We start from the raw sequence: 929,281 nt of genomic DNA on the forward strand, positions 1-929,281 counted from the left end.
AATCGAGGAGAAATATTTTCAAGCTTTTATTACATCAATAAAACTGTTGTTTAAATTATTATTACACATCCGACACACACAAACAAACAAAAAAAAATAAATCAACAACTAAAAGGCAATAAGAGCTAATTAAATTCTATCAATTAGTAATTTATTTGTGAAAGGATGTATAACATAAATAAATTCGAACGATATTTAATATTTATGTTATACATCCTTTCACAAATAATTTACTAATTGATAGAATTTAATTAGCTCTTATTGCCTTTTAGTTGTTGATTAATTTATTAAAGAGCTGTTACAGATTATATAAAAAAAAAATAAATAAATCCATTTTAATTTCGCATTCTCAGACATTGAATCGGTCCAGAGACGTGAGGACGCAGACTCTCCTAAGTGAAATGTGTGCGAGGATCCGCGGGTTTCACGTACGACGGGAACTCTCCCACGGCGTACGACTGTCCGACATCGTTCCCGGAACGATTAGGCGCGGAACAATGGGGCCCGCGGAACGCACGTGGGTCGTAACGCGCGACAAAACCGCAAAATGCGACCGTGATTAATCGGCGCTGGCCGCCCTCTCCGGACCGTGCAAGAACACGTCGGGGCACACACATTTTCTCTCTCTCTCTCTCTCTCTTCGGGGCCTCGCTCGTGCAACCCTCTCGCTTAATACGCGAGCACTCGCTCGCTCCACGTCTCTCGTCTCGTGGAGGTCGATGATAAATTTCTACGGCAACGAGAGCGCCTGTTTGTTGTTGCGTGCCTTCCTCGCGTATTTTTATAGTTGCAACTCTGACTGCGTTTTTCACTTAAACGCAACTTATATACTCGTAGATGTAACGTGGAACTCGCGACAAAGTCTACATGATTACGTGTCGGGATGTTATTCGTCACGTTTATATGGAAATAATTATTTTATATTTTAATATTATATTTTTTAATTGTCTGTTTTTTTGACACATTATGTTGCTATGGCGTTATCATGGTTTAACATTTTTTTTCTCGAAAAAGTTTTTAGTCTTCCAGCATGGAATTTAAGGATACAGGATATATATTGAATGAAATAATGACATTTCTCGAATAAGTCTACATGATTACGTATCGGGATATTATTCGTCACGTTTATATAGAAATATTTATGTTATATTTTAATATCATGATATTTTTTAATTGTCTGCTTTTTTGACACATTATGTTGCTATGGCGTTATCATGGTTTAACATTTTTTTTCTCGAAAAAGCTTTTAGTCTTCCAGCATGGAATTTAAGGATATATATTGAATGAAATAATGACATTTCTCGAATAAATAGCATATATTTAGGAATTTTTAATAGATACAAATTCCGAATGTCTCGGAATCCCAAGAAAATCTACTGTCCAGCATAACTGAAAAAACGTGTTCATTTGTGCGCGATCGATTAAACGAACGTGCTCGCGCGTAGCAAACAGGACTCGCCGGAGGATGAAGGTCCGATAAGGATACCACCGAACGTCGCGACACAGCAAATGACCACCAGTTTGAGGACTAATGTATACCCGGGCGCCCGCCGTGAGCCGATATATGCGCGCGAGTCGCGAGTCCGCGAGTGTAATCTACCGAGAGGCAGAAGAGTCCAAGCTGCGCCGGAGGTGGTCGTCTTTCACCGTTTTCGAGCGAGTCCGGGCGCGCTGCCCGCGCGGATGCCAATATTAATTAAACGATCCCATAAGCGCCTAACAAACTGGCCGTACGTTAGGCGGTTTATGGGGTCCCCCGAGCGGGACGTTAAAATGTTCCAATCTTAATTAGGTAGGTGTTTACAGGAGGATAATTCCACGGGTCTTAAGCCGCTGCGCCATTTCTGCCGAACGCGGGCCACCGGGCTCGACTCCTCGCGAGGATGAGGCCTCGCGAGGAAGAGAACGTGGGTCCTGCATTCTGATCAGCTCTCTCTCTCTCTCTCTCACTCTTTCTGCGTCCTTCTCTCGGGATGGGACGATATTACAGTGTTCTTTGCCGTTCCGCTTTTTCGTTTTCGCTCTCTTCTTCGAGGATGATCTTCTGATATCTTCGTTGCATCTCTCCTTTCCTGTGTCCTTTCCTCTTCTTCTCGAGGAGTGCCAGAAGCACACCTCGAAGAACGCGGGACACCGCAGGACTACCTACTACGGCGGTAGGTAGAGAAGAAGGTCATTGAAATCTTTACGGTTTCTCCAGCTTCTCGGAATTTCGACCCTACCGATATGACCGCTGATCTTGCGTAATTATCCGCGTACAGATTTCTTTCTTGTCTCTCTCTCTCTCTCTCTTCTCACTTTCTCTATCTCGGGTGAATCGGTGAAACTGAAAGAGCAACGAAGCGAAAAGAAATGTGAGGTAAGTAGTTTTCGTTTATGGTGTAATATAAGATTGTTTATTTCTTTTAGAAATCTGTAAATGAATTTCATAAATTTTATATTATTAATACTAATATTTATCCCATTATTATAAATTCTATTTTTCAAATGCAAAGAATAATTTTACAGAAATTTTTAAATATATCATATTTATTTATAATTAAACTTATTCGATGCGTTTATGGAGCAATATAAGATTCCTAGAACTGTAAATAAATTTCATAAATTTTTTGATAATGAAAAAAATTGATTAAGGATATTATTAATACTAAGATTTATCTCATTTTTGTAAATTCTATTTTTTTAGGTATGCAAAGAATAATTTAACAGCAATTTTTAATTATATCAAATTTATTTGTAATTAAACTTATTCAATGCGAGGATTTTCCTCAGTCCTTTCTCTGCTGCATACAAGAGCCTTGCATTCTGTATGCAGTCGTGCTACACCGCAGCGCTGCGTAAACAGCAATTTGCGCTCATTAGAGTAACGTTTAGAAGTGCTTAGCGCTTTTTCGGAGCGACCTTCCGCGTTCTCCAGACAAATTAGGCTAATTCTCAGCATCAGGACACTGCACCCGAACCTACAAAAGTGCAAAGAACGAAATGCAAATAATGTGTATCGCATCATCGATTTTAAAATAGTTCGACCATAAGATATCCCATACGAAAGAGCAACGTCATCATGTTTTTATCTGACATATGTATATAATCGCAATTTAAAACATTTATATTTTTAAATTATGTTTCTATATGTTGAATCTATTTATTAAATATATATTTAAATATTAAGGAAATTTTCTATATCGAGAACAAGTAAGTAATTAATGTTAACTAATATCGTTAATTGGTGTCAAAATGATCGTTATTAATTCTAATAAATAAATAGCTAAATATTATTGAAAGAGAAAGAGAGAATCGTTCTTAGTTCCGTAAAAATAATGGAACAAAAATTTATTGGAATGTTTATTCTAAAGCAACCGAGGTATTCAGATTAGTGAAAGTACATATAGGTACATTTACATATTATACATGTCAGGCTTTATTTCAAAGTGAAACTGACAGATAAATTCTTTCCGAGATAATGACATTTTTCAACTTGGTTTTGCGTTCAAGGAGAACCGTACAGTTGCAAGGCACATAATGTTGTATACTTCACTGGAAAAATATTCACGCATTATGGATCTGAAGAATGTTATACTTTCTCGATATGGCATTTACGAAATATCTGTAGGAAGAGAAAAGCAATTTTAAAATTGATATAATTGTATTTGCACATTTTACGTGATAGATGTTGAGAATACGTCAGAGATAAGATTACAATAATTATTGATTACGATAATTTAATTTTTGCATTTGTTTTTATTCTTCTCTGAAACATTTATCATACTTTATTCAACATTCATAAATTACGATGCAATATAAATTGTATTGCAATATTTGCGAATGACATATGTAAATCTTGAAAGTAGATATTCGCAATCGCATGGACTATTTACTTGTCAACTTGCTAAATTATGCATTTTTGGCAAATTGCCTCACACGAATATTTATTAATCATATTTTCTCCGCACATAAATTATAACATTGTATTAAAATCGTGCGCAACTTAAAAACTTCATCTTTATTCATTTCATTTAGACAGAAGGAGGAACGCGAAGATTGTAAGTCACGCTTAATAGCCATGCTCTAACAGCCGAAAGATTGTTGCTAAACACGATTTAATAGCGAATAGAAAATTAATGCGACATAATAGATTCTACGAATGTTAAATATGCCACGCTATATGCTTATTTTATGCGTTACGCTAATTGGGCCCGACATACTGCACTATGACATTTTCTATTTTATTCGACAAACGAGGCGAGGCTCCACTAAGACTGGTCGAGCACATCGCTTCATGCTCCATTCGACGATCGTTAATTAGTTCCCCTCGATATATATCTTCCAAGTATGCGACTACGTAATGTAAAAGTAAGGTCGAGCACGTAAAAGGTATACTCGCTTTTGTGACAAGATTGCCTTTTGCGTATCCTGGGTTCCTTAACGGGGATCCCTTTGTGAAGATAATTAAGCAAATTTTTGGACAGTCATGAATCTGTCGAAAATGACATATATACACGAAACTATTCGTCGATAATGAGGCTGGCGTTCGTTTCTTTAATAAAGTAAAACGTCTTGATCCTTCATATTACGACCGTCTTTAAGACATCGCGCGCATTAAATCCACGTGTTTTCTGAAGAATGAATTATGTTTTGGGAGTCGAATTTTTTGCTTATCCGTTATTAAGTTTTATCCTGTTCGAGTCAATGAAGTCGTCAGCCGTCTTGCAAAAATTGTTGCTTTTGCTCGCACAGCACACTATAATTATTGACGCACACGTCATTTTTTCTCGGCATTAAATAATCCTTCAGAGAAATAAAATTGTCAATATTAAGAATATTATTCGGCTCTCGAAATCAACATATAATTTGATAAATACGTCGTTGTGATGTCTTTCGCGTCGGTTATTGCGAAAATTCATGTTTTCGCTTTTAATTAAGAAGTATTTAGTTTAGATCTCTAATTCCCGTGTCCCCCTTTTATCGCGTTAAACTTCTATGGCCGACATATTTATAAAATAAATAATAAAAACGTAGATATTTGAGAATCGCCAGACAGAATTTAAAAAAGGTAAGAATCTTCTCTCGACCGTACTGGCAAATATTATTTATTCAATCACAACGTTTCGACCCTTCTTTGAGTCCTTATCAAGTGATTTGTAAAAATAAAAATAAAATTATAATTTTAAGAACAAACATAGTGTCGGTTTGACAGACAGTAACTCCAGTAACTCGTCTAAGAGTCTTGACGTGTTGTCAAACCGACACTATGTTCGTTCTTGACATCTTAAAATTATAATTTTATTTTTATTTTTACAAATCACTTGACAAGGACTCAAAGAAGGGTCGAAACGTTGTGATTGAATAAATAATATATGCCAGTACGGTCGAGAGAAGATTCTTACCTTTTATAAAATAAAATTCTCATTTTTTTGCAAATCTAAATCTCCGAAGCTCTCTTAATCGCTCGTAGCTCGACCGACTATTTTCGAGACCCGGTCACCGACTTTGTCCACTCTACAATAGTCTTTGAGACACCGCGAGAGGTGCTCGTAAGGGGTGTCGAGAAAAAGAAGAGGCGACCGGGAGAGCGAGCCGGGTCGACGCGAGACAGGACGATAAATATCTTTATGCGCTGCACGTTGCGAGCGCGCACGACATTGTGGGCAATGGTCGTAAACCGACATGTTCGTGCGCCCCCTACGCGCCATCGCGTCGCGTTTCTCCCTTGACCCCTTTCGTGTACCCGATGTCAGATTATACGTGCCGGACCGCGGCGCACCGACAACTTCATCCGCAGGGCGTCTCTGATTTATCCTTATTAATAAAACTTTAAAGTCCCGCTAACATGTGTGCTCCGAACATGAGAGAGAGGGAGAGAATTCACGACAGCGAAATTATTGCTGCGCTCGAAATTGCGAGTCAAATTTCGTTATTCTCTTCATCGACGTGTGTGCTTATTCTCGCAATTAATCATGTCAAAAAGTTAGGAAATAACATTTGGAAAAAAGAGAGAGATTATATCTTTATCTCTCGCGTATTTACAAGAGATTGTAAATGTGTCGTAGCTGCTCGATGACAGCTGTGGTATTGCGAGGCAATATCGCATTTTTGAAACGTGTCAAGTGGAATATAAAAATGCCCCGAAGATAGGCGTATTTGGACGTCGCGATCGCGCGAGACAATAACGATCGCACGGGCCGAAAGTTTCTCGGCCCGTATTACGACCACACATCTGGGCGCAGCAGGGTGCAGCAAGATGCAACAACGTCGTACGAGGAGAGATATCAGGCATTATTAAAAGTACATAAACACCGCGAGGTAAAACGCGAGTTATGAGCCGGCCTGGCTGTGAATTAAGAAAGGGCGACGACGGAACGATGAGAGCAGAGAGATAAAGAGAGCTATCCGGGGCTTCACCACCTACCTATGTCGAACGCGAGGCCTCCAGTGTTTTACCTTCCTCCTCTTCCTTTTCTCTGTGTCTCTTCTCCTTCACCTTTCTTTCATATACTCCGTTCGCGCGCTCTGGTCCCCGGGGAATTATGTCATTTTCTTCGCTCGCTCGATGACTTTATTTTACCTATATAGAGTAGATTTTTCTGTATTAACTGAAGGATCACAGAAAAAACAGTATCCTTGAAAGAATGCAAATATATTTTATCCTTATAATAGCGCCAAAGATAATTAATTTTGGATAAAGGATAATTTATTCTTAAAACAAAGTGCAAAATATTCTTGATTGAAGCTGAAATTTACTTATAAGTATTGCAAGGGTAAGTGAGCATCGAATATAAGCGGTACTTTCAAATATATATAATATGAAGAATATAATAAGAATTATTATTCTTAGTTCAAATGTGACTAAATTTGTTTTTACAATATGCGATTTTTAAAACAAGAATATATCTTAAGGATAAAATATGTTATACTTAACACAAACTTATTTATTATTAAGGCAAATGAAAATTTGTGATTACAAAGAGCATTCTATGCTTAAATCAATCAAATAGCGTTCGAGAATAAAAATATACTTGAATCAAGGATTCCTTTCTTTCTGTGATGTAATCTTATGTTCCATCGCATATAATTAAGACGTGTGATTAATCTGCATTCACTTTACGATTTTATTGCGCGATGTGTTGAAAAAATAATAGCAGCCGCGCGGAAGGTCGAATCTAAAGTGTTTTTAGTTCTTGAGATTATTACATCTCTTTTAAATTTTATTATATGATAATATATTTATAAGATCGATCAAACTTAATTTCTTGCGAGGTATGAATTCTCTGTACATTGTATATATATATATTCTTTATCAATCGCTTCCACTAGGACCCTCCAGAGCAAGATAAATCGATATAGTTGTCGTGCAAAGTGACATTTATTAACGCGAGTACGATCGGATGGTCAGTAACGAGAATTATATGAAACGTCGTCGCGTGGGGTATCCGAAAGATGCTGGATCCTAATGAAGCCGTTTGGGCCCACCGTGGTTGTTCCATCGGTGGCAGAAGGGGAGAGATCGATCTCTTATCGGCAAGTCTCAATCTGAGATCGGCTCGCCTTTAGGCTCGGTTATCGATCCTCCGTGGACTTCGCCTCGATGGTACTCGGACGTAATTCACAATCTCCCGCTCTCTTATATTTTCTTTATCTCTTTTCTGCTCCTCTCTCTCGTTTTACCACTGATCACTGATTTGGTCGTCTCGTGAATCGAGACGCGCACCCCCGCGAAGACGACGATGAACAGGCCTGATAGCGGCTCTTCGTGATCGTCATTAACCATTTACCAGCTGCGACGCGACGTCTCCACGTCATGACGATGCGAGACGATAGTGGACATTGATACGAGAATAATTACAATGACCACCTCCATATGCGACGAATGCATGGGAATGATGTCGCGATGATCATCTCTTTGAATTTGTACTCTTCTCTCATCGAATGCTTATTATATGGTTCTGTATAATTTCTTTGCGAAAAATACATAGGTGGATTTTTTTGAAGAAAAGGCACAATTACATTTTTTGGGTTTCTTATTATTCTTTCTTAATTTTTTGATTATTTTGTTATTTTAATATTTTTATATTAAATATAAAATTGCAAATAAATTCCAGTGTTTATTCACAAGGAGAGCAGATGCTCAGTTTTTAATTGATTCCAATAAAGGAGGCAAGAGCTGTAATAAAAAATATCCACAATTACTAAAAAAAATATATAAATAATTTTGATATTATAGAGAAGTAACCATATATTGCGCGCATTATCATTCCACATCCGACATATGCTGAGAACAGCGACGACCGGTTCGGAGGTGACAGCTCAATCCCGCAAAATGCGATATTAATTGATTCCAATAAAGGGGACAAGAGCTGTAATAAAAAATATCCACAATTACTAAAAAAAATAAAAAAATTAAAAATAAAAACATGATAAAATATATAAATAATTTTGATATTATAGAGAAGTAACCGTATATTGCGCGCATTATCATTCCACATCCGACATATGCTGAGAACAGCGACGACCGCCGCGGTTCGGAGGTGACAGCTCAATCCCGCGAAATGCGATATTAATTAGCCCCTTTATCCCGTTTCTTAAACGACCGCGGTTCACGGGGGTCGTCGTTCGGGGACTGCACTTGTCCTCGTCGTTCTCTCGCCCATGTCGCGCGTCCACCCACGACGGCCGCGATATGGATGCGAGCATTTAGCCGGCGGGAGACACGGCGCAGGAAGGTCCTGAATCATCGCGCTCCTCCGGAACGGCCGCGTCGCTATTACACGCACGGACAGTAACATAATGTGACCGTACGCATGCACGCGCATAGGTCACCCGCCGCCCACGTGGCGGAACGATCTCTCTCATCGCGACGTGGCCGAAACCCACCGTGGGTGAAAGTCGATTGAGCGATCGTAAGTATAAGCGATGTGATTCCTGGCATTCGTTATACCTAACTCGTTGCTAATGAACGGATACCTTGAGAAAGGTTCATCTCTGCGCCTACTTGCTGAATATGCCCAAATTTCTTATTCCATTCTTTCAATTATTTTTGTCAAAGAGTGATCTTTCAACATTTTGTCCTAATTCTGTTTAGCATTTTTTTTTGGTAACATGATACATGTAATGGAGGTGTTGCTTATTTTTGCGAAATTATTTTGTAATCTACTCGTGCAAATAGTATAAGATTTCTTAATTTCTTCTGTATCTCTTAAGTGTGAAGTCTAGCAATTTTTTATTGAAGTTTAGGATTAGAAGTAAGCACTAATTCTGTTGTTATTTCAATAATAATAATAATCCAAATTGAAATTAAATTCCATAGTTGATCGCATCATACAGGAATAGAACCGCTTGGAAGATTTCAGAGAGATCGGAGGAAATTTATCTAGATATAACTTTAAGCTTAGAGAAAGCGAAAGAGCGGAAGAAGCATGGAAATAGCGAAAGGTTATTTGGATGTGGAATTGGCGCTAATTAACCGCAGACCACAGCAGGCTCGTTGACGTACGATAATACTAGTAATTTATGATATTTCCTTAACTATTCGTCGAGTGGATTATTTTATAGTCGGTCCGATTGGCTCGAGTCTTGGAATCTCGGGATATTTATTACGGTGTCGATGCACGTATGATAAAGTCTGCGCTTAGAGATCAAGATGTTAGTTCGGTAACGAATCGTTGGCATGTTTCATTAATTACGAAGATAGGAAATTATCGTTGAATTTAATCATCGAGATGCTTATCATAGTTGCATCATAGCATGAGAAGTAAAAGTTTCATTAATTTAGCTGCTGCAAATAAACACATACATTCGCCTTCAATTTGCAATATTTTTAGGATTCTGATAAATTCTTTAACAATATATCTGGAAATTTTTTATATAACTGTAAAATAAAAATCGGAGACAGGAAATATCTTATCTCTATTTATTGGACTTTGTAATATTAAGAAATTCATATAATTATATTAATTGAAACACAATGTATATTTTTTTTTAGATACATAGTTGTTAAATTTTTTATAATGCTACACAGAGAAAATTTTCTTTCAGAATTTACTCTGAAAATCATGATAATAGTAGGACAATGTGCTATATTGGATAAATTTTATAAAAGTTTCTCTGATTAATATCTACCACAATAAAAAATATTAATACGCATAGTAAATTTTCCTATGTAGATATTAATGTTTTTTTACTGCGATAAATATTAATCAGGGAAGCTCTTATAAAATTCTTCCAATAGCACATTGTCCCATTATCATGATCTTGAGGGTATAATTTTTGTCAGCCGATCTAGGATTTTCCTTTCTCGCGCAGGTTTATCTTTTCTTTGCACGCATCATCGAGCACAACGATGTATCGCCGATGCGTGTTAAGTGAGCGGTTAGTTAGCCGCGGCAATTAGCATCGGTGTCGCCGGTCGGTCGATGGTTACTGTTGCTCATGTCGTTGTTGCTGTTGCCATCGCTGACGCTCCTCGGTTGAGCGTGCCGGACACGCTCGACTGCCCGGGAAAACGGCTTTAAAGACTGTTAAACTGTGTGTCAATAACCGATCGCAGTTGATCCTGGCGCGACTCGCCCGTGACCGAACCGTCAAAGTTCGACGAAATCGACTCTAGTGAGCAACATTTTCTGGTCAAACATTTCATCATCATCGATCTAAATTTTATATAGCCATTTAATTGAAAAACAAATATATGTATAAATTGAAGGAATAAATATTTCTCGACCAATACTGGCAATTCTTTATTTAATAAATCTCACGTACAAGGTAATTTTACATTTTTTATTTATTCCTTTAATTTTTTGACTATGGCGCGGTAATAAAGAATCTAATCAGTAAATGTATAAATATCTTCTCATAAATATGTATGTGTAAAAAAAATTATAATTATGTGCATGCATTAAAATCAAGTTATATTTGAGAATGTTATTCGATTATCTAAAAATTGAGTTAATTGTACAACTGACGCAACTTTGTGACTTCAGCTCGACTCTATTCGCCTAATCATATTGAATGAACTTGCAGCGGATTCGGTGTCTCGCGTTAGTATGCAAATTACGAATCGTCGTTGTTCGTTCGTTCGTAAATTTTTGCCCTGTCGCGATTGCAATATTGTAAATTCATTTGCGTTCACGCCCTCTTCTCGCTGCCCTTCGTCCGCCGCGAAATAGCTCGAGCTGAGGCTGTAAGGGGAAAAGGACCAATCGCCACGAGGCCGGAACGGAGGCGAGGAAAAAATCTCTTGTGGTCGCAAAACAAAATGTCACGTAATTATCGCGGTAGGTGTTCCATCGTGCCCTTCCCCACTTCTCCCTTCTGTCTTTCCCTTTTGCGGATGACCTTCCGCAAGACCCGGCGTGAAGCAAAAAGTACAGCGAAAAACCATTGGAGGGATCGTAAAATGGGCCCGTTTATGAGCATCAACGCATCCGAGAGAAGAGAGAAAGAGAGAGAGAGAGAGAAGGCGTTTCCACCGGCTGCTATAATAAACATTTTCTATCGGTCGGCTAGAGGCGCAGAGAGAGGAAGCACCTGCGATTTCTCGATGCGGCGATATATTCTTATCGATACGTCGTCCCTTGCATCCATGTGGAATACTACCTGAAATTTCATGGTCAATTTTCAACGACAAGAACAGGACGGATGTTTCTTAATTTTAGTACTTGAGAAGCATCCTTTTATACTAAATATTATGTTATTGAAAATTAGTAACACCAGAGAGTATTAGCATTACTTTTATATGCAAAATTTAATGGCGAGGATGAAGATAATTTTAAAATTATTGACATTTCCGATTTATTTCAACACTGCAAATTATTCTTATTTTACGCGTATACACAAGACGGAATGTTTGTCAGAAAGCATAAAAGAGGCGAGATTATTTGCGGAGTAATTGCCAAAAAAAAAAAAAAAATATTTTAAAATACGTCGCGTGCGCAATGCAAGATCAGACCATAAGAGAAAAAAAAAAAAGAAAAAGAAGAAACGAAAAGGAAAAAACAAGACTAACGAGAGAAGAGGAAGGAGGAGAAGAAAGGTGAATGAGGAAAGAGCGAAAGGGGCCGGATGGCGAGCTCTCTAACTTTGGGACACCGTTAAATTATCGTTATTGATTCGTAATTATCGGGAAATAACTCAATAAAGGGCCCAGTGGATTATGGTGCGGGCCATCAATAAAATATCAATTTCGATAATGGTCCCCGGGACCAGAAGATCACGCGAGGCCGAACGAGAGGCAGGAGAAAGAGAGAGAAAGAGAGAGAGGACTGTAGAGCGATTTTGACGCCTCTCTTTCGCGGCGGCCTTGCCGCGTAATTACGAGTCTCGCGGAACACGGCGGTGGGTCCGACCAGACCCTTAAGCTTCGTCCTGTCTCTCGCTTCTTCTTCTCACCTCTCCTTCTTTCTCCTCCTCTTCTTCTTCTTCTTCTTCTTCAATCATCGTCTTGCTTCTCGGGGCGGTTCATGCGTCTCTCCGTTATCAACGTGCGCGCGGCCTCTTCCTTCGTCTATAGTGTACTTTCAGGAAATTGACAAAAATTAGTTTCATTAAAAATGATTTTATCTCACCCGCTTCAGCTTCTTTCTAATTATCCTTTAGTTGTTAATTAAGAAAGATTTATATATTTTATTAAATATTATATTTGACATATGTGATTTTTGTAATGCATATTATATTTTTCAAGATTTATTTCTATTTATTCTCATGCAATCTATGACACTCTGCACTTTTTACATATATATCTAATATTTTAAAATATGATTTGCATACATTTATGAAATTCTATACAATTTTATAATTTTAAAACTTGGAATGTAAAGTAAAAAGGGAGAGAGTAAATAGATGAATGAGGAGGATTCATAAATCTCGCGGCTATAAAAATCTTTCAACAACCCCGTCGAACATAGTTACAGGTACAAATGTAACCATCAATCTCAGTGTCATTTTCCGTTGTTGAATGCATTCAAGATTCGAAGGATTCTCCTCTGATCTCACGGTGATCCGGAAATTATTACACACACGTAAGTCCCGATTTCTTTCGAGCGAGTTACTCACGTATAGGGAGTGACTGGTCGATCTTGTTCAGGGATAAAAGCGGTCGATTATCCTTTGACATTCTTTCGCGGGCGCAACGGGTTATTCGTTCGCATTGAGAACTTGCTTCCGAAAAAAAACGCATCGTAAATTCTTCGTCCCGATTGTCTGTGTACCTAAGTATGTGTTAATAATATTAAAATCCATACCGAAAAAAAATTTCTATATTATATAATACTAAAATCGTTGAGGAAGAAAAATTAACGATTACCCGGAAACGATCGCCCGGAAGAAACGAAAAGATAAGAGTATAGAAGTAAATCGTGAGTGTAAAATTAATAAGATTTTTTATTTTTTATTTCAACCAAATTGACTATAATTATCAAATGAAAGATCTTATTAATTTTACACTGACGATTTACTTCTATACTATAATAATCAATAATACTGCACCCTGCAAAATGCGTTTATCTGTAATTGCGCGCTGATGGAACGATTACGCGATCCTCCCCGTAGAAATGATGCAAAAATCGCGGCTGCTCATTACGAATAAACATCGCGTCGCGCTTATAAAAGTGATAACAATAATTGCGAATAAATTGCACGCCATTATGCATCCGTTACTTATCTCCGTCTTCTGCTCGTTCGATCCGATAGCATCGAGAAAGAGTATAAAGGGTATAGATTTGAACGAAACAAGTCTAAATCGTTAACCGCGCGCTTCCGGTGAAATCGACGGTAAATTCCTCCTTTTTTTTTCTTCATTCAGCTTTCCGCTCGAATGATACCGGAGTATCTCGGGACGGAGGAATTCCCGGGCACGAAGGGCGTTAGTCCGCGTACATAAATTACGAGCGTAATCTCTCTGGCCTAAAGCATAAAGAGAGAAATCAAGGAGAGGGAGATAGAAGAGAGCAACCGGGACCAGCAACGGCGATATGGGTGTTTCTATACCGATGGCTTCCTGGAGAGAAAGAGAAAGAGAGAGAGAGAGAGTTTTACTACTCATGCCGCGTAATGCAACTGTGCGTCGTAATTTTTGTTTCGTTGCCCGTGACGCTGAATCTCGTCTCTTCTAATCCATGACAGTTGCAGCATGCCACCTGTTGGAAACATTCATCGGCGACGGAATAACCGTTCGATTAAAGATATACCGGTTGAATGTACTATTCGCGACTTGTAATCCGACAAAATGTTTGAGATCTCTGACGGAAGATGTATCGACTGTTATAAGCATACATTTTTATATTGATTTAGCTTACGATGCATATTCTATGGATCGTAATTTTTAGATAATATATAGTGAAAGACTGGATTTGTAGAAGGAAATGTGTGAAGAGAAGATGATGATTATGATTCAGAATCGTATGTAATAACTTTTCTTTATAGACATGTACAGCAGGAGATTAGTGTAGAATAAATCGGTATATAGAGAAGCGAGAATGGAACGGCTACGACTAAAAGCTACTGATCCGAGTGGCGTATGTTAATTTACCAGGAATTGCTGGTCCTCTTCTTCCTCTTCGATAGACATCGACAGAAGAATGAATCGAGTCCTCGAATGGCCAGGTGGTCCGCTGCCGGCAAATGCAACTGAGTGAGTGCACCCGATTCTGTTCCGAAGCCTAGCCTTTCGGAAATCATTAAGTCAAGTAGATTGCGGAATTTTACGCGCCTAGTTTTCTCACGCGTATGCAAAACTATTTTTTTTTTACGCGTGAATTGATTGACAAATGGAATTTTTATATTGTATATATTATATATGTACATAGTATACAGGGTGTCCCGTAAAGACTGACTCAACGCTTAACAGTAGATTTCTGAGAGCATTTGGAGACGATTTTTCCTCAGCGAAAATGTCGAGGGAGCTTTGTAACTAAGCCTTAAATTATTAAAGTAACCTCTATTTGAAATCAATTGAAGAATGCAATTTTGTTAATATTTTATTTTCACGAGGCTTAGTTTGTGAAAAATTCTTAAAAATCGAAATTACTGAGGAAAAATGATCTCCTAGGAATTTACCCTTAAGCGTTGATCCGATCTTAACGAGATACCTCGTATGTATATTAGAGTAGTATACGTATACATTTATTGAAGGATATATACGTCAAAATTTTGACAAGACACATGTCTAAAATTAAAATTGCGATACTAATAATAGCAAATTCTCAATCAAGATGTTAATTAGCGACACGAAGAGAAGATACATAAGTTATACATTTAATGCGTGTATTTTTTCGATTCTGTCATCGATGTGTCACTTTTTATTCGTCGCATTAATCGATTACCGTGTTTGTCAGAAAAGGCATACCGGATAAAGCAAATACGGCGATGCGGAACGAATCGATAATCCCCTCTCGAAGGAAAAAGAGAGGAAAGCCAGGCGAAGTCGAAATCGCGCAGAAAAAGTCGTATATAGACGAATCACGGCGCGGCCCACCATCGGCGACGGTAAACGCGTCTTTGTTTTGACGCCTCGATAAATTCTGCTCTGACCGGACGCGAGACATTTCCAATATCATAAAACCATTAATTATCTTCCTGGTCGTGGTGTCGGAACCTTCCGCCTCCTCCGGCTACTTAGGTGGCCGCCGGCGCCTGCCTGATGTATTTCGGTGTTTTTGTCCGACATTAATAACGACGTCGCTCTCTTATCTCTCTCTCTCTTCTCTTTGGCTTCTCTTAAAAAAAAGACGCACACAGGTATATATCTCCGATCGAGACCCTCAACCTCCGTTGATGCTCCGGATCTGGTGACCGTTATAATTTTCGAAGGAACTAATTTCCGAAAGCGTGGTCGCGCAAAAATCAATCCCGAGTCGCTTATTATATATAATAGTCGTCCAAGGGTTGCTCGCTAATAAAATCATGTCGAACGATTCTGAAAGACATAATTCGTAGGCCAATAAAAGTCCGTAATTACGCTATCAAAGGGACGCAACGGTGAAATTTTAGGGCGGCGATGCGGTTATGTACCAGCAAGTTTCAATGAGAGGGCAGCTATAATTTTACTAAATTTAATTTTCGGTAATACATACACTTGAATTGATATTGGCACCTGTATAATTATCTTTTCTCATGTAATACACAGCATTCAAGAGAACATTCATTGTTTATTATTATAAACACATAATGCACAAGTATATTATCATGATACCAAACATAGATTTAATATATTAAATATTACAACGTAATAAATTGTTTTTCGTGTAAAATTTGGAATTTACAAAAATCCCATTCAGCCTCAGTTTCTGGTTTTCGACGCGAAATCGCAGTCGGAGACGAGTGTCGCGAGAGTCGCGAAAAAGAAGGGTAGAAAAACGGCAGAGACTCGGCCGGAGCTGAGAACAGAGTAGAACGTTGTGTGTGTTTTTCGAATTAAAGGGAGGCCAATTGTTGATTTTCCCAGACGGCATCTCAGTGATTCGCCACGCCACTCACGGCGTCATCTACGCTTCTCGATCTTACGAAAGGGGACACGGACACGTATTACGCGCCCTTCTTCCTCGCCTTCTTTCTCTCTCATCCTCGTCGCGGACTCTCTCTCTCTCTCTCTCCTCTGTCTCTATCTTCAGAGAATTAAGTCATTCATCCCGCGCCGGGCCAGAAAAAAGTAATGAAGCTCTCGTAGGATCCACGAACATGTATCGCCCCCGGGACCCGTGGCGAACGCGATACGTAAATCTACCCGGTGGTACCCGAAGGATTATCCAACAGAATCGCCCAGGGTGGTCCGTTGTGTTCTTCAATGACTTACTTGCTGCGACCGTCATGGATGAAAGAGCGAGAATAGCACTGAGTTTTTTGTGACAGGCAAGATTGTGTCGTCTCTTTAGAATTGCCTCGCAAAATACATTTTTCTTTACATAGACATCCTTGAACTTCCCATAGAGACATTTCTCTCTTTGCTCGTAGGCGTCTTTTTTCGAAATTAAATTCTCATTTAAAATTACAATCGCTTTGCAAATATTTTTTCTTTCCTCTTCGTGACAGGATCTGATCTTGAATCTTTTTATCGTGTTAATTACATTCGTACTTCTTTATACATATTTAATATCATAATTAATGTTTGCTTCAAAAATTTCAAAAGTTAATAAGACAATTTTGTAAACGTCAGAATATCAGAGCGATCATTCGGAATCAACCGAATCTCGCGATCCTCTCTACAAATACTGTCCTCACAATAAATTCACATATTTTCGACATCTAATCCGCTAATAATTCTGAACGTCGCACAAGGCAACCGAAGACGAATCTTGTTATCGTGTTAATTACATTCGTACTTCTTCATTATTTATACATATTTAATATCATAATTAATGTTTGCTTCAAAAATTTCAAAAGTTAATAAGACAATTTTGTAAACGTCAGAATATCAGAGCGATCATTCGGAATCAACCGAATCTCGCGATCCTCTCTACAAATACTGTCCTCACAATAAATTCACATATTTTCGACATTTAATCCGCTAATAATTCTGAACGTCGCACAAGGCAACCGAAGACGACTAGGTACCGGAATAGATCCAGCAACTGAGACGGAGAAAAAGAGAGAAGGAGAGCGGAAGGCTAAGGAATACGAAAGGAATCCGGGTGTCGACCGACACGTTGGTACACGTTGCTTTTCGTTCCCACAGTCGTCGGAGACGCGGATTCCGCCGGAGATTCCCTTTGCCGGGTTTCGCGGAGGTGGACAGCCCGAGGAGGAACGATCGAAAGAGGAAGCGAAAGGAAGCCAGAAGGTAGGGATAGGTAGAAGCGCGCTCTTCGCCGGGAGATGCGCCTTATAACATGCCAAAACGCCGATAATTCGACGGTGTGGTCCCGAAACGTTAGCCGATATATCCTTTCCCACGGATGGGCTACGAGGACGAGCCCCAGGTCCCCGCCAAAGGGGATTCCAGCCATTCCTGCATCCCGGTGGACGACGAGAACGATGGGCCACCTTCGGCTCGATCGCAAAAACGATAAATTTGTTGATTTACGCGCGTGTAATTCCCTTTTTTCTATCGGGAATCATTTCAAGAAGAGCGACAGATATCTCGTGGAACGATGAGGGACACCAAAATCCTCAACTTCGTCGGACCAGTCTCTTTCGATTTCTTCATCGCGTTTTTCCTTGCGATGTATATATCCATATATTCTTCATCGCGTTTTTCCTTGCGATGTATATATCCATATATTTGTTCAGGTTTTTTTAATGACTACAGTGTTTCATTCTTGATTGACGTTTACTAGAAGCATTGCATTTTTGGGATATTTAATTATTCATTTATAGTCTATATTTTCACTTACTAATTTAGCTTTATACGCTTCAAACTTTATAAGCTTCAAATTTATCATTTCTTGGAAAATAGAATCCATATATTTGTTGAGGTTTTTTTAATGACTACAGTTTTATTCTTGATTGACGTTTATTTGAAGCATTGCATTTTTGGGATATTAATTTATTAATTTATAGTCTATATCTTCACTTACTAATTTAGCTTTGTACAAGCTTCAAATTTATCATTTCTTGGAAAATAGAAGAAGCTATATACGATTAGAGGATAATTTGATCTCTTCGGTCGAAGCATTATAGAACGGAGTGATAAAATTCTCATTACAGTTAATCAAAATAAATTACGTTATTTAAAAATAGGACACCGATACAATAATATAGTTAATTGTTTCACATTATCATTGTATTATATCTTGTCACATTCTAAGATCAAAAATTAAGGTTTTTTAAAAAAGTTGTGTTTTAGGTAGGTTTACATATTAATGTGTGTGTGGAAATATTTATTGTTTTATCATAGTTACATTATTACTTTTTAATTTTTTAATTTTCTAATAATTGTCATTATTATATATTATAGCACTTGATAAGAGCCGAAACGTTGTGAATATTGAATAAAGATCACTTATTTGCCAGATCTGGTCGATTAAATTACTACCATTTTTTAATTATCATCTGGTGACTTCACAGTTTTTTAAATCTTTTAAAAATAGGTATACTCAAATGAAAGTTACGTCGACAGTAACATTAGAATCGGATCTGAGAAATGCTAATAAGAGATGAAACGTGGAGTTTTTGAGCAAAGAGTCTTGCAGTAATGAGCGAGGAATCCTCTATATATAGTGGCTGTATCCGATTTGCGCTTCGAGAATACGAAATGCCGCAGCACGAGAACGACAATCGGAGTGGCTCCGCGTGGCTCCTCTTGAAGAGGAGACGGACCATCAGGATGCCACGCGCGTGTGTTCGTGCACGACACGCCGCGTGTCGTTCCGTCCGCCTGGCTACCCCGATTTTATCGTCCCGGGGGCTCTTATAACCTCTAAATGTTTTCGTCGCCTCTATCAGATCGCGGCGTCGGAGACAGAGATCGCTCTTCGCCGGCGAGGGAACCATGCGAAAGATTGAAGCTGCGATAAAGCGGCGAAAGGAGCGCCGATGGGAGGTGTCGATGACGCGATGGCACACTTTATTTCCAATTAGTTGGAATTGCCATTCCAATTTTTGCGATCCACCTATTCAACTTCAACACCTTTATATTGAATTCGGTCGTCTTCCCTTCCTAGGAGAAAATGTTAAATAGAAAGAAAATCAGAAAGATATATATTTTTATCGGCTCTCAATATTAAGAATATAAATATGATGTTTTTCAAATCGGCCAACAGAGCCAAAGCACGAAAATCGCGCCTATTTCTCCATATGTTAAGTTTCGAGATTAATTTATATATGGAACTTAGTGATCTCAAACCAAGAGATACAGTTCCGAATAATTAATTTTTCGTGCTTTGGCTCTGTTGGCCGATTTGAAAAACATCATAGAAAGAAAATGTTAAACAGAAAAATATTTCGGGGAAGAATTGAAGTAGAGGTGAGAATGTCTATTTTTAAGGTAGAAAAGGTGTCATTTTTTTCTCGAATAAATATAGATAAATTTTGTCACGCGGGCGAATCCATCGATGATGGAATCCGTGGATCGCGAGGAGGACACTCGGATTTGGCACGCGCTGCTTCGTCAGGACTCGAGAACCGCGGAAGAATCCTTCAACGGCGCGTCATATTTATCCGTCCACCTACCAGACGTTTGCTTCATTAGGCCGACATCCGTCGGTCAGGTTCGTCGGGATCCAGGATCACATTCCGCGGACTGAGACGAACCGCACGCGTGACGGTATGCGTAATAATAGTAACACTGAATGAATTCCGAGCTCGTGTCTCGCCTCCGGGAGACGCGCTCGTGCTTTTTGAGAATGCGCGGAGGTCAAGAGAGGGTTGGGGTGGCTCGGGGGTAAAAACCCGAACCTTGCGAGGAAGGGAGAGGTTGGAGAGGCTGCTGGTGTCCGCTGCTCGAGGTAGGGGACCGAGAAGGGTGGGTGGGTCAAGTAAGATCAAAGGGACCGCCGTGAGAAGTGGTCCGGCTGCCCGAGATTCTTGTCTGCTCTTGGACGCTCTGGCAGAGAGTCTCTCTCTCTCTCTCTCTCTCTTGTGGCAAGAATTTGTTTTACTATCATGGTACACTTCACCCTCTCGTCCGTATTTTTCTCCACTTCAGTCTTGCATCTCGCTGTAACGAACAATTTAGGATTCGATAACGGAAGTTGTGATTGCGAAATTATATTTCATATCACGAGACTTCGATCTAACGAAAGGATAAAAATAATTAATATGTTAATTGATTCGAAAGATCTTGGAATATATTTCCAGATTTCAGGACAATATCATCTGTGGATGATGGATAAAAGAGAAAGGAACCGATGGATCTACCTGTTGGTAGATATAACACAGAAAGAGGAAGCTGCGGCGGAAGGTGGATCGGGAGGAAGAGCGCGTGGAAAAAAAAGATGAAATGGAAGGGAGAGAGAAAGAGTCGGTAGGTCGGCAATGGAGTGTTGGTACCATTAGCGCGGATGCCTGTTCGTATGCGGTCAGGGTCCTTTTATCCCGCGCGGAGATTCCTGCGGGATTCCTACGTTCGTTATCATCGCGTGCAGCATTCGCCGAACGGCGAAGAGGGCAAGGATGCAGGAAGAAGGAACGCGATGAGAAAGAAGAAGGAGAGCGAGAGAGGAAGATCGAAAGAGAGAGAGAGAGAGAGAGAACCAAACCAGTCCTCGGCGCGGGCCTCCCACGACATTCGCTCGGCATCAGGAGTTATGAAGTCGTCCAGCTGGAGAACCAGTTGACTACATTTCGCGAGGATACGTCGACGGCGGCGCGCATCGTGTAATGGGAAAATATTGTATAGCGCCGCGACAGAACGCGATCGAGAAACGGTGTCTTAGCCTTTCCGCCGTGGGAAATCAATCGCTCCTTCAAATGTCTATTCTAAGGGAAGGCTAATAATTAATTCATTAATTTTTTATCTTATTTTTGCTACAATTTTCTGATACAAAGCAAATGTCGTTTGATAAATTGCCGATGTTGTTGGATTGTTTATTTCGCTGTTCATTATATAAATAAGAAATCGTCGTGATTTAAGAAATTTTTAAATAACTATATATTTTGAAAATAGGGGATGCAGATAGGGTACAAGAGCAACATGATAAAAAAACTCAATTTCGTTTATTTAATTTTTTATATGTTTATTTGCATAAATTATGAGTAATAATTAATACATCTATTATGCACAATAGTTGAATCACCGTTTTCTTATTCGTAGTAGTTTTTCTATTCAGCATTTCTATCGTGTGATAGATATCTTGAAGCCTGCGGAATTCTTGAAATCCCGATTTTCAGTAGAAGAAAAAGAACAAGAAAACAGAGAAGGCGAAGAGACAAAGAGAAAGTGAGAGAGAAAAAATGAAAAAGATATAAAAATAATTTATTACACCCACAATAGAGACATCAATCGGATGTCATCTTCATCATCGCGCGCGTAAAAGTAAGTTTTTATTTACAAGAGTTTCTTACGGAGAAGTACATATATTACGGCCGCCGATCAGCTAATTGCTGCAAAATATATCACTATGATCTATTTATGTACAAATACGCTTCTATGTACTCGAGATTGTTGATTTTTCTCTGAGGGAGCGAATGTTAACCGCAGTAAGAATATATACCTTTAGAATAAATAATGTTTCGCGAAACCACGATGCTCGCGTTGTGAATCGATCACTTCAAACATAAACTTGACACGCAGTAAGATAAAATAATTAAAGGCTTCTCTTAACAACGCTTAAATTATCATAGTTTCGTATACTTCTTTCGACCTCCCACAAAAATAGTAATTTTAATTAAATAGTAATTCAATCTGCAAATCGATGTACCGATGATAAAAGAAAGAGAGACGCGATAAATTGAATTTGAATACCACTATAACAAAAGTAGATGACAGCTTTATGTGCTATAATGGTAGCCTTAAATTATTTTCTCTACCACTGTAACATCTAAGATGTCAGTAGTCTTCTTTTTTTTTTGCGGATACAGTGATGAACCAGACACGCTGGTATTTATTATACCAGCACTCGCACCGGTCTTTACACCCTGCCTCCACACGCATATCCCGCAATCTTCCTGTAAGACAAACCTTAAGAATCTACGATCGCGCGAACGCTTTTCACCATTTCAGTCTTTAATACGCGCCACGCGACGTAATAAATATATGTAGTTTCGAGCGTAATACTGGAGAATGTGATGAGACCCCGCGGATTCGCGCGGGTTTTACGACCTATAGGACCCATTCGAGTTCCGCTAGACCTCGAGTCGTCCGCTAGAAAGGCTACTAGAGAGTCTATCGATCTAGAGAGAAAAAATAGTTTCGTCCGTCTTTGACGTACCTACTGTATTTTCATAGTTTTTGCGAGACGTCAACCCTGTGTACGCAAACGATCGAGATTTCCTCTATATATCAAATCGACCGAGTCCGATGCTTTACAGACAGGTGTGTATCGTCTTTATCGTCTTGCACAACTGGCACTTGACCTCGCAACACCAGTGGAAGATGCAGGCGCACCTCTCGATCACACTCACTTCCTGAGTCTTGTGGCCTCTGCCGCAGCACATCAGATCGCAGCCGTCGACGCCGAGGCTGGTTTCGTTGCACTGTCGCCCTTGGGTGCCTAGGATACCCAGGCTGGGATTCTTGATGCAGAAATCCAGCGAGCTCTCCACGTAGACGAGGTCCTTCGGCCCGGGCGGTTTGTGCTCCGGATTGTACGGCTTCAGCTGAAAGTTGTAGCGCTGCCGACGCGTGAGACCGTCGCGGTGCTGGTGCACGGAGTTGCTCGCCGAGTTAACGTGCGCGTTACTGCGCACGCGATCCGAATTGCTGACCATTACCCGGGAGGCACCGTCGAACCGATCCTTCAAATTATCGCCGACTACGCGGAAGCTCGGCAGCCGCATCCAGCAGGTTTTCACTGTACACGAGCCCGACATACCGTGACACTTGCACTCCTGACGCATTTCCGAGGACACGTGCTGTAACGAGACGGAACCCTGTAACTTATCTTCTCCTCAATGCAAATCGATCTTGTTATATTCGCGATCATTTTTTTTTTGTTTCATGGTTTTGGATTAACAATCGTGGACATCCGCAGAAGGAGGCAAAAAAGGGCATTTACTCCTTTTTTGAAATAGTATAAAAAAATAAGAAATAAAAATTTGTTAACAACGATTCATCAAAATAGAAAAAAATGTAATATATGAAGAAATGTTGAATATTAGGATTGAAGAAATATTTTCATCTCAAGTTACAATAGAATACGGTAAATAAAAAATAAAGAAAATGATTTAAACTCTTTTTAACACTTTTTAAAGAATATTTTGAGATGTATAAAATGATTTTAGAAATTGAGGAAGACATGTCCTAGTTCTCTTACCGTTCTGCCAGCTTCATTGTTATGTAGATTCATTTTCTCCCGGAGGTTTCGACCCCGTTCGCCAGTATCGACGAATTCGCGAGAGAACTTGAAGCCGTATCCGATGTTATCCGAGCAACCACCCCATTCCCAATCCTGAACGGCGGTTGATGTGCGTGATTGGTGAGTGTAGTCGCAGGAACACGACTGAATGCTGCCCTCGCTACATGCTCTCGCGATACTGTGAGTCACAGCCGCACTCGTTATGGCATAGATGAAAGCGGTCTCTCGGCATCCTACAAGAAAATTATGGAAAATTTATATATATGACGCGTGTTATATTGGTAATTAAATTCCCCACATGGTTGGAAAATTGTTGTTTTCGCTAAAATGATGTATTATTTTCCTTTTCAATTTTTAAAAATTTTATCTGTACCAAGTTGTACAATATATCGCATTTTTCTGCGAATTTCTGGTGAGCCAACTCTTGGCAGTTATGATTTTGTCTCCATCAGAAGTGCTATATATTCTTGACGTAGGCACCACGTTTATTCTTCTCTCGACTAAACGATAAGAATATTTTTATACTCGCCGAGAGCGCAGACAAGACGTTCACGATGTTTGGTCGTGTGGGAGGTGAGCGATGACGTCAGACAACATCTCAATCCTCGGCAGGAGACTACCTGCGCGAGAAGTCCTCGCAGGTGGAAGGTAGCGAGGGAGAACGAGAGGATCGAGCGAGGAACGAGGAGAAGAACGACAGAGAAAGAGAGAGAGAGAGAGAGAGAGAGAGAGAGAGAGAGAGAGAGAGAGAGATAGGAGACGGTACGTGACCTTAACCCTGAGTGGGCTGACCTGAAGCACCTCGACCTTATCTGCATAAGGCGCAGGTGTTTGCCGGCTCCTTTTGTGCCGGTGAAGATATCACGAGGGAAGAGCGGACGAAACGATTTCGTAAATTGCGAGCTCGCATCGTTTCAAGGCAATGTCCCATTAATGAAAAGGTACCTATATTGCACTCTAATTTTTTAAATAATAATTTTTTTTATTGTTTTATGTATTTTCAAATATCTTTTAATTTTGTTTTAAATATTATATAATATTGTACTTAGTCAAGAATTATTATACGATTTAAATAATGTGATAAAATTATTCAAAATAATTAATTAAATATTATATGCCGGCTCCTTTTGTGCCGGTGAAGATATCACGAGGGAAGAGCGGACGAAACGATTTCGTAAATTGCGAGCTCGCATCGTTTCAAGGCAATGTCCCATTAATGAAAAGGTACCTATATTGCACTCTAATTTTTTAAATAATAATTTTTTTAATTGTTTTATGTATTTTCAAATATCTTTTAATTTTATTTTAAATATTATATAATATTGTACCTAGTCAAGAATTATTATACGATTTAAATAATGCGATAAAATTATTCAAAATAATTAATTAAATATTATATATTTTACATAACAAATTAATAATGTTGTATTTATGGAGAATGCGATAATCTGGTATCTTGGCTTCTCCAATTAACGTTACTGATATCGAACTGGAAACTTCGGAGTAACTGATTAGAACTCGCAAGAAATATTTCTTGACCGATTGGACGCGCGTGCGTATCGAAATGACAGAATACGAGAATAAGACGTTCAACCTCGGGCAAGGGATGTTTCTCCGGCTAGCAAGAGATAGTGATGACCGGATGATCATCCGTGACGAATCAACCCTGACTACGAGCTCCAAATTCGTCACGTATCTTTTCCGTTACGACAGTGACATCTCGTCGAGCTACCCTTTTCAGTAGTAGAATCTCTATACGGAGAGAAGGAAATCGTGTAGGAGAAAGAAGAGAAGGTAAGAAAGCAGCAACAACGATTATTTTCCCTAATCTTTTAATACAGAGCGACGTTAGCGGAAGCGAGAGAGCAGGAATGGCAAAGAAAAGCGGAGAGATTTACGCCGTCACACCTTATTACACGTCACTTCGTTTCCTCTCACATCCTCAATTCGATCAGTTCCAGATATTATTTATCTCAGTGTCAGGTTACCATGACAGATCGTGGTCGCGTTAACTCCTAGACAAGTTACGCTATTTGTTCTGAAAACTGACACTGAGAGTGAAAAAGTCATAGATTTGTCATAGATTGTTAACTGACAAGAAAGAATGCACGAAGTCGACGGGGGTTTATTATTATCTGAACTTGAATATAATGGAAGAAATATTTGTGTGATAAAAATATATGTCGTTATCGAAATTGTTCAACTTTAGAATTTTTTTATTATCTCTTTGAGATACTTTAAAATCTTATAAAATCTATTTCCCTGTAGGTTTCGACATATTTTCTTTTTTTATTGAAAAGAAAAATCTTTCTTCATATTCTCCATTATATTAATATAAGATTATTTTTGCTGTTAATATTTTATGCGATATATCCATTTCTATACATTTTTTGTTGTAGAAGAGAAAGACAGATGTCTACTAATAATTAATTAATTTCTAATAATAATCTAATAATAATAAATTAATTTTTCTTTTTTTCTCGATTAAATAAACGGAAACGCATACTATATTAAAAGAATATCTGACTATACATAGCTGAATCATGTTTGTCAGAACAAGGCGACGGCGAACGCCCTCGATAAACTCATTGTCATCCTTGTTAAAGAGTTCGCGGAAACCAATCTGTTCAATTTTTCTTCACTTTTACGGATTTTACGATTTTCAAACAATCAGACTGTCGTCCGCAGATAAGCGGGATTGCGTTTTCTCAAGACGCGAAAGAATAACGGCGCGTTATCATGCGTGCGCGTTTATAGGAGAGTGAAACGCAGGAAAAGAAGATAAATAAGGAGCGCGACGAGGAAAGTATCAGACGAAGGGGAAAAAGCGCGTTTCAATGATCCCGGTACCGCGATTGTTTGTCCTTTGTGCGAGGATACGCCGTACGATAAATAGTTCGACACGACGGCTTTATCAACTCGTTCAAATAGTATGAGCAAGTTGGAGGCGCAGCCAGAGTGTGCCCGTAAGGTAAACACGCGCGCAAACATTGATGGGGATTCCTGGATAATGTTCGAGCATTGCTCCGGAATCTGTCCCTGACGATACACGGCAGTATTTGGGACAGCAGACTGATTTCGAATGTTTCGAGCTTGAAACGGTATTTTGAAATCTTTACATAAAATAAAATAAGTTAGATAATCTCTATATAAATACGATCATAAATATTTTTAATTGTAATTATATATTTGGGTTATTAATATTATATTTTTTATTAATATATAATCATATATTTATTATTAATATTATTAATATAATATTATATTAATATATTAATAATAATTATATTATAATTAATATATTAATATAATATAATAATTATTATTAATATATTAATATAATATTATATTTATTGTGAAAATTTCACGCAAATTTTCCTTTAAGATTATTTTATATTTGACAAGAAATAAAATTGACACAACGCGATGAAGCACAGCGTTAATTATTGAATTATTTCTTCTATAAACATTAAATTGAAAAACCTGTTTCAAGTTACATATTATATCAGACACATCTGATTGAATCAAAAAATGAATTTAATTGATTTAGATAGTTTATCGCTCGTGAGATGAACGGTTTGACGTTTCAGTCTCTCAATGGAATATGTAGAGCAAATATCCGTGATCTCTCTTCGACCATGGTTCTCAAGATTGTCCTAAGCGACATCGTCGCGCATCTTTACGAGGGACATTTGCGTCTCGGCTGAAATTCCATGGAGATAAAATCGTTAGGAATTATTGCTACTGTCGCGCGCGGTCCGACTTTCTGTCGAGAAGACACGGAACGAGTTATGGTGCAACCACCTACGCGTGGAATTTAAAACGATGGTACTGGCGATGGTGGTCTTATATGACGTGATATCGGCGACACGATGATTTATGTAGATGTGTCGTAATACAGCCATTAGACATAAGATGATAGCCTGTAATGTCAAATGATAGGCTGTACGTCTGAAAATCGCTTACAATGATTCATTACGAACGTTTATGAAGAATGGAAAGATGAATTTATTACTTGCGCTGGGTGACAGAGATTGTCATTTCAGCGACTCAAGATGTCAACGTGAAGAAAAACGCGACTTTGAAAGAATGGCCATAAAACGGCTATTATTCTTAACGGACATACAGAAAATTAAGTTGTTTGTCCAAGGATGATAAGCATTATGCAACCACAAAGATACATCGCGCTGCTTTAAGCGATGTTAATATAATCATTTATATGTTACTATATTTCATACACACACGTACATACATCTATATATATATATATATACGGAGTTTCTGAGGAGAGAATATGCAGGGGTGCAATTTAATTTAATTAATCTCTAAAAAAAAGAAATTACACGAATATTAAAAAAAAATTCAACATTTAAAATATTCCTCTCGCTTTTATTTTCATTCCTGGATATCGTTGGCGATATTCGACGAAAATAAGAAGAGACAAAGAGAAGCCGAGAACAGGCAGAACAGTCTCGAGGAACTCGAAGACCGCGAAGTAACACGGTGCGCCATATAGACCCGCGGGAACGAGAACGGGGCACCGCTTGTGGAAGCAAACAAGATGTAAAAATCACGGGGGGACCCATTGGGTCGCGGCTCACGTTTTCGCAAGAAACCGTGGCGTGCCGTCGACACATGTAGCCCATCATAGGCCGCGATTTATGGCGGCGTAACGCCATGGCAAAAAGCACCCGGTGTCGCGCCATATAAGACGTGTCCTGCGCCGCGCGCATCGGACAGGTATTGATTGAATTTACCCTGTAAATGGTCGGATTGTTTCCGATATTCGCGGTAACATGGCGAAAATATCCGAATCTCTCTTCTCTTTCTCTCATCCGGGCAAATATGTCTGATAACGATAAAGTTATAGAAAAATGCGAGTCAGAGTTTTGGTGAAAAAAAAAGATCGAGAATAGGATTATATGTATGGGGAGTTATAAATCCACAAAAAGTCTACGATTTTTTAACCGATATATATATATATATATATATATATATATATATATATATGTATGTACATATATGTACTTACTTCAAAAAAGCGGTACACTTAAAATTTGGAAAAAAAAACAGTCAAACTTTAAGTGACGATAATTTTGTAAATAATAAAGATAGAAAGGGTTTCAAAAAATGAAAATAAAGCTTGGAATCTTTACTTTAAGAATGTATTTATTTCAATGTTACGAGATAAATTTATTAAAAATGACGGATGACAAAACGAGAACATACAAAATTGAAAAATAATGGCCCGATTTGCCAATGGCACATGGCATGAGTCAAATGTCGCAACTTAATGGGATAAAAAGCATATGATAGTACAGAGTCTCACCTTTAAAATGAATTTTTATTCATCTCGATACGATGATTTTTCGCCGAGATATTCGCATTTGAATAAAAAGGCAGCTTTTTACTTTAAATGCGAATAACTCTGCGAAAAATCATCGTATCGAGATGAATAAAAAAACATTTTAAAGGGGAAACTCTGTACTATCATATGCTTTTTATCTTATTAAGTTGCGACATTTGACTCAAACCATGCACTTTGGCAAATCGGACCATTATTTTTCAAGTTTGCATGCTCTCGTTTTGTTATCCGCCATTTTTGATAAATTTATCTCGCTACAATGATATAAATTGATTCTTAAAATAGAGATTCCAAGCTTTATTTTCATGTTTTAGAATCTTTTCTATCTTTATTATTTACGAAGTTATCGTCATTTAAAATTTGATGATTTTTTCCAATTTTAAGTGTACCGTTTTTTTTTAGAGTGTGTTGAGTATATTATATGTATTATATATATAATTATCTTTGGAATATAATGTAATCAGAATTGATAAAAAAAGTTTGAAATTTATTACGGATTTGTGCTCTGTATTGTGGAAGTTCTCTTTCTGCCTTTTCTTCGTTTTTTTATACTTTGCAGTTTATCTTTTGCATTGAAACTCGATTTATAATAGAACCATGAAGGCGAAATGCAAATCGCGCAGAGCTGCAATGTCATTTCGTGGGATAGGGTCCGTAACTAATTGCATCTTTTGCTATGATTGATTCTCCTTATTAATATAATGTAGAAAAAAGATGAAGAAAAATGATTTTAAAAATAATATTAATTATTTGTATTATTATTCGTGCTGATCAAGATTGAAATAAATCTTGTATTAGAAATTGTTCCGTCGATGAGAAGAATTCGATGATCTATACTTGTTAATATTAATTTAATATAATTTTCAATTAATTATATCTGCAATACAGACTTTTATAATTCGATCCCTCTGCATTAAACTAACTTATCCATTCAATGATGCAACCTTATTTTTTCTCAGCAAACCGAATAATTTCGGCTGCAATCGTCAGATGTAATCTGGCTGAGGAAGAGACAGCATTGCGCATCCCGATGCAGCGGGGTCTCGCGAGGTTCGCAGTTTACCGAGCAATTAGGTTGTGGGGCTTGCTTTTGCGAGCCCACGGTGTGTGTGCCGAGAAGAAGGAAGATGCGAGGAGGCACGAGAGAGAAGTACAGGCGAGAAAGGAGCAGAGAACGGCGAGAGAAGCGAAGAAACGAGATGGAGAACGGAGGATGGAAGGCGAGGGTACCAATGCGGTAGGTGGCTCTTGGCGGCGAAATGATTACAGGCCGCGAACGCACTCACTACCAGCTATAATATCGAGTACAAACGCAACCAAAAGTAACCGTCGAGTCTCCGAATCGGGAAAGTATCTCCACGAGACACTCGACTCGATATACTAATCCTGTCGACTCTCATTTACATAAGCACAATGATTACGTGCGACATTTAAATTTAAACGTCGTATGTCTGATTCGTGTTAGTTGTGTCGACACAAAAGTTTCGGATCATACATATTAATTAACATCCACGATTTTTATCGAATCGCTAATTATGCATTCCACGCAGATATATATATGAATATATTAAAGATATCTTATATTCTTGGACACACACAAAGTTGTTATTAGACATTCCAGTCTGTAGATTGATAACGTGTCCTATACTTAATATTATGTCCGTGCAGAAACGTGAAGAAATTAATTTAATATATGCAGAATATCTTTTATTCTCCAGACGAGGCAAGTACTTGATACTTTTAAATTAGCGACTCGAAATATGCATATATATATATATATATATATATGAAAAAAAATATTAGTCACCATAGTTAAATTTTAGGTGCTTCTATATATTACAGCTGAAATTTAATCGTCATGCCTAAATATTTTAGCTATGGTAATTAATATGTTTAAGTTATAGTTTAACGGGAAAAAAATTCTTCTTCTTAAATTATAAATAAAAGTATTAATTATTATAACTAAAGTTAAACACATGATAACTAAATTATATAGTGACTAATATTTTTTTTTCCGTATAGACATTTCGTAAATGCGATAAAAATCTTGTGAAACGAGAATCTCTACGTGATTTCCTATTTCTAACACAAACGGATATCTGCGTTAAAACGTCACGACGCAGCCGGTGACGTGAATGCGGAACCAACAGATTGCGAAACCCGTGTTCTTTCTACAGCTCGAAAATTTATGTATCTCTATTCCGCACTTTCACGATTTATATTTCCGGCAGTGACTGCCGACAGTTTGACGTGCTACATTAGAGCACTGTGCTAATCCGGAAACGACCGTTTAAGCCGGTGTTCGACTGCGAGTTCTCTTTCCGGATCTCCCTCTGATCTCTCTCTCTCTTTATTCTTGCGACAAGTACGAGAGCGCATTATTGCTCGTTGATAGTGATCTACGTTTTCCCCTGTGTCGAGAGCTCGGCAAAGATCAAATCTCGAGGATCTATACGAGGACAAAGGAGATATGAGAGCGGCAGCGAGAAGAGCGGAAGAAACTGGTCCGCGCTCACACGAAGCGATGAAGACGAGAGGTGAAAGGTCGAGGGCCCGGTCTCTCGTGGAAGCTACGAGCGATCCTGCAGCTTATTACGGGAAACGAGGAGTGGACAGGGTTTGTGTATAAACTTCAATCTATATCGCGATCATTTATTTCGGAAACAATTGTCGAGTCCTGTTAGTTTTACGTGCCGAAAAAATAATCAATCACTTAGCACACGTTTTAATTGTGGGTCTGCAAAGATATATCGATACAACCGTTGCAAACAAGAATTCCGGAATTTCTGGTTACTCTCATGAATTTTATATATTCATTAAATAGTCTGTAATATGTCACAGTTCATTTAATTTTGACAGGAATGATATTGCAAATCTCCGAACGCGCGATGTGTTCTATCTCACGATTCATTTGTAATCATTTTCTATCGCTATCTTGACAGAACAATGTAGCATAGAATGTAAAAAAAAAAAAACGGATTCTCCCATCCCTATCCACGGCGTTATTATCCGTCAGTGGCTTTCTCGGGGCTTGATTAACACGTCAAGCGTTATGGATACCACATGGCGCTCTCGCTTACAGGTGTCATATAAATGCCGTACGTTACCGTGACAGCCGTTCAATTTACGGAATTTCTAATGGCTATTGCGCCGCGTCTCTGTCTCTCTCGCTGTTCCTTAATGGCCGCAAAGTATAGTAATAACGCACGAGAAGTACGCGTAATTTGGATGCATGATATCTCCGATGCGTATATATAGGTATATGCAAAAATCGGTACATATTGCATTGAATTATGCACGTCGAAACTGAATATATTATACGCGCTTTCGTAGAAACCTCTCAACCGGATAAAGATTTAATGAACGCAAATTGCATAAATATTCATTTCGTAATATTCCACAAAGGCAGTTAGGAAGCTTACAGCAACTGAATTTTTAACAATACAATATTTTTCAAATATTATATTCTCATACGACAAATGCACCGTAGCGATATCGAGTGAATATAACCAGGAGGGTGAATCGGAAATAAGAGACAAACAGACCGAGTGTATTATAATAAGAATACGAATCTCGCAATCTGTAAATAGATACCAGTGTAAATCGCAGACGTACACACATCGTTATACAATAACCGCCAATCGTTAGTTACGATCATCTCGTGTTGCAACATTGCAACGAAACGTATCTCGAAGAGCGCTCGTGAAAAGTAACACGCAAAAATCTCTCGCTCTCTACCCTTTCTCCTACCCCTTCCCATGTACTTCTTTTAGTTTTACTAAGTGGCCATATGGGGACATTCGACATAATGGGGTGGGAGCGGCTCGAGCGAAAAAGCTCGGCTTACAATCGCCTCGACAAGATCTAAAAGAGCCGCAGGGGAGCCAGAACTGGTACGAGAAGGTCCATTATCAGGTTGCAAAACATACATCTGGTCGGTGAGGGCACGTGCCCGGGACCCTCGGACGTAGGGCACGCCCTCGAAGACCCCCTACTCCGTTCGCATCTCATCGTACCGTGTACCTTCGCCCTTCTAACCCCACGACGACTTCGAGCCTTCGCCTTCGCGCCCCATGCACTCGATCTACGCGATCGTTCGCACTCGAACGAGGTGTTAATGCGCCTTGTCGAAAGCACCGCGGGTGTCTGATCGCGATCTTCAGTGATAATAGAATAATATTTATACTTTACGCGCAATTGTCTATTATATTACGGTTAAGAATATTTTATTTATTGCATTCAAAATGTTTAAAAAATTAAAAAAAAACTATATATAATCCCTGATGATTTGAAATGTTGAAAAAATGAAAAAGAAACTATATATGATCTCTGATGATTTGAAATGTTGAAAAAATGAAAAAGAAACTATATATGATCTCTGATGATTTTATTTACCGTGGGTGTCTGATCGCGATCTTCGCAGTGATAATAGAATAATATTTATACTTTACGCGTAATTGTCTATTATATTACGGTTAAGAACATTTTATTTATTGCATTTAAAATGTTTAAAAAATAACAACAAACTATATATAATCTCTGATGATTTGAAATGTTGAAAAAATGAAAAAGAAACTATATATGATCTCTGATGATTTTATTTACCGCGGGTGTCTGATCGCGATCCTCAGTGATAATAGAATAATATTTATACGCGAATGTGCGTAATTGTCTATTATATTACGGTTAAGAATATTTTATTTATTGCATTCAAAATGTTTAAAAAATGAAAAAAAAAACTATATATAATCTCTGATGATTTAAAACGTTTAAAAAATGAAAAAGAAACTATATATGATCTGTGATGATTTTATTTATGCATAGAATAAATTAATGTAATCTTTTACTAAAAAAAATTAGTTAGTTGTTATTCTAGTTATGTGGATTTCAAATATGAGGGTGCTTCTTTCAAAAAATAGTAATCCAAAGGAAATAAAAAAGTTTTTATTACCCACTTAGTAAAACAGATGGTCGAAACGTTGTGGAAATAAAATAAAAATTTCTTGGCTAATTTGGGTCGAATTAAATATATCGTTCCTATATTAAAAAAGTTTTTATTACTAATTTTTCAGTGAAATCTTAGTGCTAATTAGTGAGACATAAAACAGAAGAATAATTTGTGTTTTTTGTGTATTAAAGCTCAATGAAATACTTATTGATCATCTGTAAAATTTTATCACTTCTTTAAACAATACGCATACTGTTGTATCAAGTAAAGAATAGAGCAAACGATATTTCTTTTACTTTATTTAAAAAATATATATTTAACTAAGATCCATATTAAAATTATGTTTTATCCATCTGCATTTTAATTTATATGCTACACATTAAAATCGTATTTCATACAAATTCATAAATTCAATCAATAAATTCGCAAGATATTTTGATCGTATGATTATGTATATAATCGAGATAACCAATACAAAGAATTAGGAGAAATATGATCCATTTGAAGTAATAGACTTTTAGACCAGATAAGAGACCAATCATGTCTTAAATTGGCTCTACATCCGCTGAATCCACAGCTTATCTCAAAGGTATCGTTCACTCGGCGATTATTGCGATGACGCATTGCGATGACGAGATGACGACCTTATTACTTAATCTACCGAGTGTTACGAGACGTATCGAGAGTCTGTGTTGACTTAAGCAAATCGACAGATTTGTCACTCGTGATCTTAAGAGAGTCGGCTCTTTCTCTTTTTCTCTTCTCTCTCATTTCTATCGCGCTGAAACTCGTTTTTAATAAATCTCTATCGAGAGTACCGGTTATATAGCGGACAATTGCGATACAATAAACGATCTTTTGAAATACAAGTATATTTTTTTATTACATATATTTTTACTTTCGATTTTTTAAAGAGTAAAATAAAGATACTTATTTCTTATTATTTCTCAGCGAAATTTATTTCGATGAAGATTTAAATTTAAATATATGTTACTTCTGAGAAAGAGAGACAAAAATGATGAAATTTTTCATTCAATCGTCTTAAGTAATAATTATATCGACAATAATTATCGATGGATATAATATTTTCATAATAATAGTTCTCATTGCCATTCAAAGTTCTTCGCAAAATTACATTTACAAAATATTATTAAGCTCGATTAATTATACTCACCTTTATCGACGATCTTGCCAAAGAGATTTCTCCCTCGAAGAAAATTTTTGGTCGAGCAGTTCCATCGCCGATTGCGAAACTGATGTTGGCATTCGGCGATGGCTTGATTCGCACCCCTGGCCACTGCCATTAGCACTCCTGGATTATCCCTCGCGAGCCTCCTCTGTTTCTTTCTCAGAGTCGTATAGATCGAGTTATCCACGTGTACGGTATGTGACACGGGCAAAAAATTGTTGGGTTCGCCCGCTTTCGCAATGCCCCTGAAAATTTAAATAGACGATATCTCGTATCATTCTTCACATTCTTTACCATTTATTCGAATAAAACTTGTAATAAGGGCCATAAAAATAGTTTCGATTAATGAAGCTAAAAGTAGTATCAAATAGTTTATAAAATTGAATTAAAAATATACAATAACAATGAAACGAGAGTCCTTTAAAATTTACTAAAGCGATTCCAATTTCGGAGTCATTTCGCTCACTTTGAACACAATTCTTCAAAACCTTGTTCACGTTTCAGGAAAGAATCGGTGTTCAATAACTGAAATAGTCTTTCTATAGGCAGATAGAACGGGTTAAGGATGTTTTCAAATGTATTGTGTTAATAAAGAGTTTTCGATACTCGATGTTTTGCCTGTCCTCGCGAGATTCCGATCGTGTGTGTACTTAAAAATATATATATAGGGCCATAAAAACAGTTTCGATTAATGAAGCTAAAAGTAGTGTCAAATAGTTTATAAAATTGAATTAAAAATATACAATAACAATAAAACGAGAGTCCTTTAAAATTCACTAAAGCGATTCCAATTTCGGAGTCATTTCGCTCACTTTGGACACAATTCTTCAAAACCTTGTTCACGTTTCAGGAAAGAATCGGTGTTCAATAACTGAAATAGTCTTTCTATAGGCAGATACAACGGGTTAAGGATGTTTTCAAATGTATTGTGTTAATAAAGAGTTTTCGAATAAAATTAATCCCATGATCAAGCAATACTCGATGTTTCGCCTGTCCTCGCGAGATTCCGATCGTGTGTGTACTTAAAAATATATATACATGCGTGCATCCTCGACACTGGCGTTAAAGCGCACATAGTGCGCGCGCTATCGTGATATTGTCAATTTATATGCAGCCACGTTCGACGGCGGTTAAGCTAACTCCGGCCTCGACTAACGCAAAGAGCTTAATGCAACGCGATCGCTGGTAAATTCGCTTAATGAGATCCTGTGCGTTCGTTTCGGCGAGCAACCACGCGCATCGTTATCGTGCGTGTCGCGTATTACATGGAAGTAATAATGTAACGCACAAGGTATGTATGTATATATCGAGCCATATCGCGCGAATAAATTTTAATTACGCGGCAATACCGCGAACGATAATGCGCATCGTCATCTGCCGCGATTGCATTTGTCCTATCCGGCCTACTATGCGCGGCAGGTGTTCGTGCGATCTAAAAGAACCATTTTCGTTAAATAAGGTTTCAATTTATATTCAATAAATTACATATTATTTGCCTTACTATATTTCTCTCATTTTTATTTCATATTTATTATATTATATTTTCGTTTATGTTTCATGCAAAATGTAACATACTTTTTTATCTCTTTACTTATTATGTTAATCGATAAATCTTTTTAATTAAAAAAAAAAACATTTTCTTTTTGTCTAATTTACAGATTTATATTTCGGAACAAAGCAACATTAGAATTGTTTCTAATAAAAAATCGAATAATATTGAGCAAAACGTAATAATAAATTAGATGATTATATGTTATATTATTATTGCAGAAATGGTTTGCAAAGTATCTGCTTCTACATGTGTCTGGTTCTACCCTTGGCGTACGATTTAAACGGTGGTTGTCAACGCGAAACGCCGATTTCACGTGCAAAAAGGGAACTCGCGCTTTCAGAAGGGAACAGGTAGCGCGAGAGAACGACGAGGAGCAACGAAGGTGGATTAGCACGAAAGACGAAACTGGTTCAGCAGTTTCGATCAACGGTAGCTCGTTGTATACATATATATAGGGTGTATCGGAGTTTGGGAATTTACCAGAGATTTAGAATCTAGAATAAATTTAATGTTAATTTTTTCTATAACAGAGATACATACGAGACATCAGTTTCTCCGAACGACTTTCTATTTTTAATCATAAGTATTTTAATATAACAGATCATTTAAATCGCATCTAATATAATTAATTGTTTATATTTATAAAGCATCGAAATCGAAGTTAATAATTTATATGATTTGTAATCAGAAAATGTTAATAATATCTAATCTTGAAAATATCGATATTCTTTAGTTATTCTTCAGGTCGGCTCTTTTGGTCCCGTATACGTTGCAATTACGGTGAAAGTGTCCGACTTTCGATACACCCTATATATATATATATATATATATATATATATATATATATATAAATCAAGCTGCCGCGCGAGTCCACAGCCTGTGAAAGAATTCGCGTCTCGATCGATCGAGCATCGCGCAGAAAAACGTTTAAATGCGCTCACGGTGTGCCCTTCGTGGGAAGAAGGACGCGCGATCCTCCGAAGAAATGCAGGACCGCGCAAAATGCATACAGATCACACAAGCGTAATAAGAACCCGTGTTGTAACCCGCTCGAACACGGAACAATCGGAGAGCAGTTCGTAGTTGAGGGTGATTTTAATCAGATATACACAGGTGCTACCTCAAATATCCTTCACTGTCTCATATTCTCTTCAGAAGCGAATAATTATTATTAACATACAATATCTGTATCATAATTGATAAACACGATGTAACGAATACTCGTGCTGACTTTCCCTTCAAAAGCACGATTGAAGGTGAAGCAGTCAGTAACTAATGTCTCTTTGCGAGAGAGAAACTTCATGAAGTCTAAACAGGGTCGTAAACGTCCACGGTCGATTTGTCCCGCGTGAAAAAGCGCCAAATGCGTCGGATATTTGTTGTTCTTTAACGAGAGAGACCCCTTATTTAAAATAGCTCGCACGCGCTGGGATCGGATCACTCGTCGGCCGGCATAATAAACAGGTAATCACTGTCGCCGCGGCTCCGTCGACGCTTCGACGTGGTCTGGACGGAAATCGGGGCCCTGACAGTAACCGGGGCTGCGCGTGGCGCCCACCGCGAAACGACTGTCTCGTTGACACTCCGAGAGAAGCGGGCTAAACAAACTCGGTGATAAACACGTGGCCGGATAAAAGGAGAGACGGAAGATTGTTCCCTGATTTTAGGCTGGTTAGAAACAAGTTTTTCCATGTACAAGAGAGCTTTAACGGTACACGGAGAGAATTTTCTCTTAGCATTTATCCGGAAAATCATGCTAATCCGTGGGATAATATGGTGTTGGTAGAATTTTATATAGTAAATTTTACTATGTGCATATTAATATTTTTCATTATGGTAAAAATTAATCGAGTATATTTTATGTCTTATTGTGGTAGATATTAATATTTTTATTGTGGTAAATATTAATCAGAACAACTCTTATAAAATTCTTCCAATACCATGATTTTCTGGGTATAAATTCTAAGAGAAAATTGTCTCTGTGTAATGAAAACACAACGCGACGACACGGAACAATGCTGTTACTTGATGAATTTAGTGAAGGAAATAAACAAGTACTTCCTCATATCATTTTAATAGAAGAGGAATAAGAAAATGTGACTGCATGGTTTTGATCAGCGAGGTAATACAACAGAGAGAGAGAGAGAATGATATTGTACGTTGTACGTTATTATTACATATAATATTACGTGCAAAAATGTCAAGAGGATAATAAAATGAGGAATTCGAGGGCCATCGCATGTCTCGTGTATCGCCAGAATGCGCACACGACCTCTCATCGATTCGTCACGCGCGATCCGCGAGCTCGCGCGGCTGATGCGACGTGTAATGCACTTGGTGTGCATCGACGGCCGGGCGGTGCATTCAATAAACGATCCATAAATAAGCCGCGCCGCGGACCGGTTAGGATATATCTATTGCTTGTAATTTACGTCGGACTGAAAAGCTCAGGGCCGAGATCCCCCGCCTTCGCAGACTTTCTACCGCCAGACGATGACCGAGACGAAAATAATTTATTACGCCTGAGACGGAGACAAGAAAAAGGAAGAGGAAAGCAATAATGATCCTTCAAAACTTCGTAATAACAAAAGAACATGCGAAATTCTCGCCGTTATTACTGTATCGTCGTTAGAGTATCTACCTGTGCTTTAGAGCTCTGTATTCTTTTTTTTTTTTCAGGATCACGTGAAATCTGCAATAAAAGATTCTTTGTCTCTGCTGAAAAGTAAGGATATATAAAGGTGGGAAATTAATTAAACAATTAATGTAAAGCAGCTTTAAAAATGGATACGTGCTTTGATTTATACGGAAAATCTTATATTTTATTGTCGATTATCGAGACTCAAACGCTCAAATTGACAAGACTATTGTTTATTTTGTATCAATTCCGTGATGTAACTTATGGGATCATTGCTTATCTTAGATGAGTTCACACTATGATGATGACGCTATTTCAACATCGAGAGTCTTATCCTTCGCGCGTGTTATTAGCACCTCTTAAATCGAACGACGCAGTTAGAAAATGTATTATTAATCTCGGGATGCAGAGACACTTGGATCCCTTTAAAAAGGGGACACTAAAAAATCGAGTACGATTATAAATCTTTTCGTTCTCTCGATGCAGGCGAATGTAACGTCTAGATCCGTAGTTTTCTTGCCCGAACTAACCGTCCGTCTCGGAATAATCGCGTTCAATGTGTATGTTATTCCTTTCCAGTCGTAGAGAAGCGACGTATCCCGACGTATGTCATTTCTAACCGAGAGTCCCGTCTATATCTAAAACGACGACGTCGGTCAACCGCGAATCAGGTCACGAGATGTCATGAATCAGACGGAGCCTGTCGACGTCTTTTTCATTCGGTCGACCGACTTCTCGTCGTAGGAGAGAAGCACGGAGGCTGTCACTGTGTCTCGCTCCTGATTCTCATCCCCGTGTCAATCGTTTCGTGTTGATAAATCGACCACACTTGAGATTACCGGTTCGCGACGAAAGCGACAGATACAAAATCGCTATAGCGATCGTTAGAATCGCGATCCTCGGAAAGATGTTCATTTGAAATTCGAAACATGATTGATTAATGGCGAAGGCTTCCAGCATCCCGTTTGTGTGCGGGATGACGTTTGCCCGTGTGACATGTTATCTTGTTCAATGATAACGGAGCATCTATGAACAACTTTATCCTTGCCAATGATGGATAATGCATCAGTTGAGGCAAAACCGCACACGTTTCAAATTATATTGATATCGATGATGCAAAAAAAATATTTGAAAGAATTATACATCATTTTATGCGTAGATTTATCATTTATAATTTATATAACGAAAAATTCGTAAACTTTAATTTCAATTGTCCAGGGAAAATTTTTTACTTTGAAAATACCGTATTATGCTCCAATTATTTTTATGACACAAATTCGACGCAGAAATGACTTCGTTTAATGATGGTATTGATGCTGCTTGATAAAAATCAGACTCAATTAACGATGATGTGCAAAAGTAATAATACGTCGCGCTCGCGAGCGTCTTAATAAAATCCGCAAAAATTTTTTTGTGTTGTCACGAGTGATTGTTTGCGTCCGCAATTAATTGTCATTATTAATATCAGATGCGACCACCCATGTAATAATGTATCTTGGACCGATCTCGTCATGGTTGTATCTGTCAATCGATTGACAATGAATGTTTCGATCCGCAATAAATTCATACAGATAGAATCGATACCAATAGAATTGATACACAATAGATACACGATTCTTTCTTCTTTTCTGCGCTTTTCTTTCCAAACAATTAATCCGTTCACTTTCTATTCCGATACCGATTATTTAAATACTCATCTCTATCGTTGTTTATCCATGCCTATTTATTTTTAATATTTTTTTTATTTCAACACACTGACCTTTCAATCAATTATCAGGCTGAAATAAAAATAAATAAGACTATTGATTTATTGAACCAAATACATTATTCTTTACTAATTAAGTAGAAAAAACTTACAAGGAAAAGTTTTGTTTGTCCTTCAATATGTTTTACAAACGTTTTACTTTGACTTTTTCTTTGAATAATTTTCTAATCATGATGCATGAAACAATTTATTTTACTTGACACTTTTCAGATAAAATTAAGTACAGTAATAATGGTGAAGATATAGCTCATTCAAAGCTTTTGTAAAGAAACAACCGTTTACATCATGCTGACTTCTTTTCAAGGAATTTCCATTTTAGCTCAGACAATGCAAGCACAAACCTGCAAGATATTCTACGTGTTTAAAAAAAATCTCTCTCTTTAAATCTCTCAAATCGCTGAAACATTTTACAAATATTTGCCAATTAATCATTACAAATCATTAACAACATTCCGTCTTGTTTATCTTCGATTAAAAAGTAAATGCATAAATTAAGCGATAGATTTCGCGCGAAGTGCATTCACAGCGAAGACAAACGCACACATTTCTTTTCATAATATATATATATATATATATATGTCCGAGGCGGAATTTCACGAGAAATTCACGAGAGATTTAATTAATTTAGCGGCAATAACCGTCGCTGCCGAACCGTCGCGTCGCGCGAGAAACCGGACGCACCCGGCTGATTTATCGCCGACGGTTTATCATTATAGGCGGATATTCGCAGCGCGGCTGTATCTCGCGGGACAATATACGAGCGCGTGAACGCTCGATCGCGCGCGCGAGTTTTATTTACGATCGGACTAATGAAGTCAGTCATTATCTAACACACATCGCGCGTCCGAGCAAGAAACGCGGATCGAAACGAGCGAGGAGTTAGAATTATGATTAATGAATTAATAACGATATCGTACGCGCGCGCTCTCGCGCGCGGACAGCGTCGCTCCCGCGATTAGCCCGACAAATGTCGGGGCAGACAGGTGTTAATGCCTCGCTCGAGAGCGGAGTAATTAACGCGCGTAGGTCGTCGATTCGATTCGAGCGGTGGGTAACATTTTAATTAAAAGAACCGACTACGCCGCGAGACGCCAAGGATGAGAGAAAAATAAAAATGCGATGCGACTTGCTTTCGTGAGACATTTATTTATGATGTGTTTCTGTATATAGCTGCTGGTAAGTGTAATTACTCTGTGACATGTGTTACGTTGAACGCAGAAAAAATAATGAGAATATAAGATGGAAATTAATATATATTCAAGCATCTTGGATGTGTTTTCAGAAAAATTTTTTATGTCGCAATATATGGAAGACACAACATTTTCTGACCATTGACATTTTGAAAGAGTTTTTTCAAGCTGAGTGTCTTATAAATTTTTATTTTCTTAGCTGATGGTAATATTCATTGAGAGTTATATTATTGTTTATTAATGTGGTATTTAAAATTGAAAAAAATCGATCTTTTAAAATTAAAAAAAAAACATTCTCGAGTTTTTCTTGACAAGAGGATAAGCAATTAAGAAATATGCATCGATGAGGAGCAAAAGAAGCGACAGAGTTTTTGATCTTCAGAATAAACTCGTCAAAGATCAAGGGCAGATCCACGTGGAACAAATTCTGCTGGCGCGATTTTTATTTTCGATGATTCAGCGATTGCAATCGTGATCTCAATTAACGCTTCTTAAATTGTTAGTTATGAAGTCATCGTTTAAAACCGGAAAAGATTTTCATAAGATCGGTAATCAGACCAATAAAGCGGTAATAAGAGAAAATTTCCTTTTACGATATATCGAAATATTACAGCTGTCAAGTTTCTTCTCCGCACATGCGTTTCTATCAAGTATTTTGTTTATTCTCACACACATCTCTGAAATAAATTGATCACAACTAGCTAATTGCTATTAAAGCTAAGAAAAAAATGAATGCCATGAAACTTAATTAAGTGAATAAAAATAGAATCTCTCGTCTTGGAAATGTATCTGTCATTTTCCTCAAAAAAATCACATTTTACCATACAAAGAGCATAATATTTTTCTCATTTCGCACGAATAAAATCAAAAAAAGATGAAAAATATAATTTTGAGAGATATTCCCGCGTTTCTCTTCTTCGATTATATTCGAGTCCAACCGATGACTGTGTCAACAAGTCTATTAACCGGCGCAGTGCAACCGTAATTTATTTCGAGAACCTTCGCACGCTTAGTGTGTCCGCGATAAAAAGTTTTACGACGCGACGTGGTTGTTTACAAGCGAGCGTTCGCGGAGGTACAGGTCGACAGGAATTTCGACTGTATATACCGTATTAAAGCGAAAGTCTGATACTCACCACCACATGGATCCTCTGCCACGATGATTCTTGTTTCTAGGGATCTCCGTCAATGACGCGTGCACCGTCATCGAGAGCACGGCCAGCAACATCCAGGTCCTCATCTTCTCGGTCTAATCGCTACGAAGTATCCAACGTGTAAAGAGAGAGAGAAAAAAAAAAGAATCCCCTTATCCGCGCGATTCGGAGCAAGCACCTTGCACCAATTGTATCACTGAACGAACATTATAATTCTCGATCGTCGAACTGGCGAACCGCGTGCACTCGCGGAATCGCGATTTCCAATCCGCTAATCGTCCGATAAGATCGTCCTTAAATCCTTCCGGGGTGTTGGACGATAAAGATCGCCTCGATCCGTCACTCCTTCGTACTCAAGGTTCGGCGAACCGTATCGAGGCTGACCGGGCGTTATCGTCTTTCTCTCTGCAAACACTCGTGTGCACTGACCTGAAGATCTTGTCCGTTCTTGCCTGTATCGTCGGGCCGAGAGCGTGTCTTAAGGAGTCTTGTCAACGTGTCGATTAGTTCCGGCAAACACTAGGACGCTTAAGCTTCTGACCGAATGTCGACTGAACTGCCGCGTGAACCCAGCCCAGGGAAATTTCACCCTCCCCGAAGGGCTCTCTCTCTCTCTCCGAAGGGTGGGTGTCACCCTTCGAAAGCGTGTGCGATCGGGACGATTAACGAGTGGTGGGAGAGAGAAACGGACGTGTGATCACAAAATGGCCCGGGAAATAGTACGTTTTATATACCTGCCAACCCTCCCAGTTCGTGCCGGCTGGATCCGGAAGGTTCAGGTAAGGGAAGAATCGTGGACTCGGAAACGCCACCGTATATAGATCCGTCTACGATTCTCGCTTAATCTCTCTCTCTCTCGGGGGTTACGCGCTCTGCTCCTTCCGTTCCGTTCCGTTCATCCGACGCGTCGGTCGTGCCAACTCTCCGCTTCCTTGACGGGGAGGTCCTCTCCTGCGAGAGTGGTAACGTGCGGTGGCGGTGGCGACGATGTGGTGCGCGCGCGCGCGCGCGTGCATGCGTGAGTGCACGCGTGTCGGAGTACGACAATGTAAGGAGAGAGAAAGAAAGAGAGAGAGAGAGAGAGAGAAATGTCCTTTATTTGCCCTTTTCAGCTCTCTCTTTTGCTCTCTCTCTCTCTCTCTCTGTTTGTCCGTTCGTTTCGCCCTGCTTGGGGGGTATGGTGCAACGAGTTGGAGAACCAATACCCTTCGACGGGCAAGTATAGGCCTCGGCTAGCGACTGCATGCGCTCCTCGACAGAAGAGCCGATCTCTCTTCAGAGAGAGAACGGAACGCTCTCCCTTCTCTCTTGATGCTTGGAGACCGCTGGACCCCCCCAAGACCAAGATTAAATCTCCGCCCCGCCTCTGTCGGTTCGACCTCTCTCTCTCTGCCTCTACCCTTTCTCCGAGTTCTCGAGAGTTTCTTCCCGCCCGTTGTGTCATCCGCTTCCTTCTTTTCCTCGTCAACGTCATCGCTCTCTCATTTCGCTCCAATGTTTCTACTCCTTCTTCGTGGGGTCTGAAAGAAGAACCGTCTCCGAGCTGTTGAATCAACTTTCTTCATCAAGGGACAGTTTTATGGAGTGGAATAAAGATGTGGCTCATGTCCTGAATGATGAGAGAAAATGATCCGGGAGTTTGATGTTATAAATTGTATAGATATGCAAATTATCCTGCGTTTCCATCGCGAACAATTTATATGTTGATGTGAAATTGAAAATTTATACGCAATTTCAGTTGGACGACGATCGGAATCATCAATGACATAAGAGCTGCGCCTGTTTCATCATCGCTCTCTCATTCTCACGTTCTCGCGAAACGAGGCCTGGCAGTCTCTGACATAGAGTTCTTGCGTTGTCTGACAGACGAGCACGTGGTTCTCAAGGGGAAATAGTAGGCGGGTTTTACCAAGACTACGCCCGTTCGAGCCCCCACTAAGAACCCCTGTGTTTCTCGCACAAGGAGTCTGTGTCGTGGTGTTCCCTACTCCTTCGTCGTCCGTTTTGTCTCCCTTCTACCCTCTTTGTCCACCGTGCGGTTCCTCTACCTTTTTTTCCTCTTTTTTTTTCATTCAGCTCTTCCCTCACTCTACGGACCCTGGTAGTTTCTTCCTCTTCTCGCGCGTTGCGCCTGCGACTGGTCGAGTCTCTTTCCTCGGGAATGCGTGAATCGAGAGGTGGAGGTGTACAGCGTGTGTGTGGGAACGCATCGCGGAATGCGGGACAGCGTAGCTATGGAACTACCTGCCTCCCCCGCCTTGAATCCCGAAGGATTCTGCGTGATGTCGTCCGCGTCGCAAATTTCTCTTATTGTTTATCGGAGCTTTGTTATGGAATCATCATGACTCTAATTTCGTAACAATCCGCTGATGCTTCGATTCAACAATTTAGTTCAATTTAGTTCGAAAAACCACACATTTTTTCGGTATTGATAGTTACAGGAATTTTATTCCACTTTTGATAAAAGAATAAGGGAAAAGTGCCAAGTCTGTTAAATCACTATCTTTTTTGCTGATATGCAAGAGTTCGCTCCACTACCAAACTATCAAATTATATAAATATAAAAGTATAATAATATAAAAATATTGTTTTCTTTCATGATAAATAATATCCTTTCAGCAGCGAGTTAAAACACGAGTTGCACGACCGGTCGAATCTTTGGATGAGAGTTGGGGAAACATTTATTTAATCATGGTTTATCATGACTCTAATTTCGTAACAATCCGCTGATGCTTCGATTCAACAATTTAGTTCAATTTAGTTCGAAAAACCACACATTTTTTCGGTATTGATAGTTACAGGAATTTTATTCTCCTAAAAGACATTGGTTTTCTGCTTTCCACTTTTGACAAAAGAATAAAGGAAAAGTGCCAAGTCTATTAAGTCACTATTATCTTTTTTGCTGATATGCAAGAGTTCGCTCCACTACCAAACTATCAAATTATATATATAAATATAAAAGCAATAATATAAAAAGATTGTTTTCTTTCATGATAAATAATATCCTTTCAGCAGCGAGTTAAAACACGAGTTGCACGACCGGTCGAATCTTTGGATGAGAGTCGGGGAAACATTGATTTAATCATTAAAATTGATTAAATCATCGTATATAATATAATATATAAAATATTAGCTTTACGAATTTTTCACGAAAATTATCGTTATCACCGCTGCTACGTAAATGTTGACGGACGCGCAACAAATGTTAAGCATGATTAAACGTTTGCACGTCAATCTGCGTCAACAAATCCATTTATCTCCAGGTGCGATAAGCGAAAGAAAGCGACCGGAGTCGGTCGGTATCGCTTTCGCACCTATTAATTTAAAGAACAAAGCGATGCCGAGTTAAATATACAAGAGACAAATATAGAATAATATTTATATGCCTTTCCTTTCACGAAATAACATATAATTTGGTAATTTGATAGTGGATCCAATTCTTATGAACGTAGGAAGCATAAACGGCTTGCATATCAGCAAAAGAGATAGTGATTTAATAGGCTTCGCATTTTTCCCTTTTTCTTTTGTCAAAAGTGAAAAGCGCACAAAAAGAGCTTTTTATTAAATAATTCTATTTTTCTCACCAGTGAAGATATGATAGGAGCAATCTACGTCTATGAGTGAATTGCGTGATACAGCAAGGCAATAAAGTAACGAGGCGAGATTGATAGAGTTGAAATAAGCATGTGCGTGTCAATTTTAATTGAGTTAATTTTGATTGACACGGAGTTACATATATTTGACAAATTGTTCGTTAACAGAAGGAAAAAGCCTGAATACATTCCCAGTTGTTTTATCATCAATACGCGCTGAGGTTTAAAACGTAATTATGCGAGGAGTATTTTAATGTTCTATAACGTCAGCTTTATTTTTTTATACAAAGATTAAAAAATAAAATTCACATCGATTACATGTATTTCTGCAAGATGTTGAAGAAAATAAAAAAACAATCAGAAGTAAAAAAAAAAAGAAATATTATATAAGAAATATACCTAAGAATAATAAGAAACTAATAAATAAAATTATTTATTAATTATTTATGTTTTATTAAATATATATTTTCTAAAATTTGTTCTAACAAAAGAGAAGCAAAATTCTAACTTTTATTGTATATTATTATAATAAAAGATTATATAATTCGTTTGCTTTTTCGCAATATACTTTCTACCACGCGATACGATGATGTTGGAAATGATTTATTAAAGAGAAAATTTTCACTTCAAAGACACATGTTTCTTTTCAATCTGAAGACAGACACGATGCTAATCCGCTTCTCAATGTTTCAGCGGTAACGAGGAAAGAAGCGTCATTATTTACCGAGGAGAAGGCGAGGCGGTTTATCGTTAGCCAGCAAAATCCGAGGTAATTACGCTCGGAATGTTCAGCTGCATCGGCGAGAAGATGCAATTGCACGTTTCGCCCGAAGCTCGAAAATGCACTATTGCATATCGCCCCTTTATCTTTCGACTAATTATCGACGTGTTTCTCCAATTCTTCTCAAATTTATTTTTAATACACGATTTCCCGTAATTATTTCCGTATATTTCTGCGAGCGATTCTTTCTCTCGCGAAACGCAGGACGAAAAGAAAAGCGCTTTTATCGCGCGTGAAAATATTGAAAAAGAATTAGTCGATATAAATAAAATTTCTACTTTCGCACCTAGAGTCTAATGCAGCCCTAATCGCCGCGAATAACTCGCATGATCATGTTCTTGCCGATATGTCTGTCTGCGTTATTTCTTCACGCCTCCGCGCGCGAGCGTAAGCAGAAATAATCGTTCTCGCCTGTAAGTCACGGACGAGTGAGTCGTTACTATGTATGATCGCCGAGAGCGAGGACGTGGACTCGCGTGATGGACAGCCTGTCCGTACCGTACTTAAGCCGACGCTTATGATAATTACTTAATGCCGCTCTCTAAGTTGCACGCACGTATAAATGCGCGCGAATGCGCCGCGCGGCTTCTACGAATCCACGGCGAGTCTTTACCGACGACTAAACGAAGCGTCCGGATAAACGTGGTGCGCCTGGTCTGGTATTAGCGTTGCATATTCTCGTGCGATATCTATTTTACAGAGGTAATTCTATGCGTTTCTGGTGATGATTGAAAATAGAATTGCCCCGTTACCTCGTATTCACGTGATTACGTGATTAGCGATACTTTTCTTCTTATAGGATTTTTCGCGAGCTCGAAATTTTCCGTCATCAATACAATATACAATCAGGTTTAATCGGTTCTTCTTCAAATAAAAAATTACAGTTTATGGCCAACTCTTAGAGCATAAATTGGATAATATACAATAAAGAAAAAATTTGTGTCTGTGTTTCTTAGAAAAATAATTTCTTTATGCATATATAGGAATATATACAACAAAACGTATTACTAAATATAAAAATCATACCTTGCTATCTCACATGAGCAGGTTCAACACATGGCTTTTAACAGAGATAACCTTGCGAACGATTAAGCGATAAATCTCTGATTTATCACTCCTTCGTATATCTGGACTAAGCTTCGGAATCTCGGTACCAATTTAAAGTCCGTATCTTGAAAGAATATGAGGACGATGCTAGAATGTTTTACACATACGTTTCATTTCATGATTCATTACAATGTTCTAATTACATAATGCATTATAAAATATAAATTGCTAGGACGTTTATAATAATTAATTAGACACAAATCATGTATAGATTTGCATGAAACAGTGTCTTGTAAAACAGACATCTCGTATATACGATTATGGTGTTATAATTCGGTCGTCATGGATCAAGTTGCGCTGACACATCTTTTCTTTTCACAGGTTTGTCTTGGGCAAAAATATGTTGGGGAACTGTGCGGCGATTTAACGGAGAGGTATAAAAAGAAAGATACAGAAGCGCGATAGTTTCTTTTCTCCCCTGGAGCTCCTCGATGATCAAGGTGATGAGTCCACGCGGCAGTTGTGAAATATACTACTGCCGGGCATTTTCCTCCGCGCGCGAGCCTTTCCTTTTCTAATCTTCTCGCCGGTCCCTTTTCAGAGAAGACCGTCGACGGTTACGTACGACGTCCCGGACAGCGTAACGAATTTTATGGGAGACCCGTTATGGGCCACCATGATCACATCTCCGTGGCGTCCGTCGATAATGGCAACCGAAACCTCTCTCGACGAGGCTGCGATTTCTGGGCACAAATTGAGTTTTGTGCTCTCGTCAATTTATATTTCCGATCTCCTCGATTTTCGGTGACGCGAATGAGTCACTAGAATATTATCCGGTCATAATCTGTTGTGGACAAAAAATTCTTAGAGACGTGGCGATATTTTTTTACATTCCAACTTTGTGTGCATACTGGTGCAATAAGTTAGAGTGAGACAAAATATATATACTCATCTTAATATACTGTTGTTAGTGCAAGAACAGAAAAAACAAGCCTTCTATCCCTGACGTTATTTATTTTGCAATAATACAATATAATGATACAATTAAAATATTTATTTCACAGTCATATGAGGCAGCTGCATCTTCCATAATCGGACGAATCAATCGGAAAACAGTTTGCACGCGGCGGCACGATCTGTATCATCGTGCTCTTTTTTCTTTTTGAACCAGGGCGGGAGAAAGAGAGGACCAGCGGGAAGGTGAAGTAAAGACTGCTCATAAATCTAAAGGCCGCGTTGAAGAGGGCCCGGTGAAGCTGAATAGGTGTAAATGAAGTTGCGGCCTGCCGCAAACTCGGTCGGGGACCACCCCGTATATTTTGTCTCCTCCTGTATATGCCGCGGACTCGTCTCCTCCTCTCTCGGTCTCCTTCATCTCGGCAAATAAATAGTCCCACGCACACGGTGGGCTTACCTACATCCCTGATAACAATGTCGACTCCGACTTCTTCCTTTCCGATCTCTCGGGATGTTCGCCGACCACGCCTACCAGGAGGCGTAGGAACCAGATATGTAGACTTAACTGTGAAAGAGACAAGAATGCAAAGTGCGATTCTAATGTTTCCATTTTTAATCCAGGGTTGAAAGAAATCCAGAATTTCATTTAATCGCACAATAGTTTGAACAAAGTATAAAACTTGGCATGTTTGTGAATATCAGTATCAAAGTCGTGCATCATTGTTGTAAGCATGATTGAAGTGAAAAAGAAGAATCTATAGGTGGAATTTTGGTTCGAGAATGATAACGCTAAGCAGTCAGACGAGAGACGAGACAGATTAGATAGGGTAGAGATAATTAGTTATCACTTTGCCGCGGTACTTCCTTTTTCAAATAGAATCTCTTCATCCACTTTCATTCTGGCACAAATATTTGTGCCGGTGTAAATTTGAGTGTTAGGAAGCCGGTATATTTAAATTCTATTATGACGAAAAAAGCAATCTTACAATGAACTGAAAAGCCATAGTATCGCATAAAGAAGGTTGGAAAAACAGCTAAAGACCATTTGAAAACTTCTTTCTTGGCATTGTAGTACCTTATATTCAGTTAAAGTTGCAATTTAAATGACAGATTAAATATATCTAATCCCAGAACTCTGAAGGAATGCACGGAGCTTTTCAGTGCTAAATTGCTTTCGAGTGGCTCCATTTCAAGGGTCACTCGAGACTCATTTATCGAAGATCTTTTTCCGTTCATAATCCGCTATCCGTAATCCGTATTTAACGTTATGCATCTACTTGATTTCCTATTTTCTTCCACTCTCAGGAGACATTTTTCGGATTTTTCCGTATTTTCGCACAGAGTATCTTTAGCAAAGTTATCCTCCGAGGTTTATTTTTTTTCAAAATTAAGTACGTTCATCTCGCAGTTACATTTGCTTAATTATATATATAATTAATGAAATAAAATGGCGTGTATTATAAGCACTACAATAATTCTTCCCGTATAATGTATAATTTGAGCTGCGATATTTCGTGAAATAATATAGTTCTCATTTGATTAGACGGTCGGAGACTTACTTCGTTGTGCGTCATTAGTCCCAAAAGTTGACTACATCCGAACGGTTATTTTAGATTTTTCCATTCACCAGGATGAACGCTCGCGTCAGGTATATCTATCCTCTCTCTCCCGGGATCTCGCGCGTGTGCGTGACTTCCTACGGCCACCCGGGACACCTATATGTATAGGGCCTCTGGGGCGGGGTGCGAACACGTCGGGGGACATCAAAGGACCCGTGAGAGGTAATTATTGTTTCTCGATCCCGGGGCCGAAGTGCGGAACCGTGAGCACGGTGGCGCCTGCACGATAGGCGCTGCCGTTCTCACCCTGTCCTGGCTCTCTACCTCCGAGAAGGCTCATTTCTCGTTGAGGAAGGGGATAGAAGAACGACCACAGGGCACTCCCTCCGGGACACCCTTAATTAAAAGAACGCCATTCGGCCCTATTCCTCGCACAGTCCCGCATTCCGAGATTCTATATACGCGCTGCAAGGTCGCGGCATAATGATTCCACCATCGCGGCTCAAGGACGGTGTCGATGACTAGGCGCGATCTGTCGGCATCATTGCGGGAATCTATTTTTTTCTCTCTTCCTTCTTTTTTATTCGTTCTCGGGCGATAGAAATGTGTAGGCGGGGATTAAGAGAGACAGGCGAGGATGTTGAAGCCTGTTTTTTTTTCGAATACAGAAAGTTAGGGATTTCATTTAACCCAAGTGTAGCTCCTTTGATTTCATATTAATTTGTTATTCTTTTTTATCGAGCTTTTTGCCTCCTCTTAAACAAGGGGTGAACTATAAAATATTATTTTAAGCGTCACACGCCTTTGTCACGTCATAAATGGAGAGATTTATCGTGAGATAGTATTAAGGAACAGTGATAACTTTGGGTATTTCTCACTAGCATCCCTTTCCTCTTTTTTTACTTCTTCTGTTTATTGTCTCCTTTTTCGATTGACAAACAAAATAAATGCCAAGGATAGAATATTTTTATGACACGGTGGACTGAATAATATGAAAGATACATATAACGTTTCCGCTCTTTTTAAGCACCTAACTACATAATTTTGTCGTTGGCAAATACATATATACTATTTTTTTTTAGTTTTACTAGTACGTTGTAAAACATTATGAAATATATTTATCCATTTTAAAGCTTATAAAATTTTAGTTTGTCACGTTTCAGATAAACACACACAGTAATAAATATTTTCCTGTGTTTCTATTTTTGAGAGGAATTTTTCCTTTTATTGGTTTGTATATCAAAAAATATATCATAAAAAGCTATCATATATCATTTTCATCTTTTTATCTTTTTAAGAAATATGTGTTATCTTTTTATGAAAAAAAGGATCTATTATCTCTCTCAATCCAAATTTAGTGTAGATTCAACTCTAGATTTTATTATAGTTTGTTATCTCTTATCAAATTTTAACGATAAGTTTTTCAAACTATAATATATAAAATTGAATGTAGAATTTAGCTTTTACGAAAAAGTCTTTTTTATCTTCTTTCAATGATTAGCTAAAAAACTATTTATATTTAGATATTTTCGTCAAACTTCTTGGTTACAAGTTTATTCAAGTTTCTAAACCCTTAAAAGGAAAAGCATATTTTGCCAGAACGATTCTTTTGAGAAAAAGGCTTATAGTCTCCTCTTTTTCTTCTCTCTCTCTCTCTCTTTCTCTGTCCGTCTTGTATCTTTCATAGTTTAGAGTTTTTACTAGAGATCTAAGCCGTTAATAATGTGTATTGATCAACTGTCATTGTGTTAGTAGTTTGTAAAGCAATAAATACATAAATGTTTGGCCATAACAAAAAGGATAATTCGGCGTGCAACCCGAATGGGGAGACCCAGGTACCATTAGGACATCATCAAGCTCAACCACGGTTCAGAAATGGAAATAACGGTTTGTGGTTCACGTTTTTTACCGTAGAAAAATATCCCACGGTCAATCTGCGAGATTCATTAAATACATAGATAGATAGCAAAATTGTCCAAAATTATCTCTGCTCCTTTAGCATTTATACATTAAGATACAATGGATTATTAAGCAAAATTTTTCAAATATTCACATTGTAATCTAAAAAGAAGTTACTTATTAAAGCTTACTTAAATTTGAGTGTTCAATCATTTATAAATAGGAATTTATCGTTAATGACATATTAATTGCATAAGACAATCCAAACTGATGAGAGAAGCCATCGAATTTCGGAAACACTAAATTATAATTTTGGTTTCATGATCTTCTATAAACATTTCTACATATCGGAAAGAAATCTTTTTATCGGCTCTCAATATTAAGAATATAAATATAATGTTTTTTTTTTTTTTTAAATGGCCAACAGAGCCAAAGCACGAAAAATTAATTATTCGGAATTGTATCTCTTGATTTGAGATCACTAAGTTCCATATATAAATTAATCTCGAAACTTACTACTTATAGAACTTATTTCCACATATAGAACATACGGAACATTATTAACGAAGCGATCAGACGTTCGTCTTATCTATGCATTTGATCTCTCGGTACTGGATCGCGCAGTGAATCCGAGACATAAAGAAGGTCGAATCGGAGCAGAAGGGGGTAAAGGGGTAGAGGAGGGAGCCGGCCAAGAGAAACATAATGTTTTCATTAGGTCGCGATCATTATCTGGCCCAACTGAACAAACGAGCGAATGCCACGGGCCGCATAGCGCACACGTATTAAGACGAATGACCGTGGCGGACCGGTAATTAATTACGGCCTCCCCCAGTGTTACTAATATTAATTAATCCCGCGCGTCCCCCTCCTCCCTCTTCCCCTCTTCTTCCTCTTCTTCTTCTTCTTCTTTTCACCCTCTGGGGTTCAGATCCCGATCAGGGGGCCCACGCAGTGCACGTGACCCCAGCGCAGGTCAGCGCGTAGACGAAATCGCGTTGAGGATTGCGAGCCACCTGTTCGGGGAATCGTTTCCGGCGCTGCTTCTCACACACTCGAGTCATTAATTGCTGTATATACCCGACTGGAGGTTGCTCTGTGACTGCATACGGCACCATGTGTACGTATATGCGCGATCTCGCGTGTTGGCTGAAAGAGGTCAGCTCGATCTCAAACAAATTATCAGTAGCCGGATCAAGCAAATACCAAGTGATCGGCCTCGCGTATACAGCACGTACGATAAATAGATATACAAGTTGAAAATCGGGATGATAATAAATATTGTAGCGATGTCTGAAATAAATATTTAAATATACGTAAAACGTTATTAATATAAACGTGTTTTAATTAATTACGAGGTGGTCAAGTGCTCGAGAAATTATAATTATTCTTCCTAATTCCGAATGATTACGTATACTTTGATTCATAAATATATGACAATTTTGGTATCATCGTCACTTGGTTTTTCAAGAATTTTCAAGAAGGAGCGGTAAGTCTGAAGGTCCAGTAATCGATCGACGATGCAACGATCATAGAACGGGGATTCGGGAGAAGAACGAGAAGAAGGAGAAGAGGACTTGGCCCGAGGAGAAAAAGAAATAAAGACAAGTTGACGCATACCTCGCGTGACAGGACACCCGTTAATACACACCCGATCCGGCGGATCGATCTGCCAAGAAATGACGTATCGTCGTACGCCACGAACCTGTCGATTCGCAGAAGAAAAAACTTTTACGAGGTGATGCCCCGTGGCTGATTCGATATAACGTGCTTCTTGCGCGTGCCCATCGGAGACACTCGAGTATCTCGCCATGTGACCGATGTGACAGACGATTTGTTCCATCGTCCGTGCTTGCTCTCATCGTGTTTAATAATTTAACGATAAAAGCGCCTTCTCATACGCAGCACGCAAATCAGTCACGCGGTCAACATTTATCAGAGCATATTTCTTTGTTCTCTTATTATTTCGAGCTTCAAATTACGATTTTTGCTTTTATATTCTCGCAATAATCTATTTTATTCTTAAAATCCATTATTTAACTAATATAAGAATAACAATAATTAGAATCAACTAGCTGCGTGTTCTTCCGCTTTGCTGTCTTTGCTGTTCGTGGAATGGTACCTTAAGGGAAAAGAGTTCTCGCTCTTATATTTCGTATATATTTCGTCCATCATTTATTTGCAACAATAATACACGTGTTGTTACAGATTAAATTTTGATTCATGCTTATATATATATATATATATATATATATATATATATATATATAAGCATCAGAGAGGAAGTATATCAAGCGCAAAAGGCGATTGCAATTTATCGTTGTGTTTCGCGCGAGCATGGATAAACATCAATTTGCGTTCATTTGTAAGTATATTTAATACAAATTGCTAACATATATTCCGTTCGTAACCATCGATCCGTACTTTCGGACCACCTCGTAGCGTTCTCGACCCGCGTGACTCGAGACCGATATAGAACCGATATCGAAAGCCCTTCCTTCTCCTGGAGGTGGTCTAAATGAAGAAAAAAGTAACGAATGCCGTAGGCTTGCATTAATAAATCGGCGTGGATGCACGGCGCGTAGATCATCGTGTCGCGAACCCACGGTCCATACGGGATTCATGCGATGTTCGAGTTCGCGAAAGAAATAAATAAAAAAAAAAAAAAATAAGGAACGAAGAGAAGATCCGATGGGTGAAGGAAGAGGGAATGGGCGAAAGGGAGGATGGGCGCGAAGGGTTCACCCGAGAAAGATTCTCCTTCTCTTAATTGCTCCGATTAATTAGCCACCACGGTTTCGCTATGGCTAATGGGCGGTCGTACGTTTTCCCGCGGACACGCGGATATATACGTTTTAATAACGTTCCGTTAATCACGCGACACGCGAGGCAAATCGGGGCCTCGGGTCCCTTCCGAGAGGCCCCGATATTTGCGGTTACACGCCAATTTTCGTTTCACGAACGAACTCAAGGAAAAGATCTTAATCGTCTTGAGAAAGATTTGAATGTCCTTAACGTCGGACAACTTCGATCGCTTCACCAAATTTAAATAATTGTTTTATTCGGAAAAAAAGTCCTAAATTCTATTAATTGATTTTAAATTTGTATTTTTCCCTTATATCCTTTTCTATTTATTTTCAAGGCTCTATGAAGATTTAATTTCTGATTTTATTGGAATTTTTACACATGTTTTTTTTATCCGGCCCGTGCGTTACTCATAACACGCTCATAGTATAACGATATTCATTGTTCATCCTTTATTTCCGCGCGTCTGAGCCTTGTATCTATCAAAATTTCTCCCGCAAAGCCTGCCGAAAGGGAAGAGGAAGAAAGGAAACGGCCGGTATGCCCTCTTTCTTTTTTCGCGCGTCCATTCTTTAATTTGTTGAAGTTTCCTCCTGCGGACGGTAACGTGGCCTCCTTAAAAAAAAGATGGGGTTAAAAGAGAAAACACACCGAATGACTACCGCTCGTAATACGACTGGACGATTCGCTTCTATCTCTTAATCGATCATCGAATCGTTTTCTTCTTTCATACGTTCTCTCCCTTTCTTTTTCTCTCTGTGGGATGCACTTACGCGTCGCATTCCGGTTTCTTGCTTGATCGCGGACGGGACCCGCCTTGTATTTTCTTCCCCCGGAGACACAGAAGCTTTCTTCTTCTTCTTCTTCTTCTTCCTTCGCTTTTCTTACTCGAGCCTGTCTCCTACCTCCTGCCGAAGTTTCTTCCGGACAAACGTGAAGTCGCATACGGGAGGGACCACCGCTGCCAGCTGCGTGGAACCGGATCCTGACAGTTAATTAGTAGCTCCGATCATTCGAGGATGAATCGGTCTACGTGAGCCACCATGCTCACGGTTTCCCTATGGGTGGCGGATTACGAAAGAATGCTCAGTGTCGTATACTCCCGAACTTCTTTTTTCTTATATTCAATATTTGCTTCTGATGATCGATTGTATGTGTGTCATCGGTGTTACTTAATTTTTGGTACTACTATTTTTAGAATCGATGGAAAAATCGGATATCAGTAATCAATAATTTTAATGATCGGATTATTTTGTAAGCTCCTTAATATGATCCTTATTGTGACATAGATATAATGATGAAAAGGGAAATAATGATGCAATATTATATAACTCATGCAAACTTTGCGATAATAATATTTTGATGGGGGAAATATTATTTGCATTGAATTTTATTGAAGGTAAAAATACGTAATTGTAAAATAAAATGAAAGGTAAAGACTTTCATGCTACTGGCACTGTTTTGACTGTATAAAATTATCAGAGGGATTTGTGAGATGTTGAAGGCCCGCGGCGGGTATTCCTAATATTGATGATGGCGTAAGATCATATCCTGCCGAGCGTTAATGGATTGATCCTGGGTGGTTCAAATCCACGCGATCACAATGATCGTACAGTTTGAAATAAAAATTTCGTGACTGCGTGGGATGTAATTTTTTTTACCGATACTCTCAATGTGTTATATACACCTGCAAACTTTGATGGTTGTACTCTTACCTTAAATATTACACATTTGTCATTTTATTTTATTTTAATTTATAATATTTCAACTTTAATTTCATTATTCATATTATGCATCAACAGACCTTCGAATCATTATTTTTAATTGTTTTCAATTTTAATTGCAATACTGATAAAAAGAGAGTAAGGGAATTTAATAATATAATCAATGAGTTCTCCAAATTCACTCATTCCAAAAAAAGTGGTACATTGAAAATTTGGAAAACCACCAAATTTTCAAGTGTACTGCTTTTTTGGAATAAGTGTATTAGAAAGAAAACGATGGCCTTTTACCTCGTTCTTAATAAAATATGTATATCGTTTATAAGTTAATAAATCGAAATATGTAGAGCACAACTAAACAGTATTAGAATTAACAAAAAAAAAAAAAGATTCTATATTCAGTCTATGATCGTTAATGAGATAAGAATGAGCCATTTCCGTGCGACAAATTGCGATTTGTTTCTGAGAAACTTTTGACGGGACCGATGAATCATCGTTTCGCGGTTCCTACGCTATTCTCCGGAAATCGTTTAAATGGCCCATCCTCTTTACATAGAAGTTGACTTGTCGAGTCATCGCGATTGTAAAAAAATGTATTAACACAGTTTGCTCATGTATGTACATTCACCAGTCTTATATCGATTCATTATTGGGCTGAACTCAAATTGACACACGTCTCAGGTTGGTTTATCTATTAAAATAAATTATTTAAATAAAAAGTCATATAGGTATATAATGCATTCAGCATGATTCACATCGTGCATAGTATTCAGCAAAATGACAATGTATGAAAAAGGGTTTTTAGAAATTCAATTAAAAAAGAAAAATGATGAAATATGGAAAAACATAAAATACAATGCAAACAAAAGTAAAGTTGTTGAAATCGTAAAATATTAGAAGAGAGACCACCTGCGTGATGCATGAATGCAAATCAGAGAGAAAAATCAAAAATTTACCTACAGAGAAGAACTATACAAAAGTAAGTAAGTGTATCTGTGGTATCATTAATAACTTGGATTTTTTCGACTATAGACCCAGTGAGAGGATTACAGTAAAATGTCGACTATTCAAATTCTCAATTTTTTTAATGATCTTTGGTGTTGTGGTGGATTGTGGTTATACCTATTGATCATTTTCTGGGATCAAACGTTGACAATAATGTTATAAGCTTTATAAATTGTCTGAGAGTTTTAGAGCAAAATATTTTTAAGCAACGTTTTCTAGAAGATTCTTGTTTGACGTGTTTTTTATTAAATATAAATTTCTTAGTAAAAAAATCTTCCATTAAGAAATATAATAATATATATGATAACACAATATTATTATATATAAATTAATAAATTAGAATCAGCGAAGCTGTACAATATTTTATCTTTCATTTTCTGCTGTTGAAAAGTGTATATTACTCGTGACAAATGTATAGTCTTAAAAAATACATTAAAATTGAAAAATTAAAAATACATATCGAAACCGCTGTTAAATTGATACGAAGAAATGTGAACGTACTTCTTTCAAAAGTTTTAATTATTTATTTTCAGTGTTTCTCCATGATCATCTACATCATTAACGGTATGAAACCAGCTTTCGTAATCATTTGTGTCGTGCCTGAGCGCGACGAATTAGCGGGCGTTGTGGTAGGTAAGATACATGGTAATGCCAAAGCCACCCAAGTTAAGACGTTCTTTTTCGAGGGGAATAATTAAGCATCCTGTCGTAATTTTGGGCGCGAAGAAACGTGCAAAACCTTTCTCCACGGGCGGTTTTCCAGAGCCTCGAAAGGCGTGCATAATCGTTAATCATTCCTGAATTCTTTCAAACGTGACATTTCGGAAAAGCTGAAGAAAGAAAAAACGTGATTAGTAAAAATTATATTGAAACAACATAGCATTAGACGCCCTCTAACGTCATTATGCCCCTGAGGAAGTTATTTTGAGAAAACTGCCTCAATTATAACTATTTAGCATGATTCTGTTGCTTCTTAAACTTCTTACTTCTCGTAATTTATCCATATATATAATGTCTTTAATATATTCACAAATGTTTTAATTATAAAATTAAAATAATTATCAATATTCAATTTATTATTAATACGCACGATGCTTTTTAACTAATGACAATTATAAGAGATTTATATTGAGTTTCAACAAATGAGACGTTTGTTTGAGAACAAGAATAGTATTTTAACAAAAAGGAGAGAATAAATTTTAAATTTTAGTTATTATTTAGTATTTCTTATCGATATGTCATATATTCCTCTATACCCTTCATATTTCTTTATATTTTTATATATTTCTTCTATATATTCCTTTACATTTCTTCACATTTCTTTATATTCTTCTTCTTTATATCTTCATGCTTCAGATATAAATTTCCAAGATTTGATATATACACATTTTAGCGTGATATATAAATATTATAGACCATAACATATCTTCCTACATATGTATGTTATGAAAAGATTGTACAGGCATAATGAGCGAGTGATGGAGCGACAGATGTAAGAGATTTCTTCTTTACATTTCTTCATATTTCTTTATATTCTTCTTTATATCTTCATGCTTCAAATATGAATTTCCAAGATTTGATATATACACATTTTAGCGTGATATATAAATATTATAGACCACAACATATCTTCCTACATATGTATGTTATGAAAAGATTGTACAGGCACAATGAGCTAGTGATGGAGCGACAGATGTAAGAGATATCTTCTTTACTGTCTTCATATTTCTTTATATTCTTCTTCTTTATATCTTCATCCTTCAAATATGAATTTCCAAGATTTGATATATACACATTTTAGCGTGATATATAAATATTATAGACCACAACATATCTTCCTACATATGTATGTTATGAAAAGATTGTACAGGCACAATGAGCGAGTGATGGAGCGACAGATGTAAGAGATATCTTCTTTACATATCTTCATATTTCTTTATATTCTTTTTCTTTATATCTTCATCCTTCAAATATGACTTTCCAAGATTTGATATATACACATTTTAGCGTGATATATAAATATTATAGACCACAACATATCTTCCTACATATGTATGTTATGAAAAGATTGTACAGGCACAATGAGCGAGTGATGGAGCGACAGATGTAAGAGATTTCTCGAAGAGATCGTCGTCCCGTGCGAAATCTCTCCAGCCGAAGTTCGAACGGGCAGGATCGGGACTGAAATTCCGAATTAGCTATCCTTAGTGGTTTTCCATTGAGATTACTTCCGTGGCGGTCGCATCGTGCGCATCGCTCCCCGTTCTTGGCGACGTTTTTTCGGATTTGTCATAGCCAGGTGAGAGTGTCGAGACGCGCTCCCTTTCTCGAAGCGCGTTTTCGTCGCTCCGGATGCACGCTAGTTAGAATCCGGTCAAAGGGGAATCTCCCCTTCTTAAACTTAAACCAACGACAGCCACACGGATGTACACGGGATCCGGCGTCGAACCCCCGTGGGGTCTACCTGACTATGAATGAGAGTAGTTGTCATCCTGTCGACACGATCGCCTTCAGAATGTTTATGGCGATCAGGCATTCTTCAAGTACTATAATGATCTCCGACCTCTCAATCGCTTCCTTTCTTCAACATTTCCTAGATATATATACGTATAGAACGTTGCAATTTTTACATTCTCTCGTGCAATATAAAGTGCACTTCGAATAGAGATATTATTGTTGCTTATATAACTATGTTATTTTCATTTTAAAACAATATATGCATATGAAAGTTAGATATATAGGTTAATATATGTCTTTAAACAGACATATAAAATTCTTTGGTTGTTCATGTATAACATTTTCATTATTTTTCTTGCATAAAATAAAATTAAATAATTAATTTACTAATTATTTACAATTTACGGAGATGAGTGTCGTTTTACGAAAAACAGACGTAGCAATATTTATCGCTTCTTTTGTTGCGAGTGACTTTTCGGCATAAATGAATAAATAACTTCGATATAGATGGTGACATCCTTATTTAAATTTTTAATCACCGACCGAAATCTCTACCGCAGTTTCCATTCTGCTGTCGTGCAACCCAGAGACGCTCCTCGGTGTCTGAAATATCAACTAAGAAATTAATAATCCGTTAAACGATTGCTCTGGTGGACATAAATTTATCGCGCGACCGGTATTCCGAGTGTGGTCCGCTCGAGAGGAGAGTCGTTCACTTTCAACGCGACGTGGCGATAAATTAATAGCGGATCGACGTTGATGAGGGACGATAACGATCGACGCTTCGCCACCGCTATGCAAACGACTTGGTGGCAAGCACTTGGCGCAAAAAAAGAAGAAAAACCAAAAAAAAGAAGAAACGTCCAAACGAATAGTAAACGAAAAGAAGTGAGACGGAAATAGACAAGAGAGATGGTTAATCTAGAAGAAAGGATTGAGAAAAAGGAAGAATAGAGCGAGGATGAGTAGAAAGAGAAGACGAAGAGACGACAAAACACACGAAGAAGAGCACGACATTCCAGGTGCGCTGTAACCAATTTGTGAGCCGGACGATAGTGACAAATACACGATATTGCCATAACGTATCGCCGGGGCATGACTATCGTCGGAATTAATAGTCAACGCTGCTGACTAATAGCCTCATTAATTAACGATCCGCGGGACCAGATTAAGCTAATCCGGCTTAATTTAGTGATCGTGCCGTCGTTCTCCTATCCACCTACCTGTCTGCCTCGTTCGAGAGGACACGGCTTTTGCCTCTCTGCGCGCAGGTAAATCTCATCTTCCCACTTGTCTCGCCCTTCGCCACCCTTCGTGTTATTCCTTCACCCTTCGATTCTCCCTCTCAAACGCGATCGCTAGAGAAGGCGCGTGATCGAGCTTCGATATTAATTGAAAAATATTTCTTCTTGATCCCGTATGCAATTTGTCCTTCGTTCGCTTTCTCTTCCGAATTTGCAGACAAGTTATTTTGAAGTAATTGGAGATTTAATATATCGTGCTCCGAGAAATTATTCTACTTTTTAAAGAATGTAATTTATATTAAAAATCTTTGATTCTTTCTTGCTAATATGTATTATATTCGGAAAAATAAAATGAAAAGATGATACGAAAAATGGTAGAGCTAAAAGTTACAAAGAATGTATGCGAAAATATTAAAACAAATAGGTAGTCTTTTTAGCACAAAAATCGAAAATCGAAAATTGCGAATATTTTATATTAAAATAAATTGAAATAAGAAACGTCGAAATTATATATATAGAAAAACCTGAGGTATTTAATGTTAAATAATATTAGATACAAAATATAAAAATATTGAATAAAATATTTGCTTGAAGATATATAGACTTGAGAGTCTGATATGTTAAATTAGGTTAGTCCTTCTTTACACTTAATCCGCTTAAACAATTTAAAAGAATGTAAGAGATCGGAGCGGTGAGTCGGGTTAGATCAGCTTATGATTATATACAACCAATGGCTTAACAGAAGGTAATGATATCTGAGAAAAATATTTTCCCTCGGATTATCCGAGTATCGCTTTGATTGTATAGCGTATAAGAAGCTAGCTATATAATTTTCTCGAAATACAGATTATACGGAAAATTGTGCGGGCGTCGCATTGCGAGTGCCTAACGGCGCGTAAGAGTGGGCTTTATGTATGGTAGCAGGTACACCAACATGGCGGTCGGATCCTCAGGCGGATGCCTGCGGGATCGGCGACAGTCCCGATATATCTGTTTGCCTGCATGAAGTGCGTTCGAGCGCGTTACAACTCAAACCTTTTAGCCGGCTGTTTGCACGGCGCTTTGTATTCTATTTGTACAACCGCTTAAACAACTCGGCCTGGACGTAAGCCGCATTGAAGCCCCCTCGAGCGAGTTGTGCGAACCCTCGAACGGAGTCGAGGGGGCCACTTTCGTGACGAGCCGCGTCGATGCTCACGTCAATGCTTTCCCGATGCGTCTACAAGCTTAGCAGTTCCCGGGCATTTCCTCTTTCGCTCGAATGTGATCCTTCAGGTGTATCCCTATATATCTCTTCTCTATGCGTATCTCTTCGCTTTATTGCTCTCTTCTTATATTTCAATCTTCCCTGAATCCTATATCTTCTTTATACATCTTCCCGACTCCATTCGCTGTTAACGATGTGTTTCTTTGACAAATTTCATGTTCCCTCGAGATAATTAGATTTCAAGAATTTTTCAAGAAGATTCCAGAAAGATTTCAAGAATGTTTGCGAATTAAAGTTTATATGAATGTACGTAAGTGGAATAGGATAATCTCGCGCTCCTTTAGACAGACTTGGTTTTCTCGTGGAATACATTGGAGAACGCATATATTGTAGCTGATGTGTCAACTTGCGAAGGCAACAAGTTCTAGAAGTAAGATCATTGCCACGAGTTTTCCCAGGAACCCACTGATCCTGATGTCCGACTATTCGTAGTTCATCGGCCGTTATCCTTGAAAGAACGCGCAGAGTTATGCCGTGAGAAACCGCCATAGTATCCGCTGCATATCTGTACAAATGGGGGACACACGAACGATGGATCGAAGCATAGGCAGAGGCAGATGGGTATCGAGGGGAGGCGGATTGGTAGCGATTAACTCTTACTTAAGAGGCACCTTCGCTCCTTCGTGCGGCGTCATCCCGAAGAGATGTCGTGCACAACAATGGGGCACTTAAACGCCGCGAAAGCTTAAGTCATCGTAACGGCCAATCAGCAGGGCACTGCCTCTCTCTCTCTCTCTCTCTCTCTCTCTCTCTTCCAATTATCTCTGGGGCAAAACAATTAAACGCGACCTGCGGCTGCCACCCGGGATCGCGCTAATGCCCGTCGTCGCATAAGCGGGATTCGGGACTTGTGGCGTTGTCCGCCAGGAACAAAAGGATGTGCATCTTCATCCAATTAGACGATAATGGAACACGCGTTTTGCCACGGGGCGCGATGGAGATGATTCCCCAATCGTCCGGCGATCTTTACTCCCGCGTGCCGGACGTTTTTTGCGTCCTCCCGCCTTTGTCCTCTAGTTGTCATTGACATTGAATTCTCGATCAGAAATTTCTCTATTATAATCATGAGTATATATGTTTTTATATCCGTGTTAAATATTTGAATGCGTTTTTTCTTTGCGTAGGAATGCTCTCTTCTATAAATTAATGAAGAATATATCTCGCACATTTTAATTTCACTGGAATATAACAAAATGCACTTGTAGACCTTAATTAAAATTTTTATTTAATATTAAACTAAATTATACAATTTATATAAATAATGAAATCCGAAGAATTGAAGAGAAACATTTCTTAACTGACAATGAGATGTAAAATGAAAATAGTCAGTAGTACGACTTTGCTATACGTAAGACACAAAGGAGCGTTCTCGTAGTTGCGAGGATCGAGGTGAGTCAGCGCGTGGATCTCCTTGAAAATTTGAATGACCGATCGATCTGGAATAACCCAACTATCGGGACGAATTAGGCGCACGAAATGTTGTGACAGAATTTCATAATCACTCGCCGTGTGGTTTGGATCCTCCCGACTAACTGCGAGAGCGTGAGATCGATTCGTATATGGCCCGGCGCACGTCGACTCCCAAAAGTTTCACATACCGTATATAATATCACGCGCACCGTCATCGATCATCGGAGTCGAAACGTTACCTTCGACTATCTAATAACCTACTGATTTTATTGAATGGTAATCCGCGGTCGCGAAGTGAGGAACCTGAAACAAATGGATTTTCGCGCGACTTCGACTTTTGGCAGTTTTATTGCAAATCATCTTTTTTCAAATATATTTTTTGCAGCATTGAACATAATTTATAGCCTTTAAGCAATAAAGAAATATAAGATAAAATTAAAAAATTTAAGTAAATAAATTGCACTAATTTATTCAACGTAACAGAATAATGTTTTAAGTAATTGCTATATTATTTATCGACAATAAACAGTAATTAAAAAGCACTCTTGGTTTGGTATTATAAAAATATCTTTAATATTTTCTTGCTGGTAATTAATTATTTTTACGTGTTCTTAGCAATATAAATACATTTGTTATTAATACAATCGTTTTTTGTGATTTTATTAAAACATTTACGTTCCTAGAAATTTCAAAAACATTTCGGGTAATTTTTCGAAAGAACTATAATTTTATATTTGCAAGTAATAAAATATATATAACTTAGAATTATGTAAAGATTTATGTTTTTATATATTTTCTATTTCTATAGGTAGATAAATCTATTTCTAGTTAAGGAATATATATTTTTTTGAAAAATGCTATTATCTTTTTTCTTTTTTTACACAGAAATTGTTTCTTTTTACGGGTAACCTTCGTTATTTGGATGCCAATGTAATAGCTTTTTATTGCAGGCTGACGGTTCCGACAGCCAGAGATATATACGCTCACCCTTCGGCCGCGAATGTCTTCGATTTGCCTAAGCAAACGGAAGGGCCATAAATGTGCGTTAGGCCCTTTCGACCCGACATTAGCATCGCTATCAAGGAACCATCGCATCGGTCTGTATGATTGCTTAATCCTGCGCCGGTCCTGGGAACAAAATCCGATCTCTCGCTTGCCCCGTTATCTTGCAATAAAAAGGAAAACATTTCAACCCATTTTCGGGATGTTAAAAATACAACGCGCAATTTGTGATTTACACTCGATCTTGAATAGTATCATTCTTGTCAGTTTTATAATATGTTTGGCATTTTTATTACAGCAATTTTGAATCTTAGATACACCTCGATAACATTTTTTTATAAAGTGTGACAACCATTAATTTACAATTACAATTACAGTCTTACTTTTTGTTTTTTTTTTCAATAATAATTTGTAATCGATAAAGTGATGGATTTTTATTTAACATTTTTATCGATAATAATATGTAAAACATTATTATTCCAAATATTATTTTGATAATAATTAGTATAAACTTATATAAATATTTATTATTCACAAAAAATGTAATCAATCAAAATTATTTGTCATAATTTTTAGGTACCGTTGAAGGATTATTTAGTTACGAATTTTGTTTGAGATGCTAACAATAAGCTTTAAACTCTAAGGTTATTTAGAACGTCGAGGCGTTTGATTGTGCTCAGTGGAATTTAAAGAGGCTCTTCCACCTTCTAGCAAATGTTTGCTAGCCAGGAAAACTGTGCGATGCCCATCAAAGTCATTTGAGCCAACTTTGAGATCGCACCGTTACAAGTGCATTGCAAATACAAGACCTATCTACACCGATTTTCGAGATTCTGTAAATTTTAATCTTCCCTAGATCTGGAAAAATTGTGCCGCTGGAAAAATTATTTTCAAAATAATTATAATTATTTATATCTTTCAATTATCTCTGTATTTGTTTCATAAATTCGCGACAAATCAACAAAGATAATCGCAACATAAAAATTAAATAATTTAATTTGTAAATATTATAAGATATAATTAAATTACATCAATTGAGCCAATTTTATATTAAAATGCAGAAAGTTCTCAGCATGCAGCATCAAGATAATCGATCGGGAATTTGATGAATGTCGATCAAACTGAATAACTGTGTCTTTAGAAACATCCACAGCAATTGTCTACTTTTAATTCGTAACATAGGTAGATGCTACAAATAAGAGAATAAGAAATCATTATAGAGTTGATTAGAAAGAGAGCAATTAAAACGGGTTTAGAACTTGGCAATCAGGAATTAGCAATCACCCTTCATGAAATGCGATCAAAGTGAATTACAATCCTCACACAGATATGTCAAGATGCCGATAACGGTTTGCAGGTTGCAGGTAGATACTCCGAGCAAACTTACGCGGATAAATACGTACATGTATACGCGCTTACACCCGATAATATTTGATCTTAGAGCGAGAGAAAAGGAGGTGCGCCCGGTTTGTTCCTGTCCGTGCTCAAATAGAGATCCCTCTACAGACCTCGTCAGCTCTTATCTCAATTCTTAGACAAAAGAAATGTCAAGTGGAAGAGACGCACTTTCTTATCCGATCCTCTCTCTGCCTTGTCGACACGTCGAAGTTAGGTATCCGAAATTCTTGCTTCCGTGTTATTCTTTCGACTCATCACCTCTGTCCAGAATTTTTATATTAGCTGCCGTTCAATTTCCTCAAGATTTATTCATGATACGGAGAAACTCGTGCGATTGTTTTCCTAAGATGGTGAGATGATTAAGTGCCGAGACCCTTCCGAAGGAATCCATGCTTTAACAGCTTAACGACTTCAGCCAATTTCCGGGGACATCGATCTCTGAAGACGATGCTTAATCCGTTGTCATGGTTGTCAAGATAAATGCATTAGTAGATAGATACCTTATATCGGATAACAACAATAGAGGTAATTGATATTTTAGTAAAAGGTAGTATATAAAACGCTTAAAAATATTTAGTAAATTAAAAATTTGTAATTTTATATCATTATATTTTTAATCTGTTTCTTTATATTATCTTCGCTCGTTTGTATATATATTTGTATATTATAAAACTTATTGGCCTAATAATTCTTTAATTGCAGACAATTTCTTTAATAATAAATAAAATGTTAAAATGTTTTTCATTTTTTATTTTTCATGTAACAGTATTATTATTATAATTTATATATATATAATAAAATTTAATTTTATTATAATTATTAATTTTCCGGTCTTATACGAGCATGATATCGCCATCTGCTGACTTGCTGCTGATTCAATACATGAAGCTATATCTGAAATATAAGCATGGTAAAAAGAAAAAAATCCAAGCTCGAATTTTATAATAAATAAAGAAAGCTTGTATTTATCAACAAAAAAATTCATATTACATAGCTAAATAACTTTACATATACAAGTATACATCACTGCTCCACAGAAATCTACTATATCTACTGTATTATGAATCTTCCAACAATGAATGAGTTACCGTCCAGCATCTCAGTTATCATGGACCACGCTCTTTGCTGTGCAAGATTCAAAGCAACCGTATCTCTTGATGTTAGAGAGGAAAATTGAGTCAATCAATCATTCTATGATATACCTCGGAAAAAGTAGCATTAGTTGTATTGATTTTTTTGTTATATATATTATTATAAAATATAAATCTAATTTTAATACAACATAAATAGACATTATTTTAATTAAATCAATTCATTTAAGTTCACCATTTGATATAATTTAATCAACCCTTTTTCCCACTTTTTTCTTTCTTTTTTCTCCTTTAACGTATCCTCCTTATTCTATCGAAGGAAGTTTCAATTTTCATCATTCTACATGTCATGTATCACAAGTATAAATATATAATATATTTCCCTTTAGAATGGAATCATTTCATTAGATCTAAGTGTCTCTACTTTTTTCTTAGAATCCTTCTTAGAATGAAAAAATTACCAAGGGAACTATAAAAGAAATGTACAGACTACAGACATGCAAACGTATTTAATCAAGCGCTGCGATAGCGGTGCCAAGTAAAAATATAAAAATTATAAAATAATAAAAAACATAATTTTTTTTTATTTGTCAACAGTTTAATCTATGTATGTACAGGGATCGTGGCGCTACTGCATGTAATTTATTCAAAATTTTATGTCTAATAAATTTTCGACTAAAATACCTCAGGAACTAAAATCGTTAATAAAAAATTCAACTTTTAATTATATAATGCAAATACAAGCTTTCGATTGCGACTAATTCGAATAAGATTGCAGTCAATCCTGAAATATAATCGCCAAACTATTTCCTTATCTAGTCTCACCGTGTGATAACATCCTATATAATCGTTGATAAAACAAATCAATTAATATTCAAATATTTACCTCTTTTTATAAAAAGCATGTTAAGTTAATTTCGAGAGGCCATCATTGAGAGAGTTAGCAGTTTGAAAATAAAATTGAATAAAATAATAATATGTTTTAAATAATATATTATAACACTTTAAACTCGATTAATATTTTTGACAGTTATCAGCTGATTTCTGTCAAAAAGTATTAATCGCGGATAAGATACTATAACATTATTTACAACAGATATTGCTATCTTAAAATTATTATTTTAAAATATAATTCGCAAATTAAAGCTTTATTAATATTTTTTGACAGAATCAGCTGATTGTGAATTAGTCTATCATTAAGTTTCAACCGAACAAGAAATTGAAGCAATTAACTTTCTGTCGGCGATCGTATTCTTTGGGAGCAATGAACGACCTTCAGACATCCTTGCCGTGCCAATGTCCTGTTGAGCCACCCTCCGGACTTGGTCCAAAGGTTTGAAGGTAATCTTTGTTCGGATCATTCGTTGAAAATTTTATAATACAACTAAAAGACTTGTATGTATACGAGAGATTGATTCGAATTTTGACAATGAATTTTTAAAAATGAATCGATCTATCGATCTATGCGTGTAAAAAAATAATCTCACTATAAAATTATAATCTCGATTTCATAAGCTCACAAGTGAACATTTATGACAAAATATTGCTATTACAATCATAATAATTAAAATATATCAAAAAATCTGATTTATATTTATATTTCAAAAAACCTGGGATACAGATTCGAGGATATCACACAAATAATATTCTTTTATCCACTTTTTTGACGCTTTGTAGACCTTATATACCTACGTAATGTCATATTTACATATGTTTCATTTATTTGTATCGCGCGTGTGTGTGTTACGAAAGATCAAAAACTTACATACATATATAAATTTAAAAAAATGCATGGGACCAAAATGTTGATAGGTCATTCACTGATACGAATATGTCAAAACTTCGTCTATCCTTTCTTCCCTTTTCCAAATAGCGCTTGCGAAACCTGTTTCGATCTATCATCTATGATAATCAATCTGTGCCAATCGACCTGTGAAAAAGTCTCGGTCGATCCAGACAGGCAGATAGTGCCCTTCTGAAACAACGAGAGCGCAAACAACCGCGCACGACAACAGAACAGATTGCCGATGAACGCTATATACGAAGAGAGACGGGGCTGGTCGAACAAACGCGCGGAGAGGAGTGTCGTCCACGTGGATCAATACCGAAGAGCGTGGAAGCGCCTCCACCTTTTGCCACGAGCAGTACTCTCGCGCCGCGGACACGCGTCGCACGTTCCTTCCTTCCGCGTCGGTCCTTCGTATAAAGGTCCGAGGGTTGACACGGGGACGCCGTCGTTGCACGCCGACGTTGTCCTTCGTCCTCGCCCTGCGGGAGGATGCGACTCGCCCGTCGATCGGGAAAGAAGGATCCCTAGATCTCGTGCGCGACGTGCCTTACCCGTTTTCTCTCGCTCGATGCACTTTTCTTTCATCTTCATTCCGTGAATACACACGTCCGGGGTGACAACAGAAACGAGAGGCACTCTCTTGGATTTGTTTGCTCGCGTGCGAGAAAATCTGCGTGCGTATATATATATGTATGGATATATATATATGTACATTTTTCATCCTCTGCTGCTTCTTCGATATATTATTTTTATTTCATCTTTTTGAATCTTTGCAATATGTATGTATATTTATTCGTAATTAAAAAACAAGTTTTTGGGTTAATATCAATCGCATACAGATCAGCTACCCTTAAGCGCTAAGTTTAAATTAATGTGCTACGTGCTCGGAAAAGAAAACAATTATGTATATTTCGGATAATTGTATCCAAAAGTTTACTAAAGTTTACTAATGATGAAGTCGTCGGGTATAAGCGAATTATATTAGTCAGTTTCTTGATCATAAATGCAAGAATCGTCTTGCTTTTCCGAGGTACATTTTTTTTTTTTTTAAGGAAGCGCGAGAAAGAGAAATATTCTTACTTTTTCTTCTATGTATCAAAGAAGTTCTTAAGAGATTTTTTCCCCTCATTCATGTGAAAGATATCATTTGTAAAGTATATATCGTGTTGCTTGTTCAGTTATTCATCTGAATGCACATTGGTTCTTTTTATTATTTTAACGATACTTCTTGAAATACATAATTGCTTATGCAAGAGTACTTTAATTTAAATGAAGCTGTTCACAACATGGAACGCGGAAGACATACGATGCAACGAGGTACATTATTTTTTTCGTGCTCGACCGCATGGCAAATCGTGAAATAAGATATCTATTTATTTACGAATCACAACAACGATATGTCTGCAAAAATTTTTCAACAACATCAAACGAGGAAATGGTCAATGCGAAGACGCATCAATAATGTGTATATTCTTTGGGAATATATTCGATAACAATACTTTCTCTCATATACACCTTATACTTTTTTTTTATTATATATATATAAATTTATTTTATTTGTCATTTATTTTATTTTATTTATAAAAGCACTTATAAAATATAAATATAAGATGTAAAAATCTCTGAAGTCACCAGATGATAATTAAAAAATGGTAGTAATTTAATCAACTAACTCTGGCTATTTAATGATCTTTATTTAATATTCACGACATTTCGGCCATGGGTTTCGGCCCTTATCAAGTGCTACAAATTATAATAATGACATTAAGATCATTAAATAGCCAGAGTTGGTTGATTAAATTACTACCATTTTTTAAAATATAAATATATTATTTGTATTTAGTATTTCTTTCGGAACATACAATCAATTAGATTTTGTTGTTTTCAGAGAATCTCGAAAATATCTTTCAAATTTAATGATTCTTCTAATTTAAAGAGCCGTAATGATATTTGGGACATCTTTTGTAAATGTGTGGCAGAATACACAATAAAAAATTCAATCTCAAAAATTACTTTTATTTATATATTACACATATATATAAGATTCATTCTCTTTATTTTTTAATAAAGAGTATTTTTTATATACACGAGAAATGCTCCCCTAATTTATATTTATAATATTATTATTTATTAGTAATATTATATTAAACATAATTAATTCCAAGATATTCAGAGTCAGATTCAAATTATACTACTATTTCAATCTTTACGAAGCAAGCATATGCAATCATTCGACAGGTGTTCATCTGAATAATAATGCGAGACGGAAAAAAGAAATCGTGATTCTGAGATCTAATTGATTGTATGTTCCGAAAGAAATACTGAATACAAATAATATATTTATATTTTATAAGTGCTTTTATAAATAAAATAAAATAAATGACAAATAAAATAAATTTAATAAATTTGATAAAAGGCTGTTAAGAGCAGTAAATATAAAAATTCAAATTATGATATTGAAAGTGAAGTCATATATAAAGATAATATTCTTTAATCTAATGTCTAATAATGAATTACAATAAAAGGTGACAAAAAAGAATTAAACATAAGTCCTCTTTAAATACACATACAAAGCGAACATTTCGGTCAATATTTTGACCATTATCAACGCTGATTAAAAATTCTGAATTTAAAAAATAAACGGTGTCATAACGATAACATATACATCAAGCATAATCAAAAACGTCATAGAGTATGTAACGCATTAAAAATACAATGATAGATATAATGATTAACAAATATTATGGTAAGAAAAAAAGAGAACATGATGTAAAAATGAAAAGCGATATTCCTCCAACATAGTCATAATGTGATGGTTAAAATTCGTAAATTGTGTTTCTACTCCGGTTATTAGACCCGATAGACAACATAATGATTTGAATCATATGACTAGATTGCAACCTAAAATAGTAATGTAAAAGGAACATCGATTCCTGAGATCCGCACACTTACAATGTCAAAAACAAAGTCAATGTTCCTCCTACACTATTGATCATTTCCTCGTTTGATGTTGTTGAAAAATTTTTGCAGACATATCGTTGTTTCGTAAATAAATAGATATCTTGTTTCACGATTTGCCATGCGGTCGAGCACGAAAAAAATAATGTGCCTCGTTGCATCGTATCGTATGTCTTCCGCGTTCCATGTTGTGGACAGCTATTACACGCGATTCTTATTGAGAGTCACTAAATTTTCTCAGTGATAAGCGTTGTTCAATACAGACGAGATTTTTCCTCTTATCATTTAACCGCTATTTGAGGCTTTGCGCGTATGTGTTTAATTTTTATTTTATTCTCTTTCTGTGCCATTTAATATTTTATCCCTTTAATTCTCTTTTTGTTCAAGATTGTGTCGTAATGTCAGTTTTTTATTCTCGATGTCAATTCAATGAAAAGGAAAAAGGACAGATAATATATTTAAGTATTTTATCAATATCGTAAAATAAACTTATTCGTATCTTAAAAAAGCATCAACTTATAATTCAATATTGACAGATGTCTTTCGTTGCCAGTAAATATCATCTAGTTTTATGATATTACACAATACACAATCATAGCTTTATCTGTGGAGATTAAAAAAATCCATAGTATAAATTAGACTTAACATGACGGTAGGATTAAAGATAATTAAATGTGTGTGTAATCAATCGTATGTAGTATATCGATATACTTTATTCCGTCAATCAAATAAGCGTCACTAGTCATATACGATAAAACGATTTTTATAATTAATAATAAAAATAAATAATTAATGTATATATTATATAAAACTATAAAATGAATAATTATATTGCTTATAAAAAATTGTTTACCTTTTTATTCAAAATTTCATTGAGATAGATTGATATCAATATATTGATATCATGCCTCGCTGACATTGAAATTAAAATATTAATAGCAACAATAATTGTGATAAAATATCCAGAGTATGTCGAAAAATACTTAAGAAATAAATAATACATAAATAAAGAAAAAATATTTAGCGGGTCGATTCAAGCAAAATTCATCGAGTTATCAATTATACTCTCTTATCGTAACTATATCAGTGCATTGTAAGCATCTGCAGAAACAGAAGAGAAAGTCCTTGTTAAACGCGAAGGGCGCGAAGGGCTTGCGTTCGATATTCCGTTTGTGGCAATTGTAATTGCGAGCGATAGGGCAGAGATAGTGAAGGTTGCATGAATTTGTAACGTCAGCTTTTTATAGACGGCATTTATTTCCACAATTCGCTGTCGACAGGTCAAGGCGACGCGATATTAAACTCCGATGAATCGATGATGAACATTCGCATATTTAAGTCATCGTCACTTTTCGATTTTATTCCAGATTTTCGGAATAATTTTCTGGGAGAAACTTTATCGATTTGATTGTGAAATTTAACTCTAATAACTTTCTTTATTTTCGCGTATAATTTTTCTTTCTTTTTAAATTGTTTGATATCGAATCGTGTGTGCCTTATATTGTATTTGATTTCTTTAGAGTTGACTAAGGACAAGTTTTTCTGCAGTAAGTTTTGTATTTATATATAAGAGTATCTCGAGCGGAACATTTCATTCCATCTCTGTAAATAATTTTTTACAGATAGTTTAATTTGATCCCCCTTCTCTCTTATATTTAATTTTCTGTTCTTTCATTTTCAAGAAAGTAACAAGTAAATTTGTTGCAAATGAAAAACTTACGTTCTCCAACTTTTTCAATATTTTTCAGCATGCAATCTTTGAGATGTCGCGCACGAGAGGATTTCACAGGAGATCTTAATTAAGAGAACATCGAAACTCTCTCCTCGGTGGTGATCAAAATCCAGTCATCGATTTTATTCGCGCGTACAAAGTGTTACTTCCTGTGGTTATGCGGACACTTTGATATAGAACATCATCAAAGTGAAGGAAAGGAAGTAACAAGGGTGCATTCAAGACTGCCAGTAAATCAGGAGGTAAGCACACACACACACACACACACACACACACATATATATATATATATATATATATATAGCAAATATGTTAAAGACTCTCGCAATAACGTATTTCAAATAAATGCTCATGTCGTGTTAAATGACGTGTCTAATATGAATGATAATATATATTATAAATTGCGATGACAATACACGCATCTGTATACTGTAAATTTCAACAATTCGAGCAGAATTTCAGCATATTTGAAATACGGTATTGCAAAAACTCTTCATTATTGCATGCTATTTGAACATGAATATAGTAAATTATAGTCAATAAGCAATATTGTAATATATTTGATATTTTATTTACTAAAGAGATCAAATATATTGAGTAATAGATTAAATTTATTTGAGAAACAGAACTGTATAATATTAAATTATCGATGATACATCATTGGGACTCGAAGTAAATCCAAACTACTCCAAACTATATAGTTCAGACTAAATTATGATTCTATATGGATTGTATTATCAAACATAATATTCAAGAGATATCAGCTTGTCATTTATGACGTAACCATCGTAATTCATGATTCTACATTGCTTAAAAAATAGAGTAATAAAACAACAAAGATATGCAATATAAACATTTGTCCTTTCAAAATATGCATTTATAAAGTTGGTATAAAAGTTATTTAATAGACATAATCTTTTCTATAATTGCTGCATGGAGAGAAAAAAATATACGTTTTACGTTTATTTGAAATAAAAATAACTCATGAATTAATGACTAATCAGAGCATAAAACTATTTAACACATATTATGAGTCACTCGGCAATTGCTGAAAGATCTGTCAGCTGATCGTCTTATGTGTCTTATTATAACGGGACGAGGATTAGACGTTATCATTTAATCACGTGTTCGCACGAGATATACACGTTAAATTGGGCTCACATGCAATTAACGTACATATGCTGGTTTTGTACTATCTAATTTATCGTCAGACAATAGGTGCCGAGCTAAGAAGTAACGAGGAAAATGACGAGCTGTCAATGCCACGAAACACTATTTACGAGTCTTAAGTGCGTACTGATTGACTTTAAAAAGACTTACAGTGCTTACAAACAGACGTTAATTGAGAGCGGTTTAACGCGAGAGGCACGTGTTAGTTGTAAAAGAATGATAACTTTCTCATGCATATCACAAAAGTCATGGTGAATAGAGTTCATTTTTCCCTAATAAAAATTTCTAAAAGGATTTTCTGATTACATCTCGAATTACATTTATGGAAGAATTTTGCCCAATGACATTTAACATATTATATATTTAAGGGATTTTCCTGAATTAAATACGAATAAAATTGAAAATCGTATTTTAAGTCGGTTTATTTAATAATTATTTTTTTAACTGAGAGGAAAAATATATTTTATAATTTATTAAAAAATTCTGTTTATATTTATATTAATGTATATTTATAATACATTTTATATCTAATTTTAAAAATTAAAGTTTTTAAAACATAAAGGATTAAATTTTTGATCAAATATTCTCTATGAGAAATTCTTTTCAATTTTTCGCTATAAAAATATTCATCAAATTTTTTCATTAAATGATACGAGAGCATTCTGCAATTGTTACCGTTTTTAGTAATAGATAGTTTTCCTTACACGCATACAAATAAATGATTGAATAAAAATATAAACAACATAGTAGATAGTTTTGGATGTTGTTTGCGGATTCCGTTAATTGGATATATATATATATATATATAAATAATATGATACTAGTAACTAGTACCTACTGGTATTTTTTAGATAACAGAATTTAAGAATCTAAAAAAAATATGACATTTTTTATTAGTTAGAGGAAAGGTATATTTAAATTCTGAAATACATTATATGTTGCCCAACAATACTGTGCATACGAAAGTTTGCAACGGCATTATTTAATTCTCTGCTAGACAGCATGTCTCTCGTGTCTCTCATCGAGCATCGCGAAAGTGATAACGAATTGTTCCTTCATGCGACAAACACGTTTCTGCGGCTATCATATAATCTCTGATAATGAAACACATGGCAATAATACGCCATATTCCGATCACGAATATATCATTTTTTTATTTGCTGTGAAAAAGCATCTGCGTTTAATTAGGTTTGTATTATCCTCGAATTGGTATTAACTAGCTATCTCTGGTTTTTAGTGGTTTACTTGTCATCGTAAAAATGCGGGTAAAGACAGAAATTTCAGGATTTACATAAAAGGGAAACGAGTGATTGCATAATAAAAAGATGGTAAAAAAATATAATTGGAAAATGATTCTCAACAAACCGATTCTCCTTCACAATAGATTTACTTTTATTGTATATATTTATTGTTATATCGAAATCTTAAGTGTGTGTTTATAAAATAACATTATACCTATATAAAAATCCTAAGAATTCTTTTCAAAATTTGAAAATTATTATTTGTTATTATATATTAAAAATCAGAGTCATACGCATGCATAGATACACGTGCAGATATGCAATAAAAAAACTTTGGACGTTTGTATTGAGTGCATAAGATGTGTGAAAATAATTTAAATAAATTTAAAAAAATTTTTTTCTACCATAATAATTTTTTTAGTAATTTTGTTAATACATGCTTTGTCTATGTGTACAAACATATCTTATAATAATTTAATTATATAGGTATTAAAAAGTAATTGCGCATAATTGCTGATTAATTGGAGTCGTAAACACATAGAGGCCCATAAAGTGATCCTTAGATATATAATGCATAATTATACGAATTGATAATTACACGAATTGATCGTACTCTCTCGTGGGCTCGCTACAAATACAGCACGCAATGGACGTTTGCACAATTAATGATTTATGACATATTCTGCTATTTCCCTCATCTCTGTATATTACGCGCTACAGTATGCTAATTAAGACCCTTTGCTATCGGAAATAATTGCTTGAATATTATTGCATAATTTTTTTTTTAATTTTACAAATTATGTTTGTTGCAAATGACAATACATTGCATTTAAGGAAACATTTCTATGAATTTTAATAGATTTTGTTGCATATTACATAACGAGTTTGTAGTACTAATTTTACTAATTCTTCTATGAAATTTTAAATATTTATATTTTCAGATGTAAAGTTATTTCAGTCTTTTATTATATCCACTAATAAAAGACACGCAAAAAAATAATATTCACTATTGTTGGTTATGTAAAAGTAAAATAATGAAACATGAAGATATTATCGACAAACACATGTGTTGCCTTTTAAAGAAAATAATTAACATAAATAAGAAGTAAAAAGAGTATGATGCATGTAATGCACGGTATAATATATGCAAATCTCTCCCTTCTTCTAAGCTAATCATTATGCAGAACTTCTGACTGGGCTATGTCCACGTGTATGCTAGTAAATACAAAGCAACGACGTTGCACGTCAAACTAATTATCGTATTATAACAATTTTCAATGCGCCGCGCCGGTCATTTGTAAGTGTGATGTATATAATAAAAAATGTGCATAAATCATTGTGCAATAATTCAGACTGATGTGCAATCGATGATGCATGATTATCAGATACACGATATCAGATGATCAATTAAAATTGTCATTAGCAAAATTAACTTGGAATAACAAGAAAAAGAAGGAAGATAATATTTTTATGTTGTGCAATCTCCATATTTTGTTTTCAATATTGCCAAGATAATTATTTTACAAATTAATTCATACATAATCAGTGTATTATTTCTTATCTCATTTTTTATTATATTATTTTTACGAAGTTAATATACAATTTATAATATTTATATATATTATATAAAGTGTATAATATAAATATTTTGATAAAACATTTAGCAAAAATACGATATTGAAAATTGAAAAACAGAATATACATATATGAAGAATTTTTGTTTAGTTTTCTGGCTTATCTGAAACCATAATGTGCTGCAACCATTGAAACATGCATACAATGTAGTGTTATCTCTTTCACACTGTTTAATTTTAAGAAGTTATTGAAGTTCAGTAATTGAATTTAGAACAATTTGACAATTATATATGAGTCATTTTTTTAAATCACTACTTATATGTATAACAATCGATTTTATTTATTTTATTTACTTCTTTTGCTCTCCTTTGAATCTTGACGTTTATTAGTGATACGCGACATCAAACTGAAGAATCAACTTCTCCATTGAACATGTGCAATTTCTACATTCAACGCTACTTAAAAAAAATCGAGGAATCGTACCTTCAGCAACCGAACAAATCAATTTCTTGTTAACAAATATATTTATATAAAAATCGACGACAAATACCGGTCCTCGGACGAACTGACGACCCCCTTTGTTCTGTCATCATCACGAATTTCGTAATGACAAAATCATTCCCCTCTCCGTGGGGCAATCTGACCGGATTCTGGAGCATATCTGGGCACACTATCTGGGCGGAGTTTCCTTATCAGAATCACCGGATGACTGTCTCCGCGCTGCTGTCAGCCACCAACTGCTTGTGCTCCGACTGGCCGCGATTGCTGGTCGCTTACTGGTACCGAAGTGCCAAGAGGAGAGCGCGATCGGAAGTTATCATCTGGCTGTCACCCGATGGTAAACAGTTCACCGGCGTACACCGCGGTGCGTAGACGTTGCGTAGACGTGTTGCGTGGTGCAACGTGGTGTGTGCACGTGCGTGTTAATGAGTGAATATAGAGAGAAGAGAAGGGAAGGATAGAAATACGGCTCCAATTGAATACACACATTCTCGTCCGCCCACGCGTGTTTATTTATTTACTCGGGAAGCCGCGGCATGAGGACCACCGAGGTCTGACGTTTACAGCCGAAAGTGCATCCTCCCTCATTGTGCTCATCGTCGTGGTGGCGAATTTCTTCGGCCACCGCGAGCAATGCAGTCGTCGATGGAGCTCCGAGAATGCGTGCACAAGTAGCGTTTTTATAAAATATTCACGTGGCATAATTATATGCTTATTGCTTAATCGCTTACTTCAGTTTATTTCATTCGTATTTCAGTTATTCTCTTCTATTTTATTCTCTCGTATATTATTTTTTTTATTTATGTGTGATATCATAATTATAGTAATTAATAATACGCAATATTTCATTATACAAAAATTAATGATGACATTATATTTATTGTACAAAAATTAAATATTACAATATATTATCATATTAATTAATAAATAATGACAGTTCTGCATTGATTAACATGAATATAATGGAAAATTTATAATGTTATATAAATAATACATTAATATTAATAATTTTACACTGTTACGATAATGATTGATGCCACCGAATGGATCGACTCTGCAAGTCGAAGAAACAGTATCGATGAAAAATTTATATTCGCCGTTTTATTGTATTTATATTAGATCGTAGCTTGTTTGCTCGAGATTCTCGAGATGTACTTGAGTCGACTTTCAAAAGATGAAAAGATACCTATAAGATACCTGAAACGTGCTATCGACGTGATAGCAGCTAAAGCGTGTCAATCAAATTCAACATATCGATATCCATCATAGAAATTTCTCAGAAGGATTTTCTGACTTCAAGAAAGAAAACGCATTAATATAAATATATTAATAGTGCTATACAAAAGGCAACCTATTTTTCTTTTCATTAAAATTAATAACGCTACAGTTATAGAATATAAAAAAAATTATATTTCCACTGTAACTATATAAACACTAATTAGTATTATTTTTTTTTAATGTAATAAGAGTTCTGTTAACAATAAAAATGTTTGTACAAGTGAAATGGACTCAAATATGATCCAAATGTTAGAATTACTGAGATGTAAAAACACTAACACATATGATTTCAAAGAATTAAAACTATGTGTAATTAGCTGTGTTAATCAGTGTTTACAATTTGCACATTATGCATTTAATTCCGATGCATATATTACTATTAAATTCATATGAAATGCAAATTTATTTAGTCGATCGTTTAAGTGATGTCTTTTTCAAGCTTGTATTCATAATTGTTCGCGTGTATAATTACTGTCATGTATTGCTCAATACGGAAAAAGTCGTGAGAGAATAATTATTTCGCAATATAGTATAGCTAATCGATCACGTGCTGACCCGCACTTTAACCCAAGTGACGTCATTATGTATAGATTCCCTTATCAACGCTTATATGTGCTTGATTCTTGAATGTTGCGATTATCGTTATCGGGGCAGCGAACCTGGAAAAAATCGGCTAACTCATCGAGACAGAGTTGATAATTGACGCACGGCATTTTATTACAAATTATCTATATCAATAGCATGTAGAAAAAAAAAAACACGTGAAAAGAAACGATATAAAACGTACAACAACTTTTATCAGTACCAACAACAATATATCAACAACATTGCTTTCGTTTATTTTGAGAGTTAATTATAAAAACAAATAAGTATGTCAACAGAGGATTCTGTTTACAAAGAAATGAAAACTATGCTGTTTCTTTGAAATGCAAATGTGAAACATTTGTTTGTTACCGGAAATTTAAATTATTTACGTATTAAACATATTTGCATGTACACATCATATTATTAATATATTATTTTGCATACCATTATCAACTTTTGTAACTTTAATACTAATGACAAACCAAAAATATCAAAAGATATTCAGATAATAGCACTTGTCAAAAACGTGTTAGCGTTTAAACATAATTATTTATTAGGTATATTTATTACTTATCATTTTCAAATAATTAATTTAATTTTTTTCTAATAATCTAATAATTTTTCTCTATCGCTTGTTTTGGAGAAAATTAAGTTTTCGAAGTCGATAAATAACGCTCGGCTAAGCAAAAGGCAATTAGCTCAGATTGAAAATAAATATGATCCAACTTAATTGATGTTGCGATGGTCCAGATAATTCAGATAATTGACAGATTGATAGTAAAAAGTGATCAAAGTCAATTAAGAAAAATGTCGATGTGAAAAAATTTCATAAACGGTTTGAATGAGATAGCTTGGCTGAAAGGTAAAATTTCATGTTAAAATTACAAGAAACAAAAATATACGCTTGTTGTTATTTCAAACTAACAAATTCCAGATATAGAAAAACGCACGATGTATACATTTTTATATATTTCTGTATAAACGAATCGCGGGAACATAAATATTTTTTCATAAAAATACAATTTTATAATACACAAAAAAGTTACGTACAGATACAATCTGCAGTACTTATTTGAGAAAGGGTGGAAAAAAAACACAAGGTTATTAAAAAGTAATAGTCTATTCAAAATAATCGACTTTTGACCTCTTTTATATCTCGAAGGTACAAGAAAATTCAATTAATATTCAGTGACAATCGATTGGGCTTTCGCCTGCAGGATACTTATTTTACGATTCTCTTCTCGATCGTCTCTTCTCGAGATAGGAAAATATTCCTTAATCTATTTATTCGCGTTTTATAAAATTGCTTGTGATATGTTCTCTCTTATATAAACGATTTACGTAATATGAGATAATGTAAAAGATTTAATATATTGTACCAACCCACTTTCGCGATCAGCGAAATCTTATTCTTATACAACTTACCAATATAGGTCTGTCATTGGGACATTATGAAAATGCATGTATTATAAAAATCTTGAAAAATATATGTATAAAAATAATCTGAAATTCAAACTTACAAACAATTATCTGCAAATTTTAAAGGAAATCTCTTCTACTCGTCATACGCATTATTTTACGCAGATAAACTATGACACGCAATGGAACTGAAATCATCTTATAAATCACATTATCGCACGCTATGTTTCCTTAGTTGTATAACGCAAAAAGTTAGAAACAAAGGCTGGTTTAACGCCGATTAGAATCATCTATATATTAGCATTATTTAATGGACCAGTGATTTTCTGCCATTATTTCCTCCACAACGCACAAACATTCATCTTTTCCCCTTGGCACGTCCGATGGTTATTTGAGACTGCTACCGACAATTTTGCTAATTTCAATATACGCTGATGCTACGTCTCGATAGTGTAAAGTAGCTTTAAAGCTTTTCGTCATGTACTAAACGTCATATATTAAACTAGGGGACGACCACACGTGGTGGAGATCCCCTAAATTCCAACTCTTATTAAATCCAGCTTTATACCTTTTTTTCGGTAATTTGTCGGTAAAAAAAGCTATATAAATCAATCTTAAATATACATTATTCTTATTTATCTTTCGTGATTAAAAATCAATATATTAATAAAGATCAATATTTGCTTTTTTATTAATGATATATTATTATTGGTCTAACAAGATTTATTAAACGATACTTAATTTATTACACGTGTGCGCGAAATTACGTTACAATAAGTAAATACAGTTTTAATGTATGGAACGACAATTATATACTAGAATTATCATTTTATCAGTTAATTGGTCGTTAATTTACTGTCGCATGTTTTTTTAATCAATTGTTTTATCAGTTTACCTTTAATTCCACGTCTGCCTTTTCTTGTGATTATCTGTTAGACTGAAAAATAAACATGCCATTGATACAAGTGTTGATACGTTTATGTTACGACATTGATCGGAATTTATTTGTTTTTCATTATAGTTCTTTCATGGAAATATTTCAATCGATTAATTAGGCGTATTGCAAATAATAATATTTGAAGAAAAATTATTTAATAAAATAATTTTGTTACATAAGTGGTATATCTACCATGCAAGGAACAATAGTCATGATGTTACATGTAATGAATTTGTCAATAAAATGACATATGTAGATGTAATTTTGATGACAAATTCTTTGACAAAACAAAAGAGCTGATTTTTTGATGATGTTATTAAAATAGATATATTATATGCACAGATGTGTGGGACATCTTTCTGAAAACATTTCACACAATATCAATTGATTCAAAGTTCAACTTCTTTTACAAACTTTTTTACACCTGCATTGATGAATGTGTTTGAAGACAAGAAATAATTTTCAAATATTTAATAGACATTCTTATTTAACGATAAGTCAAGCATTGCATTTCATTTTTGTATTGACAAAATATTAAAATATTTTGCGCGGAAAACGTTTTGTTCTATTTTAAAATCGATTTGTTTTATTCGCCTTTCACTGACAAGTGAAAAATGTATTTTTGATACGATGTCAATTCCAAGCCAAAAGTATTCATGTGTTAAATATGTTTCACTTGAAAAGTTAGACATTAAAAAATGGAATGACACTGTGAAAATTCGACAGAATGTTAATTTAAAATTTTTTTTAAGAATTTTGTTATATGTGTGTTTCGCGATTTTTTAATATAATTCATATATTAGAAATATTCAAATGTTGTATGTTTTTATATAAAAAATTATTTAAAAAATACGATCTTTCACGGATAATACATACTTTAATGAATCTTTTAATGATATTATTTTTGTTAAAATCACAATATTAAATTTCTCCATTTATAAAGCAATTTTCAACATTTGTTTAATATTAGCAGGGAAACTTACGTTACTCCATTCGTGAGATTAGCAATCATTGCGTTGCAAATTTGGAGAGCATTTGATAAAGACAATTATTGGAGATCACAATATTCGATGTGTGATATAAAGGAGGTATTAATGATCCCTTTAAGTTTGAATCGTCATCTCAATTATATAATTAATACGTTTACAAGCAAATTGCATACATATCTATCGCGCCCACCCTAAATGATTCGCTGTCATTTTCATCTCTATTAAATCATCAATTATCGCCGCATGTCTGCGGAAAAGTGCCGTATCACAAGGACTTTTTCATTTGACGTTGTTGTCCCTCGTTAATGCTCTCATTGGCCCGTCCGCCGCTTGATTATCAGCCCGAGCATTGTCCGCTTCCTCGTCCAAATTCGTTAACTCATTCCGAAACCGGAAGCGCAGCGCAATGCACCGCGTTAGTTCCTTCTGCCATCGTATACTTTCTATTTTTATTATAAAGTAGTCAAATATTTTATATGTCTATGCAGACCTCGTTAAAAACTTTTTATTCTTCTTTAAAGTGGTATTTAAATATGTTATTCTATAATATTTTATTCATTAAAATGTGTAGTTTATGACGTGTCCTAAACATTTCTAACATACTCAAAGATATTTCCTTCTTTGATAATTTGTTAGCAGAATTATAAACTTTGTTATAGCACATTTTTTAATTAGATTAATTAGAGCAACTAGAGTTTATCAAGACTTGTTGGCATTTATTATAAGTGGATCGATATACTTCAATAAACAGATATGAGGCATGACATAATAAAATAAGAAATTATTTTATGAATTATATGTTAATTAAGAAAACATTTGGTATATACATAGATATAATTATACGTTACGCAAATGTTCTTGATTTATTTGTTAATATAATTTGCAGAACATTTTTGATGTAACGAATATAAATGAAATTTAAAAAATTTTTTAAATTAAAACTTAACATTAAAAAATTTTTTTAAATTAAAAATTTTAATTACAATTTTTTTAATACAAAATTTTTATGAAAATATTAAGTGCGCGAATTAATGCGCGGATGTCCAAAACACTTTAGTAAACTACATATACGTTTCAAATTAAATTATGTTTAAAAAGCGTGATAATTTTGAAATACTGGAAAAAATTTTCCGAGAGTTTTTGAGAACAGAGATGTTTGTAGCATTAATTTTAATATTTTCTATTAAATATTGATTGATTAAATAATTCGAATTTCGAATAATTTTCATGTTGTCTGATTTGATATAATAAACATTTCGTATATCTGATAATATTATGCAAAAATTATATTTATATATTTTTTATAATATAAATGACTAAATAATTTTCGTAAGAGAGAGGAAGAAGAAAAAAGCAAAGATCTCTTTTTTTCACTGATGACTACGCTATCAATTCTTCCAACAATCAAACAATGCAATCATATTCTCTCTCCTCAAATCATCTTCCCTCTAGTACAGACGTAACCTAGGCAAATAGGTCGTTCATTATGTAGAGCTTTGTACATAGGTATAACCTGGGTAATCGTATTGCGGTAATTATCCATTTGACGACGGTTGATTCGTCGACAACGACAAAATGAGATCTTGACATTCCGTTGAGTGACCTCACAGATCACGAGGAAAGTGCAACCAATGAATAATTCATTCGAGACAATCTTTGTCAGAGATACTTTTTCTACGAAAAATACTGCAGTTTTAATTTCTAATGATATAAATAAAAATTAATCTACTTCCAAAGTTCTCATTTTTGGAGAAGAAATGTGATACATCATTACAATATAATGAAATATTTAATAAAACAATATTGTATTGACGTTGAGTTTTCAAACAACAATTTGAATCGATTAGCATGACGTTTTAATATTCAGCCAGCTATATCGATTCACAATTTTGCGCTTCATGATTAATTACTGGGAATTACCTAGAATATAAACTAGTCTTTGATCGATTATTTTTATCTCAGTCATCTAACTCGAACGTTTTCAATACTAATATGCACACGCTAATAATAATCAATGCCTCAATAAACTGTATGCACCAAACTTAGTGCATTAATTATACTCGAGAAGTACACATAAAATAGAAGGTCGCCGCGAGAACCTTGAAAGAGCATTTCATTGAGTATGCATAACGCGGGATCGTCGCGTATTCCACTGTCTTTCTCCGCGAAGAGACACACACTACTGATCCGGGGCGACCCTGACAGCACGTGTATACGTCATTCGCGTTTATATCGAGCGCTGCAATTGCGTTCGTCGCAATCCGAGAGAGCTGCACCTGGCAGCGCCCACGAAAAGCAGATTAAGCAGCGACCCTTCCATCTCTCGTCCCATATTCGCGACTGATTCGCGTCGCGAGAAGCTCGTCTTCTTGCGCCAGTTACATCTGCGACGAGGTGCATACCGCGGTGCGCAACGTTTTAATTATTGTTTCCCGCCATGTGCTCCCGGGAACGAGGTATAAGAAATGTCGCTCCCTCGGTGATCGTCTCATTGTCAAACGTCTGCCACGCGTGATCGAGCGTCGTTGAAGTCGGAGATAGTCGGGAAGAATCAGAAAAAGGCAAAGATTAATCACTTCGCAAACAAGGTAACAATCTTGGGCGAGAGAAACTTGCCTTTTCATTGTAATCTCTGCTCTTATCTCGTCTGTCATTTTATTAATTTTATTTGAAATAATTCTTATTGAAAAATTTTATATTATTTTATTATTAATTGAAAATTTATTAAACAAATATTGTGTGAAAAATGTTTACAGTATATATCGTTAATAATTGAATATTATGTGGAATTTCTTAAGCAAATATTATTGAAGAAAACATGGTTGAAATAGCACAATCGAATAAACGGATAAACAAAGAAGCCTTCACAGTTAAAAATAGGAAACTCAAGTATCAAATGAAAAACAAGTATAGCAAGGAGTTTTACACGCGCATAAGTAACAATAAAGAGAGAAAATGATATATTATAATCTTTACTTAATATATATAACTTGGTCTTTGTTAGGACAAGACATAAAACCGTCGCTATAACGCGCATGTCAAAATTAACATCCGCAGTGTAGGCGGATAATCATAGTGAACCATATTTTTTATATGTCGTGACGCATTGTCTGACAAGAGTAAGTATCATGCAGCACATTATGTTTCAGTAAATTTGGCATAATTCTTTCTTAATTATTATCAATTATTTTTTTATGTGTATATATCATGTGATCATTATCATTTTCAATTTATCATTATCAATCTGAAGGTATAAGACTTTAACAAATTTTATTAAAATCTTTTACTATGCGTGACACAATTTGTCATTGTTACGTATATATCATTTCAATATTATCTATTCATAATTGTGTTAACATATTAATGTTTTACGTTCGAGAAGTGATACAAATAATTATAATTTACTTGAGTGTCGTACGTTATATTTTAATTTATGTTTTAAAATCGATAACTTGCTTTATGTTTATTATTTTTACATTTTTCCAACACGTGTAAATGACTATTGTATGACTTGTTGGTAAAGTGTAACAATGGTTACAATTAAAACAATTCAATAATTCAGAAAAAAAGTTTGATGAGAAGGGAAAACAATATATTTCATCAATAATTTTTTTCATATCAATTTACATATAAATTTTCATATATAAATTAAGAGAGAGTGAGAGACTTGTAAATAAAATGTGTTTTAATTAAAATGTAACAAGAAAAAAATTTCGTTATTAAACTTTAAAATATCTCTCTTACGTTTTTTTTTGTATCCACACAACAAATATTCTCATCTTGATAATTTTATTTACAAATAGTCTTTTGTGTCATCAAAAAGCAGTGGGAAAAATTCAATCATTACCATTTACTGCCATTTATTCATCAACTAAATTTTTCATCATTGTCATTACCGCCATTGTCCCGCATAATTGCAGATTCTTGCGCGATTGTAAGAAATTTGTCACGTCAAAAAGAAGCCCGATACGCGCGAAACTCTCTGTTCTGTGCAACAGCTGCTTGTATCCCAGAATTAAATCGCGATTAGCATGATAATCGAATCCCTTCTATGAGCGTGACAGAAACGGAATGCCGATAGAATACCGTGACGACCGTGGCAGTGCTACACGATCGATGTGCGAACGTAAATTTATATACAGACTATGTCTACTATAGCACACGGTTATTTCTGTTACGGAGAAACTTACATCCTCAATAATAATGATATCAAACTTTTGTTTGCGAGATACATTGTTTATTCATGAGAGTCGCCGTCTGTCTAAAGCTTTCGATCGATCGACTTAATCGTGATCTCATGTAACGAGCTTGAAATACAAAAGGAATCTAACATTTTGCATACTGATTGCATATTGATTGCACAAAGAAGATTGAAAAGAGGAGTAAAAGCGCACACATTTTTAATCCGCAATTTAACTTTTTATTTTTTCTTATCAAAATTAATTTTACAACTTGTATACCCACGTTCTAATTTTTTATACATTCCATCGTGACGCCTACTTAACATTAAAGCTGCTCTGACAATCGTTGATAAACGTGAGAACAGCGTGATTAAAGATGTCGACGCAGAAGGAAATTAGTAAATGTCTCAGAGGAAGAAGGTGATTACGAGAGACAAAACCAAGATATAATAGCCGACCATATTATTAAATTCGTTTTTTTCCGAGAAAGAACGACAAAAGTATTCAATCTTAATAAATTTTTGTAATATTCCAGAAGCTTGGAATTTTTGTAATATTCCAGAAGCTTAGAATCAAGTGAATATGATTGTCGATCAAATTAAATAACTTGTAACATTTAAATTGAAACAATCAAGTGTATTACTATTACTGCTATTTAATTATATTTGTGATATATTAATTAATATAATAATTTTTATATCAAAAAGATAACTGTATTTTTTATAACCGATATTTTCATCGTTGCTTAATGAAGGAATTTGCTTCAAGTGAAAAGTTGCATATGAATTAAAAATGTACATATGAATATAACACATACTTATAATTTAAGATTTCAACAATCGAAATGTTTCCGTCTAATATTAGTGAAATTGTTTGATAAGTTTAATACTATTGCGATTTACTTATACATTTAGAAGCTAATTTTATAAGTTATATTAATTATACTTCAAGTGTTTAAAAAATATATATTGCTATTTCTGAAAATTGCAATTCAGTTAATATCATTATTCCTTATCGTAATGTTGGAATTTAAAAAACCAACAGTGTATTAGAATTTCTTAATAATAATGCTTTCTCTCTACATTGAGTTCATCGTGATATAAAACCAATGTACGCATAATTAAATTTCATAAATTTATTACTCCGAGATAATGTGCAATTTAATGATATATAATCGCTAATATGCACTCATGTAACTCTGCGTTACAATAATATGATTACGAGAGAAGAAAATATAATTTAATTAAAAAGCTTGCTTTAGATTGTAGGCCGGTAAACCACACTTTCGTTTTCCCCACTTATTATGACAATGCATATTAGGTAAAGCAGCCAATTCTCGTTGAAATGTTACGTTTAAATTATTCGTGCTCACACATTCATTTTTCCTATGATTGTAATTTTTTCTTATTTGTAATCAACCCACGTTCACTCTCTGAATCTATCTAACTGAATCTATTTCTCATTTTCGCATATAATTGAACTGCAACGATCGATTGCATGTGATTCTATGCAATTTAGTCAGCATTGCGAGTAAGTTGTTGCGTTTCCTATGTAATACGAGAACAGGTATAGAATATATAATACGTAGAACAAAATGATATCTTCTACTACAGAGTTGTATAACTTGTAGTCATATCGATTCAATAAAAAATAATGCCGATTGAATAACTGTGATAATTGATAAGACATGCAACTTTGAATAAACATTAAATATATTTAATCGAAATAAATACTATAATTTTAATATAAAAATGTGAAAATTTAAATAAAAATTTAGACACATTAATTTTTTATACAAATTGCAATTATTATTAGTTAAGTCTATTTATTATATGTACATATATCGTTATCTTAATAATATAAAAGAATAACTCTATTAGCATCGTCAATGATAGATAAAGAGATAATGTCACGTTCTAATTAACTATAAAATTTAAATTAAATATAAGTTTCCATAATAAACAAAATGCTATTATATTTTGTTTTTAAATACCAGACTTATAAAATGCAGCTAATATTAATATACATTTTTGCATTATTACATGCACGGACAAAAAATAAAATATGAATAAAAATCTGGTTAAATATTCAAAATACGTACAATTTCTTTTTAATTTATTCAAAAACATTATTTTTTTCTTCCAAGAAATGTAGTTCGATCGTGAAATCATTTACATAATTGAAAATTGAGTTACTCTTATTGCTGAATACGCTAAATTTATTCTCGTTAGAATCAAGAGAAAGCTCGACGAGAACATCGAAATTTATGTATCTCTCGCGACTACAACAAAATGTGCGTGAAAGCTGTCTCGGAACTACGATACTAATTTATAAACTGGAACAAATATTTGTTGCGAATTTACAATGTGAAAATGTATGTGGTAATGCATTTCGGGAATTTATAGTCACGAAATTAATTTATTACGCAGAATTAAATCATGTTATGCAAAATTAAATCATATTTAATTACACGTACATGAAACTTAGCAAATAAGTCACACCGAAGATTAAAGATGTAAACACAATATAAAAACAAGTGAAAGAAATAGTGTGAAACTTAATAGCATAAAAGAGAAACGTGAGAAGGAAGCGGTTGCGAGCAAAGTGCCCCTGGGGCTGAGGAAGTTTAATTATTATTAACTCGCGTCGCGCAGTAGTTATGAACGGTTGCGGACAGACGCCCACGGAATATTTCGTGGATAGACGTCTACAAACTACTCCGTGATATATTTGATCGACATCTTTCACCAGCATCGAAATAGACAACTTTTCCAATTTGTTCGATCAATCGAGCGGAAAGGTTCTGTGTCAAATTATAATACAAAAGCACAGTCAAATTTCACTATTAAAATTTTTGTATTATACGTGCAGGCAATGTGGCACTTTCGGTGCATGTTTTCTGTGCCGAAAGCGGCCGATTTCCCCCGCCGCCATCTAGCGGCGACACGGTGAGTGAATAAGTCGGTTTCAAAGCCATTATCTACGGCTGAGCCGCGTTAAAAGTCATTGTATACGGCTCAAGCCGTAGGAAATGTATTGAAACCGGCTATTCTCCCACCGTGCCGCGGCAAGATGGCGGCGTGCGATCGGCCGCCTCGCGCACAGAAAACGCGCCGAAACAGCCACTTTGCCTGCACTTGCAATACAAAATAGTATGTGTATCAAGTGCGGATTGACAATTGTTCACTCGAGTGGGGTGGTGACCAACCCGCACTCGTGACTAATTGTCAACTTTCCGCACTTGATACACAATATACTATTTATCCACATTCCATAGAAAATTTCGCGTCAGCGAGCAACGTGCTTCGGCAAAGAGAACAAAGTCACAGGCGAACGAGCTCGATAACAGTCCCGCCTTAATGATTGGAAACTCATTAATGCGTGTTAATGAATAATAGAAGCATGTATTAACGCGGCGGATGCGTACAAAGAGTCGTCATTGGCACAGTAATTGAATTGAAGATTTTTAATTAATTTGCACAGACCGTGGATGCAGCCGGGAGCCGGCAGCGGAGGAGCCCACACGGGCGGGACAGGTGACGATGAGGCCCCAAAGGACCCGGGCGCGCGGATCACCCATCAGTCTTACACGGAAAAGGATTATGAAGGTAAGAAATTCATTCATTTTAGTGGGATTTGTGATCGTGTTCTTGACGGTATTTAAATTATTTTTCGGACCGATATATTTTTCTCGTCTATATTTATTTTAGGAAGTTTGTTAGGAAAGAAGGAGAACTCTTATAAATCTCGATTTGAGAATGTTCCTCATCTTGGCAAATTTGCTAAGCATTATATATTGGCTCTTACAGCAATAGATTCTCTATCCTTGTCCTTTATTTACAATAAGAGCGATCTAACCATATCATTCGTAAATTATTTTTATTTTTACCTATTTATTTATTTATTTATTTCGTTTAAATGCGAATAAATGTTCACTTCTTATGTATTTCTCGTTCCGTTTAAATGAAGTTTTTTAATATCATCTGACAACTTTGTTATGTTTAATATAGCTCTTATAGCCCTTCTTTGTTTACAATTATTAATTTAACAGAGCTAATTACTATTTTTATTTAATTATTTATTTGACTTTGTTATGAGGTTTTAGATTGCGAAAGACACATTAGTATTGTCTCGATTTTCTTAACGCGTAGTGATTAAGATTCTTGCTAACTGTTAACATCTGTTTATTTCTTGCTTACTTCTGTCAGTTCTACATTGTTCATCAAAACAATGGTGAATATTGTCGGTGATATGCAGTGAATTTGATTTACTGTATTAATTTATTATGCATTTACGTTTGGTATGTAGCATATTTTTATATATGAATGTATAATTATTTGTTGCAATAAAATGTATTAAAATTATAATTATTTTTATGTAACTTTTTATAGATTTACTTGAAAAGAGCTGCAATGACAGCCGAAACGTTGTATTTTAACTAATTATTTATAATAAATAATTGCCAGTTTGGTCGACTTTTAACTTTGAGGAGAGATTTTTATTAATTATTACTGGCGAACCTTAAGGATTATTATCTGTTTCATTCATTTTGTCAGAGCTAATGAAACATCGGTCGAAATATTTATTCGCGCTATTTTATTTAGGAATAGAAATATATTTTCAATTTACTAAACAAGGTGTTTTATAACTACATTGGTATTATAATTTTGTTGATATATCGAAGTTATATTGGATCTATCGAATTTACATATTTTTAGATTGAGCTGAATATATACGTGAGGTGTTTGATAAATATATATCTTCCATTGTCGTGAATATTTTTTGGTGAGATCGAGTTAGATTAATTTTGTCATGGTCAAATGTATGCGATTTGTTGTGAAAACGATATGAAAGTAAAATATTTGACTAGCGAAGGAGGGAAAGTTGCGAGCTTTAATAGTTCTTATGATTATTACTCTGCAAAGTAAGCTGATGTAAAAGTCTTTTATGACAATTTTCACGAGGTGTCTTCTGAGACTTCTGCTGAAACATCAAATTGACACACAATAACGTGCTCGTAATAAGTCAGTCTGATGCGAATTTGGCTTCGGTGTTTGCTCATATGACGGTCCTCGCACGTGTAGGAGCTTCGAAAATCGTTACTTCGTTAAACAACATCGCCGGCTATAGATGGACAGGGACATGTGACGAGGTCACCTTATATCGACAATGAAACGTACAGAGAGGCCATATATGTAGTGACGATCTTGCATCGTAAACGCTGAACCCTTTACCGAAACAAATTGATTGCCTCGTTTGTCAGGTGTTCATCTCCTTCAACGTAATTCGAAGCTTCATTGAAAAATGTCGACCCGTCTTTAAAGACGACGTTTCATGGCTAATTCACAGAGCTTCTGGAAATTGCTACCGAGCAAACATTTTCTTTCAATTTTTATTTTTTCTAAGAAACCTAAGCTAAAATAAGAATTACTTTTTTAAAGACTTATACAAATAAATATATGTACTTTATGAGAAAAAGTTTTTATATTATTTTATAAATTTTATATTTCAGAGTTATATCTTTTGTATTTTCACATAAACTGTGCATTTCAAAAATTAAAATATAATTAATAATGCATGTGAGAAATAAGCGTTTATTAAAAGATGTTCGATCGGTAAAAATGTCAGGCTATATATATATATTTAGTATACAAATGTTCTGACCTAATGCTGTACTTTGATACAGTATTCCATGATCTTAACTTTAATGTTTATTTTTATTTATATATATATAATGTCCATTTATAAAACAGATAACGTAAATATCTACGTCCTTTACATTCTTATCGTGACATTATTTTCACGTGATATCATGTAGAAAATTACAATTTGCTAATGAGAGCAGCCACAAGCTAATAGTCAAGATGATAGTCACTGTACACTATTATGCTAAAAGGTTGCACTGTTATTAATAACAGTAAAAGTGTTAATAGTGTGCTATTAATATGTGTTATTTCTCTCACATAAAGTTCAACCATTCGTCTACCTATCACCGCGAAATTGGCACACAGACCTATTGACCTTTTCACCTAAAGCTGAGTCATCTTAATGTGCCAATATAACGCAACCGTGTTATGCGAACACCCGTGTAAGTGTAAAGTCTTCTCGTTTGCTGGAAGATACGAGGAAAACTTTTCATCAGAAATCCCGTGTAAAATCTGCTCTTCTCATATTGTCGTAAGCGAGATTAAACGCGATCAAACGATGTCGACCTATATAAATTCCTACCCCTATATAGGAAAATATTTATAAAATTATATAACAAAATTTTAAATGCTGCAATTATGTATATATATTTGAAATACATGTAAAAATTTAGACCTTTGAGCAAATATATATAAATACTTGCACAATTTATTTTTAAACAGTATTTCCGCAAAACAGTAATGTATGGCGAATTATCTTGGTAAAATATTTGCAGAATTAAATTTGAAAAAATTACCTAATAATTGATAAATATATTGAGTTTTATATTTATTTTTAAAAAATTTTACGAAATATATAAAATGATTAAATATCTCTATCCTAAAAAAAACTGCAAAATTATTCTGAAATAATTTTTCTATCTCATTTAGAATCAAATACGATTTAGAAATTGTATTCTGACAAAATCGCTGCGTTATGGCATTTCACAACCATTGACAAACACTGTGCAAAATTCCTTCCTTCCGTGACGTATAATAATTATACAATATTTGGGACATTTTTCTATCGGGGTATTATTTTCGTGTTCCGCGGAAAAGTCTCATATGAGACAATTATGGTGATTCCGAGCGGGTTGAGAGATCCTGCGTGACGAGGCAACCCTTTCATCTGCATCCAGGTCACAGGGCGCACACGGTGTACGTGGGCGTGCATTTGCCAGGGGAGAGGAGACATCGCCGGCACCATAAGCACCATCATTCACAACGGCAGTCGTACCCCTGCGGTAAAGACGATGTCGACAACGAGAGACCAAGTAAGTTGATTCTCCCTCGTTCCTTCTTGCCTCCTCGCAGATGTTGCGCGCGACTTTTCCTGATAATGATGTAACGTCGCGTAATCGCGTCTCGACTGCTGCCCGAACTTCTCTTCAAGAAAGAAATAACGAAGTGTCGTGCAGAGATGATGGATGCTGCGATCATCCGCGCTCTGGACTGGGGTGATTTCGCGGTGAACTTCTAGCGTTTTTGGTGATCACATATTAACGTCGTCGATCCGCAATATCTCATCCTTTAACGTCGAGAACGACGCGGCCGTGTTTCAAAATGTTCGCTGAAATATGAAATAAGCCGTCCTTCTCCCCGCGATTGTTAATCTATCATTCATCGCTACTTCATCGTAGTAGATTCCTGTCAACAGAATGAAACGTTTCGAGTTGCGCGGTTTATTAATAAAGCATTGTTGGAGAACTCTCGACGGTGTGCGCGCGCACAAGATGTTAATTATATATGATTCCCCAGCTTCTTGAATAAGCTTACGCTTATAAGAATTCTCAGGAGAGACTTAAGTTGTAAAAATATCATTAAACATAAATAGTATTCCATATAAAGAGATACTGTGTATATCGAGCAAGTTTATTTTCCTTCGCGATAAAATTAAGGGTCCTCGGTTAACGTTCTCATATTATGATGTCGAAGCCAGAAAATGCATCTAAATCTTCCATATAAAGTTTATGTCCAGTTTTTTTCCATGAGAAGACTTTAGTTCGATAAAGCAAACTTATGAATTGGATCAGAGGTTTCAAACAAGATAACAAAGATGTCGAAAAGAAATGTCTAACGATATCGTTACTGTAGTTGCTTGGAATATTAAAGCTGTCACATGGTTTATCACTTATTGTCTTATCTATAAGCGTGCTTAAGATTACAATATACATATATCACGAAAACAGATTTAAGATAATAGTATAATCATAAATTGATATGTGTCAATGCTCCTTTGAAATTATTGAGATTTCGTAACATGCATTAAAAATTTTTATACAAAGCACCAAATAATTTCTCGCGTTAATCAGTTGATTAGAGTTAATCGTTTTATTTATTTTATTTAGAAACAATTATATATTAGTATCCTTACCTTTTGTTTATAAATAATATTTGGAAAAATATGTTACTTCTAAATAGAGCAATTATCAAAAATATCACTTTGGTATAGAAATAAATATAATAATGAATGCATAAAACAGTAAAATTATTATTAAGAATTATACATAGCATCGCACTCATTTCACGATACTATTTGCGTTGAAAATTTGGCATCGACACGTGCTTGCGTTCCTTGTACTCTAAGAATGACACACGCTTACATATACTTTCAATATATACATGAGACTACTTTGTTTATTTGTTTCAATATTAATTTTTCAAGATTTTTAATTTTTTTACACAAAATATCAACACTAAAATAATTATTACAAAACTATTTGTTGCTTTATACACACAAGTGATATTTAAAAAAATAATCAATTTAGAATACAAATTCTAAATTGTTTTCTTATATTAGAAATATTTTATAGATTACATAATATGCGGAAGCGAGTTTTGACGAGTATAAATTTCACATAAAGCGATAGAATAATGAATTTGTATATTTTCAACCAACGTGTAATTTATTAAATATTACAATTAATTATTAAACGTTTCTATGTAAACGTAAATATATCAATTGAACAATATTTAATTCATACAATAGCTATTTTCACAGCCATGCAAGGCGTATCTTCTGCCTTCGTGATTCTGTTGTTTCGAAGCACGCGGTCGTAAATATAGCAATAAAAAGCAGATTGCACCATTCTAAAAATGAAACGAGAAATCCCCACCTTATTTCCTAGAGACGCGAATAGCTTTGTATCTCGCGTGTGACAATATTACTTTATATTTCACTCTCGCAAATTTAATCACGTTTCAAAGAGACTCCTCATTGCATAGCATTGTTCTGCAAAATTTGCGCTACTATATTTTGTACTCGAAAGCAATTTTTGGAACGCTACGCTGAAACGTCATACATGACGCAAACGCATCATTTGTGACGAGTTGCGCTTTTACGGTGCTACTAAACCGTGCGTGGCAGCATGCCAACCACTTGTCGAGACTTATCCGGATATTCACCCTACTTCTGAGAAATCCAGTACAAAGGGCCAACCGATATTGAGGTGCTGCGGCAAATTCTACTTTCCTGCATTTTTCATTTTTTTTTTTTTTTTTTGGTAAAAATGACACGAATATGACTATATAAAGAATAAATACATATAGTTTGAATTATTTTAAGATAAACGTAATACATAAATTTTATTATTGTTTCCATCTTTTATTTTAATGAAAATTTGATCGGGCATTATATATCTTTATAAAATTTGGCTCTTATAGATATCAAAGATAATAATTAAAGATTTATTATGTAATATATTAAATTAGCACCTTATAAAATTAAATCTATCAATACCTATTCGAAATTAATTGGAAAAGTATTAATTGTTTTCTGTGTCTTCATCGAAAGTTCTTTAAGTACTATAACTTAGCTGTGATTAAAACGAGAGCTTTTAATCGAAAACTTTTGCGTGCGCTTAGAAATAAAGTACTCTAATGAAATCATTGAGACAAAATGTTGCAAAGTACATTTATAAATATGTAAAAAATGGAAATAATTAATCAAGTTATTCGCTTAAATGTAATGAAACGTGATAAAGATAAGAGAAGCTCTTGTAAAAAACCGTATTTAGGTTTCCAAGGCGATAAAATCGATTCTCCGCGTTTTCTAAAAATAGAGCGAAAACATGTTGCACTTTCTATCGCAATACAAACTTTATTATAACTAAAACTTTAAATATGGTAATATATCTAACTGAAATTTTAATTTGTAGTTCCATTTAATACACGCAACTTTTAATTATATCTATAAAGAGTAATCAGATATTTTCAAAGATCAACCGCAACTTTCGTAAATTAATTGGATATTTGAGAAGTTATAATAGCTGTTCTCTTTATCTCTTTCTTTATGTATTATAGTTATTTTTAACTAAAAAGGATATTAATAGAGGCATTTTTTCGATATTATATACGCGACATATTTGTACAATATTATTTATATGTTTGATATCAGTTTGCTTTGTTGAAAATCCACCTATTAGAAAAACTGTCGCGCAGCATTAAAGAAATTTTAATCAATGTTCTTCGAGAAGTGGTTTTTTTACGAGCTTTCACGAAAAGTATACAGATCAGAAATTGCAATTTCTTAGCTAACTCACTATGGCACTAGCCATTTAATTTCTGACAAAGTTTGCGTCAAAAGAAGTTCAAGTCTCAGCCGTGATACCACTTTACTACTTACGATACACTCTCAATAATAATAAAATATTGAATATTGTCAGTAAGTGTGGAATATTAAAATAAAGAATCAAAATCGCAGAAATAGTAAATAAAAATGGTATTTTATAAAATAACAAATATATAATAGAACAAAAAATTATTTTGATTTCAAAAGAATCTGACATTATGTGACATTAAAAGTAATGTGTTTTGCAATACACGTGAACATATCCGAATAAAACTGTGTGCGTTAAACGTGTTTTATTTATAGATTTATATTTTTATATTTTTTCGTATTCTGTATTAATTTTTACATCTGTAAATTAAATGTCGATTAACATTAACGTTACATAATTTTCAAAATTGAAGTCAATTGAATTTCTTAAGCTTGGATAAATTTACTTTCGGTATTTTTCTATTGACTTGGAGATCTATCAATAATGACGTGAATAAACCTTGAAGGCACACGTAATCAATATGTTTTCAATCCCTTCTTTATAAACGCGGATTTCATCTTTAGTAAACATTGAACATATGTGTCACAAGATAGATAAACCAGATATTTCTCGTCGTAAATGTCTCAACGTCGTAATTAAATTGGAAGACTGTACATATGTATGCAGGGTGTATCTAAATAAGTGCGAAAAGGAGATAATTCTTTGTCGAAAATTAAGGGAGTTTCTTATATATTCTTACATCCTTTCCTAAATTTTAATTTTTTTCCTCAAATTTCGGACAAATTAAAAAAAATTTATATAAGAAACCCCCCTTAATTTTCGACAGAGAATCATCTAAAATTGTTCGCACTTATTTCTACACCCTGAGTTATACATAAAACAACATAATATCGCATACTAAAATATAAAAAAAATAAAAGAAATTTTCTCATAGATAGATGAACAAATCTATAGAATTTTGCATAAAATGTCAAATTATTCCTCACTTTAATTTCTCACACTGCATGTCGATATTGCGAGAAACATATGACTTGTCTCTCGAGAATCACCGTTTGTTTGGTCCGAATGACACGGCAACACACTATTGACGTTGCAGGACAATTGTTGATGGCGCGTAGGGGTCGTCTCGCTAGCATCTGCGACCCCGCCGGCGAGATGATATGTAAGCCACCCTTATGCATAAGTACGAAAATTCCTTTGTGTGATGCAAATTAATTCGGGACAACCGTTCGTGCATCCTACGAAGCGATTCGTGCTCCCGAAGCTCCGCAAGTTCGCGAATCCCCTCACGTTCTCGCTGTTATGTCAGATCTGAGATCGATCGAGGCTTTCGCCCCGAGATCGTATCTCCTCGTGCGAAGATAATATTTTTCTCAATCGATTGCGAACTTAACGCGCTTCGACGAGATGTTAAATGCTCGCGATAATCGCGTCACGCCCGGCGCACGTTTTATCGGATACAAATAGCTCTTTATATCGCCTCGATTCATCGTTTTATATCGTTATATAAAAGTGCGATCGTATCGTATACATAACACACCGTTGACATGAGCGCAGTTACGTTTAAATGTCTCCGTTGCAGCGCACATTCGCGAACTCCGCACATGTCAAATGTAAATTATGCACACCGGGCCTCTATATAATGTCCCTCGGGACCCTTCCACCTCTCGGGTGTATATACAGTGCAGTTATATACGATAAATATTGATGGCATTGTAGGATATACGAACGGTACCCCCGAAATTTATTGACGCACGATACACTACATGTATAATTTTCAGAGGAGGGTAAAAACGCTATTCTCGCGTTTGTAATCTAAACGCGATTGATGAAGGCATTATTTCGCGCGATAATAAACGAGTAAATACATTGCATAATAAATGGGCGTCTTTAGAATGTTATAACATTGTGTGCGAATATTTGTTGATTAAGAGTGAAAGAGTTGCTGCACAATAAGTCGGTGTAATTGAAATTGCATTTTCTTGCTTAAAGCATTATTTCAAGTTGACGTACGATAAATCAACGGAAACGGTGTCACGTAAAGATATTTTCAGAGCAAATTTTAAAAACATAATATATTACACGTGAAAAAAAAATAGTGATTGAATTATATAATATTTAATCGATTAAAGTGCAGTGGATTTTTAGCTTAAACGTTGATTAACTTCTCAAAGCCCTCTCTCGTAACATCAACGATAGTTATAAATAAAAGGGGCAGGTAGGCTAATGGGGTGTGTAGCCTTTTCCCCTCATTAATTTTATATTAAGATAGTGTTTTACCTAACTCTCTCAAGGCAACTTACCATCACACAATAGGTTACGCAATCGTTTCGAATCGGAAGATTCGTGTTACTTTTTTTTTTTTTTTTTTATCTGCTTTCTATGTGTTCTCTCTGAAAGCGAATCTTTCTAATGTGCATGCGTCATCTATCATATGGCGTATACATACTATATATAATCATACATATAGTACGTCCATTTTTTATACCATTTGTTCAGTCGTTCGATCAACGTCGACTTTTTTTTATTCATCCTCACAAATTTGATGCGCTCGCGCTCGCTCAAAAGATATTTCAAAAGTGTTCCAAGTTCCCTTTCCTCCTATACGTTACACGTGTTCCGTTCTGATTTTTATATATCTGAGTTTATATATATCGTTGGATATTTTTGCATCGAAGCGCCGAACTTTGTTTCTTCATCTCGCCGCATCTCTCGCTGCTCTCTCATAACTTTTTCGACATGAAACTTCAGTCTTGTCTCTGACATATCTCACTCTGAACAAGGTCTATATTTTTTTTTCTTTTACATATACGCTGCGGAATGTTTCTTTCTAGATATTACATGCATTCGCTGGGATGCGCGGAAAATGAGATGCATGTTCTCATGGAACCGATAATTTACTTGCTTGCACATATCGCTCTGCACGTGACGAAAAACAGCCATTCGAAATGACTCGCTGTTCATTTTTGGGTTAACGCGCGAGCTCTTGTAAATTGTATCTCTAACTGTGATCAATCTCTATATTTGTGATAGATAGTGTTATGTAAATAGATAGGGAGATTAAATAAGCCACACAGAGAATGTCTGCCGTTATAATATATTAATATATTATTGTATGTATTTTCTGCATTCGTAAAAAGATTTTTAATCGCATTTTTAGACAAATATTTTTCGCAAGTGATGTTTTTTTAAACAAGTTTCTCATCACATCTTTCTTATTGAGATCTCTCGTCATACTTGACATATTTTCTGATAAATGTCTGTCCTTTGTATAAAATATTGTAAATACATATATGTATTTTCACGTGCATATATATATCTACATATACATATTATATATATATATTTTCTCTGCAAACTTCGAAACCCACGACTCATTATGGATGATTATTTTAGTCACTCCACCAGCCCAGAGAGTACAGTTTATCCTCGGCGAGGAAGTCGGCGACGATGCGCACGAATCGCATCCGCTCTTCTCGGAGATGGAGGAGCTAGTCAAGGATGGCGATGAGATGGAATGGAAGGAGACGGCGAGGTAAAGTTCGAATTGCCACTCCACTTCCCATCGATTTAATCCTTTGAAATGTAGAAATGTGTTTACGATGTTATGCACTGAAATGATCATAGATTCTAGTATTTCTCTCTCTCTCTCTCTCTGACGGTATTTCTCTCTTACATCACCAGGAAATAATATTCAATTTTATTTTATGTATCATTTTATTTATATACGCAAAATATTTTCAAGCTTTTAAACGTGAGCGATTCGAAAGAAAAATATTAATAATTTTTTGAATGATTAAAAAAAAAATTTTAATGATTAAAGAAAATTTTTATTTTCGTATATGTTATATGTTATTCACAGATGGATCAAGTTTGAGGAGGATGTCGAGGAAGGTGGAAATAGGTGGAGCAAACCTCACGTTGCCACATTATCGCTGCACTCACTCTTCGAGTTGAGGAGTCTCCTTTTAAATGGAACCGTCATGCTCGATATGGAAGCGGCCAGTTTGGAGCAGATAGCTGATCTGGTTCTCGATAACATGATTAATAAAGGAGTACTGCCGCTTGAGTTGCGAGAAAAGGTAAAAATGTGACAAAGAGCACATAAGAAGAAATGTCATATCTATCATTAAAATAGAAAATCTCCGATATCTCTTTTTAGATAGCTATAAATGAATATACTTGTCGATCCGATTTTTCCACTGATATGACACATGCATATAAGGGTCATTTGTGAAATTTACATGTCTATTGGAAGCTAAATTATTCGTTCCAAATATAGTAACGCGTCATTGGATACTCTGTCATTCTTATGAAAAATTCGAGGAATTTTGTGGCATCTAAAAAATGTAAAGTTCGAGATTCCACATTCGGAACTCGTGTTATTTCCAATTTGAATAGATACTTAAGATGTCGGACACACATGTGTCGCTAACCTGATCGGGCATATAAATATCGTTTCAGGTGAAAGAAGCTCTTCTCGTGAGACATCGGCACCAGCACGAAAGACGTAAAGACAATAACATGTCGAAGTTACCGATCATAAGATCGTTAGCTGAGATAGGACGCAATCATTCCTCTTCAAAAAGTAAGTTTCATACCTTGGTCCGGTGTCAGTAATGTTTTTGTTTTTTTTGACAGATCACCGGATATAAATAACTCTTATACATATAATGTACATAATACTTTTTTAATATATGAAGCACACGTGGACACTCAAGAAACAGAGATTGTCTCTGCGTCTAATTAGCACTTTCAGATTCGGTTTGCTATATTTGTCTACTTAATATTTCACTCACAATGCGTGCGCTTTTTATTTCTTTTAAGTTTATATAATATTTCATTTTTTTGTTATTTTTATAATTACCTGTAAATATTATATTTCGTTTTGCTTTTTTTACTGTTATAGTTAAACATATTAGCTTTTGAATAAAATAATTATGCTTTTTTCCTATATCCTATCATAATTTTTATTATCTAGACCAGCCTATTTAATTTAATTTAATATTTTTGTGTGACAACTCGTAATGACCCTGAAATAATATTTAATAATAAAATTAGAATAATTTCTACATTTGTGAATGAAGTTTCTAATATCATCGTTACAAAAACAATTAAAATTAGTTTAATTTTTCTGCATTTTTCTATCTCTAATTTTTCTTTTACGAATTATTTTAATTTTCTGAATTTTAAACCGGGGTCATTAAGAGAGTCCTGTATAGTCCTCGTTCTAATAAAATTTATTTTAATTTAATTAAATTTTCTTAATTTCTAATTCAGATTTTCTTTTTCTTTTTACCTGCATTTTTTCGTTGAAGACCACCCCGGGTGGCGGTGGCGAGACGAAAGAGTCCGGGTTCTCCGGTCCCAGGGCGTGCTAAAACTTTGCTAAAACACGTACGACACAATCGACATTTTCAGATTGCGACTGTTCATGTGGTATGCATGCCTTGTTGACGTCAGATTTGCAGGATCGTCGCGATCCGAAAGAGGCCTATGTACTCTCCTCCGTTGCCCGTAGCAGCAGCTGCCCGAACTCGAACACAGCGCCGTTGTCGAAAGAGGCGAAAGACCTCAAAGGGCCGTACCTTCTGGTTCCAGGTACAACTTAGGCCAGTTCATCCGCTAAGCAGCCTTGGATGCCAATCGCGGTGCTTTCGTGGCTTTTCTAACCACACCTGACCGGAACAACCCACTAACAACTACAAACATATCCGTGTATCGATCGCCTCGCAAATTATTTTCAATATCGCTTTGTTTATAATTACTCTCGCCGAAAGTCATGCAAGACTCTACAGAATTCCGTAATTTCGGCGAATTTTGATCCCTAATAGCACACATCCTGAGGATGTTCAAATATCCTCTGGATATCCTCTAAATATCTTTTGGGTATGTTGTGCTATTAGGGGAAGTAACTTACAAAAATCGAATAGAAAGAGTATTCTTCTGGCTTTTTAATGAGAACGAGTATATGACTTTCTTGAACGAAATCTTAGAATTTGGGAGGCAAACGATACGTTCTAGCTATAACTTAGTACCATGTGATTGTGTATCATAGTGCGTGGTGAGAGATCAAGCGAGGATCAAGGCAATCTCGATCGTCGTTGGATCCGTCGCGCAACGCGTTGAATTTGACAAAAAACCATCATGGTCATTTCCCAACTGCCTGATGTTTCTTGGTGATTGTCTTGTTTAAATAATTATCAATGTAAAGTACTTGGGCATCGTCGAGCCTACTTCATCGTCCCTCACTTGTGTCATCCTCTTGTGTTCTCCGGAGCTCAAAAGCCGGTCGAAAATTTATAACTTACCAGCGTTTCTTTTCTTTTGTCAGACGAATTTGGCATACCCCACGTGGTGGGATTCACGACGTGGTTCGCGATGTGTCCGCTAAAAGGTTAGCTTGCTAGGTGGTTTATTCTACACGAATCTGCACCAAAAAATATTCTACTCTCTCACTTATATCTTCCATTATTTATTCTAAAGTCTCTCTTCTCTATCGTCTCACTACTACGTAAGTTCGTGATCGACGCGCGGCGAACTTATTCCTATTATATATAATATATTCCTCCTATTATATATAATATATACTATCTAGCTGTCTCGATGGAATTGTGATTGTTCACTCTGTAAAATGCACAAGAATTTCAACTATAAGGATACAACTTGATCTCATAAAAATCATATATACATGTCTGCAAAATAATATATATGTCGTACACGAGAATTCGGTAATTATTATTTTTCGGTAATTATGACACTGATTCGCGAGAGAATGCTGTTTTTTTTTTTTTCTAAACACGTGTCCTTATTGATGAGAGAGCGCAAGATTTAATTATCCGCAGCAGACGGTGTTGCGTCTGACCTATTACGGTCGGAACTACTGCGAACTCCCCTATGTCTCTCTTGTACTCGATATGTCCTGGTATTCCCGGCACTCGCATCGGAAACGAAGTTGATCGTGGTTATCAATCTCGTGCGGTTTGCCAACACCACGAGAGAGAAGTGAATTACGGGTTTGGGCGTATAATCCGTATTCTCACACCGCATTTAACATTAAATGCGGCTGTCTAATTATCGTATCCCTATATTAATACAAATAAGCCGCATTAAATGTGCGATGAGAAGACGGACTTGGACATTTCAACACGTTCGCGATTTATGGATTTCCGAGCGAACGTGACGTTATTAAAGAAACTCATCGCAGTCTCATTATCCATTGATCAACATGCACGTTTCTTCTTCGTTGACCAACGTAGATCAACATTTGTAATTCCGAATCACGAGGCATGGATCTTTCGTTGTAATCGTATTAAATGCACGTAATTCAATGTATAATCTCTCTGTCTACTATATATATTTATTATACTTATTGTGCATTTATGACTCTCAGTGTTATAATCGAGTAATTAATATCTTCTCAATATCCTAACTAACTATCTTAACTCATTATTTTCATAACATGCAGAAATAAATATATATTTGTTTTTTACTGTCATCATTTTAAAGTACATTATATTTTGTAAAACGTTTAATATTGTGAACGATGTAAAATCATCACAAAAATATCTTGGAGAATTTCTTCAGTAATTAACGGAGCGTTCATATACGTATCTCCTAAAAGAGTTGGGAGACTTCCCTTATTTGAATTTTACGATCGTCGCGAAATGTGCTGACAAATATATGGAAATTTAGCGAAGTATTAAAGCATCAAAAACGCGACAGAACGTTGCGGTGAAATCGTTCGAGAAATTTTCTCGACGTCGTTTAATTTATCGTCGTCTTGCTTGTCCTTGACGTTTCGCGCGCAATTTTTTACATAAAAATAGAAACAGTTGCATGTATAATTTCTTCTCTCTTTCCACGATACGAATCAGCACGAAACGTGTATTCCAAAACTAAACTGTTTATTCTCACGCGACAATTCTTTCTCCAAATTCCAAGATTAAAATTGAAAGTGGTGCAATGATAGAGACAGTTGCTTCTAATTTCGATTATGTCCAGCTATTTTCGTCAAAGTAAATTGTATATATATATATATATATATATATATATAAAAAATATATAAATTTATGCCAGATATCCGGGAAAAAATTTTTTACATATAATTATATATAAATAATTGTACAATTTATACATATAATTGTAAAATTATATATAAAATATGTCTACTTTTATACATAATTATATAAATTTATATAGATTTATATGAAGAAATACTTATTTATTATATATATAAAAATTTATATAATTATACATAAACAGCACTTTTATCTACTTATGTATGGACATATTTCATATACAATTTTGCGATGATATGTATAATTTTCTATATTCCTATATAATTTTATATCGTTACATACAAAAAATGATTTTCCCGGGTGATTGCAATAAAAGATCGCGTTTATCATGTCAGAGATATATACATTGCTATATTTGAAGGACTCCTCGATCGCGAATTACAAGGACAGCGGATCATTCTTTCTGCAGCCTATACTCGCACCTTCCTTTGTAAATAAAAGACAATCCTGGTGTTGTGTTTCATGCTCATTTTTAGTGGAGGAATCGAACTCCGCTCCGGCGATCGCCGGCGCAACAAGTCATGGCAGTGGAGCAGCGCTGAATGTTGGTAGCCGCTTCCTTGCGATACCCGGCATTCCCGGTAAACCGCTTTTCTGTGCTCGCTTTTACTACTCACACTACACACATTACTTTGACACACTCACACACGGACACGCACATTCACACACAGATATCTCACACTTTCGCTCGCGAAGCCTACATGATCCGTAGTGAAATTCCACATTTACACACACGTAGATTGAACTTGCAGTAGCAATTATCCGCGCTGTTTGTGTGCACGCGACAAATGAGAAATCATTGTTAAATCGGAACAGCCTGTTAATCGGAACGCGGAAGGCTTAACGAGAAGTTTGTTTCGCATGCGACAAATTATTTCTATCGCGGCGCAGGTCTTTATCGCGAATAATGATGGTCGATTCGCGAAACGCGCGAGACGTTCGTTATCTCTCTTCCTATTTTGGAAAACTAAGCAGATTCGAGGGAAAAATGAAAGACAATTTCCGGTGATTTTATTTTGTAATATTTCTGTTGTTAATTAGGATAAATTATTTATTACAAATAATCGAAGATAATCTGGAATCTGGAAATTAAATACGTACATATATATTGCTTATCACAAATCACCATTTTAGATAAATGTATAAATATACGGCAAATATAAGTATTTATATATTTTTGTACTGATAAGAGTATTGAAAAACGAAAAGAAATCAAATCTCTTGACTTCGTGCGTTAAAAAGCGAGAGGAGCTATCAAGAATGTTTGAACGGGTATTATTAAGATTAATGAAAGGCAGATATTTGAATATTTAAATAGAGTTTGTACTATCTCTTTTCTGTGATGAAACTGTCAGAGAAACGGGAATATAGAATATCCTTGCAAAGGGTTACGAGCAACCGTTCTTGATTCACAAAGGTCGAGTACTAGTTTAAGTACCGTAGACTTCGATCCAAGTTTATTAAAGTTTATTTAATCAAATCGGTCGTTATATCAATTTCACGTACCGGTAAAATACAAAATTCAAACTTGATTACAAATAAATTTATGTGACTGGTTATCTTTCGTGATTACATAATCATAAAATCGCATAATATCGGTGCGATTTAATCTTAAATTTTTTTCTAATTAGAGCTATCTCATTTTCGATTATTCTTGATTTCTATCAAATGATTTAAACAGGTACTTTATTATATATGACAGATTTAATCTTTCATTCGATGAGAATTTAGTTACAATTCGAGATAATTCGTGTTTCGCAAGATAGCGCAAATTTAATTTACAAAACACAAAGGTAATATGAAGTTGTAATATCGGGTTAGTACGAGTAAAATGAAACACTATATATCAGATAATTGATTATTCGCGATTATGCAGGCATAAAACTTAATATTTCGCGATTGAAAATCGATATAACGTTTTCTCATATTCGTTAAAAAACTTCAAATGAATATTTTATCTTGTATCATTTAACAAAATGCAAATTTTATTTCACGATTTGCTGAAAACGAGGGACTTTACATAAACCATGTTGTTTATTTAGAAAGAAACTTTGATCTCTAAAATAATTAAAATGTTGTAATTGACATACATATTTCAGTATTTTTTGTAACTTTAATTATTATCGTTTTAATTTAAAATCAGAGATCCGTCCTCTCTTTAAAACTTACGTTGATTCTGTGGAAATAAAAAAGATCTTGCATTTATAACCGCGCTTATAAATATTTTAAACAATTTTCGCTCTCTGACCTTTTATTATCTCGCAAATGTGCAAACGAATTTCATGAATTCCGCGCGAAATATAAAATTTTACAACGAAATAAAGACATGCCTACATTCGATTTTATAGGAGGGTGTCTTAAAGCGAAGCGTTTTAATTGCGAAACGAAACAGCTAAGAGAAATTTGAACGGCAGGAAATTCTAATTTCGGTTCGCGGGCGCGAAAATTATTGACGCACGAAGGGGTGAAAGCCTTGAATTCATTCTCCATCGCACGCTACTGACAAGAGGGTTGTACCGACTCAATTATTATTCGCGTAATAAAAATGCAGTAGGCAGTAAGCTAGATCTCTTGCAGGCCAAGAACCAGGCAGCAACGGTATGGACCGAAGTCCCAGCAGCGTGTCCATCAGCAGGAATCACAGTTCTTCAGCATTGGAGAACGGAGATGCTAATCACAAGGTTTGTAGATATATTTGGATATTAAATAATTATATATGCAATCTATCGCTGTAAATGCCTGGCAATATAATAAATATCCGTGGGCTTTAATTCAATTATAATTATCAGATCGCTTTGAATTATAATAACTGTGCAATATATATACAATTTAATTTTGTAAATATCAAAATGCGATTATTGGCGACAATTGGCTAATTATTGTATTTATTTCTCCAAAATTTACCTAACGATATATCGTATGAGGGAGAAATGATTTTCCAATTTTGCCAGCAGGTCCGTTCCTCTTTTTTCGAAGAATATTTTATCGGAGGTTCTTCCCTTTAATGCATATTAAAGTCGGCCCTTCGTTAACACGAGCAGAACTGAACTTTATTTTCGAGAAACTTAAACTTTATTTTCTCATTTCTCAGGGTAATACGCACTTTATGAGAAAGATACCACCTGGCGCCGAGACAAGCAACATACTCGTGGGTGAGGTCGATTTCCTCGACAAGACTTTGTCCGCATTCATCCGATTAAGCCAGGCTGGTATAATGGGTGACCTGACAGAGGTTCCTGTCCCGACGAGATTCATCTTCGTTCTTCTAGGACCCCTGGTAAGAACGCTATCGGGATTACAAACCATGCGTGCAAAATCGTAAAAAAATGAAATACGATCGCGATCTACCTCAGCTATACCACATTTCGTTGAGACTCGTGTGCAAGAATTGTTGCGATAAAATGCAAATTTATCGCGCTCGGTAGATATTTCATTTTAATTAAATTTTGCGTCGCGCATATTTGCGAAGACACAAAAGTCGTTTAATTCGCACTCTGCAATATTCCAGCTAAAGCTATGAATTTTCAAGTTTATCCTCTCTGACTGAAAATCTCAATTATTAGTTAATCGTAATTATTAATTAAGCAATAAACATATCAATTATTATAAATTTTCTATCTTTTCATATAAAATTATTATATATTTATTCAAAAATAAAATCAAATTGCGATTTATTATAAACTTTCTATTCTATATGAAGATTGTAAGAAAAAATAGCATTCTATGATGAAGAAAATAAATAAAATAAAATATATAAAATAGTTAAACAAAATAAACAATATATAAATAAAATAGAATAAAATAATTAAAAGTTGTTATTGCTTTTTCCGACAATCACTTTCAAAAAGTTGAACAATTTATTTCGGAATCCTAAATATTTGAAATGCGATCCCTATACGTGGATCATATATTCGGGAGAAATAAAACACAGTTCACGTGCTAAGGATGGAAGTATTTACGAGATATAAAATATCAAAACGTCAATGTAGCGTGTCAACGGGTTTGCGCATCGCAAATAAATCGCTCTACTGTGATTAAATCAAATAAAATTGCCGTACATACAAGTGCGACAGTAGCCATTAATGAATTCCTTGACATGTTTCTGAATCGTCAATTAGCTGCACGAATCAATATATCTACTCGGTTATTATAGTTAATATCAACTGTTCATCACATACAGTCATTTTCTGCAGTCGACCTCGAATGGATGAGGTCTAAAAAAAGAGAAGAACTAGTCCGAACCGCCGCTAATCATCTAACCACTTGTGCAAGGTCTTCTCTCTTCGCGTTTACATATATATTCGCACGTGTCAATTTAAGGCTCGCCGAAAGGATCGCTTCTACTAACTACACCGCGGCAATTAAATCTCCAACAAAGCAACCATGCATGCTGATTGCGTTTGCTGACTATTGTCTCTCGAGACCTATATGCAAAGTAATGTTATTTTCGGCGCAAATGCGATTTAAACGCGATCGCGAGTTTATTACATCTTAACATGCGATGACTTTGTTCTCCATATGTGTGATTCCTCGTGTCAATCACGGACATATGTGCATGTTTGTTCTTGAATTAATTCTTTTTAATTATTTGCTATTGATGTATAAGAAATTAAGTCCATTCATGAAATAACATTCCGTAATTTACATCATTAATGACGTATAAAATATGTACATTCATATGTGGAGAAAATGTACTAAAGCAAAAATCGAAAGTAAATTAAACAATGCGCGCACAAATTAGTATTAATATTGTATTATTTATATATAATAAATTAAATTTTTAATAAAATATATCTAACAACGGATAATAAATGTAATTATAATATTCGCTTATTTCACGTTGCATAAATCGATCTCAGGGAGGGATTTCGGGTTTCCACGAGATCGGTCGGGCTATGGCGACCTTGATGTCCGACGAAGTCTTCCACGACGTGGCTTACAAAGCGAAAAACAGAAATCATCTTTTAGCTGGCATCGACGAGTTCCTGGATGCCGTGACGGTTTTACCACCCGGTGAATGGGATCCGGCAATCCGAATAGAACCGCCAGCAGCTATACCATCACAGGTGAGAAGAAATAATCTCAAATAAAAATAAGAGACGATATATACATTTTTCCAAGCAAGTTTAGTTTTCGATAAATCTTTAAAAAAAGTCGACGACAACAATCGCTGACGAGAGACGCAACAAGTGTCATCAAATATTCTTTTTATTACATTATTCATAGCATCCGTAGAATTCAAGTCATTAAAATTAATACCGAATTTTTATTTAAATTTTTTAAAAATTTTGTGTGTATGCAATTTTAATAATATTTAAAAAAATATTCTTCTCAATCGCGGCTTAATTTCGACGTTCTTAGGAAGTCAGGAAAAGACCGAAGGAGGAAAAGCCTAAGGAAGACTTCGACGAGGAGGCTGACGAGCAGAAGCTGAGGGAGGAGTCCGGTCTTTCGAGAACCGGAAGACTATTCGGTGGATTGATCAACGATGTTAAGAGGAAAGCCCCGTTTTATTTTTCCGATTTCAAAGACGCCCTGGCGCTTCAATGCGTGGCTTCTTTCATCTTCTTGTACTTCGCCTGCTTATCGCCCATAATCACCTTCGGTGGACTCCTCAGCGAGGCTACCGGAAAGAACATGGCCGCGATGGAGTCGCTGGTTTCCGGTTTCGTTTGCGGAATAGGATATGGCTTCTTTTCCGGCCAGCCGTTGACTATACTCGGTTCTACCGGTCCGGTTTTAGTTTTCGAAACAATCGTCTACGAATTCTGCAGGTAAGTCTCAATAAAAAGTGATATATCTTGCCGATAAAAAAAAGCTTATTTTTTGCAGAGATCTTTGATAAATAATTTCTAAAGCATCTTCTATATTATAACTTACGACGAAGATAGATATAGAATATTACATACATTTTTCCCCAGTAATACGTTTTCTTTCTTCGCGGATTCCGAGATAATCTCGTCAGATTGCTTTTTTTCTTGCAGAAAGATCGACTGGAGTTACATGTCCTTTCGCTTCTGGATCGGCACATGGATCGCCTTTATTTTGCTCATTCTCGTGGCTCTTGACGCAAGTGCTTGCGTCTGTTATATTACTCGATTTACTGAAGAGAACTTCGCCACTCTCATCGCTTTCATCTTTATTTACAAGGTGAAAAAAATCGTACAACTCTATCAGTATTGTACTTCGATCAGTATTGTAGACAGAATATTTCATAAATAAATCTTTTGTGTGTGAAATTCTTTTACACATTAAAGTCATGTAAAAAAAGAACATATATTATGCTATTTTCGAATATCTTTTTGCGATAAAAGTATTAGTAGCAAACGGTCAACTTAGATTTAGATTATTATTCAAGTTTTCCACAATACAGTATATTGAATTATTTATTATATAAATTATAGAAAAAACAAAATATTATTTATTATTATATTTAATATACACTAGTAAAAAATTTTTCATACTAGGAAAAATTGTTAATGTTTTTATACTTGAAAATATAAATCACGTTTACAATTGTTATATCTATCTAATATTATTATTAAGTGTGTCGATATCATTTTAGGCTATCGAGAATGTGTTGTCGATCGGCAAGAAATTTCCTCTGAACACCTCTTCGAGCGGAACGTTGGGCTACGATTGCTGGTGCAAACCACCAAACATCAGTCTGCCATCCAGTTATGACAATATGAATTGGACGACGTTGGATAAGACAGCTTGCGAGGTATTGGAAATAACGCATGAGAAATCAATATCTATTTATAGTTCAACATTAACAAGTTTTAAGAGATTGCGACATTGAATACTCTTTAATCAAACTCTGTCAACCGAGTTGATCAAAGTGTAATTTTTATCTTGCTCTGTCACTCGTGTATCTTCGGGCGTCTCGTTATATAAATTGTAGACTTTTAACTCGTTTGACGTCAATTGCGAGTGGGGTAAAAAAACGCGAAAGAAACGTCTCGTTCAATCATATAGTGATCAAACATGCGGTTCTGGTTTCTTCTATATATTTTTACGAAATTACACGTTCCTGCGACCAATTGGATTACTTGTAAGACGTTTCTGAGTTCGCGAGAAAATACACTCTTGGCTGCAATCCAATTCTACACATTTCCTTTGGCATCGTGTTCATTATTGCTTCTTTCAGAATTACAATGGTACGATGGTGGGCGACGCCTGCAACGCACCGCATTATGTACCCAATGTGTTCCTCATGTCAATTATTCTATTCATGGGCACATTCTTATTATCAGTCGAGCTCAAGGATTTCAAGAACGCCTTATTCTTTCCCTCAAAGGTGAACATAATGTTAAATTGAAGAATTTATGAACAATCGACACGCATTGAAATAATAATTTATTTTTTTAATTAAAGAAGATAAATAATTTTAAAATTTATCATTATTATTATATTTAAAATCTTGCATAGTCGCTAATTGTATATTTAGGGGTGCTTATTCGTTTTAGCATCTCAAAATAATTATTTCTTTATTTATATCGAGAATCCAATAATTGGATCTACTATATAATTTTATTTTATCACTTCAGGTAAGACAAGTGGTGAGCGACTTTGCAGTAATAATCGCAATATTCTCTATGAGCACACTGGACCATTTCGTGGGCATTCCAACACCGAAGCTGGAGGTACCAACGGAGTTCAAACCAACCTTAGAGGGACGAGGATGGATAATCTCGCCTTTTCAGCAGAATCCGTTGTGGAGTGCCATCGTCGCATGTCCCCCAGCTTTATTGGGCACTATATTGATCTTCATGGATCAGCAAATCACAGCCGTTATTGTTAATAGAAAAGAGAACAAATTAAAGGTGAGCGAGTGTTACACTTTACCGAAATATTTCTATATTTATTCTCGTAGGAATCATTCGATAATCGCGTCGATATATCTTTTTTTTTAATACAGAAAGGATGCGGATATCACTTGGACCTCTTTATCTTGGCGATTCTAATCGAGATATGCTCGGTGATGGGACTTCCATGGTTCGTCGCAGCGACGGTTCTCTCCATAAATCACGTGAATTCCTTGAAGTTGGAGTCCGAGTGCGCCGCTCCGGGTGAGAAGCCGCAGTTTTTAGGTGTCCGCGAGCAGAGGGTTACTCACGTGTTGATTTTCTTGATGATCGGATGCTCGGTGTTCCTAACACCGATGTTGAGGAACATACCGATGCCGGTGTTGTTCGGTGTCTTCCTGTATATGGGCGTCGCGTCGCTGAAGGGTCTTCAGTTCTTCGATAGAATTTTGATTATGCTGATGCCTGTCAAGTATCAGCCAGACTACATGTTCCTTCGCCAGGTATAAATCAATCCTGTCTCTCCGATCTTTATATATTTTTTCATATTATTTTCTAACTTTAATAATATCCCTAATAGCACAACACATCCGAAAGATATTCAGAGGATATCCTCAGGATGTTCTCTAATCGTCTTCGGGATATGTGTGCTGTTAAGGATAAATATTTTTTAATATTATTTTCTAACTTTGATTTTTTAAAATTATTTTCTCACTTTAATAAAATACTTGTAAAAATTGAATTTGGGATACTTGTGAGTCAAATGTTACTTTCAAGCTATTTTCTTTTCAATATCTTGAAACAAGTATACGTGTCTTCAGGTGCCATTGAAGCGCGTACATATGTTCACTGCGATCCAGCTCACTTGCCTCGCCTGCTTGTGGCTTATAAAATCTTTCAGTACTACTTCCATCCTATTTCCTTTAATGGTGAGTAATTGATTTGAGGATTCATCGATTCGTAATAACAATTAGAAACAGCTATTAGATATAGTAAATTTGCATTTTACGAAAGAAAAAGAAGTCGATTATATATTGTTGTAAAATCTCAAAACTAGATGAGTCAATGAATTTCCTAGAGTCTATACCGATAATGATATATTTGCAATGATTACAAATTAAAAAATTTTCCAGCTCGTGGTAATGATCGGTATACGTAAGTCCTTGGACCTGATGTTTACGCAACGCGAGTTGAAGATCCTCGACGACGTAATGCCGGAAACGAGTAAGAAACACGCGGACGATCTTCGCAAGCTGGAGAACGGCGAGGTTAGCACCGCGACACGAATATTAAACGCCATCACTTGTCGCAAATAGCATACAAACAGTGATCGCGTGACGAATACTCGCCCCGTGGTCACTATAACTCTTTCCGATTTTGGGGAATCCGCCCTTTGCAGAGACAACGACGTGTATACCAAGACGTGCGATCGGAACGTCACCTAAGACGAAGTCAGTTTTTCGTCGCCGCGCGGAGACCAGATTCGAGTAAAGAACATATATAAGCTAGGATATATAGTTTAATTTCACGTGCATAATCATGTATATGCAGAATAATTTAAGAGAGCCAATATTTCGGGCTTTAATAATTTTAACAAAAACGGGTGGACCACAATGTGATATATACATATATATATTTCTACGCAAAATGCATACTTTTTACGATTAATGCAATCGCATCGAAACAACTCTTTACTCCTCTCTGGTTGAAAATTTCGCAAAGGACGCTTCATCGTCTGCATAACATTAAGATGACGAGAATGGTATCACGCAAACATTTCTTGAAAGCGCACACAGGATGGACTGTTTTCAGTCTATTAAAGAAAATTTTGCTTTTTTTTAAGCGTGAAAGTATTTGCCACTTTACTCAAAAATATTCGTTGCCTGTGAAGCATTTTTTACGCGGCGAATTTTTCACCCGATATTCTTTCAACGACCCAACGAAGCTTTTGGTCTCGAAAGCCATCCTTCTCGTCTTCCATCCAGCACATGTGCCAAAAACAATTCTTAAAACCAGGTGGCTTACCGACCGACCAGTATTAAAATAAATGTAATAATGATAATAATCGTTGTTGAATTTTTGAACACGGTAGACTTTTGGGATACCGCAATCTTAAATATTTGTAACTATAGCATTGTTGTTGTAGCGAGATTAGGATAATGTGTTGAGTACTGATCGTTTCTGCGAGCGCTTCTCGAACACGTCGACGGCTGTCCGAAATTTTATTTTGCGCAACACACTTCGCAAATTACTCAATTATTCTTCTATAGTGAACACGTTATTAACGTACGATCAGATATTCAATGAGAATATATAATATAATACTCTTTGCTTGATAGTTATGATTTTAGGCAAATTTAAAATAAAAATATAAAAAATGCAGTCTCTTATGCTTTAATGTAATGTAGTCGCGAGAATATAAATAATATTATATAACAAAATATTATATATATTATATGATAGCCATGTAACACAAGCAGGATATTTCAAACTGTCACAAATTGTGTTTAACAATTAAGTGAAAAATGATTATTGCAAAGTAAGCAATATTTTACTATTTCGTACGTTTAAATGATTTAAATGTAGCTATTCTTCTATTTGATTCTAAATGATATTTAAATAATATAGTACTATAAAAAATAGATAAATTACGATCAGTTCACTATAGAAGAATATATACATATATATATATATACATTTTCTGGGTCGCGATCAGAGGTTTTTTTTTAAATATATCCATAGTTAATCAACTATATGTATTATTAAACATATAGCAGGTTGTCGACCATTTAAATGGTATCAACGAAAATATTTGTCGAGTAGCGATCGACGCATCACGATATCACGACTCGGCGAAATGAAAGTGTCTCCTGCATTTAATACATCGCCAAGTCGCTGATATCTGTCTCTTTTTTTTTGTGGACCATTCGAGATTTTTGTATCGATTCGACGCGCCGTCGTACATACAATCCACTTATCTTATCATAATGTAAAAATACATTACTGTTTCGAAACACACGGAACCTTCTTATAATTCCAACTCCTAAAATACAATTAATGATTCACGTAATTTCAATTGCTTGAGTTACTTCTATATTCAAGCTTATAAAAAAATCAAGATTTTTAATATAATTTAAAAATAATTAATAACAATTAAAAAGTACGTTATAAAATTACATGTACAATACAATAAGTGATGTTAAATTTGCTTATACATATATAAGCATTTTATCAAATTATTCTTTTGCAATATAACTTGATTTCAATTTTTTTATTTGTTTGTGTAAGTAGCACATTTAATTTTATTTTTATAATTTAAATGTAGACAGAAATTTTACGTGTTAAAAAAAACTCTAAATTAAATAAATCTATTCAAAAATTAAACTGTAATAATAATTCGCATATTTGCTACGCTCAATTCCATTATCAAGAGGAGATTTTTTCCAAGATTGATTCTGTTAATTTTTGAAATATTTTTCGATATGTCAATGTCAGAAAAGGATGACACACGTAGTAAAAAAACACAACTTTTTACATATACAACTTAAAATTTTGTTTCACGATATCACAAAGATAACTTGGATTAAAACTTAAATTAAAAGGTTTAAGTAAAAAAGATTAATTAAAAAGTTCTGCACTAAAATCAGCTGTTAATTACAGAATTATTACAAAGATAATTATTCATATAATGCGGTAAAATATAATCAATATAAGGGTATAATTTTTCCCCCTAATGACGTATTTCTTAACGCGAACGACCGATTAAACGTCGCATCGTGTAACAGCTGACAGCTGTGCGTTCGTTAACGATGCAAAAAGGCGGAATAACCGAGTGGAAGCACCATGACTCACGGAGGAGAATGACGATTCAGCGAGAGAAAATTCAGTGAGAGAGCGACTGAAAGAAAACACAAGCCGGACAAACACGGGATATCGGTACGGAAATCGCAAACGAAAAAAAGCGTCAATCGAATCCTCCGCCTGTCATCGGTACGTCACTATAGGTGCACGTCCGTAGTTCCGCCGCATATCGACAATCATATATTATATATGTATATGTAAATATATATATATATTCTTTTATCAACAAGAGCGAACGAATTCGCGGCGAACTTATAATCTCTTGTGTCAGTTACACGTTACGTAACGAAGAGAGAGGCGCTTTTCGCGACGTTGACTATTCTGTGAGCCGATTTACGCATTGCGTTCCGATTGTAATCATATATCGATTACTCGTCACTAAATCGATCGCAATAATATCGAAAGCATGTTACAATTTTTTCGCACACTGAAAAACAAATTTGTTAACTTGATTAAATCTTTCAACTAAATTATTATTTTGTTAATTGAACATATATTAGTATTCGAGTTAAATATATGTTTTGTTAGATTTATTATGTTATATTTAATTTAAATATTTTTATATATGCAATTAACAAAATAATATTTAGTTGAAATGTTTAGTCAAGTTAATAATTATTTATTGTAGCTTATGCTTTTTGGTTGAGGATCAAAACGATGTTTCTTCTTGTGAAATTAAAGCGATATTGATAGATATTAACAGTATGTGCATTTACGCACAGACTTTTTATTTATTTAGCCCGAATAATTTAATATAACTGTATAAATGCTGCACATATTATTTCTCCTTAAAGTATAAGCATCAATGTTATCGCTATTTCTTGATCGATTATACGCGGATAAAATGATAATATTTTATCGATTATATCCCGCGAGACAAGCAGAGAATCATTGTTATAATACACATATACATTCATACATATCTATTTTAGAGAATCATTTTCCCTAAATCATAAAACTGACTCCATTGTCATCATGGACCCGTCGCACTAATTTTTCCAATGCATTTTTTCTACACACAAAGAGTCACACTTTTGCCAATTTATTTTTAGTGTTTCACGACTTTCCCTTTTTACCATTAATTATTATTATTATTACTTCCTGTACACATCTATAATTTATTGTCGCGTATAACTGACTAGTTTGTGAAATATGCTGGCAAGCAATATATCATGCCTGCTCCCCAGCAATTTAAAAGCAACGCAAAGTTCGCTTGATAATTTATGCATGGCCTCTGGTAGAGAGCGATCGCGTGTAAACGTCAAAACTCACACTATCGTTTAATTCGTTTCATAGGAGGAGCATCCGAACGAGACGATGGGATATGGACCACCGGGAAATATTCAAATTTCTCTGGCTAATGGGAACATCATGAAAATTCCTCTGACTAGTATCAATATCAGCGAGGAGGTGAATAAGACCGGTATCTGGCAACAGGTCAACGAAGGCAATGAAAAGTCGAAGCAATCGAAATCACTAATCAAGTAAGCATCGAATTTTCAACAGCTGTATCCTTACAGAGATTTCATAAAGCGAGACATAAAATTAAGTAAAAATTCTTATTTGTATTTTCTTTTTCCCCAATAATTTTCTTACAATATATTACATTTTATATTTGTGTATATTTTATTATTTTTATATTTTTTCTAGATCGCCTGACACTTATTAATACTTGATTAAATATCTTGCTTTACATTTACATATTCATATAAACTCAATGCGAACTTCATATAACTTAAAATTAAAATGCTGTGAAAGAAAGAGAAGGAATAGGCAATTATTAAAATAATTTCTAACTATTTTAGTATTAAGATTTTTTCAATCATCAATAAATATTAAAATTTCAATGTTTTCCGAACAGAAAAAGCAGAAGTAATTAATGCGAAGACTATAACTGTTGAAACTAATTGTATTATCTGGCATATACAGTGTGGGAAAACAGAAGAAACCGAAGAAGGACAACTCCCTGGTGACCGACGAGACAACGAGACTGACGACGATGACCGAAGAGGACGAGGATGACAGTGGGATCTCGATCAAGGTGACAAACGTAAATGACTCTAAATTCTAACTACCATCACCATCATGAAAAATAAAACCGACCATTCATATGGCAAGACACACAGCAAGAGCACCAACACACCGGCATGCAACATACCCCATGCACCGCCGCTGTGAGTAAACTTAGAAACGAGGACGGCCCTCGTCGAGTCGACGTAAAAGCGAATTCAGACGCGGACGACTCGTCATAGAAAAAAAATAGATTTTCATAGACGACGAGATTGCGATGAGAATCACACTTTTATCATATGTATATAGCAACGTCATACATGAAATATTAATTGCGACCGTAATGCACGCAATTCCGCGTGACTTGGAGCTTTCAATTTCCACGAGTTTTTTTTTTACTGCAGACTTATAAAAATTTCAGAGTATAATTATTCATAAAAAAAAGAATTTTTTCCCAATTTATTTTTTTAACGAGTCTATCTGTCACGCACAAGTCTAACTACGTTTCACTCTTTTCGTCATATAATAATCGTCTATGAAATTCAGCTTTGCAATTCGTGCTTGTAGAAATAGGTTTCGCACGTGTTTCGCACTAATTCGTGCAATGAAGTAATTAAACACTGATTGAGAAGACGTTACATGTAGGTCTAGACTCATTTCTCATTTCGATTCCCATTTCATCTTTATATCATTTATCCTGTATATAGTGATTAACTTTTTAATTGTATGCATTTTGACTTGTAAATGGAGAATAACCGTACACCGAAAATAATCGAAGAAAAATACATAATGTGAATTTAAGATGAAATAGACTGATATAACGTTTTCTCTCCTTATAAAATATAGAATAGAAGCATCCATAATCGCATGTTCTTTTTTATCATTGCATTATTAGCTATTTTTAACGTTGCATGCGCATTAGAAAGTTACTTTTTTTATCTCGTTATATATATTATATATATTTATATATATTTTTAAAAAAATTGTCAAGTTATTAGAATTATTCGGAAATTTTAATGATATAATACATATATATATATATATATATCTTTTTATTATATATATTATATTTTACATATGAAATATTTCTCATAAAATGTGAGATTTTTTCTTTCTGCTATATATCTGTAATACTATTTTTATCTATATATGATATTTTTGTATAATTTAAAATTTTTCTTTCATATTGTTATTTGTAATCAAATGAGAAAGGTTAAAAAAATTAAATATTGTAAAAATGATTATAGAGTAACTTACAACTATAAATATATGTATATGTTTATAATTATTCAAATTTTCATAAAAAATTTAGAACAATAACAGAAGGCAACTCTACACATATCTTATTAGGAAAACTACATCAAAGTAAAATTTGAAAGAATTACATTGTTCGAAATTAATGAATACTTTTTCAATTCGCTTATTTCAGGTAGATTTAATTCGATCCAAGGAAAGCATCAGTCCTTTAAAAGCAAATGGTACTACCTCAGCCGAAACTTCCGTTTAATAAGAAGACAACAGAAGTGAACATATGTTAGAGTATAGTATGAAATTCTTTAATTACAATCATTTAATGTCGACACTATTGCTCTCTACATTTTGATCTCATGAATCGCCAATGAACTGACAAAAAATAATAGATTGATCACCTAATTTCATCATCTAATTTATGAAATACGATTATCCTCATCCAAAGGAATATTTATAAAGGAAAATGCATACCTATCATTTTATCTCCTTGTATTATATTTATACTACATTTAGCAGACAATGCGTACGTCGATTTGCGCGATATTCTATACAATTTATACTCAACTGTAAATGAGATTCTCACCACACACATTTTCCCAATGTATATAGAAACAATTCAACAAGATTCGTCAATAGTGTCCAATTGTGATTTTATGAAACCTTTTTCTCTCACTCTCTTGAGTTTGATAATGCAGGTTGTTAAAACCATTGTCGAATTGTGGCTGATTCATGTAAAAATAATTGCAAAAGTATGTGGAAATAGAAGCGATGATGTATATCTATATTCTTTCAGGTAATTATTCAACAAACAATTCTTTTTTTTTTCATTAATTTTACGAGTGAATTGTACGAGCAACTCAAAAAAGCAACTGAAAAAAAACCGATTCTAAAATTCGAAAAAATGCTTTGAAGTAATAAAAACGTAGAATAGAATGTTTCTACGTTAAGTAACGGCAGAAAAAGTAAAAAAAAATCTTATATACCATATATCTTCTTTAAGCGATATACATACGATCTGGACTAGTAAGATTTATATGATTTATATAAGTCAACAGCAATATATTACGCTAGAGAAATTCGTGAAGAAACGCACATTTTTCAAAATTGTGACACTAAACAAACGTATACATGGCATTTATAAAACATAGCAAGGAAAATTACACAGTGAAATTCAAATTTTCACGATCCTTGTGAAATTGGAGAATTATTTAAGTTTTCATCTATTCAAATATTCAAATAATTAATACCGATAATTCTCATTCTTATAGAATGACATGCATTGAAAATATAATAAAAGTAATGATAAATAGTATCATGCAGATATATCATGAGTAATGATTCGGATAAATATATGCATTTCCAATTATTCGAATATTTGAACATTGATGACTGTAGTTTTAAGTTCATCAGTAACAACATGTGAATCATAGAAAAAAAGCATGTATAAGAATATCGTATTGCCGTGCAATAACATATTTCTGCGTGTAGATATTAAGTAGTTAAAATAACTTTATAATCATACTATGCCAAAGAAACCCCGCAATATATACGTAAATCAATATAATATACGTATGCTTCCTTTGAGGGATATCTGGCAAGTTATTGCTGGCAAGTGTTGGGGAATACATTTTCATTAAAAGAAAAAGAAAAAAAAATCTGGCAAATATCAGTTGTTAAGAGAAAGAATTAATTAAATATTATTATCTGACAATTCAACATTGCGAATAAGAATTATTGAAATTATTTTGAGCTGACAAAAAATATTGCGTATACAGATAAATAACATTAATTATGTATTCTCAAATCATATAACAATGCATAATTTCTTTTGCTCTGAAATATTAACATTGTGCTATAAAGAACTCTTTGCGCGTATATTCGCTTATAAACATAACCGAAAAAAATTAGCTTTTATATATAATATATATAGCAATTCGATTTTTCATTAATATTTTAGATAAAAAATTTTTGTTTAAAATTTTTAACAAAAAATAAATAAGGTATATCTCTTTGTTATTTTTTAAAATTCAAAATTAGCTAAAATCTTTCGCGAGAGAGTTGAACTTTAAAATTCTATTTTCATAACTTTTTTCATATTGGACACGCCCAACTAGCCATCAGCGACAATATATACATTTTAATTATAGTAAAATTGGTTTCTTTGTTGCAATGAAAATTTTACGTATTAAAATATAGATGCAATATATAATTTTCTATAAAGTAAGGCAGTAATAAAGTAATCCCTTGAAGGACATCCAATGTCATTCGTAATGAAAGGGAAAGAATATAGTCGATTCGTATAGTCTGTGGCATATAATAATTAATTATGCGACAATTCTTACTTTACTAAATGATAATAGATATATTCTGTCGGATAGTTGTTTAATTATTCGAATTAATTATATAAATAAAAGCAAGTTTTTAATACACTAGATTCTTGAAAAACAATTTTTCAACTTTGTTTAAATTACATAGCACAAAATATTTTATTAAAATACGATTTATATAAAATTTGAATAAAATAATTGAGATACTTAATTTCAGAACTCTTCGTATTAAAGTAACAGAATATTTGCATTATCATGTGTGCAATATGTAAGAATTAGAATATATTAAACAAAAGAATCTTTTTTCAAACGATCTGCAATAGATCTGTCAATGATTAAGGATCTTAAAAAATTAGCTTTGCAATTCGGCTAATTAACAAAATACGATATTATTTAAGGCGATTATTAAATATCGATATGGAACTTTTACAAAATTCAATTTTAAGCCGAAACTTTAATATATTTTTTTATACGAACATTTTGCTATAACGAGTAGTTTGAGAAAAACAGATTTCAATACGGAGCCAATGCGAAACTTACACAATATGTACGTTTTAAAATGCGCAGAAATGCGTTCAAGGGAAGACCTACAGTGTTAAAAACAATATGAAACATTTATATCATGCTGGAAAGTATAATCGCGTGTGCGTACTTTATATTAGTATATTTTTAGAGAAAGAAAATGTGCGCTCGCGCGTAAAGTATTCGAATTCACTTGAAAGTCGTGCGCATTTACATGCGTTTATTAAGCATTAACAACGCTTATCTGTTAGTGCAATAATATCAATGCTATATATGGCGTGACATTTGGAATACGTATCGTAAATCGAATGAATAAAAATGTCTAGAGAGCCATAAATAGGGATGCAGGTATATAAACGTGCGAATATTACAAATTTATGAATACGTCAACATATAAATTTAAATAATAGAAAGCTGTATGTATATATGATATGTGTATGTGTATAGTGCGTTTCACATATCACGCAACAGTGATCTTCGATGCGATTCGAGATAAGAGAAAAAAAACTCCATGACGCATTTGAGGAGCAATTTCGCGCATACATTTTGCAGCGAATTCACGATGACGAATGGGCTATAATTCGCCGACGTAGTATTAATTGGTTGTGATTAGGAAAGACCGTCTCGGAAACTAGTTTCCTAGTCGACAAGGAAAGTAGCTAAAAATGCCTGTCGTATAACTATAAACCACATGCCGTGTTACTCCAAAATTTTATGTGCAATTATTTACTGTACAAGTATTGAAAGACTTGCTATACAATTTTCTGTTATACAAAATGACATTCGTAAATATGAGCCTAGGTTACAAGCGAATAGAGAAATCAACTTCGTGTCGTTACGAATTAATAGTTTTTAATTATCATTGTTAGCAACGATCGTGTTTGACGTTTCTCTGAAAAATTTCCGAGCCGGTAAAAGAAAGTGCAATCTGTAAGAAAATTTATTGCTATAAGACATTTTTGCGAGAAAAGTAAAAAATGTGGCGAAGTTATAATGGACGACGGCATTAAACAAGAAAGTTCACACATTAGAGAAATTTGTACTAGAATTCCATTTTATCATTGTACCCCATAGTAATCGGGTACTGTTCAAGTTGATGATGTATAATAAATAAACTAATTGATAATTATATGTAACTTATGTATTATATAATATATATTTTCTTTATACCTTTATCCTCCAAATCTGTAGATTAGAACAGATTAATATATGTACGTATGAGGAAATTGCATTATTATAGGAAATGCAGTCATCTTTGCAATTCTACGCACGTGTCGATATCCATAATTAAGTTTGTAAGTTTTTCCAATTTCAATTATTATTATTCTGTATTTTAAGAATCTTTAGGTGTACAATTTACATTACATTGTGATCTTGAGCTTCCCATTTGAAATTGCACAAGTATCACCAGATACGTCGCCACCGTACCGACCAGCTGATGATTAAAATTGTTATTATTATTAATTTATATATTAATTAAAGAAAAATTTAATTCTGTCTCTCATATTAGACATGTTTCGAGACAATATTTTCAATAGTCTCACCGAATGAAAGAAACTGTTATCGAGTGCGAAGTATCCATTAGCTGTGAATCGTATCTTACGATGTAGTATTTGAAGTGAAAACTCCTTGAGCTACAACAAATCTATAATAAATGTCGAATTACGATAAATATCGTTTAAAAAAAAATTAACTTATAATTACCTCAGACTTTGCTTCTTTGCCGATCGCGATACTTAAGATGTTATGTACCACATTACCTGTTTTCTCCATCTACAAAAATTCGTAATTGAAATAACAATATGCAAAAAATCTTCTATTATAAAATATTTGATCTCATCTCTCTTTCTTTCATCAGTAAATCAATTAAAGCACTCTATAACTGGAGCGCAAAAAAATAAATTCGAATTTGCATATCCTACCTCGTTCATTAGCTTAGTAATTCTGCTGGTGAGAAGAAAAATAGGATAAATCACATATATTATCCAGAAGACGGTGTTAATAAACACCTTGTATTCTAAAACTTCGTCGGACATTAACAGAGGCGAGAGAAGATAGTAGCCATTATATACGAGCGTTAGAAAAAGAAAAGTGACGCCGTACAGTACTGGCAACGAGTAGAAATCAGACACGTTCCCCGAGATCTCGCAGAGGTGACAGTGCACATCTCGCAGCTTCAGCAGCTGATGAACGGTGGAGTTGGTGACGATGACGCGGCGCGTCTGACAGAAAGTCTGCGATTGAAGATCCGAAGTGCTAACCCTGGACAGGTTCTGCAGCGTCCGATTCACGTCGGCGAAATCCGCCTGGATGATCGTCGCCAGCAGAAAGTATTGTACTAGCATCCAACCCACGTGAAAGCTCGGCAGGATGTCCGACAACCAGGAGACCGGACTCGTGTGGAAGGCCAGAACCTCGGTGGTCGCAAGAGTGATTACAAGACAACCGTTCAAGATGTAGACCACGATCAGGCCCCACAAGACACGCTGTCGTTGCGATGGATCGTGAAGACGATCGAGTTCGTGCTCGATATCCGTCAATCGATTCATCATTCGCACTAAAGACTTCTGCTCGATGCAATAGAAGAGTAAAATCATGCAGATCACGAAAGCGCCGAGTACAGTTTGTATAGTCTCAATAACTTCGTTCAAGTTCGTCTTGTTCTCGTATTCCATCGTGAATCTGTATGGTATCGATATGGATAACGAAGCGAGCATCAAGCTGATTAGCACGGCGTTGTAGACGATGTCGAATTTGGAATGTTGGAATATAAATAACTTCCTCTTCTTCTGCGTGTCAGTACGATAGGTGAACGTAGCGAGACCGATGAGCTTGAAAAATATTATCAGCACCCGAACCATCCAGAGGGAAGCATCCTCACGCGGCTCCGATCTGATTTCCGCCACTTTCTGCTTACTGGTTTTTTCTGCGACGATACTCATCTTATTTAGATTTTCGCAGAAATTGGAAATCTTAACATCCATGTAAATTAATTCGATCGAATCGGAGGTATTCTTGCCATGGTTATCTTCTTCCATAATTTAATTTGAAGTTAATATCTAATTCTTCTCTGTTATATCTTATGAATTTATATTTATTCATGCTCTTCTTCATGACTTGTGAATATTTTCTGTCTTGTTTTCATATTTCAATTAAATATATAGAAATTTTATTTTACAAATATTATGTATTTATTTACTTTTGTTAAGTATCTATACGTAAAACTTTTTTTTAATTCATACATTGCATAATTTCAAGTCTTCCTCGTTAACATATAAGATAATATCATTTCACGCATATATAACGCAGAATTAGCTAATTTAATTAGGTAAGTTTTATCGATATCTATCTTTCCAGTTGCCGCGAGTAGAAATTGTTTGTTGAAACGTCATATAAGATTAATTATCAAACTTAATAAATAAACACTGCTTTAACTTCGCGCTTTATTCATGCAGACGCACTGAACGTGTGTAGCGAGGAAATTTCGCAAATGCCTTTTTCTCGCGGTCGCATCATATATGCAAAACATTATTAATTATTAAGTCTGTGAGGCTCATAAGCATGTAATAAAATATGAAGCTAACTTTTATTCTGTATCACCTGATACCGATCGCGATGAAAATACAGATTACTGGCTAGGAATGTTGTGTTATGTAGTGTTAGTGACGTTCACTAAACCCTCTGGAATATTTATTACTTGCATTTCTATATATATCTATAGCATGATAAACGATGTACATACAGAATATGCAGTTTTATGTTTTTTTTTCAACTCTAATGTTCGATTATAGTAATTAATGCAAACATGACTTGAAAATTTTCTCATAACTGCAACAATCCGTTGTCTCTATTATTAAGAGGTGTTATAGGAATATGTAACAATTTTTTAGTCTCTAATATATAAAATTCTCTTATTTTAATTTAAAAAAAAGGAAAAAAAAAAAAAAAAACTGCATTATATAAAATATTGGTTTTATTGTCAATGAGAATTTTTACGTCATCTAACGATTTATCGGAGAATATAAAATTCAATTTTGACACTTTTTATGTGATTATCTTTGATTTTCTTTCATAACATAATTTAAAATTAATGAGATTTAAAATCTTGTATACCATATATATTTTGTTAATTTATACATATTTATATTTCTCTTTTTTTATATGAGAAAAATCTCTTATATACTTTTAATTTTTTTTTAAATTCTACGCGTACATCTAAAATATCTATATAAATAAAATAATACGTTAAAGTAAGATATAAGCTGCGTTCGTTTTGGACATTTCCAGCGCTATAAGCATCTTCTGTCCTTCGTTTGATATTCGATGTGTAAGACAGAAGATGTGTTTATAGTGCTGAAAGCGTCAAAGCAAACGCAGTCATAAACTCACATCAGATTGTACTGATATTTTATCAATTCCATATCTGTACAAGTCCTATGTGCACATACGCATTACAAATCGAGCATTTGCATCAATTTATCCTATTGTGACCTTGCTTCTGTAAAATTAGCTTCTAAGTGTTCATAACTCGCCTCTGAATTTATTACATCTAAATCAATCATATTACGAAGATCTTACCAAAAATAAAACAATGTTAAGACAAGTCCGCGAACGTAACAGTGGATAAATACAAATAATTATAATCATATCTAGTTAATACAAATAATTCGATGTGATCATATCTCATATTAAATCTTCGTTCTTTCAGATATGCGATTTTATTAACAAGATTACTTTTACAAATTTTCTTTTATCGAGATATGCGATTATAAAATTACAACTATATCCTATATGATTATAACTAAAAATGTACATTTAAACTAACTTCATTAAGTTTAATGTAATAAGACTTCCGTTAAATTGTTATATACGAAAATGGAAATAAATTTACTTCCGGTTTAAAATAAAATGTATAACGCCTACCATGGCGATTTATTCTAATTTTTGACATTTTCAATACAAAAATTCATATATATATATATTTTTTTTTTTTTTACAATACATTATATCATTAATTATAAAATGAGATTTAATACTTACCAAATTCGTCAAATGTTTACGATAATTGCCACGTCGTTTGTAATAAAGATATGATAATGTCCGAGAAACTGTTGAATTATATTTCTAATTTGTACAATTTCGATAATTTTTTACGAGCATTGAATGATTTTTACAAATTCAGTGGGATGCACTAGTGCACATTAAAGGTTATCGTACACAAATTTGCAATATAATAAGTAATGAAAACAGTAAGATAATTATAATAGTACAAATTGTTATATTATTATTGAATAATATTACCTCTTATACCATTAATTATCTTACTTTTTTAATTATTTATGGCATTGTTAATTTGTGTACGATAACCTTGTACAGTAACCGAATTTGCTATTATAATATAATAGTAATTACTTCAATCGAAACAGTAATATTTTGAATATACGGACAATATATTGTATCATGAATGCTCATGGAAGCATATATAAAAAAAATATATTTTTATCTTTAAAATGTAATAAAAATGAGAAATCATTTTCATGTAATAGAAAAAACTTTTAAAATACGAAAAAAACACGAGAAACTTTTGCTTGAAACATAATGCAAATGTCAAAGACTATTTTCCTAACGACCATTGCATTATTTTTATATAATATGTGACACTTATCGCTAACATCAATTGTATTAACTAAACATGTAAATAAGTTTTGTGTGAATAGTGTTTATGTGCTCTTTACAAATTTTCTCCATGGCACTACCCAAATATACAAAGACTAGTATTTCGATACATGACAGCATCATTTTACTGTCAAGTAAAAATACTATTCGTTTCGTTTTTTTTAAGTTGATCCACTATATCAGCCACATTTATTGAATAATCTCTGACAGTGAATATTTGTCTGATCTTATCCAGTTAGTTGTGATCAATAGTGTTTGCAAATATTGCATCAAATGATAATGCAGATGTACTGCGATTACACAATGCAGATGTACTGCAATTATAGATATATACTCACAAACTCATGAAGTAAAGTACAACACAACTTATTCAAGAGATTGACTTCCACATATGCCAAAGCAAGATCGATCGCATTCACAGAATTAAAGTTTGAAGTGATTTTATAATCCTTTTAATACTTTGTATTTTGATGGATTTCTGATTGTAGCAAGAGATCATGTTATTTACATCTCGTCGAAATGTTAAGTTTTAACAAATTTTCTACTAGAATGTTTCTAGTAGATCTTTTAAGTATATTGTAAAAATTAAATTTATAAGTATATGCCGTTAAACAATTTAATGACATGCAATGATAGAAACATAAGATTTAGACAGAGGATTATAAAGCCAACAAAATAAAAATATAACTTTATGAATGCGCCCGATATATATATATATATATATATCCGTTTTTTTCTTTTTTTTTAGACCATAATGGTATACAAGAAAATAAGCAAAGTTTATATTATCGAATAAAAATTTTTATATATGTTACTTGGTCTCCTCATTTTTGGGACTCTCACATCTAGTAGGCACTTCTACTTCTGTTTCAGCGACTGGTTCCGACTCCACTTCTGTTTCTGCTTGCACTATTTGATCAGGTTCAGTTTCTGCTTTTGGTTCCAGCTCAAATTCCGCTTCTGCTTTTTCTGGTTCTGTTACAGATTCTGTTGTCACATCCAGTTGACTGGCAATGTCATCTGCCAAAAGTGAATCTTCTGATCTTCCTGCATCTATATACATATATCAAACATTTATAAATAAATATATATATATATATAACTTGTAAATGTTTATATATATATATATATAACTTGCTTGTATATTGTGTATATATATATATATATACACATACATACAATATACATGCATGTCACAGAATATATTTTTTAATTTAATGTATCATTTCTAATTATTTCATCAGGAGTTGTAAATTTAATCAATTGTTTATTATTCATAAATAATCATGAAACATATAACAAAATTACCTGAACAAGCAGGGTCAGACATCAATGAAAATACCTTCTCTTCAGGCATATTTTTTGTCAATTCCTTGAAGTGACCGACTTGACTCGAAAATGATTGCCAAAATGACTGACCTTCAGGTATGGTGAACATAGCCTGCACATTTTTAAATTTTAGTAAATATATGATAAAAGAAACAAATTTAAATAATTATATTTGAACTTTTTTGCATATGACAATCACCTTATATTTGTTGTATATATGCTCAGCTTTTTGTCTAATCTGTTCTGCTTTTTGTTTAAAAATAGCCTAGAAAGAATGTTATAAATGTATTATATAATAAAACAAAAATAATAGCACATTAAGTATTTTATAAATGTATTATTTGTACATACCCCTTCTTCTTCAGTTAGTTTCCATTCTCCTAAATTGCCAATATATCGTCGTAGCTAAAATATAAAAAACATAACAAATTAAAGAAAATATACAAAACAGAAGAATCAAACTAATGTACAATACTCAAGGTGTAAAGTATTATATATTCCTTAATTAAAGCAAAAAATTCTTTACTAAAATGATTAAAATGAGATATTATTCACCCTTTTCACTGTTTCAACAATATGGGGATGTTTTTTCAACATTAAAGGATCAATTGAAAGAGCCAAGATCTCGTCCATCGCCTGTAAACATTTATCTGTATTTGCACGATCCAATCCCAGATTTGATTTTATTTGAGCATCTAATTGCAGGAGTTGAGCCTCTATACGAAGCCACCTAGAAAATAACATTGTACATATAAGCACTTAGCTGTAACAACTAAATATCAAAATTATAATATATCAAACTCTCGTTAATTTTAGATCTTTAGGAATAAAAAAAATTTTTGCAAAACAAAAATTAATAGATACCCTCTTCATAGTGCAAGCTGTTCAATCATCATGCATTTGCTCTGTGCACACGAAATCGTTTTAACACAATTTGTTCATTATAACATAGGAATCGCGATATTAGTGTTTGTGAAAAATATGTGAAGGAAATTACCAAAATTAATGATATACCATTATAATATATAACACATTTCTTCATACCTCAGTTTATATGTTTTACGGTGAACAGCTCCATCTTTTGTTAGACGGTTCTCATCTTCTGGCACGGATACATTAAAATCTAAAGAGTCCTTCACTGCCTCTGGCAAAATTTCACCACTTTCCAATTGTGCTTTGAGTTTCATAGCATTCCTGGCAACTACCCAGTTCCATCGCGTTCGAGCTTCTTTACTTTCAAAAGATTTCGGCATATCCTTATCCAGTTTAATGCCTACATGTTCTCCAGCAAATGTACGAGCTAAGATAACGCGATTTGATGTATCAGAAGATGTGGTACTGGTTACTGCTCCATCAAGTATCGACGCTTCATTGTTTCGTTCTATAAATTAAATAAATAATCTTTTAAAAATAGATTATTTAACAATTAAACAGAGTAAAATCTATGTATAAATGCCTACTTTCAATAGCAGCTCTTTTCTTATGAATGGGTGTTATTTGATGCTCAGCATCTTCATTTTTCGGTTTACGACCTCGTCCAGAATGTTCTAAATAAAAATTTGTAATTTTAAATATTGAAATAGATAGTTTATGATAGCAATTGATAGCAAATACATTTCATAATTAAAATTTTTAATATTCTAAAACTGAATATGGATTATTCGATAGAATACTTTAGCATTTAATAAATTATCTATCATTTTATATGGAATATTTACTTTATATTAAAAAAATTTGTAACAAGAGTAAAATATTGATAATATATTTTCTGTGAAAGCTTTATGTTTTTTTAATTAAAAACATTATATATACCATTTTTATCCACATTGGTTTCAGTTTCATCAGAACTAGAGAAATCTGCAAAACGTTTTGGCTTAATCTTCCGTCCACTGCGACTAACTACTTCTTTAGGTGATTCCTCGCCTTGTGAATCTAGAGCAGCTTCCTGTTTTGATGTATCATTTACAGGTTTTCTACCACGTTTCTTCTTCACTTCTGGAGTATCCTATTATTATATATTTCATTATATTATTTCTCAATGTTTAATTTTTTCAAGATATGTTATAAATAATATTGTAAGGAACAATCGCACAAACTATTTAATCTTTAAAAATGTTTGTCGGCAATTCCTAAATCTCTTTTGGAGTATATTTATCAATAACTGCGTTTTTACACAGTATTGTAAAGTATGTATTACATACTCCAGAGTTTTTTTTTACTATTTTTATACAAATATTAAAAACACTAATATTGCTTACAGGAGTATTGGAGGTAGTTGTAAGAGGTTTCCTTTTCAAAGATTTCTTCTTATCTCCTTCATCTATCACTAAGGATGATTCCATGTCACTATCTGTAGCACTAGCAGCTGGTAATTCTGTTGTATCAGCACCTTTGGATAAAACTATTATTCATTATTAATAACATTCAAATAATATAAAGAAAAAGCATACAAAATAGTTTTTTCTGAATCTATTTTTAAAATAATTACTTCACATTAGTATCAAAATGTTAATCAGTACCTTTAATGGCAGCGAGATCTGCCATAGGTTTACTCCTGTCATTTTTAAGTTCTTGTTCAAGTTGCTGTATACCCTCATGAAAAAACTTTCGTCGAATTGGTTTGCAAAACTTTACTTTGTTTTCTGTATAGGTATATAATTCTTCAACCTTGCAAACAGCCCTAAGATTTAATATCACATTTGATTAAATATCATAAAAACATTTTTTGACATAGAATTATAATTATAACAAACATTCTTTGACAATATTATAATAAATACTAATATATCATAAAGTAATTCTATATTAAGATATTAAATGAACTAAATTTATAAACAACTTATAAAATTACTTACGTTTCTCCTGTACCATAAAAGTAGACGCTATATTTAGCATTCTTTGAATTTGGATCACTAACTTTTTCAACCTTGAACAAAATAGATAATATATGTTAATTAATTTGCATATAATACACAAGATTAAAAAATAAATTTATTTACTGAATATATATATATATATATATATATATATATATATATGTGTATCAAATATATATAAATATACATATATACATATATATATATACACATAATCTTGAGATACACAATTATAAATAATTATAAAAGAATATAAATTTTTGGTCGAGTCTAATAATAATGTAAATTTAAACAGCAACACACGTCAATTATCATGAAACAACTTAGTAAAATATTATCCATTCAATGTAAATCCCGCGCTTTTCTCAGTCCAACATGAGAAAAGCGATCTTAAAAAAACATGACCGCGTACACAAGACAATCTAATAACGCAGTCTATGAATAAGTCATACTCATCTCTCCTTGCATCATCGTAATCGAATATTCGCGGAGGATGAGATATGATCGAGTATCGTATGTACTATTTAGACATTTTCTGTTTTGTATAGCCAGCGCATCGCGTCTGGGATATACTCACTCTGGCTGGCCATGGCGGGTAACCTCGAACTTTTGCGAACACCTTATCACCGGCGAAGAATTTCTTCACCAGCTTCACCATGATGAACGAGATGATCCGCGACCGCGGCACCGAACCACTTTTTCGTGCACTCGCTCGCTGGCAGAACGCTGTATTAACGGTATGGCGTAGTTAATTCCGAGGAAACATCGACACAAAACACGACAACCGCCATTTGCACGTCACGATACACATCGAAAAACACGCACGATACGACGCTCAATCCGATTCGTCGAGCTGCCCGCGCGAAGTCGAGCGCACGACTGTTCGAGGCAGCGAAATACGCGAGCGCTGATTGGTCACGGTTGACAGCAGCGTCGTGCCAATCAGCTGACGCCCCTGACATTTGTGTCGCACGCGACGATTTGACACTTCGGAAACCTGCGAGAGGATGCGTTTGCGGACGCGCGATTAGGACGCGACTCTCAATAGGGGATACGGATTGTCTGTCAAATACTGTACGGAATATTCGAGCAATCCATTATTTGTCTCGGATGCGCTTGAACACGTTTTGAGGGGACCTCGTGCGATGTTGTTCACGACAATCCCGCTAACACGCCGTTTCGTACTTTCGTGAGGATCGTAATGTAAGTATGATATATTGCGTTGCGTTACGTTACTTTGTAATGCATTACGCGTTCATCCGTGTATTTTCTTTTTCGTCCGAGTCTCGATTTTCCGCGACGTACAAAACGCGTCCTTCGATTCCTTATTAAATGCGCCGATTTTACGTTGATTTTCCACGACCGACTCCCGACCAGTCGACGTTATATCTACTCCTGTCACATAAGGAATTCTGACTAATCAGTCATATCACGGATAAAATTTTGCATTATTTATATTATATTCCGGCTTATATAAATTTACATTACGAATCAAGCTGAAATGTTGAAAATCTACAATTGTGAGAATTAAATTGAAGGAACGACAAAAAAGTTACAAAAAAATTATTTAATGAATATATATATATATATATATATATATATATATATATGTTATATATATATATACTTAACAATTGTTGAGAAACAAGATTATGCATAATGTGATGAATATAAATTATTAAACGTGTGATTAGATTAATATTATTTAAAATATAAAAATATATTTCACCTATAATGACTTTATCAAATGCAAACTCCAAAAATTTTTTTTATAGATTTCCATACTTTCAAAAATTATAAAAATCAGTAAAATTTTATATAACTTTTTTATTGTAAAGAGCAAAAAAAATGAAAGGAAGAAATATTTTATTTAATTTTCTTAATTATTTGTCTATTTTTTTATATTATATATATTAAGCAGATGAGCTCAGAATCTCAATGGCAGTGTTGTGTATTACTGCGATGAAAGATGCCAATTCTTAAAGAGCTGTACTTCTACTGAAGTGGTTCTGGTTCAAGAGGCCTGCTAAAGCACAATGAGAGCCATTGTATCAATCGCACTGATCACACTGCTGTGTGTCATAAGTTTAGCCCCTGTCAATGCCGATTGGAAGTGTGCCAGTAAAAAGAAAAATGTTGATAATCTTTCTTTGAGACAGAGCTCGACAGGTGTACCTGAAGATGCATCCAATGACCATAATGTAGGTCACAATAAATTAATAAAAAATATTTATATTGAATAATTACAATTATCTTAGAATAATAAAATGTATTTGATATATAAGTTTAATGACACATGGACAATATCTTGCATGTAAATATTTGAATAAAATATATAAAATAAAAAATAAATTGCACTTTTAGGGAAATAAAAATGTCAAATTTGACACATGTAATAATTTCTGTCATGCCTTATGGCAAGAGGATAAGACTGCAAATGGTACTGAAATTATAATTTTATCGCAAGGTATATAATAATATTTATTATGCATGAACATATTGATTCATAAATACTATTTGATTTAAGTGGTTGTATTTAACATATGTTGTTTAATATATTTTTATTAGGTTGTTGGAAACAATCTGGTGAGCAAAAATGTGAAAATGCAGAATGTGTTGCACTTGAGAGATCTACAAAAGCTTTGAACAATACAAAATTTTGTTGTTGTCATGGAGATTATTGTAATCTTAATATTACAAGTTCTAATCTTGCTTACTCAGATAACAAAATATTTAATCCTCTTTCCTCACAAAAAAATCAGCCAAGTAAGTTTAACAACATTAATGTCAAAATAAATTATATTATACTTATAAAATAGTTTATATAAACTAAGAAACATTATTTTAATAATTATAATAATTTCCAGCCACAGAATATCTTGAACAGTCAAATTCTGAACGATGGATGCTTATTATAGTAGGCATCGTACTATGTGCATTACTAGTGTTATGTATCATAGGGATGATCATGTACAGAATGTATCATAATAATTTAGCAAGGTTAGGCAATCCATTACCTTATAATGATCAATTCATGGATAGTACAGCATTAAGAACTGGTACTTATACGGTTGATCATTTGAAACTCACAACTATTGTAGGTATGTTCGTTATTAATTGCTATTTTGTAAAATTAATGAATCTCTTTTATTTAATATTTTTAAATTATAAAATAAATTTAATTTTCTCTATGAATTATAATTATAATTGTATTAGGTCAAGGACGATATGGATCAGTTTGGCAAGGTAGCATGGGAGATCAAGATGTTGCAGTTAAAATATATCCCTCACACTATCGCAACTATTTTCAGAATGAGAAAGATACTTATTGTTTACCTTTTATGAAGCATCCATCATTATTAAGCTATTATGGTTTGTATTATATTATATTTTATTGGAATTAACATTAATTAAATTATAATAATAATAACAACACAAATAATAATATAAATAATAATAATATGTGTATGTAAAACTGTTTTATTTTTAATTTTAAAATCCTTTAAGTTTCTTTCTGAGTCTTTAAGCTAAATATGAAATAAATTTGATTAATATTTTAATTACAGGTACGGATGAAAGAATAAGTATGGATGGTAATGTTGAATATCTTTTGGTATTCAGTTTTGCTCCAGGTGGTAGTTTAACAGATTTTTTACGAATACACACTATTGATTGGACTACATTCTGTAAAATGAGTCTTTCAATAGTTAAAGGACTTGCTTATTTGCATACAGATATACGCAAAGTGACTGGTGACTGTGGTGAGTATATAAAATTACTTTTTAAATACATATTAATAATTTATAATTTATTAAAAATTATTTCATTATAAAATTATCTAATTATAAAATTTTTCTATAGTAAAGAATATAAATTTACATAAATATTATTCCTTTTAGAAAAGTTAAAACCATGTATTGCACATAGAGATATAAATTCGAGAAATATATTAATCAAAGCTGATGGTACTTGCTGTATTTGTGATTTGGGTTTGGCAGTTCGAATCTCTGGATCTAAGTATTATTCTAATGGAGAAGAACAGCATGCTGAATTAAAATCAATTAATGATGTAAGTATTTAAGTATTCATAACAGATATTGAAAATTATATTATTATAATATAATTAAATCTGTATTAAAATCTATTATGCTAGGTGGGCACTTTGAGATATATGGCACCAGAAGTATTAGAAGGTGCTGTTAATTTACGAGATTGTGAAAGTTCTTTAAAACAGATAGATGTTTATGCAATAGGATTAGTTCTTTGGGAATTAGTTACAAGATGTTCTGACATTTATATTCCTGGATCAGAAGTACCGCAATATAAACAGCCATATGAAAATGAAATAGGTTTGTATATATTAAATATCTATTAAAATATCTATACTGTTATATTTTATTTATAACAAATATATTTTTTATATTGTATATCTTTTAGGTCTTCATCCAACATTTGAACAAATGCAAAATTTAGTATCACGTAATAAAGCCAGACCACTTTTAGAAAATAATATAGTGGATAGACCAGGGGTGCGTTTGATTAAGGAAACTATGGAAGATTGCTGGGATGCTGATGCGGAAGCTCGTTTAACTGCTTTGTGTATAGAAGAACGACTTTCGGAATTGCAGTCTCATCGTGGTAAGACTTTTATTAATATTTAATGAAAATTATATAACTGTTTACAATTTCTAAACAAAAATTCATCTTATAGTAACAATGCACTTTACTGATGGAAGTCCAATGGTGAATTCTCATTGCACCTTAGTGCCTTCAACAACAAACAGTCTTTATAGCGAGTCTTCGCATCATGACAATGTACATGTTGTTCAACTTGCATTAAACATGGTCCAAGATGGTAATACTAATGACAGCGCAATAGCTGAAAATTTAGTTACATTATCACCATCTGATAATGTTGCTCATGAACACAGTTGTAAGTAATTAATACGAGATTGTAAGTAATTAATATGATATTGTAAGTAATTAATATAAACGTTACATACTCTTTATAATATTATTTTAATAATTCTTAATCTGTATTTCAGTTAAAAATTCAAATGAAGTAGCAACATATAATCATACTCATACGCTTCAGCCGTATCAAGGCAGAAATCCATGTATGGAGAGAAATTTAATGTTACAATCGGATTCGTTAGACGACTTGGGCTGTAATGGTAACGTTCTCGTGGATAAGTCACTGAAGCATGCGTGTTATGATCAATATAAGATCGCCACAGAAGCACAAGGTCTGGTTTCACACGATTACTTAAGTCAACACACTACCCAATTAACGCAACTCAGACCAGCGACGCCTATACCATATGTCCAAAATGTTATTTCCGACGAAGGATCAACTTCGTGTAATAAGCGAAAACAAACGAACATACAAGACTCGTCGCTTCAAGAAAGTCCGCGAAAAAAACTATTTGCCTGGCCCAATTTGAAAAAGTTGCTCATTAACAAAAAGATGTATCCGTATAGCAGATACCAAATAGACAGGGAGGATTCTAAGTCGAATTTATTATCAAAACAAAATATACAAATTAAAACTGTCGAAACAAACGTAACAATCTCGCCTGGAGGAAAGTATGTTAATGGTATTGTTGGTAAAACTTCTACCTCGACGATGCCAGTAGAGAAGAACGACAAAAATACGACGCAAATGGGGAAGCAAAAACAATATGAGACTGATAATGCGACATCTAACGCACGTCCTTCTACTTTACCACTTGTAAATTTAAGAAACAAAAAGAGAGAAAACAATCTAAGCAGACAACAGAGCATTGATAAATTTAACGAAGTCTTTAATGTGGGTTCAAACGTAAACAATGCACTAAAAGACCCACATATGAGAATAAAAACACCTGGTGATTTGCCACCATCTGTTAGAAAAATTCGTGGTCGTGCACAATCAACAGCCAGATTTTCTCTCTACGACGATCGTATGATGTGCAATATCTTGAATGAAGAAGATGATCGAAATGACAAAGCCATTTGGAATTCAGTGCCATTTGGTATGGATCTCGGTGATAATGATGGGAAACATTCACCAACGAAACTTGGTACCAAAAATGTTACGTGCTTTTAATCAGATATGATATTACTGTATTTGTAAAATCTTTATGTTTATAACTTAGTCACAGAAATGTTGTAGGACCTCTAGCTTCAATTTATGTACAGAGAAAGAGAGAAAGTGAGTGAGTGAGAGAGAACTTATGTCTATAAAAGTAAGATTTTATACTCAATGCAAATACATTATTATATAATATAGACACTATGAAAAATACCACAATAAAGTAAAAAGAAATTTGGAAAAGAAAAATATATTTAGAAATTCGTGCTATTCAATTGATTTGTCATGTTACATTGATAGCATATTTTGTGCATTAATGAATGCTTTTGCTGAAATAGATAGTTGACTATGGCAAGAAGTGCACATTACAGATGGAAAATAGAAAATCAAATTGACTTGCAAACTATATGGCGCTGAACTATAAGAAATGAGTTTATTGATTATGACTCCGCTTTTATATATATATTTGTAAATCATCCTCTTTATAATTAATGTTTTTTTTAATTCAATATTTGTAGATTTAATTAATTCAATGTATAATTAATAAACATAGACAATCAATATTGACACATTTACATCACGTCAGAAAATATTGTTAACATCTCAATGTGTAATTGTCTTTTACTTTCTCCATAACATTTAAAAGACATAATCTCTATGTAATGTAAAAGAACAATCTCTTAATGTTAATATTTATATAATATTCTCCATTTGATATTATTAGCTCAAAGGTGTATAAAATTATGAATGAAAGTAATGCAAACTTAATTTTTTTATTATTGATTTTATATATTCCATATGAGAATTTTCGATATTTTTTATGCGTTCACGCGCACATATAAAGTATTATTTAAGTTTCAAATAAATTGTACAACAAATTTGTTCATTAATATGCAACGATATTTATCAGATATATGAATCTACAATTAATACAAAGCCATTAATATTAATATAGGTGATTATAATTATAAAGTAGAAATAGAATGAAAAGATATATATATTTGAGCACAAAGTATAATTATACCGAGTTATATGAAAATTATTTTTCCTGATCCTGTAAAAGTTCAGTGTAAATATCTATAGTATAAAAGAGGGATTATTCAAATATGTTTAATATACTTGTTATGTTATGTCATATTATGTTGAAGATGTCCTAAATTCTTATGTTATATATATTTTTTTGCGCGGTACTTTATTCCACATGTTATTATTAACAAAATTAAGATAAATAATAATGATTATGCAATTTATAATAAAGTATGTCTTTTGTCGAAAATATTTTTGTGATTTTATTTATAATAAAACAAACACTAGACTGCATAAGAGATGGATGTTATATAAAATAAATTTGAGAAAATTTTACGAGAATACTTCAAAAAAGATTTATAAGAATTTAAACATTTTGTATAACGTTTATGTATATTAACTCTTTTTGTATATTTGTAAAATTATAAATGTTCTACACTTCTTTGATATTCATTTTTTAGGTAGATATCTTTCTCTGTATTTCTAAGTCTATGTAACTATATAAAATAATTGTGTGTTCATTCTATTCAATAAAAATTACATTTTTATTGTACCTATTAAATGTTCTCTTTATTTAATTTTTGTAATCAAAGTTTTTTAAATTTATAATACTTCTATGAACTCTTGTAGTTTTTAACTGTATCGTTAAATTTTAATTTTATGCAATTTATTGCACACATTAATTATGTGTATAGTTTATAATCGTTTAAGTTCTTTTTGTATTCAATCAAGTACATGTTTTTAGTGTGTTACATCAGTGACACTTTGATTGTGACAGTGTGTATGTGTGTCTAACATCGTGGGTGCTTCATGCAACATCGTACGAAAAATTCTGACAAAAAAGTTATAGCTTTAAAAAATTAGTCGGCATTAAATAAAATTGATAATTATGACGATCGTGACTCTTTTAAGTCGTAGTATTAATTTAACTCAATTGTCAAAGCTGCATCCGTGCATTTATGGAGTAAGATTCTTAACCTATAACTATAGTTTTTTAACCTATTCATATAGCTTATATATTTAAATTATATATTTATTATATTTAAATTTTTTCTAGCTGGTTTCGTATATTAATAAAAAAACTTTACTACGACTTATGAAATTGCTCTTTTTTTTTTTAGCAAAATGTGCGGTTTTGGGCGTCACATGCTCAGTTTGCTGAACATAAATCACTGGAAAAACTCAGGAATATTGGTATATCAGCTCACATTGATTCTGGAAAAACTACCCTGACCGAACGTATTTTATATTATACCGGTAGAATATCCGAAATGCATGAAGTAAGTTGTAGAATTTAATTACTAATATGGTATTTTTATAGGTACACAGATTGTTATAATTGATATATGCTATTACATTTATATTAAAACGTTTCTATAAAATAAGAAATCAATTTTATTGTATATATTTATATTTATTATATATTTATACTTATTATATATTGTATATTTTATTATATATACTTGTTTCCCTGTTAGGTAAAAGGAAAAGATAATGTGGGCGCTACTATGGACAGCATGGAATTGGAAAGACAGAGAGGAATCACTATTCAATCTGCTGCAACATATACATTATGGAATGATCATAACATCAATATTATCGATACACCTGGACATGTGGACTTTACAGTGGAAGTTGAAAGAGCTCTACGTGTTTTGGATGGTGCTATACTTGTTCTCTGTGCTGTGGGTGGTGTCCAATCCCAGACCTTGACTGTAAATCGACAGATGAAAAGATACAATGTACCCTGTTTAGCATTTATCAATAAGCTAGATCGAATGGGTGCAAATCCAAAGAAAATCTTACAGCAAATGAGAACTAAATTACATCATAATGCTGCGTTTATACAATTACCAATTGGCCTGGAAAGTAATACAAAAGGAATAGTTGATATAATTTCTGAAAAAGCAATTTACTTTGAAGGAGATTTTGGGGAAGTTATTAGAGAGGATGAAATTCCAAAGGATATGAATGCAGGTACATAGAATTTAGATCTTGAAATCATATTGGTATATTTGTTTCTCTTTTTGCTTTACACAGTTACTATATTCATGTTATATTTATTAGAGGTGAAAGAAAAGAGGCAAGAATTAATTGAGCACTTGAGTAATGTGGATGATACACTCGGTGAATTATATCTAAATGATACAAAGTTAACTGAGAAAGATATTATGAGTGCTATACGTAGGAGTTGTTTGAAAAGAAAATTCACACCTGTACTAGTTGGCACTGCATTAAAGAATAAAGGTGTTCAACCATTATTAGATGCAGTAGTTAACTATTTACCAAATCCAGGAGAAGTAGAAAATTATGCTCTTCAAGAGCAATCTGAGTAAGCTTTTTATATGTTAATAATAATTAATATCTATGTGCGTATATACTTGAACATAAATTTTATTTTATTTTAGTGGAGAATATACTAAAATTAAACTGAATTCTAATCGTGATGATAAAAATCCTTTTGTTGGATTGGCGTTTAAATTGGAGGCTGGTAGATTCGGTCAATTAACGTATTTCCGTTGCTATCAAGGAATGTTAAAAAAAACAGATACTGTATATAATACAAGAACAAAAAAGAAGGTAATTATATATTTACACACATACATATACACACAAATATATATATATATTATTTTATAATTTAAAAAATGTCATGATAACTATTCTATTATTTTTATATTTTAGGTGAGAATTCAAAGATTAGTTCGACTTCATTCAAATCAAATGGAGGATGTGAATGAAGTTTATGCAGGAGATATTTTTGCTATATTTGGCATAGATTGTGCATCTGGTGATACTTTTGTCAAAGATTCTAAATTAGAATTGTCAATGGAATCAATTTATGTTCCTGATCCTGTGGTATCTATGTCCATACAAACAAAGAATTCGAAAGATCGAGACAATTTTGCTAAAGGTATTAACCGATTTACAAGGGAAGATCCAACTTTGCGCTTCGCCTATGATATCGATAATAAGGTAAAATTTTTGTCAAATTATTATTTTTGCAAATATATTTAGCAAATATATTGAAACATATATATTTTTTTTTTAGGAAAGTATAATTTCTGGTATGGGTGAATTGCATTTGGAAATTTATGCACAAAGATTAGAACGTGAATATAATTGCCCGATCATTCTTGGAAGACCAAAGGTTTCTTTCCGTGAAACTTTATGTGAACCATGCGAATTTGATTATCTTCATAAGAAACAATCTGGTGGTGCTGGTCAATATGCTCGTGTGATTGGAATAATGGAGGTATGACATATGTGCATCTTTAATGTCTTTATCTTTATCATATTTATTGATATCGGTTTATATATATATATGTACGTATAATTTTCCAATATTTTATTTATAAAGACAAATTTCTGTTTTCAATTCTTAGCCTTTGCCATCCCATAAAAACACGAGTATTGAATTTTCGGACGAAACTATAGGGACCAATGTTCCAAAACAATATATTCCGGGCGTAGAAAAAGGTTTCAAAGCTATGTGTGAAAAAGGTATACTAACTGGTCACAAAATTGTTGGCGTTAAATTCAGGATAAAAGATGGTGCGAACCATTGCGTCGATTCTTCTGAATTCGCCTTCTTTCAAGCTGCTCAAGGTGCTGTCAGAAATGTTTTTGACAGTGGTAGCTGGCGAGTTTTGGAACCGATTATGTTGGTCGAAATAACAGGCCCTGAGGAATTTCAGGTACAATAATATTGCCTAATTATTTCAGATTATATAATTTATATAATTTATATAATTTATTCAATTTTTCGTGAGTTTGTATTACCTAATCAAAGTTTTACTGATGTAATGCATTTTATAGGGTACAGTATTAGGACAAATTAATAAAAGAAGAGGAATTATAAATTCAACGGAAGTGGATGAAGGATGGTTCACAGTCATTGCAGAAGTACCACTTAATGAAATGTTTGGCTACGTTGGTGAGCTAAGATCCACTACACAGGGTAAAGGAGAATTTACTATGGAATATGCAAGATATAGTCCTTGTGTACCAGAAATACAAGAACAACTTATTAGACAATATCAAGAATCGCAGGGAATTACAATAGCTCAGAAATCGAAAAATTAACCATAGAGCATAAAGGTAAATAATTGTTTTTTTAGTGAAAAAATGCGCGATATTATCATGAATATTACAATTATATCATGGCAATATTTACGTTTTATACAACTGTTTAATTTATGTAAATTGTTACATTCTTAAAAAAAATACTAATGATAAATTATATAATAATAGAGCCTGAATGCGAATCGTATGACAAATGTGTACAGTGACAGTACGAATGTATTGAGCGGATTAATCTACGTCAGAAATGTGTGATATAGAAAATAGAAAATAAATACGTAGAAAGTAATTTCTATCTACCGAGAGAAACATATACAACGCAATATTTTCATCTTTTATCTTCCCCGATTTTTATTAAAAATATTGTACATTTATCTCTAACATTAATTTCTCTTTATTTTTGCGTTTCTATTCATGTTAAATATTATATATTTATAAATCTATTCTCTTTCAAATATCATCTTTTTTCCCGCCAATGGTGGACATTTTAAAACTTAAAAAAATATGATGAAAAAAACTAGCGCGCGAAATATTTTCATCTTTTATTATCTTCCCCGATTTTCATTTAAAATATTATATAACATTTGTCTCTAATATTAATTTTATTTACGTTAAATATGTACAATCTATTCTTTCTCAAATCTTTTTCCCGCCAATGCTGATGTCATTTTGCAATTAAAAAATATGATAAAAAAAAACTAGCGCGCGAAATTAATAAACATAAATAAGAGATGGTTGTCATGGCGACGACGACACCTCGCCCGGCTTCTCGGGCGTTAGGTGGCGTTGAGGTTGAGGTAGTCCGCGTCTTGGCGCACAGTGCGACGCGCAGCGCGGCCCCGTCAGTCGCGTATGAACACACAGGGAGGGAGGTTGCGGCGCGCGTCTTCTGCCGTGTACCCTCTGTCGCGTTTCGGAGTAGAAGATCGGAGCGCGTCGCCGCGAGTGCTACGACGCTGCCAGGGGAGACGCATCCTCTCTTCTCCGGTCGTCGCCGCCGAAGCCGAAGCCGGAGCGCGTGCAGTCGCAGCCGTGTGTGCCCGTGTCCGAAAAATGTAATATGGCGATGGTTGCGTCAAACATGAGCGGCCACATACAAAAGCAGCTCACCAGGAGCCTCGAGCGGATCCTGGAGGAGGCGCACCTGAGCGGCGAGCTTAAACTGAGCGGTCGTAAGCTCAAGGACTTCCCAAAGGTCGGGAAAGCCGGCGCGGCCAAGTACAATCTGCAGGACACCGTCATCGCCGGTGGGTTCATTCGATCCTATTTATTCATTTCCGCTCTTTTTTTCCCTCCCGATATTTTCGAAGTCGATTTTACCAGGAATTTTATGGTCGCAAGAAATATTCGCGGGAAAAAAGAGAATGCGTATATATTCTCGAGTTCATTCGATCCTATTCACTTCCAGTTTTTCTTTTTTTTCCCCCTGACATTTTTGAAGTCGATTTTACCAGGAATTTTATGGTCGTAAGAAATATTCGCGGGAAATATAAAAAAAGAGGAATGCGTATATATAAGTACGCGATTGATTCTCGAAATCTGTTATTCTTGATGGAATTTTGTTTATTATTTCTGTGCGCTTCTTTTGTAATATTGCTTCCCGCTTTTTATGTTACGATGGATACGCGTGCACCAATACGCGATGAAGTTTGCCGCGTTCACAAACACGTATTCACGAATGTTTTTTCATGTGTATTGTATTGGTAAATTAACATAATTGCCATTACCACCATTTATAATGTGTGCTAAAATTGTCCGTTTTCAATATTGATTCTTAACATTTAATAACGTTATATCCAATCTGTCTTATCATAAATTCACGCTATTTTTAATGATCAAACATTTAAAAATCAAAGATAAATCATTGACAAAATTTATTCCAATTTTCAAAGGAATTATTCATTTCGCATATAATTTAAAAATTTTTTTTAAATTAAATTGTAAGATGTTTTTTAATTTTTGATATGAATTGTCAATTAAAAACATTTATATAATAATATTCGACTAAAATAGTATTAATTTTTCCATCAGATGTATTTTGTGAAGAAAGATTTTTTTTTTAATTTATTCCTTACAGAAAGCCTGCAATAGAGAATTACCGAAAGATATTACATCTTATGCCAATGAATATACATTGTATGGAACGCTATTAATTTCCTTTAAATTTTTTAACGAGTGGATCCATGTATAATGTACCGTTCGCGACCAGTGCATTGACCACAGAAACTTTTAAGTATTATCTAATACGCGTGCACCTGCTAGGTTCTCGACACCTGGTGTGCATTACTCATCGGTAATTGCAGCTGATTGCAGAATTTTACAGCAAACGTATCGTTGCTAGATTTATTAAACATCCCGCCAAGTATCAACAACAATTTAAAAACGCATTAACGACATTCGCATTTTCATTATCATTTACAATACCTTTTATATTTAACCTGAAGTAGACGACGTACAGGAATATTTATCGTATTTTAATTGTTTCCGCAATACACACTGCAATAATTAAATTTAAATAAGATAATTATTTTAATTGATAAAACAGGCATTTTCATCAATCAAAATAATGGTCTTATTTGATTCTAATTGTTGCAGCATATATTACAAACCGAAATATGACAAACACATCCATGCTATGTACAGAATTCGATAAATAAATTGCATTATAACTTTTATTAATAAGTTGTAAAGTAAAAGGAAAAATAGCATGTTATATTATAGGAACATTAAAAATAAATTAAAATGGATTTTTTATACTCTGCTGAAAAACGTCCAACGCTGTAGGTATATATAGGTAAATATAATTACATCATAATAATTGAGACAAATTAAAACTAGTGTTGGCCGAAACGAATACTCGAGTTAATTCATTTCACTTGAAATAATTACTACATACAATTGAAAGTTCTTTCGATTGCGCTATTTTATATTCTATATTTATATTATTATATTATATTTATATTTCAGTTAAATTCGTATGTCAGATTCGTAAAATTCAAACGTCAAGTCGAAAAAATACAAAAGTTTTCGTAAAAAGTTTAATTATCATACTTTATATAACATAGTTAAAAAAATAGAAAACACAAGATAAAAATAGGAGAAATTATAAACTTTAAATAAAAAATTATAAACTTTAAATAAAAAATTACAGCAAAAGAATAGAAAATCTATAAACCTTGACACATTTCATTATCATATATAGAGAGACAAGATATATTTGTATCGGGTGAACAACAAACATATCAAATGAGCGCGATAAAACAGAGACTAGAGAAATGTAAACTCGTGAGATCTTTATATAGCAAAGTTATATAAACTTAGTTTATAGCATATATTTATTATGGTTATACCACATGTTCTTTTCTTCAATTACAAGACCGTGCGAGACAAATAATATGTATAATCATTACATTATACAATCCATGAGATAATATATTCTTAATGTCTCTATAATATAACATCTTCATTAAATGACTCAGTTAGATATTTTATCTATTTAAAGTCCATTTACACAGAACATAGATTTAAAAAATTTAATTGCCACAAAAATGTCACGAATAAATAATTTTAGCATTTTTGTCTTTTTTTTTTAACATTTCTTTTCCTTCTCTTTCCGCGTAATCGTAAAAAAGAATTAACGTGACATAATATATTCTTGAAATAAGGAGGTGTATAATGAAAAAGAAATGAGAAAGAACCGCACGCACTAAAACAAAATTATAGCACCGAAGTTATGCATCCGTGGAGGGGCTTATTTCTGTCGCGCCGCATAAACGTCGTGTGCACCGGAGAGTGTGCAACTCTTTCGTGCCGCGTTGCACAAAGGAGACTTTCCGCGCGCGTTATAATTTTCCCGCCCGATAGATCGACGTCCTGCTTCTCCTTTTATCACCGGGGGTTCGGCCTGAATGTAAAACGCGGCGTGCCGCAGGAACCGCGTTATCTCACTCTGGGGCGCACCCAGTGTTTCCTGTTGCTGCAATAAATATACGTGCCTAACAGCCGATAATAATCCGTGAGCGACGAGAATTAAGTCCGACAATTAAGAGTGCGTTAAGTTTCGACATTGTCGCGTCAGCGTCGCTCTTGAACAGTTAAATAAAACTTGCCAAGTATCGACAGCCGTTTGCTTCTTATACGCTCCACTTATTTCTGTTAAGAATGCAATTATTATCGTATTTATACTTGCAATATATTATTTGAAGCGTCGCTATTGCATCTGCGATTTTTGCATTTAACAAAAAAATTGCCATGAAAAATTGACAGTAATATTAATTAACATTAACATTATTTATGCATTTGCAAAATATTTTTTAATATGAAATACGATATGAAAATTTCAAAGCTTTTTTATCAGATTTTATATATTATGTGTCACATTTATTAATTAAAATAATTGTGAACAATGAGATTAATTTTTTCTAATGATCTACTACTATAATTATACTAAAAATTTCAAGACGGCTAAAACGCATTTGAAATGTTTATATTATAATAATAGTGTGCAATCCATATACATATACGTGTGTAAGATTTTGTAAGAAGTAATATGCGTGCATATCGGATGCATATCTGGGTCAATACGCTGCAACATTAAAGGCAATAAAATGCGGGCTATTCTCCGATACCGCGAAAGAGTCGATTGTAATTTGCGGCGAAATGCATTCGTTATTATACGTCGGTTAGGCCTTACAATGCTGATTCATAATTCCTATAACCGGAACGCAAGTTTCGCGGTCCGGTTTCGCCTTATTGCGTACTCACGCTTTTTTTCTTACGCACGTTACACGTACTCGGTCACTCAAGTATCAGTGTCTAACGTATCAGGAATGTAAGATAACAATGCGCGTGAAATTTTCCCAGTCGTTATTTGTAAGTTTCAATTATGGCTATATATACCTTCGTAGACTAAGCAGACAGCAATTACAGACAACGACCTTACTTTCAAACCCGAGAATTTTTTTTCCACTAAAGCAACCTGAAAATCCAGTGCCCCATATTTTCGCCGCTTAGCATCAATTAGCGCTAATCATGACTGGACGAATGATAAATAATCAACGGCTCGCATTATTTAGCGCACTGGCATTCAGAGAAAGTGCAGAAAGTGCTTTCTTGCTGATTTCTTTTAGCCATATTTTTTTTTTTAAAGTAATTCTGAAATGATAAATTATACATATACACGAAGATACGTTTTATTTTAATTATACATATCTTGAGTAGAAAATGTGTGTATATCTGTATTCGTGATGGTTTATAGAAATAACTGCAGCATATCCTCCTGTCGCCTTCTTCAGTCTGACTGAACAGTGGGCCTCATCGAATTTCGATGACATTCGTCGAGAAATGGACTTAAATGGAATCGTAAATTGACATCGTCCCTTTAGGTTCGATGGCAGAGGATTTTTTTACGTTCGTTACTATTTTCCCGAGTGTTATCGAACTGTCCTTCGTCCGCCTATCTTACGATGAGTCCCGTGAGAGAGGGGACGTAACTTTATTAACGGACCCCAGGTCAGTTCAGTTTACTCGATGAGAGATCTGACAGCTTATTCTCCTATATATCGGACACTCGCATGAAATATGCACATACCAATTAACGTTACGTCTCTTCTTCCCTTCTCTTTGGAAAGGCTCTTCTCGGAATAGATATATCATTATTTTGACAGAAACTTAATTTTAATTATAAGAGAAAATATTTTGTAAGACGTTCTCGCATATTTTTTTTCATCCCGGTCTACTTTGTAGAATTGAATTGATATATTAATATATATTATTATATTTATATGTAGCAATATAGAATGAGTATACTAATATATTTTATTTATTAATATATAATATATATTATTACATATTTGATATATATTATTTATTAATAAATAATATATTAATAATATTAATAAAAATATTCTAAAAAAATTTAGATACTTTCGTTATTTAACGTTTTAAAATTTTAATTAAAATTATCGAAAAATTTATCGCATCTTGTATATACATATATCTTTCTCCAGAGAGGGATACCGTAAAATATTTTTTCTTCACCTCTCGCATTCTCGCCGCATGTAACGCGCATTCGGTCAGAGCTGTTATCGATTATGTTACGGTGTACCGCGCACATTCTTCTTCAGAATAAGGAAGAAGGGTGCAACATCCCTTTCCGTATCGTCCCTCTTTATGCGCCATTACGGGCGGATAATTCAGTCATCATCGGGGGATGTCCGCACTTCGTTTTGTGGATTTTAAAAATCAGTGTCCGCTCGCGGAAAGACGAAACGCATCCGTGCGCTGACGTTTTCACACGATGACCGGAATGCCTTGGCATTCTGCGCGAACCTCTCTGCCAAATGCAATTTCGTCGACGCGGTACGATCCCGTACATGTATATGTATACGTGGCCACGGTCGTTGCTGCAAGGACTTCGCCGAATAGCATGCGTTTTCGAGCATAAGTTTCAGGTTACATCGAATTTTCACGGACGTTCCCGTATTCGTTCCTAGTAGTCCGGAAACTTAAATAAATGATACGACACCAAATGGACGACCATATGTTTCGCGGTACTCGCCTTATGCCGAAATTTACGATATTCCTTAATATATTCTGCAATGACGTGTACTCGTGCCTTTTCGTTCGCGTCACTAAGAACGAATATATATATGCATTTTTTTCGTGCGACTGTCGGTCGATATAACTGCAAATTTACGCCGTTAAATATAAGAAGCATTCCGTTGAACACGTAACAGTGCTTCGCATATAACTTTCCTATTTAGTATTTCATTACCGTGTTTAGAAAAGCATACTGTTTTCTAACTCTTCTCTCTCTCCTTCGAGTCTTCATAATCTCATTCCATTTACATATTAGATATTCTCGATGAATAACTATATTAGCGTAACTTATTATTCAACGTACAACAATACAGAGTGCATTAACTCACTATCGATAGAAGAAATCAAGGAGCAACAGTGCGTAAAATAAAGTTTGCAACTTCACCGAGCAATCGTCGTATCGAGCATCTTAGCCGTCTAATTTGTCGAGCACGAATGTGCATCGGATTTTTATCATACGTCAAAATAATCATCGTACTGTGAATTAGCAACAGTTAGCGGTCATTAATCTTCACTGCAGTCTACCTAGTATATCATTGCGTCGAAGAATCTGTAATACGTTTTCTTTTATCGTTATGATCTTTTATCATAATTTTTTCTTCTACTTTAAAGAAAATTAAACTCGATATAACGTTCGGCCTACAAAATATGTTTTCAATGTGCATTTCGGGCATAATGTTACGCTTGCACGCGTGAGATAACTGTCGAAAGACACGAAAAAGTTGGAGCGCGAGCGCATCCGAGCATTAGCGATTACACTTCACTTTTCAGCAGATCATTCGTTATTATTTGCTTTCTTTGCTCTCTCCTCTGCTCTCTCTCTCTCTCTCTCTCTTTCTTTTTTTAGCCTGCTGACTCTGTAATAGCTGTCGCGCAACGAAGAATCGGCCAACCGCAACGAAAACGTTTCCTTCTTGAATCACTTTAGGACGGTCTCTTCGCGTTTGTAATATTCAGGTGTATTAAAAAAATTTTGATTGATTACGCCAAGAATGGAGCACAGCTGCTCGCATTTATTGTAATTATTATTTGTAATCAATTTAAACGTGCATGGAACTTTGTAACGCGACGCGTCGAATTTTGGAGATTAATTTGATGGAAATTGATGGATTGGTCATCATTACTAGAAAATTATTCTCTCTAAATTATTGATATATTATACTATAATAACGGATGACAAAAGAAAATATTTCCTTAAATACATCATTGTTACTAATTATGAGATTGTGAAAGAAATATGCATATCATCATTCTGTATGATAATGATGCATTGATAAATCAATAGAATAGAAGAATTAACATTATAGAATTCGTATATATATTTTGTGAATAGCTTTTTCACTTAATAATTCACTTCACTTATATCTGTTAAATGATTCACGAGGAATCTTGTAATCCGAGAAAAATATATGGTTTATGGGGAAAAAAATGCAAATGGCATATTGAGTATATCTCGAGAGAAATATCACCAATATCTTTTCCGAATTCAGCGTTGAATAATCCAAAAGAGGGAAAACCTTTCGATCGATTTTCCGCTCTCTTTCAGTTCACGAAAATCCAAACGGTACACTGGATGTATATATGTATACACAAGAGCGATAACGACCCTCCGAATTATCTCGAAACGCGCCATACGTCCGGCTTGCTCGCGCGAGGGTGATGAGCGCCGCATTTTTACAAGGGTGGAGCGGCTCGCTCGCGCGAACTGGGGATGTAAGAGAGACATCCGTGCAAGCTAAAGATAGAGGCACCGCAGCTGCAGAGACAGGGGTGCCAACAGGTCGATAACTCCATAACGTATTATGGCGCCGCTATACTCTCGCGAGTTTTCGTTTATCAACGTCGAAAGTGTTTTCAGCTTACAGAGCTCTCTCCCCGAGAACAAACTTAAGTACAGACGGTATTATACTTGTTGTAAGCGATGGAGTGAAACACGACAACTTGGGGAATAGAAAGTGGCCGGAGTATCCCGGAATGTGTCAGCTGTATTAATCCTAGAAGGCTAACACGCATTAAATGATCATGGCTTTAGTTGTAATACCAAGGGACCACGTCATGCTGGAGAAAATAAAATACGATGCAGTATTTTAGTTAATTGTTATAAGAGCAGTAATTACTATATATATAAATTTTATTAATAATATTTGATCATAATATACAGGGTTTGTCAAAAGCGTGGAAACCCCTAAATAATTTTTGAAAAATCAAAATACGTGTTTTACTGGTTTTTGATATTTTCAGTTTTACAAAAATTATTTAGGGGTTTCCACACTTTTCACAAACTCTGTATATTGATATTTTGATATTTCAAGTTGATATTTATTGTCAGCGTTTTAAAGTCATTTCAGGAGGAATATAAAGCGTAATAAATATATTTTCATTATTGAAAACAGATTTGACGTTAGAATTAATATGAAAATAATTAATTAATATATAATTAATCGGAAAATTATGGGAAAAAGGTTTAACAAACAATTTTAGAATGAGTTGGTTTTCGTGCCAGATCGTCAACATATTTTATCGTTTATCCGAAGCATTTATCCTTGCCAAAGGAGCACTCTGGCGAGACGAAATCCCCCGTATGTTTGCGAAACATTCAAAGTTCAAAGAACTCTTACAAATACACGTACACACACACTAATTTGATATCGATATTTTCTCGTTTGTGGAAAGAACACATATTATTTATTATTTATACACAAGTTCAAGAATAGGGCAAATGATTTTCCTTTCTACCAAAAGAATGTGAATATTATTCCGTGATACAGTTTTAAGATTGTATGTACATCATACACATATAAATATTTATCGAAATCGATAAATACCAAACAAACCGTTGCCAAATGCAAACTAGTGTATATTGATCGATCGCGATTCCAAACCCTTCGACAGAAAAGCAAATAACGAGACTGAATAGACACTTTCGCGCAAGAGTATACCTTGTTATTGTACTTTCCTTCTCCTTATCTTTTTATTTTTAGAATCGTTTATTTCTCATCTTGTTTATCTTTACGCGCGTACAATAAATAATAAATGCCATGAAAAAAAATTGAATATTCCTTCATTATGTTTTCATTAAAAAAATTATTAATATAAAATACATTTTTATCTCATTTAAATTTTATTACAATAAGAAAAAAAATTATTTATTAATCTGTTATAATTTCTCGCATTAATCATTATATGTATGTACCTAATTATGAAAATATGTGAGGACAGATTTTAGGAATTTATTAAAGGCTAATCGTTAATTATTACTGTACTTCCCTCCTTATCTTTTTATAGTTTTAGAATCGTTTATTTCTCATCTTGTTTATCTTTACTCGCGTGCAATAAATAAATAATAAATGCCGTGAAAAAAAATTCAACGCTTCTTGATTATGTTTTTCATTAAAAAATTATTACTAAAATACATTTTTATCATTTAAATTTTATTACAATAAGAAAACAAATTATTTATTAATTTGTCATATATTCTCGCATTAATCATTATATAATGCAGTTATGAAAATATGTGAGGACAGAGTTTAGGAATTTATTAAAGGCTAATCGCTGTCTCGATAAGACGTCATTCACCATGTGTTCGCGCATCGTCATGATTAATTAATTTTCTTCTCAGACTCCCCAGCTGCGAGATGGCAAACGGGCCCTTATCCCTAATCTGTTCGCGTCCGAATATGAATGAGAAGACCCGGTGATCTCTCGTGCCAAATGCGGCACGAGACTTCGTGCGTTCCCGGTCTCTGTCGCGGTTTGCAACGAAACAGTCCGGACTGTTCTGTCACATCTGAGGTCTGTGCCTCGTGTCGCACGTGCGCCGAGACTAAACACGATGAATGTGCACCCGATACAACGTTATGTCGTCATCTCTCGCGTGCCTCCGGACCGCCACACATACATTTATTGTCCTTTGTTTATGTGCATATAATGCACCGGTGACTGAGAGGAATCACGCATTTCCTCCGGTATTGACAGTATAAATGTATTTTCCATTAAGTTTATTAAAGCCTGAGCTGCATTCATGTGGTTCTGAAGGAATTTAAAATTTTTTAAATAAGTTGGAATATTGAAATATTATTGTATATGATTTCGTGACAAAGAATGATATTTTGAAAAAAATATTTCAACATGATATTCATATTAATATGAAAACGAAAAATATAAAAAATCATCCCGTCAAATAATGAAGATTGAGAATTAAAGACACATCTGCAAAAAATTATTAAATCAATTCTAATTAAAAGTTACAAGAAAAATATACGCTTATTTTGCTACATACAACATACATATTTGCTACATAAAATATAGAATCTGATTTTAATACCCAAATTTAACGATGTCGCGAAAATGAAAGAGAATGAGAAAGGAAGATAGAGATCGAAAGCAGCCTGTACATATTCAAAGGTTATTTGTACGCGATTTCACGATCGTGGCGTAACGATAATAAGTCGCAGCTAATTACTTGGGAATAATGCACTGTGTATTTTACCGTACACGTTAGTAGATAATACAAATCGGTCGTTGTTATTTCGCAGCTTTCATGATTCAGACGCCTCCCGAATGAGAATGTATCGTATTTGCGAATTAGTGCCGCACGCGCGAGCAAGCACGCGAGCATATAGCGGCTTCTTGATGAGGAATATTAATTTAACACCTTCGCGTCTAGCATTATATACAAGGCTCTAATTATCGTGCGATGGATAAAACATAAAGATTGTAGCGGAAAAATAAATGAAGTCACTGGAATGTAGCGTAGTTCCGAAAGTCCCGTAAGATTTATACTCACAAGATTTTTTATAGATCTTATATATTACTTCAAATTATTTCATTTTTAGATAAATTACTTTTACTTTGCGCGCTATAATTTTTAATCTTTTTTTTTATATTAAGAGTGATCTTGTTACGTTCGTTTTTTACGTTCTATTAATCTGCATAAAATAACGTTTTTTTAAAATAAATAATAGTACATTTAATTATATTTTTTATTAATAAATTTATAAAATAGGTAAGCTTTATTTTGAAAAATTTCACGAAACTTTTATTGTTTCTTTAATTACTTAATTTTTTTAATTATTTCAGTTTTACGTCACACAAATCTTTATAAAACTGTAAAAGAAAGAGGCGAAAAAATTAAAAAAGTTTTATAAATATCTCAGTTTGTAACACTGCAATCGGTAACATTGACAGCAGATATTTTAGCGTTTTATTTATTCAAAAACTATTCCGTACTGATCTCAAATATATTTATTCCCCGTCTGTCCTATAAAACGACGCATCGCAATGAAATGGACTTTTTGATGTTCACGCAGAGATTTAAGGTTCTGTCATTTACATATACCGCATGTCACTGTATCATATGCGCCATCATTCCTCTTGTGTATCGCATGTGCAAGGCAACATGGTTTCGTTGCCGCGAGTTATAATTAACTCTATCGCAGGGCCGCACTAATATCATCCCGGCTCGGTATGTAAAGTCGCAATTTTGTGCTAGTGCTTGATATATCTGGCACATAATATGGTAGTTAATGAATATGTCATAATACGCAGGTATTCATGAAAAATAATACGAAACGAAATAGCAATCTCTCTAGAAACTTCAAATTAAAGTTATTTTACTTTAATTAGCTTTATCTCTAACGTTTTGAAGAACAATCTTATGTAAGAAACGTTTTTCTTTTTATGGAAGCATAATTTAATTCCATTTTGATTACTACTTATTCATTTCTATTCATTTTTTCATTCATACGGATATCATTAATAATCCTAATTTACCTTTTATTTCATTAACAAGACGTTTATATTGAAAAACCGCGAAAGCTTTCGAAAGTTACTGTTCCAAAAAGAGTATTCACGGTTTTATAAGTAGCTCCTTTGTGAGGAAATTGCACCAGAGCCCTCGCTCTGATGCATTCGTTGTTCGAAGATGAAGTATATCTTCCGCGGATTATAAATAGAATTTAGAAGAAAGCTATAATAAGTTATGGCCCATCGAATCTTTCATGTTTTTGTAATTTTTATTTTTATCACTACGATATCGTCACCTAACATTCTTGGACACTTAGAATTTCGAGAAAATAGAACGTTCTATTTTAATGTGCTATATTTATATTGGCAAACTAGTTTATGCAACGGAATATTGAGGAATTTAATGTTTACGCATGCAAATAAATTATTCCACTTATATTTATTAAAATGCACAATTACATTGTATGACTTTTTTTGTATTTGACAATTATTTCTTGAAAAATAATACGTAGGTATAATATATATTTTCGATAAATCTGTAAAAAATGATACGAAATATCTATGTTTTAAGAGAGAAATATATGTAATGCAATATTGTATATTTTGCATACATCGCTTTGCAATTTGACTATAGAAGCAGAACGCTCTTTGTTTGCATTATTTACGGCAAATGCTTAAGACTTGAAAATGTCAGGAAAACATACATGGAAGGAACCAGGGCGGTAGAGGCACGTCCTGTTGAGCGCGTTCAACCGTGTTTCAAATGTCAACGTGCACATAACGCAAAAGAGAACACGAACCTTTCCCTTGGGTCATTGTAAATAACAATAATTAGTTTCCAGCGTAAGCTTTTGTTTTAATTGTGTGTACAATCTACGTAAATTGATTCTGCAAATTTAGAATTTTTTCGGTGCAATTGTCTAATCTTATCGTGTAAGGTATGATTACATACATATACATATTAAGTCTTAAAGTAAAGAGTTGCACTTGAGAATGATTTAAATATCAATTTTTTTTTAATTTTAGAACGACTAGATCTAAATATTTTGAGCTGTGTAAATTGAGTTTTAGATCCAATTGATTTTATTTTTTTATTCTGTTCAGAAATAAATAAATTAAGATACGATCAGTTTTAAAAAATTGTAATTTTCTTAAAAGTTACGAATTATTAAAGATGTCAAACACGTTATAAAAAATAATTTAAAGTTTAAAGGAAGAACTTATTCAACAAAGAGAATCGATAAAAATACAACACTTAATGTTGAGAAAAAAGATTTTGCTGTATAATTTTACAAAATTCGCCTTCTCAAATTAATTTAACATATTTTGATTAAAATACTGAAAATAATAATTTCTATAAAAATTAAAAAATTATTTATTACCAGTAAATTTTCTGTATTTTTAGTATCAATGCATATTAACATATATATAAGTAATATGAAAAGTGCTCGTTCAATACATAATAAGTTGTTTATGATGCCTGATATACATACATATGATTCTTCGCGTCTCTATCGTTATTATGGCCATTTATCGATCTATCGACTTCAAAGTCAACTCTCGTTCGTTTTATTTATGGATAAATTTACACTGCAACATCAATGGCCATTGTTACACGCTTATGTGTGTGCAATTATATATATACTTGCACTTGCTGCATACAAAGATGTAAAAGGCATTTAGCGTTACATCGCCGTTTAATTGCCCATCCTTGGTTATTTACGAGCAATATAAAGACCGGTCATTATCGAGCATTTAATCCATGAGTGATTGACCGGTGAGATAGGTTGCGCTCGGATCAAAAATAGCTCTTTTCTACGGATTTCTCGATCAATTTGCTATTTTTACCCGGCCTTTTATCACTTTGAGAAAATTCACGCGAGTGGTGATTATGTTATGAAACACTCCTTTTGAAGCTGATCATCGTTATACACGGTTTCTACGTAATAATGACATAATATACGCGATATTAAGTCTCTGTTAGGTTCTTCTATGCCTTAGGCACGTATAGATATCTATGCATTCATAGACATTTTTAGAAGTAAAACTCTGAAGTAATCTTCCCAAGATTTAATCTTTTCATCTTCTACAACAACTGTAATATCTGGTTTTTATTTCTTTAAAGCGTACTCGGCTTTAATCATTAGATCTATTCTTGTCAATTGTACAAATATACTCGTATAGTCTTCTTTTTCTCTTCCGCACATATATCTTTTAAATGCAGAAAGTGTCAGTATAGATGAAAAAAAAAAAAAAAAAAAAAAACAAATTTTTCTCTGTCTTTAGCTTCTCGACGCATGTACGATGACATCATTTTAACGCTTTATCTCCCAGCCATGTCACGTAGTGCTATTATAACATCACTTTTCTGTTCAAACTTAAGATAGAGTGACCATTTTAATGTTGGAACATGTGATAAATGCGATAATGTTGAATACAATAAAAATGTATTAATTAAAATTGAAAAAGAAAAGATTAATTCTTAATATAATATTTATGCATTTTAATAAAATCAATAAAACGGTTATCTTTCATCTGCGCGAAGAATTCGATTTCACGATTTGGCCTCGCAGATCACTCTATATTCTTCACTCGTACGTTTGTTCGCGTATATTCAGGTCGTGGCCTACAATCGTTTGTGGACATCTATAAACATTTGATAAACTTTAAAATTTCTTTTTATATACGGACATCCTATTAATATAAAATAAAATTTAACGATATGAAATTGAGAAAGTAGCATTTTATTTAATAATAAACGTCTAATTTTATATGATCACGAGAAGATTGAAAAAGCTGCGGATAATATAGGAAATTTCGCACTGTATTATTCTCAATAGGGCCAACGTTCGTACAATTATAGACTCTGTTGTTTGGCCGAGTTACTAAGAATTGTCAAATGTCGGTCGATTGCATTGTCGAAAATGCGGTTACCTCGTGTCATCCATTGTTACACATACACAATATCAGCATCTTCCGATCGCTCATTGTGTGAACTCACCATAGTGCTCCCATTGCGAGCGAGCTTTATCAGATAAAAAGATAAAGGCATAGGGTTATCAACGAGGCCAATCTCTCTCTTTCTATCTCTTCCCTTTGCGATATATTCCTAACCAACGCAATTTGTACGTGCGAATTACAAAAGATTCACGATACAAAAAACTTTGAACATTTTTCTATGTGATTGGATCTGTTATTTTAGAATTCTAGATTCCAATATATATCATGAAACAATTTTTTAATTGTATTTAGAAGAGAAAAAATGTATTTCATATATTCTTTATCTCTTTAAAATAATGTTTCCACATAATTGAACAAAATATTTATTAAATATAAGAGTTTTTAACAAGGCTCTGTAATATAAATATAAATTTAACGTATAAGACGGGCAACAAGAGCCAAATCGCGGATGACAATGCGTTGTTCTAACGAAACTAAATAATTTTTCGTTAGAATTAAATACCGGTGCACAAGGCACCAAATTTTTTACTTGGACACGGCCAAGATTTTAAAAATATGAAATAATCTCATATTTTGAGATTTAATTTCAATACCCCTTTAACCCACCTACGGAAAATAAATAAATGAATGCAAGAGAAACATATAGATCCGAAAATCGCTGAATCGGGTAATTTTAGCTCTGCTGGAAGAGCAGTCGCCCGGCAAGCGAAAGGTCTCGGGTTCGATTCCCGATTCAGCGATTTTCGGATCTATATTTTTCTCTTGCATTCATTTATTTATTTTCCGTAGGGGGGTTAAAGGGGTATTGAAATTAAATCTCAAAATATGAGATTATTTCATATTTAAAATCTTGGCCGTGTCCAAGTAAAAATTTGGTGCCTTGTGCACCGGTATTTAATTCTAACAAAAAATTATTTAGTTTCGTTAGAACAACGCATTGTCATCCGCGATTTGGCTCTTGTTGCCCGTCTTATACGTTAAAAATATTTATTCATTTCTTAATATTATATTTTATGTAACGCATATATTTGCTAAATAGAAGATGGAGCTTCTTTGCCTTAATCAAATTTATTCTTGAAAGGATCTGATTTAATGAAAAACATATTCATTCAGTAACTATCGATGCGCAGTTAGGGCGTTCGCGATGAACCCTTTCATCCTTTGATGATAACAATTTTTCTCCAGCCGCAGGTGACATAACGCGATTCGCCGAATGCCAGGTGGCATAAAGTAACGATCGAAAGATCAAAGTCGCTTTCTGCGGAACGCACTTTTCGCGTGTATACACGCACGAGTTCGTATTTGAATACCCATTGACATGCATTGTCCGTGAAAACGCATGAAAATATAAAAGGGGTGTAAACGTTACTCGTATTTCTCTCGCGTTTTTTTCTCCGCGACTGCTATATTCGCATCCGAATAAAAATGTAGCGTTTCCATTTGCATGCCTTTATAGCACGACGAGTGCATTATCGCGAGCGGAATAATGCATCGTGAGCAACGAATAAAAATCACGATAGCCAAAGGCGTATAGTTTATGAATATGTATAGAAAACATACGAGCCAATATGACTTTTCATCACTCATCTGAAAATTCTCAAAACGATTCAATGTTGATTTTTTTTTATCAGAACCGATAGTTTTTAATTTAAGAATGATAGCGCGAAAAGGCATCGTATGAATAATATCAAAATATACATACGAAACAAATATCATGTTTGTATTAAAAATAAATACACGATATAAATAATAAATTACAGTAATATTGAATTTAAACATATTAATTTTTAATAATTAATTTTTTTTTTTTTAATATGAATATGAGTCTAATTTGCATACATGTTATGAATGTGTTTCTCTCCGCATGTGTTTTGAGAATCATTTTCTTCTCCTCCACGGTATGGCCGATGCGACCGCTCGATTATACGTTGGTATAATTTGTAGGCCGCCTCGTGATTAAGGCTAACTCAATCTGCAAAAGCGTGTGGTTCTTGGCTTCGTAGGTTTAAATTGGGAAGCGCGACCGCGCGTGGATAATACTCGTGGAAATGGAGACCGATGAATTTGCCTCGACGATTAAATCTAAAATCGACACTGCACGCAAATTATGAGGAACAGAGGCGTCTTTTAGTTCTTCGCACTCGGATCTCAAGCTGACAGATCGCGATAAAAACGACAAACATAGTATATAGGAGATGTAAAATTCAGGCATATTTATATGCTGTGAAAAATTGATACATATATTATAATATTCATAGAAAAATTCTATGATGCAAGCTATAGATAAAGTGTTTAGTTTTAATTGCAATATAATAAAATAAATAGTTACTTGCTCTAATTCTTCGTATACATATTAATATTTTGTATGTCAAAAATTTTTATGATGAAAGATATAGATGGATATTAATTATACGATATAACAGTTAATAATTATAGTTATATTTATTGCTCTAATTCTTTTTACATATATATTTGATATATACGTATCGTTTTTGCTTTAACGTTTCTCTCCCACAATTATATCGTTATGTATGTCTGAAAATAAGCACAATCTCCAATAATTATATAAATTTGCAATTACAATAAATTTACTGAAATAACTTTGTATCTATATGGCAACGATATTAATGATATTTTTTTATAATTTTATACATTGATCATCAGTATCTTAATGAAATATTCACATTTTATTGATAAATACTATTATTGAGAAAAATCTTTTTTGGAATTTTTCATCAGGACAATTTCATATTTCTTGACTCGAGCATTTTTTTTTAGGTCAAGCGTTGTATATAACGAAAACACGCTTGATGCTCGTTACTTTGACACCAAGTTAGTCTCTATAAAGAGAAGCAAGAAAGCCGCGAGGGAGATCTTTCAGCATGTAGTAATTATGACGTTGTGCTAAAAAAAAATCGGTTAACGAATATTACAACACTAATTATAATTATTTTTCTATAAATATATAATATCTTATAAATATATTTATTCAATTTTTATTCTTAAATTTTAATGACAATGAATTGCAGGCATTTTTTTAGGCAAATTTTTAGAAAAATAATCTGACAATTTTTTAAATATCTTCGTAGATGAATTAAAATTTTGCCAAAATAAAATTTAAATAAGGAAGGGGAAATATAGGAAAATTCGAGTTAAAAAATATATCACTAAAGTTATAATCGGCGAATCTATCTTGTGCATCGGCGCGAGCGCAAAATTGTAACATTTCTGTCGTCGGAAAAAAGTACCTCCTTTGTTCCTCTGTCGTGCGTTCTTATCCTCATACGCTCTGGCACGTCTGCCAAATGTATTACATGCATCCATAATCACGCACAGTCGAATGTGTGGCCTGAGATTCCGCTGCATGCACAATACGACGCACTGTTCGACACGCATGAGCCGCCTCGTCAACGTATAAACCAGATTGTGGAAACGTGCTAGGAAACTCGTTTCTCGTATACACGATGTCTCGCTACATTTTCTCGAATAATTTGGAATAGATCTTTGCTAATTATATCTTTTTCTTACGAGTTAGCGGTCTATTTTTTTTTTAATTTTATCGATATTTTTCCCTCCCTCTCTTTCTCGCGAAAAACAATTTGTTTCAGGTTTGATTCGTTTAATTTTCAATGTTGCGTACGTTCTCCAATGCGAATTTTCGCGCACGTAAATTCATGGCTGGTCGAATCGTCGCGTACCAGATGGTCGACAACTCGCTGCTGTGGAAATTATCTCTGACAGCTGGCTTAGATGGAATCCAAACACCGTCCATCAGAATGTACATTTGAGAATTCAGGCGTTACAACGTCGATGAATTCCATTTTGTCAGGGGAGAAGCACACATGAATATATTTTATCCGAATATATTAACTTCAAACGTATACAGGGATTCAACAATGAAATAAGATATCACAGAGAGAATCCTATTTCATTTCATATGTAAATAACTGCAGCTATTGTTTATAGATCCAACATTGTGTGCATTATTTAAAAAAAATTATTGTAATAATAATTATACTCCCCTCCCTGTATATATGTATTATTAATTACATATATTTCTGTATACATATCTCGATATAATAGAGGAACACATGTAAAGTGATTAATAATATACATATATCGAATGACACATTAAAAATAACTTTGATACTTAATACACGTTGACGAAAAAGCTCAAGATTTATTAGGCTTAATTATTACTTATGGTCCTGCGTTAAATGTCATTCCATCCGGTCAAACCGGTGTTTCGCCTAGACGATGACCAAGGTGCTCTTGAATTCGTCCGATCGAGTATGCGAGTCTCGTCCGCACTTTGCGCGTCACCGGAAGTTGCGGCGGTCCATCACAAAAGCGACGGTCCTCCGAGTCCTCCCTCACTTTCTTTCTCCTTTCCTCGTGCGTTCTCCAGCTCGTAGTCCTCTTCGTCTTTGACGCGTTCAGCCCGCCAATGACACGGCAATAGCTACGGTTCAAGGACAGCACGCGACGACGACGAAGAGGCCCGTTTCCGACTGGACGGATGCGTCGTGTGAACTTCTTTTCTCCTTATATGCACAATTCTCTTCTTTCTCAGTCAGTCCTTTCTTCTCACCTCACCTGAAGGTGCATTTCATGTGCCGCAGCAGTTTGTTGCTATTGGTGAAGTTCAATTGAACGAACAGCAAAGGCAGCCAAGCAGAAGAACACGCAACTAATTGATTCTAATTATTATTATTATTATTATTATATTAGTTAAATAATGGATTTTAAGAATAAAATAATTATTATGAGAATATAAAAACAAAAATCGTAATTTTAATCTTGAAATAATAAGAGAACGAAGAAATATGCTCTAATAAATTTTGATTACGTGACTGATTTGCTGCTGCAGCATGAAAAGGCACCTTGACGCATCTCAGGTACCATTTCATGTGCAACATGCTGCCGCAGCAGTTTGTTGCTATTGGTGAAGTTCAATTGAACGAACAGTAAAGACAGCAAAACAGAAGAACACGCAACTAGTTGATTTTAATTATTATTATATTAGTTAAATAATGGATTTTAAGAATAAAATAGATTATTATGAAAATATAAAAGCAGAAATCGTAATTTTAATCTTGAAGAGAACAAAGAAATATGCTTTAATAAATTTTGATCGCGTGACTGATTTGCTGCTGCAGCATGAAAAGGCACCTTGACGCATCTCCGCGGTATTATATTTCTTACTGGCCTCCTCGACGTCGTCGCTGCGTGAACAATGACGACAAAAGTCACTTTTATATGTACGTGAAAATCGCGCTTCAGGTATGCGAAGCGTATACCGTAATTGGCTCGCGTTGTGAATCGGGAATTCTCGTTCTCTCGAAGAAAGGGATTTATCAACTTTTCGTTCCTCTTGATCTATGCGATAACTTTGTACGTTATAGTGTGGAACTAATGAAATTTGCGTTACGTAACGATGATGATATTATTAAGGCAATTTAGAGCGACGACTTTCTCGGAATCATGAGAAGCGGAAAAGATGCGATCTAATGTTATCTGAAAATCTTTTGTTATCTCATATCAGGAAAAATGCATAATGCTATGCTTGAAGTCAGAGAAATAGATATCGTGTTGGGAAGATATTTATAGCTTCAGAAAGGTATTTTAAGACAAAAATTCCTGAAAAAAATTACAGAGGATTATATTAGAAAAACGTCATGTATATATATATATATATGAAAGACATGACGTTTTTCTAATATAATCCTCTGTAATTTTTTTCAGGAATTTTTGTCTTAAAATACCTTTCTGAAGCTATCTTCCCAAGACGATATCTATTTCTCTGACTTCAAGCATAGCATTAGGCATTTTTCCTGATATGAGATAACACAAGATTTTCATATATATATATATATATATATATATATATATATATATATAACAATTTAAGCAGCTAAAAATAATTATGCCACGCTTACACAAGCATTGTGAAATTGAGTGATTTTTGTCAAGGAAAACCCCATCTCTAAATTCTTAAAAAAAAATCTATTTCTCTTTCCTCTACTGATTCCTATCTTCTTTTTGGGCGTGTCTTACGCAAACAGTTTTCACTGCAAACACAGCGGGGCTGCATCCTCCTGCATATGATGCAGTTTGCATCGAGCCTGCCGAGTCTTCCGCGGAAGGTAACTCGGTCAAATTTCACGCTGATAAGGCCGTGAATATTTCACTTTGTTTTGGAGCACGATGCACGCCGGAGTGAGCAACGCCAGTACCTTGCTTAGTGCTTGACAGCATGGCAACCCCCATGGGCAATATTTGCCATGGGGGCGTTATCGATCGCGGGGTTCTCTGTTTCGAGACCTTTATAGATGTGTGAGCTCTCACGACCTCGCGTTTTCTCTCCTGCAGGACAACTTAAAGTCTTCTTCTTGAACGCGCGCCAACGATTTCTTCCTAGCCACACCTTTAGCGGTTGCAAGATCAGCGAAAACAGCATGAGACACCATAGATATAAGGGACCATAAATTATATCTGCTCATATTCTTTTCTTTTCTTCGATTTTGAAAAAAATACTAGGAGCTTGTTTCCGTCATATTTTGCGGGATGTATAAGGATGAAAGAAATAAATGCTCTTACGGCGTCGGATGTACTTATCTCAAATACTTATTTGAGATAACGGTTACGAGCGATCGTAACGCTACGAAACTGCGGATCGATGTTACTTTATGCTGCACCATCGTTGTAAACAATATCGTTCGTCATTCGATAGATTACATTCTCTATTTGGCGCCAGAACAAAAATAATCGTATTTATTATATACGTGCTATCGTTGAAGAAAAAAGAGAAAGAAATCTCAAATAGAGTAAACAGAATGATTCTTTTCTGGCCTTCTGAAAATATTCGCGATATCAAAAAATTCTATCACAAATAAAATATAAAAATTTCATTTGTCTTTTCCCGTGTCCCGTATATGGAGAGTGAGGGATATTATTTTATCATTGTACAATAACGTCAAACGATTAATGCTGTTGAATTTCTCTTCGTGTCTTGAAAGTGCATTTTCCTTCCTTCAAAGAAGGGATCTCTGTGCGTGACATGTTCCAATTAACGGAGAATCAACAATCACCTGCAACTCATGGTCAACGACGGCAAGTCACGGAGACGAGAGACTTTTTTGCTTGCACGAACATTCGATGAATCGTGCGAGACACACCCAGAAAATAGAGGAATTCGTCCTTCATTTGTACATCAGGATTTACATCCGGCGCTTAAATAAATGAAGCTTGAGATCTCGTCTCGCTACACATGCGATGACATTGCGCGTGAAATCATATGATATATTCATGACATCATTATGCTATGAGCAAGAATAATGTGCATTTCACACTCAATGTATTTCATTATAAACGTAAAATAGAAAATTAAGTTCTTTACATTTTATTATTTTCCGAATATAAAATGTATACAAAATTAAGAAGATATTTTTAATTAATTTATCTCAAAAACACTAAACATATTTATTAAGTTTTATAAATTATGTTTTTATGGAAAAATATGAATGTTATCTTCACAGTTGATAGATAAAAAAAGATTATGCAAATTTAAAAAATTCTATAAAATAAAATTAACGAGAATTTTATGATAATTGATAATGAATACCTAGAATCACTTTTAGTATTAAATCAGACATTTTTTCCTGTTGCACAGGTATTTATAAGAACCGTTTTATTTTTATCACTTACTAATCGCATTGTGCGTCATCATATCCTCAGGTGTTAGTAAACCGGCTCCGAGGCTAAATTCCTCTATCCATTCAATAGCGCCATTGAATAGCCTATGTCGCCCTAGGGAAATAACGCGTCCTACATCCCGAATCAGTTGGATCGCATTCATATTTGCAATTAAACTTCTACATTTTATATTTAAATTTCACATACAATATAAATAAAAGTTAAGCAATATTATCAATATATAATTAAATTATAAAAAATAACATAAGACATTAATGTTGTTATATAAGATATTATGATACATATACAGCTAGGACGTTTTACAAGTATCTTTTAATTTCATCGCGGTGCAATAAAGACGGCTAGTTAAGATTCGAGGAAATGAATCGGGCTTGGCTACCTTCAAGGCTACCTGTTACCGCCTCTTCTGGTCGCGCACTTAGATGGAAACCTGAACTAGAGAAAGAAACGGTAGGCAGACGCCAGACGAGCGCCGAGGCGACCGTCTCGCCTAGACGGACATTTATTTCTTTCCGGCCGTTGGCCTCGCATGTTTCAGCACGTGGGGATTAACGTGAAAACCGTGAAGTAGACATTTTCCGCTCGACACGTTCGCGCAATTTCGCTTTCCACTTCCACGTGTTTCCCCCTTTTTTGTACCGAGTTAGTACTTTAAAGGATTGAATAAACGGATTTTTCAAATTCAATCTGACGTTCATTTTTTATTTACGTATACTCTTTTAAAAAAATTGTTTTTTTCACATAGTTTAATTATTCTTATCGAATTTTATTTTATAATGACTGAACTTACGGATTTTTTAATGTATATATCCTATTCGAAATTAACATTAACACTTTTACAGAAATAAACATGAAATATACGGTATAATAAAATCTCGGGAGTATTTACTAAAAATTAAATTTTAATTTGAAGAATAAAAAAAAATATTTTTTAACGAGAAGAGGATGTAATCTGAAACAATATTTCATTATCCGTCGTTTAGTAAAGCGTTTATCTCGAATAGGTGAAATCCACGATAGGGCGATAAATGAGTAAGAGGATTATATCGGCGATAAAAGTGCCACGCCCTTTATCAGTAAATAATGTCACTGTGTGCGCGTCACGCAAATCGCGTATCGATCCTAGGCTCGGTAGAACCTCGACCTTGGTCCTTGAAAAGATTCGGGTGCATCGACCCTTCTTGAAACGTCCTGTACACAGTCACCACGAAGGGTACGGCTGCGATATTTATCGAGCAGTCAGTCTGAACCGTTATAGGAACGGAAGTGCAGACATATTTATAATCATTCGCACGCGCGGTTCCGCTGATTTTTATCAACCGGTGAATTCGAAATCAGTGTGACTAACTTCCGTCATGTTGATTAATAACGTGAAAAAATGCATAAAATGTTTCGTAATAAATCGAATATTTTTCTCATAACACACGCATGATGTAACAAATATTTAGCGACAATTAAATCACATCTCTTCATATTGTAATTATTTGTATATTTTAACATTGAATTTTAATTATTATTACATTTATTTCGGTCCTACGTTATTATCAAGTATATGCCTTTAAATTTCGAAATGCATCTATTATTCTTTCTCTTCCTCTTGAAAGCGATAACGGTTTATTTTTATCTTACAATAGAAACACGCACTTTTCCGACGATTTCTAACAATCAAATGAATGTGTATGTACCTACTCAGAGATGAGAGTCACGTTCATTGCTGCAACTCCCATACTTTCACCGATTTTGCGTCTCTGCGAAAGGGACTTATCGTAGGAGGAGTCTACCATCAGTAGACGGCTTTATATCTATGAATTACGGTGCGTGTATCTCATATGTTATCCGCGGAATAAATTTCACAATAGAACGCCGCAATACGTAGTCGACGAATTTTGTCACTTTGCACAAAGAGACGGCGCGCGGACAGGAATTCAATATTGTGTGGGAGTTGTTCATGGGGTTGGCAAGGGGTCCTCGTCAGACGGGCCGACGCCCTTGCACCACAAATACTGGCTAGACCGTATCCCAACTATTCCAGGCCAAATATTTAAACTGCACGGGATGTCGATATTTCGAAACATTACTGCGCATATTAATTCGATTCGATTAATTTTTGGAAAAAATATTTTTCAACGCCGGAATTTCATATATGTATATTACATATACGAGAAGGAAAGATTTCCTCGTGGAATATTAATGAATTAGTTTAATTAATTATTAGATAATGTTGTAACTAAATCAATACATTGTAATTTATTCAATAAATTTTATTCATTATTTAAAAGAAATTTTATTCAACAAAATATGTTAATTCTTAATAAGACCAATGAAGAGCATTAAATATTTTGGATATTAGTTTGTAACTTATTTATTAAATGATCTGTATGATTAAAATGATTAAATTTTATTCAACATTTCGTGCTATATATTCTTTATCGAGATATTGCTTTGCAGTTATTGAGAACAAAGCATCAATGTAACAAATATGTGAGAATATTGTCAGCATCCCTATCCAAGTCTTGGTTTCCCCTATTTTCTATTCGAATTGCTCCCGTTTCAATACGTTTAGGAAGAATGCAAGAAACGAGATCGATTAACGAAGTTACACTCATCAGGACACACCCTCGGGTTATAATCGCGTAAATTGCCATAGTTTTGAAATGAATAAAGATAATTTATAGCTTATGTTACGAAGAATATTACGCGAGCGCATTGTATAACTCTCCGAGTCATTGTAATTTACGATTTCAATAATTATACACCAACGATAGAGAGAACTTGAAATTAAATTAACATAATATCAGAACAGTGACGAATACATACGTATTATTGTTCGAATAATCGTTTTATAATTATGAAGTATTGTTTTATTTAGATGCAGAAAAAATTGTTATTTAATAAATATTTATTAAATAGCTATTTTTTCTGCATCTGAATAAAACATAATACTTCATAATTGTAAAACAATTGTTCAAATAATATTTAATAAATAACAATTTTTTCTGAATCGGAATAAAACATAATATCTCATAATTATAAAACGTGATTATAATTCCTAAATTGTAATAAAATAAATGTTACATAAAGATGATTCTTATAAATTTATTGTTAATTGAAAATTATTCAGTAAACTTTATTCTTGATTCCTTCAAAGGAAATCGCGTATCCTGTTCACGCGACGATTGTCAATTTCCGTTGATCATTTGACAGATTCGGAATCAGATTCTCTCCCCCACAGATTGAGGTATATTTGGAAAATTTCCGTAAATTAATCCATCCCTCTATTTTCCTTTCTTGGTTATTCCAAAAAGATATACATAGAGAATCTTATACTAGATATCTTATTAGATATCTATACAAAATATGACGTTATACCGTTTCAATTATTTTGTTTTATATAATTAATTTATATAATTAAATAAGATTAAAGTTTTTATATTCCAAAACTATCAAATTGTTTATATTTTAAAAACTATTCATTAAAATCCTACATCTTAAGCGATTTAAACATCAAGTCTCACAATCAGTGACTTTTTCTTAATCACATATGTTAAAAGAATCTCTAAAAGTAAGAAAAAAATAAGAATTTTACATTTCTTTCTTTCATCGAATAAAATTTTAATATACATATGCATATGTATAGGTATGTTATATTATATAGAATATTATATTATATTATAAGAATGTGTATAATATATAATTTAGAAGATTCTTCGATTTTTCGAAAATCTTACACATAAAAATATTGCACGTGTATGTAAAATCAATAAAATATATAATATTGTATAAGATTTTCAAGAAATCAAAGAATCTTCTAAATTACATATTACAGATTATTATTTCTCTAATTGTTTCTTCAGTAAATTGTATGTATTTATATGTATGTCAAAATTGTATTCAATAAGAGAAAGAATGTAATATGTAATTTATAAATTCTTATATTTTTCGAAAATCTTACATAATTATATATAATTTTATTGCTTTTACACACGCGTGCAATATTTTTCTATGTATGTACCTGTCGCGTCGAAGGAATAATACTTGCCTCGTGTCGAATCGACGATATTTGCGAATATTTGCAAGACTCGAAGAGAGTCGGTGTTATTGATCAGGAAGAAGGTTCGAAGCCGGGAGCAGCTGAGCTACCCTTGTCCTTTCCCTTGCGTTTCGAGACTGTGCGCGCACGTGGCCGCGTCGCGCCCCATTCATAACAACCCCCAGCTACACCCTAAGACCGCCCTAATCGGAGCACAGCTGTTGCTATGGGAGACAATATCGGTACTTTATTAAGACGGTTCGATAGTATTCCCTTCTTAATGAGTTTTATCGGCCAATTGTAGCGGCCATAAGATCGTCTATTGCTTGTACGATGTTGTCGAGTACAATTTAATTACTTTGGACTGTGCTAATAAAAATGCAAGATTTTGCGACGCAGAGAGACAATTTTTAATTGCAAATTAGCTTTTAAATTAGCGCAAAATCCATTTTGCAGGCCTGTGTTCATAAAATGAGTTCTCTAATTTATTATTAAAATTATGCTACATCTCTGGAAATTACGTTTCTTTTTAATGTTTTATTGTAACAATTTTTAAAGATATTTTATTTTTGTTACAGATCTTTCGAAAAATCGCTTCAGTGAGTTACCGGAGGAAGTCACGGAATTTCCATTCCTCGAGAAGCTGCACCTTTACCATAATGCCATAAGAATAATCCCGGAAACCGTCTCGATGCTCCAATCCCTGAACTACCTCGATCTTAGGTTTGTACACTTATGTATATATGCTTATCTATATTGACATCCGTGTCGATATGATTTATATATATATATATATATCTACATCCTGTATGATAAAACGTACTCATATCGATAACCACATCAGAAGATTACTTATATCTTGTTCTATATTTTATAGCATGAAATATAGTTAAAAATCTAGTAAAATAAAAGTAATATATATATATAATAAAGTTAATAATATTTTTAAAAAATAACATCAACCACTAAAGTCGATTGTATATATTATTCGTTCTTAAGAATAAAATTCTGACGCATAAGAGACATAATTCTGCTAATGTCCTGGCAAAGTTTTTATTTACAAAAAAAAAACAATGTGTCCTGACGTCTCTAGTCGAAACCAATTGACGTCACTACCTCGAGAGATATGCAGGCTACCCCTCCAGACCTTGCTAGTCGCGCACAATAGATTAGCATCTCTGCCAGATGAACTGGGCAGGATGACAGCGTTGGCAGAACTGGACGCAGGTTGCAACGAAATCACGAGCCTTCCACCTCGAATAGGCGACCTTGCGCGGCTCCGGTCTCTAGACTTGAGGAGCAACTTGTTGGTGCACCTGCCTATAGGTAGGCCCGGCTTTTTAATAGGATTGCGACACATATAGCAAATTGCATTTATATTACGATCGGATCAACGATTAAGAAAGTGTATCAATCTGTATGAAAAATAGTCCTTGCAAAAAAACTTGCTTGTAAGTATAATTCTCGATAAATTAGACCTTACAAAATTAATGCATTGAATTGACATATGTCATATAAATTAGTTAAAAAAAAAACAAGATAAGAAAATTAATTCTAAATAAAAAAGGAAATCTAACATGAAATCTAGAATCTAAAATTGTTTTTTAGCTTGAATAATTATCGGAGGATTTGACGAGAAATTTAATTAACGTTCTTAAAACGTATTTTTACGTAGAACTGACGTACCTGAGGCTCGTGAAGCTGGATATTAGCGGCAATCGAATATCTGTGCTTCCGAACGAGATGAGGAAGATGAAGGGATTGGTGGATTTCAGACTGTCCGACAATCCGCTGACCTCGCCGCCTGCCTCGGTGAGCATTCGTAAACGAATTATTTCATCCGTTTTTATTTAATAGAGAGAGTCTATTTTTCTTGACGCTCACAAGCACCTACGCTCTTTCCTCAGACCGACAAATTTTAATAACCCGTAGACGATATTACTCCATCGTTTCCTTTATTCGTAGACTTTTCACACCCTACGGAATTGATTACGAAACCAGTGCCTTACGCCTATACTTTATTCGAGACTTTATTTAAATTCTCATACGCGAGAACATTCAATATCGATGGGAAGAAAAATAAGGGGAACTGAAATATATAGGGAACATCTCTTCTCAGAATACCGATTCTAACCGTTGGTCGTTCTTATTTGCCGATTTCAGCTATGCATTCGCGGGCGAACGCACATTTTCAAGTACTTGGAAAGGCAGGCAGCGAAACACGAGAGAGCCAGAGGTGGTCGAACGCGGCGAGCACCTTTGGACGCGAGGGGTCACGTGACGCTGGACACGAGGTCGCATCGGCGGCACAACGTTGACAGCGGGTACAGCACGAGCGATGGCGTCGACAAGCGTTGGTCCCAGGAAATCCACAGCGCGGTTAGTTTCGCCGTCGTTCTCGTGGCCTTTTCGTTGTCGCTCCATCTCCTACACACGTTCAGCAGCTGTCTCGCTAAGCTATTCGGCGAGTCTGTCGCCGAATCGCCCGCGGATCTTTGATCCGAAATAATGGGTCATATGAATAAACCGGAGCACATTAACGCGCTTCTGCTTTTATTTCGTACAGAAAACAAATTTCGAAATATTGTTGAATCGTATGACTTAAACATTCTTGTTTTTTTTTATCCAAGAAAATGAATGGAAAATACCAAGATGTTATAGCATTTATTTATGTGTGCGTAGTTGAAAGAATTAAATTATTAAAATAATTAATTTTGTAAATAAAAAAGAATACATGTTTTACGATGACAATAAAGTGTGATATACTTTTGCTTTGTATTCTTGCTGTAAAAAAAGTGCTTTTGCTTTACAGACACTTGTTCCGACCACAAGGATAATTATTTATTCATATGACTTATTATTCATTTATTCATATGACTTCTTAGAATTATAATAAAAAAACTTGTTACATACACTTGTAAGTTTTTGTGCAAATCTTGTATGAATTTTGTGTACAAAAAGAACTTTATATCAGTAATCTCGCTTTCGATAGAATGTTTTGTACAAAAGAGAGTGCATGAATAAAATTCTACTGGTACGCAAGATGCACACCATTCACAAATTTGACATGCCTCCTATTTGGCCACCATTTGCGTGCAGGTGCACGACGGTGAAGTACGCGGCTTGTGGCGGCAGGAATGCTCACCGCTTTCGATAACGCTACCGCACGAGGTAGGCGTGAACGGGTCCTGCAGTGGCACGTCGACACCTAGCACGATTTCACCTGGGGAGCACACGTCTCTGGAAGATGAATTGGGCAAGGTAGGCTAACACGTAAAGTTATCGTACAAAAGGCTTCGCAATCAATCTTCCGATTGTCTCAAGATATGAAGTATTTCGTGAGAAATATAATGAGATGACATTTTTCAATTTTCTCTTATCAACGAGTTGTTTATCAAATATGGTGTAACTGCCATTTGAATATAAAATTCTCTTTTCTTTAGTTCGCACATCTAACAAATAAAAATGTCGATCATCCATATATATTTGTTGTTGAATTAAATTAAAAATTATATCTCTTCAGGCAATTAGATTTTCTTAAAAATGATCCATGATCAAGTGGGATTTCTATAAGATAATAGTGATATCAATATAATATTTTGATAATAGATTAATGGAAAATTAGATCATATCTATAGTTATTACAGACATATTATTAAACTGCATTACTAACTAGAGCAAAGAGTGCTAAAGAATATTACAGAATCTGAAAGATGACATGGACGCTATATTTAGCTGTCGAATAGATCTCAAGTCAAGAGCCACGGCAATGATAGTCGTCTCGACAAGCCGTTGTTGGCTGTCGCTCAAATCTCATTACAGAACCTTGACCTGATAAAACACGATGTTTTAAAATTATATATTATTACAGCGTAATGCATCAGTAATAATATATTACATATGTAAATCTGATGTATCCAATTTCTCATTGTTTTCATCAATTTCATAGTATTTTTTTTACATGTAAAAATATTTTTTTTAATATTAATTTGTTTTGAAATCTATATAATCATAGAGTTAATTAAAAAATAAATTCTAGAATAAAAAAAGGTAAAAAATTGATTGAGAATATTTTTTCTCAGAAATTTAAAATTTTAAGAGATTGAAAAAAAAAAATTAAATCCTTTTTTTTAATTCGTTTAATTCTGTATTGTTAAGTTATCTTTTATTGATCTAAAACTTAAAGTCTTAAGTGAAATCTTTTGCAGGCGATGATACTGCACGATCAGCTGGAAAAGAGGAGATTAGAGAGGAGCACATCGGAGAACGGGGCAGACATTAGGAGACCGATGATCTCTGGCCTTCATCACACATCGATTACGCCACCGGGGTAAGTGAAACCTTTCGCTACAATGATTATTCGATCCGCGTGCTTTCCCTCCGTAATAAACGAACGCGTCCCCTCTCTGTCGGTGTTTCCCATTGATATTGTGATACGAATTTGTCACGGACACGGTAGTTTTATATACGTATACTTTTGCATGCATGCATGTGCATTATCGTGGCTGGCGATCCTTTTTTACAGCCATCTGGAATCCACGCATTTGACGACGAGTCAGTCGCAGCAGACACCGTCCGCGCAATCGGTACACCCGCTTCAGACTGCGATGAATCCCGCCAGCCTGGTGAACGGCGACGATAAGAGGCCATTGAATCACATACAAACGTACAGGTAACTCTGCTTTGAACCGTACAAAAGCTCTTGTCCGTCTGAGTTTATCTCATTCACATTATTACGTTTGCGTTACACTCATCTTACTCATCCAACCGTACTTGAATCCTCCAGCAGACGCGTTCTAGTAGTGCCATGACGAGTCATATACGTTAAACAACTACAAGCAACGCTGCCGTATTCATTTTCTCAAGCGTTCAGAGACTGGACATTTGATTATACTCTTTGATTAAAAATGATTTTTTATTTTTATTTTCAATTCTTGCAAGTTAGAAGATTAAAGAGTGTTGTTATCATGCTTTCAATATTTTTTATACATATATAGTTGTCTTGCTTTAACCATTCATATTCGCAAAGATCATCACTTAATATTCATGAAAGTCATTATATCATGTTCTCGAATGCAATAATGACGCATAAAGCTTCGAAATTATAAACTATCTTATCTCTTAGGGAGTACAAGGAAGCTCTGAAGCTGCAGAGAGCTAACGAAGGTCTAAGCGTATATAGACCTCGCGAACAGGTGACACCACCAGGCAATGAGTCGCAAAACAACGACTCGACCGACTCGAGCAATAAGGAAATTATTACTCTAACTGGTAAGCAAATCTTTAACGAGGACAACGCGTTAAAGAGGCCGGTGCAGAAGGTCACCCCGTCGCGAATCAACTACCAAAACACGCCGATCATTAACGGCAGCAACAACGAGTACAACAACAAGACCGGAAAATATTTCGAACAACCTTACAAAAAGCCTAGCTCGCCCATCAAAACTTGCAGTAGTATCCTGTCTGTGAACACGAGTCCAGCACACGCGCCCAGGCTGGTGAAAACCGCTGTTGGTTACGTAGAAGGTGAACCTCTATAGTTATAAGTAAAACTATATAATATACAATTTTATGATCGCTGCTTTTAAGAATCGCTTTTAAAGAAAAATTACATTTATATAATGCATAAGAGCAATTTTACAAAAATGTAAAATTTCTCCTATGCATTCTACGCAGTGAAGAAAGACTTAATTTATACCACATATACATAGTATGTTTATCTTTATTAGGCAATAAGAGTCCAAGCAAAAACGGTGGCAGTCCGAAATCTCCAGGATCCGTTACGTGGAGCAGTAATTTGCCTGAAAAGTATTCTTTTACTATGAGAAGAGAATTTGAACGCGCCAAAGAGGAAGCTGATTTGATTGAACAACTACGACATGTAAGTATAACGAAAAGCAGTTGTAATTATAATATTATATAATCTATAACGGACAAAGAAAATATCATGTTTATTTTATAGCACATAGAGACGAGATTAAAAATGGCACTGCCGGAGGACCTCGCACCAGCATTAACGGACGGCGTTGTTCTTTGCCACCTGGCTAATCATGTCAGACCACGATCGGTTGCCAGTATACATGTTCCTTCTCCCGCTGTAGTAAGTATATTTTTTTAATATAATTTGTGATTTTTACAATATACAATTTTGGTTATCAGTATAATGACATTAATGTTTTTTTGCAGCCTAAGCTGACAATGGCGCGATGCAGGCGTAATGTCGACAACTTCCTCGAGGCGTGTCGAAAGATTGGCGTCGATGAGGTAAGAAATATCGTCAAATCTTATCAGTTAGTTTCGAAAAAGTTTGTGCTTCTCTTTCGCTCAGGATATATATATCATCATGCATGAAACATGCTGTCATCGTTAGCATATGGAAACATATAAATTTCATGGATACTTCTAAATCAATCGAACTATTCCGATATGTCTCTCATCTGTAAATAATGATGCGATACGAGAATCACGATAGGTAGTAATTATATTAAATAACCGATCACCGAAGAGTAAAATACAAAAATGAGACACAAAAGAAGTGTGAAAAAACACTCTTTATAAAACATGATTACGAATTGACGACGATACTTCCATGTTGTCTTACTTAAGCCCGACCTATCGGATCTGCTTGGTGAACAGTTGAACGAAAAAAAAATTTATCACACATATCACTTGTAACCGAACGTCTGTGTACGTCGTAACTAACGCTTCGGCAATATAGCCGTCATTTCTCGATGATATTTCCAACAACTACTAGTCAGTCCCCGATTTGAATCAGATTATGATCGAGTGTAAACCGTTTTTAAAAAAAATGCTAAATGAAAATACGGATGTATAGATATTATATATAAGAATATAAAATCACCAGAAGGGAAAAAATTAGCGAAGAAGCTTTAGTTGCATGTGCCTAGATTCCAATCCGCTTTTGTGTCGCTTCTTCGGGGAACAGTCTGTATCTCAGGCTCTCACCCTTCCTGCCAGTATCCGAATGTCTCATCTCTCAATTAACATTCATTGGGTTTCTAACACTATCCTAACTGTACAAACGATCCAAAATAATTTTCATCATCTTACATAAAATCTAAAATTGCTTATCTGCTTTCCCATTTTACCTCTCGATGTCCTTGAATCGCTTTCTCGTGACAGAACTTTTGATAGAATTAAAGAATGAACGAGCAAATTAATTATCTATCAATTTTGACAAATATTAAAATAAAGATATAAACTCTATCAAAAGTTCTTTCGCACAAACGATTTCCTTATACAATACGGCGATAAGTTACAGACAATTATAATAATCACAAGGATGACTATTCCCCGAGGATGCTTTTTTCTCATCGATACAAAAGTAGGGCCTTTCTCAAAGAGAACAAAAATATCTTAAGGCCACGTGAGAAATGTTCTCGCAGTGCGGCGACGTAGAAACTGGGACTGAGTAGTATCGTTGTTGGTGTTGCAGGAGGCGTTGTTGGACGCGGACGCAATCATGGACGTGGGTTACATGGACGCGTACGGGCTGGAGGCTCTGGCGCGTCTCGTCACCGCTCTTCTCCTTGCTCGCGATGAGGGGGGGAGTGGCACCGAAAAACCGGCCGCAGATTCACTCCGTACGATTCAGGACCGCGTTCTATCCGCGATGCTTCTCGCGACATTCCTATCCACCCTGGTTCTGCTCTACCTCTTCCCGCTCCCCAATTAGTAAGACAGTGACGAGAATGAAGAGCCGCCAGTGCGCGCGACAGAAACGAAGAAGTGACTGATTGTGAGAGTTAAAATAAGGGGAGAAAGAAAGTGTGCCAGAATGAAAACTACGATATCTGGAGATGACGATTCCCAGAAAAAATTTTTTTATTCATCAAAAATCTGAGAATTATCATCTCGTTTAAACAACGATGCACGCGCGACACTTTCAATGTTTCTTTCGTGATTTGACACTCTTAGGGCGGCGTGTTCGATTACTTTTTGTTTGCATTTATATTTATTGAGATTTGAGAAAGTGTCGCGGAGAAGGGAATTGGATTTCGACGTCGAGGATTCGCACAGGTGATATTTAACACAGATCTCTTTAGACGAAAAGAAAAGACTTAGAAATGGTTCGGTGATGAGCATGACATTTTTCTTTTGTGAGAAAAAACTAAACACTTGAATATTTATATGAGAAAGTAATTATCGTCGACGTCGAAACGCTCTGCGAGTTGTTAAAATGTCTTTCAGAGCGTACACATCAAAGAATGATTCGTGATCGCCGCGTCTAGGCGTTTTAAAAAATATCAGAATATATCTTTTCGTAGGACCTCGCTGAGGCAGAGTACTTAGTTCTCAATAATCTCGATTTATCACAGATTAGTAGCTTTAAAACAGGGTTGTTCGCTTTTTTCGACCTCCGTTTGCGTAAGTTTCTTCGCTCGAGCGAGTTCGAATGCGCGAGCGAGAAACCTCATGGTCAACGGAGAATTTTTGGAGATAGTTTTTAAGTATCGATATAGGCAGCTTGGTGAAATGTTTAATCGGATAAGTATTACGTAAGTTTTGTTTCGATAAGAGCCTTCATTTTTCATTGACGATGTATACTATTTGCATGCGAGAGTTCGTGAGATAACAACGTTGCGAAACACGAGAAACACGACTGTCCAAGCAAAATTTTCTTTCACAGTCTCATTAGTTACCTTGACGTAAAATCAAAGAGCGCAATCAAAGGCGAAGGCGCGCTCGCATATCATTTGGTTGTCTGGTTTCTGTAAGCGTATCTTACAGAATGAATTGGTTGTCGGATCGTCGCTTGCGATCGTGCAAGCTGATTTTCATCATCGGCTGAACCGATGAGATGATATTTTGATAAAAAGCAGGATGAAAACGATGGTCAAAATCGGGAAAATGGTGGTGTGCAATACTTGTTCAAGAATTGTATAAATCGTATATATTCATCCTACATATTTAATTGTTCCGTATTCTCGGAAAGTATTCATTGCCTTCTATACGATGAAAGCCTCCGATTTACAATCGTCTTAGCTAGTATTGCGACATCAATCTTTGTATGTTTAATATGCCTGGGATCTGCGATTGTCTCTCAGGAAGAGAAAAAATGAGCGGAAACGAAAGGATAGCTATCGATTGCCTTCGATGGTAGTATTTTTTTAAGATTCGACCAATGAACCGCCATCTATGGCTTTTTCAGGATTGGTGGATCTGTGATAGGTAGCCTGCAAATATATTACAGGATTCACAAAAAGGTGCTAAGGAAATCTCTTTTTAGTTCGAGGATTTTCTATTTTGGTACGTAAGGTCTAACGAGAGATAGAATTTGAAAGATAATAAGGTGATGTTTATATTTGTTTGTTGTAAGTTATTACTAGGGGTATATCGGTTTCTTTGCTCGTAATTTCGTAAGTTTAGATCGATTGTCTTCTTTATATGCAGTTATTTGACACAAAAATAGACATATTTATTTTAGAAAGGAAGGAAACAAAATAGAGCACTCTTTAATACTTTATTCGACCAAATAATTCGATCGTGATACTTACAAGTAGATCGGAGTTATTTTAATTTGTATTTTTGGAAAATCTATCTTAAATCGAATTTTATGATCGCTAAGAACGTAACAATCAAAATTCTACAGGTGGTATTGAAAATTAAATTATCGACTTTAATTTTCAATATATTTACTCTTCCAAGTAAAAAAATAACTATAAAAATACCGATATAATTATCAAAAACACATTACTTGATCAAAGTGACTTGATGACTGCGATCTATGATATACTACGGTAGAGACACGGTGCCTGCTACCTGCCAATTTATTTTCATAAAAAGAAACGATAAGAACGTAGAGGGCATGTATCTATATAATATTTAATAACTTATACTATATTGTTAAGAGCTCCTAATGTAATGTGCTCTTCAGATTTGCAGTTGGGACGGAGATCTTCGTCGGAAAAAGGACATCAAATATCGTAAATTCGACTGATTTATAAATATCAACAATGCGTTTTTTAAATCCGATGTAGTCTGAGAACCAGCTATATAGTTCAGAATCGATTTTTTTGATCGTAATCGTCACAATATTTTATTCAATATCATATTCAAATAGTGCCAAATATCTTATTTAGGACCTATGTCTTCTCCGTTTTTTTCCGACAAGATCTACGTCATTGGACAGATTCTAGCGCGAAACAGCATCTCTATCGTTGCGAATTACTAGAGCCGAATTTCGAGAGCGCACAAGTGGAATTTTTTAGAGGGACGAAATCATTCTTCGCGTAAAAGAGAAGCGTAGAATTCTTTCATACGCATTTTCATAAGTGGGCCTTATAACGGGTGACCACTTCATACTTGGAGACTATCATAATACATATATATGTATAAGCGTATATATTTATACGTATCGTGTCGCGAGTCGATACGCGCGTTTACTATAAGTATGCAGTATGCCAGTATATCATTTAAGAGAATGCAAAAAAAAAAAAAATAACTAGCCGTATTTTTCATGATTTTTTGCGACTCGAACTTGATCCACGATCTTGCCAGGGGATGCATGATTTCGACGGGTATGCATTGCATTTTCTTTTGCAGTTTCGAGTGTGAGTTGCACTTTCTAGTCCACAATAATATCGTTAGTTATATAAGTATCGAACTATATCCGCGTTCTAGTCAGTTTATTTTTTTTTCGCATTTTTGTCCTCTGCAATTTTCCTCACAGTCCGCTTTGAATAAATTTAGCATATCTCACTTGCGTTTTATAAATGATTCTGTAATATATTATTTAATTTAATGTCGATTTAGTTTAGAGAATGTCCTCTTTTTGCTATTAAAACTGAAACGTGTTCGATTCATCTTTTTACAACTGTTACGCTTTAATTTATCTTGTGCGTTATTTTTACCCTGAATATAATTTATTCATGCAGAATATATGTCGCACACATATATTTAATCTATCAAAACAGCTGTCTTTAAAATTCTTCTTTCATTCGAATTTTGTTGCATTTATTGGCTGCTAATAATTATCATTAATTAAAGTTCTTTTATATTCGTCCATACATTAATAATTATATGATTTACATTCTAATAATAGATAAAAATTAATATGCGCAATAAACGATTAATATAAAATAGGATTTTTTTAAGTAATAAAAAATGACGGAAGTCTTAAACTGCAAATGTCAATTGCAGCTTAAATTGCATAGTTACCGGACAAATTACATTTCCGGACGTTCCAAGTGTTAAATGTAATTAGGCGTGCGTTAATAATTTCCGCATCTACATCCAAGTGGATCGTCCATCGCGTCCATGGAATAACAAACAAGCACTTGTCACACAGATGACAAATCATTGGATATTCCATTATACGTTTAATCATCGATCATTACGATGAGTGCCTAATAATCCTTCGCGAGGACGCGGATAGGAATGGTCGCGACACGACCACACATTATTATGTCAGTATTATTCACATTAGAATTGGAAGCGAGAAATATCGGAGTATTCTTAACAATTTAAGACTGGATTCGAATTTAGCATACCGGTGTTTACTTTATTACTTATTGTCAATTGCTTAGCACTAGCGATCTATGACTGATCTACGTGATTATCCAAGAGATACTTAGGCTAAATCTTCATAACAGAAATTAATGCGTTATAATTGAGATCGAAATGTCAATACAATGATTGTTTGTAGAATTATAAAATTTTAATAATTAATTGTATCAGATTTACATTTTCAGTAGTGTTTTATAAATAAAAATTCTACACTGAATTTTTTGATTCGATGCAGTTGCACTAGTCGAGAGTTAATCTCGTAGATCGTCGTATTGAAATTTTACCAATAGCTTTCGCTTTCACAAGAGGCTACATCACTATTAAGCAAATCTAGGAATCGAGAAGTGAGTGGGAAAGAGGAATAGAAGGAAGAGAGAACAAGAGAGAGAGAGAGAGAAATATGAAATCATTCCGTTGCGTGTTTAGCTTATATAATTGTATAATTAATTTTTGTAAACTACGCGAAGAAGCTTATATATATTATGCAGATATATATATAGAGATAGATATATTATATGGAGACAGATATATGGTTCGTTGAAGATAGTTCTTTTTTGCGGCGTTTCTCACCTTTTTTTTTCTTTTTACACTCTCTTTCGTTTTTCAGCAAAGCGTTAAAATATGTAAAGTATTTAAATTATTCGCTAATTCGATTAATCCACACTTGGTGCTTGGTATATATTTTTGTTCGTTGTTGTTTTCTGTAAGCTCCTCTCGTCTATTTATATACGTATCTATATTTATTCCGCGGCGTCTCGCTAAACGCCGCCTCGTACTTGCAGGATCGATCGTGCCTGCTCACCGAGCTCAGACAATAATTCCTTTCTAAATAGAAATATGTAGTCTAAGCGGAGTCAGGATCGGTGAGCCCAGCATGATCGATTCGTCCTCGACTCGGTCCTCGGTTCTCTAATGAAGCGCTCAGCGTCAGCTGATCTTTGAAAAGTGCATGCAAAACACATTTCTATCACTGCAATCGAATCGGGTATAATTTTCATCGCATTTTTCTCACGATTATTCATTAACATTCAATATACGCGCATACAAAAAATAGAGAATAAAATATTATTATTAAAATATTAAAGTAAATCCTTACGAAAATTATTTTCAAATAAATTATTAAATTCTCTTTAAATATGTTTGCTAATTCGCCTAAATTTTTTTAAATTTTGCTTTTTTAAGAAAGAAACTAGGAACGTTTAGCAATTAAAATTTAATATCATATTTTAAGTATAAAACAATAAAGATATATTTCATGAATTATTAATTATTTGGTAATAATTTAAAAAATTTTAATAGGTAAAATATATATCTCTACTTAACGTCCGGTTATATACATATTAATATTCAATTAGTCGACATTTTTTTCGTTAAATCTATCCTATGCTATATATATTACTTAGCGAATAATAAAAGAATATAAATTTTTAATTAATATTCAACGTACGTGTCTTAATGGTACACTGCCCAATTTAAACGAATGAAATTATATAGCCTGATTCGATCGTCATTAGAATCGAGTTACCGTAACGCATTTATATCAAATGATTTGTATGTACAAATCCCCACAATGTTTCTTCGTTTTTGTCGTTTATATTTAATTTATTTATATAAATTAATGTCATATATATATATATATATATACACTCGTCCATCCTTGACCGCTTCGTTATTAGAGAGAACAATTCTAGTGGCGAGACAATTACATTTTTTTTTTTTTTTTGAATTTCGATCGTCAAGAACTAAATCTTTTATTTGCCATAATTGCCTCGCCACTCGGATGACAATGATATCATCGACTTTGTTTTCCTCCTTTGAGGTATGCTCTGTAATGTTGATTGTATGAGTAAAGCATAATGATTGTAAAAAATACTCTATAGCCATTTATAATAAAATATATCCTTTTCTTAAATTGTGTTCTCGCTCGATTTAATGATGGAATTAAGTATATTTCAAGGAATTTCGAACTTCGATTTATTTTTTAATTATATGTTTTCACACGTGACGCTTTTGCGTAGAATCTCTTAAAGATATCAATATAATTTTTTTTTAGAAAATGAATATTTATTTTAGAGAGGTAATTTTTCTATCAAATTTAAATTTGTATACATATCTTTTTAATCACGCGTTTCCAGTCTTTCCTTTGCTTCTATTTCATGAAAGATTCTTTAAATCTTCATGTATACATATATTATTCGAGCTGTTTAAATAAATAATAAATTTCACCATTCAATCTTTAATATCGTTTCGATATCCGATTCGGTTACTTCTACGACTTAAATTGCTGACGCAATTAATTCTAAATATTCTATAGTATCTCAAAGTAAAATAGAAAACTCGCGGATTTACAGTTGCATTTTGAAGTGAAACAAGTATACGCGCGCTGCCCAGTAAAACGGACTTACTTAAGACACGTGCACTCTTCTTGGTAATTTTTCAGAACCTCATGTGCTGCGCCAGCGACGTCCTGGAAGGAGGTCGTGGGGTCGTGCGAGTCGCGGTCACCGTATCCGAGTTGCTAAGATTCCATCAGACACGATCGCCACTGCAAACCTCCTCGAGCATGCCGAACCACGTGCCTGCTTAGCGCCAGACTATCTAATTCGCGAGATGATTTGGCGAGAGATCAGGAGTCGGTTTCCTCCCTCCTCGAGAAGAGAGAGGATGAGCCGTAAGCAAAGATCGCGCTCGAAATATGCTCCGAGAGACGAGCTAGACAAAAAGTGCGCGATGACGCTTTCTTTCGAATCGTCGAGACTGAACTGAAATTTGCTCGATCGCTTCCTTTTCGACGTGGATGAAGGGTTTGCAGATCGACTGACTCGATACGCGAGCTGATTATTAATCATTAACTGGTAAAGTAACATATTTCAGAACTAAAAAAATTAATTGGCAAGCTAATGATTATTGAATTAATTAAACAAGGGTAAATTCGCGTTTTTTAAATTAAATTAAAATGTATTCTAAATAAGAATAAGGTTTAAAAATTTTTTTAATGAAAATTATTTCAATTGTTTCAATCGTTTCAATTTTAATTAATAGAATAATGCAGACTGATATTCAATCATGCAAATTACATTAAACCAGTTGAGGATTAAAATACTCAGAACTAGAATTTAGATTTAATAGCGATACTTAATTAATAATTGTCACGCGAATAGAGTTTTTGCGAATATACTTCTTAGATAACACAAACGTTTGAAAGACGTCCAAAGTCATCTGAAAGATGTCTAAAAAAGATGTCAATTTTTTTAGATATTAAACATTTAAGAGACATGCTTAATCTTTCGCAAATCTTTAGCTCATCTTCGTTGTTTCTGAAATGTTTCTCAGATGTCTAAAAGACGAGTTTTTCAGGTCTCTAAAAAGCATCTTTTTGAATTTTTGTGTTATACGGGTTGTTCCGAAGCTCGAGGATAATCCTTAGGATACAACGAGTCGATAGTCTCGATTGCGAAGTGATTCTTTATCGAACCGACAATAAGTCGCTTTGTCGCTATAACTTTTGCACGGGCGCTTCGTAGAATTGATGAATCGCTTTGAAACCACAAGAAGATAAACGTCGAATAAGCGGTCGCGTATATAAGCTATCTATATGTGAAATAAATTTTTTTGTATCCCTCGTACGATAAGCAACCTGTGTTAATATCGAGCGACGGGTTTTTCTCATTAAAAAAACCGCGCGCGAGCAAAATCGATGAAACTACGACGTAACGATAGACTGCAGTCAACCATGACACTTAATTAGATATAACGAATTTTATATGAAGAAACGAGACCAGGCATACGATGATGCTTATTTTTGCTCGTAGTTACAGCTGAATCCTTAGAAGTCCCGGAAGAAATACGGGACGGGCATTTTATAAAGTAGAGAGACAGACATATGGAATTAAGAGATATTAGATGTAGGACCTATTGAGACTTGGGCTGCGTGTCCACTTAATCTTTAAGTTAAAAAAATCCTAAAATTGAGAATTCTCAATTTCATAAATCAAAAATACTTTTAAAGAATTGAAGAGTTTGCAATTTTACGTTTGACTTATATTATGTATTTGTATATGTATGGATTATGTAAACTTATATATATATATATATATATATATATTTAATTTTTTTTAAAAGAAAAGTAAAGTGGACATTTAACCTTTTAAGACTCGATTTCGCTGGGCTGACAAAAATATCCAAGCTTTTGAATAGTGTAGTCCTGTAAATCCGTGATCTAATATCTCGCATGCATGATGTCGCTAAAGCTGAGTTTATAGACTAGGCTGGTAATCCGTAAATACGAGTATCCCAAAGACATGTTATATGAATCTTCGATTTTTATCGCTTCATTATCGTTACATGCCTTAAATGCAAATAGTGTTAAATGTAAACGAATTTTTATTTCGAAATGTACGACGTTATCTCTCACGTATCAGTATCCTTAAGTACATTCTGTGTGTGCTTACTGGTAACAAATTTTATATTACATCTAAATGCAATTTAAAAAAAATGAAAAATTTAATCCACAAATGTATCCACTTTCAATAAAAATTGAAATTGTTGCTTCAATTCGTGCGAGAAATATAAATTTCGAATTTAAATCATCCTTCGCGATATCAGCCCATAATTGTATTTTATATGGCTTCTATTATTTAGAGTATATTTTTTCTTAATATGTAATCAATGTAAGAACAAAAATCATGATACAATGAAATGTGTACTTAGGGGTACTGATACTCGATACTTATGATTCTCGCGAAAGCGGTCTCATCCCCTTATCTTATTTCCAAAGAATTGTCGCGTGTCAAATACAGATCAAAGAAGAGATCAAAAGTAGATCTCTGCGCGAGCAGACGGTAAGTAGTTAGGAACTTTCGAATATGTACCGGCGACTTCCAACGTCGATGGTAAACCTCGACTGGTTACCAACAAAAGTCAAGTATAGTTAGTGATGGTACGAATAAGGCCTAGGTGTTCAAACTGGTATACGTAAACGTTTTGTGATTTTAAATTCAGGGTGAATTGCACCCCGAAGGAGCTCAAGCAAGCAATTGTTTATTATAGATGTTTCGTCATGTTCCGGACTGTGGGCTGCAATATAAATTAGAGTACGAAATTAATTAAACGTGTTAATAATATTAAAGCAAGAGATCAATTAACTGATTTTGATTTATTTTTGTCTCTTGTTGTCTTTTTGTTCTTTTTTTTAGATATCGTCTAACAAATATCAAATGCAACGCGCTGTCAAATTCCAAATTTTCGACTCTTTGTAGCCAATTGGTAGTGGCAAAATTTTTGTTTAATTTTCCTAGGCCGAGCAGGAAGTATTTGTACTTTATTTCTTGAAATTTACGAGTGTTTCGCGAATAGTTAAGAACCGAAATCGTTAATTTGCGCGCGCGATCAATGTGAATAACCCCATTAGGTGCTAAGTCTAATATATTATTAATTGTAATTGTCCTATATTACGATTCTTTTTAATTTCAATGTTAATGTGATTTCCCATATAAATGTGAGGAAACATGAAAGATCTCATATACCGCGATCGAGGAAGAAAAGAGAATTAAGAATGCCAATACGAGATAACTAAATCGGCGGACACGGATAACATTAATGTTCACATTTATTGTGCCAAAGATACATTTTTGTCACTTTACGTTCGAGGACAAATTTCATTTCATTTCGAATAATTTTAGCATGAATTAACTTAAGTGTGCATTAGGATATATAATTTGCGTGCACTTCTTAATATTTTGAGTTTTTGTCGAAAGTTTTCTTATGCCAAAATATGTACATAAAAGAGACTTTTTATTTTCTGGTTCTAGCTTTTAATTTTCGTTGGTTACCAAAAACAAGATGCGTGGTATTTTTTTTTATATTATAATAAAAAATCCGGATTTAATTAGAATTTATTCCAAATAATCTGTGTTATTCCTTGTACAGAGAATATCGATACTATATATTTTACTTTAAAAAATGAATGAATACACATATAAAGATACTCGAATATTGTTACATACTTAGTCGCAATTTTTAAGAAAACAAAACATGGATTGCTTTTCTATGAACATATTTCATTAAGATTTACATTTATACCAAGAGAAAAGTGGAATTGATTATTTATTTTTTCCTGCGTCGAGTATTTTGTTGTAGGTATTACGACGCAATTGTCAGTGCAACTTTGAATGGTTCAAAGTATACGAAATTACAATTGCGTTATAATGTAATATATGTAATCTCCTTGGATCGTTAGATGTTACACATTTGCGCGTTTGCGATACAGAAAAGACGCGCTTTATCATTTCTAATTCGTTCAAGATTCTGATGATGATCGTAGTCACGTAGAGATTTGCGACGTTCACTGAGGAATTGTATTACTGTCACTTAGGTTAATTATGTTCGTCGGATTTTGTGCAGGGCAATGTCTGCTCATTAAAAATCAGCGATTTGAAACGCCTCGTTCAGAACAAAAACAATATTATTACGAGTTTGTTACTTTGAGATCCCTTTCAGTTTTGCATTTTTATTATTTTTAAATCTTTATAATTTTTAATCTATCATTGCATAAATAATTTTTATTCTGCATAAAACAGCATCTTAAAATTGCAAAATTTTCAGAGAAATGATCTTCCTTGTAAATGTACATAAATATATATAAACTAAATACTATTATTATTATTATTATATCATGCAAATTAATCAAATAATCGGATTCGATTACACTGAAGTAATGGAGCTTGAAAGGATTAAATTTATATGCACTATGTTAAAAAAATTTGATATTATGAAACTATCATTCCGTCGCTTGATCGAGGTGCTTCAAATAATCGCTATGGCGAATTATTAAACGCACTACGTAATGTATTAAAATTAATAAATACTACGTATGAAATAAATCGAAGAGAATCACGTATATGCATTTATATATGCAACGATATTTTCACTATTCCTCCTTTACTAAAATTATCATCCCAACTCCTTTCTTCTTTTTTATCAAATATTTTTGCCAAACACATAAGTTTTAATAATAATAATAATAAAATATAATAATTAAAATATAAAATTAATATAAAATAAATGTAAAACTAAATATAATCACATAATAATTTTTTACATATTTGTAAATGTAAATTTTGAATAGTAGATTTTGTATATTTTTACGTATTAAAAAAATCTGTTCTATCTATAAAAAAAAATTCCACCTAAAACGCTACTATCTAAATTACCTATCAAAATTCCTGCTGCACTATTAAAATTATATTACTGCAACAAAAAATTGTCTTCATCTTCATCTCACAATTCGCAACATCAGGCTGTTCACCAATTATTTTTCCATCCGTTAAAAAACGATGAGAAACGAAATATGCATCCCAGATAACGTACAAGAAGCATCGGAATCTCGCCAGAACAGCCTCCGTTTAAAAGAGGAGAGTCAATCCTTTTCTCGGCGCGGGCGGATCCCTATGGGCGGAGTTTCCATTTGCATTCAACTCCATTTTGTTCCACGAAGGCGGTCTGCAGGTTCTCATCACACCTTCCCCTCTATCCCACCTGGCATCACCTGGGGCAGCGTGGCGAGCGATCGACCTCCTCGAAGTGGAGGGAACGTGGCGGCGCACATTGTCGGCCTGGAGTTCGCGATACGCGTGTGCCGCGCGCGCTTACGGCTTCGCTCTCGCTTCACGAACTGTCAAGTCGATTGTACGCGAGGCCAGGAAATATTAGTGACGGTCATTATACGGGGTAATCGCTCATCGATTAAATCGCCGCACACATTCAAACGCGATGGGACTCGAAAAGTTAATAAACAAGTGCATGTGGATACACGTTGCAGCGTGAATAATCGGTTCAAGGAGAATCAACGTGCTCTGAGATACGTGGATATAAACATCTACATGTGATTCTAGAACTACAGTGAGACTGAATTGCTTGGGTGATAATAGATTCCAAATTTTTTTTTTTTAATATCGCTGCAATGTTGATGCTTGCTTGCGGAGTTAATCAAATGCATAATGATTCATTCATTTCGCTATGCAAGTAATCGAGTTAGAGGAAGAATCAGTATGCTTCACTTGGATATGATAATCGCGCGGACTTTTCATCAAAATCATCAGAGTTTTTACAATCTGAGAAAAGTGATATCGAATTAAATATGCATTACGAGTATGAGGATTATTTTCGACAAAGAATTGAAGCGTACTTAGGCTTATTTGAGATGTTTTCAATCTCATTTAATTTGAATTAAACCTCGCGCGAAGTGTCATCTTGTGAAAATATCTGTTAAAACTGTCAAATTTTAAACAGTTCTGGAGATTCTGATTTTTTGGCTCATCTGTCACAACATCATCAGCTGATCTTTCCACTGCTCCGAAAATGATTGTTTGAAGAGCACAACTGTCTTCACAAAAACTGTCTTAAACAAAACGAGAGGTGACCGTAGAAGAGCATGTAAATCATGAAAGAGTTCATTGATCTTTCCGTGCGAGGAAAACACAAAACGTGCGTGCGTGAGCGAGTGTTTACGAGCCCGACAAGAGTAATTTTCGCGCGACACGTGCGGTTTGTCAGTTTGCGATGATACGCGTTCCTGATAAGGATCGACGCGATAACATGCCCGCCGACGAAATCGATAATGCGCGACTCGATGATCCGATAGCCGCGCGACGAGAAGCATACTTGAAACGACGATGTTTACTCTCGGCCGGAAACGGAAGTGCGACACGACAGTCGGTCATCGAGCGATGCGAGGATCGAGCTTATTAAATCGCAAAAAGTGAATCACAGGGAAAACATTGGAGTGCGACGTAGAAGACGCGATAGCCGGACACTCGAAGATAATCGATCTCGGATCACGGCAAGAGACAAGTGCAATAAGATAACATCTCGACGTATCATGACATACGTAATCATTGTATCTGTTACCTATAAAAAACTATTTTATCAGTTAAAAAGTCAAGTTTTCCCAAGAGAGATTGTGCGATGAACAGATGATAAGTCTATTATCTAAACTAAATACGTATCTGCGATACGAATAAGGAAACGCAAGTAACGCATTTTTTTCGTGCAATGTCAGTATTAACGTGAGTGTGACAAGCTCGAACGAAATAGATACTTTTCACAAAAAAGTGACGACGAAAATCGAGATTGCCATTGACTTTTCGCGAGAAAGTTAAGTGTCATCGGACTCGAGCACCAACAAAATTACGTGGACGGAAGTGCAAAAAATCGATTTTCTTAATATAATAATAAGCAAATAATACTCATTTTTTGGGTGTCGTTAATGAGGCCGCGTGAACGAAAATGCGGACAACAACACCGAGAATGAAAACGGCACGATTTCGATGCTTATGGTGAGGTATCCCGAGTCCTCCTCCCTGTCGAGAATTGTGCGATTATCGACGATGGATCTCAGCACGACGCCCAGAAGAGCCACGGACGGCGTCGGTGACATACAAAAGACCAGAGTGGCAAAAAGTGTCTTCAGCATCCGCAGCCTCGTCGACGTCGAGGAAGCGGAACTACCTGCCCAGGACGTTGAGAGTTCGCCAAGTGAGTCTTTACTTAAATAATCCCACTTAGAATTGATCATAATTCGCCACACACATTGGTGGAAACAAGCATAGTCATGATATATGCTGAACATATAGAAATATGTATTTTTGCTAAATATTCATATATTTAGCCAAAAGATATTTTTATTACGAAAAGTTTCTCTATATTAAACGATTTATATCACGATATCTTTATATCGTGATTTATTTCTTTTATTTTTTATTCTTTAAAAACAATGTTCGCACACACGGTTATTTCGAAGTGAGAAAAAGATTAATAATCGTATATAGTTGTCATTATATAATACAAATGTAAAATCAGATATAAATATAAAAAATACATGAATGTGAAACAATGAGTCATAGAATTTAAACGTGTTATATGCAAAATTATGTGAAAAATAAAATTGCAAATAAGGATTGATAATTATATTTTGGACGAAACAAGGATTTTATTTATACGTTCTACATATGAATAAACGAGTATGCTATGAAACGTGACAGGTATATGATATACCAAAGTAAATCTAAATCTGATAGGCAAGTTAATTATCGAGTTGATTAAGTTGGAAGCGTAATTATTAGCATGATCTATGTAATTTATCGTCGCATAAAAAATCTATTCTACGAGTTGATTACATAGTGGTATCGAATCTTTACTTACAATGACATATCGGAGCAATTTGAATGACACAAGTCTCGTATAATATATGTACATGCATATATGTTTACTCGAGTTGTAATGCTTGTAATCGTGAAAGAAATCCTAATTTAAAAAAAATAAAATGTAATATTAAATAGAGAGAAGTGTAATGGAATATTCATAAATAGATAATAAACTAACTTAATAATATTTATAAAATAAAAGTTATTGTTGATTTTTGTAAAGTTTTTAAATAACTTATAAATAATTGAGAGTTCTTAAAAAATATATTGGATGATAACTAAATTTTCTCGCGTAATATTTTCATTAAGTTCCGTGGAAAGAGAAACATTGAGAAACAAAAGCAAGATCGATCGTGACACCAGGCTTTCAAAGGATGATCAGTTACCTCTCTTCGATCAAAGCCGCACGACATTCCGGGGGCTTGAGAAATCCCGGCTCCGGAGGTTTACTTTTTCCCCACGAGTGCCTTTTGTGCCAGAGATTCAGCAAAAACCAGCCGCTCTTATAAGAGCGGTGGAGTTAATTAAGGCGCATTTAAAATCGGTAAGATCGCGATAAGATGGCGATTAACTCGAAATTAGTCCGCCCCATGGATCTAGCAAAAACTGTATCGCTGTCGTTATTGCTGACACGTATCGATGGTGTAGATAAATACGTGATTGGGACGATGCCCAATTAGAGATCCGGCGAGTAGAGCGAATTGTTACATCACCGTCAGACTTCATTCCATCCTTTTCTCGTGAAAACCGCAAAAAATCTCGACGGGAAAACAACGACCGATATTTCACCCTCCCATGAATAAAACTACTACATTGTGATAACAGATTGTAAGCAATATTTAAAATCTGAAATTTATTTTTAAAAATCTGTACACGGAGAGAATTTTCTCTTAGAATTCACCTTGAAAATTTCTGATTAATATTTACCACAATAAAAAATATTAATATGTACATGGTAAAATTAATCGACCATATTTTATATCTTATTGTGATAGACATTAATATTTTTATTGTAGTAAATATTAATTAGAGAAACTCTTATGAAATTTTCTCAATTCTTCTAAATTGTAAGAGAAAATTCTCTTTGTGTATAAATTAATCTTTTTCGATATTTCGATATTATCGCAATGTCGCAAGAGTCTGTAGCATCTAGATCTAGAAGAAACGAGGAAAGTCCGAGCGCGATGCAATAAGCGACTAACGGAAAAGCTACATATCGGCCTAGTTGGCTGATATGCAAAATATGCGCCGGGCAGCGATAACGAGCATTGCTCGATTCTCTTACGGTGGCGAATAAATAGCGAATTAACATTTAGTCGTCGGCTGATAAAGCGAAACGAGCTCGTGCGATAACGGAATCTCATTCTCCCCGCGACTCTATGAACTATCGGCTTGTTATCAGGTAATTAATAAGATAGCACGTGGATTAACAAATTACACGCGTACGTATAATATAATGTAATCAAAATCAGTAATATTATAATAATTTTCACAAAGATATCGAGCGACAAATATTATTTCGATTAAATAATTAATTCAGAAGTCATTATAGAAGATAAAGACTTCATTAATATAATAATTAAAACTACATATTTATATTTTAATTTATAATTAATTTTTGTTTCGATCGTGTATTGATATAACATTTTAATTATGACATTAGTATTTATTTAAAAAAACCGAAGTGCAGACACGCTACTGCTTATTTTATGTTATTTTTAGACAACGAATCGTTATTTTCAACGCATTTCCGTGTATATACATGGTTGCAAACGACTCGTCATATCGACCTGAAAATTTACGAGATACGTAAAACGAATTATATTAACGAGATACCTAAAACGAACAAGCACGTGGATATAGATAAACATATAAAATAAAAATGTATGTTAATTGTTAAAATAAAAATGTTAATATAATGAAGTCACGGTATTTAACAAATTCTAATTAGAAGATAGGCATATAATTGTTGTACCTTAAAAAATAATCAGTACTATTAAAAAAGAAGTGAAGAAGTTATATCCAAATCTATTGGTGTGCCAAGACATATTTTCATATTAGAAATAAAAATTAAATATATATTATACGTATATATTTTTTGTAACAATAATAAGTCATACGCAAAAAGAAATATATCAAAGCTATTTATAAGCATATTTAACATCGTGTATTTCCTGATATATGTATAGTTATTGTTACTTATTGTTGTTGCGAAAAATCATAATTTTTCGGTTTATTTTTTGTCGCTAATGTTCGAAAAGAGAACAGAACCGTATTATTATCGCCACGTTAATGCCGTGCTGGTATTATTAACGTACTCTCTAGCATATTTTGTAGGTAAATATTTAAAAGTGGATATAAATAATTACCCGTGTGCAGACGCATAGATAAGCGGACTAAACTAGTTGGCTCCACCGCAATATAACAAGTGAAAATGTATTTTAAAGTTATACCTTCTTTACTTAAGTAATTACTGTCGAAGTCGATAAAAAATATTTTTCTTAAGCTAATAATCGAGTTATTCACGAGATAGACGGAGAATATTATTATATTATATTTTTATAAAAATATTCATTTATTATGCTCTTAAAAAAGGTATGTTATTATTTTTAATTTATTTAATTCATAATCTTCTTATAATCAAAACTTCATATGATGTAGAATGTCATATAAAATTAGCAAAACTGTCATACAATTTAAACAAAGCAAATTTTTCTAACTTTTATCAAGATTATTAATATAAAATGTCATTTAAAATTAGCATTTTTATTTTCCTCATTATTTTCTGCATTCTTTTCTTATCGGAAAATTATCGAAATATAAAATATATATAGTCATTTCTTTATTTAATTAATAATCTTATAATCAAAATTTCGTATGATGTGAAATGTCATAATAAAATCAGCAAAACTGTCATACAATTTAAAGAAAGCAATTTTTTTAACTTTTATCAAGATTATTAATTTAAAATGTCATTTAAAATTAGCATTTCTATTTTCCTCATTATTTTCTGTATTTTTTTCTTATTGGAAAATTATTGAAATATAAAATACATATAATCATTTCTTTATTCAATTAATCAAAATTTCGTATGATGTGAAATGTCATATAAAATCAGCAAAACTGTCATACAATTTAAAGAAAGCAAATTTTTCTAACTTTTATCAAGATTATTAATGTAAAATGTCATTTAAAATTAGCATTTTTATTTTCCTCATTATTTTCTGCATTTTTTTCTTATCGGAAAATTCTCGAAATATAGAATATGACTTAAGGGATTTGTGAAATGCTGCATTCGTAGTTAATCTGAAACTGCAAATATTGGCTTTTTCTATTTAACGACAAAAGAAGAGTGAGATGGCATGTGCACGAGCTGGTTTATCGCCGCCATATTACGAGATCCGGACTGGTCGATTAAACGCTATAAATGGCTATGACAGAAGGTGTAATAGAATTGGGGTAACTCCGGGCCAATGGCGTTCTGCGATTAGGGGTGGTTGTTCGTGCTCGATTGGCTTTCATGGAGGGTTGATGTTCCCCGGAGGTAAGCTACGTCTTTATCCTCCCATCGATTCCCGTTATCCCATTACAGAAACGACCCACCCCCGCGTTTAAAATTTCATCGTCCTGGAAACGTTACAATCCCGTGTGCTTACTAATTCTCTATTCAAATTAGTGACTCTATAATTGCATGGAATTACGAAACTTTTATCGTCAATGGATACGCCAATAATTTCCTGTTTAATACCTCAAAAGTTACAATGCATTCGCAAAAAATACAAGCACTTCTCTTTCCATGACAGAGTAACGGTATATCATTACAGTCTTTTATCATTTCGTTAATTTATTTAGCTAAAAAAAATTACAACATTTTCAAAAATAATTAATAAAATGTATGTTCTCTTGACATAATTGATAATTTATGATTTTAAAACAATGTAAGAAAATTATCTATTCGATAAGAATAAATAAAAAATAATGACACTTGTTACTTGGTATAATGTATTGATAAACTTGTTTGCTTAAACTTAAATGTTAAATGTAAAAAAATAATATTCAGTGTTAAATTATTCAGCAAATGCGACTGACGTCATCTAAAGACATAATCATAAATGTGGTTTATAAAAGCAATTTATGCACAGCTTCTGTTTTTACAAGTTGAATAAGAAGATCAATAATTGAGACACGTAATTAATCTGACAGTCATCAAAGTACTTTTTGTAAAATTGAAATAATTTAATGACATAAAAAAAATTGTGAAATATATATAATTTCTTTCATGAATTTTTAATATACAATAAATCAATTGAGTTAAGATTAAAAAATAATCAAGTCTCTCCTTACTGAACATAAAGTTTATTAAAATTTGTAATTTTATATAAAATACGTTATATATTAATGACAAATATTTTAAGTCCTAAATACGTTCATCAGATTCTCTAAAACCAATCAGAGTGACTGTCAAAAGGTTAGACTTTTACGAATTCCAATAATTGCAAAAAACAAGAATTCTGCCAATAATATGTCAGCAAATAATTCCGTGTAGGTTTTAAGCGTGCATATACATTAGTGCCGCGGAATCCGCTGATTGGTGGACTTGGTGAAGTCGCTAATTGTGTTTTATTAGCATTTATTTTTCCTGCTTTCTACCTCTCTCTCTCACTTTTTCTCTCTCTTTTTCTACTCCTTTTCTACCATCGAATAGCTGCGGTCTCTTAACTAACTAACTTCCCGTCCATGTACTAACTACGAAAGACATTATTGTTAAAAGGAGTCCTACAATGTATTTGAAATTCACACGCGTGTATATTCGTGAGTCTGTATGTGCGACGATACAAGAACGTCGCGCCATCAATTTAAGAACTGTCAAGTATTACGAAAGAAAATTTGCATTTTCATTCGTTATCGAAAAAAAGAAGCAGGAAATAATGTGAATGACACAACGTGCACATGTACATTAAATCGCATATTTAAAGAAAAAAGTTATGCAAAATTATTATTTCTTAAAGTTACAATTATTCTAAAAAAATTTCGATTGTAAAAAAAAGATGTATAGATTGAAGGAGAGAGAATTGATTTAAAGAACAATGTTTTCCTTGCATTGAAATTGTTATGCAATAATAAATATCGTAATAAAAATTATTTCAAGATAACGTTTGATAAATAATATAATATTGTATAATCAAGAATCAAAAATGAACCAAATACAAAAGCACACTAATCTCGATGTCAAATTAATCTAGTTGCATCGCGTTTTCCCTTACCGTTCTAATATCAACATAAATATCTTTGACTTACTTATTATAAAAATTATTACAGAATTATTATCAAATAGTCAATCCCAAATTTTCCTCGAGAGGGATCTTTAATTGACGCTTATATACTCTCTTGCTCGAAACCGAATTAATTAATCGTACACCTCCGCATCGCGAGTCGAACAAACGACATTGACGCGCGATCTCAAGGTCGAAAGTCGAAACTGTCTCGAGGATCGACCGCGGATATTTCTCGACTTCCTCGACGGCGAGGGTTGGGCTGTCCCAGGCGACCGGGCAAATAAGGGGAGAGTCTTATTACGACGAGGAAGAGAGCCGAGCATGCTTGCTGGCGCAATCAAATAAATTAGTCGGAATTACGCGGGCCATGGAGAACCGGTGGTGGCGTTCACCACCACCAGCTCGTCCTCGCCACCAATTAGCGGAGCTTTATCCCGCGCTCTTCTTCCACACACACACATATGTACATATTTCACGGGTTCGGTATATCGCTTTCGTGGCTGCGGATCCATGATCCTTTCGAGCATCGCCGCAATCCTTCGCCGAACGCGAGGCTGATTTGCGACTTATCGCGAGAGTTTATTGGACTGGCGGATAAAACGAAAGGCGACGCTACGAATTTAACGTACGATTCCGTGGCGATCGTTTGTTTCGCTTATTTATTAAATGATCGTTCCCCTTCGTAAGACCAATTATCGAGATTCTAGATTGTACGCGAAGACGTGCCGCGCAAACTCACTCAGTCTGCGATGAATTTGAAATCGATATCACCGCGATGCAAATTTGCGTTTTGCAAGAAAAAAAAAAGGAAAAAACTTTTAATCGTCGACATCAAATGATTTGTAGCAAAATTAGATATGCATGTGATTAAGCAAGAAAATTGTCACGTCACGCGGTGGCTTACGTCATCTCGACAAGTGTCATACTATGAAAATTCAAACTTTAAGGAAATAAAAATTAATATAAAAAATATCAAAAAGCAGAACTTTGAAAATAATTATCTCTACATATGTATAGAATTTGTCTGATCCCACGAATGCAGGATTTTTTGGCGAATTATTAATTAATTCGCGCAGACCAACTTGATTCTTAAAACTGCTCGTAATCCGTTAACGAGCTCACGATCCTCGTGGGAATGGCGAGGGTCGGTTAGAGAGAAAGAAAGCGAGAGATAATAACGGCAACACAATATCGCATATGAAGAACGCGAATGGCAACGCGACGTAAAACGGTTACCGCGTATTCTTGCGTGACGCGTTATTAGCCGATTGGCCCATTAATCGCTCCGTCGGTCCGAAACAGCCGAAGCCTCACTCTCCCACCTATCTGTTCGCATAGGAAGTAATTGCTAATCGCTAATTGCGGGCGCAAACACTCCATCCAATTAACCCCTCCCAGGATGAGCGCGGCTCGTTCATGACCGGAGCGGCGCAGCCACCCTTCTCGATTTACTAACTAACTTGCTTCCATAAACAATTTATATCCTACCTGGTCTGGATGAGTTAGAGGCTGCCTTTGTTGCATAACGATCGTCCAATTAGCAATTTCATTGTTCTAGCCTAAGCGCGAAGGATCAAAGATATTATAATGTTATGTATTTAACAGATCGACGATTATAAGCACATTTTTCTTATTATTAGCGACGCTATTCGATTTTTCTAATTATTTGTATAGGAAAAAGTACACAAAAACTTATTAAATTAATAAATATTTATATTAGTTTATATAAATATTATTATTAATAAACAGAACAATTAGCGAGAGATCTGTTTCGCGACTATGACATATAATGACGTTGTGAGGAATAGAATATATACTAAAATATGCTCTTACTTTATAAATGCGTTGATCTCGGACGTTAGCATATAACTTGACTCCGGATATTTTTATTTTTATTATAATGACATTGATGAATAACTTATTGTTAATTTATACTAATATTTTAATTATTATTTGCGCTGAAGAAGGTTGGAAAAGACAACCGAAACGTACGAATTGAACTTACTTCTGTATAATTTTCAATAATTTATGTTATAAATCGTTTCACAAATATATTTCTATACTTATGTAGCTCTTATTGCCTTTTTATATTTGTAGATTTAAAATTTTCTAAAGAGCTTTTATAAATTATATTAATAAATATTTGTTTCAACGCACTGCCTAATAGATAATTTATTTGAAAAGAAAAAAAAATCTGTCTCACATCAAATCAACATTATTAATTTCAAATAAATCATTTCTCTATCTATAAAGAAGAATGTTAGATTAAATTCGCACGAGACGTACAAAAATATACGTTTGATCAAACTTGTTCGCTGAAATTTCAAGCGATATGCTCAAATTTTTTGCTCCGACCACTCTACACAATATTGATATCGTTTATCGCGAGAAACACATGTGCAGTTAATTAATGTAGGAAAATTACTCGGCAAGGAATTGGCCGCGCCTTCCTGGCGGTAAGCAGGTATTTTCCAGCGATCCCCGAGATGAGGTAAAACTGATCGGTCACGGGCAATCTACGCAGGTATCACCTGTTAACTCGCCGGTCCTAATCGTTACGAAGGCGCCGGCGTCATATGTTGCGCGGGTAAAAACGACGGCTCATTTCCTCGCTCTGCATCGTATCTCACCCCATCCGCGCGCGACCCTTCAGTTTTCTCTTTCCTCGTCTCGACCTATAATGAAATTTCGTCTCGGACAAAAATGCAAACCGGCTCGCGCGCGAGGGAGATGAACAGAGAAGGCGCGGAGGAGACCCCTTTCGATCAATTAAGGCTAATAAATGGCGTCGGCGGTGGGGTTGTTGATGGCGACCGGTCATGGAGATATGGGGATTGAGAAGCAAAAGCGTGAGAGGAGCGAGAAGAAGAGCGGAAAGGAAAGCGTTGCCATGAGCGAAACGACTGGGCGCTCTGTGGGTTTATGCTATTAAAAATGTAAATATCTGCCGGCTCGTTATCGGATGTAAATATGGCGGCGGGCGCGTCCGGGACCAGATGGGGCGGGATGGGTCTCTCTCACAGCTCCTTTGTTTCGTTATTTATTGGAATGCAGGGGCGCGCGCCACGCCGAAACCCACGCTTCGCCGAGAGACGTTTCTCTATTCCGTTCTTCTGATCTCGTCTCGTCGGACGAATTTGTCCTCGCATCGCGTTTCGGATGTTTCAATTTCCCCAATTGAAACTCCCCAAAAAATTGAATGCCCGCAACGTTACGAGCCTTCAAATTTTATTTACTGTGTGTCGTGAAAAAACATTGTTTTTTTTATTTTATATTTTAGATTTGCAAATCAATAACTTGCACATAGATGCTATTTTAATTTAACAGAAAGCATAAATTCACTCTTGTTGAAAAACATATTTTTTATCAAATTTTCTAAATTATAAATTAATGAAATTACAAATAATAACATTTTATAATTTTTTACAAAAATATATTTTATAAAAAAAAAAAAAAATATATATATCGCGTTCGAGATGCTTCAATCCCTAATTGCCCAAATCCCAAAAAATTGAATGCCTGCAACGTTACGAGCCTACAAATTTCATTTACTGTGTGTCGTGAAAAAACATTGTTTTTTTATTTTATATTTTATATTTGCAAATCAATAACTTGCACATAGATGCTATTTTAATTTAACAGAAAGCGTAAATTCACTTTTGTTGAAAAACATATTTTTTATCCAATTTTCTAAATTATAAATTAATGAAATTACAAATAATAACATTTTATAATTTTTTACAAAAATATTTATAAAAAAAGAAAAAAAAATATATATATATATATATATATCGCGTTCGAGATGCTTCAATCCCTAATTGCCCAAATCCCAAAAAATTAAATGCGTGCAACGTTACGAGTTGCATCCAAAAGCGAAGCCTTCGAATTTAATTTATTTAATGTCATGAAAAAAATGTTTTATTTTGTATTTTATATCTGCAAATCAATAACTTGCACATAAATGTCGATGCTATTTTAATTTACCAGAAAGCATAAATTCATTCTTGTTGAAAAAAATATTTTTTATCAAATTTTCAAAATTATAAATTAAAATTAATAAAATTAATGGAATTATAAACAATAAAATTTTATAATTTTTTACAAAAATATATTTTTTAACAATAGTAAACTGAACTGTAGTAAGTTAAAATAGCTAATCGACTTCTATATGCAAATTATTGATTCGCAAATGCATAAATGCTAGAAAATTCCATAAAAATCAACATCGGTAAAATATCCCAATCAGAGACCTATAATCAGAAGTTTCAAGCCAATCTCGCAAAAACGCAGCGAAACTCCCCTAATTCTCGAAAGCCGTCGGTTGATTCGCGAATATGCGCTCGCCAGGTCTTTTCTACCCCACTCAGGCCCTTTCAGAAGCCTTGATATATGATTCAATAAAACCAGATCCAAGGCGGGCCCGAAGTAAATATCAAACGTAAAATGTTCACCTCGTTAACCTGTTCCGCAGAGTCGGGACGTTATGAAAGGTAAAGAAAGGGTGAAAATATAGAGACACGCGCGCACATCTCCGAGACGGAGTATACCAATTAGAAATTCCGCTAATTGATATAAGCGAATCGATGGAATGAAGAATCGAAGGAGGAAAGGAGGATAGAGAACGCATGCTCGTTTACTATTTCATTCAATTCTAAATCGCCGGGTGATAAATCGTCAGATGTTACGGAGAGCCATAAAATTTCTACGGGCGGCAAGAGCGATCATTCGCGCAAATTAAACTTTGCCGTAGGCATACTTTTTTTACATGCAGATTTTTACGAATATATAGATACGTAAAGGAATCATCGGACGTTGTGTGCTACAATTAAAAAAAAATTATTAGTCTCATATGTTATTTACATTTTGCGTGAAAACAAGTTGATTCTCCGATTATATTATCGTATTTTAATAACTTATTTTATTATTAAAAACAACTATGCTCCGTTTTATAAATAATGTCTCAAGTATTTCAATAGAGCGATTTAGAGATTAATAATAAGTGTTAATAATTAAATTAATAATCAATAATAAGACTTTGATAATCACATATTAATAATACACTAAAAAACTGAGAAATACATGGTTTTGGGCTGGATTTTCCATTTAAAATATCATTAAAGCGCCACAACGACACGTCATTACGAATAACAGTAATATTATTATCAGATCTAGCTATACCAAGATTATTTAGATTATCGGCAGGTGCGTGTCTTAATGACTGGCCGAAATTACAGCCGAAATTACCTCTCGTCCTGAGAAACACGAAAAAAAAACTGAGTGAAGAAGTCGGCGTAACACAGTGCGATATCACCGAGATAAATTGCAAAGATATCTCATTGTGGTGTCGTTTTCAAATTTCGACATTGTTTACGTGACATGATATGCGTGCAAAACGGATTCTAAACCAAATATAGCAGGCGTGAAGTTGCTATATCAAAAGTACAAATAAATATAATTGCCTCATTTTCGTTCGTGTAAAATATATGTGCACGATTTAACTATAAAAGTGAATTTTTTTTCAAATTAATAATAATAATTAGAGAATTTGTAATGTTAAACGTATATATTGAAATAAATTTTTAGATATCATCATGCATTTGGTTCAACGCAGATACTAACGAGCGGACATTAAAATCAAATGTCTTTATTTATGAATTTGCGACTTGTATCCTGGTATAGTTTTATTGCGGATTTTCTACCGTTTCTTCTTGCATCGCGTCGATCCGCTTCGATGGATCGGATGGATTGTTTCTTTTCTGCCGTCGTTCGACAGATCGTTTCAATTGCACTTGATCGCTTGTTCGCCAAACCCGTTCTTTTTATTTTTCCCCGCAATCATTTCACCCATTCGAGTGTTTGTTTTTACGTTGTATGAGCTTGATTTTATTCCTTCGAGAAGATAAGATTATTTACGATCTCGATTCACACGCACATGCTGCCTAAAATTACCAGACAAAGTTGTGATTCACGAAGAATGATTATACATCCAATTAGGTTCGTAAATTTAGAAAACAATGTAAAAGGAATAAAAAAAAAAGACGCTATTTCTCTTTTAATTATTCGTAATTAAACGTGCGATAATAAATGATGCAATTAATTATGTCGAGCACTTCATCCATCAAGTCATCCACTTAAATATAAATCGATACGAGTTAAAAATGCAGTTTCTTCTTCCGGTGCCAATCGAATTTTCTGACACATTTGTCTTGCAATGTTTTGCACTTCAAGAATGTTCTATATGTTGTTCGAGAGATTTGAATTTTTTCACTTGCTATTTTTATTTCATGTCAGAACTATTCTCAGGAATTTTAATGCACGTAAATGCAACATTTTTTTTTAATATGGGATATGATATGTGATAAGAAAAAAAATGTATGTGTGAAAATTTGAATTGCTACAATATTTTGTACTTTGCGATATTTAATTATATACATAGATACACTATCGATTGAACTTGTTATTATGTTATAGCGAATTCGATTGGATGCATCGGTGTGCACTGAGTGCATATAAAGGTTTATCACACACAAATTCACAATGACACAAGTAATTGAAAAAAGAAAATAATTAATAGTAAAATCTATTATTAATCTTTCGCGATACACAAATTCACAATGACACAAGTAATTGAAAAAAGAAAATAATTAATAGTAAAATCTATTATTATCATTATTCATATTGAACAACAATAATAAGAGAACTGAGTTCTTCTCTTTGCATACGCCGGCCGATTAGCCGCGCGATGACAGTTTTATCTTCTATCACATGTCGTAGAACGAGAGTTTGTAATCTTTCGCGATACACAAGTTCACAATGACACAAGTAATTGAAAAAAGAAAATAATTAATAGTAAAATTTATTATTATCATTATTCATGTTGAACAACAATAATAAGAGAAATGAGTTCTTCTCTTTGCATACGTCGGCCGATTAGCCGCGCGATGACAGTTTTATCTTCTATCACATGTCGTAGAACGAGAGTTTGTAATCTTTCGCGATACACCTCGGTCCGGCCCTCTAATCATCCACAATGGGCGCAGGTGTTACATCGCCGGCAGCGAAGGCAGCACACCGCGACGATTCGTTTTATCGGATCGTCATCGCCCTCGTTCGCGCGGGCTCAACTGTACAGTCATCTGTATCCTTAGAAGCGGCACTGAAATAAGTTCTTTGTCGTCGTTGTCGTCGTCTTTCGTCACCGCGCGGTACCGCCATTAGTTCCGCGTCAGAAACGAAGGACGAAGTGAGGCTACGTTAGTCTCACGATAGAAACGAAGAACGGGTTCGATCGAGATCGATAAACTATGCTCGACTTCTCAATATCCAACAATACCAAGTGGAGTGCAATCTCGATGCAACCTGTAATACTATAGCTATATTCTCTCGTAAACGCTTACAAGTATTTTGACAAAGTTGTTAATAAAGAGATAATTTTGCCGATTAATAAAAATATAAGATTTATATTTTTATTTTCCTTCTTGAAATTAATTTTTTATTCAACATTTTTCCTGCGACAACCAACCGCGTATTGTAATAATAAAGTTATGAAACTCGTTCATGCGATCAGAAGTTTATTCATTGTAGTGAATCAATTATATTTTTATTGTGTGTAACAGATTTTACATCACGTAATAATATTAGAGAGAGAAAGATTATCTCGGAATAAGTCGTTTGAAGTTAATAGCGAATTCGATTGGATGCACCAGTGCGCACTGAGTGCATATAAAGGTTTATCACACAAGTTCACAATGACACAAGTAATTAAAGAAGGAAAATAATTAATAGTAAGAGCTATTATTATTGTTGTTGTTCAATATGAATAATGATAATATAATAGATTTTACTATTAATTATTTTCTTTTTTCAATTACTTGTGTCATTGTGAATTTGTGTGTGATAAACCTTTATATGCACTCAGTGCACACTGATGCATCCAATCGAATTCGCTATAACATAATAACAAATTCAATCGATAGTGTATCTATGTATATAATTAAATATCGCAAAGTACAAAATATTGTAGCAATTCAAATTTTCACACATACATTTTTTTTCTTATCACATATCATATCCCATATTTTAAAAAATGTTGCTTTCACGTGCATTAAAATTCCTGAGAATAGTTCTGACATGAAATAAAAATAGCAAGTAAAAAAATTCAAATCTCTCGAACAACATATAGAACATTCTTATCCTACATCATTTTTGGAGCAAGACGCCAGATAATACATTTTCTCCCGGGTTATATATTATCATTCCTCGTTAACGTTATCACGATCACCGAGCCGTTGCAGAATAACGTCGTGACTCCGAAATAAAGTGCATCAAGGATGATTCAATTTCGTTCGCATTGTGAACCCGAGGACAGGCACGGGTCCCGAATGATTGGACGAGAAGAAAGATGTGCATGACAATTCTGAGAATCCATTAGGAAACACGAGTTTAACACACTTGCGGAGTTAGGAGTCTTACGGTCGCAAGTTTCCGAAAGAGAAAAAGAGAAGGAGAGGAAGAAAGGATGCCAGGAATGCCGATCATTTGTCGGTGGCAGAACAAGGATTCCCGGCGACGGTGGCCTGCGAGTGTTTTCCGTAAATTTCGTTAAGATAGAGAGGCCTACCACGAAGTCGCTCTGCTACTTTCGTCCCTGATAAGTTTCTGATAGTAGATGCGTCACAGATGCTCATGTCTGCGTGTTTTTTGGTATATTTACGCGATGCAGCTCTATTGGTTTAAACAAACAGTGCTATAAATTATACCTTCCTCATTTCGAGAAACAAAAAAAAAAATTCGCGGGAATAAAATAAAAAATATGACGTGTTAACGATAAAATAACATTTTTTCATACTTCAGGAATTTATGCATTGTTTTATTTACAAAATACTGGAGTAGTTAAATTACGCACGTAAAACCAGTATAAATTATGCACAATTTTTGTTTGATAAATATATACATACAGAAATAAAGCAAACGCATCTACATATTCAAGCATCATAATTATCACGAATGAAATTCATCGTTTTAAAATATTGTAAAATATTTTAGTTACGTATGGTTTTCTTTATTTAAAATTATTGAAAGCCACAGCATTGTAGTTGAAAAAAAGTAACCTTTATTTTTGTGTGCGCATAGATTATTATTTAAATCAAATATATATTTGAAAACGGCACAAAAAGAAATGTATAGGAAATAAAAGTTTATCAAAAATAAGTTGTTTTTATATACCATAGACATACATCATGAATAATATATAAGATTACTCATCGAGAAAATTTGAAATTCAATGTTCCAGTACTTTGTAACATTTTCGTGTATTATTTAAATTTAAATAATGTAATAATTAAAAAAATACATTGCGTCTTAATTAAAAATTTTAGAACAGTACGCTGTTTTTCATCCAGTATTTTTAATAAGAAATAAAAATCGAAAATAATTGCATAATGCAAAACGAAAATAATCTGTATAATAATAATACTAATTGTATATTAAATAATTGCACTTGCTTTCTTCATACAATGTATACCTATAATTCACTCTAGACGATGTCTTTAATAGGTACATCTTATTTAAATTCTTTGTAGTTAACTGTTTCACGTCAAAGATAACCAATTCTTATCTCAGTATGTTAAATTACTCATGAAAAATGTAATACTTTGTAAAATGAAAAATTAGATAAAAGCACGCACCATTATTTCTCATGAATATAATTTAAAATAAAAAATAAATAATTAGGTATCTCAAAGTGCGAATTTTGGGAAAAAATACACATATTTTTTATATTTATATATGTACGTATGTGTTACTAATTCTCGCACTTTGATATAATCATTATTCATTTTAAGGTATATTTATAAGAGAAATAACGACACGTATTTTTATCTCATTTTTTTCATTTTACATAGTATTACATTTCATTACAAGAGTGACTTAATTTGGAGATAAAAATCGGCTATCTTCCACGTGGAATATAATTGCCTACATAGATTTAAATGAGATGTAAAATTAAAAGATATCATATTTAAATATACATGTATTTTTAATTTTCATATCGGCGCTATAACAATAGCGTTTAAATTATTTAAAAAAAATTTAGATAGGTTTACTTTGTATGTTATATTCTAACATTATTCTGACTCATTTAAAATAATGTTTTCGAATGTAATCTAATAACTGAAATGTAAATCGTATTAAAATCGGACTTGCTTATCAAATTGACGCACTAACAGTGTTTCACAAATACTATGCGCGCAAATTTCTTCAACTAATTTATCACTTTCAACTATTACGAAGGGATTCTTCTCATTTTCTGACATAATAATGTACATTTATGTATTCTATTGAAATTAACATCGAAATGCGTTAATCAGACGTTTGCATGAAACGACGAATGAATCACGCGACCGGCCGAAGCTATTAGTTCGTGACAGACCTGATTGGTTAAGAGCAGGTATTCTCTGCACATCTTTTCTTCTTTTCTTTTTTTTTTAATCAAGGTGCTCGGCTACTATCTGTCGGACGGGTGCACACACCAGCAATGAAAAGGCACTTATGATTAGACCGTCCACTTACGCGATAGTCCACTAAAAGTTAGCACTACTCGTAAAATCTACAATGCGGTCACTCTTACTCGAGAATTTTTTTCTCGGAGAATCTGAAGACCTCCCTCAGATAGCGCAAGGTAATAAGAGGTACATTATTTATGTTCGAAGAAATGTCTTTCGATTTTCGTGTGCAAGAATTTTCTCGGAAATCGGTGAATTATACAAATATAAATCGCACAAGATGATGTGCGCGAAAGTTAGGGTGTATATGGATAAAAGATTATTGAAAATAATGCCATAAATACAGAGAATTCATCTAAAGAAATGAAAAGTAATCTGAATTGCGGAAAAAGCAATGTTTACATGCGCGCTTAATTAAATAAAATTAATATGAATTTAAAAATAAAAAAATATTACGATATAAATAATGAAAATTCCCGCATTTAAGTTTTTAGTTTATTCATGAGCTTTTAAAATCGTATAAGAAACACAATGTGTGTTACTATATTAATAATTAATTATATGTATATATTCCACACTGAAATAGTTTATCGAAATAAAATAAATAACAAATTTTGAAAATCTTTAGCATAATCTTTATTAAAAAACTATCGTAAAAAATATTTATCTAATTATCTTTTTCTCGTTCTTTCTCTTTTATATATAGAATAAGTGTTTCAATGAAACCAGTAATAAGTAAAAAAAATATAGGTAAACAGTTTTCTCCAACATTTTCAACTTTCTTAAATCATTATCTGCGATTATTATTAATAATTTTCATTAATAATTCAATTTGTTTTGTTAACAACACAATTTAACGCACTGATTGTCAGTAAATTAGACACTTTTTTTAAACACAAATTTTATTCTACTGCAAGCGTAAAATGAAGCAGCGATCAGCTGTTGTGCATTAACATTCACGCAAAAAATTCGACAAACCGCAACATTTCATTTAGGATAATGCGCGAACAAGTGCGATCGCAAATAACAATTAGCGCGAGCGATTAATTATTTCGCGTTAATTGTAGAACCAGCACGCGATGATTTTTGAGTTTTAATCTGACGATTATAAAATCAAGTGCAAGTTGTGCTATATAAAATGATGTTAGAAACGCCGTGATTCAATATTTCTTCTTCGTTTTCAAATTTTCCGAAACTATATTCAATTATTTCCTTTAAATATTAGTAAATAATTTCTACATTTATTCGTAAACAAAAACACAACTGATGCAAAGTACATCTTCTTATATATCTATATAAAAAATTTTAGCTTCCTGAAATTATTTCGATTTTAATTTCTGAATTCTTATACATGTATTGGGTTAATTATTTATCCCAAATGAAGAACATCACAAGATAATCCACGAGTCGTCCGCGCTTCTATTTATCTTTAAAAAGCAATCCATGATTTTAGCCTCATTTTAGAATCGCACCTGACTGAATGCCGCAAAACCTTAAGCTTTAAGACTCTTAATGACGATATCGGCCAATATGGTTATGTCCGGGTCATCGAACTCGGACCTTAATGGATTCTCCGAATTCGGTTCACATGATTAATTTCGCATCGCGACGACGAAACGGAGAAACAACACCACGACGCGATTTGGATTTTCGAAGCACTCATCGGATCGCACTTATCGTAATGTCTCGTCGTCTTCTTAATATTAAATATCCCTTGAATATCTCGCGCGACCTCGATGATCGTTTCTTATGTATTTTGGTGCTCCGGCTGATCGCAACAATGTGCGATTGCATAAATTGATCAAAGATACTCACAAAGTCAATTTTTTCTTTATCACTCAATTTAAAAAAAATTATCTCGAAATTATAGTAGCAGAATTCAAAATTTATAAATACTAATTTTAAATAACTTTTACGATAATTCTGAATTACTTTCAAGAGCATATTATACAATCCAATAATCTAGTAAGCACAGAATAAAATACAGAACTCGGTATATGTAAGCCACCATATATCTAATATTCTTTGACGAGGGAAAGTCAATTTTTCCCTTATTATTCAATTAAAAAAAAATATCTCGAAATTATAGTAGCAGAATTCAAAATTTATGAATACTAATTTTAAATAACTTTTACGATAATTCTGAATTACTTTCAAGAGCATATTATATAATCCAATAATCTAAGCGCAGAATAAAATACAGAACTCAGTATATGTAAGCCACTATATATCTAATATTCTTTGATAAGGGAAAATCATTTTTTCCCTTATTATTCAATAAAAAAAAATTATCTCGAAATTATAGTAGCAGAATTCAAAATTTATGAATACTAATTTTAAATAACTTTTACGATAATTCTGAATTACTTTCAAGAGCATATTATATAATCCAATAATCTAGTAAGCGCAGAATAAAATACAGAACTCGGTATATGTAAGCCACCATATATCTAATATTCTTTGACGAGGGAATCAATTTTCGATCATTCTCTTGGCAAAATGCATGTCATAAATAAGAACAACGGAGGAGTTTATGTTCTCTGTCGAAGCGCAGGCAGCACAGGGTATCCACGAGGTACCCAGATGGAAAAGCGCGAATTAGGCGGAGAGAGTAGATGATGTAAGAGAGGGCGGACGTATATCGCGTGCGGGATAATCAACGCGAGGCAACATTAATTATCGTTATCAGAGCCCTCGGTCTGAAGCGTCGTGTAACGAGAGTGCAACGCGCAGCGTGCGCATAGAACACGTACGTAACGTAAGTTACACGCGCGCATAGAGAAGTTCAAAGGGGCCGAAGAACGCATGCGCGCGCGTGCAATGCGTGCATCCGTGCGCACGCACGCATTCAGTATTGTGTATATATATGCACGTGAGATGCAACGGACGATACGCGCCGTTGCTTACGAGTCTATTTGCGCGTAGATCATGCGGAGTGTCGTGAATGGATATGCGCGAATCTTCATTTTATCGATATATTTTAAATTCGCAAATTCTTGCTTTTGTGTATTTTGATAAGCATTTTTTATTAATAAATATATATGGATGCAATTTAAATGCCGATTCCTAGAGAAAGCATATACAATACTTTGATTTTATTCGTTAAATCTAATAAGTCAGATTTTAAAAGAGTAAGTAAAATTTTGATGAAAAAATGATGGATGCGCGAATCTTGATTTTATCGATATATTTTAAATCGCAAATTCTTGCTTTTGTGTATTTTGATAAGCATTTTTTATTAATAAATATATATGGATGCAATTTAAATGCCGATTCCTAGAGAAAGCATATACAATACTTTGATTTTATTCGTTAAATCTAATAAGTCAGATTTTAAAAGAGTAAGTAAAATTTTGATGAAAAAATGATGGATGCGCGAATCTTGATTTTATCGATATGTTTTAAATCGCAAATTCTTGCTTTTGTGTATTTTAATAGGCACCTTTTGTTAATAAATATACATGGGTGCAATTTAAGTGCCGATTCCTAGAAAAAGTATGTACAATGCTTTGATTTTATTGATTAAAAATAAGTAAAATTTGGATTAAAAAACAAATTCAAGATTTTTAGAGATAATTATCAGTTATTAGAGTAAATATTAATGTTTTTAAGTATATCAAAAATTAATATCAAACCAATTTCTAACATACCAAGCATTGATCTTATTTCCAAAAATGCTTATTTCTAAATAATCTCTTGTTGAAATCTTTTCCAAGGAATAATCAATAGTTTGCAAAGTAATGACATAAAAAGTTCGATTGGTGTCTATGACGTGATCGCTAGTAATTACGTGTCGAGGTTTAGCAATGTAATTAAAAGTCAATCTCTCTCTTTAAATTGTTCTTCATTTGCACCGTCACTGTCTCATGACTATTCAGAATTCATTTCGTTATTTGGTAATTAGTTTTTAGATGTTAGTCATATATAAGAAAGTTTCTTCAAATAGCTATTTGCTATTACAATTGCCTAAAAATATTCAATCATAGCTCAACACACAGTAAAATATACCTCAGAAGATAATGTATTTTAAATATATAAGAAAATATCAAACAGAGAGAGAGAGCAAGTATCTCATTAAAAAATGCAATATGAGCAAAGAAATAATTTTTTTGTTCAACATCCCTAATACTATTAAAATGTAAAGATGTATTAAAAAAAAAACACGCTTTTTTTCTTATTCATTTTTCGCTTGTGTCTCGCAGAGGAGGCTATCGAAGACAACCGGAGTCATTTGTTTCGAACGATAAAGTTACGATCCATCGCAGGAACCAGATCCAGTCCGTCGTGGATCGCGCCGCGACGCGATGACCACTTAAACGCACAAATGGACTCGACTTTATGCACGGAGATAATTTCATAATGATTTACGTCGTCCCCTGAAAAGCTCGCACTCGAATGGGCGCGCTTCCTCCTTTCGTCGCGACACGATAAAAGTGCGGGTTTTGTATCACGATGACGAGTCACTAATTAGTCCGCCGGGAGGACGCTCGACTGCTGGCTGTCGCCTCCATTTTGCATTACGTCGTTAAAAGATGCAACGAGCGAAAATGACATTGTTACTTTTGCCGATACGTAGAGAGACAATTTCATTAGCTCCTGGATAAGTTGGATGGTTGTGGATGAAAAATAACTTTGTTTCGTATTTTTATAAAATATAAGAGAACGTTAAAAAATTCTTACTAGAAATATAAATCTACATCATACGTTGTATAATCATTCTTTCTGTTTATATTAATCGAAAATATTTCTTATTTGTTATATTAACTTAATTTATTGAGCAAAGTATTAAAACATAAATACGAATTCAAACGTGAAATGTTATAGAATATTTTTTAATCTTTAAGTATAGCACGACATAATTTTTTTTAATTATTTTATTTTTGAAAGTTGTATAAAAAAAGTTGTATAGAATCGCTGACATAAATTTCATTCTACGATCAATTAAGTATTGTATTAATTAGACGGATGACCAATCGAATGTTAAAATTATCATTCCAATCGCGGTCAATCGAGAATTCCAATCGATTTTGACATACTGTTCAAATTGATATGGCAATGAAGCTCCTACTTACTCCGATTCTTTTTGTCGATTGATTAGTAAAATAATGAACATTCCATATACATTATCGTATGTGAAACTTTTCTCATATATATAACAAGAGATATAAATATCACTCAGTTATCTACACCTAGTTATCTTTAGTAAAAGGAATGCATCAAAATAGTTCTGATTTTTTACTAAAACTTTTAGTTTTAAAGTGTTCAAGTGTTATATGTACATTATCATCGTTTTAAAATTCCAATTTTGAAGTTCCTAAAAATAAATTAAAAATTTCCTAGATAGAACATTATATTTTAATATTTCTTATAATATATTCTATTTTCATAGTAATCTTTTTTAAATTGAATGTCAATGGTATTAAATTAATATTAACAATTTTGCAATTAAGAACAATCCTGTATTGCAATTTAATATAACACAAATCCTTAATTTTTCTTTTTTTATTTTTAAACAGGTTTCTGCAAAATTTTCATTTATGGTTTAATTACTAAAATATTTAAGATTAAATGTGAAAAAATATATCAATATAAAAATAATAACTTGAAATTATACATAGGAAATTCGCTTCAAATACATCATTAAAATTAAAGTTGAATTAAAGAAATTTTTTATATCTTTAATCACACTGAAATAATTAAATTACATATAAATAAGAGAAAAAATATTATTTTGTCGAGATATGCCATATCACATGTTACTATTGCTGAGTTAATGGAAGGAAAAGAACCAGAGATAAGATAAATATCAAAATAAAGTGTGGTGAATCTATTAACGCTTGCGTGCTCGTGGATGTACTATGCATCTATATGCATTTTGCGTACAAAATTATTTCAAGTAATAATTTAACATAATCGTTTTTTAGTACAAAATTAAACTTCAATGCTCTACGGTTTTATTTATAATATTCTTTAATTTGGCGATATATAATTTGCACTTTCACATTTTAAAATTAAATTCCTTAAAACAAGCAAATGTTAAATCAAGAGAAAAATGCATATTTGCAGCAGATAAATGAAAATACTTTGATAACTTGAAATTAATACACTGAAAAAAAATTTATTGAATTGGAATAAATATTTATTCTAATACTGCCAAATAAATCATTTATTTGAAACTAATAATATTGATTTAATGTGAAAAATATTTATTTGATATAAGATAAAATACTTTTCAAAACAAATAAATATTTATTTGTTTCAAATAAATGATTTAGTGGACAGTATTGAAATAAATATTTATTAATTTAATAATTTTTTTAGTGTGGACATTAGTAAAATTTATTATAAAAACAATTACATCGTATGAAAATCAAGATTATCAAACAAACTTACTGCCTTTCAGAGAAACAAACGAGGCAATTTCGACATGCATTCGTAAGCATCGGACGCAACAAGATATACGTGTCTCGTTGAACGTCATTCATTATTAATTCCTCTTGCAATTAGCATAAGTCTAATGACCACAGCACGAAAAGAATTTATTCGCGATTCGACCGTGACGAATTATACGCAAAATTAAGATAACGCGTGTTTCTTTGCGGTTTGTCAAGCCTATATCTTTCGCAAATAAATTGCGCTATTTGCAAAAAATCCAATTTTTGTTTTCGCAATGTTAACCGTTAATCGACGGCGCGTTATCGCTTCGCCGTCACGTTGCCAAGGTTATGAAACTGTACTGTCTTTATTAAAAGAATGTAAAAAGAAATAACGGCCGCTCTCGTCATCGTGTCTAATTGTCTGCGGTAATGACTAGGTGCAGCGACCGGCGTGGTGCACTAAAACCTATCCGTCCGTTAAATGAAACTGCGTAAAATGGGTAGCAAAACAGGACAGAGAGTTATTTCTGATCGATGACAGCCTAATTCCGCGACGGAATGTCTTTCAATCAAATATATACTTATTGTTAAAACGGAAGACTGGCCACTCACTTTTGTAACGGTAAAACGCGCAACTAATCTTATATAATGGTCTTTCTCGTTGTTTTTATCTTTTTTTTAATTTATCAGAAATAGCAATAAGATAATAGCAAATAGAGCATAATATATTTTTTCGTAAAAAAAAAAAAATTATTTATAATAAAGAAAGAAAGTTTAAACTATAGTCACTAAATTATGTGTATTATTAAAATCAAATATATATGAGTAATGCTTTGAATTGTTTATGCATTTTTTTTCAATAATTCCGCAATAGAACAAATAAATATATATGAATGTTGTTCGCGGGTGACGTAATACTAAATAAATATTTTTGTTTGAAAAGTAATTTGGTAATATTCTGAATAGCAGAGTTTAATATTTATTATATCGATTTTATATCGATATAACATGGTTTAGTGTAATTCTGATTATTGTATGTTTTCCTAACGCGCGACTGGCACGAACGAGCATAGTAATATAAAACTGTCGATGAAATATGCGATAACCGACGGTAATAACTCCGTCGAGTGAATAAATTTAATCGCACCGTCGTTCGTAATTAAGAATATTATTATAAAAGTCGGGGCGCGAGAGAGAAGAGTTGTGCACGCGAGCAAAAACGATGCATTCGTACTAATTAATCACGTCTTCATTCAGGAGCACGTTTTAATTTGACGTTGTGCCGCGCAATTTTGCGCATCCGTGAAAGTTACGCTCGGCGATTTCTTTGACCGTCGATCGGCGAATTACGCTTTTCTCGCGTACCATACATCGTTAATGAAATTTAATTGATCGCATAATAGATATAATAACGCGTAGCAAAGTTGAACCTGTGATTGAATTTATTGCAGACACAATTAAAACTAATTATGTGAATATGACGATTATTATATGATTTAATATCGCTTAATAAATAATTTTTCTCGTTAATTTAAAATATATATAATTTCAGACACTTTCAATTTGAGAGACATTAGAAAGAAAATGGAAAAAGTAACTGTAACAAAACATACATGACATTAATGATTTTTGCACACGTATAATAAACATCATTGCTTAATTATGGAAATATGTATGACGGTGTAAATGCGCGCTTCGACGTTCCCATTCAATCTACACATCTAAATGCTCTCTTCCACGGGATTATTCGGATTAATAATCCTCTTGTACACGGACTGTTTGCACAGACATAGCACGCGCGCCATATCTCCTCTTCCCTTCGTAAAATATCATTTTAGAACTCGCGGCGGTAATTTGTTTCTTTCAACAAACGCTTTCCCCGATTTCGCGTGCTCTAGCACGCAAAGATATACGTCAGCGCAGACACATACATACACACACACGCACACATATAGACGTGCATCCGCGAGCTGTCTCGGAACGGCGGTATAATTCAATTCCAGGTGGAACTACCTGCCTGACTAGGTACGGCCGCGCGGCTCGAACAAGTGGAGGCAAATGAGATCCAGTTAAATTTGAGTTTAGTAAGTTAGCGCAAAGTTGGCGCAACTCCGTGGCCCGTCACGCGGAGCACCGTGCGCCGGCCCGATAGCGTACACGCGGTGTAATTGCAATTAGCATATATCACAGTGGCGTACGAGGCTCTACGAGTTCGCGAGCACGCAAGCCCATTGGCGTAGACCCGATTCCGGCGAGTCTTCTTTAGCAGAAAAGTCAAGCCGCGATATGCATACAAAGTATAATTTTATATTCTAAATGCACAATCTCTTCTTGACCGTACTGGCAAAGAATTTATTCATACTAATCACTACGTTTTGACCATAGTTTTTGGTCCTTTTCAAGTGAATTGCGAACAATAATTATATTCCCGAGATGGCCAAGAGAGAACATAGTGTCGAATTTAACACACGTCTAATACATTGAAAAGATTTAAACTAACCATCGACACTATGTTCTCTCTTATTGAACATCTCAGGAATATAATTATTGTTCGCAATTCACTTGAAAAGGATCAAAAACTATACGGTCGAAACTGTGTATTATTTTTTATTTTTTATTCTTCTGGCGGTCTTGACATATTTGATTATTATTTTATATTTATATTAATAATCAATCGAATTTGTGTGTATTTATGTATATGTATTTCATATAGTCATTTTTTGTCTTTCATTTTTGAAATTATGTTTGTTTTGCCGATATCAGACTACACGGAATTTTCTTTTAGAAATTCTTTTAGACTGGAACTCTGAAAATTATAGTAATCGTATTGGAAGAATTTTATAAGAGTTTCTTTGATTAATATTTACCACGATATATAAAATATTAATATGTACATAGTAAATTTTTAGTTCCCTTCTGAGCATGTCTCATATATACTTACACAAAGAGAATTTTCTCTTAGAATTTATTCTGAAAATTATGGTAATCGTGGGACACTATATGGTATGGATTTTATAAAAGTTTCCCTGATTAATATTTACCATGCACAATAAAAAATATTAATATTTCCCACAATAAGATATAAAATATGCTCGAGTATAATTTTACCATGTATATAGTAAATTTTACATATGAGACATGTGCAGGAAAGAACTAAGATTTGAGAAAAAGCATGGAAAAGTGTTTATCGTAAAATACACGTATAAAAGGGTGGTTCTTTGTTCCAGAAAAATACTAACGTTCTTCCTTAGCTGCATTGTTGTAGAAAAGATGAAGATTTATACATCCACACATAAAATCAAATAAATCTAGTTTATTTCCGAAAAAAAACTACTGTTCGTCCTGCATCTGCATATCTCATACTGCTCCTAATGCATCATTCAGCGATTTAAGAATACTCCATACAAGTGGCAATCTCGCCTTGCAGGGTCGAGCGTCTTAAGCCGACCGTGCAATCTTGTTCCACCGTACAGCATAAACATGAGTATACGTCACCTCGAGAATGCACTGGGAATCCCGCAGATGCAATAAAATCTCGACACCGCCCGTAATTATATCGTAAAAAAAAACTCGCGAGCGTCCAATGGTAACGCGTTCGTTACCATATTCTAACGATTTGAGGGACACCGATACAATTTCGCAAAATCCAGATCGCCCGTCCGGGCGAAGAAAACAAAATGAAAAAAATGAAAAAAAAAAATGGCGCGCTAACGAAGTAATTACGGTGAAAGCCGTAGCGAATTGGTCAGACGCTCTAACGACGGGCAATTTGTTGGCAGGAGGGAAAATGTTTTCGCGGAAGTTTTAATGAAATGTTTTAATCAGACCCGGTCCGATAATATAAACGCAACGTAATCGTAATTAGCACGCATCGTGCCTTATCAGCGAACGCACTGGCGTCAGCGCCAATAATCCGTTCGTGATCTTCGCGCGAAATCCTTCCTTCAGTCGCGATGCTTGTATACGGCTTGGGAGCCGAAAAAACATGCTCATTTCGAAAACGACAGGACGCATTCCTGCGATTAAAATTCTTCGCAACTTATTTTCGACGAGAACGTCGTCTTATCAATTTACGCTGAACGAACCGGCAATATTTCATTGATTCGCGCGCACGAGTAAATTAAATCTCGGATTTGCTACATTGAATGTATAATGATACAATTGACGTTAAATGAATGTTCGACGAATGTTATAGAGATAAACAAAAATTTTGAAATATTAAATTATAATTCTATTTTTATTAATACAATTATCTATATTTCTCTATTTAAATGAAGTAGATTTTGTTTTATAAACTCTGTACATATATATTTCTTTATATTGAAAATATCTATATTTTATTATCAGACATCAGATAGCTCAAAGATCAGACAGCTTGTTCCTTTGTAGAAATAAAAATATAATTATTTTAAAACATTATCATATATATCAATCAAATATAATTACAGTCTTGTCAGTCTATACAATAACAAGCATTTAACGAATATGTTAAACAAGAAAATTACGCGTCACTCGAAATTATTTAAAATAAAATCTTATAATATATAAATTTAAATGATAATTTTTTATTTAAATATTGACGAAGTTGTGTGTGTGTGTGTGGTTTTAATTTAAAAAAATGCTAAGAGTCGACACCGTTGAGATGAATAACAAATGTTATTTCCTCATTTCAACGATGCATAATTGCTAAATTATCAGAAGGTCATCTTATAAAACTGTAATGATTTGCAAGCATACAATAAATTTCCTGAATTTTCCGCGTGTGATTATGCATTTTTAGACTCGGGTGTGCACGTCTCGCTCCGGTACCTTCAACAATCTAATAAGTGTCAAGTTATGATTATACATTGCCGATATGCTTTATGTAGAGAGCTCTTTATACGTTTCTCTCTGCGATGCATTCGAAATAGCTCAGTAATTTACAAATATATCGCGCGCCTAATGATTTATTAACTTATTATTTAATTTTTACTCTGCTTTAATACTTGCTCACGATACAATCATGCATGCATAATTTATATATCTTATCTTTCCAATCGCTAAATGCTTATAATAAAGTTTATGAAACAATAATCATATTTTTACATTCATCACGAAATCGAGTTGTTATCTAATAACAAAATTAAATAAAAATTTCAATAAAAAATATTAATTATTATTATTATTAAAGAATACTTGTTATTTTTACTTTCCGCACATATAAAGAAAATTTAATTTATATTTTGTTTTGATGCTACAAAATGTATTGAATTTTTTCTATGTTTAAACACGACTTGTTTTGAAGTGTTCTTTAATTCAATCATATAAGCGTTCATCCATGACTTCCTTGAGAATAAAGGAGTCTTTGGTATGCCAGGGTTAATGCGATATCGCTGTAGGTTTCACGCTTTCTCGATTTTCTCTGATCCGTAAAAATTACGACTTATTATATGCGCCCATTGACTGACTTGGTCGATCGTTGTTGCAAGCGGGGAGAATTAGTCGCCATGACTAATCTGTAATAACGAGCCGCGAAACTAAAGCCTTGTCGATTCAATCAAATGGTAAGCGCAACGTGAATTCGAGCTTCTTCCGGAATATGTCGAAATCAATGACAGAAAACTGCGGACCATCGAATTATGGTGTAAAAAAAGAAGAGATGACAAATTTTTAACTAATGAAAAATGTTAGTAAAATACAACTCAAATCAAGATATGAGAATAAAAAATTAAAGTTAAAGTTAAAAAGAAAAAAAAATATTTATCGTAAGCATTTTAATATTCGACAGAAATCAGCGTTTGGCTGAAACTTTCGAATGCTAACTATCATTCGATCCCATCGCGATGTCGAACGTAAATTAATTTATAACATGACTCTATTAAGATTATCGTCTTGTGTTTCTCGATACGCGAGATAAAACGGTTGTACTTAACGATCCGATGATAACAGGGGCGGTTGTCTTAAAAAGCCTGATTCGCCGTATAATAAAATTGCAGACCGTGGTTAATTTATAGCGATGCGATTTAATTCGAACAAAAATTTCGCAAAATTTGTACCGGTATGTCGTAAACGTTGACATTTACGAGAAATGTTTGCAGGTGCATTTCAAAATCGCTTTTCCATCTCGTGGAGCCAATATCGAACTAATCTTATTTCAAATTTACGTCAATCGAATAATTAAAAAAAAAACATCATAAAATTCAACATTATAAATTTAAAAAAAGAATCGACGTGCAAAATATTTTCAGAACACGTGGGATTCGAAAATTTCGTTTCGCATTAATAGAATATTAAACTTATTAATTTTTTCTTCTCATATATAAAACTGCATTATATGGACCTTTTTCGAAACACATTTGATCCTCGATCCTTCAAATAAAAGTGCATAAATTAAGAATATACCGCGAACAGTGTTTGCTGTTATCTAAATAAAATGATATAGATGATCATCTAGATGAAACTTTAGCGTCTTAGATAAAAAAATTATCATCTTTGAGAATAATTTTTAGATAATTTTGGTTTAGAATTATAGCACAACAATATTTAAACATAGAATTTAAGCAGTAAGCGATAAAAATTTATAAACAAAAAATATGAACACATGTATTTTTATATCTCTTTTATAATTTACATTTTTTAAATAACTGTGCTTGCATAAACAAATATATTTAAAACAAAACCATCTTTCTCGTCTACTTCTCCATATACGTAAGTTCGAGAAAACTATCTTTATTTTATCTAAGATAAATTTACATATTTTGATCTCATCTTTATCTATCTATAATTTGAAAATTATCTAAGCACAAAACTGAGCACGAATAAATAAAATAAAAGGAAAAAGAGCGCGACCGTTTGCTTTCTATTAGCCGCAAGCGTGAAGGGATCGACTTATCTTGAGCGCTAACACTATGTATGCTAAAGCGGCGCGGCGTCGCCATGTTTGACGAGCGGCGATTACAATTAACAGCAAAACGGGAATGTCGTAAAATACAATTAAACATTATTACCTCTCGTCTAATGGTCGTCGCGACCATGAACGCGCGTTGGTTTGCATACAGGCCCATATGGTGCAGCGCACACATAAATATACGTAACTAATGCGCGGACGCGAACACGTCGCTTACTTTGTTAGCGTATATCCCTTCGACTGTTGCGCAGTCAACAAAATCGTCAACGCGCGATACCGTAATTGCAGCGTCCGCGTACGTCCCGAGTTGTCGTAAATTACGATTTTTAGCCGCGTGATGCGCGATTGAACGTACGTGCTTTTGACATGCAAGCTCCTTAATTGAAGGCAAAAAATTTACGACTGTGCGGCAAACACAGTCTTTTCCCTACAAATGAACGCGGAATAGCGTTATGATTGGCGATAAATATCAATTTAAGCATCGGTATTATTCCTACGCGATTCCTCTCTGTCCGAGTATAATAAATATTTCATTGGATACAGCTTTGAGAATTTGCAGAAATGGATTTTGCTGAAAAAAAAGTACCAATATAGCTAATAGTTGGTAGTTTTTAGCTTATACGTCTCTGTGAGTCTCGTTAGCGATTTGATTTGATCGTACACGTAAACACGCTTTATTCCTTCCTCCCTTTGTTCGGAATTCAGGTGTATGATGTATTTATGTGTGAAATTATGCCGCGTTTTCGCGGTCCAATCTGTGAAAACACGCTGCCGTGTTTTACGACACACTTTGGACAATACGAGAATTCGACGCGGATCGACGGCGATTGTTGAGTCCACGTAGCTTTTCATTCGGTTGCTGAAGCGTTTCGACGAGATGGTTTGAAAAATAGAGATGTTAGCAAAATGAGGCGCGCGTTGGCAGCCCGATGCTGCGTTTTTGCCGGCTCCGTCGAGCGCCACAATGGCGTTCAACGGAGGAACGCTCGGAGGACAATGGTCAGTTGATGGTTTTCGTGACCCAGCCTGCTCCCTTTGACTCTCCCTTGTCCCGTGCACCCCACGAAACGAGATATCGGAGACGCCTATCAAGCTATTACGCGTTGAAGAATTAACGCCATTAGTGACTCGACTTTTCTCGGTGGCCCAATCTTTTTTTCTCTCTCTTTTTTGAGTCGGTTACTCTCTCTCTCTCTCTCTTTCTCCGTCGCTGACTCACACTCATTTCTTCGCTCACGAGAGTGTATTGTGGTCGTAAAGATTGATAAAGTCGTTTATGTGACGATAATTTTTTTCCTAGATTTTTTCTTGCCACGCAAGAAATTAATAATTTTTAGTTTGAGCGCGGCACGAACAGCAAAGAGCGAAGATACAATAAAATGTAATAATATGTACGAGGAAATATAATAAATATGTTTCAAGATACGCGAATCTGAAGATAAGTCTTCCTATACAAACACATTTAAAAATAATAATGAAGCTACTATCTCTATCTTTCCAAGTTTCACAAACTACAACTGTTCCCAATTATTTTCGCATTGCCTATGGAAAGCATCCATAGGGCCAAACAGAATATTTCCTTAATTTACAAATCTCCCCTCGATTGATAGGCGCGATAAAAACTATCGCTGGTTTACAAGCCGCGCAATTCAATCGTTATAACGCACGAAAAAAGGCAATCAACGTTTGCCTCATTATTGAATGATGATTATTATTCGCTCGGACAATCAAGGACAAATCCAGATATGGAAGGTTACTATCGATATTGCGATATCAAGTTGACATCCATGAAATCGAGCTTAGAGCATTCAGCAAATAAATGACACAATTTTTCAGATAATTGTAAACTGTAAGAATTGAAGAAAAAATATTATTGATTATAAAAGAGAAAATAGAGATAAGAAATTTAATTTCTTTCATTCTAAATCCTAAATTCCTAAAATTAGAAATTATTAATATCTTAAATTTATTTTTTCTTTATAAATTATTGTTAGAAAATCCAACTTATCTTTTCCAAACAGTATAATCTTCTATTTCTACACTGAAAAAATATTCATTGAACTCGAATAAATATTTATTTCAATACTGCCTAATAAATCATTTATTGGATAAGAAAATCCTTTTGAAAACAGATAAATATTTATTTGTTTCACATAAATGATTTATTAGGCGGTATTGAAATAAATATTTAATAATTGAATAATTTTGTTTCGGTGTAATTCTTCCTGATATTTTCGCATCTTGCAACTTTTTCAGTTCTCTCTCGAAGAACCGATAATTTCCGGTACCGCTCTCACTCTAATGCCTATACTATGTCCGGTAACGAAACGACGAGAGGGATACGAGTTTCCTTCTTTTTTCTCTTTCCTTTCCCTTTGTGTCCCCTTGTGAGAGAAGTTGCGCGAGGCAACGACGATGCCAAAAGAAGAAGATGCTGAAAGAGCAGAGATGCCGAACGGTGCTCATTGGACGGTTGCATCTTATGCACTGGCTCGGACCCTTCTGTAATTGGTCGCCACTCAATTGCCGTTCATTAGGTAACTGCCTGTTTTTTGCGACGACTTTGCGACTATGGTCAGAGATAAAAAAAGAAAAAAAAGGCCAAGCAATTATCTCCGTTCTACATTATTCTTCTGCGCGCTCAAACGTAATACATAGAACACTCCAAAGTACGATTATAATCTCACCTACAAAGTCTAATTAATTGAAAAAGGACGCACGAGGTATAATATAAATAAAAGAGATGATACTATAGTTATGAATCTTAGGTTCTTTCTGATCTTGATCGTTTGAGGAATTTTAAATCGTCGTATACTTCTCATATAAAAACAAATTCTTCAAGAAAAATTACATAAATTACAATAAGATTATGAATGCTATACATCTTTCGCTAAAAGAGACAATTTTTTATTATCGTAAAGAAAAGAAAATACGTTATTAATTAATCTATAATATAAAATATTTGAAGTGAATATTATATTTTCATAAAAATGATTTCACGTAATAAATGATGTTCATTCATACTTTAATACTAATATAGAGCTCTTTGTAGAGAGAGATTCTGAAACGTAAGATCAGAAACCAGAACCGATTCTTATTTCCTCGCCACTCTTCAATGAATCCGCACTCACACTGAGGAACATTAGATTAACGGCGGATGACAGGTCGGCTGTTCTTTGTCTACATTGGGCAGGCTAACTCCGGCCTTCTTTTTATATCGTGAAATTAGTTGGCCGCGGTTTCCGGTCCCGGTTTCTTCATCGTGCGTCCTCGGCCATCATTAGCCGGCCAGGAGACCAAATTTGCGACCTCGCCAGAACGTCTCCGCGATCTCAGGATTCGCGAACAGTCTCGTAAATCATTCGTTATAAATACGAATTTAACAAAATGTTTGTTTTACACCGCGTTTAATGGTTGCTATCGTTTCATCAAAAACTTTAATGCGAAAATAATTAATGCACATTAAATTGGAGTAATTGAAGTAAAACAAATTTTTTAAAAATTTGTAATTATACACTCTGTAATATAATTTTTTTTCAAGAAAATAAGAATAGAAAAAATTTATCTACTACTCTCTCTTGGAAAATAATTGTCAATTGGAAAGATAACATATGTACTATCCTTTCGTCAGATTATTAATTTATGATTCATTCATAATTTACTGTCTTTAAAATGCGTAGTTTACGATACAATGTTGAAACATAGCGTCATAATTCAAAGTATATAAACAAGCGCATAAACTCGTTCCCTAAAATTTACATAAATGCATATACATACATTTAAACACATTGTAAATATATATATCACTTGTGTGTGTGTGTAATATTTATTTTATATCTTACAAATCATCTTTTTCCGTATTCATGTATATGTATGCAAAAATGTGCATTATCATATTTAAAAGGCTATTTGACGTTTAGTTCAGGTATGCGCAAGTTTGAAACCTGTTTTCGAGAAATTTGTTATTATGTGCGTCCAGATAGGTTCGACTACGTATGTTTCGATATCTCATGTAACTTTACAAATTATTTGTTTGTGCCTTAGCTACTTCCTTAATATATGTATCAAAGTATATAGCAGATGATCAAACACATCTACTTGTCTTACTTAACATACGTATAAAAATTTTTCTCTTTTTTTACTGCATCGTGCATAAGGTACAAGATATGCTTTTACCGATAATCTTATTTATATTATTGTTTCACTCAAGCTGCTTTGATAGCACAAAATGTTATTACCGACTCCTTCCACACATATATATATCACCCGGCCTTGTCTTCAACCAATTCAATATCTCATATTATAAGGAGCGCAGGAGCCTTATTACGGACAAACGCACGCGTTACAGATTACAACGCGCATCTCGCTAATAATTAATTGCACCATTTACGCACCGCTTGTAGCCGATAAATTCCGTGAGATTCGTGAGGTAACGCGATCGCCCGTAATGACGGTGTTCCGTCGACGAAGAATATCGTCGGAGCTCGCTTACAATATGTTGCTTGCGCGCGACGAAAATTTATCATCTTTATTATTATCTGCATATCGAGCTCCTTTTCTTTTCGTCGAGAGATACAATGTCTCTCGCGAGCTAATTGACGGCGAGACTCGTTACCGAACGCGCTTTGCTCGCGGCCGCCAATTGTCCGTTTTCATACATGCACCACACTAACGTAGCAGACCCTAACGCGATCCTGATTGATCGTAAATCATTCACCGGGATAAAATTATGCGCTCGTCGGCTTCCCTAATAACGCAATATTTTTGAGTATTTATTATCGGCCGCGAAACCGGCCGAGATGTGTCGTTATCCGAAGTTTTATTCGGCGTTCTTTTACCAGGGCGTGTTTTCCCTCTAATCGCGTCAATTGTAAATCATCGTGTGCGATTCCATTTTCTGTTTACTATTATTTTCACGTTTTTCTTTTCTCATTTTTTTGCAAAAAATTAAAAATGTGTAGAATTAAAAAATGATTAATAACGAAATTAAGATACATCAAAAAATGTAAAGTTCTCGCTTTCAAACGCACTCTTTGTATAAATTTGTTTCGTTCTGTTTACTATTATTTTCACGTTTTTCTTTTCTCATTTTTTTGCAAAAAATTAAAAATGTGTAGAATTAAAAAATGATTAATAACGAAATTCAGATACATCAAAAAATGTAAAGTTCTCGCTTTCAAACGCACTCTTTGTATAAATTTGTTCGGTATATATTTCCCTAGTCGAGGCGTTGACGATATACAGGTGGATGGCGGATAGCTCATTTCCTGTCACACGATTAGGCACACGTGTACTAGGAAAACACTGCGATGTATAACAGGTGTTACATTGGTCAAAAGCTATTAGTTTAATATCCAACATTAAGTGATCGATCAATTATTTCATATATTTTCATTCAGTATAAATGAGACTTCCTAAATCAACTTAAAAAAAAAAAAATAATTAAATCCCAAAATAATAAGATATATTTTTTTTCGCGTTTCCCACTCTTTAATTTTGTTTTCTTATTACTAATTTGTCCATTCTTTTGTTCTGCAGATCTGTATCTTTACGCAATAATTCTTTCTCTCCGACGCGGTCTTCGTTCGCGATTTCCACGCTTTTTTCTATCGGAAAGATCGGACCCATTGATATCGTTATAAGGCAAGTCAACGTGCTAATTGCGGACGTTATAAATCTGCAGCCAAAGCGGCCGAGTTCTCTAATCGAAAATCGACGAGTCGCGACGTGGTGGCGGACGTTTAAACGCGACGCGAAGGCAATGTCCCGCAAGTGCAACGAAGTAGAACGATAAAAATGCACCAGCAAGGGAAAGAGGAAAGGACAGAGATAGAGCGAGAGGGAAAAGAGAGAGAGAGAAAGATGGGGGAACGAAAGACGTCAGATCCCTGTTAATAACCGTTATGGACGAGATGTATAGCGAGCTACATAATTACAGGTTTGGATACATTGCTTACTGGCCGGTGCACCCGAGCACGCCCTCTGTTCTCCTTCATTAAGACCGCCGTAGACGGTAGCCGCCTGTTACTCCTCCAGCTACATCCTCTTCGTCTTCCTTATCTTGTCCCCGTATTCTCTTAAACGGCAAAGTCTTCCGTCTTTGAGAATCGAAGCTAGCACGAGGATAAGCGGAGAGGTGAGAAAAGTGTTGCGGAAGTCAATCATTTTCTATATTTCTTTTGCATATAATATCTTTTAGCGGTTAGCGCATATTATATAGGGTGCTTGTAAAACTGTCGGAGATTTGAACGGTGTAGAAGTGAAAAAAAGCTAGTTCCTATAAACATGGGTCCAGAAATGCTTTCCCTCCGAGTTATAGTTCCTGTAAACATGGATCCAAAAAGGCTTTTTGGATCCATGTTTACAGGAATTTCTTTTTCTTATTTTGACTCCTAGAATACACTCTTAAAATCTCTGATATAATATTAGAAACACCCTGTATAAACAGATTCATCGATTTATGGGCATATGATTGAAATTTCTCTCTCCGCATTATTATATCTGATATTTTCATGTTTTGTACAACAGAGCCGGAATTGGATCCAAAAAGCATTTTTGGATCCATGTTTACAGGAACTTCTTTTTCTTATTTTGACTCCTAGAATACACTCTTAAAATCTCTGATATAATATTAGAAACACCCTGTATAAACAGATTCATCGATTTATGGGCATACGATTGAAATTTCTCTCCGCATTATTATATCTGATATTTTCATGTTTTGTACAACAGAGCCGGAATTGGATCCAAAAAGCATTTTTGGATCCATGTTTACAGGAACTTCTTTTTCTTATTTTGACTCCTAGAATACACTCTTAAAATCTCTGATATAATATTAGAAACACTCTGTATAAACAGATTCATCGATTTATGGGCATATGATTGAAATTTCTCTCTCCGCATTATTAGATATGATACTTTCATGTTTTGTACAACAGAGCCGGGATTTTTATTCTAAAAAAAAACGGCATTTCTGTAATTGCCAGACATCCGATCGCGAATCTCGACGACGAAGGAAATCTCGGAAACAGGGGAAGAAAGAGGATGAAAGATTCCTCTTAGGGCCCGAGGAGAGAATCAGCCGTCGGTCGTGGTGGTTCCGAAGGCGACGTTTAGACCCAGGGACGTGATGGTACGAAATCGTCGGAGACCCCGAAAGGAAGCGGCTGCTTATTAATAAGAAACCCGCGTATCTCGGCGTCGTTTTCCATGCGGATCAAATCGATTACCGATCTGGCCCGAGGAGGTTCGGTTGCGAACGCGCCGTTCTCCCACCCTCTTCGCGATCTTCCATTCCTACCCCTCTCATTCTCTCTGCTCAGGACTATCATTTGTTAAGCTGGACAACTTAGTCCCGTCATTACGAGCAATCACACTTGATTATTTTTGTCTACAGAGTTATGTACCATCCCATACACTTCTCTAGAGATGATCGGTGCCTGCTTATGGGTCTCGAGACAGAGAACAATGCATATACGTGGGCACGACGAGGGTGAGAAAGAGAGAGAGAGAGAGAGACGGGACTATTGGAGGGAGATATCGCAACAAGAAGAGGAAAGAGAGATCGGGCTCGATCGAGCGCCCATTTCCGCTTGATTGCTGGGATGGATGTGTGCCGGGAGAGAAATAGGGTGATTTTCGTGCGCATGCGCGCGCAAATTCAAATTGGTGAATTAGGCGTCGAAAATGATTCGGCAAAAGTATCATCGATCGACGATCGGAACGTTCGAGCGATGCGTGCTCTAACGATGCTCTCGATCCCCGACCCAAAGAATTGCAGTCGGCCCGGGTGCGACAACCGTCCGATAATAGTTCTACTAATTCGAGGTTGATGCTGCGAACCTTGCATTCACGAATCATTTTTTGTTCATTTTAGTAACGTCAGATAAGTACAAGTTTTTTTTAATAAGTATACACTAATTTATTGAATTTGAATAAATATTTATTTTATTACTGCATGCCTGATAAATCAGTTATTTAGAACTAATAATACTTATTGATTTGATGTGAAAAATATTTGTTTGATATGAGAAAGTTCTTCTCAAAACAGATAAATATTTATTTGTTTCAAATAAACGATCTATTAGGCAGTATTGAAATAAATATTTATTAATTTTATCATTTTTTTCCGTGTAGAAACACGCTCTTATTATGTATTTGCTATAGTATATTTGCTGTAGTATAAAACAAATAACGCTAATGAAACAAGCCTTCATCTTAATCAAATAATCACGTTAACTAATTCACATTAATATAATTTAACAGCGACAGATTTTTTTAAATATGTTATTGACAGCCATTTATTTCGTAGTACTCATTATATTCCATCTAACATTGTAATTTTTCTTATCGCAATTAAATATGCTTCCTGCCTAATGCCGTAAAAATAAAAATACATATTTGCATTTCTTATAAAAAGAATTAGAAATATATGACACATTTCTGGGATAAGACAAGTCGAATGAAATGTCACTTCAATATGCATATTGACAACAATTACAAGTGATAATTACAAAAGTTCACGATAATAGTTAAATAATCAGTTGTAACAAGATAATTACGGCGGCGTTATAAATAAATAAAAAATAAGGAAAACGCATGCAGGCTCGGTTGTGAACAAGGCATTAACTTTTACGAGCGCGATAATCTCTTAACAGCGAACGTTATGCTCTACGATAAGTATTAAAAAAATATCCGAGGTCCCGGTCACGATCGAACGTCCGCGCACTCGCGTAATTATCACATCGTTAAATATAATTAACGTTATCGAGCCGCGAGATACGCATAATGCAGGGCGTTGTATAAACGAGCCTTAAGGCGAATTTGTAAAATGCGCGCAAATTCCAAAGACAACAAACCGCGCAAAATAAAAAATAAAAAAAAAAAAAAAAAACATTCCATCGAAGAGATATGATCGTTTAAAATTGGACGTCGAAATATTAAAATTATGTAATTTTTACTTAAAATTGATTTGGAATTTTTTGTTGAAACGCAAATTGTGTAAATTCGACTTTAGCACGGTGTGTCAATAATATTACAAAAGCATGTAGGAAGAAATTCCACACTTTTCTCTCCCTTTCAGGGAGATGAAGTTATCTCTAATTGTATAAATACAGACAATGCGATGGAATTTTCGTTAAATCGACAAATACGAGTTGAGAATTTAATTCTCAAGGAAGCTCCCATCTAATATAAGAAACGCGTATGTGGAGATACTATAGGAATCAAAGCATTCAGATAATTTAATTAATTAGCGTATGTTACTTCGATTATTGTATATACAACTATTTAATACGATGCGTTTACAGATGTTCGCAAAGAGAAAATGCATGTCATTAATGTATCATTAACGCGTGGTGCAGCAAAAAATAAGCCAAGAAATCGACGAAATAAGGGCTCCGTTTAATTTAGTATCTGAAATATATCTCTTTTCTCTTTCGTATACCGTTAAAGTCAACAAGGGTGATAGAATCTGAGATATTTCGAAAGCTCCAGAAACTAATTAGATCGTTCTTCGACAAACGAGAACACAAATGACTATCTTTTTCATTTTGTGGGTCGAGAGTTGCGTTACTTGCAGAAAAAAAAAAGAAGAACGGACGGTCGGTCGGCTGCGAACACGAAATGAACTTATTAAAAATACAAATAAGCGTAACCGCGCCAGGTCCGCAAGAGAGAGCGAGAAAGGGCGAAAGAACCGACGAGATGCGACACGCATCGTGCGTAATGCGTATTATACGAAGTGGATAAAACATTGTCCTACCGTGGTGGCGGTTAACCCGCCGTGAAATTGGTAGGAGACGAGAGAGAGAACTCGCATCGTCATCATCGGCTCGTCTCTCCGCGAGATATAAACTCCCACTAAGACAGGTATGCACGCGCGCACCTTGAAGGATACGCCGAGAATGCGTCCGAGGACCTGACGTATCGGTCGCCGTGTGTTTGTTCAAGATCGCAGCATCAGCATCTGCCTGCCTACCTTTTTAGAGCGTCGCTTGAAAGTCATACTGCGATGCTTCATCGCAATCAACATTTTTTTGCATTATTCTTTTTATTCCGCCAAGTTCTTTTTCAGAAAAACTTTCGGAAACTTTCTTTGTTCAAATTAGGAATTGTTATATATAATAATATTCAGGCATTTCAAAACATTTGAAAACTACGGATCCCAAGATACAAAATAAATGAGTACAAAGTTCTATTAAATAATTCAATTTTTTGTTTTATGACTTTTCAGGAATTAATTTTAAAGGGTTGTGTATAAATGAATTACCGCTGCTGCAATAGCAGTTTGGAAAAATTCTAAATGTGAAATTTGATATTGCCGACTTGATTATATATGTAACTTGTTTAAAACATTTTTAAATTTTATTATTTGATACATTTAATTTTAATTTATCTTGCATAAACAAGTGAATTAATTTAAAATTTACAATACATATAACAAAAATATAAAATAAATTCGACGTTTTCTTTGAGTAGGCAGGTAAATGCGATTGGCAGATTCGAACTTCCGCTCATTTTCTTGGAGTTTCTTTAGAAACTAGGAAAGAAACAGCCTGAAGGGAACAGTTATTATTTCCGATTATGAGATCTATATTACGACAATCGAGAGTCCGCTCGTAAGCAATTTCGACTATAATTTTCCTCCGCGTTTTTCCCTGAGGTCGCAGGAAGATTTGAAAACCCATATTCATTTTTTGTTATTTTCTACATGCTACATAAATTCTTCAATTTGTAAATATGTATGTGTATGCGAAAAATGGACGAGAGCAAGAGAATCGATGCAAAAATATAATTCTAATGCGAAAATGCAAGTTCTTAAATCCTCGACATCGAGAACTGATACATAAAATAAATTCTTGAATTTTTCAAATTCTACTTTTTATATTAAGATTGTTCTTACAATTTCTATTATTAATAATAAATCTATCTCCCGTATAACTTGATTTCTCTCTATAATTTTAAAACAACATGCTTTATTAAATAAACGTCATATCATTTCATTATTTTTGTATGAATATTAAAACTTTACGAATAAAAATTCATAAGCTAAAACCTTTATAATTATCATTATATATTAGCCATTATAATAAGCTTCCGTGCTAATCGTGCACGATAATGAAGCTGCCTTGGACAGGAAATTCTATCTTATTATCTTCCGCCTAGCTATTATAAATTTGATAAACTCGAATGACAGATCATTTACGCGGGCACTCGTTCAATTTGTCAGGGGCAGAAGAACCGCAAAGCGGATTCGGCGTCGCTTCCTGTCGCCTTTGCCGAGACCGCAACCGCTTCCCAAGACTAATAAGGACCGCGAATCTCGGTTTCTACGGAATTCCCGCTCTGATTTCCGCGCCTATGCGCCAGTCCTGTTATTAAGGGACATCAAGGAAGGTGGAGAACTCGCGTGGGTGGCCTGCGCACGAGAAATCACCGTGTACGACGGAAAAATTGATAAAGATACAGACAAACGAACGACTTTCTTGGAAGAAAAGACGCTTCCGGATCGTTAAACAAATTGCTTTTATCGTTTCCTCGAAGCGGAAAATTATATCATAAAACTTACGAAGAGAGACATTTACTTGATATATTATCTGATATAATATATAATAAACATATACATGTATGCATATTTTAATGGTAACACCTGTTCCAATGATTATAATTAATGATAAATAACCGAGGGAAAAAAGATACACAATTGAGTAAGGACATATTTGGATCATTTTAATATCTTTAGCTCTCTCGCAATTAACCATTTTTTACAGAAATTGCAGTTCAATATGAGTAAATATTAATTCTTAAAAATGGTAGAGAGAGAAAACAGATAATTACAATGTCTTAATTGCATTTTCTCTGCTGTCGTCTTAAAATTGGGCCGCGAAAACTATAAGATTGAGATGTTTAAAGGGTAAAAAAATCAATTTTTGTCTTCTCTCTTTCTTTCTCTCTCTTATAAAAATTTACAATTGATTATTAAATACTTGTACCTCCGATATAATTTGCAGAGTTAAATATTAATCGAGACACATGCATCGCCATTTGTTAATTCGTTACGTAAATATACTGCGGAGAACTATGCTGAAACATGCGGAAATGCCGACTAACCACTCTCGTCCGGCAAAGTCATTGATCGACTACGCGTGCCAGCCAGTCACGTGTTACGAGTTACGTTGATTCGTGGAATTGAACGTTGGAATTAATTCGGTTTGCAAGTCAATAGTCGCACGGTAGAGCGAGAGAGGAAGAAAAAGAGAGAGAGAGAGAAAGGGAGAACTTGGTACAAGCGATCGGATAATCAGAACGGACTGCAAACGAAGAGAATCAAGAGAGAAGATTGTGTTCGAGACCGTAATTCACTCAAGACACGAGGCAAGAAGTCAATAGAAGATGTGATTCAGATGATATCGCGCCATTTATGTCTGTTTGACATTTAATCGAGTCTTAAGTCGAGAGATAACGTCACGTTTTTGCGATTGTGAAAAAATGAAATTTTTAAGAGAATTTATAAAATTGGTAAAAATATTTAAGAGGATATTGAATATTATCGAATGCACGAGATTTCTGTAAGCTGTTAAATTGGACATCCATAAAAAGAAATTTAAATTTAAATTAATTGAATTATATATATTTTTTTTTCAAAAATTTATATAATATCTGCATTTCTTTATGATCCAACTATTATCGATATTGATGCATAGTTTGATTTTTTTAGATTATCTTTTTTGCTTGTATCCTGCATATTCTATATATTTTTGCTGAAAAAAAATTTATCGAATTCGAATAAATATTTATTTCAATGCTGCCTAATAAATCATTTATTTAAAACCAATAATATTGATTTAATGTGAAAAATGTTTATTTGATATAAGTAATTTTTTTCAAAACAGATAAATATTTATTTGTTTCAAATAAATGATTTATTACAGTATTAAAATAAATATTTATTAATATAATTTTTTTTCAGTGTATTAATATGCAAATATTAAGAAATGAATGACTATATAGATATGATCGAGTTGATTAGGAAAACTGTATTCTTTTCTGCATCTTTTTAACCATCATCTCCAAATTATTAATTATTTATTCTCATCATGCCATACACGCATAAATAATAAAATCTCCATGTCAAAAAAAAAAAAATATTCAATATCGCCCAAGGCAAACAAATCAACGTTCTCCAACAACTATTCGCCCGTTCTCCATTTAGCGCATTATCCGCGATATGTATGATGATATCATTTTCAGTTACATCGAGAAGATCCCGGTTGTGAATCTATCATGGACGCTTCGATCCTTATTACCTCCGGCACCAGAGCTACGCCCATTCGTCGACTCGGTAACGTTACCCAGTCAGGGCATCGATGTTGATATCCGATGATCGTCGTCGATCGAGCGGAATCACATCTCTCGCGCCTCTAGAAACGTTTTGACCACAAGCGGACTGTTCTATCGGTTTACTGAACGCCACGTCGTGACTTTTGATCGTCCATACCACGACGTATCATATATATACGTGCGTGCATACCTGCGAGTTTGTGTGGGTGTGTATATCTGTACGCGGCGGCAGGGTCGGGTCAGCTAATATTATTCCATGCATCTCTCTATTTTCGTTTGTCTACATGTATATTTTCAATTTCTTATTCATAAAAGTAAAATGCACACAATAATATTTTTAACATTGCTCTTTGCGAAATTTAAACGAAATTTTTTATGTCAAATTGAGATACGCCACGTTGATTTATTATAAATTTGCTGTATTTGAATGATTATTCGTCGGAGAAATTATTTCTTCTTTTCTCGCTTTGGATAAAACAAAATTACCGTACGATTTACATTTCAATAGTTTATGCTGCTCGAAAAATATACATTGTACATTGACGTAATTTTACATATATATTTTTTCAATTTCTTGTTCACGAAAGTATATAAAATGCACACAATAATATTTTAAACATTGCTCTTTTGCAATGTATAAAATAAAATTATTTTTTTATATACTGATACGCCGTCGATTTATTATGACTATAATTTTCCTGTACCTATTTGAACGATTATTCGTCGGCGAAATTATTTCTTCTTTTCTCGCTTTGGATAAAACAAAATTACCGTATGATTTACATTTCAGTACTTTGTGCTGCTCGAAAAATACATTGTACATTGACGTAATTTTAACTTAAATGGGGGATTGATCGGGACTTGAGTCTGGGGTCTGCAGCCGACCCTGGGGTGCAGCGCGTGCATGCAGGTGTGCATGGGGGATGGGGGCCTGGGCCCCATTGAAAGTATATAATATAAAATATATATATATATATATACATACATATATATATATATATAGGTGTGCGCAAACGCGAGTGTCGGTCGTGTTGCTTGCGGGTCGCGAGTAATAATAATCTGCGCTTGCGGTTTCGCCCGGTTTCGATCCGTATCGCTCTCGCGCGATGCGCGGCCACTCGGCGCATGATCTTGTTGGTTTAGGGATATTATCGATAATTTGACAATCGACCGCCGCGCCGGGCGCAACGCCACTCTCGCCACCATTAACGATCTCTTTCTCATCGTGAACGTATATCGCCATTACCGGGATAGGGCTCGTTCGCGATTGCAGTTTGCAGTCGATTCTCGCACTTCCAGATCGGACTCTCTCGTGAAATTTCAACGCAGATCAGCGAGTTGCATAAAGGAAGCGTTATCCGGCCTCTCGACGGATATCAAGTCTTTCTCTCTCTCTTCCAACCTATCTTTAAGAGTCGTAAACGTGTTCGTGTGTTACGTAAAATTACTCTGGAAAAGCATTGCTAGGATGATACTGCCGAGAGGAGAACGTTGCTATCTGCGCTTTCTATCTTTCTATTGAAAACGTACGGAACAGAGTGATGCAATGTAGCAAGATCTGAGAATACCGAAAGAAAAAATGCGGCGATACAATTTCGAGATAGCAGGACATTTGCAATGCTGCAACTCATTACCGCGATTTCTAAGAAGAGAACAATCTACAAAATATACATCTTAGAGTTTGTGTCTCATCTTTGTCGCGTGCATACTCCTTTTCTCCTCGCGTTTTCGTCGCCTTGCAATTGACCAATTTTGTTGCAAGTACAAATGAAAAAATCGCTAAAAAACGAAAAGATCGACAGGAAGCAGCTGCGCGAATCGTCGGACTTCTTCCTGTTAAAACAAACAGGGAGCGAGCGTGGCAAGTTTCTTTGGGAAACCGCAGACTACTTCCCTCGACTCGTTAACGAGATCCTCCGGTGCTCGATCATGCAAGCACACTCGCGTCAATTCCCTGGCTTCGACTTCTTCGCCGAAACTCGACCGCAGGTTTCGCGCCGCGAGACCGCGAAGAAAAACGAATCTGGCGCAGAGAGCGGTTTCGCAAAAACGAACGGAACAAACGCTTAAGAGCGCGCAACGAGATGCGAAAAATAAATCAAGACACCCGAAGATCACATTTGCTTTGCATTAAGGGAAGAATCATTCCCGCCGTATCGTTTGTCGCGCAAAAAATTAACAACCCGTTTGCGCTCAAGTATAACATGTGGCGACCGCGATATTTAACCCATTATTCGTTATAGATGTTTTTACACCTGCAATTTTTCTCGTCTTTATCGATTTCGTGAGTTCGCGGCTTATTGCTAAAAATCCCGTGTCATTCTGCGAGTGAGAATTTTTGCGATCGGGCAAAAAATTATTTGCATCAAAAATAATGACAGATAATTAACAAAAAAATAGAAAACTATTCTCCTAATTATTATAAGTCATTACATATAGATATTATATTTATTATTTTTATTATTGGATTTCTTAAACGTGAAAATTTGGGATAAATTTATATTTCACGCTACTCAATCTTTCATTTAAAATTTTTCACACATGTATCTATATTACACATATGTCGAAAGCACATGCAATCGGATAAATTCGTATTCGTCATCACGCCCGATGATAAAATTTCATTGCAGTCTTTCATCCTCTCGCTGTAGCGCACGTTTTCTGATGCAATTAGCAGGCACTAAGTATGATGTAGAAGCGTATGGTCAGATCTTTTTTCATGCGAGACCACTACCTATCGACCGGAAGACGTAGGTTAAAACCTTCCTCCTTTCAATCTAGCCGGTGCAATCGACAAGAAAGGAATCCGGGATATGCACTAGATGAGGCGGAAATGTTGCTTGTCTAATTTACGGTAACATTAAATCATCGAACGAAAGAATGTGTCTAATGAGAAATGTGACTTTAAAGTGAGCAGATAAGCGCTTGTAACGCACCTACAACTTGAAAGTTATACCTTTTTAACCGTTAAGTGATAACTAAGATGCAAGTAAACAATGTTCATGTTCCGAGTAGTAATTACACATGATTTATATTAAAAATTCCCTCATTCAATATTCTAATACATTTTTCACATGTTTTATATAAATCGCAAATATTTCTAACATATATAATATTCATTTTCCAAAAAATTTCTTATCTTAATTTGTCGCAATAACATCGCGTTTGGCTCTTAATCGAGATGAATATGGCTTTTTAAAAAAAAATTGGAGAGCTGACTTAAAAATATTCTTATTAATATATAATATTATTAAAATTGAGATTTTAGAAGCCGAAACAACACGTGGCTCTTTACGCAAAATATATTTTTATTATCAAAATAATTATAAAAAGATACTAAATTCATATCCACCTTCCCGAATTTCCAAAGAGCGTGAATCAAATTTGTCAAGCGCCGTCGATCTCGGAAAAAATGAACATTCCGTTTTTTATCGTCGCCTCTTTTTGTCATCTCTACAACTCTTTTCTATACTCTTCCTTGGTAAAGACGCGCCGTGAAAAATGTAGAAGAATCCGGAAATCGTCCCGTTGTCTCATCGACCATCGAGATATTGGCCGCGAGAAGATTAACCAATCAAACGGATGTTGCCACCGCACAATAGCCGGCTTAATGAGTATTAGCCGGGTCGCTTATCGATCGTCCGAGCCGATCGATGATCCCCATTCTTCCGCCACTTTCCACGTCATTCCCGGGGCTCCTTCTTTTGCCCCGTCGTCCCGACTTCTCTTTTTCATCGCCTTCGCGGCACAATGCATCCGTCTGGTAGCGGATACCCGTCCGATATCTATATCTTCCCCGGCCGGTCAAGCCCCTGTGAGAATCACACAGTGGCTTGAAGGGGAAAAAAGGGATCGAGGCTCGGAAGGATCGATGATTGAGAAAAGAGAATAAATGTTTTCGATGACGCGTAACGAGTCCGGGGAATAATTCTCGCGACATAAAAGACGCCCATGAGAGCGAGCCGAGATGTAATGAAGTACAAACATAGAACCGATATACATATAAGAAACGAAAGGTAACACTGTAATATAAGACAATAAGCACAAGAAGGCGGATCGGGAGATTATGTCGAGGCTATATCGATGCTGGTTCTTTAATGCATCGAACATTCTACTGCAGTGAGAGATCAAAAATACTATTGCAATTTTATTTATTATTCATGTTTCGCGTTTTTTTCTCATTAAAAATTATCATTTTTTTTTTTTTTATCAAATAAATAACTGCGTACACATAAAATTATAATTTCCACTATAGATAAAAAATGGCACGCAGCTAGTTTAGCCCTCATTAAGCCCTAAAAGCGATCTTCAGAGTCGATAAAATCCTCCACTGCTTTCCCAATCTTCTATTCCGCTAAATTATGATCTTACCCGGCGGTATTATAATAATAAGTTGAAAGGGGGCGAGGTTCGCATGAGTCAGGAACTGAGAGCGGCGCGCAAAAAGCCTCATTTAATTAAGCACTCATAAAGGTCAGTGGGTGTCTGTCTGCGAGAGCGCATACTATATACCCGCGGCCGGAGGTCCGCGAATTAACTCCGGACGCTCTCTTGTGTCCCGAGAACGTTGCGGATCGCTTCTCAATCGACGACGTTACCGGGAATCAACGCGACCACCCTTTCTCCTCCGACTCGAGTCCGCGATCTTCTTTGATCTCATCCGATGATTCGGCGTAATGAGGGTAGCGCCGTAGGGGGCGTGGTCAGGGCTAATGACATCATCGTGACGCAATCGTTTCCCTTCGCGGATGTTGTGTGTCGAATAAAGGAGAGACGGCGACAAGAACAACACCGTGATAAACGAGATCACAATGAACGAACGACGCGCTCGTGATCGTCCGTTCGCGGGTTGCGATCTTTAATTCCCGGCGATGGATTTTCCTCCCTCTTCCCAATTAACGTCCGTGAGAATCCGGAGATCTCGACTCCCGGTTCAGATTAATGCAGAACTTTAACAGGGTGTCAACAGCGGACTCGGTACAAAAAATTCTATGACTTTTTAGTATTTTTTTTTTTTTTCAAATATAGGTATAATTTGCATATATCTATGTGATAAATCAATTAAATGTTGAATCATGAAACCCTTGAAATATTTTTGTGAACAATGAAAAGGTTCGGAAGTTAAAAGAACCAAAATTTTAATCAATTATACAATCTGCATTATGTACAATAATCGAAATAAACATGTCCCTATAAACTAATTAAATAATCACTTTTTTTATTTATTTTTAGTTTTGTCTCTCTATCAAACACATTGAAATAAAATAACACAAGGGTGAAAATATAGCTGTAGATGAATCAATTTTTAACAACACAGAAAATTAACGTGCTGGGAGTCAAGAAAAGATTTATATATTCATGTAATAAAAAATTTCAAATTATTGAGACAAATGTAGAATAATGTGAAAAAATCCAGATAAATAGTAAAATTTCCTGACTTTTTCCCTGACAATTCCAGATTTATAAAATTTCTTGACAATGCCCGATTTTCTAGATTTCCCCGACTGCTAGACACCCTGTTTAAACGAGCTCTCTCGCAATTGCCACGATTTAATTTATTAAAATAGTTCATGCCTTTCTTTTTAAGATAAAGAACTAAGATGAGGAAGAAGGAATGATTAACGGCATTCCGATGTTACGCGACCAAGTTTTTCTCCGGAGAAACAGCTCGATTCGCAATTATGGTAAGATTCGATGCACTGCGTCTTCATCTGCTGGCAATAACCGCTTTTACGACACGCATTTGTGTGTTATCATGATCGTTTATTATGTGCAATTTAATAAATGCGCAGTACTCTTGGTACAGATATTAGTTATATGGTTATTATATATAGTTGTCATATATTAAAGGATGCTGATATAATTTTCTGTAATGTCATGTTCAGCCTCTATCGCCAGAGATATTCTCGGTGCGAATACTGCGATATAAAAATCATCAAAAAATAATAACGAATTCTGTATCTCATCCATTTTCGAGTATATTTGTCGCACTATAATATAATCATATACAATATACATATATTTAGCTCAAATTTAATTTAAAAAAATTGTCATTAAACATACACTCATATAAAATATACGATTAAACTATACTTCAAATTTTACAACGGAAAATCATAATTAATATAAACTTTTAAGCAATGTGTGTTAGACAAAATGTCAACTCATCTGCACTTTAACAAAATATTCCTTTTCAAAGACAAGGGCTCGATGTCTTGTTTCGTTAATATAATAATTTCCATCAAAACGAAGAATTAAGAAGCAGCCCGCGCGAGATAAAGAAATGGCGTAAAATATAAGATTTCAAGCAATGTGTGTTAGATAAAATATCGACTCATCTACACTTATAATATAATATTCCTTTCCAAAGACAAGGGCTCGATGTCTTGTTTCGTTAATATAATAATTCCCTAAGTATATAATTTCCATCAGAACGAAGAATTAAGAAGCAGCCCGCGCGAGATGAAGAAATTACGTAAATTCAGATCGCTGCGCGCGCAGAGAAAGTGGCGCTTATAATACGCCCGAGTGAAAAGCGATTGGTGAAATTACACAGCTCCGGCATGCGTCATCCGCCGGCGTAATTTACATGTTTACCGGTCCCGCGCGCCGGCACCGATAATTTATTATTTACAATGAGCGATTAAGAGATAACCGAGAGATAGGGTATGGTAGCCTCTCTCGGTTAGAGAATCGCGCGGGAGGGAGATAATTATTTGTAGCCACGGTTTAAGCGTATGTAATTTCGAGAGTCGGTAGCGGCAATCGATCATCGAGATCAGATATAGACGGGGGCCTTTCGGAGGAATAAGCGGCGGGACCGTTCTACGCCCAGGGAGATAGAGAGAGAGAGAGAGAGAGAATGAGCCGAAGATAAGCTCGCGGCATGGGGTAGTCGTAATTATCGAGACACGGCCGGTCGATGATCCTCTCGGAGCTACTTATTTCGCCACATCATCGATATCTCGTGTACGCCTCTAATCGCGCCGATCATCGGTCGTGCGCGTTTAACGTTATACGACGAGCCTGTTAACACTGGAACGCCCGGAGAGAGAAGCGATTTGTACATTCACAATTTCAGCTAACTACAATTATTACCAATTTCATATCACGGCTACCAAGCGCAGAATTTACCAGATTATCCTGCATTCGTGTTTTTCCGAGATGTCAGATATATATATTATATATAATAGATCAATACATATTAAATACTATATTCTTCTGAAGTAATATTCTTGATAGTAAAATTGAGAATTTCTGTGAATCTTAAACCACAATTATTTCCTGCAATTACACACGGAGAGAGAATTTTCTCTCCGTATATAATTACAGGAAATCTCCGTAATAATGTAAAAATATATTATGATGTTTATATAGTAAAATTAATCGAACATATTTTACATCTTATTGTGTTAGATATTAAAATTTTTATTGCGGTAAATATTAATCAGATAAATTGTTATAAGTTCTTCCAATACTATATACATTGTCCCACGATTACCATGGTTTTCAGGATAAATTCTAAGAGAAAATTCTCTCTGTGCAGTTTAAGATTTGTTTACAAGAGATATCCCAAAAAATCAGATTGCACGCAAATAAAATATCAATGAAAAATATTAATATGTACATAGTAAAATTAATCGAACGTATTTTATATCTTATTGTGATAGATGTTAATATTTTTTATTGTGATAAATATTAATTAGAGAAACTCTTATAAAATTCTTCCAATACCACGATTACCATGATTCCCATGATAAATTCTAAGAGAAAATTCTCTCTGCGCAGTTTAAGATTTGTTTACAAGAGATATCCCAAAAAATCAGATTGCACGCAAATAAAATATAAATGAAAAATATTAATATGTACATAGTAAAATTAATCGAACGTATTTTATATCTTATTGTGATAGATGTTAATATTTTTTATTGTGATAAATATTAATTAGAGAAACTCTTATAAAATTCTTCCAATACCACGATTACCATGATTCCCATGATAAATTCTAAGAGAAAATTCTCTCTATGCAGTTTAAGATTTGTTTACAAGAGATATCCCAAAAAATCAGATTGCACGCAGATAAAAAAAATATGCGATAGAATCCCTATACGAGACCATCGGCAAATTAGCCAGCCTCGGTCGAAAATTATTCCGAAATCTCCGAGATCGCGATAAAAAGCGCGAGAGAAATCGCTCCGGCCTGAAGAGGACTGGACACTGAACGGCACGAGAACGAATTCCCGCTAACTGGATTTTCTGCGATAAATCAGCTTAACCGTTCGCCGGTCCAAGGCGTGGCTAATGAAGCATCCGCGAGCGAGCAGGACGTGCTGATGATCGGCAGTTTCGACGACGGCTCGAGAGTTTCTCATCGGCTCCTTCCTTCGGTTCGCCGACGCGTCGGGGATCTGCGCGAACGCAGCGAGCTCATTTATAACTCTTTTCACCCTCTCACCCTCTCGCGGCTTTCTATCAAAATAAATCATGGTACGCGCGCGTCCGTATCGTTTATCAATCGCAACGCCGTGCTCGTTATATCGTCCAAGAATTTCAGTACTTGGGGGCCAACGTTGATAATTTAACACATTTTCAATTTATCTGATTTTAATCTTACCGAGAAGGAGGAATAAACAAGTGCAAGAAAAATGAGTATCTTGAAAAGGAAATTTCTGAGGTTTTTTTGGGAAGAAAGACTCATCGAGAACAATGTTGTTACGAACAGTTCGATGTTATGAATACCTATCTATTTATGGGAAAATATTTAAACGACCTATCCATTTATGTCAAGCTACTTATCATCGCATGTCAGTCTGGAGAAAATATGACATTTACAAATCATTAAAATTGTTTAAGAAAGTGTCTATCACGGAGATGAATAAAATTATCTCGCTTCTCGTTCGAATTGTCCGCAATCGCATACACATATATATGTGCATGTGATCGTGTCTGCGTATGTGATATAGGTGTCTAGACTTCTGGAGTCCTCGGATCGATTTTTATTACGGTTCCACCTTTGCGCACCCATAAGATGCATCATATAAATTTATACGAATGGTTCATTGTTATTCTCTCGGTTCTCTCTCTTTAATATGTAAAATAAGTACATACTTGTATATTATTATTCACAAAATATTTGTATATTAATTCTTTATATGAGAAACTTCATAATAAAGATTTTTAATTTTTTTTTAAAGTGTACATGAAATTTACTCACATAAAAAATTAAATACAAATTCTATAAAGAATTCTACAAAGAGATTCTCTTGATAAATGAAATTTAAATAATTTCTACAGATTGAGGTATAGTTGTATCGCAGTAGGAAAAATTAAATTTGAAGCTTGAAGAATATTATTAGAACAAAAATAAAATATTCGATAAAACAACTAGCGAATTCTCATATGAAGCAATCGCAATGCAGATGCACCTCGTCTCTATAATCCGTTTCCAAAACGAATGATCGCAAGTAAGTAATTATCGATCATCAAGTGTCCGTCATCTCCTTCGTATCATTTTCTACCATCGCGTTTGCCATTCTCATTCCACCTCCACGACCACAAACATTCTTATCGTCATGTCTAACATGGTTACCAGCGTATATACGATCGTTATCGCTCATAAAATCGCAAGAACCACCTTGCTCCGCCAAAGTACCCAGTTGCCATTTTAAACACCCTGTATTCTCCCCTCTCGCGCGTTGATCTCGCGCGTTGATCTCTTTCTGCTGCACCATCTGGACTCCTATCTCCCCTTTCTACACCTCATCCTCCCTCTTTGAGGGAAGAATGAGAATTCGTTCTCTCTCTCTCTCTCTTGCACGTTGTTGTGTACCTCTTCTCCTTCCCCTCGATGAGATGAAGGGGAGAAGTGCGAGAGCGTTCCGGATTGGCAGGTTCTCCGGACACCTTGATTGGCGGACATTCGCGTACGAGGCGGATCGAGCGACGAAGGCGGGCGGTTCAAAAGCCCCGGGAGAAGCCGGACGAGAGTCGTTTCCACCGGGTCGGTGAACAGCCGCGCGCACCATTCGAAAGTTCTCGCGGGCAAGAGGAAGGGGAAGCATTCTCTCTGTCGGGGCTCTTCCGTCCCGGTCGCTGGAAACGGCCCCACACACCGGTTCGCGCAGCCGCGACGAACGCCTCTCTCGCTCGTTCCGGCCTGAAAAGAAGCTGACGCGACGCGACCGATCGCGATTTTTCTTCTTATTTTTCTCATCTCCCTTCCCCTTCCTCTCTCTCTCTCTTTCTCTTTCTCCCTTTCTTCCCTCCCCCGTTTCGGTATACAACCGGGGTATGCGCGAGTTCGCCGCCGATCCCCCACGACGCGGGTGAATCCCCTGCTAAATGGACCCGAGGAGCGGATAAGGTGCGAGAGGTTCCGAAAGATCTCGCGGAAGTTCGAGGAAGAGAACGGAGGGACACCCTCAAAATAGCCCTGTCGACGCATCAAGGTTAGTGTTATGACGTTAAGAATGCGAGATGAAACGAGAATGGTGGAAACACGAATGTCGAATAAAGTGGTTTTTTAGAAAAAAAAAATATATATATATATTTTACGTCATGGAATATGCATCACTGTTTTGCTTCGTTTAGGAATTTTCTGTAATATGTGAAACAATGAGTAATATATATTCTTTGACATTATAATATGATGAGGAATGAATTTTGTACAAGTATTTAAATATTTTTGAAGCGCGAAAATATATCCATATAGTGTAATCGAATCATGAGGCGTGGATGATATAGTCTTTTTAACTCTCATAATCTTGTTTATCTTCATGTAGTTCGTGAGCACGTAATTAAACTTTCGAATAAAAGTAATAACGTCTAGAAAACCGAGAAAGCACATATACAAATGTAAGATTTGATGTGAAAATTCATATATTTGATTTACATATAGGTACCTACATATTTTTAATGATGGATTTTTCTGTCACTCATCAATCCTCTATACATATTTCAAATTTTTCAAATATAAGAGTCATTCTAACATCAACGAAAAGATACGTCAAATGAAAAACCATTACTTAAATTCTGGCATGTTTTCAATTCATGAAAAGGGAGGCGACTTTTCGAAAATACTTAAAACAGTAACGCAAGATTAATCACTAAAGTGGGGAGCACACACTCTTGCATAAGCATATGCATAAGAAATTCGATTGGTTGAATTTCTTACGCATACGTTCATAGACCAATCAAGATTCTTATGTTTACGCTTATGCGCCTATGCTTAAATCCTGACATGTTTTCAGTTGATAAAAAAAAAAGAAACTTCCTCTCATTATTTGACAGATTTTTCGGAAACTGAAGATTTGACGACATTAATCAGCGGTCAGCTTGATCAGAATAGACTTATCGTCGCATAGGCTGCTTATGAATGCTAACAACCTTGAAAGAGTTAAACGGCTTTGATGATGCGTAAGCGATTCGATCGCGTCCATGCGTGCGTGACGCGTCAGCGCGCGTTGATGAACGACCCGATCGCAGATACAACCCCATTACGTCTTTATATAGGTCTATATAGGCAGCACACAGAATAGAAGGAGAGCCGCGACGTGGCGCGTTACGACGCTATATTACACAATTATGCGAAGAAACGAGCGTCACCCAAGTTTTCATCGATAAAAACTCGATTAATCACATCGCGTTCTCCGACGCCCACGAAGTGGAGAAACAAAGGGAGAATGAGAAAGGGAGCACTTTGTTGCTAATCGAAGCAACAGCGAGCGACGCCGCTCCGCATCTGATTATTCACGTCCTCCTGATTTACGATCCGGCCTCGCGATTATTCGGGGATTTCTTGCCCGCAATAAACGTCCGTCACGTCGCGGCGGCGGCAGCGAGTTTAATTTGACTGCGTTTATAACAAGGTATCGCGCGTAATGGAGCACTAGTCCGCCGACAGGCTCCATTACAATCAGGACTTTCCTTCCGGGCCTGAGGGTAGGCTCATCGCCTTAATTGGATTTTATTTGCTTAACCCTGAACTGGCTCTAGACTCGCTCGCAGACGTCCTCCTCGTCGACGCAATGCCGTCCGTCGGATTGAACGACTGCGACTTACCGTCCTAGCCCTCAGGAAATCTCTTCCTCTTCTCTTCCCTCATCTCTTTGCATATAAATAATCATAATGACGCGACCGACACAGTCGGTAGAATGTTGGAGTAATAGCTCGATCGACTCTGAGGCGTATTCGTGATGTTCGTGTATATATATGGTATGTGTGTGAATCGACCCGTGAGCGATTAAATGGAATTAAACTCAATTTTCATGAAGACGTATTTGATTATAGAAATATACGCTTGATTGAAAATTACCGCTTCCTCTTAGAGGTTATATGAAAACGCAGGAATAAATGTGACTGATGATGATAAATGATTAAAGGCCTCGTAGGAAGGCTGTAAAAAAATATCCGCATATTAACACTAAGGCCTTACGTCACTGACTCTGTTTTGATCATTTTGTCGGAAGGGAAAAAAAAAGAGTAATTGTGTTAAGTAGACATCGCGTTATTTTATATCGACCGCATCTGCGATTTGATTTTCTTGGAATCGGACTTTGTTAAGGGAATAATGTTTCCGCAAGATGCATCAGTCCTCGACGCACGACGTTTCATTAATTATTTAGGGAGTAATTAGACGAATTGTGCCGAATGTTCGCCGCCAACTTAATTAATTTCGCGGGAGAAATGAAGAACAATCTGCGATTATGCTACACATGCACGTGATGTTTAATCACGTACGGATAATTAAACAATTATTCGTAACCTCAGATGGTAATCGGCGCAACTTAATTACGCATGAGCAGCAGGTTATATCGCGCTTGCGTATATGTTATACGAGATCATGTCATGCGAATATAAGATTTAATCGAGAGGAAATAATCGCAAAATTACCTTCTGCAACAGTGAATTTAAGACTGGTATTCAATACGGCATAATTGCCTCTATACAAGTAATTCTTTGGATCGCGTTCGCAATATTCGCCTCTTATATAGCTTGCTTTATGATTTATCTACAACATATTATTTGCTGAATAACTACGCGAATATAATACATAGATTAGACAGATTCTCTAATTACATTTTTTCACAACTGCACACGCAAAGTGAGTAATGAGACTATTTAATAATTGTGCTCAACAATACGTATATGTACGTGACAGAAATATTTAATATCCTTTTCATTATTTTTTTTCTCATAATACTTGCTCGCAAACTTTTATAATTTATTGCTCATCATTTCTAATGCAGACCGACTTGAATTTTAGAAATATTGTAACTTGTAAATAATATTCTTTGGAAATTATCAACAATTTATTCGAAGCAATTCGAAGAAGTATATGCATATATTATTTCTTTCCGATGCAGCATTCCATCGAAAAAAAATCCTAACAAACACGCACATACGGATCGCTTAATTACTCACGAAGAATCGCAACAAAGCTGCCGACGGCAGCCAATCTACGAGCTAACTCATCTCTTACCGTCAGCAACAGAGTAGAAAATTGCGTATCCATATAAGCAACGATGTAAATAACGATATAATCATATACAGCTAGAAATATCGTTTCTGCCGCTACTTTCATCGATTCTATAAAAGCCAAGACACACGAGAGTAAACTATACAAGTGCTCAGAAATAAAGAATAATATTAATGAGATTTTTATAGATAAAGAAAACGAGATTTTTTTAAATAAACAAAAAACTGCGCAACGAACAAAACTATAGATTTCGCTAATAAATTTTTTTCCATCAGTTATTCGTTGCTCACGAAAAAAAAAAAAAAAAATTAGCTACCGCATAGCCGAATTCTAGCTGTCCATATATTACACATGAAATTGAATTATTATGCCCTAAATTTGAGCTATGACAGCTAATATTTAACAATCTCCGTTAAACTACGGCTAAAAAATAGCTAAAAAATTTAGCTATGGTAGTTAATTCTTGTTTTCCGTGGCTGATGGGACAACTTTGTCGTTTCTATACGAGTCCCTCGCTTTATCGTTTCGCCAACACGGAAAAGAAAGTTACGTACATATTGGTCGGCGGGATAATTCGCGCGTCCTGGTTAACTGCGTTCGCCTTGATGATTCTCGTCGCGCTGCGAATCACCGGCTAACGACAGTAAGCGCGGTAATTGGGCGGACGTGGCACGTCCACGTACCACGTGTTTTCCCGTACGGCAAATAGAATCGACGGTGACGCGCGGTAGACAATCTTAATTGCAACTCAATAAGCGCTAATGATAAGCGAGCGCCAATTACTCGGGGAAGGAACGGAAGTCCACGCCGGATGATAAAGCGAACACGGGAACGCTCTCTTTCTCGTCGGTAAGAAAAAATTCGCAATCACGGACGACACTACGGTGTGCGACACGCGAGAATCTCCCGCGTGACGGATACCAGCGGGAAGAATGTTTTCTTCATCTGCTGGAATTGTCGGATATTTTTCATTTTTAATACAACCAATTTTCAGACTAATCTTTTGACGAGTAGAAACAGCGGAAAACATTTCAGCGATTAAAATTCGCGATTAATTATTCCATCGAGATAAAGAAAGAACGAGCTAAGATTTTTAATTAAAATCTTCAAGTTTCGGCAAAATTATTTATGCTAATGCATCTTCGGGCGTTTTCTTTTATTTCCGAAGGCTCAGAGAGAAGAAAGGCTTCCCGGCACAAAGCGTGAAATTTCGTCGAGTTGCTTAGAGGGCTTTCGCGCGGGAATTAACATTGCAAATAAGAGGGGCCGATAAAGTCGAAGCGACGGAGAAGTGTGGTCCGAGAAGCGGGAGAGGACCGGGAGGAATAATTGGGCTACGGCTTTTTTCGCGGGATCAGCTCCTCGGCCCTTCGGTGAGATTATGAGTAATGCGTTCTCCACCACGTCCTCTCTCTCGCTTCTCTCTTCGCGCGATCCATCTCGCCTCGTTCTTCCTTCACGCTGATAGAGACCAGCTCTCTCTCTCTCGGCTCTCGATCGTCCCATTAGCGTAATGGCTCTCGCGGTATAGTCTTCGCATTTAATCCATTGAATTCTCGTTCGTCTCTCGCTACGAAGAGAGAGAGAGAGAGAGATTGTTCACCAGAAATTTTCTCGGGCCTATCCTTATTTATAAAAATCACGAGCAGTTTATTTTTTTCCTATACTGAAAACAAATTTAGTTCATTCCTACAAGTATTTATTTTCATACTCCTAAATAAATCATTTATTTGATATGAAAAATTTTTATTTGATATAAGAAAATTCTGTTCAAAACAAATAAATATTTATTTGTTTCGAATAAATGATTCGATTGACAGTATTGAACTAAATATGTATTAATTTAACAAATTCTTTTTTCAGTGTACATTCGTGTATTTTACGTTTCCCTAACATCCTGCTTTATATTTTTCTCTGTTTTTATTATGTGATTAGAGATATTATTCGCACATCCTGTCCAAACATAAAAAAATCTCCAGTTTGCACAAAAAAATATAAGACCGCGATTTTTCTTTGCAAACACGCGAATAGAATTCGAGAATTCCCATCTTTATATTTAGAAAGGAATTTATATGATTAACTGTACGAGAATATCAATTTACATATCTATATACTTGCATATATTTCCATCAGAGACTAGTTTCGCTATTCAAAACACTGATCGAAACATTGCACGCAGCAATTTCGAGCAAATCTCATCTAAATTGATTTTTAATTGACATAATTAATGCGCTGGATACACGTTGTTGACATAACAAGGACATTATATTTGTTATGTAATAGTTGTGTAATACATGACGCAATCCCGTCACATCATGTTTCTAATATTAAGCTTCTTATTCCATCGCGATTTAACCATGCGGAAGTGTTATAATAACAAAAGCTTTTGTTGAATAATATAATAACATAATTAGGAACTAATGTGTATGAGATTGAAATATTACTAATAGATTAATAAAACTGGTAATATCGATAAAAAGTTCTCGTTCTAATTTAATCAATCGATTTTTTAAATCAAAAATCTGATACTAACGCAGAATCGAATCAAATATATAAAGCGTTATAATATTTCTCAGTTTCTTTGTTTACATCCATAAATAAGAAAATTAAATATGTCTACAGCTACGATATTGTACGAAATAAAAAGATATTATATTTAAGAGAAAATTGCATCCTCTTTGATAAAAATATAATTTGTAAGGAATAATGTTTTCCTTCTCACTCGAAACTGAGTAGAAGAAAATTGGCGCCAAAAAAATTTGCGCGACTTCTACGAGTGACTGTACTGCTTGGTATAAGTTCTGATAGGGAAGGCAGGTTTTAATAAGAGAAGGATTGAGAGCTCGCCTGTACCTGCACTACCACGAACCGGTGGTAGACTCTTTCCCTCTCGCGAGACGCCGAGATAGCAACAATAAATAACTTGTCCCTGCGCCGGCTAAAAGCATCCTACTGATCCTCCTGGTGACCGCCGCCACATCGACGATAGTGCACTTTCGATGCACTTTGAACGTTAGTCATGGTCATGGGCGACAAACAGAGAGAGAGAGAGAGATGCACTTGCAATAAACTGTCAAAATGCTAAAAATTTGCTTAATCTTTCCGCGTGATTATTATACTTGTTTATTTTTTCAAGAAAGAAATGTGTAAGACATCATATAGTTTTGAATATTTTAGATCTTACAAAATGTGAAGTAGTTTTCTCTCGTTTGTGCGAGATATGCGCGTAATAAAATAATAAGAACGTATTTTTTATCTAACATAAATTAAATGTGTTAAATAAGCATTAATTTTAATCTTACTAAAATATGAAAAATATTACTATCCGCAGAAATGTCAAAGTATCTGTAGCCGAACTATTGACCTCGACTTTGAGATATTTTTGTCGTCGCGAAAACACTCTTGTAGCCTTGTAATAAGTTACGCTCGCTAATTTTATTAATTCGCGCGGGTTTCATTACAAGCAAAGTAATTCCCTTCATAAAATGCGAAATCTCGACGTCGCTATTACGTTTTGGAGATCGACAGAAAGCTTTTCTTTAACGCGTAGGAACATTCGTGTATAGAAACATTTCCGATTTCTCGTGTAATGTAGAACATAAAATGTTGCCTCGATATCCTTCGAATAAATTAAGTATAATGAAGTAAAATTAATAATCATTATACTAATATTGAAATATTCTTTTTTTCCTCGATGATTACCTCCTCACTGATTTTCTAATGACTATACAAGAAATACATTATATTCTATAATATTTTTCTTTCCTCCGACACACCTTATTTAAATGGACGTTGAGTTTTTACGAGTAGTTCCTCACGTCTACACAGCAGTAATTGTGTATGTAATGGATATTACGCGAATTGTAAAAAGCTACATATATAATGCGCTGTATATGCAGGACGGAGAACATCGCCTCGGTTATCAACTCGCTAACGTTTTCCCGGAGAGCAGAAAAACTCACGTCCTCTTAATGAATTTAATATTCGCGTTCGCTACTTTATATCCGTCTCTGCTATTAAGCGGACGCCCGTGTTAGATTTATTCCGTCGCCGTGGCATTTCCTATCGCGGCCGCCGCATATAATTACACGAGACTGCCGCGGCGCGTATTATCGTCACACGTAATCGCAAGGAATGAGCAGTAATGGCGATTATAAGCGGACCCGAGCTGCTACTGACGAGGCGCGGCATCATCCGCGATGCGCTCTCGCATCGTCCACCAATCCCGCACAATTTCTACGTCTCTCTGCACGGGTTATGTATTACCGTTTCGCGATCTGCGAAACCCGCCAGGTACTAATACGATCGATGTAAGGTGCGCATTATCGGCTGGAATCGGCTGGAAATCGCGCCGCGTCCGTCCTGGCGAATATCGAGGAATACCGAGGAAATCATTATCGATGGTAAAAAAAGCACACCGGGTGGAGAGAAATGGTGAGAGGATTTTTAGTTGGCTCTTTTTTTTTTTTCTTTTCGCGTGATTCTCCGCAAGCGCATGTGAATTGGAACTTGGATACGGTATATTATTGCGTGCAATAAGTAGCTGCAGATCCGGATAAATAGCTCTCTAACTGCTCAAGATCACATCTGTGTTCGTATATTATCATAAAGCAACGAGAGATTCTCGTGCTATTTTTCATCTACGCAGAGTTTTCTTCTTTTTTTTTATCTCAATTTATCAAAAAAAAATTTCTCCCACCAAAATTGTTAAGATATGTTTTTACTTGAAAGGAAATACTATAATTGCATTACTATTTTTGCAAAAAACATATATTTAAGAATTCACAATATTTGTGCCCGATGATGTCATACAAGTGTTTCGAAATCTCGTATGACGATTCGTAGGAAATCGAATTAATCGCGGTAATTAATCGCGCGAGAGAAGTACAGAGAGTACCGCGCCTGTATGCATTTGTAGTGCAATCCGGATGCGTTATCTCGAACGTTTTGCTCTCGCGGTTAATCTACCATTTCCGCGATTTCGAAATCTCGTTCTCTCTCTCGAGCAGCTCAATCATGTCGCGACTCTCTCACGCCATACGCAATTATTTGTGACTCCGCAAAAACGGCCGCTGCAAATCTCTTTAATTACCTGCAGAGCCGCTCTTTCCAAGATTTAATGACGCGAACGATCGGTATTAAGAGAAACAATTTTCTCTCGCTCATACGAAATACTTATACATTAAAAAAAAATTATATATTCATTTGTCAAGACAATGCCGACATTTAACAAATTATTTTACTCGTTATTTTATATTATACTATATTAAACACGGCAAGAATAAACGTGAAAATTATAGACAGATAAACTGAATTGCGATAAAAATTGTTCGCGTGTATTGAATTAAAGTTTCAGTTTTTTTCTGATATTTTTTCAATCACAATGTCATTGAAATAAGTTAATTTCAACTCTTACGAGTAAAGAAAGAAACTGTCGCGATCCGTGAAAAGAAGCGGAACAGTTCGAAACAAAAGAATCTGATGAGGGTTGTAAAATGTTTTTTTTTTAGAAGCCGCCCTGTTATTTGCGGGGGTGATATTTCGACTCGCTAAAAGTCTTTGTTTTTTTCCGTCCAATCTCTTTCTTTCTCCTTTTCGGCAAGAGAAATGCACACGTTAACTGCCGGTTATCGATAGCTGCCACTAACCCAACTGCGTCTCTTCCGGTTACGAACTATTAGTTTACGATTTTAGGAGCCCACCGGTCACGTTTCGAGTTCTTTTCGGGCAATAATGGGCGCGACGGATTGGGAATTGGCCTAACCAACATTGTAACCGCGGGTTTCCTCAAGAATTATTTTTTGGAGAATGAGTCGCTGACAGCAAACGAGATAATTTGTTTTTTATCCTAAATACGATATAGGTATTTTAATTTTAAATATATATATATATATATATATATATATATATTTAAAATTAAAAAAATAGCAAACACACTTTTTTCATTTCTTTAAACTTTAAATATTTAAACGCTATTTAACATTTAAATGCATGTGTTAATAGCATATTATATGCTTTTAAATATACATGTAAATATTAAAACCATCTTAATATTAAATTCATTGTTACATAAAGTTCTCGACGAAAACAGATGTAAAATTATATTGGCATTTAAATAAAATGTATACACACATTTGAATACGTAGTTGTATTTTTAAACATATATATATATATATATATAGTTTTAACGAGACTAATCTGCGTTTATGATTAAAAGTGGGTAATATCTATTTTGTCCCGACTACACTTTAATAATCATGTTAATTTATCGGATGTCTGTTGTTTTGTTCTTTTTTGTCCGTAAAACCGGATTGTAATTAGAAGATTGCCGATAAGATCGCAGTTTCTTACAAATAATCAGGTTGTTTGCTACAGTTGATTTCTTTTACGTAACATGATTAATAGATTAATTTTTCCACAAGTTTTTTCTCTTATTTTATCCTATTAAAATGCACATACGCACTCGGATATGCATATGTTATCAATCAGGAAAATTGGAAAATTGAGATCGCAATAAATCACCACATTCGATTAACAGATCAATTAGTTTGAGTCATGTATATACATCAATCGTTATTTCCCGTGTGATATATTGTGTTCGATTCGCTCTCATAAATAATTTTTATTCTCATTCCAGGGGAATGATTATTTCAATTATTTTGTAATTGAAATTTGCTTTTCTTGCGTTCCCTATTACGCAGATTTATACGGCGTAATTGATATTTGAGATTAGGTTGTTTTCCTCTCACCTGTGTGGCTTGCAACTCTGCTATGTTCTTTTATATATAACGGATGATCAATAATAGTGTAATGACGATGATTCAACATGCCAATAGACAGATGACACAATAAATCGATGATTCATTAGCTCTATGAAATATTAATTGTGTTATCATCAGAAAAGTATATAAATCCTTTCAGCTAATAAGAGTTTTTAATATGTTTGCAGTTTCTATTAAATATTTCAACGACGAAAAGAAATAATGTATAAAACCACAGAAATTATGAGATCATATTAGAAAGCGGAATTGTACAGATTATGAAAACGCATTCTTTTTAAGTAAAAGGTCTTCGAATGATTACACTGTCAATGAATGTATATATAAGCAAAGCAAATAATACGCGTACGCGAGCGAAAGTGCACGTTCAGTCTATTCGATTACCCAATTTCAATCGAGAGATTTTTCTGCATTGTAACAAGGATGATTAATTGCGCAAACGCTCGAGCGGAACATCAAAACCAAATCAAATCGATCGGTGAGCGGACCGATATCGTAAATCGCTTTTAGAGAAACGTTGCAACGCTTTAGTTATAGAACCGCCGCGTGTCAACCGACAATCGATGATGTATGACAGATTGTTGCATTATCATCGATTGCTCCGGCTCACGTCCAGACTTTTTGCTCGACGTGCAAATATATATAACGCGATAATATAACGCCGTTATTCGGGACCTCGCGCGCGCGAGAAAAACAGTGATTGCTCGACCATGGAAAACCGCGTTACATTTGCGCGAATTAGTCTCTCTCTCTCTCTCTCTCCTTCCGCATATGCGGTGTCGCGTAACGCATAAAATCATCGACGACTTTTTCTCTCAGTGCTCGGTGACACCAGCAATTATATAGCGTAAACTTATTCAATTTATATGGCGATTCGCCAAGTTTTGCGCCAATTCTCGGTTGGATGGAAGAGATCATTATTTCGCATTCACGGTTTTAACACAAAATTGAAGAAATGGATTTAAAATTATTGCTCGAATACATATAAAATACATATAAAGGAAATCTACAATTTTCAATTATAATCGAATGTTCAAAATTTGTACTTTGCTCAATTTAATTTACGTCGTAATTAGAACAGTTTTTTCTTGAGAAAAGATTAAGATTATAAATATAGTTATTGAAACATTTTCAGAACATATTTTAATGCGTACAAGAAATTGCACGTTTGACAAAGTTTAATTCCAACTTTTTAATCATCATCAAATATTTTATTAAAGCCTTAAATCAAAAACCATCTGACTTTTTTCGTAAGAGAATTAGTATTTTTTTCATCTCTTTTTTTTGTAAAATTAACATTATAAATCATTTGATATATATTCACGATAATTAAAATGTCAAATTATATACGCGATATAATCATAAATCCGATATTCCTTATTTATACTTCATTCGGTATATCTTAACGATTAATCGTACAATCTTCTTAAATAAATCTCGAGGCAAAGACTTTTACGATTCTTCTTATCGCCCGAAATTCCTTCGCTTCCTCACAACAGTCCTTGACACTAAAGCCCTTGACACTCGTAGCAAATTGACCGTCAATCGTTTACATCTTATATACAACGAATATACGTATACAGGCTGTATGTATATAATCGCGTGCAAATTTATTCTGAATGGTCTGCTCCATTTCGCGATATACTCTCTGTGCGATTATGTGCGCGAATAAAGCTGCGTGCACACGAGCAAGCGATAAATAATGTGTTGCAAACTATAAGTATATATATTCAACAAGTAAATCAGCTCATAAAATAATATCCGAAATTAAACGATAAATTCAACGAGCATACGTGACTAGCAAAAAAAGCATACTTTCAACGAAGCTAGATCTCGACGAATATATTTTTTCTCGAATTTATAATATCAAAAAATCAGGCTTAAAATTCTGTTTATATCAGCTTAAATCTCTGAAGTACATTAGCTAGTTAATATCATTTTCAAGTTTGAATTAAAGTCATTTTAAAATAAAATATATTAATAAAAATAATCGATGAAAATCGATAGCTGCAGCTGCAATAAATAATTGATAAATAAATTAAATCGTTTCGAGTAATATTGAACGATACAGTAAATATAATAATTACTGATAGAACTTCCGACGTTATTTGAATCTTGCTCAACAAGTTTCTATTTTCAAGTTTATCCACAATTTGTAATACATTCCTCATTACTGGCAATATGTACGTGGCTTATAACGCGCTTTCGCGGTATGTTTCGCATTCGTCTCTTTCTTTGTATATCAATTACACGCTACCTTCGTCCTCGAGGCGTTTCACACTTATTGCTAATAGCGCGCAAAACTGGTAATACATAAATTTATTTTCCCTTTAATAACCTAATAATTACCCACGTTTCACTACTGCAGATAAAATATGTATTATACGATAGTCTCGTAAAAACGTAATTTCTCATTTTTTTACTAAATTGACGTCGCTTTAGGGGTCTCAATTGCGGATCACAATTTATAGTCAACATTCTACCATAGGCAGAATTATTATTCAATACAATCGTTATTACAAAATTTGTAATGTAATTATGTATTAATGTTATCAACGTACGTATTTATTGATCGTACGTACTTATTATGCATCAAATCTAATTAACGACATTCGAAAAATGAATATCTAGATTATTCGAATAAATAGTCTTGAAAATTATGCAAGTATACCAATCATGCGTATCATTTGTTGATATAAATGGCTGTTATATCCTATATGAAAATTAATTTAATATACAAATGTGTGTTATGATTATGTGCTTATAATCACGCATGTTATTAACATTTGCATTTACGTAATCGTCACTCGTATTTCATATCAAGTGTAACGTAAAAAATAGTATGTTATTAGAATATGAATATCATATAAGTAATATGCGCTTCAACTAATATTCACTTTGCGCTAATATGTTTCATAAAAAAGCAGATATGGAAAAACATTATCTTAATAAACTTAAATTGCGTCTTCAATGTACTTAATTCGTTCTAACACAGTCTTTGACATATACTAACTCGCAAAAAAATGCCAGATGTTTTTCGATATCGCGGCGCTTAATATAAGCACGTACTTTGATCCACGATCGAACGCGACGATTAACTGTCTTTTAACTGTCAATTGCTCGGATTGCAAGATATGTCACGTGTCTCTCTACAATATATATCCGTATAGGCAGCTATAAAATGCATTTGAAATGCAATTACACGCGATTATAAGCGATCAGGCGTACAATATGTGTACGCTAGATCTCTTCTTAATATAGGGGATGAGGTAAAAGAGCGGAAACCTCGTGGGACTCGATAACCGCCCATTGGCCACCTGCGAAAAAGCGACGGAGGAGACATGCGGGTCCTATCTCTCTCGCACGAAGATAATGCATATACATATACATACATACATACATATACACAGGTCGGAATACTCAATTAGACTGAACGCGCATCCGTACCCTTACTCCGGCGTAATTAATAGCGGACCGTTGCGAGACGCACCTTCAGCTCGCGACGATACGTGCCGGCAGATTGCCGGTTACTTAGCATACGCAGACGCTATCGCCATGCTGCATCTGCAACATCCTGATACGCAAACGTCGCGGTCGCGCGCGAAAAATTTATATTGCGTGCGCATAGCGATGCACGCAAGAAAATTCACGTAAATATGCGTAATAGTTTCGTTAACGCACAAGTTCTCATATTCGAACGTCGAAATAAGATATACACTGAAAAAACATGTATTTCATTCGAATAAGTATTTAATCGATTTTTCAATATATGCTAAATGAATCATTTATTTGAAACTAATAATATTTATTTGCTACGTAAAAGATTTATCTGATATAAGAAAATTCTTCTCGAAACAAATAAATATTTTACGTATGTGTACGTCGAAATAAGATATACACTGCAAAAACATTTATTTCATTCGAATAAGTATTTAATCGATTTTTCAATATACTGCTAAATGAATCATTTATTTGAAACTAATAATATTTATTTGCTACGTAAAAGATTTATCTGATATAAGAAAATTCTTCTCAAAACAAATAAATATTTCTATGTATGTGTATTATAAATAAGTCGATTAAGAAATATCAAATTGATAAGGGATATCAATGATGACATAGAAATGTTTCCCCCCTTGAATTTATATCTCTGAAACATTAGCAGATCGGTGATACGATACACCGCAAAATGTATTGATACATTAATCGGCAAAAGCTTTATTATATGACATTAAATATGATGTAGTTGACGCTAGCAAGTATAATGACATGATTTTGGTCCATCGGAGGCGATTATTTACTTTCATTCATTTAATATCGCGGTCATGGAGAAGAAAGAGTTTCCTGCGAAATTACTTTCATCAGTTTAATACCATACGGAGAGAAGAGTTTTCTCGGATATAAATTACTTGCATCAATTTAATATCGGGCGCGCGCTTATTAAAAAATATTTATCAATCTTAAACAGTGTACTCAGGAAAATTACATAATTTGCATTATGCAAAAATTTCACAAGCATAAATTATATGTATCCATTAGCCGTATCAAATATATTCGCATAATATTTTTACGTTACTCTGAATTACCTACATTAATTGCGATATTTTCAATAATTAAGTCACTTAATAAAAATTACTTTTTTAATTATTCAATCAATGAAATATATAATAGAGCATTTTGTATTTCTCAAATAACTTTATACCGTGCTTGGATTACAAGACGATACAGACAAGCGCGTTACTATCTCAACTATTTTTACAGACAAGTTTATAGCCAAAGTTTATTTTTTATGATATTACGTATTTATTTTCAATGTTCTTATTATGAATTGACCACGTCGTAATATTCGTTCCGCGCAATTTAGCCGCCAGCAGTTTAGATCGTAACGAGCGGCGTAAATTAAGCATAATTAAAGAAATTATTACAAATTATTACTGCAGCCAATTCATAGTATATAGCTATTGCAATAATACTCGATAAATAACCTCATTAAGTTTTATTCGAAAACTTAACAACCTATATATTTAATAAAAAATAAGTCATTATTTTCGATCGGGCTTAATTATTAAGCTGATCAATTTGAAGTTAATTTCCCTTAAAGAATGTCAAAAGTAATAATTATTTAATTGCTAGTTAGCGGCGAATAAAACGTCAGAAAATTCAAAACTACAATAAAATACATAATTTGCACTTTTTATTTAAAATGAAGTAATTTTCAAGTGGAGTCTACGTAAATTTTTAAGCGTATTCAGAATGGAATATTAAATTGACAATTAGTAGAGTATTTTTTGAAAGATGGTACTAATTTCCATTGGGGAAATATCGACTCGAGGTTAGAACTTGTCGATTTATTCCAATCGAGAAACTCGCTTAGAGGTGATATGAAAATGATAATCAAACGAGTATGATTTTAATCGGAACAGGACGTGTAATTACACTCGTCGCCTTACGTGCCGGCTTGCTTCTCGTATAAGCAGCAGCTGTCGCTAGTATCACTCAACGACAATGTTTGGTTATTACATTAAACCCGTTTACCGACCATAATTGCCGCAGTGCATCGTCACGACCGAGCATTTAACGAGAAAAATATGATATGCGGCTATATGATGATCACGTTTCTCTTTCGCGGAAATATGGTACGTCGATGAGATTCTTCAATGCGCTTATTTATAGCGGAGAACGATCGCAAAAACAATATTCTCGCAGAGATAAAAAAACAAAAATAGCTTTAAATAATGATAAAATATTTGCCCGTATATATAAATTATATCGCTATAATCATCGTAAATACTGCGAGATTGTACAAAGACCAATTAACCGAGCATATATCTTTAAAAGTTATTCGCGCAGGTGAATGGGAGCTAATTAATTTCCAAATTAATGCTCTTTTGAAAAAAGCGAGGAGAACTCTTCGCGCCAATAATGAAATATTATATGCACAAGCGGTTATAATTGATGTGAATACTAGATAGAATAAATTCTTGATCAGCTAATTTCTCGAAAGAAGAACTAAAAGTCAAGCGTATGCAACATTGCGAGCGAATTGTTTTATGGCGTTAATGTCAGCCAGTAACATATCGTAAATTGGCGTGTCGTAAAATAACGTTATTTAGGGCTTCAATTAATTTTATCTGGTCGGACAAGTCCTCCGGACTTTCCCGTCGCTTCGAGGACACGCTTCGAGCGGAATGCACATTAAACTAAGTTATATTGTTCGGAAAGAAGTAGAGCGGTCTGTGTAACAGTTCAGACTTTTTAATGCCCCTCTCTTGCTGCCAGCGACTATTTAAAATATATATCGTATCGTACCGAGCAAGAAATTTTCTCGAAGCTGTTTTGTAAAAGGTATATGAGAGACAAAAAATTACTTCATTTTTCTTTTAAATAAAACGATGTGTTTGCGCGAATTTTTTATTTCCGAAACTTAATTCTAGTATAGCGAATTGGATGCACTAGTGTACATAAAGGATATATAGCACACAATTTTACAATGTGACATAAGTAAAATAATTAATAATAAGAGTTATTATTATCATTACTGATATTAAACAACAATAATAATAGCTCTTACTATTAATTATTTTTCTTTTGTAATTACTTGTCTCATTATGAACTTGTGTGTGATAAACCTTTATATGCACTCAGTGCGCATTAGTGCATCCAACCGAATTCGCTATAATTATACGCTGAAAAAAATGACTAAATTAATAAATATTTATTTCAATACTGCCAAATGAAAGGGATTTTCTTACATCAAATAAATATTTTTCATATCAAATCAATATTATTAGTTCCGAACAAGTGATTCACTTGGAAATATTGAAACAATGATTTCTTTGAATTTTTAATAAATTTTCCTCAGTGCATAATTCTAATTAGAATTAATAAAGTTGAAATACTTATTACGTACACTTATCCTCGTATTTGCAATAATAATATGGTATACGCGTGATTATAAATGTTGATAAATAATTGTGTTAAATTGCTTGTTCGAGAAATGTAAATCGACACTCGAGGAGCCACGGTGATTTCCGTACCTGTTGAGCGCACGAAATCTCTCGAAATCGCCGCGGACGAAAAACACAAAACTCGGTCGGAGATGATGCGAGAGCGCGGAGAGACAGCTGATATACATGGGATAGGCAGGGCAGATCCGGGCACCAGGGGTTGTCATTAACTGGGAGCTCACTCGGGAGATAACTACTACCTGCCACCACGGCGGGGCTCATTTTCCTCGCTGATCTCCTCTCTTTCTCTCTCTCTCTCTCTCTCTCTCTCTCTCTCTATCTCTATCTCTCTCTCTCTCTCTCTCTCTCTCGCCCTTTCTGCCCCACTCGGGGGAGTTGCTCCGGCTCATTACAAAAAGCACGTGAGCCCGCTGCTGCTGCTGGCTATTTATTTCCGAATGGTGCATATCACTTTTCGTAATGGGCCTCGCAAAATTAAAAGTATGCCCTCCGGCGCCGAATCGCGCTCGCTCGCGCGCGCGCATATCAGATATACATCGCGATAAACTCTCCTCCACTCCAATCTCGACTTTGTAGAGCCGAGCACTGAAGCATCGACGACCCTGGGCTATTAAGATCCAATCGCGTATTTTTTTTTTTTTTTCCCTCCCGCTTGTTTTCCTGAATACGCGCGCTGCAACATTGATAATGATTCTCGAAAGTTACTTAAACGCCGTCTGCGCACGGCGGCGCGGATATATAAATACCGTAACGTGTGGTGCTGGTCGTTAAAATTCATGCTGTATATGTCGTCACGCTAGGACACAGAACGATTCTTCGGGCGCTTCAGGAAGTATCAGCGGATTATACGATGCGGTAAACGGAAAAATACCGTATTTTATTTTACAACGTAATTTCAAACTGATTAATTATTGTATATATATATACACGTTAATTCGATGAATCTCTGCGAATAAATATGCAAATCGTCATTTCTGTCGAATATTATTACAAATAATAACCAGTGTTTGGTGTCATCTGAACAAAATTATATAGATGAAATTTTGGCGTCATCTTATCTTTATATAGATATAATAAAAAGATGTATTATCTATATTTGCATTTTAGATGAAAAAAGTATTTTATTTGTACTAAATTATCTATAGAATAATTTTCACATAATTTTGGTTTAGAATTATATTTTAGAAACATAAAAGTACTTAATTAGTAAAACTTAAGCAGTAAGCAATAAAAATTTATAAATAAAAATATGAATACATACATTTTTATATCCCTTTTATGATTTACATTTTTTATAACTGCGTTTACATAAGCAGTCTTAAAATTATTATCTAGAGAATTATCTAGATGAATCACCATATAATTTTATCTTTTACCTAGATATATCTTAAAAATATAATCATTTTTTATCTTATCCAAGATAAATTTACATATTTTTATCTCATCTATATCCAACTAATTTTAAAATTATCTAAGCACAACACTGAAAATAACTGATATATTATTAATCTACTTTGTGTTTTTCTGACAATCTACATAATATAAAATCAAATTGAATACTTAAAACGTCGCTAGTGGTATTTAAAATAGGAACGATATATTTAATTCGACCCAAACTAGCCAAGAAAATTGTTATTTTATTTCCACAACGTTTCGACCATCTGTTTTTGGTCCTTTTCAAGTGAAAAATTCCTTGATAAAAAAAATTCTGCGCTTTTATCAAGGAATTTTTCACTTGAGAAGGACCAAAAACAGATGGTCGAAACGTTGTGGAAATAAAATAAAAATTTTCTTGGCTAGTTTGGGTCGAATTAAATATATCGCTCCTATCATACATAATATACTAATGCATTCTGAAATTTTATATCCCGGTGTGATGCGATCCAATAAACACTACTTCGTTGTTATTGAAAAAAGATCAGTTTTACGACTTTCAACTTGATAAGAATTATTCGTACACCGTTATAATCGGTCACGTTTATTACTTCCTTTTAATTACGAGCCAGCATATTGAGAACTTGGGGGCAGGTCATGGTTCATCGGGCAGTCTCTTCCGCGGACAGCTGTGTTTCGGCCCATTAGCAAAACGCCCGCGTACCAGGACGTGTTTGTTGACCGTTTCCTCCTGTTTTTTTCTTTTTAATGCCTCTTACACTCGGGCGCGCTGCGGCGAAGGGAAACGAAATTTCATCGGCTAATTGAGCTTAAGCATGCGAGTGTGCCTTTCCCGAGAGCGGTACAGGTGTTTCCGCGGCTTAATGCAACCTGGAAACGCCCGTAACACAAAAACGGATAGGATGTGAATAATATCCTTGGATCTCTCTCTTAGACACGCCCTTGATGTTTTATGTTTCTTTGTAACCTACGCGTAATTAGCCACAAACTTATCGCGGAAGTGTCTCAATGCGAACCGTCTCGCGAGAGATAAACTCGGTGTGCGTTTCCAATACTTATAGATCAGGAAAGTCTCTTCCTAATCAATTACACAGGCAGTCAAGACCGTTATACCGTTAGATAAGTGCACACAACAAAAACATAATACTTAGAAATTCATATATTTTAATCGTTTTATTTATGCTATGCTCTTCCGTCAAAAAATTGACTTGTAAATTTAATTTTTTAAATATTAAAAAAAATATTTATTTTTTTTTACCTTTGTTCTCCTATTTTATATATATTTCGACGAAAAAAATGTTCCATATAATTGCATTAATTATATCTCTTTCATATGCTTATGTTGTATAAGTATATATCTCGAAACTAATTATTTTCCACGCGATTAAATGTTATTATGCTCACATTACAGCAATGCTTCCGAGAACCAAAAGAGAAAATTATTGCTCGTGGTCACCTTTGCCACAAGAATAATGATTGACGCACTATTTATGCTAATTCTATTAACCTTGCAACAATGTATTCGATAATGTCAATCTAACCGTTTCTACTCGCCGCACCGATATGCCTCTTCGAAACGTAATAAGTGTAATTATAATTTCTAATGTTTCAACACACACGGTAGATAAATTCTAGGTACGCACACGCGCGGATAATCTAATCGTATTCATGAAAACGCGACGACCGACTTAAAACGCGAAACAATTTACACGTGTCGCTAAATATTTCGCCGAGTATTCCTCGTAAATGTATTAATTTATGAACCCGTTTTGTAAGAACGAAAGCTCTGCATAGCCATTAGCATAGCTTATAATCATCCTAGTCTACGGGATGGAGGAATTTTTCGTTTTAAGGGCGCGCAAATCTTGAGAGCCAACATTATTCTGACGTTAAATACGAGCTACGTTCGCAATTTCCTTCCATTTTTCCAAATTGATTTTATAGGCATGCCGTTTAAACGAGATGCTGAAATGTTCGAGCGTCTACTTCGTGTATTTGGCAAGAATTAATAACAGAGTCGGAATATGCACGTATTCCTCCAATTTTATTGCAGTTGTAGCGAAGCAATCAAGCGCAATGTTGCATGAAATTTCGTTTGATCATATCTTGCAATTATATTAACTACTTACTGTACGAATAAAATATGTCAAAAATTGCATATATAAATGGAAATTAATTAATTATTGTGTATACTACTTTTTCGTTCGAAAACTTTAATAATATTGTAGAATATTAATGCTAAAAGTAGATGTCACAGTAGATCCTTTAAGAATTTATGTGTATTTGATTAAAATCGCTCTCTTGAGAAAAAAAGAGAGAGAGTTATCGACTTCTGTATCATTCTCGGCGTGTCTCATTTATCTCCACGATGCACTACATACAAACAAGTGTTGTTTGTACTTGTTTGTCGCGACAGATCGTCCATGAGCGATCGCTCGGTGAAATAAGCTCGACATACGCGATACGCAAAGACGTATGTAAAAACAAGCCTACGCAATGTTTATCTATACGCCTAGACCAGACATCGAGGGATCGTCGAGTAAACACGATTAAAGACAGTTTCCGCGGGTTCATCGACTGCCTGGTGTCCGAATGTCTTTATCAAGCGACTCTCTCGGCCAATCAGAAGGATAACATATATGTTGAGGATGGAAAAAGCGAAGAGACGAAGGACGAAAGTAAATGGAACGAAAAGAGAACACTGATCGACGATCGAACGAATCGAGAGGCTAAAAAGGGATACTTAACGATATTTGCGCGACGAAAAAGGCTATCGGGGAACAATTACCGCATCGGACAATCGAACGAAGAATCGGTGCAAAAAATCGCGTCCGACGTGTCGTCGTCAATGGCGCGCGCCTCCCTCTTTAATTCATGAAGTCGGCCCCGGCAAGCTCGATATATAATCCCTCGGATATCCTTTCTTATAACCGCGCCCCGATCGCGGTTGGGGAGAATCCGCGCGAGCTCTCGATTCTCGTATAAGGGACCACGCGACGAAGAAAAGTCTCGCTCTCTCGGGTTCCGCGAAGGTCGCCGCGTTTAGGTCGAACACCTGTGCGGACTTTTATGGCGCAAGAGGAGAGTCCGCGGAATGTCAAAAAAGAGGATCGTTCATCGACGTGTCGTTGCCGATCGCGTGTTCTACAATTTCTCTCCCGTCGACGATCGCGCTTCTCTTATCGCGGGAATAGCGCAGAGGTGTCTCGGGATCTTTATACAAGATTTGCGAGGATCAGATGAAATAAGAAATATATTTCTACGATCAATGCACTAAAAAAAAATGAAAATAAATTATTAAATATTTATTTCGATACTGCCAAATGAATCATTTATTTGAAACAAATAAATATACATATATCGAGTCAATATTATTAGTTTCAAATAAATGATTCATTTGGCGGTATTAAAATAAATACTTATGCGAATTTAATAAATTTTTTTTAATGTGGATTTTTTATTTAATTATTTACTAAGGTAACGCGCGTGTGTTCTTTTCTCTTGATACATTTCAAATTTTATACTCAACAATTTCACTTTGTGCAAAATTTGACATTGTGCAATACGTTCCGCACATATAAATATATTGTATAAATTAGTTAACTACTGACAGTAGAATATAATGACGCGTTTAACAAATGACTAGATAAAGTAAGGACAAAATGCGATACATGTATAGAATGCAACAATGTTGCTGATGATAATGAGAGTAGATATGTTAATGGAATGGAAATTTTTGTATGTGACGCGCATTATATATATTAGTTGTCCAGCTATCTTTAGTTTAAAATTAGCATTGCAAGCAATTGCACTTAATTGCTTCATGGCCAATAGCCTCACGTAATTCGTGTGCATTTTTTAAATTACCGATTATTATAGTCATTATAAAGTAAAAACACAAAGTTCTTATTTTCTTTAAATATAGATGATAAATTCATAAAGTTTAATGTCTCACAATAAGTTAAAATTTAAATTATCTAATTTAATTATAATTTAAATCAATTTTAGAATTAATAAACAAAAATAAAATATAAAATTTGCTTTGAAAAAATGTTTTAATCTATAGGTATATGTAATCGACTTTTTCGCATCTTATATCTAAAAAAAAAATAAATTTATTGCTTAAAAGTTTATTGTCCCGAATATGTAATGTGATTTCGACATAAAAATGTTGTAACAATTAAACTAGTGCCTATCATACTTTATAATTCTTTCGTTGTGTAAAGATTCTATCCCTTTTTATCTCGACGTGACTCGCGTACCTCCCTCAATGACTTGAAGATTCCAGTTTCGATATGAACACTTCGGACACGTTTGACGGCGTTGACAAACGTATATGTACATGTAGAAAAGCGCGTATGTATATGTGTAGCCAGAAGTTGACATTATAAAACGCAACAGTATTCGCTTCCGTTGGCGAACGATCGGTGTCACGATCTTCATTACTTTCTTGCAACGCATCGTCGGAATTCATCGATTAACTTGCTCTTCGAGGAGGCAATTAGCGCCACCTGAGCTTCAACAGGCAACCTGCTCTCCTCGGAGCGAAGTCCTGTTCCGAGAAGACGACGAACCGTTTCGAGATCCAAAGAGAACAAGAAACGCGGGGAAAGCAATCCATCGAGAGCCCGCATACCGCTGTCTAATCCATTTAACATAAAGTCACCGTCCGCGTCCCCGTATCGCTGACGACCTTCTTTCATCCTCTGTTCTTGCGCGCCGGGAATTCGCGGGCGACGAATCAATTCCGTGTAACCTGTCGGGAACGTTCCGATTCCTTTCGACGTCGGGAAGCGTGCCCGATGGGTGGCCTGCGAATTCCCTAACCATCCTAAACTAAACCCCCGAGGCCGTTTCTTTCCCGACCCAGGTAGGACCCGCCTGGATCGTACGATATTGCGCAGACGATCCTATAGGAACCTAGGAAGAGTCCTTCTGGGATCATTTTTATGTTTGCTGATATATTTTTTAATAGAGAATATTATACTACATATATGTACACGGAGAGAATTTTCTCTTGGAATTTCATGGTAATCGTGGGAAAATAATATGGTATTGGAAGAATCTTATATAAGAGTTTCTCTGATATTAATATTTACCACGATAAAAATGTTAATATGTACATAGTAAAATTAATCGAACACATTTTATATCTTATTGTGATAGATATTAATATTTTTATTGTGGTAAAAATTAATTAGAGAAACTCTTATAAAGTTCTTTCAATATTATATAAAATATTGAAAAAATCTGCTTTATTTAATGGATTTATTATGGATAGCTGATAATAATTAAAAACGATATAGAGAGAGAATTAAGAAGCATTAAATCAATGATACAAAGAAGAAATTGCAAATTCGCATTAGCATGCTCAATTGACACCGCAACTTCGCTGTGGGATACTCGCATATTTCACTCTTCTCGCTTTATTTCTCGACTACCCGCTGTTTATCGCGCGATTAATAAACCGCGACGCAAAGTAGTTCGGCGACTGATTAAGCACACCGGTCCATTAACGTGGCCGGTTAATGAGCGGATCGTATGATGGTCGGTGGTCCTTCGGAAATTACAAAGTGGCACGTGGCCGGCCTCTAATCCGAGATAAAATCTAAAAGGCTCTCTCGATCCTAATTCGAAGTGTCGACACCGCGAGTTCTTATTTGTATTTTCGTACCTGCGACCGCATTCCTGCGGCCGGAGATAACATCCGATTCTCGCGTGATACGACATCGGGAAGAGAGAAACGGAGAGAAACGCACCGCAGGACGCATGGCATGTCCATAAGTGTCCCTTTTTCTCGGGATCCCCTTTGAACAAGTCGGCACAATTTAATTAAAGAAGAGAGGAGAGAGAAAAATGCCTTTTTTGTCTCTCTTCGATTAATTCATTTCTCAAAATGCATTCATTTCTACGAATAACGCGTTTTCCCCGTATATAAAGAAAATTAAGAATCTTTAAAATAAATTTTTATCGTTAGCTTAACGATCGTACTAATAGTAGTTATTTATTTTTAAAAAATAATCATTTTTTTAAAGAAGTGATAAGTATTATACTCAAAACTCGTGTTACATCTGCCTATTTGTGTAATATATATCCATAAATGTCCTTTTTCTCGGGATCTCTTTTGGAGAAGTCGGCACAATTTAATTAAAGGATAAGGAGAGAGAGAGAGAGAGAGATGCTTTTTTTATCTCTCTTCGATTAATTTATTTTTCAAAATGCATTAATTTCTGCGAATAAACGCGTTTTTCTCGCAAAAAAATAAGAATCTTTAAAATAAATTTTTATTGTTAGCTTAATAATCGTACTATAATAGTATAGTTATTTATTTTTAAAAAATGATAATTTTTTTGAAGAAGTACATATACTCAAAACTCCTGTTATATATACATCTACCTATTTATATAGTATATGCAAAGTCCATTACAAAAGTATTCATGAATGTTACATAATAATTTATGACTAATACTGAAATAATTATTATTTATTATCATTGACCTCAATAATTAAATGTTATTAGACGATAATGGTTCAGAATAATCTACAGGTAATTAATTATGTACTAAGTATAAACTAACAGCAAAATATATATATGTATAAGTATTTTCGTAGATAATAAAATAGTTAAAACGGTTAAAAAAAAAAGATATTTTTCTATAAATATCATACTCTAAATATAGCTGAAAATGCTCAAGTTTTCGTGTCGCGCGTTGAAATGATTATAGAAAATGTAGAAAAGTTTCGGCGAGTTCGTTGCAGGAGCGTCTGTCAACGAATTCCAAGGACTCACGCGTATCGTGAGGTCCAGCGGCCCAGAGGACTCGGATTAATCGGAGACAAGGCAAGCACATTACCGCGGTCCGAAAGATAGCGATGGGATAGCGCCACGAAAAGCATCGTGAAACTCCGAGAACCCGACACCCAGGTTCGTTGGAAGTCCGCACGGTGCAGTTGCTTCCCTCGATCGAAAAGGGACCGGTGGGCACGCTATATACGAGAGAAAGGGAGAGCAAATTGCATTCTCTGGATCTCCGGATCTGTGACGGGTTAATCCTCCCGGCTTCCAGGAAGCGCGAGAGAAAAAGCTGAGCGAACGCGCGCGCGAGAGAAAAAAAAACCGCGAAAAACCGCGGTCCGTATCGAAATCGGCGAGTCCTATTCTCAAGAATCGTCGGAATGCTCATGGCACGCAATCCGAAACGAACCGAGCTGTGTTTCTTAACGTGAAACAATGTTTCTTTGTCAAAGGATTAATTGGTAATTGATGATCAATTGTGTGTTATGTGCGAACTATTAATATCTCATTCATCTAAAACTCATCATTTGATCAATATTTCATTAAAAAACACATTTTTCTCTGTTGAAAAATTAAATTTTTTTCCGAAAATTAAACTTGGACGGTGTATTTCTTCTCTATTCAATTATTTACTGTAAATTTATAAAGTTTTTAAATTAAAAAAAAAGTATGCAAAAATTATATTACATGTGTAAATTAATAAATATAAATTTAATTAATTTTTTTCAGTGCATATATGATACACTCCCATATATGTCTCGTCTATCGCCCTCTTATTTTCATCACTTTAATTCATACAAGAGTTTGAGAAATTCAGTTTTATTCGTATAATTCCGCGTTTGTGGAGAAACTATCGGCAGATAGGTAACGGAAAATCACACTAGAACATTTCCTTATGTCAACTAGTAACGATCACAAAACTTGCGTTCCCCAGGACAAAGGACATCCTGCACGATGCATTTAACGCCGACTCACGGCTGCCCCGACTAATTATTCCGCGGCAGTTTATTCCCCAGCACGTGGGGTCACACAGGGCGCCGGTTCGATGCGCTCCGCGGCTTTTCGGAACGCGATTAAAGAACTGAAGGCGACGCATGTCGCCGTAACCGACCATGACCACGGCGACGATGATTATCGGTGGCATATCGAGTGGCATCTCGGCCGAAACCTTCCTGAATCCTGTCCGAACTCACGTTAGAATCGCACACAAGACCGCTATCCTGACACCTAGTAATTTACCATACTATTGTAAATAGGTGTCAAAAAAAGGAAAAGAAGAAAGATTCACGCTCGACGATTTTAATAATTTTATAGCGTTGTCCATGTGTGCGTAGTATTTTAATTAGAAACTTCCGACTTTTGAAACTTTATGTGTGAAAAATTTAGAGCACATTACGCTTCTTCTTCTCTCTCACAAATTCTCGAATTATTTAATTTCCTTTCTAGATATATCAAAGAAATTAAATATATAAATTAAATATTCGACAAATGTGTAACTTACGTAACTTGAATTGCCGACTAAAAAATTGCTCCGTCACCGCGTTTCGTTCGAGGAAAAACCGGAGTGAATAAATTCTCTGGAGAAGGTCGAAAGAGAGCGATCAGTCATAAATCATAAATCTTATGACATTAGAGCAACGACGCGACGTGTCGCCACGATTGGTCGGTGAAAGATGCAATTGCGGGAGAGCACGTCGCGAGAAGAATGTCAAGGGTGTCATGGCACGGCACGAAAATTGCGACTTCTCTCTGGTCTCTCACACTCGTGTCAGTACGCGAACGCGGTGTGCACTAATGGGCTTTAATTGCGACCCCCTGCAATTGCGATTGCTCGTTCCCGAGCTTACCGGCTTACACAGGCGAGCGAAACGCTCGCGCGCGCTCTCCCGCCACGGTTGTGACATCGGGTTATAAGATAAGCGCAGTTACGGAAATTGAATAATAATTGCAGGCCTCAGCCCCGCTCCTTTCCATCGCATCGCCGAGAAAAGTCTAATAACCCTCTAGCGCGCCGCTAGAACGCTCCCGCGCGTCACTATCTGACCGATCTCCTTAATTAGAATTCCGTTGGAGAGGCGAAACAATGGGACCCCGTCGACTAGGTACCGTCGCGACCGGGCCGCGAGAAGGTCCGACGAGCCTCTCACCGTCACCGGACGTTTATGGCGCGCAAAGTGTCGACGACGACGTTCAAGCTATTGTCGCGAAAAACTGCCGGCTAGATCGCGTAATTTCCATCTTAGACGCGAAAATATTCCAAAGTGTTTCTTTTCGGTCTCCGTTGCCTCAACTTGCATATTTCTAGCTCTAGAATTATTTCTTCAAGATGTTGGAGATTTATGTATCTTTAAATAATTTATATTATCAAATTGAATACTTAAAACGTCGCTAGTGGTATTTAAAATAGGAACGATATATTTAATTCGACCCAAACTAGCCAAGAAAATTTTTATTTTATTTCCACAATGTTTGGACCATCTGTTGTTGGTCCTTTTCAAGTGAAAAACTAGAATGGTACAATTATCTTGCGTTTAACATCAAAAATGTTTATTAATTTTAATTAATTGTACCATTCTAGTTTTTCATTTGAAAAGGACCAAAAACAGATGGTCGAAACGTTGTGGAAATAAAATAACAATTTTCTTGGCTAGTTTGGGTCGAATTAAATATATCGTTCCTAATTTATATTATATATTAAAACATTTTCCAAATATTCTGTAAATAGTTTGCGATACTTATTTCTATATATTCTGCACTGAAAAAGAATTATTAAATTTGAATTAATATTTATTTCAATGCTGCCTAATAAATCATTGATTTGAAACAAATAAATATTTTTCACACGTCAAATCAATATTATTAGTTTCAAATAAACGATTTATTAGGCAGTGTTGAAATAAATATTAATTCAAATTTAATAAATTTTTTTTCAGTGTGTGGAGAAGACAGAGAAAAAAATTATTTAGAAAAGGAGAATTAAAAAAAGATATTTTTCAGTCATGCGATGATCGCATTAAATCGCAATCACATCAAGAGACAAGTCTACATTTTCTAAACGGGATTACGCCAAATTAACCTCCCATGATGCAGGTTAAGTGAGATTCGCCGAGAGACTGGCAATCGTTTTATAAACGCCGACATGATTTCGTATGACGTTTTGTCACGGAACCCGCATAAGTAAACTGCATATAAATATATATATATATATATATATATCGAGTAATGCAATGCAGTTTACATATATGTATATGTCTGTCGCGCGATCGCGCACAGTATCAGGGAAAGAGGGACCAGACCGGACTTCTTGCGAGCGGATAATTGATGACTAGATAAAGCAGCGCGAAGGTAGAATAATCGGCCCTTAAGCGTCATACATAAATCAAAAGGGTTCGCGCAAAGAAACGCGGGGGCTGCCAGAGATGCGCGTAAGTGGATTTGGAAAACCGGTAGAAGACCTGATCCAACTCATCCCCCTATCTTCTCGATGTGTTGCGGCGCTCTCCTGCTTTTCCTTAACGCGGTCGTCTCCTCCATCGGCTTAATGAAACACCCTGCGTCGCGACGGATATTACGATGCTTCGACCCGGTCAGACAGTTAATTAGTCTCGCGGAGTTTTTTCCTTATTTTCTTATGCATGCTCGATTTATTTGCTTTTCTAATTTGTATATCGAGTTTGTGTGCAAGGTCGTTCGTTAGTTGATGCATCTTGGATATAGTCGATACGATCGACTGATTACTTGGCAGATTTAAGGGAAGATAGAGTTGTCGAAAGCGTAAATATTATATATTCGATAGCTTCTCAATTACATCGAGTTAATCACTTTTAAGAAGTTGTTGAAGAAAAAATAAGAAAAACCAGAATCTTTCAAAGAGATGATATAGTAAAACTTGCAGATCTGATCTTATACTGAAAAAAATGCGTAACTTTTTCCAGAATTTTAAATGATTAAGTTTCTATTTTTAAATGTTTGAATTAATAAATTAAAAAATATTTTTAAAAAATGTGTATTACGTGGAAATTAAACAGTTTGCATATTTTAATATATGCGGTGCAAATTTCGCATAACTTCTATATTAATTAACCGTTAAAAAAAATTTCGTTAACGTCAGAAGTAAGTATCATATATAAATATCGAGAATTAATGCAAATTACAATGTTGGCTACGTGTTAGCCAATGTGTTAGATTAAACTGGTATACAGGTAATTATTACCAAGTCTCAACTAGCCAAGTCATTCTCATAACTTCTCAATTATTGCATGCTATTAGAAAAAAAATAGTATTATCGTGCTGTTGGCAACGCAAGATGCAAATTAGTCCGGGTATTAAGGTTAATAATAGAATCGACAATTTGAATCTATTAATGTGTTTCTAACGATCTCTTACATTTAATTCTAAGTTTATCTTAATACGTTATAAAACATGAGACAACACAATTATCTCTAATTTCTTAATAATTCTTATAATACCGACGATTCAGAGATCGAGGTAAGCATCGAGGATAAATCGAGGAAAAAAAATATTTATTTCGTCATTAATCTATCTGATCGTCGCGCGATGACGATTTCAAATGCTTATTAACTATCGATGTTATAGACGATTAGTCCCATCCGTTCGCTATAAATGAACGAATATTTAATTAATCGTGCAAGGTCGGCGCATAATAAGACTCATTAAAGTTTTTTGCCGCGGGACGGTCTTACGCACTCGCGAGTTTCCCTTCGAAGGGACTCGAGTTAATGCTTAAGAACAACCTGCGAAGGGGCGGCATCGGGCTCTTACAAGGTGAAATTTGCCCGGCCGCTTCCAAAAAGCTGACTCATTTCTTGATTGCGCCGACGGTATACTCTTCGACAATTATGCAAAATAGCTCTGGCCTTATTCGCGCTCGACGCATCGCCGCTATTATTATTCTTTCGCATAGCAATAAAAGAACGCGAGGACGAAGAGAGGTACTTCGATTCTTCGATACGTGGACGATCATCAACGGGAACACGGTATATTCATGATTATATCTCCCTTCTTCACGTAATTGTAATCGATGACTTTATTACTCGACTATTTACAATCGATATTCGATTGCTCTTTTTATACAGTAGCGAAAAGCTACTGGTACAAAGTTTTATGAATAAATCAAACTGGTATATTCTCTCAAATTGAGATTTTACATTAAGATTGTATATAAGAATGATTATGTGCACAGAGAGAATTTTCTCTTAGAATTTACCCTGAAAATCATGGTAATTGTGAGACAATATATGAAATATTGGAAGAATTTTACAAGAATTTTTCCGAGAGGTTCATATTTTTACCATAATAAAAAATATTAATATCTACCACAATTATATAAAAAATATATTCGATTAATTTTACTATGTATACATATCAATATTTTTTATTGTGCTAAATTAATCAGAAAAACTTATAAAATTCTTCCAATGCCATATATATATATTGTCCCACGATTACGATGATTTCAGGGTAAATTCTAAGAGAAAGAAATTCTCTCCGTAAATTATGTATATAAAATCTGCAAAAAAACGTGTCAAAAGGCTCCACCATAAAAACGCTTTCACACATATTATTGTAATATTAATCATGCTTTCACATCTGCTTTACGTACGGTATTCGCGCGCAGCCGGACGTAGGAACGAGAAGGGTCGACGACGTACTTCCGTCGCCGTCCCGTCATCGTCATCGTCATCGTCCGGTGAACGAGGACGCAATTCTTTCCGCGTTGCGCAATGCCACGTGTATGTCTCTTCATCTCTCTCTCTGGCGGCTAATGCGATTAAAAAGGCATAACGATTACATCCAATTATTAACAATTACAAGGACGGCAAAAACCGTAATTACTTGCCATTAATCAAGAGAGCCGGAGCGCGTTTCTCCGCTACTTCTATTCCAGAATATGGCGACGGAGAGGCCACGATATACCGAGTGTGCTCGATACTAATATAACGCGCGTATGCATACGATCAGATTCACGCGAATCGCCGTGTGCGCTAAATCAAATTCCTGAGTCGGAGTGGACAAAAAAGTAGCCGCGCAATCTTGGCGCACAAGATTGCCTGCGCGCGCGCGCAAGAAAGTAGCGAATAATTGCGTACGGATAAAAACGCGCGCTCATTTTTTGCTCGTCGAAGGTAATCACGAACGTGTCGCATTAATATTTTTAAATTGATGGATTAGATCGTTGTAATGAGATAAAAGGACGACGCCCCGTCTCGCCTTTGATTGCCATAACTCGATATATGATCGAAATAATAATATCGACAATTTAAATTGAATCGAATTTTTGTTACATCATCGAGTTAAATATGATTTACCTTTGTGATTTCTCTTCTCCGACTTTTTTTCAAACTTTTGCAGAATCAGATTCGACGGGAAATATATATATGAAAATTTTAAAAATAAAAAGAAATAGATTATATTATTAATATGCGATTTTAAGAGAACCGTTCTTTGTGAAATAAATTTCTCTTTTCTGGAACCTCTTCGATCACATGCTCTATGCGCGTCACGTGCAACGATTTGGGCCAATTCAAAAAAAGTCCTCTGTCTCGCATAAGTTTGTATAATTAATTGAGTAACACGCGACATTGATGTCATCACTCCTTATTATAATGCATCGCGGAAGGTGATATAAATCGCCGGCGTCGACGCGGAAATTATTCAGTTGGACGCGCAATTTTTACCGCGATAGAAAGCGCATCTCACATACATATATATATATATGTAAGTACGTACCTACCGCAAAGGAACGTGATTTAGTAATTGATAGTGACACCGCTGGTAATTAACTGCCGCGGATAATTGTGACTGTGTGCTCAAGACCTGCCAACTGGCAGCCGCTACACGCTCTTTCGCAGGTAAAATATGAAAAAAAAAAAAAAAAGAAAAGAAAGAAAGAAGCAAACACACGCTGCGAGCGTCGTCGTCGTTCCTCGTCGCTGTGTGTGTTCTCAGAATCGCTGTTGCAAGGACAAGACTAATGCGCGAGACAACGATACGTCGCGTATTTATGCAGCCGGGCCGAGCAATACGCGAGATTTATGCGCCAGGAAGGCGACGACGACATACGCTGTCGTTTGCTGGGAGCGCATTTACAACCGAATTTGTTGATCCGTTGAACGTCTCGAAATTTCGCGATCTTTCCAGCAGGGGGTCTCGCTGCGGAATCTCCACACAATAATTGGGGATATTAACGATCCGAACGTCCGCAGTTTTTAATAAAAAAATTATTCAATTATATATACGTAATTGATAAAATAATTCTTCTCTCTATCTCTCTCTACTTGGTCAGCATTTTCTTTTCTCTCTCTTTTATTTTAAACGCGCATCTTGCACGTGCATGCTGCGTTATAGGCTTCCTATAATATCATGTCAATAATTACGCGATAAAAAATAAATCACCCACTCAGTCGGAAACATCAGATTTGCGTAATTTGTAGCAACTTCATCCATTTCGCGCGAGTAAAAACGCGACCTCTAATTACACGGGATCAAGGCGCGCCCGGCAAAAACGAAAATGAGCGGCGCTATTAGCTTAGGGGGCAAAACCTTCGATGCGCAGCTATATGGATTTAGATTATAGATTGAAAGCGCGGCCAATTACATTTTGCACATTGCTAAACTTTGCAATAGGAGATGCGTGTGATTTATCACACGTGCCGATTGCCTCGCGCCGAGACTCTAATGATCGTTTGCGAATCCCTATCGACGATCGACAGACGGTGCATCTGCCTAGGTGACCATTATTGATTTTCGAACATGCACCGATCGATCGATTAGTCCACGCGCCTCGACGTAAATCGATGCAAATTGATGGAAATAAAAGTCATCCATATATATTTTCGAAATTTTTGTAATATACACACGCGAAAGTAATTTATACGTTGATTTAAAATTGAAAATGTGTAGAATGTCTTCTTACAATTATATAACGCTATACATTAAAGGCGCTAAAATTTTAATTCCTGCATCTTCGTTGTCTGATGAAAATTGTTAATTAAAGATATGTTAATATTTTTTTAGACAGATACTTGAAATTTTTTAATTTTATCAACTAGAGTACACTTTCAATTTAGAAATCAATATATAGGGATCAATCTATATACTTGTTCGACACAGAAATTACGGAATAATCGAAAGTAATCAATAACTTTGTGGTAGTCAATAAATCATTACAAGTATGTTGCAACGTTCCAATCGACATTCCAATCCATATAGCGACTATAACTGCATATCTTCACCCCGATGCACGGAATGCAATGTGCTACGCTACATATTGAGAAAATATAAAATGTACGTATATGTATATTTAGTCTCCACTTATATTTATATATATATCAATATATGTATATATTAGTATATAATTGGATTTGTGCGCGCAATTCTCATTTTAGTAGTTAATGACTGTTAAAGATCCCGCGCGCGTATAGTGGCGATTAAAGGAGACCGAACCACATCTATCTTCGAGAAGTTCTCTCTCTCTCTTTCTGCTTCGCGATAATCGATAATGTACACCGTTGCGGCTACTATATTGACAGACACCGCGTGTGCGCGTTCATCAAAGTATCAAGACACGGTGAAGTGTGTGCAAATACTGCCGGCGGCGAGTAACATGACATTCCCCGGAGATCATGTGTGCAGAAATCATTAACGATCACTATCGAGACGCGGACGCGCGTAGAACGGAACAACATATATGTACCTGCATGCATTGAGAAAAAATGTTGTTAACTTGACTAACATATATTAGTATTTAAGTCAAATATATACGTTTCAATTATCGTATTTATATCATGTACTAATATTATATATAACGGAATGAATTTTCCTTAACAAATATACATATTGATTTAAGTTATTTTAGTCGTAACAATTTTTTCTTCAATTCATTGTGGTAATATCGTAATATATATAATCGAGAGAATTTCTTCCATACGTTACATTGGAATTTTCTTATAGATGTGACAGTGATCGACAAATTATACTCAAATTTTATTGCGTCGGTAGGTATACAGACTTCGGTAATATATATAGGTAATTACATTCGTTACGATTCGACCACGTAAATGATCATTGCTCCGTGTCCGATAACCCTGGCACCGGCGCAATAGACTATCGCTACATCCGATCATAATTACTGGATGTGCGAATCGGTCGGTGGATACATTCTCTCCGGGATATCCAATTAGATGTAAAGGAATCGTCGATCGTGAAAGGGAAGATCGTGATCGTGCACGATCTTCTGGGACGAGCCATAGATGTGCTATACTCGCAGGAATCTTACTGCATATGTAAATCGTCTGATCTTTCTTCGGAACGCATAATGGCCAATTGAGATGTGAGAAATTACATGAGCAGAGGGAACTTTTTTATATCCAATTGGTCACACAATGTTCATAAAAGTGCAGAGAATTCTTTTTCTTGCATAAAATAAAAAATTATCAGCATTCAATTTAATTTTCGATCTGAAATTATTTAATATTACAATTAAAGAGGAGAAATTAAACATGATACAAAATTTCTTTTTTTTTATCCTAATATGGTACACACGAAATGTTTCACACTAAAAGATATAGATATTTCTTTGATGAATCTTTGTATAAAGAAACAAATAATTATCACATATCAAATATTTACTAGAAATCCTAAATTTACTGTTATAATATTTAATCAAATGAATAATTGTCAAAGCATAGAATTTATGTTTTCATAAGGACAGCATTTGTGTGCATAAACCTGAGGAGTGGGAAGTTAAAGGGTCTTGAGAAAAATGTTGTCGGCGCCTATGACGTTGTTTAATCCTCGCCTTTCTCCGACTCCGCCGAGAGATAATGTTTCATCGGCGTTCACTGGTAGTCGCGTGTATGTGTCTGTATATATATATACGTGCACAAAACGTACTAACAAGCACGCGTCCCAGTTTACACGATAATCTTTACAACGTAATAATCGGCGGATACGTGAGCGCACGACGGGGTCGCAGGACGTTTCATAAATACGCAATCGCGATATCGCGGCGCCGATACTTCACGCGGTTCGAGAATCGCGACTCCGAGAATCGAGAGTCGATTGCGCATACAGTGGAACGACAGGATCTATTTTACGGATCATTGCCAGACCGTTCGCGAGACAAATTCGTGCTAAATCACGAAAGACCGAGGCCGTATAAATATATCACAGGTAGGAAAAAAAGATCGCGCGATTATATCTCGTTTTGGCTGAAAGTACAAGTGCGATAAAATTGTAAAATAATTCAATTGATATAGCCGTACCTTGTTCGTTATTAATTTTAACGCGGTATGAAAATTTACAGCGCACTTCAATTTGCGAGATTTAGTTTCGAATTACCGCCGTTTGTTAAACTTTTATTGCCGAGTTAGGATATACTTTCAACGATTTATTGCAAAAAAAGTAACTCTGGGCATAAGACACTATAGTGGAAAATCTATTTATCTGTTTTGCCGCGATGCTGATTATCGACTAAATCGATATTACACACTTACGTAAATCACCGCCTGAGTCAGTCTTTTCGTTTCATAATGAACCACGAGAAATCGAAATCGAATCTATCGATTGAATCGCGCGAAATTACACGAGTCAATAGAGAGCCCGGAGAGCTATAATCGGTTTACCGAGAAATCATTTTACAACGCTCGTATTCTTCATTGCGGTTTAATTACGAAGCTATTACGTAATATCGGGTGAAATACGCACGTTGTTAATAAATTATAAAATAGCAGAATACATAGAATGTATATCTGTGAAATAAGTTTAATTGTATTTCTGACATGTATATAATGACGGATGAACGAACGTGACAAAAAATTCTACCTTTCCCCTTTAATAACGAAAGAGTTGAGATTATTTATGTCAGGGTGTCCAGCAGACTCAATGAAAAAAATTCCCTTGACCTTTTCAGATTTTCCAAGACCAGAAATTAATTTTTTCCCTGACTTTTTAATATTATTTTTTCCAAATATATAATTTGCACATATCTATATGATAAATCAATTAAATATTAAATCATGAAATTCTTGAGATATTTTTGTCAACAATGAAAAGATTCGGAAATTAAAAGAATAAAAATTTTAATTAATTATACAATCTGCATTATGTACGATAATCGAGACAAACATGTCACTGTAAACTATTTAAATAATCACCTTTTTTATTTATATTATACACAATTTTTTAGTTTTATTAATGAAAATATAAATTAACGAACACGCTGTAGATGAATCGATTTTTAACAACACAGAAAATTAGCGTACTGGTGGTCAAGGAAAAGTCTATATTTATTTAATCAAAAATTTCAATTATTGAAACAAATGTAGAATAATGTGAAAAAAATCCAGATAAATAGTAAGATTTCCTGGCTTTTTTCCCTGACAATACCCGGTTTTCCAGATTTTCTTGATCGCTAGACACTCTGTTATGTTTCGACGAGATAAAAAAAATATTCAAAAAATGGGATGAATAATGCAAAATTGTAAAGGATCAAAGGTTGCCCTCGCACGTCCGGAGTGCACTCATAATCAGGTGTTCCGTATATATCTCGCAATCTCACCGCGCTCTCTTCGCATTAAAGGAGCAACAGCGGAGCTACAAGCGCATTCGCGGTACATCGGACACCGTATAGATACATCGCCCGTATCCGGAAGGGTACATGTATCCGGCGCTATCTGCGGCGTTATCGCGGCAGGAGCGAATGTATCAGAGGACTCGCCGATAATTCGTAATTGCCGCTTATTATCGCGCGCGAGGGATCGAATACGGTCGAGTCGACGCCGATCCGTGTCGCAGGATGCGCTGATGCGTCTATTAGCACGAATTTGCAAGTATGATTCGATGTAGAAACATCTCTCCGAGCGCGTCGTCGGTCGAGGTGCCTGAACCGACGCAAAAAGACGATCCGCGAAGACTATATTAAGTGTCGTTCACATGAGAGCCTTCATGCACAGCTGTGTAATACGGTATAACTGCATTTTCCATGCACCGTTTATGTCAAGAATTAGCGGCGTTCCCGCAACATCTTTTTTCAGACATGTAGAATTTTTTACCTATACCCTCAAAGGATTTTATTTAATATTAATATTTATATTTAGCATTATATTAATATTAATATTTAGCATTATTTTAATTAATTGAATTTAGAATATTGTATATACGGAAATAAGAAATAATATCATAATTATAGATAATTATCATGATTTTATTATTGTTATATATATAAGTAAAAAATAGAAATCATCTTCCTGCAACTGCAGTGTTGAAAATTGATGTACTCAAAATTAATTTTTATGTTTGAGTTTCTTGCTCACTTTTGTTTTAAAATGATATATTTCTTGCATTATGCTAAATCCAAATATTACAATACCGCGATGTCAAACTCCGAGTGAACGATACTTTACACGTGCGCGAGTTTAATCGCGGGGATGATCGCAAGGAATATCATCGATTGGTCTCGAGTATCGCAAAACATAGTATAATTTGTAAATGAGGACAGTTTAATCTCACACAAGAGAGGTCTGTGTCACGCGCGTTACTGTCCAACAAGTACAAACAAAATTGTCTGCTTTAAATCAATGTAGTAAAAATCGAAGATAACTTTCTCCTTTTTTCTCGCTTTACTTCAGAAATTCATACATAACGAACAATTTATATTCTATATTAAAAATTCAAAAACTAATTAAGATTATGAAACAAGTGTTTAGATCCACTAGCACAACAAATGATAAAAAAGAGGGAGAGAAAGAAAAAAAGAGAATATGTATATAGTGATATTTTATATAATCCGCGTGAATCACAAGAAATTTCCTAGTGGAAAAGATCGGAGAAAACTTAATTATTATTCGCGGTATGGATTACCGGGTAAATAACAACCGTTATTGTGGTCTATAGTGCATACCGTACATCGCGGTCACACAATGACTTAGCTAATTGATTGATTGCAATGTGCTAATTTACACGGTGATAAATCGGGTATAACCTACGTATGTACATGTATTATCAGACGCTAATATAGATGCGCATAAATGCAATAGATGTAACAGAACTTTTTCGTTTCGCGGATATAGCAGTGATGTATTTGCATCTTATAAAACTTTCCCACATTCGCATCGCACCGTTGACATATTAATTAATGAGTGAAATATTTTTTAGATTTTTATATATATATAATCTTTGAAAAATTGAAAAAAAAAATTCCAATTAAAATCAAAATCGAAGTTAAATAAAATAGAAGATTTCATCGTTACACGTTCTCCTCTGAAATTTTAATTCTGTGCGATGATATTGAAATATTAATACATGCAAGCTTGAGCGTAATAAGGAAATAAATGAAGAAAAAAATGTAACATGCGCATAAATTAATGCTCTGTAGAATTTTATTGGTCGTATTAACAAAGTAATATCTCTTCGGCGTCCCCAAGATTAATCACTGGCTACAGCCCTGCAATTTGCTCTATCGTTTCTAATCGAGCATGACGTATCTAATTGAACATTCATGATATTGTCAAGGCGCGCGTGCAACAACCGATGGAGAGAAATAAATGGGTCCTCGCGAGATCGAACTCGCGGTAAATTAAGTAACGTCGATGCGATGCAGGTTACCAGCCGTTTCGCGATGAAAATCGCATTAAAACACGTTTCCCGGCGATGTTTATTACGACACATACTTGCCACGCATAAACCAGCTATCACTAATCCGCGCCGGGAATAACATCGACGAGATAACGCGAAGCATATAGTTGTGATATAGCCGAGTTTTCTATAATTATGCTAAAAGCAATTTGTCGTTTGACATTTATAAATTCATGCTTAATTAAAAATTTGCGTTTTCCCGATATTTTCATTTGAAACTATATAATCAGTCAATTAAAATTATCATATAATAATATGGTCCATATCACAATGGAGTGAATGAATTATTTCTCAATAATGATTTTTCAACACACGAGGAATTCTTATATAAATACCATAGAATTGATACCAATAATTTTTAAAATGCAAAAAATAAAAGATGTAAAACATTTTCTTCATCGATAAAGTTAAAACGTTTTAGAAGGCTTCATCGAGCGCTAACACAGTTACAAATAACTATATTGAACATCTGTTCCTTGTATTAATTTCGTTATCTATATCGTGTAATGCGAAACTGGCTGCAAAATCGACACAAAATGAGCAGTGCTTAGGATCAAAAATCGATACAGTCTCTACTACTTATAGCGAATAGATGCGTTATCTCAAGGGCGTCTATTTGTTTGGCTCGATTAAGCCAAAGAATTTCATGCGTTATCGCGAAGGAAGAATATGAGAGAGCGAGTGCTTAGAGCGACTCCCGACTCCACGGTATGCGAAATTATAGTGTTTACGCGAATTAGATTTCGGTTTCGGTAATTTTCAGTTAATAACGATGAACTGGCCGGCGAGCGAACGCTTAAGTGCGGCCTCGGGCTCCATTAATGCTATTATAATGTAAAAGGCTACCTACACATTCTGTTCTCTCTCTCTCTCTCTCCTTTTCTCTTTTTTTAACATTATTTCTCTCTTTCTACCTCGCTTCTTGCGCGTCGACGAACTCGTAATTGCACTCGTAGTTGTAATGCGTGTGCGTGAACAAAAAGGAAAATCCAGCGAGATTTGGATCTGTTGTGTATTATCGGCATTATATCAGGGCTACCTGCATTATAAGCTCATTTCCGATAAATTGACTCGATTAAAAACTGCTGCTTAAGAACCGCGTAAAACCTCTTCGAAAGGCCCTTTCTATCTTCCTATATCTCACGCCTATTTAACCCTCCGCTTTTCATCGAATCTCTCGCTCGTAGAAATTTACTCGATCAACCGCCGTTTTCTTTAAGGACTTTGCAGACGAGCAAGAGATCTTACGATATAAAAGTTGCGCGGAACGTGACAGGTATACACTTGTAATGGTTGCGAATTAAGCTGCGTGGAAAATCTAAATTGAGCTAAATTGAATTAACATACATATGTAACGCAAACGTATTGGGAAAGAAAAAAAAAGAATTTCAATTGCCATACAATAGAATTTATGCAAATACCGTGCATAATAATGGAAATTTCAATACTGTTTGAACTTATAAATGAATATTTGTAACTATCAAGGTTATGAATACATCATACATATATTCGCTTCGCATAATCTATGTGCCATATTATTTTTTCTTATGCGTTCTATAATTAGATGTTCTATCATTAGATATGTCATAACAATTTTTAAAAAATTTTATATTTGTTATAATTATCTATACGATTATTTCAAATATTTATTTTGAGTATATTTCAAAAATTGAAGAAATTTAAATTTAAAAATGTATCTTAATATTTATACGTTAGTAGCAGTAATTTTTATTTCGTTTCTCGAAGCCACCCATTTGCGGATCTAGCTCGAATAATTCAGTTACAACTGACAAGTAATAGCGAATGCTGTTACACGATTGCCACGAAACCGGCATCGCGATCATGCCAAGGTGTGAACTCGTAGGAATTATTAATTCCCCTACGAGGCAAAGTTGCAGTGAAAGGAATGATACTTCTGCCGTACACATACATATATGCAAATGTGCGTCAGCTTTTATATTTTAAAGTATTCGTTTATTTTAATCAGCTTCTTTACCTTCAATATGTAGTAATAAATCATATCCAGTAATAAATCATATGTATATTCATATTTTACAGTCTCGTATAGCGTCACATTACATTTTAAAATTAACTTTTCTATTAGAATCTTTTGGATATATCATTTGTATTCAAAAATAGAAAAAAATTAATTCTAGTTAAAATCAGTTAAGTTAAACTAAAATTTACAAAATTGATCTAATGTATTTGATCAAAAAATGTTCAAAATTTTCTCATGTTTGATATACATAAGATTCATTACGTAAAGTAGTTTCATTAAGTATCGCTTTATTCGAGAAAAATTAAAGAAAAATGCATTTAAGTAAGTATACCAAATGCAATGTTTTCATCCTATTTGCCTATACATTACTAATATGATTACGATGAATAACATAGATGCCAAGTAAATTGTTAAATTTTATATTTCTGCGCCACAAATTGCCACGGAAACGCACCGCGTCTTCTCGCGCAAGATATTTTTTTTTAGATTAAATAACGATGCAATGTGCTGAAATTAACCGTGGCAAATTTGCAAAATTCAGCGACAGAATTAAGGGGTCATGTAAGAAAATGAATGGGCGCGAGAGGCGTTTATATGGTTTTGTTCAATTTATATATTGCGCATTGTGTCTGTGAATTTGGCATGATATTCTAAAAATTTTTTAAAATATTAAGATTTATAATAGCACTTTTCATAGCTCGACAGTTCCTAAGAAAAATTTAAAAAAGCTCCATATGAAAAATGAAAACCATTGAAACTCTTAATATTTTTTTGAAATTTTTAGAATGTCATACCAAATTCACAGACACTTGCGCATTAACGTTTATTTTTTTCGATAACATAGCTTGCGTGTATTTGATATGAATTTTTTGCGGACACATGAAAATCGAGACAACACATGTTATAATATACATACCTTATATCAAATTTTAATAATTAAAGATGTACTTACTTCAAAATTTAACACTGTTATTTGTAATAGAATCCTATTTTCCGAAAAACGATATACCCTACTTTTCTACGATATATTTTACTTTACACTAATCTCTATTTTACTGTCAATAAAAAAATGCCAATAAAAAATTTTATTCTATACAAGCTCGCATATTTAAAAAAAATATTAATATTTGTTAATAAAAGATATTTTTTAAATCTCACATTATATAAATTAGTCGATAATTGTGCAAAAACTTTTCTTTATATATATAATCTAATAGTTGTTTTAATAATTAGTTCAATTTTACGGCAATCTTTTCGTAAATCTTTCTACGAAAACGGAAATTTGAGGCGTGTAAATCCTAAATTCTTAAGCAGTTTATGGTCAGCGTCGAATAGACGTTGTTTAAGATTCACAACGGAAACTAACAAGACCACAATGATTTCCCTAATCGTTCGTGGAATCCAATCGTCGCTGATAATACGGTATGGTCAGCGGATCACGTGACAGAGTTAATGAATCGTTTTCACACTCCGTTCGTGTTTCAATTGCGATTGGATTAACAAGACTCTAACAACTAACTTCCCAGAAATTAAAATATGATGTACACAATCGCACATCTTCATCTTCATCTTGCTAATGTTAATATATGATATATTATATGAGAGATATACAAAATCGTATATTTTAGTATGATAATTTTCTGTATTTCTATTATTATTAATAATAAATTTGAAACGTTGTCTACATGTAACTAAACATTTAATACTTTCAATCATACGGAATAAACTGTAAAATTTTTAAATATTGATATTGTAACTTTGTTACTTTTATCTTTATGCGTAATTCTTTAATAAAAATTCGTAGGATTATTTTGTTCAAATGTATGATTATATTCGATGAAACAATTTATTATAAAATCAAATGAATATCATGATACTAATCTAGATGATCGTTCTGAGGTAGATGTAAATTATAATCTATCATAAATTATAATTATAATATATCATATTTAACGTTGCTTGAGACAAAACTACTCGTCATAAAGTTCGACTCACCGAAACGTTGTTTTCAATCTTTGCTTACGTGTATTGCAGCTTTCGAGTGCTGATCATGCTTTGCGTTGAAGAACTCGCCTGCAATCATATAAAAAGAATACTTGCATCAGAATTATATTTTTATCATTATTTATCACATAAGAGATTACAATATTATAATTTATTATATAGATTACAATTATATTTTTATTCTCATTTTACTATCATTTATTTTAATATTTATTATATATATAATTTTAAATCATAAATATAATATATATTATATTTATATAATTTATTATATTTATAATATTTATTATATTTATAATATTTATTATATTTGTCATTTATTATATAAGCCACATAAAATTTTTGTTGCAGATCATTCGTTGCGAGGCAACGAGCAGGCTGTCCCGCAGACGAGTCCTGCGAGCAGCACAAGCAGCTCAAGCCAGGTCACTCAGGTGAGCCAGCAACCTCACCCGCAACCTCATCAGCAATCGGCGCCGGCGTCAACGACGACGACGACGCCCCAGTCCACTCAAATGGGCATCTCCACGGAGGAGGTGAGGCCCGAGGAAGAAGGCGCTCATCCGCGAGCGGCGCCAACCAGCCCCGAGAGCGAAACGGAGGCCGACGACTTCGCGCCCAAGAGAAAACAACGCCGTTACAGAACGACCTTTACCAGCTTTCAGCTGGAAGAGCTCGAAAAGGCCTTCTCCAGAACGCATTACCCGGATGTATTTACGAGGTGAGTCGATTCATTTCATAATGGAACTTTCTTTTCATTCTACGCACCGAAGACTCGGACAGAATTTTATTTGTATAATCACAGATATGTGATATAGAAAGACTGTATTATAAACGCTCTAATATTTGAAAAATATTTTTTAATAAATAAATAATTGCATAAGACGTGTTTAAAAAATGTATAACACGTGAATAGCATAAAGTAGATAATTTCAGTTCGAATAATCGAGCGAAAACTAATTGATAGAGCTCTTAATAAGGACACATACTTTCCCTTCTTAAAATAATCTCAAAGACTAAGAGCTTATAGTATATCTCGGGTGCACGGGATAGGAAGCTTATGTATACCTAAGTCCAGACGATAGGCAAGTGTCTATAGCTGCATTTATCAGGCTTCGAACCTTCAGAATTCGTGCTCGGCGGACTAACGGGATTTAGATATAATGTGAAGACTCGATTATCTGCTGCCACCCAAATATTTGTTTGTCTGGCTCCTGTGCACTCTCCCGGCTTATCATCGAAATCCTTCTCTCTTTCTCTCGCTACTTACTGAATTCTTTTTAAAAATGGTCTCTACCGCAGGACATTTACGATGAGTGCACAGGTAGTCCTTGAGCACGGTTATAAAAGAGATCTGGTTATCCTAAGTGTATCCTACCTGAGACAGTCTCGAAATAGTGATGATCGAATGACGTTTGAAGACACAACATGTATATCAGTACGTCTCTTTTAAAAGATATACGCTTTCTAACTAAAATTCTAAAGTTCTAAATAAAGCGCTAAAAATGAAAAAATTTTCTTCGATAATAATTAATAAAATTAATGCATCGATTTAATTTATATGCAATAAAAATTTAATATCAAAATTTTATGTTTCTAATAGAATTTCATTTTAAGAATAAAACATTTTTAATATATAAATTTTGATTTTAATAAAAAAGAATATTAATTAATACTTCTTTTTTAATATTAATGTTTATATATATTATATCCAATATTCATTAATCTCTCACTTAAATTTTCACATTATTTCATACTTTTACGCAGTATAATGTAAACATATTATATGTAATTTGTCGCAATAATCACATATAAATCATTTAAAATCTCTGACATAAAAGGACTTGTACAATATTTCGCTGCATCAATTGCACATGTTATTAAAAAAAAATTGATGCAAAATCTGAATTGTCTAATCAAATATATAGTCTTGAAAAATGATTGTATCATTTTTTAATCTCGATCCGTGGCAGATTCTAAATGAATCACACACATCTATCCCTGTAAATCTGCAAAGGTATCCGCGAGTGTAAATTCGCGGAACGATACATCGATCATCGAGCCTTCTTGCAGCCGGACTGACGATCCTCATGCAAATTCCCATCCGTAGACGCGGAACGGCGGTTTTGCATTATTAAGTCCCCTGCACACTCTCGGGTCCAGTTACATACGTACAGTATATCGCGCCGCCATTGGGCCGCGGCGCAATCTATCTGGGTAGCTTTTTCTTTCCTCTTGTCCTTTTTTCGGTGCCTTCCACCGTGGAACACCCGGTAGGTAACTAATAGCGGTGTAATCGCTCGTAATAGGTCCGGTCCTGCGGCCACGGTATGGGTTCTCGTAATTAACGAAGATGGTGGGGAGAGTATGCAGAGAGAGAGAGAGATGAAACAGGTAGAGTGTTCGTGGTATACGGCTAGGATTGGGGAGAGATGTATTCGCGAATGCGGTGCGAGACACATCATTTATGTGCGTGTATGAAACGAAGATAGATCCTAACGAGCAAAATACGCTGAGTTTATCTAACGAAATTGAAATCGACTCCTTTAGAATTTTAACAATTTTCTCTTGTAATGAAAAAAAAAAAAAAAAGATTTTTTAAGCGTAAACTCTAATTTATTATATACTATTGTTGAAGAAATGTCAAGTTCTTAATTTTTGATCATAAAAAGTTAAATAAAAAAGCTGGAAAATTTAATATATAAATGGTGGAATTACCATTTCATTATTTACCATATAAAAATAATAAACTCTAAAAGTTTCATTCAAAAATTTCGGAATTTAATATCGCATCTCTCGTGAATATATTTTTTACTTCTAATTACTTATCGATATAACTTGTCTTCATAATCTTCAATCATTATATCAATTTTTATTATGAATATATATGTTCTTATAATGTCGACACCTATTTATTTGTCGCCATAAAAGTTTATTTTTTCCTCCAGAAAACGGTCAATAATTAACTGAATTGACTTCTAATAATATTCATGTCACGTTCATTAATTTATTCCTCGTCCATAGTGGTACACGCTTCCTGCCCGTAGAAAATTGTTCGACGTATTCTACCGTTTCGCAATATAAATTGATCTCCGCTTCTTCCGCCATTTCACCGTGTAGAGGTATTAATTTCACACTAATTGGATTTTATGGTCGCTTAGGTTTATTGACTAGTCCAACGAGAAAGGAAGGAACGAGAAGATAAAGAAAGAGAGTAAACCGCGTCGTGGAGCACGATGCATATTCATTAGGCGCCTGAAGGGCACGCGTGCGATATCGAAATACAATATATCGACGAGCCAAGACGATACTAGGATACGGTTTTAATTTGCTGGATATCCCGAGCGAAAATTCATTTGCCAATAAAAGACACATGTTTTTCCGCGTGGCGGTCTATGTTCGTCCAATTAAATATATTCATAAATATTCATCTCTTATCATGTACATATAAATATTTTTTATCAGTAGAACATACCGGCCTGATGTCAAGTAGACTTGCTTCCAACTTGTCGATCCCCATATAAATATTTTTAAATACATAAATTGTATGCAATTTCTATTTTTTATTTCTTTGTACTTTTACTCGTATCTATGTCTGTCATTTGTCACTTCTTCCTATTTTACTGATAAACAAATTATTTATTATATATGCGAAATGTAAATTAATCTCAATTAGTTTATTGTTATATTTCTCTTTAATTTTTATTATTTTTAAAAAGAATCTTCAAATTCAATTTTGTCTGCGATCGATCCGAAACTAAGAGATGACTTCGGACAACTTCGGCGACGGCACGGAATGCCATTTTCAAGCGCGATAACAGATAAGCAAGGGTCTTTTTGGCATTTGCGAGGGAGCGCGCGGATTACCAGATTCGTTCTGTTTATATGGCACTTAAAGCCAGAGAGCTCGCCACGTAGCCTCGCGAGAGAGCGTGGCCACTTACCTTCACGGACTCTTAAGATCTAATTTAGATTAGAGTATTGCGATTCAGGTTCGCGCTGCTACCGACGACGGCGGTGTCGAGCCCGACCGCACTAATCGTTCGACCGCGAGCGGTTCCGCTAACCAGTCTCGGTGTCCCTGTTGATTTTAATTTTTTTTATTTCGACTAAATTCTAGGAGAGAGAGAGAGAGAGAGAGCGAAAGAGAGATATATAAAAAGAGGAAGAGAGAGAGAAAGGAATGAGAACGGACGAGGTCCCGTCATCGCTTCGAATGTCCGCCTGTAGTCTTTCTGGCGAATGACTTGGCTAATTAATAACCTCGTAAATGTTACGGTGTATTACGAGCAAAACCTTATCGTGCGATGTTTATGCGAGATGATTCACTTATTGTACTATTCGTGTGTAATGATTTTTTCGATATTATTTTTCATTATAAAAGATGTATAGACGTAAGTCGAATTATTGGAGTTTAATTATACAAATCGAGATGCTGAAAAAAAATGAAGTGGTCGTATGAAAAAATTGTGAAATGATTCTCCACTTCTTAATTACTCGATTCAAGCGCCATTTCATCCCGAATTCGCTCCCAAAAGCTGACTCGGCGGAATCGCGAGAGCGGCCACCCTTGTCGCGCGCGTTCTCAATCCATCTACATGGGTGAATCCATAAAATTTATCGTCGGTTTGCGTCGCGTTTCGAGGGATCCACCTGTTCAAAGGGCCGCGCGACGCGCTTCTCAGTAAATCATTCCGAAGGATGCCTTTATATCCGCGGGGTGGGCTAGTGGTGAGTTTAATAAGGATGATTGTTTCCAGTGATCCATGGAACGGAACCAGTTCTACGGAGCGGTCTCTTCTTCTGCTGCTTCATCCCTCCTTCCGCTTCTTGCGTCCTCCCTTTCCCTTCACCCTCTCATCACCGCGATTCTCTAGCCATCTTCTGGCTCTGCCGTGTTCGCTTGTGTCCCGCAACTTCTCCTGTCATTAATCGACCGACGGCGAGTCATGCTCCGATTAGATCGATTAGAAACGCTGCCGACCCGTTATTCGTTTCTCAACAAATAAGATTAGTGCCTTCCGGAGTTAATTAGTGAACGTTGTTGCTATGTAGGGTCCACGGAAGCGGCATTGGATCTCTTGTCCGTCACGTTAATCAACGACGTAAATTCGATACCGCTTTCATTCCGTTTTCGATCGATCATTGCTTTATCACGGGAGAATAATGTTTGGACTAATAACACCTAGCACAAGTTATGCGATAGAATGCCACGCGGCATTTTCCTCTTTTATATACAATAAAAGTTGATGATCATTTTTTTGCTCTGATTATTTTTAATCCAATTTTTTTTACCATTAAAAACATTTTTATTTCTCTCGATATTCTCGAAAACGGCGCAACGACTCTATTGTCGAGGAAAACGAAGGGTTTCCTCATCTCGCGAAGGGACTAATACCACCTAGCACAAGTTATGCGATAGAATACACGCGGCATTTCCTCTTTTATATACAATATACACCTAGCACAAGTTATGCGATAGAATACCACGCGGCATTTCCTCTTTTATATACAATAAAAGTTGATGATCATTTTTTTTGCTCTGATTATTTTTAATCCAATTTTTTAGTATTAAAAAAATTGTGTATTTCCCTCGACATCCTCGAAACGGCACGACGACTCTATTGTCGAGGAAAACGAAGGGTTTCCTCATCTCGCGAAGGGACTAATACCAACCTAGCACAAGTTATGCGATAGCAATGCCACGCGGCATTTCCTCTTTTATATACAATAAAAGTTGATGATCATTTTTTTGCTCTGATTATTTTTAATCCAATTTTTTAGTATTAAAAAAATTGTGTATTTCCCTCGACATCCTCGAAAACGGCGCGACGACTCTATTGTCGAGGAAAACGAAGGGTTTCCTCATCTCGCGAAGGGACTAATACCACCTAGCACAAGTTATGCGATGCAATGCCACGCGGCATTTCCTCTTTTATATACAATAAAAGTTGATGATCATTTTTTTGCTCTGATTATTTTTAATCCAATTTTTTAGTATTAAAAAAAATTGTGTATTTCCCTCGACATCCTCGAAAACGGCGCGACGACTCTATTGTCGAGGAAAACGAAGGGTTTCCTCATCTCGCGAAGGGACTAATACCACCTAGCACAAGTTATGCGATAGAATACCACGCGGCATTTCCTCTTTTATATACAATAAAAGTTGATGATCATTTTTTTGCTTCTGATTATTTTTAATCCAATTTTTTAGTATTAAAAAAAATTGTGTATTTCCCTCGACATCCTCGAAAACGGCGCGACGACTCTATTGTCGAGGAAAACGAAGGGTTTCCTCATCTCGCGAAGGGACTAATACCACCTAGCACAAGTTATGCGATAGCAATACCACGCGGCATTTCCTCTTTTATATACAATAAAAGTTGATGATCATTTTTTTGCTCTGATTATTTTTAATCCAATTTTTTTACCATTAAAAACATTTTTATTTCTCTCGATATCCTCCAAAACCGCGCAACGACTCTATTGTCGAGGAAAACGAAGGGTTTCCTCATCTCGCGAAGGGACTAATACCACCTAGCACAAGTTATGCGATAGAATACCACGCGGCATTTCCTCTTTTATATACAATAAAAGTTGATGATCATTTTTTTGCTCTGATTATTTTTAATCCAATTTTTTAGTATTAAAAAAAATTGTGTATTTCCCTCGACATCCTCGAAAACGGCGCGACGACTCCGTTGTCGAGGAGAACGAAGGGCTTCCTCATCTCGCGAAGTGCAAAGGAGAGCGAAGAGTACAGGTTTGCCCAAGGTCCATCCCTCATCCGATTGGCGGTAGTGTGGCCAATCAGTAATTGGCTCTCCACGCCGTACGCGTATTAAGCGCGCATTACGCACGCATTACGCAGCCAGCTACCGGCATCTCTCTTTCGCCTCGCTCCTCACAAAGGTGGCGGTTGGTAACCACGGCCCCGTGGATCCCGCTCCGGAATAATGCGAGCAGCAAAAGCCGCTTGTCACTCCTCGTCAGGGCGAATTACTCGTCCCCGGTCGGCGTGATTCGTTATTAAACATTATCGATACTGCGCGCCTCCCTTTACGACGTGTGTAAGAAAAGCAAAGAGCTTCGGGCGCTGCTTATTATCGCGGCTCAAATTTCGACGACGCGTCATTTTTTCGGCATGTCATAGGTAATGATTATGTGTGCGTAAATCTGGCTCGTGATATCCTGATTGTGAAATATATATATATATATATATTTTATGGACGAACATCTTGTCATTTTGTATTATTTTAATTTTTTTAAAGACCTTTTTGATACTTCGTATTCGTACACATTTCGTTTTATTCTCGCATATATAGTTCCCCAAAAAAAATCAATGGTCTCAATACTTGGCACCTTTGCTAATTACTGTAGCAAAACTTGACCTCTATTCATGTAGTTATTACTTGTTATATATTTTGTTTTATTATCTATTTAGTATTAATATACAAATGTAAGTTTTTTATCTAATCTATATAAATTGCACATTAGTCATCTCTTTAATTATACTGCAAGAAGTTTTACTTACATAAGTATATTTATCAGTAAGATAATAATCAACATTAATTAAAGACAATTAAAGTGATTTTTGTTTTATCATATGTTGATATCACTATTTTGTAAGTAATTAAAAAGTATTTTGTTATCTCATATTTATCTCGAGATGTATCGGGTTACGCAAATAAAGATATAACTATGGAGATAAATATGGTATGTGATTTGATGCCGAGATAAATTCGAAGTCTTATTTATTCAGTGCGACGGTAACAATGGACATAGATTACAATATGTGTAAAATATACGTAATACATTATGTGTATACATATATATACATATATAGATTTTATAATTAACAGCTATTAATTCCTCTTTAATCACACGTAGCAAATGTCATATGTCATTATTATAATTTTTAAATCCATTTTCGAAAATGTCATGAATAAGTACATATTAAAAAGAATAAAAGATAAAAGGATTCTATAAATTTAATTTAATACAACTCGTGTGGATTATTATTTTAAAAAAGTATTAAAGTCACTGTAATTTTATTTATCAATGAAGTTTCGTTAATGATTGATGTTACCTAATAGAATTTTGTAATAGAATTTTAACTCTCTGTTTATCAAACAGCCAAAACATGAAATTTAAATTACACAAAAATATTTTTCGCCCTAAGGCGACAGATTCCGTGACTCGGACCGTTCCGGATGTGCCGTGACAAGACAATTGCTGTCGTATTAATCACTTATTATGACAAAAGAATAATATCAATGACGTGCCATTATTTCAGAGAAAAGGTAAATGTAAAACTAGAGAATCTTTCTAGTTTGTAAAAAATGCGTGTAAGGCCCGCGAGCCAATCATCGATCACGAGAAACGATTGCATGGCTTAGTCTTGGTAGATAACGAGAATTAATAAGAAAAAAAAAGAATCCTTCTACGACTATGATCTTCTAGGAATCGATTGAGCAACAATATGTGTGTCTATAATTAATGTCTCTAATTAATAATAATTGTGATGTGTCTACAATTGTTTAATTAATAATAATTGTAATTCTACGCGTGAAAAAGATGACTTCACGATATTTGATATTTTTTAACAAAATTATACTGTATATAATAATAATAATTTGTCATTGTTCTTTTTATCTGATTTTTTTTCTTTAAAATACTGTTTTAAAGACAAATATTAAGATAAAATAAAAACCGACAGTTTTTCTTGTCAACGGAAATTTCTGCGAATTTTTGCAAATTCAACGAATTTCGTGCCGCGCGTGTTAAACAATAATAATTGCGATTGCGCCACAAATGGGACAATCACGGCCGCCGTGGCGACTGACGATTGCTCCGACCTCCGGGGTTAATTAGATAATGTAATTGTGCGGTAATTACTTAAATTACCCGCGCGCCAAGCCTCTTGCTCACACCAGCAATATCGCACACACGCTCGCTCGCACATTCCCGATCTCTCCTGTCTCGCTTGTTCATTCTTATATCTTACAATTAACCATCTATCTTTTTCTCTAACTCGACTTGATTCGCATTCAACGATAATCATTTCTGCAGTACGCATATATGCGAAACGTGAGCCATGCATAGCACAATCGTTGCTACATACGGATCAAGAAAGAAAGAATCGATTTTGAATTACATAAAAATAAAATATTAAAATAGAGACACGCATTTATTAAAACAAGATAAAATATGTAAATTTTTTTACATATTTGCTAATATGTCAATTGCATTAATAACATATGACATCTGTAATAGCGATTTTAATGTCTATATAGAAAAGTCTAATATAAAATAAATAATTTAGAGATAACTCATAAGTTGACAGTATAATTTGGTTTGTATATCTACTCCTAGGCCGAAAAAATTTTTTTAAAATATTAAATAATAAGTTAATTAATACGATTGAGTTGAAAGTATAATTTTTCCATAGAAATATAAATTATTTCTTTGCATAATATATAATTATGCGGATTTCGCTTATAAATAAAATAATAGAAAAAAATATATTCTCTCTCGCAAAAGAAAAATATACCTCTATACACATTAAAAATGATTGCAATTTGAGACATCGTGATTAATCACTATCATTTCGTCATCGAATTAAATTTCAAGCGCGTTAAATCCAAATGTTGTTGGAGCAAACGACGCGAATAAATAAGCGCGCAAACACGATTAAACCTAAGTTAAGTAAATTATCTTCTTTCATCCGTGACTTCTGACGAAGCGCGGTTGCAGCGAAGGACTCCGTGCCGAGGCAGGAACAAATAAGAACGGCAGGATACCGTGGCAGGAGTAGCAAAGGAAGAGGCAGGTAGACCGAGAGAGATAGAGAGCTCTAGACGAAGAAGATGACGAAGAAACTCGGCTTTAATCCACTTAGCGGCCTCTTTTGATGCTGGCCGTGGGTTTCGCGTTATACTACTGTGCGGTTGCGAAATGGCAAATCCATTCGCGCCTCGCAATCCGATTGCTATAGCTTTGCAACGTTGCACAGGACAGAGCAGGAAGGACTTCCTTTCAACAGTCGCAATAGATTCCAAGAATGGTTTCTTTTATCGCGAATTATTCGCGCGAAATAATCTATTCGCCAAATCTCTGGTAAAACTTCGCGCAAAATTTAACTCGCATAATAAACCGCGGAACCGGATTCTAAAGAGAGCTGTAATTATCATGTTGATGCAATTAATCGACAATTAGTCATGTTTTATTTTGCAACGCGTGTGAACGTAACGCGCGTGTTAATTGCTGTTGAGTATTCCATAATACGAAATGAGAGAGAATATGTTTTTTAAATTCAAAGATTTTTTTAGTAGCATTGTATGTAATATTGTACATACATTTTCTTTATACAGACATATTAATTTTTTATGTAAATATTTATAATAATTCTTTCTTGCCCTCTTTCATAATAGTACAATATATTATATATTTTAGACTTTGTACATATTTTTGAACTTCGAATTTTAATAAATTGAAAAGTAAAAACGTAACAAAATGTCTCTTACGCTTCATTTAATTTCGAATAAAATTTGCGTTGATAAAATTTCTAGATGAATAATAAAGATATTTCTGATTGAATTCTAAAAGAGTCTCTATACAATTAGAATATTTCAAGCGAATTGATCTTTGAAGCGAAATTGCGCAAAGTTTTCATCGCGGTCTCGTATTTCTCATTAAGTCGCGAATATATACACGACTAATCTTTGCATATATAGAAGCAGCTCGCAATTTTTCCGAAGCCCGTGCATTTCCCATGGCAAGGACACATTGTGGACGAGAGAGTCAGAGGAGAGAGACATATAATAACGATACGCGAATCGAGGGTAACCGAGAGTCTCGGTGAACGGCGGGTGTAATTAGGGACGTCCGTCTAACCGCGAAATTTCGTGATCTTATTAAATCCAGAAGGACGCCGGCGAGAACGCGCCTGGAGAGAGAAAAAGGGAAAGGCTAAATTATTATTACTTGTAGGCCCCCAAGGTGCCTGAGCCTCGTCCGCCTCTTCGATGGTATGCGTTTCGTTCGTGTTTGCGCAACCCATGCGTGTAATGCACATATCTAATAAAGATTATATCGTGCTCGAATGATCAGAAAAGTTACGCAAAGATTACGAGATAAATAAAACACTTGAGTCGCTGAACGGAACAGCGGTACGAGTCATTCCCCATCCTAGGAGCGACACAATAGAGAACTTTGGATATAAAAGCACGTCTATAATATAAAATCTCCGACTGCTTTTTTTGTAGTAGTTTTTTTATATGATTCTTGAGGGAAAACATATACGTTAAAATTTAATGTTATCTTTAAAATAGTCGTAGGCGGAAGAGTTTAGTGTATAACGTCCGAACATTTATTTCGACCGGGGTAGGTAACTACCGACCCGTCCAACGGTATTCATTCGTATATTTCATTCGTGAGTCATATGTAGACGAGACATGGGGCAGGAGAAACCACGTATATACGTAATTTGATCGTATATATACGCGGCGCGCGAGTCTGTTTTTCGTGAGAAGAAGCTGATAGGTGCGCGCTTTCATACTCGGCGTTTCATTGAAAACGAAGCCGAGCCGCCTGGTAGCAGGTACGAATTACCGTCTGCAACTATGTTCGCCAGAGTAGTCATTAGCGCACGACAACGGGTAATCAGAGAGTACCGTGGCTATATACGAACGCGCGTCTTCTAGTTACGTTTCCTCCAATAAGCCCGAGTATGGGCCGTCAAAATGATTTGACGATGTGAATACGCTTTGCAATTACCGGCCGATACACGATGAAAATCATTTTGGACGATTAATCAATGGCTAAACATCGCTCCATTATATTTTCTTAATACTCGGACTCGTCCGGAAATTTTCGATAAATGAAGGACTTTGACGAATCGAATGTCAAATTACAATTTTTATATGTATATACAAAATTAATTTATATATTATATATAAAATATTTATATATAAAAGTATATATAAAATTATTTTATATTATAATTAGGTACTGCATGATATGTACAGTACTCTCCACAAGTTTGGAAACACCTTACTTTTTACAGTTTTAAACAATCACATGGCAGCGATCTGTTCAGATTTTTTGTAAGAATATATCGTAAGATATTTAAATGACATTTTTATATCGCCATCTAAATATCTTACGATATATTAAAACGAAAAATTTGAACAGATCGCTACCAAGCGATTGTTTAATTGTAAAATGTAAGATGTTTCCAAACTTATGGAGGGAGTACTGTATATATATATATATATATATATATATATATATACAAAATATTCATACAGTTCACATATATTATACTATTATTTTTTCGTGATTAATAATTGTGAAATAATACAGCTTTAAAATTGAAGCATACCGGTATAAAATAAATGCCGGTCCGATCGGAAGAATTATTTTAGACGGGATGTGAAACGAAGTCAGGTGAGCGAACGATAATAAAATCGGCGGAAGATGAGCGAGCGAATTTGTGGACTGCGAACTTACGCCGAAATCCCTGTAATTTCGGAAGCTACCGTCTGAAATGCACTCCTAAACACGAGAGATTCGGGCGATCGTACGCGGGAGCTTCTGTGCGCGGCATAATCACCGAGATTTCTTCGCGATTTCGTGGAACATCTGGGCAATTTGCCTGCGAGATGAGAGACGCCCGGCAGGGTGTCTCACTGCCCGATTCGCTCTCTTCCCTTTTTTTCTCTCCGTCTTTCTCTATACTCGCCGCCGGATATACTCGTCGATTGCATGATCGCCGCGCCCGATCCCTTTTTAATGCAACAACAGCGAAAATCCGGAATATTTCCGGAATGAATGAATCCTCGCCGCGCGAAATAAATTATCGAAACCCGCTATACGTATACGATTCGGATTCTGCGTTTCGCCTTGTAATAACTTCTTCGCGCTTCGAGTTTACTTCGTTCTGCAGAGAAAAAAAATTAGAAATGCGTTCGCATAATTTCCGGTGAAATCGCACGAATAGCGACTTGCATGGATAATTATTTTTACTGAAAATATCCTGCGAGCAATCGATTAGTCTAGATAAATCGACCGAAAGAAATTAAGTGATATTAAAGTTCGACGATTATCTATTTTCTTTTTCTTTCTTTTTCTTAAAAATAGTCATAATGCTATCTCTATAATTTTATATTCTTACGAAAATTATGATTATAATATTCTTTTGGTATATACTTCCGTAACGTGCGACACATTTTAATTAGTAATGCATATTTATGTATTCAATAAGTAATTTAATTTGAATGATTATGAGTTCAAATTAGAGGTTTGCGCTTATAAATTAATTCCTCAACACTTGAAAACGCGTTCCTTATCTTTCTTAATCAGTAGTTTCCTAATCCAATATCTGCGTGTACGCTTCAGATTTCTAAATGACGATAAAGAGAGCATTCTAAATGAGGCAAAACATATATTTCTACGGAAAAATGTCTTGTAGTACGTGCAGACATCGTGTAATATGCGCCCGCGAGCGAAGGATGCGAAACTCGATCAAGTGGAAAGAAAACGATCGGCATCGCCTATGACAAGATCAACGTTATGTAAAATATCACGAGCTAATAATTATTTGCCATTACTGCTGCGCGAGTCCGGTCAATTAGTCACGGATAATCGTATTCGTAATACCCGTCTGTTTGAAAGAGGAGGGAAAAAGGGACAACAGTCACCTACATAAAATGAGAATTCTATCTGACGCAGCAACCACGGATTTCTGATCGTCTCTCGTAATAGATATTAATAGCTCTCGTCACGACGGCTCGTGCAGGTAGCAATCGGACGGAAAATCACACATAATACCGCGAGATCCATAATGCAATTAATTCCCATCGTGCGTCGTTATATGCGGTTAATCTGTCTTCGAATGCAAAACTAATTAAGATAATGAACGCGCGCGTGTTTACGAGACAGACCGACTATTTCGCAGAACGGTTTCTGCGATTTTCTCACGGATATGATACGAGGTCAGACGGTAACCGCTATTCCCCAACGCTATTAAAAAGACAAGCAAACTATTTTTTTTTTCATGCTGAATTACATTGCATTTTAAATAATAAATACTCAGTGTATGCATACTCAGGAGAGACAATAATTATATAGTTATTCTATTATTCCTGATCAAAAATTTAGATATACATTTGATTACGTAAAATAAAAGAGAAAAAAGAAAAGAATGTGCTCATTTCAATATTATATTCAGTCTTTTAAGAGCAGATATGTAATATTTAAAATAAATATTCAATAGTAGAAAAAATATATAAAATAGGATTGAATTGAAATAAAATAAAATTAGATACAATTAAACTAAACCAATAAAAAATTGGAAGAATTATATCATAATCACAGTAAACTTACATATAAAATTCTGATTATATAGGAATGATATTATATAGTTTTTAAAAAATTATATTAATAATTATAATCAATAAGACTCAAAATTATAAAGTCGTTAAAAATATAATATATGTATAATTATTTATTGATTATCAGAAAATCATAAAAAATGGCAATTTTATAATTTACTATTATTCAGGAATATGGAATAATAAGAATACTTGAGTTGATTAAAAATTCGATTTTCTTAACTCGCGTTTATCACAATAACAGAATCAAATAGCTCGCACGTACAAATAAGCCCGCGGCTAGAAGCAGCCTTGATATCTTTTTCTTGTGTTAATGATTGCCTTCCTATTTATTTTTAGGGAGGAGCTCGCCATGAAGATCGGCCTGACGGAGGCACGGATACAGGTCAGTAGTATCTTATTTCGTTTTGCGTAAAATAGAATAGTATAAGTAACAGCATAGATAAAACACACTTTACATTTCTGATGCGATTAAACGCCCATCAGTTCTATTATATTAGATCTCTAATATACTTATGAGTACTTTGTGATCTTCAATTATTTTTGCAGTTTATTATTCAAGCATAAGAAAATATTAAGTATAGAGAAAACTATTTCATAGAACCTTATAAATAAAAAACTAAAAATAATTGAATATAAAAGTTAAAATAGATTACTTAAAAGATTGTTCAAAGTTAAAAAAAAATTGAAATCTTCCTTAAGGGATATTTAAAAAAAATGGATAAATAAAAACTGATGTTTCTCTTAAAAGTAGATAATATAAACAAACTAAAATTAATTAGTCATACCTTAGTATAGGTATTGTGTGGCATATTGTGATGTAACTTAAAAATTATTTTAATAATAAGCAACTACGTGCGTCAAACTTTGTCGGTTGGAAAAATGAGGTAATAATTTGTAGTAATAATATGGTTAGAGGCGTTTTCTTTGGCGCGAAGGTGAAAATAATGCGCGATCGCGCATCTCTTGCGTAACGACAATTATCTCGTATCCTCTGACATTTCGTTTAGATAATAGTTTCGAAGCCCCGCGAACGCGCGCGAAGAATTACTCAAGAATTACTTAAGTACTCCGCGCGGTCACGTATCCCCAACTGTGTGTAATTTACCTACCTACCCGTATGGCGAAACGCGATACCCTTCGTGCAATATAAAAGTCGTCGACCATGAGTCTTTTAATTATTCAGTTTTCAATCTTTTTCAAAGTACCCATTTAGCGCTAAAAATTATCGGAGACAATTATTCACATTAGAACGTTCAAATTATTATTACTTATATTGTTGCTGAAAAACCTATCGATACATTAAAGACATTTATCTATCATTATTAGAATATTTACAGAATGATAAAAAAATAATTGTGCATACATAAACGGATAACTATTTATGGCACAAGAATATGATTAAACATAATTGATTTCTGCTGTCGCTGTTATCATTGACGCTATAATTCCAAGTATTGACGTCAGTAATTATCGAACTGTTAAATACACTTATTCATTATTAATATTAATAGTTTACTTGACTTGTAAAAAAGGAGGCTAGCAACAGAGTAGTACATATTTTTATGTGAAAATACATTACAATTGATAATACTATACAGATCTCGTTATCGGTAATGAACACAGGAAATTGTTTTCTTGCACTTAATGCGTTTTCTTGCACTATCGCATTTGAATAGTATCGTAAATCGATCATTAAACATTTTTAATTCATTAATATTACAAATATGTGTGTATCACACATCCACAATTAAATTGTGATAATGTTTACACTCATGACTTCAAACAGCAATTATAAGATTCGAATATATTTAAATATTTGAATAACAATCATTAGATTAATCTTCAGTTCCCACCCATTTTTATTACATTTTATTATTATTATCGTTTAATGATGAAAGCATTTATCGCAGTGTTTCGTCTTTTGTGCGCATACAATCATGACCATACAAGAACTGAAAAGCTATAAAAAAATTACGTAAACAATCCGTAATACATTTTTAAATCCAGCGTGCATGTATTTCTTGTATGTTCTGTTCTATTAATAAAAGAATCATGTAATGCTAGTTATGTAAATAATATTTTTAACCGAATCGTGAAAATCTACTTGGAAGGAAGTACCTATATTATGTGCAAAAAAATTAGGAGCTCATTAATGATAATATCTATTTCGCTCATTTTTACGCGCTCAATTTTTTATTTTCCACGTGTTCGATCTGTGTTATTCTCGTTTATTCGAAGGAACGCGCGAGTACACGTCTTCTGCGTGACGACGATGGCTTCTTACTGGCCGAGAAGAGCGTGTCTGTACGCCATAGTTGCGTGAACAGCTGGCTAATTTGCTCAATTAGTTTAATTTATTCCCGGTACTTACTTACTGACTCTTTTTCTTTTTTCTCAATCGGCCCGCGCACGTATTTTCCTCTCGCTCTTCCTACAAAACTCTTCATCCCTTGTTGACTCGGGGGGCACGCACACTCGCGCGTCTCTACACGATATTCTTATTATTTTCCTCGCGCCGTGAGAGTACGACAGCTTTAACGTTAACCCGATACTTTTCATTATACTTGCAAATCCGTCAACCATTCGCGAACGGCGATTCATCACCGATGGCCGGGAAATTATTAGCGACAACGCGCACGCGATGAGAACCACTGTTACACCCAGAGGAATGACACGCCTGCCGTAATTTCTCGCTATGGCGTTAATAATTTTCAGGAATCCCTGAACCTGTATGGAGAAGAGACCTTGCGTCGTTCTTCTCGCTGCGGTTGCGCGAAGCTATAGGTATACGCGTCCCTTTTCAATCGCGATAGGTGTCAATTGCTTTCAGGGCCATAACGGAGCGAGATTATGCGTGTTGGTTTACGAAAACATTTCAGGGAATTAGGCGCACTTATATTCGCGGTGTCTTTAACTCTTTAGCGTGGAACTGTCACTCAAAGAACACGAAGCTAAATATATATATATATATATATACTATATATTGCACGCGGGAGAAATCTTCAATTTTCAATATTAAATATTTTATTATTTTACTTTAATTTATTAGTGAATTTTTTTACGTTTGTTAAAATTAACTTAGCTTAAAATTCACTAAAAAAGAAAAAATCTGATTATATTTCAATTTCTAATTAATTAAATAATTAAAACTATGATTAGATTCCGTTATAAAAAATAATTAGTGATAAGTTTAATGAAATAAGCTTATATAAGTTTATAAGTGGTATAAAAAGCGACTTAAGTGAACGCCACAAATTACTATTCGCTCATTCTAACGCGCGAAAATTAGATTGTCGGGCTATTCAGTCGCCGCTTGTCCATCAGCTGTCATTAATATGCATGACAAATAAATCGACGTGGATGAGGTGCGATTTTTTTCGACGTTGAGTGTCTTGCCCATGCGCATCAAACGCGCAAAAATTAGGATACATGACCTATCATTGGCGATCATTAATAATTCATGAAATACGCGGCATATCTCGTTTGAGGATAGGATGCCTTCTTTACGCAGAGACGTTGAAGATAGCGGCGCGCATTTAACGCTAAACGATATAACATTGAATAAAATTTTCATATAATAAGTAACAAGTAAAATTAAAAACTAAAATACTGCGCGTAACATCCCACATGCACATTAATTATGTAAAAGACTAAATTAGATTAAGAAAAGCGCCCGACCCCGGATGATCGTGGATCACCGCAGACTTAATCGCATTTATGCGATAAATATACTATAAATAGAAACATTGATTGCTTTGCATATTGCATATTGAGGAAAAGTTCATAGACGAATGTGCGTGCTTCGATATTTTATGTTAATTCGAATCTTAAACAATGCTAATATCGAAAGCGAAAAATACTCGTTATATTTTGATCGCTTTACAAAATTAAAAATTGAAAAATATTTTATTTCGATTAAAAATTAAAACGTTTATATGTGAAAATATATCTGCGTGCGACGCGTCCATTTAAAAAAAACACTAATTCTCGAGCAAACAAATTCCCAGCTCTTGATTTGACTATTAATCGAGTGTACGAGTTTTTTGCACGGCTCGATGAATAATGAACGTTCCGTCTCGCAGACCCGTTTGCCGATGAAACCTGTCGCTCGCATGAATAACAGATTGCTATTAGGCAAAGTGATTATCGGTTGTTGCAGCGTCGGCGATTAATTATTTTTACGATCTCCCCGAGTGTGACGAGATAATCGACAAGTCGCGAACTTCTGCTACGCAAGGAAATTCTTGCGCAAATAAAACTGGAATTACGAATATATATAAAAATATCACCTTTATCTTTGGTTCGACATCTGTCTTTTGAGAAATACACACGCGAGACATTGCGTTTCCTCGAATCGATTTCACAGCAAGTTCGGCAATCGACAAACGAATGGAATAAGTCCGCTTGACGTGTACGTTTTTATCCGCGAGTTTGGAATTTTTTTACCTAAGACCCTTTTCTCTTCGCCAGCACGAGAAAGATTGCCAGACCATTTATTTCGGTTAAAATAAATATATATGTTCGTTTCATATTCATGTTCATTGATTCCCACACAACGTGTTTATTTATCACAATATTTAATATATAATTCAAAATAAAATCAGTTTTTGTCCTAAAATTATTTCGATTAATAAAATTAATCTTGAACAATAATTTTATATAAACATTCAGATTGAAATTATATGTGCGTATATTCATTGGAATTATTCAAAAATAGAATTATTAAAAATGAAGCTTTCAATAATTATGCATTAAATAATTAATAAAAATTGTTTCTGGTTTTCGTTATCATTTCGATTCTTCTATTTTACAAATAAAAATAATAAAGATAAAATATTATAATGTATAAAAATAAAATATTGAACAACGGAATAAACTGACGATAATTTAAAATACGCATAAAATATTAAATATATACAAAAGTGTCTTGAGACTTCTATTTTTAGCATTAAATTTTTTTATATCAAGTTTTCAATTACAGTCACTAAGTTTGAAGAAGTTCGAAGAACGCGATTCGCTCGAGGAAGTGTCTATACATGGCATGTCGAAGGCGCGGGAGAATCTTGTTTGTCGGCCAAAGAGAGAAAGAGGAAAAGATTGAAGCGGAGAAGCAGAAGAAACGAACATACCCGGCGTTCGTGTAATTAATGCGGCACGATTAAGCACGAAACGACTAGGTTCCGGCGGCGACGTGGTTGCGTTTTGTTTTAAAAGCCGAGAGTCGGAGATGTTTAGCGCCCTGCTGGGGGCAATCCTGCTCACCGTGGGGGGTCCTGGCACCCGAGATCCCCCTTCCCCATTTTTATCCTAACGATGCCAGGGGTCTCTAATCTCTTCTGTGTCTAGGTGAGATTCCAAGACGAGGGCGGAACGCGCGTACGTCTGCCTCTCTTCTTCCGAATGACAAAAATCGATATTTAAATATCGAATAAAAGTGTAATCGATTATTGCGCAACCGTAAATCTCGCATTTTGATTCATCGTAGACTTCCTGCTTGCGATGATTGATTTAAATATTATTAACGCGTCGTCTTGTTCAAATCATCAACTATACACGTGTATGATGAATTAAATAACATATATCGTAAAAAGAATTTCTCGGATAAAAATTGAGTTTTAATATAGAGAAATTATATCTTTAATTTTATATATATTTTTTTAAATCGTTAGGCAATATTAAATTTATAAAAAAAATAAGCGAATCTTAGATTTGAGTACGGAATTTGAGATCGAGCAAACCGATCAAAATCATTTCCTCGACACCGAGGGACTACCAGAAGAGAGATCCACGGATCTCTCTCACGAGATGCACTCGTCGGTGAGCCCCGATGATCGAGTCCGATCATCGAATCGCAGAGTCATCGGGACACACGTTTATCCTCGACCGCGCGATGACGAGGCCGCACCGTGACGAACCGTATTGGGAGTGTCTACATATCTCCCGGCGGTACTTTTGATTCCCAAACTCGTGATGCTGCCGAGAACCGGAGTCGACAATATGAAACACGTATATAGCCGTCTAATTCGGCGCGAGAATCCCGCGAATGCCGACAGAAAATGAGGCGAATCTCTCTCCTCGTATACATGGGAAAAACAAGCGAGCCATGTAAGGTCTCCTCTATTACGCGACCTCATGAAGAGAATGAAAAGGAGAGACATCATTTTCTAGCATCGCTCTATCTGCGTTCTGTCTACGTGACGCCTCATTCGATTCTTCTGCTTCGATGCGAAAATCAGAGGATTATATATTTTTCTCTGGTAGCAATATAAAAATAAAAAGATATAAAAAATATATATGTAATTCATGTAAAAACATTATTATCAATCTTGATTTAAAGGGGATATTCTCAAAGACAGATAAAAATATAACTAATCAAAAGGTAAATATGAAAGATAAAAATAAGATAGATATATAAATAAATATATATATAAAAATATATATCAAAAATATAAATAATTGCAGAAGAATAAAATTGATGCAATGAATAATGTGACTTGAAATTCAGTGCATTCTTAATAGTTAAAACTGCATTTAAGGAACAAGAAAACTTTGTAAAAGGTGGAGAACGGTTCGCACGATTCTTCAACGGGAAATATTCTGTAATCTGTATCTCGAGAGTCGCACTCCTAAAACGGTAATATGAAACATCTCTTTACGAAAATAATCACCGGAAATGATAAAAGATCCCGGATATTTTTCAGGAGAGATAGTTAACTTCTTGAAAAGTTCTACTCGAATAACATATGACATAACGAGCCGCGCGTTTATACTTTATGGTCGTATTCTACACAAGGGAAACAAGACGATACAAAAATGTCACTGGAATCGCGGCAGATGTTCGCGCGCGGAGAGATTGGATAAGTTGAATTGTTGTGGTCCTAAATCACTCGTCATTGCAATCTATCACGAGACATTTCTCTCTTTCTTTTTCGCCTCTTCTCTTTCTCTCCCCGGCGCGACTTGATATTAAAATGACATCGGCGATACGTTATTTGCGTTCGGTTAAACCCGCGCACGGCATAAAATCGACCTAACAACCAGAGATAGGATGGTAAACATGGCAGGAAAAAGCGGCGGAAAAAAGAGAAAGAACGAGAAAGATATGAGACTGACGAAGGAACGAAAAGGAGCGAACTTCCGCTGAACTGATTAGATGCTCGGGTCTCTTCGGAGAAGTCTCGCTGGAATGAAATGGAATGGAATGCGCTGGGGATCCGGCGGACGCGCATGATGAAAGATTCGTTCGCGATAGTTGTCAATTTCCCATTTAAACGAGTATCAAAAGTAGATATTGTTAGATTTTACGAGCTACTACAATTTCCGCTTTGTCCGAATAATTTTATGTATACATTTAATTCATATATACATATAGAAGAGATCGATAACATTGTCATATTTTTAACATTATGTAAACGACAAAAGTTTGTCAAAATATTTAACATGGTGTATTTAATATTAATATTTAACATTTGGTTATTTTCTTGTTTTTATGATTTTATTTTAAAAATGCAAAAATGTTTTATCACGTTGAAAAAGTGCGTGATAATTGACATATGTCAAAATTTTAAATTCTCTCTTAAATCTTTATGTCTACGAAGCTATTATATTATTATATTATTTCGTGAAAGATCATAAAATAAAGTGAAATTCTTTAATTTATCGTCAAAATTATTTGTTTAAATTTAAACTATCTTGAAAATTCTAGAACTATTGAAAATAAAGTCTTAGAATTCTTTAGAAATTTCCACGAAATGAGACGCTTCACACACTCCTATTACTGCTATAGAAATATTGTAAAATAAACAATTTTCAATTTTTCACTCACCGATACGTGCGGCAGAGTTGTAGTACGCAGTACATTGATCTGAAAGTATAAAATATTCAAATTATGTACATGCGTAAGTATATATAATACATATATATAGGATTTTGAAAATCTAGAAACGATCAAATATCTAAACAATGCAGTTTAGGAAAAAAAATTTTTTATTCTGCATACCTCACAATTGCCTCGCTGTCGCCCGATGCCTCCCAGACCTCCTCCTCCTCTCTTGGTAGCACTCGCGACACTCGCGAAAATACGAATAATTACGATCTCCCGACACTTGACACGGCACTTCCGACGCGACACGTGAATCGCACGCGTATTTCGCGTTCATTGTGCAATGAGAAAAACCGATAAACGCACGAAACAACAACATTTAGCATTCGAGAATCTTGCAATCGCTCGATGCCTCTTCGGGATTCCTCTCTTTCCTGTCAGTAAAAGCTTACCTATAACAAATAAAAAAAAAAAAAAATATATATATATATAAACTTAAACAGATATAATGTTTCTTGAAAAAAATGAATGTATTATATATTTATTTGGCATACCTTATAGTTGCCCTGCTGTCGCCCGATGCCTCCAGGCCTCCTCCTGCACTCTTGGTCCCTTGTAGCACTCGCGGCACTCGCGAAAATATGAATAATTACGATCGCCCGACACTTTATACGGCACTCCCGACGCGACACGTAATTCGCGTTCATTGCACAATGAGAAAAAAATGATACGAAAATTATAATCGCACGAAACAACGTCCGTTCGACATTCAAGAATCTCGCAGTCAAACAGCTTATCAACACAATGCTACCTGTAACAAAAAAATTCATACATCTTATTATTTCGCATTATAACATACATGATATTGATGATTATGTAAATTAAAATTAATACGATGCATATATCCACGAGTCGCAAACATTCGCGCGCGCGAAAAACAGGTTAGATTAGGTTATGTTGATTGACAAGAGATTTGCATCGAATTTCTCGCGAAATATGCGTTACGAACAATTTTACGAGTACATATAAACATTGAAATTATGATATGCGATTGATAAATATTGCAACACAAAGGTTAAAAACGATTATACATACTAATTAATCACAGCCAGACGTAGTTCGAACTACCTGATATTCACGGCGTTTCGGTAATGGCTGAGCTATTCCACGAATATCGGCAACTTCACTCTAATAGCACGCGCGATACTATACGTGATTTAAATATTACTAACAAATTAAAACTCAAAGGAGACTCGTATAAAAAGATATAGCTTTAGAATAAATAGAAATAGAAAATATATAAATACATAAATATAAATATAAAAATAGAATAAATATATTTATATATAAAATATGTATATTTATATATAAAATATATATATATATATATATATATTTAGAATAAAAATATAATTTTGGAAAATCGACTGGTATCTCATTTCAATATCTATAAATATAGGTATTCGGTTCTTGCTTTAGCTTTAGCTTATTGTTAATTAATATCATTTTGTTTTAAAAGGCAGAACTTTTTTAGAATTCATGTAAAATTATAAGTTTTTTTAATCCTAATAATCACTGATAAGGAAAATGCCGTAAGATAAAGTGATATACTGCGTGAAGTTGAAATATGAATTTGTTCTTAAGCATGTTTTTTTTTGTTTAATGCCAAAATTACTATTTAAATTACTTGTTTAAACAATCAAGAAAACTAAAAAAGAAACATAATGAAAATCTATAAACTATCAAAAATAAAGCCAGAACTCAGTTCAGTCATTTATAATCTTCTATTAAATGATATACTAGTTTTACACATACTTTAAATTTATAATTTATGTCACTATTCGTACAAATTGTTTATCAAAATATTGAATATTGCATATTATCTGCAAATAAATTGTCATTTAAACGATGAAAAGATGAAAAAGCTCTCATTATATAATAACATTAATATCATATTATTAACGTGGCTCTCTCAACGTTATCGCGGTGTTTCATTTACAAAAGTATACGTATCAAAAATTGATCTTTACACGCACCAATTCCGAATATCTCGAATTGCCAGAAACGAAAAGTGGGCCAAGTGATTGCTAACGTAACGGTTTTACGACAACCGATATTTTGGTTATTTTCGAGAAGAAACGTAAAATTCAGGTAGAAAGACAAACGAGGACGAAAGAGGAAGCAGAGAGAAAGGAAGGTATGTAGAAGGAAAGATGCGGACGAACTCTGCCTCGGAGCAATGTTCGGTTTCTTTGGAGGCATCGACGTTTTTTTTAATGATACGCTACTCTTTACCTTCTCGAAAAAGGGAAGAATCAGTCACTGTATATATATAACCGGAATTTAAACTCTCGGAGATCGTCTCAATAAACTTCCAAGGAAGAAAGTATCTACTACTTTTCTAACCCAGAATTGAAATTGGAAGAACGACTTTTTCTCGAGACATCGACAATACCTATATATTTTCTATGTTTTTTGCTACTAATAGTTGAAGATCACATTATATATATAGACTCGTAATAAAGAATTGTCAATATAAGGTATCATTATATGTTAAAAATATTAAAAAAAGCAAAAATGAAGAATTTTATTTTAATTATCGAAAACGATTAAATATTATATCCAAATAATTAAATCTTCTCATTTACATAATTTGACAAATTCCTAAAAAAAGTTTATCTCAAACGTTGCAAATATAATAACTAAAAATAAAATATTAATTACTTCAAATTTATTTAGTCTTTTGTTGTATTCAAAAACTGTATTACAAAAAACCTTTTAACATGGAAAAATATATTATTCAATTATTTTTCACGTCCAGTATTTACTTAGCAAAGAAGAGAGTTGCTTTATGAAAAAGACGAATCGCAAACAATGCGAATCCCTCGTTTCTTCTTACGCGTGGCGTCCGATCAGATGAACAGCTGATCCCTAAATCACACGTTTGCCATTCGAAATATCGATTACGCAACACGCCCGAAGGATTCCTCTCGCGGCCTTCGGAATCCTTCCGGCGTTATCGTCCGCTGAGAGCCTTCCACGAACGACACGGCGCCTAATCAGACCGCTCGTTCATCATGTGTTCCAGGTCTGGTTCCAAAATCGACGGGCCAAGTGGCGCAAACAGGAGAAGGTCGGGCCCCAGGCGCATCCTTACACGCCGTACCCACCACCGTCGGCGGTCGTGGCGCCGACCTTGCCGAACCCCTTCGCCCACCTGGTCACCTTTCCTCACAGGAAGCCCTTCGATGCCTTTCGCTACCCGCTGGCGGGTCACGGCCCGGTCCTCCCCGGTAGTTACGCCGCTCATCCCTATCATCGGGCGCCGCCGCCGTTGCTACCGCCAGGGATGCCGCTGTCGTACACGTCCGCCGCCTCGTTCCAGAGCCTGCTGGCGAACATCTCGGCGGCGCAGCGGCCGAAACGCGGCTCGCCACCTCCGCCACCGCCACCCCCAACCGCGATTGTCCTGCCGCACCCTTCGGTGGTACCGCCACCCCCAGCGCCACCGACCGCCACCTCGCCGCAGAGCTCGCCCACGGGCAGCGTGGGTCTGCCGGATATCGACAGGAGGACTAACAGCATCGCCAGTCTCAGACTGAGGGCCCGCGAGTACGAGCTGCAGCTGGAGATGTCGCGTAAGAACGGCGACCTTATAAGTTGAAATATCGCGGGTTAAATGCGGGAGTCAGCGAGCGCGAATATCCGTCGTAAGACGATTTTTTTCAAGGTCGCGAATTCGGCGGGACCGGACAGATTTTATATGAAGAATAATATAAAATCGATATATATATTGGTGGGATTTTCTTATAGTGACATTTAAATCAGAGTTTGTACAACGTGACGCGCGATTCAGATAACAAATATCAGAGCACATATTTTAGCTGAATGTTATATAAAAATGCAACAAATGCGATGTTTAATTATATATTATCGTTTTAAATCATATATATAGTATATGTATGTCACATTGGCAAGATTCTGACTCAAATGGTCTTTCGGTCGATCTGTTATTGATTATCGCGATGAGCTTAGCATATGCGATCACGGTTTCGTGATAAATAAAGACTATAATCATATTGATAAGCAACGGAATTGTATATAGCGGATGTAAAGCACATTTGTTGATCGGAATTTTTTAATATCGATAAAATGTGGATCAGAAGAACGTAAAAATTTCCATTTTTCCATCAAAGAATCTCTTGTTGAAACTGTAATATGATTTCAATGTATTATTCAATTTTTTACAGCGATAGAAAATTGACAATGAGAATAATTCAAATTAGTATAATCGAAATTTTCAAATCTGCAACATTTTTCGTCTACAATAAAATTAAAAATTAATATCTTTTATATTAACTGGAATCAAACAATCATCATTTGCTAAGTTTTTTTTTTAATCGTAGTAAGTCAGTTTTTTTTTAATTTTATGCAGGTCATGTTAATCGCATTTGCAGAATAATTTAAAATAAAAAGAAAATAGGTAAAAATAATAACTATCTCTTCTTTCAAATTGAGGTTCAAGAATGTCATTGTTTATTTCGAAAAAAATTTATCATGATGCAAATCTATCCATTTTTTTATACATCCTAGAAAAAATTAATCGTGATGCGTAATTCCATCAATTTCTTTTTGTTCATTATTCGCCATTATCCACAACATCATAACTATAACGCGATGGTAATAGGGAACACGTGCAGCATGAATAAAAGGAGTAAAATCACCGTTACTCATGTGTTATACACCGCATTGTATATAGTTTATAATATTCCGTATGCGCGAGGAAACTAATAGAACTGCGCAAATCAAGGGTCTTGCACGCATGTATGTATATCGCTTGAATCTGTTTCACACGCATCGAAAGGTAAGTTTTCTAATTAGCTCGCATAATCGGTAATCATGTCAGCTTCTATTAAGGCTAGTATTATGTATTATACGATAAATTTATATGAAGGACGCGCTAAGAATGTTTAGCGCAGAAAAAAAATGTTCCACGAAGCTTACTGATAATTCGACCAAGTTGCAGGACATGAGAGATATTAACCCAATGTAATGCTGATTGATAAATATATGTGAAACAGATGTTAATCCTAGCAGGATCAAGTTTTTAACTGTGACGGAATAAAAAAAATTATTATCTTGTTGAAAGCTCAATATAATCAATGAATATATATATATATATATATACATGTATATAATTTGCATATATATTCGTATTGAAAAATAATGCAAGATTTTATACAATTATTTTATATTCAAAAAATTTATTTTAAAAATATATAAAATTGCTGAAAATAGAAAGTAAAATATAATTAGATATTTATAAAAAAAATAATTAAAATTTTGTAGCTGCTTCTTGAATCTGCTAGGACTAATTAAGAGAGTTACTGAATTGTGTCATTCTCTTTTCGTTAGAGAAAATGACAGCGGCTCTCGCGATTCTAAAGTGACCTTATCTAAAGATCATCGAAAAGTGTCCGTCCACTTGGAAATTATTCGACATCATGACAGAAAGTTTAGAGTTTAGAGACTAATGAATAGAAGCAAGAATTTTTGTAAAAGAGAAAATATTCAGATAGAAATACGGTCCTTTCCGTCGCGATCGAAATGGTCTCACAAACTTCGCTGCTGATTACGCTAATTACGGAGATCGGATGAAGCGTGTAGTTTTATTTACTTTTACACGACACATTATACATATTAATAGATAACGAGAGAAAAGAAAAAGATACTATTTATATATATAAATCTATATATATACTTTATACATTTACAATTGAGATATTCTACGCTATTGCTATAGATTTTACAGCTGCATAAGCATATTTAGCGCGTAAGTCAGCCTGTAAATAATTGTAAACGATCTGCATGTCATTTTTAACAAGGCCTTACAATTACCTGTCCCGTTTTGCATAATGTACAACGAACGACACGTAAACCCGTAGCCATATCGACAACCTCCCGGCTACTTTTCGACGGCGTTCTCACTTTCAATTTCTTCGTTGAGAGAGAGACTCTCGACACGCCATTGATCTCGTTCAATTTAAGCGACAACCGTAACAATTCTATGACAATGTGTCGAGCGCACAAAAGATATGTCGAGTGTGATATCTGTCTTTCACGCGAGTATTACGATCGAATTTGAAATCGAGATTGAAAGACGTTATCAAACTCCACCTATTTCTTAAACCGAAACAGCCACGTGCATTGTGTACTTAATATTAATATTACCTCCTTATTCCTTCTTTGCAATGAATAAATGACTACGATAAAATAACGCATTTTTTACTAGCGATCCTCTTGTCACTAAAAATTAATTTAATAAGTTTTTCTAATTTTTTTAAAATTTCTCTTCCATTCATAAATTCTGTAATAAATTCAATCGATTTTTTTAGCAAAAATGTTTTAATTTTTATTTCTATTTAAAAGGACGTTCGCGATTATTGAATTATGTGATAATAATTATTTATATTATTTTAGAGAGACAGAGAGAGAGAGCCACATATTTTCAAAGCAAAATATAAATTACAGTATTTAGATATTGAATTAATTTAATATAATACATTTGACTGTTATGTTAAAAGAAAAGTTCACTTTGCGCATAAATTTAACTGTCTCAAAATTAGACGGATTTAATCCTTGTTTTAATGCCGCCATCTCGCCGCGAGATGTATACGACGGATAGCGATATTAATTTACGGGCTCGTCAGCTTTTCGAAAAATACTCCATTAACTCGCACATACATTAAGTGCTCCTTCTTCTTGAAGGGCTCGGGATCGGGGAGTCGTCCCTCGAGACTGACTTACGGCGAGTAATTCGCGACTGGACACGCCCGGCCGACGAGTTATTTAAATATTTTACAGTTTAATGGAGTCTCGGGCCCCATTAACGGGCGTCAGCTAATTAGTAACATATCCCGGCGTGTAAGCATGCTCTCGAGGAGGCCCACTAACGATCGGTCGATAAATCGAACGTTCGCCGACAAATCGACTAGTCGATCGGGTCTGACGTGTAGCAACGAATTTAAAACATTTTAGGTCGTTCAAGATAAAACACATATTTTTCATTTTTTTTATAAATGACATAAAAAAACAATTGCTCACTAAAATTTAAACGGATTATACTTGCGCAAGATTTTACATAATTCATGATTTAAGTACCAAGAGACATGTAAAATCTTGTGCAGCAAGAAAATGATTTCAAATTTATCAAAAAATTTAATTTATAATTAAAATCAGAAAAATGTCGAATTATTTTTCTATTATAAGCGCGTGTATCAATCATGCAAATAGAATTGCAATAAAATGAAAAAATATATATACATAGATCAATATTAAATGATAGCACAGTTAAATTCCATGAAAATTAAATGGATTTCAATTATACGTCACTAGACAATAGAATCGATAGAGATTTCGTGTTTTAAATTCCTATCTGCTTTAAAATTGTTAAAGCACCGAGCAAATTTCCACTTATCGATATTTTGAAGTCTCTCGCGAAATTTTATTAGATGCGATAGTAAATTTGCCGGAAAATCATGATATTATAGCGGCGGTTGATTGAGAAATAGTATTAGGAATCCTACGTTAATGCTCGGAATTACGGAGCCACTTTTATCGCAATATATCAGAGCTATTTTATCGCGTCATATATACCTGAAACATTATTACGTACTTTACGATAATCTTAAATAAGTATCGAACTGCACGCTTAAATTACATATTTCAACTGTATCTATATCGCTTGTATATATCGTAATTGCGACTGCACAAGAAACTTTTCAAGATATGTAATGGAATGAAAGGTTTCCTCTCCGATTATTATGTATGCCTTATACATATAATAGAGCTTTCGTCAAGTATACCAACAAATAAAAGTAACGGTCGTTTTTTTACAGGAGATGCACCGCAACTGTGCTATATAATTTTATTTGAAAAAATGTAAAAAATTTTAATATATTTCCTAACTATTAAGTTTCTTCTATATATATATTTCCTAATTTAATTTATTCAAGATCGAATTAATTGGTTTCATTTGAGATACTATTTTTTGGTTTGAAATATTATTTTGACGTATAAAAAATAAAATATAAAAAATTAGTTTTCACCAACGCAAGATCTCCAAATAACGAAGGAAAAGCCGATTGTCGAGTTGCGCGGCGCATAGTAAGCGATGGTAGCTGCCGATTCATTTCGCGATGCGAATGGTTATTAGGTGGCTAGAGTCGGTGTAAAACGTCGCCGTAATGACCGGTTACTAACTAACTGGCTGAACCCCCGGCCTCTGCTTGCATTCTACATCTCTCGGCGATGTGCACGCGCATATGTACGCGACTCGCCGATCGCCGCAGGCACCGTCGATACTGTTTACACCGTAGTAATTTGCTAATGGCCAGGCCGACACGATGAATTCGGGATCGGGTTAGCTGCGTGTTCTGCATACCGATATCTCGACGCGGCGGGATCGACGACGCGGCCCGAGTGATCGAGGATCGATCACGCAGGAGGAAGAGGAGACACGCCTCCGACGATCGATCTTGCCGTTCCGTTCGCGTATTACCGATCTATTCCGAACCGCAATTTGCGTCGATTATCCTTTCGTTTACCGTGGCCGCTTATCGCTCCGGACGATTTTCGATGATAACCGAAGTGATGAAGGCAATGGGCTCGTATCTATTTACGTCACCGCGTATGTATGTATGTATGTATGTATGTATACACGGAGAACATTTTCTCTTACCCTGAAAATCATGGTAATCGTAGGACAATATGGTATTGAAAGAATTTTATATAAGAGTTTCTCTGATTAATATTTACCACAAAAAATATTAATATATAGTACATTTTTACACTATGTTACATAGTAAAATTAATCAAACATATTTTATATCTTATTATGGTGGATTATTAATATTTTTTATTGATTATAATGATTTTCAGAGTAAATTCTAAGGAAAAATTATATCTTCCGTGCTCGTTTCTCCTTTCGGAATATAGTTACGATAACCATTTTTAGAGAAAAAATAAAGAGCAAACCTGAAAATTTTAGGGCTTTATTTCAATATGCAAAAAAAATAATTCTGCGACTATCAGAAGTCTACATATACATAAAATTTGAAACTGATTCGACTATGTTGAAATAAATCCTTGGTTTCCTAAATATAAGTTCCGGATAAGAAGTTCCGTCTTTTTCGTACAAATTCTCATGTTAGTGCTCCTGGGAAAATTCTAATGTTAAGACTTTACATATTAGACATTGAAACGCTAAATAAAAAATAAAATTGAGTTTTGGAAGATGAATAAATCTGAAGAGCAGCTAGATTGAAATAAAAATCTGTCCCTCGCATTTGTAGTAGTTTTCGTTTTGTTTGTAATCGCGCGGTTTAAAAATTACAATTAAAAAAATTGTCAAAAGTGATTTTTGTCAATTTTAAAGATATTTCAAATCTGCTTTTTCCAACAATATTAATTTCGATTGCGATTGCTACAAATTACTACAAACTAGTCTGAATCACCTGAAGGAGCAGATATAAAAAATCTTTAAGATTAACAAATTTCACTATTGACAATTTTTTAAACATTTGGAAATTCTAAACCGTGCAATTAGAAACAAAACGAAAATCACTCGAAACAACTATACAAACGATTCTAAAAAAGACTGCACATACGGATTTGAAATATCTTAAAGTGGGATCACTTTAAAATTTTTTTCGCTTTGACCGATATATCGATCTATCTCCGCTTAAAGCATACTCGAATTTGTAATGTCGCGCATTCGGTTATGTGATTCTGGTACACGACTTTCAATAAATTAATGTCTTAATACGGAAAATGATAGTATTTCGTTTGTAGTCAATGTAAAAATAAAAAATATTAAAATATTGACCAGCACCCGACTTTAAGATTTTTAAAATTTATTTACGCAATCTTTTTTATAATTATTTGTAAAGACTGTTCTCTAAAATAAAGAACGGATGGTCACCGTAAATATAGTACTTCGAAAATTGCAAAAAGGGAGTAGAACCTATAATTTAAAAGAGATATATATTTATATCAAGATTTTTTATGAATTATTATATTTGCTGAATGCAAATAGATGACAAAAATCGTTTCCTGTCCTATTTGAAATTTAACAGGATTTTTTAGAGTTGAGGTTTCATCTAAATATCTCGTTAAATAAAAACAATTTACGCATCGATTCACGACGAGGTCGAAACGAGATCGATTTCTCGAAGGTACTGCGTTAATCCGCGGAATCGAGTGTTCAACGTTCCAGGAGCAGCTCTTCGTCTAAATGCTGTTTTTTCTCTTTCCCACTCGCTCTCTTTCTTTCCCTTTCATATTCTCGCGCGCAGCACGCGCAAAGCTTTATCCGGTTAACAATCCCTAATTATGGGGTTCCTCGTAACTAACTCGGTTAACGTGGAAGGTCCCCCTTACAACCTCTTCCACCCTGCAAGCCGCTCAGTACTCACCTATCATCGCGATGGATGCAGATTAACCGGTCGTCCAAGATCTCTCTCGGAGCCTTCGCTTTAACTTCCCGGCACCGGCTTCCTTCGTTCAACGGCATTCGATTTCGCGTATCCTGCCACGCCACCTCTCAGAAAAAGGGGGGACCGCCAAGTTTTAATAACTCGTTACACTAAACCGAGGCGAATGCACGTATAAGAAACATCGCCATAGGGCAAAAAAGATTTGATTTTACAAAATTCGTCTTAACACTGAAGAAACAAAGTACGAACTTACAAGCCGACTTTCTTTTTATCGCAATAAACTTTTTTAATATAAAAAAAAAAAGAATCGCGAGTTATTTTAAATTTATTTCACATTTAAAAACATCTTTGTATACACAGCGAGAAAGAGATCGGTTGGAAAAAAAAAAGATGAATTTCCAAGAAGAAATCATTTCAACTTATATTACTATTTGTTGTAAATTGTGTCATTGCAGATTTAAAGTAATAATAAATAACCTAATTGTGGTAGAAAAATTGCGAATCAATTTTTTTCTACACATTAAAATATTAATTATTTTTTAAACGTAATTATTTTATAGTGAAATAAAATATATAATTATTGTGCACGCTTAAATTCTTACAATTATCAAATTAAAAATGTAATGAAAAATTCACTGAATAATATTATAATTTTCGAAAATTCGATTAAGGAAAAAAATTAACTACCAAGTATTCAAATATTTTGTACATATTCAGAAATATAAATTTGTGAAATAAATTAATTCCAGAAAATTTTAGAAAAAAATCAACAAGAATATACAGCTCTTTTAAAGCATGTGCACGTAAAATCAGATTACATATGTGAACCTTTTTATATATCACACAACACAACTGTATATTTTGTCAAGATTGTTTCGCGGAATACCGCGCAAAATATATATATACGAAATTTTAAAAAGGTGATATAATGTGAAATTTTATATTTCCGGAGAATAAAACATATCGTTTATTTATGTAATAATTTTTTTAGATTCTTTAAAAAGAGATGGTAGTCTAAAAAATCGATTCAAAATAGAATTAAAATATACCAACATTATTTGTTAAATCAAATTAATTTAAATATACGGCACATTTATTTTTTTACTAACAATATTTTTACATATTAAAATTTCACGATACGCAGCTCCGTATATAATTATTTATATATCAAAATTCATATAGATAAAAGATTTAATAATATCATACTACAACTGACTATATAATTTGATAAACATATTATTGCTCCCACCGGATGTTTCAATTAAAAAAAAAAGATTAGAGAAACTGTTAATTACACGCATAATCATATTATGCACTCGCACATATATTTTCCTACATAAATCCATGCCTTAAGAATCATCAAATTCTCGACGTATCCACAAATACACATGCATCTCTACCGAAACTCTGGTCGCTTATCTTGTAATAAGACCCAACGCCTTCCCCTGCTTCGGGAGAAGACAAAATTGACGACGGGGTCGGAGGCACAGGGACGGAAGAGGTGAGCCAAGAAAGAAAGAAGAGAGAGAAACCGAAGACTCCGAGATGAGGGATGTACGGCGTGACGGTCTAATTGAGGCCCTCTTGATTGCATTTACACCGCCGCACGGCCTCCCGTATATCCCCGGGTGTATCCACCTTCCTCGACAGTTCCGCGCATAGGAAGAGAGACCACTTCTATCTTTCTTCCTCACCGTGTTGTCTTCTTTCCCGCCCTTCGCCAGTCTTTACCTTCCCCTTCCTCATCAGGGCCTGCATTACCGTACCTTCCATTTGCACTTGATGCAATATTGCTCGCGCCGTCTCTTTCAAGCTTTACCTTCCTTCTCTATCTTTCCTTCTCCAAGAGCTTCGAAGGATCGTATCTCTTCTTTTACCGAGAAGCAAACCGCCGCGCCATTATATGTATAAACGCGCTCGACATCGTCGCTTGGTCCGAAACCTTGAGGAGGGAACGAGAACGGAACGAGAGGACAAGAAAAAAAAAGAGAGAGCGAGAGTGAGAGAAAAGGATACGAACGATAAGAGGCAGAATGACAATTTATCCACCTGCGAGTGTAACAATCTAACCTGATCTGTCAGCTGTTTCATCTTCTTTCTCCTCAGGTCTCATCCACGGACCTCGTTCGTCGTAATCATCCTTTATCCACTCCGAATGAAAAAGAGGTGTTATTGCTATCCTTATTTAATGAAAGATATGGCGATACCTGTTCCTTTCCTCGTTGCTCACTCAGTGTCAATGTTTCGGACACTCGCTTAACGCAACGAACATTTACTGATTCGCGACACATTGCGCGTCGATCGGAAACACGTTGTTAATTACGATCACGCGAAAAACAAGTTAATTGCCGAGATTCGGGTGTCGTTACCACCTTGGCCCGCCTACTCCATCTTTGTCGCCGCACTTGTTCACTCGCGGACTCGAGTTAACGCGACGCGATAATGTCACCTGTCACTTTTGACGTTTCTCGCACTCGTGTATATGTCGCGTGACAAATATATCGAGCGAATAAATCAGCGAATAAGATCACTTTGTCGCATCGCACGACGCCCCCGATGTCCGTTATTCGTGAAACACGATATTTCTTGTGAAAATTTTGAATTACGTCATGCCGCAGATAGCAACGCCGATGACCGATAGACGCATCAAAGCATCATCTCGCGCGATTCGCGACTCGCAACACGAGGGCTGCCAACTTGCGGCCAAATTCACCCGCGATTTTTGTACAGATTGCTGCCATTGTTCTTAAATGTATATTTAAATGTATATATATATGTGTGTATGTATCGCGGTTTGCTTAAAATATTTGAAAAAATATATAAATAAAATTGAAATATATTATTTTTTTATAAATATAATTTATTTATAAAAAATATATATTGCAATATATACATTTTTATATACACCAATAGAATAATTATCGCTTGATACAAACCAAATACATATTGTATATGTATATAATATTCGGCTCTTGCATCTCGCGATTATTCTATATGTATATATTGAAATATATATACATATTTTATGAATATATAAATATATGCAAAAATTTTCATCTTTACTTTTAACAGAAGAAAAAATATTAATTGTAATAATTATCGCTATTTTTTATTGTATTGTCTCTCATACTACATTGATTCTAAATAATCTATGATCGCAATTCGCATCATTAAATATTCTTTATCACGGTTCGACAATAATGACAAGACGATGTTTATTAAATCTCTCGTATATCGATCATTACATTATTTAATTGAATGTAAATACTTATAATTAAAAATGGCGCGACGTGACGTGATTGGAGGGTGCGTTCACTTAATATTCGTTTCGTCGGCCAATCAGAACGAAGACATCTTCCTCTGATTGGTCAATCACTTGTCGCAAATTTGGCGAGCACAGTGATACTCGACGGCGAAGCTCGCGTTAATTCGAGAAAAAAAACATTATTAACCAAGATATCTCTCACACCGATAAGATTTACGAGACGAGAAACGTGTTACGGGTTAACGAGAATTCGTCCTTCTCCCGAGAGCCACCGTCATTTTCGTAAATTACAATTCCGCGGATTCAATCTGGAGCCGAGCGATCTTTCGGTTATCTCGTCGGGCATCGCCGAGTTGCAAATTGCGCGAGAATTCGGGAACGACGGATGTGACGTGCACCTAGCGGCGGACGTGACGAACGTCTAGCGCGGCGGACGAGGTAATTAAAAGAGGAACTCGCGGTATCGCGATGATTTAAGAGACGACGGTGCGTCTTTTCCCGCGTTTTTAACTCTTTTTTCGTCTCTTCGTTCTCGAGACACCTCGTCATTTTCGCGCGAATCACGAACTCGATCTTAGGACGAGCAAGATCTTCCTCGTTTTATTATATATCGACACGTTGTAAATCACACGAAAGTACGAAAAACGCGCGAAACCTAACTTGGCGGCCGCGTTAATTAAAAAGAGTAACACCGGAGTGTGATTTAAGAGATCACAATATTCGTCGGCTTTAACGAGGATTCATCTCCGTCATTTTCGTAAATCATGGATTCGAGCAGGGATTCGGTTCTGGAGTTCGGTGGATTTTTGCGATGCCCCAAGGTAAGCAAAAAGATTGTTATTGGATCATCGTTACCGTCGTATCACTTTTCACCCATCGTTCATCGCTCGCCCCCTTCGAGGCCATCATCGCCACGTCGTAAATTGCACGTAACCTTAACCCCCAACTTTCTTCGTGATTGCACCGACGGAGGGAGAATTTAATATCTTCCATGAATTTGTCTCAAAATGTATGTATCAACAATGTCAATGTGTATCGAGACCCGTATGCGAGAGAAAAACATGAATTATCCCTTCAAACCATAAATATTTTATAGTCATAAAATTTCTAATATATATTAAAAAAAATAATTTTTGCGTTTTTCTGCAATACTTAGAGGCCTAATATATATTTAGATATTGCATTTTTTAAAAACTCGAAAACAGCGATTTATTATTTTGTATATAAAATTTATTTATAATAAAAACTAGACTCTGAAATAAATTAATTTCTATAAATATGTAACAAATGCAATAGAACGAGAATTAAAGCAGATATCTACAACAAAGAAATGTTTTCCAATTTATATAAAAATTATGCTGAAAAATGGGACACATTTCTTCTTTAAATCGAGACAAAAAATATAATACAAGTTAAGTTCTATAAATAAAAGAAACTTTGCTTACATCATCATGGAAAAAATAGCCACCATGGCTAAATTTTAATTGTCCCTGACGTTACACCTAAAATTTAATTATCGCCCAAATTTTAGCTATAATAGCTAATATTTTTTAGTTATATAGAATTCTCTAAATTATAAAAAATATTAAACCATAACCAAAATGTAGGTATGTGATAACTAAATTTCAGGTTGTATAAGGATATAGCTAAAATTGAGCTATAGAGTGGCTAATTTTTTTTCATGTCTGCGAAAATTGCAATAACCATCGATAAATAATTATTCTTTTCTATAATTATCTGATTCCACTCCGATCTGCCGATCGGTATACAACTGCATTAATTCATTTCGGAAGAGGTTCGATTCGATTCGCGCGCGCACGAGACATTAATCGAGAGAGGAATTTTCGAGAGGACCTCGTCCGATTGCTCCCCGGACATGGCATAAAACGCGCAAACGTCGCCATTAGTTACTGGCACGGTCGCGGAACGCCATCCGGTCTGAGCCTTATTAAGCCCATTACGTCTTAATTTATTTCCTCATTTAAAAAAAAGCGCGGGCACGGCCGCGCCGAGCCCCCGGGGAAGTAATGATATAATTCTACCGAGGCGTCTCGCGTCATTTGCATTCGCGGTCGTATCGGTGGGTGCATATATGCATCTTTTACCGTGGGTGCTATATACGTATATACGCGATAAAGTTTACATATACGACCGTAGAGATTCTTAGCTCTCCCTTTCTCTTACCCTCTCGGCAAATAACGAACGCCCACGGTCGTTCCACGTGAATTCCCTTTGATTCGGGAAGAAATGGCGGCTTCGCCTTTATATAAATTCGACTTTCTTTGCAGCTTCGCTGCTTTAGCGTGCATTAAAATTTACCTTTGCGCGCGGGGCAGATGCAACTCTTAGGCTCTCTCGCACTCGGCGTGTTTGTCATCGTAATATTAGTTGGCGCTGCATTATTTCACCAGCAAAATTTATGCGAAGGTTTCGAGCCAAATTGGATTTTCAGAGGCATGAATAATTAATAAGATTTCATAATTTTATGTAAATTCGCAATAAAACATATACACACACACAATAAAGATAAATCGAACGATAAATTGTAGACGCGAGATGTCAAATTGCTACTCGTATATATACATAGCATATTTATTTAATTTTATGCATATATATATATATAATATGACAATTATATAGTATTCCTGAAATGTCTGTATCTGTATGTATATTTCTAAAATAAATTACGCACCTCTGAAATAAATGATGTAGAAAGGGCAGAGAGAAGAGCTAACAGTAACAGGGATTAATATCGAAGAAATTGAATAAGGATAACCTCAGGCTCTCTTGGAAATAACAGAATAGAGTCCACGCGGAATGCAAACACACCGTTTTACGCAATCGCGCAAGGAAAACATCCCCGCCTGCGGTGTCGTTCACACCTGCGGTTTACGCCCTCGGTGGGAAAGAGAGATTGCGCCTTCCGCCGCGAGGTTGTTCCTACCACCGCGTCCTTGTTTGCAATTCGCCGCGTAGCGTTGCCGTTATTAGCCGTAAACCCGCAATCGCGATGGTAATTTGCGCGTTTGCCCGTCAGTGCCGCCGAGTAGAATTGCGGTGTCGCCTTACCTTACGTGATAATGCGCGACGTACCGTAAAAACGTTTCTCACCGACGTCTTTCCATCACACGCGCACATCCGTACCGAGCGCATAAGAATCGCGATAATAACGTGAGAGAATCGGACATACGTATGTCAGCGAGTTGTCATCGCGAAGCGGATCCAAACGACGTAAGTACCGCAACAAAATGTTGCGTTCGCCTGAAATTTCCGTAATTATTCGCGAGTGTGAGTTTTTTCGCCGCCTCCTTGTGATGCGAATTCTTTTTTTCCTTCAGAAAATAAATCCTTTACAAAAAGGCATGTTAATTGAGTGAATGTAATTTTTGTTGAAACTAGAACAACGAAAGCGCGCGCTACGCACGCGCCATTTCTCTATTTTTTATTAACTTTTAATACTTTAGAATTTGCCAAAAATATATTTCTCCTAATACTAGTATTATTTTTCCTAATATTAGTTTTATTTTTCATAATATTACTTTTGTTTTCCCTAATATTAGTTTTATTTTTCCTAATATTAGTAGGTATTATTCTTCCTAAGATTATTTTTATTTTTCATAATATTAGTATTGTTCTTCCTAAGATTACTTTTATTTTTTCTAATATTAGTATTATTTTTTTCCTAATATTATTTTATTTAGTTTTATTTTTCCTTATATTAGTATTATTTTTTCTTAGGTTAGTATTTTTTTTCCAAATATTAGTTTTTAATATTAGTTAATTGAAAAAAGAGAAGTCACTGTAGTAATACCCTCCCAGAAAATAAAAAAAACTTTTAGTGCTTTGCATTTAAGCATTTAATAATAATTACAGATTTTTTTACTTATAATATATATTCAGCTTAATTATATTTATTCGAAAGTGTTAATATTATACAATATTGTATTCTAATCAGATATTTCACAATAGTTTAGTTTGGAATAGTTTACGATTGCAAGACAATCACGATTTCAGAAAATTGAAATAAGATCAAATTCAAAATTTCTTTAATTTGCCTTTTTTCAATTTCTCTTGATAATCTACATCAATAAATTATTTTAAGCTCAATAAAAGATATGAAAGATATATAATTATAGAGAGAGACACAGAACATTTTAATAGCCACATTAAGTACACCGGTAGGATAAATATTGTTAAGTACACGAATCAAATTTAAAACGCTTATTTCGCTCTTTAAATAAATAACTGTATATAAATGTATCGTATAAATTTCACAGAGATGTGAAAAAAGACAAATTAATCAAATTTTAGACATAGGCGAAACTTAATTAAAAGTGATACGTTAATTTGATTGTTCGGAAAATAATGAACAAAATTAATTTGTTGTTAGTTGCTAAAATTATTCTAACTTTTTATCATTTTTCATAAGATAAGCGTTAAATTTATAAATTAATATTATTTATTGATTCATAATCTTTTAAACATTATTGTCAAAATTTATTATTTTATTTTTAATCAAAAATTTCTTTATTTCAAATTAATATTAATTTTATTTTTTCTACATTCAGGTAAAATTACGTTTTTCACTTTATTAATATATTCTTAAATTCATTATGTTAATGTCAAAAAAATATTTTTTTTTTTTAAATTAGAAATATGTATATATATAAAAGCAATGTCATTTTTTATTATAATTCCTAAAAAGTCAATCATTATTTTCCGAACAATGTAACATAACCAAAAAATAAACTCACATTGCGTTGAGTTGATTATATAAACCTCTCTGCTTTAATATATCCGCTTTAATGTTCCACTGCTGCTCTGCTATAATCCCATATGATTTGGCACTGATCACTGCACTGTTTTTTCTAGTATTTTATATTTTCAATAATTATTTATCGCACTTCACTACACACAGATGCACTTTGAAATGAACGGACGATACGATAAAAATAAGATCACTCGCGAATGCATTTGGCACTTTTGATCCCGCTCGATCACGTTCGATATAGCATTCACGAATAAAAAAAACACGAACAAAATATCTGTTGAAAAAATATACTTTTCCGATTCCGGGAAAACGAGCGTCCGAATATTAATCACACTAAACGCATCGAAATAACCTTGAATTAATTCGTGTCATCCATAGAAGTCTATGGTGACATCTCCCGGCGCGCCGCGTGTTTACGTGACTCGCGAAGTGAGCGGAAGGTCATGGCGGAGCAACACGTGCGCGCTACCAACTGCGCACATTCACATTACGCAGATAGTCTCGGTACCACAGTATCTCAAGCAACGGTCGCCATTCTTCCACAATTTGAATTTTGTCGATTTCGATGAATTCCGTCGACGACGGGATACCGTTCGAGACGACGAATTGCCCCCCTGCCCGTCAATTCGCGATCCTCCGTGACTCCTGGGTCCCCGTCGACGCCCAGATGTTCTTCGAAAAGATTATTCGGTCCATCGCGTCAAAACACGACACTCCCGGACTTGCACTCCCGTTTATTCGCGTTACTCGCAACACAAAATCCAGACGAAAATCGCGGGAGATAGCTAACGCACGAATAAAACCGACGCATCACTGCTTTTTTAAGGAATTATCGGACGGTGATGGCGACTTCCCCGCGACACACTGAGGAGTCGTCGATATTTCAAAATTGAGCACGACAATCGCGACGTATACGGAGACCGACAACTCGACGACCGACGACCTGCACTCTGCACGTCTAGAACGAGACTGACTCGCACGCTACGCGTCGCGGGAGATTGATTCCAATAGCCAATCACGAGGCTCCGTACGTAGGAGCCTCGTGATTGGTGCGCCGTAGGGTGCGCCAATCTGTATATAAGAGCTGCGTTGAACGACAGACCGGACAGATGCTTCTTGATGTTCTGATGCGGCGGTCGGCGGACGACGCTACTTGATTAAATTGCATTATGAAGATTTTTTAAAATAAATAAATAATATACACATTTATACATAAAGCTATTGTATTATTTCAAAATGTATTTGAATTTTTTATTCCATTAATTATTTGTATATAATTATATGATTATATACGAATAAATAATGAAATAAGAATAGATAATATACATATAGCTATTATATTATTTCAAAACGTATTTGAGTTTCATATTAATTATTTATTCGTATATAATCATATAATTATATACGAATAAATAACGAAATAAGAAACTCAAAAATTCATGTGTGTATATTTTGAAATAATAAAGTAGCTGTATGTATAATTAAATGTATATTAGCTATATAATTTTAAGAATCTTTATATAATCATAATTATATACGAATAAATAATGAAATAAGAAACTCAAATACATTTTGGAATAATATAATAGCCATATGTATAATTAAATGTATATTAGCTATATAATTTTAAGAATCTTTATATAATCATAATTATATACGAATAAATAATGAAATAAGAAACTCAAATACATTTTGGAATAATATAATAGTCATATGTATAATTAAATGTATATTACCTATATATTTTTAAAAATCTATATAATCATATGATTATATACGAATAAATAATAAAATAAGAAACTCAAATACGTTTTGAAATAATATAATAGCTATATGTATATAATGAAATGTATATTATCTATTCTTATTTATTATTTATCTATATTATCTATTTTTATTTCATTATCTATTCTTATTCCATTAGTTATTCGTACATAATCATATAATTATATATACGAATAAGTAATGAAATAAAAAACTCAAATACATTTTGAAATAATGTAATAGCTATATATATAAATGTATATTATCTATTTATTTTAAAAAATCTTCATAATGCAGTTTAATCAAGTAGCGTCGTCCGCCGACCGCCGCATCAGAACATCAAGAAGCATCTGTCCGGTCTGTCGTTCAACGCAGCTCTTATATACAGATTGGCGCACCCTACGGCGCACCAATCACGAGGCTCCTACGTACGGAGCCTCGTGATTGGCTATTGGAATCAGTCTCCCGCGACGCGTAGCGTGCGAGTCAGTCTCGTTCTAGACGTGCAGAGTGCAGGTCGTCGGTCGTCGAGTTTTCGGTCTCCGTATATGACCTTCCGCTCACTTCGCGATGCACGTAAAGACGCGGCGCGCCGGGAGATGTCACCATAGACTTCTATAGACACGAATTAATTCAAGGTTATTTCGATGCGTTTAGTGTGATTAATATTCGGACGCTCGCTTTCCCGGAATCGGAAAAGTATATTTTTTCAACAGATATTTTGTTCGTGTTTTTATTCGTGAATGCTATATCGAACGTGATCGAGCGGGATCAAAAGTGTCAAATGCATTCGCGAGTGATCTTATTTTTATCGTATCGTCCGTTCATTTCAAAGTGCATCTGTGTGTAGTGAAGTGCGATAAATAATTATTGAAAATATAAAATACTAGAAAAACAGTGCAGTGATCAGTGCCAAATCATATGGGATTATAGTAGAGCAGCAGTGGAACATTAAAGCGGATATATTAAAGCAGAGAGGTTTATATAATCAACTCAACGCAATGTGAGTTTATTTTTTGGTTATGTTACATTGTTCGGAAAATAATGATTGACTTTTTAGGAATATAATAAAAAATGACATTGCTTTTATATATATACATATTTCTAATTTAAAAATATAAAAAAATTTGACATTAACAATAAAATTATAAAATTATATATATTACAATAATATTAATGCTAGAATTAAAATTATTGTGTTAATATTGAATTTAAGAATATATTAATAAAGTAAAAAAAACGTAATTTTAACTAAATGTAGAAAAGATAAAATTAATATTAATTTGAAATAAGAAAATTTAGGATTAACGCATTACATAATATTAATTTACAAATTTAACGCTTACCTTATGAAAAATGATAAAAAGTTAGAATAATTTTAGCAACTAACAACAAATTAATTTTGTTCATTATTTTCCGAACAATCAAATTAACGTATCACTTTTAATTAAGTTTCGCCTATGTCTAAAATTTGATTAATTTGTCTTTTTTCACATCTCTGTGAAATTTATACGATACATTTATATACAGTTATTTATTTAAAGAGCGAAATAAGCGTTTTAAATTTGATTCATGTACTTAACAAAATTATATATCTTTCATATCTTTTATTGAGCTTAAAATAATTTATTGATGTAGATTATCAAGAGAAATTGAAAAAAGGCAAATTAAAGAAATTTTGAATTTGATCTTATTTCAATTTTCTGAAATCGTGATTGTCTTGCAATCGTAAACTATTCCAAACTAAACCATTGTGAAATATCTGATTGGAATACAATATTATATAATATTAACACTTTCGAATAAATATAATTAAGCTGAATATATATTATATAAAAAAATTGTTGTAATTATTTAAATGCTTAAATGCAAAGCACTAACCATTTTTTTTTTAATTTTCCGGGAGGGAATTACTGCAGTGACTTCACTTTTTTCAATTAACTAATATTAATAACTACTAGTAGGAAAATTAAAATTAATCTAAGGAAAAATAATACTAATATTAGAAAAAATAAAACTAATATTAGAAAAAATAAAACTAATATTAGGAAAAACAAATTTATTGTTAATTAATTAAATTGAAAATGAATTACATGTATTTTTTGCACTCTAAAGCGTGCAATTTCAAATGATAATAGTAATTTTTATGTCATATTCGTAGTCCTACGTTAAGTAAAACAACTTGATAATTTCTGTGTAACAAGTCAAATTATAAAAGAAATTTGACCAAAAGGATAACTGATTTATTAATGATTTCAATTGAAAATAGAAATTAAACGTATTTCTCTGTAATCTAAAACGTGCAATGTGAAATGACAATAGTAATTTTTACTCGATAATTCTGGGGTAATATGTCTCTTCAATAAATGACAAACTGTCGTTTTTACACAATTATCTATTAGAATTTATCCTGAAAATCATGGTAATTGTGAGACAATATGGTTCTGGCAAAATTTTATGAGTTTCTCTGGTTAATATCTGGTTAATATTTACCACAATAAAAAATATTCATATCTACTACAATAAGTTATAAAATATGTTAGATTAATTTTACTATGTACATAATAAAATATATTAATATTTTTTATTGTGGTAAATATTAAATCAGAGAAACTTATAAAATTCTTCCAATACTATATTGTCTCACGATTACCATGATTTTCAGGGTAAAGTCCAAGAGAAAATTCCGTGTATAATTTTATTGATTTTACGAAATTGTAATGATATTTAAGATCGGTAGCAAAGACTTCAAATATCATTTATATATCATCGCTAGCAGATTTAGCGACGATTGTTGTCGATATCGTATATAACATGATGTATCGTTTCAAACCGGTCTTGAACGTAAATGATTTCAAACTTTTTGAACGATTCCAAGTCATTCATCACAACGACGGCGAATGATTCGCGGCGCTCTCGAATCGGGAAGCCAGTCTAATTTGAACATTGTCCGCCAGTGGCTTCTTGAAATTAAGCGTCATTGTTTAAGAGTGAATTCATCTTGATTGTCGATGACTAATGTCTCGCGGCAGCCACGTTGAGTGCTTCGAGGATGGATCGAGGGTGTCCAGAAGTCGGGGTCTGAAATGGCGGTCGGGTAGAGAAAGAAAGAGGGTGGAGGGAGGGCTGAAGAAGGGACGAAGGGCACCAAAGACGGCGGAGACGAAGAAGAAGTGCCCGCCGCCACGTGAGAGAACTCTTTAACGAGCATCATCAATAACGCGTACCGACGTTGAGAAGAAAATAAATAAAAAAAAAAAAAAGAAAAAAAAAAGAGGAGCTCGGAAAGTCACGGACAGCGCGTCGCTCGCTATAGATACCGGTAAATGGTGTTAATTAGTAAATTTGATTTAAACCCAAATGGCGCGACCGGATAGGCGGACAAGTGTTGCGCGATGATGTACGATCTCTGCGAAATGTTCAGTCCGGGCTTCTTTGTGATCATCCTCTTTGACAGGGATTGAAAAGTTCGTGAAGGATAACATTATGCCATTATCTGTTCGAAATTCTTCGCGCGCCCTCGTCCCTTCTCACTATAAATCTCTCCTTTTGTCGACAGAAATATTTTAACTGCTTAAATCGAATTAGCTTGATTTTAAGCAAAATGTACAATTTCTTAATTATTGTTTTATTATATTATTATTTATTATATATATGTTATTCGTTTAATATTTCTCTCTTTTTGCGTGGAAGAAACATTTCTGCAACAGCCCAGACAGCACCATGTCCAAAATTGGTGCATAAGATATCTCTAACATGTTTTTAAGATGTCTTTGGAATATCATATCATAAGATTTCTTGAAGATATCTTAAAGATATCTTATTGATGTCTTATGCATCAATTTTGGACATGGTGCTTCCTGGGAGCGGTTCTTTGATACAAAAACTCTCTTGTATGCATCTTTTTATTCTGATTTCGGCAGATAAATACTCATTATCACACTTTGGAATTGCATATACAGAAGATTAATAAATACATTGAGTTAAATTGATTTCTCGAGTACCAGAACGATCAAATACGTGCGCAAAGTTCAAAGTTTCACGGGCTATGTATATTCTCCGCATTAATACACCTGCAGAAAATTGAACTGCCGGTTTTATTCCACCGTGATCTTTCGTGGGACGAGTTTGAATTTCGGGTAATGACCCGTTTGCTACCGTAGGAGAAGGCGGAGGAATACGGATGAAGGAAAGGAGAAAGAGGCGAAGGCAGGAGGAAGAAAGGGTTGAAGGGTAGAATGAAGGGAGATAGGAGAGAAAGAGAGAAGCTCGGGAGGAGATCGGCTTGGCACTCTGACGGGGGCAGAGAGGCGAGGGCCCATTAATCGGAGGGCATTATCTCAATCACGTAAAACGGCAAAATTGCATTTACCTTTTTAAATGAATATTTGGCGGGAGACGAGCCGCGCTTACCGGCGCGCTGCAGCCGCCCGCTAAGTTAATTTACCGAAGAATGCCGGGTAACGCCCTGTTCAACCTACCGGCAGCTGGACAAGTATTGTCCCGCCCTTGTGCAACCACAAGCACGAGATATGTGCGTTGGCGTGTGGGGGAAAAAGAATTTTGCGCGTATTGTGCTTGGCGGCAAGTAAGTTCGAGACTCGCGCGTCGTCTCTTGAAAATTCGCGTATAATTCTCAGGGTGATATACCTATGACGATCATTTCGATTCGAGAGTGTCGATGATCCGAAAACACAAGTTTCGATTTAATTTATGAAAAAGGAGAACGCGACACTATTTTTCTTAAATAAATATTTATAGACTGCGCGCTAACACATTTATATTCAAAATTATTCTCTCTACAGAATCTCTCGAAAATGTTATAATACAAATCTCATTAAAGCTGACGATTTAAACTGAACTATTTATATAAGAATAAAAATTATTATTACATTAAAATTTTAACGGATATATGTTTTCGCGATTCCGTAAATCATGCGAAACGAGAGACGCTATTGTTATTCGTGTATTCTCGATTAAACATCCATAAACACAACGCGTCGTCTCTTGAAAATTCGCGTATAATTCTCAGGGTGATACCTATGACGATCATTTCGATTCGAGAGTGTCGATGATCCGAAAACACAAGTTTCGATTTAATTTATGAAAAAGGAGAACGCGACACTATCTTTCTTAAATAAATATTTATAGACTGCGCTAACACATTTATATTCAAAATTATTCTCTCTACAGAATCTCTCGAAAATGTTATAATACAAATCTCATTAAAGCTGACGATTTAAACTGAACTATTCATATAAGAATAAAAATTATTATTACATTAAAATTTTAACGGATATATGTTTTCTCGATTCCGTAAATCATGCGAAACGAGAGACGCTATTGTTATTCGTGTATTCTCGATTAAACATCCATAAACAACACGTCGTCTCTTAAAAATTCGCGTATAATTTTCAGGGTGATACCTGACGATCATTTCGATTTGAGAGTGTCGATGACTCGAAAACACAAGTTTCGATTTAATTTATGAAAAAGGAGAACGCGACACTATCTTTCTTAAATAAATATTTATAGACTGCGCGCTAACACATTTATATCCAAAATTATTCTCTCTACAGAATCTCTCGAAAATGTTATAATACAAATCTCATTAAAGCTGACGATTTAAACTGAACTATTCATATAAGAAGAAAAATTATTATTACATTAAAATTTTAACGGATACATGTTTTCGCGATTCCGTAAATCATGCGAAACGAGAGACGCTATCGTTAATCGTGTATTCTCGATTAAACATCCATAAACACAACGCGTCGTCTCTTGAAAAATTCGCGTATAATTTTCAGGGTGATATACCTATGACGATCATTTCGATTCGAGAGTGTCGATGATCCGAAAACACAAGTTTCGATTTAATTTATGAAAAAGGAGAACGCGACACTATTTTTCTTAAATAAATATTTATAGACTGCGCGCTAACACATTTATATCCAAAATTATTCTCTCTACAGAATCTCTCGAAAATGTTATAATACAAATCTCATTAAAGCTGACGATTTAAACTGAACTATTCATATAAGAAGAAAAATTATTATTACATTAAAATTTTAACGGATATATGTTTTCGCGATTCCGTAAATCATGCGAAACGAGAAACGCTATCGTTATTCGTGTATTCTCGATTAAACATCCATAAACACAACGCGTCGTCTCTTAAAAATTCGCGTATAATTTTCAGGGTGATACCTATGACGATCATTTCGATTCGAGAGTGTCGATGATCCGAAAACACAAGTTTCGATTTAATTTATGAAAAAGAAGAACGCGACATTATCTTTCTTAAATAAATATTTATAGACTGCGCGCTAACACATTTATATTCAAAATTATTCTCTCTACAGAATCTCTCGAAAATGTTATAATACAAATCTCATTAAAGCTGACGATTTAAACTGAACTATTCATATAAGAATAAAAATTATTATTACATTAAAATTTTAACGGATACCTATATGTTCTCTCGATTCCGTAAATCATGCGAAACGAGAGACGCTATCGTTAATCGTGTATTCTCGATTAAACATCCATAAACACAACGGGTCGGTTCCAGATACGCAGGTTCGTTTAATTTGCCCGGACGAGATATTGCAACATACTCCGTACACCGAGTAATTGACACTTTCTCGTGGTTACCAATCTCTCGAAGCGATTGAGATCGACATATAACCGGCCTGTTCGCCAGATATGACGGGCCCTGCAAGCATAAACCGGACCACGTTGGCGGATCGCCGCCGCTAACAGATTCCCGAAGCCGGCTCGTGATTCCTCCGCCTTCTTTTTTTCTTTTTTTATTGTGCCCATCCGCGCTTCTATCTTTGTATCTGATAATTGGAGCGGTAATTACGCGGTGATTAACAGAGATGGCTCCCGCGCATCGTACCTCCTTCTACGAGAGTCTCTGTCTTCTTTCTCCTCCCTTTTTCTCTCCCCAGTTGTTCATTACATTCACTATTGCGTCCTCCTGCGGAGAGATCCCTCCTTCTCACCCCCCGGATCTCTGGTTAAAGAAGATCAAAGATAACCCCGTGCGCGAGCACGTTGACTTATCTCTTTCTTCCTTTTCACCCCTTCTCATCCCTCTGCTTTCTTTATCTTCAGATCCGATTCTTCTTGCGCTCATCTCTCTTTCTCTTCGCTTTATTATTTATAGCATGTATACATGCGCATTTTTTATGTAATGATGATTGAATTTAGGCCGAATATAATGTGAATATTTTTAAGCATTTGTGAAATGGACCATCCTTTCAATAATATTGTATATGTAAATGCAGAGAGAAAAATATCGTAGAATATTTAAAGAAAAAGTATCTTATAATTTTATTATTTCTTTCTCATCCCTCTGCTTTCTTTATCTTCAGATCCGATTCTTCTTACGCTCATCTCTCTTTCTCTTCGCTTTCTCTTTGTTTGATTATTTATAACATGTATACATGCGCATTTTTTATGTAATGATGATTGAATTTAGGCCGAATATAACGTGAATATTTTTAAGCATTTGTGAAATGGACCATCCTTTCAATAATATTGTATATGTAAATGCAGAGAGAAAAATATCGTAGAATATTTAAAGAAAAAGTATCTTATAATTTTATTATTTCTTTCTCATCCCTCTGCTTTCTTTATCTTCAGATCCGATTTTTCTTGCGCTCATCTCTCTTTCTCTTTGTTTGATTATTTATAGCATGTATACATGCGCATTTTTTATATAATGATGATTGAATTTAGGCCGAATATAACGTAAATATTTTTAAGCATTTGTGAAATGGACCATCCTTTCATAAATATTATATATGTAAATGCAGAGAGAAAAATATCTTAGATATTAAGAGAGAAAATATCTTAGAATATTTAAAGAAAAATTATCTTATAATTTTATTATTTCTTTCTCATCGCGCCATTACATTGTTATCCCGTTCTTCAAGGCAACTTCTTCACTCGTCTAACTCTTTTTGGTAGAAACATTTGAATGAAGAAAGGAGGACATGTTTGATGACCAATCGTCCCTCCTCTCGCTGGCGCGTTCACGAAACAGGGGTGATAGGTGGCCCCACAAAGTATTTAAGCTAGCTGGCCAGCCAGGTAAAAACGGAATTGCTTAACCAAACGGGCGTGGTTGTAACTTGACCAGTCGAGTAACCCCTAAACGTCCAGTTAATTAGAGCTCGACCCCCTCGCATCTTCCTTTATCGTTCTCTTCCCTCCTTCTCTCGCTCTTTATCGCTCCCTCCCACGATCACGGGTTCTCCTAATAACGCGGGCCAGCCGTAATGAGGAGTAAACTAATTATTGGATGCTAGTTGGGCAGGACGATATTTCACATTCTCGCTGACAGCAGGGTAGGAGCAACAAGGATGCGGCGCGCGCGTTCTCGTGTGGAAAGAGAGAAGGAAAGAGAACGAAAGAGATAGAAACTCGAGAGTGAGCGCCGTGCGCTCGTAAACAGGTTAAAATGATGCCTAGGCGTTTTAGCAATTTCGAGAGCGAGAGAGGATTCAGCGGATTCTTGTATCGCGCGGACATGAATGTTAAGCGTTTCGCGCGATGCAACTGAATGAACGTGAACCTGGTATATTCAATATTTAAGCGTATTTCCCGCATCTGTATGAAAATTTCCTTTAGAGCATTAATTTATTATGAATAAAAATTTAGGCTTCGCAAAATTATAGAATATAGGTATCACTATCGTTGATAAATTTAATTAATTTTGCATCCTCCAGAAAAATGACATTATTGGTTAAAAGATAACGTGCGCGAATAATTATGTGAATGAAAATACATATACATATATTTATATGAAAGTAGTTATTCAATCGTTATTGTCAGAAAATAATTTTTTTATGATATGCCGCGAACTAAATACTGAAATATATATTTTCTATATGACATATTTCATATTTTTCACTGACTAATTCATAAATCTTCTTGTAAAACTATGATGAGTGATACACGAACAAAACTATATATAGCTTCCATGATTATTCTAATGATCCATAAATATGTTATAATATAAATGATCCGTAAATTATAAATGGATATACACACATAAAATGTTTTACAAATGTCGCTTAATTGGATTCTTTGATTAATGTCATACAATTTTTTATTCCGCAAAATTTTGTTTAAACGTCATTTTTTAAAATATTTTATTATTATTAAAAAACAATTATACATTATTTAATATTAAAATAAAATAATATAATCTTAAAAACGCAATATTCAAAATTTTTTAATTTTTTAATGGTTTAAGCTCGATAGCTATCGATCAAAATGCATAAGTAAATAAAATTATTTTTTGACTTCATATTTTTTATAATGATATTTCTGAGACATAACTTACCATTGGAAAACTTATAGCTTCTTTGATTTATAGTTGTGAAGCTTTTACTGTCTAATCCTCTCGAGGGAGGATCATCCTCCATAAAAGTCATCGGCAATGACATCGCCCTTATAATCCGTTCTGACGAAAGCGCGCAATTCAATAAATTAATTTTTATTACCGCTCGCACTCTTTCCGAGTTGTCGCGTTCTTTCCTTACGCGTAATCACAATATATCCTGTTCCTCGGATAACCGAAGAGACGTCCGTATAATAACGTCACCGATGCATGGCCGATACGGCTGCTTCGACGAGATCGAAGTAAAAATACCGTCGTACGGTTCGAGTCTGGACCCCGAGATGAAATATCGCGCGGAACGGACCCAATAGGTCGGTCTAATAGGAATAAACAATGTTATGAATTTAAACGGCCCAGCTTGGCGCCACTATAACCCTATATTATCAAATTACGGGGGCCTTGTGTATCAGGCCCCGCGAGGTGTACGCCTCGCGCGACCAGGATGTGCCATAAAGTCGGATGTTAACGGTAGGAACCCACGTCCCGCCATCCTGTCGTTTTTTTAGAACCTATTCGCGATGCGCCACGGGGGGCCCTTTGCTTCGTTTCAGCCTGGAGCACAAAAACGACGATAAAGAGCGCTACGGAATGACGTTTTCTGTAAGTACGTATTGAACGTGCGACGACGGGAATTTCGACGAAATAATCGCCGTGAATTATTCGCGATTGTCACGACAAATTTGCTCGATGCTGTGGCATAATATTCTGTATACGTATTACAACATAAATACGTCACGTTGCAATATCAGAAATTACAATACTTCAATAGCTGAATGGTCATATAATCTTTAAATGTCATTTAAAAGGAATTTAACTATAAATTATTCTAAAATTATTAGATATATATATATATATATATATATATATACATATATATATACATATTTATATGCAAATACCGCACAATCCTTATCATATAAAAATAATGTAGCAAATATATTTGTGCTATTACTTTGTTACAAATTCGATTTTCCATAGCAATTAATAAATAATGAAAAATAAATTAAAATTATAAATAACTCATCTATAATCATCTATTTAATATTTGTCGGAATATTTTCCGATGTCTCCTTCTTATGTGTTTGTCCTTTACTATTCGTCTTCATTACACTCATTCACGATTAACTATGTTCGCGCGCGCAATTATTGATTGATTTACACTTACACATTGATTGATGATAATAATTGCATATTTGATTATTTACATTGGGGTGGGAAAACAATAGATCAATTATGATCGTACGAAATTATGATTCGCTTTCAAAAGCCGCGATCAAATTCATATGTCACTCGATTCATGCACGCTTATGTTTGCATTCGACCCTCCCAATTGAATCACACATATCTCACGATAATTAACTCGGACGGGATAATTATTCGGAATTTCGATCCAGTGAACGACAACGATGATGTCTCATATCGCCGGACGTGGAATATTAAGAGGCACTCAAAGGGTTTCGCTTTATGAATATCGAATAAGAGCGCGCGAGGGACTATCGCGGGAAAAGTTTTAGGTTTCGTAATAAATTGAGAACGGAGAAAGAAAGACGAGAGATCTTTCGAGAAGAGAGGAGAAAAAAAGAACGCGATCTGTTCGGTAAAACAGTCGACTGGCTGCCGATCGTTAACGAATAAAGAATGGTAATATTATGCTCGGTGGATGCGAGAATCGGGGTTTCATGCACCCCAAATCAGCTGATCGAGGGCGGGGACGATACAAATCAGAATGAGACAGTCGAATCGCCGTAGATGAATTAATTATTGACCACCGGATCTCATTTATCCGTCGAAAGTTCGTGGTTTCTCTCTGAGATTTTATATGTATAACTTTTACTTAAATGACATACGCGCGTTTGATTCACGCACATATGCATGTTATATAAGACGAGGCATTCAAACTCGACAAATTATTACGTCCAAACGTATATTTTGAAAGAAAATAATTTAAACTGCAGAAAGGCGTATTTAAACTATTATAATTTTGTTAGATTAAAAAATCCATTATTTTTAATTTTAATATAATTTATCCTATTTATATTTGAAAGTGAGAAAATGCTTATTCCTTTTGCAGTATTTGTAACAGATATTTATTGCTACTAAATTTTTAAAACTTTTATATTTAAATAACAAAATATTTCGAATTTTGAAATATTATATACTTATATAAAGTCCATATTTCGATCTTGTTCCCTCGGTAATTTCTTATAAGACAAGATTCCCAAAAGTCGGTTCGTGTCAAGTCGAGTCGGTTGGACGGTCGATTCCTTTGGACACGCCCCGAGAAAGAGATCGCGTAGTGGGGCCCGATGGGAATTTTAATTTAATTAAGACAGACCCGTTATTAAGAGGCACGTCCGGCTAGTTGATTAGAATTCCTTCGAACCCGTCCGGGATCATAAGTCACTCGCGGATTAGTAACAGAGACAGCGCGCAAAGAAGTACAAGTAATTTATGTAAATGTGAGATTAAAGTGGAATCTTCTTTAATGCTGTTCTACATAATCATTACACGTGATATTACTGCAAAAACTCTATTCTCTTAATATAAAAATTATGTTTAATAATATGAAATAAATTGAACGTTCAGATGATGAATATCATTAAATTAATCATTCACGATTTTCTCACAAATAAGATCTATTTATCTATATCTTTATATTTTTTTACAAGAGAGAAGTCTTCGCGACTGTAGAAGATGAGAGACATAAAAATCAACAATTTCCGGTCATAATTAATGATTTAACTGTTGACGTCTCGACACCGCACAATCTTTTTTTCTAAATCATTATCGTCGTTATAACTTTAATTTAATAACCATAGGGACCTTTCTCATATTCGTTGAGTCGTCACCGACAACCGGAAATTCTCAAACGATTTTTTCTATAAGACCTCGAGTAATTACGATATCACGTCTCAAGAACGTCAGGTCACCGCAAACCGACTGGTAAATTACTAGTCTCCATTGCGGTATAGAAACGTCACGCAAACTTTCCTCAAGTTTAATTTATTACCTAATTATCTTTCTACTCGACCATAACAGTATTATAATATTTCCCCGCGCAAAATAGCAAGTTATACTACATTAATTTATGAGAGTGAAGTAAAAGAATGTATGTATTTACTCGATAGATATTGTAGAATCTTGCGTAATTTTCGTATAGTAATATTAATATTTTAAAGCAACAATATTAATATTCTTCAAACTAGCATGTATCATAACAGTATTGAATTGAATTAATATTACAATATTTTGTAAAAACAAATTGATGTTTAGCTCACTTTGTGAGACCACTATTATTTTTGCATATACGGGGTTCATCGATTTATTTATCTTACCGGACTACGACACTTCCCGCGAAACGCAGAAATAAACAGAGAAAACAGGCAGATAAAAAATCAGTCGCGCGCTAGTACTGTGGTAGGGAGAACAGAGATTTCGAATAATTTTATCCAATTATACTTTAATGGCCAGTTCCTCCATTGACCGGTCCGACAAAATTCCGATGTCCCGTGGCAAAATAGTAGAAGGCGGGAACGCAATTAGCATAACAACGGGCAAGATAGTCAAATAATTCTCACCCCGTCCGAAATGCACGCTTCGACGGACAATAATGCAGTCTCGCTCTCTTCCTCGGACTCTTGTTTTATTTATGTGTTTGGTAAAACGACACGGCGTGTGGGTGTCGAAACCCGGTGAGCACCACAGGAGCTCGCAGCGGCAACCAGCTGTATAGCTGTGAGCAGCGTGAAAAATCCGGCGCGCGCAAACACTGAACGTTTAACACTATTTTTAATTGATAATGTGACAGAATATTTACAATAATCGTATATGCTATAATGAAAAAAGTTTAATGAAGATTGATAGCCCCTTCAAACACAGAAATTGTTATCGTATGAAATCTGTGATTAAAATGAAAACTACGCGGAAAAAAAAATTAGTCACTACAGCTAAATTTTAACTGTCTCTATATTACATATGAAATTGAGTTATCATACCTAAATTTTAGTTATGATAGCTGCATTCTCCGTTAAACTATATATAGTTAAAAATATTAATTACCATAACTAAAATTTGAGCATGATAAAATAGGTTTACTAAAACCATAGTTTTTTTTAATTATTAAATCGCAGAATTCTTCACGGAAAAAAATTAATTACTGTACCTAAACTTTAGCTGTCTCTATATTATCCATAAAATTTAGACATGATAACTAAATTTGAGGTTGTAATATATGGACAGCTAAATGAGTTATTATTATATATTATATATGATATATTATTATTATTATTATTATTATTAGTATAGTTAATTTATGCAAAGGAAAAATTATCAATTAATTATATCAATGAAAAGTATAGCTGATAAAAGAAGCCGGTGTATAATGACGAGATAAAATTATATCATCCGCAAAGTGTTACACGCGTTACAAAGAAGGACCAAAGGGATAGGGTCGCGCTCGTCTCGTCGACATCACCTGTCGTACGACGGCTTCCTTTATAGCCCGAGTATGCCTGTCCCTCTACGGATAGTCCTTCGCGAAGGGTATCACCGAGCAGTGAATCATATCGTGGATTTGTTAGAGCCATCATCTCCGGTTTGCAGAGGCGTGCATTTGAATAGGAACGACAGTCGTGCATCAGAGAAGTGAAGTCGTAGGAAGAGAGTAGAGAAAAAGGGAGAGAAAGAGAGAAAGAGATATCAAGGGAGAAAAGGAACTGAAGGGGGATATCCGACTATAGCATCGTAACGCGAGGTACCACTGTCCCCTTTATATTCCGAAACATAATCTCACAAAATTATTGGCCTATTCGGACCTCCTGCCTCTACGAGATACCGGCTCTTTTCTCATTCACATGTCCGATGGCGTTATTCTGCGCCCTTTACTTTGCGTCTTTCCTCTCATCTTTAAATGTGCCGGATGAACCTTCTCTTCTACACTGAAAAAAATTATTAAATTAATAAATATATGTGCTTCAATACTGCCAAATAAATATTTTTTTACATAAAATAATTATTCAAATAAATGATTTATAAATCAGTATTAAAATAAATATTTATTCGAATTTAATAAATTTTTTTCAATGTGTATTCAGCTTTAAAAAATTTTCCCTTTAACGTATTTTTGCGCTTATAAAATAAATTCACATTCATGCTACGAGTCTAATTCAAATTATTAAGAACGTGATTACAAATTGACGGAAAACAGAGATATTGCAATATTCTCTTTCAAGTCCTTATTACATACACGTTATTTGATAACTACAAATAATAATTTTTAAGTGGAAGACATGTTTTATTTCATCTATGTTGCTTAAATAACATACACGTTGAAATAACAGCATCGATATAAAAAATTATCGATGAAGAAACACGATTTCTCGTAATAATTTTAAAGTTTTCAGAATTTTAATTAAACATTTTATTTATTAAATTATTTAATATCTTAAATGCCACATGTCGACTGGTCTCGAATGATCAAGAAAATCCGTAAATAAAAGAAAGCGCGGAGGACTCGAGACACTTCGTATGGCTTGTCGATTTGCATAATGAATAAAAGAAGAAGGAATAAAATCGCGACAATTTTCGCACATATCGGTACTGACTCGATCCTCTGGATTTGTAAAATGACGCACGCATTTGCGTCGGTAATTATCAATAAATAATCTGTGGCATCCCCTGCCGTGTATTTGAAACCAACGCGAGAAATCGCATGTCCTCGAAATCATCGCAACTTCTAGGGTAATTTTCTTAGGAGACGATAGCGCAATTATCACGATCGCGATCGCGAACGATCCTTATGCATCTGCGAATCCCTGCTGAGCATTTAAAATCCATTTCGTACTTTGCATTCGTAAAATATTTATCTCACACACTCGCTTCTGTCATCGAATTGATGTAATTTCCACACTGTAAAAAATATGTAAAATTACATAAAAATATGTAATATATTACATATTTTTTTACAGTGCATACGTTAATATGCCATATGATTTTCATTATATTTGCTTCTTTGCGGAAAATGCAAATGATTTTATTGCTCATTTGAAAGTAGCATTTTACACACAGATATTTCATAGATGAAATGTTTTCTTCAAAATCTTATTTAAATCAGTATATATGGGGTGCTATTTATGGCGGCGTGACTGTGGTTCGTGTTTCGCGAATACGCCGCCGGCGCGGCTTTTGGCTACCGAATGACGGGAGAAATTAATCAAAACAATCATCCTCGAGTCCTGGGGCGGCCACCGAAGCCTGTCATTTACTCCCTCGGAACTCTTCCCTTCCATAGTCCTTTCGCACACTCGTCGTGTATGGCCGCTACTATCCGGTAGCCGTCTGTAATGTTCTGCGAGATTTTCGAGGAGGATCTACAAGACCGGCGTAGCCTCGAGGATGAGACACGAGAATGGATTTCAAATTAAGGGATCGACTGGTGCCTACCGTTGCCGAAATTTCAGTTCGAATAGTAGCCATTCTTTTCGCAACAAAGGAAAGAGTTATGTGAAAGAAAAATAAGGATCTAAATACCATATAGCTCAAACTGTCTGAAAACTGCTACTTAACATTGCTATTTCTCTGAAAGCTTATAATCTCATGATATTAATTATAATAATTAATTATTGCATATTAATACTATGAAAAGTCTTTATTTATTAATTATCTCTCTAGAGATGCACCAATATTTTATTGTAAGTTGCGCGTGTCTCATCATTTCAATGATTCTCCATATTAATTTAAATTAAATTTCGGAAAACATTAAAAACAATTTCTATAATATTATTATCATTCTATAATAACAATAAATAATAAAATCTAACAATTATATATTTTTATCTATTAAATATTTATGTATAAATAAACGTTATTGTTTAACATAAGATTATTATATCGAATATGAGCGAGCGGTAATTTATCGTCACTTATTTTACAATCCGTCAAATAATAAATACGGCGTGTATAAAAATTGAGCGAAAAATCGTGATGCAGTTGGTTGGCTACAGTATCTGTCAGATATTCTGAAAGAAATTGCGCGGACCGATCATCCCGCGGCGGGATAATTCGGTCTAATTCCGCGGCTGCCCAGCGATTTTGGCTATCTGCCCGTAATCGACCGGGCCCGCCTCGCGCAGCGAGGAACCGAACCCGTAATGGGATGGAATTAAGAGGAGACGTGCCCTTCGCTAATCTATTAATTCCTACACGCGAGATTACTGCCGGGCGTCGGAGAAAACGAGTTTTCGCGAAACTGGTCGCGAGTTATATTCTCTACGATATCTCTTACTTCTATACTGGGTGTTCCACTCGTCAATCGTTGATCTGGAATTTATCTTATCTTAATCAAAATATTCAAGTGCCAAGTATATATATATATGTACTTTTGAAATTATAATCCGGTAAAAATGAATATTTTTGTTATGCAACAAATCGATGATATATAGATAATAATATTAGATTTTCTTATTTAATTTAAAGTTGATTTCTCGAATGCAATTTTGTTTTAAGACAATTACGAATATGTTTAATATACGTTGCATATAATGTCAATTATAAGATCGATAACAGAATATATGAATAAGAAATGATACGAGATACCTATAGTGTGTATATCTTTTTTTTATTCCTCCTACATTTGGTTTGCCAACAATTATGTAAGCGCACGTGTGCCCCGGCTTATAATAATCTTATAATAAACGATCAGAGAACGCAAAAATTTACATGGTAATTGAATTGCGATATAAAATTTACTGGCGGAACGAAAAGTGAAATCGAGAACGAGAATTAAGTTATTAGTTTAAGACGGATAGTAATTATATGACATCATTGATATTTCGGCAAAATAATTTGTGCTAATTCAAATTAATGATTTTTTTATGTATTTTTACTCACTAGTCTTTCTTTCACGCATATAGAAAAATTATTTATAGAAACATTTTTTGAATTTTTTGCTCAATTAGTTTTCTTTCGAATTTTAGATGTCTTAAATGCAATAATCCAATAATTCTTAATTCTCGTGTCAACAAAAAAATTTTATATTGAAATTAGGATATGTTATTTGGTTTATAATTATAATTCGATAACTGTCAGAACTCTTTTGCAAAGAGAGCGAGTTAGTCATTGATGGAATCCGAACGTTGACTGATTGAATCTCTTATCGCTCAGAGAAAGCGAACATATGTCCTGCATTTCACTTATCATAGTTTTCTGTAGTATCCCCACGTTGCAAACGCATTCGTCTTCGTATCCTTTACAAGAATTAAGATAAAGAGTCAGAAACGATATATATATACATACCAAGTCTTCAGTTTACAATTAGAAGACAATTAGATCCAAATGGAAAATATTTTCAAGATAAGAATAGAGAGTTCTATTACGAGACGTAATAAAATAGTTGTAATATATTGTATATACGAAATAAAATATAAAAGCATTCTAAAAATAAAATATTTGTCATAAATTATTAAAATATTTATCATATTTGACTGAGATTTATCAAAGAATGCAATTAGAGAAAATGATGTTGATATATATTTGGTTTGTTTTATCGCGCGGTCAGTAGCTAACTTACATTAACGTAAAACAAAATTGCATTCCGACAACTTTTGGAAATTTTTTGTTTCATAGATTAGATAGGGTACACGCATATTATATCGTTTCAACTGGAATTTCCTCGCATGCAAACCAACAGATACGTAAAATCGTCGGGGAGACAAGCGAAGAGCGACAATTTATATTATATGTTGCGTTTCGAAAAGCGTTCGCAATCGTTAATGAGCCGTGCTAAAATTTGCGACATTATTGGAGCAGATCATCACTGACGTCTCTCTCGCCGCACGCTATTATCAAGCGTGGTTTACATGGTTTTGTTTATCGCCATTTACCACCGGACATGTGTACGTATTCCGGGAACAATAAAAGCGGGACCGGCAGAATCGCACTTACAGGTCGTAAAGACTCGAACTGATTAAGCATTACAGCGCACTGGCGCGTTAATCTTTCACGCGCATCGGAATTTCGAGAATCCGACCACGAAAACGATCGGGCAATAAGCTCTAATCGAATATTCTGGTGCCTCGTTATAAATTTTTAAAAAGTGTCTTATACTTTTCGACGGAGAAGGCGGACTCTTCTGGAAAGTAGTCACGTCTAATGGAGATTGGAATTTATATGTAATTCAAGTCAGCGTATAATTATCATTTATCAATTGTAAGTTTGAGACAATGAGACTTGAATTCTGAAGAGAAATTTCTTAATGCCACAATTTTTATTTTTCTAATAGATTTCTTCACGAAATTTATTATCCGAAAAAATCTGAAACTATAATTCTGAAGTTTATTCAATTCGGAGTTAAACGTATAATAAGTTTTCCTTTTTTATTACATTATATGAAATTATTACTTCCTTCTGGCATTATATTTTATAATTTTAAAGATTATTATTGCGATATTTTGATTAAGGAAAAAACTAATGATATTTTCTTAGAGCTTCTAAAAATTAATTTAAATCTTGAAGAGTCATTAAATATTTTAATCCGTCACCAAATATTCCATGTTTTCCTCAATCTGAACTATGTTAAGGGTTAATCGTACATGGCACGTTCGACGAAGGCAAATGCCAAGGAACGGGTCTCGGTGTTTCTCGACAACACTCTTCATGAATATTGACCCGAGCAGACGTTTATGCAGAAACACGCTCGCGCAAGTAAAATTGCTCACATTTTTCAGACGCGAGACGAACGGCAGGTAAGAAGGGAAGGCGAGAAGGGGAGAGAGAACCTGGAGTATTTTCTTTTTCAGGCCTGACGAGCATCAAGCTCTTTCTCTCTCTCTCTCTCTCTCCGGGGCCCTTGAAGAGCACAGCAATGCTCAGGGAACGGACAACGGATCCTGCGCTGACGCTCATTACGATGATTGGCAGATTCAATTAACGGCCGGCCGGGCTCCACCGTGGCAGGGTCGCCCCGGCTTAACCTCGGCTAAATATTATTAATAATAATCAGCTCATTACCGGCTCCATTAATTATCCGTGCCGTATATACGCGAGTAGCGCGCCTCCAGGAGCGCACCAGATTCGAGGGCCGCGCGCGTTCATCGATATTCGGCCGAAATAAAACTCACCGGTGGTCCGAGGAGCGCTCCGACATTAGCTCTCGCATCACTTCGAGTCACGTTGGTATATAGGTGCATATTAGAGTAGCAATTCGTAATTTGATTTTCATTAAGGCAGAGTTATTTTTATTTAAACGAATTTTACGGAATTTTTTGTCAGGATAAATTATTTGGGAGATAGAGAATTACTATACGAATTCTCTCGATGCCAATTTTTGTAATTTGGTCGATTTATTGCAAATGAGAAAATGGATTATTATACTGCACGTTGTACAATCAATGCAATATATTTAATATTTTTATCGACTGCTTGAAATATTTCTGAAGATGTATATATACAAAGTTAAAATTATTTTTTTTTTATATTATATAGCTATCATAGCTAAATTTTAGCTGTCTCTATATTTACATGAAAAGTTATGATGCCTAAATTTTAGGTATATCGTAATTAATATTTTAGCTATAGTTTAACGGAAAATTCTATATTATACTATAATATATTATAGCTAAAATTTTGGCATGATAACTATGTGTACAATATAGAAAATTTAGTTGTAGTTGTTAATTGTTGTTTTTCGTGATATTGCTTTATATTATAGTATAATATAATATAAAGATATACACGCGCGCGCATAAAGAACTATATAGAGGGATATAAAAATCTGTGTCGTTGACCTCTCGCGCAAGATGGTATCACCGAAGTCACCCTCGTGATGGTTCTCGTAAAACGGAGAACGGAGTACGCAACGAGGGAAAGAGAAAGAGTGGGGGACGGGTAGGGCGTGCAATATTAATCCATTTAACAAACTCATTATCGATGAGATATACCGAGCGTTTACCGTGCGCGGCGGCGGCGCGAACGTGCTCCACCTATTCCGGGGGAACTCCGGCTATATTAGCGGGTTTGCACCCCTGCGGCTTGATTTACGGGCGTACGCTAACGAGCCTCGGCCCGCATCAGCCATGAAGAGGATGCAGGACGATGCAACAGCACGTTGAGGAGCGCTACGGTTACGAGAACGCAGCGCCGGGTCATGGGCGCCGCTAAAAATTTATCTGTCGGAGAAGGGAAAATAAGGAAAAGGTACAATCAACCGAGCTATGATACCGTTGCACTTTGCAAAATTTAATTTTGGAAAATGGTTCCAGTTTAACTATTTATTTTTCATCTATATATTATGTGTCTATCTCTCTTCTCTCTTTCTCTCTCAAAAATTAGTCATATTTTTTATAGTAATAACCTTCCAGAAATTATTTTACACGCACCATTTTTTAATTTTTTAATTTTCTCTGATTAATATAATATAGGTACATATATACCACAATACAAAATATTAATATCTACCACAATAAGATATAAAATATGTTTGATTAATTTTACTTAATTTTGTACATATAGTGATAGATGTTAATATTTTTTATTGTAGCAAAAAAATATTAATCAGAAAACCGTCCATACGATTACCTTGATTTTCAAGACAAATTTAAAAAAATATCTTTCTGTGTGCAGATATAAAAATATTCTTGGATTGTGGGACATTTTTTTTCAAAGATACTATATCAGATTATTATACAGGCATTACTAGATCATTAAACGATAATAAGATGCATTCAAAACGTTATCGAATAATTAATTTGTTCGTCTTATCAAGTCTCCGTTTAGCATAAATTTATAAAGATGTTTTTATTATTAGTATACATTTCGCAGAACCAAAATTACATTCGTCCGCGAATTTCTGCACATATTTAGGACAATCATTATCTTGTATCATTCGATCGCAATTTGCGCGCCGGATATACCCACAAGGTGTTAACTGTTTCTTGCTCAGTCCAATTAACTGGGATCGATAAGTTCAGCGAAAGATATTTCCCTTCTCCATTGCCTCGTTTCATCGGCGATATAAATTCGAAGGCAAAAAAGAAATGAAACGGATTATTCCAGTCTTGCGCGCTAATAATAAAGGATTCATCAGGGATCCCATCATGCGATCACGAGCTTTGTCGTGTTCGGAAATCAAGTTTTGATACTAAAGGCCACCTTCACGGCGGCGCCCATGATGTTGCCGATACGTGGCAGAACGGATGCACCGGTTAGCGAAAGAAAGATAGGCAACCCTTCTCCGACAATATGACGGTCGGCTGGAAATCACGAAATCCGGCATCCCCCGGGCGGGCTGATTGGGCCATATTTGTCTGTAATTAAGGCACCGGCGGCAGCCATTAGTGAACCGCGAAAATGAACAACATTGTTCGGTGCGTAAATCAAATTGCGCAAGTAAATCTCCTCTTTCGAGATCATCGTAGTTGGTCCCTACGTAACGTCACGCAACATCCAATATGTACTTATAAAGAGATCTTTGAAGAGAAATATTATTTTATATATAAAATATTATAATACATATTATAATAAATATTTTATATACAAAATAATATTTTTTTCTTCGCAGATCATTTACATGTATATATGTATCTACATTTTCATTAAGTTCTCTCTGTAACAGGAAATTATTATTAATCATATTAACTGCAACATAATTCCAATATATCAATATGAGGAAAAATTAGCTATCATAGCTTTTTTTTTAGCTGTCCATATATTACAACCTGAAATTTAGTTATCATGCTCAAATTTTAGCTGGGATAACTGGTAGGTAACTAATATTTTTAGTTGTAATTTTTAATAGAGAATGCTTAGCTAAAAATATTAGTTATCATAGTTAAAATTTAGGCATAATAATTAAATTTTGTGTAATATAGGTACAGCTAAAACTCACATTAATAATGTAAGAAATATATACAACTTTAATTTTTTTAATAACATTTCTGTCAGCTAATAATATTCGATGCAAGCAATCAAGATCAAGCACGAATGGCTGGTGAAAAGTCAATGAAATAACGTTACGTGAAACGCTCCTGTCATATATTTAGAGATGAATATACGAGCAAACAATACTTTTCGACTCGTATAATTGGTGCTACGGGCGCCCAATGGGGCCACCTCGCAGAGGGCCATCGATGCAGGATGAAGAGATTTACAGTGTTCCCGGTCGTAAAATAATCAATAAAATCTGCGCAATGTAAAGAAACGGACGTGCGGCAATGATTTAGTATACGGAGCGCCGGGTCTCGCCCTCTCTCCTTTCTCTTTCACTGCATGTCTCCCTCAGGGTGATTTTCTCACAGATTCGTTCATAAGACTCTACGAAGGGCGAATCATGATTCATCTTGCAAAAAAACATTTATCCAAACTCGCGAATCGGAATTCACAAAATTAGATCAGATAATCAACACTTTATATATAAGTAATAATTATATCACTAATAATATAATTATTATGTCGGTATAATAATTGGATAACTATGGATTCGGTTAGAAAAAATATGAAACAATTACATATTACAATAATAATATATTTGGGTGTAGTAATTTATATTAAATTAGTAACATGATATGTATTTATCAATATGTGTATAGTTTATGTATATATGATTACAAAGATATTTTATAGAATAACGTTTAAAATTACAAAATTTTGATCTAAGTTTCCAAAAATTTCAAATCTAAATTTTTCATAAATAATAAAATTTTTTAATTTCAATCAAAATTTTTAATTTAATGAATTTAATACGCGTTTTATAAAATACTTTATATTCAATTTTTCTTATATTATTATAGAGATAAAATAAAATAAATTTAGTATATTGCTTATTGCTATTCTTTGAGTGCTACTTAAATTTTCTAAAGACATATGATCAATTGTGGAAAAAGAAAATATACACATAGGCCACATGTCGTTGAACTGGAAACCAATTAGAAAGGGAGCCGATGGTCATTTTGAAGAAGCGCATCGCCTCGTAATCGAGTACTAATTCATCAACGCGGTCCATTTACGAGCGTAAGTCGCCCAAATGATCCTGTAGCTTCGCCACACAGGTAATAGGCGTGGCCCTGGCTATTTTGAACGTTATACGTATCTTGGTTTTACGAGGCGTTAAAGGCACCGTGACTGATGGCAGAGCCAACTAACAAGGTTTCATAAGGAAAACAAAGACGTTCGACAAATTTTGATTTTTATTTATCTATTGCTAAGAATAGAGGCTTTTATAGAAGACATTTGCTCACATATTTGTTTCCAACACTTAACATAGTTTTAAACTAACGTCCTAATACTTTGTTGAACATTAGATTCATTTCATTAGTGTTTTTTTTTTAATTATGTTTCTGTCATTATCTAGTATATAATACTCAATATTTAATTTTAATTATTACTACTTCTATTATAAAAAAATATATTTTAATTATTACAGTTACAGCTAAAATTTTTATTCTTATTATCGTTTTCAGAATTATTATTATTATTGTTTTTAATATTGTTTTTTATGTTTAATCTTTTTTTTTAACTTAAAAATATGTATATTTTTATGATTATGTATTATAATTTATACATATGAGTCTTATTATTAGTGTCTAATGTTTGTTTGATATTCTTAATAATTTTTCTATTTAATATAAATTTATTATTTCTATATCTGATCGTGAGTATCTAAATTTTACTGCAAAATTTTTGATTACTCAACGATCGTCAATTAATTGAATCATGAAGACATCTCGAATGTAAATGGTACCTTAAGTTTCCGGTGGGAAATATAGTGCGATTCGCCCCGGGGTTTTGCAGCGGGAGCCAAGTATGGTGACGAATTTACGAGCTCCTTACGAACAGACGCTTACCTTCCTCATGAGCACGTAGCGGGCAATAAAGTACGAAGCCAGAGGATACTCGAAACAATCTGGAGAGAGGGTAGGGTCTATCTCAGTTTTCGAGGAAACCAGGATCAATTTTAAAAATTGATTTACAAGTGAAAATTTAAAATTTAAATGAATGAAATTTAATTGAAAATTTTTTTAAATTGATTTACAAGTGATTGGTACGTCGACGAGTTCTGTCTTTCTGTCGATTGATTTGTTGTCAGTTTTATTTATTGATATCATTATTGATCGGAAATTGATCGATTTAAAATGCTCCGAGAGATAATTAAAATTTACCGAAAAACATTGACAGATTTAAATTTCCAGTGTTTTTTAAATGAGATAACATGGTTTCTGTTATCAAAGTTGAATAAAATAAAACTTAAAATTAACGAGACTCAAAATTGTTCTTTAAAATATCTTAATGACAGGAAATTAAAATTGTAAGTTATTTCATTAATTTTTATTTATATATTCATCTTTGATAATAATAGAAACTTTGTTAATCTTATTTAAGCAACTCTTTAAGAAGGCTCTAAATCTGTCATTGCTAAAAATCTTATTAATCATCTACAATTATATATTATATAGAATAAAAACTTAAACATTTGCTATAATTTGATATTATAAATGTATAAAATAAATTGTTTGCATTTATAAGGCAATTGTTGAAGGGTTTTCAATGATAATTCGATTGTTTATCAAGGAATTAAAATTTTAAACCACAAGTGTGGAAATGGCTTTAAGGTGAAGGAACGAAACGATAAAATGTTTCGTCAAGAAACCCACGCAATTAGATTTCGCAATAAATAGAGGGAAGTAGGAAGTATTTGAACAGAGTCATGTTATTACGAGCTTGACAAGCGAGAAAAGGACAAACGAGAGAAAAGGAGAGAAAGAGCTATATAAGTTTTGCTTGTTTTTGCGAGCAAGACTCTTGCTGCCGATTGGTCGACTCATTATATGGCAATTAAACGACGTGGCACCCATTGCGACTTGGTCGATTCGTTCACTTGGTGTGGCGCTAGTCGTTGGATCCGATAGATTGGACGATTGGCATTAAAATCCTCTTCTTATATATAGATTGTATCATAAAAAATATATTTCTATTTATACAATAAGATCTAAGAACGTACATTTTTGCTTATACAATAAAATGTCATAATTTGTATTAATTTTATATTAGAAGTGCATGTGCAATTTGTGCTGCACAAAGTTTCTTAATTTAAAAATTTATCTATTAATTATTATATATGATATTTTTATTTTATATATTATATTGTTGAAGAGATTTAAGATAATAAATTAAATAACTACAAATAATTACCAAATTATATTAATAAAAAATTACGTTCTCTTTAAAATGTTCAAAGTGTTTAATGCACAAGAAAAATTTGAAAACTTTTAATAAAATTAATATCACGATGTGAGCTTAAAATTATCATAAATTATTAATCACTAGCGTTGAACGTCGGGTTGCGAAAAGTCGATGTCGCTTGTTTGTAGAGAGGATTCTCACCCTAAAATATTCTGACATATATTGACGTTCTGACAATCTTGCAGTCACGCCATTGAATAACAATGGTGAATAACGACTTACCCTATCCCATTTGGCGAGAACGCACTCCTTCTCGAACTTTGCAAATTCTCTCTTGTCATGGATCATTGTGAGGATTTTCCAAATGAGGAGAATCAGGAAACCGATAATGACGGTACTTATGACGACGCCCAGTGCAACACCTACGGGAGAAAGTATAAAGTCTAGTTTAGCTAATTTATTTTAAATTTTTCTCGTAAATTTTTTCCATTGTGTTAATGCACAATAATACCGTGTCAGTTTAAGACATTGTTACATCATTAAATATAGAATTAATATATGTTGTCATGTAATTAAAATAAATAGCATTGTTATATAATTTTTCGAAAGTATGTATCTGTATGTTACGCACAAGAGAGAGTAATTTCATATTAATCATCTATTTAACGTTACATACTATTTGATTATTATTATAGATGTGACATTAATTTGAGACATTTATCATCTCACACATTTATCATCTAATATTATTCATGAAGTACTTGTTATGTATAAAATAAATTTCCGAATTTATATCTGTTTGAGAAAACATAATGAGATGTAAATTAGATATTTCGTAGCACACACGGCGTGATAAAGCATCATTCGTGATATAATATAAGACAAATTACCGAAGACGTTAATAGGCGCCGGACAAGTTCTCTCTTCCTGAGCTCGAATCTTGAAAATTTTAATATCTCCGCCAGTACCGTCTCTGTGATACTGGTATTTAAAGACAAACGTGCAGCCTGCATCACCGGGTGTTCGACATATGCGGGCGCCGGTTTCCTCGTCCTTCGCAGGATCTTCCTCGACAATGTCGACCTGAGGAATAATAAACATCCGTTTACGTTGCATTGTAAATTATTAACCGCCCGCGCGCAGCTTGCAAAGTAGATATTATCTCGAAGGAAGCGCTACCAACAATGTCAATTTCGTGCATGCACAAGTCGCATTTCCCGTCCTTCGCGAGCGGTCCTGTATTATACGCTACGCACTCCACGCAATCCTTCAGCTCCTCGCATCTTTGTCCCGGACACGTCTACAATAACATTGTACACCATTATTTCGCAAGAAGAGATATTTATGAAATTGTCATTCGAGTACATGATGCGCAATTTATCTTGAAATAACATTTTTGAAATGCCTTTCTTGCAAGAAGAAATAAGTTAATTCTATAAGCAGGTGTAATAATAACTTAAATTATTCAGCATCGAAATATATTTATAATTTATGCTCATAATTAACAATTTATTTGGTATATAATTTTATAGATTTTAATTGCGCGTGCATATCATTTAGTAATTCTATACAATTTATCTTAATTGAAATAATATTTTCGAAATGTCTTTTTTGCAAGAAGAAAATGAATTAATTAATTTTATAAGCAGGTGTAACAATAACTTAAATTATTTACCATCAAAATATATTTAATTTATGCTCATTTTACTCATAATTAACAATTTATGTGATATTTAATTTTATATAGATTTTAATTGCGCGTGCAATATCATATAGTAATTCTATATACATAAACGCCCGTATGTGAATAATTAATTAGAATAAAAATTTAAATTAAAACATCACTTTTATGCTTATTAGGTCTTTTTTTGTTCTTTATCGCGAGAGAAATTGCTCGTCGATTTTTTCCGACATTCTTTCTTCAAAACGCATGCAGATTACTTACAGGACACTCCTCGCAATATTGTCCGGAGTATCGGATATTGTCGCGTTCTTGACAATGGCAGCTGCCGCAGATGCAATCGCCGCGTCCGCTGCAAATCTCGACGTTTCCGCCCGACGATGGGATGCATGTGCTATTGGTCTCTTTACAGTCGCACGTTTCGCCACCCCAACCTGGTAGACAATTGCAGGTACCGCATTCGCACTTGCCTCGTCCACCGCAGATCTTAAACAGACAAAGGATGAACGGCTGGTACATAATGGATGTACGAAGGCGTGTAATTTGTTTTCCATCGCCCTTATAAACGGCGTTACCGCTCAAAGAGAGGATTGCCGTGTAGTAAATTTTGCGCGAATTTGTTGAAAGCGATTGCCAGGAGAATAGATTACAATGATGGATCGTAGATCATCTCTCTCCTGCCACGTTTATAATTCTTTATCGTTATATAAATGACCGTAATAATAATGTGCATGTTAATTTCCAGTTAAAATATATTGAATTTAACTATTAATATTGAATATCATTTCTACTCACAATTATACAGATTTTTATATGTTACAATTTTTATAATGTGTTCAAATAAAAATAAACACAAAAAAATTAGCCACCATAGCTAAATTTTAGCTATCTCTATATGACAATCTGAAATTTAATTATCGTGCCTCAATTTTTAGCTATTGTAACTAGTATTTTTAACTATAGTTTAACGGATTCTATAGCTAAAAAATATTAGCTATTATAGCTAAAATTTAGGCATGACAACTAAATTTTCTGTGTAATATAGACAGCTCAATTTAGTTATGGCCACTAATTTTTTTCTGTGTGAAATAATGTTTATTAGTCTATATGATCAAATGGTTCTTATATTTTTTATATTGTGAGAACTATTTTTTATAATAGGTATGTGTAGTTTATAGTCTTATTCAAAGAACGTGTGAATTTCATATAATATAATATTATAACACCACAGCTAAAATTTAGGTATGATAACTAATATTTTTATAGCTATAGTTTATAATGGAGAATTCTATAGTTAAAAAATATTAGTTATTATAGCTAAAATTTAGATATGATAACTAAATTTCAGGTGTAATATGTAAACAGCTAAAATGTAACTATTGAGGCTAATTTTGTCCGTGATATTATTTTATTCTTTTTAATCTTGAGAAGAATCTATACCTGGCCGCCACTGCGTTTGCAAGAGAAATTGTCGCATTCGCAGTATTTTCCGTAAAACATTTCATGCAGATTGTTCGGTCGTTTATCGCAGTCGCAGACGCCGCACTTGCATGTACCATGTCCGCTGCAAATTTCCGTAGTTTGGTTGTCGGGTTTGCAGTCAGCTATCGAGATCGAGTTGCCAGCACCGACCTCGTTTCCTTCGCACTCGCATTGCTTTCCATAAAAACCGGGATTACAGGAACATACGCCGCACACTGATTTGCCGTTATTCTTGCATTCCGCGGCGTTCGGTCGATATCCCTATTTTCCGATTTGTAAGGCGATTAATATTGTGCAAATTTGATTAATTATATCGCACAGTGCGTAAATTGCAAATTTTTAAAACGTTACATATAAAATCTTGTGTGTTAGCTAAAAGATAGATTTCTTTTTACTATTATTTTTTAACAATATTTTTTGTGTTATTTTTTAATTTTATAATATATTATGTAATACCGAGTGTCCAGGTTTCTCACAAGGACAATCGCATATGATTTCTATATCGATAGTCAAACTCTCATTTAAGCCTCTAGGTTTAATCTCGATGGTTTGTTGCCAATCCTTTGGATCTTCGGGACATTCAACAACCTGATAATTAAATTCAATAATATGTATAAGCTGTCTAACTAAAATATTTGTTAGCTAATTCATGTACCTTAATCACAACTTCAAAATCAATAATGTTGCCTACACGAAGTCCTCCACATTCTTGACGTTCCAGCAATTCTCCCGTTTTATTTAAACATCGAGAGAAATATTTAACATTGATTATCCTCGGTGCTGTGTCGATTATTGATACAGAGTCTACTAGTTTCTACAAATTATTAATATATTAAATTACTAGAGTAACTATTTAGCTACCATATGAATATAAAATATATAAGTATTCTCCGAAAGAAGGAAGCTTAAGTTATGAATGAACGTTCTATTAGCTTTTCTAGATTATAATAAAAATTGAAATGTGTAGCGTAAAAAATAAATTACACACTTAAATACATATATGTATAATTATTATAATTATTATTTCTAACAGGGTCACCTCGTATTCACTGCTCACTAAGGCGACGACATTCCGTGATTCGTTTTCCAAAGTACCTGTTGAAGACCCACTAATACTACGACTCAATCGCTGGTAGGTCGCATTTTTGTGATCAGGAATAGCAAAAATAATGTTCATGTTATGTTCACGCGCTTTCCTGTTGAGCTAAAGGAATAAAAACATTTTTTTCAAATTATTTAAGTTTGTACTTTTACAAATAAATTATTTTTTTATTGAAAAAAATGTATTTACCTGTGAGATGGACGGATAATCCTGTAAAAGAGAATGGTTGTAAAATCCTTTTTCGTCCAAATGACACATGCAATCGTTGGGCTCTATTATTCCTGCAAGCTGAGAAATCGTAAATGTGTTTTGAAGTTATAATGGTCAACTCGTTATGTTATCGCTCGATGTCAACCGAGGGTTTTGTATGATTCACGACCACGTACTTTACCGTCTCCGGCGACGTGGAAGACCGCATCGGTTGAGAACACGATAAGATGACGCGCTTTTTGGCGCCAGCCGATTTCCTTAGTACACACAATGACCTGCATCATCGCATCGAGCCCGCCTTCAGGTCCGTCTAAATTACCTGACACCGGTGCCGCCTGTACCTGAGCCTAATTTGGTAAATTATTGTATTTGATACAATATTTGAAACACATAAAACTAACATATTGAATAGTTTAAAATAGTTTAATTAATATTTAGTTTAAGTTATGAAGAAAGTTATTATACAGAATTGAAATTTTGTTCTTTTTTCAGGAAATATATTTTATATTTATTTAATTACTTTTTTATTTATTTATTACTATATTCTGCATTTGTTAAATTATGATTTTGAAAAAAATTATGTTTATTTGTTTAATTTTGTCGATTCTTTGAAATTACTTATTAGAATTTTCTTTCAATTTTTTCACTACCTGCCGAATACATTTTTATATATATAATCACCTCAAATAGAGCTACATTTTCTGTAAGAGGCATCTGATTTTTATAATCATAAGGCGACGCACATGACTTTCCGGTTTTCAAAATGCAAGGAGATTCCAATCTATAATCAGATAAAAATTTAATCAGATTATAAACGCATCTCTTATCAATGATATAATTTTGTTACCGTTCTAATAAAAATTTCAATTTATTATTTATTTTATTGATTGAAAGATTAGAATGATTTATACATATATAATGAATAATATATAATGTCTTACTTGTCAGGTTGCGTGTTGGTCATCGGTAAAATGACTTTGTCTACAAAGCTGCCAAAACCGATACGAAAATTCGACGTGAGTTTTTGCATAGCTTCGGCCAATTGCAAGCCTAATTTCGACAATTTATCTTTGTACGGTTCCATAGATGCGGACAAATCCATAAGGTAATATAAATCCACAGGATAATCCTCTGCTTGACTGTATTTCAGAATCACGCGATAATCCTCTCCTATTAATAATTTATGTGATATTCTTGTAGAATTTAATTCTTGTTCTTCTTGTAGAATTTTGATTAAATTATAGTTTATAATTTTATATATTTATTAAAAAAATATACATTGAATATTAAATAAAAGTACCTATAACATATAACTCTATTATATGTATAGTCATTAACTAATTATATTTTAATATGAGTATATATTGAATGTTTTACATTCTGTAATAATAATAATAAATATTGTTGACATATTTTTAAATTTTTTATCTATTTATTAGAATATTAAAATAGATTATTAAAATACTATTGATTGCAGGAAAATTAGAGATAAAAACTTAGCGTGCAAAATTTTTTCATTTTTCTGATACCTCGCCTGAGACGCAAACGGATCCTCTGAGGTTGAACTTGGACGGGATCTTTACCCTTAATCGAAGACAACGGTCGAGTTTCAAGAATGTTTATCGTATTCTCAGGATGTATTACGTCTGACAATGGACACCAGAGATAACCTTCTCTCAAAAATGTCTGCCGGGATACACAACGAAGCAAAGGACTGCTTGCATTCTGTCCAGATACCTTGCAAAATCAGGAACTCAATCTCATCGATCACATTGCATTGAAATATTCAAGATGAGAAAAACAATATATATAAAAATGTATGTACAACATAGAAGAATTTATCAATAATTTTTTCCAAATATCTGGATTTTAATAATTCATTTTTTTGATGAGAAAATTTTATTTAATTTATGGCAATTCTTTTCATCGTATGATTATGATATAAATGTATTTCCGCTCCAAAAAACTAAGAATTCTTTCACAGAGAAAATAAAAGATATTAAAAAGTCCTTTATAAGTGACGTTCTTTTTAAAACTTTTAACTTTAACTTTAAATATTTTAAAGTTATAAATAATTAATGATATTATTTTAAGAGATAATTTTTTAATTGTCTAAAAAAATTAATTTGAATAGAAAAATATGAAAATACTGTTTCTGTAAACATTCATTAATCAATAATAATTAAAAAATGCCACATATCAATTTTATTTTATTTTAAATTTTGATTAAAATTATGTTCATTAGATCAAGTAAGTTTTAATTTTTTAATTTATTTTATTATAAAATAAATACGCGCGCGAATGCGTCCCGTCAATTTTTTCTAATTACATTTATTCTACATATATATAGGTGTATGTATATATATATATATATAAAATAATATAATAAATTACAACAAAATATTTCCTATAATACAGATATTTTATTGATAAATTTCTCTCGTAATAGAGGCACTCATTTTAATTAAAAGATAAAAAAAATAAAAAAGATAAAAAAATCATTCTCGTGCTAAGTGTCTACGAGTATAAAACTATGAAACAGTCACACAATCGCATGATTTCATTCATGAATCATCAGCAAAAGAATGACGGTTCTAAAAAGAGGATCGTCGCGCAGGTGTTTATGTCCGATATGTTTCTTGTCGTAGACTCAATTAATGTAGCCATCACTTTATTCATTTCTAGCGTGTTTCGCTTTTTTCTTTCATGACACGTTTATAATCATAAATATTCATTACCATCATAGAACACCACACGCATCGTGGCGTTTGGAGACAGCTCGAGCAGGTTTGCTGGGACTCGCAGAGGCTCTCCCGGTCCCGATGCTGCGAGGAGGCGAGTACGAAGAGTCGCGTCATCATCAGGAAAAGAAAGACGGCCGTCGTCCACCGAGTCATTATTTCGCCGTTAACGTCGACGTACGGCGAAAGTGAGGCGCGGACGACGAGCCGAGAGCCGCGGTACCGACGCTCGCGATCTACGAAAGGATACTGCGGTATCCCCCGGAAATGACTTCGAGATAAAAACGTGTCACAGTCATAATGCGTCATCAGGTAATCACATTCATTTGCTCTTTCTTCGGGGACAATTCTGTGATCGGATCCTCCGAAGCACGAGAGTCATCGTGTATATACATTGCAATGATGTAAAAAATTATATTAAATTTTATATATATATATATATATATATATATATATACATACATAAAAATACGATTTGTTCGAGTTTGAATGAATAAGATGATAAGATTATATAAATATACATAAATACGATTTGTTCGAGTTTGAATGAATAAGATGATAAGATGAAGATAAAAAGATAGGATGAAAGATTTATACAAATAGAATATGCTTAAGAACAACAAATATAGAAATAGATTGTACTTATTACTTATAGACTGAATAATTTTTTTTATTATATGAATTTTTATCTCTGCTTCTATATTTCAATATAGATAAAGTATTAAACTTAAATTTACACGTATTTTATTCATATATGAAATTATCAATTAAAAACGATTTTGATATATTCTTTCAAGTTTCAATATTATGAATAAAATTGATAGTGATTAATATATATATTTTTAAGATTTTGTATTGATAAAGATTTTACGGAAAGTACAATCCACTTCCATCTAGCGTGTCAGTAAGGCATTAAATAAGATGCAAGTTTGTTAATATCCCAACAGATGACGCATAATGACAAAAAATTTGGCAGTGTTTTCAACAATCTACAAACATAAGAAAATTCTTTTCGTAATAATTATTTTTCATTTTATGAATATATTTGATAAATTGTCAAAATTATGTATGCTATCTAAAACGGGGTTTTAACTCAAATTCATTTAAATTTGTTTCTGTAGTCTTTTCATAAGAAAAATTTGGCAAAAATGTCGATGATACATTCATGTAATTAATTTTTATCGTAAGATAAATATATAATATATTTATCTCTTTCGTGTAACAATGACATTTCTTATCATTATTCATTTTTATTAGTTTTAGATATCTCTGTTTTCAAACTTATCAATCTAATTTCCGTGGCCGCTTTCACGAGCAGAAATTGTCGCCACGTATCTCTATTGAGTACGCTCCTCAAAGAAATCGTAATCCTTGGTTACAGGTATATCATCATAGTACATGACACACAGTGGTAGTGGTATATGCACTTGATTGAATCCATTTTCGATGCGTTTGACAGATGACCGATTGTCACTGTTTGACAAGTTTGACAAAGTGAAAACCAAATAAGCGAGCCGATATGGAAGCGGTGCCGAGGTTGCCAATGATATGGTTCCAAGTAAAAGTCAGTCCAGAACCGACTACTTTCGGACCGAAACTCAAACAGGTACAAATTTTACATTTTTATATTCGGCTTTTTATATCTAATTAGTCAAATCGTTGCGCTACGCATATAGCATTAATTACGAATCTGTCGTTCGTGCAAAATGTCAAAGTGCTAATGACAACTTGCAATTTGTTTCTAGCATAATATGATTTATCTATAACTTTAATAATTTTATCTATTGCTTTGTCCTCTTTTTTTGTAGTACATACGAGATTTTTATAATGAGGATCCTGAATCATACAACAATGAGATACACCAATTGGAAAGCTTGCGTTCGATGGCAGTTAGACCACCAGTTGATACAGCTGGCTGTGTGCTGCTGAAAAAGTATTACTGTCAATTGCATTTTCTTCAGAGTAGGTTTCCCATGGGCAAGGATGGCCCTGCTGCAGTCACATTTACTTGGTACAGAGAATTACATTTTTCTTGCATCATAATTTATTTATGTGTAATTGCATAATATAATTTAAGATTTGATTTAATTATACACAAGAATTTGTACAATTGTAATCAATGAATTGTATGATATTTTTTTTTAGGAGAGACACTTATGCAAATATGGTGTGTTCATTGGCTAATATTCGTTTTGAAATGATATCCATTTTGTATAATATTGGAGCAATACATAGCCAATTAGGCGCACGCACAGAAAGAAATAGTGGAGATGGAATGAAACTGGCATGTAGTCATTTCCAATGTGCAGCATGGGCTTTTGAACATTTGAAGAATAGTTATCCCCAACCATCTGGAGTGGATCTAGCACCAGAATTAATGACTTTTATGCACCAACTTTGCTTAGCACAAGCACAAGAATGCATTTTACAAAAGAGTATGTTGGATAATCGTAAACCAACAATTGTAGGTATGTATTATTATTTATATCGATGAATTTTAATAGTAACTATGTAGTTTTGTCTGTCATTATATAAGATATATGTATTGTACAGCAAAAGTTGCAAAGCAAATAGTAGATTATTTTACTATGGCGCTAAACACATTGGAGCAAGGTGGAAGTGAAGATGGAACAGTATCTGATACAGTGGGTACCAAAATTTATAAAGTAAGTAAAGTTTATAGTGTTTATATGTTGCAATTATTTCATATATACAGAATTTTAATATTATTTTGTTAATCTATAACTTAATAGCTAATTATTGAAATCTTTGTAGAGTTGGAAACGTTATGTCAAATTTAAAAAGGCATATCATTCTGCTATTACATATCTTTATCAAGGCCTCACAGCTGAGGAACAAAGGAAAATGGGAGAGCGAGTAGCTTTTTATAATGCTGCACTAACATCCCTGAATGAAGCACATGCAATTTACGATTTTGCAAATGTTAAAGAAGAAAAGGCTGCAGTAGAAGAAGCACTCACATTTACGAATGATGTAATAGAAGGCAAAAGAAAAGCTGCTAAAAATGAAAATGAGTTTATCTATCATGAAGAAGTGCCAGAAAAAGAAAATCTTGCTGCAGTAAAAGGTGCTTCTTTAGTTAAAGGAATATCATTTACTATAAATGATCCAGAGGTATCTGGACAAGATATATTTGCAAGGTAATTCTATTTTATATATTGGGTTTGTTCGTTTTATCTGCACTGCTGTACTAGTAATAAGTAATAAGTTAGAATGAGATAAATGTATATTTTTTCACTCTAACTTATTGCAGCAGTGCAGGTAAAACGAACAAACCCATTATTGTAGTATTCCTTTTATACAAGATGTAATCGATTGTTTTTTATTAATAACGAATTCGGTTGGTTGCACTAGTGCGTACTGAGTGCATATAAAAGTTTATCACACAAGTTCACAATGAGAAAAGAAATTAAAAGAAGAAAATAATTAATAGTAAGAGCTATTATTATTATTGTTTTATAATTGTTGAATAATAATAATAATAATAATAACAACTCTTATTATTAATTATTTTATTTTTTTAATTACTTATGTCATTGCAAAATTGTGTGCAATATCCTTTATGTGCACTCAGTGCGCACTAGTGCATCTAACCGAATTTGCTATAAGTTAAATATATAAATAATATATATTTTTATAATAATTGAGAAATATGTGTCGCCCAACTAGCAATTTATTAATCTTCTTACAACGTTTCAACCCTCCCTTCAGGCTCTTTTCAAGTAATGTAATTATATTTATATTTAATATATTTTTATATTATTACTATCTTTTTCGTTATTTTTACTGTGGTCCAACATATAGATTGATTTCTCTTAATGTGGGAATTATAATATTTATATGTTGTTTTTTATTTTTTTTTCAGATTAGTTCCTATGAAAGTGCACGAAGCTAGTTCTCTCTATTCAGAAGAAAAAGCAAAAATATTGCGTTCTATTGGAGCAAAAATCGAGGAAAAAGATCAATATCTGAATACTTACCTTACATCTTTGAAGTTGGAGCATATGAATTTATGGGATCCTGATAGCACGCAAGGTTCAGAATGGGAGTGCTTACCACTTCCAGAAGAATTAGTCGAACGATGCGCTGCGCTTAATGCCAAACAACATGTTATTGAGGACTTAGTAGATATAATGGGAAAACTATCCGAAACAAGCCAAGATGTTGAAAGTGTATTAAAAGAAATATCGAAACTGTTGTTGGAAGAGGAACAAAAGTATGAAATTAATCATCTCATTAGACTTTGTTAAAAGAATTTAAACCATTAATGTTTTCTTTACTTCATTTATATAACAATAGGTAGAAAATGTTACTAAAGAATTTGTGAACTTTTATAGAGAGAGGCAATACCAAGAGGCAATTGGCAAAAGACCACCATCAATAGTAGCGACAGATTTGACTAGAGAAGCTAAGAAATATGAAGAAGCACATAACAAGGCTTCAGAGAGTAATCAAGCTTTGCACAAAGCAATAACAATGCATGTAAAGAACTTGAAAATTCTTGCTCAGCCATTGGCTGATTTAATGGCGCAGATTCCATCACCAAGTATATATCTTTCAGGTAAGTGTACAATACAAAATTTACTTATATAATATTAAATTTATTTATATGTTAATATATAAAATATATATATTATTAAATTTATTTATATGTTAATATATATAAAATAATAATAATTTAAATAATTTTTTAAAGTAATGTTTATAATACATAGATATACATATATTCTTGCAATGTTTCATACAGATCAGAGTTCCGAAAAATCACAAAATGCAAAGGAAATAGAAAAAATGCATACTAAAGAACTAAAACGTATATTAAATAAAGTAGATGAAATGCGAATGCAGAGACTTGAATTGCATAACAAATTACGAGACCAAATCGCCCAAGACGATTTAACACGCTTACTAGTCACAGCTACTTCTGAATCTGCTCCTTTGGATCGTTTATTTGCAGAACAGCTTAGCAAACATGAGAGTTTGGTTAGTAAAAAAAATTATATTTATTATTTTAATAAATTTATATTTAAATGTTTATATTTTATATTTAAATAAAAAAATTGTATGTACAATTATTTTATATCTTTTAATATGTAATACAATAAAACGATTTAAAATTGGATTACAGGTAAATATAATAGAACATAATCTCGCAGCGCAAGATAAAATATTAGCGGCGTTAACGGATGTATATGCACAGACTGCTAACATACGAAAGAATGTCGAAGAGATATTAAAACGTAGAGAAATTACGATATCCTCCTTAATCAATTCTTATGACGCATATGAGGATTTATTAGCAAAATCGAGTAAGGGTTTAGAATTCTACAGAAAATTAGAAATAAACGTTACAAAATTATTACAACGAGTTAAAAGTACATGTAAGGTGCAAGAGGAAGAACGGGAGCAAATACTTGCGCAGGATAGTAAAAATACAAGTGAAAAGACTGATGTGACAATACCGTCGACCTACGATCAAGGACGTACTCGATCTAACAATGGCCTTAAGTTGAAGGATTATTTGAACAGCAGAGTGGAAGGCGGTACTGGTTATCAAAATCCATATTATAATTTATACAAAGGACATACTGTAACGTTGCAAGTGGACTCGGCTCCAAAATCATCGATAACTGATATAGGAAACAAGAATGTAGTTCAATCTCCAATATCTATACCGGAAAGTCCGTCTTCGTCAACGAGATCGCCCCAACATTATTATCCTACGACGTACACTGATTATAGAATAAATTCTGCATACCCGTACGGTGCTCAGAATTATTATGAAAATCCGATTGCTTTAAATCAGAACTCCTTGCCAACGACTAATACGAACGCTACGGGTGCCTATCAACAACCAGGGTTATCTGTGCCAACTGCAGGTGCATCTAATTCGAACGTACAATATCCTGCAAGTTCCTATCTACCAAATGGACAACCTCTATCAGCATCTATTACCACGCAAGATAAATTCCACGGAGTCACACATACCAATTACAATGTTTCCAATACTACTTTGCAATACGACACTTATCAATCTCCAGCGGGTTATAATAGCTACAATGTTGCAACGCCGTATGTTTCTAATCAAGAAAAAGCTACGATTAAAAGCGGAACAGTGAAGATATCCTCGCAAGTACAACCAATACTTGCAAAAGTGCCTGTTTCTACAATAGGTGCGGCTGTGAACAGTCCCATGTCAACGGACGATCAGCGTCAAGTTTCTTATAGCGTTGCGCAACAACCCCAACAATATGATAATCAACAAAAAGATATGTCTCACGGTGGTCAAAACACTGCTATTAGATCTCAGCAGACTCAACTGTCAAAGGATAATACGCCCACGCAAAACTACTCGCTCCCTCAAACCGGCCACGCTGAAATGACATATCCGCAAAACTATCATCAAGGTACCGCGTATTACAATCCGGCAGAACTACAAACCCAGCAAGTCCCATACACGGACACTCATGGCACGTACGACACAACTGTCGTCCCTCCGACTCAATATGTGCAATCGCAACTACCGAATACGAGCAGTCATCAGTCTGTAAACTCCGTAACATCGGCGAGCGAAAATTCAGCATCGTACCCTTTGAACTTACATAGCATTAATTCCGTTCAATATTCCCAGCAGACGAGTACAGAACAAGGTAAACAGAATTATACGGATAAAACATACGTTGCTTATGGCACTCAAGTGCAAATGAACACTGTCGCTCCGAATTATCCGAGTACTTATCAGACTTATCAGCATGGCACTCCTGGAACGCCATATCAACAACAACAGAGTAACCAGATGTTACCCGGAGACACGTCTAATGTCTATGCTTATTTAAGCAGCTCAAGTAATTCAGAGATGATACAGAGCCATGCGAAACCGACGACGGTGCAGAGTTACTCACAGTCGTATCAATATTCCCAGCAAGTTCCTTACTCTGGATACGTACAATATCCGAATTATTCGCAAAGTCAGAATTACACTTACATGCAAAACACTCATGAAACGAATACAATGGCATATACATATAATCCTGTCAATCAGGCGCAAGGGTATGCTTATGCATCGAATCCGCAAAATACGCAGACTGCTCAAGAGACTCAGGAAGCCACGATTCCAATGACATCCTCCGATGTTACGGCTAGCAGCGTTTATTATCAACAGCAAGAGACGAATGCGAGATACACGAACGCGGGCGATATTGCTGTGGTCAGTCAAACGCCATCGTCACAATACAGCCCAGTTTATCAGCCTCAAACGGGAAGTGACACATATTATACCACACCTTATGGTCTTCAAATGCAGGGTCAAAGTATGTTATATATATTATATTTTTTTAAATATATATTTTATATATATAATTATATATTTTTTTGCTAATATCAAGATATTGTGCGTTTTCTTATACTATTTAATTCGTTTTGTTTCAGCTGGTACGATTACAAGACCGGTAAATTACACTAATTACAATCAGACGTATATGCAAGCCGTCAACAATGGAACGAACACGACAACGAGCGCAAATCCGATGAAGCTTACAACCAAATCTGAGGAAGCGAAGTCAAACGTCGATCTTCTTTCCGATCTTGACATTACTATAAACCATGCACCACTTGTGCCGGAAGTACGACCTCTTGCTACAATACAGAAAAAAGAAGAGATGAATGATACTGCTGAAGATGTTAAGGCAGAAAAAAACGAGCAAGAGAAATCCCATAATACTGAACAAGAAGCAACAGTTACCTGTGAAGATAAAAGTGACCATGAAAACTTACAAATTGTATGGGATACCTGGTACAATGACGTTCAACCGAAAAAAGATCCTCTCGGAGAACCAGCAGCGTTACAAAAGTTCATTAATGATGTTGAGAAATATGAAAAGTTTGTAGATAGTTTACTCGTAAAGACTCTAAGCGGAGCTACAAATCTTGATATCAAGTGGAAAGAAGTTCAAGACTTTGAAGTATGTTTAAAATCTCAATCTCTTATTTTTTATTAATCACATGTCACTTATATCAAGCAAAGATATTTGCGAATGTATACAATAAAGATATAGTATAGTTTATACATTTTTTTTCTTTAGGAACGAGAAAATGGCAAACAATCAAGTACTGTAGCGTTAGCTCATTCGTCTGAAAATCGAGCAGTCGATTGTATTCCATATGATACAACACGGGTACAAATATCGTCCACAGATGTTTCGTCGTACATAAATGCGTCTCACATTATGGAAATCACGCAATGGATACCTATGGCATTTATTATAACTCAAGCACCTTTAACAAATAAATTGGACGTTTTTTGGACGATGATCTGGGAACAGGAGAGTGAAGTCATTGCATGTTTAGCTTCTGATGTTCAGGTTTGTATGTGTGGATAAAAATAATATATATTTTTATACTGTAAAATTATATATAAAAAAGTAAGAGTAAAAAAACTATATATATGACTTTCCCTTAAGTTTTTTTAATTAACTTTTCTTATTATTTTTTAAATTTACATTTTCTAATAATATAATATTTTTCCACAGCTAAATGGAGAATTATATTGGCCCATTAATGAAGAAAACAACTTGGAGATAGGAAATTTTACAATTTCGTTAAAAAAAATAATTAATCATACAACCTATATTCAAAGAACTCTTTCTATACAACATAATAAAAAGAAATCTGAAAAAGTTGTTGTACACATGCAGTTTCTTGTATGGCCTTCTAAGTAAGTTTACTATAATTAAAATTAAAACAAAATTTTATATATATATATATATATATATATATATATATATATATATAACGGTATTAATATATCTTCTTTTTTAGTGGTTTTCCAAGTAGTCCCGGTACTATACTTGCGTTTGCAAGCGATGTAATGACTGAGCAGGCATTAAGACGTTGCTCTCCCAAGCCTGTAGTGGTACATTGTTTAGATGGTGGTTCCTTGAGCAGCTTGTTTTTAGTAGCTGCTACAACAGTATGTCACATACGAGCAGGCTGCGGAATTGTAGACGTACCGCTGGTTTTTAAAGGCCTTGCAAAATGTCGCAAACAAGTTGTAAATAAAGAATCATTGTTATTTGCGTATAGATTGGTATTGTATCACGCTCAGGACATTTTGATGAAACGTAAGAAAAATAATTTCTTCATGATATTCTTTAAAAATTGTTTTAACATTATATTCTATTAGCTTTTTCCTGTTTTAGGCGGTATTTTATCTTCTACTCGATCCACGTTTGAAAATTTTGACGGTTTTAAAGGAAATAAGGAGAAAACATCAAAAAGATTGCAGTGTCATCCCTCGGATGATTTTCTTCATAATCTTGCTGTAGGAATACAACACTCTGATCTGGACCAAGGTATATATAATTAGAAAAAATATTGTAAATTGATAATTTCGTGCAAGCAATTTTGCTCATTTGCAACATTTAGTTCCTACTTAAATCTCTTAAAATATCAAATTTATATTTTAGGAAAAATACAAACGTTAACAAGCGATAGCACGTCGAGTAAAAGTTCAACATCATCGCAAGAGAAATCTAACGGCGGTGTCATCGATCCCTTGAGCCAATTGGATCCTTTATGGTCCATCAGAAGATAATTATAAAATGCTAAAGGAATGTAAATTCCATTGCGCAGTTTTAAACGGACGATTATTTATATAAACGAAATAGCCATTCCTATCTTTGTTAAAGCAATTGAAAAAATATTGAGCTAGAATTTTTAAGAGCTTGTATAAATAATGTTTTAAAGGAATTAACAAAGGAAATAACAACGCATCTCTAAATTAGCCTTGAAATAAAAGACATTTATTCAAGTATTTGCTAATTCTTAAGTGTTAACAGTTTTACAGTCTGTTAAATATATAGAATAAAAAATATAAAACACATACCTTCTATATATACTCATTTTGTATTCATTTTCATATTTATACATCTTTTCTTAAACAATGTAATCTAATTACATCTCTTTTTTCATATTCGATATAGGCTATAATGTGTGATTAATCCATTTAGATAAATTTAAAGTATCTTTTTGCACTTAATATTCAATATAATAACTAACTTAAATATGTTTAACCATACCTGTTTCCAAAAAAATGATAATGTAAAAAAATGAATAGAATAGAAATTAATACAATATAAAAAATATTTAAGAACTATTTATCTTTTAAATATAATTTGGTTATAAAGAAAAATATTTTTAGATAATTATTCAATATATTGCATTAGATGTGGAATATTTATTATAGAGAGAAACATATTCTCTTTTATACTTAAAACATAAGCATACGCTAATGTTTTTAAACAAATGCATTATTATATATAGTTACGTTATCCAGTATTATATACGTGGATTTTTAATGGGCGTCTGCCAAAATATGAGAAACATACTGCTTTCAAAATTCTAATAAACTGCACATAGCATTATTTATATTTATATCGCGTTTCTTTTTTATCTTTGCCATAACGTTTTACTTATAAAAATTTCGATTACAGCGCGATGCACAATAATGAGTATCAAATATCGCAGTGATTATCGCGCAGAATCAATAAACATAAATATCAAAAGATTTATGAAGTTATGGTAGTAGACCCATTTGTATCTATACAATATCATCATGTTCAAGAACACTTTAAGCACCTCTATTTCGTAGATCTTTCACTTTGTAAATTCGTACAAGCCAATGCTCCGTCGTGTATGCTTCTTCTAATGTATTTAATTCAAAATCCTTGTTTCCAATCTCCATATTCCTCACTCTGTCGTAACCTGAAGGCTTGCCTGTTTGAAGAATGATTAATTGAATAAGAATCACTATTAAATGGATACATAAACTACATTTTTACTTTTAATAGAAAGCCTTACCGCCTTCAGTAAAGACTTGGCCAAATCTGTAATAACACATTTTGTACATGAGACAATTGAGCAAAATTGGGGATCCGTCTTTATCCACTCGAAATTCGCCTGCAGGATTATAATAATCCCATTCGGTTATGGATTTCCCTTTCTCCGTACTACCGCCAATGCGCACCATCCATAGGAACTTGTTTATATCTAATAAGAATAACAATACATTTTTAATAATACAAAATATTATTCTATTTTCAGGATTAGAACTCGAATCAATTAGCTTTCAAATACGTTTAAAGATTAAAAATAGATATTATGCCACATATTTTTACCATCTGATGAGTAGCCAGTCAGTCCTCCAAAAATCACAAGAACGTAATTGACATCCAATTCTCTCATAATCTCATAAGCCTTTTCCTCGGAACTCGCCATCGCCTGGCCGACTCTTGATATGTGCGTATTATTCCATGTGTTATTGTCTACTAAGATAGTACGATTTGCCATTGCAGTTATCTGATATCCATAATCCCACCAAGACATTACTTTAGCATTCTGCAAAAATTGAACGTGTTATTTTTCATCTTTTTCGCATCTTTTTTTATTTCAAGAGAGAGAATTGCAATAATTTTTGTTTTTAATTTTTCAATAAAATACTATCACTAGAATTGTTTATATCTTATTAAATGTACAAATTTTTAGTTTTAAAATCTAAATATTATTTAATTATTCGTGTTTAAAATATAAAAATAAAATTTACCTCGGGTGTATTCATACGCAACCAGTAATATGCTTCTCTAAAATCATCAAAAATCATCCGACCACCGTCAGGCGATCGTGCAGACAGTACAATACTCGGTGAACTATAAGCTTCTGCTGTGACCCATGTGCAATGGAGAGTATAAGAAAAGAAGAGTACACACATTAGTATGATGAAAAACGTGGCAATCTGAAAACACATATGTTCTTAATTTAATATTGTATTATCATTATTTTCTTTATTTAAATATATCTTAAGGATAAATTAAAAAAAACATTAGAAATTCTCAACTTACCTCACTCCTTAAGACATAATTATTTTCGAATTTCTTGGCTTTTTTATCAATAACTTTCCCACTTTCAACTTGTTTCATATAAGTAACTAGTAAAGAGGATGCTCCAATCCCACCCAAAATACACATAACTGGAGCAAGTACTAACATCAAACGTACCATCACTCCCTAAAAAATATCAAATATTATATGTACAATATAGATCAAATTATTTCACAAATTATTACAAAAATATCAATGAAAAAATACAAGTATGTCTTATAATATGATTTTATATTAACTTACTGCAAAATATAAACTAGTAACTCCATACAGAATTAGGAAAATATTTGAATCTGTTAACTTGGAAAAACAGAAATATAATCCCGATGGAAACAGAAATACGAGTATCTGCAGATCAAAGTAGAAAGAGCTCCATGATGTTGGTTGATGTTCCGAAACTGAAGCAATTATTGGAATATGATTTTTGGCATAAGATGGATCAAGTAAGGAATAAAAGCGTCCAGTCCATGGTGATATTTTTCCTTAAAAATAATAAAAGAATATTTATATGTATACATCATAAATAATATATTTATATATATATATATATATATATATATATATATATATATTTGATATATATGTTAAATGATAAATTAGAAAAGGGTATATATTATGAGATCTATACCTGTAATAGTTAAAATACCACCAACTATGAGTGATGTTGTAACCACCACAATAAGCAAGGCACGAAATAATATTTCGAAGTCCTTCTGAGACAATTTATTCCGCAAATAATCCACTAACGCGTGTATTTGACAAAGCCCAAAAACGCCTAATGCCTATAAAAAAATGAAATAAAAAAAAATTAAATTGTAAATATTCAATTTTTAGTTATTTAAATGCAGACATAAATCTTTAAAATGGAACATTAGTAACACTTACAAGCATGTGTTCAGAACTTTGAACAGGTTGAAAACCAACAAATGAAATTTGCATAGATAGAATTGTGCCTAGGCAGTATAAAATGCTATATGCGATATATATTCTGTGGGAAAATCTTCCAGTCACCATTAAGGTCAGTACATGTAATGGGATCAAATTAATTAAGAAGACGTATCCACCCCATGAAGACACCATGTAGAAGTATGCTAATGCAGAACATGTAGCCCAACATATCGCTCCTGTTTTCACAGCTTTGATCCACATGTAATATGTGAATAACATACAAAAGATTGCTATGCCTTCATTATCGTAAGAGCCTGCTACTGATCGCGAGATATAACCAGGTACAATTGCAATCATTGCAGCTGCAAATAGACCTGATGCAGAATCCTAAAGATGTAAAATAAATTTAGTGGAATGCCTGTTTCGAAAAAACAGCACAACTCGTACTCATCATAAACGATGAAAATACAAATTATACCTTTAATTCTTTGGTAAGCAAATAAGTAATAATCGTTGTTAAACTTGAAAACAGTGGAGCAAGGAAGACACAAATGTTACGTATGTTTAATGTAATGTTGAGTAACCAGGAGAGACGATATAATGCTGCTGAAGTTATCATCAAGCCAGGATATATAGTGCCTACAAAATAATTATTTTCAAATTAATAACTTTTTCCTAAAAGCAAGATTATTAAAATTTATTAATATATAATTATTAGCACCTCCAATTATTCTCCCAAGCGGATACCAAACTCGATCATCAAACCAATTATGAAAACTATAGAATCCATTTTCAGCTAAGTATTTCGTTGTGCGATAATTGAAGTAAGGATCAAATTCATGAATGACACTTTCAAATCTTAATACTGAGAATAAACGTGTTGCAAATGCTGTAAAAAATGATACATGTATATAATTAATTTTTAAAGTACAGCTAACATTTATCTATGTATATGGAAAAAATCAAAGATGTACATATGATAAACTTACATAAAATTGCTGCTAAAGAAAGTACAGTTAATTTTAAAAGTGTTTCTTGTTTCTGCGCTGTCATGCGCAAACCTCTTGCTTTCAGTAATGAAACCATGTTATTGATGCGATGAGACACTCACAATTTTAAACTAAATTTAAATCCCAAGTTTTCTTATAACTTCAATTTGCAAATTAAATGTGACTTTTAGTTTCAATTATGTTGCTTGCATTTAGCATTATCAAGCAGATATTTTGCGCATCTTAAAATACAGATATTTGAATAAGTTTAGAATTTACGGAAAAATAATGAAAATAATTCTTAAATTTATTTTTATATATATATATATATCTGTAGATTACATATAACATACAGGCTAAGAGCACATGTTTGCACTTGTTTAAGGTTATAGTCACACTGATAAATAAATTTCAGCGTATGCGTGGCGAAGCTGAAGTAACGAAAGTTCCTTTTTTAAGATTGGCTTTTCCGATTAATGAGTATTCGATGCGCTCTTAAAAATGCACACGCGTACTCAAAGAACGCCAAATTGTAAATTCAGTACTGTGACCACGTACACAAGTTTACCGGCCGGTGACACATCTGCAACATGTCAGTTCGCGCATTCTACTTTTCCTTATCATATGTACGTTCAAGCAATATGTTTAAGGGTTGTAAAAATTAAATCGGAAAAATATGTAAAATTACTTTATACAACAAATGCGAGAAAAACAATGTAGCCATTTAAATTATTAAAGGCCGGCAACAATAACAGGATAAACTCCGAATAAAAGACTTGCGAAGAACCCTTGCGGCGAGAATGCGAAGCTCTGACATTTCAACGTCAAACAAATTTAGGCTGTGGTCGAGGAGAAGCTAGAGAGGCTTCGAAACGTTCGATTGACCAATCAGATAAAAAAGTCCAAACGTCTTCTTGATTCTGATTGCAAAGCTTCTAATTGGTTGTCGAATAGAGAATTTTCGGAGTTCCGAAAATTTTTTATTTGATAGCCAATCGCGTTTTTTCTCATCTAGTGTCTTATCTCTGCTAGTAGGTGTTCGATGCCTTAATTTTCGTCTCTTCCGGATTCCCGCCAGAGAACCGGTACTGGCCGGTACGTTTTGCAAAATTTGTATGGTTATATGTTTTTGTAACGTCGTGTTTAAGTTATTTGAGAAAATTTCTAATTAAACAGGAAAAAACGAGATTTATTGAACTTATACAATTGTAAGACATTTTATGCTAAATAACTGCAAAAAAAGATAAAAATGTCTGAAGGTAATATCCAAGTATACAACATGCATTTTCAGTCACGCGATGGATTTAACCTCTCAAAACACAAATAAATCTGACTAAAAATAAATTTTGCGTAATTATAAACACAAATTGTGATATAAATATAAAATTAAAAAGTTAAAAATTTGTATAATTGAGTAATATTGTATAAAAAGAAATTTGTTTATTGTATTTTTTTATGCATCAAATTTGAAAGATGTAGCAATAATGTAATAACATAATTCTTGGAACTTTTCTATTATCTTATATTAATAAAATTTTTGTTTATTTTATTTTATATAATATGCATTTAATTCTGCATGTAAATTAATTTAAAAGTCTGAAAAAAGGATGTATGTGTTATCTTTTTGTATAGACAAAGCAGCAATAACAGAAGATATGTGGACTCCGTATAAAGAGCTGCAAAGTCTTGTTGAAAAGTATGTAATATCAGTTCCTGATATTCAGGATCCACAATATCATGAATTTACAGAAGCTTTGCGAAATCATAGGCAAAACTTTCTTACTATCCTCAAAAATCCAGTAAGTACACATATATATATATATAATTTTAAAAATAAAATTTTAGTAAATGTATAAGACAACATATAGATAAAATCTTTAAATTAAATTTTAAAATTAATATATATGCTATATATATAAAACATATTAAAATAAGATTTTTTTAGCCAAAAAATGCAAAGAGTCGTGAAGAAATTAAAAAAGGAGTCACAGATGGTATAATGTTACCTGGTTTGGGTCATCAAATATTATCAAAGGAATTAGTAGATGAGACTCTCATTATATCAGATATGTATGACTTAAATGAATTTATGGCATTGGACCTCCTTTGTACCGCTCAACTACAAATGCCATATCATCCTGGATTAACACGTGGTTTAACAGCTGTCCTCTTATATTATGATGGAAGGAAAGCATTGACCTCAGTATTAAGGACATTAGTACACGCTCGTATTGGTCATAGTTGGGCAGTTGATACACCGGTTGCTCTTACCAGATATATCACAGATTATACAAATAAATTGCAAGAAGATGGCCTGTTGAACAGGATATTGTCTTTGATAGATGAAATGGATCCTACCAAGGTATTATATTAAGAAAAAAACTATATATTATAATAAAAATACATAGAGAGAATTTTATGTCAAATAAAGTATACTACTAATATTTTAGGAAAAATTCTAAAACAAATTATTAATATGTAATATTATTAAAGCATAAATTGATAAAATTTCACAGTTTCTGTAATTTTATAAATATTTAGATTACTTTGAAATGAATTAATATTTCCAAAAATAAAATAAAATTTTAAATAGGAACAAGATTTGCTGCAACAAAATAGAGCATTAGGTGGAGCTAAACATCATCAGATGGTTATGAAACTTTACAATGATACACGACAAGATTTGGCTGATATCTTGTACTTATGGTCCGCTCAGTCATCTATACCGAATATAATTTTGTTTCGCCTATTATCTATATTGCAAACACGTCAAGTAGAATCCGAAGCAGGCGAAGGAGGACCTGACAGAGTTACACTTGCACTCATTATGGCTGTTTTGAATGCTTTCAATTTTAGTTTCTTACACAGTCGTGAAAACGGCGAAGGTATAATATAATATTTTATAATATTTATAATATTTTATGAACATGTCAATATATGCAATTGTTACTATTTATTTATAATTTTATTTCTTTTAGAATTAATTAATTCAATGCCACTGATAGCAGAGAGAGAAGCACTAGAAGAACTGACTCAAAAGTTAATATCTACCAACATAAATTGGGAGAGTGCTGGATTACGAGGAGTGATACAATTTGCTTTAGCAATAGCTATGATAACAATTAAATCAACTACTGCTCATTTTCAATCTCAAAGTATCATTCCAGAGGACGACATATTAGAAGCTGCCTTGGCTAACAAAGCTTTTCATTTTATGGCAGAGGTTCTATTCAAAAATAGTTCTATACATCAAGAAGAATTTTACTTTCGCTACTTTCATACACTTATTTCCGACTTTATATTACTAATGCCTGTCAAAGTCAAAGAATTACGTAGTCGAGCCGATGAATCCATGCGTTTGATTCAAGCATTCCAGCAAGAAGGCATTGAACCTCCAATGAATCTAGATAATCATTTTGAATACTTAATGCTAATGGTAGCGGAACTGTATAAGAAAGATCCATTGAAATTAAATTTAGCCATGGATTATTGGTGTCATCATACTGACACGACTCATGTATCGCCTCCTGCGTACATCAGCCGTTTGCCCTCGAGACAAGTTGCTTTGTTTAAATTTATACGACTTGCCGGAGAGATATTACCAGCAGGTTTATTTGTTCCATACATGAAGATGATAGCTTCTCTCGCTTCATCGCCGCAAACTGCTAGATATGCGTTCAATTTCTTTAAACCCAACGGTAAATGTAACTTATGGACAAAGTATATTATACAAATTACATTATTTTCGCAGAAATTATACAAATGTCTGTTATACAGGTTCATCGGGTTCAGCAACAATCTGCTGGGATCACTTCTTCAATTCCTTAAGTCGATACTATTACAATTTAAGGCAGGAATTGCCTCCTAGTCAGGATACGGTATACAGGCAAAGATGTCATCCGAAAGGAATCATGCCGCAGGAGGTGAAAGGTCTCGAAGCAGTGCTGTTGGTTGTTCAAGTGATAGCTAAGAATGATGAAATGTCAAGAGTCGCGATATACGATCATCCGAGCTGGAAAATTTTGCAGTCTCTGATCGGTTTGGTGAGCTGCGCAATGCCGATACCACTAAAAGGTGTGTTAGTGAGAACTCTTGCGGCACTTGCCCGATCTCCGGAGAGTTCCTCCAGTGTTTGGCAAAGTTTAGAAGCCGCTCAGATTCTCTCGACCATACCTACGACGAGCAGCTATCAGCCGAGAGGCGTGCAAACGGAACTAGAAGAGATCGAATCCAGGAACGAAGAGTATCCGTTAACGCGCGCGATGTTAGAACTATTAGATGTGCTCACCGATTTCCCGATACCGCGTTTGTTGGGTGTAGGTCAACGAAATCCAGGATTCGATCCGTATCTACATTTCATTATCAATACTGTCTTTCTACGATTTCATACTCGTTCGTATAAGAATCCGGCCGAGAAGTGGAAGATCGCGGAAGCCTGCCTCAAGATATTCTCGAAGTTAGTGAAACAATACGAACCGACTGTCGAGGATTTTGTGGGATGTAAGGTCGAGTTACAAGGTGGTGAAACTACGTTGGTCAATTCTGCTCCGGGATATCACCTTATGACTCAATTGCACACCACGTCTGAATTATTGCACGTGATATTGTACATCCTGGACGAAGGTTGCAATCATTTTGACACTTACGACAGCTTTCCGGGTAAGAAGTATTTGGAAAATTGCAGCTTTCATTGCTTGGAGATATTAGAGCGTGGACTAAAGACACAAAATAATTATATGACGCAGTTGACTACCATACCTTCGATAAACAAAATCATGACCGGATTGTCGCGTTTGCTGCTCGGAGTAAATCCTCGCACTGCCAAGCCAGATCACATGATCAACATCGTCAAGTACGTTTCTTATAATTCGTGGCTACCGAAGCAAGCTTTCGTAGCTGTTGGCGTCATTCATGGCGTGACCAACGAACCTGGAGCAGATTCTGAATTGTTATCGACATTCACGGCGACTTCTGTTTTAACGACAAATGTTAGGCACGGCTTCGTCGAGTGTTTAGACGCGGACAATGTCATTTTGGAGGAAGACGACTTGGAGTTGACAGCCACCAGCGATCAAAGCAGGCAATTGCAGACTGGAAATTGTAAGGAGAGAATTCTATTGTTGCTGATGCACAGTATCACCCGGCCTGCACCCAATCTTGCGCATTACTTACTCGGCTTTGACATAACTAAGGACATCAGGAAGACCGTTATTCAGCAACCAGGGATCCTGGGCTTCCCGCGTACTTGTTTACACTCCATCTTAGGCATTCTGGAGCAATCTCTGGATTCCGGGCGCGACAAGATAACCGAAGCTTGTTATTGCTATCTCCATACATTGACGGCTAATAGCAAAACATCGACACCTGTTCTGAGATTTCTACGTACCACGAGCAACCAAGACTTCGTTCAAAGACATCTGTCCAAATTACCGTTTCAAGAACCGAACAAATCGATCGAGCTCGGCTGCATGTCTTGGTTATTGAAGATAGCAGCCATCGAATTGCGAGTCGCCGGTGGTGGTTTGCAGACCTCTTTGATTCAACGATTGGTGGGGAGTTTCAATCAAGATAAGGATCAGATCGTGCTCTCGCAGAAGCTGCTAATGGACCTTTTACATTATATCGACTTCCAACTGTATCTGGAGCCCGCGAAATCCTGGGAATTCTTCGATCCGTCGCAAATCGAGGTAGTTTTAGGCAAGTGTAGCACTCCTGTCGCCTTGATGGGCGGTCCACGGCTCATCGACATCAGAAAACTGCATTCTCTCATCACCGAGGAATTAACAGTTACGCAGAGTAGCGCGACTGCTACTCAACGCAAGCTCATGCAGCAGGAAGTCAAATCCATACTTGCGCATGCATTAAAGAAAAATCAGACCAAGGTTCTGTCTTACGCAACCGTGAAATTCGTAGAGGGCTGGTGCCAAACTACAGAGATCCTCTTCTCCGTCGCGACCAATCAACAACTGCCGGTGACGCAAAGGCAGAATCTCTTACTGAATTTGTCGCATGATTTACTGCAGAAGATGACGTCCTGCGAGGCCCTGAGCGAGATTAAGACCCTGGTATCCGGCACGGTTCTGATGCTATTAGTAAACTTGCGAAATAGTTTCGTGATTCAGTCGGACAACGAATTACTGCCATCGTCACCGTCGAATACGACGATGATGAAGATCATTTTGAATCATATCTTACAATGGATCATAAACGCCGGCGCTTCCTCGCAGAAAGTCGTGACGCATCTTTACGCGGCCCTATTGAACTTCTTGAGCATCGTTGGCTTAGAAAAATCAACCGAACACGTAAGCGCGATCGACTCAATGTACATCAGCCAGCTGGATAATTCGTTGAACCGACTCATGCCTGTACAGGAACGTTCGCAACGTTATGCGACGATTCAAGTTATTAACAGTTTCGGGAATCAACTGATGGATATTTTATGCCACAATTGCTCAGGTGGACACGACGTGTGCAAAATGCTTGCACTGTCTTGCCTAGACAAGATTCTGGAATTGGATTACGATAATGCGTGGATGATTTACCTGGCGAGCAGAGGTTACTTGAAGCACATGATAGACAGCCTATTGGAATCGGATAATTTGCTACGATGTATGTTGCAGTCGGAACCACAAACACTGCGACCTTTGTACCTGTACGAGGCGAAGATGGCAATTTTTTGCAGAATGGCCTCAACAAGATTAGGCGCGGAGAGTCTTTTGGAGAACAAGGTTTTATTCTGCATGTCCAGTATGTGCGTGTTCGATCAGCATCCTGACGTACACGTAGGTTTCGAGGGTGGCGATTACTCGTTCATACCTTCAGTCGGGCAACGCTATCAACAAATCTTCCTGCCGGCTTTGTACCTCTGCGATGCTCTGTTCACCACGTTAGGAACGGAGAATCAATCGTGCGCCGTACAAGTCTCCGGCTTTCTGCAGAGTCACAGGGATATTGTGGAGATGGCTTTAAGAAACGCATTCTTGAAAGCAAACGTGCTTTTCTTGAAAGAGATCGCGTGCCTCACTGGTGTAATATCCAGATCTGCCAATATAGGTTTGTAATAAGTATCAAGCTTTATATTTGTATGTTATCTTATTATAGTTTTTTTATTATACAATTACTTTTCAGATATGTACAAACTTGTGGATGATGAATTGGCGAAGATAAATATAGATGATTACAAATTGGAGAATAGTACTGGAATGAGAGAATTACGGGCGCATTTGTATCGGCTGCAGAAGTTGATGCTATCATTGTTGTACAGATTTCAGATTTCAGAGTCGATTCCAATGAATCATAATTACCAACAAGCTGAAGCAAATCAGCAATATATTTCTTGTATACAGATTGTCGCCAACGTCTTGCTCTACACGCGTAATCAGGTAAAATTGTGATATAATACAATTATTATATAAGATAGTCTAGAGAGAAAATGTCTAAATTACTTAAAACTTGGACTTTCTGGTGAACATACTGTAACATAATGCAACAAATTATTTTATTTCTACCTTTAGATGCAGCACAGTTGCATGGATCAGAAAATACGAAATGTGCTGTTTGATCCTTATTTAACGCGGAAATCAGGAGGAAGACAAGATAAAATGAAAGACACTTCCAGTGGGATGCATTTAGGCATGATAGTTGAACAGTTGGAATCTGTAACAAAGTTACTACACACCGAACTATCGCATATTGATTCTCTAATAAAGAAATCGCAAGTAGTAAGCGACATGAGTACAGCAGAATTAAAGAAGGTGAGCTTTTAAAGTTGTTAAAATTTTCAATCAAATTTGCTTATGTGTAATATCTAATCATATGCGAAATTTATCATAATTGATCTTATTGCCAGTTTATGTCTGAAAGCGAGATGGAACTTGATATAGGAAAACAACGAATACTTGTCGAACAAAGATTGAATCGTTGGGTAAAGGATAAACGACAAAGTATAAAATATTGTTCTCTTATAATAGAACATGCTTTATATATTCTCTGGAGCCATTTGGATTTTTATACTATGCAAGTGATATCACGACAAACTCAAAGAATGCATGGTCAGTGTAACATATTCAGCTTTAATATTATATATATAAAGAATATTACTTATATATCATATAATATAATGTAATATTACTTACATACAATTCTTTAAACACTTAAAATATTTGTTTCTACAGTGTCTTCAAGCGGAATTGATGAAAGTATGATAGAATGGAAAGTCTCAATGGAAACATTAATGGAACTGAAGCAAGGACTCGTTTCTATATTTACGGATGCTTTTATTACACAATTATTGGACACAACGCATACCGAATATGCAACAGTAGATCGTAGTTTTATTGAAGCTCTTATAAGACGAATTAAAAGATTATTACAGTTTATAATTATAAAGTGAAGAACTACAAAATTTTTGTTTACACTGATAGTTTCAATTTTGTTAATTATCTCACAACCTCAATTACATTTTCTTCATATCTAGCATACTGTTTATAATTTAAATATGTATTTTTTATATCAATTTGTATACTTAACCACCATTTTGTTATGTAAAAAAGTGGACTGTATTTATAATAAATATGAAGAATGTACTTCGTCATTATAACCATTATATTACATATTATTTGAAATTTGTTATGCAACTATTAATAATTATATTAAAATTTATTATACAATTATTAATGATATATATTTAAAATTTATTATATAACATTTATTTGAAATATTATATTACATATTGAAATTATATATTTCAACAATATTTTATTTCAAGAATACCAAATATACATACATACAGTTAATGTTGATTTATATTTACATAAGTAAATTAAGGAAAAATAATTGCTCCTTTACACAAATTATTCTCGTTTAAAGCATCATCTTTTGTAAAACATGGTAAGAGAATTATAATGTATGTAAATATATATTAAAACATGTTTCTTTTGTGTGTTTAAAACATTTATCTCGGACATATAATGCAATAAAATCTATTTTTGTAATGTCATGTATTATTTATTTATATTATAACATGTATTATATGATATAAAAATATCTGACAAATAAAATGTATTTCAAAGTACACATATATAATGCAAATTTAATGGATTACATGTTTACATATGTACATATTTTTAGATATTTTACAGAAAAGTTTAGTTTTATTTGTTTTATGAAACTATTACTGCTTCATCCCATGGACCATAAATGTTATCTTTATATTTTTGGCATCTGATATACCAAAGTGGACAAATAAGATGGAGAAATATTATAGCAATAATAAAAACGTATGAAAATGTTTGTGAAACAAATAAAAGCAAATGTATGGTACCAATTGTCAAAAGGACTGATATAACAATTTTATTATTTATTTGTGACAACAAATATGGTAATAATACAAAAAATTGGACTGAAACTGTTAAAAGTGAAAAAGCGTGTAATGGAGATGTTAATCTAGAAGCTAACATTAGCGAGCCAAAAATTGAAGAAGTTATGGATAAGGAATCTGACAAAGAGATTTGTGATGAACCGTATTTGCTAAATGTCAAATGAGTCAAGAACATTAATATCGTCATAGCATAAATTGTATCTGTGCTAATCGTTTCGGTTAAAGTTTTCAAAATAGGCGATAATATGTAACCAAATGTAAGAAATATTAATACTGTCCATAAATCTTTTGTCAATTTCGCAGGTCGATTGGATATTTTGATGTTGTAAATAAAATACCCAAAAATTGTTAATATGCCCCCTGATATTACAATAACATTTGGCGTGATCCACTCGTTATTTAACCAAATAAATATTATGACAAAAAGTACTACAATGCTCAATTGTATGGATATACTTGCACCTAAACTTATCGCTTCAATCAATGTTACATTATTTGGTTTTATATTTTTACGTAGTTGTTCTAAAAAGGATCTGTCTGTGTAATTATCCGACAAGCCATAATTTTCATATAAATTTTTCTGCCACTGTATTTCTTTCATACCGATGTACTTTTAGAATCGCAAAGTTCTTGCTTTTATAGTCTGCAAAATATTTATATCCATTATAATGCTATGATATTTATCACATGAATTTATAACAATTAACAATTATATATAAAATATATCCTCACCATATTTCTCTAAAATATTATTCAAATAATGTATATTATTTTACTCTTCTCTGATATTTTTATTAACATGTATATATGTTATATAAATGTATAATTTATAATAATTCTGTAATATAATTCCATAATTTTGGAAAGTATATTTTAAATAGAACTACACCACTTTTGTGTGCACTTTCGAAAAATATTTCTTCTCTTTTTCAGCAAAGATTAGCTAGTTTGTTAGCTGCCAGATTATCTTCTTGAGATATATAATTCCAAACTTTAGATTAGTAATTGTCCTGGAACAAACGTAATTACACGTTCATAATCCAAAAAAATAATATGTAAAAATAAACCAGTCCAAGGACGGTAACAAACTTAAAAAAAAATATTTATTTACAATTTTTATTTATTTCATTTTTGTTATAACCTCATCTAAAGTCAATCAAATTTAGGCAGTGACTTTCATCATTGCAGTAACTGCACTGACTGCAATCATTCGAAAATTTATTCGTCGATCGCAACCAATCAAACAAATGGAGCAGAGATTTCCTGCGTCCCGATTGGTCGATTAAATTCTATTCGACGAATGGCAAATTTTTGAACGCGTCCTTTCGGTACGAAAAACTAGGGAATTTCTCCTAGGAGGAGAAACCAGCACTGACAGTGGACTCGAGGCTCGAGGAGAAGTTTTACTGTATGTATTGTACATACTTTTAGTAGAATTTATTTTCAAAATGGCCGCAACGAGAAGATTGCAAAAGGTAATTCGGTAAAGCCTTTCGTGATCGGTTCACGTGACACGGACGCGACACCGAGACGGACGAGATCGTCGTTTGACAGTTCGGCCGCGGGCGAATTTTTCCGCGTTCGCGATTCCGTCAGATCGGCGAGAAAAAATGGCAGTTGCGATGGATCAGCTTTTCCTCGTCTCATCCTCGGACCCTCGCGATCTCGTCGTTAATAATACCGATAATTATGTCATTAGCCGATTTCGCGCATCTTCACGTCGCGATGACAGTTACCTGTCACTGTCACGATGTGTCCGCGAGTTGAAACTGACCCGACTGACGTGATCGATGTACTACTGTACCCCGTACTGACACTTTGTGTTCTGACTTTTTCCAGGAGCTCGGCGACCTGAGGGCGTCGGCGATGAAAAATTTTACAAATATTCAAGTAGACGAGTCTAACATCCTCACCTGGCAGGGCCTCATTTTGCCGGTACGTAAACGTCATCCTCGAGAGCTCGAGGATGTACGTAACCTAAAATATGCGCGGGGTGCAAAGTGCATCTGTGACTCATCTTCTCTCACGTGCATAGCTTGCGTTTTTTTTCACACACCAGGTGAAACATGTACTTTTTCGAGAGAAAAATGTATGAAGAAGGTTGAGAAATGTGATTGCTTGAAAAAGCATTGCTTGTGTTGCATTCTTTCAATTTATGTATATCTGTTTTGTTAATTATCTATATTGCTAAATTTCTTCTCTAAATACAGTACTTTTCGATAAAAGTGACAATCAACATTTAATTATAAAAATGTATTTTTTAAAATAATTTAGAATAATTTAATCTTATTTATCACAGATCTATATATAATTAAAATATGTATACAAATATATATATATATAACATATTATTTATATAATTTAAGCAAATTTATTATTTAGATTGTAATATACTATGCAATATTAATTATTTTATAGATTCTATAAAATAATAATATTTAATTTATAGATTCTATATTTTCTCTATGTAAAATTAAATGTATATACAATATTGTTAATTATTATATTTTATGTATAAAAAATATTTAAAAATAGTTCTTGCTTTTTAAGAAAGAATATAGGAAGCATTATGATGTGTTATATATATATATATTTATATATCTATTATAATTTAATAGATTGATTTTTTTCTTTAATTTATAACAAAATGTATATATAATTTTTGTATAACATAACTTAGATGTGTCTTGTATAATTTTGATAATATAAAATGCATATTATTTTTATCTATAATCTTATATTATTAATTATAATTAAAAGAAAGACATGTTTTTTTTCTATAGGATAATCCACCATATAACAAAGGAGCATTTCGCATTGAAATCAATTTTCCTGCAGAATATCCATTTAAACCACCAAGAATAAATTTTAAAACAAAGATATATCATCCAAATGTAGATGAAAAAGGCCAGATATGTTTACCAATTATAAGTGCTGAAAATTGGAAACCTGCTACAAAAACGGATCAAGGTCAGATTCTTTATCATCATCATCATCATCATCATCATTAAACACTGGTTTTAAATAAATAGCAATATTCTTCTAGTATTTGAATATAATGCTATTTCAAGTAAGAAATAGATATTAATAAGAGCCAAGCACAGAAATTGAATACAACAAACTTGTTTAAATAATGTTTCTGCCCTTTCTTTTTAGACTATCTTCAGCAGATTAATTAATAAAAGATGTCATGCAGCTTGATATTTTTCTGTTAATTCATCTACTGAAGATAGTAAAAAAAAAGAAAATTAAAACGTTTAAAACAAGTTTGTTGCCTCTGACACTTATTAGCCTATTTTCTATCTGAATTTTATATTTATCTATCAGAGCTTTTTTATTTTATCATAATTGCTATTTGTTGCAAAGTAGAGGTCTTATATAATAAAATTCTTATTCTTTTAAACTAGAGGGTAAATACCCTAAATTAGCAATCTTATTCAAAGAAAAAAAAGAATGTCTTTATATAATCTTAGATGTGTCTTTTATATTTATAGTGATCCAAGCTTTAATAGCATTAGTGAATGATCCTGAACCAGAACATCCACTGAGAGCAGATTTAGCAGAAGAGTTTCTGAAGGATAGAAAAAAGTTTTTAAAGAATGCCGAAGAATTTACGAAAAAGCATGCCGAGAAAAGACGGGAATCATCATCTTCTAACGAATAACCCCGAGTAATTAATTTTACTCACTGTCACCACCGCGATGCCTGCCGCCCGTCAGCTGATTTGAAGTCAAGCCAATGTATACCTGTCTGTTAATCCCCGTGGAATCTCATAGATTCAAGTTGAGATGACTATGTACAGTATTGGTTAATCCCGACGATATGACTATACGCAAATTGTAATGTTTATAAGTGAAGAACTTTTCAGAGTACAGTAAAGTATGATAAATAACTCTGTATCATATTGTATACAATTTATACTTGTCATATGCAGTTATACTTTGGTTTATTCTATATCTAATCGTTACATTCCAGCTTAATTCTGTAGGAATGTATACGATGATGAAAATGGTTCAACATAGAACCGTCATGTTTGTCAGATGTAGCAACGTATATATAATACAGTATGTATTAAAGTACATATAATTTCCAATGTCGTTTAAGATGTTAATTTATGATTGCATTTCGAATTTATAGCTACCGCTTTATAACTGTTACTAATATTAAGATTACGCATAATAAAAGATGAACAATGTTTTCTCTCAATTTTCAATTTTTCTAAAAAATAAAATTTTTAAAAATGGTAATTACAATTTTATATTAAAATTATATTTATAATCATAACATAAAATTATTGACATTTATTTATGATGTGCAAAGCTTTAAACAGAATTTATTTTTTCATTAATTAATTCATAAAGTATTTTTATATTTGATTTCAAATAATTTTGTTTTCGGAAATTAAATACAATTTAAATAACCTTTAAAAAAAATTTTACAATTTTTTTATATAATGTGAAAAAAGAATTAAATTAATTTGTGAAATTTATGTTAGATTTGTCTACATTATTTTTTGGTGTATTGTAATTACCAAAGAAATAGGATTTAAAATATCAAACAAATAAAACATTAAGTTGTTTTTTAAATATCGTAAACTTCTCTCATTTGTGAATATAGTGAAAAAGTATACATTGTAAAAAAACAACTAACAAATGTAATTGAAAGCATTGGAAAGAAGTCTCTAGTCACTTTTATCTTTCCATCTGATTATTACAGATTTTAATTTTTACAGTGGGCTTGAAAGGCTGAAGAATTTTTTTCATATATCTTAATATTTGGGTGGGTGAATAAATTATTACAACCTATATAGATATATATAAATATAAATATATAAGTGTATATGTAATTCTACATATATATATATATATATATATATATATATATAATGTAAATCTTTAAAAGTTTGAATTACTGAAATGTGAAATGTCTTCTATGTGTGCTGTTCATTTTACACCTATATAATTAAAAGTACAATTGTAGAAATGTATTAATGAAAAAAGTGATAATAGTTTTTCTCATTAAGCATATTTGCATTAATTTTTAAACTTTTTATATGATTATATACAGTTATTATTTATATTATTTACGTTTCTCTTTACATTTATTTAGCAATTTATAGTAGCATTTTAAAAATGCCGGAAAATCTTGCCTTCTCAGTTATTCTTTTACAAGCACATATAGATAAATAATTATTTTTTAATATTTATATTTGAAAAAACATTCTATAAGATAAAATGTTTTCTTTAAAATATTAATTAATATATAAATATTTAATAATACACGATTTATTTTGTTGCAATCGTGATATTAATTATATTTTAATTAATTTTATATTTTAATAGAAAATAATATCTATCCGATTATACTCAAGTTTTTTAAGACAATAAAGCTGGGAAGGGAAATATAATAGTGATTATGGTTATATCATCTCAAAGACCCTAAGAATATTAATTAGATATTATTCTTTATATTGATGCGTTATTAATACAAAAGAATTATACAACTATTGTGCATATGTGTAAATTATATTCTTCAACCTCTATTAATAGAAAAAGCTTCTTTTATTGTAAACCTTCAACATTTATTTTTCGAATTATGAATGAACATGATCTACATATATAAAAGATCTGTTCGGCTGTAAATATATATTTTGACAATATATGTTAAACTTTTCATATGAGGATAATTTGAGGGTAAACTGCATATTTTGTGTATATTTGTCTGATGTATTAAACTTGTGTATAAAGAATAAATGTATTAGGTGAATGTTTCAGGAATAATAAATGCTGTTATAGGATTTTATTTTTATTCAATTTTGTGTAAGAAAGGGTAAAACTTTTTGTTTAAATATTAAAATTCTATTAATAAATAAGAAGAATACAAATAAAAATAAAAATACGCCGATTATTTCGCCTTTTTTCACTACAATGTGAGCCTTGTGTAACATATGTTTGAATCTCTCAGCATTTTATTAAGATCTTCATCTTTATTTAAGCTCTCATACGCACATTTTATCCCATTAACAAAATCTGCATCATATAGATCGTAGATCCCACTTTTTTGGCATACTATAATAAATATTCTGTATTGTATCAAGTCAATGTTTGATAGTAAACTGTAATGAAGTAATTGAAAAGCTAGGTGGAAGAGGCAGAAACTGTTTATATAGTTTTTTCAGTATTGGAATGAATATATTTATTAAACTCGGTATGTGTTTAAATAAATAAAATAGCGTAGTGTAAAAGTATTTTTAACTTTTATATATATATATTAAGAAACAGATTTAATAGATAAAAGTTAACTTGTATATAATTTATATATATTTCTTGTATAGGTGTGTGTGTGTGTGTGTGTAAATTTGTAGGATTACATGGAGTACAGATGTTAAAAATAATATTAAATTGTTGGAAAAAAATGAGAGACAAGTATATTTTTAGTAATACATTCACACATCGCTTATTTACATATATAATTGATAGACATCAACGTAAATAAAATTATATGTAAATACTATTTTTTTTCTTCCTAAATTCACGATATGAATAATATTTATGTTATCGTAGACAATCACAGTCTTATAAGTGTAAAAAAGTTCCTAATTGCAGTATTATTTTAATGCAAATCATTAAATTCTTTATTAACTTAATCATATTTTGCATTATTAGAAACGCACGTTGTTTAACTAAAGTCTATCTAATTTAGAATACATATATTTATTATAATGAATACTCATATGTATAACACATGTATTATAATACAAGTGTAAGTCAAACAAATGCGCACATAATTGAAATGTGTGAAGAATTTATGGGAAGCAGATATATATAATATCTATTATTACAAAAAATTAATGCGCCTCCCTAATTTAAATCTAAGTATGTATCATTCTTTTGATACAAATGACCTTTTCCACCAAACTAGTCAATTATCAGAATATTTTGTCATTTATCTCAAACAAAGGGATGTTCTATAACAACAAGTTTAAGATATTTGTATTCAATATTTTGATATTTAGATGTAAACATACGCAATGGGTATAAATGCAATTAATAAATTTATTAATATTATATATGTATATATAAAATTATATGTAATAGATTTATTATATATACACACATATATATATATATATATATATATATATATATATATAACGGTTTTTAAATTTTTGTTTACAATCTTTTACATATAATAAAGAATATGTGTGAGTAAATCAATAAAATAAAAATTAGATTCATAATATATTGTCAATATGTTATAATTTTCATTAGTTTATCAATTATACATTTTTGCAAAAAATTATACATTATAAGTTTAAAGTTGAATGACCATAAATACAATTATCAGAATATCAAAAGTTCTCATTTGAAATAGTTTCCTTGTTGACATGGAGCATCCCTTGCAAATGACAATACATAAACAAAAAATCAAAATAAAAACAAGAAGATAACAATAATGACGTCACAAATGATAATGGTATAATAATGATGTCGCGATTCGATGAAAAGAAAATATGAAGAATCATCAATTTGCAATAAGAGAGAATATATATTATTACAAATTACTTACATGTTTGTACACATCCAATATTGAATTCAGCATTAAGCAACATACGTATATACTTTTCTGTAAATCATAATATATATATATATATCATTAATCAATAGAACTGTTAATATTAGCTACAATTTATTGTACAACATGTTTTATACATACCGATCTTCCGGTGTACGAGCCAAGTATTCTCGTTCGATTAAACCTTCTATACGTTTCTTAATTATTACAGGTGAAGGCAAAAATCGACCTTTCAACTGCTCTGTTACTTCTGCTACAAGTATATTGTGCTAAAAGAAAATAAATTGATATTAATATTATACATTTTTGTTTATGTGTATGTAGATTTATCCTATATACAATTCTCATTTTATAAGTATTTTTAACTGTTTGCAAAATATATATTAAAGATTAATCTTATACAATGAGACATTTCCATTAAAAGAATTTTTAAATTACATACAGGCATACGCTTTCGAGCTTTCATAATCCGCACGATGGCAGCTTCAATTTCATGTTTTCGATCTTCATCGACTTTATTGCGCGTTTCTTTTCTTTCAGGTTCAGATTCTCCTTTCGCTGCTACAGTCTGGATCTTCACTCTTTACAACATAATATAAGTAAATCATGAATATAGATTTTATATATACGTATATAAAACACACATACACACCTGTGTAATTTGCTGGTAAAACTATCATTTATGCAGAAACAGTGCGAAGGTTCGATTTCTTTAGTACGAGGATGTTTAAGTAAAATTCTTTGCGAAGCTTTACCCATAGCAAGAGATTGTAATGCTCTGACTAAGTCCCTCTCTGGAATATCGGTTTCACCTTGAATTTCCTACACAATATTTATACATATATATATATATATATACAGATATAAATAATATTTTGTTTTTTTATATATATATATACAGTGTCATAGATATGAATGATTAATCAATTATTTAAACTCAATACTAACCTCATATGTTAATCTTTCTCTTTTATTGAAGAGCATTAACACACACATTTGGTAAGTGGAAACTTGTATTATATGTTTTCGTGGTGTACTACATGCACTGCTTCGCTGGCTCACTAAGCTGCCACTTGCATTACTACTATTTCCAATGGAACTCGAAGACGATGGAGTATCTAGGCCTCCACAACTACTTTCTTCTCTTCGTGGTCCATGGAATATAGCATTCAGATCAGCAGATCCTAACAAGCATTTTTTTTTTATTTCGTAACTAAATGTTGAGTAATTACAAATATTAATAAATAAAAATGTATATAGATATAGCTTACCTAATTGAGGCTGTAACGTTAATTGTCGACCACTATGTTTAGCCAGATAGAAACGCCGGAAGGCATCGAAGGCATCGCGCGGTGCAGTCGGCATACTACACTTTGGGGTGGCAGATTGTGTCGGCCAGAAACCGGTTGTAAGCACCCGAACGCTTATATCCACACCATGTAAATTTGTCTTTACAAAGAATAAAAATAATTTAATAATTTTAATTATAAATATCATAGTATTTTATTTAGAAATAAAAACGAATACTTATGTAATATCAGAATTATTACAAATCTTTTAATATTAGAATTATATAGTTGTTCTTAATTATAATAAAATTATTTCCTTTATTAATTAAAAGAAATTATAAAAAACTATAAAAAATTAATTATAAAATTGACTATAAAAAAGTTATTTTATACATACATTAACAGAATGTTTTGCATTCTATCATATTAGTAGTTTGACACTTACTCCAGATGTAAGAACATGATCCTTGAACTCATCCATAATTGTATTACTGACTGTTATATCTTTAAACATGCCTTCTAATTTTGATGTAAACTGACATCCACATTCAGTCTAAAAAATAGAATTAAAAATGTATATTAATAATTTTTTATTTTGGCAATATAAAATAATTCAATAAAAAAATCAAATAATCATGAAAGGAAATAATACTTAATTCTATTTCTCACCTTAAGTTTGGATATCATGTTCTTTTCACTGTCATCTGAGACAGATTTATTCAACAATAATCGCTTGGCTAAATGTTGCTTATAGTACCGTTCAAAAACGTCTTTTTCTTGTAAGAAACGGAATAAGACCATAGTTTTGTCTAAGATTCCTTCAATCTCCTGCTCTGTCATCTAAAATCAAACATTGTGTAATTATATAATGTAATATTGATGTTCAACTTAACATCATGATTGCAATGCAATTATATATATGATAAATATTATCAACTATTTTATATATAATTATATGATACTACTAACCCCTTTAACACCTTTCTTCAGTTTGTCATCAATAAAGAGTGAGAGATATTCTGGACTTTTAGCATTTAAATTAAGGAAGTATTCAAAGTCCGATGCTATCATTTGTTTGTAATTTTTGTCGTTATTAAAAGAATAATGTAGAAAATGATCAAAGCGGTCCTTTAAATCTAACAAGTTTTGGACGTAAAGAACAGCGTTTGTGGTTGATTCATGCTCTTCTTGCACCAAAGCTCGACCTTGTTCTCTAAGGAATTGAGATACACAATCGCACACGGTGCGTAACCCATCCGACACTCTTGAAAATAGTTTATACATACAACCAAGATCTTCTGTTTTCTGATTTTTGAGCATGTGCACTACACCACTATTTTCCATCTACCAAGTATAGAAATGTGTTAAATTCATATGTAACATATGTATGATAATATCATAATATAAACTGAATCACATTAGCAATAAAATAAATAAATAATAAATAAAATAACACACCTCAACGATGGTTTTCATGTGAATTTTGATTAATTCTTCTTCTACAACTTCTACTATCCGCGGTTCAGTGGATTCATCTAAATAGTGTTTTGCTCTTTCAGATTCTTCACAAATTCTAGCTTCAACTTTTTTTATATATACTGATGCGCTATTTTCTGCCAAAAATTTTTGAGATTCCATCTAAAAAAAATAATCTTGAATGTGTTACATGTGTAAATGTCATGCATACTTTTAAATTATACATTAAAGATATATTGTGTACTAAACACTTACTCTATAAAACTCAGCACTTTGCTGTAAAAAAGGCCTTTCAAAATCTTCTTCATAAACTTGACGACTGTTAATTCCAAGTAACATTAACATTTGGCAGGCATTCTTTATAGCGCTACGGTCTACAACTTCTCCTCTTCTTTCCCTTGCAACCATACCTAATAATGTCTCACGTAAATGATCTCTGACACATCCATATCTAACAACCTAAAAAAATTAACAATTTGTTAACAATTTGTAACATTATATATATATATATATATTTATATTAAGCAAAGATCAAAGCTTCAAATTCTAGATATGTAATTTATTTCCATAAATATATATAAAGCACAAAAGACTAATATCATGTTAGAAATAAAATTTTGTGATTTCTAAGTTCTTTATAAACTATTTTAGTAAAAATAAAACATTTATGATATGAGAATTACCTGATCTCGAAAAATAATTAATCCAAGATTATACACATTGTCTACATCATTCTGTTGAACGTACACTCTGTCCATATACATTAATATGTCCCTAATCATCACCATTGATGTTTGATGATCATTCCATGCAAGATTTAAAGTTTGCAGGAAATTATTATGTAGAGATCGAAGAACATCTTCTCGTACTTTGTTTTCAAGATGATGTGTTACAACTTCTTTCAGTCCTGTATATAAACGCTCACCATATTTGTGAAGAACCATTGTGTAAGCATTGCGATAAAGTTCTTCAAAACTGAGGCCAGAATTATTCTTCTTCTGTATCTCTTGTATAGCACTTTTCAGCAAAGCCCAAATGCTTTCTACGTACTTTTCATCCATAGTGGTCTACAGAAAGTAAAATGTTTAAATAGTAATTAATTGGCTATTAATTCTGTGTAAGATTACAAAATATCTTTACTAATTTTTATTTAAGATGTCATGCACATTAATATAATACAATTATTTATAAAAAATAATAATATTTAATTGCAGAGGTAGATAGGTAGAAAGTAAAGTGTAAAATATAATAACTCTCACAAGAGTGTGATGAATTATGAAAGGACTGTTTTTGTACATTAATCCTACTATAGGGATTGTCTCATCCACTCTGCCTATTTGCCACAGACCATGATCTTCGGTTTGATAATCCATGTATGTAAAATTTTATTTATTATATAAAAGATTTGCTTATTGTGTTTTATTTTGGTTAATCCTAACCTTGATTATAAAATATAAATATATATAAACTATATATATACTATAAAAATATATATTTATTTTAGAGATAGAAAGTTACTTGTTTCCCTTTATAACACTTTAACAAGATTATTATTATTATTATTATTATCATTATTATTATATATATATATGTATATATGAATATGTAAGTTATACAATGTAACATAATTGAATGTTATCTATAATTGACATTGATATATTGATATTGATATTACCAATTATCATTTAGTAATAGACACAAGAATCTAATATCTATTATTTGAAATATTATTATACACAAATAATCTATAATTATACATTATATAATATACTATATAATTATGGACTTGATATTAAATTCAAATATATAATGAAATAAAAATCTCTAAATAACCAAAACAATTTTTATATTATTTATAGTTAAGTTTTATTAACCAAAAAATGTGTAATAATTATGTGTTTTATGCTTAAATACATTCATATATATATATATATATATATATAATACTTTTTTTATATATGAATATAACAAATTTTATATAGTATACAAAGTGTATAAATTTTGTCTTATTATTTCATAAATGCTAATCTTTATATAAATTATTATCATCATTTTACCTTTTACGTTACTACTAAAAAGTAAGATATTACTAGTTATAAATTTGACAAATACATAGTAAAATATTAAAAGTTTAGAACATGTGGTATAACATGATTATATAGCTGCACTTATTGCAATTGTTTTACACTGCTATGGCAACGATCAATTGTTGATTATGGCCTTGACAAAATAGTACAATAACATTATAAAAGTACACAAAATATATGTACATAATTACGAAAGAAAAGTGTACATATTTATAATATATTAAACTTTATCAAGCAAAATATATATGTATAACACATATATTATCATACATCTAATCTTTTCTTTTATAAAAATCTAATTAAAGAAGATATCAAAGTAATGTAGCATGATATTCATATTTTGTACGATCAACATATTATTATGCATATATTATTATCTATTTCAAAATTTTTCATCGCATCTCTCATAGCAATTAATCCCCAAGTAATGTTAAATCAAAAGGAATTAATTATTGTAATCATATAAATATCAATTTCTAATTAATACATCTAATCAATGTAATTGATTATATAGGCAAATGAACATTAGTATCAATATTACATGAAATAAATAAAGGATACTTGTTTTATACGTGGTGTAATGAGTTATTCCTATAATTTTTACATCATTATTAATTATCTCTGTAAACATTTTATTCTTAATTATTACCTAATAGAATCTAATCATCTTTATATTTTTAGTCGTTTATATATCATTTAAATTTCTAGGAAGGAATATATTGATAAAATGCAAATAAAAAAAAATACAGAAATTATAATAAAAAGTGAGTTATGTACGAATAAAAGCGAGTTGACAGATACACGTATGACAATGACACATAGTATGAATTGTGCAAATGCGAAGTGCAAGTAATCGTAAAAATATTTAACGATTCGTGAGGAAACAGGCACGAGAGGTTTTTTTTTTACATTCAAATAGAAACATCTTCGTCGGGTAATAATAATAAAATCGTTACGATACAAGCCGCCAACAATTCGATACTCGACTTGTATTTAACGGGGGCGCAAGTTAGAGAGAGAAAGGTGCGAGTTTCCAGTTGTGTGCGAGATAGGTAGGTTATGGAATTATGTTTATACATGCAGGAGAGACACCCCCAGTTTATTTGTGTCGCGCGATCGAGTGAAGAGACGTAGAATAAATCCAAATAAATAAAACGCCCTCGATTCGAAAATATTCCAACGCGTATACATCACATCGTATCTCGCTTACCGGAAAAGCACGTATGCGCATTTTGCTCTCCTTCTTCATCAGGGCACTGCTCTTCATCATGTCGAATTTTTGGTCTCAACGCGTCTTCGAGGGTCTTTCTCCTCTCCCGAACCCAGGGAATTAATGCCGTCGTCCCGTCGATGCTGCTACGATAAGCGCGTGGCGCCGCGTACACATTGATACCCGCCGCTTCCTTTTTTTCCGATTAAAAGCAGCGAGCACACATGTAGGTATATCGGGAACAGCCGATGATCGCGAGCCACCGTTGTCGCGCGAGGAGACTGCGATCACTGCTGAAACATACTCGCGAGCCGATGACGGGCGAGCACATTTAACGACTTTTCACGTCCCACTCTCTCTTTCTCCCCCGGAACACTTAACTTTCCTCCGGCCTAGCCGAGCGAAACGTTAAATGCGCTGAAAAGGTACGCGCTTTTCACGATCGAGGCGAAAAGCGACAACGATGACGGAACGGGAGCGAGCGCGAGAGAGGGAGCAAGGAGAGACGAAAGAGAGGGAGAGAGAGAGAAGGAAGAAGAGAGGGAGAGAGAGAGACGGATAGACGAGACACGGTACAGTCGAAGAATCGCGGCCAAGAGGGAAATATCGGAACTGTCAACAACCTGGGGGATCCGAGCTCCTTTTTTTTTTATTCGTCCGCGAGATTCTCGCGAGCTCTTCTGGAACGGTGATGTGATGATGATGATTGATGATGATGGTGGTGATGATTGCTCGATCTTTGGTGAAGCAGCCGCGGATATACGAATGTGGAAGTCACCCCCGTGACATAATTGAGTGAGGTCCGGTACAACAGCACCGCCACGCTAATATGAGTTCTCGTTGAGCCAACAACACCGCCACCGTCGTTAACAACAGGGAGTATTTACTATCAGAGAGAAGCCCGATCAGCCTCGAGAGAGCATAGCCACGCCAGCATTTTTCCTCAAAATCCCTCCTACAGTGGCGCCACCGCGTCTACTTTTATTTATGCGGGAAAGACTTCGCCAAATATATTTTTCTGTCGGTAAAATCGCAACCTTTTTTTACATAAAAAGAAATTTTATATATATACATATTTTCACACACACACACACACATATATATATATATATATGTGTGTGTGTGGAAATATATATATATATATATATATATACATATACATTTATATAAATATATATTAATGTATTATTATTAACGCACACTGTAATCCATTTCAAGAAAAATGTTATATATATTTATACATATAAAAAATTTATATAAATATATACATATTTTATATACACATTATTATTTTATTATTGAGACATTGCAATCCTTAAAATATGTTTGCGACATATGTAGATTATCATAATTATATTTGCAATATAATAAAATTCTTGAGATTTATCTCTATATTTCTCTTCTCTTCCTCTTTTTTTTTACTAAAAAAATTTGACATATATGTATATTTATTTCAGCTAGGAAAATCTAGTTGTGTCAAATTCATAAATAATTTCTACTTTTTTAATTCATCAGTTTTTAGCTTCTGTTGAGTCGCAATTTTAAAAGAGACTTTTATTAATTCATATAATGTGACTTATATTACTTTTAATTTGTAAAATACTGTGGTTTTTTAAATCCATTTTATCATTTTAACATATCGAAAATAGATACACCAAGCTTATGGAAAAGATATTCTATACACTCCATTTTTTAATTGTCATCTCTTAATTTTCTTATGAAAGCATTCTTTTCTAAATATTATGTATCATTTTTTTGTGTATGTTTAGAAAAATGTAAACTTTTAAATCTACACTCTTTTCTTAGAATATTAATACCCAGCACAACTGATTTAACAAAATCAAATTATTAAAACTATTTTTTTTAATAAATAATATCACAATTTTTAAATATTTAAAAAGCTACACATTTAATGGTTTGTTTTTTTTTTAAATCTGTATTTAATAGATACAATTTATGTTTTATCTTAAAAATATTTTTGGTTTATCTCAATTTTATCACAAAATTATCAGACAAAAGCAAATTATCAAAATTGTTGAAATATCACAATAACAATCGAGATTCTTCAAATAATTATTCTCTAGGTCACTCTATTACTTACTATTAATAAACATGTATTAAGAATGCTTACAGTATTCTAATTTCTTTCATTAATAATTTATATAAGATACATAATATTGTTTATCATAATATTTGTAGAACCGTTGATAATACATCACAGATATATCATAAATTGACTATTGTAGTCATTAATTTCAAGCCAGTGTTTTCAGAATCAACTCATTTCAAACATACTTGAATCAAAAGAAGTCATATATACTATTACTATACCTATAATGCTTACAACGATAGCTAAAATCCATGTGTTACAATACTTATTTCCCATATTTCCTTGGGATAGTTTCGAATTTTCATATTTGTCTTTCCTTTTTCGACGTGGCTTGAACTTTTTCTCGAATTTCTCAATCTCTTCCCGATTGCGTAGCTCTTCTGCCTCTCGTTTCTTTGCAATAATAGCTTCCTGAGCCTCTTTTCTCTCATTTTTCAATGACACACACACATTATCGCATTCTACAGTAATCTGCTCCTTTTGAAGAAGTAAGCAAAAAAAATCCTTCTTAATCCTTTTACATTTACACCATAATCTAACTTTCTTGCTGCATTGCTCCTCTCCTTTGCATTTTCCTGGATGACAATCATTAATGCAACGATGGCCACACTGATACTAAAATAAAGAAAACACATTAATTTTTTGTTAAAAAGAGAAGTGAAATTTCTATATATTTCCAAGTAGTACTTGAGCATAGTTACATTTTTTGGACACTGGTTTCCACATTTGAGTAATTCGTCACGTTCTTTATTCGTCGCGGACATTAGATCTACACAATGTCGGTAAAGAGTGCTGATACCACAATGACAAGAGATTCGCACCAATTGTTTGCACGGTTTGCAAGGCGCCGGATGACAGGGTTGCGAACATGGATGCGTACAACCCGGTAAACGTGGGAATTGGCATTTATTTTCGCATTCCATACACGGCATACCGCTGTGCAAGTTATCGTCAGAAATTTGTACCTTATGACAAGTCAACTCGCAGGTGTGATTTTTACATGGTAGTAGTCGGCCACAAGCTCTGCCGCAGGAGCTCGGTTTCGACATGTGACACGGCCAGGGACGCGTCTCATGATCTCCGAGACAGGTCACAGGTACGGAAATCTCACATGGTGGACAGGGTAAAGTCTTCAATTCCATAACGTCCTTCCCAGGTTTCTCCCAAGGTCCAATAGGCGTCTTTACTCCGTTTGCTTTGACCTTCACCCAGACCTTCGTGTGACAAGTGGCTGGACAAAAGTGACCGCATCTCTTATGCGTCAAGCCACAGATCTTCTTGCACGGTGGACACAGACCTTGATGACATCTATGGGTTTCCCTCTTGGTGTGATGACAAACAGGCGGAATTTTGCAGGATTTGTTACAGGGCGGTGGTTTAATTCTCTTTCTGGTACCGCATGGCACCGTTATTTTACTGCTACCACATCGACACTGGACGACGTCCACTCGTGTGCACGGATAACAAGGTCCGCTGTGACAAGGTGCGGCACATTTGTGCTTCCGACAATTAAGCGTATTTTCGCACGTCTTCTCGCAAGGATTAGATGTATTCTTAGATACGCAATCGCAACATTTTTTATTACATAGGTGTCTGCCGCACAAGCGCATTTGCGTGCATTTCTTGTTGCAGTGAAATTCTTTTACGCAAGCAATCTCTTTGCTGTAACTGCCGCATCTGCAGGCTTTCGTTACCACTTCTAAACACTGGCCACAACGATCGGTATGGCATCTCATGTTGCAGAAGTGTGATCCACAGTCTAATAATTTGCCGCAAGTATCGCCGCACGTTGGTACTTGCTGTTGCCTACACGAAACTTCATATCGTTTCTTCCCACAAGGACAACATCTATTTTTTTCCAGCGGACAATTACCACAATCATCAGGTAAGTGGCAAGTGCTCTCGCAGATATGTATGTTACAGGAGAATTTTCTGTTACAGGGTCTCTCGCAGGTCCATGTACCTTCATAGCATTTTCCTTCCTTTTGACTACTCTTACAATGGCATTTCAGAAATACTGTTTCCATACAAGCAGGACATTCTCCAGCATGACATAAGTTATTACAAGTGTGCGAGCAAAATTCATATTTCTTATTGCATATTGTCCCACAACTCCAATTTTTAGCATTGCAGCGACGTGGCTGAGGCAATAGCTTGCCACAATAGCATTGGACCGACACCATCTTTGCACATGGTGGACATGGACCAGGATGACAAAGTAGTACACATTTGTGACCACACTCTGGTTGTAAGAGTTTGCCACAGGTTTCGCCACAGGAATGTGGAATAAGCCAAGGTTGATACGGAGGATCTATAGTCTTCTTGCAGAAACATTCGTATGATCTTGGAATCTGATTTTGATCATACTCCATACGACATTTTGGGCTGTAATATATGCATTTTTATTGATAAAAATAAATAAGACAGAATATATGTTATACCAAACTCTGTTTTAGAATAATTCATACCATGCCCAGATTGGAGTAATCCCTTTAGCCCGTTTGTAACTCAAACTGTCATTGATCCAGTGTAAGATGCAGGACATGTGTAGAAATGCATAGCATTTGTTACAATTCCATATCTATATAAGAGTAAAAAAAATTAGCTATTTTATTATACAGCAAATTACTAAAAACTTATATTTTTTTCAAAAACATGAGTAGTAAATATATATTTATAACAATTTAAGACATTCTAAAATTGTAATACTGTTGCTTATATTAATACAAACAAAAACTGCATAAATCTCTAACTTTGCGTACATTTAACAATATATTTTAACTATTAATAAGATAATATCATGCTATATACATGTAAACATACCGCATCTATTTTTTTGACAGTTGATATACATATCAAGCAAACAGCGCTACTTGATTGGAAAGAATTAACTAAATATGATATCACTTTTTCTGCATCTGTGCCTTGTCCCTGATATGCTAACAATACTTGGCCCACCACATTTTCGACAACTTCTTCATTTGTTTCTTCTTCATCTTCGCTAGATAAATTTAATGACATGTTGGCTTCCAAATGTCTTTCGATGGATAACTTATTTTGCGCTTGAGCTCTTTTAAATTTCTGCATCTTGAAATTCTATAATTTGATATACAAAATTAATAAAATTTGATTACACATACATTTATGTATGTATGTGTATATATATATACATATATCTATATATATATATATATATATCACACATGCATTGTTTATAACCAATATTGAAGACAGACATAATTTCTATCATAATTAAATAATAAACTGTTTGTTTTTTGTACAGAATCGTTTTGTACATATATACAGTTTTTTTTAAAATATATTATATAGCGAAATTGCTTGGAATCTAATGTTAATCTTTGCTGAATAATAAACATTTAACCGGCAAATTGTTATAACTTCTATCAACAATTAAATAATGAATTACATGGTTTTATAACGAATTATGTAGTTTATAATTATTAATTTTTCTTCGCTTTTGTTGATTTTAAAGTTTCAATTGTAATTAATTTTAACTATATTAGGTTACCTTTTGATTCTTTTTGCTACTGTATAACAACTTTATGCATACGTGGTAGAGTACGTGCTACATTTAAATTACATACACAATCATTAAAAATTCAGAGCGTCCTTATATATATAAAATACATTCAGTTAAGGTTGTAAGTAAATGCTTCGAAGCATTCGTTTGCTTGATCAATCGGGACAAAGGAATCTACGCTTCAAAGTATTTATATCGTCAAATGGACTGCGTCATAAGCTTTATAAGTACACTTCTTATTACTTTATTACAGATGCTTCAAAAAATTTGATTATTAAGACAAATATAAATATTTTTTGTCTCTATTAAATTACTCGAAATATAAAGATTTTTTGTCTCGATTATTTTACATATAAAAAAAAAAAATATTGTGGAGAGAAATATAACTTGCCGAAATTAATATAAGTCTAAGAAAAGGAAAACATAATTCTTACAATTAAAGAAATCTGAAGATATAAAAATTGCAACAATATATAAATTTTCACAAAAAATTAACGAAATATCAGAAAAATATAATCTGATAAATATAGTAATAAAAAAACTACGAATTGTGCAATTGCAAAAGAATTTCTAGAACTTTAAATAAATCTTGTATAGTCAAATGTTATCATTTCATGATCTTAAAAATCTTTCAACAATTAAATTTACATTTTATGTTAGATTAGATTTTGTTTTCTTTTACTTTTTGATATAAAGAATATGTTATTTAATTTTGTGTAAAATAAATAATAAAAATATATACAAAATATAATTTTGTAACATAATAATATAGAATATCATAGATTCTTTACATAATCTCTTGTGCAGTGTAATATTATATATTTATAAATTCTGCTTTATCATACAAAAAATCGTGTTGCACAATTTGTAAATACAAATATCGAAAATTGCTGTGTGAAAATGTGTAGCAATTAATCTCAGAAGTGTGTCAGACTTACATTTACAAGTTCAGTGACAATGAGATCGTTAATACTAAAACTAAATTTTTAAAATGTAAAAATATTAAACACATATAATTACAATATACAAAATATTTGTGCACTTATATATGTATATAATTTTTATAACGAGTAAGGCACTCAATAATTCTACTTCTAATTAGTATAATGAACTATTTACTTATATATCTAATATACTTATAATTAATGAATTGTATACTGAATCAGAGAGGAGTAATGTGTGTTGCATTTGAAACCTGCCTGCAAGTATCACGGATAATTAAATATACTACACACATATACATGAATATATATAATATAATGAATACATTATATATTCAAAAATACATACACACACATAATTATGTTCAAATAAAAAAAATAGAATTCCTAAATAAAAATGAACACTTTATACTCTGGACTTTTTTGTTATCCACAAATCTAGCTATCTTAACAAGCTTGATTTTTTTTTAAACAAAAGTATCAACGTTTGTAAAGTAAAAAATATTTGATATTTATATATATATATATATATATATAACTATATTATATACACACAATATATATATTGTATATATAAACTATATAAATGTTTCATTTATACAACAATTATTTTGTTCTTATGGACGGATACAAAGTAATCACCTTTTAGGTGTTTACTAGTCACATTAATTTATAAAAATTCTAATATTTTACAATAAAAACTAAAATTAAAAAAATTCATTAATTATTAATTTAATAATTTGCAATTGACATTGTCACATTATATTTAGAATACAAATATGACTAATAATGTTTAATTTGCAAATACATTCATATATGTGTATAGATATCTCATAACATCGTTAAAAGGTATATATGTAATCTAAATATAAAAATTAAATTAATTTGCAACAAATAGATTTTTGCACATTATTTCGAATAAACAATTAAAAACATTAAGTATATCAAAATTTAAAAATGTCAATTATAAAAGTTTATAAATTTATAAAAGTAGCATCAATTGTTTGCAATTTATATATGTCTATTAAATTATCTCACACAATTTTTAGAACTGTGTAAAATTCTCTTAAGAAATTTTAACTTAATTTTATGGCAATATCTTTTCAAAAATAATACGATTATAAAAATCTAGATATAAAAAATAAATTAAACAATTGTTGATTTGAATTGTACAATGGTAACATAACAATTAAACGGCTGTTTGTGGAACTCCCTGTACTAAAAGAGTCCTACTTTTAGCTTTCGGCAGTGCAGATTGACTCATTGTTTTCGTTAGTTTAGGCTGACCATTAGGCGAGCTTGTAACAAAGCCTTCTGATCGCATATCTTTCAATGAGACATTAGAATTGCTACGCAGTGAGGGTGTAGAACTAAATTTTCTGTTATGTGCTAAACGTTCTTGTAATCTTCCTTCGTTTTGACGTGGTATTCTGGACTTTACTGGTACATCACGATATTCGTATATATTTTCTTTAGATGTGCGTGTTATATTCTCGATTCCCTCGGAATGTTCATCCTCTCGTACCATCAAGATGTCCCCGCTATAGTAGTGATCAGATTGTCTGTGAAAACATACAGAAAGATGTTACATATCTTGACATAAATTGCACATAGAATATATAAAATGAATAAAATATAAGTAAAATTATAAATTAACAATACATTTTTTATTTTAGTTAAATTTTTCTATGTAATGTAAATTATATATTACACAAATATATAGTGCAACTACTAAAGCAGATATATGTAACAGGCAAAATGTTGTGCAAAATTGTGCATTAAGTATTTTTTAATAAATACCTGCACTCGTTCTAGCTGCATTTGTTTTGCTATTATAAGCAGAAATAGAATTAATCAGCAATTTATATAGAAATAATTATGTGAGAAAAAGATAAAGAAACCGTATCTCCCAATTGGTGTATCCATGAACCAGAACCAATCTCTGCATGCGATACCGTTCGGTCGCAACCGAGTGCCATCGAGTTAAATTGCAGTTACATGGATTTGGTTCTGTTTACCTTTTCTTACCTTTTGGCGTTACGCCAAAGCATACAGCATACCACAGAGAGTACGAGTAACAGCAGGCATGCCGTTGACATTGACCAAAATGCGATTTGTAGCGGCTGTTTGGGTTCCCACCAATACTGTTATAGAAATTGAAAATAATAAGTAAAACTGTGATATTTAATAATAACATGAAATATTGCAAATGCTATATTACAACATAATATACTTACTTCAGTAACAGGAGGATATGTAGGGACGAGATAACCAATTACGGTGGGCAGATACATGGACCAGAACGCACTCTCCGTTTGACGATAGTTGATTTGAATAGAGCTATTAAATGTTGTATTGATATTAAGATATCGTAATTGTCCATGACGAGCGAGATCAAAATGCAATCCCAAAATTTGCGAAGGTGTTGGATTTCTAAAATGAATAAAATAAATCACTTCAATCTTTTACATTACCATAGAATAACTAAAAGCAGCTTAATAAACACATACCCATATGTTGCAAAATTAGAATATGCTTTCATGAAAAAGTGACTCATGTTACGATCGTTATCAGTCCACATATCTCGACTTAATTTCCATTTTTGCGGGAAAAATTCTGCATTAATAATATGTTTTATATTAACAAATGTTTATAGTTTAAATTAAATTATATAAATTATATGAATATGTAAGAATATATACCAGAATCCATAAATGGTGCTCCTGTTAGCCACAAAAGTTCTGTATCATGGGGTACTCTAGCCCATTCTGGTGAATTGAGTGCTTCTATTGAAGTATTTAGAACATACAGATAGGTCGGTACATGTCTTTCCACTAAGAGTTTTGCTATTTGATCGTATGGTGCAACATAATGGAAATCTGATAAAAGCTGAAAATATTAATAATAATTTAGATAAAAATAATATGTCATATAACGGAAATTTTATTTAGTTCATTATACTTACATTTACATATTGATCACGTACGTGTGTAACATTTGTTGGATCTGGCCAATATGTATACATATACTTTATTGCTTCATAAACACCTTGTTGATTCAGAGTGTAATTATACCGCAGAACTAATTCCCAAACTTTTTGATCGAATATTTCAGGAGTTATTATATATTGATTTCTCGCTAATGTAATATTATTCTCTGCAAGGTAAAAGTATAAAGTGATATACATACATATTATATATATATATATATATATATCTCATAATCTTATGCACAATATAATATATAATTAATTAAAATAAAGTTCTAAATGAAAAGAGATATAAATACAATGAATTAGAAATAAATGAGTTAATACATACTTATAATAAATGCTGCTTCTTGAGTCGTTACACCAGCCATATAAGCTAAATCCCTCCTATATTTACGGGCTTTAATACTTTCTTCTGGTGTTTCTGCAAAAAAACGCCAGTCAGATGCTCTCCACTCCTCATACCAATTATCTTGCGGAATTGTAAAATTGAAATCTAATACAGGTGCCCATGGAAACATTCCAACATGTGGTTTTAATTCAGAATTTCCTAATTCGAGAAAACTACGTCCGTCCTTTAGACACTGCACTAATTTCCAACTGCTCTCTATACTACAACCGAGCGTTTCTGCATACACCCGAGATGTATTTTGTGCTCGATACTTGTCTATTATCACTGCCCAATCGGCTAAGGCTGAACCCGACTGCGCTATTACTTTTGATACCATATGTCGAGTTCTACAAGATAAAAAAAATTAATTAATTTTAATATATAACAAGATATAATATGTCATACATACATACATATAAATTACATGTAATTTTAATTACCTAGGTGCAACCATTAATAATCCTGCACTTGCTGCTCCAGCACCTGGTCCAAAGAGTGTGATAGATTCAGGATTTCCATTAAAAGTGGCTATATTATCATACACCCAACGTAATGCCATAGCTTGATCAAGAATTCCATAATTTCCAGGGCTATTCTCATCTCCAGTACTTAAAAATCCTATAAACACAATAAAATAAATAAATATGTTGATTGACACAATGCTTTAGAGATTTTATATTTTTTTAGTCATTTACTAACCAAGTGCACCAAGGCGATAATTAATTGATACTACTACAACATTGTAGAAGGCAGCTAGTATGTGAGCTGGAAACAAATTACTGGCTCCATGCATAAACTCGCCACCATGTATATAGAACATTACTGCATATTTATTTGCTAATCCAGAACCAACCTGAATGCAGAGAATTTTATTTAATTCATTTATAATTTAAAACAAATAAAATAAAACATAAATTTTATTTTCTTTAATGGATTTGGCATACTTACAGAAGGTGTAAATATATTTAAATATAAGCAATCTTCATCAACATCTCGCACTCCTTTTGTAGCACCAGTATATTCGCTAGGCTGGGGACAAGCTGGTCCCCAATCAACAGCTTGTAAAAGCTGCCAGCCTCTAAACAAAAATAAATATTTTCTTAGCATATTGTTAAATGTCAAGCTAATAAAAAATATGTTTGACAAAATATTTTGTATTAACCTGTGTGGTCTAGGAGGTTTAAAGCGGCCTTCTTTGATAGGTGGCATAGCATAAGGAATACCCAAAAATACATTGACAATTTGTGTAACTCTTTCCACTGCCACATTCCAAGGTCTATGTCTTGCAAAGGGATCGTCGTACAACTGAACTTTGAAGCCTTGAACTTGACCATAATTTGTATTCACAATCACGTCTCTGTCTCTGAAGTTTTTAGAGTCTGGCCTTTCTTTTCCTTGAAGATCTTCACGCCAGCCACCCAATATTCCTGGTAATGGGAGTCTTGGTGTTGTATCCTTAAATTAAATATTGAATCTTTATTAAATCTACTACCTTATAATTATATGTTTAAAGAATAAAGTAGAAATTAATCAGATAAAACATAAAATGTATCTTCTCTCTCTCTCTTCCCTTGCACATATAAACTCTATATAAATCCTAATCAATTAATCCCCAAAAATAGCATCTTGTGATTCATCTAATTTAAATATTTTTTCATATATATAAATGCAGCACCATAAATTTCTTCACTCACATCGTAAAGATATCGATCTTCAGGTGCCCTCGTAGGTCCTCTGTAAGCAGGGTCCAGGTAACTGGGCTGATAGCCGTATCTTCGGTCCTTATATAAATAAGTCTTATAGCCGTTTTGCGGTACGTATACACCGTCACGATTGTAATATCGGCTGCCGTACGAGACAGGGTCCTGGGCAAACGCGACGATGTTCAGCAATAGAACATAGAAGCAACAACAAACGCCAACGCGTCCTGGGGACGCCATTCTTGGCGCGTGCGAGACCACGCGATAGATGCTCTCGCGCAGGTGTGGCTGCGTACGTCACGTCAAGCTGACACTCTCCGACTCTCCGACACGAGGAAACGCGGCAACTCTCTGCCGCTTTGCGGTAAACGAGATAAAAGCGAAAGTTGCTTCGTTGGTCTCCCGCGTGGACGGCGAATCTCCTCGTCGATGGAAGAGAGAGAGGTGTGTACAGGCGCGTGTTACATGGACGTGCGTACGATTACGCACGAATTTTATTCGCACTCTCGATGAGGAACACCTTCACATTTCAGCGGATTCAGCGCGTCGTTGTTACGAAACGATCGCCGCACGCGCTTGAAAGCGTCCCCGCGAAGCAGCCAACACCCTATCGTCTCACGTTGGAACACGGTGCGTATCACAGGTAGCCCCGTCGCGTTCGCCGCGTGTTGTGCCCTTTTCTTCCCCCCGTTCTCCACCTTCTTCAGTCGATAATACGAAGTGTCACGATCAGCGCTGCAAGAAGTCCAAAGGTGGGATTAATGAACGGAGTATAAAAGCGAACGAGAAAATATAAATATACACGAATATCTGAGTCAATATTAATTATTACGTAAAACCTGATATATGTAATTTCGTTATAAAAAATAGCTTCATTTTTATATGTATAATGAATCATCAAAGCTAATATATAAATATAGATATATATTTTACATATAGAAACCGAATGATTCATGCATATGTGATATGAATGATAGTCTTTGTTGATTCTTCCCCCCACCTTTTTATCAGAATTTAAATGTTCATTATTTATATATTTTATGATTTTTAGAATTTAATTATAAATATCTTTTGATTTCCCTTCTCAAAGAGGATCAAAATAAGATGCTCATAAATGAGTTACAAATCTAATCACAGCTGACAAACTAATTTTTTGAGCGACAATTTTATCATTCATTTTCTAAAAAAAATTCCGTGCATTTTTTAAATTCATATATTATATCAAATATTATATATATATATATATATATATATATATATATATTTAATCAACGTTACGAATGGCAATGAAAATTAATTACGCAATTAATTAATCTTAAATGCGTTAAATGCGCGATACTTTATATACACACTAATTATTACGACATATAATTTTATAACAAAATATATAATGCACACGTACAGCTTCTAATTCTATTATATAGTTGGATTTCGCTTCTAAGTATATAATAAGTAATTATCACGGAGGAAAGATGACGTGTATTAGATACGTTGATGGATTCATTCACGAGTCACACCTTCCGTTATCTGGCCGTGAGAAGCCGAGATTAAGATATCGCCTACGCGATGGAGTACCGCTCGGAGAATTATATGTGAAGATATGTGCGTAAACTCGGTTAACTCGGTTATTACCTCGTGCACTGCTTGCCGACTACGACTAGGTGTAATGTTGCGAAGGGCAGTGGCCGGACCCTACTAAAGTCGTAATGATGCAGTCGCGTGCATATACGTAGCCGCGACTGGCCGGCAATGAGCCGCCCACGCACCCAACAGTCAGCAGCCCGTTGCAAAAAGCACCGCCAGCGGATGTGCTCGCGGAAGACGAAGGGGAGGTAGTACGATGGATTACCTATTTTTAACAAACAATATGCATTAAAAAAATTATGCAGAAAATCTTGGAAATTTTGATATAAATCACATGCAATTAAAACATTATTAATAATTGTATATTTTGTGTGTGTGTATGTGATAATTGATAAGAATATATAATAATCTAATATATAAAATATATAATAATAATATATCTTATATATATATACCTATATATATATATATATATATACCTATATATATATATGTATAATATAAAACATAATAATAATATACAATAATAATTATAATTGATAAGAAAGAAAATAAGGGTTCTTAATATTTTTATATTTTTTATGTTATATCTTTATATTATGTATATACGGCATAATTATATGTGATATATATAATATAAATATGCAATAGTAATATGCGATAATATTCTTATAAATTAAATTAATGATAGAATATAAAAACACGCACGGCTAATAAATTTATTACAATTTGTATCTTATCTCTTCTGAATGAGATTTAAATTAAATAAATAAATATATATATATATATATTTATATTTATATACACGAAGTTACACATATGTTAAATCTTTAAAACATTCAAAATATCAATTTACTTCTGAAAGGTTGAAGTTGATGTAATAATCCTTTCCCTGCATTTGTAAGAAATAATTTTATTATAAATAATTTTCTGGCAAAATAAACTTTGTAATTTTATAATGTTGATTATAAATATATGCGATAATAATTAATTTGTTGTTTGTGAATTATAATTATATATATGTATATGCAGACTCGATCTTTAAAAATATTTTAATATGCTATTTTTCTCCACAAAATGATGAAAAAATCAATGGAAATTAATTATAAAAGAAATGATGACCTAACTTATCCCTCTCTCCTTTTTATTGCAGATTTTAATCTGCAATAAAAATGCACGCCCTTGCAAAAGAATGTCATCGCGTGAACGGATGTATTCCGCAAGGAGCAATTAGCTCATATAGTTCCACGTTTATCAACAATAGTTTTTACCTGCTATGAGATTAGATATCGAAACTACCATAGTGATGGATAATAAGTATACGCACGGCAATAAAGTTACGCATTTATGTCACATATTTTTATAATAACTATAACTATTTAATACTTTCTTTTTTTTTTAATGTGATTTGATAATTAGCTAGGTAAAATCTAGCATTATAGATTACTATATATAGCTTTAAATGTGACGTCAAATATAAGATATTGAAAACTTATACGTAATTATGATAGAGTTGTAGTGTTATTAAAGGTAATTATTATATAAGGAAATTATTATGCTAGAGGTAATTGTTTATGCTTCTTATGATTTCGATTCTATTTTTTTCAAAGTAAAAAAAGAAAAAAATTATTCTTTTAAATCTTTTCTATCAACTTTTCTATCACAAAATGACAACATATATGTAAAATTATGGAAATAATTATTTTAAAATAATATAAAAAGTAAATACTTTTATTACAATAATTGCATAAAATAAGAATATAAAATTACTTGTACAGAAATTTTTTATTTACTTATTTGATATATTTCGTATCTCTTTTTCTCTTTCTTTTTCTATGAAAATAAAATTATATTTAAATTATAATATAATTAGAAATCTCTTCTTTTCTTTCTTTCTTAAAAATGTTTGCCATTTCTTTTATTTATTGGTATACTTCAAGCTATTATTTATTTCGGTCACTTCTGAAGTTGATAAATGGATTATAGAATTGATTTCACTAAAGTCTTTGTTTATAGAGAAAAGATTCTGAAAGTTGCGAGTTTGTCGCAAACTCCTCGAGACTTCCGAACATTGAATTGATCAGCGATGCACGTGATAGGAATAAATTTACTTTGCATAAGGTTCATTATGATTTCAATGCCGCGTGTCTCGTTAGACTCTGCTTCGTAAAACAATTTCTCATACTGCTTTTATAACTGTTATTATTTTACTTCAAAATATAGAGTAAAACTTGTCTTAATGTACGTTCTTCTTGTATGAATCATGTCGCAACTCGTCTTTATGACTCATGATTTTATTAGCTAAACTAAGTATTAATCGTTCGCTAGTGGAATGACTTGTTTTATGAATGAAATATAAGAAAAAAGTATGAGATGAGACAATTGTCGTAAACATTAAAAAATTTTCAATTACAACTATTTAATTAGAATATCATTAGCGTGCCAAAAAGTTAGACTGCGAGATTCTCTCAAATATAAAAGAGAATTATGTAATAGAATTAATTTTTTTTAGAGAAAAAGAGAATATATGTATATGTCAAACATTCTGTAAAATTCTACAAAAAAAATTATTAATGGAAAAGCTTTCAGTTGAAAAATCATACAGTGATTCTGCGAGAGACTGTCGCTTACGACAATATATTCTGCCAAGTTTTGTGCATGTATAAGTGTATGTCGCACGCATTTCTGTAATGCACTATAATGACCAATGAATACAGCTATGGCAATAAGTTACAATTAGAAACATGAATAATTCAAAGAAGGTTGAGAGAAGCTAATGTATAGAAATTACTAATGTATAGAGTTTGTTAAGTTCTAATTTATACTAGATATTTCGTAGGAAGAAAGGAAATTGTAGAATTATTAAAGAAAGAATCTGAATTCTAATTATACCAATTATAAACTTGCATCAATTTTTTATAAATATCATAAACATAGTATAAATTTAAAAGATAATGTACCAGTTACATAATTCAATTAATGTAGTTTAAATCATATCAATCAATCAAATCAAATTATTTAATAACAAATGTAATTGATTGCTATTTTATAAGCTCATTCATTTTTTAATTCTATATTTTACTGTAATTAAATCGTACAGATTGAATCATTCAATTTTTAAGAAAAAGATTCGGAACACGTACTCGACAATCGACTAATTATAAAATTTTTATAATATTTTAAGGTTCAATAAATAATAAATCGTAAAGATATCGATGAGTATTTGAACATGTGTATCACAAAGAAAATATTCGCCAGTGTCGCAGTGGCGATAAAGCGAATACCCTTTCTCTCGTATCTTACTCCCTCGCGCATAAGTTCTTCAATTTACAGTAATTGGTGAATTTATTACCGGTCCACAAGCTCACAACTTCGCTCATACGCCAGTACAGTCCCAGTAAAGAGTTACAATATATAGCTTTAATTATTGTCAGTTATCATGTTACCCTATCTTGGAATCGTCAAACTAATGAAGTCTCTTATTTTATTGGCCGAGATAAAATTTGTCAAAAAAATATTAAAATTTGACAAAATTGAGATAGCAATAAGAACAAACAATTTATTTCAAAGAAAATATTAATAGCATCCAAAAAGTTAAAAATTTGTTTTAAAAGCATATTTTTATTATATACAAATAAAGAAGTTCAATTTAAAGAATTATTATGTTTAAGAATTAAAATAAAAAAAATAGAAAATGAAGAATAAACGTAAATTCGTATAATTCATATATTTTCTATTTGAAAAGATATATAAATCTATGTGGAAAAGCATGTGGCAAGGAAAAAATAATTTATTCAATTGAGAGAAAAGGAACTATAGAAGATTTCTGTATTATAACTGACAATGAGAATACTTTGTGATTGGAGGCATTATGCGCGTATATGTCACTTCGAATTGGCAAAAATTGAATAGCTTTTCTATCAAATCTGTTCACACATTCGCGATATTCCCTTTATTATCATTGCAGTCCCGAAAATTTGCATTTCTATATCGGAATATTGGAATTGACATAAACCAGTTTATCTTATTCTTCCACACGCGAACACGAATTATAATAAGTAATAAATTCACACGATTTTCTACCCTAACGCGAATCATTTTCGATCTGTGTTCTCAATTTTCGATCACATTTTTTAATATAAAAAAAAATCAAATTTGTGTAACAACCTTCGAGATGGTCATTTATGTCCGACATTCGTTTGCAAAGTTGGTCTAAAAATGTACGCTATTATATGGTCGTTGTTCGTGCCTCGTCGTGCGTACATCCCTTTTTTGTGGGAACATGGACATTATGGTACTCTTTGAACTCGTGGGAATAAGACCCACCACTGAGTCAAGTATATATATGCGGTGGTTTATTTATTTTGTTTAATTTTATCATACGTGCAAAGACTTCAAACACACACGTTATGATGCGTGCGTGAATAGAGTTCACAGCTAATGATGCGCGCATTTAAACTTAAGTATCTTAACTAAAGGTAATGCACGCGATGCTATTCTTAATAGCTTCTATTAGAGACACTCGATCCGTTTTCTTACATTCGTCATATACACTATCTTGTGTATACATCAAATATATCGTTTTATACAAACGAATAATAAGAATAGCACTATTTAATTATGGTGTAAGAAAGAATATTTTTCTTATTAATTGTATATGTAAAAATGTTCTACAGGATTAGAAACTGTGATTTATAATACTGAAAGCGTAATTCATTAATATAGAAAACATTAATGAGATTAATACTCTTTTGATTATTAATATTTTTTTTCATATATACGTGAAAAGAATTTGACTTATCCTTTTATTATTTTATAATTTATATTACCAATGATATTTTGCGTTTGTAAGAAAATTTGTAAGTGATTCATAAAACTAATATAAATATATTATATTTGAATATTTCTACTTTTACAAGTAAAAATGTTTAATTACACGGAGAGAATTTTCTCTTACAATTTTTACTTTGAAAATGGTAATTGTGAAATAATATGGTACTGACAGAATTTTATAAGAATTTCTTTGATTAATATTTATCACAATAAAAAATATTAATATGTAAATATACTCTGTACATAATCAAATTAATCGAATATATTTTATATCTTATTGTAGTAGATATTAATTTTTTATTGTGGTAAATATTTAATCAAAGAAACACTTATAAAATTCCTTTTACGATTGCCATGATTTTCAAGATAAATTTTAAAAGAAAATTCTCTCTGCGTACTTTTGTACCATATATTAAACGACTCTCTATTAAAATTAAAATCTAATAATTAAAAATTCACTCTCCATAGATCATTAGAAATATATAAAAAAGCTATATAAAGAGCATCTAAGAGAAGATAAAATAAATTTTTTAAATAAAAAAACACTACGTAATTACAAAAATCAATGCATTTTATAATTATTTATTAACAAAGATAAAGATGAAAAATTTCACAGCGCATATTCACTGCAAAAAAAGATGAAAGAGTTTTTAAAGTTCTAGATCTTACCCGTGTTAAAGAGTTCAGCAGTAGTGGTGATGATGATGAGCGCAGCTCCACAGATGCACCGACATATCGGACATATAACGATCGAAGAGTGGGGGTGGTGAGGGATGGTGAACGCGCGCTGACTCTATGCAGGGCCCACTTGTTCACCACTGCGTTGGCTTGCCTTGCCACTCGCGAGCGCGTTGCCGAAGCGACAGCGTCGGGTACATCCTTCTTCGGCCGCGCTCACGATTTTGTGTTTACTTTACAATTCGAGGAATTCGCCGGGAACTGTCATAGTACCTTGGGAGAAAAAGGATCAGTTCTTGAGTTTCCGAATCGAAAAGTTTGATAGAACGATTAGTGTGATCGCGATTCTCTCGATCAACATCGACGTAAAAGTGCATGTGACAATCATATTTTTGTTGAAAGAACATGTTCTGAAAGAACACCCTGTCGTGTCGGTTTTTTTTCTTCTTTCTTATCAGTGATTGAGTAACGAAACCGAGAATGACAACCGAGTCTTTGGCGCGCGAGGTCGACTCGCACATCGTCACCATCCTATCCAGGCTGTCAGCCCTTCGGGAGAACAATGCCGAGGTCACTGACAGAAAACCACCCATGTCCATCGAGGCTCGGAGTTTAGAACTGTGGCGAGCGGTGGCTGTCGAGTGCTTTGCTACTTTTCTCTTCAGCCTCGTGGTTGCCGGCGCAGCCGCTGCCTCTGCCGTATCCGGAAGTGGTCTTTCCGTATTAGCCACCGCCGTGGCTTCCGGTTTTGCCATCGCCGCGATTTCTCTCATCTTCAGCCATATAAGTGGTAAGAATATTGTCGCATCATTTTTTTACGAAAAATACGATCAAAATGCAGGGGAGGTAAAGTTTCTGTGTATCTGCTGTCATGTTTCAAGAGATAAAATTCATAGAAAAAATGTGATAACACGCGGTTTTATGTACATGATATACTTCAATGTTTTAATTGCAAAAATGTTAAATCGATTGGTCTCTTTTATTTTAATTTAATTAAATTATAGATTTTGCTTGTTTATATTTATGGATTTAAAGAAACAATGCTTATATAGTTTCTTTACTTCAAAAATATATATAAAATAAAAGACAAAATACCTGGATTTTTGTGATGTTTTTTTCTAATATATAAAATATATTTTTATTCTATAATTCAAATAATTAATATATTTCTCTCTCTCATATATATTTATAAATATGTATGCATAATACTAAGGTCGGCCACACATAATTGATCGAACCGACAATCATTTCTGGCTGGGTAGTAAACAATTCATTTAATCTGAATTCTTTTATATATACATATGCGTGCGCGTTTCTGCAAAGCGTTCAGAGGATAATTACGTAAAGGGAGATTCGCGAACTACTCGAAGCAACTATCTCGTTGCGTGAATGGTCCTGTTCCTTCTTCAATGTTATATGTCGTTGACAAGCGGCTGCCCTCGCGATTTCTCTCGATTGACTCGTTAACTGATTACGCCGGCGACGTGGATGTGGATATTACCGCGTTGTGCGTGCCTATCGGAACGCATGTGGGCACTCTCAGAGTACGTTCCACCAGAGCGCACAATACGCGTATAGTAGTATAAACTTTCAGGCCACTACGAGTACCACGGAAATCCGATCTCGTTTGTTCCTCATTCGCTATCGTTCGAATGAATGGGACATACGCACCCGTGAATTCCGTTTCGGTTCATCGAACTATCGCTTTATAATAAAAATTAATTAATTTTTAACATTTTTAATCTATTAATACGGAAAAATTATAGCCACCACAGTTAAATTTTAACTGTCTATATATTACATCTAAAATTTATTTAGTTATCATGCCATTAATATATTTCATATTTATGGTAGCTAATACACGGACAGAATTTTTTCTTAGAATTTACTCCGAAAATTGTGGAACAATTTTGGTATTAGAAAAATTTTATAAAAATTTTTCCGATTGTAATGTTTACTACAATAAAAAATATTAATATGTACATACATTAATAAAGTTTACTATGCATATAGTAAAATTAATCAAATATGTTTTATATTTTATTATGGTAGATACTAATATCTTTATTGTGGTAAATATTAATCAGAGAAACTCTTACAAAATTCTTCCAATATTTTATACTGTCTTATGATTATCATGATTTTCAGAGTGAATTCTAAGAAAAAATTCTCTCTGTGTATTTTTTAGCTACAGTTAAACAAAAGATTGATTCTCTATTAAAGTATAATTAAAAAATATTAGTTATAGCTAAAATTTAGGCATGATAACTAAATTTCTATGGTGGCTAATTTTTTTCCGTGAATCTAATATACATATAAACGAAGACGAATGTCATCGCTATTTAAAAAGAAATGTCGATCAAACGCTAAGATCATGATATAATGTACGAGTGAGCAAAAAATTGCAATCCCTCGTCTTCTGCCCTCTTTTTTATATGGAAAACCTTTTGCACGCAGGTGGACATATCAATCCAGCAGTTTCGGTATCGTTCGCTTTGTGCAGACGGATTTCCCCACTTCGTGCAGTACTTTATGTAGCAGCACAATGCGGTGGCGGAATAGCAGGGGCGGCGATGCTTTATGGGTAAGTCGCATGTTCATCTTTAAGAACTACAATAAATCTCGCTAACGAAACAGTTCAACTCTGTTCCGCAAAGTTGTTCGAGGCTGTCAACGATCATTTAATAAACGAGCATTTAAAAAATTCTAAGATTTTTTCCATTATTATTATCATTCTGTGTTCGTTTAAAGCTATAAAGTAATAATTGTTAAATATGATTAATAATTAAAGAATTAATAATAATAATAATTGAGAATGTTATTGTATTACGATACGTCATCTTGTGTACGCAGAATTTTTTTACATATCTTTAGTCTTCAAGAAGTGTGTAAGATTATTATACCATTGCATTATCTTTCTCTCAGAAATCTTGTCCAAAAAATAAATTCAAATTTAATTTCTTCAGAGTTTATATCAGATTTCTATGAGATTTCGTAAAATCATTAACACTGTCTAAATTATTCTGATATTTAGCTCATCGTGAGCATAACTATAATAATTAATGAAATAATAGCAATTTGACAACAAAAAGTCGGGTAAGAAAAAGTCTAAAATTCAAAGTAGCATAGATTCGTAAAGTGTTGAGAGATATTAAGAACAGAATGAGATACACTGTCTCGTGAAGACAGCTGCTAGATAGGAGAATCAGGAAAGGCATGTGGCCCATCCAAAGTCGGGTCGAGTTTTCTTCGACCAAGTGTTCGACGATTGGTAGATTAAGCGAATGTGTTTCGGGAGGAGCACAAATATAATATCTGTCATCGTGATTTTTATTTCACATAATTTATTATTATGCATTACGCATAATAACGGAGCAAACGAAGCGAACATTTGCTCGGCAAATTTTGCACTTTGCGTCTAAGCAAAATTTTGCATTAACGGTAAAATGTCAAAAAAAATAATACAACGAATGTATCCTCTATATACTCTATGAATAAAATAACCATAACATTTTAAAGAATTGTTTTCGATCTTGCGGACTGCGCAGAATGGAACGTATATATCTTGCGCACTATAGATAAGTTCCTTCAACATATGCTACTATCGCGTAAACAGCGCTTACTATTAAGCATATATGGTTTCATATACCAATGCATTTCTTATGCAAATTTAACTGGAGCATTCTGAATACAAGGTTTGATAAAAACATTTCCTGCACACAATTCTCGGAACTATTGTAAGCTAAAGCAAAAACAATATTTTTTTAATATTTTATTTTATTATAATTATAAAGTTTCTTATATTCGTTGTAATATAAAAAAACTTTACACCAAAAGCTTGAAAGTATATGAAAAGTCATCTTTGATAATAAAATAATTCTTTAAGTTTTTTCTGTGAAAACGAGAAAATATAATCTACTCTAGGTTCTGAGATACATAGAGAGAATTTATTCTTAAAATTTACCTTGAAAATCATGGATTGTGGGACACTATAGTATTGAAAGAATTAATAAGAGTTTCTCTGATTAATATTTTAACCACAATAAAAAATACTGAAAAATACCATAATAAGATAAAATATGTTCGATTATTTTTTCAAAGGAGAAGCATGATTAAATTTTTTGTTTCTTATTTTTTGTTCTTACTTAATTTTATTATTTTTATTTTTTTTTTATATTAAATCTCCAAAAATAATTATTTCAATAATTCCAAGGGGGAACAAATGCCAACTCTTGCCCCTCTCTATGGACGCCCTGTATGTACATATTAATATCTTTTTATTGTGGTAAATATTAATAAAAAAAACTTACAAAATTCTTCCAATCTAGCATATTATCCCACGATTACCATGATTTTCAGGGTAAATTCTAATCGTACGAAAAAATTCTCTCCGTGTATACAAATATCCTAATTCGTCCCAGAAACATTATGATAAAAGTACATACATCTTCGAGCTATTCGCAAATCATCGATATATGCAAGCTAGTGCACGTGCCTCGATCTTGCCCATGGGCAGAGACGGTTTCCATCTTGAAGAGCGATAAAAAAAATAAAAAAAGGGGAAGCTGTTGTAGAGTCGGCGCTGGACCAAGAGAAGCGGCGCATCGTTCGGGAGAATGCAAGTAAGCTGCTCTTTGAGCAACGGCAGCTGAGAAAGCCGAAAGAGAAGGAGATGAAACGAAGCGAGAACTTTAAGCACGAACAAGATGAAAGAAGACGCTAGAAGAAAATGATAATACAAAGAATGCCTGATGACAAATAAAATTGCGCTGCTATTTATAATATTGAGACATTCAGCGAGAAAATGTGCAATTATTATATTATATATTTCGGGAGGAATATATTTTCTCTCTGAAACAAAATTCAGGGAATAACATCTGTTTCTCGTTCTTGATAATTAATTAAGTAGGAGACACGCGTTAATAAAACGCGTCGATAAGAAATGCAAGTTGACGTGAGCCGTTCAATGAAAGATAGAAAGACATATTATTTATAATACAAACATTGTTTCACTAATTACTAATTACCGGATGAGATGTCGCAGAAGTTTTTAACAAAAAGATATAAAAAGAAGGTTCGTTCGTTCGATAAAACTTTACCTGGTGAATAATTGAGGAGGAAAGGTGGAGCGTGTTGAAACACGCGAAGGAATGCAAGAAGTTGGCACGAGGGCAACAGGATGAAGGCGATCAAAACCTGGAGATAGAGGGCGGAGGAAGGTAAGAAGGAAAGAGGAAAGAAAAAATAAAAAAACGGCAATGTGCAGCATGGGGATGGTAAGGAGAGAAGGCGAGAGAAAAAACTACGAAAGAGGCAGAGCGCGACGACGGAATGGAAGGAGAGACAGAAAGAGGCAGAAAGAGGCACGCGTAATTGGCAGGCGAGGGAGAACCTCGAAAGGTGAGCACCTGCCTCGTACGAGGAGCCGGCGGCGGTCCATCGCCTCGCAGCTGCCGCAGATGTTTCCCCGTGGACCAAAAAAGATCGTGCGGAAAAAGGAACGCGGCGTCGTACCTCGAACGAAAAGAGAAGACGAGGATAATGAACACCTATGCATGCACATACCGAGGTGGGACAAGTTTCACGGCACCGCAGATCGGCCCGATCGGGCCGTGAAGGAGGACACGGCGCGAGCGATTCGAGAGCAGATGTTCCCGACATCGCGGAGATCATTGTCCGTTCTTCGTCCGTCGTTCTTTCGACTCCTTTCCTTTCCTTTCTTCCAGCCGGCGACGGATGTGCTCTACTAAATTTCGTTTTATGTATACGGCCGTGCAATGCTGTGCGCGTGCCTCTATATGCACGACTCTTGTTTATCAAATATTTAAATCGTGAGCAAAGTAGCCAAGCTTTTCTTTTAACCAAGGTTCAAAAACTGTAACCTAAAACCCTATTAAAAAATCATTCGATTTCGAGCTTCAAAAGCTTCAGAAATAATTTTTTATTTAGCCAATTTGAAATTATTTAATTTCTGCATATATTAATTTTATTTATATGTCTATTATTCTTGAATTTTTTTTCTAAATTGAAATGTATTACCTTAAAAACATATATATATCTCAACTATCAACCGTATATATTATTAATATTAAAAGTCACACATCAAAGGAGACTCTTATCACATTTTTTCCTCTTCTCTGCAATTGGTTATTAATTTTTATCTTAATATTTATGATTCATCATTTTTGATGTTATTTTATTAAAATCTGAAATCTCTACTTTTTTTATATTGATAACTTTCATCTCCATTATGCCAAGTGATGCTGCGAGTGTTTCTATCTATCTATCTATCTCATCGTGTCTTCTCCTCGTGACACTCGCCTGGTCACCCTCCGACCACCATATGACCGCACAAAGAGGTAACAAGTGCGCGATATGTACCGAAATAATAATCGAACAATACTCTAGTTAACCGGACGGCCCTTTCCCGAGATACATCTCGGGGGAATACCGTTGAGCTCGGTACAGAAAAAAAGTCGGGGCGTGAGATCGAGAACGAGAGAGAGAGAAAAAGAGAGTGCGGAGAATGCACTTGCATCTGTTGCGACTTCTCTGGCTAACGGTGACGGGTGTAAAACATGCGTCGCGACGTTTTCCGGGGGCGGCGAAGGGCTGAAAAAGGGATCCGGGGATATAGGAATCGTAGGGAAGCTCGCGAGGGGTGGATTTTGGCGCCCCTATCATCCTCATCGTTCTTATCCGTGATCGTTGTCTATCCCGAATACGCGCGCACAAGGTAATAAATATAAAAACCGTTCGATAAACCCAAAGTGAGGCACCCGCGTCGAAGAACGAAATGATAGGGGAGAGAAAAAATGACAGAAGAGAGCGCGAATTTAACTATCCGTGAAGAATTTACTGTCACCTCTTCATTACGCGCATCTACAGGATTCTTCCATTACTGCGTTCGCAGGGGAGTGATTTTTTTTTTTTTTTTCGAAAGAATGATGAAAAAGTGCACGTGAAACATTTTACTTAAGAAGTAAAATTCTGTTCACGTGTTAAGATATTACGGAGTCCCTTTTATATCTAGCCAAATAGCACATGATTAGAACTCCTAATCTTGAGAAGATAAAAGATAAAAAAGTTGAGTAATATAATAATATTATCAATAAGTCAATAATATATCTATATAAACAAATTTTGTTATTTTAAAACTTGATTTATTTTTATCGTTTTATTGTTTGATGTTTTCGTAAAAGTTTCGATTTAGAAGGTGGAAAATTTTTTCATGACACTTTCTTCTTACGTATACAAATACTTTCTATTAAATATTGTAAAACACTTCTGATAATACTGTACATCTGTAAAAATAAATTATATAATATGTACAAATATTTAATTAATTTTCCTTTATATATTATATATAGCGAAATGCGGATTTAACTGCATTTAAAAGCGATGAGAATCGCCTTTTGTCCCGATCGCGAAATTGGATGCTTCAGAAATTAGTCTATTAAAATCTTGAAACACGTTAAGTAAGTGCACACGATGCCGAAATATAAGGGCATCCTTTAATTCGGACGAGGTTTTGCATCGATATTCTTAATCGATAGATTTCCAATCTATCGAAGATAGATCCAGCTTCTGGCACCGCCAAAACTTCGGGGCTGCCAATAAAGTTCGGCTTACGGTTCTGTAATCTATGCAAAGCGAATCCGCTCGAATAATTTCTACCCGCAAACATCCGAGATCGGCATGAAATTCGCGTTCGAGAATATGACTCTCGTCTGATAAAACCACCGATAAAACTCGTGCAATCGTGCAGAAAGATAATAATTTAGACACCACAAAAAAAATCATTAAATTCTCATAAGCGAAAAAAATGAGCGAATGTATCTAGAATACATTATAGAAGATCCCGAAATTTAATTTTAATAATAATAAGTGTGTGAGTTAATATAATATACATTTTTTGAGTAAAATTGCAAGTGTCATAATATAAAAAATGATATATAAAATAAAACATTTTCCGCCTTCTAAATCAAAATTTTTACGGAGAAATCAAATAATAAAATGATATTGTTCATATAATTAAAACAGATTTACCTTCTTATATAGATTTTTAATTATAAAGTTATTAATATTTAAGTTTTCGTAAAAATTTTCAAAAAATTCCGTAGCTAATATAATATATTTTACAATGTCAAACATTAAGTCGAAACTCTCTTGTTAGATACTGTTTTGTAATTACGAGATTTTACTCAAGTACTTCCTGCTTTACAAAAACCGAAGAAAGCAATGGCCGAAGCAGGGTGGTTGAAGTTAAGCCTATTTGGCAAGGGGGTTCTCCATTAATACCACGAATCGAGGAAACAGCTGTGAGATGGCAGGTGTGTTATGACGTCAGGCAAGACACACGCAGTGCGCGTGGCGAACCGGATGTCCAGGAATGAAAACAGCTTCGCCGTACGGCTTTTGTGCCTGTACATGTCGCTCATGGGTGGTTGTATATTTCTTGCCTTGATCATCGAACCATCATCATTGAAACCATCTAGCCGAGATTAATGAGAAATTAATGAGAAGGGTGCGCGCGCAAATTCTCACATGTTTCTTAATCAAAGAATAAGACTATCGTGTCGTACTTTCAAGATAAATATTTAATTGAATCGAATGAGATATCTTTATTGCATTTGAATGTAAAAGAATTTATTTAAATAATTATTAAACACATTTTATAAATAGAGATGTATATACAGAATAGAATATTTTGGATTTCGAAAATGTGTGACTGTGAATTAAATTTTTTCTAAATAAAAATCATGTTTTTTTTATAAACAAATTTAATATTTATTTTAATGTAATGTCGTTACTGATATTTTCCAAAGTTGGTGATCTTTATTTACAGTTTCTTAAAATAAATCAAAGAATAATTTATATGCTGCAATTGCTTTTTGCCTTTTCAATGTATTACGATGGTGAAAAGTTATTCTAATATGTATTACATCGAGATATTTGCATAAGACGATAGAAGGATAGTAGGTATTTGCTTAAGGATATTCTGAAAACCGAAAAGTGTGATTTATATAGCAAGATTCAGCTATGACATGCAATATTCGTGTCTTCTTGAAAGGTTTCAGATATTGAGTTCCTAATCCGTGCTTTTCGGAAAGCCTTTCATATTACCAAATCGATTTTCGTAAAATTCTTCTTGTATTTATTTCATTTTCTTGTAGAAAATGAAATAAATGATGCTTTTTTCTATATATATATATATATATATATATATATATAACTCTACGTAGTCCCTACCACGATTTTTTATTATTATTATACGTATACGTTTCCGTATTAAATAGATAGAATATTATATAAACACAGATTAGATAAAGTTGTTTATGACATGTTTATTAAATTTATTATAATATATCATTAAAACATTTAATTATACTGATGGGTGAAGAGTAAAAATAGTACGTAAATATAAATACGACACTTATTTTTGATTGCACAATGCACAAATAATTATGAAAAAAATAAGCTTTTATAATTTAAAAACGGATGGTCTCGTTGTATTAGTGGACGCAGGAGAAACCGATGTTTCTCGGGCCGAAAATACGTGAAAGCCAGGTGGGTCAGGTAGTACGGTCTCTGTTGAAACTCAGGAATGCTTTACCTGCCCGAAACGCCTTTTACTGAGAAGCAACACAAAAGCACGCGTTCACGGATGTTGCGGATTCCGTCCCTTTACAGCTTTGGACCCGGCTCAAACCCGGTCTCCCTTCCGTTCATTGGTTACGTTATATTTTCAATGACACGAATGTCGTGTATTTTATGACAGTGTAATATTGAGCTTCTGGTACTACCCACCCGATATCCTTGAATAGCAATAAATTTAGTCGAGACGAGAGAAAGTAGAAACGGTGCTGGATGGACACTATTTTTATTAATCAGAGGTCAAGTTGAATTTCTCTTTGGATATTTTCTATGATAAAAATTTTTTCATAATTTCTCTCTGGATACGTTCTGTGATCTTTCTTCTCCTTTAATATTTTTTCAAGATAAAGCGAACAGCTGTGTGAGTTTTAGAAAGATACCCTTAAGAATTCGTTATCTGTTTGTGTATGTAGCAAGTGTCAAGATATTTTATGCTTTCTGAGAATATGTTCCCATCTTTAGACTAAACAAAATATGAAGAAACTTTTGCCGTTCTTAGAGAAATAAATCCCAACACGATATGTGAGATACTGCGCTACGAGATGTTATGCTCCATCTTTAACTTTTCGCTCAATATTTTATACACACATTATAACAACTTTATATAATACAATTAAAAGTTATATAATAATCAAAAAGAATACTTAAAACGTCGCTAGTGGTATTTAAAATAGGAACGATGTATTTAATTCGACCCAAACTAGCCAAGAAAATTTTCTTGGCTAGTTTGGGTCGAATTAAATATATCGTTCTTATTATATAATAATGTTGATTTTGAGAGAACAACTACAGAGATCTGCAAGTTAGTTATTTAAAAAAAAATTTATATGTTATTTAAATTATTTCTTATTTTTTATTATTTAAATATATATATTATATACAAAATAGATGTTAGCTTGAAAATTGAAGAAATGATAATATTGTCAGATATAGTAGTCTTAATTCTCTGTAGAATGTACGCATGTGTCAAACAATGTAATGCTCTCGGCTCAAAAAAGCGTTAACTCCATTGTAAGATCCGCCAACATTGGTGAATCCCGTAAATAGAAAGAAAGAACTTCCATTATATTAAAACGGGCCGGTTTTGGTTGGGTTAGATCGAGCAGAGTAAGGATGCCAACAGATGGTCGCAACCACGTGTTCGTTTTCAAGCACCTTTCCATTTCTTCCCTGCGGAGCGATGGATTGGATGCACACGCGTGCAGCGTGGGTTTTATACTTTAAAATTAGCCTCATGGTTAAAGTATTATATGCGCTATTTTAAGATAGTCGGTAAAAAATCTTGACGGAACTTTATTTTTACATATTATAATCTATCCCTCTCTCTCTCAACATGTCAATTGCATACACACTCTCGTATATATTCATAATAAATTAGAAATATTTAGCAAAAAAATTAATAAAAAGATGTTCAAATACTTTTTCCACCATTTATAAATCTAGAATAAGAAGCTTATATTTATACATTTTTTTGTTTAATCGCAAAGTGTGATTGAAATAATTGTTCCGCCGAGTTGAATTTTTTTCTTACTTTCAAACTAACATCTATCTTAATTCTTTTAGCAATCAGATCATTTTTTTGTACTATAATTTAATTTATAGTTTTGTAGAAAAAAAACTTGTCTGTTAAACTTCTAATTGTATGTAGAAAATTGACAAAATAGCAACTCAATTTCTATATAAATTATACCTATTAAAATCCTCTAGAAACCTAAAAAAATTGGAGTTGAATAGAGGGACACGATGGATTCGAAAGCTTGCATGTCATCGATTTAAATTACAACTCATGCCGAAATTGATACTGCATCTGGCAGTATGGTTTGCAGGAAAGTCAGACTGATCGCGAATTTCCGTCTCTCTTTTATTTATATCCTATATCGGTATTATGTATCCTTAAGCGTGTCCGGCGCACGGATAGACGTCTTCGAAGCACCGGAGATGTAGAACATCTGCCACGTAGTCGGCCCCCCGACGAAGGAGAATCATTTATAGGGTCCTAAAGCTCCTTTGTGACGGCGACTTACGCTATACGGCGCCCAAAAAGGACCACGGAGGATTCCTTTTGTGCAACATGTGGCTGGCACGTGTATCCTCGTACGAAGGCGATTTATACAGGATCTATATACGAGAGAGGACATACGCGCGCGATTCTCTCTTATTCTCCGGCAGCTGCGTGACCCTTCGCGTATCTAAAAGGTCAATAGGATTCTTGCAGCGTTTCTAAATTTACATAGATCGTCGTGTAAACGTCAAATTGTGGTCATCTATGTACGTTTATCGAATTAATTTAGAATAATTTAAATAAAATTTACCATATAATTGTAATTAAAAAAGAATATAAAATATTATGTTTTTTTACTTTGCTATTATTTAATTTTCTGCTTTTAATGCATATCTATATTGAAAAAAGCTGAGTTAACTAAAAATTTTCAAGAAGCGTCATTCGCATTATTATTTAAGAGCCTCAGCAAATGACCGCGTTGCCCTTTCACAATTCGCTTTCTTTTGACCGTCTGAAGGATACCGACAATTATACCTCGACCCTACCATTTCCGCAGTATTACTACCTCAGCTTAGTACTCCGTTTTGTTTAAGGTTTCATTTAATCCATGCAACCTCCTTTCCATCGTGCTCATTAGAAAATGTCTTTCGCTCTGCAATTTAATTTATTTATGGCGGTCGATTTATAATAGTTAATTGTTATAATTAATTAGAATTTTATAGAAGTTTGTTCTAAGCGCTTTAGAAAATGTTATATAATTTTTTAATTATTCTATTATTCAATGTTTCACAGAAAAGAAATTTTTTTTTATCATATGCTTGACAAACGAAAAGAATTACGCACGATGTATCATTGGTGCAGGGATAATAATGCAGAGATGATAATTGTTTGCACGTCTAAAAACAGCCGAAATTATAGAGTATGTTATCATGATTTACTTCGAAAAAAAGAAAAAAACAATGAATGGAGTTGTATTCACGTAAATGAATTTACTGATATTTCAATCGGTCGGAGGAGAGGGTACGTGCTTCCTGTCTCTACCTCTTTCAACTTTAAACAATAGGGCGATGTAGGACGATCTGCTTCTTCCCTCCCCCATCTGTACGCTTTACATCCTCTTTTATAGAATTCTTTGTTACGGTGCAGCGCACACTTTATACGAGAAACCACATTGATCGTGGAAGATGAGACACAAAATCACCGGCCCCGATCATAATACGCCGGTTTGTCGAAAGTGAGAAAAGAGAACGCGAAAGTGGGCGGATGCATCGAGCTTAAAAAAAAAACTCACGGCGAACAGCTGTAATGATGGGTCACGTATATACAACATTCGAATGAACTATTGCTCGGCATAATAATACGCGGGCGGGATTATAACTGTGCCGAGTATATAATAATTTCAAACACAAACAAAGCAAAGTTATTATTTTTGACATTTACGCATTGCTCTTACACTCCCATTAAAAATTATATCGTACGTACTTCCTTTCCCATGCTTATAAAATTCTCCTCAAATATTAGTAATTACATTGAAAATACTTATAAAAAAATAAAAATATCTTTTTTTATTTTTTTAAATCCATGCTATTCCTTCTTTTTACTTTAAACACTATTATATTTAAGATCAATATACATCTCTCCGATGTTGTTTATAGCAAAATGAAATACATCATCGTCCCTTTTTCGTCTCCCCAATAACGACTTTACGGTTCATGCTACATCCTAATTTCATGGTTTGACCACGCCAAGCCTCAGCATCTGAACTTTCCCATAGTCAAGACTTTATAATGGTATCGGAGCGAACGCATCATCTCCGGGCCCTTTGAGCTTTCGTCGTTTATCGTGCTCGTCACATGTGTGATATTCCTCGTACGGGAAGGGGATCCTGCAGTATCCAGTTTGGAGTATCCAGGACTTCGCGGATAGGGGTGGTTATAGGAGAGAGCGAACTAGGACACAGACGAGGTTGATCGTGTCTCGACGAGCCTCGAGAAGGGGATCTGTGGTCCAGTACGCGAAAGGGGGTATCAATAGCTCGTTAATCGCAACGGAGGGTGGGATTCGGGGTGAGAGATACATATCCAGCATCCCTTCCTCGTTTTCCCGCACATCTCTCTCCTCTTGAATTAAATTTATTTAAAACGACGCACCGACGTATATACCCCGGGGGTTTACGCCCCTTCGTGTGAATTGCGAAAACGGGGCACAGGTTGCACCGAGCACTGGCTGCGGCTCTCGAGTCAAGTGCACGCAAGATTAAACCTTCCTCCGTGTCTCGCCTGGATGACCGCGCGCTTTTCATCGCGCACGACGAGTGCTGAGAACGCGTCCGGCTCGAAACCTCATCGAGCTTCTCTCACGAAATCTACTCGCACGCATAAATTCGACTCGCCTTTCATATATACGAGATCGCCCTTCTTGCGAAGGCCGAAGGGTATGCGGGATGACCCTCCGAGAAACGGAACACCTAAATGTCATCCTCGAATTTTCGAAGATACACGAGGAAATGTTAAGCATGCAAAACCTGATGTTCTTAAAATGAAAGCAATCAATATATATACGCAACATCAAATGTAATAAATAATATGTAATATTGAAGAATGAGAAAAATATTTGTATTAAAAATATGTATCTATTCACAATCATATACATTCGTGAATGTATGGAAAAGAATAGAGATTACTCGTATATAATAAAAATAGATGGAAAAAAGCTTTTCGTTTACGACGAAGTAGCTTTCAAGAGGAAAAATAAAACGTATTCACTTAAATCTTTATATATATACGTAACAAAAGTTAAAGGTTTCACTTTCAATTCAAAGGCTGTTTGCCATTTGATAATTGTGGAAAAGGTCGACTTATATAGTTGGCAAAAATAAAAATGAACGGATGAATTATGAAATATTGTACCATGAAGTTTTTTAGTAGAATAATACTTGGAAAAAAATCGCACAATGAAGGAAATACATCGTTATCGGTCTCATGCACTCGTACGTCGATCGTAGCATAACGTATTCACGTGGGAAATGCGCACTGCCGGCCGATTTTTCCACCAAAGAAGTAAAAATCCGCTTATCACGCGAGGGCACGCGTGTAAATATAAAAATGCCGCCGTTTCTTTCTCCCTTATTCGACCGGGGATTCTCGTCTGCTGCCGCAGTTGATCCCAATTGTGCGGTCATGATCTGCATTTCTGATTTCATCATTCGTTCTCTTGACACAGTTGCCCTCGGTGAAAAGAGGGAAAGAAAAGGAGGACGAAAAGGGGAGGCGGGAGGGTGAATATACTGTCATTTGCATTGCGACCGCGATAGTCGAGATAGGGGGTGTTTCGTGTCCAATGACGAAGAATATGAGGGGTGGCGCAATTCGAATGCAGTATTTAGTGGGATTAATCAGGATCATGCTCGAATAGCTCGCAGAGAGAAATTATAGAGAGGATGATAACCGTACAGGTGTACCTTTGCACATGGGGAGATTTCGGAGATAAATATTATTCAACAAGTTTATCAATTCATTCTGCTATGCGTAAATTGCCCGAAAACATTCGATTTCGATTTTGAGAACAGAGCAAATAAATATTTCAATAAAAAATATATTTATTAAAAATTTTAAAAATTGAAATGTAAAATTGAGCAACTCAATCCTATAATTATTCATCATAAATATATATTTTTGAATATATATCTTAAATTTCGATTTTTTCCGGAAATCAAATAGATCAAATGTCAAAATTTAAAAATACAAAGTGTTTTCTTTACATTGTGTGTGAAAAGCCCTCGACTCCGATTGCAAAAAGAGCGTCTGATCGTGAAACAGAAGATGATGCGAGAGACATGATTATGGTAATTTTATTTAAACTTGTGAATGCTTTGCTTGAGAAGAATTTTGGTTGAGGAAAATCACTTGCAGAGTCTATGCATATTAAAACAGCAGAAATAAAAGCTTGTGAAAGACAAAGAAGACAGGTCGCAGTTAATATCGATAAATAAATAAATAGAAAAAAATTAAGCAATCAAGAAAGTTTTTTTTCAGTATCCGATTATAAACAAGAAAAAATTTATACGAATTGACACAAATATTTATTATCTATTTTACAACGCAAACTTTAATTTATTTTTTAAAAGACTTAAGAAACTTTGAGTTAAAAAACTTGCAAATTTAAATTATAAATAATTTATTAAATAAAATTTAATTTATAATTGATTTTGAATTAACTTTCTTAAATTTTTTTGATAAATTTAGTCGATGTTGCATTAATTTTTAATTGTTAACATATTGAAATTATATTGAATTATATTACAATGCGGCAGTAACATGTATATTTATTTATTATTAAGAATTTTAATAAAAAGAAACTTGAGTTCGAAAAAATATGTGAAATGCAATTATTGAATATGGGAAATGATTGAAGGTCACATCTTTGTGACCCTATATGATTATACGAGCTGAGAAAATCAACGAGAATTTTATGCAAGGGAAACGTCACGAGAGGAACATCGGGGTCACGTTTAAGGGCTGGAGGATGCACTAGCTAATATAAACATTACACCGTTGGGACCAACTTATCGCAGGGGGCTTCTATGCGGGGTGCATGTCTCGTGGCAAGCTTCAATAGGAAAATCATCGTATATTACACCGCGGTTGCATAACTCGTATATTAGTAGTTCTGACGTACAAGAGGCCATATGTGAATATTTTTGGGGAACGATCGATAATTTTGTTTCGCATCTGAAAGAAATTTTCTATTTCGTTTTTTGACCTATTTCTCTTTATGTAACTCTATAATTGTGATATTGATTACGTAATCGACATAATATATATAGTATCTTATTTATTTCAGTGTAACTACACCTTCGAATACGCAAACCCTGACGTCCCCCGGTCGACTAGGAGGTCCAATCGAGAGGCTTTTAGTCGAGATAGCACTGTCAGTGTTTATCATACTAGCTCATTTTGCTGCGGATTCATCCAGATTATTGCCGCCTACGATTTCTTCAAAGGCTTCCGCAGTTTTAGCCGCGGCCTACACAGCGGCCACTCTCGTTTCCGTAAGTTTTCTTTTTATAATTATTTAATCGTGCCGTCATAATTAAAAAATTATAGTAGACAAATGAAACAATTTGCATTTCTCAATTAGATTATGATAACTATTATTCTTATTTTACAAACGCATAACCATAACGGAATAAAAGAACAGCTTTTTTTTCTTCCTTCATGCATGTTCTCTTTTGCAACCACTTTCTATCTAAAAGCGTCTCTTTCGGACTCTTTCCAATCGGGCCGACGTCCGCATCTTTAAAGAGCACCTGCCGTTGGATGTAAGAAGGGTGGGGTCGATGGAGAACACACTGAGCAGGAAGGTGAAAGAAAGAACTTGATCCTGGACCCACCTGCTCCGAAACGAGTGTACAATGCGCTCCAAAATGAAAAATATCGAGACTATCCTTCTACAAGTGTTAAATGTAGATTCTTTTGCAAAATCAAACGCATGCTTATTACTTCTCAGTACGAACCTTCTATATCTATTACTATCTAGATCTATACATTCCTATCTTTGCCTATTTTTTTTATATTCTCTTCAGTATAAAAATGATAAAATATATTATATTAGAGAGAGTGCGTGTAAAATCAATTGTATAATTTGCTAGGAGAAAATATATTAATATAATTATGTATACACGGAGATAATTTTCTTTTAAAATTTACACTGAAAATCATGGTAATCGTGGGACAATATGGTATTGAGAGAATTTTATAAGAGTTTACTGCTTAATAAAAACTATTAATATGTACCTAGTAAAATTAATCACACATTTTATATCTTATTATTGTGTTTGATATTAATATTTTTTATCGAGATAGATATATTAATCAAAGAAACTCTTATAAAATTCTTCCAATCTTCCATATTATTCCACAATTACCATGATTTTCAGGTAAAAATTCTAAGAATAAATTATCTCTGTATATAATTTCACAATACTCTAAAAATTGTCTAAGAAAGATGTAAAGAATTATTTAAAAAAAAAAAAATATCAAAATAATTTAATAATTTTCTTTTCCCTTTCAGAGTCCCTTCCTAAATCCAGCGCGCGCACTAGGCCCGGCCTTCGTGATGAATCGCTGGGACAACCACTGGGTCTACTGGGTGGGTCCGCTTTCTGGAGGCGCCGTGGCGGCTCTGCTTCACGAGTACGTCCTGAGTCCCAGACGCGTGAAGGACTCGCGCGACATGGACGACGGCGATAATTCGTCCATGAGATCCGACGAGGATACGTACGACGACCTGGACAAACCGAACGGGCCCAAGTTCCCCGGTGCTTACGCGACTTATCGTCCCGTAGCCGGCGCGTCGTCGTCGATCTACAGCGCGCCTCCGTCCGCGTTGGAGCGAGTCGAGTCGATCTACGGCGGGACCAAATCGCTCTACTGCAAATCGCCCCCGTTGACACGCGCCAATCTGAATCGCTCGCAGAGCGTCTACGCGAAATCGACATCGGGTCCGCGGGACGGCCTGATGATCCCGAAGCCGGGGCCACTGATGCCGGCCCAAAGCTTGTACCCCATCAGACTCGGTCAGAACGGAGGCTGTCAGAGCGGAGTTGGCAATCGCGAGCAAACCCAACCGATCCCCGGCGGTCCGCCGAGTCAGTCCTCGCAGAATCACAACAGCACTAATCAGAACATGCAGAATCAATTGCAACAGTGCACGCAGAGCATCTACGGGATCCGCGGGAATCTCCACGAGTCTTAGCACGCGGGAGAACGGTATCTACGGGGTGTCGACTGGTTCCAGCATCTACGGTCGCGCCCCAGCGCCGCCGCCGAGTAGCCAGAATTCGCAGCAGTCCGGTCAAAGCAGCGGTCAGTCCTCGATACAGAATCATCCACCGCCACCGCCGCCGCCGCAGCAACAGCAACAGCAGCAGCAGCAGCAGCAGCAGCAACAGCAGCAGCAGCAGCAGCAGCAGCAGCAACAACAACAACCGCATCAGAACGGACCACTGTCGACTAACTCGGATAACGTACCGAGTACCAGACGACCCGAGAGCATGTACGGCCACGTTTCAAGACGCAGCGACGACTCTGCGTACGGAAGCTATCAGAGCTGCACACGAGGAAATTACGGAAAGATGCCCGGACCGCCGCAATATCGTGATCAGGGGAGACCGAGCCCGGCCGGGCCTCTTCAACAGAGTCAGAGCGCGCAGAATAACTTCCAAAGAAACTCACCGAATCCTCAGTATTGACTGTAGATCAAAAAACCGATGGATCCAGTCGAACGCGATCAGCGAATTACTTCGTTCTCAATGAGAAATATAACTTTTTGTTAATTATTGAAAAATTTTAGGCTCTTCGATAAGAGCCTTCTCTAGATCGTCCTGATATGTTATAAAGTATGCTATTTGCAATGACTGGTTCTACACGAAAGAATTTTCTCTTAGAATTTACCTTGAAAATCATGGTAATCGTAGCAATATTGGAAGAACCTGAGTTTCTCTGATTAATATTTACCACAATAAAAAATATTAATATGTACATAATAAATTTTACTATAATGTATTACTATAGTAAAATTAATCGAACATTTTATATCTTATTGTAGTAGATATCAATATTTTTTATTGTGTTAAAAATATTAGAAACTCTTTTAAAATTCTTTCAATATCATATATTGTCCCACGATTAACATGATTTTTAGGATAAATTGAAAGAGAAAAATCTCTCTGTGTATGAAACCTCTTCTCTTATACATTTGCGACTTCCTATTTCGTTCTACAAAACGTGAAAGTAATATCGGACCAATACTACTTATGTCGATGATGAGGCGTCAATAAATTTTGAGACTTGTAAATATAGGTATTACAATATATATAAGATAAATACATTGTGTATTTCTGCACAATGTATGTTGAAAAAAATGAGCCGTGCGATTATGATCGTTGAGCTTTTATATCGATGTTTTATAATATATTATTAGATCTATTACATATATATTAGGAAAGCGTAATTTAAAATCGTAGCGAGAGAATAAACAATAATGTGTAAGGGGAGAAGATCAAGGAATGTGTCTGCCAAAAGCAGAAATGTTATCCTCGAAATTTCGTATAAAATGATAATATCATATAATTTATAAAAATTTTAGCTTAATTATGTCAAAAATGAACCGACTTATACATTGTTGTCTGCCCACATATGTAAATATAGAGATCTTAATTTAATTCTTACTTCACACAAAAGAGAATATATTAATTCAGTGTTATAATATACTGCCACGCCAAATCTTTGCAGTGAAGCGTGTACTGATTTTCCGATTATTATGAAAGCTTCACTCGCAAGATCGTTTTAATAAAATCTTTTCGCAACGTTGGAACCAAATGAAAGACTGTAAGACAAAAATGCTATGCTATACTCTATTTTTTATGACTATATTATTTCTTTTCCGTATGTGTAGACTTGAAATATATTCATAATAAATGCATCACGTAAATTATTACATTTGTACAAATTACAAAAGTAGTGATTCTTTGTAATGAATGTACGATGAAAGTTATTGTAGTGAAAAATTAAAATAATCGCGCATAAAACGTATAATCTTTAAGCGATTGAGAAAATTTCTGTATATAAATTCTAGTTAATAAATGTTTATAACTCCTTTAACTTTACTCTCTTATTTTTTTGTCATTTTTTATCGACAATATCATATATTAATATTATTACTGTTTCATTGATTTCTGTGTCAGATATTTTATTTGCTGATAATATATTTTATGGAATGTTAATGAACCTAAAAATAGTCTGTTCGTATTATATAAATTCCTGTTTATTATTTATTTTTGACGGCATCGATAAAGCCGTTTGTGATAATCAAAGCGATCTGATGTATTTATATGTAACGTATCATTATATTATTTTCAATAATTTGCTGCCATTAATTGAAATTATTCTGAAAAAGAGGTAAACTATATATTAAATTATATATAGATTTTTTTTTAATATTGCAAGCAAGTTATAATGAAAATTTAATTAGTGTCAACAATTACGAAATTTATGTAATTTATTATGAATCTAATTAAACTTTAGAGATCAAATTTTTTTCAGTGATTATTTTCTGAAAATAAATATGTGTGGCATTTATGTATTATCTAGAATACATATATTTATTAAAATTTTCCTAAAAAAAGAAAATAGAAAAGTGTGTAGCTAAAAATAACAATCTAATAATAGCAGCAATATCAATAAAAATAATAAAAACTGATATACGTTTTATCAGATTAGATTAGCGTTTTGAAATGGTCAAAATTAAAAAAAGAGACCAACCTTGTGCATGTGTGAAAGTAATCGTGCGGGTGCTCATCTGCATCATCGTGTCCCGTTGCATCGTAAAACACGTGTCGTGATTGAGACACACTGGAATTTCAATATTCCTCGAAATTGACACGATTCATGTGCTCTGCAATTAAAAAATACATATCTCGCGCCTGATCGCAGTGATTTCGTTTCTCGTTCCTCTCGAATTAGTATAGTAAATTTCGACGAATTAGTAAATTTCGACTTCGTCAAGGTCACACACGTTGAGTACAGATTGAAAAGTAAATTTACCTTTTCGAAAACTTAAAACTTATTTACTGACTGTTACTTTGGGCTCCCGCAGAGACGAATTAGAGATAAATTGAAAGATTATATACCTCGATCGCTTCGGATGATGCTGGATGCTGGATCTCGATGTGCTCTCCGATTTCGGTTGCGTACAAATGGCTGCCGACTGCCGGCGCCGAATTCGAATTTTCGCAAAAAAACTGTCCCGGTGTCGCCATCTGCGGGCGACCGCGCGAACTCTCCAACGGAAAAGTCGCTCCGTCATTGGTCGCTCGGTCGTCACGAGGCACCATTAGAGTGCGCGCGCTAGTTCATCTCTATATAAAGTCGCCCTAAGGAAGGACCGTTTCCGTCCACTCTGCTCTCGCTATTCACTTGCGATTCCTCGATCAGCTGATGACGTAACATACGACGAGCGTTCTCGCGTGCGGGAGAAGAGAATTTCGCACAGTTGTGTGCCGTCTCGGTGTCCGTAGGTGGGTCGCGGAATAGCCAGGGTGCGACGTAGGAGAGAAAACTTCAACGAGCTGGCGGATTCCATTTTTGCAACTGGCCTTCAGTCGAGCGGCTCGTCAACTCTTGCCGCGTATCCGTCCGCACGTTCATTGATACGCGTCGCGTATTGTCACGCTCGCGAGAAAACGTGCGCGAACTCTTCGCTGACACTCGGGGGTGAATTCGGATTTCGGAGGCGAGGAAGGTCGTAGAGGATACTCTCGAGAAAGTCATCTCAGAGGGTCCGGGAATCGTCCAGGATGAGCGTCGACGCGTACGGTCCCAGCAGCCAGACCCTCACGTTCCTCGACACCGAGGAGACGGATCTGATCGGCGCGGATACCCAGGGCAGCGAGTTCGACTTCACCGACTTCACCCTGCCCTCGCAGAGCCAGACCCAGGCCTCGCAGCACGATGCGGCCCAGACGCAGTCCAGTCAACCCGTTCAGGTCGGTCGAGAAGTGCTCGAGGAGTCTCGCATGCACGGTCTCGTCGGTTGGGAACGAATTGCTTCCGGAATATTTCTAGGCGGAAGTGCATTCTTTCTTTCTCATGGCCACGCGGCCTAACCTCATGCTGCGCGATCCCCAGGGGTGCGGCAACAAAAGCGATACTCTTTCTTCGCTTTGTCTCTCTTATCTTTGTTCCGTGACCCCGTATTTTTTCCTGATACTGGAATCTCGCAGATTTCCGGCGAACGCATTCCGGAGTCGCTTGAGAAATATGTGACTAAATCGAAGAAATGCGAGATCAATCCACATCTGTGGATGCGTGTGGATCGCGACAGTCTGTATCTCTCTTTCTTTCTTATAGTCAGTCGGATTAAGTTTGTGTTAGAATTTTGCAAAGTTATGCAAGTTGCATATCTTATATCTCAGCTATAACAATTAAATTTTAAAGTTATAGTATATATGTATTTGACTTTAAAACGATACTAGATAAGAAAAATTGATTGATAATTTTCTTTAATGAGTATTACTTTTGTCTAAGAAGCTAATTTCTTCTATAAATGAATAAAATTATAATGTCTTGTGTCAAATTTATTTAGCATAATAATTTTGTGAGAGAAACGCTATATGTTTTGTAGAAAAGATTAGGTTTCAGTTTTATTTTCACACAAAAATTTATATGCATTGAAATATTTTTGTTTTTAAATATTCCATCTAAATTTTTTAAGTCATTTATCAGTGATTTTTTTCAATTTTATTATTCTGATATTTCCTTTCACTTTTGTAATTTTATATTATTATTTAGGTAAATGGAACAAATGGTAGTTCATCGTTGGATTTAAAGATTTCTGGAGCAGCTCAAAGTCTTGCCGAATTGCAATTTGAGGAAGAGGAAGAGGAAGCATATTATAATCGTGATTTACCTGAACATGCATGTAAATATTGTGGTATCCACGAGGCATCATGTGTGGTCATGTGTAACGTTTGCCGCAAATGGTTTTGTAATGGACGCGGTAACACATCAGGATCACATATTATCAATCATCTTGTTCGTGCTAAACATAAAGAAGTTACATTACATAGGTGATTTACTTTTTTATTCTCACATATTTGTATATTACAAAGTCATAGAGATGCATTATAAACAGATTTTGTATAAATAAGCAGATTTGAAACATTCTTCAAATTTACTTATTTGTAATATTTTTTAATTATAAAAATTCATTAATATTGCTTTTGTTACAGAGATGGTCCTCTTGGGGAAACTGTTTTGGAATGTTATTCCTGTGCTACAAGAAATGTTTTTGTACTGGGTTTTATTCCTGCAAGAGCTGATTCTGTAGTTGTGCTGCTTTGTCGCCAACCATGTGCGGCACAGAATTCTTTGAAAGATATGAATTGGTAAGAGTAAATTTGAAATTTAATTAATTACACATAACGTACAAAAAATTTATTTAATGATGATTTATTAATATTTATATATATACATACAAGTATCAATGTTTTTAATATATAATAATTGTGTATTAATATATTTTAAAAATATACAGGGATCAAGAGCAGTGGAAACCTTTGATTGAAGATCGTAGTTTTCTATCTTGGTTAGTGAAGATACCATCTGAACAAGAGCAATTAAGAGCTAGACAGATTTCAGCACAGCAGATTAATAAATTGGAAGAGTTATGGCGAGACAATGTTGATGCTACTTTTCAAGATCTTGAAAAGCCTGGAGTGGATGAGGAACCGCAGCAAGTTTTGTTACGCTATGAGGATGGTTATCAGTATCAAAATATTTTTGGTCCACTTGTAAAATTAGAAGCCGATTATGATAAACGATTGAAAGAATCTCAAACTCAAGAGAATATTGAAGTACGATGGGATGTTGGATTAAACAAGAAGACTATCGCATATTTTATGCTAGCTAAAACCGATGGTGATATGAAATTAATGCATGGAGATGAACTGAGACTCCGTTATTTGGGAGAACTTCATAAGCCTTGGTCCGGAATTGGACATGTGATTAAGATCCCGGACAATTATGGGGAAGAAGTCGGAATTGAATTGAAAAATAATTCGGGAGCACCAACAGAATGCATCAGTAACTTTGTTGTTGATTTCATTTGGAAGAGTACGAGTTTTGATAGGTAAGAATCATTGATAAAATTAGAATATCGATATTGTTTTCTATGTAATTATGATTTTAATAAATATTTTTATTTTCTGTTGTAGAATGCAATCTGCATTACGCAAGTTTGCTGTTGATGACACTTCCGTATCGGCTTACATATATCACAGATTACTAGGTCATGAAGTAGAAGAAGTTTTGTTCCGTTGTCATCTTCCCAAGCACTTTAGTGCGCCGAATTTACCCGATTTGAACAGATCACAAGTATACGCTGTAAAACATGCAATACAACGACCCTTGTCCTTGATCCAAGGACCACCTGGAACAGGTAAAACCGTAACGAGTGCTACTATAGTTTATCAATTGGTAAAACAAAATGGAGGTCCTGTTCTCGTATGTGCTCCTTCCAACACTGCTGTTGATCAATTAACCGAGAAGATACATAAATCAAATTTGAAAGTCGTACGATTATGTGCCAAATCGCGAGAGGCTATTGATTCGCCAGTGAGTTTTCTTGCGCTGCATAATCAGATAAAGAATATGGAGACGAACACCGAATTGCAAAAATTACAACAATTGAAAGATGAGACAGGTGAACTTTCGAGCGTTGATGAAAAACGCTATAGACTCTTGAAAAAACAAGCGGAAAAAGAGCTTCTAGAAGCGGCAGATGTAATTTGTTGCACATGCGTAGGCGCTGGTGATCCCAGATTGCATCGATTAAAGTTCCATTCTATACTTATTGATGAGAGCATGCAGGCTACCGAACCAGAGTGCATGGTACCTGTTGTTTTAGGAGCTAAGCAATTGATCCTTGTTGGTGATCATTGTCAATTGGGTCCAGTGGTGATGTGTAAGAAAGCCGCGAGAGCTGGTCTGTCACAATCTCTATTTGAAAGACTCGTGGTACTGGGAATTAGACCCTTCCGTTTGGAAGTGCAATACCGTATGCATCCTGATCTCTCGCGATTTCCATCTAACTTCTTCTACGAAGGTTCTCTGCAGAATGGCGTTTGCGCTGATGAGAGAAAATTACTGAAGATTGATTTTCCCTGGCCTGCGCCAGATAAACCAATGTTCTTTTACGTTACGCAAGGTCAAGAAGAGATAGCTGGAAGCGGAACATCCTATTTGAATCGTACCGAAGCATCCAATGTGGAAAAGATAACTACGCGATTTTTACGTTGCGGCGTAAAGTCGGAACAGATCGGAGTGATAACCCCGTACGAAGGTCAGCGGGCTTATCTCGTGCAGTACATGCAGTATCAAGGTTCTTTGCACTCGAAATTGTATCAGGAAATTGAAGTAGCAAGCGTGGATGCTTTTCAGGGACGCGAGAAAGATATAATAATAATGTCCTGCGTACGATCTAACGAACATCAGGGTATTGGATTCTTAAACGATCCTCGAAGATTGAACGTGGCCTTGACTCGCGCAAAATACGGTATCATCATTGTAGGAAATCCTAAGGTACTTTCAAAGCAACCACTCTGGAATCATCTGCTCAACTTTTACAAAGAACAAAAGGTGCTGGTCGAAGGACCGTTGAACAATTTGAAGGAATCTATGATCCAATTTGCTAAACCAAAAAAACTCGTGAACGCGTCCAATCCAGGCTCGCATTTTATGTCGACGTCGATGTACGATGCGCGCGAAGCTCTGATCCCTGGATCAATATATGATCGCTCCGGCACCCAGGTAAACGGTTCGCAAAATCACAATCCATATTATCAGAGAAACATGCCGCTTGAGATGTTTAATCGCACTCACGATACCATCGCCTACATCAGCCCGGAACGAGTACAAGCGGCGATGAACAATGTGCCGGTGCCGATGGGTATATTCCTGAACATGTCGCACGTGCCGCCACGCTTTTACAATCAACATCAGCAGGCATTACAGGCTCGTCAGAATCAGAGAAATCGACGCGGTACCGCCGCCGCCTCGGTGAAGAACAAGTCTGGTCCGCGTATGGGTAAACTGAGTAGTCAAACCGAGCAAAACACACAGCCGTACAGCCAACCAGGTCTGCCATTGACTCAGGGCACGACTCAAGGCATGTCCCAGCCTGGTTTCAGTCTCTCACAGCCTGGTCTCAGTCAAGCGGAGCTTTCTCAGGACTCATTTGCAGTGGGCGAATTCCAGTCGCAGATGGACGGTCTGTTGTCCCAGGATTCGACCTATCAGGGAGATCGAAGTGGTTTCTATCAATCGGGCCAATCGCAAGCCGGAGGACAATTCTCGCAGCCCTACTGAACCGAGATCTACCTACGGCTGAGCAAAGCAATTGCCATGCCATGAAGGCTCATTCGACCAATTCTTCTTCGACCAGCAACCACAAATCACTAACTGCGCAAAACGGTAAAACGGCTCGACGATCGAGTACGATATTGCAGGATATGCTCATGTCGTCGACGTGAGAGAAAGGGGAATATGAACGGAGAGAACGAAAGTTCCATAAGCTAATTCGCCATTGGCGAACTCCACCATGGACGAAAACATGCGCAAGGCTCATGATTATCTTACTGACTGTAACACAAGTGCGACAACAACAAAAAGGACATCCACCACAGCCTGGGAAACGACAAACGACAAACCATCAGTCATGACACCTTGAACGGACCGTTTTATCGCGGGGATATCGCGTAATGCTAGAATTTAAAAAAAATATATACATATATATAAAAACGTAAAAAAGAGAAAGAAAAAAATGGAACGTTTCATGACTCGACTGAGTTCAAGTGTGCCAATGTAGCATCATGATCGGACGAAACTACGAAGAAAGCAAGGAAGTTCCTGAAGGATGAGGACTTTAGAGCTGTCTATAAACTATAAAAGAAGATCGGATTTCGCAATAACAGACCGAAATGCTACATGTTTCTGCCACTTCGTCACAAATATCAACAATTGAGAAACCGAACAGAAAACATAAGAGAAATAGAAAGGAAGGAGAATCCGTTATCCGAATTTCTTTGTATCAATCTCCAATTGTGAGAATAAGATAACATCGCTACTACGAACTTGCTACTGCTCGAATGTGTGGGTGCATATCACACATTGAAAGTCGATATCGATTTTTCCGGCGGGAAGAAATTTTGTTGAAGAAAAGAAAGTCGCCAATTGAAATCTTCGTCAGACAGTATGATGAGGCCAACAGCATATTTAACGTCATCACACGGAGGTGGGACACATCCTTTCTCAGAGGATCGGCGTCTTCGCCGGTTGTGAGAAAATTCATCGGTGGTTTTAATCATATCGATTAGTTTTTTTTTCTTTATGTTATATCTATTGCTTACTTACCGCGCAGGGGTCAACAGAACGCATCGTTTAAAGAGATTGCTTTCTTTCAGTAGATCCTTAGTGACGTGGTAATATCGATTTTTAGCGGTTAATGTAATCGGGTATAGACACAGCTTATCAAAATATATTATCATACTTTCTTTTATATATACATATATATAACGCGTCTTATACATCGTTCTTTAATCTTTTCGCAACGATAGAAAATGAATGAAAATGAACAGCGCAGTAAAATGTTACTCTATTCTGAGAGAGTAATACTATTCTTTTCCATGTATAGAGTTAAAATTTATAACTTTGTTGCATCGCGTACACACATACAATAAAACATTATATAAATATGATTTGTATTTGTCGTACAAATCGATGAAGATTAAGTAATTACTGGAAATTTGTTTAATAACTTGACGCATTGATCACTGCAACGTATCTCTACACAGGAAAAGTTTTTGATGAGCCACTTATATGTATATATATATATATAATGGTTTTTCTCGTAGCGAAAGGATTAACGTGCGAAACGATAATTATAAGCTTAGGAATGAAAATTTTTGATTTGTGTATTTTGGCGTAGATATGGCAATATGAGCTATTACTGCAAAAATCACATGTGACTATGTCATTGCGTGTTTCGGACATTACCATTATCCGTAATGGTACAAGCAACTCATTACCATTCGAAATATTTTACTTGCTGTACTGACTAGAATGTCGTATGGATTTTTTTTTGTATTCGGAGATCGCTCTTTTGTTCTTTCCGAATTTCTGTTTTTAATTCTATACTCTGTCTGTACTGGCTTCTGGCGGTAATGAATTCTTGTTATTATTGCAATAGATTAAGTAATAATTAATGTAACTTGCATTATATAACACTAAATTCATTTATTTCTTCTGTCCGACCAACAGCGCACCGCTATAATTATAATAGCAGATTACAATATTAAAATTTATTGTGAAAAACCTCTTATGAGAAAATAAATTTGATTTGAAAATGTCTAATTGTTGATTCATTATAAGATAAAATACATACACCACATAATATATACATAAATATTTTATTAATTTTTAATTAGAAAATTTAAATAAAAGATGTATACTTTGTAGAAATTATATTGTGCACATACTTCAAAATATTTATATTAAAATAAAATATATTATGCAATACATACATTAATGAATTTAGATAGTAATTATATTTTTTGTTATATATTTAATAATTTTTTTAATTTTTCAAAAAAGTGAACAATTAAATGCATTTGTAATTTCAAGAGTATATAAACATCTATATATTTTTTAAAACTTGCGCGAATTTCATTGGTTATTTCTTGTCAATGTTACGTACCTAAAAATTTCCCTAAAATTTGGTGACTCCAATAGGAGAAGAATATTTCTAGGAACAAAATGTCGGAATTACAATTCACAAGTCATCGTCGAAGAATCGAGAATATACTGTGAATTCTTCATTAGGACTTGTACGAGACGTGTGGATATACGCTAAAATACAATCGTGTATTGCGCATACGCGCGATTATTATCGCACCGCCGCCTCACGGTACATCTGTCAAACACGTGAAATGAGAATCGTCCATTACGTCAAAGATTTGAAAATTTAAACGTTTTAGGTTTTTTTTTGTGCATGTGGCGATTCGCGTTGATAGTGATTGAATGTGCGGTATCAATTAGCAAGAGGCATTCGTCACCGAAGCATATAACGCACGTTATCGTAAAATTGCTGCCGGTTTAGACATCGCGGTGGCAGTCGCGATAACGCTGCATCGCATTTCTGATTTTGTTGCCCATTGTATGTACGCACACACCGATAGTCGGAAACGCAAGGCCCGGAGGAATGAAGGATAGTTGTCTGACAAATTTTCCGTTCCTCTAAGAACAAATTTGACCGCAACATGGCGACTGAAAGCAGGTAATATCACTGCTTCTGTTTATTTCTCGCAGTACAGAGTTCATTTCTGTTTACGTGACTCGAAGTCTCACTCTCTCACACACACGAATAAGAAAAATATTTAATATCTTTTGTACGTATGTGTGCGTGTGTTTGTGCACGTTATGTAGCACGTGTTTACTCTTGGCTCAGTTTCTGATAGAAAATTATCTGATTTGATGAATATATTCAAGCAATTTTGCAACTTTCGAATGTTCACGTTATTATATTCTATTATAAAAATATAAGATATTTATGTTATAAAATTAATCTGATATTCTATTCGAAGATACATATTTTTTATGTAAAATAATTCTATTACAATTTGTGCTGTACTAAATAATTTATGTATTACATATAATAATAATGTTATAAAATTATTTTTTTTTTGTTTTTTTTTCAGGAGGTTGTGATAGAGAATAAGTATTTATATATAACTAAAAACTCTGAAAGAGAGTAAAGGCAATCACATTAGATCTCAATTGAAAATATCTAAAAATTAAGCTCTAGAAGTATTCAATTTGCAAGTAAAATTATAATTATATATAAAATCAAATGCAAGAGTACCTGAATTGAGATTACAGAAAATCTGATAGTAATTGATCAAAAACATATGGATTATTTACTTGCCTTGTATAAATTTTCATTTAGCAAAATACTGTGAGAGAGAAAGTATTTCTCGTTAAATATAATTATTAATTTACTTAACAGTTTATTTCTACAGCCTGTGTATTCCACACATGCATATATATGTGTATCTATAAAACTTTCTGACAAAAGATAGACACAATAAATGTAGTGTCACTGCTTTTGAATTCTTATTGTTTCATTATTAATTTTCTTGCATTATTATTAGAGTTGTTATGTATGTTATTAAATTCTAGATTAACATAGTGAATCTCACAAGATACAAAATATAAATTTTGCAAAACTATATAAAAATATTAAAAAAAAAGATAAAATATAAAAGCAAGAAAATAAAAAAGAAAACAAGATTTTCTAAATATATATGTGTAAATTGAATAAAACTTTCCAAGATTCAATAACAACATTGTGTGCCTTGTATACACCATTGATTTCTATAAATATTTATGAGGATCACCAAGTGCTATATTAGCAATTAAACAAAGAAGTTGCACACATTCAAGGACGGCATATATCACGTTCACATCTTGTATCTTCTATATCTATATTGACTACCGAATGTACCAAATGTTTCCATCACAAATGATGCAAATAATGAATGGACCCTATCCATCACAAACTTACACATTGCATATTAATAGCATAAATGGATTACATCAAACTGATTTTGCATCGTATGGAATTCCAGATATTTCTGGATATAATAGACATCAAGCAATGCAGGTATATATATAAAAATTTTTTGGTGTCTTTAATTTAAAATATGAATGTGTATTAGAGAAATTTTTTTCTGTTGAAATATACAAGTAATAATTTCTTTTTACAGACAGGACCCCATTCATTAGATTTATCATTACTGGGAGTTGATGATGTATCATTACGACGTATAGAACATATGCAATCAAATAATAATTCATCTTCTGCAAATTGGGACAGACGAATGGGTGCATCTAACAATACCTCAATTATTCCATCCCCAAATTATAACTTCAAGCCTACAAATACTAATTCAATAAAAAAACCAAGTTGGAATAACAGAAATGGTAGACGAAATACGTATAGAAATTCTTATTCCAAGTATGAGACATATAATAGTGACAGTGGGTTTAGTTCTCGTTCACCAACACCAAACAAGTACCATATTGACAATAGTCTAACAGAGAGTTCAGACGAAAGAGATTCCACAGGTTCATTAAGAGGACAGGGGATAAAGTAAATATAAATGCACCCTCAAAATTATTTGTTACTATGTAATTTCCAGGCATACTCCTACTTTTCTCTTCAAAAGTCTACAGCAAATATATATTATCGATTATTAAAGAGAAGAAGAGAAAAAGAGGAGCGGTATATATATATATATATATATATATATATACACATACATGTGTGTGTGTGTGTGTATATGTAAAATAATTTTTTTTCCACACAGGAAACATCATAGAATACATTCAGATAGAGCAATCAATAAACCAACATCAAACGGCTTAATTTCAAATACATCTGCACAGTTTTATCAAAATCAACGACCTGCCAATTATTACAATACTACTGTTTCCACCCCCAGATCTCAGGCTCAAAATTATCAGAACAGGAGAAAATATTTATCAGGTAAGCTTTCTCTAATAAATATGTAAAAATATCTGCAGTGTCAAGCATCCTTCTATTGTTGGTACAACTAATTAGAATAACTACTAATAGATTGATTTGAATTAGAGGATCTCTTGTCGGGTCTTCTAATGTTATTTATCATTTTCCTTGTATTGGTATCCCAATATTCATATATTATCAATTGTCGCGTGATTACATTAAAGCGAGAAAGTAAATAAAAAGGATGCATGTTTATGATGTATATAACAAATATAAATTATATAAAACTATGAAGTCACCAGATGATAATTAAAAAATGGTAATAATTCAATCGACCAATTCTGGCAAATAATTAAATTTATTGAATTTTCACAACGTTTCGGCCGTGGGTTTCGGCCCTTATCAAGTGCTATGTTCTTAAATCAAAGTATATCACAACTTTTTTTAAAAAACAAAAATTCGATCTTAAAATATGACATCATAAAATAACATGATAGTATAAAACGAAATATTTCGTTTTATACTATCATGTTATTTTATGATGTCATATTTTAAGATCGAATTTTTGTTTTTTAAAAAAAGTTGTGATATACTTTGATTTAAGAACATAGCACTTGATAAGGGCCGAAACCCACGGCCGAAACGTTGTGAAAATTCAATAAATTTAATTATTTGCCAGAATTGGTCGATTGAATTATTACCATTTTTTACAAATATAAATAGTGAAAAAGCAGCAAAGGGAAGAATGCAAGCTTAATTAATATAATAGGGACTCTACTTATATAATTTAGAAAATGTGTAACAGTATAAAAAAAATTATAATTTGATTTACTTCATATTAAATAGAATTCGTTTTTAGGCAGGAGTGAAAGTGCACCTTCTCAAAGGTTTTCGAGAAATCGTAAATTTCCGGAAATTTTATTGCCGAATTACAATATTTCTAGATATATCGCCCCTGATAGATTTCTTGCTAGATCTCATTTAATGGAAGTAACTTCTACGCCAAACAATATTTTGACTGGATCAAAATGGGATAATCTGTCGCAACAAATCTGGGCAAAATTTCTATCAAATCAACAAACTGAAACTACTTACAGAAATAAAATGATGTTATGGAAGCAACTTTATATTTATATTAAGGTAAATAAAATAGATGTAAAAATAAGGTAAACAAATAAGGTACAAAATAGATTGATAAGAAATAAAATATTAATATTTAAAAACAGACTTTGAAATAGCATATTAATTAATTTACTTGTTTGTATATGTTTTATGTGTTAATTTATATGTTTTAAATGTTGATGCTTATAGACTCAATATCCAAAATATGGTTTATTTTTGGTTGGTTCAACAATGAATGGGTTTGGTTCGGATAATAGCGATGTCGACATGTGCCTTTTAGTGAGACACACAGAAATGGATCAAAAATATGAAGCTATAGAACATTTAGAACAAATATTAAAATATCTAAAAAATTATGGTATGTAAAAAGGAAGGAAGATAAATAACAGAAATATTAAGAATGTTACTTTAGTAAGCTTTACATATATGGCATTTTAACAACGAACTTTTTTTGTTATGTTTAGATGTCATTGATGAGCTCGAACTTATACATGCAAAAGTACCTATTATTCAATTTCATCATAGATCACAAAACTTAAAAGTCGATCTTAATTGTAATAATGCTGTTGGTATCAGGAATACACAATTGCTATATTGTTACTCAAAACGTAAGTTTAATTAATAATTTGAACAGATCTGTTATACTCATAAGTATGTTGAAAGGAATATTTTAGTTATATTATTTTTGACCTATTTTTACAGTTGATTGGAGGGTAAGACCACTAGTACTTGTCGTAAAACTTTGGGCTCAATGTCAAGACATTAATAATGCGAAAAATATGACAATATCTAGTTACTCTTTAGTTCTCATGGTCATACATTTTTTACAATGTATGTATATTGCAATGTTTATTTTTTTCTATACTAATCTATTTTCGAAAATATTGAAATAAACAAATAATTATACTATTTTACAGGTGGTGTTAACTTTCCAGTTCTGCCATGCTTACATTCTATGTTTGCAGGCAAGTTTAATCCACATACAGATATTCATAGTATCGATATTCATGAAGATTTAAATATTCCATCCTCTGTTTATTTACCTGAGAATCATCAGTCTCTTGGAGAATTACTTGTAGAATTTTTCAGATACTATGCTAAATTTGAGTAAGTAATTTTTAATTTATATGTATAATGTTCAGAAGATATATATATTATTTTGATAAATACTTATTTGTAATTATTAAAAATTAGTTTCAGCCAGTATGCAATATCTGTACGTTTAGCAAGGAAAATACCGATAGAGGAGTGTCGTATGGTGCAGTCACTTAAAAATGATCCTCATCAATGGAAATATTTATGTATTGAAGGTAAATATTCTTTTTATATAGATGATTTAAAAACAAAGCATTTTTTTTGCTGACACTTATTCAAACTATTGCACTATCATAGAACCATTTGATCTGACTAACACAGCTAGATCAGTCTATGATCCGGATGTATTTGAGAGAATTAAGCAGACAATTAATGTAACACACGAGAGACTGCAAAAAACGCGTGATCTAAATTTGATATTTAACAAGATAAGAACAATATCATTGGATGATTACATCATATAATTGTGCTTTCTACATTAGCACAGAAATGAATAATCATTAGCTAGGATAAATAATATTTTAAGTCTTTTGAATGAGGCTGTTCTGATTAAATAAAAGGCATTTTGTTAAATGCTGATAGCTTAATGATCTGATGATCTAGAACATTATGAAAGGAAGATAGTAGATACAAAGTAAAATAAGACTGCCAAGATCATCTTGTATGCTTAGTACCTTGTAATATTAAGCCTAATTTTTGAACAACTTCTATTGGCAAGGTACACAAAGTAGAATGCGATAATACATTTTTTGAATTACTTGTCTACAAATTCAATCCTCTGTTGAATTTTATATTTTTTCTTTTGAGAGGATTTTAAGATCATTAAAATCTTGGAAGGAGACAGTGTGTTACTGTCTGTGTTTATTAACATGCAAAAATAATATTTCATTCTGATATAAAATATCGCGAATGCACGGGTATTGTTCCTATATCAGCGCAAAAATTGCAATACGTGCAATAATAAAGTCTCACACAGACTTGTTTTGATCTCTCTAAATCTTTAATTACGAGATAATCGCGAAATGTCAATTATAAGTATCCAATAAAATTTTTTTGAAAATTGGATATTTCTATATGTGATAACATCATAGAATATTATTATATCAAAATTATTCAACATTGTCTTCCAATGTATATTACTCATTGCCCTATGTATAAGTCTTTCACGTAATATCAACAAATCTACAATATATGTGCCTTGTGGCTATTTTGATTATTGTTAACATAATCTTACTGTGTGATATAACAAGAATGTTAGATATAAAAGTGGAGAAATTGAAAAGGGTAATGAAGATTTTTCTATAACATTGAAAAATAATAATAATATCAGATGGTGCGTATAAATATCGATTAAAAAAATATTTCCAACTGGTTAGATTGCTAGTCACAAAAATAGATGTCTGATATCAAAATAACATCCTACAAAAAAAAGAGGAAAAAAGCAATACTTATTTTTTCGTGTAGTTGCTGTTTCTCACAAAAAATATTTCATGAGTGTAGACTCAAACCTTTAATATTATCTTTTGCAAAGTATTAAAAAAAATAAAAAAAGAAAAACGCTTGCTAAAAGTAAAAAAAAATGTTACAAATTCGAAACAAATTAATTATTTACGTTTGTAATATTTTGTTCAAATATATAATCAATGAAAGGCTGATAGTGAAGTTAGCAAGACTGTGTTTCTTTTAAAAGGATTTAAAAACTTTCTAAGTTCCAATAGTTTTGTCCTAAAATTGACACAAATATAAGTTGTTATGTGTTAGTGGGAAAATTTATTTAATTTGAATTTAAAACGAAATCACACGGTAATATATAAATATATATGTACACACAAACTAGAGTAAAGGTTTCTAAAATTCATGAAAATCGAAAAATTAATAGCAAGTTTTTTGATGTCAATGAATCTATTTGCAAAGTGTTCTTTCATTTTTGACAAGTTTTTATTAACTTTTTTTCAGACAAACAATTAATAAGTAATCTGCAATTGTTAGAAGATTATGTATTTTGGCAAAATCATTATTAACTTTATTAAAGGACATTTGTACAAAAATTGTCTAAAGATAAAGTTATTTCTCGCATAATCAATCTCAGAAATAAATAGCATATTTAGTTGCTGAAAGATGATAATTTTCCACTAATATAACTTTCTTATAATAATCCTTTCCAGAAGAAACACTCAAACTTGATATTTTTCTTTTTTTGTCTAAAGGAGATTACTATTTATATTCTTTTATTAGTGTCTCCCGTTAACATTTTTTTTTCTTCAAAGGAATATGTATATGGCATTGCGTAATAATATTCCTAAAAATGATACATGAAAAACAAAGTGTCTTTGGTATAATAAATTGTGATTACATTAATTTGAGGTCCATATAAATAAAACAGATTACACAAGTAACATGTATTTACTGCGGGGTAAATGTGAGATATTAAATAACACATATACATATTTACTCTATGCGCATGTATTCATGTTTGTACTTATGATATTCTTTTGGTAATGAAACAACTGATTCCATTTCGATATGATATTCAATTTAAGCCTATATCCTTTATCTTATGTAATGCATTATGTACTTATGCACAATGCTATATTCAATCAAATTTTCCAATGCATTCTTGTAAAATACCAAAAAAAATTAAAAACTAGCGATAAATCGAGAAAGTTAGGTTGCTGACACTATATTTGGATAAATTTGCAATAGTACATTTCTGTCAAACTTAATAAAAAACATCTGATTTATAAAATAAATTTAATTTCATGTAAAATATCAATTTTCTTGTTAAATAAATGAAATGTTTAAACATAAAATGTATGCTGTTGTTCTGTTCTTTGTCATTTTTTCCATGAGAATTAATCATTTTTTAAATATTCGAACAAATATTTAGATCTATGATTGTGTATATATTTATATATATTTGTGTGTGTGTGATTCTCTCGTTCTCCCTCCCTCTTTTCTTTCTCTCTCTGTCGAGCTAAAACTGTCATTATTTTTAGATCTATTTGGTACTCACAAATATTAATTTTTTACTATATTTAGTTGCGTTAAAAAATTATAATTAATATATATACATGTATAAAAAAATTGTAATTTCTATTTCTCTATTCGAATCCTAGGAAAATTTTTCTTCTCGAGAACCTAGGGAAAAATTATACCATCAAAATTTCAGTTGGTCACTCTGTATACATTATGGCCGACTTCCGTTAGCTTTCCACTTAGACTCCTTTCCGGTGAGGTAAGAGAATGACGGGCTTCAGTGAAAAGGTTGGTGTTAGAAAATTCGATATTTTAAATGATTGAAGAGAGTTTTGTGCCGAGCGTATACGTGGTTACGATTACATAACTAAAGAAGTAACATGTGACTTCTTCAAAGCTTTCTGAAAAAGGGCTATTATCGAAAAAAAATGCAAAAGTTGCGTTACCTCTCGTACACGTGTCTGATGGCGTTGATTGAACGAAAATTCCAGCATGTATATTTCGAATGGTAGAAATCTCAGGAATCTTTTACCTTTAATCTTAATTTTATCCTATATTTTCGTACCACGTATACGCCGGTTCAAATATTTCGGATTATACATATTGAACTTCTTATAATGCTGCAAGCAATATGCACATGTATTGTATATGCACTACATTAATTCTTGTAATTGAAATCTTAGTGTTATGATTATATTACGATTTCAGGCAATATTAATAGATGGCCGCGGCCATTTACTCGGGCGATTGGCGGCTATTGTTGCCAAGACTATCTTGCAAGGCAACAAAGTTGTTGTTGTGCGTAGCGAACAACTTAATATAAGTGGCAACTTCTTCAGGTTTGTATGTCCCTATTTTTTAAATACTATTTGAACTCTGATTTTAAATATTTGGGTTAATATTCTTTAAAAAAATTTTTAATTATTTAAAAAAATTTTTTTTTGGTTTTAATAATTGTGCTATATATTTTGATTTTTGCTTTTTATATAAGAAGATACGAACAATTATATAATTTATATTGTTTATTTTTAGAAATAAGTTGAAGTTTATGTCATTTCTACGTAAAAGATGTAATGTAAATCCTGCACGTGGCCCATTCCACTTTCGTGCACCGAGCAAGATTTTCTGGAAAACAGTTCGTGGTAAGTTAAGATTATATTGATAACAAATATATAAAATGGAATTGTTGCACATGATTACACATTTACCTACATTATCTGATAATATAATGAACAGAAATTTATTTATGAGGCTAAGATTACATATAATGTCTTATAATATAGCAAAAATATAAAAATAGTAAAACAAAGACTATTATAGGTATGATCCCACATAAGACGCAAAGAGGAAAGGATGCTCTCAGACGATTAAAGGTTTATGAAGGATGCCCACCACCATACGATCGCAGAAAGCGTGTTGTTGTGCCTGGTGCCATGAGAGTAATGTGTCTTAAACCAGGCAGAAAGGTAAACTAAATTGTTTTATATTCAAGCTTATTTAAATTTTTTTATATATTTAAATTTTATTGACTGAAATAGCAATGATGGTATGGTAATTTGCGTCTGAAGTTTGTTTTGATGCCACTTTAAACTGAGCTATAAAATATCACAAAAAATGATTTTGCTCTTATCACAAGATATTGAGACAATTTACACTAATAAAAATTTCAATTTTTTTTTTTAGTACTGTCATGTGGGTAGACTATCTCACGAAGTTGGATGGAAATACAAGGCTGTGGTTCGCACATTAGAGAACAAGAGACGTGTCAGGGCTATCCTTGAAGTCCAGAAGAGAAACAAACTTAAGGTAACTTTGTGATTAATCTTATAAATAGATATTTCTCTTGTTTTTCATTTTTTTATTTATAAAAAAACTCGAGATTTTATAATCACTGCATTTTCTTTCCTGCAGAAACTGACTAAACAGGCTGGTGAAGCGGTATCCAAGGCCACAGAACCATACACAAAAATTATTAATGACTTTGGATATAATTAATAATGTAAAAACAATAAAGTCTTTTAAATATACTTAAATTCAAAAACAAAATATGCACAATCCTATCATTAGAAAAATAATTTTATTAATGAAAATAAGTTAATACTTTTAAAACTGTGTATGTACAAAATATGTATAATTTTTTTAATTCTCTATAGAATCTACAGGTGAATACAACTGTTCCACTTCTGTCATTATCTTCCTCATCTAGTACTTCATGTTCTTCTTCATCCTCTGAAGATGAAGAGGAAGAAAGTAAATTATTCGTTTGTCGTAATTGATTATTTTCGATATTTTGTGGTATAAGACCAATACTGTGCATTCCTATTTGATTGGTTAGACGTTCTATTGCATGTTTTGCTTGAATTTCCTGTTACAAAATATTAAAATATATTTAGAATTAATTATAAAATATAAAAATAGATTTCTAAAAAAATTTTTTAAAAGATGTAAAGAAAATCAAATACCTGTAAATTTTTGGTTTGTTCCTTCTGTAATATTAAAGATTCATTAAGGCTTAAGACTTTTGTTGCTCCATGAATTATAAGAGGTGGTGTAGCTGCTGTGACCTCCCAGTTTTTAGGTAATTTCCTTTGTTTCTCTTTTGTAGGATCATGTACATTACTTTTAGTTGTTTTATATGGTTTAAATGATTCTTTCTTTTTGTTTGTTTCTTGTGATTTTTCAACTTTATCAACGATATATTTTACATGTTCCACATCTAAACAATCGTCTGTTTTAAAAGATTCAATTTCTACTATATCTTCTGGCTTGATAAGACTTTCTTCATGTGTTATATGTATAATTTTTTTCTTGTGAATACCAGTTCCTGTAGGCTATTAGAACACAAAAATTATATTTATTTACAATAATTGTAGACAAAAATGATCAATATTTCATTTAAAGTATAATCAACCTGAGCTAATATTTTTAATGGATCTTCCTCGTCATCACTATCTAGTTCAACAATTTTGGTTGTATCGTCATTTTTTTCATTGTATTTTCCTGTCCATTCTAATTTGGTCATAGCTGCTTTGCCAATGGATGCTATATTTAATTGCGATAGTAAATTAGCTGCTCTCTCCACTTCATTTCTATGCTCAAGTTCTTTCAACAACTTATCACGGAAGTTTGCAATTTTCCTTCCTTTATCAGGAAGTTTAGAGATAAAATTTCTGAAAGAACGCAGTAAGTTAAAAATTCAAATATCTAGAATAAAATAATTTATGCTACATTACTCACTTATTAATAAAAATTTTATTCTGTCTTTCTAAAAGTTCTTCCAATTCAAACTTTTGTTTTTTTTTTAAATCCTCGATATAACCTTGGCTTTCTTTTTTCGATTGAGATAGTATTTCACCAGGTATTTTCTCAATTACATTTTTTGACATTTTGTACTTTTTGTAGATTTATTAAATTTCTAAAAAAAGAAAAGCATGTTATTTTGAATAAAATCAATATGTAGGAAGAATTACATAAAATATCTCGTGTCATAAAAGCATAAATAAAATTACATAAAAAATTATCTTCGAAAGTTATTTTAGTACATATACATGTATCAAAATAACTTTTATAATATACATATACCTGAAGTTTATATAGATTTGTTAACGTTTGAACAAACTTTGTATAACATTGTTTTTAAACATCATTAAAAATCGATGCATCGCAATTGTTAAAAAGTACTTTTGATATCAATTCATAGGATGAAAATAACCATTAAAAATATGTTTGAACAACAAATAATAAACATTTTAAACAACAATTACAATCTGCGTTCTTGCTCCAGGTGTGAATGGAACTATAATAAACATATATAAAAAAAAATATAATTTTCATGGAGATACGCAGTATTTAGTCACTAATCAGTATTATTGTATAATATGCGATACTTTGTCTTTTAGCGTATACATACATCACTGCATTTACAACTTTACTACACTACACATGTCACAAAACACATCGCGATGACACGACGCGAGATATCGCGAGATATCCTCGCTTGAATCGATACGAAACGGCATATATACCAACCACAGATGAAGAGTCCGATTCCAACCTCAATGGAGTTTGAAAGTGCGAAGTACAATGTTTCGTCTCGTTTTCTAAATCGTCGTTGAATACATGCGAAGAATTTCTTACGGAATTTCCGAGAGCTCGTCGCGAACTCTTAGCGAAAATCTCCGAATCAGCGAACGACGAGGATTCTCATGCGGAGAGGGACGTGGACCTGTGATGACTGAAGGCTCGATCGGGGGCAGCGAGGCCGAGGCGTACCGTGTCAGTCCTCAGAAATGATGAATTGCAATGGAGGCTCGTCCGTGGCTGAGGCACGCAAAAGCAACATTCCCATGGATAGCAAACCGATCGTCACCTGTGAGTCCTCGCGCATCCTTTAACCATCCTTTAACCTCGCCGTGGTACGCCGATAACAACGCCGTCTCGCTGACGCTCCGGATTTGACATTTGACTACCTGTCAAATCTCTCGCGACGTTTCTTCCCTTTTCTTCTTCCTCTTCGTTCATCCGGAATTATCGATGCTTATTGTTTTAGTTAAAATTCACGAGACACTCTTGGTTCACTTTCCAACTTTTATGTGTCTTAAACATATGCTAGCTTAACATATTTTCGCTAGAAAATATTATTTGAATTATTTTAGATAATTAAATATCCTTCCTGATTTCTTTTTATTATCTATATATAATATTTGAACTGTAAACTGATAATAAAAATATGAGATGGACTTTGTGATGCATAAGATGTTATTCTTATTTATGTAAATGTACTGCTTTGTTATGAATATGATGTTTTGTAGATAGATGAAGAATGTAATAATTTGTGTGATAATACAGGTGCTGGGGATGAGAACTTGTTTTCTACATTGGAGAAGAGTTTGCTCCAAGCTATACCTGCAGATATGGTAGAATGGCGAAGGTCCTTTAGCAGACCTATCAAACAAGTTAAGCTTGGAGCTACTTTTGTGCCATTTTCCAGAGATATTTTGCCCACTGAGAAAGATTGGCATCTCATTAAGCAACCAATCTTTCATATTTATTGGACTGAATGTTCTGTAAGTTTTTAGTACCCATTTGATATTCTTGTTTTAGTTTCTTGCTGTATATATATATATATATATATATATATATGTATGTGAATTAAATAAAAAAGATGTTTGTATATTTTTTAAATATTATTTATTATTAATAATACCTGATTATATTTAAATTTTTAATAACTTAGTAACAAATATATATGTATTACACATCTATTTACAGGATATTGATACTTATAAGACTAGCGTCAGAGATGATATTGATGCCTGGTTAAAAATATTAAATTTATATCACATCCAAGATTGGATGATTGTATTAGTAGAAACATATGATATAAAGAAGGCCAATAAACTATTGCCTAGGACAACTGTTTTGGATAAAATACGAAGTGACTTTGCTGCCAAAAATGGTGACAGGTAATTATATTTGAACTCTAATTGATGTAATTATTCAATAATTATATTTTAATATGGAAATTTTTATATTTGTATTTTATATTCATGTTAGATGCTTTGCCGTAATTAATCCAATTAAATCAGAATCTCGTTCTGCCGAATCATGGAGAGGCTTGATAACTCGTATTCGCCATTTGATGTTGACTGCATACGATAGAACTCTTTCACGCTTTGAAGATATTATACGTGAGCAAAGAGAAAGGCGAAATAATCCTAATTGGAATTTCTGTCATTATTTTCTTCTACAGGTAATAGAACACTTCTACGAATTACTTGCTTAAAACCTTTATTTCTGAAATATCGAATTTGTTATCGTTTTTATTACATACACATAAAATCGACTTAAAATTGTTTTAGGAAGAATTAGCGTTTGCATTGCAAATGCTAGGTCTGTATGATGAAGCATTGGTGCAATATGATGAATTAGATGCTCTCTTTACACAGTTTGTGCTCAATTCTAATGTAGGAGGTATAATACTTTTTCAAAGTTTAGTTTGGAATAAAGATGCACATATGTACACAATGAGGAAGGTTATCGATACAAAGTGAAAACCTAAATGTAGATAAACTGTTCATAGATACTCCAGGGTGGTTAAATCTATTTCAAATGCCTCTCAACAACTGGGGAGGCGTGAATTTAAATAATGGTACAAATCATCATTTAAGGTTTCTTATGGCTGAATGTAGGGCATCTTTATTAGATCTTAGGAGTTACTTGTTTAGTAGACAATGTGCCATGTTACTCTTGCTTAATAAACCTTGGGAGGTTTGTATAAATTAATGAATATATTGTATGCAAATATATATCTTGCAATTTTTTGTTTAAAAAAATTCTTAATACAGGTTGCACAAAGATGTTTATCATTTGTTCATAATACATTGAGCGAACTAAGAATTTTAGAGGTACAGAAGCCTGAAGGATCTGTAGAATGTTGGTCGTTTCTCTGTGCGTTAGAGGTCTTGCAAGCATGTCAGTTATCTATTTACAATATTGATAATAATCAACAGTTAGACTTATGCTCTTTACATATGGCTAGCTTGTGGGCACTTGCAAGAGACAAGGTAAATCTATATTAATAATCTAATTTATGTATTTGAAGCTAGGATTAATTTTATATCTTTTTATATATTATTTTATTATTAAATAATCTATATATAAGTTGAATGATACATATAATGATGATGCAAATATAATTGCTTGATTTATTTCATGATTTCCATGATATATTATTTCCAGTTAGGAAGCTTGGGAAAATTATGTGGCCTAATGCCAGGAAGTGAACCGACTAGTGAACAATTACATACAGTTGTGTATCTTATAGCAGGTATAGGAGATTCGGAGCCGCAAGAAGAGAGAAAGTTAACTCCTACAGATAAATTAAAGGAAGCACTTTCATCCAAAGAGGCATTTAAGAAACAATATTTGGAGCATGCAGAATTAGCCATGGGTACATACAAGCATGTCGGCCGTATTCGGTCAGCCAGATTAATCGGCAAAGAATTGGCACGATTCTATAGCGAACTCGGCGAAAATCAGAAAGCAGTCGCATTCCTATCTGACGCTTTAAAAACTTATAAGGACGAAGGGTGGAGTCACTTGGCTGCGCAAACGCAGTTGGAGTTGGCCGAATGTTATAAACGAATGGACGATGTCGAAAAATATACTAAAGTGTGCGCAGCAATAGCTAGTACAAATGTTTTGCATATAACTGTACGCAATACATACTTGGAGGAAATGTTAGGATATATGAAAATGATCTCCTCAACTCAACCATTACTCACAGAACTTGGATATGCTTTTATAATACTCAGTATGGACGCTAAAGTAATGGATAAGGTAGTACAAGACTGTGTAGTTAGTATCGAGATCAGTGTACAGAGTTTGTTCCCTCGTGAAATAAGATGCACCAGTGTTGCTATCTCTGTAGAGGAAATACAAAAGCCATCCATACCTAATAAAAAGAAAGGATTAAAAGCACCTGTTGAGCCTCCAGTACAATTGTAAATATTAAAATGAATAAATTTTTTTGCTGTAGAAATTTGTTTATGTATATAAGTCTTGTTATTTAAAAAAAATTATAAGAGATTGCAAAATTATAAGATTATTTATATATAATGTTATTCTGTAATGTTGTTTCAGATTATCAAAGTGCACATTAGAAGATATGAAATTGCTTGATCCTAGTTTATTACACTTGCAAGTATATAGTTATTTGGATTACAAAGAAGATAGGAGTCTTGGATCTGCCAGCGTTCTTAGTAAAAATACGAAGCCGCTCGTGAGACGTTCAGATAGTTCGAAACATAGAAAACCTTCAGTTAATGTAAAGGGTGATTTTAGCAAAGCACTTTCGTGTGATGAATTTGTTATGAAACCTGGTACAAATACATTTATATTGACAAGGAGAGTTAATCAACCAGGTCTCTATAAAGTTAGTCAGTTATCATTGGTGATAGAAGACAAATTAGAATTTTTATCATCTGTACTGAATCCACGATTATGCTATGAAGTAGCAAAGACGCAGCCGACGATATCTGTAAATTGCGGCAGAGATTTATTGGCAGGTCTTATTCAAGATATTGAGTTAGTTATTTCGAGCGGAAGTACAAAAATAACTGAAGAAATGAAATTAAAGTTACGTACATCACGCGGATTGACGGTGCAGTCACAAAGTGTCGAAAAAGTAATGGTAAAGGAACTGGAGATATCACTGCCAATGTGTGAACCATTTCAAACTATAAAGATACAATTAAAGGTTTTAGCTGAACTTCCACCGAAAAAGGATGCTTCATCTATGGAACATAAAGTAATTAACATTTGTATAATTACTATATATTCTTTTTTAAATTCAATATAAATATGATTACGAATAATTTTTAACATTACAAATAATTTAATTACTCATCATTTCTTTTTAGTTGAACATACAATGTCCATGGGATTCAGAAGACAGCATACCTTTACATTTTGGTCCACCATTAATGTCTAATATGAAACTTCATACTGCAAAACAAAGAAAATTTATTCAAATAGTCGTAACTGGTTTGACAAATCAACTTTTGCAATTAACTGAACCTGAATTAACTACAACTACATCGATAGACGTTACTTTTAAAAGTTTAAATCCTGTGGCGGGTCAAAGATTAGTGATAGGTAATGGAATGAATGTTTCCTTTATGTGGGAACTTGAAATTGGAAAAGATGAGAGATCTACGATGCCAATAAAGACTGACTTTCGTATAAAATATATATCAATTAGTGATACAGAAGAATTAAATGATTCACATGTTGGTGATGATCCGTTACATATACATAATTTAGAAAGAATTGAGAAAGCATGTAGCCTTTACAGATGCAATTTTGATATTACAGATTACATGGTAAGAATAACTATATCTCATTGATTAATATGTTTTATAATTATATATATATATATATATATATATATATAAAATATATATAAATAACATTTAAATATTAAATAATATTATTTGAAATAAAAGAACAGTTGATTAATGGTAACTTGTATATTATATCGTTATTTTTTTTTCTTTTTTTATAAAACTTATAGTACAATTATGGTTTGAAAAAAACATAAGTAATTTATTAATTTATCAAGTAACTTATAGTGCGATAAAACATTCTGTATACCTAGAACAATATGTAGAACAATATATAACATTAATTTTTTCTTTTATTCCTAACAATACTTTCCAGACTTTATTCACGGTATCCTCAAAAGTTGAAGCAAGCGGTAGTGGAGGAGAGTTTTGTCGTGCTGGTAGTATGTGTCATCTCTGTCTTACAGTGATGCGCGTATTACCTAGTCTTAGCCCAAATCCTCCACCACAGTTAATGTATGAGGTTCTAGCAGATCAAACTATGTGGGCGGTATGTGGTCGGACTGCAGGCATTGTATCATTAGAAGTAGTAGAAAAGCAAAGTGTTACGTTAGATGTAATGCCTCTGACGAGTGGTTATTTGCCTCTCCCTGTTGTTAGATTATCTCGATATATACCTGCAACAGAGTCAAAGAATGGTGAGTTTAAGCTATTTTTTTACATAATATACTTATGTTATACTTGATTTGATAAAAACAAAATTTTATTAGAAAAGATAATTTATTATGTACTTTGAAAAAAATATTACTATTAAGTTATATGAATTTTATATAATTGTTTTATTTGTGTTTTTATTTTAAGATATCGTCCGTAATAAAAATGATTTAGGATCTGGTCCTCGATTAGAACCATTTAGTCCAGGACAAGTATATAATGCCAGTAAAGCACAGCAAGTGCATGTTCTGCCAGCAGTTCCATCAGAATCGAACTAAAAATTTGTACATTGTTGTTAAAAGTGTATACACATTTTGCTTTTTTGTAAGTTATAACACTTGGATTTAGAAGAAGCTTTAGAAAACATAACTTGTTTCAAAACGAACAATTGTGTAAATATTTTTTTATATTTTGCACAACAGATAAAGATTATATTATCAATATAAATTTACATTTTGAAATAAATCGACATATTAATAGGATTAACATTATTTATTTAGTAGATTTGTATGACAGTTTATTTCAACTTTCTATTACCAAAGCCATTTATATTTCACAAAACTTGAATTTTGCAATTAATAATTATGTAACGCGATGCCATAAACTTTTTATTTAAAAATTAATAGCTAAAGCTATTTCTTACCAAGCATATATATTTAACAAAACATAAATGTTTTGTATATTGGAACATGTAATATATATATATATAATTTGTTGTATTATATTTTATATTTCAATTAGATTTCATAAAATATGTTATTGCAATAACTATGATGTATATATCACATTGCAGAAACACCAGAAAATATCCTATTTCTTGACGATTCTACATTTATCAACTATTAATAAATAGCGAGAAAACTTGCTTTAGCCATGTTAAATTATGTACTTATATTTTTGTCATTTTGCATTACACACACATGATAATTCTTTTCATTTACTTTTTTTATTTTTTTCTATTCTACACATTTATTTGTAGTTTATTACTGTATGAATTTTCTACACAATATATAAATTTTCTCGTTTAAAATATTTAAATATTTTATACCATATCTTATAATTTTAAGAATAAAAATTAAAAATACAAAAATTTTTGTTACACCAAATATAGATATATGTAAAATCTATAAAAATATATTTGTTAGCAATATATTCATAAACTTGTGAATATAGATTGTATTATATATATTTTTACTTTTTAAATTGGAAGCATAGTAATCCTTACAGATATAATTTTGGTATGTAAACTAGAAGTGTATTTAACACTATATAAGAGATATGTTTGTATACATAAAAAGAAAAGAAAAATGTATGTCACATTAATTTGTTCATCAAAATTGGATATTATTAGGAAGATTTCTTCTTCTGTTGCCATGTTTTCTAAAGTGCTATAGTTTTCTATCTACAGAATTTTTAATGTCTATAAATATAGGGTAATCAATTATAGTAATCTATAAGGATAATCACCAAATCCACTCTTGATATTTATAATTTTTTCAAGTGAAAATATTTCTTAAATATCTAATATATTTATATAAAATTGTTTTATTATTCTAACTTTGTATACATATGAAAGTTATTTCTATAGTATAATATTTTTATATAATTTATATTTATTATTATTTGGGAATCTTATCTCATTTTTATTTCATTTTTAAAATTTTATGTACTAAAATATGAACACATACAAACATACACACACGCAAACACACACACACACACACACACACATATATATATATATATAAAATTAATTTTTTTTATGTAATAGTAATAAGTTAGATTATATATATATTTTTCCTAATATTACAAAAGACTTAAATATAAATTTAAATAAAAATTCAAATATATTTAATTTTACATACATTTCTAATGTTTACTAAAAAATCAATTTATCCAATTAATTCAATATTTATGTACACATTTTTCTGTATATAAAAAAGAATTTTAATTATATATTTAAATAATTATTAAAATACTTGAGCCACATAAAAATGCACATATATATGTGCACATTAACATACACATAATACTCACTAAAATTATATTTTAGTATATTGTAAAAATAAATATAAGATACTATGTATATATAAAGCAATATATATACAATAATGTAATGTCTTTTCGATTATACATTGATTTTTCATACATTAAAAACAAAACAATTTTACATAAATTTTTTTTAAGACATTCTCATATGCAGAAGCTGCAATCTTATTTTAAATTAAATATTCAATATATATTGGATAATATTAATTATTAATGTTTATTTTATAGTTATAAATTTTATTTATATAAATAAATATCACTACTTAAAAAAATTACCTAACTATATGTTATTATAAATAAAACTTCATTAAATATTTGCATTTGATAAATAACTTTAACTATAAAAAAACTATATAGCTATAATGTAATATGTTAATATATGTATAAAGTTGTGCATATATGTATAATGTGATGCAGACTATCCTTGTCAGCAGGAATTTATATTTTCAGCTTCGTAATACTTTTTATTATATTGTACATATTCATATATTAATTTGTTAGACATTGCTAAAAATGTTATTCATGTTAAGCTATTGAAGTTGCTTTTATATGTAAAATCTTGTTATAATAGTTTTCTAAATAAAACTGTATTATATTGCTGTAATATAACTGTATTATATTAAATCAAGAAATATTATATAAAATAGTTTTTATTTTTTATAAATAATACGTTAAGATATACAGTAAAAGAACACACTGTACTATAAATTTGTCTGTAATAAATATATGTATCTGAATGAAAATTAATATGTAAGAAATAGTTTTGTTTGCCAAAGTAACAACATTTTATACAAATAAATTTATTTATTTAACATTTGTTAGAGATAATCAATATATACATATTGCAATTATAATAATGAATACATTAGTATGATTCTCCTTACATATACATATGCCTATATTTTGTATGAATTATTATATATTGTATCATTGAAGAAAGTTATTGTAAAGTATGAACTATTTCTAACAATATAGATATGTTTGCATAAAATCATATTATATTATTAAATCTATATGTATGTATATAAGTGTCTCATTTTTACATACATTCCACATCTGCAGTAAAATTTGCTTTTATATTTGTATAAATGTTAAAAGCTAGGTAGTGGTTGCTGCGTTAAAAGAAGGCCAAATCTCCTCTTCATTGTAATCCTTTCTTTTGAATATTTGTCCTCCACAGAAAATCGAGCTATAAAATTATTAAATATAAATACATAAAAACATTATCAATTTTTTTATAATTATTTTGAAAAATAAGAAATCTGGATATAATAAAAGCATAGTTGTTCTTAATAATTTACCTGGATGTGCTGACAATGTAGGTTTTCCATTAGGATTCATTTTCTATAAAGAAATCGAGCAAACAATTAACAATTTTAAAATAATAAATAAGTTTAGAATATTCTATTACAAAAAAGATACAATTGCAATGAAAAAAATTTGAAGCTTGTACTAAAAGATGCACATAATATTTAATATTTGATATAAAAATAATTATATATACCTTTAAAGTATATACGCGCTCTCCTTTCTCATTCAAATAATACATGAGATACATTTTGGAACTAGTTTTTTTCTTTATATATCTTTTTATAATTAAAAATTTTTATATAAAGCGATATACACAAAAACCAGCTTTTCTCCTTAGCACGTTTCTTTTCCTCTAACCTATTTTATCACACCATACATTTAGAATAAAGCAAAAGACTTCTTGCCATAAACTATATATAATAAGAAGATAGACATGACGTGAACCAATTACGTTTCTGCTTTCTTTGTAAAAGCGAGACTCTGATTGGCTACTGAGTCGTTCTTATACACAATGATATTGTCGCGATCATGCGAAGAAGCCAAAGTACTCCATCGCAATGACGTATGATGTCTTGTGTATTACATGAAGTTTGAAACGCTTTCGCGCCCAAAAAGTGTACGGCCTTACCTTTTACTCCTAGAGCGTTGTGTAGTTGCTCCGTGTCTTGTGTGCCATAATATTGAATAATATATTATGTTTCGCGCACGGTGAGTATTTCTTTAATACAGTAGAATCAGCGTGACAATCAAAGTCTGTCGGATGGATTTGTCTAAGATGTATATGCATGGAAAAGTCAATGGTTAATCTCGTGAATCTAATAAGGACGACCGGAGGCCATATTTCCTTGTTCTACATATACTTTATAGAGAAACTCAATTAATTGTTTTTCCCATGATATGTCTGTTTTACGCAGCTGTGAATGATACAATGATAGAAAATTTCATGTAATTAAAAGAATTCTTTAATTTTACGCAATATTGACTTCTTTGTCATCGTCGTTGTTCTTGATAAACAGAGAAAATCTTTATTTTATTGAAATCATCTGTCAATGTTTTTGTTTAAAAATCGACTCCCACACAACATATCATGCATTCCTCCAAAAGACGTTCAGAAGGCATCTCAAAGATATCTTGTCTAATGACATCATCTTCGAAATATTTTCTGGACGTTTTTTTGGATATACATGCTATGTAGGTTCCGGATTCCTTCTTATCGTTTGTCTAAAATCATAAGTAAATAATGGAAAATGCGCTTCTGAACAGAGATTTGATCTATATACCTATATATTACATATTATCGCATATTCATTATCACGTTTTAATAGGCTTCGCGAGGCCGCGACGATATTTGCCTTCGCCGGGAGAAGATACGTGGTGCGAGAGATGAACGGCCGGCAGCGGGTGCAAACGTGTAGGCGTGCTGACTGACAGATCCTCCTCATGTGACGAAGTCAACATATAGTAACCACGATGCGTACGACAGGCGGACGAGAGCAACGAGAGCTGTCCGGATAGTCAGCTGGGGTGTCACTTCCGTTGACAGACAAATCACTGTCAGTACTCGTCGGCTTATCGTCCGTGACGACGCTCGATGTTCGTCTACGAGTAGGTAGCAAGCGCATCTTCCTAATGCCACGAGGAACTTTTCCGAAGTAAATAATGATTTGTAGGAAAAATTGATTATCGCGCGCTATTCGTTGTTCGCGGAATGACGCATCCGGATGTCACGAGTACGATTTCATGGTCATTGAAAGTGAATTACAATGACAAAGCATTAATTACGAAATATTGGATGCATAAAAAACGTTGTCAGTGTTGTTACTGTCATTCATTGCAAGTGCCATTGATAGTGTTAACATTGTTTCCGTTAGTAATTATACAATAACAAGCGCATAATTGTGTAGTCGCAATTTGTGTAAATGACATGTCTGTGTGCAGGTAGAAGTCATCTATAACGTGTGCAATAAATCACTGTAGTGTGAGGCTAGCATGTTTGTGTTACAATGGTTTTAATCAATGGACTTAAAAGTAAATTATCATTAATAAAAAAATCATTATATTGAAAAATAATGCAAGAAAAATTTAGAGTACGTTATATGAATTATCTTGAAGCATAAAATTTTATCAAAAATAATAGAGGTAAATGTTTGCATAGAGAAATAAACTGAATTTAATCATAAAAAACGAGAACATCTATAAGTAATAAGATATAATAGTGCTTTTAAAATACAATTATTAATTAATCTAGATTTTGGATAATATTTTAATTTTTTGATGAGAATTTTACGAATTTGAATTAATTAGTTAATTTTTATTTAATCAAAAGACATGAATTAAAATTGTTATTTACATAATTGAAAATCTAAATTTTGTCTTTTTACATATATGACAAGCTCGAAAATAAAGCTAAAAATAAATAGCGTACTCTTGAAATATTATACTTTGTATGCAAGTACAATGTGCGAATCGGTTTGAAAATTATATGTATATATATTCGTGATAGTCTAGAAATTTCGAGAGAGACTTGTTATTACACTGATAGAAATAGTACTTGTTCATATTATCAACCTTTGTCCATAAAAAATTAATCGCGTCGATATCGTCAGAGTAATTCTAAATCTGCCTTATGCTACTATAATCTTATTCAGTCCAGCGACTAAAACCGATCGCGTGAATCGTGCTGTGCATTTTTAGTGTTTGTTGGATTATCGACTGTGACTGTCACGTGCGGTTTGTTTCAGATGCAGCGGCGGAAAATTCGTTGGATTATTCAAGAGTCGGAGGAACCGCAGCAGGTCGAGACTGTCGAGAAGCAAATCTTAAGCACGAAAGGTAAGAATAAAAAATTTTAATGCACGATTTAAGCAGTGATTCTAAATGATTAAAATAGAAAATCTAATTTTTTAAAGACTTTTTGATTGTTATTTAGATAACTTTGCATTACCTACACAAATTTTAAATTAAAAATTAAAAATAAATTACAAAATTTTTACAATTAGAATTAATTTCATTGATGTATTATATGATCAAAGATAATGTTTCAATGTATCTTTAATTATTACGTTATGTAATGATGTTTAGATAATATACAGTTATTTAATGATAAATTTAGCAATAAGTTTCATCGTAAATTTAACTTATTTGCAATTTGTAATATGTAGAATTAAAGTCAAGATATTTAAAGATGTAAATTATTATATATACATATAAATGAATAATTTGAGTATCAAAAAGTCTTTATTTCTATATATGAATTTCTATTTTATGAAGTTTTATTGAACACAATTTCTGATGAATGTAGATATCTCAAGTTGTACATATATTTGGGCTGATAAGAGAAGGTCGCGACATGTAGTATATGTAATATATCAATCAGGCTGATTTTTAATTTTGATTTTTACAAGTTCTTATAAAACTGTCGTAAGTGCTGCAGGAAAAATAGAAAAATTTAAAAGATTTAGTTAGATTGATCTCACTTTATATGAGTACTTTGTCGCGTCTAATTGTAGTTAATAATACTTTATTTCATATATCACGTGGAATCGTGATATCACGCGTATCGTTTATGCGATTATAAATAGAAATGATCGTTGTAATATTACGTTTTCGCGCTTTATTCAGCGCGTGCCTCACTTTTCACAGCATAATATCTTTTATAGATGATTATTATCGTCTTTTATGACCATAGTTCCTCCGGTTTTATGGATTTCTCTGTCCGTGGTCTTATTTTTTTCGCTTGCCTTATTAAATTTGCTTTAAAACGTATAAATATAACGTGCAAAACACTAATATCGATGGCGCTGATAACGTAAACCGATGCTGATATTGAGGCAATTTCGTTTTGTGTACTTAACTGTTGGCAAATAAATCTAGCGACTGCACTCGGCAGCGGATGTCCCAAGGCAATGCATCCGTACGAAAAAGATATTATGTTATCGCTTTTTATCTATAATTTTATTTCTCGAGTCCGCACGATATTAACAGTTAATTATATGAGCGAAATCTATGTATTATAATTCAAAGCAATTATGGTGGGAAAAATATTCTTTTACAAAGTGTGTTGTGATATGTATCGAGAGGATTTTAGTTGTATAAATGTTAATTAAATTTCAATGGAGATGCACTTTGTGCTTTATCGCACATTTTATAATTAATCAATTTTTATATAAATCAATTTTAACAAAACGCGGTGTTTGATGCGTCGGCGCTAACTTCTGGAGAGATCACCCAGGGTCGAAATCTAGATACCGCGCAGTGTCGTCACGGGCTGCGTCCCATGAGGTCGTTCCGAGTTATGGAAAGTCAGAATAGTCAGAGATGCGCTCTTATTATAGAAGTTCTCTAACTTCATAGATACGCTGTGCAGTTTCCGTGGACCGCTTCTCGCGAATAAGTGTTCGACAATTCGTGCAAAACCGAGTGAAATTACTATGTTTAGGAGATGCAGAATTATTTTTAAACAGTAGTTGCAAAAATGTAATATATGCACGATAGAAAGCATTTTCATTACTAAGCGATCGTAAAGATTTCGAGTGACGTTACCTTCCATTAGCTGATGAACAGGGAGATTTGTTGTTGTACTCAATAATCGAAATGTGGTCGATTTTAAATGCCGAGTGCATCATAAATTCTTCCTGGTGTTTTCTATTACAAGTTGATTTTGTTCGTAGAAATTTTCGTATTGACTGTTAATCACTTTTATTCAAAGTTCTTGATTAATAGATATAATGCGAAAGAATATATTTAACATATTTAATGAGAGAAGATAAAAAATTCATATATATATTATCAAACTACATAATAAAATGATACGAGATATAAAGACATTTTTTATGTCGATTAAATTGACGATTATATACATATAGTTCATCGTAATTGCCAATTTGACTTTAGCCGATTTAAATCACAATGCACGGACGTAATTAATGCGCAGTCAGTTATATCGAGATGACAAATATACGCACAGTGTTCATTTAATTATAGTAATAAAAGCAATATATTGCAAGCATATTTTTCTGTCACAATACATCTCAAATTATTCGACTATTCAGAGAATTTAAAGTTGACTAAGTAATAAAATTTCAATTTATTTCATAATTAAAAATGTATAGTAAGTGTATAGAGTTAAAATATAATCAAAGATTGTGGTGAAACATAAATCCTTTTGCAAAACATTCTGTACATCTATATGAAGTTAATAGAAAATGGATGATGATATATGTAAGTATAATAATTAATGATTTGATTGGAAGTCCATTTTTGTTATTGCACGTTTTTATTTGTTATTATATTCTTGTGATTTTTATTAATGCTCATTTTTGTATGTATATCTGTAAGAATAGTGTGTCTATAAATATTTTGGAAAATTTTCTCTTTATTTCTAATTATTTATGGTTTGAAATAATATCAAGAAATATTTTGATATGGGTGAAACATGTTTTTAATTCAATATTATTAATATAACTATTACTTAACATTAAAATTTTTCATCATTGATAGAGTATTGAAAATACTTAAAAATTCATGCTCACAAATTTTACTCGCGTTGACTTTCGACTTGTTATCTTGTGTGCTTATAATTAGAAGGACGTGTACAGAAGATTATCATAAATTATTATGATCAGCTCATCTTTATGTAAAACCACAAAGAATTGATAAATCTAATTTAACTCTTGTACAATTTCAATAATATTATCTTTCTTTTTGTTACGAGCAGTTAAAAAGTATTATTAAAAAATTTAATTGATAAATATGAAATTTTAGAAGATGAATTTTAAAAAGAGAAGACAGAGGTGTTTCGTTGCAAAACGAAATTGCAGTAAAATGTGTTTGCAGTTTTCTTTATTTATACGCATTAATATTTTTAAGTTGGTTAAAATAAACTAACTGTTAACAGTCGGAATGTTAGAAAAGATAACAGTAGCACTATTTTCGTGTTGGCGAATAATTGTTTTAAGTAGTCTAAATATCTCTATGGTTAACGGAATGTTTATTTTTTTCTGTCGAAACTCACATGCTTCTTATAAAATTAAAGTTTTTTTGCCTTCTCTTGTAATTAAATAAATTCAGAGCAAAGTTAGCCACATTTATCAATTATAATATTATATGCTTTATTGAATAAAAATATCTAACATAGCAATTTTTCCATGTAACGATCGAAAATTCGAAAAACTTGATTTTAAATTTAAAAGGGATTTAAAAAATCTAGATATTGATTCTCATTGAAATTGCAATAGAAATTACTTTGAAAGTGTATTATATATAGGTATATATGTGACCTACGCTCAACTGCATTTTAAAATTCAAAATTGCAATTGAGCATATCAATATATGCTATACAATCAATATATCAAAATAATCAAAATATATATTTAGCACATATATATGCTGAATGTGCAATAGATTACAAAAAATATTGAAAAAATAATCATATTATTTCATCTAGATAACATTTCCATAAATACAGTTAAGACGATAATAAATCATAAAAATGTTATTGCGAAATAGAGGTGTGTTATAAAAAGAATATATCGCAGACGTCTGCATTAAAAATAAAGATATGTTCCTCGAGTCTTATAAGTTCTGTAATTTTGGAAATAGAAGGTAGTTATATCTCCCGAAATTCCACGAACACATTTCACAATCAGATATATTATTTAGGGCCATTAATAATGAAATAATTACTTGTTATCATGACAATTTTGTTTATATGAGTAATTTGACTATTTTACTAACAATAGGATTTCTTTGGTTACATTTATTTACTTACAGTTTATCATTTATTTATATTAGATTTTTTTTAATGTTGTATTTATTATATCGTTCATAATCAGAATATTAATTGACATTACTATAATCTTTTCGATAAACATACAATTTTAAATTATTACTTATTATAAAATTGTAGTTTACAATAAATTAATATCTTGACAATTAAAATTAATTTAAAATCAAGTATATATGATGATTATGTGACGCAATATTAATTGCATAACTAAAAATGAAATGTGTTAAGTTTTTGAACGTATAAAGTTTCTCAGCTTTTCGTGAAAAATTTATTTATCTTTGATATATAAAATTATGCTATAATTAAACTCAATTAAATTTTTATTAAAATAGATTACATAAACATGAGTGATAAAATATTATAGCCATGCACTTTTTTCGAAAAATATTTTGATACATAGATACAAAATTTATAAATTAAAAACTTTTAGAATGTACACAGAGAAATATACTATTAAAATATTGATGATATGCTTCGTATCGTTCGTAACCGGAATATTAATTGGTATTACTATAAACAGATCCTAGATATGAAATTAATTAGATCTGTGCCCATAACGCGCGAATCAGGCGTGCGACCATGCATAACGTTATCGGTGAAGCCAATATGTAACGACATCAAGATGCTATCTCTGGGTTATTGACACGAGCATTTCCGTAGCACAACACATATATCCACTATCGAGAATACACATTAACATTGGTACAAAATGTAACAGTTTCATTGTATTAGTAACAAAGATTAAAATTTCCGGTTCAACATTTCTCTACACGGTTTTGATCTCGATAATTCTTATTTAAAATTATCCGAAATTGAAAACTGATATTGAATATCGAAAATTCTGCAGTATAGAATAATAATTTGGAATAGAATTGAATCGAACTTCATCAAATCTAGTATCTCTGTAGAATTTTAAATTAAATTTACTTTGAATTAAAATCGAAAGTAAATGCGTTTATAATTGATGAAGGTGGCTCATTTTTGTTTTGAATCTTTTAAATTGCAAGAAAACAGTTTATAAAATTGATATTGAAGCTTTTTGGGTTTAATTTTTGTGAAATTTTGTTTCTACAAAAAAAATTAAAATTAAATTTTAATGTACACGTGTACACTCAAAAAGAATTTAACTTGACTAAATCTCAAATTACTATTTTGTTAATTGAACATATATTAGTATTTAAGTCAAATATACGTTTTGTTAGATTTAATATACTATATTTAATTTAAATATTTTTATATGTACAATTAACAAAATAATATTTAGTTGAAAGATTTATAATTAAGTTAACAAATTATTTCTGCAATGTACAAAGTTTCATGCTTGGTTATTTATTTTCTAATTTTTCAAATTGTTTCATGCATAATTGTTAACACAAATGGATGCTAATTTCTTTATTTTTATAGTATATAGGTATATATATACATATATGTATGTGTGAAAAAGAGATTAGTCTGTGCATATATTAATATAAATCTTTCTCTCTCTTTATTTCTTATCATCTATCTGCTTTTTAGATAGATAATGTAATTAATTGTAAGCATATTTTTCGAGTTGCGGACCCAGATGGGCCCACGACACGTATCTATACCTGTTTCATCCGAATACACCTTCTACTTTCTGAATCCCTGTTTACCTGTGATGTGATACTCTGGGCCTTACGACCAATAGAGGTTTCAGATACCCAAATAGAAAGGCCCCTTACCTTGAAATTATTTATCTTTTATTTTAAAAAAATTATACATAGTAAATATTTTTAAAACTTATTATAAAAAAAACATACGTATGCATAATTTTTCATGGGGAAAAAAATGGCATTAAAAAATTAAAAATTATACTCTGTGTAGAGAGTTATATTTGCAGGATTTTTTTTTTACATATATTCCATTATTTTTTTGGATTAACAAATGGATTAGCTGTCTACATATGTTCGAGTTCGACAAGATTTAAAAAATGTTCGGCTTCTATAGATAGATTTGTGCAAGCATACACGTATACGAAGAAGTGAACGTCATATGTCAATTTCATTCATCTTCTACTTGATGTGCGCGTAATTAAATTAAAAAAAAAAAAAAATGATTTTCTCGTATGAGTAGAGAAGAAGGCCCACGAATGCGTCTGGAGAAATTCTCTTGACTAGAGTGAGAAGGAACGCGATGCATGAAGACGAATGCACACGAGAACGGAATTAACATCGTCGAGATGCACCAGGGTGGGAGAAGCAGGGGGCCTTACAACGAACCGTCCGAGGTTGCCAGTTCGCTGGTGGCACGACTGACGCGAGTTTAGCAGTCGTCGATTGACATTAACTCAGGCGAGAGGATAGTATCACGTCGTGTTGTTCCCTGCTTCCCCTTTCCGCGATCGTCGTTCGCTTCATCAATGATAGCGTAGAATCGCGTCGAGAGATCGTTCCGATCGATCGGGATGCTGCGAAGCGCGTCATCGCTCCGGTTGCTAGGACGACGATCCTGAACGGCTGAAACGTATCCCGAAAGAGAGAGAGAAAGTCAAAGAGTTGATACGCGCGTGGAGTGTCTTAATATCAGTGTATACGTGTGCGTGAGTGTGAATGAGCGTCGTGTGTATACGCACGACCGGTGTCTCTTGACTTGTCAGTGCGGAATCAACAAGTGGCGTAAGCAGCTGAGCGTGTGAGCGCGCGCACGCGCGAGCGCGAGTCGCCCGATTCTAACCTCAGCGGAGAGATCACTCGGATTCCTCGTCTCCTTTCGCGCGCGCGCGAATCTGGCTCCGACCGATGATTAATGTGATTCCGTCCTGCTCCCTTCACGCAACGCGCCCTTGGATGTTACGTCGATCCGATCCGGTGCTTCTACGTCCGAATATCTCAAGATGGAAGTCGTCTATATAGGTGTGTTTACATACATACGTGTATGCATGTGTGTGTGTGTGTGTATGTGTGTGTGTGGGTATATGCGTGTGTAGGCGTGTGTGGATATGTGTCGCCGGGTTAGGTTCTCCTTATTGCAACGCGACAAGATTCTTTCTTCGTGTGATCACCCTGTACGTGTGTCGTTTACACCTGGCGAATGCAAATCTCTTCTTCAGGATCCTCTCCAGCCTCCGTGGCCTTGATCTCGGCAAAAATCTGACACGATTCCTATAGATGAGTTACACAGATCGCATAATTCAATACAATTCTGATCCTTTAGATTAAACTTGATATTCTTCGATCACGTAATCGGTAGTCGCTATTCAACAATTTCACGGTATCAATTAAACAAGCAGTATCGCTTTTAGATTTCACGGCATTTATCAGGTTTATCATTGACATTCCAGTGTTAAGAGTTGGAGGAATATAAACGAGCATGAGCGATCACGAATCATTGAATAACTAGGCGTTAATTAGTAACGTTTTCCAATCTTTTAGATAAAAAAAATGTTTTAATTTTAAATTACAATTTTTCACCGATGTTTATTGATATTATATTTGCTTGTATTCGTTCGCTCAGGCCAAACTTGCTTTAAATTTATTTTAACATTATTATGTCATTCGTCACGTAATTATTCTGATTAACGCTGTTTGTCAGCCATTTATTATAACTTTCGTAGCATGTCTTCTCGTATCATCATGTATATCATTTATGTTTTTCCTCCTGTGATTTTAATTATCTACTTTGTTTTTTAAACATGTACGATTATATTATTTTCGTGAGAGACATCTAAATAAGTATACGAATACTAAATATTTAGGAATATTTAGAAAGTTTAACATACGAAATATCTACATTATTTATGAGTCATAGCATTTCCTTAATTTTCAAATTCTATAATCTTCAAAAATATCAAAAATATGTCTACATTCATACTTTTATGTTTCGTATTAAATACGTCTGATTTTGATGTTTTCTTTCATGAAATTTGCACATTTATTTGTGTAAAGTGAAGAAGAAAATAGAGTAGAAACTAGAGAGAGAAAGATTTATTAATAAATCTTTTTTATATATGTATATAGCAAGGGAGTTTTTTTTAATACACTGTCTATTAATATTTCCAATATATGTATTTAAAGATCATAATAATTCAGCATCATCTTTTATAACTGCATGTACCAGCTATATATTTTACCTGCATATTTTTTCATGTTGTTCACTCATTAGGCTACGAAGTTATCTATACCTAAATATATTACTTATCTTATCTTGAAATTATTTGCGTTCGGGTACTCGGTTAAACGCATGCAAACGTCAGAGAATTGAGGATGGGTACATATGCGTATATGTGTGCCTGTGCACGTTAAGAAAGATAACACATGAACATAATAGTACATACACATAAATAGATAGAACTCATAACTAGCTAACACTTGAGTTTAGCGCGCACGTGCTATACCTTCTCAAGAGTAGAAGTCGTTGACTATTGGCAAAGTGCAACCAGAATTCTTTACAATTGTTGCACGCAGCAAATAAAATACGACATTTGTCTGACAATGAATTAAATATCTTTTAACATTTTAAATTAAATTTACATATTAACAGAAATATTGAAATTTTTAAGGGTCGTTAATAATGTACGTTTGTGTGTCATATGATACGTTCTATTAAATCAGATCATTAAAATATTTCATTATACATATTTTATTAATATACATATATATGTATATTTGATTAATTATATTTAATTACATTTGAGTTAATTACATTTTGTAAAATCTGTTTAACTGATTGTAAGGAGAAAACTCTTTTAATAATTGATTATTACATTTGGTTGAGAAAGCACTGATTTATATTAAATTATATTTAACTTTGCTTTATATATTATATATTAAATTTATATATTATATATTAAATTACAAATATATATATATATAAAAAGTCATAAATAAATGATAGAAGTTTTTTTATGGATTTTTATTAAATTATTATTATAACAATTATTTGTTGCATATGGATTATATAAATAATTAGTTGCTATATTTAAATTGTATAAATATTAATAATGTATCACATAGCCTACATTACGATGTAATTTCGTACATTATCACATACTTGATGAGACTGATACAATGAGAATGCATTTATTCCCAGGGGTCATTAAACTCTTTAACGACTTAACAAATTTACTGCAAATTATCTCTTATATAATTCATTCTCTCTCTTTCTGTCTTGACTGCATAATGTAGTGTGCTTCATGAGAAAATGACTTTTGCGTTCATTAAACTACATCAATTGTATTATAACATTTGAAAAATTCGAATACTTAATCATAAACTTAAATACTCTCCTGTAAATCAAATAAATCGGTCATTAAGTTTAAAGAATGCTATTTTTTATTATATTTACTATTTGTTAAGAAGAGTAAATATCTTTGAAGCCACAAAACATGAATGCTTAATGAATGAAGTACTTTCGACAAATTATTCGATCAATATAAAATTAATATATTTATTTATTTATTTATTTTATATTTATGTACAATTTTCTTGAAACATACGGAGAGAATTTTTTCTCTTAGAATTTACCCAGAATTTTAAGAGTTTCTCTGATTAATATTTACCACAATAAGAAATGTTAATATGTCCATAGTAAATTTTACTATGTATGTAGTAAATTTAATTGAACATATTTTATATTGTGCTAGATATTAAAAATTTTTACAATAATAAATATTTAAGTTAAAAGAGAACTCTTGTAAAATTCTTCCAATACCATATTGTACCATAATTCCATGATTTTTAGGATAAATTCTAAGAGAAAATTCTTTCTGTGTGTAAACTATCTATGAGTAAAAAGATTTTTTATTTTTATTTTTAATTAAAAATTAATTCTATTATTACGATGTTAGCGATATCGATTCCACTTTAGTGTACCAACTATCGTTCGATTACGATTGCATTATTTATTTCCAATCGATTATAACGAAATTAAAATGATCACATTAGACAGAGATCTCGTGTATCTCTAAATGTTATATACTGGCATACGATATGATTGTCGTCGTGAGAATAATAAAATGCATCGCGTTCTATATGCGGGCTCTTGATAATTTCGCTAGCTACCAAGCCTATTTGCCGTAGTTGAATGCTCTCATGAGAGCACGCATTGACATTATTCGGTCCCATCAGGACGCTTGACCCGCGAAACCTTTCATAGTGCCTGGTTAGGGCCAACGACACGCGCTCCAAACATATGCAACAGAGAAAAGAAGTGTGTCGCGCTTGTTGCAGACGGTGGTACTCCGCATCGTCAGCTCGTTTAAACAATTGTTCATGCTACGCGGCTGGCTTGTTTGCTTAGTATATATGTATACCATGCTCCCAATGTATGCACCATCGAATTGAAGAGATTCGCCCAGTGACGCATTTATATTTTTGTCGTTCTAAGCATTATGATTTCTACGCTTTTGTACGAATATCGCGGTGTTCCCGCAAAAAAGGACGAATATTTTGAAATTTAAATCAGCATACTTAGAGAGTCAATAATTTTTAGTGAGAAAAAGCAATTTTTTTATAAAATTGTGAATGATGTATGCGTAGAGTGTCCCGTGATTTTTTTTGCTTAAAACCGATAAGTGGTTCGTCAAAAATTCATTATCTTTAAAGGGGGACATACACCCAGAGACATAAAAAAATAGCTTATATATATTCATGAATTTTTTTCTCAGAAAGTATTAGGATTATTAAAATGGGGTTTTACCAGTCTATTATATGTTTATTTAGTAATATGTGGAGGTAAAATTTTTATTGAAAAATATTAAAAATTGTAGTAGATATTGTTTCTTACGGTATCCACAATATATGGTCCAATGTATATGGTTTATCTGAAACAAAAAAAACTTTTAAAATATACAGATAATCTTTGTTGTAGCAAATTTTTAAAATTCTCAATATTTATAAAATAACACTTGAATATAAAAGCAAACTTTTATTTTAAAAAATCTGGCAAAGATTTATCAGTATATTTAGATTTATCAGTATATTTTAAGAATCAATTAAAATTTTTTTGTTTCAAATAAACCATATAGTTGCATATTGGGTACCGTAAAACGCAACAGCATATATCTGACGTTAGCAGCAATACAAATTTTGTTTTAAATATTGCTAAATATATATATATATATAGATAGACGGGTAAAAATTCTATTTTGATAATCCTAATACTTTTTCAGAAAAAATTCATGAAAATATTTTTTTTAAGCATATGTATTAAAATTTAAGAGAAATTGTACCATGACGTTATATTTTTAGCTAAACGCGACATATATAGGTATATATATATTTTTTTTCTTCAATATGAATCGCATTTGATATAAAGTGAGATTTAGACAACTTTTAGCTATAATTATGTTTGTTAGAATATTTTATCTTTACAATTAGTGTCAGTATATACTGTAGCGCTAAATGGCCGTCTGACTCTGGATTTTATTCGTTCGATATAAAGATCTCGTCCATTACCAGCATGGGATGAGAAATAGCTAGCTGCATTTAACTCGTTAAACGCGCAGCGAAAATGCGAGCTGAATTGGCTGCAAGATTAACTGGAGATAAACGGTGTGTTGTGACGTTCGTTCGTTAGGTTGATTGGTTTTTCGCGTGTGAATTCGCACTTTTCACCAACAACCAATCGCATTACTCCGACAATAGCAATATAAAACATATAATCGATTTTTTTTGCTGAATAAACGATAGGCGCACGTCGAATTCTTTTTTTTTTCTATCGAATTCTTTATTTTGATTTCCCTGTTCCTTTTTGCACTTCTCATTTAATGAAGAGACTGGAAGAAATGCATTTGAATTCTCTTCCAATGAGAGACTTAAAAAAACATTTGCGAACCATGCTTCGACAATTTTCAGTTACTTCCATTTGCGCGAATTCCAACAGGAAAATGTTTTGCTCGATTTGAAGGAAAAAACAATATGAGAAACGACGTATCTAATTGGTTCATAGTTAACAAAGTCGCGCTAGAAGATATTTCTTTTGCGTTTTACTCGGTATGTCGCAAAAAAGATGACACAATCTTAATGACTGCTCGAGATTTCGATCTCGATAGCAGTACTGCAAAACAAACCTAGTACTTATATTGCGAATGGCGAATATCTTTGGCCTGAACATCATTAATAATGCAAAGTATGTTAATTATCGTTAAATCGGAGCGTTTTTTTTTTAATATGAGATCATTCGCTTTACAGTTGCAAGAATGGTCGTTAGGATTAGTCAAATAAATATTATATTAATAAATAATTAGAAGCGCGTTCTATTGTCAGAGTTATGAAAAAGTTATTAAAAAAAATTTAGAAAACTTTGGATACTTGTTTTTTCTTCCGTCAAAAAAAACCTTCTAATAGCAAAGTTCTGTGTGTGGATATACATAAAAAGTTATTGACGCAAAGAATATCTCAAATCATTGAAAAAATTTTCTATATTTTTCGATTAAATAAAATATTTAAAAAAATAGTTTTTCGTGAGATTTCTCTTGAAACAGGCTTCAGTTTTTTTCGTTAAATTCACTTGATAGACAATTTTAATAAAAAGAAAATATACATGCGCTAACTAAAAAAATACTAAAACTAGTTATAACTTTGTGATTCATCAAAATAGATATTTTTTTATTTTATTTAAAGATTTGAAGTGTGCAGTTAAAAAAACATTTTTGCGGTATTATTGAATAGAGCGAAAATCTGAGAAATGCATTCAGTTGATATGTTCAGAAGATTGCATAGCTGGAAGAAGAAGAAATTGCGCTTCGATTTTGCATTTAGCTAAGTTTAGCACTAGTTTCAGATGGCTGGTACTATTTCCCCGACGAGGTGTTATTGACGTGTTTATCGTATTATGTGTTGCGAACTTGCGGTTCGTTCAACCCTCGTGATTGTCGGTTATGCGAATGCAGCTTTCATCCCGTTAGCAATTTGATGCAATGAGTGATTATCACATTAAATGTGCAACGCGCATATTTATTTGGGTAGTAAGGCACAAATTTTTCAGTAAAATTATATATTTATATGACAATTTCTGAAGATTCAATTTTTTCTCTTGAAAACTCGACAAATAATTGAGTACTTCTCGTTTAAAGTAAATTTTACATTAGCTCTTGTAATGCTTTTTATGAAGATTTCATCATTGTCTTAATTTTTTACAAATAAGTATTACAGTAATCAATTATTAGATTCAAAAGATTAAGTAAAGTGATAGAGATGGAACACTGCATTGATTAATATTTTATCTATATGAAAGAATAACTGAAGACAAAAAATGCATAAATGTGAAATCTGTCTCGAGCGAATGAAGATTAAATTGAGATATATGATCCAATTGAGATATATAATTTAATTGAGATATTTTATTTAATATTTGCAAATTCAATGAATTTTGGATCTGTAAAATGTTAATGCTTTAATCTTACCTATATTCCCTGGAATATTTTTATAAATTTAAAAAAATAGAAAGAAATAAAATTTTTAATTCAAATAAATAATAATATCAAAAAGATGTTACAAAAGAGAAAAATAAAAAACCGTAGCAATTAATTAATTAAATGACAATACATAAAGAATAATAATATAAAAATAAATATATTTTAATTATTTTTAGAAATTGAAAATTGTTAAATAAAAACAAATATAAAATTATATCGAATTGTACGAGGCATTAAAATATAATTTTCTATATATAAATATGCGTTTTAAGCTGCACATGCTTACTACATATGTGCTAATTTATAGCAAGGCAAAGTATTTACAGACACACAAGTCCTCTGTTTGCTTAATGGCAGTATGCTACCATTTATACCGCATGCTTTGAAAGAAAACGAGCGGATGTGCGTACCTAAACAAAGTCGTTCGCGTAGATCAACTTAGGCTTTAACAAATATTTTTTTGGCCAGTTTTGACAGAAAGTATACTCTATTATAAAACTATGACATAATAGTATATGGTATTTGATTTAAAAATAAATCTAAAGAAAAGATAATTTTAATTTTGGTTTATATTTTTTTCTTTTAATATCAATCTTCTATCTTATCTAAGTGTTTCAATTTTTTTAAATTCTGTCATTTTAAGATCTTTGTTGAATTAATTATTTCCATTAAATGATAATAAATAAATATTAGACTGTTGATTAATATGTACTGTTTTTTTTGTTTTTTGACGTTGCAAATACGGGAAATTATAAATATATTATATGTACGATTATATGTATACGATTTACGTCATAATATCCTCGATACGTATGATAAGATAGATGAACGATCGAGAGGAAAAGAAATCGCTGGATCCAGAACTCGTTATACCATATTCGGGAATACCACATTTTTACAGGGCTGGATAAAGATATTCCATCGCCCTAAACATAAATTTTGCACATTTCCAAAAATATTAATTCCAAGACACTTTTTGACGAGAGCCATCAGTCATAATCAATCATCATTAATTGTTAATTTATTTTTATATCTGTTTTTTCATTTGCGCATTGTGTTTATGTTTATTACTGCTATTGTAAAATTTTAATCAATTATTGATTAATGTTACATATAAATCCATTAGGCTCACGTTTTATATAAATATATATATTTTTTTATATAGAAACATTACAGTAAATTACACAGTATATTTTTGCTACATTGTAGCCAAAAAATGATGTGTATAAAAATATGTATTTAATATAAATCTAAATTAAATATATAAAACATGAAAAGATGTTATGTATTGATACTGTTTCTATAAAATATTATATAATATAATAACAAATGTGAAAATAGAAAATGTTTCTCTGTCAGTAACAGTCCCGTTAATTTTAATGGTAGCTTTTCCCTAGCGAATGTGAGTTTTTGTGAGATAAACTCTCGGGTGACCAAAACCCGCACGAGGATAGACTGTCTTGTGTGCGTTGAGCTTACAGCTTACTTTACTTTGGGAAAACGTGATCACCATTTGCAATTTCTTTCCGCTTGCGTGCCCCGCACGTAAACTACGTTTTCGAGAGAGAGAGAATATACATCAATTCATTCATTCATCCACTAACAACGTTAGTGCGTTTTTCTTAAGGCTCGTTAAAATGCGCGATTGACTATGGATGACTTCCACATTCCAAACGAGAGATCGATCTTGTCAATTGCCACGTGCACTGCCGTGTTGCATTTTATTGCGGAATTTTTTGTGTTTCTGGATTAACGTAAGATTCTTGTGTTAAAAGTCTACGACTATCAGTTGACAGATTGATATGATAGAATATACACTAGATTATTTTTTTTCCGAGTACACTTGAGAAAAGTGATAAATTGATAAGATTACAGCTTGAAAGTTACTACTATATCAAGGTCTCTTCTTCTCTCGCGAATGCGAGTCCTTCCTGCGTGGGACTAATTTAATATGCATAGCGATGCAAGAATGCACATGTCGCTTGTCTAAATATAATTTTTCAGGCCTGTCAGTACACCGAAAGGATATTTCGCGAACGTGCGGGAGTAACGACTCCAGATTAGTAAACATTCTGAAAATGCACGAAAGCTGACATCATCTATCATTCTATTTTCATCGTCATTGTCGATATTCGTGGCTTCCTTATAAGCCCGTTGCATCACGACTCATGAAATTAGCGTACAATCGATTTATTTCGTCATTCTATGTGAAAGATGATGATGACGATTATAAATAGAATATTATTTCATGCATTTGGCAATACAATAAAATAGACAGGGATTTGTTGTATACTTGCAAATTTCTACTAGTCGACCTAAATTTCGAGTTTACTGCTTCAGTCATCGAGGTCAACTAGTGTCAACGCGATAGATAGCAATGAGCTGCCGTTGCTACGTTGGTAATAATTCTATGAGAGAGTAAAATCATCAGTGGATCAACTGTTGCTCCACTTAATTCATTATAAAATGCTATAGTATCTTAATACTATCACATAGAGCACCTGAATAATCAAGGATCTCAGAGGCAAAGTGGCGTTTTTTAACCGAAAGATACAATTTTTCTGAAATATATATAAACTATTGTAAAATAAATATATATACTTCATTAATTTTTAAAGAAAAAGTTATATACATTACTTTGATTCTGAAGTTGCTTTTATTATTTTTTAGGAGAACACATAGAAATGACGTGATAAAGTAACCGCGAACTTTAATGATTTTTGATTATAGTACAAATCTATTTACGACTTACGATAGCTTAAAAATATTGCTAACTTCTATTACCCTTTTAATTCTTTAAAATTTAATTTTTAATTGACCTAATCGATAGATTTTTGTTTGCATATTTTTAGCGACAAAATTATTAATAATTAATAATAAAAAATATTTGAATGACCTTTATATTATATTCTATCTCATTTAAAAAAATGTTTAATTTGATAAATTTTTGTTGCAAGTGGACGTACTATTAATTAAATATGAGCACATACTCCAAATTGATAATTAGTACTTATATTTATTGGATTTTATAATACTATATTATTTGATGTAAGATATATTTAATTTTTATAAGTTTGCATCACTATTAAGTATTATGTGTGTGTTTGTAATAAAATCTTTCTTTTAAAATATTATAAGATATATGAATTCTAAAAAAGTTTATTAATTACAACGATTAATAATAATGTTGTAGATGAGCGAGAAGATGTACAGAAGAAGACGTTTGCCAAATGGATAAATTCCCAACTTCTTAAGGTAAGAATCTCTATATTTTCCATTCATAATTTTTTTCGATGTCTTTCGATCATCATTCACTTATTACTCTATTTATTTACGGCTTTACGGTGTTATTACACGGATAACATTACGAGAAGTAGTTTCGTTCTTAAATCTATCTATGAAATGTAACAAATGTCTATTTGTTATATTTGTGTTCATTTTCTACGTTTGTTATCTCATCACACGATGTAATAATAAATAATCTTATTGAGAGATGCTTTTTGGGAGAATAAATGCAAGACGTTTAATTAGTCATATTTTCTGTAGAATCATCACGAACCGATCAGCGATTTATTCATCGATTTGCGAGATGGAAATCGTTTGTTGTCCCTCCTGGAAGTGCTCACTTCTAAGACTTATGTAAGTATGCCGCATATTTATGTCGCCGACAATAATCGTTTAGCGGTGATCCGTGATTTTACACAAGTTTTTCTGTGTCGAACTGTTGAAAGCACAGTTAAATCGCGAAGTTAGAATGTTCCTCAGCTTCAGAGGCGCTTTCTAATAAAATTATTCCTCATGCACCTCGCGTCAGCACATCACATACATCACTCACGAATTGCGAATTGCGAGCAGGTGCACGTACATCGGGAATATTTGCATAAGAGTGCATGATTATGAATGCGCGGTAGGCGTAAGAATGTTCCATTCTTGAGATGTATATAGCGCCCCGGCATTTGCATTACCCCACGCAGGTGTTCTCTTTCATCGTTGAAATTTATTTTGTACAATGGGCCCATAGAATTGGTCGTAAGGATTATATTAAAACAAGTCGCGCGAGGAACGTTCCAGTTAATTTTATCTTATTTTTTTAAACGAAGACAATACGTATTGTTTTACAGAAGAGAGAACGCGGTCGGATGCGAGTGCATCATCTTAATAATGTTAACAAAGCATTGCAAATCCTTGAGCAAAATAATGTAAGTAAATAACTACAGTATTTATATTGTATTATACAAGCAATGTTATATTGCTAAAAAATCTAACTTTAAAATAAATTGTGAAAGATTTTATATTAATCGTAAAAAGTGTTTGTGATAAGTAGATTTTGCGTTCTCTATAAATAATAATGTCGATGCTACACAATATTTTAGGTGAAACTTGTCAATATTAGTAGCAATGACATTGTTGATGGTAATCCAAAATTGACACTTGGTTTGGTGTGGAGTATTATTCTGCATTGGCAAGTAAGTTGATGAATTATATATGACATTTCTCCAAATAAATATTTAACTATATAAATTATAATAAAATAATTTTAATTTACTTTAACTACGCGATTTAATATTTATATATTATGTAACTTTTTTAAAAACAGTATCTACTTTTTAAATTTTGCGTCAGTTCACTATTGGCAAGAGAAAATATTTCATGCATAAGTTAAAACCTGATTATAATACGTCTTTGTCAGATTAAATCATTGATTTATGTTACAAAGTTTTAATTTATTATGAAAAAAATTGAATTCTTTTTGTGTACGATAAATTATTTCTTGTTTTTAAATTTTAAAAATTTCTTATGTTATTATTTAAATTTGTATTCTTGTTAACATATTTATGTATATGTATATAATTTCTCATATGCTTGTATCATTATTAAATTTAACATTAATATGTTCACCAGGTACATTATCATTTGAAAGATTTGATGACAGAATTACAACAGACCAATTTAGAAAAGACACTTCTTGCTTGGTGTCGTCAAAATTCGCAGGTAATGAAAATTTTATGAATATTATATATACATGTCGAATGTCATAAAAATACATAAATTAAACATATTAATATAATATTTATATATTTTTTACTTATACTTTATATACGATATTGCTTTTTTTTAGAATTATCCTGGTGTTGATATTAAAAATTTCACAACATCTTGGTCGGACGGATTAGCATTTAATGCGATTTTACACAGATGGAAATCTCACTTGTTTGACTTTAATAATATTGCGCGTAAACATCCGAATGCTAGATTGGATCATGCTTTTCGACTCGCACAGGAACATCTTGATATCGAACGTCTTTTGGATCCCGAAGGTAATTAATTTCCGACATGTTATATATTTAGTACATTACATAATATTAATATATATATAATTAGCAAAATAATTTTTTCAGCTCTCCTTTTACATATATATTGAAAGATAAAATTTTATATCATTACATTTCTTGCATTTTTTATTTTCATTATAAATATACAAAAAATAGTTAATTCTATCAATTTATCTAATAAACTGATATTATTTTACAACTAATATTTTGTTACAGATGTCAATACTTCAGTACCAGATAAAAAATCCATAATGATGTATGTTATGTGTCTTTTTCAATCATTACCACATTCCGGGGATGATGTTGGCGAACTGGATCTATCAATCGCAAGTGATAGCACTCCAGTCAGTCCAGTTACAACACCGGGAACAGAGGTATACAAATTGTAATTAACGAATAAAAGCAACAGAATTATAAAATAGCACATCAGTTGTGTGTAAACAAAATATTTAATTTACAGAGTACTTTATTGTTCAGTAATTTCGGGATGCCAGCTTCTCGCCCGATGAGTTTAGCTACAAATGTTTCCGTTGAGCTTGGCGGTTATCAGGTTGCGCTCGAGGATGTTTTAACATGGCTTTTGGAGGCAGAGGATAAATTGAATCATGCCCCCGAACCGGGCTCGACTTTAGACATATTGAAACATGAATTTCACGAACATGAAACCTTTTTGATGGAATTATCCGGTCATCAAGACGGAGTAGGAACTGTTTTAGAAGAAGGTGCAAGATTATTAGCTGAAGGCGGATTGCATAAAGATGAAGAGCATGAAGTCCGTGTGCAAATGTCCTTATTGAATTCTCGATGGGAAGGACTCCGAATGCGTGCTATGGAAAGACAAACCAAAATTCACGAGGTTTATACATTTTGTTAATGAAAATAATATATTAGATAGAAGAAAATAATTGCTAATATTCAGTTGTGTTTTATGAATATATGATAACGAATAATTAATTATTTTTAGGTCCTGATGCAAATGCAACAGGCTCAGTTAGATGCGCTGCGACAATGGTTGACAAAAATGGAAGATCGGATTTCTTTGATGGCAGCAACTGAAATAAATCCGTCAACTCTCGAGGAACAAATGAAACATCTGAATGAATTGGAACAAGATATTCACGCACAACAAGACGTAGTCAATGGTATGAGGAATATGGTAGTGGTCGTGGATGAAGAAAATTCCGAGACAGTGTATGCTCAAATGGAAGATCAATTATCTGCTCTTGGTGAACGTTGGAGTCACATTTGCCAGTGGAAAGAAGAACGACGTCAGCGGTTGGAATCCCTAGCTACGCTTTGGCAGAATATTACTGATGATTACAAACGATTGGTAGCATGGTTAAACGAAATCGAGATTACGTTAAAGCAAATGGAAGCTAATCCGGCATCTGAATTTGGTGAAGTTTTGGACAGAATAAAGAAGTTGCAAATTCTCAAGGCAGAAATGGATATAAATCAGAAGAAATTAGTATCTCTACAAGAATCAATTCAAGATTTAGATGGCAATAGCTCATCGTCAGATTACGCGAATATTTTGGAGAAGATTGAAAACTTGCAAGATCGATGGGAAGCTGTTGGACAAATCATGGAGGTTCAATCTCAAAGGGTAATTTAAACATAATATTTCATCATAAAATTTATTTTATAAAATATATTCCCCCCGTTTTTTGTAAAAAAAAATACTCATTTTTATAATATTGTATTAGATAACAAATTCTGGATTTGAATTTGACTTAAAGTCCGAGGAGAGCGTAACAACTATTAAAGGAAATGATTGGATGTCTGAAACGGTAACAAGTATAGCATACAAAGACGAGATTACTGCAACAGTACGTATACATTTTTTTAATTATGTATAAATATTTTTTAGTTTTGACTTTTGTTAAATATACTTCTTTTTTTCAGTCAACACCACATAGTGATTCAAAAAAACGTCGTGTGGATAGCTCTATCAAACACGAGTTTGAATCGGCATTACTTCATTTGTATAAATGGTTAGATTATGTCGACTTAGAAATTGGTCGTTCGGAGGGAGTATTCGACGAGTTAAGTGTGGAAGAAAAGAAAGTCGTTTACGAAGATACTCTTGTAGACATGGAGTCGCATAAAATTGAGTATGATAAAGTTCTAGAAATTGGTAAACAACTTATCGATGAGTTAAAGAATGCGAACGAGTCCACTGAAGAAGAGGAATCCAAGATTAAGGACATACAAAATTGTTGGATAGCAACAAATAATCGTCTCCAGGAAATAAAGAAGCGGATAGATTATCTGGAAGAAGTAAAAGAATTCCGAACTGAATTAGCCAGTTTAAATCTAATGTTGGAAAGTTATACTAAATGGTTTGATACAAATAAAGTAAACAATCAAATAGAGCCATTCAGGGTAAGCTAAACTTTTGCTTTTTAATTTATTGTTTTTAATATCAACACACTATATATTTAAATAGTAAATTAATCTTAAATTTGATTTAGGTTAAAATGAAATCAATGAAATCTCATGACGACCGCATAAAAAATATGCTCGAGAAAGCAAATAAACTGTCAGAAAATCAAATTGCGATTACAGAAAGTAGTAATGTGGATATAGACATACAAACATTTTCCACTAATTGGGAAAAATTGTACACTATGTAGGTATTATTTAATATATATATATATATATATATATATATATATATATATATGTATATGTTGCATATTTTTTGTGCATTTTAATAAAAACGCAATATTTTCAGGTTATCAGAGCGATTAACTGAAATAAATAATACTATCGATCGAACACCACCTAAGAAGTACATTGAAACAGTCACTAGTTTAATGTCATTTATTAATAATGTAGAAGGTGTTCTATTGTCAGAACATATAGTTATAGCTGATGAGAGGATTATGGAAGAACAACTAAAAAGATTTAAAGCTATACAAGTCTCGTTAAAAGATCAGGAACAAACTTTTAAATATGTTAATTCTACTGGACAAGATCTCATAGCGAAGATAAATGATGATTCTTTGGGGCAACGACTTAAAGATGAATTGCAAGATTTGAATACTAAATGGAGTGATATTCCTATTATTTTGGAAGAGAAACAACAGACTCTAACCAAAGGTAAAACATGAAGATACTTACATGTAATGTACAAAAAAATTATTTGTTTAAATATTTATACTTTATTTAATTGTTCTAATTTATGTGATTGCATATAATAATTATATATATTATTAATATAATTTTTTTAGAAATTACAACTTTGCAAGCATTCAGTATTGAACTTTCTACACTTGAATCTTGGTTGGAAAAATCATCGTTATACCTAGAAGATTTATCTAAAGCAGATATTACGGATAACGTTGAAAAAACGGAACATAAATTAGAGCAAGTTCGTTTGTTTTCTCAGGAAATAGACAAAACAAAACCACAGATAGAAGGACTTCGAACATCGGCAAATGAAATACTCGAGAAATCTGAAGTTAATTTTGCAAATTGTTTAAATAACAAATTACATACTATAGCATATAAATGGAATAATGTTATCGATAAAGCTAAAAGTTTAAGCGACAAATATGAGAGCACTTTAAAGAAAAATGATGATGTAAGTATATTATCTTTATAAAGAGAGAAAATGTAGATTTGTTTTATTATATAATAACTCTGTTTTTTATTAGATTATAAATGGTATAGAAGATTTTACGAAATGGTTATCGAGTTTAGAAAAAGAGATACCCGCAGAATCGAGAATAACATCTTCCGTTGAACTTTTTCAAGTTCGCGGTCGATATCAAGCGCTAAAAGATAAAGTTGACAGACGAGTGGAAGAATTTAGGAATTTGAACGAAATGGGAAATGATAAACTGTTGAGTTCAGAAGGATCATCCGTGCAAGAGCTGGGTAGACGTTTTACTTTCTTAAATGCACGTTGGACCGACGTTACAGATCGCATATATGAATGCTACAGACATTTACAAAATGCTAGTCATGAATACGGAGAATTTCGTGCTTTAGTCGCGCAGGAAAGTGATTGGTTAGACAAGTTAGACAAACGATTAAAAAAATCACCTAAAGCTGCTGCAGATGCAGAAGAAATTTCAGAAGAGCTTGATGTAAGTAAATTGTTTAATTTTATAAATAGTAGTGTGATAATTTATACTTAAATGTAAAATAATTTTTTTTTAGTTAAAGAAAAAAAAATTACGAGATTTAAAACTTGATCTTTTTATATTTATCTTGTAAATGTTTTTTAGAAAAAATTTAATTATTTTTATTTGTGAAATTTTATTTTATTAATATATTTTATTAATATTTTCATTTTCTTAATACGTAAAATATTTACAAGTTTTATGTATTATGTTTAAGGATTTAGAAAATTACATACGAAATCATTCAGAATCTAGACTTGAGAAAATTCAAGAAATTGGTAAACAACTCACCGACAGTAATATCATGACACATTCTATTAAAACAGATGTGGAAGAATTGACGAATCGATGGGAAAATCTAAATAAGCAGGTACGTATGTTAAATATTACACATGTCCATGTTTATCACTAATATAAAGTATGTATGATTTATATTATAATACTAAAAAGCTATTTCTTGAGAATTGTATATAACAATAGTTTTAAGTATTGAATATCCAAGCACGAATTTTTTAGCCTTTAACAGCTTATAATTGCATGTAGCATTATCATGAATTACTTAAAACGATTATAAATAATATTATGCAAATATATATAATTACCTTAGTTATAAAATTTATAGAAATATGAAAATAGTTTATATAAAAAATCAAATATTTTTCTTGAAAAAGTTTTTAAATATTACATTGTTTCACATATATAATTATATATTATTTGTGCTTGGCTGAGAAAAATTGTAATTAATTAGTTATAATATTTGGTTTGTAAAGTTAGTTTAGTTAGAAAGATAGTTATGTTTTGAGTAGGCAGGGCAACGGGCCAAACTGCTGGAAGGATCAGTGAAGCAAGCTCAACAATCGGAAGGTCGCATCCTTGCTCTTCAACATTCCTTAACACAAATAGACTCTGTACTAACTGCACGTCTTGATTGTGACCTCACTGCTGATGACTTGCCTCATGATTACCAGGTCTGTTCATGATACAAAAAAATGTGTATCACAGTGCTTCATTTCTGTATAATTTTTTTAAATATGTTTTCATTAAGGGAATAAAACATAATTTTTACGAGTCTTAGGACTATAATATCAATTGTGATTTTGTTGCTTTTCTTATTTAAAAGCTTGCCAATGTTGTCAAGAAGCCACAGAATTATGAGATATACAATCTCTTGGGCATGTTTATAGATATTTACTAATATATAATATTTAACGAAACATTTGTGGAATATTTTAGTGCGGTATATTAATACTATATAATATATTAAATAATTTAAAATAAAATTTTCTGTCAGAACGTGATTGTAAAAAAAAAAAGCATTGTTTGCATAGATTTTACTAATTATATCAAAAGAGAATGTGAAGTTATAATATAGCATATCGTGCAATTGATGTAATAATAGATATTGTTTATTTTATGTATAATAATTGCATATTATGATCATAGAAATTAATGGAAGAATTGGAACAACAACATGCTACACTTGAAGAAATGGCATCACAAATTGAGTCGTACAAAGCTTCTGGTAAACAAGAAGCGGCATTTCGACTACAAGAACAAATGTCCCTGATTGAGCAAAAATATGCTAAAGTTCAAACAAAGTTTCAACGTTTTCGTTGTCCAATTAATATAGAACCTAGATTATCAAGAGCTCTACGAGAACTTAGGGGGATAGAGGAAGCAACTTGTTTGCTAGAGTTATCGTCAGAAGATCCCGAAGTCATTGAAGGTCAACTAAAACATTGCTTGGTAATATTAATTATGCGTTTATTTATATAAAACACAATTTAAGAAATTAATGTATATATTAATAATTTATTTGTTACAGCGCTTTTATCAAACTTTAAGTGAAATTAAAAGTGAAATTGAATGTATAATTGTAACTGGCAGAAAATTAGTTAAGGATGAAGCTGTTCCTGAATCTGATAAATTTTCAAAACGAATTGATATGTTAAAGGAGTTATATAATAAGGTATGTAAGTTGTTCAATTCTAGAAAAGTGTTTTGCAACAGAAAACCAAAGTGGATAGTTCTTTAATTTATTTTTGTTGTTTTACAGCTTGGTCGGCATATAACGGAATCTAAATCCATGTTAGAATCGGCATTAGACTTGTCACGCGACATGCATAAAAATCTGACATATATTAATATGTCAGTTGAAAGTATAAATAAGGAATTAGATACACAAAAAAGTATGCCTGATCTGCCAGTAAATGCGATATACGTACGAGTAAGTATATAAGTCTTAATTATAAATTTAATCTTAATTATAATATTCATTTCTTCGAGAAATAAATAAGAAATAAACATTTCTTATAATATTTATTTATTTCTTATATTTCTTATTATTATAATATTTATTTCTAGATATAAAGACAAATATAAAGTTGAAATATTAATTGAATTTTTGTTAAAATTAAATTTTATAAATTTGTTTTTATATTAATAAACAAGAAATATATAATCACGTTATTATTTGCAGGAGACTTTGACTGAAGTAATTCCGCGTCTCAATGTTATAAGAGACAAACTACTTAGATTGCAAGATGAATTTTCAAAGTTATGCGATCCTATGTATCTCGAACAACTTAAAGAAAAAATATCAGATATAATTACAAAATTAGCTAACACAGAAAAAAGATTACGACTCTGTAAAGGTTCAGAGGTAAATATTTCTTTTTAATATTATACTGCTGTTTTCAATATACACACGTTTTCTGTTTTTTCTTTATTTCTTAAAGGATGAGCCTAATGTTGACGAAATAAATGCATGGCTCCTACAAATTGAAGATAAATTAAATAAATTGGATGCAGTTCCAATCGATCAATTTACAGAGCATCATTTTGAACAGTGCAAGGTATTGAAATATTGTATATGATATTAAAGATGTAAAAAATTAAGATGTAAAAAATTATGCTTATTTTATTCTCTATTTTTAATATATAAATTATAATAAAATTTAATAAAACATGCTTATAATATTTTAAAATATTTTCAATGTGTCTTTATTATTAGGCTGTGCAAAGTGAAATGATAGAAGCCAAACCTAAAGTTAATCAGCTCCAACGTTATGCATTTTATCCCAAAGTAGCTGAAATATGTGAAAAATGGGAAGATATCTCCAACAGAATACAGGTACATTTTTGTTTTTACACGAAAATAAAACGTTGATCTTTTTTCTAAAGTCAGTTTTATCATTCATTGCTTAATCGCTCATGGCTTATTCCTGGCTTTACACTTTAACAATTGGTATATGTAATGCTTGTGCTTGTTAGTACCATTACGTATATCTCTATTCACATGAAACTTCTTCATTAATATGAAATTTTATTTTATTCCCAAAAGTGTAAAAATAGTATTGATATATTTTGAATATATTAATCTTCTTAATTAAATATTAATTTTTAATATTGAAAATATTATTCCGTTCTTCTTTTGCAGCAGGATTTAAATGGAGCAATGTATGTTTTTATAAGTATTATTTCCTGTATATACACACATATTGATAATTATATTCTAATTATTGTTAATAATAATATTTTCTTAATTATTGTAAAATCTTGGTTATATGAAGATGATATACATGTACTTTAAATTTATACTTGTATTCCTGAATAGTATGAAATCAAATAGAATGGAATAATGTGTGTAAATCTCGATTTTGTCCAAGAGGTGGCTCTATCTCTGTAAATAATGTAATTACTGGCACAAAATAAGTATACGCTCTGGTGGACGGAAAAACTTGTATTTTATCGATAGATTGTTCTCTGGTATTGTCTCTCCCCTTATAGACACAAATCTATTTTTTATGGAGACTTTAGACAGCAAGCTGCAGAGCTAAGAAAGAAGTTAATTGAATAATAGTGCAGTGACTCTTGCAATTTTTGGTGATGGATATACATGAAAAATTTAGCTTTATGCACAGTGAACCGCATTGTCACTTTCATTTAGACCATCTGCTTAATATATTGTTCCACTATTAACATACTCTTTCAATTAACTGTCGATTGTCTGAAGTTTCTGTCACCTGTCATATTTTCACAGGAATGGATCCACAAAATCACAGACAATTTATTAATAAAAAGTAAAGCAGATGCTTCTAAGGGGAGAGACAATTACGGACGCAACAAATTATCTAGACAACTGGAACAAACTTCAGCACATCCTGTTAAAAAAGAAAAGAAATTAATAGATGAAAACGAAGCAATTTACGGCATAGGATATCTTAATCCTGCGTTTGATGATAATCAATATTCTGTTATTAATACACCCGAAAGTTCACCCATTGATGTGCCTCATCGAAGCAGAAAATCTTCCGCTAAGTCGGAAAAAGTAAAAGCTAGAATTGTGGATGTCAGTAAAACCGTTAGACGAAAATTAGACATGAGTTCTGTGCCTGATGTTGTTCAAACTTCTCAACTGCAAGTTGTTCAGATTGATGATGATCTGCCTTCGCCCTGTTCCGACACAGATGTCCATATGACTGACGAGGAAGAATTCTTTTTGACTAAAAATAGCAAATTATTTTCTCAAGTATCTAGTAACACTTTGACAGCAACAGATACAAAGATGTATAACATAGCTTGTGCACAACAAAATCCTTTCCGAATTGTTGAAGTAAAAGAAATGGAAATTGTAAAATCAGTAGCATCATCTGAAAATCATGTAATATTACCAAGTGCTAATGTCAGTGTTGGATTGATGCCGCAAGTAGTTGAAAGAGTGGAAATTATTGAAGATACTGAGACAGAAGCTGAATCTATAGATACTGATACGGAAGACAGAGAAGTTAGGGGAAAAGTATCTGCTACGGAGCAAGTTGTAAATAAGAAGGAACTTGTGCCAATCTTAAAAAAGGAAAAAGCTTCAGTCAAGTCTTCTCCGAAAAATATTAAAAAATTCGTATTAAAATTAGATTTAGACACCGATAATGATAATAATGTTGATTCAAATAAAAGTACAATACTTTCCACAAGTGAATTATTAAAAAACACAGAAGAAGCTAATACTATAGAATTTTCAAATGCTGAATGTAGTAAGGTAGAGAAGCAATTAAAAGAAAGATTAAATAAGTTACCAGTTCCAATGAAAGATACGGAAAGTGTGGCAGAATATCTTATATTAGATGATAATAAAGAAATTGAAAAATCTGACATGAAAAGCACTGAACAAACGGATTGTGCTAAATCACAAAATTTAGTAACAATACAAGTAGATAAGAATAATCAGAAGAAAATAGTACCTGAAAAAACAATTGAATATCCTAGAATATATGAAAATGCTAGTAATGCGAGTTGTAGTAAAGAAGAGAAACCATATAAGAAGTCACCATTATTAAAACGCACAAAGAGTCTGTCAAAAGATGATACACTGGAAGATTGCGAAAGTTTTTACGGCAGCGATAAGGAAACAGATGATGTGTTAATATTTTCGGATGATACAGAAATTGACGTTGGTAGTTCCAGTTCAGACGGAGAAGATACTAATTTAGGAAAACATGTTGAGCACCTCTTGGACAAGGTAACATGTGTGCCGCATATATCCGCTTGTGTCCACCAGCCCATTATTTCAAGTTTTGATTATACAGACGTATATCAAGTATGATAGCTCTTTGATATTTTTCTAACTTTTTTCTTCTTCTTTTTTACAGATAAAAGTAGAAAAATACCGACCATTTATGCAAAAGACGGAAACAAAAACTTTTAATGAGAAAGCGCTATTTAAAGGTCCAATAAGTACATCTCGAACAACATTAGAGAAAAATATTTTGGAATTTGAGCAATTAGCGCAAATGATGCTATGCAGGATGGATGTTATGTTAATGAGTATTAGTGGTATCTCTAATGAAAAAGACCCTACTAAACGTCTTGAGGTTTGTATAATTTATTTGTCTACATAATGAGCAAAATTATCTCATTTATTAAAATTATATCGTAATTTATATTGCAGATACTCAAAAGCGAAATTAGTACTCTTGCCCCAGATGCAGCAGCGTTAATTAGCAAAGGAGATGGTTTAGTTATGACGATACATATGGCTGATCCTGGACGAGCAGAAAAAATAAAGAATGAACATCAAGATAAGCTGAGAAGCAAATGGCATCAAGTTATGGCGGAAATTGAAACGCGCAGAAAACAGGCACAAAAAGCAGAAGAAACTTTACGGCAGTATAATAATATAATCACAGAACTTGAGGACTGGTTTAGAGATGTACCATTGAAACTTGAACAGGCTAATAATTATGAAGGTCAATTGGAATTATTTACCGAAGAATTTGATGCAAAACAACTACAAATAAATAGATTAAACGAGTTAGCTGTGGAATTAAGAAAACTAAATGTTAGTTATTCCGAATCAGTACGCTATAATATTAACAGCAATTGGCAAAAAGTTAGTTCACAGTTTAAAAGATTTAGTGGTAGCAAAGATAAAGACAAACATGTAACCGACAAGAAAGTAGAACTGGTATGTATGAATATTTGTTTGAATATTTATAAATCAATTAATATTTGATAAAGATTAAAATCTATCAAAATTCAGAATTTTTTAAATTGTTCTTATCTGCATTTATTATTTATTATTTTATATATTATATAAAAAAATAATATAAAATATATTTTTCCAGGATATTGGCGGTGTTAATCCACAAGAATTTATTGCGCGCATTATCAAATTGAGAGAAGCAATCTTGACTGTGTCACGATCTTTGAATTCTCTGCCATTGAGTGGTAAAGATTACGAATTATTTACAAGTCAAGAAGAATGTTTGAAGAAAATTGGCAATGCCTTAAATATTTTAAAACCAAGTGTCGATGAAGTGAATTACGCTTGTGAAAGTGTCACGCGACAAGCCAAAAGGGAACAAGCCGATCAGATAAAACATTTAAGTGAGAGATTGCAAGACGAATGGACAAGTATCAATCAGAGCTATGTAGAGAGACATAATCGTTGGCTTAAATGTTATGAAAAGTGGAGAGAACTCTATAACACGTGCCGAACATTTTCGGAATGGTTGGATAAGATGGAAGACGCTCTAAAGAAATGTAATGTTTTTAGCCATTCTAAGGCGAGCAAAACAAAAACTTTCGAATTAGAACAAGAAGTTTCTAGAATGCAAAGGACATTGAACAATATTAATGCAACAAGCACAGATATATCTAATCGGGCCTCTGTTGAAGATGTAAAAGAATTACAAAGTATAATTGAAAACATCAAGCAACGCTGGCAAAAATTGGTAGCCGAAATAAGCTCACGAAAAGAAAAGTGAGTGAAATAATATATAGTAATAACATTTTTCAATAGGAAAACTATATTGAGTATACTTATATCCGCGTTTTATCTCAATATTTTAAATAAATGTGTACATTATATTCTATAGTCACAAATAATAGTCATTATGATTAGAGAGTTATAAATTATGAAATTATGAGTTGCTAATACGGACAAGCATGTAGGATTGCGAGGAAAGCTCGGCCCAGCATTGAGCTATTTCAGTTGTGATTTGTCTGTGCTACTGTAGTGAAGTCAGTCAACTCAGAATAACCTCAGAATAAGCAAACATCTTTTAACATTCTTTTGTAAATCATATTTTATATAATAGATTATAATTTTTATTAAGATAATTTTTTGTGGCTTGACATATGTGGTTTGGAACAGATACTAAGATATTTTTCTTTTTAATGTGTATTATACTTTAAATATTTATATCAACGTATTATTTAGGAATTTTGCTATGGAGAGAAAAGTAAACAATGATGGCAGGATTTTGGAAACAGCATGCAACATCATAGAACAAGTGAACACTCTGTTAATATCTGCAGCAAATCCTTCGGACGAAACCTCATTATCGATTCGATTATCACTAATTAAGGTATGCTCACATATATTTAGAACATCTTTTTTTTAATTATCTTATTAGAATACACGAACGACCACTGAAGTAATAAAAAGAATTTATTATCTCTATTCTTATATCTTAAATATACACAAATTTTCAATTTTTAAACAAATAATATGTCAATATTATAGTTTTATATATAATGTATATTGACTTTTCGCGAAAGTTACTCTTATATGACATCACATTTTAAAAATGATCACATACACGATATATAACACTATAATATATATTAAAAAAGCACTGCTTAGCACTTTGCTTAGGTGTGACTTGGATAAGTAACGGAATTAATCTCTGCGAGATTTAGTTTCTATGGGTTATAGCCCAGTGCAGCATAATCAAATAAACCGAAACTTGTCCTAATAATACCTCTACATTTCTTGACTGCATATACTGAACCGTGCCAGGATATAAATAGCATTGAACTCTCACTTGCAAACAAGTTTTCTAGTAAAATTTGCCTACATATTTGTATTTTACTTTATTTCATAGATAATGCTAATTAACATTTAAAATGTATACATTATAATATAAATTATAATTCTTTTCTATATTGTTTTTAGCATATAGACTAAATTAATTTGGCTAGACTAATTTTTTAAAGCATAAATTAATAAGTATTATTTATTTAATAATTAATAAAATATTTGTAGGCAAGAGAAGAAGAACTTTTATCTCGGAAGAGGGCTTTGCAAACTTTAGTAAGTGAACACAACGTTCCCAGGGAAGAAGACGAGAGCAGCCGGCTTCTTTCAGATATGGATAAGGTATTGATTATATAGATATTTAGTAATATTAATTTTATGAAATGTTAAAACTTTGATTTAATATAATATACTACTGTCACATTTAATGTGTTCAGGCTAATGTCAACCTTTCAAACCATCGTGAGTACGTGGAATGCAAGCTTGCGTCACTTAGAAAATACATCTGTACTCTAGATGCTGTTATGGCATGGGTTATGGAAACGCGAACGCGATTAAGTATTTCACAGGAATTGCCGCAACATGAACGTAATGAAATGATTAAAAATGTTATGGTAAGTTATAACATACTTTTTTATATACATATTTAATAATTTTCTATATATTTAAATTTAAAAAATAAGTGTCAAATTTGTACTTTTATTTTTTTAGACTAAAGTCGAAGATCGTGAAATGGAAGTAAAAGATGTGTTAGAAAATTATACTAATTTGGAGAAAGAATGTGAATCAGCGAAACAGCCAGTTTCTGTTGAATTACAGGTACGTAGAAATGTTTATTATGTTTAATTTTTTCAACAGATTGTTGTAAAAATATATATTTTGATATTTAATTTTATATTACACATATTGTGTAGGAGAAGCTGAAGAAATTTAGAGAGGACTGGCAGTTCGTAAAATGTTATGGTGAAAATTCTGAGATTCCTTCCACTTCTGCTGGAGTTACATCAAAAGGTAAGAGAAACATTTGTGTGTATATTTTTACTAATAATGATTAATCATGATTAGTTTACTATACAGTTTACTATACAGCACAGTGACAATAAGTAAATATAAATTAACTAAATAAAATATGTCATATTTTATAACACATAAACAACATGTAACATTAATTAATATATTGTTATATCAAATTTGAAAAAAGCATTATCAAGGTGTATAATACATACTAAGCGTTTAATATGAAGGGGACCAATTCTAAGTCTTTTTGATTTCTTTGGTAAATGCGTGTCCTTATAGACGACACAGAATCTCTGAAGGAAACCGGTAGCCGGACAATAAATAGTACATTTAGTCGGTCCGGTAAGCGCGGCTACATTTCACTTCCACCCCATCCTGCAGAGCGATATATATCCGCCGCGTTAAGTGCAGCCTTTTCAGCGACTAGCCTGGTCCTTTTTCCTTTGCCACAGTCGTTATTCGATTGGTTGGTGTACTCGGACATAATGCCTTACTGTGTTGTTTAGAAATCTTTATATTGAGGGTATTTATCAAAGAAACTCCAATAGATACAAATAATATTTCTTCACATAATGTTTACATCATTTTCTTATATTAAATTAAGAATTTAGAGAAGAATTTTAATAAAAAATTATTTAAATTATTGGCTGACTTTAGCAAACACTTTAAAACATTTTGTTTATCTAAAATTTAATAAATCTAACTTGTTCGGAGTTTTAATTATAGATTTGTAATTATTAAGATTTTTTATTCTAATTATTAAAATAAAATATAATTGTCATTAAAATAAATATTGTCATTAAAATTAAGAAATTTTTTGGATATATTATATTCATTAATAACATTTATATTAATTGATAGCAGGATATTGTCATTATATGATTATATAACGGCAATGATTTAAAAACTTTATTAATCAATATTCTAATATTTTAATGTAATTGTTAAAAAAATAAAGTAGGTTGTTCAAACTATTTTACATAAATATATGTATATGTATATATATATATATATATATATATATATATATACCATATATTTATATAAATATATATAAATTTATATAAATATATATATTTGCAGCTATTGTCTTTTCAAAGATTGTAGTTAATTATTATTTGTTCAATTTAAATTGCATTAACTAAATGATAAGAACAATAGCAAATTTTACATAATGGATATTTAATCCTGAATTATAACTGATTTATATATTATCGACATTATTGTTTTCTCGCCAGTTACTTTATGTTTTCGAACGTTTATTCCTTGGATATAAATTCGGCCAAAAAAATTGTTAATTATACGATGCTGTTAATTTAAAAAATGATAGATTAATTTTGCACTGCAGTTTCGACACTAATTGTACGCATGCATAATTTAGACAACCGAACAACGCGAAATATAACAATTGTTTATCATATCATTCGCAATATTTGTTAGATATTGAGGTTATTTATTTTATTTTATTTATATAAAAATTTATATTTCGCGCGAAATAATACATCCTGATTCCGGAAGTATCAGATACTTCGAAAAAAAATAGTTAAAAAAAGCAATTTTTCATAAATATTTCAGTTATTTTAGAAGTCCGCTCGTTTTCAATATATTATTGTAAAAAAAAGTTATTTATCCTCTATTTTATCATGATTAATATTTCAAAATTAATTATAACAAGTTCTGTGCAATTTGACATTTTTTGTTAGATTATATTATGCTACAGCAACAATAAGATTAAAAAAAATTCAGATTAAAATATATATATTATTATTTTGACAGATTTTGTTGAAAAATACGTGATTATATATATATATATATATATATATATATATATATATTAATTGATACGCGATTAAATGCACATCAATTTTCTATTTGACTCGCGTAGTTTTATTACGTACAGTTGGTCACAATGGTATCGTAGATCAGTTTCCGGTTTTAGCGCGAACGCTTCGCGTCGTCCGCGTACTCGCTGCCGCGAAAATAAGTATATTTGTGCGTTTTTAAATGTCCGGAGTATCCGGGAGTGTCCGAATCGAGTGTCGAGATATCGAGAATCATGAATGTTAATTGGGTTTTCGGATTAATTACGGGACATGCAATAAAAATCCGCCGATTCTCGGTGATCGAAGTCGGGTCGCGAAAGGGTGCTTCCGAATCGGAGTGAAGTTGCCGCGCGTCCTTCGGAAGTGCGTAATCGTCTCGCGCGCGTAGCATCGCTGACTTCGTGATGCTGCCGATTAGTTCCCGAATTCGTCGCGCAGCTCCGCTCTTTTCGCGCGCTTTTTGCCGCCGAAAATGAATATTCGCGCGTTTTCTAATCGGGAGTGTTCGAGTCTGAGTCGGGATTATCGGGAATCGGAAGTGTCGGACTTTTGGATTAATTACGATATGGGATAACGATAATGATTCGCGCCGCGAAACGACGCTCGAATATTCTGTTATTTCGCCTGTTGATTATTGTGATGAAAAATGAGTGCAAAGTGTTGAAGGTTAACTTTATTTCGCCGTATCTATACGCGTTTCACTATGTCGAGACTAGTATCGGGAAGTGACGGGATACTGTTATTATTTTGCGTTGATCAGCCGATTTATATTTGTGTGTGGAAGTGCTAAAAAATGGAGCGAGTGTCGAGACCGGCGAAAAGGAATAAACGACGGTATGATGTGTTAAGTGAGTAAATTTCTCCCAATAATTCGTTTATTTTATTTGCAACGATTCGATATTATTTTGTCACAATAACCTTGTTTTTAACGCGCGTAGTGAGTTTTTTTCACGCATTATAGTGTGTCAAATTTATCAATTAATTTATCAAAATTAGGAAAACTAAACTTTTGTTATGATAATTACGATGTACGAAAACTAAACATCGTTCCTTCACGCATTATCGTGTATCAGATTATGAACTAAATTTCTGGTATAAAAATATGATGCAGTAAAATTATAGTTATCATAATTTCAATCTATTGTGCTTTTATTTCGATGAAATGCAAATAAAATAATTTTTGTGAGTTATTATAGGACATATAATGCAAGCGTAATTATGTTTAAAATGTTACATATGTATAATCAATAATTTAAACAAAGTAACTTGTTAAAAGTTGCAATTCATTATCTATACATAGAGAAATTTCTCTTAGAATTTATTCTGAAAATCATGGTAATCGTGGGATAATACGATATTAATTAATAATATGTTATTATAGAAGAATTTTATAACAGTTTGATTAAGTATTTACTCTACAATAAAAATATTAATATCTATCAATAAAATATAAAATAAGTGTTCGATTAATTTTATTGGTATGTACATAGTAAAATTTACTATGTCTACATTAATATGTATTTTTTATTGTAGTAAAAATCAGAGAAACTCTTATAAAATTTTTCCAATATCATATTTTATCATTCCAATATCATATTCCAATATCACCACGATTACCATGATTTTCAGGATAAATTCTAAGAGAAAATTCTCTCCGTGTATAATCCTATGCACAATTTATGCACAGTACAAAAATTTCGTTAGACGTTTCTAAAATCGATCGAAGTACAACAGATTAATAAAATTACGGATGACTGAAAAGATAAAAAAATCAAAAGTATAATTAACTAAATTTTTCTTCACACATTCGCGTTACGCATTGTAGAACAAATTTAAAACGAAAAACATCTTTCATTATTGTATGACATAGTCATTAGTTAGTCACATGTGATTACTGATCCTACGTAACGTGTTTTATTTGACGTTGATGTCGTCGCGATAATCAAAAATGAACGCGTCACTTGATCTTTCACGAAGAGCTTATAGGGTGGGAAGGAGAGGGAGGGGGAGGGGGTGTGCGATCGTCGTTCCACATAATGAGCGGATAAGCCGGCTAATGTAGTCGGTGGTGGAGCATTGCCAGACGGAAGATAGCTCAAGCTTCGCCGTCGCACATTTCTCTTGTTCACCGTATCCGTACACTCGTCTCTCGCCCTCTAATTTTGCACCGTCTCTCTCTCTCTCTCTCTCTCTCTCTTACCCTCGTTCACCCTCCGGCTAACCGGTTAACGTACCGAGATAGAATCAGACTTTGTCGGACACAAGTTTATACCGCTTCGCCGACGAAGTCGCACACGTGCTCACGAACACGTACGGATAACACCGTGTGATTATCCCTTAATTGACGCGGCCACTCCGAGGTGTAATCCGTTCATTCTGATTCCGTGCTGCCACATCGGTGTGTAAAAAATTACTTTACACAAGTTGGGCGAATTCTCGCGTAAGTGGAAATCAGTGCGAGATTCGCGTGACGCTCAGCCGTATATTAAAAAAGTATGAGAGAAATGGACAAGTATTAAAGCACAAAGCGCACGTAAGGGAGAAAATGAGTTTTTTTATCGTATAATATTCTCGGATTATATAGCACTCTTCTGATGTATATTTTTTATTTTTTGTAACCTATTATTTTATTATTTTTTTATGTATTTTTTTTTTTTTTTTTTTTGATAATTATTTTACTTAATAATAATAAACTAAATATACTCCTAATGATTACGTTATGTGAAATATTTTATGTACGATTTTATCTCTTTGAGAGTCAGAATTTTGTGGAAGATAATTGCTATGTAAAGCGATTACAGAAATGCAATTTGAAGAACATTGCGCATCATTAGTAGTTAATTACCGTGCATTTTGGCATTTGCTTATTCACACCCCTTAGGTAATCAGGACTGCCTCCAATAGTGAGATAATTAATAGGGAAATTGACTGCTAATTAGTTTGCATAAAAGCAGGATGGATCTGATAAATAAATATTGTAAATTTTTAATTGCTTTTCTTGTCAATAGACAAACTAAAAATTATATTTACAAAAATGTTTACATTTTGCAAAATTAAAAAGAATTATTTAATTAGCATATTTATTATAGATATAGCACAGGTTTAATATTTTTTTAAAAATAATAAATTTTAATATTTAAAAGGTTTTTTGCTTATATGTTCGCGAATATCAGATGTATTAATAGGAATTAATGTTTGAGTAATCGATGATCGGATGATTGGCATACTGTTATTATATAATTGTATATGATTGAATATAATATATTAATGTTTCTCTAAATTAATAATTATTTTGGAAATTTAAGTAACTAATTCATATAATATTGCAAACTATAGATATCTATAATTTAATCAGTTTGTTAGCAGAATATACTACAAAATTTGATACAGTCAATAAAAATTATGATAAAAATATTGTAAATATTACATTAAAATCCACTTTTATATATTATAAAATTGGAAATTGCATAGTTTAAAATATCAGAAAAAAATCAAGTTTCCAGTTATTCAGTTTCCAGTGATGAAAAGTTATTCATGTGTGGTAACATCTTAGGACTACGATATTTAATATATCACAAAATTATATAGAAGATTTTATAGCAGTTTTTTTAAACACATTTTTAATATGGCATTCAAAATTATTTTTCTGCTAATCGCGTTTAATTAAAAACAATTTGTCACTTCGATTGATTTCCATTTAATAAAAACACCAATCTTTTATCGAAACGATTATACAGACAGAGAGAAGTTTTATCGAAAATTATCTGATTCGTCGAAGTATGAAAAATACATGTGTATGTTTTGATTACATTATTAATAAATAAATTGCGTTTACGTTTATGTCGTTATAAACACACATGAGAATTTGCGGATGTAAAATCCCGGAAACTGAAGTTTATCGAACTGTGTGACGGCCTCTCTTGCAAATAATCGATCAGTGAGAAAATCTAGATGGGTGGCTTTTTTTTATGGCTCTCCAAGGAATTCACGGAGTGGATGGACCGTCAGTTTGCGCTACCCTTCCCATATCTTTCCGGAACTATCCTTACAGATCCATTCTTCGTCCGCAAGCGTATAACATCCGCCAACTGAATCCGCACATTTTGTCTGATGCCCCAAACTGCTTCAGAGTAATAGAATTGGTTCGTTTCACTTATAAAAAAATATCTCGATAGCTATTTTACACTTGTTCAATTGTGAATATTTATAGAAATATTTACACAAGTAAAATACGCTCATGAAAATATTATATTGTATTTGAACAAGGACTGTTTATTACTTATATGACATTATTTATTTAAAATAATTTAATAATATTACGCTGCGGTTTTGTTGAAAAAAAAGTTTAATATCTCTTCGATATTTTACAACAAAATAATTTTTTTTTTAAATGATTATTTAAACTAAATTACTTTATGCTTACTTAATTTATATCATTTTGAATGGAAGATTACGTGTTCAAAAATAATGAATATTATTTAACTGTTTTTTGTTTATATTTCAATCGAACGATGTTCACGATTTTGCAAATTACCGATATACACAAGCCTTTCTTTTACATATAATGGATAATATTAATGCAGATAGTTACTAAATTATTGATGCACGATCGCGCAAAGCAATACGGAATGCGCAATTATTTCGTTCGCGCACAGATCGTATTCGTGGCTAAGTAAAGCGGATTAGCATCCCCGAGTTCATTCAGTCCATAGCTTTCGCGGACATGATATTTCATCGTTTTGAAAGCGGATTAGCCGCATTCACGACTGATACCGACTGCCGAATATTCATGCTGATTAGTCGAATTCATTGTGAACCGTGATGACAACTGAGAATTTACATCGATTCTAAAAAAGCCGATTTAAACGATATTTATTTGGTGGCGGTTGTCCATAATAAACTAAATATGCATTTATGTTATTAATTTTCATTAACGATATAGCTTGTTAAAACTTTTAAATTTCTGCACCAACTTTTCTCTTTACAAGTATTTTTAACAACTATGGATCACGTTGAACTTTTTATGATAAAAGTCGAATTTTTAACGAACGTATATATATTAATAAAATTCCTTCTTTATAATTTCTTTTAGATTCGCTTTTCTATCATTTTTTTGACGATAGTTTTGCTATAATACAAATAAATTGTAATTAATAAAATAATAGTCAATGAGATCGAAATAACGGGATAAATATGATTTATTTGATTTTTTAGCACTTTTATAACAAGCATTATTGTGAAAATTAGACTATCTTCGCGCATCCGAGACGTTGTACATCGTGTTAAATAGATCAAAATTGTTATATATAATTCATAAATAATAACAAACGAGAAATGTTGGAGCTTGTTCTGTTGCGCGCTGACGCCGGAATTGTATTGTATGACGCCGTGTTAATTGCACGAGGGAGATGTTATACGAGGGAGGCAGCTTTTTATGCCGCGACTGCTGATGACATCCCCGCTGCGCGCAGCTGACCCTCTATTATTTCTCACCGTCGTTTCCCCATCGGGTGAGCGAAATCCTCTCTCGGTCGAAGATCGCGCGTTCAGCACGCCATGAATTCTTGAATACGAGAGTCTTGTCCTACGCGTTCGGTCACTTATTATTAGACTTAGAAATATTAATTCCATTTCTTTAACACATTTATTAATAGTGGAATTTGGACCATACTTTGCAATTTTTTCATCGTTTATTACCGTGAATGTTGAAGCTCGGGGGAAAAAAATTCTTCATTTTCTTCCTTTAAAATTACTTTTCTTTTGTACGAGTCTTTTGTTTGATTTTTGTGTGATTGTTCTTTTAAATTTTAATTATGAGAGAAGGTATTTTTTTTTTTCTGTAACATCTCCTCTAAGAGTTTTTATCCTTTTTTTAGAGAGAGGTAAGAACTTTATAAAAAAAGGCAAAGTAAAAATAACATTTTTCTATTACTATTGCGAATATGTATTTTATATCATAGTGTGATGCACATATGTGCAATATATATATAATATAAATTGAATAGTGAATATATATCGTCACTTATATTTACATTCTGTTCACGTAGGTAATATAACGGAAAGGTATCTCGATAAGATAGAAGTCACTGTGAAATTTTGTGTCGTCAATAAAGCGTCTAGTTTCATATAGGATTGTTTCATCAGTTTGTGCATCATTGATACTCGTATCGATATTCACGTGTATCTGATCATGATTGAAGTATATAGTGGCGATCGACGATAGAACGGGCTGTAAAGATGAAATAATCGTGAAATAATAATTCCAAAGTAACAAAAGGCGCAATCTTTGGCAAATCGATGCATTGCGTAATTTCGATTAAAACATACTCAGGGTAAATAATCGTATATAAATATATTATATAAATAAACTCCGGTAACTTATTAAACGCGTATATTTCGAAGTAATTAATTAATATATATATATATATATATATATTTCGGAGAACAGGAAGAGGGCGCGTATTTTGTACGTACATTGAATTACTGCTGAATGATACACGGCACGACGTTCTTTTTGTCAGCTAGGTCGACTATATGGCTGCATCTCACGTAAAAGCCGAGTATATCCCATCTCCATTCCATCCTCGATCGCATTCTGCACTCTCGTAGGGATGATTCAATTCGACACAGAAATAAGGTTTCTCGTTCAGGGTAGGGATAGAGTATAGATTCTTGCGACGTCAACTGCGTTTGCGGACTCGTTGGTCTAGCGAGCCTGAGATCCTTTCCATGTGACTTATCTTCTCGTTCTGTTTCAGCTCCTTCTCTTTTTCATTCGATGTTCTATTGTATTCTGATTCTATTATATTTACGATCGCATCGTATTTCTGATTTTTGTAATAATCAACATTTTACATATTGATCTCGTTGATGATATACATATATGTATTTGCATAGATTCGTTTAAAAATAATAAGTTAAAGGAGAAATTCTCCGTTTAAAATCTTACAATTTGTCTAAAGATTTAATAGAGAGTTCAATAAGATTCACACACGTACATTTTTTCCAAGATCTTTCTTTATAACATTTTATTTTGATGTATGAATTTACATTAATTCATATATTTTCCTCTTTTTAAAATATCTTTAACTAATAATAAATTTTTAATTAAAACTTTTATTAAATGTAATAATATATTCTATAATATAATATTAAATATATCAAAAATATAAAGTTTCCAATCATTTACATTAATATGATATTGATTTAAAGATGTTACTATTGATACAATGATAAAAGATACATTCAACATGCAAATGAGTTTTCCCTTCAGTTTACTCAGAGTAATTTTCTCTGACAATTTTTTTTCCTGAATGGGTAAATATACTTGCAGTATAGCTTCTGCAAATTATGTTAAATAGATAGCGTACTACCTATGTAACAATATTTGCGTTGCAATATATTTTATTCGAGCGTTCAAAAGGAACTTTATGAATAATTCGTGGTGCTCCCGCATGCATTGCGTAAATCGGATATGATCTGAAAAACATAACTGTGAAAGCGTGCTCTGCTGTTTTCACACGACGTTTTTATTAGCCATGTCTGTTGATATACTTTATATACATTTTATCGGAGAAACGCGCGATTAATAATAAACATCACCTTTAATAATTAATAAATCAGAACATATATTAGCCCGTGATTTATTTATATGACAGAAAAATATTTTAATAATCGTGAAACGGATATATCTCCGGATCACAGAATCGTTATTTCAACGGACGGGAAAAAAATAACTTGATCATTTTTAACAAAGCTTGTTCTGTAGCCGCGCGGATGGTTCATCAACGAAATTTCGAAACGGAGGAAACCAAAATTTACTCGTCCATAAAAAATAATCTAGCACGAGAACGAGAAGGTATAGCAACGCGTAAATCGCGTACAGCCGCATTACGAAGTCAGCCGATGGCGATTCCCGGTTTTCCTGGAGGCTTTCCATTCTGCTGCGCGAGCACATAAAGAAATCCCTGCGGAAACGAAATCACTTCGCAATTCTCGCTCGCTTATAACTTTCGCGTAACGACGATTTTAGTTTGGCCGTTTTCGAGACAATCGAGTAGTGCGACTCGTCCGAAGAGTCGACCCTTTTCTCTTTCTCTCTCTCTCTCTTTCTTTACCTGCACACTTCTCTTGACGTTCCTGATTGCTCGCGCGTGACAGACCTTTTCGATCATACGACCCGTGAGACCACCGAGAGGCGATCGAATGCTGGTACGACGAGTCATCAGAGTTTTATCGGGATCGCCGCGACTGGGTATATATTCGATCGTTTCCGTAGCGACTACCAACTTTTTGTGGTCGATGTTTCTGGTTAACGAGACCAGTCGTTTCGCGCCGAGATCGACGACGCTTTCCTCGAGGATCAGCACCTACCATAGGTCGTAAATTCATTGTAAATGGCCTCCCCTAGAACGTACTTTTGTTGCTGCCGTGAAACGGATGCTTGATACGGCGGCGATAAAAGCACTGATCGATCAAGAAAGTGTTGTGTTTTATATCTCGCGAGTTTTTCGAGTGTGCACATCATCGGCTTAGGGGTTGCAATATATACATTATGTCATCTTGAATTTGATATTAAAATACAATTGAAATTTCGAAGACTTTTTCGATAATAAAATTTCTGGCTCAGTAGAGGGGACTTCTATTAATTCAATAGAATAAAAACTTCTATCAGTTCACATCGCGTAATATAATTCAAAATAACGAATTTCATAAAATGTGTAAAAAATTTAAATGTGGTTTTCAAAAATATTTTACGTTTTTTTAATAATATATATGAAAGTGAAGAGTAAAATTTTCAAATTTTTTATATTTTTCATTGAAACGAAAAATTACTTGCAAATGGATGCTTAAATTATTTACATATATTTACTAGCAATTTTTTGTTTTACATAAAATAACTGCTGCACATGTTTAATTAATTATTAAATTACTGTTATAATTAAAACACGATCTGTAAATTTATTAGGGGGATATGTATTAAAATAATAATTGTGGGGTTTAAATATCAAATGGAACTGCATCGAGAATGTTTGTGGAAAGAATATATAATCTCACGGAGAAATAAGTACACGCGAAACCTGCGGATTGTTCACCAGCTTCTGAGCCCAGTTTGGTAACGAAACGGTAGCTCTTTTGCGGAAAATTCGCGTGCTGAAGAGACTAGTACCCTTGACTGCTCGATACAGAGTATCCTCCGATAGAACGTGAGTCGCGTAAGGATTTGGATAACGCCCGAAGAATGCTTGGCAAACAGCAATCCAGGAATAGGGAAGTATCGTCGTTTCCGTGCTCTCTTTCATTGACTGCATTTGTTAAATCATATTATGCTTACGAAAGTATTGATTGAAAAGTGTACAGTTCAAGTAATTTCATTAATTATGCTTTGTCTTTAAATATTGCATACGAAATGACATTGAGATATAAGTTTGATAATGGATTTATAGTTAACTATTCTTATTTTTACAATGCAAAATTATATTTTGTAATATATACAATATATATATATTGCTATGTAACCACATTAATTTATATTATTCAACTTTTATTGTTTGTGACTTTTATCTGAATTTTTGTAACAATAACTTATTTCTCTTTGTATTTTTTCGTTAATGAAATGTTGTGCACAATGTAAATTTACTTACACAGAATTATTCGATGAATGATATCCGTTTCATTTTCCACTTTTTTTCTGTGCCTTTCTTCGGCAATCCATTAGAGAATCATGCTGGATAAATAACGCGGGTCTTCTCATTAATGTAACATCATTGATAGTAGCGCTTTCATAATTTTATCCTTTTTCCACTTGATTCATCGCAAACAATGGCTCCAAAACTTGACTCTCTCCTCTATAGAGCAGCTTTTTATTCACTTTTAATGGAATATGATCGTGAATTTATTTATGAATATTTAATAATTCCTAATGAAACAATATGGTATTAAACTAATTGCTTGCCATTAAAAAATATCGACAAAACAATTTTATTTTAATTTAATAATTTAAAATGGTTTAGCGGTGAAATTAATTGTATAATGTGGCGATATACGCTTGTGAATGGAATTTCTTTATCTATTATTAAATAAGCATACCGCATTTAAAACCGTTTTTATTCTCTGTGTAATTACAAGCTTGTGTTTAAAGCCCGCATTTTACAAATGTAAAAACGAGATTCGATGATTCTTTAAAAGCAAGGATTTTTAAAGCAAAAGTTTAAATTCTTTATATGAAATGTTATATGGAAAAAGAAGTTAACCTTTGGTTTGACTGCAGAACTATATTTTTTTCTTGCAATATTATTTTTATTCTGATTATAGTTAAAACATCTACGTTAGAAACTAACTAACACTGCAGAAATATTATTTTCTCTCTTGTTTCGCAAAAAATTTACAGTCTTGAGAAAATCGAATTTTTTTTTTTTTTACGATCTTGAGAAAATCCGTCATGATATAAAAAACAAAAGTTCACACGAAAGATCTTGAAATCATTACATCATGCTTGAAATGTTCGTTGTATCGATAATCGAATTTCGCGAGTTATACGAATTAAATTACAGTATACATTCCCGAAAAAAACTGCCATACTTTCCCGAAAAAGCAAATATAGCTAGCACGAAAAGATACTCATATCGATCTGTGTTAAAAAAGTCTGCTTGACACACATTATCTATTTTTGAAATACGTACGTACATACATACATCGATTCAAGTCCACATGCGTCATTGGATGCCAGCGTCTGCGCCGAGAATTCTCCTTTGTTCTTGTTTAAATAGAGGGTGGCGGCCGCGAAAATGGTTTGGCGGCTCTACCATATTTCATTTTATAAGCAATGACATGCATTTCACTTTCTTCTTTTCATAAAATTTCTATATACTTAATATCGTACAAAGCATCGATCGCTTTATGTAGACATCTTTTTTATTTACTGCCGTCAACTTTAATTGTATTATAATTTCTTTTTTCTTTTATTAAATTATTTACATAATAATTTTGATACAACGCGATTATATTGTTTTTATACACAATAAATGTTTAAAGTTTTATTTAAAATTATTTTTATTAAATTATCTATTCCTGTTTTTTAATATTTGTATTTAAGATATTTTATTAATTTATTAATATATATATTGTGATATTTTTGATTTATTTCTTCAATTCATTATCAAAAAAATTAAGAAATATATTTTTAATATTATTTTATATATCAGAATTTTTGATCTTGCTGAAAATTAAAATTTCAAAGTAATAAAGCATTTCTGTCTATCGTTCAATAAGCTGTTTAATATGGTCTCACGATCACGTGAACGTCGGAACGGTGGTACAAACAGTAAGAGTACATACACAGGTTCTGGTTATTCAGCCGTTCATTACGGTACCGACAATCAAGCTGCCCTTTAGTTCGAAATGTTAGGAGAGAGCCTAAGCAATTGCAGCTACAGTGGTCAAGCTCGTAATCTGATGGGTCGTCTGGTCAGTCGGTCGGGGTAAACGGTTCATTATAAGAAGAGGAGGGGGTAACAGTTAGTGGTCGTACGAAGCAAGTAGTTTACTAATGTGGACAAGAGGAGAGAGATGCAAAGTAGAGGTCTCGCAAGAGTCGTTACCGGGGTCAACTCTGGGGGTGCCATCATCGGGCAAAGTTGGATCATTGATCTTATTTTGCATGTCACGTCACGATGTCTTGCTTGCATAGAGATATAATAATTGCCGGTTATTCTAAACATTATATCTATATATATATACGAATTACATTACGCTCGCGATGTTATCAGTATATTTTTAAAGAATCTGTTATATGAATCTACCGTGTCGCAGCGGATATCTCATATTTTTCATTCCGTTTAACTCTGCATACTATTAACGTACATGCGACGCGTGCACGTTTCATTGAATTAGCGCGGATGTCAGGTTTGCATGCCGGAAAACGTACGTGGAAATCGTACACATGCGGTAAATATAACCAGAGGGTAGGAGCCTCTTAAATGGAGTCGCGTTTGGGGTCGTTCGGCTTGTACGAACCGAAGTTTGATTACTGTTTTCACAGCGAGGCCACGTTGTGGGTATACATACGTGCGAGACTAACAAACTGGTGTGTATCCGTGCTATTGTTTTGCCTACAGTCGAGTTTCCCTTGCTCAAGTTTCACCTGTTGTCGTCGCTTGCATCCATGCATACAGTATATGTTTCTAAGATTGTACATGACATCGAAATTTATTGTTGATTAACGCTGCACAGGGCATGAATAAGTAATGCTTTATTATAACTATTAATTTAAATATTCAAATATTTTATATTATACATTTTGAGATGCAAATAATATCGAAAAGTTAAACATTAATATTCATTTGATATTAACTAAGACTTTGAAAGTCTGTTATTTATTTATATTACTAAAAACTTCTTTCTGAAATACGATATTCACTTTAAATTTATTTGAATTACGGATACACACACACACACACACTTTATATTTATCTGATTTTACAAGAGGTAATATGGTGCAAATTGTATCTTATTTATTGTAGTATTACAGTGCTTATTATGCTTTTCATTTCTGCTTGAATATTTCCTTTGGGACAAGTCAGGAAATGAAGTTCATATAGAGGACAAAGATTTAGTACTACATTTGTACATTACTGTTATTTACTACGATATGTGTAGATTTATTGTTAGAACACAGATTTCATGCAAAATTTGAAAAAAAGCCGTGCAAGCGAGTGCACTTGAATAAGGTCATCTTTTTATATTTTTTGTAAAGACGCTTTTCTTTTGACGAAAATGAGTTGTGCACGGTTAAAAGCATTCGTTTCTACTTATATATGCTCTTTACATTTCGTAGAATTCTTAGTTCGATAAACATATTGAAATTTTTGGTCTTATAAAGAAGCTCAATAATAATAATAGAAATGTAAGTTTTTGCTTAAAATGACTTTTGTGAATGCTTATTATAATAATTTCAATATTAAATTACTATTACTCTTTAAAAAATTATATTTTTTATAATTTCAATAACAAATGTAGCTTTCATAATATTAGTTATCACGTGATCGCAGTATGGTTTTAATATGATGATCTTTGTAAATTAAGCAAAAATTATTACGTGAGTATTGTTGAGTTCTTTTAGCGTTATTATGCTGAGACTTGTTGTTCGGTCCTCGCGTAATTATCGAATTTTCGATGAATTTATTCCTTCTTCCTGCTTCTGTCTCCTTTGCCTTTTCCGCTTTTCGTTGCTGTTTTTCATCATAGTTGCACTTTCGTGTCCGTTTCTCTTGCCGTTCTGGACAGCGGCGTAATGAATTCGGGACGATCGTGTCCGCAGGGAAAACTTCCCCAGCTGAGTTTCGGAATGAAAAAGAATACTTTTCGAAGAAGAACAACGAGGTTTGAGTTCGAGAAAACTTTGATTTTGCTCACACGCGATTACTTTCATACATGAAATTCTGACGACTGCAAGCTGCATGAGCTTCTATTAATAAATTTTTTCCCGATAACATGATTTTTTATTTAAGAATCATAATTATTATACGTCGATTTGTTCTTGTTATCACGTAAGAAATATGTACAGTTTTGGTTTTCATTACACTTGTAATTATATTATTTGTAATATTTGTTAATTTTTCCGCAATATAACTAGAAAAACAGAATGGAATATTTTATGGAAGATAGAAAAAATTGAAACATTGAAGTGAAAGTGTACCTTATTTGAAAAAAGATATGTAATGATCTAAACGCATAAGAAATTAAAGTTAGAATTAGAGATAATTAAAATTTAGATTTACAGAATTAAAATTTTTTAATTTTACATTTGGAATTATAGAAACTCAGAATTACATTTGCCACAAAAATTTTTATATATAATGAATGCAATTCATAAAATTAAATTTTATGTTAAAAAATATATAATCTCATATTTTTACTTTTTCTTTCTCATGTTCTATTTTTATTTTATATTTATTTAATTAATTTTATTTTATATTATATTTAATATATCTAATTTTATTTTTATTTTTTTATCGTGCTTTAGTGTTGCTATTCTAGGGAAACAACGCTTTGCGGCAATAAATTTTCTTTTCTTTCTATTTTAAGACATTTTACATCTACTGTTTTACGCGTCTTGCGGTTTACTTATGCACTTTGTGTGATATATTTATTAACGATGGGGCGTAACATGTACGTTGTACGTGTAGTAGTGCATGTACGTTACACCTAGTGGATGTAAAAGCGCAAGTTCGCGATATCAGAGAGTTTCCTCGTCTTCTCATTCTCTTCTCATCGTGGCAGCGGCGCGATCATCTTCCGCGAAACTTCAGAACGAGAAACTGCGTGAGGCGAGGAGGTCAAAGGAGTGCGAGGCACGGGGGAATAATATGCGACGGCTCTAGAATCCGTAGTTTCGCACGGGAAGGGAACAATGGACAAGATTAATGGCAAATGGGGCGAACGCAGAGGGCAACGTGAAGGATGCGATGCAGGAGAGAGGAGTAGCTTTGCATAATTTGTCTTAGAGTAATACGCGAAATTTCGTGACGTTAGATTGACCTGTCAATTCGAACATTGGAAACTACCGATGAGAGAACTTGGATCAAAGTTAGATAAAGTACGAAAGAAAAGATTGCAATACGAAAAAGAAAAAAGCATTCATTATAAATGAAGCTAGAAATATAAAGAACTAAGAAAAAATATAAGAATTAAATATTTAAGAAAATTAGACAATTAAATATATTATAGAAAGTTTAAAAAGTTTAAAAATATTAATATATAAATACGCTATAAAATAATGGATCGCGTACGAAAATCGTAATATGAAATAAAAATTAAGTGGTCTTCTTTTATTGTATCGCTTTTAATAATTTTTTATGGCAACTTTTTTTAATGAGCAACATATTGTTCGCTCTCAAGATTATCGATGTTTGTATTTTCGGGGGAAAAATACAATACTGGCTATAGAAATGTAAGAATTATTTTCCATTGACGTTTGTTACATCTGTCTAATTGTATATTTTTTAATCATTTTTTGTGTTTGTATATTTTTAAATGAGCGTATTTCAAGAAACGTAATAAGCACGATGGTACCCGCGGCTCGGTAAAGAGAATTTATTTTCCGTGTCTTCGTGGTTATTGGTTAGGCAATTTGTTTCTCGTTGGCCATCTTGCTGCTGTGGAAATGGGATATTGAAAAAATTCCGACCGCCCATTTGCTTCGCCGCTCGCCAGAACCTTGGGTATAGATCGCGTGAGATTGACAGTCGTTTTATTCGCGTGGATGAAAGCCATTTGCCAGCATCGGCGATTCACGTTAAAAGCAATCTGCAGCTGAATCGGAACGGGGATTTTAATAGTGTGCAATTATTTTTTTATCGATCGGAGACATTTTTATTCTGGAGTATCGAGCTTTGGAGCAGCTTGAACTTGCTCAGAAACGTTCGTCGAGGGCGCGATCTCATTAATTTACTTGATTTGTGTGTAGCATTTTTTCCTCAGTCATTTCTTGCGCGCGATGAACGAGAAACGAGGAGCAGCGATAATGTATCCTCTTCTCTTCCCTTGCCTAATAGTATCGCGACGGTTCTCTTGCACTTACGGCGACGCGAAGAATAGGATATTGAAAAATCTCCGCCTTTCATTGACATCCTCCCTCTTACTCTCTGCGTTCTCTTTCGCTCGCCACCCTCTCTCGTTCGTCACCGAGGATGAATGTGTGAGGGTGCTACGAATGGTAGCAGGTGCGCCATGTGAATTTATCGCGGCGGAGAGCTCGACTTATGAGCGCTGGTTGAGATTTGAATCGAGCAAAAAAAAAAAAAAAAAAAAAATTCGTCCCTCGGTCAATGATCAATATTCTCAACACAGACGAGCCAACATCATCACAATCACGGTTTTGTTTTTACCGGAACACGTTGGTTTTTGAATGCGCTTCGCTTGTCGATTCATGTTTCAATTATAACGTTATCCGAAAGTTTTCGCTATTATTTTCATGTTGCCTAATTGGTATGTATTTTATGTATATTTTGCTTATCGCAGTTTTTTCTGTGCGTAGGAAAGCTTTGATTTTAACAGCTTCAAAATCTCGATAAGTATGTCTTTTGCGACCAAACAAATTAATTTTTGATATTAATTATTTTACTAAAATTACTTAAAACACTATAGATATAGTTATAAAAGATACAATAAAAACTAGTTAATGATTTAATTGAACATTTTTTTTGCAGAAATCGTGAATTTTAATTTATTTCTGTTAGAAAGGCTTGATTAAGATAATATAGCGCAATTACATCGTTAATGTATTCGTTTTGTCGCTTACAACTGATGAGTCAGTGATTAAAGTAGATGCTCGAAAGCGCGGAAATAAATGGAACACGATGTTTGCGTCTGAAGAGAGTTCTTCTTCATTTAAATCTCGCGATTTGTCGCGTCGCGATATCGCCGCGATCGATTTCGCTCGAGTTTATGTTCTCGATGGTCTCCCATCGATTGCGTCTGTGGCATTTCATATATCCGTAGCAAACCAAGCCGAGTTAACATCGGCTTCCGAGCACTTACGCTCGCAAGCCCAGGCTATCTTCGCGAGAGGTGTTCTCGTGCGATATCAGGGCATGACCACGGTATAGGCAGTAGGGTGTAGGAGGATTGGTGAGAAACATGTGAAATCAGTGTGTTCCTCGGGGACACATCGTAAATCGTGCGTTCCATTGTTGGCGTCTTTCCACATGCTACCACTCTGTCTTTTCTCCCTCCTTCCTCCCTCGTTTTCTTTCCTTTCTTTCTGCTGTATCTTTCTTCCGTTAGCACGCGCGGGATTCAAGAAAATCCGAGAAAAATCGCATTATCGCTAACTCGTGAAACAAGTCTTGAGAGAAAAAAAAAGAGATGAAAGCGCCCTCGCGGCTAAACCGTCATCTTTTGTTCTTTGATTAGTGTATTGACATTTTGAGAGCTTTATTGCATTTCATGCCTTTATATGTAATTATTTGATTGGTAAGATGAAATATATAATTCTAGATGTTTCTAATCATTTTGCAATTTTAGTAAAATCCAAACAAGAGAAAAAAAATTGCAGGATTATAATAATTAAAGAAGATGTACTCGATCGCATAGTATATTATTTTTTTTTAAATAGTATATAAAAAAAAAATTAAATTGTATAATTACAAAATCGTACAATGAATTTTCAGTATTCTGTTAAATGCAATGCAGTTAGCGTGTGATTTATCGGAATTTTGATATTTTAATTATGTATTTCTCTTTTGAACATGATTATTACATTCTCGAGATATATTTTTTTCTTGCATCTTTGTTAGTTTAATTATTTTATCCGAGTAACCCAACTATGAATTTCATCAACTTGAAATATTGTAAGCTTCGGATAGTGTGAGTACTCGATATACATCTACGCATCAATTGACACTCGTTTCAATTAAATTTTCAATCCAGATTGACGAAGAAAATGGATCCACGTTCTATAGTTATATTTACTCACATGTAGTTCAATTTAGAGAACAACCAATTCTTTATTCTATTAATTTTTACATTGTGTAAAACATGATGTAAAGATATTAACGAAATTAAATTTTAATAAGTCTTCGCAATTTGCATTCATTTTCAAAGAAAAGGAATTAATTAAACGGTACTCATTCAGAAGGAGATGGAATAATGAATAGTCTTGTATTTTATAGATGTGTTTACATTACAAATTTAATATTTTTTACGTTTTTTATAAGCGTTATTTATTTCTATAAGAATTGGAAAAATATACTTTGCTTAATTTAATTTATTCGATATAAAAATAGAAGAGCAATCATATTGTTTGGCATTTTGATATTTAATACAAAAATCAATATTTTGATTGTATTCCATCGTGAAAGTATCATCTTGTGGTATGCGAGATTGATTTTAATATACGTGTCCGCGCACACAACATTTCGAAAGAATACAGTGATCGGGATATCAAAAAAATATTGCTTGCTCTGTATACGGTTTCGTATACAACTCCAGTTTCGTTCGCTATTTCAGCAACGTATTTGTGTGAGCTTTCGCAATATCCCTATTTTGTTTTGCAAATGCACCTGCAACAAACCGAGCATTTTCCATGCTCGCACACACGGTTTGTGATAGGTGTTACTTTAGAAGATGAAAAGTCAAATATTCTTTTTTGTATATACACACAAACACATACACACACACACACACACACACATACACACATATATTTATTATTTGTACAAAGCCAATCGTAGAACAAGAATTAGTATTTCGTTATCGCTCGAAATGTATCTCAAGTGTATATCTCGCAATTATGCGATGTTAATGCCTTGTCAATATATGCTCCCATCAGAGTCTGTCCTATCACACGTGAGAGCCCTGTAGCGTTGTACCGGAAACCCCAGAGATACCATCGCCGAAATCCCGTGTTACGTTAGTATTCATGAGCGGGAGTGGTTTACCGTACGCGCGTCTGAGCAGCCATTTGGGCGCCGCTTTGACATGAGAGCACTTGTTTTACGATGGAAAATGGAGAATTTCCGTATATAGGAATGGATGTAATAGAGAATGTAATCCAACATATCCATATTCTCTCTTCGATATACGAAAGTTGTGATTATCGCAACCCTGCAGTTAAACTACAATATGCCGTTGTAGCGTTGAAACGTTGAAGCGATATGCATTAGTAGGAACGTATAGAAGTCGGACCGTGTTGCTTTTGGCATTAGTACATTAATATTCAGGAGTTTCCTGCCGGGTTAAAGTGGAATGAGAAATGTCTAGTGGTGTCGTTAATCGACTGTAAGCACTTTGCATCAAGATTGTTTTCGTGGAAGCGCTTGCAAATCGAATTTACCATAACCTGTCGAATAAATGCCTAATGGTTTGTCGAGAAAACGGAAATTAATTACACTAACACATCAAATTTCTGATATTCAATGTTAATATTCCAGGATTAATTACTCTCTATTCGCGATTATGATAGTTTCATGAATTTCTCCTCGAAATAACAGCAGGAAATGTTGATTAATTGTATCTCCCTCTCTCTTTGTTATACATTATTGTTACATATTTATCTTTAAAATTGATACATAATAATAAAATTTGGAATATTTGCATCACACATTTGAATCACGCAGCAAATATTGACTTTTCTTGTTTGTCAGTAATTACTGATTCAAAATTAATTTGTTAAATATCGATATTTTAAATAACTAATATTATTTTTTATTTAAAATATATTTCAATTATATGTTAAATATATTTCAATATATATAATATAATATAAAAATATATAATTAAAATTTACTTTAAATATAAAAATAATATTTTACAAATCTTTAATTGTCCTGAACTATTTTGGTGTTTGTGGCAACGGAATAACAACAGATTATCGTAACTATATTTGCGCATAAAAGATCTTGCAGACGATAAATGACTGACTTTTGCGTACATTGAAGATTTGAAACGTTCTACATTAAACGCGAACCCTTACAGCGTGCGTTCTCTTGCGAATCGCGTACAGTGGGTCCCCAAAAAGGGGTCGGTACGGGCCATCGAAGTAGCTATATCTTGATGTCAGGAGCCAGAGTTAGGGATGTTGGCTGACATTGACCGCGGGAGCAGCAACCCCCGCTTGGGGTTCTCGCTGGCGCGTGGAAACGGCGCTTGCGCCCCGCGGGCGCTCTCGCGCGGCCGGGTTGCCGAAAGAAGGGGCGACGGGGTAAAACACAGTACGACCCCGGACGATCAAGGGGTAACGGCATTACAGTCCACGAGGCGGTTTCCGTCTTTCTGTACTGCCGATTTCCGCGATAGTTGTGTTAGTTCCGGCGAAAAAAAAGGAGACGAGCCGGAAACTTCGAAAGTATACATATCCCGTGCGTGCCTGTGCCTGTTCGTGATTTTTTATCACGCCAGATATATCTTTTACCCTGCCGTTCGACGGCATTCAGTATTTCGCGTATGAAAGTTCTTCGACCGCTGGTGTTATAGAATACGTGTTTTTTTATCGATAAAGCGTTATAAGAAATCGTTCGTCACGTCGTAGATTCGTGATCATCTTCCTTTTGGAATAATACAAGTGTATCAAGATAAATAGAGAAGCCTATATGGAGAATTATATGGATTTATTATGAAATATCTGATGTAAGTACCAAAAAAATAATGAGCCAGTATTAATATAGCAAAGTATGTGGCGGTCGGGAGATTTTGTTAGATATTTTTGTAAGGGGAGGAGCCGGAAAGTTGATCTCTCGTATAACGCTGAAAGCTGGTACCTCGTGGTCCGGACAAGAGGATGCTGGGCTGGAATGCTTCAGGGAAGAAATATGAGTTGTTCTTGGCGCTTGTCGGGAATTGTTGAGAGTCCTGAACAACGACGGCTTTACTCGTGGGTAAACTTAGTTTGATGATCTTACGTGCGCGTAAAACTTTTTTTCTTACGTGGATGAACTCTTTGCCGGTATACTTGTGACTAATTCAATTACTGTTAGAGTTTATTTATTTTCTGAATCGTTAAATATTCGTACTAAAGTCGGCGTGTGTTTTATTTGTTATATGAAAATATGAGATTATTTTCTCGATTATGGATATATACTCTGCATTTTTTTATATTTTTCATTATCTTTTTATATTTTATATTATCTTTTTTATATTTTTTATTATTACATCTTATTAATTTTTTAAATAAAAAATTTTTAGATTTTGATTATATATTTTATAATATGAATTTGAAATTTGAAGTATATTTCCAACGATTCGTTTATTTTAGAAAAAGATGAATGAAGCTTTCCATATTTAATTTGTAATTTTTGGTATGTGCGAGTAAAACGTTTTTCGCGTGTCGCTTCTTTTTCATCCGCTTTTCTTCGACTTTCCATGCACGAAGCTGCATATCGCGATATTGAAGACGTGAAATTCATATTCGACAATTCACATGCGCAGTCAGTCATTGAACGTTCGATTAGTTTACATCTAGAAGACAATAGTTGATCTTTATAGGCAATTTTGGTATGTCGTTGAGTCAAAGTGTCCTTCACTATAATAGCATTTAAGTCTAGTTTATGCAATTCCCGTCATGCAAAAACCAATGCAACTCGTAACGTATACTTTGTTAAAATCTGCAACACATGGCGAAAGCTTTTGATATTTGGCTCTCTTAATAAAAATTCAGTTATAGTAAAATCGCGTTTTATGAAATTTAATAAAATAAAATAATTACAATTAACGTAAAGTATTTATATATATTTTGATATTATTTCAATGGCATATTACAACACAACTGTTACTTTAAAACCATATAATTCTCTGTTGTTAACACTATTAGAATTATTTATTAATTTTTGTGTTACTTTAGTATGGTTTGCTAGAAACATAATCCAGTTGTATTCTATAAATCATATTATAAAAGTACAATTTAGTGCATACTGTATTTTAACTTTTCGACATATCTTTATTATTTAACATGAAATATACTTTGCTCGGTCGCATGAAAAATATGTCGTCGCGGTCTCGGTGTTTGGAGTCGAGGGAGCGGAATGCGTGACCACAAATCACTCATTTAATTTTCGGTACTAACACCGGATTATTAAATGCGGCCGCAAAGCGATAATGCGTGCGCCGTGCTCCCGCAGTAACGCGAAATTAATTTATTCGATGATTACGTAGCCGTTCGTAATATAATCCTTGCACTGATAAAATCGCTAGAATGGAAATTAGGATGTCAACATTAATATTGCATATCCGTGATTTCGATTTTCCTCTTATCGTGTCGCATTCCGTATACATGTGACCGCAATGCATCGACGGACCTCTCGTTACACACATCGTTCGATAGGTCGAGCGTAATAATTCGAGTTCGCGCGCGAACACGCGTGCAGTTTAGATTAACGCGCGTTAAGCGAATCACGGTTTAATTCTCGCGCCAGCGTTATTGCCAACGTTGTTATATAGCGTGGCGGCAAAACGCGTTCCCTAAGTATATTCCTGGGCGCTAAGGAAACTGCGTGTACGTTTAAGCCACACGCGTGTCGTCGATAAATTCGACGTTTTGCACGCGCCAGGATACTTGGTATTATGCGGCTCGCGCGTAACTATAGTAGTAGCGCCGAGCGCCAGAATGCATATTTATGACCCACGATGTATACTCGTGCATGTGGCAGAACTTTGTCTCGTACCATACGTTGCAAAGGGGAAGTCCATTATAATTGCTACGCCAACTGATACCCGCGCGTTCAGGGTAACAACCGGGATTGCGGGAGACGGCAGTTTAACCATTTAATCTCTCATATGTTTTCCAACGTTCGTATTAAAGCGCGTCGCGCATTTATCCGGCCTGACATATTAGATTACGTCAACTGCGGTTACTGCGAAATGGATGGTTTAAACGATTAACGCGCTTGATTGCACCAAATTGTCATTGTGATAAAAGATTGACTTTTAGAGCGTTTTGCTTCGAATCGAAACTGATTTCTTCGATATGTATATAATTATGTGAGGTTCAATAATTATTTCTATTACTTGTGCATTTTACTTTGAGATGCAGATTTATTAACTATTTCTTATAAAACGAAAACATGCTGGAAATGCTATTTTGTTCCTATTCACTTGAAATTTAATTGTGTTTGCTAAAATATCAGATAAAAAGAGAAGAGATAAGAGGCAAATTCATCATGCGATTCTATTATACAAGTGTATCTTTTCTCGCATACACGTTTACTTCTTCTAATGTTTTTGTATACAGCTTCTCTAATTAAATATTGTATATAATACTGAGCCGAGAGCCTATATACAAGGTCGTCTCGCAAGTTTTAGTGCGTTGTCGAGCTTTCGCAAATTACATTCTGTCGCGTCGCTTGCTTTTCCAAGCTTGTATTATATGTGTATCGTTATACTGGCATACATGTATGTGTGGATTGCGTATGATATGAAAGGCAGTTTACACGTGGAAAGGACGAACATGCGCGTGAAAGTCTTTTCGAACTATAATAAGATGTAGCATGGGACGATGATACGCGATCACTCGAGCCTGAAATTTATTGTAATATAAAACTTGGACAAATAACGAGCACATTAGAAATTTAAAAGTAACGTAAACCAAGATTTTGGGAAATAAATGAATGTAGCGATCTCACGTTATATTTTTTCTTACGGACATTATTTCACTGTCTTAATCTGAATGCACGACCAGAATTTCGATTTGCAAGCTCTATTGGATCCCGTGGAGGATCGGTCTGCCTCGACGAATGCCAAGCGATACAAGAAACAGAGGGCTATTTCGAACTCACGTCTCAAAGGGATGGAGTAGTATGGCGGTTTTCTCGGACAAATTTCTCAGTGAAGTTAAATTGGATGTTACACACTGTGACTTGTCATGCAGAGTAAATGTGAGATGTAGAATAAAAGAAATGCGAAATGTAGGACATGATTTGCGTTGATTTTTATTTACGGTTATCATAATCCACTGAAAAAATAAATCTTTTTAAGCTGATGCATATCTTAAATATAATGATAACGAAGCACGCGCGTGTATATCACATAGTATTATTAATATAATATTTTAAATTATTTAAGAATATTGAAAATTTATCGGTTTTATTTGATATTTATTTAATCCTGAACTAGTAATTTACTTGAATTTAAGATTTTTTCATGATACAATGATTGTGTTCTTTTGATTAGTATATACAATTAAATTCTATTTATTACACATTATATGTTATTATTATCATGTTATTTTTAATATAGGTAAGACAAAAATTGAATCCTTTTAGTATAGAAAGTAGAGATGAGTCTTTCAAAATGAGAGCGGTCGATTAATTCTGTGCATTGAAATGTCACATCTACGTTTTCTCGTAACCTAAATTCGCAATATAGACATTTTATGTATAACCTGATTGTTTGTATTTATAGAAGCATGACGATTCTCGAATGGGTTTATTTCAATTTTTCATGATACAGTTGTTTTATACACATAGAATATGTATGAAAAGTTAGATTGATTTCTAGTATTTATTTTGGCAGGAGAAATATCACATTACTTATTTCTTAATTAAAATTTTGTTGCAATATTCAGTAATGTGTTTTTCGTGTTTGAAATAAAAACATATTCGAATAAACATCTTATGGAACATTTTATTCAATATTTGAGATATATTTTTGTTTTCGAATATCACATTAATTATTTTTAAAAATTTGATATGATAATAATAATAATATATAATAACTAAAAATACATGAGAGAAATTACAATATTTTATTGTTATATAAATTATTACGAAAGATGCAAAAATATCTGTTCAATCGATAGTTTCAAACAATATAAGGCTTTTTTAATGGATTATTTTATATTGCCGACCCGTATGCGAGCGAACGGTGAACTGATTTTTCATCATGAATGGTGAAAATCTTGGTGAATAGAAAGAGCTCGTCATAAATCCCTAGGTGTTAGGTGTGCAGTAAATGCACATCCGGCTTAAAGTTGGCAATATTCGGCTCGCGGGTGGATATAAAACGAGAATTTTATGATAGCCTTTTCCATTAGTCGCGTCATCATTTGGAACTCTCGCGGTTCTTCATATTTCCCTATCGCGAAATCCGCCGTCAAGTGAAACGGATCATTAAACTGCTTATCGCGTCGTATTAAACGTCGAATCAATTCACAGGATATTCGCGATCGCGCGCGTTAATGTCAAGAGTTACCTTTTCGGTCGACGGAGTTTACGCGTCGATCTTGTTGTATGTTAACGTAATTCGGAGAACATCGTTGAGGTAACTTGATTTCCGATCGAGCCGTGCGGGATAACTCAATGCACGCAATCGAATAACTCGCGGTTCTGTTAGCGACGAGATGGATGTGCCAAATGGAAACCGCAGAGGATACTCATCCGCTCGAGAAAACCGCAGAGAGACGAATGGACGCGCGACGTTGCAGAAAGAGAGAATGTTAACGCCGATCGATTCTATAGAATTATACGTACGATAATCTGAACATTTCTCTGTGCCTAATTTCGATCTCTCTGTATCTTATATCGCTCGTATACCGAATTATTTCATGGCGATTTCTTAAACTCTCCCACTGGCATTCGATATCAATCTAACGGCAAATCGAAGTATGATCAATCATGAAATCATTTCTCTTGGGTAAAATCGTGCCTCCATTGCATGTCTTATATATTTTTTACTGTATAATAATATACATATATATTATGTATATGTAAAAGTTAATTTTCATCGTATTACACAATATCGTGTTCTTGAAACGAGTTTCTATCGTAAATAAAATTCAATGGCGTATGCTTAGAGTTTACTGCTATTTTCAAGTACCGTGTCGGAATGCACAGCAGTTTTGAATACACATGAGACTGCATCTGGAGCACTCGAGAGATGTTGTGCACTTAGGGGAATTTCGTATACGCAGCACGTAAGAAATTGCAGTTGTTATACATCGAAATATCGATTAGGAAAGAGTTTAAGAGAAGATTGAAACTCATCTTTTTTTTTTCATTTTACAATACGATACGATAGACACGCTAATCTTCGCCGTTTGTGCGTAATTTTCGGTCAGACCGGACGGTGTTTCTCTCTGTGCGATTCGCTCTTGCGGGAAGGCAGAAGGTGCAACAGGGAGCCTGCTAATGGAACTAAGCAGTTTAGGCTGGAAAACAAGTACGGCAGTCGACTAGTTTGCCGGTAGTTCGGAGACAATACCCGACAAATCCCCTTTGCGGGTTTCACCGCCTTTGGCTAAAACAATGCGCGATTCTTCCGTGAAATCGCCCACCCGGGACCTAGTACACATATACAATAGGGCCCAGCATCGGGGAGGCGTGTTTCTGGAAAATCAATGAGGTATATGGCGGCGGGATAAAGGTACATACATATTCTTTTATCGCACCGACGCTTATTGTTATTAAGAGGGAAAGAGAAAGAGAGAGAGAGAGCTCGTTCATAAATGTCCATTTATTTGCTATATCACGCCTACGCTCCTACTCGACAATAGGAACGTCACTCTCAAGCGCTTTTATACATGATTTATATGTGTGATCATTTAGAAAAAAGAAATCCGCGGGAAATCTACGAGTTTGCATTACGAGTGACATTTAAAAGCTCAATTGGAATTATGAGAGACATTGATAAAGAAAGTTATATATTATATAAATAATATTTGATGATGCGTAAGAGGTCGATTAATAGTTTTAATTTGACCCATTAAATTGTCATATAAATATTTATTGTATTTAATTATAACTGAAAATTATATAAAATTATATCACAGAGAGTATTATCGAAGGAACAGGAATAATAAACCTCTAAAAATCTACATATATTAATTATATTGTAATTTATATGTATAAATCACATAGATTTTTACGTGCGCAAAATGCGAATTAATATATAACTTACAATTCTTAAGTAAAAAAATTCGTTTCGAAATATCTGCCTCGAAAGCCCCGCGTCGACAGGAAGAGCTTGCGTATAGGAAAATCCCGGGATCTACGTAAAAGCTCTTTTCCAATTACCGTAATCAAGAGACGTTTCGTTACACTCGTTCGACCCCTCGAACGAGGGGTTTACATGGTTAATTACCGAACGTGGCCGGCGGATTGTCTGCGCAGAAGGGCCCGGTCGGTCTGTATATCTGTTTTTAGGGGAGGATTTGTTCGGTAGCATGCGGATTAATCGAGCGAGTGGCCGACGGTGGTGGAAGCGTTATCAGTGCACTCGCGGTAGATAATGCGTGCCGGGATGCAGCTTCAGATAGAGATAGAGAGAAAGGGAGGGAGAAAGCGCTGGTTCTCTCCCCTTGTAAGTGCGTACGTCTATTCGACCTCGTCGTGCGAAACAGCCGAACGTGTTTGCTCCTCGTAAACCATCCTGTCGCGCGCACATTTCCTTCATCCCCTTGCATACCTGCGTTATCGCGCGAGACGACGTCGTATCGCGTTACGCGTGATTCACTCTCACGCATGTATACGCGTGTACGTGTATGTACACGCGCGCACACACGATTCCCACGCGTGTATGTATTTCAAGGACATTGGGTGACCGGTCGGCCGTGCAATTAAATCGAATTTGATCGAATTCCGGGCGTGTGTGCGGCCGGTTACCCGCAGCCGGGTCAGCCGACATCAGCGTCGCGGAATATTTCGGCCATATTGCCGCTGAACCGATGCGGTAACGGCGGGTTCACCCCGGGTTCGATATCGTGACAAATTATTCACTAATGCCCGCAACGCGTATAATATAGGATTTATTAATATTAGGCAACGTTTGCTGCGCCGCTGTATAATTGATTGCCTCGCTATCGTTTTGCGCATATGGTATTGGCTGGCACGTTTTTACGATATCCGCGTTGTTTAGGAAGGTAAATTGAATCTATGCCGTAACCGGTTACGTAACGATTCGATAATAGTAGAAGGAAAACTTGCATACTAATAAAATATATATTTTTCAGAAATATATACCTTCAGTTTTTTGTTATGACAAAATATTATATGATATACTTGACACTAAATGCGATTATCTTTAACGGTCTCGTTATAATAAATAAGTGAAATGTTCTTTGGAAATTTTTGAAAGACATTTTTAATATTGAATGTGATCTCAAATATGATTTTATTATACAAATGCGTTCTTCAAGAAAAATCAATTTTTAACGAGGATCACACGAACAGAAATTGAGATATATTGTTTGGATCCTTAAAAATTAATAAATTCGTCAAACTTTTTCCAGTCTACAAAGTTTGCAACTGTTCGAACTCTTATTCTGATACAATCTTCCAATTTATGATATTATATATACAGCTTGTTATATACGCATACAAAAGTTCCTCGCAGTGTTCATGACAAAAAGATGAGGCTTTTAATGACTTGATTGAACACACAGTAGTTTATATCGATTTTGACGAAGCACAATATCGCGGACATTTCGGCATTCATATATGGCGTCGAGACATATTGAATATAATCTCGGGATAACGCCGGTGCTTCCGTATTCCCAGGCGGATGTCGAGGAAAATACGGCGACTTTACGCTGTTTTGATGTGATATAATGATTTCTCTCGAGACTTGTGCTGCATTCGATCCACGCGCACAAACTCGTACACTCGTATGGTGGGATCCGTTTATATCGATGTCAAGCGCCCCGAGGAATTTCCGAGCGCGTATCTGTATCCGAATGTCATATTTCACAGTTTCACGAGGATAGGCTCCACCCTTCTCCACTTGCGAATCTGCATATGCAATTATGTTGATGTATCTCTGAATTCTCATACAGATATTTTCTGTTTGCTAATATCGTTGAATGCTCCTTTTGCCTTTTAAATTATTTAATACGTTATGCGATATTTTTGCAATGTAGTTTTATACTTATTACAAATTTATTTACAGACAGAGTTAATGTTTTAAAATCTTGCAATTTTCTCTTTCTCAAATCAATGATAAATGCTTGCTTGTAACAGATTTTCAGTTGATAGTTATATCGATGTAAATTTTTTAGATCTTATTTTATTGTAAACTATTGTATGTAACTGACTTGAGTTTTATTGTTCAAAAATAAACATGGTGAATATAAGATTACAGATAGCGCACGGCTTTAGCATTAGCAAAAATAGTCTTGAAAAAGAATATTTCTAAATATAATTTTTTGTTGAAAATTTGCATTTTAGCACTTTAAATGTACTACTTATTCGCATTTGTTTATTGTTTTGCTGTTTAACGATTCTAATTGTAAGTTTTGTTCGTATACATGAAATTTAGCGGTAGAAACAATTTTTCCGGGATTTCGCATAATCTTTTTCTACTTGCCGGGTTAACATATACGAAAGGGTCCATTTGCGACCAGAAAATCTAGTATCTCGTAGTAGTGAGAAAGGGGGAAAACGGCGAGAAGAGGAAAGAGAAAAGTGGAGATTCGAAGGTAGGCTCGAAGTTATCTTGATTGGGATATGGTAATGCCGGCGCTAGTTAAAGACCAATTTCTATGGATGTGCGAATGCGTGCGCGGAAGTGGAGGAAAAGGAGCGAATGAGAAAATAAAAGGAAGATACTCGCAGATAGAGAAGAAGGTAGGGTAGGACGGGGTCGAAAGGGATCGAAGGAGAGAACTCCGGTAGGGTGGAGAGGCGTGAGAGGGTGCGATGGGGATGAAGGAGGTAACACGAACTAGGCGGGCGGCGTGGCATGCTAATATCGGATTTTCCGTTCGTACGTTCGGTCCATCTGCTCGGGAAACGTTTATTCGGCGCTTTATTTCCGCCATCCACGGATGGATGGCGACGGATGGGGAAAAGGAGATAGAGCTCCCTATGAAAAAACCGAGCACACACCGCGAACAACTTTCTTCGTCCGCGAAGTTTCACGGAGACCGACCGATCGACCGACCGACCAACGGAGGGCGAACGACGTGAAAACTCGTGCGAACGTATTGCCGATAGGCTATCGCGGGAAATCTCGGAAGTCGAGACTTTGCGCGTTTCCCCAACTTTTTCCGTTTCTTCTCGCCACAGATATGTACTTTTATTTTTATCGGTCGCGGCGAAAAATAACATTACCGCAAGTAGCAAATCTTGTAAGGTTACAGTATGCATGTGGACACTTTTATAGTCTCAACAAATTGTATCGTTCCGCAAAATTGAAAATAATTGTCATGTTCATTTTTGCAATTCTTTCAAACATATTCTTTATTACTTGGATTTGTGTATTTAAATATTTATTTATATTATAAATATTGTGTATTTTATATTTTGTGAACTAATGTGTGCTATAGGAAAAACAGCTGAGCAAATACTAATAATTTATATGTTGCATCAGCTGTTTGTCATATAGCATTATTTTACAAAATAATAATTTCATAGTATATTAATTGACGTACACAGGTGAGCATTGTACGAATGTCATTTGATTCTCTTTGAACCGTCAGGTAGCTATTATAGCGGTTTCACGTGGCAGTTTTGAATTTGTTCGGTATCGCGTTTTGATTGATACCATTCTATATTTTGCGTCAAACGTGACACGCTCATGAATGATTCAATCGTGTTCGTTCTTGACGTATCATCCATAACGCTCGGGTTTTTCGATATAATAAAAGTTATACACAACCATCGTTATCTCTCGTGACTACATCCCGTATAGACGATGACAACCAAAACAAATTTCGAGCTTTTTCGTGGATCTGCGTACGAAAAAAAGGGGAACGATACAACGTGAAAAAAGAACATAGAGTAGAGAAAATACGTCGTCAACGATATATATAGCCCGCGGCCTGATTTTCGTGTCATCGCCCTCTTTCATCGGTTCTCGTAGCAAGCTCGAAAGAACTGTGGAATTATGGAAGAACGATAGTTTCCTCGGCTCGTTTCGTATGTGGGCCAGTGGAATCGCTCCCTGTTGCTTTTAGTTGATGAACCATCTTCCCCGTCTTCAGCTATTAGTTGCTTGCTCGAGATGCTTACACTGTCTCTCGTGCTTGTTTTACATCCGGTCAAAGCCCTACCATTTTCAGTATCTCACCGATATACCAGCACATTTCATTTCTTTCTTCTTCAAGATTCAAACATGAAATGACTTCTTTTGTCGTGTCGTCTATTTGTCACATTATTAACAATCTTGCTGTTTCCAAGAAGCAACATTTTATTTTTTTTTACTTATGCGTTGCATGATATATATTATACATATGTATACATGAAGTTATTTTATTGTGTTTCTTTGATAAATTAATTAAGAAAAATGTTTATTATATTGTCGCATTATTATTTATATAAATGTTTTAGTACTTAATAGAAGAGAATTCTATTCGATAATGAAATATAGAAGAATAGTTTATAAATTATATAATGACGGGAGATTAAGTTATTATGATTACACAGCACGAATTAAATTTCTCTCTCTATTAACATATTCCGACATAAACTAGAAGCTTCCGCTAACTCGAGCGAGATTTTATCTAGACTTATGGTTCTCTAACGTTGTAAAATTTGCCGGTGTGCATTTTCTGACCATCCTGTTCAGCCACACAAAGCTGCTATATCTCCCTAGATTATATTTAATGAAGGTCCGCAATGCCAGATCGTTAGAATGTACGCTCGCTCTAATAAATGTTTCGCATATGTGTGGAGATAACACAAAAAGGTTAATGTTGCACGCAACAGACAAAATCATTTACTTTGTGTTAAGGTGTGCCATAATATAATATGAGATATACAATGTATACACGTAAAGTTGCGATATAATTATTATTAACTATATATGTACATATGTACATATTATGACAGTATATATTTAAGATATAATTGTCACGTAGGTACAGAAGCTATGTTTTATTATTTTATATTTTGTTTGAGACACACCATGTTCCCTCAAAAAGAGAAGCGGTCTTTTATTATGTGTCATATAATTTTCCATTGTTAGTCATTATAAATTTTTCGCCTTACTCTCGTATGAACACTCAAGTGCAAAAGCGAGTAACGATGTATTCACGACTTTGTCTGTTTTCTCTGTTTCAGGTAAGTTCCACGTAGTAATACGCTTTGCGAAGTTAGCGCCGTTACCGTAAGTAATGTCTTCCATTATCACTGCTCTACTTTAACAAAGCGCATCGAAAAGCATTGGCCGAGAATTGACGATCGGCCGACGAAACTTTATAAGCAGTTTTGTTCGGCGGTTGCTTAGTAAAATGCACTGGCGTAAAGTTGGAAGGCTTGGTTTTGTAATCCGGCGATGCAAAAAGGTTTCAAAAGGGTTTAAATAACGAAACACTTTTTCCTTCGCAATTTCGATTTTTTACTCTTGATTGAAAAGTATAATTACTTTCTTTTGTACGTTAAATTATTAACTAATGTGATAAAGTTTGAAAACAACAAATCATAAAATTCGAGAATTGAAATTAATAATTTAAGAAAATTAAAATTAAAAAAAATTAGAATTAACAATTAAAGAACATTAATAGCATACAGTAATAAACTATAATATTAACAATAATATTATATTGTGAATATATATATATATGTAAAATTAATTGACAGTTTACAAACTGTTGATCAACTTATTTATTTATATATACGACAGTCAAGTAATTAATTGGCGATTACCGTTTCTGTTGTTCTGGAAACTAACTTTGCTTATATTCTCCTGAATTTCTATACAGATTATACATTGCGTATTCGATGGTATTCTATGATGGATGACGTCCGACTAACTATAATGAAGTTTCGCTTGCATATAGATATCACGGCCATTGTTGCACCGATTGTCTCTTGTTATTTGTATGATGATAATAACAGCCGCCCGATAGATCATTATTATTCCATAAACTCAATCGAGGGATGCTAATATCGAGTGCATTTGCATAACATTCTTCGGACATACAGTATATCATTATGTTTGTTCCAATTTCGACACGGTTGCGTCTCTTTATTTATACATCTATCTTATGAATTATGTCTTAATCTCATATTTATTCTCTATAGTCTGTCGATATGTTTGCAATTTTAGATTTGCGATAATACAAATCATTCGTTGGTCATGCTTTGAAGTTGACAGCTTTTTTTCACTGCTGTCATTTAAGTCTGATCGATTGTATATGCACAGTTTAAAAAGATTTGCAAGGTTCGCTATTTATGTCTTCACAACTCAATATATAGCAGCTATAAATCGGATCGATTGATCGGTGATTTATCGGCTCATCGTCGATTGCGCGCCATGTTATAACATCGGCTGGGATTTTGGGTATCTGACTTGATGAATCGTTACACCTCGGATCCTGACACTTCGAACGTTAGCTTATATACGTTGACCACGATTATTTTGGGAAGCATCAATATCAGATGACGTTATAATTAATCACAAAGCACAAAAGATATTAAATCCGATTTTAATTCAGATTTTCCTAAAGTACATAGATAAATTGATGCATTGAATTATGAGTGAAATTATATCAATTTTCTATCTATTTTAAAAAGTTATTTAAGTTTGTTGAAACTTTTTTTTAAATATTTTATAAGCAATATCAAAATTAATATTAAATTTATTTGAATCGTCTAATATATTATTAACAATCTATTATTGTGAAATATCGTGCTTTTTTAAATATAAGTTTTTCATTTTTTTAATTATCGAAATAATAGCATACCAAATATTGTAAACGTATTTATGAAATATTTTTTAATTACGGAAAATGAATATGCTTTGATGTTTGCAGATAATTAATAAAGCTAAAAATATATTAAACTCGGATTTATATTGTGCGATGTTGGAAAGTTGCTCTATCTTATTATGATATTAATCTGCGCAATGTAGTTTGATACTGCAATACTTTGAAAATAACTTTGAAATCCGCGTTTTTATAATTCTATAGTTAATTTAACGCGCATTATCATCCGCAAAAATCCATTCTATGCTAGCTGCAGTTCCAAATACTTATATTTTTTATTACGAAAGTAATATTATCTTTTAATTAATATAATAAACATTAGGTGCGCATAAACGTTGATATTTTTCTTACGCTTATAATCTTTGCACTGTTTGTCATCGTTACAATCATCGTGAATCAGGATAAGTTGGTTCCTTTTGTATTTGTCTCTCCACCTTCGCGCCTACTAAAACAAGATGTGAGGATAGCGGCTTAATTAACTGGAGAAAAGCTATTAGAGTAATTTATCGGCATGCGGGATCGCGGACGGTGAAACCAAGCTAGGTTACTTAACGTGCGACGTTTATAGCACAGCATCCTGTAATATCCTCAGAAAATGATAAAAAAATATTGTTCAGAGATTCGATAAAACAATAATTGAACTAGACAAAAGTAACAATGGATTAAGAAAAGGAGAGAAAAAGAAATAAGAATGATAACTTCAATTGTTGATAGCGTTCAGACAAGCAAATCATTACTTTAAGCATTAGTTAATAAAAAGTTGGAAAAAGTATCTTATTAAAAATTTATTTAGGTATATGCATATATAAAATATTTTTGCTCAAAAAGGTATTTATATTGTTACATTTCTAATGAAAACTTTCTGACGAGTTATATTTCTGACTATATGAAAATTAATACTAAATTTTGCCTCCGGCATTCATTATTATGCTACATTTGTGCTACTAAAAACGTCATGGTGAAGATCGAGGGATGGAACGTGGATGTTCTCATTTTAGTATTTTGGATAGAAGGGGCTTTAAAGTGAAGCGGCGCATAATGGAAGCGAGATGAAAAGCAGATATTTAGTACAGCTGTAGAAAATTATGCAAGTGTTATAGTTATAGACGCGTAGTATTTTATTAAAAACTATTAATTTACATATTTAAATATGCGCGCGAGTGTGTGTAATTATAATATATGTAATGCAAATGGAAATATTAATCTTTAAATTCAAAGTTTAATCAAACATTTAAAGTAATTAATACAGGTATTTTATGAAGTATGCAAGATTTATCTGCAGCACACGCATTTTTAGTATTTTTCTAGTATCTTCATATTATTTTTTTATTTCTTATTATTGACTTATTCTTATAGACAATATTATTACTATATAAGAATATTATTAAATAATTTTTTATTAAGATTACTAGGAGGTACCGACTGCGTTAGTCAAAGTTAAACATAATTAATTGAAACGTGAGCATATTTTGCATTAAATTTAAATATTATATTTAAATTTTCTACACAATGATATTTAGTTGCAGCGCAGTTTAATTGTAGTTCCTTAAACTTTTCTATAAATCTATTGTCGTTCTCTATGATACATGCACCATTCTTTCGAAGAGCAGCTTTTGTCACGAAAGTAAATTTTATGCCTTCCCACGTTTAAACGAGACGATCCATTATGGAAATAAATTACAGTTTTTCTGGTAAGCTGCTCGTTTACTAGCTTGTGTCGACTATGTGATCCGGTAAATCATTTTATATGCATTTCGCTTTCATTGCAGGCGATGTGTGTACATACTGTAATCTGTATGCACATTGCTTATCACGTGCCTCTCTACTTTTCTCGACATTATTTATACTGAAACTGACTTTGCTGTCATTGTTTTGTAACAAGGACGAAGTTCGTGGTCCCGCTCGCTTGTTGTAGCATATCTGTTACATGTCACATGAATATTATCTCACTTAAATAGCTTATTTGTACTTTGGATATTGAAAAAAATTACGCAAAAAGCCGCAGAATAAACTTCGTCTTTATTTTTCGTTTTTCGCAAGAAATTAAAATTTACGAATAAAAAAAGACAAAAAATATAGATAATGCACAAAAATTATTGTGCAAAATTTTTTTATTTATCATATTGAAATTTTGCAATAATTTGGTATATACGTTTTTATAAAAGGTAAAATTTAACTCTCTGGGAAAATTTATCTCTGATATCGTGTGAATATCAAATTTGATATTTATCGATCCACTAATGAAGTCTTGAGGGACTTCTTATATTTGTGTTATACATAAAATCCTTATAAATTTTTATGTAATACTGCCTGTGGTTATTAGATATCATTCATTTTGGAATTGTTCGCGAATCAAATTTATTATTCTGACTAACATGTATTTTATATAATTTGCACGTATTCATGATATAATTATTGAATATTATTTCACGTTTTCTTGTTAATTAACTGATATCATTTATGAATTGATTTATCTGAACAAATAATTTATCGCAAATATAAATATATATTGATTTGTGTATTGAAATATGGTTAACATTTTGAAACAGTAAGCATATAAATTGGAAAACGAAGTGACTAGATTATTATCTTTGATTAACTGATATTCAAAAACACAAATAAGTTACATTTTATCAAAAATGTGATACATTTGTTTATGAATATATGTATACTATAGTATACTATAGATATAGTATACATATATGTTTATGTATACTATATCTATATGTTTATATGTATATGAGAGAGAAACGCGTTTATAAAATATAAAATATATAATATATAAACATATTTAAAATAAATAAATATATTCATATTTTCAAAATTGAAGTTACGTTTCAGTCAGGAATAATAATCGAGTCGATCTATTTTTGAGAGATTTTCGAGAGATCATGAGAGTGCATGATAGTGCATGAGAGTAATTTTAATGAGTCTCAAGCGTTGTGTGAAATAGTTGAATCATAAGTTTCTCGGAAACTTGGCAAGTTTACGAGTTCGAAATTCGGTTCTTCGATTTCTTTTGGTTCTTCTTAGAGGTCGGAATATTATTATACGAGCCACTAGGGATTATTTAACCGCGAGAGGATTGCGTTCTTTATGTAGTAGGATGAATTTATGCATTTTTGTTTCGCACATCTAATTATAAATGCACAGCATATCTCATAAATTGTTATTTTAATGTTTTTGATAAGGAGAAATCGATTTCAAGTTGATAAAGAGATCTCACGGTACGAGAGTATTAACAATAATGAAATTTACATTTTTATTTATAATAATAGTGTCGGAAATTACAATCGCATATTATATTTGCGTATCTATTCGCAATAAAGTATATATTGCTAAATTTCTTTATGCATTTTTTTAATTCGTAACTCTTGCTGTTTGTAGAATTTAGACATTTTCAATTTTCGAAGGTTTGTGGGTAGGCGTTTATAAATAAAATGCTACGTTTATGTATGTATTTTTCCGTCCGTTTCTTCCGTCTCGTCTTACGAGATTTCTTGAAATATGCATTTCCCGCTTTTGTGCGGTTCTTCGTCAGCTGCTTTTATACCCTGAAATACTTTTTTTTTGTACATTGGCCGCCGTCTAATAGTAACTTCTTGCTATGCGTCGCTGTTCTGACGGGGAAGAAGATAGCGGAAAAGCGGGATGATGCAATAAAATCTCGCATAAATTCATTCATTTACTACGGGTATATATTTTTATTGTGCCATTTGAAAAATTCGTTTTTCCAACGTACTTTGTCAGTTTTATTTCTATTTCGCGAGCAAATGCTTTGTTTGCATGGCTAGAAATGCACTCGTATTATCGTCCCATTTTTTGCTTATTTATGCAGAGAATTCGTGAAAATGAAAATCGAGTTTTATAATATTTCATTAAAATATTGAAATATATATTTCAATGGGATTTGAAAATTAAAATAATAATATTAATGATGTATTATGAAAGAAAATAATTAATAATTAATATTTAAAATAATATAATATGATAAAAAATATTTAGAAAAGATGGTTATATATTTTTCATATTGTATTTTAATCATAAATTCGATATATTAACAGAACGGTTTCCAAATACGTAGAATGTTTAATGTTAAATAATAAGAATATTAGGAATAAAAATCTTTTGAGTGGGTTTGGGTAATCTTTTGAGACTATATCCGATTTGAACAATCAATTGTGTTGAGAATAAGCGACGTTGATCGCACCAGAATACAAGTGACTAGAAACGGTATAACTGAATCGGATTTTTACGTGTCCGCGTTGACGCCTCGACGATCGATCACCCGTAAACAAAGCGCGACGAACTGGGTTCACGATCTGTTTGATATCCATGACTAAACGGATTACCGGCTTTTCGATTCAACGGTTCATTCCGCGATCTAACATGTTCTAATTCTATTGTGAAAATCCAATCGTCATCGATTAAATTCATGCTTGAATTGACTTGCTGAAATCTGCGATTCATTACATGATCGATATACATACATATCGTAAGTCGTGATTTAGCCTGGAGTTTCATTCGCAATATTATATATATTGTATGAAAATATTTGAAATTTTGTCTTCGGAACACGCGATGAAAATTTACATAGCTTAAGCTTTATATGAATAACGTCGGCTACGCGACACCATACTTTTAATATTATCTGTATATGAATCTATGGGTGAACATTGTCGCGATTTGAAGAGTCTGAATTTGTTCCCGGTGGCAGCGAAGGGTAGGAAAGTAGGAACACGAAGAAGAACGTACGAAGCGTTCGGCGAGCAAACAGATATGCCTTCAGAATCAATATTTGCTCGATACACGATGGTACACTGCTTTGAATGCATCCCTCGTCACACTCACACACGTACATAAACAAACACGTATTCGCCTTAGTATCCCCTGTTTCATTCTTTCTCTCTTTCTCTCTTCTCGGATTTCTGCCACTCTTATATGACACGACGGCGGCCTCCACGTTTCACTGCGACTTGCCAGCGAATCCTGGGGGCAGGCTGTGAATTCTGAAAACCGAATTGACAGAACGATTGGCCATGATATTTATTCATGACGGAGTGATAGATTTCGCGACTACTTTTATCGCAGTGAAGAACAAGATGTTTTATGAAAATAACAAATGCATCTTGTGCAATTATAGCATCTCCAATAATAATGTTTAAGGAAACTTGTGTAAATTACCCACAGAATTTCGACAACTTTTATAAATTAGGCAAAGAAAAAATAAAATTAAAGAATATTATTTGTGCAATTATAAAGGTCAGATAGTTGATTTATAACTAAAAATTATTCGTTACTAAAATTTATATGCGAATTACTATAAAATGATTTAAAATCAATTTGTATCTCGCTATTTTATCGAATATATTTTTTATTAGTAAGAATTATTTTTCTGAAGTTTGACTGTTAATTAATGCTTCGTGTGTGTGGAGTGTCCTTATTTTCACACAGTTTTATCACGATTGAAATTTCATCTGTGAAAAATATTATTAAGATCAAACGAAATCATAATATTAAATTACGCTCCTACTTTGAATTGGCTTGCCAATACTTATCCTTGCAGTTGCCAATTTGGTGGTGGAAATATAAAAGTTGTTCAAACTTTTTTTCCCAACTTAAATTGGACTTGAATTGACGCGTACTCATAACAATGACGCGCTAATCTTACTTTTGCGGAATTACATTATTCCGCATTTTATCGCGACTAATATCATCGAAGATATTAGTGGACACGTTTCACAGATCCTGTCAGAAAAGTTTTTTTTTTAATTGCGGAGAATGAAAATTAATCACATAGACTGCGACTTTTAAATATGTTTTATATTATTATATATATTTGTTTTTTTAAGATTTTATATGTCTAGGATTAGCAAAAGATCTATTATTTTCACAATCAGGATAACTTAATTACATTGTACTTCTTTGAAATTTGTAATTAAATATGTAATTTTTATATTAATCATAAATTAACAATTTTCATTATTAGTTTGTAAATTAGCTTATACTATTATATAAATATAAACATTTCAACATGTAGAATAAAACTTGACATAAAATACGATTATTTTTAAAATTATTTGCCACACAATAGAAGTTTGAAAACTTTTTTCTAATTGTCTGATTTACTTATATATATTTACCTATTTCTATATTTTTCTCTCAACGTTTAATGTGGGCTCCTCTATCTATCTGCTAATCATTAAGTGATAATTTACGGTAATAGCTGCATAATTTCTGCGTCACCTATATAGCGCACATATTAACAACGTATAGTTTGACTTAACAGTACACCTGAAGCTTCAGGATACGCGTAATAGACACACCATTATACACACGCCGTCGAGAATTGCTATTGGCAGCTGAGAATGCCTAAACGTCGATAATCACTTAAGTGACAATAGCGCGAGATACAATCGGCGCGCAGCCGCGCGTTATTTACGACACCGAAACCATTCCTTCCCTTCGTAACATGTTAATAATTGCATGCATTTCTAAATGTTTCCGTCTACGAGCGTTATTGGATCTCTGCGTTGTGAGATTTCTCGCAGAATATGTCATTTATTTCCTTCCGAGCTCTGTTTCAGTCTACTTCATCTTAATACGATAAGAAATGCAAGGAAATGAAATATTCTCTAGATATATTTCTCTTTCCTTTTTTATATTAGTAGATATGCAGGGATATAATGTGCAGATATAATTGCAGTAATAAATTCAATAATTATAAATAATTAAATTTTAAATCATAAATTCCCTCATTTCTTTCATAAAATCAAACAAAAAGCGAAATTAATAGATCTATAGTACATCACAAGGAATGCAGACAAAGAATATTTTTGAAGCCATGTTTCATTTACTTTAAAAATATTTCAATTTTACTCTCTATATTTAAAATTTTATTACTTACGTGACTTATACGTTTGCGTAATAATTGATCAGAGAAAGAAAAAAAGGAAGAGACAAAAATTGAGATGAACGCGATCACGGTGTAGAAGAATTTGGAAAAATTAATTTGTATCTCTCGATGTTATTTTGGTTTGTTTTTGGCAGTGCTGGTAAAAATGTTTGATTTTTTAATGATAACGGAATTTTGTCGGTGTCGCGTTGTGCATTGCGAGGTCATGTCACGCGGATACGCGAACGAGCATGGTTTAATATCTATATACGACGAGGCATAGCTGGCCTTTATTACTGTCGCGTACAATCTCGGGTGTACCGTGCTGCTACTACGTGTTTGAAATCACACGGGAACGCGAAACGTGCGAACGGTTTTATTGTGGCTATCTGGCCGATATTTAACCCCGGTTCACTTAGACTGAACGCGTGTAGAAGGAAGGTTCGATAATTAATGTTTCGGGTCACAGAGGCGACGATGCGTTATTTTGGATGAATCTGAAATGCTGATATTGAATTAGCTAAAGTAAATAATATAGATAGATTTTAGTTTTACGCAGAACGTGGAATATGAAATGCATATTAGTAGATAGATATATGCAGGGATGTAATATGCAAATTTAATTGCAGTAATGAATTCAATAATTATAAATAATTAGATAACATCATAAATTTCTTCATTAATTATGTCAGTTTTAAATAGAGATTTTATTTACATTAATAAATCTGGCAATATAAGGAAAATATGAAAATAAATTCCTCTTCGAACGAGTAATCTTTAGATAAAATTATCGTATTCGCGAGGATAGAGAAATTCTTTACTCGATCTTATTAAATTCGTAGCTGTTTGTAGATGTTTTTTTATGTCTCGATGATAGGCGGAAAATATATATATCTGCTTCAAGAAGCAGCAATTTATTTTCGCTCTGTAGTTGGTTGTATTAAACAACTGCACTTTACGAAGTTTCTTACGTGAGTCTTTAACGGCTGTTGTAACGAGTTTGTGATCATCATCACTAACATAACTGATCGCGTGCAGATTATCGATTCGAAATAGGTTGAAATATTTTTACTACGAGTCAGTGTTTGTAAAATTCGATCATTCTTAGATCGATCACTTTTGCAGAGAAGCTGCGAATTTAGGAAGTTTTTATCCGTTTAGTTTAAATGATACATTTACAAGTTTCCTTTCTCTGTTTGTTTCCTTAGTAGCTCTACGCAAACAGTTGGGCCATTTCCTGTATAAAACTCTTTTACTTCTACCAGTTGAAAGATAAAACGGACGATAGCAAATTAACTAATGCTTTTTCCATGCTAACTTTTCTCTTCTTTCATTCGTTTCAATCCTTTGTGTACTCGACGAAAGTTCTGAGATTTTTTTTAAACGATAAATCAACTCCGGATATCACGTAAAAATGATCGAGATTTATATTGCGAGGAAAGTAAATTTTATAGTGTTTGTCTTCTTTAATTTCCTCCCTTTTTCCTTTCGTTGTTGTTTGTCGTTTAACATTGTTTGTCGTTGCTTTACCGCACCATCTCACTGTAAAGTATTGAAATGCTTATTACAAGATATAGCGTAGAAATGTACATAAAAAAATTCTAAAGTCTAAGCACGCTCGTAGATATCGCGACATGAGGGGGTGGAAGAATTGGGGAAAAAGTACGAAAGATAAGGGGTGGCGAAGAATGACGGAGTACGAAGGAAGGCATCGTACGTCAGGATTTATCGAAGCTACCGCGCGCGGATCACCGGTGGGAAATATATCGTTATAGCGAGAACGTTATCGATCTCGACACACACGATAAAGTAGTAACGAGGCTCGTAAACTAAAAGCACCGTCTGTCCAAGCACACCGTGACACGCTGAATTTTTTGCTATGGAGTATAACAATAGTAGCCATTCAGGCATTTTTCTACGTATGTGTCACATTTGATACTGAGATCGGATAATGTCCGTTCGAATACCGCTTTATTTCCTTGCCATGTAATTCGGATTTAAATTACAATCGTCATATAACGTTAACATGATCATTAAACGTACGCATTATCAGTGTTTCATTTTCAAAAAAATCGGGACGAATCTCTCCATATTATTTATAATATTTATATTATTATTTGTAGAGTTAGAGCTAACAATTTCAAAATCAGATATAATATATCAGATCTTGATCATTTTTAACGTTAATGAATGTTTGTGAAAAAACGATACCATATTTGGAGAAGTTAATATATCAAGAATGGAATGTGAAATTAATATTTTATAATTAATTTTATGAATAGATGGATATATATATATATATATATATATATATATTTAATTTATAGTATTGTGTTTATTTGATTTATTTTGCATATGCATTAGAACTTTGTTTTACATTCGTTGTTATTGACAGAAATATCAGGGTAGTTGTATTGCTATATTGCAATATGCTTTGAAAAAAAATCCTCTTTGATCGTTTTCCATATAAAATTTCTGTATCTCATTCCGAGATACAGTATCAATTTATCGAGCATACAAAGCGATCCGAGTAGCATACCTCTTCTTACATCTTTGCTTTCGATCTATTTCCGCGTCTCTCTTAAGATACGAACGATTGCGGGTCGATGAGTTGCAAGATTATCAGTTTAATTAAGATTGAAAAAGTAATGAGATCGACGAGCGAGATATACTTGAGATTTATGAGATGAGAGACGTCGTGATATAAAAGAAGCACTTAATTGTGTCGCGATAATAACTTTCGATTTTATTATAAAGAATTCTAATGCAAAGTTTCAATATTGTCAATTTAATGAATTGACATTTTTTTATACATTGCAAAATATATACAAAAAATAAAATTAGTTTGCGACCAAATGCAAATCCCTCTTCATTATCTATTTTTGTTGCATTATTTAGATATATCTAAAGATATATATTTTATATTTTGTTAAATATACATATATATCTCTTCTAAATTATATTAAAGGTAGATTATATAGATTATATTTGATTTTTAGCCAGATATATATGAATTGTCCAATTTGTTAGTCGCTTTTCGTTAAATTAAATAATGTACAAGTATTTTTTATCTTTTTTTCTTTTTTAATATAAATAATTTTGTACGATAAATAATGTCGTTTATCAAGATGCAGCCATGAAAATTCTCTTTATTGATCGGAGTAGGATTTTTTGAAGTATCTGCAGTCAGCATACGACTTTGCGCGACATGCCAGACGGACGTACGATATTAATGAAGTCGCGTATACGCACTTTGGATAGGTAACGTCTACTGAGAAAAGTCTGAAAATGGACGACGTGGAGGGTCAAAATCCTTTACTCTTAGAAAAATTCTTTATTCTTGACGAAGGGAACGCAGCAACTCCCGCTAGCGTTAATTATTTATGAGAGTAGGAAGGGTGAGTTTCTTATGGACACTTTGCTAAATGTGAATACGTTGCCCCTCATAATTTGTAAAAACGTCATTAAAAATTTCCAAGCCGGTTTTTATTAGAGTCGATTAAGCAATTATTTAATCAGCTTTTTTTTAATTTTTTTATTTATTATTTAATATTTTAATTTTGATTATTCCTATTTTACTCTAATAATGATCTCAAATAATAAACTCTTATTAACAAAAGAGTAGAATTAATATAGAATGTTTTATGTTATATTATGTGCACACAATATGTATATATTTTGTGCTTTTGTATATATTATATATATTAGTAATTTAATATTATATTATATAGATTTTAGCATTTCACGTTTTGTTTTAATCGGGTGAAAATATCGCATTTATATCTTTTTGTATACATTGCATTTAAAAAGCTAATGGAAGTGCTGTTGCAGCACTACAACTTTGTTCGCGAATAAACGTCGGTGTCATAAATTTTGTAATTCGCGTGCTTATTGGGAAGCAGGGCTTTTACCGGAGGAATCTCGTTCGGGAAGGTTTCGATGATCTCATTCGTGTCTGAAGTTTACGATCGCGTCGCGACGACGTCGACATCGACGAATGTGGCAAAGGTGCGGTACGTTCAGGATAAGACGATTGCCGTTGAGCAGGATCAACCAACCGAAATAAGGATGTAGAAGCGAGCGAAAGAGCAGGACTTGCTTGCTACACGGCTAGATATTTCGAAGCGAATTGAACGTATCTTTTAAGTCAGTCGCGCGGAGACAGGCTTAGGTTGTGGGATAGAAATAAAAGTAAGATGTAATGCAAAGGGAAATTGTGCGATAAAAAAGAATTTTTCTTTTAAAGCTGCTTATAATAATGATTTATTTATGTATTATACTTTCTGCTGTTCAATATTTTTTTATCATTAATATTACTTTATGTGTTTTATATTTAAAATATATAATATATACAAGAGTCACACACACGAATGTAACAAAGCCAGAGTGAGATATGATTAATATTAATGTAAATATTATTTCGATTCTTCAGTCAAACGTGAGATATATGCTTTGGTGAATTTTGTTATGGAAATGCGTATGATGCGTTTTTGCTATTTAGTTATGACAGGGAAATGAGTGGAATGCGTTAGAATGAGGAATTTAGAATGACAAGTATGTGGCACAACATCCAAAATATATATCTACATAACTGTAACGCGCTGTATCGGCAATATATGCATTCTTGAATTATGCATGATGTACATCCCGTGTCAGTGCAACGGAGCACTCGCGTACGTAATCGTACATTAGTGCATCAACCATAAGTACGATCGAATCTCTCAGCTGATCGCATGCTGGAGAGATTATTGATGCGGCTCGAGTATATAGTTGCTAGTCAGGTTATATACAGTATACTTATACACAACATTATATACCATGTACATTATACAGTATATAATAAATATTGCATGTTTGGGTAAAGACGTAATTATAACGATTGAAGTTACAAAAAAAAAAAATTAGAGACGCATTTTTCATTTAGTAAATAGTAGAATCGAGCACGAAATATTTATATTTTTATGTATGAGGAGCTTACATTATAAAAGATGTATCCGTTTACTCTTTTTGTGGTACTTTATTACACAGATTGATATTTATTTACACAAGCTTTGTATCTTTATCCCTTTAAAAGCGCTGGTGACAGGATACTGAATTTTTATGGGGTGAAATAAAGAAAAAACTCCTCTGTTGCCCAGCGACATGTTTAAGGAACGGGCGTCAAAGAGAATCCTTAATACATATCTTATGAATATGTTAATTTGGATCGTCGCGGGGAAAAATGAGGAAAGTCCTTGGCAGCGTAATCTTCTTTACAAGAGAACCTTCGTGGCTGCGAACCACTTCTGTAAGCGCATGATTTATATTTTTCGAGGAAAGAGGAAGAAAATATTTTTGAACACGACTGGCGATTTATTTCATAATACCGACATACTTCTCGTTGAAAATTTCTCACAAGCTTTGCGCAGTGTCAAGGATTCTACGAGAATACCTGTAAGTCTACGATGTCTCACGAGTATGTCTTGAAATTATTATGTTTGCAAATTAGAAGCTTTGATCCAACGCTATTATTATTATAATTATTCGAGCTTACGCTATTATCGCCTATATGCATCTGGAATGTTTTAATGAACTCTAGTCAATTCTAAAGGCCGTAATTTTCAATCATGATCCTATAATTTATCTCGAAAGAAAGTATCCGCATTACCTTGGCATCGTGAGCGAAGCGCCCAGCTGTCGATAAAATTTCGTTTACATGGCATCTAATATTTAAGCGTGGTTCGCAATTTTGCAATTTTCACTCTAGTATTGCCGTCACGTTTCGCTGCGAAAGTAATTTTTCTCCACCTCCGTCCCTCGCTACATTCTCTATTCCTTTCCTCGTCATCATCTTCGATCTTTTCTGCCGGGAAAGAATGTAGCTGCAAGAATGAGGAGGGAGTGTTTTGAGCTGATAAACAGAAATCCTTGTTCAGAAAGACTATAATGAGAGCAATCCCATTATCCTAATGCAAGATTTAATGAGGTTTGGTTGTTGCATTTCTTTATATCCGACATTATTTCGGCGTTCAAGATTTCTTTGTCCGATATGACAAATATTTTTTGGGGGATCATAATCATGACAACCAAAATTTGACTGACTATATCCGATAAAATTGCATATTTTGATATATACCATTCATAAAAATATAATTTGCGCATATATTTTCCAATAAAAGTATCGTCGTAATGCAGAAACAATATATTCGATATTTTTGACTATATACAAAAAACAAAATATCTGCGTTTACATGCGACGTAAAACATGTATTATATTGTATATTAGTCTCTTTTGCCATTATTGCTTTAAAGCTCACCTAGTAGAAATAATTTAATATATAAATTATTCATATAGTATCATTATATCGTAGACATACTCGGTACACAAAGATGATGTATACACATCCTCAGTCTTCCTGAATTTTTACTTTGAAAATTAGATTGCACAAGTTTTTCAAATTACAGTACAGTTGATCGTAATTGCTTTCAAATATCAAAAGTGACGATTATAATTTTCGAGTGCGCCTTGCAAGATCGTGAGATTAACGTTAATTGTTCAGCAAATCGTTCACGATGAATCACCTTTTTATTGGCACCGACTCGCGGCGAAAGAACTCGTATTCGTGCTGAGTTCAGGTTCGAATTATAGATCTCTATTACTTTTGTTTTTTTCTCGCCAATCGTGGAATCGCTCCCGCGGAAAGGAAGATTAATTTCTCGCGGTAAGAGAGCAGCCCTAGATTGTCGGGGAGAGGGTAGTGGTACAATTGCCTTGGCAAAGACGAGAGATTCAATTACATCGAAAACGTGGGGCAGAAAAGGCCCCTTCTCGTGAAGCCAGATTAATTCGTCTTTTGCTGTGATGGTTCCATAGGGAAGGGGCATTAATATTTCCTTTTTTTCTACCTTCGCCGGAATACTTAACGACCTTTATTGAAGCCGGAAACAGATCTCGTCCATATACTCGATTAAATTAGTTATTATATTAGCTATATAGTTATATCTGACCATGTCCACGAGACTTTTGCGAACTGATTATAGTTCTTAAAATTGAAAATGTAATATCAAGCTTAATTGTAGCTACGGAAATTATTTAATCGTGTTTCGTAAACTGAAAATTGCATTTTCGATCAAATAGTTTCTCATAATTATATAATGACATTTACTTATTTATTCGAATTCGGTTCACTTTACGATATACATATAATTATTATATTAGTCAGATTTGATTAAGAAGTAATAGAATATTTTAACGTTCAAGATATTTTCATACAATATTAAATTTTTTTCTTATATACATATGTACATAATTCAACAAAAAATAATTGAAATTTGGTAATTATTAGATAAAAAGAATTTTCTTGTTTTATTTATATTTTTCTAAATATTTTTGTTCCAATTTTATTACGTCATTCATGCAGATTTTATCGATTCAGTCGCATTTGTACCACCTGCCACGATAATCCGCGGTGTCTATTAATATTCACATTTGTTTCGGTCTTGCTACGAAATTCCATTTGGACTTCGGATAATAATTTTTCAAGCCTGACGGCCGTAGCTTTTAATTATTAAACAGGTACACAACATTCTCTTCGTGCAGCTAATAGGGATGAACGAATAAATCCAAATTTATGCATTTCATAATACAACAGCAACGGGCTTATTCATAGATTCTGTAGTTTGGTTTATTCCACAGTTGTGTTATTCATATAATTTGAATTAGGTTGTCGGTGTACTGTCACGTCTACATATTTTCATTTGTTTGATTAAGCTGGAAGGTAATATTAATAATTTTCGTCCGTAGTAATTAAGATAGAATACTTCATTCGTCAAGAGTTATCATATATTTTTGCGAAATGAGTTCAGTGATATCTTTTTCAAGAAACTTTTCAATAGAGATTTCTGTTACTTTTAAGTGAATTTAAACTTATTTTTAGCTTGTGTATCATTTAAAACCTGTTGTTACATTTGCAACAATTTCTTGCACTTGATGCTAATAGAAGTTCTTTATATTATCTAAGTTTTTTAATAATTCATTAAAGCTGTATATCTAGGTTTTGAATATATAATCTGAAAAAATGCGAAATATAATTATATAATTAATCTTCATAAATAAATATAGTTGCTAAGAAATGACTGTCGTTTACATCGAAATATTTTTAGTATTTTACTTATATTTTGCTTTTTTCGGTTTAACTCGAATTAAGCTACAAGTTATCATTTTTTACGTTAATTATCTTTTCTTCTTTTTTGTTCTTTACTTTTTCCTTCCTTTCTCTGTAGACTATTATTTATTTTTATCAATTAGCAGTATTACCGGAAACAGGAATTCACACTTCCACGATACCTCTAATCATAATCAACTAATATTTCCTTTTGTGGTCTAAACGTGATGATTAAAATTACGGAATGCTTTCTCTTAATTGTGAAATTTGTTGATATCGTGAGTTTATTTAAGTTATCAGTATTATATATATTTATTTAGTAGCAGAACAAAAATTAAAATCTAACTTTTTTATATTTTGACTTTGTTTTTATTATTATAATAAATTTTTGATATAATCTGTTCAGATAAATAATGAGAATAATTCACTTTCGAAAATAAATAATGCATTAAAATTAATCTTTTTTTATTCATTAAGTAAAAGCATATTTCTATCAAACTAAAACATCTTGCTTTTTATAAAATACATAAAATAATAATTTAATATATTATATATTTATAAATACATAATATAATTAATTTATCTACAAGTAGATAAATTTTCCTTGTTCTCGATCTATATAATAGCTACGAATAATAAACTGAAAAAAAACCGAATCGTGAACTCATAGGCTTATGCAACCTGTTCTGTGTCGGATGCATCCGGTCGAAGACCTTTCGATATAGAAAAGACACGGCCGCGTTTTCAGATCGGATCGTCGTTCAGCCGACCGGAAATGTAGACGGCACAAGTTGTGGGTTCCGGTTTCTGCGGTACAATGAGCGACCTGCCCTTTGGTGGAAGAGTGTCAGTGGATGGTGGCGTGCAATCCATCACTCTCATTCACGACCCATCCTCGCTTCTTCCTCCCCCTATATGTTGCCGCTATATACGATCCGCCCTCTCTCACCACGCCGCTTTTCCCTTCGCGCATCTTCGTTGTACTGTCACATCACTTATCCCCGGAAGACAGGCGGACAGACGAACGCTTAAGCCGTGCTCGCAACGCGCCTTTCCTATTTTTCACCTCCGTGGAGAAAGAGAGAGCGAAAAGTATTCGCGCGCTCTCCTTTTCCTTCCCTTGCCGGAATAAAACTGCTGCCACGAAGAGAATTGATGCTTCTCGCTGTAAATTCGTTCTATTTTTCACGGTGGGGGTCATTCCGCGGCGGCGACGCTCGCTTCGTCTCGTCTCAGCTTGCCTCGCTGTACGCCGCCTGCTAACAAGGGATTTCTACTTCAACGGCGACAGTCTGAGCCGGATCGTCCCTCGTTTACTGCATAAGGGATAAATCGTGTGCTCTCTCTCGTACGCCGCGAGATTTTCTCCACCACCGCGAAAACGGTTGGCCGCTGGCGCTGCTGCTATTTTTCTGTTTCCTTGTTAGCATTGTAAACTAACTAATGCACGAGAATTTTGCTACCACTCGCGATTTGTCTCTTAACTTTTATTTCAAATCTTTTTTTTCAACATTTTATTTTTCAAATCTCTTGACATACGTATAACGGGACTTCCAAAGTTTGATTACACGAAATAAAGTATTCGTAACTTTCACTTCGAGACTATCGAATACAGCGTATGTAAATAGAAATTTTTCTCCCGTATTAGAAAGAGAGAGAGAGAGAACTTATGCGCGTACTTTCGTAAGTATATATTCGTGTTTTTTCCTACGATAAATTGTATCTGCAAAGTTTGCGTATGCGAATGGATATAAATGGAATTTTACGCGCAGGAGATAGGGAGAGGGAAAAGGAGATGGGTATTAAAATTAGAAATCTTATATGCAGTGATTAATGATTAGGGATAAAAATAACTGCTGGACTGACGATCAAAACGAGATTTGATAGAGTTGAATTGAATGGAAGCGAAGGACGAGATCTTTAATCTAGAATCCGATTACTTCACCTCATGCTAAGAAAGTAAATGAAAGAATTCTATATAGGTCTCGTAAAGCTTTCACAAATCTGACTTAACTATATTGATTAGGATAAGATTACATTTTCATTTTGTTTCTGGTGAGGTTGAATAAATCTAGATTTGTAGCAATCTATTTAATAATCTAATCGATATGTTGTAGTTAACCTCATAATCGAGCGAGACATTTTTTCATGTCGGATCGTATATAAAGCTCCCTTTTGATAAGACATCGCTGTCACGCACAAAGATTTATCGTCTGATTCCCGCACATCGTTTATTATCCTATACACTTTATTAAACATGTTTTGTGTTTACCAAGCGTCTAGCGGCTTCGTTGGTTTATATTGAGTTCTTTTATGTACACATATGTACATTTACCTTCAGTTTTTTTATTTGTTTTATAATGGAGAATTAATATTAATTCTATTCTTTGTATAAGTGACATCTGTGTATTATAAATGGTAATGTTTTTATGTGATTTTAATTTTGTTACGGATGCACTTGGGTCTGTAATTCTTTTCTATTGTTTAATGAAGTTACATTTTATAAAATATTTTTATTTTTTTTTTTTTATTTGTCGGGAAAAGATTTCTATTATTTTGTACGACAGACTATTGACTGACATGTGTATTTTATTATTTTTGATACGCGTTTTGAGTAATACTCATCGTGTGGTATCGAAAACGTTTCCACCCTCGTTGCCGTTATTACGAGAATAATAACTCGCTCTTAACAGCTGCCGCGGCGACAAGTGTTACGAATGTTCTCTTCAAGGACCACTTTCCTTCAGGCCACGCAGCATCGGGAAGTATCATTTACGTTACGCTGTCTAAATTAGTAGGGAAATAAATACGATTTGTCTTAGAACTTTGAATATTTTTTTTCCGTAAAAATATCAGACGGTGAAATTTTTCAACGATGCAATTTATTGTTAGAATAAAAAATTCATTATTCAAGATTTCTCTGAAATTGAATTTTTATATAGAAAGTAGATCAAAAAGCTCGTATTATTAATATTATTCAAAAATACAAAGTTATTTATAATTAATTTATAATTTTTACAACCGTTTAAAGATAATTGATCAAATTTTGTATTTATTTTACTTTTGACTTTGTGATTTGTGTAGACTTTATGATTTTAAACATGTATCATCATTTATAAAATTTTCGATGATATTTGCTAAGAAATTTGTATAATGTTTGTAGCTCAATTTTCTTCACTATCTAGATTTGGCTCTTACTTACATACCTCTGATAGAACGGAAGCGAGCAAGATAGAGTATGCACCGTCATGCTTATTATGTATTTAGCGTGTATCGTAACTCATCCGACCGCCATGGAGATTATGTAACTCTAGCGTGTACGGGGCTTAGAAGTTGCGACGACTTATGACAGAACTTTGTAAACGTTCTGTGGTTTATGCGCCGAACCTTGTGTGTCTTATCTGTATTAAGTTCTCTTCTGTTGTGCAAAATTTAAGCAAAATAATATGCACTCGCGTCTTTCAACTTATGTAGTATGTATATGATTATTTAGTAATCCATTAGATTTTTTCTGGTCTGATTCTCTCAATTATATATTTCAATTTTTATTATTTAAATTTTTTACATTCCTTAATAAAATGCAGTTTTTTAAATGGAGAAGTAGCAACAATTCAAAAATAGCAATTTTTAAATACTACTTATATCTACTTTATGCTAATATAATTAAGTATTTACTTTTGTTGTTTAAATCATATCTTATTAATGTGTCAACTTTCTGATAATTTTTTGCATTTTTTTATATTTATCACATGATGTAAACTTTTTTGTCCTTTTTTGTGTTTAAATAATATTATTTCTTTATTTCAATTTGTCCTGCACATAACTATGCAAAGTAGCCTTTAAATTCGGGGTAGCTATCTTTCTTCGCGTCAGTCAGGCTGCTTCGACCGAGATTTGTGCAGTTGTCAACTTCGCAAATTGTATACACACAATTTGTGCGAGCGGGCGAGATGGGACACGAAGAAATTTGAGCAGAAAGTGAACGGTGTATCCTTGAAAGTTCACGGTGAATGTCTCTGTACGTTTGCATAACTGCTTTCCCTTTGAATTAGCAGGGCTGCTCGTAGCCCACCGGTTTCTCATTTCAACGGCAAAGTACTTTGTCGTGAACATATAGATTGTCCTCGAAGTTTAGGGAATGTATTAAGAAATATCGTCGGAAGAATTCTTTGCTGACAAAAGTTTCGCGGTTTGTAAGTAATTACCCGAGCAAACTATTCTCTCCTGCTGACGTTATCTGCTCATCGTTTCATCGTTTGAACTTTTTTTATTTTCGTAATTTTTTTCTCCCGGCTTTAGACAATACAGTAATAAAAAAGTAGCAAGACCAATTGTTAAGATAATGCTCGACGGTACTAACTCGGGTGGAAAAGTCCGGAAATAAAAACATAATAGCTTCTTTAAAACTGGACTGAGACGATTTTTTACATAATTTATAATCTCTGGAGACGTTCTTTGAGTTGCAGCACGTTTGGAATTTATTGTAGAAAGTATGTATGTCTTTTGTACTCGACGAAATTATTTAGATACAGATGCTGGACGAAAAATATAATATACAAATATTTCTTGTAGTGCTTTACAAAATTAATGTTTGTAGCAGTCCTAGTGATATTTCTTTGTGCCATTGACAATGCGATTATTTTTACAATCATTTATTTCATAATTAATAAACGTAAATGAATTTTTAAATAATTTCTCTTTTTAAATAAATGCTCTTGTTTGTAAATTTTTATTAACAAAGATTATAAATTAAATTATAAATTATACATATTGTGGAGTTGATATGTACAAAAAATAATTTACACAACAAAAATCTGATTTATAAAAATATCTCAGAATGAAATTAATATGGCAGACCGTATAAACACGGGAATCAGCTTTGATATTTCTTTCTCTTGGCGGAACACAAGCACTAAAGCAGTTATACTGCTTTGGGAGTAATTTCCTTGCTAGCTTTATGCAGTGCTAGTTTAGTGCTATTCTGATCGAGTAAACGAGCGCATCGAGCTTGCATAGTTGTATAAATAAATGATCAACTGTAGGGGGTAACCAGAGGACTCGTTTGCGGTAACAATTGTCTAAAAGCAAGCGTTCTAATTATTATTTTAACCAATTTGTAATATTACCTAATGATTGTTTTATATAATATACAAAACTGGTAACATTAGTAATTGTTTTATAAATGATATGTTAAAATATATCAATTTTAATTGTTAAATCTTTCTCGCTGTATGTGAAATCATTCTGGATCTAAAAAAGAATAATTATTATTTTAACCAATTTGTAATATTACCTAATGATTGTTTTATATAATATACAAAACTGGTAACATTAGTAATTGTTTTATAAATGATATGTTAAAATATATCAATTTTAATTGTTAAATCTTTCTCGCTGTATGTGAAATCATTCTGGATCTAAAAAAGAATAATATGAGTAATTTATTTTTATATTATTATATATTGAATTGAATATATCTTTTTTGAAAAAAATACTTGCGCTAAATGAAGCAAAAGTTGTTAAGTCATTAAAGATTTTCATTTTGATTTGTTAAATAGTAAATAAACGTATTATTATTGATTATTGTAATTCGTATTTACCGTACGCGAATGTATGGTATAACAGCGATATATTATAACAGTAAATTAAATGGCTAATTACTGTGATTAATGAACCAAAACGGGGAATGTTTGATATATTTTACAAGCTTGATTTACCGATCGCAAATGCAGTCATGTGATAAAACATTTACTTCGAAATATTAAATATAAAATTATATTATATTTATAATGTAAAAATCTAAAATTTGTTCTTTCGACATAATATAATCGAAGATAAGATATAGAAACTTTAATAAATACAATTAATATTAATTATTCCAAATCCATATTATAAATATCCCTGTAATACTATATCACTGCAATATAGATGCAATTAAAATTATACAAATTATCAATAATCATTAGCAATAATCATGGACTGTTATTAATTTATCAATTTACTCGCATCAGCTAATGCGTACGTACACAAACACATGAACATACACAGAGGATATTGCTAACTGTTTATAGGATAGATAGAAACCGAGAGCAAAGTTTTATATCATTACTCGATCGCAAGTGGCGCAACGCGTTTCTAAGTAACGTTTAAGCGCTTTGTAGACAGACGAGCGTTACAAATCGAGGGGTTGCGAAAAAGCGTTTACGAAAGTTTTCAATTACATTAGAGACGGGCATTAAGCTCGTCTTCGACGATCGCCGCGCAGGGTTCACCTGAGATGGCCTCGATCCGAAAGGGAATGAAACGGGTAAACTTATAAACTATGAAAGTTACTTTCCTATTCAATGAATTGACCGTGCATCCTTCGATACGTGCCTCGAAACCATTTCGCCTCAGTTCTTGCTTCTATTTTTCCCTCCTTCGAACCTGTCTTTTCCGTCTTATTATCTTTCACCGTGCACGTGAGGAGAAATACTACAACGTCGGCGAATCGCAACTGAAAAATTAGCAGTTCTCGCGAGGAAATGCAAATCGAATTGTTTTTTCACGAGCGCGATCTCTCATTGATCGATAATTCGATGTATGCATACGGTCGGCTAGGAAACATCGCTGAACGGATGTCTGAGTGCTCACTTTGCTTCCGGCTGTGCCGCGAGCGCATCAATTTTCGTCACGTTGACGGGCGGCCGCAGGAGATACGGCCTGCCGACTTTTACGACACGACGCCGCACGCTCTAATGGAGATATGGTTTTGTTTCCCTGTTACAGAAGTGGAAAGGAGTGTAGGCACCGCGGCACCGGGGGCGGCGGGTGCAGCTGCAGGGGGCTCCCGGGGGTTGTCACCCTCTCCTGCCCCCTCGTCACCGTCGACCCCCGTAGCGACTAGCAACACCTCCGTTTCCTCGGCTTCGTCTTCATCTTCACCCTCCACTTCAGCTTCCGCCCTCGTCGCGGGACTCGATAAATCAGTGCTTCAGGTAAGCGAGCTTATACTTGTACGCGTGCGTGAAGCTGCGAGGACAATAGCATTTGTATATCTGAAAAATGCGGGGAAAAAAGTATTAGCTATATATCGTATCTAAATTTCAGGTATATTTTGGGATACCTCAATTTTTTTTTTTTTTTTTTTTTTTTTTCTCATGAATATTTAGAAATAAGGGGTATACATATGATATTTTTTTATTATGCTTTTATTCAAGCGCACTTAGCTATTATTGTATATATTTTTGTGACTATTTATATTTTATTTGATATTATATTTATCATATACATATATTTATTTTGAGATTACTGATTTTTATGTGTTCTCACAGTAGTGAAATATTTTAGTATTTTTAAAGATATTCTTCTAAAGCTACACGAAAACACCGAAAGTAAACCGATACAATGTTTATTATATATTTACAGTACAAATTGTACTCTAACTCGAGGTGTTTTTATTATTCCCGAAAAGCCATTTAAACGTTAAAAATGAAAGGACCAGGTACACAAAACGAAAATCTGCAATGAAATAATTACTAAGGATAGAAATATATTTTCACGCGCCAGAAAGAAAATTAACGAGGTCTGATAAACTGATACCATTACGCCTCTCCAGAAGCTCTGTAACAGATAATAATTAACGGTCGGTTAGCTTCGGAACACCCGATCGCGGAAGATATCGATTTGATTACTTCGGTATTGCTACGAGAAGAGATGAAAATATTCTCAACGAAGAGAGAATGAATGTTTCGAAGCGATTGGTTTTTGCGATTACTTTTTTTCGAGATCTATTTATTTTAATCCGACTATTTTTTTTCACGCGATCGAAAATACATTAGTTTTTTATGAGAAATTTTACGTCAGATGAAATGTGCGCGAAACTTATAATGTAAAACTCTCTGTAGTTTTTTCGCGTCTTCAAAAATGGCGGAGGTACGATAATAGCAAGCTTGCCTGTCCTCGGGCATCTCGGCTAATTAAAGCGCATAAATTACGCGAATGCGTAGAGAGAGACTGACGAGAATATGGCAGTAACGTGCGTTGCTGGGATCCGACAGTTCTCTGAGCGAATGTCGGTGAGAAATATGCTGAATGACCTTGTGCATGGGAAATCGCGTATTTTTTTAGTAAATTTATCTAGCCGATAGATATTGCAAAGAAAACCGATCCTTTTTTTCGTACAATGTTGTAAAACACGGACACAAAATCTGGTTCGTGTAACATCGTGTAAAATAACGTTTTCGCATGAGAGTCATAAAAATGTAGAGATGCGAATAATGTGATATGTATCGTTACATCGATGTAAATGTATTTATGTAGCTACATGTTGCGTTTCATATTGCGCCCTTTTTGAACTTTAACGAGTAGGACGAGTAGGATATATTTTTTTTGTTTCTCTCTCTCTCTCTTTCTCTCTATGGTTTTTCAAAAAATCTCTTGTACCTTTAAACGAATATATACTGATGTTTTTCGTAGAGAGAAGAAAAACTTTAAGCTAAAAAGAACAAAGGTTTATTATGTGGCCGCTGATGGAAAAACGTTCTCTTTGTAAACGTAAATTAAAATCTACCGTTGCAGATTATATTAAGCATACGGGGCGTTCTCCGTTATTCTATTCTCTGCACATGTTAGTATATATTGTAGTGTGTGTTCCGCAAGGGCGAGGAGTCTTAACTTGATTACCAGGGTGTCGATTAGATTGTATTCGCTTTCCGCTCGGTATTCGGAATGGAACGATATATATGTCTGATCGACATTTCTGACATATTGTTTATATTCACCTTTTCTCATTATCGATATGCTATATCGATTTTATAATTAATAAATGTAAAATTAAACTTTGAAGGAATATTTAATTGCGAGGGGAGAGCAATAACTTGAAGCGATGTTTCAAAAGCTAGTATAAACTTTGCATTGCAAGTTTCTTCATGCGAATTAACATTTATTGAAACTTGATTTTAATCACCCTTTTATTTCGCTTTCGCTTATGCGCACCAGTTTCTATAAAGTGGCAAAACAAATTATATTACCACTGGTCTCCTTACTCTAAAACACGGTTCGTTCATAAATTATATGTAAATCTGTGACGAAGTACCGAGAATACGGAAACAGGAGAGATATATACCTTTTTTGTAGACGGAGATGTCAAACTGTCATGAAGTAATCGGACGACGCTTCGTGCGTGACATTTTAACTTTGCGAATAACAAAAGCTTCCATGGTTATATTAAGAATGCTGTCCTTTTAAATAACCTTTAGTCTATTGTGTTTTATGATCTATTCTTCTACTTATATCACACGGGTTCGCCGTAATGAAAGCTTCTTTTTCATCGCGTTAAATTACATTCTCTTTCGTAAAATGCTTATTAAAACAATTTATTTAATATAATATTGTACGTATTTGAAAAATGTCTATTCTTCTAAATTGCTTTTACTCTTTATTTTATTTAATTAATATTTATTTGTTATTATTTTTCTATTTTGAGAATATTTTTTTCTTTTTAATTATTTCTCATTATCGACACTTTTACCGGACGCGCAATTTTCGCTAATTTTTTTACATAAATAGTGAATGATGTGCAAATTGCACAATAATAGCTCGATGAGAATTATAAATGATTCTTTTAAAGCTTGTCCGTTGTTGTCGCGAATAGCTTTTTGTTGCGTCAGCATGTTTCATGAGATTAATTTGACTTAGACTGTATTCTTTTCCAGTCGCGATCTGATTGCGACTGCAAATTTCGAAAGAAATGAAATCCTGTCTGAATATTCTGCGATTGATGGCACAAGTTCGGTTATCAGGGATAAGAATTAGATTTGTGTGACAGCGGTGTGGACAGCACGAGAGGGAAGGGACCCGACGTTCATGCAGGCGTATAACTTGGTCAATTTTATCGAATTACTCTGTCAGTTTCTCTCCCTTCACGCCATTCTGAGCTCAATTCACTTTTCGTGCTTGTGCTGCGGTTCTTACGGCGCACATAAGGGAGCACAATCTAGTAAATATGCTAAAATAAATTAAGTCAAATTTTCCACTTTTGTATCCGCATAGAATGTCCTCTTCAAGGTTTGTCTGGTTCTGCCGAATGGAAATTTATAGTACCCAAAATTTGATTTAAAGTCCACTTTAGTTGATGAAAAATTTATTCGGGTTTAGTAAATACGATATTATTTAATAAAGTACGCACGTGTTTTTATATATTCGCGTTATATATTCTGATTTTATTTTTTATATTTGGGTTTGCATTTTTTTTTAATTTATTCTTTTTATCAAGGTACTTTTGTTAAGGGATTTTTATCACACAATATAACATAGATACGTATATCATCGCTCAGGCTGTCAGTTATAAAATCCTCAGGCATTTCTATCTTTCTTTTCGCTGAGCTCGTAGCGCGTTTTTTCCACTTGTTTTTCGAGGATTTCTTCTCTTTGAGCTCTTGTGATCCAAGCTATCATGTTCATATTTCGCGAAACGTCTTTTGCTCTTTTACTCGTCAGAGTCACATTACAGTTTCCTTTGAAAACGTGACATTTTACACGTACATCATAAAAGGTGAAGCAACTTTTGATCTTACATATTTAGAGCTCTTGTGCAGCTGTTGCAAATTAAGGATACATTTATGTCAATATATTTTAATTTTGCAATATTGAGTTTCATTCCGAAAGATATCATGAAACAATATACATTAAAAGTCAATAGTCGATTGAATGGTTACGATATATAAGACATGATTTACTTGACGTAAATGTAATTTTGACAACATGTAATATCTCAAGCTATTGTCCAGATAACTTTTACGAATGTCTCGGTCAACATTGCACAGGCTCCGGAACGCTTTTCCTATTTGCCGAGTCAATAGTCAGATGCAGGCAGTCCAACGCTATAACAGCTATCTCCCTGCTTCTATTTCCGGCTATGCTGTCGCACTGACAAGTATTGTGCTGTTTGCATAAAGCGATGAGATGCCTCAAGCTAATGAGACTTGAGTAGAAATCAAGTTGTCATTCTATTTTGTTTTACGATGGCAAACCACATTTTATTCCTTGTCCATTAAATTTATCGAGTCGCGGAGTTTATTTCGAAGGTTTTAATTCATTAACTAGTAATCGAGAAATAGATTCGTCACATATATAAAAATTAAATGTGTATAATTTATTTAGAATCGATATCGATTTAGCTATCTATATTTTACATTGTATGGACGATGTATTAATATGTATATAGGCATAAAAAACCGTGCGGTTTGGAAACTTTTTTTTAGATAAGGTTTTAAAGATTTAAAAATAAAAATTCTAAAATTCCATTAATTTATAATACGATGCTGACAATGTAAATAGTAAAGAAATTTTATACAACCTCTTTTTTTTACATTTTTATTTTTTTTATAAGAAAATGTGTATTGATAAAATAATATTTTTTGTATTAAGTATTTTTTCTTTTTGATTTTACATTAATTTGCGAGATTACATGAATTAATTGTTTTGTTTTATTCTATGTTCTTTTTATTCAATTGGTACCTACAACGTATTAAATTTCGTAAATTGTAGGATTGATATAATTAATGTGAATAAGAAATGTACTCGACAAGGCGAATTTTCGTTGTATGTAAAACAAATTTCAATTTTGAAACTTCACCGAACACAATGTTAGTATGCGGTTTCCTATACCGAATTCCCGTGTTCGCGTTTCCGTGGCACTCCAATAATTTGAGTCTCTTTGCGGTATTCAGCTTATTAGATTCTTGGTTACCCTTGTGACAAAATATGTGAGGCTAGTTTGAAAGCTTACATGTGTTCTGCATAAAATACTGAAATAGCAGACATTGTTCTTCATACATATGAGAATGATTAACGACGATATTTCCATGTTTTTGTCTTTGCAACCATTAAATTAATTCTGAACTAATTACTAGAAAGATTTATATGTACATAAATTATAAAGATAAAGTTTGAAAATTTTAACATAGAATAAAGCAAAGTTGAAAATTTTTAACATTGTTTCATAATTCACAACATGCTAAAAAAATGATTAATCGTAAGAAGAATTTTTTAATAGTAGTTTTATTAACATTTTTGTTAAATTTTTAGCATCTTTATTACAGCGCAGTAACAACTTTGTTCAAGAGTTATTATGTTTAGTTTGTAAATATTAAAACGATTATACTACAATAATAATATATTGCAATAATAATAATAATAATAATACTGCAATAATAATAAAAGTTTCGATTGAAACATAAAGAGAAAGAGAGAAAAGCGATAGAACGAGGATGAAATAGCTTGTCCAATGAACCGTTTGATGCATCAGAAAGTCGTAGAGCGACAATCGAGAAACTTCGTGCAAAGTGCACCTGCGCCAACTTTTCCACGTTTATTGTCATTCGGGAGACAACACCATTTAGAGAATCGTTTCTTACGGAAAGCACTTTGTTTTAAAATAAACATGGAAGACAATTCGCGAGTTAAATAGCCTTTATATATTTTTGTATGTTTTTAATTAATGAATTAGAAAATAAGCATGAAGAAGGATAGAAACAAAAGTAATTTTCAAACCAATGTCTGCAATGTTACAATTTAAGTTTACAATGTTTGCTATAGTGAAAATATGATTGCACTGAAAATTCGATCGCTGTCGTTCTCGATATAGTTGATTTCCGAAGGAAAGTGTGTGTTCGCTTTATCACGTCTCTTTTTATTGTTCAGGTGCTAAAGTTTGTCGTTAAACTCTTGAAGCGGAATTCTCAGGAACTTTCACGATTTTCGATGAAACTCTTTATGCATAAGAATAGATATAGATTGTGCGGTGAAAAATACATAACGGACACACACATACACACATATAAGCTTACTCGTGAAGTTTTATAGTGAAAAAGCTTATTTCGGCGAATAAACAGTAACTATATTTCAGTTGTCTAGAAATAAAAGAGAAAATAAAAACATCGAATAAACTGTTATCAAAGAGACAGAGCTTTCATATTTTTAGCAAACTGTTTTTAAAAAATTAATAAAAGCATGCATGTCATATCTTATACGAATTACATTACTCGTAAAGAAATAAATGAAAAAATCAATTGTTTTCAATTTTATTTTTGTCTTTGATTCCTAAATTTTTGAATAGCTCATACATTTTTAAATTAATATCTGTTTAGACATGATTTTGAATAATTATTTTTACTAAATAACGATTATTTTATAGAATTAATATCACAGTATATTTTCGACAGATTTTCGAAATTGCACTTTCAAAAGCGATAAATCTATGAATTACACGAGAATGTATAAATCGTGGATCTTACAATGCTCACTTGGAAATGCAAGGGATATGATCATTCTTCGACAACAGGCACTTAATCAAGGCCGCTTCTAGTCGGACAAGGGTGGGTGAAAGGTGGAACGAGCTCAGGAGCTTAGACTAGGTGGCAGACTCCGGGGCTTGCCGGACCGAGCGAGACCTTAATTTCCTGTAGCACTACGGTTTATCTCTTCCGCGATTTATCGACTCCCTCGAAAGTTCCACGTTCGCGATCCGGGGAAACCCTCCTCGAATGCTAGTTTCTTGCTCGCTTGCTTGTTACATCGCCGATCGATGATCAGCCGGTGTTAAGTCGAGAATTCCGCGTGCCTTTTTTTCAACGTATGTTGTTTGACGTATAAAGGTTTATTTGGATGCCACGATCTTTTGAAGTATTTCAACTAGAATTTGAAACACAACGGCGAACAATCTAGACTAAAATCGCTAGCAGAAATGTTGCCGGTGTCTAGCGAAGCGTTACACTCACTCGCGCCCGTGTGGGCTTTTAAATGTATTATTGGCTTTACAACTCGTAGTTCGAATGGAAATGTGATTACGCAACTCGCCTTGATATTTAATTAAACGCACCAATAGAGCCATTTACAAGAAAAAACTGTCCACCGTAATGACTGTTGGAAATGTAAATTTGTAATACAATTGAGTGCTCATTCACACCGTATAATGGTGGTTCCAATCCATTTACAATAATTACATTGCGAATTTTTTTTTTAAATGAATTAATATTATTTTTCCTTTAAAAATTACTTTGTACGATTATTTCTTTTATGATTATTATTTAACGCGTCGCTTTCCGTGAAAATAAAATTTTAACTGATGATTTAAGTTGTTAATTTATTATGGAATATATCTTCAAAGTTCGACAGAGATTTTATAAAATGCCACCAGTTACATTTGACGTTCGCCTATCCTTATTTCTTAATGGATATTGTGGTACGACGTAAATCGAAGTCGGCCACTTACGAACGGACACTCCCTACTAATTTCCGGCAGCAAATATCCTGATTCCGGTCTTGCGTCGTCCCCTTTTTGCTAGCCAACGGCTCTTTTCCATCTCATTTGAACCACTTTCACATGATAGAGACATTTCCCGATTTGCACTTTCCCAAGAGACACGAGTTAATTGCTACGGCTAATTTCTAATTAATCCATCATATAAGTTATTGATTTCTAAACTGAACAATAATCGAAGATGCGTTGTTCATTTTAAAAGTTACAGTCTTGTTTTGAAAATAATTATATTTTTATTTAATCTTATATTTATTTAATGTTTTAGTAAAGAAATATAGTAACTTTTTTGTAAATTATATAATTTTTTTTAATATAAAAAAGATTTCGTGAATATCGATTATCACTTATATCCCAACTTCTTATTATAACATAGTACATTATCATAATTGTTTTGCTCGCTTATGTTGCAGATACGTGACTGGCTTACGCTCGAAGAAGGGATGTTGCGACAACAATCCGTAGTCGTCGGCGATGTCGACGAAATCCTGCATCTTCTGGATAAGCAAAAGGTGAGTCAATTATTCAGAATTATTTTTTATACCTAATAAATTGCTTTTTGATTAAATATCGGTCGCATCATTAGTATTTTTTAAAATAAAAATAAAAGTAATCATTTAAGACGCGCATGTGCACTCTTGTGTATAAATTAAATAATTAAAATAATATTCATGTATTAATATTGGATATAATTTATAATTGTGTATTTTTTTAAACGCAAGATCGTCTAAAAGAATAATAGGAAAATTATTTTATATATTCGAAAGATTCGTATACATGATAATTTTGAATTATCTGGTATATCGCGACGTCGTGTTTATTTATGCTTTTATTAGTCGCATGTGCCTTTATGAGACCGCCTTAGATGTAAAGATTTCAAACGCGAACGAACGATTGCTGGGACGTTCTCGTGCCTTTGAAGTTTATCGTAATTTGTCGAGCCAAACTACAATGTTTTCAAGCTACCTCATTCGTGCTTGCGTGGCATTATTGGAAGCTCACCTGCCGTTTTTTTTCTTTTTGTTTTCTCTTTTTTTATTTCTGTTTTAACAACAACGGTTCTGCCGTCGAAAAAAACGGTGGTCACGAAATTAAATTGCGGGCGTTTTTATGCGCTGTGTTTTCCTGCTTCTACTTTATTACTTAAAGTGACCTGCACTTTGTTTAAAAAAATTTGCGATAATTATCAATTGCCGATCGTCTTTATGCAAATGAATATTGCAAAGTTTATTTACGTACATTATGGTTTTTCGTCGTCGTATCGTATCGTATCTTGTACGAGCCAGTGGTAAAAGCTACAGAGAGCTAAAAGCTCCAACGTCGGTAACCTGGCAAACTGTCACCTCCATACAGTCGATATTTCAACCCCCAGGGTTTGACTCAAGTGCTCGCTGCAGGGGTAAATGCTCATCAGCCCCGTCTTTCTCACAGAGTCAGTCTAGCGTAATACCGTGAGTGGAAAAGTTATCAGCGAACGATGATAGGAAAAGGGAAGGTGCTTGTGACCGTGAGTAAAAGCTACGACGAGTTTCCAAAATAAGAAGGTAGGGGTGTTCAGGTGATTGACCGGGAAAGCCCTGACATTGGCATTGGCATTAAGGGTTCCGACGAACATTGCCACGCCTTCCTTTGTGCGTCGACGTCGTGTTGCGCGGGTTATTCCGCCATAGTCGTTAATTGCATTGGACTTAATGGATCGATATCCAGAATTGCGAGCGACACGAAATCTCACTTTACAGACAGTGTAACAGATAAATCAGGAGAGAATTTATTTTACCGAAATTCATGCGGTATTATCGTACTTTTTCTTAAATTCAAGAAATCATGTAATATTTTATACATGGTTTTTTATGGGTTTGTTATATCGTGCAAGAAAAAATATATATATTTTATGATACATTGCGAGTAAAATCGTTATATGCAAGAAGTAATTAAATGTAACGTTATCTTATTTTATCTTTATTGAAATGACTTTTATTTATACACACATATATGAGGTTAACATACATATGTTAAATTTGAAAAACTGATATCTCTATGTTCAGTCATTAAATATTATATATGTCGTATCATATATAATTTTTTCAAACTCATTACCAACTCGAACTTATATGACTATTTTTTTTTCATTTTATCATGCAGTTTTTCTGTCGCTGATTATAGAACTTTGTAAATCTAACATTCAAATAGACTGTGAAAACGACATGATACGCCTCTATTATGAGTTTCTACCGTAAAAACTTGCGCGCTATCGAGACATTTTTACATTCGAATATACATATCTAGCCTATCCTCCCTATCATATCCCCACAGCAGCGTTCTTCCATGAAAAAGTTTACCACGGAAATAATACGAACGTTTACCGTAAATTTTCTCGAGCCAAGACACAGAGAGTACATTATCGTACGCTCCTTTATTTCTCTTGCCTTTCTGCATTATGTCCCGGAAGCTTGTACAATGTCAACTTCGAGAAACTGGCATTTTCCGAGTTGCATTCTTTCACGTACGAGGGCGCGAGAGTTTCAATTTCACAAACTCCCATTTTAATACTCTACCACTCTTAAAACCGCGCCAAATATTTCCGTTTCATTATCTCGTCGAGGCGTTATTATAATTTTGATTGACGATAATTATATTTATTTCCTTTTTCATTTAACTTTGTAATAAAACTTTATGATATCCATTATAATACATACACACATATTTTTTTAAGGATACATGAATAGGATAAATGAATAGAGAAATAATTTAAGCCATTAATTTTTTCAATATGGATAATAGTCTTTCTCGAAAAAAATAATTTTGCAGACTTTTGATCGTTAATGTGAACGCTTCGATAAAAAATCGGCGCGATAAGGTTTCCTTTCGGGTAGGAATTCTTCTCTATTCGGACGCGAAAGCGAAGTCATTTTTTTCTCGCGTCGTATACCAGACGGTTGTGAATGGGACAAATGGCGCCACTTGATTGATCAGTGATATTGTATTCTGACAAATGACAAATCACGGTATTCTTTTTGCTTATACTTCAGGATGAGAGATGTAGAATTTTCGGACGTATTTTGAGGGGCGCGCGAAAACAATAGGTTTGTTACAGTAGCGTTGTTATTGATTTCCGTTTGGAAGGAAGCCGAGGAAGAGATATTTTGACGCGCAGAAGGTGCAGAGGGCGAAGAGACAGATATTTCACCGAGGATGTATCGCATTCTCTACGTAACACGTTGATGGCTGATGTTTCGAGACGGTGATACTTTATTCTGCTTGCGAAAATCGCGCTTTCGGCTAACTAAATTCAGGAGTTAATTATACATCTGAAGGAGAAAGAGAAATTTGTATATATTCGACAAAGCGAGACCAGGATATTTACACGAAGTCTTACTAACATCGTGCTTTAAATCACATTACAATTATAGTTGTCTCGTAATTGTCACAGTAGATTTTGTCTCTCTATCTCACGAGCTTACTTAAGCTTGTTCCACTGTTAACATTACACAAGTCATTGTCGTCACCTGCCACGTAACAGGATTCGCCCGACAAAACCCAATTACGAGATCCGAGCTGTATGTTGGCGTGAAATGTGCTTTCAGTCGCTCGAGAAGCATTCGTCGTTTTAAACGATGAACTTTTTTTAAAAGTAGAGTCAAAATATGAAACAATAACGAAACATGACGCATACATATGTATGCGATATAAATATTAATTGTTTTTATTGTATAACATGGATTTCCGACAATAACAACTTTTACTATATTTTTATTATAAAAATTACTTGTCATCCCTCAATTCAAATTTTCCGCAAAATAAATTTCTTTATATAGCAACAAAATATAGACTGTGTATCTTTGTTTCTTTTTATACTAACGTTATTACGTTAAAACGAATTGTTAATTTCAATCGCGTTAATATTCTTTTGTCTTTTATGGATTATTTCAAATGTAATACGAATACAATATTTTATTTCATATAAATATTTTGTATTTAAGTTATTAATGCTGTTATTAACACAATACTACATTTTATAAAAATAATTTTTATTTATTTTTTATTGCTTAAACAATTGATAATTCGATCAAAATAATATCTTACTTATAAGTTGTTATCATTAAAGTGTTTTACTACTTTCTTGAAAGGAGTTTTACGAATTACGTAAAAGAAAAGAAGAATATTTGTAATTACTACAATAATATCTGTATAGCTTATATAAGCCGATTTTCATAAGCTTTTATTTTGTATTAAAATCAATAATGCTATTATTAACGTAATTTTACATTTTATAAAAATAATTTTCTATCGTTTATTTTGGATTGTTTAAATAATTGATTATTCGATCAAAATAATATCTCATTTATAAGTTGTCAAATCAACAAATAAAATGTTTTATCACTACTTTCTTCAAAGGAATCTTACGAGCGACGTAAAAAAAAATAGAATATTTGTAATTACTACGACAATGCTATCTGTATTGCTCGTAAGCCAATTTTCATAAGCTATATTCCCTCGCTGAATTGTCCTGCAGCGTGTACAATCTCGTCGCACGCGCTGTCGTACAAGCTATATATATATAAGCTTCTTCGTCTTTCGGAAGATGTCCTTCACACTGGTTGCAATAAACGTCCGCCCCATTATTTCTTCCGTTTCCCTCGGTCCAGCTTTGTTGCCGATGTCGGATAACTCCGGCGTGCCATCTCATCGCGAGCTTCTTCCTATATTGGGATTCACAGGATTTCAGGGTTGCGCACTCCTTATACCAGCGACGTAAAGGACTAATGCCAGGAACAGGAAGCTGCGCGCGCCTGTAGTTATGAAGAACCTTTCACGATTTCGCAATTTCCCGGTTATGTCGGTGTCTCGTGAATAGTCGTCCTCATTCCATAACGCGCGTACGACCTTACAGCTTCTACATACAGTTATACGCATCACTTACGTGCTGACGCAGATTTTTCACGCGAAAATTGAAATTTGCAATTTTCTCGTTCATTCTATTGGTGTATTACCTTGGCGTGAAATCACGTTTCTCGATATTATTTTGCGGCCGTCGTCATCATTATTGATTCAGTAATATTGAATTTAGATAAAAAGACGAAAAACGATGATATATTACAAAATTGCTTTCTTTTTCATTAATTTTGCAAGCGATTTAGCTATCTGATGAAATATGATGATTGACTTTTATAGGAAAGAATATGATATTATATGTCATTTGTAACATTCGTAAAATCGTAGATTGTATTATTATTATTGAAATGGAACATTAATATTCTATATAGGTAATTTGTAATCTATTTGATGTGAATAATTTCGTTATCTTATGATATTTTTATAAATCATAAAGCGCTATCAAATCGCTTCGTAACAAGATTTATGATTTAATAATAAATGTGTTACGATTTTTTACGTTAAAAATTTACTGAGGGTAATTATAAATGTTCCTAGAATTTCTTCTTCTTTTGATATAGTTGAAAAAGAAATTTTGATTCTTCTATTTACTTATCTCTTTTATTTCGTGGAATTTTGTACTTTAGCTAGAAGTAGAAAGAAGTATAATATTTAATTAGACCGAGTTTTGACGAAGTTTGTTTCCGCTCCGCTAGATACTATAATTATTTCCGTAATTTATATCGTTAGACTTTCATAACCGACTTATACCTTCAGTGATGTCGAACTTTGGTGTAACAACTTTGTTGCGAAAGTTAGCTATTGCAAATTAATGTTATATTTAATTAATTCTTTTTTTCTAAGCAAAATATAACTTTTTATATATTTTTGAGGATTATCTATTATAATCATCTATAATATGAAAAGATTGAGTATGATATATTGTAACTTGAATGTGTGTATCTCTGAAAATCTTAAAAGAATTTTTATCTAGAAAATATTAGCAAAAATAAAAAAATTATACACATTTATAATATATAATACATTTTATTTCTTTACTCCGTAAAGATAGCACGTTTGTGTATATATTGCAGTTATGAAGATCTTGGTATAAAATACGTGGCAATATGTGTACTCTGAAATATTTAATTACTACATTTTTCTTTGGAGAAATTTTTTCAATTAATGCCATGGAATGGCAAATTTTTTATAACACGCATTTTGAGTCTCATAGAAAGTTTGTAATGCGCGAAGAGAATATATGTTAGTTACGTAATATGCAGTTACGTAAAGTAGATCGAGCTTATTAAAAAGAAGGTTATTGCAAAAAGAAAAGCCGATGAATATCTCGTTTGCATAATCGTGTGGGCGTAGGTAATTTTAATAAATTTCTTTAACTGTATATTTTGTTATTTACAGCTGCTTTTAATAAAGCTGTTTTTTCCGAGTATATTTTAATTCTATTTGATGTGATTTATAAACTTTTCATGATTAAAATTATATTCATTTATGTTGTATTAATATAATGTAAAATTTAAAAATTTAAAATTTTATATTTGTGCATCAGATATAGAAGCAATGTTGAATTTTTATGATACACACGAATGTGTTACATTGTAATAAAAAATAAATAATTTTATTTGATGATTTAATATTCAGTAATATTATATATATATGACGTAAATATTGTAATATATACTCATTTTAGTTATATTTAAGTTGTTACATTTAAATTGTTTTCGTGACAAGATAAATATTTACGAGGCATTATGTATTTATCCACTTTAGATAATAGCCTTATACATTAAAAACATTTTGCTGAAATTTTCAAATTGTCGCGTGATATTTATCATTATGATATTTTTGGTAAAACATCTAGATAATTTTTACATGATATATATCACATACATTGCATACATACATACGTATATACGTACATATATGCACACATTTATTTCTATTTCGGAGAATATAATTTGCGTTTTTTTCTTATTTTGATCACTGTTAGCTAATCTTTTTTAAGGATCAAGCGAGTTTGATTTTTTTGTAGTCTTGTTATATCGCGATTTGATAGCGCTTTATGATTTAGAGAGGAAGAAAGGGTTGCTTTTATGCCACTCGTGTAGTCAGTCGTCGTGCACTTTGGTTAATGGCACAAATGCGTTTGTGACGTAAACCGTACATCTTCATATACGTCGGGGTTACTTTTGTGTTACATTCGTATCGTGGATATACGATTCGTGTATTTTTGCAAAAAAGCGACATATTTCTAAAGAAGCAGTTTATGCTAGGAGATACTTGATATTTACTTTTATCGATCATGTGCAATTGTTATATGCAAATATCAATATATATATATATATATATATATATATATATATACATAATGAATAAGTACGTTAAAAAATTAATATGTTTTAATAACATGAAATAGAAATTTTAATATGCATATATTTTTTCTCTTTGTGTAAAAAAAACTTATTTACATGCAGATGTTTTGTGGAAAAACATTTTCTCAAATTATAAGATTGAAAATATAATTATAGTTTATTATTTTAGTCAGTAAACGCAGTTAATTTATCAATGCAATATTGTTATCTGTGCTGTGTTTTTTATCATATATAAATACAATTTGCAGTGGAGTGAGTTCTTGTTTTCTGCATGCATCAAAATAATTTGAATTTTAGAATATGTCAGCATTTATATCACATGCAAAGGAACGTTGCTTCGTTGATAATACCGCTCAAGTATATTTGATAAAATTTATTCACTATTGATTACGAAATTTCTCATATGCTTTTGCTTCCTATGCGTACTTATTATTTTTCCCATTTCACCTCGGTTACTACCTCTTGCATCTTTCATTCGTATGTCCGCAGGCGATGAAAAATGCAATCATGAAACTCGGCGACGCGATGCAGCCCGGGGAAATATGTTCGCGGTTGATAAGCATACTTGCCGAGCTTTTCTCGCGAGATTTTCAATAGTTTTAGACAAACCTATTTGCGTCCTGCATGAGAATACTTGGCTATCGTTCAAAGTTATGTGAGGCGTTCTCGGGATAATTTATTTAATTTGAATTTAAACTTCATTTCTTACAAATGTTACACGTACAATAATAATTTAATAGTGCTATTCGAGATTTTCAAAAGCAAAATATAATATTAAAAGAATTGATAATTTCCACGTTATTATTAACGCAGCATTAAACATGTGCGATAAAAATAATAATACTAATATTGCACAATATTTTGAAACAATGTAAATAGTAAAATATAAAATATTCATATGACAATATAATGGCAGAATAATTATTTATGACTAAATTTACTATAATAAAATGTCGTTTAAGTTTTATGATAATGTGTTTTTAATAGAAACCGCGTTAGGGTGGTACACAAGAGATCTTTTTACACGCCTTTGCAATTATAACACGGTGGGGTGTTTTGCGTGTGCGCAATACGCATCTTCTTTGTCGATCTCTGTTCCATTGGATTTGGGGTAATGGCAGTGACGGGTTGAAACGCACGTTTTGTATTAAGAATTTAATTCGAAAACTGCGATCTTTTTATTATCATTTTATTTAGGAATATTGCGATTGCCACATTAATTTATCTTACTTATACATTGAAATATGAAATCGAATCAAAAATTATATAATCAGTGCAGCCAAGTTGACGTATTTATCGAGAGGTATATGTCAGATCTATTTTTAAACGTGTAAACTCGATATTTTCCGATGAAGATATTTCATTACTTCAAGTTTGTTAAAGAACACGCTCATCTTACGTCTTCTTTCGTGATATTTATTATTATAATTGATCGACAATCAATTATTCGAGCTTAGATATTTTTCACCTTTAATTTCCTATTTGTCGAGAAAACGAGAAAAAAAAAAAATAAAAGAATTGGTACAGATTTTTCGTTATAATCGTGACGGATGAATCCGCGTTTGCTTTAAATTTCGTATAAAGCTCGCAGCATTCGCTAAGCAGCACCCTTCACTATACAAACCCTATAGGCTCCATATCCCGTAGGATAGAGGATATATATATCTATATATATATATCGTTCCCTGGCTACCAAGGGTACCCATGAAGCAGCGTCAGATGCTGAATTCAGTTCGACGACGCGCTTCTATCGAAGTACACGCGTCCGAAAATCATGTGGCGCGACGCGGCGTCGGGATTGCTTATTAATCATTGTTAATACGATCGATCGCACGTAAACATATTTCTCGCTACGCTTTTGGATTGCATTTTTCATATCATTGTTTGTGGGCAGTTTAACGATTTTCACAGTGTTAACGCAGCTCTCTCGACGCACAATGTGTTTGCGCACATGGTTATTCAGCCGGTAGAACGGATGACAAATATTTGCTCTGTTAACGAATGGGAAGCTGATTATCCGAAAATTTGAAATTTCGTATTTGTAGGTCTTTGCGAGATATCATCATCAGGAATTATGCATCGCGATCGATTATTGCCAAATTTAAGCAGCATTGAGTGGTAATTTTTTGTGACTGTCATCTATTAACAGGATACGTCAGCAAGTGCATCTTTTAATAAACTATATATTTATTTTGCTTTTTAAAATGTTATTTTTGTTATTTACGTCTCTTCGAAAATTGATTTACACTTATCATTTCACGTTTATTTAATGCTGCTTTAATTAGCTTATGAATTTATCATACATGCTCTCGCAAGATATTTGAAATTTACAATGTAAATAATTATTTACACGGTGATTTGAAATTCAACTCTTTATTGTTTTGTACACACAGTTTGTAGTGTTTTTGAATGCACTTGTTGTCTGTATTAAAGACCTGTTATCGCACGTGGAATCGATAATGTAATTTTGACGAAAGGGGCCCAATGAAAATTAGAGATGCAGCCGGCGAAATACCGAACGAAATGAAAATCGATACAGCATACCCGGCTTTCTCTCTATCTCTGTCTCATGGCTCCTTCCTCCCTCCTTGTCGCGGGGAAAATCCGGCGTCACTGAACGAATATCGTATAGTAAAACGAGAAATTCTGTACTGGCTTTAACTTGTCTAGTAGAACTATACGCGGTTGATTTAAACTAAAACATTTTAGTAGAATTGTAAGATGTGTTTTAACAAAATACACTTTTGTAACTTTCAACAATTTGATTTAGTAAATGGGTTAAGAGATAGTACATTATCAAATTGGAGACTAATCGTACAACATACAATACTATACGCTTCTTTCTACATAGGAACTTGTACGAGAAAAATGTTATTTTGTTTAGTTTTATTTTTTATAAATTTTTAAAAAATTTGTTTTATATTAAAATTTTTAGAACAACCTGTTATTGCTCAATATACTAAAGTATATATTTTATAAATGAAACGTTGTTGAAGTATGTGACATCATAAAATGAAATCACAAAGATTAATGAAAACGGAATTTGTGAAAAGTATATAAAATGCATTCTGGCAAAATTTTGTGTTATATTTTGCATTATAATAATGGACATAATGTTTGACTTGTTAATTTTTATAATTGTATTTTCTTTGCGATTACAATACGGAATTTTTTAATCAAATAATAGACATTAGACGAAATTTATACCGCGATGTTAAACACATACATTGAACGAATTATATAGTGATAAGAAGCGATAGCTGATCGTTTCGAAAGAGTCGGCGTTGAAAAATAAATATTTATGATGTTTCGCGCGTAAACCACATCAAAAATTTACGATGATACGCGAACAAATATCTTCTATTATTTACTAACACGGCTAGTTTTTTGCACTTTTCGTATAAACTTCTTGAAATAGCCGATGTTCGAGTTGAGATCTGTTTCCGAAAGCATTTTCATTGTGATGAAATTGAATCTTTTATACGCCCTAACGCTGTCTCGGATGTCTCGGAGTTTTGACGTTGTGGGTGGCCGCTGTGTTCACATTACGTGTCACATCAACAATTTTGACTATGCAGGCCGATGTAAACCGGCAGTTTGACAGGCAATGGTTTGACATTTTGTCTCTCCTGATACGTTCTTTTCGTTAAAAATATTGCATTTTTATTATTGCGTATAATTTTATTTTTTTCTTTAAAAATCTTACTTTAGTTTGTTGATTTATGTAGGAAAATGTGAGAAAACGCATTTGCATTCTCGGATAACTACGAAAAATAATATTATCAATCAACACATTATTAATTTTATATATACACACATTTATGCTTATATTTATATTTATGTATGTTATTTTATAAAGGAGAGAATGGTTCTCTGGAGAATGTAATTTACAAGTTTCCTTGCTTTTAATATTATTAAAAATTGATGTTTCGTGTCGATCGATACAGTATACATATTACATGTAGAGCTACATGCAAGATGATGAACCGTGTAGTTTTTACTTTATTTTCACATTGCGTAAATGATTACGATAACGTATTGATGGATTACACCGGAAATTTAATTTACGGCACGCAGGGGAGAGAGAGAGTAGAAAATACCGGTGTAATCTAGCCGTGAAAATACCGAAAGTTTGCGCGAGATATAAATACAACGCGGCGCAGCCTCGGTTATTCAAAAACATATCTGGACCAGGTTATATATGTTACAAATTGTGCTCGAAAACGTCACGGTTTATTATAAAAATCTAGGGATAAATGTGACGTTTTCAAGATGAAATGAGAATTGCAAGGGAAATTTTAAAATCGTACAAATATTGTTCATATTTATTTCCTATATACTGCTATCATTTTAATCCGACGCGCTTTTCGACCGAATCACACAGAGAAACGATCGAAAGAGTTCCGGGGGGAAAAAAATTTGATGTCGCATAAATATATATAGACGTTTCGTTAATCCAGGTTGCATGCGAATGTTTTTTTTTTTTTTTTTTTTTTCATACGCAATAGCTGCTCCGATTTAACGGGTGACGGTAGCAGCAGCGGCAGTCAAAGTGCGCGCGAGATTGGCAGAACTATCGCTGATGTGCTTTGTTCGATCCGGCTAGATACACGAGCGTAAAGTGACCGTGTCCGGCAAAAGACAAAAAAGAAGCTATCAAAAGCTATCGTGCGGGACGCAAAGTGTGTGTGTGAGAAAGGGACCCTGTGCGATGGATCGGAAGGAGTCTCAGCCTGGTACGTCGGCCGCGTCGTCTATGTACACCGGCACCCTGCAGCTTCGCTTTAACGTAAGTGAATAAAAAGGAGCAAAGCGAATGGGGGAAGAGAGAAAGAATGTGTGTGTGTGTGAGAGAGAGAGAGAAAGGGAGGAAAAGAATGGTGGAACTCTTTGAAACTGACGAGAAGCTTTGCGCGCGGGCAACATTCGCCTGGAACATACTCTCAATATCTGAAATTGACCACGTTTCTACCGCACTCGATGCGAAACTTTCCGTCTCTTTCGGATTCTTTCTCGTATCTGGTGTTAGGATAAAAATGTATGAGAAAAAACGAATTTGGGTGTCGCGCTTTCGTCTTTCTTATACTTTCAAATGCGAATCGCAGAATTGACGGTGATGGTAATTGTATATAATATCATTCTCTTTCTGACTTATTGTTTGTAGATTCAATTTGTATAAAATATTTTATAATTTTTATAATTAATATTTTTTATAAGAGAGAAAGGCAGAGCTTTTATAAATTATATAAATTTATTTTTAGATTGTATATAAAGTTATATATATAACTTTTTTATTTAAAAATGTTCGCGTAATGGTATGCTAATCGTGTGTAGTATCTAAATATATCCTGATCGTCACCTTTGAAAAAGAAATGTTGCGCAAAAGGTTGTCATTATCGCTCGAAAAATGGTTCGAGGGAAAAAGTGCGCTTCTTTTGGCATCGATACACTCGAGAAATATTCGTGCTGTTCAATAATTTTGTATTCCTTCGCTTTGTTCACGATTGCACAATAATGGTGTCGTTTGAGGCGAATTTTTCTTATCGCCACGTCGCGTCGCGACAAGACGACTCGCACTTTGAGCGAGAGAAAACGCAATTTACAATGTTCGCGAGAATATTTTATACTAAAACGACGACGATGGTAATATTGAGGATAAACATGCGAAGAGAACGAACGAAGGTGCAGTGAAATTTTTCGTTGGTCGCTCGTAAGTCAGCTCAGCGAGATATCCTCTGTTGTGCAACCATTTCTCTTCTCCCGGCTTCCACGTGTTCCTTTTTTTTTTCGTTAGCGTACTTTTATTTTCTTTCAGAAAAGCAACGGTTTCCGCCACGACGCTGTCCGATATCTTGCCTCCTCCTTGTTATATAACGCGACTCGATCTTTTTGCGTTTGCTCCTGGTTTTTACAGTCGCTATTTTCCAGATCTCCAAGTGCCATCTTCTTGCTTTTTCCGTGTCATAGGTAATGGTGGAAGATATCGATAGAAAGATCTAATAGAAGATTATGGCTTGATCTTATCGCGCTGAGATTGATGCGGATTTAATTAAACATGGGCAATTTTTTTTAATAATGCAAGAAATTGGATCTTGAACCTGTATATTTTCTAAATATAATGTATGGGTTGATCAAGTAAGTTGCGCATCTTACTGCGGTCGCCACGCTGCACTCTGGGTAATGAATGACATTACCGGGCAAGATCCATCGCGTCGCTTATGAGGGAATATTTCATAGTTGGAAAAGTTATTCCTGTGCAACTACCACACTGACGATTCTCAACCGGTCGTATATCCTCCAGGTCCGAAAGATGAGACTTCTCATAAATCATCTCTCGGCGTCTCTTTTGCAAGCTCTCTTTTACTATTTTTTACAAATATTTTTTAATTTTTTAATTGATGCCACAAAAATGCGCATTTCGTATATTTTTTTTTTCATTATCGAAATTTCCGTGCAAGAAAAAAAATTGTAATCTTTTTATTAAATCATTTTATAAAATTGATTTGCATAATATTTTGCTTACGCGTGCTATGTTTACCTTACACTTGATGTAAATTTTATTACGGACTTGTCGGTATCAGTTTCTCTCTCGTAATATGAATAATAAACATAATTTTCTCGGTATATATATATATATCTAGTCGCTATGAGCGTTTCGGAGACACGTTTACGAATGTTGTCGGAACGCTAGGGCGCCAAGTTTTACGTCGAACTTTCTACTTGCCGGTAAATTGCTTCTCCGCGGGAACATTTCGAAGGATTGCGCTAAATGGGACGTCAAAAGTTTTGTTCGTGTCCAATTTTCTTCGACGAACCGTTTACTTGTGGTCTGATCGTGAACGGAACTTACCCCTTCGCGGAACACACGCATTTCCTACTCGTATATGTGTGGCGTATATTTATACGAGGCATTTAGGGTGCTATTATTCTCTTGAGCTTGAAACTTCAATAAACATTTTTTACAAATATTTTGTTATAATGGAATATACGATTGTGATACATAGATGTAATAGCACTAGAGTGAAAGAGATTGAAACGTGTCGCTTGCCAGCAATGAAAAAAGACTTTTATATTTTTGCGTTATATCAAATATTTTTACATACATTTTATTTCAGCAAAATTATAATATAATAAAAATGCAAATCACACATAATAAATAACAACCATACCAAAATTAGATTATATGCTATTTCTCCATTACATCGTTGTTTTTTTTCATTGCTTTCATTTCATTATATATGTATTTTTTTTTTTTTTTTTTTTTTAGAACGTTACCTCTCTTCTCTGTTACGTCAATTTTCCGTTACATTTTTTGCACATCGACGGACTTGAATGGTCTCGAGTGAGAGTTACACCGTGGATATTATTGTTTAATTAAAGCTTTATTATACTCCGAAAAATGTATAGCGTTTGCATGTATATGATCGTTCGAAATGTTTCTAGTATATTAAATCAATCTTGAATTTTACATTTTGCAACATTCTGCGAGAGTTACATTCGCACATCACGCTTCATTTCATGAATCGCATTCGAATTGTTGAATTTACATCTCGTTGACGTTATTCACGGGCTCTCTGACAGATTATATCGGAGCAATTTCGCGAAGATTAAAACTTAATTGCCAGTGTATGAAGTTTAACGTGCCCGATGGGAGATGAAGGAAAGTGTCGTTAAGAGGAAATTAGCCAAGTTATCTTGTAACGCAGTTTAATTCGGTTTTAGTTAATATAGGAGTAAATTCATTTGGCGGTGTATCAAGCAAATTATCTTGCACGAATATAATCAAAATGTGTGCATGTATTTATATATATATATATATTTATATATATTTAATTATTTTTATTCAATTTTAATATATTAACTCTAAAGAAGTTAGTTACAAAAATCTACGATATTGGATATATCTATAAGCAATCGTGTGATATTTTTTTTAGAATTGAATAAATATATAAATTATAAAATATATATGTGTATTAACGTACTTGTCTATCGCGTGCAGCTTTTATATTAGTTTTTTATCGAAAATATGCACATCTGATAATGTATGCATGTACATATGAAAATTAATAGCTTATATAATCAAAAAGCATGATCCGTCCTAATTATAGTATTTAATGCATTATGAGATTATCATATTGAGATGCATTATGATTTAATATAATTGATGATATTAATTTGATGAGTTTTCAATTGATATTATTTTATACATTTTAAATAATTAGGTCAGGTTTTAAGATTGACGTGAATGTACGAGTAGTTTTTTTTCGTCTTAAGAACGAAAGTGCGCAAATTTTTATGACAATTCTTCTAATTTTATTCCCGAATATAAATGGTAACGTTGTTTAACGATAATAGCTGGGACACCTGATATCCGATGAAATTCTCGCGGCTCCTGTTTCATCGAATTCAATCCTACGGGATTTCCATTGGTTACTACTGGAGAATCGAAATGTGTCAGGCCATTGGCTCTTGCTATTTGAATGGATCGGAGTGAAGTACTCGGTTAACGTGTCCTATCTACGTTATACGGTCACTCTTCGATTTGACTGACATTCTCTTTTGTTCTCCTGACAGTAGAAAGTAGACGAGTGAAGAAGAAGAGAGATAAAGAATAAGTAAGAAAAGAATATAGTGAAAAAAATAAAAGTTTAACCAAAAATTCCATTTTAAACTAATATAAAGTTCTAGTTCTTTTTTTTTTAATTTATTTCATTTATTTTATACTTTTAAATAACATTTGTACAATGAATACATATAATCTCAAAAAACTTGGAAGTCTAAACTTTCTGATGTTTCTGACAAATACATAGCAATACACTCTGTATGTATAGTTTCTGTCACGTGTTTATAATGTGAGTGGAACTTTTTGGGAAGCGAGTGTATATTCAGCTTTCTGAGCGGCTGGTGACACGGAAGTAACGCGCGATCGATTATGTCAGAGGGATGTAAATAACTCCACTTTACATAGGAAGCGGAAGTAAAAGTACCACTAAGTGGATTAACGATTCTCTTTAGTATATCATAGAATATTAATGCGACGTTTAAATATAAATAAAATGGCCACAATTGCGACGATCACCATTGTTATCAATATTTATTTTACATCTTTTGTGTTATATTTAATTGCATTTATCGAAAAGGGAAATTGGCTGCCTCTGAAAATAAAAAAAAAAGAACAAAAAGCAAGTAATATAATAATCTTCGTATCTGCCGAGATGAATTTCGTTTGCATATTGGATGAGAGAATATGTGTATCTATAATGCTAAGCTAAGGTGCGCGACTATATAATGCCAGCGGACAAAGTGAATTAACAAGTTAATCTGGCAGTTTTCCGGGAGCCAGCTAATTTGTGTATTCAGCGGCTATATATATTCTATACGACGGATTCGAGAAGATCCCCGGAGTCTCTAGCGAAATTGAATGAGGTTACCAGCAATAAGGTAAAATCTTCTGGGACTCTTAGTCTCTACTCGATACATCGATTATCGATTAAAGATACATTCGGTAATTTTACGAACGAAGGAATTGGTTATTGGATATATAGGAGCAAAAGTTATATATATATATATATATATATATATATATAATATGGCGTGTTAATAGCTTTCGAAATTCTCTGTTCGTTGAAATTAGTTCGCCGAGTTTCTTTTTCTTGGCAGCAATATTTGATATTGGAAAAGAGTAACCAAGATCGGATCTAATGAACATTTCATGCTTGGTGGACATCGCGAAAATTAATTCAATCGGCAATCAAGTGTGAGAATCAGATTAAGACATCAAGTGACACTGGTGTAAGAAAGCATTTCGTTATCTTTTTATCTTAAGTAACGCGGATTAATGAGATTTAACATAATTATTCATAACATAATGATAATATATAATAATCTGTTTCGACGTTATTATGTTTTATTATTTGAAGTAGACATTTGTTTAATAAAACGAACATTTTATTAGTTGCTAAGAAACAAGTTTCCTTTGTATGTTCTAAAATTAATTTTGTTTCGTTTGTAAGTATGTGTTATGAAATTAATTATTTTCACAACTTTGCTCGTTCAAGTTTCTCTTTAATAACTATCTAACAATGAATAAGATTACATGTTAATTAGCTCATCGATGATGATCTATGTATATATCTGTCGTGATGAAAGGTCATGTAATGGTTGCTACAACGAACCAAGGGACTAGAGCTTAGTATCTCGAAAGCTTACAAGCGATCGATAGGTTCGTGCGGTAAAAGGCAGTTATAACAGCAGGGTAAAAACAGGTGATCGACCTGAGTGTTTCGTGAAATATTACATAAGAATATTAGTGCTCTCTAAGAATTTATACTTCCGCTTTAGGCTTTCGCGGTCATGCAATAGAAAGGGATTGATTTTCTTGTTGAATTTTTTGCGTATATTAGTTGTTTATACAGAGATACAAAATTGTTGTAGAAAAAACTCTTAAAAAATGTTTAAAAGATTTTTTCAGGGGAATGTGTTGGAAGTTGTAAAGTTGTAAAAGTTTTTAATTAAATTAAAATGTTTGCTTTTAGTTGTCAGTTAATATTTTTATAGGTATATACTTTTATTTCGTGCCAATATTCAACAAAATACGCGCGCGTAGCTTACGTTTTTATTAACGTTTTTTAAAAACTGTGTTACGTATTGACGTACAAACATATCGCAAACAACATTCAGTAAATTGATTAAATTTCGTGTCAGCAAACAATGTATCGCAAAGCAAAAAATTGAGTCGATTTACAAGTAAGTACAGAAGTTTAAGCGGAAAGCGTCTATAAACGCTTGATGTTCTTTGGAAGCTCGTACATGCTTTCAGTCGACAAGTTGAACTTATGGAATAAAGAATGTGTCGCGCGTATGCCACGCAGTGCGACTTCTAGTCATTCAGTTGCAATTTGCAGTAGTTTGAACGTCCCATCGATTACAGACTATGCAGCTGCGTCATTCCGTTGCATGCGGCCGGGAACCACGGTTTCGCGTTAGTCGCTGTATATCTTACGACGGGGGTTATTAACCTCGTAATAATGTCCACGTCATTTTGATTTATATTGCAGAACGTTTTACGGGAGCTGGAGCAAAAGAAACCGCAATTGGACGAGCTGGTTCACACGGCCGAGAACTTGCGCGCCGACACGAATCGACAGCAGTTGCACGGCAAAGGTAAGTCCTTTTTTCGTATATCGCGATGCTGTATTTTAACAATATGAACGATACATAAGAAAGCCGATATGTCGCCTAATTGCGGAGAATGACGGACGCGCGGCAGCAATTTTCATATTTTTTTTAGATGTGGATATTCTTAGATACTTGATCAGATATGCATAAATAACGTTAATGCATTTTAATTTGATAATTTTGACCTAATTTGATCATTGTTTCGCGATGAACACAGAATTGAGAAATTCTGATTAATTATTTTTTCGATATATGCTATCTTTAAAAATGCTTAAAATTCTTTTTCTAATGTAATTTTTACTATTGCAAAAACAACTAAATAATTTTATTATTAAAATATAGATTGCAAAATATCAAGAATTGAATTGTTTTTTGAAAAAATATACAGTAGATTTCCATCTATTAGTTGAGCGTGCTTGTTATAAAAAATAAAAAAAAAGCTTATAACATGTAGTATATTAAATTATGTATAAATTTAGAGATGTATATTTTATATTATCTTTTTTTTTTATATTTTGTTAGTCCACACTTTTTTCACGAGCATTGACAATGATTTGTAAAAGAGTAATTTATTTTACTATTGATTTATTTGTGCCAGACGCGAATTTTTTATAAGGTGGATAATGAAAATATTTTCACGCTAAACATTCGATAAGTGCATTGGGATCTAATGGATTTAATGAGTTTCTGTCGTCATAATTGATACTGGAGAAGCAATCCTGCCTGCGTAGCACTTTCCGCAATCGGGCGAAGTTTAGAAGTTTAATTATCGGCTTTGATTGCTCGCCCGAAGACTGTAATAAATTGCAGTAACTGCCGATCGATGTAAATTCGGTCTGCAAATTGTTTTGCGATTAATTGTCATATACTGATTTATCATTGAATGTCAAACGCGAGCACAATGCATCATGAAAGACATTAACACGATTTTAACCACAAAACTTTTCATAATACGCGATATCGTTTAATCGCGTATTAATATTTTATCACCATACATCATCCCTATCTATCACACTGGTTGTAGATATATGTATGTATATATTGATATGTTTTACCCCAACCAAAATATACGGCAAGATTGAACCGTATAATCAGAACGTCAAAACCTATATTAATAATCCGTGATATCCGTACGTTTTTGAACAATCAGAAATAATTAATTTGAAAATTCTGTTCTCTCGTGCTTCTACAGACTCTTAAATTCCACGTGAATAGATGCAATTTAAAGTCAAGGAAGGAGATTACTCGCGCGAAGCCGCTAACTATTTCAAGCCTCCCGAAATATTCTCTTTCCCCATCGGACATTGTTCGTACTATATTAGCGTTGCTGGGCTTGTCAGATGCATTTCTACACGGCGTGTTGTAATAAAATGATCCATTGTTTTCATTATTTATGAAAATAGGAAATATTTTTTAGAAATATTTCTGTACGTATATATCTTTGCAGTATAATTGAGTTTGTTGATTTTAATTATTATATTTAATCTTTATTTTAATTTTAAATAATTTAAATATTGAATCGTTTTTGTTTAAAGTATAAATAAATACAATACTCATATTTCATAAATAAATGTAGGTATTATTAATTTTATTATTTTTTATTTTTTATTGTTATTTAATTTTATGACTTTATCATTTTATTATTATTACTTATTAATAATTATTTTACTATTAAATTATATATATATATATATATATATATATATATATAATTTTTTTTATGAAAAATAAAGTAGAGCAATTGGATCAACACAAATTCTGGTTTTACTCGAAAGAAAAATAATAACTCTAAAAGCACACACGACGACGCTTTTAATAAATCATATTGATTTAAAATCTGTTGAGCTTTTTAGTAGTAGACGAAACTTATGTTGTTAATCATTCGTTAGCGACCGGACCTTTTCTTGGGGTTTACAGACTAAATTTTTTTCTTTGACCATATCGAGGTAGCGTGTCTGCCTTCTGGACTTGAAATGGCTTAACACGCGAGATTAATCTTTCTCGCAGCGTAACGTGCGCATATCAATCTACTTTTGGGACTTGGTTACATGCGTCTTGTCTACATTGAGTACAATAGATATTTTCTCAGCTATATTTTTTTAATACTCTCTTTTTTTGTTTAAAATGAAACAAATATATCTTCCAATATATTAATTAAAAATAATCTTAGAAAGTCGCGTAACTATAGAAACAAAACAGATAATTAAAAATTATTTAGAAGAGTAAAGTTAGTTTTTCGTATGAAAAACATCTCCTCAATCAAGCATTTCTCAAAACTGTATGAATTGGAAAGAAATAGATCCAATTACTGAAGATTGATAGTCAGGAACGATTAATGAATCGAAAGATTAAATCATATATTACCGGCTCCGCGAACATTTTTCATAATAGACGGATTATCATGAACGCATATATGCCGCGGAGTGTTGCCGTTGCCTGCCGGACTTTAATTACGAACACGAAACGTACGGAACACGCTACCATCCGTACATTTCGCCTGCATAGATTACCACGTTCTTCCCCGGCTATATGCTGGCGGAGCTGCTTTAAGTGGCGTTAACTCGCACCGTCTTGGAATTGCCTGGCAAAGTTGTCGGTATTCTCTCAACCCGTTCCTACGGCGTTTTAGCCCTTTCTAATCAGTGTAGATTTATGCGCCTCGAAATGCATATACGATGCATCACTGCTGTATCACGAGTCTTATGCGCTACGAAAAATTCGAGAAAAAAGAAACGATTTGATTCAACCCCTTTTTTGGCGAAAATGATACAATTAAACTTTTAATTCAGGTTTTGATAGATACATCAAAATTAATTGCATATGGAAATCTTAGATATTCATATTTTCAATCAGCAGTTTTTTTTATATTTTATGGATCATGTTTTCTAAAGTTTGCATAAACTTTGATAGACTTCTACGATCATACATTTTTTGTTGGCCGCATTGAAATGTTTTGTTTTAAGAGAAATTTGAAACTTTGATGTGTACTCTAGTTTGTTATATATATTTGAGAGTATGTGTATGGTAACATACACATACAAACATATGGGTCAATATTTACTTGTCAATAAATTTTCCTTTATCCTCATTGCGACTTTAAGGTAACTCTGAATCGTGAAATTAGAAATAGTTCAACAATATAATTTACGGTGCATACGTTTGCATATTTCATTCAGCATTCAGCTCGTAAATCAAGAATATCAGGTAGACATAATACATTTCGGCCACATAATGAGTTAATTGCCGCTGGGTCTGGAATATCGCTACCGGTTACCTACGGCTAGTAGCTCTTACAATTTGCCCAAATAAGCTCAGCAATTTATGTTCATGCTGGTTGGGAGTTTCAGAAATCGATTTGTCTCGGCATAGTTTAGGTTCGTTCGTGCTGGCTCGGTGTTGTAACGGGGGTGTAATGATCGATACTTGCTCGTGACATTTAGGCGTTATACGATTAGATATTCGGCGAAGCTCTTCGATTCTTATCACGAGATTTCGGGCAAATTTATTCAAGGATATGCGACTCTTGAGAGCGAAAATCGTAACTTTCGCTTGAAGATATTTTAGGAGATTTTAGCAGCTATACGAGTATTCGAGCGGATATTTTCCGCGAAAAAACCGACTTATCGATTTTCCTTCAATCGTTTTCATGCCAGCTGCCCACCTCCCATCTACCTCGTCTCCTTCTATTCTTCGAAAGCTACGTAGGTAAATCCTACTAGCACGCATACTCGTCGCATCGATTCCTCCCTCGAATTCCGTATTCACTGCTAGCACTCCTATGACTTGCCTGACGAATGAGTAGAGAGAACGAAATGGTGGAAAACGTCTCGAGATAAGCCTGCCGCCTGTTTCTATCTTTGCAGCTAAGGCGCCTTCGGCTTTCCTAAGGAGGAAATGCGTAGTCTCGCTTTATCAGTGCTGTTCAAAATTAAAACCGATCAATTAGTCCAACGCCACGGCCGTTATTACATTCTGTTCGCGACTTTGAGAAATTTCCCTGTCGTTTGCAAATTGAAATACTTTGCGATTAAAATTTGCTCCCATTATTCATTATATGTTATAATTCATTTATGTAAAATCTTCGAAAGATTTCGCATAATAGATTTTTTATATATAAATATGGATATGCAGACGTCTTGTTTTAACGCAAAAATATTGAGAATCTATAAATGCATTAATATATATAATGCATACAAATAAAGTATAAGTAAAGGTTTCGCATAATAGATTTTATATATAAATTTGGATATGTATTTTAACGTAAAAATATCGAGAATCTATAAATGTATACAAATAAAGTATAATTAATATCGTCTCTCAACTATTTTACGATAATTTGGAAATTAATATCTGACAATGAGTGATACTTTGGAGATCCAGTTTAGATATCACAAGGATTCCCGTGAGTAGATCGACATTGCTCCCGGTTACAGAGATTATGGACGCGTGTCGACCACAGCAATGGTGGTGCGTGAGATAGTTTGACTGATCCACACATCAGGAACGCATGCAAGGAGCACTTCAAAGCAACAATATGTCTGCGTGCGCACAGTATCTATTACAGTTTAATGCCGGCAAGTTAAAGGGATGAAGCGTATCTGTAACAAGCCTTATTCTTGGTTATACACAGTCGCGATACGATGCTTCACGACCGTGTAATATAGATCTATTTGATGTTGCGATGCTAGGGATAATAATATGAAGATAATAATATAAAAATAGATGAAAGAGTAGAGATAATAGAAAAATATACGATTTGTTACACTATTTTTCCAGTTCATTTTTTTCCTTAGAATTTTCTTTATATATAAAATTATTTTTCTTTAAAATTATTTTTCCACGATAGCGTGACGTAAAATCTTTATTAGCCTTCATAATTTTACACTTGTTTTTTGTCTCGTCGCTTCATCCAATTCAGGTAACACGAAATAAAACTGTTATTTCGCGAATGGGTTTCCGTTTGCTGTTTCTGTCGTGAAAACGCACTTCCAAAAATACAGCGAGCGCTTGTATGATAGATTATTAAACTAATAAATCCAGGTTTGGGGATTACACTATAAATATTCGACATAATTGATACCTTTGCTATAAAAATATTTTCAACGTAATTTTTGTTATACACTTTGACAATTGCATTGTATGATATATTGACTTTAACATTTATTACATGGCTGATAAATTTTGCTATGACAGTTTAAAAAAATCTCTTTGACATCTATTAAGATACATTTTAAATATCGTGCAACTTGTTGCAGGTAAATGCAGAATCCGATATCTTTAATGCACGTCATTTTATAATAGAATCGATGAGTTAGCACATTTTTGCAGAGCATTTTGGTCGTTTCGGACCAATGGTTGTTCGATTTTTTCGCGTTTGCGGAACAAGAAAGATTCAGTAGAAAGATAAATTTGCCTTTCGTCACGGTTTGATGTGCATAAAAGGAGCTTTACTAAAATATGATCGAGTAGCGAAACATATACTTATATAAATATTTATTCAATTAATTTCTAAATACATTTTGTAGATGAATGTGGATATTATAAATTACAGAGAACAGTTAAAAATTAAAAATATTTGTATGAGAAAAACTTATTAATTATTCTGAATATTTATCAGAGAATTTCGCGAAAAAAGATATTACATAAATCAGAAATGATGTTATTTGTATAATGCAGAAAGCACGAGAGAATGATTTTAGATAAGTGTTGAAAGCAGATAAATATTTTGCAAGACAGCGTTAACGACAATTTCCATGTGAAACAGTAACATCTTTGGTTTCACGAGGAGCATCAACGTAATTTCTGTCTTGAAGCGTGTTACATTCTCCTACATTCTACGTTCTTATCGTCGCTTCAAAGAGCGAGCACATTTGCCGTATTTCGACTAGTAAAGTATACAGAGAGAAAGTGGTAGGAGAAAGTGTCAGTATAGAGTGTATGTAGAGTTCTAGATATTTTCTTTTATTTACCAATTGTTGGAAATTTTATGGAATCGATTCTTATTGAAAAAAGTATCGATAGTAGTTACTTACTATAAGCAATTTAAATGTTTTCAGAATTACAAATATTCTTGTTGCTCATTTTAAAAATTGTTTCGATAATCACGATTAAAGATGTCTTTAAATTTATTTATTCTTAAATATGATTGTGGAAAAAATTCTCCTAATTTGCTTCATGCTTGAATCATAATTCCTTAGACAATTTGTGTATTACAAACAGAGTATAATAAGTCTTGTAATAAACGTTTTGTAAAATTTATAAAATAATTTTATAATAATGTTTTTAGACAAAAACACATTAGTATAATTATTTTGATGATTATTATTATTATAAAATCAAAATCAATTAAACAGAAGAAAATTTTTTTTCCAACTTTTTTTTACATTTTTGTTCGGAGAAAAGAAGTAAGGGACATGTATAAAAAATTACCAACAAATATCGAACGTTTTCGTACAGCTTGATATAATAGACATTGCGACACCGCGAAAGCGCGGCCGCTTTATTTCGAAGTATGTTCTCATAAGTTTCAGTAGCCTTTTGCGGTCTACGCAGCTACAAACATTCTCGGGATGCCCTTTCTGTTGCCCGTTGCGTTTTCTCTCTGCAGTAATGTCTCTCAGAAAATTTTGCGACCGACTTTTTCGTGGTGAGACCGCGGGGACAAAACTTTGCCGCTTGCATGAGCGTTGTGTCGCGTAGTTGTTGTCGTCGTCGTCGTCGTCGTCGTCGTTGTTGTCGGGGCGGTACCACAGCACTCGAAGCAATTACTCCGAATCTATGGCGACTTAGGAGAGTTGCGGTGAATATCGCCCAAATTATACGTACTTACTGTTGTAGCGTAGCGTTGTGCGAGCCGAACGTCAGGTTACTTGGGACTTAGCTGCTTAATTGGGTAATTGCTTAATTATATCAATTAGTACGAGGATCGCGCGTAGAGATATCTGCCTGGCACTTATCTTTGCGGCACATCGGCATTTCTTCATTATTTAAAGTAATCATAATCTCGATTCTTTTTCAAACGTTGACGTTAAGTAAAGGGAAGAAAAATATTTTTTTAATTCTTCAATCTAATTAAGTTAATCCAGAAACGTGTTGGTTTTCCTCGCGATGAAAGCGAGATCCTGAATATAAATAATATTTTAATTTCTCGTCTCATACATATTATTTGATGCAGTACGCGTAATCGTGATGTTTTTGTTGAAATGTGTACACTGAAATAACGCTGTGTAGATGATATTTAACTAATTAAAGACTACTTGATAATATGCCCAGAAACTTTACAATTTAGCATTCACACTCTTTGACGTTTGTTACATTCCAGAAATTAAGTTTCTTCGCAATAATTAGCTACTAGAGATATCTTGACGTAACTAAAGGAGAAAATCTCATAAATATAAGATGCTAATGGATGCGGTATTATTTCTTGGTTATATTAAAGATTCACAATCTGCTGAAAGTTGACAAAATAAATGGGTTATCTGTCTCTTGAGAGAAAGAATATAATTCTTGAAATAAAAATATTTTCTTCATTTAAAAAAATAAGTTGTCTCTTTATATTACGTTTTATTACATATACGGCGACCGTCATTTGAAATGGAATGAATCTTCCAACAGGAAAGAGACAAGAGACTTCGGAAAGCGTAATGGAGAACCGTTGATGGAGATATTATGCCACTTTTATTACACGCATTAAAGAGGAGGAAATTGACGAAATTGTTTTCCCTTTATGAATTTCAAATATAATTGAACTAGCGACGTTATTATTCATTTCTTTAATTTATTTTTTGTTTATGAACTAATAATAAATTTAAATTTTTAATTCTATCATGATGGTTAGTAAAAATTGTAAAAATTTAATTACTATTTATTTGATGGATAAAATGATAGAAATAATAACAAATTTAAAACTTATGATTTTTGTTTACAACGAGATTCTATAAATGATTATGACGATTGTAAAAAAAATACAGGATTTTTCAGAAAAAAAATTAATTTAATAATAGTCAAGACACGCGCTATAGGATTTTGTTTTGTTCGATATTCTAAATGAATAAAACTCGGATAAATTATTAAATGTCATTTGTCATTTTAATTTTTATTTTAAATCATATACAAAATTAAATAATAATGATAAAAAAATATAGAGATAGAGGTCTATAACTTATAAATATTATAAGTTTAGAGATTTATGAAACAATTTACAAGAATAAATAGTAAGAAATATTTTCTTTGATAAAATTTATTCTTTACTAATACTCTACAATTTTAAATATAATTAAAGTTCTTTGAATCAGATATTGCTAATTGATATTATTGCTTCACTTAAATATAGTAAAACGCTTCATTAGCATATTCTATGCTCTTTATATCTTCCCATTAGGGAAATGACTCTTATTCAACGATTGATATATTCTCAACACGTAGTAGATTCGCGGCAATTTTACGGCCGTGTCGTGCGACCATTTTCATTTTCGGCTCCGAGATTTCCGCATACTCGTTTTGTCGATGCATAAACCATAAATCAGCACTGCATCTGACGTTTGCATATCCTCGCGCATATTCCTCGTGGAAAATAGCTCGCAATCATACGCATCTGTTTTTTGTTATTTTTAGTCAATTCGATAGGCTTTCAATGTCACGTTGCGTTCTGATATTTATTTCGATGCTGAATCTCGATCTATACGGCCGAGGAAACATCGAACGGAATTTTACATTTGTGCATCGCAATAAGTCTGGCATCTTTCTGAAGCGAATAAAGAGAAACGCGAAAACGCAAAAAGAGGAGCCGGTAAGCTCATTGTGAAATCGCTGAAAAATGCATCTCAAGAAAGCAAGGATTTTCAGCGTCGGTAGAAGTGCCAAGAATTGTCGTTCGTTCTTAAAACTTTTAGGTCGTGTTTGCATTGCGTGAGTCTTCGCCAAATTCCCCTTTTCTTTTCTACGACACTCAAATGCAGTTAAGATTCTTAAAATTCACTACATCATTATTGCGCATTATATATGCATATACTTATACATATTTTTTTTTCTCTCAAAACAAAGATTTATTTAATGCAATAAAACTCTGCAATATGCTTTCACACCTGCGTATTGATTCGAGTCTGATTTCTTTTACATCGTAAATTCAATTTGCGAGTTATCGAGGAGGATGTTAGGCATCAGTATATTCTACTTACTAATTTCATTCTTGCTCTTGATTTCACGTTCTTGGAGTTTATAGGATTTTGCTCTAAATTTCGGAATTGTCGTTCATTTCTATTGTGTAAATCCACTCCTGTATATTAGTGGTACTCATTTTTAAGAATATACGCGGATAAACGTTATTATACATTTTCTCGCGGAAATTTAAAAATTTTATTTTATCTAAAGGAAAATATATATATATATATAAATAAAATACATATCCTTGAAAACCACGATTGTTTCGATTCTGATCCGTTTTATCTTCGATCAGCTTTTATTTTATCTTTCACGATATCCATTTATTTCCACAAATCCATTCGGTCAGTACTGTTGCGCCTTTCTTTGCGGTTTCTATCTCGGGGAAAAGGAATATTGCAAGATTTTCTTATGAGCTATAACTTGCAACGCCTAACAAGATGCTTTCTAGACTCTTTTTATAAAAGTAATATAAGAGGCGCAAAAAGAAAGTTTATGATAAAGTCTTTGTTAACCATGAGTTTATTAATCTCTCTTATTGTTAGATAAATTTTTTTTTACAATTTAATTTCTAAGAAATTTTAATTTTATATATATATTGCTTTTTTAAAGTATCTCATATTTTTATGATAATTTGGTCTTTTACTCTGATATATGTTAAGTATTTTTTATTTAAAACTTCTCGAAATCTATTTAACGATTTTATATTTGCATATAGAAGTTTTACACATTTATTCAGTAAATCTAGTTATCTCATTACAACGATATATATTTTGCATTTTAATTCCTTCACGTTTTTGCCTCATTTATATCAAATTTTCATATATGAAATTATAATGAAACTTGCTTAAATCAAAGGTAAAATCTATTAAATATCTTGTAATATTACTGCTATTTCTATATGATGTAAATGTATAATATTTATTTTATTTATGCGTAGTAAACGTAAAGGTAATTTTAAATTTGAATATTTTAATATAATATTTGATGATTTATATATATATATATATATATATATATATATATATATAATATATAATGTATATTTGTGTAAATCATATACAATATTCAGGAATGTATGAATTCTATATATATTTCCAACGAAGTTGTGTTTTTCTATTAATTCGCGTTATTTGCAAGCTTTTATTTTGTTCGCGTTAAAGGGCAACTTTTTCTACGACTTACAAGCTATCTGATAAAGGCATGGGTTTGTCTCCTGCTTCGAGGCAAAAGGAAAGGCGGAGTTTTCAGAATGGAAGACGGTACTTTCTTGTGTGGTCACCACTACACATCCGATGTACGTAAGGTCTTCCATTTTATTATTCGAGTCACGCGTATACACACGTATCGTATCATGCGCCATGTATTATTCACAACGTATTTATGTCGCCAGCCAAATATGAGTTTGAATCTACGGATGTACCGGTAAAGAAGCACAGCGAACCATAAATTCAACTCTGAATTCTCTCGTTAAGCCTCAATTACCCTATTTTTCGTCCTTATCTTCTAATCCGCAAGAAATTCATAATCCGAAGACAAATGTTGTCTTAAAGTTACATTGTTGTGTAAACATTTCAACATAACGATGCGCTGAGTTTATTTAGAAATATTATTTTCTCGCATTTTCTGATAATATATTGCTCTGTTAGATTTTGTTTATACAATTTGTACGATCAATATTGTATACAATTGCAATTTCATCATAACTTGGGTATTTAATATTTTTTTCGCGAAATATAACAAGACACAACTTATTTGTTCTCGATTACAAAATCAAGTGCGCGACATTTATTTGATATCTATTTGGCGAGAAAGACGAACTTGTAGATTTTGCTAAATTTAATCTTGAAAAGATAGCATATATAATAATTTGCAATCGCATCTCTTGACGTGAGTTTATAGATAATAGAGGCAAATATTAGGGTTTATAGCGTCAGAATAAATCGTGACAAACGCACATCTGTCAAGTGCCAATGGAAAATCAGGGAAAATTCAATTATTCACATCATCGTGACATGAGTCCTAGGCAGTATGATCTCGACGAGAGCGAGAGCATTTATACAAATATGGAGCGAAATGTGAAGCGCTCATTCGCGATAAAATTATAATAATACACATTAACGGCCTTGTATTTTCGTGCAAGTTTCATCGTAATGAATAATTCCACTTTAGCGATCCTCCAATATCCGGTATATAAAAATTATCTTGTATAAAATTCGAAATCAATTTACGTATTAATATTTAATGGGGAATTTTTTATTTCATAAAATATACGTGCAAATACGTGTTTATAATTTTCCATAAATTGTTTCGAGAGATTAATCAGTACTTTACTCAGCATTATGCTTAATATAATTGTATTGGGTTTATGTTTTTCGACAAAAAATGTTTTTTTAAATATTTTAAATATGTTTTTCTATTAATAGTCTTTAGGACACATACATATGCAGTCCATTGCCTTTCTTTATTATATCTTCTCGTTACTTATTTCGATAATATTATATTCGATTAGAGAGTACACCGATTCGTGAAATACATTGGAAAATCCAATAACGTTAACGATTTTCTTCTAGATAAATGAGCCTCTGGTATGCACGACGGCGTTTCTGTCGGATGCACCATCGAAAACTCGCTCTTATCAAATTCCTTTCTGGTCAGTGAAAATAGCCTACGCTAAAAAAGTCATAGAACGCATTAATATAATATTGAATGAAGTGAATTTAATTTTAAAACAGATATTGCACGTTTCCATCAGAAACTTTTTCCTGTCATCTAAACCCGGTAGGGAGAATCAATAGAATAGTACGAACATAATCCGCGAAAGTGACATGAAAACCTGTTGCAGGCAAGGTGAGGTGATCGTACGTCAAAATATTACAGTACAGTGTTTCAGTACACTGCACACGGCTTGTAGCCGTCAATTTTTAAATTATTTGAAACGAATCCATGGCGGAAAGTTGACAGAACATTATTTGTAATTGAGTATTTCTATTTTGAATTCTACACATAAAAATCTTGACGATTAATTCTCTCTAACATTAAATCTTTGCTAAAATAACATTTATTTTAACTATTTATTTGAAAATAAATATTTATTTGCGTTTTAGCATGTATTTTTATTATAACATTAGTTTGTGTTTCTGACATCTGTCATTCTTTTTAATTTTTTATTCTTTTAGAAAAAATTCTCTATTTTTCACGTTTGTACGTGTGTAAAGACTGGTATTAATTAGTAAAGAGACAGTCGTGTATATGTATATATTTTTCTATGATTTTTCATATATCTATATCATTAATCTTGATTATATCAAAGGGTTCAAATCGGGATGATTCGATTCCTAGGGAGAGAGTAGAACGTCTTTCGTCAATTTACGAAACGATCAAGCTCGTGCTCGAATCTGTCGGCAAAGGCAACAGCAGATTAGATATAGATACGGTACTCAACTTTTGGCCGTATATACCGTTCTGCATCGTGGAGAGAACGATCTCGTTCGTTGAATTTTTATAGTTGTTCGCCATAGCAGCTGTAACGCCCTACGAGGCACGATAGTATTATTACGCTGGGAGCCCTTAAAATATTGCCCGGTCGTATATTTCATGAAAGTGGGCGATTTTGCTTCTCCGAGGCGCGGTGCGACGCCATTCTAGACGCGATCGAATTTTACATTCATTCCGTTCTCCTTATAGTATATCTCGATGACGCGGTTAAAAAAGAATAAGCGCGCGTTTTTTGAACTACATAAAATCACACTTTAAATATTAACACAGCATGACAGTTATATAATCTTCCATCGTTCTTTTTTCTCTTTTATATACATCAAACTCAAATGTCATATAAATTTTATTTGCGCGCGCAACTCAACTTTATTATGATTTAAAAAGGATTTCTCCGTTGTATTCAATTTATTCAACGAAAACGCTTACGAAAAATGTAAAGTTTAAGAAGCGTGAAAGTCAGTTCTATAGCCGTTTATAATGTGACAATAATATAGAAAAATAGTTAACAATTATAATAATAAAATAATTGTTTTTTCAAATTTTTCATTATATTGAAACATAAAGCATGAGATCTTATTATATACTTTTACATAAATGAACTTTTTAATTTTTCCAAATATGTATTTTTGTATTAAAGAAGAGAAAGATTGACGATATCTCGGAATCGAATTATAATATTGATAAACGCTCTAATAGCACATTTAATCAACGTGCACGTTTGAAAGGTGTTAGTTTTATTTGTACATGTCGTATATCGCAGCGGACTCGTACACGGATTTTGAGCTCCAATTTTGCTCCGAAATCAAATATCGAACTGAAATCACATTACTGGACGAGCCGGGGTCCGTAACCCGCAGAGCCCATATCTAGGTGTTCCGTCTTTCTCTTCTACCTCGTCTCTCTGCTCTGTCTATTTATCTACCTGTCCATTTATCCGTATCTCTCCTCTATCCTCCGCGACCACCATTGTCCATCCGAACGGTCGTGGGTTACTCACTCACACATCGTTGCGACGCCACCATCGCGGCGACCCAGCCTCACCTACACTATTCAACTTCTGGGTTTCTCCCGGCTAATAAACGACCTTGGGGATTTGGTCCGTCTTGGTACCTTCGTGCCGAAGTGAAGTACGTTCCTTTTGTTTCCACCGCGCCTGGGTATTACATCCGAAAGGGATGCCAATGTCGTCCTTTCTTTCAGTACTTTACGAATGTCCGTCCGTAAGAGTGACGGAATCTCGCGGTATTCGCTGATGCGCAGGTCGAATTGCCGATCGTCTCGAAAAAGGGTTTCCAAGGTCGCTAGGCAGAGGCTTCTCGACGTCAATAAGAATGACCTCGTTCCATCTATGTCCATTCGTACGATATTCGCTCGAGATCATTCTCGCTCCCGTGAGTCTCCGTTGCATCAACCCTCTGCAACGCGCATCCATTTTTTCCGATAATTTGCTCCACGATATTCAGGCGTGATTGATCGGCCGCATAATTGGAAACCGTCCTTCGTAAAAACCTTCGTCGCGCATGATCCATCAATTTGCACTAAAACTTAGACTCTTCGTGATTTAGCGTGTTTTCGTGAAATTCCGAAAAATAGTGAAATATATCTGTCATATGCAGTAACAATTAATAGAGCGAAAATCATTACGTTTTTGTCGATTCTAGCATCAGTAAGACAAAAATTACTGTTATGAAATATATTTGTAACAATGATTTCTATATGATTGTATCATTACATCGAAACTTTTTTGTTCCTTAAAATCACGTTAGTTATAGCAGCGCATTATTTTTTCGCAATATTTAGCGTTATTAAAGTGTAACAAATTTTTGCTTGTACCGTTTGAAATATTTATGAACCTGCAAAAGCATACGATATATTCGACAACAACGATACTCTCCATTATTGAAATATTGTATATACTATTGGATACAATTGGATTTAATGTCACCGACTATTAGAATTAACATACAGATGCGTTTAAGTGCAATGAAACGTGTCGAAATCGAATCCGTCGTTCTTTCTCTCGATAATTACTGAATCAATAGATTCGCAAAATTGTTATCACAATGATGCACATGTGTACTTAGATTCTCGCAATTCCAATTAATGATTCGCGCGCTCACATGGCGCGGTTAAGCAGCGCAAATTGCATGTACCACTCGTCGTTTCGCTTAATTTGACGAATCATTCATTATATTTCGCCGTTATTATACAAGTGCCTGCGCATTTTGACAAGTCCGATTTGAGTTATTATCGTCCAGGCGTAATTTATTTTATAGTTACAGCGAGAATTCGTGCGCCCGCCTTTTTGATTAATTTGACAAATCGCGTCCCTCGCGACGACCAAAGTCGTTATCGCGGTTGGGATTGTAGTCTCCAATTGCGATGCGATACAGGGAAGAGGAAAAAAAATTTGATCGCCGCAGATATTTGCTGCGCTTCGTAGAAATTTTCGAGAACGCGCGCGTCTATTCCCTATCGAATAAATAAACCAAGTTATCTATTCGTAACTCGTTCGCGACTGCAATTCTGCTGCGGATTAAAACGTTTTTCTATCACCGTCTAATTCTATATCGCCGGTAAAAATCTATTAGATCTCGAATGCGCTTTTCGACAAAAAGGGCCGCGGAGTTGCCTATATATATAGTATATTTCGTCTAGCTGGTCGGTGTTTCGAATTTTGGCGAATTTTGTCTCTTTCACGTGTGTGCAATGCGCATGTATATTGATATTTTACGTGCTCCCTTTCTCTGTACGAAGCGTTACAAATTTCGATCGTATACATTTCTCTTGACTCACGTTCGCTGATACACAGATTTAAATTCATCAATTGCAATGTATATTTAATTACATAATAATTCGGTGAGCAAATACGCGAAAAATTAATGTCTCATTTACTATCTCACTGAAATCATCGCTCGGCGATAAATAGCGTGTTTATATTGCGATACCAAATGAGTATTTAAACTTGCCAAATATCGATAAATTTCCAAATTTGTTTGAAACAACGGCTGTCTCTCATATAAATGTATAATAACATGAAAACACATTTAAATATTGTTTTTTAAACAACGCGTAAGATTCTGTATAATGTGTATCTGTATATGATAGAAATTTTATCTACAAAAATATGCTTAACTAAAATTGAAATATTTAAAATACAATCACGTACTTACAAAGTAGTTGCTAATGGATTTAATGCTAATTCAACCAGTTTAAAAGCACGATTCTACCTTAATTTTCAGTTCCTCTTCCATTATATACCAATCGATGTTCTGTGTAAAATTGTTCAATCTCTGCGAAAGTTAGTGTTCGCCGAACGTTCATTAACATAGAAATGTCATCGCGGTCGTTGGACACCGACGAATAATTACGCCTATACCTAAACGCGTCTGTGTATCGCGGCGTGTGAAATAACCCTCCACATGCACTCGAACGAAAGAGATGCAAAAGAGAAGGAAATACCAGGAGATAGGGGATGACGAAGTTCGAAGATGGATAGGGAAGAAGGAAAACGCGAGCGGGCCTGGATACTAGTGGCGATCGTCAGTATGTATCTACCTGCCGTGCCGGTAGTCGTCGGGGGTAGTAGCGACGTCGAAGACAGGGAGGAGGGAAAAGGGAGACGCTCTCCATCTACACGAGGACTGCAGATGGTGGTACTGGTGGTGGCGATGGATAGCGGTTGAAGGGTAGAGAATCGGAGGGTTCGCGGAACACAGCGGTGGCGGCGACAGCGGCGGCAGTGGCAACGGGTAGTGGTGGTAGTAGTGACGATGATATGATGGTGGTGGTGGAAGCGACGGCGTTGGAGGAGAGAGAGAGGGTGCGGCACCGCATCGGTCTATGGTGGTAGTGTCGGCGGCGGGTGGTAGGTGGTGGACGGGTGGTGGATAGAGATGGGTTGATGGTGGCGGCGGCGGTGGCGGTGGCGTGGGTTGGTTGGTTGCCTTCAGTGTTCGCGCGGCCGCTCCCTGTCGCACACCGACGACTCGCACCCCCGACTCGCTGCCGGCGTCGCGACGGCTCTCCCGCAATCGCCGGCGAAAACGTGCTCGCGGAAAATACGGTCGCGCGCTCGCTGGCTCTGGCTCTCTCTGCCACGTCGCTTCGGGAAACTCGATTCGCCCGGCTACGGATGTAATTCGCTTCGCCGCGTTTGCCACTGGCCCTCACTGCCCGAGTACTGCATTTTTCGGGGGTTTTTTAATCGAGAGTCGGCGAGAACCGGCGAACTGTCTCTCTCTATCTTTTTTTCTTTTTTTTTTTTTTTGCATCCGTGAATCGAACATCGCTGTGTAACACGAGGCGTCGTTACAGCCGCCTGCGACGTATGTGAAAAATAGTCCGTCTGTCACATCGGTCGCTTTATCTGCCGGGGCTTTTTTTCGGAGGAGGGGAGCTTCGATCGTTAGCACGTGGTCTGTGATAATCCTCGTGAAAGTGAGGTTGCTTTAACGAAGTCACCGATCGCCATTTCCACCTGTGGATAACCGTATGAAATTGTCCGGTGACTTCAAAGTACAGTGTATGCGTTTGATGATTCGTGCTGTTACGTGCTAGCTGTGTGACATGAGCATGCAATTTGTGCGCAACTTATTTTCGTCGACCAATTACTGTACTTCCATTAAAGTGACTTAACTGATTTATCTTGCAAAACTGGGATAATATGTTTTGTCGATTAACTACGTAATTATATATTATTACGTAAATATATATATGTGTGTATTATGATTTTATTTGGACATTTTAATTATAATCAGATTAGAGCTATTTGTCGACAAATTGTTATATTCTAAATCGGAAGACTTTGCGAAGCATATTTATTTAATCATATTGAATGAACTGTGAAACAAAAAATAATCACGTTGACTGGCCGTCGGTTTCGGTACGGCTCTTTTAACACGTGGCTCGTGACAATCGTAAAAGTGTAGTATTTCAGGAAAATCGAGTGTGTCGAAGCTCGCATTTGTGGATAATCCTACGAATTATCTGCGTATTTAAACTGATCTCATTTTTATGGACTGTTACATTTCATGGGGAGAATAAGGTCGATGCGTAACGACTTTACCTCTTTTTATATACCACATCTTTATCTCTTAAATCACATTTAAACGAAATATTTCAAACGTATTTTAAAATATTTTTCCGTGATGGACTTTGTACTGGATCCTTTTTCAAGATATCTGTGATGATATTTCTATGATATTATTTGGAATTACTTTGGCTCTTAGAGACTAATTTATTAAATAAACTAAATTATAGTGTCACAATCACGCAAATGCAAGATTAAAGAACAATTATAACTTAATATCCGCAGCGGCGAGAATTCTTTGTTGCTGCGACGAATGGAACTAAGAATTTAAATTGTTTAAACTTGTGGCCGTTCTAACGATCTAAAACCAACAAGTGTCTTAAATCAACAAGTCCTAAGTATCAAGGTCGAGTTAAGTCTATATAAGCGGAAACTTGCCGACGGAAAATTTTTCATTGTGGTGCTAATTGGTAGCTGTTTTGCGTTTTGGAGAAATTCGCGAATGATAACTACGTTCCTCGTGATAAAAAAGAGTGAAGATATTATTGTGGCTTTATTCCGGATTAGCTGTGATTTTTTTCTCCGCGTTAAACTCGGGAAAAATCGCACACGTGCGATTTAAATCGCGTGTAACGCGATCGTTGACACACGCCGTTGACATTCGAAATATCGACAACGATAAATATTAGCTGTCGTGTTAGTATAGAATTTGACTGTTGCGTGCAAGTTTGCATACTTGTATATCTCGTTTGTTATGGCTACGTGCACCAAGGACTTGTATAATTAATAATTCAGTCCATGAACTGATTATACGAGGCTTACTTTTTATTTCGAAGAAAGTATTCTCTACGCTCCAATAGTGGAAAATAACATATCATACAAATATTCCGGTTAAAGAGACTCGAATTAATTGATAAGAGTTAATAAAAAAATTCAGATATGAAAATTGATGAAGACAGCGCAGAAAATAATATATAATAAGAAGCTTTTAATATAAATATAAAGAACCGCTAATAAATATACAGATACAATAGATAAGATACACGAAAAATTGAAAAAATTGATTTTAAGAAGTTTTGTAATTTTATAAAAATGCCTGTGAAGACGATGATTGCATTCGACTTTCGTGGAACAAAGTAAAATTATACTAGTTCTTCGTCCAATAAAACATATCACGATAAATCTTTGTCTGCCGTGTCCGCGAAATCCCATCACGCAAGGGACCATTATCTAACAGACGGAACGACATTAATTATTTCCGCTCAAGGATATACAAATGTGCCGCGAATTACATTTTCAATATGGGACCTTCGGGATATGGCGTTAACCGTAGCAAATGTAATTTTTGGAGATAAAGACAGATTAATTCGATTGTTGAAAGGAGTTAAATAAACGTTAGCGTAAATCACGTTTTCCTAAATAATAAGCGAAATATTAAGCGAAATCAACAACAGACGGTTTCGCATTGTGACAACGCGAAGCTTTCAAAGGAATCGTTCGAAATTCGTGAAAGAGGACAAGAGTTCAGTTACATAGCGAATTATTTGCTTGAGTGGACGTATAATCGAAATATAATACGTGAAATATCGAATTCGCTTTGTAGTAAACGGAAAATCTACAACGTTTATTTTCATGTTACTCGAATTTCATTCAGATCACATTTTAGATGCGATATAGTGCAACGTTAGAATTATACGGATTTCTGGCAAAATAAATATAAAAGAGATATATATCGCAGACGCATTGTCTATTAATATATCTGCTTGTAATCTTCCTATATACGTATCTGGAAAATCGAAGTCGAACACTCAGTCAGAGTAACTATCACGGTACCGCAGAGAAAGAGAATGATCGTCTTATCAGGCTCTCTATATTTTTCCGATGACGACTCGTCCTCGAAGTGACGTATTAGGGGATAATTGGATGAGAATCGAAAAATATCAGCGTGAAGCGTCTGTCGGAGTGAATTCGAGTGCCTCGATGTCGTCGATCTCCGGGAAGCATTAAGCTTTCCTGCTTGCTACTAACGCTACCTTTGCCCGTCGACGGCGTCATCGAATTCCAATTATGTCGCAGCCTCGAAGAGGTTCCATACACGGGAGCAGCCCCGTTCCGGGTCATCCGAGCACGACCGTCTCTGCGTCCTCCTCCTCCTTCTCCGCTTCTCACGAGATACAAACGAGAGGGATACCTTTGCCCGGAATGGTACCATCGCGCTCGATCCACGCCAGTCCCATGCATGGGAATCCGATCCACGGGTTCGTCAACCCTCTTGGACCAGGCAGTCTCGTTCATCCTCCGCCTCTCGCGCACGCGGCCGCCGCGTCCGGAATTTCTCATCATCCGCCAAACGTTCACCAAGGTATCGAACATCTTCTCGATGTAAACGACGGTTGCATCATACTTTTTCAAGATCGTGGAGGCTGTTTTTTCAACAATCAAACGCGCTTCTTTTATATATATATATATATTTTTTTTTTAGACGGACTATTGTGTCTACAGAATAGTATTATATATATCGTACGGTTACGTAGGTTTTCAAATTTTTCCTTGACTTAAGCTTGACTTCTCTGCTTAATCTAAAATCGATATTCTTTTTAGAAAGAGATTTTCTGCATACAATTTTGACGCAAAATATTTTGACGATTACATTATGGGAACATTGAATTTTTCTTGCTATAATGTAATTATCTAACTTTTTGTGTCGTTAAATCTCTTAATATTTCAATCTTGAAATAACGTTCTCTCACTATCCACGATTTAGGGAAAATATAGGCGACTATATATGTATTATATAGGAGTTAAAAGGAACCGATAAAGCTTTATATAGGACATTTAGTATCAATAGATTTCAGTTCGAAAAGCAGAATGCATCTAACCACAATTGAATAGAAAATGCACAAAAATTGGACAGAAGACCTAAACGACGTTCTATCAATTCCATCCATTAAATGTCATTGAAATAAGCACGTAGTGAGGAACTGGGGACGTTCATTGATCTCGCGACGATCGCTGAAGCGTGTAAGTGGGCCGCGTTGATAGATGAGCTATGACGTATTTGACGTGTTCGCGATTAAAAGATAGAATGCGCGACGTCTGCTGCGATCAAAATTGGAAACTCGTTTCTACAAACGTTATTTTCTATTCATGTCACTTTCCGGCTCGCATCTCATTGTGATTTATTTCGATTTAAAATGATGGAAAAACGATTTGACGGTATATACATATGATTTTTATATATTTACATTGGGCACAATAATTGTTTCGTGAATCATATTACATATACAAAAAGGACATTATGATTGCGAGATGTAATATTTAAAATTTTTATTTTGAACAGAGTTTTTATATATAGTACTATATATGTAAACTCTTTATATAAAAATTAAATTCTAACGTAGCAACATCTTTTAATTAAGCAAAGGGATTTTTATATAATACTTTAAGCTCTTTTGTACAGAGTTGTATTTTCAACTCAAGATTGAAATATATATATATATATATATATATATTTAAGTATCGATTATTTTGCTAAATAGTTGCTTGAAAATTAAATATATGAGCGATTTCTGTCGCGTTTTACGACGGTTTATTCGCGCAGCCTCCATCGATCTTTTTTCGTTACTCGTATCGTACGATCGGTCACGTGGATATTAACTCAAAGGCACCGAGAAGATACTGCCACCGGGCTCTCCGTATTCGTTTCACGGTTCTCCGATGAGAACACCGATGAGTTCTGGTCACGGCAGCCCTCAGGAGTCGCCACACGTGGTTAGACATCGCAGAGACTCCGAACATTCGTCCGGCGCTGTATCAAGGCGCAGCTCGTCGGACGTGGTTTCACCATTGCCGGAAAGTCATCCCCTAGGATCGCCAGACAGTCGCGGTCGTCGACGCTCTGACTACAGCCCTCACCAGGGTAGGTCTATCTACGATGTGACGGGAAAAGAATATCAAATTAAGGCCCGATCATATTTGGAGCGCGATATATTGGAAGGTCGAAGCAAATTATGAGAAAGATTGCTTCTTCCATCAAGATATTTTTATACGATTCTTCGTGACACTAATTTGCAATATTGCTTCGCATATCATTTTGTTGTTTTATTTATGATGACCAGTTATGTTCTATATAAAGATATAGCTAATTTATTATTTTATTTATTTCAAGAAAGAAATTCTATATGCATAAAAGCAATATTTTATTTATTTTATAATTTCTATATATTTTTCTACAAATATATAAATTATTATTATTGTTAGAATTATTAAAGAGACAGATAAAAATAAGAGTTAAGTTTGAAATAACGATTGAAATGATGAATTATATTGACACGAGATTTATTGATTACATTAATTAATCGCAGTTTTTTTCTTATTCAAATATATGCAGTATCAGATGATAGTAGGACAATTAATATTTTGTAATATACGTGTCCTGCTCCGATTAGAGTGATTGCGAACGATCGATCTTACCACAAGCAAGTCTGCATCAGGCAACCTTCATTTACGAATTTCCCGAACCCTTCTAAACCTCGTAGAACTCTACGCTACCCTTTGATCCAACGACTCGTGGCTTTATATCGTAATTTTGCTATATATTACTCGAATATAACTGAAAGTTATTATCGTCAAAGGGAATTGTAGATACATGTGTCTCGTTATGTTTTAAATATAGCGTTCTTAGCTATATATAGTATATAGGCAAAATCTTTACAGTTTTTCTGTGGGTGGAATATTTGATCCATATCGGAAATTTATCTTAGGTATTAATAAGATCTTAAGTGTAGCCAATATTATAAAAATACATTGTAAAGGCTTTTCTACCGGCAATTATGAAAATTACACAGTTTCTAGCAACAAGATGAAATCGTTAGAATACCGGAGATACCGTGAGATAATATTCCGTGCTTGTTATAATGTGAAAGTTCGTGTTATCATGAAGGGAATTCGTAACATGCGGCATGAACAAACTCTGACAATAAGTTTAAAGTTACAGAATAAAATTAACTAATTGGCATATTTGACGTGCACGTAATCGAATTTAAAAGCAAACTATTACTACATTATTATCATTAAAATCTCATTACATTGTTACTATTAATTTTCTAGTTTTTAATAATACTTTATTGCTTTATTATTAGTCTCTTTTGCGGGTAACATTAAGCGTTTATGTTTCATTTCTATTTCTTATTAATTTTTTTTATCTTGCTACCAGAAACAAAGATTAGCATTATGGAAAATTATAATGTTAATTAAAAAGCTTGAATATATGAATTATTTAATTTTTTGTTTTGTGTTCGTGTATATATATTTTTTAATGAGAGATTGGTCTGAAAGGCTGTGATACGATACACATTTTTTCAATTAAAAGAAAATTTATAATTACAGTGAGGGCAAATTAATAATTTATGAGAATCAAAGGTTTTACAGGTTTAATACATGAATGATGTATGACAATCTAAATTGATTTCTGGAATATTTGAAATTTATCGTCTCACAAATGATAGTTAAAAAAACACGACTAAATAAATATTTAATTTTAATACTTTTTCCTCTAATTAAAAATTAATTTATATTGTGAGAAAGAAACTCATATATTTTTTAAAATATTCCTGATATCATTGATATCTGCATATTTTATTGGATTTCCTGTTGGCCTTAGACCGAAGACTCAAAGCTGACGAACATTTGCATTTTCAGACAGCTCGAAAAAAAGAGTTTAGAATGAATGACGTTTTCGCATGCGTTCTTGGGATAGGCCACGACAACAATTTACACCCGCAACCAAAGGATTGAATGAGTTGCAGTGGAGTGAAGGATAGTGCGTGTCTATGCATTGCATCGAGAGGGTGCGAACGTTATAACTCGTTGTTACGGTTGCGTGTACAAGCCAGGTTTTCTGTGTATGCCTTTGCCTTTCTCAATGGATTGACTTTATCAGTGTCAGACTGTAATAACGAGAGGGCAAACATAGGGCAAAAAACATTTGTGCTTCCGCATTATATCTTGTTCTTTCAATGTCTCTCAAACGTCCCCGTTGCTCTGTTATATTTCACAATTTTACTCGGATAATGACAACTCCGATATCAGGTTGGCACGCAGCCAGTTCAAATTATATAGATTTTCACTTTCCAGTCCTCTCTAATGTAACACGTGATTGATGAAAATTGTCGGATAATTAATGTTTCTTCCTCAATCTTTTTTTTTTTATTACTTATTGTTTTAATAAAGACCATCGAGAAATACGAAAACACGTAAATTCAGGATCGTATTTTAACCGTACAAGCTCGATAGAAATAGATTACTGCCCATCGAAAAATGTCAATACCAAACTTATTTTCAAACGCTTTTGATTTTTGACTCTGTTTTTCTCGCATCTCGGTATGTTCACAAATTTCTGCGCCCGAACGTGTTCGAAAATTGGTCACGGGACCAATAGATAGTAATCCGACAGACACGCCTTCGGAAATTGGAACCTCGTTAACGATAGCCAGGGAGAAAAATCGCATGACTCTTCTTCTTGAGAGGGACAAAAGGTTATTTGCCGGTCACAACGGTCACCTTCTCGACAGATACGCGCGTCTGTATACGTAAGCTACTTGCTGTTTTCATGTCACGTCCAGGCCGTCTGTCTGAGAGAAGAAAAGGGTGGAAAGTTCAGATAGATTACGATAAAACTGGTGAGGGACTTTGGCGTGGACGGTAAGTCATCCACGATGTCGAACGTAAAGTAATATAACGAGCGCATTATTTTAGGGAGGGCATAATAAACATTTTATTAAATATAATACCACGTTGCACACGTTGCACAAATTTAAAGCTGCAATAGTAAAATACAAATTATAACTTCAATAGAAAAACAAAATAAATTCGTAACGAGACTACATATTTCATAAATGCTCTTTTGCCATTAGCAAGCAATTGGAACGCTGTGCTTTTACTACGCCGCGAGGTTTTTGGGTAATAAAAGCGTTGTCATAGCACTTGCCTGAACAATGTGTCATACTTTATAGCAAAATTGAAATCTCGCTTACAAATGGAATATATTTTTTCTTTCTTCTTCATATAGCTTTGTTTCATTTATTTTATATGTCCGTGATTTTTTTCAACATTTATGAATAAAATCGCGATAAATTGATCATATCTTTTATGCTTAATTTTATTTGACATTGACATTATGTTATTATGTATCATTAAATAAATGATTTTTGTTGTTTTAATTCAGGATTAAAAACGTGGTAGTTTTTAACGTTAAGTCGCTTAAGTTGAATGAAAGGAACGAGGATGGTATAGTGAGATGCAAAGAAGCTACTTAACATCGCATTGATTAGCATGGAAAGTATCCGCTTTCCGTGCAAATGTAGTTTTAGAAGATCCATAGGGTTGGCAGGGTGAAGAGAGCCAATTAAAATGGTGATCTGATCTGCCGTTTTGCTCGTTTTTTCAGTCATTTGCCTCTCGTTTTTTAACCTGAAACGGCTATTTTGCTATTGCGAATATTTTTTCTCTTTAAGCAAGCAATGGAACCATTTACTGTCATTTTTTTCTTATATTCGTTCCTTTTTTTTTAAATCTTTATTATATCATAAGTTATATTTATTTTGGTCATTATTACATATATTAGAATTAAGTGGAATTAAAAAACTATATCATTAATTAAAATTAGGTATAACTTTATTTTATATTTTTAATATCATTTATTATTAAAACTATTTATTTCATTTTTCTCTTTATATAACGTTATATTATTTTTGATGTACATATCTTTTCATCAAGAGTTTCTGGTTTTTTTAAATATACAGCAGCTTATATTACATGAGTAAAATCGTATCATGACATCTACGCGAGGTGAATTAATTTTAAGGTGAATTAATAAGAGGCATTTTTATAATTTATTTGTTATGTGAAAATGAAGACGAGATTACATATTTTTTTGATCTAGGTTTTCTAAAGAGCTTTTCTTCGTGAGCGAATATAGTTTACAAACGAAGGACGGGGAATATCTCGTTCATTAAGCGAGAGCAATAAGAGGAAAGAGCCTTACATTCGTAATCCGACGTCCTAGTAGTATTGCAGAAACAACTTATTATCCGCGTTTTCATTCGCGAAGCTTTATATCGCTGCTTATTCAGCGATACACACATTTATAGGATCGAGTTATGATTTTTGTTTCTCACGTAGAAAGCAGAAGCAAACTCGACCGCGTAACATACACACCATAAAATGTATCCTTTATCTTGGAAATAATACACGATTAGTTGGTAGAAATATAAATGCAATATTCGTGTCACGAATCTTTCATCCGTCGCATCAACGTTGCATCAACCTATATTTGTCGAGATAGCAAGCATGGGAAATTTCATTAATGTGCGCGATCAGGAGTGTAATGCGCAATGATGCGCGTTCTGAATGCGCGATTATTCTAGATGTATAGGTGACGAATGGGAGCGAGATAACACTCGTATATCGTATCGTCCGATAATAATATTTGCGTATTGTTTTTTTTTTTTTTTCCACGCCTCGACAATATTCATGTATTGCAAATAAGGAGTGGATACCGCGGATCTCTCATTAGAACATTTGTCGGGCGGAATTGCGTGCGACGCATAGCACATGCATCGACCAATAAAGAAGACAAACTGCGCAATGCGCAATCTCGGCATTGCAATAGATATCGAAGCGGCGGAGCCGCGGAATCGCCGCTCGACATGCGAAAATTATCTCCGGGCACATGAGCACGCGATCGTGAAATATCGTTTTCTCCCTCTCGGCCGCCCTTTCACTCGCCGTTTCTGTCACTCTTTCATCCCTTTTCTTTATCTCTCTTTCCGTCCTTTTTTCGCGTCCTTCTTCCGACTCCACAGCAACTAACCATTCCATAGGCCACCCAATTTCGATGCTCGATACCCGTATCGCCCATTCGCTCCGTGTCGTTTCACCCGCGATCAGAAAACGAACAGGAATTCGTAGGAAACGTCGTGGGCACGTCGGTGAATATCGTTCACGGTCGCCGTACCTTAAAGCTGAAAATCACGTGGCTCTACGTGTCTATGTCGATGTGGCGCGGGTGAATATATGAGCGGATTTAACGACGGATGAAGGCTTTTAAAAAGAGTACCGCTCTTTGGCAATAGTGTCCGACTTTGAATCACGTCTTTACGCGTTCGAATCTCTCATCCAGAAACGAATATTTCTTTCCAATCGCGTCACTTTTTACCATCGCTACTTTCAATCGCAGATATTTAGTCTCGGCAAGGACCTGAAATTGAAAGCGGTCTATCGATTATTCTTTTTTTTTTTTTTGACAGAATTTTTATTTTCTACGCAAACAGCAAACAAATTTCCACAAAGTTGGTATTGAGATTCGTAAATTTTTTCCGATTTATCTATCAAGATATTCTCATCGTTTCCATGTTAGAGTTTAATTAATAGGTATATTCGATCGAATTTTAATTCGGTCGGATATTATTTCTAACGACGTTCCGCCTTAATTGAAAATTCCACCATTCTAAATGCAGACAGGAGAAATATCATATTTGCCGGCTGTCTAAGCGTTTAATTAAAAATTCTTTCGATCGGCAGGGCTTGTTCCAAGACCATTATGTAATCGATAACTCTTATCCCACTTTTAATCAAGTTTATTCATCTTTATTGTCAACGTGGATTAAATATGGACGGATCGTTGAAAATTAAGAAGTTTTTCGCGCAGTCACGCAGCAAAGCACAGGATTCTTCATAAAGTCGGATGACGCGGCTTTAATTAGTTTTAAACTCTTTGCAACATCAACCGTTCGAACTTTCGCAGTTACAGAGTCGCGAAACAGTGCTTGCACCCTGCTGTCGGACAGCAGGAGGAAAGGCAACTCGGGCAGACTGGGCGCTGCTACAAGTACGTAATTAACCGTTCGTCGCTGTTAATGTACGCTCTTGTTTCCGACAACGTCGTTGTTAGTCTGTCTTTTTTTTCCTCTCAATAACTTCGGGACGGAGTCAAAGTTGTAAACGACGGATGATTATTAATCCTCGAGTTCATAACTCGTGTATTTTAAGTTTTGAAAAATATCCCGGGTTCTGGTCTTCTTTGATCTTGATTCCACGAGTCTGTGTGCACAGAGCGGCGCCGGCCTTTGCGGAGTCGAAATGATATATTCCGGTCCTTCTTCGGAAGGACTCTGTCTCGGGATATTCGTATAGAGGACTGCGAGAGTTGATTTACTCCGTAACTCCTTCCACGGCTTAATCGTATTAAAACCAACTGAAAGTTCCCAGGGTTACGCTCGAACTGGCGCATTCGTACGAGTCGCCTCTGATTTTCGTGAAATCTGTCGACATCCTGTTTCAGGGAATCTTCGTAGGATGCAGTTGAGCTCAACAGCGAGATCGATTTAATACCATCTCGACACGCTGTTCCGCGCTCTCCTTACATAAAGCATTAGGAAGCACTTTGAGAAAAACGAATGGTGACGTCTAGTATATATGATGATAAGCGGGGTACTTTATTATTAATAGTTTTGCGGGTGAAATTTTAAGTGCAATTTCTTCGAAATATTAAACGTAACTTCGAAAAATCTCGATGAATCCTCAAGTGTCAGATGGCAATCTCGAAAGTATCTTTTGTATGAAAAATATAAAGATGTACTTTTACTTGAAGTTGATTTTTAATGAACGAAGAAAGAACGCGATTCTCTATGTCGGTCTTTGTGGAACAAAGTAGCAAAGTAATGGGATCCAAGCGTGCTACTACGATTGCAAAAGTTATATTGGAATAGTCCATTGTTATGACAAGCAAAGTAATGTTGGTTTCTGTTTTTCTCTTATATTTATATGTGTTGTATTTCGATATAACGTGGTCACTTTAAAATAATAAATAATACCATGAGTTTAAATAAAGCATATTGTATCAAGGAGAATATATTCGTGAGAATAAATTTTTGTATTGGAAATACATGTGCATTATGCACTGCTGGCTATTAAAATTGCAACACTATTATATGCACATTTATATTTATACTGTTGTAATTTTAATTACAACCAGCAGCCAGCAGTATATTTTTTTTATATTTCTCATACGCTAGTTCTGAATTAATACTTATACTTTTTCATGTATAAACAATTCTCAAATTAATTTGCGCGTCTTGAACATAAATTTTAATTCATAGCATATATTACAGGAAAATTACGTACGAGAAATATTTTATGAAAATATCAAAACAAGTTTTATTCTTATAATGTGAGATTAAATATATACATTTATTATTTAAGAAATATATAAATTATAATGCTAGTCTAATCGCAATTCTATTTATATAATATTGTAAAAGAATTGGTGATTTCTGTTTTAATTACATTTTTTTCCAAGACCAAAATGTACTTCATAATTCTTGCCATCGTTATTCCTTTCTAATTCGTGGACGATAGTAGAGCGTAATTTGCAAACAATTTGCAGGAATTACACGGCAATTCCGGCGAATGGCGCGGCACCGGTGCTGTATCGATCAATCATCTCCGAAAAAATAAGCACGCCTCGTTGTGGCACGCATTTTCACATTACGAGAATGTTAGCGCCGTAGAAAGAGTGATTTACTATTATTAAAGAATAACTAAGCATCTTATTAAAGACAGAGTAAAAGGGTTGGTAATGCTCGGATATATATATATATATATATATATGTATATATTGGGTGTAACGCTAAAATTTATACCCGAGTTAATTGAATGCGCCGAGTAAAAAGATTGAAATATAGCCGCGATGGTTTAGGCAGCGTCAATGAGTTATTCTCGCAATAAGGAGAAAGTTTGCAGAAGACAGCTTGTTACGAAGAAGCTGGTCTCGGTATCCGTACGGAAATAATTTAACGCGAGAAAACTGTCGCTGCACATTAATATTAGATGCGACCTCGTCTTTTAAATAAAGATGATACGTACGTAAATATAGATATTTTATCCGCGTGTATCGCAGTTTTCAAAATTTTCACTATTATAATTACTCTTGCTTTTTATAAGCGATTTTTTTTTATTTCTATATACATATACAGTTTATTATACACTCTACATTCCTGTGCATTTAATAGTCGCCGTATGCTGTTAAATAAAGATGATACGTACATAAATATAGATATTTTATCCGCGTGTATTGCAGTTTTCAAAATTTTCACTATTATTACTACTCTTGCTTTTTATAAGCAATTTTTTTTTATTTCTATATACATATACAGTTTATTATACACTCTACATTCCTGTGCATTTAATAGTCGCCGTATGCTTTTAAATAAAGATGATACGTACGTAAATATAGATATTTTATCCGCGTGTATCGCAGTTTTCAAAATTTTCACTATTATAATTACTCTTGCTTTTTATAAGCGATTTTTTTTTATTTCTATATACATATACAGTTTATTATACACTCTACATTCCTGTGCATTTAATAGTCGCCGTATGCTGTTAAATAAAGATGATACGTACATAAATATAGATATTTTATCCGCGTGTATCGCAGTTTTCAAAATTTTCAGTATTATTATTACTCTTGCTTTTTATAAGCGATTTTTTTAAATTTCTATATAGTTTATTATACACTCTACATTCCTGTGCATTTAATAGTCGTATGCTCACAATGAGTCTGGACCTGCGGTGCATTAGTAGTAATGAGCTACGTATGCATTGCTCTAGTCTGTATGTATTCATAATGAAATTTCGCGGGGAATATTGCGAAAGTTTTTGGTGTCTAGAGTTGGAGGATGGTCACGTGGACGCGCATACGGCTAACTTCAATTCCGTCGAGACGTCGCTTTATTATACGCCATTTATTCTCTAAAGTCACGGTTCTCTCACTATGTATGTGTTACGTAGGGAAAAAATCAGGGCGAACAGGAGCAGAGAGGTTTAATGGTAAACGCTCGAAAGTTTCAAAAGTGAATTCTCTAGTAATACGTGATAAGCGGAAGTAGAAATTAACTGGTTGTCGAGGTATATATGTGGAACACAAGAGGAACGAATGCAGTTGAAAAATTATGAAAAACAAAAATTGAAGGTCGGGTTAGGTCAGCTCTCTTCGCTGCTTGTATAAACGAAGAGATATTGCGGTTTTTACATATTTTCATCTCTATAAAAATACATATAATAAAAAAATCTAGTAACGCAGAGCAGTGCGCGAAAGGGATAATTTAGAGAAATGTCACTATATAAGAGTGAGATATGTGCGACGGGACTTTCCGCGTTATACGATCGGTTTATGTACACATCTCGCTGCGAGATAAAAAAAAGTGCATCATCCGCGCTGTGCATCTGAATTCCGGTCTTGTACGCGCTCAGCGAAGTCATTATCTGTCCGCCGAGAGGCGGCATAAAGAAATAAGAATATGCATTTCACGAACTCGTCGTGCGAAAGAGAAATCTGAAAAATGGAAATGTATCGCGTTTTGTAAATTTTGTCTTTACACGCGGAATATTTTTCCCGCCTCATCCGTCTTGTTTCTCACGCGCGGGACTTTTAGAATTATGCATGTAAAAACTCCCTCTCTCGCGATCGTCGCCGGGACGCGTTCATGAAGACGAAGACGAAAGGGGTTTGTTCGCGCAAAGACGATTCTTTATTGACGCGAGTGTGTGTCGAGATAAGAACCTGAAATGCGCGCGTATATTGTGTCCGTATGCGCGCTGGTCGGCTTTCCTTGCGCACAATTTAAGGACGTTCTTCTCTCTCTCTCTCTCTCTATTCCTCTTTCTCTTCCAGTCGTTCCCTCAGGATGTCAAGGAGCGAGGAGGAGGTGCGTCGAGTATCTACTGGCGAAACTGGTGGAGTTATAAAGCGACTCGCGCGAGCGAAATCTCGCGTAAAGGCTTGAAAACGCAACCGCTTTTACACTCGTCTCACGTATCCGCGCCGCTGTGTGTCTCGCAATTTCTCATTCCGAGAGGCCGCGATTTTCCGCGCCTTCCAACTCCCGGCTCTTTTTTCCCCCTTTTTTGCGTCCTTCGTCACGTATCCCTTCCGCAACAGCGATGAAAAGAAACTGTGTCTGCAGCGCGGGTAATGGAAGCAGGGAGGATCGAAAACGACGACGAGTTGAAGCCGATGACTCTGAAGTTTATCGGAAATTCCATTTCGTGTAAAGTTTTCTACCGCCGGCGTTTTGCGCCGTCTGGTTCCCACCCTATTGTCTCTTCCTTACCCTCTTCAATCCATCGTATCCTTTTTGGTCCTATTATCCTTCCGCTCTTTCCTGTTGTGTGTCTTCGTTATTCTTATCTCGCGAAACTATCAGACCGAGGCGGTTAGGGATGATGGTTAACTAGTGTCTGTAGAATCAGCTATTGTACGTTGAAGGGATGGAGAAGAGGCTATGTAGTGTATACAAGATCGTTAGGAACTTTATATATTCTACAGCTTCCTTTTTGTTATATATATATATTATTAATTATAATTTGCAGGAGAAAAGGAAGAGCTTTTGAGCAAATGAATTACTATCGCTATATCGGATATTTCTGTACGCAATCCAGTATATTGATCGGAAGTAGATAATTACACATGCGGTTTATAATCCCTTTGTAATGTTTCGATGATTAAAGCTAATATTACCATGATTGAAATTTAATGATGAATAATTCAGTATTATATATTGTATTGGGTTTTAGTTATCTCTCTCAGTAATTGTCATATTTGTATTTTCTCTGTTATATGTTGTCTTTTATAAATGCTTATTATATAAACGATTTACTTCTTTCTATATATATGGTATTTCTGTCTTTCTGGGAAATTATTTTCATTTTCTTACTACATTTGAGCACTTACTGTTATTTTGATTCGTTTAGTTAATATATCTTTAGAATAATTGTAGATATTTTTGGAAATTTCTGTATTTAGTACTATGATTATGTATGCAGGACTTTGCTCGATCGTTACCGCAAAATCTCTCCCGAGAGTTTAGTTGAAATTTCCCCCACGGCAGCAAGTAAACCGAAAAAAACTCGGCGAAGCGCGTTTGAATTTTAAAGGTAAAAGTTTTTGGCTTTTTTGATTTCTTATTGGTGTATGAGTGACTATACAGCTTTCAGTGGTTTGTAATTTTTATTTAACTTTCAGGAGAGAAAAGACGGAGAGTATTTTTTTAGTCGACGTTTCGTGATATCGTATTGTCAAGAAAGTTTTTAAAAGCGCATCAGTTTTTTTTTAAAACGTTTTTTTTTTTTCATTTTACAATTTATTTATATAAAGCGGGAGCGTAATTCCGTATTCTTAGTTGACAAAATTTTGACGAATTTAAAAGTATCGATAGATCAATATTTTATCCAAATTATATTTCTGGTTCGTTGCAAAATTTGACAGTGGATGGAAACATTTGCATGCGCGCCAACTTATTAAATTCAGATACGGATTAAATTAACTCGCTGCCGTGTAGCTAGCTATACCTTCCGTTAGCTGAGCAACTCTATCTTTATTTGTTTCGAGATCGAGATATCGCGCGGCTTCAAACTACCGTGAGGAACAACAATGAACAAAGCGTGTAACTTTCAGCTAACTTCATCGGACCGCGTTCGAACGTAATCCACTTGCAAGGTTCCGTAGAAATCTTTGGAGAAGTCAAGTTAACGAAGTTTACAGCGAGTTGAGCGTTATTCGGCACGGCATCTGCTGTCGCGATGATCCGCATTTCGATTTGTCTGTAATGTTTGCATTTTCGACAGCGTTTAACATGCCGTCGTATGGATTAAAATTATGTTCCAAACTCCGGTAAGCGCTCACTAATTACGCAATTGACATATATAATTGCGATAATAATATATAGTTTTTATTCAGACAGTTCGTAACTTCAATACATTTTCATTAAATTGGACTAACAATCAATTAATAATTCTATTTACCAAGTCTATTATATATTATTAATATTTATAAAATTATATATACTTATATAGACAGATATAGAATTGAAAGTTTATTACAATGGTTATATTATAACGGGATATATGTAGCGAAAATCTCATTTCAGAGGATGAAATTAATATCTCATTGCCTATTTTATCGTGTCATAAGAATATCATTTGAATGCGTTTCACTATCCATCACAATTTAATAGTGATGCATTTAATAGTGATGCTTCATGGAAATAAGGAAGTTACGAGAGAGAAAGAAAAATTTAAAGTTTCATCTTTACTACTTATGCTGAAGATTGTTCCCCTATATTATGTATATTTTATTCCTATGATAAATTGAGTAAAATACACGTGTTCTTAATCAGGCTAATAAACGGGGATAAGTGACACAATTAGAGATAATAAATGAAATTTTCCTCGATTAAAAAAATGTTTTATTAATTAATAATGAAGTGTTGTATTAAATAATAATGAAGCGAGTTTTAATTCATTCACTTTTTCGAGCAGACTTTGAAGAGCGCGCTTGCGTTTCGTTTATGCATTCGAGGTAAAATACAGTTTGAAACTTTACAATATATTAATAAATCGATTTTTTTAAATAAGAAATAACCTCGAGGTTATTAGCTTCTCAAATCTTGCACTGATACTGTGAATTTCAATACTCTCGTAGACAATGCGTTTCTAGAAACTTCGTAACTTTTCCATGAATATGCGCTCGTTAGATTGTATATGTACGTATATGACTGCATAATCTATACTAGTTAACGTAACATGTGCATGTGCATGTGCGTTTGCGACGGTGGAGATTGTTGGAAGACTCAGGTGTGCCGATAACTCATTGCAGGTGTCACGGTACTGCATATATTATTCTTCCAATAACTCTCTCATAGAGCTATCTAGCGAGAAATGATATATCGCTCGCTAGTTTCGTATTACGGTTACTCTAAAGCAATTTATCGTTTCACAAGAAAATTTAGACAGTTATTGAATTTCATACTAAATTTCAGAAAGAGTGATCGGGTATATTTTTTAGGACAATAATCGATACTCGAACTGGTTAACAAGATTGTATATTTATTATGCACTTTTTTTACTGCATAAAAGTGGATCGTATAAAAAATAATTATGAATAACATATAAAACAATTTCAAGTATTTTAAAACTCTAATATAAAACACAGAACTTTAATAGTTAATTTAGGAAGGCATATATTTTTGTTTCTTCAGAGTTTTAATGAGTTTACGAATTTTTTCCTCTGATGTGTAATTGTAAACAGAATCGAGACTTAATTAAAGCTACGTCGACGCATTTGTCAAAGTATCTTTAGAATGGAATTAGGCAAGATTGTCGGAGAAAGCATCGTCTTTGAATTCTTTTCGGTCGATCTTTGTACTTATAATTTGCATGCAGGCAGAAAGGTATACTTTAAGAGTGGCTTTGATGGCGGAGGTCGAAGTGCATATAGGGGTTGATGAGGGCGAATTGCTCTCATAATAAGTTTGTTGAAAGTCATTGAGGGAACGCAGACAATGCCCTCGTTTTTTGCGCCAAGTTCTTTAGGGAAAAGGGAGCCGAGTCCTTCGAGCGAAAAGTCGGCATACGCGCGCACATTTTGTCCCTTAATCCTTTTATTCATCGCGCCTTCTCCCAATTATGCGGTGACACTTGTCATGACTGGTTTGTTGGTTGGTATTAGTTTTGCTTGTATATCGTACATCATTTATTATATTTGAATAATGGATGATGCGGTATGTTAAACGGGACAGTTAGAACTTGAGGAATAGTGGAAACTATTAATACAGTAAGCACATGAATATGTAAGATGGCGAATCCTTTGCGATGCAAATCGTTCCCGCGGATTCTGCAACGAGTTTGCTGTTATCTGTTACAGTTTATCGTTTTCTTGTTGGAGCGCAGTCTTTTTTTCTCATCTCTATTGAGACCATTTTAGACATTCTAACACGTGTATTCGCTTTTATTTTAATTTTACTTCATTTTCTCGTATATTTCAATTGGCTTTTTAATAATACGATAAATGATTAAATCGTCAAGAATACCAATTAAATTTCTTCGAATTAAGGGCGTTAAAAATAAGTATTTAAACTAACGAATTCATTTGGTTTATTTTAGAAATTGATGTGCTCGTATTTAATTGCATTCACTTTTCAAATCTGGGATTTATATTGAATTACAATCACTTTTGAAAATTAGTTATGATTCAAGATATTCTATTAAATTACTTTTTAATTTTGCTATTTTTGCATTTAATCGGCAATTATTTATTAGAACAAATAATAAAAGAAAAGTTGGAAATTTTATTTATCAGAATTGTAAATAATAACCTCTGCAGGAATATATATTACGTGAAAGGGATCATATAAATAGCGAGTTTGTAGCGTAGATATGATAACGGCAACGCGAGTCGCTTGCATCTCTTGCATTAATATTGGATAGACATAGGGCAGAGAGATGTATCACTGAGTATAGCTTTTGAAGCAGAGCGATAGTTTAAAACTACTTTAACGAGGCCCCGAGACACGAGGGCACGCGTCCCTTATACATCCTTCCGAAATTCACTATATTGCGCGACCGTGCGCGAGTTCTCGGATTATATCAACCTGCGGGATGCGACGTTTATTTCTCCTCGAGTGATCGTCTAAGTTTTGAATACATAAATTCGGCTATGCATACATTCAACTTGCAGATAATATTGCCTACAAACATCCAGTTAATATATTATAATTAAGGAGATTATACACATTATACTTTATAATATTTATTTAATTAATTGTTGTAAAGGAAAATGAAAAATGTTAAGCTAGATTGATTTAACAAATAGGCGATAAAAATTATGCAAGTTTTTAAAAATATGTGGAGAAAACAATTTTGATTCTTAAGTATTTTTCACAATATTTTTCGTCTATTATGTTAACGTACATTAAGAAATAATTCTGTGATAAAAAGATAATATTTTTACTACAATTTTTATCTTTTTCTTTACTTGGTATAACTTGCCATTTGATATATTCGAAGAGCAAACATTTTATGATTAATTGAAAAAGGTATGTTATGCACAACTTTCATAAAAGTAAAATTATTTTTAATTTACAATTGTTTTTCATTCTAGTCATCGTACTTTATCTTTGTGTAAATTTTTTATTAAGATATTATATGCGCGTTTGTAAATATCATATATGTATGTACCTATATACCAATTACATACATACATTAGATTAAACTCATTAGTTTTCTTTCATAAAAGGATAATATACACCTATCAGAGTACTCCATTTTCCATTTTAGTTTCCGTGCTGTTTGACGACATGCGCTCTCGCAACATTGCGCATATAAGGTGCATTCTCAAAGGTACGCGGACATGATGTTCACGCGTGCGACTTTTGCTGTTGCAGATATTGAATTGCTACCAATTTTTTATTGCCTGTTTTATTCAGCTATGCCCCCTAATTTGCCATTATGATGTGGATTGTTTCCAACTGATCCTCGCGAATTTCAACACAGCCTTTCAGTTTTAGGGAATATGTGAAAGGAATAATAGGATAAGAGTTGAAATAATAGTAATCTATAAAAAATAATGAACTTGTTTCTCTGATATCAAAAAATAATAATGCTGCTATTTTGTCTTATTTAGCATTTTAAATTTTGGACAAAATATTGTCTTATTGTTAGTATGCGCGCGTATGTTATGTGTGTGCAAAACATGAAGGAAGAAGAATATCATGTATAAATATAATAGCATTAATATTTTATGATATTAAAAAAAATCTTCCACTGCTTAACAATTTGACGCACTTCGATAATTCGACGCTTTTCAAGCGCACAAATGTTTTTGCGGATTGAACTCGTTTTGCCAAGTTAAATCCTTGTCAACACCTCAATAAGCTTAAAGATATACATTTTTAATTATATTAATTTTGATTTATTTATATTATATATTATATATAATATAATTTGCAAGAGAGAGTCACATTCTCTCTTGTCGACAAAATCGTAATTTTGAAGTAGGATTGATGCCACATTTCATCGAATTTAAATTTAAGTATTTTGAATATAAAAAAAGAATCCTTTATAAAAAGAAACAGTGTGTGACAGCATTGCAAATGTGTGACAGTTTGGAAATTAAGGAAGTAAAATTGCTCGCGCAATATTCGGTCTCGCAAATATTCGCGATGATTGACATTTCATTCTCACCGGGGCTTACAAAGCAGAATCACTCAGAGTAACATATTCTCACTTCGTTATTCGTTCGGTTCTAATGTTACAGTTACCAAGCTGAGAGAACACTGGGACGAGACAAATTCGAAAGTCATGCAGAGGAAGACGCAGCTGGACATGATGCTGGGAGACAGTCAGCGATACGAGGCGAAGAGAAACGAGGTGGAGGTCTGGCTGGTGCGAATGGAAACTCGACTCGAGAGAATGCGAGCTGTAGGGCATACCGCCGACGTTCTCGAAGCGCAGCTCAGAGAACAAAAGGTACGGCGAACTCTCTTTTTCTCGTCTTTGCGCGACTAATCGCGTTAGCCCTTCGAGCTGGCGAGTTTTTACTATCGCGCGTGAGTAGTGTATTTAGCGGATAGCGTCAGATGAGATGAGATGGTGTGTTTTGTACGAATACGTAATAATTGCTCCACCTTATTTAGTCGGTTTCAAGTATTGAATGTGTTAAATAATTTTAGAATTCAACTTTCTTCTATGAATATTTTTGACAGATTCATATAATCACGAGATGTTAGGTATCGATGGATTATTTGATTGAAATTTGGTTAAGAGTAAATCATAATAGAATATTGTTTACGTTAAAGTGTTATAAGAAGAATTTGTATAGTTTGAGAGATGTCAATTGAAAATAGTATTTTTGATCGTAAGTTTAAATTGAATTTTTATTTTTTAATGGAAGTTTAGTCTTTCAAAGAACTCTCTTTCTTCATATTATGTATTTGTTTGCCGTTTTGCTTTTATAGAGTGGCTTATTTTACGTTATTTTGACAATGGTATGTTTCGACACTGCATTTTTCATCTTGCACTTCGGGAATGCACCGGTATTGAACGAGATGTGTCTGCTAACCAATATCATTTCGTTGTACGGCGCCAGGAAAGCTTGTGAATTCAATCCTCTTTGGATATATACACGAGTGTTGCGAATAGCTTACAAAAAATTATTTTCTCATATATATATTATATTGCCAAATTATGTTAAATTATGTCAAATTATGTCATAACATTTGATTACGTGCAATTACGTTAGTATTTATCGCAAACAATGTAAAAGCGTCTTAAAAATCTTTTCTCGTATTATAGAGTACCTACCTACGCAAGCACTGAATATATATCCAAAGTTTGCGGGTGCAAATGTTTTCCAAAGCCGCGAACTTTTCCCATTTGTAAGCAGAATTAAAGAGAGCGAGCGCTTCGGAATCTATCTGCTCGGTAATAAGCCCTTTCTAGTAATTCTCTCTTACTTTGCATACGAGGGTATAAATGTGCCCTGAAAAAAAAAGAAGAAAGAAAAAAAATAAATCGCTGAGGGGGAAGAACGGAGTTCTTCCAACGTCTCAATCAACGAGATCTCCCAGCCGGCGAAGCACATCGCGCGCGAGGAGCTCTGTTTAGATTCAAAAGAGCAAAATGAGATATTCATGGAATAATTTATTTTCGTGGCCGTGTACCGCGTCTCTCCTTTGAGTGTAATGCATTCGTTCGTCTTCTTTTTCCGAACTTCACTTGACGTGTCTTCTGAATGGATTTTGACATGAAAGCATAGTTCAACGTAATATTTATTTTATTGCTGCTAGAAGGGATAAAGCATTTTTGGCTAATATTCGCAAGAGTTTTTTTTTCGATTGTTTTTTTTGTCGTGCGTCGTTTTTTCGGCCGCTTCTCGAAAATGCACATTATTTATACGTTTCTATCTCTCGCTTTGCAACTTTGATTGGGACCAATCAGTGCCCATCGGATACCCGAAGAAAAGTTGCGGCGTATAGGTACGGTATATCGGCGTAAAACTTTAGTCGAACCCTGTAAAGATTTAACTTCGCCGACTTACCGAGTGCAAAGGAGGTACGGCTTCTTCTAACTCGATACGAAGCCCAGAGTTAGATAAGTTTTCTTTTTTCGCCCGCTGGGCGCACCCTCTTCGATTTTACGATCCCGTTCCCTTTCTTTTTCTCGCAGTCGTTCCACGCCGAGCTGCATCAGTACAAGCACCACATTGAACTTTTTAATCAGCTCACTCAGAAGCTGATAGCTGTTTATCAGCAGGATGATACTACACGAGTGAAGAAAATGACGGAGACGATCAACCAGAGATACAACAATCTGAACACGAGGTAGGTATTAATACAATTTTTTCTTTTGCGAAGGTTTCCGGCTGTTTCTAAAATTTTACATTTTTATTCGAACGCGCAATGATTCTGATATTTTATCGACATAAGCGAAATAATTAACTTTTAAAACATTTATAATTTTTTTTAATTATCAAAATGTGTGTTACGTTAATGATAAAAATGATAAAATTGTACGCGAAAGATAAGCGAAAATTGTATTAAAAAATGTATTTCAAGTTTATCAATAAAATATTTGTAGTCGAAAGAAAATAATGCAGTTATTAAAACAATTTTGTGATATATATCACGCGTGCTCGCATTCGCGTTTATATCTTCTTGAGCTAAGAAACTTGGAATCAAACTGCAGATCACGGATGTAATACTGTATTGACCGTTCCGTTTCCAGCATCATCAATCGGGGAAAACTACTACACTCTGCGATGAACTCGCTTCACAACTTCGACCGGTCTCTAGACAAGTTCTTGGCCTGGCTGAGCGAAGCGGAATCCTCGATGGAGGGATTGGAAGCGGAAGCTGATCGACTAGGCGGACGACGAGACCAGGGTGCGCTCAGACGACCGCAACATCAGCTTAAGGTAAGATTGTCACGTTCACGCAAATTTCGCGACAAGTTCCGACATGGTTCCTTGGCTAAAGTGTTCCGGCTCGATGTACCGCAATTTGTTTCAAGTGTTATCGAAGGATCACGAACTTTTCTCCCTTTTTAATCTACATCAATGCGTAGTTACTCGTGTTCACATTGCCGTTTTTGAATCACTATTAATTATCTTTCGCGCCAATTTATGTTCAATATTTTTGGTATGCATATTCGAGGAATTCACGAGTTCTCTCTCTCTCTCTCTCTCTCTCTCTCTCTCACACGCGCAGAAGTTGCCGATTTAATAGCGCGGAAATTATATCGATTACGTTCTCTCTGTTTCTCTCTTTCGAGGCAAAGTTTCCTTAACGCTTCTATTTACTTGTTGCGTTTAACCGTATAATCGCGTCTAGAAAATCGCGTGAGTTCTCACATGTTGCGCGTTCTAAAAGGGCTTCACGGGGCTTTGTCAAGCTAAGTGTATCGACCTTAATCTTCGATAAACCTTAAATCGACCGTTAATAACAAGATGGCATTTAAATGTCGGTTCTTTTCATTGCCAGCTTTTTTTTACAATTTATTTAATATGTCACAAATTGAGGATATATTTTGTCGCGTTCTCGTTTTATTAAACAATTTAAAACAACTTTTTCGACCCTTTAGAAATATTTTAAAGATTTTCCGCGCAATCGAGCAAATTATATCACCCGTATATTTGCCAAGTTCTCATGGCAGAGAGTAAAAATTATTTCTATCGCGATGTGCACAGCACGTATGGGGACCGGTTAGGAGTTTAATACGATTCGAGCCAGGCGTGTGATAGTGTCCATTACGTCGATTTCAGATACCTCTCCACCATATCGCGCGTCGTTCAATATAGCTCGATGTAGGTTTTACAACTTTTCGACTGATTGCCATAAAAAGCGTTTCGAAGGTGCCGGCCAGTCAGCGTATTGACATTTCCATTAAAAAAGAAGGAGCTCCTCCCGATATCGAGTATCGATATAACGCGGACCGTCAGTCTCTGTGCACAAAACGTGTTTTCCTGCTTTATGCGCGATTCCCAACTTCCGCTCATCCGAAGATCGAAGCTCTCTCTCTCTCTCTCACACTCGAGTGCGCATATACTTGCATATTATTTCGGTTGTTTTTTTTTTCGTCGCGTCGACGCATCCAGCAAAATTTCTCTCGCCGCGACTCCGGGATAGTCATTGCGCTGCGTGCCGTGATTTAGTTAGTTTTTAATTTTGCATTTGAATCGGTTGCTTTTCATGCGACTCCCGACCCTTTTTACCGGCGCGTTACCGATTTTTTCTCGCGGTCGTCGGTCGTTAATTTGCAAGCGATCATTCTGCACGTTTTGCAACGGGTGTAGAATGCGTGAGATGGTGCTCCCTCATACAGAATAAATTTTTCGCGATTGTATCATGTGATTGCAACGTTTATTTAATTGCGGAGAATTTTGCATAATTTTATTAGTTTTTTTCTATGCGACGTTACGAATTTTTTTATACGAGAGGGAAATGCAAATAGGATTATAAAAACAATCGATTGTCTGGAATCCGTATTAAATATATAAATAATTTTAAGAAAAAATAAAGTTCAATAATAATGATTATTAAGCGTCAAACCATATTTTTTTTAAACGCTGTGATTACTATATATATGCACACGATGGAATCGTGAGAATGGTTTGTAAAATGATAACTGACGTAATTACTATTTAAACTGACATTTTGGTGCTGATCTCGCCATTAAATAAAAGAGAAATTTCAGTATTCAACTACTTACAAATTTCTTGTGCAAACGTGGCTCCATCATCAATATTTGGTTATATCTTTTATTTCGTAAGTATGTATCGACAAAACCACGTCTATTATACAATCTATTTGCACGCCGAGACAGCATTTATTAGTTGACAGAAATATGCGCGCTACCGTTGAACTGGAGACTTTGATCGATTGTATGTAATATTTAAGAGGAAACGATATGCCGTTTATCACAAAGTTTAGAGGCAGACATCGGATGAAGCGTCCCTGTTTCAAGTAGACAAAATTTACAATGAAAATTTCTTGCTCGATACTGTTATACTCTATTTTTATATACTGCAAGTTATCTATATGTTAATTTTTAATTTTTTATTTGATTATTTGTGCGAATTTTTATTTTGGCTATACTCTACGAGGAAAATTACATCAGTGAATTATTGAAAAAAATTATTATTTTTGCCATATTGAAACGTATCATCAGATATTATTATTAAGTAAATTATAATTTCTCGCTACACATAAAATCATGCAAAGTTAAAATTATTTTTACATTAAATATTCACGTAAAAAACGTGGATTATTTAGTCCGAGATTATATTTACGAATAATACTTATATTGTGTTAATGATTATCTCATATAGAATAAACGGCGTCTAAAAGTCTTTATATTGATTATCGAGTTTGTGAAGACGTATTCTATACTAATGTTCGAATAATCGTAATGTTCCAATAATCATTTAATCAATCAATAACTTTAATTTTTTATTGGAAATGATTGACGATTTAGTGCTAATAACGCAGTAATTAATATCGGCTTTGCTTAATCTTCAGTTACTTAACATCTAATGATATTTAATACATTCGGCATAGAGAGTGTGAAACAATTGATTATATTACGTGAGATCATAAGAATATCTTTCTCTCTTTCTCTCTCTCTCGCTTTTATGTGTGAAAATCATGATTACTATTCAGTTTAATATAGATGCGCATAAATCGTGTACATTCAATAAATGGCGAGCATAATTATAACTATAATTATCAGTAAAATAGTGATTATATTTGATAAGCTACATAATAACTGATTCGGAATCCGTGCGATCCATCTATCATGTTCATCACGAATAGTTAGAACATTGTGGTAATCTGCCGTTCGATAGTTCATCTCGTAAATGACCAAAGTGATTAATCATACGGTTTGTAATAAAATACAGTTACATTCAAAGATTTTCAATATACCGTTTTATTACATTTTTCTTTTTTTTATATTGCTTTTTATGCGCACTGTCTTTCATATATAAAGACTCATATTTTTATCGATATGAAACAGTCGTGATTTTTAATGAAACTCCTCTGTTATTATCTTACATTTTCGTTTATTGCATATTCGACGTCATATTAATGTTATCGTGTAGGCTATTTGTGGAGGTGAAAAACCTGTGTTGTCACATCACCTCTCTCTCGTGTTACGAGTTATATATCGCGCGGAACTTTTTTTTTTCCCCAGCGCATCGCATTTTCACGCGGAAACTATACCGATCCTACCATCTGGCACTCGAGACTAATTAACTTCGGCGAGGGTATCCATTTTACCCTCTCACTAAACCCTTTGTACCTCGTTGACACAATTTCGGAGTTTTTCGTGTCTGTGTAGCGGCGCGATTTATTTCGAGACTGCGGAGATATTTCGTTGTCCACGTGAAACGTGACACTTAAAGATAGATATTATAAATCGAGTCGGGTGAAACACGATCGATCTCTGCTACGAGGACGCGAAGCTCTTATTTAAGTCGCTTATTTACGTGCGACGATAGACATGGAAATCTAGCAGCGAACAAATGGAACGTCTTTTTTCTGCGATTGTAAAGAGCTCTTTTCATTGCTTTATAGGTTCATTGCTCTCGCGGCGAGCAAATCGGAGATGAACTTTAAATGTCGTTTGCAGTTTGCACGAAAGCTAACGAGCTATCTAGAAGCGATTATACGTTTAAATAAATTCGCGATTGAGAATTACCCCCGATGGAGTTTGCCTTGAGAATCAAAATTTATGATTGCAATTAAGTTACCGACACTTATATGATCTTTATATTTTTTATTGGATAATTGGATATAACAATCGCAGTTATAATATAACTTTGAAATGTCATACAACATCTTGCTAGATGTATTTTTAGTGGAAATGTTATATTTTTAGTCGACTTTTGGAGCCACGACGTTGCTTATTCTGATTTAACATACGATGAATATATTCCGTGCTATCATTCTTCTGCGTGCTAAATACAGATAAAAGTTTTCCAAGAGTAATGCATAAAATCGATCGTTGCATCGCGCATATTTGCGACGGAACTATTAAACTACCAATATTTCTTGAATATGATAGTTTATAGTTACAAGTTTCGTATAATGATGTGGTCCTATACTACAGTTTACAAACGCTAGTACGATTCAACTAATGAATTATCGATCCGCTTATCTCGCAGTTGGATATAATTCATACATGTAACATTTGTATGTATCTACCTCTCATCATCTTTCGAAAATGCGTCTGGCAGAATTTCTAATCTCATTGTCGAAAACAGCACGATTATTTGTTGCCTGCAACTTACGACTTACATCGTTTGACGAAATTTCGGTGCTATAAACAGTTGAGTTTTGAAATATTTAATTAAATCCTAACTCCTTAATTAAATTTTTTTATGATAATCCTTCATAAGTTTCTTCGCTCCAAGTAAATAGTTTAAATTTTTAAACATATATTACAGTTGTAATTTACTTTTACAATTACATAATTTTTTTATAAAAATAAAATTTTACACTTTTAAAAGAAAACTCTACAAGTTTTTAAAGATATCAGACGTATATGCATTTATTTGATTAGAAAGATAAAATTTATTTGCATGACATTTGCATGTCTCAGATTGTAAATTTCTTAATATTATTTGACATCAAAGAAATATATCTCTCGAATGAAACGCCACGTTGCATACACATTTTAGGGACTTATGAATTTCAAAACGCATTGCTGTGCGATGTTTTTTAATCAATATATAATTTAAATAATTATTAAATTTAATAAACATTTAATTTATATATTGATTAAAAAATAAATATGATATTTCCTAATTATCTTATTCCTTTCCTCAAAAATAGAACCTATTGCGTAAGTTAAAATCTGAATTTCGAATTTCTCGTCATTGTGCATCATATCGAGATTCACTGCCTTTAAGAACCATTTATACGGAAAGTAGAGAGAGCATCGATCGGCGAGCCGTCGAGGAGTCGCTTACGTGACCCGGACTTATGTTTTGCCTTTGAATGAACAAAGAGCGTACGGCCTTTTCTCATATTCACGGTAAACACGGCACGCTCTGCTTCGTTAAATCAACCCTGCCGTGGCTAATCCGCTTTAATGCAATTTCACTTGGTGGCTCTTTTTTTTTTTATCGTAGAGTCATATATACCCCATGTGACTTGAGCCTCGACATTCTCTGCGGTGAACCCTCCTTCGCACTTAGATCATTAGACGTACAGAAACATGATTTATCGATGTATCGGAGCGTCGACTTTCGAGCGCTGCAAAGAGAGAAGAAACGAGATACTTGGCGCAATAAATCAGCGTCATCTAGTCAGCTGTATATAGTAAAACAAAACGTGTTGATTTTTACACATAATTGAGCCAATAATTGAATCTTTTATCGAAACAATTTGTTTGATTGCAAAGAGTTTATTTAATTATATTCTTATTCGGCGTGTATATAATTGTTGCAAATTTTATTAATTGTTACATTAATCTTTTATTGTAATTTTTCAACTTTTACTCTTCTATTGATGAATATTTCAACGTATTATAAAAATAATTCTTTTTGACATTTTTTTTTCTCTACCAATTGTTAATAATTGTGCCTATTCAGAATTACAGCTGAATTATCGGAGAACGAATACGCTGGATATTTTTTCTCTTTCTTAGTGTAATATAATTAAACGTATTTTATTATCTCTAGACTCGCCTGTCAGATTTTGACTTAGGTTGAAATGTCATCTAGACATAATTGTCAAAATTGATCGAAGGGAGGTATTACATGTATAGCCTCACGGATGAGGTTGCTCGGCGAAATGGCAATGTTTTGTCGGGGTCTCTCGAAGGTCACGGAAACGCAGAAGAATGAGCGAACCGAACCAGCCACTTTCCCTTTCTCGCTTCATCGCGCCGAACGCAGCCGAACGATCGATAAAACGCCTCCACCGTCAGGCGGCTGAGCGTTCCGCGACGATAATATTCCCCCTTCTAATAGCCATTATTCCGTTATGTTATGGCGCTTTTCGAGACTCGACTGCAACGGGGAGTCTCGCCGTTTCGCGCGTTGCATTTCGGTCCTGCGACAGGAAAGACAGTGCCGCGTGGAGAAAATTTACAACAAATTTACATGCGCACGTGCTCGCAAATGTGCTTTGCATGCCTTCTCTCTGGACTTACCCCGGGTTGGAATTTCATTTAGAAGTATCAGGGAACGCGTCCTAAATATTTCCTCCTGCATCTCGTTGCGCACTCGTGTATGAAGTTAACGAGAGAAAATTCTAGAAACATAATAAGTCTCGGTTAAATATCGGTAATATTGATGGCTGTTGCTTCATGGGGATAATTGGAATTAAAATTTTATATAAATGTGTGGAATTTCAACTGCGAATGTTCTATATGAATTTGCATATTTTTAATGTATTTTTAAAAATTTTCTTTTCTATTCGATATTGGTTTACAGAGCTGCGATCGTCATAAATTGTTCGCAGGATATTTTCCCGAATGTGTATGACGCATGACGTAGCCGATACATGCTCACGATAAAATCATCAAACAGCTGACGACAGCCTAGGGGGCGCGTTCATTGGTCTGTCCTTTTTTAATGCTTTCACGCACAAAGTGGCATTTTTTTTCCAACGCAGGGGTTTTGCCTTTGCGACAGGGTTGGGGTGCACTCAATGCGGAAACATGATCTAAATCATCCGTTACAAAAGATACGCGACCGTCGTGTGTTCGCAAACGTGGTGAAAATAAAAAACGGAAGTCATAAAGATTATGGGACTTTGAAATAGGGAAAGAGAAAAAGAGAGAACGAAGCCTCGTAAAAACTGGATATAAAACGAACGTGTTTGCTAGGGTGGCCCTCTTTGTCAGGTCTCGCCTAAAGGGCAAAATTTTAGAAATTGTAGTGTTTTCTCGTTTTTCAATTTTTCCTCTGTTCTTCACGAAATTAAATTCCTAAATTCTGTGCATATAAATATTTGTTAATCAATTTTGTCATTTAATTTTTTTATTAATTTTCATGAAAATTTCTCAATTCTAGAAAATATTTAAAAACATATTTCATATTTCTTTTTAATAAACGATATATTTTAGAAGAGTTCATGATATAATTCTAGCAGCAAATTTTATATTACATTAAGTAGTATTATATATTAAAATAATATTTTTTAATTTGAATAATGTCAAATATATCTTCAATTATTAAAAGAAGTTTTAATCAAAATAGGAGAAACTAGACGTCAATTTTTCATATTTTATTATATTTTATTTTGCATTAGTTTATATTGAAATGAATGCCTTTATATTAGTGTAAATGTTTAGAAAAGAATTAATTCCTGTTTCCATTATTCTTAGCCGCTCTCAACTCTTATAAATAAAATACGCGTATCTACTTATCCGCCGCGACCATCCCCGTACAACTCGGAGAATAAAATTTGATACGAGGGTTGTTCTCGATCGAAATGGTACGCGCATGCGCTTTAAGTTCACGCAGAGGGCGACAGCTTCCCATCTACCCTTATAGTCCTGTAGTCGGTAATATAGAGGATTCACCTTGGTTTAGGGGTTGCTCCTTAGGGTACGACCGGAACTTCCTTCGTACCGACAACCGAATTGCGGAATATTTCCGCCTAGTTGCTGGTAAAGATGTCTTAGCTGTTATCGGTACATTATTCTGTAAATTGTATGAGAAATAGTTTCTATGATTTCTTAGTTTGCAACCCTCAGTTACATCTTCTGCGGTAAGTGCAACATATAAATTAATATACCTTTTGTCAATTAAACATCAGTTTAAGTTTGGTTCAAGTTTAATATTTAAAAAGCAAAAACTGTATTTCTTAAAAAAGTGGCATTATCCTATAAAATGTGAAATGAATAGTAAAATATATTTTTCCGAAACAATTTTTAAAGAAATCAATAATTTTTTTAAGATTAAGTTATTTGAATTATCTGTACATGTGAAGTTTATGCAAGATATTTATATAATTTTTTTATAGTTATCAAAAATTTAAAGCAAAAATTAATTTATTACTTGTTGCAAAATTATTCAAGCAATAAGATATAACATATGTATATTATGAAAATAATTGAAAATAATATTATAAAATTATGCGCAAAACAATTATTTTATTACTGATTATTAGTAGGTCACTGATTTACAGGACTATAAGACTTCTCTTGAATACTTTTATCTTTGAATGGAATAACTTCTGTATATAGTGAACGATAATATTATTTGCGATTAACATAAAAGCTTCGAGGAATTCGAGCTATCTTCCATCCCGGATGTATTCGGACGAATGCAATGTTGCGAACGAGATAAGAAAATTGCGGTCTCACCGCATAGCATTCATTCAGGTCAACGGAATCGATTTAGACGGCATCGCGCTTAAAAGTCGCGAAATCGCATTAATGTATCTTGCCGCTCCATATAATGCGAGTTTACCGGCAGCTCTAATTGTTCGGCTCTTTCGGTAAAGATATTAAACTGACCTACATCTTTTGCAGAAAAAATATCGGAAATACGGAATTTATTTTGTCGTGATTGATACGAAATTTATTAAAGAAAGAATTTATGCAATAATAAATGGTAATATAATAATTCAGATATGAATGATATGGATATTAAATCATACATCTGCAGTGAACGATGATATAATTTTAGAATAAAAATTGACATGATAAAAAACTTATAATAATATTAGTAGCGGATATGTAGAGAATTTAAACTCAATTTATCTCATATATTCCCATTACAACACGATTAAAACTCCATTCCCTTCGAGCGGCTTCAAACGCGCGCTTGACTTTGTCATTTTCGTCGAACCCAAACGAATAGATATTTCGCGACACACATTGCATTTGCCATTGTCATCCACGCAGTACCTTTACTCCCGCGGGATATCTCGTGTATTGAGTTGATTGTGTTTCCGTTCTTCCAACAACGTACAGCTCCCATGATTTATTCCGCGGTCGTATCGCGAAAATCGTGTTACGACGTTGATTCGAGTTATTTCACCTCGACGCTCGTTAGGCGAATATACGCCAAGAGATCGCAGCTAATATTCGAGCTGCGTGCTAAGTTGTCAGTTACGTTACGTTTATATCGTGTCGTGGTGGCGTTAATTCTGACTGGCGCAATAATTCTTGAATTTACGCCGCTCAATAATGCTCGCTGAATCTGTCGATTGTCGGTTTTCAATTTGGCAAGCAATCTGATTTTCCCGTCTGCTATACTGACATCGATACGATAAATAATAGTCGATGTTAAAATTTGAAAGAAAAAAATGGATCGCGTGTTTCGCGTCAAACTATGGACAATATTTTTGTCAGCGCGGATTGATTTTTAATAATCACTTTGCGTTGATTAAATTTAATTTCTGTCACGTTTTTCAATTTTTCAATGCTTTTAACTGTACTGCATTGCTAAGCTAATCGCGAAATGGAAAAATCCGTTAGAACACGCCAAAAAAAAGTCTGTCCTAGAGCTTATATTAATTAAGGAAGGATATGTTTCTATGTAAAAATTGTCTGTTGCCGAATACAAATATTCTCGTTTGTGCTTTTATCAAACTGAGTACTTTTTGGTTTATTTTGATCTCTTTTATACATGTGTGTAATATTTCGTAACACATAATATTTGTTACTTTTTACCGATTAATTTTGATATTTTTAATTAAAAGGAGATTGTCAGCGACCTGCATTTGCAGGGTTGAAAGTTCTTTTTGCGATTATCTCGTTGTGTCATTTATCGTGTCACACAGAGATAACTAGCACAAAGCCTATATATATATAATATTACGTAAAGCAGAAAAATCACGTTCGTAAATATACGAGAGGGATTATTTATTAATATCATACACAATTATTTATTAATATCGTGACGCGCAGATCTGAAAGAGTCTTTCCTTTTTTTCTTTCGTTTTCTTTGATCCTTTTGCATCGTCTCTGCTCGCCCGGTCTTTTTCGGCGGCTTGACAAATTCGATAATTCATACCCCGATGCTAAGGTGGTTGACTCCCTTATGGGAGTCAAAGAGATAACATTGCGTGCAAATGTCGCTGCTGCTTGGCGGTTTTGTAGCAACTTTACATCCCGTCCCGTACTTTCATCGTAACCACCGACATCGCGTATGTCCGCGATACTACTTTCATATATCGCGTTCGTTCTTGTATTCCGCGGATATCAGGTCGTACGTCCGCAGCAGAAACCCTGGCCGACTTTGTACGCTCACGTACTTCCGAATAGAAGAGAAGCCACACTAAACTGCCGGAAACAATTTCAGCAACTACCGAGTAAAATTAACGGACGCGGCTAGATTGAGAGATCGCCAACTGCAACAGAGTTGGTTTAGCGTTAAATAAATTCCGCGAATGCGCTCTTGTGTTTTTATTTTTTTTTTGCATTGTGCGTCCAGTTAAGCATCTTTAACTCTCTCTCCTTTTTACGACTGTTTTTCATTGTCGACGTTTCATTAAAATAATCTTAACATTCTTCGCGACGACGACACGTTATCTTTTTGGAAAATAAATCCGAAATGCATTCTTTCTTATCAGACCAAACATAAAGATAAATACTTTCCTTAGGAGATTCTGTAAAAGCCATTTCTTTTACTGCCTGCGAAATATAATAAAAATTCAAGACTGATTGGAAAAGAATGCTATCAGTATTTTTAGCAACTTTATGATTTTATACATATGCAAAAATTTTATGAGTGTTTATTTTCTTATTAAGATTCATTTGCTTATTTACTTGCATTTAAAATAGTAAAGAAATCTAAGCATATATTACTTATTTAGAAATTAATATAAATAATAATTTGAGTATGTGCATGTGTATTACATACAAGTTTAATTTGAATTCTATTATTTGAGTGATAAGAAGAAATCGTATTGTATTATCAAACGAAAGAGATGTGGCAAATTCGAATTAAATGAAATCTAGCGCAATTGTAAAAGATCGTTGGAATATCTTTTCGGGCGCGAAAGCAGGTCAATCTCATTCCTTGGGGAGTCGATATTTTTGAAATTCCGCGACGATTTCCATGTGGTGGCAGTCAAGAGATAAGAGGAATTTTGGAAAAATCCGAATATCCCACTCGAATATGGACGTAGACGTTTCCCAAGAGTCCGTAACCGTCGTGCTACTATTTTTACGAAGGGATACACTTCGTATTTTTTTCGTCCCCTCGTCACCGAGAAAAAGAGAGAAAGAGAGACCCTTCTCGGGATGGCAATATTGACGAGTCAGTCTCTTCGAAGGTAACCGTTTATCTCGCGAAACTCGATCGGGACGTCGTAAAATCCGGCGAGTCACTTTATTACGCGACGCGCGCAAGTTATTGCCGCTATTATCGCTTTCGCACGAGCAAAAGATCGAGCGAACTCCCTGTATACGAAGCGTATACGCGCGGCATAGCGTTAGTAGAGTCGGTGCTTTAACGATATGCGTGAAATATGCAATATCTTGCGAAATTCATGATACATTTTCCGTGCAATTCCTGCGGGATCTTGGTTCGCGCCAGCTGTCGACACTTTCCTATTTACCGTCGCCGTTAAGCTGCACCTGCGGTTACGTGGAATTAACGATCGAGATATTTCGCTTTTACAAGTCGGTGAGACAATTCGCAATCCTAGAATTATCGATTGAACGGTATTAGATTGATACAGAGTTGTGTTATCTCGCCTTCCGCAATAGAAAACTTTCTTCCAACATTTTGCTCTCATGTTTTTTAGCTTCTTTTTTCATCAATAATTTGCTAAATATAAAATAACCAACTATTTAACTCTTTTTGGTCAATTTAGAAAACGTCGCTCCATCTCAAATCTCGAAACAATTGCCATTTTTTAAGTTTAATATAGTATATAGGATTGATAGAGTGATATCTTGCCTTCATAGCAGAAAACTTTCTTCCAACATTTTGCTCTCATGTTTTTAGCTTCTTTTTTATAAATAATTTGCTAAATATAAAATAACCAACTATTTAACTCTTTTTGGTCAATTAAGAAAACGTCGCTCTATCTCAAATCTCGAAACAATTGCCATTTTTTAAGTTTAATATAGTATATAGGATTGATAGAGTGATATCTTGCCTTCATAGCAGAAAACTTTCTTCCAACATTTTGCTCTCATGTTTTTTAGCTTCTTTTTTATAAATAATTTGCTAAATATAAAATAACCAACTATTTAACTCTTTTTGGTCAATTTAGAAAACGTCGCTCCATCTCAAATCTCGAAACAATTGCCATTTTTTAAGTTTAATATAGTATATAGGATTGATAGAGTGCTCTCTCGCCTTCGTAGTAGAAAACTTTCTTCCAACATTTTGCTCTCATGTTTGTTAGCTTCTTTTTTATAAATAATTTGCTAAATATAAAATAACCAACTATTTAACTCTTTTTGATCAATTAAGAAAACGTCGCTCCATCTCAAATCTCGAAACAATTGCCATTTTTTAAGTTTAATATAGTATATAGGATTGATAGAGTGATATCTTGCCTTCATAGCAGAAAACTTTCTTCCAACATTTTGCTCTCATGTTTGTTAGCTTCTTTTTATAAATAATTTGCTAAATATAAAATAACCAACTATTTAACTCTTTTTGGTCAATTTAGAAAACGTCGCTCCATCTCAAATCTCGAAACAATTGCCATTTTTTAAGTTTAATATAGTATATAGGATTGATAGAGTGCTCTCTCGCCTTCGTAGTAGAAAACTTTCTTCCAACATTTTGCTCTCATGTTTGTTAGCTTCTTTTTTATAAATAATTTGCTAAATATAAAATAACCAACTATTCGACTCTTTTGGATAAATATAAATATAAATTTTACTTAGAAAAAGGGAAAAATTTTTGAACTATCTCAAATCTCGAAACAATCGCCATTTTCTTAGGGTAATCGAAAGCATTCTGGTGTCGCCGGTCACCCTCGCATCTCGCGTATTCGACGGTTCGCCGAATGAAATGACCAGAAGATAGCGAAGAGGAGAATGCGCCCCAGTTATTCGCCGAAGGGCGACCCGACTAAACGCGTCGCTCTATTTAAATTCCAGCGTGGAGAATGTTTCGTATTAAGGAGTTTGCCTCGAAGGAAGTGCGCTGCGAGGAAGATGTTGCTATCGTCGCCGGATGGTGCGGTAGCTAAAGCGGTAGCAAAAAATTCAGTACATCGTCGGCGATGCTTTTGGTCCCTTCCGGCGTTACGCTGAAATAAGGAATCGCTCTGTGTATAAAAGTAAAACCGTCGGATAGAGTGAACTTACGCGTGTATTACGATAACTGTCCCTTTTGCGAAAACCCATTCTCGAGAGATCTTATTGGGGACTCTAGAGTGTATGACGATCGAGCGGAAATGATTTTTCGATCAAAGTTTCACACTCGCGTTTTCCAAATTGCGTCTCGAAATTATTAAGCCGTATGAATCGCTTCAACTTAAGCGTGTAAAGATTATAGTTTGTTAATCATTCCTGTTTTTCGGAACATTTTTCTTAGAGGTACTTGTTCGAAAAAGATATATATGATTACTATTATATTATTATATTTCAAATTATTTTTTAAAAAATAAACCATGACCACACATAATTTTTTATAGATTATACGAGAATTTTAGAATTATAATTCTTTATTATTACGTAATATATATAATTTTTAACGAGGCTGTAGAAAACTTTATGAGTGTTTGACTTTTATTACAGTTTTCGAATAAAATCGAGCAATTTTTTATGAAGATAATGAAATGAAAAAAGATGATGTATATCTTATTATTAATCATATCGCTTGTTTTCATTATTTATTTTCTTATTCAAATTTAAGTTTGCAAAATAAATTTAATGTAATTAAGAATATTTATTAATACATATAACGAATACTTATCGATAGACAAAGATTTTTTTAGCAAAGGAATGTCTTTTGAACTGATTGAAATACAAGAAATTCTCAATTTATGATATTGAGATATTTCTTTGGCTTTAATTGAACATTCTCGCATTCTCGCGCTAGATTCGTGTTTAACAAAATCATATTCAAAGGCCATTTATTAAGGCCAGTTATTCGAGTTAGCACAACATTTGAATATTTCATTCGAGCGTGGCATCTCTTGCATTTCGTGCTTTTATTGATTATCTCGAAATATTCCGCATTTTTTCGCAATTTGGAAAAAATTTGCAACATGGACATAGAAAAACCAATTCACGGTAATAGGTATATATGATGTGTAAATCTTTTTAAAAAATTTAGTAATATCAAATTCTATAAATTTCTAATTCATTATTTTCTATTTTGTCTCTTAGAAAAAAATGTTCTACTATTTTAATTCTATTTATCAATTTTCTGATTATATGATTCGGGGTAGTATAATTATCTGATTTTAATTGAGAGAAGTATTTTTATTCGAAAAGGAAGCTATAAACTCGTTTAGGATAAAATCTTTTTATACATATATAGCAATAGTAAAGTATTTAAAGTTTAATAAATAAATAATTTCAAATAAAGACGATAGGATTAATGAGATGGACTTTTTAATTCTCATCGATGTAGACAAACTCTACAATTTATGCTCTCTTTTTCTATTTCGTCATTAAAATCTCTCATCTATCATTACCATGACAGGATCGTGTCTTTGAATTCTGTCGGAGCGGCTTAAGAATTTCGTCAATAAACGTGGCAGCTGGGAGGTAATAATGTACGCATCACAGTTTATCCCACAGTATTTCTAATAATCCCTTTGGTGACGCTCTAGCTTTTTACAAAACTCGATGATCGATAGGTATTCTCGTAGGATATTTCGTGTTGTTATCGATCATAAGTACGATATATTTTATCTAAATTACGGCGAAACAGAGTATGCTTCAAACTTTTCGAAAATAAACAGAGACGCTTATTGTGTCATTAAAGACTGCACCAGATGAAAGAAATGCGCATTCTGGCGTTACCACCGGAAGAAGAATAAACTTAATTGTTTCGATATCAAAGCTGCCATTTCTGGAGCTTTGATTCTTCGTCATTGAGTCGCACTCTCTACCGAGTAGCTTTCCCAGTACTTTTTACTTCCTCTCTACCTCTTACGTCGTTAACTTCGTCTACCTTTCGTTGTCTCTTTGGATGCTATCGGATCGAATGGACGAACTCTTTTTGGTATCGACAATCGCCGACGATACGAAACTAATGGCACCGTAGGCTTCGTTATTCCCTTCGCTGATTTCTCTACCGATCGTTTTCTTTGGGGCGATATTTCGTTTTTTTTTCCACGGAATAAAATTAATAATATAACTTTTTTGTATTCAGGAAAATCGATCTTCGATTTACATATATATATATATATATTTGTATTAAATTTATAAATTTAAATACATTTATTAATTATATATTATATCATAAATTTGTTTTACATGACACTTTATTCGAAATTACTCGTACACGTAAAATTGTGGATACGTGAATCTTGTACATGGACAATGTGTTTTTAAAATCCAGCGAATTTTTTTCTGCCAATACTTTGTTCGTGTCCACAAAGACATCTGTTTTTACGGCATCATGTCCGTAAAATTTCCGCGGGAGCATGAATGCTTCTCCGTTAGTATCTCGATCCGTAAATGGGAGCTACCATCCGCAATTCCTCCTCGTGGCCAACTTCTAAAAACCGGCCACCTGCCGGACAAGCTAATTTATCTCTCGTGCGAGGTTTAAAGCCCTTTCGTCGTTTATCTTGCCGACGAGTGGAGGATCCGCGCCACTCGTTTCTTCCTTTTTTGTGTTTCTTCCTTTCTCGCTCTTCTCTGCTTCTGCTCTGCTTCTCTTGTGCCTTTAGTGGACACACCAAATTGAAAAACACCTACTCGCGTAGTGGCATCTTCGGGGAGGACTTCGAGAAATGTCCTACGACAATCTGTCATCACTTGACAGGGCGAAAAAATCACGTCATGACGTCATTCATGCTTTTTAATGTCTTCGCTGCACGATTCTATTTCAGTGGTATTGTTTAAGGAAAATAATTATCCTTTATTTAATTTAATTTACATTTTTACGGTATCTTAAAATGTATGGTTCTAAATATAGAATATCTGTTGCTACGGACAAGGTCGAGTACAAGTCACATACATTACGGTAGATATGGAAGAAAGTAATTTAAACGAAAACCGATGATCAAATAATCGCATAAAAAAGTGAAGCACGAAGGTTGCGAAATAACATGGAAATGCAATTAATCTTTCACATTTGGTATTTATGGAAACGGTTATATATTTTGTACTTCATTACAGCAGGGATTTTTTAAAAAATTCGATAGGAGAAGTTTTCAATTATAGCTTTCGGTGTATCTCGTCATTCGATCGAAGGAAAAAAATTAATAAAAATATGTGATTTATGATGATTGCTTCGGTTTATATCTGACTTGTTACTTTGCAATTGTTCTATCGATATTCATAAAATTGCATTAGATTGCGAAATTTGGATTACATCGGAGATATATGTAACGAAATTGAAATACAGCGCATTAATGATTAATTACCGTCGAATTTTAATGCTTTTGTTTTACTTTATCCTGCAGCATATATTATGGAGTTTAGTGTTTTATTGTAATTCGCGCTTTTATGCAATACATGTTTTTTTACGATCTCGAATATAAAAGGGCGAGACTGAATGGTCGGCACATTTCGTTTTAATGAAACGCACGTGATGGAAACGTGAACGTCAATATCGCGAGCTGGATGTTCGCGACGAGATCCTTTTCTGGTAACGAATGCAAACAGTATAGCATTTTACGGAGCTTTAAATTAAAAATATTCTAGCTAAATGCCTGACAACTTGTCGACGTGTCTAGTCGTAGGGCCTGTTAGCGAAGCGTATATTTCGTAATATTTAAGGGAAATGAATCTTCCATGGATAAAACTGATTGCGTGCATCGTACGGTGAAAAATTTATATGTTTATATCTTGATATAATTGCAAATGCGCTAATGATAACTATTACGATAACACTTGCAGTGCGATGTTTAAATGTATAAAATATATCAGATTCAGTTTTCAATGAATATTTTCATATTTTTCATCAATTTTGTATAATTAAAAATATCGTTATCAAAGAATACAATTCAATATATATTTTTATGTTGTAAAACTGTTTTACAAAATAGTATTATTTTAATTTTTATAAAAGTTATGATTTACATGCAAAACAGTGCGCCAACTAAGAATAAATAATGTATATATAATAAAATCAATATATAAAAATCTGTTTTGTTAGATGGTATTGACAAAAGAAGTTTCTGTAAAAGGTAAATTTTAATTAAAGATGATAACGCGAGATTTGGGAATTAAGTTTTAATTCGAAACTCGCGATCACATAAAATTTGGAGAGCCTTAATCGCGCGATTTAATTTGCGTCGATAATTTTTCCCTGTGCTTTTAATTATATGTTATGATACGTGTCTATAAGTATGAGAAAATATTTTTTCTCTTGCACATCTGCATATTCTGGTATATGTATAACTTTATATGAGATTACGAAACAAACGAGTATTCGCGTTTTTTGAATGAATGGTGGAATCTATATTTGGAATGTACGGTTGTGTAATGGACAGTTTATTAAAAAAAATTCAGTCGACAGAGTAATTACAACACAATTGTCAGCGGATAGAGAACTACGATAAAGGCACGATGCAGGAAAAAAAAGGAGACAACGAATCAGAAGGTTAGACGAGCTGTCAAATCAGCGTTCGCTGAAACAGCGCATCGAACAATTGCACAGTGAATAGTGATGAAAAAATTCGGTTTTGCACTTCGGCATGAATGCACACCTTTCCCTTCATATAACTGGTTTTTCCTGTTATTCCAATTTTATCCGGTACGAGTCATATCACTGTTCTAATTGTGCTCAATATTGATTTAATCGAAATAAACACTCTGCAATTGTATAACAATCTTTTTTTCAAAACTCGCACATTTTTTCACTTTTTCGATCGCTTTCCCTCACAATCGCTCGTTGCAAATGATAAAATCTTAAAAATGTTTTTTTGTAGCAATTGTCAATGTCAATGAATAAAAGTTACAATTGTGTGAAACTCGATTTATTCAACGGATTAACCAAACGGATATTTCATAGCCATCTCGGATATGATCAGTATGAGAGCATTTTTACGTTAATCACGCGCGAGACATGCGCGACTTTTCGGTGCATGAAGTCGTTCGTCATCGGGAAAATGAAAAATTCCAAACGAGACTCCCGTGTCATGGTTCGGAGCTTCTTATCCGTTGCATATCCGTTTGCGGAATTCGCGGCAGACCGACGAAGCTTAGGCGGCGACCGAGATGTCGCCGCGGAAAAATTCAGTTATTGCGTCGAGACATAGAACATTGTGTTAGTCGAACGGGAGATTTCGGTAGCGCGAGGAACGATAGGAATTTTATCCTGGACATGAAAGGAATGCGTCTCGCCTGTATCATAGATTGGTTGATAAAAATCGTTGGTTTTTCGACAGCGACATTTTACGACGTTCAGTTTATATATATATATATATATATATATATATATATATAGTGTAAAATGTAACTTATTGTGTTAGCCGCGCAAGGATACTTCGATTCCCGATAAGTTCTCTCTCGAGATGGGCAGCGCGCTGATGAACGATAGAAAAACTTTACGCCATCTCAAAGTACTTTCCGATTGTCCTAACGCATAATGGAAGGAACGTTTTTGCCACCGACTCAAGTTTCATAGCCGAGAACCCGAAGCGTATTGGAACTTTCGAGATCAGTCCACGCGAGAGAGAAGACTTTCGCGCGGTCGCAAAAATTCTGCGGAGAACGATGAAAAATGTCACTTTGTCGTAATGAATTTATTCATTCTCCTTCTTTTTTCGAATCTCGAATATTTAATTGGCGTGTCCCGACGAATCGTGAAACGTACAAAACTTGGTTCATTGTATAATGACATTGAGCAAGTTGTTTAATTATATACTTAGATTTTTTAACTGCAAATAAGAAACGGAAAAAAATCGAGTTGATTTTTTATATATTTTTAGTTTTAACGAATCCAGCCAGTTTATTTATATATTTATTTTTATACAATTTTTTACTTAAATATACATCATAAGGCACATAAGCACGAGTATTCTTGCTTATGGACTGTTAATTCCGCTAGATTGATGGCAAAGCTCAGTGCAGAGGTAGAGATGCACGGCAAAAACTGTATTCGCGACAGCGGCTGCGTTGCTGTTCTCAATTTCTTTCAACGCGAGCACCTATTGTCATCAGATATGAACTTTGAACTCCGTGTTGCCTCATCGTGGACGAGACAAAGCATAAAAAGTCAAGAGATGCCGGAACAGCTATTATTCTTTATGATTACCACGGATTTTAATTAAGCTCGCGTCCATAACGAATGGTTGGACGCTTTGTGATTTATTTTATTAGATATTTTTCACACTGACATATTATATCATCATGTTATATGCACTTTCATCTCTCATCACAATGATTTTTTTGTGACGAAGATGACCAAATTTTGCTAAATAATAATAGCATATTATATACTAACTTGTTTATTCTTTTTTTGTTTCAGGTAAGTGAATTGTGTACTATTTCACTGTCACGACGAGTGGATTCGGTGAGTGTATCATTTAATATGGTATATGCACGATAAGGATTCAAAATTAAAAAATAAAGTAATTATTAGTTTAATCAAATTGTTTATCGATTTGTTCGCGCAAATATTATCGTATTTCGCGAATACTTTTCCATTTTCTTCGATGAAAATTTGTTATCTTTCTGTATAAAATATTTCGAAACTTGTATTTGGAACGCTCGTTTTACCAACAGTAAGTTATCATATCTTGCCTCGAATCGTTAATTTTTACGACAAGGTTGTGAATTTTAATTGGTTTCGACGGTAATTGAAAGGCTCCGGCCATCGCGTAAAATATAATGGCCATGCGAAAGTCCGGTCCAGGACGCGCGCTTGTTCAATTACAAAACGGCGCGGATTTGCTCATGTGAAAGAGAATTTCAATTAGGCGTTAATGGACGATATGAGATTTTTGTTGCATTAAAGCGGAACATCCGATTACTGGCTTACAAATCGCTCGTACGCGCCAATATTGCATACGCTATTCAGATTCATCTTGCAAAAATCCGAAAAAAATATTCGGATAATATCGAGCCTAATGATGTCTTCGTATATACATATTTCGCGATTAATTTTCATTTTTATAAAATGTGTTATGTGACGGATATTATGTGTTAAAAAAATATGACGGATTTATATGACAGTTTACTTCAAAGAAATGTTTTCAGGAAAAAAAAGATTAAATTATAAGATAATTAAATTAAGACATATATTTTTTATATGCACAGACTTAAATATTATTATGAGAATTTTATAACTTACGCATACGTTAATATTTCGAGACGAGAAAGATTGAAAGAAAAATTTCTTAAGCTTATTCCGCAGCCCAGAATATATTTCTTGCTCCTTTCGATAAAAATATATATTATACAAAGCCTTTTACGGCCACCGGAATCGATTTCGCTTTCTTCGCAACAATTTGTCGTAAGCTCGTGAGCTCAAGGAGCGAGGGTATTAGTGGTAAGAGTCAAGCTGAAACTTAATTGAGTGAGATTTTGCAAAAGAAGCTACCCCCGGAGGTTGTATCATTAAAACGGGAACTTGCCCCTTTACACCCGCACTTTCTTTCTTACCCTTAACTCGGTAACCCATATTTCACGGTAGCACTTACTCTAACCATTCTCCCTTCACAAAGCCACTCGCTCCGCACAAAAATACTTGCGAGCCCGGTAGGTACAGTCTAAGGCACTCTTCGCGAAAAATCGCGATGCTGCATCCAACCCCTATCGCGTTCATATATACGATTCTTAATTCTTATACGGCGAGGCTATTCTTTAAATACGTATAATGTGTAATTAATATATAAAAAACTAAAATAATTTTTTTTTCATATACAATATAAGCTTGAATTTAATTTGTATATCTTTAACAGAAATAACAGAGAAATGTGAAGGAAAATAAGAGAGAATTTTGTTACTTTTTAATATATGTAAAAATTTACAAATTTTGAAGTCTTTTAAAAATTGGCAAATTTGTTCGTACGTTCGTATCTACATATACTGCACATTTTATAAAATACGTACGTGATCTACGTTCATTGTAGCATGTGCTGGCGTGTATGGCATGCTTTTGTGTGCGCGCATGTAAGACATGAAACTTTTTACCGGATTTCGGAATAAAGCAGCAGGAGATTGAAAAGTGAGGACGAAGAGGGAGAGATGTGACAAGAGTCGGGTTTCTTCCGTCACTTCATTCTTTTCACGATTTTTCGTGCTGACGAAGTTCCGTTTTCAGTTTCGTATTTTACGCCAAAAAGAAAACGCTAACCTACGAGAAATCTCTAAATTATAAATCGCTGTCTTCGTGAGACGACGATTTGACAATTTCTTTATGTCTACGCGAGAGTGCCGAATTGTAAATTTATTCCATTATTTTTTTACAAATGTAGCGCATTTTACACTATGACGTGTAATAAAATTTATTTCTAAAGAGCAAGAGAATCGGGAAAGATTAATAAACACTTTTGCTCAATTTTGCTCAACTTAACATCATATATTATATAATATCTAGAATTGATATTTTTCAAAAATAAAAAAGAATTAAATTATTGTTATAATTAGTTGAAATTACGGGAGGATAATATCGTCTCTTCTATACGAGGCGAACATAGAAGGTAGAAAATGGAACAAAGATCAAGCTCATAAGAGACCTTCAAAGGATTGTCGTTCGTACCTTATTTAGCGTTTCCTGCTTGTTGTGGTTAACGTGTATCTGCTAACGAACCTATTGCGGCATCTCGGTCAACGTTTGGTTTAGTAATCCCGTGTGTTGCTTGCAGCTTTAATGCCGTTTCATACAGATACCGCGCGAAATCCCTAAATACGTATTATTTTCAAAGATGTTTCACATGAGCGATCAGAGTGTATAATTTTCGTGGTGATGCATCTGCGATGAATTGCAGTCGTAGAGAATTTTATAGGTATTCCAAAGGTAAGTGATTTGTGAAAGAGACATTGAGTGAAATAAATTGTTTGAATGTGTTGGCGATGAAATCAATTATGTGATTAAAAATTAATTATATTCACGACACCTGCAAGCCATACTTATAAATTTATAAATGACAAATGATATATGCAAGTTCCATAATTTATAGAGAGCCAGATAAAGATTAAATTTTTTTTATTATTCAATTAAATTAAATCGAGATTCGCTGCCGTTTCATTCTCAATAGATTGTATCATTATCTTTCGAACGATTGGTTTATATACGTCTTTGTAATCTTGCTTTTAGCTTATTAAAGGTTTATTAAGTGCGTTATATCACTCATGGAGACGGTAACCTATTTCTTTCTTGCTATTATCGTTAAAATGATCGCTGGAAAATTCTTTTTGTTTTACTTTGCGCAACACCTTATAAGGAACGGCTTGACGATCTCCATTAACGGGAAATGCCGATGAACTTTTTACTCCGTTTACCCTGAATTTGTACTTTACAATAATCGCTCGCTAGATAGACTTGGCGGAATATAGACATCTCACTACCTTTATCAAGCATGAAATAAGCGCGAAAGCTTTTGATGTAACTAGCGTTTTCTTTTATATATTTGCAGGGAAATATCCTTTTCTCGTCGTACGAGGAAATTCTTAAACACAATTACTGCGTCTCTCCCGAGAATATTTCTCGTGGAACGGACGACAATATAAAACGTGATTATTTCTGGATTAGTTTTATATTCTCGAGATTCTCGGGGACCCAAGTTTTGCGTATATCTTGCGCGCAGGCGGGTTTTATATCTAATATATAAGCCCAGTGTCATCTAACTGCAGAGTTTTCTTTCGTCGGGACGGAGAGACTAGCCCGTAGTCCCTTCTTTCTTCCTTCCTTCCTTCCTTTCTTTCTTTCTTTCTTCTTCTCTTCCTTCCGTCGACGCTTGGCTCGCTCGCTCGTTGACGGAGCGCTTTTATTATTTCGCTTTGTGCGCCGGGTTATAGCAAATGATTTATCTACCGGCGGCACAACGGCGTCGCTGCCTCAGAAGTTGGCGTAATCTCGTTCGACGGCCGCCTGCCGGATCGAATAAGTTTCGGTATCCGTGCAAACCTACATATATACCGTCGTTTCCATTTGTATCCATTAGCCAGGAAGTAGTTGCATCGGACATAGTATATCGCGCTGTGAGGAATCACGGATGCGAGGGATGTTATTTCGCCTAATTCGCGAAAGTCCGATACTGGGTGGCTAACCGAACTCGCTCTTATTATTTAATACGGTTTAAACGACGATACTTTAAATGCAACTGTTAACGCGGTTTAAAGCGAGGGAATTACAGAGTAAATAGATTTCGGTTGATTCAACACCGCGAGTCTGGATTGCACAATATCAAAGTTTATATTAAATTTCGAAGATATTTCGCTACGCGCGAAAATATTACGCCTGTCTATTCCTAGCAAAGTATTATAATTGATGGCGCGAATAGCGTGAGAGATATTTATAGCAATTGTTTATTGATGTATATTTATCGAAATATTATTATTTATCTATATATATTACATTACAAGACAATGCAAAGACATATTTAAGATTTATAAATTTATTTTATAAATCATCTCTCTTTGTGTCTGATGAATCCATCGAAATGCTCATCTAAAATATATTTATACTTGAATAAACATTCAATATAAAGAGGAAAACTTTTTGTTAGACTTTTAATATTTACACTCTAACTTAATGAGGAACTTTTGACGTTATGCATTCTTTATGAGGCGAGTTTGAGATATTGCACAAGCAAATTGCTTAAGATATTGATTTCTTCTAGAAATTCTGGTTATATTGGTATCACGATAAAATCAATATCAAAGCATATATATATATATATATATATATAACGAGAGAAAAAGTATGTGTCTAATATATATAAAAAATTATGTTTATATTAAATGATTGAAGTTTATTATAAATAATTCTTAAGTATAGAAATGAATGTTTAATATACATATATAATACGCCCAAGTAATATAAAATTCAAATAATATAAAAAAGAAAGCTTTCTTAAGATGCAATAATTTACATCTTTTTTAAATATTTAAATTATTATTAAAGTTTTTTTAGTCAGAAAGAGGGGGAAGAGAGAGAAAGAGAAAGATCAAACAATGCGTATTTGTATAAACTTAATATTTAGTAAAGTTATCACGAATTTCTCTGTATGATTACGAAGGAACTTAGATTACGAAGGCTCGACAGAGCATATAATTCTTAATATTAATTGAATAAAACTATTAATAGTATTATTATATGCGCAATATGGCAGCTGCAATGGCATTAATATGTAAAACCATTTCATGAAAAGGTAAATTTAATTTTCTGCATATTTGACTGCATGATTGACACTCTTCTTGTTATATTGCGTTTATTTTTGTACACTGAATGCGGATGAAGCTTAAAATCTCAATCTGTTTTTTTTTTATTATTATCGCATAAAATCGTCCGCCTCATCATGTTTATGAAGCTGTAAAAAAGAAACGCGCTTTTAATCTTTACCTTTTAATCGCGAGCCTGTGCGTAAAGATTTTATTCTCCGTCTTTAGTATCTTTGATATCTGTTTATACATCGCAGTAGGGTAGATCGTCATTGACCTACGCCTACTTCCGTATGTGACCTTTCTGAAGTCCGACATACCTAGATCGTATTTGGGAAGTGTTGACACACAGACAACACATAGTCCACGAAGGTAAGGAAAGACGGCATAAATGATGTACACGTGAGAGATGAACTTTCGTAACTTTTCTATATCCTCGTTGCGCAAACGACTATTGCGCTAAAAAAATTTGAAAAAAAACTAAAATGTAAGAAAAAATCTGCGCTGTGTTTGAAACATATTGCATGTGAAATTAGGATCCACAGATTCTTATCTTAAATCTATAGGAAAATCTGTGTGATTTAAATAGAAAATTTCAGTTCTCGAGATAAATAGGGGGAAAATATTGAACAATAATAGAAATGACAAAACTAGAAGATTTTGAGAAAATAAAAATGTGTAATGTCTGTAATTTTTAATATTTGCCAGCTCTCGTGTTTTTCTTTTCGTTTTTGCAGATTTTTGGTCATATTACAGCTAAACTTTTTTATAATTTATTCCATGTTGTAAAAAATTTATAGTAATAAAATAAGTGTATTATAATATTTACAATATCTAATGGAGGGATATGGCTTTGTTTTTCATTTTTACAATTTTTATTTTTTTTTATTTTCTTTTCCATTTGTTCGGAAAAAAGACAAGCGAAAATCATTATCGTTATCACGATCGATCTGCACTTCCGTTGTATTTACTAGAGGCTATATACCGAGATCATAAAAAGAGAGTTGTCGGTCGACGCACATCGTTCGTATTACGTAGCTCTATGCAGATAAACTGTAAGATACAGCAAGTTGTGGAGGAATACAGAATGGGCAATGAATACGTTTGCAGCATTTTCTGAAAAATATTCTTCTTTTATCGTCTCTTTGGGTTGATTCTTTTTCTTTTACCTCTTGAAAAGACACATATGATCGACGAAAATACAAAAAATATCTCTTTCGATCATTTCTTCTCTTCAAACGATTTGTTCTCGTAAATGTAATCTATCGAAAACTATTATTAAATTAATGGAACACGCTGAGAGTTTTCATGAGTCAGCGATGCTTTTCACTACGTAGAAATTGTCTTCATATGGATATCATTGTTCTTATGGATTATCATTGTTCTTCCCGTTTTCGTAGTCAACATCTCGACTCTCGTTTAACCCTGGCCGGTAAAAGAGGGCTCTAATGGTCGATGTATGCTGTATGCATTAGGTAAATAGTGAGAGCGAGGTAAAGCTGAAGGACAAATAGAGATGGCCGTAAGAAAAACAGACGTGTATATACGTGAAAGGGTAGTGATGCCGAGAAACTGTATCTTGTGAATATCAGCGAGCAACGTCCGTGTAGACATAAAGATCATGTAACTCCCTTTTTTCCATTTTCTCCTTACTATTTTTTCATAGTGTCTTTTCTCGGAAGTAAATATGAAAAAAAAATACAGAAATATGTTAAAAATTTTGTGTTCATTTTTCATACAAAATATCCTGTTTTTAATAATACGCAGTGATACATCAGCAACTATTTTCTCGAATATTTTCTACGAAGAGTACATTTTATCATTACTACATTTACTACTATTTCATAATTGCAAGAACTTAAATCGAGTATCTGCGCGTAATCTAATATTATATAAAATATCTTCAATCCGATTTTTAAGTTATAAATAAATCAGCCTGATATATATCGATCAATTGTATTTATAAAATTCGCGGCAAAAGGAACGTAGCAGAAAAGTATCTTAATGCATCATCCTGAAAAGAGGATGAATACGGTTTCTCCAGCTCTACTTTCCGCTCTTGCTTTCTTTCCTCTGTCCATCTTTCCTATCGCTTTGGTAGACGAACAGCGAGAGCTGGCAGTGCCTTCGAAGAGAAATGGGGAACATCGTCGTCGTCGCTGTTGTCGGCGTGGAGAGTCGGCTAGAGAGGATACCGAAGAAGCAGGAGGGAGAGTAGCAGGACCGCGCCGATGTTCCTGGGGGAATATAGTAGTAGAAGGAGGCTTGCGAGAGGGTGGAAAACGGAGATGCGCGAAGAGAGAGAAGGCGACGTCGCTCGTCCGGCGCAGGCGTGCGCCTCGTCGCGGCTCGAATCCCGCCGTATTCCAAAGAGGAACACGCCACTCCGCCCCCGGCTCGGCAGCCACGCGTCAGTCTCATCCGACTGACCTCCTGTCCCTAACTTCCCTCCTCGATTCCTGACCCGCGCACATTGAACTCGCGCGCGTTCACCACTCGCCGGCTAAAAGTAATCGCGTAGTTTCGCTCGTTTCGTCAAAAGTTTCGACGACAAAAGCTCCCTCGTTTTTCCCTTTCTGAGATATGTTAACGACGATTGATCGAGGAAAACACGGACATTATCTGTCGGTGGATTCGTGGACGTTAGCTGTCAGAGAAGTTTGAAAATGAAGGGCTGTCACTGTCAGGGCTCGGCTGGTGGTTGTCACCGTATGGATTAAGAGTGTTTGAACTTGAGACGAATATTTGAGTCGATGAGGGAGTAAAAGTGAACAAAAGTGTTGGTGAATTGCAAGGATGATGGCAAGGATGATGGTGAACAGAACGCCTCAAAGTTGGAAGAGATCGAAGATGGATGATTGCGATTTGATTGCGGTTCGAGGAATTAAATAAATTGTTTCGCGTTCTTGGAAAGAATATTTCGAGATGAATATTTATCGAAAAAGAAAGTGACCGGCCTAATGCATTGATAGAATTGTCTCTTCGTTTCAAAATCACTGAAAGTTTAAGATTGTTATGCTGATCTCTCTTTTCAAAACCTATATGAATCTTCATATCTTGACAAGTGGACAAGTGTATAGTGTGCGCGTAACGAAAATTATATTGTGATGTTAATCGACGAAAAAAAAAAAATATATATATATATAATTCACGATAATTTAATGAAACGTAAGCAGTAGATAAAGCTTTCTGCAGTAAACAGATTAAAGCTGATGTCTGATTAGAAGCTTGATACAGCTTAAACAACCGGCCACGTGTTTAGATATATATATATGCATATATATGTTTGCATTCTTTACTGTTAATTTTAACATTAAATATTTGAAAAAGAATAATGATCAAGAGTGTTGAGCTACTGGATAGAAAAATAATTTTTTTTATTAACGTAGTAATGAATAACTGCGATATAATCGACAATAGTTATAGCGTTTGTAGTTGATTTAAAATATATTTAGTGAAAATTTAGTGAATAATTATCATTTTTCATGGATATAGATCGGAAATTATTGATAACTTTTGAAAGAAGAATTTAGAAGGAAGAAAAAAATTATGACGATAACGAGACGTTTAATAAAAAAGCGTGTTTGATAATTTAATTAAAATAAAAATCACAAAAAATGGCAAATTTTTAGAAAAATATTTATTTTAGCCAATGATTTATGCATGCCGAGAGTAGAAAAGCAGCAATAAGTTTATATTTTAATTAATGGTATAATGGAGTAGCTATTATTAATAACAATCGAAGCGCATGTGATTTACGTGCATTTATACATGTGCATTTCAATTAGCGCGGAAAAGAACATAAAATTGATCGTGTGCAGTTTCGAAATATTCGAGTTTTTGACGACAGCAATTGAAATTTAAACGGCCTACAAAGCGACGTGGCGCATGAACAAATAACGTATGTGCCATTGCTTCGCAAAATATCGAACCTTGCATCGAATTAACGACCTACGAGACTCGAAACTCGAAATCTACCCAGAAAATTGAAATAGAATATAATTCTACGTAGATGAATTATATTCTGAAATTGATTCGAAGGGGTATAAAATTTGCTCATCAGAAATACCGTCGACTTTGAAAATCACACTCCGACCAGTACCGAAGATACGGTTGATCACGTTGAACGAAGGCAATGCTCGCGAGGCTGGACACATAATCGGCCGTGTCCACGCGCCGGTGAAACCAAATGGGCGAGCCGAAACCCGCCGTCTCTCCGCAGCCTAACGGCGGAGTGAAGCAGAAACCGACGAGTCTGAATCTCGCGCCGGGTCCCGGCTTCTATCGCAATGTGAACGGACGCGCGTCTCTGAATGATCGTCATCTACAGCACGTCACCGCTCTCGTCGGCGGTGGACGCACCGCACGCGTCAACAAGCCCGCCTCAGGTTCTGCCGGCGCAATCAACAACTCCGAGCCCGGTGGCGGCAGCGGCGGTACAGCAAATACCGTCCAGCTACCAGCGCTACCAACAGTACCATCATTATCAGCATTACCTGCAGCGTGGTCGTTGTCTGCAGAACTTGAAAATCTGTTGGAACCCCCGCCCCCACCGGCCCCAACACACCCCTCCCCCCCGACTCGAGCAAGCACCGTCAACGAACATCACCAGCAACATCCGAACGAACAGCAGCATAACAATTTACGATCGTCCCCGATCAATCAGCTGCCCACCCGTAGCCCGAGTCACAATGGTCACGGGTTCCCCCTCTACACCCCACCTGCCCCGATACCAGCATCCGGCGCAAATAAAATTCGCTCTACACCCAACGGGTTACCACAACCAACAGCACCGAGGCGTCCTCATAGTATTGCCGCTCCACCATTCCACGGCGTCCAACATCCCCTTGGTCAACTCGGTGGTAGATCAGCCGCAGCGACACCACTATCATCAACACCAGGATCAGCAGCACCGGCAGCGTGGGGCCCAGGTGTTGCACCAAATACAACCGCATGCGGCATACCAGGAGTGGTACAACGGCGCGCCCATTCGGTCGCCAGTACTCCAGTATCTCTATCCGCCGCCGGCAACAACAACAATGGCGGCATCAATGGCGGCGTCAACGGCCAGCAGGAGCCAAGGAGTAACGGCCCATCAGCCACCGTTGGCGGCGGCGTCGGCGGCGTCGTGGTATCCACGACTCGCAGCGCTGTACCACCCCAATCTCTATGGAACGGTCAGCAACCCTTACCTAGGCGGCCTCACAGCATTGCCTCGACACCCGTTACAGTTGCAACAGGCTTGCCTCCAGCTACAACAGCAACACCAACAAACGTTTCCGCGTCCGCTCGTACACCAGGGGAATCCGTACAATGGGGTGCCTCCGGGTTGGTTTTACATCAACCCGTGCCTCGTAGGGCGTACGCCTCGACCATGCCACATCCTCAACCACCCACGCCCACGTCACAAGGGCCCTGTTTAAGTATACTTACTAATCCTGGAAACTCCAACACTTGGACACCGGGCGCCGCTTTGCGAACTAGACCTCATAGTATCGCCACGACACCGCAAGGAGTCCCGATGCCGCCTGCTTCACCCTCGGACTCCGGCTACCGATCTTTACCCTCGGCCGCTAGTGACTATCAGATTCTTAAATCACCGTCGAAGCAACAGACTCAACAACAGCAGCAGCAGCAACAGAATCAGAGTGCCGTGCGACGATTGTCTCTGCCGTCAGCTCAGACTCTGCTTCGCACAAACGCACCACGACCCAGCCCTACGTTTCACGGACTTCCCTTTCGACCGTTCACGTGCGGCGTTTCTCCGAACGGTAATCCGATCTTCCTCGGTTGTACTCATCTGCACAATTCCAGCAGCGGGAGTAGCGGCACGAGAACTTCCACGCCGGCGACGAGCCCGGCGACGCCGCTCACCACGTCGCAGGCGATACAGCAATTGCTGGCGCAGCCGAGGAACGGTTTCAAGATTATGGACGATAAAGTTTCGCTCTTCATAGAAATCCTCGACACGCAGGAAAGATTCGCTAAGGTCAGTGTCAACGACATTGGCATTGCATGCTTTATTCGAGGCCGGGCGTCATCCTTTATGATATTCACGAGTACATTTTTGTTTATGAAAACAATGGAATAATTTTGAAATTATAATTCGTTGAGAGCGGAATAATTGCGGTAATTTATTTGATTTGTGAGAATATAAATTTGGTCATTTTTAGCGCGAGATATATCAATCTAATATTTCATTTCTCCCGGAAATAATAGTGCACGCGAAAATTGATATCGTTCTCTTTCATAAGAATTATACGGTAGTACGGCGCAAATATGAATATTACTTTTTACGACGTTATTGCGTGATAGTTTTCAGTGAGATGCATAAAAGATTTAAATATCGAAATAAACTTCATTTAAGTATCTTTGAAGAACGCTTTCGTGACGAAAATTGGACGAAGGGCTGATTTTCTCGATGTAAGAGCTTTAGCTAGCTACTCAGTGGTTTATTGAATTCGGAAGCGATTTGGCGTCTAAGTCAGTTTGCGGTTTAAATCGATAATGTGCGTCTCTCGACGATGAGAAAGGATTTTTATCTTAGGATCTCTCGATGGAAGGTCATACATAAATTTGGTATCTGAAAAATATATGCGATGCGAGACGCTCCGTGCTCCTCGTACTTCACATCTACGGTCGATCGATTGAAAACACTGTACGTAGGTAGGCAGACAGGCAGGCAGGGTAGCCAGACCGCAAACTTCACGTTCTACAGCAACTTTATGATTCGGCGCCGCCATCTTGCAATATTATTTATATGCAAACGCGTAAAGGGGTGGAAGAGCGCATCGTTCGCGCGATATATCGAGAGTTTCAGATCCGATTTACCGCCACTTCCGGTGCGACGAATGTGCATGCGCGCGCATCCTGCATAATGCATGGGAGGTAACTTAACGCGAAAACTCCATTCACGATGAAGATGTCTCACTTGTGAAATGACCGCGACACATTTTTTTAAAGCGAAAATTTCGAAGAACTTTGGTTTCGTATTTTGCGGACAAACATTTTCGTCCGCTAATTAACGAAACTAATTGCTTAAGTACATTACAGATCATTATATTACGCATTGTTGCATTTAGGATGACATTAAAATACCATATTTCTAAATACAATACAATACGTAATAAAATATTTTATCTTCATTTTAATTATGAGCATATAATTTTATTACATCGCGTAAAAAAAAAAATAAAAAAATGATTACGTAAGAAATTCTGTGACAATTTTATTACATGCAAACAGTTTTCCTCGGTGGAACGCGATAGAGAAGTATTGTTTCCGCAGCGCACGAAACTGTGCAAACTATTTTACACTAAATTGTTGCCATCAGAGAGTCCTGAGAAATTGTTCCTGTTACTCGGTTAATTCCTGAAGTGCTTTCGTAACACTTTCAGGATCACAAAATATGTAATATTAATTTTGCACATTTTGCTCACTAAAATTACTTTTATATAATGCTTTATTTTAAATTATTATTATAAAAATAAGTTTTCTATATACAAGTTTGGAAATTTTTTTCTCATTCTCGCTTATAAATTCGTGATAATGCGTTATATGATAATAAATTATAGACAGCTTATTCTCGTTGACAAATAATATTTTTTCTTTTGTTAATATCTGCATTCTATCATTTTGCAATAAACGTCATTATCTTTTTATTAATATATTTTTCTTCAATTCTCTGGAAATGTTATAGAGAAAATAATTCTTAAATCTTTTTAATCTCTAATGTTGCGCGTGTATGTATGTTATTATATAAAAAGTAAATGTGCGAGATTCGCTTATTACAAGTTTGATATGTAACCGTGTTAGATGCAAAAATAATGTCTAAAGAATCGACTCGCTATTCGTCTTGCAGTTTCAATTTTTGCGGTCCCGCCGCGTCGTTTCCGAGCGATGATGAAGTATATGCGATCCCCTTTCTTACAGAAAATAACGGATATGCGGCAAGGGATTAAATTCCGGGAATTGATGGCAACGCTAAGATTAAACTACGACCTCCGGTAATTCCGAGAGATTCCTCTCATTCAACCGCCCATTTCCACCCTTTTCCTTCCGAGTGCTTGCACCGCTGTTTGCAAGTCGTTTTCAAAGGACACACGCCGCGTCATTATACGTACAGCTTTCTCACCCTCCGACTCTCATTTCTCTCTCTCTCTCTCTCTCAACTTTGTGTTGACAACGGCGTTGGCGGAGTAGAGAGATGGCGGACGCGGAAGAGCGATCTTCTTGGTAGTTTCCTGCCGGTTCTCCTCTCACATTGACGTCCACGGACGCACGTTCTGAATTCGCGCGTTGGGGTTATCCAATGGCATATTAGTTTCCAAGTCGACGAAGTTGCTTAATTGGAGTCTTAATATCATGCTTCAAAGCGCGAGCAGATGAACGTTGAGCCTGTCGCGCAAGAACACTGATTGCGGTTGCACGATTGGTGTATGCGTGTGCATATGTGTGTGGGTGTGCATACATTTATTCATATATATGTATGTATTTACCGATGAATACAAATGAGATCTAGTACTGAGTGCACTCTCGACGAATAGCGAGTTTTTGGTTGGGTCTCGCTTAACGTCCCTTAATGAATGAACGATGATAGTTGTGGTAGACCATGAAACTTGAGATGCATGATTAGTGATCCACATAGCGTCCTTTGTGTTCTTATCCACGAAAAAATGTCTCGTGATTTTTATGTAATGCATGGATAGCTATACAATTTTTTAGACTTATATTATTTTATTACAATTATTTTTTATTTTTATTAATATTAGTACGTTGATTATATTATTAATATTTCAATATTATTAATATTTGGTTTGAATTTTTTATTTTTGTATTGTGTGTTTGTAACAGTAAATTTAAGAGAAGAGAAAATTTTATTCTATCTTCGAGATAAATTTAGACGAACGATTCTTATATAAATTTTATACTCATCTTTTGTAATAGAGAAAGAAAATGCCATGTTCAAATATATCAAAATACAATTTGACGTACAAAGACTTTATTCAAGTCAGTGATGCTTTAACACTGCGTTTAAAAGACGCGTTCGACTTTTTAAGAGAAAAATATTTTTATGTTTATCTTATTCAACATATTTACACACAAAGTTCTGTTAGAAGATAAATATGTTTGATGATTTATAGCACTTTTATGATGAAAATATAATGGGAATTAAAAACTGTGACAATTTTACGTATTTGCTCAAAATATGAATTTTAATTTTGATGTTAATATCGGTCGAGCATATTTGGTTCGCTTGTTTAGCGCGTTCCATCGGCTTCGATTTCCCGTAATTGGCATGAGAAAATTTCGATACAGCACGATATAACCCACCGATAATACTTTGCCGGACAGGGAATCACGTTCATCGTGTAATGGAAAATTCTGGGAAAATTTCTATCCGCGCCGCAGCTAACGCGAGTCAAAAAGCAAGGCAACGTCTGCTATGATGTTCGTCTTTTTCTAGTGCGGCTTGTGTGACGTGTTAACGGTTTATTACGAGGTCTATTCCATTCTTTTTCTCTTCGTGATTACAGAGTCTGAGCTTTTTTTTACGTGTGTGTGTTAATGAAATAATAGGAGAGATAATTTTAGACGTTTTCGCGGCATCGTGATTAAATATCACATTTACAAAAAAAAGCTAAATTTTTTTCCATTTTTGACAGAAGACATTCTAATTTTGTTCTTCCTTTTCCTTATTTTTCTCAAATTTTATCGTTAGAGAGATAAGAGGTGTAAAGATATATTTTATGATAATATTGTTTGATTTGCAAAGTTATTATCTTAGATGAAAATGCGACTGGATTGCGGCAGAATGTTGAAAAGTCAAAGCAATTTAAGTTTAACTCGCAAAAGTGGCGCTAAAAATTGAGGATGTAATATCTTGAAATATTCTCGTTGTCATGCATTTCTGTATCTAAATATGTATATCTCGGTAGCCGGATTAACGGGACAACTGGCAAAACTTTACAAACACATTCAAGTGCACATCATAATTTTCAAGGGAAACGAGCTTTCAAGCTCAAAATGTTTTATCGCAACACTTTTGCAAATCTCACTCTTTTATGTATTTTCGTGACGTTCGTTAGTTATTTTATTTGGTTCTTTTTATAAATGAATGTCGTAATATATCTTAATAAATTATGCCGCAAAAATCTAGCATAAGAAATTTTTTTCTCATTGTTTTCATGTTTTGAGCTTTATTAAAATATCTATCTACATATATATATATATATATATCATAAATAATCGAGAAGTTTTTGCAATTATTGGTGTCTATTAGATTCTTCTATTTTCGTATTCGAAGTTGATGAATTAATGTCAATAATTTTCAAATTTTATAACGTTAATCATATGACATTAATTTAATCAAGAAATTATTTTGAAACAACGTGAGAAACTAAAAATTAGATTTATCATTCAAATTTGCGAATTTGATTTGCCTAATACGAACTGTAACTGGCAGCTTGGAGAAACGTGATGCTCTTAAGGAAATGTCTACCTAGAAAACGGACATAGAGGAAATTAGCAGTCATGACCAGATGACCTTTCATCTAGATATAGTACTGCGAAACTATACAAATCGTGCTAGAATCATTAGACGTCTTTTTAACTACAACTTTTTTGGCCAATTTAGAGAATATAATCTTCCTTTAACACATCTTTTCTTAAAAAAGTAAATCCTAATTTATCGCATTTTGTTAAATTCTTGATTGTGATTATTTTGTTTAAGTAAAATTAATTGGTAAAAAGAATTTATAATCAAAACATAACAGTTTGAATTTTTGTACATTTGCAATGGCAAGTAAATATTTTTTTCGTTCATCAACGAATTTGTTTATTATGCAGAGCTTATTGTATGTGTGTAGGATTTTTATGCTTGAGGCTATTAAAAAATATAAATTACTTGACGATTTAGATTGCATGTATGTATATAAATTAAGTGCAAGCGATTTAATTAACAGTTCACAAGTTTCACAAATTAAATCTCGATATTATGGCATGGTATTATTTCGATCACGAATGAATCATTTACTTTGCAAAAAAAATATACTTGATTTGCAGCTTTGCTTTCTTCGCGTAAATATCGCTGCTTTTCAATCTCGCAGCAAGATTCACGACGCTATCGTTTTAGCTTACGGGATTCTCGCTGTATATTGTGAATTTTCCGGTAATGGAAACGTTGTAGCCGTGGATACTAGAGCGAAAACTGATAAAAAGAGAGAGAGAGCGCCGTAGCATATTTTACTCGTGTATCCAGACACGTCACATTTGTAAACTAAGCCAATATACTCGCTAAACTCGGACGGAAGGAAGGAAGGAACGAACGAACTTCCTGACAAAAGCCTATATTCCACGGGCCCTTCGTCGCTCGCATCCCTTCGACGGACCATTCTACATGCTAAGCTCCAAGCTCCTCTAGCTCCGGCGCACAATAGATTCCATCCCGGAGGAGCGTTGCCTGAGACAACTTCTTAAAGCCACGCCGGTGACGTCCAAACTTTGGACACATTTTACCTCGGGGCCCGTCCCATTAACGTAAACTTCCAAGCGGCGCGCGACACTATATCATTACGATGTTACTGCCAACGGGGACTTCAGTTTGTTCGGTCCGCTCAGCGAGAGGACCGTCACCATAAATCCGTCACTGCGCACGCATATACGCGATGTACTGCTTAAATCTTAGCCGAGTCGCCACTTAGTCTTCTTTTTCGATCCCCCTTAGAGTATGCTACTTCTAAAGAATCACGGAGAGAAGCGAGTTCTCGGGTTTTCTCTTGGAATTGCTCTTTTTGTTCTGATTTTTTTTGTATCTATCAATCTTTTCTTCACGATGAATTATAGTAATGGATTAGTTTGTGTTATGTAATTATGTAATAAGGAAAAGATAATATTTAACGCTCATGCATTATCTCTTTGATATTTTGTTAATATATAAACTGTGTTAATTGTTTCACGTCATACGTTGTAAATATGTCAAGCGCGATTGCATTTTTTGACATTATCGCGGCGCAATTTATCTGATTTAATCTTCGCGACTCGATGAGAAATATAGGGCAGTGGTACGAATTAATAGCTATTTTCATCTTCATTATCGTCATTTGACATCTCGATTCTGCAGAGCTCGGCCACTTTGAGTTCCATAACCGACCGTTTGCAAAAATACCAACGGACACATTATACGATATTTATTCCACGCAGAATAATAAAGATGGAAGAAATTTCGCATAAACTGACATGTCAAAAGAAAATATCCGCTCTCGTACTACGAGGACCTTCATGAATTTTATCCGCTCGTAAAACAATTACGCCAGCTCGGTGCTTCGCTTTAATTCCCGTCCATTGTCGCCGGGAGTCGAGTGAAAAATAAAAGCTTTCCCATCTTCCCATCTTTTATCTTTGTTGTCTCGTTATACACTCTTTTTCTTTTCTCCTCGCCAACTAATTTAATATAAATGGCTGTGCGTGTGCTTGAATGACATGCCTTTGCATCTCGGCGTCTTTATTTTCGCAAGTCTATATGTCTGTATGTATATCAAGGAGTTAATCCAATGCTGATGAGTAAGCGCCGTTAATTTACATCAACGGCATTTCGCATACTCGCGCCAGAAAACGGGAAATACTCGTCTCTCATTTGTGAACCCGCTTATGGATTATCGCAGTACGTTCCCAGTATATTGGATTATCGCTGTTACAGTACCACGTTCCGGCAAATAATCGCTTTATGTCCACCAGGATGTTCCGCAGATTTTGTAACGGATTATTGTAATTAATGCCATTATATTGTAACAGTTTGAAACTCTCGGGGTACAGTAACATTACACCACAGCTGTCTCATATGTGTATATACATTTCCTGTGTTGCTCGACGCTCGCGCAAACTTTGCACTTTTTTTTTTACGTTCTTCAAAACTGGGTCTTTAGTCGAAAGTTCGTCGGATCTTATAAATAAATATTATAGGCGTGTGCCTAGAATTTTGCAAATTAAAAGTCGAACGTTAATAAACAAATGTTACCCGACTTTCTCTGGCAACAGCTGACTGCGCGAATTACGGTATCGCGAGTTTTCGTAAAATATTACAGTTGCCTCTGGCCGTCGCGTTTTATCGGAACAGTTAAACGAACGGTTATCGGATGCAATTTTCGCCAGGACGATGGGGAGAGTGCATAGGAGGAAATGACGTTTTTTTCATAAGCGCACGGCAGAGGGAGGATCACTTCGTAAATTCCGACATATAGGCAACATGTGCGTGGCCGACAATCCGGTATCGTAAAATTTACGTGGCAATTCGCGCGTGCGACCGCTTCTCGCCGTTATTTCGCGGATTTTGTTCGCTCTCGTAAAGTGATTATGCAAAACGTAGTCGCGCCCTTCGCGGGCGCTCTAATTTGGTGGCATTGTTGGGTCCTGGGACTCTCGGGCGAAAATTAAAAGCTTATCTCGCGCACGGCTCTTCTCGTCCTGCCTGGCACATCCTCGCTCTTGCTGTTGTAGCCTCTCGCATTGTCTACCGTCAGAATTATTATCAACAACGCCGGGTGGACGATGCTGGCGACGACGCTGCAGATAGTAATTGTTTGAACGTTGATTCCATTCTATTGTTTGCTCGTCAAGTCCTTTCTTCGTCAGCGTGGATCTTCTTCTCGCTGCTGCCGTCGTAGCTTCTTCTCGGGATGGCGTTGTTATTAAAGACAAAACTTATTCTAGGTTGCCTTGTCTTCTACTTTTATATATGTGTCATTTTATTAATGAAAGTGCAGTGGTATTAAATTTCAGTTTTTACTCTGTAAATGAGAACGTTTAAACGAGAGCACAATTACTCTTTTTTCACTAGCGATATGATTCATTAGAAACACCTGTCTCTTCCTAATGCACGCTTGAGATAAAAGTATCGAGAATGTGAAAATTATTACGTAAAATTAAAAATATCAATTTTCAATATTTACGAAATAAAAATTATTTGGGAATTTTTAAATTCATCTTATTCGCGAATTGTGAATTTTAACGGAACGAATGGATTAAAGAAATTAATTTATCACAAGCTATATTCAAAAAAGAGACGAGCATTATATCAAGTATCTCACTCGGGTGAATGCTCGTCTCTTTTTTTTATTTCCAACTTATTATCATCGAAATGAAAGCTCGTCAGATTCAAAGGCGAAGGGCGAAGAGTCGTGCAGCTATACAGTAGGGTTATTTAGAAACTCGCAACGTAACTTCACGATGAGGTACACGTCCCGCGATACTAATGTCCACACCGAGGCCGGCCGACGCCGATTAATTATGGCACATTAATTATGAGACGTGTCCGATACGCGTATAAAGTAACAAGGTTATGACTGTACGCGAGACCGACGTGCATCACACGCGTTATGTATACATATATTATATATATATATATATATATATATATATGTATATGTATACAGTACACACACGTCCAGAGCGGCGAATGCGCGTGTTGGAGAAGAGCCGGGGAGGTTTTGGCCCCGTATGTCGTTATACCTGGCGTGTGCGAAGGGCCCGTTTAATATGAATTGCGTATTAATAACGAACTAACTAGGCGCGAGACTGCGGCCAGTTATTATTATTTATCAGAGTGATTAATTTTCGGCCGCCGCCGCGCTGTTGCGGCGCGCCGCATCTGCGTCATCGCCTGCACGTTTCGGGCGCGCTTGGGAAATTGGACTCGCTTCGGAATGCATTTCGACGGATGCGCCGAAAACTGATCGCTCGGCTTTACAAATGCGTCTCGCCCGATCCGCTGATTTTTGTTTTCTTTCCCAATTCTCGCTCATCGAAATTCTCTATTAATAGTTTTATAGAGAGAGAAAGGGTGTAGAGAGAGAGAGAGAGAGAGAGAGAGAGAAATAATTATATTGAAAGCGTTGAATACATTGTTAGGATATAAATCTAATATCTTATCATTTAGTAAACACGACGAAATGGAGAGCTTACATAAATTTTATTTACCCTTAAATATCGAAATCATTTTTGTGTATACGTAATACGACGGTGCTCGACAAACGAGGTTTATTTTTCGTTTTTTCTCTCGTTTTTTTTTTAAATCCCATACGTACATATTGTTGCGTTCCTGTTGACGTGTCTCTCGGTACTGAATGATAGTTTAGCAACGGGATGACTGGTGTTTACAATCACGCTCGATGTATCCTGTCACGTTGTGATATGATTACTTTTTTTGTAAAAAAAAGGAAATGAAAAAAATATCTTGTTCTTGCATCAAGTACTCGTTTATTGCACTATATATTTTACTGTATCATATGCCACTAAATTTTTTATCTGTGCATTTAATACACATATTGATTTAATTGTAAGTGTGGAAAACTCAGTTTTTCCGAGAGAAAACGTTTAAACTTTTAACTTCAAAGAGAGTGGTTAAAATCAATATTAAAAACCTTTAAAAAGAGAGCTATGTTTTCTGTTTTCAACATTAGTTCGAAAAATTCGATTATTATTATATATTGTAGAATGTGCCATGATATATTGTATCGTTATTGATATCGTGAATTTCTTTTAATTACTAAAAGTTCAATATTTTCCATTTTCCAATCCAATACCTTTAAATTTAGTTGAATTCTGGGCGCGCATCAATTGTATAGCGATCTATAATGATAAGATTGCTCGATTTTTATTATAAACTTTCGTTTCTGTGTTAAGAATAACAGGCGCGAAACGGTCCGTGGTTCTCTTAAATAACAGTTATCAGTGAGATTAATGGCGTGGTGCTATCGTTTTTCCGGTATTCCGATAATAGGTGGAACGCGTGTTGGTCGAGTACGCGGCGTAGCGAAATTATCGATGTATCGAGTCGTCCGATGTAGGTGCAAAGTTATGAGTTAGTGCATAAAGCAGCGTATATTTTATCCGAAGAAATCGATACGGTCGGTCGGCTCTTGCTGTTACAGAGAGAACCGATACGAATATCTCGGAGCTTGAAATTACGCGCGAAACAATAGTAACTATACACGCGAATAATTAAAAAAGAATCTACATTTTTTGTCAATTTTTCACTCATTGTCGCAACATATTTCGAAATAAGTACGTTATATGAAATAAATATAATGACATATTTTACAGCACACACATATACACACATATGTATATATATTATAAAATTATATGAAACGCGAGCAGTGATATTCCTTTTACTATAGAAATATCTGCTACGACAGAAAGTATTTCGTGAAATTTTACGATGGAGAAATATGAAACGATCTCACGGATAATAAATGTATAATATAAAATTATCTTGACGAAAAAATAGGTTTGTATCAGAATTTTTAACGCAACGGAAATCAAACTTATTAAAATCGAAAAACATTGTAATTTATTGATTTTGGTCAACTTTGCTGAAAACAAGGTACTAATTGGTCGACCACATTTACGTGGAATATGTGAAGTTTAATTCTCGTCGCCACCGCAAATTATGCACACATACATATGTATATAGCATTCCTGACTATTGAAATAATCGGTAATAAATTTGTAAATTTTCTTGTTTTTATAGAGGAAAATATTTATGCGATTGCACTTGACAAAGTATATTTTGTTAAGAATAATATAATTAATCTCATATTGTATGTTGGATCTTTTTTTATAAGTATAGAGAGAGATTAATAAATATTTAATAAAAATAAATATTGAGAAAGAAAGATTATGTAAAAATATATAAAAGATTTTTTTACATAATTTACTATATGAAGTATCGAAATATAATTTTTGTTTATTGTGTTGTGTGTCTTCATATTCTGAAATTTATTAAGTTCCAGTTATTATCAGATTGATCGATTGTTTGCGACGCGAGATTTCTCGAGGGGAATGCAATCAATTTAATGAAATAATTTCAGTGTGGATATTAATTTCGCGCGCTATGACGGTCATCGATTAAGATTAAATTATGCGTCTCTTTCGCAAGTAATTCGGACTTTAGGATACAGCTGCAAAATCAGCTGACGAATGGCGCCCGCGGGAAATTAGAGCCAATTGCACTACCGAGACTGCGCGTGTTTTAAACACATCGACGAATGCGCATGTTTTATACAAGAAGTATCGCTGGACACAACAGCTAATAAATAATATTTTTTCACTTAGAGACGCGTGGGAATTTCTTTCGGACGCGATGATTTATTATAATATTATAGTATATATTATAATATTATATGTCTGACTTTTTAATATACTACACATTGCAATAGCTGCATACGTCCTACTGTCAAATTACGAGCACCATTACACTAATTTTATATTATTCAAACATTAATTAATATGTCAAGTATTAATGAAGTATTGCATAAAATATCTTCAAGTTAATTTAGATTAATTTTTTTTTAATTATCAGTATCGAATATGATAGCGGAAATTTCGGTTGCGCTCGATGAAGGTTCGGGGATTGCATATCTCGGTATTAGCAAATTTGTGCGAACCGATATTCGCGTATATGACAGATGTTACATCAGTCGATATCGGTCGATACAACCACGAGGATCTAGCGATGAGCGCGTCATGCCAATACGATTTGAATACCGCGGACGTCTCGCCGGCACGTACGAGAAAATTTCGTTCCCTGCGTATGTCACGACCAACTGGCAAACCCGTTCCTCCGTTCAGTATCGATGCAGTTTCTCGATATTTTATCGTGTATTCCTACTGTGTCATCGAAAGATGGCAAATATTCGGCGCATTGATGTTTAGGTCGCGTCGGTTTCGCATTACTCGGAACAACATACTTTCTCGAACACTTCTTGTTTCGTCTTGGATAATACAATTCAACATTTGACAAGTTGATTTTCGTTTGTCATATTCTTGTTTCAGCAAAATAAATTATTGTTTATACGTACATGTAGATCGTGTCACAAATATAATGCTTTATATTTTTTTTGCGATAGCTCGAAGAAGAATTTATATTTTGAATAGAGTTATAAAAATTTATTGTAGATATTAATTGAATTTTTTTACTATATCCGCAATTTTTTTTAAAATATATATACTAAATTAATATAGCTGTGAAATATTATTTGGAATAGGTTAAGGAAATGGAATAATATTTCTTTATGTGTTAAAATGCTCTTGAATCAAAATGGAACGCATACTTTTTATTTCGCGTAATAAATCGTAAAAATATTAATGCTCGCGGTAAAGTTTTCGATGTTAGCGCGGACACCGTAAATTGTATTAATATCCGTTAAAAGCTAAGTAACGTGATGCTCCATATATGTATCTTGCTCCTGGTACGGAGCGATGTTCTCTTACTTTCTCGTTCCACACTCGGGGAACGGTACATACATTAAGGATAAGGTAGTCACTGGAGACCGTGGTGCTATTTCCCTTTTTCCCTGCAGTAACTAACGCACCGCTGTTTTTGCTAGAGAGTGGCAGGTATTTCTTTTTCATTCATATCTACAATTAGAGCGAGTAATGATAATGGTGTGGCGGTTTTCATAATAGTTTAGCATTTTCAATGGCAACTCGAAGATTTTATAATAATTTAATGATTATTAAATTAATATCTTTATCGCATGTTACATTGTTTTCATTGATCGTTGCATTTGTCGACTGTGATAATACTTTTAAAACCAAAAATATTAATGATATAATTTTGTTATTTAATCTGCGAATGTTTAAAATTATATGTTAATTGTTACTTACATATATATGAGATAATTTAGGGCAAATTTGATCAATCATGTATATTCTGTTTTCGATGACTTTTACATTTAGTGTCTGTTTAACATCTACTCTGACTCTGTCTCTTCATTAAGCAAACTCGAGGACAAATCATTAATTACTTATTATTCATGTCACTAAATTAACATTGTTAACCGCTACACTTAAGAGTATTGATGAATTTTTGGTATATATTTCCAGTGACAGTGTAGAAATTAGGTTGTGCAAAAATATTAATAAAAAAATCTTTTATGTATAAACCAAAGTTGCATATATGTAAAATTGTCACTTTTTTCGACAAAATAATATCATACATATTTATATATACATTTATCGATAAATTAAATTAAATCGTTTTTTCGGAAAAAATACTTTTATGCATATATACAGTTTCATAGTAAATAGATAGTACTTGGTCTGGCCTTACGAAGTTTGTATCACTTATTTTTGATCAAGTTAAATCTCCGATCAGATTTAATAAATGAGTAGATGAAAGAATAGTAGGCGAGTTGTATTAACTAGAATTAGTAAAATAATATCGTCTGTGTGTGTGTGTGTGTGTGTGTGTGTATGTGTGGTGGTAGTTATGGAGGAGGTACGGAGTAAGAGAATAGTAATGCCGAACTCTGTAAGTACTTCTGATAGGATTTATCCTTCTCTCTGTCTCTTGCGAGGCGCATTCACTGACATCTGCTTTGTGTCTGTCTTCTACTTTCACGAAGAGGATCGGTTCTTCCGCGTAGGACCGGAACCTCGTAAATCAGTAATCAGAATTCCCGGAGGATTCGCCGGGGAGTACATTTACCACAGCCGGTTGTTTTAAGCATGAAGATAAAAGAAGATGTCCGTCCAGACGCGCGCGCCGACGCTGAAAATACATCGACGCAGACCTCGTCTTCCTCTTTCTCTTAACTTTAATCTGCTTCTGTCCCTTTTTCTTTTTCTTCTTCTAATTTATTACAGTTTTATAGGGGTAAACTGTTAATTAGATTTGCAACAAGATTTTCAGTTGCGCGAACATTATAATTTGATCATCTGGCAAACAGCTATCGCTGTGCAATATGTCATTTACCGAGTCACTTGGGAATGTTTTAAATTTTATCGCGTTAACCGGTGTCCGTAATTATTACGCTTTTAACTGTGATACTGCGCAGTTTACTGCAACGTAATAATGATGCATTATCCACACTCTCATTAGCTGAATTATTTTGAAGATCGCGTTACTTCGTTTATTACGCTCATTTCTATTGAATCTAACGCAGCTTTATTCTATTAATTTTGAAACTTAAACCCATACACATTTTGTATAATATAATTTTTATTTTCTTCTCTTGCTCATTATAATAGTAATTCTAGCTAAACTTTGTACTTAATATCGTTATAAATTAAGCAAGTTTTCTTTATTTTTCGAACTCACCAAAATTTTTTGTGATTACAAAGGTTTCTCTAATTATCGATATTTTCTTGCTGTTGGATTTCTCTATTTTGTAATTAAATAGATACGTGTTTATTGAAATTCTGTTCTTTTGTTAATTTTTATGTGAAAGGATTAATATATACATAATTTTAATAAAAGCTACTCGCGCGTGTTTGAATTTACCTGCCAATATTCTTGAATTTTATTTGATAAATTTCATAAGCAAAAATGTAAAATTATTTAATACACGTGCAGGTTTTATAATCACGAAGTACCTACGTACACGATTGCATACATATTATGATTGGAATAGGACATTTATACCCATTGTTTAAATATGTGATCTTTTTTACGTGCGACTGCTGGGCTTTGCAGCGGATTTTCGTCGTAAGCATTACAAATATCACTCGTCTGTAACGAGTTCTCGACCTCGCACTGAGATTTCCCCTAAATTCCCGAGAGTGCGCGAACTTCTCGAGCGTGTCATGACGCACGTTGAAGTTCCGTATCTCCAAGCGTAACCCATCATGAGCTTTCCGGGGTTTACATCCACCTCTTATTTGGAAATTGCTCTACTCGTTATTCACAATTACTTGCGCTAATCTTATTAACCGCGCGCGCATATAGCGAGGAATTTATTATATTAATCGTATCGCGACTCAGAAAATTTAACTTAATATTTCTCTAGTTATTTATTTTAACCTGCGACATAATAAATTGAATCTACCAATTTTACTGTCTGAAACCGTGGTTGAAGCAAAGGCGATTATGCTTTCTTTTTATCATTAAAGGTATTATATACCTTATAAAGCAGTACTTATTGTTTTGTATTCTATCAAATTATCATTACGTTAAATGATAATAATCCAATTTCAAAATATTATAGAATAAAATTGTTTGCGAATAGTTTTTATAATTACGAATATTTATTAGTCACGTATATTCTATAAAAAATTTTGCCTCTAAATGTTACGAATATTATCTGGAATTAACGAGCTTTCACCTTTTGCCAAGTTTTCTTCGAAATTCTCAACAAGTTAGAACTTTGAGAAAGAGATAGAGAGAGAGAGAGAGAGAGAGCGTTTTCATAAGGTTCTATACCTCGCCAATGTATAGCGAGCTTTCAAGACTACCGTGCTTCTAATTATTTGTTTTGTGCTCATAGTTATATTTTATGATCACCGCATAATTATTAACAAAATCGCGTTGTCGCGAATTGCTGCGGGCTGAAAGGGAAGCCAGTAATTTATGCTTGCGTAAAGTTTCTACATTTTCCTAGTCTTATCTTTTGTTCGAATCTTTCGCGGTGACAGTGTCTAAAAGCAAATTTATTTATATCTCAGAATGTTGAAGTGAGAAAGCAGTTTTACATACAATAATGTTGTAGCACCATGATTATTCTGATAATAAGAAACTTTACTACCATAACAATTTTTATTTATTATTAAAGATTATATTTTTCTATTTAATTTTTTTGTTCCATATATATTAAATTAATTTTTTTAATATATACTGTTTGAATAATTTTTTATATAATTGTATGCATTAATGAGACATGATAATTTGTACAAAGAAGGATAAAGATTGAGATGTTTCTGAAATAATCTTTGAGCAGAGTTTTCCGATCTGTTAGTGTCACAGGTCGCTTCTCTTCCAATGCTACAACTTCATGAAAAGAAAAACGCTTCGTTACAACCGCGACGTTTTGTAGTAAATCACGCCCGTAAATGTTACAAATATCACTGGAGTTTAACGAGCTCTCACCCCATCCGCAAGATTCGTTTGAAATTCCCAAAAGACTCGAACTTTAGAAGCGTGTCGTGACGGGTGGCGAAGTTGGTGCTTTGAAGCGAAGCCCTGACGCGATGGTCTGGGCTTAGGAATTATACGTGGCAGTTACCGAGAGTTTCCGGAATTAATTCGTCCATGCGATAATGTGTAATGTCGACCTGTTCCTTCTTTTTCTGCTAGACGAATCCACCCCTTCCACGTTCGCTGTCTCTTTTGTTCGGCCTTTTCTGTCTCTTTCCTTTCTCTCTCTATTTTACTTCTCGTTCTATCCGGCCACAAATATCTCTGATAACTCGCACTCGTTTGTATTCCGCCCCTGTGCTTTCGGTTAAAAATAATTTCAGTGTGCGCGCGTCTACGATTATCCTTTATTCAAGTACTCGAGATTCGAGTTTCTGGCGTATCTGTCAAGAGTTCCGTGAAAATCACGTCAAGAGCTATGAGAAACTTGTAAACCGGCGTAACTTTAGTAGTTTTAGTCATTGTTTGCGATCAACATGTTGGAACAATACATCATTACATTGCATTCTCTTGATACAATAACGGCTTTTCACATGATCAATATGTAGAATAGAACCTCCATAATTATGATATTGATTATTGTAGATTCTCTCGTACATAACCCAACAATAACCATAAATCTATTACGATGATCGCATATTACATTATAGCTAACTAAAAGAATATTTGATATTTTAAAAAATTATATATACAGCATGTACGATAATATTTAAAATTTTTTTGTAATGTAAAATATTATTTTCTTGTCAACAATATTTAGGGATGAAACTCTGATATTTATGTATCGACAAGCACGATTATTAACGGTTTATTAGCGCGATTATAACATGATCGTTTTCTGGAATTTTGAATCAGGTTATTCTATGGTACTCATCTATTATTCATGCGCATTATTCTTGATTGCGCAGGCTTGCGATGAATATTGTACACTTATTAGCACACTCTCGTAAGAGCAGTAGTGCATTGACATGGTTCTCTCTTGTAGCTATCTAAATATGGTAGCCAGACTACAAAGAGGACCTACAATACGGTCTTAGTCGTTCCTCTGTTTACAAATTCATAATCTTACTCTCCGTACCGACGCAATTAAGAATTAATTAAGAAAATGTTATAAAATCTTTAAGATAAAAAATATTCAGGGAACAGGACAGTTTCCGAATCATTTTATGTTAAACATATTTTATAAATTTACAAATTACAAAATTTTATTTATTAATTAAATTACATCGATAACATATATATTTAGAATCAAATAGAAAGTCATTACTTATTACTTTAGGAATTTAGTGGACAAATTTTATGGGACAAGATTACAAATTACTTTAGAAGAGTAAATTGTTTTTTACATTGCCATAAAAGTACATTATATTTTTAATATAAATACTTTAAGCAAATTAAAAAAAATGTTTTTTATTGTAACAAAATATCTCTGCTCTGTCGTAAAAAATCGTAAAGTCTCTTATTTATTTCTCTTAATGAATTTAATAAAATGTGAATTTATTTCTTGGTAGTAATAATTTGTGATTATTGGACAAGATTTTTCTGGAAAATTTATTAAATTGAGACATCGTTGAAATATTTTAATCATGATTGTATACTCTGTTATTTTATCTCATTAGAGTCGATATCTTTAAGTATTTTAAAGAGGAATTTTAAAATATGCTATCAAAATGTTCCTGATATCATGTCATAATGGCGTATTATTAATGATCATTATAGGCAAGGGACAAAGAAAAGAGAGTGATCGTTACAAAGAGTTTATATTCTAGAGTACCGATGTAGTTTGCAAGAAATAACACTCGTGTAAATCTTGAATGAATAACATTGCTTTTGGATCCTCGCCAAAGTAACGCCGTATACAATAATTAATATAGTAAATGTTTCTTTAAGAATGCCATCTACGTAGAAGCGCAATTATTTTGTATTAATATAAAGATGTATAGAGTTGAACGTTAAAATACGAGAAAAGGCACGATGTTTAATGAAATTTCTCATTATAAAGAAAACAAACGCGTAATTTTAATTTTGACCAAACGTTTTAAATGTCTGATGGTTTCATTATTCGAAACATTCAAGTTTATAAGAATATAATTTGTGTAAATGATATTGCTCTTTTACTCGTTCCGATTTTCGAAGGTATCTTTGGAAGATTCTTCGAAATTTAATATTTAAATGATGTAAAAATCTCTGAAGTCACCAGATGATAATTAAAAATGGTAGTAATTTAATCAACCAACTCTGGCTATTTAATAATCTTTATTTAATATTCACGACGTTTCGGCCATGGGTTTCGGCCCTTATCAAGTGCTAAAACACAACTTTCTATATAGAAGCACTTGATAAGGGCCGAAACCCATGGCCGAAACGTCGTGAATATTAAATAAAGATTATTAAATAGCCAGAGTAGGTTGATTAAATTACTACCATTTTTATAATATTTAAATATTACTTAGCGGTTTTCTTAATTGCAAGATGATACGCTAGAACTTTACCCCTCGGCACTCTCGTGAAACTGCATCTTTATCCGACAGGGTTGTGTAACGCGGCTGCGATCGCGGTAGTCAGGTGCATTAGAGGGTCCTTAAAGTGTCTTTCGCAGTTACGGGTTAGCCAGCGAGGCGAAGCGCGAATGAGCACTAAATCGTCAAGTTCCTCTGTAATTACAATCGTTCGCCGTAAATGTATTGTCGGATTTTCCCCATATATATCGCGTCGCGCAGACGTGAGTTCGCGAGCTCCGGTTCGATTGCGCCCAGATATTTTCGAACTGGGAATCGTAGCTAATTCGTTACTTCATTGACTTCCCTCTCGGTTGGCAATGGTAGACAGAAAGGACTGAGCAGAGCGAGGGAAGAGAAAGTCGGTCTCGAAGCTGGCGGTTCATTTAATTAACGGGAGATTAGCTCGGCCGCATTTCCGTGGACTTGCTCCGCCATGTATATATACATACCGCCATTGGCACGGCAAGTTAGACATTCCCTGTTAAATCTGCATTTCCGTCTTCCAAGTTTCGAGGGGACAAAGTGAATAGTGAGCGCACGGTCGAGCGCAAGGGAGAGGCTGAAGAGGCGAAACGACGACGACGACGACGACGTGGCCAGAGTCACGAGAAAGAGAGTCCGGAAGGGATGAGGGAAAGAGACAGAGCAGAGAATAATGTACCTGGTGTCGGTGCCGCTTGCGTAATACTTAACGAACAATCGGCCAGCGTACGCGAGTGGTCGGCCTTTCGGTGTTCTGTCCTTGTGAAAATGGTGAGTTGCGCCCACCTAACTACAACACCTACCTACATAGGAACTGCGAAGTTAACCGAACTGTTCTATTGCCGTTGCTTATCCGCCGGCGATCTTAGACTTGGCGAATTGCATTATCGCGCCCGGCGATATCATCGACTCGCGGTTACCAGATTAGTTTAATCGTCGTTACTTCATAACACCGCATCGCATGCGCGCACAATTCTATCGAGATACGCAGTAAGTGTCTGATAATGACTTTGTCCATTATTCCGACAAGACTATTGGAAAATTTAGGTTTCAATTTTATTTTAACTCGATGTACGCGAGATTTGGCGAGACTTGGCTCGTTTGGAAAAGTTTCGAGCTTCGTGGACGCGTCGTAAGAGATTCTTAAGAGATTTGCCAAGTCTACAATGTGCTTTAGTCGAATTAATTCGCCACCTAATTTTTCGTCTAGAAACTCTAAGTGCACTTTTTCCAATTTCAATTGTTAATTGTCATGTATTAGTTCTTAAACTGTATAAAACCTCAAAATATTCTATTAACTTTGATGAGAAGTTGGAAGCAATTTTTTTCATTCTCTTTTCAGAAATGTCATTTAAAATTCTCTTCCGTGTACAAATATATTATTTATAATTTGACGTATTCACTCACGCGTGTATATGACGTTTGAAATATAACGCTCGTGAGAAAAGAGCAGCGACATAAAATAAATAAATTTTGTTTCCCGATGACACCGCGCTTTATGTACGTCGAATATTGAAAAATGGTACACTAATTAGCGGTACAAAGTGTCAACAGTATTGGGCGGCGTGACGGATGTTTGCGGGACCGTCGATATCAGAGACCGGCGTTGCAGAGGTTAAAGTTTACGCGGACTCGTTAATTGGTTCGCGTAGACTAGCGTCCGGGTACCGCAAACACAGCGTTTGCAGCGATTCCCCGATGCTCTCGGACATGGGACGGCGACGATGCGATAAACAGAGACCAATCGCGGCCGACGGAGCTGCTGCATCCCGAAATGCACGGCGCCACCGGGTTGTATCGATAAACCGATCGCCGGGTGCGACGTCACCGCAATTGATGGACCACGAGTCCGCCGGTATTGTCGCGATGATAATAATGACGTTAGTGACGTTCGTTATTACTGGAGCAGGCCGCCGCATCGTAATAAGCTCGGTACACGACGCCGGCTTGCTGTCGATGAATATTCCGTAGGCTTCACTGTGATGCGCTTCGGATACTATCGCGTCAAATTCAATAGACTTATACTACGTCCGTGTATTCTTATTTCCACAGAGAGAATTTTCTCGTAGAATTTACCCGGAAATTTATATGGAATCGTGGGAATATGATATTGGGAGAATTTTATGAGTTTCTTTAATTAATTAATTTACCATAATACAAATATTAATATCTACCGCAATAAGATGTAAAATATGTTCGATTAATTTTATTATGTATATATTAATATTTTTTATTGTTGTAAATATTAATCAAGAAACTTTTATATCATTTTGCCAGTGTACGATATCGTCCCACGATTATCACGATTTTTAAGGTAAATTCTAAGAGAAAATTATTCTCTCCGTGTATATGAAGCAGCATGATAACACGATTGGTTTCATAATTTTTAATCGTTGAATAAAAGTAAATGAAAACAATAGATATGATTGAAATATATAGCTATGGTCGCGTGAAACTTCCTGTTTTCTGACTGCACAACATTGGATATTACCATTGAATATTGCGCAAAGTATAATATTACAGCGATGATGTCTGCGAGAATTGATTACAGAACTTGAACGAGCTTTATGCTATTCTCCTAAATTATAAAATACGCAGTAAATAATAATTTTAGACTGCGCATGTATCGTATAATTAATTTTATCTTATTTGTTTCTCTTACGTTAACTTTAATTTTATTTTCCTACACATTGTGCTGCGCCATTGAAATAGTTTGAATAAATACAAATTAAATTATAAATCAAGTTTTTCGATAAGAGTTTCGTTAAATCTAAAAAATAAACTGTACTTGCGTGCATTTTAATTATTAAGATAACGACGATGAAGATGCTAAAATTCTAATATTTAAAATAATTAATTTAAGGGAGAAGTTTTATGTACTTGGAATATTTTTACTTCATAATTTTTAAATATTTATATATACTTATGTATATATGCTTAACTGAATACGGTGCAAAGAAGATTATTACCAGTATATATTGTATGAATACAACATAGCTGCAAGCTACGTAGTCTTTAGTAGTCTATTTTTGAATAATATCCTGCTTCAGATTTTTACGAGTGTGGAATCTCTTGTGAAAAAAATGTCTTCTTTTACGACTACTATTTTCGGTATATGCGCGCATTTCTCTGTTCTCTTGATCGTTTGAAGATTTGCGAAGACGCGATCCAAGCTCTTTAGTACTCGGTCCTCGAGCGACTTCATTTCCGCGATAAACATGGGCGATTTATTCTGTGCAGAACGCGTTTGCGACTTGCGTGTCATCGTTTGTGAATAGGCATGCAACTTGTTTCGCTGCTTCCAACACTTCGTCCTTTGTGATAAACGTCTAAATATTTAAGAATCCATTATGTCGCAACGAAATGTTGATTACTTAACATTTTTGACAGATATATATTTTTCTTTTGTCAAAAACAAGATGAATATTGTATATAATAATTGTAGTACTTATATCTTTAGATTCTGCGTGTTAAAACTTGTATCAACAGCTGATTAAATTAATTAATTTCCTAACATTTTTTCCCCGTAAATTTTCAATTATTTGTTCAATGAAAATGTTTTATTTCATCGAGAATACTTTTCAACTTATGATTGTTCTACGACGCGATCGTTTATATAGGCTAATGATCACGGACCCTTATGTACAATGAATACATAGCGGATGAATACGATTGAATGCAGCAGAATCCCTATAAATTACGTCGGCACATCCAGCATGTCGACACGCGAGCTTCACTCGCGATTTCAATGAAGGCTCTCGACCGCGTGAAAATTCCGCGCGAGTGCGCAATTAATCGCGGGCAAAACATTCTTTCATCGTCGAGTCTTTCACGCAGACTTCGTTGGCACGATCGGAGGTTCATGTACAAAGTGTAAGTTAGCAGAGAGTAACCGGAGAGAGAGAGACAGAGTTTCGTCGTGCTTCATGGGAGAGAAGCTTTCCGTTTCCGAGCAAAAGCTCGGTGATCGCTGCTGTGTATACCGGGTGGGATGAGGGAGCGTGTTGCGAAACTGCGATGATCCGTTGCAAATTCAATTTTCGGAACACCCGGCAGCTCTCGAAGGGTGGAAGTTCGCGTCCGTTCAACATCCCCTTTTCCTCGCCCGGACTCCCGGTGTATCGCGTCAACGTGGCTGCACACTGGGACGTGCTCATACGTGCCGGAGAGAATGCAGTCGTCGCTAGATGTCAACATAATTGGATATGCGCGGCGAGAACGTGGCGCAACACCTAAGCGCGAGCGAGATCGTCGCTATTAACGACGGGTGGATTGTCTCGCGGCGTTACATCTCTCGTAAACTAGGCGACTCTATTTTCAGCAAGGTGGCATCGATCGCCACTAAATTATTTCGAGTGGTCTACCTATATGACGGCGCCACCGCCGCCTGAGAAAACTGACCTACATCTTCTTCGGCATCGCCGGAACTTTTTATGCACGCGCTCGTAAGCGGAATTGAGTCGTCGGAAGGGCGCATCGAGTATTTTGAAAACGTTTCGTTTGAGAGTCGTCGGCACTTTTTTTCTTATTATTTTATTTCGATCGATTTTGCGCGTGAAAATGCGCGGAAAGTCATTTGCACGGCGGAAAAAATAATTTCGAAAATTTCACATAAATGGGAGAAACATTTCTCTTTCCTTTCTGTTATTTTAGAGTTGTAGAATGTGTATTTTTCGGACAAGTCTTCACACCACTATATGCTTCTTCTATGTATTATATATGTATGGAAGCCTTAGTGTAAATATTTTCTGAGAACTTCGGTGTTGCTGTTGTTGTTAAACTTAGAAACTTTAGTAATGCAGCAGCAGATGTTATAATATTTATCGTTGACTACTGTTTACAACTTTGTTTCGTTTGCTCTTGCGATGGATTTTTTCTTCCAATTTTTGTTATTAGTACTTTTGTATTTTATTTTTTAATGCAATATATTTCTTCAGAAATCACGTAATATCTTGAGATATATTGATATGATGTATCATTTCTATACATTTAATTGCATAATGGGCAATTTATTTTATACTTATTAAATTAGCTCAGTGTGTATTTAGTCTATCAATGGTTTATATATTTGCAGTTACGAAACACAATTTAACTTTTTTTATAAAATTTGTTACTGTATTATATCGTACTTTTCTATGAAGAAAGAGTGACATGCTTTTCGTGAATATATTCTTTTTACGTTACATACAATTAAATATAACTCATATAAAGTATACGATATCATTAAGGTAGGTATGCGAATTTGAGATACATAATGAGGAATTTACAAATGTGCGATCTATGCGTGCGTACGTATGTGTGAGTGAATGTGACAGCTTTGATTTGCATAATGAGGTATTCATAATTATCCAAATAATTAGCATTAGTGCTCCAACTTTTGTTAATGGCGATGAACAGTGTTGAATGGATTACATGATTCCGGCAGTCGCGTATATAAATTCTCACGATTATAATTGTGTTCATAATTGTATACCTTTGATTATGCATCTCCGCGTTCTAAGAGATTTAAATGTTTTTTCTTACTACTTAATGAAACCAATATCAAGAAAATAATAATAATTATGCATAGATCATATCTAGCACACAAAGTGCGTGTTAACTAAAATTTATTATATTGTATATATAGTAAAAAATTCGATATTTTTATTAACTTGATTTTAATAAAGAAAAAAAGCAAGAAAATCTTCGGATTGATTATTTTGACAGGAAATAGCTGTCGTTAGTATTCGATATCATTAACACCTTATTTCTACTGAATTGTATAAACTCTTGTGGTTTTACAAACGCGCGAGTGATTCTACTGTATCCATTACCGAAATGTTTCAAGGTATTTCAGCTTCGTCGCGTATTGCTGGGATTGCGCAGAAGCAGTATAAATTATTTATCGTGGTCGGTTAACGGGGAGTTTCCGCAACTAGATTTTGCATACAGTATACAACAACAATGGTGATATATTAAATGCGAGATAAACAGACTGCATGGAGTAGAGTTAACGATCGTCGCTATTAAGATCGCTAGTTAAGATAATTATTTCAACAATGACCCGAAAAGGCTCGATATTAAAGTAAATGAAGAGAACGAACGATATGTATAATTGTTCTGTACATTTGATTCCAAGTGTCTGCCAAATCAAATACTGTCAAATTTTTGTTCTTCGATTTTATTATATATGTATATCTATATAATAAAATCGAAGAACAAAAATCAAACAGAATGACAGATACTTGAAATTATGTGTAGAATAAATATATATATATATATAGTGTGAATTTGCGTTTAGGAATATTCTTTCGTCGCCGTCCTCGTAATAAAAGTCGCCACGTGTTTATAATGATTCGGGTCAGCAGCCACGTGCGTCGACCGGCATGGCTTGCAGCGATAAGGTTTTATACTCCTATGACTTTTATGTGCGTATTGCTCGAGGAGATGAACAAAGCTCTATGAACATGAACACAGAAAAACAGTTCTGTTATCCTTCAAGGTTCAGAATATCGTGGTTATCTCGCTACTACTTCAAATACTGCGATCTCGAGATCAATATGTCAATACTTATTACTCTGCATATATGTAAACTGCTTTCGATTAATTTAAATATGATATATTGATTTTTACATCAATTTCTAGTGCATTAATATTTATGACTTAGCTCATATATGGTCTTCTAATTCTTTAAAAAACTCATTTTGGAATTTATATTTTATTTATATCTTATTATATTTTATATTTTATGACATTTATACTTTACTCTATGGAATAGTCACGCATACATGAGATATATCATGTTTTTATAAAACATAAAATTACTTTTAAAATATTTTATACTAAAGCCTTTGTTTAACTATTAAATATTATATATAAATCGCCGTTCATTTTATTCAATTAAAAAATAGAAATAAAAATATCAAAAATTTAGAAGAATTTATTTAAAAAATTTTAATTTTATTTTAAATTAAAAAGTACATTTATAAATATATCTGATTTGTTAATGCGGATAATCATTTTATTACTTTCTAATATTTATCTACTCTGATACATCGCAAAACAATAAATGTTGTATTTTTCTCGTGATTTTCTATGAATGCTACTAAGGTTTTGTTAATCTGAAAAAAATTGTACATTATAATCCAATTTTGACATAAAAAATAATGAAATAGTTTATTATAGCCGTCAGCATGAAATAAAAATTGGCTTTATATGGGGCTTAAGCAGCGTAAAGTTAATTACCAGCAATCTTTTGCAGGTGGGTAGTGCGTTGTATACGGAATAAAAAATGATGCCACTATATAAAGTACGTATTTCGCGAAAGAAACTATAGCGCTGTTGTTGAAACTCATCTGCAGGTTCTCCGGGTATTGCGATGGAGTTAAGCGGTGCGATTTTTCAGTTCTGAAAGTCTTTTCGTGTATTATTAAAATGCGACGTTAGGTAAGAATTATAGACGTAATGAATATTCCTGTTACATAATGAATCTGAAAAATCTCTTTTCTCGGACGTGCGCACACATTTTTTTTATAACTGCAATCTCTCGTTAAAAGTTGGCGAATAATTCTTCGCGCAGAGGCAAGTACATATTTATCTTTTAACTTATCATCGCGTCATAGATTTCTATTGCAAGTTTCGGTCAAAAAGAAAACAGGTATTATTGCTTCGAACCTAAAAGTTCAAATTGCAATTTTGCAACTTCGCTGCCTGCTTTTAAACTGCAAGGAGAAAAAAAAGTTCAACGAGCTGTTCTAAATCCAATTACGGTATTTTGCACCGCGCAGCCATCATTCTCGAATCAAATATTTTGTCCGCATCCTAACTGGGAAAAATTTGTGATGTGTAAAAGAAAGTTACGAGGATAATCTGGCAAGTCTCGCGATAGAAGTTCAAGCCAATGGAAAGACCGATGATTTCCCGCAATTTGTTATCGATTGCTCGCGCCTATCTTTACGAGAACAGATTCCCGCAGTTCCGCTGCTACAGCCATCATGCGATATCGGAAGCTGCATTGGACAGGGAACGTTATTTCTATATTGCGCAGATGTTCTCAAAAACAAATATGATTTATCTTAGAATAATCGACGAAATAAATGAAAATTAAGAGGTAAATAAAATTTAGGAGATTTTTTATATATATTTCTAATAATAATAATTGACTCTTCAAGTCATTTAGCATAACTTTAACTTTCAATTTCATCACTTTTTTTTAAACGTAATATTTCTAAAAATGAATAAGTCAAATTAATATTAAAGTCGAATTGTATCAAGAGAGTAATGTAAAATGGCCATGAGCATTACTATACTTATCTGCATTAAATTAACAAACTTCTTCGCGTACTTGGACAGCCGCAGCGATTAAATAAATTTTCCGAAAGTACTGCGGGAGAGAGACTATTACTTGCCAGTCTCAAATAACGCCGCTTCTGTCAGAAACAGCCGACCGTGTATCATCGCGGATCTTGCGTAAGGAAGAAGAAAAAAAAAAGACGAGAGCGACGCGGAAGAACCGGGCGGAAATAAAGTCGGTTGAGGAAAAGGGCGCGCGAACTTTCGTACGGGATCGTGGGGCATAGCGCTTTCATCCGATATTAAGAAACTTTCCATCGGTTTTCGTGCTCGGGCAAAAAACGAGACGAAATGAACTCCGGGATAGATACACGTACGAGAGACGGGATCGTCGACGGGGATTGCCGAGGGACATGGGATGGCGACGGTGGAACGTCATTAGTGTCCGGATGGATGAGGGCAAAACAGGAACCACTCGTTATCCAGATGAGCAGCGGCGCCATATCCCACGGGATATATGTTACGGGCAAGATGATGTTGAGCGAAACGTTTTGCATTCATCCGACACCGGGACGCCCGGATACGTAACATCCGAACAATCCGTGGACTAGAATGGACGCTCTAATTCCTGCAGCAGCCAATAAGCCTAATGGAGGACGTTAGCTTCCTCGACGAGGCGTGACGGTAGTATGAAGGATCATCGTGCAAACGTATTCCCTTCGATGTACCTACGGGGTAACGTGAATGTCATCGGGCGGCAAGGAGATCTCGCGAGTGATGTTCAATGAACATCTGTCGACGGTAGCTTTTTGCCTGGCTTTTTGATACACGTGCTCTTGAAACGTTCATAAATCAACGCAAGAGATATATTTTTAATGGTGCTCCGCGATTAAATGGGATCATCTATCATAGATCATAAACACCATAGTTGGATTTTTAATGTATATATCTTGTCACGCGTTGACAGAAATAGCAAATTACATATAACTTTGAATTTTTTTTACAACTACAGAAAAGTTGATATAACAAGACTGACGCACAGAAATGACGGAAGGCAAGTTTTCGCGCGGCCGATGTCATCAAATTATATCCAAGTGGCTAATGCGTTTTCCATCCAACGAGTTCGACAAGAATTTTTAATTTCTTTCAGACGCATTTTACAGCGGAACTGCATTCAGGATAATCGTCCCTAATGCCGCTTTCGGAACTTGCCAAGTTAGATTACAGCTTACGTCAGAAAGTTACTCTCCTTCCCTCAAGAGCGACTTAAAATGTATCTAATGGATAATTCAGCGCGCGGATATATAAGTTTTAAGTTAACTAGAGCGCGCATATTAAATTATATGACCGGCTCGTGAAAGCGAGTAAAATCTTTTACTACCCTTCGCCGACCCGGCATGAATATTACTAATTTCGTATTGAATCGGCCCGTCCGTCCGTTCTTTCGCGTGGCTCTTTCTTCCTTCAAGACGCATAAAGAATGTCCTCGGTCGGAAACGGAGTGGGCCATTGTCGGCATTATTCTTCCTCGTGTTATAGCTATCGCGGGCGAATGAGACGATCCGCGAGGAAGCTTGTCGTGCTTCCGTCGTACTTTCTTCAGCGCTTTTAGCTCCAGCTAATTGGACCAGTGTGAATAAACGAGGAGTCTTTTTCGCTCCAACTTTTTATTTGCGGTTTTGTGTAACCGACTTACCCCGACACTGCAGTACACGTGAATAATCGCGAGCGACTAATTTGCTGCTTTCGGCCCGTAACCACCGAGTTAAGTAATGCTGAAGGCGATACTAATTCGTCGTTTACAGCAGTTACGTCGGCGATGACATGAATGGAGAAAGCTTACGCAGCTGGAAAGCCACCGCGAAAGTTAAGGGCTTCGGCCTGTTACGAGGGACTCGCGAATACCTCGGGTCTTGTTAAGAGTACCGCGTAATATTAACAAAAAGCTTGTCGGACCCGAATATCGACGTGCGTTTTTTTTACATTGTTAGTATTTTACCTTTGAAATTTAATAACTCTATCCCATATTTTTTTAACTATTTTTTTTTTAGTAGAGCTATTTTTATTTTTATTTATTTCCGTCACATTTGATATCTTTTTGTCAATTATTTGTTTAGAATTAAATGTTAATTTTGGTTGCTTTATAATACAGCTTTTATTATTTATCGTGTAATTTCTATATATATATATATTTTTTTTTTAGTATATTATATATAAAGTTCCTGCATTTTTATGAAGAGAGAGGCTCAATAGTCATGGACATTTTAATTCATGAAATAACACTCTGCCTTGTATATTCTCTGTATGTTAATTCTTAATGTTGAACAGTGAATATTTTTATATTTGAAATGATAAATTACGCGTGAAATTAAATCTCGCAGGCCTGTTATGCGAGTAAGAAACGGAAGCTCGGAGAAGTCAGTTCCGGGCTTTGAGTAACGAAGCACAAGTTCTTGGAGCCCAAGTTTCGCTGCCGCAATTCACGGACCACGTGCTGCGGATATTCGACGTTGGTGTGACTTGCAGTTGCGCGTGAACGCAAGACAAGACAAACGGAACTTAAGTTACTCTCTTGGCCCGATCGAAGCATGACTCGTAGTTCCATTCGGATCAATTGTCATTCATTGTCGTGAAAGAAGAAAGACGGATATTCGACTCGCTATACGTAATTGCACGTCCAATACGCAGAAAATTAACCGATATGGTTTGGTATTGTTTGAAATTGCGCATCGAATCTATTTCGATGGAATATTGATTTCATCTTTCTTTTCTCCATTTTTAAATGAATTTATCGAATAATTACGCGTGCAAGTAATGTTATTTATTTTAATATATACATATTATTAAAAAAATGTTGTTTGTGTAGAGATAATAAAAAATGAGATATAGATTGAATTCGGATATTGAAAAATAAATTACTTAATGTGAAATTTATTATTTATGATAAAAAATAACTTGGAAATTTGGCAAACTTATATAATACGATTCAAATTGCGTTAAATATAGAACCAATGATGGGAAACAAGTGTGTGGAAAAATCGAGAAAAAATTGTTCGTCTCTTTTACATTGTGTAGTTCCACGCTACACCGAACATAATAGAATTTTCTAGGGCAAAGGATGTTGATAGTTTGCACCATTGTATGAATAGTCGCATTTTTATACGAGAAACGATGATACTTGCTATTCAGAGACCGTAACGGTGCAACATTTCCTTGGACGTTTTTGTGCTATAATGTATTTTGTCTATATAGTCGTATATACGAAGATAGAAGTTATCTCGGCGAAATTCAATTACTAGACCGAAGCCGAACTATATATTAAGTATAAATTATTTTCCGCTTATCCTTGTTTAACTAAAGCAGTGAAATATTGGCGTAATTGAGCCTAAAGTAAATTAAACGAGAGTTTTGGTTTATTTAATCACAATTAAACTGTTTAATCATCGGTATTAAATTTAACAGAGTTATTAAAATCTAAAAAATAATGTCTTATTTGTGAGTGATTTTAATTTCAATTATCAGCTAATAATTTTTACCGGTAAGAAAAAGTATAATATATAAAATCATGTATATTAATAATTTTCAAAACTTTAACATTGCTAAATTTTCCGCATGGTTACCGAAACACAGTGCGCTCTTAATTAGTCGCTTGCAATAGTTGATTAGTTTTATGACCATCGACTATGAATATAGATTAAAACTCGGCTTTAGTAAGGGTCGCTTCAATTTACTGAGCACTGAACCTTAATCGAGTTGATTAACGTCCTAACTATGAATATGGCTGTTAGATTATAATTCACTATGCAACGTAGCGTGTACGGTACAACTTCAAGAATATCGATCTCCTTATATATGCCAGCGTTATATACATACATACGTCGTAACTATATAGAATATTATCATTAGATAATCCAAGCTGTGCGCAAATTTCCGCGCCTAAGCGCATATGCTATATCAAATTAATTGCAACTCTTCGTCACGAATCACTTAACATTTTTAATCACGCTCACCTAGCGCCGCCTTTCCCCGATAATACGCTGTTACCTTCGAGTCTAAGTTCTTCGCGAACTCTCATCAAATTCCATTCGCGGGAGCGGCAACACGTAGACCGGCGGCAAACTCGCAACTGTAAGTAAGCAGGATGAAAGTTTCATCTTCTCCCCGGAAAAAGCGCATCCAACTTTATCGTCCAAGTGAAACATCATTCTTCACCTTTATTTTTCATACATTTTTGATACTACCGAAGATCTTTCCTCGATAATCCGATTAAGATATATATTGGCTTCGAAGACGGAAACGAAAAAAAAAAAAAAAAATTATTCTGGTCTCGATCTCCAATCAGAGGCGGGAAAGTGTATCGAACGGGGTGCAAATTGATTCCTTATGTTCGCACTTAAGTGCCTTCTTATCGGAAGTACGGATTTGGGTCTCGGCCAGCGACTATGACGAATGATTCGCGACAAGGAAAGAGCAGAAACGCGAGAATTGGTTGAGAATAAACGAGCGCTTGCTCGACCCGTCAACAGGTCGAGAGAGCGCCGCTGCCACTCTCTGTCGCCTTCCAGTAATGGCGATATGACTTTCGACGATAATGGATTCGTCACGGCGACATATTTTTTTAGCCCGAGACTTACGGTTCGCTCTCACGATGGTTTCGGAGGCAAAAAAATTTATTCTTGTAATATAGAGTAGAACAAAGTTTTGGCTTATTTTTGAGAAAAGTTTCATTATTTTTGTCGAGTGACTATCGTTGTTTTTCGATTGGCATTTTTATTTTCTAACAATAAATTTACGATCAGTTATACAAATAATTTTATTTAGGTACTCAAGATTTATTAACGTATATATTTTGTTTATAAATAAAAAAATGTATTTTTTAAATATTGAATTACCAATATTCATGATATGACTTTCGACGATAATGGATTCGTCACGGCGACATATTTTTTTAGCCCAAGACTTACGGTTTGCTCTCACGACGGTTTCGGAGGCAAAAAAATTTATTATTGGTTATTAATTGGCATTTTTATTTTCTAACAATAAATTTACGATCAGTTATACAAGTAATTTGATTTAGGTACTCAAGATTTATTAACGTATATATTTTGTTTATAAATAAAAAAATGTATTTTTTAAATATTGAATTACCAATATTCATATACTGTGTTAAGGAGAATTTGCATGCTTGTCTCGACATTCATTTAATGTATGTAGATTCAGTTCCTTGCTTGCACGAATAAATAAGAATATACCTTGTGATATGCTTGTCTCTTACGAAAATAATGTAAAGAATGCACGAGACATTTTTTGTCGGAGGTACTATATTGACATTGAAGTGCAATTCACTGGTGCACACAAGCACAGTGCAATCGTTCTTTCGCAGCATCCATTCAGGTTTTCACGCTTTTCTCCGCGGGAGAGATACACATCGTTGTACTTAAGACACAATAAAAATAATTCGAGCTTGAAAATGAAGAGCAGAAATCAGGTCAAGTGACAAACCCTAGCTAGATTTTACGCATAGAATTTTTTTTTCAATATGCTCGCCTCTTTCCTTTTTTAGCCCCCATTCTTCCCGCAGTCCTGTCTCATTATCGATTCTCTTCGAAAAGCTCGAGTGTCGTCGACTTTGATCTATCGTCCGTATTGTATTAATTAGAAGTGTCACGTTTCAAAGTTACGCCCGCAAACGCCGCCGTATATGCATCGAGTCGTATATGCATCGCGCTAAGTAAAGCTTCGTTTGCATGTGCATGACTCGGAGAGAACCAGCCAAGCTCCCTGAGATCTTGAACGAGGATCTTGTCTTCAATCCGCTGACTATACGCGACTGTACATTAGAGACTGCATAGTAAAATACCTCTGCGCTCGAGAGCGAGATATTACAAATTTGAGATACGGTGGAATTTTAGTTAACGCGATTATTGTTCACAGAAGAAACAGTATCCTTGAAAGAATGCAAATATGCCTTGATTCAAGTATATTTTATCCTTATAATAGCGCCAAATATAAATAATTTTGGATAAAGGATATTTTATCCTTAAAACAAAGTGCAGAATATTCTTGGTTGAAGCTGAAATTTACTTATAAATATTGCAAGGACAAGTGAGTATCAGACATAAGCGGTATTTTCAAATATATATAATAATTTTTAGTTCAAATGTGACTAAGTTTGTTTTTACTATATGCGATTTTTAAAACAAGAATATATCTTAAGGATAAAATATACTTCACACAAACTTATTTATTATTAAGGCAAATGAAAATTTGTGATTACAAAGAGCATTCTATTCTTAAATCAATCAAATAACGTTCGAGAATAAAAATATACTTGAATCAAGGATTCCTTTTTTTCTGTGTTGAAAAATCAATTTTGATAGGAAAATCCGCGATTATATTTCGAGACGCATAAACCGTGTGCGCAATTGAAACTGAAATACGATTAAGCGCGATGTATATATCAATTAAAATTGTCTATTCGCTCGTGTATTGTATAAAACAACAAATGTATTCCAAAGAGGCCAACTTATCGAGCAATATTTAAGATGTATCTAATTAAATTTTATTTCATGCACAATATATTAAAATTACAAAAACCTTCCATATACGTAATTTATAATTCTTACAAAAAAACATCATATTCTTAAATTATTAATTCTCGCCTATGGATATTAAGAATTTCTCGCTTAACTACGAAGAAATAATTTACGGGATCCAACATCATAAGATCACATTATGGCGAATACTTTTATAAATACATTTGTAACACGCATAAATTTCCAACAAATTCGCGACTCGTATTAACGGACTATTAATAAATTTTAAGAATATGATGTTTTTTTGTAAGAATTATAAATTACGTAACATTGTTATACTGAAGAAGACCGCGTGCGGTTGAAACGTTTATATGGAAGGTTTTTGAAATTTCAATATATTGTGCATGAAACAAAATTTAATTAGATACATCTTAAATATTGCTCGATAAGTTGGCCGCGATGTATATATTTTCGGTTTTACATTTCTCGCGGGGAAGTTTTTCGTGGTAAAATATTGCACGCGACACATCGATGCACAGTTTGCGTTACTTTACTCATAGATCGACTTTCGGTTCAAGTGCATCATCGAATTCCCGACGCGTGCTCGTGAATTCGAATTCCCCGAAGGAGGAGCCGTCCGCGCACGATGATTCTACGATAAATCATTACCGTCACCGTGGATGTTCGAGATAGTAGTTCGCGGTGGAAGATGATATAATCATCCCGCGTGTCGGAAGTTAGACCGCTCGGTCGAACCCGAAGCCAATATCAATTTCCTCGATCGCGCTGGGTTCTCGATGGCTTCGCCGCTGCAGAATGCATGAGACAATCGAAGACGCTCCGGAGTGCCTCCCCGAACAATATAAGACGAATTTCGCTCCTAACTTTTCTCCTTCGTGTTTTCTACTTCCTCGGTGTGTGCATTCGTTGAGACGAGAACGAAGGGGATGGAAGCCGCAACGGTTTCGCAACCTCTTTTAAGAGAGAGAGGGAGCGCTAACCATTAATATGCAATAGTATAACAGCGTTATTCTATAAGATGCATCCTATAAAGTGCAGACTGTCAAAGGCGCATGATCGTTGGATGTTTCGCAGAAGTTGCCGCCGTAAAACGATTTCGTGCCGGTTTCATCGCCGGATGCCTAGCGAAACTTCCGGCGGAATAAAGAGCGCCTTTTGTCTATCAAAGTTATGCACGTGTCATTGCGGAACAGCAACTGCCTGTATATTTCGTAACAAGCGTGTTAATCTTCTTTTAAATCGCGGTTATTGAAATTATCGTGGACAAATGTCTATCGGTAACGTTGTAACTGTATTTTTTGCCACTTTTAATATAAATTTTTATATAATATAATCTCTCTTATTACCTCTTTCGAAGATCGATATATAATATTTTATTTTTAAAAATTGTATTTTCGCAAAATAGCAACAAAAAGCATATTAACACAGTTTTTATATATTTTTTTTTATCCTTTTTAAAAATGTAGGATTTATTATTTGTTTAATTAAAACGCGTAACGAACTACATGTAATTCTTGCAAAATTGCAAAATGTTTTGTTTTTTAAACCGAATGTATTTTGTATTTGCATTGTAATTTTGTAATGGTTTAGTTTATTTTTTCATTGATTTAATATTCTTCTCCGATTCAAATTGAAGAAATATTTCTACGAGATCTATTTTCGAATAAAACAGAATACTTTATTAAATAATATACACATATTTTTATTCGGAGTATTTTATAAATGTCATTGTTTCGTTAGCTAATCATTTTTCATGAAAAAATTCAAATTATATTCGCGGTATTACTACTATATTTGATACTAAAAACAGATTAATTGATATCTCAAAATCTGTAATCGTTCGAATAAAAATTCCAGGGACGTTTTTGTACCCAAAACGAAAAAAAGAGGGTGCAGAATTTTTAAAAAGGAGAACAAATTAGAATATTGAATTGATATTTAAAATTCAATTGACGCGGTATCTGAAATTTTATAATTACCGAACCTCGAGGGGGTAAGCATTGCAGAGAGCTGTTAATGCGAACGACGTGTTTTCCGGTTTCCTCTTGCCCCCCGTTCCACCCCCGGCTAATGGGGGGGTGGGAGGAGAATGACAGTACGCATGTTCCCGGCGAGTGATATACGCGGCGCGAATGCACAATGAGCCACAACGCTGGACTGGCAGGATCGCCGTCGCGCCAATCAGCCGACTCTGTGCTGCGGGCATTCATCGTCTTTCCGGATTGAAACTCAGCCCGGTGATATTTTCTCGCGAGCGAACTTGATTAAAGCGCGGCGGACCACCGGCCCTTTAAACGAGCAAACAGGGGCGTCGTGACAGGGTGGGTTCTGCGAAGGCGTCTCCTCGCGGCAGGTGGCGGCGCGATGCACAAGCAAATGCAATTTTATGCCTCAGTTTTTCTCATTTCGCCGGAAGGATTTCCCTCATCTTTTCCCCGCATTTTTTTTTCCACGAAGAAATTAACTTGGCGACGAAGTGAACACGCGAAATATGTATTTAACGTCTTCGATGTGCCTTATTATTTCTTTCACAGAAAAAAACAGTATTCTTGAAAGAATGCAAATATGCTTTGATTCAAGTATATTTTATACTTATAATAGCGCCGAATATAAATAATTTTGGGTAAAGGATATTTTATCCTTAAAACAAAGTGCAGAATATTCTTGGTTGAAGCTGAAATTTAATTATAAATATTGCAAGGACAAGTGAGTATCAGACATAAGCGGTACTTTCAAATATATATAATAATTTTTAGTTCAAATGTGACTAAGTTTGTTTTTACCATATGCGATTTTTAAAACAAGAATATATCTTAAGGATAAAATATACTTTACACAAACTTATTTATTATTAAGGAAAATGAAAATTTGTGATTACAAAGAGCATTCTATGCTTAAATCAATCAAATAGCGTTCAAGAATAAAAATATACTTGAATCAAGGATTCCTTTTTTTCTGTGTTTAGATCAATATTCGTGGTTCGCATCTGCTTTATTCTAATTATTATTAAAAGCAAACACAAGATTCATTTTACAAACTCAACAACAAATGTACACATCGAGTGCTGGCGTCATAAAAATATAGGGCTTCTATGTTGAAGTATAGGGAAAACTTTTCATTTGATTTTTAACTGTTTGAAGTTATTTTGCGGTTTCTGTGTAAATAATAGAAATAAATACGAAATAAAAATGTTGTATCATATGCGACGAAAATGGTCCTGCATCAAAAGACGTATTTAAAAAATGAAGGGAAAGAATTGTATAAAATTTTAATATACTGTGTAAATTGTGTGTATGTATGAGAGAAAAAAATGAAAACATTATTATGATTTAATATTATATTATTTGGTAATCAGAAATTTATTACGTATATAATTTACCATTAGATAGATTCGTTCTAATTTCTTTTATTTTTATTTTCTTTCGGTCATTCTTTCGCACATGTTCTTCGACCATTCGAGTATATTTTGATTGTTGTTATCGAGAGTAAAGGAAAATTGCTCTGAGCCTTTGAAATGACGATTTTCTCAACTTAAGTGCCCATACACTTTCTGAAAGTCGTCTACCAGACAGCGAGAAAAGCTTTCCTTCTCTCTTTCTCTTTATTTCTTCCGCCTCTCTTTCTCTTTGATACCATTAGACGATTTCTGCTCAGCCTTGAGAGAATATCCGCTATAATGTTCCCGAGACGTCATCTTTGCCGGAACAAAGTGTTCTTGTAAATACGCCTGGTCTTATTAACAGGATGGTTTTGCCCCAAGGACAGTAAGGGGCCGAGCATTTTTATCTCATTATACAGCTATCATTCTCCACTTCGAATGTGGTTTTGCCTGCATATCAAAGTGAGTCGAATAATCGGATTAACGAGACCTCTCTTAGTCTAATTTCAGCATCCACCCGTTAACGGAATGCACTTAGATCGGGTCCTGTCACTTCGTATCTCGTATCTCTCCGTTGCGAGAAACTGCGCAGGATCTTCCTATCGATCTGCCAGTTGTATGCAATTAAGATATGCGATTTCGTGTAAAATTCGCATGACATACATATACATACGTTTATATTGATTTTCAGAAAGCTGTATGTTTCAAAATTGATTTCCATTTTTATAAATGGAATATTTATTTTTTACATATATATAAAATACAAACGCGTATGAATTTATACTAAATCGAGTGATCAATAATATCGATTAAGTTCGTTCCAGCGAGATCTTTTCTTCAGAAAAAATATGCTCGAGCGGGTAGTCGAATTGGCTTGACACAGATTAAACGTTACCTCTCATTGACATTTGACGAGTCGTTGGCGAAATTAATGCCACCGGAAAGATGAGATACTGCAGCGCGCTGCATCGATATATCGGTATATGTAGATGACCACGCACAATGAGCGGCACAGTTGGACGAATTCCAGGCGTGCGCTTAAGTCGACATCGATGTTATTTTTTCGATACGTTCGTGCAAATTCGCATTAATCTTCGACGAATAATGCGCTAATTTAATTTGCACATCTTTGACAGATATTTTTGACACATCCTGCTTCCACGTTTATAGATTTATTATCTTTTTTCCTTCAACATAAATTTATGCCATATTCGACACTGATACAAATTGACAATGAATTGATTCTTATTTAATTTGATAATAATTTAATCCATAAAATTCGGAAATATAGTATATACCTATGAAGGGATACTATTAAGCGTTTCGAGATTTCTTGAATGTTTCATGAATACGAAGAGATTTATCTTATATGTAAATTATGAAATTTATTCGCCACACAAAAAGAACTTAAGGTGTACTTTGATTACAAAACTTTTTTTTATTATTTCACGTTTTACAAATGACGTGTAATAACGCGTCGCAATAACGCGGAGACCAGTATTCTTTCTTTTGCTTGCAAGCGTCGCATATTGCCAACACGATACTGGGGACCATTTTAACGTACCGTCATCTTTCGGCTGCTAGTCTAGTCTTTTTTCTCCCAAGCATTGTACGCGCAACGTGAGTGCATGCGAGTGCACGCGGAAACCGACAGAAAGCGATGGAAGGAGAGTCATAGGATTTAAGCTTGAGAATGTTACATGACTATGATGGTCCGTTGCATATTTCAAGATTCACGAGCGCACCGATATTATACGCGAGGAGCTTGTGACTCATACATGTACATTGTGAAAAGCACATACGTATGTGTATGTTTTACTCTTCTGTAAAACTTTTTCAAGTCGGCCTTTTAACTTCCATTAAGCGGTTTAGCATCATAATTGATGTATGACATAGATTAGTCAATGTCTCTGCAGATTTTTAAATTTCTCAGAGTATGACAGTCAAAAGACATTTAAATGACAAATAGTTGCAATTACGATCGCACATTGGATATTATTCATCTAGAAAATTTACGCAGCAATAATAAACACATTTAAATGACTTTTGTCTGAATCGAAACTAAATGTTATTGTTGTTGCATTATCATAGTTATAACTGATTTTGATAATGGAGATCTCATTAATATTACGAATCACAGAATTATTTGACGTTATTAAACGACGAATTATTCTTGTAGAGAAGACAATAATCAAGTTTTATTTGCGCGGTATTTGTATATCAATTGGTAAACAACGCTACTATGAAAATACAGTTGAAGAGTTAAATAATCATATTGTCAAATTTATGAGAACCGATTTCGCAGAAATTTAGCATCGCAAATGTGATTGCATTTTTTGTGCTTTTATATCGTTACGTGTAACGTGGTTGTTTTCTCGCGCTGTAATATTTTTTTCTTTGTTACAGGTACGTAATCGATTTTTCATCATGATTTTCCCTCCACATTCTCTTGCTCTTGTCGGTGAGTCCTCTTAAGATAATGTTTCATAATCAACTTGATGGCCCGACTATCCCGCTAACTAATGAGGTACAATAAAGGCGAAGCGCAAGGAAAGCGTTCGAATATCGAAAAACATTTAATAATTTAATCTCCCTTTTATGTCTATAGTTTATCAATTTACCGACACGCGAAAAATTCAATCTTTCTAATTTTTCAATTTTCTATACACATTATTTGTTAAATGTACGCACGTGATATAGTTAGCTTGAATTTTAAAATTTCAAAATATTTTAACATTACAATTTATCAAACTATAACCTAGATAGCTATATAATTAATAAAAAAGATAGCTATAATTAATAAAAATAACATGAATTTAAATCATATGAAAAATTATTGAAAATCTTGAGATTCATAAGTTTCGATCGAATTTTTAATGACAATGTATATATTCTGCCATAGTTTGTCTTTTCTACGTACAACAATATTTATATATAGATAGTCTCGCATCAATATCTCGAAACTTGATTGCCGGATGTGGTCGACCTGACGTGTCGTATCACCTTTTAGAAAGACGCGCGAGGTCGATGGTACTCGAACGCGAGGACAAGATATCTCATCCCTACGACTCTTTCGTTCCCTTTTTACCGTGCAGTCCTTGGAGGCAACCCTGTCCCATTGACCGTTGCGTCTACGTGCCACTTCATGACAATGCATTTCCCATTCCATCTATGTGCTTTCTGCGCGAGAAACGGGAATATCGTCGATAAAATATTAAGGACGGATGAACGTATATAGAACAGTTTTATGAAAAGAACATTTAAACAGGTATAAGGCTTATCATTCCCTCCCACGGTTGGAAAATTAATTAAAAATGTAAAAGCGAGAGACGAGATATAAATCATCTTCAGTCTTCTACTCTAATTTATCTCTTTTTATCTGCAGAGGAATGTCAATAATGTTTCCTATCTTTATTAAAAACGATTTATGACATAAAAATTATCATTTTTTTCCAAGAAAATAAAGACTTTAAAAGATATTATTTTTCTTTAATTTGTAGAGTATATTACTTTTACTTTTATATTAAATTTGTTTTATAAATACATATTTTTTCTGATTATTGGTTTTAAATTTATATTGCTTTTTTATCTTTATTCAATGATTTTTTAAAATAAAGTTATGTAATTTTAATTTATTATTTTTTTTGTATATTTAACTAACTTTTTCTTTATGCGCAAACAAACAGCATATTACTTGTGTGATGAAAACGATTATAAAAATAAATGAAGCTAGGTTTTTATGTATTTTAATACGATTTAACTCAGAATATTTGCTTTTTTAATGAGAAAAATTAGAAAAATTTTGCATACATGAACTTGTGCACGAGATAAAAATGCGCAACGAAAATTACGATGTTAAAAGAGTAATTGGCCGTGACAGAGATTTCCATCCTCGAGATAACTTCGCGGAGCTAATTCACGAGGAAAGAATTGACGTGGAAAGGCAGCTTGACGAAGGGGCATTTAAACAATGTAATTTGTCGGCTCTGGCACAGCGGACGCCATTAATTCACAAAATTAGCCGGATAAATCGAGAAACGAAAGCGGTAGAAATCTTGGAGTGGATAACAGCCGGCTATCGGGGCGAACGATTCTAAAGAATGCTCGGCAACCGTTATTGGTTCGAAGAAAATGCCGAATCACCGTGCCTTCAACGCATTCTTTCGATAGATGAGAAATTTACTTTCTTGCAGTTTAGATACCAATTGAGGATGTACGATAAATCGTGGCTATACTTGAAAGTTACAAATGAAACTCGTCGTACAATAAATTAACCCACGCTCTAATTATCTTATTGTCCGTGCGTACATTTTACAATAATATTGTAGGAAGCTTTACAATTATTAGATTCATTAATATATTATGCTTTTATCAATTTTAACTCTTTTTATTTATTATTTAGAATTCACGATTAGAGAGATTATGCAAGATTAGTAGCCGCGCTCAATATATTCACTTTTTCTTAGCGGTCGAGCTAAAACTTCATTTAGAAGAATTTTCTTATAGCAGGTAGGCAAATGAAACAATATCCAACATTCCGGTCATTTTAATAGGCAAGACTTTATGTATAATGTGAAATAATTTTGCATGTGAACTATTAAAAGCTATTAAAATTGCGATTTGCTTTCTTATTATAAAACTTGTGTGAAAAGTATATATTGGAAAAATCATCACTGGAAAAATCATTACAAATTATTTGTTAATTCTTTAATAGTATGATTTTTTAATATTTATAGATATAAAAATGCTTAGTTAATTATTGGTAAATTAGTGTTAAAAAGTCTAGAATTCAGTTTCGTGTAATCTAAGCTTTTTAAGCGCTAATGCATGGTTTCCTATCAGGATTTTAAACACATATCGTTTATAATACATGGTCCTATGGATTTTTAATTGGATTCTTCACACGGGAATTTTAAGAGTATCAAGAGCTCGCAAGAGTAGTAAAGTAAATTAACCACTTATTATACGAATGGACGTTCTACGTCAAACGCTACTTTAATGTCATTTCAGTGTAGCAAAAATTCAAGCTTTAGAAGGACATAAACGTTTTTCAACGACGCAACGTGCGCGCAACCTGCTACCTTTTACGACATTGGCGTTCACGAACGATGGTGTTAAAAATCTTATCCATGTTCCTTTGGCATTCAATATCACACGCGCGAGATCAATATGATTGCGGATTTATTTTTTTTTTATTTTAGTTGGTCTTCAATTTTTTGACGTCTCGAAAAACCGATTTTCGTAGAATCGAATTTCTTTTTTTATTATTTTCAAGGATTTAAAAGTGCATGTGAAAAAATAGAATTGAAAGATATATCCTTCAAACCCCGTCTCTATCTGTATTCTTATTACAAATTATCCGATGACATAAAACTGTATATCAAATTCCGGTTGTTTAATTTCGCTTTTTCGGTATCTCCGCGCAGGCAAATCGAATTACAAATAGAATTCTCCGGTATATTTTATATAATGATCAGATACGGCGGGGATCTCGCGGAGAGACCGAAGAGAACGATACAGGGAGTAGAATTTCCCTTGGCTATAAATCCCTATTTCAATATCCACACGGAGATAATTAATGTCAGCGCGCGTGCAAGTGTGGGTGCGCGATTTTCTCCCGACGTGTGCGCACGATATGTACCGGAAGGCGCCATAGGCGACGGCAGTACGTGTCGATTCTCGTTCGATTTCACGTTTCGAGCAGTCGTCGCGACTTCTCCGGCGGGATTGAAATTAATTTGCCCGGCGTTTTATAATACAATCGCGGCGCGGGACCGATCGTGCACGGCGATTTATAACGGCAATATTCCGAAACGCGTAGGTAACCGAGCGAAGGCGTCAGAATGAACGATGAACTAATATGCGAAACGGATTGCTGCTCTCGTGACCCTTTCTCATTGTCGCAGAGACGTGTACGAATATCTAATATATTATGTTGAGAGAATACACGAGGAGATTTTCTTTATGTATGCACCTTCTTCCGAGCAATGTGTTTTTCGCGGATCTTATCACTGGATGTGCTCAAATATTTTACAAGTTTGATTCCTGTAATAAATTCAATCTTTTTGTTTGTATCAAAATATTTTAAATTACAAAAAAACATTTTTTTGTATGTGCATTTTACAATTGTTGCAATAAAATGTATTGAATGTCTTTTGCATTTATTTGTATAGTTATACATTAAGAGCATTCATCCACGTATTGTTGATATTACTATTAATTGAAAAATAAATAATTGATTTAGTTTTTCTTTGATTTCTTTGATTGATTTAAACTTGTATATTAAAAAGTTAGGATTTTCTATTTTTAAATATTAAACGCTTTATTACTTCAAACTATTCCATGTAAGATATTTACCTATTCTATTGTAAGATATACTATATAAACTTAGTATTTTACATGAAAAATCTCGATACTGCAACTCGCGAAACTAAGAGAGCATCTTGATCTTATTGCTTAAAGTTTTATACAACGAGTTGAGTATTTCTTCGTGTTTTAACTTTTTGTAGTTTACTGCAAGTTTGGAATGACATTGTACTTTTCTTTTACAATCACAAGACGTCGGTTAAAGGCGTTTCTTACGAGATGATATTTGTTTCGTGTCATCGCTTTAATCACTTAAATGTCGTATATTTTATTTTGGCAAAACTATTATTTTCCGACAAATCTTAAAGCTTGCGGTTGAAAAGACCGACAAAGAGCCGCAGTGTGTGTTTGTAATTTAATCAAGCAGCAAAGTGTTCCGTTGTTTCTACATGTGTTACAATAATAATAATTGGAGCGAAATTGAAAAACAAAACATCTTTGTCAGTTTTATAACATAACGAATGCGTGTGTTTTCATACTTTATTCTACCTATTCTGTAACTCCGACGGACTATATTTTATTTGGCTGTTCTCTATTTTTTTTCACGTTTCAACCCTCCGCAGTCCATTGTAACTTTAGAGTGACACATTTTACTTTTATTTTTATTTCGTACTATTTTCTGTTGCTATGCGGTAGTGGAGTAGCGTGGCGGCTTTAACGTTACAATACGAGAGCCACCTCTTGTTGGTTACTTTTATCCTTTCGGAGTATGCTAGCTTCTGCCATGAAACGCTGCGCAAACAATTTAATACGGTATATACATCTAGCAGCGGTCGCATTAAGTTAATCTCTTTTAATAATTGAAATAGAGACATGAATAAAGAATATATTTTTTTATTCACGTTTAATTATTGCTTTCTTGCAAACGTAATTTTAATATACAACAGTAATCAAATTATGATGTACTGAAAATAGATAAAATTATATAATTGCTATCGTTGTTTTTATTTATATTAATTATTTGAAGAAATACGATGGAAATTGAGATCGCTATACTACTATTCGCAAGTAACGTTATTATATATTAGTGCTTGAAAAATATATACTATGTATATAATAAGCGTACATAAGCTAGAGACACCTGTGAAACTTGTTTGAAAATGCACGAACAAAAATTAATTAGCCTGTTTATTATTATACAAAATGTTTGTTTGGCACTAAATCCGAGGAAAATTAATATGTTTTTTAATTGAGAAAAAAATAACAAAATTATTCTTTAGTTATGTGTGATATTTAAAAAGTCTCGCGTATCTAATTTTATATACATACATATATTTCTATTATATAATTACAGTAAAACGAATACGGTTTTTTATGGGTTTTTTTGTGTTCACGCGAATGATTTTTTTTGTGGTTTTGATAATCGACGAGCGGTGAAAAAAAACTGACTATTTTTGGTTACTGCAATTCTTTGGCTAACAAAGCAGTAAGCGCTTCGCATAAAATACCACGGCGAATTAGCGGATCTCATTGTCATTCGGATGAACGTACAACATCCAATGGAGAATTACGAGCGTTTAATGTTTATCAACTTCTCGTTGGCACGCTAGTATTATCTTGTTAGTTGTTCACGACATCACGAACAAATTTCCCGGTCATCGCGCACGATCAACGATTAATTGATCTAAAAGCTTTAAATTGATGGATTAAGTCTATGTGACAACAGTTTTAGTTAGGTGATAATTGCATTACTTATTAAGATCAAATGCATTGTGTAATGAAATGCTTTATAGGTGATACGTTGATATTCTAATAGAATGATTGATTAATTCAGTTTCAAAACAGTTTTACTTTCAGAGATGATTTTCAGATTAAAAATACTTGTCTTTTAATGTTAATGACATCGAAGGCAACTTTGAAACATCTTAATTGACAAAGGTGTCTAGCTAGCTCATTAACAAGTTTCTAAAGCATGCCTACATAACGCTACTCTATCTTCCTGTTAGTTCTCAGTTGCGGAGTTGCATAATTGATTGATTAAATTGTGGTGCTTTCATGATTATAATTAATGCATATTGATTGTCTAATGGCAAATTTTGTTAGAACGTATATTAAACTCATTATTGCGTGTTTGTATATATTCGTATGTAAATATCATTTATATTTAAATATCAAATTTACGTCCATTTTGCGATACAGATACAAATTTACATAGTCTTGTTGAGATAATTAAATAATCGGGAATGTTAATTATTTTCTGAAAAATTTAGTTATTGCGAAACTTTGCTATTTAATCAGGAGGCTTTTAGGCACTAATGCTCAGTGGGATACGTTACATATATTACTCTCCAGAGACGTATATCCAAATATGCAGAGCCAAATACGACGATGCTTTTTCAGTGGCGAATTTGCAATTTAGATTCGAGCGACCGTGCCATATGGCGATAAATATTTCACTGAGAGGGAAACGAGCTCGGATTGAATCGGGTTAATCAAGAAGTGTTTGGAAATGGACAACATCGATGGCAGATCAATAATTTTAGAATCTTGAACTCTTTGGTTCTACTCTTTTAAGATGTTATTGTTTCTTTGAGATATAGATATAATAAATCAGATTTTTATATTTTTATCGAAATAACGATGCTCACATTCGTTCTTTACTTTTTTCTTGAACAATATACAATATTTCATATTCTCACTGAATAATAATGATTTTCATTTTCATAGCTTAATTCATGAATTTTGTAACGAGAAAGGAAGGAAAATGTTATCAAAAAGTTATATTAAAATATTATTAATGAGATATATTATGCGAAAGATATATAATTTTAAGTAATTGTATAGCTGCTAAATTCTTATATCGTGAATATCCAAATTGTAGATAATAAAAAAAAAGATTTGTAGTTTTAATTCTATTATAAATTTAATCACAATATTTCTGAATGTAAAAGTATATATTTTTTTCTTATTAGTTTCGCTATGTTAATAAGATAAAATAATCTATTATTGATTTTTTATTTAGTTTCGTCGAGCAAAGTGTAATCCATTTTGCTAAATTCCTAGCGCGGGTGAACGACATTGAGAGGAAAAGACATTGGTATCGACAGACTTGTAGACACTTGTAGCTCGATTTCCTAGATACGTGACGCTCTAATAGCGCTCTTCTAGCCAGACCGACCAGGGTAGTTTACGGCTCGAGCAGACGCCACGACGTCCGTACTCATTTAGCCTCTCGAATAGGATACTCGATCCATCGAGCGTGTTTTCTCCTCGTCCGAAAAAAGAACGAGTATATCGCGGCGTACCTCTCTATTCGTCGATCTACCTTCACGAAGGAAACTCAGTCGCCCATCTCTACCCTTCTGTTTCCCGAGGGTATATCGTTATTTCGGAGACAGAAATCCGCCGTAGGTCGTTTGGCACCTCTTCAAACTCACGTGCTTGTTTTATTTTTCCCGGTTCTGCACGGTCTCCTGGCTTTCGATATCATCGCTTCATGCTTTCGTAGATTCTTGAATCTCATTTTTTAATTTTCGTTCCTTTGTGTCTCCAATTTGCGCATCCTTTTTCCTTGCACAATGAGAAATTTGTTTTTACTTCGCGCGATTTCCTTTATCTTCTAAATACTTATTTTTATTTTTCTCAACATTTTTGCATTGGATTTTCTTAACTTCTTCAGAAACGAATATCTGATTCGCTGATTTTTAATCATATGATGAAATTATGTTTATAACTTCTGTTCTGACATTTTTGTTTTCTCGATTCCGCCAAAGTTGATGAAATAAAATGGAGTTTTGAAGCAACTTTTTCTTTTCAAAGTTCTACATTTTGTTTCTTTTTCTGGTTCCGTTTTCATTGTTTATACGAGATTTAAAGAACACGATACATAAAACTTCTCTCGCTTCTTTAAGTTTCTTTTGTCGGAGGGTATTTCGGCGAACGGAACAACTGTCAGTCATAAAAGCGAAGTTGTCTCTTGCTCTCCTCAATCAAGACCAAGTTGGCCTTTCTCAAGAGCGTATCGTTACTTTGAGAAATTTGTTGGCGGACTCTCTGTTGACCGAACGTCTACCTTTTCTTGCCCAAGTTCTATTTCTTCCTAGATTTTCATTCCTTCGATATTTCGAGCCACAACTTTAATCATTACCCTCACTATTTCACTACTCTTTCTCGCAGGTCTCGAATTAATTTTGTCAACATTCGTCGCAATGGTAAAATTTTAGTGTTTTTTTGAAATAATTTTATCTATTCATAGCTTTAAGAGAAAATACGCGTAAAGAGATTAGAAAGTATATTTATGAAAGAAGAAATCTAACTTTTTTCATCTATTTTAGTTTTCTTTTTCTCTTTCTCTTTTTTCTTGAAAGTTAGTTTAGTTTTATACATGTTACATGTTATGTTGATTTTAGTGGAACTTTTTAGTAAAATTTTACGTTAATAAATTAAAAATATATTGTATTCATTTTGGATAAATAACACACACACATAGAAAATAATGATAAACTCATTAATATTCTGCAAAAGTATAAGTGCTATCCCTTTTCTCAGATTTTAAACTTTATTTAAATATCTTTAACTTTGAGATCCGCATTTTAAATTAAGTTAGTCTATCGTGTGAATAAAACTTTCTGTAGCTACTATGTAAAAATATCGATATTAAATACAAAGTCAATTTATTTTTATCTACCGCGAGTTCGTGTCTATAAAGAGAAAAGTTTGAAAAGTCTTCCTTCGAAAGAAGAAGAAATAATTTAATCAGATGAAATTAATCACGTACAAATTGTAGGACGCGCATTTGCCAAGTTCTTATAATTTCTGAAATAAATTTATGTTTTGAATACTTTGAAACGCCACACGATCAGATAGGAATAATAAAACACTTTACATGATTTTTTTTTCTAACTTTTGTCAAAGTAATATTTTTTACATAACTGTGGCAACAATTTCAATGTTCTTGTATACCTAACAACGTTGTATGGGAGAATGTTCGACTATAAGCCTTGACATTCATCTTTCCGCGGAAAATAATCGGGCCATCAAAAGATTCATTTTACAAACTCAACAACAAATGTACACATCGAGTGCAGGCTCGACGATACGTGCACCTATAATCGGATTGCAGCAGATCGATCTACGACTGCGAACGTGCCACCGATTGGCGACGATAACATTTTTCCGTGAAAAAGCTGTATCACGGATAAAACGCGTGTACAAGCAATACTTCGTGTTTTGTGTCGGATACATGTTTCATTACATGCAAATATGTATTTTGACGAAATTTTTTCTTCACTTTTTATGAAAAATTATTTTATCTCTTTTCCTTAATCACGTAATTCATTAATCCTTTCAAAGAATTCTTTATTATTAATTGATGAAAAAAAGTTCTCTCCTTTTTTTATTTTAAAAATCTGGATGAGCTTTTACACATTTTTAGAAGCATGAAATAAAAATCACAGATAAAATTTGCAAATATTTTTAAGAAAAACCGATGAGACTGAATTTCCTAGCAATTCTACGACTAACTTTATCTCTTGGATAATAACAGGTGTCAATATTATATTTGCTGAAATAGATAGGAGATAATAAGAGAATATAAATTCTGTCCATACACACGATTAATCAAGTAAGGTCGATGCTTCCGTTATTATTCGATCAGCTTGATATAATTTCGCCGCACTCGTGTCTGCGTACTTTGGAAAGCATAATTGGTCGCCCACGGAAATGCGCGCATAACGCGGTGCTACGCGATCGTGACTCGACCGCGATCGGGCAAAATGATCGGATACACCGTGGCATTGATCGGCCATCACGGTGATCCTTGAGAGAACGAGAAAGCCGCGAAACCCCCTTTGATTATCCTCGTGCGAGGCAACGTCTCTGTACACACGCTCATTTGCATCGGTATAGCCATCAGCGCGTTTTCCGCGCCCGGTTCTTCCCTCCGTGCCGATTCGCATTAAACCGCCGAGGTTCTAGTGGGCGAAACGGGATCTGGGAATAGACTGTTGCTGTGCATGGATTTTGCATTTCCCCGAGAGTGTTCTGGGCCGCGTTTACGCTGCATAGCTGACGTGCTTGCTCGTGGGCGTCGGTGGACTAAAAGCAACGACCGAAGTTTCGAACCGACTGATTGCATTCCTTGACGCTGCATCTCTCCCTCTCGTATTTCGGGAAGTCAGTTATGGAAAATCGCTAATCGCGCTAACCGCGATTCTGTCCTATTCTCGTTTGATTAAATTTCGAAATTCAACGTCCCTTTCGCGACGATCCGTCGCGCTTGTCTCGCGCGAGAAAATAATCACGGGGATTACTTCCTCGTATTATTTCCCGCGATGGCTCCTATGTCGTCAACGATGCACGTGTAACGCGATATATGCGCGGGATATTTATTTACACATGGCGAAATGTGAACATTTCGGGTTATGATGCGTATATTCAATGTATATACGATGTGCATTCATTCCCTTTAAATTTTTAGCGTGCGGGATAAACAGACGGATAAGCATTCCGACGAGCGGATTAATTGTTAGATTTTTTGTAAACTATCGTTAATTCGATGAGAACAAAGAGAAAGGGAGAGAAAAAGATTTATTTAGCAAGCTGTATCTGCGTATATAGGATATGGCACGAAAACATTCTCACGTGACACAGAGAAACGCGTAACTCTTCTATCGTAAACTGAATAAAATTCGTAAAATTGAAGAGTACAAAATGAATTAGTTTTTTTGTACTCAGTGAACGCTCACGAATACGTTAGTTTCCTGTAAATGCAACAACTGCACAGTTTTCGCTTCTGATTGGGAAAGGGGTATCGATGCGATTGATTGCATTCCAGTGAGGCTTCAGTCCGATGCGTTGCAAAGTTCGTTACTGAAAATCACTGGTTCTATTGAATTTTTTTTTCTGTATGTGACGATCTATTTTATTAAATTTTATTTGGTATCGGCATTTATATATTCGCACGAATTATAGATATAAGAGAGAAGAGAGAGAGAGAGAGAGAGAAGAAAAAGAGAATGTGCGCGTGAAAATTTTTTTGATAATATTTAATCAGTAAATAAATCGGAACTGTGCGTTAAAAGCATCATTAACACGTTATTCACAAAATGTAAAAATACAAGTATATTTTAATTAAATGAGCGTTTTTTTTAATTTAACCAGTAATATAATTATATATAATATGACTACAATTTTATTATTTATTACTATTATATTTTTTATCGGTATTATGAATATTATATTCGCGCACAATATATTTTATAACACGTTATTTGAAATTATTGCAATACTTAAATAAAAATATGTATATTTCTTGTTGAATATTCATTTTTGTAAAAAATTGTATGCTACTGCAGTACGCAATAAATTTAGATACATTTTACTTTTTTATATTTTTAGATGTTTATTATGTCGATTATTATGAAATAATTATCACCAATTATCGTCTTCTGTATATATTATACCTATATATATGTGCAAAATATATATTTCACTTGATTATCTAAAAATTCTTTTAGTATATTGTTCATGCATTTGCAACTTATTTTTCAACAATAATCGGTTTGAATTCATAAAGAATGCTGCAACTTTATTTTCTACGACAAAGAGATGTTACACTGGTGAATTCAATAAAATGCAATCTACAGCGCATTTATACACCAGCAAAACAAAACGTTACACAGATTAGAAACAGAGCTATCGTACAGTGAAATGGATTAATTTTGTTGTAGCATTTGCCATAAAAATTTCGAGACAATTTACGGAGAACAGGTGTTTTATTTTTAATTAAATTTTATTGCACGTTATAATTTTATATTATGTATATTCTCTAAATTGAATCATTACGTATTAAGCGCGGTAATGTGCAAAGGCAACATATTTTTATCCATTATAATTAACCCATGTAATTTTGCCCATATACGAGCCGCGCAATTGTAAGTAGGTTAATTATATATTGTTATTTCAACATCGTAAATTTTACAATGTTGAAACATTTCCAAACTTTGCAGTATCTGATCGGCCAGTATCGGTTAACTAAACCAAGAGTGCGCACACATTCAAAGGCATCAGTCCGCCTCAAACGTTGATTGAATTTGGAAATTCCATCGATATTGCATTTTCTAGATCGCGTGTATACGGGACCAAATAAGCAATTAAATTATCAGAAATGAGAAATCGTTCGAAATTCTGTCGGATAGTTTCGCTCGTTAAGTGAGAAAAGTCGAGAATTTTTTAAATAGATTGTTCCAGTAACAAAAAAAAAATATCTTTACTTCCGTCTGTGATCGATCGATCGTACCTTAACAATCTTAACGTCCTTAATTTTCACAAATCTAATTTACATTCTCACAATTATTTGTCGCAAACTTTCGCAAGCTCTCGTTCCTCATCTCTTTCATAAATAATACCATAGTGTTGTCGAAATAAATATTTACCCCACCAACAACAACAATAATAACAATTGACCCTAAAGGAGTCGCGCTTCTCTTCGCGAGTTCTCGCTTTTCTTTAATTCGTTCTAATTAGCGCAAACCGGCGTTAACGAAGGTTTCACTTCCGCGGGAATTAATTAAGCCGGTTTCCGAACTTTGCCAACGGTAGCCGCAAGTGGGTGGTGGTGGTGATAGTGGTGGTGGTGGTGATAGTGATGGCGGCCGAGCTCTCACTTCGCATAAAACCCCGGAGAAGGAAGAAAAAGGAACAGTGAAGGCGGCAGGGGCCGCCTCCGCTGAATATTCATGTATTGTAATCAACCCCTTGCGGACTGACATATATATATACACCGTGGCCGGGCACGTACGTATGAGCACGCACGGACTATTCCCTCATCGCGCCTCCTCCAGGCAGGCGGCCGAGGAGAGCGCATGCCGATGTTTTCCACGTTGCACTTTCCACGGTGCTCTGATGGAGTTAAGAGGCCGCAATCAACGCACGGGTGTACAATGTAAGCACCGGAGCCCTGTCTGTGGACGGTGCTCATTAATTTTCTCGCGTATCGCGACGAGAAAGCAAATTTAATCGCTAAGTTCCATTTCGTAGCGCACAAGTGTTTAAGTGAGCGCTATTGTTTGCACTTTATATATACGCGGAAGTTACGTTTCTGTTCTTCTTAATGTAATTGAATATTGTTGTTTAAACACGCGTGTACTGTGCACGTTTATATATGTATATATATATATATTTTTTTTTTTTTTCGTTACATAATCGCGAACTTTCGGGGATAATACAAAGGTGATTAATTTGACTTTATCAACTTATTTCACATTTTCATGGAGTTTAATTTTGTCCGATATCTTAATTTCTGTTTGAATTTAATTAATATCTCATGAAATTTAATACTAGGCTTACCGCCCTCTCAGTATTCATTAGTTCTTCTAGAATGGAATGAAAGAGCGATAACTTAATCAGCTAAGGAGCTTTCTTTGCAGTCGCCGCACGTCAGTTTCTTGGCCTTTGAAGATTTATGAAGAGAGTTGGGGGGGTTTTAAATAAAACTTGAGAATTTATCGATTAATCGTGTTATTTCTGTCAAACGCGTTATATAAATAAGAAATCAAATTTCTATAGAGGTTTTGATATTTCTAGGAAAATTATATATTTTATAGTATAAGTATGTTTTATGGTATTTTCGTCACACAGTGTAATCCTAGTGTCGCACAATGTCGAGATTTCATGCTGCTACTTCGTGTAATTTGTATTCAGATTAATTAAATCAGATTCACTTCAGCATCATTAATACATATTAGCTTGACACAGCGGGATTAAAATATACGTAGATGTGGATGTAGTGTCTGTTGTATATTCATCGTCTTCTTCATTTGGAGGTCGGTTTTATGCAGAACGATTTCGTCATATAAAATACATAATTATATAATATTCCATTTGTACTCGAGTATGAACCGCACGTTTCCATTCTTCTCCTCTTAATATAATTCAAATAGAATTTTATAGTATGGATCAACGAACGCGCTTACAATTGTACTCCAATTCACTGTATATTTTTCAATGAATAAGTTCTTGTTATTTCAAGTCCATTTAATTAAACTATTAACCATTTATCTCTTGTCAGGATAAAATGAATCATTATTTTGTTTCCAACTAATTAATTTTGTTTTAATGATTGAATCTAGTCGCTTGTATTTATATTATGTTACATTATAAGGATGTGGAAAATTAACTCGTGTATTCTCGCCGATTTTCATAAAGTTCTTGATTATTTTAATTTAATATTATTAATTAATTTATTTTTCGGAAAGTAAATGACATGCGATAATCTAGTTCTTCTTTTTGCAGTTATGATTTATAAAAACATAAAAGACTGATAATTAATCGTATAATTATTTAAATACGAAGATGTAGAATTAATGTCACATATCATCAATATATAACAATATAAAATTTACATTGCCGCATTTATACTATCGAATCACTGTGACAAAATCTAAATGCGTCATTCAATCTTTATTCGATCAATCTTGATTTTGAGACTACGGAGATATAAAAGGATTGAAGCACTCTTCAAGAATATGAAACAATCTTATATTCATCCGATTGCTTGATTAAAAATATTCGCGTCATATATTTCTCGGCTTCCTACTGAGTGAAGTCTGTGCCATTCTGCCGTGATTTTAATCAGAGATTTCTCGCCGTTGACCCAGTCTCATCTCTTCTCCTTCACCGCGATTCTTATTCTTATCCGTCACAGCGGCGTCCATAATTCTTTGTTACATTCTGACGCGAGGATGGCAAAGAGGGAAGTTGGAAAAGAAGCAAAGGCATTGTCCTACGCATACGACAGCGCGATATTCATGCTGCTCTTAATAAAGCTCACATAAAAGCTCCTTTGAGAATCTGCGTCATCCTCAGAGCTTATGTTATAATTGTGTTCTTCCTCGCGGTTCTTCGTTGGCAATAAATGATAAAATATTCGACGTGCAATATTCCGTAAATCTGAATTGAATTCTCTTTCTAGTTGGCTTTATCGAGTGACTAAAATCAATGACATATCGAGTAATAGAATCGAAACGCTGCCATAATTGAAGACGCAAAATTTCACCGATTGCCTGCATTAAAGAGAATAATTCGTGAAAAGAACTTTTATGTTACGTTAAAGCTTTGCTTCGTTTAAACCGATCGGAAAAGTGACCGATTTCGCGTTTAATAGTAGCAATCGCATTTATATGTTCGGCTTTTTTTCTTGTATGCAGAGATTTCGTGCGTTAAAATGAGTATGACTGTATCTCTCATATAATGTCGGTTAATATTTTAATATGATGAATAACATGAGAAAAGAATAATATAATATTTTATTATATAATTTATAGCTCTAACTAGTAATAAGATACCACATAAATGTGATTAATATTTGAGTATTCTAGATAGTATTAAAGATACTTTACTTTGGTTAAAAAATTCTTAAAGAATCAATTTCACATGTAAATTAATTTATATAATTAAATAATTAATTAGTCGTTATAATTAAATGTAAGCATTGTTTTCATTCAATTAAATATTAAAGGTAGAAAAATTAAATTGGCGAGCAGTGTAATTATGCAATTATTCTATTATACTAATTTACTCGTCATAATTAAAAATATATATTGAAGGAAGCAGATCTTGTACGATATGTACAATAATTTAATTTATGTAATAATATGAAGGGTTAGAAAATAATATCGGATTCTCTTTTTATTACGCATTTTGTGGTTAAATTTTGGGAGAAAAGAGGATTTTTCACAAGGGATTTATTCCATTATTAAGAGAAACTCGTAGAAAGGGCGTGTTTTGGTGGGGACGTTCTCGTGTAATCTCAATTAGCCGCTTTGAATCTCTGCGCGGAAAGGGACAGTCTCTTCTTGTTCTGTTTTCGTCCGAGTGTTGCCAACGAGGCGACGTTCCCATTCGGAGTCGGGAGAATTTGCATCGATCGCTTCTTTTTTGCCTCGTGCTACACACCGGATGCAAGGTGAACGACGACCGCGAATAAAAGCGTGGAAAAGCCGGAATTAGGCTCCGAGACCGTTAAAGAAAGTAAAGGCCCGTAGAGAGAATTCGCCGCAGAGTACTAGCCATGGAAATTTGCGAACGACAAAAAATGTCACAAGGTTTTTTCAGCACCCAGTGAAAAATGAAACTCAATTCTGCGCAGCAGTGACCGATACCCTAAAAAGATCTCTTTCTCTGAGAAATTGTAAAAGCAATATCAATCTCAATTAAATTTTATTAGAATAATATATTATACTCACAACTTGTCAGTTTGAGTTTTCATTAATTTTTAATATTAAATAATTATTTTTTATATATTTAACGATATACATATTTGACGAAGCAATTGATATATAATTATTCGTACAAATGTCTAAATTTTGAGTAATTTATAGTTATAATATGTTTAATATTACACATTAGAGTATTATAATTATTCAGGTGTGATATTTTATCGTTTCAGGTGAGTCAGTGATGCCATCAACTATCGCTACTACATGAGTGTAAGTAAATGCATGATTATTCTATCCATTCGAGATATTATGGATTATAATGTTACAACATTTAATGCAGATCATAATATTATACAACATTTAATTAAATGTCGTAATATTATAAACGGTATTTATATAATATATATATCACAAAATAATATCTGATTTTTATTGAAGTTCAATAAGCCTTTTATTTCAAATTGTTTGGAAATCAAACGTTTCGATGTATTAAAAAAGTATAGAGCTATTTCTCGCATAAAAAATAAGAGTTTAAAAAAGTTTACTCGATTAAAAATTTGCAAAAATATTATTTATATATTATTTTTGCAAATTATTTGGCATATATGAGATCAAATTTTAATAACATGATTTAGATAAAACAGTAACGATTTTTTAAATATTTTTTCACATTTAAATAAAAAAAAATTTCGTATATTATATATTCCATTTTTTTTCGTAAAATTTGTATTAATTGAATCAATGTTGCGATATTAAAGGATAACTTGGAGAGATAGGATGTCGATGCTACATAAACGAACATGTGTAATATTTGTTCAAGTGGTCTTCCGAATCCTCATGGTTGATGTGGTCATGTTATTGCTACGTAGCATGTGTTTACTTTGTATAATCGCAATTTCGTAACTTATCGTTTTGGAGTAATAGTTTCTCTCCTGGATTGCCCCGGCGAATCTAAACCGCATAAAGTTATTTCATTTCTCATCTTCGAGAATCTACGGTCTCGGTAATGTTTGTGTAATCGCTTTTGCCCGAGTTACATAACACATATTGCTATTCATCATGAAGAACTGACTACATCACTAGTAAGTGATATATAAGTTCTAATGATATAAAATATGATATATATAATAAAAAAATAATTTATAAATCACAAACTTCCGTTCATATTCATATTGCAATAAAAATTATAATAAAAAGTCGTCACTGCTTTTAAAAAGAACTGCAACTAACTCATATCAAGAATACTATACAATATTGACAGTAGCAATTGTTATCAGTCTAGGTTAATGATTAATTGATTTATCATCGTCAGGAATTTTTCTGCTTATTTTCAATCGCTTTGGATCTCTTATATTTGAAAAAGAACATGCCAAAAAATTCGCGCAAATTATGTAGAAAAAAACCGTCGATATATTTTTTCGAATAATTAATCTGAATTTTTGCATGCTCCAACGTTTGTCAAACACCCCATACTTTCGAGCGTATAATTTAAGCTCATATTAAATTCCCCGCACGCGTCCATTCGCATATAATGCAACGATCGCGAGTTCGCGACACGTAGCCGACAATCATTACATTGTCCGTCTGTCATAAGATTAACGTTCCCTCTTCGATTCGCAAACGGGTTCGCAACGTGCGAACGAGCGAATGCACTTCGCCCTGTGACTCGGGAATGATTTCATCGCACGATTCGGGGCTGCGGATCGTTCGGTTCAGAATCTGCGGCGGCCTCGTAAATGTCATTCATCTTTTACGACGCGGCCGGCGTTGCGGATTACGCCGGCAACAGTAGTACATCCTGGCGCTATTACGAAGTTGCGGAGAGCCTTAAAACTATCCCCCAATGCCGTTGTGCAACTCGTATCCTCGTTTCCCACGGGAAAATGGAAACTCTGTTCGCTCTTCTATCTCGTCGATTCGTCACGAAAACAATATTTTCCGTCGACGCGACACGCGAGCGCGCGCAAAAAAAGACCGCGATAAACTTTCCCGCGTTGACGATAAATTTCCGACCGTGATTTTATTCCGCGAGTAAATCCCACATTGTCCAACTTGGCGCCGCTCTACGATTTACGCTTAGTCTACGGTTGTGTTTTCGTAGGTGCCACGAGGCACAGGATATCTCGCGGATTACACGATAAAGGTCGACTTTATCTGAGACTGAGTACTCTCTGTAACTCTCTGATGTACTTTTTTTTTTCGAGAAGTAGTAGTTTCTCGCACCGCATCGGATAAATTGTTTAACTTCTGATTCTCATTTCCGCCGCGGCTGCTTTTTTTTACGCAAAATTGGGATAAAATCTAAATTGTAACGACAACATTAAAGCATTGGCATTAAGATCTCGAGCACAGATTGGGTCTTCGATTTTTCTGGTTTTTATTTTATTTATATGAAGTTTTTAATCCCCGGGATATTACACGGATTTAATGACTAACAAATAAAGCGAAAGATCTCTTTGGATATCAATAAGATATGTTTAAAGCTTAAATTGTGATCAATTTAGATGGAAAGACAAATAAAGAAAAGAATATCAAAAACTCTGCAAACGATGATATGAAGAATTGAGAAATTTGCGAACAGAATTATTCCGATAGGATGTATAATATATTCAAACTGAATACAGAATATTCATATATAATAAAATAGAAAAAAATGGAGGAGGAATTTATTTATCGAATCCCTAGAAAATTTTTAAAGAGCTCGTGATTGATTGAGTACCGAAACTTTTCAATTTAACATATCGCTGAATACGTAAAGTATTTTACGTATATCATCTAGTGATATAAAGCACATTTCCACGCGTTGCAATGCTTATATAATAAAATTAAAAAATCTATATTTTTATCTATTTGTCTATTTTATTTTATATTGTACAAAGACCAATTGACGAATAAATATCTTAATAAAAAAAAATACAAAAACATTAAAAAATTTTGCGAAATTTTATCTTGATCAGAAAAATAAAAGAAATTGAAATGTACAGAGAAACTTACACGCTTTATAAAATAAACTGGAAACAAAAACTTTATCTATAATTTCCATACAAAAGCTTTATTTTTGTCTCACGTTGCATTGTGATTTTAACAAAATACAATAACCGTTAACATCTCAAAGTTTTACAAATAGACGACAGAAAGGACGAGAAAAGATAAAAAAACATTACGAGAAAATATCACTTAGAAATCAACGTGAAGAGAATAAATCTCTAAACGAGATCATTATTTCGGAAAATGTCTTTCGATCTCTGATTACGGGAGTTTTTTTATTCTTAGTCTGGTATCATCTTTAGTAAGTGTAGGGAAAAGTAAAGAAGACTCTGATGTCGCTTCCACGAAAATTGCGCTTGCGCCAGTATTATACTTTGCATTTGCATATTTGTTGCAATCTTTCTAATTGCAATTACCCCGTATACATAAGCCTAAAAAAAACGAGTAGAAATACGGCAAGACAAAATTTGTTACGAAAGATTTTAATGTTAAAGCATTCCGCTTTAGAATCTCGCAATCCTAAGTTATTATGGCCATTTACAATTAGTTATATGGTAATTATTTATATTTCTCATTTTTTTTAATTAAATATAATACATCTGCTTATTCTGAGTACATTTTTTTGCAATTCTGTTTATGATGAATCTATTCATACTTCGAAAGAAAGAACAGGAATGTGACAGAAAATTATGAAAATTATATACTCTATATATAATTTTTTTATATAATTGAAGTATTCTTGAAATTTTCTATATTTATTCTCATAATTACAGCGCGTTATATTTATATTCTCTCTTAGTTTTACTTTCTTGTTTCGTTAGCGAGAACTGATCCATATTCATCGAGATATCTAACCATGAACACTCGTTCCGATAACACTTAAATTGAACGGTTCGATCGCTGGCAACGAATTCTCCTTCAAAGCAGACCCCTACATGTGTGCGCTATTTCGATAATATTACTATCGTCGGTTATTTCAAGTCTTACTACTTATATTTATCATAAGCATAAGAGTATCGATTTGCTGGATTAAAGGTCAATCGTAAAATTTTTTTTACATAAGTCTAGTATTTATGGGGGTCCCTTTCTCTTTATGTTTTCTTAAAAAATATGACTCTGGAGGTAATAATTTTTATGAGCATATCCAAACATGGTTGATCGCGAATTCTTTTTTTTTATTTTACCCAATACCATTTTAAAAAATTAATAAATATTTAGTGTTTATTTTATTTTGACAAAAATTATTTTGCGAAGTGAAAGAGAGAAGGAGATTCACTTGACATTTAAAAAATCTTAATTTTTAAATTTAAATATAAAATCTGCTTCTCTATTTTTAGTATAAAAGCATATAGAGGAATGAGAAAAAAAGAGAGAGGGTGAAGAAAAAGTACAGTTATGTAACAGTATTATACAATGTTTCACTGATCTTCCATCGACCAATGTGGTTACGTAATTTGATCGGTTAGACATAAACTGTAGCATAGATCGACCACTATATAAAATCCACGCGTGTACGCGAAAGCATCTGCCTTGAAAAATTGCGGCGACTGATCGAATAGGGGAAGAAGGTAACTTATCCGGATCACAGGTAGGTATATCGGGCCATAGTATAAAGATCGAAAGAGATCGAAGGGAGAAGTTTATTCTGTCTTTGTTTCCTTTTCTCGATTTGCAAGGTCGATTTCAGGGTCGATTTATCTCTTTCCTTTCTCGTTTTCCGTATCACTGCTCGCTCATATGTACATATTTACATGCATTGTTTCAATATCATTTTCTTCAGGATATTTTCTTTATTTGAATTCTTTGATGGAATTTTCGTTCATTTTTGATATCTTTGATTGATACAATATTGTTTGATTATTTATTTTTATACTACTTACAATTTCTTGTTTTCGTAATAACACTTGAAATATTTGATTAATGATACACGTATAGAGGTATATTTACGATAAATTCAAAGTATACGCGGACGAGAGCTATACATGTCGAAAGTAGATGGGCGGAGAAGCGAAATACATGCAAAGAAGACAAGGGTTTGATGTTAATTCTCGGTTATGGAACGTACAGCTGATGTAATCCTTATTACCGTACGATGTTGAAGAAGGGACTCTCTTCATCCGCCATATCCTCTTATCTATATCCTCCATCATTAACCTTATTTTTCTCTAGTTATATTTTCCTCTTGTATATAAATGCGGGACATATTTAGGAAGTAAGAATTTTGAATATAACTTGATGAAAGCTATAATAATAATAACCTCGAATTTTTATTTTATATTTATATACATACGTAATTATTTTTCTGTGATCTAAAAATAGATCATCTTGTCACTTGATCTTAATTAACTTTATTGGATTTTATTAAAACAAATAATAAAACAAAAATTGAAGAACTTCTTAATAAGTATCTTGGTCAAATATTATTAATCTAAATTTAGTAAATTACGCGAATATTTATCTATAAGGCGATAATCTCATACATGCGTTACGAAATTGCCAGAGGCTACAATTAGGAACACAGAGGAGCAGGCAAACAAAGCACATTGCTGAAACCATGAAGAGGAAGAGACTAAACGTATTATACGCATGAACAGCAATGCGTGATGATAATATGTTTGCGTTATTCGCTTACGATTATAGGGATAAAACCATTTGCTTAATTTGCTTTCTCTTCAAATTTATTTTTCTCTTCAAATTTATTATTATAAAAAGTATCCTTTTAATGATAAAAAATGGATAATGTTTTTATTAAAATTAGAGATATTTGTTAAATATGAATGTTAATCATTGTTTGGGGTAAAATTATTTTCGAATATATATGCATGTAATAATGATGCATTATTGATAATTGCCTTCATATTATTTTACATTGTGTTGAATTATTTGCATAGTTGTGTTATCATCTAACTGCAAATTACATTACTCCGTATATATCCGTATACAACTCTCAAGGGTGGTATTTATGAGATTAGTACTGCTGAGTACTGATTTACGTACTGAATACGATATACGCGTTGCCCCTCGGTGTTGGTTTCTATAATATTCACTGTATTGTTCCTTCTATATGTATATGTATTGTATCATATGTATGTACATTTGCTGCCATCAATTGCCTACTGAAATTTAAGCGTGACAAAAAGTCGTAATCGCTTTGCCGAGCCATATTCTCGAATATAAAATAATGAGACTGCGCCCGTTTGCACTCGTATTTTGTGGATTTTGTCGCGTATCAATATATATTGCGTTATGGCATAATGCTATATATTATGCTATATATTGTGCACATTGAACAATCATCGTTACTTTCATTATTTCGAACATTTTATTATTTTTTATATAATTACTTTGTATTAATTAATCCTTTAAAATATATTTTTAATGAGATACGTAAATTTTGCCTTTGTAAATTTAATACATCTTCTCTCCTTACAATTAGTAATTCTCAACAACGATGTTCTTATTCTTGAGCTTATATAGCGAATTGTTGTGTGACTCACTTATTAGAAATCAGATGATATAAATTGATTTAAATAAAATTAATTTTCATTATGATTGTCTCAAACACACATAAGTGTATTTAAAAAAAATGAAGATATTTAATTTTTGTATGTCGGTCTAATTTCTATCTTGTTAGAAGACAACACACTTTTCTCTGCATTTGCCTGCAAATTGCCTGATATTCTGCTCTCTCGTCGGGATTATCTTTTCTATAATCTCTCGCTCTCTCACCTCAACTCAACACATCCCTTCCTTCCTGTCTTCCATGCCGCATCCTCATCTTTGTCGCTCGCTCCTGTTTCCTGTCGCGCGATACCTAGCACTCTCTCCATCTATCTCACTCTGTTTTTCTCGATCTCGTGTACACACACATTCATACCCACATACATCCTCGTATATGTCTTGTGTATATATCTGTCTCTTCTCCTCCATACATTACAAGCAGGCTCTTCTCCCTTTCGCCGATCTTTTCTCTCTCTCTCTCTCTGTGCCTTCTTAATACTATATCCCTCTACTTCTGTCTTACTTCCGTGCTCGCTACGTGCCTGTTCCGCTTCTTCGTCCCTACCAGTTCGGCTTGTTCCCTCCTCGTTTCTCAACACGCCCACGTGTCACGTGGTTGTATGGGTGCACGTGCACGTAGTCGCACACAGTGGCGCGCGACCGACCGCCGCGGCAACCGGAGTACGGATGCGGAGTACCTACGGAGTTCAGGGTACGGACGACAGTGCCGCGTACACACCACAGCGTTCCGCACTCATACCTTGCGTTCTCGCGCGATAGATCGCCCGGTATCCTCCCATCGATCAACTCCGCAATCCCTCTCTTCCCTTAAGGGCTGCTGTCCTGTCTCGTGTCCTGCGACAGTTCGGAGCGTCACGGCGCGTCAAAGACAGGAATTCAAAGATTACCGCGATCGCTCGATCTCGCTGCGCGAGATGAAGGCAGAGTCGAGGGAAAATTCGATCATCGAAAGAAGCCGAGGTGCGAGGACGGGGCGAGGGCAGCCTAGTATGAGATATGAAATGTGTTCCGTGAACACCGCGTGTCTTTGATCTCTCGCCAAGAGTCGTGATTCTTTTCGAATGCCCGAAGTGGTTGGATACTACATCCCCGAGGACGATGTCAGGAGTAGAGAAGACGGACCTGCGCGCGGAAGATGACGAAGGAAACGCGTAGGAATCCGGTTGACAGTTGGTTTATGGAGAAAGGAATTCTTATTATTTTTGTGACCGCGATTTGTTCGCGATTTTTGAGACTTCCGCATCGTGAACCCGATATTCAGAATTCGCAAAGGGATGACGGTTATCGGATTACCTCGAAATTGATGAGATCGTGCTGACGATCAGCTGATTGTTTGGTACCTTCAGACTTTGTATAGCTGTGCGAGCTAAGAGGAATTTTCTTAGCGTAAATTGCTACAGTTATTGCTAGTTGATATTATTGCGATAGTTTTCTTTTTGTATTATTGATATTGAAATTTTCGTTTGAATTTTGTTTGAAAGGAAGAAAAAAAACAAGAATTCTTATATTGAATTTTTTAATTTTATAGATAATTTTTTGGTTCACGAAAATAAGATTGTATTTATTCAATAATAATGGAACTGAAAATATATAAAAGATTTAATATTTTATTTTAATAATTTTTTTTTATAAAAAAGCGTAAAATTCATACAAGACATTTTCCAATTTTCAAACCGGAAGACATTTTAAGAGGTAACGTCGAAAATACAGATCTAAATTTAGTTAATGCCATTTCTGTTACTATGACGTGTTTGTATTGTCATTTGTAATGAGTGAATAATATATGCACGTTGAATAACAACCATTTAATGTGAGACACAGAAAGCTTTCTGCGAGATGAAAAACCACTTATATAACTTCGAAAACAGTTAGTGATTCATAGGATCATACAGTCATATTGTAAAGTAATCATTGATTCTAAGTTCCAATATTCCCACACATGATCTTACGATTGACACAAGGACTATCGTGGTACCGAATCAGTCAAAGGAGTTCTTAAATAGTACCTTTTCGACGTCCTCGCTCTTAATGTCATCAAAGGTCGAAGCGTGGTCTCGGGATCGGTGAAACGAGCCGCGTCGACACAGTCGGAATAGAAGAGAAGAGCTAGACTAAAGGGCGACTGTTTTCGAAGTGCTCGAGTGCCAATAGAAACGTCCGAGTGTCACGGAAAGGAGCCGATTGCGAGAGAACTCGATGGTAGTCGTCGAATTCGAACGCGAACATCGGGACAAAGTGCCCTCGAGTTCCTGCCGATGCGCGTATCGTGTGTATACACACGTGTCTTCGTTCGCGAAAAGAGACGCCGTGGTGGACGATAGTAATTGCCCTGTCTTCGAGGACGTTGCCATCGGTTCGTGAAACCCGTCGGGTGGAAATTGAAAAAAGCTCCGAAATTGGAAAACTTCCGTTTTGTTCGGATTATTTTTCATTCGTGAACATTTCTAAGCTCTGAGTGCGATCGTTTTAATGACGGATATTTTTTTGTAACACGAAGAATAACGCGAATAATGTCGCGAAACGTGTGCGTGCTCTAAGGAGTGCTTCATTGAAAGTGTTAATTGTGAATATATGTACGTCACCTTGGACCGTTAATAATGTGCGAGTGTGTTAATGTGCTTATATTGTTCGTCACTTGGCAGACTAAAGGTTTTTGTTTTTCTGACGTATTGTTTCTTACTAGTATACTAGTATAGTTAACTGATTGCATAACTAAAGTTATTACTTCCAATATTCAGTATAATGTTTGAAAGCTTGTGTGTATGTATTTGATTATTAATATATAAGTAATATACAATTCATTTTTTTTGTAATGAAATATATAAAATACACATTAATTTTTTTCATAAATATTTGATAAAAAATGTCAAATCAATATTAGTTAAACGATTTTAATTCTATAATGCCATTAAAGATATAATTTACAGATAAAATTCAAACGAGACAAATTTCGAAGTAATTTTGTATATTTAAATGAACTCAAAACGCATCGTTAAAGAATTCTATGGATAACAGAATATTGTATAATATAATCGTATAATATAATCTTATTAAAATTAATATAAAATTTTCAAATGAATTAGATGAGAGAAAGAGGGTAAAGAAGAAGAGAGACAGAAATTTACTCACTTGTATATATGTATAATATATATCAGAGCACTTTAACAAATTCGTGCAAAGTTTTTTGATTCTATCGAGCTATGTGTTTATTTGAATCATAGGTATTTGTTTATACAATTAAAGAAAATAGCGGAGCAGAATAGATTTTTACAAGATAGATTCTGATAGTTAAATGAAAAAAAGTAGGAAGCAATCGGCAACTGTTTGTTGAATTTATTCCAATTTGTGTAATATTACACAGGTGAGAAAATTCGCTCTGTACTTAGAGAAGTCATTCGTTTTGGTGGACGACGCGCTCATTAACTTAATGCTATGTTCCGCTCTATTTAAGAGCCGTCATGGCTCTCGTAAAGCAAATTTATATATATTATTTTATACATCTCTTGTACTTAATTTATCGGTGGAGAAGAGATTTTTGAACAATTATTTACATCTTTTTTGTATCAATATGCAAAAAAGTAATTAATGTATTATAAGTCATTAAGCCGGTTATTTGTATAACCACATTGCAATTTATTTATATTTTTAAATATTTTAAAAAAATTCTGATCCATAAACCTATATCTTAATTTATCTCTCACAGAGATCTCATGCATTGAGATCTTGATATTCATGCCGAGCGTGAAGTTTAATATCCAGCATGAATGAAAATGGACAACTTTATTGCGTCCCTCTCTTTCTATTTATTAGACTATTTGAATGATCAATTTTAATTCAAATACGAGATTAAATTAAATCGTTTCCTGTGATAAATGTGGTGATGTAATATTATCGTGTCTCTATAAGTCCTCTTATTTAAATTTGACACGTTATTAAATTAATTCTCTTGATAAAAATTTACTTTATTGATGCTTCAAACGCGCTACCGCGATATAATTACCAAATAAATCCCTATAGCCTGTGACGAAAATTTGAATTTGAATTTGAAATTGCGTTGCAAGTTCGATTAAAGTTACCGGACTCATATTTCACAAATATTCACGTCTAGGTAAAATCCTATGAATATTCCTCGCGATCTTACAGCAAAAGCTCATTTTCATAGTCTAAGGCTTATGTGCTTCGTTCTTGGATCTTCAAACATTCTGTATGAATGCAGGAATTGGCTTTTCTCTTATAAGTTAGAGAAAATAGAAATAGTCATTATTTTATTAGAAATTAATATCATATTGGTGAATGAGTATTACATCCTTAAAAAAAAAAAGTCGTGTATGACTTACAATCGGGATTAAAATCTTTTAATATAAATTAAGTATTTTAAAATAAAAATACTTTTTACTAACACGAATCTGTGAATGCTATTTGTTTTAAATTTATTTTTTAATATCGCGAATTGCGGCCATTGTCCACATTTTCGTTTACATTTTCAATTTAATATTGTCGCTTGCACCGCGATTAATAAAAGAATCACAGATATCTAAGAAAGATTTTCCTACAATTTTTCTCAGCAACTGAGTTTATTTGAAATTTAAATCGCTCATCTGAACTAAATCAAACGGGCGATTTTCAACACACTTCAAGAAATTTCGTCTCTTGTGAAATATCATTGAACGCGTACATTTGACGCGATAACGTTTCAGCAGGGATTAAATTTTATATGAGAAAATCGTTTTGCGAGAGGTATCGAAACAAAAAACATTATATTTCTCTGTCATGGAGAATTGAAAAATCTAAGAAAGCTGCATGTGTTTGATTGGAAGGTTGATATTATTTTTACCATTATATGCATATATGTATAGTCAAACATACGTGTGAGTGTGGATGTATATACGTGTGTGTGCTTGTGCGCCAGATTTATTAATCTTGAACCTACATTATTGGAATCTGAGCCGGTCGATATGAAACTACTTGTTTTTCTTTCAATCTTGTAAATCCCTTGTTGATCGTAAACTTCGCGAAAATTGAGAAAGTAAAGTGATTTTATATCTTATTGTTAGTGCATATAAAAAAAATGTGCATCATACAAGTTATATTAAAATGAATATCGAGATATAATATATGATTTTAAAGATAAATTTGATTGAGTATTTATTATTGTACGATATAATTTATTTTGAATTGCAGTTTGATAATTTTCTAAGTAGACAAAAAACATGGTCTAATTTTATGATAGTGATCTTTCTGTAATTAGAGAAAAATTATTTTGCTAACTCATTATTCAATTTTATGTATCTTGCTTATTGCATTCTTACATATGTCGAATCGTTTTTGTTGAAAATCTTTAGTTAAAATGTTCAACAAGATCAGTGTGATTGCGTGAGACACGCAACATCTTGTCGTGATTTGTTATTCTTAATCGGTAGCTGGACTAGCAGCATTCATGTTGATCACCGCGAACTAGAGAGAGAAAGGAGATATTGAATTGCTTTTATTTCAATTCAAAATTCGCATGTGCAAGGTTATTACGACACACGACTATTAAACAGTCGACATGTTACGTTGAGTTGTAATTTTACTACCGTGATGAAACCGTGATCAAAGCCGCGTCGTCTCTTAATTTTATGTAACAAATGTTGACCGGGCAAATCTACGAATGAATAAAAATGTTCGTTATATCACATCTCATTTAAGCTGTATCCAGTTTGATGTACTTAATTGCCATATAAACTTTATAACACTGGAAAAGTTTCTATCGTATATTACCCATTTTTTTAAAAGAAATTGTCAGAGAAACATTTTGTGATGTTGGAAAGTTTTCCCAACGTAACAACTTTCGGTTTTGACATCCCAACATTACAATTTTCGGAAGATTTACTATGATTGCTACTAATCATGAACATATTAAAATTCGCCTCCGGCGCAACGTTTTCTAATATTAAAATAAAATAAACGTACTGATAGAAGTATTCAGTGCTAAACTTTCAAAAAGCATAACTAATGATTTAAATTTCTAATTTTTTCCCTTATATATTGATTTGCACTACTTATATATAGAAGAAAATTCTAATAATTTTATTGTGCTGTCGTAATTTTTTTTATCAATATTTAATCACTCCGAATTTATATGCATATTTATTTTTCTACATGATCATATAACATTTTTCGTACATATTTTGTAATATTATTATGGCTTTTAATTATTCTATAGTTGAAAATTAAAACAATATGTATATATTAATAGAATTTATGGAAATAAATTTTATAAATTTAATATTCTTTTGATATTAAATTTTATATTTGATTAATTCTTTTATCTTGATTTTAATTAATTCACGTTACTGTTATGTCTGCTTTTTTTTAATATTTATCATTTCTATAATGATTATATATTACCGTATTTTATGAAACCATGAAAATATTTATCTTGCATGTGATGCAATAAACGATGCAATAAGTCTGTAAAAAAAATTATCATTTTTATCAAATTTGTTGTACATTCGATTGTTTATTTTTCTTTAACATACTTTATGTATATCATATGGAATATTGTTGTCGTGACGTTTTTTAGCAACAAACATAGGAATATTTCGCATCTAATATTTCTACGGGCAACTTATTCTCGATACTCGAATCCTATAAAACCGATCGCCTACACTCACCGATATAAGGAGCTCTCACGTTATCGCCCTATCGTTTCGGTCACGGTGCAGGCCTTAATTAAAGTTTCGCAACCGATTGGAGAGCGCGACGGGAGTAATCAACGGTCGCCCACGCAATCAGCGATCGCTATGTCGAAGCCAAACTTCACCGGGTATGCTTTGTCGCCCCGTAATGGAACCGTCCATGGATCCGCAATGTCCCTTACTAAACTTTCCAACGTTTTGTTTTCCTAACCGCCCGGCTAATTTCTATCTCGATTTAGTTTCCGCGTTACAATCTGCAAAAACGATCCGATAGCCATCTCAAACGAGCCATGTACGTCGTCAGGTTTACTTTTTCATAGCTGATTCCCAAAGCAAACATTATTTCATCCGAGATTTATGTAATCTAAAACAACCTATGTATTTTCAAGATAAACATTTTTTTTTAGATATTATATATGTATATCCTAATTGATATCTAATGTAAGTTTGAGATTTGAAAGTATCTGTGCTTTCTTGAATTTAAAAGAGACATTATTTTCGCAAATAATTGCAAAACTATTTTCTGTTTTATAAATATACAAAGTATTTTTAATCTTATTGAGATACGTTAGCTGTTAAAAAATCATAATTTTTTAATTTGATTTTAAATATAATATAAATTTATATTTCACGGCTACAAACTTATACGTTTATCAAAATGAAAAATTTGTTTGTAATAGCAATGACAATTGAAATCGCCGAAAGCAAATTCGGTGATGCATGTAATAAAATCATTCAATCGAAAATAGTAGATAAAATTGTTTTACCACATTTAAGTTTTGTATTGCATATAACTGTGAATTAATAGCATTTTCCGTTTTGTTAAATCAGAAATGTGTGACAAAGTTAATTTAAAAAATTATGCATATTTATATAGATGATATTCTAATACATTTTTAAAAACTTAATTTGTGATGTCTAAAATTACGTATTAAAAATAACGTAATAAAATATTTTATATAACGTAAACTGTGTAAATTAATTTGCATGTTAAAAGTATATTAAATTGATGTATTCTATTGTTAGTCTTGACAAAAAATATTTCGTTAAAATACATTTCAATAAGCAATAACTTTCAATTTGAGTAATTATTAAATTTGAATTTTATGGTATATATAATTTGATAAAAAAAATTTTTAATCCGTAAATTTTCCTCTTGGCATTGCTAAGGTAATGTAAATAGTAACATATAATGTTTTTTCGTTTATTGAACAAACGCTTGATTGAGTTAAAAATTCATTATTTCCAATATTTTGAGAATTAAAAAATTAATAACAAAAATAAATTGATATTTAAAAAAAATGATTAATTTTTTCGTGATTAAAATTATACAGTAAAAATTCCATCATGACAAACTTCTCACGTTTGGAAAATTTAATTACTTTTAATTAGCTTTGTGCGTCGGTATTATTTCAAATATTATCACGTACTTTTTAGTACACCCAAACTTCTTACATCCTGCTATCAAAGGATATTTTTAGATGATATTAAATACTACTGGGCATAATGGAATTTGCCATTAGATGCGAAATAATATTTTATTATTGTATATTTAATAGTTGATCATATTTTATATTATACTTTATTTTCTTCCTTTGAAAATATTGTTCTTCTAATACGACTTCGCTATAATACTTTTAAATGTATATACTTGTATATGTTTTTTTACACATTTGAAAGGTCTCTCTCAATGATACGAAAATGTTCAAGTATTACATAAAAAGTTGCTGCGAAGGTTTTATAACATTCGCGACAATTATCTGCTAATCTCGAGTTCTTCGGATAGTTCCATTAAAGTGTTCCTGAAGGGCTCTTGATTTGAAATTGTCTCATTTATTGGACGTTAGACGGACATTCATTTAGTAGATCTTTTAATACTTCTACTGTTCATTCAGACTTGAATTACGTTAATGGATGACGTCTAAGAGATCGAGCGCGTAAGAACAGATGATCATTCAAGAACAATTACACTCAGTAGGAGGACTCTCTCTAATGAAATTAACTCGTCTCCGATAATTAATTAGTATCCGTCAGAGCGATCTTCTTCGTTGGCTTTAAATAATCATTATACTCTTCACGTGGTGATTTCATGTGATGAAATTCTTTCGCGTTGAAATTCTTAATCGTATTATTCTGCTTCTTTCTCCTTAAATGCTATTTACAATTTTTGCAAAGTTTAGTTTAGACGATCGCAATTCCGTATAAAAATTGTCTACACGGTGGCTTTTGACGTATTTTATAGAAAAGACTAAAAGTATTACGTAAAAATTTACTCAAATTGCGCTGTTTTAAATTCTTTTTAGTGTGTTATTCTTTCTGCATACAACGAACTCTTCGGTCACACGTTGTTACATCCATAAAAATTTAAGAGTGAGATACAAGGTAATCTGTGACACAAGACTACAAAGAGAGTCGACACGGAATCGAATATAAAATTAACACAGGAAAAGAATGAATTTTTAAAACCAGAGAGAGAAAGAAAAAGAAAGTTTCTTTATTCCATGAAGTGTCGATTTCATCCTGAATTTCGCTCGCTATTGATTCAAGAACGAATAATATCAGCAAAATAACGATTTAATAATGGTATCTAATTTGGATATTTATATGAATATTATCATGGTATTTATATATGTATATCTATGGATTAAAAACGCATTGACGCTGTATACTTTGCTCAATAATAGCAATAATATTATGGACATAATATCTTTGTAATAGTTATTCTCTCTGATGTAAAATAAACGTGCGAACATTTCAAGTTAATTATTATATAAATGTTGAATGTTAGAGAAATCTATTTTGAAAATTGAAAGCTCTGGAGTAATATTTCTGCATGTCATTTACAAAAAAGAAAGGAAAAAAGAAAAGTTACTTGTTTTAATTATAAGTTTTTTCTTATACTGATAATTAATTCAACAAATTGACTTTTTTTTTAATAAGAGAAGAAATAATATATACATTTAAATTATTTTCTTGTATATGTTATAAATAATTATTTAAATTAGAATTATGAATTGTTTAATTATAATTTGTATGAAGAGAAAGAAAATTAATTATGTAGCTGATCCCGTAATGAACATTTTTTGTTAGAATTACTGTGTGTTCGGGAAATATTTAAATAAATTAATTCTCGATATATATATTATTGAAAAAATATTTCACTTTGTAAAATAGTTACAGAATGAAAAATCGCCAGCTGTACAGCTGAGTATTGTCGCGATGCAATATGATATCAACAATGCACAAACATGCAGCTACCGTGCTAACGCGAATAAAAAAATAAGAGAGGTTGGCAGTGGCAAAGATACAGAAGAAACAAAAGAAAAGATAATCGTGGTACCTTGACTTTTACTACGAGGTGCTAAAAGTGTAGACAGGTTTTGCTGCCTTATTACGGATCTTCGATTTTTAGAAATATATAATATTCTTCCTGTACTACGACAACCGTGATGGTTTCTTAAGCTTAGAAAACAATTTCTAGAAATTGACATATTCTGTATGTCATTTTTGTAAAACTTTATTAAATTCCTATTTTTTTCTAATAAATAAGACTATTTTGATTTAAATTATTTTTTTAGAAAAATCAAATTATTAAAGTTTTATTATACTTGATTAAATTTATGTTGCAAAACAAAAAATAAATTGATATATACAGGGTGTCCGGTAACTAACGGATTAACGATTACAAATGGATTCTTTGGTCAATTTGGGAACGATTTTTCCTCAGCGAAAATATCGAAAAAAGTCATCATTTTTTACAACTTTTCAATATTTGTAATTATGTATCTTTATAGCTAAGCCTCAAATTAAAATTTTATTATAGTAAACTCTACCTGAAATTAACTGAAGAATGTAATTATGTTAGACTTTTAACTCCAAAACGTTTAGTTTTCAAAAAACCCATTTTTTTCAATCGCTTATAACTCGAAAATTATTGACTTCTCAACATTTTTGCTAAGAAAAAATCGTCTCCAAATTGGCCAGAGAATCCGCCCTTAATCATTGGTCCGTTAGTTACCGGACACCTTGTATATAAAATATTATGGACTTTTTTGTCGATGATTATACCAAGGATTATTGTCAATGTCATAATTAATAGCAACGAATAGTCTTGTCAGCCGTTTACTCGCTCTGTATTTGTCGCTCCGGTTTTGGGCGAGAAAATGCATATTGCAAACGCTTGCTGTGCAATCAGGGGGCGGCGAGGCATAGCACTGGGGGGCGATGATGTATTAATACCATTATCGCTCGATGATCACCTGCGCCCCAAACTAACCCAGCAGCGCTCGTGTTATTAAAGGACGCGTCGCGACGCTTTCCGAATGCTTCATTTAACGATTCGGTGATCGTAATCAATCCCCTCGCGAAATCATACTTTCTTAATCGAGCAATTAATCGCGCGCTTGTTTCAATTCTATTGCAAATTCCTGTCATGCATTTGACGTAGCAATAACTACGTGGTATTGATTGCGAATAAAACGCGGTAGCTATATATCTCTGATCGTAATTATCTCGAAATTGGATTCATCCGGTTTGAGATTATCCGAAGTCTTGAAAAAAGTTACAACGGTTAGCGTAATCGAGCAAGAAGTATCTAGTCTACTTTTTCCACGCTTGTTTTCTTGCTCTCCGTCTGAGCAGCTTCCAACGTTATCCTCGCTTTTTAATCCTTACTTAATCATTTAACACACATCATAGAACTAACTTAAAAGGATGATATTAAGCTGGAATTTTTTTTATGTAATGCAGTGTTAGCTCAGTAATTCTACGGATTTTTCTACAAGGAAAGATCAGGTGGCTGAGAGCCACTTAGCATAATCCTCATATTTAACAGAACCTTTTACGTAACATCTTTGAGAAATTTATTTTCATAATATGAGTCACATAATATGAAAATATAATAAAGAAAAATGAATAGTTATTACTGCAGTACATCCTAGATATATATTATTTTTGCACACAATTTTCTAGCTTTTTTCCAATAATAATTTCAGGAATAAGTAATACAAAATTTTAAATTAGACCGTACAAAAATATAGAATATTTTTAGTAGCATGTTACCTACATTTTTCAGATTTTTATAAATAGTATTTTTAAATTTGGAAAAACAGTGCATTTTTTTGTAGTAGTATTTTCGTTGGAACTGTAATCATCCTAAATTTTTCAAATGTTATTTCCCCATGATGATCGCTTGAAACCACCGAACGATGACGTCATGAGACTCCCGTGTCTCTTTGGAACAATTGTAATCCTGACGAACAGCCCTACTCATCGCTTGCTCTCAACACCCCCAACTGATTTCACAATGGCATCCTGTCGCCATCCATTGTGAACGAGATAATTATTCCTCATTAACAAATAGCTTTCTTTGATGTGGAAACCACGTGCACATCGGGGTAGGGAACGATTGTATGGATCGTTAGTTCGTGTGATGCAGAAGGTGGTGTACGAGACGAATGAAGAATACGATGAGGGAGAGAAACAGTGAACGAAAAGAAGTAACAGAGAATAGAAAAGTGAATTAAAAAAATGCGAAGCAACGCGATCGATATTTCTCGTTGCAGTTCGATTCTTCTCAATATTCTTCATCCGTCTGTTTCATTTCTTCCTTTTTTTTTAATATAAGAATGCGTGAGAGTAGACCGGGAATTCGTTCGTACGGTAGACATTTCGAATTATGTATTCGACTAGAAATTCAATTCCAATTCTGATCGAATTACGCAAGAGGGGCTTTTATTGTTATCGAATTGTTATGAATATATTATTTAAAAAAGAATTATTGATTTACAACGCAATAATGTTATAGGTTTTAGATCTGTGATATACACAGCACGTCATATAATATACATATTATTTATTAAGAAAATAACTGCAATTTCTATTTGTTTCCAAAACACTTTTATATGTATATTTATATATTAATGCTATTTAATCATCCTTTCAAACAGAATTAAATGTACGATATATTATAAATTATTTGCTCTGTAAATAATAATCTTGTGGTAGCAAGCACTCCGCGTAAAAAGTTGTCAATAAGAGTATTTTGAATACATATTTACAGTGGTTTTACCTGTACAACTTTTAAAAAAATGTGATCCGCGAAATTTTTGCAGAATGAAAGTGAAAGTAAACTACAGAGATATTTGATAATGCAGAGTAGATACGTGGCCGGTGATAGACAACAATAGATAAATATACTTTAGGAAGTAATATTCGTATTCCATGCGTATACACAAACAAACATCTATGTATGTAGCATTTCTAGGGTAGCGCACAAAACGCGACGTGGAACCCTCTGTTTTCTGGATGCCGACATGTTATTCGGAAATTGAATATGCAGTTTGAAACCCGATTGAGAAAAGGCAGCTGCGCATAAAGAAACGTATGAACGATGGCTCATATGCAGGACATAATAATGGAATGATTTTGTTTTATAAAAATTTTTGTTAATTTTTATGAAGATTATACGAATGTTGATGGATAATTAATAAATTGTAAAAAAAAAACAAGAAAAATTTTTAGATCAAACGAAAGAATATTATGTTTAATTGTGCACATATTTTGTACTATTATTTGCCTGAACTATGAACACTCACGGTTTACTTCAATATTTTCATTTATGGTATGATTAAGTATTATTTTACATTTCCAGTTATTAATAAATTTTTCTATTACGTTTTTTTTTGTATAGAAATTTATTACTATTCTTATAGCAATCATAGCAACCTGAATTCAACACAATAATATCCTAAATATATTCAGAACGCTTAAATTATTCATCGATAGTTACACTTGATCGCAAATCGTCTAGACGATGTGTGTTAAGTATAATAGCAGTCGGGTTGTTACTCTTCGCAGACCGGATATTAATATAGTCGTTCCGCTTGATTCATCAATCAGACAGTCAGCCATGCAGATGGCTTGTCAAAGATATTGTATCTACATTAATTAAGATTTAATCTTCATATCATCAGCTATGTAAGTGCATCAACTTAGACTAATTATAGCCAAAGAATCATAAAAATGATCTTCAAAAATTATCAAAATTTTTCTATTTTAATTAGCATTTTTTTTTATTATCATTCTTCGATTTAATTTTCCTTTTGCGCGATTTCTTTAACCAGTATATAAATTAAAAAAAACTCATTTATTACTGTAGTTAAGTGTGATAAAAATACTCTGAAAATAAGTTCTGGTGCAAGGAAAAAAAGAGATAGATTCAAAGTTAGCGACGAGAGCCGTCACCGTTTTGTCACTTGTTATTTTCCAAGCCAGCGAGAGTTCAAAGAACGATGAGGGCGAGAGCGAAATTCATAGCGCGCGCGAATTCGTTAGTCCTGTAACCCTTTTATGCCGGGCGCGTAAAGTTGTCCGTCGTCTTTGTCCGCCTACGTCAGCTGTCTGCCGGCCGTTTGTTCCGTGCTAAATAAAAAGGACTCTTGTACTTGCGCGCGAGCAGGAGGAGAAACGGTAATGCGCCGCTCGCAAAGGAAGACGATCGTTTGTTCCTCCGACAATGGCGCCGGATTCCCGCATGGAGACGGGAAAAACGGAGCAGACACGCCGTGTACACGAACGCTTCCACACGCTCGAAAGAAGCGGCGCCGTGCCGCTGCGGTGGCTCGTTACTGCCGTACAGCTTGTGCATCGCGATCGATCATTAACTATCGGAAAAGCGATCAGTCGAAGGTGACGAAGCGAAGGCAGGGCACTCGCTTAATAACGCCATGCTTCCCGCATCCCCTTTTTCAACCCCTTGGCTTTTTGCGTATTTATTTCTATACTTTTCCTTCGAAAACTACGTCGCATTACGGATTCGTTGACGTTTCTTCGCGACACCCCGTTTACTCTAGGTACAAGAAATATGTCTAGTGGGATATCTCTACTAATACTCCAATATTTTGTTCGATATGTTTTTACGCGTTATATGCATTTCTACATTTTAATCACCACTCTCGCGATTATTGTCGAGTTTTACGATTTATCTCTGGCGCAATTAATACAATTTAATGCGTGAATAAATTGCAAAATCATTATTAAAACTGAAGTTTTGAGATTGGACAAATTTTTTGTTCGCGAGCTGATGATCGAATGTGTAAATCATCCAGAAGAACCATGTAATATTACAGTTAACATCAAAGTTGCTGTTTCTTGTTCACGGCGGGTGGCATCGCATGCGCGAGCAGAAATTTTTCGTGAATCTATGTGAGCAAAAGTGTAATATCGTGGCACGCGATTCACGATTTAGGGGAAGCCTTTACATTGGCCCATGGAACTTGGTCCATTCTGCAGGCTGCGGAATTACGTTGCTATTGAGTTCTTTTTATTTTATCCCGGTTATCCTCTCGTCTATCGTCACATATTTTAAGATTTCTTTATCATTATAAAATTCCAATGAAATCTCATATGTAAAAAGTAATGAAAAGGTAGCTTCAAATTCTCAGTTATTCAACTGTTCAGCGATTGTCAAAATAATATTTTAAAAATAAATATTATTTTTTGTAAAATACATAGGCTAGAATAAATCACGTTGACTTTATTGTTTTTGGATATATTTTTGTTAGTGCAAGAAATTATTGGTTCCTAAAAACCACCTGTCTCAAACATTTTTTTATTTGACAGTTGACATGAATTTTTTGACAGTTAAATATCAATTTTAATTTTATGTAATTTTAACGAGTTTTATCTGTGTAAAAAATCTGTGCACGTGTGTGTGTGTGTGTAAAGATATCATCTTTCTATATTTATATATAGAAAAAGTTTCACTTTTGTTCTTAATGTTCGCTCAGTCTATTCCATTAATTTGACAAGCGTGGCAATTAAATCTGTTACACACGTGACAACTGTAATCAGAAGTTGATTTCTATCTGCGGAGATTTGCAATGGCTTTCATACGTACGAAGTGGAGCGAGCTGGACAAGCGAATGGAAAGACTGTTCCCTCGAGACGTAAAATTTTTTACTTTTGCAAGATTTATACGTAACGGTGCGCATGTCACTTTAAAGCAAAATAATTCGATCCATAAAGTCTGTTTCGCTATTTAACGGAAATGATCGCAAAGTGCTGTCAAATATAAAGTAACTCGTGTTAATAATAATTGTAAGAGGTAAATTCACGATTGAAATGACACATATATACAAATGAAATACACCGTATGTGTTTGAAAAAAAAAAAAAAAAATGCAAAATTCTCTCTTGTAAAATAATATGTCTTTTATAAATGGGTATATTTTGATATATATTAACAATTTATCAACTAGCCTATTTTGTGATATATTATTTCACTCGCCATTTAATATATTTTGAAATTATTCAGTAGCACTCGCGTCGAGATGAAAGGATTTGAAATGACAACGGGTTAATTAATTCCGAACAATTGCACGAGAGAAGAGAAAGAGAAAGACGTAGACGACGTACAAGTTAAAGACGACAGGATGCAGTTCCAGAGATTCCTCTGGAATACTCCTTTCTCATAAATCGAAAACACACAATGGGTAGAATATTAGAATTGAATACCAGGATCGAATACACTGAAATCCCTTTCAGCTAGGTAACTTCTCCTCGTTGCCGGTCCCATCGCGGTTAATTCGACAGGCGCATCGCTTAAATCGTGGTGCAGGCGCGACAACCGCACAGAGTCGGATCCTGATTTGTATCTGCCGCGGTCTGTGACGGTCCCCGGGGACAGGAAAGAACCGTAGGAGGACGAGGAATGAACGAACGGATGCGGTTGAGTGTCTCGGAACGAGAGATAGAGGAGAGAGAGCCTCGTCGTCGACTGTGGTCCCACGAGAAATCACGGCAGGCAGGAATACGTGAGGGGTCTCGTCAACTCGTAGCTGTTAAACGCGTAATTCCTATATGAATAGCCGTGACAAAACCGTAAACGGCCGTAATTGCGTTTCGCGAGAGCAGGCCGTTGCATTTCGTGTCGATCAGTGAACCGCACGAGAAACGAAGCCCGGTCCTCTTCCCTGGTTAGTTTGCGAAGGACGATAATGTTTTGTGATGCTACAATATTATGGATCACGCGTATGTCTGTCACAATATCCATTATCGCATTTACCTTATGCAATCGCAAATAATGCAACTGTATTTTTCATTGCTGGAATATATCCACGTAATACAGTGTAGTGAGTCTAATACAGGAACGAAGGCAATAACGTAGAAAATAATTTACCAACTGTTCGAATAAATTGGAAATGTACACACGCATTTTATATTATTCGTGACATAAAAAAATATTCATACATTCATCTGTATAAAAGTACTTGTCGATTATGATCGGTTAAAACTGTCTTTTTGTGGATACTTTTAATACTAGGATACGTTAGCCAAGTCTTTAATCAGGGCAAGCGTGGGTTTAATTATAAAAGAAACGAGAAGAGCAATTTCATACTTTTTAACGATACTTTTTCCTTTTACATGTCCTATTATGTCATAAAGCAGGAGAATAAAAACGCGTTCGGTGGCTTCAATTAAATTCAGTACATATCATAAATTTTGCGCTCGCTGTCCGCCTCGGGCAATCGTTCTCGCGTGGTCGACGATGTTTCTTTTCCAATATTGCGAACGGTTATGCACCGTGTATATATAGATCGTGAATTCGCTTCTATTTTAAATCTTTTTATTTTTTTTTATTTTTTAGCATGGCATATAATGTGTTTCACATAGTCCATTCGTATTCATCATTATTCGGCATCGCGCTTATTTGTGCGCTGCTTCAGAAATCCGCGAAAGCATCAAGTAAGATTTTTATATGGGAAATAAATGCAATCGGGCATTTGATTTACAAGAACCCGCAAAAATGTGTTCAACATGCAAATTTCTTTCAAACATGCAATGAAAATAAAACGAGTTTTTATTTCGAAACGAGTTTCGACAGGATGTAGTCTTTATGGAATATTATATTAAAAAAAAACAAGAAAAAGAGAGAATCCAGGACGTGCGTGTGTCTGTATTGCGTGAAAAGAACCGACAGAAATGTCACCGAGTTTATCGCAACAAACGGCGTTATGCAATTTTGCCCGCTTTACGGAGATTATAGTCGCGCCGCACCTGCTTCCGCACGCAGTAAATCACGAGTGACCTTTATACATATATCGATGTACGATTTAACGTCGCCGTGTAACATTTAATACGCCGGCAAATATGCACGCGAGCGCACGTTTCCGCGTTTGTATGCATGTATGTGCACTTCCGTTATACGAAACAATAAATTCGTAAGCATCGATTAATATTACGTGGTATTTAAACCGATGCACATCGCAACACGCGTTTAATCCGATGAGAATCTAAAATGCCACAAGGAACGCCCGCTTGTGTATAGCATAAATAATTTAACTATAATTTCCTGTCGGATAGCAGTTCATGCATCAGTCGATACGGATTGGACTTTACATATCAGCTGTAAATTCTATATGGAACTCGCTTCAGCTTTCATGTAATTTCGGGACATATTTAGTTTTATCTTGTGTCCAAATTACAGCTTTTTCAAGATGTTTAAAATTGCTTTTACAGCAATTTCAAGACTTCTTTATTTGTCTTGAAAGAGAGAGAGAAAATGCTTAAATAATTCGTTTCTCTTTACAACGTAGAATATTTGACATCTTTGCAACTTGTATATATTTTTTTTATTTTTTACTAATTTTGTTCTCCGTTTGAAAATAATTTATATTAAAAAGTATGACACACGTAGATACGTTTAATTAAAGTTTTAAGTATTGAATTTAATCTTGCAGCAAGTCGCGCACGATACAATAATTTATATACGTTTATACAGTCTGTATTGCGTGTCATTGAACTTTTTATAGCATATAGTCCGCTTGTCTCGATAACCGGTGGGTGTAACTCGTCTTGCTTATTGAGCGCAGGATTTATCGGCGCTCTTATGCTCGACAGATCGAAACAGATCGGTTAGTTGAAACAGATTGCCGAGGTGATTGTCTCGTATCGTAAAACGATTATTATACCTCGTGTCAGCATCCCGTAAACAACGATCATTGCTTATAGGGCAATGTTTGTTTCGCGCATTCGAGAGCTGATCATGTTGTGTTCGCGCAGAGAACGCGAGAAGGGTTTGGATTTTCCGCCCACTAACACTTCTCTCGGCCTACGCTGTATCTTTGTCCGAGGTGTACGCGGATATTCGATAAGTATACATAGCGCAGTTACAACGTGCGAGATGTATGCGAGGCGATTCTCTTCGACAACGGATTGAGATATCGCGATTACAAAAGGAAATGTTCTTTTGCGCGAGCGGACGAGATTGTTAATTACGCGATTTCTTTAGGACGAGTAAAGTAGTCGATAATTCTGTGAAGGAAACTACGCCTGTATCAAAATTGAGAAATATCTATCTAAATGTCAGCAACATTATATTTGCTATATGATAATATTTTGTATCAAGAATGATTAGCAGCGATTAATGCAAAACCTTGATTAAGAAATAGTAGATTAATCATTTAGAAATGTATTAAGTATTTTTGCAATTTCTTTAGGACGAGTAAAGTAGTCGATAATTCTGTGAAGGAAACTACGTCTGTACCAAAATTGAGAAATACCTATCTAAATATCAGCAACATTATATTTGCTATATGATAATATTTTGTATCAAGAATGATCAGATTACGCGATTTCTTTAGGACGAATAAAGTAGTCAATAATTCTGTGAAGGAAACTACGCCTGTATCAAAATTGAGAAATACCTATCTAAATGTCAGCAACATTATATTTGCTATATGATAATATTTTGTATCAAGAATGATTAGCAGCGATTAATGCAAAACCTTGATTAAGAAATAGTAGATTAATCATTTAGAAATGTATTAAGTATTTTTGCAATTTCTTTAGGACGAGTAAAGTAGTCGATAATTCTGTGAAGGAAACTACGTCTGTACCAAAATTGAGAAATACCTATCTAAATATCAGCAACATTATATTTGCTATATGATAATATTTTGTATCAAGAATGATCAGCAGCGATTAATGCAAAACCTTGATTAAGAAATAGTAGATTAATCATTTAGAAATGTATTAAGTATTTTTGCAATTTCTTTAGGACGAGTAAAGTAGTCGATAATTCTGTGAAGGAAACTACGTCTGTACCAAAATTGAGAAATACCTATCTAAATATCAGCAACATTATATTTGATATATGATAATATTTTGTATCAAGAATGATTAGCAGCGATTAATGCAAAACCTTGATTAAGAAATAGTAGATTAATCATTTAGAAATGTATTAAATATTTTTGCAATTTGATTGCATTGTGAATTTTATTTTTCATATACTGCAATATATCACCGCGTTTATTCACGCGATATTCGTATCAATGCTAGTAATAAATATTGTTAAAATACATGGAGTAAATGATGAATGCAATTTAATGAGAGATACCGTTTTTGTCAATAAATCAGCTTTAAAAAATATATGTATTCAAAAAAATAAATACGTTTTACTGTGCTATATTTGAAAATAGAATGTTTTCCTCACACTTATATCTTTCGCTGTTATGTCATAGTATCGACAATATTGTCCATCACGCGTTTTGTTATAAACGCGAGCGTGCGTGTATAATACATGAATATATTTTCAACAACTTGCAAAGCGTGAAGTGACGATCGATCTAAAAAATATGTGCGACTCGAATAGGAAAAAAATCGATTTTGATCCATCGAAATACGCGTTGCGCCTGAAAATGTCTAATTTCGATTTACACCATACGTCAACGCCGTCGGATGAAATGTATTTCAACAATACACAGACGTCGATATAAGCAATTTGTTTGACAAACTTCATCGATATTCGCACACATTGAATGCGTATGCATCGTGCCGAAGCGCGTAAATGTGTGTTGCATCGATCGCTATAAAGTATATGCGCTAGAGCTCGCGAGAGTCACGGATGCAGTTTCATTTATTCATATGCACATATATGTACATATCCATATATTTATACGTACATACGAACATTCCCGTATAAACGAGTGTAAATCAATGAATGAAAATCTACGACAAGCTTCGGAAACCAGCGGCACGAAAACTCACTAATTTGCATAAAAATTGATTTAGATTTGGTCCTTTTTTTCCGTGTAAAAAAGATACGGAGCACAGTTATTCCTTATATTCGTTATACGAATCTCTTTTACAATTCCAGAGTAATCGATATTCACTTTTTATGATTTGTCGGCTGTATCTACATAGATATGCTTGAGGCCTATTTTAATCTCAAGTTGTCTGAAGAAGCATAGATTTTTCACATATATGAATATAAAACTAATATAATTGCGATGTTATATTTATTTCAAACTTATTCGTATAGCTTATCGAAATTTTAAACGTTCGTGAAATGAGAATCTAAAATTCGTTAATATACATATATATATATATTATATGTATATGTGTAAATTTATAAAATTGATAAAAATATAGGTATATAAAAATAAATAAAAAATATTGATATTCAATTTATTCCAAAATATTTATGAAAAATCAGCGCGTGTAATATTGAAAAGAAAATATACTAAATTGCAATTTTTGTTAATGTGTATATAACAATAATAATTTATTAATATTCAGAATTTGAAAAAACTCACCTCGATATTTTTGTTCCTGCATTCGATTAATTTTTTTATAAATATGTTTAATGATCATTCATAATAGCAAGTTGTTGTAAGGTAATTGATATTAACAAATATAATATTATGACATTATTTAAGATTTCGCTTTCAAAGAAAAACCACTTTATCAAAAGTCACACTTTAGAGAGAGCTTTATTTAGATTGAAATATTCACGCTTAAAAAATGTGCTTAAGAATATGTTTTTTTTTAAATTGTTTTCTTTGCACTTCATGTAAAAATTATATCAAAAAATTTAGTTGAGAATTTTCTTTATTTGTATTTATATTGAAAATGTAAAAATTTATGTAGTTGAGTATGCATTTGTGTATATTGTTTTCTATTATCTTTTTTGAGTATCTAAATATGCACTATGCTATCTTCAGTAATTATAGCGTATAATTTCTTTTTATAACATTAATTTCTAAATTGAAAGTTAAGTCTATTTCAAGCCAATGGATCTTTGTGAAATATGTATTATAACATTTTTTCAATATTTTTAACTTCAAATTTTTATTAAAAATATAATTCTTTTGTGATATAATAAAATACATATAATTATAAAAATAAATAGTAAATTCAACTCAAATTCTATATGTATAAGAAAAAATAATATAGAATATTTTTCATTACAGTAATACTCTAAAATTTAAATTTTTTATATTGATAAAAAAAGAGATATTTTAATCTCCTTTCATTTTTTTTCTGGTATTCCCAATATAATATTTATAAATCCATTACCTTGCAATATTGAAATATAAAATAATTTAACACTTACCAATACGATGCACAACGACGAAGTTGTATCACACAACGAATATATATATATATATATAAAGTAGTATTCAAAATAACTAATATTTTTTAAAAATATTTATTACGCACATTTAAATCTTTATTTGTATTTTAAATAGATATTTACTGAAGAGATTAATTTACGGGGAAAAAATTTCGTTTGATATATACTTTTATTAAATATGATAAATAAAACTCTAATTTTTGTGAATAAGTTATCTAAATAATATAAGAGAGAATTTTATATATAAGAACAATATCAAAATATTTCATATATAAATCTATGTAAAAATATGAATATTAATATTTTTATTAAGAATTTTAGATATTTAAAAAATAATGAAGGATACTTTTAATATGCATTATTTACAACAAATGGAAAATGGATTATTATCGCGAAGATAAGTGAACCATTTCTGAAATAAATTAAGAAATCGTCCTAGATTGCTCACCGTAGAATTGCTTCTTCGTTCCTCCTCCTGTCTTGTTCTTTTGCGGCTTTTTCATGGCACTTACACGCGAAAACACGATTAATTCCGATTGCGCGCGCTCTCATCAGTATAGAATAAATACGATAATCAATAATTACTCGGCACTCCTGACGTTGATCGCACATTTATTGCGACAATATCTGTTATTACCAGCGAGCACTTCAAACTTGAATAGTTGATTAACTTGCACAGCATAACCAACAACGAAATTGAAAAATTACACGCCTCAATTCTACAGTTAGTTTATCTATGGTTGTCAATACTGCAGTTTGACCCCAACGTCCAACGTCAACATTTCCAACTTTCTAAATTTTGCTGTTGGTCATACCGCAGGAACTTTTCAATTTCGCTGTTGGTCATACTGCAGAAATTTTTCAATTTTGGTCATATTGCAGAAATTTTTCAGTTTTGCTAGTTGGTGACATTGCAAGTTTATCGACGCTCAAATTTGAAGAAAACAACGTGAAACTGCTGTAGCTGTATTAAAAATTACGCCGAGGGCTCCGAAATCAAGTCTAATCGCAAGCATCACTCATCGAGACGATGCTGTACGTATAGTGTACCTTTTCGTTTTAGAGTATTATAATACAAGTGTGAATAATGTACAAATATACGAGGTGAACGCAGAGTGCAATATCCGAAAATACACCGTCGCTTTACACACATTGTCGACTGTTATTACTCGCGATAGATTTTGATGGATTTAATCATGATAAGATCTCCGATATTATTAGTCTGTATTCAATACTCGCGGCGCGTAAATATACGGTTATGCTCGGGTATGTTTGTAATTCGACGCGCCGCGACGCGGTCCGCGACCTTGGATCAGTTACTTGGCGGGACTCGGCGCGAAAGGGTGGTAGTGGGAGACGCTCCGCGATACATTTCAAAATATTGCGGCAAATATTAAAGGCGATCGAGCACGATCAATCACGAACGATTTCGGATTATCGATCTGCGTGAGTAATTAACATTCGTCTTTAATAGTTCGTGTATCGAGGAATAGAACATCAGCGTTCATATCGATGCATATATTTTTATTTATTTATCTGATCAAATTTTATCGTGAAAATAATTAAATCGATAAATAATAAAACGGTGAATATATTTTGTGATATTGTTACTAGTGTATTTTTCGAACACTGCATTCTGCAAAACTTTCATATTAGTTTGTATATTTATTTATATTTGTGTTATGATACAAATAATCGTTCTAAAACGAGACTCTAATCTAATCTGCTACTAGCGTTTTCGCGCCAAGTGATGCTATAGATCTCGCAATTTTGGAGCACCGAGAGGATTATAGTTTAATGCAACTATAGTTTTTCTATTGTTTTCTCGCAAAATAGTAAAGAGCGTTTCGCGTGCGATCAATATCGGGAATGTCGTGTGCAAAGTATCGAGTGATTTCGTCGTATTTATTTTGAGCGGGCAGTCGTAATTAATTGTGTTTTCGCGTGTGAATGTCATGAAGAAAACTACAAGGAACAAGAGAGGAGGAGGAGGCCCGGGGAGGCATCGGGCAACAACAAAACAACTCTATGGTGAGCAATCTAGAACTTGATTTTTTGTGAAATTGTTTGTTTATCTTCATGATAATAATCGATTTTTCATTGTTGTATATAATGGATATTTAAAAGTATTTTCGATTTTTTTTTAAATACTTAAAATATTTAATAAAGATATTTAATATAAATATTTAATATAAATATTTATATTAATATTTTTATATAGAAATATTCTAACATTGTTTAATAAAATTCTCTTTTATATAATTATTTAGATAATTTTTTATAAAAAATTAGATTTTTATTTATTATGTTTTATGAAAACTTTATATATTAAATAAATTTTTTTTGGAAATTAATCTTTTTAATAAATATCTGTTTAAAATACAAATAAAAAATTTAGTTGCGCGTAATAATTATTTTTTAAATTATTAGTAGTTTTGGAAACTACTTTATATATAATATGGATGTAAATTTATATTTTACAGATCAGCATATAATACAATTTCGTCGTTGTGCATCGTATCTGTAAGTGTTGAATTATTTCATATTTTAATTTGGAGATATTCAATTTATTAATATTGTATCGAGAGAATGTCAGAAGAGAGAGACGTGAAACGATTAAAGCTTTTTATTAATGATTATAATTATAGAATTTAAATTTGAATTTACAATGATAATATTGATAATAGATGCAACAAAAATATTTCGTATAATTTATTTGTATAAATTGTAAATAACTTGATACCTGATTCTCTCATTATTTATTTCTATAATTTTTTATTATAGTAAAAAATAAAATAATTATAAAAATTCACGAGTAATGCAAGAGATTGTTATAACATCTCATAAATTTATTTATCTTGATATAAAAATTTATTTTTATTTTGAACATTTATGGAAAATAGATTATATGTAAAATGTTGGTAAGTACTTTAAATGATATATATGGAATTATATTATATATGGAATATTTAAAGAAAAGGAGAAATTTTAATTATTAGACAACAGTTATCATTTTATATACAACGAAAGCATCTATAACATATATTGTTTCGCAATATAATTCAATATATTAAACAGATTAAAATTCCGAGGTACAATTTGCACGCACAATTAATCGATATACACGATTGTATCTATTATTATAAGTACGTCATTAACGATGTTAATAGGGTCCCATCAATAATCACTATCGCGTAACGAATGCATTGTGAATTCATGTATTGATCGTTAATATGTGGTGACCCATAACATGCATTTACAGAGTAATTTTGTTAAAATTACAATAGTATTTAGTTGGAAATTAGTATTATGACCAATTCTTTTGTGCTACACTTATTTACACTGGCTCTCAATGTGTTTTCATACAAATTATAAATGTGGTAACATTTGCATACGGCATTTATAACGTGCCATTACAATTATATGTGTGTTTATTATTGATTATTATGTAGAGAAATGTATTTAGCTACATATAACGAAAACATAAAATGCACAATTACATTAGCGAACTCTGCAGCGTTTATTAAATTATGACTTAAAAGCTTATTAAATGTACACATATTTAACTGAAGTAGACTCTTTTATATTCGAAAGTTATTTATTTTTTATTTCATTATAATATAAATCAAATTAGTTCTTTATAATATTAAATTTTTCGTTTCTGTAATCTCGTATTTCAAATAAGTATTTCAAGTTGAAATATTTATTTGAAATGTGAGACAAAAAAAAATTACAGAAATAAAAAATTTAATATTATAAAGAAATAATTTGACTTATATTATAATAAAATAGAAAAATAAATAACTTCTCGTATTTCAAATAAGTATTTCAAGTTGAAATACGAGATTACAGAAATAAAAAATTTAATATAAGTATATAATAAAAGTACGTAAAAATATGCGTTTTGAATGCTACAGGAATTTCATAGAAACTTTGCGTCGCGAACATCGTCAGGGTGAGGTATGGGAAAATCTCTGTCGGAATAGATAAATTTGAAACAGGAAGAAGACATACGACAAAGGAAGACATACGAGCGACGCGTAAATCATTTCGAGATCCCTGTCATTTCGAAAAGAAAATGTTAGAGGTAGAAAGACAGACGGATTGAATAGTTGAGAGACGAACAGATAGACGATATGATGAGGATGCAAGCGACTATCTAAAATATTTTGAGACTAAATAAAACTGAGAAAATTATGAGCTATAAATTGAAATGCTTGAATTATTTTTTTGTCACGGTAATCGCGAATACTTCAGCTTCATCTGACTGCGAAATCGTTACAAGCTTCGTTTCTCAGTTAAAAGTAAGCACGTTGTAGCTAATGCATACGAAAGGCTTCTGATTCAAACTAAATATGAGAGAAGATGAAAGATGAAACACGAGGAAAATGAATGAGGGAAGACGTTTTCCTCGGCTTTTCACTGAAATTAATGTTTCTGTCGGCTGCAACTTTACTTTTCTACCGCGTGATAAGTCGACGACTCAAATGTACCAAGTTAGTTATTATGCTGATGATTGTTGTATTTTAACAGTTACTTATTTCAAAAAGAATTTGTATTGTTTTATATCTTTTAGAGTGGTCAACATTATAATAAATATTAAAATTATTTTGCACATTTGTGTTGGACTGACATAATTTCTGTATATTTATACACATAAATGTATATATCACATTGTCTAAATATTAAAAGTCAATATGATAAATAACGTTTTTAATCTTGCTAATGCGTAAAAATACCTTTATTTCGAATGTTTCCGTGATACACAAGATCCTTGGATATTACTTTTTGCTGACAGATGAAAAATTGCTACCGCGGAATTCAATTCTCCGTCGAGTATAAGAGCGCAAGCTAATGCATACGTGCGCGGACCGTGATTCTGCTTCGTACAAATGCCGCTTGTAACACGGCACGAGGTAATTCTCTGAAGGAAGATGAAGAATGAGCGCGAAGTTGAGTAGATAAAGGCATTGTGTCATATTTCTTAGTTATCCGTGAAAAAAAACCGTTTCGTAACGCGAAAATAATTTGAACCTGTCGGTTCCTTTTTATAAGTTTTTCTTATAAAGAGAAAACGATAATGGAAAGAATCGAGACCTCGGATACAATTCTTGACGGTAATTTTTATCTATGAAGGTTAATAATTTATTTAAAAAATAAATCTGTATAAGGGTGACTCACGTATAGAAATAGAAAAAATTTTAATTCCATTGACGAGAGGAAAGCTAATATATTTCGCGCGCGAATCTAAATCCTAATAATACTTCTTGCGATAAAGATACTTGACAAGATTCCTATATGTATATTTCTTACGAAATTGAAATTTATGACACTTAAATATTCTCGGTGTTTTAATTTTTTATAATTACGTTATCTACAAGAGTGTAGGATGATACATAAAAAACGAGATGAATGCATGTACCAACATGGCGTATCCTACATTTTTCTCGCGCAGTCTGAATGGATGTTATTCCCAGGTCGCATCTCTCGAGGCCGCTCGCAACCCTCGCGCATAATATGCATACATAATGCGCCTCCTCCCTTTCGCCCTCGCAAGTAACTGTCCATTAGCTGTGCCAGCCGTTTCCAAGTTTCCGCAACGAGGCGTCTAGGGTAGAGTGACGTAATGAGGTAATACTTAAATTGCGTCCACGTGCCGTGTGACAGTATCGACAGACAGGACCTTTGGCATAGAAAGCCATCGGTCGAACGGGCAGAACTAGGCCGCAAACAATGGTGGTGCCTCTCGTTAACGAGACGCCGTCCCGTCGGCGTCGGCTGCGGCATCATCTGGCGCAGTCCAGTCAGGATTGTATGGTAGCTTCGTGCGAGTGAGTTCCAGTATAACCAGTCGTCGCGGTTATTGAGTATCCCGCAGGATAAGTGCTGGGAATCATCGGACATTACGAGACTGACCGAGAGGAATATTTATTTCACGTAGTCGTAACTATTGAATTTCGCGTCAGAAAGTCGTGAAAAATGTGAGAAAGTGCGCGGTAATAATTAGAAGGGTTGTATATATCGTAAAAATACGAAACTATATTCTTACAAAATAAATGAGTAGTGGTGTGAGCTACAGTTTTCAAGAAAAATAATTGAATACGAAACTTAGTTTTGGAGACGAAAGATTTGTCGAATAATACGAGATAATAGAGGATTGTGAAGATTAAATGAAATATACTTAATATACGCACACTTGTTATCATGACAGTATTGGACAGCATCTATATTGGTATTAGCATAAATTATCGAGCGTTTTGTATAATATTTAGTTTGTCCGCAGACAATATCCTTTTTAAAAAAATTCTTTAAATAACTTTTATATTTGTATAATTTTTGAAGTAGAAGAAAATTAAATCGGTATCTTTTTATTCTTGAATTTCATATACAAGAATATTTAGAATAAAATACAAATTAGAGATACAGTCATATTTTTTCTTTAATATATATTTTTAATAATTATATTTATTGACACAAAATTATATTATCTAAAAATTCTTATCTTATATTTTATTATCTCATTGATTTATAATATTCGATTATAATTTTTAGATTATCTATATGCACACATATTTAATATGTAGTTGGAATATATATCTATATAATGATAGCAATGTGCTAATGTATCTCTCATGTTGCCATATAGAACATTTATTGTCATAACTTTGAGAGGTAATTAATATACTCCCAAAAAGGACAAATTTACCGAAATATCGCGCATATTCGAGCATTAAGTTCGTCATTTAATTTTTGTGAAAGCTTGAAATTAATTGCTCCACAGAAAATATTTTGTTGAATTAAAAACTAAATAATTCAGTATTTTCAAACATTTAATGAATAAAAAAAGATAATACGATACCAATATATATTTTCATAATTTCCTTTAATGAGAGTAAAAACAAACAGTCAGGTTCAAATATAGTTATAGCAGATAATATAACAAATGTAACGCAGTTTTGTGAAAACTTAATGAATTAATATAGAACGGATTAAAATAAAAAAAATTTGAGTTTTATCAGAAATATTTTATTATAGATTCTTAAATTTTTAATATTATAAAACTAATCATGTGTTTGAATACTAAAATTTTAAGAAATTTATACAAAGTAAAAGTTGATTAGTTTGACTTCTGAGAGACTTACATATGTATCACACTGCATTATAATTTTCATGAAGTGACATCTATTTTCTTAGCTGTCATGTGCGTTTATTAAAATATATTTCTCTAATCCCAGTAATTCTTTAAACGCTAGATCTTGAACACTGATTTAATAAATTGAAAATAACGAAGTGTATATTAAAGTATATAGATAGTTTGATAAAAATAACATTAATGAAACATAAAATAAATTTATTTCTCACTCTCAGGAATACAAACATTGTTTTGACTTATTATCGCACATATGCAAAGGTTTCCAAGCAACATAATCGATTTTTTGATCAGAGGAATAACTTTATCGGCTAGACAGTGAAATAATGGCGTGTAATAGAGCACGAAGCGAGTGTTAGATTTTCCTCGGCACATAACTACGTAATGTAGCAAACTATTAAGGTATTCTGGCCAAGTGCGCCGCGCCGCGTGCTCTAATTAATGGCATCCCATGCACGGCTACCGATTATCTCGCCGTGTATAATCTTACCCGACCGATCCGACGGTTTTAGACATCCGTGGTCTGAACGGGATTAGAGGCAACATCGATAATCGATTAAGTTTAAGTGCTTCCCACGCCGGCGGCTCGTGTAATAACGTATGATTCTTCGGAGACGATCGTCACGTGCTTAAGTACCAGTCGCGGAAACTTGAGGGACCAGTTATTGCCGTTAAAACTATGGAGTAAATGCGCTACGGCTATTGGCATTAAGATGGAACGATCGCAAACTTTTTGATGCTCTTAAGATAGTGTCGATAATGAAATACGAATCCACTGATAATTCTCGTTCCATCTATCGTATTATAATTCAAAGAAATTTCTTACTAGTAATCAAATTTATATTGAATCTATCAATTTCAATTTAGAATCATTTTTGAATAGTATAGAGATAATTAATCAATTCTTAGAGTTCTAGAATGATATTTTGTTGAAATTCAATTTTGTTTATCTCATATAATATCAAGCATCATATGATTTTTTGATAATAACTTTTAATCCCTATATGTAAGACTACTTATAAATGTATCAGGACTATTGTCTTCTATATCTTGCTGAAAAAAAATGTTCTATTAATCCGACGAATCGATCCGCATAAGATTTATCCTAAAAGTTCGCATGTTAGAAAACTATATAAGCTTTTGATACTTCGGTGCATTTACAAGAGCGTAGCACTCAGTATATTTCTTTTCCCTTGATCTTTTACTGCCTTCAAGTCGTTATTGTAAGTTGCTTGTAACGGCCTCAACAAATCCTTCCCTCTACGGACCGATATTCGTTTTGCTATTTTCATTCTGCTATTATCACTTAGTGACCAAAAACTAGCTATTTTCTTGAAAGCTTTTCTTTTATTTTCTTCCATTCTTATTTCAAATATCGCCTCCATAATACAAGTAGCATTATTCTAAAGTGTTACAGGAATTTTATATTATCGTAACATTTTTATTTCTAAAATGTTTAATTTAAATCTCTTATAAATATTTTCGTTATTATTTAAAATATTAATCTAATTATTCAAAGAAATAGGAATATATCTTTGGGAGGAAACTTTGAATCTTGAAATTTTTTATTCTTATATTAATCTATGCGCAATCTGTTCTAATTTAGAACGAAGATTTAAAATCTAAACATTCAATACGCTAGCTACACGTGTGATAAAGCGGTAAACACCTTTTACAAAATGTTTGACGCATTTCTACGAGCTGGATTGTTATATAACATTTTTTTCTTTTCGACTTTTTATTCGCGTGTCTATAAGAGAATGGTCTCACGTAGCGCGAGACGATATTCGTTCTCTTCTGGTTTCCCCTATGACAAAGTCAACCTACGGTCAAAGCGAGCAAGTCTCGATTCAATTAGCCAGATGTGGTTTTATTTTTCTTGATTTTTGCGCGGTATGCCTTGAAGGCACGTTCCATCTGAGTTCAAGCTTGTTCTTTAGTTCGACGATTGCTTTGCTCAAGAATAAACCCGCTAGACCTACCCATTTCTACGCGTCCGATGCAGCTGTTCTTTTTCATTTCGCAATATTTGATACACTTTCATAAATTTATAACTTACAAATGCGACCAGTATATACGTTATATTCGCATTAATTTATAATATATTCGAGCATACGTTTCGCAAGATTGACGTTTTTATGTGTGAGAGAAAGAGAGATAAATAAAAAAATTGTTATAAATATGTTCTAAATATAAAAAGACGAAGTACGAGGTTTTTTTTAATACAATTGAAAAGGATATTTTTAAATTATTAAGTATGAAGCATTTTCTTGCTTATTTTATCATTTTTGTAATCTCTCGCATTTATTAAACAAAGAATATGTAATAATATTACATCAATCACTATATATTTTTTATTTATAAAGTGTTTCTGTTTTAAAAGCGAAACGAAAAAGAATTTTTAAATTTTTAGTATGACGCGACGTCTGTGACGACTATTACTGCTAAATGGTTTCCCCTTTTTCAACGCGATTCCACTTCCTCTTTTACCTCTTCCGTTTTTGCGCCTCGCATTATGCATAGAACGCGTCGCGTTTTAATCTATGAACGCCATTTGCCTTTAAAGACGAAAACGGGGAAAAAACATTTCCGTCGTATGCTACGAGGCAGAAAGATGGCGTCTGGAACAGATTTTTCTGCACCGCCAAGAAATTGTTTTCATTTTCTTAAATGAAAGCACGCATTCCTTCGCGGTAACTCCCTGCAATCTCAACAAGTACTCTCAAGATTTTTATATTACGTTACGTCGTACTTTCTTTCTCATCTTTCACATTACAAAAAGTTATCTTTGTAGAATTAAAGTTACGTGTCTCATTTATAAGAAAAAATTCCTTTTCGCAGTTAAAACATTCCGAAAAAATCAGAGAATAAAATCTTATATTTGTTCTGTTGCCAAAGAGATTCTTTATCCTTTCTAATTCTCACTGAATATTTATCTTGATAGTTTATGTAATCTAATGTAATATATAGAGTGGAAAATAATTTAATATTCTATTTAGTATAGTTGTGCAAGAGACAAATAACTGTTGAATTGTCAATGTAATAGATGTAAAAGTCGCGATTGTTGCCCTCAAAATGTAATGGATACAATTGTCTTTAACGTCTGGTAATCTTTGTCAACGAATCAAATGTGCAAAAAGTTTCATGAAATTCTCAGTCTTTTATATTTATACGTATGTTCTTTTTTATCTTAAAATTTCAAATATACGAAATTTTATATATTATACATATATTTGGATATACGGAAATTCTGTAAGAATAATATTAATAATTTTTATTTTGGTATTATTTAAATACAGCGTTTTTTTCTATTCTTTTTTGAGCCATTAATTAGAAATTAATATCGTAAAATTAAAGAGGAAAAAATCTATCGAAGTTTATATAATAAATCTGACAAATAAAATATAAAGTTTACACACATTGTTTATATCTTACCTCGGTAAAAATTGTTATAAAAAGCTTTTTTTCTATCTTGTACGTTATCACAATTTCAGTTGACAACATTTTTCATGCAAATTTTTTGGTATATACGTTTCATACACACATACGTATGTACAAGTAAATTTATGGACTCATAAATTTCGCGTAAAAATAACATGGGCATAGAATCACGCCAAATATTTTACGATGATATTTACACGTGTGTTATATTTTTTATATTTTTATATATTTTGATCTTAATTTTAATTTTTGTGGATTTTATATATCTACACGATATATGACAATCGATAAAATAGTGTCATGGTAAAACAGTAGAAACAGATCTCTCTTATAATACATACTAGATGACAATATACAGATTTATTGTAGAAAAGCATACAAATATACATTTTATTTCTAGGCATATTGATATATGTTTTCATCGCGCAGTAATATTACTTTTTATATCTCTTTTTATTGGATTCGCGATTGATACATTGACGATTGAACAATTTAACAAAATAATTTTAAAATCGATGAAACAATTTTATAGTAATCGTAAAAGTTGGTAAATTTAAAAAATTGTATTAAAGGCAAACCAAGTTTTGTTGTTAATATTTCTATGAATAATAAAAATTAATCGTTAATATACATACAGCTATTATTATATATACATATGTTAATTATTGTGCGATAAATTAAAAAGCTTGAAATTCTAACTGAGACATAAAGACTTTTTCTTATAAATTCGTGCAGTTTCTACGCGGCGATAAAAACATTCGATAAAGTAGCAAACCGAAGTTGAATGATGGGATGGTAAAATTCTAGGAGCCTTCGTCGTATAATACCAAGTGACATTTACAGTAGTATTTTCCCAATACGAAACTCGCGGATCCGTTAGTGTGGTCGACGGCGTGGTCGGACGCGCAGCTAGAATATCAAATAGATCCATAGCTCTTGGTAGACAGTCGACTATGTAAGATAAACGAGCCAATATGGCCCATGACACTCACTAACTGCTGGATTTAGTGAGCTCGATAACCGATAACTTTCTTATTAAATCGATTTGGGTCGGGTTATCGGGTATAGCCGTTCCGGGTCCCCTTATGTTGCATTGCCGGATCTGAATTACGTTGGCATTATCGTAACGTGGATTAACTATATATGATAAGAGATACCATGCATACTTTCAAGATAACGATAATATCGTGATAAAATGAAAAAATTCAATACACTTGGTTTTAATCGTTTTAATTGCTTTTATCTTGATATGAGTGATTTGAAATGAATAAGAGTTAATGATATATGTCGAAATTAAGTTCATGTATTTTTTATAAATAAGAAAAATATACAAATGTTATCGTTATTACATATTATCAGTATACATATTATAATAAACAGGCGAAATAACATTACATAAAATATAATTTTACATGGTACTTATAATATCTCAATTTAATAAATAAATGTATTGAAGCTACGCAGAAATAGCGTATTTCTATGTTGAATTTTAATACCGCTGATTGAATCATTCTGTTATAAATATAGATTAAGTATCATTGGTTATCTCCTTGTCAAATTGAATCATATACATATATTAATATAAGTACATAAGTGGAATTTTATTTAAGTATAATTTTTCAGATTTTTATTTTATTTTTCTTCATTTTTTAGTTTATTGTTCGTTTCTGCAATGCAAAGGGCTCGCGAACCGTAAAAGTCGAAAGTTTTAGGCGGTTGTAGAAGCAGGGCTTTTTGTCTGAAAAGGGAGCGGCAACATAAATGTTTCACGACCAACTTTCTTTTCCCCGGCATTTAGTCACGGGCCTCTAACTTTGGCCGCGCGCGAGGAAGGAAGTTGTTAATCTGCGAGGAGTCAATCCTTCTCTCGCCTCTCGTAATTCACAGTCGACCCATTGTATTCGCTCAACTGCAATTATACGTCCGCACTGAATTCGTCCATGACTTTCGTCTGCCTGTATATATATTGCGGTCTCATACATTTTTGCTTACAAAAATATTCATTTATTTGATTGTATAATGTAACTTTGCAATTTATGTGGGTAAAAAAGTGAATATAACTCAAACATATGTTTTATGATTTATATTGATGAGAAAATATTTGTAGTCTTAAAAAGTATAAGATCTTTTTCTATTCCTGTATGTAGAAATGGAAGGATGATACTACTTGTCTTATTGTTAATTTGATAACGTGATTGAAATGAAACGAAGTATGACAATTTAAGAAAGATGATAAGATATAATAATTTTATGAAATTATTTGTTTTTATAAAAACATTTATGTGTTTTGTAATCTGCTCCTCTTAGAGATCTTTTATTAAATATTGTATAAATTTTAATTCTCAATATCCTATACGTCCTAGCAACACTGATAAAGGATAATAGATGGTTTAAAGACAGCAATCGTTCTTCTGTCTTCGTGATTGGCATTTTTGGGTCAATCGAGATGCTTTATCGAATGTTTTACACGTCCAATTTTAAATTGGTATTAAAGAGTTTCTTTCTTTTCTTATTTATCTTTGACATCATTGACATAGTATTTATAGTTTAATTTCTTTAAAAAAAAACGGAGTAACATAGTTTATCTTTAATAGTAGTTTATTTTGCAGTTATTAATATTAATTAGAATACATGTTGAAAATCAAATTTTAAATATTAGAAAATTTATAAATTTATCTTTTTTCATTGCATTGAAAGATAATATGTTCTTTTCAAAAACAAACATTGATTTCATAAATCACGTTCCTTTCATTAACTAGAATTGTTAATTATTATTAATGCTTACATGAGATTATATATATTATATCAAGAAAGAACTCCAAAGAAATCAAATTTATCTCTTTTATCTAATGCAATGTCCTATTCTAAATTGGTAAGGTAATGCTGAGCAATGTAATTTTAATAAGAGAATAAGCAAAAGAAAACGAAGATAACTCGTATCTTGAACGTGGAGAAGAGTACAAAGTGCTACATAATTTAATATTTAATGAAACTATACAGTCTTGAAATATAACATCGAATATGCGGAAATGCATGATGATTAAAATAATTGCAAAACCATTTCTGCTCTGAATATAAATCTTAAATTAAATACGAATATGAATAAAAGTAAAATATATTAGTTTAACATAAATTGTTTTAAGCTTAATAAATTTTTAAGCAACGAATAATCAAAATTTCAAATTTGACTGCGAGTGTGAAATATATGTTGAAACGCAAATGTGATTAAGAAATTTTCGTACGGTCATTGAAACGATCATCTTTATTATAGCTCATACTTCGAAAGTTGAAACTTAAATGTGATAGAAAAAAAGTATTTTAAAGTATTCGAAGAAGCTTGCAAGCTTGTGAGAAGAAAAGTTGCAGATCGAGATGCTGAAATCGAGCGACCATATCCACAGGTGTTGCGAAAGTTGATAAAGTCCGCGGTTTCTCAGAGCTTCTTTCCATCGAATTTTCGATTAAGACCACATTGCGAAGAATATATAGCAAAATTTAATTTTCTACAAGAGTTAAAATTTTTATAATTTCTATTACAATTTTAAGTTTTTCTCTTTTTCTCTAATTAATTATTTTTCAATTTGAATAAGATTTATCGATATAAGTATTAATCAAAGTGTATTCATCAAAATCAATCTACCGTTGAATAGCGTCTAGATAAATCTTTTCTTGGAAATTTTTTATCTTTAATAAAGTGTAATTTATCAAAGTTGTAATATTTGATGATTCATATATCAAAATCTATGATCAAAGCAATCATTTCTTAATCAATTTTAGCGTCAGAATTTATAGTTTCGAGAAATTGCAGGGAAGAATATTACATTTCTAAGGTATTTTGAGTATTTTGAAGTAAAACACATGAAAGCGTCAATTTTCTGTTATTTTAAATACTCGATAGCTATTTTATTGGTAAATGTCTAAAACCTATTACTTTAAATTACACCTGTTCCACAACACAGCTAGCTTCGCAGTAATTACAAGCAATGACCGGCAGCCATCGGTTCGTAGTCGATTAAGTGAGAATCAGACGTACCATGAGTGGCTGTTCTCGGACGCACAAACTCATTAAAGTTTTTTTTTCATTGGTTCTCCTGACGATTATTGCACCTAAGAGACGAAAGCTGTGATTTATTCGATAGCTGCCAAATAAATAATTAAAAAAAATTGTCCGGTGCATTTTATATCCCTTCGCGTGTTTCTTCGAAATCGCCTCGGTTTTAAAGAACGAAAGAACGAGTATAGAAGCGTAACGATGCAGACGAACTTCATATTATCATCTTGGACGGCATCGTGGTTGCAGGGCTTCCTTTATTATTCGATTGGACGGGGAATTGCCGGCGGTGATCGAGCAATGTTATCCGTCTCAATCAAACGTTTCCATCCACAGCTTTCGTCGCAGTACAAAAGAAATTCCTGTTGTGTACGCGTAATACCTGGGTATCCGCGAGATACCTGTCTACTCGCGTTGCTCTTGTAGCTTTGCCCCGAAGCAGCGATTCTTTATCTAGAAAACCGAGGAAATTCACGATATACAAGTTCTCAAAGCAAGCGCAACCCGGCAACGATCCGCGGCGTCGAGACTTTATCAAATCCCCGGGGCAACAAATATTGTTGATTTCAGCTTTTCAACTTACTTCCCGTCGTCTTACAGTACCGGCTGCATCCGCGATTGAAAAAATATGTCTGCGCGTATTGTTCCGCCTGATGTTGTATTCATAGAATTTCAATGCAATAATAGCTTTAGCTTTTCTGGGATTTTTCAAAATACAAAACAACAATACCAAGAAAGAATATTATTTATTTTTTATAATTTTTTGTAATCTTATATGTAAATAAGTTTGGCTATATAATTCTTATATTTATCTCATCGAGATCGTTCGTAGAATGTTTTTTTTGGAAGTTTTTGCATTATTCTGAATAATTTTTATTATTTACGCGGTATTAACATCTTGATTATCCTATATAGAAATTTGTAATAAATATATAATAGAATAATTTATCTTATTTTTAACGAGATTGAAAGAAGGGTTGGAAATGTTACATTTCTTTACTTATGGAAATCAGATAACTCCGGCAAAACGAGGTCTCGTAACAAGAAGACTTTATAAAAATTATCTCTTCGGCTATAAATATCAATGATTTAAAGTACATGGTTCGCTCCTTTCCATTTTACTTTAGCTCGGCTGTGAATCTACTCCGATGCTGTCAGAAAATATGGACATATATTCCCACATTGAGATTTATGTTTATAGAACTTCAAGTGATACCTCTCTTCGATTTATAAAATGTCATCGATCAAGCTATGTCAGCTTCTTCATTTTTTTTAGTTATATATACCACGACACATAATATCATGACACATAAAACTCGACGGAAGTAAAAGTTAATACGGAATATCTGTAGGAAATAATCTTAGCATAATATAGTAATGATATAATAATAAATGAAAAATATATGTTAGATAATATAGATTAAAAGCACTACTTTATCAAACTTATAACATTTTTAACGCATATAATGCAAGAGAAAAAAATATAATTTTTTAATTATAATTTATATTCTTTTTTTAGACTATAAGTCTCTCTTTCTCTCTTTTTTTGCGCGTTTTGCGTGCGATAGTTTTGTTGTCACTGCTCTAAGAGCAATCAAAATGACAGAAAGGTCGAAGTGATACGAATGTAGTAACTTTACGAGACGAGCTCTGCAATCGTGTGTCGAAAGTATATACGTCAAAAAGAGGTCGAATGAAATTTCTTGTTGCTCATAGTAGAAGCGCACGATGTCGTCCATTGCCGGTTCAGTCATGCGAACGCGATGTTACCAGCTGATTTCACCCGCGTTTGGCTCGAAATGAAATCCGCTGAATTGACAACCAAATCGTTTTGTACGAACAGAAAAGTCATTTTTACGCGATAGATGTTTTTTCATGCTGTAAAATGGCAAAATAAATAATTTTGATTATTTTTTAATTAAAATTAATTGATTTGATCATTACATATATATTCCCAATTATTGTATCATTCAAGCATTCATAACAATCCGATTATTTATCGTAAATTGTTAGAGTGAACCGTACGCGACAAGTAACGAATTGTTTTGTCCCAAAAATTTGCGCTTGAAAGAACTCGTGTCATATTAATGCATAAATTGTACTTTATATTGTTTCCGCTCGGTATGCGTTACTCGTATTTTCCAAGCAAATTTATGATAGCTGAAATACATAAACGGTCGGCTGATAATACGATCAGTGATCAGATATCGCAGAAATTTAAGAATGGAGTCGATTATTATTAATGCCAAATTGTATAGCGAATACGCGCGATACACATTACTTCACGAGAGACATTTTTTTCAAAATATTTCGCGAATAAATATGAATATCGAAGTAATAATTATGAAAACATCAAAATTTTATATTTTTATTTTTATTAATTGTGATAATTATATTCTCGAAATTTTTATTAATTATCCATAAGTATAGCATTATATATAGAATTTGAAAGATGCTAGTAGTCCGATAGAATAACTCAGTATTCATATTCAGGTCTTCTGGCGGGATTAAAATTTTTTTAGTCCAAACGCAGGATAAATCCAGCGTCGCAAATGCACATCGATTGATCGGCAGATCATTAATTACAAATCCATTATCACGTTATCGAAAGGTAGGGGTCTGCGATAGAGTGCACGTTCCCCCTTTCCCTTTCCCCCCTTTTTTTTGCCACCTTCATTATGCAGGAAATCCTTTTTACACCGATCGAGAGCATTTTTCGTATCTGATTACGTAAGCATAAGTTTCTCGCAGTAATCCGTCAAAGAGGAATGACGTACGAATATAAATCACGTTAGACGAAGACCAAAGAAAATGAACCGTTGATAGAAAAGTTGACGAAGTGTTAGATATTGACTGACTTTGGGGAGTTAATAGTGAATGTAGGTCATATTTCCATAGGATTAAGTGTACATTATATTTTGTAACGGCATAATGTAATGTAAATGTAATATTACATTAAGTTGTGCCATAAGTAAGCTCGTCAAAGTTACTAATACGAGTTCTCGTCTTTTAGGAATTTGCTTCGCGAAGCAAGAGTTTCCTATATATTTCTAAAATATACAAAGTGACCGTAAAGCCCCTTGCAACGGAGGTACATGCTTTTTTACATTAACATTATTATTATTACAATATTGGATCGAGATAAATAATGTAATTTTTTATTTGAAGCAAATTTGATAGTTGAATATATAATAACTATGAGTTTAATAATTATTTATACGTTGTAATTTTTACTCGTAATTTGAATAGTGCACATTTCCATATTTCCGTTTAAAAATAACTGGAAATTTGCGTTAGAAACGCGCAGAGAATCAATGAGATGATTTACTTTGATAACTTTTGATAAATTATCAGAGTTAATGACTACTGAATTTTCTTGCTTTATATATTTATTTATTATAAATTATCAAAGAATTATCTACATTATTTTTCATTGCAGTCCAGCGGAGAGTCAAAGTGTTTTGACGGATGATATTTATAATAATAAATCAGGAAAAATGTTTACTTGATTTTAATTATCGCGGAAATTTCCCATAAATCATTTCACAAGCATGCAATTATCTGTTTTGCATTAAATTTATCAGAATTCCAGTGTTTTCCAATGGATTAAAGTTGTTTTATTTAACCCTGAATCGAATTCCCTTCGCCAGAGTAACGAGGACGCATAGCCCATCGACAGCTCATTAATTACAAATCATGTTGTGAAACTTCGTAACACACGCATCTGCGTCGTATATGAGCTTTAGTTTGCTTACTGCACGCAATTATTATGCGGCCAATTACAAACATTGCTAAACAATTGTAAATATCTGTAGAATGTTTGCGAATGTTTATGAATTTATGCATTTTTCAACGATCATTATTTATATTGCAGCGATTAATGTTATATAGAAAAGTAGGTGTTATTTTCATTTTAAATTGTAAATACGCGTTCTCTGGCATGTTTTTAAAAACATTATGAATAATACAATTTTTTAAATCTTTAGTGCCGATGTTCTCCAAATTTATTTAGTACTGTATTGAAAGATTAGTTCATTGAAAAAGATATATTGCAAAATCGCAAAAATAATAAGAGATAGAAGCTGTAGCTAATTTCGCATCATTTAGTACTAAATTCGAATAATTTAGTAACGTTTAGAAATCTCGATGAATCAAAACTGCTTTGGTTGATCTCTTCGTTGATTATACAACGTGTTCAATGATCATTAGACAGTGTAAATGTAACACCGATAGACTAGTTATGCTCTCTCAATATGTGCCCGATGCAGAAGCACGGTATGATTTAATTACATGATGAGATTGTTGCTGAAATAACATTTATCAAAATGATGGATGACGTTTAACGATCCTAACAAAAGTTTACGATAAAATTTCGGTATCTGACTGGTGTGTTTTGAAGTTTAATATCGTTGGAGCTCGCATAATAGGATAAATGGTGTATTACGTTTTTCTATATATTTACATGGCATTATACATTTTCTGTGAGACTGCTAAACGAGAATGGGTAATTAACTTTTTGCCAGAAAAAAAAACGCAGCAGTAATCTATCAACTACCAACTGTAAAAATGTTTAAATTAATTCACTGTACGGTCGATCCCATTTTTCTATCGTTACAATGTCAGATCCGTCGCTCCTTTTTTCCTTTCTTCTTCCCTTTGCAGTTTCACGTTTCGATGAGGCTATCTCGGATTCGTGGAAAAAAACTGGGCCGTCATAGATAGAGCTGGTCTCGTGCCAGAGCTGAGAAGGAAAGCGGATTTATATCTTAGCACGTTTTATTTGCGGAGCTGTGAATCCACTTATACTCGGCAAACTCGACAAAAAAGGATGCAAAAAGCTGCGCTTGTGATATATTAAAGTGAAAATTACAGTTTGCGGATTTAAAAATTTGTCGTTAAAATTAAAATGGGAATTTCCAGCACAACTCTCTCTCTCTCTCTCTCTCTCTATATATATATATATATATATATATATATATATATTCGTGATACGCACACACACGTGCATCCTTGGATATCTCACGCGCGTGCCGACATTAAAATATGCTCTACATACATTATTATATGAAATTTCCGCGATGCTTTTTTGCAACAGCATGATTGCGCTTCACTCTGTTATTTTCTCTGATTTGTTTCTTATCGATCCGAGCTAGATCGAGGCTCGCCCTTAATGCACTAGCGTAACGACAAATATGATAATATATAAAATTACGGCGCCCATTAGCATAGCTCGCGCGGACCTAACCCACGTTGCACACATGCGGCTGGTTCACGTGTCAGCGTGATGCTCGTGCCTTCGTTATCTATGCTGACCACATGCCGCGTAATCTTCTTCATTATATCTGCCGAGTCGTTTTGCATTTGCATTAAACGAAAATGTTTGTGTACGCGCGTCCCGACGAGATAACGTCTGGGACTATCCCGACCCCGTTTTTATACCGATCGGATTTTAGATATAACCGCGGAAATTTGTGTGTTGCATGACCGCGGAAAATCTCAGCAGATGTCGGCGAGATTGGAGAGACAAAACGACGATGTTACTCGTAGGATATAGTTACTTATCATTATTGATATATGAAAAAGAAAAAAATTTGTAGCTTAAAAAAAAATATTTATATTATCGTAATTCGGGAATAATAAATCGTTCTTAATCCGCGATTGACCTGATCTATAAAACTGTATTTTCTTTTAATTTTTCTTTCGTTTGTATCATCGTTGAATTTTATTTATAAAGACTTTTCTATGATATTTGAGGAGTATTCTCTTTATATTCACGAGAAATCAATTTGCCATCGCGTGTTACATTTTTAGTACGTAAATGCAGTGTAAATTTTCACAGACTTAAGCTATAAATTTTTTAAAAGAACGTAAAGAATTTATACAAAACGTTTGTCTTATCTCGATCCTTGCAACGAAGAAACCTAAAGGAATGTAACAAGGGCTCGAAATCTATGACTTGCGCAAGGATGCCAGAAACCTTAGGATAAGGCTTTAATCGGTGAAGCAGACTATGGTTTACGACGACAGTTTGATATATCGGTACGGGGCTTATCACAAGGCTATCGGTAATTGTACACGTATCGCGTTATCTTGTGCAAATTTATTTTATTTTTAATCGCACGCTTGTATTTTATTTTGCATATTTTAAGAGTATATCCGCACGTTGATTGCACTGATAACTAATATACCTAAAATATACCTACGTATAAATCAAATAAGATAAAAAACAAATACGTTTCCGAGCTAACGATAGTTTGCATCTCGTATGTCTAAATTTTAATATAGAGATGAAAAGGTTCTCTCAATCACACAATAGGCAATTGATAAATATTCGACAGATTTGTTTGCGAGAATATTAGTTACTTAGCCTTAGTGTCTTCGCAATAGTATGTATTTCATAATTGTCACATCTAACATATGTTTCGTACAGAATGCGGTGACATAACATATGTAAGTAGTGAAAATCACGTTAAGTAAACCTAGAATAGAATTAGAGGGAAGAACGCTCGCGTTGTCATTTGTCGGCGTCATCATTGTCGTCATTGTCGACACGAAGATGTCTATAAGGGGCTGCTTTTACTCCGAAATGCGCCGTACGAAAGCTTTGCACTCCTCTTGGAATTTTGTCGGGTTCACGGGCCAGGAAATTCCAGTGGCGGCAATTAACGTGAGCACTTTAGCGTACTCAGTACCCTGTACTCGGGGGCAGACAAAGGGCTAGGGCACGGCAGCTGCCGGTTCTCTTCCCGCAAACATTGTTGTGCCGAAGCACAAGTTTGGCGGTCGGGTCACTTGATTTCCGAAAAGCTCGCAAATTGCACCGCGTTTTTTCGCTTGCCGCATCTTTGATTTTCTGTTCTTTCAGCATTTTTTTTTTTTTCATGCCAAGTTATTCTCATGCACGAACGAAACTCATACACGCACGAAACATTTGTTTGCTCGTAATTTCACTATTGCAAATAATGCGGTACAATCGATATACAATAATTTTATTTATTTTTTTTATTATTTTATTTGTATAAAATATTTTTCTCTTGAAGCACACACACATACACACATAAAATAAAATATTTACAGAAAATTTACTAAATTCTCAATTTAAAAAAGAATATATTTTTTAGATATACGTTCTTACATATAAGACAATCTTCCGAATTGGAATTACGTAGACATGGAATTTTCAATTTCCTGCAGAATTAAAATTCCTCAAAGCTTTCTCAATGCTTTGTAAGAGAAATGCTCGAAATTTTAACGTACAAGCAGGAAAGCTTTCTTAAAATGCATGAATCTTCAAGCGTCAGTTATTTTCAATTATAATTATACAGTATAAAAAGACAGAATATTTTAAAGATGAAGAATTGATCCACATACATCTACACACAACAAACGATGAGAGAAACCAATTTATATCTGCACCAGTTTTCCTCGTATCCCTTTGTACGTCAAGCAAAGTTTAGAAAGCCACATTTATTTTTGCAAATCCTGCATGAAACTCTCTACGTTCTTTTGCGCGAGAGTTTGTTCCAGTTTCGTTCTCGTTTGTCGGCTTTATCATGTAAAATTCCAACTTGTTCGCGACCACTTTACATTATCGATTTCTTTATACACCGGTAATGGCAAGCAAGACAAATTTAATTCCTTCCAGGATCTATATATTTCTTTCTGATCATTATTCAGTTTCTGTTTAATGATACACTCTTTAGTAAAATTTAGTGTATTTTCTCATATATTTGTCGAAAATTTATCGCTTTCTATAATTTATAGTCAGATTGTTCAGTAATGTGTGTATTAATTGTAAAAATATTTGATGATTTTACTCTTCTCTAATATAGATATTATATAATTAAAAAAAATAATTCATGTTGCACGCAAATTTTTTTTTCTATTAAACTCGACAAATCCAAATTATTTTGACGAAAATACTGGGTTGTCGGTCGCGAAGTATCATATCATATCATATTGAATCACAAAAAGGCATGAAAGCGTAAACTCTTAATTTTTTTGCTACATTGCACCAGTTCGCTATATCGCCATTTCGCGGTTCCCTATCGTTTTTTCAGTCCCGAAGCACAAATCGATGGCGGCAAGAAGCACGAAGGAAACGAAACGTGAACGGCCATATATTTCTCCCGTAGTAGCTTCGTGAAACGATTCGCGTCATTAGCTACCGCGTTTCCGCCGATGACTTTACGATTATACGTACCGACTGGCTTCATTGATTTTATCGGACTTGCTTCGTGTTCGATGGTATCGCGACGTCGTACATTCGTAGCGCGATTCACGCTATCCTCGATTTTACCATTTAAATTTATCTTAGATTTTAGTTACATAAATCTGTAAAAACAATTTTTATATCACAACTAGTAAAATTAGATATGAAGCTCCTGTTTTAATCTATATATTAATGAAAATAATGGCCTCGTTATATTTATTAAAACAACAAATTATGTTGGATACTGAACAAAGTTTAGTTAAATTGCCATAAATTTTTATTGCTCTTAATATGTAATTTTTATGGAGAATTTATTCCATTATCTGTTATTGATTTAATATAAATAATGAACGCGCGTATGTGTTTCGTGCGCGCGGTTTATGTTGTTTTTATTATAATTTATTACATTTGTTCGGTGGATTGTCATAACTGCAAAAACGTAATCGGACGCATAATGCGGCTAAAAGCGGCCGCGTAGTTAAATACATTTTGTAATGTCTGCGTGGCGAATCGCAGATTACCGCCGCAGCCGCCAGCAGCACACCTCATAGGACGACCGTCATTTCGGTTGATCGATGCATCGCACCTGCGTTCCACTGATTTATATCGAAACTGCAATGTCGCGCGACGGATTTTAATCTACCTTCGTCGAAAATTCCGTGACACTTGTAATTTAAGAAAATTAGTCGTTTTCAATGCTTTTTTTCGCCACGTGAATCGCTTAATTATCTATCCCAAGGGTATTAAATTTATTCTTTTCTACAATCTCAATTTTCTCTTGAAATGGTGAAACTAATATAATTGGTTTTAAAAAATTTTTAATTTTTATTATTTTTATTCTTTGAGTTTGACATTTAAATAAACTTATCGAACTTAGATTACTTGTGATTTTCCCACATCTCTACATAAGAATAAAGAAGATATATACGTTTCGAAATTAAAAAATAATTTTATGATGAATATGATTTGATATCCTATTTAATGGGTCTTAAAAATTATTTGAAATGAGTACCATCGAAATGAGTCAATCTTCCTCGCAGTAGGACGCGTTCTCCATCGTGTTATATACATGGAACTCAGTTCGCGAAATTGTTTCACGCAAACCCCCAACAAGCGTATCATTCTTCTTCTCACTTAATCAAGCGCGTGTTCAGGTTCCTCCAGTCGATTTCCTTCCGGCGTGTATCAATGTAGAGGAGTCGGTTACGAGTCCCGATACCAACCGCAATAACTAGATGCTTATGAATAGCCGGTCGTGGTAAACGATCAATCACTCCACGCTTCCTTTCAAGTAACGCTCTCCTTACATTCAATCCATCAGCCGGCAGCTATTTCTTCAGACGGCCTATTGGCCTTTCGAACAACGATACCCTCGCTCTTTCTATCTAAGATGTACAGTCTATATCGCGATTGCCTGGGCTGCTAGAAGGTTGTTAATAATTTCCATCGTATCGAGATATCCTTGGAGCTCAGTGGCAAGTGTAGCAAGCCTGGAGATATGACCCACAATACGCGATAATCGTTACCTGGCGGATCTACGGGGGCTCTCCGGTTAGATTGAACCTATAGAGACGAGATATTCTCGAGCATTCGGGAGAGAGAGATCGACATCTCTCTAGAAATAACCGCAGAACGCAGGCTTCAAACGCCGTACGTTACGATGTCGATAACGAAATATGGCGATTACGCGCGTGCTAGTCGAAGTGCATTTTTCGATATTTTTATCGAGTACGTACAGTCGGGTAGAATATTGTGCCGGATCTACCGAAAAGATGGAATTTATGAGAAATCCGGCAGCGGCGACGTCAGCGGCGTACGTACGATTTATGCGTCTGTATCCGGGGATATGGAATTGAATATTCAAAGTTTAAGAGAAAACCTTCGTATTTTATAATCCAAACTTTATACCGATCGTGATATTCCAGCGAAAACACGCACATCATTATTTTAACGAAAATGATGTAAAAAGGAGTATATTATTATATAAAAGATACATAATTATTAGTAATTTTATATAAATATTTTGTTTTTAAGAAGCGCGTTTAGTAATAAAAATCAAAAAGTTGTGAGAGCATTTTGCGGTGCTCCAAGTACCGCATTAAGCTTCTTAATGAGAAGCTCGATAATTTTCATTAATCTTAGTAATTGAACATTGAATATTAATTACGTATTTACCACAAAATTGTGCATGCTTTTATTTTTTGTGAGCAAGAGCACTAAATAAGTAGCATTTCATTAAGTTTATAATTGAAAATGCCGTAATTAATTCAAGAGTTTCACTCTTAATTTACCGTCGTCTTAATTGTCCGTTGCCCTCTCTAGACTGTCGAATTTATCGCGTGAACTTGGCATGCGACACGTGCAGCGGGAAAACTATGACCGCGACGGGCTATTAAATAATGAAATATGTAAATTCACCGGTCTCCCTACTTGACCTTGCACACTCGACTCGAGCACTTTCGATAGCTGGCGCATGGAAAGTATGAAATTATGGCGCGAGAAAGCTTCTCCTGGAGCACTTTGATGAAATGGTGCGTTTTCTCATTTGCCTGTACCCTTTCATTATTATTCGTCTCTGTTAAAGTTCCGTTTTAGAGTTTCAAAAGTCGCGAGGATGCGTGATCAAATTGTGCTTCAAAAGCACGCAGCTCGTAAATGCATACCACTTACCTAATGCATCATTCGTGCCTTCGATTAAGCCTTTTCACGGTTTTCATCACTGCTCGACAAGTTGAAGGTATTTGCAAAAAAATTTTGCATTTGTATATTCGAATAATATGTTATAAAAACTGTTGAGATGTTTTGTGAGAACTCACGTCATTTATTAAAAATACATTTATGTTACTTATTTTATAAATAGATTATAATAGATGAATAAAATTAAGCATAAAGAAATTTTATACTTGATGAATTTATAATATTATATAATTATAGTGTTTTATAAAAGCATTTTAAATATCTACTATATATATAAATTTATGATTATATATATATAATGAAGTAATATATAAAATATATTATTTTGTTTCTCTACATATATTCTTAATTTAATTTTTAAACAAAATTTTTAGCTCTTTGGAATAAATGTAATTTAATTTAAATTAATATAACTTCTATAGTTTATTTTTGTTACGAGAAATTGGAGCATTCCAATTAAATTTACATTTATGGATTGAACACTTTAATAACGTTATATTTATAAGAATCTTCTCTGCTCTTAGAAATGATTCTTCAACAATAATAATCGCGGACACTGTCCAATAGGTACTAATTCCATCTAGCTGAGGACAGTTTGTATCAACTTTAGATTGATATAACAGATATAACGAACATATACCGTAAGTCTAAAACAAGCTCTTGAGTTTACGAATAGCTGCATATTTCTCGCTAAGAGAATTGAAGATAGGAATTTCGTTAACTATAGAAATTTACTTTCTCTTTGCTACGTACAACTTATATAATTTAAATAGTTGCTCAGGGTATATGTATATGTTAAAGATGTCAAGATCAATTTCAACTTTAACAAGCAAGATTTTACTGTAGCTGCATCTATAGCGGTACTCGAGAAGATTTTATTCAGAGTACGACTAATTGGCGAGCGTTCTGACCTCATCCAGAAAGTCACTAAGTTTTCGATCGATTAAGCCGAAAGTCATGCTGTTAAAGCCAACTCTATAGAACGACTGCGAGTTCGTAATATTTTACTAAAGAAAGCTACGATGAGCAAATGCTGATTAAAATATTTTAGAGACTTCAAGCAAAAGCATTGATATTAGAGAGTTTCTTTCTCTTTAAAAAGACGAGAGATTTCAAATGAACATTGTATTAAAAAATATTTAATCAATATTTAGAGAAAATTGAATTTAATATGATAATAAGATTATCTTTTATTTCTCGACAATTTGGGAAAATTTGTAAATATATAGTATGTTAATAAACGCGCAAGCTTAAAAAACTATAATTTGCGTTTATTAATATATACTTACAAATGGCGAAAAGCATTAAAAAATAATACATAAATATATAGCCATTATTGTGTTACATTCATCGAGATTGTCAAATTTAAATATCTTTTGCTGTGTTAGATTTTCTCGAAAATGTTTGTCCTCGTGGAAAACTTCGGAAAATAATATTACCAAAAATTTTACCCAAGCTTTTTCGTATATATACATGGAAGAAAGTTTTGGAAAACTTTTCTTTAGAAAACTTCAGCAATCGTCTCTTTTCGCAACAACAAACACGTTATATTGGTTTTGCTAACGTCTGGTAGAAAATCGCGAACTTAACTGAAAAGTCTCGAAAAAATCATTCGACCACCGATCAACACCCTGCTCGGTATTTCTCTGTTGATCGACAGATACGACAGCCGGAGGGTCGCTGGCCAGTTAGTGGACGACCGCAATGTAATCATTTGCGGTGCTGGAATGGATGCGACCGCCCCTTTCCATCACTACCTCTCTGGCACCCTGCGTCTCCCGTCAACCCACTTCACCTCCTGACCCTGGCAAATCCTCCCTCCGGCTCGTCTATCCGAGCCGGCTGTTAATAGGGATTGAGATCCTCTCGTAGGGGCTTGGCTTACTCACCCGAAACGCATGTGACCGTTTGCACTCGGAGCTGATACGGAAGCTGCAATTGCAATTATGCGTCGAGGAATTGCTGCACGTCGGTCACATAAATCATCGTGATTGGGCAGACATACATCGCGCGATAAGAAAGGACTTCGATTATCTTTTTGCGCAAGCTAGCCGTTTGTTGACATATCAAATTAATCATTCATTCTGATTTCTCGAGAGAATCACATTACGTTTACATGGGTGTGACATATTATTCTGTATTAAATGCATGTTTCTCCATCTTGGATGTTCCTCTTTCGTATTAGATATTCTCTCGTTTTTTTAATAATAAATTTCTTTTCTAATATTTCCGTCGCGAAGCGTATGAAATGCAGTTGATTTATACATTACTTATACACAGAAAAAACAGTATCCTTGAGAGAATGCAAATATGCTTTGATTCAAGTATATTTTATCCTTATAATAGCACCAAATATAAATAATTTTGGATAAAGGATAATTTATCCTTAAAACAAAGTGCAAAATATTCTTGGTTGAAGCTGAAATTTACTTATAAATATTGCAAGGACAAGTGACAAGTGTGCATCGGATATAAGCGGTACTTTCAAATAAATATAATAATTCTTAGTTCAAATGTGACTAAGTTTGTTTTTACCATATGCGATTTTTAAAACAAGAATATATCTTAAGGATAAAATATACTTTACACAAACTTATTTATTATTAAAGCAAATGAAAATTTGTGATTACAAAGAGCATTCTATGCTTAAATCAATCAAATAGCGTTCAAGAATAAAAATATACTTAAATCAAGGATTTCTTTTTTTCTGTGTACCTATAGATTTATTTTTGTCGTCTTTCATTATTATTTCATTGTATGGGATACTTAATGCAGATAATGTGAGAAAATCGTATTATTCATACAATCGAAAGATTAAGATCTTGTCCGAGGTGCGATCTGTTTAATGCGAATCCACTCAGAATTGATATCCTCATCAGGAATGGTGCGATTGCAATTGTGTATCGAGAGACCGTAATTGCTCGCGACAATAGACTTCGCCGATGACAATGTTATTGCATCGTGACACGAATATGAGAAGCTAGATGCATTATTATTGAACATAATATTATCGATGCTAATTTAATGGGCCTGATAATCCAGTAATGTATACTGAAGATGACATTTATTTACGCAAATATCTAAACGACCAGAATCAAAGCATTAATCTATTAACACGCTTAAATATTAAGTTATTGCAACGAAAACATTTTTATAACGATATTATCTTAATTATGATGTTAATATATATTTTTTCTTTCTGCTTTTTATTTAATAAAACAATAATTTTATCCAAATTTAAGAGATCGATAATTGGATATCAATATTAAACTGCATGGCAATTATTAATTATATGGTAGAATCAATCCACGACTAATTTCCACAATCGTTAATGAAAATTAGCATAGTGACCTAGTTTTCAGTAACAATGCTGTAAAGAGATTATGCGAAAATTGTAATCGGGATAATATCCGGGGAAATTGAATCACAATATTCTACATTTTCGTACATAGATACACGTTTGCATTAATGCAAAAGCGTTTCAGTACAAATGCAACGCTAATAAATCAACGCGAATATTTATCAACGAAAAAAGTGTTTGAGAGAATTATGTCAATATTTGATATTGTTGAATATGTGATATCATTTGATTTTTTGATTTTACCATAAATTGACATTTTGAATTGTGTATATTTTTCAAACTTATTTTCAGTTTTTTTTTGTGCAATTTTTACACATTAACAAGTTAAACATTCTCATGATGTTTCAATTGATTTTGAAAAATCAGTTTTTCTCTTTGCATCTCTTTTGTCCATCTTTCGTTTTACTCACTTTCTATTATCAAAAATTAGATGCTAATCAAAAAGACAGATTGTTGTGCAACTAATTATGATACTTTAAGGATACATACTACATTATTATTATATTGTAATTGTAGCAAATGGTAATCTGCTGTGATTTATTTTATACGAAAAATCCACCTGAATGCAGTTTTGTACGATACACGCTAATTTTAATTACACTTTCAAAAACTCCAGTGTTCTGGATTTGTTACATTTTTATGCTTGATTGAAAACTTATATTCCATTTAATGATATAATCATAAAATCGCGCTATTACATTTTTTATGAACGGTCCGGTGACTTTACTTAACAGTCGTTGCAAGCTTGTCGGAACTACCGTCTGTTTTTCTTGAAGGAAATAAAGCAAGGGGAGAGTTTCATCAGGGACTCTCGTCTCATTTGTAACTGAGGAGATACATAATGCAGAGTTCGCGTTTTTCACTATTTCAACAATTTTTCGATTTATATCTCGCGACAGACTCGATTATCAATGTCACATGGCGACAGCTCTATCATGAGAAAAATTATCCGTAATATACGAGTATATTTCCAAAGAAATATACGACATATGTGCATGGAAAAATGTGAGTCACATGATTATTTTATGAATCTCGACATCGCGATCAAAGAGCTTCACTGATAAATCGTCTTAACTGATACGAGCAAATCGATTGCAATTTTTTATCCGATTCTCATGTTGCCATAATTCATACCATGATGCATATTGATTAACTTTTATTAGCTCTGTTGAATGATATCTGAGATTTTAAAATAGTTCTGCAATTAGTGAGAAGTGATATTAATTAAACATGTAATAATCGTTAGCTCATATATTTTACTTTGCTACACGTTATTATTTTTCAAAAGTTTATTTTCTAGTTTATTTTCTTGCTCTTTTACGGGATATCACTCGTACTTAAAATTTTTGTGAATTTCGCATTACGAGCTTTAAAGAATTTTTATATAAAATTACATTGCTTGCGCGCCGTCATAGTTCCCGGATTTAAAGTAGCTAGACGAGATCCTCTTTTCCGTGCAATGGAATAGATTTTCCGCGCGTAAAATTCTCTGAAGTACTTCCAGACGCTTTTCGTTTTATCCCCATTCTCGCACGTTCGCGACTCTGGTCCGCCGCCGATTGTTTCATCGATCGCTGTGGATTTGAAATTTTTAGGCGACGACAGCTGGCTAAATTGAGCGCGATGGCGATGATCCCGAAATCAGAATTTCTCAAGCGCGAAATGGATGCTAATTGAAACGTCTGGGCATTAAGGTATAGGGCCATCCCTCCGAGTTGACTTGCAGAGTGCTAAGAGCGTGAAAGGTGTAAAACGAAGACATTACATTGCCGAGTAATTACCTCGTAATAATGTAACTTTATTAAACGGGCCAAAAGGGGAGTGGGCAGCAGACAAGAAATTCCAGAATTATAATGTAATATCTATTTACTGCGAAGTCGACGACCGCTAAATATATTAGATTTAGTCTGCGCTCATTACATATTTAAGATAAACATCTGTAAAACACAATCCAAGATGAATATTTATTTTTGTGTAACAGAGATAAAGGAATAATAGATTTTATCTGAAATAACTTTGTATGATTTATGTATTTATATTTAGTGGACAATTTTTTTTTTTTTTTTTTTTTTTGGTATTTTGATTTCACGCGCGAGTTTAAATATATTGCAGTAATGATTTTATTTTGTAAATAATTGACAAATGGTTTTCGCGAATTGTCCTCCGATAATTAAAAATTTATGTTATTTACCCAAGCACTCTGCATAGCGATTAACGAATATTGGATCAAATCCGCAGTGTTGATTTTCGGCCGTGGCTCGGTTCGAAGTAATCATTTTCGTGCTTTGATCGCGACGGAATACGGTATGGGCTACGATAATTATTTTCTGCGTGACTGTACCTAGCCGAATATCGGTTGCTATATCCAGAAGATTACGTGCCACGTTTTGCAGATTGCGCCGCGACGAGATAAGGCACGTGAAACACTCATCGGCGATTCGCGGATTAATTAAAAATTAGCAGCAGCGTTAAGGAAAAATTTGTTTGAATTAAAAAAGTTCGTACCTTGTACATATTAAACGACAAAAAATAATTACTTGCCTCTCCACGTCATCAGCGGAATATAATACGAAATATGGGATAATGTAATTTTTCTGAACACACTTGCAATGGTTAAATGAAATTAATCTTCTTTATGAGAAACATTTTTTAAATTACCTCGATTTGGCGTGCGATATTTTAGATAGAAGCTCGCGTTGATAACGATAAACGTTGTTGGAAAAAAAGAAACACGACGCGGATAATTGATCATGAGTAATTTAATTTCAATTAATAGCGCGCGAATGTCGCGATATTCTCCTCCGCGAGTTTAATTACTTCTCGAACGCGTGGCTACATGTTAATTAAAGTACTTTTTAGCCAGTTCAAGAACCGACGTCCCCGTTAATCCTGTTACCGAGTCGGGTGAGCGAACGCGCTTCTATTTTTTACCACCCGGCGGGTGTGCGAGACTTCGACGAAGAGGCGGCGGAAACGATAGGGGTGATAATTAATTAAGTGGACGGCAACCTTGTGTACGAAAATGTTGTAGTGGTTTCAAAGTGTTTGGACGTTATTGCGCCCCGCAGAGCGAATCCACGGAAAGAAAACGACGTGATGATGAACGATCCGCCGTGACATGAAGAGCACCACGCGGACAGTTTGTTCGTCATTACTCTTGAAATGTCGTATATATATATATATATATATATATATATATATGTGTGTGTGTGTGTGTGTGTGTGTGTGTGTATGTTCATACGTCTTGCTTAACACGAGATGCTTAATGCGAGATATACGAGCACTGTGGATTATATATATGTATTAGAACAGCCGAAAAAATTCGCAAACGCGAATGAACGACAATGAAAAATTGTGATTGACGTAACGGCGGATTTTTATGGTATTACGAAGCGAGTGACATCTATTTTTATATACCCATTATCTATTTTATATACCTGTTCACATGTCATGTCTCTTCTGTGTATACATAGAAATTTTGTCACGATGATGTAAATTTTTAGCGACTCTTACGATCCTTTGAATATGCATTATTGCGATGGTACATTCGAGATAATGCTGTGTTCATCGTTTATTTTGAGTGTCTCAAAAGTAGCGAAAAGATAAAATAGAGTCGTGTAATTAACATAACGCATAAATGAAAACGTGTGGACATTTTGAACAATTTTACAATTTTATAATTAGTATGTATAAAATTGAGATATACATATATTATACGATATACTGCAATATAAAAGGGATGTCATATCGCTTTCTTTTATGATTTTATTGCCAACAGAAAAATTATGATCAGTAGATTCTTATTTAATTTCATTATTGAAACTTGAATTTCATCAAAATATTTTACATACAATAATGTTGTAATCACAATGAACGCGCGATTAGATTCAGATTTGGACACGATTGCATAGTGATTGATATTATTAATCACAAAGTTATTATGTAATGAAATTATATCTGTATGATATATTGTTAAACTGCAATCAGTATCTATAATTATATATCATATTGATGTGAACAATATATATCACCATATTCTGCATACATTTATGTCTCGCGATCACATTTGATGTGATTGTGGCTTTTTCACATCAGTTAACAATAAATTACTTATGCTATGTTACATAAGTATTTGTTCGGTTTTATAATTATACGTATCTAAAAAGATACCTCTGATTTTTTTCGATTCGTTTTCGTTATAAAAATATCTGATATTTATTGAAATAATTCTCTAATTTATGTAATATCTTATTAAAATAACATGAATTTCTCTCTCTTAACATTTCGTATACATTGCATACACGATGTTCTTTAAATATTATTAAATATTATTAAAATTGCTAGACGTTTGCTTTATAAATTGCTAAAAGTTTGCTTTATAAATAATGCAATTAAGTCAATTTCCAAGTCTAAATACACAAGTACATTTTATTATCACAGCATAATAAACCGCGTAGAGTTAATAAAAATCTTGTTTTTCATATCCATATTATTCATCTGTGAGATTCGGGGTTGAAAATGAACAATTTATAAACATGACTGTCGTTCTATAAGCGACCACGATGTGTATTCCTTAATAAACGTCCTAAAATCGCGTTGGGCAAACGATCCAACTTTGAAACCCCTTCGAAGAGTCTGTCATAATCTCATGCGGGTATTCTCATGTACCTGACGGTTTATCTCGTTCAAACTAATTATGGATTCTAAAGAGTCATGCGAATATATAATAGGGCAGTATTTCAATCTTCCTCTTCATGTATATTAAGTGCATATATAGAAATGCATATCGAGAGATGCGAATTTAAGATTGTTTTATGGTATAATATTCGATCAGTCCACTATTAAAATTCATGTAATCATAATATTATTAATTATTAAAAATAATGTTATTGTAAGCTCTTTCTTAACATTTTTCTTGATTTTAAACTTTAAGAGCATCTTAGATTGAGGCTGTCGGAAATTAAATAATAGTCTTGAATGCTGACAATAAAACTATATCTTAAGCCGCTGTGTGTGTGTGTGTGTGTGTCTTTAATCCAAACACTATTCATGTGTCTTGACACTGACTATACGAACATCGTTCTTGTGGATATGCGGTGCCCGATAGCCGCGTTATCCAGAGAATGTGCGCAACTTCTGTCGCATCTCAGCTTTGTCGTGCTTACGAGCTCAAGCCGTCGAGAAGTAGCGTTGCTAAGTGGCCGCGATAAATATTCATGCCTGCAGGTCATGTCTCACCAGAACACGTCCATCTTTCTCTTCCTGTGTACCTTCATGGCGCGTTTACTTACACCGCCGCAGGATAGAGGAGACGTAGATAGAGAAAGAGAGGTGTAGAGGCGAGGTATACTTGAGAAATGAACGGTTTTGCTGCCGGTTATGGCGCGTCCGGTTAGACGATGACAGCGAAGACGACGAAGACGATGCTGACGCTCCGAACGCTAGAACTGTCCGGAACAAACACGTCCCCGACTTTCGCATATGAATACGTATATTACATTTGCGCGTGCATGCGTATGTCAACATCGTTTACAGAATGCACCGGTTATGTATACATTGCGGTTCTATGTTATTTCTAGAAAATGTACAAACGATTCATCCGTCCCAGTAATCAGCGAGTATCAGAAACGAATATATGTACATTCGGAAATATTTGGTGATCCAAAAAATTAGTATTTTCCTCGCTTTCTTGAGATCTTCGGGTTCTTGTCTGTGTTATCAATCGCAATTTATTATTTGACAGTTGTTTGAGATGAACGAGCGAGATGTACCGAAATAAATTGACGTTGTTAGCAAGTTTAGTGAGAAATCTAGAAACATTGCCAACAAAAGACGAATTTTGCGACATATTTAGGAAGAACGACGAAAAGTTCGCACAAGTTTGTTTGAAATCAGTTCTTCCAAGTTTTATCCGATGTCTCTTTACTAATGAGACAAAAATATACTTTACAATTATTTTTCAGACACGCGCTTTCTGAAAAAAATAAAAGTTATATCTTCTCTTTCCTTGTGAATTATCTTATAATTAAATTATGTACGTTTGTCAGTGAGCAGGTGACTTCTCTAATGGAAAGAAATGATATTTCACGAAGTATGTATAACATCGAAACACGGTGAAATCGTAAATGCTAAAATATTTGGTGCATTCGGTAATACTGTATATTCCATAATTCACGGAACAGCCCTTTAGTGACGCTAATTGGCGGTCCAATTCCACGCCGATCGACTTTGTGCATAAAATACAACGAAAATTCCGCTTATCTGCTGAACGAAATCTATTTTGCATCGATCTCGTTATTGAGCTGAATAAATCAAAACACACCTCAAATGTATAAATCGTCAACATATCGAGATATTACGATGTGCGTGCATTTTCTATCACGTATCACGTTTTATCATCACATACCTAAATTAATAATTATTTTTCTCATCTTATTCCTTCTTAATTAAAGTGCCAGCGCGCATATATAAATTATTGTAAATCTCTGAAAGTTTAATTAATTGATAATTGCCTCAGATAGTATAAAAAATTTATTACATTTATTTTTTACGAATTATTAATATAATTAAAACATATTTTAATATTTTATTAATTATTTTATTTAAATGATCGTGGGATTAGACAGCAAAGCGATTAAGCATAGAAAATTCCTATACTTCTCATCACATAAATCAACTCGTACAAACGTTACGTAAACGATTTGATTTATTGTGTTCGATGTATGTAAGCATCAACGAATATAAATCGTCATATCAAAATAGATTGTCATAATTCATTATTAGCTGAAATTGCATACTAACACATTTCTGTTAAAATATTAAATACATTATTTCATATTAAAACGCTGTAAAAGATAAACACTCCAGTTAAAATTTATTAATAATTAAAATACATATATAAATTTTTTATCCACACTATGTTTTAAAAAAATTAATTTTTCATAATTCTTCAATATTTATCTTTAAAATTGGGAGCTCACAAAAAATTCTAGTTCAATTTATAATAAAAAAAAATCGGCTGCCAAATTATTCTTTAATACCGATCGGGTGTTCCATATATTCCATTAACGCAGTTAGCAAACAGTTCGTCAGTCACGTTAACTGGCGGTTCAATAACAATCGATCCGTCAGCCGAAATGGTTCCGGGGAGAGTAGTGACGGGATTTCGGGGAGAGGATGGTCGTACATAGCAAGCGAAAAGGCATATTTGATGCACATTCACAGAATCTATGTGCGTCCGCGAACGCGACACACACACACAGTAGTTTGCGTGCGGCAAACCAACTAGCCTCTACGAGGCAATACCTCACGCAAACTCGTCGTACGCACGTAACACGCATACAGTCTCGCGATAGGGCCGATATTGTCAGCTTTTATCCCAGTCCGGAGACTGAATTGAATTTTGGATGTTCCTGGCAGAGCGTGCGCATTTTAAGCACTATTTATTCTGCGCAACGGTAATACGATCAGGGCCTATTACAGCACAGATTTTCATTTATTTACAAGTTGCCCGGCTGAAACAGTTCGATAGCTATTAACCTGTGCGGCAAATCATTTCCACGAGCACTGAATTGAGTAAATACGGGCTCATTCTATTGGACGCACTTTCCGAAAGATAGACATGGAGAGAGAGAGAGAGAGAGACAGAGAGCGTTTCTTTTATGACACCATTAGTGTGCGAGCCAGTCCAGAGGATAATCACCCCGACATTTCATTTTTCTCACCCTTAGATAATTACCTACGCAGGGATTTCTCTTTTTCATCGATCGTGACTTCGTCAACGAGTTAACGAACTTGTTTCGCGTCGAGAGACGTGTCATTGAGTCTCCTGTCGTTGATTCAATAACGGGGCGCGTGGGGTGAACGCCCTTCTTCGAAGCCTCGAAACTATTTGTCTTCGGAAAATGGAGCCTCGTAACGGAATATTCCCTCCAGTAGATTGACTCGATGAAACTGAGTCGCATCTCGGCGACGCCTATCGTCTATGAAAATAATTTACACGTAATTTGAAAAAAAATTGAAACGAAACGAGAATAACATGTCGATCGATTCAAAAGGATTGACTCGGGAAAACTGAGTCGCGTCTCGGCGACGCCTACCGTCTATGAAAATAATTTACACGTAATTTGAAAAAAAAAAAAAAAATGATACGAGAATGAGACGAGAATTTCATGTCGATCAATTCAAAAGGAGATTTCTCGCAGTGTACCTATACACGAGACTCCCGGGGAGATAATACGTTTGAAATCCAACAGTCCCACGAGTAACAATCGATTAGCAGATGACGTTTAGTTTGTCGGAACGTTCTACAAAGAGCCATAAGCTCTCTGCAGCATTTCAGACGACATAAGCTGATAGATGTCCTTAGGTAATACGCGATGCGATTCCATTAGCCTACTTAATGCATCATATCATATGTATCGCAATTCGCGCACAAATGTGCCTCCGGCCAAATTCATTTGCCGTTTGACGAGCCGTGCTTCTGCATCCTGTGCACCGCTGCACGCGCGATGTACCGTAGAAGCTCGTCGAACAAGGGGCATCTCTCCCCGATCGTTGATCCGAGTTAGGGAGATCGTTGCCGCGGAACATCAATGGGGCGTTAATTCATCGAATCCACCCGCCGTGCATGACGTCATGTATAACATCGACGTACCGTGACGATTTCACGAGGAGCAAGAACAACGCGCCGTTGCTGCGGAAATTCATCCGTTAATTACATCGATTGGATCGTATCGTCAGGATTCACCTTCTGTCTCGATTCTCCCTCTGTCTCTCTCTACTTCTCTCGGGAGCAAAACTTGCTGGAGATATTTCTCTATTTTACGCTTATATTCTTGCCCGACTATGACGACGTCGTTGTAAAATGCGCAAACGTGCTTCTACCTCTCGTTAAGCGCAAACGAAAGGACGAGATTGAAGACAAATTTAATTTATTATCATTTATATATATATATATATATATATATATATATAACTTTGGGAGATGATGATAATGTTAGAAAAAAGATGGGATTTAGTAAAAAGTTCATAGTTCAAAACGATATAATCTCGTTACGGAGTTAGGTCATTATCGCGAATTAAATGTCAGAGGAATGCTTTCTTGATCTTTCAATATAGATAAAAGCCATTGTATTAACGCGACGAATATTATAGAGAGGAGAACAATCGACAGAAATTGTTCTCCACTCGTTTATTTTGCCGTGACAACTACGCACCATTATACAGTTGATAGTTTCGTGATATTCTCGCGTATTAAATCGATGCGTTACACCACTCGTGGAGGTTTAAAGGCTCGGATACGGTACGTCAGGGAGATGTAAAATCGGACACGCGTCGGCACGCATCCGCGGGCAGGCTGGTAATCCGGAAGAGTGACATTCGAAAACGTGATGTCCCAAGTCTCCGTATATGCGGATGTGTCCCCAATTCCGTGTTGAACAGTATGCGCGCACATCGATCCGCGCGCTATGTTTTCGTAGTTCGTTTACGGCCCATTCATGATTATGCATTTCTAATGCAATCGGCGGCACGTTTCATCGTCGCCAATTTTAAATGTCAATAGCCGAATGGCCATGCGAGCTTTATTACGCAAGCAGTAACGCGCGCCGTTAAACTCGCGACGAAGAGTAGTTAAATCGAGTTGAACGATCTTCCTGAGGAAGACTGTAAACACGTATGTTCGCGCGAAATAGTGTTACATGAAATATGCTTTGCGTACAGAATCTGTACAATTCAAACTTTTAAATCGGATATTGCAACTTAATTCATTGTACAAATCGTATTTTTAAGTGACAAAATTAAATTAAATTAAAAAATCAATATCTAACATTCGTGGAAATCTGTCAGAACATCCAGTAATTCATGGAAAAAAAAGCAATAAATTAAAATAGCTCAGGGAATATTAATCGAATTAAATTATGAAAAAATTATTAGAATGAACTTACAAAATATTAAATATTGTATCATTTCGAACTAAAAACTAGTTTTATGCTGCGGTTTCGCTGCCAAGCTTTCGGAAAATTGTCGAAATCGTAAAATCAGTTCGTCGATCGTAAAAGTCGAAATCCAAGCAGCACTCACTAGACTACGACGGGCGGGAGAGAGAGATAGAGAAAAAGAGACCGGCGAGGGAGATGAAGAGGAGAGAAAAAGACTGGGAGGTCGCCGACGACACCGACTGTCGTGGAGTCTAATGGATCTTTAGAAGCAAAAAGATCCTTTCGAGTGGGGAAAAAAAAGAGCGGAGGAAAATCGGCCACTTACGAGCGGCGAAGCATACGAAGCTGCATTTCGCCCGTCATTTACAGCCACTCAAAAATTTCCGAGTTTCCAGTAAATTATTCTCCCGCTGCTACATATATATATGTGATGCGCTCGTTTCGTGTGCCGCGATCTGTAAAGCGTAAATGTTTGTTAATAGCCCTCACTTGCCACCTGCAGAGAGATGTATGGTGAACATCGGTATGAATAATTCGATAATACATGCGCGTAATGTCGGAATAATACGGCAGGTATTGGAAAGCAATCGATCATTTGTCACGACGCTATGGTAAACTTTTCGAGCATAAGTGATACTTCGAGTCGTGGAAAGAGATATATATCAGTTTATTTTTTATTTAGTTCACCGAGTTGTATCATGTAAATGTAGTTCTCTTCGTGTTATATATATAGATATTTTTTGCTTCTAGAATGAAATATGTAAAATTGCAATCATTTAAAGTAGGTTGTATGTCAAAATATTTAATTAAATCGATCTGATCGCATGTTACGAAAATATTTTAGATAAAACATTTACACTGTTTAACAAATAAGTTTTATGATCATCCAAATTTTTATAAAACAACCGTCTGTTTATGAGTAGAGAGAGTACTAACAAACTGACGTGGGTAGATACTTCGATCCTTTTACGAGATTTCCTCGATTACGAGTACTAGATCGATTACTTTTATTCTTCTGCGAAATCGTAAAACTACTTTTTTATGGATTTTTTTCTACTCCGTATAAGAAGCTATATAAAAACGTATCTCTCGAAGCTAGCTAGTGTCCGACGTTCGTAGGAAAAGAGATTTCTCATCATTATTATTCTTTGTGCACGCACATTTTTCGCAATTTCTCGCAAACTATTTCTTAACTTATTTTGTCAGAAAATAAAAATATTAAGGCAATATTAGATTAATATTTGATAATTTAACAATAACAATTTGTAATTATTTTTTAGTAATAATTTATAATAATTATTACTGTAATTGAATATAAAAATTAGCCTAAAGCGCATGTAGGTGAAATTGAAGACAATTTATACTATTATATTACCAATCATTATTTTACTAACGAAACATATCACTTCAATTGTATTTGATCATATATTGCTCAACATTATATAATCTTTCTGTGTGATCTTTTTTCTTTTTTTTTTTAAGAAGATCGATTGCAAAATTTGCTAGCAACATATTCGAACATCATCATCTCAAAAAGGAAGTTTCATATCCGATGTGGTCGTACTTCGACCTGGCGAGTTTCGCGAGATAGCCTTTGCTACAGGAGTGGAAACTCAGTACTTCACTTCATAAGGAAGACTTGTAGTTCACAGCGTAGCTTCGGCACAATCGATCGGCCGGCAGACTTGATATTTATCTGTCGTTATTGCAAATGGAAGCGTACCTTCGATAGTCGTGATTTCGCGCGATATTTTAGAATCGATTGCGACAAATAAGGTCACGTCTATGGTGCAAAGATTACTTCATTCTGGATTTTATCATGGCTCGTAAATATATATATATATATATATTCTACAAAAACTGTCATCGGATATAAAGAAAATAACTTATTAATTATCTTTTTCTGTAATTAGACAATTATCTGTGTGTTAGATAATTGTATGAAGTAATTTTGCACACGTACAAATGTAACATTAAACGGAAATTTTCTTTGTATTCTGATTATAAAATTATTATAGATATGATTCTGTCATTTAAATGTTATATATAGTTATAACATTTAAATGACAGGAAAAGAGATTTCTCATCATTATTATTCTTTGTGCACGCACATTTTTCGCAATTTATCGCAAACTATTTCTTAACTTATTTTGTCAGAAAATAAAAATATTTTCGCGCAATATTAAGGCAATATTAGATTAATATTTGATAATTTAACAATAACAATTTGTAATTATTTTTTAGTAACATATCTATATATAACATTTAAATTTTTTTAGTAATATATCTATATATCTATATATAACATTTAAATGACAGAAAGAAAGATATTCATCTTTGAACAAATGTTGAAAAATAATGGGCTTTAAATCCATCAAAATACATATCTGAAATGAAGGAATGTGGTTAACACCTACGACGCCCTATACATCTTCAGCGTATACAGTACCGCGATCGATAACCACACGTCTACATTAGCGCGATGTCTCGCCATCGCGTCGAAAGCATTTAACGATATCCCGAAGTACGCAAAAAAACGGAGTGTATGGCAACGGGAGAGAACCGGAGCGGAGGAAAAAGAGGCGAGCAGCTCGGCGAGTATTTTGCATTTAACTGTTTCGCGAGGTAGCCGAGTTTTGATCGACGACGGGGATGAAGCCAGACCGTGACGATGGCTGCTACGGCGCTCTCTAATCGTCCACAAGCCGCTTAACTCCCTGCCATTCCCGTTCTCTCTCTCTCTCTATCTATCTCCGTCTCTCTTTTGCTTCCTACTCTTCCCTCCGGTTTCGGTACCGACCTCAACGATGGTTCGCACATCCGTTTCTCCATCAGCCTTCAGCAGCAGCCACTAGGTAGCTACTATTGCTGCTAAAATACTGCTACCATCACTACCGGCACTACGGATCTCTCTTGCTAACCTGAGATCTACTCTCCGTAGGTGATTCGCGAAATAAGTGAGACTAGGCTATCGTCGACGGAGCTTTCCAAGACACTCCGCAAATTACGCGCTTCCTGAATTCGGTACCAGGATTATGTAACCATAGACGTAATGTTCTTGGCGTAAATCGCGAACTTCCGCTGTGACATTAGAGATCGATAGTTTTCAGAAATGCGGATATGATTATGTAACTTTATTTGTAACGGTAAAACTAAAAGCGTAGAGCACTGAATTTCGTTAACTCATTCGTTTTAATCGAAATCAATTTTTTACTTGTATAGAAGAGATGTTTCTTTCTCTTTTCAGATTTGAAAGTACTCGTGGATGAGAAATCTCACATGTTCGTTTTCAATATTCGAAAAATTTAGTTTTAAGGGAATAAGAAATTTAATTATGATTTGATTATTTTTCGATTTTTATGCTTTCGAAAAATTTCTCTCTAATAAAGGAAAGTTGGAAATTTCCTTTTAAACTCATTTCAGAGTTTCATGGTTCTTTTGCATTTCATTGAGAAGATTATTATTAATCTGAGATGAAAATTTCGTACTTTTTTATAACTTTGAAAATTTCTGTAGATTACTTGAAAGGACTTCTAATTCAAGCTTATTTGATGATGAAGTAAGCTGTACTCTTAATTTAAAATCGAAAAAATATGTAGAATGAAAATACATATTGTCAGCTTAAAACTTGTGACTTTACGTTTCAAATCTACGAAAAATTCTGAATAGTTTCGTTAAAGGATATATATATACACTTTTGCATTTCATTCTATAATAAAGGGTATAATGCAAACAGATAATTCTGCAATACATCTCTTTCGTTTCTCATTTCTTGTTTTTCTCATCTATCTTAATTATGAAAGCATAATATGAATTTGTATTACAAATAATGCGAATCGACAGCCACAAGTTGTATACGAGTTAGTTAAACGAAGTGTTATTTATTATAATGCTTTTACCGCAACGATACTTTGAAACGTATTTTCAAACTTCTTACATTCAGATTCACCTGGATCGCTCAATTTACACGAAGACGCGCGGTTGCAAGGTTTTTGTTTTCGCGTTCGTTAACGACACCACAATATTACTTGCACTTAATCTCGAAATAGTAAACGCAACTGCGATTCAAGAGTCTCTAAATGGCGTGCACTTGAAACGGATCTCTCACGAGATGGAAGCTAAATTAAGGACAATTTTTTTCCCTTTCCAACGAGAGCAATGGCGGATCGGAAGTGTCAATAGGATACGGTACGTCGGGCATTCCCTACCACGATTTATTTTAATTCCGCGATTGTGACCCGGATATCAGGAATTCCGTTTTATCGTCACGACCCAAACGAAGCGAGTAAATTACTCTTGGTTCATCGAGGGAGGATGTCGCTGGACGCGGAACTGCTTTACAAATCCGCCTCGTTACTTACCGCAAGCTCCGTTCGTCGCATGCATTATTCATTATCCGCCGTTTTCTCTCGCGCTGTATATTTTATTTCGATCAGATCCGATCGTGCTCGATGGCGTGCTTTCTAATCCAATAGAATTCGCGACACATTTCACTTGCGACGTCGCCGAGGACTGGACACGCGTTGTTGATTCAATAACGAGATGGAGGTCAAAAACTATTTGCTATACTACTGTATACAATTGCGCGAGCGATTGATATAATTTTTCTTATAAGAAAAATGTAAGAGAATCCTTCTCTTATATCTTTCTAAATTGGAATTTCTATAACGCAGTCGCTCGATATTATTTTTATTGATATTTGCTGGTTAATATATCGAATATAATATTAAATATTTTAATTGATATATTTCTTCTAACTCTGAAAAATAGAATTATAAAATTCCTTATTAAAAAAGATACAATTCGCAAAATTTTTGTCGACTCTTTTAAATAATCAAAAATTACATTGTATCGTATTTAGAGAATTTTAGAAGGTAAAGAAGGAAAAATAAAAATCTTTCTTACATATTATATTTGTAACATTTTTCAAAATAATATAAAATGTTTTTCTTTAAAGAAGACTCGCATACCTCAATATACATAAGTGATTTCGCCTCGTCTTATATATCTCATTTATAAAAGAAAACGGAGATTTTCTATTTCCTGACTGATACTTGTTTTATTTCTATTTAAGAGTACAATTTCATAGTTCTGTCTGAAAACGGCTCATATCCCGAGAGTAAATACCAGTTATTTCCATTTTTCTCGCAGAAACGAGTATCTTTATATTTTATCCTTTGTTTGCTCTACAATGCATGAATCTCTGCACTTAAATCCGCAATTCGCCAAACTGAATTAAAGAGAACATTTAGAGAACTTCGCATATCAGATTTATTATATAAATAAAATACTCATGTTAAAATATTTTTTAGCGACAGATTTCAATAGTAAACGCAACATTATTCTGATATTTGTATAAAGCTTTTATCGGAGGTATAATTATATTGTCTACATTATAAACATTAATGAAGCAATATAGTTTATATCAATTTAATAAAAATTTTTAAATTATTTGAAACTTAGATACATATATAATTAATTTAAAGTGTGTAATAAATTTTAGTACCCGCTTTGTATATTTCACAAATTTATCATTTTTATACGATTATACTTGTTTATATTTAATACTGAAAATCTTAATATTTTTCATAATAATAATAACCAAATAACAACAAATGTGTATAAAATATAAATAAAATTGCCCATTTAAACAGTTTTGGGAAACTTTAAAATTGTATTGATCAGAATTGCATTCTCTTAAAATTCATTGAAGCTCTGCGAAACTCTTGAAAGTTTCTGTCGATGGGTTTCTATATATCTGCTGCCGATGGGAGGAAATAGAATATGTAATGTTATGTAAATGAGTGCATTTGTTTCTGTTTATATTTCTTTTGTAGCGAAGAAATCTCATTAATTGTGAATGTTATATAAATTTGTATTGCATACAAACTCGTAAAATAGATTTTTCAAAACAGAGACAAAACTTTGATTAAAATACTTAGGATATTATAGTATCAACTAATTATTATCTATAAAATTATATTAATTGAAATAATTAACTTTTTACAGCTTTGAATATGTAAATGTTTTTTTTTTATTTATGAGAAAATATTGCATCTGTAAATTCACAATTTTCTAATAATAATATATGAATATATGATGTTTTTAGCAGAATATAGAAATTGTATTTGCAAATATAGCCGTCTTTGTGGAAAGTAATGAATTAATTGCGGAGTTGCAAAATTATAAATTAGTTTAAACCACATAGAGCTTCTAATAGGATTCTGACCATTAAATTATATGGAATTATATTAACTGGATATTTAAACTGCTTTGCATAAATTTATTGCTTCACATAACCATATTAGATTTAATTTGCGTCCGTGCTGCAACACAAAGGAAATATCTCGTAGAGGTGTCAAAGTTTACGCGGTCCGAAACTAAGCTGATGATAGAATAATATATGATATTATATAATGTCATAAAACTTTAGAGAGGAATGTTGTATGTATACAAATATGCAAATGCGCATCGCGCAGTATAGCAAATATTTCAATTTCTAAAGATCGATTAAATTAACATTTTAAATGACGTTCTCAAAAAATATTAGTATTTAATAATAAAATACTACTGCTACATTAATTATTTTATATCACTATAATTTATATCATTACATTTTCAGAAATATTTAAAACTTTATTATTCGGAAACTAAAAACTCAACTGTAATAATGATAGATATATACATATATTAATTAATTACTATAAAATTATTCTTTTTTCATTATTTAAACGATATAATTTTTTCATCTTTTTCATATCTATATATATAAATATACATACATACATATATATATATATATATATATATATATATATAAACATAAAAGGAAGTTATTATTCTGTATATTATAAACTATAATCGTTAACATTAGGTAGATAAAAAAAGATAAATTTTTTCTGTACTCTAATTCCAGCATAATTACTTCATCGTGATATTAGAAATGAATTCATCTAGCGCTGTGTTGTTAGAACGATTTGAATGAAACTTTGAAGTGTCTCAATAATACTGCCGCGAGCGAAAATGTTTCTTCGAACTGTGCAAATCATCGAGATGAGCGAAAATAGCGGTGGTGTGACTCGAAGTGCATCAAGATGTTCGTTGCTCAGAACATCGAGAGTGAAGAGGTAGAAAAGAACTGTCGCGAATATTATCAAAAGACAAATTATCCAAGAGTGATAGTGGGGTGATGATGGGACTTTGGGATACTTAATTACGGTGGATTATCGTTGGGGTGCACCCAGAGGGGGCACCTGGCCCGGAGGGCGTGCCACCCTACAGGGTTATCGCTCCCGGGGGTTACGTGCCCGAAAAGCACTCGATGATGCACGATATATCTACATATCCTATACTCTGCTGGCGGAATTGCATCTCTTCGAACAGGTAAAGATTTGTATAAGACCCTCAGCAATTGTTTAGCGTTAACAAATTCACATTGCGCGACAAAATGAAATCTGGACGCTAATAGATATGAAAATAAATGTTTCTTTTATTTTAATATATAATGATTAGCGCAATTGCTTTAATTATATAAAATTTTTTCATATATGTATAATAGATCTAGAAAGTTGTTTCAAAAATTATAATAGTATATATGCAATAATTATGATACAATTGTTAATAGAAATGAAAAGAGAGAAAAACTACGAACAATTTACATTTAAAATACTAAATTTATATAAAAGGGTTATCGCTCCCGAGGGTTACATGCCCGAAAAGCACTCGATGATGCACGATATATCTACATATCCTATACTCTGCTGGCGGAATTGCATCTCTTCGAACAGGTAAAGATTTGTATAAGACCCTTAGCAATTGTTTAGCGTTAACAAATTCATATTGCGCGACAAAATGAAATCTGTGGACGCTAATAGATATGAAAATAAATGGAAATATATGTTTCTTCCCTTTTTAATATATAATGATTAGTGCGATTGCTTTAATTATATAAAATTTTTTCATATATGTACAATAGATCTAGAAAGTTGTTTCAAAAATTATAATAGTATATATGCAATAATTATGATACAATTGTTAATAGAAATGAAAAGAGAGAAAAACTACGAACAATTTACATTTAAAATACTAAATTTATATAAAAGGGTTATCGCTCCCGAGGGTTACATGCCCGAAAAGCACTCGATGATGCACGATATATCTACATATCCTATACTCTGCTGGCGGAATTGCATCTCTTCGAACAGGTAAAGATTTGTATAAGACCCTTAGCAATTGTTTAGCGTTAACAAATTCATATTGCGCGACAAAATGAAATCTGTGGACGCTAATAGATATGAAAATAAATGGAAATATATGTTTCTTCCCTTTTAATATATAATGATTAGTGCGATTGCTTTAATTATATAAAATTTTTTCATATATGTACAATAGATCTAGAAAGTTGTTTCAAAAATTATAATAGTATATATGCAATAATTATGATACAATTGTTAATAGAAATGAAAAGAGAGAAAAACTACGAACAATTTACATTTAAAATACTAAATTTATATAAAAAATAAATTTTACGCTTTTATAATTGATTTGACTAAAGTAAATTCAATTCAATCAACACATTTGAGTTAAAATAAATTTCTTTTAAATTTTAACCAGTGCAATTGCGATTTAAATCAATTTGCAGCTATATATATACTATAGATACCCGAAATCAATCATTATAGAGATAAATATAAGAGTAGATAGGAGCTATGATTTTTCTTTAGCGTTCCCATTCTACGGTAAAGCTAAAAGACTGGCTCTCATTACCCAGGACTTTTGTCTAGTCATACCCTTAATACGAATAAATCGTCGCTCCTTTCTCCGCTAAACGAACGACACGGTCATTCGTACCGTCGCGTCGGGCAGTGTTACTCGCGAAATCTCGTCATTCTGAGGCTAATTGGCAATTCCTCATTAGAAGTCCCCGTTGGTGGCGCGCACGCGTCACCGGCACCTTCCGCGTAAGTACCAAACATTGATTAAGGCCCCTGTCACCGCTGCTGCCGCTGCCGCCAATTCCCCATTAAATACGTCACACGGAATTCTGAGCGGCGCGGTAGCCGAAACCTCTTGAATTATGCTCGTCCTTCCGATTCCTGGGCGGTATGTACCCTTCGCCCTCCGTGAACCCATCTCCCTGACCGAGGCTTTCACGGTCGATACGATCCAATAACTGCTGCAGCAGATAAGAATTAGTTCGTAGTTTAGTTGACAGATCCTTGGGACTGCTTAATAACTCGCGGAATGTCAGAATGATATTTTAATCAGCGCCACCCAATTTTCAATGGAAATTGATCGATGCGAATTATTGCGATATCATGCGGTCATTTATCAATGACAAGAACCAAAGAAAGAATTGTCTGTATATTTTACGATTTATTATATATATTATGAAAAAGTAGTAGATATTGTAATTTTAGGTATTTTTTAACTCGCGAGGGAAAAAAATCATACGTTTTCTCATAACTCGATATAACTTCAGTGATCAGAAATTTTAAGCCGATATTATTATCGGGATTGTCCGTTTAATCTGCGTTTTGTCGATTTTGCTGCTGGAAAGAAAAATCTCTCGAAAAAATTGAAATCGCGTTTCGAGCTCGAGTCATTTTCCAATATGAATATCGCTAATTACCAAATGAGCAATTCTGCCACAAAACAGAAATTATATTGCACGTTTTTCAAAACTGATTTTGCGATTTTTTTTTTCTATAGCTATATTTTTTACATCACTCATAAACACTCGTATACAAGCAATTATGATAGATATAAAAAGCATTTAATATTATTTTTATATCACGATTTAAAATTATTTTATCGCAAAATGCTGTTGTGATAATTAACAATTACTAGTTTATGTGTAATATCAATCGAGTGCACATATCAGATGTTGCATGTAACAATATATGTATATATGATACACTAACGAATGCAGCACATTAATTGCAATATATTAATTATTACAGTATTACTTGTAATAGATTGATTAACGTAATATCGAACGCTTGTGCGTGCAAACAATAATGTGATTTTTCGTGGAATGTTTGCGAGGTTGCATTTGATTTCTTTTTACATTAAAAAATTAGAAATTATTGATTTACAATAACATTTTAATACGTATAAAAACGGAAGTAGTAATCAAGTTTTATATATGTAATTAAAAATACGATCGCTCTCTCTCTTTTGACATATACTTGATTACAGATATCGGATTATTGATACAAAACATTTGGTAATTTATTTCTACTCGTATTAATTATAACGTTAAATCAATGCATTATCCGTCCTTAGTGGAACATAGCGTCATATTGCATCTGTCCCTGGAGAATTGAATTAGGGATTAACCCTTTAGTTTCACGGTTCCAATTAAATTTAGATATTCCACGACAGCTCCTGGAATTGATTTCATTACCGCATTTACGTGATTGGGAATATTAAGCGTAAATTTAGATGAATATTAGGTTCTACTTAGACAATTCACGAATAACATTTAACGCGAAAATGATGAAATGGTTAGATGACTTATGGTTTTCTAATTTCTGTTTGGTTTAAATAATGACACGTCGAGAAGTACAACTCAAATATTAAATGAAGTTAATATCTTCCGTTGAATTTTATTCCGCGCATAGCTGAATTAATAGCAGAAATATTTCATTTGCTAATTAAAAGATAAGCTATATATTATGCCGCCCGTTAGGAAGATTATACTATCGTGGATTAATTAATATTCCTTGTATTACTTTCTCCAAAAGCGGGCGTTACGTTTGCCTTTTTTATAAAATAGCGAGTATCAGTCAATTGCAAAATTAAAATAATTGTCGATCGACGTTAAATGAATGGCATGCAAAGATCGAATGAGCGAGTTAATTAAATTGTCGATAAAGCGAAAAGCGAAATCGTGCTATCATCCCGTCGGTTGCGTGTTATTAGCGATGTCCCTAGTTGGTTTCATCATCAGACATACATATCGCATTGTAAATCGTGAAATGACAAAATGCACATGTGCGCGAATCGATGTTGAAATCATCCGTAGAAAATAGTTCAACGGAAGCGGTAATATTTCTGCCTATTGATAATGCGGAAGATATGCAAAGCCTTTTCAAATTATGGTTCTAATTATGTAAATTTTAGTTTCTTTGTATTTGATCATAGAGGGAAAATTAAGAAGAGAATTTAGATTAAAAATGAAAGAATTGATACTGTTCTTATAGTACGGTTTTTAAGAAAAGAATTTATTATTATAATTGTTATTATATTTTTTTTTATTTATTTAATTAAAATGATCTATACATTTTTTAAAGAAGATAATGATTTTTATGTATCTTATACATTTTTCTTTTTAATAATAGATTCCCCAACGCAAGAAATCGATTCTTTTTTAATTAAAATTTCATGAAATTTTCTAATTATTACTCTGCCTACTAAAAATAAGTTATGAATTAACTTTTAGAGATAACTAAACATTTTAATTGAAAAAAAATTTTATAATTTAAAATTTAATTAATGGGATATTTGATACTAAATTTGAAGAAACCAATCATCTGTAACCAAGTTTTTTTCCGTTAAAAGTAAATCAACTTGTTGGAAAATCCATAAAAGCAATAAGCCTTTTAAAACACTTTACATTCTTCTGTATTATCCCGACTTTATATATCTTGCATTACTGACTAGCACACTGTGACGTCACGTCCAGTAAGGCGCATTTGCGTAATTGCACAGTGAACCGCGATAAGAACTTGGGAGCTGCGACAGGTAATGCAAAAACGTTTTGTACTTTGCTTTTTTTCCAAGCCATCTCCCTAGAGCATCCCTGAACATTTTAATACCTAGCCCGCCACAATGGCGTCTTAGGAAAGCTTCCATTAGCGTGAAAAATCTAATCGACATCGTGGATACGTTCTTAAGAGATCGCAACGACATCGATATAATTTCGCAAAGTTGTTAACTGACAAGTGCAACGAAACGGATCTTATAAATATTCCGCTTTTAAGAATATTGAATATTTCCATGTTTTTCTTTCCTTAATAAAATTGCATCGTGAAAATGAATCTATTTCGTAGGATTATTTTATTTATGATTATTATGTCAATCGTATAAGTAGTATAAATAGTTTATTTCTATTAAATATGTTATTATGATTGCTTCTATTTAGTTAATTTATATTCTGTTTGCATACTTCTACATATTTTCATTCTTATCTATGTTATTCAATAAACGCGACTATGTTTAATAAAAAACAGCATAACTAGAATGAAAAGTACTGCTCGGTATCATAATATTTCACTGTAGTTAGGCGTGGTTGCTCGTCATGCTCGATATAATAATTCATAATCTGCAAATTTCGAGGATTGAAGTGTTGGAATATATAGTTTCTATTTAGTTAATTTATATTCTGTTTGCATACTTCTACATATTTTCATTCTTATCTATGTTATTCAATAAACGCGACTATGTTTAATAAAAAACAGCATAACTAGAATGAAAAGTGCTCGGTATCATAATATTTCACTGTAGTTAGGCGTGGTTGCTCGTCATGCTCGATATAATAATTCATAATCTGCAAATTTCGAGGATTGAAGTGTTGGAATATATAGTTTCACGTACCCGTCGAGGTATAAACGAAATTAGCTTCCGCGCAAGCTGTCACCAAGAGCTTCAATTAAATGTTAGCGATTCAAACGCTCGACAAACGTAACAGTTCGTTCGTCGTCGGGTGTAAGTCTCAGTTTGATAGATGTGCCCAATTTTCCAGAGTCGGTTCACCCGCGCAGCGGTATTCGTGTCTATATATTTATCTCCTTTTTCCCTCGTCGCTCTCTCTCTCTCTTTCTCTCCTTTTTTTTTCCATCCGTTTTTGCTTCCTTCTTTTTTCATTACGCGTGTCTTCGCGATGCACACCGGGTGTCACCAGTGTCAATTCGCGCGGAAACTGCAGCTGAAAAATATCTCGCTCTGACCCGTCGATCGTCGACCCAGATGGGAATCGAGTCCCTGGCTGGAATCGTTCTCGAGATTGCAGCCTTCAATTCGTGCGTGTCAAAAATTGAAGAGGGTTGGGAGGAAAGGGAGATTTGAAAAGGGAGTATACGACCGTCGTTGACAGGCAGACGGTTTCAGATTAAGACAACGCCGTGGCGAACGGAAACGAGAGATATTTCACGGATTTCATAGTGTCGTTGCTATCGCACACGTTATGTTACTATCCGACTTTTTTTTTAGTTTCAAATGTTTTCTCACACTAAATTAGACGAGTGTCAGTGGAGATGTACCATATGTAACTTTTGATAATATTTTTATTATATTAACATAATATTAATATAACGTATGAAAATTCTCTTTTGTTATTAACAAATATTTTTTAATTTTTTTTATTATCTTTTTATGCTATGAATATAAAATATATATATTCATAATAGTAATTTGTGTATACTAATATGAAATATGCTATTTTTAAAAAAGAAAAATATATATAATTAAATTTGCAATTCTAAATTTATTAACATTTTAATAAATTTTCGAGTTCTCTGGAGATTTGCGGTAATGAAACTTTTTACCTAATTTGATATTGATGAAAAATATAGACCAGAGGGTGAAACCGGGGGTTTGTAATTGCGAAGCATATACACAGCTGTTTTAAAGAGAGAAAAACAAATCCTATTGTTCGTGTCGTGACGCCGAGCGAATATTTCTTAATTCACTCCGCATCGGCGCCGATTTATTTTCATTGGCGCATGCATTGCATGTCGGCGCTCCGACATACTCGTACAACCACCGTTGTACATGGAAACTCGTATATAAATCATTTCTATCCACGCGCGGACTGCAATTCACGTCATCGCGATGACGAAACACCGCGAATGCATTCTCCTTCTGTCGCGCGAATGCTGCTCTTCATTTCCATAAAAAGAACCAAGTTTCCCAAAATTGAAAAAAACTTCGTACTGCGTTTTACTAATTTATATCTCCAAAAATACGTTTAAATTATTATTACGATTCAAATAATTATATTTTATACAAAATTTGTGGAAATTGGAAATTGGATTGCAAAAATGCTGATAAAAGACTTTATTTAAATATTTATGATATTTCGCAACGAAAAATAACATATACCTGTAAATATCATTCTTCGATATATTTCTCTCTTTGATATGCAACACTATTTTTAAGATAATAAACGCCTTACCACATAATCTTACAATCTCGTTCTTAAGGATCTAAGGAGGTTTTCTCCTGCTTGTTGCAGGATCTTCAGTCGGAAATCGAGACGCACCGAGACGTTTATGCTTCTTTGAACGGCACCGGAAGAAAATTACTGAGCTCATTAGCGAGTCAAGATGACGCTGTTATGCTGCAACGTCGATTGGATGAAATGAACCAGAGATGGCATCATCTAAAAGCAAAGAGCATGGCAATCAGGCAAGTGCAAAAATCCATTATGTCTCTCACGGTTATTAACACATCGTTTATCAATAGAAAATTAAAAATTACGAGTATAATATCAAAATGCTGTTATGACGGTGAATATACAATGCGCGCCGTGATATTCATAACGGTGATATTCTCGCTCGTACTATCGCAAAAGACAGTTTTCGCGTACGAAATGGCGTCGTAAATCAACGTGTTGAAAAAGGCCAACCCGGAGGAGCGTGGACTCGCTTTTTCGTTGAAAGAATAACTTCGAAGCGCACGACGCATTCACAGCGCGAAAGCGCAAAAATTCGCGATTCTCTCGCGCAAACGTACAATCTCGCACCTCAATAATTCTTCAAAAAAGAGAGGGAGAAATAGAAAAATATATATATATATACGCATTGTATAAATTCGCGAACCGTGCTGTAACAGCGGCGAGAGTTTCGGTTTTTGACATGCGAACAATTTCGGAGATTCTTCTGCAGAATAGGTTAAGGGTAGAGGGCGAATAGCGGGTTAACTATGAGCTTCCGCATTCTCGGGATGCCATTCTACTTTGATGGCATTGCAGCTGCGCATTATTATAACGTAGACTGTGCGAAACATAGAAATAATCGCGCGTGAAAAAAAATATCCGCGAATCTCTAAAGATTTTATTATCACCGATATATTACTTATTTAATCGGTTTGTTCATTCGACTTAAAAGGTACATGTTGAAAGGAGTAAAAATATAATAAATAATCTGTATAGTATATAGTAAGCTATTATTCTCTTGCACGGTTTTAATACCGCCGAAATTAATTATATGTATTGAAAAGCAATTGCATATATATATATATATATACAAAACTTAAATCCCGTTTTTGTTCGCGAGTTTGTTCAGTTTGCGCTCGGTTCATAGGAAATCCTCATAGGATTTTCCGGTAGAAACTTGGAGAATTCGTGATCCAATTTAGCCTCAAACGTAGCGTAAACTTCTCTTCGACTGTTCGACTATGCAACCGTGGACTGCTAGAAAGTACATCGAACTTTCCCGAAAACCACATCCCAGTGTATTGATGTGATAGCGAAGTTATATAGCTTAACATGTGTTATTTTTATTTTGCTCGCGTTTCATGTTCTACTCATTCAAACCGGGACATTGTTGAGCATTGAAAGAAAATGTCGAGCGTAAGCTCTTCTCTCGATCGCGATGAAGAGCTTACTCTGAAATCCTTCTAAAATTTATCTGCAAGAATGAAGAACATTTTTTTTCTCTCGAAGAAAAGAGATAATATTTATACCTATATAGATTCGAGACTTGACATATCTTTACCAAATAAATCTTACATATATTTTGATAAAATACAATTTAACATAAAGATGATAGGTGTGTGAATAAAATAATTATAGTATGTATATTAGATAGATATTTGACACATTTGTGAGAATATATATTCAAAGTAGAACTCTTAACCAAAATTTTTCATTATCCATTAATTATTTGCAATTAATTAAATATTACGTATATTCAATACACATGTGCGAGTTTTATGTATATTAATTGTTATTCAATTTAGTCTTATTTGTATTTAGACAAACACATATACATAATTCCGCGCGTATAATTACAATTTTAATATTTACATTAATAATGATTGAGTGATGAGCACTAATTAGGTGATATGATTTTTATCACAAGAGACGTTAATGGGTCAGCGCAAAACGGCTCAAAATCTCGGCCGCGAGTGATTGGTCAATTAATCTTTTTTCTTTTTTGAGAGTGGGACTTTCGCAGTAAATGCATTTCCGGGGACTTTACTATAGTCGAACGTAATCGGATTCCGTGTAGAAACTTTATAGCAGTGTGTTAATTCTGGATCCGAACATCGACTCTGAGATTCGCCGTAAACTTTGCTCGGACAACTATGCAACGATGCGTTACTGAAGGGTATCTGAATTCCAGATAGAAAGTCTATAGTTTGATGACGTAGACCAAAATTCTATCGATTTGTTAAGCAATATCGCGCAACTCGCGAATAATTTGGATTATTTATAGATAATTTAGGTTACGAAATTTAATTTGATTTCTTCATTTATTTAATCTTTTATTTCAATTTCAAGTTCTTATTTAATTTTAGTTTAATCTGATTTTCTGCACTTATACATACACCGTGAAGAAAGAATAATTTTAAAAAATATTAAATGTTAAGATTGGAATTGTAGAGATGCATCTTTTTAAAAGAGTTATTTTTCAAGAGAAGAGTTTGCTTCTATAAATTGTATAATATAAAAGAAAATATCGATACATGGATCTTAAAATTACAGTAACGAAGAACCATGGATATATCTCGCAGATGAAGCAGCTTACTTTTTATATTAGATACTACAGATCTCAATTTTATCTCGTAATATAAACAAAAGAATCGATATAGATAAGAACGAGATTTCTTAAAGCGAATATCTTTATTTTATTTAGTTTTATTAAGAGATCTGTCTGGGATTGAAATTGACCGCGAACTAGATTATTGTATTTGGATCGAGTTTGATTTATTGCTCTATACCGAATAATATAAGATGATTCAGAATTATTCGATTAAAGAGATTATTTCTTTTTTTTTATCTTCGATATCTGCAAATAAATCGTTTATCTTAAGAAATATTACTGTATCTATTAATTTTGTTTGATATTATTAATTTTTACATATTCATAAATCAGAAGATACTTTATTCATAATTATTTTATTCAGAAATAATACCTGTTTGCACATAGAAAAAATACTTAAGGTTATTTTTGACATTTCTCGTTGATTTTGGAGCTCGGAAAAAAATATAGAGAATAATCTTTACTTATAAACAATCATTAAGAAGTGCATTTTGAGCAAATTTATTTCAATCTAATCGCAAGTCAAAATATTTGTCAGTAGAGAAAATAGGTATGACAGCATAAACTCAGCATTGAGGTCAATCCCGATAAAAGATCGGGATTCACGCAATCAGTCTTCATTAATTAATCCGTATATTATTAATTTTTACATATTCAAAAATCAGAAGATACTTTATTCATAATTATTTTATTCAGAAATAATACCTGTTTGCACATAGAAAAAATACTTAAGGTTATTTTTGACATTTCTCGTTGATTTTGGAGCTCGGAAAAATATATAGAGAATAATCTTTACTTATAAACAATCATTAAGAAGTTTTTTGAGCAAATTTATTTCAATCTAATCGCAAGTCAAAATATTTGTCAGTAGAGAAAATAGGTATGACAGCATAAACTCAGCATTGAGGTCAATCCCGATAAAAGACCACGCAATCAGTCTCCATTAATTAATCCGTATTACGGCCAGGAGCTTAATTACCGAAGAGATATTCGTGCAGGATGCGAACTACGAGAGCGTTCTGCACATATAGATGGATAGAAGTTCGCCGACCATATTTATCAGCACCTACACTAACTCTCTCCATGCCTTCGTTCTTCGTCCGTCAATTTGTATCTATTGGTCGATTTCTCTCTCTTTCTCTTGCACTCCCGTGCTTTATATATATCTATATATATATATATATATATTTCTCTAAATCGTCCTGGCAGCACTTTAGTGGTTATCCCGCAATCAAGCCGCAAATGCCGAAGCCAATAATTCGACGGACGATCGTTTTTGGCACCGGATTCAACGAGATAGTCGGAATACGGCCAATGTTATATTTGTGGGAAAATTTTTTGGATTAATCCAACTCTTGTGGCGAATGTGCGTGACAGTAGTTTAGCTTCTTACGAATTAAAGATTAATCATGGAGAAATAACCACTGTACTCAGGAGCTAAAATGTATTTATTATTAAGCAAAATCGAAATTCTATACAATTTAAAAATTAAGTAGATCTTGTTTTATAACATTATGATTGAGTGATTTTTTGCAAAGTGAATGCAATAAGAATGTGCAATAATATGCCACAGTCGATATTCATTAATGTGGAATTTTATGTGATTAATATTAGAATACTATTTAATATTACAATATATTATTATACTATTATATTATAATTATTATTTCAATATTGTTGTCAATATTCCATATAGGATTTAATATTCTATAACATTTGAAAGAGCCTCGAATATTTAATGCATTGATTGAATAAAGCATTTCTGACAAAAGTAGATTTAATATACTTTAGCTCTGACGTACAGAAATATACATCAAACGTGTAACTTTATGATGTGCGGTAAATGTAATAAATCTTTGACAGATTTTCCATCAGATTTGCGAATTTACGCTTTAATAAGACTGTGATGGATTATTTAATTATAATATTGCTTAATATTGAAAATTGAATAGATATTGCACGAGTTAAACGTGGATGAGGAATTAAATCTAACCTTCACAGAGTTATATTTTAAATTCATTTTAAACTTTAAAAGAAGCTAGATTTTTTGTCATTTGAAACGGCTGATATAAAATTAAAAAATCTTAAAAACACGGCACACTGTTGTTTGGTATCCTTTGAAAATTCTTGCTAATTTTTTACGTCGGGTTTATTAAAATCTATGGTTCAGAGACGCCCGGTACGCATAACAGGGATATGCTCTTTGCGGAAATGTCCGGCCCGAAGTAAACATCGCGATGACTTATCAAAATGCACGTTAAGTGGATTTCGTGATCGATGCAGCCGTCGTAGTCCCGACGTAGATTAACGACGATAAAAGTTCGGTTCAAGCCGACTTTTCGCCGTCGTTACATCCGCGCGCGGACGAATATTTTTTTTTTTTTTGGTTTTCACAAGATACCGGCAATGGCCGGTAAAATCAATACCAAGAGGAGTAATTAGTTACCTCGACACGTACGCGGCCGGCGACGGCGACAGCATCCGGCGGTCGGATACGCGGACTTTTCGGACTTGTCCAACATCCGGCGGTACTTTCCCGGCGCGCACTGGCATCCGGACGACAAATAAAGGTTCACGAATTACGCGCGAGTATTTGTAGGCGATGACCGACCGACGCACACCGTCGCGTTCTCTAGCACAGTTCGAATCACGCGAACTTGTGTAACAATTGTTGGCGCGGTTTATCCCGAATGACCTATTGTTTGTGGCGAATCAAAAAAAAAATTGCGCGTTATCCCGAAAAAAAATTGGCGCATGCAAAAATTGGGTTTCAGCTTTAAAAACAAAAAAATTACGCGCGAAATTATACCAGCGATTAACGGTGGTGCTATATTCTAATATACCACTTTTCATTGATGTATTTGGAGAAATAGGTGTAGGAAATTTTTTGATGCATTATATAAATTTTGGAATTCTTGAAGCACTGAATTCGATGCACGCTCGACTTGTTTATAACTCTACGATGATAAATAGTACGCGGCTGCCAATTAATATTTTTTCAACATTTTTCCACGGGGGGCAACGGAATTGCGAATTTATTTACTGGCCAGCTGACGCGCGAGATTCAACAGTTCGATGGAAAACACGGCGAAATGAAAAAGGATTCGTAGTGGCTGGGAGGCATAAACGTGTCGTCCGCGCTCGATCGAAACGAATTAATATTCCATCGCGCTTCGAAGCGTCGATGTGTCGACGCGAAAAATCCGAAAGGCAGATGAGGACACTCTCGCCGTGCTTGCAAATGACGTCTTTCCGGAAGCCCGATTTTACACGACGGTGGTGCACCGGTGCACGTAAGGGGAGGTAAGACGCCTATGAAGTCTAAGACTTGACATGGTCCAAAGCGAGGGTCGTTAACAGGTAGACACGAATCGGGAGGAATAATTATGGGTGTCTCGGCTGCTCGAGCAAGCACACGTATTACTGGCGCGTTTAGATGGAGCGCAGCGGTGCGTTCACGCGTGCATAGCGCATCCCAAAGCGGACGAAGCGTCGAGAAGTGCAGCGATGCACATTCGCTTATCCTTGCGTACAATCGAAATATCAATTTTGACGATAGCCCCGAGACGTCAACAAAGTTTCATATAAACTACAAACCCGCTACAAACACGCGCATTTACCCTAGAGATAATTCATTTCGTTGGATTGCTCACTGCGCAGCTGTAATAGATTGCGCTTTTTTTGGCTTAATTAATATCGAATTTCCTTCCAACAAGGTCGACAGGAAAAGGATCGATAAAGAAATATTTTAATCCTTCTTTATTTTTATAAAATTTATTATAGGTATATTTAATATACGGTGTAAAATAATTATGTAAATGTTTTCCAATTGAAAGATTCTGAAGCAAACTTATGTCATTGACTTTATATAGAGTATAACGATGAAAAATCCGTGGTTTTAATTTTATAAATGTCTGCTGGCAAGCAACAAATGAAGATAATTTTCGATTTGATCAGTGACGCTTTTTCCCACGAGCAAAATTGACGAAGTGAACTTTATCTCTCGGGATAATAATTTGAAGCTAGATCGCACGGGCTGAACGCCATATAATATACACACACATACATATATAGGTGTCTGCAGTCGTTCTCGCAGACGGATAAGTCGCGATGGCAAAAACATTCGCCGCGACACACGGCAACGCGGAACACGACGTTTGATCCATCACCGAACCGGAACTGACAGCCAGATAATCGCGGAGTGATGAATCGCCGTTGAGTCTTATCAGCTGACTCTCCCGCGCATCGACGCTCATTTCGAACGAAACACGACGCGAGAGCGGAGTGTGTCGGAGTCTGTCACGTGCAGTTTGCTCTCGTTCTTGTTCGCTTTAGCCTGTTTCTCCCGATAGTAGCAAATCGAAAGTTATTTTTACGTGATATCGCACGTGTGGTCGGGAAGACGTGAGGACTTGATATCGAAACGAACGACCGTAGCAGGAAATTTGTTGGAGTCGTTGAACGGGCATGAAAAAGCGGACGAATGCGAAGGAGCGATGAGAGAAAGAGAGAGAAAGCGTGGAATCGGTTCGCCGATTTCTCGCAAAACTCGGGGCAATGGCTTCGTGACTAGAACGCGAGAACGCGAGACGGAAAAGGGAACCATACATAAAGATGGAAAGTTGTTGGACAATAATAAGCGGTGAGAGGTGGAAAGGGCACTTATGGTCCTGCGATTGGAGCACAGCGATGGTGTTGAAAAATTTTATAACGATAACGTATGTGACATTTAACATAAAAAGAACGGACGAAATGACACGCTGAATCGATAGAATTGTATTTTTAAAGGATATTATAAAATGCATTTAAAAATTTTTTTAGTTTATCATTTCTCTTTATTTGTACTTTGACAAAATTATATTTTTATAAATTCATCCTGTATTTTTAAAAAGTATATTTAAAAGTATATAGTATATCTAATTACACAATAGAAATGTAAAAAAGTTGTATGCGCCTAATTTGCATAGCTCCTGCATGCGAAAGGATTAAGAACGCAGTTGCTCGCTTCGTTTATTAAGGATAAAAGTTGAACAGCTTACTAATCCGCATTTACTACCCGCGATTCGACGTGTCCTACTATTCTCTTCGAATCTATATCACAGAAATGCATCTCTAGGCCGCATGACGCATTTCCGATACTCGAAAGCGTTCGCGAGCGCGACATTGCGCCGACGATATTCCAACAACAACGACGTCGACAAATCTGTCGCGCACCGTCCGAGACTTCCTTCCGGCATTCTCTCTCCGGCCGACTGTAACTTATTACCGGTCCCAGTCGGCTCGCTGGAAACGCATTCCCGACCGGTGTAACGCGCGGCGGAGCGATAATGCGAGCTTATAGTATGATAAGGTGCGGCTTAATGCTAATCTCAAGAAGATACCGCATGTGGTACCGAAGCGCTAAATGCAGCGAGCTTTATTCGATACCGCTATGCAAATAACCCAAGATCCAGGGAAACTGTTTTCTCCAAACGATCGTTCGGAGAAGCCATTTATCATTGGCAAATCCAATCTTTAGGTCTCTACAATTTTTTTATTTTATGTTAATACGGTATTATTTCGTACTCGATATTATAAACAATTTTTTGTTATTTTATTATAATTAATTTCTCGTGAGCATAAAATCATTTTTATTTGTTTTATTTTATTAGTGCATCTAAAAAGAAATATTTACACATGCTATATTTTAATCCATTGACCCAGCAATGTTATACATGCATTTATCACAATTCATATAATATTTGAAAATAATTATATATTATTATTAATTTTTTTATTATTAATTGGTTTTTAAGTTGTCAAAAATGTTCAACTCAATCACTATTACAAATGTACTCGGGCATTACGAGAACTAAGAGAATTAACACGTATCCGTATAAAGTACCTATGTTAAAGTGCTTACGTTCGGCTTAGATATAGGGCGGCAAAAAATGTGTACGAACCCTGTTGGTATTCGGGAGTGCTCTTATTGCCAGGCATTACATTCTCTTCGCGCCAGATGCGACACAAACGTTTACTTAGTGACTTTAAATCCTGCGTATGCGCCGCAGTACGGGGCGAACGATTTCGAATGGATGTAGGATTTCATTTATGAGGATAATCGATCGGACGCAGGATTTTCCTCGTTAATCTCGATTTAAAAGCTGAACAAAGTACACGTGTTTTACAAATCGCGGAAATGGCTCTTTGCTCGCAGAGACGTTAATGTACTTGGATTATCGTCGGAAAATTTTTCCGAAAAATCGTATTTCGAATTGTTTCGAAACATCGACGAGAATTATATCCAGATAAAATATTGCTGAAGATGCATTCGTTTTTGCGTCCGCGCGTTATTTATTCGAATGTGAAATTTGTTCTGCTAAAAATCGTAATTCGCATTAAATATGTAGTGATATTAATTACCTATGTATATTAATTATCATATTAATTATTCATGTGACTTGATATTCATTCATTTCATACGGTCCCAAACCTGTGAAATTCATATAGTGTCTATATTTACAAAATAAAAAATAACTATAATATTTTAATAACATAATCAATTAATTTATATCTTGAATTTAATTTGACCGTGAGTTAAAAATATCGCGAACGATTAAATTAAAGAAGAAACGTAAAATCAATTTTCTCAATTTTTTCAACAATAAATTTAATGATTAATCTGCATAATCAGAATTTCCAAGAACACATATCCTGTATAGTTTTGGATGCTATCCTTCGCCGCCGTCGCATTTCGCGTGTTTTCCTTTACTTTAGATCTATTTCTCGCGCGATCGTTCATTTTTCACCTTCTTCTACGCGAGCGCGAGCGTGACTCAATTTGTAACGTTCTCGCAAATGTGCGACACAGGTATCCGTTAAAGCTCACCGTTTTATCTTTTTCGTTCCCGTTCCCTCGCTCGGGTCCCGCGAGAGGAAATTGGCCGGAAGCGCGCGCGCGCTCGCATAACCGCCGGCATCGAGCTATCATGCCACGGATACAAATCGCGGACGATTCCACGAGAGAACGGAATTCGATGGGCAGGGATCGATGAGCGATCTCTCTCTCTCTGTATATGTCTCGTCGAGAGATGGACGGGAAGACGCTCGTGTTCATCGAGCGTGAACGAGCGCGTCCCTGGTGACCCGACCAGTTCAAAATTTTTAATTTCCGGCTGGCTGAAGACTCTCCAGCGAGAAGAGAGAGAGAGAGCCTTTGCTAAGGATGCATCGGGACGCAACATCTGACCCGTGCACCGGTCGGGTATTGTGTTGACGATCAAGGTTGACAATGGTTGTGGTTTAAGAAAGAAGTGAGATTGGGTGACTCAAAGAGAGAGAGAGAGAGAGATGTCAGTGTGTACCGGTGAAAAAAGGACAAGAAGAAAGCGTCGAGAGGAGGAAATTTTTCTGATATCTTGCCAGACGCGTGTCCCGCTCAAAGCATAGGATTTGTAAAATGAAATTTTCGAGAACAAAAGTCGTTTTCTCATCTGCCACAGAGCGACGCACTGATCTCCCTTTCTTCTAAATCTGATTATCCATCTAAGATAATTCGCGATTCGGTCTTTTTCGAAATGAAAAAGAGCGAACCGCGGTAATCTATGCCGAGAATTCTTGGAAAATCAAGCACGTGGTTCCGTCTTTTCAGTTAGATTCGCCATTTATATGGAAAATCAGATATCCAATCGCGGTTAGTTTTGCTGCGGTTTTCGAACCGGAATTGTGATCAAAGCCGAACGTATATCGCTATGAATATCAACTGAGAGGTAATGCTTTGCGTAACAATCTCACCGATAACTATATACGGATTGCTTCGTGGGGCAACAAGAATTAAGAGATTTGAATAATCAGTTATATGAGGGAGGAATAAATAAGTTACGGTATAATGTATGTTCAATGAGCTCCTCGATCGTCCTTTATATCACACTTGATCGATATCATTCGCCTTTGATGTTAAGCACATATTCCAATTAACATCGCCATAATTTGCAAATTACAAACGACCACGGCCGACTCTGCGGCCAGAACACGCCTCTGCGTTTGGTTTCGCGTGTATCGATCAGATATGATCGGAAATCACAGGCACGTTGTTAATGCGTTATCGCTCCGATCACCGACGAGAAAAAACCTCTCCAACGTATCCGTGGAATCCGCGAGCTCTCTCACTGCAGGCATCGTGTCCGTTCAACGAGTAATTTCTCTCTATGTATCTCTCTTGCTTCGGTATTTGCGTTCTCATTAGGAAATGCCACAAACCGATTCAAACAGCTCCGATACGCCACCGCCGCGCAAATCCGCAAAATGGATTAATCACATGCCTCTTTCGACCTGTAATCGATATCTGCGGACAGTACATATAATCAGAAAATGTTCTTAAAGGCGCGATATTAATCCAGACATTTCCGCGTTAATGATGTCTCGCCTTCGGTAGGTTCATTATAAAGGTCGGACAAAGTTTTGGTTCTCATTAGAAATCGATACTGAAGTCCGAGAAGAGTGGATGATAACTTTTCAATTAGCGCAATTTCAAAGATTGTGTAAGATGCATCTGTGTGTGTGTGTGTGTTCTTACTGGGAATATAATAATTAATTTTATTCTTTCTCGTAAAAGTATAGCGGAAATAAAATCTGATTCAGTCTTTTTTTTTTTTTTTCAAATATTGGAGTTTACATGATAAAAATACTCTTTTATAAAATGGATAAACCTTTACGAATAAACAAAATTTACCATTAACTTTGGAATGCGCGATATGCGAATATTTCTCTTATATATATATTTTAAAACGTATCTCCCAAAATGTCACAGTTTTGCCGAATGCGCGTACTAAAATCGTCGCATATCATATTCTGATAAAATCGCGCGCGTGGGATGGATATGTAAATATGAAAAACATCAGCAAAAATATTTCAACCGCCTGGCCGATTGTGATATTACGCACGTTGGAGGTCACAACTCATAGGATCGCGACAAAATACGCGTTATTATTATTTGTACAAACGTTCGCAACGTTACTGCTAAACTCGCTTTACGAGCGAAAAGTTTGTATCGCCGTTCTCTCCACGAACTACGAGTATCGATCCGTCGACGAGATTCAGTTAAACACATTAATTCCATCGGTTTTGCATATCCGCGATGATTCGCAGATTATTACGTTATCGATGGATTTACGATACGCGATCAAATTTCGATCGGTTTTGTTCCGAAAACTTTCGGGAGTTTATCTTTCTGGGTCGGGCAATTCTTTTCTTTTCCTCTGGTCGGCGATTTGTCGTCGAACAAATATCTTTGATCTTTCAAAAGGATAGTATTTGTTCGCTAAAATATTGAAAAATATGCGGAGCATGACAAAGGTTACGTTTTCCATCTCATACATAATGGATCTGTAACGGTACGTGAAATAATACGTGCGGTACCAACACAGAGGCAAACTGTGAAACAATAGTAAACTCATACGTAAACCAGAGGTTTATCGGAATTGTTATCGAACCGAGTTCATAACTTACTAAATACGTATCAAGTGGCCGGTTCTAACGGAACTATAATCCGGTAGTGGATTTGGTAATGTTCTACGGTAGCTCGGAACTCTTGTTTGAGATTGTCTTGAGTTACTCTTTTTCAGGGTAAATAATTACACAACTGATACATTACATTTTATCATCATATTTTACATTTGCTTTATTGTATTTATCAACATTGATAAACCTAATACATCAATCATTTATTATACATCCGATTAATTTTTTTGGAAAACAAATTTTTGTTGTTTATTAATATATATTAATTAATTAATTTGTTGTTTATTAAAATTTTTAGAGAGCGAGAAAGAGAAAGAGTTATAATAGACCAAGACAAAAAATCTCACATTCGAAAAGAAGTGTTTCATGAGATACGTCTTAATTCTCAAATAATTTGTGACATTTACAGATAAATTTTTTATAGATCTAAGAATGAAATTTTGTTAGAGCAATAAAATATTTTTAGAAGTTTATTTGACAATTACATCCGTTTTAATTTCTAAAGGTGTTACACACACACAGACATGATTCACATTGTAATCTCATTAATTCTTTTAATAATTAAGTCGCGATGTTCAATTCTGCGACAAGCTAGCGCGAAGTTGTATTTCGCAAACGCAGAGAAGGAAAGAAAGAGAGAGAGAGAATGGCGTGACGCTAATGGCGACGTTGTTGCTGTTGTTTATTGTAGAAGTTTGGGCCGGTTTTGTGCTGCAAGTCGACCTTACTCAGATTGGGATTGTACCGGCAAATTGTTCCCCCGAGTTGAATTATAACGTTCTGCCCGTTCGTGGCAATTCCATTTGCCCGCTTTATTACGTTAACTAGCACGACAACGACGACGACGACGACGACGACGACGAAGACGAGGATGAGACCGATGACGGCGATGCCAGTGTCGACGACAGCGAACCGCCGTCGGCACAATAGATCAAAGGGCTTTATCGAGTGAATATCTCTGCGTTTACCGTAATGCGGTTTGCCCCAAGTCGATAACAACTATACGGAGGATCTATCGCGAAATAGCGCGACGAGCACGAATGAATTTGCACGAAATTCGCTCGGAATCTCGTCAGTCCTCGGAATGCAGCGAGTTAGATGTTTATCGGTGTGTAAAGGAAGGATAAGAGGTTTCGGAGCCAGGTAACATCTCGTTTTATAGGGGCGACGTGTCGTGGATAACGAATGCGCTCTGCGAATGGATCAATTTGGTGGTTTACGATTGCGTTCTTACAACAAGAGAGTTTTCCTAAATAAAGGACAAGATAAAAAGCCAATAATTGTTAACTATACTGACGCGATGACATTAGTCGATCGATTGGATTTAAGCATTTTATGGATACGTATTTTGGAGTAGCTCGAATATAACTTAATTGAACTGACAGTTTGGTAATACGTGAGAAGAATTTGCTCAATGATGAATGAGATGTAATAATGGATATTGCTATCCGTCAATATTCGTATTGTGACAATCCGTAAGCGTATTAATTTATTACCGATTAACTCGTAGTAACATAGTTAATTATTGCTCTTGTGTAAGATGTTTTGTTGGCGCTGTGCATTTCTATGCAAAATATTTGCGAACAAATTTCGCACACATTTGTCAGATTCAATAGTACGTAATTTCGTCTAAAGGCGAAGTTTATTTATAACGTTAACTAATTCAACGCGAACCACATGGCGGGTTGCCGATGTTATCGAGAGATCGATGGCCGCAATGAATTTTGATAGCTCCCTACGAAATCACATTGACTATCAGGATTTAGAACATTTCTCGCTTCTGTTGGAATAGAACGGAAAAGGGACAATATATTGAGCGAATAGAAATTGTCGTAAATTTTCAAGCATCTATAATGAATCAAGAGCTCGTTTTAACAATATGTATATCGAAAATCATGAATTCGGCACGAGAAAGCGGAAATTATTTACATTTAAACAATTAACAAATATAAATAACCATAAATCTATTAATGCAAGAGAGATCAATCGTTTATACAGATGTAATAAACTTATCATAATAATAACAAATTTTTGTGACGAGCAAGTGCGGACAAAGAATTATATATAATTTCGATAATATAGTATAATAACATATATACATATATTTGCATTTATATTAATTATAAAATTTGTAATTGCAAATTTAATTTAAATTTATTTTCATGATTTATAATAGAACGATTTATAAACGACTAAATAGGGTGATAGATTATCCTACAATATTTATAGAGTTATCACTCACAATGGAAACTAACGATATTTTCTAAAATCATTAACTTGGAAATATTTTATTATACAAAAAATTCGCGCAATTCCGATTCAACAATATGTCGCGATCGAGTAAAAATAAACTCTCGTAAATCTGAATAGTTTTGATTCAGTAACACAAACATTACATCATTTTATCAAATAGGTTGTCACATGTGAGAGAAACGTATATTAGTTTACATTCATAAATTCATATATATCTTCAGACATTTCGTGGAAACTTAGAGTTTTCTGTCGCATAAATGCAGAATACAGCTGAAACCGTATTGTAAATTTCCATAAAGACTTACCGGTATTCATGAAAGTCTATCTCTCAATGAATTTCAGTAGATTTCGGCAGTAAAATATAACATTTTCATATATGCAGAACAATATTGTCTCATAAATTATCTCGATGCTCAACGTTTTAGTTTAGGTCTGTTTCACGATCGATGTATATCGCTCGTATATAAAGACTATATCACGAAACTGTCGCAGGAAAATAATTTTTTTTCAAACGTTAGTTCGTTTAACGCGCTCGCTTTATTTTCGTTTCAAATCCCTTTTACGATAACGAACTGCTCCACGTCGGATCCACGTCGAATCATCCCTGTTATTTGTTAAATAAAATTTACGTTTATCGCCAAATCCGACGTAAAGCTCGAAACGCTTTCCTAATGACTTCCACGCGTGTTCAGACGTTCTCTAAACGCGTTCGACAACGCAGACGGTTTAATTCTGACATTGCCGAACAACGCGAAAACGTTTTGTAACTCCGATTTATCCTCGGAATCCTCGAGCTATCAATGACACGGTTGCATAACGTTTCCACGTTTTTCCCGACGTTTACGCGCGCTTTGTTCGCCGAATTTGTGCGTCTCACCGTTTTAATTATCCTTAATCTCCGCCTGTGTATATATACGCTAAATTAGGCGATCTCGCGTAATCAGAAGTTTTGCCGGCGTTTTATGTCTCGCAACGCTTGCGAGATTCAATTCCTGCATGTGTTGTATGCTTTGTTCGTTTTTCTGAGCTTACGTAAAATGGCGGCAAACTCGAATTATATACATATATATCGCGCTCTCGCATTCGCATAATCGAATTCTCCAAACTTTAGCAAACGTATTGTATATATACGCATTTCTCATTGTACAAACGAAAAAAGCACAGCATTGTCTCTTCATTACAATATTTATTTCCTATTATATTATATCAAATTTCGTTATTGTAATAATATTTTTTTATTTTGCCAAAGTATTGTTATGGTTTTTCCACGAGGAAGAAAAGATTTCGTTAAAAATATTTTTTGAATATTTTATATTCATTTATAATTATAAATATTAATTAAAATTAATTAATATTCTCGAGTACGCGTTTTTCCTATTATATACCAGTTTTACAGATTGTATTTTCCGTTCCTTTATTGTTCTCTTTCACGAGAACGAAAACATATTCACTTTTCGTCGAGTACGTCGTCATATTCAGAAATAACTATCGTGCTTAAACAACTTTTATTACTCGGCAAACAATCGTATTGTCGTCACGGGTAACTTTATCAATAAAATCTTAGTGCCAGGGCGTTGTTCATGATTTATTTACTTGAGGCTACAGCGAGACTTTATTGAGTGAATGCGAGGTACGTGACGTTTCTTCGGCAGATTTTTATAGCCGCCCCAGGAAATTTCTCGGTGATTTTTTTACATCAGCCTGGCACGTCGTAAAGATCGCTCGCTTGCAGGGCAACGCTCGTTCGCGAACAGGACGACAGTAGCACCACTTACTGAGCATTCAATTGAAATGCGATCGCACGAACGAAAAGTATATCTCTTTTCTAAGCTACCCTGTTTCTAGCAGGCCGACGACGAGCGAAAATAAATGTTCCGCCAAATTCGCTTTCGTGACCGTAAGATTCCATTACTGACACAGATCCGACGTAAATTCTATTAATCATACGAACCTCGTTCTTTTTTTTCTCAATTACACGACGATAAATTGCCGGTGTCTATATATATGCGAACAGTGATTAATTCAAATTAATAATTTTCAGACGCGATGTAATAATAAATCTTGACGAGGATGGTGTGTGATGAAATAATTTTTTTTAATATAAAAAGTATTATATGGTATATATATATATATATTATGTGATGAAAAATTTATATAAAACTTCAAAGATAAAATATAATGTTCATATTATGCGTCAGACGATGGGTAAAATATTCCGACAAAAAATTCGGATAAACCTTTAATATTAATATTTTTATGAAAATGGCAAATTTCTTCTTTAAAATTCCAAACTCATAATTCCGAGAAGGCAATTTATTACACGAGAACACGATACATCCGTTCTATCAAATCCGAATACTATAAAAAGCCAATATCTTCGAAGAGCATTAAACCGCTATTCGAAATTAATTTTCTTCCCGCGTCGTGCGAATAAATTTCCCGAGCAAACATCAGTCCTACTACTCTCCGAGTGAGAGAAGTTTATTCCCGCGATTCCGTCGGAGCGATGGGGACGATTTCTTTCGGTAACCCCATACCGCCGCCATCCATCGCGCGAAATATCCTTACGCCCTTATCTCCCTGGGAGTAGAGTGCAATACCATCCGACGCGAGTGTGTGCGCGCCTCTGCACGGACGCGCTCGAATCGCAAAAGTACGCGGAATTTCGCGAAGCTCTCATCGACGTTACAATAACCGCAATATATCCGGACGCGAGGCTGTTTCTTTGCGATACGAGAGAACGACGTCGCGTCGCCGGGAACCTCCTCTCGGAGGAGAAAGGTTAGGGAATTGTTGGATGCGACCTAGTAAGTGGATGCCGCCACACTGGTGCAACAATGGCGAAATATAAATCCAAATCCCGACCGCCATCCTTCCTGCTCTCTTTTCGCTCTCGCGTACCTCTACGACACCTTTATCCTTCTCTTTCGTCTATTCCCGCGAACCGGCGACGGTGCTTTCTCTCGCTTTCTCTGCGTGTATACGGTCTTTATCCTCGTCCGAGAATTTTCCCGCCTGCTATTCAGAGCTCCTCTCTTTCGCGCTTCCTACCTCTTTATATCGTTCTTGTGCCACGCCGTCGTCTTCCGCTTTAATTCGACCCCTACGCGGGGCTTTCTTTATTTCTCGGACCACTTTGGATTTTATTCGCGTACGAGTCGTTCCAACAAGATAATAGACGACACCTCGAATAGAAAGTAAAATAAGAGGGAATATATATATCGCGAATGTTACTCATCTTTTTTCTACGTTCTCTATGAAACACTTGTATATTTTTTTTTTTTTTTTTTCTTACACATTTATCAAATAAAATATTTTCACGCGATTTTTTGATTAAGAAAACGAAGAAAAAATTGCAACTGTGTTATATTTATCGGTAAATAATTTTTTTTAACATTTGTACGATAAATCGAATTTTGCAAATTGTAATAAAGAGATACAGAAATCCATCTCCAAATTTTGATATTATAGAAAAGTTCGTCGAGGAGACTATTTGTGTCAATGTTATGACATATTACTGATACTGATAAGATATGATTTCTACGTGCATGGACCCGAGAGACCATTATTTCGGATATCTATGCAAAATCGTCTTCTAATTCTTCTCTCTTGACTTATCCTCCATATCTGTCTTATTCCTTACATCGCTCTAACCTCTTTTGCTTCAGTTTCTTCCTCCCAGCGGTACATATCATGGATACACATTCTTCTTGAGACCATTTCCTCCGTATATATATTCAGTCTTTCGCGCTCCCACGCCTTCTAGTGATTTCCCACCGGTCTTTCATTTTATTTCATGCTTCCGACTCTCTCGTCCAGCGGTATTTACTTACTATTAACAAAACACGCGGGCATTATACCTTATCGTTCCCTTCAATATTTATCCTTCATTCAATTTTTGTCGACTTACCGCGCTCCATGTCCGTCGTATCCCTCGAAAATTTTGTCCGCCGCAAATTTCACCATTATATTTGCATACTTTTCTTCTCATCTTCTCCATTAAGGTATCTTCCTGATCTGATTTTTATACGCTCTTGCGTTTTTTTTTTCTTCCTTTCGTCTGAAATTATTCTGATGTTCAATCTACTCCTCTTTGTCTTAACCGACTTTATTCTCTGACGAAGGATCTCTCTTATTCCCTTTTGCACTTATCAGGGATCGTTCTCGATTCATTCACATCTCTTGATCTTGTCGTCTCTCGAGCTCCTCTATTTTTCTATTTTTCTCACTCTTCGAGCCATCTCTTCTCCACCTTATTGTCCTACTCGACTCCTTTCGAAGCCGGTTTGTACACCAGCGCTTTCCGTCACCGTTTGCACCGCTTTTTCCGTATTTTTCCAATTTGCCTGAAATCGTTTTCTTTCTTGGCCGTGATCGGCTTTACCATCGGTTTCCTTTTTCCGGGCGCTTTTCTTTTCGGTCGCGCACGGTTTACTTCGTCGCGTCGTCGCTCGAAAATGCTCGTCCGTTTTAATTTTCTCGGGACTCCTTTGTTTCCTGTATTTACCTGCTTCACCCCAACCATTTTACCCGCAAGCATACTCCATTTCTGCTCTCTCGTACTTTTTCTTGAAATTTGTTTTCCGATTTGCGTTTGTTCTAAAAGGAAAGTCCTCGTCTTTTCCTCTTCTCTTACCACGAGGATGTGTTACATTCCGCTCGCTCTTTCCAATCACTTTAATCTTGATCCACTTATCCTAAGCAGCTATTCTATTTCTTTTTCATCCCTACTTTATTTTCACATCATCTCTTCTCTTCATTCATCTGTGATGTTTCTCTTGGCGCCAGCGACATCAAGGATTTACATATATTCTTTCCTCTTTGCCACTCTGCCTTTCTGGTCCCTTTACCTTACTCTCTCGACAAGAACTACCTGTCTGCTCCCAACAAATATGTATTCTTCTTGTATTTATGATGAATCGTTTTACGTACTTTTCTCGCCACTGTTATGCATCGTCGTACGAATCTTGTATCACGGCATGAATGTCCATCAGCACTTAACGTCATCAACTATTTTTCAGATAGATATGTAGAATAGCATCTATACAAATTTATTTTCGTTTCTTTAGTTTGATTTTATGTCTCATTATTTTTATCTAAATAATTTTTCATAATTTTTTTATACTTCTACACAATTGTATTATTAATAATATTAATAATTACTATAGGTATGTGTCTATGACATTAATTTTGAGACGTGACTTCTTGTCTGATTTTGATTATAATTACAAAAGTCCACCGTGATTGACGTAAATTAACGTAAAGCATTAATTCGATACGTAATTAATACTTTATTATACTCTCGTTTTAATTACAAAAGTCCAACCCGTATAATTGACGCAAATTAAAGCAATAATTCGATACGCGTAATTAATACTTTATTATTACTCTTATTTTAAAATCCTATTTTGAAATCTGTAAACTCGATATCTTGATATTAACCATTGTATATCGATACCTGACAGAATCTGGCGTGCGCGCGTATCGGTATTTATTATTATTACATTTAAAATAAATATATAAGAAATAAGAGAGCGAGATTGAAATAAGTGAGGGTAAATATTTCAGCATTTTTTGTATAAAGAATATTAGTTATATAAAACGCGTGTATATTTTTTTCTGTACAGAAATCGTTTGGAGAGCAACACGGAACACTGGAATGCTTTGCTGCTATCGTTGCGCGAACTCATTGAATGGGTGATAAGGAAAGATACAGAGCTCACCGGCTTGGGACCCGTTTGCGGCGACGTGGCTGCGCTACAAAAACAACAAGTAAGTTGCCAAATGTTGTTTCACGCATAGATTACTTGGCTTTCCGCTTCTTCGTCGAACTTTACTTAGTCCATATAAAGCTATAGAAATTTTACCAAGTTTACCTTTCCTTGGCGTATTCGTTATCTTCGAAAGACCGGCGTACCCCATTTAGCATCTTCAGTTCACGGCAACAGCAGCATCAATCTCGAACTTTAGGATTCGAGTCAAGTTACCTGAATATGACTTATGTATACCTAAAATCGATTTCGCGTAGTCATCCTCCGAGAAGCTTGCGAGTTTCCGCCTCGGAAACTGTGTATAGTCGAATAGAATGTAATTAAGCATAAGCTCATGTGTTACTAGGCGAGTGTTCAACTGTCTATTTGAGACACGGCGGCTCATCCAGAATGAATGTTTACGTATTCTCACCACGTATGAATGTCAAGCTTCGCGGAGAACGTATGTCTCAATTACTACATATTATCACGTCAATTGTTCGCTAAACACTTCGATTCAATTCATTGCTGATTTTACTTATAATTGAATTAATTCCCGATTCACTCGTTTAATAGAAATACATCTATTTATTTTACATCTTTTGCCTCTCTTATATTAAAATAATTTTCCCTATTTTATTCTAAATTCTAAGTACACATATGTGTTGGCGCTCTATTTAGGACTAAATTGCATACTGTTGATTTGTATTACTTTCTCAAAATGATTAACCATTAATTTTCCTTGAAAAATTGAATGTGGCTCGTCTGGAATTGAACGCGTCGATAGTAACCGCGTTAATTTATATCCGAGTATCCTTCGCGCGATAGTGTACAAAGGCACACTAGGTAGTTCGGATTAATCTGGATTAGAACACGCGTGTCGCCGGCGTGCAGAGAAGCGTTCTGTATTATATACAGAACGCAGGTAGGGTCCGAGTGTACGTAGGTGATAAGCCGCATGTCCCTCGACCAGATCCTCGATGTCATCGTGCGGCTAGATCTGCGTATGTATTTGTCACTCGTGTCGTAGAATGCAGGAAATTGCTATCGATTATCCTTGGTTGCTCAAGCGAAAGCGTAAAGTGCTCAACCGATCGCGAACCCATCCGATTGACTTCACGCATGTCTCCAATAAATACGATTGCTTTGAGACATTCAAATTTGAAAATCATCTTAATTTATCGCGCTGAAAATCTCTACAGCTCAAGCATTTATTTTTGTCGCTACATTATATTTTGCAGAAGAATATTAATTGAAATTTTTTCACTTGAAAACTTTTTTCGCGAGATACACAAAATATTCAAATTATAAATAAAATGCGTATAATTTAATGTCGTGACAAATATGATTCTACCCGACAGCATATTATCTTTTCATGAAAATATTATAAATAAAAAGGTTTTTTTCATAATATTATTCACTGCAATGCGAAAAATTGAAGTATTTCGTTTAAGTGAGCCGATTTACAGATTTGCGAAAATGCAATCGCATTTCTCAGGGTTTACATCGCAGAGAAAGCAGCAGTTTCTACGTTCCCGCGTTCTCTGCATTCCTTCAGGTACAGAATCCAAACTCTCGCGCTGCAACATCCCGACCACAATGTTCTAACAATTGTTTCCTAACGTAATTGTTTATCCGGACTTCTCCCCGTAGATCCAATTAAGATCGTTTCCCCGACACCTCAAACGTTTAATCTTCGCGCGGTTCAAACTGCTTTTTTCTCCCAAATTCATTAGCGAAATAACGTGGCGATTTAAATGATCGGCGTTCCTGTAATTATCGTCGACGAGATTGTCGCGAGATTATCGCCGCGGTTTGAAATTTGATGCGTCATCGTTGCGTTTTATCGGGAAAATGCGGTTAATGCGAATCGATCATACGCAGATTTAATTTAAATGACTTGCCGGATAATTAATAAATCCTGCCCTCATGCATATGTATCGATTTTAAATAATTTTGCGAATATTCTAAACACGTATATTCCCGTGCGAAATTCTGAGGCGATTCATCTCGAGCGATTTTAATTATGCGTTGTTAATTTCATTAACGTTTGACGGCGGAGACAAGGCATCTTTCTCGGACGGTTAAGCTACGGTCGCAATATTGTTATAGACTGCACTAACCTTTTACTTACCTCTCTCTCTCTCCTTCTCTCTGTTTTCTGTAATTAAGTCTGCCTTAATTGGATTTAATGAATATACATATAATAATAACAGTGATAACTGGAAACTAAACTGTGTATCGCGATTAACGTTTGAGTAGCCATTTTGAGAAGAATTATTCCAAAAATTGTTTTAATAAGCAAAACAGAAATTGAGTAGTACTAATTAACTCATTTGTAAGCTCAATCTCTAAACATTGTAACAATATTACCTCAAGGGAACTCTAGGTTAATTTAATTACGGATAACTAATGAACTAGAGGGAGAGAAAAGTAAATACGATGTATTGTTATGCAACATTGGCACAATAATAATGTAATACATCATTTTTCTTTTGTTGATTATTCTATCCATTTAAACAATAAATATTTTTTTGAAATAAATTACTGAAAATTTTCGACGCATATTTTTACAAAAATCCATCGAACTGTTGCTGCATAAATTGAATCTTACAATGTTGCATACGCGATATCTTGAATTATATATATAAACGGTGTTCGCGAAACTTTCGCATTAAAGTGATTCGCAATGCAAAATAGCAAATGCGGTCGCGTTCGATCGGACTCGAAAACTGCTGGACTGGGCATTGGAATCGGCCGCCTATATCTCGATAGTATCGAAGTCGAAACGAGGGTGGCGCGTAATTAAAAGAGCGTTTATTGCGTTCACGCAATCGGAATGAAAGCCGGTCGCAGTTAGTCGCCCTTGCACGACGATGCGATGTAACGAGCGCGGTCGTTTCTCTCTCTTAACGCGAGCCGCGTCCTCGAAAAATTCTATTCGCTCTCGCGAGGGTGGGATCGATATTCCGACTGTTGCGTAAACTCGCGCGTCTGTAACGACTCCGGGCGTCGCGTTGTTACATCCCCAGCAGCCTGTATTTTCCACGTCTTTTGCGCAGAGAATACGTTCGTGAATCAAAACTGATCGCGGTTATGTGCGAACATATATCGATTTGTGGCACGTCGCGATGGATTTTGATTTTTGCGACGAAAAGAGCCTCGTTTGCGCGCCGAAAGCACGTGTAATTTAATGGGCGTTCGCGCCCGTTTCTCGTCAAGTCCGGCCTTTATCCGGTGCAGCCTCGGCGCAGCGACGAACGATTGATATTTTTGTTTCACCTCGTCGTGTCGGGAATTTTCGCTCTCCGTGCGCGAGAAGAGTCGCTCGCGGTCGGAAGTTATTTTTCGGAGGTGCACTTTAGTCGAGTATCAACTCTCGGAATTTATGCCGGTGTGTTTCTTACGGCTTGAGAGAGCCCGAATCTCTCGCCGCTTTATTCCTCGATTGTTTACAGAGAGTCTGTCGACGCTCCTGGTCCGTGAAACATTTAATACTTGACAGACAATGACATAGGATTCATCTCACGTGGGTGAAATAAAAAAAAAACATCTTCATTGAGAAGAAAGCTATTTGGAGAATGATTACGAGTATACGAATCTTGATACTTGTTGAACCATCGTGTTTAAATTTCTTTTCGTTTGCATCACGTATAACAGAAAACGAGGGGCTCTATTTTTTCTCCATAACATTATATCATGTATTTATGGTAAAATAATTTTATTATTACAGTACAAAATATGAGTCAAAGAAAACAACACGTTTCATTCTGTAATAAAATTGGAATTAAATTATTTTTTATCGTGTAAAATATTTCTCTTTTTGTTTGTCGTCTTGCATTATAAACGCATATTAAATATAGGATAAAGGGCTTTCTTTCTCCGTGGAATTTTGTAATAAAAATTGTTTTGAAATAATGTATCTTTTCTCGATGTAATAACTGAACGAAATTACAGTTGAATGCTAAAGATTCTGAGTTCAGATACGCAAACGATATCGCGCTATACATCAGTGCATTGTTGTATGCATCTTGTAATTAACCTCTCGTAACGTGATAACCACATTGATAAGAGAAGTTGTCTTACTGCAAGCAATTAGAAAATGTTCAACTAAGTATCTAATTGTTCTAATTTATTCGTTCTAATTTCTTTGTTGACGTCTTGGCTCGCGGCTAACAATAAGCATGCGTCATGCGTAAATTTTCCTGTAATTTATAACAAGAACATAAATATTTATTGACCAATTATGATTTATTTAGCAACATCGCAAATTTTTTTTTACTTTTTTCATTAATAAGAATAACTCGTTTATAGCAAAAAAGTATGATTTACACGTAACTAGTGATATATTTTTCTATAATAAGATCTATAATAAGAAAGGCCTTGGAAGAGAAATCTGTACAGTGAGAATTACGAGAGAGCAAAAAAAAAATAAAGAATAAACGCTATGAGATTTCTATCACTCATCGTGCACTGCGCCATCATTCTTCGAAATGGGAAGCGAGGAAAGAAAATAAGAAAGATATAAGAATGATTAATGGCCAGTATATCATGAAATCTGTGTTCTGCAGAACACCAATTTAACCAATTTATTTAATAGTATATTTTTCTTCTGGCAAATTATATCTCTTCTTTACAAAATTCATTTCGCAAATTCTTAATTACTATTAAACAAGTGGCGATAAATAACTAACGATTGATAACTCAAATTGCGAACAATTGCGAACAGTTGTTTTATATGTTATACTTTATACATTTATATATGTTTTACTTATAATCGCAAATTTTTAAAATAATTAAAAAGAAATTAAGTAACATATATTTTCGTTGTTGTGAGACTATATTTCATATCTGATATGTTATATTATTTTTTTCAAAATAATTTACAAAATAGATAGATTTGCACTCCCAAAGAAATATACGTGATTTTATTCTTAAAAAAACAACTGGTTTTTATCAGCGATGGAATTCTCTGTAGTTTGTGTTATAACTCTAAAAAAATCGTACAAAATAATATCGATGCAAGATTGAAAAACAGAATGTTAAATCATTTAATTTATTTCGGGTTGTATTAAACTGTACTGATGTAACTTAAAAATTAAATGTAATTTAAAAAATACAAATACCAATTGTGAAGTTAATTACAATACAGTTGATTATGTTTGCAAAGCGAAAACAATCTCTTTAAGAAACTCGAGCGACATCGACAGTTCAAAACAATCTTCATACTCCGCCATTTATTTCGCTTACGATGAATTTTGTAACGATGTAAAAAAAAAAAAGCGGAAACTAGATGAACATGTCGTCTGAGCGTCTTTCGACGCGCAGAAAGAAACTCGCGACGTTTTACCCGCAGCAAATCCTTAACTCCACGAACGACGAGAAATAATCTCGTTAACTAGCAAGCATGCAATACCGTAAGAGTGCCTTTTTATCCTCTTGACTTTTTTTCTCACCGACTGCAGCAGGCTAATTTTCAAGCTTGTTGTAACATCTCGTCAAACGCAATTACGACTACACAGGTTGATGTTCCTTGCGTCACGACAGTAGATGACATTGCATTTACATCGTAAAAATCCAATGTGAAAACGTTTCATTGCTTTATTTGATTGTCGTATTATTTTGTTACAATATATTTACAAAGATTTGTAGAGCATGTTTTGTTCGTTTAGGTAAATTTCAATATTTCAATTTCAAAATCTCATAATGTTTCAATGTCTAATAATACAAAAAAATCGAAGAAAGAAGCATTGAACTCTATATAAATAATTGCATTATTGTTCTTTTCAATATATTGATTGAATTATATTAACTTGTATTAAATTGTAAGGATGATGACATCAATTGCGAAGCTACCTTATTTAGTCAAGATAAAATTGATTTTTTTTAAAGCCTCTTTGGCGACGAGGAGTTGATTCGCCAAGGGAAAGCCTGGCACTGCACCAGACACCGATGCTCCTTGTCTCGTTATTTTTGTTTCACGATTTACGTTTCTCCTTCACAGGACGACCATCGTGGCTTCAGAAGACAGCTGGAGGACAAACGACCGGTCGTGGAGAACAATTTGCTGAGCGGTCGCCAGTACATCGCCAATGAGCCTCCGCTGTCGGACACATCGGACTCCGAAGGTACGTGAATTATGAATTATATATCAATTCGTCTATCGATTTTTCTTCATCCTCAAATTATAATTAACAATTTAATAATATATTAATATCCGACCTAACCTAAGGGTATTTTAGATAAAATATTGCACGTAAAAGTCAGACAAATAATATTTTATGATATGTGTAATATATTATTTTGCGAATAGAAAATGTTTTCGGAGAGTGATAAGGATTATTTAAGAAGGCAAATGTTTGAATTTCTTCGCGTGACATGTATATTTTTCTGCGCTTGTGATATATCTAGTTTAAAATTATTTTCGTATGATATTTAAAAAAAATCGCTCTCTATTTCGTTCACACGAACGAAGAATATCTCACGAAGGAACAAAGAAAATCGGCGAAGTATATTCATCGTTAGTTCCGTGAAACCACCTCATAACGCAAGACTGAGTTTGCCGATAGTGCTCAGTAATTAAGAACGATAGTGCGCCTTTCAATCTCATCAATTCGCGCTTTTATTCTTGCATTCGTAATTTTTCGTACCAATTACCGGAGGCAAAAACCTCGAGTATCTCGGCCTATCGGTTTGGAAGAGAGCACAGGATTTTCCCTCTTTGTTTCTATCGCCGTTTGATTTAATTAACGAATTGTTATTGCTGCCATTGTCCTTCCGTTAGTATTCTCAGTGACTTTATTTTTTAATCCATAAGAGGAGGCGCTTATAAATTCGCAATATTTGAAATTTTCATTGTTTCTTATGATAACATAAAAAACCAATTTAGGGAATATAATAAAAATGTTATTTAAATAATTGAAAGAATATTTCTTATACCTCTTTTTCTAAGCTGTTGATACGATATTTTAGTGAGATTAATAATGTATACACTCAAGAGTATGAGAAATTTTATTTTATTTTTCTCTTTCGGTAAACTTGCGAGTGTATTTTAATAATTCATACATTTCCTTTTGAGTTCGTGAATTTCCGCTTTAGTCTAAAATTTCGTATCGTGGAAAGAACAAAACAACCTCTAAATATTATATTCTAAGTTGTCCAGACTGGAAAATTCTGCACAAATATTTTGCGTTCACTTTTTTTCCTCTTCAGTCTAACTTGCCGGACCAGAAACGAACTTCATTCTTTATTGTCGTTTACTTTTCAAGAATATAACCAGGAAAAAAAACAGTTACAATACTTTGAAAATTCTATTTATATAATCTCATCGAACTATAAAAACGCGGATATTAAAAAAATTAGATAAAAATCTTTAATGCGAAATTGTTTTACTTTGTATATAATTTACGAATTTATAGATAATAAGAATAATTTTCTGCAAATTGATCACAAATTTAAAAATAAGAAATGTATGTGTTGAGCTGCTAATATAAAATATAGAAAAGCAAAAATATTTTAATCGTACATCATGACTCAAACTTAACTTTCCATTCTTATATTATTCTCATTTTTATTTCAATTTATTTCCTTATACACTAGAAAGTTTTAAATTAAGTTTGAGGATTAATGATTATGATTATTATGTGAAGATACGTTTTTGAATATTTTCCCAAAGTAAAATCTATTTTATCGAAAGAAATATATTAAACATTTTAGTCTCAATTTCGTTTTACAAAGTTATTTATTTTGAAATGTGATTTTATAGTATGATGTAATATGGTTATGCAAGTGTCTTTTATATAACCATTATGAACAATTCTCTTATATGATATCGCGCTGTATCGTAATATCATTTCAAATATTCTCTCGGAGATAAAACTTCTAGCAGACGGTGTTAACGTGACTCTATCGGGAACTGATGTGAAGCGTTTCTAACCAGTTACAGACGTACACTTCCCAGTTTTCGTTCTGTATCACCAACTCTGAGAGTTGTGAAATTTAGACGAGATGTTTTATTCATGTTGCGCCGTCTCTGATTGAATAGGAACAGGAAAAATGAAGTAAGGCACTAAATAATACATCGAGGTGAATCCGATTTCTTTGATTTGTTGAAAATCGAACGTGGGGAGATTTTATTTTAAATTATTTCAGTTACGTTCTTTCGATACACTGAAAATCAAGTCTTATATGACAAGTAATATAAATTTAATATGACGAAGATTTTAACTTTATAATTTATTTTTATTACCGATCTTCGTGCTTTTCATCTCACGCGGATTAAAATATTTTTCAATAAAATTTAAAGTGTGACTTAATATAAAAAAATGAAGCGCTAATTTTACTTATTAGTCTGAAGTGCATTTTGCAAAATTCATCATGCTTTATATAAAAGAACTGAACTATATTTTATATTCTCTCTTCGTAATTGTATCTATACATTGATATATATAAGTTTCGGTTTATATTTCTCATATTTGTTGCTTTTACTTTTCGTATAAAAACCGTACACTATATTTATTGATATACTTTTATTGAATTTTCGTGAGAAAGCGAGTATTTGCACCACGTTCGTTAAAAAAAGAAATTATTGCGGTTAAGTAATCGTACTTCCGTCGCAAACCACATGGGGTTTTCAATCGAATTACAACTATCGTAGTACATCGGTGCCGATAGAAGACGACGGGGGCTTTAGAAGAGACGTCCCCAAGAGGGACTGAAAACTTGTAGGACTTACTAAAGTCCCTGAGGAAGGTACGACACAGCATATACGTATTTCTCTTCCAACTTGGACTATTACTTGCGTAATTAGTCAGTAAAGGATATTTACTATTCTCGATGTTAGCTCATTGTTAAACGCAATTGTTACGTAGCAAACTTTTATTCCCAAACAAGTGTAAGATTTAATTTCAACGTAATTGACTTATTGTTAGATCAATTACGTTTATATGACTGGTTGTTTCGAAATGCATCATAAGTGTGGAAACGTTTATATGATGTTTATTCGTGATCTTTTTATGCTTAACGATAAAGAAATATTTATTATTTATTTATATACAATAAAGTGTTGTATATGCATAATTAATAATATGCAAAAAATCGCTTTTGAAAAAAAAATCAATTTCTTTAAACATATTATTTGATATATATTTCGAATTAACGTACACGTATCGACGCCACTGACTGTAATTATCAGAATATCGCGCGATTGATCGTCAAATATCGAAATAGCCAACCGACGATAATTTAAGCAAGTTTTGATCAAAAGTTCATTAGTCTCCGTCAGAACGAGATTTAATTACTTTGGAAATGTATTCGCGCAAACACGCTCGCTAATGCTATTGTCGTCAAACTATATTCAGTGCCAGATTGTACCAATATCATGAAATTAATTCGTACAGTCAATAATCGATACTGTTTGATGAAAAATATATAAAGACTTTTAATTTCCATGCACAAAAATATTTCTACAGACTTGAATGAATTAAAATAATATCTCTAAAAGGGGATTTATGAATCTTATATATACTTACTATATATGCAGCAACAGGAAAGTATTCAAGACGAATGAATTCAGTTGTATTTATAGAAAAAAGACTTGTTATATTATGCAGCAATATTCAATTTTTGTTAATTTGATAAGAGGCAGGAATATTTAATCATACGCTCGACACATACATTTCATACTTTAGCTAATTATTTATTTATTGAAACGAAAGACATGTATATATCACCATTGAGAATCATTATTCATTAAATATTGATATTATATCATTCTGTATTAACACACAGAGAATTGTTTTTTAGAATTTACCCTGAAAATTATGGTAATCGTGAGACAATGTGTCTAAAATTTCTTTGATTAGTATTTTTATCACGATAAAAATATTAATATCTACCACAATAAGATATAAAATATGTTCGATTAATTTTCCTATGTACATATGAATATTTTTGATTGTGGTAAATATTAATAAGAGAAACTCATCAAATCCTTCCAATACTATATAGTATTGTTTCACGATTACCATGATTTTCAGGCTAAATTCAAAGACAAAACTCTCTCCGTATACATATATCGTGAATTACTGCTATACTCTATAATTCAACTTAACAGAGTATGGAATTATTCAGCCGTGGCTCAAATCGTTACTCGGAGTAATCTCTCGACGCATCGCTTCATCTGTACACGAAAGCTATGTTCGATACCTTCGCGACTTTCAGGGCCGCGGTTGATTGTCATTCACCGTGCCGCTTGTAATATCCGACGTAAGATCCCGGAATAACCGTAACGATAGCTTCGCTCCGCGTAGAGAACGGATTTGATCCCAATAACTGTGGATGCGGCTCCTGCGAGCGAGCAACTCCGTGCAGCGGCCGCGCGCGGTTTCGCTCATTCCACAGGAAGTCACGTTTCGCAAAACGTGCCCTGCATCGGCCGCGCCGCGCGCAACGTCGATAAATTTCTGGAGGTAGAATAACATCGCGCCGTAAGGCCGGATTATATAATTCCGACGTTGAATTCGCCGGTGCGAATTATTCGCGAACTTCATTCGCGGTTCCTGCATTCGGTCGATCGGAACTAGGACTCTGCTGTCTTATTGATTTACAATTTTTACCGGCGAACAAAGATTGCGATTATATATTATTTTGTACCTCTGCTGACTCTCCCGAAATATATTTGGATTGTCCGTGCTTTTATATGATTAAGGTTATATATAGTTAAATTATTATTAAATTGACATTTTTTGACGTATATTGTTTGATGTGTTTCTGGTATCAGAATAGATGAGGATCTTTTTTGTTCGAGGTAAAACGATTTGATCAATTCTTTATATTTTTGGAGTTCTATACTTTATAAAGACATTATTAGTCACATCCGCGAATTGAAACCGATCGGACTACACATCTTATCAGAAACGCGTGCGTCAATAGCTCCTAGAATGATCGATCAGACGGAAATAGTTGACCTAGAATAGTTTTGCTTCTTGTTAATTGCGCTTGTCGTAGTTGGGAATGTACGCGATGTAATCTTGTAATACTGTCAGAATATGTCAAGAAGAATTTTGAAATGTATTGTTCAGAGTTTAATTAGGAAATTAATTGTCTTGGAAGGATAGGATTGAATCGAGAACACAAATTAGAAAACTTAAAGTGCTTTGTATACACGTGCCAAAATGGCGAGTCAAATTGTATACACGAGTCAAATTAAAATACTAACGGAAAATCATTTTTGACAATAAATCTAACTAATAAATGAAAAATAAATCAAAATATTAGTCTTTAATATATTGTCAATATATACTAACATATTATGAATCGTTTATTAAACAGTGAAATGCAAATTAATACTTGACATTTTTTTAGGAAGAAGACTTGACATTTTCACTCATATTACTCGATAACAGTTGCGGGATTTATATTTCACTCTTTAGAGAACCCTGTTACTATTTCCGTCTTTGTCGCCCATTTCCTCTACTTAAATCCGGACGCGGTGGCGAAGGAGAAAAGAATTAGCGTGACACTTCGAGGATGTGGATTAAAATCAGGTTGAAAAAGTCAGCGAGCAGGAACTAGATAAACTAGTGGCGTACGTGTTCGGAAAGTAGAGCGTCAACTGTTGAATGGATGGCTCAGTAATAAAGAGCGCGATCGTCTAATTCAATTCGTTCTTAGACTGTTTTCGGAGACGGTTCTTGTTTTTCGATCCGCCTTGTTGTTTCTTGTTTCCCGTTGCTTACTTTTTCACCTCCCGCTTTAGAGAAAATAGAGGCTGCATCCGACTGACTTCATTCCACCTGTCGGTCTCTACAGGGGAGATCAGTACGTGATAACATAGAAAGAAAATCTTTGATCGCGCGCATTTCTTATCGCGAATATCGAATCATGGAATTGTGAAATAAAAAGCTTCTCTCTTTTTTATTTTTGTAGCAGTTTCTTCGCTTGCCGTCGTAAAAGACTATATAAATTTTAAGTAGTTATCATATACATACAGAGTGTATCTAAATAAATGCAAAAAATTTTAGATGATTCTTTGTCGAAAATTAAGGGGGATTTCTTAAGTTTCCCTCCCTGAGGGGTTACACTTTTCTAAAGAGAAAGATAAACACATTAAGTAAAATATTAATAAATATCCTTTTTATTAGTGAAAAATATTTACCCAGTTTGATTTTTTTAATTTATCTGAAATTTGGAGAAAAAATAAATACTTAATTTTTGAACCTGTATATTTAACTCGAATAAAAATTTACATACAAAAATCGATGAGAGTTATGAAACGCGATAAAATTACTAAAAAAAAGACTTTAATTTTAAAATTTATAATAAGTCATGTAAAATATATTTTTTAATTTGTGCAGGGTGTTTATATTTACGGTGACATATTAAAATAATTAATCGTTACAAACGTATCGTGCGCGCGTGTAAGATGTGTAATTGCAACATAGTCACCGCAACAAACTACTCTTATTTTCCCGCGGAAAAAACAAACATCGCGCCGCGCTTTTCCGCGAGTTATTATCCATTAGCCGTTATCTAGATTGATTGTTCAATCTCACGTGACGCGAAAGATAATCGCGCGGCCGCGCCTGATGTCCTGTCCCGAGCAAATCGTTTTTTCCCCATCTTTTAATATCATCGGTGCGCCTTTATCGCGGGATTTACTGCCGAACGTATCTCCCTGGAAACCCGTAAAAATACCGAGACGGGCCTCGCCCGCCGAGTCGCAAGAAAATCCTTTTATTTTTCGTCAACGCGCCGGAACGCGCGTAACGAAGCGTAGAGAAATGGCCGAAAGCCCGGGGTTAGCTATCCGAGCCTATCGCAGGGAATTAATTGTCCTATGAATCACGCATCGTATCATGCAGCGGACAGTTTTTATGTGCATGTTTAGCATTGATAACGCCCGATGCCGTATACCTATATGCGTCTGCTCGTTGGCTTCCTATCTATCCGCGTGTTATGTTGATTTATGTTCGCGATGTTACCCAGCTGGTCTTCGCCGCGATTCATCCTGCGCATCCGCGTTTAATCGCACGTGGATTTATCGATTGACAGCGCTGAGGAGGCAGGAAGGAGATATTTGTATTTTTGCGCGACTCGATCGATTCGGATCGAGCTTTTTTCTCTCTCGAATATACGCTCAAACTTGACATCAAAGTATAAACTTGTGTCGGAAAGACGCGATCTTCTCTCGATACGTTATATAGGAATTTTGATGCAGTATAATGTTATATCAGACATTTTTTTATACACGATGAGATATCGTGCGTTCTCATCTTCTCGATACTTGAAAATTTTAGAAAAATATTGACAATTATCTCCATTTGTCTCCTAGAAATTGCTAAACGTTTTATCTTTCACATATGTAAATGTCAGAAACAACGAGACAAATATTCTCAAAAAAACATTACTGATAAACATTTATTTTTTTCTAAAACATGAAACACAATCTGGATATTAAAATAATATTTTAAGAGGTCTTTGCTGTTTGTACTACAAACATTGTTCACAAATAAAAGCTTCAATATTCGCCCATATTTGCGAGATAACGAAAGCGTACCTCTATAACTAAATAAAAAAATTAGAATTGTGTAGGTTTGGAAAGCGTTTAACAGTTTTGATCCTTTATATTTGCTTTTTCTATAGCAGGTAGAGAATTGGATGGCGATTCCCGAGGATACAGAAGCGCCGAGGAGCAGGCGCGCGAATTGACGCGGAGCATTCGTCGCGAAGTGAATAAACTTTCGGAGCAGTGGAACGCTTTAATCGAACGTAGCGATGCGTGGAAGCGGAAACTCGACGACACCACTAACGTGAGTACCTTACTCCATTCTTACTTACACAGAAAGTCGCTTACCTTCGGAATGGTATTCCCTGATATGAATACCAATTTTTTCCTTGTCTTTCGCGGAAACATATATAAATCCCGGCTTGGTCCCTGAATCGGATGTATTAAAAAACCAACAGGGATCGATATCCAGAATTTTCGGACGCCCGCGAGAAATTATCGAGTGTGTGGAGAGACAGAACCGTATAAATTGCGAAGTTACGGATTTTAGATTGAAGTTGAAAAATATATTTGCGCACGCATTGTCGATTTGAGAATTACGTAAGTAAAGTTGCGATGTTACGCATTTTGTATGCGTACGCAGCACGATTTAAAAGTAAAGAGATAAATGGTTGATTGCAAACAAAGATTAATCGCTGGACTTTGTTACGTGATCTCCATTAAATGAACGTGTAGCAAATAATTGTTAGAGGTGAAATGTATCATTAGTATATTAGCTAAACACAGGTTTAGATGCCTAGACACGAAATTTATGACTCGCGATATATCTCGATGAGCAGATAAGAGAGGTAATGTTTGCGGACTATGAGTTTCGCAAGAATTAATTGATATTTTGTTGCTGGGTATAATATACAAACTTAAATTAAGCGCGAAACTTGGAATTTTCTTGCGGCTGGAAGCGAATGCGAAAACTTTGATTTATATCCTTCCCCTGTGCCACGATATTATGATAGATCGAGATAAGTCCATGTAATATTAAGTGCTATCGAAAGTAACTTTAAAATCAACTTTTATGTAAAAGAGAAACTTGAACAGGAGAAGTTCATTTATTTTTATTTGATGAACATATTTTCTCTTCAACAAGTAAGTGCAATTAATTTTCATATATTTGAAAAATGTGACAAAGTAATAAGTGAAAGATATACATTTTTCTTATTTCTCGAGCATCGATCTTTTAATGACAGATCAAAAAAGTTGATTTTTTTCATATTATTTGTTCTGTCAAATATAAGCTTAATATAAAATTGTGGCTATTATATCTCTTATGTTTTCCACACGAATAGATTATTATATTAAGTTCTATATAAAATGAGAGATATCTATTACTCGTGCTGATATCGATAAAGTTTGACGGACCGTGTATAATGACGGTGAGAAATACGGGATGTTTAGTTTTAACAAGAATTTTACAAGTGGCCAATGACGACATCGTTACGAGGCTCAATTTTTCCGTCGTATCGCTTTATGATTGCCATTACAATCTTCTCTATGAGAGGTTCCATTTGTCGGAACGACTTTGCGCTTTAGAGGGAGAGCAACCGGACCGTTTATTGGCGAGCACCGAGGAAAGACGTTCGGAAACGAGCTGTCTCGTAGCAAAGGCGAGCCTTAGATGCGTCTCTGGCCAATCGACGCTCGTGTCGCGTCTAATACCTCCGAAATCTCGAGCTCACGTCTTTTTCGATATCGGAAATAGCCCCTATTTCCTGGACGTTCATTTAATCGAGGTTCTACTTTGTATCGCATGTACGTCAATTGTGCCTGATAGAGACTATAATATAACTTATGGAATTAGAGAAGGAGTATATCTTCTATTATTATGAAAAATTCAGGGATCACATTATTTTTGCAAAAGAAAGCTTATACACCCCGTTATATTTTTTAGTTATAATCAAAAATATAATTTTCCATCAGCATGGCTTCTAATTAAATGAGAGAGAATTTTATTTTTAATTACATGTACCAGGATATTTAACAACGAAATATTAATTTTTTCACACACTATTAATATATGATAGATATATACATATGCTGACATGAAAAAAAAGAAATGGACAGGATTAAAGTGCTATTTAACGTCGAAGATTCACGAGTCGCGCGCGAGGAGACACGATTAAATATTCAGCGAGGAAAATTCGTCGACCGACTTCATCAAAGAATGCGCTCCTCAAGTTTAATGCAAACCTTGGCAAAGCACCATCTCTCGTGTATACGTGCTCGAGCGAAAAGAGCCTCGCTCGAAAGCAGCCCTCTTCCGTATAGGAACCGTTTATAAGCGCGCGGAGCGAAGAAGCGAGGATTCCGCTGTTCCTTATCCTCGAGAAGGTCGAGAATTTATTATCGGTTGACAGTGCGACACGGGGGTTGTGTGTATTCGCGATGCATCTATAATCGTGTTCCATTCATCGCCCTCGGGTGCTTAGGCGCGAGCATCGATCGGCGGATCCGTGGAGGCATAAACCGCGTTTCAGAATTCAGCTCTACGCTTGCATTCACATCGTTGTCGAGGTTTAATGCATCCTTTCGTGGATGGAATCACGTCGACTTCGTCCTTTCTCCTCCTTCGTCGTCGTACATGGTTTTCTTCGTTTTCATGCGCGTACGACATCACACCCCTCGGTCTTATAAGCGGTTTTACGCTTTGCATCTCTCGTTCGCGTTGAAAGAACGATACTTGAATGCGGTTGAATATTCCACGTCTCGCGTTCGAGAATGAACCCTGCGACGGTAGATTTTTTTCCAAAATAGTCCGAACGTTCTTTACGAAAATAAAAAAATAATAATTTTTATTTTAAAAAATTGTAGTAATTTAATCAACCAACTCTGGCAAATTAAGTGATCTTTATTTAATATTCACGACGTTTCGGCCCTTATTAAGTGCTAAAACACAACTTTTTTAAAAACCTTAATTTTTTATCTTAAAATGTGACAAGATATAATAAAACCATAATGTGAAACAATTAACTATATTAGTATATAGTTAATTGTTTCACATTATCGTTTTATTATATCTTGTCACATTCTAAGATCAAAAATTAAGGTTTTTTAAAAAAAGTTGTGTTTTAGCACTTGATAAGGGCCGAAACTCATGGCCGAAACATCGTGAATATTGAATAAAGATCACTTAATTTGCCAGAGTTGGTTGATTAAATTACTACCATTTTTTAATTATCATCTGGTGACTTTATAGTTTTTTTATAATTTTTATTTTACTTTAATTGCGTTGATATAGATATATATGAGACGGGCATAAAGACATTTTTTCTAAAAATTCGTCTTTGATTAAAATGAAATCCACATGATACTTTTGTGACAGTTCGTCGACTGTGGCGTTGATTTTTTCGGTATTTCGAATTTTTCAAGACTAGCATTGCAACGTCGACGTACGAAATATCCTCGAACGAGACAAGATGCCACTAGTAGTGTGATTCGAAGCGCGACGCATGCCGATCGAATGGAATTCATGATACGTGCACGCAATATCGTCTGCGTCACGCACGCACGTGTAGTGCGCTGCTCGCATAGTAGTTTGCGTATACGTCGTTGATACAGAATAATACGACGACGCAGCCGACGAGCCTCGTTTCGATCAGCTGTTACTCGCGAGGAGAACCGTCCGCTGATTCGCAATAAAACTATGACAACGGATAATTGATCATCTTGATTCGGATGGAAGCGCAGGCAAAGTACGCTAATTAAAAAATTTTATCGGATATAACCGAGATAAACGTCGAGTGTGATGTAATTAAATCGTAATAGACGACTAAACGATACGGTGAGTTGGTAATACAAATTATAGAGTATTAATTGACTTTATGCGACATTAATAATCGTTAACGTCAATTTATTAGTCAATTACGTGGCGGGGGATTATATATTTCGTATACTATGAATGTGCGCCAGCAATTGGAATACACTCTTTTGACCATAAATATTATTGAATCATTAGTATAATTGAAAGTTTGCTGCTCTCTAAATAAAAAAATCCCTTTAATTATCTTAAATAAATTTTATTTTAAAAAGTATACGCTTTCATAAGACTTAATAGTTAGAATAAAATTAAATTTAATTCAAAAATAGTACAATATATAATTAAGGATATTCCTGAATTTGACTCGAGTTTTTGCGCGAGAATTTTCGGAGAATTTTTATATATGCATGAAAACTATTTAGATATATTAAATTAATTAAAATAACAAATTTAAATAATAAATTACATTACTGTTAAATTCGATAGTTGACGGTATTTTTAACCGAGATTTCACGAGCTCGAGGAAGATGGTAATAATTTTCTTTTAACGAGCTCTAATAATAATGTCGACCCACCAGTACCGAGGAAATTCATTTTAATATAATTCGAGTGGTCTATCGATTATAAGCAGGAACAGCTGGCGCTCTTTGGATAGATAATTCGGTTTATCTCCGGTTAATTGCGATATTTAATTATACGTCATCATTGATCAATTTACAAAACACAACTTTTACAAAATATCTGTTTTTATATTTCATGCGAACCATATGGAATAGTTTTTAATTTTCAAAGGACTTGCAATTTTTATATTTGTAGCTTTCATGTAATTTTATTGAACTCGAATACTCCGATTAAGCATCAGTAAATTGATCAGTATATATCGTCGATCAAATCATCTCTTCTAGATCGCAAATTCTTACAGCTTTTATATTTGCATAATTTAATAGAATATCTTAGTTTCTCAGCTAAGCATTGTTTATGTAAAAATTAAAATTAATTTAATGGCTATAAGTCTTGAGGAATTCATTTCGTTGCAAATTATACATGAACGCAGCTGTCCAAGGGGGTCTCCGGTCGCTTTCGATAGTCGATGAAGCTTAATTGCAAGATGCATATTCATCAATCCATTTATTTATTCTCGTTACGAGTTGGAGTAACAAGCAAGTTACTTAGTTTCCTATTCGATCTGCGCGCTAGCCGCGTCGATAAAATCCTCACGTTTAAGTAAATAAGCTCTTCAAAGGCGATCGGAAAGGGCGTGACTCGGCGTGACGTCGTTCATCTCGCTCGTTGTGTTCGATTCAACGTGTTTTCCACAATGTCGGCAGACGAGATATTAATAACTATCGCATGTTTATCGCTCGAAAATAAACGGACCGGTCGAAGCCCAACGAGAGCGTTTTGAATAAGTATAAAGAAACGCTCGCTCTCTCGAGTATCTGTCGATTAAAAGTGCATCGTGTTAACGGTCATGTGACCGATACGATGTACCCGGAAGATCAAAGTTTCCGTGCAATCAAAAGAGTCTGCGTCACGAATGCATAATTCATGAGCGAAACACAATTTAACTTTTAAATTCCACGTTTTCTCGCCGCGATCCCTTCTTCCTCGCACTTTAATTATCGGCTATCTAGTAATTACGGACGACACCTTCTTTTTGGTCGCCGATACCGTCCGGGATTCACCGCTTTATATTAATTTGACTTCCTATCTACCGTCACGCCTGGATCGCCCGAAATTGTTCTTGGCAATGCAAACGAGACGAAGCGAAATGTCTCTCGAATAATTCTCTCTTTTCCTATCGGGAAATCGTTATAAAAATGATCGATGATTAACGATTATATTATCTTGATTCTATAGAGTTTTCAATCAAATTCTTCATCTCGAGATTTTTATATTTTTTACAATCGAAAACTGCTCAAATTGAAGAATTTTTATTGCTTCATCATTTTTATATTTTTTATTTTTTAATTGAATTTTACAATAACCAATGCTTTTTATAGACATTAAATTTTAGAAAATATGTAATAATCGAGAATCGAGATACAAAGATTGCAAATAATATTATGCGCGTTAACTTTATTTTTGAATTTTTATCGATGATTGTACTGCCTTATTGTTTCGAAATTTATTTTTATCGAAAAAGTATTAAATTTGTTATACGAAAGAATCTCAATTTTCTTTTTTGCCAAATAAGTACTGAGAATTTATTTTATATCGAGACAAAGTAAACGCGTATTTTCTTACGAATCTTCATCGTGCACAATCTTCAAAAGTTTTTCAAAAGTAGAGTAATGAAGAACTTGACGTACCTGTCACTGTAATTTTTCAACTTTATCGACAACAAAACAAATATTGACATGTATTAAAAAGTCTTTCCTTGGGATTGACGGACGGGCATCATTTATTACGAACAGAGAAGTTTTATCTGTAAGAATGAAGCGAAGCAAAATTCTTTTAAAGCATCAAACTGTTGGATATTATTTCGTATAAATAATTTGTGACGAACATCTATCTATATCTATCTATCGTGGAAGAAATTTTGCGTAGTATTTGCGCAAACGTACATATATATGAAGAACAAACTTTATGTGTATTTATCGTTTTTCGCTAGAAAATTGCACGTGAAAAATAAATAAAAAAAAAAAAATAGATTTCTCATTCCCGCATGTTGACCGGTCCGAGAGGTGAAAGTGGAGTAGAATGCACTCTGTTAGGGTTGGCAGATGGTTGAAATCGCGAGATATCCCGATTTAAGCTCGAAATTAAGCCGAACCAAGCAATTCGAGTCGTCCATACCGGAGGAATTCTCCTCCGTAGTTAGGTATGCAAAGGAGGAAGCAAGGCAAGAGGGATCCTGGCCAGGCCCAATCAGGGAATATAGCTGGCGGTATAATTGTATGCATGTGGTAGTACACGCATATTGACGTACACACGCACAAACGTAACGTCATGTGTTCATAGGAGAATAAAACACACTTAGGCGAGTCGAATGAATGAATGAATAAATGAATGCACACGTATATCCAGACCAGCTGCGGAAATTGAAATACCGTCTTTTGAGTTATAATCGCATTATCTTTCGAATTATTCCGGATTAATAGCGTGTTGAAAAAGACCATGACGATCGGTGGTTCTGTTGAAAAGTAAATATTCAACATCGCGTGCGAGCTCATTCATCTCGAATTAGAGTATCTGAGATCGATTGTACAGTGTCGGGGCAATTCTCGAGTGTTAGAATGAGTGTAGATTAGATTAGACTGTATTTATGTCTCTTTTTGTAGAAAAGAAATGCCTGTCGGATCGCTTACATTTTTGAGATATATACGAGCGTTAAATTAATAAGTTTTAACAAAATCTTTAGTTTACTTAATGAAAAAGAAAATGGTAAAATTTTCCTACAGAAAAATAATAAGGATGAGATTAATGTATGATATATTGTGAAGGAAATTATTATATTTTATTTAATTTTGCACAGTTGAAAAATGAAGTAACATGCATACACATTAAGTGCAAATGTAAATATGTTGCTCCCTTGGCTTTCAATCAATCTTTCAAGGTTTATATGATCAGAAATATTTTTATAAAAATTTAATGTCTCTGTAATGCGACTGTCGAGAAATCCAGTCGCGATTATTGGCAATATTGGCAGAAACTTGTTTTCGAGCTGATAGTTAATCAATTACGTAATATAGAGATATACACATAAACAAAGATATACATGTATATGCATAATTTATGCTGTATATATACATTTTCCGGAGTGAAATGTTATTTCCTGGCGATGTTAATATGCTCGGGCATTCGCATCGGTATTAATCCATTTGCTAACTAGCGGACACTTAATTAGTCAGTTAGCGGCAGTTCACTAATTACTTAATTACAAGGTAAATTTGTAGTCAGCGAAGTATAGTTAAGTTTATATGTAAATAGAATAGACAGACTGATGATGAGCCTATTTCTATCGTTAAAACCGGATATAGATATTACGAGTATTACGCGCATGTCACATCCAAGACATAGTTGTTCTACAACTTTGCTCATACATTGGCATATTAATGATTTCGAATTGCAGCCGATAATCTCTCGACAATCTTTGCTTACGATGATGAAAGATAGGAAAAAGAGGTAGGAAGAAAAATATTTAAGTATCTTAATTAATAACTTGATAAATCATATGCGTTCTGTGCGCAGTATAATTTATCAATTATTGCTAGTTTTATTTTTATTGCAATATATGTATGTATGATGTATGCGTCATGCATATCTGACAACATGAACAGAATGACAGAAATTAATCGTTAAGAAATAATGATCAAACGAGTCATGCATACAAGTATCGCTTATTTTTTCACTTAAGTAAAAGACTGTGATAATATTTTTCCTTATTCCTTTTTAGTTAAAAAAATTAGAAAATTAAAATTTACGCTGATAAAATTCTACCAATACTTAATAATGCATGTAACTTAAAAATGAGAGAGAATTAATCACAAGAATTTCATGAAAAAAATATAGAAATTAAGATCCAGAGATTCCAGAACAGCTTGTTATATCCACTTAGCGTCCATCAGCTTTATCGGTTTCGATTAACGCGACATGTACTACATCACATCGTGAAATAGATGACACAAATTTGTATATCCGATCGTTAGCTTATTACGTCTGCTGTCGCGGAATATATCCCGACGGTGGGAAAGCTCGAAGTAATTCGAATTAGAAGTACGACCGGAAGCTGCTGTTTACCTGAACCCGTTTCGTCTTCAAGTTCAACGACGCGTTAAATTCAACTCGCAACGCGACGCGACGCGACGTCCAAATTTACGCGGCTCGCGTTTCAAGTTCAACGCACCCGCGCGTCGCGACGCTTTCGCACACATTGCGTGTTTCCATATAATTTCGTGCCAACACTCGTAGACATAATAAAGTGCGTTACGCTCTTAATAAATTCTACCGCGCTTTTATAATCGGATAAAGTGAATCCCATTGCCAGTCGGCAAATTGACTTCAGGTAGATCTGTTGCGTTCTAAAAAGTTTTCTCATTATTTTAGGATATTCACAGAATGACAAGTCAACGCGTCAACGCGAAAAGCATAGTAAGCTTACAAAAATTTTAAACAAATTTAAATCTTATAATTCAAAAAATCTTTTTACTCTGTCTGCATTACGCGAAAGAAAAATAGAAAACTTTAAAAAATCAATTTGGCTTTTATTTTCGTTATTTTAATAAATAAAAGCTATTGTAAATTTAAATTTTTGAATTCACTTTTGTAAACATTTCAAAAATATGCCACAGGAATCATTAAACGCTATGAAACATTTAAACGCGAATGTATCGATGCGACGAAGTACTAAGGAAACTTATCAAGAAAAACTGCGAGAATTTCGCGGGCGAGTTAATATAAAAATCAATCAAGATTTAAGGAGGAAGTACGGAAGATTGCAGAATGAACGGGGTCGGGTCGATCGCGAAAATCTGGGCGGAAACCGCGGCAACACGGCGCTCTGTAGATGCTCTGTAATATCGCATTGTAACGTTGCGCGTTCTCCGGCTCTCCTGCATTAAACATGAGCTATATATATATATATATATATTGTGATATATATATTGGTATTGTGTGCTTTGTACATAGACCCGGGCTAAATTTACATTATGTTTATGTGGCTAGTAATTGAACAGGACGTGTCAGAGTTGACATGCGAGAACGCGACTGCGCGACCCATGAGACTCGGAAACAAGGCTTCGTCGTCGTCATCGTCATCGTCATCGTTCGTCTCTCGTTAAACAATTTTATCGAAAATATCGCCCGCAATTTATATATACGTTTTATGACAAAAATCAAATTACTGCTTTATAGCGAAGCAAAATTATATGAGATCGATAGATACTATACCGGGAGAATCGAAATGCGACGTTATTTTTGCTTACAATTAATAACATTGACGTTTTAAAATGCAACAGCGATTTTCTGTTGTTTTTAACAATTCACAAATTGAATTACTATAAAATTCAATTTGTTTTTTTAAGCACGAGATATATCATGTTTTTTTAACAAATGCGATTTAGACATACATCGGGTTTTGATACACGCGCATTTTAATTTGCGCGTTTCTATTTTGATATATCTGTTGGAAAATAAATTTTGATTTTATTAAAAATTATTTCTTAATCAAAAAAAAATATATATATATATATATATATTTTGTGCACCCGTATTATTTATAATATTTGAAAAACATATCAAGTTTGCATATTTCAAGAAAAAATTAAAAACTCGTGACTCCTAGAATAGATAGAAAATTTGTGTCTCCAAAAATAAGTAGAAAAATCATGTCACTTTCAATTATTGAAATTATTTTAAACCCGTATTTTAATTCTCTCTCTCTCTCTCTCTCTTATTTAAAAATATTAAATAAATAACTGCATTTCTTTGTGTATATCGTTTATTCATATTTATTTATTATATATAATTTGTCGAAATTAAATTTCGAACTAAATCTGCGATTCATCATTCGAAGCATACGAAAGAAATTTTTATAAGTTGCTATTATATATATGCCACTTGTTTGCAAAGTTAAAAGTTTACGAGAAGCGCAGTTTGTAAAAGTGTCGACTTTGCAAGTATAAAAGGATCATAATTCATACAGTTTAGACAAATACATTAAGGTACTCGTGAAACATCCTACTAGAGTATTAATGTCATAGTTTGAAAATTGCAAAGGAGAGGTAAAGAACATAATGCGCTTAATAGATTGAAAGCTCTAATTAAAATTATTATAATATTTATGAAAGGTAAACATGAAAGAGATTTTCTCTCGACATTTTCGAGCCATTAAGGATTTTTATAAACACACAGAAAAGTTTCACGCGGCTGGTCTTCTTCAAAAAGTAATTATCGGTCAATTAAGGTCGTTTTAGTTGTCGAAAAACTGAAATAAATTGAATCAATAATTATTCTTCCCTATGTGCAATTGACGCGTCGAGAAAAAATGCAGATCGTGAATTGTTATATATGCCATTCAAGAGTTTTAGAGCGGATTTATTCCAAATGACTATATCTAAACTAAAGATGAGTCCGGATCTACGAGTTTACTCACGCCGGCGACGTGTAATACTTCAAACTCGAGCCACATCACGTTTCTCCCCTGCTTGCTTTCATTCCTACAATGTTAACCCCTCGCATTCTACCTATTGCTACATGTGCAATAATCGCGTGTTCGACATGCAGCCCGCAGTTTATTACACGAGTATCGATTTATAATTGCACACGAATCATCGATATCGCGCTATACTTTTAGCGGACAATAACGCGTTAATTGCCGATCAAATAAAATTGATCCCCCTAAACGATTATTTGCGTATTTATCGCTTCTATTCGCCAAGTTAAAACGCGGAAAATGATAGCGATAAGCGCTTCTTCATTAAACCTCGTACGTACATAAACACGCGTAATCGTACATTACGAGTGATAAACGTATAGGATTAGATTTAGCAATAGCTCTAAAGCGATACGCCCCGATACGCCCATACCGATATATATAAAATAAATTGCGTGTGATAAATGAACAGTGTCGGTTAATATTAAACTTTACCACGCGGTCGCTGAATCATATTTATAATTGACGAGTCTGACCGTTACTCATCGCATATATCTATCTCCGCTTGGTTTATCCATGCACACATACGTACACACACATATACCAATATTTATGCATATTCGTTATACAGCACTCGCGATAACGTGCAGATGAACAACGCGCAATTTTGGCAAAAAATAAAAATACGCACAAAATATCGGCGAAAATAGGAAGAGAATATAATCAAATAATTCTTCACCGAACGATTGTGATGCTCGTGTATCGTATGATATTAATTGATTAGTCTGTAAGGCAATCAGCAGGTAATTGGAACCATGTTGCTTGAGACGTAACTTGATTGCATCTGATCAAAGTCACGATAAATCATTTAATTATTCATCAATTAGTACGTGTGCGTTTACATCTATGTCGCTTTAATGGATGCAGAGGATATACCTGATATCACATGTGCGACACATCAATTTGATATTAATAAATAAAAGATCGACTAAAGATTTTTAAACAATACACAAATATTTGTTTATATTTATTATCAAATTAAAAATCTAAAAAGTTAATACAAATTTCGAAAATTAAACTTACGAAGAAGGGAACGCTGGACCGACTCCGGATACCTAATTTCATATGTGTGACACACGCGTTGACATCAATTTGATATTAATAAATAAAAGATCGACTAAAGATTTTTAAACAATACACAAATATTTTTTTATATTTATTATAAAAATAAAAATTAAAAAATTAATACAAATTTCGAAAATTAAACTTACGAAGGAGGGAACGCTGGACCGACTCCGGATACCTAATTTCATATGTGTAACGCACGCGTTGACATAGATTTGATATTAATTAAAAGATCGATTAAAAATTTTTAATTTATTTTCCATATTTATTGTAAGAACAATTAAAAAAATTAATACAATCTGAAAATGAAACTTACGAGGAAGGGAATGCTGGGCCGACTCGGGATAACCGCAGATTCACGCTTACCGACCAATTCGGTCCTTCGGCGAGGATTCTGCTCGTTCCAACAACGTCTTCCCGAATTTCCGAGAGGAACCGAGCAGAGCCGAGCGAAGGGTCTCAGAATCCAGCTTCCGCTTTAACTGGCGCGAAACTCTCTCTCGATCCCTCTATCTTTTTCTCTCTTTCATCCTTTATATGCCGCACGTTTGTTCCATTATATTCCCACCCTTCCCGACCTTCTCTTCTTTTCTCCCCTTCTCTGGATGTCCCCTGGGCACTCCACGATTTGGTAGCAGCCGGCCCTATACGCGGACCCAACGATCCGACGCGCGTTCAGTCGGCGTTTCGCGCGAAGTGCGAGTGCGCGCGCACGCACGCACGCACATTTGCATACGCATGCAACGCGTGAACGGATAAAGCGACCGGGTCACGGAGTGAGGATGTGATTCGCGGCGCTTTCGGAGATTCTTCGCGGGTCTCGCGTTCCGCCTCTCACTTTTCGCGCCGTGTGTGGGCGACCGGGAGGCAAAAAGAAAAAAAGGGCGTGATCGGTGATTCGAGATATGAGAGGACTCGAGATTGTACGAAACAATGCGGTCGGATCCGAGAGCTCTGGTGAGATTAAGTGTCCTGCGAGGAAATTGAGGGATCGCTATTAATAATTGGCATCAATCGATTTTGCTGCTATTTCCGCGAGATCGACAAAACGCGCATGTTGGGGGGCATTAATATTGAATATTTTGTGAAATTTTGGAGTGCACAGTTTGACTTGATTTTATTATACTAGTTGAGACTGATTATTCATAAATTATAAAGATATAATATAATAGTTAAAAGTTCTTTTAATAGCTAAGCACCTTTTTAATATTCTTCGTTGCAAAAATGAATTAATTAAGTAGAAGATAATTTATATATATGTATATGAAATGCTAAGCATTAGAACGTTATAGAAATACACTAGAATAAAGATATGAATATAATAAAAAATTAAACAATAGCAAAATGTCTTTAAAAAACAGTTAATAAAATCTATAATATGTATATATTGTTCCTCATGTGTGAAACTTGCACTAATTAAAGTAAAAAGAATGCTGCTCTATTGTACACGATGAATAAGCAGATGAAATTGGCCGAGGAAACGACTGGTTTTGCTATGAGGGCTCTCCGGTTTTTACCATCTCTCTCGCGCTTTTTCCCCTTTCAATTTACATCCTGCAGCATGAATCAAAGGGTCCCTTTGGTTTGCTCCATTTTTTATTACGCGCCAGAAGAAAGATCCCTTTTTTTTGTCAAAAACGATTAAAATGCGTGGGATTAAGATGGATGTTTCGATGAATTAACAATTTAATAAAGATTCATTTTTACGGTATTTAATATCAATATTTCTATAAAATTGCAAAAAAAAACATAGCACTAAATTTAGCATTAAATTATTATAGCATTAAATTTTCGTATGAAGATAATTATTTCAATTTTTCGACAAGGAATATCAATTTGTTACGAACAAGTTTCTTCTCGAATACATCATATATATATATATACGTATATAATTGCATATATTGTACTTTAATTGATATATAGAAGCAATTTGTAGATCGTAATTTACGGACACTTGGCGTTTAAAGCTGCGCTCGAGGATCAAAAGTTTAAGGCTTCCAGCACTTAAGAGTTTTCTCCTTCTCCCGAAGGTACCACCTCCTTTGAGATATTTGTCGAACGTTCGAATGCACTTGACGAAATGGATCTCTTTACAGGTCGTAAACGTCGTCGTGGTCGCCATTCTTTCTCCAAGTTTGCCCATAATACTTGAATTCCTCTTTAATGGAAGAATGGCCATCTCTCTTGAAACGTTAACGATCCGATGTCATCCAATTGCCGCTCGTGTCAGGACGATTTTATATGTTTCAATTTTAATCAATTGTTCCTTACCAATCAACGGTAATTGATTTATTCTCTAACAATAATTCGGAAATTTAAAACCTTTTAAGTTTATCTCTTGAATTATTATTCTTTTCGCGTAAATATGAATAGCATAAGGTCGTAAGATATAGTCTGGAAATGCCTAGAAAATGCAAAAATGTTGAAGCTCTTCGAAAAAAAAGCAACTTTAAGTTACGACCCTTGATATAGTAAAATTACGAAACATCTATCTTATGTAAGCCCAGGTCATAATTTTCACACAACTTTGAACAATTTTGCACAAGCGACATTTTTTGCTCTTCTTCTTTCGTATATATTGCAGCGAGTTATTTTACTTTTAATGAAAGCTCTTCAGATGAAAAACATTTAACAAGAGAGCATGACAAAAAGCAATCAAATGTATCGAAGGATATTCTATTGAATTTACAATCCTGACTAATTTTATCTTTACAAAAGAGTCTCTCGTTGAATCTCGTTATCGTCGAAGAAACTCTCAAATTTGACACGATGTAACGATATTTATTTCCACAATGGAATCATACAAATCGTGATATGCAAAACAACTTGAAGCCACGCGGACTTTGCAATAAACAGGGCTTCGTATCCCTGGGAGAGTTTTAATGCATACGTAATTTAATCACGCATCATACCGAGGCTCTGTCCATGGAAAGGACAGTTTTCTGCCCTGTCGTGTGTGGCTCGGCTGATGTCACCGTATACAGTCACGAGAAATCCAGTTTTCGCAATAAACTCTCGCTGCACATCCGTGCGTCGGCTGCTTCTTTTTCCTCATAAACGGCAACTTTTGTCGGTAATACCGAGGAAAAGTTGTTCGTCCTGGCTCATTTCTGTTTATTTTATTTCATTTACTATTTTATCATTCGGCCGAGCAAATGATAAATTCAGCACTTGGCCCGGTTCGTGAGGAGATAGAATGTTGAGCTCTCGGATAAGATGATTACATTTTTGTTGAAAAAATACGTCACAAGTTTTCACAAGCTCGCGAGAAAAACGCGAAAATGTTGACAACAATTTTTAAAAATTGCAATGATTTACGCAATAAGTGTACAGCGATAGTTTATTTTCCTCTCGCGACGAGAGAGAATGAATAATATTGTTTTATATACAAACAAATTATTATGAACACTTTGTGAAGTATTTTTGGATATTCTTTGTAGAGTAAGTGTGCTTTGTTACATCATCAGAGCTTTTGTAAGATCCATTTCAAACGTCTAAACGTTTCCCCGCAATGCTTCACGCTTAGAAATGTCTGCGTGAATACTTTTTATATTATTAAAAATTGAAAGTTATGAATATTAGAATCGTACAACTGAAATATCTTCTTTTCAGAACGTAACATATGAAAAGTGCCAGTAGATTCGAGCTACTGAACATGTGATTCTCGGTATATTCTTCTCACGGCATGAAAGAATAAACAGAATTGCCATGAGTGTGCCGGATGAAGCGTGAAAAAATAAACGACTAAAGAGAAGTATTACGCTAGTCTCTTAACTAAAGCGTAATATTTTTATTATTCACGGAGTAAAAAAAAGCGTTCTGTATATCTTTTGCTATATGAATAATAAAAACGGTTATATTTCCTGACTAAATATTCTATATATAACAAGATACATAATAATAATAATAATATAGATTTGAAATAATAAGTATAATTTCACGTTTATTTTTCTTAAATTATTTTTAATTATAATTTTTTTTAATTGTGACATGTCATAATCGTATATAATTAAATCTTCTTGTAGTATTTTTGTAATTTTTGGAAAGTAAATTTCGCTGAGATATTTATCATTCGAACACTCAAGCTTAAGCTGTTGGTCAAGCAAGTAGTCTCTTCAAAATGTATTCAACATGACTGTTTCCCCTTTGCAACTCCTCGTGCGTTTACCATGAGAGGACCGTGGATGCTTGACAGCTGAATCGTTTGACCCATTTCTTCCTTGCGTGGTTTCGCAATGCATCGCCAGTATAATGCCCTTTTGTACGTTCCGCATTGCTCTAGCATATTCCGACTTACGATACCAGAAATCAGCTGGATACGATCATGCTTCCTTCCGTTTTCCGTTGACCACGATTTCTTGGGCTGAACTTATAAACACGCTAGATCCTTTGAAAAGCTATACTCTCTCAAGATATTTTGATCCTTTGTAGAATCCTTTAGCGAAAGAGCAGAGATTTCTTTTCGCTAAATTTTTTTAAAATTTTGTATATATTTTCTGTTAACTCTGTGTGATAATTCTAGAGAAATTTATGAGCACAATTTAGTGAGAGTCTGACGGTTGTTTTTTAAACACGAATAAACTCGAGAGAGAATTTAGTTTGTATTTTATATTTAACGTACGTAAAGTCATTAGTTTCTTTCGCTCTCATTGTTTAAACTTGTTGCTATATTTATAATCATAGAGATGATAGTCAAGCGGTTTTGTGTATTTTAAAAGAAATATTCGTAAATATGTGTATGTATAGTATATGTATATTTAAAAAACGCAACATTGAGACTAGAGAATAATTATAGAGTAAATGTAGAAAAGTTTACGTTAGTTACTATGAAGTTTAATGTTGAAGAGATCAAAAGCATTTTTTAAATTAATGTAAAAGAGATCAAAAGCATGTACGAGACACAGGACATACTATCTTTATGCAAATTTTTAAAGTACTTGGGCAATATTATCACAACGATCAAACGTTCTAAAAGCTTTTATATATACCAGTTAATATCTTCAATTGAAGCATTTTTTAAGATTGTAAAATCAAATAAAATTTTACACATAAAAATTTAATATCTTTTCTGATTTCTTCCTTTCTATTATTCTTCAATATAATTAAGAATGATAAAAATAAAATATTAAATTCTTATCTTTTTTCGATTATATCGATTAATAATTAATTGTTATCAAGATGCCAATAACTCATCGGTTTTATTAATTAAAAAGGCGTCGCGACCGAGAGAAAAAGAATGAATCTTAACCGGTGTTCCGCAAACGTATTACAAGTGTTCCGCGAATTTATGAAAGCACGGCATACCTACATAAAAAAACTAATATAAATTTTTTCAATTTTATGAATATTATTTAAAAAATTTTAATTTCTTTACTGTTACATAATTTGTACTGTATAATTTTTAATAAAAAATATGTTCATGCATATTTTTGTTATTACCTTTATAATGTTAATGATGTTGGTGTTTCGCAAATTTGTCTTACAATCAAAAGTGTTCTGTAACTTGAAAAGGATTAAAAACCACTGCATTATACACTGTATGTCTTCGTTAAGTAATAATCATTCATCAGATCTCTCACTCACCTTCGTGTCCGTCAAAGATCCAAAGGAGGGACGAAGGTTGTGTTTCTTGACACCTCTAACCTGCTTAGATTGGATTACGCTGGATTGTATAGTGTTACAGTGGGCACACAAGCACGATTCTGTGCTCTCTCGCGCTCGTCCGCGTGTTTAGGCGAGTTAACACGTTGCCGCAAGGCTACGAGGATTCTCCATTACACACGGGGGTCGAGGAATTCCCGTATACTCGTCGTATAACGGCGACGTGTTAATATTTGCGCGTATACATACGCGCGTTTACCGGGTCACACGATTACGTAACTCTGCAAATAATCCCGTGAGTAATGGCAGACACGTCGCGCTTGTTGCTTTCTCGGGTACCTTCTCTCTCTACACGTCTTTCTCTTTCTTCGGAGCACATTGTTCATCGTTTCAGTTCGACTCTCTTTCTCTCTTTCACCCTAGAGAATCTCTTATCGGCTCCTCCCGATCATTCGCCACTTCAACTTTAGTAGGAAAGAACTAAATTTAAAGTTTACGTCGTCGTAAAGTTCTTCCACCACTTTTCACAGTTGAACACTCGGTTCGGTTAGACTACAAAAATAGATGATCTTTCCTAGCAAGTGATCGTTCGCTAATATATGTACCTAGTATTTTAGGGATGTTTTCGAAAACACAATCGACCGTGATATTTATGGATTCGAAAGAGTAAAATATTTGTTCTCTAAACAGTTCCATCAAATTTCTTTCAATCTTGGAGGTGCAATAAAACATTTCTTCTTAACAAAATTGTGTCTTTTTTCTTTATCAATTTTTCGTTTATATCATATCCAACTCGTGGATTAAATCTAACAAATTGAGTGGAAGAATATGCTTGGACAGAATATAAAAAATATTTTTATATATGGCAAAAAAGTATTGATGCAAATAGTTGCATCGATGAAAGGCGATAAATGCATATCATCCCTATCGACTAATTATTCGGATTGCGTAGGAGACCTTGCAATCACACCTCAAAGATACGATGTTGCATGATTTGTAACTCATGCCATTATGAATATGTTTTGTCGAGTCATTTATGCCGCTGCTCAATCCGGTCTTCTGTAACCAGAAGCGAAAAAGAAAGATAGAGGGAGAAAGGAAGGAGTGAATCAGACGAGAAACTCGCGCGAGAGAATAAGATAGAAACCATCAAAGAGGAGAGAGAAGTCAACGAGATTTCGTCTTTCTCGTCTTTTTTTTTTCTTTCCTCTTACGGTGTAAGCCAATGCTATTTTTAGCTTCATTCTTTCTCTCTCTTTCTCTCCCCGCTTCTCTTTCACCGTTATACCGCGTGTTCACATATTTACATATACATACGCAAGCAGATTCTCGCAGAATGTCTGATGCATTTTTCCGGCAACTTTTATGAACTTTTTGCAGTCTTCGTACGGTCGAATTTTTAAGATTATTTCGGAATTTTTTCGAAAAGTATCTAAAAATAATAACAGAGTGGAAGTTGTTTTAGCCAGATGGTCATTAGTTCACAAAGAAAGTCGAAATATATTTTTCACATTTTCTGTAATATATCTATTATAAAGAATTTTCACTGAAAATTGAAATAAGTGATTAGACAAATGATTTTGTTGAAACAATATTGCTAAATATTAATGCTCTAAACAAATCTACCTACTTTTGCGTTGAATATCTCATTGAAAATCCTTCGTCTGGCAACCAAGTCGCTTAAATCATCTACTTAAATCATATTATACACATGGAGCTACCAAAATGTGGCTCGTATGTGCATATAAAGGCTGATCGCGCATACCAATCGAGAAAGACAAAGGACTTGGCTGTCGGACTCCGACACTTCTCTCTCTTGCTCTCTTCGTTCCTCTTCTCGTTCTCTTCTTCTTCGGGTATTCCACGAAGACTCGCATACTAACCTCGGCATCATTGGAATCTTAATTACGTTACAGTCCATTCATGGCAGCTGATGCTCCATTGTGCCCGCCTAGTCGCGACGTGTCAATCGATTATTCGCGCGAGAGTGCGATCGAATGTTTTAAATTCATCAATCTTCGAAGTAAAAAAAAGTGGATTTTCTCGACAACAAATTACGTTCAAGTATGTCGCGAAAGTAGAGAGCGCCTTACGTTTTTCTCTGTTGCGATCGTGACTTGTAGCGCGATTTTATTTTCTCAAACATTCGGTTGACGTCGATTGTCAACTATAAATTGCCCACCAACATCCTCTTCGATTCTTCTCAGGAAAAGATTGGCAAATATCCCGTTGCACAATGCGACGAACACGATCCGCCTTTGTCTGAATTTCACTGAAAGGTGTGTGTTGCAGGCTGCCCGGATTACGTTCTCCTTTCCAGAGAGCGAAGCCCCATCAAACGAGGGTTTCCTCGTCGATACAACGTATATACATTGCGATCCTTCGAGACTTTTCTGCTCCAAGATATCCGATTAAACGTCACTTGTCGTTAAAAAGGATTTTAAATGTTCTCCTTTCTATCGATACAGCTCTGCGTCTTCAAATGCATACACACATAGCTTAGCGACCATTAAAAATATCGATAATATCTAATTGGATCGTAATGTTTTGCAATATACTCTTGAAAATATCATTCTTTCACGGTTGAAAAATTTGTGTTAAATTTAATAGATATCACATGTCCTAAACGGTTCACGGAAATATTTTAACACAAAATAAATGCAAAACTTTAAATAATTTAAAATAAATTTTGTGCAAAGTTAACATTTTATCATCCCCATCTTGTCACTAATAAACATATTTATTTTTTGCATAAAATTAGAAATAGATACACATTGTTCTATTTTTACATCTTTTTTCGATGGTTTTAATTCATGAATGTATTTAACACAACAATATTATTTGACAATAAAAAATTACAAATAAGTAATAATTAAATGAAATCGAAAGAATAGTATAGGAAACATGGATTAAAATTACTGTATACCTGCGTCTATTTTTCTCTTGCGTATGTGCAGCTATATGTTTTTTATTTTTCATTTTTATTCACGTACGCGACAAAAATTAAGTAAATCGATTAAATTTCATGCGCTGGGACGTGGAGCTGCGTTGCCTAGATAAACATTTTTACTTTTTTCTCGGAAACGCTAACGATTTCCGTTGAAACTTCGCATCTTGTGCGTTTTTGTCGATGCCCTTTCACAAGTAAACGCGCACGTGTGTATATGCATGTAATATACGTATACGTATACGGACCTTCGAAATCCAGGATAACGGTTCGCGGAATGTCGGGGATTTAAATGGGATTGGATGAAGAGTCAAATGGTTTTCCCCCTTGTCTGTTTCCCGGAAGATAAACCCATATCGTGGATCCGCTTGTAGTCGAGTTGCATCCCGCCATAGATGCACCGATAACTCGTGCTTTTTCTCGTAGATGCGATTAAGGCCTCCTCCCCATCTCGTCTTTCGTTTCCCCTCAATGAACGGATACTATCTTCATCGTTGTAGGGCAACATGGTCTGACCTATGGATTTCGTTCATTAACATTCTGGGCTTTCGATAAAGCCCTGTACGATCTAGAAATATGGCTTTTAAAAAAGTTGAAATATATAATAGATAAATATCGATTGCTCAAATTTTTAATTGAATTACTTTTTTAACTAATAGTTTAGTTAAAATGTTATTGCTTCTACTTTTCGCTACTCTTATATGGTTAAATGTCAGCCGTTAAAAACGACGTAAATTAAATTTTGAAATGTATACGTGTCTGCATTCGCGTGATGCATTAAAACGGGATACAAATGGAATGTCAATCTTGACACAGCTTTAAGAAATTAGATCGGTTGTCATTTACAAAGTATCTTGTGCACTATACGAGAATGTAGATTATTAAAACAAGAGAGAGGCATAAATCAAATTTTTTTTAAAAACTTATATACAATAAACTTAAATAAAATCAGGATGTAAAATGATGCGATATATATTTTACAGAGATTTTTAAAAAAATTGCTCTCTTTAAAATAAATAAATGCATGTTCGTGAATGCAGTGTGATAAATTATTTGCGACTTTATCGTTATTTCGTAAATCATAAAATATGATATAATTTAACATAATACGTGAATAATGATATCGCCACATAATTTCACACTGCGTTATCATCTTTACGACGACCACGTCATATAATTATATTGTATTCATTTAATTAATGCGCGCAACGTAGAGATATAATGCAACTTCAGAATTCGCAAAAGGCTTAATTTCGGGGTATAACAAGATAAATATAACCGGCGGAAAACGATCATTAAGTTTAATGAAGCACGAAGAATTTCTAAATTAAAGGACTTTTTAAATATAACGTTTAAATTTGTATTGTCACTGCTTTTTCTAACATTACTATGCCCTACATGCTTGCACATTCCATCGACGGGCTACCATAATTTATTGCCTGGTCGCCATTCGGTCCCATGTGTCATTCAAAAACGATTGGATTAAGTTCTATTGGATTAAAGTGCCTTGTTTCGAACTCGTTTACGTCCATAAGTGGCTCTTCTGCTAATCGCAATTCTGAGTCATCGCTAACACAATTGCCAGCGTACGTCGATGAAGACTTACGTTCGTCATGCTGTGCAATTAACCGGTTCTAATTGAGGCACGGTTAATCGTGATCGATGGCAAGGCACTTATCCTCTATCTCCTCAATATTGTATACGCATTTTTTTTATCATTTCACCAGTTAGTTTCTTATGCGTTAAACGACTACTAAATACTACAAGCGAGAAAATATGTACTTTCTTGAATCATCTTGCAATTTAATGAGCTAAATTAAAATTTAATAAATCTTACAGAAATAAATTTTATAACAGTAATGAGTCTCGAGGAAAATTGTTATCTTTTGTCTTCAAGAAATATAAAAATATTTGAAGTAATATTATTATTAAAGAATCGTCGAAGGGAGAAAGTATATAGGATATCTCAAGTTTCTAATACTTCCGTTCATTTATGGATTCTTTAACCAATAGAATGACTTATATGTATAAGGGTGGCTTTATGAATAGCAAAATAGAAAAGAAGTTATCGCCATCACGCGAAACTTGTACGCATTACATTAAATTAAATTGGTTTTTTACATATTAGATTAAACGCATTATCGCGACTCTTGAAATGCACATATTTAACTTTCAGTTCTTCGCACTTTTAACCGCCGTATATGGGTGTTTTTCGCGCACTCTCAGAGCCTAGCCGAAAGCATTTTTATCGCGATGCAAGGTGCACCGCTTGCACGATGCATGCAATGTTGGGCGTTTTATCGTCTCGCGCTCGTATTTGCTGCGCATAAAGTCACGCACAGCTGCAGTATCGACTCGAGAATTTTTAAGGGGAAACTCAACATAGATCCGAGATGAGATTTTAAAACTGTACGTGCTTTATACAAATCAGATCTTAAATACATTTGTCTATATTCGTCGCATTGTAATGCTTATGTTAAATAATTTATTTTATTTCTTACACACGAAAATTAAATATACATATGTATATAAATCGGGACAATATCAAGTTATAAGTCACTCAACATTCTTTAATTAAGAATTCGATGTAATAATGGTTTAGAAACTTTTTTAAAAACTTTAGAAAATTAATATAAATTGAACTTTTAACCAAGTTTGAGATTAATTTTCTTCTAAAGCAAGTATAATAAGCTATTTTTGTATCAACACATTTTAATTATATGAATTTTTTATGAAACGTTTAAAATACTTAATTTAGAATAATGAATTTAAAAAGCAAAAAACATTTGCAAAAATTGCGTTCTTTAAATCATTAAAAGAATTTTTTTTAATAAAACGTAAATTTCTCGATGCTTTGTTTCAATAACTCACTGATTGTTAGATTTAAACAAATTTATTATATTATATTACTTATTATTATATTTTATTATATATATATTCTTTACATGAATTGATGAGAAGATTATTTGTTAAATTTCACGTAACGTATTGCTAAAATTAAATCTTGAAGTAGAACTTTAACGGAGTTTATCGAGTAAACTATCGCAAGAAGTTATCTAATTGTAAGACAAACTGAACCTGTTGGTTTCACTATAACAACAGTTAGTACAGAGAGTTTACATTTCTAAATATATTATCTTTTTCTATTTGCATCATAACCATCTAGCAAACATTAATTATATATAAATTGCGGTTGGACTTAATCAAAATCATGTGGTATAAAAGACCGAATTTTGAAAACTAAATTTTTATTTAAAAGGATAAATATTATTTTATTAATATGACACGACGTCAAATAATATTCAAGCTTATCATTTTTCTCGATAATTAGTTTTCAGTGTTTATTATAGTGCTTATAATATATGCTTGTGAAAGACATGAAATATATTAGTCGAATTCTTAATTACTAATTATTGCTTATTAAATAATTATTATAATAGTATCGATATCATGCGGAAAATTAACGTACATTTTATCTGTCAGTAATTCTTACTTAACTATCGTGAATCTGATATTAATCTGCGATCTAATATAATTAATTACGTACTTTTAGTTTGATAAAGTGGAAATTACTTTCCATTCACGCCGAGTAAAATTATGTAGAATCCTTAAAATTTATTTCAGTTTCCAAAAGTTTCGGAAACACTTTCAGATGTGAAATTTATAAAATCTACTTTATCATCCGACGCCTCTCGTGCAATTTGCATTTTAAATATAGTCACATGTTTTACAACTAAAAATTAGTTTCACGATGCTGCTGGTCTAGCATACAAAACGAAATCTAGTATATTTTTCGCTACAGTTGGTTAGTCATTTCCTCCATTCTTAGTACAGTGCCCTGCCACCGTCTCATCGTAGACTCTATTAATATCCTCTGATTTCAGCAAATTCTTCGTCCTTTGCAATACCTACCTACCTATCGGAAATTCTGTAATTTCTATGCGCATTTGAAATACCATAATATTCCTCCTTTCCTCTTGGAATATTCACGTAGAAATTTACAAACGTTTAACGAAATTGCCTACATTCGACCTACAACGCTGTGGGAAATTATTTATCGTAATTTAAAGTCAAGGCAAACGTAATTTACCATTTTACTCGAAATAATAAACAATATTAATTAAATATTAGAACTATGCTTGAAAGACTAAAAAATTACGTAAATTATGTTTCAAGCTTATTAAAAAGATCTATTTAATAATTATACACGGAGAGAATTTTCTCTTAGAATTTACCTTGAAAATCGTGGGACGAGAAATAATATTGGGAGAATTTTCGAAGAGTTTCTCTGATTAATATTTAGCGCGATAAAAAATATAGTAAAATTAATCGAACATATTTTGATAAAATTGCAATGCCACATTGTCCCACGATTAGCATGATTTTCGGGATCAATTTCAAGAGAAAATTGTGTTCACACATTTCCACCGATTCGATCAACACGAGTAAGGCACGCGCGATCTCATACTTTGGATTCGTTTCCCTGCAGACTGCGTCGGTCTCGATTCCGCTCTCGTCTCGTGCGGCAAGGCTTATCTAGAGTCGGTGTTGGTTGACACTGCGTTAGTATTGCTGCACGGCCGCGTTATACGTGCTCTTTCGTTACTACGGCTCAGTTCGCTCGCGCCTTGCCAGCGTGCGCGTAGGCCTCTCTCGGCGCTCACCGCCGTGCTCATCGCGCCATGCTTCCCTGACATTTTCCTCTCCGACGAACCGGAGCAACCTAAATCGACAAAGGACGACTGTCTCGTCTGCGGGATGCCACGTCGATTCGAAACTGTGAAAATGTGAGGTACGTTTCGAATCGGAATCGCGTATTGCTCTACGGGAAAAATTCCTCTGCCCTCGAGGAACTGTCTGCAATTTTGGCTCGCCGATAAAACGTCAAGAATGCGAAGTGATAACGTGAATGAAAAGTGATCTCGTCTCCGACGTCTTCGTTTGCGCGGGATACAAAGCGAGCGTATATATATATACATATGGAAATCATTTTTTGATTAATGATTTCCATTCATATTTCCATTTGATTGGATTTACTGTGTTGATTGAAGGCAACATCGGGATGAGATATCGCGGAGAAGGGAAGAAAGGCGAGGATGCAATTTATGAGCGCCAGAGATATACACCTGTAGTGAAATATCGATATTCTCGCTTATTCGTCTTGATGTAAAAAGAAAATAAATAAATAAAAAGCATTGGAAGTCACGAGAGAGAAGCTGCTCGCGAGGAAATCTTAATGGAGCCGGCTCTCGCGTCAGTGATGCATCGCTCCGAAATGCATTCTTGCAAAAGTTTCCGCAACGCTCGAAACGGCACGTGCAGTCGCGGACGCGGGTGATAAGCTACGACGGGGAATACGATCATCAATCAAGCAAAACCCGTTCATCCTTAACGTGTCTCGACTATAAGTTATAATTAGACTCTCAGCCGAGGTTGCGCCGCTGGAAGGAAAGTGTTTAAGACAGAGAAACCTGTCTGCTCGATAGTGAAAGTTAACCAAAAGTAAATCAGCTGTGATAAGATACATAATCGAATTATACATACATAATAAACATACCGAATAACAATCGAATTATATACCTAATAAACGTACCGAATACGTCTAGCATCCGTATTTAATACATTTATTTAATACAAAGAAGAATCAATCACGAAAGAAGGAAAATAGGGCGGAATATCGAAGAAAGGATATAAAAAGAATTGTTGTTGAGTATAAAACAATAATTCGAAATAATTTCGATTTCTGACGAAAGGAGCCAAGTGCGAGCAGTGAAAATTCGGACGAAAATGGAGTTAGTGAAAAACGGCACTATCGAGATGCTGTCTCGTCGCAGTGTAGCGATAAAGGATTACAGTGTCGAGGACGGCGACGAAGATGAGGAGCAGTGCGACGAGAGCGATCGGACGTCCCTCAAGATCGACCTCTCGATGGCGGAGCAATTCTACTACGAGGTTATCTCGTCGTTCGAGCAGGAGGAGGTATATAGATAGAGATAGTCCGTCACACCTCTATTAATTCATTACACTTTCCGCTCGACGATCTCTCGACTTGAACCACGATCGATCTATCGAGGGAACAAACGAATTAATAGCGAATTTTTTTAAAAAATCTGAAGCGAGGGATATTTTTATCTCGCGTGTGCAATTTAAACATTGGGAATCGATTGACGAATTTATATCAGGTTAACTTTGTTTTTCTTCAATTTAAAGTAACATTTTTTCTCCAATTTTCTATATAGGTATAATTTTTTATACTCATTATAATTTAAAAAACTGAGAATAAAAGTGAACACTAAACTACTAATAGTTGGGAACAATTTTGGAAATCCATGGAGAAAAAAGAAGCTTAAAATTGATAATTATTATAATAACACAATTGTCAGTAATAAATATCTGAATAAATCTTGACGCTTTTGAAATCCTTGAAACGTTGATGAAATATCCAATGCATACAGGAAATAACGCGAGTTCCGAAATGAATGTATAAAACGACAGCACGTGTTACCTCCCCTACCCACTCAATTTGTCATTGACCGCGATCAATGACGTCGCGACGTCAGGTGCACGTGTGCAGAAGCAAATTGCATAGCTTTAATCTTTTCTCTCGTTCCCGTCAACGTTTTAATAGTTTACGAGTGCAATGCCTCCCCTTATGGCGCACAACCGTGTGATAAGCTCAGACGAGCCGGAGGGTTTTGGCAACGTTACAAAACGCCGTTTATTTTAGCTCGAGTTGGTACTTTATGCATATTTGTATGCGCCCAGGCTGTCTCGACTGTGAAATAACTCCAAGTGTGTGCTGCTGCGCGTCACCGCGATAATTACGTTTCAATTGAAAACTATTCGCGCAAATTTCGGAGATACTATTTTCAGAATGCGCCATTATTGTCGTTAAATATATCGCTCCATTCAGCGAATATATTTATTTCTCGTCCACCCTGCTTTAATAAAGTATTACGATGTAAATTTAATTTCTCCTTTTAAACTGATGATCTTGTATATATATATATATATTTTGCAGCTTGAACGAGCTCTTAAAATACACTGTCAAAAATAAGCGATTGATAATATTTGGAGAGAAGAAAAGAGAAGATGGCTCTCGACTCACAATGATTACCAATCGAAACTCTTTCTTTCGCGCACCTGCAATTCCGCAAGTCACCACTTCTCGATCAGAATCTGCGTATCCGGCGGCGTTGTTTCGGCCTACGCATTTGCGCGATTCACGAATCGCTCTAGGGACAGGCCAACCTAGATCCCAAGGCGAACCGGTCGCTCGTCCTGACTGATAAAACGACATAATAAATAATGCTAGGCCGGCTAACGCGCGCCGCGAGGATCATCGTCGTCTGAAATGTAAGGCACGCCTACTAAATTGTCAATCGCGAAACGGGTAACCGACCGCGGCTGTAAACCACGCTCGTTATTCGGTCCATTAAATAGTTTATCGTTCCCCCGGCGTCGCCGAATGCAACGTTTCCCCTCATCTTTGCGTCATTTAACCGGTTGCGATTATTATTGCGAGATAAAATAAGAACCGAAGGGGGACTGTGAAGCGTGATTCAGATTTTTAATTTTAAAAAATGACTCATTTCCTGTCAGACTTATTCTACCAACTTCCCTGATTGCGAAAAATTAATCTCGCTTCGTCAATTTACTATGCTTCCTCTTTCTCTCTGTGTGAAGCTCGTTACTATAATCTCGTTAATTTTTTTAACTCTATTTCATTATCACAAACTTGCTGCACAATATTTCTGAAATTGTTTTGAATTTTTGTTAATAATCTTAACGCTTTATGCCATTGATAATACTAAAGCCTCGATATTTAAAATTCAATAATTAATTGTTCATTTGTTCAAATTGTCAGACAATTCGATTATCTTACCTATCTCTTAGGCGAGAGCTGCATTGCTGTATTTTTCATGAATGTAGCGATGCTGTCGCTCTGCAAATTTAAACGTGCCGATGATCTTTTCATTTTCGCGAGCGAGGATAGAATGTCCGTAATGATGTCCTGTAGCTGTCGAGGAACGCTGTAGCGAACGAGCGAGCCAGGGATTCCTCTCGGGTGTTTTCTAGCTGTAAAACGACGAACGCGAACTAGGGAGGTGCAGGATCGCTCGTCATTCTATCAAAATACCGATACTACGACGCTTTCTATCTTGTCGGTTGGACGCATATTTTTGCATAATTAGCATCATGATTTAACGACGCGCCATGGTTGGAGAAACTCCCCACGATGTTGCTCGGTCTCAGGTCTACGGAATGCGCTTACTCGGCAAACGTAAACTCCTCCTCCTCCTTTCAGGATTCAAAGTAGAGGAAGAAAGTCCGCAATGTCGCATTTTGTGTGTTAACATTTGCGACCTGTGTTGGAAGTGTAAAACTACTAACGCATTTCAATCCTCGCTAATAAATGGCGATGATAGCATTATATTACCGCAAATATTATGAAATTTGATTTATTCAACGATTCATTTTTAACAGTTTTCAATCACGCATGTATATACGTACAATAATTTTTTCTTTTTTTAATATTACATAATATACAGAATATATTAAAGTTATTGTCGATTTTGAATATCTAATTTTTTTTTATAAAACACATCTAGGTTTCAAAACTTTTGCAAAAGAAATTTTCATGAAAACAAATGCCAAATTAATCTAATTCAAATATCTAGATGACATGATAAAATCATAGTTACAAATCTGAAATAATCTGCAAGTGCATTTTTTTGGAGGTTTTCTGTACTTGTGATGAAATGCAATAATATTTAGGAAAAGCTAAAGAAGGAATAATAGATTTCCGTGTTTAAATCATATGTCGATTGTCAAACGACGGGTCAAGATATGCAACATAGTATGAATATGAAGGGTTTGACAGTGGGACGTGTCTGTAGATCAGGAATGTGCGAGGCAATCGTCGATTTATCGTCGCCTTCGATAAACATGGTGCACTCTCTTTCACTCATTGTCAGTGCATACAAAGACGATTTGTGTGCCAGGGCGCACCCATCAAACCGAAAAAGGGGGACAGTTATTCATATGATTACAAGAGAATCTTTCACGAACGATTACATGAGTCACATTATAAATGTCACAAAAAATTACGAGTTTTCGTTTGTTAATTTTTTTAACATCGTCAATCTGCGTGTCAATTTTTTCTTCTTTTTTCCAGATATATATATATATATATATATATTCTTCTTTTTTCCAGATATATATATATATATATATCTGACAATATATACGAGCATAATTTTCACATATGCCTAAATTTGGACAAATCCGTTTGATCTCACTCCTCGTTGCCTCTCACTTTATAACGCGAGCGCCTCACTCTAACTGTTCAAAAATTCATAATCGTGACTTATGCTCTCTTTCCGGGGAGCGCCCTGAGATTTATGACGCCGCTAAATTTAGCACGGCTTTCATCCGCCTTCGCGGTACAATGGCGAGAAGGGTATCTATCGAACTCGCGCTATTCTTCTCTCTCGTCTACACGATTTGCGGGTGCGCGGAATATAACGAGCGGCCAGACGACTTCCTTCTTGACAATATCCAATTATTTAACTGCGACGACTGCGTGATTTCAAACAGCTCGATACGCATCTCATTGACGCGCGTCCTTTTCTCTCTCCATTTCCGTCTCTCACTTTTCTCCTCAGCAAGATGACAGCTACGAAGACGGAGAGACAGTCGGCCGTAGTTCGGACGAATAAATTATTCATTGTTTACGGACGGGTCAAGCGGAAGAAACGAAGGGTGGGTGAGAAATACAACTGCAGAGAAATCAGGAAAATGCCGTGACTTTTCACTTCCGTCGTTAAAACCAAGACAGAAATGATGATTGCGAGACCGACCTCGGTGTCACGAATGACACGAGAGAATAGAACGATACTACGTTTCTTACGGAATCGATAAAATTATACAGGCGCCGAAGGGAATTGTTCAGACTTTGACGGCTGCAACTTTTATTTTCAGTACGCTTGTCATCTTGCAATGTGATATAAATTATATTCTCTTTACATTATTGAATCATAGAATTTCTCAAATATTATACGACTTAAATTCGCCCGTTTAAAGTAAAATGCACACGGTGAAATTCTCTTAGTATATTGAGTAAACCAAGTACGACAAGTGCCGTTGAAGATCGATCGTTCTATGAATAATACGGAAACGAATAGCATCGTCTAATTATATGGATACGATCAAGGAGCCTCTCTCTCTCTCTCTGTCTCTCTCGAAGACAGACTGCAAATCTGCAAGGGTAATCACCCGTCGCGAGAGACGAATGTACTCTTAAATTGCCAAACACTCGTCCAATGAGAAATGGAAGCATCGCCGAAGTGTCGTTTAAAGAGAAGGAAGAATTTACCCGGTTTAATCGATTTTCACCGAAGAACGCGCCCATAAATCACCCGGAACTAATTTTTTCTCCACGTTACTGTCCGCGCAGCTCCCACACAAGTCCGCTCGCGAACAAATGGATGTTACAAAATAAATGTTATAATATACGATCCATTATAACGTGTCCATTGCGCATAAATTTACGCGCGGACTTTTATTTTTATGAGAATTACACTGCCGATTCGGAGATGAGTAATCGCATACATTCTGAACGAAAAATATATTTCATTTGCTTCAACAAAAATTAATTAATAATTACCGAGAGTAAGGTGCTAAATTACAACGTTCCTGTGTAAATAATTTAATTTATCCCTGAATAAATCGTGACACTATTAACGAAGAGCGAGATGGTCTCGCAAGATTGCAACCACGTTTTACGGATTATGTCGATGTGACCGGCGGGAAATATGTTGCTTAGCATAAAAAAGTGAGATTAAGAAGACAACGTAGGATGAGAGAGAAGACAAGAGTGGCGAAGGAGAGGAAACGATGCGACCCTATAAACTTTAAGAGCCCTGGCGCTGATCGCCCTGTTCCGTGGCTCGGATATAAAAGTATGCATCCCTTTTATTACCACGTCGTAATTAATTCCGATCTTAAACGGATGCGAGGTGGAGCAAAGGCCGACAGGGTGTCGTCGGAGAAGCCGGGTCGGGTTGCTTCGGAGCCGACTCGGTTGTCCCGTGAGTCTTCTCGGCGATTCAGTGCAATTTGTGCTTTTACAGCGCGCCGATAAGACGTTCGTTGCACTCGTTCTGCGCGATAAAGAAAAACCACGAGAGATAAGAGTCGAAATACTGTGGGAAACTAGTGCGGGGACAAATCCCTCCTAAAGTTTCTTGACATTCGACGACCCTTCTCGATCCCCCAGGGTCCCTATCCGTTTCTTGTATACAAGATGTTTCGAAAAGTAGTTTGTATCGAGCTTTGACAATTTTTATATATCGCAAAATCTCGCAAAAGTAGAAATTAAATCGAGATGAGCTTTGCAGAATTTTAACATATTTAGCTTAGGACGCAGAATTCAGTCTTTCAATTACTTGAAGATTACTTGATGATAAAAAATATGCGAATATATATATATATATATAGGAATAAATTAAATGGTGAACTCGTAAAACTGAAAATTACACTAAGATGATTGATAACGCTACTTGTGATAATGATTATTTTTGTCAAGAAACATTCTGAAATACCGTGTGTAAAATTGTTTTACAAAATTCGCATCAATCTTCAACTCCACATATTTCTCTGATCAATTTATATATATATATATTTATATAAATTGATCAGAGAAATATGTGGAGTTGAAGATTGATGCGAATTTTGTAAAACAATTTTACACGCGGCATTTCAGAATGTTTCTTGACAAAAATAATCATTATCACAAGTAGCGTTATCAATCATCTTAGTGTAATTTTCAGTTTTACGAGTTCGCCATTTCAAAGCGCACTCGAAGAAAAATGTAAAGTTGGAAACAGCTTTATAGTTGGAGTCGTGAAAAATGAGACAGTCAACTTTTTAATACACTGAAGCAATTAGAAGCTAATTATCCTTAATATTATTTTGTGAAACAAGCATTATATAATTAGTCGTAACAACGTACTTGATTTGTACAATTATAAAACTAAGTTTTATTTATTTTGAACCATAAAAATTATATTTAATTTAAAGATAATTTTGGTGGCAACCCCAAATATTTTATTATCTACATACACACACACATACATTTTCTTTCGGAAAGCTTTATACACATACACATTCTTCCTCTCCGAAAAGCTTAATTAAATCATCGATTTCAACGATTTTTCCACCGTTAAAGAATCATTACTTGTCTCGATGGTATTTATAAAAAAATTTGCTAAAAAGAATTTAATTACGAATATCAAGGAATCTCTAACTGAAAATCATACGGGTAATTAGGAACGGAAAATACTAATTACTGCGCGTTTAGCGACATATCTCAAACGTGATTATCCCGCTAATTTACCGCAATTTGTTGAATATTACATGCATTCGCGTAGCTAACCGTGAATTCTCGCAATCCTGAAACCGGTGCTGACACGACATGACAGTACATCCGGACGACAACATTACATCACGCAAAGTTCGTATTATGCAAAGTGATAAAGTTGCCGAACTACGTCGGCGCAAGAAGCGATCGGCAGGATAAGCTGTTTATTATTTAGCGCTGGCTGAATTATCGACGCAATTTTGCGCAGAGTGATAACGCTTCGGCGTGTCATCGAGAACAGACGAGAAGGAGGAGAGTGACCGATGAAAATTATCGTTATTCATCGCGGTATTCAACGAGCAGACGCGTATATATATATATATATATATATATATATATTTATTTATATCGAGAAGACGAACGACGTTCACTTCTGCGAACCCTGGGAAGAATCTTCCGCCAAAAATCCGATCGATATAAATATATATATATTAAAAACGTGTATTCGCTCGTCTATTGATTAAAACAAAATTTAGTATATAAAGAGGCCAACTAATCAAGCATTATTAAATAGCATTAGACAACAATAATTTCTCGCATACTAACGATGAAATCTATGAAATCGGCCAAACATCTCAATAGAGCGATCAATCTGTAAGAAATATACTGACGTTTTGTAATTTGACTCAACACGACATGCATTAATTCGGCGATAAAATTGCAACTTACAATCACCTATGATCATTTACTTTTAATTCCTACACTGAAGAAGACCGCGTGCGGTCGAAACGTTCTGTATTATCTTATATAGAATAAATACTTAATTTATATCATCTAATAATGCTCGATTAGTTGGCCTTTTTATATACTAAATATATATATATATTTATCGATCGGATTTTTGGCGGAAGATTCTTCCCAGGGTTCGCAGAAGCGAACGTCGTTCGTCTTTATCGTCCCTTTACTCGACCCGGGATTACGACGTGGTGAAATGGAGAGCGTTTCAATATCCACGGAAGGAAATATCGCGGATTCTCTCTCTTTCTCTGGTGGACGCGTTACTTTTCCTCCTGAAAAATATCGCGGATACTTTCACCGCCGCGACGAAATATCGACATTGTCATCGCGGTCTGATACCGCATCAGGGTGCGTTGACCCCATCGGCGAATGTGGACCGTGTGTGGTTTGAAAACCTGTTAGGACAGCCGTTCTATCCGCGTGCGGGCACCGACAATCATCGGTCTGCGTAAAATAGCGCGTTTAATTCGCGCACGGGTCAAATCGTCCGTTTTTTCGACTCTGCGAAACATTTTTGCCCGTCATCGATTTTTGGGATTTTCTCTACCGATTTTCTTCCCCTGCGAGTTACGTCAGGCGGAAAGAGAAGCTCCGTGGGAATGACGGTTGCCTTCGACGTCGTATATATAGGATCGTACGTAATCCTGACGAGCAGGTTTATCGGATTTGTGCGATATCTCGAGAAACGATAAACGATGTGTTCAAGATCCTCGGGCTCGAAAACGCGGCATTCGTTTCTGATCGCGATGAAATCGTGAAGGCGCTATACGTTTACTGCAATATTACTTGTACGAGGTATAAGTGTCGGACTTGTTATGGTAATGATGACGTTTATAGAAATTTATATAAGTGTTATCATACGGCTGTAACATGAGCATAAATAGTTATTGAAATGTCATTTATCGTTTTATGCTGCAAATAAGAATCTATGTATACATCTGAAATTACTGTTAAAAAAATAATACTTACAGTCCTTAAATTATTTCGTTAATTTTTCCAGTACAATAGCGAGAAAAAAATTGAGATATTAAAATGGAAAAGAAAAAAACACGAGGTTTGTTTTGAGCGCAATAAGTTAACAAGTTAAAAAAAATTGCATCGGGACTATTCGACTTTGATGAAATGCCATAAAAATCGTAGCATTAAGCTAAAACATGTCAGGAATTAATATTTTTAAACATATTATAAATTATTTATGATAATAAAATATTAATATAATTTTATATATACAGAGTGTATTTAAATAAGTGATTCTTTGTCGAAAATTAATGAGGGTTTCTTATATACCTACTCTTATATATTTATCGCACTTGTTAAGATACACTTTGTATATATTTAATATGATAAAAGATGATCGTTTCACGAAATAAGAAAAAATCTCAGCAATATATACAAAACAATGCGTTGTCTTATTTTTTGCTGCTTAATTATTTAGTGGCCCATCGATATATACCGGACGGCATTGTGTTATCGAATCGCGCACAGGCGTTTAATTAACGCCGGGATATATAAGGCGGAAGGGATAACTTCTTTCTTCATTTGGCGAACGTTAATGGCGAGGCAACGGCACATAGCAGCAAACGGAGAGCCTCGCTAGCTAGTGCGGAGATTATGCAGAGAGACAGCTGTGCTCAGACAGAATCTCAGATTTCAAATGGCCTTTCAACTCGCGTTACACTCGGGTCCGACCGTATACAGGCTCTCAGGCAAATGTGCCATCGCACGATATTTGCTTTAACACAGGGCCTCGTTTGTATCGTACGTAATTAACCACCGACTTTATCCAGCGTGTCTATCTCGGAGTTTTTACGAGCCGCGAGATTCACGAATAAAGATTTGGGAATTAAGATTGGTGCATTGCAATCTTAGAAAATATGCTCATCATTCTCACAAGATGTAGATTGATCATTTTGTGCCTTGTTGTTAGATATAATAATTAGAATGTTGTTAAAAAAGAGAAAGAACCGAATATGGTGCTTTATATTTTAATTTTAAAAAAATATATATATATATATATTTTATACTGTGTAATTATACACAGAGGTGGTGCGCAAACAGTTTTCAAGCGAAGTAACGCGCAAAGTAAACTCTTCTCTCTATTGAGTTCTTTTTATGATAAATATTCTGTACTGTCAGACGAGATTGCGAAGCAAACGTAAATATTTTTCCACGCCATCTAATATCTTTCGCGCCTTCAATAAAGAAAAAAATATATATGGTCGTAAAACAAGAACACGAGTGATGATTGTCGATCCGAGAAGTTTCCGGCCGGATGAGAGAATCAAAGTCGTCTGTACCTCTCTTTGACGGTGACTAACGAACGTCAAACTTAAAGGCCCGTGCACAACGATGCTCGAAGAAAATTATAATCAAGACCCACTACCAACAGAAAAAGAAACGTTCAAGTTCTCGACACGTCGTGCTCGAAACTCGTTACGATAGCATCCCGTGTTAAGATCTCGAACACGCCACGGTTCTTTTCATTGTTCTCTTTGTCATAATTCCTGTCGTAAACTCATCGCGTATTCCTGAGAAGTTCTAGCTTAGTGCTACGATTTTAATGGCATTTCAAAGTAGAATAGTTTCGATGCAATTTTTTTTTAACTTGTTAACTTATTGCTCTCAAAACAAATCTCGTGCTTTTTTTCTTTTCCATTTTGATATCTCAATTTTTTATTTCTCACTATTGTATTGGAAAAATTAACGAAATAATTTAAATGTAAAAACTGGAAATATTATTTTTTATAGTAATTTCAAATGTATACATAGATTCTTGTATGCAGTATGAAACGATATGACATTTTGTGCTGTAGCAAAAGTATATAATAAAATTCATATGTGTGTTGCTCTCTTTTTCAAAAACGTGTCCATTAAAACAAACGGATAAAATAAAGTAACAAATATAATTAAAAAAAAATATCTTGACATTAATGATTAATATCAATACGCATCAAAAATCATTTATTTTTTAACTCTTGAAAAAACTTGTAAAATTTTCACAAAAACGAATTTTTTAAAATAATGATAGAATAGTCAAAAAATTAAAGTAGAAATAAATCATTAAAAGAAATTAAGAGAGAAGAATAGGATGAAAATATGAGTATTCTGGATAGAAGCCAAAAGAGTTAATTATACCTCTCATGCGCTCAATTTCCGCTACATCATCATTGCTCGAGCGTGATATTTCTAAATGCGTGCAGTTATCAACGAAATTTTGTCGCTCTATTTGGACCATTCCCACATTTTCTGCCCTCATGTTTGTCGAAAAATTGAGATAAAATGAGAAAATGTGAGGCATAAAATAAGAGTACTTTTGACAGCTGAAAAAAGTCTCTTCTATAGATGCTTCTCCGAGCCAAACACTTGAAAGATTTACGATTGTTTTTCTCGAGTACTCAATTAATTTATTATGTGAAAGCGTTCTCTTCGATATTATAATAATAAAATAAATAAATGATGAAGTTTTAGTAATACCGAAATAAATCTTGTAAAATAAACATAGATTGAAATATGTAAATGGGAATCACTTAAAATCTCCGTAAAATTATATAATCGTTGAATAAATAAATATGATAAAAGACACTTGATTTTCTATTATATAGACAACAGATCATTATTTAATATTTCTGAAATAAATAAAGATATATAAATCAATATTTAAATATCTGAAAAAATGTAAGTTTTAAACGTGCTTAATTATCTACATAACATTATTGCGCAAATGCGTAAATGTATACAATGCTTTGTGTATAAATAAGGTAATTTGCATGTTTCAATCTGAGTAAATCAAAGTTTCACAATTTGTGAAACAAATGTTTCTTCCCCATCCACAACAACATGCATTTTTATGAAGCGTAAAGTGTATTATGTTGAATGTATAAATATTTTCAAACGCAATTGTACTAACTTTGACACTTCCACGTCCGGAGAAACACCGAATATTTTCCAACTATATCGCGGAAACGGCTACAAATCTCTTTCAGTCGACCATGAAGCGACCGAATTACCATAAATAGACGTCGAAGCATCCTGGTATGAATGTAAAAGTAATCGGTAGTACAGTCACGTAACTCTGGGCAACAGCATTCTCCCGGTAACGTGAGGAGATACGCTTCAAAGCAGGCATCAAGGTTTCAGAACACCTAGGAGGTAGGGATTAATTACAGCTCCCTTAATTTCCGTCGCGTCGTGCGGAAAGGGCGAGAGAAATGCGCGCGCAAAATTTCGCTGCTCGATTTAGGTTCGTCGATTCTTCAGTGTCCCATTCATCATATCTCGACTTTATGGCTGCAGGGAAACTGGGAGGACATATATGATGTGGAGCGAGACGACGAAGGGCTGGAGAAAGAGAAGAGAGTAGAGTGTCCGTCTTTAACCGTTTACGCTGGTCCAATTAAAACGTCTCACGTCAAAGTCGCAGTTAATTAAAAATAAACATCCAGCAATGTCATTATTTAGAAATTCATCAATAAATTAACGGGCGCTGTTACCAACAAAAGTCGAGTTACTTAAGCAAATTAGCATGAAAATCTCGGACGCACGCTTTTCTAATTACCACGGATAGAAAAGTATTAAAATGTTGATAGAATGTGAAAACACCTCAATGTTGATGGAATTTTTAATAAATTCTATACGCGAATAATTATAAATATTCTGCGAAATTTCATAATTATTAAAGAAGAGACAGAGCAGAAACTACGATAAAAAATTAAAAAAAAAAAAAAAAACGATAAATTCAAGAGCTGCAGCTCCATTTAGCCCAATTGTAAAGGCAGCTCTGAATGAAGAACACGAAAGGTGTTCGCGTCGTCGTGTCCAGCGTAGGATAGGGAAGGAAACGGTTGGGGAGGGGGAGGATTTAATGGGGCAGCAGGGCTGTCTTCAATGGGAAAATTGTACCGGAAGTCTCCGCGCCGTAGAAGCGGGCCGCTAAAGCGCGCTGAAGTTAAAGGCCCATTAAGTGCTGCGCAATCTCGCTCTGCACTAGACTGGCGAGTTTTACGAGAGGCAAGAGCTTTGGAGTGCATTAATGCGTGTCACGCGTATACCGTCGAGGACACGCACTATTCTGGTACACGCGAATTTCTGTGCATTCGCGAACGATGCTTATTTACGCATATCTCAGCTATACACGGAACTTTGCGAGACTGAAATCGTATCGCGGACACACACGCGTGTATTTCGATTATTCATTAAATTATTTGTACCATCGGCGTATACGAGAAATATACCATTACTTTAAAACGCTCTCGTAATAGGATATATTTAATAGATATTTCAACGTGTATGAAAATTCGTGGAAAAGGATTTTCATGCGGTTCATTACGGTTTATTTTATGTGATAAAGTTATTTAATTCTCTCGATGTATCTTTTATATTAATTATAGAAATTCAATTTTCATTAAGGAATATAATGAAAAAATATATAACATTTTTAATAGAATATTTTTACTTTTCCGCCATGTTGTATAATATTATTAATTTATAATTTGATATCTACATTTTAATCAAATTGTAAATTAATAATATTATACACATATAGGCAACAGATTATATACAATTATTATTATTAAACAGTATAATATAGTTAAAAATTCTGCTTTGCTGTAACCATTTTATTTAGTGGTTGCATTTAAGGACATTTTATGCACGCGTTAACATTTTTGCATGCATGAGAACTGGAATATACGGAAATGCAATAAATGAAACGCTCTGATTCCAATATCGACGACAGTTTTATATCACATCCTGTCGATTGTAAACGCACACGTGATAAAACTGCGATAAATACGCTTATAAAAATTACAATCAAGTACAATGAATATTCACGAGAAATTAAAAATACACACGACATGAATTCGCTTGACAAACCAAGAGCTCGTCATAATTTAGCAACATTATGTTTTTTTATGTACATGTGTGTGCGGAAATATTAATATACGGATTTATTATAATGTCGCACACGATATGCGCAGAAATTAATTTATTAATATCAGGAAATTAGCTGTTTTTTTTCTCTCTCGCGCTCTGCCAGATATTTATTTCTTCTCTAGCTCTTGTTTTTGGCGTTTAGTAACGGACACATGCGAATTTAATTTACGTTATAACACGCGCCATCCATTTTCAGTTAGATGCGCTTTCATGCGTCTGCGAATTTATGCGTACACATTATGCGTAAACGCATTGCATATACGATACGATGCGGTGAAATGACCCGCGGTCACAAAGTCCTGACAGGCATGCGAAATGCGCTCGCGCGAGATCTTTAATGAAATGCTTCATAATATCTTGCCTGCCAATCTTCTTACGCTTGCAATTGCACGCTTTTGCATAATATCCGTCACTCTTTTACTTTTCTTCCTCGGTACTGAAGAATAACGCTGCGTTCTTTTTATCCTGCATTAAGACAGCCTTGTTGCTGTAATATTTTTCGACCAGAATTATTTCTTGCATTATTCTACATCTTAAATTTTATTTCTCACTCGTATATTTATTAGAGTATTATGTGTATATATACACTTATTATAAATCTTTATTAAAAATTATATTATGCAGGAATATACCATAGAAAAACAATTTTTATTAACTACAAAAAAAAAGAATGCATTTTCTATACGGAAGGGCGTACAATTTTTCCAACATGTTACAAAAAAATGTTATTTACAGATATACTGTTCGTATATATTATTTATAAAGTGATATTTCTTGAGTTGTATTCAATTTGATTTCATTTTAATTCACCTTAAACGGGAACTTTTCCCTGCCTTTAAACAGTCTTTCAAGTTACGAAGACGAGCTCCTTCTCATTATTTTCGCGTAAGTGTAGCTTTCTAAGTAAGTTCTTTCAAAGCCGTTAAGCATGCGTTTCGCGTTGCTGCAAAACTGTTTCGTTCTACCGTGCGCAGCTATATTTCTGCTGTGCCAAGCCATAATCAGCAGGTGATACGTGCACTCGCGCGACTTTTCGTAACCCGGTTAAGAGACGAATTACGACGCGCCTGTGAAACTCATTTGCACCGAATCCTTAATTAAACGCATCGCATCACAGCGTGATCGATTGTCATAAGGCGCGGCTGCGTAATATCATTATTATTAAGAGTTTAACAAGGCTCTGTAATATAAATATAAATTTTTAAAGTGTAAGACAGGCAATAAGAGCCAAATCGCGGATGACAGTGCATTATCCCAACGAAATTAAATTTTTTCGTTAGAATTAAATATCTGTGCACAAGGCACCAAATTTTACTTGTAGAGATTATTCCAATTTTAAAAATCTTGGTCGTGACCAAGTAAAATTTGGTGCCTTGTGCACAGATATTTAATTCTAACGAAAAAATTTAGTTTCGTTGGGATAACGCACTGTCATCCGCGATTTGGCTCTTATTGCCTGTCTTACACTTTAAAAATTTATATCATTATTATTTCTTCAAGAAAACGCTCTGAATATCTCTCTTCCAAAGCCGCTAAATATATTTTATATGTCGCGAATCAGCAATCAATCGCTGTCTACTTTGCGCTGTGGACCATTTTAGATGTCCCTGAAGTCGAAAGCGGATCGTGTTGCCGTCCGGACGTCTGAATGTGAGATAATCGAGGAGTTAAACATCCGCAATGTGTTCAATTTATATTCATTTATTTCTGATAAAATAGAAAGTTTGATTAAATTCTAGACAATCTTATGTATATATATTTTGCCTCAAGACACGAGAGAAAGGGTATATATCTGCTGTATATCTTTTTATTCAATCAAGATGCTTGTCTAAATTAAGACGGCATCTTTACCCTTTCATTATTATGCTGTTGAATTCGCGTGACTTTAAGAGAAAGATTGTTTAAAGGGGACACGCGCGCCTATCTATCGCGAATTCTTGAATAATTAACCTTCTTCTATTTTCAGCCGTATGCCTGTGAATAGAATTAATTAAGACTCGTGCATATATGTACATTATGCAAAATATTTCTTGTTTTGGCGAAAATTGTTTCACTCGCGCGCTATGACGAATAAATTTTATATCATTAATTAAAGCGCGCGAAATATTTTTCCTCTCTTGTCATACGTATATGATACTCGTATACATATAATTAAGATTGTAACAACCAACGACTGAAAATATTTTTAAACTTGCAACAGCGTGTGTGTACAGGCTTTACACACTTACGCATAAATTATTTCACTTCTTTATTATTGCGCGCTACAAAATATATTTATACTTTGCAATAACAAGAGGGGCCGCGTAGCATTTTACTTGCAAAATGTATATATAAGCAAGTACCATGTTTTAATTACGTTTGTAATTAAATCCTGTCCGTATACATACGTATTCTATCCCGAATGACACGCTCTCACGAGTGTAAGCTTGGCAAAATTCTTTATTCGACATTATTCGCGCGGCGTGAAATCTTCCGCTGTCTCTTTATTTCTTATTTACTGTGTTAAGCATTCAACTTTAGCCTTCCTTCCGTATGCAGTTCTTATGTACCTGGGCGAAAAGCAAAATATATACGTGCAGAGAGTGTTTTCAGAAACATATACCTACGTTTATTATGCGCGACGCCTCGTTTCGCGATGCATCGTACAAATCTAGTTTAAGAGGAATCATTTTTTTGTACTTTTTAATTACATTTGTAACTTAATATTTCAATCGCGCGCGGAGGAAAATGTGAGAACTTTTAATTTATATTCGACGAAAGATATCTTATTCCATCGTTGACTATTGGAAATAATCGACAAAGGAAGAGCTCGCATGAATAAATGAATACGGTCATATAGGCTTCGACCCAATTTCGTTCGTTTAGACGTCGGAGAAAGACATTCGTGCGAGAGAAAACGTAATGGGGACCACTTTTACACACATATACGTGTATGTACCTATCCAGTATAGATTTATCACATAACTTAAAGGCCAACCGGACACGGTCTACTATTCTGCAGCCGTACAGTTCAAACAAGTAGTAAAATAATATATATACGCGCAGACATAAAATAATCATTTAATTGTCACAAATTAATTTTTTGGGGGATTTTTATATGAAGCATCGTAGACAAATACATATATATTTATATATGAAATTCGTAAATATTCATAACTTTATTATACTTGTATTGTTATGACGTCAGTCGAATCAATCGCAATCTGCCATTTCGTAACCACAATAACGCGTTAATTAACGCTACAATTATCTAAATCTTTTGTTCGCGCTCATGCGCTGGCCGAGCTGTCATTATCAAGCGTGCGTTCTGTACGCAGTGCATACTCGTGCGTGCATAAGCTAGTTCAACGGCATAACGAACTGCATATATACCCACCGCAATCGCGTCGACGCGCTAACGGAACCGTAACGATTGTCGAAATCTTTTTGTCCCGTTTGTGGACCAGAACATTTTTACAAATGTATTTTATTCTGCTTTTTTTGGCAAATACTATTAAATATGCTTAAATTCTTGCATCGTACACGGAGAACATTTTCTCTTAGAATTTATCCTGAAAATTATGGTAATCATGGGACAATATGGTATTGGAAGAATTTTATAAGATTTTCTCTGATTAATATTTACCATAATAAAGAACATTAATATGTATAGATACATTGTAAAATTAATCAAACATATTTTATATCTAAATTTTTATCCCAAATTAGCAGCAATTATTCAGAATGCATTCTATTACGTGTCAGGAATGCTTGTTATTTTTGAAAACAAATCGAAACGTTTTCTATTTTGAAGCGAATTTTCTTCCGATCTATCTTTATATGCAATTTCTGTTTCAATATGCAATCGCACATATGGCTTGACATTGGGACAATTTGACAATCTGGTTCACTGCGAATTCAATCAATGTCCTTTGTCAGGCACTATTATATTTGATGCATAAAATATTACAAAGATAAATTTAAAAAATAACAATCATTTTTGAATAGCCACATTGAAACGGAGCAATATATGCATCACATTTATTTTGAATAAGTCTATCATACTCTTATTTATTAATTTAAAACAAAATAATTACTTTTTCTCTTTCATCGCTCCATTTCTAACGCACAAAAATGACAAGAGAGAATAGCTGAAACAATACAAGAGACTCGCTAAAGCAAAAATACGATAGATCAATAAGGGCGATTATTAGAATATGTATCATATTTATTTATTAATAAGTCTACCATATACTCTTATTTAGTAATTTAAAATAAAATAATTATGTTTCCTCTTTCATCGCTCCATTTCTAACGCACAAAAATAACAAGAGAGAATAGCTCAAAAACAATACAAGAGACTCGCTAAGGCAAAAATACGATAGATCAATAAGGGCAATTATTAGAATATCCATCATATTTATTTTGAATAAGTCTATTATATACTCTTATTTAGTAATTTAAAACAAAATAATTATGTTTCCTCTTTCATCGCTCCATTTCTAACGCACAAAAATAACAGGAGAGAATAGCTCAAAAACAATACAAGAGACTTGCTAAAGCAAAAATACGATAGATCAATAAAGGCGATTATTAGAATATCCATCATATTTATTTTGAATAAGTCTATCATATACTCTTATTTAGTAATTTAAAACAAAATAATTATGTTTCCTCTTTCATCGCTCTATTTCTAACGCAGAGAGAATAGCTCAAAAATAATACAAGAGACTCGCTAAGGCAAAAATACGATAGATCAATAAGGGCGATTATTAGAAAATTCGGTAATATAAGCAAAGTTTGATAATTCGTTAATAAGTAAATATTAGTTCCTCTCAAAAGCGATCGTCAGTCCGGCATCGGGCATCGCAGGAACGCGACACGATGTAAAAGCGAGCTGCGTGCGCGAACGAGTTCACTAGTCCAGAGATTAAGCGTGTGCTGCCATTCCGTAATCGCGGCGCGTTAACACGAGCGTGATAATGATTGTTACGGTATCTCGTTATAAGCCGTAGAGTACGTATATAGGATATAGGGGACGTTTGGTTGGCCGGCTCGTTGGTTGGCTGAAGCCGCTGATCTCGTAGACAATTGCACGTAATTAACACCAGGGCATCCCGCTTGTTGCGGGGACAACCTACTACGGTACACAGAGCGTATCAGTGTCCTGCATCCATTCTGTCTCCTCTCTCTCTCTCTCTCCCTCTCGTGTACAGATACTATCGTGGAAATTGCTCTTATCATTTCTCCGTCTGCTAATCCAATTTCCCTGTAGCTCGCGAGCCTTCGTTGTTCTATATGTCCGAACCCTAGGCAAGCTGGCTTTAGATGAAGCGCGAGATATAGACGTCTAACGACAGCGTGCGCCCTAAACGTCTCTTTTTGTTTACGCGTACTATGTTCGCAATTTTCCATATCTCGATCCTCGATTTTCCGGATTCTTTTTTTCGTATCCCGAATTACATTGCGGATTCCCGTAGATTCTGCTTTGGAAGAGAATTCCTTTAAGCTGAATCAGTAAGAATGTCACTGATTAAAGCAAGGACAAGATTTCGCCGAAGATTAATGATTATTTCGGATCTTTAGTGAAACCACTCGCACTTTGGTCTTATATGTTTCATTGATTATAGCAGTAAGGTTTCATTAAAAAATTAGCCACTACACATTATTTTTTTTCTGTGAGATTTTCGTGGTAATATATTAACATATTTTAAGAGGAGAAAAACTTATAAATAATTAAATCAAAAAATTAAAACATATATATACCTATATATCAATGCACTTTCGTTATTGCACAATCTATTGTGGAGTTTATCATTTTCCTTTGACCTAAGTATTATGTGTAGATGTTATCAGAGAAATTGCTCTCACCGTTCTAGCGGCAACTGATTCAATTTCCATGCTGCATACCATCTATAGACGGGTGTTGTATAGGCTGCTGTATAATCATACTATGAGTAAATGACTGACATTCAATAAGATGTTAGGTAAAATCTGGGAAACAGATAATTGAATAAAAAGCGAATGAAGCTTAATAGTGAAATCTCGTATATTTTATAACACAGTGCGGATATTTCCAACTACTTCTAATCTGCGGTTGCCTATTATAATTTTTCTTATAAACACTATAAAAATTCATTGTAATTTGTGAAATTTTACGCATATATATACTTATATATTTTTGTATATATTTAAGTTATATTAGTTACGACTACGAATATAATAAGGAGCAATAACCGAGAGCATAACATTCTCGGCATTCATATAATTAATTGCGTAAGATGAGGAAAATTATTATACTGCAATGCAGATGAAGCAATGGGCAAAGACAAAGGGGTTCTGCATTCACTTCGCAATGACAATTGCCTTAAGGCAATCGCAAACGAGCTCTCGGTAGGCTCTACACGCGTATGGTATACACATGCATCGGCATCCATTATTTGCAATGAGAGCCATTGTTACATTACGCCCCACAGCATGTATACAGATGCTATCGTCGAAATTTCTATTACTGCTTCCCCGGCGATTAATCCGATTCCGCGCACAGATATCAGTCTACGTTGCCGGGAAACTCGTTTAAATCAAGGCCAGGCTTCGAGGCGCCGTCGTATACCATACCTGACATCGTGCTGATTTATTTGCGAAATTGTCGCGCAGTGCAGTCGGTGCGAGATTATGATAATGCAACGATATCGCGATGCGATCCGAAAGAATCACCCCATCCGGGACATTACGATGCAAATTAGGAGACAGTGTCAGTTAGCGTCGCCGAGCTGGTGGATTTAGGCTTATGTACATCGCATCCGCATCCGACCCCTCACATTGAGCATATCGTTATCAGTTTGCCCTCCCACGTGGCGTATTAGCGTTGCCTTCCTCCTGTGAAGATACTATCGCGGAAATTGCTCTTACCGTTTCTCCGGCTGTTAATTCAATTTCCATGCAAAACGAGAGCTTCCTCTTCGCGTCGATGTTAAGTGCGGTTGTGCGGCTCTGCAACCAGAACTCTAGACGACTGATTCCAGATAAGAAGCTGATGACCGACTTTGAATAGGAGAGCGCCACGAGCTTCGGCTCGTCTTCGGTTATCGCCTCGTAAAAATTGCTGAGAAAGTTTCGTATTGAGCGTGAATGAATCGATTTTCTTCCGTAAATGGCGAAGAATGGTCAATTTGAATTGCAAATTACTAAAGAAGGAATTTAAAAGAATATGTTAAAAATAATATTATGTCATATTCGGTTATTTTATTAATGCGATTTTCAATTGATGCAATTTTAAACATTGCAAAACGCTTGTATATGAATTTGTCATTACTTCTTATTTTTTAGTTATTTCTATTATTATATAGCGTTTTAAAGTAAAATATCGAAAGTGGTCGTAATCTGCATATTTCGCAGAATTGAATGCGAACGCATTTGCTGAAATCGTTCTTGTCATGCCTATCAATAAAATATTCGCACCTCAAAAATGCATCTCGGTTTCCAAGGAACACCTTTGTCGCCCGAACCAAATATCCTTGCGCATTCTTGCATGAAATATCGTCGTGTCAAGATATATATTCCTGCAAAATATATTCTACGCAAATCTTTCTTCAAAGGAATATTCTTTTGTCATGTAATGTGAAAATTTGTGAATTTTTTTACTATTTGGTCTCTATTTAATTCAACGAATTTACCTGCATCATTATCAGTAAAATGCAGCGTTGTGTATGCTATTCATAAACTTCATAATCTTGTATCCTGAGATGACAGAACTTTATATAGAAAATTACCTTCTCTCTCTCTCTTGCGATGTACTAAAACTTTCACATATAATAAGCGCCAATCATAGCGGATCAATATTATGCGGAAACCTTTCAGTATGGAACATTATCGTCCGTAGAACAAAATCTTGTCTCGATGGATATTCTAGGGGGATCGGCCTTCTTAAGTTTACCCACATAATAGCGTTTCTCCGCAGGGTATCTAATTTCCGTCGTCATGCAAGATGCTGTTTATTTACTTTATATATAATATATGTAGTCTTTACATTGGAGAGCTCTCACACGAACATCATCTCTTCTTCATTTATTCAACCATGATGTGTTACTTGCAAGATATATTGTATATATACATAAATTTCTGTTACAATTTTTATCTTTCTGTAATTTGATTTTGATCTTTTTGTATCTTTCTTAACTTTTTGCAACATGTTTCATTGAAGACTGCACACAATAAATATCCTGAGCAACATTTATCTTATATTAAGATAATTGAGCTTATACTATCAAAATTATACTCTTATATAATTAAAAAATGTACAACGTAAGAGAAATTTTTAATTATTAATAATATGCAGCATGCATATACAATTCTGTTAAGATTCCGATATAAATTAAAACATCTACGGATTATATATAAAATTATTTGATCGATGGTGTATGATTTTGTAAATTAGTTCTACATAAATCTTTCTTTTTTATACTGTTTAGCAATCATCGACGCATTTTTAAATCACGTAGACTACTCGCATCTCTTAAGAGACACGTGTCTCGCATATTTCCGACACACATATGTTAGCCTGTCTACTAATTCCATCTTCAAGCTCTCTAAAAATAACATTTATAGTAAGACCTTAAGATTCGTCAGATGTGTCAAATATTCATGACAGTCACTTGCATTTAAAGTGCACTCTTATATCTTTCACGAATCGCACATAATTTTATCATTTCGACAATGAAAATTCATTGGAAACTCAGCCTCGTTTGACAAAACCAAAAATTCTCTAGACTTTGAAAAATTAACACAATTAGACACTCGTCTGTATAAATAAGTGAAAAGCAGAAATTCTAAAATTGATTAATCAGCGCAAACAACCACAATAAGGAAGTAATTTAAAATGAAAATTTTGAATCGTGATGATGCATCGGTTACAACCCGTGTGCTTCAGATAAGGGCGCCGATAACTAACACCCCTCAGGATTGCGGCTAAAGCCGAGGTTAAGGTCTAGGGTACATGCGCGCGAACCCGAGACTTTATAATAGATGGATATGGCGTATTGCCAACGGCAAGGCGCCACAATATTGCCGCTTAGTCATTTCGCAGACCAGACTCCTCTTTGTCCGCCGTCCTGGCGCGCGCCTCTCTGGACGACGCAATGCGATAAATAACAGAAACCATCGCGAAAAATCTGAATATTTATGAGAGAATTCGGTAGGCCTCCGTGCGGTTTCGCACTTTCTTCGCTGTCCACTGCGTTTCTTCTCCCGAGGAGAAGGCAAGGAGACGTGCAAATTATATTGTGGCTCAATGCTTCGCGAGAAATGTTCATTTCTAGCTCGGTCTCCTGTCTTTCGTGTAATCTTTCAATCCAGAGTTCAAAGTAAACAGGAAAAAATTATTTAACGATCTATATACGTAAATATCATTCTATTATCTTATTATAATCACATTTGCCGATTTTTATAATGCATCTCTATATATGTACATACCTAATTTTTATAAACTGCAAACGTTTAGAAAACTATTTTTAGTTCATTTTTTTATCTGAAGTGTACTCTCTATTTTTTTTCGTGAAAATGCAACAAATAATGTAATCACAATAAATACTCTAAATTTTGTGCTGAACGAGTAGTCGACGATGGTGATGCAGAATTTTGCGAAATATACCAACGATTGTTTGCGGTGTTTTAATCCTTATAATAGGCTGGACAAGCACGGAAACTTACGTGTTAAGCTGTGATATAACCAACATGTAAGCTGCTTACTAAGATTCACCGTATATGGTGTTCCAATATCACAACAGCTAAGTCTCTTAACGTAATCTGTAACTATCTTAGTTAGTCTAAGGAAACTTCTATGTAAGTCTTACATATTACTGTCAGTTCTTCCTTTTCAAATAATACTCACGTTTGAATTTGAAACAACGTTATAAGACGAATATAATTACAGAGATGTAATTTACACGGAAGTAACAAATATTGTTTGCTAACATTTTCAAATATGCACACATCTATATTAAAGTTTTATCAAATAATTTGTAAAGCTACTGATATCAATACTTTTAAAATTTTCTTCTTGATTTCCTATGTGTGATCTGCAATATTTTATTAAATAAATTCAATCAGTACTCAATAAAAAATAGATGAATTATTTTAATTGAATTAGAAGCTATTATTTTTTTTATTAAGAATTATATATCTTTTTAATATATTAATAATACTAAAAATACTGATACTACTTTTTATCAATTTAGATTGATCATGCCGTTTCATTTCATATATTATAATCAAGCTGCATCTAGATTAATTAAATATAAAATGATAAATTGACTGATTGTTACTAAATTACGATTCCATAATATAATTAAAAAACAAAAATTGAAGTAAACAGATTAATATTGCTTGACGTTAAATATATAAAGATATTTAATAAATTATTTACTATTTAATATAAATATTACTAGTTACTATTTTAATGTAACTATCATACGATTAACTGAGTATATACATACATATGTATGTAGGACATAATTAATTAAAAAAAAAAAACAAGGAAAAAGAAGGGAAGAAAGTGAGAAAAAGAGAGATCTCGCGAGAGAGATCTTGCAAGTCAAGTAGCTAATTGCCAAATGGTGCACGAATTGTGCATACAGTCAGGAGAATATCGGACGGCGCCAGACAATTAGCTTAGTAAATTCCACGAAGTTCTCTTTGCCAGGACACAAGGAATCGCGAGACAGAGAGCGAGAGAGTAGGAAGAACGTTAGAACGGTCGAGTTAACTTTAATTGCCCGGTTGGCTACATAATAAATGACACTGCAGACGGCGTAGCGAGAAATTATTTCGGCCTCGGCCTTTTCGCCTCGACGATTTCACGCGCGAGGGTTCCATACTATCGACGGCTCCATTGATTATTTTACGTCCAGGTGCACGATCCGTCACTCGACGTCACTTCGGAACTGAAAGTTGGGGAAAATTCGTTCGACGCGATTTATCGCGAAAATCTAGTGGAGAACCTTTAATGAGAGTCGCGAAGAGTAACGTTTGAACAAAGTTGCCCGGTGCCATGTTTCAAGGAACACAAAACGTTGCGAGAGCAAAAGTTTTGGGGCGCAACGAATTCTTATTTCTTTCTATGTCTCGGGTTCTGAATAAAACAGTTATATCACTTATACCGAAAAAGATAATACACGAAAAAGAAGTCCGCGCTGTCTCGTGTTCCAAAATGAAAATTAAACTTTTCGCGCAGAATTGTTTTACCGCAGTTTTTACGTTCTTGTCCCTTCTCCACGTTGCTTAGTTTCTTTCCTTTCTTTTAGAAAATTCTAATTTTACTTACACAGAGCAATTCTGTTCTGCTGAAATTGTCGAAGCCTAAATATTTCGAATTTGATAATGTTTTACGTTAAGTTTTACTTTAAAATTTTCCAAATTTCATAGATATTTGATGTCATAAAAATAATTATAAAATTTCTAAAGACATTTTCTAATTTTGCTTTTACTGAATGCACTCTTTATATTCCAGTAATAATAGAAAGATTGCATTTGCACATGTCATGCGTGCTGATTTAGACATGTATTAACTGCTTTACTCTAATCTTGCACGAACATGCAAAGATCTCATTGTACAATCAAATTACTGTTTTAATCTCGTACTTGTTACGTAATCGGAATGCGAAGTGCGTGCTTGCGTGCGTACATTAGTAAAATAAATCTGGTCAACAAGATTCCCGCTTATTATATCAATTTTTTCACGCAGTCTCGTACGAATGCATACGAAAACGATACCAGAAAGCTCTCTCTCTCTCTCTCTAGTTTTAGCATTTCAAATATAATTACATTTTCATTGAACACAATAATTCCTCATTAGTATTTGCGATGAATGTTATTAGAGGTGCTTTATGTCGGATACAATTCGTATCATGGGTGATATAGTATTTATAATATACATTTATCATGTAACATATAGATATATATATATATATAATCAGTTAAACGCGCGAATTATACATTTTAGCTCGATAGTAATTACGGTAGTTATTTTTTACATAAATATATTAAGTTATTATACGTATGCTAAATCTAATTATATAAGAATGGTATTATATAAATGATATTTATACACATTGTTCATTTAGAAATTAACATTAACGCTTGTTATGAACCATTTAATGTTTTTAGCCGCACAGAACATACTATTGTAAAATATTAAGAGCTTCATTTTGAAGCTCATTTGAACTTTCGGCTATCAATTGCTTTATCGTTGTATTTTTTACACTTTACAATATTTTTCTCTCTAAATTATTGAGTACAAAGGCACGATTCAGCTTTTTCCGGACTCTACATTTTCATCGGTTCGATCATCGTCGTCCCACTTTCCTTCGTCGCAGATGCAAGTAAGAACTCCGGGACATCTCTTTCTCCTTCTTCCTTTCTCTTGTATCCACTGCTTTTACGGTCGCCTTTTTCCTTATCCCGGTCTCGGAACAAGAGACGCTTAAAGCACTTCCATAGGGAGACGACTAATTAGAGCGATTTAGCGTTCGTCGACGGCTTTTATTTGGAATGCAAATGCTATCGTGAGACCGTCCTCCGTTTTTCCGCTCTTTCTACTCTCTCGTGTCGTATATCGCCAACTGATAAATGCTCGGAGAATTTTATCGCGACGCCAGTTACCGCGCCTTGTCCGAGAATGAAAATTGAAAGGATCGAAAGAGCAAGAGCCATTTGTACTTAGCGCGATTGTCTCGTACCTTTCTATTTGCACGCTCTCTCGTAAAGTGTCAGGAAGAAAGGGCGAGAGAGAAAATTATTTCACGACAAAGGAATTATTTTTTCTTATTATTTCGTCGAATAAATAGATTCTCTTCCTCCATTTTTTTCATGATTGCTATTTTTTTGTTAAATAGACATGAGGTTTATTTTTCGATAAGAACAAATACCTAACAACCTCTCTCTCTTTCTCTACATGAGTTTATACATTCCTCAAATAATTAAAGGATCAAAGAAAATTGTCTGAAAGGTAGGCAAATTATAAATAACTGTAACTTTGTTTCAAAAAATGAGATTTTAAATTCTAAAAAAGAGTTTTAAAGCTTGAAATCTACTTTTGAAAGGTCACAGCTGTTTTTCATTTTCTTCAATTCCGATATTTTTACATTCAGAAAACGACGAACTTTACAAAATGGAAAATTTTTTCTCACTTTGTATTATAGATGTGTCGCATGCACAACAAAATTTAAAAAATTTTTTTTTATGTTTTTGCGTTAAAGTCTTCCCTGCAAAATAATTTTAAAAAATTTTAATTTCGATTTTTCCTTCTCAAGTTATCGAGAAAAATTCAACCACTATATCATACTATGGAGCAAAGATTCAGCTGTAAGAATCCACTTTTAAAATTGCTGTACGATGATTTTCAACGGAGTTATCGATCAGATGAAACTTTTCTCTTCAAAAATTTTCTCTTCAAAAATTTTCATCTGATCGATAACTCCGTTGAAAATCATCGTACAGCAATTTTAAAAGTGGATTCTTACAGCTGAATCTTTGCTCCATAGTATGATATAGTGGTTGAATTTTTTTAACTCGTGAACTTTTTACAAAAAGGAGAAAACTCGCAAATATCTTCTATTTTCACCTATTTGTAAAAAAATTTCACAAATTTCTTCGTTGTTTTCACCTATTTGTAAAAAGTTTACGAATTAAAAAAATTCAGCCATCATATCATATTATGGAGCAAAGATTCAGCTTTAAGAATCCACTTTTAAAATTGTTGTACGATGATTTTTAACAGTTATGATCAATCAAAGTAAAAATAACCATTTTTCTTTAATTTTCGATAACTACAGAAAGAAAAATGGAAATTTAAAGTTTAAAAAACTATTTTGCAGAGAAAACTACAGGCTTTAACGCGAAAAAGTCAAAAAATTTTTTCAAATTTTGTTGTGCATGCGGCACGTCTACAAAGAGAGAACAAATTTTTTTCTATTTTGTTAAGTTCGTCGTTTTCTGTATGTAAAAATACCAAAATTGAAGAAAATGAAACACAGCTATTGACCTTTCGCAAGTAAAGATTTCAAGCTTAAAAACTCTTTTTTAGAATTTAAATTCTCATTTTTTGAAACAAAATTGCAGCTATTTAAAATTTAAGCATTTTTTAGACAATTTTCTTTGATCCCTTAATTATTTTGAGGAGTGTATATTGATCAGTTCGAAACAGATCTTTTTTACAACGAAAATATAATTAGACTACGTTTTTCAAACTTATATTACTAAATTGTATATTTGTTAATTCTAATAAAATAACATTTATTTAACATTACTTATAGAATCGCAGTCAGCTTTTATAAATGTGTAATGAGATTACTTAAAATACGATTCCATATATTTGTATTTTTCGAATTAATTTATTTTACGAAACATTTTATATGTGTATTGAATTTTCAAAGCTATCTCTGTAATAATTTCAAAGTATATAAAAATATATATAATAAATAATATATGTAAGTAATATTTATATCTTTTTTTAATTCAGAAAGAGAAGTGTATATAAAAAGAAAAGATTTATTCTTCTCTGAAATATTTTCCACATTTATCTTAATTAAAGACTAAAGTGGATTTCGTCTCATTGGTAAACAACGCACACCAGTTATAAATCGAAAGACAAGATTAAATCGGTCATAATTTGATTACGCTCCATCCAATTATAACAGCGAGCTTCTGAAGTGTATGCGTAAATGATAATACGATAAGTACAATTCGAACGATCGTAAAATTTTGTGCATATAGTTATTACGCTTCCGACTTTCCTGTCTGCTCGCAAATAGCCATTCAACGTGAAACTTTTTCCCTTACACCGGGAATACCACTTTTGGTCGTAATTACGGCAACAAGAACAACCTAGACGTTTTCATGCACATCTGCACACTATACATTTTGCATCGAATACTATTGCTCCGAATGAATAATTCGAATTTACATTGCGTAAAAGTGAATATCTTAATTAACGCTGCTGCGTTCGTTATTTTATTTCATCGAATATACAATTCCATTGAATATTATCAGTCGCAAACGAGTTACTATTAGCGTGACAATAACATATTCAAACATTAGATGGAAAATGTCTGTTAATTAAAAATGTCATGCCATTTAGAAATATTGATTGTTTTAAACACATATTGTAATTTTTCATTATCTATGTTAATTGCAATTATGTAATTATTCAAAATACAACACGCCTATATAATTTTTTAACAAATATAAGTATACCTACACCAAGTAACATTACTTTTTAATTAAGAGCTACAAGATAATCAATAACATATTAAAATAAATAACGTATACGTAATTATAACATAAATTTATTTGAGAGATTCTGAAAGCAGTAGTTATGAAAATATGTCATTCTGTGTTTGAAGCATTAATAAAATTTCTTCGAACTTAAGTTTAATTAAAACAAATATTGGTTTTACGACTTTAGATTTCTGAATTGTTACATGGATTCCTTCGATAATGGATTAATGTATTTGAAAGAATATTATCATCTCGATTGATGTTAGATTTAAAAATAAATATTATACCTTAATTGAGCAATGTTTCTCCTCTGATTTCAGAAAATATGTGTCTTCCAAAAGTCTCTCGAGGATCTCTCTTCGCGGATGGCCGCGGCCGAGGCGGTCCAGAGCGGCTGGCAGAATCCAAATGACGCTAACGAAGCAACGGAATTGCTTGAGCAATTGCAGAAATTTGGCGAACGACTGGTACCTATCCAAAGGAACATCGAGGATGCGAACGATCAGGCGAGCGTCTTCGCGTCAAGCAGCGTCATCGTTTCTCACGCTTTATTGGCAAAACTCGAAGATCTGAACACCAGGTATAACTTTCAAAATTACACCAACATTATTTCTCATGGTTTTTAGCAGCAGAGTCTAAACAGAGTTTGCATATATCGTTCATTATCTTGCAAGTTGTTTTTACAGCATATATACATATTGAAACTGGAATTTAATTTTGATGACACTCTTTTTTTCTTTTTATTTTTTATATTCTCGTAAAATATCCTTCAAAATGTCTAAGGATTTGTTTGTCTGATTCTTTGCACAAGAATCACCGATATATCAAGACAAGCACTTAAAATTAGACATTAGGACATTATGTGAAATTTATTTTTACGGTGTGCCTTACTTTGTAAATTCAAGATGAATTTCGTGCAAGACCAAGTTAACTTTTTCGTGTATTTTCGCAGGTGGAAGGTGCTGCAAGTCGCGGTTGACGAGCGTTACAAGTTGCTAAGCGGATTCGGGAAGGATGGCAGCACTCCGGGTAGTCAGGCTTTCCTCGCGAGCAGCGTAGAAGCACCATGGGAGAGAGCCCTCACACCCGCCAAAGTGCCTTACTATATCAAGTAATCGATCTTCCTTGCATCTTGTACAGTCGCCTTGAGTTTCCCAAACCGTAGAACACAGTTATTCCCAACACGATCAAGAGCTTTTTACTCTTTAGCCGGTTCTTGTATTTTCCAAGAAACATCCAAATTTATTCAAACATCTAATTATATTTATAATATTACTCGTAATTATTCAATTCAACTTATACAAAGAGACATAACTATGTCATATGTTAAATTTTTTTATTTGAAACTTGTATAGAAAATTATTGAGCTTTTGAGCTGTTTTCGGTTCTATATAAATGTATTATATTTATTTGTGTGTACAATTAAATCTAGATATTTAAATAACGTTATTTATTTCAGCCATCAATTGGAAACTACGCATTGGGATCATCCGAAAATGATAGAACTGATGTCTTCTCTCGCGGATCTAAACGAAGTTCGCTTTTCTGCATACCGAACCGCCATGAAGCTGCGTACCGTTCAGAAACGACTGTGCCGTGAGTTATTTGTCCTTTCTTAGTAATCAATCATTCCTTTATTGCTGTCTGGTTAGCACCATGTGTTCATTAATTATTATAATTTTCGCGATCAATCACACTCTACGTGTTCGTTAAAACGTTCTGTTAGAACGCACAATAATAATAGGTGTCATTCCTTTTAATTATATTCATATTTAGCAAAAACTGACCGACACCATAAGAATTCTTTCATTAATTTTTATTTCTTAATATATATCTTATGATATCTTGAAATAAAAATGAAACTTTATGAAATGGACGAATATTTTATGCTTGTATCTTTCTTGTCGTTTTAGTGGACATGTTGAGCCTTTCCACCGCGTTGGAACAGTTTGATTCACACGGGCTTCGGGCACAGAATGACAAACTGATTGACATCCCTGATATGGTAACAGTACTAACATCGTTGTATGAAGTAATTGCAGCAGATAATCCGACGCAGGTGTCCGTTCCGCTATGCATTGACTTGGCCATCAACTGGCTGCTCAATGTATATGATAGGTATGTTTTGGAAGAAAATGTTTTTTTTATGATTAGTATTAAATTTATCAATATAAGCTAATTCTTACTGTACCCTTTTACTTATATTCAAATTCGAGTTGTCTTGCTCTCATATCTATATATTTTTTAATCTAATACTTTAGATTCTCTTCAATTTTAAGACATATTAGCATTATTCCTAGTCTAATAAAATATAATAACTATGAATTTTTGTATTATAATTTTCAGCCAACGAACTGGTCAGATCCGAGTACTTTCATTCAAAGTCGGTCTGGTTTTATTGTGCAAGGGACACTTGGAGGAAAAGTATAGATGTGAGTAATGTATATCAAAATTTGTTTAATAATAATAATAATCTACAAATATATTTAAAATGTATCTAATGATGCTTTTACTTACAGATCTATTCCGTTTGATCGCGGATCCTAATAGGCTGGTAGATCAACGAAAACTGGGACTTTTGTTGCATGACTGCATACAAGTGCCGAGACAGTTGGGTGAAGTCGCGGCATTCGGAGGTTCGAATATCGAACCCAGCGTTCGTAGTTGCTTTGAGAAGGCAGGAAAGGATAAGAACGAGATAGAGGCCGTACATTTTTTAAGCTGGCTCCAACAAGAACCGCAAAGCATGGTCTGGCTACCAGTACTGCATAGACTATCAGCGGCAGAAACAGCCAAACATCAGGCTAAATGCAATATATGCAAGGAGTATCCTATTATAGGATTCAGGTAAGATAATTCTAAAATTCTTGACTGAAAAAAATTAATAGTGTACAAAATTGTTAGAACATATTGTCATAAAAAAATATTCTAATTTTAGATACCGTTGCTTGAAATGCTTCAACTTCGACATGTGTCAGAACTGTTTCTTCTCAGGACGCAAAGCAAAAAATCATAAGTTAACACATCCGATGCAAGAATATTGCACTGCGGTAAGATGTCTATCTTTATTCGCTTAAATAGTATTCAAAATAAATTATTAATATATATTAATATATATTAAACGATATTTATCGCTTTATAGACGACGTCTGGTGAAGATGTACGCGATTTTACGCGAGCGTTGCGTAACAAATTCAAATCGAAACGATACTTCAAGAAACATCCCAGAGTTGGCTACTTACCTGTGCAAACTGTCTTGGAAGGGGATGCGCTGGAAAGCCCGGCACCTTCACCTCAGCATAGCTCTCTCAGCCAAGACATGCATTCTCGTCTGGAAATGTATGCCTCTCGACTCGCCGAAGTCGAACTATCGCGCACAAGAAGTAATTCTACGCCGGACAGCGATGACGAGCATCAGCTAATAGCGCACTACTGTCAGAGTTTGAACGGCGGCGACAACATCAACGTACCCAGAAGTCCGGTCCAAGTCATGGCCGCGATTGATGCCGAGCAGAGAGAAGAGCTCGAGGCTATGATACGGGAATTGGAAGAGGAGAACGCGACGCTGCAAGCGGAATATGAGAGATTGCGCTCGAAGCAAACCCCGGGTTCGACGCCAGAGGATGGTCATAGTACTAGGCAACCCGATTGCGATATGATTGCGGAAGCTAAGTTGCTGAGGCAGCACAAAGGAAGATTAGAAGCGCGCATGCAATTACTCGAGGACCACAATCGCCAATTAGAGGCGCAGCTACAAAGACTTAGACAGCTTCTAGATGAGGTACATCTAAAAAAAAATATTGCATTTTAATTATCTTTTTTTAATATTAAGTTTTCTAATTATTGGAAAACGAAGTAAAAGCTATTGGAAAATATGAATCAATTTATTTTTAAATTTGTTTAGCCGAACGCTTCTTCACCATCGAAGACCGGAACTTTACAAACTCGAAGTGTAACGGCATCACAATTAGCGACCGATTCTCCGGCAAAAATGAATGGCCATTATCATGATTCTCCAGGTATAATGCAGATCAATTTTTTATTACAGTTCTTGATGAATAAACAAATGATAACATTTGCGGGATAATACATTAAAGTTTTTTAATCGCTATTAATGCATTCAATCAGACTATATTATACATATTTATGAGAATACAACAATCGAATATTAACGTTTTATTAGCATTACACTAACATGCATATTGATATAATAGGGATTCAATTATTTTAATGAGATAGACACATCTGTATATAGTGAATATATAGCGAATATTCTATTTTTTAATCAATAAAATTTAATAAATTGATAAAGTTACTGAAAAAGTTGCATATATTCAAAACTAATTCAAAAAAATGCAATGCAAAATTGGAATAGTTTAACTTTTGGTCATCTGCGATTAAATATAAGCATTATTAATTATGAAAGAGAGTCCCTATTGTATACTACATTTAATCATATACTGTGGAAATCATATATTATGGAAATTAGAATAAGCTTATTGCTATTGGGTATATGGACATAGGTGGTGGAAACTCGAATGAAGGCAGAGTCAGCAGTTTAGAGAGACCACCGCCGCCGCCGCATTCTCACAGTGTTGCTCACAATGTGGGCAATCTATTGCACATGGCAGGTTCGTTCAATCTAAATGAATTTGTGATTGTGTGTCAATCATGTAGTATAATCAACTATTATGTTCAATTTCTACCATGCATGTATCACTTCAGCTTGATACAACTATAATAATGTTGCTTTCCTGTTTTCACGCTACAGAATGGATGTAAGGTGAGATCGCTATGCTTCTCCCTATAGGGGCTTAAAATTCGCTTGGACATATTAATACTAATGTGCAAAATAAAACAGCTATTCACAATTATCAATAAGGCAATGGGCACAATCTTACATTTTAATTAAATCAATGCATACATATTTAACATCGATCATACATAATATATCCATGTATGCTTGGATTCTTCTTTTCGACTCGTTTTTTCATGCTTGTCTGTGTTTCTATATATCTATCAATATGTGTGCATGTATTAATTGTTTAAAAATATAAATTGTGAATTTCAACAGCATACAAACTCTGGATCTTAGGAATAATAAAGAGAAGGTAGATAGATGATAAAGAACCTTTTCTTTTATTTTAGGCGACTTAGGAAAAGCTGTAGGCGAATTGGTGACAGTAATGACAGAGGACACATCGAAGACGAACGGACAACGAGCTCCACCACCGGCATTCAAATAACAATTGCAACCGGGAAGTTCGTTTCATCAATGAATGCTGATATTGGACGACGCTAAAAGTTGGCTAAATCAACGCTATCTATTTGATATCCACGATTGTAAACGTTTAATCGTAATCACTGACCAATAACACACAAGTCTGGCTCTAAACGCATATCAGAGAGTACATGGTATATCTGCCGCGCAAATGCAGGGTCAGGGGACTCGTCTCGTGGTGGTTTTGGGTATTTTATAAGTTTTGATATACGTCATTGTATAGCTGAATTATATCAATAAGACGATTATGATTTGGCTTTCGGCGCTGTCCCCTGAGAGTAACTTTATTACATATTGACATGTCATATCATAAAAGTAATTGTAATGAGAAATCAATTGTTATGCTTGCTAGCTAAACTATACAAACAATTAAGAGATATAATGAGAGTAAAGAGGAGATACACGGAAGGAAATATCATTAACAATGCATGCAAAAGCAATGTATCAAATCACATAATCTATTATAGATCGTAGCTTATATTTACATACCCATTCTGTTCACTGCCACGGGCTCTTCCTCGACGTAACTTACACAATGTACATGTTGCGATTCTAGACGACACATAATGGGAAATAGACAGAATACATATATCTGACCTCCTGTACTCGATACTCTTAAATTCTACATATATAATCACATGAAAGAAAGAAAATCTTTTATAATAAAACAGAGAGCGATGCGCATTACGATTTTCAAGTTTATTTTTTATCCAGTTACATGATTTTTCATATTTTCTAAATAAATTTAAACGGCAATGTCTATTATTTAAACCTGCCGAATGTTATTATATATCTAAGAGTATATTGATAAGTACCTAACTAATAAACTGTAGGCTGTATTCTCTAATATGTAATAAAGTTGTCTAGAAAATATTTCATCGCGATATTATTGAAATGTGAGCTTACCGTGGTTTTGTTATTAAGTAATCAGTCTGCGATCTGCTTCTTCAAGCGGATAATTTTTATATTTTGAATGAATTAAACGCGCAACACGTTTTTTTACGCATATCATAGATGCCATATATTAATAATACTATTATATTACTATTATATTTATGAGCGGACGCTGCTTGTGAAATGTAAAATACATATCTTCGAAAAAGAATATCATATTTTGCCAATTCGATAAACATTGCGAATGTATGTCGGATAATAACGAATGTATTGTTATTTACCGTCAGTAAGTCATAAAAAGATTTATTTCACTTTATAAATGTAAAATGATCGAATATGTTTTCAAGCTCCGTCTGTAATCTGTTGAAAGATTGTTGGTTTTGCGATTTCATACATTAATATAACATATTAAAAAATTTTAGAGGATTAGTCATATAAAAATGAAGTTATGTACTGCATACATCAAACAGGTAACTACGTTACTTGTAATATATTGTAATATGACTGAAATGATATGGGACAAAATGCTTAAATAAAAATAATAATGGATATAAAAAATCTTTCTTATATTTTTTTCTACAACTGTTCGTTATATTAATTACCTATATAATAAACCCTAAATTAACATTTATAAGTTATTATTGTTAGTAATGCAACTGTAAACTCTAACTAAACAACGAAGGTAAGGTATTAAAAAAATATTCCTTAGATTTAGTTGTTATCTAATCTATATATTTCGATATATTTCAATAAATTAATTATTGAAATGAATATGTATGTAATGTAAAAACACATTACACCTGCATATTGTGAGTAGTAAACTTTGTAAATTATATTTTCATCTTTGTTTTATTCTGTCAAATCAAGTTTATATTTGTTTAAATAAATAAACTTGAATATATCACATTTTCGATTCCATTAAAAAGAAATTCCTAAAAAAAAAAAAGATAAAAACATGTATTTAAAACGTCCGCGAATTTTGACGATGAATCTAATTTACAACGAAAAATATATGCAATAAAATGTAATCAAACTAGAATAACACAAGCGCGCTCTATTTGATTTTATATTAAAAGAATATATTCTTTTAAAAAATAATATAAAGTTTATTTACACTAGATAATAACACAAGCGCGCACTTCGTCTAATGTTAGAAATAAATAAAACTATTATTAGGAAATTTTTTCCTAATATTAGGAATAAATAAAACTAATATATTCCTAAATATATTCCAAAATATTTAGAAACATTCAGATTTTTTTCAATTATTAATATGTTTGTTTATACCTTAAATAATATTGAATAATGAGAATAATGTAATAAAAATAAAAATTAAATATATTTGTGTATCAGATTGAAAGTTTGTTTCAATATAAAAGGATGATGTAAATATAGATCGACAAAATGTGGATCGATAAAAAAAGAATGAATTCTCGGTCAGAATTTCTCTACGGTACAAGGACGTTGCCTGAACTGGTACTCATTTGATCCGGTTTTAACCATCCTTCGAAAGAAATCGTAAGTGAACCGGTAAGCAACAAACGTGGACTTGACTTAATTTCACAAATACGTAACAGTTTTTATTTATGGGGAATTATTTAATGGAAAAATCTCCATTTATTCTTATTTACTGCATTTGTAATATAAACTACGATTTCTAAGCAACATTATTATTTTATAAATTATATATTTTAATTATATATATTCTATAAATATAAAAAAAAACATCTTATCTTCTTATAGATATAAAATTCTTATATAGATTATCCTGAGAGAAATGAAATAATCTAATCCTTTCAATATTTGGCAACGAAGCATAATATTTTCATGTGTGTGCAACGTATAATTTTTCAGAAATATACATATAGCAAGATAAATTCTAGCATATCTTAAAAACGCATTCCATTAACTCAAATTTCGCTAATGCTGTCAGCAGTTCATATGAGAATCGTGAAGAAACCCTGGAAATTTACGCTTATAGCGCAATAAATTTAAGCAAATAAACTAATAAATTTTGGAATATATTCCGTAGCAAATTTTTTTCAATATATATACACGTATAATTAATAAACAAAAGCATATAATTAATGTAACGAATAATCATACAATACAATTATTAATTCATTTTTACAATAATTATATATGAAATTATATATTAATACATGTATAATTTTGTTATTTCATAATCAAAGATATATTACATATATATATATATATATATATATATATATATATATATATTGTCAAAAATTTTCAGTTACATTCATGATGCAAATTCTTGAAAGAAAGCGACCAAGACCTTCACTCTTAACGCTTCTTTGCGTGCAACTATCACAAATTGCGTGCATGCATGCGTTTAAATCGCTTGTATGATTGTGAAAGAAATGTACTCTCAAACTCAGACTCAATTCTTGTACATATATATTTTTTTACTTACTTATATATGTGACCACGACCTTGGTGCATCGCATCACTGCGTTATGTATTATTTCACACAATAGCGTAATGCGTGAGAATCGCACTAATTCGTATTTTGATTGCAGATTTCAAATGAAAATCAGACACACATATTATTAAATGTATTAAAATAATACAAAACATAAAATAAATATTTCCCATATGTTATTACACGTTTTGAGATTACAATCACAAACTTTTATATATCTGTCCTTATTATATTTCTTTCACCATTAACATTTGGTGGACGTTACAATAACATTTAAAAATATGCAAATATATATATATATATATATATATATATATATATATTGTTATAAATTTTGTTTAAAAAAATAAGAAATATATTTTTTAGCTTTTCGATTGTAAAAACAGAGTTAACATTTCGTCGTAGCCATATGTATCTTGAGACACGTATGTATACCCATAGAAGTTCTACAGGCGATTGAGTCATCGATACGTGACATGTGTATCAATGTGCATAAACAGAAATTTAGTGCATGCCGAAGGCAACACGAAGGTCGGTCGTAATCGATTTTAAATGCGGCACACGTTTATTTGAGCTAAATATCCAAACAAAATAATTATATATGCTTATATAATTATTCAATGTTTTAGACGAGATAATAACGCGTTTTATACTTTTCTTTTATTTTGACACTAAAAATAATGTTACTTATGTTATGTAACTTTTATTCACAATTCTTATATAAATATTTCAATAATAAAGATTCATTGAAAAAAATCTTAAAAATAAAGAATTTTCTTATAAAGAATTTACGAAATTGTGTAAATACATCTTTTTAAACAAACAAGAGTTTCTCTAAATTTAAAGGGTTTCTTTTTTTATAAGATTAAAATAAAATTAGTACATTTTAACATTTCTTATGTATTGTGCGCAAACTGCAATTAAATGACACGATTTAAATGAATGTTTTAAACGCGCGTATCTAATGAAAGAGATATAAACGTAAGGATATACAATATCGGTGTATATACAATATCAAAAAGTGAGCTCAGATTTCTCCAATTGATTGTGCGCCACATATATATAAAAGGAAGTTGTTATTAAGTAAATTCTTAGCATTCCTCTCGGTATGGCACTGCTTTTCTCACGGAGCACTGATTCCTCAGAAGCTGCTAAAAATGCAAATAGACCCGAACGCAGTCGTAAAATGTGCATGCATTTTCAAAAAGAAGTCTAGTGAATGCACCGCGTGCATTAAAAAAACTGATAAATCTTTTGATTTATTCATCATTAATTTTTTGTGAAAATCTGACGTAAATTTAAATTATCCGAAAAATTCAATTTATGCAAAATTTTGAGACACCTTTTAGTATATTATTTAGTATATCATTCTTCTCAATTCTCTCAAATATTTATGCAATAAATATTTAAAATATTTTTCTCAAAGCTATAAAAGCAACTTGTAATATTTTTTTCTAATAACTTGTCTACTCTATAATTATAAGTTATATAAATTATGTAATTTACAACTCAGAAGTTGTTCCTGATATATGAATCGAATCTTATTTCATCGTTTTGATAATACAATTCCATAGTATCAGTTCCTAAAATATAATATCTATATTTTTCTCATTCCATACGTATGAAACGCACACAATTCATACATATAAACATCCCATACATACAGTGTCAGCGTGATACCAGTTTTGTTTCCAGAACGAGTTTCGATCGTGCCGTCGAGAAGCAGCAACAATCAAGACCAGGTAAAAGTATACGGACCTACATATAGCCTATATCTATCGAGGGTTCCATGACCCAGCAAGTATTTTTTTTGCTTTATGTGGGAAGCCTCCGAAAGACCTCGAAGAAGGTCGCTCATTCTTCGAAATCATAATCGAAATCAAAGGAGACATTTGCGAGGAATTCCCGTCGATATCCCCGAAATTCAAATAAAAACATTATATTATGTAGCTAAATCTCTTAAATGTCTTTTACTGAAATTTAATATAAAAAAAAAGAAATAGATTAATTACAATTAAATATCAAAATATATAAATATATTTATTATAACAGAGAACAATAAAATGTAAAAGAAGTGAAAGAAAAAGAAAAAGAATTTTTCCTTTATACAAAAAAATATTTAATTTATTATTAATTAAATATTTGACTCTGTTTTTTTTTATTTTATTGTAGACATTCTCTTGAACAAAATATTATATCTATAGTATTGAATTTTGTAATGCATTAAAATAGGTATATGCATCACAAAAATTAATGCAGAGTCACGATACCTAAGATACCTATAAAGAGTTTTTGAATTCTCAGACGATACTAAGTTGGTTCTCAGAAATCTAAGCCTGACATCATCTCCAGTTTACAATTAGTTAGAGAAGAACTGACAAGTGAGAGAGATGATCCATTAAATGCACTATTATAGCGAAATTTTTACGCTGCATTGGGAAATGTTTCCTTTTTTACTACATAAAATATCGATTTAAAATTTAAAAGAAATATTTATTTATTTTCTCTTTAATTATATTTTGCAATTATGCAATTATAGAAAAAAAAAATTTAATTTTATATCTCACAGCGCATCTACCAACAAATCATTAAATAAAAAAGCAATAAGAATGCACTGCATATCGAACTCTAAATATTTTGATCCTGATGTAGTATCATAAAATCTCATTTCAATTTAAAAATCTCAATTGATTTTAATTGCAATGTTTTCACGCTTTCCATCTTTAAAGCTCTAAAACAAGAATATACATATACTATACTTACACTCACGTTTTGCAAACATAAAAAGAAACAAGAAGATAGACAAATTAAAAAAAGAAATGCATTTACAATAAATGGATATAGTATACGTTCGCTGTCGGCGCACACGTCAATTTAATGGAAATATCGCGCGAGAGAGAAAGAAAAAAGGATCCTCTTACCTCCTCACCTCCAGGAATCCATCCATCGTCTGACGTCATCTCCGGAGCGGCCTGGAGAACGGAGGTCACGTGTCGCAAACATGCCGCCAGACACGAAAGCTCAATACTTGGCGCGGGCGGCCAATGGGTGCGTCGAAGGAACTCCAGAGCGGAGTGTTGTCGGTTCGGTTGTCGCGTCGTCTCGTCGCCGCGCCGGTTCCCTTCAGTCGAGCCGCGGCCGCCGAGGTGTGACAGTGCAGTGCTCGCGTCTCCTCTCCGATCGAAGCCCGCGAAATTGTAAAAGTCGTTCCAAGGAGCAAGAGAGATGGCCTGTAACAGAGCCGCCAAGTCCGGATTTGCCGCCGAGGCCCAGAGAAAGGTGAGGACCCGCGCGAGAAGGATTCGTCGACCCGCTTTTCTAGTATATACGCACGATCGTTGGCATCCTGCCACCCTGACCTAGTCAACAGCCACCCTCTTCCCCACCTTAACCGCCCGGGGTACGTGGACTCGACCTACTGAGGGTGCATTTCCGCAGGGCGCAGACGCGCAGCCCTGTTCGTTGAATCCGTGAATGCGCGTTTATATAGGGATGTGGTATCACCCAGCTGGAGGGTGACGAGGCCGATGAAAACACAAATGTGGCATTGAAATATCTTTCCATGAAGCTCCAATTATAAAAGCTTTCGTTATGAAATCTTTAGAAGTGGTAACTAGATTTTTAATAGATGCATATATCATTAAATGAGTAATGAATTAAATAATATTTTAATTAAATAAAAAACTGTACCCAAAGTATTGATTTCTTACATAGATTCTTTTATCTATGTTTGTGCTCTGAGATGGGATGAGAGTTCAGACTTAAAACAAACAAATAATAGATAATAGATCATCGAAGTTATGTGAAAATATGAATGATTGTCACTAATATAAATTAATGTCAAATTATACTAGTAGTTGAAATTAAAATAATTATCATTCTATGATTTTTAATCGATAGAATAGTAATAATTATTCTATGTAGTTTCAAAATATAATGGTAACCAATATCTATTGTGTTAAAATTTCATCAAGTAAATACATTTTTTATATTGAAATAGAATCAAACACTTGAAGATATTTCATTCATTTACTTAAATATTAGATCTTGTCTATTTCTTATTCATATATTTTTTTTAGCATTTTGCTTTACTTTGCAACACAATTCTATTTTGAGCTACTCATAATCATAATTTTTTTGTCAAATATATTATTACAAAAAAAAGAAAATACCAAGTTCGCATACCAATATAATGTAGCACACAGTAAATAATGAGGTAGGCTTTCGCTACTCTCGTATCTTCACCCTCGTTCACATAGCTCGTGTTTACCTTATCTTTACCGTGTAGATAAATTTGTGAGAGCATCAAGAGAAACTCATATAAATAATAAAATAAAAGCGTGAAAATATAAATTATTTCAAATTTTAAACAATTCTTTTTTTCATGTTTGCTGCAATTTAAACATTTCTTGTTTCATTACTTATTATAATCCGATGATTTCAATAATCGCAATCGTATATCAATTTTGAAATGCATTATTAATTTGCAAGGAATATCTTTTTATATCGAAAAAAAATACGCGCAACACGATTAACAAAATTTCATGACACATTATCCAGTTTGGCGAACCTTTGCACTAAAGTTCCATAAAAGAGTGTTTATCTCGCAGCTGTGTTTAAATGTGTGCTATACATTTGCCTGCTTTCACAATTCTGATTGTGAGACGAAACGATACCCGCCAGTCGTAAGTCACTTTGTAACACAAACCCATGTAAGTACCTTAATCGCGAATATTTATTCAAGTATGTGTATATTGACCTAAAAATTTTGTAAATATAAAACTGATAATAAAGCCCTTCTTAAATGGAACCTTAAAAAATTAATTGATTGTATATAAAACGACATAATACGATTTCGAAACCTTATTACACAATCATAAATTAATTTGACCGATAATAAACGATAAGAGATAGCTTTCATAAATTTTTGCGAAGTTTGATAAAAGAGTTAAAAATATTTTGTTTTTTTTTTATATCTATACTATTCTCGTAAAATAAAAAAAATAAACATTTTAGTGATAAAAAAACGTGTTCTTTTTTTATTTAATAAGAATATTTCAGGCGCGGAATATTCAGAATGCAATCAGTTTCACGAAAAGATTATTATTTTAATTTGCTAAACAAAATTCACAGAAATTATTAACCATTTTATGCATTCTTTAGATTGCAAAAATGATTGACGTAAATCATTTAATAATCATATATCTTTTGAATTATGCATTGAATGTAGATATAATGATAATTAACCATCAGATGCAATATCGGATGGTGGTAAACCAAAATCTTATGCAGAAATAATCAACATCGAGGCTAATCAAAATTGAACGTATAATAAACATTTAATATTTCAATATTTCTGTTAAGAAAAAATCGATTAAATCAATAAAAATCGAACATTTGACGACGTATACGATAGTACAGTTGCAAAGACAACCCACTCTCATAAGTAAAAATTCCATCAATTCGAAGATGTAATGAAAAAGTTAAATTTTGATGCGTACTCACAAAAGATGCGTTCGTCCTTTCGCGACATTGATTCCTTTTTCTCACCTGAGATATTCTATGGAATTCAGCGTTGCATTTCGTTCCGTAAGCGGTAACAGCTGCGAGGCGGTCGTCTCTTTCGAGGGGAATTAAAATGAGATCCACACATTGCCGAAGAAGGGAGCGTCCCTCGCAAAACCCGCTGGCCATGGTACACTTCTTCGACTGTTCGTGTTACAACCCTTCTCCCTCTATAGCATTCTCTTCAATATTTCTCTCTCACATAGCCACATTCGAAATTGCCTCTTACTCTTCCTGTAGACAAAAATTATTAATTATTTTTATCTTATTAATTTCATAGTGTTTCTAATTTATTCGAGAGTTGATTTAATGAATAATAAGGATATATCTTATGTATACAGAGACATTTTTCTTTATCAGTTATTTCTTCAGTGTGGGTTTGCACGTAACGCATTGAGTACTTCAAGTACCATGCTTAGAAACATATAACATATTTCATATTCTCGAGAGGAACAGAAACTTTAGTGGTACTTCATAATCAACGTTCACCAAGAATGGAAATATACTGAATGTTACCGCATATATGGACAGTGAGTCATTTTTATCAGTTTTTTCCTTTCTGCATATACTATGATTTACTAAATTCCATTATGAATGTTATAAATTTAAAACTTATCGCTATTTCTCTAGATTTTACTATTATAAGATCTCCAGATATATTTAAAAAATTAGAAATAAATTATATAATTATTACGTTACACAGATACTTAAAAATCACAATAAAATTAAAGTTTAAAAATTGCATTTTTTAATTTGTTCAATAATACTATCACATAATTTGCGTAAAATATATTTTTTTATTGTTATTATATATTTTTATATTATAATAGAAGACTTGTAATTTCTTGTAAATTAAAGAGTATATACAAAGAAATTATAAAAAATTATTTTACATTTTAATAAGAAATGAAAATTGTTAAAACAAAAATACATATTTTACAATATTTAAAAGACATTTGTCGCAATAAGTTTAAGAAGTAAGAGGAAGCTCAGACTACTCATTGCGAGCTAAGATAAGCTTATCGTCTGCGGAATGCAGTTTGAGCCAGCTCGTTATACTTCACCGGTACGAAATCATTTGTCTCAGAACGTTGTGACGCGTATGCATTAAGATTAAGTGTGACGTTGCATATTGTGAACTGCCAGTACAAAAGCCTCGTGAAGAAATTTAATATCAAATTAGAAACTCGTGATATTTTTTATTATTAGAGTTTGTGCAAAATTTTATTACTGAAAAAAATTTAATATTAAAAAAGATATTTATATATTATTATCTAATTATTAAAATTTCCTAAGAAAAAATTATTAATAATATTATTGCAATATAATTAATTTTGTAAAAATTAATCTATTCCAGCAATAATACCATATTCAGTGATAACAATTTTAATAACTTTCTTCATACATCATATGTTACAAGCGAAGGCTACATTATTTAAATCTAAATTATTATTGCCATTAATAATGAAAGTTATATCATTAGTGATGTGTTGATGATCAATGAGTTATCATTAATAGTTATTATTGTCTGATAATTAGAGAGTGAAAAGAGTACCTATTATCGTGCATAGAACAAGGTGCAAACGTTAATTAAAATTCATGATAACTACGAGCGTCCGTAAATATATATATAACATTCTAAGATAACAGCGACACGCTATGATTCCGAGGTAGTATTAAAGACGTAATTACTACTATCAATGCTATAAATTAAAAACTGTGAGCCATGACCATCTCCCATAATTGTTAGAGTTCAATGTGCCTATCTGTTTATACGAGCCAACGGAAGAATAAATACATATGATTAAGCTACTGACACCAGGTGAGATAATATCATAGGCATTATGATCTCGAGCTCTTTTTTCTCTCTGGGAAAGGAATCAATTTAATTTCCATTTATTGACACGAAGGTAAAAATTGTTGCATGGCATATTGCAACCTCTGCCAAAGCTTTTTGAGCATAACAGCTAATTGATAATTATAATAATCAAATGGAGTAAATTAGAGTAAAAAAATTTCAGCATTATATTATAATGCAGTAATTTTAAATATATTAAATAGTGACAAAAATACACATCTCTATAGATAATATACAAGATTGTATAATTTTTTTAATATAGTTGTTTTGAAGCAGCTCATATTTTTGTTTTACATTCTCTTTATGTCATCATTATATTTGTAACAATAGATAAATAATTTTTTTTAATATTTTCTAGGTATATATATTTTATGTAATCCTCTTATCTTTTCTATATATGTGTGTAATTCTCTGCTGTTTATTTTGTTGTAATAGTAATCTTCTTTAGAATTATGACTTCGCGGTAACTTACTGACAGTACAGTCTTTTTCTACGAATATCATGCCATACGATGAATGTGTAGTATTATAACCGTACTCTAAAAATAGAGATGCTTCATCCCCGAAGAGGATATCTGTATTAATGGCCGGAAGTAGAATAAAATGCTTTCCGTTTCGGAGGGAATAATATGAAGAATAAGGATTCTTTACGCGCGCACCTTATTATTCTTACGCGTCTCTATGCGAACAGATAAATCATTTGATATGCAATTTCACATTTTGATTTTAAGCTTGTAATATACTACATCAAGATTGTAATTAGCTTAAAATTAAAATTTTATTAAAGTAATAAGAAAGCAAAATCAAGTCACGCATATAAATTAAATTACGAAGAAATACATATATTAATTTGTACTTTTAAAATTTAATTTTAAATAGTGAACTGACAAGTATTAAAGGTTTTAATTCAGTACTGTTATAATCAGAGATGCTGATTAATTAATTACTTTTTAAATTAATTATGACATTTAATTACAAACAGATGTAATCAAATGTAATTAAAATATTTTGAATTAACGATTAATTTTAGAAAGATTAATTAGAGATTGTTACAATGACGATTGATATAAGCTATAAGATTAATCGTCATTGTAACGATCTCTAATTAATCTTTCTAAAATTAATCGTCAATTCAAAATATTTTAATTAAATCTGTTCATATCATTTGTTCAATTTTAAAAAATTTAATTGATATTTTGCCAACTCTGGTTATAATATAATTATAATTACATAATTATATTATAACATTATTAAATTAAAATGACAAAACAATAACAAAATATTATATATATATGTTTATATATATAATATATAACGAAATATCAATTTTATATATTTTTTATATTAATTTTAACCTAACAGAAACTACCTAACGAAATGTAAAACCGATCTAACTATAAAAAAATGAGCGAAATCGCATGAGTTATAATCGCATTTGACACATCATTTGTGTGAGCTTATAGCTGATAAAAGTTATCGCGTTCTCTCCGGAAATGCATTACATACATCAGAATCTACGAATAGAATAATATTCATTTTTATTTCGCTTATTTCTTTAATCCTTTTAATATTATTTGATATAATAAAGAAATATTTTATTACACGTTTTATATTGTAATACTATACTCTAAATAAGCAGATATACTTTTATTATCATTTCATAAATTTAATATAAAACTTTCAACACTTTAAATAGTACTGATTACATATATTTATGCATAAACACTTTCATACCTTGCAACTTGGTTTGAATTTCATTATCATACATCTTGCTAAGCTTATCTAGGAAGATATATCTACTAATTCTGTACTTACGAAATTATGTCGCAGGAAGTACTTAATTAATTAACTCATCGGATCAGAATATTATGAAAACGTAACGCAAATCCTGTATGAAGTTTGTCCAGAAAACTTTCTCCACATTGTGACTCATTCCACAGCATAGCTTCTTTCTTATGTCATCCTGTAAGATGACATAAGATTTATAGACAATTTTAGTTATCGATATTTCGCATATATGCTTTATTACTTAAGAAAATACTTTATTTACAATTAGCTATGTATAACTTCCTTTATTTACACCTTCCTTTATTTAAAAAATATAAGCTTTAAGAAGAAATACATTTAATAGTTAATTTTAACAAACAACTTGACAAAATTGATGAAACAAAAACATTTAAAGCAACATGATAAAAAGTTTAAAAAATATATAATAATTAAATTCGTAAATATTAGATGATCATTTAATGCACTCTTAAACAATTCATTCAAAGATTTATTTTTCTTTGATGTAAACCTGTTGAACAATTGCATGAATAATTTAGCTATGTAATATCGGCAACTATGATAGAATCATGAATAAATTTATAAGTGCACAAGATGACCGAGTTTCGCAGACCTCGCCATGATCTGGATAGGAACCCCTTGACCTTGCATTCTTCTCAATTAGCAACTATGGGTTCCCATGACGCTTACGAGTGTCGAAACAGAGTTCTTTATGCGCTGAAAATCTACCATTGGAAATGGAACAAATTTTATTTGTGCTTTATGTTTTTAAATAGTTGGCGAATATTAATATAATATATATTTATTTTCTTGAGAAAGAATATTGTATTTGAAAGAGTTTGTTAAAAATTAAAATTATAAAGTATATACGTATATGCACTTACATATTATCTTGTTTCACGCTTCTATATGACTCTTGCTCGTCTTTTTATTACTTATTCATGCACAAAGTGAATGCGGTTTCTTATAACGTACAAAACCTCGACGAGATCACGTTCGTGGCTTGTGTGAATTTAAAGATGACGTTATTCCATGTACCGTCATGATTTTAATGTGTATTCAACTTCTTAAATAGTCAATATATATACACATACATACATTCGCACATATATGAGAGAGTTGATTATATACATCAACGATTAAATAGTCGAGTCGGTTTGCATAACGTTGACATTAAATTATAATATCGCTTCAATTATTATTTATAGGATATTATAACGATACATTTTTAGAATTAAATGTATTCAATATGTTAATGTTTTGGTGAACGTGAAGATGTAAAAAACGAAATTCCAATCAGAAAAGAAAGGATCTAGAAATATCTAATTTGTGTCTCTAAAATAAGAGACTTGTAGGTTCCTTGAATTATAACATGTGTTCTTTTTATCTGTTCTGATATATTGTACATGTAGAGATGCGATGTTCTTTCAAGCTGACCGCTCTCTTCTCGTTTAGAGGTCCTTATACGGTCAAGAGCAACCGGACAACCTTCGCTCACAATATGCGTTTAAGAACTTCTCGAGAAACGCGTATGATCGGGCAAGTCGCCTAAGGGGATTATGTAATGGATCGGTCTTACAAAGTAGGTCAACGATTTTGACGGTAATACGTGTTGTATACGATAAGTTTAAATTCTCGTAACGAGCGTATACCTTTTAAGGGTACTCGTTAAGCACGACTGCAAACTTCCTTTAGAAAGGAGATTCTCTACTCGTCGAGTGCACCATACTAACATGCAAATCAATCAAGTGAAGTCTTGTACATATCCGCGCATCCTTGAAGAACCAAAGTAAATTTACGCGGTTTTTATCACATTCGAAAATGTAAAAATAGACAACAATAATTGCTTACGAAATAATTATATTATATTTTTCAATGGTATATATATAATATTATTCTCAATCTGTCGCAATTAATATATATGTATAAAAAATATTAAAATATATAAATTTTGTCATTATTTATATAATTATTAATAATTTATAACCCTGGCGTATTTGCACTGATTGCGAGGAATTACTTCGATATCAAGCCGTTCATTAAACATCTGGCAAGATTACGATCACCCTAGTTAATAAGCGAAACAACTTTGCTCATCACGACATAGTCGAGCAATTCAATCTGGCTTGCGCTTCATTGATAGCAGCAGGCCTCTGACCTAATTCTTGTGACCATGAACGTGTGAATATTACATATGTTCAATGTCATCTTTAAAAGCATATGATGAAAATGCATCATAATTCTTTAATTACAATCCCTTTTGTAATCTCACAAATTTTTGGCTCTTATTTGCATTTTTAACGCAGTTAAATTACTTATTTATGGCTTCATAGGCTGAAAGCTTGATAATACGATAATAATATCATGAGCGTAAAGTTAGAAATATCATCGATAAGTGAAATTTAGAAAAATCAATCAATTCATAGATTCTTATAATTCACACGAGAGCACTCTTACATTTAATAAATAGTGTAATAATTATCTTGTAAAAAAACCAATATTTTGCTTCCGTTTCGCACAAAAATAATTCTAATCTATGATTGTATAAGATGTAATCTTGATAAATCCTCCCATAAATCTCATTAACTGTTAATATCTGCTGTGTTATCTAGCTGTGATATAATTTTTACAAACTTTGATGAAATTAATTACATAAATGCGTGAAGGCTCTTTCAGAGATCGACGTTTTTTAGGATCACTGACCACGAATTAAAAAATTGGTGAATTAATTTTTTTTATATTAATAATGAATTTTTTATATGATTAAATATAGTATACAAGTTTTTTTCTATAACTTCGGGATGCATATAAACTTCGTGATGAGTGTTATGCGGTTTACACGCAAAGAATGTAATCCTCACATAATTTCTAATACAAGTAAGCTCTCCGCATCGCCTTCATATTTTAAGGATCTGTTCGAAAGGTTTCGAGATCCAAGATCATATAATATATCGAAGAAATATCCTCGTATCACACCTCTTTCCTTTCGCTTCTCTCTTTTGGCCATTCATTTCTATATAAGGATTACGATAAACTCTCTCGCCTCTTGGAATTCGATACGAGACTTTGCAGCCTGCCGAATTGTTGAATTAAATTATTTGTACAATCTCTAGAGATTGTATTCTCTAAAGGTAAAAGTTTTCTCATAAGTTGGACCGTCCGGTATTTAAAAACTTCTATAAATATTTACATTTAAAAGTCTATTCGGTTCTTTCTATTTAAAGCTTCATATTTTATTAAATCTCTCTTTTTATTTATCTTTTTATTAAAATTTTTCTGGTGCTGATATATGTATATGCTGATGCCACAAATATAATCTTCTTTAAAAACAAACTTCTTTCAAATTCCAGCGTATATTATAATAAATGAGAAAACTAATTAGTACTCTTAGATTAAAAGAAAGAAAAAAATTGTACACTTGAATTTGAATTAATAGTATAAAATACAACTATCGGTAAATTACTTCAAAAAGTTAATACATTTCCTTTTTTAAGTTTGAATGAATATTGCCTGTGCTTCAACTAACTCTATGATACATCATATATATTTATAATACTGATTATTCTCACTAACTTTAACCTTGATATTGATAAGATATAGACAGTTATCCGGTGATATCATACGTACAGAGAGAATCGTCGAATGTGTGAAATTAAAATTTCAAATTCTACTTTTTTTATATTTTTATACATTATTATCTTTATATCTTTTACTCTAATAATGTTAAAAAAACAAAAGATCTAATATTATATTATAAAATAACCTGTTTTTCATCAAAAATATGTTTAAAAATGCCACAAAATATTTTTGATGTTGATGAAATATTTAATTACATAAAATTAGGCGGTGTCTTCAAAATTTATTTACGTTATTTTGCATTGTGCTTTATATGCACGAAAAAGCGATCCAAAGTATCACGCGCCTATGCTAAAACTTGTCACTCTTTTCACATTAATTAAATTATCGTGCGCTTACTTAATGTCTAAATATAGAAGCGATCGCGTTCTATATTATTAATGACAGTAGTCACGGTATCGCGTACACTCTTTAAAAGAGAGCGTTTTGATATCGAGGAATGTGCAACTATGCGGAACAAAAAGTAAATGACCGAGCTCAGAGATATTAATCAAATCACGTATAACATTTTTTACGAATTTAAAGTCTCAAAATTGTATCAAGCAAAGCTTTTCAATTTTCATAATCTTTGAAATTAATTATACTAATTTGATGAAAGATATTTGACTTTATATTGTAAAATATTTTTTAAAAATTTAAGTGGGGAAATTTTCTTAGTTAATTAATAATTACATATAAAAAAATACAATTATTAACATTTAAATATTTGTTAAATATAACTAACAATAAATATATTCAATTTAGAGAAATAAAATTATAAATTACAAAATTTTAATTTCATTTAATGAATAAAAAATTTTGTGTCTATATGGAAGTTACTTTTTTCATTTTATATAATAAAATTTATTAGAATAGAATTTCTCAAAAGGAATTTTCATTAAACCGAAGATATATGTATTGCGCAACTTGATGACATGCGATATGGCAATATATATACATATGTATATTCAATATTATGCAATAGTATTCTTATTCGTTTCCGATTTGAACTATCAGTAAAATTGAAATTGAAAAAAAAAGACTTAATATACATATCCATATAAGTTTCAAATGATTAAATCAAATGAAGATTAATTTTGGGCAATCACAAGATGATGTTTCAGATGAAATAAATACATAAATATAAGAATATTTTGCACAAGATTTATGGCATTGTTTCATTTTGTGATCAGTAAATTATTCAACACTTTGCAATAGAATATCTATTAATGATTATGCTTTAAAAACATATAAAAAAATGATCCAAAACATCGTACAAATTTTTGTAAAGAAGAGAATACGAAATAATGTTAAATAAAAATTATGAAAATAGAATACGGACGTTTGGTCCTAACTAATTATTTTGCACAAAACCAGAAATGTTTACGTGAAAAATTGATGTTATCATAATTTGAATTCGTGGGTGATTATCTCTGTTGGGAAACGCTTGAAATGTATTTCCTTGATAAGTAAAGATACAGATGTATATGCAATACATCTGTGCAATATACACGTGTTCATTTATGCTCTTTATGGACGATAATGTTTTTAGAGAAAACATGCCACAGAAATAATTTCGTGCTGGCATCGAATCGCTTTACAGTGACGCACCGAAAATTTGAAACTACATCCGCTGTAAAAACACTTTCACGCGAATACCAGACGCATGATACACATATACATACACACATATATGTATATTATATTATTATAATTAAACGCGTAAAATATGTCCGACCCCATAATGTGTCCCACTATATAAGGCACTTTCACATATTTGCACACTACAATTAATTCGATATCGATCTCATCTTAAAATTTCCGAAAGTTATTAATATATGCTATAATTGACATTTATTTATAAATGATTGAGATCCCAAGGATTTAAAAAAAAATTAAATTTTTTAAAGAAAAGGAGAGATGCAGTTGAACAAATAATTATATCTTTTATTTAATCGTGAATCGACTTTTTTGTAAAATTTTAAGATGAAATTGATAATCAAATTATATAAATAATTAAGATATGAAGAGATTAAACAAAATAAAATAGGACAAAATGTTTTCCGAGCAAGTTAGAATTAATTTAGAGTTGAATGAAAGAAATGCGGTAGGACATCCTTTACATACCTGAGTTTCTCGAAGTGCATCACGATTCAAGGCACCGTATTTCTAACGGAATATGCATACTACAGGAAGATGAATGTTGACGGTCCATGCTTGGAAACCTTTCCTTTTTAGGCAATCACGCCTATAGGCAGGTAGAAATCGTTCATCCTAATAGAAATGTATATTTGTTGATTTCTTTTATACAAACCAAATTGATTTCCATCAGATATGATAATGTATGTAATGGAAATAATAATTTAACAAAAATTGATAATTTAATAAAAAAATCTGAGGCAAACTGATCTATTAGAAATTATTATATATTTAAATAATATTAAAATAGCAAACGCACAAATATGAAAAAATGCGCAGTTTCCTAAAATGAGACATTTGTATTCACATAAAAAAGATACGCGCATGGTACATTTACTGAAAGAAATAAATTGATATTGTAATGAGTTATAGGTCAGTGACTCTGGTTACATTCAGGGTTACAGACCCTACAGGATGCATTACTTAGCACATACTAGAACATCACATAATTAATAAGTGGCCCTTTCACTTAATATCAAAGCCAACATTGTGGCTTGTGGCCGAGAACTTGAAAATATAATAGCATCTACTCTTGCATCTCTAGAGATAATTTTTAAAAGGATATAACATGTTCATTTATTTATATTACAGATCAATAGCAAGTACAGCGAGGAACTGGCACAGGAATGTCTGGAATGGATCAAAACGATTACTGGCGAAAATATAAACACCACCGGGGATATGGACAATTTTTACGAAACCTTGAAGGATGGCGTCCTACTTTGCGTGTACATATTTTTTAAAAATTCAAAAAATTACGAAAAATGCCGATCGACATAAAGATCATCGGCGAAGCAAAAACACTTATATTAATTGCATTTGTTCTGTTTCCCGCTAGCTTGGTGAATGACATTAAGGAAGGATCGGTGAAGAAAATTAACAGGACATCGCTGGCTTTTAAATGCATGGAAAATATAAATGCTTTTCTGGAGTCTGCGAAAGCACTAGGTGTCCCAGCACAGGAGACCTTCCAGACCGTAGATCTTTGGGAAAGACAGAATTTAAATTCCGTTGTCATTTGCCTACAATCTCTTGGAAGAAAGGTATAGTTCATAAACATAAATATATCGAGTGTAACTAAAAATTTCATGCATATTCCTTTATCACAATCCGTATATATATAGCTGCTCTTTTTATAAAATTATTAAAATATCAATTATTTTTGAATTATAAACCTGTAAAAACAAAAATCTTTTCGCAAATTAAGTTTTAATTAAATCAATATATGCTGTTAATATATATGCTAGAAAAATATTATTTACTAGTTCACAATAATGTCGTAAAAATATTCGGATGTTCTATAAAATGTATTTTTACAGGCGGGTAATTACGGCAAACCAAGTATCGGTCCTAAAGAAGCGTATAAGAATGTACGAAATTTCACGGATGAACAACTCAGGGCTGGACAGGGCGTGATAAGTCTACAATACGGTAGCAATAAAGGTGCTAATCAAAGTGGCATTAATTTCGGAAATACCAGACATATGTAAACCATTATTTCGTATTTTCGCTGAAAAGCAAAATCACTCTATTTCTTACCTTATCTTGACTGTGTTCCCTCAACACACAAGTATTCCTTTAGTCATAGTAAATCGCATAATACATGTTCATCGAGGTCCAAAATAAAATATATTAAATGGTGCATTAGATATTCTCTGCGCGTATAATGGAAGAGAACACACAGTAAGATATTTCAAGTAAAAGTGATTTGAAAATCGTAATTTGAAAAAAAAGAAATGATTTAACTCTCGAATACACAAGTGAGGGATTTTTGAGACTTTGTAATATTTAATTTTTATGATATTTTTAATATCATTGATCATATCTTTTTTTTTCTTAAGCTGTCTTTGAACAATACTCACAATGTGAGTTTATATATATTAAATTTATTTTCTTATTTAAATTTTTATAAATTTTGGATTCTTAATAAAAATTTAAGAATCCATATATATCCAAAAGTTAAATAAACTATATTTTGTTTTTGCATTAATATGAATTATTTAATTTCTTTATCATTACTTATATATATACTACTTATTATTTTTGATTGAATCGCATTAATGATTTAGAATCGATATATGATGTCATAGTTATACATCATATATGTATGATAAAGTGAGTATTCTAAGAAAAATAGTATATGTAGTGCTTTATATCCCGTTTCCTGATTATAAGACAACTTAAAGTGAAATCGATTATGTGTGTATAATACGTATGCTACTGATGTGTAAGTTATTGTATTTCATGATCACAACGCAATTGTCTAGCTCTCAGGATAGAAAATACATAAACATTCTTATAATTACAAAAGAACAAAGATATGTGTATGTAGCATTAGTCTGGACAATTATAATACTTGTTAAATATTACAAAGTATATTGTACAACGATAGAAGCCATAGACTTGGCTAGCCATGTTGTCATTGCAGTTGAACACTTTTCACAATTTAATAAAATTATTTTACAAATTCATGTTGCACGTGAGATAAAAATAATTATTATAATTATTATATAATGATGAATGATTATATATTAAGTATATATTTTGTACAAATATATATTGATGGTTAAAAGAAATAATAATTTTTCATAATATGAGTTAATAAACAATGCATCAATAAGTGATTTTTACATTAAATATTACTTATGATGAAACACTATTGTATGTTGCATTTTTAATTTTGTTCTATCCTAGTAAATCAACCAATTCTCTTTCTAACATAAAATGTTATATATATATATATAGAACTATTTTATTTTTGAAACAATAATATATACAATAAGAAATCTATAATTATTTATTAAAAGGATAATAGTTCAATCCACTATTATATTTAAATTCGTATTTATTATTATGCCGCTTCTTTGCCAATTCCATCATTTTCTGAACACTAGGTCTATATAAATAAAATAGAATAATTGAGATATATGTGTATACACATACACGTTACATTATAAATAATAAAAAAAAAACAAGTATATATACCTGTATGGTGGAGGTAACATTTCTTCATGGAACGTACACTGTTGTTCCCTTGGTATATTTTGTTTAAATATTTTTGCTCTAATAACATCAATATCTCTGTTGTATTCATCATTAATTTTCTCTATTTCTTTTGGTGGTGCATCAAAATATATTAAAAAATGACTGAAAATATCAAATAAAAGATACATATATATATATTTGTTCTAATTAACATATAATAAGAAAATTATCAATTGCATTTGATATGTCCTAATTTAAATACAAAGCTATTACAACTATGCTTTAATCACAACTCTGATTAATAATATAATAATATTAATATAATCTTACTTTGCTTCTCTATGAAGACGTCCATGAATTTTGGCTTTGACCGGAAGCCGTTTTACTCCCCAATTCTCAATTTTTCTGATAAAGCCACCAGTATTAAATATTGTTGTGGTTGTTCTTTTTAAAGATTCTACCAATTCCGGCTACAAAATATATGCGTCAAATTATATATATATATATATATCATAATAATAATAATGTTATGATGGAAAAGTCATGTAGAAAAGATGTGTGAAAGATAATAAATTATATTATAGATATAATTAGCACGTTTTATATAGAAAGCATAACCTAGTATACATTATAATACAAAATACCTTCTTCATGATACGTAACAACAGCGGCAATTCATATGTTGGCATGTTTGTTACTTCACACAAGTATAATTTTTAAACAATTATAAAAATAATAATATAACAATCGCTATATATCCAAAATTCAATCCTATCCTCTTTAAATCAATATCATGAACGTAAATATAGTCATAGTCATTGAAAAACTGCATTATATAGATGTACAAACGAGATCCATTCGGAATCTTAGGATAGGAGCACAGGCTTTTGCCTAAAGGAATCAACCAATCAGAATCTTTCATTTTTACCGGTGGCCACTCTCTTGTTCCTCTCTGGCATAATCTATTCCTCGTTCTTTGTATAAACAGAAATGCTATCAGCTGATAACCGAAAGTTGTATGTATGTACCTGCGACTGGGTTAGACGACAGAAAAGAACATATTTAGAAGACATATTATCACACGTGTCTTAAATTTGGATCTCGTGTACTTGACTCAATCTGTTTACTATTGTATTATATTATTGAATCTTATTTAATCAAAGTCGAAAAAATAGAACAAGGTAAGGTATGATCTCAGTATATTGAAAGAGATGCAAATAAAAGTTATGTAAAAAAATAAATATTGCATAAATGATACAATGATACTAATATAATAATTTAAAAATCATTTTACAACAAGAAGACATCAAATATATATTGTGTAAATTTTAATTATGTTGTATATTGATATTGACGAATAACACGTGGTCGGTTGTAAAATGTATAATTAAATTTATTAACTATTTTCACTTCTAATCAACTTGTAAAGCAATTTTATCAAGTTTACCGAAAAATAACATTCTAAATTATTATAAATTTACATTTTTTTCTACTAATTTTCTAGAACAAAGTATAATTTTTCCTAAAAATATATAAATAGAAATTTGCGTTACATTTTTTCATTTCTGCTGTCGAAATAAATTGTCTAATTCTATTTTATTTATTATAACAGACTGTAAAATGGCAACAGTAGTATTAGATAACGATCTCAATTCTGAAACAAGAGAGACTGAACGTCGATCATTTTATAAAAATCGGGTTAAGAAAGATAATTTTAGACTGGAATTTGACAAGGATTCAAATCAAGAAGAAAGACGTAAAATATTGTTAGAATATCAAAAAAAGTATGTATAATATTTTGCAATATGGAATGAGGCAAAGATCAATGCAATTTAATCTTTTCAATCATTAAAAAATCCAAATTAAATTGGAGTATTCAATGTTTTTTGTATTTTAATTGATTAACAATTGTTACGATTAATGCACTTTATAATTACACTTAAACTTTTATCAGTTTCTGTATTTAGATATATATATATTTTTTTTTTATTTATAGGCACAGACAAGAAGCTTTTGATGCTGCACGTGGTATACTTCAAGATTTATATTTCTCTGAATTAGAAACTGAAGATGTGGAAGAATGTTCTTCACAACATAAATATTCACAAAAATATAAAAAAAATCGAATGATGTTGTCAGAATGGATGTTCGATGTACCACAAGATTTTACTGAGAACTGGATTATGGTTCCATGTCCTAAAGGAAAACGAACGAGAATAGTTTCAGGAAGGGTATTGATCTTTATCTACTTATATTCATGTAACATAAATCTTTCAAATATAGAATAATTCTAATTTGAATTAGGGGACAACAAAAGCATATTCTAGGAAAGGTGTGCTATGTGATACTTTCAATTCAGCACTTCCAGGGGGAAATCCTGTTGCAGATATGCATCAATCTGCTGTTGTAGATTGCATATGGATAAAGGACCAACAAACCTATTATATATTGGACGTATTGTACTGGGGTAAATTACCATTCACAAACTGTGAGGTATATAGACATACTGTTTGTATATTTTAGAATTATGTCAATTGCCTTATTAATAAAAATTTATTAAATAAATTTTAGGCCGAATGCAGGTTATTTTGGATCAATAGCAAAATCTGTGAGACACAACAATTTAAAGAATGTGATCCTGATACAAATAAATATGCTATTTTACCTCTATACAACACTAAGTGCACATCAGATTTAAGTACAGCATTAACGAATCTTAAATTTGAAATAAATTGCATAGATGGGTTCTTGTTTTATCATTGCAATGCACATTACAATTTTGGATGTACTCCACTTGTAACATGGTTAAAACCTTATATGTTACCTGAAGTGTTTGGTATATTTGTACCTTCACCACTTGACGAGAAACCAAATGACTATATAAATTTTGAACATTTTATGCAAACTGTGAATGCAAAGAAGAATAACAAAAAAAGAATTGTTAACAATTTTGTGAGTTTTTATCATTAGTTATGTAATATGTATATTGATTTTATTTGTTTTTTATAATATTCCTTTTTTTAATTTTGCAGATGGAGATAGAATATATTGCTTAAGATGGAAGGACGAAATATGAATATGAAAATAATCTCATCTCTTTGTTTTTATTAAAACATGGATAATGTATATATATATATATATCAAAATTTTTTATTCTATAATAAAGTATTTTAACATAAATTAATAACCATAGATAAATCGTCTTTTGTTAAAAATATCTTTTTTCCTTTTTGCTAATAAGAGGAATGTAAGTATTCAATGCACAGTGAGAAAATTCATATATCAATATGCACTGTATGAAAGATATCCAAAGCTTTTTCATTTAAATACGATAATACATTATTCATAATTTCTATATTGACTAATTTCATCTAAAAACAAAAAAGATATAAACTATATAAATAAGTATTGCATCATTAATGTATGTATATATTTTAAGAAAATAGAATTATTTAAATATGAAAGAAGAGGGAAAAACTATATATGTAAAACTTACTTTGTTCTCCGTTATGGTTATTCCTGGCAGATCAATCCTATGTAGTGTACATAATCCTAATTCCAAACCTCCACACATTAACATTTGCTTATGTAAGACTTCAAAAAATAATTCTATGTGACTACGGTCAAGGATTATATTATCATCATTATCTTGATTTGTGATAATTCTGCAAATTAATAAATATTTAAAATATATGTATATGTGATATATATTACAAATAATCTTCTAGATGTTTTTGTACAATTAATTATATTAATACTATATATACATACGCTAATAATATCTTCCTTAGATCTGCACTTTGAAATTTAACTGTAATAGTATCTGTTACTGGTAATTGTACTGTATACATCATTTTAACTTCACCAGAAACTACAGGCTCCTCTTTATTAGTCATAATTATAATAGGAACAAGCCAACTTAAATCATATTCTTTTGTTGATAATGCAATTATCAAACAGTCAAACATACGACTAATTGTATCATGGACTGCAGCTATACAAGTATTAGTACCACTGCATAACAAAAGAGGTAATCTTATTTGATTTTCTATATTTGGTTCAGCCTCTGTTGTTATTCTCCAGGATAACAATATTCCTTGATAAAGAGATTTCTCTCTCTCTTTCTCCTGATCGCTAATTTTGGCTAGAACTTCAATCTAAAAAATTCACAAATCTTGTTATTCCTCAACTATATTTGAGTAATACATGTAATAAAAATGTCATTATATAAAACAGAAAATATTAACTAATGTTTTTCTATTAACCTTAATTGCTGGATGATTTTCATGATTTGGTGTAGGTACAACATCTTCCATTATAGAAAACTTTGCATCGTAAGTTACATTTTCACGTGACAAAGTGCTTGCAATTTCTTCTCTCAGCTTTTTCGCATACAATTTAAGATAAATATCATCTTGTTGAAAATCAAATAAAGCAGATACAGCATAAATATTCCATGTTTTGCGAATTAAACCTGTAAAGTTTATTTATTTTTAACATTTACAAAATTATAGTATTTAAATATATAAATAAATGTGATAACATGCACAAGTACAAAAAATTCATACATTGAAACGAGAAAATATTTTGGTGATTAATTGTCAAAGTTCAGAGAAATTTTTGCGACGTTAAATCGCAATTTTACTAACTGTATAATCAATTTTAAATCACTTTTTTCAAATGTAAAATATAACGTATATACCTTCCAATCCCATAACATTCTCTTCGTTGACTGGCATAGTACTTAAATTAAATCGTTGTCGTTGACGCATTTGCGGTGTCCGCGGTGTGTACATTACGTTGCTAGGTCTAGGATTTTCTCCGGCGTGATGCATTTTATAAAAGAATGCAGAAAATTATCCACTAAACAACAAAACCAATAAATAAGACGGAAAATGCATCGAAGAACGCCTAATTGTGCTATTTTTTACGTCAAATCTTGCTTTTCCAACGCGGGCAAGTTTTTTTTGTAAATATTTAATGTGTCTTCAACTAATTTAGTCCAATTATGATTATTAGGCACTGGAATCTCTTTTTTTTTCTCCAATACACTCGTTAATCGCGAGCAAAAGGGTTTGACAGCGGTTATAAACATATAAACTATAAACTTCACGAGCGCGCCAAAAAACATGGCATGGATTACTTTATATATATATGATCGGCAACTGACAGCCTACGATTTGCCCATGAATTATATACATATATAAGAGATCATTTCTTTGTGTCATTTTTCTTTCTTTTTTTTATTATCAATATGTCATACATATATCATATATATGTATAATACATGAATGAAAGAGTATAAATTATAAATACAGCTGATTAATCGGCCGAACGTTCGTCAAGTCGGGTAGTATATTTTTGACAGCTGATTCAGTGCGATTTTTTAGTCCACGCAATCGCCAAAATAGACGTCTGCCAATCACGTTCGGAGCACACGCGTCTATTTTTTCCTCGTTTTCACGATCGTGCGTAAACTTCGTGCTCGGATCGATGCGGACGCGAACGTCGATCGTGTTTACGTTACGCTGCGTTCCTGTCTCCCGCGCAAAAACCCAAGTGAAGTTTTCGCGGAGGTTATAAAGGGAAGCACAGTTTCGTCGTCTCTTCCGGGACGCGGATAACGTTTGTTATCGTATTCCGGATGAGCGTGAGTGCGCGATTATGGCGATAATAAAGGTTACGTTCCCATCGGACGGTCCGCCTGGGAAAATATTGAAGTGGCGAGTACGTTTAGACACAATGGTCGCGGCGGGCAGAGTACTGTTGTTGTATCAAAATACAACGCCGGGCGTCGAGAACGAGGATGCCAAGGAACCCGAGAGGAAGCTACGAGCCACAAATTTCGGCCGCGTTAAGCAAATCCTCGCCAAGGAGGGTGACATCATCCAACCTGGGTATGATACGTATACCTGTCACTTTGCGCTCCAAAATTTATCAAATTCGTCGTATATCTAAATATTTTGAAATAAAAGATATATTTGACATAATTTACCCTTTAAGTCACTGTTCTTTCAAATAAGGATTTAATAAATATGATAAATATTTTTTTATAAACAAATATTTTCTTATTAATTCAAAATATAAATACCTATACTTGCATTTTGCGATATCTGCATAGTCTGTTAGTGTTCCAGGGAAGAGATAGCTCTATTGGAAGGGTGTACACATCCTACTGTGATGATAGACTTGTGTGCAGAATGTGGAGCAGATTTGAGGGTGCATGAAACTGGGAAAGATGGAAATACAGCTGGAATATCGCAAGCCAGTGTGCCTATGGTACACAGCATACCAGAGCTGAAAGTATGTCCTGAGTTAGCTGAGAAAATTGGGAAAGAAGATGAGCAGCGTCTTTTGAAGGATCGAAAATTAGTCCTACTTGTGGATCTCGATCAGACAATAGTTCATACCACAAATGATAATATTCCACCTAATTTGAAAGTAAATGAATATTTTATTATATTGATACAAACCTCTAAAAATGTTGTTGCAAATTAAATACATTGTATTTGTTTTTTTTCAGGATGTTTTCCATTTTCAATTATATGGACCAAACTCCCCATGGTATCATACCAGATTAAGACCAAACACTCGACATTTTCTCTCAGAGATGAGTCGTTTGTACGAATTACATATTTGCACCTTTGGAGCAAGGATTTATGCACATACTGTTGCATCATTACTAGATAAAGACGGGGTTCTATTCTCTCACAGGATACTTTCTAGAGATGAATGTTTTGATCCAGCATCAAAAACTGCAAATCTCAAGTAAGTTTGTAAATTATTCTCTTTTAAATATTTTTTTGTTGTGTCTAATATTAAATTTATAGGCATAGAGTTTCTCCTATTGTGTTTTATTTATTCTAGAGCTTTATTTCCATGTGGTGACGATTTAGTATGTATCATAGATGATAGGGAAGATGTATGGCAAGGATGTGGAAATCTGGTTCAGGTTAAACCTTATCACTTTTTCCGTCACACCGGCGATATTAACGCACCACCGGGATTGGAAAAAGGTGACACTTCGCATCCATCTGATCCTACAAATATAAATGAATCAGATGTAAATGAGTTGCAAAATAGGGACAACAAGAATGGAGTGTCTGAATCATTAAGTGAAGTCGGACAGTTGTCATCAGATACTTCACCAGTAGAAAAAATAAATAATGAAAAAAATGAACAAGATGAAAAATTTGAAGATAAAGAAACAAAGAACGGAAATGCTAAAGTGAATATTGAAGAAAATGCAGATTCCAATATTCAGTCTAATATTGAAAAAGAGGATGATAAGATAAATAAAGAAGCTGCATTACCTACAGAAACAGAAATGGATAATAAGCAAGAAGCATCAAAACAGGAAAGTAATATAATAGACGAAGATGACGATGATTACCTATTATACTTGGAAGATATTCTTCGGAGAATTCATACTGAATTTTACGCTACATTAGATCAAGGGAATGGTCGAAAATCTCTCCGAGATATAATTCCGCGGGTACGTTCTCAAGTGCTGAAAGGATTGTGTTTAACTTTCAGTGGTTTGATACCCACTCATCAAAAGCTTCACCAAAGCCGCGTATATAAAGTCGCGAGAGCATTTGGGGCGGAAGTGACTCAGGTAAAAAACTTGATCATATTCGTTTTATTTTTCATCTCTTACTGTATTTCTATAAACAACGATAATATTTTATCAGGATTTGACGGAAAAAACCTCGCATTTAGTTGCTATTAGAAAGGGTACAGCTAAAGCGAACACAGCCAGAAAAGACGCAAATATAAAAATTGTAAATCCAGAATGGTTGTGGACGTGCGCGGAACGCTGGGAACATGTAGATGAACGTCTATTTCCTCTCACTTCACAGGTATAGATACCGTAATTTTACAATGTTGATTTAAATCATTTAAGCACCTTTGTATTTTTGAAGATTGCTACTTCAAATATATATAATATGTCTCAACATTAATAATAAACATGAAGTATCGTAGGCCCGCGGATCCAGAGTACCACCGCCACATTGCAGTAGCCCTGACCGTGTCGAAGACCTAGAAAGCGATAATGCAAATTCCTTCGCTAATTCTATCAATCCATTAATGTCATTCACTCAGGAGGAAATCGAGTTTATGGATAAGGAAGTAAATGAGGACATGGAAGAACAAGATATGGTTTTTGAAGATGCGGATGACGCGGAAGAATTTGGAACGAAAAAACATTATCTAAGTTCTGACTCTGAGGATTCTCTAAATGGTAAAGACATTCTATATTATCCGTTGACAGAATTCTATCTAAAAAAACATTATACACATAATGTAAATATATACACTCTATGCAAATAATATATATCTTTCGAGTGTGGTTTTATTCTCATAAAATTAAACGATGTCTTTTTTTGCAGGTGAATCGCAAATGTCAAGAAGAAAGAAGAGAAAGATTTACAATGGCAACTCTGATAAAAGTTCTTCAGAAGATAAAGATGAAATATATGACAGTGATAATGATAATGATGAAGATAATAATGATGACGACGATGATGATGTCGACGATGATGATGACGACGACGACGATGATGATCCTGTTACATTGTTTAGAAGAGGACAAGATTTACCTGATGATTTAGATTTTGGTGACAATTCACAGGATTCAATAGATGACCTGGAAGGAGATAATGAAGATGATCGAGAATGGAATGCATTGGGTGCTGCACTTGAAAGAGAGTTTCTTTCTGAGTGATAAGTTTGAATATTAGTATTCTGATTATTGGATGATTCTCTTTCACTCAGGTTATCTTGTGTTATTTATACATTTCAAGTTCGATAGTTGAAGCAGGGTTATTGATAATAATAAATGTTATGATAATAATAAATTATTTGTGTACTCTGATGTAATCAGAGCAAGATATAAAAATATTAAATATTTGAAGAAAGTAAGTTAAAATGACTAATCTATATATAAAACAAAAATATAAAAAAATGGAAAGATTCTCTCTATGTTGAATAATTCATATGTTTTAAACTTTCAAATTATACATACAAATCTATACAAATGTGCATGGAAATGTACATGTGTACAAATAAGTATGTACATGATATCAGTCTATATTACACAACAGGCAAGAATCAATTTCAGAGATGAGAATAAATAATTTTATTCTTCGAAAAAAGTGATTTATGTAAATGACAACTGTCATAGCATTGTAAATAATGTATTTGAACATATTTGTGAGATATTTCCTCATGCATAAAGAACATGCAATACAATTTTATTGTACCAAAAAATATTAGGGAATAAAACTTATTTTCTTTAATATTTTTAAAGAATTATCACACTAATTATTGATAATCATAAATAACCTTTTTTATCAAAATCTTAACATGTATTAGAAAAAAATTGAAAAATAAAAATCTGTAATTGAGTTTTTGCACAATAATATACATACATACATACACAATTTCTGTTGAATATTTATAATTTATTAATAATTTTTTTGAGCTATACAAGTATTTTTTTAGTATACTGTATCTGGTTGTGGTTCATTAGGATCATCATAGTATTTCAAATACATTTTCTTATGAGTAAAATCTCTTACACCTTCCAGCCTTCCTCTTCTTGGTGCTTTTGAATAATTAAAAGCTGAGTGTTTTTTACCATACATGTTGATTCTTTCCTCCATATCCTCCCTAAATTTACAAAAGATTAAATTAAAATATGACTTTTCACTCTAATTTATAAATAACACTGCAGATTTATCTCTTTCTAAAACATTTAACAGTCCATGTACCTATATTGACTTGCGACAACTTTCTTTCCTGTAACTGGATCTGTTATATCACCTAGAGGATATATCACATCGATAACCTGCAATATAATTCTATTATAAATACCCAAAAATGTATATAACATGAAATTCTAATTTAATGTGTAATCTTCCTCTAGAAACTCCATTACTATGAAAATAATTAAAAATTGTTGCGTAACATAGCATACATACTTCGTGCGTAATCAGACGTGTTAATTTGCTTGGTAATTCTTTGATCAAAATTACATCACCAGTTTTGCAGAGCTTGTTTGGATCATTGGCATAAATAAAGTCGTACTTTTTGTAATACTATATAATAGACAAGAGAAACATAACCTCGATTAACAAATAATCTAAACAAGTGTTAAGGTATGATATATTCACATGTACTAACCATATGAATGTAATCGTTAAATTCCAATTGTGCTATTTTCACTTTGGCGGCATTTTGTTTGGACGAAGGTACACATGTTCCGAGAAAATATCGCAAAGCGGTCTTACTTGCACGCGCTACTCCGCTCGCCATTTTTAAATACGATCATCTGTTATGTCCCCTTTAACTAGTAGTAAGTTATATCCATCGACCGACGTCTCACCTTTAATTTCGAAAAAATGCATTTTTCCGGCAAAATAATTATTGTAAAAAATTTCTAATAGTTTTAATTATCAGAACTCTTTAGAAGAGCAACATATACATATATATCCAGATGAGAAACTATTTTGGAATAGCAGAACTCTTGAATAGTCTTGAAAATTGACTGGCGTCTCATCTCCTATATCTATATACATATACATATCAGAGTTGGCAAAATATCAATTAAATTTTTAAAAATTGAACAAATGATATGAACACATTTAATTAAAATATTTTGAATTGACGATTAATTTTAGAAAGATTAATTAGAGATCGTTACAATGACGATTGATATAAGCTAGATTAATCGAAGATCGCTTAATTAACGATTAATATGATCGAAGTCAATTGAAGATTATTATTAATTGACAATTGATATAAACGAAATTAATCGAAGAGCGATCGATTAAACGATTAATACAAGCTAATTTAATTGAAAGTTTTTAAAATATTTTAAATTCAGTCATGTTATAATATCATCAATCAAATATCTTCGATTAAATTTATTTAAATTTTATTAATCGTTACACATAGTTAATTAATGGAAATAGAGAAATTATATCGATTTTCTTAAGTCAATCGTTAATGGAAAAGATTCGCATTAAATTTGCTATATTTAATCGTCAATTATATACTTTTTAATTGTTTCTGCTCAAATCAATTGTCAATTGAATTGTCTTCGATCGAATCTGTTTTTTTCAATCGTCCATTAAAGTACTTCTAATTAAAATTGACTCATATTAATCGTTTAATTGAAAAACTTTCAATTAAATTAGCTTGTATTAATCGTTTAATCGATCGCTCTCCGATTAATTTCGTTTATATCAATTGTCAATTAAATAACCTTCAATTGACTTTGATCATATTAATCGTTAATTAAGCGATCTTCGATTAATCTAGCTTATATCAATCGTCATTGTAACGATCTCTAATTAATCTTTCTAAAATTAATCGTCAATTCAAAATATTTTAATTACATTTGATTACATCTGTTTGTAAATAAATGTCATAATTAATTTAAAAAATAATTAATTAATCAGCATTTCTGATGTAAATATCTACTTAAGCGGAACTCTTCCGGGCTTTGTTTATTAACAAATAAATTTTTTTCTGTCAGAAATAATCTAAGAGTATGTAACCCTACTCGTATTTTTTGGCACCAAGCACAGAGAGGACCGTAATAAATTGTGAAATAAGTATTTAAACGTATGTGCGCGTACATATAAATATTCTTTTATTTCTTAAATTTCTTTATTCTTAAATTATTTCTTAAATGGAACCATCTACTTTTCATTACATACTCTTGTAGCTGACATCGAGAGCTTTCCAAAATACTATAATGAAACATTTTTATCTCAAGTACTTTTTGAGTTATAAGACAAGATCTTACTTCAAGATAACCTTTACGTGACCTTCAAGCAACTATTCAAGGTCAAACTAATGGCACCACCTTATGTCCTTCTCAAAACCATACAATTTTTGTCTGAAACATTTTTTTCTACAGTCAAAAATAAAAAATTTTTTTGGGGTGGGACATTAAAATGGGACACCCTGTACATATACATATATATATATTCATTCATTTAATTATATGAATATATATAAATCCATACTTAGAGATTTTTAATTTAATTTAATATATTACACGTATATATATATATATATATATATATATATATATATATATATATATATATATATATATATACGTGTAATATATTAAATTAAATTAAAAATCTCTAAGTATGGCTTAATATATATTCATATAATTAAATGAATGAATATATATATATATGTACAGGGTGTCCCATTTTAATGTCCTACCCCAAATAAGTTTTTTATTTTTGACTGTAGAAAAAAATGTTTACGTAAAAAAATGTTACACGTATATATATATATATATATATATATATATACGTGTAATATATTAAATTAAATTAAAAATCTCTAAGTATGGATTAATATATAATTTCGAGATTTAGTGTTTAGCACGCGCGTTTCTTTTCGTTTCATACAATTTGCACGCACACATAGAGGACTCGTATTCCTGATATCTGTGAACCCTGTTGTTATTGCGGAATGTAAAGAAGCGAACAGGGAATTCACGGATGATCGCTCCGCGAATCGGTTGGCGACCGAGCCGTCAGTCATCCAGGAAATTCCATTGTCGGTGGGAAAATCGCGGGACTCTGGTATGATTCTACGGTCGTCGCCTCTATTATTACGAACCCGCACCCCCGATGCGGATTCGTTCGAATTTTCCGGAGGTAAAGGCGAGACGAACCAAAACGAAACAATAACATTATTTTATGAACAAAGATTTTATCGCGTAAAATCGACGTGTTAATTAAGCAAACACTTTGATAACGTGCAAACATAATTTAAACATATAATTCTTAGAGAGATACCACATATAAAAATACATATTAACATATATTACATTACACGTTGAATATATATATATATATATATAGTATATCGCGAAATTGTATACATATATGTATATATGTATTTTTGTATTATGTAATTTGTAAATTTATATTTATTTTTTATATTTACTAATATTTATATATTAATTATCTATAAAATAGAAACGATATATTAAATTCGACCTAAACTAGCCAAAGAAAATTTTTATTTTATTTCCACAACGTTTCGACCGTCTGTTTTTGGTCCTTTTCAAGTGAGAAATTTCTTAATAAAAGCGCAGTTAGTTGACACTGTTGTCATTATTAAACAATGTGATTATATCGGTTTTTGACGATCCATCATAACGATAAGATGCGGTTTCTTTTTTTCAAATATTTAAAAAATTCCGATATAATCACATTATTGTTTAATAATGACAACAGTGTCAACTAACTGCGCTTTTATTAAGAAATTTCTCACTTAAAAAGGACCAAAAACAGATGGTCGAAACGTTGTGGAAATAAAATAAAAATTTTCTTTGACTAGTTTGGGTCGAATTTAATATATCGTTCCTATTTTAAATATCACTAGCGACGCGTTTTAAGTATTCAATTTGATTTAATTATCTATATAATTATAAGACCACTCTCTCGTTTTTAATTTATTTATGTGCTGTTAAAATACTTTTTATACTCGCATTTTTTATATAACAATATAACTAAAAAAAACATATATCTATAATATTTAAAAATAGATTTTAAAATCGATTATTGTTGAAATCAATATATTATCAACTTATTAGTCATCACTGATATGCGAATATCATGCTTTTTGAATATTGTAATTCGATGTGCGATAAAGCTCGCTGAGTGCATCGATGTTATTGCAGTGCATTGATTTTCAAAGGGAAGATCATTTACATAATATTTATATCGTGTGTATATGATAATATGAAGTATGTATATATATATGTATAATATACTTCGCGACATTATACTCTCTTTCGCCCTTCAAGTAAATCACATAACATACGAAGTTTGAGAGATTACGTTTGCATTATGCTGTTCTCAAAAGCAACGTGTCGGAATTTCCATACAAATATGACTTCGTGAGTGCTGTACCTCAGCGGTCACAACTCAACGGTATTGCACAAATGAACGCATAAATTAGATTTCTCGTCCTGGTGCATATGATCTACACGCATGCAGATACCGCCAGCTAATGATATTTCCCGCTCTAGAAATTTTATATACAGTTCATAAATGAAAATTGCAAATGCCACCTCAAAATTTAATTATCTATTTAATATTTAAATTTATTTGTATATGCTACGCATGAATATATATATAGAAGGATTTTCTGATATTATCTGCAACGAGATTATGATATTGATAGATTGATTGGTGGCCATAATGATAAAGCGATCTAATTTAATATGTGCGACATAGGTGGGAACGGAATAATACGCTACAATTTATGTAATTATGCTGTGCGTTTATGAGCGTGCTAGAAGCTAGATATCAAATGTTCCATAGTGCGATTAATAATATAATATGTTATCCGTTTAGAGTTAAAATAGATATTTTCTATGATCAATAATACATTGTATATTAATATACAGTACCTTTAATATTTTAATCGTGTATTTACGATCGATATTAATAGCGATAGACGTTGCTAACATGCAAATTGCGAGAGAAGAAACCGCTTAGTTCGTTTATCTTTGACATTTCGGGGCTGATCGCTATGTCGGCGTGTGACAAGCTGATTTTCTCCGCTCTCAGGCGCGACGAAACGTGCGGATCGTTTGCCATTTTTCCACACGCGCACCGATTCCTAGGTAAACAGAACATAAGGGGCATTTCCGTAAAGCACAGCTGGTGCCTGGGGCGAGGGCCAGTATATTTACACGTGTAATCGTTCTTTGATTTATGGGGGACCAAGAGAAATAGAGAGAAAGAGAGAGCAAGGGAGAATGAGGTGCTCTTTTACACCTCAATTCCGACCCTTCTGATCCGAACACCGACACTGAATCAATCATCAATAAGCTACGATTGTTTGCACGCGCTTCTCCATCGCTAGTTTTACAATCGTTTAATAATGTTGAGCATTGATCTTTTAATATAATAAGTTAAATCGTTTATCGTAATTACGTTATTTTTACAAATATTTATACGAGATACATTTTGTTCCGTTCGATTCATTTTTAATTTCAGATTTGTAAATTGAGATATGAATTTTTACTTAGCGTATTATTAACGTCGTGTAAATGTTTTCATTGAAATATCAAACACGTATTTTAGAACATTAATCCAAAAATAAAGTGTTTTCGTCCAAAGATATCGTATGAATAAAGTATACAGCAAGAAATGATTTATGCTCTCATATGAATGGAATCGGTGTATTATTACTAACAGCAGTGATTTAAATTACAATTATTGTATAACAAACAGCGCTACAAGTGAAATCGCGTTAAGAAAAATCAATTAATAATAATGAATAATTTTTCAATGACTTATTGTTATAATCGATGAAACATAAGAGTAAAATGAAGCGAAGGAAGAGTAAAGTGCGAGTATTTTCACTAAAGATCTCAGTGAAATACTCACTAATCTTGGTGCAATTTTCTCACTGCTTTAAGCAATGACATTTTCACTAATCAAATTTAAGAGAGTGCATACAAGAGTTAAGCAAATTCTCTAAATGTGTTCATTTTTGCTTTTATGCAAACGTCGACCCCTGATGTCACGTTTTGTTGATATTTTCTATTAAATTTATTAGACAAATTGTATACGTGTATATACGATGTGTGCATGAGTGTCTGCATTGTGTTGGAATCAAATAAAATGAGAATCGTGCGGATACGCAGTCACATACGTCGTCAGAAATTTCCGGTATAATGCGGTGCTTAACTTTCATGCATTTCGTCCAAAGTTTGAAACTGTGGGCGAGGTCATGGCCCATCTAACTTATACTCGAAAACGTTATAACCCGAGCAAAGCCCCTGAGGGATCGGATGGTGTTGACGCGTGTGAGAGAGGATGTCACGGGATGTTACACTCCCTTCCTGTTCATCTGGCCGACAGCTTTGTCCATCTACCACCGTTCTTTGCCCACCCTCTCTTCTTTCTCTCTCTCTCCAATCCCCTTCCTATCCTACGCAGTCGTTGCTTTTTGAGAAACCTACTTTCATTTCACGTAATAGCTTTTTGAATGTCGTGATTCAATGTGCGATGAAGCCCGCTGAGTGCATCGATGTTATTGTAGTGCATTGATTTTCAAAGGGAAGATCAAGCGAGCATGTAATGACAAAACGTCGCTCAGGAATCTCAATTGTTACTAATGTAATGACATTTGTAATGATATTCAAACTATCATACATCTGACTTAAAAATTATATTTTATATAAGAATCTATTGGATCGCTCTGTTGTATTTTTTTTATTTTTAAGTAGTATATGTACAAAATTCGTCGAACACAAGAATTTAAAGATTGAGATTTCCAATAGATTTCCAATAGATTTAGAACAGATGGCGATTCAATAAAATAAGAGCGAGTCCAATTGTTATATGCTACAGAAATGTGAATTCTCTATAATAATATGATGATCATATTAAACTCGATGAGCCACTGTGTAAAGTATTTTAGACTTCTAATTTGTTTTTTAAAAATTTATCGTGTTGTCTTTTCGTGAGCGAGACAAGAATACTTTATTTTTAGCTGTTTTAAAGGCCAAGCTAACATATATAGTAGTGATTTATTGTATCACAGATTACGAGCTCAAGCGAAAAATTCCGGCAAAAATAACTCGCTCTCGTCAATCGAAAAGATCCTTTGTTGTTACAGAACAACACAGGATTCCATACTACACAGATCACGCGATAGATGATTACGAAGTTAGGTTCGTAAGTGATGTCTCATCCATTATACCCTCCATTTCGTCATGAGTCATCTTTTTCATGATTCTCACGAATAATGCAGCGGAAAATGTTTAACAAGTGTGAGGATTTAAAAAATGAATGAATTGAATTTTTCACCAGTTCGATTTTACATATGATGATATAAATAAATATTGAAAAAAGCATGCGTGTATAATAAATGAATAAAATTACTAACTATTTTGTTTTATTACATTCTGCTGAAACAGCAAGAATCTTCTATAATAAATTTGATATCTAGAAAACCCTTTTGTTAGCATTGTCAAAGAAAATGTATTACAAACAAATTTCCAGTGGAAAAGAGAAATGGAGAATTGTTGCGGTGAATACTGAAAGCACACTTAAAGAAGCACACCCACCGAATCCGAAAGTACGCTTTTGTAAGACTTGGTT

At 33.8% G+C, this 929,281-nt stretch overlaps 31 protein-coding genes, 2 long non-coding RNA genes and 1 other non-coding gene across 77 annotated transcripts; 18 read left to right on the forward strand and 16 right to left on the reverse strand.

Moving 5' to 3' along the window:
• Positions 1–21,632: 21,632 nt before the first annotated feature.
• wg (Wnt family member 1 wingless) lies at positions 21,633–44,581 on the reverse strand. Its single transcript, XM_029300633.2, has 4 exons — positions 43,660–44,581; positions 35,364–35,623; positions 23,835–24,109; positions 21,633–23,433 (listed from the first exon to the last, which is right to left on the reverse strand). The coding sequence occupies exons 1-4, from the start codon at positions 43,761–43,763 to the stop codon at positions 22,885–22,887; spliced, it is 1,188 nt and encodes a 395-aa protein (XP_029156466.1). The 5' UTR covers positions 43,764–44,581; the 3' UTR covers positions 21,633–22,884.
• A 26,478-nt stretch (positions 44,582–71,059) lies between these two features.
• On the forward strand, positions 71,060–126,507 carry Ndae1 (Na[+]-driven anion exchanger 1). 16 transcript variants are annotated; one of them, XM_085480141.1, is made up of 25 exons: positions 71,060–71,376; positions 75,181–75,207; positions 75,409–75,634; positions 92,752–92,876; positions 96,092–96,226; positions 100,608–100,673; positions 102,908–103,046; positions 103,374–103,593; positions 103,976–104,099; positions 104,933–105,112; positions 108,069–108,173; positions 110,170–110,273; positions 110,684–110,869; positions 112,452–112,658; positions 112,954–113,366; positions 113,577–113,742; positions 114,158–114,316; positions 114,743–114,892; positions 115,143–115,418; positions 115,514–115,903; positions 116,222–116,329; positions 116,534–116,668; positions 120,558–120,745; positions 121,191–121,311; positions 122,701–126,507. In XM_085480141.1, exons 4-25 carry the CDS (start codon positions 92,759–92,761, stop codon positions 122,776–122,778), a joined length of 3,768 nt encoding a protein of 1,255 aa, XP_085336267.1. In that variant the 5' UTR covers positions 71,060–71,376; positions 75,181–75,207; positions 75,409–75,634; positions 92,752–92,758; the 3' UTR covers positions 122,779–126,507. The 16 variants fall into 16 exon arrangements, with proteins under 16 accessions (XP_085336267.1, XP_085336268.1, XP_085336266.1 ...); XM_085480142.1 differs by lacking the exon at positions 75,181–75,207 and having other exon boundaries at positions 71,060–71,392; XM_085480140.1 differs by lacking the exon at positions 75,181–75,207.
• On the reverse strand, positions 125,165–129,413 carry LOC114929276 (putative gustatory receptor 28a). Of its 2 annotated transcripts, none has more exons than XM_029300764.2 (4): positions 127,294–129,413; positions 127,076–127,144; positions 126,916–127,005; positions 125,165–126,806 (listed from the first exon to the last, which is right to left on the reverse strand). In XM_029300764.2, exons 1-4 carry the CDS (start codon positions 128,407–128,409, stop codon positions 126,705–126,707), a joined length of 1,377 nt encoding a protein of 458 aa, XP_029156597.1. In that variant the 5' UTR covers positions 128,410–129,413; the 3' UTR covers positions 125,165–126,704. The 2 variants fall into 2 exon arrangements, with proteins under 2 accessions (XP_029156597.1, XP_029156598.1); XM_029300765.2 differs by having other exon boundaries at positions 126,701–126,806; positions 126,916–127,016.
• Positions 129,414–130,268: 855 nt separating this feature from the next.
• On the reverse strand, positions 130,269–136,129 carry Jasper (JIL-1 anchoring and stabilizing protein). Of its 2 annotated transcripts, none has more exons than XM_029300506.2 (12): positions 135,830–136,129; positions 135,232–135,302; positions 134,896–135,056; positions 134,635–134,765; positions 134,189–134,381; positions 133,837–133,923; positions 133,421–133,757; positions 132,932–133,106; positions 132,728–132,781; positions 132,576–132,641; positions 132,356–132,488; positions 130,269–132,100 (listed from the first exon to the last, which is right to left on the reverse strand). In XM_029300506.2, the coding sequence occupies exons 1-12, from the start codon at positions 135,908–135,910 to the stop codon at positions 131,859–131,861; spliced, it is 1,731 nt and encodes a 576-aa protein (XP_029156339.1). In that variant the 5' UTR covers positions 135,911–136,129; the 3' UTR covers positions 130,269–131,858. The 2 variants fall into 2 exon arrangements, with proteins under 2 accessions (XP_029156339.1, XP_029156338.1); XM_029300505.2 differs by having other exon boundaries at positions 134,635–134,777; positions 135,830–136,128.
• A 127-nt stretch (positions 136,130–136,256) lies between these two features.
• On the forward strand, positions 136,257–141,900 carry wit (kinase protein wishful thinking). Of its 2 annotated transcripts, none has more exons than XM_029300504.2 (12): positions 136,257–136,455; positions 137,171–137,453; positions 137,617–137,719; positions 137,821–138,018; positions 138,120–138,353; positions 138,469–138,624; positions 138,819–139,013; positions 139,152–139,321; positions 139,406–139,601; positions 139,690–139,890; positions 139,964–140,185; positions 140,298–141,900. In XM_029300504.2, the coding sequence occupies exons 2-12, from the start codon at positions 137,289–137,291 to the stop codon at positions 141,338–141,340; spliced, it is 2,883 nt and encodes a 960-aa protein (XP_029156337.1). In that variant the 5' UTR covers positions 136,257–136,455; positions 137,171–137,288; the 3' UTR covers positions 141,341–141,900. The 2 variants fall into 2 exon arrangements, with proteins under 2 accessions (XP_029156337.1, XP_029156336.1); XM_029300503.2 differs by having other exon boundaries at positions 137,174–137,453.
• Positions 141,901–143,101: 1,201 nt separating this feature from the next.
• Positions 143,102–146,752, forward strand: mEFG1 (mitochondrial translation elongation factor G 1). 2 transcript variants are annotated; one of them, XM_085480153.1, is made up of 10 exons: positions 143,102–143,315; positions 143,473–143,631; positions 143,830–144,328; positions 144,419–144,683; positions 144,760–144,931; positions 145,037–145,327; positions 145,404–145,607; positions 145,738–146,049; positions 146,171–146,452; positions 146,606–146,752. In XM_085480153.1, exons 1-9 carry the CDS (start codon positions 143,241–143,243, stop codon positions 146,435–146,437), a joined length of 2,244 nt encoding a protein of 747 aa, XP_085336279.1. In that variant the 5' UTR covers positions 143,102–143,240; the 3' UTR covers positions 146,438–146,452; positions 146,606–146,752. The 2 variants fall into 2 exon arrangements, with proteins under 2 accessions (XP_085336279.1, XP_085336278.1); XM_085480152.1 differs by having other exon boundaries at positions 146,171–146,752.
• Positions 146,753–147,269: 517 nt separating this feature from the next.
• Lrch (Leucine-rich-repeats and calponin homology domain protein) lies at positions 147,270–191,913 on the forward strand. 2 transcript variants are annotated; one of them, XM_029300490.2, is made up of 13 exons: positions 147,270–147,681; positions 174,065–174,209; positions 174,580–174,812; positions 175,162–175,298; positions 175,650–175,865; positions 176,586–176,747; positions 177,695–177,816; positions 178,012–178,158; positions 178,612–179,012; positions 179,216–179,367; positions 179,449–179,586; positions 179,673–179,750; positions 187,456–191,913. In XM_029300490.2, exons 1-13 carry the CDS (start codon positions 147,495–147,497, stop codon positions 187,600–187,602), a joined length of 2,265 nt encoding a protein of 754 aa, XP_029156323.2. In that variant the 5' UTR covers positions 147,270–147,494; the 3' UTR covers positions 187,603–191,913. The 2 variants fall into 2 exon arrangements, with proteins under 2 accessions (XP_029156323.2, XP_029156324.2); XM_029300491.2 differs by lacking the exon at positions 187,456–191,913 and adding an exon at positions 180,943–186,927.
• A 721-nt stretch (positions 191,914–192,634) lies between these two features.
• On the forward strand, positions 192,635–319,171 carry LOC114929234 (aristaless-related homeobox protein A). Its single transcript, XM_029300712.2, has 4 exons — positions 192,635–194,549; positions 291,025–291,394; positions 305,409–305,454; positions 315,983–319,171. Exons 1-4 carry the CDS (start codon positions 194,342–194,344, stop codon positions 316,556–316,558), a joined length of 1,200 nt encoding a protein of 399 aa, XP_029156545.1. The 5' UTR covers positions 192,635–194,341; the 3' UTR covers positions 316,559–319,171.
• Positions 319,172–358,615: 39,444 nt separating this feature from the next.
• Positions 358,616–366,256, reverse strand: LOC114929351 (integrin beta-PS). Its single transcript, XM_029300906.2, has 15 exons — positions 365,989–366,256; positions 364,780–364,987; positions 364,192–364,420; positions 363,932–364,031; positions 363,427–363,597; positions 363,230–363,328; positions 362,978–363,142; positions 362,594–362,752; positions 362,395–362,526; positions 361,897–362,199; positions 360,721–360,942; positions 359,959–360,075; positions 359,666–359,858; positions 359,058–359,197; positions 358,616–358,977 (listed from the first exon to the last, which is right to left on the reverse strand). The coding sequence occupies exons 1-15, from the start codon at positions 366,145–366,147 to the stop codon at positions 358,909–358,911; spliced, it is 2,466 nt and encodes an 821-aa protein (XP_029156739.1). The 5' UTR covers positions 366,148–366,256; the 3' UTR covers positions 358,616–358,908.
• Positions 366,023–375,892, forward strand: mop (tyrosine-protein phosphatase non-receptor type protein myopic). 2 transcript variants are annotated; one of them, XM_029300904.2, is made up of 16 exons: positions 366,023–366,303; positions 367,373–367,597; positions 367,800–368,002; positions 368,137–368,459; positions 368,545–368,657; positions 368,767–369,152; positions 369,878–370,228; positions 370,350–370,573; positions 370,760–370,995; positions 371,141–373,322; positions 373,441–373,973; positions 374,094–374,372; positions 374,541–374,725; positions 374,830–375,131; positions 375,210–375,362; positions 375,477–375,892. In XM_029300904.2, the coding sequence occupies exons 2-16, from the start codon at positions 367,511–367,513 to the stop codon at positions 375,602–375,604; spliced, it is 5,685 nt and encodes a 1,894-aa protein (XP_029156737.2). In that variant the 5' UTR covers positions 366,023–366,303; positions 367,373–367,510; the 3' UTR covers positions 375,605–375,892. The 2 variants fall into 2 exon arrangements, with proteins under 2 accessions (XP_029156737.2, XP_085336280.1); XM_085480154.1 differs by lacking the exon at positions 366,023–366,303 and having other exon boundaries at positions 367,282–367,597.
• Positions 375,791–380,629, reverse strand: Stt3A (catalytic subunit 3A of the oligosaccharyltransferase complex). Its single transcript, XM_085480155.1, has 12 exons — positions 380,176–380,629; positions 379,823–380,064; positions 379,555–379,722; positions 379,312–379,472; positions 378,831–379,220; positions 378,574–378,727; positions 378,189–378,427; positions 377,907–378,071; positions 377,612–377,800; positions 377,187–377,406; positions 376,870–377,058; positions 375,791–376,785 (listed from the first exon to the last, which is right to left on the reverse strand). The coding sequence occupies exons 2-12, from the start codon at positions 379,917–379,919 to the stop codon at positions 376,640–376,642; spliced, it is 2,118 nt and encodes a 705-aa protein (XP_085336281.1). The 5' UTR covers positions 379,920–380,064; positions 380,176–380,629; the 3' UTR covers positions 375,791–376,639.
• Positions 380,630–380,900: 271 nt separating this feature from the next.
• Positions 380,901–388,421, forward strand: Nup205 (nuclear pore complex protein Nup205). The gene is made up of 10 exons (XM_085480156.1): positions 380,901–381,081; positions 381,455–381,621; positions 381,768–382,184; positions 382,416–382,707; positions 382,801–383,520; positions 383,600–386,875; positions 386,951–387,204; positions 387,337–387,576; positions 387,672–387,873; positions 387,997–388,421. Exons 1-10 carry the CDS (start codon positions 381,072–381,074, stop codon positions 388,212–388,214), a joined length of 5,796 nt encoding a protein of 1,931 aa, XP_085336282.1. The 5' UTR covers positions 380,901–381,071; the 3' UTR covers positions 388,215–388,421.
• Positions 387,735–390,995, reverse strand: PIG-C (phosphatidylinositol glycan anchor biosynthesis class C). Of its 2 annotated transcripts, none has more exons than XM_085480159.1 (3): positions 390,343–390,995; positions 389,934–390,211; positions 387,735–389,844 (listed from the first exon to the last, which is right to left on the reverse strand). In XM_085480159.1, exon 3 carries the CDS (start codon positions 389,800–389,802, stop codon positions 388,984–388,986), a length of 819 nt encoding a protein of 272 aa, XP_085336285.1. In that variant the 5' UTR covers positions 389,803–389,844; positions 389,934–390,211; positions 390,343–390,995; the 3' UTR covers positions 387,735–388,983. The 2 variants fall into 2 exon arrangements, with proteins under 2 accessions (XP_085336285.1, XP_085336284.1); XM_085480158.1 differs by having other exon boundaries at positions 390,313–390,995.
• Ubc10 (ubiquitin conjugating enzyme 10) lies at positions 390,574–393,294 on the forward strand. Its single transcript, XM_029300509.2, has 4 exons — positions 390,574–390,676; positions 391,041–391,136; positions 391,985–392,171; positions 392,696–393,294. The coding sequence occupies exons 1-4, from the start codon at positions 390,650–390,652 to the stop codon at positions 392,863–392,865; spliced, it is 480 nt and encodes a 159-aa protein (XP_029156342.1). The 5' UTR covers positions 390,574–390,649; the 3' UTR covers positions 392,866–393,294.
• A 1,352-nt stretch (positions 393,295–394,646) lies between these two features.
• Positions 394,647–403,765, reverse strand: Cul3 (cullin 3). Of its 2 annotated transcripts, none has more exons than XM_029300508.2 (14): positions 402,839–403,765; positions 400,225–400,608; positions 399,797–400,000; positions 399,524–399,703; positions 399,035–399,409; positions 398,735–398,905; positions 398,511–398,618; positions 398,048–398,225; positions 397,725–397,960; positions 397,429–397,598; positions 397,219–397,357; positions 396,918–397,045; positions 396,771–396,827; positions 394,647–395,269 (listed from the first exon to the last, which is right to left on the reverse strand). In XM_029300508.2, the coding sequence occupies exons 1-13, from the start codon at positions 402,896–402,898 to the stop codon at positions 396,803–396,805; spliced, it is 2,358 nt and encodes a 785-aa protein (XP_029156341.1). In that variant the 5' UTR covers positions 402,899–403,765; the 3' UTR covers positions 394,647–395,269; positions 396,771–396,802. The 2 variants fall into 2 exon arrangements, with proteins under 2 accessions (XP_029156341.1, XP_029156340.1); XM_029300507.2 differs by lacking the exon at positions 394,647–395,269 and adding an exon at positions 396,430–396,599.
• Positions 403,766–404,049: 284 nt separating this feature from the next.
• On the reverse strand, positions 404,050–408,639 carry LOC114929284 (NF-X1-type zinc finger protein NFXL1). Its single transcript, XM_029300777.2, has 5 exons — positions 408,478–408,639; positions 407,772–408,044; positions 407,417–407,529; positions 405,650–407,333; positions 404,050–405,563 (listed from the first exon to the last, which is right to left on the reverse strand). The coding sequence occupies exons 2-5, from the start codon at positions 408,033–408,035 to the stop codon at positions 405,114–405,116; spliced, it is 2,511 nt and encodes an 836-aa protein (XP_029156610.2). The 5' UTR covers positions 408,036–408,044; positions 408,478–408,639; the 3' UTR covers positions 404,050–405,113.
• Positions 408,640–409,288: 649 nt separating this feature from the next.
• Gli (carboxyl ester lipase-like protein Gli) lies at positions 409,289–443,038 on the reverse strand. 4 transcript variants are annotated; one of them, XM_085480161.1, is made up of 17 exons: positions 442,956–443,038; positions 442,588–442,720; positions 421,597–421,878; positions 416,143–416,359; positions 414,505–415,245; positions 413,973–414,265; positions 413,759–413,888; positions 413,510–413,663; positions 413,251–413,428; positions 412,751–413,157; positions 412,396–412,586; positions 412,133–412,319; positions 411,941–412,046; positions 411,668–411,863; positions 411,459–411,574; positions 411,231–411,259; positions 410,887–410,992 (listed from the first exon to the last, which is right to left on the reverse strand). In XM_085480161.1, exons 5-17 carry the CDS (start codon positions 414,748–414,750, stop codon positions 410,958–410,960), a joined length of 2,268 nt encoding a protein of 755 aa, XP_085336287.1. In that variant the 5' UTR covers positions 414,751–415,245; positions 416,143–416,359; positions 421,597–421,878; positions 442,588–442,720; positions 442,956–443,038; the 3' UTR covers positions 410,887–410,957. The 4 variants fall into 4 exon arrangements, with proteins under 4 accessions (XP_029156734.2, XP_085336286.1, XP_085336287.1 ...); XM_029300901.2 differs by lacking the exon at positions 411,231–411,259 and having other exon boundaries at positions 409,289–410,992; positions 442,956–443,037; XM_085480162.1 differs by lacking the exon at positions 411,231–411,259 and having other exon boundaries at positions 410,931–410,992; positions 411,449–411,574; positions 442,956–443,037.
• On the forward strand, positions 421,594–441,927 carry bib (MIP channel family protein big brain). The gene is given in 5 exon segments (XM_029300902.2): positions 421,594–422,395; positions 424,063–424,189; positions 438,107–438,314; positions 439,337–439,999; positions 440,001–441,927. Coding segments are annotated over 5 exon segments (1,824 nt in total). The 5' UTR covers positions 421,594–422,085; the 3' UTR covers positions 440,517–441,927.
• A 132-nt stretch (positions 443,039–443,170) lies between the features above and the next one.
• Upf1 (Upf1 RNA helicase) lies at positions 443,171–450,234 on the forward strand. The gene is made up of 5 exons (XM_029300899.2): positions 443,171–443,810; positions 444,616–444,893; positions 445,056–445,211; positions 445,361–445,954; positions 446,040–450,234. Exons 1-5 carry the CDS (start codon positions 443,622–443,624, stop codon positions 448,189–448,191), a joined length of 3,369 nt encoding a protein of 1,122 aa, XP_029156732.1. The 5' UTR covers positions 443,171–443,621; the 3' UTR covers positions 448,192–450,234.
• Positions 450,235–450,704: 470 nt separating this feature from the next.
• LOC114929186 (poly(A) RNA polymerase gld-2 homolog A) lies at positions 450,705–458,819 on the forward strand. Of its 3 annotated transcripts, none has more exons than XM_085480165.1 (11): positions 450,705–451,156; positions 451,578–452,542; positions 452,646–453,031; positions 453,249–453,427; positions 454,266–454,546; positions 454,718–454,886; positions 454,993–455,136; positions 455,231–455,359; positions 455,446–455,635; positions 455,723–455,838; positions 458,740–458,819. In XM_085480165.1, the coding sequence occupies exons 2-11, from the start codon at positions 452,378–452,380 to the stop codon at positions 458,763–458,765; spliced, it is 1,785 nt and encodes a 594-aa protein (XP_085336291.1). In that variant the 5' UTR covers positions 450,705–451,156; positions 451,578–452,377; the 3' UTR covers positions 458,766–458,819. The 3 variants fall into 3 exon arrangements, with proteins under 3 accessions (XP_085336291.1, XP_029156461.2, XP_085336290.1); XM_029300628.2 differs by lacking the exon at positions 458,740–458,819 and adding an exon at positions 455,921–458,433 and having other exon boundaries at positions 450,707–451,156; XM_085480164.1 differs by lacking the exons at positions 450,705–451,156; positions 458,740–458,819 and adding exons at positions 451,214–451,268; positions 455,921–458,433.
• RpL13A (ribosomal protein L13A) lies at positions 458,805–460,626 on the forward strand. The gene is made up of 6 exons (XM_029300534.2): positions 458,805–458,887; positions 459,308–459,438; positions 459,632–459,741; positions 459,920–460,065; positions 460,283–460,405; positions 460,511–460,626. Exons 1-6 carry the CDS (start codon positions 458,867–458,869, stop codon positions 460,592–460,594), a joined length of 615 nt encoding a protein of 204 aa, XP_029156367.1. The 5' UTR covers positions 458,805–458,866; the 3' UTR covers positions 460,595–460,626.
• Polr2M (RNA polymerase II subunit M) lies at positions 459,919–463,065 on the reverse strand. 4 transcript variants are annotated; one of them, XM_085480167.1, is made up of 6 exons: positions 462,510–462,606; positions 462,364–462,395; positions 461,837–462,014; positions 461,511–461,769; positions 461,062–461,430; positions 459,919–460,964 (listed from the first exon to the last, which is right to left on the reverse strand). In XM_085480167.1, the coding sequence occupies exons 3-6, from the start codon at positions 461,983–461,985 to the stop codon at positions 460,680–460,682; spliced, it is 1,062 nt and encodes a 353-aa protein (XP_085336293.1). In that variant the 5' UTR covers positions 461,986–462,014; positions 462,364–462,395; positions 462,510–462,606; the 3' UTR covers positions 459,919–460,679. The 4 variants fall into 4 exon arrangements, with proteins under 4 accessions (XP_085336293.1, XP_029156366.2, XP_029156365.2 ...); XM_029300533.2 differs by having other exon boundaries at positions 462,182–462,395; XM_029300532.2 differs by lacking the exons at positions 462,364–462,395; positions 462,510–462,606 and adding an exon at positions 462,629–463,065.
• Positions 460,135–460,198, forward strand: LOC146724291 (small nucleolar RNA SNORD36). The gene has a single exon (XR_014924150.1). It is a non-coding gene; the product is annotated as a small nucleolar RNA SNORD36 (small nucleolar RNA).
• SIDL (SIDL trafficking protein particle complex subunit 10) lies at positions 462,500–469,040 on the forward strand. 2 transcript variants are annotated; one of them, XM_085480163.1, is made up of 12 exons: positions 462,500–462,970; positions 463,448–463,665; positions 463,871–464,064; positions 464,156–464,351; positions 464,461–464,572; positions 464,667–464,869; positions 464,947–465,165; positions 465,341–466,104; positions 466,244–466,910; positions 467,023–467,484; positions 467,822–468,143; positions 468,307–469,040. In XM_085480163.1, the coding sequence occupies exons 1-12, from the start codon at positions 462,889–462,891 to the stop codon at positions 468,435–468,437; spliced, it is 3,570 nt and encodes a 1,189-aa protein (XP_085336289.1). In that variant the 5' UTR covers positions 462,500–462,888; the 3' UTR covers positions 468,438–469,040. The 2 variants fall into 2 exon arrangements, with proteins under 2 accessions (XP_085336289.1, XP_029156364.1); XM_029300531.2 differs by having other exon boundaries at positions 462,504–462,970; positions 464,682–464,869.
• A 1,952-nt stretch (positions 469,041–470,992) lies between these two features.
• Positions 470,993–471,919, reverse strand: Nop10 (Nop10 ribonucleoprotein). Its single transcript, XM_029300537.2, has 3 exons — positions 471,713–471,919; positions 471,510–471,552; positions 470,993–471,397 (listed from the first exon to the last, which is right to left on the reverse strand). Exons 1-3 carry the CDS (start codon positions 471,764–471,766, stop codon positions 471,300–471,302), a joined length of 195 nt encoding a protein of 64 aa, XP_029156370.1. The 5' UTR covers positions 471,767–471,919; the 3' UTR covers positions 470,993–471,299.
• A 229-nt stretch (positions 471,920–472,148) lies between these two features.
• On the forward strand, positions 472,149–892,219 carry LOC114929124 (dystrophin, isoforms A/C/F/G/H). 11 transcript variants are annotated; one of them, XM_085480171.1, is made up of 56 exons: positions 472,149–472,227; positions 472,845–473,171; positions 474,261–474,351; positions 490,876–490,937; positions 491,229–491,321; positions 491,804–491,881; positions 492,056–492,148; positions 492,585–492,674; positions 492,802–493,000; positions 493,232–493,389; positions 493,476–493,871; positions 493,980–494,621; positions 494,722–494,844; positions 494,921–495,400; positions 495,490–495,647; positions 495,753–496,120; positions 496,252–496,604; positions 496,678–497,112; positions 497,366–497,518; positions 497,955–498,116; positions 498,592–498,894; positions 498,974–499,117; positions 499,205–499,375; positions 499,628–499,810; positions 499,887–500,003; positions 500,162–500,281; positions 501,191–502,666; positions 502,797–503,018; positions 503,096–503,611; positions 503,772–504,409; positions 504,869–505,016; positions 505,697–505,810; positions 505,906–506,082; positions 506,180–506,287; positions 506,383–506,479; positions 563,246–563,454; positions 571,190–571,288; positions 589,096–589,201; positions 627,061–627,272; positions 628,971–629,125; positions 629,529–629,718; positions 797,021–797,193; positions 816,932–817,076; positions 823,059–823,182; positions 830,699–830,865; positions 885,807–886,066; positions 886,439–886,597; positions 886,946–887,082; positions 887,400–887,604; positions 887,833–887,918; positions 888,006–888,333; positions 888,425–888,536; positions 888,629–889,267; positions 889,391–889,505; positions 890,010–890,117; positions 890,635–892,219. In XM_085480171.1, exons 3-56 carry the CDS (start codon positions 474,261–474,263, stop codon positions 890,730–890,732), a joined length of 12,495 nt encoding a protein of 4,164 aa, XP_085336297.1. In that variant the 5' UTR covers positions 472,149–472,227; positions 472,845–473,171; the 3' UTR covers positions 890,733–892,219. The 11 variants fall into 11 exon arrangements, with proteins under 11 accessions (XP_085336297.1, XP_085336298.1, XP_029156369.2 ...); XM_085480172.1 differs by having other exon boundaries at positions 472,845–473,124; XM_029300536.2 differs by lacking the exons at positions 472,149–472,227; positions 472,845–473,171 and adding an exon at positions 473,307–473,385.
• On the reverse strand, positions 762,992–763,737 carry LOC114929126 (uncharacterized). Its single transcript, XR_003819202.2, has 2 exons — positions 763,627–763,737; positions 762,992–763,311 (listed from the first exon to the last, which is right to left on the reverse strand). It is a non-coding gene; the product is annotated as an uncharacterized LOC114929126 (long non-coding RNA).
• Positions 892,220–897,169: 4,950 nt separating the features above from the next.
• Positions 897,170–911,792, forward strand: Chd64 (transgelin calponin-3). Its single transcript, XM_029300728.2, has 4 exons — positions 897,170–897,386; positions 909,720–909,856; positions 909,967–910,171; positions 910,448–911,792. The coding sequence occupies exons 1-4, from the start codon at positions 897,333–897,335 to the stop codon at positions 910,616–910,618; spliced, it is 567 nt and encodes a 188-aa protein (XP_029156561.2). The 5' UTR covers positions 897,170–897,332; the 3' UTR covers positions 910,619–911,792.
• On the reverse strand, positions 903,345–904,372 carry LOC114929248 (uncharacterized). The gene is made up of 3 exons (XR_003819221.2): positions 904,199–904,372; positions 903,928–904,039; positions 903,345–903,492 (listed from the first exon to the last, which is right to left on the reverse strand). It is a non-coding gene; the product is annotated as an uncharacterized LOC114929248 (long non-coding RNA).
• Positions 911,350–912,949, reverse strand: mRpS6 (mitochondrial ribosomal protein S6). Its single transcript, XM_029300569.2, has 4 exons — positions 912,758–912,949; positions 912,444–912,583; positions 912,114–912,275; positions 911,350–912,024 (listed from the first exon to the last, which is right to left on the reverse strand). The coding sequence occupies exons 1-4, from the start codon at positions 912,800–912,802 to the stop codon at positions 911,922–911,924; spliced, it is 450 nt and encodes a 149-aa protein (XP_029156402.1). The 5' UTR covers positions 912,803–912,949; the 3' UTR covers positions 911,350–911,921.
• Positions 912,950–913,234: 285 nt separating this feature from the next.
• On the forward strand, positions 913,235–915,701 carry Snup (snurportin-1). The gene is made up of 6 exons (XM_085480180.1): positions 913,235–913,294; positions 913,726–913,897; positions 914,110–914,344; positions 914,418–914,606; positions 914,685–915,065; positions 915,146–915,701. The coding sequence occupies exons 2-6, from the start codon at positions 913,734–913,736 to the stop codon at positions 915,167–915,169; spliced, it is 993 nt and encodes a 330-aa protein (XP_085336306.1). The 5' UTR covers positions 913,235–913,294; positions 913,726–913,733; the 3' UTR covers positions 915,170–915,701.
• On the reverse strand, positions 915,199–917,303 carry LOC114929232 (uncharacterized). The gene is made up of 5 exons (XM_029300709.2): positions 916,816–917,303; positions 916,379–916,587; positions 915,885–916,270; positions 915,610–915,778; positions 915,199–915,484 (listed from the first exon to the last, which is right to left on the reverse strand). Exons 1-5 carry the CDS (start codon positions 916,946–916,948, stop codon positions 915,389–915,391), a joined length of 993 nt encoding a protein of 330 aa, XP_029156542.1. The 5' UTR covers positions 916,949–917,303; the 3' UTR covers positions 915,199–915,388.
• Positions 917,304–917,422: 119 nt separating this feature from the next.
• Positions 917,423–921,417, forward strand: Fcp1 (RNA polymerase II subunit A C-terminal domain phosphatase Fcp1). 2 transcript variants are annotated; one of them, XM_029300779.2, is made up of 7 exons: positions 917,423–918,010; positions 918,251–918,554; positions 918,637–918,881; positions 918,981–919,731; positions 919,808–919,975; positions 920,100–920,358; positions 920,507–921,417. In XM_029300779.2, exons 1-7 carry the CDS (start codon positions 917,778–917,780, stop codon positions 920,839–920,841), a joined length of 2,295 nt encoding a protein of 764 aa, XP_029156612.2. In that variant the 5' UTR covers positions 917,423–917,777; the 3' UTR covers positions 920,842–921,417. The 2 variants fall into 2 exon arrangements, with proteins under 2 accessions (XP_029156612.2, XP_085336305.1); XM_085480179.1 differs by having other exon boundaries at positions 917,944–918,010; positions 918,243–918,554.
• A 142-nt stretch (positions 921,418–921,559) lies between these two features.
• Positions 921,560–922,517, reverse strand: mRpS17 (mitochondrial ribosomal protein S17). Its single transcript, XM_029300748.2, has 4 exons — positions 922,302–922,517; positions 922,100–922,216; positions 921,890–921,966; positions 921,560–921,788 (listed from the first exon to the last, which is right to left on the reverse strand). Exons 1-4 carry the CDS (start codon positions 922,431–922,433, stop codon positions 921,617–921,619), a joined length of 498 nt encoding a protein of 165 aa, XP_029156581.1. The 5' UTR covers positions 922,434–922,517; the 3' UTR covers positions 921,560–921,616.
• Positions 922,518–929,281: the final 6,764 nt, after the last annotated feature.

The sequence above is a fragment of the Nylanderia fulva genome, unplaced genomic scaffold (genome assembly GCF_048542155.1).
Source record: "Nylanderia fulva isolate GAGA-0341 unplaced genomic scaffold, ASM4854215v1 Scaffold14, whole genome shotgun sequence".
Classification (NCBI taxonomy): Eukaryota; Metazoa; Arthropoda; class Insecta; order Hymenoptera; family Formicidae; genus Nylanderia; species Nylanderia fulva.

Excerpts from the sequence above, each read along its gene's own strand:
- mRpS6 (XM_029300569.2), bottom strand. The coding sequence starts at position 912,802 with ATGCCAACATATGAATTGCCGCTGTTGTTACGTATCATGAAGAAG. Across the intron at positions 912,584-912,757 it reads TGTTACGTATCATGAAGAAG|CCGGAATTGGTAGAATCTTT; the intron begins GTATTTTGTATT and ends TATATTTTGTAG. Across the intron at positions 912,276-912,443 it reads CGTCTTCATAGAGAAGCAAA|TCATTTTTTAATATATTTTG; the intron begins GTAAGATTATAT and ends TGATATTTTCAG.
- Ndae1 (XM_085480136.1), top strand. The coding sequence starts at position 80,513 with ATGCAGTCGTCGATGGAGCTCCGAGAATGCGTGCACAA. Across the intron at positions 115,904-116,221 it reads ACTACATGTTCCTTCGCCAG|GTGCCATTGAAGCGCGTACA; the intron begins GTATAAATCAAT and ends ACGTGTCTTCAG. Across the intron at positions 116,330-116,533 it reads CCATCCTATTTCCTTTAATG|CTCGTGGTAATGATCGGTAT; the intron begins GTGAGTAATTGA and ends AAAATTTTCCAG.
- Nop10 (XM_029300537.2), bottom strand. The coding sequence starts at position 471,766 with ATGTATCTCATGTATTATTTGAATGAGAAAGGAGAGCGCGTATATACT. Across the intron at positions 471,553-471,712 it reads AGCGCGTATATACTTTAAAG|AAAATGAATCCTAATGGAAA; the intron begins GTATATATAATT and ends ATTTCTTTATAG. Across the intron at positions 471,398-471,509 it reads TACATTGTCAGCACATCCAG|CTCGATTTTCTGTGGAGGAC; the intron begins GTAAATTATTAA and ends ATAATTTTATAG.
- LOC114929232 (XM_029300709.2), bottom strand. The coding sequence starts at position 916,948 with ATGCATCACGCCGGAGAAAATCCTAGACCTAGCAACGTAATGTACACA. Across the intron at positions 916,271-916,378 it reads AAAATCATCCAGCAATTAAG|ATTGAAGTTCTAGCCAAAAT; the intron begins GTTAATAGAAAA and ends TGAATTTTTTAG. Across the intron at positions 915,779-915,884 it reads CTAAGGAAGATATTATTAGC|AATTATCACAAATCAAGATA; the intron begins GTATGTATATAT and ends ATTAATTTGCAG.
- Jasper (XM_029300505.2), bottom strand. The coding sequence starts at position 135,910 with ATGGTGAAGCTGGTGAAGAAATTCTTCGCCGGTGATAAGGTGTTCGCA. Across the intron at positions 133,758-133,836 it reads GAAAAGAGCTGCTATTGAAA|AACGAAACAATGAAGCGTCG; the intron begins GTAGGCATTTAT and ends TTTAATTTATAG. Across the intron at positions 132,782-132,931 it reads TTGTTGAAACAGTGAAAAGG|CTACGACGATATATTGGCAA; the intron begins GTGAATAATATC and ends TTTATATTTTAG.
- mop (XM_029300904.2), top strand. The coding sequence starts at position 367,511 with ATGGAAGCGGTGCCGAGGTTGCCAATGATATGGTTCCAAGTAAAAGTC. Across the intron at positions 368,003-368,136 it reads GCTGCAGTCACATTTACTTG|GAGAGACACTTATGCAAATA; the intron begins GTACAGAGAATT and ends ATTTTTTTTTAG. Across the intron at positions 375,132-375,209 it reads TCAGGACATTTTGATGAAAC|GCGGTATTTTATCTTCTACT; the intron begins GTAAGAAAAATA and ends TTCCTGTTTTAG.
- LOC114929284 (XM_029300777.2), bottom strand. The coding sequence starts at position 408,035 with ATGCAGAAATTTAAAAGAGCTCAAGCGCAAAATAAGTTATCCATCGAA. Across the intron at positions 407,334-407,416 it reads ATTACTCCAATCTGGGCATG|CCCAAAATGTCGTATGGAGT; the intron begins GTATGAATTATT and ends CATATATTACAG. Across the intron at positions 405,564-405,649 it reads GAAACCAGTGTCCAAAAAAT|TATCAGTGTGGCCATCGTTG; the intron begins GTAACTATGCTC and ends TCTTTATTTTAG.
- LOC114929124 (XM_085480171.1), top strand. The coding sequence starts at position 474,261 with ATGCAGCGGCGGAAAATTCGTTGGATTATTCAAGAGTCGGAGGAACCG. Across the intron at positions 474,352-490,875 it reads GCAAATCTTAAGCACGAAAG|ATGAGCGAGAAGATGTACAG; the intron begins GTAAGAATAAAA and ends ATAATGTTGTAG. Across the intron at positions 493,001-493,231 it reads ACGTCTTTTGGATCCCGAAG|ATGTCAATACTTCAGTACCA; the intron begins GTAATTAATTTC and ends ATTTTGTTACAG.
- PIG-C (XM_085480159.1), bottom strand. The coding sequence starts at position 389,802 with ATGAAAGAAATACAGTGGCAGAAAAATTTATATGAAAATTATGGCTTG.
- Ubc10 (XM_029300509.2), top strand. The coding sequence starts at position 390,650 with ATGGCCGCAACGAGAAGATTGCAAAAG. Across the intron at positions 390,677-391,040 it reads CAACGAGAAGATTGCAAAAG|GAGCTCGGCGACCTGAGGGC; the intron begins GTAATTCGGTAA and ends GACTTTTTCCAG. Across the intron at positions 392,172-392,695 it reads TGCTACAAAAACGGATCAAG|TGATCCAAGCTTTAATAGCA; the intron begins GTCAGATTCTTT and ends TTATATTTATAG.
- LOC114929234 (XM_029300712.2), top strand. The coding sequence starts at position 194,342 with ATGCTTATGGTGAGGTATCCCGAGTCCTCCTCCCTGTCGAGAATTGTG. Across the intron at positions 291,395-305,408 it reads TACCCGGATGTATTTACGAG|GGAGGAGCTCGCCATGAAGA; the intron begins GTGAGTCGATTC and ends ATTTATTTTTAG. Across the intron at positions 305,455-315,982 it reads TGACGGAGGCACGGATACAG|GTCTGGTTCCAAAATCGACG; the intron begins GTCAGTAGTATC and ends CATGTGTTCCAG.
- Gli (XM_029300901.2), bottom strand. The coding sequence starts at position 414,750 with ATGGCGTCCCCAGGACGCGTTGGCGTTTGTTGTTGCTTCTATGTTCTA. Across the intron at positions 413,889-413,972 it reads AAACCTCCTAGACCACACAG|AGGCTGGCAGCTTTTACAAG; the intron begins GTTAATACAAAA and ends ATTTTTGTTTAG. Across the intron at positions 412,320-412,395 it reads TACGTGATCAATATGTAAAT|CTTTTATCAGATTTCCATTA; the intron begins GTAAGTATAATG and ends TAATATTTTCAG.
- LOC114929186 (XM_029300628.2), top strand. The coding sequence starts at position 452,378 with ATGTACCAAATGTTTCCATCACAAATGATGCAAATAATGAATGGACCC. Across the intron at positions 454,887-454,992 it reads AAAATATCTAAAAAATTATG|ATGTCATTGATGAGCTCGAA; the intron begins GTATGTAAAAAG and ends TGTTATGTTTAG. Across the intron at positions 455,360-455,445 it reads GGTCATACATTTTTTACAAT|GTGGTGTTAACTTTCCAGTT; the intron begins GTATGTATATTG and ends ACTATTTTACAG.
- LOC114929276 (XM_029300764.2), bottom strand. The coding sequence starts at position 128,409 with ATGGAAGAAGATAACCATGGCAAGAATACCTCCGATTCGATCGAATTA. Across the intron at positions 127,145-127,293 it reads TTACTAAGCTAATGAACGAG|ATGGAGAAAACAGGTAATGT; the intron begins GTAGGATATGCA and ends GAATTTTTGTAG. Across the intron at positions 127,006-127,075 it reads GCAAAGAAGCAAAGTCTGAG|CTCAAGGAGTTTTCACTTCA; the intron begins GTAATTATAAGT and ends GATTTGTTGTAG.
- Fcp1 (XM_029300779.2), top strand. The coding sequence starts at position 917,778 with ATGGCGATAATAAAGGTTACGTTCCCATCGGACGGTCCGCCTGGGAAA. Across the intron at positions 918,011-918,250 it reads GGTGACATCATCCAACCTGG|GGAAGAGATAGCTCTATTGG; the intron begins GTATGATACGTA and ends TTAGTGTTCCAG. Across the intron at positions 920,359-920,506 it reads CTCTGAGGATTCTCTAAATG|GTGAATCGCAAATGTCAAGA; the intron begins GTAAAGACATTC and ends CTTTTTTTGCAG.
- Nup205 (XM_085480156.1), top strand. Across the intron at positions 383,521-383,599 it reads CAATTTCTTTAAACCCAACG|GTTCATCGGGTTCAGCAACA; the intron begins GTAAATGTAACT and ends TCTGTTATACAG. Across the intron at positions 387,577-387,671 it reads GTACAGCAGAATTAAAGAAG|TTTATGTCTGAAAGCGAGAT; the intron begins GTGAGCTTTTAA and ends TCTTATTGCCAG.
- RpL13A (XM_029300534.2), top strand. The coding sequence starts at position 458,867 with ATGACGGGCTTCAGTGAAAAG. Across the intron at positions 459,439-459,631 it reads ATAAGTGGCAACTTCTTCAG|AAATAAGTTGAAGTTTATGT; the intron begins GTTTGTATGTCC and ends GTTTATTTTTAG. Across the intron at positions 460,406-460,510 it reads AGAAGAGAAACAAACTTAAG|AAACTGACTAAACAGGCTGG; the intron begins GTAACTTTGTGA and ends TCTTTCCTGCAG.
- Lrch (XM_029300491.2), top strand. The coding sequence starts at position 147,495 with ATGGCGATGGTTGCGTCAAACATGAGCGGCCACATACAAAAGCAGCTC. Across the intron at positions 174,813-175,161 it reads GTTGGTGCACCTGCCTATAG|AACTGACGTACCTGAGGCTC; the intron begins GTAGGCCCGGCT and ends ATTTTTACGTAG. Across the intron at positions 179,751-180,942 it reads GAAAGATTGGCGTCGATGAG|GAGGCGTTGTTGGACGCGGA; the intron begins GTAAGAAATATC and ends TTGGTGTTGCAG.
- LOC114929351 (XM_029300906.2), bottom strand. The coding sequence starts at position 366,147 with ATGACTCGGTGGACGACGGCCGTCTTTCTTTTCCTGATGATGACGCGA. Across the intron at positions 359,859-359,958 it reads GCATGCACGAAATTGACATT|GTCGACATTGTCGAGGAAGA; the intron begins GTTGGTAGCGCT and ends ATTATTCCTCAG. Across the intron at positions 359,198-359,665 it reads GGCGCCTATTAACGTCTTCG|GTGTTGCACTGGGCGTCGTC; the intron begins GTAATTTGTCTT and ends TTTCTCCCGTAG.
- Chd64 (XM_029300728.2), top strand. The coding sequence starts at position 897,333 with ATGGCCTGTAACAGAGCCGCCAAGTCCGGATTTGCCGCCGAGGCCCAG. Across the intron at positions 897,387-909,719 it reads CCGCCGAGGCCCAGAGAAAG|ATCAATAGCAAGTACAGCGA; the intron begins GTGAGGACCCGC and ends TTTATATTACAG. Across the intron at positions 910,172-910,447 it reads TACAATCTCTTGGAAGAAAG|GCGGGTAATTACGGCAAACC; the intron begins GTATAGTTCATA and ends GTATTTTTACAG.
- wg (XM_029300633.2), bottom strand. The coding sequence starts at position 43,763 with ATGAGGACCTGGATGTTGCTGGCCGTGCTCTCGATGACGGTGCACGCG. Across the intron at positions 24,110-35,363 it reads TGGCAAGATCGTCGATAAAG|GATGCCGAGAGACCGCTTTC; the intron begins GTGAGTATAATT and ends ATTTTCTTGTAG. Across the intron at positions 23,434-23,834 it reads ACAATGAAGCTGGCAGAACG|CACGTGTCCTCGGAAATGCG; the intron begins GTAAGAGAACTA and ends GTCTCGTTACAG.
- Polr2M (XM_029300532.2), bottom strand. The coding sequence starts at position 461,985 with ATGTCAAAAAATGTAATTGAGAAAATACCTGGTGAAATACTATCTCAA. Across the intron at positions 461,770-461,836 it reads AATAAAATTTTTATTAATAA|AAATTTTATCTCTAAACTTC; the intron begins GTGAGTAATGTA and ends GCGTTCTTTCAG. Across the intron at positions 460,965-461,061 it reads AACAAACCAAAAATTTACAG|GAAATTCAAGCAAAACATGC; the intron begins GTATTTGATTTT and ends ATTTTGTAACAG.
- mRpS17 (XM_029300748.2), bottom strand. The coding sequence starts at position 922,433 with ATGGCGAGCGGAGTAGCGCGTGCAAGTAAGACCGCTTTGCGATATTTT. Across the intron at positions 922,217-922,301 it reads TTAACGATTACATTCATATG|TATTACAAAAAGTACGACTT; the intron begins GTTAGTACATGT and ends TCTATTATATAG. Across the intron at positions 921,789-921,889 it reads GTTGTCGCAAGTCAATATAG|GGAGGATATGGAGGAAAGAA; the intron begins GTACATGGACTG and ends TTGTAAATTTAG.
- Cul3 (XM_029300508.2), bottom strand. The coding sequence starts at position 402,898 with ATGATGAAGAGCAGTGCCCTGATGAAGAAGGAGAGCAAAATGCGCATA. Across the intron at positions 399,410-399,523 it reads ACATGAAAACCATCGTTGAG|ATGGAAAATAGTGGTGTAGT; the intron begins GTGTGTTATTTT and ends TATACTTGGTAG. Across the intron at positions 398,619-398,734 it reads ACATGATATCCAAACTTAAG|ACTGAATGTGGATGTCAGTT; the intron begins GTGAGAAATAGA and ends TCTATTTTTTAG.
- mEFG1 (XM_085480152.1), top strand. The coding sequence starts at position 143,241 with ATGACGATCGTGACTCTTTTAAGTCGTAGTATTAATTTAACTCAATTG. Across the intron at positions 144,684-144,759 it reads GCTCTTCAAGAGCAATCTGA|TGGAGAATATACTAAAATTA; the intron begins GTAAGCTTTTTA and ends ATTTTATTTTAG. Across the intron at positions 146,050-146,170 it reads CAGGCCCTGAGGAATTTCAG|GGTACAGTATTAGGACAAAT; the intron begins GTACAATAATAT and ends TGCATTTTATAG.
- Snup (XM_085480180.1), top strand. The coding sequence starts at position 913,734 with ATGGCAACAGTAGTATTAGATAACGATCTCAATTCTGAAACAAGAGAG. Across the intron at positions 914,345-914,417 it reads CGAGAATAGTTTCAGGAAGG|GGGACAACAAAAGCATATTC; the intron begins GTATTGATCTTT and ends AATTTGAATTAG. Across the intron at positions 915,066-915,145 it reads AAAGAATTGTTAACAATTTT|ATGGAGATAGAATATATTGC; the intron begins GTGAGTTTTTAT and ends TTAATTTTGCAG.
- SIDL (XM_085480163.1), top strand. The coding sequence starts at position 462,889 with ATGATGAATTGCAATGGAGGCTCGTCCGTGGCTGAGGCACGCAAAAGC. Across the intron at positions 466,105-466,243 it reads GTTGAGCCTCCAGTACAATT|ATTATCAAAGTGCACATTAG; the intron begins GTAAATATTAAA and ends ATGTTGTTTCAG. Across the intron at positions 467,485-467,821 it reads TTGATATTACAGATTACATG|ACTTTATTCACGGTATCCTC; the intron begins GTAAGAATAACT and ends AATACTTTCCAG.
- Stt3A (XM_085480155.1), bottom strand. The coding sequence starts at position 379,919 with ATGGTTTCATTACTGAAAGCAAGAGGTTTGCGCATGACAGCGCAGAAA. Across the intron at positions 377,407-377,611 it reads TGCGTATGAATACACCCGAG|AATGCTAAAGTAATGTCTTG; the intron begins GTAAATTTTATT and ends CAATTTTTGCAG. Across the intron at positions 376,786-376,869 it reads CCAAGTCTTTACTGAAGGCG|GCAAGCCTTCAGGTTACGAC; the intron begins GTAAGGCTTTCT and ends TTCTTCAAACAG.
- Upf1 (XM_029300899.2), top strand. The coding sequence starts at position 443,622 with ATGAGCGTCGACGCGTACGGTCCCAGCAGCCAGACCCTCACGTTCCTC. Across the intron at positions 445,212-445,360 it reads TCTTTGAAAGATATGAATTG|GGATCAAGAGCAGTGGAAAC; the intron begins GTAAGAGTAAAT and ends AAAAATATACAG. Across the intron at positions 445,955-446,039 it reads AAGAGTACGAGTTTTGATAG|AATGCAATCTGCATTACGCA; the intron begins GTAAGAATCATT and ends TTTCTGTTGTAG.
- wit (XM_029300504.2), top strand. The coding sequence starts at position 137,289 with ATGAGAGCCATTGTATCAATCGCACTGATCACACTGCTGTGTGTCATA. Across the intron at positions 137,454-137,616 it reads ATGCATCCAATGACCATAAT|GGAAATAAAAATGTCAAATT; the intron begins GTAGGTCACAAT and ends TTGCACTTTTAG. Across the intron at positions 139,322-139,405 it reads AATTAAAATCAATTAATGAT|GTGGGCACTTTGAGATATAT; the intron begins GTAAGTATTTAA and ends CTATTATGCTAG.